This window comes from Indicator indicator, chromosome 9 (genome assembly GCF_027791375.1).
Source record: "Indicator indicator isolate 239-I01 chromosome 9, UM_Iind_1.1, whole genome shotgun sequence".
In the NCBI taxonomy this organism is placed as follows: Eukaryota; Metazoa; Chordata; class Aves; order Piciformes; family Indicatoridae; genus Indicator; species Indicator indicator.
This window is the reverse complement of record NC_072018.1, coordinates 4,763,127-5,916,559: the sequence shown is the minus strand read 5'-3', so window position 1 is coordinate 5,916,559 and position 1,153,433 is coordinate 4,763,127. Positions and strand designations below refer to the sequence as shown.

The window sequence follows — 1,153,433 nt, the reverse complement described above, 5'->3', positions numbered from 1 at the left end:
TTTTGTTAAGTTTGTGTGAGAAGTATAAATAGCTGGACTGGTATTAAATGAGCTTTTCAATTTTTATTTTTTTTTTTCCAAAATATCAAAATGGTCCCAGCTCTTCATGGAACAGACACACACTATATTCTTGTGCCTAAACTTTCATTGCTAATTACAGAAAGCACCATGTAACTGAAAAACAATGTTCAAGAGCCAGACGTGAAAAATATAACTTTCCTATATGAGGTCATTTTTCAGAGAGCTGTCTGGAGCAGGGCATCTAGTTCACCATGTAATTTACATGTGTGCATACATGATTATTTGCCTTACAGAAGAGTAATTAGTTTCTGCTCACACCATTTAAGGACATGAGAAGCCCGCTGTGATAGAATCATGGAATAGTAGGGGTTGGAAGGGATCTCTGGAGATCATCTGGGTTGCACAGTATTGCAGCCAGGCAGAGTGTGAGTATCTTCAGAGAAGGAGAATCTATGGCCACTCTGGGCAGCCTGTTTCACTGCTCCATTACAATCAAAGTAAAGAAGATGTTGGCAGAAATACTCCTGGGGCTGGAGAGAAAATTCTTCATCGAGAATGAGTAAATTGCTCTAGGTCGTTATTCATCCCAAACTCAAACACAACCACATACTAATCACCAGAACAAGCTGAAGGCCAAGTGGCACTTGTATTTCACAGAATCACAGAATCAATAAAGTTGGAAAAGACCTCAAGGATCATCAAAGTCCAACCTGTCACCCAAGACCTCATGACTACTAAACCATGGCACCAAGTGCCATGTCCAATCCCCTCTTGAACACCTCCAGGGATGGTGACTCCACCACCTCCCTCGGCAGCACATTCCAACGTCTAACAACTCTCTCCATGAAGAACTTTCTCCTCACCTCAAGCCTAAACCTCCCCTGGCACAGCTTGAGACTGTGTCTTCTTGTTCTGGTGCTGGTTGCCTGGGAGAAGAGATCAACCCCCTCCTGGCTACAACCTCCCTTCAGGTAGTTGTAGACAGCAATGAGGTCACCCCTGAGCCTCCTCTTCTCCAGGCTAAACAGTCCCAGCTCCCTCAGCCTCTCCTCGTAGGGTTTGTGTTTGAGGCCTCTCAGCAGCCTCGTTGCCTTTCTCTGGACACGTTCAAATATCTCAATGTCCTTCTTAAACTGAGGGGCCCAGAACTGGACACAGTACTCCAGGTGCAGCCTAACCAGTGCTGAGTACAGTGCTGAGTACATTTGTTCTTCAATAAATCTGTGTGCATAAACGTGAGAGCACAGCAGGATCTTCAACAGCTGAATCCCAGCTAGAGAAGTCCCAGACATGGCCAGGACCTGACACTGCTTCTTTATCAGCACCAATAGCAATGTCTACCTAGTTTAACCAATTCATACCTGAATGAGTCGAACTACCCAACAGTGATGCTACACTAAATGATTATCTTAGATAAACTACAGAGAGGAGTTCAAACACTCGGTTGGGTTAGCATTGCAAAGGACTTCCAGCTTCAGAAAACACCTTATTCCCTTTGCAAGTCAATGTTTACTTCCATTAAAAAAAAAACCAAAAACAACCTCACCAAATATTCCCAGGTATTTCAGAAGTGTTACAATACCACCATGCCAATAGAGCAGACACCAACTGAAAATATGAGAGTATGATTAATCCTCCTGCATCTTGCAGGTCCACAGCAAATGCATACTGTTTACTGACAGGAGAGTTAAAGGGAGTGGCTCACAAAACCTTCTGTTAAAACCAAAGAGCTTTTTCTTCTGACAGGACATAGCAAAAGTCCACTACAAACGTCTATCACTCAGTGTGTCACACAGGACCCCTCCATCTACTCAGCAGTCAGAGGAAGTCTTACCAGCACAAATGCCTCTGAAGCTTAGAAGTTGGAACAGTGTTAGGTCAAATGTTATCAATTAACAGCTGACGTTCAAAAATCAGACAGAGCCATTTTCATAGAATCATAGAATGGTTTGGGTTGGAAGGGACCTTAAAGATCATTTAGTTCCAATCCCCCTGCCATGGGCAGGGACATCTTCCACTAGACCAGGTTGCTCAAGTCCTCATCCTGCCTGGCCTTGAACACCTTCAGGGAAGGGGCATCCACAACCTCCCTGGCAACCCATTCCTGTGTCTCACCACCCTCACTGTAAAGAATTTCTTCCTAATATCTAGTCTAAGACTACCATCTTCCAGCTTCAGTCAGTAATTCTATCCTCTAATCTCTCCTGGTTTTGTTGATAGCCAGAACCTGAGCAGTAGATGCATGTGCATTGCAGTACATCTTTATAAATATCTTATTTACCAGTCTTCTGGTTATTTCCCCTTGCACCAAGGCAGGGAAATATATTGACCTCATGTAGCTGATGGAACAGAATAAGTATTGCTTTTACAAACCACATCAAAATGTTCATAATTTTAGCTCTTGACACCACTCTATGGGACTTGAGGAGCATTTCAGGAAGTGCTGGACCAGTAATAACTATCCTACAGTGGTGTGGCCAAGCTTAATTGACAGGCTTCTGTTCATCTTATAATCAGTGGTTCTTGACCTCATTTTCAGTTCACATTTTTGGCTGTGAGAAGTTGTTTGTTTTTTAGCCAGTGTGATAACCCCCAGAAAACATAGAAAGAGCTGAGTTAGACTTACTCAGCTTGGTACCCATTTTCTGCAAAAACAGCTCCCAAAACAGAGGTGTGGGACAAAGCCACCAGGCTGTGAATTAGAGAAGAGCCATTCCCTGCAGTCACTTACTGCTGCTCCTCATTTGGAAAAAGGTATATTTTTTAACACCATAGAATTAGTACAGGGGAATGAGCCTTAAGCTGTCATTAGAGGCTGCCAAATAAGCCACTGTCCTGTGCGTCAGTAAGTAAACAGGGGTGTATGAGTGCTGAACAAACAAACAAATAGAGGGGATTGGGCTGCAGTGTTGGTCAGTGGAGACCTAGCCTAAAGAAACCCTGTGCTGTTTTCTCTCTGCTTTTGCAGCGGACATTGGTCTGGGTGCCTTGAGTCCCTGTCTGGACTAGTGAGATCAGTTCAGTTACCTGTTCCATTATGGCTAAACCAATGGAAGATCATCCCACTGTTAGATGAGACCCTTGCAGTAGTATCATGCAAGCACAATGTGAAGGAAGTTCAGTCTCTGGATTAATTACTCTGGACAGTGAGATTCATCTACAATGCAAGCTGATGCTGGCACACCCAGAGCTGCAAAATGTACAAGCAGAGTTGCTTATACAACCTGCTTTTAATAGGCTTTGCTCACTTGGAGTCACATCATAATAGGAGCTGGACCTGCGAGCCCTCTTGTCCAGCCATGGGTGAGGGAAGAGACCCAGAGCTGCAAAGTCACTTAGTGGAGGGACCAGAGTGACAGGCATGCACAAGCAGGTTCAGTGTGGTGTGGAGGAAGAGGTGTGGTTAGAAAAAATGGATGAATTGTACTAGTGTGCAGTATACAAGTCACATACAGACAAAGTTGTATGACTGGTAGGAGCTCTGTGCCTGCCCGTGCATGGTGAATTCAAATATTCTCAATAAAGCTCTGGGAAGTTAAATGCAAACCAAGCTTGTGACACCTGTCTGATGGTGGCCTTGCCAGCTCAGTGCAGACAAACTTCCCCACACTTGTTTGTAGAAACAAAAATATCATCATCCTTCATCTCCCCTCCTGCAAACTGCCCATGAAAGTCTACTAGAATTTCTTCTAAAATTAACATCTTACTCACAGTTACAGGAGAAAAACAAAAACAAAACCAAAATGAAACAAGAAGCAAACAAACTAACAAAAAAACCCCAAACAAACCAGAGACTGGGGAAAATACACAACGATGTACATAGACTTGGCAAACAGCAGTCTTGGTTTCTGTGTGGACCATAGGACAGCCCAGGGTAAGTTCCTTGTTGGTCTCTGGGCCCTCTTACAGCTATATCTATAGTAGTTGTGATTCTGATGAAGACTTCATTTCCTCATTCAGAATCTTCCCTGCCTCCTTACTCCATTTTCTACCCAAAATACAAAACTATGCATTTAGTTTGAAGGCAGATCACAAGCCCTACTTCCTCTCCTTGCTTTAGATAGTTCTGATAAAAAATGAGTAAAATCTTAAATCTGCTTTGACTTTGTTTCCATGCTTACTATGAACTGCAGAGATAACATTAAAGCTTTCTTCTATTTTTTTTTTAAAGTGCGACAGCACTATTGCATTAAACATATCCATCAAAAGACATACTTCTTCCATTTGCATATTGTTACCATTTAATGTCTCTATGTGACCTACAGAACTGCTCACTGTGATTCTCACACAGGCAGCAAGGACAGAGAATATGCAACACACAGGAAGTGTTTTTTTAAGTCATGACTTAAAGGTATGAATAAAGAGTTACCAGTTCTCTGCTGGCATGCCCACTGCTGTGTATTTTGCTAAGGAGTTACTGCCTCTCCACACAGACCACTCCGAGGTTTTTCTCCCCCACCTTCTTATTGCAAAATAAATAAGTGAAAGCAGTCCATAGCCTACTTCCAGCACAAAGTAGATCCTCAGTCAAGAAATGGATGTGGGACTTGTGTTCCCTTGTGTTTGCAGTGGCTGTTGCATTTCAGAGGCGAGATGTTTCTTCTCCAAGGAGAGGGAGTTTTCCCCGGCATCCCTCTGGCCACACAGCCATGCACTCATGGGCTGCCAGCACACCTGCACCTCTAACTGTTGTACATTATGCATAACCCAAGGAGGATTCAGAGGTTTTGCCTGGAGCAGCTCTGGAGAAGTACATTGTGAAGCTCTGCTGACTCTCCCAGATGGGTGTGAGATCCCAGGTGGGTGTGAGCTCTATTAGGCAGTTTTGAAGAAGCTTCCCTGCATAACTCAGAGGAACCACCCAGCCAAAGCTAAGGGCTTGCCACCTTTATCTTCCTGAAAACTGTTCTTGCTTCTGCACCAGCAACAGGCTTTCATTTAGGCTACTTAGTTTAGCATCTTGTCAAAAAGCTGCCAAAGGTCAGCAGAAGACAGAGGTGTTATAAAAACACAGGACCTGCACGATCAGGTAAGGGATGGTCATGACCCCCCTGGGACACCTGATGGACCCTCACATTTCCTGAACTTTCCTCTGTCCCATGGGGCCACATGGCTCCAAACTCCAAAACGTTCACAACTTAGTGATATTTCTATAGGAGAACATTAGGCAGCCGTGATTTAGCTGGTGAAGAAGCAGGTCATTAAATATGTCCCCCTCACTGCAAACCCCATGCTGAGCAAGATATTTTCTTGTAAATGATTTACCAGCAAGCTTTCCATACTTCTGCCTAGTAGCTTTTCCGTAACCAAAATCAGACTCACTCATGTTTCCCAAGCCTTGTAACAGTTTTTCTTCAAACTGAAGACATTTCAAGTCTGCTGCAAACTGATTAGGGTACCTCAGCAAGAAGGAAGAATTTGGGGCAGTTTTGAACACCTAGCTGCTTTCTCTGATCCGAACTTCACTTGTTTTTGGAAATACAACCCCAAAGCTTCTGAAGTGAAAGAAAGTAGCTCAGTTTTAGTTTTCGTGGTTTTATCTCATCTACAAGGTGCTCCACCAACTCCACTCCTTGTTCTTCTCAAGCTCTCAACACAACGTCATCCAAGCACCTTCCAGAAGCACAACTGGCATTTGCCTCTCCATAACCTAGTTTTCAGGAAGAATTAATCCTGAAACACGTCACCACAGCCATCTCAAGCAGCAGAAATGTAGAGCAACAGCAGAAGGCTGAAAATTACATGGCAACATCAGGCTGCTGTGAAATCACCCAGCAAAGCTACTGCAGTCTAAACTCATCAGAGCAGCCTGCCTCCCAGAACAGAGCAGCTTTCTTATTCCTTTCTTCTGCTTAAGTTTCCGGAAAGAAAAGCTGCTTCCATATCAGGGAGACCAAACTGTTGTGCATAACGCTGACAAGCTGCTGGCTTGTAGTGTCAGACCCAAGATTGTCCTGTGATGCAACGAGGGATATAAGAGAAAGAAGGTTGCTCTTGGGTCATCCAGCTAACTTCTGTTTAATTTTCTCTGTCTTACTTTGCTAAGCAAACAGAATCTCTGCCTCCCATCTGTCAAAGAGGGAACACTGCTCTTCCCCAAACTCCTAACTACAAGATTAATGCGTTGCTGAGGCTGCAGGCTGGGTCTTGCCTGTGCATGAGCATCCAATGTCCACAGCAGTCCTGCATCTATTAAACTCCCATGCAGTGCTGGGAGGATTTCTGCTGAGAGCTGACTCTCCTCCCAGGAGAGTCATCACTGCAACCAAGTCAAGGTAATGCAAACCATGCCAGACAGCAGTAAACTAAGTACCCATAGGTGTTCTCCTTTTTGGGTAAACTTCAAATTCTGCTTGCCCATCCTCCTACTGGAGTGGTCATCTTCAGCATGAATCTGCAGATAAATCTTTCAAGGAAGAGAAACCTGGGACTCTGGAGCAGTGACTGCAATATTCATATCCCACTTCTTCCATCATGAATAAGTTATACCCATGTCCTTCTGCGAGACATTTATAGTTTTGCAACATCACATAGCCCAATCCAAACCCCCACTGAAGTCCACGGAAGCCATCTGTCTTGTGTTATGTCACCTCTGGGCCAGGCTTCAGTCTCCAAAGTACAATCACAACCAAAGATAAGCAAACAAGCTACACAGTTTTGTTTGGTTTTGCCTTTTAAGTATAATTTTTCATCTGTGTAATTAGAACTGTTCCTTCACAAATGAGGCTGGATCATATTGCATGCTGCATTTGATATTACGAGAAACAAAATTACATTGATTTAGCTAGCAAATCGCTTTTGCCTTTTATGAAAACAAAACAAAAAGCCTCTGCCAAAAAAAAAATCATAAAGAACAGTACTTTTTGATATTCTGAACATCTGATATCCCTTAAAGAAGAAGATACTCTTCAAAAAACCCCAAACAAATAATAAGCACGTGCAACGAATAAAGGCTTACTCCTACTGTAAGATCAGGTCACATTTAAAATGTGAATATATACTGAAATAAATACTGAAAGTATCCAATATTTGATGTCAAGCATGGGATGCTCTGTAAGCCTATTCATATCTACACCACAAGAAGCTGGAAGAAGACAACCTGTTCAAGAAGGAAAAGAATACTTTCTTTGAGACAGAAACTCATATAGACCATACAAGGCAAAATTATTTGCTTGTGAGCACGTTTGAAGGCTTCATTTTTTAAAAATGTCTCCAGCTTTGGACAGTTACAGGCAACTGGAGCTGCCCTCGTTGATGCCAGCCTTATTCATGCCAAGTGCAAGTGATGCAGCTGCTCAAACACAGCCACAGAGTCGAGCCCAGCATGTTCAGAGCCACCAGGGAGATGACTGAATTTACTGGCACTCAGCATTGGGCTCTAGGTCCTTAAAAACAGAGAGAAGCTTGTGTTGAATTCCAGCCTTCCCAGGCAGCACAGTTTTTGCAAAGACCGCTTTACTTCCAGCATTTGATGAAGCAGCCTTGCTCTCCACACCTGGTGTGCCAGGCAATCACACCGCAGTCTCAGCTATTTGCTAACATCTCCAGAACACGAAGGCTTAACGCTGAAGGTGCACTCCCAAGAGCTCAGGGGAGAAAAAAAACCACTGAGGACGTATACAGGGACACACAGGGTGCTGATGCTGTGCCCCGGTGGGACAGGAGCGCTGTGCACACCACCGCTCTCACGCACACTTGCCACGGAGGGGCCCGAGGGGCCGTGGAGAGCAAGCGTGACATTACCCGGCGTTGGTTCCACTGCCGCAGCCGTGTCCCCGTCTGTGGTACCCCCGTGTGGCCAGGTCTGACATAGCATGCTCCAAGTCACCTGCGCCACCTCTTGCCGTGCCGTGCACTTGTCATTCACACCGGCCACCGTGCCAGCCGCCCTGCTTTTGCACCCCCGTCACCTCCATGCCCCCACAGCCCTCCTTCACCCCCAGCTATTCCCGCGCCGCCCCGCTTTCTGTGCACAGCTCTAGGTGAGCACAGAGCTCTCTTGGCCAAACCTGCCCCAGCACAGGGCACTGCAGCTCCTGCTTCTGCTGCTCACTGGAGACTGCCCAGAGGATTGGAGCTGCCCTTTCCATAGCTCCCATTTGGGCAGCTCTGTAGGGATGGCTTCTGCCTCTTTCCACATCTCATAGTCCGGCGTTCCTGCAGCTCCCTTCCACCTGTCTGTGTGCAGTGAGCAGGACCCACGAATCCCCTACGGCCACCCCGCATCTGCAGCCACCTCCACTTCCTCTGTTTCTTGCAAGCACAGCCCCTGCCAGCCCTTGGCTGGCTGCTGCTGGCTGCACCCAGTACAGCAAGTCTGGCCTGGGGAACAAAAGGAGATGGTGTGAGGACACAAGGTGCAGAGGGTTTTCCTCCTCATCTCTGCGCAGACCTGCAGCATGCTCAGCAGAGACACAGCACTCCTAATTTGGGAAGATGATGGAGATGCAGGGGAGTCCAGAGATGCAGTAATTTTGCCCAAGAGGATTTGGAGACAGGCAGCTGGTACACCTGGCCTCATGGCCATCAATTCCCTTCACCGTCCAAGTGAAGAGGCAATTCTTGTTGCTGCTGAGGTTTGGGGGTGGAGGGGGTTTTCAGCCTTTTTTTTTTTTTTTTTTTTTTTTTTTTTTTTTGGTCAGTGGGATGCCAACAGACAGAGCTGTTCAGAGCAGAGGCTGCTCACCTTGGCAGAGCAGCAAGGAGTAAGCAGGGCACTCAGCATAAAATTCTAATTATTAAACATAATGAGAAATTAATCATCTCCAGGCAGGAGACAAACTCTATTTATTATGCTAAAGAGAAAAATAAGTCTGTCAACAAAGCTACGGCCCAGACCGGGCAAATCCCAGGATTTCTCCATCTGGAGATGTTCGAGAGGAGACTGGATGACGCACTTAGTGCCATGGTCTAGTTGATTGCTTGGGCTGGGTGATGGGTTGGACTGGATCATCTTAGAGGTCTCTTCCAACCTGGTTGATTCTATGATTCTATTCTATGATTCTATCTCTGCATGTGAGGATGTTCTGTTCCAGGACAGAGGAAGGGCTCATCACATCCCTTCAGCAGAGGGTTGGAGGCTCACAGTTCTGTCTTGGACTTGCATCATCACTCATCAGAGCTTCAAATCACAAGGATACATCATGCAGGATTTCTTCCTCCCTACAGCTTAATCTCAGACTTCAAAGCCAGGATACATCAGCATGTCACAGAGCTTCCCCCCATGATCTCCTTGGAGTCAGACCAGAGTCCTCAACCCCCTTCTCTGAACTGAGGCCACAAGCACAGCATAAAGTCTCTACAGCTCATCAGCAACCAGGGATGCGTCACGGGCAGACAGAAAAGAGGAAAAAGCAAACAACAGGTGCCCCTTCTTGGACTTGTGCGTGTGCATGCATGGACAGTGAACGTGAGAGATGCATTGTTTCACTGAGGAGCAAACTGGGAGTGGGAAGTGTTACCACACTTTTTTTTCAGGCAAGACAGACGAGAGCAAAATATATTTGGTATCCTTCTTGGCACATGTCTTACAAAAAAGCAAGGTCTTGCAGCCTGCCTACCAGTGACATAAAAATAATTAGAAAATTTAAGATGAGAACAAGACATCAGCTTTCATTTGACAGAGTTTTGCTTTTTTGTTATTTTTTGATAAGTAGAATTGGTAAGTTACTAGGCACAAGGAAAGTGTTTGTATCTTCTTTCCAGCCACATGAAAGGTGCCAGGAAAGAAGAAACAAACGCTTATGAGGTTTGTCTGTGTAAGCCCTGTTCCAAAAAGCCACTGTATCTACTTTTATAAAATGGATATAGGATTATAATGGCAAAATTACCTGAGCATTGCTTTGTTCTTCACAAAAGGACATCCTTGATGGTGAAATTGCAGGGCAGGAAAAACAAACAGCATCAGTACAGAAAGCAGATAAGGGATCCTGTGTCATCTTCATCAGCTCCACTGTTGCCAGCAGGGATGCACTGGTTTCTTCAGCTGATATTCAGCATAAGCCTGGCGCTGCATTATTGTACAGGTGAGTTTGACCCGTTGTGTAAATTCTGAGGAATAAAAAAGGCAAAAAATGGTGAACATCAGGAAAACAAAACAAAACAAAAAACAACCCCAAAAACACTTCCGCACCAACTTATAAGGTTCTTAATTATGAATCAAGCTGTTTTGTAATCACTGGAACAAATGCGCCTGGCATCTTCCAAACTTGTGCCAAATTAAGCTCACACCCACCTACATTTTAGCACAAGCTGGGGAAAGAAATGGTTTTCTCTTTCATGGATCCTCAAAGGATTCATCAGTTTCCTTTCAGTTCAGGAATGTACTGTAGTTCTTTATTTTTTCAAGCCACACACATTAATTTAACTGGGGAAATGTAATTGTTTATCCTCTACTAATGGTATTGAACTGAGACAAGTGACACTGTTGAGGGAAGGGAGAAGAAAAAGGAACAGAGAAGACTGAAGACATAAAGATGAACATACACAAAGACGGCACATACACACATAAACCTTATTGACATGAACACAGTATCTTGAAAAAGCCACACCTAGGATTTCCAGATGAATAGGTAATCACACTTCTTAGTCAGCCTCCAAAAAAAACTAAGAGATAGTTTATGGAGAACGCTCTCTGACTTATTTAAAATTGAGGTTTCAAAGGTTTTCTCGGGCACCAAGTTATTCTTTTGACCCTTGATAGTAATTCACTGCTAGAAGAGACAGCAAGCATCAGACTGGAGGAAAAAGGTTTTAGTACTCTTAGTACCATGACTACACATCATCATGCTGCAGCATTCAGAAAGCATCCTGAAGAATAGTCTTGGGGAAGGGTTCAGGCAAGGTGAGTGGTACAGTTCAGTTTGAGGGGAAAAAAAATTCAGCAGGACTTGCTTTCTTCATTATCTCTCCAGGGGGATAAAAGGAAGCCTTTTACCTCTGCATGTTATTTACGAGAGACCGAACATGTTTGTGGTTCATTCTGTTGTAGTTAAAGAGACAAAGCACTAGAATTCAAACTCTGTTGAAGACAAAGAACTGGAGATTATTGAAAACCTACCCCGATTCTTCAGAGACCTGAAGAATTGATGGGTCAGTTCTCTGCAGAGTTAGTCTCTATCAACTACCTTATCTGGGCTTGCCATCTCCACAAAAGTAAAAGCATCTTTTTTTTTAAATGAGTTTATGTGACTTTAGAGATACCTAAAGTGAAAATATTTTTACTTTAGCAAGGCATTAAAAAAATAAAGGTATTTTAGTTTCAAAATTGAAAACAAATAAAATAGAAAAGTACCGAAGGAAGAAAACAGCCTAAACTCATACCTGAATCTAAAACTCCAAGTCATATTTTATACAACAAAATTAATAAATCATAGAATCGTTAAGGTTGGAAAAGATCTTGAGATGGTTGAGTCTAACCATAACCCAGCTACCATGACCACTAAATCATATCCTGAAGCACCACATCTGCACACTTCTCAAACACTTTCAGTTGCTTTCTGTACTTCAATATTGTTTTTAACAACAAACTTTATCCTGGGTTTCTGTAAATCACTTATAATTGAGAGTTTCCTTATTTTTGAGTTCTTCTTGAATTTAGGTACCTCCCTTATGCTGGTCAAGATTCTTGAAACTTACCTGGGAGGAAATATCTTTTTGATGTGTAAAGAAGACAGTCGGAATGATGCTTTTTCTATCCATTCATCCTTTTCCCTGAGGAATGAACTGGATTGCAGTTTTTAGACTGTAATATTTTGTAAATGAGGTATCATAAAGCCTTTTCACCTGCCACCTTTACAACATTCAAGTGTGGTACACAAGATTTAGCAGTGACCTTGGTTTCTATAGGAGCAAGTACAAGCAAGAGCCTTTCTGCAAACCATTCCTGGGCAGTAACTATGAAACATCAACTTTTACTGTTTCTAGAAGACTCTCTCTGCAAATACAGTTTACTTCAGCAAGGGCAGTCACTTTGGAAAGAATTGGCTGAAAAATCACAGAAAGTTCTGTTCTAGCTCAAACCAGAAAACACAGCAAAATTAAATCAATGCTCCCATGTGTGCTGTGATGGTGTGTAGTCTATACCACTCAAACACATGCACCAGAAGCGAAACAAGGGCTATAGAAACAATCACCTTTAGGAAAACCGTTTAAATTAGAAAATTATGCTGAAAGCTCTTGGCTACTGAAGAGCTCTTTTTCAAGCAGTCATTGCCTGGCCACATCAGGAGTCTGCAGCTTGGTTCTTCCACGTGGCTTTTGGAGCTCTACACACCCACCAGATACTTCCAGATAATCCAAAAAACCCAAGCATGAGTCATCCTACACCACCTCATTTCTGAAGGCTCCAGGGTTAACATTAAGGAACTCACAACGTTGGAGTATATTTTCCCTCTAGGATAATTACACTATGAGCAAACTGGAGCCTGCCAGCTTTGTCACCTTTACACTCCACTATCACCCTTGAGGGACTGGTGAACATAGGTCTCCATGTCTCTCAGATGCTGTTTAAGACACAAGAAAAAGCAGCTGCTTCATACTTTCATAGCCTGGACCCTAAGGAAACTGTGCTTGCATATTCACACTGTTCTTCTGTACAATTTCAGCAGTTCTTGTGTCAATTTCTACACACCTGAAAAGGACTGCTGGTCTGACAGATGCTCAGAGCCTATGGGAGGCACACAGAGTGTGGACTGGGGGCTACAGGGAACTCCTGAGAACAGCAGACAAGGTAGGAGCCACATATTATCATCTTCCAGGTATACTGTCTCTTGTGTAACAGACCTGTTTGGATGCCAGAGACCTGAGGGTTGGCTAAAAGTCTTACAGTAGGTGGAGACAGAGGAGCCAGGGTAGCTGACCCTTCTGGACTGGGATAGGGAACATGGGGAGAAGAACAGGATACTACTTTGAAAGGAACTGTGAACTCACAACTATTTCCTCTTTTCTCTTTCCTTAAAAGTATTTTCCCCCCTCTACCTGCTTTACATTGATTCCTGTTCACCCATTAAAGAAATCTCTTAGCATACTCTGCTTTCTAGCAAGAGCCTTTATTTCCTCACCTAGCCACATCATAAACTCTCCCTTCAACTGTCCAGTTCTCTTCCAAGCCGCCTTCTGCCAATCAAGCCAATCTGAAAACCAGATTCTTTCCTAAGTTGTATTTTAATCTGACAGGATGGGACTGCAGTCACCTAGAATCGCATAGGTTCAAATACTGTTAGAGTTGAACGCTTTTAGAGAGACAGGAGATGCTTTTGAAACAGGGCTGCACACAGACTGCAGATGGTGACGAGTTATTTGCAAACCTAACACTGTAAAAACTTTCCATGCAATTCAATGTCTTTGAACGAGTGAATCCTGCTACCACTGAATGACCAGAACTCCTAGGATATCTTGTTGACTTAGAATCATAGAACCAAATAGGTTGGAAGAGACCTCCAAGATCATCCAGTCCAACCTAAAGTTGAAGTAAATGACTCACCTGGAGTACTGTGTCCAGTTCTGGGCACCCCAGCTCAAGGACAAGGAAATACTGGAGAGAGTCCAGTGCAGGGAACTGGCACATCTGTCCCTTTCTCTCTCTCTTTATAAATGGGAAGCAAGGCCAACTGGGTCTCTTTTTTTCTCCCTCCTTCCGGCTCTTATCTGGTAACAATGAGGGAGCAGGGCCTGTTTGCAGCCTTCAGAGGCCTGACGAATCTTCCACGAGCAATCTTGGCCTGCTTAAGCCCAATGGAAGGGAGGCAACAGGGTTTGGGGGTGGGGGAGGGGGGGGAAACAAGCACTGCAGTTTGTGGTTTAGTCTGGTTGGGGAAAGGTTGGGGGGGGTGTGGGGGGGGAGGGGGAGCTCCTGTATCCTGTATTAGGTGTTAAGGATTCATGTATTCTGTATTTTCCTGTATATTTTGGAATATAATTCTGTATTTCTCTCCAATCCAACAAGAGCATCTTTAATTTACTTCTTTGGGGAGTAAAATCGTATCTGTCTGCTCTTTAAGACAAATGTGAAGATCTATACCCTAGAACTCCCCCACCTAAATCTGCATCATTTTGCTCAAAACTGAGCCACCAAAGCTGTCCAGCTGCACCATTACCACATGCCACTGTGCAACGTTGCACCTATTTTACCTGTAATGCCATAATACCGATGAGTTTTTGCTTCTTTTTCTAGAGTCTGCAATTAATTTGCATTTTAAGCAATGATAGCTTTCCACAGTCTTGCTAACACTCCTGTATTTATTACCAGATTTGCCTCCTCTCAGGCTTCCTTCTCCTTTCACAGCATCTTCCTCACTGCCCTTAACAGGTGAGTGGCTGCAGGTTCCCTAGATCAGGCCCTCTCTTCCTCCTCAGTCAAATCCCCTATTTCACAGCACTTCCAGGGGTTAATTCACAAGCAGAGAGGCATTAGCTTCATACCTAAGCACACAAAATGGATCTCAGATCACCTCTAAACTTTTTAGTGCAACAGGCCCCTCCTCTGTGACTTGCTCAGCTGCAGCCCTCTGAAGTCACTCATTGCAGGCCCACACTACTAAAGTGCAGAAGCAAAGGAAGACAATAAATGGGCTGTATATTCAGTTTAGTTTAAACCATTGCAAGCTTTTAGCAGTGAAATTTCTCCTGGCAGAAGACTGACTACTCTGGCACCAACCTGTCTGCTACAAAATACTTCAGGACACATACTTGTGTTGAAGTACAAAGTCAACAGTATTCAAATTATTTGTATTTATACACACTGCATCTGGCTGCCCTTTATAATTCCAGCCAGCTCTTGCTGTCAGCTGTGTAATTTCCTCTTGGACTGCATCTGCTTATGTCACTGGCAATGGTTACTCATCACATACAAGAGTTTACAGACAACATCATTGCAAAGTGTGTCTGTCCATACCATTTGTATTTCATAAGACCCTTTTCAGTACAAAATAGAGCTAGTAGCAGAAGCAGACTCATTATTAAAGCACTGTAAGATCTTTCATGAGCTTAAGTGGGAGTTAGATGATAGAAAGTTCTTTTCCTACCAGTTTTCACTATTACTGATACAGAAACTCCTATATGCTAACATAGTAGTTTTGTTTTTTTCCTCAGAAGTATCTTAAGTAGAAAGTCAGGTGTATACCTAGTTTCACAGAATCATAGAATTGTTTTGGTTGCAAAAGACCTCTAAGATCATCAACTTAAGACCACTATGACCATTAAACCATGTCCCAAAGCAATGTTAAACCATGTCCCACATTTTTCTGGAACATCTTCAGGACCACCTCCTGAGCAGCCTGTTCCAATGCCTGACCACACTTCCAGTAAAAAAAATTTTCCTAACATTCAATCTAAACTTCTCCTGGCACAATTTCAGGCCATTTCCTCTTGTTCTATCACCTGATACTAGGGAGAAGAGACCAATCCCCACCTCCCTTCAAACTCCTTTCAGGCAGCTGTAGAGAGCAATGAGCTCTTCTCAGCTTCCTCTTCTCCAGATTAAACCACCAGTTTCCTCAGCCTCTCCTCATAGGACCCATTGTCCAGACTCTTCACCAGCTTCTTTGCCCTTCTCTGAACACAATCCAGTGCCTCAGTGACGTTCTTGTTGTGAGGGGCCCAAAACTGAACCCACCATTTGAGGTGCAGTCTCGCCAGTGATGAATACAGGGGCACGATCACTTTCCCTACTCCTTGCTGCCTCACTATTCCTAATACAAGCCAGGATGCTGTTGGCCTTCTTGGCCACTTGGGCACACTGCTGGCTCACATTCAGCTGGCTGTCATCCAGTACCCCTAGATCCTTTCCTACTGGACAGCTTTCCAGTCACTCTACCCCAAGCCTATAGCGCTGCCTGGATTTCTTGCAACTGAAGTGTGGGACCCAACACTTGTCCTCATTGAACCTAGAATGCTAGAATCCAAATCTCTGTGAAAAAGAAAGATATTAAGCAAGTACAAGAAGGAACAATTTACAGATCTACATTTTCCAAACCATTCTGCTACACTTATTCCATGACTGAGTAAATTTTGCCACAGTTTTAATGAAGTCAACAGTGAACAGCACTTTTAGAATGAAAGCTGGCTAACACTTAACTTCAGCTTTTTCAAAACCAGCACCATTTTCAAACATGGGTATGTACAAATCCATATGCACATCTTCAATTTTTCTTCCTCTCTACAGAGGGAAGTGTTCACACAATCACTTAATGCTGCATGTTAGAACAATTTTACTGGTTGCAACAACAGTGTCTTTGCTGCAGCAAGTCAGAAGCATTGTAGTATAGTTCATTTCATGAGACCATTCAAGTTATACTGCCTGGTATCTCAGCGCAAATTGTTTCAAGACAGATCACAGAATGGTTTGGGTTGGAAGTGACCCTAAAAATCATTTATTTCCACCCACACTGTGCCATGGGCAGGGACACCTTCCAGAGAACAGGTTGCTGAAGGCCTCATCCAACCTGGCCTTGAAGACCTCCATGGAGGGGCCATCCACAACCTCCCTGGGGAACCTGTTCCAGTGTCTCACCATCCTCACCATAAAGAATTTCTTCCTAATATCCATCTTAAATCTGCCCTCCTCAAGCTTCAATCCATTCCCCCACCCCCTTTTTTTTTAATGCATTCCACATTTTTGTTTCTGCAAGCTGGAAATCCCCTGTTTCGTGTTATTCATTAACTGGATAGAAGCATCTTCAACAACAGGACTAGACTGATGTCACAAAAAGAACCCAACACATAAAGATGATCATATCACAGTGTACACCCCAACAGAGCAGTTAAAATTAACTCAGGCTATTGAAAAAAATTTATTAAGATTTTTTTCGCTGTGAAAGATTGGTACTACAATCAATATAACCATTTAATCAGTCAAGTATGTCTGTTATAGGCAGGCACAACGTTACAAAACAGGCAAGTACAATGCCCGATTAAGCAAATACAGTCTGAATATCTATTTGTCCACTAGTTCTGAAAACAGAATTATCAAATATCCACCAGGGAAAAAGATGAACTATTTTAGTTTCTCTTTGGCATACTTATCAGGACAATGGATTAATTACAAAAGTCTTCTATTGCTGCCAATGCTGTGAAGGAATAAAAAAACCCTACCAAATCAAACCAAACCAAAAAAAACCCAAACTGAATGGAAGATTGTGTGTCAGAACTCACTTTTAGGACTTGGGTGATCTGGCTAACATATTGGAAGAGGTGATAAATGGCAGTTCAGCTGCCAGTGCTTCACAAGGCAGACAAGGATTACATTGTTTTAAAATGCAGTTTTGTTGAAGGTATAAAAAGGATTACAGTAAATTTATGCACAGTACATACATATTACACACAGTTATATAAATACCCATGCTGTGGCTGGACTTTAGGAAGTTGCTTTATCAATAAGAAAGCTAGTATCAGACCTCCCAGCGTCCATTTAATACACATTGCACTTCGCATCCAGTAATATGTTCATTTCTGTACCTCTCTTAAAAATAGATTTAAAACAGAAGTGAAGAATAATAGTGAATCTTTCCATAAACTTTGTCTTCTTATTTACACTGTAATATTCCATTATACATAAAGACTGTGTTACGATACATCATCTTCATATAGCTTTTTGTAATACATACAGCTTGAAGCTATTAACATCTTAGTCTGGGAACAGAGAAATGACCTATAAGACTATTTTAAAAACAGATCTAGCCTTAATTTTGCTCTAGTTTGTTTCACTGAAACCATTCTTTGCCGAAGAAAAATAATAAAATCCTCCTTATTGGGGAGGAAAAATGACAACCCATGTTTAAACCACCTCTGGATTCCCTTAAATCAATGAGGAACTTAGAAACCATGATCATTTTTGCGTAATTATATAGCCACTTCAAAGACTTGTTACTTTTAAATTTAGAGCATGAATGACAATTGTGACCATTATCTTTAAATTTACACTTCAACTTTCAGTTATTTTTCAAACATAAAACAATGAAAATGAGATCATTAATCACACATCATCTTCACACAACTGGGAAGAGTTCCTATTTCATTATTAGGGGGGAAAATGAACATGCACACACCCCCAATCATAGAGTGACAACATAAACTACAGCAGCACTTGTCTCAAGTTATGGTGCACATGGTTGCAATACAGGGTATAAAACAAGAATAGAATTTCCAACATCTGTTAAAACACAAAAAACTTATTGTACAAAAAGTAATTCACATTCTTTGCAATGAAGTGAGGAATCAGCCATTCAGCTTTCTGGACTCTCCAGCCGGCAAACTCCTCCTTCTATGGCCACAGATTGTCCTGCCACAGCTCCAGGGGGAAGCCTTGAAATGTGAGTCTGGAAAAGTCAAGAGAGTATTAAATGAGAAGAAAGGTAAAATCATGCAGGACACAAAGCAAGCTTTTATGTGTTGAACAATTAAGCTGTTCTATCACTGAAGTCTGAGGGCAAGCTACAAAGCAACTTGAAAAGCTGCAAAGACATGGAATGATTCCTCTTTTTTGTTTGTTTGTATTAATGTTTAACACATGAAGACAAGGACCATGACATGTGTAGAAAAGGTAAACTGGATGACTCAGTGCACTGGAAGTAGAAGAAAAGACTAGCCATTGGGAAGGCAAAAAAGAAAAGCAACTGTGGCATTTCATCATTTATAAGTCTATTTTTTAGGGAGATTCAAAAAAGTTTAGTAGTGCATACAGAAACATATCTTAGAGAAGTTTTAGACACACTACTTGACAGAGATAAACTAACACTTCAGAGCACAAGGCAACTGTGATGATGAGGATGCAATGCAATTTCTCTGCAAAAAATACTTGTTTACCTAAAACCCCCAGTGACTCCCCCCCTAAAACATTTATTGCCAAGTGTCAAACAAACAGGCCCAAAGAGCAATTGTTTCTGTCAACAGGCATCTTTTCCATGGAGAGGTTTTAAAAACAGCCCTTTGAGATAGCTCTGTAGTGTTTCAGCCAGAAAGTGGCTGTGTGTGTGTATGTATACAAAACTTCAGCTTTTAACTCTACTGTACTCAGTGACACTACAAACCTGTTAAAGATCCTTAATATTCTTGAGGTGCATTTTATTAATGATGAGCAAAAGCTCTTTTCTGATATGTTAGTTTCCCTCTAAAATGTAACTGCCTGTTTTTGGATGTATTATTTCACAAGCTTAAATAAAAAAAATAAAGAGAAGGAAAAACGAGGACAAACAAGTGAAGGAGAATTTTTTTTTTTGAGTGACAGACCCAAGACATTTTTCCAGGTCTTTGAAAAAAAAAAAATCTCTAAATTAAAAGCAACAGACAGCCACAGTAGCAAATTTCTTCAGTAGAAGAATGCAGTATCTCACTAAAAAGTGACACAATCAAAGCAAACCAGTGGTCCACTCTAAGGCAGGCATCATTTATATGTGAGGGTGCTCACACAGGGATCAGTTAGAATTATTAGCAGATCATTGTAGCAATACAGTAAAAAAGCACAGAAGCCCAAGAATGCTGCCAAGAACCGTTGGAGAAGCCTATTACCAAAATAGAAGCAATAGAACCATCATGATTATCACAAATTTGGTAGTCATATTTTTTCATTACAACTACAACAGACTCCATTTATGTGAATTAGTTTTCTGAGTCAATACAGGAATTAACATTTTGCATAGGGTTCACTCACCCCAGAACCCAAAGTTAAATGCCTAATAGACTGCTATGTAATTGCAGGAGTAAAATGTGAGGCTTCATTGAATCCACATGAAATTTACAGATCCTGTTACTTTTAAAAAATTTAGTTAAGCATATCCGAATAAGTATTTGAGCAAGGATAAGCAGAGAGTCAATGTCTATCAATACATGATCAAGTAGCTAGGCTTACATTGCTGTTCAAAACACATTTCCTACACAAAACCTCATCTCCTATAAATGGAAAAACACATTTAAAATACCAAAGACCACAAACCACTATATACCAGCATCTGTACACATCCATTTACGGAAACACCCAAGCCTAATATAACAAAACCTTTCTTAAAGTCTCTGCTCACATCCTGTTTATTTGAATACCTTTTATGATGGAGTAAATAGAGCTGCTGTTTTCCACTGGCTACTACTTATGACCATCACCAATGGCTGCCTTATATAGAACAAAAATGAGACAAACCTAAAATGATAACTGTTTAAATGTTTAAACATTTAAATGCTTATATGTTTAAAATGTTACCTAACAAGTAATGTGAAAGAATAACATTGCCTTGTCAAGACAACTTCATATGAACCCCCAAGTGAATACTTATAATTTTATTTCCCTTGTTTGTAGCAACAAGAACAATCTCTAGTAAATAAAAAGATCAAAGGACATTTAATATTTTTAAATGCAACCACAGAACTTATTTGTAGAGCTTGTTACATTTTTAGATCCCAACATCATATTTTACATTAAGTCCAGATTGTAGGTTTAGATTTTTAAAACAGAAAAATAAAAAGCAAACAAAAAAGAACAACACTGGAAAGCTTTTAATTGAATTCGATTAGTCTGTCAACTTTACAAGTTGAATGAACCCACATCTGGGGGAAATTGTGCCTGGAAGAACAAAAACAGGAAAGGAACAAGTTTTACTGAATTAATTCTCTACTCAGCTTCTTGGAATCCTCTGTTTGAGGAAACCATATGCCAAGGAAAGGTAGATAAAGAATGACAAGGCAATCCACATCTTCAACTCCATAAAGAGTGATTTTACTGTCCTTAGAATAATCTGATTTGCTTACCAAGAGAAAAACGAAAGGTTGCTGAGAGCCCAGTAAGAGCAGAGGTCCTGACAGCTAGACCAGTTACTTACCACAGATCTTTATTTGCAGCTTAAAGGAGGAACCTCTTGTCCACAGATCAAGAGGAAAAAACATAAGCAGTATATGAACTACTTAACTTTGCTTCCCATCCTTCCAAAAAGCACAATCAATCTAACCACCTTCAGACACTGATTCCTGCTCCATGTACTTGCTTCTTTTCTTCCTAACCAAGCCAAAACCACAGAGCAACCAGCTCCAGTGCTGTAGATACATAGCACGTTACTATCTCCCCAATCTTTTTGATGCACAGTAGAAAGTTGGCCATGACCCTTCAAGTCCTAAACTAATAGGTCTTTATGCCCTACAAAAAGTGTTAACTGCTACAGGGACAATATATAATTCCATCATTTTTGTCAAGAACATTTGATCTGCTTTTCAAGTTAGACATTTTTCATACACCTTTTTAAAAAAAAAAAACAAACAAGTTGTGCCAAGACTGACTTTATTTCATGTCTCCGGGACAAAGATTCTGAAACAACCCTGAGACCAAGTAATCTAAAAAGATTTTTTTCCTTTTCAGTCTTTAAGGAGCTACTCTCCTCCCTTTATTTGCATAAAAGTATTATTTGCATAAAAGTTTGTCACAACATCTTCACTTTTTTTTATTAAAAGCATATATACAATGTAAAATGAACTAAGTTGAAGCTGAAACACAGACAATGCTGCATAAGAAAACAGAAATTAATCAAAAGCTGCCAAGAGGACAGAGTACAACTACCAGATGGCAGCACACTCAGTTCTTAAGCAAATCTAGGGAGTACTTCATGTGTTTAGCTTTCTTATTACACACTCAGGATGTACTTTGGACTAAATAATCTATAAAACAAACTTTTTCCATTCATTACCCTATTGAGATGAAATATAATGAAAGACCAAGGCCATCACACAATGAAATTGCTTTCTACTGCCTTACTCACAAAAAAAAGTACCAAAGCCATTTATTCTTCAGAAATTCAGAATCACTCAGAGGTCTACAAGCTTTCCAGCTGGGTACATGCTGCCATCAGGAGAACAGTCTGGCCCCCTATTCTCCATTTATATTTCCTAGGCAGGAATAGCCCATTCTGGCAACAATAGCCAACCTCTACTGCTCTGCCTCCTGGGAAGACCTTCTCCAACATGGTTTGAATGTACACCTGACATATGACAGCAAAAGCTGCCCTGCAAAATAGTGGCAACTGCTGCTATCAAAATATCCCATGAGCAACCTGTTTGGTGAAATTTTAAGAAAGAAAGAAAAATTATTGTCCTTGTGGGCAAAAGGCAGAAAGAGAGACATACTGATGGTGTACTCCTGGCTCTCAGGCACCAAAGAATACATGCAGCTTGCTTAGGAAGCCAATGGTTTTCCAAATTCACTTTCTGTAGGTTAAGTATATTACCATACACTATTTATGTATCTAAAAATATTAACGTATGAGGGAAAGAAAACACCAAATTTTAAGGAAGTGTAAAACTAGAGCATTATAATCTCTCTACATATGTGTTTAGACAGTCTAAGATCATTTGTATTTGCATACCTGCATATACAATTCCTTGCTCCATTCTAAAATGTCAGCCAAATATGAGGAAAGTTCCAGAACTACTGGCTTTAGCAAGAACTCAACCCAAAACCCTAAACTTATCACCCCATCTCAGAGCCCGTAATTTCCATGAATGTCTACAAGCCAAATATTTTAATTGGCATCGTAGCACTAAAGGTGCAAAATTATTTTTATCAGAGAACTAGGAGAGGTTAGATGGGTTTTGTTGTTTGGGGGGGCTTTGTGGTTTTGTTGTTGTTGCTGCTGGCATTTTTTGTTTTGTTTTTAAGTGAGCTGTTTTCAAGTGAAAATTTCTGATCCCTCAGACTCTAGACAACAGTGTAGATTTAAAAAAAAAAAAGTGTAACAGTGACATATACTTTTCCTGTCTCATGAAGTTAAAAGACTGTCTCTGTAGTCTGAAATGAATGACTGAATTATTTGACTTAGTATTTCTCTTAACTAAAACAGGCTTAGTAAACTTTTTCCACTAATTTTCGAATTAGAATTAGAGTTCTTCCAAGATGTGTATCTTCACCCAGTGAGCTCTGCATAACTGTCCCTCCCCTGACAAAGGGCTTTCACAGACCTGTTAATCACAAAGTAAAATGAGAAGCCCATCATCAGAAGACCATCAACAACGAGTACAGTCATAGGCAGTCTGTCATATGTATTGTTTGTCATGTACATCACTTCAAACACAGAGGGAAGTAATCTTGCTACATTTTAGTGTTAGTAAAGGTGAATAAATCTGATTATGACACCTAACATCTCAGCAAGAAAAGTCAACTGGAAACGATCTCCCTGCCCAGAATGTTGTTCATACTGAAAAAATGAAACGGGCTGTCAGATACGGTTTGTTTGCATATTGCAGCCACAACATTTGCTGTTGACAGCAGTTGCTGCTGATGGATGTTTTCAAACGCAGCAATATGCAACACCCTCCACTACTGTTTACCTCATATCTTGCAAAGGAATTTGAGGAAATAGAAGAAATGGCATATATAGCTTTGCAATAACCTGCCATATCATAAAGCTTAGTAATTCACATTATAAAACCGAAATCTTTCTTTGGCAGACAAAGTGGCAACTGAATTGGATTACACTAAATAAAACAACTAGATTTTTAGAAATTTGTCTTCTGGGTCATCTAGCTGTTACAAAAGCTACAGCTTATGAAGCTGAACTACAAAGATACATCAAAAGTATTGCAGTGTTTACAATAACTGCAACAGTTAACAATATTCATACACACCTTATATAGCAAATATATGCATATGAAGAACCACAGTGAGCTGACAGATTATTTCAAATGCCTACATATAACACAGGACAAAAACTACACATTGTTAGTATTAAGATCTCATTGGAAAGAAAGCACTCTGACTTCAATCACTTACTGAAAACACAGTGAAGTATCACTCTTCAAGCAAAAACACACTCTCCCCCAGCCCCTCACTACTCTCAGTCACTAAGACAATAAGAAAATTGGGATATCCAGGAAAAAAAATTACTGTGGCATATCTGCCCATTATACTTTCTGCAGAGAACCATTGGCTGTGTGTGAAGAAACACTATACCAACGCCAAAATAAAAGGGCTCCTGATTCATTATGCACAGATACACAATACTGAATCAAAGAAAGGCTGCCTACCAGAACCTTCAAGTGATGCAGCTGGTATGTGAATTCATGCTGCAGACATACACTACACTGTCTTTTCACAGAATCATAGAATTGTTTTGGTTGGAAAACACCTTTAAGATGATCAAGTCCAAACATCATCTAACTACCAAGTCTGGTCCCTTAACACCACATCTCTGCATCATTTCAAGGGCACCCTCAGTCAGTTTGCAGATGACACCAAGCTGTGAGAGAGTTGATTGCTTGAGGGTAGGGAATCTCTGTAGGGAGACCTGGACAGGCTGGATTCACAGGGTAAGGCAAATGGGATGAGATTCAACAAGGCCAAGTGCCAGGTCCTGCACTTGGATTACAACACCACCATGAACAATCCAGGCTTGGGGGCAGAGTGGCTGGAAACTGCTCAACGGAAAAGGACCTGAGGGTGTGGTTCAACAGGTACCTGAAGATGAGTCGGTATGTGTTCAGATGGCCAAAAAAGGTCAACAACATCCTGGCCTGAATCAGCAGTAGTGTGTCCAGCAGGACCTGGGAAGGGATTTTGTCCCCCTGTACTGGTTACAGATGAAGCCACACCCCAAACACTGGGCTCAGTCCTAGGCCCCCGACCGCAAGGAGGACACCAAGGTGCTGGAGCAGGTCCAGAGAAGGGCAACAAAGCCAGTAAAGGGTCTAGAGCACAAGTCCCATGAGGAATGCCTGAGGGAACAGGGGCTGCCCAGCTCAGAGAAAATGAGACCGAGGGGAGAATTTCTGCCTCTCTACAAGTCCCTTAAAGGAGGTTGGAACATAACAAGAGCCTTAAAAAGCAGTCCCTTGAGGTCTACAGTAAGAAGCTTTTTGTTTGCTTTGGTGTTTCAGGATACACAATTCCAAAGTTAGAGTATAATGAGCCCTGAGATAACCAGTGATCTTGCTTCAGCTGTACCTGGAAAGTCTCCTTTCTTGGACTTGACTTTGGCTCACAACTGGCACTAGTGACCCTCACAGTGCTTCAGGAAGAAATTGAAAAGCTGCTTTTCCTTTGCAGTGGTCTCCATTGGGCAAGTGGACAAGAAACACGAAGATATGAAGACTATGTAACTAAGGGGAGTCAATTCACTTGTAATCTACACACCAATCTTCTTCCCATTCTACATTTACATATAAAATGACATTATGGGTGAATTCAAGGAGTTATTTCTGTCTCCTAAATTACATGGCAGAAGGTCTCAAAGGCCTCCATGTAAACTGGCACTTAAATGGCTTTATCAGATGCTACTCCAACCATTAAGACTCCAAATATTGCACATCTCCTGCAATAGTACACACGGAACGCCAGAATATGGCTGTCTTCCCAACAGTGAAAACACAACTGCTCAAGCTCTTGCAATGTAACCTAAGCAGTTCAGGAACATTGAAAGCTGACAGATAATCTTTAAAGAGGTCACAGCTCCAGTAACACAATGCCATTCTTAGCTGATGCTATGATCAGCTGTTGGATCTATCACAGATGTATTAGAAGACTGGAAATTTCTTCTGAAGACTAGTGTCTCTGAAAGGAAAGTAAGTCTGAGCAGAAATCTAAAAGAAACAACAGCTTATCAAAGATCCTGAATTCATATCAAGTAATCAATGAATCAACATCACAAGAATGAAAAGGAATAAACATACCTCCTCAGATTACAAGGATATTTCATCTCCTAGTCCTTCAATCTAGAAGTCTTTACCTTTGCTGATGCAGCAGTTACTGATACAAAGGGAGCTGGTTAAGTGCCAAGGAACTTCAGAGAGTGTTTACCATCCTAGTACAGATAGTATTTTCTAGCTATTCTCATGGTCATGGACAGAAGCTTTCACAGCAGCCTAGAATATTCTAAGAGGCTCACTTACAACTAGACATAGTTGAGTATCAGCTCATTCTACCATCATACAGGTAGCAATGCAGGAACTTTCTTCAGGGTATCTTGGAAGGTCCATTCTTCTTCTCAAAGAACAGGCCTAATGTTGAAACAATCCGTTATGGTGTTGCTTCAGGAAGGAAGTTTGAGACTGGCAACTGTATCTGTCCCTTAAGCTCACCATAGCTGAGGCTCCCAGGAACAAGCCTGGGTAAGCTGCAGCAATAGGTGGTCTAGATTAGTTTCAGATGAAAAGTTTTTTTCCTTCCACAACAAATTTGTGACAAACACTGGCACCAAGTGGTTATGGAACTGCTCATGTCATGAGGAATGACAAGAGAGTACAGTTGAATCAGTTGCTTGTAGAAGTGATTTAAAGGTTCAGGAACACAAGAACCAGAGGGAAGCCAGTAAGATATCATAGAATCACAGAATGGTTTGGGCTGGAAGGGCCATAGAGAGCATTTAGCTCTAACCCTCCTGCTGTGGGGTCCACTAGACCAGGTTGCTCAAAGCCTCATCCAACCTGGCTTTGGAACACCTCCAGGGAGGTGGCATCTACAATCTCCCTGGGCAACCTGTTCCAGTGTCTCACCATCCTCACTTTCTAATATCCAGTCTAGCAACCATGCAGTTAGTGAAGATGATAATGCCAGTGCTAGCAGTGGTGGAGGAGCTGAAACACTTCCAGCACTGGGAGAGCTAAAGGCAAGTAATAGGACATGCAACCAGAGATGACTGTGTCAGCAAAAAGGTGTGAACTTAGTTCACCTGGCAAGCCTCCACAATATTTCTGAAGTTCAAACAAACATTGTAAACCAACATTCAACAGGAAACAGTGACTTTTCCAGGCAACTGGTTTTCCAAAAACAGACTGGACACCTTTCCAGAAAGTATGCTTTAAATCAAACAGTTATTAGTCACAGAGCAAAATTGTTCCACAGCTCTTGCAGGCTCAGCCATTTCATACTGGTGAGTTAGCATTCAGGCATTTTAGTTTGGAGGCAAGTGGCCGGCTGCAGACCTCAGTCTTTTCTAAATTGGGAGGGAATAACCCCCTGTTGTAAGGCTATTTCCAAAACAGTATTTGGAAAGCTCATGATGCTAACAGTCAGAAGCATCGTCAGATCATGATGTACAAACTGCTTCAACCCTCCAATCCCACTTTCCTGTCCCACTGTTGTTTTAAGGAGTTCCTGATAGCTACTTAGTTGAATATGCTTCCACCTCTCAAGCATACCACTGTGTGCAGGTGAGCTTGAATCTAGCTTGTGAATGTTGAAGTGCCTTGTAAGAAAAAGGCCTCCTTACCTCCACAACCTTTGTGAGGGGTTTAGGATCACCATTTACTAGGTCCTGTTATAAAATGCATTAACCTTCAATGCATGAAGAATCATACTAAAACTAGACAGCAGGATCCTTTTTCTCTTTAGCATGTAGTCCTTTAGGTAATTGTGATTCTAATATTAGTCCACTTCATACCAGTATACACTTAAAAACCTTCTCACCTTCTAAATGTCTTGCTATAAAAACACGTTGTCATGTCCATTAAGTTGAAGCAGCCCAAGATCAGCCACTGTAACAACACCCTGGTTTAAGAATAAAACTCAAGTCCTGGACTGATGAAAGAAATAAAAACTGAAGGTCTTTACAACCCTAGAACAAGAAAGAAAGATGATTCCCTACAAGCTGCTGCCTGATCATTTTCCTGTGGTACTCATAAACAAGTGATATTTTATGCTTTCATGAATTCATATAACATTATTTATTTTTATGGCAAGCACTCTAGATTAATTGTACCAAAACAGTTATTAAAGGATGATTTTGTTTTTCACTTGCAATACATTGTGTTCTATTTCAAGCCCAGTTTTCCATCTATAACTTACCCCTCACTGTAGCAGAATAAAATTCCAGCTTTTATGACAGAAGGCTTTTTTTTTGATCAATAGAAGTCAGCAGCAAAAGCATTTGCGGTTTTTCTCTGGAAAGCATTTGTGGCCACAGACTCAAAGGAGGAAGAAAGGGAGGGGGATTAACTCTTCAATAAAGGTCAAAAACATAATTTAAAAGTGAACCAAGAAGAGCAGCTGTGTCTGTCAGCACAATCAAGATTACCAGCTGGAGAATTTACCAGCAGTATGAAAACAATGCACACCAGATGTCAAATGTTGCAACTGTGAGTAGGAAAACATCTCTGGGCATGGCACTGTCATGTTAGTACTCATTACCAGACAGATTTCATATTTAGCATTTATTTATTAATTAGACACTACCAGGAAAAAGCAGTAATATGTCCTTAGAAACAGCTTTTGAATTTGTAGCATAAGCCAAAGGCAGGTGCGCACACTGATAATTTAACTCTGCACATTCTAATAATCTTTATTTCACTGTGAACACAGTATCATGACTTCTAAAGTAACTAGCAAATATTGGAACATCTGCAGCTGGGCTTGCTCTAGCTTCACTCACTTCAGTCTGAACTTTTAGCTTGATTTTGGATTCTTCTCTTACAAATCTAAAATAAACATTAAGAAATCAAGTAAAACCACACCCTATTCCACAGATAATCAGTTGAAAAGAACTCTACATAGACCATGAAAATGAGTACTTCAGTAACAGCTCTACCAGCACTTCCTTCACCAGTTGCTTTTTATCTTCCTCCTGCTTCTGGGGCATTCTTGTCTTTTTTTCTATACATTTTACTCCTTGAAGATGATGGTTCCCAATGCTTCAGCAATGATTCTTGCTGATTAAAATATCTGATGTCAATTTCCTTGTGTTATTATCTCACTCACATCCTCCTTTGTATTTTTCTCTTTCAAATTAAATGCAGGGGGAAATAAAGAAAGATTAAGAGGAAAGGGGAAAAAAAGAGAAAGATTTGGAGTTTGTACTTCCCTTTCATTGTTGATGACTAAAACTTTCTTCCTCAGCCAATCCACAGTCATTTCTGCAGAAAGCCAACAAACGCAGGCCTTCAAATTCTTCCTTCTCTAGGCTTGAAAATTAATCCTTCTTTAAATTCTACTGTCAAAATGTTGGAAGTCTTTCTTGCTATTATCTGCTGATGCAAACTTCCTGTCTCCCTCAAGCCTTTGTATTGTGGCTCTTTCCCCAAGAATGTCACTTTAACCAGTTCTGACTTTTCACTTTGATAGCTGTACATTTATAAAAGTCTACAGAAATTATGACTTTCTCTCTGCTTTCAGCTTCACCCATTTCATTCTCATTATCCACACACTCCCCCAAAATGCTCTAGGTTTTTACATTACAAAACCTGCCTTTTCCTCCATCCAATGCTATATTCCTAAGAGTACATGGCTCTCATCCCTGATATTTCATGGTAAGCACTTTTCCATTGCTGAACTCAGTTTTAACATATTCTCTCATTACAGAAAAAAACAAAATAATTAGACCTCAAGAAACTAAAAGAATCATGGGTGTTGTCACCCAAATTGTTTACCAGGGAGGCTATTCTAGAAACTACCCTTGAAGTGTTAGAATCGCTCCCTTCTTCCTTAGTGGAAATGCTTTACATGAAGGAAGATATGCCCACAGGAAAATATCACACTACCCAAAATAGACAGTATAACTGAATCAAGCAATATATTAATACAATAATACACAGCAGAGGAAATAGAAATGTTTTTTGTGGCACCTTATCCTGACATAATAAATATGTTAGCATGGATTTGCTAACTGCTGCAGTTGAAGAATTAGAAATGCCCATCAATAGATACGTTTCACTGCTTATGCATTTGTTACTTCTTCCATCTTCTTAAAGACAGAATTTTAAAATATATTTCATTATTATCATATAACATTCTGCTTAGCTTCTGCACTGTATTACAACCTATTCTTCACAGCTTACCTTAGCTTTGCCATCCTGTGCAGACATATATCCTACACACATGCTTTCTGTTGTATGGCTCCACAGAAATTCCACTACAAAGGAAAATGCAAGAAGTCACAAAAAGCGCTCTGGTTTAAAATATAAAATGTAATTTAACAAGACTGGAATCTTAAGAAAAAAATATACCTTAAAATACAGTTTGGGAGAGCACAAAAAAACCCCAAACTTAAAACTAAAACCTGCTTACCAGAACAACTGAATCCCTAAAGAAACAGCTATCAAACACAAAAGATTTCCCAGCGCTATTTGCACATAAGCACTGCACACCCAGAATGAGAATGTTACTTCAATGATGTGGAACCTCCAAGATGAGAAACACGCCAACAGTAACTACAGTTAAAAGATAGGACCAGCTTTTAAAGCAGAGGCCTGTTCTACCCATAAAGCAGAAACAAATATAATTTGCATTTCTTTGCCTTCAACTCAGACATAAGCACACAAGCAGCACATAAACCTAGACAGCATCCAAGGATTCCGTAGAATTCTACTTCTGCATGTTTTCCTGTATCCTACTTGTGCAATCAAATAACAAATTTTCATTTACCTATTGTTAGTCACATACGTATGTATTTATCTCAGTTCTGTGAAAAAATGCTTGTTACTGGCTATTCTGTTCATAGTGTTAGAAAAGTCTGCAAGACGAGACCTGAAAAAATAGAGCAGGCAGGAAGAACACCTGGTGAAAACAAAATAATCCTGTAGAAAAAGCAGGAGAGATGTTCGATGGAAGCAGAATAAGCATCTGGCAAAATTAGAGCAAGACCTGGTCCCAAAACCAAGCTGAATTGTATCAAGAGCATACACACGCACCTCTTTGGAAAGAACGTAAAAAGCACCAAAGGCAAAAGTCAAAAAAGGAAGATGGAGAAGGAATGAGCCCATTTTGATTTCACCTTTCCTGTCAAAGCACTCTCAACTTGACCCTGATCAACTCAACATCTAGCACTAGCTATACAGTATCAGCTCTCTGGTTACTCTGTACTCACAGCTAATTTAGGATATAAATGTTAAAGACCAGCTGTTGTCTTTGTAGTGATAACAAATAAGAAAATTAATCACTGCTAACATGTACTGTTACTGTATGTTATGCACTAAACTGGTTGTTGTCAAGTTTTAAAGTGGCCCAATTTATCAATTGTTTCAACAGTGATCTTTAATTCCCCAGTACATACACAGATATTTTTATATATATTCAGACACACACTCCTACTCAGATGCAACACAAAATTCAGATGAACAGGACATTATTTGTATGTTTAGCTCCTATTCAGTAGAGCCGTATGAATTTCCTCACTGTATTCTTGCTGCTCTACGTGACAGCCATTTTGCTTTCTGTTCATTAAGCATATAATTTCGAAGGAGGAAAAACAGTAGCTGAAAAAATTTCATAGAACACTCTAAAAGACTTAAAAATTGCACCTTCGTATAAATTTGTCTTTTGGATTACAGAATTCTTACAGGAATTACATAAGATGCCACAAAAAGCTCTTTCCAGGTATTTCTTCAGAAAGATACTTCTAAATACTGCAAAAAGCATCATCAGATGGTTTTAAAACTCTTATTCATTCCTATTCCTGACATTCTTCTAATATGCTTGATAAAGGTCACGGCATGCTGAATATGCTTATCCTTTTAACCATTTATCTTTACATAGCAATTAACCAAGAGAAGAAGATCACACTTTAGAAAAAAAACAAACAAGACTTGAAGAAGATTCTGACAAATACGTAGATAGCATCATAAAAGAAAAATGAACTTCATTTAGATACGGGCTTTGCTCCCCCATAATAGATTCACAACTGATATTGCCAATGGTTACTCAAAAGCTTTCAGACAGTGAAACATACTCAGTAGGACATAACTGTGCTCAATAAGGCCAACCTCTGCTTAGCACCCTAAAGGTTCAACTGTCAGTCAAAGCATTTTTTTTTTAGACAAGTTTAACCTTATCTTTTGGTGTGGAGAAATTGGGCAACAGTTCAGGCCAAACACCCTCAAAATATTACTTCTTTGCCTTCCATAACTAGGTATATTCTTTCAAGTTTTAAACAGTTTTTCCCTTCTACATTGTCCACCAAGGGTAACATGTACTAGCATGAAACACAGTTACTATAAGCAGTGGAACTACAATTAAAATCACAATTAAATTAAATACTTATCTAAAGACATTTCACATATTTCCAACCATTTAATACATAAGTTTCTTGCAACTTGTTTCAGTAGTTAAAAAAGTATATAGAAAAAAAAATCCCTGTAACAAACATGAGATTTCATTACTCTATACATTGACCTCTCTGGTATTACATAACATATTTTCAGTTCAAACAACGAAAATGCAAAGAATGTTTAATTATATGTATTTAAATCAACATACACTACTAGGTGGGTGACACAATGTTAGGATTTAGCAGCACAAAAGCAGTAATGAATTAAAACAAAGTTGAAGTGTCATTCTAAACAACAGCCTATAGATTAAAATAAAATTGTGAACTCAAGATTTACCAGGTGAGATGCTACAACTTGTTTTAGTTTACAAAGTTAAAATTAGGTGATCAGGTTTGTCATGTCAGATCTTAAAAGACACAAATGCTGCTTCAAATCTGTAATGCTGCTGACAGCAACTTATGAAATGCTCAGGGAAACAATAATAAAGTGGAGGATTATACAAAGGAAAAATTTTAATTCTTGTAGCATAACAAATACATAGGACCCAATACATAGGCACATAGCACAACCAGACATATGCCCACATCTGAGAAGCACCACAGGAAAGGAGATGGTACCAGTTTCATGCTGAAATAACTCATAAGCCCCCAGTCTAAAATCTTTGCTTCAAAGAGGTACATGGGCTTTACTGTCTCTGGGCTTTATTTCCACCCACCTCTACAGTGCTCGGTTTCCTAATTGTTTCTCTACAACAAACTGCATGATAGTAGCAGCAAGACAGATGAGGATCTTCTTTCTAGGACATAAATAGGGACAAAATGTTGTAAAGCTCAGAACCTTCTGAACCAGTCAGCTACTGATGGAGACTAAGCACAGAGTTCTGCTGATCTCAGTGTAACAGCAAGTACTTCTATTGTCTGCATACACAAGTAGTAACTCATCCAAAAAGATCTTGCTTGGGCATAACAAAAAATTTCTAACAGTAAAGAAACTTCCCTTTCAAATTGTAAAGTTAGACTCCAAACATTCACATTTTCAGCTGCAAAAAGAAGGATCAAATGGGAACAGATAGAATTTTTAAGTGTATAAACCACTGACAAACAGTAAGTAGTCATATGCATTATCCTTTGCTAAAAATGCCATTCTTTGTATGCAGAGCATATGCTGCCTCACCACAAGCAACCATTATTTCTATGCCATGGTTTTAGAAGGATTCCACACACCCTCTGAGTCACAGTTCTGCTCAGAAATAGCCAGTCTGAAAGAATGCTCTTTTCCGCAGTTTTAGAGAACAAAGCTGACACTACTATTTCACTTCCTAGAGTTTTACCATATCAAACAATTTCAATTCCTTTTTGTTTCATCTGCGGCCTTTGAACAATGGTAACCATGCACAGACACCTTTTATTTAATCTTTCACTTGGAGTTAGCACCCAGCTCAAGTGAAAATGAGGAAGAATTTCTTACCTAATAAAGTTGACTTCTCCTGTGATGACTCAGGCTCTGCTGAACACCTGCAAGACCGAAGAACTATCACACCTCCGAGAACACCATCTTCATTGGCCAGAAAAGGTGACCCTGAGTAAAATCATTGGGGAGAATTACTTGCAGCAGGAATAAGTATTTTTTTTTTTTGCGATTTGGTATTTTTTTTTCCGTTTTACTTTCTTGTCTCGGATTTTTAACATTGTCAGAAAGGGTTGAAAAGACTGCCAGATCTACCAGTACTTCTACAAAACCAGCAGTTTTATTTTTTTTTCTAGTGCTTTTAAGGAGTAACTTCCTAAATAGTGACCTACCAGTAATCCAAAAAGGAAAAAGATCTACATGGAATAAAAAGCATATTGGAAATTACATTTGCGAGTGCAAAACAATTTGCTCATGGATCAAGGGAGATATAATGATGAAAACTGGTGCATCAAGCTGAAAGAAACTGTCTCAATATTTATTTTTTTTCCGTAGTATAACTCATATAAAGATGGTCATACACACACACAAATTATTCAAGCCAACTTGGATCACTTTCACAGTTCATTCATTTTTCCCCAGCTTAAAGCACTTTGTACAGAGACATCAAACTGCTATACACTGTCTTTCTTGCTGGTTTATGAATGTTAGCAGAAAAGCCAAAACACATCCTACTTTTTACAATTTAGCACATATGTTATAAAAATGTCTTCTGTCAGAAGCTGGAAAAGTTTTAATGTTAGCTGAATCAAGTCTAAGTATTCTTATTCTGGTTTGTAATTTGAAAGGAGATTTCTATAGCTTTAAATGTGGAAACAATGGTATGATTGATGTATGGTTTAAAATGCCTTAAGCCACAAGATTAACCAAGTTCTTCCACTAAAGCCCCAAAACACACTAACCATACATTTGCAATACAGTGTGATTTAAAGAGAACACAAAATAGCAACAGGCATTTCATGTTTCTTCTCAATTATTTTCTTCTCAATAAATTAATATACTATGTCTAGCCTACAGACATTGTAAAAGGACTTGCTGGCCACAAGAACTTCAGAGCAGTTCAACCCATCAGCCTCCTTCCGTTTGCTCACAGCTATTCATATGATTAAAATTACTCCTTTAATGCAAATAACAACAAATAACACACACAAAAGAAAAAAAAAAAAAAACCAAAAACTCCACCCACAACCCCAAACAAGAACCAACTTCAAGCTCTACTGTAAGAAAAACTAAAAGCTTTATCATGTTCTCGCTCAGCACAAGAGCAACCATGTTCAAAAGAGATACAAGACTGTCAAACATAAGGTGGATGTTCTTTATGATGAGAGTGGTAAAATGCTGGAACAGGTTGCCCAGCAATGGGGTTATGGCCCCATCCCTGGAGACATTGAAGATCAGTGTGGCCCTGGGCCATAGCTGGACGTAGCCCAGCTCACTGAAGGGGGGTTGGACAAGATGACCTTTGAGGGTCCCTTCAAACCCAATTCAGTCTATGAACCTGTATGCTTAAACAAACAGCACTACCTTATTTGATGTAATACAAACAGATATTACCTGTGAAGTGCCACTTGCTTTGCAGAAGAACTATTACTAAGTGGGTACCAATTACACCTACTGTATTACTCATTGATTGTGACCTAATCCCTATGAATCAAAACCCCAACCAATCCTGACATAATAGATAACAAGACAGGAAAGTACATTTGGTTAAAATAGAAATGCAAGACTTGGCAAGTTGTAAACAGTTTTATCACCTAAATCAAAATCTTTTACCCCATCCCTTCCAAGATGCTGAGAGTATCTCTTGTGCTCTCACTGCATTAACCAGGTGCTGGTGAAGTATGTGGCACTTCTGAAAGCAAGTGAACAAAACCAGTGAGTGGTTTTCTTCACAGGGGGCATGCCTCCTTTAATCTTTACTTCAGAAACTAAGGTACTGCAAAGACAACTTGAACTGAGTCTGCTGACCAAATCTTACACTCAATTGCATAGATAATCCAGGCTAGAAGCTAGGCTCTGGTGAAAAGTCATTGCAAACAGAAAATATTTTGGTTTTGTTTTTAATAAGCAGCGTGACTTTTGAAAAAAAAAAAATTCACAACTTGGGCTTTGAGCATGTAAGAAAAACTCTCAAGCTTATAATTTCATCCAAAGAAACACTCTACCTATGCACAACCAACTGTTCTCACGAGAACCCCAGTTCTGCCAGCACAAATATCATTTATTTATTTATTGACTTGAAACATGATGCCTATTGTATTGCCTAAATTGTTTTCTGAAGTAAGTTACTTTCTTCAGTGATTATGCACCGTAGAAACTTTATTACCAATCCATAAAATTCAAATGTTTTGAAGGCCATGCTTAACACTCCAAAGCTGGAAAACACTGTGAATTAAAAAGTTAGGAACATAGTTCATTAATTTGGTTCTAAAGATCACTTTGTTACAGCTCAGCCACTGAGAAAAAGAAATACTGCTGTTTTTGGCACTATTATAGGTAATGGCATTTCTTTCATATTCATTGTATTTAATTAGTATTTAAACAGAAAGAGAAAGGGTGCAACTGAAATACTGCCACTATATTGAAGTCATAATGGTTTCACATTAGAGAAGAATTAAGAATTAAAAAAAAAAAAAGGTTCCCACAAACCCACACCAGTTTTAATTGCTTCTCTTAAGAATATACATTATTAATCTGCATTAATGGTCTGTCAAAACAAAAAAAGAAAAGGCAGCAAATAGGTACTCGTAGTAATTCTACATCAAGATCTTTGAGAGTAGCCATAACTGAACATCAAGACCCAAGTTTAGCCTGAGATTGGAGACAGAGTATTTAGATTTCACAGGTGTGAGGGAAGTACAGGCCTCAACATTCAGCCTTGCTCTGAAGAACTACAGCTATAAAAGTGAAGATCATTTTAACTTTTATGTCTCCTGTAAATGAAACTGCTCCCATGCTGAAGAAAGCTTTCTACAGACCATGCCATCAGGATGAGCTGTTAAATTCTGATCATTTCTGTTCTTTTCCAGTACCTGAAAGAGGCCTACAAGAATCCTGGAAAGGGACTTCGTAGAAGGGCTTGTTGTGATGAGACAAGAGTGAATGTATTTAAGCTTGAGAAGGGTAGATGTAGAGAAGATATTAGAAAGAAATTCTTTATAGTGAGGGTGGTGAGACATTGGAACAGATTGCCCAGGGAGGTTGTGGAGGCCTGGAGGTGTTCAAGGCCAGGCTGGATGAGACCTTGAGCAACCTTGCCTAGTGGAAGGTGTCCTTGCCCATGGCAGGAGACGTTTGGAACTAGATCTTTAAAGGTCCCTTCCAATGCAAACCATTCAACCAGTCTGTGATCCTGTGCTTGCTTTCCCATTTGTAGCTATCAGACAGATCCATTCTATCACAGATTTGATACTAAACTGTAAAAGAAGTGTTTTATTTACACTCTACCCAGCTGAAGGACTAACCAGATGTTTTAGATGCATACATAGCAGAGAAAACATTATCAGCTTAATTGTTTACATTAGCTTTAAAAGCCTTCAGAACTTTGGTCTAAATGCTGACTGGGGTGTGGTGTAACCAATAAAGTGCTTCAGCATCCCCCAGCTTTAACCAAGTGCAGCTAAACAGTTCTAAACCTTCTTGAGCTACAATGTGAGTCAAATTCAGACTTTCAGGTCAGTATCTATGGATCACCTATGCCACTGCACTTGGACAGCTTGTATACAGGAATGTGTTTAAAGTGAAATTGTTCGCCACTCCTGCTTCTGCTATGTATCTCACTACACTTCAAGGTAAGAATTTCAATAAACATTAGAGGGATATACAAGCACTAAATGAAGCCTGATTTTAATTTCATGCACTTTAATATTTGTTAAATATTAGGGTTAACATTTGTTAAATATTTGGTAATATTTGTTAATATTTCACAGTATCACAGTATATCAGAGGTTAGGAGATCATCAGGTCCAACTCCCCTGCCAGAGCAGGAGCACTTAGGGTAGTCCGCACAGGAATGCATCCAGGTGGGTTTTGAAAGTCTCTAGAGAAGGAGACTCCACAACCCTCCCCCCACTCCCCCCAGTGCTCCATCACCCTCACTGTCAAGAAGTTTCTCCTCATGTTGAGTTGAAATCTTCTATGTTCAAATTTGAACCCACTGTTCCTTGTCTTATCACTGTAAACCACCAAAAAGAGCCTGGCCCCCTCCACTTGACACCCACCCCTCAGATATTTATAGACATTGATCAGATCCCCTCTCAGTCTTCTCAAGACTAAATAGCCCCAGGGATCTCAGTCTCTCTTCATTAGGGGACTTGAGCACCTCCCCTATCATCCTCATGGCTCTCTGTTGGATTCTCTCCAGCAGGTCTCTGTCTCTCTTGAACTGGGAAGCCCAAAACTTGACATAATATTCCAGGTCTCACCTGCTGGACACACCCTTCTTGATCCATCCCAGGATCCCATTGGCTCTCTTGGCCACAAGAGCACATTGTTGTTCCATGGAGAACTTGCTGTCCACCAGCACTTCAAGGTCTTTCTCTGTGGAGCTGCTTTCCAGCAGGGCAGCCCCTAACCTGTCCTGGTGCCTGTTGTTATTCCTCCCCAGATGCAGGACCTTGCACTTGTCCTTATTAAACTTCATGAGGTTTGCCTGCACCCAGTTCTCCATCCTGTCCAGGTCACGTTGGATGGCTGCAAAGCCTGACAGGTGTCAGCCACCCCCCAGTTTTGTATCATCAGTGAACTTGCTGAGGGTACTCTCAATCCCCTCATCCGGGTTGTTGATAAAGATATTGATAAAACTGGACCCAGTACCGATCCCTGGGGGACACCACTTGCCACAGGCCTTCAAGTTGACTCTGTGCCACCGATGACGACCCCCTGAACTGGGTTGTGGAACCAGTTTGCAATCCACCTCACTGACCAACCATCTATGCCACATGTCCTGAGCTTTTCTATGAGGATGTTATGGGAGACAGCATCAAAAGCTTTACTGAAGTCAAGATATATGACATCCACTGCTCTGCCCTCATCTACCCACTTGGTCATTACTTCATAGAAGGCAATCAGATTAGTCAGACATGATCTCCCCTTGGTAAATCCATGTTGGCTGCTCCTGATAACCACCCTGTTTTCCATGTGATTAGAGATGACCTGCTCCATCACCTTTCCAGGGATGGAGGTGAGGCTGACTGGTCTATAGTTGCCTGGGTCCTCACTCTTGCCTTTTTTGAAGACTGGAGTGACATTTGTTTTCTTCCAGTCCCCAGGCACCTCTCCTGTTCTCCATGACTTTTCAGTGATGATGGAGAGAGGTTCAGCAACAGTATCAGCCAGCTCTCTCAGCACTTGTGTATGCACCCCATCAGGGCCCATGGATTTGTGTGTCTTCAGATGGTATAAGAGATCTCTAACCCTGTCCTGACTGACCAGCGGAATGTCCACATGTCTCCAGTTCTGCTCCCTTGCTTCTAGAGACTGAGGTTCCTGAGGGCTGGTCTTAGGAGTGGAGACTCAGGCAAAGAAGGCATTCAGCAGCTCTGACGTATCTGCTTCATCAGTTACTGTATCTCCCCTCTCATTCAGCAGTGGGCTCACCTTTTGCCTGATATATTTGAAAAAACTCTTCTTGTTCTCTCTGGCAAGATTCAGTTCCAGGAGGACCTTGGCTTTCCTTGTTGCATCTCTACATTCTCTGGCTATATCTCTATAATCCTCCCAATTGACCAATCCTTTTTCCACATATTGTAAATCTCCTTTTTGTTTTTTGAGTTCTACTAAGAGTCCCTTGCTTATCCATGCAGGTCTTCTGCTTGCCTTGATTTTTTTTTTTCCAAGGGAATTTCTTGAGCTTGGAGGAGGGAATGTTTGAATATCAACCAGCTCTCTTGGGCCCCCCTTTCTTCCAGAGCCCCAATCCACTGGATATTTCCAAGTAGAGTCTTGAAGAGGGGAAAGTTGGCCCTTTTAAAGTCCAGGGTTGAAATTTTACTTATCACCCTGCTTCTTTGTCTATTGATACTAAACTCTAACATGTTGTGGTCACTACAACCAAGATTATCCCAACCTTGACATCTACAACCAGTCCTTCTTTGTTTGTTAGTATCAGGTCCAGATTGCACTTCTTATTGGTTCTTCAACTACCTGCAGGAGAAAGTTGTCATCAGTGCACTGCAGGAACCTTTTGGACTGTTTGTGCTTGGCTGTGTGATCTTTCCAACTAATATCCGAGTGGTTGAAGTCACCCACAAGCACCAGGACACTTGATCTTGAGGGTACTTCCAGCTGCTTGTAGAAGGCCTCATCAGTAGCTTCTTCCTGGTTTGGTGGTCTGTAGTAAACCCCCACAACCGTATCGTCCATGTTTGTAGGTCCCTTCACTCTTACCCATAAGCTTTCAATGCTTTTACCATCTCCTCCTGGGTTGAGCTCAACACATTCCAGTTGCTTATTCACATAGAGAACAACTCTACCACCTCACCTTGTCAGCCTGTCCTTCCTGAAAAGAACATAGTCATCCATAACCACATTCCAGTCATGGGAGCTGTCCCACCACGTCTCTGTAATTGCAACATGATCATAACCCTGCAACTGCACCCAGATTGCCAGTTCATCCTGCTTATTCCCCGTGCTTCTTGTGTCGGTATACAGACACTTCAGAGACTTAGCAGAGGAGTATCTGTTACCATTGTGGATGTTGCATAATCCACTATCCACTACAGCCCCTGGGATAGCAGTGGAGCTGGTACCCTGCCTCACAATTGTCCCAGGAATGTCCTCAGTGGGGCTCATTTCTCCCTCTTCCCCTTTCAAAATTAGTTTAAAGTCCTATCAATCAGCCCTGCCAGTTCTTGTCCCAGGATTCTTTTTCCTCTCAGAGAGAAGCAGTTTTTTTCTATAGTCAGCAGGCCTGGAGTCTTGCAGAGTAGCTTATGATCAAAGAACCCGAAAACCTGCCACTGACACCACTCCTGCAGCCAGGCATTAATCTGCTGGATTTTCATGTTTAGTCCATCATTAGGCATAGCTAGTGGGGGAACAGAAGCAAATACTACTTGTGCTCCTGACCCCTTAACCGTTCATCCCAGGGCTCTGAAGACCTTCTTCATCGATGTCAAACTTCTTTTAAAATTTCATCACTGCCTACTTGGAAAACCAACAATGGGTAGTAGTCAGTTGGGCAGATCAGGGTAGGAAGTTTTCTTACTACATCCTTGACCCTGGCCCCAGGTAGGCAACAGACTTCCCTAAAGAGTGGATCAAGTCTGCATATAGGACTCTCAACACTCTTCAGAAGCGAGTCCCCGATGACAAGCACCCATTGTTTCTTCTTGACTGCAGATGTTTTGACAGTAGGTTTGCTCGCCCCTAGCCTCTCTGAACAATGTAAACCAGACAAGCTTTCATAGCTGCTACTAGATGGTTTCACTTGCTGAACACTGGTTTTGGTGGAAACAGGTTCACTAAGAACAGCATATCTATTATACAGGGGCGCACCTGAGGGGGTTCAGTGGCTTGTGGGGTGCCATGCCTGACGCGCTTGGGAGGAATTTGTCTCCATTGCTCTCCAGCTTCTGAGTCATGCTGTTTGGAAAGCTGGTAGGAGACTAGGGAGCGTTTAGTTTTGTTAAACATTAAAGTGCAATCTGCCTGAAACCATGTATTTAAGTTAAAGCAACTGTGAAGATTTTTATAAAGAGGCTGCAATGAAAACCACCCGTAATTTCAAAGTTTGCAGGTAAGACTTTAAGAAATTAAATAACTGAGGATACTGCTAACCAGTAAAATCCCAGTCTTTTTGAAAAAGAGACACACAGGCAGGACCTAGAGAAACCCTTCTGTAACATCGCCACATTGTGTCAGTTTTCAGCTGGTTTTATTGTACAGATAACAAAGAGCCCTATTCAGTTCTATGCCATACACGACTGTGAAATCGTAAACATGTAGTGGATAAAACAGGTTATATGGAACTTCAAGATCACTTCATTCTCTTCTCAAATCTTTTCCTCTGCGTTTTCATAACATGTTTCCTCCATTCCAAACCCACAAAGAATACTGCAAAGCTTAGAGTGACACAGCACCAAAATATAACAATAACACTATGCAATGACAGTCATCGGCAGCTGTTTAATTGTTTAGGTTGAAGCTTCCCCCTCCCTCCCCACCAAGCATTGACTGATAACCAGGAAATTCATATTCTCTGATTCCTAACTGTCCAAACTCCAGCTTCCAAGAGAGGTATTTGACATAAAACTTCTGAAAGAGAAAAAAAGTGTCAGTGTTATCTCTCTGCATCAGTGTTATCTGTCTTATTAGCTTTCTGCAGACATGCATCACCTGTGAACTGAAGCACAACTGAAAAAAACAAAAAAAACATGGATCAGACAAATATATTTCTACCAAAGAAACAAAAATTACCAGATTCCAGCTATGTCTTTCAGCTCATTTTCTAATCCTTTATAAGAAGCTCTGAAGTACAGCTTGTAACACTGCCATTGCTAAAAGCCCAGAATTCCTGCCAGTGAGATGACACAAACATTTACTCTTAAGTCTGCATGCCACAGGCTTGGCCCCATTTGAAAGGAATGATGAGTAACAAAACACTCTCCTCTTCTGTTTAGAAGGTATTTGTGTTTACAGAACACCATTCTTCGATCATGTGTGAAGCCTTTCGTGCTTTTCAACTAAAGATATCAAGCCTAATCAATTTACATTTAAAAAAATGAAAGTATGTCAATTTAATTTCTCTCACCTCAAATTCAACCATCAACTGTACATTCTCCATAGTAAACTGGTTCTGAGAAAGGATGAGAGAAGCACATTTGCCATTAGTTTGCTCATCACCTGCTGTTTAAACAGTGCTCACTCTTTATGCCAGGCATTCCCTAGCTGGAAGGCCTCCCAGGGTTCTGTAAACAGGAAGCATCAATCTGATAGCAACTGTTCACCCCTCCCACACAAGTAACTCAGACTACGTCTTTCGATAGAACATTTTCTTGGTTGGTTGGTTTTTGTTTTGTTTGTTTTGGGGGAGTTGTTTTGTTTGTTTGTTTTTCGCTATTATAATTCTAGTGAAAGTTTGAGAAGACCACAAAATAGGGCTGGAAGAAAAGGCTAACAAATAAAGAATCTACATCATTGTCAGGTAGGCTATTTCATCTTATTGTTTCCTGCATCAGACCATATCTTGTGAGATATCAATGAGCACATCATCTATAAAAATTCACAGGAAAAAAAACATGTCACTGTAGTATAACCTATTGTTGCAAGTGTAATGTGTGTTTTCAACTACTGCACTATAAATCACAAGAACTTTGCATTCCGTCTTCAGAATTATCAAGATCCTCTAAAATTCACTACTGACTATGAGCTTAGTACCTGTATCACATGCAAATAGCAAGATGTATCTTGATATTGAGGTCTTAATTAATCAGTCTTCATTCACAGGACAGCTGAGGGCAAACTATATTATATGCTTTCTAATCAAAACACAAAATCCAAGCACTTCACCTATACAACAAAAAGGTGGCTGTATCTTGCTTTTCCCCCCACATCAGCACTGCCCCAAAACATGACTGAATAGATAACACACAAACATAATGTCAGACAACTTGCTGTGCTAAGTTTCTCAAAATACAAGAAAAACCTACCCCTAATTAGAACATGAAAATTTAAAAGGAATCATAAACCACATTTTTTATCTTTCCAATTTTCCTATCAAGGAAATCATTCACTCCATACTGCCTCTAATTCTTGTCACTTTCCCCTGTTTTGTGGGATTTAGTCTGTTTTCCCAAGGCAATATGACATCATACTGTTAGCCTCGCATCTGTCGCTCCATTTTTTTTCTGCAATTGATAGTTTCAGGGATAATAAAAACTGTAACAACGTTCAGTATGTTCTTAAGTTCAATACAAACATTTTCAGTAATGAACACATACATATCACATACTAGCCACTTAACACTCAAAATAAAAACAGCTGATGGCAAAACACATTTGGACTGAGCAGCAAGAGAATTGCATTTTTGTTAATAGTTATCAAAAGGAAACCTCAGAAAACTCAACTTAAAGGAGGTACCTGAACTAAAAAGTTCCTGCATTTTTTGAACTTTCATCAGCCACTTTCAATGAATGACTTTGTTGTAGCTTTCTGTGCTCTGTGTGTGCATGCATCAATGTGAAATTGCATAATGACAAGCAAAACTTAGACTTGCTTTCAGTATTCCTATCACAAACTAGCAAAATAAATTTTAAGAGTATGCACTGAAGACCTGACTTTCCTGAAGTTGGGCCACTTTCATATAACACCTTCAACCATTACAAATAACAAAGCTATCACAAGCATTCTTCCTAAAGACTCCCTTTAGATAAATAAAGAACTAATTTTGTGCCACTATGCACTGGACTAAGTGGTTCAATACAAAAAGTTATGTTTCTGCTGCTTGGATTACAACCTCTTTGGTGAACATAGGATTATTTTGTCCTGCATTCTTCTAACACCTAGAAATATTGTAGTAGATTATCAAGTGCAGCCTTTCAATGCAAAAGTGACTTCCCCTCAAATAGGTGAATGTAACAGTGTCAGAAGCAGAGTTTAAGTTGGATTCAATATTATAAATGGAAATACATTGCAAATCATTGCTTGCCAGGACCAAGGGCAATGGTTCCTGCATGCCCAAAAGGTATACATAGTTCCTCTTTCACTTCTAATTAAAGTGCCCTAAAACACAAAGTTCAGCAACACAGTGTATAATAAATATTATGTTGCTCACAAGAAATTTAGAAGGTCTGTGGATTCTAAAGCTTCAAAAAAATTAAGGACTATGAAGACAATGCAAATCAATATATATGCCATAAGCCTCATCGGAATCTATCTTCAAAAGGTCAAGCTTATATAGAGGTTTTAATATTCCACATTCACATTCTAGTTATGATTTGAAGAAGGAAAACAAGATCCACAAGAGTAATCATGTACAAGTAGTCACGTATAATCCTTTCAAATCAAGGAAAAAACCTGATTTTACTTAACAGTGGTCCTGAGTGAAGTCTGCTTCACATTTTTAAGAAATTAATTTCATCATGTAAATAGCAAATCTGAATCTGCCTGTCCAAAGCACTTAATTAGAACATGCAGTGGTTTTGAGGCCTATTATAAAAGGGTTAAGATGATGAATAATTTTTTAATAACACTGCTAAACCATCAATTCTAAAATATGCAATTGTACACCACAGGCCAGTGATTCAGGCAGGAAATTATTTCTTCAAAACTCTTTATGACTCACATAATAATTAAGATGTTCCAAGAGTTTTCCTTTAGACTTGCTAAACTGTTCTTCTATCACACAGAATCACAGAACGTTAGGGGTTGGAAGGGACCTCAAAAGATCATCTAGTCCAACCCCGCTGCCAGAGCAGGATCACCTAGAGTAGGGTCATGCAGGAATGTGTCCAGGCAGGTTTTGAATGTCTCCAGAGAAAGAGTTTAATATTTTTGAGATATAACACAATGCTAAATTTGAAGCCAACTGTAACATAAGGCTTCAACAGAAATCACAAAAATAAGTATCCTCTGTCATGCAGTGTTTAGGCAATTAGCACCATGCACTTACCAATAAACTTGTTTTGCATAGTCTCTAGGAGAGCTTGGTGGGCATCTTCTGTTTGCAAAGCACATGAACATTCTCTGGCCAGTATGGTTCGGACAAGGTGCTCTCCACAACCTAGACAAATATTAAGATTATTGGAAACGGTCAAAATGGAGATATCTCTGTGAAGAAACTCTGTCATGATTTTGCATCATTTAAAAAACAAAAAGAAACAAACAAAAGCAAAGTAAGCACCACCACCAAAAAAGATGCATGTGAGAGGTTTTAGTTCCTCAAAGAGAGTGACATTAGGTCACATGAAAATTCAGCGATGCCAACAGTTTGTCAGACTCTGTGAAATTTCTACTGCACAGAAACATAAACTTTAAAAAGTTAAGTATAGAAAGAAGAAACAGAAACAGTAAGAAAAAAACAGTGAGACTATTTCTGACTTGTCATCTTTATCCAGAACCTACAGTTCTCTCTCCAAGAGTTCACTTGCTAATCATTTTTACAGGACTGATGAACTTCCTTCAAACCACAAACATCTTCAGTGAATGCCACAGAAACTCCTTTGCACAACATAACCTTCTGTTTTAGCTTTTTGTCAGCAATGGAATACAGTCAATTTACCTATACTTCTCTGACATGGTGCCTGCTCATTGGACTCCTAACAAAAATTCCTGTAATTTTAAGTTTTATCTTTAAGAAACTAAAGAACTCCAGTAAACCACCAGTTACTGCCTCAGTGCTCTCTGTAACTATTCCCTGAAACCTGTTGATGACAACCAGGTTGTGAGTGCTACTCAATCTGCTGTTTTTCTGCCATGTTTTAGTCCATTCCTATACTGTGCTTTGGGACATAGAGCTGTAGTCAAATGATAAAAGTGTATGTTCACTGGATCTACATTTGCCTGTGCAGGAAAGACACTGGTGATACCTTCTGCATGTATACAGAAGCTATTCTTCTAGTACACCTCCCTTGTGGTTACTTTTTTCCTCAATGACAAGGAAGCACATGGAAGCATCTAGAAGAGGTCTAACCAAGAAACAGTTGAGCTGAAATGTGTCATCCAGTTAGAAAAAAGGAAAAATACAACTAATTTACAGCTGCAATATGACAATTATTTCAAATAATCTAAATTTATGTGATTACAGTTTGATTAGGCTTGTAACTTCAGAGTATATCAGGACATAAAACTACATTAGACAAAGGAATATATATTGAGAAGTGAAATATAGTTAGGCCCCAATTATCTATATATATTTTCTAGTGAATTTCTCATTAACCACGACAAGATCCAAGTACTGTGTTGGCTGCGTAGGGAAAAAATAAACTGCTACAATCCAGTTGGACTTTTTAGCTCAGGTGCAGAACTACATGAATATACCTACACACATTACAGATACAAATTATGGCTGGAAATAATCTAGCTGCTTTTACGTGGCAGAGGGTTGGAACTAGCAAGACATGAGTCCTAAACTGGCTTCAGACAAAGGCAGCTCAGTCTCCTTGGATAATACGCACTTCACTGAAAGCACTAATAAACCCAGAACAGAGAAAACTGAGCAATTCTGGCTGAAGCCAGCCTAGATCTGGCACAAAGAAAGAACTAATAAACAACCTCAACTCAAACTGGCTACAGTGCAGCCTGCTGAGAGCCTCTTCCCTATGCTTCCCAATACGCTGAGCTGGGAGCACTGACCCAAACTGACTGGTTTGGGTACAACATTGAACACACATCAGCAGGTCCAGTGCTGCGTCTTGGAGCTACTCACAGACTTGCTTCTTGTTCTTGCCATTACTTTGAAGCCTCAATTTACATGTCAGCTTACTCCAAGAATCTTTCTCCTTACTTGTCACACAATTATATCCTTCCCCTTAAAGGCAAAGTTTAAAAACTTCAGACTGCTAACACAGCCCATACACACACAAAAAAAGATCCCTCACCCTTCATTTCCAAGATTAAAAAAACCACCAAAAAACCCACTATGGAACATGATATATCTTACTCTCAGAGAATAAGATCAGGGATCAGACTGCAGAAAAATCATATACAGAAATCCTAAAACATTGGTCTCTTCAGTCTTCAAAATTGCACCTTAGTGTTCAGTTATGCACCCATTGTAAGCAGCTCGTGATTAACACAACTGGGTTAAACTGAAATGTTTGAAGTGGGTACTTTGGCACTGAACCTATATATAATCAGCACAACAGAAAGACAAGAAATTCTTTGTATACTATATTGTATATAAAAAAAAACCCAAAAATTTAGAGGACAATGAAAGAGCTCAAATACTACAACAGTAGCACAACAGAATGAGGCAGTTCTTGAGAGCACAAGAATAAAAGTGTTTTCCTTGAAACTGCTAAGCTCTTCAGTTATTGGGAAAAGTGAAGATGGATCTTAACCAGGTCAAGAGGCTCACACAATAGCATTCTCAACAGCTGATTACAAGCAGATCTGTCCATTCACTGCCTCATTTCCAGGCTTAAAAGCTTGTGTCCAGACTACAATAACCTAATACTTGCTCATATATAGATAATATATAAAGGATATGTGAAAACTGCAAGACAGATCACAACATGGCTATCACTTCTTTTTTTATACTAAGAAAATTTAGTCATCATTAAGTTTGCTGTAACAAATGAAACTAAACAAGCATATGCTCCAGCAAAAAAAAAAAAAAAAAAAAAAATAGCAAACTGATTTTTTTTCTTGGAAAGAACCTTTAAATACATATCATACATTTATATCCTATGTGAGGTAAGAAGCATGGGATTTTGCATGGGAATCAAGCAAATGGGACAAAAATCAGAGCGAGTGAGCTTATGCATCTCCTGTGCATCTGGTAATAAAACCAGATGTTACTACTTCACAATTTCTAATTCCTAAATTGGCATCAAAAGACAATAGCCATTTTTTAGCATGATGTATAAAGTTATTTTTCCCCTAAGAGAATTATGTTATTGAAGAGTTCCCATAACTTCAAGTCTGGTACAAAGAAAAAAAATTAAGAGAGAGAAAACTTAATATGGGTTAAGAACAGCTGCAGCTCACTGATGTGATCCAGGATCAACCACAAGGAAAGCTGCCTTATAATTGTACTAACACATCACACATCTCTACATCCCCACAGACAAAGTAATTTCTTTTTGTCACATTTATGTCAACCTATAAGGCAGCAAACTTACAGACTGCTGCTGGCAATCTAAGTAAAAATCTTTCAACACATCACATGCCAGCAATCCATAGGGAGAGAGAACTACGGGAAATAATCCCCTCAATTTTGAAAAGAGAAATTTGTTACTCCAGTTTTTGATGTAGGAACATCTATTTTTGAACAAGAAAAACAACTAAACAGCATTTCTCATATTTTGACCAGACAAAGGCTGAATAAAAGAATTACCCTAACTATTCCAATAGAATTGCCCTTATTATCCCAAGTCAGAACCAAACATTGCAATGTGAACTGTCCTGCAGGTTTAACAGTCATATACGTCTACAGTTTCAAACTGGGAAAACACTGTAGAAATACTGGGGCTAGACACAAACCAAATGCACACAGAACTGCAGAAATCAAAACCTAATCTATAACTTACAATATAAAAGTTGTGGCTTCAAATTTATAGTTCCATTCACTTGTAATCTAATCACCAGCATCAGCCAACTTCCAAAAACGTTTTATTATCATGACTTAAGACAGCAACTCAGTCAAAGCTACTTTAATTAATTTCAAATCATATACAAGCTGATGAAAATGTAAATCTGGTCCATTCATTTAACTATCTCACATTATGCAACATTTAACTGCATGTGTTATTAGATTGTGCAGCATCTCACTGAACAATACTGAAACTAAACCAACAGGGACTCCTCATAAGAATTTTTCATTTCTACATGAAAATCTCCAAGGCAGTTGTTTTAGTAACTTCCCTGTAAACAGAGTTGAAATAATTTGATTATCTTCTCCCAGTTAAGATGATGACTTCTGGGATAATCTGAAGCTCATCATCTCAGAGACAAACACTTTGGACTGACTAACCAGAGCTTCTATAAGCCTTCATACAAGAGTGACTCAAATGAAGATCACTATCTAGAAAAACATCCTGGTTAGGTTAGTGCTTCTCACTAAAATAACTGTTTCATGCAATAACAAAATTCTTTTCTTAACAGTAACACTGTAAGCACTACATTGCCTACTCTTGACTTCTCTACTGACAAAACCACTGCTGTCCATGTTTGCAGAAGTAAGTACAGGAAGTTACCCTTCTCTAGGGCCACCACTGGCTGAAGTGAGCAACATCTCTACAGAAAATGTATAGTCTATTTTGATAGATAAATGCACAGAAACATGCAAAGGCAGATCTTTTCATACAATTTGCTAGCATTCTAGGTTATGGAGAAAGAAGTTTAAAAACAGATTCCTAAAGGCTCCAGAGGTATATGGCAGCAACAGGCTCCCATGAAAAGGGCAGCAAAGGAGGATAAGGCTCAGCAGATGTCACAGTATCACAGTGTATCAGAGATTGGAAGGGACCTCAAGAGATCATCAGGTCCAACCCCCCTGCCAGAGCAGGATCACTTAGGATAGTCCACACAGGAATGCATCCAGGTGGGTTTTGAAAGTCTCCAGAGAAGGAGACTCTATAATCTCCCTGGGGAGCCTGTTCCAGTGCTCCATCACCCCCACTGTAAAGAAGTTTCTCCTCATGTTGAGCTGAAATCTTCTATGTTCTAGTTTGAATCTGTTGTTCCTTGTCTTATCATTGTGAAACACCAGAAAGAGCCTGGTCCCCTCCACTTGACACCCACCCCTCAGATATTTATAGACATTGATCAGATCCCCCCTCAGTCTTCTCAAGACTAAATAGCCCCAGGGATCTCAGTCTCTTTTCATAGGGGAGATCTCAAGTCCCCTAATCATCCTCATGGCTCTAACACAAGACATGACACATTTGCTTTGTGCTCATGACTCTTGAAATCTGAATCTCAAAAAAAGCCCCACAATCAAACAACAAAAAACAAACCCTAACAAAACGCCCACCCAGAAAACCTGTCTTAAATCAGAAGTTTCTAACCCTGCCTGAAAAAAGCTTGGAGATCATACAGAAAAGCCCTGATGATATTTTCATGAGAGCTGATTTTCAGAGAGACCTATCTTTATTTGGGTCATACCACAGTACGGTTTTTAATGCAGTGTTTCTTTCAAAGTGCAAAACTGACTAACACGGAAATATGACTTCCCTCTTCCGTGGATACCTGAATGTGTGCTTTTGGCAAGTAATACCACTCTGCCTGTTCAGGCACTCCTCATTTGTGGGGATCTTGTATGAGTCAATCTGGGAATCTCTAACGTCTTTATTTCCCATAGTCTCTTTCCTTCTGTTACCCTACTATAACTTATCAGAGTACTCCTTCTGCCAAAAATCGTGCAGAAAAGCACAAAGCTCCCAACAGGTATTTGTTTTGAGCACAGAAGATGGGTCATTTCTGCATTCAATGCTCCATGCATCAAACACTGCTGGGAAGTAAATCAGACCAGGTAAACCAGAAGTACCAGTTATGCTGCACAGTGCTGGACACAAATAAGATACTTGCCTTTTTGCAGAGGAATGAGACAGGAATCAGTTGTGGAAACCTGTCACTATGCTAACAATTTTTGCCCTGCCTGTAATTTCAGTAGTGGGCAGGTAAAGTGCACAGAAAGAAACTCTTTGGTACCTGAATGTCAGTATGTGCACAAGACAAGAAATGTATCTGAAATTAGAGAAAAGCAGCCCAGTAAGTTATATGAGTACACACCTTGCTTCACACTTCTAGCGTCTCCTGCATATATCTGCTCAGATCAATAAGGAACAAAACTCAAAGACAAGTTTTCTGAGCATACAAACCACCACCCATTATTCTGAAGAGCCAGGCCCAGTCTTTGCATCTCAGGTACTTTGTAGCTGTATGCAAATAATGGGTTTTAATCTCCAAGTATTTAAAGTTTTGTTCTGTTTAACTTGTCAGTAAACAAAATGCACATAAATTCAACAGCATACCACTAGATAGGCACATACTGCAGGGCCACAGCTATGGAGACAATCTCAATGCAGTTTGTGAAAGCATCAGCTGCTCAACTGAGAAAACAGACAAGCCCCTAACATTTATGACTGAGCTTATAACTTTCTATTTTTCCTTGCTAAGTGATCTTTAATAGTGAATAGCTCTATCCTGTAGTAATTTGCTAGTTTGCCTTTGCACAAATTTTACAACAATCAAGTTACCAGGAGTTTCTCATGGCTTTAGTTTTGGCTTTGGTTTTGGTGGGGGTTTTTTTGGTTGGTTGGGTTTTTTTGTGTTGTTAAGATTGGTCACGTCTTTATTTTTACAGAATTACAGAACAGTTTTGGTTGGAAGAAACCTTTAAAATCATCAAGTCTAACTGCTACCCCAGCACTGCCAGGTCACCACTGAGCCATGTCTCTCAGCAACACAACTACACCTCATTTAAATACCGCTGGAGATGGTGATTCCACCAGTTTCCTGGGCAGCCTGTTCTAAGACTTGACAACCCTTTCTGTAAAGAAATTTTTTCCTAATATCCAACCTGCCCTGCCTGGCACAACTTGAAGCAGTTTCCTCTTGTCCTATAAACATCCTATATAAAATTTTACACTTTTTGATGAAAAGGTAAGAAATCTGAGTTATAATATTTTAACTTTAACTTTCTGTACCGAACAGTAACTAATTACATAATTCATAAGTTACACAATCTTCAACTTGTTCTAAACTTTGGTCCTTTGTGCTTCATTGAAGAAACTAAGGATTAAATTACTGGTTTTTCCTCATCAGAGTGACTTCTCAAGTAGATTTCTAATGCTTGAAATAACCACAACAAGAGGGGAAGGAACCCAGCACAATGTAAGCCCAACATCCCATACAATGCATGCTCTGCATCTTATAATGTTCTACCAATGGAACCAAGATGGCAAACGAAAGGAAGGCCTTCTGCAAAGCAAGGGCCTCCAAGCAGCATGTCAGAAAGAAATTGTTTTTCTGCTTCTTTTGATGGGAGATGCTTTCAAGTCAGGAAATTAGAAACAGGTGTGCCAGAGGGGGCACACACATCCATGCACCACACTGAACAACATATGTTTTCAATTTTCATACATGAAAGAGACTCCTGTTGAATGGAAGTAGAAATGAAAATCTAACTTGCTTTCTGCAAGCCATAAGTAGAGCTTATGGAGCTCTGACAAGCTGCTGGAGCCTGTCTAGCTATTGACCATATAGTACCTCGACACAGAGTGTTGGAATTTGTTTTGAAGGAGTACAAAATGGAAACTTGCATTACAGACATTCATTTGAGAATGGAAAAATTAATCTAGTTTACTCCACTGCCAAAGTATGATTTTTCTCTTTTCAGAAGCCAAAGATAGAAGCTACAGGTTATCTGCACTTTGTCTATTCCACAAAGCAGCATCTGAACCTAGTTCTGATAAATTTTTCAGCTTTGATTTTGTTACTTTAAGTTAAATAGTAGTGCCTAGAAGTGTCAGTTAGCAAATTAAAACTACTGGTTTTGCTTAATTTCCTGAATTGCAGTTGATGAAAAACTAAACACAAGCTGTCAATGTGTGCTTGCAGCCCACAGGCTAACTGTGTCCTGGGCTGCATCAAAATAAGTGTGACCAGCAGGATGAGAGAGCTGATTCTCCCTCTCTATTCTCATCAGACCCCACCTGCAGTACTGCCTCCAGTTATGGTGTCCACAGCATGAGGGACATTGAACTGGTGGAATGGGTCCAGAGAAGGGCCACAAAAACGATCAGAGGCTTGAAGCACCTCCCCTAAGGGGACAGGCTGCAAGAGAGGGCACCAGGTAGATCTTATAATGGCCTTCCAGTACCTGAAGGGGGCTTACGAGAAAGCTAGCAAGAGACGTTTTTTGCAAGGGCTTTGTAGTGATAGGATGAGGGGGAATGGACCAAAACTGTAAAGATGGTAGACTCAGACTAGGTATTAAGAAGAAATTCTTGATATCAAGTGTGATGAGATACTGGAACAGGTTGCCGAGGGAGGCTGTGAATACCCTCTCCCTGAAGGTGTTCAAGGCCAGGCTGCATGAGGCCTTGTGCATTTTGGTCTAGTGGAAGGTGTCTCTGTCCATGGCAGGGGCTTGGAACTAGATGATCTTTAAGGTCCCTTCCAACCTAAACCATTCTATGAATAATTTCTAGTTATGTCTAACAGAAACACAGTGAAACCTGCATTTTAGTAAGCTCTGGTTGGCATTATCAGGATCTCTAGAAAATGCTAACTAAAACTTACTTTAGAAAAATAAAACAAAAAAGCCCAAGCACCAGTACAATGAAAATATTTGGCTGGTGAGATACTGATACAATTATTTACATATTAAGATAAAAATTTCAAGTCTAAGCCTGAAAAGACATAAAATGCAGTGTAGCATAATGCACTAGAGCACTAAATTAAAGTAGCATAACTTTTAGCTTTCTGTACTCCTGCTGCATCTTGCCCTTGTACTAGCAGGGGACATTTTTAGCTTCCTGACCTGCTGCCACAAAGAACACCTGCAAAGTCCTGTCTAGTTCCTAAAGCAGTGATACTGGTGGGATCAATGAAGTACATTCTTGCTGAAGACAGAAAATTCTTAAATGATTTAACTTCTGAACTACAGAACACCTAATAGGAATATGTAAATGGAAACTTTCCAGAAGGCTGCAACTTCAGTACATTTGGGTAGGTTTCAAAGATAACAGAAGACAAATCCAACATCCAGACAAACCAAGTCTAAAGCACTTTCTCCAAGGAAAAGCGAGAAAATACTTTCAACATCTCTGCATTTTCAATATGGGCAAAATAAGCTAAAATCACTCTAAAGAACAACTTATCCATTGTTTCAACAATTATACAGATAAGAAAAAGGCTAAAGAGTTAAAATATACGAATATATGAACCCTTCTAACTATTGAAAAAATGTACGTTTCATTATCACAAACAAAATCTCAGATATACCTCAAGAGATATTAAAGAAAAAAATATATAGTTCCATTCGACAGGATGTGTGTTCTGTATCCTTTATATTAAATGTATTTTGAAAGATTAATTTCAGTCAAAGTGCAAAGGAAAAAAGGAAACTCTTTTTTGCCTAGGCCTACATCCGAAGCTTTGTTGCTATCAATCTAGAATGTAGATTGTATCACATCTATCAATGTAGAAATACTACACCTTTCCAAATTAGGTCACGTTTGTCATATGAACTTACATCAAAAGAAATAAGATGGTAGCTTACGTGTTACCTACCTAAATTTTTCTAATCATGTTAAAATGCTTAAGGCATAAAAAGTGAGTTCAGCCTGCTGCTGTTTCCATTTCATTTTGTATCCTTGCACCTATTTCTAGCCATTTGGGCAAGTCACAGCAAACAGGAACAGTATTAACAGCACTCAGTGGAGATGGTGCTGCACAGCTGGCTGCTGTTCCACCTTATGAACACACTGCTCTGTGAGCAGTAGGCCTCCTTCAGGAGACTACCGCTTCTAAGAAGTCCGTGAAGCTTCATGCTTACAATATATTAGTACATTAAGTCTAATTAAAATTTCAAGAGGCAATAAGCACTCTTTGATTGTTGCATCCATCCAGTTCCGCTTCAAAAAACTTTCTGAAGGTAATACAACCAACCACTCTGATTATTTTGTGGACAAATGCCTTGGCTTTGAACGCTGTGGTACTGCTCTTAATTGACTGCTTGTTAATGCTACCATTCCCACAAACCACCTCTGCTTGCTGCTTCCTCCCTCTTCACACAGCCTTGTGGTGGGAGTGAGTTACTTCAGACACCACATGCTACAGCACTGAAGCCGCCAAACAGCATCTGGACACAGAGCCTGAACTCTTGAAGGAAACAATCATTTCCGAGGTAAATACTGATCTGTCTGGAGATAGACCTTTCTTCTGCTACCTTCTGGTTCACTGCAACAATGACATAACTCTTTACCACATGCAGCTGCTTCATCTGTGATGCATTAAATGACCTATTTTTTTTCTCCAAATCTTACAGGACTAGACTGATTTTGAGAGATAATTAATATTTCTACAAAAATAGTCACTGTATCATACGATCTATTTGTCTATACAGAATACAAGATTCGCATGTGAAATTCCTCTGGAAGTTTGGAGCACGGATTCAAAAGGATGCAGGCCAGACAGACAAGTGGCACTTGACCATGTACCAGCAGTCACTGGATCCCAGGACAGCTACAACTGCCCTCTGCACATGGGGGTCACAAAGCCAAATCCCTAAATAACAAGTCAGTTTATCATCAAATATATTTTTTAAAAGAAGCTTTTAACTCCACAGATTCGCATATCACTGCAATTCCTGTGGAAAACTAGTTTTAAAATAAGAATCTACAGGCTTCTGTAAGGAGAGACTGAAATGCTGGCTCAGGGCACAGCTCAACAATCAGTCCAACAAACACAAGACATCTCTTCATAAGTGTCATTTCTTATCCCACATTACCCATTCCATTTTACCAGCAGAACTATCCATGAGACACACAACAGACTGGAAAGAACAACAGATACAAACAAAAAAGTGAAAGTTTCAGTAGAGGAAAAAAAGAGGGAACACACTTCATTCTTTATTGATAAGGACTCCAAAAACAGGCACACACAGCTTAACGCACAGAACACAAAGTCTGTGTATGCATTCCAAAAATACTGCTGTTATCTGCATCCAATTTTCATTTGGACAGGAGCAGTCTGTGGGCAGGGAAGAAGAGCAAGACATCATCCAAAGACTTCCCAGGACTCAACCTTCAACTACAGCTCAGTTTTGGTCCATAAATCTGATACCCCTGCTACTTTCTCAACGAAGCACATAATAGGGCTTCAGGAATGAGTCCAAATTATTTTTTAACATGCTCAATATATTCAAAGATTCCACTCCTTTTCCTTTAGGATTATAAACCATAGTTAGTTCCCATTTATATACTCCCTAGGACATGACATCACTAATTTCCTTGTATCAAATGTTCTCTTCAAATGAATTACAGGAAAAGCTGGAGAATTTGAAGCTTTGTGTTAGAGTTTCTGCATTTTGTAAATAATGCAAAACCTTCTGCCTGCCTTCAGAAATGCAATACAAAAAGGCTTGCTGGCTTTAGTGGCTGATATTCATAGACAAAGCACACCACCCAGGCATGAAGAATGGGTAAGATACTGTTGGAAATCTGTAAAAAAAGAATGCAGCATGTTATTCTCAGACTTCACATTTCCACTCAGAATTTCCATTTGTAGTCACATTTTCAAAGGCTCCTGCATTAGCTGTTACTTTAAATTTTATATCTTTACATTTTATATTTAAGGTCCTACCTATCCAAGGGGAATTAATACTCTTCAACTCCCAGGAAAAAAAACCCACAGCCTGCCTTTTACCCCAGTAGTATTACTTTTAGCACAGTTAGTAAACAGAATATTCACAATCATCATGGATATTCCAGCTAGAGAGGAGATTCAATGCCATATTTGATATTATTTTGTATGAGAAGACTATACAAAGTATTTGATTCCTATTACATTCAGGAAAAAATAGGAAATGTTTTCTTAAAGTACAGCCAAGAAACAGACTATTGTTCCTCCTGTGGTTTGGTTTTGTTCACAAATGTTTTCCCTCTAAATAATACCCATCTTCCTGTGTTTATACTAATATACCAACAAAAGCCATTCACTAAAGAGTCTGATTTTTTGGCTTCTTCTTTTTGGGAGGTGGTAGGGGTGCTTAAAGAGGAGGATGGATTGTTTTTGTGTCTGTGTGTGACTGGGCAAATGTGTGCAGAAGCGCATGCACAAGATTTTTTAAGAATAAAGATTTGGCTCCTATTATGCTGATCCAGTTTAGCTGTTACTTACATTTATACCAAATGAAGACCACTGATCATCTCATTTAACAAGCTTTCACTCAGTCTCTACCACCATTCTTGCATGAATAACACTTGCAGAAACTGTTTTATGTCACAGTTAAGGTTGCCCAGGCTTCTTAGATATGCCTGCAACATGCTCTGAATTTCTTGAATTTTAATATTGGTTTTGAGATACTTACAGAATTTCTGTAATGTTTATCCTTCAGATGCCAATAAAGTCCCACAATTGTTTTCATTTGGGGGGCTGGGCTTGGTTGGTTGTTTCGTTTTTTTTTTTTTGGTAAGTTTTTGGTGTGTTTTAATTAAAGAAAAAATAGTAATTTTAAACTTAATCCATTGAAATGTCTCCAAAAATTAATACAAAAAGGATCAGAATGGTTTTGTTTACACAGAAACAGATTTTTAGAGTTTCAAAATAAACCTTGAATCTAAGGCCCTTGATATTCAGTCATTCCTAAGTTCAACCATCTCCGCATCCTCTTTCAAACATTCTTCATCTTTCGATTTCATTTGTTCCAGCCCCTGTTAAACTACAGCCATAAAATATGAGTTTTACAATATCCTGTGTTTTATAAACCATGAAGTAACTTTTGAAAAGCCAAAAAAAATAAAACCAAAAGACACTGTGGCTAAACAACAAAGCCAAGAGACTGTTAGAGGTAAGAATATACTGTTTAAAATGTTGAAGTCATGCCCAAACAAGTTCAGAACCACCACCTTTGGCACATTCAACACAAAATCATGACAAAAATGGCCAAAACTATTTGGGAAACAATTTGCTGAAGGCATAAGGACTAATACCAAATCCTGCCTGAACACAGAAGCAGGAAGCCTGCCAGCATTCAGAGGGCCAACAGAAGATCAAGATGTAAAAACAGGTCTTCAAATAATACTTGACCACTGGAAGAAAGCTACATAAATTTGGAAGTACTTTCAGGGTGATGGCTTTCCTTCCCTGATTATTTTGTAAGAGAAACGTATTGAAAGATGTGTCTGAAACTGAAGTTTCAGTAGAAGAATTTTTAGAACAAAGTTAACAAAAAAAAAAAAAAATTCAAGAATAAAACCCTACTGTGTTACTGTCTCATTTGAACTAACACTTTCCTCTTTTCCAAGAAAGCTTCTACAAAGTTAATCTGTCACAGTACTAGAAAAACATTCCCAGCAAAATTTAAACAACCAGTCTTCTAAGCAAAAAAACGAAATAAGAACTCTTGAGAAAGTCGTCCTACCTATTAAAAACAAGGATATCTCCAGTTTACAAAACCCTAATCTCACAATTTGCTACAAGTTTGGATAACACATTGGAGGTGCTTTTCCCAATCCTGTACTTTTCATTTGAGGCCTGCAAACATAATCTATCTGTCTGGACCTCTGGTTTGACCCAATATGCTCATTCATATGATCCTGCCAATACCACATGGATTACAATTTCCAAGCGTTTATATTCTGTATAATTTGAACTAATATTCCAGACTCTCTTTTCCCCACACTAGGGCTTTTTCTCAACCTGTTCACTCTCTTACTGATCACAGCCTCCACAATCCAAAGACCAGCAATTTCATAAGTATGGAATTAAGATAGCTTGCAATACAACTTACAATAGTTTATAATCTGTCCCTCAAAAATTGATTGTAGAAATCAATGGCAAAGAACATCCATTTTCAAAACTGAATACAGAGCCTGATAAAGGAAACTCTCATGGCTTAAGAGTGAAAAACCACAAAAATACAACCTGATTGTAATTTTGGGTAATTTTATGCACATATTTTTAACTACTTTCACATACAAATGCATAAGTCTGTACGTAAAATGAACCAGGAATTGTGCAGACACACACAGTTTTTATTTATACAAACATGCAATTTTCATTTGTTGATGGCTTTTTATATATATGCCCACACAAAATCAAATTAGAAACCTGTAAGATGGGGATGTCATCAGTATTACAAATCCAATCCCGTCTGATTTTAAGTACACCAAGTGGCAACAATTACTTTCTTTTAGGAAAATGAGCTTTCTAAATTAAGGCATCTTCTAGAGAGAGTTTAGACAGCACCCTTATTTTCTAAAAAATTCATGCAGGAACTATGTATGTTAACATTATTTTCTTGCATAGCTTTGACAATCTCACCTTTTGAATATTTGCAGATGTTTATGACCACAGATGTTTATGATCCTATTGTGATCCAGCCAAGTTGTAAGTTTGATTCTTTCAACCTTTCCTATAATTTAATTTTTCTGTCCCTCTACCCCTTCATTAATTTCATGGTTCACACTGCTGGATGCTCCTACTTTAACCAAGAGTCAGGCATTAATATATTTTAAAACTACACTAAACATAAGTTACATGATAAAATAAAACACTATGATCTTCTGAAAATGGAAAAAAGAATGGCATTGATTACAGAAGAGTTCTCACTTCCTGTAAACATTTCTATCTCCCTCTCTCACATAAATATGGACTCTAAAGGAAAACCAGAAACAAGAATTTAATTAAACACCACTAGTCTGAATTTCAAATCACTGAATAAACAGATGGCCATGCTTCACAAGACTGCCAGCAGTCCATTTCAATTAGCTGGGATTCACATTAATGTAATGGCATGGAAGCTAGAAGATTTGAACCAAAGAAGCATTTATTCATATATGTGTGTGTGTGTGTGCAATAGCTATAAATAGCATAACATTAAAGTATTTACCACTATATAAAATTAGTACCAGCAAAAAAATAGGAGGCTTCTATTTAAGGCCATCATTAAACCCAGATGTCTCCTTAAAGTATATTATGATGCTTTCTGGTACGTGCACAGACTTCAAACCCAAATTAAAGGTGTTCTCCTTAGCTTTCTGACAAGCAGCTTCTAATATTGGACTGACACTTGCTAAAGATTATGGCACAAACACTGCTAACATTTAAATATTTAAATTAAATATTTAAATACAAAATGAAATCATCCCAAAAGATCTTTGACACTTCTGCATTCAGTACAACTTTGTTTTCATAAGCAGTAAAAGGGAGACTTGCTATTTCTAACATTGAACTACACAAATTTTCAACAGTGCAAGATAGACCTGAAGGGAAATCAGAAAGGTGGTGTGACTTCAAGAGCAACACAGGATATTTCTGATGCAAATGACTGACAATTAAGTAGTAGCCTGCATCCTGACATAAGCATTTATGAGAAGTGTTACAGGTAGTTTTTCTGTTTGAGACTCTTCATACAACTAAGGAGAAAAAACAAACAAATAAAAAAGTCATCAACAAAAAAAAAAAAAAAAAAGAAATGCAGTCCTTTCAACTGCTTTTATGTGAGAGTTGCCAAAAAAAAAAAAAAATGAAAAGGGAACTCCTGCGTAACTTCTCCTTAAGGCCTTAGTGTTCTACAATATTCACCCAGTATTGTGCAAGAATACAGTTATCTTTTCAAGGCCTGTTCCAAACAAGATGAAAACATCTTGGCTTACATCCTCAAATCTTACACTGCACTGTGAGATATCCTCCTATTTTCATCTTCTGCTGCTTTTTTGTTTGTTTTTTGTTTGGTTGGTTTTGGTGGTGGTGGTGGTTTGGGGTTTTTTTGTTGTTGTGGGTTTTGTTGTCATTGGTTGGTTGGTCTGGGGTGTTCTGTTCTGTTGTGGTTTTGGCTTTTCCCCCCCCTCTAATTTTTACTATTTCATTCCTCTTACATTTACTCCATCTGTTGACAAACTTGTTTTCACAACTGATATCTCCAGTGCTCAGGACACCAACTGACCAAACAGCTCTATGTGATAGCCAGCTGATAAGCATCGAATGAACAAAATACTTCAGTGCAACCAGAGCCCCTGAGATTTCCCAAGAAGAAAGCCACCCTAATTCTTACATTACTTTAATGATTTCTGAAGGAATGTTTTCCAAGATACTACTTCCAATAATTTGGTTTTGCCTATTCCTCTTTGTTTTGAAAGAAACAAAGAGTAAAGAAAAAACTGAATAAAAAATTAAGTATTCACTTAAAATAGTAACTAAATATTTTGGGGGGAAAAATACTGCTTGCAGCAGAAATGTTTGCAGCATTTTTGTATCTGAGGGAACCTCTTTGGTTAAAGGACCCTCTAATCATCTTTATTCTTTAGAGAAGACTTCCAGTCCCTGAGGCATTCTGTGTTTAACAGACTGTTAGGCTTACAGCATCACTTCTTTCCAGGAGGACAGGTCCCTTAACACATAAATAAATACAGTATATGCTTTCAGTGCAATACAAGAGCTTTTAAACAGGATAAAAATCCTGTTTGTTTTTAATGGTTGTTAAGTAAAAAAGATGAATATAAGCAACCAGAGATTAATTTATGGATTTAAAGACAGTACTGACATATACATATAAAAATAAATGGTAAATATGTAGAATGCTGGAAATAATATTTTAATTCACCATTCACAGAATTCCCTTATTTGGAATTTGTCAGCTAATTACAGAGAATGATAGCAACTTTTTGAAATATTTATAAAAGTAGTAAATACCTGAAGTACTCACAGCAGTGGAATAAGGGGTACGAGCTCCTGTATTTTCAGCCCAGCAGCCACAACCATAAAGAGCTGCCTAAGGAAAAAAGTGCATCTTTCATAAGTTTAACTATACAAGGGGTTTGGGTTGGTTCCCTTCTCTTAAAATAGACAATCAACACAACACTCAAAAAAACACCCTCTAAACCAACAAAAAGAAGAAACCCAAGATAAATAAGAAAATCCTAACAGTCAAAATTGCAATTCCAATCCATTTTGCTCCTTTACTATTCTACAGAACTAAGTGATTATCATTAACGCATCATATTCTAACCTATCTCGACATCAAAAATGAAAGCACAGATATCAAAATGCAAAAATAGTTCTAGCTGTTTCTTATTGATATGAAGTCCCTTCCACTCTGCTGTTGTAAAAAAAAAAAAAATAAATTTTAAACATTTCAAAAGAGAGCTTTTAAGGCAGTGGCAAAAATCAACCAGAAGTCCAGCTGTTTAGCAATGGAGTATGACGCTTCTGACGCATCTCAGTATTCCCTCACCTCATAACAATAAGGAGCATATATCTGATATCCTCTTTTAAAATCTTTGCCACTTCTCCCAACTCACAAGATCATTAAAAAAAAAAAAAGTTTGTTAGAACAACTTCCCTATATATTGATGAAAATCATATTTTGAAACACTCTAAGCATTTAACAGATTTTTGGTGGTATTAAGGAGGTATTTAAGCCCAGAAAATTAGCTTATCAATAGTTATGGTGAAGGATAGCTAACAGAACTTCTTACCTATCAGTGTTTTCTAACACTGATGTAGGACACCAAAACTTGCATTCCAATGCAATGATAACACCTTCAGAGTTTAATGGGAAGGGAGAACATACTTTTGCTATCACAGCCCTTGCTTCATGTCATGTCTGGTGAACTATCATTACCAAGGAAAAAGGTATAATCACCTGACCAACTCTTCCAGGATGCTTCAGTGCTAAACCTCCGCTGGAGACAGCAGCAGCAACATTTCCTTCTTGGTCAACAACAACTGCACCAACTGTATCCAATGTTCCCGAGTCATTCTCCTGTAGGAGACACAAACAGAAACAACTACTGAAACCAGCTATCTGAAGTTAAATTACACTTCTTAGCAGTGTGCAAACTAATGTGCACAAAACCAAGTGACAGGCTGATCAATAAAACAGATTGGCTATTCATGCATATGATACCAGTTGTGCTGCCAGAGAAATGATTCAGCAACTCATTCCAAAGATGCCATAGCAAAAAGCTTTCCCCAGAAGCTTCAAAACAGCAGTTTCAGAAACTCTGATCTTTAAAGATATATATAATTTGAAAAATAACCCCAAAAACTTTGATATCCTGTGTTAGACAATAAACAGAAGCCTAGAGAAGAAATCTTCCCAAAGACATTTTTTCTGCCAGACTTATCCTTGAGTTCAGCAATGTTTAGTGCCTTCCTGGTTGAAGAAAACCACCCTTTGCCCCCTCTGGGTCACTAGAAAAGCATTCTCACATTCATTGCTTATGCTCCCCTCAGAGGTCTTTCAGAATCCATTCCTGATGGAATCTCTCTGCCTGCTGTCTCACCTTGGATTTTTCTACCCTTCTCCCACTTCCTTAATACATCACATTCAGTCACTCGAGAAAGACCAGCTTTCCTTTCTCTGCCTAGGCTTGCCATAGATGCTCTTCTCTGCAAGCCCCAGGCCAAGGCACTCTCACTTCATGCCCAGTCATACACTTCTGATGAGAGACAGCATGCAGTGTACATAAAATAAAATGCATAAACAAAACTTGATACATCATCCATCACATACTCCAAAGATGAATGCTGCCCTCAAGCCTTTAGCTGATCAGTCTTTACTGTATAAAAACTTAGCTGCATAAAAAGAATGCTACCTAAACTTTGCCAAGCAAACAATATCAAAAGATAATAACCTATTGATATAAATGTGTATTTTCTGGACTAAGATTCAGAAGAAGAAAGAAATAAACCCCAGCAAACTGACACCTAATTCTTCAACCTCAAATTAATCAAGTTTTCATCATCTATTAAAATTTCCTAGGGCATATGACATGACTTGTCAAGCAGAAATCTTAGGAGTTGCTTTCCAGGTTGTAAAGTTAAAAGAAAATTAGGGAACTCTTCCTTAACATCTCCCGGGACTGCCAGCCAGAACCTAATTCAGTTGTAATTAATCCAGGTAGAACAATACTGTTCAGTAGATTGAAAAGATCTTAAGAGGCAGAGCAGAGTTCACTGGAGATGCAGACTCCCATCCATAGAGTTTTGCAAAATCAGATTGGATAAAGCTCTTCCCAAAATGAGTTTTCCTTCTCAAATCAACTATAATGTATTTTAGAAATATCATTCTTCCCTTCTGCACACAACAAACCCCTATAAATAGTCACAAGCCCCTAAGGAAGGAATTTACAATTTAGAAGACCTCTATCCAGTACTTGCTGGAAGATATCTACTCACAGGATCTCTTCCCCCCTCAACTTGAGAGTGTTCTGAAATTCCATGGAAAGTAATTACCACTAAATTTCAGTGGTGAGCATCACCACTGACAAAACACAAAATTAATCAAGATTGAAGCAATTAACATCTACAAGCTATTTATCCAACTGTGCATACAAACAGGATTTTGCATCCGACAAGTGAATTCCTCTGAAAAGAACATGACAACACATGAATCTTCTAGCACATCCCATGTTGGCCCTTTATGGAATAAGTGGAAACAGAGGAGCACAGTCATGGATTGTGCTATTTGGAAAATAATATATCAACAATTCATGTTTCGTTTTTTTTTTTTAAAGCTCAGATTTAAGGCTCTTGATGGAGCCCTTCTGTTGATTACAGCAGTATTTAACAAGATGAGAGGCAATCTTTCAAGCATCATTTTATTTATTAAACATTTTAAAACGATACTCATGAATTCATCTAAGTCAAGGGAAAATGCCACTATCCTGAAAGCACTGGGACAAATTCATACAGAGCAATTTCAAGAAATGTTTTCCTTTAGGGCAACTGACAGCACAGCATGACATACTCTACTCTCACATCGTTCTAATCTTGATGGAGTATGCACGACTGTGCCAACATTCACATCGGAAAAGGAGCGGTTACAGTCTAGTCACACAAAGCTCCATGCCTTTGTATGTCTAGTCATACAAAGCTCCATTTCCAGTTTAATGGTTGGTATGTAAAAAAGGAACAGGCTTGCAGTTCCAAAGACTATTTATCAATTAAAGCTTAACTTTGATGAGAGCATTAACGTTTAATTCCTCCAGTATGTATATGGCTTTCAAATAATTATTTTTACAACTTTTATGAGAGCTCATCTTTGACAGTATGAGTTTCGGGATGACAGATGATGTGCTTCATCCTTGGCAAATGTCTCTTTTTCTAATAGCTTGGAGATAATTGTTCTGCTCGTCTTTCATTTTGAAAAACTAAACTTCCTGTAAGGCTGCAATTATCTTAGATTCTGTGGATAACACAAGCAGTCCACATTGTTAACTTGGTTTGGTTTTCATCCACCCTTCACAGGACAGGATGTGCCCAAAACGATGACAAAACTGGAGTGTTATGTTACTGGATTACTTACCAGCAAGTAGAGCTCTATTTGATCACCTCCTTTACCTACCATCACTGGCCTTTGGGGTCTCCCACAAGTGCTGCACATGACTCTGGAGCCCTTGAAATTTCAAATTGCAGGTTGGTAAGCTCATGCATTGGCCTACGTTTCAAGCATTGACTTGCCCCTTATTACATGAACATCAGTACTATGCAGAGAACCCTCCTCCCTCAGTTATATTTTAACACCCCTAGTTTCACAAGGAAGTACTTGAAGTTCTGAAAGCAGAAAAAGTTCCAAAACTGATAAGTAACTTCTTCCCCCTCTATTCTTACTTTGTCGCATGACTTCTCCTTGAAAATAGAAGAATTTCCCTGGTAGGGAAGACTTATTATCCAAGAACACCAAAGAAAATATCTACTTAATCACTGGCTTGCATTTGCACAGACTACAGAGAAAAAAAAAAAAAAAAATTTTTTTTGCCAATTTTCTGCAACTGATACACTATTTATATCAAAATATGGAACTACATAAAGCAGCGTTCAGTCATCTTACCAAAGCAAAGAGAAATGGTCAATCCAAAAGCCCACAGGCCCCAAATAAAGCACAGACATCTGATTTAATGAGCTATACGTCGATACTCAACAGTAAACAAACAAAAAAATCCCTGTAATGGGTCATAATAGCTCTAGATCCAAACTAAGAGTTAGTGGAACAGAGGGAATTCTAATAATTTTGTAGTACAAGTAATACGGGCCAGGTCAATGCCAGATGCATGCACAAATGCACGTTTACCTACCTGACATTTCAAATTTCACCAATTCCAGCTCCACAATGCAGTGTGCTCAGGAAACATTAAAAAGTGGGAAACAGTGACAGAGATCTCAAGCTAAAGAAAACATTTCAAGTAAATAATTATCTCTGTGCTTACACATGGCATATTGCCAGTTCAAAATGACCAAACTATTTTTCACAGCACAAACAAGATAAAAAAGTGACAGTCTGCTTTCCAAATAGCAAGACAGAAAGCTTTAATTGCACTAACATTAAGATGCTCAAGGAGAAGTGATTTCTGACACTACATTAGTCTCATCATATATGACATGAATTACGAGCAACCAGCTGTAAGGTTAGGATGACAACAAAATTCTAGAACAGGAACTAACCTTTTCATGTGATTGTCGTCTTTTCTTTAGTTGAATGAGATCTGTTTCCACCTTTTCAGCCAGCTCCAGCTTCCTTTTGTTCCTCTTAAAAGCTGCTAAACTAAACCCTATAAAAATAGTTCAAAGGCATTTAACTAAGTATAATTTACTTTATTTAAACAAATATTGGTAAGTTGACATTTTGGCATTCTCATCCATCCCATTTTTACTGATGCTAAAAGCATCGATTAAAAAAAAAAAAAAAAAGCTAAAAACTAAGTCTGTGTTTCAGTACAAGATTTTTACATCTTTCCCCAAGTGAAGAAGTTTTACTATTTTTTCAGTGTTGGGTGATGGGCAAAATACCTAGTAGAAAGAAGTTGCTGAACACATGGCAGCTACATTGGACTAAATATCTTTCTGCTTGGCTAAGAAGCAGCACTGCACAGAAGAGAACAGACTAAATAGCTTGTGTTAAAATTACTGGGTTTGCCTGCTGACAAGTAGATACCATGTGAGCTGCTTCTGATATCGGTAAAATTGGACTACTATTTTACTACCTTAACTGCATGACTGTATGTTTACCCATATATATATATATGACCCATCTATTTAAAGCCATAGAATAACCTAAAAATATTTTTATGGTCTATAATGCAACACAATCCAAAAGACCATCTAGGTCCTGAGAAGACAAACACGTATTTTCCACATCTGAAATTCCACATTCAGTAAGGAAGTGTTCTCTGAAGTGGAGTAAAAAATAATAATCTGTTATGCCTAAGAGACCAAAATGACATCTTCCCATTTTAGAAGTTTCAAGGGGAAAAAGAAAAAAAAGGAAAAAAAAAAAAGGGCAGATATTGACATATTTATATTACTTTAGGCTTAATATTACCCACAGATGGTTTTAACATTCTCTTCAGCACGTAGAGGAAAGAAGAGGGGGAAAAAAAGTTTTTGTCACTTGTTAATCATGCAAAATGAAGCTATTAGGACAGCAGAGGTATACACAAGTTAATTCACAAATTCAGTGGAAGTAAAAAAGCACAGGTTTCATTTCTAATCTATAAGCCTTAAAAAAGGACACTGTAAACGACATTCTGAATATAGCTACAGGACTATTATTCAGAATACTGGAACACATGAATAAAGTCAATATTGCAGAGCCAACAGAACACAAAGCTTTCATTTACAGTTCCCACAAAGAACACAGACAGCGAGCATTTTACTTCTTTAAAACTTCCCCACGCAGGTGCCAAAAATCACCTAGTGAACTCTCCTTCAAACCTGTTTTCAAGCACATAAAATTGGACCTTCAACTACCACAGTTATTCAAGTATATAAGCTAAAAGTAATGAGAAAGCTGGCATTTCTCTCCAAAAGCATAATGAATACCAGTTTCTTAAAACTGTAAACACACATTAATCTGCCATCACCAAGAAAGGAACAGAAATGAGGTCCAAGATGTAAAAAACACTTTACCAGGGGGATCAAGCAAAGAATCATTTCAGTCTAGTACTAATTTCAGTCTAGTACTAATTAGGAAGGGGGAGGAACAAACAGAAAAACCTCAGATGGATAAAGACTTTGTTAAATATGACTGCCCCAAAATGAAAAAAGTCAGCACATTGTTTTTAATAGAATTTTAAAGCAAGAGAAATTTTAAGTAGACATAGCTACAATAAATACAGCACATACCCAGGGACAGAGCCACAATATGGGTGGATGAGTAAGAATGGTGGCTGGCCTTGGTACTCAGGAAGAGTAAGTATTACATGGGGATAAACATGCCTAAGTCTAAACTTGCTATTGTCTCCTGCCAATTCAGATAAAAGCTCTGTACCTAGAGAGGGAAGACAAATATGAGGGTGCAGGAGCTCATACATGAAAACCAGAACACAAGTTTTCCTTGTACTCAGGAATCTAATGCTAGTGGTGCCCTGAAACCTTCTGCAATATTTGTATGTTCAGCAGTTCAAATATATGCACAAAGATCACATCAAAACTATAGGGCACGTGGGCTAGCCCCAACCTGTGCCAGTTACACAGACTGCTGCTATATGGCTTCTCAGCAGCAATCCAACTCCAACTATACCTGGGTTCCTACTTATCTTGCCATTTTTTCCACAACACATGAAATGGACTAAGTTTAAGAGAGATGTTTCATTCGCTGAAGGCCTCGGTTTCTAGCTAAGCCATCCAATAATTTTCACGTTTTACTTTGTGCTTGAAGTTTCAGTTTGTCTTTCCAAAACAAGAAAAACACTGAAGATTTGCTTTGAGGGATCTAACTGCACAGAGTAACTTATCTGCGTTGTTAATTCAACGTAGTATTAGTAAGCTAGGAAATACAGGACAGAAAAGTCGTTACTGACACAGTAGTATACATTTTACTAGGTAGAAAGAAAGACTGAATTAGGCTAGCAGCATACTATCATGTCCACATTTATAGAATGGATAACTCTACCCTCCAATAGCAGTAATTTTGGCTAACAAAAATCTATGCTTAGTCCCCAGGCGTCACAAATATTTCCAGCTGCTGCGTGCCTCACCTGACTTTCCACTGTATGCTGGGGTAAAGGCTTGCAATGCACTCTCTCTCTATTGCTTTTCTTGCTTTGCTAGTATTGTATGTGGGACAAGTGGTACAGTGCATCAAGGACTTCTTTATCAGATGATCAGTTATCCAGAGATGCTGTAGCATGCATTTTTAAACATCTCAAACAGACAGATGAAGAAAGTTTACTAGTAATGTGGAATGATGTAGGTTGGAAGGGTTCTGAGGGGTTGTGTAGTCCAATCTCCCAGAAAAACCAAGTCAAATTTATAAGGGCTGCATAGGTACCTGTCAAGTTTGGGATACCTTTGAGGATGGAGATTTCACAACACTCCTTTAGGCCCCTATTCCAATACCTGACCAACTTCATTAAAAAAAAAAAATTAAAAATTAGTTAAAATCTTGCATGGTCCAATTTACGTTAGTGAGTTCTCTCAACCTATCCCCATGCATCAGACATGACCCTACCCAAGTAGTTCAACACTTAAATGTACAAACAGAACAGTCTAGGTTAAGGAAGCTATCATGTTTCTCTATTAAAATAGACAAACTTCTCCAGCTTCCTCCATCCTAGTATCCACAAAACTTAATCATCAGCTCCTATCGTAACAGATATGTTTTTCACATTGGAAACGTCATACTGTTACACTACAAAGGTATTAGTGCCACTCATGGCTCTGTACTTCCAGGGGACTAGAGCATCTCTCTTATAAGGAAAGACTGAGAGACCTGGGGCTGTTTAGTGTGGAGAAGAGAAGCCTGAGAGGGCACCTTACCAATGTCTACAAATATCTGAAGGGTGGCTGACAGGACAATGGAGCCAGTCTCTTTTCAATGATATCCAGTGACAGGAGGAATGTAACAGACATAAATGCAGTCACAGGAAATTCCATTTCAATGTGATAAAACCTTCCTTACTGAGGGTAACTGAGCACTGAAACAGACTGCCCAGAGAGGTTGTGGAGTTGCCTGCTCTAGAGATCTTTGAAACCCACCTGGACACATTGTTGTGATACCTGCCCTAAGTGGTCCTGCTCTGCAGGGGGTTTGGACTCAATGTCTCAAAGTCCCTACCAATCCCTACCGTTCTATGATTCTATCAGAAAGACCTGAGTCATTTGTGAGGGGTGGGAAGAGGCTTATTCTGGTGAAATACTTTTTTCAGGGGTAATTTTTCAGTATCATGCATCCCATCACAAAGTTAATTATACAACAAAACCCTGTACCAATTCAGTCATCTTTCCATACTGTGAGCAAAAGAGTCTATTCATACTTCCCCTAGAGTGGACATTCTTGCACTCAGGCTACATTAAACTTCAGAAAAATTATTAGTATTAACTTTCATCTGAAAGCTGAGAATTTTATTTTAGCAAGGCCTGATGAATAATTGCCTTTATTTATGTAAGATAATAATTATTAGTGCTCCCCTTAGCAAGATAAAAGTGACCAAAGAACGCCAGCTTGTAAAATATAACTTATCAATTTATCTTTTTACCTCTGACATGGATTTAATCAATCATCTGAAAAACATGTCTTAAATCTGACCAGTTTTCCCCAAAGTAAGGGAATACAGACTAATAGCAAGTGAAAAGCTGCCTGCCCTCAGTTTATTCCTGCCTTTGCTATGTTCTGTCTACACAAAACAACTATAATGCCATTAAACTGGCTAGTACTCTGGTTGCTTTGTCTTGCTCTGCTAGTGACAATGAAACTAGAAAACACAAGTGTGCTTCAGACTGGGAAAATGAAGGGCAAAATTAAGGCTTTCTGAAAACATCCAGTAAATCTGGTCCTTGACAAATAATATATTATGGGGTTTAACTTCAATAAAACATTTCATGAACTAAAAAAAAACCAAAATTAATCCAGGATTCAAATGTACTTTGTTAATGATGCATAAACAACATAGAAAAAGAACCCACTGAAAAATTATTTTGAAAGTAAGTGCTATAAACAGCAGGAAACCCCTACAGATGAAGTTCATAACTCACATTAAATCTAAAACAAAAACTCAACTTTGTGATGTAAGGATGCTAAGAAATTTCATTTGTCCTAAATTACAGTACAAAAAACACTCTCACCTTCTCCAACAAGACAGCTTATTCCAAGGTTGAGAAGAAGAAAAGGACACAGTGTTGAAGACAGGCATGACTTCCTACAACAAATGCAATATATAGCTACATCAGCCTGATGTGCCTAGGCCAAGAAGAAATGGAAGCAAGAGACGTAGATCTTATTGGCTGGGGAGGGGAAGAAACTAAAAAAAAAAAAAAAAAAAAAAAAAAAAAAAAGGGCAGTAAAGGAGTAAATGACATCTTAGTTTGAAAAATTTTTGTATCACAGCCACAGAGGTATTACTGTTGGAATCTATGGAAAGGTATTTAGTACATCATCCTTGGATTTTGCTCAAGAATGTAAAAGTTTACATTAAAATCAAACATGTGCTTTCAGATAAAAGTCCCTGACAATTACTACCCTACAAAGTAAACAGCACATATGCTCAAACTAACTTGTAAAGGAATTGAGTCTCAGGACTCACAGAGGACAACCAGCATATACATGCTTTACTGTTCATGTATATACTGTTGTAATTAAAACTACTTCAGAGATTCTAGGAAAGGTGGGAAAGGAAGGGGAAAAAAAAGAAAGAAAAGAGCAAGAAAACCCCCACAGCTTTACAAAACGTTTGTCTGTTGGTATTTCTATGCCATGCTCAGGCCTCATCCAGATTAAAGACATGGAGCAACTGATAACAGCAACATATCAGAACTAGAATATTATTAAAGGCTTAGGACTCCTGTCTCACATTCACAATAGTCTCACATTTGCTCACACATCCCTGCAATGATGCATGGGCATGGGCTGTCACCTTAAGAACAAATAACCCCCAAGAACTCAAAGACTTGTCCTCCACATTCTCCCTTCAACCCTGCAAGGTACCAAGAGGACCTACCCACACATGCTCTGTAATTAAATGCACTGCATTTGGAGTCTGACTGTGCTAGACAGCAGAAGCACTAGGTGGAATACACGCTGTGGTGACAGCAGAGTTGTTGAAGTCAAGACAAGTGCATGGGTTTACTGTGGAGAAGGCACACTGGCTGAGAAAAGAGCAGGTGGAAGTAGCTCCTACTCAACCCCACTTGCCTGCTTGAGAGGTTGGGATTAGTGGATGTGGTGTCAGAACGCATGCTTCATAACATGATCTTTTTATAAGTGCAGAACAAAACTCTCACAGACATATCTTGCTCAAAGTTAAGACTGTTACAGATATTCCAATTTTCAAAAGGTACCAGTGTTACTGGGACCCCAATGAGAAATGTAATAAAGGTCTTGTGGTCCTAACGCATTAGCACAAGACTCATCTCCTGTATTATCATGGCTAGACAATAAATGCATCTTTTACAGCCTTTTTACATCACTGTCACAACAAAGAGATGAGAAAATTGTCAGCAAGCAGGTCAGTAGAAGAAAAAGAAAGATCACTGGTCTCTGAGTCTGTTTCAAAAATGTCATCTGTGTGCCACTTGTTTGTCATAAAACGTCCACATCGTTGTCTCTTGTACTAATCTTGTTGGCACTCCAGCAGTCTGATCATTCCCTTTTACCATTATAATATGTACACGTAAAAATTCAAACAAAAAGCTTGATGGTTTTATTATATAATGATAAGGTGACTAAGGAAATGAAAGACAGCTGTATTCCACATTCTACATGGCTCTTCAGAAATTTTTCCTGGTTGGCTTTTACAATCTCTTAAAAGCTCTTGAAACTACTAAATTGTACATACAGAACAAAATGCAAGAATGTGTCAGTTTTACTATTACTATATCTACTTGTTAATTCCCATACTGTGTACTTTAAATAGGCCTGGAGCTGACAGGTTGTTTGTTACAGCAGACTTCACATTTCTTGCCCAAAGCTAATGCAAAATGCTTGTAGGAAAAAGCCCATGTTTCCTTACAATTCCCAACCTTTTTTAAGCCACATCTATTCCCCTACATATTTTCAGAATGAGTTGAAATTTCAGAAAACAAATACAAATTTCTGCCACCACTAAATTACAAATGAAGTTCAAGACAATACTCAAACCTTACAATTTACACTGGTGGAACAGCAAGCTGGAAGCACGAAGTCAAATGTTTCTACCAGATACATAAGAAATTATTATGCAACAAAACATTATGCAATTTATTTAATTTTCAGCCATTGTTATTTAAAAGCAAACTCTAAAGTTTAAGAAAAGTCTAAGAATACTTCAAAATCTTTGAAGTACAGACTAAGCTCTGACTCCTCACATAGCACCCCCTGGCAGACATTTCTTATAATGAACTGAAAAAAACCAGAAAGGATAAGTTTCTGCATTTTATCTTTCTATTCTGTATTAAAAGAGAATGCAACTGTTGGAGAGAAGCAAATTAAAAAGGAATATACTAACAAATTAGTTAACCCACAGGAATTAAAATGATCCAGTGAAGAATTCTGTTGAGCTGTTACTAAAATAAATGGCACAAATGATAAATAGGCAGACAAAAATAAATTTCATTTTAACAAAGCTATTTTAAACGACAAATTAACACCACTTATGCTTGTGCTGGGCCCAAACACTACCAGAGCTACTTCCCATGTTGCTGTACTTGAACAGAGACAGCAACATGAATGGGGGGGGGGGGAACCCCTGCACTTTGCATCAAAAGCATATTACAAAAATAACTTCTCTTTCCCAGAGTGCTACTGTAGAGATCAGACCATCGTAAGAAGAATTCAGGGTAAACTGTTGCTGCACATAGCATTTCTTACTACTTTCTAGAAAGAAAGGGGGAAAAAAATTCTCTTTATTCCAACAAGCAGCCTTTCCTGCTCCCTGGAAGATTTTAATTCAAAAGTATCTTCTAGGTACTTCAGCCTGGCTTTTTTTCCTGGCTAACTTACAGCCGCTCTGTTGGCTGCACGTAGCTGCTCAGATTTTAGCACTTCAAGTGAACCTACGATACTGTGTTCAGTTCCTGGAAGAATTTAAATCATGTTTACCATTTTATTTTTATTATTATTACTTTAATAACCAGTGAAACATATGCACTTACCAGAACTCATTTACTTTGTGTATTATGGAACAGAAGCACCAATTTTTATTGTTAGAAGACAAGCATCTTCTATCTGAGAGAAATCTTAGTTTCCTAAAATCAGATATGCCTTCCCCCAAACCCTTGAGTTTCTCTTCTGATCTCTTTCTCACTCTAAAAACAAAGAAACAAAACAATGGTCTAAGCCACTACCCTGAGTCACTGACTGAACCTCACAATTCCACAGTTCCAGCAATATAGTAAATGTTTTCCTTAATGCAGTAACAGTGAAGTGGAGGAGAGAACTTGGGAGCAGGATGAGGTTTAGAGGTTTGGAGGAGAAGTAGACTAGGTAGGTAATACTGGTGGGCAGGGAGACATGTAGTGAAAAAGAACATGGTGGGCAGGGAGACATGTAAAAGAAACAGAGTCTGTATGACACTTCTGAAGAAAAGGCTCCCTCTCATTAAATCAGCCATAAGGTAGAAGGGAATATCCTTCAACAGACAAAATTGGTTAAAAACTAGAAACCACAGGAGTAAATAAATATCTTGCTAGAAGTGAAATGCCAAATCAGCTTATAGTAGTACCTACTCTGTTCAACATGATGGAGTTTCACTGTTGACACTAAGTTATTCACAACAGTAAACAGAACTTGACTGAAGAATTCTGAGTAGTGACTGACATAAACAGCAGATGATATTCAGCAACCTCAAAATAATGAAAATGTAGTTTTTCATACATTCTATAATTAAGTGCTATATTTTTTTGTAAATGCTACAAATTAGTATGGCCTCAACACAAAACAACAATCTCAAGGCAGAAAATGGCACTGATTACCTTCTTGTATGCAGGAACCAGTCATGACTTGGGAATGTAGCAAATAGGGTAGGGAAAGGGAAATATATATTTGCTCTGTTCTTATATTCTTCCTTAAGCATCATTTGTGGCTGCTCTTGTATTCCACTTATCAAGCTATTTGAATCCAGTGCAGCTGCTTTTGTTCTTATGTAGTGAAGTACTTATGTTCACTTCCACATTGTTACAGTCACATGCTTGCTTCCTTCTCTTTGTGTTGAAGACAACATTGGAAGCAACTACAAGATGCTTACACCATGTTATCTTTGTGAAATCAATTATTTTGTGTCTACGATAGGTTGAGCAGAAAATTTCAGACATATAATGAATACATACACAGAAAAATTCAGATATATAATGAATATACACACTTCTAACATTTATCAGAGGTTGCATGATATGGTAAATTAGCATTTCTAAACTATCATTTCATGCAACACTGACGACTTTCAAAGCAGTGTCTCTAGGACAGGGTAACAAAGCTCTATCAGAAGCTAGTATGAGCAGGAATCAAACTCTAGTATGGGCAGGAATTAATAAATTCAACTGTAGGCAATGCAGGCAGATCACATTTCATTAAAAAAAAATCCACCCACTCACTACACTGGAAAGTCACCGCACTTCTATGAATCCCATTTCCTTGCACACTTGGCAAACTGAAGAAGACAAAGCAGGTGAGCCTTGACATAACCTTGATGTAGTTTTAATAAGCAACATGGCTTAAAACATCATTTAATTTTGGTGCTCAGATACCTCAATAGTTCTGAGAGAATTATGGAGTGTGACCACAAAGCTGATCATGCAGCTTTCTTTGTAACTGAACAGAGAACTTGTGTCCATGCAAAACCAGCCCCACAGCCTTAGAGCATGTTTAACATGACTCTTGCCATCTCAAAAAAACAAGACAGCATAATGTGACTTCAAGAATGTGTTTTCCACATGCAGTACAGAGAAGCCAGAACATATGCAACCTAGTTCTCCCTGCTAATACTTTCTGCAAGTACCTGTCCAGTGTTTGGGTCAGGCAGTTTTATGGGGTTGGGTTTGGGTTTTGTAATTGAATTACTAAAGATTTTCCTGATGTTTAGCAATTACTACATTGTACAGAGCTATTTAACAGGCCTGTAATTTCAAGTAAATGTACCTCCCATTCTCTATGCAAGCTCTATCATAGCAATTGGAGCAAGCACAGCAAAAAATCTCCAGCTTTTTGAAGCTTGTTACACTATTCAGTACAGCACCTCATTTCAGACAAGATCCTCTGTGGTTGCCTGGAAATAACATTTCTCTTTAACTGTAATTTCTGAAGACTAACTATCTCCCCTAGTAATTCTAGAAAACACAGTTTTGGCTTTCTTGTATGTTAACTGCAGGACAGTTCACAATTTCTTTCCAGCTATAACAATCCTATGTTGTCACACATGGTATAAATGGTTATCTTCCAGCCTTACTGACCAGAAGTCTATGCATTAAAAGATTAGCTTTGCTAAGGACTGGTATGAAATCAAAAGTATATCATTTTCTATAATTGATTTTTCAGGTTTTTGTTTATTCTTTACTGTTGTTGTGGGTTTATTTTAAAGAAAAGAAGAATAAAACCAGATATACTAACATTAAGAATTATTTCTTCAGCATGAATTCGTAGTCTGGGTTAGGTAAATCAAACAAGCAGTAGTCATCCTTACTCTAAAGCCCTAACATGTAGATTTGCTCTGACCAAGATACATTTTATCTAGTAAGGTATCATCTGGCAATTGATGTTACAACCTAATCATCTCTGTCACATCAGAAACACTGGTACTAGAAACAACGGAAACTTTTGTGCATGCAAGCAGCATTAGTCAAGAAACTTTCTTTCTGAAGTATCTCCTACACTGAAGTAACAACTTAAAAATAATGGTTTCACACTGTCTTGTCACAGAAATAAAAGTGTTTTGCTTAAAGTAGCCCAAAATTTGTTCTGCAAATGCTGTTCTGGACAGCAGGTTGAGAGGACAAAAGCTTCAGTCATTTTGAAACTTCCTGTTCAAAATGAAATATATCATGAGCATGTATGAAAATTGGCATGATCAAGTAAAGTGTGGCCACTGTTTCCGGGGTTACATTTAAACACTGAGTATTACCAACTTCAAACGGCAATTTTTGGATGTTTATCTACATTTAGAACTAGACTGAATAAAAGCCTTCATGGGAGCCCTGGGTTTCAGTCTTTGGCTTAGGGACTTCTCATATTTTATGCAGTAATACCGTTTACTGTAAAACAAAAACGTTCTGTAATATTCCCTGTTCTCCTTTTTCTTTGGGTAATGTTCTCCGATTTCTTTCCTACCAAACTTCAACAGGAAGTCAAGGGCATGTTCTCACCCACAGCAAACTACAAACTGGCACTAACAGCACTTTCCAAAAGGGAAGAAGAGAAGGCAAGGGAACCACATCCTCCTTTCCATGGAAATTTTTTGCCTCGTTTACAGACAGTGTATCAATAGGATATAATCACTTCTTGTATTTTTAGAAAAACTGTTTTTAAGAGACCTGACTACTGCTAGTATACAGTATAATCTAAGTCCAATTCCACTATATTAGAAGATGCAATGCCTACCCAAGTTAAAAAAAAAGAAGGCAAATTAATTTAACAGTCTGTTTAGACCAGATCAGTTCTGGACCAATCAATCAGAGATGGGTTTAACCGTAGAATCTGAGAGTTAAACTACTGAATTTAGATACATTGCTAGCTGGTGCAATTCTGAGATGAACCACAACTGGAGATTTGCAGGACTGAGGTGTTAAAGAGCCTGCAATTTAGTAAAAAAAAAGTCTTTCATTATATTTAATCCTAGAATTACAAATTCATTTTATTTTGCTAAAGTGCACCTGAAGTAACGGTTTACAATTTTTTCTAGTTAGATATTAAATAGAAAATTAGTAAACTTAAACCATCCTTATATACCATAAAACCATAAGCTAGTTGAAGGTTAAGAACAGTGAAGTGATGCATGCCTCAGAATATGAGGCACCATTTAAAATGACTCTGTCCTGTTCTTCCTACTGACACCACCAGTTTACTCACTTGTAGCCATGATACCTGGAGGACATGCTGGTATCCCGTGATCAACTGCCCATCTGTAAGCTCCTTCACCAACTAAAAAGCTAGGAGACACAGAAGAGGGAGTTTAAGTAAAGCCATATAACAAATCCCCCTTTTCTTGCAATTATTTTTTTTCTATTTGGTTTGGTCATTTTAAACTTGTAAGCTGTCTACATTGCACAGCGATGTCAGCTAGAATTACATCTGGCAATCTGCGTAGTTTCACTAAAAGACTAGACAGCTCTGACGTTTAGTAATGGATAAAAACAAGTGCTATTAGATTTGAAATTAATTACCAAATAGCACCAGCTTTTAATTGCAGCTAAAACAGGACAAAATTGTCTAGACTCTTGCTCTCTGTAACAACTCAGCAAGATGCTGAAGACCGACAACATGGGATGAAATGAGGTGGGAATGGTAAGGAATTCCCAGCATAGTCAGGCAATGCTACAGGAATATCAAGAAGTATTTTGAGAGGTACGACACAAGCTAAAAATAAGCCTTACTGAGAAGGATGAAGATCTACCTCACGAGTTTTATCAAGCATTTGCAAAGAAGACAAGTCTACTGAATTTTTAACAACCTTGGGAAAAAAAAGAAAAAACACTCAGCAAGCTGTGAAGTTGTTTACTAGTCAGTACTGAACACTTTACAATACTGAGACAGTACACACTGCTGTGACAATGAATGATACCAAAAACGAACAAACAAAAAGTACATAGACATGGAACTTTTAAGGAGAGGAAAAACAAAAACATGCCTCAAAACGTAAGTAATGTGATTTTCACTTTGTTCATACTTGTGTCCTGAACTCCTAGATTCCTCTCCCTCCTGTATAAGGTAGGCAAAAAATGTATTTTCCAGTTCTGGTCCCACAGAATAATTGGATTAATTGAAACAGGCATCTAATTGATGTCTCAGAACACCACTGAGATCTTTTAAATTTTACCATTTGGATATCTTGAAAGGACAGAACAATCATAGAAAAAATAAAACTAACAACTGACCAAAAACCCCAAAACAAACCAACCAACCAACAAACCCCAAAACCCAGGATCTCAGTGCTTTGTTGTCTGTACTGCCTATACTGCATCTCCTACAAACTGATACAGAATTAGTTGGCAAGAGACTCCTACAGGACAGAGCATGAACTCAGTCCTGCCAGTAGTCAAATACCTGTCATCTAAACAAGTTCAAACACACTTCACGCCATCTCTTGGACTGTCCTGTGTTCCTCTTCAGCACACAGCACCACACACCACTGTATCAGCCACAGATGACAGGTTGGCAAGAGAGCAGGAAACAGCAGACAAGCACTAGGCAGCTACTTTAGTTACCATGAATGAGAATCATCCATGTATCCATGTAGAAAGGATGCAGCAGGCAACAACGAACAGGGCAATACTTCAAGCTGACAAACTCAAAATTACCTCTAAATAGCTACCACCAAGCTTGATTTATTGGGGGAGAGGGAAATTGGGGAATAAAGCCAGTGGGCTACAGAAAATAGTCAAAACTCCACCAAGTCTCAAAAGCCTTTATGGTAATTCAAAATACAAATTTCCAAAGGGAAGGGGGGGAACAACAAAACAAAAGATGAATGAGTTCCTGCTCTGCTACTCTGAAAATTGGTTCTGCACAAACAAGATAAAAAGATCTTTTTTGCAAATACATCAAACAGAGTACTCTGTAGTTGCTACAGGCTCAGAACACACAGAAGATGAAAACATTGCCCCAGCAAGGAGCCAATGCTTGGATGCACTCTTCAGTTCCAGCCAAACTGGACCATATTAAGGGGAAAACCCAAGTAAAAGCCTATAAAAAAGAGGGGGCTTAGGCAATTTTCTCTAAAAACATAGTTATTCTGGTGCTATCTGCTCCAAACAGGACCACTTCATTTGGGCTGTAGGGAGACAAGGCCACACCAAGCTAAACAGAAGTGCCAGAAGAAGATTACATTCATTAAAGATGGTCAAGGTGATCTCCAAGGGACAAATGCAATTTGCAATATTTATTATAAAATACAGCAATCACCCTGAGACTCTTACAAAGAAGAAATTGTTCTGAAGAAATACAGGAGACAGAAAGTGGTGCAGGTCTTCTCTCTAGACACTTTCTTGACTATGTACACAATGTCCTACCTGCAGTACTGCAAAATACTGAAACAATTACAAATCCCTGCAAACCCAAGTGGGGAGGAAAAAAACCCTAAGGGTTACTGCGAAAAGGATACAGATATAAACTTAGATAACAGTTCTTTGGAGTTCTAAGAAAGCAGACATTTAAGGTAAGAATTGCACTATCTAATAAAGAGATGTAAAGAAGCCTTTTGCCTCAAGAAGATCAAGGTTTCCGCGTAAGAAATAGGAAAATCTTCAAACTTATTATTCCAAAACATCTAATCCATTATGCTGTGACCAAATACCACTTCCAAAGATCCAGCCAGTACATCGCTGTGCTTTCATTTGGTAAATCTATACAACAAACAGGAATAACTTACATAATAATATGCAACATTTCCAAGTTCGGTTATTTTCTGTTCCTTGTATACACAGGCAGAAAAAAAATCCTGATAATATTTTGCTGAATAAAGCAAGACAGAAAGATTGAAGGACTTTAGAAGTTGCAACAGATGCACTCATGCATTCAGGGATTCCCTATTTTAAACTTTTTAAATTCAATTTGGAGAGTAGCATTCTGCACTCAACACCACAAAGTATTGGCCCAGAATGACACACTCTGCAGAGCACTCTACAGTGAAGGAGATACATCCATTAAGACACTGATCACTCCATCCAAATAAGCTTACCATCTCAGAATAAATTAACTCATAATCATTACCATTTCTGCTACTAAAAATTAGAAACATACCACTTGGAAGTGATTTTGAACTGTCACCATAACACTGGTTGCTTAAGAGGGGTAAACAGGCCAAACTAGTTGCCTCTATCTCATCTTTGATAGACAAGAATCTTCATAATGCCACTTTTACTAAACTCCCAGTTCCTGAATTTTTCTTGTGTGGTCAAATGTTCTGGCCAGAAAAACACAAAGCTAGCTTTGATCATTCTACAGAAATAGTCTCTACCACTAGGTTTCATTAATGAGACAGGTTGTTAGGCTAAGCATTATCTGGAAGATGCCCTGATATGCTATTTGTCCATGAGAATCAAGATGAAACTTGCATACCATTACAAATAAACATCAGGTACTAAAATCCTGACATTTGGTAGGAATGCCCAAATCTACAGCTCTTTTGTTATTTGATTATATATATTCCCAGCTTGTGCAAGGATGCATTTCAATCCCCAAACAACATCATGCTAAAACCTGCCAGAAAAGCAAGGCATGAAATTATCATCTCCTACAATGAACAGGAGCTCTCTCATTTTGAACTTGGGATATCCCATATGAACAGGAACATCTACCAAGACAAGTCTAGAGCACAACCCATCACAACCCACTAGTACAGATTGTTCCCAGGGTAACTAATTTGCTCTAAAAGAAATGTGTGTTCAAAATCCAGAATGGAGAAAAGGAAATGAAAATACATATTAAGTACTTCAGGGCCACAACACTTGCACAATAAACTGTATGTGTTGGCTCCAAAGACAGTTCACCTCTTGCCTTGAAATTTTTAGCTCCTTGTCTTTAAAAAGATCTGTTAGCCAGGACCTTGCACAGGCTTTGAAAGATTCAGTCTTGTCCTTCAAGGGCAAGAGGATATACTTTCTTTTCCATTCAGTTATTTTTTCAAATAAAAGCAGAATCAACCAAGGCATGAAGTTACTGCAAATGTGCTAAAATGCCCAAATGCTCTTTCTTGCAAGAATTTGAGAAAAGGCTATGACAATACATACAAAATAAATCACAAGTGCTTGCTCCTGTAGTTGACTTCAGTACTAGAGATCTGGAACACCAAAAAACCCTACCTCTCTTTAACATAACTCTCTTCAATGTAACTCAGCTAAACCCCACTTTCTCCTGACATTGGAAGAAATGAGCTACTAAAAGCAACTGAAATTCAAGTTCCTATTCTTTAGTAAACTCCCATTAAAAAAAGAGGCTCTGTCATTCATTACAGTTACTCCTTTCTCCATTAAAAAAGAGTTTTAAATATAAAATCTTCTTGCTGATAGTTTGGTTTCAGAGTAGCTTTTTTTGATCTTTGAACTTCCTTTGCTGCACAACAGAAGACTGGAAGACTGCTTTTCCTCACTGTTTAAACTGGAATACTACACAATCCAGCTACTGCCTAGTTGGCTAATTTTACAAAAGAAGAATAAGATACTAAGGAGAGTAAAATTTAATAACCTAAATATATGTATTTTGAACTACACAAATGCTGGTTTTAATACATCTACAAATATTGTGGTCCATTAGTCAGGAAGTGGTAGCAAAATTCTGTGGTAGGTATGGTAACTGATAATAGCAGTCAAATAATATCAATGAATCATTCAAGCTCTCTCTTCTTGACAATTTAAGCTGCTAATGAGGATAAGATGCTTTTACAAGTAACCAATTCTGACACATTTCTTGGATTCTTCCCAATACGATCCAGTAATATTTCCATTTGTTACACATTTAGTAGTTACCTTTTCCATTTAGGTTACTATACCCACCTCAGTAAAGCAGCACATTATTGTAAATACCATTAAAACTATCTTTAAAATAACATCCCTGGCTAAAACAAGAGGAAGTTACTAAACATTTTCACAGCTGCAAAATAAAGCCACAAATACAGGCAAGAAACTAGGATTCTTTTGTCTACTTGTTAAAAACTATGTTGCTTTTTTTAAAGGTAGATGAGGCAAAGGCAGTAAAATTTCATTTTAATCTTGGTTTATTTAGGGCATCTGTCAAAACATTAGAGTAAGAAATATAAGAATTCAGTATGAAGTAGCTGGAAACAAACATGCAGACAGAAATTATCACAAAATGGTGTTGCCACTTACACTTCATTCTACTCTCATCTTCATCAAGTACACAAGAAGTTTCAAGATCAGAGAACAAAGTTGATCTTTGTTCCCTTTTTTTTCAAATGCACCCTATCACTGATATTTAAAACAGCAGCAGCCTTCTCAGGATAAGATACAACCTTCAGATAGTTCATACAGTAAAGACAAAAGACCCAAGTAAAAATCAAGCATAACAAAGCAATTACCAGGGTGGAATTCTGCCAGCAGAGAGTTTTCCCTTCTGTCCTTCACACAACAATCTATTTGCAACTGAAACTGGATTCTTGATTCCTGAAAATAAATATTAGCAACAAATGGGAACAAAACATTAACAAAAAGTTCTTTCCACATAGGATTGTAGTGTTCACTTTGGCAACAGAAGTGAGCTTCCTCCTTTAATTTCCAAGGCTTTGCAAAGCCATTGAGACACCTTACTCAATTTATTAACAGCTTCATCAGTTTTTCCTTTGCATGTTCTACCAGTAGTGACAAGACCACCTAATAAACACACTCCTCTCCTTTTGTTTCTTTTGAAAAGAAAAGTTCATATTGAAATATTCAGAGTGATCTACCACAGAAATCTCAAACTATATCTATGGCATTCTACAGGCCAAAGATATTGTCTGAGCATTAATTTTTTCAAGATGGAAAGAGCTTTATTTGGATCTATCTGGACAGAACAGGGATTATAGCATGCAGGCTTAGCTTTCTGTCACTCCCTCATTTCCTCCTTCCCCATGGTTGGAAGAATACATTTTGTACCAAACAAGTCTTGAAACATAAATCTAAAAAAAATAGTGAAACTAAGTATCTACACAAGGAAGTTATGACAATGGATAAGAAGCATTTTAGGACAAAGAAATGTTGTCAGAGCTAGTCAAAAGTAACAGTCAAGGTTGTTCAATGCACTCATAACAAAACCTGAACAATCCCTATTTGGGACTGTATACCTGTATGTGTTTGGTACTGAAAGCTAAAACAAGACAGAAAAAGGAGAAGCAAATTAGTTTTCAGATTAAGTAAATCCCATATACAAATGTATCTAACTTTATAACTGTAACACACAAAAGAGTAAATATAACTGAGCATGTAAGCGAAATTATAATGAAAAAAAACTTAAATTCTGCTGTACAGAAAACTTTATGTCCCAATCAAACTGCTGAACAGATGAGCAGCTCTGCCCACTCTCAAGAAAAGCATGACAGGCTTCAGTTTGGAGGTTAGAACCCTGCATAGCCTTCTGACACTACAGAGGAAAAATCAGAACCCTGGAATCCTAACTTAAGCAATTTAACTAAGAGACAATAATACCAATTGACCTTATGACTGAATTATATAATAATTTCTTTGACGAAATAAAGAACAAAAAGAAATATAGAAGCATAATTTAAATGTTTGTCACCTTTTAATTATTGCACTTTATTATATAACTTATATTCTACAAATGAATGTGAGCAAATTCACTCCCAACATGAGTTTTCTGTCATACAATTGTTCTGAAAAGGATTAACAGTGAACTAATACGTCACAGCAAGTAAATTAATACAGAACACTATTTAAGGGAGCAGGAATGTCTCCTCCTTTTTTAAACGGGGCATTATTTACAAGCTGTGTGTGTCCTTCCAAAAAGAAAAAAAAAAATGTAATTGATCCTTGCACTTAAATCACTAGTTAGCTTAACAACATGTAGTTAACATACCACTCAGTGCTCCAACTGCTCCAAAATTTAATGACTTTCCATCCATTATACTGGCATCGCATTCTATCTCACCCAGAAGGTTTAGGTTAGACCCCAATCCTGCATTTGTAAAAGGAGAATCCTAAAAATAAGAATGAAACATCATAAGGCCACATTCATCACATACTAGATCAATGCTTTTGTATAACTTATCTGATGACACTACTCTTGGTATGGTGCACTTAATTCTAGTAGTTTCTTCTGCCCCAGCAAAATCAGCAATTCGAGCAAGGCATCGCAATTAATTTGTAATGAGTACAAAAGGAAGAGAGACCACAGAAAAAGTCCTTTACTTTTCTTAACTTTGAAATTAGCAAGTAGTAAGTTCAAAGCCTGTTTTGCAACATGTTGATCGTAGAGAGATATTTCAAGTGTTGTTAGTGTTTGAGTCAATAAAACACCCTCTTCCTGAGGAATCATGATTAATACATAATAATGGAACAGACTGTTGATTTTATGCTACTCATCTTTATTTTCTGCCTTTTCCTCTGCATACAAGCAGCAACACAAGATTTTACCCCATACCACAACAGATCTTCAAATTCACTGTGTGTATTTCATTGTGTTGTCATCATGTTCATTTTGACAGCTGTATCTCACAGCAAATAAGCAAATTCGAAAATATCTTAGGGTAATGAAACGCTTACAATTTAGTTCACAGGGAATAAGTTTCCTTACAGAGGTGGGAGAAGTACGATTTTTAAAAGGTTACCAAGATAATGGCCTTGGAAAGGTGGAAGACTGCAAAACAACCACTGGCTTAACTGACTTTGTTGCTCTACAGGTATGAAAGGGAATCAGGTCAGTGGAGTTTAGAACAAAAGGAGCAGAAAAGCAATGGAAGGAATCTGAAGGCAAACAGTGAATTCACTGAAGAAATAACAGGAATGCATTGAGTAATGTTTACTCTCAGTGCTGTCCAAGTTCCCTGTCCATGGGTAATCAGAGTGCATAGACCTGCACTTCTGAAGTTCTGTTCCCAAAAATATTTGCTCACTGCATTATACTCAAAAGCATTAGCAAAGACGAAGAATTTTGTGCTTTACAGATTTGTCACTACCACAAAGCAAAGACAGCCCTTATATTAAAAGCAGATCATAGCCAAATAAAGGAAGTAAGAAGTCCTAGTAATGTTGTCTAGAACCCCTCTGTAGCCAAGTCACAAAGCTCTCTATCATCTGATAAATGTAATCAAATCAGGGTAGCAAAAAAAAAAAAAAAAAAAAAAATGGCACTAGTTAACTAACTTTCTGAATTCTAGATGTGCCTGATGCTTTGACACAGCATCCTTCCTTGGCACAGCATCAAGGATAGACCAAGAGAGAACTTACTCAGAGGATTTCAAGACATTCCTTACAGAATACTACAGAACACTGGATAACTAAGAACTCTAAACCAACAAAACTGTAGATGCCTCTTCGGTTGCGTAACTTTTTTCATTTTAGGACTCAGAAAGAATCTTACCAGTACAATCAATCACAACACAAGTAACTCCTCCAGTGAAAAATTAAGATGGAATTCCAAGCACCCATTCAAAACTTCTGTGGAGTTTTACAATCAAACTGCACTCAATTAAGAAGATGGTCTCAGAATTGCCAAGAGGAAGATGGTCTACTCTAACAGATCTGAAAGGTGATATGCTAACACCTTCAGACCATGCAAGAACTGGGTGTGAACACACGGAATTTTTGATACCTAACTGAGTGTCTTGGAGATAAGATGAGATATAAAGTCTTTGAAATAAGGCAGGAAAAAACCCTTTGTTAAAGGTATTAACAGAAATTCAGACCTACTTCTGAGTAGGCAGGGACTTAAAATACACCATACAAATACACTGCTTTTTGAAAACATCAATCTCTGCAAAGTCTGATCAAAAGATTAAGATCATTATACAAATGGAGAAATATGAGAAAATTAAGGTGTATTTTGAAAGGAAAACTCTAACCTTCAAAGAATGCAGGAACATTATTACAACAAAAATGTGCATGCTTTCAAAAAGGGAAATAAATGAACTGATCTAACCAAACCAGTCTCTTCATACCCTTGGACTGAAAAACGCAGTACTGTGAAAACCGTATGACTACCATAGCATGGGGAAGAACCCAAACAAAGCATGTATCCACAAAGAGGGAGGAAAGGAAAGGAGCATAAGGTTTACAATACAGAAGGTATCTTCAGCAATATACTTCAAAAAAAAAAAAAAAACCAAACAAACCAACCCCACCCCACACACATAAATCCACCAAGAACACCCCATCGGCTGAAATCGGCCTTTGTATTTCTAAGAAAACTGAAAGCAAACCAAGCATGACCTTTACACGTTGAAAGTCCTACTACCATAGAAAAGTTGAAAAAAAAAAAAATACAAACGGCTAATCAAAGCATTTTAACAAAACACAAGCTTTCAATTATGGGAAAAATACTAAACTACCCTGGCAGTTATCCCTAACTTAATAACGTAAACTTGTAGCAAAGGAGATAATACAAAGCTTTAGGATGTGAAGCAAGAGTTTCGTTTTCCCAAGGTACCCATCTTGTAAAAGCTCTCAGTTTTTTCTTTTAGAATCCTTCGGACTTCCAGATGTATTTAAAAAGTGTCCTAGCAGCAAGCACAGGTATGCTGAAGTTTCTAACTGCAGTCAAAATTTGGAATGCTTGAAGAAGTCACTCAACACTATAACATTAATAGCCCTTAATTACATCTAAGCATATAGTCACAACGCTCTATTTTCATCATGCATCAAAGAATACTTCATTCATTTTCGATATGCTTTTGACCATGGTTCATTTGTAACTTTTGAAAAAACTCTACAGGCATTTCTTTTCACATGCTAAATTAAAACTCATCTTTCTGTGGGCAGATAGTGACAAGAAGTAATAGTCTACAGGGATGAGTCATGCTCCTCTCAGTTAAACCAGCTCAAATGTTCCCAAAACAACCACTTTTGTCACAGATTACTGTTGGCCACACTGCTGCAAAATATCACAGGATTGTTTTTAATGACCACTAACAACTTACAGTTCATTACCCATTAAAAGTTCATCTACGGTGACTGCTTTAATACAAGGCCACTACCATTGTGCTTTCATCTTTAAACAGAAGTGCCTGGGACTAAAAATGTATATTCAAACCCCTTAATTACTATAAACATAACCAATAAATGAAACCAAAGAAAAAACACTTCAACAAAAAACAAAGTTTCACTGCAATATTTTGCTGACAGCAATGCAAATGCACTGCTTGACCATGCCAACAAATTTCAAATATCCTTTGAATTGATTCACAGCAACAAAATGCTATGTAAACTGAGCAACAGCATCGAAACTCAAACTGACATCAATCATATTAATTTCCAATTTAAATGATACTCTGGAATAAGACTCTCCTGGAGTTAAGGAAACTAGTGATCTGCATACAGCATTACTAAACTTCACGTTTGAAATCTTACTTTACTACAAGCTTATGTTCCTGACCCAGTACCCAGGACAAGTGCAGGGTCCTGCATCTGGGGAGGAAAAACAACAGGCACCAGTACAGGTTAGGGGCTGCACTGCTTGAAAGCAGCTCCATGGAAAAAGACCTTGGAGTCCTAGTGGACAGCAAGTTCTGCCTGGGACAACAATGTGTCCTTGTGGCCAAGAGAGCCAATGGGATCCTGGGGTGCATCAAGAAAAGCGTGTCTAGCAGGTCTAGGGAGATTCTTCTCCCCCTCTACTCTGCCCTGATGAGACCACACCTGGATACTGTGTCCGGTTCTGGGCTCCCCAGTTCAAGAGAGGCAGGGACCTGCTGGAGAGAATCCAATGGAGAGCCATGAGAATGATCACACAACTTGAGCACCTCCCCTAGGAAGAGAGACTGAGAGACTGTTTATTCTTGAGAAGACAGAGGGGATCTCAATGTGTATAAATATTTGAGGGGTAGGTGTCAAGTGCAGTGGGCCAATCATTTTTTGGTGGTGTGCAGTAATAAGACAAGGAACAACAGGTACAAGCTTGTGGAGTTTCCTTCTCTGGATACATTCAAAATCTGTCTGGATGCATTCCTGTGTGGACTACCCTAGGCAATCCTGCTTTGGCAGTGAGATAGGACCTAGTGATCGCTGAAGGTTCCTTCCAACCTCTAATGTACTGTGATACCTGCACAGAAGACTTTCTGAAGTGCTCTACAGTCAAAAAGTCTGAAATTGCACACTATTCTCACAGCCAGCCATAAATGCAATCAGCATGTGGTTTTGTTGAAAACTGCAAGTTTTAACAGGTATATGTGGAGGGGCGGATCCTCAGCCCCCCCAAAAAGCTGACCAAGTGCCTTTATGTTTCAGGAGAAACTCAGCCTTCATATGGTGGCCAATAGCAAGAGTCTAAAAAAGAACTGGTAATGCAATAATGCTTTTGTAGAAGAACACAGTGAAGTTTATGAAGCACCTTGTCAAGATCCATTTTATTACCGAAATCTGAAAGTTATAACATGTTCATTTTACTCCCTGCAATGACAGAGTTCACAAACTGGAAAATAACTGCATTTAATTAACTTATCAAATACAGATCATGCTTATGAAGACCAGCACAGTTATTTTAAACATATTCTCAATCAGCTGTGAGATTGTTTGCAAGAAAAATCTACCTTTTCTCTAGTTAACTATTAGCATTACCATCTTAATCACACAATTTCACTTAAGATTCACATTGTCCATCAAAGGAAGGCTGTTCTTTCTCCATCTAGAGCCTGCAAAAATAAAACAAAGACAGCATACCACAAGCAAACTGTCAGCTTGCTCATAAAAGATCAAGAGCAAGTCTCACGCCTCAGCAAGTCTTTGAAGTGATGCCTCTTGGATTAGCTGAAACTCTGTGTAATAGGAGTTGGGTAATTGAGCATCACTGAGGAAAAAAAAAATAGAATCCCCTTCTGTGAAATTTCCACAAAAATATATTTGTGCCTTGCAAAGATACAGATTTTTGGGATAGAGCATTAAAAGACCTAAAGAGCTGTAGAAGTGATTAAATATTTCGGATAAACTCACAGCAATGTGTTCTACAGCAATCCAAATACCAAGAAGGTACGAAGAGTACTCCACCACAGAATCTGTTATCACATGTTATACAGACTTCTGCACTCTTTTGTACTACAGTGACACATGTAAACAAACATTGCTTTCACACACATTTTCATTATGTACTTGCCAACTTAAAATGCTGAAGCCATTTATGAAAAGTGACTATTTTTTCCTGCATAAGCAAAAGAGCAGTGACGGCTCAAAAGACAGTCAACAAGAAAACCTACACTTATAACATTTTTTGATTGATGAGAAAAGCCATTCTGTTGGCTTTGTGGATTTGCCACATGCAATTTCTGTTTTGCATAGAGCAATAGGAAAAACATGAAAATTAAATGAGAAGATGAAGCTCCAGAAATGACAGAGATGAGATATGAGCAGATACATGCCTTTCAACATTTTGAAAGCTGACAGTCAACACTTTGGAATTTATCATACCAGATCCAAAAAAGCTGCCACTGCAAACCACACCATTTTCTTTTGGGTATACCTTTGACTTTTTCCCCCAATGTAACTGCATAGCTACTTAATTGAATTTAAAAGCAGCCCACATCCCCATCCCAATATTCTTCATCCCAGAAACAGAAAGAACAAACCACAATTTAGAGATTAGATAAATAATCTAATCAATAAATGAAAACAATAACTAATGACAGCAATAAAACCTGAACAAAAAACAGAAAAAAGGAAAAAGTCTTGTGCAACAGTATACATACAAGTACTATCTAAAGCGATTATAAAACCAGGAACTGGAAATGATGGCAGGCATCACCACAATACAAACAAGACACAGGAGAAGAAAAATATTGCTGATTAGAATAATTTCATAAAAAGGTTTTGATTTCATCTTTAAAGCCATAAGTTCTCACACACACATCACTTCAGAGTACTTAAATCTACTAAAAAGAGAAAAGTCTCTGTGTGATAAAAGAAATAGATAAAATATATACCCCAGGCACAGCTGCAATGAGATCTGTAACTATTAAGCTTCTTAAACTATATTTTCTTCTCTGTGGGTCAGGAACATAAAAATCACAGCACAGAGCAGATTTTTTTTTCTTTTTCCACTGAAGAAGGAACTAACACAAAATCTTGGAGTAACACCCTCATTTTATGAAAGTGCATAATTCCAGTAGAAAGACAGCTTTTGTTAGAAAGGTATTAAAAAAGACATCTTTTGTTTTCACCTAGCTAGGTTCTAATGTATAAGATAACACATAAAAGCATAGTTGAAGAGTTTAGTAGAGACCAAAAGTACTGTTTATTGGCAAGAAGCTTGCCAAGTTAAAAGCATGACTGAAGTCTTGGCTCCTGGCCAGCACATCTAACACACACTGAAGCATGTACTGCCTGCTTTATACTAACTCTATCAAGTAAGTTAACAAATACTTTCCCAACATACATGCAAGGAAATCCACTGCTAATCCTCTCAGAATCCTGCCACAAACTCCAAACCCAGGAAATTATTTTTACAGCACAACACTTAACTTGCTTTCCTTCTTTGGAAGTAAAGTTGGAGAGGAACAAGCTATTATTACTTATGGGATACCTCTTTCAATCATTAGGTACTAGTTGACCTGGGACAATAATCAATCTGCTTCATTTCTGTTCCATGAATTCTTTTAGCTTCACTCTCTTCACTAAAGTCAGAAGCTATAAAAATCTAACCACTCCAAAAAGACACTTTCCCAAAAACCTCACAAACAGCTGCTCATCTCTATGACAATCAAAACTTTCTATCTTAATTAACAAGTGCCATTTATGAAATCGAAGTATTACTTGTCCTACATGTATTTTGTCATAAACATCAGAGAAGAAAAAAGACATTATCTTATACTGAAGTCACACTTCTCTGCATCTTGCTTGTAATCTCTTATCAGAGATCATAGAGACAGTAAAAACTGTACAACAAAGTCTTTGAGACTGCATTAATTTAAGTGCATGGCAAAAACATGTTGTGGGACAAATGAGAACTTAGAACTGCCACTTCATTTTCACACAATGCTTTAGGTGGATGGAGACACAAGCAGCATTAAAATGTTATGCAATTGCTTTTGTAGAATTATCCCAAATAACTGGAAAACGCATGAATAACATAACCCAAGAAAGCATACTCAGACTCAACAGAATTACTCCATGAGAGTTTTAATAGTACTAACTAAAGACAAACTACATCTAATTTCTTTGGATCCTAATTTCAAGAAGTAAAACAAGTCAGTGTGAAATAATAAAGCAGACAAAAGAAACGAGGGCTTATCCTAGAATTTTTAGTTAATATCATGCTACTGGTCACATGTTGTTTTGCCCAGCTAAGAAGCAGATCCAGAAAAAACAGAAATCTTAGTAGATTTCCCATTTGAATTAATACCCTCCTACAGAAAAGTCTGGCAATATACCCAAGAGACATTATCTACTGTTAGTCAGAAATTCATACCTCTAATTCTATAAGTGCTGCAGTCACTGCATCTGTTGCAAGAGCACCAGCCTGTAGCTTTTCGATTGCCTGTAAAACAGAAGTTTTAGTTGATGATTAGGAAATTCTAATATTCTGTAACCAAGCCCTACATTTTGCTCATCCTGTACAAAACAAAACCTTCAAACCTTCACCAAACTGAAGTGCAAAGACCCAAGAGGCCCTGGAAACAGTCACTATGCAGGGGCACATATGACAGCATGATTTTACTACTTCCAACCCAGTGATACTGCATTTCATAGAAGATTCCTGCACTGTGAAATTTATAGCAAAAAAAATTCTTAATACCTCATGTCCTGAAATACTTAATGTTTCAGTCAAAAAGTTTGTCATTTTCCTTCCAAGATTCAACAAAAATTCCTAGTAACATGCCTGGCAACTGTCATAAAATTGAACAGACTCTACAAGTAAGCTTATCTGAAAGCAAACACAAGTAAACAAACCAAGTAAGACAATGTTATCAAAAATGAACTTCTAGAGTCCAATATTATTTCTTAGATCTATACTGGACAAGACCTTACAGTCAAGTTTTCTCAGGGAACCCAAGAAAACAACTGCGGGTGCATCTTCTGATGTAAGGTAAGTTGGCAACTGTTTGATCCTCATACAAGTTATTTATGTTGGCTACCCAGTTTAAGCAACCAAACAGAATCTGAATTTAAGATTTAAAGTTGACAGTAAACAACCTTTTCAAACACATAATTAGCTGTAAATTAATATCATCAGGGCTACTGCACAACTTTAATGAAGCTAGTGTTAAGTCTGGATGATATTTTGAGGCTTCTCACTACAAAGACAAATTAGTATTAGGATTGAGCAACAGAACTGTAAAACGAAGTGAAAATTATCAGGCCAACTCTGAGACTCTTCTAAAAAGCCTGCCAAGCTCCCCAGCTCCTTCTCCTGGGAGAAAGCACAAGGCATTAGAAACTTTGAAGACAGATCTTCAGGCTTCTCATTCAACACTTATTAGATAGGATTTGTCAGTTCCAAAGCTAAATTCTTGGAGGAGATAAAAACAATTAAATTTCAACTATAATTAAAGTCTTGCTGTTTCTCCCTTTCCAGCTTCAGGAAGAGATTTTTCATTTTGTTTTTCCTGTTTTTATCTCCGCTCTTATTAGGAGGTTAAGAGCTATCAAGAAGAAAAGAATTCTAGAAATGCCCACATGCATGAAGCAATCCAGATACTAGAGTTGGACAGACTACACTCTGTCCAAACAGAGTGGACATTGACTGAAAAAAAATCCAAACACTGTTTTTAGCTCCAGAAACCCCAGAGGGCAAGCGCAGGAAGCGGTAGCAACATTCTGTGTAGGTACCACTGTGAACCTTCCCCTATTTCCTTGATGTTCATTTGGTGTCTGCTGTTTGCCACCACTGATAAAACCATAGCTGCTCTTCATGGCCATGCACTTGGTTGACTCTGCATCATGTTAACTATTACTGCCCTATTTTTCCCCTAGAAATGCACACAGCCTGAGTAGCTAAACTCAGATACACCCAATCATACTGAAGGGACAGTGTTACCACACGTATTTCTTCCACATCCACTACAAGACAGTGGAGCTGGTGAAACATACCTTCTGACAGGCTCTTTTGCACACATGCTTGTATTCTTTAGCTTTGGATTCAGAATGATAACCTGCACCTACAATAAAGACAGAAGGAAAAAAGATGATTGTCCCTGTGAAACTACAGCCCACAGTTCACATAAACAATTCATGTACAGACAGATAAACTCCTCCATAGTCTAGATTGCATTGGCCTTCTCTCTTTGTACCACCAATCGACAGCCTTGTGCATTCCAACATTAATGCAACTACTCTCAATAAAATACAGGATACAGAGCAGAAGTATACATATCATCAAATCATAAAATTGTCAGGGTTGGAAGGGACCTCGGATCACCTAGTTCAAACCCACCTGCCATAGGCAGGGACACCCTCCACCAGATCAGGTTGCTCAGAGCCCCATCCAGCCTGGCCTTAAAAACTTCCAGGGATGAGGCTTCCACCACCTCCCTGGGCAACCTGTTCCAGTGTCTCATCACCCTCATGGTGAAGAATTTCTTCCTAACATCCAATCTGAATCTATCCACTTCTAGTTTTACTCCATTCCCCCTAGTCCTATCACTACCTGACATGCTAAAACCTCCTTCACCAGTTTTCTTGCAGACACCCTTAAGACACAGTAAGGCCACAGTAAGGTCTCCTCAGAGCCTTCTCCTCTCCAGACTGAATAGCCCCAACTCTCTCAGTCTGTCTCCATAGGAGAGGTGCTCCAGATATAAAATTTCAATGTCATCCAAGCTGTTCCTCTAAACATTCTCCAAGAGATTCTGGTTTTGCTCATTCTTGGAGGATTTCCAGCAGAGCCTTTTTATTAATTGTCTATCATTGGGCAAAAGCCTTGGTTTTAAGTCAAATGCCAATTTTCCTTCCAAGTTTGCAATTATCATTCAGTTCATCATCTCATATTTATGTGACATTTTTAGAGTTCACTAATTCTGCTTTAGAACCAGGAGAGTTCCTGGAAATAAAGATCATACAGGGCTGGGTTTTTTTCCACTTTTTTCTCCTTTTCAGTCTTTATGTCTATCCTGCTGCATCTAAGTATTTTGCCCTGTTTTGTAGCCACTGCCCCCTACTTCCATACCTGAAAAATGAGTCAGGGCCAACTATTCAACTAAGTACATCAGAAAAATAACAGACAAGATCAGCACAGTATTTCAGTTTCATCTTCTTCCACTTTTTTTCATTTTTAAACTTGGAAATAAACACAAGCATATTTTTCCTTTCCTCAGAAACATTAGCTTTGAGAAATTCTAAATAGTTAGTAGTTTTAACACTACTAACGAAAGAAAGAATTTTAAACAAAGTAACCCAGTAAAGGACAATATATTGAACAATTCTATTTTCTCTTAAATAGAACACTGGGGTCATCAAATATCAACCAAGAATAAGTTTCTCAAATATTTTGGGGGGGGGGAGAAGGAGGGGTGTTTGGTTGTGTTTGCCCTTGGGGTTTTGCTCATTTGTTTGGGTTTTTTACCTTAAAGATTTTATTAACTAAGCAGCATGTTGATTTTTCAAATATTTTAGCTATCACCAGACTGCTTTGCTCAACTCCAACTCATGCTACAATGTATATGCTAAACAAATATACAGCCAGATACAAGCATCACTAGTATTTGCAAGATTAACAATATTTAAGAGCATACTTGGAAATAAATTATGAATAATACACACAAGACACATCACTGTATCACTTCTGAGTAAATGACCTTTTCATTACATGTGGAAAAAATTAATAGTAAGTCAGTGAAATGCAAACAAATCAGTATTTTTTTAAAAACAGCATTGGTGGAAAGTTTTCTGAAACAGTGAAAAAAAAATTAAGTTCTGCAACAAACAGCCCAGGAGGTTTAAAAAACTCTTAACTACACTGTTCTTAGGGACAAGCTAGATAAGAAACTGCCAGGAATGAAGCAGCTATGCGATGTTTCTGTCAGGTAAGGAAATAGACTGTAAGATCTCTCACGTTTTGTTTATTTCCCAAGTTTAGCAGATGATTGCAGAATTAGATATTTTATAACTATTTAATTCAGACATTTTGTTTGAGGTTTTCTTTGTTGAGGGAAGAAAACACCAACAAAACAAACAAAACCAAACACAAACAACATTCAGAACACCCAACCCCTGTGCTATTTTGTTAATGATTTCCAAGATCTTCCAGCCAATGCAACTCCCAGACAAAACCTCCACTCCCAGATTAACACTCAAACTTAACATCACTTCATCAACATCGTAACAGTCCAAAGCAAATATAAAATTTTACTTGATATTTAGTTTGCATGTGCACTATTTCCATTCTGGCTGTGATGCTTCTGCATCTTACCTGCATGGACAAGCACAAATCCCACTTGTTTCCCTCTTTGGGTTTGCTTTGTTTCGGGCTCTTGGACCACCACTTTTACAGCTGTAACCTGAGATGATTTGGAAGGTAATACTTCTACTGAACTTAACGCCTTCTCCATGATCATACATTAGGATCACCATTTTCTACTGGAAAAGAGCATCCTTCCATTCGAAAATAAACTCTGGAGATGAATCATCCTAAAAGCAAATTACATGCATACATTAGATACTGATTTCAAAAGACTGATTTCAAGGTTCTGCACCTGGGAAGGAGCACTCCTTGGTATCAATACAGGGTGGGGAATGAAGGGATAGAAAGCACCCCCTGGAGAAGGATTTGAGGGTACTGGTGGATGAAAAGCTGGATGTGAGCTGGCAATGTGCACTCACAACCCAGAAGCCAACCATAACCTGGTTGGATAAAAAGAAGTGCTGGCCAGCAGCTCAAGGGAGATGATTCTGTTGCTCTGCTCCAGTGAGACGTCACCTGACTACTGTGTCCAGCTCTGGAGCTCTCAATACAAGAACGACCTGTTACAGTGAATCCAGAGGAAACCACAGAAAAGATCAGAGGGCTCAAGTATCTCTCCTATGAAGAATGGCTCAGAGTTGCAGTAGTTCAGCCTGGAGAAGACTCCAGGGAGACCTTATTGCAGCCTTCCAGTACTTAAAGAATGCCTCAGGGCCTGCTGTGACAGGACAAGGGGTGATGGCTTTAAACTGAAAAAAGGGGAGATTCAGACTAGAAATAAAGACGACTATTTTTACATTGAGAGAGAAGTGAAACACTGGCACAGGTTGCCCAGAGAGGTAGTAGAAGCTCCAAGCTCCATCCCTGGAAACATTCGAGGTCAAGTTGGATGGGGGCTCTGAACAACCTTATCTAGTTGAGGATGTCCCTGCTCATTGCACAGGGGATTGGACTAGATGATCTTTTGAGATCCCTTCCAACACAATGTATTCCATGGGTTTCATAAAACTAACTTCAGAAAGAACTTTGGGAAGTGACGTTTGAAACAAAGAGAATATGCCTCTTGAAAGAAGGGCTTCTAAGTTTTGCCTCTTCCCTAGCTAACAGCATTAATGAGACTTAAAATAATCAAAGTCCATGCTCCAAGTTGAAAGCAGACTTTTTGTTACAATTTAATTTGAATCTAATAATCTTTCCAGCCACTGCGGGGAACTGTTGATAAAAAAAGGCTTGCCCATGCCTGAGAGAAACAGACTTTCCGTGGTCTCTCTGATTCAACAGTAAAACCTACTTCTCCAGTCATTGTGCCTTAAGTTTTTAATGTGATGATGCTCCATAGTCATAATCTTGACTCCTTAAACGTGTCATTCTTGTGTAGAAAGTCCTAGCATTACCGCAGCAACACTGGCCAAACTGACAGACAGTAGGTATGACTGCTGTACGGCAGAATCTCCTATCGTCAGATCTCACATTGGCATCTGCCCGAGTGGCAGCTTTAAGCAGCAGATGTAGAATCTCTGCATTCACACGCATTCAGTAATTGTACAAGAAGTTACTAATAAGCGTTCCAGAGAATAGTAGCATAGGAGTAACACTTTAAAATATCATACTTTTTCCTTTCTTTTGCAGGAAACAGCTGTTCAAGTTCCTGCAAGAAACTCTACTCTTTAACACGTCTTCACCCATCTTGCCCTTAGTGTTCTCCACTAATTTGGGAAGAAAAATTAACTGTTTTTTTAATGACAAAAATATTTCTAATAAAGTGCCAAATAAACTTAAAACTGAAAGAAATTTCATCTAGGACAGCATAAGGATACTTACCATCATTATTGGTGAACCACAGCATGCTTAAGTTCATCTCACATAATTTAGTACAACTATTTGGTTTTGATCTTAACCCTCAAGACATTTATAGAATGCTAATGGAGGAATTGTCAGTAGTTTCTAGTATACAAAACAAAAAAGCTCTCCAGTTAAAGTACCTAACAATGTATCTTTCAGGAATCTGAAAATAAACTTCACTGTTCCCCTTATCCACAATTCATCCTGATGCAAACCACCTCCACTAGTTCAGCAGGTAAAATTAAAAGCAGAGACATTCTACATGCTGAATTAACTCAAGGACTGAAAAAACACAGAACATTAATGGAGAAACCCTCTATAATACATTCCAATATGATGTCTATCACTCTTACCACCTTTACAAGAATTAAATGTAACCTGTGAATACTGAAAATGAAGTGGGGGGAAGGGAGAGAGGTTGAATACCTAGTATTTAAACCACAGATTTTGCAAATGTTATACGGCTTACTGCAGTAATTAAATAACACTCCATTTAAACAACATAAATTAGTGCAAATTATGTTTAGCAAGATTCAGCACCAGCACAGAACAGAAAAACATGCTGCTTTACCACAACTATCTCTAATTTTCATTATTGAAGGACAGCTTTCTAGGAAGGTACGCATTACTACTTGTTTTTTCTTACATGCTAAGCATATATATTTACATCCTTGTATTTATAAATTTAGAACATAAAATTAAATATGTACCTATAGTCACATTTATATAAAAATCATCACATACGCTCTACAGAGGGAGTTAAAAAAAGGGCATTTTATGGACTTCACCCAATTGTAATGGTCTCCTGGATAAACTTCAGAGATTAAACTCCTACTCACTGCATTCACCTCCTTTTCACTACTAATAACAAAGAAAGCTCCAGCAACCATTGGTAGAGGCAGCAAGATGAAATATAATCTTGTTTCCTAAAAACTCTTTGATGCATCTCACTACACCAAACAATGTTATGACAGCAACATGGGCATGGCAAATGCTTCAGGAGGAGCAAGTAAGCAACCTATACTCTTGCAGAAATGGAAGAAATAGTGCGGTCATAGGGAAGGTAACAACAAAGACAGTGGTCAAATTGGGTTTAAAAATTAAGTGACAGACACTACTTGAGGACTAACCAATAACACAGCTCTAGACTGAAAACCTTAACTAGGCCTTCACACACACCAGGATCTAAGGACAAGTTTATTTTTACCAGACAATACATAGTCAACATACCTCGGTAATATTTTTCAGTTCATGACATTTCCTCCACATTAAGCGAATTTTGTCAAACCCCTTCTGTCTCAAATCATTCTTCAAGTCCTTTCAATTTTCATTCACAAGCCTGCTTCCACTTCGTAAGCTCTTGCTGAACCCAGCCTTTACCTTTAAAGCTTTTTCTAGGGTCCATCTGCTCTCCTTCATAGCTGTCAAACACTCATTACTACTGATCTCATCCCTCCTTGCTACACAGTTCAGGTGTTCTACATCTGTACAGCTACAGAAATGGTAGGGGATAACACTCCAGTTTGAGAAATTAGGAACATGGACCAATGTTTGTAACAAAGCAGCCCAGAGCACCTATTGCAGTGAAAAAGTAGCACACAGGAAAAAAAATGTAAATTAATTCACTGTAACACTCAGTGCAGAAAGAGTGGCACAGTCTTCCTGCATCTTTGCCATAGACGCGATGACTATTCCATCAATCAAGAGGTGACCCTCACCACTCTCCCCAAGATTCAAATCTCTACCTAATCCTCGCAGAATCACAGAAAACACCTGGTTGGAAGAGACCTCAAAAATCAGCCAGTCCAACCCCTCAACCCAGCACTGAAGGGTCAACACTAAACCACGTCTGTAAATGCCAGGTCCACATGCCACTTAAACACCTCCAGGAACTGTGACTCCTCCACTGCCCTGGGCAGACCATTCCAGTATTTGATAACTCTCTCTGTGAAAAAGTATATCCTAATATCCATCCTACACCTCCCCTAGCACGGTTTGAAACCATTTCCTCTAGTCCTGTCGCTTGCCACCAAGGAGAACAGGCTGACCCCCTCCTTGCTCCACCTCCTTTCAGGTAGTTGTAGAGAGCGATGAGGTCTCCCCTCAGCCTCCTCTTCCCCAGACTGAACAACCCCAGCACTCTCAGACACTCCTCGTAGGCCATGTGCTCCAGGCCCTCCATCAGCCTCATTGCCCTTCTCTGAACACGCTCCAGCACCTCAATGTCCCTCTTGCAGTGAGGGGCCCAGCCCTAAACACATTACTGGATATACAGCCTCACCAGTGCCGAATACACGGCGATTATCACCTCCATGTTCCTGCTGTCCACCGCGTTCCTAACACAAGCCAGGATGCCATTGCTTTCTTGGCCACCTGGACACACTACCGACTCGTATTTAGTCGACTGTCAACCAATACCCTCAGGTCCCTCTCCAGGCTGCAGCGAGACAGGAAACACCCTTGTAAGAAAACGCTCACACACGTGGCCGAGAAAAAAGGGAAGCACACGCCGATGCCTGCGTCTCAACAGTGGCAATGCGGAAAAATTTAATAGCCTTTGAGGTTTACATGCCTGATGGGGAGCGAAGACGAAGGGCACTAGGGCGAGAAGAAAGCACTTGACCCCTCAAGCGAGCAGCTGAGCCCCCAAAATGAACGCTTCCACAACGGGCAGGCAACAGCAGCAACCGAGAAGCTAACGAGTAAATGAGTAACCATCGGCAACAAAACAAGTGAAAAGAAACTTTTAATCGGAGAAAAGACCCTCAGCGAGACCGGCCGCAACTTCAGCACGTGGGGGAAAACGTGCAAGCCCGCCACAGCGGCCGCACGGCGGGAGGGAAGTACAGCCCGGTACGCTCCCAGCTCCGGCACCCCCTCAGAGAGACCACGGCCACGGTCGCTACCCAGAAGGCCACCCCCGGGCCCCGGCATAGCTCCGAAAGCGCGCGGAAGCAACACCTCCCTCCCTCGCGGGAAAAGGCGCCGCAGCGGCGGGGGTGACGTCACCCAGGGGAGCCCCCCACGGCGGTGCGCAGACCGCCGGAGTCCGCGCGGTCGCCTTACGGCGCGACCGCTACACTCCACAGTAACCCATAGAGCCCCAGTGGGGAAATTAAGCGAGCGCGGGGACGTGAGAGAGGACGGGCCGGGGAGAGGCGGGGATCGGACAGCTAAGGCGGGGCAGGGCGGAACCAGGCACGAAACACTCACCCTCCACCGCCGTCAGCGTCGCGCACACCCGGAACCACCAGACCGACGGTTGCCTCGGTGAAGATGAGGCGTCCCGCCCAAAGCCTCCCTTCGATTGGGGGAAGCCGGCCAGATGACCGGAAATTGCGTTGCGCCAGTTGGCGGTTCGGAAGATGAATGTCACGCCATCTGGCGTGGGAAGACCAATCGCGGCTGTCAGGGCATGCTCAGACCAAGCGAGAGCTTTGTAGCTGGAGAGCAGGGTGCCGCGCATTCGTGCTGAGGCTGGGACGGCCTTATCACGGGGATGCTGCCGGTCGACGTGGCTCAAGGGGGTGCTTGCACGATAACAGCTAGCAGCTTCCCCGCAGGGTCGGGAAATCGGCGGCCGCGGCTTTTGCAAAGGGAAGGCGGCGCTGAAGGCTCTGCGCGCGCTGGGCGACCCAAGGCCGTGGCTGTGGGGATCGGGGATGCGAACTGGGTCCTGCGCACCTACCTGTCTGTGAAGCAGCTGGCGTCCGTCGGCGCCTTCCCGGGCTCGCCTTAATTTCTCTCCTTTTCGATAATTTTCTCACAAACGACAGTTTTCACCGAGTAAAATCCTAATAAAAAACGCGTGCAGCCTCTGACATGCGTTTTGTGTGAGGGTTTGCGTAATGGCTTCTGTGTTACCTTGCTTCTGACAGAAAAATGACTTGTGCTAAGTGCTCAGAACCAAACCAAATTTACCCATTACAAATATTTTTTGATAGTAGTGTTGTCAGGAGCTATTTTACATCTTGCTGCTTCGATGGGTGTTGAAGTCCTATGTATTGTTAGAGAAATACTAAGCTCCTATTAATTTCTGCCTGGTTGCTGTTAAGACAATGTCATTTTTTAACCTTCCCAAAAAAAGTGCACCCATATCTAAATCCCATTCCCTTGATACCTGCTCAAATGATTATAACTATCAGTTTGGGAGCTCTGTACCAGTTCCATTCTCTGGGTCTGCCTTTACAGTTCCTAAAGTGTTCACACTTGCAGCCCCTGTGCCTCTGCTTTGTAAGATTCTGAAAAGAGACCAGATGTTATTACGTACTTCCCTATATTGTGGAGTACATTTATCTTAGGTTATGCCTCAAATTTTCATTTGCAAAGCTCAGCGTTTTCAAGTCTAAACTAAATTTTTTACAAGATCAAGAGCGTTGTTCTTTTTGCAGAATTCACTTGAGCTATCCCTGATCCCATGCTCAGTCTCCAGCATGAAAAGTGTTAACGATGTATTTTATGTAAAAGATATTCTTGACCCCTCAAGAGTCTCTTCCCCATTTTGCTTTTCCTAAAAGTGAGTATATCTTGTACCTGATAAGGTTGTTCCTGTCCACAGTGGGCAGTATCATTCGTTCTCTGCAGACCAGCTGTCAGGAAATCACCTGCTTCAGCCAAACTATAAAGGGAATTTTTACAAATCAAGTCTCTACAGTACTTTCCTCTGATGCTGATTTGATTCACCAGTCAAAATACATTTCAAAACAAGTAACTAGTAATAGATTATTTACACTGATTACCATCATTACCATGCAAGACAAATGTAATTTAGTCTCACTTGCATTTGTAGTGAATAAATTGTAGCCTGTGGGTACTGTGTTACATGTTAAACGTACAGAAACTTGAGCACTGAACTGTCAGGAATCAAAAAATCTGCAGACTAATCTTTTTACCTCCAGACTTTATTCAATCTCCATTGTATACTAATCTTCCTACATAGGATCTTCCCCAGGCATTCAAGAGGTTCCTTCCTGGCCAGCCTTACAATCACAGAAATCCCTTTTTATGGCTTCTATTTTTTCCCCCAGTAAATAAAAATGTTTCTATTAAATTTCACATCGCCAACTTTTCTTTCAAAGACCAGCCTTAAATTTTTTTAATGATGCAAAAAAAGTCAAGAACAAAATGCAAATCTGCTTGTTTCAACACACATTTTTGGCATTCAGTTTTTGTCTTCCATATTTCCAGGTGCTTCCTCTTCTGTTGGATAAAACTACAAGGAAATAATGTGAAGTCCACAAACCCTTAGAAAATTTTTGGCTTCCTTTCACAGATATTAATGTGAGGTCCAAACCTCGGCTGCAAGTTGCTCTGTTGCCATTTTTTTTTTTTTTTAGGTCCTCGTTACTCTTGACAATGATGCTGAAGTGAATCAAGGAGATTCCACAAAGTACTTTTTTTTTTTTTTCCATTTTGGATGGCAATAGTTACATTTGAGCTAGGAAATTTTGATTTTTGGGGAAAGGGAGGGTGTTGTGTTGAAGTGTTGCAACACACTTGACTTCTGGCTACAGCCTTTCTTTGATACACCATGTTGACCACTAGCACAGCAGCTTTGATTTGACTTTGTGCATTCATCTCTCTACTCTACAAGGTCTCATACACTTTCTGCACACACATCCCCAGCCCCATTTTCCCATTTTCTGCCCACCTCTCGTGTCTGTTGGCTAAATAAGAGGCAGCACAACATGTGGCTGACCCTGGGGTACACATATTTTGACTTGACCCTTCTGTCAAACCTCCTTGAAGTTGGCCAGCAGGTTCAAATTATGGAGGCAGGCTGTCAGACTGATGGATGGACAGTGATCACAGAGCCCTGCTTTCTTTAGCAGGGGAGGATAAAAACATTGTCAATGTTTGGCCCTACACTGTTCTCCAGGAGAACTAGATTTGAAATCCAAATGTCTGTTTTCACTTGATTTTTTGATGCTTTTACTTGTCACTTGCTGCTAGTGACTGTTTCCAAACTTGCCAAATATTTCTTGGGTTTTCCTGTTTTCTGGTCCTTGCTCATCTGTACATATGTGGTGCTACTCCAATAAAAAGAGGTGATCTCATTCTGTAAATCATTCCTCAAAATACAGGTTTGAAGCAGAGGGCTTCCTTTATTTCTTCTACAAAGTTTCCAGATGGGTTGTGATGCCTAGTTTGGGGTTTGCTCTGTTTTTTGTTGATTATCATAGATTTCTTCTTGCACTTTGTTTTGAAAGCAGACTCTACTGATTTTACTTACTGATTTGATAAAGAGCTTATCTGCTGCTTTAACTTTTTTGTTGAATAAAAGCAGCTCTTCAAGCCCCGAGGCTTCAAGTGAGGCTTCATCTCATTTGCTGTACTACAATGAAACCATTAATATCAGAGGTAAGATTGCAGACAGTTGTGCCACTACTTAATTACTTCTTGGAACTTGAAGTTTTGTTTTAATTCTGAGACTCCAAATTTCCTGAAAGAAAAGCTCAGAGAATGGATGCTTTGGGTATTTTGTGACCAAACTGTGTGTGGCATCATCCCTGGGCTCAGTAAGTCCATTTTCAGCCAAGCAGATGCACACACATTCACACAAGAACACATCCCTATAAGAAGCACTTTAACACAACACAGCTGGAAACTTCTCCTTGACCAGTATTTTGTGAAGTGTTCTGCTCCAGGAGTGTGACCACTGCTCACTTAGGAGTTATGTGCAAGGGATGTGCTGTTGCTGTTGAACTCAGTGAGTTGCTTAACACCAAGCAAAACCATTGCCTCAGCTCAGGAAAACAAGAGTCCTACCTCTCTCTGCTGCCTCACAACTCCTGTTTCAGGCTCATTAGTATAAACCCTTGTCAAACATGGTTATTGTGGTTGCTCTGTACATGTCCTATAGTTTCTCCACGGAGGAAATTCCTTGCAGAGATAAATTTTGGAGCATCTTTGAGTAAGTCTGGGCACCACAGTATGCATCTGTTGAGTTTCTGTCAAATCAGGCCCACGTATTTGACAACATACATTCAGGTATCATACTGTTTTGTTAAAATGATGTGGACAAAGTACAAATAAAACAGAGAAACCATTTGATACTGCTGCTCATTACAGCCCTCCAGGACTGCTGATTTATTAGGTTTTTACAGGTTTCTTCAAATTACAGCAAAGTAATTCAGCTTCTTTACTACAAGGCAGGTTAGAATTTGGAGTTGCAGAGGTTAAGCTGTAGCCTTCAGGTATAGTGAAAGAGAATGTTTAATAATAGTTGATGAGAACAGCAGGCTTTTCATCATAGTTTTTGTGTCCTTTCTATTAATTCCTTAGCTTTTTGTGAGGCTACAGTAAAGCTCCTTGGAGTAAAGAGATCCTGACGTTACACAGCCACTTTATCCTGCTTTACAAAGGAAGGAATTTGAGGCAACAAACAGCTGAACCTGTGTGTTGGGAGGTTTCAGTGCTTTTGGACACCTGTCAAAGGACAGAGATGCTGAGTAGAAGAGGAGAATATTCACTTCCTGCTCTTATCCCTTTTCACAGAATCACACAGAATGGTAGGGATTAGAAGAGACCTTTGGAAATCATCTAGTCCAAAACCCCTGCTAAAGCAAATACACCTACAGGAGGTTGCACAGGAACACATCCAGGCCTATTTTGAATATCTGCAGGGAAGGAGACTCAGCAGACTCTCTGTGCAGCCTGTTCCAGTGCTCTCACCCTCAAAATAAAGATGTTTTTCCTTATGTTTAGGTAAAAGTTCCTGTTTGGGCCCACTGCCCCTTGTCTTGTCACTGGGCACCACTGAAAAGAGACTGGCCCCATCCTCTTGACACCCACACTTTAGATATTGATAAGTAGTGATAAGATTCTCTTTCAGTCTTCTCCAGGCTCAATAGCCCCAGGTCTCTCTCAGCATCTTCATAACCCTCTGCTGGACTTTCCAGTATTTTTGACCCACAATCAACCCCAGAAAACTAACAGTTTGACAAATAATTGGTCTGGGAAGTGGCCATATGTAAACAAAAACAAACAAACAAAACCACCCAGGCAAGCACATAAAAATACAGCACTTTATCAACCATTCCTGATTAGTTAGGAATTTTGCAGCTCAGTTCTATAGACAAAAGAAAAAGAAGGTGAATGCACCAACAAATATGAACTGTTATCTGAGCAATTGCAACACAAAAGGAGAACAGCATCTGAAGGCTGTTTGTGAAGGCTGCAATCAATCCACTCAGATACCACATTATTAATCTCCCTGAAAGACTAACTGATCATTGCAGGTAGCATAAATAAGTCTGCAGTCTTCTTTAGCATGCTTGTTTCCTCTGCATATGAAGAGGCCCCTTTTTTGACTACCAGCCAGTAAAATAATGTGTTTTCCAGATAGTGAGCCACTTTACATGAGGAAAATACTCCAGCATCCTGGACCTGTCTAAATAGCATTCCATGTACTCCCGGCTGCTCAACACCCACACACGATTATTTCCAACACTTGTTCCATTGCATCTCAAAAAACTCTAACTCAGTGTGATTGCAAACTTCTCTCAGCCAGCTTTCACAGTTGTAACCAGATGGGGGCCAAATCATAAGACACAGGACTTTTGAGAAATGGAACTTCAAATGTGCATTCATCAGCTATTTCCAAAATAACCACTAGTACCTGTGAGGTTTTGTCTTTATTCCTTGTGGTGAGTTTTATGCCTACCTCGTATATACTGGCCATTTCAGCAGGATAGTCGTCTTGCCATCAACCACTGGGGGAAATCAGGAAGCCAGGACTCACAGAAGAGTGGCTTTTGGAGTCAGAGATCATTTCTCTTCACACCCACTCAAAGCATGGCGCAGATTTAAATATAACAATTAAAAGTACGTATTTCGGTAAAAGAGGCCAAGCTGATGACTAAATAAACCCTGGACTAAGTTTTCTCCACAAGTTTTATCATCTCATTACTTTTATGGGTTTTTGACCTGCATGGTTGCTTTTTGCAGCTCTCTGTGGGTAATCGTTTAGTCCAAACCCAGGCTGGTTTATTACACTGAAGGTGTGATATGATTTCAGTAGGGCAGTCTTCACAACGTCCTCCTCTTCAAATTCTGTGATATCAATCCAGTTTCAATATAAAGAGAGCAGGGTAACCAATTTCACTATGAAGCTTTAAGAACAATTACCAGAATCATTCCGTTATTGGGGAAGTTCCGATCTTCAGGATGTAAAACGAGAAGAAAATCCGGTCTCATCCCTCAGACTAGCTCATGATCTGTATCAGTACATTCACGTTTTAGAAAGGTTGAGATTGGTACAGAAGAGAATGCAGGTTTATTTTAGGACAGAAATTGCATTTTTAAACTACATCTCTTTTAATACATGAATTTAGGTTCGTTATTGTTACCCTTCTCTGTATATTGTATCTTTTGCCTTCCTGAAAATTTGACGTACAGCAAAATAGGGCAGCCATTTTTCTGAGCAAGGCAACTTGCTTTGCTCTCAAACATATATTTTGGGCCTCTTAAGAAACCTAGTTAGCTTTAGTGATAGATTGATATTCCTTTTAAGCATCATTGGTCTGCTACACCTGTTTCTATGTTAATACAAGTGTGCTGTAAGTAGTTCTGTAGCCATCACCTCATGTGGCATCCCTTTGACTTGGTAAACTCCAGAGGCGGCCATATGTAGCACACAGACACTCATTGCTTGGTCAGTACTTTTGCAGAACTTTTTAAAGAAAAGTATCAACAGCTCAGGTTGCCTTGCCCTGTTCCAAAATCCTCTGAAGACACAAGGTATGTGGAGCAGCTCAGGTACCCACTCCCTCTTTGAGTTCCTGGGCATTAACCTAAGGAGGTTAGAGAACAAGGGAGGGAAGCAGATTATGCTAGGGGTTTTTATGCTCCACAGAAATACATTTTTATGCTCCACAGAAATTTTAACTATTAAGCACCTGTAGGAGTCACAGCCATCCTAAGACAGTCACTTTGTTATTTTTACTCCTTTTGGCAACCACTTCTGTTCAGACTTACATTTTCCATGGACAAACTGCCAACCCATGCAAGCGCTCAGAGGTTCAGCCACACACGTTGCTAACTGCAACAGGCAGCTTTTCTGTTCGGACTTACAACGTCCATCTTTGACTCATGCTGTCAGAAGTCAATACAAACCCTACCTGCCTCAATTCCTACCCTTCCTTCCTTCCTTGCCCCACAGATATAAAAGAAGGTCTAAGGGCATTAGGCAGGATTTTGGCACAAGTCCAAGGGATTTGGGCAGTGCCAAGAAGGGCATGGGACACAGTCCAAGAGCATTTGCCCATGAAAATGTGGCAACCTGCCTATGGATCAGGTGTTCCTGAAAATGGGGCAGGAGCAGGGTTTGCCAGGGAGCTCACTAAAGGTTTGAAGCAATGTTGTTTCAAACTTGCATAGTCTTGTATGGCTGAAATACAGAGCTGGAACAAGACTTAGCAGGGATTACTCATATGCTACTGATGAGGAGGATATAAAGTAATAATGACCTTAAGTGACATTAATCTAGAGTGGAGCCAGAACCCCAACAAAAATACTCCCATTTGTAACATCACGTATCAAGCACAGAATAAAACTAGACTAGACATTTCTGCCACCTTGTCTGCTGTTTACAGGAGTACAGTAACACAGCCCTGTGCATAAAAATGCACCTTTTTACATTTGGAAGGTTGTGGGTTTGTAGAATATTCTATGAAACCACAAAAATGAATGTGACATCAGAACTAACTTCTGTTGTTCTTATCATAGCTACGAAACTGAGATTGAGGTATTTAACTCATTTAAGACAAGTGCAAAACAGCCTAATGACTCCAGCTTTTATTATATATAGAAGTTTCTAAGACTTTTTTTGTTTGTTTTTAATAGTATTTGGGTTGGTTTTGTTTGCTAAGAAAGTGGCAGCACGACTTACTGTTATTTTTGGACACTGCTGAAAAATGAAAAGAACAAAAAGCCAACTTGTTATTAATTGGAAATAAGACATTTAGTTTTCAGAAGGAAGGAGTAATAGAAAACATGCACGGCTCTTCATCTCTGTCTCATCTTTCTCGATTTTTAAATAAATCAAACCCTCTTGTGATTTCCACATGTAATATTAGATCTTTAAATGTCTGGCTTACACTCTAGCATGAGCTCTGACAGCTGCCAACTTGGAGACAGTCTGTTTTATACCAGACCTCTGTAAGTTGCTAGAAAAATTAGTTTTGTCTCACTTTTTATAGACCTAGTTTTCAATGTATTATTTCCTACAATTGCCATCACTTTTGCTGGTTACCTGACATTTAGTGAAAGGGAAAAACAAAATCACATTTTGAAGTTCAGATGTTAGAGCTTCTAGATCCTATTTTCATGTCTAAAAGGATGATGGGATCAAAAGGTCCTTTTTGTTTACACCAAATGCAATGAATTGCAAGGAATGCTAGTTTAGACAAGACCACTTCTTCTCAGACTTCCAAAATATGCTTCTGCTGGAAACAGAGAAAGAAATCACTTCATATTTTGTTAGCATTGTTCTGAAATTATGGAGATTAGATGATGGGCTTTGAGCCATTAGCAATTAGTAGTTAATAACCTCATCTTTTAAAAAGGAAGGAAAAGGGAAAAAAAGAAAGAAAGAAAAAAAAAAAGAGTATTTAGATCTGATCATTTTATAAACAGACCAAAAACTTCCTGTCTCAGATGCATGCTGGGACAGATCCTAGTTTTTCCCAATCAAAATTTCCCCTCAGGACTCAGCAACTCGAGAACAAATCATCAACAACATCAAAAAGAACATTTGATTAGATACAATTACAATGCATTAAGCATTTACATGATACCAAATACACATTACCACAAAGCAAATAATCTTTTCAGCCAAGAGTTAAAAGCCCTGTCAAAGTCTGCCTTCCTATTTTTCTGTGTTTTGTCTTGCCGTAACTTCCAAGCACAAGTTCTTGTTCTCTGTCACAGTTGATCAGTTCAAACTACAGAACACTGGTTTTCTTGGGCCATGCTATATTGCTTGAAAGGCTAAGAAGCCACAGAAAGTAGATCAGTTGTGTACTAAAGACTGTAGTATCTCAACTTTTTCTGTAAGCTACTTCAAAATTAATCTGATGTTCAAATGTTTAAGAAGAGCAATTACATTTGAAATGTTCCAAGTCTTTGAGTATTCCTCAAACATATCATTGCAAAGAGGTCTTGTAAAACCCAAGTCCACCTGCTATATTGTGGCCCTTAATGACTTTGTACACTTTGGCCATTAGGTAAACAGCCTCTCATGCTAACTCTGTCTCAGTATCTCCTTTACATATTGAGATATAGATACTTCACAACACTAGTTTTGATTATCTGTAGTTTCTAACTCCTATTTTCTTAGAAGTCTTTGCTTAAATTAGCAGAATATCACAGAAATTAATACTTCTTTAAAACGGCAATTTACCTTTAAGCTCCATTTCTAAAGTCTTCATTCTATTTTTTTTTTCTTACAACCTTGTATTTCCATAAGAGCTGACAGAGCGAACACTGGGCTGGATAGGGCTGGGTCTGGGCAGGAGGTAGCATTGGAACTGGGCAACAGCTGGGGTGGGCAGTGTTTTGGGTTGGGTCTGGAACAAGCTCTAGGCTTGGGACAAGGCTGGAAGTGGGACTGGGGTCCCAACCCAAAACTTAAAAGACAAATCAGTCCTCACACTCTAGAGAAGAAAGCTTTTCTACTGACTGTATTTTCCTTGCACCATTATCACTGACACTAATGCCAATTGCATCTTCTAGATCTGCCTTTGACTTTTTTCTTTCTGTATTTTTTTTTTAATTTTACCACTTGCCCTGCTGTAAGACATTGTATATCTATGTTGATGGGAATGTAGGATTAATATCAAAAACTTTAATTTTGACATAATTTCATTTAGGCACAGAATTAAGAAAACAGCTCAGTGCCCCAACTCCTTTTAGGCAAATTGAAGCCATTTATTTCCAATATATATTAATGAAACACTTCTAAATGGCAGTATTTCCATTAATTAGCTCTACTGTTTAAAGAAGAAATTTATGAAACGTAGGCAATCTTTTAAAAATATACAAAACCATGTATCTAAAACTTTGTTCCATTTTTAGCTGTATTACTATCTTCTTTATTAACAGAGATGATTTTCTGTGGAATTAAAAACATTAAAACCACTCGTAGTCCCAGCAATAAACCTCTGCAGAAGTGTTTCTCTTATTTATAAATACAACCATAATTATGACTACTTTTTGTAGCCATCTTTAGCACTTGTGCAATCTTTGAGAGATGGCATGATACAAAACAGAATGTCCCCAAAACCATCAGTTCCTTACTTACATATTTTGAAGGTGTAGATTTTCAATAATAGTACAAACCAGTATTTGTTGTAGCAGAAGAAATGGGTGATTATTACCGCAGCTACTCCAAAAACTCACCACCATAATTAAGAGATTTTTTGGATCATTTTGGATAGGAACCAAAGCTAGCTCTAATACTTCAATAAATGTCACCAATTGAAAGAATTGACATTGAGTAATGTCTGAGTAAAAACAAAGTTCAGTTATTTGAATTTCTGCTTTTTCCTTGCCTGAAATTCTTCAGTTTTATTTTTGACAGATTTTATTAGCATTGATAAAGCAGGATCTATGGCCTTCTTGGCAACCTCTCCTTTCTTTGCCACCTTGTTCTCTTGATCCTTGCTTGCCTTCTTAACATCTTGTTCCTTTTCTTCTCTTCGTCGAGCTTTTTCTTCCAAGATCTTTTCTACTGCTTTTGTTTTCTTGAAATTTGGGTCTGAAGGATCCAAATTAAACAGGGGAGAAGTGAACATGGCTTGGAATCTTGTATCACTGACATTTATCTGAAGGCAGAAAAGGAACATTTATTTTAGGTAACCTTTACCCACAACAGGAAAGCTTTTTAGCACAGTAAAAAATGAGCTGCTCATGAGATTGTTCACTGTTCCTGGAACTGTTCCAGCTACAAAATCCTGATGAGCATGCAGTAGAGAGCCAAAAGATACACTATTAGTAAAACAGACAAGTGAATGCTTGTACAAATTCTGTATATGCCTCTGTCAGCAGAGCAAGGTAAGGTTCGTTGTTGAGAATGACCAGGATGAAATCAGCTGTGGATAAAAATCAAACACACCAATATGTGTTTTAGACAGTAAGTTGTAAAAGGCCTTACAAGTACCTTGTTATCTTACACAGAGTTTGAGTCTGTTCCCTTCAACATTGTATCAAAATATTTCTTGGTTTTTGAACACAGCCTCTAGCTCATTGAAATGGTCAATCTTTGAAGGCTACAAAGATGTTGAGGGGATTGGAGCACCTTTCTTATGCAGGAAGGCTGAGAGACTGGGGCTGTTTAGCCTGGAGAAGATCTTATCAACACTTATCAATATCTGAAGGTACAGAGGGGACAGATTCTTTTCAGTGATACCCATTGATAGGACTAGAGGCAAAAGCCACAATCTAAAACATGGGAAGCTGCATCTAAACATAAGGAAAAACTTCTTTGAGGACGATGAAGCACTGGAACAGGCTGCCCAGACAGGTTGTGAAGTCTCTTTGAGACTTTCAAAACTTGCTGGAAGTGTTTCTGTGCAGCCTGATCTAGATGAACCTGCTTTAGTAGGGGGGTTGGACTAGATGATCCCTAGAGGTCTCTTACAACACCTACTATTTTGGGATTCTGTGAACTAGTTCTTCTAGTTCAGATGGACTAAAGGAGAAGAAGGATAGGAAACCATTGAATCTGACCTGAAAAATAATTGTTATTAATAAAGGTTCTATCAAAGCCCAAAATCAGGAGTACACCATTACCTGGAAATCATCTTCTAGTAATTCATTCTTTTTCATTAGAAGTTTCTTTTTCTTCTTGCTCAAATTCTGTTGTTCTACAATCTTTTTATAATTGAAATGTTTTCTTGCATCATCCTCATCATCCATCATAAGTAGGGCCATTTCAGCCTGTTACAAAATAAGGAAGTCCGTGTATAAAAGAAAATTAAGATTTTATGAAAAGTATTGCATCTTATTGATAAAATCTGCATTAAGTCTACATACATCTGAGTTGAAATAGGGTTGTTGAGATAGCGTTGTCAGGGTAGTATTTCATCCATAACAACATTCTTTAATATATTGAGATGTAACAGGAAATACAATAGGTGATTTCCTTTTTATTAGATATAAATTAAACACAAATGCCCACATCCAACTTTCAAACAGGCTGATAATCTAATATGAACATTGTACACCGTAACTTGGAAATCAAGAATTGACACAATTTTATATTGATATTTACAGAGAGGAAAAAAATCCCACATGTATTAATGTAGTACATTGAGGTAACTTGCTATGAGAAACAATGAAAAGCAAACATGCAAGAGCAAACAATTCAGTCTTCAGAGTTAAAAGTCTATAGGACAAGGCTTGAACACATGGATGTTTTATACAATGCTGATGATCATGGTATATGTTCATCACTGCCCAACACACAAACATGCCAGGATAGCTTTAAACTAGAGGGACTACCAGCTCAACCAGCATGGCTTCCATGCCCTCACATTTCCGTGTTACTTAACGCTGTTGAGCTGTGTTCAACTATAATGATATTCTGGCATAATCTTGAAATACTTGTGATAGTCTCACACTGTTACAATACTAAGACATGGACCATCTTCCATTCTTCTCTGGTAATTTTTGCTCCAAAGTTCTTAAACCGATACGTTTTTATTTGACTGTCATCCTATGGAATTCAGTAGTTCCACTCACAAACACCTAAAAAATGTTGCATTGCCTGAATTCTACAGTTTTCAGTCATTCTTAACATTTTAAACCACTTTACCTTCTGTTTTTCAACTTCACCTTCATCTTCTGAGGTACTTTGAACTGAATCTGGCTTTTTCTTTAAACCTAAGTGCAAATATAGGACATGTACATGTTTATTCAAGCTTATGCATGAGATCATAATTTAACTATGAATGCAATCTCTTAAGTGCATCTCATTTTCTTGTAATCAAGTTATGAAAATCCAAGTACACATAAAGCAAAAAAAAAAAAAAAAAAAAAAAAGAGGAGAGTATTTCTTCCATTTAAGGACGCAGCAATGTTCAAGTAGCGTAAGCAACCCATCAAAAAAAGAACAGAAAAAATGTGTTGGGTTTTTTTTTTTTGTAGAGCAACAGAGATATCACAACAGTGCAGTCAACACATGACATTCCTCCATTCTCAGGGTGTTTTAAAGATGAATTAGTTTATATCCTCAGGAATGCAACTGAAGTGTCCTGCAGTTCTCAAACTGTTCATTCTTTCTGCTGGAGTGGACAATATATTAAATGCTTTAGAATAAATAGCCAATGTGCACCTCTTCTCTGTGTCCAGATTACAAGTCTGCCCCCTGAATAAGAGTTCATCAGTAAAAAAAGAACTGTGCTAGCACTAAAATCCCTGGAAAAAAAAAAAAAAAAACAAAACCTGAAGAGAATCACAAGAATGAAAATATGACTGATTCTGTTCTGGCTGAACATTCTTCTGATTAAACTCTCTTACTCTCTTAGAATTTACTTTGGATAAATAGGCCTGATTAGAGAGACATAATGAATAGCAACAGCATAAGATATTAGTTGAATGTAACTTTTAATGACAACAGACTAATTTATAAATTGTACAAAACACACATTATTCTCTCTGGAATGCCTGTAGATCAAGAAGGAGCAGGAAAAACAGAAGGTTCCTGACTTGAACCACATACTCTGACCTTTGAGCTTGGAATTACATTTACGGGCAATTTACTACAGTCCACTGGGAGTACTCTTAAGGAAGATGCTTGGCTCCATTTTGTTAAGCCTGATTTTTAGTCAAACTAGAAATACAAATATGCCAGAAAAATGTCAGGTAGTATCACTAAGTACACTCTGGAACACGACACGTGTCCTGAAGAACATTTTTTTTTGTCTCCCTTGACTATTATCTTGACTATTTCTAAATGGATTCAAAGCCAGCAATGGATTTCTAGAAGAAACAAACCACCACCACCACCACCAAATAAACTATCCAGACACACAATGTCATCAGCTCAAGAACTGAACTGTTGATTTAGAAGTTCCAGAAAACGTATAGGAAAATCAGATGCAGATATGATACTGTTACCTGTTACACAATTTATGTTAGTGTGCAGAGGGAAGAAATAAATGTCTTCTGTAAGACTTCAAGAACTATGAAATATTTTCTATATTCCCAGAACTGACTGAACTACAGAAAAGGAAACCAGGGTACAGAGTTAGACAAGTATTCTAAAAATCGTATCAGTAAACCTCTTAGCCTTCCACCTATCCCCCAAAGAAATACTCCTCGAGTGATCTTCCCTCCTCTTTCACTGCATGTACAATCACAGAACTGAAGGTAGCTTATCTTTAGACCTTCAAAGATTTCTGTGGCTGCAGATGGGAGTGAACCTGAAGCTACTATCAAACTAAGCTCTCTTCCATGAAAATAGATAGGTAAACCAAACAAACTTTATGTCTTTACTATGCAGCTAATAAAACCAGATTGGGACCTAAATCACTTTTAGCACTAGAAATGTTGCATCATACTAAAAGCTGCTTGGTTTCAGAATTCACAAATGCATCATTTTCTGTCTTTCTAACATACTCCTGACACTGTCCCTCTTTCCACATACATTCTGGAAGCCTCCTCCCCCTGATTTTTTACATTAATGAGTGTAAATGGTTTCAGTCTTTCATAAACTGATTACAAAACCTTAGATTTTTCCTAGCACCTAATCCCCACAGCCATCTTTTAATCAGGTTTGTTTCACCCTACAGCAGCAGATACTTGTCTTCAAATGCTATGCAGAACTGATACCTGCCGCCAGCCAGTGAGAAAAGCTTCTACCCTCTGCTGCAATTCCCCTCTGAGGTGCCATTCAGCTTTTTTGTTGTTTTTTTTTTTTTTTTTTAACGCTTAAGAACTTGCAACATTCATTTTGCACGTCAATTGAGACACTGAGACTTCAATTACAGAGACTGACCCTACACCAAAATCTCCTCTCACAAGTCCTCTTATCTATCTTACTCAGAAGCTTGAAAGTCAGGCTCAAAAGCCTGGCAAAGACACAGTACATGAAACAGTAATACAGTTAAAACCTTTATCTTCCAAGTACAGGTTCTACAACTATACTACTCAGATTTTGCTGTTAACCTTTTATGTCCCTGCTACCTCCCTGAATTAAAAAAGCTATCAATTCCATATATCACAAATTAGATCATAAGAAGGCATCAACTGGTTTGGAACAAATAGGAGTTGTAATAATGTGTAAAGCAATGTAGCTCTTCTCTTCAAAGGAGGATCAATTGAAATTATGTTTAATAGTCTAAAGTGTTTAGAAACTATTCAGGGATCTCAAAAAGCAGGATGTTGCTCTCAGGTTAATAACCAATTACACTATTCAGTTACTTATCTTGCAGCAGATTAAGCTACACAATTAATTCTGGTTTATGTGAACATTTTCAGAAACCCCACAGGAAAGATGCATAAATACTGAAACCGGCCAAGCCAAATCCAAATTGTACACCACTTCTTTAAACAATATGTACACCAAAGCAAAACAAAAGTCACCAATGTTTTCTTCTTTCTTGACTAGAATCAAGCTTCTGAAAAGTGACAAGACGACTCACGCATATGCAGCATTTGACATTTTAGTTCATGGTAGTATTGAAAAGCCCCGTTAGGGATTGTGCACATAGTAAAACTTTGGGCAAAGCAAGCATTGTCATGTATTTCAGGAATGCCAATTTGCAAGCACCTGCATCCTGCACCTTCTTTGGGCATAGCAGGCACAAAGAATTTGCTTTACCTTGGCCTCTCCCAAGATGTTGTAACTGCAGTGCAAGAATCACTACCTGCTTTACAGTCAGTTTTCAGGAACAAAGACAAGCCTGATGAGCATACTCAAGCATAATTCCTGTAATTTCCCATTTTCCTTTCACAGCACTCAAATTTGCTAGGCCTTTTGTCTAACAGCTCCTTACAGTCTTGCTTCCTCTTCAATTGCCTCACCTTGTCAAAAACTAACTTACACAAGACCCACACACATTGGAGTCAACAAGTGAATCCAGCATGGGAGCAAATACATCACTACAAGCCCCCAACATCCTCACAATTCCTGCACCAGTCCACCTGAGCCTGGAAACATATCCTGTCATATGCTTTTTCAGCATAATCCAAGATCATCTGACAGTCAATTTAAGGAGAAATTTCACTCTTTCAGGGGAATTGTACAAGGCTTATGAAAAATTCAAGTTAGTGCTGCCTGTACCCGAAATTGAAAACGGCAGAGGTACCGTCTGCCATTGTAACCCATTTTCTCCAACTATATAAGCTAGCTGTGCTTAAATGAACCCCAGCTATGGGACAGAGGCTGTTCTGGGCAAACTAGCTGAAAGCCAGATGAAGCTGTGCCCTGCAATCATCATTAAAATGTCAGCTGGCTTTCAGCCAGCCACTGCACTCTCCCTTTAAAACTTGTCCAGGGCTAACCACACTTTTGTTTTCTTCCTTAGTATTTTACCAGTAATCTTGCAGACAAAACTTTTACTTTCCTATGTCCTTTATGTCTATTTAACTATCCCCAATGACTCCATGAACACTAAAAGCTTATCCTCTATATTATGGACAAGAACATGTAAAGATCTGCAGATAAAATTGCTCTCTGCTGAAATGCTCAATAACACAGATTTTCTTACATAACACAGGAGAAAACATTTTTTCAGACATTCACAGAACATTAGTATGAAAGTATCTATATCACATTCCTAGTTAAAAACACACAAAAAAAAAACAAGACAAGAAGTGGAAGAAGGAATTGTATCTTTACAATGAGTATAACCCATACACAACTCCCTGGGAAAGCACTGGAGAAAACAGCATTGCATACCACCGTCAGGTGTGGTTATTTTCTGGAACACATAGATAGGACTCACCCTGCTGTTCTGTACTTCAGACTATCAAGGCATACACATAAGCACATTAAGACACACAAGTCCAAACAATCAGGACAGAAGCCTGTGCTGACTGGTATAAAATTAATTTTTTTAAATGGACCTGAGATCTCCACTCCTACCTTCAAAAACACCCGCAAACAAAGCAAGAGTCAAGATGTTTGTAAATCTGTTACTGTCTTCTTTTTGTTTATATTCTTTCTTTGTACCAGCCCCATTCCCAAACTCTGGCTGGATAACAGTTACCGATGAAATCCAAGAGAACAACATTCCCCCTACCATTCCACATATTGCAAATATATATCATTTTACGAGAAGAGCATCTGCAATTTTAGGCAAATAACACACACTTTACTTAATTCTGAACGTTGTATCTCTGCATTTAGTCCAGCCCAACTTGGTTTCTACAGCCCATTATTTAAAGAAAGAGCAGATTTATTCCAAAAGTCACCTGTCTTGACCCACCTGTTTTCTCAAGTTCTTCAGCAAAATATGGGTCATTGAGATCGACATCAGATGGAAGTTCATCTTCACTCTGTTCTCTCTCAGCAGTAGCCTGTAACAAAGCACAAACAGTTCAATCCACATATAAACTACTAAAGTTTCACTGGAATGATATGGTCCTTCTTTTAGTAACTATGAAGATAAAAAAATGAAATATTGTTTGGTGAACATCATAAAACCACAATACACTAGAAATAGCTAGTAAAGACAAATCAACAATTTAAAACCTGCTTTACAGATGGAGAACTTTGTGTCAGCCCGAAGAAATGCTATTTATACATTCCAAGGATCATTATTAGATGCACCCACACACTGTGATGCATTAGCTAACCATACCAACAAATTACAGGATCGCAGCATTGTTAAGTTCTTACATTGTGTTCCACAAAAACTCAGGGGAAAAACTTGAGCAAACAACTTTGGTTTGTGCTTTGAATTTCCAAAGGAGTGAGTTTGGATTTAAAAGAGCAGATTTTATTACTGGAGGTATCATGTCATACACTGACTTTTCAGACTGAACAAGAATATTATGCTAGCGAAAGTTGAGCTCTACTACCTACCAATGCTACCTGCTCTATTCATAGCACCTTTTTCTGTAATGTTTAACAAGGTAATCATCAAATGCCAATTAAAACCACCTCGGGTTGTAGAGATTACTCTTAAAAACGTTATTCTGCAACATGAATTATATTCAGAGTAATTCAAGAATTTAGGGAAGCTGGATTCTGGATGTCACATGCCTTTTTTCCTAGCATATGCACAAACATTTCAATTCCCTGCCCGTTTCTGCACACTACTGCAGGGGTCAATTACTTCACAATCACTTTCTGCACGTGGAAAGATAAAGCAACAGCAACTTTCACACTACTGGAGCAATTTTCATACACGGAACTATTTACCAAATTTGCTCTTGCCATTTGAAATCTGAATAGTTCTTTGTGGCTATTAATTCTTTGCAGTAACAGCTTTAGAAAAAAAAGCCAGTATTATTTTAGGCCAAATATTTCCAAAACTACAATTATCATAACAACTTTGAACTGAGATGCATAAAGTAGCAAACAGACCCTTCCCAATGCAAACAAAAAGGTAAATTAAACCCCAACTCTCATATAACTCATTTATCTTTAAAGCAACACAAGTAGAAAAGCAAACTTTTCCGTAAGCATATGTATGATCAGTAGCATCCTGAATGGCCTTTTGCCCTGCAAGTTTGACAACGGACTCTCAGTCTTTCCATGTGAGTAACCACTGCATATTATACCCTTAAAATATATTGGAAGCTGTACAATTTATTTAGTTGGTTCAAAACAAACAACAACAGTGACTTAAAAGAACAAACAAACAACAAATCTGCCCAAAGTGGATGATGCAAACCTTTCTCTTTTTCTTAAGCATTCTTTTTTCCTTCTTCTTCTCTAGATACTTTTGCCATGGAGTTAGGTTATCCTTTCCTTCCAACTTGTTTTTAACCATTTCTTCAGCAGTTTCCTTGAGGCCTAGAATAAAAAAATACCAAGTTAAAGGAATGGGATGAATCTGAATGTTTTTTTAAATCAGCTGCTCTCTCCTTTGTAAAAGAATAATCTAGTTTTTCTTCAGCACGTCCATGAAAACAACATAAATATTGCTTAAAACACCATCTTTATAAATAAGATCATTTTTCTGGATATGTTTTTCCAAATAAACTGTTTCTTCACTATTAAACTGAACACGAGTCAGAAGAAGCAGCTTGCTGATTTGATATCCCATTCCTCACACTCTTGCTATTCCACATACAGGTCTCCAGACCTTTATGTAGACTGTGCAGATCTAGAGATGCCACTCTTTTGAGGATGAGAATAACACAATAAAAACGACAAAAGACATATAAAGAGCCCTTTTATTTAATGTACCTTACTATAGTTAGCTAAGATTCACAAAACCACACTGAATGCAGTCCAATCATTCAAATCGTTTGTGTTTGGCAAAACAAAGTACAAAAACTGAAGTGACTAAGGGTCACGGGGCACTGGAACAGGCTCTCCAGAGAGGTTGTGGAGTCTCCTTTTCTGGAAACTTTCAAGACCCATCTGGATGCATTCCTGTGTGACCTGTGCTAGATTCTATGGTGCTGCTCTGGCAGGGGGGTTAGACTCGAAGATCTCTGGAGGTCCCTTCCAACCCCTCATGTCCTGTGATCCTGTGACTTGACAGAAGTTCTGAAATGTTAAATGACTATCAGAATACAGGCTCATCTCTAGAGCTGCTGCTCTCCATTTCACACAGAGATCATATCTGGCTACAGGCATGCACCTTGCTCACATGATGAAGTTGCTATATACAGCATCTCCACTGCTGAAACTTTGCCTCTGTGATAACACTATGACAATTCTGCAGCATCTCTGATGACCAATGTATTTTTCATTCATCATTGTACAAGAGGACAATTGTGTTATTTGAAAAAAAGTTAAAATAAAAATAAATCTGCAGCTAGAAAAGCACAGAAATAATAATTTCATGCATTAGGTACTAATGTCATAACATGACACACATTAAGTTAAACAAGTTATTTTCATGTCATCTAGCCTTTTCCAGCTACTTAGTACCAGCCTGCTTTAACAACAGAAAACTATCTAAAATTTAACAGCAGCACACTCCAGGTATGACAATAAAATTAGATTTAGAATCAGTGCTTGAAGTTAATAGCTTGGATTTGGAGTTTGTTTGTTGTCCTTAGTTTGTTTTTAATTAAGTATTTGTTATCAAGGAACATAGATTAAAGGGCATAAACTGCTTGAAACATATCAGCCTCTCAAAGGAAAAACAAAACCTCTGAAAGAATGTTTTCTATTATCACTGATGAGCAGTTCAAGTTGCAATAACTCAAGATTAAAAGAAAAAAAAAGGCAGCAAAAGAAATAAACCATTCTCTTCTTTGGTTAGCACCGAAGTTAACAGAAGTCATTTTTGTGCTTAACAGATATGTGAACTGAAAGACTGAAAAAGAAGAGCACGCTTCTCTCACCAGATTCTGTGAGGAACTGTAGCTATCAGACCACTAACTCAGATCTGCACCTCACCATTATCTTTTTGTTATGGATATGGTGTAAGAAAAGCCCCCAGTTTGTTTCCTGACCTGTCAACAGCTGGCTATATACTTTGCTGATGGAAGTTTCCTCTTCAATTTCAGAGCATGACAGTCTTCCTAGGGTCCTAGAAAATCAAGCCCCATAGGAAAACACTAATAATTCTGAACAATTCTCACATTAGAGGATCAGACTGTTAAGTCTGGATGTGTTAATTAGGTTTACACTAAATGCATATAGTTGTGCAGAGACTGCCACTCTTTCAATGTCTAGCACTCGAAGCTCCATGCACAAGTACATTCTGACCTTTAATTTAGCATTTTTGCAACTATGCATTCTGCTCGTTTCTCATCACGTGATCACATTTTACCTTTTCCAGTGGATCTTAACTGCTTGATCTATAGATCATGCAGATGTAACTACTCTTTTTGTCACTCTTCAACTTACAGCTAAGTTACTGAACATAATAATGTACAGCAAAATGACCACGCATAACTGAACCCTGTTCTAGTAAGTTTTCTATCATACATATCATTACATTATTCAGTGATTCAATACCACCTTAAAGTAGAATTCATTAAATAACTGGAGCATCCCCATTTGACTTTTAAGAATATTTAAATACAGGAAAAAAAGCCCTTCAATTAAAAGCAGGCTTCATTTTTTGGTGAAAACTTCCATATGCTTCAGGAATGCCTTTCCAAAAGTCTTTACATCACACATCACTTGCATGTTGGGAGGACAGACACTGATTTCAGACGCAGCTTATGTACTTCCAAACCGTTCTTCACAAGATGGGAACTTGCAAAAAAATATATTTCATGATATAAAGAAATTAACCAACTTGCTTTGCAAGATACTGGAGCAGAACTGAGTGTCAAAAAGACAGAATCCACTTCCCACTGGAAGTAACAGCCTGAGCAATGAAGTGTTTTTCTCCTACCTGCAATTTCTTGTTTCATTCACAGAATGGTGGAGACTGGAAAGGACCTCTAGAGACCACCCAGTTTAACCACCTTGCTAAAGCAAGTTCACCTAGAGCAGGTTGCACAGAATCACATCCAGACAGGCTTTGAACATCTCCAGAGGAGACATTACACACTTTTTAAAAGTTCTGTAACAAATGAGTCAGATATTCTAAATATCTTCTTTTACAATATGACTGGTACATCTTGGGAGCTTTTTGCTTCCCTCTCCAAGTCTGATATTTGCTATCTATTCCCTAATTCTATTTCTTCTAATTTTCTTACATCAGCATCCCTTCTTGGCATTGCAATCCAGCCCTCACCTAACCAAATCCTACTCTCCTGCCCCTCATACCAGTTTTATAGCACGGAAATCGTACTCAGACCTCTCCAGATGCCTTCCTCCCAACTCCCAGGTTTCTTCCTCATCATCATTTCTTACAGCTCCCTCAGTAACAAGGAACTGAAAATAGAGTTCATAATGGAAAAAATGGGCAGCTTTCATGGACAGGTCTACCTGTCCTCAGAAAAGGAGGCAGAATATTTTTTCTCAAAAACTGCAAGCACCAATTCCTGTTCTTGCAATTGCCAACACTCCAAAAATAATTCAAAGGCTGGAGAGTCGGTTACAGCACATCTGAAACATAAAGTGTGGACAAGATCTAAAACCATGCCTTATAGAAAGAAAAGTGCGGAGCAAAAAAGATGATAAAGCGTCCTTTGGGTATCTAGAATTAACACTACGTGGCAAACCAGCCACAAAAATTGGGTACTAAACCAGCAAACAAATGCAGAGCCACGATAAAGAAAGGCTCTTTTATAGATTCACTAAAAATGTGCCACTAAGAAACCCTCTCTAATTTCTAACTATACACCTCTTAATCTCCAAAAATCAATGAAAGCAGTCACCAGCATACCAGAAATTGAACTAGTACTACTACTTTGGATACCGTTTTGCAGCACTTTTGTGGAAAAAAAAACAACAAAGGAATCACTGCTCAGGTAGCAACCCTGCATATTCTTTCTGAAGAGTAAATACTTGATTGGGGGGGAAAAAAAAAAAAGTCGCTTCTCCAGAGAGACCTAAAATCTCAAAGGAGGTTACAAGATTTCTGATTTATTTGCGTGGAAAATGGAATCATTTGATCCATCTGGCATAGAAGGACTTGGAGGAAAATATAGCCCTTTCTTGTGGTATTTGGCAGTCTCATGAAAGGCATTAGAGTTTCTCCACAGATTAGAATGGCTTAGAAACTACTGTCCAGACCACTTCCCGAGAATAAGAGTGTATTTAAGTGGTCAAAGGCTTTTGATTGCAGAAGGGGAGAGGAATTGTCTACTTTAAGTGGAATTATTAACTGGCCATAGAAAAGTCAAATTTATACTCTTACCAATAACGATTTTTTTCAGAATACTAGTTATATTTAAGGGCCAAGAAAAGAGGGGGGGAAGGTCATCTGTACTAGCATACAACTAAATCATATCTGAGCTAAAAGGATTAAAAACGTGATATATGCTACAACAAATCTAAATACAGTAGGAGAGAGAGGGCAGCCACAATTTTTTCTTCTCTAAACATTTAGCTTTGGTAATTTTTGAAAGTTTAACAACATGCAATTGACACAGAATCACGGAATGACAGAATGTTAGAAGCTGGAAGGGACCTCCAGAGATCATTGAGTCCAACCCCCTTGCCAAAAGCGGGATCACCTAGGGTAGTCTGCACAGGAATACATCCAGGCAGGTTTTGAAAATCTCCAGGCACAATTATTGGAAGCTAAGAAGATACTTCTCTATTCTCAGGAAACCTAAATAAGCAAGTTCATCTTGTACATAATGTCTTGCCAGAAAAAAACAAACAAACAACAACAAAACAAACAAACAAACCCCCAACCCATATCAAAACAAACAAAAAACCAAAACCAAACCCCCCAAAAGAGCATACCTTGTTGCAGGTAGCTAAAAGGAATAGCAGACAAAAATACTCTGATAACATTAGATTTTGTCACCCCTGAAGATAACACATCTCAAATCAAGGCAGGTTTCCTACCATGTAACTGCCTGTACAAAAGACCCACTGCACTTGGCAGCTAAGATGCCAAATGTGAAGAACTGCAGTGCTGAGCCCAGCAGTGTCAGAGGACACACTAAGCCCTCATATAGCCTGAGATATATATTCCATATGGGCATTTTTGTGCTCCATGTAGTCTGTAACAACAGAGAATTGGGGTTTACTATGTACTTTACAGAGACATGATTAGCTGCTCTTCTACTTCTGATGAAAACACAAGTTAAAATTTCCTTTTAAGCCTAGCTGAATATTTACATCTCACTGTTACCAAAGGAATCTTTTTTAAGCCAAATTAAAACAGAAACCAAACCAAACCAACCAACCAAAAAATCCAAACCAAAACACAAAAGATCTACACAAAAAGCTGGCTAAGTATCTCCCTCTGCCTCTAAAGGGAGCTTTGGGAGCTGGATATGGATGCATAGTCATCATTGCTCAAATCAGATATGATTAAGAAAACAGATGGATGCTTAAATATATTTAATACTGATTTTGTGCCTAAAAGAAACAGACCAAAGAGAGCTGGAGCTACATCTAATTTATTTTTGCTGGCACTGTAGTTTATTTAAAACTATTATGATTCAAGAATAACTGAATCATTCACAAAGTATGCTTTCTATAACCATGTGTAAATATTTGTGCCAAAACTCAAATTTTCAAATTAACTCAAAACTCTGCCTTTCAATTGAAAAGCTTCCTAGATTTAACTGTTCTAACTCCCTGGATATGAAACACTTGGGCAGGAAAAAGATTTTGAAGTAAGTCAAGTAGATTAAGGCAGAGCTTGATTAAAAAAAAAAATTAGACATAAACTAGTTCTGAAAAAAATAAAGAGTCTTAAGAGATTATAACAAAAACTATTTTTGAATTCTCAGAATGTTCCAACTGAACACAATTAAATTGTTTTGGAATTTAAGTAAGCATTATTTGTTCACAAAAACCAGTAACACTATACAGTAACTAACATATTTCTGCCCTGTAAGAAAGCACTGCCTCAACTGCATATATGTTGCCAGAGCTATAAATACTGGTCAGCATGTGCTGACTAGGATCCACCATAAAAATAAATCCATCTCCCTTGCAGGTGAGCAGGACCTGCTCTCCAAATCAGTAACAGCTAAAGTGTTCCTACATGTTAAGACTTAAAAGCAAAGTTAACCTCAGAATGTTAAGGGTTGGAAGGGACCTCTCGAGAATATCAAGTCCAAAGCAGGATCACCTAGGGCAGGCCACACAGGAACACATCCAGGTGGGTTTTGAAAGTCTCCAGAGAAGATTCCACAACCTCTCTAGGCAGACTGGTCCAGTGTTCCATCACCCTCATCATAAAGAAGTTTCTCCTCATGTTGAGGTGGAACTTCCTGTGTTCCAGCTTATACCAGTTGTTCATTGTCCTATCATTGGGCACCACAAACTATGACCTCCATCTTGACACCCATCCCTCAGATATTTATAGACATTAATAAGATCTCCTTTTAGTCTTCTCTTCTCAAGACTAAACAGTTGCAGTTCTCTCAGTCTTTCTTCATAGAAGAGATGTTCAAGTCTCCCAGTCATCCTTGTAGCTCTCTGTTGGACTCTCTCCAGCAGATCCCTGTCTCTCTTGAATTGGGGTGCCCAAAATTGGATACAGTATTCCAGGCATGGTCTAACCAGGGCCGAGTAGAGGTGGAGGAGAACCTCCCTAGACTTGCTGGACACACTTTTCTTGATGCACCCCAATATACCATTGGACACCCATCTTCACTTTTAGAACTTGTGTTTTGGACAAAACCATATTCAAGGTGCCAACATCTGGTAGTGGCATTGAGTGACCTCATGGAAATGAGTGGATTTTTTTCCATCTCACCCTCAAAGAAGATGAGGGTATAGCAAAAGTCCAAGGAACACCACAATATGCTGCAGTAAGGAAAGGTTGGGCTAGGTGTAATATGTAGCAAACCCAATTTTGTGTAGCATCAAAGAAACAGGAGCCCATGTATTAGGAAACTGGCTTCCATCTCTATTACAGTTCCTAAATGTCAATATAATTATTTGTATGTGTACTACTTTTTTTACTTGTAACATGCAAGGCACAGTTTTAAGAGGCAGAATCTTTCAGAGAACCCCTTGCTCCCCTGTGCAAGCAACTGAAGAGAGTTCTCTTTAGTCTCTCTTAAAAGCAATTTTCCATTTCCTCCAGTGAACAGTTTGCCCCAGAATCCTAACTACATCACCACGTTACATTGTTTAAGACTTTTTAATTTACAGAACTTCCATAAAATTAGCAAGGTTCTTTGGAAGACAGACTGTCTAACAAAGAAAAAACCTTAAACGTTTTCCAAACCAACACAAAAAAGGCTGCTTATCTAACTGTTTAAACAAAGCTTGGCCTGTATAAATACACAAAATTCCTTGCAGCAACTGATTCAGCTGTGGTTTCCACCTTCAGTCTGAACAGTGGCAGCAACAAATATTTACAAAAATCATATAATAGTTGCCTATGTATGAAAAATCATTTGCTCAGTGACACGATGAATTAAAGCTATTGAGCTACATCAAGAATGCAAATACTGACACTCTGTGGGCAGCCAAAGTAAGACATGATGATACAGCTGCATCAAACACCTCTCTTATCATGCATGATACAGCCTTTCTCTAAAAAGTTTAGGGATTCTAGTATGTCTCTGGTCTCCATACTTACAGTAAGAGTCATGCTGTGTCCTTACATAGCCTGCAGTCCTATACCTACTGAGCCAATACAGCACCTTTTTGCCACTGAAAATGAAATGTCACACTTCCCTCGTCTCTGGAATGGATAATTTAGCCCTCTGAGCATTCACCAAATGCTCTCATTTGTCTGACTCACTTACTGAGATTTTTAATTCTTTTCCAGAGTAGTTCTGTCATATCAGTGAATAAAATTAAGCTTGCAAAGATATCTAACAAGTGACTGGGCTGGTGCAAACCATTAGAGTGATCTCTGGGCCAGGATCAAGGAGGAGAGGCCACAGTGAAAACCTTTCCCTTTGTGGATGAAGCAAGTTCTAAACTGGCTCATTACATCCACAAAAGGAAATCACAAACCCATAAACAAAATATAAAAATTAATCCAAATGTCTTCTTATGATAAAGGGGAAAAAAAACCCCTAAACATGGATTTTCATATCTCAGGATGAGGTCTGCTGGGATGCTATATGGTGAAATTACTTTTTTTTTTCTTTTTTAAGTTTTATTTTTAAATTTCCAGATAAATATCTAGATGTCACTATCCCCCAGCTTTTCTTCCTGGTAGTTTTTTTCCCCACAGAGCAGCCTCACTGGAAGGTCAGACCTCTTCCTTCTCTGTTCGCCCAAATCTTCAGCATTCTGCACCCAAGATTTCCCAACCATCCTCCTCTAATTTTATGCTGTGTATCCAAATCATACTGTTTTTCATTTTTAGAAGTGTAGGTATGTTTCTTGAATAGAATCATATGAGTCATAAAAATCTATAAAGTAACATATGAAAAAGTAAGCACAACCCACGCACACACAAAAAATAGTCAACAACAAAAATTTATAAAGAGAAGCTTATGGCTGAGGAGCTGAGTTCAGTTATATTATTGTAATTGTATTGTAATCCATCCTCATTGTAATCCATCTTCATTTCAACTTACAGAAAAAAGGTCAGTTTCTACTACCATAAACCCAACTCCTTACACTATATCCCTGTTAGCAAACGAATACTGCATATCCTCCAAGTTAGAAAAAGAAAAAAAATAAAGCTTACCTGGAACCCATTTGACCTCCATTCCTATGTCCTTTTCTTCCTGTTTTTTTTCTTTTTCTTGGATACTTTGCAGAAGTTCTCTGTACTTGGCAATTTGTTCTTCATCATCTTTTTGGCTTTTCCTGGGTTTGTCATCTTCCATTTTATGAGTTACATTGCCATCTGGCAAAAGAAAAGTAAAGCTATCACAGACAGCCTCAAGAGAGCCTCAACTCAAGTCAGTGTTTAGGAAACACACCTAAGGCACATATACATTGTTGCTAAAAACCAATCTAAAATATTTTCACCTATTCTCCTCCCAGAGAACAACCAGTTTTACAATTCTCCTACTTGGATTACAGAAAAACAGGACCTGAAAAGACAGAAGAAAATTTGTCCACCAAAGGCAATAGCTGATTGACACATCATCCTTCACAGCATTCTAAAATTATTAGCTTCAAAGAATCTCACAGCGCAGTAGAACCTAAATCGCAAGAAGTAATTGTGCAAAGCATCTTGAAAACCGAGTGCCACGCTTCAATATATAAACATTGCAAGATTCTCTAATTATTCAGTGTCTTAATCTTCAGTGACTTCATAAATTAACAAATGAAGCAAGGTCAAAAGAAGGGTTTTTTGGTTCCTTTTTGTTGTTTTTGTTTGCTTGTTTTGTTGGGTTGGTTTTGTGGGCATTTTTGTTTTTTTTTTTTCTTTAATATCATTGCATTGTGACTAAAATAAGAAACAAATCTTGCAGAGAGAACAAGGTTTTAGGGCTTTAAAGGTGTTGCAGCCTCTTTGAACTCTAGAAAAGTAGGTTTGGGGCAGGCTTCCTCTTTTCTGTTTCTCTGCAGTAAAACTGTGCTTCCCACAGTACCAAGTTGTGTGGACAGTGCAAGTAGTGCCTAGAAAGACTGTCGGTCATTGCAAGTTAACACAGCACGACCTCCAGTCTTTGGTGTGACACTTCTCTTTTCTACATCCCAACACTAGCAAGAAGCTGCTTGTTGGTCGAGAACAGAATTCTTCACCATTCAAAGAATTAAAAAATCGTTTTGGTTGAAAAAGATTTTTAAGATCAAGTCCAACCGTTAAATCAGCACTGCCAAGTCCTCCACTAGACCATGTCACTGAGGGCCACATCTACACTACACATCTTGCAAAAACCTCCAGGGATGGCGATTCCACTACGTCCCTGAGCAGCCTGTTCCAGTACTTGACAACCCCTTTGGGTAAAGAATGTTTTCCTGATGTCCAACCTAAACCTCCTCTGGTGCTACTTGAGGCTGTTTCCTCTTCTCTTGTTACTTGTGAAAAGAGACCAACACTCACCTCACTATAACCTCTTTTCAGGGAGATGTGAAGACCAATATGGTCTCCCCTTGAGCCGCCTTTTGTCCAGAATAAACAACCTGTTTCCTCAGTCACTTCTTATAGCACTTGTTCTCTTGATCCTTCACCAGCTTTGTTGCCCTTCTCTGGACACACTCCAGTGCCTTTTATGGAGTGAGGTGCCCCAACCTCAACCCAGTACTGGTGGCTTCACCAGTGCCAAGTACAGGGGATAAACACTTCTCTAGTTCTGCTGACGCTGTTTCTGATGCAGGCCAGGATGCTGTTGGCCACCTTGGCCATTTGAACACACTGCTGGTTCATTTTAAGACAGCTGTCAATCAACATCCCCAGGTCTTTCTCTGACAAGTAGCTTTCCAGCCACTGTCTCCCAAGCCTGGGGTTGCTGTGACCCAAGTGCAAGACCTTATCCCATAGGCTTCACCATTGGATCCAGCCTGTCCAGGTCCCTATATAGAGCCTCCCCATCTTCAAGCAGATCAGCACTCCTACCTTAACTTAGTATCATCTGCAAATTTACATCAGGTGCACTCAATCCCCTCATCCAGCTTATTGCTAAAGATATTAAAGAGAACTGGCCCCCATACTGAGTCCTGATCAACATCACTGGTGACCAGATTTAACTCCATTCACCACCAATCTTTGGCCCTTGCCATCCAGTCAGTTTTTTACCCAATGAAAAACTGCCCATCTAAGCCATGAAGAGCCAGTTTCTCCAGGAGAATGCTGTGGGAAATGGTGTCAAAGGCTTTACTAAAGTCTAGGTAGACAAGATCCACAGCTTTCCCCTTATCCACTAAGCATGTCACCTTGTCATAAAAGATCAGTTTCATGAAGCAGGACCTGCCCCTTCTAAACCCATGATGACTGAGCCTGATCACCTTGTCTGTAACTGGCTGCATGATGGCAGTCAGGGTGGTCTAATCCATAACCTTATCCAGCAATGAGGTCAGACTGACAGGCCTGTAGTTTGCCAGATCCTCCTTCCAGTCCTTCCTGTAGACTGAACTTTGGTTTTTCCAATTTTCTCCCTGCTTAACCTCATAAGATCCTTGTAGTATCCTTGTAGTCCTCCTGAGTTGCATGCCTCTTCTTCCTAAGGTCACAAATTCCCTTTTTTTTTTTCCCTAAGTTCCAGCCAAAGCTCTCTGTTCAGCAGGCTGGTCTTCTTCACAACCAGTTCATCTTTCAGCACATGGGGACGGTTAACTGCAGCTGCTTTTCCACTTTCCTCATCAGAAGCTGATGAGAAGCTGAGAGCTAAAAGGAAAGCATTTGCTCACACAAAAAGCAAAAGGCATTGCGTTTTGAAGATCAAGAAGAAAAATAAACCATTTTGTTTATTCTCATTTCACATGGCACCAAGAAGAACTAAAGCTATATTGGATGGGAACTGAAGAAATCCTTAAGCTAAAATAGGCTCCCTGGAATAAGGAAGGGGTTACCAGCTTGTATTTATGACTGGGTTTGCTAGTTTTGATAGAAGAAATTTAAGTGCCTTACTCTCTCATTTAGACAAAACATGCATCTCTTTTGTCAAAATTAATGGTTTGAAAACAATTGTTCAGCACTGCCTTCAAAAAAAAACCTTGAACCTTTTCATTCTGTATGCAGATAAAGAACACTTCCCAATAGCTGCAAGAAAGAAAAGTGAGCTGAGCATGTTCTCAAAGTTTGTTCAGAGTTCAAATAACCTTGTCACCAGCCTTCAAGTATCACGCTGTATTGCACAATGTGAGGAACCACTTTGTGATGGATATTAAGGCCGAATGCTTTCTGCCAAGACCTTGTTCAAAGACTTTTTGAAGAAAACAGAAACAAACCCAAAAGTTCTGGTGCATTAACAGCTGCACTGCAAGAGAAATATAATTAACCTGTGAAGGAAATAAAAGCAAAAGCAGATGAAATTTAAAGTATAACATACAAGTATATTCTTATTGTTTTCAAGGGAAAGCACTAACAGAAGTGTTAGAAGAATTAAAAAAGGAAGTCAAAATCCTGAGGCAGGTCAGAAACTCTCTAATACAATAGTTGGTAGAGGATTTTGTTTGTTTTTAAAAGCTTTAATTAACCAAAAACATTTCTAGTATATTTCTAAGACATTTCTAACACAGGCATCCTGGCTTGTATTAGAAATGCTGTGTCCAGCAGGAGCAGGGAGGTGATTGTCCCCTCATACTCAGCACTGATGAGGCTGTGTTCAGTTTTGGGCACCTCAATACAAGAGAGATGTTGAGGTGCTGGAGCCAGTGCAGAGGAGGGCAACAAAGCTGGTTGCCCAGGGATGTGGTTAAGGCCCCGTTCTGGAGAAATTCAAGATCAAACTCAATGTGGCCCTGGGCAACCTGATCTAGTTGGAGGTGTCCCTGCTCACTGCAGGGGAGCTGAACAAGGATAATCTTTGAGGGTCCCTTCCAACCCAAGTAATCTGTGAATCTGTAATCAAAACAAGTTTATGTGAAGCATATCAAAGGAGACATCTTTTTGTAAGCTATTTTCCAGGGAGAAGACAAATACTGGAAGAAAATGGCACGAACAGACAGATAACAGTAAATGGTCAGGCACTGTAAGAGGCTGCCCAGTGAGGTGGTGGAGTCACCATCCCTTTGTGTGTTTAAGAAACATCTGGACATGGCACTTTGGGACATGGTTTAACGGCCATGGTGGTCTTAGGTTAACAGTTGGATTCAATGATCTTAGGGGTCACCAGGAAGAGCTAATAAGAAATGCAGTAATGGAAGTATTTTGTCACATGTTCTAGTCAGGTATTTTGTGCAGCTGTGCAAAGCAGAACAGCAGAAAAGCTGCTGCTCTTACAAAGATTAAAACAAAAGAAAACAAGGACAATGGATGCTTACTTTTTCAGAAGTCTGAAGTCTTGCTCACTTATAGATCATAAATTGTTTGGACTGGAAGAGACCTTAAAGACCACCATGGGCAGGGTCACCTTCCACTACATCAGATTGCTCAAGGCCCCATCCAACCTGGCCTTGAACACCCTCAGGGAGGGGACATTCATGACCTTCCTGGGCAATCTGTTCCAGTGTCTCACCCCCCTGACTGTAAAGACTTCCTTCCAAATATCGAGTCTAAATATACCCTCTAACAGCTTGAAACCATTCCCCCTTGTCCTATCACTACAAGAAGATGCTCTTTTCTGCACCTACTGCTCCCACTTAGAGATACTCTACTAAGCATTACTGGAGAAACCAAAGCTCAGAGGAGCAGTTAAGAAGTTTGTTTCTGTGCAGGATGGGAAACAAATGGACATTAGCCCTGCCAAGATATTGCCAAGCTGAGTTCACTGCCAGATTTCCCAACTCCGTAACCAGAAAAATCTGTAACATTTTTTTTGCACACTCCAAACTCATCTCTGATCGCAACAACCTGCAGTATAAATCAATTTTAACATCTGTTTCAAAGACTCCATTAAGGTTTAATGAAATTTTCTTTGCCTTGTAATTTAGGCTACATGTGTTATTAACAGCAGATGGACTCTTAGAGTGAAAACAAGCAAGGTAATTCAGGAATTTACATGTTGCTGCACCACACACAAGTTTACCTATGTTATGAAGTTAGATGACATTCTTTTTATATTCTTAGGTACACAACCCAAAAGGCATTTGAATGATGTTACTACTACAGTCTAAAGACTCCTTAAATATGTTCTGCTGCTTACCTTTTTCCTCACTGTGTAATACCTATAGCTAAGGATTATCAGAGGGCTCACAGCATAGCTTCTCTCCACCAAAACATGTTCCCCTGGTTGCCCAAGAAGAGTTACTACTGGAGTGAAGAAGTTCTGTACAACCTACATCTCCATCAAGACCTTTTAAGGTCTGGAGTGCATTCAACACCCCAAGCCATCCCATCAAGCACATTTTTAAGGCATGTGCTTCAGTATCTCCTTGTCTTGAAGAGACTTTAGTAGAAGTATAGAGGGCCACGAAAAGGACAAAACACTCTATTAACATACATCTAATTCATTTAGTCATTAAACACTTCACATTTCAAACTTTCCTCTGAAAAGGAAGCACCCCAGTTCTGTTGAAAATAATTTTATCTCGGAAATTAAGAGATTAAAGTAGGTATTTTCAGACTTGACAAAGAAATGTTAAGGTGCTGTGAAAAGAAGAACGTAGGAAATTTAAAAGATGTGCAAGCTCCTATCCAGAAAGCAGATATTCAGGAGTTCAGTCATTAGGATAACTCCTGATCACCTACAATTTAATAATTTACCAGTGCTACTCATGACTTCACAGAAGGCAGCACATCTTCATTCAGCACTGAACGAATCATAGAATTGTCAAGGTTGGAAGGGACCTCAAGAATCATCTGGTTCCAACCTCCCTGCCATGGGCAGGGACACCTCACACTAGATCAGGTTGCTCAGAGCCACATCCAGCCTGGCCTTAAAAATTTCCAGGGATGGGGCTTCTACCACCTTCCTGGGCAACTTCTTCAAGTCTCTCACCACCCTCCTGGTGAAGAACTTCTTCCTAACATCCTACCTGGTTTTGCTCCATTCCCCCTAGCCCTATCACTACCCGACATCCTAAAAAGTCCCTCCCCAGCTTTCTTGTAGGCCCCATTAAGATACTGAAAGGCCTCCTCAGAGCCTTCTCGTCTCCAGATTGAACAACCCCAATTGTCTCAGTCTGTCTCCATAGGAGAGGTGCTCTAGCCCTATGACCATCCTTGTGGCCCTTCTTTGGACATCCATATCTTTCCCGTAACAGGGGCTCCAGAACTGGATGCAGTACTCCAGGTGGGGTCTCACCAGAGTGGAGAAGATGGGGAGAACCACCTCCCTCGACCTGCTGGACATGCTTCTCTTGATGCAGCCCAAGATGTGATTGGCTTTCTGGGCTGCAAGTGCACACTGATGGCTCATATTGAGCTTCTCATCCCCCAGTACCCCCAAGTCCTCTTCTTTTGAATGAACAGAAAAGCTACCACATTCTCTAGATAAATCATTCAAATGTATGATGAAAAGCAATTTTCGTGAGCAGATTTATCACATCAGCAATAAATAAAATGCCATGACTTAAATCAACTGTGATCTCGCTACTTGAAGGCACTGAAATTATAACCATTATACTTGGCTTTATCAAACACACCAGATAAAAAGACTTTGCAACACAGAAATGAAAACCAAAAAACTGATTTCAAGCTAGGGTGATGACACTTCAGTCAAATTCTCACTAAGGAATCTTCTAAGTCAGCTGTAACTCCAAATTCAGCTAACACACTCTGCCTTCAAAAAGAATGTAGTAATTTGGGGACCATACTAGTCATACGATTTATTTAGGGAATCAGAATCAGGCTTGCATAATGATTCTCAATTGTATTTAAAAATTTGTACATGATTTCTTATCATGTATAAAGAAACTCCTACAGCTTCCGTGTTAAATGCCTAACTTATGAATCTTTAAAAGTGTTAGCTTCTCTTAATTTGTCACTATTCCGTCATGAATCTATTTATTTCCTAACTGAAAAGAGCAAACAAAAAATATCCATGTGCTCACCACCAATTTCCCTCCACCTTTAGGTCATGGACAAAAATCTAGTATATGCCACTTTTGGAGATGTTTAGCTCTGGAGGAAAAGTAGGTTACTTTCATAGCAGAACCTGAGCACAGTTTCTACAAGGAGCATGATGTTTTCCCTGAAAACAACATTGAAAGCACTTTTGAAAGATACAAAATTTACATATTTAAACAGCCTGTGTTAAAACCATTGCAGCTAATGACTTTATGGACAACATTTACTAATGTAAATACCTTGCTCCTGTTCTTCCTCTTCTTCACTAGATGAAGCCAAATAAGCTTGAAAATCCATGTCAAGAAGTTCCTCTTTGTTAAAAGTTCTGTTAAGTGATGTTACTCGTTCATGATCTGTCTCATCCCATGTGATATCTACCTTAAAAATAAGAATGCCATTTGTTGAAGCTGAAACACAAAATTGCACATTCTAAGTCTGTCTTTTTAGAGAAAATTATTTGATACTTGCATTTAAGTAGCAATGTAAACCTGTTATTAAAGTTCTCTACAACAACTGGCTATGATAACCATTTACTAAAATTAATTTAATGGCAATGTTCTACAGGGGGTTTCAAGGACTTTTAACTACACAAAAGAAAGAAGTCTCCTCGTCCACTGAAGGGTTCCATCAACAGCAGAATGAACAAACACGAAACCTCTGTAAGCCAAATTTCCCTTGTGGCAGCAGATGCTGGTGTGGAAGCTGCCACCAACTCCACTCCTCCTCTCTTCCAGCAGCAATTCCTTCCTGGAGTCACACATGCATGGATTGTGCAACTGCACCCTCAACTGGAAGGTGAAAGAGATCTGACTGATAAATGATCCAGCAGAAATTACTTATTCCTCAACTAAGCACTTCTCCAGTCTGGTTCACTTCATGGCTAGATGGAAGTTTTGGCTGTGACATCAGACAAAGAGGAAAGCAACTTTTAAGCCTAGCACTGCTACCAAAAAGACTCTCGTTGAGCTACACAAAGAATACCAATTTTAGGCAAGAAGATTTAACTATGAATAACAAAGTAATTCCATGTGCAGCTTGTAATAGAGGTATAGTGAGGTTAAGATGTATTATTTAATTCAAGACAACAAGCCAAATCTCTTAAAATCCAAAACTCAAGCTTATTTATAGAGCTGCAGCTTGTAGCTCCATCAACATGCTAACGTCTTTCAATATGTTTGATGTCTTTATTTTGAAACGGTGAAGATACTCCGAAATCTTTTCCCCACTACTTAGACAATTTATAATCTGACAATAAAACAAATTAGAAAAGCACTTCAAAAACACTGTAAAGATACCTTTGATGTTCCCATAGCAGCAGATGTGAAGTACTTTGGCTTATATGCAGCTATGTTCACTTCTGACGCTTCGTCTTTTGGCTTATCATCAAATGTAACATTATCCGGAATAAATCTTCAAGGCAAATACAACATGTTATTGTTCAAACGCACTGGAAAATGTCATAGTATAAACAATCTGAGCTTTTCATGAATATGGTACATCAGCACAAAAGAATTTCCTAAAATAAAAAGTTGGTAAGCCTGAAAAGGAAACAGAAGAAATGGACAAGTACTCAACACATGTAAGATTAACTGTCTGACTTCTGCAGAGCTGTTCCACAGGTTTTCAATGCGTAACATCATTGTGTTGGGGAAGTAAACTCAACTTTCAGTGTACTGTTAGCAGGGTCAGAAGATTTCTTGGGTGTTTTTTTCAGGGGGGGGGGGTGGGGGTTGGGTTTGGTTGTGGGTTTTTTTTTTTATTTGTTTGTTGGGGATTTTCTAATTTGTTTGTTTTGTTGGCTTTGGGGTTTTTGGTTTTGTTTAAAAATCACGTTTTCCAAAAGCTTAATACTAAAAATGCAGAAGAAAAAAAAAAGTCAGTAAAACAGAATTTGGAAACCAGTAAAAAAAAAAATCCCAAACCATTCAGAACATCCTGATATGTCTTTAACATTACAAGTCAAAAGAAAAAAAAAAAAAGAGGTTATAAAGATTGAAGTCATGTGTAACAATGCAATTTAGATAAAAACTCAACCCTTTGTACAATACAGGAAAAATCAGTTGGGCTTCTTCTTTTTAAATCATTGCAAATGTAATCTGATGATGATATTCAACATCAATATTTAACAAAATATAAGATTAGGAAAAACATTGGAGAATTTTAAGCAGCTGTCTGTTGTAAAACATTACCTTCCTATGTTTAAAAGCATGAAAAGTTACAAGTTCATAGGGGAGAGATTATCTTCTCCAAAATGGTTCAAAGTAAATAAATGAAGTTTCTCTAGACAATGATTCAAAGAAAAAAAAATTATCTTATGCTGACTTCTAAGAGTGCCTGCAACACAGGCCCCAGCAGACAAAGCCAGCCTCTATCAAAACTTATTATGATTTAATAATTTATCTTCTGCTCAGTATAGGGGGCTTTTTTGTAACAAAAGGAAATAATAACAATAAAGCATAATTATAATTCAAAATTCTTTCTTTCCCAAATGTGACTTTTGAAATATTAGAGGTTCCAGCTCATTCATAAGTGCTGGCATAGTAATCTATTGCAGCTTCATGACAACAGAACAATATTCTTGCCCTGCAGTAAGGAATCCTTGAAAGAACCATTCTGGACCCTTGGGGAAAGAAAATAAAAAGAACCCACAACCCAAGATGAAACTAAAAAGCAGCAGTATGTGGTTTTGTTTCCTAAATCCTACCAATTTACTTAATTGTGCCAAAAGTTTGAAGATGTAACTAGAACAATTCACCCAATTTCACTGAGAATAATCTCTCTATGCAGAGACCCTCTCAAGCTTTCTATATTACAGTAAAAATGCTCAATAAAAAAGAATCAAACAGAAAGCTAGCAACTCACTGGATGCCTACTATTATTTACATGTCTCATTTTGGTTCAAGAATAAAGACAATACACTTTACTCTAGTTTATTTTAAATTGCCTTTACTTCTCCCTCCCTAACCCAACACATCAAAACATCACTACCACCGGAGTTACCTTAGGTCAATAAAAGAACAGCTACTTTCAAATTCCAGTCCATCACATTCCTCATAAATTTTATTGGCTGTTTCAGGAGAATCACATTCCACAACCGCATAGTAGTATTTCAGTCGCTTAAATTGATACTCCCGCAGTTTTTCCCTATAAAGCCTGCAAAAGTGAAAACATCACCATCAAGTGAGCTGGCTCTAACAACTTTGCTAAATACTTCAGCTCATTAAAAATCAGCACCATTTAAACACCCTCCTGATTTTCTAATAAGATTAGATGCTAAACATTATCTATTCAGTTTTACCCAGGTAAAAAGTTCTTAATTCACACAGTTTTACTAGGTGTAGACTTTCTGTATCTAATGTGCTTTCCACAGGCATTGTAAGGTTAAGAGTGTCTGTATAGGGCATAGAGTACTATCTCCCTATGCCTCTCTGTAGGCCATAGAAAGCAGCACTTAGTAGTTCCTATCAAGGTCTTAACAAATATCCTGGTTTAACAAGATTGCTGAAAAGGATGTTCATATGTAAGTAAGGACACATGTTGAAAACATATGAGAGACCAGGAGACTATACAGACAGGATTGCAGATGTTCACACCAGAAAGAGGCAGTGTAGCAGCGATAAGTAAGCAAGTGGTGAGGAAAGAATCAGGATACCAACTCGAGTACCACAGGAAGTGGTGGTGTCATATACAGAGACAGCAGAGGAAATATAAAAGCAGAAAACAGATTGAGAAGTGGATACGTTGGTGGAAGGACTCAGGAGAGACATTGCAAGGCTGAGGTCCTGTCCTTTGACTGTGAAGGGTACATGCACAGGTATCTCCGAGGTATCTCTGGGATGTCTGAATTTCTAGATTTGTATTCCAGATGCTCTGGAGAGCACTAAGCACTAAATCTAATGCTACAGGATGCACCCTGATGCACAGAGTGAAGCTCACTTCAGAATGCACTCTAAGTTCATCATACACTTCTCTGATGCACTAGAGACTTTCTTCAAAGGGATCTGCACTTTTAGAAGCATCCAGATTTTCCAAATACAGGGCAGTCCAGCAGGATGTATTATATAAAAGTAGCCCCAGCCAGGCTGCCAAACATCTGGAAATTCTGGAAAAATATAAAAGCAAAACCTCTCAAGCTCCATACAGACAAGACTTTCAAGCAGAACAAAGGGAACGAAAATAAAAAGGACATGTCTCAAGAAGGCTGGACAGTGGTAGGCCTGATGAGCTCAGTCTAGTAAGCCAGAGCTGCTGGTGGCATTCAGATCTCAATCTGGGAATTGTTGGCCTAAGTAAAGGCCCCTGTTGATTATGCAGGTAAAATTTGGTCAGTAAGCAACAAAGGAAGTCTACTGCACAAATGGCATTTCATAGATGAGAAATGCAATGTTAAGCTCTTCACAGATTTGTTCCGTTTGTTATTCCAATGAGGTACATAACAAAATTTTGAACTCAACTATTGACAAGCAAATTTTCTCAAGTTCTATTCTAATGCATTTATTCAACGCATTGACAACAAACCAGGGCCAGCTGTGAAATATCCCACAGGACAAATCAACATATGAAACAGAAGCTGATGGGGATTTTCACTGAGAAAGAGATATTTTATGTCTCTCATTTGAAGATAAAGCTAATACCCGTCATTCTCTGTGGTATTCTCGGGAATATCAAATAGTTCCACAGGTCCTTTTTGTTCTTCTTCTTTCAGTCTCTCTTTTCCAAACTCCGAAGGATAAATCTACAAATACAACAATACAAAAGTAAATCTTTAATTGTAGTGTACACTGGCTTCGTTCATTTCACCGTGGCCCTTTTCAGAAAGGGGTATTTGACCAATGCTTCTCAGAAACCTGGAGGCAGACACTAAAAATAGAAAAATATAATTGATCAGAGCTCAACCAATTTATTATTATTAACTCAAACATGGTGAAATAGAAGTGTTGTGCCATGGTAAAAGGGGTTGAACAGCATCAGAAAATGCCAGATTTAAGATTGGGTTATCTATCACAGAGATCAATAAAAATTAAACTAGCCAAGAAAATGTAGTCTCCTTCTACTAGACTTAGAGAATTTAACTATTAATCTTAGAAAAACAGCACTTAGAGATGGAGTCATAAATAGCAAAGGTTAACAGCTTTGGGCTCTAACTCTATCAAAACAATGCTCACCACTGAAAAGCAGCAAGTTTGTTTGTAACACAGCAGGCGAAATTGCAACAACTTTCTCAGTTACCATGTCAATATCTCTTTCAGTTCTACACAGAACTGTCTTAGTTCTTACTGGGAGAGGCAGAGTTGTTTGAGTTTTTTTACAGTAAAAGCCAGTATTCCTTTTAGAAGTCAGGTCTTACCTTCACAGAAAATACCGTTCCTCCTTTGGGTGTGAAAGAACTAAACAGAGCCAGCAAATCCTTAGCCTTCAGCCTATCCCAATCCATATTACAAACTGCCAATCTACTTGTAACCTAAACAGAGAGGGAAAAAAAAAAAAAAAGACATAAAGTTCATAGGTTTAATTCCTGATTTCTAGGGGGAAGACCAAGCTCTCCTTGGTAAAAATGGAAGTCTGCAAAAAAGTCTGCTGAAAAAAATAAAAGCAGCATTTCCCTCAAGAGTTTGCATCATGCAAGCAAGCACAGGTCAGAAACATCAATCACTAGAGCAGATAAAAAGGACATGAATAGTGCAGCACCACAAAATGGACTGCACCAATCACAGATTTAGAACTGTAGTGACTATATCAGCACTTAGGATTTTGTTATTGTCCTATCACTGGTAACAATAGCAACTAGTACCAGTACTGTAACATGAGAACACTGATTTCTTATACACTACTTGTGCTCAGTTGTAAAGTCTTACCTCATTTTCGTATTTTCTTAAAGGACAAGAATTAAATTTAAAATGTTAAAAAAACCCCAAAACTATGAAAAAAGCCCCCAAAACATCAGTGAACAAAACCACTACTACTTCAGTTCTGGAATTTCTGAAAAGCCCAATACTGTCTGCTCTTTCACTTCCAGGTATCTTATCTACCTATAGGTGAGCCTCTGCTTGGAGGCAAGGTAAGACACCAGTAGGAATTCCAAGCCCCTGATTCTCAGTCAGTTTCATTGTCACTTGCTTCCTGTAACTAAAAGGCTGAAAAATCTTTATGAAAAATACTTCGTTTCATTGATGAATGTCTATAATGAACTCTTAACAGTGTACATGTCTGAATTTCTCATGTAGAAACTTTTACATGCAAAGTGTTGTTACCTCATCTCCATGAGGGGCATCTTTATCTAGCTCACGCCATGAGTGCTCTATCTCTGGTTCCTTTGGAAACAGGTCATTCAAATCTTCATCATCATCTGAGCTTGTTTCAATGTTCCCTATGCCTCTAGCTAAATCAAGCTCATGGTCACTTTCCTCGTCATCTTCTGAATCACTACCTTCTTCTTTGTCTGTTTCTCCATCATCTTCTGACTCCTCTTCCTCACCAGTTTCCCCATCGTCTTCTGGCTCCTCTTCTTCAGATTCTGCATATTCAGAAGCATCACTTGCAGAAATGTCTTCCTCAGATTGGCTTTTACTAATGTCACTTTGATCACATGTGTCTGTGCATACTGAAAGATAAACATTAAGTATTTATTTTTATGTTGTAATTATGATTGATTTTTTACAAAGAGGAAAAAAAAAATCATTTTTTCCTCATATGGAAACAGAACCCCAGAGATGTATAACAACGTGGAAACAAGTTTCATCATGGAAGTGCAAACAATATAAATCGTGAGTATTGCCTTTTCAGATTGACTAACCGACTTGAATCACTCTTCAGGTCCACAATTCCATTATCAAACTCTAGTAAGATATTATTCTGGTTTTCTATTTCTATGCCTAGAATGAAAAGGCAGAAATTAGGTTACAATAATGGAGGCTGTATCGTGAACAAGCACTATAAAGAAAGATTTTTCTTCAAGTTGACTGCTCTCTTTAATGCCCTTTAACATTAATGGCTTGATGCTGTCATCCTTACACTTTCAGTCAAGCACTGATATGCTGAAGTCTTCATGGTATCAGACCTTGTATTTGCTATTCAGTTTGATTACTACAATAGTGTACATGCTACCCTACATTTTGCTTTTCTAACTAACCATCAATTTCCACTCAAACAATTAAAAGGATATAGATGTTCAGAATCACACTGAAGAATCAGCACTGCTTCTATCAAGAGCTGACCAACTCCAGTTCTTCAGTAACACTGAATCTGAGTCAGTCCATGATTTTATGACTGATCTTGTGAAAGACATTCTCTGGATAAAACAAAAGCAAAAACATGCAATTAAGTATAGCCAAAATCTGCTTGTTAGTTGAACTAACCTGATTCGTTTATGCTTCCTCCTAGGAACCGGTCCTTCCTGAGAACTTTAACTGATTTCCTACCACTTGTTTGTGAAGACTTTTGCTTGTTTTGCATTGAAATTGATTTTCCTCCTGATGCATCTCCTTCCTTGTTTTCCCTCTTGTGTAACCCCCCTTTATTTCTCTGAGAACCATCAATTTCTGTTGCAATTTTCTCAGAGTCCTCTTTCAAGTTGAACTGAGATTTAATTTTTCGTCCTTTAAGATCACCTAATTCTGTAACCACTTCACATGTTTGGTCCACCCCTTGTTTCTTTATTTTTCTCTTCTCCTTAGAGAGACCATCAGCACATATTTTTGCAGAATCAGCTTCTCCTTTAGGTTTAGCTTTTTTATTCTTTCTTTTCTTTTCAGTATGTTCTTTACTGTCATATTCTGAAAGATCAGAGTCAGATTCTGACAGGGCATAGAATTTCCTGAGGTTTTCTGTAGTAGTATAGTTAACAGGGCGACCTCTTTTGTCCACTGTGTATTTCATCTTGAACTTCTTGTCATGAAACATAGCTCGGAATCGTTTGTCAATTTTGACTTTGCGTTCTTTCTCGGGCATCTCCCAAAACATGGGATCCCTAGCAATGCGGCTAAACCGCCCGTCGCTCAGAATCTCCTGTTGAGATGACATCCTGTCGAGGTGTTGAGATGCTGCTGAAGACTTGGACATCTGCAACATGGGAAAAAACCCCAAACATTTCTGATTAAAAATCATAGAATCATAGAATCAACCAGGTTGGAAGAGGTCTCCAAGATCATCCAGTCCAACCTATCACCCAGCCCTATCCAATCAATTAGACCATGGCACTAAGTGCCTCATCCAGTCTTCTCTTGAACATCTCCAGAGATGGCGACTCCACCACCTCTATGGGCAGCCCACTCCAATGGCCAGTCACTCCCTCTGTGAAGAAATTCCTCTTAATATCCAGCGTATACCTCCCCTGGCACAACTCAAGACTGTGTCCCCTCATTCTGCTGCTGGTTGCCTGGGAGAAGAGACCAACCCCTACCTGGCTACAACCTCCTTCAGGTATTGTAGACAGCAATGAGGTCACCCCTGAGCCTCCTCTTCTTCAGGCTAAACAACCCCAGTCTCTCTCATAGGGTTTGTGTTCCAGGCCCCTCACTAGCTTCGTCGCCCTTCTCTGGACACATTCCAGCACCTCAACATCTCTCTTGAATTGAAGGGCCCAGAACTGGACACAGTACTCAAGGTGCGAAAAAACCTGATTAACACAGATTTAGATAAGTAAAACACCACTTCTGATTAATAAAGCAAATTAACATAGATTTAGATAGGTAAGTGTAGAAAAAAAGTAATGAATTAAGCAAGAGTAGATTTCTAATCTATACCTAAAACCTCTTTCCACAGGCACAAACAGCAATTTAAATGAGTTACAAATAATCCCACAACTTGGCCACAAATCTCAGGTTCCTCAGATAATGGATATGCAACTAAAAAGATCCTACCAACTGCAAATACAGCCTCAAGTGATTCCCTACCAAACCCAAACAGGCTCTCAAGCAGCTTCAATGTAAGATAGACCTCAGCCTTCTACTTCCCATAGAATTAGAGTATTTAGTCTTTTAAAGCGCCAGTTTGGAACAACAAAGACAGTACAAGATAAACACTGGGATGCCAAAGTGGGTCCAGAGAACGGCAACAAAGATGGGGAAGGTCTGGTGAACAACGCTTACAAGAAGCAGCTGAGGGACCTGGAGTTATTTAGTTTGGAGAAGGCCAAGGGAAAACATTATCGATCTCTACAACTTTCTGAAAAGAGACTGTAGTGAGGTGGGTGCTTGTCTCTTCTCCCAGGTAACTAGCAACATGGTGAGAGGAAATCTCACCACGGGATATTAAGATTAGATATCAGGGAAATTTTCTTTACTGAACAGGTGCTCAGGCATTGGAACAGCCGGCCCAGGGAAGTGGTAAAGTCACTATCCCTGGAGATGTTTGAAAAACGTGGATATGGCACTTCGGAATAAAGTTTAGTGAGTCATGGTGTTGGGTTGACAGTTGGCCTTCATGCTCTTAAAAGATCTTTTCCAAGCTTAATGGTTCTGTGATTCTAAGTCAGCAAGAGCGCGAGAACTGTGGCGAGCTCCGGACAGGGCCACCAGCAGCTTCGGCACAGGAAGAAGCTCAGCGCAGCCTGGCAACGCCAAAGCCTCCGCAGACGCTCCAGCCACAGCTTCCCGTTTCTTCGCCAAGGCCAGCACCGGACGAGGCCCTACAGAATCCCCCCCCCAACCAGAAGTCCCGCTCGCACTGCCCGGCTGTCCCAGGCTCACTCACCGTTAAGAGTCACCGCTGATTCCTCACCTCCCACCGCAATCCTTCACGCTGAGGCCCAAAGCTACAAGCCACCACGCGCCGAAGCAACCACTTCCGCCGGCACTACGGTAGCCGCGGCAGGACAAGCCGCTCGCAACCAATTACACGGCACAGCCGGCGGAAGGATGGCCAAGTGGTGCTGTGACGCTCTGCTATTGGCTTTTCTCGCACATGCGCCGTATGTGTGCCTAAGGCCATGGCCACTGCGGCGGTTGGCGGTGTTGCGGCCGTGGTGACGGTGCGAGCTATGAGAGGGCTCTGCCGCCCGGTCCTGCGGGCTGGATGGGGCGGCGGCTGGCGGCGGTTCCGGGCTTTGTCAGGGGGATCGGCGGCCGCTGCCGCTTCTCCTCCCGCCGGCGCGTCGTCGGGCTCGGGTGCGCTGAGCCCCTTCGACCGTCGGCTGAAGCGGAAGCAGAAGAACTGGGCGGCGCTGCAGGCGGAGCCCGCCAAATGCGACTACCTGCGTGAGGAGGTGCGAACGGCGGCGGCCGGCGGCTCAGCGCGGCCCCCTCGGCAAGGTGGGGGAGGCGTCAGTGAAGCGCGGAGTCGGGAGGGGGAAAGGGGCGATGTCCCGCGGCGCTGACCGGCTGGCTTTCCCTTCAGGTCGGCGGCAGGATAGCGGACAGGGTGTTTGACATCACCAGGTAAGCTTCGCGACACCGCTTCGTGTCCCACACACTGCCCTGCGTTGCAGAGCCACGGTCAGAGGATGTGGCCCTCGAGGAGAAACGCTAGCTTATCAATCACAGATTCATAGAATTATTTCGGTTGGAAAAGCCCATAAACATTATCGAGTAAAACTGTTATCTAATTACTAAGTCTGCCGTTAAACCGTGTCCCTCAGCACCACATCGTTGCATCTTTTAAACATCTCTAGGGATTTGGATTCAGCCACCTCCCTGGGGAGCTTGTTCCAGAGTTTGAAAACCCTTTCAGTAAAGAAGCTTCTAATGTCAAATTTAAACCTCCCCTAGCACAATTTGAGGCTATTTTCTCTCCTCCTATTGCTAGTTACTAGGGAGAAGAGACCATCTCCCACGTCATTACAGCCTCCTTTCAGGTAGTTGTAGAAAGCAATGTCTACCCTCAGCCTCCTCTTTTCCAGACTAAACACTCAAGGTCCCTCAGCTGCTCCTCACAAGACTTGTTCTGTAGACCCTTTACCAGCTTCCTTGCACTTCTCCAGACACACTCCAGCACCTCAGTGTTCTGAACCCAGTACTCAAGGAGTGGCCTCGCCAGTGCTTGAGTATAGAGGAACAATCACTGCCCTGGTACTGCTGGTCACACTATTCCTGATAGAGGCCACGATGCTGTTGGCCAGCTGGGCACACTACTGGCTCATATTCAGCCAACTGTTGATCCACAGCCGAAGGTCTTTCTCTGATGGGCAGCTTTCCAGACACTCTTCCCCAAGTGTTTCCCAGCACTTCCTCATAGGTGTAACCACAGAAGGATGCCTAGTGGCTTTAGTTCAAAAAGACATACAGAAGTTGTCAGATAAAACTTAAAACTGTTTTAAGTTTTAGACCATATTCAATCTTGATTATGTTCTGTGTTGTTAAATTTGTCCCTTAGAACATTTCCTCTTGCTTTGGATGTTGGCTCTGGAAGAGGTTACATAGCTCGGCATTTAACCAAGGTACTGGCTTTTCATACTTGAAGTGTTCAAAATAAGTATGTATTTATCCCTCTGTTGTCAAGTAGGGCTGTATTGTAACTTAAAACAGTCAACTGAATCTTTGAGGTAACTCTTTTTTTCCCCTCTCACATCTGGATGTATATTCCTAAGGTGTATGTTGTGCAGGCTGTTACTGTATGTTTTTCATGGGACAGATAGTTGTGCAAGGGAGACTCTTTGTTGTGTGACAGTTGACTCTTAGTATTGAGTGGGGAGATGTGTGTTTTTGATCAATCTGTTGGCCACATGTAATTGTTAAACAGATGTATCATTTTGGAGACTTTCTTAGCTGTAAAGAGTTTACCCTTCATGAACTGCACCATAAGTAAAGATACTTCATTGGCTCTTGATCCATAGTTTATATTTGACTGAACTTATACCCAAAAATGCAGAACATGTTTTCTGTCACTAATTTTACCTCATCTGTTCTTCCTGGGAGCAATTTCTAAGTTCTCTGTTAAGAGGGGAAAATGCTTTCTGCTTCGAATGTTGTTTGTTTGTTCAAGTGTTAAATTGATTCTTTCCTTCTTGATATAAGCATGATTAATTGTTCCAAGAAATAACTAATGTCAATGTTTAAAATAACTTACATAGTTGATTGCTTTCTAAAATTTTATTTCAGGAAACAGTTGAAAAACTTATTCAAGTTGATCTTTCTGAAAATGCTTTAGTAAGTAGCTTTCTGAATGCTAATGTGCTCCAATTCCATACTACAGAAAAGCAAAAGAGCTGAGTTTCTGATGTTATTTTTCTTCTAACCCAACAATAGAAAAATGCCATAGAATCTGAAATCCCTACAATCAATGTTGTAGCTGATGAAGAATTCCTTCCTTTCAAAGAAGATACATTTGACCTTGTTGTTAGCAGCTTAAGGTATGCATTAATAGTATATTTACATTTTAGTTTTTGATGAAACATGCTAAATAATGTTCTTCTCAGAACAACTTTAGGGAAAAAAATACAAATGTTATTTGTCTATTAAACAGCAATAAGCAACGTACTTGCATAGTTATATATATGTGCATTAAGAAAAAATGCTCTCCTGATGGTTCTTACTGTTTTGTTTTCCTTCAAAATGTGTAGCTTCTCTCTTTTCTACATTCTGACAAACTAGTCTCAGCTTAAAAAAAAAAAAACACTGTTTGTATGAACTTCTGGTTTATCAGTATTGCTTTTAGGGATGCATTGTAGGACTTTTGCAGCTTGAGAAACTAGATTTTTGCTTTGGTTTCTGTAACCTACTTTAATAGCATAGAAGTTATTTGCATTCCCTAAACTTTATTTAATATGCAGTTGTGAAATGTATGCTTCTGTTATTTCAGTTTACATTGGGTGAATGACCTTCCTAAAGCTTTTAGAGAGGTAAGAAACTTTCTTAATACTAAAAGTCAGCACTTCCAGGTTTTCCTCAAATAAGAGGAACAAAAGTATTTTTGGCAGTTTGAGGAGCATCAGTTGATATTTCTACTATGTTACTGTCTCAGATCGGTTTGGAATAAATAACTGTGAAACACCACCTTTGCGTAATGTTACAGTCCCAACTTTAAACACTGTAACCATCGAATCATAGAATCAGTCAGGGTTGGAAGGGACCACAAGGATCATCTAATGCCAACCCCCCTGCCATGGGCAGGGACACTTCACACTAGATCAGGCTGGCCAGAGCCTCATCCAGCCTGGCCTTAAACATCTCCAGGGTTGGGGCCTCAACCACCTCCCTGGACAACCCATTCCAGGCTCTCACCACCCTCATGGGGAAGAGCTTCTTCCTCACGTCCAGTCTGAATCTCCCCACTTCCAGCTTTATTCCATTCCCCCCAGTCCTATCGCTACCTGAGGCAATGCTATTGATACATGTTAGCTCTTACTCCTCCTGGTAGTGCAAGACTTCTCTAAATCTAACTTCTTCAGACTTGGTTTATGGAACTTGTGTAATCTTTGTCTCAGCTGTTCAATTTCAAATATGACTTTAATCGGTTAATCCCTTTTTGACTTTCAAATTAGTCAATCACTTGTTGTGGACAGAACACTGAGACTGTTACTGAAAAAAGTCAAAAATCAGTTTCTTTTTTTTTTTCTCCCCATCTCTTTCCTACTGGTGAAGACTTTTCAAATCAGCTAACTTTGAAGCAAGAGCAAGGACTATTTTAACAAATTTACTCTTTTTTTTCCATTTATTTCAAATTGCTCAGTCATTACACTGCTACTCTATCGTCTGTTGATATGAACAGGACTACTTTACTGTTGTAGAAATACTAAAAACAGAAATTTGAATGCTTTCAGTACCTGAAAACAAACAAGTAAAATATTGGGGGAAAAATACATTATTTTCTTTGGAATTAAAGTGTTCTGTGGAGTCTTAAATATTTTTATCCCCCTAGTAAAAATAATTGACATGTCACACAGAGGGGAGGGCACTGGGGTGCTTGCCAACTTTTATTTTGAGTGCTCAATTCCTACTTTGAGAACACTGGTTTTAGCTAATGGAAACTGCCTTCAACCACTTAAATTTCAATTAAAGGTTTCTTTACTAGCATAAAAAAGGTAGCTTGATTAATACTTCAAAAGATCTTTTAAAAGACTTGTTTCAAATCAGTAAGGTAAAATGTTTGAAGCTTTTGCTGTCTTGTTAGCCTGAGTATGTAATAGAGCTCTTCTGGATACCTAAGCCAGGGATCATTACCAATTCTTTAGGAAGATGGCAAGCATGAATTAATTTGCCTTCTCAGTAGGAAGGGTGCTCTGCCTTACCAAGAAAGCAGCTTGTCAGCCTTGATGTTTTAGTCATGTTATTGCTGTTCTGGCTAATTAAAAATAAGTAGGGCTAGACATAATAATTGCATTACTCCGTGAGTTCAGAAACACAAAAGATCACTATTGGAAACTAAGATCACCGTTTCTCTTAAATCAAGCCATTAAAAGAGGTTTTTGCTGCCCTCTTCTGAGAAAGTATATCTGAACAGAAGCTATCTTAATCTACCTTATTTTCAGAAGTAAATTAATTGAGGATATTGTTTTAGGAATATCCCACTGGAAATAGTTTTACCCTAGATTCGCACAATGCATTTTGTGTTTCCTGACTGTAAGTGTAATTTCTGGGGATTCACTCTTAGGAACAAATAATTTCTTTTCAGACAGGTTGTTTATCTTGCAGTGTTAGCAACAACTTTGGCACAGCTTGCCTTGGGGCATACGCAGTCAATATTAAAAATCTGTTACAACTATTATAATGATTGCTTTAAGTTCATTAAAAAAACATCATTCTCAAAAACTTCGTAGTTGCATAAGCTTAATAACAGAAGTCATTAATTTTTTTCCCCTGTGTTATAGATTCACCAAGTTCTTAAGCCAGATGGAGTATTCATTGGTGCAATGTTTGGGGGAGACACTCTGTATGAGCTTCGCTGCTCTTTACAGCTAGCAGAGCTGGAGAGAGAAGGGGGATTTTCTCCTCACGTATCACCCTTCACTGCTGTCTCTGATTTGGGACATCTACTGTCAAGAGCTGGCTTTAACACCCTGACTGTGGTAATTATAAATAACAGAGCTATCAGAGCAGTCCAGAAAATCAGAGCTATTGGTATATTAAAAAATATTGTTTACTAAGGTATTAGTGATGTACTGCTTCCTTCTGCATGCCATGCACCTTACTGGATAAATTTCTGAAGAGCCTGGACTGCCTCTGTTCTCAGCTTCATGGTGATTCATGAAAGCAACTGAAGTGTATCTTTGGCTGCTGGCCTAGGAGGGTTTGGATGGTCTTGGAGAAATGTCAGCAAACATTAGACCTGCTTGACAAAACTTTATACATTCTTGCTGCTGCTTCTAAAACCAAGAATAACATGTATTTCAATTAAAACTTCATTACATTTGGGCTACTAAACAAAACTTTATAGAAATGTTAAGACAGTATGTTCTGAGAAATACACAGCTTGAACAGAAGTGGCTGATGAATAGTCTGGTAACACTGAAGGCTGGTGGAATGCTACTGTTTTAGCTTGCTATGTTCTTAAACTAAGCTTCTCCATTATTTCAGGATACTGATGAAATTCAGGTCAACTACCCAGGGTTGTTTCAGGTTATGGAAGACTTGCAAGGCAAGTATATACTTTGTGGAAAGATAAATGTTTTCTCTGTCAGTGGTGCAGATAAGAGGTTCGCTGTGTGAAATCATAGAATGATTTGGGTTGGGAGGAACCTTTGAAGGTCATCCAGTCCAACCCCCCAGCACTGAGCAGGGACATCTTCAACTAGGTCAGTTTTCTTAGAGCCCTGTAGAGCTTGACTTTGTATATTTCCAGAGATGGGGTATCTACCACATCTCTTGGCAGTCTGTGCCAGTGGTTCACCACCCTTATTGTTAAAAAAAAAAAAAAAGTCTTCGTTAAATTAAATAATAAATAAAGCTTAATGTAACAGTGGAAGCATTGCTTTTTTTTCCTGATCTCTGGTGATTCAGGATAATATACATGTCAGCAGTTTTGTATTGGGAAGTAGAAATCAAAGATGGGTGTGCTATGAATTTTCTCTTTCCCTTGTACTGCTGTTCTTTGTCATCCTGTTCAGTGTAAGCTGCTGAAGAGCCCTGAAAGGCAGACAGAAGCATATATGCCACATACTGACTTCTCCTGTGAGCCTCCCTAATTATCAGAACATTCAGGAAACTGCTCTGGAATGAAAATAGATTGTTCCTCAAATTGTAGTCTGCTGAGGAACACCAAAAAAAAAAAAAAAAAAAACAAACAACAAAAAAACCCCACAATTGAGATGCTTCACAATTGAGTTAGTTTTCTTTGTCCTGGATTGTAAAGTGCTCATTCATGAATTTGTGGTCATGTGTTGCTTACAGTAAGAATTCAGGGCATTTTCTTACTCTGGATCACTTGCTATTGCTTAGGTAATGCCTTAGTGAAAATAAAACTTCCGTTCCCTGTAGAAACATGCAGATGTAGTAAGTGATTAAAGAGATTAGAATTGTATTTCTTACTAAAAATCTTTTGATGCTTATCTGCTTAAAAAAGTGGTGTGTCTGCAGTAGCACTTGTGCTTAAACTAAATGATACTAGAAAACCTAAATGGATGAAGGCTCAGACTGAAGAATTAATAATTTGAAATCATTGCTAGCAATACAAAGTGTAAGTCACAAGGCACTGGCATTAACAGGCTTTGCATTCTTATAGGCAAGAAACTTACCAAATTATTTGAGGTAAGTTGTTCTCTGACAGTGGATTTGGAAGACTCTATGCTTTATTCTGGCTTAGTGAAAATCTGTTATTAGTGCATGACACTGAACTCATGGCATATGCTGTATCTTCTTTTTCTTAAAGCTAAAACATATTTTTAGGTATGGGGGAGAGTAATTGCTCTTGGAATAGAAAACCTCTGCTACACCGGGAGACAATGTTGGCAGCTGCTGCAATATACCAAGGTAAGTGTTTGAGAAATAATGAGTTAATCTGAAATGACATTGGAATACAATAAAACACTGTTATTGTACAGATATTTTTAACCTTAATTATAATGATGGGATTTGAACTATGTTGATACACCAGTCTGTCCCAAATCTTTCACCGAGAGTATGAATATATCATACTTCTCTTTTCTTACAACTCATTTTCTGTGTACCTTTTTTCTTTTTCCACTTCTATTCCTGTCCTAACAGAAATGTATGGAAATAGTGATGGCTCAGTACCTGCCACGTTTCAGATCTACTACATGATTGGCTGGAAATTCCATGAATCACAGGTAACATGAAGCCAAACTACTTTCTGTTTGAAAGTACTTCTGTAAAAATCTTTTGAAGCATCAATAACTTAAAAATATTTAAATGTTAAATTAGTCCTTTTCTTTTTTTCCTTCTCTTATTGTTCTTAGGCAAGACCAGCCCAGAGAGGTTCTGCAACAGTTTCATTTGGAGATCTGGCAAAAATAGATGGAATCCTTTCCAGAGGAAAAAAATAATTCTTCATCAGAAATAATAGCTGTCTTGAAACTTATATAAAACTTCTCGGTGAAGATGGTCTTCACTCATGCTTATTTTTGATGGCATTTTGAAATGATGATCATCTGTGCAAACCAGGGTGGTTTTTTGCTTTTTACTACCTAGGCTACATCATCAGCTGTGTAAAATGGCATTAGTTTTTTGTTTCTATAGAAATATTTGAGCAGTATTCCAAGTCAATACAACTTTTGATTAAATCACTATTTTCAAGTGTAATGTCTCTTGCAGAATTTTAGTGTCACACACTGCTCTGGGTATGATTTGCAGGTCTTGAGTGTATATGACCCTGCTGCTTTTTTTTTGTTATTCCTAAAGGATGCTAGATCATAATAAAGAAATAGTACTTGGTGGACAGTGTATTTTAAGACATCCTATAAGATACAATATCTGCAAATACACAGATGATGGGTTTTGTGGACTTTTTCAATCCACAAATTGAGAAGTATGTATGAAAAGTTACTCTCAGTTATTGTGTGAAATTTGAATGTTTGTGTATAAGGAAGAGGTTGAGGTCTTTGTTACGGAAATACCTCAGCTTACTGCCCTTCACTTAGTCCTCAAATTCAGTTTGTTTTCCTTCCACCCCCAAAGCCAGAAATGTTTCTGAACAGGACTAGCAGAGCTGAGCCATAAGCCAGGTTGGATGCATCATTGTAGCTTTAGCAGAATGCAGGTATTTCACTTATGATCAGAGAATCAGTAAGATTGAAAAGACCTCTAAGATTATTGGCTCCAACCATCTTGATTTACTGAAAGGAGCAGCAAACAGAAGAGTCACCTAGCAGCACTTAGATGGTCATACAGGTTTCAAATTAACTAATTAGAACTGGTATTTGTTGGAATTGGCATTGCTTTGGAATTCTATGGCTTCCTCTTTAACCTATCTCGTAGCACTTGAAATATTGAAGGTGGTCCTTTAACTATTAGTTAAAAATTACATTTACACTTCATTTGCTGTTTCTACTATCAAAAGCTGAAAAGAATGAAGCATACTTTTTTGCTTCCTTAGCTGTGATACTGAGCAATGACTGCCTATAAAACTGCCTTACCAGAAGCCCTTTAACCTGGGGAGTGTGGGGAAAAAACAACAACCACCAGAAAAAAAACAAAACGAAAAAACCTCTACCCAGAGATATCATTGGATTGTAGTAGTGATACAGAATTTTGGAAAGGAAAAGCATTAAGAAGTTATGGTCAGATACCCTTTCAATCAGTTTTGTTGTATCACTACAGGTGAAACGAAAGCTTCTGTAGGCTTATTTTAAGATTATCCAGCAGGTGGAGTTCGACTGAATGATGTGACAGACCAAATAGTCAAGGTAGGGAGAAGCCTTTGTACTGTGTTAGGTATTGAATTATGATTTTAATACAGATACTAAAGTTATTTCCTACTGCTTAACCAGTCCTCCAGTACTCAATTTTCAAAATAACAGAAGTGCTGTTTAAAGGCAAACTCTTCATGCAGTGTTCACCTTCTAGAAGGGCCTAAGGTAGAGGTTTGTTTTATCTCTGAGGCTCTACATTTAAGAGAAGGCATGAAATAGCCTGATAAGGATGGAATCTTCTCTCCTGCATTTTCTTAAGAGCCTAATCTGTAATTATTCAAAGGGACAAGATAGTTTTTCATTTTCCCTAGAAAAGAAGAGTAAGCCTCTTAGAAAAGGAGGAGAGGCTGTAAGTGGTCTGATAACCTTTATAAGCCTGTAATGTTAAAACTAAATTTAAAAGAAGAGCTTGTGTTTCTGAAAGCTTTGATTTTTGTCAGTGTATCAATGGACTTAGTATAAGACACTGCATCTCTACAGGTCCTCTCTGCCTTTAATAAAATTCACTTATTTCAAGGGGGAAGGTACTTCAATGAAGTTATGTGTCAAATGACTGCATAACTTTACACATTTTTGCTTTAGTAAGTTAATTTGCAGTCTCTTTAGCTGTTGGCTGTGACTCATCTGTTAAGGGAATGAGGAGGTGGAATGTGCTGGGTAAATGTTAATTGGAGGAGGGCTCCTACTGTGCTTGTTTCAAGCACTCATTTCTAAGCTGCAAAGAAAAGGATTTCCAGTTCTTTGATGCCATATTACACAGGTGGAATATATAAACACTAAAGTAGGTAAGACTTGGATTCTTAATGGGAGGAAGATACCTTCTGGACAGGGAGAAATACAAGAATAGTTTTCTTCCTACTGCTTCAAAGAAAAAATAATAGAGATCAGTTAACTTGGAAAAGAGCTGAGGAGAAATATGGCACTGACAGGTAAGGTGGTTGTTTCCCTGGCTGACCACATAACTGCCTCTTACGTGTGGTTTTAGCTGCTTGTTTTTTCTTTTCCTGTTGTATTTCTTCCTGAAATTCTAGGTTATTCTAATTTCCACTAGCCACTTTCTTTGTATGGCACTTGCATAAACAGCTTTGAAAACAGTTTACTATGAACAGATGTTTTTCTCACATAGGGCTCCTGTTGTATTTTGATTCTTTGTCAGATTTAAGTCTTTATGGCTTTCCGAAATTATAATGTAGAGGAATGTGATTGCCAGTTGCTAGTCTAGAAATTATTTACAACTCTTTAAGTGCATCTTAAAAATTGGCTTTTGCAGAGTACTTGTAAAAAGTAGTTGCTGAGGTGACATAATGTCTCTTATAAGCTTAGTTACTTTTTAAAATCCTGTTGCATAATACAGAATGCTTTAATCTTGATTACAGAAGAAAGGAAAAAAAGAGTTCTAGGAGGGATTTATTTTGACTAGTCAAAAGTTAGGAGCCCATAAATAACAAACACAGATTTTAGGAGAAGCACATTTAGACTTAATTAACACTGGTGTTTTTTGAGCTTCTAAAAGGTTCTGAGGATCTAGTGTATGTCTACTATGTACTAACTACAAATTGTTGTTGGTACTGGAATTGCTGTATTCTGTTTTCTCCCTGAATGGAGCCACTGATGGAAGTATGCAATGCCCCTTTTTTAGCTCCTCTCACGTCCACAAAATTTGTAGTGCTTTAGCTTCCAAGTGGCAGGTGCATCCATTCTTACCAACTGCTAATTTAAGTAAGTAGTCTTCCACTTCTTCTAAGTATTCTATTTTTTTGTGAAGATCTGTTTGTTTATTCAGTTCTAGAATTATTGACTGATGCAGAATGTACTGATACCTGATACAGAACTGATGACATTTCTAAATATCAGATTTGGTTTAACTTTTTAAATTAAACATGTAATTCCCACAAAGAGCCACTTTATATTTGATGAAAATATTCCCAGTCAGTATCTTCTTTCCTGATTCAACAGAATGGCCAGCCTGACAGGAGTACTATTGCTGTTCTATGGCAACATCTGTAGCAAGATACAGTTGGTGAACTAATGTTGAACTTCATAGGTAATCAGATTCAAAACATAAAGATAAGTCATAGGTTAGTATCCACATAACACACATTTGCTTAACATCCCATCCAGGCCTAATTTTTGGTCTCTGTGTTTCTTTACTGGAGTTCCAAAAGAGAGCAGAGATACAGCTACTATCAAGAGGTTTGTTAGTTACATATTAAAGCGATCCTTGGATTATTTTGCTTCCAGAAGTCATCTTAGAAGGCATTCTCAGGAGAAGCCGTGTTGCTGTCACAGCACTGTTCAGTCAACAGACTTGCAGCACTTGTTTGATGCATGGGTGACTGATCTTCCATTAGTACCTTTTGCAAAACAAACTAGAACATCTGTTTTATGTAGACATGAGTTTTCCAAATAGTAGCTTACAGACTGGGGGTTGATTGGGGATTTCTGTTGTTCTTGTCCTGGCTTGGTGAACGTTTATTTTGTGGAAAAAGGAATTTTGAAGAGTGACCGGGTGATTGCAGCTATATTTGGGAGATTTTGTTGCATGATGGCTGGTACTTTTTGGTAGCTGAGAGTTAATTATCCCTTCTTCAGAAGACAATTTAATTTATAGCTTCTAAAACTCTGTGGTTAGCAATCTCAAAGATCTGGAATTAAAAGGAGGTGGTGGTGGTACATTATGATTGGCCTCTGGGATATGTTTGGAACAGACTTAGTTGTGATTCAGGTTTAGGAATGCAAAGTCTTTGTAAGTGCAGGAAAGTGTGTTTCCCTGCAGGTAGTTTCTATATCTTCATAAATTTAAAATTACTCTGTCCCAGAACTCCATGCTGGTATTTTGTTACACTAGTTTTTGTAGATCTTTGAACATTCACAGAGAGACTGTGCATAATTTTGGAAGTCTTGAGCATGAAAGTCAGAGTAAAAGGTTCTAAGAGTTAGCTGTTACAGTACTGAGTATTGCAGCATAGCAATGCTTCTGTATGCTTTTCAGATTCTGCTTTTGGGTATTGCTGAATAACTCCATTTAATTGTACAGTAAATATTTGTTTTCTAGCAGTTAACTATCTTAAAAACACTTCAAAATGACTTAATAAATACAGCACTTGAGATAAATTTATAAATGAATTTTGTTGTAAGAGACATGCATTTTAACACTGGGGTTTGTATGCCCACTTCCTGCATGCTTATTTCAACCTTAGCTGCTTTGTATTGTGTACAGAAATGGTCTGTTGAATGCAGTGGGAGGTCGAGGTGAAGCAAGCATTTGTTAATGGATGCTTGGAACAGGCACAGTCAGACATGTAAAATTATTCTAACGAAGCAGTGATTCTAATTTATTTCTAAAGATAGAAGTATAACAACCCAATTACCTAGTTTCCTCACACTGTAATGAGTACAGTTAAGCATAGAATTGGTCTATAAATTTAATGGGCAATTTCTTGTTGTGTGGACACTGAAAACAGTAGCAAAAATATGGTAAGCTCTGTTAGAGTCTGTAGAGTAACTTGCTCCATTGGATGCTTCCTTGACAAAATGCTTACTGGAAAATATCAATCTAATCTGTTCAGTGCAAGGACATTTTGAGGTATTGGCCCAAACAGGGATGGCAGTAGAGTTGAGTAGAGTGGCAGAAGAGTTCATTCAAGAAAAAAAGATATCTGGATTAGCACTGGATTTTTGGGGGGTTGGGTTGTTTGTTTGTTTGTTTTTTTTTTTTTTTCCTTTTTAACATGACATCGTGACTATGTATTCAAACTTCTAATATATGTCAGAATGAGTCTCGTGTAAGGTCAGTTCTGCATGTACAGCCTCATGTGAACAGATGAATCAGTACTTATAAAAAAAAAACAAACTGTCAATACTCTACTGAAAAGGGAAGGGAGTGCTGGAGTCTCACAGTTGATACAGAGATTCTCAACCCAGGATTCAGGCATCTCCTGCTGCACACAGGTTGTGTGGTTCATTGGACCTAACCAGGTGTGGGGCATTTCAGAGTTTATAGATTATAGAATCCAAAGGACACTTTTCCTTCCCCTCTAGTTTATGATCAGAAATTCTCTTTACTTACAAAATCATGGTCACAGAGAAAACTGAGAAAGATGTAGATAAGTTGTAGTGACTTGCCAAGACTGAAGTGGTGATAATTACAGGCCATGAGAAGACATACTTCGTATAACATAGTTTCTTCTCCTTTGCCTGTTCCCTGGAAAGTGAATTAACAAACAAAAAACCCTGAGGCTTGAAGAATAGAACCAAAATGTTCAAAGTATGTTTTCAAGATGGAATTTGGATTTCACCTCTCCCATGCAAGCAGGCAGTACTGGAAAAGAGAATGCATGTAAGAGACCTTCCTCTATTGAGGACCTCTTGATCATAAAAATGCTTTAATTGCTTCAAGAGTGCATCCATTTTAAAAGTACTTCTATTGCATCATTCTGCTAACCTCAAAATATGCAGTGTGCAACGTGCTTGTTTGTAGGTCCATTAAAAGATGTATCTTTACATTTCTAGGATTTAACTCAAGGCATTGTAAGATACAGAAAGAAATGTGATCTTTCAGTTTCTGAAGTATGTAATACTGGATATTCATATTGGGTTTGGATTTACAGTTGCCTTCCATGATAGACCCAAAGGGTTTTAATGCTGTGGGACTTCTAACTTCAGTTTATTAAAGAAATGTAATTTAAAAGCAGGTATTACAGAAAATGTTTGTGGGCTTTTTTAATTCCTGAACTCAGTGTGATCCTGTCAGCAAGGGGAGAAAAAGCATGGAACACTCACTCAGTTGCTGACCTCCATCAAACTGAGCTCTGTACTCTTCTAAAATAGAAATTCTTATACAGGAAAAGTCTACTCAGGCCTTTCATTGAGAGAGGGTCACTGAAAAGGTAGGTCAAAGTTTTAAATAAATCTCTTTAGAATGTGTGTTAGTACCTTTTCTAGTAAACTGGTGCGTCTGTCTTCACTACCAGCCAAAGAGTAAAGATCTTAATAAACAGGAAGCTAAAATGTGTAAAATGCCTTGGGACCAACAAAATAACAGTAGATGTAAGCACAAAGCAAAGCCCCTTTTCTCAAAAAGTTTCAGATATTAAAAATAGAGACATGAGTAAGTTTGGAAGCTGGTTGGCCAAGTAAGTAAAACAAAGTGATTGCTAGACTTTTTGAGAGACTTTGGGGGTGGTGGTGGGGGAGTTTAGCACAGGTTTTCACCATCTATTTGAAGTAGAAAATTTGTTCTCTGTATTAAATGATGAAATAGATGTCATAGGTCTGTGCTGTTTCAGTAGTGCCTTCTATTACATAACAGAGAAATTACACAGAATCACAGAATATATCTGGTTGGAAAAGACCCCAAAGACCGTCCAGTTCTAACCCTTGACCTGGAAAACTGAAGGGGGGGGAAGTTACTAAATCCTATACACAACTTTAACTCTTAAGTGAAAATTAAATACTAGTTGATGCAACACTGAGGTGTCTTTCCAAGCAGTAGTGTTGAGAACAGTAAAACAGTCTTTGTTCATATAACCTTCTTAGGTCAGAGTGTTTTCTGCAGCCTGTTACAGGGCTTGACAGCCCTTTTGGTGAAAAAGTTATTTCTAATATCCAATGTAAGAAGAGAAAAAGTAAAAAGTGAAGATGTGTGGTTGCAAAACTGGAATGTGGTTAGACATGAAAATAAGCTTTGTAGCTGGCTTAAGCTCAGGTGTTTTTTGTTACTTGTGCAGAAATCAGTTGCATATATAATCTAAGAGTAGGTCGCATATGAGCCTGCCTTGAGCTTTGACCTTCAGATTACTGAATTATTGCAATCTGTATTTTTCTTTGCTGCATGGATCCGTTACTGTTTTTTTAAAGCTGGTGTACAGCTACAAGCAGTGAATCTGGCATTTTTGACCAGTATATAAATCGTGGTTGTTCTAAGCAGTCCTAGGTTGAGGGCTGGAAGTTCTGGTTTAAGGCAGCAGGCTCTGATCAGTGTGCCTTTCTGAAAGAAGAGCAGGAGGCATAAAGAACTGAACAACGAATCCTGTAGTTTCTGAATGCTCCTTGTTGCTCAGGCCTTGAAGTGCAAAGTGGCTTGAAAGCTCCTGCTGTTTTCATTTCTTTTTCTTCCTATTCTTTTCCCAAATGGAATGAAAGCTGTCCAGAGCAGTACATCTTTTGCCTAGCACAAGCAATGCTAGGTTAAGAGTTAGACTCAATTATCTTAAAGGTCTTTTCCAACCCTAAATGGCTCTGTGATTCTGCAGATGTCACAGTTGTGCCTTCAATTTGAAAGTAGAGTGACTTCTGATGGCAGAGCCTTTGTTTTGGGATGTGACTCAAGATAGCATTTTTGCTTCCTCTTCTTGTTACCCAAAATAAGAAGTCTTAGTACACGAGTAATGTTTGCAGCTATGCCAGGGAAGCTGTATTGCTTTAAAGGGATTGCATGTATGTAACTACTTGAAACTTGGGGTGGGGAGAAAAACTAGAAGTGGATGGAATGCAACTCCATATTTTAACTCCACAAGGGAATCAGAAAGTTCCCTTTCACACTGAATGGTAGGTAGAGACAGAATACTACAAGTGTATCCAAAGCACAGCTCTGAATTCAGATTTCTGGGTTTATAGTTCTGTATTAAAGTGACTTCCCTGCCTTTGCAAATAAGTTATGGAAGTGGACTAATGTAATAGCTACAGGGGGCAGATGGCTGAAACATACTGGAGATATGTCCATTTTCCTTGCATTCCCACAGGAAGGCGACTGTGCAAGGTGCTGCTTGAGTTACCATCTAATCCTCTTTTGGCTCAATTTATTTAATATGATTCCACAACACACACCTCATGTCTGAGGGAAATGCCAAGTGAGAATTGTTAAAGGGAGAGGATAGCCCATGAAGCATCAGAATCAAAGCCAAAAGACACTGACACAGTTGACTTTCCTGATGCGTGTATTTCGCTATCTACCTGTTTGTTGTAGCTACTTCATCCTCCCTTTTTAATGTTCTCTTGTATTGGAGATTGTGCCTCACCAAGCCTCTTAAATCATAGTAGTAAGTCAGCTGTAAAAAAATTCAAATTGTCAGTTACTGCTTTTTACCTTGTTGATTTTATGTATGTTCAGCTTCACCATGGTCCGATGTTACTCATGGAAGGACCTAAACCGTTTTCATTATACACACCAAACCAAATGTGGATTGAGTGCTGCTGTGACTATCTATAATATAATGTGTTCTGAAAATGTGGGAGTGATAATTGCTGATTTCAAATCTAGAAAGTATTTAGGAGAAAAAAAAAGAACTTATCAAAGTTTTCTCTCATCTGGTGTTAAAATGAAGATACACAAAGAATTACACTTCATGTATATGCTAAGATGATAAGAATTCTATGATTTATAATCAACAGGAGAGAGATGAAGAAATAATGAAGTCTTTACCTAAAATATGTAGAGATTATTCCAGACAGAAGAGTATTATTGGATAAAGATATCAAAGTACTGACAGAGAACACAATGAAAAGGACTCCAAAACAGGGCATTCAGGGTGGAGAACTCAGATGGCACCACAGGCTAAACTGAAGCATGAGATGTCGGTTTAGGTAAGAGTTAGAGTTCTGAAGTTGAAAATAAAAAGCTGAATGTGATGTGAAAGATAAAGGAATGACAAAAACTAGGTGCCAAGGTGGGTGGAGTGGATAGCAGCTGTATTCCCAATAAATCAAGGAGCACAGGATGACAAGCAGGAAAAGGGGTAATGTCAAAAGTATCTACTTGTGGTTTCAGGATCAGAGAGGAAAACAGATTTAGAGAACAATGTGAAAGCAAAGCAGACAGGATTTATCAATAGCTAGGAGAAAAAAGTTTGAGCGTTCCTATGATGGAAGAGAAGAAGTTGGACAGAAGGGAAAGAGATTTTACAAACTTGAAACGTTGTTGTTGTTAGCTGGAGGTGACAAGGCACACCTTCGATTCTGTTGCTAAAAACAGGAGCTGGGAGTACAGCCAGCAGAGATTTAGATTACTCAAAGGCATAAGTGCCTTTTGGGAATACTGAGAATAGGTGATGTCACTTAGGTGAAAAAAACATGGTGCATCAAAAAGAACTCTCCTTCAGGCTGCAGGAAAAGGAAACTTACCAGCTTATTCAATGAGATTAAGTTGGAGGAGGAGGAGTTACTACTTTTCCTTTCCTCTTAGACATCAAATAGATTGATAGGTGCAATCATCAAAATATTATGAAGATAAGGTTTGGGCTTTGTCTGTCTTCCTGGGCACTTGGATAAGACAAATTTCTGTGAAGGAAAGGGAAAATTATACATGCTGTAGATTCAGAAGATTTAGAAGTAGCACAGCAATGGGAATTGCTTCTCTAATACAAAACACTAAAAAAGTTATGGAAAGAAGTATGTTGGAACAGTTTCAGTAGTGAAGATGAGAGACTGAAAATGAGAGAAGAGTCAGTGTGGCAAGTGGTGTACGCTGTATGTGAAATTCAGAGCTCACTATTTCACAGTACTGTGAATAAGGTTGGCTTTTAATGCACAAGAGGTGGAAGGAAAATAAATTTCCTCTTCTAAAGAGGATGAAGAGTGACTCCTGTGGCTGCTTTACTTGCCTGAGAGAAAGTCTGCAGCTATTTTAGACAAGAAGTCTAAAATACCATGGCAACTGTGAGGAGAACTGGTAAAGCTACCTCTTCTTGCCTTCCTTTATTATGCTTTTTTCTATCCCGTTGATCTGAAAGGTTATTTTCTTTTCTCTCCTCACAAACTGTTTGCTTTGCTAATATGTGAATGAATAAAAATGGCTCAAGATGCCATACAAATTGTTAGACAAAGGTAAGGGCACATACAGAGATTAAATTGCTTGAGAAGGTATCAACAGCAAAACTGACTGGTTTTAACAGGCAGATGAGAAGGTGTGTTTCTGTTTTTCAAATGAATATTTTACTGTCTTGAAGGAAAAGTTAAGTCCAGCAGTAGGAGTAATTATTTATGGGATTAATTTAAGGAAACAAGTGAGGAAGTCCTTAAGGATATGTTTGGTTCAGGTTGGCAGCTTTATACAATACAGTCCATTAGTTCTTGAAAGCTCCAGGAGAGTCCTATTTGCTTGAAAATATCTTTTGAGTTTATCATGTTGGTTGGTAAAGGTTTTTGTGCCTGAGGTCTTGACTACTTCAGGGGCTTGATACATGTCTTTGTGCCACTGCATTCAGGCATCATTCATAATACTGAAGAAGCTTGAATGAATTCAATAAAGCACTCAAATGGCATTAGATCCTGATCTGAGAGCTTGGATGCCAGAGGACCTACTATGGACCTAATTTACAATGGTGGTTTTCAATTTTTGAAAAGGGGAACCTTACCTTCAGCTTTGAAGCTTCCAGCTGTTGAATGGATTATGGATTGCTATATAAGACTGTAGCCCTTCAGAGTCAAAGCTTACTCAAGAGTGGATGATCACATCATGTTTTAACATACTTGGATGAAAATTCAAATAAATGTTTCTAGAACTACTTATTCTTGAAATAATATTTAATTGAACTAGGTTCTCTCTATATAACAGTGAACGTCTTTACCTACTTCCCTCAATTTTTATGCTTAATTTCCTTCAGTATTTTGAGGAAAAAATATGATTTCCGCCCCCCCCCGAACATACATATTTAGCTAGATATATTTGTGGTTTTTTTTGTTTTGATTTGTTTTGTGTTGTTTTTTTTTTTTTTAGTTTTACTACTTGTAGATATACAGATTGTACATGGTAGATAATTTGTGATTCAAAGAATATTCATATATGATGATTATGTAAATGAGTAGCATGGTTGTACAACCTAAACATATGAAAACCTGCTACCTGTGCATCATTTTTCATATGCTTAAGGCTTTATAGTACATCTTGTTTTGTGAACTGATACAAGAATAAATCCTTTGATAACAGAATAACTGCAGTTCACAGTACTGAAACAAGTCTAAATGGATTTCACCAATTTGGGAAAGAAAATATGCATTAGAGAATTTCTTAGAGCAGTTTTCCAGTTCAAAAGCACTTTGGTAAAGCTGGACAGAAAACTAGCAGTAAAACTAAGTGAAATTTTACACTTCTACAGCACATCTTAGCAATCAGCCAGACCTTACTGGTTTAATATGCATAATATATTCTGTGGTTTAATGAGACCTTGAGCTATTGGCTCTGAAGCTTGTTAGTACCCTGGCAAATAACCCTTCAGACTTTAGGCATACAATGAGAATTTGCTTGCTCTTTCAGTTCTTCAGTTTCTTGGATAGAGTATATTATTTCCCTAAATGTAAGCAGCTGCCAAAATTCATTATAGAGTACACTACCCCTTTTTGCTGTATTTACCTTTGTCTCATTAAGTGGATTACATGGTTGCCTCTCATAATTAAGTGCAGCCCTAATATTATATTGCAGTATTATATCAAAAACATTAGAAATAACATCTTTTCAACTGCCATTCTGAAATTTGTGAAGACAGAAGAGCTACTCTTGATGCTGCTGTTTTTTTCCAGAAACGTCTGGCCAATACAAAAACTCTATCTTGTGATAGTAAAGTCAACTACCACTGTATGTGAGAGTGAAGTCAGAGGCATCACATTTGAAATGTGCTCTGCTCTTTCCCACTTGAACCCATTTAATGAGAATTCTTTCTTTGCCTAATTTCTAATTTCCTTCAATCTCTAGGTAATACTGGCTTCCTTCAAAGATTTCTGTTGATTATGGGTTATCTGGACACTAGAAAACTTAACTATTAGTACAGCTTAGGGAACAGAGGAGAAAAAAAACCTGTACATTTAGTAGAGACTTGTGTATTAATTTGGTAAATATTTGTTTTATTTGATAACAAATTAGAATTTCTATTTCCACTAGTTGCTTAGGGACAAATTAATCTTTGAGAATTACATAGTAAAATTCTCCTGCAGGTTTTAAAGTTTCATCATGACAAGCATTGTGGACCCAAAACATTTCTTTGTATGGATTTGTGGAATGCCAAATCTAAATTCAAACCATTCAACATCAATCACATAACTAAGGTTCTTCTGTTAAGACTTTCTATAGGAATGAGAGAGAAGTTGTATTAGAGATTTGATTCCCATCTAAAACTTGCATGAGCCTTAGAAGCACTTCTGTCCCTCAGCTGACCAGAAGGCAGTGCAAGGCAGCCACAATCCCAGCACTGGTGCTCCTGTTAATGCCTAAAGTTGGAGGATATCATCTCAGTGGTCTCCAGTGAGCTCCATGTAACCAAAATGCTTGGTTGTGTTGCTTGGTTCTGTGTCTTTGGAGTTGTGCAGTAGGCAAACTTACAGCATTTCTCCAAGTTTGGTTCAGACATGATTTAAGTATAAACAAAGTACTTGTTATTAGTTATCTCAATCTGTCTCCTAAAGAGATTTATTTGGACAGTATTGTCACTAATTCTATTTCATCTTGTTTCAAACAAAGTCACTAATTACATGATTTGCAAGAGCTACATTCTGTTTTTCAGCTCTAAGGGTAAGCAGGGGTGAGAGGAAGCTGCCATAGTAGTAAACTACTGCATTTACAAGAAAACAACATGTGTTATGGGTATGTGCTGGCTCTGTGCTCTCAACTCTGCCTTTTACTGTTTTGTACCTTTGTCTGTTCTGCATGGTTGTGGTGTAGTGGCAATCAGCTCCATCTGTCACCAGCATTTTCTTGAGAAGAAAATAGAGAGAGAATCACACTATTCTTCTTTACCTGAGCAGCTGCATTAGGCCTAGCCATTGTGAACTCCTTAATTATGGCAATTTATCAAATCAGTCTTAAAATATATACCTTTTCCCAAATGTCATATCATTAGTATGCCCTATTTTGGCTGTCTCTATGAAACAGTAGAAAGCTTTCTTTTAAATAAGAATCTTTCCACCTGTTCCCAAAAGCTGATAATATTAATCATAGAATCAGAGAATGTTAGGGATTGGAAGGGACCAATCCCTTTGCCAAAGCAGGAGCACCCAGGGCAGGCCTCACAGAAATGTAGCCAGGTGGGTTTTGATAGTCTCTAGAGAAGGAGACTCCACAACCTCTCTGGGTGGCCTGGTCCAGTGCTCTGTCACCCTCACCATAAAGAAGTATCTCCTGATGTTGTGTTCCAGGTTGTCCTTACTGTTCCTTGTCCTATCACACAACACCATTGTACATTTGTACAGTGTACGTATTGTGCATATTTGTGCATATTGTACACTTTCACTTTGTTTTATATAGATTGAAAAGTAGTAAAATGCACCAAAACGGCAAGTAACATTCTTCATCTCCAAAGATTATCCTTGCGTGTCCAGTCCCACTCAAGAGCTTCATGATAACAAAATATCCATAGTTTAGTGTGGGAGGTGGAAAGTGGCTGAATTTGAGGTCTGTCATTTCAGCTGAAAAGATTTCTTTCTAAAGAACAAGGTCAGTTTAACTCCACTAGGAGCATACAAACCAGGAATCTGAAATGCTTGTGGTGGTGAATTGGTATTATATGGAAGATGCATTGCTTTATGAGAACATGCATTAGTGTTCTTAAGTTTATCACAGAGTGCACACTCCTTGTTCTGCCCAGCTGATGATAGTATCTCTGAAAGTGTGATCTATCTATCTATCTATCTATATATATGTATATATTTTTTTTTGGTATGGTTTATATTTGTCTTTTTGAGAAAGCAAGCCTTAGGCATAAGAAAGTGCTTGCATCTTTGTTATTTTGCAAAACCTGGCTGACTATGCTGACCCAGTAAGTCAGAAGTTGTTCCATCTTCTCATCTGACAGTAGGAATGGAAAGAGAAGAGACTCACCTGATTTAGTACTGAAGCAGGAGAGATCTTACTCCTAGTTTAATTCTGCTTAGCAGCCTCAGTCCACTTTTAGTTAGAGACCTAGAACTACTTTGATTCCAGATTTGCAGCTTATTCTCCTCCTGTCATATATCTAGGTTTTATAATTATTGCAATATTAAAAATTATGGAGGCTCCAATCTACATCATATTATTCTGGGCACAGTGAAAATAAATACAGGACCTAGCTTCTACCCCAAGAAGTGTTAAAATACAATCTGTTCCATTGTTAGCTTTTCAGTTCTATAGGCTGTGTCTGTGTCAGCAAACAGTTTAGAGTAGTGGATGTGGATTTGCAGAAAGAACCATGGTGTTGTAGGCTCAGTGTACTCACTGTGAGTTTTGGAGTGTTGAGGTTTACATCAGACTCATTCTGTGAACTAAATGCTTGTTAAGGGTTATGTCCACTTCCAATTTAGTTTCATCTAGACTAAACACTACTGATTATTATGAGATTAGAAGAATAAAAATCTACAGCAGCTTCTGCAGATATTACAGCAGAGCTCCTTCCACCCCCCCAAGGAAACAGACGTGTACCATGTGTATAATATTATGAGTTAAATTGCTTTGGTTTTGTTTTGGTTTAACTGATTTTCATTTTATGTGCATAGTGTTTTGTTTGGGTTTTTTTTCGTTTGTTTTTGTTTTTAATGAAGAAACAGTTCTTCTTCACCTTTCAAATGGCTGAAGGGAAAAGATGAGTGCACAATTCATGTACTATCCTGCACAAGAAGAAAGGTTCAAAGGTAAAAAAACCAAACCAAACCAAAACAAACACCTACAGTTGAAAAGAAGGTGCTGGGATGTTAAATAAGGAAGAATTAGAACTTGTCTTACACAGTCTGAACTCTAAAATGTTAGTAAAGTAAAAAGGAGAAAAAAACAAACATGCTGAAACACTTGAGAGACTTCTGACCAAGGCAGTGGAAGCTTCATAGTTAAGAGTGACAGTATCTAAATACGACTGCAACACGGCATGCTGTTCTTGCAAAGCTATAACAAACTGCTATCCCATTTTCTATTCTACAATCACAGCTTGAATTTGAACTGCTTGTTGGTCATGGCATTTTGTTTCCTTTTAATCTTGTCTACTGTAAAACTACAGGAAATTTCACAAAGGAATTACAGGAGAAGAAAAGTATTTTTCAGGTTCTCTGCAGGAGGCTGGAGCAGGCTGCCAAGCAGAAGTTTCATCAGAAGCCTTGCTGTATGAGATGCTGTGGGAGTAGCTGAGGAACAGGGAATTACCTTTATACAAGCCTAATTCCTGTCTGAACAAGACCATTTTCTTACAGAGACTAAAGTTACAAGCTATGCAAATCCCTAATGTACGTGACAAAGAAATATCACAGAGAGTGGGAAAAGGCACCCAGTTTTGGAGCTCCGGCAGGATTCACCCAAAAGGTGCAGCTACCCCAGGTATCTCTTTGTGGGGTGCACCAAATGAAATGTAGGTTGAGTGAAATCGTTTTACTGAAAAGGAGAAAAAAATTTAAAAAGCAAAGAAATAAGAAGTAGCAGCAAGTAGGCAGAATGAGCAAATGTGAATTGTAGGGAGAAGAAAAGGAGGTGGATGCTGCTGGGCCTACTCGTGGCTTTTCTTCTTTCCACTTGTTGTCATCCAAGGCAGTTTGCATCAACCTCTCTGCAGTGGGATGTAGTCACACAAAGCTCTGACAGGCTTTGAAATGCAAACTCCATGGGGCATAGTGAACAGACGTCCTGCCAGGGTACCTGGTGTATTCAGTTCAGCCTTGAATACTTGTTTCTTCCATCTTGAGAAGGAAGAAAAATACAGGCAAAATGAGCAGAGATAGACCCCTCGCTTTGGCAATGAAATTCTACTCTGTCCAGGATTGGCAAAGTTGATACAAATCTTGGCTTGATTAGCAGGTCATTTATAGTAATTTACCTGCTTTTTCCTTAGTGCTTTTGTCCCATATTTGCTATTTCTGTCTGTAAAAGTGAGGCAGTGATCAGCTGCTTTTCTGTTATCCACTGAAGGAAGATTTCTGCAGGTGCTGAGTTGCACTCAGAGTGGTGCAAGAATGATCGCCAAGATTTATAAGGAGGTTTCAGGTCAATACCCTGCTGAGGAAGAGCAGGAGCAGGTTCTGATCAGATAACTGCTTCTGCTTGAAAGTTAAAGAGGTGCTCTTGAGGTGTGACCACACAGGGATCCCAGGTTCAATCAGCTCCAGAGAAGTGGTAATCACTAGATGAGTCATTTACCTAAGTAGTCTAGAGACAGCAGCAAGTATTTATTACTGCAAAGCTATCAAGGTGATGGTTCTCTTTCTTCCTCCTTTTCATGGTCTTCCTTCCCATTTCTGAATATAGAAAGCAAAACAAGAAAACCATTACATTAAATAGCTCTTAAATAAGGTGGAACAATGAGCTTGGTTATAAATAGTGTTCAAAAATGCTACTGAAGAAGGAAAAAAAATCCACAGAGGACAGGCTACAGCTATTAACACAGATGATTTCCACCCATGGGTTTGCTAAGTTCTTAATCCAAATTAACCTAAATTCCTATATTTGAATGAGTATTGTCAGGAGATTGATTGATAATCTTTCCTCTTGATCACCGGAGTAAAAGAAGGAGAAAGATAGATATTCAAATTAGTGTCATCCAGTGAAAGGTAGATTGATGACAAATAAATCTGAAAGTTCAAACTGCCTGAGGCATGGCCTGGCACAATAGTCAAAACAAGTTATGCAAAGTTGCATGGTTAAAGAGGAAAGGTTATAGAGGCCAGACAGTTGATACCCATTGAAGAGAGAGCTGTTTCTGTGTGGATAAATCTAATTGGTTCACTGAGCCTGGGATGCAGAAGACTTGCGTTCAGTTTTCGGTTCTACAAAGACAGCCTTTGGACAGTTAGTTATGAGAAACTGCTGTAATAGTTCTCTTGGTCATGGTCATGTGCTGTTCACCAACAGAAAAGATCACTGCCAAGATGTTCTAACTCCATGCTCCATTCACTAGAAGGTGGCTCATAGGAAGAAGAATAGACGTTTTCTTTCTGAAAGCTTTGCTTATGAAATATATTCTCACTGAAACACATTAATCAAAACACAGTTTGATGCACGGTTGTTGGGTTGATCTAGTATTTACTGAAGGCAGCAAAAATCTTTCACTGGATATTTAATGTCTACCCTTTCTGTCTTGCTGTGATGCTTTATGGACGGTGAACCACCTGAGGAAAAATGCTCTAGCCCTTGGGATAATTACTGAAACAACAAGGATCCAGAGAAAGATAATCTTAAGGGTTACACACTTCATAGGTTAGAAGTAGTTGTAGTCCTACAGTGTCAGTGTAAGTAACGTTGCAGCCATGGTGGGTCAAAGGTGTAAGGTAAATAAGGTTGTAAAACTGAAGTTCTAAATCAACTTTAAATGCATTTTTCGTGCTTCTATTACACTTACCCCAATAAACTTAACTGCAGAATAAAGTTTCCAAGAAGCAGAATATTGACCCACTAAATCTTCATATTTCATCAAGAAAAGCAGTTGAATTTTGAAGTTCTATGTGCCATTGTTTGGACATCTGAAATTTTTGCTTAAGACATAATCTTCATTAGATAATGCTGTCTTGAATTTGCCTTATTTTCCCCTCAAAGCCACAGCCCAGCAAGCTCCACTCCAGGACAAGTAATGCTTGTCTTAGCAGCTTGCTAATTGTGAAAAGTTTAGTACCACATCATCAGATTCAGGCTCTGGTGACACCCGTGTCAGCTTTATACAAACTTGATGTGCAAGGATGCAGGCACTACTGGAGGAAGCCAGGGAGGTAGTTCCTGAAATTGCAGGATTTTGGTTTGATGGGAATGAGGATGGTTTCAGTTTTTGCCTCTCCTGGGTTAAAAAAAGAAGAAGTTGGTGTAATCTTTCTCTCCCACTCCTGTTCTGTGATTCAGATATCCCCACTTATTATAAATAAAACCTGCATGATGAACATCTCTAGTCATCATTTTGGTGTGTTCAGCCTCTTTTCCACATCAAGTGCTTATTTAGTAACTACTTGGAACACAATCTGTAATTACCAGGACAAAATCAATATACCCACAGAGTGTTTTAAGGGGATTTATTATGATCTACTTGTTTTATCTTTCTGCTAATATTTTCCAGAGTGATTTCTTTTTTTTATGCCTTGAGGACAAATTAACTGATGAACCTGGAATGAGAAGTAGAATTTAGGCATAAAACCCAAAATTCCTAAAAGGTCTTTCAATTCTACAGCTACAGGATTTTTATGAATGAAGTAAACAGCAACACACAAAACATCTTCAGGTAAGACACTTTCCATAGCATGCCTACTAAGTGAAAATATGTCTTGAAAATTCAACCCTTACTTGATACTTATTTTAATTTCCATTATGCATTGTCTTTTAGACTATTTTCTGTACTGTATTATTGCACAGTGATGAAAGGTTCAACAGAATTAAAAATTAATAGAATGAAAAATGGCAATGAGGTTACGTACTTTTACAACTACTTGTCTGGTTTGTATAGATAAGGGAGTATATGAAATACGATGTTTTCAGTTCAATCTATGTTACTTTGGACATTACCATACTTACAGTTCATTAGCAGCAAGGTTTTTGCTGTGTAGGTTTTATACCAGCTAAGTTGCTTAGCAACCTTAACTCCAAGATAATGATGTCTTGCTGCCTGTGATTAAATGATGTGGGTTTTTTTTCCTGTTTATGATATACCTAGCTTACCTATTTTCTTGTTTGCAAACCCTGTTCTTCATTTTTGATTCCCAATATAGCAAGGTATAGACACATTCCTTGAATAATTTCCTATTTAAAATTCACCGCAATCACCTACTCAAGTGAATGCAAATAGCATAGTAGTATGAAAAAACCCACACTGTACAGTAAAGCAAAGAACATAAAATGGAAAAGCAGTCTATAGAACTACTGGGTACTGCTGAATAGATCCTTAAAATCTTTTCAGCAGAAGTGCATTGCTAATAACCGTGGATAATGCTCTAGTTCTAAGATTTAATTCTCCTCTTGTATAAATAAATAGAAAGCTATGGGACTTGCCCATATGTGATGTTATGCTTTGGAACTCATCCAGGAAAGTGAAATACTACACTTTAAGTGGTATTAAATGTCTCTTGATGCTCTAGATGGATCAATTACTTTAATGGTATTTATGGAAGTCCACTGGACCTTGACACTAACAGTGTTCTGTGCTAATATCTCAGAACACATTAAAATGGATATTGGGTGACTTTACCTATTTAATATATTTTAAATGATTCTGTTAATTCCTGCAGAGCTTATCACCATGGTTACCATGACAGGAAATTAAACAAACAGGAAATATGTTAAATCAGTCCATCCTCAATACAATCCCAATGGAATCTAGAGTCACATTTAAGCATTGGGAGCTACACTGAAAAGTAACCCCTCTTCAGCTGATAGTATAACCCATGTCTGCTGGAAGGAGGACTTCTGTCATGGAATTTGGTGTCTGTTTTATAAAATACTTTTTAGACTGCAGGAAGCAGTAATTGTGGAATGGAGGCCTGGACAGGAGCTACTGATGTGAATTGCCTGCTCCCAATAGACTGGAATTAAATCAGTGATACTTTATGGTGTACAGATTTGTAACTGAAGTACTAATATTGGTATGGATGGAATGTATGTGACAGCACCAGAAATTATGGCAAAGTAAGCCTTACAGAACTCTGTAACCAGTAGTAATATTAAGGAATATGCTGTTTAAATCTCTTATAAGAGCACAAGGATACGCTAGAGAGAGGCCAATGGAGGGCTGTGACGATGATTAAGGAACTGGAACATCTGTCTCATGAGAAAAGACTGAGAGACCTGGGGCGGTTCAGTCTGGAAAAGAGAAAACTGAGAGGAGATGTTATTAATGTTTATAAATATCTGATGGGTGGGTGTCAAGAAGGTGACAGTCTGTTTTCAATGGTGTCCTGTGATAGGACAAGGGGCAGTGGATCCAAAGTGCAACACAGGAAGTTCCACCTCAACATGAGGAAAAGCTTCTTTACTGTAATGGTGATAGAGCACTGGACCAGAGTTCCCAGGGAGATTGTGGAGTTTTCTTCTCCAGAGTCTTTCAAGACCTGTCTGAATGTGTTCCTGTGTGACCTGCCCCAGGTGATCTTGCTTGATAGGGCAGTTGGACTCGATCTCCAGAGGTCCCTTCCAACCCCTACCACTCTGATTCTGTGATTCCTCAGTGCAAGACTCTCCACCCTAAACCCAGGAAGATGGCAGTAAGTTGCAGCATATCTCATATGCCAATCCTTTTCTTTTTCTCCGAAGGAAAACACTCTCAAGCTTAAAGTGGTTCCCTCTCATCACTACAAGCTCTTGTAAAAAGTCTCTTCTTGGCCTTCTTGTAGGCTTTCTTCATGTACTGGAAATCTTTTATAAGGTCTACCCAGAGCTTTCTTTTCTTCACACTGAACAGCCCCCAAATATTCTGTATCTTAGACTAAGTGAGCGTGCTTATGCAAGTAAATCTTTGACATTTGGAGATCTCCCTTTACTTGAAATCAGACATCAATTAAAACATTTAGCTTATGCTGGACTAAATATTAGTCTGTATAAAACAATACAATGAGGAATCTCCAGGAAGCGATTAACACACATACGAGGCTGAGGTTCTCATCCACTGATAATTATGAATGAAATTAGTAGGATCTGGAGCACCTGATTTCTTCTTTTAATGAGATCCCTAGTGGGGATTTCACAGGGGTAATGCTGGCTGGACTTGAAGTACATGAAATGATAGCGAGTTGTAAGGAGAAGTGAATCTTGTACCAGTCACCAGAAAACAGCAACTGGGAATAATGCTGCATTTTTAAGGGAATCCTCTGTAGTTAGTGCAATTGTAATCACAAAAGAGTTTTCACTCAGCCCCAAATTCATCTAAATGATACCTGGTATTTAAGAAACTTGAGCAAATCAGAGAGACTGCATTCATTATAGCTAATGTTTTTCCACAGGAAAGCATTTTGAGCTTGGTAGCATTTAAAGACAAACCTGTAACTTCAAGGCTTAAATACAGTTTTCAGTAGTAGTCTAAGAACATCTGAAGTAAAAGAGTCAAAATATCTTTCGCATTATACACTCTCAAAATCCAGGTTTAAAACCATCACGGAGAATCATATTTAGTTAAGCATTGCCAATTATCTTTGGAACCATAGGCTAAAACAGAACTCTAGTACTTGTCACAAAAAGTGGCATGGAACAGCCTATTCCAATATGACATAAGTAATCCTTTTGAAGAATAAAAAGGAAGTACATTAAAGGTTTAGTGGCTCTCATTAAAATCAGTTATTCCCAACACTGATCAGGAAACATGATCCTCTTAAAGCAATCTCAAAGAGGGTACTGTCATTTTTATAATTACATGTGACCCCAATTTATGCTAAGTTATATGAAAAAGTAAACTACATCTTACTGCTGTTCAAATGTTTATAAGCTTTCCAGCTAATTAAAGCTTTATACATTTAAAGAACATTTAAAATAGGACTTTTTGCGTGTCTCTTTTGAAATCCCTTTTTTTTAACCCCCACCCAGATGTCACATAGCAACACAGCTGCAGTAGCATTATGTGCAGAAGGCCACCATAACTGAAGAGTAAATCCATTGCATTCAAATTTTTCCATGACTCGTTTTGTTGGCATTGGTAGAGTTTAATTCAGGATTTTGGGCTCAAATTTAAGCATTTAATTTCAATGTTTTCCACAGTCTTTGAGACTTCTTATAGAGTGTAGAGCACTGGTCTACACAACAGTAGCTGCTGTTCCTCTGTCTGCAAGATAACTACAATTCACTTTTTTTTTTTTTTTTTGGCAGCAGGGATCTTCCAAGTTCTGTTTCTCCTCCCACACAGAGCAGTAGTTTCAATTTACTGTGACTGTTACTTGGTAACATTAATATTAACATCAGGTTAGGGTTAGTGATACTAAAGGCATATGAAAAATGAACTGGAAGCTATCTTTTAGAGATAAAATGTCTTATATAAAGCCTCTGGTGAGGGGAAAGGGCTCCTCAAGCCCTTTGCATTTATTAAAGCCAGAGCTGAATTTACACTAAAAGCTGCAGAAATTTAGAAGTCCCCAGAACAATAACTAATAACATACTGTCAGGTTAACCTTACAGTATTTTAACCCTGATCAGTTCACCCAGATCATCCCTTGCCAGGGCCCAGGAGGGTGGCACAGGGTAAGAACAAGAGACCAAAGCACAGATGATTCTTTTGGCACCAGTGCACTGCCAAGTTCACCTTTACATGGAACTGTGAGATAATCACCTTTGGTGTAAAGGAAATTCTGCTTGGGAATTAAGCAGAACAGAAAAAATATTTTCTCTGTTCTACCCAAGGTGACCTCAAGGAATTTCTCTGGTTAGAAATCCCATTACTCTGAAGCCTGATTTCTGGGTAGGAAGTATGTTGGTTTTGAGACCTGGTTTTTACTGGCCTTGCAGAGTTTTCCTTTGAGGAGAAAAAAGAGGGACAGACTGTGTGTACCTGTGTGCATGTGCGTCCACGTATGTGCTACACAATTGCTTTGCACCTCACTCATCAGTTGGGTTGTTCTGTGGGAATAAATAAGGAAATAGTTCCTTAAAAAAGAAAAAAAAACACAAACATGTCCTGCATCTGGTGGTTTCTAATGTTTGTCATTAGTTAAAATAAAATTGGTCAGTGTTGATATTACTTCATTAAGGTAACATTAGGCAACAGTACTGCAAAAGTTTAAGTGAAGGAGTATTCGTCCTCTTGAGGGATGCTACAAACACAAGTGCCCTCTCTGTAGAGTGCTGTGCATTAGACAGGATAGCTTTATAGGAAGGTGCCTGAAGTATTCCAACCTTTCAGTGTATCTATCTTACTTTCTTATGGAGTCTGCTGGACGCTTATTTTTCCATAAGGGAGAAGAGTAAGTGTATGGCACCACAAGTCACTTCTTGAATTGTTTAGTTGACATTTGTGCTGCGAGTGGCTTTGTATTGAAGTACAAATTGCTCCTTATGAAGAGCACATTTCTTTCTGAATCTACCTTCCTTGTCTTCAAGATATAAATGAGACTTTCAGTTATTTTTGCACTTGTCTTTAAGGATTAAAAGTTAACATTTTATTACATGTATCTTTCCTTGGTTTTGTTATCTTAAAACCTACAATTACTTTAAGGAGCTGCTTATATCAAAGACTGGCACTTATAAGACATATGAAAGCTAAATGTAGTATTTAATTCTGGTGTTGTGGTGCTTGTTGGTAGCTAAGCTGCATTCTAGTTGTATGTCACTGGTTTTTAAAAACTTTGTTCTGATACATAACAGCTTTGTCTTGAATAATATTTTTATAGAGCTTTTTAAGTTGTAATAATAATGCATTGCTGTAATACAAATTAATAGCATTATTTATAATTTGGGCAATCACGTGGATATAACTGCATAAAGTAACATCTTACTGTAATAATGGAAAATGATACAGATCATTATCACATTTATTGTGCAGTTTATACTGTATTTGACATTTGACAATGGTCATATAGTTCAGACCACAGATCACTACTCAGCAGCTCAAGTATATTTGAAGAGAGAAGTGAGTTCTACCAAGGGTGGTCTAGATGTCTTCCAGTTCCCATTATTTTTCCTTACTTTTTGATCTTCTCCTACACCTTTTCTGGTTTTTTTTTTGTTTGTTTGTTTGTTTGTTTGTTTTTTAATTATTTGTTTCTTCCTGCGTTGCCTCGGGAGAATACTTCAGCCTTGGAAATAGCCTTCTACTTGTCCTTAAGAGGAAACTCAAAGGAACAGTGAACAAATGAGAGTGTTTCTGAAGGGTTAAAAATGAGGAAAATACATAGGATATTTTCTAGCCTACATCTGCTGAGTAGCTCAGAGACTTGACCTAGACCATACCTCTTGACCTCAGTAGTTTTATTTTCTATGAAGTTGTCTCTGATGCTCCTGTAAGGTTTTAGCACTCACCATACTTTTTTGGCAACTAGTTCCTTAAATCTGCTCTTTGTTACATGAAGAGAACTCTTTCATTTGTTTCCTGATATCTCCTTATAGCTTAAATTGATCCCCTACAGTTTTGTTTTGTAAGAGGCAACTTAGCCTCTATCCAACCTCTCTGTTCCACTCATGATTTTTCAGATCTTTGTCATATTTTGTTTTAGTCATCATTTCTTCACACTTAAGAAAAACATGTGTTTGACAAGTTTTTAGTATGAAAAATATATAAAAGCTTATATGATAATTTTTTTAAAAGAAAACAAAATATATGAAAGCTTATAAAAATTATTTTAAGACTTTGGGAAAACACTACTGCTTATAAAAGATACCATCCATTCTGTAGAATTACGGGCAGTATTCTGCTTTGCTCCATGGTTAATAGATGGTTGACCTACCTGCTTTTTTTCTTTGTATGTCTTTATCCTCCTCAGCAGTGGACTGTCACTTTACTTGCACAGTAATAATCTTTAGCATAAAGAGGTTTGCTGTGGTCTGCCAGGCTGTTCTGCAAGAAAACAGAATCACCCAAATAAATTATAGCACCAATAATGGGTAGACACATTTTCTTCTCCCTAACTAATATCTTACTGAAACAGCTTTAGTAATAGTTAACAGAAACAGGCTTTTCAGTGTATTTTAAAAGCACTGTCAATCACAGTGCAAGTATCTGTTATCTGTAGTTACCATTCAGAAAATGGTGTGTTCATGGAATCTTCCTATACGCACAAAATAGGAGTCCTTGCCAAATGTGGAAAGAATCTGCAATCTCAGCACATAACACCAAAGTACAAACAAACAAATAGACAACATCAACTTGATATAATGAGACGAATTGCAGTGGGAACAATCCTCATTATCAGTACAGGCTGGGGGATGAGGTGATAGAAAGCAGCCCTGTGGAAAAGGATAGAAAAGCCCTGTGGATAAGGATAGAAAAGCCCTGTGGATGAATGAGAAGCTGGACATGAGCTGCTGGCAGCCCCGAAGGCAAATCACCTCATGGGCCACATCAAGAGAAGTGGGGCCAGCAGATCAAGAGAGATGATTCTGCCACTTTGCTCTGGTGAGCCCTCAACACAAGAAGGACATGGACCTGATGCAGCGGGTCCAGAGGAAGGCTGCGAAAATGATCAGGGGCCTGGATCATCTCTCCTACAAGGACAGGCTGAGGGAGCTGGGATTGTTCAGCCTGGAGAAGAGAAGACTCCAGGGAGACCTAATAGCAGCCTTCCAGTACCTGAAGGGGGCCTATAAGAATGCTGGGAAGGGACTGTTTACAAAGGCCTGTAGTGATAGGATGCCCTAGGGGCAATGGTTTTAAATTAAAGAATGGATTTAGGTTGGACGTTAGGAGGAAGCTCTTTAACATGAGGGTAGTGGAACACCGTAACAGGTTGCCCAGAGAGGTTAGCTGAGGCCCCATCCTTGGAGATATTCAAGGTCAGGCTTGATGGGGCTCTAGGCAACCTATCTAACAGAGGATGTCCCTGCTCACTGCAGGGGGTTTGGACTAGATGACTTTTGGAGGTCCCTTCCAACCTACACTATTCTATGATTCCATGCTTCTACTTGGAAAAAAGCCAACAGTTGATTGAAATAAGAGATAATTTATTCTTTTGGGGTATTTCAGTATAAATTAGATTACAGTAAGAGAAAAATTCTGTAATTCTGGCTTTCTTTGTTTAATTTTGTCATAGAATCACACAAAGAATAAGGCTGGGTAGGATACCTGGAGGTCACCTAGTCCAGTGCCCCTTTTCAGGCACAGTCACTCAGAGAAGGTTGCCCAGGGACCCCATCCCATCCAGTTTTGAATGCTTCCAAGTACAGAGCCTCCATAACCTCTCTGGGTAACCTGTCTTAGCATTTGAACAACTTCACATAAATAAGTGTTTTTCTATATACAACTAGAGTTTCCTATATTTTATTATTAAAATATAAATATTTTATATTTTATTTTTATTGTCCCATCTAGATAACAGAGTGTGAGTTTTCTTTACTGAAGGCCAGTTGTAACAGAAAAGACTGCAGTGAAGAAGGCACTGAGTACCTTTGTTATCAGGTTCTCTGTCCCTTTCTGCAGTAGGCTCACATTTTCCCTAGATAACTTTTTGCTGCTGATGCACTTGTGGAAGCCTGTCTTCTTGCACTTCACATCCTTCAACAGATTCAGCTCCAGATGGGCCTCACTTTAAATGTAAGAAATGATTTTTAGATAGATTTAGCTCATTCCAAAGCCTCTTTCAACCACTCGCAGAGGTTTTAACACTGATTTTTACAGATGATTCTTGTTACTTGAAGAACTGAGTTGAAGAAAAGTCAAAATAAATTCTCACAACTGTTGCTTTGGGCTTTATTCCTGAAATGTGGTTTTACTACTTGTATTGGGTTTGGCCAAGCTGGAGTTAATTCTCCAGTGCTGTGTTTTGCAGCAGCAGTTGATAACATAGCAATGTTTTGGCTACTGTTGAATAAGTACCCAGGCTATGTCTTTTCAATGTTTCCCTGCCCCAAGAGTACATTGAGGGATGGGCAGGATCTTGGGAGGGGACATGGCTGAGCTGGCATACCTGGACTGGCCAAAGAAGTATTCCATGCCATATGACGTCAGCTCAGATATAAGAATGAAGTAAAAGAAGGAAGTGGGGGGGATTGGTCCATGGCGTCTATCCTCCCAAGCAACTACCAAGCTTAGAGAGCCCTACTTCCCGAGACCGACCATCGTCCTGCTGATGGGAAGCAGAGACTAACATCTCTCTCTTGCTTCCGCGCGGTCTGTTGCTTTTGACTATTATTGTTATTAAATTCGCTTCTATCTTATTATTAGCTTTGGTCAATTTTTTTTTTTCTTCCTCCCCTCTCCCCTTGTCCATTTAAGAGGGGGAGTGATAGAGTGGCTTTGGTGGGCATCTGGCCTCCAGGCCAGGGCCAAACCACCACAGTCTATTTTGGTGCCGAAACCCGGGAAGAAGAAAAAGAAAATACATGTATATATAATATAGCTGTAAACTCTGCAGTTTTTCTATAAGCCTGCTGAAGATACAAGCTTCTGTGCTGGTCACGTGGCTTCTTGATAATATTTGCTTTGTTTTGGAAACATTTCGGTTGTTTGGGAACATGCCGAGGCAGATAATGGCTATGTGTTTGTTTCTCCTACTGTTCTGTGGGAGCTATGCTGGAGAGGTTATCATTTCTTTCTCCCCGCCTGAAATGAATATAGAGAATTTTATTATGCAGGCCCCCAAGATTTTGATCCATCCTTACGCGAGCTCTCTAGTACTGCTAATCAACGTCACTGGCATGTTACAGGTTTTGTGGAGTTTGGTTCCATCATGGTATGACAGGAAACAGCCCTTGGGTGGGGATATATTGAAACGTGCCCTGAGGTGGTCGGTCCCTGGGTGGCAGGGAGTGTGGAAGGATTTGGGCAGATTCCTAGGACAGTTATCACCTCCCATAGCCTGGGACTTTACCCCAGAATAGCTGAGCAATCCCACTAAGCTGACTCGCCATCTGATACAAGGGTGCCTTGCCTATCCCAATGAGAACCAACAACTTCTTGCACTCTACTGGGGCCCGGCCTATGCTTACCGAGCCACAGTTCAGTGCTCTAAGAAAACTGTGGCTGAGGCAGGTACTCAAACATTACCTGAGGATATCATGGTTGAGATGGGGATCCAAATGACAGCCAAAGAGGTTGCCCCAGTAGCGAAAAAGAAACAGTGGACAAGGAGGTCAACAGGTCCCTCTCATCGATTGATAAGGGATGAGGAAGATTATGATCAAGAGGCTGGTCCATCAACTGGGAGATCAGAGGCAGTGAGCGAGATCAAACAAGAAGCAGAAACTACTTGGTCCTTAACCTCGGCAGAGCTGAGAGACTTGCGCAAGGATTACAGCCGCCAGCCAGGAGAGCGGATTGCTGCTTGGCTGCTCCGGTGCTGGGACAATGGGGCTGATAGTCAACTGCTAGAAGGGAAAGAGGCCCAACAACTGGGTCCCATTGCCAGAAACAGAGGTATTGAAAAAGGAATTGCAAAGGAGACAGGCATATGTAGCCTCTGGAGATGACTCTTGTTAAGTGTGAGGGCAAGGTACCCATGCAAGGAGGACCTTATGAGCTCTCCAGGGAAATGGAACACTGCAGATGAAGGCATCCAGTACCTAAGAGAATTAGCGGTGCTGGAAGTTATCTATGGTGACTTAGATGATCAAAGTGTCTCCACAGACCCAGAGGATGTCCCATGCACGCGGGCCATGTGGAGGAAAGTGATCCAAGGTGCTCCAGCATTGTACTCAAGCAGCCTAGCGTTGATGTACTATCTAGATGAGGACACACGGCCTGTGGAGGTAGTGTCAGTCTGGCTCCAGAATTTTGAAGATAACCTCTGCACCAACTCATTCCCACGAACCAGTGCCTCACCTATTAGGTGTACCCCAAGAAACCAGTCCCCTTCTGCCCCAGTTGGAGGGAAGGGGAGACCCAGGCGCACGCCACGTGGAGTACTCTGGTTCTTCCTGCGTGACCAGGGAGAGGACATGAGGAAGTGGGATGGTGAACCCACTTATAAACTGGAAACTCGTGTTCGTGAACTAAGAGGGAAGACGGCGGTTAAAAAGGGATCATCTAAGAAGGCAGCAAAGGTATCTGCTGTAGAAAGCCAGGAGAGCAATCAAACGATCTTCCAGGAGGAAAAGAACTGAGGTTACACCCCTTGATCCTGATGAGGGGACCTCTGGCCACGTACCACCTGGATCAGACATTGAATATTCTGATGAAGACCAAGAGTAGAGGGTCCCTGCCTTTGGCCAGGAGAAGGAAAGGGATGACAGAGTATATTGGACTGTGTGGATTCGATGGCCTGGCACATCAAAGCCACAGAAATATAAGGCATTGGTAGACACGGGGGCACAATGCACGCTGATGCCATCTAGGCACAAAGGTGCTGAATCCATTTGGATTTCTGGAGTGACGGGAGGCTGCCAGGAGCTGTCTGTATTAGAAGCTGATGTGAGTCTAACAGGGAGCAAGTGGGAGAAACATCCCATTGTGACTGGCCCAGAGGCCCCTTGCATTCTTGGTATAGATTACCTCAAGAGGGGGTACTTCAAGGACCCAAAGGGTTATCGATGGGCTTTTGGTGTGGCCACAGTGAACACAGAGAAAATCAGACAGCTCTCTACCCTGCCTGGCCTTTCAGAGAAATCTTTTGGTTTTGGGATTGCTTCGGATTGAAGAACAACAGGTGCCAATTGCTACCAGAACAGTGCACCGGAGGCAGTATCGCACAAACCGAGATTCCCTGGCTCCCATTCATGAACTGATCCACCAGCTGGAGATCCAGGGAGTGATCAGTAAAACACATTCACCTTTCAACAGTCCCATTTGGCCAGTGCGGAAGTCTGATGGAGGGTGGAGATTAACGGTTGACTATCGTGGCCTGAATGAAGTGACGCCACCACTGAGTGCTGCTGTACCAGATATGCTAGAGCTCCAGTATGAGCTGGAGTCGAAGGCAGCCAAATGGTACGCTACCATCGATATCGCCAATGCCTTCTTCTCAATTCCATTGGCAGCAGAGTGCAGGCCCCAATTTGCCTTCACCTGGAGGGGTGTACAATACACCTGGAATCGATTGCCCCAGGGGTGGAAACATAGCTCCACCATTTGTCATGGACTGATCCACAGTGAACTGGAAAAAGGTGATGCCCCTGAACATCTACAATATATTGATGACATCATTGTATGGGGTGACGAGGCAAAAGAAGTGTTTGAAAAGGGAGAAAAAATTATTCAGATACTTCTGAAGGCTGGATTTGCTATAAAGAAGAGCAAGGTCAAAGGACCTGCACAAGAAATTCAGTTCCTGGGAATAAAATGGCAGGATGGACGCCGTCATGTACCTATGGACGTGGTCAACAAGATAGCAACCATGTCTCCACCATCCAACAAGAAAGAGACACAGTCTTTCCTAGGCCTTGTGGGGTTCTGGAAAATGCATGTCCCAGGATATAGTCAGCTTGTGAGCCCTCTCTATCGAGTAACTCGGAAGAAAAATCAATTTGAATGGGGCAGTGAGCAACAACAAGCCTTTGAACAGATCAAGCAAGAGATAGCTCGTGCAGTGGCACTTGGGCCCATCCGCACAGGACCATCGGTGCAAAATATCCTTTACACCGCGGCCGGGGAACATGGTCTTACTTGGAGCCTCTGGCAGAAGACAGCAGGTGAAACCCGAGGTCGGCCATTGGGATTTTGGAGTAGAGGATATCGAGGATCAGAAGCCCACTATACACCAACTGAGAAGGAGATTCTAGCAGCCTATGAAGGAGTTCGAGCTGCTTCAGAAGTAGTGGGTACAGAAGCACCTCTCCTCTTAGCACCCAGGTTACCTGTGCTGCACTGGATGTTCAGAGGGAACGTCCCTTCTACGCATCATGCGACTAGTGCTACATGGAGTAAGTGGGTAGCACTGATTACGCAGCGAGCTCGACTAGGGAAACCCAACCACCCAGGAATTCTGGAAGAGATTATGGACTGGCCAGAAGGCAGAGACTTCGGAGCATCACCTGAGGAGGTGGCTCGTGCCCAGGAGGCACCACCATACAACGAGTTACCCGAAGATGAAAGGCCTTACGCTCTGTTTACTGATGGATCCTGTCGTGTGGTAGGAAACCATCGAAAGTGGAAGGCTGCTGTATGGAGTCCTACACGACAAGTTGTTGAAGCTGCTGAAGGAGAAGGTGAATCGAGTCAGTATGCAGAAGTGAAAGCCATCCAACTGGCTCTAGAGATTGCCGAGAGAGAGAAATGGCCAATACTTTATCTTTACACAGATTCTTGGATGGTGGCTAATGCCTTGTGGGGATGGTTACAACAGTGGAAGAAGACCAACTGGCAACGCAGGGGCAAGCCTATTTGGGCTGCTCCATTGTGGCAGGATATTGCCACTCGAATAGAGAACATGACTCTGAAGGTACGCCATGTTGATGCTCATGTACCTAGGAGCCGTGCTAATGAAGAACATCAAAACAATGAGCATGTAGACAAGGCTGCCAGAATCGATGTAGCCCAAGTGGATCTGGACTGGGAACGTAAAGGTGAACTGTTTGTAGCTCGATGGGCCCATGAAACATCGGGACATCTAGGAAGAGATGCTACGTACAGATGGGCTCGAGACCGAGGGGTGGACTTGACCATGGAAGCCATCACGCAGGTCACACATGACTGTGAAACCTGTGCTGCCATCAAGAGAGCCACCAGAGCTAAGTCTCCCTGGAACAGAGGGCAGTGGCTGGGCTTTCGCTACGGTGAGGCCTGGCAGATTGACTATATCGGACCACTGCCACGAACACGCCAGGGCAAGCGCTACATCCTCACCATGGTAGAAGCAACTACAGGCTGGCTGGAAACATATCCTGTAAACCATGCCACTGCCCGGAACACCATCTTAGGCCTTGAAAGGCAAATCCTGTGGCGACATGGTACACCTGAGCGAATCGAATCTGACAATGGGACTCATTTCAGGAACAATGCCATCAGTTCCTGGGCCAAAAAACATGGCATTGAATGGGTGTATCACATTCCCTACCACCCACAAGCCTCTGGGAAGATTGAAAGATATAACGGACTGTTAAAGACTATGTTGAAGGCATTGGGTAATGGGGCATGGAGGCACTGGGAGGCAAATTTAGCAGAAGCTACTTGGCTGGTTAATTCCCGAGGATCTGTTAACCGTCCTGGCTCTGCCCAAACAGAACCCTTGCACACTGTGGGGGGAGATAAAGTCCCTGTAGTGCACATGGGAAAGTGGCTGGGAACGGCAGTGTGGGTTGCTCCTCCTATGGGGAAAGGCAAACCCATTCGTGGGATTGTCTTTGCTCAGGGGCCTGGATGTACTTGGTGGGTAATGAGAAAGGATGGGGAAACCCAGTGTGTGCCTCAAGGAGATATGACATTGGGGGAAAGGTAATTTGGGATATGAGTAATGTGAGTTGTATGTTGCAGAAAGTCAGAAAGTGAGAAGGATTCAAACTGATGAAGGCCTGCAAAGAACAAGAGCGACCCAATGGCTGAGACCAAGCTGGTGTTGGTGTCCAAGAGTGGAATATCCTGCTTCTCCTATCCTGAACACTCCTAAGTAACATCTGGAGGAGCAGAAGAACTTTTTTTTTATATTTTTATATGGGTCTCTTTGTGTGAAATATTGAGATGGTTTAAGTATGTAGATTGAATCACGAGTACGAGTAAGAAAGGATTTAAGCATGAGAATCAAATGAGATGATGAAAGGTACTGAATTGTGTAGAACCTGAGCGTGACGCAAATGGTATGGAATAAGGGGTGGAGATTGTATTGGGTTTGGCCAAGCTGGAGTTAATTCTCCAGTGCTGTGTTTTGCAGCAGCAGTTGATAACATAGCAATGTTTTGGCTACTGTTGAATAAGTACCCAGGCTATGTCTTTTCAATGTTTCCCTGCCCCAAGAGTACATTGAGGGATGGGCAGGATCTTGGGAGGGGACATGGCTGAGCTGGCATACCTGGACTGGCCAAAGAAGTATTCCATGCCATATGACGTCAGCTCAGATATAAGAATGAAGTAAAAGAAGGAAGTGGGGGGATTGGTCCATGGCGTCTATCCTCCCAAGCAACTATCAAGCTTAGAGAGCCCTGCTTCCCGAGACCGACCATCGTCCTGCTGATGGGAAGTAGAGACTAACATCTCTCTCTTGCTTCCGCGCCGTCTATTGCTTTTGACTATTATTGTTATTAAATTCGCTTCTATCTTATTATTAGCTTTGGTCAAATTTTTTTTTTTTCTCCCTCCCCTCTCCCCCTGTCCATTTAAGAGGGGGAGTGATAGAGCGGCTTTGGTGGGCATCTGGCCTCCAGGCCAGTGCCAAACCACCACACTACTACATCCCTGAAATGTAATAAATTTGTTTATTTTCAAATTAATTTTTGCCAACAAAGCAAATCAAGCTCTTCTGGACCTGGCATAGCTGAAACGGAATATTCCATAGGCAAACTGAAGTAACTTGTTATATTCTTCAAACCGTCCACCTCTGCTTTTTTTTTGCTTCCTCTGCATTTTTGCGCCTAAAAGAATGTATGATGCTCCCTGAGAAGACAAAATGTCATTGTCATTCAACGTAGCTGGAGCTTACATGAAGCAAGTAGTTTACTAGAATTAGCCTGTAATTAATATAAACCTGCTGACTATAAATATTCAATTGATTTCTGAGTAGGTTCTAAAAAAATATTTGGTATAGATGGCTTGGTGTACTAAAACTACTAGGTCAGAAAATTCCTTTGCCTCACAAATCCCACTGACACATACTATAGCACTGAAAATCAGTATTGACCACAATATAGACCTAAAATCTGTGCCTGTCACCTATAAAATATTGTAGAACACTTAAGAGCTTAAGAACTCTTCAAATTTTTCCTCTAACCATATTTCTACACTTCAGTGTGCTGACTGCACATTTTCCCCCACTGAGTCACTTATGTCATGAAACAATCTATGCTCTTATGTTTTTTTTAAACCTTTTTGTAAAATACATAATCTACTCGCAAATGCAAATTAAATAAACAGTGATGAATTGGGCTCACTTTCAAAAAACCCCACTCAATTAGAAGTGTAAGCAAATGCTCAAACATTTTACCATATGGAAGTACCTTTCAGCATGAATTCATAATTAACCCTGTGTGGGATTTACATGCTGATGTGGGAAAGCAGGTCATGTTTGTAAGCACCCAGAAGTCAAGTGTAACACTTCTATTTACTGACTTAATTCTTTGTCCTCTTTTGCAGTGATAGTAAGGAAGATGAGGTTGGGGAATGCAGTCTGCAGGCAAAGAGGTATTCCCATCTACACCTATGATTTACTTGTAACTTGTAGTTTTTTGGTGCATGCATGCAAACATTTTCATACCTTATGTGTAAAATGAGATGCAGAAATGACCTCTTACTATTATTTCCATGGTGATGATCCTCATCTTGATGCCATTAAATTGTTCATTAATATTGAATTATCTACAAGGAGTAGATGTGGATCTGGAGTAGATGTAATATAACAAGCAAAAGAGGAAAGTGAAACTTAAAGATTATGTTCTAAATTTTTTAGAGACATCTGTTTCAGGAGAGCTTTGCACTTCCATCGTCTTACACTGTCAGCATGCTTTACACAAGGCAAACAGAATGTGGAGAGAACAAGTACTCACAGCCATGGATGTTAACTTGCAGAGAGGTTATGTCTTACATTCTTAATCTTTGAATTCCATTCAGTGTGTCCTGGGTATGGGAAGAAAATAAATTTTGCACCATTTACTTCAAAACCATTTTTGCTTTTGAGGTATACATGCATTTATGTATATTTCTACATATATCATTCACCTAGCAATAACTGAAATAAAATCACACAATTCTCTACTTTCTTTCTTAATATAGAGAGTATAAATTAAGCAGTCCTGTTATGTTGCTGTGCAAGCTACTCAACTGTATTTGCAACATTTGCTAAGATCAAAATCCCATAAATAAAACACCTAAGAATTCAGTTTCTCTGCTTTTAAGATGGCACAAATGCATTCACATATTGTATGAGCTGAAGGAATCTGGGCTTCTTAGGTTAAAGAGAAATAGGTTATAATCAGTAGCAGCAAATGCTGTGATCATCAAGAAAATATATACTGTATGCATTGACTTTTAATAAACAGGAGTAGTGGCCCATTCTTTGTTTAGCAGAAGACACTTCAATAAACATTTAAATATTCTCCTTTATTAGCACTAGGAATTTACTACTAACATGTATGAAAACTCCAGTGTTATCAATGAAATATCATATTTAACATGTTAGATTGCAACGAATTCAAAAAACAAAAGAAGAAACAGCTGTGTAGTAAACATTTACATCTTCCATTTGTTACTATTAGTAATTTTGCACCTGTGTTGCCTTCCCCCCCCCCCCCCCCCCCCCCCCACCTTGGATTGTTCTCATTCTAAAAGCCCACTCTTTCCCAGACTAATTACATGTAAACACCACAATTATTTTACCCAGGTCAACATTTTTCTATCATTTGCATACCTGGAACCAAAGCATGTCTTAATAAGTTAATAAATCTGATAGACTCTTTCCAAGTAAAATATCTGCCAATGTAAAGCAAATACAATTGTTTTGGGGAGCTTTCTCTAAGGATGTGGGTTGGTCATTGTTTATTATGCAGTAATGCATTAAGAATTGTTCCCATCTCTCTATCTAAATTCTAAGCCCTAGGTGAAGCTGTTCCACATCTCCTTTAGCTGGGTTACTGTGGAGGTTGACACAGAATCACAGCATGATAGGGGTTGGAAGGGACCTCTGGAGATGATCTAGTCCAACCCCTCTACCAGAACAGGCTGCACAGGATGGCACTGAGGTAGGTTTTGAATGACTCCAGAGATGGAGACTCCACCACCTCTCTGGGCAGCCTGATCTATTGCTCCACTTCCCTCAAAGGAGAGAAAATCGTCCTGATGTTTAGATGGAACTTCTTATGTTGAAGTTTGTGCCCATTACATAGCCCTGGTCACTTGCAGCAAACCTGGCTTCTAGGCCAGGCACTTGTGATTAGCGTTGGCAGATCCAGAGGACTTTGCTGTTGACTGTTCATCCAAAGGTCTGACATGAAAGGCACCGATCTTGGAGCTAGAGTTTGTTTTGGAGTGGTGTCCAGGATTTCTTTGGCAGTTATTAATTTAGCTGAAGACATTATCAAAAAAAATGTGTTTAAAAGTGAAGATCACTTTTGTATGAGCTGTTTTCTTCTACTTCAATCCACTGTCTATCTTCTTTCCAGTACTGTCAAGAGTCTCAGACTTAAAGCTGGAGAGATCTTACTGTGACTCACCATAGGCCTGTGAATTAAAATTCCTTAGCTAGGCAATTTTTTAAAGAGGGAATAACTGCGTTCTAGTCTATTGCTGTTGACTTATATCAGTCCTTACAAGCATGACAGACATGGTGTGAAATCTGTTTTTTCTTAGGGATGATTGATGTATCTCGTGCTAATATTGCCCACATTTGGTGACGTCCTTCATTAGATATTTTGAAGAGTCTTGCATTCCTGATTAAAGCATATACAAATCCACTGAAATTCTCTGACACTATTGTTTCACTTAACGTAAGTGCCATGGACGTCATAATCACTTACAAAGGTTTTCTAAATGCTTACCTCACTGAATTTCACATTAGCCTGGCCTGAATTGCCCACATCTGAAAGGTTGTGTCAGGTTTCATTCACTGCAAGTCCACATAGCCTGTGCTGGCTGCCTTGGGGGAATATGCAGATCTAACAAAAGTAGCTATATGCCTTGCTTTATTATTGCTGGAGTCTGACCTATAAGAAACCTTCAGTTTTTATCCTGCAGAAGCTGTTTCCTAAGCTAAGGAATCCAAATTCTGTTTTTCTCTATTTTCTTTCCCATATTTAAGAACTGACTAGTGAAACATTTCAGTGGTTTCTGATAAGTATTCTGTTGTTTCCTTCTCTAAAACCAAGGTACACCCAATTTTCCACCTCTTGAATACTCTCTGTGACTACTGATATAAATCTTGTTTATGCCCCACATTGTTACTTTGTGTTTAGAGCTATCTGTGTTCCACTTTTTCTTCCAGCAGGAACAAGAGAGATGCTCCAAAAGAGAATCTTGTAATTCTTTGAAGAGATAAAATTTCAGCATCCTCATTAAAATTTCATCACTATTTGTAGTGCAAGTTCTTGTGTTCAGGCAATTCCTGATCCCATTTTGGTTTTTCCTTTTCCAACTTTTTCAGTTGGAACTTGACTTTTGAAATGGCCTTTATGACCAGGAACAGTATTCAACCATTATTAAAGGCAGAAGGCACTTTCGTCTGCAGCAGCAGCCACCCTTTGGGACTCAAAACCTGTTCAGGTTTCTCTCTAATCCTGCTTGGATACACCATGACAATGTGACGAGACTCTAATATCAGACCACTTTGCACAGTTTTATACAGTTTACTTACATTAGGCTATCACACAAAAAACAAAACAAAAAAAAAATCAGGCTAATGCAAACATTATAAACCTGTAGATATCACTGCTGAATCACTGCAGTATTTCATTTGAACAGCAAAATGCGAAACTGCATAGAGAGGGTGATGGCCAATTAAACACAGAAAGCGAGGTAGAGACATCCTGTGTGAAGGTGGGTAACATACAAAAAAAAGTCTGCTGGCAGAGTTATATCAGTAAATGAACGTTTTGGCAAGAATTGATGTTACTGGCTCATCAATCAAAGTCAGTTGTGCTATGAAAAGCGCTTTCATATCAGTCGTATTGTGTCTATATTGGAAGGACAGTGGAGAATTAATTAAAAAAATAAAATTCACTAGTATTTCTAAGTTGGAGCTTCTTTTAAGTGGGTTCAAATTGATTTTTCACTAAATAAGTACTGCTATGACTTCTATTTTTTGGGCTTTCATCCTCCTATTCATGATTTGCATTCTACTGACCTCCTTAATTTAGCCTTTAAATCATTTCAATCAGGCTAAGATCAAACTATCTCATCTTAGTATTCTAATATTAATATGCTTTGTTGTTTTCAGCTTGGCAGTCTTGTTTGAGAATGTGCATCATTTATATGCAGGTAAGAATTTATTTGCATGAAGAAGTTCAAATGTAGCAGCTTTTCTGTTTTCCTCAGAATGCTTTTTTACATTTTAAACATGTAACCATTCTAGATCACCTTTTCCATAGCTTGTGTAAGTCTACTAAAATTGTGTTTGCTCTAGGCAATAAACCAGCCTAAAACTGAAATCCTGAGTGTGACCCTTTGAAAAGTTGTAAAGAATTTATCAGAAGAAGTGTTGTGCCCCTTTGGCAATGTCACAATTAGTTATCCTTGTGACACTGTGTATCTAGCACTTACATTGCCATCAACTGGCCAGGGTGAACTAAAATGCATTCTGCTATTCTATATTTCATAGACAAACTATTTTCAAGTTAAACAGAGATTGTTATCAGAGAAAAGGGGAAGTTGTGAATACCTATTGCAAAACTTTGCCAAGGCAGATGTAGTCATAAATTTCTAAGTCCACTGTGAATCTAGCATTTTAACTTCTTGCAAATGTTACAGTGCGTAACTTTTTATCTTACCTGGAGCTGTGTGTTTAACCAGAAAAACAGAAGTAGAAAACATAATTTACCTACAGATAAATTATAGCTGATCTCGTGATTGTCTGAGGTGAATTTTACCTGCTGCATCTAGATATATGGCTTAGTGTTAGGGGACTGTTCTGTCAGCTCTACTTGAACTAACCTCATTACTCTTGGCTTCCTCCCTGAGGCTATTTCTACCCCATTTTGTACAACTAGAGCAACATGAAGAGACTTAAGTTTTGCAGAGACTTGAGCCTATGACATGAACTGCTAATTTATATCTCTCTCTCTCTCTTTTTTTTTTTTTCCCTAAGTAGCTGGCTTTTCTTGTACAAGAAGCTCACTAAGGTGTCCAATTAGATTGTCAGAAGGAACTTTTTATTATTAAGGTCTGAGAAGGCATATTCAAGATGTTTCTTTTGTGTTTTAAATATTTTTTTTTTGTAATATTTCACATTATTTAATTTTAGGATGAAGTTAAATATGGGAAATGATCAGCATATGAAGTGACTGTAAAGACCAGAAATCATTATGAAGACTCTTTAGGAAGGCAGTCCATAGTGATAACACATTTAAACACTAGCATACGTATTTCATGCACAGAAAGCTGTTACTGTTTCACAAACTACAGAAGTCTTTCATGATGAGCATAGTATTTTTCTTTCTGTTTACCATACTATTAACCTATCCAGGGAAATTGACATTGTTTTCAAATGCAACTGAAACAATGTCCAAACAACTATTTAGTAAATGAACACTGGTTTCAGGTGGACTGGATATTGATAAGCTTGTTTATTACTCCACACACAAAGCACCAGCAAAAAAAAGGTTCAGTGTAAAAGGTTCAGTCTCCAGCAGAAAAAGATTAGCTTATGGAGAGCAGCCTATGCTAATACTGTTCACAGATAAGGACCTTCTTTGATACAGCTTCTTATTTCAAATAAAAACATTGAAATGCAACTGGATTTAGGCATAAAATGAGATAACATTTCAAAAACTCACTGCTGAAATAATTATATGTGGAAGCAAATATTTGATAAGCACATCTTGCATACATAACAGCTGTAGCTTAACACTTGAAATTGAACTCACTTTATAAGTGGCATCTTCCCAAATCACATCTAAGGGATATTGATTTGGAATCTAAAAATGAGCAGATGCAAAAATAATGGCCACTTTGCAAATGTAGTTGTACTGAAATACTGTGGAGCAACCCTAGCTGAACTTAGTGAATTTCCATTTCCACTTGATTGCTAGTTTAAAAAATGGATTGATTTATCAGGTTTGGAAATACTTTTCAGTTTCTTGCCCTATCAGCAGCAAGATACAGGACATTATATGCTGATAGAGGATCATAGAATGGTTTGGGTTGCAAGTGAACTTAAAGATCATCTACTTCCAACTACTCCTTCCACTAGGTCAGGCTGCTCAAGACCTCATCCAACCTGGCCTTATGGCTATTTAGTTTTGCCACAATAATGATATTAAATCATAATTACAAGAAATTTATTGAAAATTGCAATATTCAGCCATTGCATGAGAGAATGCTTACTGTAAGAAACAGACTTAAAAAAATTACCTCTCATTTGTTCTACTCATTTCAGATGCTCACTGCTCAAATGTATTTCACTGACTACTTATGTAGTAGCCACCAGCTACCAGAAAGATGGACAGGAGATGAGGTTTGTGGCCCAGAAAGTTACTAATAAGTCCATCTGCAGAAAGATGTGTGGTTGTGGAATGAAGCCTCATTTCTGTCAAGTAGTGGCTATTTACCAGGTTCATTGCTGGGGTCCTGGGGACAAATGGTAGGTGGTCCTGCTCCTCTCTGAGCACATGACACATTGGCTGAACTTGCTGCTGTGAAGTGCAGACCTAGCACCTCTTGCTACTTCTGGCAACAAGTCATTGGGGACCACAAGGCCTATGGTGTCTGTGGTGGCCAGGGCTGAACAGCCAAACTGTGAATGCAGGTAGCTGCACTCCTAAGTGCATAAGCTTATTTCTTTAGCACCTTCTGTACGTGTAAGCATCTCTCTGGAAGCTGCCCTCCAGAGACTTGTTTCAATTCCCTCCCACTACTCTGGTCATTTCTAACAGCTATGGGTGTCTCTGAGGCTATCAACTCATCTCTTGTTCCTGTCTGCAATTTCCCCAAGTATTATCTCTGTGACCAGATGGAATTGTAACTCTCTAAGTCAGGGCTCAACAAGAAATATGCATTCCTACAAGTGCCCCAGGAGAGAAGCCAGAATTATGTCATTGTTTTGTAATCTTCCAGCTGTGGCAGGCCCTGCAAGTCATTCACACAATCAAGTGTCAACCATGCTCTGTGCTGAAGGATGCCCAAGCCCAGGAAACTTGGGATGCCTGCAGTAACTGACTCTCGCTTCCAGCTATTGCTTAGTTACATGAATGTGAATGTGTATGCTTCTTTCTGCCAAGCTTGGCCAACTTTATTATCATGGCACTTACGGGACAATTAAACCAGGTTGTTAGCTCCTGCTGGCCTCCACAGCATTGCTTTGGGTCATGCTGGATATCACCACAGTCTGCCTTGAACCTCCTGAAAACTGCTTCTAAGGTAGGCAATGCCCAGCTCCAAAGGCTTCTTTCACATGGAATGCATGAGACTACTATCTATCCATGCCAACTTTAAATAACTGGGTGGATGCAGTCTGGGGTGCTAGTAAAAACCCCAGACAATTTTTCAAATTTATTGAGAGATAATGTCCCCATTTATAATAACTACGCAACACAGTTTGTGACTGTGTTGGAGAGACTCAACCTTCATCCTGATAAATTATCCTTTGAGATGTATTTACTTGTTTTGAAACACTATTTTTGAAAACCACAGAGAAATGTTTTCTGTTTCTGAAAATAAGTTATCAGTAAGAGGGTACATTTTGTTATAAAAATGTTTTGTTTCTATTCAAGCAGGATGTATCTTGGAGACATTTTCTTAATTTGCTAACTAATAACGTCATTCTTTTTCTTTAGAGATAATTCTAACACCTTAATAACCCTGTAGGTTATTATATTAAAATGTAAGAGATTAAATTCTAATGAGCACACTACAGGCCTCTTATTGAAAAGGCTTCCAGGAAAGCATCATTATAAGAAAAAAAAAGATTAAATTCATTTATCCAACCTGTAACAAAAGGCAGAATGTGGTACCTAGCTCTAACCACTGATGTGAACAACCATAAATTACACAGTGTTTCCCAGGTTAGCCAGCTGTTTATCTCCTAGGCTGATATGCCTGAGCAGGCAGAAATTCTTCATTTTTCCCAGAATGGAGACTTTGGTATATATCAGCCTTAACTGTACTTCCTGATGTATACAAGCACTGATGGCTTTACAATAAAAAGAGTAGCAGGGTCTGTGTCAAACTTAGAGATAACCCATAGACGAGGATGCACAATGCAAACACCTTCTGCTTTACTGTACAGCCAGAAAATGCCCTGGTGGGAAGATGACAGCATTGTAGAGCTATGGTGATGATGCAACCAGATCATGGAGAACCTCAGAGGAGAATGGGCTGTGACGATCATTATACTCAGTTCATAGCAGCAGTGACATGTTTTATACTCTCTGCTTTCTCCAATACTGTTAGCACCTATGCTTTAATTCACTGTAGTAAATGCAATTCTCTACACCTGGTAAATAATTAAAAAATGAATTCAAAATGAAAAGAGGTTTTCCTGGTAAATTCAGTATGAGCAGAATAGAGTTCACAGATTTACAGAATGATAGGGGTTGGAAGGGACCTCTGAAGATCATCGAGACCACCCTCCTGTCAGAGCAGGTTGCACAGAATGGCAACCAGATGGGCTTTGAATGTCTCCACAGATTCCACCACCTCTCTGGGTAACCTGTTCGAGTGCTCTACCACACTTAAAGTTCATTATACAGTTCTTGACCAACTTGAGCAGGGCAGGGAATAAAAACAAAGCTGTTTCCTACAGATCAGGAAATACTTCTGGATTACGGTTTACTACTCAAAGGATTAGCACCGATTTGGGCACATTAGGAAAAGCCATTAATTACTGGCATAAAAAAATATTGTAATGGGGTAAAACATATATTAAAGCAAAAGGTGATGAGTAGTATAAAAACCCAAAAGTTAGAACTAAGCCATGTGTGATGCAAATAATCCTACTTTCCTAGTATATCATGTGAGATAATGTCAGTGGTACAGTAACATGCTATTTAGTAACACAAAGCAGTAAAATCCAATTGATGGAGAGGATGTTTTAATTACCAGCATTCAGGCTGAGTATTATTGTCCATCTCCTCTAAAACCTGTGCTACCAAATTATGAACTAACTTTTGCCAAGTGATAGAATTAAACTAAAAGCAGTACACACAAACTGTTATGGTATCCGGGTGATCAAAGGTAATTATTTACGTTACTGTTCTCCCCTCACACCAATTATCTGGGACAATTTCGTTGAGAAGAAGTTATTGAAATGTGTATGGGGTATACTGCATTAAGATGAAACTGAAATATAAGTAAGATGTAGATACGTTTTTGCAGTGCTGGAAGCATTCTGAGACAAGGAGCAAGAGTATGAGTTCTATTTACAGGGGATAAAAATAGAGTGTACTACAAATAGGAAGGTGAGCAATAAACAACATGAAAGGTTAGGTGAAGCAAACAAAATGAAAGAGTAAAGTAAAATAGAAAAATAACCTGGAAAATAACTGGACATTCCCCACACCACCCTTTTTTCTCATGCTGGACTCCATACAAGTGACAAGAGACAGCTCTTCGCCTAAAAGCCATGCAATGCAACGTGAAGTCCGAGACAACAGAATGGTACAGAGTAACAGAGATACACTCATAGAGCTTGATGTATTGTGGTACATCAGTTTATTGAAGTGAAATTCTTGAAACTGTTTCTTTAAATCTTGTGTCTAGATGAAAATGCAAGAAAAGATGGTGATAAACTCCAGTAAATCCAGGAGGGATTGGCACAGGTTGCCCAGAGAGGCTTCAGATCTGCCATCTCTGGAGGTTTTCAGCACCCAGCCTGCAAAAACCATGAGCCACCCTGATGCCACCTTACTTTAGGGAAAACCTTGGACTAGAGACCTCCTGTGGGCCCTCCAAGCCAAAGTGAGTTTGTGATTCCTTTGTTTTGTACAGGCTGTGATTCTGTATGCATCACAAGCACTATCTCTCTGATGTTAATTAGCAGATGTACTTTTGTAACTGGAATGTGCTTTGAGAAGAGAATGTGCCTCTGATCTATAAAAGGTGCACAGAAATGGATTAAATGGAATAATGGATAAATAGAATTAAATGGGTTGATGAATAAACAGAATCAATTAGAAATGGTGAAAATAGATAGCCATGAATAGATGGCATCTTTTGGAGGGCAAAAAAATCCAAAACAAAGTAAGCAAACAAAAGAGGAAGATGGAAAAGCAGAGCTGGAAAACTAATTCAGTTATTTTTTTGTTATGTATGAACAAAGCATATTTATAGTGGTACAGTTCCACTGATTTTGATGATGCATGATATCTGTTAAAATAAAAATAGTAAGATGTATAACATTTTCATTCAAGATAGCCAAGCTTTCCATCAATAACTAGCTTTGCACTATATATAATTTTAAAATTTAGGCTTGTTTTTCCAACTCTTAAATCTTTTATCTACTCTCTGTACTCATTCTTTCAACTTTCAACCATAGCTCTTTTTCTCTCTCTTTTTTTTTTCTGTCTGGCTACAAAGTTGTTGTGAAGGAAAGACAAAACACAGATAAAATAGCAGTATAATGAAAGTGGATGTCCCCTCTGGTGAGATCTAGATTTGCTCAGCAGAGAATCTATGACCTTCTTTCATTTTTGACACTTGAAAGCTTTCTTTAATAATGTCATTTCAGCCCATTTTATACAGTCAGCATGTTAGATTTCTTTTAGAAGTACTCCCATCTTTTATTGTTTTTAGCAACCAATTAGTTCCCAAGCCCAACCAGTGCAAGTTGCTCAGCTGTATGCAGGAGATTTGGCAAGCATGGCATGTTGGAATAAATCACTGGCCTTCTGCCCCTTGAAGTCTTAAAATACAAATCAAAGCAGAGGTGTAGATGTGTGCAGTGACAGTGGAAGAACCACAACAACAAAATACATCTGTTTACCTTTTCTTATAGTTACCCCATGTAAACCTTTCTAATGCCAGGTTGTTGTTTTTCTGAAAGAAAAAAAGCAATCGTTTAAGGAATTTTATAATTAGGCAATATTTCTGGTAGTACTGCAAATAAATACTGTGCTTTCCTCTGCTAGATCTGATCACATTTAATTATCTTCTGTCCTTGCAAAGCCACTTGATGAAGTGAATGTCATGATTATATGAAGGTTGTACTTAGCCAGCAGAGGTCAAGTTCCCAGCAGTCACATAGTACGTCAGCAGTGCTGGTTGAAGTCAGTAGAATTACTTCTATGAACTTTCAAGTTTGAGCACATGGTTAAGCCCTCTTTTTTTCCTTTTTCTTTGTTCTTGGATATTGAGGTCGCTTTGACTGTTTCTTTCTATTTGTGCTTTCAGTCTCCATTTTTCACTGAGGACATGGTAGGATGAGCAGAAATTCCACATTTTCAAGTGGCATACTGGAAATTGAGTTCCTGCTTATAAGTTTTCCTCTTTAGTAAATGCTTTCTGGAATGTCTCTTAGTTTGTTCTGATAGCGAATGAGTAAAAAAAAGCACTTCTGTTTCCAGAGGCTTGATAAGGCTTGTGCAAGCACTGCCATCACAACTAGAATCATCTGAACTGTGGCAAGCTCCCTGGTAGCTGGGACCAGGGTGCCAGTGTGACATTGCATTCCCATTCCATTGAGTCAGCTCCAAGGTGGGATGCTTCTCTTGTCTTCCTTTTTTTTTTTTTTTTTTTCCTCTCTGAACCAGGAATAATTCCAGGAGCAAAAGACAATTTCAGTCTAGATCTGCTGCTGGGTTTTTTTAATTTATGTTTTTATCTCTTCCATATGATGGTGATCCCAGAGAGGAACCCAAGTTGAACATTCCTGTCTTTTTTTTTCTGGATCTTTTGCTGCACATAAAACATCAGGTCTGTGTGATTTTTTTTTTTTTTTTTGATACTCTGATAAGCCCCTTCTCTTTTGCCTTTGCAGATGTGGATTTCAATCACAGGATATGGCTGATGTGAACAGTAACATTCACCATACCACAGAATTCAGGTGCAATGGGGTAGCCACACAATAATTAAAGCATGCATCAACCTCAGATGGTATACATAATCACACTTGATACTTCTGAGCTGTAATGAAGTTTTGGGACTTCTGCAGAGTTTGGGAACATGCTCCACTCTTTTATGTTGTAAGATCAAACTGTGTTAGGATACTACTGTGTTGGAACAAAGTTTTAGAAAATAGTTGACTTAAAATAGCTTTGACTTTAAATGAACTCTAACAAATTCTATAAGTCTATTTCAAATACTAGAAAATAGGAGTCCCTTAAGAATGTGTCCATATTAGATTATTTGAACAATTATCTCAAATAAGTTGAAGTGTTTAATGTTTAATTTCTTTACTACCACAAATGACCACCCTACAAGTGGTCATAAGGTTATACTACACAAGTATAACCTTTGTGTCGGACTACTTATAAAATAATACCCACAGTAAATCATACAAACAGATCAAAATTACAGGAACATTTTCTCTTTGAGTAGCTTGGTTATCCTATTGTTTGATGGACCAAAATGTATTTGCCTGACAAAATGGATTAAAATCATAAAGTCATAAAAAGCACACAAGTATATTACCTTTCATCTTTCTCTCCAATCACCCAGCAGGATGAATGGGGCTTCTAGTTATTTGCTCCTCTTTAGCTCATTTGCCCAAGGCAACAAACCAGAGATATTACAGGTAACAGTTTATCAAATGCTTGTAGTCAGTTAACTCCCTCTCTACCTGTCACTAGGCATCATTTTACCAACAGAACCTTGGCCAAGGTGTGCTAGTAGCTTGCAAGCTCAGAAGGTAGGATGTAACTGTTAAACAAAAGATGGCTGATGTGCATTTTGTGTTTTAAATGCACAAGAGTGTATTTGAGAGTGAACTCACTAATAGAAGGTGACACTTTATCAGCAGTGTTGTGGAAGTCTTGTGAAAAGAACTCTGAGCATTTTTACCATGTAATATGAATGGACAGGAGGAAAGACTTCATGGCTAATGTACAAGGGCTGTAAGTTTGCATTTGAATTTCCGGTGGTGGAAGTGTGCATTGGCACAGGATTGAAACAAAATCAACCAGACCGTGCATGACATACGGTTTGCTACACAAACAAATTTTGATACATGGGAATGATGATGGTGGAAATATATTTTTAGTAAATATAAACAATTTATCAGCCTATTTTACTTTTTTATATTGCTCTTTTATTGGTATAATAAATAAATTTGTTTAATGCTTCTGAAATGATGCAGTTAAAAATGTACCTTCATGTACATAAGGAAAGACCTTCCTCTTGATATGTGAAACTCTCCATAGTGCTCTGTTGATTTTTTTTTTTTGTGAAGTGAGGCAGAAATCTCAATTTAAATGTCAATGTAAATATTTTTGTCAATTAATTAACATAACAGTAATATTTTGAAATGTCAAGCAAACCTAAGATTTATAAAGACATTTTAATTTAATCTTTACTTTTTTTAATGTATTCAATGAAAGGTTTAATAAACAGCATAAATACTAATGAAGTAAAGGACTGGTTACTCTTATTTACATATCCCTGATTTTATTTATTTTGATTCATGCCATAGCATTTAACTTGTAGAAGTACAAGAAGCTCTTGAATGAGCTTAACCAAGACAGCTTCTAGTTAAAAAAAAATAGAGTGAGTGGAAAAACTCAAAATATTTTGGTGAGATATAAAAATAGTTTATCTGAATTTTGTTTGCATTTTGTGTACTATCTTGTTGGTTTAGAGTTTTATAAAATATTAAAAACTATAAAAACAAAACCTCTGAAAAATGACCATACAATAATTTCCACATACTATTAAAACCCAACCAACCAAGATCCAACATTAACCAAAGAAACAAACATATTTTTTCTTTTTTTAAAATAGCATTTACTGAAAATAGAAGAATTTTAAGGCATACTAAAAACTAAGAAATTATTCCATGTTACATGACCTTTGAAATTAACATAACTACAGGCTATGTGTAGTTCACAGACATCTTTTTAGCTGCTTTATGGGGCAACACCTTCTGACAGTTGCTGTTCTTGTTAAACATTGAAGCTTTTCTCACAAAACTGCTCAACAACTGCTCAGTTTTGCTGCCCTCACTTTCATGTCCACAAGGGCAGGTGCTGGCCTGCATTGTGTTGTCTTCATGAAGGTCACATCAGTTTGCCATACCTACATGCCCTTCTCTCTTTTGCGTAGAATTTTAAAGTTTTTAAGACTGTCAGGAACAGCTGAATTCCATTTCCATCCTCTCCATTTCTCTAGCAATAGAAATTTTTACCCTTTCTTTAAGATCTTTGTCTCAGACCAAACCTAGCCTTCCTTTCTTCTGATGTGCCACATAGCCCACATCACAATTGACACCCATGGAACCACCACTCCTCCAGTGGCCACCTGCCTCCTTCAGAGACCTAAATCTGCTTCAGAGACCTAAATTTACTCTGCTGTAGGCTCAGCATGGCATCTACCATGACATGGCCCTTATTTTGGTTAAGACAGTCAAAGGCAATCAAAATACTGGATGTAGGCACCTTAATGCTAGTTCAGGTGGATGATCCAGCAGTTTTGAAGTGAAGCTCTAGCTCTCTTTTGGTTCTCTTATGCACAGACAGTGCAGTATTCACTCTTGCATTCATTTAAGTTTCCTGTTGTATCTCTAAAGGGAACTCTCTAACCAGTGGTTATCCACATATTAAATGCTCATTTTACAGCTATTAGTAGAAATTTCTGTTCTGCCCAGGCTACATATCTCTCAAATGCAATTTCTGGACATTTTCTGTTTTTCTTACCTTCTGCTGTAGAATACCACTAGACCTTGGATGGACTAAATACAGCGACATCACTAGATAAACACAAATTTCCTATCAGTCTCATTTTCTTGTTCCTTTTTCCCACAGAACGTTTTAAGGCCTTTTAAGCACTACTTTAGCCTACCATGTACATGCCTCACCAGCAAGTGAGGAAAAAAGTTAAAATACAGTAACAATTTTCTTACTGGAACTGGAATATTTGAAAATTTCTATTTCTAAGAGGATGGAAGTCTCATTCACTCTTCCATTTTGGTGCTGGATCCTATTTTTTCCCCCTATTATGCTTGTACATACTTTCTTTAGATATTTTCCATAATTATGCTACTGTATGAAAATGAAGAATGTGTGCAGATGCCCTTTGTGGGAAAAGACTTTCCTCTGTCTCCCCTTCTGGAATGTGGAACACATCCCACAGGACACTGGAATATTCAGTAGCTTGGTAAATATGCTGTGATCTAGGATATGGTTTCAAATATATGCTCTGACACCATGCCAGTAAGAGTGATTTCAACTAATATCTCTTTAATGCCAGTTTCCCTGTTGGTTACTTACTTGTTTTGTTCTCAAATGATAAAACTATACTTGGGTTACCAAAGCCCATTGTCCTGGGCAAAGTGAAGAAATTGAGTGAAGACGAAAAATGGTAACACACCATTAGGAGGTGGTCTAGTACCAATGTTTAAACATGTTTTGTAAAAAGGAACCTTAAATTGTTTTTTAACTGGTTAAAAGGTAGAAAGTGCTCCCTCATGTCGGTTGGTGTGGATTTCGCTGTAAGGAATGGTACTGTGATCTAAGATTAATGGTAAAAGTAGAGGCTTTTAAAATAGGCAGAGATGTGCTGAGCTCCAGACTTCGTAGATTTAGACAGTTGTTGGACTCAATCTTAAAGGGCTCTTCCAACTGAAACGATTCTAAGATTCTGTGATCAATTCACCTGCTCCGGGAACGACCTTTATCCCCACATGGATAGGAGTGAAGAGGATCCCTAGAGCATCAAGGAAGTTTATTTAGTGAGTTAGTTTACGACAGTCCGTGTATTTAGACAAGGCAAAACTTGACTATTCTCAGTACCGCAAACGGCGGACATTGCCCTCGCTCGAGGCGCAGTTCTGCAGCGGTGCGAGGGGCTCAAGGCGCGTTCGGACGAGCAGAGCGCCCCCACTGCCAGTAGCATCTCTGCCTGCACCGGTCGTGGTGCCTGTTTTCCCTCGTCCCGAGGCGTCAGGACGGCTGCGCTTCCCGTCTCGCTGCGGGACCGGAGAACCGCAGGAGACGCCGACGGATGGGAGCGCTCGGCTCGGCCGTCCGGAGCGGACTGTTTCGTCTCGCGGGCCTCGCCGCACCCTGCCTTGGGGCCGCAGGCCGCAGTTCCGCCGGGGCCCCCGACGCCGTCGCTTAGCAACGGTTCGTGCCCTCCCGGCCAATCGGTGGCGCGCTCGGTAGTGGTCGGCAACCCGGAAGCAGAGCGCGCTCTGCACCACCCCTTTCGAAGGAGGCGGTGCGAGGGGCGGAGGCGGCACGAAGGGCGGTAGCGGCGGGCGGGACGGGGCGGAGGTGGCGGGGTCTGCCCGCCCGCTCCCGCCCCGCGGGAGTCCCGAGCGCGGCGTTGCTGCCGCCACCGCCGCCGAGGAGGAGTACTGTTGCACCCAAGCGCCCACCACACCTGCTCGCTCCAGCGGCCCCATTTTGCCTTCAATCCCCGGCCCCCCAACACACAAGTCAATATCGCTGTCCGTCCCGCCGCCGTCGTGTTCAGGCCTCTCCCGGCCGGTGCGTTCGCCGGGCCCGGTCCGGCGGTAGCGACGGGCGGCAGCGGCGGCGGGCGGAGGAGGGGGCTGCTGAGCGGCGTGTGTCGGAGCCAACGGGCGGCGGGGAGGGGGGCGGGCGCTGCGGGGGTGTCGGGTTAGAGCGAGGCGTGACCCAGCTGACGGGCGCTGTGCGGAGCCGGGCGGCGGGCGCGGAGCTGACAGCGAGCAGCACCAAACAGCGGCAGCAAACAGCGGCGCACGGCGTCGGTAAAGGTCGGCTCTGGCGCGGCGTCTCATCCACCCCCTCGTGAGCCTGGGGAACCTGCAGCTCAAAGCCGCCGCGAGCCACAGCACCATGTACCCCGGCAACAAGCGGAAAAAGCTCTGGCGGGAGGAGAAAGGTATTGCCGCCCTTCCCACCGCCCGGTACCGGGCCCGGGCCCGCTTCTCCCGCCTTTGCCACACATTGATCTAAGAGGGAGGTGCGGGGTGGGGGGGTCCCGTCCCCCTTAGAGCCGCGCTGCCTCTCTGTGGGGTGCTCAGCGGCGCTGTGTGGTGACCGGGGCGGAGCGGATGGGGCGGGAGGGTGCTCCGTGCTCTGCCCTTGTGTCTGCGGTCACCCACCTGAAGCACCCCCAGTCCTGCACACCTGGGACCTACCCCTCCCGAGTGCCGCGAGGCAGGGGGGGGGGGTCGTGGCTGGTCAGGATTTTGGGGTGGTCCCCATCTCAGAAACAGCCCCTCTTCAGAGGGCTTCCCGCCCCTAAGTCACCTTGTGGAAGTATTTCAGGCCGAAAAGTTAGGCACATGCCGCGGAAACGTGCCTCCTTGGTTTAATGCCTCTGTTTTCCAGGGAAAATACTGCTTGTTGGTATCACTGGTGTAATGCACTGGAGTTTAGCTGATAGTATCGATCAGTTGGGGTACGGGGCCTCTCAAAGCTCTCCTCCCCAATACAATTTTTTTTTTTTTTTAAGGACCGCCTTCCCCCTCCTCCCCCCCCCCCCCCCCCCCCCCCGCTCGGTGTAATCTCAGTTTCTCAAACCCCAGTGTCAGATTCCAGAGGGCGAAGCCGTGGCATGAGTGTTTTATGCGGACCTTGCTGTTTTGAGATTTGATATTGATCACATGGAGAACGATTAGGAGACGTTCAAGCAGTGGAAGTGTTATATTTACATCAGCTGGGAGGAAAGGCTTAGTGCCGGCTGTGTTTACAAATAATCTTGAAAAGAGGAGGGGAAGAAAAACAAAACAACTCCAGAGGGTCACGTTTTAAGTTTTGTTTCTTTTTCTCCCTCATCTCTATGGCTGTATGCTGCAAGCCAAGAAGTCAGAAGACCAGTGTGAAATGACAGGCTTCACCCTTCTTGCCTGTGGCAGGAATCAAGTGCATGTTTCTAAGGAAAAATTGTTGAAATGCAACTTAAATGATCTTTCTGTATGTTAGCTGCTCTTGTCAGATTCTTTTCAAACTAAGTGAGTTTTGTTGCATTCATTTCTTCTTTCAAAACTGTCTTACAAAGCATGTTTCTGTAGTTAAGGTGAGGCAACAAATTTCTGCCAGATGTTTCAAGCTTCTTTTTTCGACAGAGAAGGTACAGTTAATTTTTTTCCAGCGCTGCTTATGTGTGATCAACAACTGCCTTTCCTTGTGTAAATCCCTAAATGCTGTATGTCATTACCTTCAGAAAATGCAGTGTTTTGCTTAAAGCCAGTGGGGAAGGGTTTCTGGTAGGCTCTGGTGAGTGTTTCTATTTCCTCCTGCTTGTCTCCCAGCTCTGCTGCTATCTGTGCAAATTTGTAGTCTGGCATATGAACTTGAATCCTCAGTGAGGAGGGTAGAGTGGAGGGGATGTAGGATAATCTGGAAACCTGAGCTGCAGGCATGCTTTTGTTGTCATAGTCAGCTGTGAGGATGGTGCTCTCCATCAGTACTTTGATGTTGCTGAATGCAAACCAGAGGTCTTGACTGCTTGTGAAATTTTTCTATCCAGGGAAGCATGTTTGTGAGTGCTAGCTGGCCAGAGCTCGATGTCTTTGCCCAGTGAGAATGAACAGCATTTGCCAGTCTTCTGCTCCAGTAACTGCTTTCTGGCACCATGTTAATGATGCCTGGCCCTGGATGTTTTGAGTGAGGAGGGGAGAGAAATCGTCCACATTCATTGCTGTCACTGCTTCTCACCTTGTAGCCCTGGATGGGTGTTCTTGCCAAGTGCCTCCTTTACTAGAGAGGAAAATTATACAAGCCCGACTGCTTTTCTTCCTACCCAGATGGTACTTTTGAAACCACATCTTTTGTGAGGTCTGCTTTTGCCTTTCCCAAGTACCCCTGTAAAGCTGGCAGTTCTGTCCAGCTGCTGCTCTTCCCATGAAGCTCTGAGTGCAAATATTCTCTACTTTTTATGTTCCGAAGAGCTTTTTTCAAAGCCCTGATTGCTAAATATTGAGTTCAAACCCACTGACAATACACTTGCTTTTCTTAATTACTTTCTTGATAATTAAGGGTTGATCTATGCTCTCTCAGGGTGGGTGTTGCTTGAGGATGTCTAAAGCAGAGTAGGAGCAGCACTGGAGTTTTCAGTTTCTTAGACACAGGACTGCTCTGCCTGCAGACTTTAAAAAGTGCTTCATGAAGCTACAGGCAGAAAACTGTATTTGCAGCTGAAGCTGTGGGGAGCATCTTCCGGGAGGTTTGTGTATAATTAAGACTCAATTTAAGTTCTTGCTGCTAACTTGTGAGAGCAAAGTTTTACAAAACCTTCCTATAGAGAGGAACTTGTGTTTTGAAGGCATGAAACTGGCTGTCAGACCCCTTCAGCAAAAGGAACTCAAATTTCTTTTGTTTGTCAGTCCCTCAAATCTGACACACAGACATGCGCTCTCAGGTTTGCTTTTCTGTAGTACTTCTAATGTGTGTGATGAATACTTTGTGTTCTTGATGGTCAAGTAATGGAGTTAGGTGCATATCTGTTGTGCATAATGGCAGTCCTGATCATGTAAGTTTTACTTTCCCTTGTAAGTATCCAGTTAAGATACCGAGCCTGTATAAGGGGAAAAACTTTTTTGTCAACTGAAGAAACTGGTAATACTGTCAAAAATATCATAGGTTTATTTGGGTGAGTCAATGCTCAAAACCAGCTTTTGGTTCTTAGGCTGATCTGATTGCAGCCTGAATAATTGCAAAACTTTATTTTGCTAACCCCCCCCACCCCAGTGAAAGTTACTTTACTTTCTTCTTTTTTTGAGGGTTTGATCTTAGAGGCAATTTCCATGTTCAACTTGCTCACTGCTGCTTCAGCTTGAGATGAAAATACTCTTTTGTATCTGTGTATACCTTTATACCATAGGCAAATAACAAGCGTCTAGTGTTCCCCTGTGCTCCTAACATCTCATGAACTGTCAAAGAACATTTATTACTGATTAATATGTCAATAAAGTCTATTAATGTAAGAATAGTAGTACAGTGCCACTGGTGAAATCAGACCTAGGAACTTAATTAACCTGTGGGCATTGTGGTGTGCTCTAAAGGCTTACACACACCCTCCTTCCTTTTGGAAGGGGAAGAGCTCTGCATCTAGTGCTGAGCTAATACTAAGCATTGATGAGGTGGGGAGGAAGAAGAGCTGCAAACATCAGCTACCAGGATCTTGCTGAAACAATGGGGTGGTTTGCAAGTGTTGGGTCACTGGGATTTTCTTTTTTTTATCTTAGAATTTAGTCCATTTACAGTAAGGTCTGAAGAGGAATGAAGTTGGCAATAGCTGTCATAATTGTACAATTTTATAAAGCTTTACTTTTCACTAGATGTCTGAAAAAAGATGAGTTCAATTTCTCAGGAGGAAACAGCCATCCATATGTCTTTTAGTGTGGTAGCCAAGTGTGTCATATTAGTGCTCAAATAAAAATCTCTAAAGCTTAACCCATGCCATTCACTTTAAACCAAATTTCTCTTTTGCATCACTTGAAATCCAAGAGATGCAGTTCATGCTGGTCTTTGCCTGCCTTTTAGAAACATGTTTAGATGGTGGATGGAATCATGGAATGGTCTGGGTTGGGAGGGACCTCTGAAGGTCATCTAGTCCAACCCTTCTGCAGTTAAGCAGGGGCATCCTCAATTAGATCAGACTGCCCAGAGCCCTGTCCAGCCTCACTTTGAGTATCTCCAGGAATGGTGCCCCAACCACCTCTCTGGGCAACCTGCTCCAGTGTTCCACCACCCTCATAGTAAAGAATGTGTTCCTGACATCCAGTCTAAATCTATTCTTTTCTAGGTTGAAGCCACTGCCCCTTGTCCTATCACCACAGGCCTTTGTAAACTGTCTCGCTCCAGCCTTCTTGTAGCCCCCTTCAGGTACTGGCAGGCTGCTATCAGGTCTCCCTGGAGCCTCCTCTTTTCCAGGCTGAACAACCCCAGCTCCCTCAGCCTGTCCTTGTAGCAGAGGTGCTCTAACCCCCTGATCATTTTTGTCACCCTTCTCTGGACCCTCTCTGACAGGTCCATGTCCTTCCTATATTGAGGGCTCTAGACCTGGATGCAGTACTCCAGCTGAGGTCTTAGAAAAGCAGGGTAAAGTGGCAGAATCACCTCTCTGGATCTGCTGGCAATGCATCTTCTGATGCAGCCCAGGATGCCACTGGCCTTCTTGGCTGCAAGGGCTTGTGTCCAGCTTCTTGTCCATCATCACCCCCATAGGTGTGGGCTTTCCTAGCACTTGGGATTATATTCAGCCAAAGTTTGTCAAATTTACAGGCTTATATTACTTACTCTTTGATGTCTGACAGGCAGTCTAGTATCTTTACAGCTACTGATTTTTGGCCCAAAATGGGATTCAGTGCCACTGGGTGTGTTTAAAGCAAGTGACAGTGGTATTCTCATACTGAAAATTACATTGTTGGTAGAACAAAAAAGCCCAATCAAACAAAAACGCCTTTCTTATTACACTAGCCATCTAGGAAGTGATACCACATTTGCTTTAGCTTTAACTTTTTTGTAATGTTCTAGCACTTGGTTAATTTTGTACCATATTCTTTGCCTCACTGGTATTAGTAACCTCATTTCAGTAAAAATGGCTCTTCCTAATGACTTCTTTTATTCCTTTGAAGTTCTGGTTTACAAATGCAGAACCTGAAGAGCAAACATCAGTACCTGAAAGCTATAAAACAACAGTTCTTTACTCAATAAATTTGCTGTTTGGTCCTTGAATTAAACTGGCACAGTAGTACTGCAGGGAGGAAGTCTGGACAGCTGAAAGGGTGGTGCTTGTTTTGGTTTTTTTGTCTGTGTGTGGTTTTTGTTTGTTTGTCTTGGGTTTTTTGTTTGGGTTGCTTTTCGTGTTTTGTTGTTTTGTTACTGTTTCTGAGCTGGGATGTTTATAAACAGGCACATACAGTTGTTTATATGCACCCTGTTTAGCTCATGTTACTTGTAACTCCTTGAATTGCTTGTGTTTTTTTTTCTCTCAAATGGCAGGAAACTGATTTGGTTATTACTTGGATAATGTGCAAGACTGTATGAAAGCTTGCAAAACTTATGTTTCTTTTTTTCCCCTCTAAACAGAGCGTTTGCTGAAGATGACCTTGGAAGAAAGACGCAAAGAGTACTCAAGGGAATATGTTGCATTGAAAAATATTCCAACATGGATGGAGGACTTAAAAAGCAAGAGTGAAAGTGATGGTAAGTAAAAGAAAGATAACTTTTAAAATATAGACCATTCTATTTTCTCAATCCAAAGTTACTTTAAGGAGGGCCAAGACTTAGAACTTGTGTCGTTACTAATGGTGGTAGCCTAATGTGGGCACAAGCACTTTTGGGACAGAGGGGAGAAATCCCAACACAATTTCTTAAAGCTTCCTTGTTGTCTGCTAATTCTGTAAGTATCCCCACAGTCATAATATTGCTGATACCTCAAAGTGTGTAAAATAGATATTCTGTGCATAAGCTGTAATTTTCAGGCAGTCAGCAGTTGGCCTTGGCTAATGAACTTTGTCTTTGAAACTCAGAGAGCATAATAATATGGGCAATCTGAGCAAAATAGTGTTGATCTTGTAGGTAGCTGAAAAGGAGAGGGGAAATGTTCAAGTTGTGTGGATTTCTGAAAATCCAGAAATAGGAGAAGAGTGGATTTGAAGCCTCTCTTGTGCTGCCTGCGTTCTTTGGCTGAGGACATCAGCCTGGCTTGCGAGAACTCTTACCCTTGGCCTGCGCAGGATTGTCATGGTAATGATCACCAGCAGAGTTGTCTAAATGCTTGCAGTGAGGCTGACCAAAAGTGAGTATCTGATTCACTTAGAAAATTCTCTGTTCTGTACTATATTATATAAGTGTCTCAATCTTCATCTAGTTCTTTCATCCATACAAGAGTGTAGAAGAAGAGGGAAGATTTGTGAGATGGTTTCCTCCTCCTTTTTTATTATTAGGTCTTGTTTTCTTACCTGGCTGAAGCTTGGGATGCTTGTAAGGAGGATCTAACTATAAGACCTGAAGTGTTTCTTGATACTGCAGGTATAGGCCTAGTTTTCTCACCCTTTTGTTGTTAAGGGCAAACATTGGCCTGTGTGAGCAGGTGTGTGGAGTAATCTGCTGCAGGTGAACGTGGTCTTCATAACACTTGAGGTTAAATACAGGCCTGGAGCAAATCAATTGGTTTTAATAAAATAAGTGCTAGGCATTTCCCATTTTAGCACAATCTGGAGGAGCTGACAGATTTGCAGATGCCATTGTCATAAACAAATGATGTTATCATCTACTCCTAAAAATGTCTTAAATAACTACTGAAGATGTCAGAGGTTGCTGAACTCATCAATACTGGTGAGTAGTTGTACTACAACAGTAGCCACAGACCTCTTTTCACCCATTAGAGTAAGTCTTTTATATCTTAGATCAAGAAGCTTGTCCATTTAGGAAGCAAAGGCTGCATAAAATCTAAAAGGATTACCTGACTGCTCAGCTCAGAGGCCTGTGGTACATGGGGAATGCACAGTATATTGTGTGTTTTAACTGGGAGGCTCTTTATCCATTCTAGCCTACATTCTGTTTTTATTCTAACTACTCTGATTCTGTGTAAGGTGCTGAAATTCACAGATCTTGTATTACTTGGGCTGCTGAAGGTGACAAGGTGTGGATTTACGTTGTGATTGCTGTTACACTTCACATAAGTAAAATGTCAGAGTCTAATATGTGGGTATTGAATCACAGCAGTAGTGAATTTATTTTCTTCTAGCTGCTCTTGCATTCTTTCTGCTGGTACCTAGTACACTACAAAAAATGCTGGAGGGCAAAAGTGCTGAAACACTTCTCTGCTACTTGAAGCTTTTGTACATTCAGGAGAAAATATCTGTAGTCACTTGTTTCCTTTGATGTGTTTGTTGTAAATAAGCCATGTGGAATAGAGAACTCCTAGAAGGCTGGACTGCTGAAACGCTTCCATGTTTCAGCTGATCAGTACAATTAAAGGAAATGTGTTATTAATGTGACTGCTACTGTCATCTCTTTCAAACTTTATTTCCCTTATATGTTGACCCCACTTAGGAAGTACCAGGAGTGTGTGAGAACAGTTCTTTGAGCAAAGTTAGTGAAAAATCAGAATCTAAGTTGTCATACTGATGAGCACTTCTGTTCTCTATACTGGGACATACAGAGGGAAACTGATACAATCTAAATGAGACTCTGGAGAGAGCAAGTGAAGCCTCAGGTGTGGTGAAATCATTGACTTGACAATGGCATGCCCAAGATCAGATACTTTCTTTGAGTGAAAGGCTGCTTCCTTCTGTGACAAGAGGTCTAAAAGAGCAGGTGGGGATGCTAAATCCTCTGTATGCTTGACATGACAAACCAGCAGCTCATGGGTGATGTGGAAAAAGTTCTTTACCATTTACTTCCAACACTGTATACAGCAGAAAAAAATGACAGGTTGATTAGTAAAGTGTGGAGTGGCTGTTCAGGAAGAGTGATGAGGAGAAATCAAGAAAGGAACCAAGAACAAATAAAGTGAAGCAGGTGCAATCAATCAGCCACTGGAGTAAGAAGCTGTAGTAGAAGGGGAGAGCATCTGGACTGGCAATAGTCCCTGTAGGTAATCAGCTGGAGATAAGGGGTTTTCGTACTGCACAAATTTTTTTACTGACTATTAGAAGAAATTGTGTGAACAACAGAAACTCTTGTTAGCTTCACTGGAGGGTGTTGGGAGGCTCCAGTTAAGCACATGTTTTTGTTACACGAAAGTTTAACAGAGGACTATTAAAAAGTCTGTGTGTGAGCTTATGGAACTGAAATGATGTAAAAGGTTCATATTGGGAAGAAACCAACCTGACTGTCATGATACCTCTGCATGCTTTTTATTGGTGAATTTGGAGAACATACCTTAGTTTATGAAGTGTTTCGTCCTCACATTTGGTATAAAGGTGTGTTCAGAACTATATTCTGAAGAAAACAAGTGAAGATTGGAATAAGTTGATAGGAAGGTAAATTTTGTCAAGACTGTAAGTCTTTATAACAACAGGATATGTAATAACAAAGGTTTTTGAGGATTTAAGTTGAGGTATTCTGAACAGCAGCTGAGAAGGGCTTTGACTTTTATAGCAGTAAAGGTGTTTAAAACATTTGGAATTTGAAAGCAGCTGTAGAGTGTTTGTGTTTTGCTCTTCTGTGACTAAAACTGGTGACTAGCCATAAAAAAAATAAGTTCTAATTAAATTTGGCATGGGGTTTGACCAGTATTTCTGATTTATTTTGGTGTTGAGTTGGGGGAGGAGAGAGGGACAGTGGTGCAATGTCAAATACAGGGGCTAAGCCTGGGGGTCTACTGCTGTGAACCGAGGGAAGCAAGCTGCCTCGTGTACATGAATTTCCAGAAGGGCTAAGTTGTCAGCACCCCTGGGTCCAACTTGCTAGGCTGCACAAGTGGACCTCAGAGATCAAGTATTGTAATGCTGTCCATTTTTCTTCTGTTACTGAGAAGTGGTCCTCTTTAATGTCAGAGGAGATGGTAGGAAGAGAAAAAAATTCTCATTCCGGAAGTACTGTAAACATAATCTTTCTTTCTTTTAACTGCGTTTATTAAGGAAACGAGGACTTGTCCACTTTGGAAACAAAGAACGTGCCTGCCCTACAGAGATAGGTAGGATGTACATGCTGTCATCACTCATTCCTCCTACTTCTTAGTCTTCACATACAATTAATGTGGACATATCTCATCTGTTCTGTGCTCTACTTGGAAAAGCAGAGTTCCTTCCTGATGACATGCGAGTAATGGACTTGTTTTCTGAAGCTCTGGAGTTAGTATACCTTTATTTCAATGCTGTTTATTATATACCACTTTATGCTGGGCATGCATCCTGTACAGCACCAGCAGGTAGATTTTTTTTTTTTTGGTACTTGGCGAATAAAGAGCCGCCACATGAGGCAAATAGCTTTTTCTTGGGTACACAGTTATTCCTCAAGATGTCTTTACTCTCAAGCGGGGAACATAAGAGATGACTTTAGAACACTTTCCAGAAAGCTTTTTGAGAAATGAGGGTCTCAGGGACTTTGTTGTCACTGGTAGAAAAAGGTTTTGTTATGTTAATGTGGTAATTCAGAATACGAAACAAGCTTAAGATCTTTGCTAATGGTAAGAGCTGCCTTTTGACTGGATGAACTTAAGAAGGAAGGACATGTAAATTGTTTGGTTTTTTTTTTTTTATTTTTAAGATTAAATGACATAAAATGTCTGCGATCCTTTTGTTTTAAGAGTTTAAGTATGTTTAGATGTTTTGGCATCCTCTGGATTTTCTTAATCTGCTATATTTTTAGAAAAATGATATGATTTAAACTGTATTCAAATTAATCTGCTTCAACACTGAGGATTTTCTATATAATGGTAAGATTTGGATTTAATAAAAGCATCTTTGTTCTATGAATCTCTAGCTTTCTATATATTCACAGTGAGCTGACACAAGATTATGGAGACAAAGCATCTAGATGAGCCACTGAATGCTTCATGCTGAAAATAGAAAAACAATTCTGGTAGTAGTGAGCTCTGTGGAGCAGCATTTCCTGAGATGGTTAGCTAGCCACAAATAATGCTGGACTCTTCAGAGCATCTGTGGCCCTGTTTGGTGTGAAGGGACCAGGAATCGAGGTGATGTTCATCACATAGCCTTTGGAAAGTAATGCCATTACTAAGATGCAGTGAAATGCTCTAGAAGTGAAAAATAACATCTCTCTAAACCACATCTTATTTTCCATCAGTTACAAAGACAAAGAAATTGTGCTTTACTAGAGTATCGTCGAAAGTTTCCCGACAATCAATGAGTTTTGTCTGTAATATCTACATGAAAACAGTACTCTTCAAGACCATACTCCCACTAAAAAAAGAGACCATCAGCTTGCCTGTTTTTTTTTTTTTCTTATAGTGACTTTAACAACTGTCTTTAGAACAGATTTCTAGCTGAGTGACAAGGATGGAAGTAAATTGAGACATTTTAGCTCAGTGTGACGCTTACTATCTGTCAGACAAAGAAAATGGTGCTTTTGCTACTGAAACTGTTAAGTTCACAGTACAGCAGTTTTTCTGCTGAGTTCACATTGAAAAGGGCAATAAATTGGATGCCACAGTTCAGGACCCCCTGCAGTTGGCTGTAGCTCTCAGTGTGAGTTGGAGCTTCACTTGAACTCGCCTGTATTTGGTTTTGTCTTTTTCACATGTTGGCATGCTTCTCCAGTAGTCATGCTAAATATTGTATCACAAGCTCTCTTGGACTTGCATGTTTTAGGTTAGAAAGCTGTGTCATTTAGATGCATGTGGAGATCACTGTTTATTAATCGCTACGTGTACTAGCTGGAGGAGCTCTGCTAAAAGATTTAACATTGCTTCTATGAATGGTGTGAAGATCATGGTAATGAAGTATTTTGAATACTTGGGAAGTGATCTGCTTTTTGTGGAAGTGGTGGCTGTAAATCTGTTCACTGACTTGTGTTGTCTGACCATGCTATGCATATATTAAGAAAGCAACAAGGGAATTGGAATGCTAACAATAGCAAACCAGGTTTGCAACTTACCGGTTTGTGCTGAAGCTGTCCAGGCTTCATGGCTGCATGCCCATGGCAGCTGTGGAGTGACTTTAAGGCTGGTGGTGGTTTATGTTTGGCTGGAACAGGTATCAATTGCTGCCAGAGAAATGGAGAGTAACCTGAGCCCTGTGTGCGCTCTGCTTCTTTCAGAATCTTGGCTGCCCTTTGGTGATCTGTCCCAAACAGATGCAAAGCTGCGGAATGGTACAGATCTGAGCGTGTGATCTACTTACCCCACACACCTTTCTGTCTTCCTAAACATATACCTCAGCTATTCTTCTCCACAGATGGCCTTACACAGCACAGACACAGAACAAACTCCTCAGTTGCAAGCTGACTCATGTAAACTGAGAAATAACCTTGGGGGTTGAGGGTTGGTTTGTTTTTTAAAAGCAAGTGTTCCTGTCTAGTTAGTGCTATCTCTGCTTATAAGTGGGTAGCATAGTGTGTTTAGTATGAGGGGGAGAAAAACTGTATTAAAAAAAAAAAAGAAGAATGACTTTGTGTTCAACTGACCTTATAATTCCCTGGTGAGCTGCATATGTATAACCTTTATAGGGTAGATTAGTTGTCAGTGATGGTTGTGTTACACTTCAAAGTGTTTTGGGGACAACCAACCTTGCTTTCAGCAAGTGAGAAGGATACTTCTTAAAAAGCAAAAAAAACCCCAAACTGTTTATATAGATGAAGAGCACATAATCCAGTGTGGCTAATCCTCCCTCTAAGAAAGTAAATAATTTCTTTGATGTAATTAAGATGATGACTTCCTTTTAAGCTGCTGTTCCACATTTGTGGTTTTTTTTTTTTTATTTTTTAAATAAAGTAACTTCCACACAGGACTAAGCTTGTAAGAGTTCTTAACAGAGTTATCATTTTGTGGCCCTTTTGCATGCAGCTAAGAGAGCTCTCTTATCTCCAGGGGCAGCCAGTTCCTCAAGGGGCAAGAGTTAACCATACAAAAGGATGCTGCTCTCAACAACAAATTAATGTCCCTACTGAAGCTCTGCAGTCTCTGTGTGTTTTAGAGATTAATAGCAGGTGGAGGTGCAAAGGGAAGTTAGGCATGCCTTTGCCAGAAAGGATATTTGTAATGTATAAGTGCTGGTGACATGAGTCTTGACTGTTGGATTAATGGCTTCCAAGCTGCTGCCCCATGCAATGTGAAAAACAGTCTGTCTTTTTGGTTTCTTTTCAGCTTCTGAGCATTACTGTGTGTTGTAGTTTTGTGTAGAGGTCCCTGAGATGGTACAAACCTGAGTTATAAAGGCCAGATGATGCAGTGTGTTGTCAGCTGCTGGGCTTGTTCAGAGTGTGAGGAATTACAGCTTTAGTAGCAGTCAAGTTGTAAGTCAGAATGTGCTGTTCCTCAGAAACTGCTGAGCAAGTCTGGGGTTTCTCAAACTCCAGCCTGGAGTTTTTCGCTGTCTGACTTGTCTTATATTCAAGACTACTAAAGGAAAGAAGAATAACTTTTTGAATAAGATAGTTTAATATACTTGGGTAAAAAGTAATAGGCTATAAAATCTTTGTTTCCAATAGTTGTGCTTATGTATCTGCCTATACTTTCTCCTTTGTTTTCTCCCTTCCCTTTTTTGTGTGTATGAAGGATCAGCTCCTTTTGAGCACAGGGGATTCAAAGATCAAAACCCCAGATTCATTTATTGTTTTATAAAGGCTGTTTCTAAGTCATCTAGTTTTGCTGAGCCTGGTAGCTTGGCTAAAGCCCTCATCTGCAATTTATGATGGATTGTGGCGTATGTCCTCACAGTCTTTTGCAGACCGATGTCAGCCCATGTGCCAGACTTGCTAAAAACCATGTGTCTTTGATTAGGTTGAGGCCAAGATCTAGCTGCTAAAATCTACCCTTGTCATGGCTTACTAGTATAGACATGATACTCTGTCAACTGGCTGTGTGATTTTTGGGTATCTGCAAGTATGGGTGGAAAAAAGCTGATGTCTTTGTGCAGAAGACTGGGAGCCTCTTTTGGTAAGATAGTAAGAGATGGGTATGAGTTGTCTTAATTCATTGTAGCTTAGCAGTGTCAGACATTTATGAAGGTACTGAACTATTGCTTCAACTAGTGTTTGCTGCCTGGGGCTAATAATTATCACACAAACTAGGCCTGTCAGCTGCTGTTCTCTGGATGTGGGAAGCTTGCATCAAGTCAGAAAGTTGGTGACTGTCAGGATACTGGTTTGGTTTCCTTGGAAAGGTGGTAGGGAGATCACTGATGCAGTCTGAGCTCACTGAGCTCTCTCTGGATCATATTAACCAACTTTCATGCATAGCTCCATTTGTTTCATGCACCACTGAACACTTGATTATACAGGTGTTTAAAAAAAACCGATCATCTGAAACTGGCTAAGCTTGATCTCTGTTTTTTGGCTCATTAGAGGCGAACTGCTCACCAGACAGAAATGTCTCTAACAAACCAACTAATGTTCAAATAAGAGATCTGTGTTGCTCTCTGACTGGGCTTCCAGCTGATGTGTTGTTAGAAAAGCAGTTGACATGCAATTCCTCAGCTTTGTAGGAAGTGCAGTGTGTTTGTAATTATGTACAGAAAATGCTCTTCTGTGTTGGAGAGAAGTCCTAACAATAGAGTTAAAATATCAACTTCTATTTTGCACAGCTTGGAAAAAAAAAAAATGACAGTTTTATTTATGGTTGCATTTCACGAGGAAATATCTCTTGCTTAAATGAGGAGCAGCACAGTGTTTGTGTACAGGAAAGGTACTAAGACTGTTACATGTTGGCTTTGCATGTTTGCAGAAGTGGATGTCAAAAGGGCCTTTACCAAAACTGCTGACAGGATGCTCTAGAATACACATTTTGCAGAATTAAACCTCTTGTGGTGGTATAACCAATACATTTATTTCTGAAACTGGAAGTAGTTCTCCCAATGCACCTTTACACTAGTAGCATCTCTAGGAGTTCATGATCAAATACTGAGTTAAAAAAAGACTGCTCTGTTTCCCAGGAGGATCTTGCCCTAGAGACTCAGTCTATCTGTAATGCAGATATGAACAAAGCATAGAAGACATTTTTATGTCTGTCATGCTTTAAAGCATTTACCTGCCTTATTTTGCTTTTTTGTGGATGCTTGTTTATGCAAATATGGGCCTTTTTGACTTGCCTCTGGTACTAATGGTTAGTCTGTAAAGGCATTGTAAGTTGCTACTCATTTGCTGCACAAATATGACTTGAAGTTCACATGCATTTGCTTTATCCCTCTATGCTTAGTGTCCTCTTTTCTGTACTACTAATAAGGCACTCTAAAAAAAACAGACACTGCTCTCATACAAAACTTCTGTGTTGCAGTGATGTCTTTTGGTGGGAATACTCAATGAATCTACATCAACAAAGCAAACCCCAGACTTGATGTAATTGTCACTTTAGGAGTTGACCTGCTGGGAAGCAGACCCATGGAGAAGGACCTTGGAGTCCTGGTGGATGGGAGGGAAGGTTTAGGCTGGATGTTAGGAAGAAATTCCTCACAGAAAGAGTGATTGGCTGCCCAGGGGGGTGGTGGAGTCACTGTCCTTGGGAGTGTTAAAAACAAGACTGGATGAGGCACTTAGTGCCGTGGTTTAGTCGATTAGATGGTGTTGGGTGATAGGTTGGACTTGATGATCTCAAAGGTCTTTTCCAACCTGGATAATTCTGTGACAGTAAGTTATTCATGGGATAGCAATGTGCTCTTGTGGCCAAGAAGGCCAATGGCATCCTGGGGTGTAATAAGAAGAGTGGCCAGCAGGTCAAGGGAGGTTCTTCTCCCTTCTACTCTGCCTTGGTGAAACCACATCTGGAGTACTGTGTCCAGTTCTGGGCTCCTCAGTTCAAGAGGCACAGGGATATACTGGGGACTGTTCAAAGGAGGGCTACAAGGATGATGAGGAAAGGCTGAGAGACCTGGGGCTGGAAAGAGAGTAGACTGAGAATATCTTAGTAATGTTTATGAACAATTGGTGGCAGGGTGTGGAGAAGGGGCCAGTCTTTTTTCAGTGATGTCCTGTGTCAGGACAAGGGGCAATGCATCTGAACTGGAACACAGGAAGTTCCACCTCAACATGAGAGAAGCTTCTTTACAGCAAGGGTGATGGAGCACTGGAACAGGCTGTCCAGAGAGCTTGTGGAGACTCCTTTCCTGCAGACTTTCAAGACCTGCCTGGACTTGTTCCTGTGTGAGCTGCCCTAGGTAATCCTGCATTGGCAGGGGAGTTTCATTCAATGATGTCTGACGGACCCTTCTAACTCTTACCATTCTATGAATCTGTGAGGGTATGGACCAGTTATACTCAAAGAAAAAGCAGGGTTCCATTGTTTCTCTTTTCCTCTTTCTGCATTGCTACCAGACTTGTTACAAGAGAAAGTCTGTAAGTGTGTCACAAATAACCAAGTCCAGTCAGAACAGGCAGTGCACATCAACGTGTGCTTATGTTGACTTTGAGGTTTTATGTCTCTATTTCCCAGGTAGACATGCAGAAGATAGAGCTAAAGACTTCTAATGAGTTTGTAACTGCTTGTAAGTTGTTATTGCTTCCTATTTTTCAAGTCCTTAAATTAAGCAAGTATGATATACAACACAAATAGCACTTGGTAGAGTCCTTTTCAAATATTGGGTTTTTTCTTCTGTGCTTTGCTGTTTGCAGTGAAGCCCTGTTGTTTCTCAGGGCAGCAAATTATATGTGATGTATTGAGGAGAAGGGAAGGGGAAATGCTGTAAGGTGAATGCTGCCCACCAAGCCTAATACCTTCATATGGAAAATATTATCTTTTGTACTTGCATAAAAGCCTATGTGTCTGTCCCCTGGTACTAGGAAACCCAATTGCCTGCTCCCATCTAGTAAGCAGTTGTCACTGTGTCTCCTGCAGAGAGATTGAATAACAATGCCAAGAAATATTTGCTGATAGTTCTGCAGAAGTTTCATAGTTTGCCACTAGTAGCTTTTTTTTTTAGTTTATTTCCAAGCTTCACAGTTAGTTGTACAAAAGGCTGTAACATTCAGCTAGAGAAGCTGTTGCTTAGCAATGGTGTGTAGGGTATTAAGAAAAGCAGTGTGTGTAGAGTAGAAACTGACTGCTTAGTAAGCTAATGAATGAACACTAAGGAGTTTGTGGTTTCCCACTATAAACTTATTTTAATTCTACTTGATGCTGGATATGCTAGTCACACTTACTGAAAAGGAGCTTTCACTATTTGTAAATAAAATAGATGCTGCTGAAGACCAAACAACAACCTGGTTGCTTGTGAAAAGGCTTATTTGTTTATTTTCCTCTCTCCAGGTGGTTGCTAAAGCTGAATTGTACTGCTGGTAATGTAAGTTTTGGATGAAGACTCATAGTTATCCCAGGAGGGTACTGAATTGATTTGAACATATTAGGAGAGTTATATGAATGCTATGATATTACTGAAACACAACTCTTGCAGCGAAGGTTATCTGCTTTGAAGCAGTCCAGTGAAGTCTTATTTGTAGTCTTCTAGCTTTTTGTAGAGAACTATCAATGTATTTCTGTGAGGCAGCAAACAGTGGTCAAAATGTGTGTAATATGTTTTTTCTCTCAATATTTGAACTTCTGTTGTTAATTGCAATCTCTCTGTAATAGAGGGGATAGTCAAGTAGGAGTTGAGATGGAAATGAGGCATTGTAGTTCTTGTATCCATGTGGCCTTGGCTGACTGTTTAATGTACTTCAGAACTACTCAATACTGTCGTTCTACGAGAAAAAAATCTGTGTATTGAACTTCTTGAGGTACTAATAATCAGGCTTGGGCAAGAACTTGCTAAATATGCTGTCGAGCAGAGCTTCTATTCTATTAAATTGTTAAGAAATCTTGAAGCCTTCTGAAGACTCACCTTTTAAAAATTCAGATAACCAAGCTAACAAGACAGGGATTGAATGCATTTCTTCAAGTACACAAAGCACAGCTCCTTTTGAGCCACAGCTAAAGCAGCAGCCCTTCCTATGGACCCTAAATCATGAAATCTCAAAGCCAGGAGCAGCAAGCACAGCAACCATAGCAGCTGGATGCCAACACTCCAGGCAAGCACAAATACCCTTGGGCTTCAGCCTACTTATGTTGTGTCTTTGCTGTTGTTGTACATGCCACTGAAGTGAGAAATCTTTGATTTATGAATTAACATTAGTGTGTCCCTGCAAACCAGGTTATATGACAAATAGAGTCAAGAATGCATTCCTTTACTTGTTCTCCTTGCCTGTTGTTACTGCTTTCTAAAACTTTGCTTTCTAAAACTTTTGCACTCTAAACCAACTCTTCCCTTGTTTTATAAAACTTCAGAAAAGGGGTAAGCTTTTCCATTCTTTCTCTTTCCTCTTCTTGCAGACTTACAAGTTTTTTGTCTCATTTTTTTTTTTTGGGTGGCTATACAGAGTTTTGTGGCATAGACTTGAGGAAGAGGCTGGACTATGAGACCTTTGTCACAGCTGAATAATCGTTTTGTGAGTGTTGTGTGGGTTGTTAGGACTGATGGACTGTTCTTTGTCAATTCCTGTACTATACCATTTTATAGTGAGGCTGAAGAGGAGGGCTCGTATTTACAAGCCTGCTTGCGGGCTACTCGTAGCCATATCACTACATTTAAGTTGGACCAAATGAGTTAGTTCTGGGTTTTTTGTAGTAGCTTTAATATAGTCATAGCACTGCTGAACTCAAATACGGTGTTGTTCAATGAATGAATGTTCCTCAGTTGACTGGTGGTCATCAAATGATGCTTGTTTCCTCACATGGAGATTTCATAACTCTGGAAAAATCCTTGAATGGATGATACCATGACCTCCTGTCCTAGAAGATGGAGCAGAGGGCAGGCTCAGTGAATACATCAGTGGTATAAAAGCAGAACATGTTGTTGATAGACAGATGAGCCACAAAGCAGATTAAAGGATGGGAGCATCTCTTCTGCAAGGAGAGGCTGAGAAAGTTGGGATTTAGCTTGAAGGAAAGGCACCTCAGATGACATCTGATAAATGTTTATAAACACGTGATGGGAGGGTGTAAAGGAGATGGCTCTAGACTCTTCTCAATACTACAGAGTGACAAGAGGCAACAGGAACAAGATGAAAGAGGAAATTCTTTCTGAGCATAAGAAAATAAAGCCACACACTTATTGTGAGGGTGGCTGAGCACTAGAACATATTTTTTGGAGATTGTGGTGTCTTCTCCTTTGTAGATAGTTTCCCAGGACCCTGTCCCAGTTTGACTTTCTCTGTGTGACTGTGTGTGGAGTTGGGAGGTTGGACTTGATGATCTCTAGAGGTCCCACCCAAGCTCATCCATTCTGTCATACATAATGTCTGTAGGCCTCATAAACTCTGTACTTGGCTATAGTCCTTAGCTAGTCCAATTATGCCACTGTAATTAGCTGAAACAGCATATTGGCAGAGTGTCCAGCCAGGAGGGAGAAGGTGTTGGTGTTCATCATCAAGTGCCTTTGACTTGAATGTTGTGCTGCATTCTTGGCCAGGTAGAAAGTCATTTGTCTGCAACAGATGTTTCTTCCTTGTGCTCAGGTTCTGATCTTGTTTAAGTCCAAGAACTGATAGAGCAAATCTGTACTACAAATCTGAAGTACTAGAGTGCATCTGTGAATGCTTTCCCCCTGGTGATGGAACATATGGAAATAATGCTTATCTTGATTTAGATAAGCAATTGCCTTTCCTGTACAATCATCCTTAGTTAGTAGGAGTGGAAGCAGGCACGAAGTGTAATTCATCTTACAATCTGTCTTTTTTAACACTCTGTAAGCCTATGCAGAAACAAATGGCACAGAAAGCTGTGTTGTATGTGAGGTTAGTAATTGCTAATAGTTTGTCATTTTTAATCTGTATGAGGCGCTTGTAGAAACAAAGCTTCGAGGGAAAAGAAAAAAGCACTGAATGAAAGAGTGCACAGAATATGTAGCAGAATGTTGCTGCCCATTTCCCTGTGGTCAGATGCACCCTTAAGCTTATTTGGCTCCTTTTTGTTAGTATATTTTAGCAGCTTAAGAGAACTGGAGTAGTGTCCTGGTCCAGCCATTGCTAAGGATTCTCCATAGGAGTGGACGGGCTGGCTCCTGCTTGGGGTTTATGTTGGGACCCTTGTCTCTTGCTCAGGTTCTTTTCCCAGCGCTGTTTCCTCCTCATGCTATAGACGGGTGTTGGAGAAGCCTTCCTTGTGGGGATACATGTTTCTACTAGTACCTGTTGTGGCAGGGATTAGATAGCAGCTAGACTTGTTATTTCTTTTTAACTTGGAATTAATTTACTTCCTTCAGCTGTGAATTTTAAAGCTGACTATAAATGATGAAGCTCCCTTTTTCAGCTTTTGTTCTTGCAATTCAGTCTGTTACTCTTGTTTTTACAAACAGGAGGGGGAAAAATTAAATCATCTCATTTGTTTAACAAAATTCCATTGTAACAGTGCAAGAGCCTGTGAGCCTAGCTGCTGTAAATCCTTTTTGCTTCTTTCTTTGATTTTTTCTCTTACCTGTTTTTGCTCATGGAGTGCCAAAAGCCTTTTCCTTTGCCATAGGTATTGCTTTATATTATGTGGCTTTAACTGTTTTTACTGCTTTGTGTGTGCTCTATTCTTTCATTATCAAATAATTCTAAATGAAAATGTGTGGGTTTTTTTTTTTTTTTGTTTTTTTTTTTTTTACAGAAGTTCTTCCAGCTGTAAGTTTTCCTTCTCTCTTCAGTTGCAAGTTCTTTGGTATTGCTGAAGGGGTTTTCATAATTGGATGTGTAATACCTGTTTGACAAGTAAAGATACTTCACAGTGTAGTGGATTTAAAATTCTGGATGTCTTAGCAGTCTCTGAGTTTCAGAGTTTATTCTACAATGATGTTAGGTTTGTGCCATCCTCTTTTCCATTGCACCAGCCGAGCTTGTTCATGCCCTTTATGTGGGCTCCCTCTAGTGAGCTGCTCTGAAAGTCCTTTTTCCTCTTCTGAAGTTTCACGTGCTTTCTTTCAAAGGCAAAGTTTTTGTTCACTAAATCTAATGTGTTTTTCTGCACCCCTGTGAACTGCAAAGGTCTTTTTTCTTTGGTGCAAGTTGGAAGAAGTTGTAAGTGACGCTGAGGGATAGGGCTGCCTATTTGCTGTTTTTTGTGTTAAGACCTCAGCTGTTGAGAGCATGGTTCAAGGACCAAAGGGTGTCACCTAGGAGGAAAAGCTAAAGGCAGTTATGTTGTACATATGGAGGTGATGGGGTGCATCTGAAGGGAAAAACTGGTTTGGGGACATATATTTTCAACTGTTTATAGTGAAGATATTCAACTCCATATATTGCTGAGGCTTGAGCTGGGATGGGAAGTGGAGGACCTAGAGTTCATGCTCTCCCCACTGTTGCATGTCTTTAAGGCCAGCCTAAACAAAACGGAATTCAGGAAGGATGTAACAGGGTCAGCTCTATCCTTGGTGGTAAAAAGATGATTTAATGACCATTGACTGCATGTTATAAGAGGAGTTGCTATAGCAATACTAAAGCTTAAAAAAAGAGCTTTCCCCCCCCCCCCCCCTTATTTCTATGTTATATATTATTCAGTATATTGCTACAATTCCCTAGCAGATGTTATTTATTGATTATTTTCCTTATTTTTTTTTTTCCTGATCATGTCAGAATCACCCCAGAGAAGCTATAAAAAGACCTGAATTAGGATTGGGTAAGCAGAGGAGAAAAGATTGAGTGTTATTTAGGATGAAGAAGTAGTAGGAAGGTTAAGTAAGCATATGGAAAAAATTGAAAACTTAAGTCTTACAAATGGCTTTTATGTTGGATGTTTCTTTCAGAGTTCTGTTAGGTCCTTGCATCTGAAAAGTCAGATTTTTGGCATGCATGTGCGGTTCTTGCACACTTCAGTGCCTCACTTTGCAAATTTCCTTTAATTTCTTTTGGAGAAATAGACTTGAACTGACTGTGTTTATGTCAGCAGTCACTTTAGGGTAGAGCTTCTGTTGTGCTGTGAGTGGAATTTAGAAAGACATTTCAAAAGCTTATGAATATTCCATATATCCCCCCCCTTTTTTTTTTTTTTTTGCAACGTGCCAATGAATTTTTTGTATTAATCGGAACTGGCAAACTCTAAATGGTTGTGATATGTACCTGTATGGGAGGTCATGGCTTCACTGTTGCTTTTAGCTTGTGGCCTTGAATTAAGTAGAGTCCATAATTCAATATACAGGGCTGTTGTTAACTGGTCCTGGGAAATTCTCAGGGATGAAGACTGTGGGATTGCACTGTCTCAAAAGTCAGATACCCAGGCTTTGCATGAACGTGCCTTGTAAAATTCATATTTAACAAAACCAGGCTTTATTTGCTTTTGACATGCAGACATAATTGTAATGAAGTAGGGGAAATGTTAATGTGCTTAAACTGCAGTTTGAGTCCATTCATAATCCTCCTGTTGACACACTGCATATAACTGTTTGCACAATATTGAGATTAAGGAAGGAAAATGAATAATAGAAATTGCTGTGTGAGAGTTGGGAGGGAATCAAAATGGCCAAATTCATGCTGATTATCACTGCTTTGAGAGCACACCATAGGCTGCCTTTTTTTCTTTTCGTTGTTGGAAGCATCTCCCAGTAAAAGTCTTTAGTTCCACTTTTTCAATGGAGGTGGACATAAGGTTAAAAAATGAGGGCAGAGTCTTACTCTGGAGGGAAGGAAAGCCCCAGAAACAATCTTCTCAGGGGTGCATGAGGGTAGAACTCCAGGTAAAGCAGAAGCTGTTGCTCATGCTCAGTACTGCCACAATCCTATTTCAACTACTATTTTAGCATTTTAATAACCATGGCTTGATTAATTCTGGTGATCCGAAGGCATCCAAGCTTCTTGTGCAGGTGTTTGCTATGTGTTTGCTTTTGTTTGTGAGCCAGGGGAGCTCTGGTGGTGGAGATGGGAATAGTTTTCCAGGAGGGAAGGAGCTTTCCTTCCTAGTCATCACTGCCTGTTTGATTTTAAACATCTTCTAGTGCTTCTTAAATTTCACTGTAGCTGTGCTGAGATTCCTGTGCAGATACTTCAGAAAATTTATTTTCTCTTACTGTGATTGCTTCTTTGTCTTAAACTTCTCATTCACAGCCCCTGACCAAACAAAACATTACCTTGTCTTGGAGTCTGTCATGCCTCCATGGCACAGAGATGGACTTTGTCAGAACCTTGGTGTAGTGTGGGTTTAGTTGATGGGTTTTATTTTTAGGAATGGAAATACACTGAATTTTCCTGGCTTTGCATCTGTTCTGTCTTCTAAGGTGGACAACCAATATGAAGATAGACTGAAAAGTTTGATTTGCTTGGCAAGGAGGATTTATTATTTCTAAAAATACAGCATTTTGAGTTTAGGGACTCAACTCCTTTTTTTTCTATTTTGTATTGAAGACTAGGTTACATAGCAACCACTTCAGAGGATTTATTTCTTGAGCATGTTTGTAAAGCTGCTGTTTCATTAATGAGAGTAAGAAATATTCTCATTAGACTTCAAATACAAGGCAAATCTGTCCCTGCTAGTATTTTTATTGAAGTGCTAGTATGTGCACATGGTTTGTGTCCTCTCTGCAATATACAATGCCCTGGAACTCCCAGTTTGTCCGTGCAGAGCTATGGTACTATGAATTACAGGATAATACAGCACTCAAGTTTCTTGAGCATATTTGAAGACTTGCTACAGTTATTCACTCATCTGAGATTTATTGTTTATGTGGGAAGAGACTTTGAAGTAAATGAGTACAGGTTTTCTTTAATCTGGGAAGCAGACAAAATATGTGTGGTGAAGGGAAAAGACGAGATACAAAGGTGGGAAGTGAGTTATTTGTAATGGCCAGGAAGGACTTCAGTGTCACAGAATCACAGAAAGATAGGGATTGGAAGGGACATCTGGTGATCATCCAGTTCAAACCTCCTGCAAAGGCAGATTCATCCAGGGCACAATATTGCACAGGGCAGCATTGAGGTGGGTTTTGAGTGACTCTAGAGATGGAGAATCTACCATCTCTCTGAGCAGCCTGTTCTAGTGTTCTGGCACCCTCAAATTAAAGCAATTCCTCCTCAGGTTTAGATGGAACTTCCTATGTTCAAGTTTGTGTCCATTACCCCTTGTCCTGTCACCAGGCACCACTGAAAAAAGACTGGCCCCATCCTTCTGACATCCACACTTTAAGTACTTACAAGCATTGATGAGATTTCCTGCTCTCTCCAGTCTTCTCCAAGCCCTGAGTCTCTTGCCCTGTAACAGCCTAATGTATGGTAAATGGGTTAACCTGCCTGTCTCCCCACCCAACACAGAAGTGAGAGACAAGTAATACCCAAAACCTGCAACCCAAAAGCACCACCCAGAACAGGAAACCTCTCTTGTTCCAATTTGAACTTCAAGCCCCATAATACTTTGCTCCAGCCAGCACTTTCATTTTAAAGCTGGCATGAGAGCAGCATTGGTGTCAATAACAGCAGCAAATAGTTGACTTAGCCTGTGACAGAGCCTTTCCTCATAAGAGAGATGTCCTAGTCCCCCAAACATCTTTGTAGCTCTTTGTTGTACCCTCTCAAGCAGTTTCCTGGCTTTCTTGAACTGGGAAGCCTGGAACTGGACACATGACTCCAGATGAAGTCTCAGTGGGGCAGAGTAGAGGGGCAGGAGAACCTCCCTTGACCTGCTTGCCACACTCTTCTTGGTGCATGCCAGGATGCCATTGGCCTCCTTGGCCACAAGGGAGCATTGCTGGCTCATGGTCATCCTGTTGTCCACCAGAACTCCCAGGTTTTTTTCCACAGAGCTGCTCTTCAGCAGGTCAGCCCCCAGCTTGTACTGATACATATTTTTTTTTTTTGTCCCTAGGTGTAGTACCCTACACGTTAGTCAAGATGACTAAATTGGTTACAAGAGAAGAAAATTTCCCAGATCTGTTACCAGTTTTGACTTGGTCAGGAATTGTTGTCTGCCAGTTCCACAGATCTAACAGATGGCACAAGAAAAACAGTTGTATCTCCTACAACTACTTGGATGATGGTGGGATTACTTTTGTAATCAGCAGTATATTAGTAGAATTGTTGAGTCCTTGTGAACAAGACTTGGCTGCCCATGTCTTCCATCATTGTGGAGCATCTTTCCGTAACAACGAACATGAAATCAAGTACTGCAAGCTCCCATCTTCTGTTAAATCAGACTTTTATTGGAATAAATGAGGGTAATTCATCAAAGATATCCAAGACAGCCTGTGATTCTACTGCTGAGCTAACTGTATGAAACACAAGGGAACATCAGGGCTCTTCCAAGAACTGTGGGGCAGGTAAGGGACTTGCTGGATCATAGAATCAGAGTCATAGAGTGTTAGGGATTGGAAGGGACCTCCAGAGATCATTGGGTCCAACCCCTTGCAAAAGCAGGATCACCTAGGGAAGGCCATACATGAACGTGTCAGGTTGGTTTTGAAATCCTCCAGAGAAGGAGACTCCACAACCTTTCTGGGCAGCCTGCTCCAGGGCTCCAGCACCCTCACAGGAAAGAAGTTCCTCCTCATGTTGAGGTAGAACTTCCTGTGTTTTAGCTTATATCTGTTATTCCTTGTCCTATTACCAGCTGCCACTGAAAGGAGCCTGTCCCTTTCCTCTTGACACCCACTCCTCAGATATTTATAGACATTAATAAGATCCTCTCTCAGCCTTGACTTCTCCAGAATAAACAGTCCCAGGAGAGATGTTCAAGTCCATTACTGCAGAAGATGTCATAGGTCATATAGATGTGATTGTAAGTTTTGTTTGTTTGGTGTGGGTTTCGGTGTGGTGGTGGTGTTGGTTTTTTTGTGGTTGTTGTGTGGTGTTGTATTTTTGTCGTTGTTGCTTTGGTTTGGTTTTGTTTTGTGCTCTTTTGTTGGTTTGCTTTTTCCTCCTCACCAGGCAGTGAATTTTTAATGCTGTTCTGTGGGGAAGGAGCATCAGGAGAACCATACTCAAGTATGTTCAGTATTTGCAGAGTGAGAACTAGAGGCAAAGTTGTGAACCCCGTGGAGAACAGAAAACTGGGAGGCAGTGCCGGTGTGCACAATGTTGCACCCAAGAGAAAGAGTTAGAAGACCTTGCTGGTGAATTGACTGAAGGACACCTCCACTTTCCCTCTGATGCAGAAATTAGTGATAATGAGAATGACTTCTTTTTTTTTTTCCCCTAATATCTGTTGTCATCATGGCTCTTAATGGTGTGGGGTTTTTAAATTTGTTTTTTATATCATAGGTGCAAACACTGTAGTATCCAAACTATACTTTCTATATAATTTCAATGGTTTTAGTTTGAAAATTTCCATGTGTTTTGATTTGATGTTAACTAGTGTTGCAGTAACTTGGGCAGAAGGTGGAGAGGGAGGGTGGTGGTGTGTGTTTCGAACTTGGCAGAGCCCCAGCTCACTGTGGAGGGATGGGGAAAACAACTGTCCTACTTGTTGGCAGCCTGCAGTTAATGTGGAAGCAGATAATAAATCAGACTCTGTAAACTGGTCACAGAGGCTGATTTTTGTTTTAGTACTACTCAATGTCTAACTGCAGTGGTTGTCTTCTGTGGAAAAATGGATGAGTGATATAATCTTGAGGTTAGAGTGATACAAGGTTCTTAGGATTTATAATAAAAACTTGATAACTATCTGCAAAAATGCTCTTTGCATGAGTTAAGACTTGTTGTAGGTTGAGGGAAATCAAGAGTTAATTGGTATAACCACAAAGAGAAGTCCTCCAGAGGCTGGAGAGACAGGGGGGGCAGGCAGTTTGTCCCAGGATATTGTAGTCTGTTACTCTGTTCTGTTTTCATGTATTTTTCTGTTTAAGGGACTGTACGGCCAAATCTCTCTTCTCTCTGTCTTGAGACCCATGTGCCTTATCTTTATGGTAGGGGAGAGGCTTTCTCCTGGCCTTGGCTGGCAGGGAATTTCTAGCTACGCCACTGAGCCTGTCGAAGCCTAGGTCTGGGTAGGTCTGGGTTTAGTGGGGGGCAGTTTGGCCACCTCCTGGCCCTGCTCAGGCTGAGTGGGGTGGACGTTTTTCTGGAAGGCTCTGGAAGGTTTTGGTCTGGTAGCCCCAGGTGTGTCCCTTTTACCTGAATGCCTTTTGTATATATTTGTAAATAGAATTTCCATTTAAACATCCAGTCCAGTGTGGAACATTATTTTTTTAAAAATTTACTCCTTGGGAAGGGGTAAAATATCTTTTCTGTTCTTTCGCCCCAGGCAGCTCATGGCTCAAAACTAGGACAAGGCTCTGAGGGTGATCTGGTGGCAATGGAATAGTCTCTTTAGGAGCCAAACACAGAAATAAAGATCCTGAATACACACAAATACAAGATTACTTTTATTCTTATGTGTGCATAGTGGAAACGTATCTTTTCTCAAAAATGGCATGGGTTCTGCTTTGAGCACGTTGAGGGCTGATGTACAGCAGAACTGAGTTATAGCTGAGTTACTTTGGAGTGGTTGAAATAATGATTTCTTATACTAGTCATTTGTGCTGAAGATAGAAAAGCAAGATCTAAAATAAATACACTTATTTCTGCTTATGGTTGCTTATAATGCTGACAAATTTGAGCTACTATACTTGAATTGGTGGCAGATTACTAGAATTAAGGCTGCTGTAAAAACCGAAGTGCCCACTTTGTTTGGACTGCTCCTACCTTCTCACTAAATCTTCCTTTGTTTTTTTTTGTTTTTTTTTTTTTTTTTAAACTTTCTCCAAGGATTGAGAACTGTTTCTCACTTCACCAATTCAGTTCTATATTAGGCCAATATATCAACTCAAGCCTCTGGCTTGTGTCAGAGAGAATTAGTTTGATGTAAAAACAAACAAACAAAAAATCAGTTAAGCAATCCTTCTTTCTTCTCCTTAAGTCATTGCTAATGATGTGGATGTCTAACAATGAAAGAACAGGTTAAGCTTTTGGCCAAGCTGTGCTTGTAGAAATGTTTGAGGTAACTGAACAGTTCTGTGGAGTGTGTATGGTGCAAATGAAGTGAAATGGTGATGCAAGAATCAAGAGGTCACCAGAGTAAGGAACCTATTATAACATTGTTTAGTAAAAAATCTTTTGAAAGTTTATGTATTTTGTGTTCACCTCCTCCTCTTCTAATTGAGCAATTTAAGGTGCTAAAGCTTGAAGTTTTAAATTTTCTGATGTTTTGGAGATATTTTTTTTTTTTTTAAATCATTATCTGCTACCAGGGCTAGTTTTGAATTTTGAGGCTGTTGGCAACTGTTGTGCTCTTGTGTTCTTGTACATATTTGAAATAATTCTGGATTGGATAAGTTATTGCTTCAACAGGAGGATTATTTTAACTAATTCTTCATTTTTGTAATTTGTACCCTTGTGCTTACCAAAGGAGATTATCTGATGGATCTAACTCCAGAAGACATATATACAGATTTACTTATTTATTTTTTAAATCAAATGATACGTGGTCAAGGATTCAGTGCTTTATAGTAGCTTTTATTTGAACCAACTATAAACAAGTGCTGTGATTTTAGGGAGCTGCTGTTATCTCTGTGAGTTACTGGTGCCCTCTTGAGGTGAAACTGAAAGATGCTGCAGTAATGTAACTGGAACTGCTGATACCTGCTCTGGACTTGTAAATTAGTCATCACACCTTTGTAATCGTGTGTTCCTGCTTTCTTGGGCTGTAGGTGAAAATGCTAAAGAAGATCTGCAAGGGAAGAAGAGTCTGAGTGACAAAGTTTCTCTCTACAGAGGCGACATTACTCTGCTTGAGGTTGATGCCATCGTTAATGCTGGTAGGTGGTTACATGTTTTACATTGTCGTATCTTGAAAATCTTTCATAGTGCTGCCTGGCAAGTTTGAACTTTGAAAATTCGTATAAAATCGGTATGTCTGCTGGAAATCTGTCCTAAACTATGTTTTTTTTTTTCCTAATTTCTCTACGTTGCATCTATTCATCTGGTATGCCTTTACTGTGGCAAGGATTACTGTGAAAGATAGCATAGTCACCAAGAAGAAAACAGTGATCTTACATCCATCCTTTGACTTAATATGAGTAGCTGAGACTAAACATTTGATATTGTAGGAGGTAGAATTTTGATACTAAACTACTGCAGTAAATTCCAGGCTGTATCAACTAAGCCATTTGTGGGATAGGTCAGGTTGAAAACCTTAACAATAAGAGGATAGAAAAACTTAATTTCTATTTCATGTAGTTGGAATATGTTATGATTTTTTTTTCCTTTTTTTTTTTTTTCGGGGGGGAGATTGTATTTTTAAAATTTTTAGTCATGACCTGGAGAGTTCTCATCTAGCACCTGAGTGTCTGTATATGCAACTGAAGTGAAGAACTGCATGTTCTTCAACAGCTAGGGGAAATGCCTATGCAATGAATTTTGTTGTGCTTTAATCTACAATGAATGAATTTGGCTGCTTGGAAAAAAACTGTGGAAAGGTACTCCCCTACATGCGTGCTCCAGACAAATCTTGCTTGTTGTTCCACCTCTCCCCCTCCTCAAAAAATATAGTTCATGTCCTGAGGCTGGAGATTTTCACCTTAGTATTTGGCTGGTGTTGGCCTTAGGTTTTTAGGAGTATTGATTCATTTTCAAGAACTAGTTTTTGCCAATGCTCTTTTACTGGAAGGAAAAGTACTGCAGTATCTTCTTTGTGATAGAATAAAGGTTGCATTAGTCAAAATTGATTTGTTTGATGACACTGAGTGGCTGTGTGGAGATACTGCCTTGTTTCTGTAGATAGTACAGAGATGTTTGCTCATGCAGTGTAGAAGTTAGTAAAGAGACTATTGATTTGATGTTGCTTTCTGCATGACTCTCTGCTTGACAGTGGAGATTGTGGGTTTTGTAAAGTATGTGTAGAACCTTTAGTCATCTCAAAATGCGTTTTTGCACTCTCAAGTAATGAGGATGGTATTTCCATGCAAAAGCTTATTAATGTTCTAGTTTGGCATACAAGATTTATAGGCAGGGATTCTGTGGTATTGTTTGTAGCATGATCCTCTCTGCACTGTGCTGAGCAGGTCTCTGAAGCTTTACTCTTTCAGTTTTTTTTAACTCTTCATTCATTCAAAATTATGTTTCCAGTAGTATTCTTACTGACTACTTACTTTACTCTAGAGTAAGTCAATATTAGCATACTTCTCTTGATTTATATTTAGATTCTTCTTGTTCATAGGCCTCCCTGGAATTACAGGCTGGAACTAGTTGTGGATTAGCTTTGGAATGTGAGTACTTCTGATTTTCAAGGGGTTTTGTCCCTTTCTTTTGAGATGTCCCAATTCCACACTACACAGATGATGCTATCTGCCTGTAAACTTGCCTGCCATTATCTGAGTAAAAACAAGAAGTAGAACCAATTAAAATCAACACACACTAATATGTAATTATAAGGAAGGGATTAAAGACCACTCAGAACAGGATAAAACTGAAGTTGAGAGACACAAGACTCTTTAAGTACGTAGAAGGCTTTTATTAGAAAGAAAGAAGTCATTTTACTGAAGTCTTCTGTAAGTTGAAAAGGAGTTGATTTGGAGCTTTGAGAGACTCAGTTTAGTTGTTGACTTACTGGAAGGGACAGAGATATCTTGCTGTGTCAGGACATTGGTACTGGCAGATTTCTGAGGTTCTTCTAGCCTTACTCTGTAGTCTTTTATATCTTAAATGCATAATGTATTCATTATTATGAGTTGTTAATATGCTTAAACTACTAACTTATAGTTACCTTGAAAAATCAAACATTCTCTCTCTATATATCACAGCTGTAATTAAAATTTAAGTGTAAGTCTGTGATTTGCTCATGGCTTCAGTGTTAACTTTTTTCTCCTTTGAAGTTAAAGTTTTTTAACTAACTGTGGAGAATAATTGGGAAGCTAAATAAGGAGGAGGATGTTTTGGTTGAAAAATTTGTATTATACGAAAAAAACAGTTGCTGCACAGATTTTTTGCAACAGCTCTTGGATGGAATCTAAAAACATGTTTCTGCACTCAGTGGAGTTCTTTGTGAAAGCATCATAGATTTTTTTTTTTTTCTTCCTTCTGTAAGAAGCATTTAGAGTACCAGCTTCTGTGTGTAAATTGAAGAACATGCAACCTGTCAAACATAGACTTTATAGAGATCAATCTGTGCACGTTCTTTTTATACTTAAAGCTTTTTGGCTACCTTGAATGTTAACGATTGACGCTCCCTTACCCACGGCTTGCAACTTGCAGAAGGAAGAGAGGGAAGAAAGAGACGTGAGATTTTTTTCTTCTCTCTGGATTTAGGAAGTTCATTAACTATCTCGTATAGTAAATAGTTAAACATACAGCAAGTCAGATCCAAAATAGAGCTGCAGGAAGGTACAGTTTATATGCTTTCATTTACTTTGACTTTTGCAAACAGCAAAGTAGACCTTAAGGGAGCAGTATGGCAAATTCTGGGGTTGTGGGAAGGGTTCCATGTGCTTCAGATTGTCTCCAGATTTGGGTACAGACATATTGGAAAAAAACCAAATTATTTAATACCTGCCTCCCAGGGATAGGTGAGACACATTGATTTATTTGATAAAATAGAGATGTGAGACTGTGTGAACCTGTCTGTAGCACTGACTTTTTACTGTAGTGGCCTCCTTTTGGGCATCCACGTAACAGCATTCATTCTGCAGACTATTTCTGAACTATACTATGAACGCTTCTGTTAAATCCGGTAACTTGCTCCTGCTCTGAATTTTGTTTCCTCTTTGAATTTGTGTTCTAGTTTACAGTGAGGGAGATTGCTCTATTGCTTCAAAAGGGGCAAAAGAATAATGCTCACACAAACGGATTGGATAGTAATGGAAAGTTTAAATGGAAAAGCAATTCATGTACTGCAAAACTGCAAAGTGTAGTGGTGAGCATAGCAAAGCATATATAGTTCAAAGAAATCCCCAGTCTAATTTTAACACACGAGTTTCTTTACACCAGATGAAAAACCCAACACTCCCCTTCTCCCCACCTAGGGTTCACCAAAAAAACCCAGGGCTCGCTCTTCCCCCTGCATTGCTAGGCTGGTTTCAAGCTGGCCAGGCTTTAACTGCCCCCCTCTTTTTACCCTGGCATTAGCCCTAAACAGGCCAAGATTGCACAGGAAAAAAAAAATTACTCAAGCTGAAGAGGCCTGTGATACTTCCCTACTGTTACCAGGTAAGAGAGTGTCTCTCTCCCGCAGGAGCAGAGAGGGAAGAAAGACAGTAACTTTGCAGCCAAATTTATAAGGGTGCAGGATTTGTGGGTAGAAATACACCATTTCCTGTGTCCATTCACTGGGCTGGACATTCTAGACATGGGAGGTTTCAACTCTGTGGCTTCTTTTTTGGAGGCACCCAGCCTAAACAGCCACAATTTGTCATTTGTATATGAGATGGACTGATAACTGAGTTCTGTTAGGCTAGCAAAGGTGTTAATGATGATCTTAGCTAAATATCAAGATATCACTACTGCTACAAAAGGATCTCCTTTTTACATAGATTTTTAGGAAATTGAATACTTTCCACATATGTTTTGTAGATATTGTATGCTCAAAGAGGACCAGTATGGAAATGGTGGAAGTTGAAGTTCCTTTGCTTATTGTCAGAACGACTATGTCAAAACAGCCACTTTGAAATAATTCATGATCTGAGTTTTGGCTTCTGAAGAGGTTCCCTGAGATGCCCTGTGATAGATGAGGGAGCTGATGTGTCATTTTGCTAAAACTGATGTCAATTGCATACACCTGTAAAAGTGTTATCCTTCCAGAATATCGTTCCAGTTCCCTAAACTTCCTTGCTGCTGGCTGTGTTGCAGATATTTAACTTGATGTTTTGCTTAAAGGATTGTGTTATCTTAATTTCCTTCCCCTTTATTTTTTTTTTAAAGGATTCAAGTATAATAGGTATAAAAATCTTGGTTTTACTTCTATATCCTTTTTACTTCCTGAGTATTACACTCTGAGAATATGAACATGCTCTCCTTGAGGTGTGTACTTACTGCATAATCCATAACTGGCCTTTTTAACAAATTAAATATTCTTGGATGTCCCTCCATATTGAAAAAGTGCTTCAAGCACCTGAAAGCCAGATAACCACAATTAGCTGACTTCCAAATAACTCATGGGAATTCAGCTTGGGGTTGGGGTGTGTGTGTGTGTTTAGAGTAGGGAGAGGGGGGTAAATTGGTCCCTCTGCAGCTCTTTTTAACGCAAGTTTTATTCATACTGCAGGCATTTCCTGATAGGGAGCGTTTCTGTGGACTAAATAGGCTATGTAAGAAAAACCATTTCAGTTAAGGTTTAAATACTGAAACCACCAAAGTGTGTAATACCACCCTGCTGCCCCTCCAGCTCCCTCTACCTTAATGTTTTTGAGCTTCTTTCTCTAAGATAAAATATGAATTTAGGGAGCAAGTCTTTTTGCTGGCAGGTCATGTAGCAGAACTCTAAAATAAACGGTGTATGTTCTGAGTTGTGACTTTAGAAAACTGTTTTTGTGAGTCTGCTGGCGTGCTGCCTCTACTGATTTAAAGTCTGGATGGTATGACTTCTTACGAGGGCTTGGAGTGACAGGATGAGAGGGAATGGATTGAAGCTTGAGGAGGGTAGATTTAGACTGGGTATTAGGAAGAAGCTCTTTGCAGTGAGGGTGGGGAGACACCGGAACAGGTTGCACAGGGAGGTTGTGGATGCCCCTCCCTGGAGGTGTTCAAGGCCAGATTAGATGGGGCCTTGAGCAACCTGGTCTGGTGGAATGTGTCTCTGCCCATGGCAGGGGAGTTGGAACTAGATGATCTTTGGGGTGGCTTCCAACCCAAACCATTCTGTGATTCTGTGACATGATGGTCTTATGGCTGAGGAGTGTCTGATACAGTAACACTAGTCCTGACTGAATTTTTCAGGACTTACTGGAAGAAAAAAAAGGATTAGTCCACCAGTCATGGAACTTCTGCTCACTTTTAGACTTCAGGTATGTTGTTTTTATAGACTAGCCAATCCCAAATGCAGAAATAAGCATTGAAAGCCTCAGTAAGGTTTGAAAAATAAATTCTGTGATGCTTATAATATCAACTAAGCAGTAAATAAATTTCCTTTGTGTTTTTACTAAATGCAGAAGAAAAATCTGCTCATATTTATGTCATAGGCAGTAACTTTTAAATCTGAAGCAGATAAAGGTCTTGTGGTTTTGGATTGTGTGTGGTATGCATGTCTATGTACATGACAGAGCTTAAGTAGCAGTTTACCACTACTGACCTCAGGGTATTTGTTTACTTCATATCTGTTAATAAACCTTAATGGCTGTGTTCTAAGATAAGAAGGTGTCTACCAACGTGCTCGTGAGTGGGTTTTTACTAGCAGCAAGATCAAGGGGAAATTGTTTATCGGGGAAGAAAGGACTACTCTTATTTTTATTTGGGGGAAATAGGATGACTTGCAGAACACTAGATGTTATTTTGTACCTTTGACAAATCCTTGGACACTTGTGTGGAAGTATGATCCTGAAAACAGAAACCTTTAATCTACAGGAGAAGGAAAGTGATCAGTTGTACTAAAGTAGGTGTTTCTGGTAGTAAATCCAGTAGTGCTGCTTCTAAATTAGCAATTTGCCAGTTGCTGCAGTTGTAGTGACTAGGTGGTTCCCTTTAAACTGTGCTTGAGTGCTGGAATCTTCTCTGAACTTCTTGAATTTGGGGATGCTATTGCATTTTAAAGGGAAGATTTTTTGTTTTTCCTTATGAGAAAACAAATGGGCAGTAAAATCTTAACTTGGATAAATAGTGAAAATACTTAGTGAAGGAAATAAGTAAGGAATTCTTTAATTTTTCTTTTTAAAAAATGCTTTCGGATGCTAGACTTGCATTACTGAACTTCATACCATTCAAGAAGGCATTTCCTCTACAGGAAACCATCTTCATAGCTGCAGTGAGTCACTTGATCTGGGGATGCTGGTCTGACAGATGTATGCTGCCCAGGTTTCTTAGCTTCCTTAGCACGTTGTGCAGGGCCTGCCAAGTGAGGGTATGCAGAGGGGAGGACCTCTCAATAGCTTTAAGAGGAAAGAGTCTTCTCAGGGAGTGAATTATACCTGCTGTACCTCCCTGTCCTGGTACTAGAAGCATGTAGAATTGGAAAAAGTTCAGTTTTGAATATGTAGGACTTGACTTAAAGGGTGAAATAGCTGGTTTTGTATTATATGATATTTTTAACATTATTTTGTATTTTCTTAATGAAATATACCATTCCTCCCTCAAGCTTCTGACTTCAGAACTATTTTTAAGCATGTTAGTGTAGCAGCAGTATCTTTCTCCAATTTTCTTAACTGGAGGTAGCATCAGATTTTCTTCTGGTCCCTTCTTTTCCTGACTTTGACCTTGAAGTGTAATCTATTTAATTTTATGAGGCATCCCATTTTTCTCAAGTCCAGAATTACACTTCAAGGTAGAAGTACTATGTGTTGAAACTGGGAACTGAATATATTATCGGTGAATTATGCTTAAATGAGTGTGTAAGTATAGATAGTGGCTGAACTCTGCCTTTCCACATAAACAGCTTGTTAATGTGCAATCAGTTGCTGCAGTTGCCTTGAACTTGGTGCTTAATGAACAGGTGGGGGAAAAAGGATGGATTCTAATCTGGAACAGATCTGACATAAGGCAATTTCACTGATTGCTAATCCATTTCATTTGGCAACTTAATTTATCACACAAAATTTTCATCTTGTAGCTTCTGAAGTAGAAAGTACTTCAGAAGTGACCTGAATATTAGGAGAGTATTTTAGGCAGTTGCTGGGCCTGAAATAGTGTTGAGAATATAGTTACTCTGCCCTTTATTTCACAGTGACCATTAGTTCTTACTCTGGAGCTTATTTAAAGCTTATTTAATTTTTTTTTTTCCTCAGATCTACATTCATTATAAAAATAATTCCCTTAACTTAAATGTTCTTTCTATTGAAAGTGGAATCAACAAAACAAAATCTGCCCCTAAGGTGCTTATAGGATTTTTAAAAATTATTTTCTATTTTACTTTTTTGTCATGGAATGTTTGTATTTATTAATGTTTTCTTTTATGGGGTTTCTGGTTTGTTGTTTTTTTGCAGCTGAGCTGAACACAAGTGGCTGTTACTTGCACAGGGAGCTTCTTACTGAGTTTGTCTACTAGCATGTTTTATAAGTGTGTTTTAAATGTTTTATCTGCAGTGTACAGATAGGGGAAACGGAAAACTTGCATTGAAATCTCTTGCATGAAGTCATCTAGCATCTATGTAACTTAGGCTGTTAATTTCCTCTAGGAATAAACCAAATAATGCTAACAAATTGTTAATTTGATTTTCATCTTCAGTGTGAGCAGACTGTGGTGTTAATCATAGAATCATAGAATCAAGAAGGTTGGAAGAGACCTCAAAGATCATCAAGTCCAACCTGTTACCCTAAACCTCATGACTATCTAAACCATGGCACCAAGTGCCAAGAGTTGAACACCTCCAGGGATGGTGACTCCACCACCTCCCTGGGCAGCACATTCCAATGGCCAACCACTCTCTCTGTGAAGAACTTTCTCCTCACCTCCAGCCTAAACCTCCCCTGGCACAGCTTGAGACTGTGTCCTCTTGTTCTGGTCCTGGTTGCCTGGGAGAAGAGACCAAACCCCTCCTGGCTACAACCTCCCTTCAGGTAGTTGTAGACAGCAATGAGGTCACCCCTAAGCCTCCTCTTCTCCAGGCTCAACAGTCCCAGCTCCCTCAGCCTCTCCTCATAGGGCTTGTGCTCAAGGCCTCTCCCCAGCCTCGTTGCCCTTCTCTGGCCATGCTCCAGCAATTCAACATCTTTCCTAAACTGAGGGGCCCAGAACTGGACACAGTACTCAAGGTGTGGCCTAACCAGTGCTGTGTACAGGGGTACAATGACCTCCCTGCTCCTGCTGGCCACACTATGCCTGATGCAGGCCAGGATGCCATTGGCTCTCTTGGTCACTTGGGCACACTGCTGGCTCATGTTCGGGCGCCTGTCAACCAGTACCCCCAGGTCCCTTTCCACCTGGCTGCTCTCCAGCAGCCAAAGGTTTCTGAAGTTAACTTACAGTTGGTGCAGTTAAACTGGTGTGCAAATCCCCATACTACTTTATATATAGTCCCCATTTATTCATCAGCGTTAATAGTGGAGGGAATGGGTCATTCGCAGTCATGATGTCTGTGAGTGAGTTTATTACTGCTTTCTGTGGAAAATACTAAGTGCAGCTGGTGAGCAGGAGACATGGCTAAAATTGCCCTCTGCTTCAGGTCTAAATCTTATTTAGTCGAGTTCTTCCATTTAGTGTTATAGTCATTTGGATGAAAGCTAAAAATCTCTCAAGTGACAGGGATCAAGAGAATGAAACCAATGAGAAGTACACCTAGAGGTGCAGTTTAATTTAAGTGGATTACTTTGGCTGCTGTCTCAGTCAAACAACATTTGCTCTAAGGATGTGGCAAAAGCTGAAGATTGTGGAGACAAACTCAGAATTGTACTGCAGCAAGGATGGTTGCAATGTACTTCGAAAAGATCCCAGCTTTAATTAATACTACTCCAAACTGCAGAAGATAGGCTTGGCAGTGCTTCAGACACATGGCAAGAATGAACTTTCTTTCCTTGCTATGTGGTGCTTTGGGAAGGGGAAATTAATTGTGGTGAAATGTTTTCAGTGTGCTAGTATACTCTACAAGTGTACTTGCAGTTACGTTGCTTACCTAGCAGAGACAGTTTCTGGCTGGGTTGGTGCCTCAGATGTGGGCCTGGGCATTATCCTGCCAAATCGGGTGTTCCTGGGAGCTCAGTCTCAGGTGATGGAACAAAGACCTAAACCTTGCATGCTTATGAAGCCCAGGAAGGAGGTGGAGTCACCATCCCTGGAGGTGTTGAAAAAGCATGTGGATAAGGCCCTGTGGCACATGGTCACTGTCCGTTTCATGTGGACCAGTATGTTTTCTTTATTTGTGCATCCATTCTTGAACCCATTTATTGTCTTTGATTACTTCTGTGTTCTCTGGGGCAATAGTTATCTCTATAAACCATGTCTTACTGATATTTTTGTCCATAAGAAATCCAAATATAAGCTTGTTAGGAACTTAATGAAAACACAACATTTCAATTAACTTTGACACTTTGTGGAGAAAGAATGGGTGGGAGTACAGGACATGTATCATTTGTGACTTGTCATGTTTTAGAAGTAACTCGTGTTGTGCCGTTTGTGTTTTCATTTGATCTCTTGGCCTCTCAGTTTGTGCTTTGCCACTCCAACTAACGCATTTTACCGTCCCTAAAAGGAGGGACTGTGTGTGTTGCAAGCAGGGCAGTCAGAGCTTTGTGGGCTCTGCTGGAGATCCAGGTTTCTAGCAGTGTTTTGTAATTAAGAGGAGTCGTAACAGGCTGTGAAATGTCAGGCCTTTCACTGTATCATCTTCTCTTTTAGTTTTTCTGTTCCCTGACACTGCTCGATTTTTATCCTTCCCAGCTTGAGGGGATGGTAACTTTAAGTCTTTGCTCCTCTTAGTAGAACTTCATTTTTCCAGGACTGTAGCATGGACATAACTAACTATCAGATCAGTGTGATCCTTCATGTCGTGGTTATCCTGGATGTTTTTTTGGTGTGCCCTTCCTAGGGAAAACCATCAACATACAGGCAAAACACCTGAAAAGTTGGAGTTTCTGTAAGGTTGTAGCTTTCTGCAGTTTTGCAGTGAGGTTATTGAGCTGCAATTAATATTTTCTGACAGCAGGTGGCAGTAGGGCCCCTGTTATTGGAAAAGCGTTCTTTACCTCCACACCTTCATTTTCCTGGACTTAAAATCAGTAATGAGTTAAGCAGAGGAAACAAAAGGCATGTATTCCAGGGCTACCTGTTGAATAGGCTGTCAATATGGCTCATGCTTATTAATGTCTACTCTATTTCATTACATGTGCGCAGTGTGTGTGTTTGAAATAGGAGAGAGACCTGCATTGGAAGAACTGTAAGCATCTTCTTACTTCATAGAAGACAAAAGTTAGGAAGAACCTTGCTATTGGCTTGTCTTATCCTACATTTGACAGTGCAGCCGTCATCTGGAAGGCAGTGATGGAGCAGTGTAGTGTAAGAAACTACTGAAGGTCGTCTTGAACAATTATGCTTCGTTTCATAATATTAAATCCACTTTTAATCAGGACTTGTGGGGGATTATCCGAAGGATTGTGGGTTTTAAAAAACAGTACTTGCAGCAGTGTGTTCTCAGTCAACAGAGATGCAACGTGCTGCTTTTTTGAAGCTTTTGCATTTAAAAAAACCCAAGCTCCCAAGTCAAGCTCCTAGTGATTGCAGAAAGAGACAGGACTTCAAAAGTCGTCTTCTCTCTGCAGTACCGACAAAATCTTGGCAGTGGGTCTTCAGCTGAGATTATTTGAGTAGTGGTGCTATTGCCCCCTCATACTTCTGCCTGGATGTTTTTGCGCTTTCCTACCCTCATGTTGTAATTCTAAAGACTCTGAGATGGACTGGGTTGTTCTGGGTTTGTACAGATGCTAGGTCAATATGAGCTCAGTCAGTAGGGTTAGCATGGCAATTAGTATTTCTGTGTGTAACATAATCCCTTTAAGATATGCAATTAAGTATTGAATAGGGGAAGATCTACTTTTGATTGGAGCAAGTAAGCTTTAGGCTGATCTCATCTAATTTACAAGATGCAGAAAAAGGGATACTTGCTCACCAAAATGGTAATGAGAGTTTGTGTTCAAAAATGTTGTTTTGTAGCAGTCTGGCCAACCCCTTCATCTTTTCTTCTTTATCCTTTGACAGGAGGCATTCCACCCTTTGTTACGAGTTCAGATTCGCTTTGCGGTTTCCCATTTGTTGCAGATTTTGGGGAAGCTTTTCAGAAACGTTAGTCACTTGAAATACAGTTTCAATTACTTGTTACATAAATAATTATGGACTGTGAAATGCAATTTGGTTTTGTTTTGACCTCTGGCTGTTAGAAGAGGACTTTCTGACAAAAGGAAAACATTTCTCTTGCAAAACCAGGAGTTGCTTTCTTTGGAATTCAGAATGTCTCATACTAAGGAATTAGTGTTAAGGGTACAGCTTGGTTTTAAAAACCTGGGCTCCAAACAGCTTTGTGTGACCTGCTGTCACAGTCATAAAAATTAGCCATGGCAGCTAAATATACATCAAAGCACAGTGGATGCTTGAGAAAGCAGTGTTTGCTTGTTAATCCAAGCACAATGGCAAGTGTTGTTTGCATCATGTGCAAGTAATAGACACTTATATGTTTATATGCCACTGTTCAGAGTTGTTTCTGAAACATGCTGTGTTTGGAGGTATGTGGGAATTGTTTTAATTACATCAATGAGGATGCTGCAGAGCCCTGTCCTTTCTTCACAACAGTGGGGTGATGGGTTACTGCTGCTATCCTGCATCTCTGATTTCCCTCAGAGGTGTCAAGAATGTTCAAGGTTCATCTTAAAGTACTGTTCTTTGCACCATGTGCTCGAATAGCCAAGGCATGGATGGTACTGTTCCTTCCCTTTTGGGGTACTCCATTCTGAATTCTGGCCCCCTGGCTACAGAGGAGCTATTCAGAGCTTTGTAAGTTCTCTCCCAAGCTGTGCTGGAGGGCAGGCAGTCTCATAAAGAAGAGATTACTTGGTTCTTGGAGGAGCTGTGTTGTAATGGCCCTTGTTCTCAGATGGTTTCAGCAGTGGTGCCTTGAAGCCTGGGGCTTTTATTGCCTATTGTATTTGAGTAGTTGAAATTTGTGGAAAACACTGATTCAGGAAGCTTTTTAAGATTGTTGCTCCTTCTCTCTTTTGTGGTGTGCATATCTATGCTGCAGTAGCTTTTATCTGCTATACATGAATCACTTAAGCAAGCCTCTGTAGCACCTTCGTTTTATGCTTTCAAGTTGGTTCCTGTAGAGTGATAAATAGAAATAGTTAATATCTGGTATGTCTAGTTGTAGGCTGCCTCAAAAAAAATGGTTCTGTCAGCTATGTTTGATTTGTATTTAGAACATTTTGCATTGCAAATCCACATTAGAAATGCTTTTAAATTTGAAGTGTGAACCATATTGCTTTTTCAAGAGAACTGTACTGCGTGTCATGTGAAATAACTTTTTATTGAAGAAAGAGATGATATTGCTCTCAACTCTAGCAAACCAAGTTATAGAGGAATGTAAGCCTTCACAGTGACTTAGTATGCTAGGTAATCTTAACTGGCAATCCCTTTCCTTTGCATTTCTAAGAATTTGTGGTGTATAGAATATTTCAGAGAAACTCTGGGTTTTTTCATCCTGATGGTTTCAGTGTACTTGGAAGCAATCCCTCTGAGCAGCACGGTCCAGGTCACTTCTTGTCTATTGAATTTCTGCAAATCAGAGGCCTGATATTACGGCTTCTGAAATTAAAATCAGATATAATAATGACTTCCAGAATAGTCACTCGGTGAAAAATGGTAGATTTTACCTGCTGAGTTCACTAAACTGTATCAGGGCCAAGTAATAGAAATCTAGAATTTATGCACAACTTTTCTGAGGTTCTGCAATAATTTTCATTTTAGATGGCAATTAAATTAAAACAACTGAATCTACCCTGGGGGAAGGGTGGACTAGGACAAATACAGCAGTTTCTAGTTTTTCTTTGATTCCTTGGATGAAGGCATTTCCAAATGCTGGAGGCCAGATGATTTTTATGCCTTGTGTAATAGCAGAGCTTTGCCTACCAGCAGTTCTAACCTTGGCCATGACCCAGCTAATTATAGTTTCTTTTTTTTTCCACTACTAGATGACAAACCCCAGCATTTCAGAGAGCTGAGTAATCAACATTAGGGCTGTCATGCCATGGAGAGTGACTTCTCTACCCTGCACCTCCTTTCTGGCAAAAATGAACCTGCTTAGGAGGCCCAAAGAGCTTGGTAGAGCTTGGAGCCCAAAGTCTCTTCATATCGCTTCATAGTTTCAGAGGCTGCAGTAGTATTTCAGAGTCATCCCCAATGCCAGTATTTGAATTAAAAGAAACTGATTTTAATCTAAGTGAATCCCCTGACAGACAGGAGAAGGGCTGTTTTGAAGTGGAGTTTTTCTCTATTAAAACACAGCATAAGGTTTTGGTTCCATACTTCTTTCATGGTGCCCATATCCCAGGGACTGTTACATACGGTATCTGCTCTTCCTTCATGCTGGCATCATCAAACTCAAATCAGGATTTGAGTTAGGAAGTATAGCTTAGCAATATCTCTGCTGCCTTCCTCTTCTCTCGCATCCTGTAGCACTGGCACCCAGTAGAGCATCTTGTGTTGATTGCAGCCTCACTTTCTACCCTTTACACTCCTATACTTCCTGGACAGAAAGATGTGAGAGGGGAAGCCTTTTCTCCTTAAAAGGGCCCCTCTGTTATCAGATGTGGCCTCAAATTGGTGTCTCAAATCATTACCTTCAACCTTGGATTGCAGCAGCCATGGGCATTAGTAGTCAGGGAGGCTGTGCTGATATATTTAAACCCACTTTTGCTTGTTTTGCTCAGTGATAATCATTCAGGAAAGCTGAGTTTTGTTCTTCTTTCTTGTCAGCCCTTTTTAGAGATTCAAGGCTGCTCTGCTTTGCTTGGGGTGAGAGTGAGATGGATGGCTCCTTGGTGTCTTTACTATAGACACCATGCCTCAGGAGTTTCCCCCGAGCACTGCTGGAGTCACTTCATATTTCATAATCCTCTGCTGACAATTAAGTCAATTTGCTGGTGCAGGCATGATGGAGCTAAGCTAGGACATGTTCGTTTTAGTCTGGATATGGAGTGAAAAGCTCACTCTTTTGTGTTGATGAAATGGAAAACTGAAGCATATCCATACCTTTCCCTGGCTTGGAATGTGGATCAGTTTTATCAGTGGCATTGCCAGCTTTGCTGGACTGCTTACTCGTTAATTGATTTTCTTTTTTTGGTTTTAAGGGGAGGAGAAATCAAGGCAATCTGTGTGGAGTTTGGTGCAGAAGATGCTGAAGCATCACTCCTCAGCAAGAAGGGATCCAGCTGTGAGCTGGATGGCCTGGAGCTCTAGTTAAGGACCTGCTTGTGGGTGTGAGGGAAGGACATGGTTTCAAGATCCAGGGCTTTAAGAAAAGAGGACAGGCACTTCAGATCTGTGCAGACTAAGTAGCCTTTCTCTTGCCCTGTGTGGTTTCTCACTTGTTCAAAAGTCTTTAGACAAATGTGACATTTTTTCTGCTACAAAAACACCTTTTTTTGGGGTGGGGTTTTTTCCTTTTTTTTTTGGGGGGTGGGGGAGGTGGTGGTGGTTTTGAGTGTTAAACATCATCTTACATACTCATGCTAAATAAGTAACATGGTTAATATTTTCCTTGTTCTACCTTGGGACTAATCTTTCTTCAATCCTGACATGAATACAATACTGCAAATTTGGAGATTTGCAAATTTGGAAGATGCTTGAATGTTAAGAAGTGGAAATTTGGCTGCTTTCTGGTTGTGGTGAAACCAGTTTGTGAATTGGCTTACTTTTTTTGCTTGGGGTTGTAATGTTTTCTTAGACATAGCATCCTTTTAGCTGATACTGATTCACTTTGAGCATAATATTTCTCAATGCCTGTATTGTAGCTTGTGTCTACATATTTGCACTCTGTGTATTTAATTTTGATTTTTTTTTTAATAGTAGCTACTGTTTGAAGTGGTTTTTTCTAGACTATGTGAATAGTCTGTACCCTCAGCATTGCAGAAATACGGAAGATAAAGCCTGTATAATTCATGATACCAAAATGTTTTAGCCTATGATCCTGCAGTATGCCTCTTATGAGTGCCTATAGTGAATCTGTGTAGTAGGTAAGAAAGATAATGTGCATATAAACTGGAAATAAAATCAGATGCTGTACAGCCCTAGGCCTTTAATTCAACTTGTGTGCGAACTAGTTCAGGTATCCCACAGCGGACTAATTCCTAGCAAGACTGAGGTAAATACATGAATGCAACTTCAGTGGTGCACACATGAAAGTCATGTTTATATTATACAGAAGTTTCTTTCAGTTGTGTCATCTGCTTTTTTTTCTTTTTCTGTGGAGTATCATAACTGAACTGCCTGCCATGTAACATGCATGCATGTGTGAAGATTTCTGATGGGAGAAGGGAATGGAAAGAAAGATTTTTGTTTGCAAATATCGTTTTATTATTTTTTTATTTTTGTACTGATGCAACTCATGGCTCACTCCTTTGGCTCTGGAAACATTGCTGGCAGAAGCTGCTGTGTTCATAGGTGTAGGATCTTCAGTCTCAAGTTAGGTGTGAACTATTTCAGCTCAAGAACTGAAAACCTGAGTCTTGTACTTCTAAAGCCACTTGCTTCTACTTTGTCCAAAATGTTTATTTTTGAGATGAGTCTTTTTGGTACTAACACATTATTCTTCTGAAGCTTATTACCATCATATATAATAGCTGGCAAGTTTTATGGAAATGTTGATGTTGAATAAGGCAGTTGTTTCACTGGATAGAAAAACTAGAAAAAGCTGCACAAGTTCGCAAATTTTAGTGCAGACAGTCACGTTGACTTTGGAAGGATTGTTCAGACATAATTTAATGATATATACAAGTCTTGAAAAATTACGGTGTTAAAGGGCTATTTCTCATTGAAGTGTTTTTCCCAGTATTTAATAAAAAGGCAGTAATTTTTGTTCTCTTTAAAAGCTGCTCTCTAATCACTGTAGTTCATTATTTCAGCTTCAAAGTGTAGTCTGCACGGAGAGGCAATGAGGTGTATCCACATCTAGAAATTAAGCAATAATCATGTAGTTTGGTGTTTCAACAGGCTTTGTTCATTAGTAAGTACAATGATCCATTGTAAGTACTTTGCTGTAGTCATGATGTTCTTAACAGTCTGAAACTTAAACTTCTTTTTTTTTTTGGAGTCCAGAGTTGTTGGGGTTTTTTCTTTTTTTTTCCTTGACATTTTAAATTCTGACTGAAGCAGTACTACCAAGTGTACCAAATGCAGTTCCACATGTCTTGGTGTAATGGTAGTTGTTCTGCAGACTCATTCTGGAAAAAGTATCAGAAATTGCTTGTGTGATGTGTGCATACACGTGCATGTGTGTTTAGACTGATCAATAATTCATGCTTTCACTAAAAGGAACATCTGTAGACACGGCAGAATGATTGAGGAGAAGTTCCTTAAATAAAGTAACTTGAAAAAATTGAAACGAGGAGAAAGGAACATAGAGACAACACCGAGGAAAACGGGGAAGAGAGGAAAAAATAAACCTGAAGTGCTGCAAATTCATGGTAGAAGGAAATTAGCACTCAAATACAGATGGGTGCCTGCAGAATAAATTTAGTGGTTTGATGGGCTTGAATTTTGCAACTCCATGGATCCAATTCTTAATGATTAAGACAATGCCTACAGATTGTGAAGTTTGATCTACACTTCCCCCACTCTTATTGAAATGGATCCTTTGAACTGATGACAAGACAAAGGAATGTTTTTAGATGTACTGAAGATGTGAGTGGGAGGGAGTGGGGAGTGGGTCACTTGACCAGGGTGTTGTGGGTTGAGGTTGTAACTTCACAGAAATTTGGAAGCTTCTCAACAATAAAAAATATTAACACTACTCTGAATAACTGGTCTGTGTGCTTGAAGTCTTCCCCTGGAAACTGCCAACTCAAGACTGTCCCTGGGCAAGTGCATGAAAATATGGATGGTGAAATGTCTTTCATCTCTCCAACCTCAGTAAAGCCATTTACCTTATGACTCTATATAAATAGATTTTGTTACTAGTGTGTGCAAGGTAATTGTAAAATGCTTATACGGGGTAGAAGTGAGAGAAACAGCCAAGTGCTTGTGGCTGCTCTTGGTGTTGCAAACTGTTTGTTACAGCAACTCGTCTCCATTTTTGAAGCTCAACCACCTGTAAAACTGCTGACTTTCAGTTACATTTTTCAGTACAGACTGTGCTTGCAACATAGAAACTGTGCAAGAAGGTGCCATGAGGTGCAAAGATGTCTTGAATCTGGAGGGGGTATCATGGTGTAGTCCTGCCACAGCTGTCTGCTGCACATTGTTTTTTCAGCCAGTAAGACAAAGTGCAAAGCCATAGCTCGTGAATGATAAACTATGGATGCTTAAAACTGATCCAAAGCCATGCCCAGCTGTATAATGACCACAGTTACCTTCACATTATGCTAAGAGCAAAGGGTCAGTGATCCCAGGCCAACGATGGTCTATCCTGTCTCCTAACATGCATCAAATGTTTTATGAATAGAGTTCAAATCACTGCGCTTTAGTTTTGTGGCTGTGGGGTTTTTTTTGTTTTGTTTTGTTTTTTTAAGGTGAGCCTAGCCCTGAATTTATTTAGCTTTTCTTGAGGAGACTTCAGGTCGCTAGAGTGTGCTGCAAGCCCAGCCCTGTGTGTGGCCTGAGCTGGCTGGGAGCTCACCCCAGTGTTTTCACTGCCGCCGGGCAGCCGGGAATTTTTCATCATGTTGCTTTGCTGTCGCCTGGGCAACTTGAGCGAATTCCCCTGCTATTCTTTTTGTGTTACACCCTGCTTCCTTGCCAATGAATGACCTGGTGGCTTGTTAGCCTGGTACCTGGGTGCCCCAGGAGAGCATGGTGTCGTTAAGCATTACAACGTCCCTACAGCTGCCTTTCTTTTGCCGAACGCAGAGCCTGTGTAAGATTGCCACGCTGATGGCTTATAAAGAGTTGATATCAACAGCATTAATTAAAGCCTTTACAAGCACTCTGTAGTAATGTTTATGGAGTTGGGCTTTTGAGCTTTGTGGTGGTGAGTGTGGGGAAATAAATACAGACCTGCTGCCATAGGGCTGTATATGGAAGAAAGTATGCTGTGTATAGAGTGCTTGGAAATATACTCACTTCCTTTATCAAAGTCTTAGTTCTGCCTTCTTAGAATAAATGTGGTCTATTTTCCATGTTCCTGCAAGTTAGTTTTTGATAGAGATGCACCAATTCAAAGTAGTATTTTTTAAAAATATTCAGTGCTTTTCTGCTTGGTCAGGAAAACTTTGTATGGCTGAATTCTTTTCATATTTTTGGTGAAGGCTGAAGCAGTCTGGATGTCTAGCTTGAGGACAAATCCCAAAACTGGAGAAATGTAATTAAAAGATTTTTTTTTTTATTACTTCTGCTGTCCTGTCTTATTTTAATTAAGTTTATCCTCTGATGAAAATTGCACTCTGAAATATAGTGGGGAATCCATAATGTCTTCTCTTTCTTGGATGAAGATCGTGGTTGACAATTCTCCTCTGAGGGCATACTGTGAGTTTCTGCCATGAGAGTAAATGCTCAGCTGTGGAGGAAGCAGTTTTTATAGGGACAGGACTGAAGTTGTAAGGATTCTTACAGAAATTAAGGACAGTTGCCTTCCATCTGAAGTGTGAGATATACCTGTTTTCCATGTAAGTAAATGTGTATTTTTGAAGTCCTCACTTTCTGAAACCAGAAAGTTTCTTCTGCTAAGAAAAAGCTCCCATGTGTATACATTTCTTTGTCTATAACTTCTGCAAAGAATGAAACAACGATAAACTTGTTTGTTGCTTAATGTTCTACTGGAAGGCAAAGTAATATAAGGGCAAAGTCTATCTGAACACCCCTATATACACAGTAGAATTACATGCAGCTGCAAGGGCTGTGGCATGCTCCAGTATTAATCTTATAACTCAATCTGTGAAGGCAGACAGTCCATCTTGTGCAATTTAACAGAAAACTGTGGGAAGTGGGAGCGTCGATTAGGACAGCTGGGAAAGAATATTCTGCTGAAGGGTCACCCTTCCTGCCCTCTCTGGTCATTTTGACTTTATGCTAAAACAGGTTCTCCAGCTATTTTCTGTCTCCATTGAGCATGCGGATGAAGTGTCCAAATCAAACTGGCAGGATCTTTAAGTGGGGTTAGTGTTTTATGGCAATGTGATAACATTGTTTAATCTGGAAGTAGTTACAGTGGCTAATATGTCTGGAATTTGTGCCAGATGGTCATTTTCTTGTCTAGAATGATACAAGCTAAACCTGAAATAAAAAAAACAACCCAACCCTACAAACAGGTCTAGCAGCTTCACTGCTCATACAATGCATGGAGCTACTTTGTCCACTGTCTTTAGCTGAACCTAATAAACACGTGCTTGGCACATGAACTTTCAAAAAGGAAAAAACCCTGTTTTCAGGACAGTGAGGGATTTGCTTCATTAATGTGAGAAGTAACTTTTTTTTTTAATTATTATTATTTTTCTGCTATATGTTAAGGCTGTAAATTTTCTTGGAAAGCTAGCAAGTGGAACATGCCTATGAAGAGATTAAAGTAATTATACTGCAATGCTCCACTAGCAACAGAGAGCAGTCTGGGATAAAATTATTTGGAGAGATGCCAAAGCTAAGTTTGGTTCCATTTAAGCTAAAACTAATTAAAGTTGTCAGGTCTTACAGTGGTCAAAGGTTGCTTAGCTGCTACTTGAAAGAAACGAATCCTTTTTCTCAATCAGTAATGCTAACAGCTATATGTTTGCAGCTGTCTTCATAATAAAAAGAGCTTCAAGTACCTTCCAGATCACCTATGTGTATGTCTGTTTCAGCATGTCAAGTCATATATTCTGACTATAATATGATCTTACCTGTCTCGACAGCTCTTATAGTCTTTGGCTATACCTGCCATCTTCTTTGTGACATTATTTCTTTTGGGGAGGGGGGGTTCTCATGAAGAAACTTCATCAGGAGCTTTGTGTTTCAGAAAAGCTGCCTTGGGTCTTCTGTGTATTTAAAACAGCTGCACAAGGTTCAGAAGAACAAGAATGGATTCCTAGAGTGTGAAGTTTGATGGAATATTAAATTCTTCTAATATATCTTTTTTTTTTTAAATTTTTTTTCAAAAGTCTTATACTGAACATGAATTTGGCAATTCATTGAATGAGTTGTGAGCTTGGCAGTTTTAAGTGGCATAAGCATCCTGAAAATCTGGGTACTGTTTTGTATCATGTTAAATGTATCCCTCCCTGATGAAATACTGATGTGTAATCATTCAGAAAATGCTTATGGCACTCTCAAGAACTGGCAGCCTATCCCTGATGTCAGTGGTAGGTTTTTCTGAGGGTTGCTCTAGGGGATAATGCTGTATATAATAAGGATATGTTAGCCATAAGTTCCTTAAAATATGAAATGGTTAAAAAGAATGAGGTTGGGATTATTTGGTGTTTTGCTGTCAGATTGACACTATTGTGAAGGTAGGAAGACCTAATCACAGCCCTCCAGTAACTGAAGGGGACTTAGAAGAAGGAGAGAGAGAGACTGTTCAAAAAGGCCTGAAGTGTTAGAATGAGAGAAGAATAGGTTTAGGTTGGGTGTTAGGAACAGGTTCTTTATGATGAGGGTAGTGGAACACTGGAACAGGTTGCCCAGGGAGGTGGTTGAGGCCCCATCCCTGGAGTTCTTCAAGGTGAGGCTTGACAGGGATCTGGGCAGCCTGATCTAGTTGAAGATGCCTCTGCTTACTGCAGAGGATGTTGGACTAGATGACCTTTGGAGGTCTCTTCCAACCCAGACTATTCTGTGCTTTTTATATATTCAAGATTTGATCTCAGCATATTGAAACTCATTTTACAGTCGTGCCTTTTGTAGTTTGGAGGTGGCAGCTTGCTGCATTGGTATCCTCTGTTCTGACCTTCTGTGATGATACAGCACCAAAACGTTGGAAGCTTCTTCCCTTAGATGTGTGTGCACACTTGTGTTGAAAGAACATAGCCAAGCAGGTCTTTCTTTCATACTTCCCTTATGGATGAGGTGTAAAATTTAGTCATGGTCTTGTGAGACAGCAGTGCTCAGGAACGATATCCTGGGCAAATACCTGTGTAAATTTCATGGGTTTGCCTCAAGACATACCTAGAAATTTGTCTGCATTGCGTATTAGTTCAACAGTTGTCCCACCAAAAAAGGAAGACAATCACATTGGTAGTTTTAAACTCATTACTAAGTTTAGTAAAGGTACATGGAGAGGAAAAAGATCTGAGAAGGTGTGGAGTAAAAAGGCTGATACCAGCCAGAGCTGCTTGCTGAAACATTGGATGTATTTCACATTTACTTACCAATTCTAGTAAATACACTTCTGCATCTGAAGGTTCACCTAGCTGTCTTGTAGACTTACCGTGAAATTTAGGTGTCAGACTTGTCTGCTAAATTCCAACTGCGATAATTAATAATTTTCCCTTAAAATCATTAGGGCTTTTTTATTTCTCCCCCACAATGGTCAGAGCACCTTTGAAATGGTACTCCTACATGTAATCTACGTGTGTGTGTTTTACTATGTGATATCCATTGTGAATGAGTGTAATGAGGAGGTAAGTTTGAAAGGATGAATTTGGGTTGGATGTCAGCTGACTTTCAGTGTTTTTGTGGATGTCTCAGCCCTAATTTCTGGAAGGGAAGGGGGTTAAAATGACTCTAAGTTCTACTCTTTGAAAGTGAGAAAAGCTTAGTGGATATTGCAGGCTGTGAAGAGGTGCTTTTATGGCTATTTACTATGTTGCCAAGATATTTTTTTTCATACAGGAAAATAGTTTTGTATGAGATCAAACAGGTTGCTTTGACCTTTTATAGCACCAATGTATGATTTTAGTAATAATATTGAAGCACAATTATGAAATACTACTGTTTTCTGTTATTTTTTTGTTGTTGCAGAGCTTACTTTTGTAGCGAGCTGATGTATCTGTATGTGTTCACAACAAGCCTTCAACACCAGCTACCTGGGAGACTTACTTAACCAATTGGAATGGCAATCTAAAGCAACACTAATGAACCCCATGGGATTGGGATAGCTCTTAGTTATAGCAGGTGCTCACTCAGGTGGTGTTTAGTTTGTTGTTTCAGACTGTGAGGAAGGCAGCCCATCTGACCAGAATGTCAGTTTATGAAACTTCCATGAAGATGGCTCTGAAGTGGTCGATCTGTAACATTTAAAACAAAACAAAAAAAAATACCCCAAACTTTTGCGCGCATTGAGAAAAAGCGAGGAAATGCAATTGCTCTGCTTCATTTTCAGTAAAAGAATCTTAGATGCATTTACTAACAAGAAAAAAAGTTGTTACAGGCATAATAGACTCAGTTACCCTGTTGAGGGAGTTAGCTACTGCTTTGCCATGGCAGTTCTTCAGTGCTCCCCATGCCTTTGCAGGGGGAAGAAACCACGTGGCCACAGTGTTCTAACCTGTGTTATGAATGTGGGGAACTTGTGGTCTGTCATCATGCAGCAGCTTCTAAATGCCAACTTGCTTAGTGCAAAATTTATTTTTTAATTGTCGACTGCTGTTGCTGTAAAATTCCTGGACCACCTTTTTAGTAAACTCCTGAGTTTTGGCCATCTCACTTTTCTGTGGGAGGGCTGGCAGCCCACAGCCTCTCACAAGAACAGAGGTAGATTCGTTGTTAAACTTCTCAGCCTGTAAATCTTCTTACTGTAGAAGTGATTAGACAGATTGATAGTCAAGGGGTCATAAATGGATAGTAAAAGGCAGAAATGTACACTCTAACATCTTTAACAGAGCAGTTTTGGATGCAGGGCAAATGCAAGGGGAAGGGACTGCAGGCAGTTACTAGGCTGACATGTGCTCCCTGAACATTGTCCCCTGTTGCTCCCAGACAAGAGAAGTTCTCTGGGCCAGGCAGACCTTTTGTCTTACCTGGTAAGGCATTTCTTCATTTTAAGAGTATTAGAGAATCATAGAATGGCTTGATGTGGAAGAGATCTTTAAAATCATCTAGTTCCAACCCCCCTGCTGTGGGCAGGGACACCTCTCCCACTAGACCGGGTTGCTCAAGGCCTCATTATGGAGTAGGTATCTATTGCTCTTAAAAAAGTAAAGTATTTGGGCTTCTCAGGTTGAACTAATTTTCTCTCATGGCCTCTGTTACAGGAATAAATTTAAATTTTCATAAAATAGGGAGGAGTCACAGAATGTTAGGGTTTGGAAGGGACCTCCAGAGATTGAGTCCAACCCCCCTGCCACAACAAGATCACTTAGGATAGTCCGCACAGGAATGCATCCAGGTAGGTTTTGAAAGTCTCCAGAGGAGACTCACAACCTCTCTGGGCAGCCTGTTCCAGTGCTCTGTCACCCCCACTGTAAAGAAGCATCTCCTTGTGTTGAGGTGGAACCTCCTGTGTTCTAGCTTTTACCTGCTTTTCCTTGTTCACTGGGCACCAGCAAAAAGACACTGTCACTTTTATTTTGACACTCTCCCCTCAGATATTTGTTGATGTTGATAAGCCTTCTGTTTTCAAGACTAAAGAGCCCCAGTTCTTTCAGTTTTTGTTCATAGCAGGAGATGTTCCAGTCCCTTAATCATCCTTGTAGCTCTCCATTGGACTCTCTCCAGCAGATCCCTGTCTCTCTTGAACCGGTGAGCCCAAAACTGGACACGATATTCCAGGTGTGGTCTCACCAGGGCAGGAAGTGCTTCTGCATTTGTTTGCAATAGCAGCGACTTCTGAGGCCTTCTCTTGTACTAATAAATGTCATAAGCTAAGTCCACCTTTTGTAAATAAGTTTTTCCTTTTACGATCAGCAGTTGCTTTGTATTGACTGACAATTTGATTATTTCAACAACATGTAGCTATCTTGGATGTCGTGGAGTGGTATGTATGTTTAGATTTATGCACTCTTGTAGATAAAGCCAACCAAGGCAGGGACACAAAGCAGTCTGCTGTATTCCTAGAAAGAGGGATAGCCAAGTGACTGTAATTGATGTGGTATTGGTTGGGGTTTTGCTGTTTGGGTCCATTAATAAGCAATAACCATTAAAATAGAGATGTGCATATACATACACACATGCTTTTTTTTACCACAGCATTTTCATCAAATACAGAATGTGTAGAAGGAAGTACTGTATTGTTTCTGTGGGCATAGTCCATTTAAGATGATTCCTTGTGAAGTTCACAATGGAATGCCAGGGTTTTTTCACATGGACTTTCAAAACTACACCATGACAAACTGTACTTGCCAACCTGGGCTGCTAATGATATCTGGGAAACTTCTGTTAATCACTAAAACCCACAAGCCCTTCAACAAGCCAACAAATCCAAGAAGTCATGGATTAGCTTGTTATGTTATCCTAGATGACTTGTTTTTCAGTATGCTTCTGGGGATTGGTTTCTGCTGCCCATCAGCTATTTAATCTTGGAAATTTCTACCATGGAAATTTAGCAGAAAAAGCTTCCAAATCAGTTTTTCTGAAACAGAAGGGTCTTTATTTAATTGTTCCATGATTAACAATAAAATGAATGTGAATGTCTGTTTATGACAGCACTAAAGCTTGTAACAGCTCTCTTGTTTGCCTGAGATTTAGGGGTTTTGAAGGTTACTGATGCTAGGTAGGAAATAAAATGCATTTGAAGCAGAAACTCCATGCTGGAATAGGAAATAAGACTTGAAGCAGAAACTCTGTGCTGGAGCTGTGTTTACTTTGGTTTACATTGGAATTTTAGGATTAAGTCATGATTGTAGTGGGGACAGGTCAAATTAGGACTATAAAGGAGGTAGGTCTTCAAATGGTGCCAAAATAGTAACTGTGGTGTTTCAACTGCATGTCTTGTTTCTTCTGTAAGATTCAGCTTCCAGTACTTCTACATCCAAAGATCATGTAAGGATTGAGTACCTCACACAGAAAAGTAAAGCAGAGGGTTTTGTGTACTGCTGGTAAACAACAAATATGCTCTTCATGTTTCATACCAGCACTTGAACAAATAAGTATCTAATACTTTACATTGAAAAAAAAAAACCTCAGAGCTTCCAGGTTGCAGGTGGTGAGAGGTCATGTTTGTAGCTGAGAACAGGTTGATCTCAGCTGAGGCTCTGCTAGAATTGGTTATTACTTATTGGCTGTGCAAATAGAAGAACCCCAGGCTGAGGGAGAAGTGAAGCTCACACTTTTCCTGGTCAGCCTTAACTGAAATGGCTGCTGCCTCTCAAGCAGAAACACTTTTCCTTTCATCTGTGGAAGCACAAAAGGGGGGACTTTCGAAAGCCATAATGAGAATCAGGAGCTGAAATCCCATTGACAAAATTTTAAGAAGGTTTAGGGGCAGGCTCTTTCGTTGTGCATCAGAAACTCCCTCCCCCCCTTCTCAATTGTCCAACTTGCTGATGGTGGCTGAGATGTGCCTGTGCTACCTTCTGGCTCCTGTAGGAAAAAAAGTTGTATGAGTTTTGTTTATTCCCTTGCCTGAGTTGAAACACATATCCCCTTGTTTCCATGAAGAGTGGTCTGTAGTCACACACCTCTGTCCTCTTCCTTTACAGACTGCAGAGCCGTGGCTCTTAGTAGTAAAGACACGTGAAAGGAAAAAGCATGGATAACTTACTACATGGTTACTATGTGCTGGAGCACTGGGTGCCATGAGCAGATGAGTCAAGATTTTTCTGAAGATAATCTTGTTATGTTGTATGAGAGAAACTTTATCTGCTGCCCTTTAAAAGGTAATGCAAATGTCTTTTTCAAGCAGTGTTGGGCCACATATGGCTGTGCTTACAGGAAAGGTGGTTTAATAAGTTTAAAACACTACTTCATTTGTCACCTCCTATTTGATAGTGTGTGAAGATACTGACATAGTTTATACATTTTATAATATTGGCAGTTATGACCTCGTACAAAGTTACAATTTTACATTTGAAAATATTTGCATCTTCCTCTCCAGGTATACTTTTCCCATGCTGACTGGAAGCTGCTCCCATGACCATGGCTGGTTAGAGCACACACTTGCATTATTCATCGCAAAGTGCTCAGGCAGCTTTCTGACTATCTCTCTGGTACTCAGAGTGTAGGGTCATAGCCTTCCCTCTGAACAGGTGAGGAGGGAGGAGTATTGTTGTTTTGGGGAATATATAGGGTAAGCAGAGACTAATTGCTTTGAAACTTTAAGTATTTATGGGTACAGCATAGAATTAAATCTAGTTTTAAATTTTATTTTCTCCTAATAGTCAGCTGTTTTTTCTCTCTCTCTGCCTCTCTGAATTGGGTGTGCTGTATGCTACAATCAGTCAGAATTTAGGACTTTAACCACTTTGTAGTTATTTTTGAGAAATTGTTGCCGCCAGCTTTTAAGTTTGAAGATCTTTGTGTTTTGTGTGGCTGTTATAAAGTCCTTTTGTTTTTAAAACGTGAAACTAATTTAACTATAGGGGGACTGTGGCAAGTACCTCCATCTTCTGTGTTATTTTAGGAGTTCAGAAAAAAATGCATCTGTATCACTTCTTCTGAAAAAGGTCCTTGGATGCATTATGAATGAAGCTAGAGACAAAGTGCTTTTAAAAAAGTTTATCCTGCATACTCACGCTATATACAAATGTAGAATCTATACCCCTTATAATGATTAGATTGTTGTCCACCTTTTTGCTTGTGGCTTTCTTCCACAATTCAATAATCATCTTTATTATGCATATATGAAATGATGAATGATTGCTTTATAGAACTCTGCTAATACAGCTTTGGAAAGTATTGGGAGCAATGTGGACTCACCATTTGTCTTGAGTTTCACGAATACCTGTGTCTTGCCTGAAGTGACGTTTGCTGAAGCTGCTCTTCCACGGGAGCTATCTATAGAAAAATGTTGTTCTTGCCAATGCAGCTGTATATATTCTTTTACCTTACCCTTCCTTATCAGAAAACTCAATATGGCAAGAAACAAACATACTTTCTGTAATTTTATGAAGTAATCTACATTGGTGGTTGTTCTTCCAAAAGGTTAAAATGTATTTTTATAACCTGAACAGTTACTACAGGGGAAACTAAGCTGAGGTTTATGAGTTTTGGCTATTAATAGTTGTTCTGTCTGCATCTCTTAGTTACATAACTTTATTTTTGGTTTAATCTTTTTGTTACATAAACTTTTGTCATTTTAAAGAACAGATTATGAAAGCACAAGTCACAAAAAACTAGTCCTGGGTGCTTCTAGAAGAAAAGTGAACGGAAGAGTAGGAATATGATAACATCTTTATCACTGACTTGTAAAAAGATTGGGAGGGAGGAGACAACAAATGGTTTCAGCCACCTGATCAATGTTTTCTTGGCTGTGACCAGTAGTGTTTTTATGCTGAACGTGGATGGTCACCTTGTGCATTATCTTCATTCCCTGTGTCTTATGTAATGTTTGCCCAAAACCTAAGCTGTTTTCTGAGTGATTTGATAACTGAGAATGTGACAGAAGGTTATTAAAAAGTAGAGATCTTTAAAGTCTCCAGAATAATTAAAATGCATAAACCACAAGTAAGTAGCAGATGGCAAGCAAGTGGTTGAATTAAACCAATAACTCTTTAAATATATAACTTCAACAGCTAATGTATTGACATGGCAGGCTGTACTACAGTTCCTACCAGCATTGTGTTAGTGATGACATGAGCTAGAAGGTGGTTTAGACACTATATTAAATACTATATTAAAACAACAACAAACCAAAACCAAACAAAAACCCTCTCTAAATTACACAAACCCAACCCTCTCCCCCAAACCAAACAAAAAAGAACAACAACAAAAAACCCCCAAAACATACATAGAAATGATTATTTTAGTGGGTTTTAGGTTTGATCTCATCCTCCCTCCTGCCAGTCATGCATTTTATTCTTCAAATTGCTGTTCTGTGAACTGTTACTGAGGCTGAAGAATGGCAAGGAGTCAGCTCCTCTTGTTGGTATTTAAAAAAGTAAAACAGAAGCAGGTTTGCCACATGGAATTCAGTAACTATGGTCAAGACTCCAATCATGTTTAGAATTATAGAATTGTTTTGTTTGAAAAAGCCTTTTAAGATCATAGAGTTCAACCACTGTCTAACTCTACCAAGTCTGGTTCTAAACCATGTCTCTCAGCACTACATCCCTGCATCTTTTAAACACCTCCAGGGATGGGCCTTCAACCACCTTCCTGAGGAGCCTGTTCCAGTCATTGAGAACCCTTTCAGGGAAGTTTTATGTAATATCCAATCTTGAGGCCGTTTCCAAGAGACCAACACCCACTTCCCAACAACCTCTTTTGTTGGAGGGAAAAAGTGTCTTTTTGGAGGCTTTGAGGTAAGCATAGCTGCAAAAGTCGTTCTCACTTGCTTTGTCATGTAGGCTTTAACATCATGCCTGACTCCATCCTCTTGGTGCTCATCCTTTACACAGTTATAAACATTAATGAGGTCACCTCCCAGTCTCCTCCTCTCCAAGCTGAAGTGACCCATCTCCCTCAGTCTCTCCTTGTAAGGAAGATGTTCCAGTCCCTTAATCATTTTTGTGACTCTGCACTGGACTCTTTCAGGCAGTTCCCTGAAGCCCTTCTTGAACTGTTGGGCCCAGAACTGGACACAATACTCCACATGTTGCCTCACCAAGGCAGAGTAGAGGGAGAAGAGAACCTCTCTTGACCTACTAACCACACCTGTTCTAATACACCCCAGAATGGCATTGGCCTTCTGGGCCATAAGAACACTAGACTTCAGCTAGGCCTTCGACACTGTCCCCCATAGTAAATTCCTGGCAAAGCTGGCCTGGACGTGTGCACTCTGTGCTAGGTTAAGAACTGGCTGGAGGGCTGGGCCCAGAGAGTGGTGGTGAATGGTGCCATTTCCAGTTGGCAGCCTGTCACTAGTGGTGTCCCCCAGGGATCAGTGCTGGGCCCCATCCTGTTCAGTATCTTTACTGATGATCTGGATGAGGGGATTGAGTCAATCATCAGTAAATTTGCAGATGACACCAAGCTGGGAGCAGGTGTTGATCTGTTAGAAGGTAGAAGGGCTCTGCAGAGGGACCTTGACAGGCTGGACAGATGGGTGGTGTCTAGCGGCATGAGACTGAACACGTTGAAGTGCTGGGTTCTACCCATTCACCATGCCCACCCCATGCAGCACTACAGGCTGTGGGCAGAGTGGCTGGAGAGCAGCCAGGTGGAAAGGGACATGGGGGTAGTGGCTGACAGTAGGCTGAACATGAGCCAGCAGTGTGCCCAGGTGGCCAAGAGAGCCAATGGCATCCTGGCCTGTATCAGGAGTAGTGTGACCAGCAGGATCAGGGAAGTCATTGTGCCCCTGTACTCAGCACTGGTTAGGCCACACCTTGAGTACTGTGTCCGGGTCTGGGCCCCTCAATTCAAGAAAGATGTTGAGTTGCTCGAATGTGTCCAGCAAAAGGCAACGAAGCTGGTGAGATGTCTGGAGTATAAGCCCTATGAGGAGCAGCTGAAGGAGCTGGGGCTGTTTAGCCTGGAGAAGAGGAGGCTCAGGGGAGACCTTATGGCTGTCTACAACTACCTTGAAGGGAGGTTGTAGCCAGGTGGGGATTGGTCTCTTCTCCCAGGAAACCAGCAACAGAACAAGAGGACACAGTCTCAAGCTCTGTGAGGGGAAGTTTAGGCTTGATCTTAGAAGGTCTTCACAGAGAGAGTGATTTGCCATTGAAATGGGCTGCCCAAGGAGGTGGTGGAGTTGCTGTCCCTGGAGATGTTTAAGAAAAGACTGGATGAGGCAATTAGTGCCATGGTCTAATTGATTAGTTAGGGTTGGGTGATAGGTTGGACCTAATGATCTTGGAGGTCTCCTCCAGCCTGGTTGGTTCTGTGATTCTGTCATACATTGCTGGCTTATCCACTAAGCAAGCTCCCCTTTGCTGCTCTCCAGCAGGTCAGTCTCCAACCTATACTGATACATGGGGTTCTTTCCCAGGTGTAAGACTCTGCACTTGCCCTATTGACTTTCATTCCATTTCTCCCTGCCCAACTCTCCAGCCTGCCTAAGTCTTCCTGAATGGCAGCACAACCCTCTGGTGTGTCAGCCACTCTGCTCAGTTTTGTGTCATCAGCAAACTTGCTGACTGTGTACTCTGTGCCCTCATCCAGGCTGTTGATGAATATATTGAATAGTACTGAATAACTGATAGTGTTTTGCTATTTTAGGGTTTGTTTTGGTCTTTGCACAATAGCATTGCCAGCTTGAAGATGTTCCTTATATTTCTGTTCTTTGAGACTCCAGAAACAGAGGACCTGCTTCTGCAGCAGTATCTGGTGGATCAATGGATTGTTATGACAGGGTGTATGACAGAATAACTGTTCCCTGCCTTCCTGGCCATGAAGATGCAAACACAACTGTGCTGTATGTGCATGTGTGCGGAGGAGAAAGCTTGTTGTTAATTTTTCAGTTTAAACTACAGAATAAGCACTTGAATGGTATTAGAGCCATTCACAGTCTAAGTGTATTGTCATGGTAACAAGGACACCTGAGATAATGCAAGTCTAATCTGATTTTTAAGAAAAATAGTTTAATGGAGTATTACCTGCATCCTGCTACCTCCATAGCTCGTTTACTTACTGTATGAGAAAACACATTTGTTCAGCTCAATCCCCATCGCCCCAAGTCCCCTTTCTTTCCAACCTTGCAGGCTGCTTTGGGTATTCATGTCAGGCTGTCTTGTGATTTTGGTCAGTCCAGGACGGATGGTGCACTCATGTATATAACTCACAGCATGGGAGGAAAGAAGGGAAGGATTAAAGAAAAGACTTGTACGTGGACATGAGTGAATTAATGTGTTTGCATGTAAGCATTGAAATACTCACTTGTCTGTCTGCTTTTCAATCACTTTATGTAAAACAGAAAAGAAAAAAAGAAAAAAAACCCACAAAACCAAAAACAACAACAAAACAAACAAAAGTCCCCCCTCTCTCCCCCCCCCAGAAAAAAGATTTCTTGAAGTAGTACATCAGGTTTTCCTGAAGCCCTTTACCAGTTTTTTCTGGTGGTGATGGCAGCAACTTTAGCTCAACAGAGTGCCTTTGAATCTTTCTTTGATGTTGTTGATGGGATTGCTCTGGAAGTGAGACAGGTAGCCAGGGCTTGGGAGGCAGACATCCTTTGTAGGGGAGAAGTTAATGAGACGGAGACAAGAGATGTAGCAGTGGAAGCATCTGTTGTGGTTCTTTGCAGTTGTCTTTGTGCTAGAGCTCCTCTCTGCTTCCTTTTCAGTGCTGACTGCTGCACTAAAACAAAGAAAAGGGTGGTTTAAACCTCAGCTCCCTTCCTGTTTCTGTCTCCTGTTAGAGAAAGTGAGGAGCTAGCTCTGGTCATTTGTTCTGGAGAGGGACTGCCAAAATTTTTCTGTCTGACCAATGCAGTTTTTCAAAACAGAGATATTTCTGTAGAATGATAATTTTGAAGATATTTTCTCTTAGTTTCATATGACTTTATAAGGAATTTAATACGTTCAAAGGCTTTGTGAATGCACATGCTAGGGCTTCTGTTAGTCATAGCTTACCCTTTCAAATTCAGAGTTCTGGGTGCTTTTGCAAGAAACCAACAACAGAAATGTCTGAACAATTGAAAAGCATCTTTGAAGCAATATGTGTTATGACAATTTCCTTTTCAGATTTTCTGTAGCAAGGCATGATCACTCTCTTTGAACTGTGATGCAAAAGTTCTACAGGGTATCAAGATGCTGCCTAAACTGTACATTAGCAGAGTGTTTTTGTTATGACACTATTAAAAGTTGCATAAGTATTTCCTGTTCTCTCTAATGGAAACTTTTTTTCTCCTTTCCTCACAATAGTAAGTCTCAACTAGTCATTAGAATATCATTGCCAGATATTTTGAATAAATTATTTTCCTCAAGAAGGAAAAATTTATCAACAAATTCAAGAGTGTATTCAATTATGCCAGATGTACGAGTAAGAAGTTTGAATATGCATAAATAATTTCCCTTGGATTGCTAATGAAGTTGACAAGCAAGAAAACAAATGACATGCATTTTTATTCATCAAGCTCATTATTTAATTGAAGAGTTATTTAAAACTTACTTCTGACACAATGACTACTTCTCGAACCTCATCTTTGTATCAGGCTGCTCTTAATTGTTTTTAATTCTCTGTAATTCTTTTTTTTTCCCCTGAGCTTTTAAGTCTTGTACATGATCTGAATGCAGATATGTGGGATCAGAGTTACATTGAATCTGTTCTGTTCTCTCTGCTTTTGACCATATGGGCATCTTGTTTGTTGTTTATTTTTTTGTTTTGCAGTGAGGTTTTTTGGAGTCTGCTGTAAAGCCTTATAGCTTACAGTTTACAAGAACATTTATCTTTTCCTTTGTGTATTTGTTTTCTCTACCAATACTGAAGTTCAGGCAAAGGGAGGAGAAAAAAAGTGGTTCCTATGAAGTAGGTTGGGATAAGGTTACATTCCATTGAAAGGCCAGGAGTCCTAGGTGCTTGTCTTGGGCAACCCTGAAGATTTGTCCCTTGGAGTTAGTAAAACACTTCAGTAGTTGATTTTTATGTTAATGTGCTAAGGAAAGTATCTGTTGGCATTTCAAACATAAACACCTTGATAAATCAGCTTGTTTGGTAACTCTGTACTGTCTGGACTTTTTTTTTTTTCCTTCTTCTTTCATAGATCTAGAATTTTCTTCTTGGTCTCTTTCCTTTAGCACAGAACTGATGTGATGCATTTATGCATGGCCAACATTGCATTGGAATGTAAATATGAAGGCAGTAATTCCTTTAAGACTGAGGATAGGTTTGAGACTGCAGTATAGTGAGGAGGGATGAAAAAAGTGGTGTAAATTGGTCTTTTTAAATTGCATTCATTTTTTTTCTTGTAGTTAAAATATTTTAGCTTGATTAGAAGGAAGGCAAAGGCACTCCTTGATTGTCCATGAATTCTCCTACTGGGACTGTGGAAAGCTTTTGGCAACGTACATTTGTTTGGCTGATAACAGCAAAACTGCAGCGTTCAGGTGTGTGTTAACAGGCTGTGAGCTGGGATTTGGTGCTTGGTGATGTGCAGCATTAGGAAGCCTCAGGGTGAACTTCCCTGCTGTTGCTCTGACAGATTTTACTCGTTTCTTTGTGTCTTACTTTATACGTGTAACCAAAATTTCACAGAAATACCTGTGTTTCGAATTCCAAGTGTTTAGAAATCACTGTGGTAGTTTCATTCCTGAAATATGCAGTTGTCTAGGTGACAATCTGGAGATGCATCCTCTGGATGAGAGGAGGATGGTGGAGGTGTGGTGCACATCCTCTTGTTTCTGAGGAGTGTGCTTGCAAGAAGTTATGGTTTGGAAATTGGAATAAATTTGAGAGCACAAAAATGTCAGCTGGGTCATAGGGGAAGGCTTTAGAGCTTTTTCCTGAGCAAAATAGTCATAGCAACTGAGCTCAGTAATGTGAAAGTAAATGCAACACGCTGCCCGCACCAGCTCTGAGCTGAGACATGGCCCAACCTCATACAGCTTCTGCCTTTAAAGCAGCCAGAAAGGGTGAGAGCATTTGCATTTTCTGCCTTGAATAGCAAGTTACTCAACACAGACACTTACAATTTTGGAATCAAAACTACTGCATGTATGAGATTTGCCCCTAAGTACTGCTGTTCTAAGGAAGGAAATTCAAATGCGAAACTTCATTCATTAATTAACCTGTAAGTGCTGAGCTCGTTTGATTTTACAGATGAGGTGTTCCACTAGCCGGGTTTTCACACAGCATAACAGCCAGTGAAGATTTCTGTATTGTAAGGAAGAGGAGCCTCCTTTCCAGAGAACTTGACAGATTTTTTGGGAGTTGCCAGGTTCTTAAATGAGTCTAGAAACAGGGCAGCGCTGAAGGAATTTATAGGATGGGTTTATAATCAACTGATAACTTAATGTAGCCTCTTAACTACTTGTCTCTAATTTGATTCTTTCCAGATGTTTAGTTTTAATGGAAGTCTCTTCAGAAACTTATGGAAAAGGTAACACCTGGAGAGCATGTTTAGGGAAAGCTTGTATGGAATTTACTGACATGCAACACTCCCTTAGTCATTGCCTTCCATGTCAACACAAGCAAGCCTGAGATTTATGGAAGTTACATGTGTTTTTACGTACATGTGTGTATGTGTATATTAAACCCCCAACTCTAAGTAGTGTATAGATTTTTAAAACAAAACAACTCTCATCCAGTTGTCACCAGGCAAGGGCCAATTGCGGTTCACACTGGCAGCGTTTTTGTGGACTGGGACAAAAGCATAGTGTTATTACAAGTGTCATACAAAGAGGTCAACTTCCAAATCTGTCAGCTTGGCCTATGTGCAACTAAGCTTGCTCTGGGGTTACAGTAAAACTTAGGCTGTAAAGCAGCAAAGCTCATCTGAAAAGCTGCAGGTAGGAGACAAACCAAAACAAGAGCTGTTGAGCTTTCTTTTGCTGAGAACTTTTTATTTTGAGGTTCCTGTGTTAGAGACATGTGAGGCTGCTCATTTAGTAGCCTGGATGAGAGCAGAGAGCAGCCAGAGCAGCTGATGTGATTATCAGATGCCTGGCCTGCATCTTTAGCAGTCACTTAGGAGAATCTTTCATTCATTGTGTTGACACTGTTCGAATGAAAGATTGAAAAGCAGAGCCTTTGTGTGAATAACCCAGAAAGCTTTCGCTTTTATAGTACACTGTAGAGTTATGGGACAAATTCTCTGCATTTTCTACCCCCTTATGCAAATACTAAAAATAAAAATCCCTTTCAACATTGATTATTAGTCATGGATTATTTAGGTGCTCTTTCTTTAGTTTGTGACTGATTTTATTTGTATGTTTCATGTTCTATGAGAGCAGGTAGTATGACTCGAAAATAATAGTACTCAAAGCCAGAAAGTAGTAGGAAATGCTTTCCTGTGGCCCTCTTGAATGGGACAAGCAAAGCACTTTGAAAAAATATATTTAACAGGTTAATGAACACTCCCTCCTCCCCCAATTTTTAAGAAAGTTTTATGTTAAAAAGCATATTTGTCCATATGTTTTAGATAGGCTATCTGTATTTTTGCAGAAAACTGATATTAAATGGAAATTTAAGCTTTGGCAGCTTTCTTAACAAAAGACACTTGTGGTCCAGAGCTCTGAGGTCCCAGGACGGTTCCATTACTGTAATTCCACAGCGTGAGTTTTAAATGTATCTGGAGATTTTAATGGATCGCATGGGAGGTAAATCTCTTTGTACCTGCCTTAAGCCATATGTTACTGATACAAGGCATTGAGCTGCCTATCTCTTTCACTTGGACGCAGCTGTGCACTTCCATAAGGGTTGCCTTTTTTGAACTGTAAAGGGAAGTTTCAGGTTCCAGTCTTTTCCCCCTTTATAAAGCAATCTCATGCTTTGTAATTTCAGTTGTGTAGTTCTATAGATTTTTCCAGAAGAGGTAATTTTTTATATATTTCTAAATCTAATGATGCTTTAAGAAATGCTTTATGACTTCTAATGTAGTCACTTCATTTTTTTTTCTGTATGCCTTTCCTGTTGTTGATAAAGTTTCTTTGTTCATACTATTGAAATGGCGTGCACAAAACCTGTTTGTTCCCAACTGATATTGCCAAATACTGAAGCACAGCGAAATTAAACGTTAGGTTTAAATAATGGACTTGTTTTTCATACTCCTTGTTTTATTGTTTTCTAATATAATTGTAATCAGTGAATATTGTAAACAATTAATATAACTGTGAGACAAATAAAACAGGATTGAAATTTTATGCATGACAAGACACACAGACTGTTAATGTCGAAGAAGCAATTTATTCTTAATAAACTAACAATTCCCATTTGCAACTCTAACCACTCTTCTGAACGCTGCTTGTGTTTTACTTCTTTTTCAGAAGTTATACTAGTTATTTCCCAGTTTTCAGGCATCTTAAGTCACTGGTTCAACTCCCCACCCTGGAAACCTAAGGCTTATATTCTCCTTCAAAAAGCAGGACCTTCTTTGCTGCAATTCCTGGAAATTATATTTATGGCCAGTAATTAATCTTCAGTAGTGAGGGAAGTTGTATTACATCCAGAGTATCTCGGTAGTAGTTATAAACCCAGTCTTCCTTTATTGCATTAAGTGGCATGGGAATTAAGGCAGTTACTTACCAGTCTCTTTTATGTTTTTGTTTTGTTCAGTTGTTGTTTTGTTGTGGTTTTTTTTTCCCCCAGCTGTCAGAGGAAGAGCTTATATAAAAAAAGAAAAATGGGGATGGGAAAGAGGTACTGGTGGAAGTGCTTAGAGATAGCACTCCACACAGAGCTGCAGGTAGCAGTCAGCAGCTTTCTCAACAACCTGGTCTGAACAGCAAAGAAAGGCAGCCTTTATAGAGAAATTTTGAATCAGAGGGAGAATAGTGTGATGGCAGCAGAGAGTAATTTTTTTACTATTTTTTCCCTTGGTTAGGAGAAGATGGTATTGCTGAGAAGATATAAGTGAACAGGAAAAAAAAAACCCACAGCAATGAAGAGTGGTGGGGTGGTGGTGGTTATGGCTAATGGGGAAAGTAGTAGAACTAAAGGGGGCAGATAAAGGGTGAATGTTGGTATGCAGGTTTAGAGAAGAGGTTGATGAAGTTTTCCTGATTCTTCAGGATGGGGTTACTTCAGAAAATGATGTAAAAGCCTGGGTTTGGTGTGACTTCTTTCAGTGAATAATGACTGGAAGCTTTCCTTTCTGCAGAAGTCTTCATTTCTTTTAGCACTAAGCAATATGAAGCTTATCCTTTTCAAAAAAGAAAATTTATGCAATCCTTACTCCTTTCAGCAAAATGCAAATTATATGCAATATTGCCAATATTGTTTATAAAAGATGCTCTGTACTCATTGTTTTAGCTTTAATGAGCTGGGTTAATTATACCATGCCATAACTAACCAAGTAAAAACAAAATTGATTTTTTTATTTTCTTTCTTCTTCTTCTACAAGATGCTTTGGGCTTGTGGGTCTCAGATTTAATATACTCATGTAATTACACAATGTTGTAGTTCAGCTTGTCATTGGAGAGTATTTAGACTGTAAGTAGTGTTGTGAGAGTGTGCAACTACTCATCCACTTTGTCCACATTTACAAGTCTGAACTTTGTGTTTAAGTCAACAAGGTTTTTCCTCAGAAGTCAGAGTTGCTGAAAGTCAATTTTCTGCATATGGGGAAGAAATATTTCTCAATTTCACATTTTCATTTCCTCCTCTATTTAAATGAGCCAAAGGCATGATGCTTCTGTAATAATGTATTTCTTCTGTAGGCAAAATATGATGGATGGAGCTTGCCTTGATTTCTACTGTGCAAGCTGGCCATCTGCTTCTTCTATAGGCAGTGGAGGAAGAGTACATCTCCAGCCAGTCCAACCTTTTGTAAAACTTACAGCTGAGGTGGATTCTCCTTTGGAGTTGCTGACGTCTCTCCATTCCCTATAGACAGAGATAGAAAGTGTTTAACTAAAGAAATACCTAGTTTAGACCTTTGTCTTACTTAAAATAGATTAAATGTAACATCTTTCACTTCTTCATCACCTTGAATGGAAATTTGCAACAACAGTCTGTTTTGGACTGTTGTTTTCATTTAGATGAACTGGGCTTCAGTGGATGTGACTACTTGCTGACATTGTGTGGCAGTTTAGGCTGGGTGCCCCCTGCCACTGCTGCATGAGATACACCTCTGGTGTCCTGGGTGCCCACCCACAGGGGTGGACACAGGAAACGACGTATTTCTACCCATAAATCCTGCACCCTATAAGGCCATCTGCAAAGTCATTCTCTTCCTCTTTCTTCCCTCTCTGCTCCCACGGGAGATGTCCTCTCTTATCGGGTAATGCCGGGGGAGTATCCTCAAGGCCTCTTAGGCCTGTCTAGGCCTAATGCCAGGAGGCGAATGGCGGGGGGGGCAGTCTCAGACCTGGCCAGCCTGAGACTTGCCTAGCAGTGGGAGGGGGAAGAAAGAGCCCTGGGGGGTTTGGGTTTACCCTCAGGTGGGAAGAAGGGAAGGATTGGGAAGCTTTGGGATTGGTCCATGGCGTCTATCCTCCCAAGCAACTATCAAGCTTAGAGAGCCCTACTTCCCGAGACCGACCATCATCCTGCTGATGGGAAGTAGAGACTAACATCTCTCTCTTGCTTCCGTGCGGTCTATTGCTTTTGCCTATTATTGTTATTAAATTCGCTTCTATCTTATTATTAGCTTTGGTCAATTTTTTTTTTTTTCTTCCTCCCCTCTCCCCCTGTCCATTTAAGAGGGGGAGTGATAGAGCGGCTTTGGTGGGCATCTGGCCTCCAGGCCAGGGCCAAACCACCACACATTGAGATAAGTGGCTTCTTGTTCAGGAACACAGGCAGCCTTTGAATTGGGACTCCTTAAGGAGGTGCTTCCTGGCACAGCCTCTGAGTATCCAGAAGGTAACAGTGGCATCCCCAGATAAGTCAGGTAGATTTGGCTGAGCAGATGTGGAAGGATCACAGAGGGGCTCAACTAAAGATGTGGCTGGTGTTAACAAGGATTATGGACATCCTGAGTCCATGTGGTCTGGAGGCTCATGATTTGTTTTTTGTTTTGTTTTTAATCTGGAAATCTTTGTTAGTTGATGAGCCTTACGCTGCCACATTTGAGACAAATGGCTTAGTCCTGATAATGTGCTATTGCTGGATAGTTTTGCTGTCAGCTCTGTGAGTCAGCTTAGCTGCTGTGTTGCCAACATACAAGTTTTCTGTAGCTTAGATTAAGCTTAATGATTTTGTCATGTTTTCTGTTAAATTCCTTTAGGCAGAAAGTCAAAATAATCCAAATGCCCTGTAAAATAACATCTTTATTTCATTTTAAATAAAAGAGTTCATGGAGCAGCCAAGGCTATTTAAAATATATCACAAAATACATCATGCAGAGGAAGAAAAGCCACAAAATAAATGGATTTAGAATGGTTTGACCAGCAGTGGTTTCATTTTGAATGCTGACCAATTAATATCAGCTTGAAGTCTAAAACAAGGCAAAAATTCCTTCCTTTTTCATATTTTGTATGAAGTCCTCCTAGGCTTACATTTTTGAAACCACTATATTCCTTCTTGAATATGAAGCTGTTAAGCTTGAAGGGCAAGTTGACCATTATACTTGTCTGTTCAATCAGCTGAAGAAGGCTTCATTTCACCAGCAGTGTAAGTTGTTAGGGGTTTGTAATTTTTTTTCGGTTTCTGTTGTTTTGATTTGGTGTTTTTTTTTTCCTTCTTAAAGAGTGGGTGGAATATAAATGACAGATATTCTGCAAATAGGTACCTGTGTTTCTCATCATTAGAATGAATGCTGCTGTTGCCATAACATTACAAAAATGCCTTCCATGTTTTCCTGAGTCTGAATTCCAAATGTTAATTTACAGTCTGCCATTTGCTTTGGTTTGGTGGTTTTGTCAAGTTGCAGGTCAAAATTGCAACTTGTTTGCTGTCAAGAGAATGCCAGCATTTGCAACACTCATATCTTATGCTTAATTCTTGTCTGTAATTGCAGTTGGACTTGCTTTTTGCCCTGACTTGCTAGACAATATGCATACATAGCATGAATCTGCTGTAATTGTATGTGGCCCTTCTTGTGTGTGTACACTCTTTGGTTTCTGGTGTGCAAGACTTCCAGGCTCTGCAGCTCTGAATTTTACTCTTTCTGAGCTTGTGGAGTAAGGTAATGCTGGGAAACAGATGATGACCTTCTCATCTTGACAAAGTGTTGAAACTCCTCCTTGAGATGCAGCAATCAAAAGACTATGACTGTAGCAAATTCTATGACTGTAGTAAATGTTGGGTTTATTGCTAAGGGAAAACATTTTTAGCTTTTAACTGTGGAATTGTAAACTACACCTCCACAACAGCAAAAATAAATGTCAGTCTCTCACTTTGAAACATGGCTGAATGATGTGTGCTAACAAATATGCTAGTGAGACCTTTTTTTTTTTTTTTTCTAAAAACCTGACTTTGAGTTGTTGTGAAATTAGTGACATGCAGCTTTTTACCTAGAAAGCCATTACAGTTCCAATCATTATTATTTCAAAAGAGAAGTACACTTAATCTCTTCTGACCTGTGTTGATAGTTAATGATTTTTTTGCCTCTGAGAATTTGCCTGTGATTTTTTCTTCTCATGATCAGGTGATAAAGTAGCGAAGAAAGGGAATGTTTGGAGATCCAGATTCTATGCTGTTGTTTTTGCTTCAAAGACACTGTAGGAGTTTGTGCTGTTCCAAAAGGGAAAATTTTTGAGGTCAGGTACAGCAGACGTGCACACATGAACAAAGCAGTGAATATGTGCAACTAATGGGTGTAGTAACAACTCCTTAATTTAGCTTATAGGCAAGTCTTCACTGTAATTTATCATACTTGCATTGGAAAAATTCCTGTTGTTGGAGTTCTTTAAAGCTGCAGAGCAGCAGCTGAGGATGCACGGTGCTCACAGGCAGTGCCTGTGTCATCTGCTGTGTTTTTTCATGTGGTGATGAGGATTATGCTGTACACTTAAGAAATCAACGATTTCCCTTTTGCAAGATTTATGCTTCAATGAATTTTATTTCTGTAATGTAATGCCATAGTAACAAATACACTGCATTTTAAAAATACTGGGTTGTAAACACTACAGATAGTTAAAAATAAGTTAGTTCTTCATTTAGTTCCCAGTAACTTGACTTTGTGATATGTCTCCTTTCAGGCATATTCCTTTCTTCCTGGCCAGAAAAATATTCTGATTTTTTTTGACTTGGTTTCCCTTCTTAATGGAGAGTTATTTGAGCAACTCTTCTGAAATGTAGTGTCACTTTGAAACCCTTAACAGTAGTTAATGCTGGTGGGTGATTTTAAGAAAACTTTGGGTCACTGAGTTAATTTAATTCATAAAAATTACTGCTGTGAATGGTTGTGTAAAAAGTTTATCCCTTCCACTAAGTTTCTTCATGTGTAGTGTTACCATGAAAATGAAATGATGTGAGAGACAACTTTTTCCCTGTAATGTTTTTCATTTGAAAGGGGGAAAAGAGTAGAGCAGTAATGTCTTCAATATAGCAGAGAATAGAAAGAGTGGGTTGCAATGACTTCTGAAAAAGCAACATTGGGACTTTTATAGCCCAAATCTGTGCAATTGTTCAGAATAGGAAAGCACTTACATGATTGTAATTAATGTTAACCTTTTGCTATACAAGGAACATTATGTCCATACTTTATTAGGGAACTTGTTAAAGTCTTCCCTTAAATGTTGGGCTTCCTCAGCAGCTCACAATCAAAACTCAGAGCAGTCTGGCCGGCAGCCTTGTTGGATCTGCCTCCAAGTTTGCTGCTGGTGTTTGTCAGGGATGCCACTTGCTGCTTCTTGCCAGGCAGCTGTGACACCACACTCCAGGTCTGTTTCCCTTGACTGGGTAGGACCCCAGCTCTGTGCTCAGTGCAGGCTTAGGCAGCGCTTCTGGTTTTTCATGCTGCTTGCTTTTGCTGTGCATGCCATGCGTAACCTGGATCATCTTAGTTTTCCTCCATTGAACCTGTAATGTTTGCTGTCAGCTTTGCTCTGTTGCACCTTCCTGCAGTGGCATCCTGTTAAAAATGCCTGTGGGCAACTGATGGTTTCGTGTTAGAAGCCCTGCTATGAGGCAGAGCAGTTTTGACCCGCCATGGCTTCTCATGTCCTGTGAAGCAGGTTAGAAAACAAATGCATTTTCAGGATGATTTGAAATGTATCTTTGTATAAAACTGTGCTCGTAAACAGATACTGGCACCAAATTCAGTTCTCTTGCTGTGCATATAGTTGTTTATCCAGATGTATATATGTTGGTAATTGGCAACCCTAACTTAATTGCTATTTCCACTCCTTGAAGAGCTAAAATCCACCTACAATTTGCTGATAAAGTAGTTAGGGTTAAATTTGGGCTGCCTGCCACTCATCAGGTAGGGGAAAAAAAAATCTGCAAGTATTTTGGTTACCTCTGTTTAAAAAAAATAAAGCACTTGCAAACTCAATTAAGGTGAATAAATTCTCCACATAACTTACACTTTCTTGCAGTGCTGCAGAAAAGCATGAAGCTTCTGGTGTGGTTTTTACTATTTTGTCTTACCATGCACACTGTGAATTACACTGTGTAAGCAACTCTTGTTTTAAAGAACTGGAAACCCCCCCCCCAAACGCTAGAACTGGAAATGATTATCCAAAGAAACATGAAGCTTGTTGCAGGGAGTACATTTCTACCTGCCAGTTTAGCTTTTCCTGGAATATAACTATTTAGTGCTGGATGGCGGTGCTCTTTCATTTGTTCAGCATTTCATGGTGGGGATGGTGGTGTTGAGAAATCCATGATGATGGAGAAACTGGACAGGCTTCTCTCTCTCTTCTTCCCCTCAATCCAGTTGTTTTCCCCTGGATCCCAGTGGTCTTAGCCTTCTTGGTTTCTTCTAGCGGGTTTATGTGCATTTGCAGGCCTGATATTTTTAACCTTTTTCTTGCCTTGTCATGGCCAAGGTTTTGGTCGTGTAGTAAAATCTGATAAAGCTTATACAGGCTTTAAATAAATTCATATACAAGTAGGTGTTTGTTGCAAGTATTAAAAAAAAATGGAATATTTCCATCCTTCCTTGCTCCTCCTCCATGAGTCATTCTTGCTTGTTTTCAAGAGCTACCAAACACTGTGTTAACTTGGAGGACAGCAGGAATTGGGGCCCTAGGATTACTGTGGAAGCACATTTTCATATCTTTATGCTTACCACTAATTTATATGGGATTTGGAACTGGATATGAGTGAAGTATGAATTTGTTAGATTCTTCTTTTGTATTTTGATGGGTTTAGTGGTATTTTGCTTGCTAATTTTCCCAGGTTGAATTAAGTTTACTTAGGTATTTTGTGTCCTAAAGCTGTAATGAAACCAAGTTCTCTTCTTACTTATGTTGCCAAGGAAGTATAAAAGTTACTCAACAATTTTTGAAGCAGACAGCTTTTTATCTTGGTGAGCACGAGCAGAAACTGTCATCAGGAGCTGCTAGAGCTTTCCAGTGGTGATTGTGGCGCTTACAACTTCAAAGTACTTTATGTTTTTTGGCAAAAAAAAATGCTTTTCTGAGAACTCTTACTGATGTTCCTAGCAGTGCTGCTAGCAGCCATGGGTCCTGGTAATAATCCTCTTTGCTGAGCCTTCTTCAGCTAGAATTGACATGAGAAAATCCTGTTTTGCTGGTTCTAGTGCATCATAGTCTGATAATTTGTAGGAATTGGATAAATGGTCCTGTCTGTGTTTGAGCACAGAGGAAGGAAGAGGAAGGTCTCTGATATCTAACGTTTAAACTTTGAAAGAACATTGGTGTGTGTTTCTTTAAAGAGATAGCAAGGGGGATTAAAGAAATATAATGTATTGGTGACTACATCATGTTTGTTATGTAAATGTTTGGTTTGTATATTAATAGAAATGTGAAAGTAGTTATTGTTTTTGCAGAAAAGCGGCTGATACTGCTTCATGCCAGAGCTTAGTGCCAATGAGAAGTTCAAGCAAATCCTGTTGAACAAAGCCGGTAGGGGAAAGAAAGGCTGATTCATAGCAATGAAGAAGTGAAAATAGTAATAAAAAGGAAAGGCAATGCTCCCAAACCTGGGTGAGGACGTTTTCAGGCAGGGATGTTCTGCATGATGTGGTGATGCTGATCCCTGTGAAATACCTCAGCTTTTGTTGGGAACCCACAGGAAATCCATTTAATGAACCTGTGTAGGTGGATGCAGTATTTGTCTTTGAAGGGCGTAAGACTATGTAGCATTAAAAATTCCTTGGGCAAACTGAGCTTTCAGGGACAGAGTTTACACGTGGTGATGCCAAATACAGTAGTATTACAGGTGGGCCTGACTTACTGATGTTTGTTAAGAAACACAGATCTTTAACTCAGTTTCTTGCAGTTTTTATGGGAAGGTAGAAGAAAGGTTGAAGGTAGTGGGTGTCTTTACAGAGGTGGATGGGAGGGTACTAAAGCTGGAATTGAATTTTATCAATATGCCTGAAGACTTAGTGAGGTATTCATAGTTTGAGAGAATAATCCCATATACAGTAGGTGCTAGCAAATCCCTGAAGTGCCACATCTCAGGAATGTGATAAAACATGTCAGGGTTCTAATGATCTATAAAAATAGAGCCTAAGAGGCAATGTGTGCTGGTGGCTGGGCCAGTGAATTTCTCCTCCCTTAATAACAGTGCCCTGAAGGCACCATTCAGCTTGGTTTCAAAATGGTTGTGATCATTAAAAGCAACAAGCTGCTTCAAAAGTATATTGAAATTTAGGATGCACCATTTCCAAACAGGGAAATAAATTACAGGGCTGGAGCAAACAATCCAGGATGTGCAGTATCAGGCTGTAATGCTTCTTCCTTACAAAACAGTCCTTGATGCAGCTTTTCGAGTGCAGCCTAACAGCACACAATTTCATATTAAGCATCAGTCAATAAAGAATGCTTCGATGATAATGAAATGATTACCTTACTAGAATAGAAAAATGCAAGAGGGGGAAAGAGTTTCTGAAAGGAACAGATTCAGAAAAAAATAATTTGATGTGTTGTGCAATAGTGATTAAAATAGCAAGCTTGCAGATAATGGCTTATACCATGTCAGTATTCATGTCTAAGTACTGTAAATCTGTAATTACTGTTTTCTTGTTAAGCTCAATTACTACAAGGGTTTGCACCATTTCAAGGGCAGCAGCCCTTCCTACCACATGTAACTTGGGCTACAGATGTAATTAACGATAACAGTAGTGAGTATCAGCGTTTTTTTTGACTGTGTTGGTGTCCTTTTGAAAAAAAATGCAAATGTCTTCTAATACCAATGGTAAAAAATTTCTTAGACTGCATAATAAATTACAGACAGTGCAAGTTTTTTTAGAGCTTATTAATTGGATAAATACTGACTAGTTGACTAGTCGGAGCTGCTGCCTGTTCTCTCTGTTGGGTACCAAACCTGCCAGCAGCCCATTGCAGCATTTCCCTTCTGTGGGAGTGCATGCCAGCAATCTCAGTGTAGCAAGGCCTTTTGATAACACTCATTTTTACTTATTTTTACTGTGGTGTTTGTTACTGTTCAAAATTAGTAAGTTCTCTGAACTAAGCTTCCTACTTGCAAGTGATGCACAGTGGTCTCATGTGGCACTGCTGCTGTGGCACCATTTTTGCATCTTTACACAGGGAATACTAAGGGATTGCTGAGGTTGAAAAGAAATCAGTTGTCTTCTAAAGGTAGTGTTTAAACTGATACACAGGATTCTGGAAACTTGTAACTTTCTCAGAAAGTTTATTAGAATCCCTGTTTTATCTGTCTTAGTGTCCTAGGTAGCAGCATATAGAGATTATGCACATTTAGTGCATTCTGGACTCTTAAACAGGTCAGAGATGTTGGTTGTGTGCATGCTTTTAGTTTTCAAATGTTTTGGAGTCTAAAGTCATCTTGAAACATTTAAACTTCGTCAGTCAACATCTTGCAGTTTGTAAAAGTGTGGTAAAATCAAGGTGTACTGTGTAATATAAAATGCTTCTTTTTTCAGAGAAAGAAAAAATAGGGAAAGATTGATTGGGGTTTTTTCCTCTTGCTTCTGTAATCACTAAGATTGGATTGAGTTTAAGGTAGCCTGATTTGAAATGGATTACTTTTTGTGGTGCTCTGTCTGAAAACTTAGTCAAAACTTTGTAAAGTCTTGAACACTGACTGGAGGAAAAAAAAATCAATAATGATCTTGGTTAAATTGTTTGAACATGTTTAAAGCTTCTGTTTTACTGTTCACTTGAAGGAAAAAGTCCAAGCATGGAGAGCAATGTTTGGTCTTGTGTGGGTTGGTGTTTTGTTTTGTTTTCCTGGTTTGTGTCACCAAACCAGAAGAAATCTCTGTATTTTGTGCTTTACACAGGTCAAGATGGTCACAAGATTTTTAGTTATTTATTTATTTTTTACTGACTGCTTTTCATCCCCTTCGATGGACACCGATCAAGAGGAATAAATCTAACATCAGTCATTAAAGAACTCAGTAAATTTGGTCTCAGCCTGACAAATTTCGTCTGTGCGTTGCTGGAAGAGAGAACAGTTTCATGATTCCTAATGGTCTCAGGAATTTCTCTCAGAAGCATCCATGTAGGTTAATTTGTTTGTGGCATTGTTTTTTGTTATTTTTTTTCCTGTTGTTGTTTGTGTATGATTTTTGGTTGTTGTTTTTTTTTGTCTTGTTTAGTACTTTGGTGGCTGTCAGGACAAGAGGTCACTGTGCCCTGTCTGATGCTGATGCATGTCTGCTGCTTTGTAAAACTGGCAAGGTGTTAGCCTAGGTCTCTGTAATCCACACTGACTCACTGATTTGTTGCCAAATGCATAGCTAAACACCTTTAATCGGTGAGTCTCTGAAGTTGCTTAACAAACTTGAAAGCCAGTACAGTGAGGAATGATCACAAAAGACCCTTTCCTTAGGAAAAAAGATTACACTGCCAACACTTTTGCCTGTTCTAATACTTTTCTATCAATCAGAAGTGTAACCATGTGCTATTCTTTTATAAAGTATTACAGCTCACTTGGGCACAGATGTTATTTACTACCATGATTTTAGTTCCATGGATCACTGTGCTATTCAAATACTTTCTGCTCTTTTTGATGCTTCTGAATGTGAAGTCTTGTTTCAGTTTGGACTAATATTAATTGCTGCTGGTTCTCATGTGGTGTATTTGTTTCCAAACTGAGTAAAATGAAGAAGGTGGTTTTTTTTTTTTTTTTTTTTAGGTCTGGCTTATCTTGATACAACCATTTTTGAGACCATGATGAAAACCAGCTGTTCTTAGCTCCTGAGCTGCCTTGGCCCATGTCTTGCTCTTCTTACCCTGGAGTAATGAAAATGCCCAGTAGTCAGTTGTAGAAAATGCAAATACAATATGGACTTCATACTCGAGTTCAAAAAAAGCAAAATAAGGTCATCACTAATAGTTGTTAGTTCTGCATTTGAGAACATGATTGCACAAATGATTTCTGGAGGAAAAAGTCATTACAATTGAAAATGTGTGACAAAACATGTATTATTGAAAATTTACTAAATACTTGATTGTGTGTGTGTGTTTTGCAGGAAGATGAGATTTTAAAAAGCCTAATGCCAGAAAGTTTTTGATCTGTCTTCCTGGTTTCTAAGTGTTTTCACTCGTACATTTTATCAGTCATCAGAATTTCTCATTTCTCTCTAATGTTCAGTAATTCCTAAAGGAATAGGGGATATGGCACTTGCTGTGGCCCTGGGTGTCATTCCTGTTCATGCATAAAAATTTCCATTTCCTTTTCTGAGGACGAAGTGTATCAGATGTTTTCTGTACTCATTTAGGAAAATCTCTGATACTTAGTACACCAGATTGTTTTCTCTGATATCATAACATGTCATGGAATCTTCTCTCCTCAGACATTCCAGAAGAGAATCTCTAGGGCTTTCTCAATAGCTGTATCAATTTGTCTGTCTCAAGACCTTGTATCCCTCAAGCTTGCTTGGTTCTCAAAGTCATGCCATCTTATTTCTCAATGTAGTGAAGGAATGATTTTTTTTTTTGTTGTTGTGGTTATTTTCTGTGTGTTTTGTTTTGTTTGTTTGTTTTTGACTTGAAAATTACTTTTATTCCTCTCAGGGGAAAAGTGGAAGAAACAAAGCTAAGGGGGATACATAATATTACATAAAACCTGAATATAAGCCATCTGCAGTATGCTCATGTGTTAGGGGAACTCTTTGCTTTATGAATCCACTTCTTTACCCCTAACTAGTGAAGCTGATTTATTACCTATGAGAAGTACTGACTGAGACTTTGAAAAATCTGAGGTCTTGTATCTGTAATGTTGTAAAATATGTGGTTATGAAGAAGCTTATGAAATTACTTCGCCCCCCCCCCCCCCCTGTTCCCCTTGGGACATTCAAAGATAACAGTATGTCTAATTTCTTTGGGTAGCTTTGTCTGTTACATAACTTCGGGATTGAAATGCTTAACTTGTTGGCTGTATAATGTATGTAGAATCTAGCTTGTAGAAATGGGCTTGTCAGTTTAGCAGAAATGAATCCAAGATCATCAATTTTATTCCCTCCCATCTGTTATCCTGGCTTACTTGTTTACTGTGCTACACCTAGGTGATAGAAATCTAAGAAGCCAGAAAACTGGTAGAAATGTTAGTCTGAATCAAGTCAAAGTAACCTAATTCTATTGCTGCAAAGGAAATTAAAGCTTAAATCCCCATATTTCTAACTGCTGGGTGATGGAAATACATTTATCCAGGAGCTTCTACTGTAGCAGCCGTAGCTTGTAGCGAAGATGGGTCAATTCCTCTCTCAAGTCAGTGTTTCTTTGGACATATGGTGGGACATACGGCTCTCACAGGACTCCGTGCCTGGCTGTTAGCTAGAGACAGGTGACGAGCTCTGGATGTGCAACAGGGAGGTGCAAACCTCCCTCTGATGGCTTTTTCTTTCCTCACACCATCAAAGGGAAGTTTTTAACTTGAATTCTTTGGTTGCTCTTTTTCGGCAAGATGAGAGAAGACTGCACAGAGGTAGCTGAGACTATGCCCAAGCTGACTATCTCTACTGTCCTCATGGCAGCAAGCCTGGGGAGGCTCTCTGCCTGGTGGATGAGAAACTATTTCACTCATTTTAAATGATCCCTTCCCTCCCCCCCCCCCGCGCCCCCCTCCCCCCCCGGGTTTTAAATACTTTCAGTTTTGTGTTGTGTTTTCAGCCTCTCTACAACCAGTGCTGCTTTGTAAACTTGGATTGTCTCACCTCTGCCTTTTCCAGAGTACCAGCCTCTCCAATCTCTCCTCCTAATGCAGCTGCGTGAGTGGATGTTTACAGCAGTGTAGTTTTTAAACTGGAGCTTGCTATCTAATATAGAGGACTACAGCAACATATTTACAGTCAGCATTTGCTGGGAGATAAGCAGTATTCACACTAAACCTTTTTACCAAAGAGAATAAATGTCTTTGTAGAATTATACTTTAGAGATTTTTGAAGAATTAAAAAATGCTTTTAATGAAAATTCTCAAGAGGTTTCAGATCATGAAAATGTAGTGCAAGAAAAGTGAGCCAAAGCCACTGTTTGTGTGTGCTGCTTGAATTAAAAAATCTTCTGTGGTGTTAAGGTTCTTGAAAAAACCCAGACCACCAACCCTCAAATTCATGGAAGTGGTTAGGTTTGACATCAAACCATCTGGCGTATCTATCATTTACCCTGCCCCAGCTTTACCACACAAACATTACATCCCTCAGATACCAGACATTGCGTTGTTATACGGACAGGAAAAGCTAGGAAGCTTTTACAGCCCCTTTCCCACAGTCTGCTGAAGACAGACGACCTGTGCAAGTGTGTCTGATTCACAGTCAGTTGCACAGCTGGGATTTAAATAATGACTTTTGTTTCAGTCTAGAGTATACCTGCCTTGAGGGCAGTTTTACATCAGATCTTACAACTAGCTTTTTTTTTTTTCTTGAGAATTGTGTCTTATTTTCTCACATGTGTTTTGTTAGATTTCTCTCTCACATATCCTAATAACCAGGTGGCTGATGACTGTAACTGAGTAGGCTGTATGGAGAGAGTTAACAGGTCACTGTGACAGGGTTTTGGGGGAGGCTTGTGTGTCATCCAAGTCAGCGTCTTCTCAACTTTAGCAGACTTCTGAGGCTGTGATTCTGGTCTTAGGGGTTACCGCTGTAATGCAATAATGTTTGATCTGAGTTGCTTAACAAGTGCATTTTAACTTTGTATCCACACCTTGTGCTTTGTACTCTCTTACCTTAAATTGTCTTCCATTTGTCTCTCTTCTACTTGTCTCTTGCTGTGTACTTATTGCCCTTCCAAGGTCTTTTCTATTTTACTGCCTTCCAAGTTACTGTTATCAAACTTTCCATTCTCTACTTCTTTATAATTTGGCAGTTCATACTTCACATATTCTAACCCTTTCCCAAAATATGTTTGCTAAACTTTTACTGTTGCCTGTGCCTCTTTCACTGTTCATCAGGCTTGAACACACTTACACCTTCTCATGTATATCAATAGTGCTTCTGATTTTCCAGCTCCGAATATTTTATTTCGCTCTAGTTCCCTGCTGCTCTGCTCCGCTTCTCTCAATCTTATGGGGGAGCAATGTTACATTGGCTTTACAAGCTCCTTCCTTTGATTTTCTTTCCAAGAGAACTGGGAAAGTACAGAAATGGAGTCTAGCCTTTCCAGGAACCTCAGCAACTGTGGAAAGCCAGTTCAGTTTCAAGATTTACAAAGGTGTTGCTCACGCCCCAAATGCAGAGCCTTGCCCTGTATGTCACTCATCTGTCAGGTGAAGCTTTTTCCAAATGTGGTTGACATAGCATCAAAATGTGAAACCCTTTTTCATGAAGACTTGTTTTTCATAATAGGATGTGAAGTTAGGCTCTAGGTGATTTGCATACAAGTGAAAACAACCAACCAGACAAACACATACCAACAACTTGAGAAGCAGATGTCTGCTAGCTTTTATCATCCCTTGCTTTAAGATAGGATAGAAATTACAGATGAACAGATTTTATGTATTCATGGTTAAATAATCAAGTTTTAAAGTTGTTTCTCTCCTTTACTCTCTCATTTTCCTTGTGATGTTCCATCATAAACTGTCATTTATGAAAGTCAGCCCTTCAGAATCTTGGAGACAGGCTAAGTTGAGCTTGGCAGATTGCATAGCTAATGTTAATTTTCTTATTCTAGAAAATCTATTAAAGGGAAATTGCGATGTGTTTAAAACTTGCCCTTAATCTTTGATTTTTATTGTTGTTTTTCTTTTGTTGTTTGTGAAGAGGGTTATTTTTGGTTTGGTTTGTTGTTTGTTTTTTTTTTTTTTTTCCCCTGCACTAAGGAAGCTGTGGGCTTGTTGGTTTTAGAAGTAGGTTTTAGGGTCCTGCTGCTGGGCAAAGCTTTGAGAGGTGGGTCTTCACAGAATCTGATGAACATTGGAAGACATTAAAACACGGGGAAAAGGCGCAGGTTTTACTACAATATAAACTAGATTAACTGACTTTTCAGATGGAAGTCAAATGGTATGGGAAGGTTTGAAATAAGAGGTTCTCAAATCTTTCTTTGACTCTTGTCAATAGATTAATTCTTGTAGCCTTTATTTCAGATGCTTGTTGACTTTGTGGTGGCAAGACCTTACCTTGAGATGGGATGTTCGCTTGTTTTAGTCTCCCAGCTTCTAGTAAGGATGTGAGAAGGGTTACACTGGTCTATGATTGATTTGCAGTGGGATGCTGAGCAGTGAACATGCAGTAAAACATTGTCCTAGAGTGTTCTTTCAGCCTTCTGATGATAGCTCAGACTGCTTGAATATGACTGCTTGAATATAGGTGGTCTCTCTGTTTCTAGTGTTTATTATTTTTCTGTGAATTGCAGAATCACAAAATTAACCTGGTTGGAAGAGACCTTCAAGATCATCAAGTCCAACCTACCACCCAACACCATCTAAACTGTGGCACTAAGTGCCTCATCCAGTCTTATTTTAAGCACTTCCCAGGGACGATGACTCCACCACCTGGGAGCCCACTCCAATGGCCAATCACTCTTTCTGTGAAGAATTTCTTCCTAACGTCCAGCCTAAACCTCCCCTGGCGCAGCTTGAGACTGTATCCTCTTGTTCTGTCACTGGTTGAGCCTGCTCAAGCTGTACTATAGCCTAACTATGTACCCAGTGGTCTCTTTTGAACTTGTTTGTTACTGGTTTCATTGCATCTTGCCTATTTGTTGCATTGGAAAAGGTGGAGAAAAGAAGCCTCTAGCGGTCTCCTCTGCGCTGTTTGCAGGAGCCTGACTCCTTCCTGCTAAAAGGATTTAATGTATCGAACCTTGTGTGGTGATAATTGTAACCTGGAGTGTGTGCTGAGAAATACCTGCCTGAAAAGGGGAAGTGTGGAATGAAGCAAAGACCCTGCTACCCCCTAGCCTGAGGCAATGCCTGCTCTTTAAGGAAGTTAACAATGGGAAGAGATAAGTTCTGTGTCTTCCTCATTTCTTCAGTATGTGACCATGGCTACTCCACCCATATTGCAAGTTTATAGAAGGGATAATAGTGTATTGATCAGTGTGCGTTCGCCACGGAAGACCTCGCTGGATCTGCACCAGCTGCCAAAGAACTACCGCAAGATTTGTACTGCTCCTGTGAGGCATCGCTTGGAACATCACTCTCTCTCTTTTCTCTCTTTTCCCTCTCCTTTCTTCAAACTACTTCATCCTTAAGGCACAAGAGACCAAAACTTTCATATAATGCTCCTTGATTCATTGGGTGTTGATTCACCTTAATTTACTCCAAGGGAATTTCTGAATCTAGCATGACCCCCTGTGCTGCCCAGGGCAGCTCAGCAGTTGGGGCGTGACACCGATCTCACTTGTAAGATCTTAGTCTTTGTAAGTGGACGATTTTTAGTGCTGTATACTGAGAACAATCTGAACACCATGTTCCTGTTGACCTCCTCCCCAGGTCCCTTGTGAATGGTGAAGAATACAGGCCACACCTCTCCTGACAGTGTGGTTTCAGTTATGATGCTTCTGTGGTCTTGAGGACTGACCCCATGCTCTGTACTTCTGTCTGCAGTCTATCTTTTTTAACTGCCTTGATGTACATGTGAAGACCTTCTATATCCCACAGCCACCTCTTTGACTTCAGTTAATAAAACAAGATGTGGTATTCAGAAACAAAATTCTTGCTTTATACCAATTTTTACTGATCAGCTGAGAAAGGAGTAAATATTAGTAAACATCTTTATTCCTTTTGGGGCTTCAATTTGTTCTGATAGATCTTTCTTGGCTTAGCATTTAGGCTTTTGAGAGGTAGTTTATTTCCAATGAGTATGTAATGTGGTTTGATCACAAAACAGACATTTTAAAGGGACTGGATATTGAGAAAACGTAATATAATATTGAGACAGAAAGGAAGGAGAATTGAAATCTTTGTTCTCCTCCATTCCTCAGCTTTCTACTCCAGCAGTAAATTGCAATAACAATGTAAAAGTAGAGCAGCAACCCTAGAAAGCAGGAAAGATAGTTGGTGAAAATTGAGAATTATTTTTGTAAATAACTATGTCAAAGTACAGTTCTGAATGGGGAAGGCATCTGGTGTCACAGTGGCGATGCAAATGGCACAAATCTACCAGGAAATTACGAGACTTCTCTTGGAGCCTTCTCTGTCGAATGCAGACTGCTGTATGTATTTGCACTGAAGTGTTTTATTCTTGTTGAAATAATTGTGTGTTTGGGAAATTCCTTGGTGAAACGGCAGCCTTACAGGCAGCTTCACAACTGCAGATCAACAGTGTCCGTATTCAGACAGAATATCTATTGTGGCTCCAGTAAATGAAGCAAAATACTGTAATGTATCTTTTTGTCCCAAGCGGTTTGAGAAGTGCTTAATCGTGTAATTGGTGTATTCTAGGGATAACTGTAGTGCTGACTAAAGAATTTATTAAATTAACACCATTTTAAGCTCTATTAATAGGGTTTTAGTGTAAGTTTGAATCTTCAAATGCTAGAGGAAAAAAGCAAGTCTTTCATTAAATTTCTATTTTTGTCTTAAATTTTGGAGGAAGTAACTCCTTGTTTGCTTACAGGGCAATTACATTGTGTTTTTTGTAAATAGAAATACAGCTTTTCCTAGTCTAAATTTGACTCACTGACTAGGACGCTTTAAACACATGATTTGTATCTTCTGTACACCTAGAGAGAAACATTTGTATCCTGAAGTGAAATTTACATTTTGCAAGATAGAGATATTCTGGAATAGAGTTTTTTAAAAGACCTTCTCCTTTAAAAGAAATAACAACAATAACCTCCTCAATCTGTAGGCATTTTTGCTTCTCTCTGATTTGTATTTGGGAAAGGGGAGAAAAAGCACACTGATCTCTTCCATATATCAGTGTATCTAATTGCATAATACCAGATATATTGAAGCAGAATAAGAGGTCATCTGTGTTTCTAGCTAGTTTTTGTCACTCTTCTCTCAATGAAATATCTTAACATGAAAAAAAGGTTTCCTGACATTGACACATGCTTTAAAAATCTTCATCTGAAGGCCTGTTCTTATGTCATTGATTTTTCCCTTAAGTAGTGATGCCTAATTGTGAGTTGCAACGAAGCTTATATAAAAGAGGCAAAGTCTGATGCTGATAATATCAATTTTTCTTTTCAATTTATAGACTTTCTGGGGGCTACTTTTGAACTTAGAATTAATGGCAATCCAAAAAATTTCTCTAACTTCATGGGTCTTTTCTGACCACAGGAGCTGGACAAATTGCAGTTGAAAGGACTTCTCCAATTAACATGTTATCTTCTGCCCATGTGTTGAACGGTATATGGAATACTGATTGATTAGTTGTTTCAACTTGTGTAGTCTTCAGTCAGTTAATAGCACCTCATGCTTCTTGGTAGTTTTTTCTCTTTTAATAGCCTAATGAGAAAATAAGTACTCCATTGAGGGTGGGGTAAGTTAGAAAGATGGCCTGGGTCTAAATATCAGGCTTGCAGTATTGGGCAAAACCAGGTCCGTTGCATATGGGAGAGTATTTGCCATATGGTGACTTCTTTGCCATGACCTTATATCTCTTCTGGACAAAGGTTTGAACAGCAAGGGAATTAGGATAGGTGAGAATCTGCATATTAAAGTGACTTTCAGAAAACACTGCAAAGGGTAATTTCTCATTATTTCTCTTCTTGAAAACTTTATCTTCTTGGACCTTTTTTAAAAAATAACTTTTGTGTGAAAGAGTTGCTGAAGAGATATAGCTGTCCTGCCTTGCCTATCTGCAACCTCAAAAGTAGCTGAAGCTTGATAACATTGTTTACAGATTTAGAGAAGAATCCTAGTATCTTCTTGAGGTATGTGGTTTACCATCAGCCAGCTCAGACTGGCTTTGTAGGTGTGATTTAAAAGAATGTGAATCAATGTGGTAAGTAAGCATTCTGAACATTCAAAAAGCTTTCTTACACCTTACTGGCATTCTTTCAGCGACTGTAGCCCTCTCAAATCGTTTGGGAGCCCAAAATAAAGATAAATAATCTCTACGTATTTATTGTGTGCCCTACCTCATCCAAATCTCTGTCTCAGGAGACATGTTTGACTTTTTTTTTTATTTCTTGCGGTATGGTTGTTTGCAAGGCCAGCAATTCACTTTGCTGGATGCTGACTGTAGTTTTCACTTGGCCTATAAAGTCTGTTTTGTACCCACAGAGATGAAATCTGTGCACCTTCTGCACCTAGGCACCATTTCCAGCTTTCAGCAGTGACGATAGAGGTTTAAAGAAGTTCAGCCATGAAAGAGGATTTCTGCTCTAACTGCAGTGCATAATATTCTTCTGTACCCTTCAAACTTTGAGGAAAGTCTCCAGTCGGTGCCAGATGGCTGATTAGGCAGTAAATGTGTGCATGAGCCATATTAATAGAAATGTTTGTGGCTGAGCCACGTTAGTACTAACCTTGCGTGTTGTGATTCTGGGAAAGGTTGATAATGCTTGTTGTGAAATGCTGAAGTGACAAATGAACCATTAGGATTTTGTAGCTGACATTCTTATTAAATGCCTGTTACAGGGCCTTTTGGCCTCAGAAACCAGTGTGCTAAAAAAGGATGTAATGTTTCTACTGTCTTTGGACATCTGAAAGTGTTATTCCCGGTGAGGGGGGTGGAAATGAGGAAATCAGTGATCTTCTACTTAAATACATCTTAAAAGTGATGCTTAGGATATCAATATATACTGCCAGTTTTGCCCAGTTTTAGGAAGGGTTACAGCCTGTGCCCTGAAGAAGTGGCTGCGTTTGTTCAGGAGACAGGTGAGGAACTCTTACCTTTCCCTGTAAGATGAAGATAAAGGACTGTTAGGACATTGGATGAGAATGTTGAGCACTGTTTCTGAGGTTGAAACAAAACAAGAAGTGTCAGAGCTGCTTTTCTCCTCTGTTTTGTCTCATGGGCTGGGCACCACTGAAAGGAAAACTTTGGGGATATTTAAAGCTGCTGTGCTCAATAGCAGTCACAAACATGTAGTTTCCAACATGGTGGTGCAGATCTAGTGGTAATTTTGGAACTGTTTTTAGTTCCTTTCTCTTACTTCTGCTGGGTTAATGGTTGGACATGATGATCTTAAACATCTTTTTCCAGCCAAAATGATTTTGTTATTTTTTTTAGACTGTGAGGATCTGGTCAACTGATGTTTGTGGATACTGGAAAAAACTTGAGGTTCTCAGGTACTAAATAACATCTCTTCTTTTCTCCCTGTAATGGAAAGGTGGGGTAAAGGGCTCAGGAGTGATTCTGGATCCGTAAAATTGGATTGGAACAAATGAAGTACCTCTCCAGTGCAAAATAAATAGGTATCTGTTGACATCATTAAACTAATAAAATATGTGTGCTGCTCAAAACCCATTTCATTTTCTTATAGCTGCACCTCCTAAATAGGTCTGGCTTCAATTTATTTTGTTGACTTAAAAAAAAAAATTGTTTATTTGTACATGAAAAATTGAATTGTCAATTCCATTATCCTTTGTGTGCACTTCAATTTCAGGCTTATCTGCGTCGACAAAGAAGCGTTCCAGGAAATTCTTTTTTTAATTGAAAAAGATCTGTTATTACTTGCAAAATCTATGTAGAAAGTTGCACAGTTGATAATCATCTGGGATTTCCCCAGTGTGTATTTTTTGCTTGCTTAGAGTATTTGCAATTATAAGTCTCCATCTCGATGGGATAATTAAAAAATAATTTACCACTTGGAAGGAATAGGTCTCTTTGGGCATTCTGTACTGCTATTGGTTAATTATTACTAATTTTTGGTTATCTGATATCGTTCTTCCTGACCTGACATCTGCATAATGTAGAAGGTAATGACAACAGAAATTAAGCCTGATTGCTGTCATGTCCGCCATTCGATTGGAGAGAGCAAGGTGGAGATTAAAAGGAAAATTGCCCAAGTGGGACTTCTGCATTGCTGGAAACTTTATATTAAATAGCACAACATCTTCCTATAGATGGATATATATGTAGGGAAAGAGAAAAACACACATGTGATTTAGCAACCCTTCTGTTGTTTTTTGTCACACTAGCTGAAATACTGTCAGAAAATCTGAATATTACAGTGTAATCTGCACAAGCTTTGGTACCTAGTTGCTGTGAGACTTGCTGTAAAATCAATTTGTCTCTTTCCTTTGCAATAAATATTTCTGTTGCACAATATGCAATGATTTATTTTTTATGTTGTTCACTTTTTGGACTCCCCAATTCAGGAGAGACAGGTATCTGCTGGAGGGAGTCCAACGGAGAGCTACCAGGATGATTGGGGGATTGAACATCTCTCCTATGATGGAAGACTGAGAGAACAGGAGATGTTTAGTTTTGTGATGAGAAGGCTGAGAGGGGTTCTTACTAATGTCTATAAATATCTGAAGGGTGGGTGTCAAGATGAAGGTGATGGTCTCTTTTTGGTGATGCCCAGTAAAATAGGACAAGGAACAATGGGTACAAGCTGGAACACAGGAACTTCTATCTGAACAGTGCTCCATCACCCTCACTGTAAAGAAGTTTCTCCTCATGTTAAGGTGAAATCTTCTATGTTCAAGTTTGTATCCATTGTTCCTTGTCTTGCGCACCACTGAAAACAGATTGGTGCCATCCACTTGACACCCACCCATCATATATTTATAGATATTGACCAGATCTCCTCTCAGTGTTCTCAAGACTAAACAGCACCAGGTTTCTTAGTCTCTTTTCATGGGGGAGATGCTCAAGTCCCCTAATCATTCCCCTGGCTTTCTGTTGGACTCTCTTCAGCAGATCCTTGTCCCTCCTGAACTGGGGAGCCCAAAATTGGACACAGTAGTCCAGGTGTGGTCTCACTAGGGCAGATGGATACAATGTTTCTTTTGTATTCATCTTAGCAAACTCATGTCTGGGTGCCATGTCATCATGAGGTATTGGGGAGAGAAATCAATTTTGTAGGGTAGGGGAAGAAGGAGAATTTGGGCCCCCCAAAAAACTGTGATGAGGTGCAGTTCTGGTAGCCGTAATGGTGCATCTTCCCAAGTGTGAAAGCACTTACAAATGGTACAGTGGTGCTTTGTTGAGGGAGCCCAGCCTGCAGGATTGCCATGGCTTGATAGGTGGGTGCCAGGGGAAGAAAGAGGTTTGCAGAGGCAGCATTGTTATGCTTTCTCTCAAATGATCTGTTCTGCTTTGAAATTGATAGCAAATTTCTTTCTGGTATTTAATTTACCTTTATTTTTAATTTAATTTTGTGTATTAATAGGAGTCTCCCATGGCTTACGGGCACATGGAGGTGTGTCACAGAACTGTAGTGCACATGCAAAATAAACTGTGTGTGATTGTTTTAAAGGAAATAAAGATGAGGTACATGACACGGTCATTATTTGCAATACTAATTTGATGTTCAGCTTGGGTCTTGCAGCTCTTATACAGTGGTAAAAGGTTGTTTTATTTGCCTAAAACCAGGCTATTCCAATTAGCTGTGAACATGGACAGGTTTATTCAGAGATGAAAGACCACCTCGCACATTCCCAAGCTATTTTACATGTGTAGCTGTGACCTTTACTGATCCAGAGGCATTATTCCGTGTTTAAAAAATGCTCCATTTTGCTTTTGTTGACTGCAGAGCAATAAAATCGTGTTACACTTTGAATTTTTCTTAATGAGAAAATAGCTGTATCCCAGTTGAGAGGATTATTATGATAAATGGGCAAAATCTGCTCCCATCTCAAACAAATCTTTTTTTTTTTTTTCTTCTATTCAGCAGCCACACAGCTTCACAAAATACGATGACAGATGCAAACAAGCAAGTTAAAAAGCCCATACAATAAGATGGCAGCAGAACTTTAAAAAGAAAAAATAAAAAAGAGTGGAGAGAGTGCGGCATATGAAACGAAGCCATCTGTCTCTGCCTTACAAAGCCTTCATTCCCTTGGAGAGCATAATTATGGGTCTGGCTTTTCTGTTGCTGGATTTTTATATAAAATTGTCCCTAAGAAAAATGGAATTGATTCAGAATATTGTAAAATAACTTACTTGTGGTACTGTAGATTCCCTGGAGTATGGCCACAGAGTTACAACTTCCACTGCTTTTCTTGATCTCTCCAATAGTATTGCAGATAGAGTTATCTGTGGTAGCATTTTGCAAACCTGGTGCTGTGTCATTAATAAAGAGCTTTATCAATCAAGCTTCATCAGTTAATGAATTTGGGATAATTCTTCCTGGAATGAAAGGTTAATTCACAGTTGTGATGTTTTAAGTGATAATTTTCTTTTGGGATTGCCATATATTAATTATAACTTTTAAGTAAAATGGAAAGAGCAACTGAATTGTATCTTAAAAGGTGGAAATTGAGCAAATTTTAATATTTAGTGTAGAATTCTCGAATACAGTTTTAAACCGATTTTTAGATAAAGTCTTCCTACTTTAAATAATACCCGCAAGTGCATGTGAATTATTCAAATTAGCAGACTCTTGCTATGCACTTTGTCATAAATGACTGTCCTGGTTTGAGCCACGAGCTGCCCAGGGCAAAAGGACAGAAAGTATTTTACCGCAAAGGAGTAAAGAAAAACACTCTCTCAGCCTCAGTAGGCCCCTGAATAGGGCAAATTGTGCCCCCCCCAGCAGGTCTACCAGGCTTCAATGTGCCCCCACTAGGCTTCCTCCTTAGTGCCCTCCTCCCACTAGTTAAGTCCACTAGGCCCAGTGGCATACCAAGAAATTAGCTTGCCATGAAGGCTGTAAAAAGGCTGCGCTCCCCCACAAACCAAAGAGGTAACAGGAGCCGCGTGCTGGGAGGAGCAGAGAGGAGGGAGAAAGAGAGAGAACTGGCTGTGAACTCTCTTTATCTAGGGAGATGCAGGATTATGGGAAGGAATAACACAGTTTCCTGTGTCCACCCTCTAGGGACTGTCTGCCCCTTGGGATTCTTTGGTAGTCTAGATGAATTTCTCTCTATGGTAGTACACTTAGTCCTCAACCTATAATGACTTACGAGAAAAAAAAAAATTTAAAACTTGATGTTATAGTAGAACTGAATCAGGTCATCTTTATTTGGGCCATGGCTGAATTTTAGTGCTCTCCTGAAGATAGGAAAGGTGCTGTTCAAGATTTTAGTGCTGCTCCCTGCAAATTATTTTGTTTATGTAGTTTAGCTTATTTTAAATAAATACAGGGTCAAACAGAATCTTCTTGTGTGGAAATAATATTGCTTTTAGCTTTTTATATTGGCTCTCGGCTTTAAACTTCTTGATGGAGGTGGTGTCAGGTATAGAAGCAGTATTAGGATGTGTCTTGGCACAAAAAGTAATAATGCAGTTAAGGGAAGCATTAGGAAGAATGAAATATGATGATCTCAAAATGCTTTTTACTCGGAGAACTTGGGAGCATTCAGCATGTTATTAAAAATTAAACAAGTTGGTTTATATTTTCTATGTACCTGTTTCCCCTGACTAATGCTGTCATTGATGCTACAGACATACATCACTCTCTGCTCTGTTCATGCTGCACCCTGTTGTGGTTTTCTGTCTCTAAAGGTTAATGGGGTATCCATGAGAATCCTGCTTCTTTATCATCTTAAATTCCTGTCAAGTGGTTCAGCAGTGCCTGATCTTCTGTCAGCTAGCTTAGCAGCTTTTTATCGGCTTATGGTCATACACCCACTGCCCATGTATTTGCTGCTTTTGCTACTGGGCTAGAGGCACAGTAAACCCAAGGAGACTATGGAGGATGGAAGACGCAGAATGAGAGGCTTCTAAAGTATTGATTAGTTTTCTTCTGTTTCCAGCATCTTGTATCAGCTGCTGCCTGCCTTCAGGTAGCCAAACATCTTTTGGTTGATAGTAAGAAGAAAGATCTCTCTTCTGCTCCACATATACTCAGAATCTGTTGGCTGCTGTGAAACTGAGAGTCGTCTTCAATCTCTGTTTGAACTACTTGCTCTGAAACAGTTTCCAAGCTTTTTTTTCTTTCCAGTAACTTGTAAAAGGTCTTTTCTTTGGTCTTGCTCTAATGAGGTTTAGTTTTAACATCCTTGTTACCTTATGGTGGATGAAGAGATGCTGATGACCTGCAGCCTTCCTCTTCCTGAACTACCATATTGCTTTGGGTAGCATCCAAGTTTGTATTCTCTTCTAGTCTTTCAGTAGCAGATGATTATTTTAAAAATAAATATTAATGCATTAGTATGCAATGCTTAGAGCAACAATTTGAGAACACAGTTAATGTAATTTTCCTGTTCTGTTTGTAACACTTGTTTTCCTTGTATGCAAACTCTGGTGGAGCAACTGTGACAGTCTTTGCGGTCGAAGTCTGAATATTAATTTTGTGTCAGCTATAGGAGCTGGTACCAACTTTAATGAGGCTGGTGCTCAAAAGCGTTGGTGCGTAACTGGCACTGTCTTGAGAAAAGATGAAAACCCTCTTGTGTCACCAAGGGGCAGCTAAGTCAAGAAGCAGCTTGCCAGCCTTTATTCTCTCTTTGACAGTCTCTTCCAGTTGGTTTTGTTTGGCTCAGTCAGTCGTCTTCAGGAACACACAGGGTTTCTTGCTTTTCAAGATTTTCTTACTGATTTAGCAGCTTGCCTTTCTTTAAGAGGCAAAACCCAGCCACCCTTTGTGAATCTAGTGGTAAGCAGTCCTGTGACATATCAGAATTTGGATAATGTAGGTAATACAGGGAACAGAGGATAATTGTTAAGTAGCTTTCACCTGCTGATGGAAAACAAATCTTCTATATAGACATTTGAGTAAGGATGTTGGGACACTCGACTCTGTCCCTTGCAGGGAAGGGACTTGTTTGAGATGGTAGCTGATGTGGTTTTGTACTGCTAATCTCAGTACATCAGTTTTGTGTTGTAAAGCTCGTGCTTCAGTTAACTTAGCAGATAAGATAAATTGATGCTTAACATGAAGTTACATTAATTATCAGTAAGTTTGGCCTTTGATATGAACTTTCACTAACTTTTTTTTTTTCTTTTTTGTTTTGAAGGTATACAGCTATTCACAATGATTCTTAAAAATGAACACTCCACCCCTAGGAGAAAATGGCCTCCCTGCAGTGACCATAAGTAAATGGCAAAAAACAGTCCCCAGTGCTGTTCTTGGTCACTTTTGCAGCCTTTGGCTGTGAAGTCTTCAGTGCTGTGTGCAACAGAGCTGTATTTCTAGTGCATTAGTAGGCTTTTTTTTTTTTTTTTTTAATGAAGAGGCTTAATTGGATAGATTTTCCATCTAGTCAGTTAAGGAAACTGAAGCAAGTTCTGCTTGCTCTCTACCCTCAGTAATTCCTTGCTGTGACTGGAGCTGCTTATCTGGAGAAATGTGCAAGCAGCATTTGGTCTGTTACAGATAGCTGCTAGAGTCTACAGAACTAAAATGTATGTGCTCTGTGGACAAGTGAAAAGTGTTTGGTGCAGGTTTGGTTGGGAAAGGGATGGTGGATGGTATTTGCATCGTATTGTCAACATGTTTCCTACTAGGCGTTTGAGTTGAGCTGATTCTTTTTCTGCTGATGTTTTAGCAATGCTCTAGTTGGTTACAGCAATGCTTGGGTGGAAACTGAAGACTTGACTTCTTAAGAAATCTCTGACAGGGTTCTCAATTTGAGTTGAGTGTAGTCAGGCCAAAGGATTTTCTGCATCCTTCGCAGCATGTATTGATTTCCTGCTCCTCATCTGAAATATGAAATCTACAGTTACCGCTTAGTTACAAGGAGCATAGGACTGAATTCAGGGGAGGATGGATGACTGACAGTGGAGCAGAGCTAGTCAGTATTGTAACACATGGCTTGTTCTGTACAAAACTGGGCAGGTATGTGATCCAGTAGAGTAAGTTATGAGGAGTCAAGGGACTTGGATTCCCACCAGCAACTCTGTTTCTGACTTGTGCCTCTTGGGGCAAGTCACTTCAACTTGGAGCAAAATACTGTTTTCATTAAATCAAATGTGAACTTCTCTGGGTTTTGGTGAAATGTGGCTTCATCCTCTGCACATCCTTGTGTGTTTTTCAGATGTGATACACAAGTGCAAAAGTGACGTTATGTTGAACGTCATCAAAGTTGTTATAATGCTACCCACAGAGAAACAAGCAAATTAAACCTATTGTGGCTGCATCCATTAAAGCCTTCCTTACGTTGATGCTTTCCTTGGTTACTGAATAATTTTGCATTTTCTCATTTCTGTTTCTTAAAATCTGTTGTTTTAATGACATTTTATTCACTCTTTTGTATTTTACAGCATTTGCTTTCTGACAGATTTGCCTGTGGTATTTGCACATGCAATATCATTGTACTTGTGTAATGCTATCTTCTGCTCACTAAAGAACCCCCAAAAAAATCTCCAAAACAACAAAACCACTGAAACGTTTTTTGGGGAATGCGAGCGGCAAATTACTTAATGTTGTAAAGACAAAATTAGTCTTGCCCAAGTATAAGAAAAAAAAAAAATCTACTTCAATACATTCTAATCTTTGTACAAGTATTTTCCAAACATGACGTGATAAAAAATAGACTTGGGTTCCCCAAATTAAGGCACATCCACTAAATGGCTATTGAAGATGATTTAAAAATTGCTGCTGGTGAAGGGTGGAGCTTTGCTTTAGGTTAGTCTTACAGTATCTTATATGAACTTAAAAATAATTCCTATCTTTTCTTTCCCTGCTCTTCTCCCAGCCTGTACTGCAGTCTATGCAAGTCTGACTGGTCTTTCTTCTGCTGCTACATGTCTTGTTTTTAGGCTCTAGCTAAATCCTACGTTATGCAAAAAGTACTTCTTATTTCTCATGGAGCTGGAAGGGCAGGCAGAGAGGAGCATTTTGCAGGTGCCAGTCTCCCCAAGTTTTTAGAGTGCAAAGAAAGATGTTTTAATTGTTATCAAGGAATGAAACCTTCATCGAATTTCTCATAGTATGATAACTTTAAATTACTGCTAACTATGCCCCGATTTGAACACACCACATAAAAGTGAGCAATTATTTATAGAATTATTCAGTAGATGCAAAGTACCCATTGTCATATTCGGAATTAAGTAGCCACATCATTGCTAGCATTCCAGAGAAGAATGCCAGCAGTTTGTATTTCAGCATGATAACACATTTGGAACTGGTCTGCTGCTGATGAAAGAAGCAGGCGGAGTTCGAGGTTTTTTTTAAAAGGTTGCTTTGGCAACCATTTGTTGATTTTTAAACTTTGAAGAAAAGTTGCTTTGCTAGGAATATTTGTTTGAACCGACTCCGTCTTTAACATCATAAAGTTAAAATCAACACTGCCAACACTTCTAGCAAAAAGGTAGAATGTAGTGTAGTTCTATATTTCATTAAAAGTACCTTGAAGAAGGGAAACGTGTCTTTACTTCAGAGACTTGAGGCTGTGACAAGGAGGAATAATAGTGGCAGAGAGACTTAGCAGGCAGAAGGTCTTATACTCAGCCTTTTTCAGTACACTTTATATGGTTCATTAAGGCAGCTGCTTTCTTCTAATCATGGCTGTGTAGAAAAAAAGCAGCAGCATCTTTTCTGGGCAAAAGCAAAGCTGTGAAGTTTGTAGATTATTGACACCCACAGCTAGAAACTGCTTTGAAACTGCAATTTCCTCACTGTCCTTTAGTGATTTTGTTGGTTGTCGATGCTTGAGCAAAGAAGGCATTTTATATGTTCTTTTGTATGAATCTGTGATTGTTATGTATGTGACTTACATCATGTGCTCTCTGTAGGGAGCTTACTGGGACTGACTGGTGCAAAGATAGCTTTACTATAGGTGGCATAACTGGCATCTGGATTGGTTAGGTTTCTGTAGAGAAGTTTTAGGCAAACAAATATTTCCTTTCTAAGTGCCTCTTGGGATTAGTGTCTCCCAAAGAGGACTGTGCTGAAAACTGTCAGCATGGTGGCTGTAACTCTTGCTTTGGGAAAAGGGTTTAATGGCTTTCCCTGTCCTTAGATGCCTTTGAACAGTTTTGCCTTTACTACATCAACTGGATATAAAATATGTATGAATGTCTTACTATGCTTTATGACAAATTGAAGGTATAAAAGTAAATCTTACTCAGATAAGAGTTTTGCTGTATCTTAGTTGTGGGGAAATTAAAAGAAAGTCAATGAATTAATTTAGTGGGTTTTTTTGTTTGTTTATAACTTAAAGGCTAATCCCTTTCAATTGTCAACTTGCTACCTCACTGAGAAGAGCTTAGTCTTTTTGAATCCAAGTCCTGAGTGTTGAAGATGTGTTTTCTAAAACTATTTTTCTATTTAAACTGTGACTGGAAGATTGTAATATGCTGCCTAAAAAACAATACTGGTGAAAATACTGGGTTTTTTTGGTAAATATACCTGTCAATGTGGATATATATATTGGACTTTGTATACAGCAATACTGTGCAACTTTGGAGTTCTTTGATGTACAGCCTTTAAGGATGGGAGATTAACTTATTGCCCTGGCAGTCGGAGAGTTCCTTCTGCTCATCTTTTTATGAGTCCATATCCAAAAGTCATCAAAGTTTAGGGAAGCCACCCTATTTACTTCAGTGGGAAATGAATGACCAATACAATATCTGTGGCCCAGTGTTTAAAAAAAAAAAAAAAAAAAAAAAGACAGAAACTTTGCAGTAAAGTCATAATTGCATCCAGATGAGTTTCTCTAAGTGGTTGTGAGGCAGCTGGTGGAAATGCCTTGATATGACCAAATTCAGCATGCCACTTGTTTCTCTGTGTGGGAAAATCTGACACAATCTGGAAATAATTAGCCTGGAACCAACAGCCCCTCTGCAGCCAGCAGCCCTTTTAATATAAAGGGCAAACATAAAAGGCTAAAGAGTCCTTAATAAAAGGTGCATCATACATTGTGGAAGGTAGTTTTATCAGAAGCTTAGCTTCTGGGTTGTTTTATTTTTTAGTGTGCATCAAGCTGTATGTGTAACACACTGTACAATGATGTCTGTCTTTGTCTTGTTCTGATATTTATTCTGCATGCAGTGTATGTTACACAGTCTTCTGGGCCAAAACCTTTTTACATTATTGTCTGAGACACCAGACCTGAATTTCTAAGCAAGATTCTAGTTTGATGATCTGGTTAAGGGAGCCTCATCACTGATGAGGAACTAACCAATAGGAATGAAATACTCATGAATAAAACAAGGAGATAACCCTGTTAAATGGTGAAACAGAAATAAATGTGTAGGTAATATTCAAAGGAAATTTATTCCTGGTGGTGCTTCTCTCTGATGAGACACATGGCCATTCATTCCCAGGCACAGCGGTCTTGGGGCAGAGCATCATCCTGCCTCTGACAGTATTCAGTATCGGCTGTTTAAGGTATACTGTAAAAATAGACAAAAAGCTAGTAATAGCTCACCAGAATTTTGTTCCCATCTTCAAAAATGGGTCATAAATGCATCTCACCAGTTCAAGTGGAATTTTTTGGTGATGTTTCAAGTAGGTGAAAATGTGAAGGCAGTGGCCCTATATCTTTTTTCTTCCATGAAGTCAGTGCTGAACTGCTAAGCTTATTACTGCTTGACCAGAGACCCTGAAAACACAGGTTGGGGCAAAAGAGGGAAAAAGCTAAAAAGCTTAAAATGTATGATTTTTTTTTTTTTTTGAGAGGCTCAAGAATGGAAGCACTGTTTGGTATAGATTTAAAAAGTAGCAATAGAATACTGATAGTACATAGGACACATTTCTTTTAGTGTAAAATCATGGGGGGGAACAAAAGAGGAATTTGAGAAAGATGCACTGATGGAAAAACAGCAAGACATAATATACTTAGAAGCTGATGAAATAGAGAAGCAAAATTAACTTTTTTAATTCTGTTGTGACTAGCTGAGCTATAATGTAATATAGTAAATCTTTCAGTATTATGTAATAAACTTAGTCAAAAGATGACAAAAGCATAAGCAATTCACTAATGAAAAAGCCTTGCAGGACTCATTTAAATTGGATTGTGCCTCTTTGATTTATGCTGGTGAGTGAGTATGCTCAGCTCATGTGGTTGTGGAAGTGTGGACAGTATCCTCTCTCTTTTGTGTTTGCTCTTTTTTTGTTCCATATTTTTTTAAGGTTTGAAATTACATTGCTAAATATTGTAACACCACTGTCAATTACAAAGCACTGGGAATAGGTAAGTTTGTTGTGTAGTCTGGGAATATAATTAGGAACAAGCAAAAAACCAGATTTTACAGTAACACACTAAATGGTGGAGCTACTAGACTGTGTTGAGTTCACTTGGTTGGCTCAGCCTAGATGCACAAAAACCCCATCAGAAGAAAACTTTTCACTTGAGTACAATCAATGCTTTTTAAGAAGAAGCATTCCCCTGGTGTCACTTAGATTGAAGGCCAGAGCTCTGCATATGTTGATATTTCAGCAACCAAAATACATGCAAATATCTTTTTTTTTTTTTTTTTTTTTTTTTCCCAGCATCATTTCTGGTGGTACTTCAGTCAAGTCTCTGTGGTTCTAATGACAGTGGTGACTGCTTTGTTCATGCATAGCGTGCATAAGCTTGCAAACTGTACAAACGCTGTTAGCTGCTTTTAAAGCAAACCCCAAATCCAGTTATACAGATGAATATCTAATTTGTGGCTGTGAAAAATGAGAGGAAACAGAAGTGGCTTATCAAGTTCCTTAATGCTTGCATGCAAGCCTTTTATTTCTGCTCTCCTGCCTTCTGATCTTGCTTGATGCTTCACTAGTGTATTGTTTTTAACCTGCAGTGTGCAAATACTGTTAGTGTTTTAATATCCCAGGATACTAGAGCTTTTCCTTTCCCTATTTTGATTTGAAGTGATGAGCATGTCCTGAACTGAAACACATAAAAAAGTAGCCAAACAAGGTGGGAACAATAAAGAACAAATGTATTTAAATGGAGTGCTTCTTTGTTCAATGGAATCGATTTAAATGAGGGGGGAAAAGAGGACTGAATATAAGTGAACATAATACTAACTGTTCTGGGATAAAGTAGGATGCACTAGGGGTTCAGATTAATACATTCATACAATGGTCTGGGTTGAAAAGGACCTTAAAGATCATCAAGTTCCAACACCCCCTCACCCCCACACTATGTGCAGGGACACCTTTCACTAGACCAGGTTGCTCAGTGCCTCATCCACCCTGGCCTTGAATATCTCCAGGGAGGGGGCATCCACAACCTTCCAGAGCAACCTGTTTCAGTGTCTCACCACTCTCACTGTAAAGAATTTCTTTCTAATACCCATTTTAAATCTGCCCTCCTCAAACTCCATTCCCTCTTGTGCTGTCACAACAAGCCCTTGTAAAATGTCCCTCTCCAGTATCTTGTAGGCCCCCTTCAGTTACTGGAAAGCCACTATAGGGTCTCCCTGGAGCCTTCTTTTCTCCAGGCTGAACAGCCCCAACTGTTTTAGCCTGTCCTGTCAAAGCAGGTGCTCCAACCTTCTGATCATCTTTGTGGCCTCCTCTGGACTTGCTCCAGCAGTTCAACGTCCTTCTTCTGCTGGGGGCACAAGAACTGGAGGCAGTACTCCAGGTGAGAGCAGAGTAGAGGGGGAGAATCACGTCTCTTGTCTACTGGTAACACTTCTTTTGATGCAACCCAGAACATGGTTGGCCTTCTGGGCTGCAAAAGTTGATGTGTTCTTGTTTTCAGAATCCTGTTTGTTTCCACAACTTTTCTTGGGTTTGTTTATGCCTGACTCTCCAGACAGCCCGGGAGACTCGGTGCAGTAGCAGCAGAGTGCTGAGTACTGCTCCCTTGTCCCTTGTGAGGTGGTGATCCTGTTGTCTATTGCAGAATGTGTATCTGTATTGTCTTTTTAGTGGTGCATCTGAAGCAGAGCAAGTGTCAGACTGGCCATTAGTCTCTCTGTGCTGGGCGGGAGGTGGGGATCTCGTGCCTCACTCAGCATGCTGGATGGTGTGGTGCACTGGTCGACATGCCCTGACACAGCCTGTTCCCACATCGCCTGCCGTCTGCAAGGGAGTGGGTGGGAGGCAACGTCTATCTGAAGACATCTTCTTGAGCAGTGCAGGGTTGAGGTAACTTTGTAAGGTTTAATAATGGCATCCATGTGACCTGAGTTGCTGATACCAGTACAGTGGTTTATGTGCTGATGTGTATGACAAGCACTCAACCTGCTTTGAACTCTTTTCCCTGGCCTGTGTTACAGAGGTGCAATGAGGTAATGCTCATGTGTTCGTGGTCTCAGTTCACCCACATGAACCATATGCATAATTTTTCCATAAAGGATGTTTGTCAGGATGTATATGATCTGAATTGAAGACAGTTGTACATACTCTTATTTTTCACATACAGCTGTCTGGCTGTAAAAATCTGGTGAAAAATCTACCCAAAGCAAATCTACCCAAAGCAAACACCCAAACAAAGCTATTTGTTGTACCTTGCATCTTATTTTTCTTTTATTGCTGAATTTCATGGGATAAGTTGTTTATTAATAAATATTCACTTAAGAGCATTTATGTTAAGTATGGTGATATTGTTTGCATACCAAGTTGCAGAAAAATGGTTTAGTTTCAGAAATGCTCTTTGTTAGGTGAGTCTCATCTCATTTAAGTCAGTGGTAAATCCTTCATTAGTGTCAAAACTAGCACAGTTAAGGCAACACACAAGCACTTTCGAAAATCATGCAGTAAGAAGATGTCTGACTGCTTGTGGGACTGACAGGATAACAAGTTCACTGCTTCTGTTACAATGCTAGACTTTGGCTATTTGCATAATACAGAGCAGTAACGCTTCCACGAATAAGCTTTTCAGACAGAGGTTTCAGCCACGACTGAAATTTGTGAATGCTTCTCAAGTAAAATGTGCTCAAAGTCAGTAATATATTATTTATTGGGGAGCTGAATTGATACTCAGGTGCCCAGGCCCGAAAACAGAATGTAATTTGGCATTTGTGCATAGATGCTTCCTGAGCAAGGATGGAGGGGAAGTACTGAAATGATTCTGTATTCAGTTGTTCATGAAATAGGTCAACTCAGTGATTCTGTGCTTGCATTGTAAACTTAGCAATTTTGTTACATGGGATTTTTTTGTTTTAACACAATTTAAGAGTGGTGCTAGTACTCAAGAAGCCGTGCTTGGTGTAGGGCTGTAAGAAACTGGTAGGTTTAAAAAGGACTCCTGTGCATACCCTATATGAAACTAAAAATACTGCTGGAGCTTTTCCTGTGGTTGCTGTGCTAGTCCTATGGTTTGCAAGTAAGATAAAGCACGAGGTGGGGCTTGGGAAGCATATGGTGATGGTGTTCATGGACTGCATGAACCTGTCTCCCCACAAGCAGGATCATGGTGTTCCCCAGTGCCAGGAAAGTTGTGTGAAGATGAATGTAGGAGTAGTGGCAGATGTGCTGACTGAAGAGCTCCATCAGGAGATGAAGAGCTGAAATATAGATAGAAGGTAGTGTCATGTATGATGTCTGTGATAAAGATCGTAAAAACTTGCTGAGGAGCAGCTTGGATTACAAAGAACTTTTTGCCTCTTTCATGTCTCGCAATAATTAGACGGTCCATTTTTATTCACCCACTTTCAAATGGGGTTCTAATTAAGCAATACGTAATGAAATATGAGATTAAGCATCAGCAAATCACTGAGATGTGCCTAGGGCAAAGTCCAAAACAGTTCTGAAAAACTAATGTTTGAAACAAAGCAAAATTAGCTATTATGGAAACAGGAGACACAATCTCTGAGTGTAAATGCAAAGTGAATTAATTTTCTTATTGTTATACCGAACTGAAAAAAAAAATTAAATTAAATTTGTATCCCCTTTCATGTGGTTTGCTATGCCATCACTTCAAATTTCCAAAAAATGCATCTGTAACCAGATAAGAAGATGCTATCAGGCACTTTTAATTTTAATTAAGTTTTAGCCTATTGGAGGAATATATATTTAAAGGATTAATTAAAATGCTGTTTGCTGCATAAGAGATTTCAGTGTAGGAAATGAATTAATTGCAGTATCATAGGGGATCTGTGCTTTGCAAGATGTTTTGTGATGCTAAAAAAGTGTTTTCATGTGGATGATAAGGACCTCTCTGGAGAACCAGAAGATGATGATGGGCCTTCTTTTGGATTTAGTTTGAATAAAAGTAGTCGCTGAGTCTTGCTACATCTGTTTGTGTCAAACAGTCTTACTTCAGCTTCTGATTTTTCCAGGGTGGGTGGCTGGCACAAATGCTCGAAATACTTGAGATAAGGAGACATAATTTGATTACATCATGGTAATCTTGTATCCTACAAGAAAGGTTTTTAAGGTGGTTAAAGTACCTTTAAAAAGAGAAGCCTTTCAACACTCTCATTCCTGTTAACCTTGTATTGCTGTGAGTTTATTTTTTTCATTCTGCTGAACATACGAAGTTACTGCTGGAGTTCCTCAAGGATCAAATCATGCCTTATTTAATATTTTCATTAGCAGCCTTTACAGAAGAATTAGAAGAATGCTAAATAAATCTGCCGACTCCAAAGCTGGGAGTCGTTTGCAAGGTGGGGGAGGACTGGATTATTATGTGAGAGGAACCACTTTCCTCTGCTGTTAATTGGTTTCAGCAGAACATCGTCTGCTTAAAGACAGATGATATTAATTTCTTCTATAAGCTCAGCCTCATCATTTGGGACCAGCAAGGAATGAAGGTGCCTTACTTGTATTTGGGAAGATGAATTTAAATTTCCACAGGTCAAGGAAGGGTAATTAAGATGGTGAAAGCGTTGGCTGGCGTTTTCACGAATAGCCTGGAAAAACAAAATCTGAGAGGAGATAGGATTGCCTTCCACACATGTATGCAGAGTTATTTAAGTGCAGAGTTATTTAAGCTATAGGATAGTTTTAGGAGGAGGCATCAAGTATGGAATCCACTTAGGGTGACAGGCAGGTTGTTTCCCACCCCTTTTTGGTGCTTCCCCAGGGGGGACACCACTTTGAGCATTAAATATTGCTCAAACTCCAAGGTCAACTGTTGGAAGTATCAGAACATGTTGATTTGGGACCTTGTTTTAAATGACTTCTTTGAAAAGAACAAAGCTTCAAGACGAGAAGTATTTAAAAAGCCAATGTGGTGCATAGGCAGCCCTGTCTTCCTTAAGGATTTTCTGCTACTTTTGGTGGTTGTGTGGACGTGCTAGACTTTCTCCAACACCTTCAAGTAGGTGCCAGTCTGTCAGATTATCTCAACTAAAGTATCTCCCACTTTCTGTCTGTTACTGGCCATTGGAGAGAGAATTGCCTTTTAACACGTACAGGGATGTTCGCTGGGCTTTTATTTGGTGGTTTAAAACTATTTTTTTAAATGAGCAGAGAGGAGGTCAGAAATGTTGGCCACTTTTAATGCTGTCGTTTAATGATTTTCCCTTCTGAGCCGGTGTTTGTGGAGAGATGGCTTGAGTCCTCTGCTTTTCCTTGCCTGTTTTCCACAAGTGTCTCCTATTGTGTTAAGCCAATAACCCTTTTTATATAGGTCAGTGTATAGTATTAATGAGCTTTTATACCATGGTTATAAATGTCACACATGTTTCTTAGAGTAGGAGTGGGGAATAGAAAATACAGCCTGCATTTGTTCTTTTCTTTCCAGCAGTGGATTTGTGAAACAGTTGATCTTCTGATAGGGGAAAAAAAACACCACCACCTTTAATTGGAGCCTTTTAGCTTCTGTCATTTGAAATGCAATCCAAAGACCAAACATTGTGGTCCTTGCCTTCAAAAGCACCTACTGTAGGAAAATGTGGAAAAAATGAAGTTGCCGTGAGATGGGTGTACCCATAATGAGAGAACTTTAGACAACCTGCACATGAAAGTTGAGAGCTTTTATATGTCTTGTGAACCTGTAGCATGTTCAAAAGTGCTTGGCTCTGATGAACCTCTGCTTGCAGCAGAGCAACGTGAGTTTTATCGCTTTCTCAAAAGGCAGCAGAGTTAGTACTGATCAAGGTCTAAATGTGTCACGTTTGGCTAATACCAAGAGTGGTCAGTATGACTGACTCAGTGTAACGTGTCCATCTCCATATAGATGACAAGTGTAGCAAAATATACTGCATAGCCCAGAAAACCAAGTAGTGCAAAGGGTACGAAAGTGGTTCATAGAAAGGAGGTGGTAGGTGCTCTCCAAAGCTCTCACTTCCTGAGTGTCTGGATTGCAAAGCACTTCAGTAATGTCATCCTTCAAAGTTTCTATTATTTAATTTCCTCCAGCAGCAACTGCTGCTGCACAGCATTAGTCCTGGTAAGATGAGGTAGCACTGGTGCTGTCATTTCTACAGTTATCTGAGTAAACAGAGGGTTGAACATTTGCAATTTTGATTTATCAAGTGGTCCTATAATACTGCAAAGAAAGAAGAGGGGAAGCTGAACTCGTTTGAAAGTAGCTTAAAAAATTAGTATTGTAATTTGCTCAGTCTTTACTTTAGGATTTTGGCTACTTAGCAAAAATTGCATAAAAGAGCTATTAATTTTACCATAAGAATGATGATACTGTATACAGCAAAACATCTGACTGTATGTTAGTATCTTTATTGTAAAGGACAATGACTGCTGAAATTCAATTTAATAGGAAAATAAATTACTATTGTTGTTATTATTATTCTCCATTATACTTTTGAAGAAAATGGATAATAGATGGCTTTAGAGCCCTAATTTTCTTATTTCCACTATGTCTGCGTGTAACACGTTTGAGAGTTCAGGGTAAGTGTCATCTGAAAGAGTATTCTTGAATGGAAAAGTAAATATCACAGATTTTGCAGTGTTAAGCAGATCATCTGACATGTACTTGCGTGGATTTCAGTATTTCATATCTGGTTAGTATGTTTTACATTCCTCTTGCATCTTGTGCTCATTCCTTTTGTTGTTGCTATGGCTGAGCTAAGAATTACTGTCAAGTTGTAAGGTGTCTTTTAAGCTGATCACAAGAACTTTCACAAATCATTAGTGAAGAAAGAATTTTTTTTTTATAGCCTTATAAAGCATATTTTCAATAAAAATTTTTCTGGACAGAGATTATTTCCATATTTTTTTTAAATCTTGGAACATGGAAGGTGGTCACTACAGTGGGCAGGAGTGATTTTATTATTCTTTTTACACTTAATTTCCTACAACTTTTATTCTAGTATGAAACACTTAAATTGTCACTATTGCTTTTCACCATATAGGGCATGTTTTTGTTTTCTAGGCAGGTACAATGATTACTCCTGCAAAACTGTCAATTTAACAAGCCCCCACAGCAGTTCACAGTGTTCAAGGAACCTGCATCATCAGCATATAATCGTGTATCACAGGTATTAATTAGCAAGCAGTTCTTCTACCATTAAAGAAATAGTCAAATCTAGGTTAGCACCCAGGAGATTAGGAGTTTAAAGGTCTTGGAGAACTTCCTAGTGCCCACATGTCAATTGGCCACCTCCCTATTGTGCTCCAGCAATTTTGGGAATTGCTAGCAGGTTTTCAGGTGCTCTCTTGAGTTCTGTGCTGAGGTCACTCATCTGCAGGTTCACAATCCTGCTGTCCTCTTTCAAAAGAGAGAGGTGTTTCAGGTTTGTGTGCAGTGTTTTGGGACTGATGATGGGGCTTCTCTTTGCTGTCCCATACCTGAACGGATGAGTCACCATTAATTTATACCATTTACTTGTATTAGGTCCTTGGGATGCAAAATGCCTTAAAATTACCTTGGTGCTCCTCTTACTTTTTCTGTTGACAGACCCAAAAGGGGAAAAAAAAAAAACCTGTAGGAATGGAGTTTTCTATCTTCGTACTGTCTGAAAATCATTGGAGGAGTTTAAGACTACTGTTTGCCTTCTTGTTCCCTCAGCCACGGTGGCTATGGTCCTTTTAATACAGCACTAGCCTGCTCAGCCAAATGGTAAAAATGACATGGAGACAAATGTTTGTTTGGCTTTTTTTGTGTGTGAGGTGAGTCAGACTTCAATAATCCCTCATCTAATCATGGAGAGTAAATCTAATGTTGCTTTCGGGCATACATACTCCATATCCTCTTTCTTACTTGTTTTCAGGACATAAGTGACACTAATTTGCACTTGTACAGTTCTTCTATCTTGATGACTGAGCAGGCTGGATGATGTGAAGATTAGCAATGACATTTTGAAAGACCAGATGCTTGCCAGTGTCTTCAAAAGTTTCTTTTTCTTCCTTGTCTGATTAAGCCCCAGGGTGAGACAGCAGAGGCAGCATTCTGCAGATGCAGAAGCAGTAGAAAACATGATCCCTGGATTGTGTGTCAGGTGGAAGTTCATCCTCTTTTCTCTTGTTTGCAAAGCAAGCAGTAGGTGTGGCTGTCTGTTGACCAGACCTAGAACAGGTAACAGCAGCTGCTGGAGCTTCTTCTAAATGGGGATAAACCTTTTCCCTCTCCATACCATCACTTCAGCAGGTTGTAAAAAATGTCAACAAAAGCTTTGGCAGTTGTCCAATGCCCATTGATGCCTGGCTTAGTTATTTCCCTATCTTCAGGCATACTGCTTCGTTCCAGGGAAGGCTCAAGCACATCCTAGATAGTCGCATCAGTTCATGGTGATGGACCCAGCTGTACCAAGATGTTGCTTCTGTTTTAAGGCATTTTCGTATTTATTGTCTTTAAGCACCATTTTATGGCAGCACTGTAGAGATGTCTGTGAATGACTCTTGGGAGACACATTTTGTTCACAAATTTGCTTGCCAACCTTAGAAAAGAGGTCACTGATGTGGGGATTTGACCTAGTATCTTGCTAGAACGAGTGAGCAAAACAAAATAAGAAATACTTTTAAGAGCTAGATCTGTTTTGCTTCTTTCTAAAGTATTTTGGCACTGCAATCTTTGCATCAGCCACTTGGTGCAGAAGTTTTGCATAATCCAAAGCAGGCTTTTGTTAAAACTTCACTAGCATCCTTTCAAGCCACTGAATATGTTTTAATTGATTTGTAGGGATTATACCGAAAGATAAAGTTAGTCTTTATTAGTAGGAAGAGAACACTAGGTGATTTTTAATGTTGTTTTTACTTTTTAAGGAGAACAGCAGTGTTTAGTGTGGCAGGGAGTGCTTTCAGTAGTGGTAGGTATTCTGTGCAGGAAAAATAAACAACCTGTCAAAAATGTGCTGATTAGGGCATCTTGCCCTAGAGCTAAAGTCACTGTAGTGAAACCTCCCCAACCAGAACAGGGGGCCCTTCACACTATTTGCTTCTTGAGTTGTTTTTGTAGTGTGTAAACCCAAACCCAACAGCTGTCAGGTTGCAAACATCTGAAGAGCTGCGTGGTGAGGCACTGCTGAGCTGCAGGGCTCCTGTCCTTTGGAGGTGGTGTCAACTGGGCCCTGGCAATGGTGGTTCAGCCTGGAGGGGCTGAAAGCGTGGGATTAGAAGAGTTTACATCCTCTGTCTTTGTACCGGATCACTGGATTGAAATGACTTTGATAGGTGCTTTTTGAGGATTTTGCAGGGTGGTTTGTTTTTTGATTTGTTTGGGGTGTTTTTTGAAGTCTCTGGAACTATCCACTGAGTTGCGTGCCCTCTAGTTTTGCATCAAGTTTAAAGCGGACGTTAAGACAATCAAGCTTATACTTAGTGCATCAGCAGGGTGCTCCTGTGGGATGCAGACTATCACCTTCAAATCAATATCAAAGAAAGAGACTCCCTTTCTTCTCCCTTTCTTCTCCCTTTCTTCTCCCTCTCTTCTCCCTCTCTTCTCCCTCTCTTCTCCCTCTCTTCTCCCTCTCTTCTCCCTCTCTTCTCCCTCTCTTCTCCCTCTCTTCTCCCTCTCTTCTCCCTCTCTTCTCCCTCTCTTCTCCCTCTCTTCTCCCTCTCTTCTCCCTCTCTTCTCCCTCTCTTCTCCCTCTCTTCTCCCTCTCTTCTCCCTCTCTTCTCCCTCTCTTCTCCCTCTCTTCTCCCTCTCTTCTCCCTCTCTTCTCCCTCTCTTCTCCCTCTCTTCTCCCTCTCTTCTCCCTCTCTTCTCCCTCTCTTCTCCCTCTCTTCTCCCTCTCTTCTCCCTCTCTTCTCCCTCTCTTCTCCCTTCCTAATGTGATATAGTTGCTTTGGGAACCAGATATATTTCTTGCATGAGCAGTTCCATAGGTCCTTTTGCCAGTGTAGCTGGATTAATGAAAGTTTGAGTTGTTTGGGGTTTTGTTGCCTATCAGTAAAACAAGGAATCTACCTGCAGCATATTGTAGCACACTTTTTCCCTAATTAGCATCCTAATGTCTTTCCTTCTTTTCCTTCTCTCAGCTCTAATACCCTAAAAACTAAAGTGACAAGCCACTATTTGTACTTTTAATATTTAGTTACTAAAATGATACCGATGTTAACAAAATCAGTTGATAACGCAGGTTGAACAAAGCTGCACAAAATTCCATGTACTTCTGTGCAGAATATGTATTGAAAAATGTCAGGGGTGGCTTCTTTGAATTCATACATGATGCTAGCAACCATGAGCAGGCTTCAAACAGATAAACCTTTACAATTTGGGACAGAGTTTTGGTTTTTTTTTGGTTTTTTTTTTTTTTTTTACCAGTCTGCATTACTTTTGGGCACATTTGGCTTCTCTTAATGCCTCTGTCAGCACCCAAGGAACATACTCAGTAGTGCAGTTGCATCATTCATCAGGTCCCCAGGCCCAAAAGGTAATGAGAAAGGCTTGAACACTTAGTGACACAAACTATGATAAATCAAATAGGTATTCTTATTTTCAGTATAATTCAATTTTCAGTCATAAAAATGTTATTTTGTGGTTTTTTGTTTCTCCCTCAAAGTTCTTTTTAATTGACCTTGTTTATTTGGACTTCCTAAGCTCAGATTTGAGCCAGAGGAAAGTAGCTGGGTTGAGAGTAGCTTCTTAGTTATATGTGACTTTTCTTCCACCCACAACATCATGTAAGGTTAGGTCATAGTGGATATTTCCAAGGTAAATATTTTTACAACGAATCTACCTTGGATTTAATTGCAAACTCTTCGTCAGGAGGGTCTAGAAACTGTTTCACTGAAGGGGTTCTCAAAGAATGGAACAGGCTCTGCAGAGAGAAGAGATGTGGTACTGAGGGACATGTTTAGCACCAGCCTTGGTAAACTTAGAGTGATCTGACTCAATGATCTTACAGTGCCTTTCCAGCTGAAATGATTCTATGAATCTGTTCTACTGTGTATCAACAAGTATAATTAGCAGTGGTGAGGTTTTTTACATGAAAGTCAATCATGTTTACTGAACAAAGTCTCTCACTGAGCTTTCTTTAAAAAGAAAAGATAAAAAAATTGTAAGAGCTTAGAAGTAGTAATGACGCTGCGAGTGCTCACCTTTCTTGACCCTTCAAGGTATTAACAGCAATTTTCCTGTAGTCAAAAGCAGCACGATACGTGACTTAGATGTCCTGCCTACAAGTCCACTGCTGCCATCAGTGCCTTTTCTCCTTTATCTAAGGAAATTGCATGAGGTCAGCAATTCAGTTCCCCTGGCACTGTTCTCCTGTACCCTGACTTTTCATTTCATTTGGCTGCTAAGTGCCAAGTTTCAGTGACTGAAACAGCTGCCAAGATCTATGAATTCTGTAATTGTTGTTTTGATGTGCTGTGTGTCATTTCTGTATTGGGGAGAATGAAAAGGTTTTTAGTGGATGAAGTAGGTAACATGTCATTAAGGAGTCCTTAAGAGTAAAATAATTGCTTTAAAGACATTAGGCACAGAGGAGGTTCTGCATTATCAGCTAATGCCCTAAAATGATGCTTACTGGCTGGGTTAGCACTTTCCCTGTGTATGGTTTTCTGCCTGTTAATGAGCTTATGTTCCTTATGGGCAGTAAAGTGTTCTGTCAGGCTTCAAAAACAAATGTCTTCAACATTTCTTGTGAAGGTTATTGAAAGCAGGTAAACAAACAAACAGGCTTCTGTTCTTGTCTGCATTCTTGTATTGTTGTTCAAGCTGTGTAGAAAATGAGAATAGACTTTCTAGTTTATTTCCTGTTAGAGGAGTGTAATGCAAACAACTTTTGTTTGCGATTAATGTAGTTTAAATAGGGGATGAGCATACAATATATGCAATCAGAAAGTGCATAGGGTTTAGACAGGCTCAGGTGTTGCATGCACTTCCAGAATAAGAGTTGGAACATGACTTCTTAAACCTTCTGCTTTGTCAGAACATCAGCATTCCTGGCTAGAAGGGTTTACCTTTATTAAAAAGTATGTTTAATTACTTTACTATTGAATCTGTGGGAAAAAAAAAACAACCACTTATGTTTAAGCCAAATTAACTCCACTTCAACCATACAGCGCAGTAGCCTAATATGATGTGTAAGGTGAGGATGCTTTCTCTTATTCTGTTTGAGCTGCTCATACTCATTGTAGTAATTTAGGAAGTGACATTAATATAGCAGGCTCAGGGCTTGACTAAGACTTAGATTTGAGATGGCCTGCTGTGTATTACCCAGCCTGAAAGATTTCTGCTTCTAATTCATAGTATGCCCATACAGCTGCTTGTGTGCACCTCAAAAGTAAGAAGTCCCAGATTTTGAAGAGGGTCTAAGAGTGGTGAAAACCAATGTCATTACCTGGGGTCAGTTCTTGAAATAAAAGCAAGACTTCAAGTTAAGATCCTGTAAGCTGCTCTTGTGAGGAGAGATGTGAAAGGAAAGTTCATGGGGAGCTCTTACATCACCAGCACCTGCCATAAATATATGTTGATGTGGGATAGACACTAACTTAAAATCATCAACTAATTCACTTTGGTATGCAATGTAAACTGAAAGATTCACAGTGAAATAATGTATACCTCCTAATTAAAAAAAACAAAACCCCCAAACTCTCCAAACCACCCCTGTCTAAAACACTCCAAGCTAAACAAATCACCACACCTCCAGAAGAATATCTTTTTATGCAGAAATCCAGTTAGTTGCCTAGTAGGCATTTATCAGGGACTAAGACCACTGGAGGAAATCAGTATTACATAACTCAGATGTGTATTTCTGATATAAATCATGTTCAAAATATTTTGCATAAATAAGTTAAATTATGCATAATACTTGCATAATTCCATCCTTTTGTAAATGATGTTCCTGGAGTTAATTGAAGAGCATCGCACAGTGCCTTCATTTTAACCAGTGAAGCCTTCCAGGGCTGCATCTCTAGGTATCCCTTAACCTCAGCAAGGGGACAGGAGTGTGCTGGCACTTGGCTGTGGCTGCTCCCTTTTTGTGATTGCTTAAGAGGGCTGTTCAGGACAGAGTATCAGCCTGTATGAATACTATCAACCAGCTTAAGTCTGATTATTTAATTAGTTATATTAAGACAACTTGCTAAGCTTAGCAGGTCCAGATCCAGATCTAGCTTGTGTAGTTGTGTTAGTAGTTTCGAGGCGGGTTGTACCATGACTCCACAACATTCGCATCCTAAAAAACCACAAAGGGGCTTTGGAAAGCAGTTGGAGTTGGGCAATACAATTGTGCAACCCTGGCCTGCACATTTCAGGTGTAGGACATGTATGATGTCCATGGATAATGGATATTTGCCCAGTTTCCAAAATGCACATTGTGAAGCTTTGCCTTAGACCACCAATAATCCAGAGGATGGTTGTTTCTTCTAACAACCATTTTGGTGAAGTGTTTTGATTTCCCCCTAGGGCAGTGATGTTCCCCAGCCATCCTTTAAAGACTACCATAAAATGCTTGATGTCCAGTGCTGGTAAGACACAGGTGATGCTTGTCTTCAGCCAGATGCTCTGTCACTGTTTTAGTGAGATCCACCCACTCTGTGTGGTTCTTATCTAGATTTTTTTAAGAAGAGCAGGAAATTATTTGATGACTTAGCTATTTAAATCAATGCATGCTTACCAAAAAAACCCCCACACCCTTAAAGCAGCTGTGTCCAGCATCTGAGAGCTGTGTCATGGTTGTACCTTCAGAGCGTTTGAAAAGGCTCTAATTTCATCACAAGGGAGTCCTACTCTGCCACACCCAGAATTAAATTTGCAAAGAAAAAGAAGTGTAAAATGTTCATATCTGAATTCAGCTAGTGGGCTTTTCATTTCTGGCTAAACCGCTCTGAGCTAATTTCAAAGAAACTCTTGAGTTATGGAGTAACTTTATGCTCTGCAAAAAAAACTGTACTGGTGGGAAGTGTTGGCTTATGGCTTGAAGATTTTGTTGTTCTGGCATCAGTGAAAAAAAATTAATTAAACAAAGATCAATAATGTCTAGGTGATGCTGAAAAAAATGTATGAATTTGGAAGCAAGGTGAGTATTTTGAATGCAGAGGGTATCTGTGCAAATTATGGTTCCATCCAAAACTATCCCAAGCAAATGTGGTTTGGATAAATCCAGGCAGATGGGGCATCTGCCAACGTGTATTTGAAGATGTTATCCAGCCTTAGGTATATGTGAATATGCAAAATTGCATCCTTTTACTTAGAAGTCTACATACGTGCTTTAGTGCATTATGTCCTCAGTGAAGTATTTTAATAGCAAATAAGGCTTTATTTCTTTTGCTCTTGCTTTATTGCATTTGCTGCTCTACATTCAATCTGTACAGCATTGGCACAATGTAACTTGCATGCTAAGCTAGTGCATTAGCAGAAGAAATGGTAACTGTGTTCCAAGACCATAAAACTTTGAATTTGGTAGTTAAAGCCAGGATGAAAACAAAATAAAACAACAAACTAACAGTTTTTGCATTTCACACTGTTGTACAAAGCTAGAAAATAATAGCTTGTAAATGAAGCAAATTGAGTTCTGGAAGGTACTGAGATGAGGCAAAATTAATATGGTTCCCAAAATACCAGGGTTATTTTTTTTTTCCTTTGAGTTATCTTTCAGGTGAAAACAGAACTGTGAACAATTCAGAATAGCAATCTAAATAATAACGAAAAAAACCCGGATGATAATAAAGAATATGAAAGATACTTGGCACAATGTTTTAATATGGAGGATGTTGGCTGAATTAACTCTGCACATAGGTCTACATGGTGCTGAAAAAAATTCCACTCCTTGGCTCCACAATTAAATTTTGAACAGTACACTGAAGTAACATGGAATTAGAAAATGATTTGAGATAAATTTAATGTGGATTAATGTTGTTTTGACAAATGTGTTGAGTAAATTGCTCAATGGAGTAATCCGATTTGCCTATGTATGTAACTGTCTAATAGAAGGGATTTATGTGTGGTGCTAGAGAGCATTGGATGCTTTAACTGCAGTGCTATGGGAAGTAGAAGAGTGTTGAAGAGACGGGTGTGACATGGAGAGGAATAGGAATCTGTGTAAAGAGCCAAAAGAAAAAAACAGAATTGTTGAAATCAATCTTTCACTTGCCAAATTAACCTTAATATTATGCATGTTGCATAAAAGTTACTGCAGAACCTAAGGAAGAGCTTGCACGAATGGATGTGTCATTTTTTTTTCCATTGAGATCAAGTGCAGTAGGAAGACACCAGCTCAGCCTGTAAACTTGGCCTGTTTCTCCACAGAGGACAGGATTACTTGCCCAGGTTTTCATTCTCTCTGGTGGAAGTAAACCAGGAACAACTGGGCCAACCTGCTGAAATTGCTTTGGATTTGCATAATATTGCCTCACAGTGCATAAACTTCATATGAAAAGTCCTTGTATTTTCACATGGAAATGGTAACTTTTTTATAGCCCATATGACATTTGACTGGCATCACTTGGGATGCACAGTAGGCAGTTGAGGTGCCTCAGAAGAGGCCTGGGAGACTGCTCATTGAGTGTTACTTTGCCCTTTCCACATCATGAATTTGGAGTCAGCTAGAGGCTTTTAAATAAACAGCTTGAAAATCCAGCAAAACCTCTTGAATTTTGTTGTCAAAGAGCTGATGGCAAAGAAATAGTAATCTACTGCCAGTGACCAGCCATTAAATGTATCTCCAAGATAAGGGGTCCCTATATGCTAGTTTTGATGAAAATCAAGTCCATCTTCTCCATATGTGCTGGTTTTTCTCTCCTGCTTGCTGCTTGAGAAAGCTTTTGCACAAAACCATAACGAGGCTCTGTGTGCTTACTCTTGGCTTTCTCACCCTTTCCTAGATTTGTACCTGATGGGCAAATAGAGCAAAATAGTCTTGTTTTAGTGCATTACACTGAGCTGAGCATGTAGTTACTTAGCATTAACATGGCCCTTTCTATTACTTTTGGCATCATGCATCCAATCAATGCTCCATGTGAAGAAGACATTATTTGTTTAAGGTTGGTAGGGAAGCACAGTGCTGCTTCTCCATCTGGGACTCCATCACTCCTCAGGAACTGTAGGAGGAGGCATTTCTGAAGAAACAGTACCGTGGTAGAGGGGGGTTGGGGAGGAACTTCCCTGGGCACACCTGGAATATGAGGATGAAGAGCTGCATGTTGTTGGAAGTTTTCAGTTTGTGCAGTTAAGATGGATCCCTGGCAGGTGAATTGTTTGGAAGCTGACTGCTGAAATTATCAGTCTCGGTGTTTGCCACTGTTTTTTCTTGTCATCTTCCATCCTTTACAACCCTGAGGCCAAGCACTGCTGCAGTTCTCTTAAAATGGAATTGCATTTGGTATACATTCCTACTTGTCTAAGATATTGGCCCAAATGGTATTTTTCTTTTTATCTGCAGGTTTCTATTGAAAAAATTTTATTTCAGAGGATTTTAACTGCATGCCTTCTCTCCCTTTCATTGTTCACACACTTTGAACTTGTGAAAATGTGTTTTCCAAGTGATTAATAATAAAGAAACCCTGCAAGTGTAATAGTGTCAAACTGAACACAGAAAAAGGTGAAGCTCATGACCTACAAGGAGCAGCTTCTGAGTGGGTTTCCTATCAGCGCACTACAGAGGTGCAGCATTATTATTTTTTACTAATATATTTCAACTTTAGTCATCAATAAGACCAATATTTTTCATAGTTATGTATGAAAAAAGTGGGTATTTTATTTTAGCCCACCCACCCCCCTTTTTAATTTTTTTAAAAGCTCGATACACGTAGCATTGGATCAAGGCACACACAAGACTGGCCAAAGGGTGTATAAAGCACTTTGGTTTTAAGTTGAAGAAACAAATGATTAGGGCAACAAGTTGTGGCTTGGTGTTTAGACATGAAATCGTTCACAGTCCAGTAGGAAGGCAGAAAGAAACATGTTACCTTACAGATTTATTAGGGAATTTCTGGAAACTGTGACAGTAGTGGGCAGTATTCCTGACTGTAATGCCTGTATAGTGAGTATACCCTTTGAAATCGCTGTCTTCCCCAATTGTCTGCTTCCCTTAAAGTTTTTGAGACCTTGCTTGTATTACCCTTTCATACTTTCTCCATCTTTCTAGTTTTTCCTATGAAACTGCACTTTCAGCCCCTTTACAGTTCAAAGTAATTTCCACGTTGTTGTCTCTGTCCTTTCTGCCCTTGCCTCCTGAATGCCTGTGCCCATCCATCTCTGTTTTCTCTGTTAATAAGCAGACCACTGGCTTTAATAACCAGAAATCTCTCCCTAATCCCTATCTAGCCCCTCGTCTTGTAGAGCCTAGCACATCTTTTTAAATTTCTTGTTAGGAATTTCATTATGCTTTCTTCCAGGGATCAGGCTTTTTTTTTTTCCCTACACACGTCAAAAGCTTCAGTCTCATGCATGGCATTGATTTGATTGTTTTCTTTTAAATTGGATTTCACCATTGTTGAATGGACATATCCAGACAGCTGATATTGCCCATTACTACACGAATTTTTGTTTATTGAATATTGTTGTGGTTTACAGATTTAATAGACCCAACATTGGAAGTTCTGTCAGTTTTTGCAACCACTTCTTGATCTTCCTGATTTGCCAGGTTCAACATTGTTTTATTGATACCAAAGTGAAAAATGGCCTGTGCTTACACTTAAAAGGATCTCAGATGAATGTTCTGACTGCTCAACACGGCAAGAAAATTCACTTTCACAGTCAACAAGTCATCTTACTCAGTAGAACACAAAAGTTAAATGGTCTGTAACTTCAATATTAGCAAGGAAAATACAGTACAAATTACTAAAAAATACTAAAATATAGAATTGTGGTCAGGTATCCCCACTACATTAATCGCAGCAGTAGCCTGAAATTTGAAACTTTTAATAAAAAGTTCTTAAATATAAATTATATGGCAAATGTACAGTACATTGCTTTGTCAGTCTTTTAATCCAGTGTTTTGCAGTAGAACAGCAACTGTGAAGTCAGTCTTTTCTCATTTTCTTTAAAAAACAAAACAAAACCAAAAAAACCCAACAAAACCCAAACCAGTCTTTCATGTCCTTCAGTATCATGAATGTGAATGATCTGAATCTGGAATACCACTGTCTCTGTAGCTCCTGTTACTACTGCTTTCACTGTGGCTGTTCTTGTACAGGTTCATGCCGTTAGGTGGGAAAATGGTGTGTATTACAAATTCCTCCTTGGACACTTGATCGTTGGTAATTGGTATCATCTGGAACGACGTCTCCCTGATTTCTAGGATGGAGTTATCCTTCTTGGTTCCCGCTTCGGCATAGTCGTCTTTTCTCCGGCGTCCTTTGCTGTAGGCGCAGTTCCGGGAGAACAGGGACCCATTTCTGTGGACATACCAGCAGACCAGGGCCAGCAGCGCTATGGCCACCAGTGCCACCGCACCGCCGATGATAGCGGCCAAGGGCAAGCTGGAATTTTTGTAAGGTTCTTTCTCCTGCTCCCGATTGAGGGTGGTGGTAGGGTTGTACATCTTAAGAGGTGCTGTCTCAGTCTCGATGCACTCGGGTGTTTCATCGGAGAGATAGATGTTGCTGGTTTCCATGGGAACCATGCATACACGGTACGGCGATTCAGGTTCGAGAGCTGTGAGCAAATAGTCATTTCTGTCACCTGTAACTATTGTTTCAGTTATAGATCCAAAGGCAGGGCTGTGACCCATCTTGAGCCAGCTCAGTCTTAAAGCAGTCATTGGTAGTGCAACTTTCCAGGAGATGTGAATAGTCTCCGTGCTTACGGATTTCACGAATATTGTAATGATTTTGCGTACCGGGCTTGCTGTGGTTCTGTAGTTTTTATTTAGGTTAGGAGTCTTGATGTCTGGTTGTTTGGTTACAGAAACCGGCCAGTGTCCCTGGGCTGGGTATAATGTGTTTGGTACCGCAGTAGTGATCTGTATGGTGCTTATCATGCCATCGTCCTTACAATCAAATAGTTCTGCATTGAGGTCTTTGATAGCCATTCCACGTACTTTTTCTGGTGCCTGACACATCAGTCCACGTACGTTAACTTTTAAAGGCAATGACTGTAACCAGTCGCGTACCCATTTCATTTTGCACCCACAGTGCCAAGGGTTGTTGCGAAGAAAAAGTTGAGTTATGTTGTCCAGATCATCAAAGACACCCTGAGGTAAATTGCTAATGTTGTTATTGGACATATCTAGTCGATACAACTGCCTTAAGTAAGAGAAAGCATTGGGTGGCACACGGTTGATGTGGTTTTCTTGAAGATAGAGCTTTCTTAGGTTTGTTCCTGGCAAGTTTACTGGTGCTGCTGTGAGCGAATTGCGGACCAATGACAGTTCTGTAAGATTGACGAGATTCGTGAAGACTTTGTCTCCTAATCCATGATTATTTAGAAGATTTCCATCTAAAACAAGGCGTTTTAGATTTGTAAGGTCTTGAAGGGACAGCTCTGAAATCGTGGAAATACGATTATCATCCAAGCGTAGCTCTTCTATCGTTTTAGGCAAACCCCAGGGAATGGTGCTAAGGTGATTTCGAGAGAGAAAAAGAAGTCTGAGATAGATGTTGTCCCGGAAAGCTCCATCCTCAATGCTAACAGCGGAAACAGAATTATCATCCAAATGCAGTTCTTCCAGATAAGGAATTTGTGAAAGTGAATCATAAGTAATGGTCCTTATATTATTCTCCTGCAAATGCAGTTCCTTAACATACTTAGGGAGGTTAGTGGGGAATTCATCTAGGCTGTTGTGGTATAAATATATTCTTTCCACCCTAAGCAAGTTCTTCAGTTCTGAAGGAATCCCAGCATTATTTATTTGATTGTTCTGAAGGAAGAGGGTAGTAGCATCCTCTGGGATTCCTGTAGGAATAGACGTCAAATCGCGATCATTACAGTATATGAAACCCACATCACAGCGACAAACTGAAGGGCATGGTTTGGCACTAACAGAAAAAGGTGCCATGTCAAGTAACAGCCCTATTTTAGTCCAAACTAGGAAGATGCTCCAGGTTACACTAATCATGGTCAGGAATGATGAGATTTGTATCTGATCTTCAACAATCTAAAAAAACCAAACAAACAAAATTATCCAGATCATCAGTGAAGAAACTACAATGAAAATTCAACTTCAACAGTACAGAAAACATCTGAAACATACATACTAAACTAACATTCAAGATCATCAACACATTTCACTTTCTCTTACATCAATAATTGTACTACTTCTTGTACTAAATCAATTAAGTTAATAGGTTATCAAGTATGCCTGATCCGTGAATTGTTTTGCCTAAGAAAAGTTTTTCTAAGGATTTTTTCACGTTTCATGTGTAGAGACAATCTGTGTTCACAGATACCAGATTGAGGACAGAGCTGAAGCCACACAAGAGTTCAAGTAAATCATTCTATATCTGCAACATAAGAAGTAATTCCTAAGCCAGCTAACTACCCCAGAAGCCCTTAAGTGAACTGTAAACCCCTTAACAAACCTACAAGTTTAGCAGTAGCTATTTTGGAGGTTCAAAACAGTACTAACAGCAAGGCATAAAATACAGATAAAAGAGCAAGGACCAACCAAACTACTTTTTTTTCCCCCCAAGGTTTTCAGGGTTCTCAACATCACATTGTGTATGATACAAATATTGCAGGCTACTTCTCTTGGGTTTTGTGCTGAGATGTTTACAAAGGTGACTGTTAAAACTGGTAGTTAAGTAACAACCTGACGTAGCTGGTAGAGCCACAGCTTTCTAGTTGACTGGATAAAATGTTTCATTACATGCTTAATTTCATGTTCAAATATTTGTCATTCTCAAAAGTCATCTTTCTAAGCAGTACACTAATAAGAGACCATTGGGCAGGTTTAACCACATTTCCCATCTTACTAGTTCAAACTGTGCAAGGTAGGATTAATATAAATTAACTCTTAAGACTGAAATTGTACTTTGCATTGGTAGTGTGTTTGTACACTAAGCTCAGGTAATTAGCATTTTTATAGCTTTTAAGACAACATAATTCAATTACCATTGTAATTAGGGTTGTGAGAACTTCTGCAAGATGACCTATGCATTAAGCAGTGTCATGACCTTTTTGTCTTGTGGGTTCATATATTAATTGAACTTTATACTCTGAGGCATGGAAAGGAAAATAAATTAATATTGATCCTACCGTATTCAAAGGTACAAGTAAATTTTGTGCTTGAGGATATCCAGCAAAGGAATGTCTTTCCTGCGAGGCACTCTTATGGTTTACTCCATGGAGCTGTTTTTTTCTCGACTGTGTTTACTCAGATGGTCCTTCTCAGTGCTGTGTGTTTCCTGTCTCCTGGCACGATACTCAATGAGCATTCCAACCAAGATTTATCATGGTATATAAGCACACCAGGCCAGGCCACAAAAAAACTTCAGCTTCCCTCTTATTTTTGTCCTCATGTAAAGTCTGTGAATGAAGAGCTTCTTTTGTTTGGTTTAATGCCTTTAGCAGGAATTACTTTCTTTGTAACTCTTACAAGCTGTTCTGTGCAGCGTAGTAGTCAGAGGTGGTAACTTCAGCGCCGCATGATGGAAACCATTCATTATGCTGAGACCTGAAGGATGGTAGCCTCTTCAGGAGGTCAGGAACGGGGCTGCTTTTTCCTGTCCAGAATTATCCAAGTATAAACGTTGTACAGTAGCTACATCCTGATACATCCATGCCTCTCTGAGAGAGCCATTTCCCAACTCTCACTTTTTAACACTCCTTCCAAATTTGTAATGCAGGAAAGAATTCCTCCTGCGCTGCAAGAACAGAACTTACTCTAGCGTAGAAAAGTTAGGCAAGTCAGATGGTTTTCTTCATTAAAAAAGCCACAAAATTGTAATTGCCTTCCCCGAAAACTCCCCTTTTAAAGCTGTCCTTGAACTCTTAATTTCCTGCAAAAGTAAAAACAAGCAAAAAAATTGGAGTTAATAACAGCTGGTGGACACTGGTATTCAGAGCTGTGTTGCTATGCATCGTGTTGCATCAATCACACTGTTTATTGTGTACATAACCCGCACACCTTGTTTTCCCAAAGTATTGGTATTTCAGCAAAATACAGAGCTCTTTAAGAAAATGTTTTGCTGTTTAGTCTTATGTTGCTGAAGTTTTGTTGCAGCTGTATTTTCCTTTCTTTCAGTAGAAAACTAAGTCATCCTGAATTGACAGACAACAACAAAGTATTTGTAACTGATGTTTCCCACCTGAGGACAAATGCTGTTCCTGCCTCCTTGGAGGAGGCCAAAATGGGTGCTTATTTTGTGGTGTTGCTGAACTGAGGTAGATTCTGATCCTCAGATTGGTTTTAAATGTAAAAGGTGATTATTACCCTTCAGAAATTACTGGATAAAAGGGGAAACAGCATTGCTAAAATATTGCATTAATATATTGTATTTGCAACATACTGATTCTGAGTTGGGGACTAGCTAGGCACCTTTGTCAGCTCTTTCACAACAGGTACATATGTGGGGTTTGTTCATGTAGTCTTAACTTTTAAGTTGTTGTATTTGTCACTTTGTGCAGTAGAATTGGTGCTTAGGTTAACGTTTCATCTCATTTTTTTGCAATTAAAAAAAATAATTCAGTCTTAGCTGACATTTCTTGAGGAATTCAAATTATTTGGTTATTTTTGAATGGTATTTTAACTCGGGCTACTTCGTATCACTGCTGCAGGAAATATTTGGTGAGATGCTGAAGTTTATGCTTCCTTCCTCCCCTCTTTTAATAGTAATCTGTTAAATCTGAAATTTAAAAAATCCTGAATGTTTACTTGCTTTTCCTTTTTTTTGTGACTGCATGTTATCCAAAGAACTGAGCCTACTCCTCCGAACTGAAACGCCAGCAAGGAACAGCATGCTGAGTAATGCTTGCTTAGCTGCCTTCCAATCAGTTTAACTTCTGGTCCTTCATACAGTATTAGACCTAGAACAGTCTCTCTTTTAAAACTCCATCTTCTGCAATTTGAAGCAGGCTCATCTTGAAGCAGATCAGTAAATTTTGACTGCAACAGGAAATTTGCACGGATAGAAAATTACTGACATAAATACAAATTATGCTGCTCTTTTTCACAGAAAGGGATTGATAATTAAAAATAAGTAAATTTAAAAAGCTCCTACTCCTTTAGAGATGGTGTGACTGCCTAGTAAGGGAATGGTAAAGACTCTTCTCTCCTGATGCTGCTTTCATGCTCATCTGAGCATTGGTTTTGCAGTTGTGTAATGAAAATAGTAACTTAAAATGAGAGACCCCCACTGTGACAAAAGTAAGTGTTTTAACCTACACTTTAGCTATGGCAAAACCCCCTCACTCTATGTGGCTGGTTTGAGACTATAAACGAATGCATACTTGTTGGTAATTTACATAACTGGGTAAATTATGCCATCATTACCAAATGGAACAAAAAGGTTCCATACTCTTGCATTTTTCTTTGTCTTTCTTACTGAAGTGTTTGGGGAAAGAAGTCCAGGCTTTCCTGAAACTTCTCAAGAAACAAATTGCTTCACAGCTGTAGAAAAAAAAAAGGTATCTCTTAGGAATTAATGTGTAATTGTGATATAGGGTATTTTCTGGAAGTATGTTGTGAAGTAATAATAGAAATTCCTTAAATAGGCCTTTGAAGGCTACAGTAACGTGGAAGTACTTAAAAAACAACCCCATATATTTTCTTCAGAACTTTTAGAGCTGTGAAAAACATTAAGAAAGACAAAGATTATGGTATGCATACATTACATATGAGAAAGTCCATTTGTTAGTTCTACCTTTCTAGCATATAAACTATTTCCTCTTTGCTCCATTTGATAGTCATCCCTTCATTGATTGCCTCTGTTACAATGGCAGTGTAGGATTAAAATGAAAGCACTAAAGCTCATTAAGTTCTTGGAATTTTTTTTCATCCCTCCTCTCAAAATTACATGAAAACAAGAGAAAGAAAAATAAAAGCAGGTTTCTTCGGAGAAGATGACAGTGTTTCAAAAATGTGGATTAAGACTATACCCCCCACTCCCTTTTCTAAACTTAGAATAGTCTTCCTCAGGTTTTGATTGTTTGATATCTCACACTTCCCTTTTTTATCTCAGGACATAGCTGAAAACAATGTTTTTGCATATCAAAGGCTCCAGTGATCTGTCTACAGAGAAGAAGGGAATCCTGCTGCCATGCTCCAACTTTCCCCTTCTTGAGCTGTCTCTAAATATTCCCCGACATCAAGTCATTATAGCTGATCTGGCAGGATGAAAAGAAAAGTGACCCCCACTGGTACAGACACTGTGTCCAGGTTTCTGCAACACCACATTGGGAGGCTTCATGGACACATGGTTTTGAAAGAAGCCATTACTTTTGAACAGAGCAGATTTCAGAAAGTGTGTGCTGAAATTCATGCTTTAAAAATGCAAAAATTATTTTTTTTTTTTGGTAACAAAAGTAGCAGAGCAACTGAACAGCAGCTTTTTTGCTTATCTGTGTGCCAAGTTGAATGTTTTCATGAACTTTGCTGAACTGCATGCTTAAATTACTTTTCCTGGGACATTGTGTAAGCAAGTGTATTACTACAGATAGTGGTAATGCGTGAGCCTCACGTGTGCACTTATCGCTGTGGTACAGCTAAGCAAGGGGATATTTAATTTTAAAAAGTTCAAAGCAATTTGCACTATACAAGAAAAATGTACTGAAGAAGAACATTGTATTTACTACAAGGAATAGAGTCCAGCTGCACTCCTTGGCCTATAGGCAGGCAACAGCAAAAAAACCCCAAACAAATAAACAACCCAACAATCCCGCCCCCCCCTCCTCCCCTCCAAAACATAGCTTTGTTATATTTGAAAAGCTGGGAGTTGTTACAGAAAACAGTGCCTAAGAGATTTTTTTATTTTTCTTCCAAGCTCTGATAAAACATGAATAAAATCAAGACCTGCCTCACTTGAGGTCACACAAGGCTTATTTAAATTTCTAATCTATCTCTGTGTTCTCCGGCAGGAACTCGGGTACTTCAGTAGCTTCTTTCTAACCATCAAAGTAACAGGGGGAAGGGAAACAGCCTGGTATTTTTAGCTTATAAATGATAAGAGTATAATTTAAAGTTAACATTAGAATATACATGTTTGATAACCCTAACAATTCTGCTTTATCAGTGTGCTTACATTCCAGAATTACCTCCACATTTGCTTATAATCTGGAATGTATCAGGAACAACAAAAAAAGTGCTTATCATCATTGAAAATACTCATGAAGTCTATCTAGTGCCTGTAGTGACAGTTTACAGAGGTCATGCTGCTTCTTAAATAGCTTCACCGACTTTGCTTTTTCAAAAGAAAACGTTCCCCAGTGTTAATCTACACTTAAAACAATGGCCAATACTTTGTTGTCTTCAAGTGTATTGCTGGGGGTTTAGTTGATAGTGACAACAAAATGCTTTCTAAGCACCCTGTCTAGGAGCTTTGCAATTTCCACGATCATCATATTTCAGGAAGGTGCCCCAGTCTTTTGTTTGGTGCTAGGCAAGCAGAAGGTCCTCTAGCTGTCTTTCCAAGGGGTAAGGAATGCAAAGAGGTTTAAGTGAGAGTGAGCCCTTTAGCCAAACTGTGTCTCTGGGTCTTGGTAAAATTTGTTTTCTTTTTTTCTTCTGTTGGATAATGTTTTATTTACTTGTAGAAAACTTGGTTCCCCTCCTCTTATGTAGTAGTTGAATACAGTATCACTTTTGTCTTCCTAGTTCTAACTCAAACGTCTTTTTAAAAAAAATGCAAATTTTGATGTGATCTTCCCTCAAGTGCAAGTGAATCTGAGTTAGAAATGGATTCTGATTAAAAGCTTCACTCCGTGCTTAAGATGGGCCAAACCAGTATTGGCTGTAGAGGATGGAAATGAACTAAGAGTTGTTCTCTTCTGAAGTTTACTTTTTAAACATTTCCTGGTTTTGAAGCTGGGAGCTTGAAAATATTCAGACTATTATGCTATTCCTACTCACTCTCTTGTTTTGACTACTTTGCTTCTGTAAAGGTTGTGTGTTAAAAAAGCACTTTGAGGGGGAGTGTTTTGCAATGGGCTTTTTGTTTGGTGTTTCAGTGCTCTTTGAGTTTAGCCAGTTTTGAGAGCTGCTGCTGAGGGTAACTTGCCCCGTGCTTAAAAGAATAGAGAACAAATGCTGCCATTGTTTCAAGGTAAAGATCTATTTTTTTTTATCTCCTCTTGACAAGTTTAGGAGGAGTTATACCTGATGAGGGTTTCTGGCACAAAACACTAAGCATGTAAAAATATTACTGAAACACTGGATAAAGTTTCAGTAGTTTTGTTTCTTTCCCTTTGAAAACAGTTGCTCGCTCATCTTCCAGTTACTAAATTTGCTTCACAAAGAATAAGACTTTGGCCCAAATGAAACCAAACTGTTAAGATTGCTTGAGTTCTTACAGCCCCTGAAGGAAAAAAAAAGGGGAAACAATATCTCTACTCAGCGCTTTTTGAGACGCCTGCTCTGAGTGATATTTAGTCACTTATTAAAAATAAATGTAAGCAATCACATATTAATTCTTCCCTGCATTCCAGTGCTTTGAAGTGATTAAGGAAAAAAACTTGAGCAGTAACTAGCCATTAGCATCCATGATTTCTGCTAGAAGGAGACAAAGATGGCCATCTACCAACAGAAGCCACTTCAAATAATTGCCATGCAAAGTTTGCAAACTCCAGCAATTGCTTTGATTAGTCACCATTGCCTTACGTAGCATCTCTCAACTTCTAGCTATTGGTTGCAAAGAAAAAAGGGTAAAAAAGGAAGAAAAAAAACCCGAAACCATAACCAACCCAGAAACCATCTTTATTTTGGTCTTGCTGTAAAATGTACAAGACGCTTTGTTTCTGGAGATTAAAGCTTGCTGTGTGTTTACTACAGAGTTTTTTTGCCCACTGGGGGGTGGTACACGCTACAAAAACTCTACTTTTAAGAGCCACAAGTCAGATGGTTTTTGCTGCTGTCCAGTTTTCTCTGCTTTAATTACAACAAAGTCTCCTGTTGAGAAAAACAGGCAGCCTCTAAAGGAGGGAATAAAAAAAAGAAATAAGTGGTAATAGCAAAAAAACATACAAATCACTCTTTCAGAGAATCTTATTTCCTGTGCTGATTGTATGAACTGCACCATTTATCTGGTGGTTCTTCAGTTAAAATCAAATGGTATTGATGTCCAAAAAAACCCAACCAAAACCCCAAACCAACAAACAAACAAAAAACCCCAAACAAACAAAAAAGGAGACTTAGCATTTTAAATACAGGGCAAGGATTGTCATTGTTTCTGGTACACAGGAAAAGCATAGAAGGCAGAAAAAAATTACATCTTTTAGAAGTGATTAAATGTGGATTGAAAACTAGCAAAGCCCGACAGCAGCATGAATAAAAGGATTAGAGTAACCTCAGTATATTTTAAGATAATTGGCATGCTATAAACCCAGGTATACCTTTTGTTTATGAAATATTTGAAAACCCATCTTAAACTGGGCTGTATTGTATGAAATTGGGATAAATTAAAGGAAACTTGAGGGTGAGTGGGTTCTGAGGGAGGGAGGGAAGGGAAGGGCACAGAAGCCCCTCATGTATGACCTAATGTGTGGCATATAATTGACAAGGAAAACATACAGATCTTCATGCTTTATAGCAAATCATTCTTTTCTTGGTACACTTGAATTGACAAATGCATTTTTCACTCTAATTCAAAGAAATGTTCATTAAGACGCCATATCCCCAGGCAGTAGATGGTGAGCATAATTGCTGCTTCTATCTTTTTGGGCAGCATATTTTAGGCAAGGAAATTGGGGTCAGGAAAATGAATTGATTTTTTTTTTTTTCAAGTTCGAACATTTCCAGCCTTTTCTTTCTATACTTTTTCTCTGCATTGAGGATTTAGATGCAAATACAAAATGTGAGTCTAAGTGGTAAGGAGAAAATGCATTCAGCTGATATACTCTTTTGCGGAAATACTATTTAATTCTGAAGTAGCTCTACATTTTGGTGTGAATCCGGTGCACAAAATACTCTGCTGCACTCTGTTAAGTGACCAGAATTGATCCCTTGAAGAAGGGAACCGACTTGCCTTCAGTCCAAATAAATATCCCATGGCTAACAGCACTCCACGAATTAGATAATTATATGCACTCGTCGTCGCGTTTGCGTCCTCACTCCTCCCAACTTTGACTGGATGCACCACGGTTGTGCTCAAACCCCTTTGCGGGCAGGGAGATGCACATTTAGGCTACCTCAAAGAGAAGGAGTGAGCCAGAAGGGCAACCGGCTGTGCAAGAGCAGGGCTTTGATTTGCCAAAAGGGCGATCCTGAAAACTAAAGAGAAACCAAAACAACCAGCCCCCAAAAATCAGAAGGCTGAGGCTAGCTGCTGCCAGCTCTGGCAGATGCTGAGAAGCAGCAGGGCTGCTGCGTGGAGCGGTGGTGCGCTGGGAAATGCAGCGATGGAGACCTGGCTTTGCCGTATCGACCAAAGTTGCTGCTCCTAATTGTGTTCGAGGAAATAGGGTAAAGCAGCAGGAACTGGCACATCTAGCAGAAGGGGAAACGGTGTTTGGGGTGAGAATGGCATAAAGAGGAGATGTGCATAGGATTAAATGGGTGAAGTATTTATTTGCAAGCCATTTGCTGTGCTTGGACGAAGGCAAACAATCGGTTAATAGACCGAAAACAGCACAAAAGTTGATGAAAACTAGGCAGGGAGCTATCGGAGGGCGCGGGGATTATCCGCCAGCACTTCTTCCCCAAGAAAGTGGGGCATTTTAGAGGAAATCTGGGCCTGTTGCATTCTTTCTTAACATAGGTGCAACCATTTTGTTGCCCATCTCCTCGCCCGCAGATTTGGTGCGTGAGGAGCGGCAGCACGGGGAGGGGGCACGACGGCTCCCGCTGTCTTTCTATCGAATACGGACACCAGGGAAGGGGAGCTCTCGGACCCGGCCAGAAATGCGGAGCACGGGCAGGAACATTTCCCGTCCCGTCCCGTCCCGTTCAAACGACGGGCTGGACTCCTAGCAGCCGCGGGACACGGGGAGCTGGCCCGGCGGCGTTACTCTGCGGGTCCCCCATGGGCTTCCCTCCGCTTCCGCGGAAGGGGGTTTTGCGCTTTCTCCTGGGGCCGGTGCAAAGCTGCCACACCACCGTCAGTTTCCGAAGCAGCCAGCTTTGCACCCCAACTACGTGGCCGGTGGGTGGGCGAAGGCCGTCTTCAGCCGCCGCTATGCCCGCGGGGATGATCGCTGCGCGCCCTGCCGCGCAGCCAGCGGAGAGCTCCTCGCCGCAGCGCTGTGCCTGCAGCCCAGGGCTGGGGTGTCTGTATGGAGGCGCCCAAACTTCCCGCCGCATTCTCCTTCTCCTTCTCTAGCTCCGCAAACCCTCGTGCCCCGATCCGCGCAAGTCCCGCGGACAAAAAAATCGCTTCTCTCTCACTTACCTGCGGACTGCGAAAAAGAACGATTCCGGCTCCAGCGCGGTCGCCGCGGTAATTCCACTCCTGGCTGAGGCCGGAGGCCAGGTCGGATCACGGGTCCGTGCAGAGCGATGCACCGGGCGCTGCGCTGGCGCGGGGCAGCCGCGGAGCTCGGCGCGCGCCCTCAAGTCGCGGTGGCAGCGGCGAGCCACGGGGGCGGGGCTGGACGTCACCGGGGGCGGGATCGGCGACGGGGCGGGGCGCACGGCGCTGCCGCTAGGGGGAGCAGCAGGCGGTGCCATGGTCGCACGGGGGTGGGGCGGCGATGCTGCCTGTGCCGCGGGGAGAGCGGGGCGGGGGTCCCGCGTCTCGGCCCCGGGGAGAGCGGTGGCTGGTGTCGCGCCTCAGCCCTAGGGGAGAATCGGGGAAGGGGATCCCCCGCCTCAGCCCCGGGGAGGGCGGCCCCGCGGCAGGACTGGCGTTTCTTGGGTTGTAATTTGCTCCGCTTTTTTATTTCGCAGCACAGCGGTGGTGCAGCTGCTGGCTTTGCTGGGAGGGAGCTGTCGCCCCCCGTCCCTCCAAGCGCTGCGAGTTAAACCCCGGATTTTCGATTTGCTGGTGTTGGTTGGGCTCCGACGGGGAGGGCGACAAGTTCACCCCGGCCGCTGGCATCCGCATGGTTTTGGCCCAAAGATCAGGGGTGGCTGCGAGTTGCATTTAAAAGAAAAGTATTCATAATTGGCTGTCGCTCACCTCAGCCTCTCTAAACAAATAACCGTGAGTGTTCTTGCTCCCATGGCGTTGTCCTCCCAAAGCAAGGGCTAAGCCGTAGCACTTCACTCGAAATGTTGTGGGTGATTGTGGCATCTTCAGGAGGTTTAAGGGTTTTCTCGAGCTGTTTAGTGCTTAGTGCTGTTTAAAATCAGTGAGTGGTGAAAGATTGCCCAGGTTTTGTGCTCCACCCAAGACGGCGCTTGCTTGGAGATACCTTATCATGCTTGGCGAGACTGAGATTGAGGACAAGTGAGGCCCGGCTGATCCCCAGTCTTCAGGGATTTTCTCTTGGAAAACAAATTCTCTGCTGTTCTAACAAGCCCCCAGATTTTCAGTAGTCACAAGCTAGAAAATACATTCCCCCAGATGTTTTTCCTAAAACCAGATTTCCTTTTATTTGTAGCTTACTAGCTCACGCAAGCAGTATTGGATTTGGAAGATGCAGTTGATATTTCCTACTGTTGCTTTAGAAAAAAATAATTCAAATGAAATGAGTTGCTCTCAAGGCTGACAGCTGCTGTTTTCATGAGTATCCTATTGTCTCTGTGAGTGCTGCATAGGAGATCTTGGCCATCTCCTGCTCCATTTTGACCATGTGCATTGACCAACACAAGGAGCTGATGTTAAGGGGAAGACTGGCTCCAGAAAACTGCCTCTGCTGACCCCAGTTGCACTTTTTGCTGGCATCAGAAGTTGGACAAGGCTGAGCTCCACAAACCTTAAATAGAGCTTGATTTCCTTAAGGATTATGGAACCTATCAGATAGTTGCACTTTCTGTATAAAGTTTGAATCCTTAAATTCCCTTTGTTTGCCATTTGGTGCAAGACAAATATGGAAAAACTAGGAAGTGTCGAACCTCATCTTTTTTTTGGAGAAGAATTATAATAGATTTTTGAACGTAGCTTGATTTATTTGGTATTTAGATGTTCATAGAATCATAGAATAAGTCAGGGTTGGAAGGGACCACAAGGATCATCCAGTTCCAACCCCCCTGCCATGGACAGGGCCACCTCATACTAGATCAGGCTGGCCAGAGCCCCATCCAGCCTGGCCTTAAACACCTCCAGGGATGGGGCCTCAACCACCTCCCTGGGCAACCCATTCCAGGCTCTCACCACTCTCATGGTGAAGAACTTCTTCCTTACGTCCTGTCTGAATCTCCCCATTTCCAGCTTTATTCCATTCCCCCTAGTCGTATCACTACCCGATAGCCTAAAAAGTCCCTCCCCAGCTTTCTTGTAGGCCCCCTTCAGATACTGGAATGCCACAATAAGGTCACCTTGGAGCCTTCTCTTCTCCAGACTGAAGAGCCCCAACTCTTTCAGTCTGTCCTCACAGGAGAGGTATTCCAGTCCTCTGATCATCCTGATGGCCCTTCTCTGGACACTTTCCAGCATGTCCATATCCCTCTTGTAATAGGGGCTCCAGAACTGGACGCAGTACTCCAGGTGGGGTCTCCCCAGAGCAAAGTAGAGGGGGAGAATCACCTCCCTCGACCTGCTGGCTACACTTCTTCAGATACAGCCCCGGATCTGGTTGGCTTTCTGGGCTGCAAGGGCACATCGACAGCTCATGTTGAGCTTCTCATCTACCACCGTCCAAAATGTTACATATGTATTGTATTTATTCAGCTAATTTAGCAAAACTTTCCAGATTGCTTTTCCTTGACAATGAGGGAACAGTTTATTTTTTTCTCTCTTACCACTTCAATTCTACTCTCTTCCCGAGGAGAATAAAAACTACTAATAAATTGACTTCAAGGTAAGGTACAGCTATCTGTATTGAAAGTCCTGGCAGTGTGAACTGTGCATAATCAGCTCAGTATATGCAACAATACTGGATATGCACCTTAATGTATATGTACCATGTTCTGTGCATGTCTATATGTGTCCTATACAAACGTATATAACTGGCATTGTAGCATGTCTTCGTCTCATCATGTGGGTCAGAACTGTGCCCAGTGGTAATGCAGGAGGCATTTTTAGATGCTGTGAGTAGCCTGGAGATTTCTTTTAGACTGAGGTTCTGCGAAGATTACAGTAGCATTTTTCAAAATGGTATTTCTCGTGCCTGAGCTGGTTGTTTTAGTTAACATATTCCAGCCGTACGTTGCTGTGCCAGGTTCCTAAGCTTTAATCTACATCTGTGGGACATTTGTAAAAGATGTATATGATATGCATTCAGTTATCTTTCAGTTTTATTCCAACGCTGGCCCACTGCTTGTGGCACCAGTTCGAAATTACAGTAAATATTCCTGGAGAATTCCAAAGGGCATGTGAGAAATAATTGGATTTTAGCAGGTCACAGCTGCTCTAGAGTACTGAAAGGTCTTTAATGTGCTGTTGCAAGCAGATTTTTGACTGCATTCTTTCATGTAAAATCCGTAAATACGCTTCGTAAGAACATGGGTAGCCTTGAAAATACTCTCCACAAAAAAACTGTTGTACCTGGCTAGCTTGACCACTTCCTTCATCTTTTTTTCATAAAATGTGGAAATTCAAGGCCTCTTGAATTCCAGGAGAACTGAAGAACTCTGTTAATATCAGTGGAGTTGCTCCTGTGTGGGGAATAAAAATATGAATATGTAACACAGATGTATCAAACCTAGGACTATAATGAGATATTTTAATTGAATTTCTAAGTTAAAATAGTTCTTTACCTGTATTTTGTTTATAAAATTAATTAATGCTGGTGACATGGAGATTAAAGTTCTTGTCAGACCTATAGGGAAATTACCTTTCAAAGACATGGCAATCTTGTTAATATTTAATGGGCTGAGAAACTTTAAAAGGTGGTAGATGGGAAATTGAGAGTACTTATACTACATAATGTGTTTCAGATAGTTCTAATGCAAGTTTATAACACTCATAAGGTGCTATTAGGTCAACATGATAATAATGATGCCTTTTTTTTTTTTTTTTCTGAGCACCCTGATGATATGATAAGAATTGAAGTTCTGAGAAGTCACTCAGCCAAAGGCTGACCTGAATGACTCTCACTATGACTTGACAGGCATTTTGGATTTACTTTGTCCTGCTATAAATCAGGTTCCAGTCATAAACATTTCTGAAACCAAACACATTGACCGGGAAGTGAAATTGAATCTGAGATCACTCATCCTCAGTGCGGAGGAGAGAGAGCTGTCTTCAAGCATCGAAGCTGAAGCGTTGCTTCTTTGAGCTTCCAAGGATAGATTCCTTTTAGATAAATCTGAGAGTAATAGTTTGATATTCAGTGAAATACCCTGGAATGAATGTTCGTGGTCTTTATCTTTAGGCTTTTATCAGGTTATATTGATTTTTCAAAGCAGGCTGTCCCAAATCCAAGCTAGGCAATGGTTGATTTGTAGAGTCCTCTAAGAAAAGAAAATGCTCTAATATATAAACTTTTCTATGATGCATGTCCTACAAATGTTGTTTGATACTGGTTAAGTGCAGTTTCTCAGCATATTGCAGTTTGCATTAGAGTTTAATCTTTAAATGATCTAAACCATTTCAAAATTAGAATCCAATTTTGGATGCATTCCTTCAAAAATAAATGCCAGTCAAATTGTGTATGTGCATAGAGTACCTTGTCAAAGTTGGTGGAACAGCTCTGTATCAAATGCCAATGAAAATGAGAATGTAATCACACAAGACGGTCCACAGTAGTGCTAAAATGGTATGCAGAGTCTAAAACTAAATACTTGTATAGAATTAGGTAGGCTCAAGAGTGCTCTTTTTTTTCCTGACAGAGGAATGTTTGAGAGGTAATAGTTGTAATTGTGATTATTCTTTTGTCTGTAAAGGCCAGGAGATTAGACCACTGCACCTGTGTTTTCTGCTGTTCTTCTCCCTTCCCTTGATGCTCTCTCCCTGTTCTATCCAACTCTTCTAAACAGCCTCAAGGAAAAGCCCAGTCAACTCAGATAAACCCCTGATATAACCTACTCTCTATTTTTCCTGAGGAAAATAAACAGTTTTACTTCTGAGATCATGTGCTATTGAGAGCAAAATTAAGCAACTTAATGGGGTACTTGAAATTGCAAAGCCCATGAATAAGGTATTTGTTTATTTTTATTTATACATCATTCAGGCACAGATAAAGAACTCCGACTGGGTGAACTCCATACCAACAAAGTTTGCTGCTAGTGTTTAAAACCTATTGCTTTTTGTATTTAGAAGGCAATTTTCTCTATTTGTAGGATGCCAAACCATGACAAGAATTTTTTTAGGAGAAACAGAGCTAACTTCTTCACAGCTCTGAAGAATATGGAGTATTTACTTGCAAATTTGTCAAAGTACCTGATGCTGTCAGAATGCAATAGACACTTGTATGCTTGATGTGGCTTTGAAGGTGCCTTAAAGGAAGGGAAAGTAGTGTTTCCCCAAATTTTTAACTGAAATTGTTAGTAGTATATAGATGTACAAGGAAGAATCCTGTAGAGGACAAAACTGCGCTTCTTCCCTGAGGGTATGTCTTACATTTGCAAATTCAGGGTTTTATGGATGCAGCCTATACTGAGCCAAAAAAAGTGGCAAATGCTTTTTTATGCCTGCCTCAATGTAAAGGGTCCAAGTAGTAGAGAAATACTTAAAAAAAACAAATTCTGAAATGTCAGGAAAAAGTCCCTATGGTGCAGTTTTAGTGTTGGACTTTTGTCTTGGAGCTTTAATTGCTGTTTACGTGGCAGCTGCTCAAAGCTGGCCTTCAAGAAGAGAGAGACATGCAAGGCAGTGATGATTTGTGGCTTGCTAAGAAGGGGCTTGGGATGGGTGACTCCTGTCTGTGTTCCTGTTTTGCCTGTTGGTCTTTGAACTCTTTGCTGTTCCTGTTCCTGACTGTTCCTGTACTAAGCAGACATCTGTTTAGTGAAAATTCATGTTTCTTGTTAAATTTTCATACGCAGTTCACAAAAATCTTAGTTCTTCATAGGTATGTACTGAAAGCTTGAAAGCCATGTTCTTTCTGGCAAGTGTGTTTTCAGGCAACAAAAATGATTCTTCTTCTCATCCTTTCTCTTTGTTTTGTTTTGCTTCCTGATAGCCCCAAGAGTTTTTTCTGCAACTCCCTCCTCACCCTTGTCAGCCTCTCTCAGCCAGGCTTTCTGCACATACCTTACCTCTTACCCAGCTCTTCTCCTCCTCTTGCAATGCCCAATAGCTGATCCTCTCCACCTCAAACACACGCAGAAGTATTTACTTTCTAATTCTCTGTGTATTGCTCTGCCACAAGAAGCTGTTTCTGCTGAATGCTCTTCCCTCCCTCATTGTCCTTTTCATTTGGCCCCATTCTACATGTTAAAAGAGTTTCCCATTTTCTTTCCTTACATTCCTTCCAGATTGGATGAGCAGTTTGACAAAGGTGATCTTGTAAAATTACAGTGGCTGAGTTCTGTGCACATCTGTAAGGTGTAATATTTAGCATTCTTTGTAAACTTTAAGCAGTTGCATGGATCTAGTGCTGCTCAAGGCTTCAGGTTGTGATCTGTTATCTCTAAAAAAATGTGTACCACCTGCTTTGCCTCGAAATCAAATCAAAGCCAGAACGTGCTGTTTGGGCCAAACCCACCACCTTAGTTGTTTGCGTTATTTGTGTCTAGTCTGTGTTAACATCTAGCAATAAGCTGGAGCCTGGGCCTTTGCTGATTTGCTTGTGTAATACCTGGATTTGTAGTTACGAAGGGCTACATGCCAATGTGGAACATATGAATAAGTCAAAAGTGTTTATTCTCAGGAAGGACTAAGTTTACATTGTCTGAACAGATTTGTTTAGTCCTAAGTAGGGGTGATTATTCTGTCTTTTTCTATTCAGCAGGAGAGGGCGTTTCAGAAATGGCTTTGCGCAACAGCAGTTAATGCCGTTGGCAAAACGTTACCCGTTGATATGGTAGTTAAAAATGAGTTAACAGGAATTTTGAAATTTCCCTGGCCATGAGGAGTGTGGTTACATTCAATGAGAGTCTAACTTAGACAGAGGATATATATGCAGAAACTTTATCTCAGTTGAGAAGACAAGCTGGTCTTATGTGAGAATCAACCCCAGCAGCACCATCTGCATGAGCCTGTGTGGAAGCTGACTTTGTCTTCAGCATCTGCTGGCTGAATGTACTCCTAGAATCTCCTTGAAGCTAAACAGAAAAAAGAGAAAAGTAGTTGCATGCCGCATGTGTATTTGTTCAGATCTGTATTTTCCTAGTTATACGTTCCTAATGCTGATCTCACTGTTTACCAGTGAAATTTTGTCTAGAATTTACTTCGAACATAAAGAAGATCTTATTTCTAAATCATTGGTGTGTTCAGCAGAGAGAGAGAGAGGTTGTTTCTTTCAAGTCTCAGAAGCACCTTGAGGTTGGAGGGTTTCCCAGGTGTTCATTCCTATATCCATTTCTCTTCAGTTTTCACCTGTGTCCCGGTTCCAACACCTGGAGAAAGTAACTAGGAACACAGATGGAGAGAAGTTCCCCTGCCCCAGAGTTTGCTGGTGGTGAGGGAAGTGAGGAGAAGGCCTGAAGCCTGGGAATTGCTTTCAGTGGGTGATGGGCATGCATTATTTAGTTGGTAAGCTTTGCTGCTGCAGAGGGTGAAGCTCCTTGAAGTGGTAAGAGACTGAAGTTCCATGAGAAATAGGATCTGAAAGTCACTTCAAGCTTAGTATCTGGGGCAGCGTTTTACATTTTCTTTACTTCCTTAATCCATCTTTAATCTCATCCCTCAAAGTTTTTGTTCTTTGGCGTTTTGTGAACACGCGCTAATTGCTGCTGCGAGTCCCAAAGCTTTGAGGGAAACCTTGTGAATCCTAAAGAGAAGCAACCTGTAGAAACCCTGAGACCTTCAGCTCTGTGACTCAGGGAAAAGAAGACATTTTGGCTGAGGTCGTGATGGATGTAGCGCTGCATGTAAGACAGGCATCTTGCCTGAGAAGGTTACAACAGTGGATTTGGTACTGAAGAACCAAGTCTTTATGTTTCTGGATGGTTCAGACAAGTAGAAGATTGCAGAAGGCAGAATGGAAATTTTGAGGTATTACAGATGTGCATTAAATCAGCATTTGATCAAGGTCTTTTATTTTATTTGAGTTCCTTGTTTTCCCCCTCACCTTAAAAGTAAGAAAACCAAACTTCTACCTTTCACATATGTAGCTGAGCATGTTTTGGTCTCCCCTAAGAGTGGTCTGTGCTGTAGTAGCTTTGTATCAAATCTATTGATGGCTAAAAAGATTTTCAGAGCTTCTTACAATGCTACACTGAAGGCTTGTGACATCAGTGCCAGAGGCTTCATCTTTGTTTCCTTTGGAGAAGAGTTAGAGAGAAGGTCAAAGGCAGGCCTAGGTCTGCCAAACCAGCAGGTTAAGCCAAAGTCCTTTACTGCACTCATTGCAGTATCAGTGATGCCATGGAATAGAGTGATCAGTGATATACACTCTTAAGTGCTCTGGTTTTTCATTTCCTTGCTTGGTAGTCTAGGTGGGTTATAAAACCACTGTATAAATAAAATTCACATTTTCAGGGATTATGACAGAACTTGTAGGTGCAAAACTCCTTTTTCTGCGCTGCTTTGAAAGCAAAAGCTACTTGTTGGTGTGACAGGGCTAGCTGGAGGTACAATCTGAGTCAAATATGGCATGTCTGTGGGCCCAATTAAAGCATTATTTTATCTGTTTCCAGATAAACAGACCTTCAGATACAGTAATGTGCCTATGAGAAATATTTATTTTCTATTTATTGACCAAAAAAATGAAGTCTTTATTTGAATGAGGGAAACAGACCAAGTCCTCTAATTAAAACTGGAGTAGCTCTTGACCTTAGCACTGGTCTTTAAAGTCATGCGTTGGTAAAACCACCAGCGGTGCCTGAACTAGCATGTTATTTATAGTTGTTGTTCACCTGATGCATATCTCAGTATGCCTTTTGATAGAATAAAACCCACACAAGATGCTTGTTAGAATAGTAGTGTAGTTTCTATACATAACACTTCAAACCTTTCACAAATAAAATCACTGTAGTATCCCCTGAGATTCAAAGTGTGATGTTTGGAAGTAATGCTTGAAACATTTGTTTGTGTAGGTTTAAAGCACTAAAAACAGAAGTTTGCCTTGCAAATACCAACAGATGCAGCACCCAAACTCCAGGAGAAGCTCGGGAAGAGCTGTTAACAGCTGTACTGGGAAATTACCTTCACATTTAAATATGAACACATCTAAAAATAGCCCCAGTGAGAAATGAAAACTCTTATTTGTTGTTAGCTTGCCTAGCATTTCTTTTTATTTCTATTTTATGTCATTTTACATTGCTGTTCATGGATATAACAAAGCCTATTTAATTTCTTCTTGATCATTTTTCCCAGTGGATACAGAGGGGCTCTGATTGCAATTGTAAATTCTTTAGTGAACAAGTCACGATTGCTATGGATTGTTCAACCACAGCCATTCCAGGCCTGTGCTTGGGTCAGCTCTGTACTCTGTGAACACAGTGAAGCCTAAAAGCATATAACAGAAGGGGTTCAGGTTATTGAGATTAGTTCCCTGATACTCCAGCCAAGAGCATCTAAAAATGAGTTTTAACAATACAGCTGGGCTGTTGGAGTGTCTGGCTGCTTCTGCACAGGGCAGCCCCGACTCCGCTCTTGCATCAATGCTTGTGTTTGGCCAAGCCTTTCATTAGCTCAACTGCCAGAAAATCAGACTTCCTCCCAAAATAAAATCTGTTCTGCCAGTGCTGCTATTTCCATCCAACTCATGATGGAGCCAGACAAGTGCTGGTGTCCCTGCCGTTGCAAAAAAGGGAGCAGAACTGTCCTTTCACTGCAGTTTGGTGGGTAGGATGGATGTGCTGTGCTGTGGAGATAAAGTTGGCTTTTGTGGCTGGCTTTAACAGGACTGCAGGTATGCTTTTCAGAAAGATGAAAAGTCAAGTTTTAAGCCTTGTTAGTGGCTCTATTTAGTATCAACAGATTTAGTATAAGTTCTCTGTGTATGTGTGCATGGAATGGTTTCAAGTAGAACACATCAGCTGGAAGAGCAGATGATCCAGCTTGGAATGACAGCCAGTGACAGTGCACGTCACAAATTGCTGCTGGCTCAGTTTCACTTATTTGTTTATTTACTTCACTGTTCTTTGCTGCCTGCAAAACAACTGCAAAGCCCTGCTGCCTAATAGTTAGCTGTGGTCCTGCACTCACCATCACTGTTCAAAACCGACTTCAGCATGGCATCTGTAAACTTCTGCCTTAGAGCTCTCCAATAAACTCAGTAAACATGTGAGTTTGGCATATGCAGCTATCAACTTCCTTCTGGTTTATGTTGCCTGTCATATTACTACAAAAACAGTTTCTTCTTTGCTTTTTAATTTTGAAACAAACAAAAACATCACTTCTTTCTGTAACCTGTAATACTACATCTGCTGAATATTTAAAAGTGATAGATACTATAACATGCTGGGGTTGTTGCTGTGGAATTACTTGGTTGTTTTCCTGATGGTCTTAAGGATTTTAATATGTTGGCAAAATGCCTGATAGAAGGGATTGTGGTATTAGTATGGAAACTGGCACTTCTGTCAAATGGTGTGGCAGCTGTTCGTTTTGTCATGATTAGCAACCCTTTGCTCTCCTGCAATGTGGTGCTTATGTTATTTAAGATTTCCAGTAGAAACAGTCTCACGTAAGTATTGATGAAATGTTCAGCATTTATTCTGGTATTATTCTGAGGTTGCTGCTTGGTAGCTATCAAAGACCGTACAGTCTGTTAATCATATGTAGCCAACTATGAAATCCACTTGCCTTCTCAGCCAAGGGTGATTTAAGTTCCTTTCTCTCATACACAAAGTTTTGAACATTGGCTATTAGTTGCTTTTGGAGTGACTGCTGGATACACATCAATGGAACTATGTAAAGGTGGGAATACTATGGAGAAATGCAAGGAAGTGGCAGTTCGTCCTTCCCTATGAGATCCTGATCTGTAGAAGACTGGGCACCAGAGAAGCATATTCCTATGTGCTGAACCAGAGAGACAGGAGGATATGTGATGGTTTTGCTTCCTTGCTTCCGCTCACAAACGTGTTGCTGTGTTGTGTTTGTGGCACAAAGCAGAAGCGGAGGAGAAAGAAGGCAGCTGTGGCAGCCAAACCAGAAGTAATTTACAAGGGTAATGACGAGGCATGGCAGTAACAAGCACTGGCCTGTTGCTTGCCTGCGAAGGGTTGTACCTTTGCTCTTTGAAGCTACACAAGTTTAACAGTTTTTACCTGAAAACTTCCTAATTCTGTTGGGTGTCCTTGCAGTACTGTAGACAGATTTACATATATATTTTATTTCATCTTATGGCAGGAATGTGTTGCCTGGATTATCGGCATCCTTTTGAAATCACAAATTAAAGTTGCTTTAAAGTTTGTGGATTTGCAGATCGAGCTGAGTCTTTTTGGGATTGCTTCAAAATGGGGTGTTGTAAATTTTGCAGGGATTAGTGTGTTGTTTAGAAAGTAGATGCTATTTGATATCTTCGAATCATCTGACCTTTTCTGGGTTAGAAGGGAAAACACTGCAGACAAAGAGGACTTTTGCAGCTCACGCTGCTGATTTGTGCTTCCTGTTGCCTGCCAGCTCCTTCACCTCTTTCTGGATGGCTTAGTTGTCCACACAGTTAATGATCTGTTTAATGTGCAGGTACTTGGGACCGATGTTTTGGGTCTATTGTTTGAAATGGAGTTAATAGAATATGCCGTTTAAAATTTTAGAGCAGTTACTTTGTAATAGCATATTGCAGTGGTCTGCAGTGCAGAAAACAAATTGCTTAGGAGCACAAGGCTAAATCATCCGCCAAACCCACCAAACACATTTAGAAAAATAAAGGAAATATTTTATGAGTTCTAGGACTTTTTTTATAATTGAGTGTGACTACTTTTCTCTCTGTCTGTGCTCTGCACACACATGCACATACATATTTTCCATACATTCCAAATGTTTCTGATCAGAGCAGCTAGTTGCAGGCAGGAATGTTGTTAGAAAAATATCAACCCTGGAAACAGCAACTATTGAAAGATTAGAAGTGACTGAAAACAAAATCTTATAAAAGAATTTTTAATGTAATTGTAATGTAATTTGTTGCTGCTCTTGCTCTGCTGTGGCATGATTAAGTACCAAATTTGAATCAGCTTTTAGAAGAAAATGCTTAGGTTCATTCCACAGCACAATTGGCAACTAAATACAAGTTCAGTCTGGATTTTTTCTTCCTTTTTTTTTTTCCCTTTTTTTCTTTTCCAACCCTCTTTTCATGGAGAAAGAAAAATGTACATAGAGTCTTTTGTATTTTGCAGAGAGGAAGTGTAGCACAATAGACCGTTGGAGAAAAGCAATTCCGATAATCAGTTTTCTGTACTACTTATTTCAACTGGTCAGGACTGGGTTTTAATTAAATTTTAGGGATATAGGACAATAGCATGTGCTAAGGATGGCGAGTCAGCTTAAACTTAGAATTTCCTGGCTTTTATCCATTTCTGTGCCAACTCGGTAGTGCTTGAATGCATGCCTTCAGCTGGGATTCACTTGTACATAAAGTAATAACTGTTGGGGTTTTAGGAGTTTTTCAAAGAGTATCTTTTGACTTCTAAAGTCAGTGTTTGTTCATGGCTGGGTCACAGAAGTGTGTCACCTGGTAATGCCCCCATTCTGTGCCAAGCTTCAGCACCATGTGGCTGCACAGTAAGTTGACAAGTTTGTTAGTTTGTGGTTATTTTTAGAATAAACTGAAAATATAGCTATTTCCAAAAGGCAGCTTATTAAGACCCAATGCTTTTTGACTCTTAAATGTTTTGTGTCGGGTTCAGAGAGGATGAAAGCAGGCTGGTGTGCCATTATGACATTTAGCATGACCTTCTGCATAATGGAGCCCAAATAAACTCTCACCATTACTTTTTGCTGTCAGAGCTGTCACAAGCATAACTTCAATAAGCATCTGATCTTCCAAGGTGAAACGAAGAACGTGTATCTTAAATATTGCCTATTGCATGATTGCCTTCCGAACTGCCCTCGCTATTAAAATCTGTGCTCTCTGCTCTGTGATTTGCCTGGCTTCAGTGGCTTTGGACAATCTCTGCAAGATGAGTAATCTTACTTGATAAGAGTTCTCACGCGTTCTGGACTTTATTGGCTGCAGGTAAATCACTCTTAACTTGGCAGCTGGATACATATATTGACTACATTCTTCTGCTTGCCCACACTGAAGCAAATTTTCCAGGGTTTTTTATTCCTTCCTGTAGAGATTTTCTAGTGCACTTCTAGAGCCATTAACATTTTTCCCCAGGGTGGATACAGCTGCAGCAGTAATAGCTTCAGATAGCACTTTACCAACAGACCATTTAAGTTCTTTACTGATAGCATTCCCACTTTTGCATAATTTTTGCCATACTTTCTTGTCAGGCTGGCAGTTTAGAGACCTTTTTAAACCAATGTTGTAGAATTCTGTTTCCCAGACACAGCTAGAGTATTAAACAGTGAAAAGCAGAAGTGGCTGTCATACAGGCAGCATAGAATTTTGGTTCTGTGTTCCTTAATAATAGCAAAAATATCTTAGAGTCTGGTATTCCTGCATGTTTATTAATGAACGGGCACCACTGTTTCGGCTTCTACTTCATGGGGTGTGATATTTATTCGATATTAGAATAAAGTATTCTAATTTTGGAGAACTTGAAAAAACCTTGTATTGATATGTATTTAATTTACTTGCTGTGAAAGAGGATACTGCTTCACAAACTTTCCCTTTATACTTTTGTGGGTAACATGCTCAGCTAGACTGGCATCTTATGTTCATGCTATGCTGTATATGTACATTGCAGTCTTTTTTCAACAATGATGTGAAAAATTGAAACAAACCCGTACTTGATAAGTAAACACCCCACCTAGATCTTTTATGTCTGCTTTTTAGCCGATATTTTTATCTTTTTATCTGCTTTTTAGCTGATGTTGTTGGTTACATTCACAGTCCTACACAGTATGGATCGGGACACCTAAAATTTGAAAAGCTTTTAGGCTTAAAAATTACGATTGTAAGTTGCCTAATTTTGATCTGGGATTTTCTTGACTGAATTATAAAACACTTGAAAATGGAGGTACTTATGAATTTTGCTGACACGTCCTTCAAGTGAACATTTCTAGCTTCACAGTGCAAAATTGTATAAACAATGTTAATAAGCCTAATTATTAAGACTGTAAATATTTGGATTGGTATTTATCACAGCATTTTGTTAGGGCGAGTTCCTACACTGGTATTTATTCTATGTCTAAGGCATATGCTACTTCTACACAGATGTTCAAAATCAGTGCGTTCAAGCTGCTTATTCCCACTTATTTTCATGAATCATTTGAAAAGTGAGGATGCAAAACACTGGCAAGTTTATCAAATGCGATCCAAGAACACATTAATGAATACTTCACACACGCCCCCAAAAGCTTGAATTAACAATAAACCTGATATAAGAATATGAAATTGATACCTGCTATGCATTTTTTTCCCTGTGTTTGTGCTGTAAATGGTACTGGGAAGGCTATTGAGTAATTTTGCTCAATGATGGGTTATATATTGCTTTTACAGAGACAAATTTTCTGCTTTAGACAACAAAAGCTCTGGTATTTATTTATTTTTTTTTAATTCTAATAGTTGAAAAATTATTCCAGCTAGTCTTGCTTATCATATAACAATAAAGCTTTAGGGCAATTGACCTGCTGACCTTAATTCCCAGGAAACTGTCACATTTCTTCTTTATTCCTTTGTTCATCTTAACAATGCAACCCAAAATACTATCAAGCTTTAAAGTTTCTCAGCATTGTAAGGTCAAGCTTTGGTCACCATAGTTACAGTTCAGCTCCGTGGGTCAGAGGGCAAATAGATTAATGATGTCAGACACATCTTTAAATGGTTCTTACACCGCTTTGCCATGCGGTAAGCAGCTGAGCATATTTGATATGACAAAGGCCTTCTTAAGTCTTGCTAATAGGAGGATCTTTGGAGACATCTGATAGAAAGGTCCTTTCCGCTGTGCACTGGTGGTCAATATCTAGTGGAGGTGGGCACTGGCAGTGGGCTGCTTTGGTTCACACTGTCAGAAGAATATTGCAAGGAGTGGATAAATAGCCACTGCTTCTCTGTGCCTTTCTTACTGGGCATCCGATTCCTTTGTCCAGGATTCAGTCCAGTGGTTAAAAGCCTCAGAGAGGATGTAAAATTGTGAGCTGGACAAATGTATTAGCATTCTTGATGAAAGATGTGCTCTCTCCTTGACAGCAGTGAGGTGAGGTGCAAGCCAAGAGTAATGTGGTTTATGTGCCTGCTTTCTGTTAGCTATTAATAAAAGCCTTTCTTCATACATGTCATAGTCACACATATATTAAAAACACATCTAGGTTCTTCCCCTAGATAATGAGATTTCTTAAATTAAAAAAAGGAGATATGGCCTGCCTGATGAATTACATGGGTTCCTCCTGGAATAGGCCTTGGTGGTTTGGACTAATGTAGCACATTTGTATCTGAATTCAGCAAGACTAAGCAGCTGTGTGATCATTTTCATTTACAAGCAAAGAGCTTTTTCCCTTATAAGATCTTATTACTTGCACACTTGCACTTTTTTCAGAGAACGATACATACTGCGCAAAATTGAGAAGCTGTGGATGACCTTACGTCATCGCTATGTTCGCTTTAAAACAAACCACCAACCAAAAGAACCCCCCAAACCAAGCAAAACACTTGCATGTGCACTGTGCCTGAGTATCTTCAGCAAACCTCTGATTTTGCAACACCATCTGTGTAAACCATGAATTAATCCTTGACACGGAAATCCAAGTAGTGACATGTGTAAATCACTGAAACGAAGGAAAGGAATGAAAAACTTCATCGTGAAGTTTGTAAGCAAAATCAGTATTTTTTCATTGCATACATATTCTGCCCTTCATCAAAAATGAATTATCAATTAATCATTGGGATAGTTGACAGCAGGAAAGTAGAAGCTGTTGATATAAAACTAATTTAGTTGAAGAGTGGGGTCAGAGCCCTCTTCAGATAAGTGTGCTGATGGTGGTGGATCGAGGAGGAGCGTAAGTCCTGAGAGGGCCTTGGTTACCTGGGGCTGTCTCACAGCCTTTTCTTGTAGTAAGCAGAACAGTGTAATATTTCCTTTTCAAGCCATTGGAATTAATGTAGTGGAAGAATTTGGAAACCTAATGATCCAAATAAATGCTGGCCTATCAGAGCACGTTTTATTGTGCCGTATTAGGGGAACAACAAATATTTATGTTATTTAAAGTAAGAGTCATTAGTACATTACTTCTGCCACTGAATGGTGTGTTGCTAGCTTTTTTGGCTAGTTTTCCTAAACATTTTTTATCTTAATATCTGATATTTAACAGATTTAGTTCAGTTCCATGAACACGAAGCTCTTTTCATCTTTAAATACTTTTTTTCTGTTGCTGTAAGGGGAAATAGGGGGCTTCTTATTTTCTGGTGTTACCTTTCCAGCCCAGCAGGATATATTGCAGCCTCTTTTTTATAGTGGTCTCATTGACTTGGCCCAGTGCAGTTTCCTTTTCTTCCACAGAACGCTAGTGTAGTCCTTGAGTTGTGTACTGTCCCATTTCTTGTGTTCACAGTGCCCTGCTTCCCCAGCCCAAATTGGTTCACTTGCATCCTTCCCAAGTAAAGACATTCTGGCTTAGGTGGGGTTTTTTTGGTGTTTTTTTTTTTTGTTTGTTTGTTTTTTAGTTTGAAGTAAGTTTTGAATCATTCAGTTCTTCAGTTGTGTAAACTCTTGCAGTCTTATTGGTTAATCTTTGGGAGACTTTCATGTGTTAACTGAATTTAAGAAGCTAGCTGAAGAAGTTTATTTTTTAAAGAGCGTTTATCTTCAAGAGTGGTTTAGTTTGTCTCGGCCTTGGAAAAACTGACGAGTTTCATCTGTGTGTCATACCTGGATGTATTAAATATTGTGACTTAGCCCATGGCATGCAGCCAAAATAGGAGAGGATATCAAAGTGCAGCAGACCAGGAGCAGCACCGCCAACACAGAAAAAACAATACATTGTTGGTAGAGCACTATGTACTAAATGAGCAAGGCAGGGCTGGTGCCATCATGGGACAGGAAGAATTGTTTTTAGTGCTGGCCTCTTAATGCAAAGATACTCTCTTGAAAGATTAAGAAAAAGCAGCTACTGCAAATTCTTCCATTTACTTCCTTACAGCCCTGTGCAATTTTCAAGGCTTTATCTACAGGAGAGCTCAGCTAAAGTATTTCTTAATGTGGCAAGTGCAGAGCTCATGGTGCTTCTGTCCTCTGGGAGTTGTCAAATACTGCTGCTGGAGTTTGATTTGGCTGTGATCATTTGGTAATCAGTAGCGACACTATTCTTTGTGGTCATTATTTTGAATCAATTTTATGTGATTGACAGAATCACATAATTAAGAAAGACAAAAAAAAAATTCAAACTTTAAGCATTAACCAGCTACTGTAATGTGCTTGTGATGTGGGAAAATGTGTGTGTTACCTCCTGTTGCATTTGGATTGATTTAGAGGTTAAAAATGTAACCCAAGATCCTTGGATTTGTAGAGCCAAGTTGCTATATGTGCCTTACTAGACAGCCTATTACTATTGTTAGGAAGTATGTCTAAAATTGTATTATTACTATTCCAGAAAGGTGGAAAAGGAGAAAAGGTAAGACCTAGTTTCCATGTCTCAATGATGAAGTATATTACAGGGATTTGCATCTATTTAATTGATGAAGAGTGAGTCTCTACTGGAGGCAGACTGCTGGGATTTAATAAAATAACTGTAAACCCGGTAGAACTGTGTGAGGAAAAAACACAGTACAGTAATCTCCAGCTACAAGTCTGTGTGCCATATTCTTCCAAGAGGACCGCTAAATCCAAGCAAATTTGCTAACTTAGCAATGAGCTTGTTTGCTAGATTTTAAGTCACATATTCTGACACATGGTTTATTGTATCCACATACTCTGATGGATTTCTTACCTTTGTTGAGCACCTGTATCCATCCCTGGCTTTAGTGCAGCAACTGCGTGGAAAATGGCAGCAAGCATCTTTGCAAAATCTCCACGTGGAGGGAGATTCACGTGCACTGCCTATGAGATCCCTATGCACTGCTTATGAGATCCCTTGAACTGACAGCAGAGTGCAAGGGCCTCTGCTTTCTCTCATCTGATCTCTCCTGCTATGAACAGTATCATTGCCTTTTGTTTTGCAACTGTTTTATGATAGCTCCATAAAACCTCTGTGTGCTCTCTAATGTTGCCGCATCCACAGTCCCTGTGTCTGAGCTTTCATTTACAGTAAAACTCAATGCACTGTTTCTGGCCCATGTCTTCCCCTATCTGAGAATAATTCTTCTTCCTTATGGTTTCCAAGACAGCCCGTGCTAGTCACCTCAAAGATCTGGTTTCTATCAGGGAAGTGGTTCATGGAGATGGAAATTTCCAGAATCCTTTCCCCGTGCTAATAGAGCAGCACTGATTTATGTGACATACAATTCTTCCAGTTTTAAGTTCTACAGTTGGTGAAGTCGCCTGTGTGCAGGGTATTATTAGATTAGGTATCCATTTTCTTAATAAAAACCTTGAATAAGAGGCTCAACACAAAGATTTAGAAAGGAAATGGTTCAAAAAATACTGAACATTGTAATTATTTTTCTGAAAATTTGGTTTTATACTAATCTCACTGTGCAAAATGAAATTGCTCAAGCACAACTTTCAGTGAATTTTAGTCTCCTTCTGAAGAACAAATTTAATGTGTTGTAATTAAGTAACTTCTGATATCTCCATGTTATCAAGTACTGTGATATTTTCTTTTTTGGCCACAGTGAAGCCAATTATCCCTGTTTCTTATCTAACAAACGAATTCTATCCTCTTCACTGCATAAAAATAAACCCGTTGAACTAAAGTTTTCACAGCTCAAAAAATTTACTTGGAAAGCTTGAAAGGAAGACTTTTCACTGTGAAGCATGTTGTAACTTCCCTGACTTTGAAAGTAGCACAAAAGTAGGTGTTTCCCAGCGAGGTCCAAAAAAGTGAGTCTTGTGCCATTGCACATGAGGTGTTACATGAGGCCAGTTACTTTTAAGCTAATGTAAGACAAATGCGAATTAAATGACGGGAGAAGTTTGTATCCAAATACACTAACATGCTGCCTTTTGAATGTAATAATTAAAATACCCCTCGAATGTCATGTCTGATCTGATTGTCTGCCATTATAAATGTCTGGCAGAGTGGATGTAATTTGTGTACACAAATGAAACGAGTGCTTAAGGGTAGAAAGTACTGCAGCTTTTAAAATATAAACAGAGGCATAATGCAGGCTGCTTGTGGAGGCCTATCTCATTTTTCTATTAAATCTCATAATTTTTTGTGCGCCACTACTTAGTTAATGTTTCATTTTAATCCATTCATAGTGAACATCTTAATTTTTGTAAAGCATCTGTGATTTCTTTTTGGTCAAGAACTCTTTTGAAGTGTCTGGGAGTACTACTTGCAGCTGCATAAATGATTTGACACTGCAGTTATGATCTTAGTTCTCAAAGGTATAAAAGGGCAGAAACAAAAAGGGGCTTCCCTTAATCCTGAGTACATGCAAGAATGGCAGATACAAATCAGAGACTATAAAAATAATAGTAGCAGGTTTAGATAAAGTCAGGAGTTGGCAAGGAGTTGTGGTAGGCATGTTTCTTTGCAGATGTTTAGAGTCGAAACTAAATAGTGTGACGTACCTAATATTAAACTCCCCAGTATTTAAAAAGTTGATTTAGAAGCAGAGTGAGAAAGAGGGAGGCATGTTTCTCTTGATAGAACTGGAGATAGGGTAATCATCTTGGAGAAGGCTTGAAAATCAAAATGCGTAAACAAAGTTCAATTTAGCTGTACATGTGTATCCTTTCAGCTGGTAGTAGAAATTATTCTGATTGTTCCTCATCAGATTTTAGTCCTTCTGCTCTGTGCTGTTTATGTTAACTTCCATTAACCTACATGTTTTGAGTGAAAGTTTAAAATGGCCTATGAAAATTGCTTTCATCACTTCTCAATTTTAAAATAAGCATCAACACAGCATTACTCTGTTCCTGTTGTAGATTAGTTATAATCCACAATAACACAAGCCAGGATGACTGCATGCTTTTAAATGGAGGTTTAAAAGTTTAATTTTTATTTCAGGCAGTGATTTTAATAGATTTGCAGCACACTAAGTTGTGTGTATTGAATGCGAAAAATTAGATCTTTAGGGGATTTTTCTTTGGCAGTTGAGAGATCTCGTTGCTTTTTTACTGTAATGCACCTACAATAGCAAATCCATAAACTGAATAGCTTGAACTTGCTACATCTATGTACAGGCTAGCTTGAGTTGGAGTGCATTTTCCCTTCTTTTCAAATCATCAGTGATGAATATAGTCTTAAGGATCCAAGGGTATATATATGCATGTATTTTAAGCATTGTTGTTTGCTGAATAATTCATGTGAAAGCTGCTCATAAAGCTTGGCTAGTAATGTACCTTTGCAAGGTATTACCATCAGTATCTGACATGACTTTGATTCCCACTAATGATATGTAACCAGGAAGACTGCTTCATCTGTCACTGTGCATAAATCACTGTATTTGGGTGGTCAAGGAGACCACTGTATTTGGTAGGTTGGGGATGTAAATCCCTAATCCATCAATGTTGAGCTGGATTTCTAAGTGCTGCTTTCTATGTTCTGTTTTAGGTCTTTGTTTATAACATATTTGATGGGTTTGGAGCTAGCGAGAGGTGAAACTGAGCAGAAAAACATTTATTTAATGCTAAAATCCCAGCACGGAATGCTCATTTGAATAAGGAGAACTAAAATGTGGAGCAGCAAAAGGTGAATAAACTATAAATGCGCTATGAACTGCTAACCAGCTGTTACATTCCATTTTAGAAGCAAAACAAATTCATGCAAAGGAAAAGAAACCCAAGGAGAGCTGAAAAGGATTTTTGAAGCAAAACACAAATAGCCCAGTTGTGCCAAGAATGAAGCAGGCGGCCAGCTCAGCCACAATCGTGGGCAAGGCTGCAGTTGTTAATTGCTTCGGAATGGTTCGTCCTTCCGCAGCCTGCGTGCGCACACAGACATGGGCCATGCCTACATGCCATCTTCTATCCTTGTCCCCCAGCTGAAGAAGCAAAGATGCTTTACCCAGTGCTATGGAAAGACCCAGTGTAGAGGCAAGATTAGAATTTAATTTGATTACCTTTTAGCGAGGAAGAAGCATAGGCAATTAGAAAGTGATGAAGAGCCTGTCGATACATCTATAGAAGGCTTTGTTGTCTGGAAAAATTATTCTGTGTAATAAGTGACACGTTTGGGTGACAAAATATCGCCAACTTTACAGTTCGTTGCTTGCAGTTACGGCGGTTCCCTTCGCAACCACATCCTAGGCTGATCCTGTTGAAGGAAAGCAAAGGAAATGAAGGGGATTAGGATTTCAAGTTTTATGAGCAGTGAAGAGAATAGTCTCAATGTTTTTATCTAGGAAAAAACTGCTTTTGATTTCCAACTAAATATAACAGCTTTTGGGAAAGAAAAATGAAGAAGCCAGAGGATAATGGAGCTCTGAGCAGTAACTGGGATGAGCTTGAAATAATGAAGCATTGGTGGGCAGAAAAGGTTTTTGAGATCATTACAGAAATTAGGCCAAAAGGCATAGGATAGTATAAATTAATCCAAGCCTTTGGTATGTGTCACACAAAATAAGCATCCTGAAAAAGAAATTTTTGTTAACTACTGTGTGGCGTTCTGCAATGTATTGAAAAGTGGTTACAGAACCACGAGCAGACTTGTTCAAAGCAGTGCAGTCAGCCAATGAATCAGTTGGCCATTTCCATTTTGTGGAGATTATCAGTTTCATTGTGTCAGACTGGAATGATAGATGGTCAGTAAACTTTTTTACTTCGAAGATAATACATAGTTAAAAGAGTTCAAAAAAAGCCACTGTGTGAAATGAAGTTAAGGAAAGAAAAAGGAAATTATTTTCCTTTGTGGAAAGTGTTTACTGCATCTAGGGGGGGAAAACGACCAGTAAGTAGAAAAAAATCCCCAAACAACTAAATAGGATAGCAAGAAGTTATGGTGAAAACGGACTTAGTAAATAGTAAAAATTACGGGAGTAACTTCACAACTTGATTGTTCTATGAAGAGTTAAAGGTTGTGGGTTTTTTTTCCCCTGGTGCCAAAGAAAGTCAGATACTCCTTATACAAACCTAGCAGTCACTTGCCATGCTGAGTGGGCTATAGAAATGCACAGATGAGTTGGCTTTCCTAACCAGTCAAAACCTCTGTAGCATCTCATCTCTGACTCAAAACACCAGGAAACTCAGCCACAACCCCAACATCTGCTGTACCATCTTGTCTCTTCCCCCATCTCTCTGCAGAGACAGTATACAAATGGAAAATTGCTAACAGAAGCTCTCTTGGAAAAATAGCTTCAGGTCTTGACTTGTTAGGTCAAGCTGAAAATGGAAGTTCTTGTGTCAGGAACTAGAAGTAAGCCGGTAAGATTTTTTCCTTAGAAGCAAGAGAGTGAATAATGTTAGACATAGATAAGGTGTTGAACAGAACTTGAAAGGCAAACCAAAAATGCAGGATCTTAATTGGGTCCAATAAAAACATTTACGATGGTAGGCTAGTTATCCATTTATCAGTGTTTTGTAGTTTCTAAGCCATTATAGAGAAATCATTTAATTTCTGTGAACTAATGCATAGAGCTAGGCTTTCTGCTTTAGGACTTGCATTATTGCTTCACTGTGTTCAAATCTTCTCTAAGTTCTTCAGCCAGCACAGATCTGTTGATACGTGAAATCTTAAGAATCAGTTCTTTTGAGTAAAGGACAGATCTCCTCCCCCTGCCCAATGCAAAAGTAGAATTTGATTAAGTAGGTTGCATGGCAATAGAAAAGCTAAAGTGAAAAAACGTTTCTGATTTTTGGATTCTCTCCTTTTGGTGCGCAAGGATGTTTCGTAGTGTTTGGGACTGGAGATTATGAGGCTGTCTATGTGGAAGCAAAACCTGAGGAGTTACTTGATTCTCACACCTTTCTGATTTGAAGTGAGGTTATTTGCATTTCCCGATGAAACGAAAATTAATAGGCTAGGTTTCCTTGGTTTTCATAAGACTGAACTGATTTTTTAATTCACTGATCTATGCACATCTCCTATTACAGTCTTAATAAAGTTAATGCTGCTTTTAAGAAGCTTTTAAAAATGGAATATTTTTTCCCTCCCTTCTAAAGCTGTTCAACCCTGGTCTTTCTATCCTGAGCTCACACACTGCTCCCATTTTCAGCTTCATCTTTGTAATGTGAACTTGTAACAGAGCTGAGGAGGCAATTTCACACAGACGTTTGGCTGACTTTTCCCCCCTGTTTAAACAGAAACAAATATTCCTTCTGATTTTGATGACAAGGTGCTGTGTATATCATTTAAGTCCTAGTTCACAACAGTAATTGCTACTGCATGACAGTTTGTGAAATGAAGCCATAATTTGCCTGTTTTTCATGGATTTTCAAATTACACTGGATCACCAGCCACTGCTGATTATTGCTTTGCAGTGCAGAATTTTAAGGAGAAACAATGCAGAGATAGGGTTTCTTGTAACAGCAAGATCTGAGCTGCATTAGGTCATATTCGAGGGAGGCTGATGAAGTGTTCAGGAGGAGTTGATTTCTGTCCATGATGAACTGCTTAGTTGATTGAATAGTTGACTTGATTCTTGACAGCTGTCAATCTCAAAGTTTGCTTCTGAACCTGTGTTTTGGCTCAGTGATCTTAATCTCTGATTTTCTTTCCAAGTTTTTTTTTTTCTCTTCCCCTCCTGTGCTAGTTTTTGTCTTTGCGTTGCCTCTTCCTTTTTGAGAGAGACACCTTTCATCATTTTCCTGGAGTCCCCTCCACCTGCAAAGATTTAAGTAGGCTGTTGGTTTTAAATTCTGCTTTTTAATAAAGTCCAGACTCTGCAGGAAAGATAATATATATTTTAAAATCTGAAAAAGCAGTCTAAAGATAAATAATGAAGTTCCTTTTGTCCACAATGACTAATATAAGGTAGACAGAGATATGTCTGAAAGATACCTCACCTGGGAAATGGCTGGCTGAAAATCAAAATGAAATTGTTAGAGTGAATATGTATGTATCTGTCAGGACAATTCTTTTTTAATGCACTTCGACCAGCAGATAAACTGAATTTTGCTGATTTTTTTTTTTTCTGGAGTAGAAAAAGAAAAGGCAGGAGAAGGGTGTCTTTGAAAGTTTCTCGGAGATGTAGCCTGCATTACATTTTTTTGTGCACACAAACCAGAGAACCTGCTTTGTGGCTTATAAATAAAGTATTGTTTTTGTTGAATCCAGTTGTGAATTATGAATAGGAATGCCTAAAAAGTGAAAAGCTCCAATAGTTTCCAGACTATTGACAGAAATTAGAGATGTTTAATAGTTTATTTCTTTTAGACTGACTCTCAAAGTACTGTAGTAGGTGAATCTTGCAGTTTTAAAAAAGAACTAAAATGACATACATCATGCCATTTATTGAACTGAATGTCACATGCATTGTTTGTATAGACAACACTACTGAAATATTAAATACCTTTGAAAACAGAAATAAATTTACTGTAGTGGTAGAACACTGAAGCCAGGAGGCCTTGAATCTATCCCCAGATGGGCTTTAATTTTGTGACCTCTTGTGTGCAGTCTGTTAATGTTTATTTCCCTGGCTCAGCAACATGTTAGTAGGAAAGAACTTCAGGTGCCTAACTGAGAAATGAGCAGCATGCTAGTAATTATGTCTGCATATAATAATGGTTGTTTTTCTGATAGTCCTTCACTCACTATCCCAGATGAAACTTGAATGTTACCAAGAGGGAAGCTGGGCTGAAAGTCTCAAAGTCTGTCCATGTATTTGTAATAATTTAAAGAGAAATGTCTGCCCTTTTCTATTGCTGTGCACAACAGATCAGGCAAAGCATAGTCACCCTGCATTTAATTTTAAACTTCTGCAATATTTTTCAGTGTGACTGAGCTACCTGTCCTGCTTCTGTTCTATGGAAGATAAATTATCAGCCACACAAAAAAACCCCACCCTGTATTTATTCATAATTTGAGGTTGCAGTTGAAAAGTAATGTATGTATTCTGATGTGTGACACTATTTCAAAATTAATGGAAAACTCTTTTCTGTGCCATTTTTGAAATGGGAAAGAAGATTTTATCTCTCCTCCTGTTCTGATGTTTATGCACTCCTCTGTGTCAGCTTTGCAAATGTGTTGGATCTGGTACTGTGTGTTGCTAGGTGGCACAGATGACAAAAGATGAATTTTCAGTGTTCTTCTAAATGATTTTGTTTGTGGTTGATCTTGTGTATTGGTGACTTTTTTTTTTCCCCCTGGAGGTGGTGTGATGATGTGGAGGAGGAAAGGTGCTAAAATCAGGTTTATAAAGTAAATAATAAAAGATGTTCACACCTTCAAAAATATAATCAAAATGATAGTTTGGCAAAAAGTGTAGTCATTTTGCAAATTTTTCTTGCATGTTTATTTGCGAGCGAAGTGTTTTTTCTCTCTGAGTGGAAGTTGTCAAAGACAGGATGACGCATGGCTGCGATTGCTTTCTTGTACATGACTACAGATGACAATTTTACAGTATGTGGTACTCTTTGTGAAGGGACAGGTACAGAGTACACATGGTAAAAAGGGGCTTTGGAGTGTTCCAGTCTTGCCTCATGTTCAAAGCAGGTCCGGTTAGACCAGGTTGCTTACAGGATCACAGGATATTGGGTGTTGGAAGAGACCTCTGGAGATCTTTGAGTCCAACTCCCTGCCAGAGCAGGACCATAGAATCTAGCACAGGTTGCACAGGAACACATCTAGATGAGTCTTGAAAGTCTCCAAAGAAAGAGACTCCACAACCTCTCTGGGGAGCTTGTTCCAGTGCTCTGTGACCCTTACAGTAAAGAAATTCTTCCTCATACTGGGGTGGATTTTTCTGTTCTGTAGTTCACATCCATTGCCCCTTGCCCTGTCACAGGGTGGAAGTGAGCAGAGCCTGTCCCCTCCTTTCTGACACCCAGCCCTCATATATTTATATACATTTATTAGATCCCCTCTCAGTGTTCTCCTCTCCAGATTAAAAAGGCCCAGGTTTCTGAGCCTTTCTTTATAAGGCATGTGCTCCAGTCCCTTAATCATCCTTGTAGTCCTCTGTGTCCAGCCCAGCTTCCAATGTCTCTAAGGATGGAGCTTTTACAACCTTTCTGGACAACCTTTAATATTTAACTGCTCAGATGGTGAAACGTTTTCCCTTATGTCTCATTGGACTTTCCAGTTATTGGAAATACAAGGTGGCAAGTGGCAAAGTGCCAGGATGTTGTGCATAAGATGGATAAATGCACAGTGGGATGTTTCCTACTGGTCCATTTATATTCTGTGCAGAGTGTGAGGTTTCTTTTCTGAGTGATGAGGTAAACAGTTTTACACTCCCTGTTCAGCATCTGCTTTTTTGGCTTCTTTGTCATGGAGAGAAGACTGGTTGGAGTCCAGTTAAGTTCACCAGAAACATAATGTCCTTTTTATTCCTGAAGGCATGACTATCAGGACTTGTGACTCTTGCATCTGATCCTTGACACATGCCTGTAAAAATTCTGAGATTGGTGTGGTAGGATCATCAGTTCAAGTGATTTTGCTGCCTGTGCTATGACAGTCATGAGTTGCCAGACCAGATCATGTACCTGCTGTAGATGCTACTTCTCTGCATTTTTTCATATTTAAACCCAAATAATCTGTGCATTTATAGCAAGATCTTAGTTCTCTCCTAGCAATATGCCCTGTGCATTTTCATGGTAGTACATTTCCGTGGTTCTTGAATAGCTTGAGTCTGCTCTGGAGGATATTTCTAATCTCACATTTCGGCTTTTGGATGAAACATTTTAGTTCAAGGTACGATCCATCTTACCTCCACTTACGCATCTAACCTTTAAACACCTAAATGTGAGCTACACATCTCAGAGCTTTTTGTTACAATCAATGGAGAGAAATAAATCACAGAAAGTGGTTCAGCTTGATCAAATTAGGAACTGAAGATAAGTTAGAGTAATTGCTGCCTTAAGCCATTTATTCCTTTCCATTGTCTATAGGCAACTTTGACAGTTAAATGGGAGATAGTTACCTTAACTCCTGGAAACCTCATCTTAGGTGACTGAAGTCCCACCTTTCTTTAATTGTACTGCACTTCATATATTCTGCTTGCTTAATTATGGATGCTGCTTTTAGCAGACAGCAGTTCTGTCTGTTTTGTGTCACAAGCTCTGTGACAGATATGATTTGGAAAGTGATTTTGGGGTGAGCGATGTGTTACAACTTAAATGATTGAATGTATTTCAATGTGGCTGTTAACGTTGTCTAACTAGAAGTCAGGATTTTCTGAGTTCTGAGGAAAAATATTCTGAGGAAGGACAAATGATAGCAATGCACAAAGTTAGCTGGCAGCCTGTGCACGGTAGTCTGAAATTTTCAGACACAAAGACTATGCAAATGTTGACAAGACATAAAAATAAGTACTTGTGAAATACTATGCTAGGTCTGGGCAGTAATATGACCAGTTTTAGCTAAGCTATTTCTGCTTGAGGCCGGCACTCGAATGTCTGGGAAGACACTGGGTGACCTGCAGAGAGATGTGTGGTTTGTTGGTTTTTTTTTGCTTGTTTGGTGGTTTTTGCTTTTTTTGTTTTAGGCGGCTAACCTTCTGAACTGCTGGCACTAGCTGTCAAAAAAAATACTTGTTTGAAACGTGGAGACTGGCCAGTGTTTTTGAGTTAGGAGGAAAGGCAGAAATAAAACTTACTGTGGAAGCTTTGATTGTATTACAAGTTGGTTGGGGTGGGGCTTTTTTTCATAATATTGCCAGCTTTGTGGATTGATGGCATGAAAACTGTTTTGTCTGAAGAGTAAAAAAAGATGACTGGTTGTTCCTCAGAGGTAGAAAGAAGATGCACCTGACACTGAAAATTTATGAGGTAATTCCCCTCAAACTTTAGTCTCAAAACGAATACTTGCACTTAGAGACCACGGTGAAGTTGTGGCTATGCTCAGTTGTTCATGAGGAAAGAAATTCAGACTTGTGGTTGGGATTTGATGTTTATTTTAGAGCTTTTCAAGAGCATGATAGTGTTTGGAAGATACTTTAATAGCGAGTGAGTCTGTCACATATACATGATAAAATGCATTTTATTGTATGCTTTTGCAATTCACCAAATGGATAACCCTACATTAAATGTAGAATTTATTGATAGAAAAGCATTGCAAGAATATAGCTCAATATTCAGAAGTATACCATCTATAAGAGGCAATGAAAACATGTCTCAGTGCTCAGAATTGCATTCATTCATAGTTCATCACCAGCAATTGTGAAAGTAACTCTTCCTAAAATACTCTTGATTTTTTTTTTCCGTATTAGAAAGTGAAGCCTCTTAAAGTTTTTTGGTGTTGGGGTTTTTTGACGTTTTGGGTTTTTTTTTTTTTGAGTTTTCCATTCTGTCCTCATAACTTACAAGGAGGTTTTTTTTTTACTGTTTTTTCTCTCTGAGGGAAGTGTTGTGCTTTCAAAATGTTCACCTTTCCAACATCCCTGTGTGATACTTATGCATGAATATTGTCTCAGTCTACAGGGATGTTATCCCCCTGAAGCTACGGGGGATTCTACTGTAAGAATTTGGACTAAAGCTCTTGAGTTCCTTGTTGTAAAGCTCAGGGAGGTAGATGGTACTTTTCTCTGCAGTGGCAGGCTTTTCTGGGTGAGCCAAGAAGTGCTGTTCGCGTGTGAAGTGTTTTGACTAGAAACAACTGCAATCAAACAAATCTCTGAGGATATAACTGTTGTGTTTCTGAGCAAAGAATGATTGAATAAAAGACAGTGAGGTCTTCATTCAGACCGTGACAAAACATCCTCTGACTTCACTGAGGTCAGATTACATTGCAGATATTGAAAAAATTCCTATATTTTTATACATGCTAAAAAGTATATTGTTAATAATAAATGCATTTCTATCACCACATCAACAGAAGTTAGAGATTAAAAAGATGAAGAGCTTTTCCTGTTGTATGTTAATATTTGACTGCTTCCACAGATCTTTGTATATATAATAAATGAAAGGTGTTGTCTGAAGGATTCAGATCGGGATCTTCGTAGTTTACTCCTTGTAAATTTGCAATATTTAATATTGGAAGAAGAGTCCTAAAATAACTTTAAGTAGCATCAGAATTTTGCAATGCCCTTTAAACATTTGCAGGGATGTAAGAGAGTGACCTTTCACTGCTTTAAAAAAAAAAAAAAAAAAAAAAAAAAGGGAGAAAACAGTGCCTACCACAGGAGAGCCACCTACTCTATTTAGACATAAGTGTTAAAGAAGTTGTGGAGGTAGAACAGCTTTCTTTCTCCTCTTGATCTGCAAAAATAAATACAGGCCAAACCTTCCAACAGTAAACTCTCTGAGTCAGGATAGCAGCTGGTTAGACATTCTCAAATCCAAAGATGCTGAAGTGTATTATCTTGTGGTTATTCCTTCCTGACCTTGAATGATGGAAGGAAATATTTTTATTAAAAATGGAAGCGCTGCTTGTGTTATTTAGTTTCTTTATTGGAGTTTGTCTTGTAAACTTACAGCCGGTGGCAAGGCCTTAAAGATGCTTTTGATTTACTCATTAATGAAATCTGAGCTCCTCCTGACCACACAGTTCCAGATTGATCTGCACTTTATTGGGCTGATTTATTTGAGGGAAATGTATTGTGTAAAAGATTGTTTTTTGATGTAATGGTTGTGCAAAAGGAGAGCATGTACGCTGTGGTATATTAACTCAGGTTTGTGAACAGTTCTGGGTGATGAAGTAGTGGTATAAGAGTACTCCATGATTCATCTTGGGGAAAAATGATGAGTTTGGGATCTCCTAAATTACCTTTTCTCCTCTATACAGTTGTTAGTATTGTTTGGCTATTTTTTGGGTAGTGTTTGTCTGTTTTCTGGAATTGTTGATTGTTTGTTTTAGTTGGTAGCAACGGAAGCTTTCCCCTTCTGTTGGTAAAAGGAAAATGTTTACTTTTTACAGTGGTTCTCTTTATCTCTTCAGCTCTTGCCTGGAGGGGTGTGTATGTATATCTTCTTTTGCAGATATGAATTATATTTTCTGTCTGGAGATCATAAGTTTTTTTGAAAGCGAAACAAAATGATTAAACTGAAGTCAACTACATTATTTGAAGCTGCTGTATGTGTTTATCCTCATAGTGCTTAATCCTTGACTTTGCCTCGGGCTACTAACCCTGGCTGGTTATTAATTCCTTAAAAATGCCCTGAGCCAGTGTTGCTGCTGTTATAACTTGTCTGGGACTGAAATGAAGCTGACGTTTTTCTTAGCTGCAGCATCTTCTTGCTGTAATGTCACAGGATCAATTGGTTACAGCAGTGCTGCTATTTCACCCTGTGCCTTGAAAAATTTATTTCTCCTACAGCATCTGTTTAGACTTCTCAAGTTATCGTTTAGTCTACCAGGGACATAACCTATTTTAATAAATGAATTTCAGATCTTTTGGAAATAATTCTCAGTGTATGGATCCTAAGTGGCCTATTATGGAGAAATGTGTTTGTACTACACAAAACAGAAAGAAACCCATCTGCAGGATCGGAAATTTAGGTCATTACACCGTCAGAAGAGGAAAACTGTGAAACTGGGGTGAAATACAATACCATTTGAAATGTTAGAAATTACTTTCTGTATAGATTTTGGGGCTGATTTCATAAACTACTTTAAAATGCTCCCAAGGAAAAATTGGCCCAGGGTGTTTGAGTCTGAGATTTTCCTCTCCAGAATGAACTTCTTCCAGGCTGGATTTTGGAGTTTTCTGTTTTAATAGAAGCCTTCCTCTAAAAATCAAATAACATGCTGTAAAATTACAGATTAGCTTCAGGAGCAGCAAACCAACTTGGTGAATTATCTCCTACTGCTAAAGCCATTCCCATTCTCATCAGCTGGCACGAGCTGTGTGGTAGCTGGTGCAGCGCAGACAATTTGTGCTGCCGGACACCCAGCTTGACTCTGACTGACTCAGCAGTGATGGAGGGGATGTGTCAGAAGGAGGATGAGTCTGGAGGATGTGATGGTATGTGGAACCTCTGCTCTTCTGTGCCTGGCAAGCAGCTGAGCTGACATCCTGGGAAATTCCTGTTGCCGTAGGAAGCCTGTGGCCAGTGTGAGGCTCTGTGAAAGCCGTGTGAGGGAGGAGGAGCAGAGTGTTTCTGCCACAATGCCACCATCTCTTTGCTATGCTTTTAGAATAGTACTTTTTTTTCCCCCGAAGTGTTAAACATCTGTTTCCATGGGTTCTTTGAAACAGGCTCTTGTTTTTCAGGATGAAGTAAAACAACTTTAAAGGTAGGAGGATCACTTAACTTCAAAACCCAAAACATACTCCCCTTTCCTACACTCAGAGGTTTTCATTAAAAAAAGAAGATTTAGTTCCAGATTCTGCTTTGAAAATTAATGGCTTAAAAGCCCACTGCAGAAATAAAATCCCAAACCTCTTCTGCTGCCTTCCAGGAAACCATGCCCAGCAGACATCTTGGAAGAAAAATCACTGGATTGAAAAACAGCAACAGAAGGAGGCTATCCATTATCATCAGCAGTGATACTTAGCACTCTACTCCTCCCTGAGTCACCAAACTCCAGAACAGAGAATACTTTTATGTGTCTTGGTGTGTCCAGCTTCCAGAGCTCCTGTCACAGGCTGGGAACATAACTTGGTTTCTAATCCTCTTGAGAGGCAATACAGAACTTTATTTTGATTTATCTCTGTATCAATCTATAAAGAAGACTTAGTTTATTTGACTAATATAATGAAAGCTTTTCATTACATTTATTATATTTTGTTGGCCTATTTGCATCTTGTTCTGTTTGTATCACACCATTGTAAACTTTCTCTGTTCTCACAGTGCCAGAAATGTTTCAAATTGCTATTTAAATGGTACAGTTAATCATTACAGATGATTAAAGCAAAGTCTGTGTGAAGAATGCTGAAATTCGGTGAATATTAAGCCAAAAATTATTTTATGCAATATTACTGTAATGGACATAATACAAAATAATTTCATTCATGCTCAATAACTTTATTAACTATAATCCATAGCTGATATCTCACCATTTTCCCAGTGGTGAGAGACAAAGCTAACAAGACTGTCAGCTGTCTATAACTAAGCGGGGTCAGGGGAGTAATTGTCCCTCTGCACTGGTGAGGACATGCCTTGAGTACTGCATTCACTTTTGGGGCCTTCATTACAAGAAAGACACTGAGATGCTGGAGTGTGTGCAGAGAAGGGCAAGGAAGCTGGTGAGGGGTCTGGAGAGGTGCAGCTGAGGGGAGACCTTCTCAGTCTTCACAACTGCCTGAAAGGAACTTGTACCAAGGTGGGGGTAAGTCTCTTCTCCCTAGTAATAATTGATAGGATGAGAGGAAATGGCTTCAAATTTCCCCAGGGGAGGTTTAGTTTGGATATTAGTATAAATTTCTTCAATGAAAGGGTTCCCAAAGACTGGAACAGGATCCTCAGGAAGGTGGTTGAAGCCCCATCCCTGGAGGTGCTTAAAAGATACAGAGGTGTGGTGCTGAGGGATATGGTTTAGCACCAGACTTGGTAGAGTTAGATAATGGTTGTGTGTGATGATCTTAAAGGGCTTTTCCAACCAAAATGATTCTATGGTTCTAAGAGACAAGGGGCCTCGTGGCTTGGGACTTCCCAAGCACTATTTTTGAGTTGATTTATGTAGTTTTCCTTCTAAATTTATTTTCAACATGTTATTTATAATTTTTTCAGTGGTGGTGTAATAGCTTTCTGAAGTGGAAATGTGAGATACCTAATACCAGTGGTATGTACAACCCTTCAGAAATTAAATGGAGATATCCACCTGCCTTTTCTCTAGGGGAAAGGAGAAGACTGTCTGTTTTTGCAGCTGAGCATGTGCTTACATTTCACAGGAGGAGAAGGGTCTGGGCTTACATTTCACAGGAGGAGAAGGGTCTGTGCTGGACCTGTAATGCCTCCTGAAACTCTTTTTGCCCAGGACAGTAATGGAGCTGCTTCTGTCACCACTGTCCTCCAGCAAGCTTTCTCTTTTGTATGGTGGTGATCCTGAAGCAAATTATATTGGGGAAGCCTGGCTCAACGTGATATGGTCTGTTAAAGCAAGGGAGAAGCTAATTCAGATCATTGTTATTTCTTATGCATTAAAAGCCATGAATTAAATGCTGGAAATGAAAGATCTTAAGCTTGAGAAAGCAGAACAGATTTAGTTTCGGTGTTGAACTTGGTTCTCCTGGCTGCACAGAGAAATCTGTGAAGATTTGGAACATTTAGCAGAATTGGGCTTGGCATCAAGAGATTCTGGAGTTTGAATTGAGCTGTGCTGGTCTTGTTTCAGAAAAGTTCCCCGCCACAAATTTGAGTTTCAGCTCCCTGGAACATGCAGCGCAGCCTGTGATTTGGGAGGGAATTAGCAAAGGGTTAAGAACCAGGAGTGGACGATCAAAATAGCCAAAGTTTTCATAGCACTTGTGTTTTTGGAGCCACGTTTACAGCACTTGTGCTGGTGTGGGAGAAGGCAGGGAGCTCCTGGCAGGGAAACAGCAAGACACAGCTATTCACTCAGTGACCAAACTCCTCACAGTGGTGGGGGAGAGGGGAATGACAGACCCTATGCTGCTTTAAAGATCTGCTAGTCAGGGAAAAAAAGTGAGTCGTTTTAGTCTCCTCCATCCCTTAATCTTGCACAGCTACTCTCTGCTCCCTTGCTTCAATCACAACCCAGAGGCATAATCTAGTTGTTTCAAGAGGAGTTCTGCTCTGGAAAACATCTCCTTTCTTACTGGACTGCACTGCCAAAGTTTACTGAAAGGCCTATATCTGCTGACTCCAGTGACAATTTCTGTCAAGCTTTCCACCACCAATTTCTATGGTGATATATGAGCAAAAAAGAACATAGCTTGACTTTCAGCTCCAGAGCTATTTTTATGTGTCTGGCTGTTAAAGACAAACAAAAGAAAACATTTTCTTTCTAAACTGAGCATATTTGACATTGAAGGCCAATGAGAGATGATCCAACCAGCACTCTGATGTTTATACATACAGTTGCTTATGGGGCAGATGAAATGATTTAATGACCTGATGACTTCCTCTTCTGTCTTCCCTAAATGAAATTCAACCCTCTTCACCCTGTTGTGTGCCTCTCTGCCTGTCCCTTCACCCAAAAACCTGTAAAGGATTTTTCTGTGAAATCCGCACCTTCCATTACCCTTTCCAGGTGCAGCAACTGGAATTCCTGAAATGAGATTTAAGGGTGTTGTGTGACTACTGCTGCCATTATGCAGATAATTAATATCAAACAATTAAGGGAAAGATTAAAAGGCACCATGTGCCTAAAAGCATTTCCCCTCCCCCTCCCCTTATATGCTCTGAAAGAGAAAAATAATCCTGGAAACCAGTTGGTCAGGGCAATGCAGAAGGTTGGTATCTATTGATGCTCAGAGCCCAGAGTGAAGCTAGCCCTCTTCCCAGGAGAGGGAGGGAGGGAGGGGAAAAGGGAGGTGTGAATGTTTTTCTCACGGTGCCCAAGATAAAGGGACTGACATTCTTGCCACCCTTTAATGGGGGTGGAAGAGTAACTGGATCCTGAATTAGGTGGTTCACTAATGTGCCTATTTTTTCCAGTCCAAGTAGTTCTGCTTAGTGCCTCAGGCTTCTGGAACGGTGTTTTTATGCCACTTAAGGTCTCAGATTTGTAATTTTCAACCCCAAAAATGTACAAGTTTTGTAATTGATTCATCCTTGCCCTATTTTTTTTTTTTTAAATACTATGCTCAGTCCAAGTGATGGTTTTGATTTTGGAGTGGTGGTGGTTTTCTTCTCTTTTTTTGGAATCAGCTCAATTATGATATGATGTGGTTAATTTTATTTGGATGGAAATAATTTACTGCAGCACATAGTGTATTGAGATTCTGATTTTTTTGTCGAGTTTACAGTCTTTTTTCCAGTGTGGGCTGTGGTTTCATTACAGTAAGTTCCTGCTTTGGATGCAGAGACTTACGTCAGATTCACCAGCTGCTGCTCTCTCTAAATAGGCAGCCTGCCAGTACCAAGGATTAGCTGGGTTACTGTTTGTCCCACCAGTTGTTTTAAAAATCTTTAACTGCAGAAGCATCCTTGTGTGTCGTCCTTGCAACTCAGTGCCTCAGTGTCCTCTATTCCTACCTTCCTTTTCTTTGTTTTGTTTTGTTTTGTTTTGTTTTGTTTTTTTGTTCCCCAGGTGATCTGTTTTGCTTGCTTGCACTTCTAGTATTCAATTAACTTGTTTTGGAAAATGCTTTTGTAAATATATTTGTGTTTTATTATAAGCTAGCAACCTTCCAATACAAATATTTTTCATCCTAGGTGATTATTTTGGAGAATGGGTTTGTTTCACCTGTCACAATGGTTGCAGCATTCAGATACTGTCATTAAAATGCATAGCATAGAATCATGAAGGTTGGAAAAGATCTCTGAGATCATGTAGTCCAACCACTTCTGATCATCCAGGAGGAGAAGACAGGAGCAGTAAGCAATGCTTACCTGAAGCACAGTTTACTTGGCTGGTGGAACCATTTTGTTAATAAAATTACCTCCATCCTGCTATGGCCATGGCTTGGAGACTGTGGATTTGTGCAAGTCCTTCTCGGTCCATCAACTTCACTAATAAAGGTGGACTGAAATCCTAAACTGGCTCCTAATTTAAGCTAAAGAGCCCTGTTGGTGCTGCTGTCTTGGTGCTGCTGTCTCGCAGCTGAGGGAGGCAGGGCTTTGCCTGCTGAGGGCTGCCAGAAGCACCAGGCACGGGTGTATTTCCCCCGAGGAGCTGGGGCTGGAGGCAGAGGAACCCGGGGCTGGGAGCAGAGCTACATCCCTGTTCTGTTTGTGCGCTGTTCCTGTGCTTCTGTGAGAGCATCTTGGGACATGGCTCGTGCTTCTTTCTGCTGAAATGTTCTGCAGGCTTCAACTCTCCCCAAGTTAATCATGACAGTTTTGGAGCAGGCATGTCCTTTAGGGCAAATAGCGGGAAAGTTATTGGAAGACCATGAACACTTTGATGCATTTGCTGCTTGGATCCTTGCAAAGCTGACAGGTTTTAGCCCCAGTTTAAGAGAGAAATCTGAACTGTAAGTGCAGCCCAAGCCAGAGGCAGCCAGCTTGGACTGACTGACTTGTACCAAAGGTGATGGTGCACAAATATATGTAGGAGCTGAGGTGAGTGAGGAGAGACTGCAGTGCTGGTCCTCTGCTACGGCAGCTGTTTCCTTCCAGACTATGGGCTTTAACCATGCCAGGTCAATTGGAGTGTGCGTTTTAAGATCCACAGATGATTTATCCTCAAAAGGAGGAAAAACATTTTGAGACCTTTAAAATACATGCTGTGAGCATAACGAAGAGAGGTGTCTGGCAGGAACAGCAAAGTAGCTTGGCTGAGGAAGAAAATGTGGCAGGTTTAAGATTATGGTTTCTCTCTTCCCCTCTAAATACTCTTTGGACAGAAGGATATGGGTCTTCAACTCTCAAACCATGTTGTTTTTCCCCAGCACTTGATTTTTGCCATGTGGCTACACTTACGATGAGAGGTGTGTGAAGAGCTGCATCGTCTTGAGTTGCAATCTGTCAACAGCCGTACGTGTTAGTAGGAGATGTGTGTATTTAGGCTATCAGTGTGTGTCCTGAGTGAATGAATAGGGAAGAGCTTTTGTTCAGAATGCCTTTGGATGCTACAGTTATCGTCATCTCTTCAGAGCTGCAGATCGGAGTGCCCTGGCAGCTGTAGTATGTCCACAGCTATGCAGGTCTGTGCACTGTAAGCATTTCTCCTAGAGTTCTTGCTGCTGCTCACTGTGATGAGCTCTGCTGCTCCATCAGCTGCTGCTACTGCACTGCCAATCTGCCCAAGCCATGCTCTTTCTCCTCAAAAAGTGTCAAGCCTTCCTTCCTTACACTCATGTCTTGTGATTTTCCAGTGAAGAGCTCAAAGACATCATCAGATGATATTTTTTGGACAAGCACACTTCTTTGGCGTTTGTGCATTGGTTATCTATAGGATGTGTCCTACCCAGAAGACTGTGCACCAGTGTGCCATGAGTGGCCCCTCAATTCTTAAACATTCTTCTACCACTGGATTTAAAATCATCTGAGGAAGCCAAAGTGATAATAAGAGGATGAGAAAAAAACCACACCCTAGTTCTACTTTAATAAAGACTGGACTTTTATACAGTTTTAAAAATGTAGATAAATATTGGAACGTTCTAAAATGCATAGTTTTAGAAAGCTTTACTTAACCATTTGAAACCTGGTAGTCCCCAAGCTATTGATGATTACTTCATTGGGGAATTCAGTGGAAGGGTATGTCCGATTTGAATTTTTTGTTAATATATTGTATTAACATTAGTTTCACAAGTAAGGTAATTAACATTCTCATGCTCCCCTTATTGGACTCTTGGGGAGTGCACAAGCCAAAAGATTTCCAGTGTTGGGGTTTTTCTTTCAATTTCAGTGGTGTCTCTCTCAGTAGGCTAATATATAAGTCATCAGTGCTCTGGATGACAGGAGGGAAAGGTGATTGTCTTTGATGCTTTGAGAGCTAGAACTTACTTAGGCAATATTCTTTGCTTTATCAAGTGCCATGTTTCATTTTGTAAATGACATAAAACTACGATGGCCCATATCTCATTGGCTTTCCCTTGAGGTAGGAAATACAAACTTGTATAATTTTCTGGAAGCATTTCGTTGTCCCACACCTTGCTACAAAAGAGTGTATAAATGATGCCTGTTTAATTGTTGGAGAACTGACATTGTGATGCCACTGAAGGACGTTCTCTGTCAATGAGAGAAGAATATGCTTTCTGTCCATAATGATTTACTGGTTTACTTTAAAAATCAGCTTAATTTAAGGAAATTTTGAGGTCATAAAAGCTCTGCAGCCAAAGGCATGAAATTAAAGTTCAGTGGTAGCCTGAACTGTGGTAGCTGCTGGTTCATGTTAATTTATGTTTAGGTGCCAGTTAACAGTGTGATCTCAATAAAATGGTCTTATTGTTCCCCAAATCCTGTTTTTATATAACTGTTTTCTGTGGTTGGTAAGCCACATTTTGATGATTCAGTGAACTGTCATAATGGTCTGTCTTGTCTCTGTTTCTGTATCTTTTCTTCTTGTTTTCTCATGTCGTCTTTTAAGGCCATGCCAACACACAGATGATCAGCAACAGATTAAGTTAGAGCTGCTTGTGGGTAGCCAGCTATGGACTAGGACTTGATCCAGCAAACCATTAAGCGTGGACCTAATTTCATTGACGTCAGTCATGACTATATGTGTTCTTAAAGGTGAACATATGCTTTGGTGTTTTAGTGAATCAGTCTGCAAGGATATTTGTAAGGACTGTCATGAAGAGGAAAAAAGTTGCTTTTCCCTAGCAGTGCTTCTTTGGTGGTGTCCAGCAGAGCTTTTTGGAGACACTGGAAATTATTTGGGGCTTTATAACAACAGGGAAATCCAACATATTTTTCTGCAAATAAGGTTCATAAGTCCAGAGGTGCCTGTATCTGGCTTGGACAAATGTCAAAAATTTAGAGCCCAGTGAGTTTCATGCTGTTTGTGTTAGGACTGTTGCTTCTTCTGTAAAGATAAGTAAGACTCTTCAAAATGCGTAGCTAGTTGTCCTCTCAAAGAAATATTCCTCATGTTACCAAATGTTATTTTATGTCCTTATAACACAAAATGTGTCCTGTTTGCTCATGGCATGTTTGTAACAATGAATCATTCTTCTGTTTAAAGGGGCGTGTTGCTGGACTTGTTGCTGCACTAAGTGCCTGAGGAAGGCCACCTAGCTCTTCTACTGTAATAACATGCATTTTAGGTTTCAGAAAATTGGGGGAAAAGAATTCCCTGTTCACGTTGTATTTCTTGCTGCTCTCTGAATGTGTTAGAGTTTGACTGGTGTCTTAACTATAGCAAGATTTTTGAAATAAAGTACACAGATTCATTAAACATCAGAGAAAGTAAAATGATGCTTCTTGTATTCATATAATTTCAGTCTTTATTGTAGATATGAAGTTAAAACTCTACTTTAGAAGAGTGTTCTAAAACACTCAGCTGAAACCCAGGCAGTAAGTTAAATTATTTAATGTAATTTTCTTTTATAAATGTCACAGATATTTCATTAGTATTGCCCAAGTTCTTTGATTTTGCTTTATACTGGGAATAAAGAAAGTTGTATGTGTGAATTGATGTAGAAAGGATTATTCAAAGAATAAGGATTAAAAATAAATTCCTTCTCAAATGTTTGTTAGAACCCAGACCATACATATTTTACACAATACTGACTAATATACCCTCTTTTGTGAGAGAGTTTTTAAGTAAATCAAGATCAGCCTGATTTCCTTGGTTAAAAAAATATTAACACAACTGTGTAGCATTTTAAATATAGAAAATTCAAATATTTGAAATCAAGATAGGTGTAGTGTTGCCACAATTTACACGTTAGTACAGAATGCATCAAAACAAGAGCATTACACTTGTAAACTGAAATTTATTCTTTTGAATATTATTTGAAGGTAGTTCAGAAATGGAATAGGGAGTGACCTACTGTGTGGTAGGCTGTAGTGGTTGCAGTCTTCGTTATCACTTCAGCACTGGGAAACTGCCGAGTCCTAGAAAGTTATGGGTGTAGGAAAGACAGTGTTTGTCTCGCTTTAATCTCACGTGTGAAATGGTTATGCTGATGACTTAACCACTTTGAGAATTCACCAGTTCTTTCCTCAAGACTAATAATACCCTTAAAGACCAGATTTCAGGAAGAGGTGCATCTGCTTACATGAGGGTGCCTTTAGAACTACTAAGAATGAAAATTCAAGTCAGTAATCTTTTTTTCAGTAACCTGAAAGGGAAGTATAAAATGGTGTGAAGAGAGTGTTTCATACATAAGAAACAATCTTGGTACTAGCCTTGTATGCTGTGTATAAACCCCACAGCTTCCGAGGCTACTGCTTTTGTGCTTTGATAAAGCAGTGTTACTACAATGAGTTAATCTTACAAAGTGGACCTTTTGAAACAGCACTTGATAAAAGCCCTCTAAAGAGAATCCAGGTGAAGATGCTGAGTAAAATTCTGTTTTCCTTTTTGCCATCCAAGTTGAAAATGGCAATTAATGCAGTCTTCTTGATCTTCTTGCATTTAGTCATTCAGCATAAAGCATGAAGCTCTTTATTGGAGTCTCCATATAGCCAGTGATTGCTTCCTACCATGCTGAGTAGGGCTGCTTCTGAGCTGCGACTGTATCTAATCAGCAGAGAGTGGGCTGACTTCACACCAGTTATTGAAAACACATTTTCATAGGGCTTCTTTGCTGATAAATATCCAACCAGAATTCTCTTACATGTTGTAGTATGCATTGCTACTGAAAAATGTTTAGAAATGCATGTACAGTATTGACCGTACAAATATGGGTTTGTAATACTTCTGAGCATATTCATTATGAATTCTTGAGGTGTTAAGTTATCTCTGTTCCACAGTATATCTGTGCTGAGCAAACCATGGCTGGGGGCCAAATCCATTTTACAGCTATCCAAAACAGTCTTGTGACCAATCAATCAAGTTTACACTTACAAGATGCCCATAGCATAAGCACCTAAGGCACTGTGCATAATCCATACTAAAATAAATACTATATACTGTCTCTGACTAGTGAAACCAGGTGAAATTAGACATGTGCCTCTGAGGTTGTAGTAGATAAAGGAATCAGGTTCTGGAGGAGGAGATGATTAACACGTGGTACAAATGCACACAATTCGTAAGGCAGTCGCACTTGGGAGATGTGAATGGAAAATTGATTGAATGTCTGAAGGGAATGAAAGGATAGTGAATAAGAAGGGTTTATAAATGCGAAACAATCAGGTCGCTGAAACTTCTGCAAATTAATGTTTAGCTCCATGGAGAAGTCTACCCTCTCTTCTATCACAATCACAACTCCATGAGCTTCAATTACTTCTAAATTTACCTGCTGTTTTGTGAGGGGTATTGACTGTAAGCGTGGACAGCCCTCAGGCTTATCAGATTTTGCAGTAAGAGCACTGTGTATTGGTGAAGTGTGCAGCTTGGCAGCCTCCCTTTTTTTTTTTAAAGGAAATGAACTGCATGTCATGAATGAGAATCATTAAAGAAAAAAAAAGGGGGAAAACCTACAGCCTGTAGTGGTCTGGATACTGCAGTTTATTTAAAAAAACAACTAAGGGAGGGGCATTACCCTGTCTGATGATCTTGCCACTCCCATTGCACCCTCCTAGCATCACCTTCTCTGGGTCTCTTCTTCTTTTCCCACATGGGACTGAAAATCAGCTTGATTCATGCTGTGCTGATTCTTGCAGCTACCTGTCTTGGGTATCACTGGTCCTAGGTGGCCCTCAATATTTGCCAAGGTCCTTGGGTGGTCACCAATATTTGCCTCTTTGTATGAGCCTGAGCTCTAGCTGTTTTCCATCAAGCATCTTCATCTCCTTCTAGCTCCCCAAGCCTCTCATTTTCCCAATCTAACCATTCCACATGCAGAAGTGCAGTGCGCTATCCACCTCCTAGTCTGTTGTTCTGTCTCCTGTCTGTACCAGCTGCCAGTGAAAGGAGCAGGCTTGTGTTTGAGCAGCCCAAACTTCAATTTTGCTCCCCCCCAGATTACCTACCACTCATGAATTTTCACTATGTAAATTACTTGATTTTGCTAGTGACACCCCAGGCTTTCAGCTCTTGGCTGACCGTGTGTGCAGGCTCTGAGTTTCTAGCTGCTCCGCGAGTATGGAGCAATGATCGAAAGCAAGCGGTGTGTGTCTTAAGGGATGAAATGGTTTAGACAGTGCAGAATTTATTCTAATACGTGAATCTATTTCATGTGCAGGTAGAAAAAAAATACATCCTGTTTTGCTAATCCTTGGCTGGATGATTGACAGCCTTCTGGAACTTTTTTCCTAGCCTTTTCAGCTTTCCTTGATAAAGATGCAAAAAAAGACAGACATGTACAAAAGGACTGTATGTAGCGTATAATTCATTTTGTAGAGCTAGAACATCGAGCTGAATGTGCCATTGATTTACCCTGGCATTAATTCCTGGTGAGCAGCTCATTTTCAAAGTAGCTACCAGTTGGCATATTTGCAGGAGCATTGAATTCTGGCACGCAGTCACTGTTGTGTTAAAAACATGATGTGCAGCGAGTCTGGAGAGCCTTTGAAAGTGAGATATCAATAGAAGCCGTGAGTTGCATTGTTATTCTGAGTATGTACAGCGTAAAAAACCCACACGGAGTCAGCTGTGCATGTTACCAATAGTGTGCAGTTTGCTGCATGGATTTTTCTTGCAAAACCGTGATAGTGATGTTGTGTTTATTAAAGAATTGCACTCGAAGCCACTTTCAAGTCCATATGATATCTGGTATGATTGCCTTAATAACAATAGTGTAATTATGGGTATTCTGTCTTTACAGGATTGAACATGCAACAAACATTGCTTGTGAGCAGCAAGTTTTCATGAGAGATGACAGCTGTTTTAGAACCCAAATTATAGCTTCTTTAGTGTGTGTATACATTTGAGCTGGGTGAAAAATAGCAAAAGAATGAAACTATTTCTTGCTGTTATTTTGCAATTAAAAAAAAAAAGTTGTATAGTAATGACCAATAAGAATGAGTTGGTTGGAAGTAACATATTTCTATGAAAGAAGATGTTTCAAATGCAGTTAGATGTTCCTCCAACTGCAAAATGTACTGAGCATCAAGGCTTTTCCCCTTCTCTTGGAGGGAGAAAAGGAAGATGAAAAATGGGGGAGCTCCTTCAGAATTTGAACTTTGTTCAGTAGTGGAAAGCTGTAGTGAAAAATGTTGAACTAAAAGAGATGGCTAACCATCACCTCAGCAAAGCAAGGAGATGAAAGGAGCTGCTGAATGTTCACCATATTTTGTATGGATCTTGTAATGGAAAGTCTATGCCCTGGGATCTGGCAGGGACAGTGCCCTTGTATGATTAACCCAAACATTAGGTATGAGAGTGAGTTGAGTGGAAGGGCCTGCTTGCGAGGAGGTTAACTCCAGACTAGGGTTCTCTTTTCCCTCCTTTTCTGTGGTTTTTCTAAATCTCTACCTGTCTGAGGGAGTGGTAAGTACCACTTAAAAGATTCAAATCCTTCCAGCCTTTTACATACTGTAATATTGATGTTGGAAATCATGGCCAAGTATTTTAGGCTAAGTTGCAAACAGAAGTATTGTAAGAAGGAGTGTGTTAATCGAAAGTTAGTTTTATACTGGTATTTACTTGGCTGAGAAATCTGTGTTGCTTAGAGGTTTTAGGAAGTTGTTGAAGGTCACAGAAAATCCAAAGCTTCCACATTGTTATTGCAGAGACTGGCACCCTCTCACAGGATTGAAGAAATGTGGGGTGGAAACTTGTAAAGCTGTATTAAGGAGGTGTAGGGGGAGAGGAATTCAGATGCTTCATTGCTGCAGATGAGCTAATGTGCTTTCCAAGAATCTGGGGGGAAAAGTACATGCATTACAGATGAACAGACATTTCATAGCAGGGCTTATAAAGCATTAAAATGCAGGCAGAACTGCTGTACAAACACAAACCTGGGCTGTTGCATATGGAGAGGAACTTTCCTTCTGTGTGAAGGATCTCGGCACAAAGGGACTTTTCAAAATATTAGAAGGTTGTTGAAAACTGGTTCCCTGGCATAAATTAATGTAAAATTTCTGGTGTGTGCTGTGAGTAAGTGTCCCATTGGTTGCATCACACTGAGATCTTAAACAGGGAGTAAGAGTGACAGCTCAGATTTACCCTGCGGTGATACTCTGACAACACTATTGGACAAATTCCCTGCAAGAGAGGAGAAAGGTTGATCAGAGATAAACTAGGCTGCAAAAAGCAACTTCAGCAATTAAAAAAATCCTGAACACTGTGAAGGAAAAGTGGCTGTGAACAGAAATTTTGATTAACCCCTGTTTAGGTTTTGTGTTGCATTGCAGCAGGTAGTGTCTCTGTGGGCAAACTGCATGGAAGGCCATTGCCTTGAAGGCTGCTGGGTTGTATATGATAGAGAAAAGCAGGGAGAAGTGATGGCGAAAAGGAGAATTCAGGGAGCAGGAAGGTTTTGAGTTTCTTGAAGGCAGCATTGCTGACATGGGCTCAGGGGTTTTATTTAGATTTAAATTTTCAAATTCTCTTAATGCCTCATCGTTATTTTCTTTATTTGTGTGCAGTTGAGTACAATGAGGGTCTTGGGTTTGAGTTTTCTGAAGGCTGCAGTCATGTAAAGTGAAGATGAAAGCCTGTAGAAGGCTGTTACTCAAGCTGCTCACTCCTATGGCTCTGCTGCTGCTTGGCACCCGCTGGGTTCCCTCAGGATCACACACAGAGCCAACAAATCCTCAGGAGTCTCTGGCTGCACGCTGCTGGTGCCTTCTGGTCATGAAAACAAGTGTCTGCTTGGAAATCCAGCAGCAGAGAGTTTATGTGCTCTGACAATTGACATGGACAGCAGAGAGAACTCTCTTCTCTGTGGAGATTTTTCCAGGATGGGAGTTTCCATAACAGTTGTGGGCAGAAGTATCATATGATGGGTTGCTTTGAAAATACTTTGGAAACTCACTATCTCTTCCCAGCTCTGTGAAGAAAAAAAAGTCACCCAACAAAAAAGTTTTAGATTTTTTGTGGTTGGCTCTTTTTTTTTTTTTTGAATGGCAAATACTGGAAGATTGTATCATAGCTCTTTTGTGATAGAAATGATTGCCAAACATGTGAAACTATGATGTTAACTATTTATGCAGGGATAGTTGTGCTTAAGTATCTTTAAATTGTGTGGATCTTGTTAATCTCTCTGAAAAAAAAACCCAACAAAAAACAACCCATGCCATTATAAAATGCTGTGGAGTATAATGGTCTTGGGTTTTATTCTCTGGATGCACAATTTTTGATTGCTCTTTTATTTTTACTGAAGCTATGAAATGGTTGTTGGCCCTGGTAATTTGATGGAAACACTTTAAAAATAATAGCCATGTTACTCATTTTTGTCTGTAGCCTTGGATGTGATTTAGAGCAAAGCTTAAAAAAATACATTTTGCAAATAGCCAGAGCTCCTTACCTAATTCACTGAATTATGGATGGAAAGAAATGCTGTAGTGGGTTAATATGAGTATAATGGCTGATCCTATTGGGATCATCTTTAAAATGTGTGCGTCCGAAGTATCATCTAAGGTGCAATTTTGAGGCTGTATCCGTTCCAATGATGGCATTTGTGTGGAAATTACTGAATTCTGGAGTGCTTTGCCTAGAAATCCAACAAATAAGGTTACATTCAACAGGAAAATGGATTCTTTTTTTTTCTTCGGCAGTATCATCAACAGATTTTTTCCACTGGCATGGAAGCCTGTTTGTAATTTAAAAGACTAAAGGACTGCTTTTCCTTTAGGAAAAGGATGTGTGATCAAAAACTTGAACTTATAATGGAAAAAAACTGCTGGAGCTGATGGGGAACTTTTGCTTCTAGGGGGAAAAAATAAAATATCTTTTATAGCACGAAATATTTGGACCAGAAACAGCTTCCTCGTTCTGATTTTTGCTATCATAAGCTTGTATACATATATATGTATATCTAGAACAAAATGTTACACTGAAACTAAAAAAGTAAAAGTTCTTTTCTTTTTCCAGAAATGAGTTGCAGAAACTTGTGACTGTCTTTTGGCTTTTTTCCACTTCAGAATATGAAGGGGTTTAGATGTGGAATATTTGGCATAACAGAAAATAGAATTCCATCTGAAATCTAGTATTTGCAAATCAGTCAGGTAAATTATTGTAATTTTTTTTTTTTTTGTTATGCTACACTTTGCAAGAAGGATCTGCTGGTTGGGTGTTATAATTAGGAATTGAGGCAATAAATTGTATTACTTAAAGAAGTCTTGGTTTCTAAGCAAAATAATGTATTTCTAAGATGCTATGACAGGTTTGCCAAGACTGGTTTGTCTGTCCTCATTTCCCAACTTAGGAGTTACTCCAAGATGTTATAACTACTGCTACTGCACTCCTCCTGTTTGTCTTTGGTTTGCATGAAGCTGGTTTTGGCAGGTGAAGGAATCATCTATTGTGATTAATCTTTTGAGGAATTAATTTAGGAAGCAGTCTTTCAGGGTTATTTTTAGTGACAGAACTGACTCAAAGAGGAAACAAAAATCCTTGCTGATTACATCTGTCCAAATTTTATAGGTGTGTAATGTTACATTGGGCTGATACAGGTCTTGCTAGAGTTTCCACTTCATCTGTAAGACTTCCTTTCACTTAACTGGACGTTAAATCTACTACACGTAAAACCTCGACAGGTCTGTAATTAAATGACTGCGACTCTGAACTCTCTCGTGTCTTCTTGGCATAGTCATCTGCATCTGAGACTCATCTGCAGACTTGGTGGTGGTGAGAATGGGCTGAAATGTGCAGTGTGACCCAACAGCTCTTTATGCCAACAGGAAAGGACGTGCAATACGATCAGACCAGACTCTACTGAAAAGAACAGTATTTCGTCTGTAGGAGGAGACACACAGAACTAGGATAATTTCCAAAGTGATCCATTGATTTTCCTTATTAAGTTCCAAACATTACAGAGGAAGTTTATGTTACATAAATTGCACTTCTTATCAGAAATCAGTTTTTGAGTGAGTATTCTGGTGCCAAAGCCTATTTGCTCTTAAATTTGGGAGTGTGTCATCAAGAGTTTTGGTAGAACATGAAGAATGATATTGCTGTGGTATAATACACACACCAGATGGAATTTGCACTGAAATGCTGGTAACCACAAAAAGTAGAGAATTTTCCCCTGCCAATTTGCATTCTTAGAGATGTTCCAGCATGGGTTTCAAGGAGAAGCGCCTGTTTGATACAATATAAGCTGAATTTTGCTTTTTGCCTTGGTGGCTTGAGATCAGTCAACACCTCTCCTCTCCTCAGGAAGTAGATATTGCAAAAAATCCCCCCTGACAAGTGCAGTATAAAATGATCTGGTTTTGCTGTGTTTACTTTCAGGAGAATGCCAAAAGTAAAATTTTAAATGGTTGATCATTTAATGATCTGAATAATCGATTCACTTGAAATAGCATGCTGGTTTAAGGCCTGTTTTTAAATGTAACCTATTTAGGCTAGAAAGGAACTTGAAAATAAAACATCATAATCTTAATGTATTTGCAGAGAAACACCTGCATATTCCCTCTGAGTAATTCAGCTACTTAAATATTCTTTGCTCTTCTGGTTCTGTATCTGCCTGTGATCTTTGGGATGATTCCTTGGAGATCAAGGACTCAAGCCAACCAACACAAATATAAAAGTGTTGACAGCAGAGGAGAAATCTGCTTCTTTGCAATCTTAATCTTGTGTTTGTCTGGGTTTCATCATTGCACAAACAACTGAAGGGCTGGGGGTACAACCACTGGATTTCTTTCTTTCTGAATGTAACACTGACGTGAAAATAGAAAGCTGTTATCTTAAATTAGCAAAACCCTTTGTAATTCTTCTTTACTTCTTTCTGGCTGATTAGGTTGTGTGTATTAGTTTGACTCAGTACTAATTTTAATAATTAACTTTTTTTTTTCTGTTTCTTATTCATCCCATCAGTGTATGGAATATTTTTGGTTTGAGAAAGAATGTAGACACTGTCAACAGAAATGGATTTTTAAATTGTGTTTGTCACCTTGACTTTGCCAGAGAGGTTGATAGCCCTTAAACATTGGGGAAAGAGAAATCACCATGATCTTTTTTCAAAAGATAGAGCAAAGAATGTTGTCTCCTTACAGCTGAAGATACAGAATATTTAATATAATTAAATAAATTGCGTATTGAGAGCAGCAGCAATACATGAGGAAGATGAGTTGTACAGATTAAAATATATTTATAAAAAGTAATATTTTCTAAAGAAAGGTAATTATCTTTGTATGCTATTCTGCAAGTCTCATGCTTAAAATTGGGCATGAATATTCCAGGAAGGTTCTTTAATATGTGAAAATTACATGGATATGAAAGTCTTGCCTCATATTTGTCAGTTTAAATTTGTTTCCTGCAATAGGAAAATAGAAAGAGTTTTCTTAATCAAGTAATGTTTTGTTTGGAATACATTTGTATTCAAATTCATTTGTTTTCGTTCTGTCATCAGTTAGAGAAGAACTTGTAGAGACGAGTTGAATGCCCATATGCCAAGATGATCAGGTCAAATTTCTGTGACTTGTAAAGTCTTTTTATTATAAATATATTACAGACAATTCCATCTCATCAGAATCAAATTACAGCAAATACTTGCTTTATCCGAGATCCTCTGTTCCCCAGGAGCCCTTCAGCATTAGTTCTAACACTACCTAAAAATCCTAATGAATTTTAAAATGCCAAAAGCAGAATTTTAGCTTACTGTATTTAGTGCCTCCTTCCCCCCCTAGCCCTGCTGTATGTGATTAAGGCTCACTTGTCTTTCTTTAAGTTGAGCATTTCTGGAGGCTTTTCTGTTTACACACTTTTCACATGATGCCTTCCAGGATAAGGCCCATGCCACTGAAGGTTTGTCAGGTTACTAAAGAAATGCAAACTGTTGTGTCAAAGCTGAAGCTGGAAAGGACATAAAGGCATCTGTATTCTGTTTGCTATAAATAAGGCATATAGCAAAAGTGTCTTATTTCAGAAAGTCAGTGATTAGCTCATTCCTGTGTCATTTGGGTGGGAATATTCAAGCTGCTGTGAGTGCTCCCTACTGAGTTTCAACTTTCTGTTGCCTTTGTGAATTAGAACATATTGTAAAAATCCCTATTTACAGTACCCTTCAAATCTTTTGAAGAGGTCTAAAAGTGACTGCATAAAACCAGTGTTTAGGTAGAGAACCATGGACAAAAATAAGTGAGTTGATTATTCAGTTGTGAATTACTTAAATAATTCTCTTGGGGGTTGAGACATTAAATAAAACTATACACAGTACAAAACTTTTTCACTCCACTTAGCAAAACAAAAAGAGTCGAGGGTCAGAGGAGATTATTCTATTCTTTTGAAACAACTTGACTTTTCTTTTTCGTGCTCCTGAGAAAAATCCATTTGCTTCTAACTATCATAGATGATAACCCAAGGTTTAGCAAAATTGCTTTGCCTGGACTAGAGGCAACAGCTACTGTCTCATGTGGTTATCGATTGAAGCAACGTGCAGCCCAGGAAAGGGGAAAACAGAAAATGTGGAAGCCCCACTGGGGAAAATAAGCAACTTCTTAGCCTTAAAGTACCCCACTGTATTTATTTATGTGTGCTCACAGTCCAGGCAGTCAGCCGTGTCCTGGCCTGCATCAAAAGATGCCTCAACAGCGGGTCAAGTGAGGTTATTCTCCCCCTCTTCTCCACTCTGGTGAAGCCTCACTTGAAGTTCTTTGTGCAGCTCTGGAGTCCTCAGCACAGGAAAGACATGGACCTCTTGGAGTGGGTCCAGAGGAGGCCACAAAAGTAATTGGGATCTGGAACACTTATCCTATCATAAAAGACTGAGAGAGTTGGGGTTGTTCATCCTGGAGGGGAGAAGGCTTCAAGGAGACTTTATTGCAGCCTTTCAATACTTAAAAGGGGGCCTATAAGAAAGATCTGGACAGTTTTTTCAGCAGGGTCTGTTGTGAAAGAACAAGGAGTAATGGCTTTAAGCTAAAAGATAGGAGATTTAGACGAGATGTAAGGAAGAAGTGTTTTTACAATGAGGGGGGTGAAACACTGCCACAAGTTGCTCAGTGAGATGGTGGAAGCCTCATCTCAGGAAACATCCAAAATCAGGTTGGAAGGGGCTCTGAGTGACTTGATCTAGTTGGGGATGTCCCTGCTTACTGCAGGGCGTTTGAACTAGCTGACCTTTATAAGGTCCCTTTCAACCCAAAACATTCTGTGACTTGATGATTCTTCATGTCTCTGGAAGGAATGTCTACAGATGTGCTACAGGAAACTTTCTTGTTGGAGACATAGAGGCTGTGTCTGAAGATAAAACAAATAAGAAAGGTTATGAGGCAGACGGACAAAACCAGCAGTAACATGTTTCCAAGATGATGTGATGTTTCTCAAACATTGTGAAGATGCTCGAGAGTGAAAGAGGTGAATTACTGATGGTGTAAACAGTTGGCTAAAGTGGGCTGGTGTGTAAGGTGGCAGATGTAATGTCATGCTCTTGAATGCTACGTTGGGAAAGCTGACGACTGTAAGCTTCCTATGTTCTCAGCAAGTTATTAAAAAGTGTAATAAAAACTGAAACTTTTAACACCTGCATAAATAGAGTTAGTGCCAGGTTTGGAGCAAGCAAAAGCCAGTCTTTTTATGCAATAGGAACTACGCTTGTGAAACTTGTTGCCAAAGGGTATTGCAGATACTTATGGTTTAAAGAGAGGCTGGATAAGTTCATGGGCAAAAAAACCCTTTGAGGATTATTTAAAAACTACAGACAACTCGAGAGGAATTCCCTAAGCTGAAAGCATCTGTAGTTTTAGGAAGAATGGCCGTATTTGGGAATACTGTGCTTGATTACCCTCTTTTTCTTGCTCATCTTTTCATGACATCTGTTGGAAGCTAGGTGGATCTTTGCTTTGAAATGGTACTGCAGTTCTCATAGTCTTTTCTTCCAGAATACCATCTGCCACATATGAAAGGCTAGTTACAAAAATAAACCAGCAAATGGCAGAAAACACAGTCTATTAGAAAAATCCTGTGGCAGAACGTGGGAAGAGGTCAGCAGACCAGTCACATCTCCAACATGTTGTCTTGACGTACTCTTTCTTTCTGCAGAACAATGCTGAGTTGTTAAGAAGAGGGCAAAGAAACACTGAAGAATGTTTAGGGTAGGGCCTCTGAGTTTGTGCTCATCTGGAGCCTTGAAAGGAATTGCACAGTTTGTAGCTTATCCCATGCTTTGGCTTAGGGTACAAAAGGTGTGGGTGGGAATGTCTAGAGGGGAGTGAGAGGTCAGATAATGGTATTTGGTTTCATTTGGTGCTTTGCATTCCTTGCTCCTGATTACCTATCATTAGCCCTGAGCTTGTGCCTTGCTGCTCTGTGAGCTACGTTAGCTCTTCCTTTGGGGTTGGGGTTAGTCTCTACTCTGTTCCCAGGCTGGTGTATGGAAAAGGGAGGAAGAGGTGCTTCTCCCAGGGGCAGGACCTTTCAGATCTGGTTTTGCTGCTTGCGTATGAAGTGGCAGGCTGTCTTTTGCTGATATTAGTGGGCATGAGCTTGTCAGCAGAAGCACTCATTTCCTGGAAGCAGGATGTGGAAAAAGCAATTGCAAGGGGCAGGATAAAACATGATCCAGTGAGAAGTTGAGTATGAGAAGCAAAGTGGACTTTAAACTCTCTCTGAGCCTCCATATTGCTGCAAAAGAAGCCATACTGAAAAGAACCAAGCTTGCTTACTGAGATCATCCTTTTGAGAATAAATGGCACATGCAGCCTCAGTTTTACTTCAGTTAGTTGCCTTGTGATATTGGTCTCTGTCTGAGGGCCTGAGTTTCTAGAACCAGGCTATGTGTTGATTTCCTTTACTGTCATTTTGCAAGAAGAGACTGTATTATTTTGGATCTTTTCCTTTTTCAGTTCCTGAGGCTATAAATCAGAGAAGTGCTGTATGGAACTTGAAGTGCCGAGGTCCGTGTCTCCCTCCATTGGAGTAGTGAAATAGTACAATTAGGAAAATTCTATTAAATTTTCCACATTAACTGGTTGCATTTATATGACTTGCAAATCTTTGGGTTGTATTAGATTAGAATTTCTACGGAACCCCTATGGAAATTGATACTTCACTCTACAGAATGGTGTGAATCTTACCATACATCAGCGAAATGCACATTTATCTGAGCAGGATAGTGGAGAGGGTGGGGAGTAAACTGGATTGTATGGGGGGTCTTCACCATATTGATTACGTGAACAAGGTAACAGCCTTCTGTTCAGGGCTGCTGTAGCATGGAAGCATCATACAGTGGTTTGATGGCACTGTCCATGAATGGCAATGTTGTCTGCTTTGTCAGTAAATGCTGTCACAGGGTTCTCTCTTCTTGGTGGAAGAGTCAGCAATATGGCCACCTTTAGAAGGCTGTGATTCTTTTAATTGTAGACACTGATTCTGCATGGGGTTTATCCCACATCAGTTTTTGTCCATCTGTAGGACCACATTAAGGTGTTTAGACCTCTAGGTAGTGACAGAGAAAGCAGTGGTGTTCAGTCTGACACAGGCAATGAAGTATTTTATTTTCAGGATTGGAAGGGCAGGGTTACCTCAGAAGGAAAAATCAGAGAACAGTGAATCTGAGATAATACTTATAATACCTAAGATAGATACCCTTGGACAATGATGTGTGCTGCAATGATTTATCAAAGGGTGGGCTGGATGACCTTTGAGGTCTCTTCCAACCAGATGTTTTCTGTGATTATTTGTAGAGTTAGGTTATAAATGGGGTGATAATACTTCATGTTTTGAATTACAAGTGATAATGCTGAAGCCAACAGCAAAAAAATAGTGTGATGGAAAAATAAGTAATTAGGCTCTTAAAACGAAAAATCAAACCCAACCCTCTCTAGAGGCAATATTATTAACAAATTTTCTGTTGTTACAGAGGTTGGATTCAGTTTTCAGTCTGTAAAAAAAGATGCTGAAAAAGGCTTCCTAGAATTGTGTCTGTGAATAATCATCCTCAGTGCATGTGGAAGTATGGAGGAATATCTGTTTGTAAAAACTGCTCATTCTCTGGCAATCAGTATTTGCTCGTTTTAATTAGAGACATTTTAAGATTGACTGGCATCTTTTCCATATCATATGTTGAAGTTCAGAAAAAATCTTAACTCTTTATGGGCATAAGTAGGACTTCCTAATTTCTGAGCTTTGCTTCTGGTAATGTTGAGATTTCCTCAACAAAGCTTCCACTGAGTGAGAAAGGACTTAGTTCATAACTCATTTAGTGATTTCTGAATATTGAGTGACTTGAAGTTAATTGATTACCTGCAGGCACCTGAGTTGAAATTCACTGTCTAGTTTTATGGGTGGGATATTGTGTCATTAAGAACAGAATACTTCTTAATAATAACATTGTAAATACCTTTAAATAGCTTTTTATCAGTGTTATGAGCAGAACCTCTGGAATATATCCTTCACTGCATTCAGGATCACAGGTGTGGAGGAAGATTGGAGCAGGAAATTGCATCTCTTCATGACAAAGCACAAATAAAAGACACAAATTTTAAAAAAGCACAAACAAACCCCAAACCCAACAAATAACACCATCCCCTCACATCCCCCCCCAACCCCAAACCACATATGCAACAGGCTGTGGCTGCTGAGGTAAAGATGCCTGCCAATTCTTAAGAATTCTATTTGCTTTTGAGTTTCTTGGTTTGTCCTAAGATCCTTGTTTGGTTAAGCTACCCAGAGAAACTGGAACAAAAGACCTTCACTACATCTCTCTTCCAAATTAAAATGTTATGTGATTTTGGCCCAAGGGTTATATTTTTTTGTTGTTATTTATTTATTTAGGAAAGGACTTTGCAAAATGAGTCTGACTAGTTTTGCACCTGAGTATCTCTGCTCAGCCTGATGTAATCACTATAGCAGGTTTCTATCAACAGTAAGAATGAGGCAGCCTGATAGTCTTAAGAGCAATGCTTCTTAACCTTCTAATCCTTTCAGAGCCAGTGGTTTTGCAATTCATAGCCTTTATAGTCACGCTTTTTGAGAGTCAAGATATCATCCAGGAATTAATCAAGCTAATGCTTTGTGTTGTTTATGATTTTACTTGGGAAGTACTGTGTTTGGTTAGTGCTTTGCTTTTGCTTCCCATTTGCTGAACCTTTGGTTTAAACCATGGGGTTGTTTCATTGCTGTTGCTAAATTAAAAAGGCATCTTGTCGTGTTTGTTAAATGGGCAATGATGAAGTGCCTTCAGTGCTCCAAAGGTTTCCCCTTTTAATTATTTAAAAAAATAACAAAAAATAGCTACAGCTGAATTTTGAAAGTGTTTTTTTTGTTTTTTTTTTTTTTTGTCCTAGCAGTTTTGGCACTCAGGTGAAAATAGTTGAAGCTTGTTCAGTGTTCTGTACTTGTGACAAAATGTTGTGCTTTTGGGTGCAGAAGAAGGATCTGAAGACTTGACATTTTGCTTACGTTTTTCTTCATCGTTTATTCCTCATTGTGAATCTTAATAGCTCTGAACATGTTGGTGTTTCAGTGGCAAAGGTGCTTGAGATTTCCAAGTTTTGCTGTGTAAAGTTAACAAAGTCTAGGAAACAACAAGATGAAGAATTGAGTTTGCCAGTAATTTGTCTTCTAAATTTTGAGATGCTTTGATCACCTTTTCCATTATAGGCTAGTGCTGAGGGAGGACTAAACTCTGGTAACTGCTGGGGACTGCAGAATCCTGCCAGGAGCAGATGTGCCAAACACCACACCAACATAATTTCTGTATTCTCCATCATGTGGTGGTTAATTGTTGAGCTCTGATAGGGCAATGGAAAGGAGGAATTGACACATGCTATATGGTGACTGCTGGTGACTTGAGAGCCGTGAGGACAAATGTGGAGCATACCATGAAATGCTGAGATCTTCCCTCTTGGTCTAAGCAATTTCCATTTTGTCTAATTTTTTCTCACAAATGGCATTTTGGAAGCATCACGATTTAAGAGTATCTGACCAATTTTATTTCCAAATGATTTAAGGGAAAAATCTCTCTATTCTACCTGTTGTAGAAAAAATAGCTGATATACGTCCCCCCACTCAAAATAAAACTGCATTGGTAGATTAGAACTGGGTCTCCTGAGGACTTTCCTTCCAAGGTAGACTGCTTCTCTCATAATCTCGATCCACAAGCTCCTCTTAATAAAAGCTGCATGTGATTTCCATCAGAAGAGCTTCTGAGATCCTGAGTACCCAAGCTCTTCTGACATCCACAAACCAGATCTGCTGTGGTGTTTGGAGGTGGATTAGAGAGGCTGAGACACCATATTCCTACCTGGAGCTAAACTATGCATGCCATTTTCTGCAGTTTGCTCTGTGCTATTAAGTGCTCAATATTTTCTATGCCTTCATATTTAAGTGCTGCTGGACAGAGTTGTTTCTCAAATATGATTTCTCAGTCTCTCTTTTCCAGGTGACATACGATGGTATTAAATTTCTGGTTTAAACATTGTTTATAATCTTAACCGCACACAGTTCCAGAGCCCTGCTTCCCCCCTGAGGAGTTCCTGTAGAGCAGGTGGCAGGATGCTGGCAGATTAATTTATGTCGTAAAGCCTCCAATTCAGTCCTTAATTCAGATTTCCACTGTCTGCTTCTGTGGCTAGAAATCCGATGTTGCTATCGGTATTTCCTTCATGGAAATACAGGATAAAAATCAGACAAATGATCACAAGTAAAAATACTTGGGATGTTAATCTAAATGTTAGTTTTCAGTTAGAGGCGGAAGAGTAGCTTGACCTACTACAGTTGAAATGCAATTGCTATGTAGGATTTGCTTGTTAATCACATAAGCAAGTGGAAGAATGGATGGGGAGAATAAAGTTAATTTGAGAAGAGATAACTCTTCAGAGACAAATCTTAAATCTTGCTGAACCAGGGAGGTTAAAGTAGTACTCCTGAGCACTAAATTTCACCTTTTCAGTATTTATTTCCTGAAGGCTGATTAAATTGTCTAGTCTCAAGGGAGCAAGTTTTTTTTTCCCCACATTGTGATAATGATTGGTATTCAATATCCAATTTAGGGTGTTTGTTTAATAAGTCAGTATTTGTGATGCATCTTGGTGAGTGAAACTCTTTTGCATGTGCTTCTGACTTGTAGTTGAAAAATAGTATAATATCTAATCTTAATAATGCATGCAGGCATTTCTCTTACATCTGTTTTCCAATAAATATTACGATTTCACAACATGTATTTGCAGCTTTGTAATTACATTGCCAACTTTTAGGGGACACCGAGGGGCAAACTTAAAATGATCTATATGGTGTTCAGTAAAATGTTCTGAAGGGCTTTGTTTTTTGAAAGAAATTATCATAATGCATACAGAAAGATAATGGCTATTCTTCAATCAAGATACTTCCCAGTCTCATGTGACCTTTTAACTCCCAAACTATCAGATAAGGTTTTTTAGTTAGCAGCTACATTCCCTCTCAAGCGAAAGCTTTGATAAATTCATTTAAATCTGAAATTTTCTTGACTACCCAGGGGTGTGTTGTAGGTGTCTTTCATGAAGGATGACTTTGAAAATTGGATGGTTGGGCTCAGTGATCTTAGAGGTCTTTTCCAACTGAAATGATTCTATGATTCTAAAGGAGTTGGGAAGTAGCAGGCAGTATTTACGGAGGCAATGGAAACAGCATTATTTTCTCAAATGTGAAGCCTGCTTTAGGCATAGCTAATAGCTGCTTGTTTACATATTTGCCTTCTTTCTACCTTAAGCCACTTTAATCCGGTTACTGGAAACTGTATGTGCTGAAAATGAAAGGCAAAAGGTTGTCCTGCAGTGGAAAGCTGGATAGCAAATGGTAAGAGGGCAGCTTGATAGAGAAGCAGGTAGGAAGGCAAACTGGTTCAGCAGCCTAGACCTGTGAGGGGAATAAAGCAGCTGGGAGAGGAACTGGAGAAGGAAGGAGTACTTGGTAGAGGTTGTGGTTGTGAATGAAAATGTCATGTGTAGAGCCTTGGTAAGAAAAGACAGACAGGGATTAGGTCAAAGAGAAGAAAGCATGGGTGGGACTTGAGAGGCATGAGTGCTGAAGTGGGATGGCTTTCCCCTGAAATAAAGTCTTGGGAGACAGATGATGCTTGTTGGCTCAGATAACACCATCTGAATCGGGCTCAAGATTATTTCTGTGCTCAGCAGTAGCAGTTCCTAAAGAGTTGCTTTCAGTTAGGTACTACCAAGTGTGGTAGGTGTTTGGGGTGCAGTTGTCTTTATTTAAATGTATGTGCAGTCATGGAAGGATGAAATGGTCATAGAAGACAATCCCTTGCGGGAGTATCAGGCCAGATAGTATAGTGAAAGTACAGCTGTTACCTTTAAGTTCATACAAGCTGACTTAAACTTATGTTGGCGGATGAAAACCTGGTCTGGATCAGTCTCTGATGCATTTTGATTCACCTGTGACAGTATCTCCCGGGTGCTGCAGTTCTCTCTGTACCTGCTGTGCGTTTCCAAGGGCTCACTTAATTTTGAACTGTGGATTTCTGCTAAAGAGGATTACTGTGGGTGAAAACCTGGACTTTTCCAGGGTGTTTGGTTGCATTGCACCAAAAGGAAAATGCTGACATTGCTCCCAAGCTGCAGTAACCTCTTACTCCTCAAGAATTTGAAAACTGATGTCAGCTGTCCCTTATCCTACTCCAGAGTGCGGATTGCCAGCTCTGCATATGTGTGAGGTAAATGCTGGAAAGCTTATAGGTTAAATGCTGTTTCTGAACCTAAAGGAGGATTTTCACAAAAGCTAACTAGATCCATTGTGCCGTTGGTGGAATGAAGGAGGTTGCTTCACAAGATGGGAAAGTCTCATGGCTACATCCACTGTGCGTTCCAACTTGCTTTCTAGAAGGACTGATGACTACCCAGGGAACCAAGGAGAGCACTACATTATGCTAAAATGATTATTTGTGAATGCCCTTTGAAATCTAATAGCCCAAACACTGTCATTTACAAATTCCCAATTTGCTTTCCACTCATGTGGCTTCAGCACCATTAGTTAAAGTTGGCTGGTTTCAGCAAACATTTTTTGTCATTATGTATATTTGCTATTGCATTCTTCAAGTGTAAATCATGGAAAAGTCAAAGCATTAAGTGGTTGAGAAGTAATAAAAATATCTCAACCTGATATTCTAGAGATGATATATACCCAGCCATTTGCAAAAAGAGAATAAAATGGGAGAAAGAAGAAAGGAGTATCAGCTGGGAGAAATCTTATGTGTTCCTGGCAGTTTTGGAAGCTGCTATAAGTTTTAGTGGTTTGCTTTTCCAGCAAGAGAAAGTAATAATTTTTTCAGTGTAATGAATTTCATAAATAAGTGCTATTACACAGAATTTTTAGTTACAGCTTATTTTAACTGCAGCTGAGGAAAAAAAACCAACAAACCAAACCCCAAGTAGTTCATGTTTAACACAATAAAAGCTGTTAATTTAGCTTTAAAAATAGCCCTTTGGGATGCAGCAAGTTTTCTTTAACTTTCAAGGCATTTAAAAAGATGTCCCTTGAATAAACAATATTTTGCATCTTTTCTCATGGATTTTGTTCCTTTTGGTGAGCTTTTAAAATGCTGTGTTAAAGTGGAATGTGTAATTCTTTTTCACTGAATTTTTTTAAGTAAAAGCTTTTACATGTGAGTACAATATGAGTCATAAATGGTCACTGTCCATTACTAAATAGATGATAGTCATAGAGGATTCTTAATTAATATTGCTATAACCTGGTTTACACCTTGGGAAATCATGCAGGATTCCATTCCAGCTTGTTGGCTCATTATCAACCCTGCTAAAAGCTACTGGCCATCCGGGTCTTATGCCTCTTTCATGTCTGTATGTGTGGTTTACCTGCTGAATATGATTTTGATGACAAATTGAAAGAAAATTCATACATGGAACAACACTTTTACACCGTGGCAACAGTATCAAAATATTACTGCTCTTCCTGCATGCATTTTCTTTTACTGGGGACTCTGAGGGACTTGTGAAAGTAGAGAACTGGGTTTTGTTGGAGTTTTGTTGTGTTTTTTGTTTTTTTTCTTGACTTGATCTACAGGCTCAGTGTGGCTCAAACGTCCTAAGACAAAAAGTATGCACATATAAAACTAACTAGAACTGCCCCTAAAATAAATATGCAAAACCTGCAAATAAACCAACTTTGATGGAAACATGTGAAGAACAAAATCTTCTCAATAGCAGCAGGATAAATTGAGCCCACTGGGGTCAATGGGACATTTTTTCCCTGTAAAGGTTGTAAAAACACCACTTTCCTCTAGACAGACACCATTTCTAAAAGCATAAACCCTCTCATGTTGTGAAGCCAAAAGCATAACTGAAAGCCTGGCTTCTGAAAGCTCAGTTGAGGGCAAACCTGTGTTTGCAGGGTCCCACACTAGGCTCTCACAACAGATCTTTGCCAGCACCACTCGTCCTGGGCTGCTGGGACAGAGACCCATGGAAGTTAGCTGACAGTATGAATAACTGCCTGAAAGGGGAAGGTCAAAGTATCTGATAACTCAGGCTTCTAGTACTTTCCAACAGTAACTGAAAGAGGTATTAATTTTGTCTGTCAAAACAGACTAAAGCAGTACTTAGGAGCTGGAGATTATTCATTTAAATTATGAAAGGGCTAAAGTTACAGTGATGGATGCCTTGGAGGATGCAAGAGGGGACTAAAGTTATATTTAAATGTGAATCCACTGTGAAGCTGTCATAACATCCCTTAGAGTGAAAAGTGAAATTGCTGAGCTGTAAGATTTGTTTTCTGAAACTATACATAGGATATATCCAGTTTTCTGCTTCTGTGCTGTTTCTCAGATCAGGGAATTTAATCATTTTAAGCCTGGCTGTTTAGTCAGTACTGACCCTCACGGTGGTTGTGGCATGAGAGCCTTCCACGAAGCTCTTAAGTTTTAGCTGGGTGTTAAAAGAGATAGTTTGTGTGAAAGGGGCTTGAACCTCCAAATGGACATCCTCTGGAATTACTGATTTTGAAGAACAGGAAATACAGGTTAAGCACAATTATCCTTCTCCAGAGTCCTTTGGGGCCAGCAATGGTAGAATTATCTTTCTGAAACGATGTTTTGTGCACCAAACTTAATGCAATTAAAATCTTTTCTTCAATCAGATGGCAGTGATAGAGTATATATTAATATCCTTCTGTTATAAACCTAACACAGACTGTTTAATTTCTAGTTCATCTCCCCCCCCTTCATTTTAAAGAACTATCTTAGGTTCCTCAAACAAATACAGTTTTGTTCTTTTACAGATTAAATTGGAATTTATAGTGGTGGAACATATAATCTGATTGCATTAATAACAATTGACTTCATCCTGCTACATCTCAGTGGATCTTTCGTGGATCTCAGTGGATGTTTTCTTCAGTTTGTTACAAGAAGGTTGCCCATGATGATGGTGATATTGGTATCAGCCAATCAAAACAATCTCCCACTGACACTTACAACTATTCTGTTGTTTCTTGTAGGACCTATTGCGACTTTTATAACCACCGTACTTTAAGAAGTGTCTCATAGATGCAGTTCTTAAAATTTGGGATGTGAACTGAAAATATAGATACATTGATGTAATTTCTCGCTGGGCAAAAAATAAATAGGCTTTTTGCTAGATAATCTTTTGTCACAATCTTGCCTTTATTTCTTGTTTGTTTGTTGGGTTTCTTTGTCTTTTATGTTTTTGTTTTTCTCTGGTCCTCTCATCTTCTGTTTTCTAATTGTTGATCTTGCAAAGGGAAAACAAATTTTATCATGACAGGATCAGGCAAAAAAGGCATCAATTAGTAAGGAGTTACTGCTAGTAGATGCATGCTTCTGGAATATTTAAATTCTTTCCCCATTTTATTCAGGATAGGCTTTATTAGAGCTTCAAAAGTGAGAATTTTCCGGATTTGCAAGGTACTTCTCTGTAGCTTCCACCATCTTCTAAGAAAGTTTAGGAAAGACTTGGGAGAGGGTTGGATAAAGTATCCTTTTAACTGGTTAAAGCAATTGGGAGTAGGTAAGGATACGTGAGGACATCTTACCTGAGTCTAGAACTTTTAAAAGCTTTGCTTGGTGTTTATTGTCCTATTAGATACACTTGATCCCACTAACACTACAGCCTTTTAAATGTTCAAAGCCCAGTATTTTTGAACAAAGGTTGTGAATAAGTAACTTGCATTTGCATAACTATGAGGATTCTCCACCATGGGAGGTTGCATCTTTATATCCTTGATTAGATAGTCCCTTCAGGAGAACTCTGATGACTCAGATACAGGCTCGGTGTGTTTGCTCATCAAGATACTACTGCTTTCTGCAGTTCTTTACAAGCTAGGGTAATTTCAAAAGACTTCATGGCTACAGACATCTTGGCACAGAAGCAGACCTTGTGTGTTGTCTTGCAACAAAGTAATCTTTTTTAAAAGCTGTTTTTGTCTAAGAATATGCAGAGTTTGCCATTTGGTAAAGTTTCTGTAGTTCACCTTTTCTGTGTTTCTGTACAGATTCCAGGATGCTAAGCGTCGCTATGGTATTCTCTCCACAACCCCCAGATTCTACCATTAAAAGACTGGTAAATACAAGCTAAAAACTTGTCTTGGATTTCAGAAACTTCCTTTTTGAAGAAGGATTACAATTTTTGTTTGTGGCAAGCCAGAATTCCTCTTTTCTGTAGTGCACAAAACAAAATACAAAGCTGGCTGATTGGTAAATTCAGCAAAAATTTTGATCTTTTTAGACTTTTAAGTGCCAGCATTTCTCTTAACACCATTGATCCTTGCTTTATGACAGTTGCTTTCTGCTTCCTGTGGTGATCAAAGTGTCTTCCAGTAAGTTACCAGTGTACTCCTACTCCTTTCTTGTACAGGTCAGATGGCTGTGCAGCATTAGTAGAATGTAAACTACCAGTTTAAATGAGATTACTGGGATAAGTCATCTGGGTGGAGAAGCTTTAAAGTAGCCTTCACTGAGGTCCTTAGAATTCTGAAGCAGACAGTAAGGCCACTATGGCCAAAGGAGAAAAATTATTGAAAGACATTAAGATGCAAGAAAGGAATGGATTTGTTTTATGGTTTATGTATTTTGAATGAAATGATGACATGATACTACCTCGTATTTTTCTGATCAACATGGAAGTTTACATGTGGCAAGAGATAAGAGAAATACACCATGAAAGAAAAAAGGGAGTTTCATGACACTAAGAAAGACTTTTGCTGTGGAAATGGAGGAAGACTCCATGCATACTCCCTCTATGCATATGTCTATATAACTCTGAGTGTGTCTAGCAGACTTGTTTAAGAGACCTTTCATCTCAGAATTTTTGTATCCTATTAAAACAGAGCATTTCAGTTAGCAGCTTACACTTCTTTCCCTCCTTTTCTGTTACAGGGATTCTTTCCTTTGTGTCTGAATCCTGGACTTCTTAGAATCCATTTTCTTTCTAGAGTTACTCTTCATCTTGGTTTCTGCCAGGGTGGTTTTTGTACACTTGAGACACTTACCTCAAAGTTTTGCCTTGGTTTCTCTTTTCTTGGTGTGGACTATTAGAATAATTTTGTTTCAGAGACATAGCAAAAAAAGAGTGTGAATCCTAGCCCATTTTTTTTTCCATGTACATAAACAGCTTTCCTATGCATAAATTTTTAGCTTCTTTCCCTTGGAAGGAAAGAGAGGACTCGGCCACCCCAGGGAGCACGTTTGGCTTTTCCATTGCTCTGTGCAGCAAGCATTTCACTAAAAACTGAGTAGGAACTCCAGCGTAAAACACGGCGGAGCTACACAGGTTCCATGTAATCACAGCTTTGCAATACTGAAGAAATAAACTCTTCCCCTGATTTCACACCTTGGAAGTAGTCTGTGCTGAGTTTTATTCTTGCCCTGTGGCTTGCCATTTCCACCTCCTCAGTCTGATAGCTGTTGTCTAAGGAATATTAGAATTTATCTTTATTTTTGGTCATTTCCTCTCCCTCGTGCAGTATCAAATTGTGGCCACCCATTATTCTCTCTCTGTCACATGTAGCTTTTCTCCTTTGTTCTGATGTAAGAAGTGTAAAGGTTTGTTTTTTGGTTTTTTTTTCTCCTTTTTTTTTTCCTGGTTGTAATTTTCAGTAATTAAACTGATTAGAATTAAACTGGTGGGGAAACTGCATTTGATTACACAGGCAATACAGGGGAGGTAAAACTCATCTAACTAGGTTCCTTTCCAGCCTTTAGGCTTTTAATAGCTAAGTTAATTTCCTAGAGGAATATGGGCTGATTGAAGGAAAACCTATAATCATTAATCGTGGTAGATTTAATTCACTCGAAGTATAAAGAAAAGGCTGCCTGAGACTTTGGGGGAAGAAAAGAACCATGCTCCTGCACAGTTGCTTTTAGCCAGAGCAGTGTGAGGTTTTTTGCCCACAAGGAATTCTGGTAAAATTTTGGGGCTGTTTGTGGATTTTACACATATAATTAGGAGTTCTGTTCTTAGATCACAGCATTATTAGAGATAAATTAACAGGACGTCTTTTCCTGCAAACCACAACTATAAACTTATACTTTGTATTTAGTAGTGCATTGTAATCTATCTACCTGATGCTTCAGGGACGTAAGATCTTCCCTAGCTAGCCACTGAACTGTTTCTGTGCTGATGTTGTTACAGAATATGAAATTGCTGCAGTTACTTTCCAAGAGAAAACAGAATTTTCCATATTCAGTACAAGAGTGGTTTTTTAAAATTGCCATTTAATTTCTTTTTTCCCTGATGATTGGAGCATGTGACTGGTGTTTTGGGCCTCTCTCTATTAATTGCCACTAGAAAAGTAATTTTATAGAAAGCTTTAAAAGATGATTCATATTTTTCTTTCCTGAGCAGCTATAAAAACATACCTTACCTACCTTATAGATGTACTTCTCTAGCATAAGATGTCTGTAATATCCTTTGATGTTACTAGTCTCTGCATAAGCTGCATTTGTACTTTGCCTAATTCTGTCTTTTTTTCCTCAACAATTTTTTTCGGAATTACTCAGCAGACTCATAAATCCTGCTAGTAGTGTTCAAATAATGAACTGTTTGCTGTGAAGAGATTATAGTATCCTTGTTTGTGTTTCCTAGGTGTGGAACACATCACATACTAATCCTGGATGCAGAAGGTCTCTGTAAAAACTTGCGGCAGCTTCAGCTTTTGAATTTTCCTGATGTCTTTTGTAGAAGAAATAGTAACTCATTCAACTGAAAACATGTTTTCTAGATGGGCTCTATAGATTGCAGCATGTTGGAAAAAAATGTCTAACCTTGGACTGCCCACATTCATCTGAATGTGGGTTATGTGCTCCCTTTTTGCCTTGAAGAAAGATCAGTAAATCCAAAAGCATGGAAGTGCATATTTAATCCACACTTGACAATACTCTCTAATGGGGGGGCAGGGGTGGAGGGAGAGAAAGAAGGAGAAAAAAGGAGCAGTCCATTTTGAAGTGATTAATCAGCTTTCCAAAATTTATCTTCAGTCTAATTATCTGTAGAAATTGTTCATAGAGTTACATTGTTGACTTTTTCCCTGTGTCTTAAGCTCTGATTAGTGAGGCACAGACCTTTATTTTTGAAAATTTCAGTGAGAATACCTCCAACTGTAGTACAGAAAAAGCTTGTGATTGAGTTGTGGTCTCATCAAAGGGTCAAACTTGTTTGCTCGTTTGTTTTACGTGGTGGTACTTGTCTTAAGTCGATGGGCAAACTGTTACTAGAAGCAGTGAAAGAAAATGTTAGCAAAAACAGCAAGTACAAGCAGTTCTTGTGGTTTTGGGTAGTGGTTATAGCTGCAAGAATTTGTGGTGGAAGTGCTTGTGGTGATGATGGTAAATTAACCACAAGCATCTTTGCCACCAGAGGGTAAATTCACATCATATGTCTTGTGTTCACAAAACACAGATGTCCCACGTTGCCATCTGCCACTGCCTACCTGTCATCATTGGCCATTTAGGGAAATCAATCTTCTACATGTGGTCCTCTGATCGGCATCCAGAAGTCATGTCTGCTCCAGACAGCTGAAATATATTGTCTAACTGGGAATAACCCTACATAACAACATAGCACAAGTCCTGCTTGATACAGGCAATGTTTCCATACCTGAATTTGACCACTGCAGGAAGTGAGGTTGGGAAATTTTAAGGATGACACTCTGGTACATGTATGATGAAGATACTGATCAGGTGCGGCAGCTTGATGGTTTCTCTTCCTACATGGTGTTGCTGGTGTGCAACAGTGCCACCAGCCCACCCTGCTGTTGTGCTTCAGAAAACAATGAAAGATTCTTGTCCAGCATAACCTCAGTAAATTTTTCATCAAAGCCCTAATAATGCTTCTGCCAGCATTATCTGCTCGAGTGCAGAGTCTTATGACAACAGTGCTTGCTTTTTGGGGGTATAACAGCTTTAATCTCCTTCATTATTAACAAGTACCTGTAATCTTGGTGTTAAAGAGCTATCTTGGGAGTGTAATGAAACTGACTCCTTGCTTTATTTCTCACGTAGACATGGGGTACCCAGGGAGCAGGTATGCAGCTGATACACTGCTGATACACTATAGGCAAATAAGGCACTACTTGGTAAGCAAGTAACTGAGTTGAGATAAATCATGATTCATGAGCGTCTGCAGCTAGGAAAGATTAGAACCCCCCCAACAACCCAACAGGAACAAAGAACTATCCCACACAATCTGAAATCCTGTCACTATCAGGGATTTCATCGAGGCTCTTGGCTGTCACACCTTTGAAAATATCTATAAGTCTTCACTAATCATTTTGATTAGTTGTGGTTTCCCTTTTCTTTAAAGTTCCTGGATGGAGTTTTTTATATTTTTATGGCATGTCAAAATGGCCAGCTAACAGTAAAAATACTTATTTTTCTGTATTTTTTTCAAAATTTAAATTATGTTTCTCCATTTTAAGACTTCGTGGATTGTATGTTCTGGGAACAATAAAACAGAAAAGAGAATTGAATTATCTCTAACTAAGCTTACTTAATTTTATCAGAAAATGGGCAATTTCTGATTTCTCTGGTAAAGTAAGTTGATGACTATACTTTATTCTTCATAACATTTATGATCTCAAGATTTCAGTTTTGTTTTTTTTTATCTAATAGATGGTAACTTTTGGGGTCGTTTTAACAATTGGTTAAGATAAAGTATGGATGGTATATTTGACATCAGTACATGGAAAGCTTTGGGACAATATTCTTAGGGGTGGTGTAAGATATCCAGTCTGTGTTTAACTGTAATGTGTTATTCCTGGTTTGACTGAAATACCGAGGTTATTAAATTCCCTTATAAAGAAATATATAACTGTTGTTATACAAATATTTAGCCCTATAGCAAGAGTTTGAGCCAATGTTTGAAAACAAAAAATGCACAGTAAAATGCATAACACAGATTTTCTGTTTCTTCTGTAATGTGGCTCACACTGACCACAGTGGGAACTGCTTCTAATTTCAGGCTATATAAAGAAAGGATAATTAGAGAGGTGACACAACATGTTCATACGCAGAGCATGTTACATCCACCCAGTTGGATACATTTTAAAGCAGTCCTTACTTCAGTGCCTTACTTGCTGGCTCTTCAAACCGTACATGTCTGTGCTAGTTGCTTGCAGGAGCTTGTAATTCACTCTCAAAATATTCCTTCCAGGCTGCTCTTGCACAAACAGTGCAACAACACCTTGCCTTCCTCTAAGTTTGTGGCAAAATTTGCAAGTGAAGTCTTGTCTGCACAGCTGGAAAAAAATGTAAGGGGTGTTTTGGAAGTGTGCAAACTCTGCCTTTTTCTTTCCTTTGTTTTTCCTTCTTCTTTTAAAAAACTGAATATAGTTCACAAGTGTTCATACCCTAACAAAATACATGGTGTAGACGCTTACTACTTTTACTCCAAAATACACCCACTGAGGTCAGCCCTGCAGCTGTAGCTGGGCTTGACCTTGCTTAGACTGCCTCTGAGTAAATCAGAAGCACCATGGGGTGTGCCTGCACTACGGGGTACTCCTTCCACCACAGGGTATCTCTTACCTCTGGCTACCCAATGGAAAAATGCACTGTGCTGCTTCAGGGCAAGGCCCCAGGAAGCTTCTTTCAGCAGTGGCTTTTGATTTCGTAACAAGTTAGTGGGGGTTGATCGTTTTGAAGCCTGAATGTTGAATATCAATGTTTCAAGACTGAAATATGTTGGCTTTTATCAACCTTTGATTTCTTTTTGATTTTCAGAGCATAATTGTTGCTTCATTGTTGCTTCAACTTTTTGCGAACATTTTCCTTCTTGAAATCAAATATTAGGCAATTGTTTCCTAGTGAAGAAAATTGAAATGAAATCAAGTACCATGCCTTTGTTTTGTAAACAAAAAAGAAAAACTTCACAAGGTAGTCTTCTTGAGTACAGGTGGACTTTGGGAGATTCAGAGCTGGTTGTAATTTCAAAAAGACCAAAGCAAAGAAAACATGAAGAACTTCACTCTAGATTTTTTTCTGTTTTCCAGATAACATATAGAGGTGCTTTGGGGATTTTTTGAAAAATGGATGAATTATCTGAACTTCACTAATTATTTTGAAATACTAAATACCAAATACCAAAACTACTTTTCTAACTGTACAGGTAGAACCTAAGACTACCTCTTATTCTGTTTTGTGTAGGCTTTTAAATATTGATGATGAGTCGACTTAAATGGATTAATTATATACTGCGGCACTTTCCCTTTAATGTTACATGTACAAGCCACACAAGTGGCCCAAATTATGAGATGAAGAATTTGCTGTAGCAGACCTGACTTTTTTCCTCATTATTCTGTCCTGAAATAAGTTCCTTTTGCTTTACATTTCAGCTCAGCTATATTCTAAAGTACCTTGATGATCTAGAAGGCAACTTTAAGTGTTCAAGCAAACCGCAAATTGACACACAAAATGGATGAAATTGTAATTCATAGCTTCTGGTAGTGTGTGTGACCATCTATCAACATGTGTTTTAAAATGGAAGTATTCCTTACCAATATTTGCTGGGAGAGGAGGGGGGGGGGGGAAGAAAAAAAGAGGACCATGAAAAATGTGAGTGCCTTTTGCCAAGAGGTTCACACAAAATGTGATCGTGGACATTTCTGTGCTTACTGTCCAGTTTTAGCCTGTTGTAGCTCCTTTCCTTTCAATGTGCAGCTTCTGATTCAACAAGTCTGTCATCTTCTCCTTCCTAAGGACGAGATCAGCTTCATCAAGCAGGTTATTCTAACTGTCTTTCACAAGCCATGGACAGGAAACTTCTTCCTATATCAGAACTTTCTTTCCTTTGATTTGGAATAGATGTTGCTGTCTAGCTGGAAATTACAGCAGGGTGTGATGGGTATGAATTTCAATGGTATAAATGTGTGGACTGCTGTTTTTGTGGGATTTCACCTGGAAATGTTCTGCAACATTGTGTTTGGGACTGAAGATGTCCCGATGAATACCATTCTTAAAAACAAGTTATTCTGGTTTTTTTGATATTAAGTTACCATTTTTTGCTGTGGTTGACTGACTTTCCTACCAAGAAGCAATTGTAGTGATTTGGAGTTCTCGGACTACTGTAAAGTTTAGGCTTCTTTTAAAGCTGGAACCTAATCTTCAGTCCACATGGAAATTTACACAGCAGCATTTAAGAAGTATTCTAGGCCAAATGCCTTCTCTCACATGTTTTTTCTCAGTCTATGTTAGTCAGCTTCAATTTCTGTTAATTTTCTCTTGGCATTAATGCAATTAGCTTATTTCACTGTAAGGTAAAAAACCTGTCATTTTGCTCCTTTTGCTTTGAAGGGATGCCCCTGATTTTAAGTCATTGAACCATAGAATGCTTTGGGTTGGAATTCATCCATTCCGTCCCCCCCTGCAGAGTGAGCAGGGACATCTTCAACCAGATCAGGTTGCTCAGAGCCCCATCCAGCCTGACCTGGAATGTTTCCAGGGATGAGGCATCTACCACTTCTCTGAGCAACCTGTGCCAGTGTTTCACTACCCTCATTGTAAAACATGTCTTCCTTATCATTAGTCTGAATCTCTCCTCTTAGTTTAAAACCATCACCCCTTGTCCTGTAGCAACAGGCCCTGCTAAAAAGACTATATCCATCTTTCTTTTAAGCCCCTTTTAAGTACTGGAAGGCTGCAATCTTCTCTTCTCCAGGCAGAACAGCCCCAACTCTCTCACCTTTTCTTCAGGAGAAGAGTTCCAGCACTCTGGTAATTTTTTTGTGACCTTGTGGACCCACTGCAACAGGTCCATGTCTTTCTTGTAGTAAGGACTTCAGAGCACTGCAGATGAGGTCTTACCAGAGTGGAGTAGAGAGGCAGAATCACCTCCCTTGACCTGCTGGTCATGCATCTTTTGATGTAGCCCAGGAGATGGTTGGCCTTCAGGGCTGCAAGGGCACATTGATGGTTCATGTCTAACTTTTCATCTACTAGCACCTCCAAGTCCTTTTTTGCAGGGCTGCTCTCTATCCCTTCATCCTCAATCTGGCTACAGGACCGACCTTACACTTGGCCTTCTTGAACCTCATGAGGTTCACAGTTCTCAAGCTGCCCCACTTCTCAAGGCTTGTGCAGGTTTCAGACTGATAGCTGGTGCTGCTGCAGACTGCTGCCTTGCCTGCATTGTTTTTTGTGGGTTTTGTAGGTTTTGTTTGGGTTTTTTTTCCCCACTCTTCATAGCAGATTTCAGAGATGATTTGCATATGACTTATTAAGCTTAATGAGTGTATATAACTTTAAAAAATAACTTCCTGCATATAAATGTGCATTATATATTGAGTTGGTAATGTGTTAGAAGAAGAAACATAACAGGAAAGTTACTAAATTATTGTTTCCTTATTGAATTCAGAATGTTGTGAAGGCAATTTCCTTGACAGCATCAACTCCAGAGCACTTAATAGTATGTTGATTTTCTTTTTTTCCCTTAATCTACTGAGGAAATACCCTTTCCAAGCTTGAAACCAGAGATAATGACCACTTTATTTGCAAAGATGGCCAAACTTAGTAGTAATGATTAGTTCTCTACACAGAATTTTTGGGGGGGGAGGGAGGAACAGAGTAACAGGTTGTATGATGAGTAAACCACAAAGCCATTATATTAGTTGCACATAAAAAAGCTGTACTTCTAATTGCATAATGCCTTCTGTTAGATTTTATTTGTCTTTAAAGCAGGTGTGGCGTACACATTCGGTAACAGCAAAAAAGTTAAGGCATGGAAATCTTAGTCCCTTTCTTCTGTCTCCCACATAATTTGTTTTGCTAACACAGATGGAAACTTCATAAGGTGAATTATTTGGACTCTTTAGGTTGTGTTTCTGGACTTCTTAGGTTTTCAGAAAGAGAGCTGGAAGTTTTAACTTTTTACAAGCATTAAAATAATACTAAGGAGATATCCAGTTTATTTACAGAGAGGTTTTGTGGACAGGAGAGGAGATTTCCCTAATACATGGAAGCTCAGGCCTTTGAGTGTGTACCAGGAATATGATGTGCTCTCAATCACCCATTAAAAGTAAGCAAAGCCCCAAACTGTTGAGCTATACTCCTAAGTGTCTTAGGTATCCTCAGGAGCAGAGTGTGTTAGTCTTCGGCCAGTGTTGAGGTTTGGCCAAGGAGCTGTAGCACAAAAGCTGGGGTGGGCAGACCAACCTGTCCTCTGCAGGAACTGGCCCACTGCCCTTGCACTCAGGATGTAGCTATTTATGCAAGTCTCCAACTTGTGTGTGAGCCGAAGGATTCAATCCTAGTTCACCCCTATGCTTGTAGTTCAGAGGGGCAAAAGTCATACACAGGTATAGAGAGAAGCAACTTGTTTGTAGAAATCTTCTGAACTGCAGAAAACAGTTAAGTTGCTGCTACCCATATTATGGAGGTGTTCCTGGTGTGCAGTTGCATGCTAGTCATGGTCACACCCTCCATACTGAGTAAACATCTGAAGGCTGTGTTTACAGAAGGTGTATTGGTGTCTGAAGATGCTAATAGTGGTACTCACTGCTGTGTCTAAACATTTTAGGTTGATCTTATTTTGTAGGCTGGATGGTATTCAATTTTCCAGTAGTCTCTGCTTTGCATCATTAGGCACTAACATAACTTCCTGAATCTGGCCCAGTCTGTTATTATAATGTTATTTTACCTCTCCTGATTGCCATGGCGTTGTGTGCAAGAAAGTGTTTTCAGTGAAGTTGATTATAGTGGTGACTGTGCTGTAATGTGTATGGCTGTTTTTATTTACTAGATATGCTTTGAAATTACTTCCCTATCTTTAAGCCTAAAGCTTTTTACTTTAAAGCACCAAAAACACATTTATGTGTTAAAATAGTTGAATGTACAAGGCGCAGTTGTTAGCTTGCTCTTCTTTGTTCTGCTTTCTTGAGAAAAGATCAAACAAAATGCACTGACAGGTAAGGATGTCTCACAAAATATGTAGAAGAAATGTGTCTTCCTGTTCCATAAATTACTGCTACTCTGCTCACCAGCTGCCTGTTACGATGTTTTATTGATGAATAAAAATGGTGTCTGAAGCAATAGAATGTCTCACGTCTTACAGCACTGCCAGTTATAAAGATGTCTTCTTGAATAAATTTCACAATTAGAAAGTATTGACAAAAATATTTAATCTTTTTTACATCAAAATAAGCTTAAACATCTGCTGCCAAAGTCAGACAGTATCAAGTAATCTTCTAAAAGTATATTTTTATTATACTGACAGATGCATGGCTGCATGACATAGATGTCAATTTAAGTTACTAGTGCCATTAATACTTGACAAAGACATGCTCCCAGGAGAATTTACGTTTTAAAAATGTTGTCAGATGAGTATGTGCCAACAAAAAGTAACCAGAGTTATTCAACTTGGTTATAAACAAAGCTAAAAGCATATTATCTCTAGAGACAGCATAAAAATTGGTATTCGCATCTTTTCTATTTTCTAAATTCCACAGAAGTTGACAGCCGAGAAATAGCGTGTCTGCAAATGTCTGTTTAAGCAACCTGTACTTACATCCTTTTTCACTTTTTATACCTTTTTGGCTTACAGCACAGAAATATTTTCAGATTCATTGGAAGTGATCTTCAGCGTTCATTGTTGTTCCCACAAAGTTTCAAAGAACTCAGCTCCTTGGCATGGATATATCTATAAAGAGAACATCGAGGAAAACGTTAAGACCTGTGCCAGAGTCTCAGGTCTTCCTGTTCAGTCAAAAAACTTTTGGAAAGCTATATGACTTAACCCATTAAGAAGCCTGAGAGTTAAAACATTCATATCCAGTTTGTATTTGTCAGATAAGCTGGTGTGTTCATTATTCAAATTTGTACATTTTAGTAACATTAGATTTCATTGTAGGTATTCCATGACGAGTAGCTAAACGTATTTTAAATTCGTTCATTCTGGGTCTTTTATTTTTCCTTTCTTCTTTTCCTCTCTCCCCACAGGAGTGTTTTGAAACACATTTTTTTTATTTTCTGGGTAGACCAGACCAGCATTCATTGAGTTTGTTTAGCAGCACTGCTGTTTCTCTCTGTTAAAAAGCATCAAAGTCTATTCCATTGAGGTGCCAAGTCATTTGAAATACTGAATTTCTGGCTGAATCTGGGGTCATAAACATCTCATTAAGGACTAAATTATTATACTCAGTGATTAAAGAATGTTTCTTTCTTTTAAGTGGATTTTTTTGGAGTGGATTTTTTCTTAGAGATGAACCTGAACGTCATAGAAATGCCTTTTACTGCTAGCTCTTCTAATATATCTAATAAAAAGAAATCTAGAACCAAAGCGCTGAAAGCCACTTCTAGATATGTTTTGATTCTCAGTACTGAGGCAGACTGTGAGGGTGAGATCTGTCTCTCAACATACGGAGTTCAAGACTTCTTTTAAAGTAGGGGTGATGCTCTACATCTCCTGTGCTGTGGTTTGTCTCATCCTGAAGCTGCTATTTAACATACACCAGAGGAAATGGTTCCCACATATGCCATTATTATTATTGTTATTATTAATTATAATAATAGAAGCCTATGTGCTGCTTCTTGCAGTCCATCACCAAGTAAGATATTTGGATGGGGCTTTATCAATGTGTGTTATATTTCAGTTTTACAAGGAAGTGCGTGGTCTGCTGGCTACCTGACCACTCTGTCTTATCGTTCCTTTTAGTATAAATGAGTACATATTAAAATAATATTTCAAAGTTTGTACTGTGAACAGATTTTCAGAATTAATGCTCAGGAATCTATTGTAGCACGTAGTTTGGAAGGAAGCAGGTTTAGAAGGGTTGTGCAGGTCAACTTGAAAGGGATACACAGGGAATGAAATGAGGTGCAAGAAGTTTTTACCTCATATTTCTCTGAAGCCCCTCTTGTGCTTGTTTTCTTTTACTGTTCTTTGCCTTGGTAACTTGGTAACAATTGAGTCTGTCCTCTTTCATCCCACGCCAAGTCTCCTATGACTTGAGTTTCTTGGTCAGCTCTGGAAAAGAGAAATAAGGGCAAGAGGTTAGTCAAGATGGATTTACTGCTTGTCTACGAATGCTGTAAGCTGCACTACCCACAACTAGGCACAGCCTGAGTTAGGTGGGAAAGTTGTGCATGCGCACAGTGTAGTGGTGCAGCCTTGGGGTTAATATGGACTGCATCTAGTTTGGAGGTTGAAAGCTCCCAGTGGTTGCTCATACTACCCATAGCTGGACCTCTACAGCAGGAGCCCCTTTCAAATTGCTTTGCAAGACTTGATCATTTGGGAGCACTAATGGACAAAACGCAGCTGTAGGTTAACACAGAGAGACTGAGAAGAGAGGCTGTGCTTGCTCCAACGTAACATGATGTGATTACAGCCATGGGGCTGTGCTGACCTCCTCTCTGAATCCAGCTGAAAATCCTCAGCTCTGACTGGGGAAAAGTATTTGTTAAGTGCTAAGTGACAAGTTAGTTCTTTAATGGTAAGAGTTTCCCAAAGATGGAAGGAGAAGATATATTTTATTGAACCTTTCAGGTGCAGTCTGAAAAATCGGAAAGTAAAGGTTCTTTCTTTCTGAGAGACACATTATCTTGCTGGAAAGGACACTGTGAATATAATTCATGTTCTTTCCTGGCATCATAGGAAAATTGTTTGATTTGTCTTCTAGTATGCAAGCATAATTTTTTTTTAAGTGCCTATGAATTATTGCTGCAGTTTCGATAGCTGTAGTAGATGCATTGCAGCCAAAAATCTATTTGAACTGTTTTTGCTGTTTCTATAGAGAAGTGTGTGATGCTGACTTATAGTATGTGTTATTAACAAGTTTTAGAAAGTATTGGAAAGATGAACATTGTCAGGAAAACTATATGAGATAAGCATAATTCTCTGAGAAGCCACTGAATGAGAGTTTGCAGTGGGGATGTTGGCTGGGTATCAAAAGAAACTTTTTCTAGCAGAGGAAACTTTGGATACAGTGATGTATAACAGGTCTTAGCTGTGTCTCTCAAGTCTCTCAAACATAAATCCCAGAACTTGTCTCATTTAAGAACTAGAATGGAAATTGTAGGTGCTAAAAAGAATAAGCTTGAATAGCAGACTCATGGCAGTAGATGACACTTTATTCTTTTTATTTTCTTCTGATATGAAGTATGCTGATTTTTATCTCAGGTAAACTAATTTTACTGCAGTGATGTTAACTGTTACAGGAGGCCTTTGGAAGCTCTTGTGAAAATAGTGGGGCTGGTTTTAGTTGGTGTCATAAGTGAATTTCAGTGAGGGCAAGAGCAGGTAAACATAGAAAGACTGAAGTTCATTGGCACTCTGCAATATATCTGAACACACATTGTATCTTTATCAAAGGCAATTTATGTGTGGCAATATTTGTATCCTGCTAGAACTTTATAGGGGATAGCCAAGAGTCTAAAGCAGTCTTGTTACGCTATGTAAAAGCAAAGTAACTGTGTCAGTGATGTCCTAGCAATGCAGTTGATTCATGGGATACATGGAAGCTAAGAATCTTGAGTATTAATATAACAGTATGTGACAACAAAAAAGGAGGATTTGCCCTGTCCTCTCCAGATTATTGTGCCCCATCTTCTCTTTCCTAGCCACACCATTCTACTTGTGTCTCTCTTCATGAGCTAGTTTACCTCAATGATGTCTCACAGATCTGAAACAAAAGGAATAGTGGTAGTTTTCAGCTGATTTACCAAGCTGCATTTGAAGGAAGAATCTAGATAAGCACTTCTTTTAAATGGCTACAAACAGATTTTAGAAAAAAAAAAAAATATGTACCCCATTTTCCTCCATCTAATCTTGCAGATCAGAAAGGTCTTAGTCTCAACAATTCCTTCACCTAATTAGTGTAGAGGCAACTAGTCTTAGGATGGATGATTGTCCCTGTAGTTTGCAGTTTATTTCAATTTGATTTTGTCAGCTCTGCTGATGTCCTGGTTTTGCTGAAACAGAATCCCAGGCCAGCCATGGGCTGCAGGCCATTAGCAGTTCTAAGTCAGACAGCACAGCTGACTGGAGTTGGCTCACGGGTGTATCCTATCCCATACCATGAGCATCAGACTCAGTATAAATGAGGAAGTTTGCTGAGGAGAAGGGAGTCTCCTCTAGACAAATAATAACACAGAACTGTAGAAGAATTGGATTCTGGAAAATACCCAATTTATTCTGTGTGTCTTGCCACCTACCCTTGTCCTGGAGCAGGAAAGAGGTTGATCTCTTGCTTCTCCTCTACTCATCTGCAACTGATTAGTAATACCTATATCCATCTTTTATATTCTTGCTTTTATACTGTGGTTTATCTGTATTATGGTACAACAGGAATTTGCTTCTCCCATATCTAAATGGTGACTATTTTACTCAAGGCAGGCTTAGAAGCCTAGGCTTTCCTTCTGTTTCTACCTGTGATGTGAAGATGTGAAAGGAAAATGTTTAGCATTGCTCCAGTTGTGCTGACTTAATTTGAAGGACCATCTTGTTATCACCATGCACCAATCACAAGTGATTTACCCATTTCTAGCATGGGTAGTGGGATGTTTGCAGTACAGAGGCAGTTAAGCATACTGAGTGAAATCCCAACTTTATTGCATGCAGTGGTAAAACACCCTTTTGTTATCAATAGGGCCAAGGTTTCTCATGGTCATCCTCAAAGGTTTGGCGTCACAGGAATCAAGGAAAGACAATCCTTGATGCAAACAAAAAGTTGCATCAAAGTCTGTTCAGGTTTCTCTCAAATGAAAGACTTTTACTTAATTTGGTAATCTAAAAGGAATGTGGTTTATAGAATTATAAATTAAAGATTCTAACTACGTAAGATACTCAATGTGTTAGCTTTAATAATTGTTATTACTGTTTTGTTTTTAAGCCTATGCAGTCAAAAATACTACAAAATAGTGCAAAGATAAGACTATGACTACAATTTATATAAATGATCATTTTTAACAACAAATTTTTATGGATAAGTGGAGAGTAGCAAAGGTACTGAAACAATGGGAAACGTCTTGCGAAGCATCTGTTTTGTTTCAGTCTACGTTTAGGAAACTCAATGCTAATAATTCTCCTTTTGTTTTTCTTGTAGCTAATTCCAGCCTTCTTGGAGGTGGAGGAGGTGAGTCTTTGCATAATGCTGTATTTATTCATAAATAAGTAAGTGTGAAATACATACTGAACAGGTTGTAAGCTAATAGGTGATAAGTTCAAAAGATAGAATAGTAAAATCATTAGATAAGAACTCACTGAAGTTGATAATTCATATCAAGAGGTAGGGTTTGTGACTGCTGCTGAATCTGGTTTCCCCTCTGGTTTCAACTGTATATGAAGATGACTGAAACACAAAGGAACTGAACTGCCTTATATTATATTGTGTGTAAATATTTAGCATTTTTAATTTACTTGAAGGGAACCTATAATGCGTATTAAATACATAGCATACATACATTAAATACATAATTATAATTAATCAGAGTAAAATAATTTAAGTAAATTAATAAGTCTTTTCTTTTGGTTGGTTGTCTTGTCGTTGGGGTGGGTTGTTTTGTTTTTGTTTTTTTAAACCCTAGTGCTTACCACATTGTTCACCACAATACTCAAGTAGATTTCAATACAAATCTTTGGTGCGTGTAAGAGATGCTACCAGCATGGCTACCAGTAATAAAAGTGCTCAAGTGCATATAATATGTATTGTTTACAAATGGATGCTGCTTTGTGTTGATAGATCGATGCTATTTTGCTTTTTGTAAAACTCTAGTGCTGTGGCATTAAAGCCTTACATGAGTGTAACAATTCAGGAAAAAAATTCTGCAAAGAGCTTGATCTCTTTTCTGTGACTTCCCCTGCCTCCCAGAAGGAAGTAAAAGAGCTCTGTTCTGTAAATTTCATAACACAGGAGTGGTATAGGCAGGCAATAATCTTTCTTCCTGGGCAGAGTTAAAAGGACTTGATGATCAGAGCTTACATATGCAAGGACAAAGGAAAGGGCTCTGCAAAAAGGCAGAAGATTGTTGTTGCTTGTGAGGCCTGAGGATAAGTTGTCAAATCTTTTGTTTTAGCAGCCTTAGATGAACAGGCAGAGCCTTTATTTGTGGACCTTGAAAAGGTGCTTGACAATAGCACCCAGTTATCTAAATAAAACTGTTCATGTTTCTCAGCTGTGTGTCTGGACATTAAAGTACTTGGAAGCCTTACCTGGTTGATAATCCTGTTGGATTAATCTGTTTCTTTTGATTCAAGGTGGTTGTTTGCAGTATACCAAATTTTTCTTTGTTTTAAAGATAATCCTGTAGAAGGTAATCCTTTGCTAACTGTTCGTGTATGGAGCACTTTGCATACCTCTTCTCCAGTATTTGCTTGCAGCTAGTAATGTCAAAAAACCCCCACAACCATAAATCAATGCAAATGTTCAAATTCCAGTCAGATTCCCAGAGCACTGATGCTGCTGAAGGGATTTTTTTTTTCCCCCAAATTGACTTTCCATAGTATTTATTCAGCTGGACCACACTTTGAGTTGATGTACTTTCAGTTCTAGATAACAGCAGATGGGATGATTCTGCAGTATGGGTCAAGTTGGTATTTTTCCTATATTATGTGTTAAAAGTGGGGGAGTTTCAGTCAAGTTTACTGTATTGGCAATTAAAAACATTTCTGTCCCCGCTTCCTGCCCTCTTGGGGCAGGCTGAGGTGATGGCCACACACAAGGCAGCATGCTGCTGCACCTTCTCTTCTGCCTCTCCCCCTCCCCTCCCTCCTGCTGCTCTGCTGTCCCATTGGGTTGTTCCCACCATTTCTTCAACAAGCTTCCTCACTGGCATTGGGAGCTCCTGTGGCAGGCTGAGTTTTGGCGCACAGTGGCATTGGGAGCTCCTGTGGCAGGTTCAGTTTTGTGTCACAGTGGCATTGGGAGCTCCTGTGGCAGGTTCAGTTTTGTGTCACAGTGGCATTGGGAGCTCCTGTGGCAGGCTGAGTTTTGGCACACAGTGGCATTGGGAGCTCCTGTGGCAGGTTCAGTTTTGTGTCACAGTGGCATTGGGAGCTCCTGTGGCAGGTTCAGTTTTGTGTCACAGTGGCATTGGGAGCTCCTGTGGCAGGCTGAGTTTTGGCGCACAGTGGCATTGGGAGCTCCTGTGGCAGGTTCAGTTTTGTGTCACAGTGGCATTGGGAGCTCCTGTGGCAGGCTGAGTTTTGGCACACAGTGGCATTGGGAGCTCCTGTGGCAGGCTGAGTTTTGGCGCACAGTGGCATTGGGAGCTCCTGTGGGAGGCTGAGTTTTGTCTCACAATCGGTCCGTTGTGGAACCGGCTGCAACTGGCTGTGGGCAGCAGCAGGCAGCCCTGACGGCATCCTGTGGAGGAGATGTCCCTGCAGGCTCCGTGGCCAAAACCCTGCAAAACACAGTCCCACATGCTTTTATCTCTTGTCAAAGGAGAACAGCATAGCCCTTTGCTTGTGATGCAAAATATGCTAAAATGTGATTATTTTATGGCATAAAGTTTGACTGCTGGTGGTCAAGGGCCTGCCTTTGGCGCTCTGGAGGTGTCACTATCAGGTAGGGTGGTGGATGTGTCTTTTGAGGGAAAATCTTGAGAATTTAATTCCCAAAGTAGTCCCAAGTTTGAGTAGTCACTGTGGGGTGTCTGGGGCTCTGTTCTTGGGACATTCATTGGCCATGCCTTTTGGAGAAGGGAAGGTCACAGGACTGAACTCCAAATTGCAAATCCAGGAGGGCACAGGATGAAGACATCCCTGTGTGACCTACCCGCCTGCCACACGCAGAAGCCCGAAGTTCCTTCCTCTTGGAAAAAGGACTTCTTGCTGACTATCTTTGCGGAACCCTTTCCAGTTGAATGGGTTTGGATTTTAAATTCTGGATATAGTTTTCCTTTTTCCAGAAGGAATGGCAGCAGCACTCTGCAAGAAATACTGGTAGTGAATTATTGAAACAATTGTATATGTAAACACCAAAGCTGCCTTTTGTTTGCAGAAGCTGAATATTTATGATAAGGCATAATACCAGCGTAGTTTCTCCAATAATGACATCTGCATCTCTTCAGTAAGGCTCGTTAATTTAATCTCTCTGTCACTGCTGGGGGTATCAATATGTATCTTACTATTATAGAAAACGGAAACCAGAAATTTCAACTTGACCAAGTTTGTGCAGCAGGTTTTGTGATTTTTGAGCTGTTCTGTGTTTGAAATCTTTCCAGAATTGAAGGCATTAGATGGAAATAATTATTTCAACAATGTAACATTAGTGAATTACTTAATATGCATGTTAAAACTATCCTCTGGAGAACTGTTGAGAAACCCAACAGGGTGACATTGTGGGTAAACATAGCACACTTGGTTGTAAGTTTAGATGCTGGTGGTTTTGGGCAGCTGCTTATCACGCCTGTGTCGCTTCAGAGGCACATCAGAACATTTATGTACTTCAATTTCCAGAGACAGAGTAATGATTTTTTTTTTCCCTTGCATTCTCCATTTAAATACTGTCTATTCATTTTCATGGCCATTTGGAATGAAAAGATAAAAGCACAGAAGATACCAGAAACAATTTTTCATAGAACTGTTTAATCGTAAAATCAAGAAACCCACGATAGAGTCATAGAAGAATCTTTAGTTAAATATAGATGTAGAGGTTTCTTTCTACTTTTCAAATAACTCTGAAGCCTTCAGGATTTCATCATGAGTTTGGTGAGTCTTTTTTTTTTCATTCTTTACTGTTTTTAATAATTGATTTTTAATTAGGAGGCATATTTCACTTTCAGGTCTAGGTTTATCACACATTCAGCATCTTGCCACTCCTATTAACTTGCACAGAGTGTTATGACTTATTTGTGCGTCATGTATTTGTTCCATGATGCTCCACAGTGCAAAGGTGAAAATTGTTATCTGCATTTGGAGAAAGGGAGAAAAAACATTTGATATTTTTAGAAAAACTGACCCCTTCTAAAAAATATAACAGGAAGTTTTGGCTGTTGAGAACTCAAGACACCTTCTCTTGCATGGCAGTTTTTTTCCTGACATTCTTTTAAAGTTTTGTCAAGGAGTGTAAGTATGTGATCTCATGCTTGTTAAAGCCAAGCAATCAAAAACTGAGATTTTTCCTCCCAACCCCCTTACAGTTTGTGATAGTCTGAGTTTTTTTTTTTTTTTTAGTTTTGTGCCCCACAATCTCCATCCTGTTTTCAGTTATTTTCCTTGGGATTAATTTTTCCTTCACTTCATTTGCTGACTGTAACCAAGTTCGTGTTGCATGCTAATTGGTTTACTTTCTTTGACCTTGACTTAAGGGTATATTTAAAATAGCAAGATAGGGATATATTTTTACCCCTAAGATATTGTTACCTATAGCAGAAGTGGGAAAGTAAAGGTTTAGTGTGTACTGTTGTAAACATAATTTTTATCATCTCTGTACTTCAAAGTGGTATTTTTTTCTTCAAAAACTAAAGGGACGACAGGTTATATGCATAGTCCTTTGGAATTGTTTGTTACTCAGAAGAATCTGTCTGCTTATATGTTTCCATCTCTCTCATTCAATTTTGGCTTTTCTAGGACTTTTGCTGGCATGGAGAAATCTAATTCTTATATAGCCATAAGTATGTTAGGATATTATAAATGTAAACCAGACCTACTCCTCCAGTCTGCCAAGATATGGTCTGTAGGCATGACGTTCTAAGCAGCTGTTGTGGCGTGGAGAACTTGTGTTCATGTGAACACAGTAAGGAACTGGGCTTCTCTCTACGTTATTGGGTAGACTTCATTTTGAAAGGAGGATTTGCTTGCTGCCTTTGTTTGCTTTTACATCTGTGTTAGATTAAAATTGTGGCAAAAAATGCGTTTTCTCTTGCTAGAAAGAAATTACCACAGACTGACTTCTATCCTGGAATACAGCTTTAGCAGGAGGGAAGTGAGCTGTTCAATGACTCAAGTCTTTGGCTGAGCCTGAGCACAAAAGCACACGATGGAGGACATAGACTTTGTGCAAGGACCAGTATGCCACTTAAAAATGCAAGCAGCTATGCTCACCTATGAGCAAGCATCTAGTGCTACATCAGCCCAATGGGCTCTCAAAAATACAGACGTGGGTCTGGATGGTCACTTTCATAGAATGGTTTGTGTTGGACCTTGTCAGGGACGTCTTCCATTAGACCAGGCTGCTCAAAGCCCCATCCAACCTGGCCTTTGGCAACCTGTTCCAATGGTTCATCACTCTTGCAATGAAGAACTTATTATCAGATCTGTATTTACCCTCTTTCAATTTTAAGCTATTATCCCCTGTCCTATCAGTACATGCCCTTGTCCCTCTCCAGCTTTCTTGTCTTTAGGTCCTGGAAGACTGCAAGAGGGTTTGTACAGGTCCTTCTCTTCAGGTTGCACAACTCCAATTCTCTTAACCTTTTTTCACAGAAATGTGTTAGGGGCAACTGAAATATCACTAGATAGTAGTGCTTGAGCTTCTGCATTGTGCCACTTGTGTCCAAATGGATTGTGGATCTGTTTGTCTTCAGACATTTCTGTAGCAGCTGTGTAGCACAAACATCATGTCTGCTGCCAATGCTATAGCAATAGAGGATATCTGCTGGTAGGATACTGCTGCAAAGTCACTGGTGTTTGCCAGCCACCATGACTATTTGACAATTAATTGCAGGCTAATGAGTTATTAGTGATTAGCCAGTCAGCAGTGGCAGGAAGGGATAGCTGATAAAAGTATCTTTTCTTCACAGGATATTAGGTGTTGGAAAGGACTCCCAGAGATCATCGAATTCAACCCCTCCTGCCAGACCAGGACCATAGAATCTGGCACAGGTCTCACAGGGATGCATCCAGATGGGTCTTGAAAGTCTCCAGAGAAGGAGACTCCACAACCTCTCTGGGGAGCCTGTTCCAGTGCTCTGTGACCCTCCTAGTGAAGAAGTTCCTCCTCCTGTTGAGGTAGAACCTCCTGTGCTGTAGTTTATATCCATTGCCCCTTGTCTTATCACAGGGTGCAATTGAGCAGAGCCTGTCCCCTCCCTCTTGACACCCAACCCTCAGATATTTATAAATCTTTGTTAAATTACCTCTCAGTCTTCTTTTCTCCAGACTAAAAAGCCCCAGGTCTGTCAGTGTCTCCTCACAGGGCATGTGCTCCAGTCCCTTAATCATCCTGGTAGCTCTCTGTTGGACTCTGTCCAGCAGATCCCTGTTCCTCTTGAACTGGGGAGCCCACAACTGGATGCAGTATTCCAGGTGAGGTTGCCTCCTGACCTGTACTGGTGCAGTTTGTTATTCCTTCCCAGATGCAGGACTCTGCAGTTATCTTTGTTGAACCTCATTAGGTTCCTCTCTGCCAGCTCTCAGTCTGTCCAAGTCTCGCTGAATGGTTGCACAGCCTTCAGCTGTATCAGCCAAGCCTCCCAGATTGGTACTGTCAGCAAACTTGCTGAGCAGACTCTGTCTGTCTGTCCTCTCATCAATGTCATTGATGATGATGTTGAACAGGACCGGACCCAGCACTGATCCCTGGGGAGCTCCACTAGTTACAGCTCTCCAGCTGGACTTGGCACCATTGACCACCACTCTTTGATCTCTATTTCCTAACCAGTTCCTAATCCATCTCAGTGTCTGTTCTTTTATCCCACACTTCCTGAGCTTGCTTACAAGGATGTTATGGGAGACAGTGTCAAAAACCTTACTAAGGTCAAGGTAGACTACATCCACTGGTCTCCCTGCATCTACCCTTTCAGTTACATCATCACAGAAAGCTATCAAATTAGTCAAGCGTGATTTCCCTTTGGTAAATCCATTCTGATTACTTCTAATCATCATCTTCTCTTCCAAGTGCCTAGAGATGACCTCCAGAATGAGCTGCTCCATCATTTTTCCAAGGATGGAGGTGAGGCTTACTGGTCGGTAGTTACCTGGAACCTCTTTCTTGCCCTTTTTGAAGACTGGAGTGACACTGGCTTTCCTCCAGTCCTCAGGCACCTCTCCTGTCTGCCATGATTTTGCAAACAGGATAGAGAGTGGTAGGGCGACAACATCAGCCAGTTCTCTCAGTATTCTTGGTTGCATCTCATCAGGGTCCATGGACTTGTATATATTCATTTTATTCTTGACATCCTTCCTCTTGGCCAGGAATGCGGCTGTGACTTAGGTACACTGCTAACCATATCCAGCCATCTTGCAATAGTTAAATCTCTACCGAAAAAGGAGATTTTGCACTGAGTAGTAACTTGACATGAACTTGCACTTGAAATGAATATTCATGACACTTACAAGTGAAAGTTGTACAAGAGAAAATAGGAGGCAGGAATGAGACAACTTGCAAAGCACTCCACAGCCATATAAAAAGAGAATACTTTAAATGTTAGACTGGCCCTCTGCTAAGCCAGTCAGGATATGTAACAGGAAGAAGACAAGCCTGTTTTATCCCAAAAGAGAATGAGATGCTCTCTGTTTGGGATTTCACAGGGCTTGGGCTTGATATTTACATAATTTAAATGCAAGTGAAGCAAGGGTTTAAATTCAAAGTTCAAATTTGTGCATGACGTGCACATAACATGAATGCATCCCTTGAGAGGAGAAGAAAGAGTTTGGGAAAGGAGCACTGACAGGATTCTTTCATCAAGAAAACAAGCATTATTATTTTGTATTTTTTTCATGTCAGTCTGTCGGCATGTTCTTCTATCATGTCAAATGCATTTGTCAGATTGGGGTGTGCTTGCAACAAATGGCTTCATGGAATAAATGTGCTTCATCTGGGATTTCAGCTAGCTTCAAAAGCTTTCAGTTGCTTTGTACCCTGCGTCATCATATCTTAGGTATTTAGATAATAGCTATGAAGGGGCAAAGATTTTCCTAGTGAATAATGATCATGTAGATGAACAGATAATTTAAAGGCAAATGGCCGTTTGCCTTTGTAGCTAATTAATCCCTTTCTGCAGGAAGATTGTTATGGCAATTCTATAGGGTTGTTAAAGTGTTTTATCTCTTTTTTTGCTTATTTGCATGCTGTTCTTTTTCATCTCTGTAAATAGAGTGGGTTTGAGAGGGCTGTAGCCACCACTTCCCTCACTGTGACAGTACATCAGCCAATTAAAAATTTAATATTTATGTATTTCTTTTTTGTCCTACTGTAATACTAGTTCCATTGGTAGCCCTGTAGCTCATGGTAGACTGTAACCCTTTTTCAAGGTGTTTGATTCAGCCCAAAATCTTGTTAGTATTTATGAGCTTTTTGTTGGCTGGGATCAAAGCAAAGAGATTTCTCTGTAATTTAATTGCTTTTATAGAATTTTTTTTCAAACTTCCTCTGTAAGCAAAGTCTTTTTTTACAGGTCAGTTATTCTTGAAATGTTCTCTCATTCTCCAGCCTGTGTGTGTTTGCTTTTTGCTTTCTGTTACTGCAATGGCTATTTCCATGTAAGTTTTAGTTCACCTTTAATTAAAGTTAGTGGGCTTTCTCATTTTCCAGTGCATCTAGAGATACAGTTATAGGAGCTCTGTAAATAAGTAAGCATAGTTTGATTCAAATGACCCCATAAACTGCTGTGATCATATTTAAAACATGTTCTCTATTCTAGGTTCTTTTTCATTGTTGTTTTTGCTTAAATATGATCTAAATTTTGAGGGGTGGGGGTTCTTGTTGTTGTGTGATTTTTTTTTTTTCTTTCTCCAGTCTTTTTATACATTCTTATAAGTAGTAATCATAAACAGGAAATCTCTGGATTGATTTTAAGTATTTCTTAGTTGTTGCCTAATTGTATCCTGTTAATTACATTTTCCCTGCAGTTACTTTAAAAAAACATAATTTATGTTTTGCTATTTACAGGAACTGATACAGGCACGTGATCAGGTGTTATGTTTCAAATGTGCACATGTAGTTGTTGATGCAGATAAATGGCTTTCCCTGACAAAGACTCCTTGAAAGTCTGTGTTCAGCCTGTGGTTCTTTAAAGTCGTGCTTCTATTCCAGCCATGTATAGAAGCATAACTGTATGTTTTGTTCATGAAAATAATCTAAATTTAGTGTCTGGGCATATTTACTCACTGCTGTCCTCAGCCTTTTCATTTAGCTGATGTGTTGACTTAATTAGGCATTAGAAGGTGATGTTTTATTTTTCAATCATAAGTTCCTGGGTGCTGAGTCCACAGTACTCTGAGCTCCCACTTAATTGTGAGGCCTTTTTCATTCTCAGACTGTCACACTGACTCTCCTTGTGTTACTCGGTTTTGTTATGAGGCAATTAGTGTTGTGTACCCACAATTAGAAAGATGAACATACACAGTTTCTGCCTTGTATATGACTTTCATATAGACATTTGTGTGTATGTGTATATATATATGCATGTCATATATTTGTGTCTGAATCTTGCAGGTTTTTCAGAAAATCAGACTTTGTGTGTGTGTGTACATATAGAAAAATATGGCATTAATTTTGTTAGGCTGGGAAAGACCTTTAGTTCATCATTATTGAAACTTTAGTTCATCATTATTGAACTGAAAGTTCGTCAAATATGAAACTTGATAAAAATCCAAGCCTAAAAGGCAACCAGTTGTGAAAGGAATGTGTTTCCACCATGCTTTTTGCACCATGTTGTGGGACAGAGCTGCAAATCAGAATGAGATCACAAGCCTTCCCTAATCCACAGATAACACATGATGTATAAGGGAATTCATGGTGTTTGTTATGTGAATTGGACATACGGTCTGAAATGTTGAACGCTTTTTCCACATACAGACAAACGTGTGTATGTCCTATATGCAGAAAATACAACTATTTTTTCATTTACCAAGGTGCTGTTCTGGTGTCTTAGGATAATTCTGTTGAGACTCTCCCACTGTAGTTGAAGGTGAAGAGCAGATCTCCCAGGGTGAAAATAGAATCTGTGAGTGCAGGAGGTGACGTGTGGCTGTGTGCTAGAATTATAGTAAGTCAGACATTTGAGTGTATGTATGTGCAAGTCTACAGAAGTCAGCTTCTAAAGTTAAGCACTTGGTTGGTTTCCATAAAGGAAAAATCTGTACATTGGGATACCTGTCAAAGGTGTTCAGTTTCTCACCTAACAATTGCAACAGCATCCCTTTTGCTGAGGTAAGAATGGAGCAAGTGCTAAAGTAAAGGCATGTTTTAGGTTGCAACAGGGCTGGTGGTGGTTTGAAATCTGTTTTCCAGATATAGGGTCTAGAGCAGTTCTCCTGGTTCTGTAACAGAAGTGCTGAATATTCAGTAGGAGGAAAATGTGAAATGCAATTCATATCATTTAAAAAAACCCCACTAATTTGTTTTTATGTCTGATAATAAAAGAAATGGGACAAATGAAGTAACAGAGTGATGAAGGTACTTGACTTGTAGACACAGAATCACTTTTGAATACCAGCCCACTTACTGAAGCTTTCATGCTGGTACGTGCAAGTACAACATGAAGACCTTAATCAGTAGCATTCCTTAAATGTATCTCTTAAGCACCAAGCTCATTACTTTCTACATCAAATACCTATACAAGGCATTGAAAAATGTCACAAAAAAATGGCAACAACTATTTGCCAATCCATGTTGGTTATTCTTTTTGCAATGTGTGTGTGTCCAATAAAATGAAGGTCCAGACACTGCTTAACAATGGCACCTCCCCGGAAGGAGGGAGAAGACAGCTGAAACTGTCTGCTAATGTGCTGGGCCATGAAAACTTGAATTCCCCAAAGGTCAGAGGTTGGAAGTTGTCATCATCTTTAATGCCCCACCCCCGCAATGGAAAGAATTCACAATAGTTTTTTATTTTTGTTTCTGATGAAAGCAGTTACTTCTTAGTCACTGTATTTTCAATGAGGCTCTTGAATAAAACCCAGGATTAAACTTGCAAGGCAAGCACAAACCAAGAATTGAAGTTACTAAGATTATACAGAAAGCTTACAACTCTCCTTGCTGCATAGAATGAATGATTATGAAATCAGATCTGCATTTACCTTTTGCTGTCTATTTCAGATTTTCTGCTTTTTCCACAGAGCTTCACTACTCATTTGGGGTGCTCTTTGCTGAGCATATTTTCCCAAAGTTCCTTTGTTCTGTGCAAAATGCTTACAGATTATAACATGCAGCTTTTCAAAAGCCAAGAAAATCTCCAGCAGAGTAACTGGCAAGATGGTTGAGTCTTGGAAAGATCTGTCCTTTCTTTTTTTTTGTTATTGTTTTCTATGTGCCTATCTTCTTTCCAGTTTGGAGAACTGTCAGAGACAATATAAAGTGGGGTGATTTTTTTGGCATAATAAAAAATGAAATGTGATGATTGTTAACAAAGGATTAAATCTCTCATATAGGTGGAACTGATTTTTGAGACATTAGGGGAAAACTTGTACGTACGTGTCTGGCTCTGCATTTGCTCATCTTTTCTAACTGTTAATATAGGATGATAATGCAGCTTTCAGTTGCTGTGTTTTCTTCTAAATGCCGTACTGCAAGCTACTAAGTAGATGACTCCTATGATTAAAGAAACAAATAAAAAAGGTCCCCTTTCCAGGGCTTCAAGTTAAGCCTGAATGACTTTGTACATTGAATTGAGACTATTTTAAAAATCAGTTGTAGTGGGGGAAGCGTAAACTGCAGTGTGAAGCAACCGGGAACAAGAACGGCTGAAGATGTCTTTGATATAAAAGAAAACACATGATGAGTCTCATCCATATGAACATTGTTATCACAGAACCTTAATGTTCCACAGACCTTTGGTGCATTTATCCTAATTGCTCTGTAAACACAGAAGTTATGTTTTCTCTGTTTTACAGTTGGGAAAATGAGACAAGGAAACCGTATGTTTTGCAAAAGATTCAAACAGAAATGAACAAAAATCATCTCTCTGAGGGCAGAGCTTAGCTCACTGGGGTTTCATAATGCCTACATCAGTTTTGAAAATAGGAATTTTGATTCCTACTTGGAAGGAAGAAGAATTTTAATTATAGTACCAGTTTCATGGGTAAAAACAGGATGATGTTTGGAAAAAGAAAATGTACTCTACCGAGAGCAACTTTCTGACAATTAGACCTTAATTGGTTGTACAGCAAATTCTCTAAAGGAATGGTAGAAAAGGGCCACCAACTAGAAATAAGGTACTGCTAGATATCTGCTTTTACACTAATGGAGATAAAAATCTGAATATAGGAAAAGTACAATGTTTTTGAGGCTACCACCATTAGTCATTTTAAATATACAGCAATGTTCTTATTTTTACTGTTTGCCTTTAATTATGAGGTAATGACAGTGTAAATTTTCAGTGTTTACTTTCAATTTCAATTTGTATTGCATTAATAAAACATTTAAAATCTTTGAAAACAAAAGGAGTGCTGAAGTATCTAATTCTAGTATTGACCAAATCAACCCTCTTCTAACAGGAGTGCCAAGGATTTTCCCATTTAAAAAGTGCTACCTTATAGTTACGTGTAGAGTAGTTGTTTGTGTTTTGTTTTTTTCTTTGCAAAGTCACCTTATTTACATCTTTTGTTTTCCCTTGTTCTTATGTAAATGCCTTGCAATATGTAGGGCTTACTGCTCGAGTTTCCTTTAAAGCTAATTTATCTTTTTAAAATTAAAAATCCTATTTTTGCCATTTGGAATGACAGATCTATAATGTTGTGGTTTTGGCTACATACACAGTAGCAAAGAACAAAATATTTTTTGTCACACTTCTCTTGTTACAGTTCAGTCTGTTCCTTTTACATTATCAGCTTGTTTCTCTGGGCTTCACAAGCATCTCATTTGATTTTTACTGGGCAGGGCTGCAACTCAGAAAACTCATGTAAACTTCACAAATCATTCACAAATGTGGATGAGTAAATGCATTATGTCTTGGGTGAGTGATCTACGAGTGTATTATGCGCACACAATGTTAAAAGAATGTTATTAAGCTGCAAAACCAAGTACTTAAAGTTAGGAAGTGCCAAAATTAGTTGCCTGCAGGCTCAGTCTCTATGCATACACACATTATGATATTGCCTCTAACTGTGAAATTGCACTGTTTTTCCAGCTGAAACCTCATCTCGGTCATCTTCTTTGTTCAAAGCAAACTGATGTTTTCTTTTTTCTGTATTTCAACTCTGGCCAAACCAGTATTTATTAAGGTACTTACCAGTTTAGTATATGATGTCATCATGAAATTAAAGATTTCGCAGATAGTTTACTTGTCTTCCCCAAAACAATGGTCTTATCTTTACCAGAAGAAAATCAAAGAAGGGGGGGAAAAAAAGCAGGGATTAAGGTCAGAATTCTAGTTTTAAGGCCTAAGCAACAAGGGACTAATTTGTGTGAAGACATGGAAGTCCTTACACTTCAAAAAGTCGATCAGGTACATTCCAAGTGATTCTGCAAAGTGGAATTTGTACATCAATTCAGGGTATAAGGTAACATTATAGACAGACTGAAATTCACTTTGAGATTCCCACATTCTGTTTCCCAATCCCACTACCTGTGTTTTACAATTTACTGTTCCCTTAATCACATCCATTCAAATGTCTGCTGGCCAAAACTTATGTATTGAAGAGGGATCGGGTTCAGGGAGGGTTTTTACTTGGACGTTTTCAGACTGGTGTTAAAAAGGTTTGCTTTGATGTGATTAAAGAGCAGAATGGTGTTTGAGAGAGGAGTGATGGGTGTGGAAAGGAGTGTGAAGGGGAAGAGATGAGTAATCACTTCCTCTGCTGCTGGGCTGAGTGTAATGTGAGACCTTGTTCTCCAACATTTGGGGTGCTGGGGATGACCCTCTTACCTCAATGTTCACTTCTAAAAATTGGTCTTCACATCTAACCAGCCATGGCTCACTGTCTGATTTCTTTACTGGGAAATGTCTTAGTTTTAGTCCCAGGCCAATTTCCCAGATACCCTGTCTTGGAATTTACATACATGTGCCCTTTCATTGCTAGCTTCACTATTACTCCATTTCCTAATCACAGCTTTAGTCACCAGTCCCTCTCATTTTGAATCATGTCATCTGCCCCTAAATGCAGGTAGCACCCTGTCTCCTTCCTTTCACCAGTTTGTACTGGGATGAAGGGAAAAGTGTTCTGAATGAGGAATAATTTATTGAGCCAAATTAATTCCTTACTCAAGGAGATGAAAATGAAATGCCCATTCTAGAGTTGATGTAAGTGAAGAAAAAGTTTATGAAAGCCTACAGTTCCGGTTGTCATCTTTGGTTATCTTTTAATCACAAGTCTGATTTTAAAATGGTTAGCCCAATGTAGCTGTACCACGGTGGTCACCCCATCTGCTGTTCTCTTGCTCTTAGGAATGAAGACAGCGTTATCAAGTGTAAAGGGATAAAACCCCTGGTGTTACTACTTTCTTTGTATTTCTTCACCCTTGATGATGGGGCAATAATTTCTCCATAGGGATTATTTGTTCAAGGGTGGTGCCTCTGTTCAATCCAGATATAACCCAGCAGTGGAATTTTGCCTCTTCTCTGGGCTTACAACCAATTAGTGCTTCAGCCAGGACTGTCTGCCCTCCCAGGGAACAAAAGATTCAGCAGAAAACTTTTCGCTTGAAATGACAGCTAGACAAAGAATCGTCAGACAATTATTTAAAGTCACTTTTTTACAGAAAAGTAGCATGATTTCACCATGGACCTCTTATATGTATGAGTTTATCTGTAGATAACTGGTGGTGGAATGAGTGTCAGAAAAATGAATATTCTTAATAACATCAGGTAGAGATAACAGTCATGTGAGTTTGGAAGGAAATTTGCTTTGATGACAGGTCAGTTTTTCATCAGGAGGTGGAAAATTGTGAACATATGATTATTCAAATAAGATGATATCCACAAATAGGATATACTAAGCAAATACTGAAAAGTTCACATGCAGTATCATCTTCCTGTCCCTTGAGAGTCAATTTAGCAGGAGCAGTTGAATTTTTTGAAGAATGTGGATGTTTAAGAGGAAATTGTGTCTTTGTAAAAGGAAAAAAAATACCAATGCACATCAAATATTAAATAGGATTCTCTGTTTCAAAATTAATTCCCAGATTTGATGCTATAAAAGTTTAACAGTTGTGGGAGAGCTCCCAGAAGACCCTTCATTATGTCTCATTATTACAGCATATGTGAGGCCATAGTACCCTTGGTTGCCATAGTTCCTGATTTAATCAAGAAAAACGCTTCATTGCTGCACAGCTGGGTAACCTTATGTAACCAAAATTTTCTCAAGAAACATTCATATCTATGTCCAATATTATCTTTTATGTGAATTTTGCTTCAAAAAATTAATAATTTTTTTTTTCTCTCTTGACTGCATGGTAAAATTTAAGTTCAGACCACAGCTTTGCCTGGTGTTTCTCTGGGTTTCCCTAATAAAGGGAAGTTTTGGTGGTTTGTTTCTTCCCTTTTGGAAAGCACAATGTGATTGTAGGTTTTTAGTATTGCAGCATGAACAAGGCAGAGAGCCCATGCTGGTGGGTGTAACAGGTTTGCCATCAAGCATATGTTTATGTGTTTTTCAAAACCAGTCTGAATTCTTAATTACGTGTTTTTCTTTCATTTATGTTATTTCAAACCTGGTTCTGCTTACTGAACAAGTTGTATCAGGTTTCTTTTGGAACTGCTATCAAATAGTTTAAATATTATCAGGCTTACAGTGGTAGCTTTAGTTAAATATCTGCTCTTCCAGAGGAGACCCTGTCAGGAAGACTTGTTTAGCTTGACAATTTGAGTGGCAATATTTCAATAACTGTGCAGGCATGAACTACCCAGGAAGCCTTTAAGTCTCTAGGAACTTCTTAGAGTGAATTAATGCCCTAATACTCAGGGAATATTTACAGTTTAATAATTGAGGAAAGTTGATTAAATATACAAAGCATTTAAATACCTACTTTAAGTTCACATTAATTCCTGACAAAGTGTCTTGGCATTTAGAGAATTGCAAACTTCTAGCAATAAGTTTGGGCCTTGCAACAGTGTGAAACAGAACATTTGGGTTCCATTTAGTCATACCAAGTCTGAGCTATCATAGTTGTGGAGTTTGAAGATTTGGGAGTACCCCTCACTAAGGTGGCAGAACACAACTAGAAGAGTTCTCATTTTATTATAACTGTGGGGATATTTCTTTCACTCATGAGTCTGCACACAGACATCACAGCTGCTGACCTTCAGTGGGGCTGGGTAGAAGCATTCCAACTATTTTAAAAGATTCTATATATAATTAGAGGAAAGCAAGGCTGGATTGGACAGTACCACTTCTGCTTAGGTCGCTCTTCGTGGATACTGTCAAACTCCTCTGCAAATTTTGTGGGCAGTCTTTCCCAGTCCATAACTGTCTATACCATTATGCCATTGAAATATTTTCACCTGGAATCCTAGTTTTTTTTGTTGTTGTTGTTACAGCTTTAAACCTGAAATTAAAAATTCCTGTTGCTTTGGTGGGGTGGCTGGGGGAGAAGTTGCCATCTCTTTCACGGTGTCTTATCTATAAGAAAAGAAGGTGGCTGTGAGGCAAGGCTCATGATGAAGGATCAGGACACGTAAGAGATTTGTAGACTTCTTGGTTTGTTCCAGGCTGCCCAACATGGTTTTGCTTTTGTAGCACAAAATGTCTGTAAACCAAAATACAAGACCAGAATTTCTGGAGAGTGAGAGAAAAGATGACAGCAGCGCTCACTCCTTGCCTGCTCCTTTATGAGTAAATCTCCTCTGGATGCAGCTGCCCTGAAATTACAAAAGGGTGCAAATGTCTGTCTCCTCCTGATCTGTGGGAATAAATGAGACATGAGAGTTGTAGTCTTGGCACTTAAGCATTTCCATTTGTAGAACACTGACATACTAATGATGGTAATTTTGCATTTGTTACTACATGCCTAGTCTAATTAAGTTTTTCTTAGGGTACAATTGTTGTTTTCTGTATTTAATTATGTAAGCACCAGGTGCAAATGTTAACAGTAGCTGAATTCAGAAGGAAAACTTACATCTTTGTTTTATGCAAGACCTCTTTCTGTATTGTCAAATTTGCAGTTTAAAAAAGGCGTGCGGTATTTGTCAGTTCCAAGGAATTGTTATTAACATTTCTGATTGATATATGTAGGAAATGCTAATGAGGACTAAAAGTTTGTATTACTCTTAGTTTAAATGTGTTCAGAACTAGTTATGAGCTCTTGTGTTTTTGGTTTTAGGTGTTGCTGTAGTTCAGACTCCTTTTCCCAGCTATACTGCAGATTTTGAGGGTTGGCAGACTTCCCACACTCCATGACAGATCTGCCCCTGTCTATTTGAAAGGTCTGAACTGTGCAGGGGTCTGTTGTCTGAATTTGAATTTTGCAGAGCGCTGCTAAAACAGCCTCTGTGAGTGCCAGCCTGACTATAGACTTTTTGCCACTATTTCATCAATGGTTGTTCAAACATTGAAAGAGTTTCCAGTAGAATTCTTTGCCTGGAGTAATAAAGTCAAGTATTATTTTTAAAGCTCAAGGACTTCAGCTTTGAAATGATGTAAAAGACTGCTCAGAGGCAAGTGACTCTCAAAAGGTTTTGAAATTAAAATGGTAATTTTTAAATGAAGTGAACAGGAATTGCAGTAAACATTTGCACCAGTAGATAGGTAATTGTTTTCATCTGTTAAGTAAAAATAAGTAAAGCTTGTCTTTTCTACTTTTCTACATTGGTAATCTCTATTTATGTACACTTGGCATTAAGAATAACAGGAAAACTTAGATAAATGATTGCTGCGTGTTTGTTCTAAAGCATAATGTGCCCATAAAACATTCTTATTACTAATGAATTAAAATTGTCTACAGAAGTATTTTCCATCCTTTTCTAAGTTATGAATGACTCTACATCTTATAGTAGAAGTATGGTGTGTATGTACTGTGAGTTTAGGCCAGCTGCCACAGTCACCTTCAGTTAGTCACCTTTCCCGGATTCCTTCCAACTAGGTTTTTAAGCTCTCCATGGACCAGAAGTCAGCAGTAGTGACCTGAAATACACTGCCTTTCATTTAAGGATCCCGTGTGATCACTTTGCATTGGGCTGTGGCATATGGTTTTGTGTCTGACTGGGAAACCACTTTCAGTATAGAAACAAAGGTTCACATTTACACTGGTGAAAGATTGACAGCATCCATTGCTTTATTCTAGAGCCAGGCAAAAAAAGAAGCTGTGTCTGATAGTTGTTCTGAATTAAGCTTTCCAATGTTGTTAATGGTAGAGATTTGCCCCATCCGTGCCATGCTTCTTATAGGCTTCAATTGTTTCAAGTTTGGTTGGTTACTTATCCTTCAGGCTTTTAATTCAAACTCCACTCCTTTGATGGTTTATCACAAAATTTGTTCAGAGGCTTCCATTTTCTAAGGAAGACTTTACCTACTACTGATTATGCATCGCATCAAAGAAAAGTGGTTGAAAACTTTAAAACCACAAATAAAATATACATCAATGGGTTACAGTAATGAATGCTAACATTCTGTTTCTTCAGAAAGAGCCCTTTAAGGACAGAAGACCATATTTCAGGTGATGTGAAAAATAGTAAGCTTGGTTTCTGAGAACAGTTTGCTGGAGTTAGTGGTCAAGCTTTTTACTAAAAATGAATTTTAAAAAGATTAAAAGTAGTATGTTTAGTATTAGTTCATAGAAGTCTTCAAATTAATGTAAAGATTAATTCTTTCTAGCAAGGAGGCCTGCACACCGATAGGAATAAGAATTTGTCATTAGTTTCTGTAACTTTTTTGCTTTTAGATTAATTTTTCCATTATTCCTATTCCAAGTGTTGGAGTATTTTTCCCCCTGAAGTACAATGATTTATTTGGATGATAATACACAGGCTGGAGTATTTCAGAAGTTGATACCTGCTTCCTTTTAGGGATGCTTGGAAAAAAAAAACAACCCAAAACCAAACAAAATTAGACTATCTTGCAAAAAAAATGTGCTGGCCTTATTAAGAGCAAAAGTGTCTCAAATGGCCTTTAAGCAACACTCTGCCTTCTCCAGCTTCTCAGCACGAACACACATTAAGTTATATGATTTCAGGACAGTGAATAGTTTGCTTCAGATCCAACAACTGTGTTTGTTCTTTGGTTTTGGTTTGTCTTCTAAATGAAGAATGTCACTCTGCATTGTTTACATTTACATTTCGAAACAATTAAGCTAAAACAGCTTCATAAGATTTGGAGCTGGCTTTCTCTCAGGGAAGGCTTTACAGTTAGTTTCCAGAGTCATGCAGTAAATAGACTTATTTTTGTTTCTTTCAAGCTGGCGTGATTGCGTATGTGCTCATCTTTGTGAAGAGGTTTGAATGCTGTTGCTTTCAAATTGTGCACCTTGGCTGGAAAACGTACCCATAATTTCTGTGTAGTGCTTTAACAATCTTTATGAGAAGATCAACTAACTGATTTGTTGGATCTTTGGGTTTGTGGTGGTTTTGGGGGGGTATTTTGGATTTTTTTGTTGTTGTTGTTTTGGTTTGGTTTGGGGTTTTTTTGGTCATTTTGAGTTTGTGGGGTTTTGTTTGGTTGGTTGGTTTGGTTTTGTTTTGTTTTTTTTTTTAATATATCTTCAGATATGTCACAGAAATGCCTTTTTTTATAAAGGAACATAAACCAGTAAAATCTTGCTTGGCTTTGATTACAGGATCAGGTACAAACAAAATTCAGAGACTTTCCTCCTGTTTTTCTGTGTCTTTGTAAAATACCCATCTATGAAGTATATGAAAAAAACTCTTCTAGTCTGAACTGAACTTGATTTATAACATAATTTTATTGTTTTGGTGCTTAGTCACAGAAATATTGCAATATGTAGGGAACTACTGCATATTCCATATTTAGGGAATGGACCTAGCGTTGTTAGGGACCCGTCCTGCTCTCTAACATTCTTTCCCTGTTTCCAGGTTTCATCATCCTGCTCTTACGCGGTCATGATTCATCTTGCCAGTGAGTTTCATGGCTCCCTGTTACAAGAACTGGCATCTCTTTCTTAATAGATGAAGCTTTAGAAGTAATTTTCCCTTGCAGCAAGCCACTGGGCTGAAAATTTAGCAAAGGCTGTAAAGCTTGAGACCTTCTCAACTTTCCCATTCCTGGATCCTGACTCTGTTTTCTCCCTGTGGGGTGAAAGGCGACGGCTGAGCTGACTGTACAAATAAGCTGCTTTCTGCACACGGTTGCTTCATCCTGGCATCCCTTTGCAAGGGCAGAGCCTTTTTTCAGACAAGAACATGAAGTGGTTTGTGCTAGATGTGTGATATGGGTGGTGAGCACATGGGACTGAACAGATCAGAACTGTTACTTAGCTTCCTATATGGCTGGCTGCTGTAATGACCTGTGTGTGTTTTTTCCTTGTACTTAATTGCCTGGGTTCTTTGAGCCTGTCTCTGTCCCTTGTCTTCTGCCCTGTCCAGGTTCTCTGTGAGAAGTCCCAGAGCTTCATATTCCTCCCACTAGCCTGGGAACAGAACAGATGTGAAGCAGGGTAAAGCTCTGGGACAGCCTTCTTCCTGCAGTTGGTAAATGGTGAGCAGAGACAGGCATCAGGCACTGAGAAAGCACTGGCCCTGGGTATGGGGAGCCCCTATCACCTCTGACGTTCCCTGTGCCCCAGCTTGCTTTCCTGAGGAGCAACGGGTGAGATCAGCCTCACTCCTCCACCTGCTTGCAAGCACTACTACCACAGTTGCAGAGTCTGCTGTCAGCAGAGGCTGCGAGTGCAGCAGGCAGGATTTAGTCACTGTTGCATATACAGTTCATGATCATTTTCTGCTTCTTTGATAGTTTTTGATGTGTTTTATTTCTTTCCAGTCTAATCAAGTTAAATGTTGTAGCACATTGTCTTTCTTTACTTTTTACAGAAGGCAAGTTTAATCTCCCTCAAAAAGAAAGAGGAAAAAAAAATTCCCCTTTCATCTTTCCAGGGAGATCACTTCATTCATGTGTAGTGACCTGGCTCAACATTTGGTAACTAGTGTGTCACTGCAAGTCCCTCATTATGGTGCCAGCTTGCAGACCACCTGGTGTGCTTCATTATTAATGTGAACTTCAGGTTAAATTTTTAGATCTGTGCAGGTGCGTTTGCACTATTCATTGCAGGCTAGTGACACATCTAGTGAAGGGACAAGAGTGTGTGAGGCTGAATGTGTACATATGGAGCACTTAATGTTTTGACACCAGCCATATGAGGAGTGTAAGGACTGAGGCTCAAGCTCAAGTGTTGATTATAGTCTAACTTTTGCTTTCCTTGGCAATCACTCTTTGATATATACGCACTTAATCTCAGTGCCTGGAGAAAAGAGGTAGAGAAATCAGAGAGGGGAGGATAAAGGGAAAGCCACACTGGTTAAAGCCAGTAACATGGGAAAAGCTTAGTTCTTATTCCAGTCATGAACGTAACTTCGGATGTAGATGATAGTTACATGGCAACCAGGCACTGCAGAGCCCTCCAGATTGCTACTGGTTGTAGTGCAAGATGTAAATAATCCTGTTGATGCAGCTAGGATGCTGTTGAGACAAGTTTAGGAAGAATCTTGTATCTCCTTGATGAAGCTTAATTTTGACTGTTTTTTTGCAGTAGTTGCTTAAACCACCTAAACTCCACAGTCATCTTTGCTTCCTAAAATCAAATAAGAGACCTACTGAACTAAATTTCTGATCTTTATGCATTTGGTTTGTAGTCTAAATAAATGAAAAGCAAAGGAGAAGAGTTTAATACAGAACATCAGAGCTCTCTACAGTTGCAGGGTTTTTCATCGTTTTCCCCAAGCTTTTGTTTGTGAACTATTTTTCCTTTTTGTCTTCTTTCTCTCCCCCTTGGTCTGTTGTTTTTGTAGAAATAGCAGAAGTGGGAGGAGAGGTGGATTCATAGGAGCAATGGAGCTGGAAGGACAAAGGGAGATGGGCTGAAAAGAAAAGGGAAAAGAATGGTTATAAGGCTGTGAAAGGGAACAAGAATAACAGGATGCCTGACTGTGGGATTGAGAGCACTGGCAAATGTGGGCAGGAATAAATTTGATGGGGGAAGAAGCTCCTGAAAGGTGGTGGTGTTTTCTTGAAAGATGCTAGCCTTATTACAGTAATATATCATCACTGGGGACAATATCTTGATGTTATTTGCTTAAAACAAGTAATAAAGGTACTTCCTCAATAGTTTAATATTTTCAGCATCCCTCTGGAATGCTGCAGGAATAAAGGTCTTAAAATCATACACAATTGTATGTAGTAGGTGTAGTTGAAATCTTCCTAGTAATTTTATTCTTATTTAAACTGAATATATGCTGATGTTTTTTTTTTTCTTTGCACATGCAGAGAGCAGTGTCCTGGTTTTCTAAAAGGTTATTGCAGCACCTACTTGAGTTGAAAATAGCATATGGTCTGAAAATGGGAATGTGAATTGCCTCAGGAGTAGTGAAATTTGGTTTCAGTGACTAAGGTGGTCATGACTCTGCTTTGAATTGAAGAGTTGATACAAAATCAACAAATCTGATGACACTGTAACCACCACAGACTAGAACTTTGCAGACATAATAATTTTTGAAAATTACACTTTTATTCAGAAATCTAATCCATTCAGTAGCTCTGTCCAGTTATATCTGAATGCATCAAAGTTGACAAATTAAAGGGTGCTTTAGAGTAATAATTCTGTTTCTGTTCAGTAGCATTAGAAGAAAAATTATTGATATAATGCAGCTTCAGAGAGAAGGAAAAAAATTCAGTAAATTAGATCTCTAGGCATAGATTTTCTAAATTTGCTGTTAATTCAGTGATTTTTGCCTGCTGGAGTTGTTCACAAATATTTGAATATACCTATCTTGCAGCGTTTTAAAGTGCTAAATGACCATTTAAAAGATGAAAGAAGTCTGGAAATTTATTGAGTAGTTTAAAATGAATTAAATATACCAATTGAAGTTATTTAATATCTATTATAGTTTTTTCATCTACACCTCAAATATTTATGTGAAAACATCCAAGGATTTGTATGGTTTATTCAAAATTTGTCTAGTGAATGTCCCACGTGGAATAAATTATTTTTATTGCATTTTAGAAAAGTACATATTTAATAGTGAAATGCCTTTGCTTATGTACTTCTATAACTCCAGTGTGTAATATGGGTCCAGAGGTCTTTAATTTATAATAAAGACAGGACTTTAATGACAAAATAATGGCTCTGATGTATGTGTAGCTCTGGGATTAGATATTAGAAAGGTATCATATCTTTCAACTCTTCCTTATGTGATGTGACATTGCTGCCCCAGACATTTTTCACTGCATGAGCAATCAACATAAATGAAAACTCGAAAGCATTCATGTTAAGACAAGAAGCAATGCTACTTTCAATAAGGTGACTTCAGAAACTGTCACACAGATATTTCACGGGAGACATTCTGGTTTGACCTCTACCTCACCATTCCTTCTCTCTCTTTTTTTTTTTTCCCTTTTTTTTTTTTTTTTTCCCCATGATTAAACAGAGGAGCAGAGGTTTGTAAAAGCCCTCAAGAAAACTAACGGTTCCTTGTAGAATATCTCTTTCTGATTACCATATATTTTCCTGCAGGAGAATGGCTCTCTAAGAGCACATTAGCCTTCAACCTTGGCAAGTGTAGAAGTAAATCTGCAGTATTATGATTGAAGTGTTATACCTGCTTATTCTCAAACTGACATGATAGGTGACAAATGACAGAGGCATTACTAGGTCAGGTGAAGTCTTTGTCATAATCCCTTTTCCCTAAACTTTTAGCTGGTGCAGCAAAGAGAATCCTGTTTGAAGGATTATTAGCACCACCTGCTACAAAATTCCTTTGGGAAGGACCATAATGCTTTGGACTCAAACAGTAACTTGGAAATGTGCAGAAAGATGGCACAGTCTCTGCAGATACTGTAGTGACTGCTTTGGTTTTGTTAGAACCAGTCTTTCCACTGTGAAAATGCATTGTTAAGGATATAAATGCTGTTTCTCCCACTGCAACATGAAAAATGAGTTTTAAATTGATTCCTCAAATACTTGTGCTTCACAGAATTTAGACATGCAATGTGCTGCAAAGTTTCACTGATCTCTAAGTTGAGGTCTTGCCCCTTAGTTTTGGGTAGCACAAATAGAAAGCTCCATCTCAATCAGACAGGACTTTTTTTCTTCCTCGTTCTTCTCCAGCACTGCTTCATATTTTTGTAAGTTTTACCTTCTGTCTGGTTCATTCTAAGGTAGATCCTTCCCTCAAGACTGCCTGTGGAAAAAATTATTTCTCCCTTTGGTAGATTGCTTCTGTCCTACTTTGCTTCTGATATTCCTACACATTAGCTCAGAAGGGACACACTGTCTCCCTGGCTGCCTATAGGCTATGTGGTTCCTCTGCTGCAAGGGTGGTGTTCTGGAGAACCCAGAGGACAGGTGCCTGAGCACCAAGTTTGGCCACAGTTCATCTCCCTTTCCCATGTCGGCCTTTGAACTTTTTCAAAAGCCAAATGTGGGAAAGGTGTGACTCCTTTTAATTGGCAAGCAGTATTGATACGGTGGTCTGTTTCCTGCTACAACTGCCTGAAGCAAAACAGGCAGAGCAGAGAAAAAGGAGAAGCCCTGGGCTCTTTTTGTCTGGGTCTCTGATTGCAGATCCCTCTGGAACCAGGAGGTGAATCTGTCCCTTTGTATTTTTGAGTGAAGTGAGTGCTGATTGATTTGTCAAGTGATTACATGCTCAGATGAGATACTGGAATGTAGAAGTCTGATTCATATTCAGTCCCACAGCAGAGTGTAGGAGTAGCTTCATATAGTACAATGAAAATTGTAGTCATTGTAGGAGAATGTGTACATAGAAATCACCTTCCTGAGTGTCTTTTAGAACCTTACTCAGCATCACATCTTTCAGTTTGTTTTCTTTTGGAGACTTTTCTGACTTTGCACTAGCAAAAGTGGAATGCTGCAGTTTAAAATGCTGGCCAGAAGGGCCTGTTTCTAAATAGTACCAAAGGGCACTGAAGCTAGTTGCCTTTGGAGGTTATACTTGTCCTTTCTAAACTCAGGTGCTATACTATGTAGCTAAGGCATAAAGAGGTTTCCACTATCAAGAAGAGCTTGAAACAAAATACTTTGGTTGGTTGGAACATTTGTACTATGGAAGAAGGTCTTCTTTCTCCATAAATGCTAACTCTCCATAAATGCACCACTTCACTCATCATGATGTATTTACAGTCAAGCTTCCACTGATGAGGAATCTGTAAGCTCCCTTAAGATGAGGCTGATTTCCACAATTTTAAGCTTTGAAACCTAAAAGGAAGATGGCAGTTTGCACAGGTTTTAGGCAATACTTATGTGCTATTTACAAATGTTACCGATCCCTAATGCACGTGTGTTTCCTGAAATGTAGTTTTCAATATTTGAAGCAATATCGAAATTTTTCCCTTTTTTTGAATTCAGAATAGTATTTTTGTAGAAGCAGTTGTGTGATATGTAGTGAATATATTAAGCTGTGCTAATCTTGGAGTCTTGTTTAGAATTTAAGAAGTTCAGGCTATTTAAACCATTTCTTGTGTAGCAGTTGCATTTACTAAGCAGTTGTTCTTTGCTTTAGTGAAAGCAGTAAGTGGGAAAGGGTTTTTTTGTATTGCACATTAATCACATGTTCAGAAGTGACTGATTAGGACACTGCTTTTCCAGAACCAAAATAATTGTTTTGCAAGTTTTATTGCCATCAAGCCACTAATAAAACCAAGTTATTTTAGGAATACTAGAACTAATAAAACCTTGAGTTCCTTTGAAGGTTGTGGCTTTGAGTTGATTGTGAGTTCAACCAAAACTTTCTCTTGCAGTTTGGGTACCTGAAACCTGAGAAATAATTACTAGTAATTATTTAACAGAGACCTGATTGAAACTTTTGGCTTTCTAAATGGAGCAAAGAATACATGTCTTAAGCTGAGAAAGGTGCATGTGAAGAAACCAAAGGCAGCCCAAATATTGAATATGAAATTGAGTTTGTTCCCTGTATTCATAGAAACATCATAGAAACATCAGTGAAGAGAAAAGGTGAACGGGTTTAAATCAGAGCACGACTGCTAAGATGTAGTGTTGTCTGCAAACCACTTGGTGGTAGTGGCCTGAGGCTTAGGAAGCCCCTTGATGCTGGCTTTGTTCCTGTGTGTGTATCTGTCTATCTAAAGGTGTTTGCATATGTGTGCATGAAATACAGATGTGAAGATATGACTTTAACCAATTTCAGTTTGGTTTTCATGCTCTCATTTTTTTGCAACTGTATTAGTTGCAAGGGATGTCGCTGTATTTACAGTCATAGCAGCACAGAATGTACTTGTTGGAAGGGACCTTTAGCGGTCATCTAGTCCAACCCCCTGCAGTAAGCGGGGACATCTCCAACTAGATCAGGCTGCTCAGAGACCCATCAAGCCTGACCATAGGAATAAAACTGCTCCAGATGCCCACCTCAGCCACAACCAGCATGTTGTGGCTCTGTAGCTGCTGTGGCCTGGCCAAGTTCCTAGCAGTGAACTCCCATCCTTGAACTGTGTGGCCGTAAGAATATACCTTACTTTTCCTGGCTGCCTTTCCACTTGATAAACCATCCTGTGTGAAAGATAGGTTACCACAAACATGATACGTGTCAGATAAAAATGTTTGAATATTGCTGGTTAACAGTATCAAAAATTACATTCTAGGACCTGCAAGAAGTGAGAAACACAATTCAACAAAAAACTTGAGGAGTGTTTCGAAGTGATGGATAGCAATTAAAATGATTGACAACCCACTCAGCACAGACCTGGTCTTTTGAAGTCACAGAATGGTATAGCTTTTGGGATGGGACCTTTTTTGTTTGTTTATTCCATCTCTAGAAGTCAAGTTCTGGCTTTCTCTGAGAGGTGAAATGACCACTTTAAACTGTCAAGCCAATATTATATAGATCCTCAGTGGGTCATCTTTTCAGTTCTATTCTGCTATATGTCCTGTTCTGTTCTCCTTATGTTTTGTAACAGTCTCTCAGTACCTCTTGAAATATCAATGGTTATATAAAACACTGAGATCCTTTCCAGCTGGATATGATGGTGTCCGTATGTCTACATACATTATTTAGGAAGCAGGGATAATGAATAGATGAATACCAGAAAAATGATAAAAGGTATATTGATCTGATTTCCCTAAGACTGAGCAAAGAAGCATAGCTTGTCTTCCCTTTCCTGCTCCATGAATAGAGTAGGGGAAGGGGAGATGTTTGCATGGTTTGAGAGGAAATGGGATTCTTATTTGAAGACAGGCATAAATAAGATGAATGGGTGTATATGTGGGACTTGCCGTGTTATCCGGGTTGCTGCTGGATTCTGGAGTGAAGGAGAGGCCTTTTGGGAGGAAGCTGCAAGACAATATAGCCTTTCTGGACACAAGCTCATCATCTTGTATCTGGAATGATCTCTGGAAATACATTTTAGGATTTTTAAATTACATGTTGAAGCAATCAATGGTTTGATTTCATTTTGTTGACAAACTGTTTGCTTATGAGCATCTTTTCAGCGTGAAGGCAAGCCAATGATGCAAACTGGAAAGTGTCTGAGGTGTGGTAAATTTTGAGAAGTCTATAGGCCTCTAATGACATTCACAAACAATAGCAGGAGTGATTGTCAGCAAACCAAAACTAGCCTCTGAAGGTCAGTTCCCTTGCCTGTGTAATTTCTCTTTGCATTTTCTGTGGCCTAAGCGGGTAACTTCCTTTTGTATAGAATAGTAAATGTCTTGTAACAAATACAGTGTGTTAAGAGGACAGCAAAGGTTTTCATTGCTGGCCTGGGATGTGCAGTTTTTAAAATGGAAAGAAGAATCTTTTCACTTGAAAAAATTAAAATACCCTTTGAAATGTAGATGGGGAATATTTTTTCCTTTATGCTATACAGATTCTCTGGTGATTAAATCAGATGCAGAATTCCTGTGTGTTTTGTTTTTCATTAGAGTTGTGGGTCTATTACCCACATATATAATGTTTCATGATACATGTGATAATCTGTGCTGGAGTAATTTATTTTAAAGTCTTAAAAGGTAAAGAGAGGGTTGAGGCTCACCCAAGTTTCTTTGGCACATGCATGCATCTCTTCCATAAGTGCTGTAAATAACAAAGAACAAATCATCCTTCATTTTGTTAACGTACCTCAGCTTTGTTATTTGAAGTTCTTGTCTCATAAATGTAATAAGTGAAAAGGAAATGAGAGCTTGGAGTAAATGTTGTAAACACACACTATTTCTGTGGTTTAACTGAAATGAAACAAACACTGTTTTGTAAAATCATAATTATTGCTATACCTTCCCTATATTCAGACAGTAGCTCTGGCCTGGACAAGCTTGTAGTGCTTCCTTCATTTTAATTAATGTTTAATTCATTGCTGACCTTTGCTCATTGCAAAAAAGGAAGAAATGTTTTTCACCTTGGTGTCTTGATGTTTGTAAACTTGGAGATAGGGACAATTTAATTGGTGGTAGTTCAGATTTCTTTGTGAAGGTGTGTTGTCATTACACATGCTGCATATAGGTCACATAAACTGAGAATTTGGAGTAAAGTAAATTAAATATAACACACAAATTTGCAAATCAGTGCATGGGCCTCCCCAGCTGTAACCTTGTCTCTAATTCTTAGTTCATTTGTTCCAGATGATTTTCCCATCCTTCCACCTAGGAATTCACAGTATCACAGTATATTAGAAGTTGAAAGGGATCTTGAGAGATCATCGGTTCCAACTGCCCTGCCAAAGCAGATCACTAAGGGTAGTCCGCACAGGAATGCATCCAGGTGGGTTTTGAAAGTCTCCAGAGAAGGAGACTCCACAACCTCTCTGCGCAGCCTGTTCCAATGTTCCATTATCCTCACTGTAAAGAAGTTTCTCCTCATGTTAAGGTGAAATCTTCTATGTTCAAGTTTGAACCTGTTGTTCTTTGTCTTATTACTGTGCACTGCTGAAAAGAGCCTGGCCCCCTCCACTTGACACCCACCCCTCAGATATTTATAGACATGGGTCAGATCCCTTCTCAGTCTTCTCTTCTCAAGACTAAATAGCCCTAGGGCTATTTAGTTCTACCAAGTTCTTGATTCTGTGTAGTTTCCTTCCCCTGTCCCCAAGGTGTTGCTATTCAGTCCTTAGATAAAATAGTCCAGATACGTTCTTGAAAGTGTTGCATTTTCTTGACTGAAACTTTTTATTTAACTCTAAAGTGAAGTTATGAGCTAGTCTCAGGACCTTGGAACAGATTTAAAATCTTTTTTCTTTATATTGGTGGAATTCATTCTTCTTTTTATCACAAGTTCCAGAACTGAGAAGAGTTCTCTGTTTTGGATAACCTTTATTTAAGTGCTTTTGTTACTGTCAGTTTTGACTTGCTGTTTATTGAACAAAACTCTGATTCCATAATGTTAATGATTTCACATTTTTATCCCTCTTCCTGTTGGCAGTTCTGTAGGTTGGGTATTGATAACTAAATGGAATATTCACTCAACCAAATGCCTATCAGCCTCACTCCTGTTTCAAGTTCTTGCACAAGAAAGACATGGAATTGTTAGAGCAGGTATGGAAGAGGCCAGGAAGGCATCAGAAGGCTCCTGTGAAGACAGTCTGAGAGAGTTGGGGTTATCCAGCCTAGAGAAGAGAAGGCTCTGATGAAACCTTACAGCAGCCTTCAAGTATTTGAGGGAGCCTATAGGAGAGCTAGAGAGGGACTTTGTAAAAAGTCACGTAGTGACAGGCTGTGGGGTTATGGCTTCAAACTGGAAGAAGCTCAATTTAGATTAGACATTAGAAAGAAATTCTTCCTCATGAGGGTGTTGAGACACTGGAACAGGTTGCCCAGGGAGGTCATGGATGTTTCCTCCCTGGAGGTGTTCCAGGCCAAGTTGGATGAGGTCTTGAGCAACCTGGTTTAGTAGAGGGTGTCCCTGCCCATGGCAGGGAGATTGGAATTAGACGATCTTTAAGGTCCCTTCCGACTCAAACCATTCTATGCTTTTATTCTAAAAAATAGAAGAAATACTCTCTTTGGTTTCAAATTTAATAAAATTGACTAAAAGTAATCAAGAAGCAGAATATTTAGATTAGCTTCATAATACTAACAGAAGGAAGCATTTGTAGTGTGTTTTGTATATGTCATTTTAAAATGGAGACCACTTTCCTGGAATTGCCTTTGCTCTCTTTGTGGCAGTTAAGCTTTATGCACGAGATCCAAATGTATTAAGTAAATTAAGTAAAACACTGATTATTTTAGAAATTTCACCTGTGTTGCTAGTATTTCACATAGGATTTTTGGATATGGAATTAGTTCTCTGCTATCTAGTTCATGTCTGAGGAATGGTAAATTATATATGTAGATCTTGAGTGCTATGTCTGATTCTGGGCTCCCTAGTACAAGGGAGATATGAAGCTTAATTAGCTTCTGAAGGTTTTCCTCTAGTCTGGAATATCTAAAAACCTCCACACATCTCGCAGCTACAAAGGATTTTGTGCAGATGGGCCCTGGGTTTTGAAGAGGGGTCTGAGAGATGATAATGAAATAGTCATGCTGGAAGAGGGTTCAAGATGCCTTTTTAGCACCACATATTTCTCAGTTTACTTCTCATGCACAACAGCCAGATTTAGAGAAGAGAGTCCAGGGGAATGTGTCAAAGTCAAACATATTTAAAACCTGGTCTCTAAGGAAAAATTGACAGACTGATTTTTACTTGGAACAGAAGAATGATCAGTTGTTTTCTGTGTCTAGTGGCTTCATTAGAATAAATAACAGCTTTAGGTTGTAGCAAGGGGTTTTCAATTAGAGGAAATCTCAGCTACATAGCAGTTCAGCACTGAATAGGCAGAAAGGCTTAAACTCTGGATAGATAAAGATTAGGCAGGGATTCCACAGATATTTAAGTAGCATCAGAGAGCAGAAGATGATGGACTGTGTGGATTCTTCCAGGTGTGTTCTTTATTTCTGTAAATTCTGTCTCCTTATTTACATCAGCATATCAAGAGTGACTTTTTTGGTAGAAAACCCAAAGTTTCTGAGGACTCCTTCACTTATTTCAATTTCTCTAATTGGGCATCCATGCATAGGAAGTATCAGATTATATAATTGAGCTTTATTGCTGGCGGATAAGGAGAGAAATTAAGAGATTGCCAGAACTGCATTAACTACTTAAAGTGCAGCCTTCTCAGAATGCTTTGTCTGGAATACCCCTAGAGCCCCTCACATCTCCAGCATTCTTTTCCAGAAAAATAGAATGAAATACCCGAAGGCTGACCAAATCTGTCTTCATTGAATGCAGGCACATAACCTGCAGTATCTTCAGCAGTATCTAGGAACAGAAACACTTCAAGCAGGACTATTCCACTACATATAATGGAAGTGGCTGATGCGTCATTCATCATTCTAAAGGATGCATATCAAGGGAGGTTCTCCTTCCCCTCTACTCTCCCCTGGTGAAACCATATCTGTTGTATTGTGTCCAGTTCTGGCCTCCCCATTTCAAGAGGGCCAGCAATATACCAGCAAGTGTCCAATGGAGCCTGTGAGGGTGATTTCAGGGACTGGAGCATCTGTCTTAAGAGCAAAGGCTGAGAGCCCTGGGGCTGTTTAGTCTGGATAAGAGAAGACTGAGAGGAAATCTTATTAATGTTTATAAATATCTGAAGGGTGGGTGTATAAAGAAAGTACCAGTCTCTTTTCAGTGTTGTCTTATGATACAGCAAGGGACAATGGATCCAAACTGGAACACTGGCAGTTCCACCTCAACATGAAGAAAAGCTTTTTTACTGAGAGCACTGGAATGGGCTGCCCAGAGAAATTGTGGAGTCACCTTCTCTAGAGACTTTGAAGACCTGTCCTGAAGTGTTCCTGTGTGACCGGCTCTAGGTGATCCTGCTTTGACAGGGTGGTTGGACAGGAAGGGAGGTCCCTTCCAACCCCTACCATTCTATGGTCCTATAATTCTATATAATTGCAGCTTTGGTTCCTAGCTAAGTACATATCCATTCTCCTTGGAATTAAAATGGTTTTGTTTCACTGAGTATTAGAAACATTTTGCATAGCCCTTTGGTAAGTATGAAGTGCTAATACATGCATAATAATGAAAGGCCTTCTGATAATAGACTATAACTTTGCTAATAACTTTACTGTCAAGTTAAAAGATAATCACTTGTATGCAGAATCCTTCTGGGAGGTGCGCTAATGTAAACAGTTGCCTTTTAAATAGGGGAGAAATTACTGTTGCTAGCCATAATACAGTGCTGGCTTTGTTACTATAACAATTTTCAATTTGCATGCCAAATGTAGGCTCTCATTATGGATGGAATAGCATAAGTCAAGCCCATTTAAACACTGCCCTGAAAACCCTTTTGGTGAGTTGTATCAACAACAGGCCAATATGTTCCAAGGCTGATTAACTAGTAACAGATTTAAGTGCTACAGAAATACTTTTCTTATGTATGGAAATTGATATGCCAAAGATATGTCAAGAAGCCAAAGGCATGAAAATGTCTGGCTTGCGTTGTGTCTGCCATAATGTTCTTTCCCTCTTACTTTTGCACTTTGGTGCTTTCTTTAAAATTGTTAGGATTCAATTTAAGTAAGTGCAAGCATTGTATTTACTGGAAGTTTCAAGTATCTGTTGTGAAATTTCTCAGCCTTTAAATCAAGGAGTAAGGGGTCATTAACAGCTGAGCAGTGTCTTACGGCTTTCATCAAATATTTGAATTAAAAGAGATCTGGCCACAAAACACTACTAAGTAGTGTTTTAAACAATCTCAATGAATGTTGTTTCTCTCAGAATCCAATTTAACTCCTCTGTTATCTGGAATGTTACTTTACCATTTTTCTATGCTCTTATCTCTGAATAGAAAAAAAAATGAGTTTTCTAATTAAAAAAGGGAAAGCATAGTGTATCTAGAGGACTTCAGTGTTCTGTGTCTATCACAACAATCTGCACGCTGCAAAGAAATATAGATATATTTTTTTCCCCTCTGGGAGTATCCCTTTAAAGGTGACTAATGTCTAGGATGGCCCATCTAAAGGAAAGAAAAATTATGCAGTTTGTAAATATTGATTCTTTGTGTACAAACAAGTGTGCTTTTTTCTACTATATTGTCAGGAAGACTTGAATGATTACATGTAATATTAGATCATTGTGTACTGAGAAGAGACATTACCTTCTTAGTCATCAGGAATTACATAAATTCAGTCTGTTTTCTTGGAGTGGAGTGTATCCCACATGGAAATTCAGTTGGTCTATTCTCTTTGGCTCTGCTGTGCTGCTTCCTAAATTGTTGGGTTTGTTGGTTTTGTTTGTTTGATTTGGTTTTTCTGTTTGTTTTTTTGTTTGTTTGCTTGTTTTGTTTTCTTTTTTTATTGTTATAAGGCTATTCTCTCTAATAGTGTTTTTACTTGCTTTACATAAATTGAACATGCTTCCACCAGCAAAACAGCTCCATAAAATGGTGTTAGCAACTTTGCTGCTAACTTAGAAGTATGTTTTTTGAAGTATGAAAGTATTTCAAAAGTCCATGAGCTTTTGTTCCTATTAATAAGTGATTCATCCCTTTCAAAGCTAGACTGAGACAACTAGTTTGTTTCAACCTCTGTAAGGTGCTTAAGCCTTTCAAATATTTGGGACTCAATGAGGTAGAAGATTCAGTGTTTCTTTACTTAAATCCTGAGCCGTGTGGATTGCCCCCTTGTTTTTCAGGTCTGAAAGTTTTATGCCAGAGGCACACAGAAAAAGTAACTGTGGCAGACTAGAGAATTTTAATTTCAAATAAAATAGTTTGATAGTTTTTGCTGTTGTTCACTGACAGTGTCAAATGTCATTAATCTTTATGTCAGTTTTAGAGGTTTGCGAAAAGCTGAGCACCCAATTACAAGGTACTTACAAGGTACTTAATGCAGCTGTTTAAGGAAGGGTTATGGTGAGTGAGTAAAGGGGGTGCTTGTGCAGTTCTTTTCACTACTGATAAATTATATGCAAGAACAAAATACTAAAACAGGTGATAATTCTTTTGCGATTTCAATCTCAGTGCATAAAAATATTCATATCTAGAGAGGTAAAAGAATGCCAAATTACACATTCATTTCATGACTGAATATTCTATGTCTATTGTATCATATAGGCCCTTTTATTAAAGTTGATCTGTAAAGTGCAAAACACCTTATGCTTCCCTGAAATGGAAGAAACGCAGAGATGCAAAATACGTTGGGACAGGATTAGAGATTGATGAACTCAATATCTGAGGAAAGTACTCAAACACTGTCATGAGATCAAAATGAAAGGGCAAATAAAAAGAGCTTAGGTCAGCTTTTAAAATGTAATATTCTTTGGCTGAGATCCCACTCCTTCATGCTTCGATTTAATCTGTCAGGGCAAAAGGGCAAAGGTTCACATGATTGCTGGGGAGGGTACAAGATGCATGACAGAGCAATTTGCTGAGTTTCTCTGGATGAGTGTAGACAAAGCTTGCATGTCTTTGCTCTTTGTCTCTCTGACAGTAGGCTTTAACATAGTCCTTATTGTTCACTTTTTGGGTCACTGAAAGGCATTTGTCAGGTATTTGTGATGTAGAAAGCACATGAAACTGTTTTCTAATTTGTCTTAATTGCTTGTCTCACTAAATGGTTAATTGGCATTTGTATGTGCTCAGCAGTTCAGAAAAAAGGTGTTTGTTCATGTATAAAATCTCTGCAATTGCCAAAAGTCATTAGAGGTGTTGGTGGATGATCAGCATTAGACTACCTAAACCCCTTTATTTCCTTTCCTCTTTACTTTCAAAAGTGCTAGATGATTATTTTATGAGTTGTAGCAGTTTTCTGAAGTTGTACTTGGTTCTTTCTCTCCTTGGGGAAATATTTGGTCATTCGAGATTGTATTTCTTGGTTTTCCTTTGGGGATATCATGTGTGTTAGCCCTTCATCATGCAGTTAAAATCCTGTGCACTCAAATTTGCCTTCAAGTAACCAAACGTGTGTCTCACTTCAAGTCAATCAATTTGGCAGTAAATACAAGAGCGTATGTGAACATAGATGCATGTCTAAAATTTGTTCTTATTTTGTCAGAACACAGATATTTTTAAGTTGGGAGAGCTCCAAAGACAGTTGGTTTTTATTGTCCTGTGCAAGGAAAAAATTAAAAAGACAGTTTCAAACCATCACACCACTGATACACATAACTTCTGAAAAAAAATGGAAAACTTTTCAGGTTTATAGGTTGAGGCGTTGTTCCTACAACTGAATATTCCCAAACAGAAGAACTTTCCAACCAGATGCAGTGGTCTGTTTCCGAAGTTTGTCATATGTTTGGAATCTATACAAGGTATCTGTGCAAAGTACCTTCTTGGTTTAAAGAGTTCAATGCCTTTATACGGTTTACAGAAATAGGTTAAAGGCTTCATGTCTTTTGCTCTGTTTAATTCAACTTTATTCAGTTACTACAGAAATAGAAAATGTCTTGTGAGTGTAAGCTTACCATTAGCAGAACCAATGCAGTGTTTCATACACATCCTGCATGTGATAGTAGCATTTGGTAAGCCAGTTGTAGTAGCTCCAAATCAAGATTAATTTTGCTAAAGAATGGCAGAAATGCTGGTAGCCTCTGCTAGCAGAGAGGAAAAGACTTTACAGTGTCTTTGGGCAGTTACCTAAGAGCAGTCTGCTTTGGTCGATGTGCAGATTCATTCTTATTGCATCTGTGAACAAAAGAGGAACATGACTAATGAGACTACAGTAGGTCATTTTATGGTCCAGATTTGCGTCATCATATCAAATTATGAGTGTTAAGTATTTAAAGGAAATTATTCAATATATCACAACATTTTGGATCTGATTAGTGATTACTGGCACCTAATGCAGTCATGTACACAGGACATCAGTTTGTCAATACTTGACTTTGGGGAAAAAGCGTAATTTGTTGGTCATACTTCATAATAATCTTAGTCATCCTTTTCCTCCCTCCCCCTTCTCTTTTAATAATTACCTATTAGTGTTTCAATCGCTTTGTTTGAAGATAAAATACATTACACAGCCCATAGTGCTTTGGATTATTGATCTGTGTCTGGGGTGATGTCCAGACACAGAAGATGATTTTAGCCAAGGGTAGGCAGCACCCAAGTAATGCAAACTACACACTTAGTGAGTGGACCCAGGTCTGGGGCTTAAGCTAAGAATTGTGGCATAGATGTTTGCAGGTACCAACTAGAGGCTTGAACAACCTGAGCTGAGTAACGCTCCCCTTATCAGTTACCTAATTTTGACTTGTATTTTACCCCTTTGCCAAACATAGTGGTATTTTCATAGCTCTGACCATTTAAGACAAGTAACAATTACTAAAGAATGTGAACTTGGTGGCTTTGAAAGTGGCACTTAGTAGCCACAATTTTGGTGATCATGCCATCTGAATTCAGCCCTCTGTTACATATGTGCCTTTCCCTGCAGCAGCATCCAACTACTTTGTGTCTATACAAACACCCCTGTGTTGATGTACCGGAAGAGGTGGGCATGAAGAGTCTTACCTGTTGTATCATTTCTCAGTTTTATGCTGACTGAAGATACTTGTTTTCAGAAATGTCCCAGCTTAGCACAGATAGCTCATTAAAAGAAATGCAAAAAACTTATATCCAAGTAATTTGTAGAAACCACAGGGACAGTCTTTATGTTTAGATCCTTTAAATAAACAGAAACTGAGTAGACTTTTGGTTTTGTCTTCTAGTATTTGAGCTGCATCTTAAGATAAATCAGTATCCAAGATTTTTAACTAGCTTTATTTTTAGATATTTACTATTTTTCTATTATTTTGCGCATGCCTTCCTCTGCTTATGTTGACATTTATTCTGATTAGTTCAAATGAAGGTCTTAACCCTGGCTCTATCCTTTCAGATGGCATTGCTTATGAAAGAGTGGAAATGGCAATTGGATCCAACTAGGCAATGCTTTTAGGTAGTTTGTATTTAATGTCTGTAAAAGTCTATTTCATTTCTGAGGGAAATGAGCCATGTACGTTCTGTGAGAAATCCATGTTCCTACAGTCAGTTGCTCGATGAAAATATCTCTCTTTAGGCAGCCCTTGTGCTGTACTGAGTGCAAAACTTTAAACTCCTTGCGTGTTCCAACATTATACAGGGGCTAGGAAGACTATTCTGTTGCTTCTTCTTGTAGGTATCCAATGATAAGATTTCAGGATGGTAGGTGCTTTTGCTTTTAATGAATTGTAAGTTCTACTGAGAACTGTTTCTTTCTGGGTCCAGTTTAGTAAATTACTGGATTCTCGTGACTGTTACTAATATGTCATAAGGTGGGGGCATTCAACAAAATCACAGAATGCATCAGGTTGGGAGGGATCCTCAAAGGTCCTCTTGTCCAAACCCCACTGCAGTGGGGAGGGACACCTCCAACTAGAGCAAGCTGATCAGGGCCACGTCAAGTTTGATCTTGAGTATCTCCAAGGATGGCGTCCTCAACCACACCTCTGGACAACCTGTTCCTGTATTTCACCACTCTTATTGTAAAGAATTTCCTCTTTATGCCCAGCCTAACTCTGTCCTGCTCCCATTTAAAACCTTTGTCTCTCATCCCATCACTCTGTCTTTCTAAACCATCCTTACCCAACCTTCTTGCTGGTCCACTTCAGATATTGAAATGTAACTATAAGTTCTCTCCAGAGCCTCCTCAAGACTGAACAGCCCCAGTTCTTTCCGTCTGTCTTTGTAGAAGAGGTGTTTCAGCCTTATGATCATCTTTGTGACCCTCCTCTATGGCCTTCTTGTGTTGGGGACTCCAGAGAGTTCCTTCTAGATCTTGTTCCTTTGCTATTGTCTATGTCCATTATCATCCCGTGCTGCTGCTGGGTTAAACAGTGGATTGTCTTTTGAACACTGTGCTTCTACCTGAGATGTGTCTTACATGGGAGGCCAGGGTAATAGGTTTGGTTTTTGAGAATATGCTTTCTCCCTATACCTTGCTGCTCTTAATGTTAGAGAAACTGGCATGTTTGTGTTTGACAAAATTACAGTATGTGGCTTTCTTCTAGCTTTAAAAATGTCTTTTAGCAATGTTTTCATGTGTGATTAGATGCAAAGTATTATGGTAAATGATGATCTGCTTTAAAATTAATAGATGTAGCATCAAATGGTGACATGAAAATCTCATCTTTCATTTGAAAAGGTACTGCTTCGCATGCTAGAGAGAATGGTTTTCTGTAAGTGGGCTGTAACAGGGAAATTCATCCTACCACTGGGTAAGACTATGACATCAATAGCATGGTTCCTGTCTGTGTGGGCCTTACCAATTTCCAGTAAATACTGAAAATATGAACCCTGAATAGGTAATATATAAACACTTTTTTAACTTTTTCAAACACCAAAATACGAAACCTAGTTCAAAACCCCCCGAATAAAGGTATCTAAATAATAACTGTATAAATGAATCTAAATATGTACTGTAAATGCTGGGAGTTCCAAGTCCTCTTCAGAACTGGCTGCTTTGATTTTGGATGCTGTGTTCCAATTCAGAGAAAATAAGAGAGGCTGTGCAGAGATTTTTGTGTCAGATGACTCCTACTTGAATGGGAATCTTCTTCAAGGTCAGTGACTGATCAGCTTTCCTTGAGTACCACACTTGAACCTCTTCCTGCTTGATGCCATTCCTGATTTTAAATCCTTCTGTCTTTCTCTCATTTATGGCTACATATTGGAAAGCTCCCACTTGCAAAGCTTGTAGTTCAACTTGCTTATAAATGCTTTCAGTTGAATGTAACTTCTCTCTTCACAATTGTCATTGAAGAGAAATACTTAATCTGAGACAGTAGTTTCCTTTCAGTGTTTTTGTGACAGATGCTTCAGGAAAACGTTTTTGTTTCTACACACCCTGTTTCGTTGACCAGGGTTACACTCTGCTTTTGGAATAAACTAGAAATTCAATATAAACGTGAATTTTTTTAGGTGCTTGATGATTAGGAAATGTGTTGATTGAAAGAAAAGTTTGAGAAGAATGATAAAGCCCAAGTTGGTTTGCGTTTTCTGAGTGAAAACATTCATTTTGATTAAAGCAGATCCTTCATATACTTAGCTACATAATTGATCTATAAACAATCTGTCTTAAATCAGGAAAAGACAAAGATAATTTCTGCAGTTGTACGTATCTGAAAGAGTTGGCATTTGGTTACCTAGGCAAGTCTGTCAGCATTTCTGTGGGGGTAAAACCTGACATTGCAACGTCTCCAAATTAAATGTAAACGTAGCTAATCTAAGGAAGCCTCTGGTTTTTGTTGGGTTTTTGTTGTTGTTTTTCAATATATGGTCCAGTTTATGTGCTTAACACTGTTTTCTGACTTGTGTTGGAGTTTTTTTTTTTCAGTGAAGTTAAAAATAGAATTGGTTTGAATAGTTGTTGCTATCAGACTTTATTTTGTGGACAGAGTGAGAAGAAAGAAGAATAGGGAGGCTGGTGGAGAAGTTATATTCTTGGGAGTAATACATGATAACTCCTTAATCTTTTTGGCTATATCACTTCATCTGCAACTGTAGGTTTTGACAGTCTAGTATTGGCTTATTTTCTGGTTATGAGCTGAACAGAAGCGTCTGTACTGTAAATAAATCTGAGAGTTCCTAAAGAAAAGAAAAATCTGTGTTCCAAAAACTCATAACAATTTAACTTTAGACAGTGAAGGATACCTGTCTATAGTAAAATACTTGCTGTTGTCTGTTTTGGTTTAGTTAGTCATTGATTTGCCACACAAAAAAAATGGCAAGTGACATAAACAAATCTGAAATCTCAAACTTTTTGTGTTTAGTATTTCCTTCGTGACTTACAGCCGATTCCGCTGCATCATTTTAAATTTTTATAGCAATAATTGAGCTTGATAAGTAATTAGGAATCTGCTAGTAGTATGATTTAGGTTATCTAATAATTCAGGCTTCTCTCTGACAGTAGAGAAATGGCATAGCTTGTTTCAGGTGACTAAAGACAATCTCTCATTAAGGTTTGAATTGAGTGTTGTGCTGTTTGAGTGGTGTACACTCAGAATATTTCTTCAAAAAGTGGAAAAAGTGAATGTTATTAAAGTAAAATAATAAAGGACACTCTTGTAATTACTGTTCCCAAGGAAGGAAAGCAGAGCTATGTAAGGTAATTAATTTGTCTTGTGATAGCCACAGCTTTCAAACTATGAGGTTATACGTGCACCATTTTGATTTCTTGTGATGGCTGTTTTCTGTGAATCTCATTTGAGAGATGTAACTGAGTCCCAGGAGCTTATCAGGCTCAAACAAGTCATGTTGCAGAACAGAAAATAATGCAGGGAGAAGAGAGTAGGACAGAAAAATACATCTGGAAAGGTCACAGATATTCTCACAAGTACCAGTGTCCAGTTTTCTACTGATTTGTGTATTTTCCATTTTAAGAGTGTTTGATTTATTGTGTTGTGGAACTAATCCTGATTTTATAATAACCTATCCTAGAGTTCAATTATTAAAGCCCATTATGAAGGGTAATATATTCTTAACCTTATCTTCAATTTACGAAGGTCATAAATATAGCTGAACAAGGGTAAGACCACTACCTAGAAAGCAAACGTGAGAGCCAAGAGCTCTGAATCTCTTCCAAGTGGTTATTCTGGGCTGTGGACCAGCTCTACATCTAATAGTAAGAAGTGGTTTTCTGGGATCCGTTCAGAGTAGAGTGGCCACTGGATCCAGAGTGACAGAGAGGAGCTTCCCTAGCCTACTGTGGGTGAGCTACAAGTCTCACAGCCCTTGCTCTAACCCAGAATATTTGCTTTTCTTGTTCAGATCTGTGCACAAATGGCCCCAGTTTTAAGATTTATTTATTTCTGCCACCATCATCTGTGAAATATGCTGTACCCAAATGGTGTTTAAAAAACTCGTGTGACAAAACCTGGTGTCTGTCATTTTCAGCAAATGTTTTGAACAGTGCTAAAGCAATTTTGAAAAACCTTTTAGCATATAAATTAATTTGCAACGTTAATATTTTTCTCATATGTGAAACAAAGGCTTTGTTTGACAGAATAGAAGATTTTTATCTCCAGATAGCCAACATTTCTCTATAGCAGAAATTGTAGTCATTGATACAAGGTACAAGGAAGTCGCTACAATGTTTCACAGATGTGAGCTGGAATGAAAAAAAAACATTTTAATCTGTTCTTTTTATTTTAACTTGTTTCCTATCTAGAAGTTTGTTCTTGCACTTCTAAACCATTTCCTTCCTGTTATCAGTAGATGCTCCCTAATTAAAAGCTTCCCAAATGTAACATAAATTACGTATAGAGGAAGGAGGCAAAAGTAAATAAATGTTTATAACTAGCTTGCTATCAGTCTGGAATGTAGCTGGTTTGAATGGATGGGTGAATAAAGCTTCACAAACAACCAGGCTGTAGAAGCTGAGAAAAAGTGTAGACAAAGCTGGAATAGTACCTGAGACAAAAAGCCTTCTATGATTCAGGAATTGGAAGTATGAGCTGGATCATTGTTGATGTAATACCTTTGTTTCTTAAGGATATTAGGATGACTGAATCTAGAGAAATCAACGTGTTCTGTGATTCCCTCCCCCTCCCCCCCATTATTTAGCTGGTATAAGGAGGCAGCCTTCTGACTGAAAATGGTAACTAGCCTTTTAAAATTTATTTTGTTATCAAGATGAAGACTTGACTGTGTAGTGAGTTATTGCTTCCAACCTAGTTGCTCTTCTGCTCTATAGCACTGAAAGTATGCTGAAGGGAGGAGTGAAACATAAAGGTGATCTCAGCGACAGTAATTCTGAAGCCATTGACACAAATTATTGCTGTTGTAGATAGTTTTGTGGCAGGCTGGAATTGCATTTGGGTGCCTTTTAAGTTTCTCCTCTTCCCTCTGCAATTGGGCAGAACGTCAGCTCAAGACCCCAGGGGCCATGTTAATTATGGCATCACTTTGCAAATTTATTTTCACTTTTTTGGGGGGGTAGTATTAATGTCAGAAATGCATTTTAATTTCACTTCAGATAGTGGTGATTCTGCCAAAAGTAGTTACAATTGGAATTTCTCGTTGTCAGCTACATGATGATTTTGTATATTTTTGCTGATTTTTCTTCTTAACAAATATATTAAATGGTTTAGCTAGTGGTCCTTGGGGAGTAAATCTGTCGTGTTGGACAGTGGAAAATACAAACTCCTTCTCACTTTCCAATGTATGTGCCAAGGAGTATAACCAGTAATGAGAGAAGTACCTGGCAAGATTGCAAAAAAAGTGCTAATTACTTTTGATGGGAAAAATAGATTTTAATTTATTTAATGTCTTCATCTGATATATTCGAGACATTTACTACTAGTAATGATAGGGAAAAGCAAGAGTAGCTGCATATTGTGAGAAACCATCTAATGGAAACTGAGCTGAGAATCCTAGTATTTAGCTCTCCACATTACTTGAATGAGCAACATCAGCATTTCTCTCTATTTCCAGGGCTTTTATCATTCCTGTTTTTCAAAAGTTTGAGTGGAATGGGAAGTTGACAAATGCTTATAACCATTTATTAAATAATACCTTTACTGTCAACCATACTGTGACATTAATGGTACTAATGCTTAGTACATAGAGTAGAGAGAGTACTTATAGTTTTCATCATTGCACCTTAAAGGTCTGTGCCCAGATTGGAAATGTTAATTGCAGTGTACATATGAGAAAAAACTAAGCAAAATAATTTTGGTATGTTTTTAATGGTGAAGTGTTTGGAGGAGCTGCTCTTGGTTTCATCAGTTCTCTTATTTCCCATCTGTTCTTCTAGCAGCTGCACATACAGGGATTTTGCGGTTACCCCCAGTGTGGTAAGAGAACAGTGATTGATGAGTGGGGAAAAAATGGAGCACTCCAGCACAGGTATTTGCTAATACCAGAATAGACTTTTGGGTGTGGATAGGTAGTTGGCAGGAAGCTGCATGGGACCAGTTACAGCAGAGATAGCATGAGAGGAGAAGAGGGAGCAGGATGCTTTGCATGCTGCTTTACTCTTTGTGATGTGGGTTTGGGAAAGTAGGACATCACTGAGATGAAACAGGCTCAGAAGAGAGATTGAGTTGGCAGGAGCCTGTAAAACCAGTTGCATGTGAAGCTCTCAGATGCTGGATATGTTCCTGGTCCCTCCATTCCCATAATTTTCTATTCTAGCCTATCTGATTCAAAGCTGCATGTACAACATACTCCATTTCGTCCATCCTCTCTCAGGCACTTTTTTTAGTCTATTATGAATTTTATTGCTATTTCCCTTTGGTTTGTTTTTGCTGGAGTTTGTTTGTTTGTTTGTTTTCCTGTGTTTGTTTTTTACTTATTTTCTTTTAATTCAGTTTGGCCTGATGTTATTCCCTTTCTTAGGTCATCTTCTTTTGTTTGCTTTCCTAATAATTTCCTAGCAAAGCCTCTTCCAGTTGCAGGGAAGGAACACTTGTAGCTCGCTCAGTATTTACTGGCCATTATATTCCCTCTGCTTGTATGTTGTATTAGCAAATACTTCTCTGTTTTGTCAGCTCCCAGGAGGTGTATATCAGACATTTTGTAAAGGGAGCCATCATTTCAAGAAAGGTTTTATCCATCCCTATATATTCGTGTTTTCATAATTCTCTATCTCAGAAGTACTTGAAAATTCCTAGCTGTGCTATGCCAAGCCCTTCCTCCCAAAGGCTCCAAGCTCTGTCAGCTCTCCCTGACTTGAGGGCAGGCAGCAGGTTAGGCTTGCCCACATGAGATCACCGTGACAATTTATTTCAATACGTTTAAAGTCAAATCAGTATAGGATGCTTGAAAAATCTCAACCATAAAGTTTTAAATATATTGTTTAGTAGCTCAGATTAACAGATTGCATCAAGTTGGAAGGGACCTTCAAATGTCCACTTGTCCAACCCCCTGCAGTGAGCAAGGGCACCTCCAACTAGAGCAGGCTGCCTGGGACTACATCAAGTCTGATCTTGAATGTCTCCAGGAATGGTGCCCCAACTGCATCCCTGGGCAACCTATTCCTGTATTTTAATGCTTTGACTGTGAAGAACTTCCTCCTTATGTCCAATGTAAATCTACCCTGCTCCAGTTTAAAACCATTGCCCCTCATCCTACCACTGCATACCCTTCTAAACAGTCTGAACATGCAGCCACCTTGTAGGTCCCCTTCAAATATTGAAGTGTAGTTATGAGGTCTCCCCAGAGCCTTCTCGAGGATGAACAGCTCCAGTTCATTCAGTCTGTTTTTGTAGGAGAGGTACTCTAGCCCTCAGGTTCCCAAAGATGATTTTAGCATGTCTGAGCACTGAGTCTTTAAGAATGTCAGTGACTCTGTGGGTTTACCTATAGGTAGTCCTGACTTGAACTTCTGTCCATTGCATAAGCAAAATATATGTTTCTTAGATACTTCTAGGGCATTCTAAGATATTTGAAGAATGATCAATAGAAAAATATTCTAAATATAGTATTTTATAAAGCATATAGTACCTTTAAACTGATTTCAGCATGTAATTTGATATCAATACAATGTTAATATAGGCTGTAAGTAAATAACTTAAGGGCAGAGTTGCTTGACCTTGATTTTTTAACTGTATCACTTGCATGAACACATTATTCATTTGCTATGGTCAGAATGAGAAAATAATCTGGAATTGTTTTCATAGCCAAAGGAAAATATGTGAGCAGTAATAAGAAGACTGGTCATGTCAAAATTCTTCTTCGAATTTGCTTTGAAAATTAAGCTTTTTAACACCAAGCAACTGGCTCTCTCACGTATCTTGTTTCAATGAAAATACAGCAAGCAATAAATTGCAGTATTAAATGGCCACTGTAACTAAATCTTGTTCTTCCTTCAGTGGCCTCCGGACAATTGGTCTAAAGTCTCCTTTAAAGAAAAAAAGCTGTAATTACTGCGCAATTGTTTGCTTTGCCTCAGATGTAGAAAACGTGTTGCCTCCTCTGTTGTCCTTTTAATGGCTATTTTACCATTAGATTCTCTGTGAGATTTAAGGACTTCAAGTGGCTAAAATGTAAACTGGGAGGTTTTTTTGATAAATTGCCCAACATCAAAACGTTTGCACTATAAAGTACAAATTGTATGTTTTACTCTCAGTTGAAATTTGTACCTGACAAGTGATCTGCTGATTATACTTTTAACAATATTAAAAAGCACACAGTAATTAAAAATACTACAAGTTCTGAAAAATTTGGGTTGATTGAAAATTAGTATTCAACGCTTTGGAAGACTGAGGGTCTTGGCAGATCTCAGCAAAGCTGTTTCTGCACAGTTGCTGATATTCATAATCCACAATACAGAGGAGAGTTTTATGAATGTTGAGAAAAGATCAACGCTAACACCTAACAGATGGGTTGTATCAGGAGAACATTTGCTAACAATACTTGATCCTAAAGACCTGCTGATACTGTGTGGAAAAGATTTGAAAACCAGTTCAGAATAGATTAAAGAGAAAGGCTTCTAATGACAGAGATTTCACAACTGTATACGTTGTTTTAATGAACTAATTGAACAGATTAGTTCATTAAATTAGTTGTTCCACATGTCAGTTTATTTGCATGTGAGCTCTTCTATGGGAATGTGGATTTTGACTTCAGTATTATGATCTTAGACTTCTACCATATGTTGGATTTTCTTAAAAAGCATATTCAGAAACTTTTCAGACAAATCACTAGATGTACATATTTAATTAAGTGAGTTTGAGCAGGAAACATACTGTGAAAATATCACTTAATTTGAGCTGAAACTTTCTGGCATTTCAGGATAATGTAGCTCTGTAAGAGAAGAAACCAGGCTTAAACAGTTTGGAACTGGAGAGGAAAAGGAATTCAAAGGCAGAGAGGTGGAAGTTCATTGTTTATAAAATATTTATTTTGTTACAGTGCATGAAAGTAATGGATTGGGGGGGGCATTAAATTATTAATATTCTCTTTAAAGGAAAAACTTCTTGCTGTAATGTGAATTATTTTAAAAATACATTCGAAATTTACTGTTAGCACAGGGAATCTCAAACTGTTTTGGGTACTCCTGTGAGTCCAATCCCAGACAAATGGAGGCATGTTAGTGCCTTGGGGGTATTAATGTCTTTTGCACCAGGAACTGAAGGTGAAGGTCAAGGCCATTGATGGTCTAAGATGAGGGGACATAAACTTGATAAACTCATTAAATAATGGTCTTCCTTACTTATGCTGTGCCAAAGGGAAAATGTTTAAAATGTTTGTGGTGGTGTTTAATTTTATAAGTAAAGCTAGATACTTTTAGGATGGCTTTATCCTTTGCATGCATCCTTCTTGCAGCTTGTAAATTTACCCACTTATTTGTTCAAAATGAAATATTCATCACTGGATGTTTGCCAATCTTATTAATTTTTCATATTTTTCAGGTAAAATGGCTTTCCAGTTCCCTAGAACAAGACTAGAATTGTTCTTTTCCTTAAGTAGGTCTAGTACTCCTGAGGTTTAGAGTAAAAATTTGGTATTTGGCTACAGGATGATTATTTGCCAGCCTTCTGATAGTATATTATTACTCGGACAGGTTTTAAACAATAGTTGAATTTTCAGACTTTTAACATTTTAACAAATATATTCAATACTGTATCCATGTGGTATACTATCTGCTTTGCAGATGAAAGCAATTTTTTTGGCAACTGTGTTTCCAAGCAGTTCACAAATGCAAATGATAGTGCTATTTCATTAGTATGAAAATAAGCTGAGGAATGTTATTAAGCACACAGATAATTCCTTGTCAAATGTCATGACTTCTACCCAGATACTTTTATAAATTGGTTTTCATGGCTGGTCTTAAGAAGCATCTGAGCAGAAAGCAAACTGAAAAGTAAGCATGAAGTGGCCTCATGCTGAACAGCAAGAATCAATGTTTTGAGTAGTCAGCACATCATCCATTCTTTGTACTGAGGCAGCCACATATGTAGTATAACAAAATGGACCAAATTAAGACTATACTCATAAAATTATAACTGGCATTTTCTAAAACTCAGTTGGTTCTCCATACAATAATTTGATGTGAAAGAAACATTTTCTATGTAGCTAGTGATATCTCTCAAACTGTGTGCTGAGGAGACCAGTATCATAAAGCATGTGGAATATTTGCTGTTATTACATATCTTCACCTGCTTTTCCCCTGTGCGTAAGCTCAATACTTTTTTTCATGCTTACATTCTATATGTAAATGCAAACACTTACATAAAGAATTTTTATGAACCTCTTGTTACATTCCAAATGGTTCAGGTCAAGGGGCTTGTGAATGTTCTTGTAGTATGGACCACGTTTTGTCTGTGCTTTAGGTTGTGGATGCTTTGCATTCCAGTTCTGACTTTATATAGAACCTTTCCTATTTTATCAATACTTCAGCAGTTACTCAGTAGTATTTTGTGCCTCTTAATGAAGTTCAGTAGTTGAAGAGGACACATTGGTATTAGATAACAGCAAGCTTATCTAGAATCTTCTTGGTAAGCACTGGTGATGCATAGATGACATGATGACAGTCTGTGCCACAACTGCTATTTTTCCCACAGATACTGTAAATTTCAGTAATGAACAAAGAGTGAGCTTCCTAACTTGTCTAAATTAGTTATATGCATCAATGCTTAGCAGGAACCTTTTCATCAACACAAAAATCTGGCTTTGGGAAAGAAATGTACTCTTCATTCCCGAAGGTAAGCTGCTGTTTGAATGGCAGACTTAGAGCCAAATGTTGCCTCATTGTTGAAAAAGCTTTGTTAAATCGAGCTTGAATGCTGCCTCTTGTGTAAGCCTGAAAAAATTAAAATATTGTTGACTTTGTATTCAGTAAATCAGAACTTCTGATAACAGAGCCCAAAGCAGCACAAAAATGTCCTTGGCTTTTGTAAGAGAAACTCTTAACCAGAACGTTCTCTTACAGCCCCACTTCAGGGTATAGATAATAGGCTGGAATGGAGAAAAAAAAATCCCTTCCAGGCAAATGACAATTATGTTTTGGAAACACCTGAGGAAGAAGAGAAATATGATCAGACTTATTCCTGGCACTTGTTTAACTAGCTCAGTTCTAAACCTTCATCTGCTCACAAACTACCACCATATGCTGTATTGCTTAGGCTTTATTTAGTTTTCAACTTTTGATGTTTAAAATGTGAAATGTGTTAATATTACTGTTTCTTACCCATTCATGACTGTCAAGAATGGCATTTTATCTTGATACTGTACCTTTCCTTGGAGGTCCCACTGATGTCATGTTGCCATTAGAAATAAGCATTAAAGTTAATTTGAGATAAGGCTCCCTTCAGCTGAGGTTTGGAAAAGGGAAGGGTTACTGAGTTATGTGAACAGAAACCTCCTCTAGAGTGTCTTGAGTGTCTTTTTTTTTTTGTTGTTCCCCCTGGGTGTTCTCCACTGTGGACAGAAGCAGGGGACTGTGCATTTTTTCTCCTCAGCTGGGAGTCTCTCTGGGAGAAGGAGCAAGTTGTCATGTCCCACAGTCTCTGTCAGCTGTGCTGTCTCTCCTGTTGCGATCAGGAAGGTTAAGGTGAAGAAACCATAATTTCCTGATAAGGCGGTTCATCACCTTTTTGGAGTCAGCTACTACCAAGCTTCTCCTGTTAGACTTTTCCTCCTGCAAGCAAGCAATTTTTGAACAGTAAATGTTAATTTTTTTTTTTTTTTTTTAAATCCCTTGAGTTTCTCACTTTGAAGATGAAACTTGTTAGGGCATCTCTTCCATCTCTTGGCACATTCAGCGTTGTCCCACAAAAGCAATGATGCTTTTTGTCCAATTAATGCTCCACTTTCCCCTGGAGACTAGACTTCAGATCATAGTCTAATGCATCTCAGTGGCAGCTACTTTTTGAGACGTGCCATAAAAATGCCTGGATTTTTTAATGCATTGTGTCATCTTATGATTCATATTTAAAATAAAAAAATATTACTTTACCTGTATGAGTAATAACAATTTAAAAAGTGAGGAAAAAAAAAAAAAACAACCCAGCAGCAACAAAAACAAGCTATTGTTGTGTCTTGTTAGAACACATTCCAGGGCAGGAACAGATTAATGGAGTCAGAGCTGGTTTTGTTCAGTTTCCCTTAAAAGATGTTGCCACATTGGTACTGCACAATTTGTTTGCAAAGCTTTTGAGGTTTGTGGCTCTCTAATTCAAATAAGAAAAAAAAAAATCTAGCAGTCACATGTTTGTAAAAATTCCCCCTTAACCTTCCCTTTTTCACTTGGTAGCTAATTTTTTTGGTTTTTAAGGTCAAAACAGCTTTTCTATTAGAAAGTTTCAAATGAAAATTTACCAAAAGTATCTGTTTTCTATGCTCCTAAGTAATTTAGAGCATCCTCAGGCAGGAGCTGTTTCAGCTGGTTAATTATGTGTTAATTATGAGCCTTATTTCTGTCTGAACTTTTCTGGACTCGAATTTTAACCGCTGAACCTTTGCTTTGTTTAAATACCAAAGAGCCTTTTAATGTCAGATATCTCTGCATGTGTTGTAGGGACTGTTGAGAAGAGAGCATGTCCTCCATTTTTTTAAATCATTTTTGTGCCTACTGGGGGAAAAATATTTACAGATTGTTGCCCATTTCTCCTCTTGGCTTCAGATGTGATGGTTTCCAGACAGGGGTTTCTTGGTTGACTCAAGCATAGGTTTATGGATCCTCTGTATTGTGTGGGGCCAGGAAGCCATGCTTCAAGGTCTTGGTTTGTTGCATCCCAAGTTGTAACAACTGGCCATCTGAGCCTATCTTGAAGTCATTAGCCTCAGCTGCTGTTTTGATTGGTTTTCATCAGGCATATGTTCTTGTTTTAATTATTTTATTTGAAAAAGTACTTGAAAACTACCTAGTATCTATGTGAATATTTACCTAAATTATGACTGGGAGAGAGAGAAGGGGTGATGAGGATCCTAGATATATGTTCATAGCACTTAATTTGACATTTTAATCAGCATGTTGTGATCCAACCCCTAAGGAATTAGTAAATGACAGTGATTTCAGAGTTAAGTGGTGTTTGGGTAACTCTTGGCACATGATTATCACACAGTACTATGCCCTGGGCACCTTCTAGATACAGACCTCCAGCAAATCACAGCTTATGAGCTCATCAAAGATTTATAAACTCATGGGAGGGTACAATGCCAAGTGATAAAAATGGACAAAGGGATGCCAGAGAAACCTGAGGAATAGACTAGAAGCTCCTGACACCTTAAGTTGTAAGGGACAGGAAAAAGGAGACAAAAAACACTTTTACCAGCCTCTTGACGAAGGGAAGAACGACAGTTCATGCTGGTTTTGTCAGATAACCCTTAGTAGAGATGAATTAGAACCTAACTAAACCATCACCCCTGCTGCTACTTCTGTGTCCAAGATGAAAGATTGTTGTTACGGAAGGAAAAAGTAGTCTTAGGGTATGACTTAATTTTTAATTTTTCCTAAGAGTATAAAGGAGTACAGCTGTGAACTGATCTGATGTCAGCATCTGCTGATACAAATACATTTTATGTGTGTATTTAACCTCAGCCTTTAATTTCTTGGCATTATAATAGCATTTATTTTATATGGCTGCAGTATTTCTCTAAAGACTCTCACCTTTACAGTATCCATTGTGGTTTCAAAAAAGGATGCTCAGCTTCATTGCAGACCATTTTAGATTTGGAAAAATCTGTGATTAGTTAGAATTTTCTGTCCTAATGAATCTGCCAATAGCTGTCAGAAATAATCTCATTCCTATGCTACTGATTTCCTTTAATTTGAGTTGTTGGACCTTTTTTCCTGTAAAATTATTCTAGATATTAGGGACTTATTAGTTGAACATGATCTCTAAAGACAAAATCTTAATAGTAACTTTGAAGTCAAATCACATTTCCCCAACCAACTTAAAAAGAATAATCCAACAAATACAGTTTTTATAATCAAAATGCTGCATAAATAAATTCATGGCTGCATAAATACTCCTGTTAAGACATACCCTGAAAGTATAGCAGTACCTCTTTGTAATTTTAGATGCAGTTACATAAATTTGTTCTGTTTGTGTCATGTAACAAACTCAAGAAGTGCTGCAGGCAGTTAATGAGGTTAGCTCCAACTTATAATATTTTCAGAATTCTAGGCGTATGTTATGACATTTAAATATTGCTATGCTGTACTGCTACTGACATTGTTACTCTTGACAATAAAATCAAAATGGGTGGTGATTGCTATTTATTTGAAGTGAGCGTTACATAAATTTTTGTAGAGATTAATGTTTTTTTTTTTTCAGTGTCTCTCTTCAACCTAAAAAAATGTGCTTGCTTATTAAAGTCTTTACTTTGAAAAACAGAAAATATATTCCCTTTTACCAGACTACTGATCTACTCCCAGTCCATTGTCAGTCTTAGCTGGTTGGGGTTTTTTTGTTTGGTTGGTTGGTTTGTTCGTTTCAGGTGCAGGATGTCAAGGGGATTTGTAATGTCTACTGTTGTGGTCCTTCTCCCAGGTCTCTCTTTTTCCTTTCCCCTCATACTGTGAGGCTTTTTTTCCTTTCCAGTTTCCAGGGAGCGACATTTCCTTGGACACAAACTATACGTGCAAAGTTTGTTTGGGTCAGAAAGATGCTTTGTTCCTGGCAGCTTTCCACTTTCCTGTTAGCCAGTAGTCTCATCTACTGGCCAGCCCTGAGTGTGAAGTTGCCCTTCACATTACAAACAGCCCACGTCCGGTACCTTCGATGAATTTCCAGACTGATGGCAAATGGTGTGTTCTTGCTCTCCTGTTTTGTCCAGTAGTGCCTTAGAAAGACACTGGCTTGCAAGAAGTATGTATGTTCTGGAACAGAAGAAAAGCTTACACAAAGAGAAGTGCTTTTAGGGGTGGTAAGATACCCTAACTAATACTATGATCGTGTAAATTGGGTTACACTGGAGGAGGGAAGAAGCAAAGTTGTTACAAGACCTTGAACTGACCAGAGTCAGGAAAAGGGCATGCCAAGCTGCAGAGTCTTTAAACTCAAAAAGGCACATTGTGTTTGGATGCAAACTACAATATCTCACATCTTAAACAGAGAAAACCCGAAGTGATTAGGCAAGACAGAAAGGGGTTTACAGACAATCTACCCCTTTGTCTTGGCAGGCAGCTTCCTGCTTTCAAGCTCTGTTTCAATCACCTCTATGCCCTTGGATAGCAGCAGGGTGATGGGAAGAAGTTTTTGGAAAGCAGGCTGCTGGCCCCATCCCTCTTTAGGGCTTGGGGGCTCCCCACATGTCTCTGGGGGTCCCCCCTTTCCTGTCTGCTGCAACTGGCCAGGACAGCCTTCTGCCTCAGGAAAGGGTCTCCCCTCTCCCCGTGTCTCTTTGTAGCCTTTTAAAGCAGCACACCATAACTGTGAACTGAGAAGCAAACCAGAATAAAATATTGCCTCTCTAAGGAGATTCCTTTCAAATCAAAGAAAAGATTGGGAAAATACCACTTTTTGGTATAAAACTGGTGTAAAATTGTAATGGTTTCTCAGAAATGTTCCACATTAGGACTGCTTTTTTAAGGTTGGGATTAGATAACTAAAATTTCTGGCAAAATCAGATCATAACATGGCTTTGGTTTCCCTTTTATTCTGCATTAATCTGCTGTTCTTGCACGCTTCTGAGGATGCAGGTGGCTGATGGTTGCTGGAGATCTTGTCTGGACATTAGCAATACCCAAGAGCTGCTGGAGCCTGGAGTCCAGCGTATCCTGCAAGATGCACTGTAAGAATAAACACTGTACTGCTTAACACACGCCTAGCTCAGGGCTGCCAGATTTTAGGACTAGCACTGCAGCATAGGTAGAACAGCATGAGTTGGCTACTAAATGAAGTCCAAATCTCTGTGTTACTTGGTTGTTTCAGAGGACAAGCAGCCTTGACTGTACCACATAGCCATTTGCAGCTCCCTTTCATCGCAAATGCCCTCCTGCAGGAGCTTTCTGCAAACCCAGCAGAGCTTCACTGCCTGTCTGCCCCACATTTAGTTGTTTCAGCCTACATGATTTTCAGTGAATTCAGTGTTGTGAAATCTAATTTTCATATGTAGTGTCTGTTTTTCATGTACTTGTGATGTGCCAAGCAAATGTGTGTGATTTCAATACTTTCTTGGCTGTGTCTCTGGCTTATGTGTTGTGGGGGAGGCAGACATTTCTCCCAAAGTATCTCAAATAGTTGGTTTCCTTTGGTTGTTTTACTGGTTTTGTTATATGCTATACAGGGCTAATCCTTACCAAAACACATTTTTACTTTACTGGAGGGATGGAAATTCATTACTTCGCTGTTAATTTCTGTGTCTGGCTGTTTTGTTACATCTGCAGTCAGTAGGAGTTTTGCCCCAGAGCCTATAATGGGCATTTATCTTCTGCTACCCCATATGAATGACATCCAGAATAAACTTCTAGCACTGGGCCTTGTTGAGGACTGAGGATTATAAGAAAGCGTTGCTGTACAGATATATTCCACAGATGCAACTGTCTCAAAGCACTATTGATGTGACTGAAGGATTTCTGCATGTGAGCCAAAGGTGGAAGGGCTGTAAAAGGGAGAGAAGTTTTGACATTTCTGCTCATTGTAAATAGAGAATGTGACTATTGTTGTGTGCCAGCCTTTTCTTGATCTCACAGATCTTTTCTCTCCTAATACATTGTAGGATGGTGCTATAAAGCTTCTCATAATATACCCAGCACTGATCCCAAAGTTTATGATTCTTTATACACCATATGTTTTGACTACTTAGAATTTTCGTTATTCCTAAATTGCCTGCATTTTAAAATGAGGTGTGGGGTTGTGAGATAGAATATTTAGGCACTTATCTAGACTTTGAATCATAAAGTAGATCAATGATTTTTTTTTTTTTTTGAGAAAGCAGAAAAGAGAACATTATCTACAGCAAGAATTGCATTTGTGGGCTCCTGGCAGCAGCATGTGGATCTCTTGCTTTTATAACTATGAAAATAATTTATATTTATATATATATATATATTAGGTTTGTTCAGTATTTCACTTTGTTAATGGAGTTTTTTGCTGAAAGTTATCTGCCCAGCTGCCTGATCATCAAGAGGCAGCCAGTTTAAGCACAAATTAACACAGAGCTCAGTTATTAAGTACTTAACTCCCACTGGTAGGCCATTAAGAACAAGTTTGGTTTCTCTGTACAATGTAGTTAGGTATTAATTAAATAGAGGGTTAACTTACATAGTGAAATACAAAAAGTTGGTAAGTCATAGCAAGGAAAAACAGTAAGGAAGAAATAGAAATTATATCAGGTAATTTTAATTGTTTGACGTTCAATGTGGCTCTTCTGGTTTTGCTGGTGGAGGCATTACTAGGTCTGTCTCCAGTCAGTTTACAAAATTGCCTGTGCCCCCTTGGTGTTGTGATAAAAGCTGAAGCATGCAGCCTGGGCTCTGAAAGCCCTGGACACTGATGAGAGTTAGTTCAGAGAGATGTTTTAAAGTTGTTTAGAACAGGGCCTGTGTTTGTATCATATTCCCAACTTCTGTGCAACATCACATGCAAGAGAAAAGAGCCTTGCAAATCAGTAACAAATTGGAAGTGTGACTAAACCCCAACCAGTTGACTTGAACACCATTTGTTTATGTCAGCTCCTTCATACTGTGTTGGAAGCTTGCTGTTTTCAATAGTCATAGTACATGCAACAATGTGTCTGTGGGGCATACATGCTCTTTCTGTGTTTTTATTGTGAGGCCAGGCAGCGGATTCATGCTGATAGGGTGCATGCCGCTCCATCGTCCCTGAATCATCAAGGTCCCATGACTCACTAGATCTTTATGGCGTTTAGTATGAGGTTTAGTTAGTGACATTGTTCCCTGGTGGCAGGAGCAGAGTGAGACAGATGGCAAAAGCCATTCTTTTGTCAGAAATGCTGAGGTGGAGACAGCAAAATGGAAGGAGAAAGTGTCAATATAGATGTATACCAACTTTGGAAACCAGGAAGGATAGAAAATTATGTTTTACAAGGCTTAAGCTGAAAAAGTCAGTGTCCTTTTTCTTGGTTAATGTACCCCATGGATTCCAGAAGATTGCCATTTTAAATACATTTTCTTTGCTTTTTTGTTTATTTTTTTTCCCTGAAGGCAGGTGATGTAGCAGCAATATTCTCACCATCTGTATTTCTAGCCTTGAAGGCTAAAATTTCTTGTATGTAAAGATACTGTGCTCTTGTGCATGAAGGTTGCTCCAGCATCAGCTTTTAGTTTTCTAGGGAATCTGGAGCATTTTCCTCAGAAATGAGAAAAGCAGTCAAAATGCACATTAATAAATGAGATGCAGTCAGTATATGTGGCTATCACATTTGATTCACTTTTTCCTAAAATGATCCAAGAACAGAGAAGTTATGTACACATATATATGAGGAAGAATCCTCTGTGATTCCCTAATATCTGCATGACAAAACTCATCACAGCCTTTTCAATTAGCTTGTGTGTGAGTAATTTTCATCAGTGCCATGGAAATACTGAGATGGGGTTCGGTATGTTTTGACAGTCGACTGCAAAGCTGTATTGCATTGTCTTTTCCTGGATACACTTTTTTCTATTAAGAAAAAATTGGTATTTTTGTTTTCCTCCAACTCCTTCCCCACCATCCAGGACATACCTGAACAGGTTGGCAGAATGGTGTATAAATTTAGAAGTTTGAGAGGAAGGAGCCAGCAATTTACAGTGTAAAAATTACACATTTTTTTACTTCTGTATGGATGCAGTTTAGCGAGTTGGTCCAAATATTTTTTTAAAATATCCTCTTTTCTTGAGTCAGGAAAACAAAACATAAGAGAAGTACACAAACGTCTGGAAACAGTGCTCTGCGCTGTTGGGCTATGTCTGTTTTTCTACAGTGTCCATATACATGATCAGAAAATTACTCCAGTCTTACAAAGTCTAATTTTATTAGGTCTGATAGGCCTTGCTGAACCTTTTTGCTTCTGCCTTGATTTCCTGAAATCTGGATTTTTGTGTAAGTTATCTCTGTCCTGTTCTTCTACTCTGCCCTTTAACTGACTGCTTTAAAATATGTCAAACTTTTCTTGCACATCTGGCTTTCTGCAGCTCAGCTACACTCCCTGAAATAGTGATTGCTTTACCAGATCAGCTTTCTTGGAAAGACTTCCAATCAGTGATCTAATAAATTTGATATGTTAAAATACTTAAGCATTCAACAAGTGTTTGGCGAGACAGAGGGATGTTCTTGGAGTTAAGATCCAAAGAATATAGAACACGTAGTGTCTTAGTATGCTCACAGTGCTGTAACTCATTTTATAGTTTGCTGCCTGTAGAGGTTTGGGTTTTTCCAGTCTTGTTTTTTTTCCCTCAGTCTGCAATCTTAATTCCTGAGGAGCAAGTATGTACATTGGGCAGGTCAACATTCAGAAGTGGCTTTCTCCAGCTGTGTGCTCTCTGTGCTTGCTTGACCACTGTGAATTTGTACTAATACATTTACTTTAATTGAATGCTTAGCTGATTGACTCTGTCAGCACCTGATAGCTTTCTGCAGGCCTGGGGGATTTGGGGAGGCCAGTCGGAAGGTGGTATGTCCCGTTCAGCACTTAGTTTTTTCCTCCTCCTTCCCTGAAACAAACCTGGTTGTTTTCAAGATGATTAACAGAAAGAAAAGAGGTAAAAATCTTAATGACACATTTTAAGTACTTTCATTGGAAGGGCTAAGGAAGACATAGGATCTTGGGAAGGACTGCCTTTATGTCTTTGTCTTCCTCGATTTTGTGTGTGTCTGTACATATACATTTCTTATCATAGAACCATTGAATTGTTTTGATTGGAAAAGACCTCCAAGATCATGGAGTCCTATTGTTGACCCAACACCAGCACGACCACTACATCCCAAAGTGCCATGTCTGCATGTTTCTCGAATGCATCTCAGGTGGTGACTCCACCACCTCCCTGGGGAACCTATTCCAATTCCTGATGACTCTTTCAGTATTTTTTTCCCCTAGTACCCAATCTAAACCTCCATTGATGCAATTTGAGGCCGTTTCCTCCTGTTCTATCACTTGATACTAGGGAGAAGACAGACCCCTCACCTGAGTACAATCTTCTTTCAGGTTGTTATAGAGAGCAACTGAAGTGTCCACCCATCCAAGTCCCTACTATACTGACTGAGGAGATGGCCCATTGCCTTAGCTCCAAATTTTCCTGTCTTTGTCCAGATCTTCTCGTTTTAGTTCCATTAAAAAGCGTTTTTGCTATAGTAGCACTTATGCCCAGTTTGTAGAAGTGAGGGTCAGCAATGGTAAACCGGATGAGCAGGGGATGCAGCTGTCTCTTTTGCAGGATTGCTTGTACCTATTGCTTTGTTCTGTCAAGGGTCCTTGATTTGTTGCGAAGTCCTTGTATCCTGCTGCTCTACTGCCTCTGTCTGATAAGGATTAAAATTTCTTTTAAAATTTGTTTTAGCTCCAGGTAGCTCTAATAAGTGACTACTGCTACTCTCTTGATGGCAATGTGGAACAAGGCAGGATCATCCCTGCCCTGAAGTGTTCACTGTTTAAGGGGAGGACAAGAGAATAAGCAGGTGTTGCAAGCAGGCCCTGTTAAACCCAGCACATTGAAGAGGTGATCATGAAATCTAAGTATAGCAGCTACCAAGGAATTCTTCATGCCAGCAGCTGGAAGCAGCTAGCTTGTTGGAGCAGGATACTGTAGGTCTTCATTTGTATGTACTCTATATCCAGGGAAAGAGGCAGGATCAAACATCTCATATCAATAGTAGTAAGCCCACGTGAATCTCGTATATTGCAGTTACTAGTGTGAGAAAGGAGGGCAAAATGTTTTCTCTGGGTCTGTCAAGCCCAGAAGAGGAGAGGGGACTTGTGTGAGGGGCATTGTGCCATATAAGAGCAGGGAACGGCAATAGCAACCTGTGCCGTGCTGTCTTGGGTTTGCCTGGAATGCAGTTAATTTTCTTCCTGATAGCTGGTTCAGTGCTGTGTTTTTTAGGATTTAGGGTGGGAATAGTGTAGACAAGGCTGATGTTTTAGTTGTTGCTAAGCAGTGTTTACAGTAAGCCAAGGACTTCTCAGCTGCTCATACTGTCCTGCCAGCAGAGGCTGGGAGGAGACACATAGCCAGGACAGCTGACCCAAATGAGCCAAAGGGCTGTTGCATACCTACATGATGTCATGTCCAGTACATAAACTGGGAGGAATTTGCTGTAGGGCACCATGGCCTGGGGATTGTGCTGGGTATCAGTCAGTGGATAATGAGCAATTGTTTTGTGCATCACTTGTTTTGTATATGTTATTTTTGTTGCTATTATTATTATTATTATTATTTTCTTTTTCCCTCCTATTAAACTGTCTTTATCTTAACCCACAAATTTTACCTTTTTGCCCCCCAATTTCCACCACCCCTGCCCCCTTGCCTCCACTGGGAATGAGAAGCATAGTGAGAGCAATTGTGTGGTGGTTAATTGCTGGCTGGGGTTAAGCCATGATGCATGGTGCAGGGGAGTTGTCTGTACTTAGTGTGGGCTTCACTTACATGTTGTATATCACATCCACTCCTTTTTAAGCTCATCACAGGAACTGCATAAATCAGTACAGGCATTGTACTGTAAGCAGATTTTGGAAGCAGGGTGAAAAAAATTGCAGTCTAATAAAATATTTGATGACTTGAATTTCTTTAATATTTCAATATGGACCTTAATTTTGTAAGGACCAAAAATAATTCTTCATAGTTTTAGCTGGCACACAATGTCCACTTCAAAGATGTTTGATTTAATCTCCAATCTATGACCCTTTTCCCCAGTGTCTTCTGGAATTTATGTAGTATATTCAATTATCAGAAAAAGACTTTTTTTTTTTTTAGGATATGAGACTGCACTATCTGCTTTTCTCCTTCCTTGGTGTCCAAAAGTTTTGCAGTTTGAAAACACAGTTGATTTAGATGGCTTAAAGATGTCACTTTCTATTCTTCAGTGTTAACGTTCTGCTCGTGCAATACATATCCAATTTAAAACTTCATAGCAAGATGAAGTGGGTGATAGAGCTGCCTCACCTTTTTTCCAGAAAAATATACAAGATGATGAAATAGAAGTCCACACAAAGAATTAATTACTGGCTTTAAAAATTGCAAGGAAGAGACAGGCTATATAAAAATAATGAAGTCCTGCCTTCAGAGTATACTGTATATCCACACATAAAAGTATAGTGACCTGTGTGTCTTGTGAAGACAATGGCAATTAATGTCTTTCCACAAAGTTTTAGGTGTAAGTGTTACAAAACACAAAACCAAAGTAGATTTCAACTAGCAATAAGTTGTCATGATCGATTAGCACTTCCTGTAATAAGTGAAGATTAAAAAAAAAATATTTCCCTTCTCACCCTACGGTTCTGGAGAAATTAAATAACATTGACAATTCAGACACTTGGTGGAGAAAACAACCTGGATGATTAATCTGTTTAGTTCTCTGACTGACATTTAAAAAGCTAATTGTGTAACGATGATGCTTCTTTAATAGATGTGAATATTAACGGAAGATTCAGTTAAAGTTGAAACTTGTTTGTTTAGGTATATCACTGGAGAAATAAGAATGGTTCATCAACTTCAGATTTTGCTCACAGGTTTTATGACATATCATGGAATTTAAGTGCTTTTATGACTTGTAAAAAATTGCTTCAATATTTGACATTCTGTGCTTCAAGGAATCCTGATTGGCAGTTGATTAGCCTTTTGCTCAAGTCATTATCTTCTTTAGTGAAATTAGTTAGCTAGAAAATTGCATTGTAATTCATCATGAGAAAAAGTAACGTTTCAAAAGCTCTTGAGAGTATGATACTTTTTATTTAGTATACAATAAAAATTATTTTCCTATCATGCTCTCCTTAAGTATACTATTCATCATATTATAGCAGTTTGTATTAAATGATTGTATTTGTTTTCGTTGAAACTATGTAATACCTGCATTTAAATTAGCTCATGAGTAATATTGAAAGATACGTCTACAAGAAAGGTTGGCCTTGAATCAGAAAAGCAACGAAACACGCATTTAATATCTTACCCAAATGTGTGGAAAACTCCTCTCTTGTTATATTTAACGTAATCTTAGTAGTCAGATATTTCCCATTTGAAAGGAAAGCTTTCTGCAAAAATCATGTTAATAAATAATTCACAGATGTTATGGTAAGGTGAGGAAAATACATTAGCAGAAAGAGGATCAGGCTTACAAAGTCTGTAATGTACAGGGAAAAAAATAAGACGCTAGTTTTGATAGATGTTCCTCATTACCTTAGTGGAAAGTGTGGTGCCTGAATCACATTGCTAATTAGGTGTGGATGGGGGGAACATGGTGGAGGTCATTTGCCAGAAGCAGTGTGTAAGATTTTCCCTGCCTGGGCTTCAGGGACTGTACTTGTCTCCTCCTAGATGCTTTTCTGCTCTCCCAGGTGGCTGCAAGAGCTCCCTGTGCAGAATCCTTTGACATGAAATAAGACACAGAAACAGCAAGGAGAGAATGGGAACACCCTTCTGAAGCAAGGGATTTCTAACCAGTTCCCTTTCAGACACTTCAAGTGTCATATTGTTAGATTGACCAGGCCTGGTGTCTGGACATTGTCCTGCTCTGGGTTGAATGACTGGACTTCAGAGTTTTCTTCTGACCAGTCATTCTTACTGCTGTGTAGCATATTTCAGTTTTTCTTCCCTTCTTGTTCTTGGTCTGTGGAGTAAAACCAATTTTAATGCAGTGTTGTGGCAAGTGGAGGAGATAATTCTCTTCTATTTTTCTTCTAGTTATTCTTGAATCTCTAACCATGTCTTCAGGTCATGTTAGGCACAGAGAGATGCTTTCTGACACACTGAGTGTCACCAACTTAATTGACTCCAGTTTATGAAGTAATTAACAAGCTGCTTTTTTGGTGGTGTTTTCCTGCTTTTACAGTGTGCATGTTTTTAGCTTTTTTAAAGCAGCATCTTGATATTAGAATTTCTGGATGAATTAAATTGGAGTATAATCACAAGGTGTGTGTATATACATATACACATCATAAAAAATTAGCTACTGTACAGTCATAATCTAGTGGAAGTTAATTCCTAGCTTGCTGGTAATCTTTTCCTACACAGAAAGAAAACATTTTTTCATTGCATTTCGTGTTCCTTCTGTGAGCTGAATGTCTGGAAGAAAACACACGTCAGATGAAATAAGAGCATTCTTTATACATGATTTAATAACAGTTAACTCACTGGATATCCTGTAAGACCTTTATTAAAATGATGTTTTTGCATGTAGTATTGACAGATGTGTCTGCCCAAGATCATTTAATAGATCGCCTCACCCTTGAGAGTAATGGCAATCTCTCATAACTTAAATGTCTCCTAACTTCTGTGTGTTTCTTCTCTGTACTAGAATAGACTTATTCTTACTTCATGCCTTCCCAGCTTCCTTGCACCTTTATCTGTTGGTAGCTGAGAGGTGAGTAGCATAAATCATTAGCATAAATCATTTGGGCAGAAACAAATCATTGTGAAGGGCAATGAAGCTGATGAAGGGCCTGGAGAACAAGCCTTATTAGGAATGGCTGAGAGAACTGAGATTGTTTAGTCTGGAGGAGGATGCGGGGAGACCTCATTGCTCTCTATAACTCCCTGAAAGGATCACAGGATGTTAGGGGTTGGAAGGGACCCGAGGAGATCATCGAGTTCAACCCTGGAGGAGGCTGGAGTGAGGTGGAGGTCGATCTCTTCTCCCTATTATCAAGTGATAGAATGAGAGGAAAGGGCCTCAAGTTGTGCCAGAAAAGGTTTTGAGTGTATTATGAAAAATTTCTTTACAGAAAGAGTGGTCAGGCATTGGAACAGGCTGCCCAGGGAGGTGGCGAAGTCACCTAGAGATGTCCCTAGAGATGTTCCAGAAATGTGTGGACATGGCACTTGGGGACATGATTTAATGGCCATGGTGTTGTCAGGTTGGTGGTTGGACTCGATATCTTTTCCAACCGAAACAAGTCAATGATTCTAAGTCAATCTAAATTGTATTTACTGTAAGTGGCCTGAACAACGAGTTTCACGAAGTAACCTCTCTAGTGTTTAAGTTGGATTTTTATGCATTTTATGATGCTTGTTTTGTGTCTTTCCTACTTTAGTTATTGCTGTTACAAAATGGAGGGGTTTTTTCCCTAATGTAAAATACTTAAATTTCTGGATCGTTAATAAAACATACCTGCATTACACTCTGTGCAAAATATTTGTTAGAAGGAGTAATTAAAATTAATTAATGCTCCTGGTAAAGCAGTAATTGTCCCTTGAAGGTATGGAGCACTGGACTGGAAGACATTTTTTAAAAACTTCCAACAAAGTAAACAAACCCAATTTCTTTAGAAGAAAAGCTGCTTTGAAATTTGACCTGTATTATTGCAGCTTACCTCTTGGAGCTTATTGATCGCTCATTGTCCTAACAAAAAGAACTCCGCAGCCTCTCCAGGAAACATTACCAGCAACAAGCTATTTCTCAGCTCTGACCACACGATGAAGTATCACTCCTCATGCATAAAATATAGGACAGAGGAATTGGTCATGTCTGTTCCACCCACCCCACAGATGTTATATGACAATATGCTTACCACAAGTAATGGCACAGCCTTTAATTATTTACAGAAGTCATAGTAGCAGCCAGTGTAATGATGATGATGCTTCACGTATCTAGAGTTCTTCTATCTGAGGAATGTAAAGTACAAACATCAATTAAGCAAGTGTTATCTTTCCATCACTACTATGAAGTTGCCCTACTGGAATAATCAGGCTACTATTAACTGAGGTTTCTCTCCTCTCCATTCATATTTAGCATGCTAAAATCATCGATGTATTTGCTGTGTGATCTTATTTCCCTTTCCCCCCCTGTTCCTTATATTTTGTGTCTTACTCCTTTAGGGCTACTTTTGGAGGAGGGAACTTAGTTTTAAAATAATGTTTATTTTCTAAATCTGAAACTGAAAAAGTAAAACAACCAACCAACCAACCCCCTCCTCCCCTCCAACAAACAAACAAAACCCCCAAACCAAACAACAAACATAGGAGGGTTGTTTTATAAATAGTTTGAGACTCTGGTCTCCCAGGTGAAGCTTTCTAAAGCGCTGTCTCCATGTGTGTTGCAGAGAGGCTGCAGAGTATGGTGCTTTCTTGAGTGTTTTGTTGCCAGAGCACCTTTTAGATAGAGGGGAAAATACAGTGTACAAAAACTCTTTGGCAATAACGATAGGCCAGTGTGTATGGTTCTTAAGCTTCTCAACAATATTGTGTATCTCCTCTGTCTAGGAAAAATATGAAAGTTTCAGACAGCTTTTATCTAACCTGACAGGGTGCAGTAAAATATGGTGCTCACAGCTCAGGAGGTGCTATCTTTCCAAATGCTGCCAAAATATGTTGGGATGCCGCAATACAGCACTGCTTTATTAAACTCTCTAAACGAGAAAGTGGGATGGGATTTACACATTTCCTGACTCATTATTTAGAAGTACCTCTGTCCCCTTTCTTTGGGGAAGAAATGTATTCTAGACTCACTTTTGGGATATTCACTTTATGATCTGAGACCTCAGATCACTCATTTGCATCAAAGGTGTGGAAGAGCAAAACCAACAGGGAAAGGTTTTTTCTTTGGCTTTGCTGATTTTTGTCTATGGGCATTTTGTAAACTTTGGTGTTGATAGGTCAAGAAGTCATCCAGAGGACAAGGGATATCTTGCAGCTGTGAAGAGATAACACTTTTCTTCAGGCAGAAAACCAGCGCTGGTACTTTCCCAGCATATTTCTAATTTATTTCCCTGAAAAACATGAGAGTAAAGCCGTATTACCATGTCTGAAAAAGCAGAAGAAGGCAGGACGTCTTCTGGAAGAATTATAAAATCTATCCCTCTAGTTTCTTCAGTGTTTCTGAATCTTCTGAGTAGAAGTCAGGGTATTAGAAAAGATATATCTTTCTGTGAAATTCCCATTCCTAAACATGGTCTGTGCACTTGATAAAAGTTACTTACTTTATTCTGTAGCTAAAAGTTGTACAAGGAAATGTTTATGTATAAAATTTGTGGTATTTCTCCAGGTTGGTAAAATCATCTAGAAGCATAACAGAAGCTCTGAGGCATAAGGAAAAGAAATCAAAGTTCATGTTTTCTAATCTTACACGCGTTAAATTCCTCTTACGATGTTTTTTAAGCTGTACTGTGTTAGATCAGCAGTGTTCCTTGCCTCTTCTGGGGAATCTCTGCCTATGTTCCTGAGTGTAATAACATCTACACTTTTTTTTTCTTTTTTTTTTTTTTTAAAGCTTTCCTTTTCAGTATTATAAAAGAATTACATTTATGCTCTTGGGAACTCTTAATGGTTTTGATTCACTAAAGCACTCATTCTATGAACAGATAACATTTATCATTTGCTTAATAACTGTCAATTTATCTGCTAATGTTGAATAATCGAAAGTAAGATAGAGAAAACACATTTGGTTATTTAACAATGCTGTTTGACTGTAGTCTTTTAAGAAAGATTATAGAAGTATGCATGAAAGCAAGACATTGGCAGCACAGGTATTTAGGAAGAATTTTTGCTGGAAAAAGGGATCTGTTTGACAAAAGATTAATTGTTGTTTTCCCATCCCTGTGCCAGGGAAAAGTACATTCTGCAGTTAGCATGGTGCTTTTGTGTATTCACCCAGGTGTCTCAGCATTCAGGAGAGAATGCTGGCAAAATCATGATTTTTGAAGAGACCTTTCAGATATCCACAATTACCCTCTGCAGTGTACCATATGGTATTGCAGCCGATTTTGGGACTTTTGAAAAATTATGTCTTGTTTTGTGGGTTGTAAACCTGTTTCTGCTTTGCTTTGGAATGGACTATGTTTTGATGTATAACGAAGTGGTGTCTAGACCAGTGTTAACTAAATGGAGCACAAGAACTGGGGAAAACTGTTAAGTGCAACAATCACACCTTCTGCAGCAGAAATGGGAGCAGATCCATGGACACCTAATTGAATGTAGTGATGATGGTCCTGTACAGACATTAATTTTGAGTGTGTTCTGTCAGTGCTTCAATTTTAAGTCTTTCACAAAGCTCAAGAGCAGAGTATGTTTAGAAAGTTCCATTAAAGAGTGTGCTAGACTGATGACAGCATGGGAGAAGTTTTCATCTGAGTCAAGGAGTGTTGCATATTGCAAGAAATTGTTCTCCTTATTGTCTGTTGTGTCATGGGAACAGCTGATTTTGTCCATGGGACTGATTCAGGAATGCATTGATGGAAATGAGAACAGTGACACTAATGGTTCTTCTGGCTTGTCCTAGCCTTTGTGCACTACAAAAAAGCTTTACATGCAGATCTCTACACTTATTCCTTCCCCCTGATGCAGTCCCTCTGGCTTATTTTTCTGCTTCATTGTTGGTTTTGAAGGTATCAATCCCTAGATATTACATTTTTACTATTGAAGTACTTCTACATTGGTTTAAGTTCAAACATATTTTGAGGCCAGTGAGTAGAAAGCAGTTTTTAGAGGAAGGGAGGAAGGCAGGAAGGGAGGGAGGAAGGAAGGGAGGAAGAAAGGGAAGGAAGGAAAGAGATATTCTGCAATGATTTTTAATTCCTCACAGAATTCTGGAGGCATCTGTGGCCAAGGTGACTATCAGGAGTCCTGTAGACAAGGAGGCTGGTTGGACTTCTGAATCACGAAGGCCTAATTATGATGTACAGATGGTGCCAAATGTCAGACATTGTGAAATGACAGAGGAGGGTTGTCTTTGTGGAATGTTGTCTTCTTGGGAAATGCTGCTAAAATGTGTCTCTGTGTTTGTGGGGAAGAAATATGCTGCCTGATCTGTTGGAATTAAAACTTAATTAGGCCAGGTTTCTCTGAGAACCCCTAATAATTGCCTTCTCCTTTAAAACCTGTAGGTTTATGAATAATAGAAGGGAAAGATTGAACATGGCTATATAAAGATTTTTCTTTTCCCTTTTTATGCTGTGCTTTCCTGCGGTATCTGTTTGAAATATCAAGTGAGCACTATTAGTTTCACCATGACTAACTCTGTGGTGTCTATAAAAAGTGCAAATGCTGTCTCGTGGAGCTATTTTGTTGCTTTCAAGTAGTTAGACTTGCAACACTAACTCATCTCATATTTGATAGGGAATCTGCTGAACATGAGAAAATTTTCAGACTGGATGACTTCTCGGTCAATATTCCACTAATAAATACCGGAGGTGGAAGTTCAAACTCTGATATTTACTGAGTCATCTTGTCAGTCACAGCCGTGATCTTCGCTGTAGTTCATAAATGTTGTGACCACAGGTGTGCACGCTTTGTTTACTCATTCACAGATGGGCAGATTATTGTAGTGAAACCTGGGGCTCCTTGTAGCCCAAGACAATTGCGTCAGGGATTTCTTGTCAAACTGGAAAGGAAATATGTGATAGTATTCTTTTGGGCTTTGTTTATGCCACATCCTATACGATTAGTCTGTAGATTTAGAAACACCCTCATTCTGGTTTCCTGGTGCCATCTGTTGCCTACTATTAATTTCCTATTTAATGTAATGGTCATCTGCAGATGCGTTTTACAGAGGGTTTCAAGTTTCAAAACAAGTAGGTTTCTGAACATTTCTGGAAACTTATGTCCTGATTGAAGCTGAAGCCTCTCCTAAGGTGGAGAAATAAAGGCAGATGCAAACATTATACATTCATGTGTCTGGCCAGTATTTCCTATTCTGTATGGCACATGTCATTTACCTTACCAGCAAACCAAAAAGGTTTAGGCTGGAGGTGTGGAAGAACTGACTCATCTTACACACATTGAATTCCTTTTACAATGATTTTTTAAGCTGTACTGTGTTAGATCAGTAGTGTTCCTTGCCTCTTTTGGGGAATCTCTGCATATATTCCTGAGTGTAATAACATCTACACTTTTTTTTTCTCTTTTTTTTTTTTTGTTTTAAAGCTTTCCTTTTCAGTATTATAAAATATTTTTTTTTGAGTAAGTGAAGGAAGACTTGAGATGTTGGGCTTTCTTAAGATGTAGGGAGGGTTTGGAAGGTATGGAAAATACCATGCATCATTTTTTTCCTGTGTTTTCTTACTTGGAGGCTCTACTTTGTGAGTGAAATACATGCATTCCTCAAGTGAAAAAAAAAAACCAAACCTGTGTAAAGCCTTGAGGAGCTGTTTTGCTATGATGAAAACTCTTGCTTTCACATTGTGCCTGGTCTGTATACCATTGCTCAGTGAAATTTCTATTCAAAACAGGTATTTGTGTAATATCTGTGTCTGTGCTGACATGCACATAAGGCATTAATGGAGAAGGAACAATATAATGGTACTTGACCCAAAAAAAAAAAAATCTCATTAATTTTAAACAAAAAGATCAAGTAGGAAGCATTGTTCAATTGAGAAAACTGCCTTTCAGAAGGTCATGAATGTCACCCTCATTCTTTTACAACAGTCAAGCCAGTAATCAACTATATCTCATCAGATTTTGTACAACAGCGTTTTAACAAACGCTTTTACTGGGTTGTTTATGTAAATGTTTTCAGTGGGTAAAAATATTTTTTTCAGGCAAAACAATACTTAGGTTTCAGGCATTCCAAGCCAGTGTGAGCTAATTAAAGTCATGTTGTGCAGTAGGTCAATAGATCAGGAAGCTGGCCTTCTAATTAGAAGAGGCAGGTAGAAAAAAAACCTTGTTCTTGTTGAAAAGGAAAACCAAAAAGAAGTAGTCTAGATGTGAGGAGATCAGAACCCTAGTCCTCTGCTGAAAGCTGTTTAAAAGTCTGCCCTTTCTTCTTTGAATCCCACCATGTTACGTATGGAGAGATTTGAGGCTTTAGATTGTCCTTCATCAAGGATCTTTGTGCTCGGCTCTCTGCTCAAATACCTCAGTCCTCAGTAACAAATAGTAGTCTGGCCTTCACAAATGGAGGTCTGATGGTAGTATTCAGACCATCTCTCAGCTGAGACCTTTTATCCTCCTTAATACTTTTAGCCTTACCTATTTTGTGTGGTTTGTACTATCACCACAAATAGGTGCCTGGCCAAACTGAATAGGTGTCGTGTTGGGACTGTTTTCGAGTAAGCCTTTTGTGCCAATTATTGTTTAGCTTTCATTCTTCCATCTTAATAATTGAAAAACGTTTACTTTCAATAACATGTAGGTGTTGGGTGTTGTTTTACCCTGGAGCATAAACATAATTAGGAAAAATAATAACAACTAAAAGATTTTAGATGGTAGAACAGCTTCTCAACTTCTGTGTATTTTCATCACATCAGAAGAGTGGAAGGCAGATCTATTTCAACCATGCTTTTGTTTTGTAGAAGTCGAGCAGGGAGTGGGACTGCATAACATCCAGGGTTAAATTCAGACTACATCCTTCTCTCATTCTGTGAAACGTTATATGTTGAAAATAAAATATCTTAATACTATTAAAGCTAGTAAATATAAGATGGTAATTTATTGGAGCGAAAGACATCATCTTTCTATAGGACCATGATGAGCTTGTCTTTACTGTGTGATGCTGGTAATACTGAAATGTGAAATATTTATGGTGTGGGATTGTAAGTTAACCATAGGTGTTCTGGAGACCATCTGTCTTACAGAATGTTTCATCATCATATTCACATGTTTTGCTTATCCAGTTTGAACTGAGAAGTGTATTTCCCAAGTACTTAATTGTGTAAAATTTTACCCATGATATTGTGAAGGTGGGGGTTATTTCTCTTGGTCATCTTCCCATCAGTAGAGCCATGGCATTAGTTTATTTAAGTCACCTCGGTGCTCTGAAAGAGGTTCTTCATCATTCCCTCGGTTTTGTCGCTTCCCAGTGCTTCATCCTGAACATCATCCACTGCAAGCAGAACATATTAGTCATTCTAAGACAAGGCTTGTTTATGCTTGTACCCTAGGGTGACTGCTTAATATTACTCTTCTGACATTGCTCAGTTGTTTATTAGTGCCTGTTTATAGCTAGAACCTTAAGGAATGAATATCCTATCGTGCTGACTTCTGTGTGGTTGATGCAAAGTTCCAGTTTGAGGTGAATTGTTACTTTGATCTTTTGAACTTTGATTCATGCATGTTGTTAAGGCTTGGTAACAAAGCTGTCGCCCTCCTACAACGAAAGAAATTGTTTTACTTGGTTGTGAGAATGGGGTCTTTCCCCCTTTATTTGCAGGTACACTCAGTTGAGTATTGCTAAAAACCCTGAAAGATCCAAATACATTGAAATTAACCCAAATACTTCAAGAGGACATGTATCTTGTTGTTTTCATCTGGGGCCTAGAATGTACTTTTAAAGGAAATCCCCTGCCTCTCCTCACTTCTTTGATATTTAGCATAATCAAGTATCTTGGAATACATGAGATAGGTTTGGTTTTGGTAAAAATAAACTGGAGGACCTATCCCCAATTCATCACACAGGAAAACTGGCATTAGATCTAGGATCAAATAGCTCAATATAAAAATAAGTACAAACAAACAAACCCCTCCCTACAACGAAACCCTATCTGAAATATGTCTAGTATTTATACAACAGGTTCTCAACACCAGCTGTTTTATTCCACAGATGTGCTCTTACTGGGCCTCTCTATTTGCTAATGAAGATGTGCCCAAGGTGCTAAATTTTAATGGAAAATGTGGATGGGCTTTAATATACCTTTTGTATAGGTGGCAGTTCACAATCCCTGCTCAAGCTTCTTTCCCAAATTCACTGTAGTCTCTTTTCCTAATCCTGTGTGTGTTTTTTTTATTGGCAAGCCTCTGACTGCTATGAAAGTAAGAAAGCAAAAATATTTTTTAAAAGTAGACTTTCTGACAGTAAGTTGAGTAATGTTAAGAATTATGTTGAAATTTATCCTGCTTTTGACACCATTGGCATAAGATATGAAGATCTAGTTTTAAAAAATTGTATGGGTAAAGATTCTGTTTCCAGAAAGGAGGGTGATCTGGAAGTGGATTTTATGCCCAGGGTCCATCACTGGTACAGTCTTTGTATCTTCAGTATCTTCAAACAGCATTACATATCCTCTCACTTCAGTCTTTGTCATATTAGAATAACTATTTCTTTATAATGTATCAGGCTGCATTTTAGATATGAGCCACATGTGGTTAAAAGATCAGTAAATTTAATGAGCCTGGCTTAAAGGTTCTGATGTAAGTTTTTGGAAACAAATTAATTCTTTGCTATTTTTATTGCTCTGCAAGCCTTTTGCGGTGGAACTTTCCATCTTTCTTGTACTGTGCTAGAAATATGCCTTACCCCATACCCCTGTCAATGAAAGCTGTAAAGGAAGTCTTGGAGGCTCAAGTATGAGAGCAAATATCACAGGATATATATTGTTTAGTCTTTCTACTTGTTGTATTTGTTTTCTTAAAAAAAAAAATCTATTTTTATGTATTGGACATACACACATTTGAATATGTTTACTACAACATCTCTGGGCTAATGTTGAGCTGCTTTTTCCCTGTGAAGTCATTTCTCAGTGCTCTTTGATATTATTTTGTCAGTATTGCTCAGACTGTGGAGATGCTTTGGGTAAATTGTTGTTCAGAATTATCTCTGAAAAAATGAGTTAATACATTTTGTATCTGTGGAACATTGCTATGGAATTGATGATGTTTACTCGTTAATTACTGTAGACTGCAGCTCAGTGTTGGCACTGTGGCTTGTTTGTTACATGTGATGATCACTTTATAAATGTCAATAAAATCAAGACAAAAACCTCTAGTACAACTGGAAGTAACAACTCAGTATTTTCCTCATTAGTTTTGGCAGCACAGAAGTCTTACAAAGCAGTATGCACTAAAATACCAGCCAACTGAGTCCCACACTGTGGCTATAATTACATATTTTTGCTTGCTAATCAGTAGAATTTTTCTGTGTACACTATTATATTTTAATGGTTCTGTTGCAACACCAAATTTACTACAATGTTCTCTTGAAGAAAATGGCACATAATGATTTAGTATTTACTACAAGAAGATATTAAACTAAATAATACATAATGATGCTGCACAGATTAACCAGCTCTTTAGTTCTTTTGTTCCTTATCTCTCTTTTAATAGTGTTTTAGAACAAACATAAAGTTGCTTGGGAGGGAATTACCAGAATTACCAAACTGGTAAATATAGCCATTTGAGTGGGATGTTTTGTTTCTTATTCAAAAACTCTTAGATTGTAATGTTAAGCTATGCTTAGGACATCAGTATCCCTGCCCCCAACTCATGGAGCATAAGGAGGAGTGTGGCCACTCCAGATAAGTAATAAGTTCATTAATTATAGGTTTACTTTTGTCATAGGTTAAAAGAGCCTGTGTGGGTCTTGATTGAACAAGCTGTTGGAGTACAGCATTGTGAAGGTCTGGGTAGGGAACAGCTCAGAGAAGTTCCATGTGCAATTTTTAGATTCAGAGCCTTCCATTAACTCCAAAGGTCACTAGCTATTATCAGGCTTTGTGTCCTTCTCGTTTTTAAAATGACTTTTGTCCAAGGTGATTATGCTGCAAACCACCCCCACCCAGTACAGTGGGTAATGTGGAAGGCAATTTGGTATCCAGTGTGCTTTCCGTTATCTTGCGTGCCTTTCCGATGTTAAAATAAATAAATGTTCTAAAGTATTTATTATTTTTTTTTTAATTCATGGTTATGCAGTCATTCATTTTTCACTTGATCATTATGAATATATCTGACAATATTAGGTTAGTATAATGCTTTTCCATTTACCTTGGAATCAGAGCTTTAGTGTCAGAGATGATCTATCCAAGAGTGGAAATAGAAGGTAAGGTCTGATGATGGCACCTCACCCCCTGTACTCCATAGACAACAGTTAATTATGTGTGAAGGTTGTGCTGATGCATCTAATATTTTTACAGATTTGTCAGATTCTGCAATGCCATCTGACATATTGGTGAGAGTAAATAGTTTTTCTTCTGCATTTGATTTCTGGTACGAGTCTGTGTCAGTGTGTGATCCTGTTTTTATAGAGGAAATTGTACTTAGTGTACGTGATACTTTTATATGTTGATGGAAAACATTTGATATTTCAGCATTACTGAATGTTGATTGTGTCCTAGATCTGTCCTATTTTTTTCTGCCAAGATGTTTTTAGTTGCCTTTCTCTCAGATGTATTGTACGTACAATTTGTTATAGCTTTCTTAACAAAAGGAAAAAAAACATTTGAGACTTTTTATGGGTAAATAGTTGTCAGGTTTGTGTTGTTAAAATTCTGTCTGAAAAAAACCCAATAACTATTCATACATAATTTTTCAGTTAATCTAGTGTTTATCTTTTTCTTGCTCTGTATTTATTCCATTTATTACATTTATTGTAATGTGTTCAATTGGATTTACCTATTGCAAGGCAAATTTTGCATAATCAATACTGTTAATTAATCTAGTTTGAAACAGCACTCCAAATTGAGAAGATATTTCTGTTGTTTCAGACTGAGGAGTATCTCAACCAAGTTTTCTTCCTCCAGTGGTTCATGATAAAAGTAAATTAGCACAAGTGAAAAGGGCTCAGGAAATAGGAAAACCAGCTGCTATTCAGTAAAGTGGACATTGTTTTCCTATAGCCTGTTAAGCCTTACTGCAAGCCTGAGAGTCTCTCCTTATTGATACTTAGCCTTACTCCTTCATACATTCTGGCTGCTGCCCTAATTCAGGGTTCCTACAGTCCCTGAGGTTTTTAAAATTCTGTTGAAGTATGCCCGGAACTAGGTGTACTTTGCTTCTGTAACTAACTTTTCCTTTGTTACTTTCTTAATCTCTCTGTTACAGATAATGCATCACTTAAACCTGCATGAAGATTCCATGCTGTCATAGTCAAGCTGAACCTGTATGGGTTAGAGGGGCAGAAAAGAGATGACTCATGAAAGCAAACAAATTGCTCATTAAAAGTGTTTAGAACATAATTTTTGAAATAATAAGTGGCAAAACCTTTTCCTTGGCAGATGTGCCCACTTTTTTTTTTTTTTTTTTGCAAGATTTTTAAAGGAAATGAAGCTATTCATCTTGGATCACATATCTCTTGCATCTGGCTCAGGCATAGTGTCTTCTCCCAGGTTTTCTCAAAAGCTTTAATGTATTCTTTTTTTGTTTCCAGCCGTGATATATCATGTTCTGGTGCTTGGTGCACCCTATAGCTAAAGAGGAACATCGCTTTCTCCTGTGTCTGATTTAATTATATTTAGCTAGAATTTGTATTTCACGAGAGAAGCCTTTCAGGATTCAAATCTGCAAAGACCTGGGAGAGAATGCCTTTGCTGCCATGTTCTCTGTGAAGAGAAGGTCTTAGATCCCATCCCTTTGCTTTTCAGTGGAGAAATAGTGGTTTACTTTCAGCATCGAAAAAAAAAATCAGTATACCTTAAAAATTTTGAGAAATGACATGCTGACAGGCTGTTGGGCTGTGAGGATGCACCATGTTTCTAAGGCTTTTCTTTTACACAGTCATTTTACAATTACTACTTGGTAGCCTGTTCTTTCCAAATCCTTGACCTGCACCTGACAACTGCTGGCTGATCATAGTGAATAAATTTGTATAATCATTGTGTGATGACTGCTTAATAGCTGTACTCCAAATATGCAAATGCCTTTTCTGGCTTAATACATGTCATCTGCCATGACTGGACTATACATTTAGTATTTTTGAAACATTTGCAAGTATTGGAGCACATCCTTGCAGTCTTGTGTCTTCTCATGCAGAGCCCTAAAATGCTGAAACCTACAAAGAAGGAAAAGATATATGAGGAAAAAAGCCCCAACCAACCAAACAAAGTAGAACCAAACAAAACACAGAAAAAAAAAACCAAAAAACAAAGAGAAATAGTTACTGTATTTGCTTGTGTGTGTTGTGCAGAAAACTAAACAAAAAACTTCCTTAAAGGTTTTGTAGTAGTTTTTCTATTTTCATTCTTTTTATCTAGATTAGCAGCATGCTTTTACTCAGAGTAATCCACGGTATTTATTTCTTTTCTAATGGTGCTTTCAACATTGCACAGAGAACTTACATAAAATGGAAGATTCAAATCCAAATTCTTGTATCAGTCTGAAATGCTTGCAAAATGCTCACCAAAAAAATGCAAACAACACAACAAACAAACAAAACTCCAAAAACCCCAACAATATAAAGGGCTGTCTGGAGTGGTGCATAAAGACAATTTGCTCAGATTTGTGAGTTGGCAGTGCTGAAGAGTTGGAAGATTGTTCTGTAGAAACACTGGTAATTTCTTTCTCTGATCTTGCTCTCTTCTTTTAAGCATTTCCTGTGGCCATAATGGTGAGTTGCTGAGACAGATGGACAGTGAGACTTAATATTTTGTCTCTTTCTGTGTTATTTCACAGAATCACAGAACAGTAAGTGTTGGAAGGCCCCTCTGGGGATCATCTAGTCCAACCCCCACACTAAAGCACATTCACCTAAATCAGGATGCACAGCCACACATCTAGGTGGGTTTTAAAATTCTCCAGAGGATACTCTACAACCTCTCTGGGCAGCCTGATACAGCCTAAATACAGAGAAGTTCTACCTTATGTTTAAATGGATCTTGTATTCTAGTTTATGCCCCTTGCCCTTTCACTGGGCACTGCTTTGTATATTAATATGTATTCATGAGATCCCCTCTCAGTCTTGTCCAGACTAAACAGCCTTAAGATTTTCAGACTAATCATAAGAGAGATACTCCAGTCTCATCATCATTTGTGTAGCCCTCTATTGGATTGTCTTCAGTAATTACCTGTCTCTCTTGAACTGGGGAGTCCAGAACTGGACACAATATTCCAGATGTAGCCTCACTAGGGCAGAGGCGGAGAACTTCAGTGCAGCAGCATCAGAGCATTAGTGAATATTATTATTTTTTTTTTTAACAAAATCTGAGTTTCACTGCCCTTCCAGGCATGTTTTTTTTATCTTTTTAGGTATTTGTTTCTTTATTGTTTCTTGGAATTTAATATGTTTCCAAACATCAGGGGAAGAAAAATAAGCTCAGTAGTTCTATGTGCTAGACAGAGACTGATAAGATAGTAGTAGCCTAATGTCATCAATAGCTTAATAGACATTGTGACAAAAAAGAGCTTTAGTGAGATTTAAGAAGCCATAACTTGGCTATTTACTGTGAGTTTTGTTTGTGCTTGAGAAAGTAAGCACAAAACCCCAACCAACCAAAAAACAAACAAAAACTTGTTTTGTTTTTTTGAAAAAAAGCAGGGTGAGGGGCTTCGTCTAGGTGAAGGTGGAATTCTCTGTGTGGAATTATAACTAAGTGTTAAGCTCAGCTGGATTTGCAAGAGCTGTGAATGTGGAGGGGGAAAGAAAAAGGTTCTGATGTCATCTCCCTGAACATTGTATCATTTCATTTCAAGAAGGTGCAAACCCCTAAATGGTAGTTTAAATCTTAACTGAAAGAATTTTATTTGTGTCCCTCAACTGGATAGTGCAAAGAGTGTGACTAACTCTCCCAATTTCCTGCCTTTTCAAAGGGACACAGCTATAAATCTTTTCACATGATCTTATTCTTCATCTTTTCCACACACTTTTTATTATTTTAGTGGGTATAAGAAGAGGCTATGATGCATGAAGTTGGCCTTCAGAGTTTTTCTTGATGAAGAATAAGAGTCCTGTAATAACAGCATGCTAACATGAATGGAAATCCAGTGGGCATCCTAGCAATAAAATGTAGCTAAGCCTTTTTGTCCTTCCAATCTGTGTGGCATCCAGCTGGAAGTGAAGTTCTGTGACAGTGCATGAGGCTGCGGAAAGGACTATGGTGCCACCAAACCCATGTTGGTACCACGTTAAAAAAAAAAGCAGCTTCCTAATAGTAGCTTGGGAAGCTGGGGGAGCAAGTTGAGATGAACATGATCTGAGTTTGGTCTAATAGCATTGAATAATCTGGGATTTAACCAGGCTTCAGCTTCTCAATAAACAACAACATGCAGCTTTTCTGCTTGGTGCAGTGAGGTATGGAAAGCTGTTCTGCGTCATTTCCATCTGTAGGGGGATGTGGTATGTCAGGTGTCTCAACACTAACAATTAAAAGGAAGTGAAAGGTTCCTTTGCACATGCCTTAATGTCAGCATTTTGGACTGGGAAAAACTGGGAAAACACTACTGGAGCCTTTCCTAGTTCTGTTTTTTTCCTGCCAAAAGTGTGACATTTAGACAGGTTGATCAGACCCATGTTTCTCTGAGCCCTTATGCTGCTTGAGTGGGCTGACAGAAACGTGAATCCTATTGACATTATAACTGTCTACAGAATTGGAGTGGAGCACTTGGAGACTAGGAAAGATGACGTCCTAAGTGTGAGATAAAATGGATGCTTTCTTTATTGCCCAAGTTGCTTATGGAAGGAATTTATCAATCATCATTGCTAACGTGACAGAACAACATTTACTTGGCTTTTCATATATTTTTAATAGGAGTTTCTCATATCCCAAGGTATTTGACTAAAATAAAAAATCGGCCAGCGTTCGTGAGTTTACTGTTGGTTTGTGTGTTTGTCAAAGAAAGAATGATTGGGTTGCATGCAATAAATGTAGAACATGTAAAATTTAACAAGTCCGTGGGTAAGTAAGCTTTATTTTGAATAACTGTTGTCTTCTTTATTCACGTATGTCTTTTTGCCAGTTTATAGCACAGACACTGATTATGTTGGCTCTTTCAGCTGCTTTTGTTACTGTTGAATGCAAACTGCATCCATATTAAGGACAGCCTTCTCTTAAAACAGCCAGTAGATTAAAAAAATTGATTCCAAGCACTTTTCACTATAGCAAGCAATAACTGGTGGGTTTCAATGCTAAATTTGGAGAATTTCAGCTAAGGAGTAGTCTTAAAATACAACTTTCCCATGTATGACCTTGCAATAAGGCCATAATATTGTGTTAGAGGTAGTTTTGTTCCTTGCAGTTTATGCTGGAATAATAGTTTTATTGCATCTTATTATTACTTTTCATTAAACTCACTCTGCAGTGTGCATTAATGCCTTGATTTAATTCAGATGTAGGAAATAAGAGTTTCTGAAAATAAAAATATTTAAGGGAACTGTAAGTTTAGAACATCTGTGATGAAACATGAACCTAATTCAGAGAAGTAGCCATCTCAAAATAAATGGTTCATCTATACTTTTTGTTTTTAAAATGGAGAATTTAAGGCTAAAGCAGATCATGCTTCTAAACTCCCTGAGATCTTGGCCAGAAAGTACTGTATAAATGCTAAGTATTTAAAATTAATTATGTTGGAGGCCTATAAACCAGTGCATTGATTAAAAATCTTCAGTTCATTAAACTTCTCAATGACAGAGGCCATCTCTGTAATATAAACTGCTGCTGCTTCTAGCAGCAGCGGCTGACTGGCATCTGTGTTGTAATCTTTTTAAAGATCCCCACCTTTGCTCATTAGACCAGCAGCTGTTGTCTCTTGCTGGGCAGAATTTATTTCCCCTTGACACAGGTCTCAGAGGTGCAGTTGCAACTTTGGCAGCACTTGTTTGCAATGAACTTTGTAGAGGTACTTAACTAGTTTTTTTAAGATGAGGTTTGCTTTTTGGTTGTGAGCTGGGGTTTTTTGGTTGTGTTTTAGGGTTTTAGTGAGGTTTGGTTTGGGATTTGTTGTGTGGCTTTTTTTGTTGTAGTCCTTTTTTCCTTTTTCCTTTTTTCCTTTTTCCTTTTTTCCTTTTTTCCTTTTTCCTTTTTTCCTTTTTCCTTTTTTCCTTTTTCCTTTTTTCCTTTTTCCTTTTTTCTTTTTTCCTTTTTCCTTTTTTCCTTTTTCCTTTTTTCCTTTTTCCTTTTTTCCTTTTTCCTTTCTATTTTCCACACATATCTTTCCAATAGCCATTTTTGGAACATCCACAAGGACTGAGGAGGTGTATTCCAGAAGTGTGCTACAATCTGGACAGAACATCTTCCTCTCGTGTGTCCTTAGCAATATATCTGATATAATGACATTTTTCTGGTGTTATTCACTCCTGGCATTTGGAAGAACAGTACCACTTCACAGACAAATCGTGCACACTTTACTTCTTCAAATAAGTAAATCTAAATTTCCTAGTGAAAGTCTGAAAAAACACCAGAGAACAAGACTTACTATGGAAGAAAGCCTACATAGATTATTGAAATATGACATGATGAATCTGCATATATTGTTTACATTGTAACTTCAGTTTATCCAGACTTGCACACAAGGTCACAAAAGAAGTTTAGGCCTTATTATTCCTGGGGGAATTTGTATTTTTTTTTTTGCTGTGCTGTTTGATTACCTTTCTCTTTTTTTATTACCATCTGCACTGCAAGGCTGGTTTTGCTGAGGTTATTTTTTTTTTAAGCAGCATCCCATGATACCCTTAATTCTGAGTTTCCTGCACGTTTGCTTCATTTGCAATTTGAAGAGATTTTTCTATAAGAAATACTTTTATTCCATATTGTACATCAGTAGATTAGCTATTTTTTTCCTATATAACCTTAACCATTTGATTCTGCAGAGCAAATACAGTTGCTTTAAAATAAGAAAGAATTTAACCTTTTAGCATCCTTTAGTCTGCAGTGAGAAATATGACAAAGATTTCAGTGTTTTCATTTAACACATTGGTTTTAGTCCACTGTCTTTCTGCCTAAAAACTTTATTTTGATACTTGACTTTCTCCATCTATTTTAAGAAGTTATTTTCAGGTGACTTCTCTGTGCAACCAATAGCATTGACTTCAGTAGCTTTGAATAGACTTTTTCTTCTGTAATGGCTTCTGCTGACTTGCTGGGAGAACAAAATGCTGTCCCTAGTGGCTCCTAAAACTTACGAAAGCATGCATTGAGATTGTGGATATTGTTTTTAATGAAAATATCTTGGAGTAGTATTTTTCATAGCTTTACACAGAGCTAAATCTCAAGCTCCTTGAGCTTGAGTCTTCAAAATGCCATTCATCTGCAACTGAGAAAAGCCCTTGCACATGCTCATCCAGCCAAGTCATGGTGAAACAGTAAATACAGAAACCTCATTTGTATGTGATGTTCTTCACATATGACAATGCAGTGAATAATGGGGGTGTGTTTCAAAAGACAAATTCAGCTTTTTAAGTCTTTGCAGTCATCTGAATGCAGAAGTGTTATATGTTTTTTCCACAGCATTTACTTTACCTTAAAGTAGATTATGGTGAGCCTTAGGCAGCCTGGCAGCCTACTTGCTGGGAGGCCAACGCAGAATAGAAGAGGGACCACCCTGTGGATATTTGCCACCTCACTGGTGGTCCTGGGCAGGACTATTTTAGTATTAATGCTTTCAAAAATCCTTAGAAATAGCTGAGTTTATAAGCGTGAAACTCATATCAAGAAGCACAATATCAGTAAGGATGCTTAGCAGCCCTCTCTTTAGCATCTTTAAGTGTTTCTTGTCCCTAGAAAGGCCAGTTAATCACCAAGCAGACCAGGGAGTTTCTTGTCAGTTGTGATTTACAGTCTTGTCTGTGGGGTTTTTACACCTCTTTTCCATAGCTGTGAGGTGGCAAGTTTGTGTATAGAAACGACCCAAAATATCTGTGAGATTTCCATACACCTGGGTGGGAAGGGCAGCCTGTAGAAAAAGGCATACTGTGAAGCAGAGTGGTAGCTTTGAATTAAAATGACATTTTTCATTGGTTACTGAAATAGCGCCCAATTCCTTATCACTGTCACGTGACACGAGTCAGATTTACTCATAAATGCCTGTGTTTTTCAGCCAGGTGCACAAAGGCATTCCAAGACAGGAACAGTGGGTTATGGTTTAACATTCTCTAAATCTGCTGTGAAAAATGCAGATGAGCATCTAGCATCTATACATCAAACTGATGATATGGATGAAGTGAGCAGAACCAATGTATCAAATATTCTTCACTTTCCTATAAAAGTAATTTGGCAGTGTGCCCTTATTATAGTGTAAATATCTTCCTCCTTACTACACAATAACAATAGATTTTGGGCCATCATTTTTGCCTCCTGAGGTTGTTGCAGTTACCTGTAATGTCCATAGAGTTTCCTTGTTAACAATGCTCTCACGTTACTAGTCAGTGAGTGCTTCCAGAAAACAAAATACCTCACGTATGTTCTGCGCATGCCTTTCCATGGTTTCCTTTAATTAATACAGGTAAGACATGTTTTAGCAAAAGCTGAAATACCACAATGAGATTTGCTCATATACTCTACCTTTGCCAGCTTTTTTCTTTATGTTATGCAGAGTGCACATATGTGGCAAGATACTTTGCTGCTTGGGTTTTTGCTTTAAGAATTATCAAACTTGTGTTACAGATTGTATATATTATTTGAGACATAGAATGTTTCTAGCATTAATCATTTATTCGTGGTTTATTGAGTTATATTAAATGGAAAATGTGTACAAAGATCAGTGGTCATCTCTGCTCAAGCATCTAATAAAGCAGAATCATAGAATCATAGAATTGTTTTGTCTGGAAAAGACCTTTGGGATCATCAAGTCCAACTGTCAACCTTACACCATCATGGCCATTAAACCATGTCCCAAAGTGCCATGTCCACATCTTTCTTGAACACCTCCAGGGACAGTGACTCCACCACCTCCCTGGGCAACCTGTTCCAATTCCTGACCACTCTTTCAGTAAAGAAATCTTTCCTAACATCCAATCTAAACCTCCCCTGGCATAGTTTTAGGCCCTTTCCTCTAATACTAGGAGAAGTAGCAAACTCTGACCTCACTGCAGCTTTCTTCCAGGGAACTGTAGAGAGCAGTGATGTCTCCCCCTCAGCCTCCTCTTCTCCAGACTAAACAATCCCAGTTCCCTCAGCCACTCCTCCTATGGCAGAAAAAAACAGGTTATTCAGAAAATTGTGAGTCGTTTGATGTTTGATTTTTTTTTGTTTGTTTTTATTTATTATTTTATTGATAGTTGTCTCTTCTTCATTCTTCCATGTCATCAGTCATGAAGTACATCGAATGCTAATATCCACATTTCCATCTACGCCTGTCTGGAGTATTCAATCATTTTCTATTATGCCATCTTTATAAGGGAAATATGCATGTCTACTTGTTTGGGTTTGGCAGATGTCTTCCATTTTCCTTGTCACATGTCAAAGTTGGTTATGATAGAATTGATTTTCCTCCATTAAGAATTTAACTTTTTTTTCAATTATATTTTAATCTTTCTAGAGGTTACTTATGATTATGAAGACTGGACATGAACCTTTGTGGAGCAGCTTCAGGAAACTAGAGATAGACCATCTGTATTGTAGCTGTAGGTGCCTTAAGAGCATGCTGCTGTGGTTTATTTCTGGGGAGCTGGGACTGCCTATGTATTGGCCATCACAGCTGCTCTGGCATGTGGTATGTTAGCATATTGGGTCTGTTAACACATCACAGTGACAAATTTGTGCTTGCAATTCCCTGCCAGAGGCAGTGGTTTCTTTTTGCAGGTTCTGTTGTCTGGCTGTGCTCCAAGCTGAACTTTGGTTAAAATGAATGGAATATGAAGGGAAAGAGAGGTTGATTTATCCAGATGAGTTGGTTGAGAGGGCAGCTGAACAAATCATAGTACAGACACTGCTCAAAGGACGGTGCCTACTTGTTAGAGACAAGGAGCTTGGGGGGTAGAAATGATTAATCTACTGCCAAGGGAGCAATTGCATGGACTTGAGCCCTTGTCCAGTACTCCTGAGGTGAAAAAATTCGTCCTTTGTGAAGAATTGTGCAGAAAGTGGTAGTTTTAATCATCAGTGCTGTTTTTATGTTAAAGTCTGAGGAAATATTGGTTGGTAAAGATTGTGGCGATGGTGCTTATAAAAATATACTTGAGGTTTCAGTGCATGCTGGTTTACTTATCCTGCTTGGTTTGGAAAAGCATTTAGTAATTAAGTTAAAATAATTAAATTGGGTATTATAAGTACAGGATAGATTTCAAGCATTCTTTTTTTTCTCCTTGAGGTTACAAAATATTATCCTTGCATTAGCGTCTTAGAGTCTGTTGAGCAGAGATTTTGGGTAAGTTAAAAACAAAAGTTCAGCTAAGGTGGAGTAAGAAGACTGGTGTCTTGGCACAGAGTATACAATGTGTAAGGCTGGTGGCTTGGCATCTGCATTCTTTCCAATGAGAATTTTGAAAATTTGATTGGAAGTGCAACACCACCACATGATTCTGTACTTACCTTTCAGTCTAGTATAAAGCTTTACTTAAAAATAATATTCAGACTAAATTTCAAAATATGCTTTGAAAGTCATCAGCACCATGTCCAGGATGAATATTGAGTGTTATAAGGAACAGCTTATCCGATTTTGCTGTCATCTGAATTTTAACTCTGGCATAGAACACCTCAGAAAAGGCAATCTTGCTTCTAACACTTAGCTGAAGGCAGTTTCATTGAGGTAAAGGTGTTCCCTGCCCCTCTGCCTGGGGATTTATGGCTTCATAGAAACATTTAACATGTTGTGAACCCAGATAGGCCCTTCATGCTGAAAGGCCAGTCATCGTTTCCATTCCAGCTTCCAAAAACATCTCAGGATGAGGGAGTTACTTGGTCTCCCTCCATCCTGGTTGGCAGTGAATGGTTGGTAGGTATGCTGGGTGCCCACACCCTATACTGCCCAAACCTTGCTTTGCTAGCCTGTGGAAAATACACAGTTCATGCTATGAACATATGATGTGCATCTCTTGGAAACCCATCTGCACTTGGCTTTTCAGACCTTTCTGGATTTCATTGCTTCAGATATGCTGTTGGGTGCTGCTGTTACTTTGAACTCGTTAAATCTGAAGTAAAATCTAAAATAAACATTGAACAAGAAGTGTACAGAATCTTCCACTCTTGTCTCCATAAGTATTTGTTTAACTATTATATTTGAGTTTACTTTACCTTATTTGAATTGATACTGTAGTTTGTATGATGACAATTTCTTGAGGTTGAACTTCCTCGTTGCTGACTTAAGGCCTTATGTACTTAATATGTTCACATACTTGCCTTTTTTGTTTTGTTTCCTTTTCCTTAAACTTTTTGCTGTAATTACAGTAGATAATTTCTTTGATTTCATGTTGAGAGGGCAGAAGTACTGTGCCAGCAGCCTTTTTTGATTCTTTGCTGCTGCTACTATTCTTTTGCTGGCTCCTGGGGGTAATGGTTCTGTTCACTCTACTTCTTTTCCTGCATACTTAGCTGCAGTTGTAACTGTTAGTGGTTGTTATTTAATTAACTCCAAAGTATTGCATGAATAATGCAAAAATAAAAAAATGTAAAAGAGAAAAAAGGTCAAAACAAGGGAGTTTTTTATATTTCAAATCCATATGCATTATATTTTGCAATTTTTGCATAAGGCATTATTAGGACAGTGACATCAAGCAGTCTGCATAACTGCAGAAATATCAGAGGTATGTAGTAAAAGAGAGATTGGCAATTAGCTGGGGATCAACTTTGTTTTCATAAATTGTAGTGAGAATTTCTTAGTACCTTGAATAGACCCTTCTCTAATACTGAAATTACAAGCCTGCTTTACCTTTTCTGGGTGTTTTCAACTAGCAGAAGTTGACTAATTTTTTTTTTTTTTTAATAAACACGTTGATTAATTCTGGCAGAAAAAAATAATGTTTGTATCTATTTGCATATCCACATATCGATCAGTAGGTCTGTGCTGTTAATGTATCAATGAGCAGTAGATATTCGTGACCATTTCTTTGTGTGAAGGCAGCATAAAGAGTGGCTTTTATTAACTAAAACTTTCTGGATTTGCTTTTGTAGTGGATGGCTGCATCCACAGAGCTGCCGGGCCCTGCTTAGTTGCTGAATGTCGCAACCTGAGTGGCTGTGAGACTGGGCAAGCGAAAATTACCTGTGGATACGAGCTACCTGCAAAATGTAAGTCAGCCCTTTCTCACGTTTTCTTTTTGTTCTAGGCACGTGGAGCTGGTGTGCGTGCTTTATTTCCCTGTAGTCTAATTCAACAAGGTATTCATTTTACAAAATTAGCAGTGGGACTTAATTAAGCATGTTTGGTAATAATGTCTTCCCCTCAAAGCAATTCAGGCTTCTCTAAATGATTATTTCACCTGTGTTTTCCAATGCAAATCTACATGTCTCTAAAATATAAAGCATCTTTCATGTTTATTTTTGCAAGCTAAAACATATCCTTTCATATGCATAATAAAAGATTGGAAATGCTTTATGAAGTATTAACATAATATACATTATCATATTTAAGTTCCACAGAGACAGGTTTTGGATGCGTTGCGTATTTCATATGCTTCACGCAGATTCCTTGATTTTGAATACTTTGGGAGCCGAGGAGATCAAAGTGATGTATTGTGTTTCCAGCTGCTCCACAGGGTCTGATTGGCAATTACTCTGAAGGAATCTGTCACACTTTAGCTTTCGACAGGGTGCGGCTCAATGCTGGAATGGTTTTGCACTTTGAAAGTGGAATTGTCAACATTCCCGCCCTTTTAAAATAGGAAGTCAGCTATTTGACCTTGTTGCATAGATGTTGAGCTTGTCTCGGAAAAAAAGTAAAAGGTTGACGGCAGGTTGGTCAGCCAGTCTATTATGTAAGAATAAAAAGTAGGAAATCTCTGTGAGGTAGGATCTTACAGAATGGCATATTAAGATATGATCCTACCAATACCAAGAAAGCATTTCAAACAGCATATAACTAGAACTCAAGCTCTCTTCTTTATATGCACTGGGAACATTCAGAAATGTTTAGATCCATTCTTTTAACTTATTCTACACTTTTTTTTTCCATGTAAAATCAAATGTTTACTGCAGTCTCAGCTCTCTTTTTAGGTCCGTATGGCCTTGAATACTTAGGTAAAGAAGAAAATTATGTTCTCATTCATTTGTTGGCACCTTCTGTGATGATGAAGATGAGAGCTAAAGATTATTTCCTTGACAGTGATAATTGCTATATGTGGGCAAACTTTACTGGGTCTTGCTTAAGTTAGGTTTGTAAAATGGGATCTGGTTTGAAGACTATAGGAAAAATGTTTGGTTTGTTCTTTATGTAGAAATAATAAACAAAACTACAGTGAAACTCACTATCACTTGCAGTTGGAGATAAAACCTGTAAGCAGACACAGAGAAAAGACAATATTCTGGTTAATCAGTATTCTTAGAAATTGAAATATCATCAAAGGCATGTCTATTCAGTGACAAACAGGAATAGGGAGGGAAATGTACAGTTTGCATGCAGAAGCTGAGAATGAGATAGCCCTTTTTTTGTGACTTTTTTCCTTAAATGTATTTGTTTCACCAGCTGTTGTTTTCTTTTACTTTTCCCTTTAGAAGCTTTTGGGTTTAGGCTTGTTTAATTACTGTACCTTTTAGACCATTCACCCAACAGTGATCAAACACCCAGGACTGTTTTCATTTGTCGAAGAGCTATGGAGCCGCTAGATATCTTTTGTCACTCAGTGTCACTTTGTTGTAATAGTAAGACAGTCTAACTGTGGAAACTATACATTTGATAGTTGTGATGAGAGCAGCAACATGATGGGAGGTCCAGGCTTCCTCATCCAGATGTGCTGTGATGCAGCTTTATATGTCAGCAGTTTGCTGAATGTTAGAGGTGAACGGATAACCTCCAGCATTCATAATGAGATTGCTTTTCACTTACCTGTTTGTGTGTGGGAGACCGACTACAGTAATCCATTAGCAGTCTGAGTAGTGCAATCATTGTTTTGTTGTCTCTGATTTTCTCGTCTTTGTGGCTGGATGAATAATGACAGTAAATGTGAAATGTATTTCCTAGAATGATGAATTGTTATATTTTTGTTATTTAACAGGATTATAAAATAGCACAATTATATTTCCTGCCCCTCTGGGATTTTCTTCTCTAGTTCTTGTTCCTGAAATTCTTTGCTTTGGAAGTAGTTTGCAGAAATCAGCAAAGTTGCTCTGGGACGGAGCAGCCTTCACGTGTGCTGTATGATGCAAGATTTGGGCTTAAGCTGAGGAATCCATGTTAGAGAAAATTTAGTATTCATGCAGCATATTGCTTTGTGTTATAGACAACTTGAAGAAAGTTGGAATTAAATTAGGCATTTGAAGGGAAAGTATGCTTTGTTCGGAAGCTGGTAGTTGGTAAATAAAAATCACTTGTGCAATCTTCTTTATGATCTGTTGTATTTTTATTGAGTGTTTTGCTGTATTTGCTTAGGTTGAATAAGAACAGATCTGATAAATAATTTCTTTACAAAGGAAAAAATGAAAAATACTGTCTGACTGAAAAATACAAAGATGTAGGGCATAGGCTGGCTTTCTGTATTTTGTTCTTCTTGCATCCGAGTAACAGGAAACATTCAGGGAGAGAATAAATAAAATAATTCATTTCTGTTCCTCATCTTTTTATCCTAATAGTGTGAACAGACTAAGATTAAGACATCTGTACCCTTAGAGATGTTTCTTTATGAGCTTTTCAAGGTACATATTTTTGAAGGCCAAAAAAACACAACTGTGTGAAAATAAAAGTAAAATCAAATTGACTTTTCCAATTACTGGTTAATGTAACATTCAGTACAGTTTTAGAGAAGTCAGTGTAATCACCATCTGCCTTGTGCTGCGAAAGCCTACACAAAGCCCTCCCCAAATGCCAACTGAGTTATTTGCTGAATACATAATTCAATTGATGTCAGCTATTGTTGTTTTTCAGCAAACACCTATGCAAGCACCCAAGTTTTCATAGGGCTTTGGAGGGCTGAAAAAGGCAATGCCTATTGCTTTGAGGTCTTTTCCTTTAATGCTCTCCCAGGCCAACAATCAATTATGCAACTTCTGTGCTTCGTATTATTGTTCCTTTTAAGGAAAAGTTCACTCTAAATATTGTACAACAGGTCTTGAAACATTGAGCAGTACTCTGATACCGTCATGCTTTAAATAACAGATGAACACTATCTGTTTAAAGCTCTACAAATGCTTGTTTTCTTTCTCAGTTGATTAATAGTCTCAGTTGGCTCTGCTGGCAGAAAATGGTCTGAATGTAAATTGTGTTTATGGTTGGAACCAGGGGTCCATGACAATCTCGTGCCTTGTTATCTGCTTGCAGAGGATAACTATTAAAAAAAGACCCTGTCAGAACACATTAGAAAATACAGTCCTGTGCTGCAAGGTATTTAACAGGCTTAAAACCAGTGGAAGGTGTGGTGCCAACTTACACCACAGGTAATTGTTGTTAATCTACCTAGTAATAATGTCTTTCTTTTTCTGAAAAAATGTTTGATAATAAAGCCTCTAGAAAAGAAAATCTTACAAACCTAATACGGGATAGAGCCAACCATTGGTATATTAAATCAGAAAGGGGGACTTTCAGTGGAGATACCTTGCTGGAAATGCTAGATGGTTTCTAATACATTATTTTATGTTGCTAGCAAAGCTCTAATAGTTAGAATAAATTTTTCTGTTTGCTTGCTATTTTTAGTACTTTTAAGAAGTACCCTTCAGGAAATAGCATATATAGCGTAGTCTTCTGGTCCAAAGTCACAGTGTAGATCAATCTGGAGTAATAATGTGAATATACTCCCAAAGACAGTTCCTGCTGTGAAATAAGTAGTTAGGAGGAGTGCTAGTATTAAACACAGTAGGAGGAATCAGCCTTTAAATTTGTTTAATCAGATTAAAAAATGGAGATTAAAAAGTAGGGATTAAAAAGTGTGCTTCTAGTATATATAGACACAACTTTTGATATTTAAAAGATGATTTTTTGGAGAGTATTATTTGAAAGTGAAGGTAGTAATTTTTAATCTCTCCGTATTTTCTTGGGGATTGCTTACAAAGCTGTAATTAAAAGGTTGATTATAAAGAAATGTAACTCTAAAGCTCCTATCCATTACTCCAAAACTGATAGTTGGAAAAGTGTTAATATATAATATTCAAGCAAACAAAGAATTTTGTTTACTTATTTTAAAACTCCTGTTTAATATATTACACAAATTTTCTTTCAATCAATTCTAAATTTTGGATATGTAAGTTTTCCTGTACGTCTCTTATGTGCAAACGCTATCTTTGCATGATTGTTAGGTTGCTACCTTACTGTTTGCTCTGGGAAGAAGTATCTCTGGGAATTGGAAAGTGAGCAACCTGTGAACAAGAGAAGATTGCTTAGCGAAGACTGACTTGGCTGCTAACTCCCTCTTGGCCAAGGCCCTTGATCGTCTTCCCACATTTGCTTTTAAATATTTCAATGAAAACAAGCATACCACCAGATGCATAACTAGACTGAAGTTTGATGACATTTCGGTTGAGAAAGGCTGCTGATAAGCACAGGATGTCACAATCATTAATATAATGAAACTTCATAAATGTGATAATAGTTTCCCAGGAAGGAAACTTCGATCCTTTGCCTTAGCTTAGCAGCATCCCATTATGGTCAGCATTGCTCCCAAGCTGCTGAGACCTACTAGAAAAAAAAGATACAGCTTGAAAAAAGCTGAGACAGGTATTTTCTGAAAGAGAGCTAAGCTGCAGCAGCTGCTTGCTGTCCCTATTCCTTAAATCTTTATAATTGCTTAAATCTTTAATTTTACAATGAAACAAAGCAAATTAATAGTCATCATAGGTCCAAGCCCCCTTGTTCTTGAGGGATATTTTTGTTTAGATTTCTTTGGAAAAGGATCTTTTTATGGTTAACAAAACCAATTACTGTGTATTTGTGTGTTTTCTTCTGACCTGTGTTTAGGTTTCAACGGTTATTTTTATAAGCTTAATTTATGTATTTTATGACCATTCTGAAAGTAAGTGTAGTAATGTCTTTATTGTCTTTTAATTTGGTCAAATTTGATCCATCTTAATGACCTCCTGTGTTCACCACTAACAATAGTATACATTCCATATGCTGTAAATGTGTTGGAAGGCAAATATTAATGATTACTTCTTTGGTCCTGTAAGTGCTGAGATTTTAATGAGGGTTTTATGGTATATTGTAAAGCTTTATGGCCTGTCTTTCCCTTATGTACCCCCTCCACACACATATATACACACAAAGGGAGAATTTAAGGCTCATGGGGAATGATGAGAAACGTATTTATCAACTTCAGTTAAACAAATTCAAACATCTCCTTTTCTAAGCCTGCTCTGGGTCTGTCATCAGCTTGGGTAGAAAAAGGACAAGTCCTGTAGCTATCAGTTGAAATGAGTGGTTATGAATCAACATGGATCTTCCATCACAAGACTATATGATCTTTGTCCTTGGATTGAAGCCTAGCTCATGTACATTTTTTAATGGATAGATTCTTTAAAGTTTAATCTGTGAATGGCCTGGAGCACACATTTGTCAGTGTTCTGTGTAGTGTTAAGCTGTGGTTAACTTAAAGCCTGTAGTGCTGGAAACCCCTGGTTTGCATCACATCGTTCAGTTAACAAATGTCTGTGTTGGGGCTAAAGGAAATGTTTTGTTGCTAGATCTGAACCTCTTCTTGCAATCTGCTCATTCCAATCTGCTCACTGAACACAACTCCAGGACAGAAGTGAGCACAATCAAAACGTAAGAGGAGGACTGAACCATTTGCTCAGTAAATAGTTGAAGCTCTAGCTTACAATGTGTTAATACAGTTTAATGGCAGCTGGTGGAAACTTGATGCCATGATTTTCCCTCTCTGGCCTTCTTTCTGTAATTATAGGCATCTGCAACTTCCAGGAAGGTCTAATTCTCACTGTTCCTGAAAGCAGTTACAGATCTGAGTTTGCAGTGTAGTGTGGTAGTGACAGGGATCACAGCGTTTGGTATCGCAGTTCCCTGGCATCAGCATCCGACAGGCTGGGGTTCATAGAATCATAGATCCTTTCAAGGTCATCTAGGCCAACCTCCCTGCAGTGAGCAGGGACATCTCCAAGTAGACCAGACAACTCAGAGCCCTGCCCAACATGGCCTTGAATATCTATATCTGTTATCTATAACTATATCATCTGTCTATAACATCTATATCTATATAGGCATATACCACCTTTCTGAGCAACCTGTGCCACTGTTCCACCATCCTCATAGTAAAAATTACCTTCCTTGTATCTGATCTAAATCTGTTCATTCTCTGGATACCCTCTTGATGAAAGAAAGAGTAAGTTACAAGGTGTAAACAGTTTCCTACTGCGTAGTAAACATTAGGTGTAAGCTGCTATTTAAAACGTCTTCTAAACTGGTGAAAAATAATTTGCTCTATAATATGCCTTTCTACACTGGTGGTATGTAGTCATTCCTCAGGTATGTTGGCACTGGAGCAGGGCGTTGTGCCCCTTAGGGCTAATATATTTTATTTCCTCTATGCTTGGATATAGTTGGTAATAATAATAATAATAATAATAATAATAATAATAATAATAATAATAAATCTAATGCATAGCAGAAAAATAAATGATTGCTGCAGTCAGCTGACAAGGAGAAGGGGTTGTAATGGAGATGTTTATATTCCTTTTACTACAGCAGTTGCTGCTGTTTCTTCTCTAATATGTTCCCTCAGTAGCCAAAATCTACACTCAGTACTTGAAAAATTAATCCTTGATGCATGAGATTTTGTCTGCCTGAATTTTGCCTGTCTCATTTTAAATGGTGATAGAAATTGCTTACTATAGTAAAACACAACATTAACCTCATAGTGTCTTGGCACTTTGTGATTTATGGTGGTTTAGTCTCTGAAAAATAATACGCAGCCTGTCTCCCAAACCTGGATTTAGCTTATAAAATATGTTGGCACTGGCTTGGGGCTTGAATTGGAACACTAACTGCTTATCCTCCTTCTCCCTAGGGTAGGAAAAAGGTTTAAAATTGTAGCCTCTCAGAGGTCATTAACTTCATATCATTTATTCAGATTAATAATAATTATGTTATTGTAGCTGGAATGTTTTAAAAACACTACAGCCTAATTTTCTCTCTTGCAAGCAAGTATAGGATTCCTTTTGTGCTGAATCTGCATACTCCTCAGGCCAAAGTATGACAAATTATTTGCAAATGGAAATAATCAGATCACAGGTAATGAATAAGGACATAGCTATTTCCATTTTCCTATTTTAAAATAGAGCAAGAGAAATAATGTGGATTTGAACAGAACTGTGATTTTTTTTTTTTAGTTATATTTCACTTGCCTACAAACTTTGCTGTTTATTGGAGTTTTAAAGCTGCTAATTTCATTTTTACTTTCTGAATATATTTTGAAAGTCTTACAGATGAAAAGTGTAGCTGTTTCAAGAGGAGTTCTTTACATATAGTACAATTCCTTTAGACAGTCTAAAATATATTGAGTGGGAATGTTACCTAAAATGGTTTTGAAACAATCCTTGTTTCACCAAGCAGAGGAATCTTGAGGTCATTTCACATAAACTAAGCATACACACCAAAACATTTTTTTTTTTGTGTGGATTTTGTTGTTGTTGCCCGTTTGGTGTGTTGTTGGGTTATTTGTTTGCTTGTTTGGTTTTTGTGGAAAATCGAGGTCAAAGATGTCTCTTCAGGAAGAAGACATCAAGTGTGGACTGCAGGGCGTAAATAATGTTTTAATTGCTGTAGAAAAAAATCTAAATATTGATTCATCAGAGAGTAAAAATGATAAATTTAAAAAAAAAGTATTATTTTACATGCTGAAGATGCAGTTTCAGTGCTTGTGAAAAGATACCAACGTCCACGATGTTTTGCCTTTGAGTATGGTGTTCAAAATCATGTGGATTTTTGTTGTTGTTGTGCAGCACTAGTAATAAGTTCCCTGCTTTTTTTTTTTTTTTTTAATTTCTGATAGCATCCCCCTATTCTTTACATTCTCTTCACACTCAGATTGTTACTTTTTTAATTTTGTTTGCAATATTTTGTACAAGTTGAAGGGGATACCGTGGGTTTCATTTTTTCATATTACCATGTATCTGTAGCTATACATCTATTTATATGTGTGTTTAGATTTTCTTTGGGCATACTTTACACTTTACACTTGTAAATTCTTTACACTTGCAAAAGTTGTAGTATGAATTCTTTTCTGGATAGGTAACAGAATCTTTTAGATTAATTAGTCGATAAAAAGAAAAAATAGAGGGTTCTGGAAATTACTGATTGTTGCCTATTTTCAGAATACTCAGTTTTAGTGGTTGCAGCATGGGACTCTTAAATCTTACTGGACTAGGACTGAAGTTTCACTGTTGGGCGTGCAGGGGAATTTTAAAATGAATCATCTACAGGGTACAGCAGTCACTCTGCTCTGGGCTTTACACCTTTCTGGCTGTCTTTGCTTGTTAACAAAACCCAAAAGGTATCAAAAAAGACCTAGCAGCACTCCCAGTGACTGGATAGTTCTACGAGCAGGGTTCTAGGAAGAAAGTGTACTCATGCAAGATACAGTATATTCAGCGTCAACTTTTTTATAGCTGTTTCTGCCCGCATGCTGGTTTGTGGGTGAGTATAATTTGCATAATACAATTTATTCGGTATGAAGCCAGAAGAAAGTACTAATTAAACAACTGTCACCAACTTTGAATTACATCTTCATACATACTTTTTCTTAGCTATTTGTTGTGCTACAAATCTGTCTTCTGGCTCCTCAGGAAAGTGAGTTATACTGAATTCCCTTTAAGTCCAGACACAGTGGTCTGAATTCTTGTACTTTCTAGTGATGTATCGGAGAGGGACAGAGAGATGTCTGACCATTTAAATGTTTCAATGTGGCAAAAACAATGTGTTTAATAAATCACTGCACACTTCTGAGGATGCTTCCTATTTAGTTTGCAATAAAAATAGTTGGTAGCTGTCCAAGGCTTTTCCAGGATTATAAATAAATACATAAATGAGAAATGCCTTGCAACACTAAAAATAACCCTTTTGATATCTAAATATATGTATGTCTGTCTGGATCACATTTATTTCTTTGCAACTCACTATGTTTTCAGTATAATTTTACAGAGTTTGTATTAGAATTAAAACGTGTGAGTTGGTTTTGAGAAAGGAAGAACACAGTAAGAATGTTGTTTAATATCTCATAGCCTGCATGGGCTATAAACAGCAGGTCATCAAGGCTGTAAACTGTTTAAAGTACCCATGAACACAAAGGAGGAAACAATTTCTTGTTGAAGCTTTTTGTTTTAACAGCCACATTATTCATTTTTAGTGCTCCAGTAGAACAGGGGAAACTCTGCACATGTTTTATGTGAAGCAGAGGGCAGCGGGGGAGACCTTGAGACTTTGAGAGGTGTCATGGGTAGCAAAGTAATATCATATAATACACTCTGAAAGCCCACAGTTTTGAAAATCACAGTTCATTCAAGTTAGAGATTGCATTTGTGTCAGGTATAATCCTGTCAGAAGTATAATCTTGTTTAATGCAATTTCTTTTTCTCAAAATGCAGCAGAAATGTTTCCAGGAAAGGCTGTTCATTTAAAATTAATTTATTACAATACAGCCCTATTCATGAAGAGCTGAAAGTGAAGTTAACACAAAATTGATTGGGGATCTATGAATATCCTTCGATTTCTTTCAGTTGAACATGAGCAAAGATGCAAAACAAGTAATTTTAGTTCAGAATCTTACACTTGGCAATTAAAGGCAACTTCAGAAAATAGGTTTGGGCTTTGAACAATTGGCTACAACTTAAGAATAAAACTGCCTCCCCAACACTGCCAGTATCCCCCCCTTATTGCATGGATTTTGAAGGACATAAAAACTCCCCTCTTGTTGTGATTTATTGTTGAAGAATATTTATTACCTGTCCTGCTTTTAGGGACTGTATAAAGGAAAACTGCATTTGATATGAAAATTAGTTGTATCCAAGACTGGTATTTCCCTCCAGGTTACAAAAGATAAACATAACATGACACCCAAAAATTTGGAAAAAAAAGACCAATGCCCTCAAACAACAGCGAGAACAAGAAGTCTGGTTTGGGTTAACATTTTTACAATGGTTACAGCTAAAATGCTTCTACTATTGTCCTTGCCTTCCATCATTAACTCATGTTCCTGAGTTCAACTAGCTTTTGTATGGCACAGCCACCACTTTGGCCTGTCTAGAACTTGCTGTGTTTGGCAAGGGAAGCCACTTGCCCGACTCCCCAGACTGGGTTGTGAAAGTAAATCTAAATTTTATTTGATCAACTGGAATGCCACTGTGTTAGCCCAGGAGTAATTAGGGCAGAAGGGGGGACAAAAAAAAAAGGTACACAGGTTTTCCCCCATGGAGAATTCAAAAGTGTCAGGGAAGAGGCAGAGAAGGTCTGTGTCAGAGGTCTGTGAATCCTTCAGATACTTGCATATCCTACCGCAGCTACAGATCCATGAGTCTTATTTCTTTAAAGAGCTTCTTTAGTTATGCAGTTGAGGTATCTGAGTTCTTTTCCTTAAAAAAAAAGGGGGGAGGGGGAGGGGGGAGGGACGTCTGAGTTTCTCAGGAATGTGATTTGTAACACTTCAAGATTTTTAAACAAAACAAGATAAGTTTTTATCTTATTTTTTACCCTTTTTGTTGTTGATTTTAGACATTGCTTTATTTAGCTTTTTCTACCAGATGGTTTTATCAAAAAGAGCAGTTAGTTCATGGGTCAGAGAATCTCTTGTGAGCATACACAGAGTGCGAGGCTGAAAGTGAGAGAGGACTTTTTTGTTCTTTTTTTTTTTTTTTTTTAGTAACAGTATTTTAGAGACTATGAATGAGAAATCCAGGCAGCACAAATGAGTAACTCCCCTGTGTGTCAGACATGGCATGTTCTGGAAAGAAGCCCTCTAAGATGGGATAGTCCTCACCTCACATAGCAAAGAACTTGGGGGACTTTGGCCTTTTTCACACATTGTGATGGTTTTAGGTCTGTTGTGTGCTCCTGTTGCTTATGAAGAAATTGTAGCTGCAGAGCTCCTTTCACTGGTCTTGATCTTCTTCCAGAGCTGTGTTCATGTCTGCAGGGGTGCAGGCTTTAAGTACCTGTTTAAAAATAAAAAATAACCCCTCACCCCAACCCTATATGTGTACCACACATTAGACAGGTGTGTTAGGATGATGGCAATGGGAAAGAGAGAGATTCCAGATCTGCCTGTCTTGTAATAGGAGAGAAGCATATATTTCTCATTTTTTGCAATATTTTGTGCTTAAAAGATCTGTGAATTAGTTTCACCTGTGGATGAGATTTTTTTCATTGGAGTAACTTACCCACCAAGAACAAACTGAGGGGATCAGTGCATTTCAAGTAATGCACTGAACTGGCATCACTTGGCAATAGCTTTGTGTCACTGCTCTTTAGTGCTGGATTTGAAGCAGGGGTGTATAAGCTAATGGCTCTGTAATCCATTATCTAATCTGCTCCTCATAAGAATCCCATTTTATTAAATAAATGGCAATTCATATTAGAGGCAGGTGTCTAAGTCCTTGTCTTGTGCTCTTCCAGCAGCCTGCCACTGTCAGCAGTTGGAGATTTCAGTGTATTGCTGTAAAGTGAATGAATTGTTTCCTATCTGCCCAGTCTTTTAGGAGGAGAATTGAGTGGCTTCCAACTGAGAAAGCTTTGGGCAGGGCCAGCACCGAGCCATTCACTGAAACAATGGTCTCCAAGGTATCCTCTTGGTGGTGTCGTTTTTGCCCACATGTGCAGTACACATCTTTCTTCTCCTCCCACACTTTTACATTTTATCCAACCAGCCAAATATATCTTTCAGCCTAGGGCAGAGGAATTCCATACATTTCTTTGATACTGGGCCTTGCATTTAACTATTAGCTCCAGGCTATCCTTAATACAAACCAGTGTTAATGCTCATTTGTATTACTGTGCATTTTATTGGTGAAACTGTAATGAGGATGTGCTGTTGCTGTTTGGAAAACAATGTATTTACCTACCAGTGTTTTAATGAATAAAAGCACCCCTGTTGGCTTTCAGTTCAACAGCAGGAGCTGTGATTTGGCTCCAAGCCCAGTATCCATTATATCTTGCACCTTTAGCCTCCAAATTGGTAAAATGGCAGGCATACAATTAACAGATTTAACTACAGTGTCTCTCATATAAATGCTGTGCCTGGCAAGTATATTATCCCTCCCCTAACCCTGTATTTATCTGCCTCTTTAAGCTTTACCTCTTTTTTTCACCACTTTCTTAGGCAGTCGCTTTTAGTAGGTATTTCACCATGTTGTTACTGTGTCTTTTCATAGACTGGTAGAGGATTCTTGATCAGCTACATGTTCTCCCAACCATCTTTCACCCTTTCTCAGGTGTCTTTTCTTCTTCATTCATTGTCTAGCTTGCTTCCATTTGATGTGAACTTGTAATTTTTAAAATTTTTTGTTTAGTTTTGGTTTAGTGTTTACCTCCATTTTTTCCTTACACCTAATAAAAGGAACAGTTCCTCTTAGTACAAAGTTGTGTGTAAATCTTGGGTTTTATTGAAGTCAGACTAGCTTGAATTAAGGTGTAAGGTTCATTCCAACTAAATGTAATAGAAGCACCTGAGTTTGCACTTCAGGGAGATAAGATGCTGTCATCTCAGAAGCAAACCAGTCCTCTTTCATCAGGTATGTGTGTAGTTTGGCCTCAGACATGTCCAGTTGATCTGGGAATACTGTTTTCTCATCTAAACCAATATGTTAATTTAGGCTGTAGTTAATTCACAATATAAGTTCGATAACTAAGTATATTTTATTGTCCATCATTGCTCCTTGTTTTAATATATGCATTAAAAGCAGAGCTGGCATTTCTTTTTATTGCACGAAGTGGGATATGTGAAATATTCTCTTCTATACATGCAGGGAATAATCCTTCATTTATAACAATTACAACTGTTGAAACATTGCTTGTATATCGTTGATCAAACCATACACATTTTAAAATGCATTCATTCTGCATCCCTCCTATCAGATGTTGAGAAATGTTTGACTGCAATTTCTCAAAGTTGCAATAACTAGTTGAAGCTTGCCTTCTGATCAAATGAAGCCTTAAGACATAATGCTTTATAACAGGCCAGACTCCATGATTAAACACATGGAGTTTTGACTTGTGAATACTTGACCAAATAAATGCCACAATCAACAGGAATAGATGGCATGTGATGATTTACTGGATGTGAAAATCCTTCTTTATTAAGGGACTTGTTCCTTTGATGACATAAGTTTCATCTGACCTCAGTGTCATAATATGCATAGTATCTGTAAAATTATCAGGGTTTTGTTTGGTTGTTATTTTTTGTTATGTTTTGTTTAGGTTTTGTTTTTTAACTTTTGACTTTTCAGATGGCTGTGTTTTGGGCCTTCATGGAGAATTAAGCATTTAACTGCTGGGCTGAACAAATATTTATTTATTTTGCCTACTGTAACCACTGATGACTAGTTAACCTATTACAAGTGTCTTGAGACTTCAGTAAAAATTATGCTTTGCCTTCTTTTGAAGTGTTCATTGCTTTTGAAAGCTGGAGAGATGTCTTTGTTTCTTAGTATTTAGTCTGAAGCAGCATGTGTTTCTTCAGTCCTTAAAAATGTGAGGGTTCTGTGTGACCAAGGACTGTGAGTTCCTTTCTTTTGTACATTTATGTTTGAAGGTATTCTTTTGAGATTAATTCCAAGTAAAAGGAAAGTCTCTTGTGGCACAGTGTATGTTTGCAGGTGTTCTAATCTCCTGCTATATCACTGTCTAGGAGATTTCACCTTCACGTTTAGGGAGTTCATTCGGGCTAATCAGGATTGGCAACTCTGTACAAATGAGATTGTAAATGAAGCTTGAAAGTGGAATTTATTTTAAGGAAAATATTTGGATTGAAGAGACTGTGATATATTTATTCTGTTTTCCTCTTCCAGCTGAACACCCTTAACATTTCCATATTTTGTTAAATATGTTACAAAAAATAAATTTAAAAAAAAATTGAGATTAATCGTTAATGCGCCCTGCTGATTTTTTTCCCTGAATATCAGTCATACCTAATGTGTTCAGGACATAATTGTAACGTATGGAGACTTCAATCTTACCTAACAAGCTGAGAAAGAGAAGAATAAATCGGTTTTCCTTCTTATTTTGAAGTGTTTTCTCAAGAAGAAGTTTCTGAAGGGAAGAAAGTTAAATTATGGGTCCCATTTAGGTAGCTCTGTTTTTAAGAGCAGCAAGAGATGTTAGTAAATGTTGTTTCCCCTGAAGTCCTTGCTAAACTAGGTGAAGCTGGCTTGATAACTGGCGGCGCTTTGCCCTTCATGACTAGCTAGCTTATCTTTATGTTTCTGAAGACTTGTGGAATTTACTAAATCCTTTAAGGAATAAATGGGATATACTTTATATGTACAGATTTTTATCTGTTTCCTCTTGCTGACGTTACATCAGCATGCAAGGTCAGTGAAATAGACATGGGCTTTCTCAGTCACTGCACCATGCTGGCAGTGCTGTTCTGTTCTCACAAGCACTCCCAGTTCTCTTTCTTCAAGTTTCTACTTGACTAATGAAACATTTGTATTGCTCTTTTGCCTAGTCCCTGAGGAGCTGTTTTCACTTTCTGTAGAGCATTTACATTTTATCTTTTTAAGAGAGGAGTTTTGGCATTTATTCTTTTTTCTGCCCTAATAGGATTGATTTTGTAACCTACACAACCATTCCTACGTTCCTGTATAAGTATAAACTTTCAAAATACATAGAACAATGACTTTTACATATCAGAAGATTAACTAAAGTGGAGCACAATAAAACTTAGTGAAGCAGGAATCTTCGAATGATGTGGAATGAGTTTTTGAAGCTTATATCAGTTTTGTTAGAGCTTTAATTTTCCATTCCTACACTCAGATTACTTGACAATAGTTATCAAATAGTAGGGTGTACTTTTTCTACTTAGAGAAAGGAATGGAGCAGTTGAAAAAAAAAAAAAAACAAACAAAAAACATCTTGAGAGGAATGGATCTTGTCGTTTGAGAGTTCCAAGACCACAAAATTTCGGTTTGCCCTCTGTTAAAGATGTCATTTCAGCAACCTGAACAAAGTGGTGGTGGAAAATCATATTGCATGGACAGCCTTTTTGTGAGCTTAATGTAGTTTGTAGGTTTTCCTGTGACATTTAAAAGCAATTGGTTAGGTTGTGGCAGTGACACAATCCTTAGTTATGCAAGCAGAAATTGATTTCTTTATGTGGCTTGTGCCCTTCATGTTGAGATGGTTACTGTGGAGTTAAATATGCTGCCTGCATAAATCTATTTCCATATTGTGGACAGCACTATGATTCTGTATGTTCATATAGCATATGGTTATGCTCTTCAAATAAGGGAAACTTTTAGAGAAGGAATTTTTCAAGCATGTAAGTGAGCACAGATACTTCTGGAGAATAGCAATTTGTGCCATTTAAATAATTTTCCTAATTGCTTTTTCCCCTCATTTTCTCTGGTCTTACCAGACATAGTTGATGTGTGTAATTCCCAAGTAATGGAAAGAATAACATTCTGGAATTAAATGCCCTACTTTAGGACAAAACAAACACAAATCTGGAATGCTGGAATTAAGGCTGGAATAGCTGGGAAGAAAGACTGCTTGTTAAGAGCTGTATAATTTTGAAGGTATTAATTCTTTAGAGCTTGAGCTGTCATGTTTAAGACTGCTCCCTACAGTAGAGTATCGGAAGTTACCAATTCAGCTTGTCAACACAGAGTAAACAGTCAAAATAAATTGAAATTGCCCTATGTGAATCATTGTCCTGAGGAATTTGAAAGAAAGTAGTGTTATTGAGCTATGTTATTTTCTCAGCAGGGAAAACAAACTTGCTTTCCCATGACTTATCTGTCATTTCCTAAATACTTTATTCAAAATCATGCATTTATTTTCATTTATTTGTGAGGCATACAAGTGGGAAGTCTCCATTCATCCCTACTGCTCTCAACACAATATCTAACAAGGTTGACAGGTCATGTAATTTGTTTGCTGCTTCTATTCTTTCTTTTCTTTTTCTTCAATTCACAAAAGGGCTGTATTCCAACTCCTGTCACTTCTTGTGATTAAATTCTCTTCAAGTGAACCTACATTTAAATCTTCTGCTTTGAATTAGAAGGTGGCTGCGCTTACATGAATAGATTGTAAGGATGGAAATAATAAGCTTTAGTAGCTTAAATATTTATTGCCTAAATCTGTTACTCCATACTAATTCTAAGCACTGCAGTGCTGATTTAAGATCTTTCTAGACACTTTTCTAGAAAGATTGCAGAAAGAGCTTGGGGGTCTGTGAGGATTGAAGAAGACCACAATATGCCACAGGGGTACGAGGCACTTGGGAAAATCTGGGCACTAAATATTTTAATTTAAAAAAGAAAAACAAAACAAAAAAGTCACCACAGAGCCTGAAAGATCTTGATTAAAGTTGTCTGGTGTTGAAAATTTGGTCCAGCAATCCATGATTGCTACAAGTATCCAAATACCTTAAAAAAAGCTTGCAGCAATTTAATACAGTACATTACTTGATGCTTCAAAGATACTGTTGTCAAAACCCCCAAGTATAGATTTTTTTCCTTGCCTGGGAGTGTCACCATAGCCATATGAACTTTAATGAAGGGCCTAAAGCATTATGTTGGACGGGAAAGGGGTTGCAGAGGAGGAATTGAGAATTTTGACCAAATAATAGAATTTAGGCTAAAAAGCTGTCTCTTAATTCCATGCCATTTTCAGTGTTAACATTCCGTGAGATGTAAAAGGAAGAGGAATAATTGGATCATGAGTTGGTGCATGAAGATTTCTAGGAGGAATTCCTGCTTTGTGACTCTGTGTCAGGAGTTTTCTTGCTAAGTGATTGTTCCATAAAATGAGTGAAAATGTGGGTATATTGATGCTTACTACGGTAAACTATTAGTAAATGATCAAGATCATTAGCCCTGTGTAATACTTCTCTGCCTGTGGTGGTTTTCTGAACACCAAATCCTGTGAGGCTCTGGGCACCCCTAGAGTGTGCTAAAAATCTCAACTTGCTTTACAGGTTCCTGGCAGCTTTCAGTAGTGGATGGAAGAAGAATGCACTCAACTTGTTGGAACAGAATGGGCTATGAATGCATGGAAAAAAACTCTTCCACCCATACCATAACTGCAGATAGGGTGTGTCCCATGAAGTTGGGGATGGGAAAGATTGTTTCCCGGAGGCAATCATTGTCCTCCTGCTGCTGCCTCTCCCCAGAGTGAGCTCAGAGACGTGCGTAGGAGGAGAACCATTCATTTTGCCCTGGGTCTGTTGTCAGAACCCATGATAGGGTTCTGCCATGGAGTCGTGCTCTTTTCATGTGTTCACTGTGCCACGTCGTATGTACCCGTGCACTTGACATTATGGTGTGCTGCTTGGCCTTTCAAGGAGAGGAGTGAGGTAGTCTTTTGGTCTTTGTTGTGCCCGTTGCAGTGGGAATAGTGAAATAATCCAGTATTTTAAATAATGGAAATGATTTAGGTCCATTTGTGCATTCATTTTGGATTTCCTTATTTGTGATTCTTCAAGGTGCAAGGTTAAACAGAAATAAATTGGAAGGTACATATTTCCTCAGCAGGCCATTAGTAATGAAACAGCCAACTTTATCTTTTAATTTATATTATCAGTAGATCAGACTTACAGACATTTGTCTTAATGCTTGTTTCCATGTTTAATAGCTGAGCTAAAGGTTAAAAAACAATGGGCTGCTTCATCATTCTTTCAGCATTTGGGGAATGTTAGCCCAGCTTTAGTGTCTCTGTACCAACGTGCTCCAAGTGCATGATTGACTTCTAACGGAGGACTTTGTGAAGCATGGAGGCTCATGGATTATTGCAGATAATGTTTTGGCATACCACATTGCAGCACTTATCTTTTTTTATTTTTTTTTAATGCTTTCACGGAGCAGAGGATATTTTCCCCCTAGTGTTTTTTTGAGGGAATCAGTGATTAACTTCAGAAAATAAAATTATTTTCTTAAAAAACCTAAGTGCTTAAACCTAATACTGAAACAGCAGGTGAAAAATAAAAGTGAAGCTGGTTTTAGTGGGGGAAGTGGAGAATGTGTAATTGAAACAGTATGATGATGAAAAGGCATTATGTGAAGCTGTCAGAAGTCATTATAATACACTAATTAGCACACTTTGCACTCTTAACTTATGCTGTTGTGTGCTAATATTTCTTCGTCTCTTACCTTTTGTATTCTTTAACTTTTTCTGCAGGTATTTGAAGGCAAGCAATGGTATTTCCCTGTATTTTGCTATTTTAAATGCTTTTTTTGGAGGAAGCTGTCACCTGCATAATAGATTTTCCTATTGACAGCACTTTAGCGTGTATGCTTGGGCTTTGGTTTTGTTTTTCTAATGTTCAGAAGAAAGCACAGATTACATTTCAACCCAGGTAGATACTGTCAGATTGCAAAGGGAGAACTTTATTCTGTGTATGTGCCTGATACCTTCCTTTGCTTGTGACTTATCTGCCTTCTGTTACGAGTCTTTCTGGAGACAGCTTTCTTTTGAACAAAACAAATATAAACAACCCAGTAGATCTTCATACATCACAGGACTTGTACAAATGGTTGAGTGTGAGATCACCCTGCCTAAAATGCCATCATAGGGTTTATACACTACCTGAGGAAGTAACAGCTTACATGATACATAGGGTAGGAATTGGTATGTGTTTCATCCATCACACTGAATTCAGCTAATAATGCTTTAGACTGTTTGCCTTGATCTTTACATACTTGAGATTGAGTTTTGCCAGTGTCACTCTTCTTTCCCCCTCACGTACCGTGCAGTTTAAGACCCACTGCAGCTTTTCAGTAACTTTCCAAGCTACAGAGGTTTAGAGGTTGGACTAAATGATCCTTGGGGTCCCTTCCAACCTGGCATTCTGTGAAAATACAAGTGCTGTCCAGCCTTCCCTAACAGGCCCACACTTTGCCATGATCAGTTGTTGCTCCATCTCTAGAAGTCCAAACTGATTTAAAGCACAGACAAAGCTTCCTTCTGCTCAGCTTTAGCCATCCATCTGAGTAAACCTTGCCTCAGTTAATATTTGCTGAAAGGAAGGACTGAAAATTAAAGATGAAAATGGAGAAAGTACCATGTGTTGAAATAAATCGTGGAGGAGAACAAACACAGTGAAATCAGACTGCTATTTCTCTGCCTGGTGATGGATTTGAGATGGGAGTTCTTTCATTCCCAAAGTATTTAGAGCAATTCTTTTTTTTTTTCTGAAGCCAAATATGGAAAGCTTTAGTACAACAGGGGAAAAGCTTTCAACAGAAGATTCTGTTTATGGAAACCATTGTGCAATCCATGACTGCCATGGCTCTTCATACTCCAGTGCACATGCACACATATACATCTCTGCTGAAAATACCATTCAATTAATGCCTTAGGCACATCTCCAGTACAGAGAACAGGTAGAATTTCTAATGTAATATTACGTGGTAACTGTTGGCAAACTATTTGCTCTGTGATGGAAGTCGACTGAGATTAATTACTTTTTTTGATGTTAGGAAATGGCAGCTCTGGGAGGCACAAACTGTCCCATGTGCTTCAGAGGCATGTTACCATCACGTTCAGGCCAGTTTGTCCTGTAACCTGTTGGAACAAGGTCTGGGCTGTGAAAGGGTCAACAGGGAGGTGGATCACTTCTACTTAGGGGTGCTGATGTTTTTCCACATGTTGTGCTTGCTGTAATCTGTTCCTCAACTTTGATGCCAATTGTGAAATTGTATTTCCTCCTCCTTAAGTTTTTGCATAATCATGTGAGAAATTGCTAGATAACCATCAGTCCTGGTGCTCCTTCAGGACTTAATAATTTCCCAAGGTCTTGGGGATGAGGTGAGACCTTCTTGATGAGACCTAGTTCTTCACTGACTTGAACAAAATATGTTTTAGATAGGTGAAATTTTGCAAAAGCAAGTGTTGGCTGTTTGTGAACAACCATTCCAAAGCCCAGGCCTTTTGCTCTAGGGAAGAAACATACAAAGAACATTTTCAGAAGAGTGTTTTGGTTTTGATATTTAAGGTTGTGTCTTCACTATACCTTTTACCTAGATTTGCTCTCTGTGTTTACAGAATTATTTGAGTTATAAGAAAAGTACCAGAAGATAGTTAGATATTTATCTCCTTTTTAAATTATGACCAGAACAATTTATGCATGGAGATATTCCTGCAATTTGGAAGCTCCTTGGTTCTCAGAATAACACATATATCTGGATCATACCTGTAAATTATAATTCTGCTGGAATGTTTATTCATTTGATTTGCTCAAGTTTCTTTTTAATACAAGGTTGATTTCTGTGTATGTCATTTTAGAGAGATTGATTTGCTTTTCTCTTGTCAGGTTTTGCTGCTCAGATATTATTGGCAGCTCCGGAACACTTTAATATTGGCTCAGATGAACATTCATCAAAGGTCGTTTTCCATAGCAGCTGATACAGTGCATATCAGTTATTTCTTATTTTAATGAATATTTGAGTCTGAAAATAATGGGACTTACCTGGGCAATTGTTTTTTTTTTCCTGGTCAGATCCTGCTCTCCAGGTCCAGTTGGGCCTTGTTACTTCCTTTTTTTTTTTCTTTCCTCATAGATAGGAAACTACTTAACAGTAACACTAGAGGAAGATTTTGCAGTTATATAACAAATCTATTAGGCGGTCCAAAAGAGCTTTCTAAATCATAATCTTTATTACTTTCACTAGCACTGTCAGATATTTATAGTAAAAGCAATTATGTTTGGTGGGGGTGGTGGTGATGGGGACAGACAGGATGGAAAGTGCGTATAAAATGCCATTTCTCACAAATGGGAGATGTCAAACAAAATGTAAAATCTAAAGGTGCCATGTAAGCTCTGTTCTCTGAACCTTTGTTTGGAAGACATGAGTTTTACTGACAGCATATGACAGGAAGCTTACATTTTTCAGAGTGGGCTGAAATGTGTCTGAATCCGATGGCAGTCAATCTCAGCCATTCATGTCTCTGGTTTTCACTATTTGATGCTGCTAGAATGAAATGAAAGAAGCTCTAAGGAAGCACAAATGAAGTAATTAGAACATAATCATGCTTAATTATTAGTCATGTGTTTAATTTTAGGCATATAAATAGGCCTTCTGAAGGAAAAAGGACATATTCTTTTCATTGCTTAATGTGAGTTTAGAAGTGTGTGGTCTTCAAGCAGTGGATGTTTCTGGTATTTCTGCAGAAGCAGCCTTACAGTCACATAGTTACACAGGATTTTTTTTGCTAAATGGGCTTTAACTTTTGGTTATGTTTCCCTGAAAATAAAGCACCTGACAATAACATTAGGATCACTGAGAATGTAGTTGCATTTCATGGCCTTATCTAAGGTTTACATCCAGGTATACAGCCCCTTGCACTCCCATTTTCATTTACATATACACTTGCAGTCTGCTGTCTTTTGTTTCTGCCTTTCAGAGTCATCTTGTATTCATTAAATAACAATGGTTAAAATATCATCAGTCATAATGTATCCTCCACATTTATCTCCTAAAACTTTCTAAGGATTATATTTTCCTGTTTGTTTTTTTCTTTCTCTTTAAATTCTTGCTAAGGAAAAGTTCTGTGCCTGGGGATGAATGACCCTGATCTTGCAAAGGTGCCTGTAGAAAGACAGTAGCAATGATTATTGCTGGTGCTGTCAACTACTTGAAGTAAAAACAGCATTAAAAATGAAGCACACACAGGTTCCAGAGTCAGAGTTGCCAATGGATGGTCACCTTCATCAACTCCTACTTCTTAAGAATAAAAATAATGTTTTAGTTTTAGTTTCTGCTGAATTGGCTTTGCCAACTCATCTAGCCCTTCACTTGCATGGGAGGCCAGTGAAGAGCAGCCCACAGAGGGAAGAGGGTTTCACAGATGTATGACTGCCCTTTCAGCTGGCACACTCTGGTTTGAACCAGACAGTTCAAAGAGCTAATGCCCTGAGTTCCTGAAGTTTAAGCTCAGCAACCAAAATCCTCATGACAGCATCTGTAATGGTATCTCTTCTGCATGGCTTACATATATTCATCCATCATAGCACAGGAATGACCCTCTGTGCCTCTGGAGGTACTGAGAATGTTCAAGATACTGATAACATCATTACAGTTTATTACTTTTACCTGCCATCTCTAGAAGAAGTTTTTCCTAATCTGCTCTTCATTACTGTCTAGTTAGTATTTTGGATAGTACATTGAGCGCTCTGCACACTTGAAGTGGTGGAGTTTTAATTGTTTAAACAAACATATTGGACCATGTTACTGTCTGAAAACACTGTCCATTGTGTTTGGCCATATTCTGGGTTTAGATCTTTAAAAACAGAATGCTGACTTTTGCGTGCTCTGTGCATTGGTCCACTCATGATTGCTGCATGAGGGACATGGCACTAATCTGTGCAGAGGGATCCCTCGCTGACATCCAACTCAGCCACACCTCTCTGTGGTTTTGCTTTATTGATTTATCTGAATGATACCAGTGGCATGGGAGATAATTTGTTTCTGCATTTCCTGCATTTGTCTCTTCCATGCCTTTTTGCCCACCACCACTGCAAAAGGGAGCATATGTTCCTCAGTGTTTGCATTAATGAGTCTTTAATGCCATTGCTACATGTAGCAGGTGGGGGCAACTAATCCTTGATTTCTGCTGATGATTACACACAGTATTATTCATTTCTCATTTAAGGAGGGCTTATCTATTTTTCCTTCAGATGGGATGCTCAGTTTTGTCCAAGCACAATCTCTTTTGAGACACTAGATATTTGAAGCAGATAGAGAAGGTTTTGTTTCTGTGTCATATACTGGCACAGGGAGAACTTTTACATGAATGCAGCTTTCTGCTTAGAGTGTCCACATCAGAGTTAGATCACACGATTACATTGGTAAAAAAAATATGAGCTTTCAAATTGTTAGATGAAAAAATATTTTGCCAGTGTAGAACTATATTTTTAATCATAAAAAGTTAGGGTTTTTTTCTGTGTGTCTGACACTAACAGGATGGTGTTTTACATGGGTGCTTTCTCTTTGCAGAACATGTTACTGGAGCAGAAGTGTGCTGCATTTGAGTTTATACTTATGTCTACTTTTTACTTCTAGAAATGCGTAGCATAAGTTTTCACTTCCGAAAGTTCATCTGTGCTGACATTTTCATTTTTAACTCATTAGAAGCCCCTAAAGCACAGAGGCTGAGGTATGCTTTGTGGTCCTGGATTTATGTATGACTAGGGAACAGTAGAGCCTTGAAAGCTCCAGAGGACTGAGTTTCAAAGAACATGGCAAGCCAAAAGGTTGCCTGACATCATGTGTTCCTGCACCTAACCCCATCACCTCAGTTATTTTCAATTGTTCATAGTCATATGCTTTTCAATTTTGTTCAATAACAGGTTTGTAGACCTTTGACATCTCTATTTAAAAACAGCTTTCCAACAACTGCTGGAGAAGGGCACTTCTAGCTGTTCCTTATGAAGTAGACTTTAAAAAGGCACATGGTCTCATATTTCATTGTTTGCCTCCAAGTTCAAACTCATACTTACTGAATTTTTTGTTTCACTTGACATTGATTTAGCTTGTATATAAAATGTGCTTTTTCCTCTGCTAAACATTTCCTTACGTGGGAAGTGTGAAACCAACAGTCTTGGCGTGCTGTTTTGGTGCTATGAGTAAATTTTAGAATTTAGAATTAGTGATGTTAATTTCCTTAGATGCTGGTGGGTTTTTTATTTTTTTTTCTAAACAACTCAAAAAAGATGGTGCAGTCGATTGCGATTGAATTTTTTTTTTTTTTTGCAATTTAAGCATAACAAATTGAAATATTTCTTGGGACACTGAAAGACTCTAGCAGCTATCAGTAATCTTTCTCTATGAACTTCTTTATAAATAGGTCAATTTCTTATTAATATTCCTGGTTAATCTTAACAACTGAGTGTAGAGGGAAAGTCAGGGTTTTTCTGGAGTCAGCTGGAAAAAGTTGTACAGTTTTATACAAGGAAATAATTTCATAATGTAAAGCTCATCCACATGCTTACAAATCCCTAAATGCAAATTTTAAAGCTGATTTCCATCTCAGTATTCAAGTATTTCCCTAGATTGATGGCTGGCATTTTCTGGATAGTTTGAAGTACAAGGCTGTGTGTCTAAGAAAATTCTGAAGGCTTAAATCTTCAGTGATGACAGTAACCATCTTCTAAGAAAAAAAGATTCATTTGACTGCTGTGATCTTCAACCACGGCTATCATACTATTGAAAACTCCCCAAATATGTCAATTTGCTTTCAGACTTTGATCCCTGACTCTTCTCTTGAGTTCCCTCAGGGCAACATTCCACTTCCCTGACCATCTTGTATGTAAATTGTTTTCAAATGAGTGAATTCATCAACACTGCAGAACCTTAATTGAAAATACAACTGATGATGCATGTCAGTTCATTCAAGTTAGAAATATATTGTAATTTTCATGTTCTCCAGAGAAATTAGCATCTTACTTTAAATTTTTGACCCTTCAAAATTTGAAACATTTTGACATGAAAAATACCAAAATTACCGTTATCAAGTAGCAACGTTTAACTTTTCTTCTGTTAAACCCCCTAAAAAAACATCTAAGAGATATTCATCAAAACATTTCAAAGAAGCTCCTACCAGAACATAAAATGACTAATTTTGGTTTAATCTGTGACCTGATAAATTGAACTTTAAAACTCCAATTTAGACATATTCCCCAAAGAGCTTTCAGGTGTTGCAGAGAATCATTTCTGCAGTGATACTTTTGGGAAACTAATTGTGGCAAAAATCGGAAGTCATGAAAATAGACCATACGTTTCCAGCAGAGGAAAACTTGATCTCTAAAATAAGTGTTCAATGGACGCTGACCTCTGCTTTTGTGTGTAGCACCATTTGTCCCTGTGTGTCGTACGCACCCTCTGCCTGGGTGAATGCAGGTGACAGAGTTAATAAGTCTTTAACCCCTTTCCTTTTAAGAGTAAAATAAGTCACCTGTGTCAACGTGAATCAATCTCTATCCCTATGAAATGAACTCTTGTTTCTGTGCTCAGAATTTGAGCCTTTGCATTATGCTCACAACAGTTTTGTTTACTGTTTGTTGTGTGTGACGTACATACGCATTGCTCGTTGACCAGACTCCTATGGTAGCTGTTGTGCTGTCCCCACTTTTTTTCCAACAAGATCTCTCGATGAAAATAAGTATCTAGGTGATAGCCATCCAAAGGGACAGGTTGGTGATTGTCACAGACAAATATCTTGGGTCGAGTATTTCACTCCTTTTTTTTTCCTATGCGGTTGTATGTGTAGGTTTTGCTATTACAATTCTTACTGTTGGCTTCAAGCAACTCCTTCCCCCACCTCCATATCTTAAATTAATAAAGTGCTTCATGTGACTCAAACATCTGTACTATGAAGGTTGGTTGTTGGGGATTTTTTTTAAACTATTCTTATTTTAAATTGAAGAGCTTATTAAAAAGAAGTACTTCAGTAAGTTAAATTACTTAATGCTGTGCATCCTTGGAACCCTAATCACTTCCAGATGGAGCAATTCATACTTTTAAGAGAGTACTAATTTTAAAGTGAATCGGGTTTTCGGGTATGCGCATCTTAGAGCACCCTTGTTCATTGCAGAGCCAAAGCCCTTAAAAATCAAGTAATCTAGTTTTGAAAATAAGTACTTTATTTTTAAACTTTATTTAAGTAGCTCCCATTAAAAACAGATTTTATTTCCTGCTGCTGTTCTTGTGGCACTCATACACATTACTGTGAAACTGCAGTAAACACAGAGGCAGGAGACTAGGAAATGTAATGTGGTGAAATACCTTAAACTTACCTCTGGAAAGGTAACCTCTGTGTAGATGACAATGAAATATCTTTACAGTACCATTTGAGGTGTTCTATAGTATTTGATATCTTTGCTAAAAAATTTACTTTTCTCCTTGAGCATTTTGTTATTAAATTCTGTTTTCAGATTATCTTTTTGCAGTTAATTACTTTAATTAACCGATTTCTGTTTTGTCTTGTGGTCTTGAGGGTATGAATGTATCACCTTTGCAGTATTCAGCTATCCTCTCTGTGAAAGCAGTGCAAAATTGCAGTGTCTTGGCTTGCTCCCTGGCCTCTTGGGACACTTGCTTACAACAGCAACAATTTATTAGCATTCTAAACACAATGCAGCTGCATCCTTTCCTGTAACAGTATTCACTGACACAAGAGTGAAGTACGTAGTGGTGTTTTATCCTGAAGTGTGTATTACACAAACTTCTTGCTCAGAGCCTCAGCTGCCACTTAAAGAGAGGGACAAGAGACTCTCTGAAACTAGGAAGAAATTTGAAGCAAATACAACTTGGACAGTCAATTCTGTTTGAAATTTTAGATACTTCTGAGAATACCATATTTATTTCAGTGAGCATGATTTCAAAAGGTAGGTGCTATCATGGTTACTCCGCTGCTCATCATTTCGTTGCTTAACAGAGGAAGTAAAAGAACAGTGTAACTTGCCTAACACAAATCTAGCAAATTTGAGCAACCTGATTTGGTGGAAGGTCTCCCTGCTTGTAGCAGGGGTGGCTGGGTCTAGATGATCTTTAAGGTACCTTCCAAACCAAAGCATTCTGTGGTTCTCTGAAATGCTGAATCACATGTTCTGTACAGATATATTAAAAGTCTTAATGTGGAATTCTACGTGATCCTCTTGATGGCATTTTACATTGGGGTCAGCAAAGGGTAGGCTGGGAAACATGGGAAATCATGGGAAATGATAGGCACTGTTTTTCAGTTTGTGCTCAGATAAGGGGAAAGCAGCAAGGTATCTTGAGTTGTACTAGGTCCTTGGTTGTAAGGACCAAGTGAATCATTATGTATTCCTGGTTTGAGCTAGAACAGAACTAATTCTCTTCAGTGACTTTACTTTTCAGCCAAGTGTCTTCTAAGTGACTGCACTTGCTGAAGTTAATGGCTTGCTCTTGCAGACAGTGTCTGCAAGTGACCCTGCTTGGTGTTTATAGTTACTGCCAAGGATTAGTGTGCAGACCAAGGTCACTGCTAAAATCCTGTGTGCAGTGTTGTGTGTGCCAACAGTAAAAGGCCACACCTGTAGGGAGGTGTGAACAGGACAGGTGAGTCTAGCCTGACCAACAAGGGGTTCCATTCAATATATGTTGTATTCAATGCAAAGCTGAGGGATCACAACGGTTAAGCTTTCTTCTTCAGTGGCTGGTGTCTGAGGAGAACTGTCCATTCCGCTTACAATCCTGATTTGTGTGTTCCTGAATCTAGCTCCAGAATCCAGCTCCTGAATCTGATCCCCATTTGCCAGCGAGTCCAGTGTGGGGCTTCCCTAGTGCCTGCTCACAGCATTTGGTGGTGATGGTGACTAACTGCCATTACGGCAGTTGAGTTAAATATTAGTTTTGTATACGTTTGTATATATTTAATTTTAGTATTATCATTATGTTCACTAAAGGTTGTTGTTCCAAACCATAAGTCTCTCCCTTATTCTCTTTCTTTTCCCCTTTGGGAAGGGAGAGGGGTTAATAAAGAGCATTTGTCACTTGTTGAGTGGCTGGCCCAGTCCTTACTCTTGGCAATGTTGTTATGGAGATAACAGCAAATATATTTTGGCTTTTCTTGTGACATTTTTTATTTGTGTGGTGATCTCTTGGACAGCTAAAGCCAGGTTCCAAACATTGATCCAGTCTTAAATCAGCCCATTTTCCCTACAGATGATGCAACATTTGGCACTAAAACCTGCCCTGGACATCAGCTTTGTGTTTTGAGTAACTATGTCATTTCTTCTAATAGCAGAGGAGAGAAGCTGCAGCACTGTTTGGGGCTTTCAGCCCAAGTGCGGAGTTTTCCAGTGCTTTTTTTCAACAGCAGTATGGTTTCTTTCCACTAGAAAGAGTAGTTTTGTTTAGTAATGAGTCCTGTTCAGAAGAGAAAAAAGGTGCATTTTATCACATTTTGTGCTTGTCAGAGGTATTTTTATTTTCTTTGAAGTCACTGGCTTGAATCCTGAAACAAGCCTGGGTTGTATCTGTGTTGTTCCTACCCACAACTTCAGTGTTTATGTGAAGATTTCTTTGTTGAAAATTGAGAGATTTTAATGATCTGTAAATTTTACATTTTCCTCTCACAAATTGTCATATAAAAATTAATTGCACATGTGAGCAGGTCAATATATAGTGTTTCTGTTTCCCAATGATTTTTTTTTTCTGTGACTGTAGGCAAAGAATGTTTCCTACTACAGCAACCATTTTCGAAGTTGTAGATATGACATATTTTAATGACAATAGTAAATAATTTCTGAAAGCTACTGTTTCTGTTATTGCTGTCTATCTATAACAAATTCCTAGTAATGGTACATACACATGGAGCTTTTTTCTCACTTTGAATTTGTTAAATGTAACTGAAGCAAAGCAGGAAAGATTTATGGTAATTCTCTCTCTACAATAATTGGGTGGTAATAACTTCAATATTGTGAAGAGTAAAGATAAAGAGCAATGTAACAAAATATTGCCATTAAACAAATAACAAACACACCATGAAAGCAAGTAAACCCATGGTGTTAATGTTTGACAATCTCCTGTTGTTGGAAGTATCCCTTATTTTTGGGTTGTTGTTGCAAGCTGTTTTCTTTCAGAGGTTTATAGCAAAACAGAAGTATGTGCCTTGAGATGTATCGACCAAATGTTTATAATAGCTGACACTGTAAAATGATCTAATGTGAACCCCTCCCTGCCTCCTTTTTTTTTTTTCCTTTTTTTCTGGAACAGGTCATACTCTTGGGACACAAGATTTTATAGCTGAGTGTGTTGGTTCAGCATAGCATTTACAGACTTCAAAATTTGCTACTGCTCATTTTTTGAAAGCTAGATTACAAATGAAAGTCTATGTATTTGTGTGATATGCAAAGTCTAGGCCTGCATTGCCAACTGGTCAGCTGCCAGTTATAAATTAGGCTGTAGGTATTTTCATGTAGAATATGGATAACATACTGCAATTTCTGTGTTTAATTTATTAAAGTACAGTGCAAAGCAATATATAGTCAGCATTGCGTACTTTAACTGCACAGTAGGCATATGCTTTTGTTCTAAATGTAATCAAAATTATGGTATCTCGGATACCACTTAGTGAAATCTGTTGGCAAAGGCTACAGTTTTGATTGTGATGACTATATTTTTACATGTCTTAAAAGTAAATGGCATTGCTTTAGCTGCTGATTTTGGAGGCAGCGTTCTTTTTCTTGCCATGCTGCTTTGTGAAGCAGATAACGTGCTATGGATGACAGTACTCCCACCTTTCAAGTCCACACTAATAACATAGGGAAAGAAGGCAGAATCTTTGCTTTGCTGTTCTCCTGTGTATTTCTAGCACCTCCTGCAGTGGTGGCCATGGACAAGTTCACAAGCAGTCCCATGACTCAGATTAAAATGCCTTAATGTATATTGGCAGCAGTTTTCTTGTGTTGAGAGGAACATCCCCCAGGCATGTACTGTCTTGGAAGTTCATTATAGCATAGGATATGAAGTTTAGTATAGCTTTAAAAAAAAAATCACATGCAAATCTTCAACTTGGATTCAGTACAGGTAAGAGGGAGTAGAAGATTATTGCATGATGCCAGCCCTCATTCCTTCATAAATTAGCTTAAAAGTTGATGCAGATTTATCTTTGAAGATTCCAATGCCAATTAAAGCAATAGTAACATAACCAGTCATTACAGCATACTGTATTTTAATGACCTGAAGAGTTTAAATCATCTTTTTAATCTTTGACCACACCTCCACATATTTTATTTCTGTCTGAGATGTCAGACATTCAAATGGTTTTCAAAAGTTGGCTGTCTATTCTTGAGGGCCAGGATAATTTCTTTAGCTGTTTGAGTTTTAGGAGAAATATTTGTCCTAAATATTTATTTATAGTAATATTTATTGGTAGCTGTCTGTGGTTGTTCTCAACTACCTATAATGAAGTGCTTGTTTCACTTTTCACCTTCCTCTAAAACTTGGTTAATATCATTAGAGAGGATACAAACCCTGTCCAGAGAAGAAATTTTACCGTGTAGTCCTGACAGACAATTAAAAAAAATATTTATATTTTTCAGTCAGGGCAAATTTTGGGTTCTGAGCCAAAATCTGTGGGCTTCTCTGAACTCTGTATAGTGAATTAAAACCTCAAATGTTTTCATAGGTATAACCTTGAGCAGTTGTTTTGTGATAGATACCAATAAATATAATGGGTCCACTGGGAAGAGACAGAGCATTTTCAGATTTATGAAGGGGAAAAAATCAATAGTCTCCCTGAGGCTATATAAGTCATGAGTAGTACCAGTAGTTTTATGCAAAGTTGACAGTATCATAAAATATAAACCCTTAGTTTGGAATTTTACCAGAAATTAAAGTGGCATTAAAAAGTAAAGTAAATGTTTTGGCATATGTATTAAGAAGGTAGTTTGTATTTCTTATCATTTTGCACTGCAAATTCCTTTCAACTGAGCAGTAAATGACAATTCAGAAAAGATTTAGGAAGAGTTTGGTTCTCAACCCACATGTCTCCTCTGACTTACGGCTTCCCCGCCCCCAATAAAATGTGTCTGTCTCTGAGGAACAATCATTTTGTAAATGACAGTTCACTTAGACTGTTGTTTTTTTGTTTTTTTTTTTTTAGCAAACTGGATGTAATGAAATTAGGACTAGATGCTGGTTTTGAAAAGGTTATATATGCATTAATTTAAAGTAACATTTAATTGCAAATATTGACGTCTAAACACACTGCAGTTTTGTGACGTCATCTAGTTGCTTCTAAGTCTCCCTGGCTGAATGTCCTCTGCACTTCCTGGTTTGTTTTTCACCTTGTTGGAGTTTTTTATCTCAACAAATAGAAAATAAAAAGAAACTGCACCTTTTGGGTTTTTTTTTTTTTTTTTGAGGGGAGGAATAAGTTGTTATTGAAGCAAAAGGAAAAGCAGTTCTTTACGTAAACCAGATGAACTAAAAGAAGTTCAGCATATGAGTAGCATGAATGGCACTGTAGAATAGTATGTCCTGGAAATTGTTATTCTGTCTTTAAAGTATTACCTTCAGAAGGCTGACCTGTATTTGAGAATGAAACAAAGGGAAAATAATTCCATAGTGGAAACATTCTTAATTAGTACTGTCCTTATAAGTGCAAGTCCACTGGCAAAATACCTTGTCCTGATACTGTCTCATCACTATTTTTAGAATGATAATGTTTTCTTTTCCCATATGCTTCCTAACATGTCCAAAGAGCAGCATTGTCCATCAATGTTTCCTTACTAGCCACCTTTATCAGGAAGTTGGAAAGGAATTTGGGATGACTCCCTGATGTACTTGGTCACTTTGTGAACGTGGCGTTGTTTGAAGACCATGCAGATTGCATTGTGGAAGTTCTGTATGTATTCTCCCTCAGTATACTAAAAATTCAGATACCACAGTGAAGATCACAGAAGAAAACTGTAGGGGGTGTTAAAATTGAGAAGTACTGGTGTTATATTTCTGCTGCCCCTAAAATAAGGAAAACTGTTTTAGCTACTGGAAAATTGAGAGGCTTAAGAGCATTGTTGGTTGTTTTTTGGTTTTGTTTTTGTTTTTTTCACTCATTATCTACAGTGAAAACTCCTGAAGGAGATACTTGTTTTACATATGGGCTGGAAGACAGTCCTGCTTACTCCTTGTTAGTTATGCTAATAGAGATATAAATTAGGAGACCGATGTAATCTGTATTGGCATCTGTGCAACAGCTTTCTGGTTGATGCTTTAGGCTGGGTTGCCTAACCAGCAGGCAGCTGGCTCTGCCTGCACAGGTTGATTCATGTGGCCAGCTTCCTCCTGGTGCCTCCTTCCTGCAGCAGCCTTTGAGGTGGGCAAAGATGGCTTGATACTAGTTGTTGGCCTCTGTGGTCTCAGACAGCTGTGTTGTGCATGGAGGCTCACTGTGTCTCTTCCCTTGTGAACAGTGTGCTAAAAGAAAAGTGTGCTCTGGATGCAGTCCTCTTCTTGGCCAGCTTGGCTTTGCAGCACTGGTTAATTCACCGTGAGCAGTGAAGCTCACCTGTCCTTAGCTTTAGAGAGGGAAGGGGACAGGAGTTTTGTGCTGTGCATCTCAGGGTTTGGCTGTGTCTATGGTCTGGAAGATTGAATTGTACCAGTCACTGTTTTAAATATTTAGTACCTGCAAGTAATTAAAAAAAAAGAGAGAGAGAGAGAGAAAGTTTCAGCTGTTTGGGAGGTGCACAGGGTTTGGATATGCACAAGTGGAAATAAATTTAAACATGCAGCCCCAAAGTAAACAGATATGACTGCGAATATACACAGGGAACAGATCAGTTGAGCTTTACATAGTCATTTTTCAAGTTAAACGTGCTTTAATGTAAGCTATAAATTTCATCATATGAATATTTTTATGAGCTGCATTTCATCTATTTATTACTCTGGAGTTCCAGATAATGACAGTGGGTAAATACAGTGCCAGTTTGCCTGCCTGTTGAGTCACCAGGAACCTTCTCTCTCCTACACATTGTTTAAATAAGGGTAACAAATTACTGGTATCATTTCAGAGATATTTCAGTGAGCTTTTTATTTGACAGTGCAGCTGCCAAGGATTCTTGCGTAGGTCCAGGCTGTAAATTTTTTCAGGTTCAAGGTAGAAGGAGGTTCTAGTTTCGAGGGCTCAAATGTGATAGTAATGACAGCTTCTTCACAGGTGCAGGACAGATTTAACTGTCACTCAGGATCTTGACTCCCAGTTTGTAAATTAAAATAACAGGTCCTAAATGTGTAAGACTGTGATGCTCATGAACCAATGAAGTACACTAGAAGTTATATACATTAAAATAATTTGCAGTAGATTTTAGACAGAATATTGTCCATGTGCCATATTATATGCATTTGTGCTATTAAGAAAAATAATTCTGATTGACTAAGGTCCCAGTGAGAAACAGGATTGCAAAAGGTAGCTCCGCCATAGTCTGCCTCTGGCAAAAATATCTCAATATCCCAAAAAATATTCAGGTGAGGACATGGAGTCTACTGAGGAGACTGTGGCCTGGTAAGTCCCAGATTCTTTGCTTATCTGGGGAATCTGAGTTCAGGTATCTGCAGCTGTGAATGAAGGAGATACCCTCCCTTCCTTCCCTCCTAGCCTCCCCACCTCCTAAAGAGGGATGGCTAAGTTTAGGTAGTTTTGGCACATTCATTAAGTGTCTGATGGGATAAATACCACCCATAAACAGGGGCAAAGGACAATATGTTATTGGTAAGGTCTTTTTAGGGGATGGCAGTACCTGTTGGACTTAACCATGTCTGTTTTGTGTAATCAATAACATAGAATAAAAGATAATTTTGTTCTGGTACTGAATCCACCTTGGAAAGATGTCTTATGTGCACCAAAGCATGAATCAAGTGGAAAAAGCTAATTCACAAGTAACTTACTATACACTATATTGATGCTTTGTACTTAGAGTTAAACATACTGTATATTTAGAAGATACTTTAGTATTTTTCTTATCTATATTTGAAAAGTAACAATCTCTTTTGAATTTTTTACTGCAGAGAAGTACATCATGACACAGTCCAAGAGCCAATGTGGCTGCCTAAATTTGTTTTTCCTATTTCAGTTCTATTAGTATTTCCATCACTAACTTAAAACTAATCAAGGAAGACAGGTCATTGCAGCCATGAAATAAAATGCTGGAAGCAGTCATTGCCTTTGTGAGTGCTGTACCATAGCAACCCTATCTGTGGCATGTATCACTGCAGTTTGAATTTTGGTAGAGGAAGGAGCTAGCTATATTATTAGCATACTGTAATCTGCAGATGGAATAGAGCTTTGAATGTGGAGTGACCTTGTTTGCTAGGCATAGCACCCTGCCTGATAAGCTGGAGCTGTGTAGTAGCTTTCTAATTATTTTATTTTCCAGGAGTAATGGCATCTCTCACCCGTGTATTGATGACAAAATTGCCATGTTTCTAGAGAAGGGGTTGTACAGTATCATGCAATCTTTTTCTCAGTCTTCACTCAGAGATTACATTTGCTTTAAAACATCATGGCAACAAGAAACTGATGCTGTAAATTTTAAAAAACACTCTTCCTCTGCCACAATTATCCTTTTTTGATTGTTACTCCTTTATGCAGGGAAATCCACTGTTGCCTTTGCACATTTGCAGCTTCTTATATCTTCTACTAGTGCCACACTTAAAGATTTTGTCATACCAATTCAAATAAAAATTATATGCTGAATTGGAAATGCTTTATGGCCATTACAGTGGATAAAATATGTTAATTTGTGTAAATGCTCTTCTGATTGCAGATGCTTGCACTGAAAACATGCTTATCTTAAAAGCTGCATGTCTTTCATTCTGGCCTTCTTTTATATGCAGTTTATATTTTTAATATGTCTGTTCATATTTGAGAAGAGTTTTTAAAGGAGACATTTGAAGCTAAGTGGAAAAAAAACCCAACCTTCCTAGCTTTTTAACAAATATTCATCGTTTCATAGAATATCTTGTAACTGAATTGCTATTTTCTTCAGAGGTTTTGTGTTTTCTTCCCTATTTCCCACTTTTTTCTCTTTATGCTTCATTTCATTGCTATAGATTAACAAATTAAGAATGCTAGGTTGGCTATGCTATTATATGCTTGGCATCAAGTCTGGTATGTGAAGTGTTAGTCTGCTCACTTTTACTACAGAAGGTTTATGTATCTTAATAACACACAAACTGAATTAAGCAGAATTAATACGACAGACTTTGTCCTTTCAAGGTTTAGAGTATAATTTAAACATTTATGAAGTACTTATTTTATTCGTGTGTCAGTTATTTAGCTTATAAGTAGAAAGAGATGCAAGCTACTTGTGAGGGCGACAACCACAATATCGTGTTTCATGCTAAATATGTTATGAAGGAAAATTCAGTGAGAGAGTTTGGTTTAGTGGCAATATTTCTGTTTGAATATTTCTCGTTGAAAAGGTTTTACATCAGAATCAGTGATTATTTAATTTAAGTTAGATGACATCTTGGTTCCCAGGCACATATATGAAAATAGACTAGTTCTGATGCAGGGGATGTTGCTTTTGTTTAATCAGATTCAATAATTGTGCTCATTGAAGAGATGTCATCTTGCTCTTCCTACTTTTAGTAGAACCTTCTTTAAAAGAAAGGATTTGGTAGAATTATGCCAGGTAAAGCAGAAATAAATGTTTGCTGCCAACAGCTGGACAATACCATTGCAAATACTGACCTATTAGAAAAACATAATGGAATATGTGCAGCAAAATACAGTGATGCATTTTTCTTACAACAAAATATATGCTTATATAAAGTTATAATCATTAAATATTCATATTCTAGGTTTTCACGGTAGATCGGTACACTACATAGTACATAAAAGGTGGACTGTGTAGTGTGATAAGAGTAATGAATTTCATGTTTCCTGCTATGAAACCCACAGAGCCTGGTACCAGCTGATCATAAATAAGTGCCCAGTCAACAGCAATGTCAGTCCCTGAAAGGAGAACATTGGGGTAAATAAATCAAACATTCCTTAGGACATTTTTCTCAGTAGGAAAGAAATGCACAAGTGCTTTCCGGATGTTATTCACTGCTGATTATTCACTGCACACTGTTATTCCATCTCATTCACTGAATTTCAATGTGGCAGGCATTTAAAATTCAGTCAAATGCTGGCGAGAGAGGGTGAAAATGGCAAAGGACTAGGATATTCAAATCTCATGGGAGAAGTGAGCGTATAAAGCTGAAATCTGGTAGAATGCTATCAATGCAAAGACCTGTAGTCCTTTTTCCCTGGTCAATAGCTTAGCCAAAAAGACAGCTTTGCATATGTGACAAAGATATCTTTTAATACTGTTTCCCTTTTAGAGATTTACCCTTCTTCCCCTGTATTTTTTAGTGGTTTTCACTGTCCGCAGTTTGCATTCATGCACATATTGCTGTCTGAGCAACATCCATACATACATACTGTCATTTGTACAACTTAGTCTAGTCCACAGCTAAGGCTTTTAAGGTCCCAAACTCACCTGTTACCGAATGCACTGTATTGGGAAAATATGCAGAAAGCTGTGCTTTTTTTGTTTGTTTTCTGTACGTTGCGTATCTAGCACCTTTTATAGGAAAGCTAACGATAGCAGGAATAGAGGTTTCAAATTCAGATAGGTTCTTGTCCTTCCAGTTCATTATTTGAGCATGGCCTTGGTAATAGAAAATCCAGTTATTTGTCCCTGATCACATCCAGGACTGCAGTGGAATGGGAGGTCTTCAAGAACTGAGTGTAGGGAAAAGTAGTTATATAACCCCCCCATCCCCAGCCTGGTCTAGTTGGGGATGTCCCTGCTGACTGTGGGGAGATCAGACTAGCTGACCTTTGGGGGTCCTTTCTGGCCTGCATCATTCTATGATTCTATGAAGCTGAGTCTAGGGACAAGTGAATATACAAATTTAGTGTCTAGTGAAAAAAGTGTTTGTATGTTATATATGCAGACCTGAAATAAGAAGTGGTACAAGTCATCTCTGGAAGCAATTTTTTTTTTTTTAAATTATTAAGCACAAGCTTTATATCCTCAGATCTTGTGCAGTCTATATCCCAGTGGCATAACATTTAATGAAGAAATCAGGAATGAATCTGAGATCCAGCTTTTTTCCCTCTGTTAGGGATGAACCACAGTAGAGTACTCTTAGCACAAATATTGCAAGGGCTGTTGTGGTGAATGCCTAAGTTTGTGAATATTTGAAAATATTTGTGTGTATTTTCTTAGTGTTTCTGTGCATTTGGATTCTTATTTAGTGCCCAGAGTTTTAAGATTTCTTCTGCCCATTCCTTTTTTTTTTTTTTTGTTAGCATGTTTGAAGCTAGCAGGGAGCCAAGGAGATGAAGAGTTTGCAAGATGAATTACGTACTTAAAAGTCACACCAATGATGGGCATGTCATCAGCAGCTTCTCTCAACAAACAGACCAAATTACATAATCAATGTACATAGAGAAATTGGCTTCGTCTTCTTTCAAGTGTTTTTGAGTAGAAGTCCACCAACCTTTATGTGAAACACTTAGAATTGCTCTGGCTGTTTCACCCTGCTGCAATGCTACCAAAAGAGATGCTGTTGAAGTAGCTTTGGTAATCGTACAGATTGTTCTCCTGGCTATTTAAATGGTAGTTTATGACTCGCTGAAATGCCTGGCTATGCCACAGCAGAGTGCAGGCTCCTCTTTCTTCTTATTTTGGATGTGTACTGTATGCAGCCTGTTAAAGCCAAATCTACAACCTTTTATAATGTTGAAAACTGCAAGCCTCTGGAAGCTACTACTGTAATTATAACATGAACTTAACCTCCATCCTCTGTTTGTCTGGATTCCCGATTTTCATTTTGTTGGAAGCATACGTTACATTACCTTTACTCGAATTTAGAGCAGGAAAGAAGCATTTCCCCAAAGTCAGCAGATCTTTGCCATGGAGTAGATGTAGGCTATGACCTCTGTACCCTGTTCTAATCACTACATATGCTGCTGCTCTAGCACAATGTTTGCTGGGTGCCAGAGCAAAATAATAATAGTAGTAATAATATCAGCTCCCAGTACAAGGCTTGAATGGTGCGTGATGCTTAGGTTGATGAACACACTTAATCTCTCTCAACTCTAGTGATGGTATGGGTTAATGTAATGTTAGATAGATGAGTAAACTGATTAGTTGTGCTTTTCTTAAATAAAAGGTAATAGTCAAATGTGAACAAAGATCAGCTGGATGCAGCCAAAGTGACAGGAAAGGTGAAATGACTTGTGTTGCAATATTCAGGATGTGTATGAAAGCAATTGTAGAAGATACGTAGCAGCTCAAGAATAGGAAGATTCTTTCATCTTAATAAAAGTACTTAGGACCTGAATGGGAAACTTAGCGGGGGTGAAGAGAGAGCTATTACCAGTTCTGCAGCAAGTAATTAAAGAAATAACTGTTGACGAGGCTGTTGGGAAGGAAAAAAGTACTGAAAATCAAGAAAGGATGAAGCAGTGGCAATCTAGTTGGAACTAGAAGGGATTCAACAAGAAGGAGGAACAACTGAGCTTTCTCCTGCTTGTGTATTTGAGATGCTGGTCATCTATCCAGGGTGTGATTATTGGAAATATTTAAAGTGGAAAGGAGATGAAAAGGAAATGGATAAAAAATAGTATGAAAAAGAAATTAGTTCTAGATTATTCTCCTTTAGTACTGTGTGTGTAGAATTAATAAACAAAAATGAAATAATGATGTAAAATGAAAGAGCAAGGCAGACATAGCACATTTAAAGGAACTGATCCAGTTGGTTTAGTGTGTTTAAGAGCCTAGTGTGTATTCTGTTGCATCTCAGATGAAACACTCATTGATGTGTGCTAAAAGAAAATAGATGAAAGACACTCAAATTTTCAAGGCAGGTATTATTTTTTAGCTGTGAAATCCAACTGCCAGTGCATAAAGATTTCTTGTTAAGTGAGAATGACAAGGGAAAATGGGGATAGAATCTCTTCCAACAAACTCTGTTGTATCAAAGCGCACAAGGGAAGGCTTCCTCTTGTACTTGTTTACTGAATGTTAGTCTTTGACTCTTAGATGAGACCTGGGTGCACAAAGTGTTGTTACCCTTTATTTTGTGCCAGCACTATACTGTAGTTTTCAGGAGAGAAGTGGAGAGGAAGTAAGAGTGTCTGTACAAGTGCTGTAGCCAGCTACAGAATGAAACACAGGAATGTTACACTTCAGCAGTAAACTACCAAGGCTTCCAAGAGCTTTGATACCTCCCCAAAATCCTGACATATGACTGTCACACCCTTTAAACCCTCTATGCCATGACTCATGGCTTTGTACCATAGGATACGCAGACAATGGTGCAGCTGTTATTTGCTGACTCTCTGCTACCCATCTTTGAATGGGAAATGTAACTCTAAACAATGACAGGCTGAGGTGTGCTGTTTGGAGGAAACCATTCTGACTTCTACACCTGGTTTATTAACATTAGCTTGATTTCTGTATTTAATGATATGGTGCTGCATACATGTCTGCTTTAAACACCTTAGGCTACTGAAAATCACTCTTGATTTTAGGTGATAAAGTATGGTAAATTTTTTATTGACAGAAAACAGATTGCCATTAGTGTGGAAATACCTGGGTATATTACATGCACAGTTTTGTTTTTAATGTTGTGAAAAGAGGAGGAATCAGATTATTTACTTAAAATGTATCTTAAGTCACTGAGCTGCAGATTTTTTTTTTTTTTTGAGTCAGTAGCAGCTTTTTTACCCAGCATCCCCACCCAGACAGTCTCAGGATCTAGGTTAGATATGAGGTGACACAACAGAGAATCAGAAAACATTAGGCCTGGGAAAGGGAGAGAACATTTACATAAAATAAATGAGGCTCTTTGATTGCACTTGGTTACACAAGATAATGGGGTAGTGTGGTCATTTCTTTGGGGAAGGATTTTATTTTTTGTTTATGAATAGATTTAAAAAAGCAGGACTTCATGCTATGGCTCAAACTGAAAGGGAGGATTTGGCCTAATACAGTTTGATAAAAGCATCTACTAAAATGATCCAAAAGGCTTTTTCTGAATTCCTTTGATCATATAGGTTTCAAAACATAATCAACCTGCTCTTTGGTTCTAAAGTAGGGCATTATCAAAGAACATGTGCTGCATAACATCTTGCTTCCCTGTAGTCAACCAATTGCATCACTTATTCTTCGCTTGGAAAGACGTGATGTGAGCTGGTGTGGTTTGTCTCAGCTTTTCTCCCTTGTGTTTTACACCCTTAATGTGTTGCATTAATAGAAAAAGAGGCACCCACACACACTTGGGGGACTGTCATACCACTGCCTCTGGGGATGACATTCCAGTACTAAGAGAAATACAGTGCCACCTGCATGGAAAAGTAATGTTTGTGTTTTCAGTATGCCAAGATCTGAGATTTAGCTGCCTTTTGCATATTGTTGTGTTTCCTTGTATTTCCAACTCTTATTTCCACAGAGGCTTTCTTTTTCTATATGTTTCTGCACAGCCTAACATTCTGTAAACCTAAGTGTGTCTTTGTAGCACAGCTTGCTTTCCCTTGCTGTCCCCTGGGTTGCTTCCATCCTCTTGAGAAAAGAAGTGTTTATGCTCCTTGTTCACAGAGAGCAGTGAACTTTTACTTCCATAGCTAGGCTGACTGCTGCTTGTATGCTGTGCCACTGGAAATCACAGCCGTCTGCAGTAAAGACTTCTGTGTCTTGGGTGTTTAATTCATGCATTACATAGAAAGCTTTCCTGTGCTTGCCTCAGTTTTGTGATCTTAACCACATGAAAGGGATTCTTTGCACTCATGAGATCCTGTGGGCATTGATCCATAGTCTTTATCTGTGGACATAGTTGCTCTAAGAGAATACAAAAGCTGGAAAGCTTGTCCTTTAGTACAATCCGGACTAACAGGTATGTTTGTGTTCTTGGATGATGTGTTTGTCTGATTGCCTGGATGACATAGTAGGTTTGTAGATAAAGTCTGCATGCAGCATTCAAGTATGTTTGCCAGAGGTAGTCAGCTGATCCTGCCTGAATTGCTTTTCATTTCTTTTCAGCAACAAGGAATTTGGGATTTCTGAAATGGTACATTGGGCTCAACTCTGGAAATAATCCAGTACAAGTGTTGTAATTTGTTAGGGCTAGTTTGCGAATGGGTGGTACAGATACAGGTGATTTAGAAAGCATAGCAGCTATTTTGATTAGGAAATTGAGGACCATTGTGATGGGAGTATTTTGGCAAATTTCAGGAACCACAAAGTAGCATTTATTTACCCTAAACTATTATGTTATTTATCACTTAACAACTAGAAATCAAGCACTAATCAAATGTATTAGTCAAGGCTTGGAGTCCAGAAGGTTGTTGCCTTCTGAATGCTGATGCATTCTGGTGTCTTCAGATGTGTGGTACCTAATTTTCAGACTTCATAGTCATCACATTTCTACAGGGTGTTGCAAGACCATGTGTGACTTCTGACTGGATATGATTATCTTAGTCTTAACTACTATTTCTTTCAAGTCTGCCAAGCAGAGAGACTAGAAATTATTTCAGTTCCTACCCTGTGACATGCCCTCCTGTGGTATTTTTGATGTAGAGGGCACATGAGGTGTGTTCCACAAATAGGCCTTATGCTGCAGTTGAGTGGGGATGACCCTGAAATTACATGCACCTCATGTCACCTACATCAGATAGCATTACAGAGGAATTTAGCTGCAACGTCAGATCCTTTATAATTGAATGGATATCACCTGGGACTCTCTTCCTTGAAGACTACCCACACATTTTCTTTGAGATCCAGTCATGAGATCCTTCACTGAGGAGACACCCATTGACTAGCTCAGCTGTAATCTCTTAGGCTGTCTGAAGTCATCAAAGGTGTGAATTTATATCAAAAAAGAGTTTTGTCTGTGTTAATTTTATAATTGCATGCCTTCGGAGATTTAAACATAGCAAAGAGTCTTCCGTATGGTCAAGACAACAAAACCATGCCAACCTCAAGATATTGGCTGAGCATTTTCTGCAAAAGGTCTGGAGTGAATGATTTTTGAATACAATATATGAATAAGGGATGATTTTTGCAACATGTGCATCTGTGCTTACCCAAGAGAATTTCCAATAAAAATGATTTTAGGAAGACTCTCTGATGGCTGATACCTTGACATAACTGGGTGGATGAGAAACCCCTCTCTTTTGCTGTTTCCAAAGACTTCTGTGCAAGCTACAGCATGTTGGACTTCTCTCTGAAAATGGCTTGCAGGCAAGGAATGAAGCTCAGGAGGGTCCCACTTGAGTCTCGGAAAGGGAGGGAAACTGTGGACCACCAGTCTTTGACTCGAGAAAATACAACTGAAGTTTTATCTAATCTGTCAGGAAAGCCTATCATTTCAGCCTTCTTGCTTCAATGAAAATGGGCCAAAAAAAAATCTTTGTAAAAGCAATTTTCTATCATATTTGGCAGATGTGGCCAAGTTGTGCCATAATGGGGACTAAATTTTCAAAATGTAGTTTATGTAAGCACATGGTGCAACTCCTTTAAAGAGATAGATGTGCCAACATCACAGTTTGTGTGTGTTATAGTTAATGAGGTCTTCCCTTGCATGGAATTCTTCCCTCTCTGGGGCTGTAGCATGAGTAGCAGTCTAGAGCACAAGTATCAAAATTTGGAATACATTATTACAGTCTTACTTTTAAGCACAGAAAGTTTTCTTCATTTCTCCCTGTTAGGATAAAATACAAAGGTATTTTTTGAGCCATAGAATCATGAAAAAGCATGCCCAATTATGGTGTCATGGCTTGTTAGTCACTAATTCTTATGAAATGTTGCATGACTTTAGAAAAGATTTCCTATCATCTTCTGCTTAAAGAACTCCCTTTATTAAAACATCAAGCTTATTTGTTGCTATTAAATGATTCAAAGTGGAATGATCAAGCAAAGTAGAAATTGCCATTCTCCCAACAGGTTCCTTGGAGAATTTAAAAAAAAAAAAAAAGTATCTTCTATGAATTGGATGCACTGACATAAAGTTGCTTGTTGACTAACCAGCTATCTGTATGGACATAAATGCCATAAAAGTTACACTCTATAATGGTTTTCCACAGGATCATTGCTTTACAGGAGCTGTGATACCCTAAGACCTGAAGGCAGTATGTATTACAGAGTAAATATTTCCTTTGCTTTGTAAAGAAATCTAACCCACTCAGTGTTTGCATTACCCTGCTCACAGCTGTTTATGAGCGGTGGGAACAGCTGTCTCAGCTCTGGGAACAAACAGGTTTGGGCATGCATGTGAGTGATGTGCTTCACTCCTGTCTGTTTTGCAAGCCAGAATTGTGGAAGTATCCTGTTCTTGGCTTGGTTATTCTCTGCAGCAGGTCTTACTTTCCCAGACAGATTGCTGAAACGTACTAATGAACCTCCAAAGAATATGTCCTCCCCTGGTTGCATATCTTCTAGTTCAAAAGCTACTTCTCGTGGCAGACCCAGGTATAACATCCTGAAGCAATTTGAGATCGTTTGTTATTCTGTTTGCATGCCCACACCCAGAATGCACATCTAGTTTGCTGTTGTCTAGTAATATTAGTGTTGGCTGAGGCCTGGATATTAAAACAAAGATTTGTACTGATCCACTTCTTTGATATACAGTGCTAACAGCATCTTCCAAAGGAGAACATAATAAACTAGAAAGGAGATGTATTTAGGTAGCATATTGCTCAGTAACAATCTTGTTTTCAGAATGAGGTAGCTTTACTTTACAAAGTCAATCTAAGCCATAGCAAATGCAGTTAGGACCCTATATGATATATATATACATTAATTCAGTTTTGCTCTGTATCAGCTTCCTTGCATAGAGTGAGTTCCCTGAGACAGTGGTCTTTGGAAGCTCACAGAGATCCTCTATCATTTTTGGTTTGGGCAAAAAAGAAATTTTCCTCAGATCCAGTTTTTTTTTCCCCCCATACACAGACATTATCTGCAGCATAATTGGACCCCTGCCAAATTGTCTGTTATCCTTATGATCAGAGCAGCCTCTGTCTCCTAACTTTCTACCTCAGTAACACATGTGGCTTGCCTGATTGCATATCAGCTGGCTTGCTGTCACAGCTTCTTGCCTTTTCTGGGTCTCTGCTACCTGGGGGAATAGGAAGAAGGGGAGAAGGTGTGGCTGTTTCCACCACGATGCCTTGAGTCATATTGAGCCCCAGGTGGATAATCTAAGGTATGCAAATAACATCTTGCAAGTTACTTTTTTTTTTTTTTCTCTTTTTTTCCCCCTCCGTATTTCTACAATCCTAACTTAATCACAAAGTAAGTTCTGTACGTGCATTCCACTAGGACACCTTGACTGCACACAGCCAAATACATATTGCATATTCTTGGCTTTGTAAAGCTGGGGGCTTTGAGACATTTTGCCAAACTCTTCAATGGAAAATAGACAAGTGATTTTAATGACAATATCTTGTGTCAGCTGAGATTAATTCTTTGGAATTAGAACTCCATTTGTTAAAGGAAAAAATCCAATGGGAAATTTCTGGATTTTTGATCATGATATTTTCCAGAAATGCTTTGCCCAGCTCAGCTCAAAATCCAACTGTTCAATAACATTGAAGACACAGTGGGTGTTTGTACTTCTGTGGTTTCACAGGAAAACTCAATGACTTCACTTGTGTTGTTTTTGTAGATCTACAGTGTTTTATTTTTACAATGTACCCGTGATTTAGGGCCCTTTCTCTGCTGTGGCAGAAAACAAAATTCACAACTTCAGTAAATTGGCAATGTGGTTCTTTTTTGTCACCTATTTGAAAGTGTGAAATCATTTTTGGCAGGGAAAAGTAACGCTTAAATGTTTCTTACAAAGAAGCATTAAACTTCATGTATGAAGTGTTTGGCATTAACCAGGTAAGTACCACGAGCTGCTGCACTGTGGTCTCTTAAAAACAAGGTGTGCTATTTTTTTTCACTGAACAAAATGAACTTACCTACATTTTAGTGAACTACTTGCTGGCTTGGAATGTTGTACAAATTGTCACTTATTAATGTTGCTTATATAACCCTCTCCTTAAATGGGTAGAAAGGAGCAAGGCCAGGACACTTGTGTTTGTCCCCAAAGAGTCTGTCCACATAAATCTAGTTCACTGGAGAATCCCTATACAATGACTTGGACAGGACTCAAGAGGTGTCAACTTCAGTAGTTACTATCAGGAGTTTTGTCTTAATCTTTCCATTTCTTAATGTCTCTTCTCCTCATAATTCTCACACCTTGGCTGCTTTTTATGGTATTGATTGAGCTGAGTTAGCCTAAAAAGAGGTAGGATCACAACCTCATGTGAATCACATTTGCTCCTTGAAATTAGAGAGCTGGACTTACCTGTTTACCATCTGCTTCTTCATGTGTTGCACACGGAGGACCTAGACAGGCTGGAGAAGTGGGCGCTAGTGAACCTCATGAAGTTCAATAAGGTGAAGTGCCAAGTCCTGCATCTGGAACGGGGGCAGTTCTCAATGCTTATACAGGCTGGAGGATGATGAGACCAGGAGCAACCCTGCAGACAAGGGCTTGGGGGTACTGATGAACGAGAATCTGGACATGAGCCCACAATGTGCACTTGCAGCCCAGAAGGCCAACGGCATCCTGGGCTTCAGCAAAAGAAGTGTTGCTAGCAGGTCAAGAGAGGTGATTCTGCCACTCTGCTCCAATTAGACCTCGCCTGGAGTAGTGTGTGTGACTTCGGAGTCCTCAACGCAGGAAGGACACGGACCTGATGAAGTGGGTCCAAAGAGGGCCACAAAGATGGTCAGAGGGCTGAGAGAGTTGCAGCTGTTCAGTCTGGAGAAGAGAAGGCACTCGGGAGACCTTGTAAATGCATTTCAGAAGAGGACCTACAGGAAAGCTGGGGAAGGATGGTTCAGAAGGGCCTGTAGCTATACAATGAGGAGCAATAGCTTTAAACCGGAGCAGTGTAGATTCAGGTTGGACATTAGAAGGAAGTTCTTTACAATGAGGATAGTGAAATACTGGAATAGTTGGCCAAGAGAGGTGGTGGAGGCCCCGTTCCTAGAGGCATACAAGGTAAATGGATCCCTGAGCTGACTGATCTAGTTAAGGATGTTCCTGCTCACAACAGGGTGGTTGGACAAGATGGTCTCTACCAACCCAATCCATTCTACAATTCCAGGATTTTATAATTCTACTTCTGCTAAACACATTCAGTAGGGTTGGTTGGTTGATTTTTTTTTTTTTTGAGTCCCTGAGATATCATTAAATATTGATCTAAAAAAATTCTTAAACAACGAAGGAAAGTTATTTCATTTTAAACATGACATAAAACATGCTATTTGCTCTGTCAACAGTTTTAAGTGAATAGGAATGTTTTGGGGCCAGGGAGAGTCTAACTTTACCTCTCCAAGTGTTCTTCAGAAATTAAGAGAAAGAAGTTTCCTTGCAGGAGTCAAGTGCTGTCTGTAGTATAAATCTGATGTATCTTATGAATAAAACAAGGTAGGTGTTTAATGAAAAATCCACTCTACCCAGGGAGGAATGTACCACATGTTTCAGTTAAGAGTGTGAACAACTCTAATTCTATTAGAGGTCCAGTGTGATCACTGTATACATGGCAGAGTGCAGTGCATCAGAAATACATAAATGAAAGTAGAATTCTTTTCAGAGGTGACTATCTTTCTGCATTTCAGATAATTAGCGTTTTATTAATATGACATGTACACTTAAGCACATCTTCCAGCTATCTGTAACTTTCAGAGCTCTTAGTTCATAATGATTTTGTCTCTCTATGCGATGGCTTTGTAAAATGTCTCTTCAGCACTTCTAGCATTAGAGTATGTGTAGCCTACAGCCAATGTGCAGTAGCTTGAAAAAGAAGTGTGATGTTTATTAGGTCTAATTGTGCATAATTTTAAAAGCTGTTTGACATCTAAGAAGAGATAAATGTTTTCACACATTTTATGTTCAAACATGGCACACTGTTTTCACACCAATTATGCTGCTATATCCCATGATATGGCCTTGTCTTTAGCTTCTAGGCTTCTCCTTTTTATTAATTTCCATCTTAGAAATTAAGTAGATACCCTGATTAAAGATTTTGTAAAACATGGAATTTTTCTGCATTTATCCTATTTTACTATGTGTTACGTAAGGTACAGGTAGTGTTTTTGGAATTAACGTACCTTAACATCCTCCTTGAATCTAAAAATCAAACTGTATACACATCTCTACAGAGTAATACTTGTGAATAAAATGTTCAAATTTCAAAGCATGTACACAGCTGAGGTTCACTTATTATTCATTGTGAAACTTACACTTTTGTGCTGGACCATTAGGTGCTGGGTTTTTTTTGTTGAAGAAATGCTTGGAATTTCCTTCTGTATTATAAGGAACCAGCATTTATTTTCATTCTTGTGCAAGTAGGATCTCTCTTTATCAAATTTGCAATATCTGACCGAATTATTTTTATTTTAATTTCTACATAATAATCTTGCTCTTTAGATTTGTATCAATTCTAAACAGAATAAAGAATGAGGAGGAGCTTGCAGCATGTTTTACATATGCCATGAATGCTTTTAGGAAATAAGAAGGGATGACAGTTAACAATAAATAAAGAATTGATAATGCAAAACTTTGTAGTTAAGTTTAGGTGACATTTTAAGTTGTTGAATCTAGGTATTAAGCCCCTGAGGTTTGCTTGTCTTAGTGCTTCAAATAAATATTTCAATTCTCACTCATAGCTGTTGGCTTTTAAGAACTACTCCTGCCTTCTCAGATTTTGGCTTAACAAACTCCACTGGTTGTTTGAGAAAAATGATTGTTTTCTCAATGGTGGTTTCTCTGTTGTGTTTTTCACCAATTTGCTCTGTTTTGAATGGGCAGGTAGAATGGGAACTAAGGAATCAGAATTGACCCATTACTCTTGGTGCCTTTGGTTGCAGTGGGAGGGATTTTTTAGGAAACAGATAGCTGGCTGACAGCAATGGGAAAAAAGCCATTCATCTGAGGGCATGAAGAACACCTCCCAGCTTGGACTGCAGGTGAGTGGAAGTGAAAAGCAGAGTGCTCCTGTGCAATGGGTTGGCAGAAGTCAAACAGTCAGTGAGGAAGAAGCAGAAATTCAGAAAAAATGAGTGTTGGTGGAGAAACCCAGATGAAGTTCTTGGTTTGTGTACATATCAGTAGAAGAAGACAATCTGAAGAAAAGAAGGGGAAAGACCAACAAACAAATGCAAGAATGAAGTGGTATTGATATTATACACTTAATTAAAAACTCAGCTTCAGTGGTAGAGTTCATTGGGAAACCTAGGGAAGCAATGGAGGAAAGGAGACATTAAGGACACACCTCTTATGTTGTCCACTGAAGCATTTGATGAAAAGGCAAAGCACTGGTTAGAAATGTTGTATTTTCAGAGAAGAAAAGGAAGAGGAAATCGTTTAAAAGAAAAGATACAGCAATGGATGCAGAAATACCAAAAGGAAAGACATGGCTATAGTACTAACATCGATTATAATGGCAGGTTAGGTAGTGGAGCCTATCGAGAATATGGAAAGTTCTGGTAATTAACAGGAAAAGTGTTGGGTGTTTGGGGTTTGGTTTTTTGTTTTGTTTGTTTTTTCTTTCAATGAGCCCGATAATTTTGTTTATAATCCTCTTAAGAACTGAAAACAATGAAAAGTTGTGAAGGTTACAGCACATTCGGAAAGCATCAGAAAACAGTTAATGTCAAAGCATAGTGAGAGAAAATAGTGCAATTGTTTTGGGTATGTTGTGGTATAATTAGTGGCTGAGAGGAATCAGTTAAGGTCAGAGGGTGGGAAAAGGATGAGATGGAAGGGACCAAAGGGAGAAGGAAGAAAGCAAGACTTTTTTCATGAAGAATATCTCCATTTCATAGGGTTACCTGCAGTCTTAGATTTGTCAGTCATGACACTGAGTGTCTTCCACAAACACTAGGTGGAAGCCTTAACTGTTTTTGAAGGATAAAATTATAGAAGCATGAGTCTGTCAAATTGTAGCATCTGATAAACTAGAATAAATATCAAATTCCCATAGAGGCTAAAGAAACAATTAGTGAGATACAGCACCTCTAAACAAAGATCCAGATACAGTAAATGAGTGCAGTGGTCAACATAACTTACACACCCAAACATGTGATATCAGAAATACAAGTTAAAAATGGCATAGTTATGAAATGAAGAAAAACTTAAAATCCTCCATCTCCAGTGTGAAGATCTAACACAAGAAGGATCTTCTTTTTTTCTTTCCAGAATAGAAATACTTTGTCTCTGACAACAGAAATGTCAGCTTTGTAGCAATAAGCCCCTAACAAACAATTGATACTTGCCATAGATTCCAGGACACTATAAAAATATTGCCTTTGTAGTCATTTGCTGAAGCACACATTAAGCGATAGATTTCTACTGCTGATTTCCAGGTGATGTTTTAATGTGAGCCTGACAGCTGCCTACTTTAAAATAAAATAAAAAATAATGAAAGCAGCCTTAGTAACAAATGCAGAAATGTTGAAGTGACTTATTAGACCTCACAAGTATGACAAACATTTTGTTTAATGGGAACACTAAATAGAGTGGCACCAGTAGGAATTTAGAAAATAGAAGGGTGCACTTGTTGGGTAGCTTGTGGTCTAAAACACCGTATTTAATAAGGCCTCTTCCAAACATAAAAACTTAATGAGAAAAACCTGTATGAAATTCCAGAAGAGGTTGTTTTAGGAACATGTGTTTTCACACCAAATTCTTTTGTTAGATGGATGGTTTTGAGTTCTTTGCGTATCACAGAAATGCTGTATCAGAGGTAGGTATCAAATATTTTCCTGTTATAGAAGTCTAGTTGCTAAGAGGAATCTACAAAAAGAAAGGGGAAGACCCTAAGTAACTTTTTGATATTCATTTATGCAGTGCTAAAAAGCCATATAGAAAGTCTAGGAAGAAATTATTTAGAGATCCATAAAAATAAGTAAGATTTGTTATTACCAAAAAATTGTTCTTAGATAATACTCATTCCACACTCCATTTCATACAGTTACAGTGCTGTTCTATCTTAGTTTTGTTACTTCATGGTTAAGAGGGTTCTCAAGCTCTCAACCCATAAAAGTTGGGTGTGTCTGTACTTTTCTGCAGGATCAGTAGACTTGAACTTAAAAAATTCTCAGACATCATAAAAATGGATTGTTATTTTTTTTTTTCTTTTCTACTCCCCCCTGCCCCCGCCTCTCCTCAGTCTCTAGTGGTTAGAGAAGCATCTAATGTCACAGAATCAGATAGTGTTGCTTTAGTAGATAGTCTGTTTTATGTAGCCAACCAGTTTCTGGCCTGGAACAAGGAAGAATAAAGGCCAGGTGTTTTGTTGGTTGGTTGGTTGGGTTTTTTGTGGTTTGTTGTTTGTTTGGTGTTTTTTTTTTAATTTAAAGATTTTTAACTTCATGCACTGTCTTTAACTACATGGCTACAGCCTGTCAGTGGGACAGAGCCAGTTCCCATCTCTGAACAATTCACAGTTTCACAGCAGTGAGTAGCAGTAGAATACAGTTGCCATCATCATACAGTGAATTTTTGCCATCCTTCTGAAGGCCATCAAGGTTTGTTCAAGAGTAAAGGGTGTGGAGCAGGGTGGCTGCAGCAGAAACCCCTGGTTTAGGGGAAAAAGGATGTAGCTTTTGTGGTTGACCCGGCTGGGAAGGATTTAGGGATAAGCAGACTGAAACTGAAGTCAGCCCTGAGTCCTCTCTTTTGTTGCTCAGCTTTAGAGTTTGGGAGTGGGTTGATTGGTTGGTTGATATGGGCTGGGGAGGGGTAGCTATAACAGACAGTTTACCAATTTCTTAGTCAATTCATATTATCCTTTCTCTGGCCTTTGTTGAAGTGTGTTCAAACACATGGCATTTTTTTCCCTCTGATGGTCTCTGTTATCTCTCTATCCATTTTCTGAAGATGATTTAGATTCTCAGCTTTTTAGATTCATTTGTCTTTAATGTTCTATACATTAGGAGTTTTTACTTTCTTCTGGGAACTAATCTCAAACATTCAAACCAATAGATACTTTTATTTCCCAGTGGTATAGCAGGAGAGATTAAAAAGAAAAAAACCTGTAGGATGCTGAGGGACCAGGGCTCTCTTGCCTAACTAATCAGTGTTCAACCATTAATTCTGTTAATTTTCAGCAAACAAAATCTCTGTCTTCAAGGTTGCAGTTAAAAGGTATTCATATATCCAGATGGCTTATGTGCATTATCATGACATATGAATTGAATTAATATTTGCATGGAGTTCCATTTTTCTTGTTTTCTGGTTTGTATTTGCAGAAGTTGTGGGTAGGGTGCACCGACCATGTGTTTCGCTGGAAGCCCTCCTTCTTTGTTGTGTGGCATAGCAGCGACCAACAGCACAATAGGTCGGAGTCTGCTGGGTGATCACTGTGTTGTGTATTATGTGAGCTTTTGCTCCAAAATCAGGTTTTCATCATCACTACTGGGCATTGCTGATAGCTTGTCACTGGGAAAAAAAAGAGTTCAACATGGACATGATAAAAGAGCTTGAAGGTGTGTAATGTTGACGTAGAAGGTTTAGAAGCAGCATTGCCTGGGCAGATTATACTGTGGGTACCAGCATTTTACATATTATAGTAATAAATGCAGATGCTTCTTCTTTATCTCTACTACACACACTGACATCTGCCATAAGTATTACATTTGCTTGCTGAAAAAGAGCTTTTTCCAGCACCTTTAATGGTGCACGGCTATGTTCTGAGATGAGTCTTTCCGTATTAGCCACATTTATTATTGACTCCAGCAGAACTTTTTTCATGTCTACCAATTCAGAAATTTAACATGTTCATCCGCAGCATCTTGTAATTCAGATCACTGCAGGAAAATTGAAGCTCAGCTTTTGCATTTCATGGAATGTGATGGATGTGGATATAGATTCTCTGTACACTGAATGGGTTGCAGGTAAAAGCAAGTATTCTGTCTTGCAGTGAGCATGATGGATGTGAGACTTGAATGCCTCTAGATTGAGAACCCACATTGCTTTGAGTGGACAGGCATGACATATCCACACTTCTAATCTCTGCTGCATACCTATGCACAGTAGTCATTTGGTGCCTGCTGTGTGCCAGATTGCAAGTCTGGTAGAGGGGGAATTTGGTGTGAATCTAAACCCAGGATTTCTGTGCCACTAATTGCGACAACATAGGAAATATCAAATAGCATCTGTTAACTCACGTAATGCTCACGTATTTTAAAACAAATTAACCAAACAAAAAACAAGCAGGCAAAATTTCATTCTGTCATTGGTTTATTAGCTTTTGGTGTTAAGAAATAAATACAGGCTGTTGCTAGTGTACAAAGATCATTTTCTTAAAGGGAGTCATTGTTGGCAGCTGCCTCACAGTGACGCAAAATGCCTGATCTGCTTTTCCCGCTTCCCTGCTGGCCACGGCAAAGGTGAAAGGACCATTATTGATTGGTCATGGTTCAGGAGCTGCTTCAAGTTTCTTACAACTTGACAGTCTGGAACTGAGCAATTTTCCTTGGGAAACACCAGTATAATCTCTCTTGCAGTGAGAGGAGAGTTGATAACATGAAGCTGTGTGGTCTGGTGGACTGAACAAAGGACTACTTCTGTTTCTGACATGGGCTTCTGTTTGTAGCATTTTTTAGAGTTGCACAAGCCCGGCTTTTCATGCTGTACAGCCAGAGTCTGGAGAAATTGGGCACATGCAATTTCCACTGGAAACAATGAAAGCATAGCAACTCTGAGGAAAGCATGCTGCTTTTAATTTAGGGAAGTAAACAGAGATTATAGGGCTTTGGGGGGAATAGAAGACTGATCCAGAATCAACATCAGTAGCCTTTGAGAAGGGGCTTTAATTACTGTTAAAATCCAAGATGGAACACAAAAACTATATATAAGCAAGGAATGGCAGGTTTCAAAAAGCTATTCAATTCATCAGGAATTCTTATATCTGTTCTTCTCTCCAGCCATCCTGAGGGCTTTCACATTATCCCTTTGCATGCTCTTGCCAATCATGTGTCGTTACCCTTTAAAGGTAAACATGGCCCAAACAGAAGACTAGCGCTCATGTGGAGTTGGAAGAAGGAAAAAGTAAAAGATATTTGATTCAGTAGAGAAAAGAGAGTTGCAGAACCTTAGCTGGTCCAAACCAGAATCTCAATTTTATTAGATTTGCAATTCTCAGTGACACACCTCTGCTGCCTTGCTGGGTTGAATTTCTGCAGGAATTTCTGATAAAATACAAAAAACTATAGGGGGTGGTGAAGGGCTAGTGGGATTTGCAGTGTTGATTAATAGAGTATGAACTGTTAAATCATAAATGCACGTCTCTAGAAAGACCAGAAAGATCCCTCTGACACCGAGTGTGAATGCACATGAGTTGCTTGACATGTTTATGACAACTCTAATGGTCTAAGGCTTAGTGCAGCCTGCACTGTAGTCCTGTATTTTAATGGGACAGCATCTTCAAGTTTTCCTTGACAAGAACATAGGATGATGCATCCCCGCCACATCTAGGCCTGAGCAAATCTGGTTCATAACACATCAGTTGTCTGATCAAGCCTGCTACCTTGTAATTCTTTCTTCTGCCATTAAAGCAAAGGCCTGGTATGTGTGTCTTTATTGGTGTCTTACCACTTTGCATACCACTTTTAGAAAGAACTGTTTGTGTTTTCACAGTGTCCCTGGTTTTAATGAACACAATGTGCTTTCTGAATAGCACAGTTGTGAAGTGTATGCCCCAGTGAAATGGGTTGGAAACATCAGCAGGTATTTTGCAGCAGAACAGCAAAAGACTAAGTAGGGACTGTGCCAGGCAATTGCACAGGGATAAGAAGAGCCAAGAAATACTTTTCTGTACTCTTCAAAATAATGTAAGCTGGTGTTAGTAGTCTGATTTGTGCTATATGTGTGCAAAAAGAAATTTCTACTGACTCTTCCTTAATTATTTCTCCCCTAATTTTTCAGTGAACAGTGAGGTAACAGAGTGGTTTTCTGTTGATTGCTAATGGTCTGATGGTGTGGTAAGTATCATACTTGTGTCATTCAATGTAAGCCTCAGAGCTGCAGATTTAACAGGTATTCCTAAACTGAAAAGAGATTGGGGCCTGAAATGACTGAAGACTAAATATACATCCCTTTCCTGGGGCCGAAACAGGTATGTGGGTATGTTTGACTTAACATAAACATCAGAACTAACCTAAATGTCTATAGCTCTTAAAAAATAAACTAGCCCCTCACCAGCTTTCCTCCCACCATCAGCTTTCTCTAGTGCAGAGCAGACAAACATAATCAGGAAAGAGAAATATAACATGGATTCTTGCCATGAGAAATGAAAGGGGTTGGGTTTTCTTATACAAACGAAATTAATATAATATATTATTATACATACAAAATTAATATAAACATGGGAGTATTTTTACTTTTCAAAACCAATCAATAAAAATTGATTCTGCGTCCAGTGTGCGTTTGTTTTAATGGCTTAGTCTGTGTGCATAGTGAGCACATGCTATGGGTAATAAATATGAAGCAGAAAGAGATCTGGGAAAGTTCATGTGGTAAAAGTACTCCAATAGAACTGTTTAAAGATTATACGATTAAGTTTTGGTTAAGTCTCACTGTTTTTTCTGTAGGTACTTTACGTTTCCAGTGTAAAAGAGACATTGGAATGATACGTTTTTCATTGTGTTGGCCTGCTGCCCCGTAGAAAGAAGTTTGCTTAAGACTGCACAGAGCAAAGCAAAAAACAGGAATAGTCCCTGTTGTCAGTAAGAATTGCTGCTTTGTTTATAGAGATTTGGGGCTAGTAAATGGCTGCCATTATTCAGAAATCTGCAACCTGTTGGGCTTTGCTTTTCTTGATAACATTTGAAGTTGAGTTCAGTGTGTGAGATGTGGTGTGGATTTTCAACCAGAATGCTCTAGGAGGATGGACTGCAGGAGGTGTTGTTTGTAAAGCAGTGTTAGCACTTTTACCTGTTTTTATAGATTGCACTTTTGAAGCAAAATAAGTAGGCATCTAAATACATTGGAAAACACAATCTTATCTTAAATGTAACATTACTAACCTTAAACACGTTCTGTGTTTTTAGTAACATAAAGTATGGGGGGGGGCTAAATCAAAATACTTTTGGAACTATGTAAAATACATTTCAAATGTATCTTATTCAGACCAAAAAAAAAAAAAAAAAAAAAAAAAAAGGAAGGAACTAAGAATAATCCCCAAACTGAAAATATTTTACTTTTTGACAGGCTTACAGAACAGAAAAGAGAGAGGTAGAATCTTTTAAAATTTCCAGTAATGCTTGAGCCATCACAGCTAAATACTGTCCGCTTTCTCTTTGGTTCTGAAATTTTCAAGCTGTTTTATGACAGCCATCATGGTCTGGGCTTTGTGCACATGTACAGTTTGATAAAAGGGAAAATTACCAAACTGGAGAAGATGAATTTTGCCTTGATTGACCTTGGTCTTTTAATTGCTGATTTGCGAAGAAACCCTCCTTTGAAGTGCAAAAGCAGTCACTGCTTTTAAAGACTTGGACTGCACAAGTGGGAAAACAATCTCTTGGATATTTTTCATAGAAAAATTTGATCTGTAAATGATAATCAAAGGGCAAGCTATTCAAGAGTTTCTTCCCCTCTTGTTCTTTTAAATACTTTCTATTCTAATTCTGCATTCCTTATGCTGTGTTTTGGCATTTGGAGATGAATGCCATCTCATATGGTGACAATAAGGCCAATTCAGTGCCCTTCTGTAGGGCATTAAACTATATGTCCTGGTACACGTAAGGGATTAATTAAATGGCTGTGAATAGCACATTTGAAACTGAAAGGTCACTGTCAGCATTTTGTGTGCTTATGTTAACCAATTATGTTAGGAGAATAAAACAATGCATTAAGCATAATTAAACGTGAATTTGAGATGTTTTGCAGTGGCACCAGTTACTGTCATTTAACTGACTTGGTGGGGTTTTGTGTAAATGGTTCACTTCAGACTGTGGTATTGACAGGGTATTGCCATGTTTTTCACAAGGTATTTATTTTCTTAGCATTCTGATTAAGAGTCTTCTTGGCAGGTGACCATCCTTTGGTTGAATACTTGTATTTATGTTTGCATTATACCTGTTTATGTTATCAACCCATATGCATTCTAAAATAGAAAATATGTATTTGGAAAAACATCACATCTCAAATTCCTTTATCTCAGTTGCTATTATGCTTTAATATAAAGATGAACATAAGGCAGAGGCAAAGAGAGGAGGGAGTTGGGTAAAAACTACTATTCCTGTGTGCTGTGAGGAAGTCAGCCCCTCCATATGTCTCTGTGTCTTGGCCATATTGATCACTCTTCCTTCTTTATTGTCTTGAACAGCGCTGAGGGAAAGGGGAGCAGAGGTGAGGCACAGGCAACCCTGGTATGATTTGTTTCCCTGCCTTAGTGTGACTTCACTGCACATGCCAGTCAATCTCCCTCCTGCCTGCTCTGGCCTGCTGCTGTGACCTCTTCTGGGGCATGTTACCTGCTTACTAGGTCTAGGTCAAGAGGTTATGTAGCAGAGGGAACTCCACCAGGAAAGGAAAGATCGTTTTCTTCATGCCCTCATGTGCACCAGGCCTCTTCTCTATGGGCCCCATGATGCCTTCATGAAGCTGCAATTACCAGCACAGGTTCTTCTGTGCCTCTTTACTGGCAGATGGGCTGCAAATTGCAATCCCTTTGGACATCAGCCCTGTGTTACAAACTAGATGCTTTCTTCTTGATTATTATGGATATAAAATGAATACCACTACTCTGGGTGCTGTAAGAACAGATAATAAATGGCAGTCTTTGTCGGAAAGAGTTACCAGTGCAGATTGTTTTGTGGCTAAGTGATGAGGCAATAGACTGCTAATGCTCAAATTGTTCAGGCACATGGGAAATATTTAAGTACTGCTGTCATGATGTTTTTTGTGCTCAATTTACTGGTATTATTATGTCATACTGGTGAGTGCATCACCAGCCCCTCTCTTCTCTTTCTCCTTATTTGTAACAACTGATACAATTTAGTTTGTGTTTTTTCTTTGAAATGATTTCATGTTTATGGTGTATTCCTTTAGTTTTGCTTTTCTAAAAAAAAACAAAATAATAATGAAGAGATCAGGAATCCTGACCATAGTTTGGGAAGGTTGTTTGCCTCAAATTTTAATATGTGCAGATGAAGATATTTATTATGTGTCTACAGCTGGCCTTTTCTCACAACAAGAGGTTATCACTTCAGTGCTGTAGGGTAGGACTTTAATTGCATTCATTATATTTGGCAGAGGATTGGTTAGGATAGCCTCTAAGGATTAAAACTGTTTATCTGGGTATGAAAGAATCATTTGGTAATGTGCCAGAGCACTCTTGTAAGGGGAGGTTTTCCTGTCAAACTGAAGAACCACTCAGATAAACAGCCTTTCTGTGCAGCTATCTTTGGTACATGAAGTCATTAGCTGAGGACACCTGTATCTCAAAACACTTGGGTTACCTGGTCTGCATCAGATACCTCTGCTGACGTAGTAAACATTTGTATTTCAGTCCTTGAGGTCATGTTAGCATTCTTTCTTATCATACTACAAATACATCATCCTCAGAGGTTATTTTGGACTTTCTTCTCAAGCTTTTCGTCTTCAGTTGATAAATGAGTCTCTGGACAAGAACAGCTCATTCAGTGCATAGTAACTGGTTGATCTTGTTGGCTGTAAAACAGGAGCCATATACATAGAGCTGTTCTTCATCTTCTGGAACTGAACTTCAAAGGCTACCCAAAAGTATAATTTCAATCAAAATAAATCCACAATGTATGCATAAAGTGCCACAGAAGATGCAGACTTTTTTTTTTCCAGGGGAAAACAAGATTTAAAAATAATCTACTGAAGCAAGGGGGAAAATAAATAAACAAGTAGCTTGTGTGTATAATTAAATAATACCTAATTAAGACAATGGCTATTATTTAATAGTTCATCTTGGTTTTGCATCTGTTTTGTTCCCAGTACAAGAGAATGCTCTATTCTCATGCAATGGGAGATAATTTTGATAGTTTTAAAACTTTAAATGCCTTTTTAGCATTGGAAGACAGCATTCAATATTAAACAGTGATGGGCTTCATTTAATAAATCCAAGCCAGTTTTATTGAATGCTGCTGATAGACAAGCAAGTTAAACCTTTTTTATATAGGAAAGTTCTGGAGCGATGCAGTCAGGCTCTTGCATTGCTATCAGAAGGCTTATTGGAAAAATATTATTTCATGTGTGAGTTTATGCTACGTCTTTGGTGCACCATGTAAAATTAACTTTTATCTCTATACAAGATCTCAAACGTTTCTAACAGTTCACTTAAAAGGGTGGGGAAAAAGAAGAGTGTGTTAACTAAGAAGATGACATATGGCCTGAGGCAATCTGCTTTTCTCTTGGCTGTAGGAGAAATTTGCTGTCTCCTAAACGTCTGATTCTTTTTAAGTGGTTTGTTGGATAGTTTTTAAATAATTGTAGCTGTAGTCTTCTCAGATACTTTATGAGTATCAGTTGCCAAAACAAAACAAGACTAAAAATAACCCATATTTATGAATAAGGCAAATCATCTGCTAGCCTGCCTCATCTTCACTTGAAGTGCAGTGTTTGATCTGTGTCGTTCTGGGGAGCATTCTGATCCTGAAACAACTGGAATCCATATGAGAAAATTGATCTGGTTTTAAGACACAGGAGGTGATGTGTTTCACAAGTGCTTTTCATTGAGAAAATGACAATTGAATAAAGTTTCAGTAGCACTTAAGAGGCTATGCTATCATGTGTCCAACAGAGAAAGAATCCTACCAGCTGTCTGCCCCAAACAAAGGGGTCCTTCTCACAGTTTGCTTAGAGCCACGCTCTACCACAGTTCTCAGCTTCACAAGTGTATTTCTGGATGATGAGATGTAGTCTCCTTCATGACCTTGTAAGAATAGAGAATGGCAAAAAATTCCTAATCTGTTTGCAAAGGTGTTTTTCCATTGAAAAAAATGAACAGGTTTTGAGTACAGCGTGACTCCACATGCAGTGCGTCTCTATTTAAAAGGCAGCTTGAAGGACTTCAGTTTCAGAGTGCACAGCTAATCAGAACCCTGATGCTGTTTGGAAAATCACCATGAGAATGTCTACAAATAATAACCGTTTCTGTGCAAATTAAAATATATATGAAGTTGTACATAAACACAGACATCCTCTTTAATGTTGAAAATGCTACTGAGCTTTAATGTGTTTTTCTGTCTACATAGTTATTCTGCCCTGAATTGTTCTCAGACATAATACTGGGCCTCAGCATCTGATTTGTCCTTATGAAGAAACTGATCTAAAGTCCACAGAAGTCCACAAAAGAGTTGTGAAATTTGGATCTGATATCTGTCTTATTTTAAATGATAACTGTTTGGGATGGAATTCAGTCTCTTGCATGCCACAGAAAAACATTTCAGTTAGGAATTCTTTGTTGTTTTTCTCAGCTTTGTCTCCCTGGCACTTTCCAATTCCCATGAGGTGAGCCTAAAGTGAGTGTGGAAATCGGTCCATGTGCCACATCATGATGCCTCTGGAAGTTATGTAGGTGGGATAGATGTATGAGGCAGACCAGCAAAGATGGGCATATCTATGATCACAAATTCTGTGCATCACTCGTGTATGGAGAAAATGAAATCATCTAGTGATGATGTTATTAGAGCTGGAAAACAGTAGGAAGACAGGAATATAAAAGGGAAAATGGAATCAGAATAGGAGAGGAATACCTGTACTTGGTCTTCCCTGTGCTTCTGTAACCCTTAAATATGACACTTGAAAGGTCTCTTTCCTTTTTCAGGTAGTGAAATGAGCCACCTCTACATCTCTGCTACATCTTTCTATGTACAGCCTGCTCTAGCTGCTTTGGCCCTCCTGTGGCTCTAGGTTTGTCTAATGGATTTGTTTTAAAATAGAGCATTATTATTTTAGTAATTCTTACAAAAATGTTACAGACTTCCACAGATTTCCTTAAAATCTGGAATAGATTTTTTTGGCTTGTTTGTTGGGTTTTCATGCCAAATCATGGAACTGTCAGCGTCTGGGGATTATGAAATCCCAAGTGCACCCAGCGCTTCAGAATTCCAGTTCAAAATATGCAAAATTAGATTTCCAGCCAAGTCCTTGTATTCAGTTGCAATCTTAGTGTCCTGAGTTAGGTTTTAGGGAAAGTGGTAGCGGAATACTTTAACTCAGCATTCAGCAGCAAATGTTGAGAAATGTTACTGGCCTTGGGAAATGCCTTCCTCTTCCAGCAATGCTGTTCATCATGGTTAAACATATTCTCACTGTGAAAGGCTTCTCATTCAGTCCATTACAAAACAGTAATAAGAAAGAATTAAATCAGTGCAAATAATTGCTTCTATTACCTCATTAAGATTTTGTATTAATTTGACCAGCCATAAGTGCTTGTATATTGCAAGGACATTGTTTTTATCTTTGAAACAAGCTCTGCAGTTTTAAAACCATGCATTCTTTTTGAGTAAAGAGGCACTACCACTGTTTTTTAAGCAGTGTTTTGAAGGAGATATTTTTCATGGAAGGTTCTGTTGACATGAATGTTTGTGCCTTGTAACATACAAAAGTAAAATGTTTTCATACATGCCTTTTTTTTTTAGGAATGATCTGTTGCATGAGATGATTATAAACCAACAGGCTAAATTGTGAACCTCTGACTTGGCAGTTAAGAGTGGTCTGTGTTCAGCATAGATTTCCAGGCCTAGGACATTTTTCATGTAACAATGGAGCACTCACTTGCTTAGGTTACCTGTACCTTAGGATCTCAGAGGGAGCTCTGTTTGTTGTGTCCCTATGAACAAAAAGACCATTAACTAGAAGGGTCAAGGGGTTAATGGAAGGAATAGTTTCTGCTTGCCATTATCTTGCAACGTTCTGCAGGAACTGGGGAAAGATAACACTTGCCCCCCTGTTCCTGTAGGTGGTTTCTAAAAATGTGACCTCACTGTTGGGTGACTAAATAAAAGATTAAATGCAAATGCAGAGGCCAACAGAAATGAACTTGCTCAAACTGCTAGTAGAGAGCCACACTCCATTAAATGACCACTTCGGCAGCATCAGGTCACATTCTTCTTAGATGAGCAAAAGTCATAGAGATTGTATTGCTTAATTGCCTAAACTTTCTCTTTGTGCACGCTGTTGTTATCCTTTCATGTACTCCAGAAGAGCACTTACTTTCTCTGGGGCTGGAGTGTATGGAAGATAGAACATGGAGACAGATAAAAGGGAAACTTCAGCTTACTGTCACATCAGTGATATACTGACCAACTAAATAATTTCCCCAAGTGTTTAAAAATGCTTGGAAAATGCTTGAAAGTGTTGAATCCAAGATGTGTAGCTTTCTCCAAGATACACGTTTCTTTAAATAGCCAGGAATATCTTGCCTCTATGATTTTCTGTTCAGAAATCTCGTCAAGCTGTTTTACGTGTTATAAATTCTCATATTAATTATTAATGCTTCTTTTAACCTCAGTTTTTATGTTTGGTTAGTCTTCTGGAAAAATAGAAACAAATACAAATCATAAAGGTAGTCCATGATACATTGTATGAAAAGGTCACTCAGTGGTAGAGCATAACATAACTAAGAAAGGTGACGTCTCAGATAATAGGAGAAGATGCCGTGCAAGAAAGATTAGATTCACTTTGTGATATCCTCATTGAATTTGGTATCAGTTCTAGATATCCACACAGTATTTGTGAGAGACAGTGACAGAAGTGTCAAAAGCCACAGGGAGTAAGGAGACCGAAGCTTTAAAAAGATGATTTTTTTTTTTTCTTCTTTAGTTTTAGGCTTGTAGGTCACATTGAGTTTATGAAAGCTGATGTGAACTGGGTTATTAGCCATATGAGATTGACTCTCATTAATTGAGAGGGCTACAAAGATGATTAGGGGACTAGAACATCTCTCTTATGAAGAAGGGCTGAGGAACTTGGTAGATTGTTGGGGTATTTTTTTAGCCTAAAGAAGAGAAGACTGAGGGGGGTATCTTATCAGTGCTTATAAATACTGAAAGGGTGCATATCAGGAGGATGGGGCCAGTCTTTTTGCAGTGGTGCCTGGTGACAGGACAAGAGGTAATGGGCACAAACTCATACATAGGAAGTTCCACCTAAACATGAGGGGCAACTTCTTTACATTGAAGGTGATAGAGCACTGGACTGGGCTGCCCAGAGAGGTGGTGGACTCTCCATCTCTGGAATCATTGAAAGTCTGCCTGGATGCTGCCCTGTGTGACCTGCTGTCGATGAACCTGATCTGAACAGGGGTGGGTTTGGAGTAGCTGATCTTCAGAGGTCCCTTCCAACCCATATCATTAAGTGATTCAGTAGGGATTGAGAAAGTTGAATTGATGTATGAGGTTTAAGTTTCTTGGTGCAAAGGAGCACTTTTTAATGGAATTATTGATGCTGTGTTAAACATAAAAATAGTCTTGATAGTCTCAGTTCAGCTTCTGAACTGCATTTTCTTATTTGTCTTTGTTCTTGTTTAAAGCTTAGAACTGAATTTGGAGTAAATTAAGTGATTGTGATTTCAGATTGGAATGCATATGGAAGAGTGGATGATAATGCATTGATTAAAACTACATAGATGCACATATGTGTATGCAAATAGAATTTAAACAGTATTATCAAGAGGAGTCTAGAAGAAGAGTGTGTTTTTTGGGTTGTTTTGAGCCTAAACCAAGTCAGAGTCATCACTGAAGTTGTTGTTCACAAAGCTGAATTCTAAGCTGACTGAGGTACAAGTATCCTTTTGATACTTCTGGCTAAAAATACCTCTTGTGCATCAGTATGTAAAGGGTCATGGGGCATCAGGAGGCTGCTGGATAGGTGTCAAACCAAAGAGCAGTGTTACGCCCAGGGCATTACGTATTCTGGCCGACTCTGCAGCAGTCTTGTTCATCCCCAGACTATGTGGTTTTGAAGTTACTTTGAGGTTGTTGACAGCATCAGTTACTGCTGTCACTTCATTTCACTAATTCTGACAGGAGAAGCATGGTTACGTGAAACAAAGGGAAGAAAAATTTATTGTCTTTAGTGTTATCCCGGATGAATCTATCTTTTCCCCCTTTGGCTTCAGTTACTTTTGGTCATACAATAATGCAGTTTTCCATTTCTTTGTTTTATCTCTATTACATAAGATGCATTAATGATCAGGACCACCCTCTTCTTTGTAAAAGCCCCTCTGTGGAAACATTTGGTAAAAGACTGGGTTTGTCTTTATAACCTGTCAGCTTTTCGTTCAGTTTCTTTTTCAGTTGCACTATTTCTTTTCCAGGGCTTCACTTTCCATATATTAAACAATCCTGTTCTTAAAATTGCAAGAGCCTTGACTATTTTATTCCTGCACAATGAATATGGTGATTAAAGGGACATGCCATACATGCTAAACTTATGCTAAACACAAAATGCACTTTAGAGAAAAGTATTAGGCTATTCCCAATTGCAAATGAGAGAAGGCTGAATTTGTAAAATTTGAACAGTTGTTGAAAACTCTGCCTTTGATTTGACCCTCATCATATGGTATCTTACTTCATTGCACTGAACCAAAATTTGTGATGAACCCTGTTAGATTTTGCATTTTTTGTATATTGCTGCAAAGGTCTAAAACAGCTTTCCTTTTTGTTTGCTGGTGTTGTTGCTTTGTTGGCTTATTTTTAACTGAATGCTAGCCATTTTTTTCAGTGTTTAGATTCATAATGATTCTTTTGAAAGGAAGCTTGTGAATAAAAACATGTAACTTCTAATAACTCTTTACCTTACTTGTAGAAAGGAAAACAGCCTTGAGGTTTTTCTGTCTTATTCATATCCATGAGTTACTTCTTGCTAACAATTAATAAACAATTAACTCACTGCTGTTCATTACAATGGGAAAAAATAATTTTATATCGCTACATTGGTATATTCATAAATAAAATTGATGCCAAGTCATTCTTGACTCTAAAAGGTTTTAAGCATTTCCTTCGTTCCCCTGTAAAAGATTCTTTCTCACTTATTTTGGCCTCTGTGATCTTAAGCCAGCAGACTTTGTCTTTTTTTAAGGTTGGAGGTTAATTGAACAAAATACTTCTTCATTCACATTTCAAAGTCTTCTGATTAATCATTTTGCAGAAGGTCTTTGAATTTCAGTTGGAATGTCAGATTTATAAAAAGACATCATTCAGGGAACCAAATTTTTATTTGCCCTGCTTCTGGGGTTGTGGAAATAAATGATTTTTTTTTTAAGCTCATCTCTGAAAACTTCACATCTAATTCTACTTACTTCAGTTGCAATGGCCATGGGTCTCAAACAATTCACCTTCCTGTTTAATGGGAGCAGGGTGGCCTTTTTTGACTGATGCATAAATGAAGGAGCAACATACCAGTCTGTTAAAAGTATTTGTGTGTGTCCACCAAAGAGGATATTTCTTGGGCAAATGTAAGAGACAACTGTGGACTGTAAGAGCCAGCACTTAGGTGACTGCTGAGAATTTCTGTCAGTGAGGTCGATCAGAGTGTTGTACTTTTGTGGCCCCATAAAGACTTACTGGGGTAGTAGTGGCTTCTGGAGGATTAGTTGTAGCCTACAGCATGTACTTGAATGTTGATACATGTCAGCAGCCTTGGGAGAGGGGAAAAGATGCAGCAGAGCACCCAGTTAGCTTTTTGTGGCAGGAAGTGGGAGAACAGAATATCCCTTAAAATGCAGTTGAGTGGATTGCAAGATTAGGCAGGGGTGTACTAGATTATTACTTTTTTTTTTTTTTTTTTTTTTTTTTTTTTTTTTTTTTTTACAAATGCACTAAGTTTTAAGTGCTGAAATGGAATTTTTAAGACCTCAGGAAATTTAGAATTAATCTTTATTACATTGTGCATTTTTAGAAGTCTCTCATGAATAAACCCTTTCAGACAAGGTTGTTAGTTGTTCTTGTAGGAAAATCATGTGTTTTGGAAATATTTTTTTTGTTACCCATACGATTTTCATTCTCTGTTGCAGGCTAAATCACAAATATTTTGTAGATGCTGTATTTTGTAGTTGTGAAAGCATCGGACAGGCTAACTACTAATACTGATGCAGTTCTCTAATCTGTGTTTTCTGACATGGATCTTTTATCTAGTCTCTGAAATAGATTTTTTTTTTTCTTACTTTCTGGTATGCTTTTTTGCTCTACATCTTTGGCACCCAATAACCCATGGAGAATTATAGTTTAAGACAAAAGAGTGAGTCCAGCAGAAAATAAGTGGAGCTTTCTCCTGTGTAAGTTGTAATTGAGGTTATGGCACAGAATATTGCCTTTGGCAGGGTTCTATTACTGAGAAACTAAAACCATGATTTTGAGGCCGCTGCAGTGTAAGCAAAATGAATTAATTATTAGAGACATAGGAAGAATTAGAGGAAAAGAGAATGGCTTCTTGAGTGAAATACGATGTATTGACTTTCTGAAAAGAGACAAGCAGAGCAAACAACTTAGTAATGAATAATCCACTTTCATGTAACTAATGAGTTCTCTGCAGATCTGCAGGAGTTTTTCTGCTGGTTGGGCTCACTCTCTAAAGTCTATTAAATGTTTCTTAGAAATTTTGTTATGTAACTCTCTATTTAAGTTTCATTTGGACTGTCTGATGAGGGGCTTGTCAGATCTATCAACAAACTTCTGGCCTGTATCAAAAATAGTGTGTCCAGCAGGAGTAGGGAAGTGATTGAACCCCTGTACTTACCCCAAGTGAGGCCACAGCTTGAGTAACATGTTCAGTTATGGGTGCCACAGTATGAGAAAGACACTGAGGTCCTGGAAGGTGTCCAGAGAAGAGCAATGAGGCTGGTGAGGGGTTTGGAGGACATGTTGTAAGAGGAGCAGCTGAGGAAGCTGGAGTTGTTTAGTGTGGAGAAGAGACCACATTGCTCTCTTACAGCTCCCTAAAAGGAGGTTGTAGTGAGGCTGGTGTTTGTCTGTTCTCCCTAGCATCAGGTGATAAGATGAGAGGAAATGGGCTTAAGTTGTGCCAGGGGAAATTTAGATTGGATATTAAGAAAGAATTCTTTACTGAAAGAGTAGTCAGGCATTGGAACAGGCTGCCCAGGGAGGTGGTAGAGTCACCATCCCTGGAGGTGTTCAAGAAGTCTGTAAATGTGGTGCTTCAGAATATAGTTTAGTGGTCATGGTATTTGGGTTATGGTTGGACTTGATGATCTTAAAAGTGTTTTCCCACCTTAATGATTCTATTATTCTATTTCAAGCCTCAGTGAAAGAAAAGAAGTGGAAAAGAAGCAAACTTGGTGGTTTGTGGTTTGTTTTTTTGTGGGTTTTGGGTGTTGGGGTTTTTTTTGTTTGGTTTTTTGTTTGTTTGTTTGTTTTGATAGAGGAAAATATTGCCCAGATTAGGAAAACATTCTAAGTTTATTATAGAAAGGGCATGAAATATGAAGTAAATCTTTGCAGGTATGTTCCTCTTAATCATTTGCTGAATCAAATCTCTTTCAGAGAGGCATACAGTACTTTATTTTTTTTTATTTTTCCTTCTCATCTGCTTTGAAAGGATGGTTGTTGACAATTTTGAATGGTCTCTGCAAGAGTTTAGTTCGGTATAAAAAATTGCCAGTTTGTGTTTGGATTTTCCTGCATCTGCTGAAGTAGTCTTACACCCTTTGAGCTGTCTTCTAGAGATAGCAAAGAGAAGGGTGGGTAACAGGGACACCTTCACATGTCACATGTGTAGCAAACCTGACCTTTTCTCACTTTTGCCTGTCTTGCACTTTATTGCTTTGCTGTTTATCTTTGCTCTGTTTCTGCAGTTCTACAGTTTTATTTTTACAGTTTCTCACTGAGCTCAGTTATTTAGATCAGACATCAGTGAACCTATTATTTGTATTTTTCTGAGGGTCAAGGAATGCTTCAAGTCTCCCTACACTGGCTAAAAGCAATTTATGTCCAGAGTATCCTCCCATCTCATCCATCTCATGGCTCCAAAATGTTCAGCTTTGATAGTAGGCAGATGCTCTGTATCAAAGGTGGATATGATCATTCTCTCTTTACCCTGCTAAAGGAGGGAGAGTGTGCTATCAGACAATGTTACTCTTCAGCAGACCACAGTAATTGGTCCTTATAGCTAAGCCCCTTGCCTCTGCACTTAGTGCTTTTACAGTGTGGGAAAGATTTTGCAAGTAAACAATCAAGTGACAGATTTGCATGGTGCTGTTAAGAGTTTGCAGTAGCACCCTTATCTTCTTAGTTTGCTTGTTAAAGTAACTTTTAAATAAAGATGTATCTAGAACCCTCATTTATATACAGCTATAGTTTTCACCTTGTAAGAAAATCTGTTTGTCAGAAAATAAGAAAGGGCAAATGTTATCTTTTAGAATTTTTGATATATCAAATAAAACTCTGGTGATATGAAATCTAAGAAATGGTAAAGTAGTTAAGATCCACGCTAGAGCAGCTAAGAGAAGAGGAAAACTTTTTACAACTCTTGTCTTGAAATCAAGGCTTTAAAAAACTCCAATGAGGTGAGAATACAAATTTAGTTGAAAGTCAGTTGAATTTGAGATGTTTTAAATGTGCGTATTAATATGTTTATGTTCAGATTGAAATTGTTAGAATGATTGAGGAAGTAGAAGAATAACGGTCTCTCAAGTGTTCCACCAATTTTGTTTTTTATATGCTTGATATTTTTATAACAGAACTTTACCTTTGTTTGTTTGGTTTTGTTTGTTGGGGTGTTTTGGTTTTGGTTTTGTTGTTTTGGGTTTTTTGTGGGTTTTTTTTTTGTGGTCCTAACACCCAGAATTGAAGATGAAGGCATAGCTCAAGGATGAGATTTTTTTTTTTCATTACTGACTGTTCCCAAGCAAAATGGCATGATGGAGGTAAGTTACATTATATGGGGTGCTGGCCTTATAATGACCTTTCTCTGTGCCTTCTGATAACAATTTAAAGAAAAAGTTAAAAAAAAGTACATTTGAGTTGTGAAAAATGATAAAACGAATGCATAATTGCAGTCTGTAAACAAGAAAAAAGAAAGTGCACTTCGACTGATAAAATAAATACAAGAGAAAATCCACAAAGTAGGCTTTTACTTTAAGATATTTGATAAAAGACATCCAGTCTACTGGAAGGCTACCAAAAGAAACCAAATTTTAACTTTGAAGGAGCCTGAAAAAATGACACCAAGAAGCTAACAGCTCAGCAGAAGTTTGTAGTCTTTTGTATCAAATGCCCGTGGCTCGGTTGTGTAAGCAGAGTTTAAAGGCTGAATTTCCCACAACTGTCTACAAATTTTACCACTTCTGAAAAAAACGAAATGATGCTGGCTGTACTGGATCAGACTGCAGATGTGCTTAGCCCAGTGTCACGTCAGGGGCAATGTTCCCAAATTTCCAAATATTCTTCCATCTCCCAGGTATTTGTAACAGAGATTTCCTCAGCCAACAGTAGTATTTGAGTTTTTTAAAGAACTATTACAAGACTTTAGTTTCCTGAATGTCTCTTCTTGCTTTTGAGCCTGCATAATGCTTCATGTTTGCAGCACTCTGTCACATTCTTTCACTGTTTTATTGCTTGTATGATGAAGAACTATGTCTCTTTATATTCATTCTTTTCAGGTTCTTTTTCAACCTCCCTGCTGCCTGTTACATTTGATTCTGGTTCCTGCATGTGAAGATGTGGTTAATGACACTTTTTCATCACTTTCTCTAGGCCACTCAAATTACTCTGATCCTTCCTCAGAGTTTTTGAGAGTAGTAGTTTCTATAGTTGGTATTGTGAAATGTTTTATGTTCACTAATGAAAGATAATGTTTTGGGGGTTTTGTATACTTACTGGTTTCTGTGTATTAGTTAGGGCTATGTGCTGAGTTCCTGGAGCCTTTAGTGGGGTTTGAAGGCAAACCTACTGCAGTTCTCTGTTTTGAGAAGAGGGTGGTGTCCATGTGCTCATATAAACATGAGTTTTGATCATTAGATTGCCAAAGGGGTGTGTAGAACTGCTTTTTCTTTGTTTTGCTTTGTCTTTGTTTACAACTCCAAGGTAGTACCTTTGAATTGCTCTTAGGGTTTAAGTTGCTCCCAGGAAGCATCCAGTATGGTGTTCTCCAGCATGAGCTTTACCTGCATAGCTCTTGGGAGAGACACCTGTCATCTAAATAGCATGCAACCTTTTTTATTAATGCAGTGCTGCATATGGTCAGATAACTTATTTTTCAAAGGGCAGCACATGATAGTTTATTTACATCTCTTTTACATCATGCATGTGTTGCTTTACATCTACCTCAATGTAATTTGCTTTACCTTTGCCTTAATATGCAGGCTGTAAGAGAGGAGAGTTTCCTTCTTAATGCAGTTAGGGCATATCTCCTGGCATAATAAACCCAAGAAGGCCAACAACATCCTGGCCTGTATCAGGAGTAGTGTGGCTAGCAGGACCAGTGCAGTGATTGCCCCCCATGTGCTCAGCACTGGTGAGGTCATACTTTAAATACTGTGTTCAGTTTTGGGCCCCTCACTGCAAGAAGGCCATTGAGGTGCTGGCACACATGCAAAGACAAAAAGCTGGTCAGGAGTCTAGAGCACAAGTCTTATGAGGAGCAACCGAGGGAACTGGGATTGTTTAGCCTGGAGAAAAAGAAGCTCAAGGGACCTTGCTCTCTACAACTATCTGAAAGGAGATTGTAGGATGTGGTGCTTGATGTCCTCCCTAGTAACAAGTGAATAGGACAAAAGGAAATGGCCTCAAATTGTTGCAGGGGAAGTTTAGATTGGATATTAGGAAGCATTTCTTCACTGAAAAGTTTGTCAAACACTGGAACAGGCTGCCCAGGGAAGCACTGAATCACCGTCTCTGGAGGGATTTAAAAGATGTGTAGATGTGGCGCTAAGGGACATGGTTTAGTGGCGACCTGGTAGTGCTGGGTGAAGAGTTCGACTTTATGATCTTAAAGGTCTCTTCCAACCAAAATAATTCTACAATTCTCTTCTGATAGTTACAGTTACATGCTCTGTGGGATGAGGTATTTCTCAGGAGTAGTAGAAACATACTGAAGCCTTCATTACTGGATAATCTGTCCTTTCTAACCAGCATTGAATAACTTTCTAACCAGCATTGAATAACGAAAACCTGTCTTAATAAATTACATGCTAGTTAGTAGTCATAGCAGAGAGGTCAGTGCCACATGTGTGTCTCTTTCTGACCCGTGTGCTTCATCCATGTCCTGCCTTGGCATATTTAGATGGTGCTGATACAAACTTCACAACCTTTTCAGAATCCCTCTCACCTGTAGGGTTTGTGAAAAAAGAGAAACAGGCAACAAGACAGGATCAACCAGTGGCTTTCATAAAATCTCCATAATGGATAATGGCAGATTATGGGACGCTGGCAGGTACAACAAGAAAGGGGAAAAAGCTCTGGGAAAAGCAATGCTAGCTTATGGTTCATGAAACAGATCTCAGAAGTTCTCACGGTTGTCTTCCTCATCCTGTGATACTTTTGTTTTGATGATAGATTGCCCCTGACAAGGACGTGGTGTATGTTTTAATAGAGAAACTTTTCCTTTCAAAATTTCCAGCAAATATTTTAAAGATTTTTTTTTCAAATGTGAATATGATTGATAAGGCAACCCGACCCCAGTTCACCAAAGCACTTAAGCATGGGCCGAAGAGCTCTGGTAAACAAATGGCTCAAAGTTCTCTAGTGGTTGGATTTAAAAATCAATTTTCTTTTCTGTTGGTGTCTCATTTTTCTGCAAATTGCCATCTTTCCTTTGCCTTCAATATAACCAGTGCAAGAATCAGTTTTTGGGCTGGCTTTGCAGGGTACAATTTGGAAGGATTTAGTGCCACTAAGCTGCAGCACTCTGCCCTTTCCTTCTCAATTTGCTTGTGTTTAGCACTTTGAAAATTGGTTATTGGGCCCTGAGGATATATATATTTAGTCAGTTAATTTTGGGACACCCATGTTGTTAGAGCACAGCTGATCTGTGCCACCTAGGTAGAACATTCTGTATTCAACAAGGCGTTTGAGTTTGAGCTCTCTCTTACTTGGATTTTAGGATGTCATGCCTTGGTGACCAAAATGAGAGGATCTTCATTTGCCTTTCACAGTGAATTTATGGCCCTCAGCCAAATTAAGTTCACATACTCTCTTGATGCAATATGTGCATGGGTGTGGAAGCACAGATAGAACTTCTGGCTTTCCTGTAATGGGGGGAATAGTAAGTCTATAGGGAATGGGACAATAATTTCACCGTTATGAATGGGCCTAGGAAATGAGTTTTCAGTTCCACTAATATAAATCTTCTCTATGCCCACTCAATTTACTATCCACTATGCCTCTGGGCCTGCACAAAGAAGTGCTTCTGCACTTGTCTGGAGTGATTAAGATTTGTATAAATAGATGCCCTCTATATGAAATGTATTTTGGCACTGTATTGACGTTGGAATATATTACTCTCTTAGCCTTTAACAGTTGAACAAATTTAAATAAAATGATGGTTCCTTTTTACAAGGTGATAAAATGAACATAATTGGGTTAATACCTTAATCTGGCAGCCTGGAATTAGATTACACATACCTGTATGCACAAAATTTGATTAGAGAAAATCAGATTTTCCATTCTGCTCACTCCTTTTGTGACCTTTGGATATTCCATCTCATTGCCTAGAAGGAACCAGTTCAGACCAGCCAGTCCAGATCTGATGGTGTCAGTCATTCATCCCCTCAATTGCTTTTAGTCTGTACTGTTTTTGCACTGTGGAAGAACATTTGTTTTTCCTTAATATTCCTGAATAAATTTCCTGTAGAAATGGCAATAATGTGAGGAGGGTTTTTGTACTACTTTGGCAGGTGGTTCTCTACTATTTCCTGGCAGAAAAAAAACAAAATTGAGATGACTGAGTGGTCAGTTTGTGGACTTCCTTTCTTACCAATCTTGGTGGCTTTTTTTTTTTTTTTTGGGGGGGTGGGTGTGTGTGTTTGTGTTTTGTTTATTTTTTAAAATTTATTTTAATTTATTCTTTATTATTTATTTTGGGGTGTTTGTTTTAGTTTGTGGTTTTTCTGTGTTTTGGTTTTGTTTTGTGGTTTTGTTATTGTTGTTTGTTTTTTGTGTTAGTTTGTTTTTCTACTAAAACATCAGTTTTCTGTTGCAAGTAATACCCTAGTGGGGCTGGTAGCAAAAGCTTGTCCAGTCACTGAGAGCAGCAGCTTCTGTCACCACTGCTTCACAAACAGAACAAAACCTGCCAGAACCTACTCCTGGACATAGTAAAATTACTTGCACTGCTTTCTTGCCTGACAGCAAGTTGCAGTAACATCACTCTCTGCTTTATATGAGTCCAGTGACAGAAAATAACAATTAAGATGACAAAGCACAGCTTGTTGAGTTTGTGCATGGACTTGTAAGCAATGGTCATTGTTTAAATAGTATCACTAATCATTGCTGATGTGCATGTGCCTAGTTTTTCAGTCTGGGGTGGGTTATGATTTAGAGGTGATTCTCTTGTTCTGAGTGTCCAGGTTCCAGAATAAATACTAGATAGTTGGTTGATTAGGAAAAAAAAGTAAGTAACCTGGCTTGCTGTGTTGTATCAGAGCCTCTTCCCTGCTCTGTTGAAACTTTCACTGAAGTTTCACCTTGGGACAGGTCCAAAAGCTAATGTTTCAGTGCATCCTTTGAGCTCTGCTGCTGTTAGATAGAACCACAGGATTGTTTTAGTTGGAGAAGACCTCTAAGATCATCGAGGCCAACAATCAACCTTAGATCACCATGGTCTTTGAACCATGTCCCAAATTGCCTTGTCCACACATTTCTTGAACACCTTCAGGGATGGTGACTCCACCACCTCCTTTGGCAGCCTGCTCCAATGCCCAAACACTTTTTCATTAAAGAATTCTTTCCTAATACCCAGTATAAACCTCCTCTGGCATATTTTCAGACCATTTCCTCTCATTCCCTCACCTGATACTAGGGAGGAGAGACTGACCCCCACCTCACTACAACCTCCTTTCAGGTGTTTGCAGAGATCAATCATAGAATCATAGAATGGTCTTGGTTGTGAGGGACCTCCAAAGGTCATCTAGTCCAGCCCCCTCTACAGTAAGCAGTGTGTCTTCAACTAGATCAGGTTGCCCAGCCTCACCTTGAATACCTCCAGGGTTGGGGCCCCAACCACCTCCCCAGGCAACCTCTTCCAGTGTTCTGCTACCCTCATGGTAAAGAACTTGTTCCTAACATCCAGTCTAAATCTGCTCTGCTCTAGTTTTAAGACACTGCCCCTCATCCTATCGCTGCAGACCTTTGTAAACAGTCTCTCTCCATCCTTCTTGCAGGCTCCCTTCAGGTACTGGAAGACCAGTATTCAGTCTCCCTGGAGCCTCCTCTTTTCCAGGCTGGACAACCCCAGCTCCCTCAGCCTGTCTTCATAGCAGATCATTTTTGTGGTCCTTCTCTGGACCCACTCCATCTGGTCAATGTCCTTCCTGTGTTGAGGGCTCCAGAGCTGGACGGATTGTTGTAAAGGGAATTATTAAGTAATTGCCCTTACAAGAATAAACGATATGGCAAACGGGTATTAATAAAAATATTAGTAACCCTTTATTAGTGAAAATTGCCAAAACTCATTAAATAGGATTGTTGTAGGGTTGGAATATATATTTACAATGGGAATATACAGTTTTAGGGCAAAATACAGACGATTATATGCAAATTAGGAGGCAATAACTCATAAAGAGATGGTCTCTGAGAGCAGATAGCGCTCGATTACAGTGGGGGGAGACACAGTAAGGACCTTTACACCAAAAGGGCAATGAATTAATTAGTCACAACTGGTTTTACCCACGTGGGGGATGCTGTGGCAGCTGTGTAGCAATGAAGTTTTGGGGCGCTCTCATACACCACTGGCACGGCAGATTGCTGGCAAGGAGGGTTGGCTGCGTGGTCCCAGGCTGATCTGGTTTCAGCGGATGGCAGGCGATTGACGACGCTTCTCGTGACGGGCGCTTGCTTGGTCTCTGGGTAAACTGAGGCACGGCACGATTCTAGTAGCAAGGAGAAGCAGACTAGGCAGATCCGGCTTCTAGGCTTGTGACTTCGGCTTGCTGTATATGGGCTCGTAGCTTCATCCCAGGCTCTGGACCAGGCACTCAAGGCAGGGCAGGGCAACTCGAGGCAGCTTCTACAAGACAGGTCCAAGTAGGTTCAAGAGCAAAGCTTAAAGCAAGGTTTGAGCAAAGCAAAGGCAACTACCAAGTCAACCTATATATGTATACCTGGCCAGTGATCAGTTGATCCAATGGGGCACTGAAGCTAACGTGTAGCTGCCCAATGGAAAGGCATTCTGCCGGGCTACAACCATAAAAAGCAGAAACAAAGGCCTTGTTTCTGGGGGAGCAGTGGTCAGCGTATGTGCTTGGTACATCTTGTTTACCAGACAGGCAGGAGTCCTGTCCCCTTTGTTCTTTTTCCCGCGTTGACCTGTCTTTCTGCAGGAAGGAGGGGAGAGAAAGGGACCTTGTCTAAACATCTTAAGGCCTGTCTGGGTTTGTACTGGGCCATGTCATGGCCCTACCATGACACATTGCGCTCAGGTGAGGTCTCACCAGAACAAAGCAGAGGGGCAGAATCAACTCTCTCAAACTGCTGGTGACACATCTGTTGACGCAGCCCAGGATGCCATTGGCCTTCTAGGCTGCAGGTGCACACTGTCTGCTCATGTCTAGCTTCTTCTCCATCAGCACTCCCAAGTCCTTTTCCGCAGGGCTGGTTTCTATCACCTCATGCCCTAGCCTGTATTGTTAGTGAGGATTATTCCAGTGTGCCCTCAACCTCTTTTTTTCCATAATAAACAACCCAGTTCCTTCAGCTGCTCCTCATAAGACTTGTGCTCTAGACCCTTCACCAGCTTTGTTTCCCTTCTCTGGATGCGCTCCAGGACCTCAATATCTTTCTTGTAGCAAGGGGCCCAAAACTGAATGCACTATTCAAGATGTGGCCTCACCAGTGCTGAGGACAGGGGCATAGTAACTTCCCATGAAATTGTGAGCAGCAGTGAGTGACAACCTGAGAACAGCAGTTTTGTCCACACTAAGATGGGTTCTCATCTGCTCTTTCAGAAAAGATGAAGTCAGACCACTCTAATAAGACATATTTGAGTTACATTTCCATCTGAGGGGAGCAATTATTTTCCTGTAGCTTCATCAGAGTGAATTTGAGTCATACACAATCCGATAGAGAAGTGAGATATCTGCTTTCAAAAGAATAAAATCTTATAAACATAAAGAGGCATTGTAGGAGACTTCCAGAACACCTCCACAAAAATGCAAGAGTCAGGTTCTTCCCAGGGGAAAGAACTTTGCTCCATCAATTATATTTTGGGTTTTGCAGAGCACTGGCTATACTGCGCCCACCTAAACTTTGTCTCTCACACTCTCTTCCGCTTCACTCTTATTCTAATAGTTTATTCTGGTTTTGACAGATGAGGAGTCTTTGTTCAGTTGTGTAGCATTATGTTGATGTGCCTCCACCTCATGCTGCTTTGTAGCTGCTCCTTGTCTCTCTTAAAATATTAAAACATTGCCCTGGGACCGCCAGGTTACATTTGTGACATGTGCTCATGATAAGGCATATTAAATTAATCCTAATTAATTTATTGCCCCTTCAGGTTGAAACACTTAGATACAACTAATTTAAATGTTGACAGCAGTTTAAAAGCTTAAATACCAATTGCTGTTCTAGGAAAAAAGTTGTATTAAATTAATCACTTAAAATTCAAATTGGATGTAGTCAAGTTTAGCAATTCAGTAGACTGTTTAAATAGAGCATCAATTTAATAGATTGGGAAGCCTCTAATGTTCAAACGAACAAATTAAGGCGTAAATGCTCATTATTTAGGCTTTAAAGGATAAAATAATGTTAAAGATGAATGTTGGCAAAAGTTATTTTTTCTAGGATGTGATCTTCAGCCCTTTCTTTTAAGGTGAGAAGGTGCAGTAGCCCTTCCCCTACATGATGACTTATGCTGTATTTTCAGTGATGTGTGCTTGGATGTTTCACCGTGGCAAGTGTCATTCAGGTGCTACATGAAGCTGACTCCTGCACCCTGGCATGTGCACAGGGAAGTTTACATGAAAAGTTCAGCCTGTGTTGTCGTTTGGGTGAACTATTTCTTCCTCTTCCAGTTCTGTTTCTTCCTGTAGGTCAGTTAGCAGAAAATTTATTCAGTAAAGTAAAATGCTCTGGCATTGCTCACTTCTGGGTTTATTTTTTAAATTGCTTTTTCTTACTGTCTGTTGCTGTGCAAACTTTGTACCTGCATATCCTCTGTCATAAACCAGATCTGAAATAATTATTTCAACCTTGAAAGTTTAGTCCAATTTTGAGTAAATAATTTTGTTGTGCTTGTTAACAGATAGCATATATTAGTGTTGCATTACAGCATTACATGGTGATCTGGTTGGGGATGTCCCTGCTTACTGCATGGGGGCTGGTCTAGATGACCCTTAAAAGTACTTCCAACCGAGTGCACTCCATGATTCTATATGTCTGCCGCTGTAGCACCTGCAAGGGAACATAGATCTCAGAATTTCAGACCTCTTTAGATTTCTTCTCCTGTAGAGGTTTGTATTGCTAATATAGTGCGTTTCTATGTAAACATATGTTGACTCCCAGATGCTCCCTTTTAAAAATTGCTCCTTATCATGGACTGTTGACCAATGAATGATTGCAGTGAAAAAACACGAACCGAATGTTAACTTGAATGAAGCACGGGCTGCAAGTGTGTGCAGAAGATACTGTAATGATAATTAATTGCCTGCTTGCACTTTAGATGCTTCTAGATGTATTTTCTCAGAGAAAATTGTCACAGAAACATAAATGATCCACATTTAGGAAAGGGAAATAATTGAGGGACACAAAGAATATTTTATACAGAAAGCCTGAAAAGAGATTGTTTTCCTTGTAGAGGAAGGTGTAGAAAACATTGAATAGTTGTTATATACAACAGCATGGAGGTGAGAACTTGGTTTGTGGTGCACGAGGAAAAAGGTGGGAGAAGTTTAATAAAACTGAGCAAGCTACAGAAGGAAATGGGTGATACTAAAAAAAAAATTCTTTATGTTTGATTAGTTACAGCTCTAAAGCACTAGACCAAGGCTTTAAAAGAAGTAAAAGCAAAACAAACAAACAAAAACTCCACAAAAACGAGGTGAGGTGCTGGGACCTTTGTAGGGTCAATGGTTACACGTGGAGGGAAAAGCTTCTCAAGTTACTTGGTATATTAATGACACCAGGTTTCCTCTGGGTATGTGTCCTTTGTCACCTGAGTATCCCTGATGAATTAACAGCAGCTCCATTCTTTCTCCTCCCCCGGACTGCGCAGGAGACCCTTGCCTCTGATGGGTCAAAAGGCTTTAAGGCTTTGGCTTGGGTTAGACTATGATTTGCTTGATCAGCCTGTAAGTGTGACATGATTGATTGGCTGAGTGCTGCCAAAGGGAATGTCTGGCTGCAGGTTACAGCTTGTTATTCCTTCAGCAGATGCATGAATTTAGGTGTTTCTGTATGTGTGGCAACTGACTTTCATGATTCTCTGGGAATATAACGATCTTTAAACTTTTGTGCCTTTTCATTTTAGTTTTGATGAAGTTTATTAAAAGGTTCAAAAGATGCATATTGGTGGTGGAAGAAGAAAAACTGTCATGGCCCAAGCGGTCACATTAGGCCTTCTTGCTTTGTGAAGCAAGACGTAAATGAGAAAACCTGGGGTTTGGAAGTAATTTAAATGACTCTGCTTCAGTGGTTACGTTCACAATGTGAAGAAAAAGTTTATCTTTAAGCATACTGTTATCCCATAACTGTGTCTCTTCCTGGGAAAGAACTGATACTGGCCACAGTTGATGAAATGACACCAAAGACGCTGAATTGCTGAGGTGATCTCGTCTGGCAGTTCCTAGACTGCGAAGTCATTCATCTAGCCCTTTGCCCTAGTTATCCTGATTAATACAGCTTACAAATTTTCCTCTTATTTTCCTAAGTAATTTTGTTTTCTGTTGACAATTTGTTTTCTTTGTGTTCAAGACATTTTTATTCCTTCCACAGAATGCTAACAAAGCAAATTTTAGATCAAAACACTCTGCATCTGGGAGCAGGAATGCCTTGTGTTGGGATGAGAAAGTGCTACCTTGCTACTTTCTTTCTTAAACATGCCTGAAGAGCAAATTGGACCAGCAGCCACTGCAGTCTGAATGTAACATATGTTCGGTGTTGATCCAGCTCTCTACCCTTATAAAAAAAAAAGGGGGGGGTCCACACGACAGGCCAGCGTAGTTTTGTGGTATGTGATATGTGCCAAATTTATAGTGATCCAACAAAGCCCATCTGCTTGCACATTTATCAAAGGTCAGTACTTATGAATTCTAGCAGCACAGCTGAATTGATTCACTGACATGAAGGTAATTATGAGCTTGGGTCAGAGTCAGGATGAAGGTATAGCAGCAAAAAATTCTATATTTTGATGTCAATCTTAATACCATCTAAACCATATTAAACTGAACTGCTGTTAAATCCTATATTTTTTTCAGGGTATATGGTGTCCACAAAACCACCAAACTTCTAAGGGAAAATCATTGACTTCTGAGGAACATCTACTATATAATATTTTTAAACAAAATTCCTAGGAATTATACTAAAAAGCAGAAAAACTGGAAACACTGTTTTGAAAAGGGAAAGACCTGGTAGATGTCTTTCTGACACAAAACCCAATAAAGCAGCTTTGGATTTGGTTCTTAATTTTACTACTTCCAAGCGTTAAGAATTTCCAAAATTATGCATTCCATATAAATTGTATAACTACAATTTTCTGTTAAAAATCATTGATACAATTAAGTTTTATGAAACTATTTTTTTCAGTTTAATTTTTATTAGCTCCTCATAAAAAAGCAGCAGAATCACAGTATCACAGTACAGTATCATAGTACATTAGACGTTGGAAGGGACCTCCAGAGATCATCAGGTCCAACCAATCAGGTTTTGCTCTTCTGGTTTGCACATTTGTCTCTATTTAGTCTAGAATTTGAAGCACTAGACTCTTGCCATACACATTTTAAAATGCAAGGTTATGTGGTTTAGAAGCATCACAGCCACATGACAACCTTTTCTTATAAACAGAGCCATTCTGCCTTCAGAATGAAACGTGTTAAGACTGAGGGCATGTACTAAATATTCAGATACCATCTACTGAGAGGCTAAACCTAGAGGATCAGAAGTTCCTTGATATTATTATATTATCGTTCCCTGATATTATTCCATGATATAACTTGATAGTAACAGATCAAGAATATTTTTCATTGCATTTCGTACCAGCACAACAGATTGAAACCAAGACCATCTGAACTTGGCCTCTGGGCATTTACCAGTTGTGACATGAAGTAATATCATGGAATTCCCATCTTACAGATCACAGAATCTATCTGGTTGGAAGAAACCTCAAAGATCATCCAGTCCAACTCTTGACCCAGCACTGAAGGGTCATCACTAAATCACGTGCTTAAGCCCCAGGTCCACATGGCATGTGAACACCATCATGGATGGAAACTCCACCACTGCCCTGGGCAGACCATTCCAATGTTTGAGAACCCTTTCAGTGAAGAAATATTTCCTAGTATCCAGCCTAAATCTCCCCTGGTGGAGCTTATAACCATTTCCTCTAGTCCTGTTGCTTGCCACCAAGGAGAAGAGGCTGTCCCCTGCTATTTCCCTTCAGGAAGCAAGTTTGACCTACTGGACATAATGTAAAGATGAAAGGCAGCATAACTATATTACTTTCTTGTATTCTTTACTCGGAGAATCTCCTGTATCAGTTTGCCCATGAAACCTCAGTTAAGTGCTTTGTAGCAGTTGCTTTCCCTTTAATGCAGTGTTTTTCTAGGTGTCTTCAAGGAGTGAGGCCCAAAATCCATTAATTTGCTCTTGAGCTTGAGTTACTATGACATGTCCTACTTCTTCTTCAGGAGTAAGGAAGGGATAGATTTGCTGATTTACTAATCTTTACTGTAATTCTTAAAGCCAGAAAGGAAAGATTTTTTTTCTTTATATTGCCCTTCATCATTATCCTTTGAAGTGAAAGCTTATATCGTCTTGAAATTCATGAAGGGCTATTCCTGCGTCCCAACTTGAACTCTCTGAAGGAGAACAGCCTTTGTGAAATCAACGACATCCAGTTTCCTCCCTTTCTACAAGAAAAGATTGAGGTGTTGTTTACTTCTATTTATTTCTTTTTCTTCTGATTTACTCTTAAAAAGTTAAATCTGTTGCTAAGTTTCTTGTTTCCTTAGCAGATTCATATGTTTACTATGGAACCACATCTCCTTTTGCAACTGAGTTAAACCCAGGAATATTTTGAAAGACAAACACTTTTCAGATCACCCATTTTTGTCCTTTGCATTATGAAAGAGCACCCATCTCTCTGATCAAAGTTTTCTTTTTGGCACAGAATTTGCGAGCTGAGAAAGCTCATATGGCATACTTTAATTACCCTTTACAGTTTGGAAGACATGTCTGTGTAAAACTCCATCGGTCAGAACTGAGTGGAGGTTTTGCTGTTGACTTCAGCGAGATCAGGATTGCATCCGTTATTTTTTAACACTGTTAAGTGGAAAAACAGAAACTCTTCCTCTTACTAACCATTAGTTGTGGAAGTGCACTGGAAGTATTTCTATAATTTTAATGGCCAAATAAATCAAAATGGTTCAGCTTGTGAGGTCAGCCAGAGATACCGCCATAGCGTCTGACAAATTGGGGTATCACCAATTCCTTTCACTGGTTTTCAGCACTTGTTTCTTCCCTCCATATAGCTTTTTGGGGGAAGAGAGATGGACGTAAAGGAGGAAGAAGCAAACCTAAACCTGCACTGCAGAGTTAAAACCCAGTCGTGATCAGTTTTTGCAGATTTAGAGGGTAACCATTAAGCCATGGTTGAAAACATCACTGTAAAATACAGCTATTGAGTGGTTTTGCTTCTTAGCTTTTCCCTTTCCTCCATAAAATTTCTGCTTGATTGGACAGGATTCAGTGAAACCTCTCATTAGGGCACCATGGTTCATTAGAGCTTAAAGAGGCATCACTGAAAATTGAATTGACTGTGGTTGTGATTTTCTAGCTGCTGTGATTAGTGATCGTCTGATATTATGACATGTCCTTTGCATGCCCTAAGTCTTTCTGAACTCCGTACGATTTGTTAAAGAGTTAATTTGTTTAATAGTTAAACGCTGAATTGCAGAATTGGCAGGTAAATTCTTTGTACAATGGCAAAAAAAATATAATCAATGTCCTTTCATTTTGGCATATTTTTCAGAAATTACTTTGATATCCATGCAAAACACTAGTTTTCACACTTCATTTTTTTTTTTTTTTATTTGACAGATGAGATTCTGGCAATTCCGTAGACTCGCTACTGCTGGTAGCCTGACTGGTAGTCAAAGAGGAAAAAATGCCATCACAAAAAATCAGTCTTGAATTTTTTTCTCCCCATTCTCCAATACGTGGAACAAGAAAGCCTGTTATTAAAATCAGAATTAGAGTCACATTTGCTGGGGCACCAAGTGTGATTCTGTATGTGTAATAAATTGACAGTAAAGTAAGCCTGTCCTGATTTGAATGGTGAAGTAAAAATACCTAGAAAGGCATGGGATGTAATGTAAGGAACTAATGGCTGAATTGGTGAAAACAGCAGCAACAGAAATATTTTGGCATGTGCAGACACTGAGAATCCTATCTGCCTCCCTAAGAGGACAATTATACCTATAAACATGGGTTGCTGGTGAAACAGTGAAGGGAGACCATGACATGTGAAATGATGGTGCAGATAATAATTGACCTTTGCTCTGGAGTGATGATGATGTGACTCTATTTGACCTAGGAATTGGTTCCTTTTTGCCCTCCAGCCAAAAATCTGACATTTTAGAAAGTTATTGCTCCTTCTAATGGCAGTGTCAGGTTTTTTTTGATCAGAGAGAAAAATGTTCCTCCAAGGAACAAGGTCTTCTCTTCCTTACGTTGGAGGTGCAGGGGACCTCTGAAGAAGAACAGTGGAAGTGAAATATGGGATGGCTTTTCCTGAAAGAGGGGAGGAATCTCTTTTGTCTTTTCATATGGGATTTAACTGAACGTGCTGGTCTTGGGCTTGACTCAGATGATACCACAGTAAGCATAATGAGGGCAATCATGCCACACAATGTCCAGCCAGGCTAAGGCACCAATATCTCAATATTACATTTTACACTTCTGTATCACTCACTAGACCTTGTCCTGCCCTATCTGTAAACTCTTGGCTGTAATGACATAATGGGCAATGACCAGCTTTCCCCCTTTGGTATTAAAAGTAATATTAATTCATCTATTTTTTGGGTTTGTGCATATAGTATTATGTTAATTGTCAAGAAATTTAAGGGCAACACATAGCTGTAGTTGGGCTGGGGCGTGAAGTTTTGAGTGTGATGAACTGGTTCAGGGAGAGTTTGCCAGCTTCTGTAGTGAATATCAATATTGTTTAAATTTGCTATTATCAAGCTTCAGGAAGAATATTGTACCATTATTGCTGGTATCACATAAACTTGGGTTTATCTCAAATAATAGAGAGCAAGAAGCAATGATAATCTCCATTTTAATCTGTGTACTCTGCGAAATGAAACATGCCAAATTACAGGGTTTTGTCTCTGAGGAGCTAGAGCACACTGATACAATGACATATATTTAATCAGAAGCAATATATCTAATAAGAAGGAATTATGTGACAGAAAAATGGCACTAAATGACGGGACCTGCTTAGAGATATCAAGACACAAAATTTATGCTTTCTATTCCATTTCTATGAAATGAGCATTTAAAGGTCAGGAAGAAAGGCTAGTATTTGCATTTAAATGGAGATATTTTAAGTTGAAATGGTGATTGCAGACCTCTGTCCTGATTCAAGTGGATTTCTGTTTTGTTTTTAGGACTTGGAATGAGGCATTAAAAAAAAAAAAAAAAGTGAAAATACTCTAAATCAGTCAAATGCTAAAGCTAGCTCTCAGGCTCTACTTTATTGCCACCTATTTGGATGTACTTGGTCTTCCAGAAACCATCGTATGCTTTGAGTAGTTTTAAACCGAAGTTTGGCTTCTCAAGCATAGCCACTATAGAGTCTTCCAAAGGTGAATAATTTACAAATTGAAGGAATCTGACTAAGAAAATACTACAGGTAACTGCAAACCCACACATTTAAGATCTCTATTCTCTCAGAGGACACATTTCTTATTATGCACGTGAGACACCAAAGAAGTTTATGCTGTTTGATTGCTTATGGTTCAGCACAGCATTTATCTGGTAAAGTTGTAACGTCTTAGTTGTGTATTGGTCATACACAAGCTGAAGTTCCAACTTTGGAACTACCCAGAAGTGTCTCAAGGATGTAGGTTTGATTGGAAGCATATTTTTCTTTCTGGCAGTGCTGATAGGTGGGATGTTAGTGAACTTCAGTGGTTTACCTACAGACTCAGCTCCTTGTAGAGGAAGCAATGCTTGAATTTCATTGGATTGTTGAGAGCTGAGGCTTGTTTCTCACCTTCATTTGCATTGAGTGGAAATATTAAAAATGCAACAAAGATTGCTTTTCCTGTTCTCCTCTTAATCTATGATGGGTATAGGCTAGATGAAAGATGATGTGACTTCTCTGCTGGTTCCACCTTGGGCCAGACAGTGTTAATATAGAAGTCATAATCCTGGGATTCAGATTTGTTCTCATTACAATGCTGACACCTATTCTGCTGATAGCACTTCAGTTAAGACTTGAAGAAACTTGTCTGTGTGCAAAGTTCTTGAGGGAATTTTTACTTGCTGTCACACTGCCTACAAGTGTATATGGAGAAAAAATCAAACACATTACCTTCTGAGAACTGCCTCTCAGATGTCACCTGCATCATCTTCTGAGCTGTCAAGATTGGCAGCAAAATACTCACTTCTTTGTTAAAGAACTTTCTCACTACAGGGGTCTGCTGCACTGGAAATAGCATACAGTAAATGAGAGATATGTGTATAAAACCCACAACCTGAAAGACAGCTAAACAGGGAGTTGGAGTAGCTTTGGGTATCTCACTGATGACATTTTCCTGAAAATTTCTAGCCTTAGAATTAGATGGTTGTGGCCTGTTTTTATCATTCTGAGATATAAAATACTCATATAAGCCATGAGCTTATAGCCATGAGTTACCTGGCCAAACTAGAACATGAATGTAGTTCAGAAGACTAGGAGAAAAATAAAACACAGCAGGAGTTTTTATTGCCCTTTGGTAATGATAATGTCTTAAGACTTATTGGTAATAAAACGTTCAGCTAGAAATATGAGTTTTTAATTGATCCTGCCCTTCTAATAAATCATTTCCAGTCCCACAGATTCCTGTTCCCACAGACTTCAGCAAGGGTGAAGGGTCAGCTCTCTTTGCAACTGCTCACTTGTCAAAGAGAGAAATCCTTTGCTCAGTCCTCAAGAAGGAGCAAAACAAAATACTGAATTTCTAGTTTTGTCTGTGCTGCCTTGTGAGTGACTTCCAAAGCTGCCAGGGTGACTTGTGTTTTTTCTGAAAACACTGCATTGCGGTACAACTTGGTGTTGTGGTGCTGAGGTGTCAATACATTTGTTCATCCAGAAACACGCTTTATTTTTTGAACATGACTTTTTGAGTTGTGCTGCTCTGGAAGGGAGTGTTTTTCTCCTCTTGTTGTTTCTTATTAGTTTTATTTATTCGTTATGATTAATATTGATCATCTCTTCAGTTTCTGGAGTCAGTTTTGTAACAAGAACCTTATCTCCTCACAATGCACCTTCTCTTTCCTTATTAATGCTGAGAGATGCCAGTGCTCATGGCTGAGCAGCCAAGTAAAGGAAAGTTCACAACTTCCTGCAGTTGTGTTCCCTAGTGACAAAATTCTGCCTAAAGAGATGCTGTCTGAGTGCTGCTGTGTTTTGGTTTTGCTTTTAATGGAATGGTTTAAAAGAAGTCAATTTACTTTGCATACGTGGATCACTGCATCTGTATGACAATAAATAATTTGATTTCAGTTGTAAAGAGAGTCAATCAGCAGAAGAAACTTAGAATATTTTTATAAATGTATTTGAGCTCTTGGCCTTTATTTCATCAAAGATTTGTCATGTATTTTGGCACTTGTTGATGTGGCTTTTGGGATAATATAAAAAAGGTACATGTTTTTGATAGTAAAGAAGTCATTGTCCTAGCAACTGAAGCCAGCATAAGTGTTCTTACATGAACAAGACTGACATCTTCTGAATAGAAATTTAAATTAGTTCCACTTTTCAAGTTTAGAGCATCAAACACCTTGGACTTGGACTTAACCATTATGAGCATTTTTTTCCCCCTGTGTTCTGGACATTATTGTGTTTGCAAGCCAACATCTTTACCTTAAATTTGTGACAGGAAGTTACACCATTCTTACTAAACAAGTGTTCTTGTCTATGTAAAAATCTCTGTCTACTAAAACTATAAGTACATATTTCACTGTCAGGAAGAAACAACACATTCTGTCTCAGCTGGGGAAGATGGATTTATTTAAAACCCAAGATTATTAGTATAGATGCTTCTAAATTCAGGGCTCATTAATCAATTTTACAATCAGAGCAGCAAAAATACGAAGTGTGTCATCTGGAGCTGTGATTATTTCCATCAACAGCAGCAGTTTAAAATGTGATTTGTGTGACTAAGGTAATAAGTAGGAAGTACAAAAAAAAAAAATTCCCTAAAGACCATAACATTTTAAATGGTAGGTTATATAACCAAGCAGGAAGCAGCCAGGAAAACTTACGGTTCGAGCTTTTTGCAGAGTGAAGGGTGAACTTTTGACATGCTGACTTAGATGCTTCATCTGATTTCACCTAGCTTGAGATATGCCAGCATCATATCTTGTGACACTCATCCAGGAGGGACCCAGTTACTTCTTTACAGTGATAGCCAACTTCATGAGCTAGAGGAATCCTTCCCTTTATTTCAGCCAATCCCATTTTTTACAAGCAGCACTGGCATTTTTGCATTTCTGCTGGGGACGTTTGCAAGGAGAAGAAAATAAATGGAGTAATAAAAGGGAGAAGAAAATGAAATGGGAAAAGAGAAAAGGTGACTTAAATAAGAGAAGGGAGAGGCAGCTAGGAATTTCTTATATTTTCTCCAGTCTACTTTTAATAATGTGGAGACCATGTTACTGAAAGGATGAGAAACTCCTGTGTTAACCTCTGAACAGAAGAAATAGTAGAGTACGTGTATGGTGCTGTGAACCTGCTCTGGCTGCTTCATTTTGATTTCCCAGTGCTAATAATGTTGAAAACAGCAATAAGGACGGACTGTCTCCTGTCACATGTTCTTAAATGCTCACTGTTTAAACGTGCATGGAGCAGATCTGATTGAAATGTCTGGGCACTGAGAGGTTCTGTGTCACTATGCATGGGGCAGGTGGCATTTCTGGACCCTGTAACACACCAGAGATTTTAAAAGGCTTTCGAGGAAACAGTAGGAAATTGGCATTTCTGAGAGCCCCTATAGTCCAGAAGGGACCAAGAATCTCATTGTTTTCATGAAAACAACCTAAAAGAAATACAGTACTGTAAGAGATGGGTTGTATTTTCTTGATATCATATAGAAACACCAAGGGAGGGAAGGAGATTCTTGCTTAGTTTTATTGTCAGAAGCAGATTTCTGTCCATCAGCCATAGCTACCTAACAAGCTCCTCAGCCTTCACTTTGAGAGCTGCCCAAGTCCTGAGATTCTGTTTCTGGGAGATCATTCTCCATCATGCACCATACAAAAATGTATTTTTGGATATGGTTTAAGAAGTATTTAAAACAAGTGGTGATTTGTTTCTTTAAGTGGTATTTTGGAAAACAGATGAAGTTCAGATAGTACCGTCAAATTGTGCTACACTGAAGTAGATCTGTGATGACTTCTTTAGTGCCAGTGAAATCACTGACTTTAAATTTTGCATATGTGATCCCGATGTGGGTTTAAGGTTTCTCTAAATGCTTTTTTAAAAAATACTCTAAGTATTTTCCAGAGTTGGGAATATTTAGGTGTAACATTACCTGTGGCAGGCTAAACGCATGTACCTGAGTCAACACCATAAGCACAGCAGTCTGCATGCTTATCTACATAATGATGAGCAATTTCCTAATTTTCTTTTTAGTGATGTTTGAAAACTACAAATACAGCAAAACATAATACATGTCACAGTACATGATAGCGGTAGCCTACTGAGAGGAGGATCATGATACGTTCAGGAGTGTTTGTGCTGCTTTTTGGCCTGTAACTTGAAGAAGGATGCAACGACACTAAATGGATCTCTAGCTACCTGAAGTGTGTATGATGCACCGTCACTTTTGGAACTGCAAATACTGTACAGATCTTACTTACTCAGATCTATGTCTCTTCTTGGTACCATTGTATGGACAGGATTTTCATGGAAGAGTAGTCATGCACCGTCAGAATAAATCGCTGCAAAAGCAAGTCCTCTACTGATCTGAAGAAGCTCTAGCTGAGTATTCATCTTGATCACCTTGTATTTCCAGTTCCTTTTAAGATGCACTTTAAAAAGAAAAGTGAACAAAGCTTAACGATTAAAAAGCAGATGTACAGATGTATACTGGTGGTTTAAGGTGACAATTTCCCACTATATCATGTCTTTGTTGTGTGATGTCAAGACCCATTTGTTAACATTTTCTTACTGTGAATGGATTTAGATCCCGGGAAGTCTCCTTTTCATTCCGTGTTTGGCTTTTAAGAAAATCTACGTGATAGTATGAAGATTCTAACTTGGTTTGTCCTTTTTATGTTCCTATTCTGTCAATGAAAATATTGCTGCATGGAGATTGTCAGTCATCAAATAGCACTAGGATAAGTTTCCTCATGAGTTTTGGCTGTCAGCAGTGTGTATGTAGTATAACACAGACTGGTTTCAAATCCCGTGGTACTCACACATTACTTGGTAGAAGAATGGGTCTTGATCCCTTCTCCCTTATTTTTAAGTAATGTTTTTTTTTTTTCCAGTATGTGCTAGATCTTTGTAGATTTCCTTTTATATTTGCTTTTACAATGCAAGATCCTGATGTGTTCACATGTGCTGAACACTATTTTCCTAAGCATGGCATAAATTGTGATTTAGGAGCAGCTAAGTTGGAATGAAGTTATAAGAATGCAGTGAGCAATTTATGTTTAAATGTCATCAAAATGTTTAATGTCATCGGAAAGTTTCCTATAACCCTTTTTGCATGGATGTGCAAGAAGAATGACACACACTAAAGAGTAGATTTAATTAGATGTCAGCTTTGCTCAGCTAATTTGTTTGGAGATGTATCTGGCAAAATGTTGCATAACACACTGTAGGTTCCCGACGATTTTAGCAGGGCTGCCTTCAGCTGCTCTCTCTTCCTGATCTAACTTCTGTCTGTGGTCAGTCTCATCCCTGTAACAGGCATGAAAGATCAACCAGAGTCTTTAAACTTTGTCATCTTCACCTTTCAACTGATTGCAAGGAGCCAGACTTCCATGGAAAAGATACTTGCCCTGGACATCTGCCACTTGCTAATTGATTTAGTTTAAGCAGCAACATCCTGATCTGCCTGGATAGATACTGAAAGCAGTGGTGATGCTGGTGAGGAAAGGAATTTGATTCCCTATCCTGACAAGCCTATCAAGCGTAATGAAATTATTTCTTGTTGCGAGCCTGTGGCTACAAAAGTAGGTTGCACTTTAAAAAATACACATGTACCATATACCTTGTCAGCTAGGAGAGATGATGCCCTGCCTTACGGAGACCTCTTTCAAAATCAACTAACTTAAAGAAGACCTGAGGACATGAACCATAAACCAGAAAAGGTCTGTGACCTCTTTCATCCTGCCTGACCAGCAAGTGCTGCCCTGTTTTTGAGGCTGGGCTAATTATGCTTTCTCATTTCAGCAATGTATTGTGTTAAATGTTGTTTTAATTAAAAATAAATAGCTGAAATAACTCCTTAGAAGTGTTATCCCAGGAACAGAATACTTCAGGGTATTTTGCTAAAGTTAGACTTGTTTTCATCAGTTTTGCTGGAGAACCTGGAGGATAGTTGTCAATTCTGTGACCTCCACTATATATGTTAAAGCTAAAGGGATAGTTAAAAGGTTATGGCTAAAACTGACCTTAAACTCGTTTGATGTTCAAATCTTTCATGTGTTGACAGGTCTTCTCAAGTGAAGGTCGCTACTTCAGCCTCAGTAGTTTTCCACTTCTGTGCAGCGCTCATCTGCCTCATGAAAATACTATATTCGAAGTGGAAATTTGGCAGCTGTTGACTTTCAGCTTCTGCATAAGTCAAACTGGGTTCCCCTAAATAGTCCATTGATCCATTTCCCTGCAAATACACATTTAAATAGGTGTTTGGACTGTTTATCGAGATAGGATTTTTGTCTATGTTTATTTTTTTTCTCCTCGTTATATGAGGAGTACTTCTGTCCATAGGTGACTTGTTACTTCTTATTAGACTAAATGTTATGGTTCTTCATTCAACTCCATTGCACCAAATCATACATGCTCTCAGATAAACCCACATAATTTATTGTTGCCCTCTCCAGTGATAGCCTTTACAGTGTAAGGGACTGTTGATGGATTAAGTTCACCATGAGCCAGCAATGTGCTCTTGTGGCCAAGAACGCCAGAGGTATCCTGGGGTGCATTAAGAAGAGTGGACCAACAAGTTGAAGGAGATTCTCCTCCCCTTCTGCCCTGCCCTGCCCTGCCCTGCTGAGGCCACATCTAGAGTACTTGTCTAGTTCTGTGCTTACCAGTTCAAGAGACAGGCAGCTACTGCAAAGAGTCCAGTGCAGGGCTACAAAGATGCTGAGGGGACTGGAGCATCTCTCTGACCAGAGAAGGCTGAGAGAACTGATTAGCCTGGAAAGAGAAGACTGATGAATGCTTATCAGTATCTACAGGGTGGTTGTCAAGAGGATGGAGCCAGATTCTTTGCAGTGATGCCCAGTGACAGGACAAGGGGCAATGGGCACAAACTAGAACACAGGAAGTTCCACCTAAATGTAAGGAAAAACTTTCCTGTGAGGGTGCCAGAGAACTGGAATAAGCTGCCCTGAGAGGTTGTGGAATCTCCTTCTCTGGAGACTTTCAAAACTTTCCTGGATGTGATCTTGTGCAACCTGCTCTAGGTGATCCTGATCTAGCAGGGGGGTTGGACTAGATGATCTCTAGAGATCCTTTCCAACTCCTACCTGGGATTCTATATGGAAACAGGGAAGCCCTGTAACTACTTTATCATTCCTTTGCCAAGGAATGGATTGAATTTTTTTCAAGACTTGTTAGATGTGCTATTCCATACAGGTCTTGTGCACCACCAAAATCTGACAGAACAGTGCAGTGTTTCATTAAACACTGATCTGAGTGACTAATTCCTGTCGCTCGTGTTTGTTCCTTTACTCTGTCACGAGTGGGAGAAAAGTGTGCAGACCAGAATTTTATCTTGGCAGTGTACTTTGCTGTTTTTCCTTGGTGTGGGTGAGCCCCTGTGTGTGTAATTAAGTAGTAGATTTGTTGGCCAGCTCTGAGTTTGTCCACTTTATCGCTGAAAACCTGTGCCAACTGCACTGTCATTTTAACTCTCATTTTCTGTCTTAGCCTTACCAGCCTAAAGTCCTGTTTTATTTCTTTTTTTCTTTCTGACCTTCCTGCAGTTTGTCTACATCGTTTGCAGGAGTCAGCATGGTGTAGAGGTTAAGTAATAAATCTGGGTTCCTGGCTCTGGCTCAGACTTCCCCTGTGATCTTGATAAATCATTTACTCTTATTGCCTCAATTACAAAGCAAAAACCAGTAATATTTACCTACCTCAGAGACACTGTAAAGTTAAAATATTTGAAAGCTACTCCACCTATTTCTCTGTCTAGTTATGTATATATATGGGGTTTTTTCCTTCCCTATTGAACTTTGGTGTGTGGGTTTTTTCCTCCCTCTTATCCTTCAGTGGCTACTACTTATTTTCTACCATAGTTATTTGCTCCATAGTGGAGGGCAGTACTCTGTGGCTCATGATCTGTCACTGTGTGGTCATCCTGCAACCTTCTTCCTGGAAAGTCTTCTACAACATTTTGTTACACTGTAATTGTTTTATGGCTTTTTGAAGAAGCCTTGCAAAATGGTACCTTTGTAATGTGTTTGTAGGTATGTTATCACATAAAGGTTCAAAGACACATTGCCCTTTCTTACATTCTACTTGTGCTTTTTTCTTTTGCTTAACCTTTTCATATTGGTGTGGGAAGCATCACTTGGAAACTGTAGTATATTCTCAGTCTGGGAAGGGTAAGTTCTTCAGTAGTAATTACCTTCTTACAAATAGGGCTATATTCTTAAAGGAAGTAAAAGCTCTAAGTTCTGAGGTAGAGCAGAGATGTCCGTGTACCTGAAGCACTTCAAAATGTGCCTGTTTTTGCAGTTGTGTCATCAGTGAACACATATTTTATGTTCCTCTGAGTGCCTGTCACAGGGATTACGTAAAAGACAGATGAAGAAACAACTGTGTGAAAATGAATATGCTTGAAATGTGAGTTTTATTGTTCACTTTATTTGCACATTTATTTTGCATAATAGATTGTTAGAATAACAAAACCATAAGATTTGCAGCTTCTTTTTCCTCAGTTTACTTGGGACATGATCTTTCAAAGGTGTTTTGCTGTAAAACTGGGGCTCTTTTCCCTCAATTTATTTTAGCAATGATAGAACAAACTATTTGTGTTGTACCAAATATTTGCAAGACTTAAGGAGCTTAATCTATGGTGCATTTTCACTGAGGGTTATGCCTATTTAAAATGTAATAATGATACTGAGAGACAGATTAATCAGAATTGCAGGTGGAATCTTCCTTGTTCCCGGTCATTCTGCAATCAGGCAGTTCCTGTGAAACAGGCTGTCTTTTTCAGTTTTATCTCTTCCCATTGCTAGACAACTTCAGACCTCATTTTTTTGGTCTGCATTCCATACTGCCCCAATATGACTTGGAGAAACACTTCAAGTCCAGAGCCTGTTGAAAGTTTCAGACCTAATCAACAGACTCCATGAGAGATTACTAGAAAGTGATTTAAGCTCTTCTCTTAAGCTTTAGATATTTTCTGCAATCCTTCAGCTTCCAGGGCATGCACTGGAGCCTCTTCTTAACCCTTGTTCTCTCCACTCTCTGCTTCACAGGCTTTGGGATTTAGATCGACATACCTTACAATGTCAAAGGGTTTTGAATCTCATGGAACAGGTTTAGACTTACGGAGTACAGAATCTTAGCAGGCGCTTTTATTTTTGGCAACAGGTCCATTCAGAGGTGGTTCATTTAATGATCCTTGTCTCTGGCTGGAGTTCCTGTTCCACTCCAACTCTCCCACAGCGAGGAAGTCAGAGAGTTTAGCACTGGAAGCTAAATCAATAGCTTACATTCATGAGTACAGAGATCTGCAAGCATTAGCGGGAGCAATTCTTGTTCCCATGCCAGTAACTCTTGTGCCTTAAATGCTGAGTGAAAGACACTTGCTTGAACTGAAATGTATGTGGGAGTTCAGTGCTCATAGTTACTCCCTCTTCAGTGGTGCTAACTATAAGGTATCAATTAGAATAATGATTATGCTGTTTAAACAGCACCTGTTTTTTCTATTTTGAATTTGCACTTTAAAAGCCAGTGATCAAGTTGTTGCTTCATTAATGTAGATCTGGTGAATATACTAACTAATGGCTTTGGAATTTGATGTGACGTGAATGTTCTATTAATGCAGAGGAAAAATCAGGCTATCATCCCTGTCAAGCAGGAAACAAAGGAATGATAAATGGGGTGAATAGTTACCCTAGCTTTACGCAGTTTTACGCACGTTTGAGGTACCATCCTGAGATGAAGAGTTATTTTTAGAATGAGAAAAGAATAAGTGAAGCAGCACCTGCCTCATGTAAATCCCCTGAATGACAATATAACTGGACTTTCCTAAGCACACAGAATATGGAAGTCTTGATGTTTCAACTTCAGCATCCATCACTGGTGGTTACTGCAGTGCGGTGTTGTGTATGGAATTTAATGCCACGATTTTCAGTAAACTTGAGCTTTGTCTTAGTTTGTGGTGTTTGTTTGTGTTTGTGATTTAAAAGGCAGTAAAGCCCCTTGCAATGAAATTGGATCTGCCAAGTGATGGAAAGCTGTTCTGTAGCACCTGCAGCATTTATGCTAAGGATTGGTTTAAGGTCTTCTCTCCTTCAGGTATGGTTTAATAGAATGAATACTGCAACCATTTGTTCCAGAGAGATATTCCTCTAAATGATTTCTTTATTGACTTCCACCCCACCCCCCCCCCGTCAGTGTTCTCTTTCTGTAATTTCTGTGGAGTTTAATTATTAGCCCCAGGTATCCTGGCTGAAATGTGGACTATAAGAAATGGAGGTTTAAATTGAGACTTGTCTTTTGAAGTGCTGTAGAAAGGTTTTAATATAGTTGCTATAATGTATGTTGTTCTGTTTACACTGTTGGGTAAATGAGTCAAAAAATGATAGCTGCTGTTTGAATTTTGGTATATGAAGTCAGAGTCCTAGCACAAATGTTTATATGATTAATGTGGTATTGAAGCATTATTAAAGAGCTGTAATTTCAAATAATTTATGTTTTGTTTTGCATATAGTCAATCTTCATTGAAGACTAGTTACCTAATGTATTTCTTGTGCTTGCACTCTACTGAAGTCAAAGAAACTTTTCATTGGTCCATGTTGCCTTCAGATCAAGCCCTTGGTTTAAAGTATTGATTAAAAGTGAAACTCGATATGAATGGGAAGCCAGGAGAATTAATACAGTGAGTGTGGTGAATTAGCAAGAAGGAAAAAATAACAAGCAGTTCCCAAAAGATTGCATCCACAAGTGTAATTTGTTCCTCTGATTTGATGAATCTGGTTCCAGGTGCTTATTTAAAAGCCCTCTAAGTAGTAGCTTTGCCTGTACCTTCCCAAGTGCTTTTTTTCCTTCCTCGTTATTCTTTTTCTAATAACTCTGCTATTTAATAGATTTTGCTTTCCTCCTATGTATTAGATTGCTATGCAGTAAAAAAAATATGACCAGAGGAGGCTTAATTAAGGACTGCTACAGCTGTTGAACCTTAGAAGACAAAATCCTGTAATTGTGAAAGTTGTCAAGCACCACAATAAAAGATGAAGTGCCCAGTAGAAGAAACAGTTTTGTCACTTCCAATATGGTAGTATAAGAGGGAAATTCAGAGTGGTGGAAGATGTCTACTTGATTCCAGTCTTTCCTTTTACAGTCCTCAGTAATAAAAATGCATGTTTTTAAAAGGAAAAAGGAAAATAGAATCGAGTAGCTTCTCAAGCAGCTCCTTAAGGTTTACCATATCTAAATACTGAGAATGGAAATTGATGAACAAAATAAATGCAGTACAAACCATATGCTGATTTACCTGGGTTTTTATATCCTTGGGAGGATTATGTGGCAGATAAAACAATTCAGAAACAATACAAATGCAGAAAATACGTCACACAACTTTGTTGTGAGCACATGCTGTGTTTCATGTCATGCTGATTGGACAGGCCAATGCTTGTGATTTAGAAACCAAATTTCAGTCAAGTAAATACTGTTTTCTATATCCCTTAGGGTCTTTTAACATTTTAACTATCCAGATTAGTGAAATAAAAGCAAATTTGAAGGACAACTAAAATTGTAGTCCAGGTAGGAAGAAGATTAATGAACGTATTCACAGCACTGCTCGCTTGGGGATAGGGTTAGTTTTTTTATCTACAGCCAGAAATACAGAATAAAAGGATGCATTTTAAGGATGTACTCTTGAGCATGGTCAGCACTCCCTCTCTTAACTGAATGTGGACGTTTTCCTTTGGCAAACCTACTGTATCAGGAAAATCTATAACTCTTTTTGACAGAGAAGCAGACTGCTGCTGGATCAATCACTTCATTAGGCTGCAAGTGAGACCCCCTTCCTAACACACTGAGGCCAAACGATCCTTGGCCTGGTCTTCATATAGGGAGAAAACTCTGCAGAATCTCTGTGTGCAGAGAGAGCATCTGTAACAACAGAAGACCATGTTTTTTGACTTTTTATTAGGTCAACCATTCCACTGCTCAAATTAAATGGCAGGGAACTAGGGTTTGGGGACACTAGAGGATACTATTATGTATCCTATAGTCTAGCCATTCCCAAATCACTCTTGATATTTGCAAAATGCATTTTATAGGCTTAAACTTCAGTCCTGCTCATGTGAAGGGCCAGGGTGAGATGCTGTTTTACTAAGTGTCTATGCTTAACAAACTATATCAAACTCATCACCGAAGCATGGGTCCTAATATCATTAGTGGCATGGATCTATAAGCATACTCTCCCAAACAGATGTAATCTAATACAGGTTTATTTTCCTAGTCCTGAGATGAACCTTAATTCCAAAGAAAGAAGTAAAATGGGGGAGTTATTTTCCATTTTCATACCCAACATCTGTTTGCTTCCATTTCAGAGAATACTATTGTCAACCTTTGGTCCTCAAGTTCATGTGTGCATGTACACACACAAAAGATGAATAGGTATTTTTCTGTTCGTAAGTTGAGATGAGCTCACCTTTCCTTCCAAAAGATTTGTGTTTTAAGAGGCAGTTACATGTGTTTGCTAGATTTTAGCTGCTTTGTCACTCTGTCTGACCAATTCATTTTCTGAGTCATAGCCAGAGAACATATATTTTATCGATGATCTCAGGTATCTTTAAAAAATTTTCTTCCAGTTTGGGTTCTACGGCCTCACTGAAAATTGTGAGAATCACATTATATATAGTCTATTTTTTTAGGCAGAGATGGTCGATTATTTTTCCAAGACAAAAGTTATTTCTTTAGAGCTCACCATTTCTTCAAAAGAGAAATGCTTCTAAGAAATATATTTCATATGTAGCTGATGGAGCTAAATATTTAACTGAGATCTACCAATTTGTTGCCTGCTTTTTTTGTAATTTTTTCTTTTTTTTTTACCTGCTGGTAGAGTTGATCAATGAGTCAGATCTGTTTCCCTGAGTCTTTGCAGTTAGCATTTCAATGTTCTGGGAGAGGAGAAGAATGCATATTTGGTAATAAATCGTGGATAAATACTCAGTAGCTAAAGCAACTTAAAAATTGTTTAGTTCTTCGTAATATCAACTTATCAAACAGCAAAGGAAGTATTTTATTCAGGAATGAATGTGGGAAGTTTTGATAAGTGATTAAAAGCATCAACTTCTGATTTTTCTGTGCTAGTATTTTACTTTTACGGAGAATAAAAATGTCCCTCTGCATCCCTCACAATGTTGTTGAATAGAAGACCAATGCGAATATGTCTATTAAATTAAGAAAATAAGTTTCATTCCTGTATTCAAAAGGGAGTTTAATGAGTTTTTCACACAGTAAACAGTAGTGAGTTTATGGAAAGGCCTACCATGCTTGTGGTGAAGACTATGTAAATTACAGTGATGCATATTTATTCATGTACTTCTTGTGGGAATATATTTAGAGACCTATAAGCATATATCAGAATTTGTTACAGGCAAGGAAACTTATGAGGAAGGCTTATTATCCCAAGAGTGGAATTAAGGTGAAATTAACAAGTAATTGAAGTTATCTTTGATCACGATTTTTCATTCCCTTTTTTCCCCTGCTCTAAGGAAGTGAATATTTTTGATGTTCAGTAGAGCAGCACAATGCTGCACAGAAAAACATAATGCCGAATTTTCATAATAATGTTTGTAATGCAAATGAGGGACACTTCAAAACCAGGTTGATTAGCATTTCTTAATAAAATGCCAGTCTCCTCCTTTTTCTTCATTAATTCTATCAGCAGATTACATAGCTAGATTTTAATGTTAGTAAATGTGAAGTGTGCAGTGGCTTCTTGTGATATAATTATTTGGTGGCTCTAAATAGTTTCAGATCGTGCGTTTAAAACAGTTCCTCCAGCACTAAAGCATTATAGTGAATTAATGAGCAGTTTGTCACCTCTGGGACCTTTCCTTTGAAATCCAGTCTGGCTTAGAGTGAACTCCTACCATTTCAGGCCAGCAGCTGGTAAAAGGTTAGAAAATGAATGAGCTCCAGGGACATCAGTGAACTTCCACAGGAGCATATATTTACTTTAGTGCTGTTTTTCAGAGATCAAACTGGAGGAAATATAGAGCTGCTGTGCAGTTCCTCCCACAGGCTGCAGCAGCCAGCCTGAGTATTCCCCCATCTCGTGGCTCTCAGGGAAGTGCTTTGCTCTCATCTCCTTCCCTAGCTTCTGCAAGGGAGGCATGGCAACATAGCAACTTGAGCAAACCAGCTGCCTTCTCTTCCCTGTGTGCCATTTAGACTTGCTCCAAATTATTTTTTGTCATCTCCTACTTAATTGCTAAAGCTTCCTCATGTTCCCTCTTGTCCTTTATTTAATTTTTAAAATACTTTATTCTCTTCCTTGTCTTTCAAATTTTGTTTTCCTGCAGTGTGTGTTTTTTGTTCTCCTTTTTCCCTGTTGTTCCCCAATGGGAGACCCAACAGGCTATCTCACACTCCACACTGGCTGCGTCTTTCCTCCCCTGCTATGCACCTGTGAGGAAATGTCTGTTGTACTTTTTTGTTCCCATTAGAGAGACTTCAGAGAATGAAATGCTTGTTGTGCTGCTTTGAGGAGAAACAGGAGTGACATTGTATGAGGTTTAAGTTCAAAGCATCAGTCAGAGCAGTTGGTGAGCATTAGTCTCTCCAGTTTTGATTCTGTTTGAGCATTGCTTGGCTGGCCAAGTTTATTTTCCTAATTGCATAAGGCAACAACAGGCTGAGTTTTTAGGGACAGTATTTAAATAATGCGTGAAATGTATGGGAGGCATTCAGATTGCACAACTGAACCTGGAAATTTAAAAGCTGTGAAATAATACTCGTAGAATGTTTTGGGTTGGAAGGGACCTGCAATAAGCAGGGACAACGTCAACTAGATCAGGTTGTTCAGAGCCCTGTCCAGCCTGATCTTCTAAGAACTGAAACTCCTTACTGTCCCTGGAGAAGCACTGAATTAGGGATATTTTAATCTGTTCTGATTTTTGTGTCTTAATGCAGTCTTGCTAATGGTTTCCAGCATGGGGGTGGATCGTTGTAATGAGACAGTGAAACTACTTAACTCAACATCTTGTTTCTTGAAAGATTTTATGCAGGATTTTTTTTCCTTTCCAAAATGTGAATGTAGAAATAATGTAAACCACTTCCTCTTATTAAGATGGTCCTGGAGTCTGATCTTTGTTAGTAAATCGTCTTGACAATCTTCTTCCTTTCATGTGTGTTGATTTTGATTAGGTAATTCATCAAAAACCTGTTATTAGCCATTTCTTAGGCTTTCTGTCTCAACCACTTGTCATTTTATCTGGTTGTGTGTTACCGTTCAGCAATCAAGCCAAGGCTTGCTGCATGCCAGGGAGCTCCACCTTCTGATTTCCCTTACAATACTGCAGGGAGTCACATGGAATTCTCCTTCTTCAGTAACAGGGTCGCTTAAATTTGGCATTTGGGACAAGACAGTGATTTGCACTGTTGATAATTGCTTAAGATCTTTGTTGTTGATACTGAGTTGGATCTCAACTCTTAAAAGTAAATCTATCTCCAACAAACCACATAGTTTTATGACCAAGCAGTTCAGTTTAACTTGTGTGTGGCAAGTGACATTGATAACTTTTGCTGTCCTCTTTTTTTAATCTGATGTGAGAGAGAGGGAGTTGTATTATTTAGACAAAACGGTTGCTAAATGAAATGAGTGAAGGAAATTAATTTGTGAAAATAATGTCATTTAAAGAAAAATGTGCATTTCTCCCCCCATTTGTTTCTGGTTTTAAATTAGAACCAGACAGAAGTCCATGTTGGAGGGCTTTCTGGAGATCATCTGATCTGATATTCTGTTGCAGGCCTTATACTTCAGGCCTTGGAATAGGTTATCCAGGATGTGACCAAGCTGGGCCTTGGTTATTTCCAGCAAAAAAATCCCACCACTTCTCCAAGCAATCTATTTCGATGCTTAGTTGCTCTCACAGTGAAGATTTTTTTTTTTCTTACATCCAGCTGACTTTTTCCCTGAAGCAACTTCAGCCTATTACCTCATGTTCTGTCAAAATGCATCCTGTTGAGACGAGTACCTTTGCTTTCTCTTGAACTTCTTTTTTTAGGTATTGGAAGATTATAACCAGATCTTTGGAGCCTTTTCTTCTCAAGCCCAGTTCCCTCAACTTTTCTTCATAGGATTAAGTTCTCCAGTTCTCTCATCATCTTGATGGCCCTTTGCTGCACCCTATCCAATTTTTCAATGTCTCTCTTAAAATATGGGAGGATCAAAACTGGACACAGTATTCCAGGCATGCCTGGAATAGTGCATGTCCAGCAATCACATCCTTTGACCTGCTGCAGTCCAGGACACGGTTTGTCTTCGTTGCCTCAAAGATGCTCTGCTGACTCACATTCATCTTGCTGCCTGCCAGGACCTCCCAGTGCTTTACAGCAGAGCTGTTTTATGGACTTGTATATGTCCAATTTGTATGGCAGGTTCCTAACTCAACTCTCCTCTATGACTACAGGCATATCTGCATTTTTAGTTTGAGTTTTATTAGGTCATGACTATTGCTGTGAGAGGTGGTGGTAGAGAATGACTTCAACTGGAGGAAGGATGACTGTCATCTGGAGGGAGGATAGGATGCCCTTCACCTTGATGCTCTAATACTAATGGAAGGGAACTGGTGTTTTAATTTCTTTAAGCCTGCAGGAGGAATCTGTTTTCTGATCAGGAAGTTACCTTAAGAGCACAGACTGTTTCTGTGTTGTGTAAAAATGCTTCTGTGGCCTCAGACACTCACTATTGGAAGGCTGTTAGCAGAATATTGAACTTGTCAGGCTCTCACCCTGTCTGGCTTTTCTGTCTTGTTTTTCACAAGCGAACCTGCTCACTTTGCCTATTCCCCAAGCCAGGCATCCAGAACCCAGCTCCAAATCCAGAAGTAGGGGGCTGTGATAGCCTCACTTCAGTTCCCTCGGCAGGGTCCAAAGGCCCAACATCAGTGCTGGGGAGGTTTCTAGGCCCACAGGGACTGGAGCATGAAGCAGTTTCCAGTCTGTTGTGAAAGACTTGCCATACTTCTTTCAGAGCCTTGCCTAGCTAGGCAGAACAAGAGGAAGGAGTGAGAAGATGCACTGCACAGCTTCCCTAACCACCCAGTCTTGTGTTTGTTCATTCTCTGCCACTGCCTCCAGCAGCTCCATTATGAAGGTTTTCTTGGGTCATAGGCAGCAGACTCAGCCTTCATGCTGCTCTGTCAACAAGCATGTTGCAGATGAGTACTGTCAAAATTTTGATTGTTTATGGAGTTGACAGTTGAAATGCATTTGCTCAGTGGAGACAGGGCTGTGCAGCCTTCCATGTTAAGGCAAAACAGCTGAAAGAGCTGTGGAAGAATAACCTATCTCAGAGTATGAGATTGGGAATGGAGGACTGCCCAGCCGCAACAGAACCTCACTGGCTGACCAAGAAGGAGCAGTGATGTAGCTTATGTTCTTGCCCATCCTTTTGTTCAAAACCTGGTGGCTGGACGTATCGTCAGGTGTCTGGCCAGGTTTCCACCATGGGGGGAGGGGTGGGGGGAAAGAGAAATAATTGCACTTAATTATTGATTGTGAAGTGCTTTATATCTGAACTACTCTCAGAGTCTGTGGCTCTAGCGATGCCCTGTGTTACTTGACAACAATTGTATAGGACTCTTGATAGATGGATGATAAGAGGCCAAGCTCTGTGTTAAGCCTGTGGGCTCTTTGCATGATTGGATTAGGTCAGTTCCTAATGGGATCTCTTCCTGTATCACAAGCCAGACTCCATACAATGTAATCAGAGAAGAGCAGCTAGAATGCTAGCACAGCGAGTTGTAATAAAGTGAAAAATCAACTTCACTTTTTCTTAGGTTGTTGCAGTAATTTATTTTAACAATTAAAAGTTACATCAGTCAGAAGCCAGCTATGAAGAGATGATAGTGCTGCTGAGAGCCAGAGCCAGGAAGTTTTCTAGCTACCCTTAATGCCAGTGGAGAACCAAGAAATGATCAGCATGAAGTCTGATACATTGAGAGGCACTCCACATTTTCCAAGTCTGAATTTTTATTAGATGTTCAGAAGTTGACTCTGAATGACTTTTTATTTATGTGGAGGAGAGTCAAAAAATGAAAATATGTAAATACAGTGTTTTAATGTAGGCTTGAGAGGACATTATCTTAGCCAGTTTATTAACGTTCACCTTTCAGCAATGGTTAACCAAACTAGGTGCCTTATTTTAAATAAATCTTCGATGAATAAAGAAAAAAGAGACTATTTCTCTGGTAATGAGAAAAGCACGGTGCCCTTCATCTCTTAAAGAGCAGACACAGTTCTTTTTTTTTTGCCATAACTTTCAGTTTCAAATTACTCTTCCTTTTGCCTTCATTTTTAAGTTAAAACACATTAAAAACTGTGCTCACATTGTTCAATAAAGGTGAAATTTTAGAAAGTTAAGTGTTCAGAAACAAGACTAATTTGATTTATGTTAGCTGTCTGCCTGGGAGCATTGCTTTGCTTCCAGGTATAAGGGCTATGGAAAGTCAAACCATTCCCACAGATTCCCAGTGTTATACCCCATGTGTTTGGTGTTGCAGCAGGGGCTGGCCCAAGACTCAAGGGATGGTGTCCTTTTCATGAATTTTAGTCCAACCTATGACTGGTGAGAAGCAGAACACAGATGTCATATTCTGATCATGACACCAAGAAGGATCTGAAATGCCTTATTTATGCTGACCATCCCCTTAACAGAACCAGATCATGATCTGTTAAATGAAGGCAGTAGCTACATCAAAGGGAAAAGCAAGCATGGAAGTATGGTTATGAGTTTGATCCTGCAGTTGCAGAAATGTTGGAATATTCTGAACATGTTGGTGATGAATGGTAAATCCATGCTAGGAATAGATTTTGGGAAGTAAAATAAACCCCCACAATTAGTTTCCTCTGTGATTCATTTAGATTAAATTTTCAATAGGACTTGTATCTGGGCTGATGACAGCACTGAAAGATCAGTTTGCTACTGGTGAGTAGGAAATTGTATCTGGAAGGGCATGGTAGGAAGTGGGATCCATTTTATCAATTTCTTAGGAAATTAAGTTTTCAATTAAAATAAAATGAATTTATCTTCTTAGATATAGGCCTGTGGAGGCTTGCATTTGGGAGATTATCAGGCATCCACAAACAGATGGCTCCCATGTTTCTTTACTTATAACTAAGCCAAGCAGAGCAAAAAAAAAAATCATAACCGAGTACTATTGGAGTCTTGCCTGGGCAGCTGTGTAGAATCATAGAATTTTCTGATTGGAAAAGACCTTACGATTGTTGAGTCCAACCATAACCTAACATCTCCCTGTCCCTGAGCTCCTCATCCAAATGTCTTTTAAATATCTCCAGGGACGGTGACTCCACAACTTCCCTGGGGCACCCTGCCCCAGTGCCAAATGACTCTTTTGGTGAAGAAAATTTTCTTGATATCCAATTTAAACCTCCCCTGGTGTGACTTAAGGCCATTTCCTCTTCTCCTGTAACTTGTTACCTGGGAGAAGAGGCTGGCCCCCACCCTGCTACAACCTCCTTTCAGGTAGTTGCAGAGAGCAATGAGGTCTTCTTTCAGCCTCCTCTTCCTTAACAACCCCAGCTACCTCAGCTGCTCCTCACAGGACTTGTGTTCAGGACCACCCACCAGCCTCACTGCCATTCTCTGGACATGCTCCAGCGTGTTAATGTCCTTCGTATAGTGAGGAGCCTAAAACTGAACACAGTACTCAAGGTACAGTCTCACCAGTGCTGGACGCCGGCCCCAAAGCCGAGCCCTGGTGCTCACCACTGGTGACCGGCTACCAAGTGGATATAATTCCATTTGCCACCGCTCTTTGGCCCAGGCCATCGAACCACCAAAGAGCGTTTCTGTCCAGACTCTGGGCAGCCAGTTTGTTCAAGAGGATGCTGTAGTGAAACATGTTGAAGGCCTCGTTAAAGTCCAGATACACAACATCCACAGCCTTTCTCTCATCCACCATATGGGTCACTTGGTGAAAGAGATCAGGTCTGTCAAGCAGGACCTGCCTTTCATAAATCCATGCTAACTGGGTCTGATCCCCCGATTATCCTGAATGTGCTGAGTGATGGCATTCAAGATGATGTGCTCTATGACCTTCCCCAGCACTAAGGTCAGACTGACAGCTCTGTAGTTTCCCAGATCCTCCCCACAGCCTTTCTTATAAATGGATGTCACCTTCACCAACATCCAGTCAACTCCCTCACTCAGCCAGGACTGCTGATAGATGATGGAAAGGGACTTGGAGATCACCTCCACCAGCTCCCTCAGCAACCTCAGATGGGTCCCATCTAGTCCCGTAGATGTGTGTGTATCTAAGTGGCACAGCATGTCCTTCACCATTCCTCTTGGATCAAGGGTGCTTCATTCTGCTCCCCAACTCTGTCTTCTGACACAGTGGTCTGGTAATCCAGGAAGCAGCTGATGTTACTATTAAAAATTGAGGTAAAGAAGGTATTAACAACGTCAGCCTTATCCTCATCCTTTGTCACTATGGTTCTTCAGTAAAGCCTGGAGGTTCTCCTTGGCCCTCCTTTTGTGGCTTATATACTTATAGAAACATTTTTTATTATCTCTCTCAGACTTGGCTGAATTAAGTTCTAATTAGTCTTTAGCCCTTCTAATTTTCTCCCTGCATGACCTCTTTTTGTTGTTGTAGTCTTTGTGCATTTCCTGCCCCATCTTCTAAAGCCCATAGACTTTCATCATTTTCTTGAGGTCCAACCAACCTTCTATTTTCATCCAGGCCAGTTTTCTTCCCCACCAGCTCATCTTCTGACACATGGGAATGGTCTGTTCTTGTGCCTCCAGGATTTCCTTCTTGAAGATTGTCCAACCTTCCCTGGGCTACTTTGCCCTGCAGAACTGCTTTCCAAGGGACTTTGTCAACCAGCCTTCTAAGCAAGCTGAGGTCTAACATCTGAAAGTCTAGGGTGGCAGTCCTGCTGAACCCCCCTTATTAGTTCTCCAAGAATTGAGACCTTTGTCATTTAGTGATTGCAATGCCCCAGACATCCTCCAACCATCATATTTTTTAGATTTGACAAGAATCAGGGGGATGTTCATGTGTGTGTTCCTGATTTTCACAGCTCTTGAAATTATTCATGAAAAGACCTACAATGGGTGGAAGAAAACAGCTGAAGGTGAAGTGACAAAACCACTCAGCTGAAGTTACCAGCTTTAAGTGGTTTGTTCCAATTACATTTTTTTCACACACACCCCCACCCACCAAAGAAAATATTGTTTTAATTGGAAAAATCTGGGTATTTTCTTTTTTTCTTAAAACAAACAATCTCTGTCCCCAAAAAAACCCCAAACAAACAAACACACCCTCGACTCACCCCTCCAAAAACAATCCCACCAAAAAAACCCCAATGTGTAGAATCAAAGCAATTTCCTGAAACAGTACTACCAATCTTGGATACTTACTTTGACTTGATTTTACCTCTACTGGGGTGAAGGAAGAGAATATTGAGATAGGTAAGTGTAGCCCAGTGTTTAGTATTTCATACTTTAAAAAGTGAATATTCTAGAAGCTATCATTAAAAAAAGCCAAGTGAGTGTTTTTTGAATGTATGTATAAGCGGGATGTGTTGCGGTCTCATTTGGAGGAAATCACTTGATCCCCAGTTGAATTGGAAGCCCCCTGCAGAGCTTGGGAAAAGTGGGAAGTTCTCCACTTCAGGATCACTCTGCTTTTCCCCTAAAATGCTCCCATCACACGTGTTTCCATATCCCTCCTAAAGCATTTGCTAGCATGTGCCACATTTCCAGAATTTCTAGTTCCACTGACAATTTTCCTTTCTAATCCAAGGTTCAGTCTTTTCCCACAGACACAGAGTCTGATTTATGTTTGGGGAGGCAGGGGTTTTAGAACTGAACAGTTTATATTTGCTCTCAGTGCTAGGTAGACATTTGGGAGTGCTCATAACCTCCCCCTCTCTTTACCCCATGCTTTAACTTCCACAAATCCAGAAACACAACAGATATGCAGGACAAATGGATGCTGCATTTTTCAGTGGAAGAGACAAAAAAAAAAAAAAAGAAGCAAAAGTAAGATGAAATAGTATTCAGTACTGCAATTCAGTGTGAACAGCTAGAGGTGTCAGGCAGAAAATTGAAGAATTAAAATAATCCTACATTTGCATTTAACAAAACCATGGAAAGAGAAGTTCTTTTCAAAAATAGCTGATCCTGAGATGTGTGCAACCAGAGTAGAAAATAAAGATTGAAGGCAAGGCAGAGTGGAAGCAAGCACTGTCAATTTGGTTAAAAATCAAAAAGGTGAAGGAAAAATAAGAGAAAAATATAGAAAGGAAATATGTTGAAAGATAAAAGCTGGCACTGGAGGGCAATCTAATGCACTGAAGTATTGATCCAAAACAATGCCCTATAAGCTTTGCAAAGAAAGATGTGATGCTTTGGTTTCCCTGGAGCATACAGGTATGATAATTTTTACACAATTCACATCAATGGGGGGGAAAAAGTGTTTTAAATCTAGTAGAAAGATAAAGCCTCTGTCATTTTCTGAACCCATATTATACATTACACATTTCACCATACCTGAAACACAATCCTAATTTGGGAATCATTGGGATCTAGGACTACAGATCTTGCTTGTTGTGGTCATCTACATTCCGAGAACTGTAAAGCAATGAATTTAGGAAGTGCCTCCAAATTGGCTCATACTGTTTTTTTTATATGAAAATATTGTAGAGAGAAGAACAAACAGAAATATTTATCTATATGGCTGGAAAAGGATGTGGGGGCACTGGTTGACAGCTGTCTGAACCTGAGCCAGCAGTGTGCTCAGGTGGCCAAGAAAGCCAACAGCATCCTGGCTGGGGGTCAGAAATAATGTGGCCAGCAGGAGTAGCAAAGTGATTGTGCCCCTGTACTTGTCACTGGTGAGGCCACATCTCAAATACCGATTTCAGTTTTAGCCCCTCAATACAAGAAGGATATTGAGGTGCTGGAGTGGGTCCGGAGAAGGGAAACAAAGCTGGTGAAGGGTTTGGAGAACAAGTTCTGTGAGGACTGGCTGATGGAAGTGGGATTGTTCAGTCTGGAGAAGAGGAGGCTCAGGGGGGAGACCACATTGCTTTCTAAAACTCCCTGAAAGGAAGTTTTAGTGAGATGGGGGTCGGTCTCTTCTGCGAAGTATCAGGTGATAGAACAGAGAAAATGTCCTGAAACTGTGTCAAGGGAAGTTTAGACTGGATATTAGGAAAGAGCGGTCAGGCACTGGAACAGGCTGCCCAGGGAAATGGTGGAGTCACCATCTCTGGAAATGTTCAAGAACCATGTGGACATGGCATTTTGGGGTATAGTTTAATGGTCATGGTGGTGTTCAGTTGATGGCTGGTTTCAATGGTCTTTGAGGTTTTTTCCAACTGAAACAATTCTATGGTTCTGTGATTCTGTATAAAGAATACAAAAAAATTCTCTGAGTATAATCTCAATCCCAAATAGCTGGTGAGTACTTGATAATTGATTTAAGGAGAGCAGAGTGGAGCTGGTTGCAGTGAATAATGTGTTAAGGAGTTGGAATGTGAAGTTACTAAAATAACAGTAATTATACAGGCTAATGGCAGTGAAATTCCTGGGAAGCCTCTGGAATGTGGTGGTTGGTTTGCTGCAGTATAAATGCTGCTAGTAGGGTGTGGGGTTTTTTTTTCATTGGTCAGTTATTGAGTTTTTGTTATTTGTTTGTTTTTGTTGTTTTTAGTTTTTATTACGCAATGCTCTGAAATTTTAAAGTGTTCTGGTTTGGGTTTTTTTGGGCTTTTTTTTTTTTTTAATTACTTTTACATGAGAATAAGGGAACACCAAGTAAAGCATGTTTTTCACCAATTCTAACATCTCTTCATACCTCATTTAAAAATCACCCACACAGTGCCACATGCAAAACTAGGGATCTGAGTACTATACTGAGATTGCAAATTTCCTTTTTTTTTTTTTTTTCTCTCCAATAAGCCTACACTGTAACATAATGTGATAAAAGGGAAAAATGAGAATGGTTCTTCAGTATCTTCTATCTGGAAGTAATAGCTAACAATATATTTGATGATGTCGTTACACAGATTTGTAGTTTATTATAAAGATTGTATCCATACCGTTCAAATACAGCTAGAAGCCTATTAAAGAAATTTGTGTTCTCAACTACAAAACTAAACTGATTCTGTACCCACTGGCAAAGCCTAAACTTCTGTTGACAAATGTGTGCAGTATGTAGAGACTTGGATTTTGTATTTTTTTCCAGCCAAAATTTATTCTTTAATGTTGTAAAGAATACAATAGAATACTGTCAAAATGCCCTTTTCATAATTTTAATCATGACTCAATGTGTTTTCAAATATTTAATCTATCTTTTCGCCTTTCAGTGTGAATCTGTTATCTGTTATTAATATCTCTTCAGATACACAAATGTTCTTTCTCACACACACATGTGCAATGGAACAGAGTTATTTAGCTATAAAACTCGGAATCCAACCGCAAGCCATAGATGCCAAATCAGAACTAATTTTATTTTTTCCAATTTAAAATAGCTAACTAGCACCATACTTAGATTTTTTTTTCAATTTTAATTATTCACCATTCTTTGTTTTGTTAAACTAGCTAGAAAAAAATAACCCTTGTCCAGATACTGCATGTAGGATGTGTTGTGAGAAACAAGATGGTTTTTATTCAAACAACCTGTTTTGTTTTGTGTATAATTTATAGGGGAAGACATATAAACTAAGCTAACGAAATAACTGGAAATAGCTTGACCTGGCACATAAGGGAGGGCATACAGCTCCCTTCTGAATGACTGTGATGAATGGAAGGGATGGGCAGATGAAGTGGTTGCTTGTGCTCATTATGATCCATCACCTCAAACTTCAGAAATCATCCTCAATCATGACTACTGGAAAAGATAACAGTCCTGTGGATAGCAGGGAAAAAAACCCTGAATTTTCTCAAAATTTCTGTTGTTGGTTCCTGAACCCCTTTGGCATTCTGCATCTGAACAGCTGTCTGGTCTCTGTGTGATCTGCTCAGCAGGGCTAGCAATGGCAGGATCATCTTGCTTTTGTGTGGATGTGGAGTCAGGAACTTTCCCTTTGCCTTTGTGTTGATTTCACAAACTGAAGGGAAATAAAACTGCCTACCATTTTCCATCCCTCTTCCAGGTCTGGTTGCTCTCTACCACTACCTGAAAGGAGGTTGCAGCCAGGTGGGGGTTGGTCTCTTTTCCCAGGCAACCAGCACCGGAACAAGAGGACAAAGTCTCAAGCTGCACCAGGGGCAGTTTAGGTTTGAGGTGAGGAGCAAGTTCTTCACAGAAAGAGTGATCTGCCATTGGAATGTGCTGCCCAGGGAGGTGGTGGAGTCACCGTCCCTGGAGGTGTTCAAAAAAGGATTGGACGTGGCACTTGGTTTAGTTAGTCATGAGGTGCTGGGTGATAGGTTGGACTTGATGATCTCTCAGGTCTTTTCCAACCTTGTTGATTCTATGATGCTGGCTAATGGCTTCCAAATGCATTAGAAGCTAAATTACACAAAAAAGGATGGAAAGACAGGTAGGTGGGAGTAATTGCCTGGGCTTTGTTCATTCTAGGGAGGCAAGAGCAAAGCAAAGCCCGTATATGGATTATAAGAATTAATCTAGGCTTTGGGTCTCATCTAGGGATGGGTCCCTCATAAAGAGTTCCTTCTCTAGCAGTATGAGTTGAAACCTTTGTCTCATGACTCTGCTTTTGGACAAGAGTGGTGTAGGCTCAAGTCTTGCCAGTGTACCAGCATGTCCTGTGTGTGGTAGGAAATTCATTCTGAACTGTTTTGCCTTCTTCTGAGGGTCAGTTACTGAAAATGGGACTTCCAGTGAAGTCATCTTGGGTCAGATGAATAAACTGTTCCGGTTAGAAGGAAGCATTTTGTAATTGGGGAATTGACTTCTGAGTAGTAATAACTGTATAAATTAGCATTAATTAAAAAAAAAAAAAAAGAGCTGTTAGCTGCAGAATTGTTAGCCAATGTTGTATGCAACAAGAATTAAATAGTAGTCTTCAGAAGTTAGGCTGGATGACAAAGTGATAGTAACTGCTACAATACCTGCTACCATCAGCAAAGGAAGCTGTTCCAGTAATTTTTTGAACGTAAAAGGTGTGTGTACGCATAGAAAGGTGAAGATTTTTGTCTATGGGAAAGTTCTTCTCTAATTATTCCTGCAGTAGAGATGATAATTAATCAGTGCATTCAGAAGTTTTGAAACAGAACCAAGGTTAACTCAGCTGATTTGGTTTCAAGCACATCCAACAAGTTGTATATGGCAGAAGCCACCTGAGCAGAACTGTTGCTTTAACAGCAAAGACTAATGACCCCCCCACCCTTAGCTGGTGCTTCAAGGAGTACTCCTCTCCCCCTGCCTGGGACAGCTAACAGGGGCTGCAGCCAGGTGTATGCACTCCACTGGGTTATTTAATTTCTCTTTATTGCCTTTAGAAGCAATGTTTAAAACAAAAATCTGCCATATGTGAAATTCCACATCTTCTTGTGGACTTAGTCTCTTGGTGGCCATTTATATTTTAGGAACTGACATGTTCACTTTTATTAAACTAGTCTGAAAACAGAGAGCAACTGTTTAAGAACAGAGCTGTTGACCTGATATTTCACAAGTAATAAGATTTTATTTACTGTAGTTACTGCAGGCTTACTAAAAACTGTGGATTTTTTCTTGTTGGTAATACACTGCAATTTCTGGTACATACATGTAGACACACACGCTGTTTTTGTACGTTGTTCAAATGAACAAACAACTAATAGTTTTAAGAAATAGGAAAGTAGGCTGAAAACCAATGCAATGCACAAGTGCTGTTTTCAATTCAGGTTGTTGAGTTTTTAAGCAGAAATGTGTCAGTTTCATTCACAGAGTATTTTTTTAATTTTGATTTGACATATGAGTCCTTCAGGATCCAGATGGACTTTTGGCATTGGTATCACCCAGATGCATTTATACAAAGAGTGGTTGGACTCTTTTTCTCCTGTGGTGTCAATTTTCATGTCTATGCCCGTGATTCCTGTCTGTAGTTTTGCAGGACTATGAAGCAGTGTTGCTTTCACTGCATTTTACTTAGAACTTTACTTGAGCTTTAGGAGTCAGTGCTTTTTTCTGTGTTTGATTATCTGAATCCTCCCAAGGGGAAAAATACTGAATCCAACTCCCTTCCTAAGAGGCCCCACAAGATTTTGAAAACTTTGTTAGTATTTTGTACAGGACTGGATTGTCTCTGGAATTTTGTTGGCTTTGTTTTTCCTTTGGAGCTGGCATTATGTTTTTTTTGCCAAAGTTAGCAGGTCTGGGAGATACCGGATTGTGCTTAAAGATGTGAAGCTGATCAGTAAGACCGAGTATTTTAATTTGGTTTTAGTAGAGGCTTTTCGTTACTGGTGTTTTGTGTTTGGGTTTTTCTTTTTGTTTTGTTTTGTTGGTTGGTTGGTTTCATGTGGGGTTTTTGTGGTTGGTATGTTTTGGGTGCCTTTTAAGGAATGACTTTTCTTACCAGGGTGTTCCAGCTGTGGACCCGTACACCAGACTGGAATCTATATATTGTGTAAGGATTTTGGTTATGTCTTACCGGAGGCTGCAAGATACGTGGAATCCACTATTTCACTGTTGCCTCCAACACTTAAATTATCCAGTCACTAGTGGTGTCCCCCGGGGTTCCGTACGGGTACCAGTTCTCTTTAATATCTTTATCAGTGATCTGGATGAGGGAATTGAGTGCACCCTCAGTAAGTTTGCAGGTGACACCAAGTTGGGTGAATGTGTCCCATTCACATGGGTAGGGAAGCTTTAAAATGGGATCTGGACAGGTTAGACTGATGGGCCAAGGCTATTCGTATGAAGTTCAGCAAGGCCAAATGTCAGCTCCTCCACCTGGGTGACAATAACTCCATGGCAACCTACAAACTTGGGAATGTGTGGTTGGAAAGCTGCAAGTTGGAGTGGGACCTGGGGGTATTGGTTGACAGTGTACTGAACATGACTCAGCAGGGTGCCCATGTGGCCAAGAAAGCCAATGGCATCCTGGCTTGTGTTAGAAACACTGTGGCCAGCAGACACAGGGAGGTGATCACCCCCCTGTACTCAGCACTGGTGAGGCCACACTGTGCATATTCTGTTCAGTCCTGAGCCTCTCACTATAGGAAGGACATTGAGGTGCTGGAGCACATCCAGAGAAGGTCAATGAGGCTGGTGAAGGGCCTGGAGCACAAAGCCTACAAGGAACGTCTGAGAGAGCTGGAGTAGTTCAGCTTGGAGAAGAAGAAGCTGAGGGGAAGACCTCACTCTGTACAACTACCTGAAGGGAAGTTGGAGAGAGGAGGGGGTAGCCTCTTCTTGCTGGTGGCAAGCAAAAGGACTAGAGGAAATGGTTACAAGCTTCACCAGGGGAGGTTTAGGCTGGAATTTAGGAAATATTTCTTCACTGAAAGGGTTCTCAAACATTGGAATGGTCTGCCTAGGACAGTGGCGGAGTCGCCATCCGTGACAGTGTTCACACACCATGTGGACCTGGGGCTTAGGGACATGGTTTAATGCTGACCCTTCAGTTCTGGGTTGAGGATTGGCCTGACCTCAACATCCATGGCAAATCAAATCGCTCATGACTGTGGAGGATCAAATAACTCTTGTGGTCACGTGCTGTGATCCTGTCTCAGAGAAGTGAAAAAGCCTCACTGGCAGAAGTGCAGAAAATAATCTGGGTGAGGTAGGCTAAGGCATTAGGTAGAAACAAAGCAACTGGTTCCTTTTCTGTAGCAAAGTATCCTGTATGGGTGTAACAGCAAAGTCATGGAAGAGAGAGAGAAAGAAATATTCCAAGAGTTACAATAAGTAAGAAATGGAAGGAGAAAAAAAAAAAAGAGTTGGTTTAGTAAAAAATTACTTGTTTTCATTGATGAAAACCTACCCCACAGACCAGCTTGTTTTGTGTGTGTGTGTCTTTTATCCTGCCTGTGTACAGAACTGCAAGTTTCAGAGCTGATCATCTGTATATCCTTGTCAAGAGCACATTAACTGAGAACAGAAGAAAGATACAGTTTTGCTTTGATCTTTCCATGACCTGGCTGATACTGGAGATACAAATGTATAATGTGATTCATTTTAGTTTACTTTATTTAATTTTAATTTTAATTTTATTTAATTTTATTTTATTATTTTATTTTACTTTATTTTATTTTTTTTTATTTCCCTTTAAAGAAAGAATGTATGTTCCTGTGGCATGACAGAATTCTGAATTCCTGAAACATACTTGACCACAATTCTCCTTTAAATCAGAAAACTGTTATTCTGTGTATCAAAATGACTAAATTTTTCTCAGGAAGCAAAGGAAATGGACTTAAAGGAGTTCTTTTGTGTGCCCATCCAAAAGCCATTAAGAGAGTGGCTAATTTATACCTCAGTCAAGACACATGCCAATAGTTTGTGTATCTCTCTCTTTTAGAAATGTCAGCCTCACTCTTCAACATGCAAACTGGCAGATAGATTTTAACTCAGCTGTATTCTTTCTAAATGGATTAATACTTACTTGCCAAAACAATACTCAGTTTATGGACTAATACCAGGTTTTCTGATGCACAGGTGTTTAGCAAAGAGGTGGGAGGCAGAGTATTTTTGAAACTCTTAAAAACTTGTGTTCCCTCATTCTCCTCACTGCCAGAGAAGCTGTATGCTCCCTCTCTTGACAGTGCGCTGGAAGTGACACTTTTCAAAATAACTTGACAAAGATACTTCCAAAACTGTCACTTCCTTATGATAATTTAATTATTCCTTATTTCTTCAGAGAAAACTTGTCTATTTGCAGATTCTCACACGCATTTTTTATCTCCTGCTTTTATCTGCCTTTTCTGGTTTTTTTTAGTGTATCGTTAGAGTGTGAGAAAAATCTAGAAGCTGTAGCTTACAAATGTAGCTATCGGTATGACAAGCATGCTGTTTTTTAAATGAAAAAGAAATAGTAAAATCTAACCAAAATGCTGGTTTTTGCACTGAAAATGTCAAATAGTCATTTAACAATATAAATTGCATCTCCGACATAGTAATGAATAGCATGTTCATGAATACTAATAGTAACAGGCTAGATTATCATTTTATGAGTTAATATTGTACTTTATAAAAGTGTGTTCCAAGGAAATAGGTTTCTATTGTAAAATAATTGTTATTGTATGGAAGAAATCACTTCCTCTAGAAGGTGCAGTAGAGAGCATTTTGGACTATTAAGGGAGAGTTTCAGTAAAAATACAGATATGGTTAACAGAGTTTAAGCATTTTCTGTTTAATCAGATTGTTTCTAAGATTTCAGATTAATTATGTGCAACAGAACTCCTCTTGGTAGTAGCAAGCCCTGGATAGCTAGCCATCTTGATGAGGTAGTTCTCTTTAAGGATGCTATTTATTTTAGTACTATTCTCTGCTTCAGTGGCAATATCTCTGTCTAGAAGAATATATATTTTAGAACTTCATCCAACTTCAAGGGCATTATATCAAAGCTTCTCACAGTCTTTGCTACTCCCCCTCTTGCATGACGAGCCAATGGCCTACTTTGGCTTCCAGAATCTGAGCCACCAGCTGTAGGTTCCTCAAGCACCTCCACCATCTGAAGAGTGTTGTGATGTTGGCTTTTTATTCTTTTATAGGTATTTGTAGACTGCGTCACCAGAGAATTATTTGCCAAATGATGTTCTAATTTCTAGGACAGTAGTATTATTTTGGTGACTTTTTAATTGCATGCCTCCATACTTGAGTTCTTTTGTATACACATACACAAAAATACTTGCAAACTGAAATGAAAAAGCAACCATTTCAGAAGACAGTCCTGTCATTGTAGCACAATCTTCACATAGTGTGTAACACTGTATATACTGCATCATAAACATTCCCCTCCAAGAGGAATGGCAGTAAGCACAGGCATTTGCCTAAAACTCTGTGATAGTTAACATCTAGTGTAGCTGAATACTGTTGCAAAGACCTTTTTAAAAATCTCCAATATTGAAGGACTCTGCTGAAAATAGCTGTGTGACATGCCTGAAACAGATTCAGACATCTCTCCAGAGCATAAAGAAAGACCTGAATACCAGGATTACAGATCCTGCAAATCCTCTGCTCAGTTTTACAGGAGGATCAGGCAGTTTATGTATTCAGTTAATCTATTTTCACTTCAGTGTAATGACTTGCAGCTGTAGCCCACTTCATTGGCAGATCAGAAGCCACTCGGTAATATCAGTCTGACCCATACCATTTATCTTGGAAGGCTAATTGTTTAGCTTATAGAATGTTTTATTCTCACAGGCTATACTTAAAAATAAACAGAGCCCAGGCAACCTGGGCCCTGCTCCTCTGTGGGAACTCTGCAATGTCTCTGGCACTGCCTGTCTGCATTGGAACAGCCAGCAAGGGAGCCCAGGTGACACAGATTTACCTCACCAGGTCAGGGTGGTCTGGTAGGTGGGCAGTCAACATATCTATGAAGACTCTTCCACAGATCATTTTTGGATGCTTCCTAAAACTGATGCTCCAAACCTCTTTGGCTTACCTCATCTGGGGGTGCCGCGGTGGCCTTTCCCAGCAGGACAGGCAGGTGAGGCAGACTTTGACTTGTCATTATCCAAAGTTAAGAGGATAAGCAGCCACCAAAACTATGGTGCCTCTTCAGGTCTTCAGTCTTTTGTTTATTTTGAAAACATGCCTCTCAAGCTGTGCTATTTCATTTAGCAAAGAGCAGTTTCCTTTGCTGCCGTCTAGTATTTGGATGCATCAAAGGCCAAGTCTGTCTGGAAGTCTGGCTTTGCATTTCAGGGAAAACAATACCAGAGCTGATGTGCAGCACCTGCAGTAGCTTGAGCCATTGTTTGTGAACCATGTTCTGCAAAGTTTCATATAACTGCAGATGCTGTCATGTTTTGCTGTGCTAAGAGGAAATTTGTTGGGGAGCTCAATGAACTCTCAAGTTTTCAAGTCATCAGATGAGTTGGAAATGAGAAGATTCTTCTTTTCTGAGAGGAAAAATCTTCAAATCTTACGAAGTGACTGGAATTCATAGGTTCTGAGGCCCAGTTAGATTGAAGTGATACATTGGCACCTCTATCAGTCTGGAAGTTGGGATCAAGTAAAGTGAAAACTTAACACTGAAGATTCGGTATGCATACATCATCCTACTAAGCATGAAGAACAGGATGATAAGGCAACAACTCATCTGTTTTCTGCCAGAAGTAAAGGGTTGCCCTTCCAGTGAGCCAGTATGGTAGAGGTTTTCATCTGATCAGTCTTTCAACATTTACTTCTGCAAACAGAAGATCTGACTGGTTACACCTGTGACAGTACATGTGTATGACCTAATGTATGCACTGTATATGCAACCCTGAGATGTGAATTTTATATGGGTTAAAAAAATTACAAGGCAAGTAAACATCAAACCATCATGTTTCCTGCTTTGCTGTGCATATTTTGCACTTCATTAGCTTCCGTCCACAAGTAATTAGATGTGCAGTCAGGAAGCAATAGCACTCTATTTCTTCTCCTATCACTTTGGATTCGGATCAGCTTGCTTGGAGCTTCGCATTTAATGCAAGCATCTGCAATTAAACCCTTCCCCATGGCATTTACCACATGGTGTCATGCTGCAGCACTGTTTACTTAGTCGCCTTACTTTGCTGGATAGCAAGTGTTTCATTAGGAACCAATATGAATTTGTTATAATGCAACACAACCTTGTCTTGGTTTCCAGTCAAGTCTTGTTTCCAGTCAGGACAGGTTTGCTTACTGGTTGATATGATTATGTAGGCAAAGCCTCAGTACAAACTGGATCAGGGACTCTTTTGCACGCATAATTTTGAATCTACCTGTGTTGTCACTAAATTACATGCTTGTAAGACTTGGTAAGATTCGTTTAGTGGCCTAGGTGCAAAATGCTGCAGAAGACTTTTCATTTTAAAAGTTCAGACAATTAATTTGACATGTAAACAGTAACTGTTTGGAGAGAGAGCATGGCTATGTAACATTAGTGTCATCTTAGTTTTCTTGTGGTAAACTTCAATTCAGTATTGTGTTGTAAAGGCAGAAGCATGCTTTTAGTTTGAACTGTAAGTCAGCTGAAACATTCCCTTCCAGGTATTTGAACTGAGTCCTTTGATTTTACCACGAGTCGGTGGTGGGAATTGTTTAAGAGCATGTGATTCAAATTCATTCTTTGGCAAGAACTTTGAATCAGGGTTTAATCTAGAGTTTGGCAGAGATAACGAAAGTAATTATTTACCAAACGGCATTGAAATGGCACCTACGTGAAGCACTAAGAACACGCTGGATTATTTGTGTAGAGATAACCTGTGCTGAGCATTACTCAATAGGAAAATGCTGTGGTTCCCCTATGAGGACCACAGGAATTTTGAACTTCCATTTCCCTATTGAGACTTCATCTCCTTTTCAGGCATAGTGTAAGTCTTTGGGTCAGATTTGCTGTATCTTCACAGGAATGAAATGCAGATTTCTGGGACACTAGGATGCTTGGGAAATGGACTACTCAGTCTTTGGAAATATTATTGCATCTTATTAACTGTATGTCCTTAAGAATTTTACAAATGATTTCTCACGTCTCTCCCTTTTAGTGACTTGTCTCTGTTTTGCCCTTGTTTCCACTGCTGCTTTGTCTAATGAACTGACTTCCTTGGTTGCAGAAATCTCATAATTGTAGAAGATTGAGCAGTGAGTCTCCTTTTCCTCTGTTTTCACCCGATTCTGCAGCTCGCACAGTTACACTCCTGTGTACAACTTCATCTGTTACCAGACCCCAATGTGCAGGCTCTACTCATGAAAAGGCCTTGGGAAGGACATCAACTACCACTTCAGTGTGTTCCTTCAGCAACCCTTTCATGTGTAAAGCTCACACAGCCTACTGCTGTGAGAAACGGACTTGGCAAATCCACTTCTCTCTGCAGCAGACTCAGCATGCAAATTGCTGGCAGGGCTGAGCTATTGAGACTTCCAAGTGTGACATGAAGACCAGAATAGTCATTATGTGGGCCACAGTTTGACACTACCTTATGACCCCTTTTTAAAAAACAAACAAAAAAAACAACAATAACCAAGAAAAAGTGCAGAAATTAACGTTAGTGACAGATGTTTAAGCTTTACCTAAGTGAGGCATTCTTTAGCCAGATGATACAGCTTGTTGTTATGCTGAAGTATTGGTCTAGAATTATGAATTCCTAATCCCTTCCTCAGGCTCCCACTGCTGGATTCCAGATGTGGAGGATAATGTGTTAAAACTGCACTGTCTCTTGCCCTTGAGCTTCATTTCTTTCTCTTTTGTACTTCATCTCATCCTCTGAGATAAAATGTGTCAATTCCTGAACATCATCAGGAGCCCACTGATTTTGCTGATTATATATGCAAAATTAACAATCCTTTAACAATTTGAACTCAAACTTTTTCTCTGCCCCATACATTTCAACTAACAGGTGCCATCACTGCTTGTGTCATAGTACTGCTTTTGAATATTGGTGAAAAAATGCAGTGCAGGCTGATGTAACAAGTATCAGAAGCATTAGAAAAGCAGATATTTTGAAGAGCTTTCCTAGATAAAGGTTCTCCAAAACCTGAGGGCAAGTTATTCATTGTATGCATCTGATCCCAGTTTAGTCTGCAGACTATAAAAAAAATATATTGGTAGTTCTGAATTATTAGGAACACTAATATTTAATAATAAATGTATTAGATTGTGATAAATTAGTATTTATTATCCAGAAGATTTTCCCTAAACCAATTGAAATATATTGCCTGCATAGCATAATTGCAGGCTATGGATTCCTTCTTTGATGCTGTTCCAGGGATAGGTTATTGGGAAATCAGGTACATCTCCACAACAAGGGCACCATTGTGCTCATGTATGTGTATGCACAGAGCTAAAGCAGGATTTGAGAGCTGTTTATATCTGTTTATAGCCTGTTCTGTTGCATGCTGCACAGACTAAGGAGTGCATGATAAAGTTTTTCTAACATACGGATTTATGATGCTAGGTAACTGCCTGTACTTGTTTCCCAGTTCTTCCAGAATAAAAACCTCATCATAACAAAAAGGTGGGAGAAGTACTCATTTGAGTTTTGCATTGTGGTATGGATGGCCTTAAAAGGATTTTATAAATTTATGGCCTCTATCATCTGAAGTTCTGCTCTTTCATAGCATTACAATAGGTTGGCTGCTGAGCTGCTCTACTTGAGATGTTTGGAATATTACTTTGAGAATTGGAAAGGCTCTGGGGTGCTAAAACTGATTATGAGATTTTTCTTTGCTTGACAAGATGAGCTGGGCCACGTGAAGTATAAGGCAGTTATGAGAATTGATAGCAGAGAGTCATGTTGTGTTTTGCTCATCTTTGAGGTGGGATGCCAGCAAAATAGAGTTTCAAGAGGATAATTACTCCCCAATCAAATTCTCAGGTTAAGTTTCATGAATTATTTTATTTAGTTAGTTAGTTATTTATTATTCTTAAAGCAGTTCCTTCTAGTGATTCAGTGTATTCTGAGAGTTCTTCAGAAACCTTGTTTATGGTTTGTCTTCCAGAAAATCAGAGTAAAAGGCAGTAAACTGAGCAAAAATTTTCCAAAAATCTTCATTTAAAAAATTTAACAAGTTGAATAATGTCAAGAATCCCCAGTCCTTACTGGTAACTTTTTCCATCTGTTAGTGAATATTATTCTTCGTCATGCATTTGACAATGGTTTTGTGTGCTGATACCTCTGTCAGGAAGCATGCTCAGGTTGGTTAAGTGATCCTAGCTTGTAATTGCCCACCCCAGAGATAACCTTCTATAGTCAAGTACCTGACCCTCCTTAAAAAAAAATCAGGAATTAATTCTATGAATGGAGACTGGTTTGAGTGGTAAAATAATCCCTTTAGTTAAGCAGGATAAGGCTTGAGACCAGGCAGAGCCCTTTCAGGAAGTTGCAGTTGTACTTTTCCCAATAGTAACACAACATTCACAATTCCCCCAGTATCATTACACAACTTACTGGTCTCTGATGGTAAGGGCTGTGGCTTTTCTTAATCTGCCTTCCTGAGACTGATTTGCTGCAGTCCCTGTTTTTTTTTATTTTGTGTGCTGGAGAGTTTTAAGACATGCCTCTGTTGCTTGAATTGTCCCTCTTGCCCCTCTTGCCAACTGCTTTGCACTTTGAAGTTGACTCAAACTGCTTCACTGTGGATCAGGTTGGGTTCCTGCTGAGCCCCCAAGTCCAGCTCCTTCCACAGCAAGTTCTTTCCCAATCATCTCAGAAGACTTTATGGTGCAATGGGAATATGCCAGTAACACTCAGATAGCCCCCTCTCTAATTGCAAGACTGGCCTCTTCCAGTGAAGTCCCTGGTAGCTGACATCCCACCTCTGCTCTCTGGTGCAGTTGTTTATCCCATCCTGTGCACATGAGTGCAGATTTCAGAAGCAGGGGGTTCAGTGTGAAGGTGCCTCTCACCCCTGCAACTTTACAAACAGTGCTCTAGATTCTGATGCTGGAATACACAGTTCTGTAGTTTAAGACATTCTTACTAATTTTTGTTGTTGTTGTAATCATCCTTTTGTACCATTCTGAGTTTTTCCCACTGTTCCTTCTTCTTTTATTCCTGTTTCTTGAATCATACAGCATCTGAGTTGAAGAAAGCTGAGTTTTAGCCCTGAAATGTAGCTGGTGTGATTCAGCAATCTCCTAGTATATGAATTAATAGATTTACTATGCTGAAGTCCACTTTTGGTTTGGAAACCCACCTCCCAAGGTGCCTTTGAAGACATTCTATTAAATTCCTCAAAAAGTTTTGTTGCTCAGAATGCCATTTATATTCCTTTTACACACACAAAAGCACTGTTCATGTACAGAAGGTGTCATTGAGCTGTCTGAGAACTTGCTACCTAACTTGAGAACAAAGCAAATGGTTTTGAAACCGAATTAGAAGAATTGAGCTGCTATTGCTCAACAATGCTTGACCTGTTTGAGGCTTTCATCTCACTGCAGCTGAAGACAGCTGAAAACAGCTGAAGAGAGAATCATAGAATCGTAGAATGGTCTGGGTTGGAAGGGACCTCCAAAAGTCATCTAGTCCTACCCCCTCTGCAGTAAGCAGGGGCATCCTCAACTAGATCGGGTAACTGTTAGATGTTAGGTAAGTATTAGATTTTCCAGTAACCTGCCCCAAACCAGTGGAATGGGAGCCACCCTGGCATACTGTCTGCAAGAGAGAAACTTTTGGTATCTGCATATGACAACAGGAACAGGAGCATGAGATCAGAGGAAAATAATGTGGCTTTTCACTTTTAAATAATCTGAGATGGTTGACATTAATCCTTTGACAAAATTCAACTGAACTGCACCAGTCAAGATCTCGTTTAAGATATTTTGATGTTTTTCTTCCAAAGTCATTGTTTGGCCCTGTGTAATTCTCTAACACAAAGCAGTTGCTTTCATTTTGAGTATTAGTTACAGCAAAATTTATGATCTATTCATACTTCTCTGCAAATATTCAAGTGCTCTTCTGGAAGAAGGTATGTAATAAATAACGTTCCTTCATACACAGAGTGGACATTAAATCATTTTATAGTATAATAAGAAAGCCTTGAACTAAAATCCTTGTGGACTTTCTGAAGGTATTTTTTATTAGATTTTCCAAATACGATTTTTGATGGAAGACTTTCCCTTCTGCTACTATGCATTCAGTCTTACCTTAAAATTAAAGTATGACAAAATGTGTACTGTAACTGCAAAGCAGAGATATACAGGAGAGATAAAATATAGCAGTATTCCATCATTATGCTATCATCTAAAATATTTACGTGTATTTTATAAATGCTAACAAGTCTGAGTGGCTAACAATGTATAGTGGTGCTAGTGTTAGCTTAAGTTTGCAAATTCCAAATCAAGAAACAGAGGGGTTTTTTTCAGTTTGCAGTGATCACTCTGAATTATTTTCAGTTCCCAGTTTCTCAGAAAATGGGTTGATGGTTTTATTTCTCAGTGCTCCTGTTACATAAAAAACCCTTAATAATACAGTTTTCTGCTTAGGTAGGTTTAAAATACATACGGAAGCTTTAAAGTTTAAACCAAAACAGATACATATTCAGCAAGGACTGAGTACAAGACTGACAGTTCCAAAGCACTGGAGCTGGAGGAGTGACTTCATTAGCTGGTGTCACCAGCAACTTGTTATGATCTTCTTAGGCCTCATCTGACTGAGCCACCATTTCACACACCCAGACTGTGATCCTTGCAGCCCCATTTTAACTTAGTAACAATTCACTGCATCAGAAAGCAGAGTTCTAAGCCTTTTTCTTTCAGGAACATATTCATGATCTGAAAAGTGAATGTTTGGGGTATAATTGTGGATGTGAAGTTTTTGCAGTTCATTTGTCTCAGTGACTCAGATTAAATGTCATGTGCACAAACACAAATACGTGTCTGTAAACTGGCTATTCTTCCAAGAGTTAGTCAGGTTTCATGCTTTCCAGCCAGCCAGCTATCCTCTCCCTGTCTAGCTGCAGACTAGCTGCAGGTGTGTGGAGGAGACTTAAAGGTAGAAGGAACGATCTTTGACTCGTCAACCTTAAGGATAAACGTGCAGATAGGAATTTTGAAAAGCTGAGAATCAAGTCACTGTTTCTGCTTTGACTCAGAGGGAAAAGTCCTCTGTCCATGACAGAGAATCTGACCTCAAAGAGACGTAGATAACAATTTCGACCCTGCTTTCTCATGGTGCAAGGCTAGCATTGGATTCCATCCATGCATCCCTGTATATAAGCACCTTGTCAGAAATTACCAGAATTCGATCAGGTTCTTGGTCTGTAGGGATAAGATATCAGAAGAGGTGAAATCTCCAGTGAAATAACTTGTATACCACGCAGTGAGATATGTCCATGTACGCTCTTGTGTTTAGCATGAACACCCACAGATCTGCTTTTATTGCTGAGATTCTGTGAAATCCCACTCAAAGGGGGGCAGATTTTATGGCTGGATTTTATTTTATTGCTCTTCCTTGTTCATTTGGTCCCTCTATTTTTGACTTCCTGTCTAGATCTGTGTGTGGTGTTAGCAATTTGGCTATACATTTACAACCAGTCTTGAAGAAGCCATTGCAGCATGATGCTTTCCTTCAGGAAGGCTTTTTAGTCATGTGTTTGCTTTTATGAAAGATTTTAGGTTTAGGTTTTTCAAGAACTTGAAATACTTCTAGGATTATGTGGTGGGGGTGAGATTGTGGTGCATGGGTATGAAGGTCGGGGTGGGTGTTATTTACACTGTGTGGGTTTACTGATATGATGCGTCGGATGAATGTATATGGATAGAGGGATTGTATGGAATAATGGTTTATGATTTTGAAGGGGAGGAAGGGGAAGGGGAAGGGGAAGGGGAAGGGGAAGGGGAAGGGGAAGGGGAAGGGGGGAAGGGGAAGGGGAAGGGGGGGACGGGGAAGGGGAAGGGGAAGGGGAAGGGGGGAAGGGGAAGGGGAAGGGGGAAGGGGAAGGGGAAGGGGGGAAAGGGAAAGGGAAAGGGGGAAAGGGGAAAGGGAAAGGGGAAAGGGGAAGGGGAAGGGGGGAAGGGGAAGGGGAGGGAAGGGGGAAGGGGAAGGGGAAGGGGAAGGGGAAGGGGAAGGGGAAGGGGAAGGGACGGGGAAGGCGAAGGAGAAGGAGAAGGGAGAAGGAGAAGGAGAAGGAGAAGGAGAAGGCGAAGGAGAAGGAGAGGAGAGGGGAAGAGAGGGAAACGGAAAAGGGAAGGGGAAAAGGGGAAGGGGAAAAGGGAGGGGAAAGGGAAGGGGAAAGGGAAGGGGAAAGGGGAAGGGGAAGGGGAAGGGGAGAGGGGAAGGGGAAGGGGGGAAGGGGAAGGGAAGGGAAGGGAAGGGAAGGGACGGGAAGGGAAGGGACAGGGAAGGGACGGGGAAGGGCAGGGAGGGAAGGGAAGGGAAGGGAAGGGAAGGGAAGGGAATGGGAAGGGACGGGGGGAAGGGCAGGGCAGGGAAGGGAAGGGCAAGGGAAGGGCCGGGGCAGGGACGGGCCTTAAGGTGACAGGGCTGGCCGGGCCTGTGCAGTGCCGGGACCGGACCGTAAGTGCACTGGACCGTGTCCTTTCCTTTCCTTTCCTTTCCTTCTCCCTCTCCCTCTCCCTCTCCCCTCTCCCTCTCCCTCTCCCTCTCCCTCTCCCTCTCCCTCTCCCTCTCCCTCTCCCTCTCCCTCTCCCTTTCCCTTTTCTTTTTTTTTCTTTTCGTTTCTGTGTCTTTTAGTCCCCTCTTTGTACTGAAAATGTGGAATGTGGTATGTTTCAATTCCTTTGCTCCCTGGAAATGTTAAAGCCATTTGCTGCTCTAACTGATCCCTGCTTGGAGTGTTTCATTACTGACGCAATCTCGAGGTGAGCATTATAAAGTGAAGTATTATTCTTAATCTCCCTGCGAAGCGGCATGGAGTCAAACTGCTGGCAGCCAATGTCAAAATCGCCTTTTCTGAAGGATTTTTTTTTTCTTAGTGTGAGGGTAAAGTGCATTTAAGGCTGTGTTTGCTGATCTTGAAGCTTGGGATGTAGGGAGTGAAATGACAGAAGAGCATGACCTTGCAAAGAACGAGAGGGATAAAATCTACAGGAGCTTTGGGAATAATGGAAATGAGGTACGGTCCAAATGAATGAGACCTTTAAAGGTTGCCTTTCCCTTCAAAAAGGTTTTTGATACAATATGAATCTTCTAACAAACCCTTAAGAAAAGACAATTATGGTACTATCCATAGGGTTCAGAATTCGAGGTGTTCAGACAGGCTGCAGTTTGACAGCCATAGAAACCATTTTCCATTTAATCTATTTAACAAGAATGAAAGAGTGTTTTCTTGCTCTGAGTATGTAGACTATTTAGTCATTAATTTGGTTTTATACTGTTTTCGCTGCTGAGATCTGAGCATATTGTGGAAAATTAATTATCTTAGCGAATACCATACTTATGAAGTATTGATTTGCCTTTTCCAGTTATAGAAAATTGTACCTTTTTTCCCTCTTAAATTGAATTTAGTTCTTCAGAGGAGTTAGACTGGAAAGTGCTGCATAAAAAGGCAGTATTTTGAAACGCAGGGTGTATTGAGTGGATTTTTTGAAACTAATTTGAAGTATTTCAGGCAACCTTCTTTCACAACCTATTCTTCTATCAGGCCACAAAGAAATGATGCAGTGTATGTTCAGCCATTACAGAATGAGTGATTTACGTCCAGATCCAAAAGACACTGATGAAGGCGTGTATTGAGGAAAGGCGATTCAACAGTTTTCCTTTGCTAGCTTAGGCCCTAGGAGAGGATGTCCTTCATGACTAAGCTAGCAACAAGGTTTCTGTTAATAGTTTTGTTGTGCTTAGTTATATTTTCCACTCTGACGGTGCACCTGTCTTTTGCTTTCTGTGCAGTCTTATCCCTGATTTTCACCATGTTCAAAGCTTCTTCCTCTGTCCCTGCTTCATGTACCTGAACTGATTTATTTTTCTTTCATTCTAGAGCTGCTGGTTGGATAAAGGAAAGAGAGATGGGGTAGGAAGCAGGTTGATCAGTTTGGTACGTTGGATGTTTTTTAGTGTGAGGAGGTTTTTATTATTTCTTTCTTTTCTTTTTTTTTTCATAATCCCCATTTTCTTGGAACCAAAGTCTGTGTTTTTTAGGAACTGTGGATGAAGATATCTTTGCTTTAATTTTTCTGTTGCACTCTTGCTTTCTGAGCAAAGTATCTTTAGATACCTCTCATTACTGGCACCAATCATACACTAGTGGTCTTCTTGCATGTCTTTTTGTTGTTACTCTGCTGCTGTGTTTAATGAACCCTCCCTTTCTCCCCATCTCTGTGCGCTGCTTTTCCTTTCTCCTCTTCTACCAGATTTCACTTGTGATTTCTTCAGCTGACAGAATGCTCAGAATTTCAAAACAGCCCAGAGCTGCAATAACCAGACTTTTGTCAAGGTGTGCATGAACCAACCATCCTCCTTACTGCAGTTAAGTCCTTCAGTTGGTCTGCTGACACACCACAAAATTATCCTCCTATCCCAATGAATGAGCAATAGAAGCTCATCTTGGTAATAGATATAAAAAACCCCATTGTGTGAATTCACCTTCCCTCCTCCCAAATGTAGAGTTGTTTTTGTCTTTCATCTTGGTGTTTCTAAAGGCAGTAAAAGCTTTGTCCACCAGCAGTTATAAATATCTGGTGTGCCACACCCCCAGTTCAGTGCTATTATGTGTGGGTTTGTAAGGCTGGAATCCCATGAGGCATTTTCCAAGTATCTTCTCCATACAACTCAAGCAGATCTCATCACTCCAGAAATGTCTTTCTTTAGCTTATAGAATAGAAGAATGAGCTCCCTTCAGAGCTTAATATACCCTTGCTTCTCACAGAAGCAGAAGAGACACAGAGGTAATGTAATGAGAGCACAGGCAATCCGACTTGGAAGTAAAATACATTTTCTCTGTGACGTGCTCTATGTTTTCTGCCCTGGGACTTAAAAACTGAAATCTACTCTTTAATTTAGCGCTCTCCACCTGTACACTGAAATGCCGCTAATGATTTGAGAGTTAAGAAGAGGGTAGCAAAAATTATCTGTCAGGTATGTCTGAAACTATAACAATTGTAGAAAGAAGGCAATTTGACTCATGTCAATGGATTTTGAAAATACAATTTTCTGTCTGCTGGGGCCAGGGAAGAGAATACATTGAGTTCATTTGTTTTGCAATATTGTTCTAAACTTGAAATAAAGGTGTGTTTGAACAACACTTAGTGTGCATTTCTTTGGAATGGCAAAATACAATAATGTTCAAATTACAAAATAATTTAAAAAATCTAGATCACTTTGAAATAGAGACATATTTTGTTGGAGATTAGTGGTATTTTTTTTTCTTTCTGTATTAGCAGGGATCCTGGGGAAAAGGCTGGGATTTGTGATACACAAGCTCAGTTATTCTTGTGAATGTGTCATGTGTCAGCTCTTCCCATTTTTTTTCATTTTATTTTTCTTTTTTGACCATGAGATTTTAGTAGTCAAGCTTGCCGTATATCATGAGTGAAAGGGCATGTGTTCCAAGGAGATTGACATCCATTTCCAGAAACATGGCGATTTCTTATGATTGGTGAGTGATAGAGGTGACTATTCACACCACCTAAAAATGCTGAAAAGGTGTCTGTTGTTTAACCCATCTAAACGTTTTGATGCTGTAAAAAAGTTAATTTCTTTCAATAAGATAGTTGCTTTTCATGACACTTTAATATCTGTTTCTACATGATAGCTTCAGCTCTGTAGTGAAATCTGCTTTGGGGGTGGAAGCTAATGCATGTTAGCAATGGCATAGGATGCAATTTTAATCTGTTCACGTGTATTTAAAATAAGATTGATTTACAGTAGTTTGTTTTCCAGGGAAGTACAACTTAAGCTAATTCATAATGAGCCAAATGCATTTAAAACTGGTTCATAAAATCCTCAAGAACACCAAACTCTGAAATCTTTCAAAGGTAGTTTATTCCAGCAGTAGTGTCACAATGAGGTATAAATGGTATCAAATATCATATTAGATTCTGTTGTCCAGGCAAAGCAAGAAATATATTGGTGCTATCAGATTAACAGCGTAGTAAATTGAATCTGTTCTGTCTAAACAAAATTTGCTTTAGTCCCTAATTTTGAGCATACCTTTATTATTTTTAATGGATTGGAGCTGACAGCAGATTTTTGTAAGAAGATTTTACATAATTCTAATGAGAATCTGAGGCCTTGTCAGCACACTACAAAATCCTAAATCATTCACAAAATTTAAGTTGGTGTTAATGTTATCCAAGATTGTTTACAGAATATCTTTAAATGGCTAAAATGTTCCTTGATAATGTATTGGAGACATTCATGGGCTCAGACATGGCCATGCCAGCTGAGTTTGTGAGTATGCCTAAGCCCAACGGCTTCCACTGATAGAGATGCTCTGAGCATACTGTCACCACAGGGCTAGTCATTCAGGAACAAAGCAAAATGGATTCAGCTTGCTTATAGTTGCTGTCACGAGCAAGAAGCAGCCTTGCTACAGTGATGCAGGGGCCAGGAGGTAGCAGCTCTGCAAGTCCTTGAGACAACACATACTCCTCCTGCCCAGCAGAGAAAGACCTGGGCATGCTGTTTGACAGCTGGCTGAACATGAGCCAGCCACGTGCTCAGGTGGCCAAGAAGGTCAGCAGCTTTCTGGCCTTTATCAGTGTGGCCAGCAGGATCAGGGCAGTGATTGTCCCCCTGTACTCAGCACTAACGTGGTCACACCTTGAGTTCTGGGTTTAGTTTTGGGCCCTTCACGGCAAAAAAGACATTGAGGTGCTGGAGCGGGTCCAGAGAATAGCAACAAGGCTGGTGAAGGGCCTGTAGAACAGGTCTGGTGAGGAGCAGCTAAGGGAACTGGGGTGGTTTAGTCTGGAGAAAAGGAGGCTGAGGGGAAGTCTTCTCACTCTCTACAACCTGAAGGGAGGTTGTAGCAAGGTGGCGGTCATTAGGTATCTTCCCCCTAGCACAAGTGATAGGAGAAGAGGTAATGGCCTCAAGTTGCCCTAGGGGAGGTTTAAGTTGGATGTTAGAAAGAATTTCTTGTCTGAAAGGGTTGTCAAACACCAGAATAGGCTCGCCAGGGAGTTGATTGGATCCCCAGCCCTGGAGATATTTAAAAGGTGAAGAGGTGTGGTGCTGAGGGATATGGTTTAGCACCAGACTTGGTAGAGTTAGATAATGGTTGGACTTGATGATCTTAATGGGCTTGTCCAACCAAAACAATTCTATGGGAAACCAGTGTGGCCAGTCCTGTAATCTGACACAAACTGGGAAGGGCTCTGGTGAGCAAGGAGCTGAGTGTTGTGTGATCTTGTCATGCTGTGCTGAGAAATGGCAGGTGGAGAAATGAAGACAGCCAAGTGAGACCTTTCTATATGCAAAAGGCAAAAGCTGAAGCCCTCCAAGGTCATCTCCACATTGCTGCCTCATGCCTAGCCTCACACTCCTGGTCCCCAGATGTCTCTCTGGGAAGAGTTGTCAAGCTGCCAATGGCAGGTTAACCAACCACTGCAAGTTGAGTCTTTTGCAAAAAAGAGCCTCTTCAGGCATGTCTCTTGATGAAATGCAGCAGCTACGCGTACTTGAGGTGTATGAGCTCATGGCCATTCCTGCAGATATCTGCTCCTCTCCCAGCAGTTACTCACATTAATAACCAGGCCTGGCCTAGCTAACTCCTGCCCTGTAAACTCCTGCAAATGCAAACTTCTGCAAGGGCAAGAAATACTGCATGGGAGTATTTAAACCTCATTACCTGTGCAGCCTGTTTCTGTGTCTTTTGCAAGGCCTTTTCTGTTTCCTTCAAGCAGATGGGTACTGCTGAAATAATATATTAAGAAGAAACCAGAATTTTCTCGCTGTCTCAGTAGTGGGCCTCAATTTCTGGGGTTCGTAGACTTGTATAAAATTTATCTTATCTGTTTCTCATGATGTGGTGACTATTTAGTAATAACGGTCACCCACACAGCGTGCCAGTACACCATGCTGTTTGGTAATGAGAACTCCTGGAGTTCTGTGAAGGCCCCAATTAATCATCATAGTGCCAATTAAAAAGGCCATTAGAAATGCTGTTGGTAGCCATCAATCCTGCATCGGTCTTCGTTCGCAAAGGGTGCATGTGCAACGCACTCAGATTTGCACACATATGCATACTTTTTTCAGGTCGATAGGACCTAGCAGAGTGATTGGGCAAAATGTATTGGCAGAAGCAATGGATTTATATTCTGTCTAACATCATACTGTAGTTAGATCCCAAATTTATTCCAGTCTGTTAAATCTTAAATCAGGTTATGTGTTTGTAAGTGGGACATACTTCTTCATGTGGCACAGTTACACTCCAGCTCTAATTAGAGTTGCATTGCAGTGTTATCAGGGTATGATTTCAAGGCCAATATTCTTTAAATCCTTTCAGGACAGGGACTTTGTTGTCCCACAGTTCCTACTGGGGAGCTGAGCACCAGCTGGGGTCTTCAAGCATTCCAGTAATATAAATAATTGTGGATACAGCAGATAGCATTTTTACTTTGCATTGTTTATGTCTTTTAATTTTTAATTCTTCTTGTCAGCTGCTCATAAGTTTTTTATGTTCCACTTGTTTGAACTGAGACATTTTTATACCCATTGTGTGCCCTGGCATGAGTTGTTTGGGTTTTATTTTTATTTTTTCTCATGAAAAGTCCATTTGAAAACAGTTGAAGTATTTATGGGACCAAGAGTACAGTAAAGTGCTGTTTTATCTATATTAAAATAAAAACAGTTTAAAAAATTGTTTTGTTTTTCAATTAGGAAGCAGAGCTCATGCTTTGAGCAAGGGTTTGAAAATTCTTAAGGGGCAAAGTTTTTGTTTTTTCTTGTAAAACATCTGCTTTGGTTGTTCAAAGTCACAGTAAGGCACTGAAACCCCCTGTTGTCCCATGCTCAGCAGAGGTGTTAATGTTTTAGAGCTGTGTTCTGCAAGAGAAATAGAGCTGGGTGGGACAGATTTGTAATAAGTGCAGCGTCTGTATTGAGAATCTAGAATTGAACTCAGGACTCTGCTGTTAGCAAAGACTTTATGAAACACAGTGGCAGATACGTATGTTATCATCCTGTTATCACAGAAGATAATCTGCTACCTCTGTCTTTTATTTCAATTGCTTAGGTACCAGATTTTTCATAAGTGGATCTTTGGAACTGATGATGTCTGTAAGCATCAGCATATCAATATGCTGTTCTGTAACGGGACACCAGTTTGGCTTTCCATTTTACATTAAAAAAAAAAATCCAAACAAAGCAATTTTTATTTTTTTTCCACATTTCTCCAAATCCCAGAAATGGCATGGAGTAACTGTTTATTAGAAGATGGTCAGTGTTACAATCACTTGTACACATCTGCTTAAGTCTTCTCCTTGGTATGGAGTAAGCCTCATTCAGATTTAACAATATTGTCACAAACCCCTATTCCAGAAGACGATACAGTTCTAGGAATCAGGTTTGCATTGTAAAGGAGCTTCCTGCCTTGGTCTGCTGCTGAAATCAGGAGGTTGGAGTCTTGGAAGGAGAAAAGACAATTAGTTGTCTTGTTGCAAGGCCACCATCATTGTCTCTTTGGAGCTCGGGACATTGCATCCAGCAGGCAGGACCTGCTGATGTGCCCCTTCCTGGACTGAAGAGACAAAGGCCTGAGCAACTACAGTTCTTAGAGCTGCCACTGAAATCAGAACCCCTTAAAATGCTAAAAAGTACTGAGTATTCCTAGCAGGTGGACCTGCCAGCTTTTCACATGGGCATGCAAAGATCTTAGAGTCAACAGACCATGTTCTTGCTGTGCCCCCATCTCCCAGCTTTTATCCAGGAAAGGACAAAATGCCTTTGTCATATGGGAGTGGGAGAATTTGCAAATAGCAGAGAGGCTGCTCAGCATGCTGAGTACCATGAAAGCTAGGATGATATAAAGAATTTTGTATTCAGGGCAAAATCCAGAGGATGTTCTGAGACAGCTAGAAATGACAATAAAACCAGTTATTAACTAGCTGCCTTTCATTCAGTGGGAGCTCATGTTTGTCATTTATATTGGGGTGGAGGGAAGATGCAGCTTGTGAACAAATGTTGGGAGTTTAAAAGGGCAAAATTTTAAATGAGAGTATTTGTAATAATAAGGGAAGGTAGGGCTTGTATCTCTTAAAAGCAAATTTAAAAATGAAGCCTCTTCCTGCCCTTCAACTTAAAATCTTACAATTATCTTAAATCCCAAAATGTGGCTTCATTGTTCATTTCCTTCTTACCAGAATGTAAAATAACAGGAGCTTGAGGTTTTAATGTATTTCTTAAAAGTAATCCTAATCCTTTTTTATTATAACTTCCTGGTAGTGTTTTAATTAAAGGTATTAGGACAACTGTCATGTGTGACACATGTTAAAATTCTTGTACAGTGTGCTACAAATATATGGGAAAGGGATTGTTTACAGAACTCATTCACTGATGGTGTAGGAGACCAGAATTTGTTATTCTTGACTATTTATCACCTGCAACTTGATAATGTGTTTTTATGTGACTAAGAGGAAGAACGGCTTTGTGTGTGCTCTTTGTAGTTCATAGCCTGTTTAACAAATTGAGACCATTTTTAGCAAAGTTCAACATTGTTTCTTTATTCTGAAAGAATCTGCATTAAAGAAAGCTACATAAAAATGTTAACATGCAATTAGAGTAGACCAAGAAAGTTATTTATGTGGTTTAGTGAGTGGCTTTCATTTCTTCCTGGTTTTAGCACACCACTTTTCCCCAACTCACTCACAAGTAAGCTCTCATAGCGTGTTTCAGCCGGTATTTGAGCCACTTTCCATGATGGATTTTGAGGATTCAGTCTGACTGGCCACGCTGTTGTGCCACCAGCACAACAGAGGCATGGGGCTGCTGGAGCGTGTCCAGAAGAGGGCCACGCAGATGATCAGAGGGCTGGAGCACCTCCCCTGTGGGGACAGGTTGAGCATGCAAACCCAATTTATTAGGTGGCTTCTCTGCTTGAACAAGAGAAAGAGTTGTGTGGGTTTGCTACTGGTGTGCCGGTTTTGAACTATCAGTCAATAATGTTGTTGAACTTCTTTTTTTTCTTTGGGTTGTGTAGCAGATAGCTGATTGACCAGCCATTCTGAGTGCAGATGGAAAAATCCATTCAGGTGTCCCCTTTTTGCCTTTTTCTTCATTTTTTTAAGTCCTCAAGATCTCACCTAATTACAAGGTGTGTAGACTGCCTGTGGCATAATTCCTTTTACTCAAAACAAGTAACATCCATTCAGGAATCTGGGTGCTCCTTGCTGTTTTTCCCCAGATGAATGAATCTCAAGTTTAGTTAGCAATAATACAATAAATCTAAATTTGTATTGCTATGACCATATTAAAGGGAGCATAAATAAATTCATACTTCTTCCCATCTGCGCTTGGTACAAGCAGTGATACACTAATGAAAATTAGATACAAGTGTTTCATCAAACCCAAAATTTTGTCATTTCTTATTACACAAAAGCAAAGCATTTATCTTGCATGCATTCAAAGGCTTAGAGAGTCCATGTCAAGAAATTTGTGCCCATTAATGCGCATTGTTAATGAATGCCTCTGCTTCATGTGGGATTTTTGTACGTAAGAAACAATATTAAGAGACTCGTGTGTATGAATTTTTCTAACGTGCCTGCAACAGTATTTGCTGAAGTGTAAATGTCCTTTGGAGGTTTTGCAACACCAGCATTTCAGTAGGAAGCCCAAGGTGAAATTTGATAGAGTATACTTTGGGCGTCTCAACTCATTAGAACATTAAAGAACTATATAGAACATAGTGTAAGAAATATAATATTTTGGAAGTTACTACAGATGAATAATTTTTCTAATTTGTGTTTGCAGTGGTGTTGTAAGATGCTAACAGTGAAAGGATTAAAAATTATTACCTTATGTGAGTGAACACGTGACTGTGCTTAGCTGTGTCGTTATGCCGCACCATCTGACTCACCCGAGAACAGAATATATAAACATCTCCTTTTCAAAGTACACAGACATAGGCATTCTCTTTTTATGAGACAGAAGACAAGGTAAAAATAGAGTACCTGCAAGTTTTGATTACATGGCCATTGTAATCTCAGTTATTAAGAGTTTGGCACTCATCAAAAGCAACTGTTGCAGCACTTTTGGTCACTGCATGAAATGAAACTCTTGGCTTGACAGAAGATTGCAGAAAAGCCCAGAGAGCTCATTGGAATTGATATAAATCCCAGATAAGAGAAAGAAACGACCCCTCTAGGTGTCAAGTGTCACTATAGTGAATTTAGGCTCACTTTCCGTTTCCCAGTCAATGAGATGAAAATGGAGCCATTTCCCTGAGAAAGTGGAAGAAAGCAGCCACCCAATGTAATAGCAACTTGCAAGAGAGCAGGGTGAGGGTGCTGCAGGAATTGGGAAAGTGTGCTGGTGTCTGCCACCTTCCTTCCTGCATGTTAAATGAGGGCTGCTGTGGATAGAGGGGCAGGCAGGTTTTAAAAAGAAACTAATAAGCGGGGAGAGCAAATAGCTCTCACTGAGTTTATTCCCTTTATTCCCTTTATTCCTTCTGCAAAACCAAGGGAAGCCTTTGATACTTCAATCCTGACAAAACCATTTGTCTAGCTTCTACTGCCTCATGTGTTTTCTTTTGAAATGCTGGGCAAAGTGAACACATGCAAAATTGAAGCAGGAACAGAACTGGGTAGGAGAAAAGGAAGGGTAAGTCCTAGAGAGCCAGCTGTACAGTGCTAGCCCTGAAACCTAGTAAAAAAAAAAAACAAAACAAAACAAAAAAACAAACACGAAAACCCCAAAAACATTTAAAATTGCTGAGTGTGTAGCAAACACTGCCTGGGTCAGCTTTCCAGCATGACAGCAATAAACACACCACCAGTAATTCAGCCCGACAGAGAAGGCTTTCAAGAGCACAAATATCAGGGATGTTCTGTTCTGCTCATGTGCTGGCAATGCCATAGGTAAGGCTGGGCTTCCCTGACCATGTGCTGTCTCCTAACCTCTCATTCGATGAGCCTTGGAAACCATGTGCAAGCACAGCCTTTCTGATCCTATTAGAAAGGAGAGGCTCCGTCTCCATGGCCCTTTTTGCAACCTGCACGCTCTTGTGAATCATGCTGTGCAGGGGGATTTGTTAAGAGATGTGTTGGGTCCTAATGTCATAGGCAAGCTTGTTACAGATGAAACCCTGTTGGCAGAAAGGATTAGCTGCCTCCAAGAGATAAAAACAAGAAGCCATATTTTAAAAGGAAGATCGTGGTGCAAAATTCTGATTATTTATTGGGCAAGAAGATAGTCAGGGCTTTGTGTTATTAGTGATTTGTACCCTAGGAAACTGGCAGTGAGTTCAGCCTGGTGCTGCCAAACTGTACTTCAGAATCTGAGGTTTCATATGAAGAAAGGGGAAAAAAGGCAAAACAGACAGAAAACCCTCTATACCCTGCAGCTGCAGAGAAAGTGCTCAGAAACTCACTGTGACTGGAGTTGTGCTCTTCTCTTAAGTCAGCAATCAGCTTGAAGCAATACCTTTGAGAAGAGCAAACTGTGCTGGTCATTTCAGTGCATGTGAGCTATGAAGTCTGACATGTTTACACAGCAGCCAGCTCATTTCTGTGCTGTGCTTTTTTTTTGTTGTTTTCAAAAACCTCAATTTTCAAAAACCTCAATTGGGAACATATTTTCTTGGGACATAAGAAGAGATCCAGAAGGAAGGTTTATTATTTTTCATGTAAATTAGAATTAATGTTAAACTTACTCTCTTCTTTTCCAACTTACCAAATAAATTAAAAAAAAAAAGCCAAAAATCTTTGCAAATTGTGGAGAAACAATGTAACAAGGGATATTTTATTTGTCCACCGGAAAAAGCTGTAGTCATATCCGGAGTCTTGAAAAAAATCAAAACAAAAACCCCTTCTTCCCACTAACTCCTACATTCTCCTTAGTGCCATATGCCCCAGCTTACAATTATCCAGCTTTTAATGCATTCCACTTCTGCTCTGACAGCTATACAATGTACAACAGTTGCACAGTCAGAAGGCAGATCTGTGAAGCACAAAGAATAAAGAAATTGGTGACAGTTTAAAGCAAATGTAGTGAATATGGAAGTAAATAACATAAGTGATGCTGATGGTATTTTATTTATGTCTGTCTCAACCTCATGTCTCAAATTTACCTGCACAGTACTGTGAATTTCCCCTTCGATATCAGCTCCCCTGAATTTATGTTTAGATTACTGCAAAATAGAAGGGATTGTGTACCTAGTGCACCTGATCACTCGGAGGAACCTGTTAATCAGTGTACCAATTGCATGGTTATGTTGCTCGCATCGTGTTTGAGCATTGGAGCTCAACATTAAAAAAACACTGTAATTGCTAATAATTGTCACGGTGTAAGCCTCACAAGATTTGCTCAAGAGTCCCCTCATGTCAGATTCATATCCAAAGTGTATCTGAAGTATCTGAACCATTTAAGGATCTGGGAGGTAATACTTTGTCATTGTGTAACTTGGACGACCTGTGTATGAAAGGGCAAGGGGATTGCAAGATAATTACTGGCTCTGCATTTAATTTGAGTCAATGAAAATGCCAGAATGATTGAAGTGTTTGTGCTGAAGATCAAGGAGTTAGATTGGAATAGGGTAATCAAAACCAGGGACATCTTTCTTATGTTTTTTAATATTTCTTAAGGAAGAGATAATTGAGGACGGGGATAGTACAGGAAGAGGAATGTTGGAAGGAAAATCAGGATCAGAGGTCATACCTGTGTGAAGCGAAGGTTTGAAAATGTCAAGTAAAAATAGAAATATTCTTCCCTTGATGGTGATGAATGAGTTATTTGACCTGAAGAGGAAGCCTAGAGGTGGCTTTTCACTGTGGAGATGGTAATTTGATAGTGGCAGTTACAGGTGAAAAAGTTTGATGTTAAAAATGCAGTGGAAAATATGACTGGTGTTAATTATGTATGGATACTCATGCCTCTGGGCCTCAGTTTTCAGGATAGCTGTGCTTTTGCACAGCCGTGCCTGTGACACTTTGAGTTTGCCACTCTTCCGTACTTTCAACGTGATTCTCCCCCCCCTGTTTTCTCTGTCTGTTCCCAGTATGCCTTTTACTTTGTATTTTGTCTTTGCTTCACTTAAGTTCAGCACTGGAGTATTCTGCCCTGCTCACCTGTCTCTTCCATCCGACACCAGCTGCTCAACTGGCCTCGTAAAGTTGGTAAACTGATGAGCAAGCCTTATAGAGTCAATATTGCTATACAGGAGGTTGTATACATAGCTCCTATGATGTGGGAGGTGGATCAATCATATCTTGCTTGCACATCTCTTGTATTCCAAGGACAGGGAAACATTTGCCAACGGCCTATAACTTTGCCTCTCTGCAAGCAATAAATGCCAAGAGTCTTGTCGGCTTTTTACATACTAAGACCAAAAGCACATCAGGAGCTGCTGGCTGTTTCTGTTCAAACATGAAGGATGGATTTGGGGGTTGGTAGAGGTCTGTTTGCTTAAAAGTGGTTCTGATCGAGATGATTTATGAACATGTCAATAAATACCACATTTTAAAAAGTAATAAACTGACTATTAATGTTGAAAGCTGATCTCCAGGCAAAGATTAGCAGCAGCCTGAATCACTCCTTTTATGTGTCTTTATGTACCTTCTTCCTTCATAGCACTCATCTTGAGGAGCTGGAGCAGCCCTGAACCCCAGAAGGGCATCCTCAAAGGCCCAAATAGTCAAAAGTGCTTCACAATACCATATTAATGGGTATTGTTCTTTCGGGGGGGGGGGGTTCAGTCGACCCTGGCAAGTCCTTTATGCGCATGTGACATCAATCTGTTTATCCACTACCTAGTGCATTGAAGTTTAGTGTGGTGCAATTAATCAGACGTTTGGGCACCACAATGCCAGTTTTTATTTTGTTTCGAAATGCCGTGAACAAAAAATTGGGAGAGAGAAAAAGTGAAATCCCATGATTAGTATAGTTTTCTTCTTCTGCAGTTCTTTGTAAGTATGTACCAAAGATTCCTCCTAAAGAGTTTAAAATAAATAATCTTCCATACATCAGGTCGGGGTTTAATTGCTTGCCCACCCAGTCTCTCTGCTACTTGCCAAGTTCCTATCTGTACCCTGTCAGGCCACCAGTTTAGAGATTATCAGCTCAAATGACCCATCTGGGGAGCCCTGGTATCCATAGGTCTCCCTCTCTTCCCCTTCACTGGACTTGGAAGTCTGATTAGTGTTCAGATGTTGCTTTGAGATAATGGTAATGTGCCTTTTAATTAGCATCAATATTTCTAATCTTTTGGGAAATAATAATGTGATGCTTTTCTACTCCTTGACTGTTGACAGATGGCCACTTATTAAACATCATTAAAATCTGATATCAATCATCTTTTTTCTTTTTAAAATATGCTTGTCATTTACATGGAATGATCTGTATAGGAGGAGGGATGTTCACACCATGGTGTGTAGACTTTGATGCAGCGCTGGAACAGCCTGCCCTGGAGGCCTGGGTTTTTCAAGATGCTCTCACTATCATCTCTGGGGCCTTGCTAACTTGTCAGTTCAGTGTATGTGCAGGTGTTAAAAGGGGCTCTTCCTCAATGCTTTTGAGACAAAGCCACTATTTAAACATTTACAAACTTGAACTTTTGAGAAGATTGTTCTTAAATGCAGAAATATTTCACGCGTTTACTCAAGAATTCTTATTGTCTGTGTTGATGTGAATGCCGTGAACTAAGTGAAGATGAATTCCTGTCTGTTGCTTGCAGCAATGCTTTATTGAACTTGGTACATTCTTGACTAGAACCTCTAATTTGTTATTTGTGAAACTTTGTTTAATGGGTACAGTTACAATCTGTGTTGTGTCCTTGCTCATCTTAATGGCAGTATTAATTTACAGAAAGGGACAAAAATTATCTTGCAGAGTTATCAAGCGGTGTTTAGGCTTTCTGAATGCTAATTAATTCAGAGCTCGAATGCTGTACCTGCTGTTTAAAAGGCTGGCAGCTTGTATTTATCACCTGAGTGACAGCTGTTCCCAGCCCTTTTTTGCTCTTAAAAAGAGTGGGGAAGATTAACTCCTTCCATACTAATGACTGCTGTTTTGAAGTAACGGTTGTTTTATTCAAAAGATGCATCTGCCATATTTTGTCTCCAACCAATGCGGTGATTTTGACTGTGTATTAGAGAAAGGATTGGTGACAGTATATTGTTGAGAGAAATTGCTGAGAATTTTTTCCAATACACTGTTAGTTCTTCTGGGGGAAAAAAGAAAGTATCTCTGACATTTGATCCTCCATATAAGCTAAAGGAGAAAGAATTAAATTATTGCCAAGTCACATTTGAATATTTATAGTTAGTGTGGAATCTGAAGAATTTTTGTCTTGGAGTCAAGTCTATTTTTTTAATATTTACTGTCAAGGAAAATATTTATTAGTTACCATTCAATTAAACGTTCACTTAAGACGTTTAAATGTCACAGCAAATAGTAAAGAACGGTTTAATGTTTTGTATGGGGCTTTGAGTTGTTGTTGGTTAAACTAAACTCCTCAGAACTTGGAAGAAATGGTAGGCTTGGTAGTAAGAAAGGCATGCAGGTAATTTAGTTTAATCTGGGAAAGAGTATCGTCTGGTACAATGCAGGTGTTCATATGCAGGTCTGAGAGGATTACACAGCGTGGCTGAATGACTGAGGAAGTGAGATAGAATATTGGATTACATTACTTCTTCTGCAGAGAAACTGAGAGATAAAATATATATGCTAAGTTCGTCTCTCCATTCCCTGCTGCCCCCAGTCAAAACATTTTAATTAGACTACCTTTTCTTTTCGGAGGAAACATGAGATAAATCAACATGTCTCATGTCAAAGGGTATTGGTGAACTACAGTTAGTATTTTAGATCAAATTCTAGAGGATGTCCATTTTCCTGCCTTAAAGACATATGAAGTCTGGTATGTGTTTGCTAGATAAGTATTTTGGAAATACGGATGTACACCTTTGATTCATCTCACATCAGGGTTTACACATTCTGGTTCAGTAAATCTCATTAAGCACACATTTGATTTCCAGTATTCACTAAAAGTTCTGTTGACTTCAATAGAAAATTAAGCACATGCTTAAGTGTTGTTCAGAGTCTTAGGAAATGGATTAAACCAAAAAACAAAGCTCTGCTATTAAAATATTTTAACTCATTAAAATCCCATAGGTTTGCTGATACCAATTCACTGAGTACTCGGTATTGGGAGTCAAACAATTACCTTATAGCTGGCTGGCTCTCTTGTGCAGCTTGGAACACCAACATGGGTAGATTAGCTGGGTATTTCTGCTGTGACAATACATTTCCCTTTACTTTTGACTTTTGTTCTATTATTATGTATAATTAGTAATTACAATGAGTGATTGAAAATATAATGGGAAAGGGAAAGGTTTCCAAGCTTGTTTACAAAGAGTTCATGAAAACGAAAATAGTTTTTAAGAAATCATTGTCTTGTTCCAAGTTACTTGGACACCTTTTGTTACTGCTCACTAACTCCAAAAGATATTTTTAGTTTTCATATGCAGGGGTGATTTTTTTGCAACTTTAGCAGTACTGTCATGGTGTTCTTTGTGTGTGGACATTTTCTGTATTAATTTGTTGTGGAGTTTGATACAGAATAATTAAAAATCATGCTTTGGCAAGACTGAGATGTAGCCTTTGAATTAGTGTGTAAGATGCTCTAATGAGTCTAGCAAGCATTAGGAAAATGTGCTGCGGTATGTACTTCTGTCCTTAGTGTGTTATTTATCCCTCAACTTCTTACAATGTGTAGGAGAGATGTGTTGATTTCTAACCCATGGGGAGAAGGTTCTAAAATAACTCTGTAGTGATTCAGAAACCAGAAGGCTGCTTAAGTGTTTGGGGCATGGGGGCAGTAGGAGGTTAGAGGGAATGTTGCTGGGTATTTTTTTCTTTTTATTTAGTTCACCACAGAGGAAATAATCAGACCAAGGCTGCAATATTTGGGTAGGCTGGGCATGACTGACATTGTTAACCTTCCCAAGTTCCTGTCCTGGAACAGTTACAGTGTGTAAAAAGGCATGAGTTTATTGAAATCCTGGAGTGAGTTATTTGGGGTCTGTAGTCTGTCTGCAGCTTCCCGAAATAAATCTGAGTGATAAAGCTACATAATTTTTGCTACTGTGGTGTTAAAATTGTACAGTGATTCAGTCTCAGTGTGCTCACTGAGTCAGACCAGGAAACCATTGAGTCTGCTGATTCGCATTTGCTTCTTGACCTTTTGGCAAGGATGAAGTGTAGCATATGTTTTTATCAGTTTAATATCTGTTATGTCCTCAACTTGAGGATTTTATATTAAATGAGTTTGGGGACTGGGAAATGTACTAGGAGCTTACGCCATCCTCTCCATGCATGAGATTGGCTGTTGCTGTGTTGGTAGAAATGTGTGAAAAGGGGAAAAAAAAAAAAGCAACAAGTCCCCTAATGACCAAAAATGAGTGCAAAGGGAAGAACAGGAGCAGAGCAAGCATGGATTATGCTTCTCTAATATTCTCTTAATCTCCACCTATTTTCAGCTCAGAGGATTTCCTGAGCCTTAATAAACCCCCTCTAAATGTAAAATAAAATAGCACTTCTCATTGTATTTTAATGTTGTTTTCACTGTCTTCTCAAACCATATTAATAACCATTTTTTAATGTCCTGTATTGTAAATTCCGGACTGGGCACTTTGTACTTAGAGCCTACACTCAGTCTCATCCTTGTTAAAGAGCAAGTTCCTCCATCACTATTACTGCTGCTGCTGATCATTCTTACAGATGCTGTTTTTCTGAAAAAATAGGTAAAATAACAATCAGAAATAACCACAAAATCCAAAAGAGAGGAAGCATACTATAACGTGGTGAAGTGGTCCATATGAGATTTGATTAAAAGAAACCATAGATGTGATTTATATCTTTGAGGAAACACTGGTGTCACAAGTGTTCACAATACATTCATAAATATGCCAAAAACTATGAAGAGTTGGTGTTCACTTGAACGTTTTTGACTGATTAAATACCAGTTCATGCCGTTTTATAAACTGGAAATCCAGAATTGTTCATACATGATGCAATTCATGGGTGGCTAACAAAATCTGGTTAGTTAGTGCTGAGGTCTTTGTAGTGTAGCAGGTGAGGGCAGGCGTGGTTCGTGACAGCTTTTGAAACAGAATCAAGCCCCTAAAGGCCAAGTGGATGTGACAAGGTGAAATCTGGAAGTTGTGTTAGAAGAAAAATGAATAGAGTTCAGACTGAGAGTGATCAAAATAATTTCTAGATAACATAAGAATTTGACCCTTCAAGGATTTCTTGCTAAGTATATGAGGTAATACAGAAGGGAGGAACCTGTGTCATTGTAAATTAGTGTCCTTGGGTTAAGTCTCATTACCAAGACACCTTCATTTTTTTAATTGTTTGACCTGCCATGGTTAGTAAAAAGAAAGTTAATTTGGTGTGACATATTTGGTGGTAGCTTGGTGCACCACCAATTTAGTTGCAGTAAAATAAAATAATAGTTAAAAAAACCCCAAACTCCAAACTTCCTGTTCCCTTCATTTTGAATCAGTTAATGATTTCTTTGTCATTATGTGTGGCCGAAGTATTTCATGTAGGATATGTTAAATAAAGCTGATGTTTGGGAGGGGCAGGATATTGAATGTTTTTTAATTATAACTATTTAAATATTGCTATTTGATGGAAAACACAATATTTTTGTTATTTTAAATTTCTGTTTAGGACCAAAAAGACAGAAATTAGTTTAGGACTAAAGACAGAAATCCACTGCAGTAAAATACCATCTTATTACTATATGTGCTATGATGCTTACAGGTTATTCTCAATTTAGTGTCTACTGACAAGGAAGCTTTTGTTTGTCATGGGAACAAAATGATTGCTCCTCATTTTTCTCAACTGCCGAGTACTTGAAGCAAAACAAATTTTGATCCTATCCTGGAATAAATATTGATTCTCTCTTTTTTCTCTCTGAGAAAATGAATATACTGTGAGTTTTATTCACTTAGGTGAGGTAAGGGCAGCTCATGACCCCACAGGTTAATTAAACCTGTGACGCAGGCTGACATTCAGGAAGTGCCTTCACTACCTCTAGGTCAGCATGTACATGCTAGTTCTCTGGAAGAGTGTCTCCTGGGGCAGAACAAGGGCCACTTGTCTATAGCAGTAGAACTGCAGGCTTGCTTTTTTCTAGTCCAAAAGTAAAACCTATCTGCCTTCATTCCTGTCCATCTTCCTCTGCTCTGAATGGTTCTGTTCCCTAAAACCAGGTGGTCCAGGTGAAACCAAAAGCACTAGTTCATTTTGCCCTCCAGAGACAGCCTCTGGAGAAACATAAAGATCTGGCATTTTGCTGTGCTTATTTTATTTTTAGCATGCAGGAATCCTTTCCAGAGTACGTTGGGCGAAAAGAACAGAAGCTGGCAGTAGCCAAATCTTTCCTTTCTAAGTAGACTGAAAAGATGAAAGAGAAAATGCGGAGTGTTGAGATGATGCATGGAGATGTGTTTGCAAAACACATTCATTGCTATGGCCACTCTTCAGCAGACAGAGAACGTGCTCATCCGTGGAGCTCAGTGGCATATCGTTGAAACAGAAATTGAAAGGTTAGGCAAAAGCAGTGGAAAGTGTTTGACAGGCTTCTTAAAAAAAAAAATCACACTCTTCCTCTTTCTTATTTTTGCAGCTGTCTTGAGAAAACTTCCATGTGGGAGACGTATGAACTTTTGCAGGTGGCTGGTGGCTGCACGTTCCTGGTGCTTTCATAGCATTTGATATCAGTATGTGTCCATGTGCATCCCTGTCATATCCAAAGCATAAGTCCATGTTACTGTAGAAATCATGTCATGCAAGTGCAAAATGTTCACTGCCCCAACTTCACAAATAATTTCATTAGTCCATTAACAATTAGATCAGATTGCTGGGTGTCCTTTAGTGAGTAATACCTATGGTGTCTTGATTTCACCATTATAAAAGCACCAATTATCATTCCAAGAATTTATTGCGTTGGGATAATCTTTGGTACTTGTAAAGTCTGTGTAAGCATCTGATATGCCAAATCTCTGGATATTATTGGTAAACTGATTCCTCCATGTTTATGCACTATACACTGGTCTTTCTATTCTAGTATTGGACATTTACTGAGTAAAATGTTTTGAAGAGATGAAAAATAATGGTAAAGATTGTCCATCTCAAGCATAATGTTAACTGCACATCTGCAGCATGGTGTTATCATGCTTTTGTCCTGGAGTCAGTACTATTGAATTAAGGTTGAATTCACTTTTCATTTAGTTTTTTATTTTTTAATCCTCATGTTAGTTTTTTTTTTTTTAAATCTCCATCAGAATAAAAAGCAAAAAAAAAAAAAAAAGAGCTAACATATAAATATAACTTGCTGACTTCTTCCACGCCTCAGAACATAATCCTGCCATTGACTTTCTGAAAGCAACTGGGATTGTTTGAGAAGGTTTGAAGCTGAAATGGGGACTTTTGTGTGGCCTGTATTCTCTCTCCTCAAGGGAATGCATGTTGTTATGAGATTCAGTACTAATGTCAAACTTTGTTCCACTGTGTGAAGTAACATAATTAAAACACCCAAACAGTAGAGCACAAGCAGTGGAACGTTGTTGAACTTGTAGATATTTTCACATAGGTCATTTAAAATTTGATGGAACAGTGTTTGAGGCATGTCCATGTGGGATGCAAGAAAAACAAGCCTTAAGCAACTTAGCTATTTCCCTCAGAAGGATTTTATCTGGAGAGGAAGGTGCAATATTTATGTAACAATAGCAGCTTGGTACTTAAAAACTTGTTTTAAATTCCTTTATAGGAAGTCTCTGCATGATTAGAGAATAGATACAAATCATATAATGTATCAGTTTGTCCCATTTGTGTGAAGTGGTCTATTAGGATAAAATTACAATTTATTTCCTTCTAAATGAGGTATTCATTTGGGAGTAAATTAATTAAGGCTGGGCTGATAAGTACCTGCTCTTGTTCTGCAGTCACAACATGGCAAGCCACTAGGCATCTATGAGCAAAATCCACTCATACAATCCCCCCCACCCCACTCCCCCCAAAAAAAATCAAGTGCCAGTGCTTATCGTTTCTAAAGCCATTACATGATGCTTTAAATAAATGACTTAATTCCAGGTTCAAAACACCCAAAGGTATCGTATTTTATTATTGTTGTTATTAACTTAGACTACGTTGGCACAACAGCTCTTTCCTCATTTGAGAGCCTTGTCTGATGAGGCAGGAAGGTGGTCTCTGAGTACTGTGCCCTACCTGGGTTATTACATTATCCATGCTATGACTTGGACAAATAAAGATGAACATAATGTAAATGAAGCGTCCTAAAATGACTCTCAGTTCAGGGTCCTCCTCTGATAGGGAGGACATATTTGGAAGTTTCATCAGTGGGATCATGATATAGATTGCTTAGTTACTTTGTACATTCATGCAGCAGAAATGTTAAGGCTGTCACTGTTTGAAATGGTCAGTTAAGAACACAGAGAACTACACATGAGCTTTCCATTGAGATGTAGATGATTGTTGACTTGACGTCTACATGTGTTTAAACACAATTGCTTTCTGTGCTTATTCCATCCTGTGTCATTTTCCCTTGCATTATTTTTACACCTAAATTTTTACAGCTAATTGCAAAATGGTTTTGTATGCCAATCCTGAATGTGAAGGTGTGCCTTTCTAAATAGCTCTTACGTGAATTCTCTGCCATGCTAGCTCAGTGAGGCAGGTGGAAAATCAAGTGTTGAATGTTTATGAATGCTTGTGAATGCTATCTTCAGGCTTGTATTTTGAGGAATTATTATAGCTGGAGCTTAATCATAAACTTCTCCCTTTCCTGACAGTACTGACATTTACTTGTTTCTAAACAAGTAGATGAATCATGACTAATGAGTTGTTCTGATCATTCATAGTGTTAATGCAAAACCAAGGCTCATCTGTTTTGACCCTGTACTTCTGAATTAACTGTAAAAGACTGAAAGCCTAGAAGCTGACATTTTTGTAAAGACTTAGAAACTACTCTAAAAGTTGCTCCTTTCAGCAGGCTTCATCCTGAGGTATCAAACCACTGCTTAGTCATGGGTGACTGCATGCGGAGGAAGTCTTCAGGGCAATCCATCATCCAGTGGACATTTGCTGGCACGTAGTGCTGGAAGCAGAATATTTAGTAACACTTTTTTTTTTGTCACGTGAAGCTTTACCTATGGCTCTTGCTGTGAGGGAAATTGAGTGGTATCCTGTGATCCCAGATCTGATTCATAGCAGGCTTTTTAGTTAGTAGGCTTCACAGCACTGTGTCTCTACTTATTACTGCCTGCTTGAAAGAGGGAAAGAGGATTGAACAGGAAGATGCTAAATGTAGAAAACAAAGAGAAACCTTGACCAGATTGAAGTCAAGAATACTTACCTGTTCCAGTTTTAGTATCTCTATATTTTTGTATGAAGAGCAATTTAAAGGAGTATGTCATTTCAAAGCACAGTGATTTGTACCTGCAACGTGTTGCTGGATACTGGAACAAGATTTTGGTCCTGAAGTTTGGCTTCCAAGAGTTCGGGGAGCATGTATTTCTCTGGGGGAGCAGTATTAGACTTTGCTTGTAGTTCAGCTAAACTAGTAAATTTAGTCCTTGAGCCTTTATGTTTCTATGATTTTAAAAATATTTTGCTGAATATAGGGCTTTTTTTTTTTTTTTTAAGAAAGGGGATGTCTAACCCAAAGGCCATGTACAGACCTTCAAGTTTAACCTTTTCATTTTACTTGACACTTCAGAAGAAAGTATGGGGAAGAATGCTGTCAGAGAATTTACACAGAGGATGGAGGGTGGTGGTGGTGAAGGGGATAATGACTTCAGCTCTGATTTTCTTCCTCCTGCTGCAACAAGGCATCTGTATTCTCTGCTGGGTGCAACCAGCCTGCAGGAAGCTTTCATTCCTGCAAACCACAAGTAAGTCAGCAGATCATCTGGGAAATTAAAGAGACATCAGAGCTGGGCTTGCGGTGACCTATTTGAAAAAAAAGAACAACAACAAAAAACCCCAAACAACCAAACACTGAAAGTTTAGAGGGATGGTAAAGTGCAATGATGGGATGTATGTGGGGAAGGACTTAGGTACACTTCTGCAGTACTGTAAAGATGATACTGCTATGGTATCAGGTGCCAGGAGCTACCAGACAGACATAGTGACAGATCTTTGTCTTCCATTTCACATACAAAGGAGAGAGCTCAGTCAAAAATCAACTTGAAGCTGGCTGGCACTTCAGGGGGATCACTGACAAGTAGTGAAGGAATAAGACTGAATGTTTCTAGGCTGAGATGAGCTAAGTCTTATCATGTAATGGTTTATTATGTCATAATATTCAGTCAAATGTGTATAGTGTAACTGTGAGTCAATTATTTTGTCTAGTAATCAGACTTCATTTTGTGCTGCAGAAACAAATGCCTTTTTCAACTGCTTTAACATGCTGCATTCTTTAAATTAGATGGTCTATAGGCAGCATATAAACAACACTCTCAATATTATTTCAGAAAATGAATAGCACATGTGATGCCCACACTCATATACAAAAGAAGCTGCAGTGACATGGGTTCTTGTTATTTACTTCCACATGAGCAGCTCTGAGTGAGTGTGTGTTCTCAAAAAAATACACATTTGCTGCATTTCTGACTTGGAGAAGGCTGTGTGTCTGTTTGACATGCTCTCAGTGGAGAATTGCTTATCCATGCCTGATCCTGACTGGTTTCACCTTCCAAAAGAAATTACATAGGTCAAAAGTTGGCAGGATGGATTGAAAAGTGTTTCCAGCTGATGGAAATGCTTTTGGTAACTAAGTGGGGGAATTTGAAAACTAATCTATTCTCAATGGAAAGAAACAGCAAATAGTCCATGTTTCAACACGAGCAAGCCATTCCAGGCTCTAAAGTGCTGACATATGTGAGTTTTTCAAATAGCAGAGATGTGAATCAACTACTTGTGCACGAAAGGTACAAACTATCTTCTTTAATCAGCTGCACTATGCCAACGGAACTGTTTTGCTTACTAGTTCACTGCAGTGATAATGCCCACACTACACCTCTATGTGAATGTTTCCAGACTCCCCTCCCTCCTCCCATTCTTATATTCAGTGATTTTGTCATTCCTGATTTCTAATTTCCTTCCATTTCTAAATTCCTTTCCCAACTGTAGTTGGATGTTTCCCTCCCTTATTTGAATATTCATAATTTCCATTTTTCCTTTTTTTTTCCACATTTGAATTTATTTCTTCCTGGGTTTTTAGTCTGGGTTTTGTTGTTGTTGTTTTGTTGTTTTTTTTATTTCCTCACTCTTGCCTGTTTGCCATGTTTAGGTTCTTCCATTTCTTCAAAGAGTTTCCAACCCTTTGAGGGAAACACCCATTCTAAACTGTTACATGTTCCTCTACATGAAAAAGTGAGCACTGTGAGCTTAGCATGAAAAGCATGTGCCTTGTTAGACAAGGAATATGTTATGCTTCCTTGGTTTTCTTAACTGTTTTCCTTGCCCTCCATTCCTTCTATCTGTCTCTGATTGTAAGCAGAGTGTAAGGCAAAGTAAGGGCCAAGTGTCTGTTAGGTGTCCTGTTGAAATATATTTCTATTCCAATTCTATTCTGTAATATTCCTATAGGGAATAATAACAAGGATATGAGCCAGAGACTGAGTAACACTGGGCACAACAGTATAGAAGTACTTTACATATGTTTCTTTATTATGGTTTTCCTTTTTTTTTATTCCATTGTTTGTCTTTTCTTTTCCCCCTCTTTGTACGTCCTGTAGCTCATGTATACAACTAATTGATGTATTATGAGAGATCTTTGTAATCAAACATGGTTACCTTCTCATTTGCCTGGAACAGAGCGCTCCTTGGGTGTAGGAATTGTACCAGGAGTCCTAAGCTGCCCTTCATGGCTCTGCAGGGCTGATGAAACCTCTTATTATATCCATACTTCCCCCACCCTCCCTGATGTGCCCTTTGCTCATCACAAATTTCTTAGTCTAGTATGTGCAGATTTGCAGTGTAAATTCAGGACTGAACAAGGCAAGGAGCCCTTACAGTTGTTTTGGTAAAATCTTAAAAAACACTTTCAAAATCTAATTTCTCCTGAGAAGGGCAATCAGCAAAGACAGGTTTCTATAGCAGAGAAGCAATCTTGTTTGACTGTCTTGAGCAAATTCTCCCACTGCTGACTGACTACTAAGATGAAGTGGAATTTCTAACAAATCTGGTTACAGTGGGTCAAGCTCTATCTCTCCAGTTGTACTTATTTGTTACAAGCCTGAGGAAAGGTTTATTTTAACTTGGCCATTTTATGGTACTTGGAATCTCTTCATACTCTGTATTGTTACTACTACTGATAATGGATAACCACTTGGTTAATGTTTGACAGCAGTTACAATACACATCTCCCAAAGTTAAGTGTCCTTATGTCTTTGTAGGCAAACTGACCTTCAGGGACAGTAAACATATTGTTTGGCAACAAGTTAATTACAGACTTTATCTTCCAAAAACATTCATGTCAGGGGTGGGATAATTAAGATGTCCTTGCAAGTGAAAAAAGTTCTTGAGTTATAGTGATGTTCCAAAATAGGTGTTGGAAACCGAGGTCACAACAGTATTGCAAGAGCTGTGTGCTCATGTTATTTTGACTAAATAATTCTCCTCTTGGGCTATAAAAATGAAAGATGGACTTAACTCATATGTATGGCAATATATTCTGTAAGTCTGGGAAAAAAAAACAAAGGGGTTTGAGTTGTGGAGGGGTGTGATAGACAAGCAGAACTGATTGCCTTTGATTTACTGGGGGTTGGATTGCTCAGGTTTATTTTGATTTTGTCCTCTTTCCTACTTTTAAGGCCTCTATCTTTTGTTAAATAGCTAGGATCACGTTGGCCCTTTCTGATTTTGTAATGTGAACTTCACGGTGATAAATAGCTAATTATTTGCAATTGAATTAGGCTATGAATTTAAATATGACAGAAACAGATGTACCAGTGGTTACCTTCAATGCATAGCTCAGAAGATCCAAGTTGAACCGTAGTATGAATACCTTCCAGAAATGTTATTTCTGAAATGGAACAATGCAACTCTTGAAGAATATCAGAGAGATGTTAGTGAGTTCTGTGGTACAGGAATATCGTCCAGACAGCTGTATCTCAGGTACAATGTGTTTCATTCTGGTTTTGTTTTTCCTGGAAGAATCTCTGGAGTGAGTAGGGGAGGAGTATCCACTGGTGAGATCTGAAGTTCCACTTCTGGAGCATTGAATCTCTATCTGGATTCCTCTTGGTTGGGTGAAGTTCTGAAGCATGTGTTTCATAATATATGTTCAAAAGAGGACACTGAGCATTTTCCAAAGCCCTTAGAGAGGCACACTGCAGTGCCACTTCAGTGAAGGTCTTAGCTGGCTGAGTAATGACATGATGCAGCAGGTTAAGCACCTCTGCGTGCCTTTGTTTTTAATGTGAAACTAAGAATGAACACACACACAAATGTAAAGAAGTGAATTGTAGTATCTGGAAAAAACATGAATTCTGAAGATAGGCTCTTTCGATAGCTCTACTAATCAGATGATTCTGAGCTAGTGCTTTCAGTTTTTCTAGTTGGAAACTTACATTCCAGCAGAAATAAGAACATTAGAATGACTCTTACTCTCTTCAGCTGAAGTTGTTTAAATTTAACAAAAAATTCTGTATATGTAGCCATGATATGTGGCAGCTCATGGGTCATATGTTGCCAAACTGCAGCAGGAGTATGAATGATTGAAACATATACTTTGAGACCCCTTTCCATGTATCTGTTTGTGATTAGATTGATTATATTTAAGCATTAGAGTATAAAGAAAATGCAGGATGTATGCACAAAGACATGGAATAAATGATGGAATGTCATTTGTGTCTAAGGCAGCATTCTCAACATGCCCATATCCAATGGGTATACTCACACAAAATGGGTCCAGGCTGCAAGGCAATAGAGTAAGATTTTCAAAATGGCTAACTCACTCAGTGTCTGCCTTGAAAAATAAATCCCTCTATCTTTGCACTTATGAAACTCTTTTCCACAGATATTTGGGCATGGTGTGCTCACGGAAAGTCAGATAATCTCTTCCAGATTCCTTCATTATTAAATGGTACTGGAATGTGGTTTTTACTGTGCAAATCAGTTCAGGGGCTCCATATTCCGAAGCTCATCTCCAGCCCTAAACTGAAAGCTGTTTGTTTTACCTTCTGCAGTACATGAGAGCTGAGTAAGTCAGTTGATCCCTCAGTCAGGGTGTGATATATCTTAAAATGGAGTTATCCATGAACATTGCATATGCCATGTAATGTTTTTATTTTCATGTGAGCTAGGTAGTTTTTGGTGAGCAAGCTTTTTGATTTCACATGTTTTAACTTTGAAACTGTGAAAAGAAATTAAAGGCACAGCCTTAAAACCACCACAATAGTACACAATTTCCTCTTTGATTTCTTTTATTTTGGTAACTTCATAACTTATTTTCAAGTTTTCTATGCTGTTAATTAGGTTTATGTGCGTATTCTACTCAGTGTAAAATGGCTTTACTGAATTTCATTTGAGGTGATTTTTTTACTGGATAACAGTGTGCAAATAAGTGTTCTGCTAATCCTCTTCTTTTTAAATCAACCAGTTTAATACTTGCTGTCACTGTTACATGGAAATGAGAGACTTGACCTATTTTTTTTTAAATGAGCTTTTTCAGCTTTGTTAGCTACAAGAACATAGAATTTTAGAATTTTTAGAATTTTTTTTTTTATTAGTTGCCATTAGGATTTGCTGGAGCACACAGGCATGATATTTTCATTTAAATTTTTATCTTTTGCAATGGAACTTAGTGGATTTTTTTTTTCCTTCTTATAACTCCCTGATGCTTTTTAACCTTGTTATACCTCTTCTGCATTTGACATTCACCTGAGCTTTGTGTAGACTTCAGCTTTGTTGCATAAAAATTGCTTGGATACTGCTAGAAAGTATGGGTTATTCTATTTCATGTGCATTCAAGCAACAGACATGAAATTTGATTCATATATGATTACAGTTAGTTCTAATGTGACATTTACCCCAGAACTGTATTAAGTTGTTAGCTCAGGGTGGGGAGGAAGTATTTTCTTAATGCTATTCTCTGTTCAATGGCTTTGATGGTACTTGTTGCAGATGTTTCAGATTACTGTCAAAACTTCATTATCAGTGATAATATACTAATGCAGTAAGTTGACATAGGGGTTGACTGAATGACTATTGCAATATGTAATTAGGTTGGTGTAATGTGATACATTTCCACTGATCCTGCATAGCCTTTAAATGAAATATGTTTGAGACTGAATTCCCTTGCTGCAGTGTTGCCATTCCCAGAGTGACTGATACCATTTTTTTAGGGTTCTCACAGCATGGGGTGTGTGTATGTTAAAGAAATGCCATGTTTCACAGCCACAAATATATATTCTTTCAACTTTTCATCTAAAATTAGTATCACTGGCAATAATAATCCCAGTGTAGAGTTATCAGAACATGTATCTATCTCAGTCTAATACATCAGATCAAAATATGTTGTATCCTATGTAATCCATATACTATGTATTATTAGTATTTACAAGTGTTAAGCCATTTGAGACTTGTGACACTTTCTAACCTGCATAAACAATAAATGGTTTGCAGAGATGTTTGTCTGCAAAGTGAAAAACTGGAATTTTGGTGGAATCCTTCCAATAGCTGTCAGTTTCTTCTTCAGAGTTTGATAGTTGAAAGGTTTGTTATTTTGGGGGGGAAAAGGGAGATGGTTTCAATTATCCAAAGCTAGTGGAATGTTTAACTACCCTTCTGCTATCAGTGGACTTGTTTACATTGGGATTTTGACTAAATTGAGATTGCACATATCCAGATGTTATCTGCCCGGGTGACTTTTTCACTTACTTTGGCAAAGGATTTGATGGTATATTGCTACCATCTCTTTATCAGTTTTCATCTTATACAGTGCTGGCTTCTTTTAGACTTTACTTCTATAAACTTTGTCTGGTAAACTGTTAACCCCTATAGTTTTGCTCTTCTTTTCTAAGGGTGAATTTTACTAAACTAACTTTTGCAGTAGGCTGGTCTGAATCATGATTACCATGGAAAGTTGTATGCTGTAGCCTTTGTATGGCTGTGCACATGACAGAGCAAATGCTACGTTTTGTTTTTCAGTTTTTGTAGTTAATTTCTTTTGGTCTTATACACATCAGGAATGTCATATCTGTAAGTCTAGACTGCAGCCATGTGGAAAGCATGGCTTCATTAGTCTGGCCAAGGGACCGCATGGGAACCATACTGAAAACAAGAGATGCAGATTTTCTCACTGATCAGCATGAAAAAAAAGTCAAAGTCTCAGACAAACTCCTAAAGAATTTTGGTCTTGAATTTCGTCTCTACTTTACTGTGCTAAAGGGCAAAGACGTCTGAAGTACATCCACTCTGCAATGTCCTTCAGTGAGATAGGAAAGGCAAAGCTCTCCACCAAGAGCTGCTTTCTTCCCAGTGCACAGTGACCTATTGTGCCAGTGGCTTGCACAGAGAAACAAAGGCTCCTCGTACAAGCAGCTTACAGCAGGAAAACATTTCACAGAGTATTAGTGGGGAATTGTAGAAAACATTACCCACAACTACTAGAAGAGGAACTATAGTAGTGAAAAATAGGAACAGTTGAACAAGAGTATCACATAATGCATTGCTGTCCTGTCATCTTTCAACACTGATGGGTGTTGGGAGTGCATGGGGAGGAAGAACCATCCTAGGCCAGAAACCTGTTACTTAGGATGTGCTAGGCTGACAAGCAGCTTTAATAAAGAATTCCATTGTTTCTTGTCTTTAGACTGCTAAAGATATAAAGTAGGCAAATGCTGAAGCTCAGCATCGATCGGACAGATCTGCAGCCAATGAAACAGAAGTGTGAAAATGTAGGATCTTAATCTATGTCCTAATAAATCTTTCTGTTGATTTTTTGCCTCTTTCAATCACGTGACTTGCAGGCAGATATATCTCACATTAGATCTGAATGGAGCTCCCCTGATTAATATTTGTATAGAGTGCGTAGATCTAATGCTGTTGGCAGACCTTTAAAATGCCAACTTTTATTTTAAGCCTTTAAGTGTAGTATTTAACCTCAGAAATGCTTGTGAGATTTTTCCTCAATGGTGTTTTAAAAAGTGTGAGGTGTTGAATCAGTAAAAATAATGAAAATGTATACACTCCTTTGCATGTGTCATTTTAGCCAGTCTATGGTGCAGGGATTTCACCATACGTAAAGGGATTTCAATCAAGCGGATTTGATTGTTGCTTATACTGTCTGCTTTGATAATGTCTAAAGACAGCTTCTGAGCAGTTAGCACAGGAAAATACATCAAAACTTCCAAAATTTATGAACCACAGAAATAGCTCTTTTTGGCAGCTTTTGCAGCTGCTTTTATTGGTTGGGGAGTGTCTAGGCTCCTCTCTGAGAATTCTCCCTCTGGCCAAATGATGGAGAGAGATTGTGCATCTGCAGTTAACTGTCTGCTGTTAATAAAATTATTACCAATAATTAGATGTTGTTAGATGTTTGCCTATAATGTGCATGGGGCTGTTCAAGAGGTGAATGCAAAACTATGTCCTCTTGAATGACTTCATAATCTACATGACAGAGAGAGAGAAAACAGTCTGTGTGTTACGGTGGCGGTGGTAGCTCGTACTGTACCTCTTTGTCTTCCTTTTTTTTGGTGTTTTGTAAGAGAGCAGAGGTTTGCTCAATATTGTGAATGAATCATATTTCCAGTAGGGAGATGACTCACTGTATAATGACATGATGTCTCTAAGATTTGTGAGATTTATGAGAATTATTTCTAAAAGGCGTTCTGAAAAACATAGCCTGAAAATAAGTCTTAGGTGTATCTTACAGCATCTGTTGGGTGGGGGACCTAATCTGGGAGTGTTAGCTTTTGGATAAATTTGAAAAATATCACAGGACAGCATAGTATCGTGAATCTCTGAATCAACTATTCTGCTTTTTTCCATTGGCCTCTTAGAGGACCCATTTGTTTTGCATAAACATTTATTGTAATTTGTTTGGTTTTTTTTAAGAATTTCATTTAAAAGTTTGGGATTTTGTTTTTATCAGATTTTTACACAGAGAGAGTAGGCCTGCAACTTGTGGGCAAGTGAACATGGAGATAAGCATTAGAAATCTGTATCCTCCCTCTCCCTTGTGTATTTACAACTGTGCTGATCAGGCACTCAGCATTTAGTTGCATTGGTATGTTGGCAGCCATGGCCTGGCCAGAAAGAAGGGGCTAGGGCAGGGGAAAATTTGCCAGTGCTGCTTTTTGGGGCAGCCAAGCTTCTTTCAGGAGCTCTCAGTACATCATTCTCCTCTTTGCTCCTTGCTTTGTATATAATTAATCTAGGCTGAATGACTGCCTTTTAACTGAGTTCTGTGTTAGGTGCTTATTCAGAGAGCTGGGCCAAGCTGTGAGCCTCTGATCTGTTTACTGTTATCAGATATCTTCTCAACTGCTGCAAATCATTTACTTAGAACAAAAGAAAAGTGGGGACTCTGCTTAAAACCTCAGATTCCTGTGTCCTCTTGCATTGCAGAGCTTAGAGTATTGAGAAGAAGGTGATTTAGACAGAAGAAGAGCAAAGAAACCAGGATTAGTGGTAGAATCAAAATAGTTCAGAATAATTTTGAGAGATGGAGCTTTTTGGCTGAAGGACAGAGGGGACAACGTTACATAGCAGAAAAAACATGTGCCAAAGGCCATTGCAGAGCATTCTGCTGAATTCCAAAAGGCAGTCAGAAGTGAAGAAAATGGCACTTCGGGGTAGAGGGATGTTTAGTTGTTGGTTTTGTTTGTTTGTAGATTCTTTTGGTATATCCAAAGTAGAGATTCACAGGACCTCTTTACAAAGCTGCATGTTACATATGTCATCCATCCGTAGTTGCTGGAGACAAAGGACTTGTAACCCAGGGTGCCCAGAAGAAAGAAGCTTTGATCAGGTGGTTGTTTTTTTTATGTGAGGTGTGAAGAACTAGGGAAGCTGTGGATTATATCTCTCAGTAACACTTGCCAGAAGAAAGGGCTGGTACTAACTTACACCAGAGGAAACTTGAGAGCACCTGGGTGCATACCATGTCTACTTGTAACCTAAGAGCTGCAACTGATGCTAGTTCCCTGACAACTTGACAGGTTGAAATAACAGTGGGAGACTTATGAGAAGAGTGGAAAGAAATACTGTACAAAGAACTGCATGGCTGATTGCATCAGTTCCTTTATGTCAGTAAGTCTTCACCATAAGACATGCATGAAGACTATGGAGCACATACATGCATATGATAGCATATCCATGTCTTGTGAGGCATCATTAGCAATAGCACCTGTTTCTTCAGAAGATTTCTAGGAATTATACTGAGATAAAATGATCAGTATCAATCTCTACCTGAAGCAGTCCAGATTATCAGAGTCTAATATTCAACTCACTATGTTTCATTTCACATTTCGTTCCTGTTAACAGGCAGACAGGATTGGTTGGAAGCAAGAAGACTTGCTGTTTTTATTTGAGGAAAGAAGGTAAATTATACAGCACGAAATGAGCAAAATTCAAAGAGAATTCAAAACTTAGAATCTCAGTTATTAATCATTTTGCCTCTTGAGTCCCTGAATTATAGCTCACAAAAGCAAAATGAAACATGACTCTCTTAAACTTTAATTTATTACTCCAAACAGAATGTGCAGAGATCAAGGAAGTACCAGAAAGACAGCACCCTTCAATCATTGCAGACCAGTGAAATCCAGAGATGCCAACTGTAGTTCACTATGTCCTGCTCCATTGGCCTGACCATTTCCCATTCCTTTTCAAAAATGAGTTCCCTTGTTCCCTTGTCCAAAGGTGGGCATTGGTGTGGGTTTATAGTGCTGTTTGCACAGAGATCTCCAAGCCTTTGACTACGAGATGCTAAAAAGAGTGCTTCCAGATAACTTCCTAGTGTCTCCACTCTCCTCTCTTTAGTTTGGGCTTTTGGTCAAAAAGCTGTTAATCCACTTTCTCTCGACTAGATTCAGTAATTTTCCAGACATTTAGTAATTGCATTTACCTATTATTTCCTGAAGTAAATTTGAACTCTGAACAATGTAGTGCAAATGCAACAAGGACAAAATAATGTGTAAGTGCACTGAAGCCTGACATTTGCCCTTATTTATTAAACAAGGGCATCATTTCTTTACCCTTTAACCCTTCAAAATTCAAGTTTTATGCACAAAATTTTTTGCTTTTGTAGAAACTACAAAATCAGTGTATACATTTTGAATGCTTTAGAACCAGGAGGTGCTCTTAATTTTCTCTTGAGTTCAGATCCTTTTCCACCTCTTCCTAAAAGTGTTTCCTTAGTTCAAATTTGCTATGCTTGTCTCAAGCATGTGAATGTTGCCTTGGATCATTTGCGATGAACAGCTGCAAGGAGATCTCAGAAAGAGAGAATATGCTAAGTAAATTAGTAGTTTTAACTGCACAGCAGTCAGCAGTCTTTCATCTGTGGTATTGTGTGCTTGTCTATGAGTTTAGGAATAAGTTTCCATAGTTCCAGAATGCTCCTGGTTTTGATGTGTGGAATTCCAATGAGCAGGAACTTCTGACAGCAGCTTTTCCCAGTATTTAATCCTCACAATGTCAACGAAGGCAAGCTCAATTTTTTGTTTGTTTTTTTTTACCTCATGTCACGCCTACAATATTTTTTTTTCTGCACAGTTAGTCCTCACTGTTAAAGAGACTCACTGCCTGAAGGTTGGCTTTACTGATCGACTTATGCTCATCCAGAGGGCAGCAGCTGTTACAGAAGCCATCATTTATTCATACAGCTGTTGTCTTGACTAGCACTCATGCTTTAACACTACGCTTTGATGTTGGAGAATTTTGGGGTAAAGTGACAGCCATAAATCTTAATATTGGTAAAATTCCTGAAATGTAGTCATTACATGCACTTTATTATATATTCTGTACCTGGGAGGGAAAGTGGGTGGTTTTGGGTGGATTTTTTATGTTTTGGAAGTTAAAAGATATTTAATACATCAATGTCATTATAATGTATGCCATTATTTCATGGTAATTTATGTAAGGTAGTGAAATATGTTTGTTCCCAACTGCTTCTCCTTTGTGAAGTAGCACAAACTGTTAGGATAGTGATCTAAAACAGGGTTGAAAATAATGACACCATCAAAACCTGAGTTTAAAATGTATAGATAGCACAGGGTATTTAGATTGAATTTTGTGGCAAATTTCATTGTTTCCTCTTTAAAACAATGAGAGCACAGAACTTTTGAATTCATTGGACAGATGTTGAAAAAAGTCTGAATTGAACAAATATTGTCCCACTATCAAATGGGGCAGAGCAAAATGAGTCCTTTATGAATAACATGCTGGCAGTAAAGATTAAATAAGGTGTATTAATTCAGAAACTTTTGAAATAAGCAAAGACTTTGAGACTACATAGAATTTGTCTAGCCACCCTAATGGTAAACACTTGTTTTTTCTGCTGAAAAATCTGACTAAATCTTCTTCTGTAAGTAGATATTGAGCTATAATTCTTTGCACTGAGTTTATTCTGGTGTTTTACATAGGAACAACAACTGGCTTTCCCCAACATTTTATCTGTAACTGTCAAAAAGCAAGCTGTTTTTCATTGTCAAAAGCAGTATTTTCATTGTATTGGTAACTAATAGGTACAATATTTTCAATTGTTATGCCAGAGACATATTATTATAAATATACCGTATACATCTTGAAAAAAATGTTGGTTTTAATAGAGAGGTGTGTTTTGGAAACTTCTCAGAGTAGCGAGTGGAATGGCTCTACATTAGCACTTCGGGGGTTTATGTTGGATTTTGCAGCATAAACTGCAACTACATTAACTACAACTGTTAAAAATTAGGCACACAAGCACCTGCATCTATGGAAGAAGAATTGTCCTGGATCAGGAATAGTTCCAAAATCTGTCAGTTTCCTGCTAGGAACCAGGCTTTGAATGTAGCATTCTAGCTGCTAATGGATGTTCAGGGCCCTTCTGGATGGAGTCGTGATTAGTCGATGACCTTAACAGAAGAGCTGTGTTTTATGGTTAGGGAGGTTAAACAACTCACATTGCCTTTTGGATGGAGAGGAAGTAAGATCATTCAGAAACTTTGCAGGAAGTCACAGGAGGGGAGTGCCACAGTGATTGATGCAGGTGGTCCATTATCAAACACTTTGTGAAAACTTTTATTTCCTCTAAGTAAATCACAAGGCTTGTGCATGGCACAAGCAGAGAATAACTTTTGTTGAGTTTTGCTGGAAATATGTCAAATAGTATTCAAGCCAAAATTTAGGAAGGGAAATGGCATAGTGTATTTAAGTAGTTGATGTTCCCTTTGAATTTAGCAGCTTTTATTGTTAGGTAAATAATGTTTTGTTGTAAATATACTTCTTATGTCAAGATCTTTTAGAGCCATGAGTTAAAAGCTTTTTCTGTGAAGTAAATATATAGACAGGTTGATTATTTTCACCTAACTTACAATATTGTGGTGTTCTTCTATTCTTAACAAAAGAGTATTTAAGTATTATTTTAGGAAATGACATTTTCTCACTTGCTATTAGCATTTGAGGCGATGTGTATCCCCTACGTAAGGAAATCCAAGCTTGGGAAATAATACTTTTGTAATGCCACATATTGCAAAAATATTATTTTGGATAGGAAAGCTGCAAAGCTGTTCATGCTCAAAAAATTAATTTGTTGAATCCTTGTGAACAAGAATGGTACATGCAGCTACCCTGGGCATTACAGACTGCACAGTCCTCAAGGAGCACAGCAGGCTTGCATGTAGAAAAGGGTTTATTATCCCTGATTGATATAGGTAGTGCTCATTCTGCTGAATGGCCCTGGACATTCAGGAGCAAAGTTTTCAGCTTGAATAGATGTGGTTTAGAATCAGCTAGGGAGGACAAGGTGATATCCATGAGGGACTGTGAAACAAATTAATGCTTTATTGTTGTAGAGATACTGATTAATGTTTCTGAGCAGCCACCTTTTGCACACACTTGCACTTTTGTGTATACTTCCAAGTATGCAGGAGAATTAGTATGGTTCATGTCTGAATCACTATCGAGGGCATCCTCTCTGTCAGTAAAAGAGTTTTAACCCATGTGCAGACTGGAGAACAGCTTTCTGATGTCAATTATTTGAGTCAATAATCTAATTAAATTATGATTTGAGCATGCGTCTAAACTTCCCATCACACTGGAAGGAATGATGGGGAAGGTACTAGCTGGAAAGGGAAGACATTTACCAGGAAGTCCTCTAAAAAATACTCACAATGGACGTGTTTAGGTTTATTTTGTGACAGGTGTTCCTTTGTGCAAGAACTGATACTCTTGGCAGTCCCGAATAATCAGGGTTTACACTTCTTCTTTTAGACTCTGGAATATCTTGTAATCTGTGAGATAAAAGAGAGATCATGCCTAGCTCCTTTTATCTGACACTGTTTCTTTGATCTATATGTCGTGGCAGATAGCTTGAATATCCTAATGCAGTTGGCCTCTCTATAAACTGAAGTGTGCTTTTCAACTGAAGTAAGCTGAACGAAACGCGGGTTACGTGGGTGAATTGTATAAGGATCTGAAGTAAATCAGAATACAGGAGTTAAAGTATGCTAGTCAACCAAAAGGTACCACAATTCAGGTAAATACCCAGCACTGCTCCACTGTGTCTCTGTACAAAAGTTCCCTGCATGGCTTCCTGACTCATGCAACACAAATTGTGATGTGCAGTCTGAAGTGTTGTGAAGCTCCTTCACAATTTCAGTCTAAGAAAAATGAACAAAATGGAAGAAACTAAAGTTGAAAGACCACAGAGGATAATACAGACATTTTCCTTGCATATGTAGGTACTTGAAGGTAATCTCAGAATAGGTCACAGTTGTTTACCAAGTAATCTACACAGAAAATCTGTGGTGATTAAAATGTTGAGTGTATCTTATATTTTCCTTTGTAGCAGAGACTGTATTTTCCTTTGTAGGAGAGAGAGGAGGAAGGAAGGCAGGCCATTCTTTCCAGTCCTCAATACAAAGTACTCATTGTTTGATTACTTTTTAAAATATGAACATGTAACATTTTGCTCAAAAATTTTTATGACTACTGAGTTGTTAGCAGCCTATTCACTGACTTGGCTTTTTAATAGCAATGCTTCTGTTTCACAAAAAGATGCATGTAGAAAACCTCAAAATTGGAAGATCTGATTTGCCATTCCTGCTTTTAACTTCAGTTTGGATGTAAGGCCATTTCCTAACCTCAGTTAGATGCAGCAAAAAGTTTCATAGGAGAACTTCTACCCTCATATACATTAGAGAGCATTATTGTGGCTGGAGAATATCACTGCATTCCTGTGTTAACCCACATCTAGATTCAAGGTAGAAATCCCTGGGTTTCTGTCCCCAGGAAGTTCAGCAAAATGGGAGTGCATTTTTGCCTAATGCTGTTGCAACATGGCCTTCTTAGTTGTATTTTTCTCTCCATTATATTTTTTTCCCCAGTTCTCTCATACAATTTCTCCATTTCCTTACGTTTGATTTTTCTTTCCTTAATTTACTCCCCCCTCTCCCTCATGTTTCCTATTGTCCATTGTTACTTCTTTGAAAAGTAACTGCATCTTTCTTGATGCTATTCTTTTGCTTGCCTCTGTTCTCTCTTGCACACTCTGTTGTCTTTTGCTTTTGTCCAAGTGCCTTTGTGGTTTATTTGCTCAGCCTTCTCTAAGGCTTTTGTTCTGCCAGCTTTAAATTACATGGTCAAAATTATTCCTTTTTGAGTAAATCAGTCAGTCTGGTCTCCACATACTCAGCCATGCTCTGTTGTCTTTCGAAGGCCTAGGCCTCTAGCAACACTTATACAACACTACAATGCATTAATTGTTGAAGCACCATTTAAACCACTGTGAGTATTCTTGTTTTCTGGATAGAGAGGCACAGAGACTTCATGATACAGGATTTTTAGATGCATTTTCCCCTCTTAAGATTCCTCCTTGCATCCATGTCCTTTGAAAATTTTGCTTGAAACAGTTTGCCTAGAGCAGGTTGTAAGTAATAAAATGAGAAAACTCCACACAATTGCTCGGTGAGCTGTTCAGGGCTTTCTTGTCATGGATGAGCATCAGTGGTGGTGGTCTCTTCTGGTTGGTTGCTGGGAAAGTTATGAAGATGCAGGACCTTCTCTGATATCAGGTAGGGTACTAATAGCCACAGAATTGCTCTTCCCTTGCTAGAGTTATAGAATCATAGAATTATTTTGGTTGGAAAAGACCTCTAAGATCATTGAGTCCAACCTTCAACCTAAGACCACCATGGCCATTAAACCATGTCCTCAAGTGCCATGTCCACACGTTTCTTGAACACCTCCAGGGACAGTGACTCCACCACCTCCCTGGGCAGCCTGTTCTAATGCCTGACCACTCTTGCAGGAAAGAAATTTTTCCTGATATCCAATCTAAACCTCCCCAGGTGTAATTTCAGGCCATTTCCTCTTTCTGTCACCTGATACTAGAGAGAAGAGACCAACCTCCACCTCACTCCAACCTCCTTTAAAGGAGTTGTAGAGAGCAATGAGTTTTCTCCTCACCCTCCTCTTCTCCTGACTAAAGAATCCCAGTGCCCTCAGCTGCTTCTCGTAAGACTTGTTCTCTAGACTCTTCACCAGCTTTGTTGCCCTTCTCTGGACGTGCTCCAGCACCTCAATGTCTTTCTGGTAGTGGAGGACTCCAAACTGAACCCAGTATTTGAGGTGTGGCCTCATCCATGCTGAGTAGAGGGGCGCAGTCACTTCCCTACTTCTGCTGGTCACACTGTTCCTGATCTAGGCCAGAATGCTGTTGGCCTTCTTGGCTACCTGGGCACACTGCTGTAAAGACCTTTGTAAAATCAAAGTGGCAACAGAGGATTTTCAAGAGACTGGTCTAGGGCTGTGCAGCATAACAAAGTTTTTCACGTGTTACTAACTTGCCTATTTTTAAGGTGCTTCCAATGCTATAAAGGAGAGATGTGAAGAACTGCAGCAGACATTTCAAAATCCAGGTGGTCCATAGGACTCCCCTGTCTCTCCATGCTCACTAGGAGTCCCTACAAGGTTGGCTGTTTGTTTATTTTCCATTTCAAACCCCATGCCCTGCCTGCTTTGCACATGTGCAAATATAATCAGACTATTTCAGGGTCAGCCTTCATGTGTGGTCAAGACATGGAAGAAGGGCATTACAGAGTAGCATTTTTTTCAGTGCAGTCCCTGGTTCCAGTCAGTTCTAGCAGTACAAAGTGCAGTAAATGAATTTAAATGAAGCTTTTGAAGAGGCCTCCGTTACAGGATTATTGTTGAGTCCTCTCTATTGTGTTTGACCCTATTTGACATCTACCATTTATTGGGGCTTTTTAAATTTAAGTGACTTTGGCTTTTTAACTTTCAATACTTTTTTCCCAATTAAGATGGCCAGGACTTGAACTTTAATATCTTCTCTTGGCTTATGCCAGTTGATGGTCCCTTGGCTATCTCTCCTGACTAAAATTTCCACGAAGGCATTTGGAGGAGGGTAAATCAAATTTTTTAAAATTATTTTCTTTAGTTCTTTTAACATGGACTTCCCTGTAGAATCATATTTAATCTAAGGGATGGCACAGCATGAATGCTATGTGGTTTTTTTGCTTGATATAGTGGGATGTCTAATGGGAGTAGGTTTGCCCTGTGGTCGAGACAGGGTGTCCCAGTAACGCAAGGAGCCTGTTGTTGTTACATTACCGTTTTGTATCAGGGCGTTACTAAAGATTCCAACTGGCTCAGGCTGTTAGGGCTGTAAAATCACCTGATAACAGACCAGGGAGGCCTCAGATATGTGATGGAGAATGACAGAAGGTTTTCTATAAATAAATATTCAGGACTGAAGCAGTTTCTTTGAACTCCCCAGCTTTTCTCTCCAAACAGATTCAATCTACAACCCACAGAATCTGCAGAATTACACTGCTCCTCCCCTTTATGACCAGTCTTCATGCTCATATCCAGCCCAATGTCCTCAGGTAGCATAGGGATTTCTTGAACTTCCCCTGTGTTCATATTTCCCACCAATACCTCATTCAAACTTCACTAAAATAGTAATACTCTCTTCTGTCTTCCACAACTTCTTTGCAATTCTTATTATTTCTCTCTGGTAGAAAAGGACACCTCGGAGTGAGGTTGTAAACAGATTTGCTGCAGTGGTCTTCTCATTCTGCTTCCTCATTTCTTCTTTTAAAAAGCCAATTCCAAGTTGAATGATTCTTTGGTAGCGAAATCCGTTTTCTGTTAGATTCAAACTGTGTTCCTCATTCTTCAGATTCTCCATATATAAAGGATTTTGAATGTATTTTGCATCTGTTTTGCTGTACTAAGAAACTTTCGCAAATGGTGATGAAATAATGAAAATTTTTCTCTAGAAAACATCTCAACTAAAATACAGGTTTCTATTAGATACTACCCCTAGCAGTAATTAACTGATTTGTTTCTGGTGTGAGTTTAACTTGATTGTAGAATGACGATCACCTGAAAAAGATCTAGAATGTTAGTGCTTCAAATTGCTACCTGGTGCTATTGCACATTGAATGGGGGTAACTAAATCTTTAGAGGGTTGAAAATAGACTTATGTAGATGACAACTTTGTGAATGACTAAAGATGATCTTGATGTTCATGTGAACCATCATCATCCTGGCTCACGATCTGAATTTTGTTATATTTAGAAATGCAAAAGCTGCAGAGATTTTGTAACTGTTTAGATTTATTTACATGCGACATGTTTGTTTCCTTTGTTTTGACAGTTAGCCCTACACATTTGCTCATAAATAATTTAAAAAATAAGATCCATATGACTTCAGACAACTTCTTTAGAATCTGCTTAATGATAAACATAAGGATGGTTCAGATGGTTCGAATATAAGTTCACTTCTGAATAATCATGTATTTAATTTCTTTGCTAAATTGAGCAATGGCTTCCAGTCAGCAATAGCATGTAAGCGTGTCTCTGCTTAGTTTACAACCAGATTTCATTCTGCTACTTTTGGGCTTATAACCCCCCTTTGCATTATAGTCGCACAGCTGAGCTCCCTTGAAGTTGTGGAAGGTGTGTTCAGGAGTCTGGGAGAGTCATGAGTTTCATGACATGAGTTAAATATTGGGGTGACCTGGCAAGATCTCTTACTAATTTCTGCAGTTGTGTCGATGAGAAGAGGGGGAGTGAATCTTTTGTGGAATGGGGAAACAGTAACTGCTGCTGCCATTTTTGGTGGAGTGGATTGTTTAGAGTAGGGTGGGGTGGAGAATGAGACCAGGTGTGCCAGCTTCACAGGGGATTAGCTGAGGAGAAGGTGGAATAGGCTGCAGTGTCTCAGTGAGCAACAGCAGAGTGCTAGGGAAGGTGAGCTCCTGGAACATCACTTTTGATTTTGATCTTCTGTCTTCAAGAGAGATCTCACAGGCAAATAAAGAGTTGTTGGAGGAGGCCATATTGCTTTTTTGGAGAGCTAGCCCTCAGAAGAAGATGGACATAGATCAGGTGAGAGTTTGGAGGAGAAATGCTGATTGTCCTGTTTGTCTGAACCTTGAAAAAGCCTACAAAATTAGGTTCTGTTGTTGACTTGGTGTGCTGAGGTGGGAGTGAAGAACTTGAAAAGTTTATGAAAGGATTTATGTGATATATTGTCCTCAAGCTAGAATATTTTTAGAGGATACTCTTCTTTGTGTTCCTGTGTGCTAACTGGAAATTAGAGCTTGCTAGTACTACCAGTTATCAGGGGAGAATACTAAAGTACCAATACTAAACACTAAACAAGCAGTGATTTATCTTTTGGTATGGACCATTTCTGTTCTCTGAAAGAATGCAGTTAAGCAGATTCATCTGCTTCTTCATACTGTTCTTGGAGTTCTCAACAAATCATGGAATATAACAAGTGTTGATTTTTAAAAAGTGAAAAAGCAACACACACCTCTCCAGCAGAGCTAAGTGTGTTGCTGTGCCCTTAATTTGGTATTTTTCTTGCAGCATGCAATCATTCCTGTTATTTGGCAATTGTTATGTGGTGTAATGAAAGCGAGCTGAGACACTCTCAACACAGAGTTGTCTTTATAAAGAGATTTTTCAAAAGAAATGGGTTGTGGCAAAGGATTATTATCTGAAATACATCAACATAGACTGAGTATCTTCCATATTTAGTGGTACTACAAAAATATTTGTAATTAAATGTGTGCTGCATGGAGTAATTCTCATGGGAGCTATTTGATATAATTAATTTCCAATAATTGCATTACTCTGGAATATCCTATCACATGGGAAGATAAATACTCTAAATGATAGTTGGAAAATATAAGTGGCTCATTCTTCAGCTCTTTGAAGAGAGTATATCCATATAGAAATAGCTTTTTGCAAGGGAAATAATGCAAATACAGTGTTGCATGCTCTTTGAGGAGGCAGTGCAGGGCTCCTCCCAGCAGACCTTTATTAGGAGTACCAAAGAACTCATGGTTTGGGTCAAAGTATACTTTAATGGTTTTGGAGCTTACTGTGTCCAAGTCATAAAATAACTCATTTTTTTATTATTTTCATCTATTTTTGAAATCACAGTATGTGAGAATTCATTGAATTAAGTTTTCTTATGTAAGCTGCTGAATATAACATTTTTAATTAAAATATAAGTCTTCCAGCTTACGCTATATTCAAGTTCCCTGTAAGCTCTGTAATAGCTAATAAGAGGCCTTGATTAAAAATGTAGAGGGCTTGTCAGATTGTGAGAAGTGATTTGCACAGCTTTCACGCAGCTTTCTGTATGGAAAACCAAGACCTTCCTTTCATGGTGTTTTTTAAATGTTCCATTTTCCCCTACCCACTTTTCCATTATCTTGTATAGTGGTAGTAACAATGAATATACTGTGAATGTCAGTTAAAAGCCAAGTCTCTGTCTATTATAACTGATGAAAATATATTGAATTTAGTATACTTGTTTGGAGATACTAGTTTCTGACAGTAAATGATTGCACACACTAATTATGGTCATTATCATGCAACTGGAGTGCATTCTTTAAGGCTGAGGTATTGCTGGTATTTGAAATTCAAAAGAATGTTTTTTTTTTTAAGTTTTTAAAAAACATGCTGAGCATATTTTGATGGTGCTACTTTGGTGCCCACTTCCAAGAGAATCACAGATCAGTGATGTCAGGGAGGCTCTGATGCATTCAGAATTTCTTGGCTTGTGTGGGAAGACAGGAAAGGTGTCATATTGACTTGATAAGTTTTTTCTTCTTCCAAATGTTTTTCTTTCTACCTCATAATTTCAACCATCTCCATTTCATATGTGTAGGGAGTGTCTTGGGATAAAGGGAGTATCAATGCAAATGATTCAGTCAGATGGGATCACAAAGGTCGTCTTTAGGCATATGGGAAGAGATGAAGGATAAATAGAGGAGAGAGCTAAGAAAATACAGCTTTCATGAGCTGTTAGGATCTAAACCAAAATACTCTTGACTTTTGTTGTTCCTGCAATGGAGAGAGGTGTTCCCATGAAAAGATTGCTGTTTTCTTGTAATAACAGCTGGGAAAATTGAAAGAAAAGGGGGAAATAGTATTTAGTTCCTCTTTTGAAAAGTTCATGCTCCCAAAGATGTTGGATCAGTTCCTTTGTCTGTGGCTTGGCAGATAAGGAGAGCTGTGCCAGTGTCATCCCTGCTTTGTCAGTCACAGCCAATTTGCTCATCTACATCAATTTTCCTGCTGGGAGGCTTTCTCCAGACTTGGTTTCTCAATCCTCCCATGGAGAAGGAAGTGTTTAAAATGCTCCTAGATGGCTTTTGATTTTTCTGTTTGGTTGTGGGTTTGTTTTTTTTTTTTTCATTTGTTTTCTGGTTTGTTTGTGGGTTTTTTTGTGGTGATGGTTTGCTTTTGTTTTGGTTTGGGTTTTGTTGTTTTTTTGTTCAGGGTTTTTTGTTGTTGTTTTTTTTTTTTTTTTTTTGTTTGGCTTGTTTTGTTTTTTAGTGAATGCATACTAAAGTTGGACACTAGGGTTCAGCATGAAGTGAGTGTAGTGACTGTGCCTGGTGGTAGTCATCACCAGTGGCTTTCTGGCGTGTGTGCCTGTCCGCTGCACTACCCAAGCATGTGCTTTCCCACATCATCCAACTGAAGGATGCTATCCATCTGCTACTGTCTAAGGCTATTTCCTACAGTGAAACAAAGGAAAAATATTTATTAAAAATAGACAAGCTTATTTTAAACCCAGGGAAATAAAGCTTTTAAATCAATGGGGGTAGAGGAATCTAGACTGTGTTCTCTCTCCTTCCTTCTACACAGCAGCACAGCTGTCAAAGGCTTATATCTTTAATTACTCCAAATGACTCTAAATAGTGGCTTTCAAGTAGATATGATCAAGTATGTACTTCTCCATCATGCTGTTCATTCAGGAAAGTTTGTCTCTCTCTTAGTAGTGTTATTGCTGTGTGACCACATAATGCCTTAGTAATAGTTTCTTTCCACTGCTACTGTTAAGAAAATTTCTCTGTAAATCTAAATATCTCAATTATTAATTTTGAAGTGTGTATTTTTAGAACACCAGAGGTACTGCCCATAGGATATTGTTGCTGTTTGATGTTCTGCTCCTTACAGTTATTTCACGTGTGGAGTGCTGAAGCTGAATATAGGCTGCTTTTCTATTTAAAAAGCCACTTGGCTTAAAAACAAAAGGGACACAATATTTGGCATCATGTGATCACTCAGTTTCAGGCATCACCAGTCTGATTCCAAGCAGAATTACTGTGTTTGAAAACACCACAGATAAACATTCTGAAGTTCATGGAAAGCGAAGTACTATTTAATCTATAAACAAGGTTTGACTTGCAAATATTCTGTACTAGTGATTCTTTGGCTTGATATGAAGTCTATTGGAAGCTGGTGGTCATTTCTAAGTCTTTCCCACCCCTCCCTGGTTGAATTCACAGGGCTTCGGAACATTCATGTATCACAACTGGGTTATGATAGGAATGCATAGAAACTATTTAATTTGTCAAATCCTGTGGTGTTTTAAAAACTCGAGATATTTGCAAAAACAAGTTTTGGTAGAAACTTAATGTCTGCTCCCTGATAGTTTACTTGTGAGGATGTTGGAAGAAAAAATTAAGTTCTTCAGTCAGAACATTTTCACTTCCTTTTTTGATCCTGAAATTCTATTTCCAGTGTAGTAATAGAAGCAACAGTTCTCTTTGAGTAAATGTAGAAAGCATGTGCTTTTCTTGTGATAGTATGTTTAAGTTTCAGCTTCACATGTGGTCATCTTCCTAAAAATACCAGAATAGAATGAAAAATTTAAAACCATTTAAAGCTTAGACAGTTGTTGGTTTTTTATATCCTAAAATAATGGAAACAGGAAATTGGTATATTGTGAAATACACAAATGTTTCCTACGGAACAGTAGATTAGGAGCACCAGAGCATGGCTTCAGCTTATTACAGTTTTTCATGATTGCTTTTTGTTACCTAAACAGGAGTAATGCTGTCAGCTGGCCTTGCTTCTAACTTCTGGTAAATTTGCAAAAGAAGGATTGGTGAGATTGTGTCTTAAAAAAGTCCTCAGGATGTATCTCACTTACCAAGACCTGTGGCCTCAGTATACTCATAGTTGCTAGAGGCAAATACCTGAATATGAATGTCTGTTTTAACTGAGGCCCTTAGCTAGAATTTTTTTCAGGGTTCTTTTTTCTGTCTTTCTTTTATAATCAGTTTGTGATAACTGTAGTTTACATACAGTAATGTACACCTCATAAACTGTCAGACTAACTACATTTTACATTCTTCTGAAAATATAAAGGGATGGAAATACTTAAGCATAGGGGATACTATCATGCCTTTGTGGAAGCTCACCAATTTGACAAAATCTCTCTCTGTGACTAATGAAATAGATTGCTATTACAATGTGAAACCAGAAATTCTAACTTTCTAGTGTGTTTCACTTATGTATGATAATGAAATGCTGGATTCTGCAGTAAACTGTATTGGATTTAATAGACTTGCTTGAGGAAATCTTTGTCAGGTACATCTCATTGTTCAATGTACTGATAGTTAGTGTACTGGAAGTGGAACCCATTTTGGAAATGAAGGCATATGAATATTTTTCCTTGCCCCTTCTCTGAAGGCCATGGAAGTTCAGAATTTCAGTTCTGAAGTGCAGTGGGTATGTGTGTATGCCTGGGTTAGGCAGATGGATTTTAAATAAATGCAGAATGCAAGATGAGACTGTAGGCCATGCGTTTTTAGGTATGTGTCATTGGCTGTGCTTTTGCAGCTTTATTGCTCTGAAAGAACGGTTGCCTTGATTATATGTATGCCATGAGAACTGAATGATTCTGGCAAGTTAAAAATGTAAAATGTAACAGTTTTCACTGTTAAAAATGCAGGAGTGTAGCCACTGATACATTAAATTAAGCTAATTGCATGTAAATGTCCAGTGTGTATTTACTTAGCATGTTTCCTGGACTACCTATTGGATGACTAATGAGTTTGGTCATATTAGTCAGCAGATACAGATGTGAAAAACAAAAGCCATCTAGAAACAATTAATTTATCTCTTCATCCAGCCTGAGCTGCTCTTAAAACCTCAACAAGGCATAGCTGCCTTTGCAGTTTTCATATTGTGAGTAAAATGTCATATCTATGTTAATTAGTATTTTTGGGAAGAGGCCAAAAGGAGGAATTCATTTGTTTCTTAATAAGAAAGTAATTATTGTGCAATTTCCTTTGACTACATCAGCATTTTGCAGTAGTTTTACCAGTTAATGATAATCTTCTGCAGAAGAATAGTCGTCTTTTTTTTTTTTCTGGTGGAAAATTGTGCTGAGGAGAAAAACAAACCTCCTAGCTGATGTGTTTGTAATGTCTGTAGTACCAAGGGCTGCTCAGAGTGTACATGTTTATGTGTATTTTTGAATGTTTTTTAGGAATTCTGTGTTGCTTATTTACATGAGTATTTAATAGACCAGCTTGCTGATGCTTAATGGAAATGGCCCTTCCTGATGTACTAGAGTGTCATCTGCTAATCAGTAAAGTGCATAATTCTGAGAAATTTAGTACATTTGCTCTATCCTGCTTAAAAGGAGTATAATTTTTCTTTAAAGAAATTAAACTATGCTGTTTTCCAGCTACTGCCCCTCCTTAGAGAATAGAAACCTAGCAGTATGAAGGAAGGTAGGGAGCTTGTAACATCCCACTTTACTTACCTTTATTCCTATAGGTAGTGACAATACTGTTGTCCAAACCTGTTTGATGTTAGATTACAACCCTTTCTCCCCACTACCTACCTTCCCATTACTTGTGAACAAATCATTTATCAAATTAATATCTAAACCCTATGGCTCAAAATAAACTAAGACAAACTGTTAGCCAGGAGACACAATCTAAATGCAGGGGAATTAGGTGTTTGATACTATCAATAATGGTCTGGCCATCACAGGGCTGACATTTCTTAGTTGACAAGAAGATGAAAAGAAAAGCAAGCATTTAGAACATCTGTATGTCTTTAACGTGATTTGGGACCCAAGAAGACATCTGATTTCACTAAAGAAACCAAACATTCCCAAGAAGATAGTGGTAATGTTGGGAGCTCAAACATGATCCTATTTTATTTTTCTCAAGGATAATGGGAAACAGCTCATCCGAGGTAGCTTCTGTTTTCTCTAAGAAGAGACGTAAATTTACTGAAATGGGAATCCTTAACTGCACTGTTTTCTGGGCCTGAAATATTCTAATTTCTTTAAGTGAATTTTCCCTTCTGCTTTTCCCCTACACAGTCATACACTTTGACTTGGAATGGATCCCAGAGAAGTGTTGTTTTTTTTTTTTTTTTTTTGTACGGTTAGCCTTACTGCACCTATGTCATCTTTTCAAATGCATTCTATAAAGTTTTAAATGACAGGTTTTGGAAGAATAACAGAGAAATGGTGCTCTAAATACCCACACTGGGCACAAGCAACTTTTTTTAAGTATCGTTACTAAAACTACCCTCGTGCTTTCTTCAGGTCAGAATGAGCTCAAACATTTAAAGGTCTTTTTCACGCCTTTCCAAAATAACTTTGTGGTTGCCTGATGTCATTATTTTGCACTGATTGCAATGAGACATTTGGACTTTTACTCCAGATTGTAGACAGATGATGGCTTGGTTCAAGAGGTTCACAGTGATTCAAGTTTTGTGAGGAGCAGAATTTGCTTTGCTTTGATTTCTGCTTATGACATGAGTGTAAACAGAAAAGTCTGTGTATTTTTTCCATAGGAGGTCACTTGCAGAATCATGCATTGATCATGCCTCCTAGATCATCTAGATGATCTTATTCTATAAGACTGAAAGCAGCACACAGCAAACAGGAATTACCTTCCTCGTGTTACATTTCTTCATTTCTTTGAGTGCTATGCAGATAGAAGCTACCAGTGGTTCCTCACCACTGCTTAAACAGTCCAGCGTCAAGGACTGAAGTGCCATCTGACTAGAAATTAAAGATATTTTGCTCCTCTGGTTTCGTTTTGGTGTTTTTGATTGATTAAACCAACACTGGGAGATGTTTGCTTCTGGCAGTCCACACATGCAGCCTTTGTAAGCTGAGTAGATATCAGTTCAGAGCTACAGACATATCCAGTTGTTGAAATGAAAAAAATCCTTACCTAGCAGTGCTTGCTGCATCAATTGAGGGCATTTCTGAACTTTGTGTAGGTGGGTAGTAGTTTGCAGCTCATTAACAAATGATCATGTAATTCATTGCTGTTGCCTCTGCTGGTACCTGGAGATGAATGAGGCAAGCACTCTGGAGAGGTCATAGCTCAAAGGCGATAAATGCAAATAACTTTTCCTATTACTCCTAAATTGGTAGCAGCCTCTTTGCATTGAAATGCAAAGAAATAGGTCCAGTTTTGGAAATTCTAGTAGTGTGATGTGGTAAATACAAGTTGGGCATTTGGGGTTTGTTTTTCTAAGACAAATACCTTTTGTCACCAGCAAAGAATCATCGTCTTCAAGTGGATTATGTTTGTCCCTTGGAAAGGAAAAGTAATATTATTTAACTTAATTTTTCTTTGTAAAGGAGTAATGAAAACATTGCATATGGAAAAAAAAATAATTTGAAGTTGTGTAAGGACATACTTTTGATGATGTGGTGTTTTTCTTAAAATACAAAGTGCCTCTTCATAGGATAATTTTGTAGTAGTCAAGTTGAATCTGAAAGTCTCTTTATCAGTGTAGGGTCAGTCATTAAAAATACCCCTTGGGCTGAGTGACATTCTCAAAGACCACAGCCTTTGTGAAAATGATCCTGTTTTAAGATACTGTTCAATTTGATTCACTTTTTAGTTTCTGAAACAACTTTTAAAACAATGGACCAGCTACACTGACACCTTGGAAGGGCTTGCTTCTGTGTGTTGCTGTTTTGTTGTTTTTGGTTTTTTGTTTTTTTTTTTTTTTAATCTTGGTGGGATCTTCCTGTTTCTATTGTGGTTGATGCTTGAAACAGTTTGCCTTATATTTTAAGAAGGTAGGGCAGCCATGACATCTATTTTAAAGCACTGGTAGCTGTGTCCTCATTTTCAAAGGTATAAATGCATCAAGAGGGGAGATTTGAATCTTAGCAAGCTTAATGGTATTGATAGAACTTCTCTAGCCTTAATCAGTCCCTGGAGCAACTTAAATCTATATATAATGAGCATTCTGGAAACATCCACCTCTACTGCTAGAAATCAGAGCTTACTGTTCTTTTGCTTTTGTAATTGGTGTGATGTTCAACTTGAGTAAACTTAATTCACATTAACCTTGAAGTAAGAAGCTTCAAGTTGTTATTTTTTTTCAAGTCTTCAGTGTTTCATTTCTCATTGTGCTTTTTATCATAGGAAAATGAAACAGAGTTAATCTATTTGTAACATCTTTTATGGTTTTGGTTGCATGGAAGACTTTTATTATTGCTTGCATAAAGAAAGAAAATTAAAAATGGGTAATATCAGCTCTATTCCTTCTTTTAAACAGATGCTAACAAGGCTGCTTGGTTTATAAGCTTATCGACAGACAACAAATGAATTTCATCCGTTTTCTTCCCTTCACTGCTTCTTCCTTCTTTTTCCTCTTAGTTGCACTTTTCTGGGCAGGCATAATAGCTGAACTGTGCAGCATGTATTACTGACTTCCAGTGTGTCAATGTTATTTAGTCAGCACATGGCTCTTGACTTCCCTGCATGTGAATTTGAGTCAATTGTCTTACAGCTTCCTTGAGAAAAGAATTGTAAAAGGCAATAATTGAGGAAAGGTAGATTACATTTTTCTGTTTTATAGGATCTTCTTTCAGGACTGTGGAGAGTATCAGGAATGTCGGTTGAGAGTAGAGCTGACTTCACCTGATACCATCTATATTTGTTCTGTAACCTAAGAGAATTATGTTTCCTTCTTCACTGACTTGTTTTCCTCTTTCCCCTCTTCTCAAAATTCATTTTCTCTGTCTTAATATGTTGGTCTTTCCGTTAGAGAATGATCTTGTTTTCTATTTTACATCAAGGCAAGGCACTGTTTTGCATTTCTTCATCCTTTTAGTTTGCTAGTTTGTTGCTTTGCTTTTTTTTTTAAGTATATAGCATCAAGCCAACTGTACTACAAGGAGACATGTGCTATGGAGCATTTTACCTTTCCTGAACAGTGTTTCCTTGAAAGATTCTCAGACGTTCCTGGTCACTTGAGCAGAGACTGATGTAGCATTTTGTGTCTTGCTTATGTTCACTTCACATCTGTCATTGAGCCAGCATTTTTCATCACCACCTTTTTAATTCAAATGGAGGGGGCTCTTGTGTTTGCCCTCTTCCAAAAGACTTGAATGTTAATTACCATGGTCATCTATTGCACAATAGAAATGATTGCATTGGGTTGGCTCATTACCATGTAATCCAGCAAGTTCTGCTTTGGTTTTGATATTTAGTGACAAAAGTATGTGGAAATATCTAAGATATCCAGTATGCATTTCATTTGCAATAGATGCAGAATGTTGGGTTGTTTTTTTCTGGGTTTCTTTAGGTTTTGTCAGTTTCACCAACCAAATCTGTGGTCTTATTCAAAGAAAAGCATTAGTCAGGAGGAATTCTTCATTGTGAATTAAAATATTCAAAATAACATTTCCGTGGAAGAAATTTTTCTGTAACATTTGTGGGTTTTTTTGGTTTTGTTTTTTTTTTTTTTTTTTTGGTACATGAATTTGTGTTGTAAATGAGGAAGTCTTGTAAAATGTACATGTAGTTAATTTTTAATGCTCTATGGTGATATATTAAGAAGTTGCTGTCCTTATCAGGTAAAGTTGAATGCTTTTAATGATGAACGCATTTAATGAAACTTTCAGTTATAGTATCATCTGTGAAGTTTGGATATTAATTTATAAAAAGTACTACAAGAAGCTGCAATTTAATGATGTTTACAGCCATCTGAAAGAATATTTTTTTTATGATACCATACCATAGAGTATTTGTGCATACAATCATGCTATTAACTTACTAAAGCTAGTGTGAAATTTAAGTAAAACAGAGCTGAAATTGTACAGAAATCTGTTTAGTTGTAGAGGTTGGAAAATTACAAATCAGTTCTGCTAAGTAGCTGGATTTTTTTTTTCAGTTTTATATTTAATCACATTTATTCCCTGCTGAGCCACATTCTTTGCTTGTTAAATGCTCAGGAAAATGTTTTTAGTAAGTTATATACATTTTTAGTAGCTTATGCAGGCCTGGATACTGAAGAAAATTAGCCCTGCCAACACAAATACGTTTTAGATCAACCACTAGTAAGAATGTATAGATAAAGAGTTCAAGCAGTTATTTACTGTATACTAAAGAAAGGTCCCCTGTAGCAGATCTGTGAACTGTTTGATTCCCCTGATCCAGTGTGCACTGAACTGGATGAGGGTTTTTCCATCTGCTTTGGATCTGCGTTTGCAAAGACAAGTGTCATTATTTAAAGCATTGAGATTTTTTTTTTTTTTTGCGCAGTTCGTATGATGTACAAAACTTGCTTATGCTTTGTAAAATGGCAGGCTTAGAAAAGAAGCCTCCTTGGTCATCTTGAGGGCATTCCTCCTAATTAACTCTGTAATTATGGAAAATAAGCAGTTGTTTGACCTTCACAAGCAATACCTGTGGGTGTGAGGCTGGTGCCTAACTCTTTAACAGGAGAGGAAGTTTGTCCATTTCTACACTGTGGGCTGCAGCACCATTAAGCAGCTCCCACACAAATTTGCCATGGAAAACAGAAGATAAGTTGGATGACTGTAGCTACAACTCATTATTAAAACAAAAGCACCAAACCGAAACACTAAAATGTTTCCTACAAAAAACCATTCCTTCATCTTGGGACTTGTTGTCCTCTTTTCAGCTCATAGAAAGCCGGGTTTATTGCACTGTAATATTGTCTTTTTTTGTTGTGTGTAAAGAACATCCCAATGACAGTTCTGTGTAGTTGCTCAGTGTTTTTGTAAGCTATCAGTCATCAAGTAGGAACATGGCTGTGTGGGGCTAGAAACTGCATTTGAGGAAGAAAACAGCAAGTTCCCAGGGTATTAAAACCCAATTCTTTACTCTTTCAAACAATGTGTGTTTGAAAATTAGAATTAAATTTAAAAACCTAATTGAAAACCTGATAATTACTCCTTATAAACCACTTTGGAGGTGCAGGGTGCTGCTACCAGCAGTAGTCATTTAATCTGGTGTTTGGGTTTTGTTTTGCTTGGGGTTCTTTCCTGAGTAGAAATACAGGTCTTTATTATTCAGAATAAGCTGTTGCATCCTGAGAGATGTGCTGGGCTGTGTGGTGGCTGAGTGCTGATTAACATACACTTGTGCATGCTGAAGGTGCTCAGCTTCACCTGGGTGCCTCGCAGCCCAACTGGGGAGGTGCATTATCAGCACTACTCTATGCTTAATTATCTTCATGTGCAAGGCCGGAAAGAGAACACAGGAAAGAAAAATGTCTTTGCACAGCAATAATCAATAAGACCAGCAGTATTTTAGGCCTCTGGTGATCGCAATTTAGTTGTTTTGAAAACAATCACAAGAAAGACTAATTATGTAGAACTTGTCATTTGCTGATTGTTCCTGACAACTCTGAAGAAATTGTGTTAGGAATGGGATTAATTAAATAGCCTGTTTATCTAATTGCATTAGGGATGGTTTGAAGTATTAAGTGTAAATTATACTACACAGTTTTAAATCAATGGCTAGCTTCCCCTCCACGTTAAATCTCTTGAAAAGCTTGGTGGCCTCCTCATACCATGTGAGGTCCAGCTCCATTGTAAACTAATGGTTGCCGAAGCAGCTCTGTGGGTTTTAGTTCAGGGATAGTACTGTGGTGTTTAGTTAAAGAGATTAAGGATTTATGTTTGAAAAAACTATTTTTTTATTATAAAAGTGGACAATGCTAGAAGTGCCATTCTATTTATTTTTTGTTTGTTTATACTTCTTATTCTCCTCCAACCTTACACCTATAATTTTCTATTTTATTTCTTGCTAAACAGATTGCTAGATTACTGGAAAATGGTCCAAGTTTTAAGTGGACCAAGTAGTACAATCTCTTTTTGTGGAGTTCAAATTCATATGTGTATCTACTATCGTAACTTTTCTTTGTTGGCTTTCTAAGGTGAGTGAGCCAGATAAGTGATGATGAGTGTTAGTAGTCTGACATGGTAGTGGCAAATTACATGGTTTGGTTTTGGGAATAAAATGTCTAGATTGAAGGAATTGTCTGTTGGTTAGCTTGTATCTTTTCCAGAAAGTAATGTGCTATATTCAGACTGGTTTATGTGAAGAGCTACACTTATTTAAGTTAAAACTTAAAACATCAAAACTACTTCATTTGAGACCCCAAATAATATGTCTGAAGACAGGCTTGGGAGCAGAATGTGATCTCCTTTGGCATTTGTTGCACATACAAAACCAAATTGTATTTGAGAAGTAATTTTGGCTGAACTTCTGAACTGCATAGCACGTGCTGTGAGGGCAAAGGCAACAAGATGTGAAGCTTAGAAACCTTCAGCTGGCTCTCTCAGTTACTATGGCATGAAGTCATCATGACTGCCCATAAGAGAGCTAGCATAGAAAGGCCTCTAAAATGAACAGAATTTTTGGAATTGTGTTTTGCTGACCACCACTTTGTCATCAGCCTGATGAAGATACAAAAAAAGTGCTCAAACGAACATATTAATAGGAATCGTCTGCCTCAGGTTGTGGGTGGCTGAGGATGACACCTGATGCTTCAGTTTCGGTGCTCCTGAGGCTCAGAGCTATGCTGTTTAAAGAAAAAAATGAGCCTGAAGAGGTGTGGAAATCATGACTTAGAACAAATTCCTACCTTTTTTTTTTTTCTTTAAAAAAAAGGCAGCCAAGGGGGATGGGCAGGCCTTTCATTTTAAAAGGTTTTTATTTAAGAACCTAGTAGTCGTTCATTTTCCATGTCTTGTGTGGAAAGATCAAGAAAAAATTGGTTCCATCTGAGGCAAAGATGGTTTTCCTTGGATGTTAAAAAACGTTTTCTAAGTCAGATGCTAAAACGAATTTTTAAATGGAATTTCCTTTATAGAAGAGAATTCATGTGTACTTACCTGTCTATCTAATGCAGCCTTGTAGATATGCAAATGGATTTCCATAGAAGGCTTGGGACCATATAATCTTTTCCAGCTATGTATTTCTTTGATCCTCTGGTGATATTTTTTTTTTTTTTAATTTTTCTTGCTTTGACAAAGTGAATCACTTGCAATGTGCATTTGTAGTTGTTTCCCTTGGTGGGTTCTTGAGAAAATGCACTGAAAAAATGTTTAAAGCTGTGGCTGCTACAATCTGCCATATGTAAGTCAGTTGTCATTTTTACTGTATCCTAATAAAGAAACAGTCAAACAGACTCTTTGAAAGGACCACCTTATAATGAAGCAAACCAATCTTCTTCCAAGAATTTTACTCCTGAATTTCTAGTCTTCAGACTGACTGCAGTTGCCTGCATAAATAATAAAACTGTAACAGTAGTTCTTAATAATAGAGAGACAAATCGACAATGTCCTGGCTCCTGTGTAAGCAAGCATTGTTATAAATGTTTATGATGTGCCTGCACCTTGGCTTCCATGCATTGTTTTCTAATCAAGTGTCCTTTCCCTGGCTATTCTCTGTTTTCTTCTTCTCTGATAAGGTATCATCTTCCAGTTATGTGAGTCTCCTGCCCCTCTGATAAATCTGGGATGGAGACAGAAAGTTAATTCTTACCTTGAAATATTTCTTGATCCTAAAATATTAGGAAGACCCTGATATTTCACTGAGAACCTTGGCAACTGTTATGATGGAAATCTAACATGTTTGGTTGGATCATTCTGGGCTGAGTTGCACTTAGTTATGCTGCACAGATGTTTTCTGCAGATTTTCTGAGTGCTGCTACCAGGAGAGAGTGGTGTGAGGGTCTGTCTTCATGGCCATTTGCAAGCATGCCTCAATGAGCTCTGCCTCTATTCTGAGTTGGCTGGAAGGTCTCTGACAGTGCTAGTTTGCTCCCAAGGTCTGATCTAACATCCTTGTCTTTTTCCTGGGGAAGTCATCTTGACTCTGAGAGCAAGCAAAGAGGGCAATCGTGACTTGACTTGAAGAGTGAGCTCATATGTAAGGGAAAAAATGCTTTACACTAGTTTTGTAGAGCCCTATCTTTTGTTAGCAAAAGGTTTCCCATCTTTCCAGTTGGAAAGAAATAACATTTTTAGAATGTAAATTCTAAAGGCTGCAGGGTTAGGACACTGCTAAACTGGATTTTTAAAATAATTTTTTTAACAGAAGTTCTTACTCATTGACTGAATTGTGAATTGGTTTGGGTTTTTTTTTTTATTATTTTTTTTTTATTCTTAAAGCTTAGTAGGAGGGAAAAAAATTATGTTAGGATTTTTGAGCTGTAAGTTTGGCCTTTTGGAATGTTAAAATTCACATGACCTGGGAATTCTGGGCTGTGTATGGAAATGAAAGCCTTGGGGTACACCTTACTGCTTTCCTTGCCTGGTACTTGTGGTGCTTGTAGTAAGGAGAAGGAAAATGTCTGTTTTTTTAGACTGTTTACTGATTCACTGGCTGGGTTTAGTGATCTAAATGTAACACAGTTGCTACTCATAAGACTTACTTTCTAGCCCCTTTAGCAGCTCTGTTGCTCCTTAGGAGACTTAGCAGTCATTTAACACACTTTATAAATCACACTTTTGAGCTGTTCTCATTCCTCCATTATATAGATTAGAGAGAAACAATAGAAAGGTTTTCTTACTAAAAGGTGTCAATAACCTGAGTGAGCTTTACTCATTACTGAAAGGCTCCATTTCAACACAGTACATGGAGAAAGTCCTGCCTTGGGGCTTTTCTATGTGATTGCATGTGGAATTAAGTGTGGATTTACTGTATGTGGCATGCAGAGAGCTCAGATATGAGAAGTGTGCTCATCTAGGTCAAGAGCTCCGTTCCCTGGAAGTCTCTTAACAAAAATATTTTCCATTTTTCTGTTAACTATCACTGTTCTAGGTATGAGACAGTGTTTCCTTTTACCAGGAATGACTAAGAACATTTTTATTACAGAATGCTTTGAACAAAGAGCAGAGACTGATAATTATTTTTTAATAATCTGTCTTCAATGTTTTGAAATTTATTCAAAGAAAAAGGAAGTTAACTTTTTGAGACAACATAAGCTATTGAACAACACTTTACCACTTTAAATATTCCATTTTTAAAGCTCTCAAAGAGTTGTAAGATTTCTAGAAATTCCCTGCTGCTGTGCTCTAGAACTTCTAACATAGTTTTCTATTTTATTATTAAAGTTTTAAAATACATAAAGTCACTGTCAATTCAGGGAAAATACAAGTGGACCTTGTGGCTTATCCGGACTCTTTGGGACTTTTTGAATTCTAAATGTTTTTAAACTGCCACTCCTGTCTTCTGTTTCTTGACTATGTCTTCAGGAGGAGAAAAATATATATGGGGACAGCATCTCTGTAGTAAGGAGGATAAACACATGGGGGAAAAAAATGGCTTTAACATGGAAGCTATGTGGTAGTTTACAATTACTTCCTATATTTTTCTATATGTGTGGGAGAGGGAGAGTAAAAGTTTTAACTTCCCAAAACAAAAGAAAGATGAAAGGCAGAGATGGAATTTCACTGTTGGAAAACAGTGGGGAAGGGAGCCTGCTGGTCTGGAAAACCAAGGGAGAAAGTCTTCTGAGTGAAAACATTGGGAAGCAATTGAAGCCTTGTACCAGTGTAATGCTGGAGGTCTATGCTTTTGTCTTGGTTTTAATCTCATATGTGGTCTAAGGGTGAGTTCCTAAGGGTGGAATGTTTATCTCACCTCAGTCCACAGACCCCGAGGAACAAAAAAGGTGGCAGTTAGATGTCAAAGAGGTCCTTCCTTGTGTGGGATTTATTCCTGTGGAGTTTGGAAACCAGAGACAGCAGCAGGGCAGCAAACAGGTCCATGATGTGCTCTTTGGTGATTCTTCACTGCTTTGGTGCCTTGGGAGGTAGTTTCTGACGCTCTCTGACATTTAGGAGAACCATCTGCACTGTTTGGAATCTTCTAATTTAACAAGTATTTGTCTCAATATCATTGTAAGCTTTGGGTTAAAGTTTCAGTAAATGTTTTGGTTAGGAATTTTATAGGGCACTTGATGAAACTGCAGATGTTCTGGGTATCACACTTCTGAAAGTTTCAACTTGAATATAGGATGCGTTTTACAAGCAATGTACTGTTGGCTTTGCTTACAAATATTTGCCTTTGCAAATATCTTTAAACTTTAATTATGGGGAATGTATTTTTAAGGATTTACTGTTGTGGTTCAGTTAAGGCCAGCCTGCTACCAATATGGAAAAAAGATACATTTGCATAAGCCTCAAGTGTTTGCCTCTGTGCTTTGACAACCGAAGTGTGTAGTACAATTTATTGAGACAATTAGTTTATATCTTGTTGGTTTGGGAAGGCTCATGATGAATATCAAGGAAATATTTTAGGAAAATTAATTTCAGCTAAAATATTTAATCAGCGTCATCTTACAATGCTCTTTCCTGCTGTTCTGTTTTTCCTGATAAAAGGAAGAAAAAAAACCCCAACAACCCCAAAACAACAAAACCCCCACAACAAACCACTCCCTCTATTTCTGAAAGTTTTCTTGAAGTGTTCTGCTTCTAAACTATTCTTTTCAGAGCATGAAGACAAACAAGGAACTAACTCGTTTGCTGGAAAGTTTACATAGGTTTTAATTTAGCAACGTGACTAAATCAGGTAAATTTCTTCAAGGGATTTATTTGCTTAAAAAAGAAGCTATTGATTCTCAGCATGCGTTTGAAAATCCAGTAATAAAAAAAATAATACAGCTGAGAAATGCACATTGGAATTAGCTTTGACACTCTATTTGCTTTATGTCTAGCTTTATCTTAAGATGCATTATTCACTGGTAATGTACAGACTACTTTATTAAGTCTGAATCAAATGCATTTTATCATAAGTGTCAATTCAGTATTTTGCTATTGTATTTCAGTTTTAAAGTACTGAGCTTTTTGTAGGGAAATGATGAATGTGTAACAGTTTGGTCGGGAAGGGACGATTTCATATTGGCATTTTGTAAAATTATCTATAAACTGTAGTTGTACATTCTGTCCTAAGGTGCCTGTGGATTCAGTCTACCTTATTTGATTATGTGAATTTGCAATATCAAGGAAGCCAAGTGGCTGATATGCCTTTATCACGGTTAGATGTGTTGGAAAGACTGTTTGGAAGTGTATCTGAATGTGAATGGAGCCTTTTTGATCAGCCCAGATTCTGTTTACATTAGGACTAAAATACATTTAGAGCGTCCTGTGCATGAATTGTTTATGCAAAATGGGGGCCAGGTAATGGTGTGTATGCAACAGTAATGCCATAGCTAGAGACATACATGGCTTCCATACATGAGCCTGCTTTTTGGACTTGCTAGATGTTTAGGCTTGCATAGTTTGTGTTAAAAAGATTGTTTTGTCTGCCTTGGGTTGACTGGATAATGTACAGGAACGATTAGTAGCTGTTTTAAATTAGAATCTTGGCACTTTTTTCCTGGTTTCCCAGCAGTGCTCTCAAAACGTAGAGTTGGACAATTAGCCTTTGCAGGGTTCTAAGGAAGCTGTAGTTTTGTGGGCAGGTTAAAATAAACGGTGATCATGTTGAATTTTCAGCATCTTGGCTGAAGGCTTGCAGTGTCTTTCTTATGAAGTACAAATAGCTTAAATGGTTTCTTAACTGTCTCCCATATGGGAAGCAAGAATTAAGTGGTTTCCATGTCACTAATCAATTTTGTTTGTTACTCTCATAAATTTACATTTCTCTGCAGCAACAAAGACTCGTCTAACTACAAAGTATGCTTAAAAGCAACTGCTATTTTTCATTAAGAGGAACCAAACAATAAGGCAACCCTTTTACTTGGGCTAACACAAAACCTTCATCTTTCTCCATAAATTCTGTGTTAAGCTTCGCTAATGCTGATGGCAATTAAGCACATCTATGGTAAAGAACAGACCTCTGAGGCTGCAACAGACTCCTTCACAAACAAAATAGATGGTGCTCACTGCTGATACGTTCCCCCAGGCTGCCTGAACTTGTTTGGTCAGAACATGCATCATGACAAACAAAGCAGCGTTTATAGTGGCGTTAGGAGCTTTATAAGCTCAGAATCAGTGCAGCAGTTGCAGTGTTACAAGTTCTGGCTGTTTTCTTCTGTTTTATGGCCCTGAAGGTGTCGCATCCAGAAAAAAAAAAAAAAAAAAAAAAAAAAAAAAAAAAAAAAAACAAGGTTGGGCAGTGTATAAGTATTATTTCTTATTTCATTTGTTTGTAGTGTTGAAGTTAAGGGTAGGGGATGAGTGACTTGCCTCAGGCGTGATGAAGTTACGCTGCAGAACTGTGAAATGCAATCTCCTATCTGAGTGCTTCTCTTGTGTATCAATCAGGTTGTGCTTAATGACCAAAAATAAAAAGCATGTATAAAAGTAGCTCCATAGCAATCAGATTCAGCCCTGCCATTCTCAAATCCTGAAGCCTGTTTAGATGAAGTGATGCCTGCACACAGAAGTGATTTTAACATGTAATAAAAAGTAGTTTAAATATGTCACATGCTATTTCTTGCGTTAACGCTATGAGATGCTGGTTTTCCATATGTGCTTGAAGGAACACAAGAAACTTGCTTTGAGCTATGAATAGCAGATGGAACGGTATTGGAGTTGACCATACGTGACTTTTTAAGCCTTATAGACAATATTCACTCTTATTTGATCACTTTTATGATGGAAATTGAAGAGGTCTGTAGGGTTGTCAAGACCATACAAGCTGTGAGAAACTTGGATGGCTGTAGCTTGAGAAACAGTTGGAAAACGTTCCTGTGCTGAGGGCATTGAAAAGAAACTGAAGTTCAATTTCAAAGTTCTATGGGGTATTTAAATGGTAGAAATAGTGAATTTTGACTTACCTTGCTTATTTTTTTTTACACACTCCTCCCCCCCCCTTTTTTTTTTCTCATTTAAACACATTAAAATGCATGCCAAAATGCATTCTGATTCAGATTGTAATGGCCCTTTTGGAAAAATGCACCTGTGGTTGAATAGGAGGCTTTCCTAAATTCCTACTTGAGCCGCTTAGATTTAGTAGGTATAAAATTATGCTTCGCTGGCAGGGCTCTGATTTGAGTTGTGTGGAAATTCCATGGACTGTCGTTTGTGAAAGAAAGACAAAATCCCTAAGCCTTGATCCAGCATTGAAGCTGTCAGGTTCCTTGCCCCATGACCAGGGCTAAACTCTGAGGAACTTGGTGTGCCCTTATTGAGCACTGTGGTGCTGACTTTGAATACTGGGATATGTTGGGATTTCCTTAAAAGATTTCATTACTGCACCAAAGCTTCTCAGGCCTTTGTAAAACACATCTCTTGTTCAATACGTTCACAAACCTGCTGGGTTTGGTGAGTGTTGTGTTCATACATGATCCTGCTCTGGAAAGACAAAGTTGTTAAGTGAATGAGGAGAGAGGTGAATATAACTAGCCATAGAATTATATGGTAAAAATTGCTATGGCTTTTTTAGTTACATATATTGTTGTTTTTTTCCTCTGGCAGTTATCAGATCCCTTTGTATTATAAGAAACTTGACAGATGTGATAATGTTTTTCTTGCTTCACCTACTTTGTTTTTATAGCTTCCAAAAACTCACTTTCACTGCTCTTTAAAAGCTGGCACCACAACACAGTGTTTAAAGTCTCTTAATAGAAGAACATATGAAAGCTACCTCATCCTTTTGTCTGTTTGTGCATTCCTACTAACAGCTAATGTACTTTGGCCTTCTCCTGGCTTTTAGTATTTTGCCAGTGGGATTTACAAGGGGTTTTCTGTAGCCTTTCTTCCTTGACTTGTAGAAAAAGATTTTTTTATTTCTAACTATTTTTGGACCTGAAGGTGCCTCAGGCATTGCCAAATGATTTTTTTTTTTCCTATATTGAAGCAAAACTAATATATAGCTAGAGAAGTGATTGACTGAGAATTTGCTAACATGTCAGATTTGTGATTTGGGTTCAGACAGCAGAGATCTTTGCAGCTTGAGTAGAAGAAAATAGTTTCTGGTTGCATATGTGTATATAGATGTTAAGTCTATCGACTTGGTTTCAAAAAGCCCTGACTTTATTTTGTGTTTTTCTAGTCTTCATTTTGAATTTATTTTGAAGAAGTGAGAATACTGGTTGACCTGTCTCACAGAGAAGTTAATGGTTCTCTTTTGAAAAATGCATACAATTCCCATAATATTAAGTGTCAGATCTATGCCACAGTTGCCCTGGAGGGCTGGGAAGACAGAGCAAGCTTATCATAACTGGTTTTTTTGCCTCTGCCACTCTCTCAAGTAGAAGTAATTTCTAGGAATTTTACTCATTATTTCAGTATTTTCTGTACCCTTCCCTTCCTGACCACCTTCTCTTTTCCTGTTTTCCAGTTAGTAACTCTCTAGCAACTGCTTATGCTGCTGCCTATTCAACTGCATGAGTGACATTTGTACAGATGGATGTGCATGTTTCTGAACCCCATATTTCAGGTCCCTTTTAATTATAAACACAAATATAAAATGTTATAAATATCAAGACTATGACATTTAAAACAAAAACCTGTAGAAAATGTGCTTCCTGGGGTGGTAGATGGTCTTACAGAGGAAAGAATCATGGTGTTACCTTCAAGCATGTCCTGGGCTACGAATCTGTTTCAGGTCTTCAAAACATGAGCCCTTATATCCTGGAAACATTTTCTATTCTAAACTATGACAATGCTGCCTTTTAAAAATATGTGTTAAAAGATATGTAAAAGTCCAAACGTACCTTGCAAGCAAAATCCTTTTTCCCTTTGGAATGCCATAATTATTTTGGAGACTTAGTTTTTCACCTATTCCCTGTGGAGTTCTTGAAATATTAGTTCACTTTCTTGAGGTTTCTCTGATGTGCAAGGGCAAAATTGGATATTTGATCCTCTGGCTATCAGTGCTATTGATATGACAAAGAGGTCAATTTGTGTTTCTAATCATGCTGATAACATAATATTCAATTTCTTGATGAGAAACAAACAGGTAGATACATTGGGGAAGAAAATAGATAGTCCCTATAAAAAAAAAAAAAAAAAACCAGGATGTTTATATGAAATTTTCCAGTCATTATACTTTTAAATGTAACATTTATCTTGGCATTCAGTTTCCTTCTGTACTCTAGAAGGCCCCTCTCTCATTTATTACTGTTAGCATACCAGAACAAATGTCTTTCAGATGTGAAAAATCAATCATCTCAAAAACGTCTCCAGTAGTTATTTGGGTGGATTAATGCAAGGTGTTGGGAGAGTAGGGTTGAAATAAAATGTCATAATTGAGCAGCACAAGTCACCAGAGAAATAATAGTCAATTGATCATGATTCCAGCTTGAAAAGCCTTTTAAAACACAAAACAGAAGAAAAGGGGAAAAAAATGAGAGAGGATAAAAGGAAGAAAGAAAAAAAATTAAAGAAGAAACTCAGCTGGTGATATGCAATGTTAGATGCTGGAATGAGCACCCGCTTTCTGAGTTAAGTTCATTGAATACAGCACGCAGTTCTTTTCAGATTTTTGGTTGTTGGCCCTGAATCTGTTTTCAAAGCTATTTCATGGTCCAATGGAAAAAAAGAAAATGTAGACCAGCAGTAGACTTATTCTGTAATCTTTAACGCTTGAGTGTCGCATCCAGAATCTTTCTCATCAAGTCCATGTAGCCTTGTCACCTGCAAGGGAGAAGGTGAATGGTGTCAACTGAGATGTGCAGAGAAATAACAAATTAGTTTTTTACTAAGAGTTTAAATCAGTTGTCTACAAATATTGAGAGTTTTAGCTGATTTGAGGTAAGACAAATCACAGATTTATAGAAGAGTTTGAAGGGATCATCTAGTCCAACACTCCTGTTAAAGCAGGTTCCCCTAGAGCAAGTTGCACAGGAACATGTCCAGTAGCTGGTCCTGTCTGTGTACCTGAGAGGAGGTTGTCCAGACACCAAACAAATGATGACAAATCTCCTTTCCCCTGGAAAATGCCAAAGAACAACTCTTAGAAATAAGAGATCACCCCCCATTTACATTGCCTCTGCATAATCAACTGAAATAACAGAAAACACATTCTTAACTCCTGCCATGTTCTCACTGTTGTCTTCAGTGACCAAAGCTTCCACAAGAAGGAGGGTCATTAATATATTATTAATAGAATAATGTATTATTAATATATCATACTTTGAAACCAGAGGAACATTTTATTGTACAAATATAACCTCTTCTCCCAGTATTCTGATGGTCTCAATTTAGTATGTAGATCTTGTTTCTTTTTTTTTTTTCTCCTCTGCAGCATACAAATAAAATTGGAGAATTGAGAGATGTGTACCCGTTTTAGGGGTGTTTTTGCTAAAAGAACATCTACGTTTTCTAGTATGCATGTATCAAACACTGATTTGGGGAGAAGTAATATTTCTGAAAACTGAATGTGTTAAGTCCTTCCATCACTTGGGAACCTTTAGATTTTAGGGCCAGAAAAAAACGTGATGGTCTTGCAGTATGTAAGTCTCCACTGTAATGTCCTTTGCAGTGAATCTTAGGGACCCATGCAGAGGGTGTCCTGGGTTTTGGTTTGTTGTTTTTAAAAATAATTTATAATAGCCCATGACATGAGTGAGCTTAATTTGCATTGTAATGAGCCATTGCTTTTCCAGAAAGTGTCAGTATGGGTGAAGTGTCTGTATGTAAACTACCCATAGGTCATACTCTCTTCAGTCCCAGAGCTATTGTGGAAATTGGGAAACTAATTATTAAATGCCAGTTGTCACTGCTGCAAACTCCAAGACTGCAAGAGAAACAAGATGCTAATATAAAACACAAAGCAGGACAAGGCAGAGTTAAAAGAGAGTGGAGAAAAAAAGAGGCATTGCTTTGCAATTAAATTAATTCCTGGGGTTGAGTTATGCCCTGTCACTTTTTCTTTTGTAGCACAGATGCAGAAGAGGGTATTGAAAGGAAGAAGTGAGTGAAGCAAGACAGGGGCAAATAGAAATGTTGATTTGGAAGCTCAATATGATGTACTTTTTTCAACATAAGTATCACAGACCTCTAAAGAACCATTCTGGGGATGGATGCTTAGCTAAGAATTTTGCACAGACCAGTAAGACATTGATAAGTGATTGCATTGCTGATATGCTGCTTAAAATATTTGAGATACTAACTTGAATGGGGAAAAACTTTGAAGTTTAACAGTAGTATGCAAGATATTTAAGGTAAATGATGTAAGCCAAACTCTTATCATAGAATAGTTTTGGTTGGGAAAGACCTCTAGGATCATCAAGTCAAATCATCAACCTAAGACTGCCGTGGCCATTAAACCTTGTCCTGAAGTGCAATGACCACATATTTCTTGACCATCTCCAGGGATGGTGACTACACCACCTCTCTGGGCAGCCTGTTCCAATGCCTGACCACTCCTTCAGGAAAGAAATGTTTCCTAATATCCAAACTAAACCTCCCTTGGCACTATTTCATGTCATTTCCTCCCATCCTATGGTTAGTTACTTGGGAAAAGAGACTGACTTCCACCTCACTGCAATTTTCTTTCAGGTATTTGTAGGGAGCAATGAGGTCTTTACATGAGTCTCTAAAGTTCCTGGGCTGCTATTTTTACAACAGAATATTTAGGGAGAAACCTTGGTCCCATTGAGTTAAATAGCAAAATCATTGTCAGGATGGAAGTCAGAATTACATTCTTTTATTTCCTTGTATCCCTCTACAGATGCAGAAAACTGGGCTCTATCTTAAAACCATTACGAAAGATGTTATTGTGCTGGCTTTCCATGATGACAAATTATGAAATTAACTGACAAAGTTCTATAAGTTTGCTAAATGGTTATTTTTCTCCTTCCTTGAAAGTGGACTGGTTGTTTAACTGTTACAGCCCCTCGTCTGACTTAAATATTTGCATTCATTCAGGAGCCTCATGAAGAAGAGAGGGCACCAGGTGATCTGTATTTACATTTTGTGTATTAATTTGGATTCAGCATTATCCTGCCAGCATGCCTAAAAAACAATAGGCCTCTGCAGTCATACATCACACTTGAAAGTGACTCTTACAAGGTGAACTGTAACTTCTGTTTATAAAAAAGCATTTCTAAATTAACAAAGATGAAACAATAAAATTCAAAACCGCTAACAAATTAAATAGTTTTGTTTAGATGGTAAGTAATTCCGCATGGATCATTAAAATTAATTAGAACTCTGTGCTTATTTTGAAGCTGTAAGAATTCAAAGCAGATGGGATTTTGAAGGAAAGGATAATCACTCTTCCCATATCTTTCAAGAGTCTTAAAAATAACTAAGTGACTTCAATAACACTCAGTCCGGTAAGGTTCCTTCAGCTGGTGTGCTAATACTGTAGTGATAGCTTTGCCTTTTCTACAGTATCCTTTTAAGTGCTTCAGTGAGGTTTTGAACTGGCATTTAAAGGACAAAGCTTTTTGAAAATATTAATCTTCTAATCAATAAACATGATATTTTTTGAAGCTTATTAGAAGACCTCAATTAGAGAATGCTCATTGTTATGGAGTAAACCATGGCATGAGAGGTGGAGCAGTGATTTAAGAGGTATAAAGAGAGACCAAAAATATAGGAATATTAAGATGTGTTGTGTTGTGTCTTGGCTGGATTTGCTCTGAACTTGGGCTTGCAGCATGCCATTGCCAAGCCTGCCTCAAGAAGCTTAAGTTGTAAGGTTGGATGCAGGCCAATATGCAGATTGCTCAGGTAACTAGTAAGCAAAGAAGAGTGATAAAGAGCATCCTTTAGAAATATCCGTTTAATTGTGTTCCATTTTAGCATTCATATTGCTCCCACTTCCAAATGTTCATTCTGTAATTTGAAGGTGTTATTTTCTCTTGGTAACTAGTCTTGCAAAAGACACCAAGATTTAGTTCTTGGTATGGTAATGAGGCTTGGTATCTGTTATGACTGTTGGAGGTAGTATGAGCGTCTATGGGAACATAAATGTCTAGAGCAAGACTGTCAGGCAATGACTGTGAAGTAGTGTGGTCATAGTGGAGTGGATGTCTGAGGCAGCCTTTGGTTTGAACCTTGGTCTAATTTGGACGTAGTCTAGCAATTGTTCCTTTTAGTGGTGTTTTAGTTTGCTTGCAGAATATTCTTACAATTCTGTGATTTTTGAGTTTGAAATATTGAGCCAATAGAAATAAACATTCCTGTTGTTTCAGTGTATGCCTCTGTGCAGTACTGTCTCTGCAGTCTCTGGCCTTTCCAAACAGCTTCTGTCCAAGTGGTTTTTAGGCAAGCTGAACTCCTTGCTGTAAACTCAGGTGTTTGAAACTTGCATAGTATGTTCCCTCTTCTGCTTAGTCTTGCCTCAGCGACTGCAAGGGAAGCCTTTGCTGTAGGCTGCTGAAGATGTAAACTGTCACTACATAGGTAACTACTCACTTCCCTGAGAACTGGAGATCATAAACTGGAACTTTAAAGGTAAATCAATGGTTCCTACAACCTATTAATCGATACCATGTAAGTGTAAAGGGTGAATTCAGCAAGTCAGCTAGCCAAATGTTGGTGGACAGCCCTAAAATAAAACACTTTTTGCAAATGAAACTGCAGGCTAGCCCAGACTTTTTTTTTTTTTCAGTCAACCTGGTCTTAACATACTTGCATTGTCTTTCTTGGAAGGTAAGAAAACCAAAAAATCTTGATTATTCTGTTTTGAGTAATGGATGCAGTTAGTACTCCTTTAGTATGTTGGGAAATAAGTCTGTCAAAACAAAGAACAACTTTAATATAGCTTTTTCTAAAAGTAGGATTAAGATAATTTGCTCTAACTGTAGGCTTTTTAGCTTGCAGTACTTAAAATCTCAGCTATCAGTTCACACTGGGGAAGTTTGCAGGAACTTGGCCCTATTTAGGACTGGTATTTACCCATTCACAGAATAGAATCAGAATCAACAAGGTTGAAAAAGACCTCAGAGATCATCAAGTCCAACCTCTCACCCAGCACTTCATGACTAACTAAACCATGGCTTCAAGTGCCATGTCCCATCCTTTTTTGAACACCTCCAGGGACAGTGACTCCACTATCTCCCTGGGCAGCACATTCCAATGGCAGATCACTCTTTCTGTGAAGAACTTGCTCCTCACCTCGAGCCTAAACTTCCCCTGGCGCAGCTTGAGACTCTGTCCTCTTGTTCTGGTGCTACTTGCCTGGGAAAAGAGACCAACCCCCACCTGTCTACAACCTCCTTTCTGGTAGTGGTAGAGAGCAATTAGGTCAAAGAAGTTGTTAAGACTGGGGAGAAGAGATTTGAATTCCATGTGATTTTTTGAGAGCCTATGATTCGTATAGCATCTTTTGGACAGGTGCTGGCCTAAATACCTTATTTCCATTATTGTTTTGTAGGGCTGCATAGCATAAGCATGAAAGGGCATTGGTTAGGGCTCCCCAACTTCTCTTTCTGTGAAAAGTGTTGAAAGACATTAGATTGTGTGAGCTGGTGAGAATCAACAGTTGGGTATAGCTTGTTCCCTACTGATCTTTGATGCATGTGTATCATCGTGTGTAAGCCTGTTTAATATTTCCCTTAATGGCCTGGATGATGCAGTGGAGTATGTGGTTATTACATCTGCAGATGTTTCAGGCTGTATTGTGAGCACACGGAAAAACAGGAGTAGAATTCGAAGTCATCTTAAATCAGAGAAACCCAAAAATTTGGATGTTGTGCAGTGTGAATGGGTGTTGTGCTACCAGCTTCGAATAAAAGAAACCAGCCACTCAAACGGCAATTAGGCAGGAGGGCTACAGGCAGGGATCTTGAAATTGTAGCAGTCTACAAGCTGTTGAAGAGTCAATGAAATCCTGTAGTTACACAAAATGGCACTTGATTTGAAGGAATAAACAGCGTAAGAGCCTGCCAGAGGTACCCAGTAGTTTTCCCAAACTCCATTCAGCTTTGGCAAAGTCTCAGCTGAGCATAATATGACCATTTGGAAAGAGAATAATAACCATTTGAGGAAAACCTGAAGAAGACTGGTGGGAGGTCTAGAAAACGATGATTCTGCTAGGTACAAACAGGAGATGTTTAGCCTGAAGAAAAGAATAGAGGAAATGTAAGAAATTTTTCTTTTTAAAATATGTAGTCTTGCAGTACATGAAAAGGGAATAACCTGATTTGCTTTTCTGAAGATGAGCAGCATCAGGGTAAAAGCTAGAAAGTTATAGCTGAGGAAAAACTGCCTGTTTATAAAAATATCAAACTAGTGAAATAAAGTGGCATGGGAAGATGGTAGAGCTTTCATCATTAGGAATCTTTAGAGACAGTTAGGAAAACATCTTGTTTAGTTAATCTTCTTTTAAATTTGGGGAATAACTTCCCCAAAGCCCAGGCGGCACTGCTTTCAGACTGGGTACTATGTTCTGTCTCCATTTCATGTAAATGGTGTCTGTGCACCAGCCAATTCCTGAGTGTGAGAAAATGATTGGGTTCAGACTTGCAGAGATTTTGTGAGTTAGATACAGAAGTGCAGGTGCTTACCTTTCTTGTAAGTGGTACCAGCTTTTCTCACAACTAAAGGTGATCGTTGTGGCTTCTGCTACATCAATCCTGGTGTCTGTGTGTAGTTGTCCTGAGAAACTGTGAGCTTGACACATGCAAATGCAGATTGTTAAAGAAAATTGACTTTTGAACTATCTTCGTTAGCACTTGGAATAAGCTACAAGACATGTGAAGAAGTGCTGACTGAGAATAAATTTGATAGCCTTGCCCACGCTTGAGCTCCTGATGGGCTCCCCGTAGATATTCTAAAGATAGCTTGAAATGGATGGTATTTTTGTTTCAGTGAAGACTATGAGATGAAGTTCATTACAAATACAGCAAATAAGAAGGTCAGACACCTTGCTGCTTTGCTGAAGAGCCTGATTAATCAGCTGTTGGTCTATAGTGAAAGAAAGAATGTAATTAGAAAAATGGATTAACTGTAAGTAAGCTTAAATCACACAGTTTAAAAAAATTGTATAGAAGGAAATCCTCTCGCAAATCCCATTCAATATAAATTTGGTTCTGTGAGCCAGGGTGCTTTTCCATTAGAGATGTAGTCTTTGTCTACATGATGATAAATAGTGTATCTGTTAGCTAAGTAGGTGTGGTGACAATGTCACCCCCTTTGGACCTCTGCAGTATGGATGTTCCTATACTGGCAGGGTAAGTGCTGGCAGGAAAGGGAGTAAGCTGTGTCAGTGTAATACATCTTTATAGTGAAAACACATCTATTATCCTGGAGAAAAAGACAAAACCGTTTTTGGTGGGGAAAAACTCAAGACCCCCCCCAAACAAAACAAAACCCAAGAAAAAGTCAGCCAACAAACCAACCAACCAACCAAAAAAGAAAAACAAAAAAAACCCAAACCTAACTCCAAACCCCCAAAATATCTTCCAGCCCAAACTCAATAACCAGCAGCAAAGAAGAATGCTGTGCTTCCTCCTATTCAGAATGGTTTCATGTGCTCATAAGTGCACTGCGGAATCTGGGGAACAGCCTTATCTCTGTTCCCTTGGGCCCAGGAAATGTGCAATTTGAGGTTACAGTTTCTGTGTGACTCCAAGTTGCTATAAAAGTAGAAGGGAATGTAATCTGAATATTGTGTCTCTGACTTGTCTCTTCTTACCTCTTCTTCACCTTGCTGTAAGCTATTGGAGCTCCCTCTCCAGCAGAAAAAAAAGAAGTGGCTCTTTACTCTTATTTCTCCTCTTTTCTTTTTTCTTTGCCCTGTTTAGCTTGAAGCTTGCTGGGTTTAGGGAGGCAGATGGGCGTCTCTTACTGAAAGAGAGAAAAGCTTTCATTTATTTGGCTCTTCTGAACAGGAACATGCAGACATCATAAATGCCTTCCTACCTGACTGAGAAACAACATTGTGTTTTCTCTCCTGACCGACTCTGAGGTGATCTGGTGTGTTCTGTGCTGAGCTGTCCCTGATGAAGACTGCCATTATACAGCGAGCAGCCAAGCTGTGGCAAGTTTAAAGAGTCACAGGTGCAGCAGTTAAAGCAACCAGCAGGAACTGAAGCACTAATTTTGCTCGATGAAAGACCTGAAGGAATAGCTTGCAAGCCATTTAAGCTAAGAGCTGTAGGAGGCTTAATTGGCTGTCTCTGTCTCAGGACTTGACTTTGGCAGTGCTCAGTATTTTTGGAAGCTTAACCCAACCTTGTTTCTGTTGTCAGTAAAAGTTTAATTTTATCCATTTTGCATATTTAATATTCATCATCTCTTCTCAAGTCTAACCTACTTATTCAGCCTGTGACAAATGTCCACACCTTTTCATGTGCTGCTTTCTCAGTTACCAGCAAGGAAGTAGGTGTGTACTGCAAAGCCCTTTCTAGTTACTAACGTGTGACTGAGCTCTTTGTGTCTTGCACAACTGTATGGTTTTTGTTGTTTCTGCTCATCATTTGTTCCCAGCTATCTTCCAGCAGGTGCCCTGTTTTATGTGGTGATGGCAGGACATCTTCCTCACATGCTGTTCCTAATATGCTTCACTTACCTCACTACTTTCCCAGACTCTCTTGCCCTTTTCTTTCTTTGTCTTCCAATGGTCTTCCCCCTCTCACCCTTTTCAGTTGTTCCTTTTTCTTTTTTTGGGATTTTTTTCCCAGTTTTGTTGCATCTCCTTTGGCTCTTCCCTACTCCCTAGTGGCTCCATGTGTTTGTGATTTTTTGCCAAGTGCAGGACATCCAGTGGGGCTGGCCAACATGTGTTTTTGCAGCTGCTGTGTGAATCCAGAAGGGACATTTTGGATATAGAAGCTGCTGTTTGCTTGCCACTCTGTATGCATGAGTTACCATCCTGAGCACAGACTCCCTATGAGAGCCAAGGGAGAATGGGAAGGGGATTTTGAAGTGGTCAGCATTTTATCCATGGTTTAGGGATTATGCCCACAGTGGGTGGGTTAGATATACAACTTTCCAGCTCCACACCTTTCTCTCCCCTGTATCTAACTGTACTAAATTCCAGTAGGATTTCAAATAGTAAGCACACTTTAGTACTGAAGTTTAAGTCAGTTATAGTTTAGATTAAGCCACTTACTGTAGGGAGGGAAAGTATGCAAAGATCTCCAAAGGTCACAGAGTGGGAGGTGATCAGAAGAGCAGACAGTGTTTGCAGCTGTGTACAAGCACCAAGGGAAGATAGTTGTATAGGCTGACTCCAGGCAGTGAAGTTTCATGGTTCCAGGTTTTTGTGTCCTTGTAGCTACAGTGGTTGGCAAATCAATGGTGAGAGCTCACAATTTACTTGTTGGGGTGTTTTTCAGCAGTTCACTTCCTTGGCATGTCTAAGCTTTGGGAAGTATTGTGTGTTGTTAAGGTGACTGATGTCTGAGAACTTCTAACATCAGGAGAATCCATTGAATGCAATGGATTCAGTGCGTAAGGTGTGGCTGTGGAGGGGTGAGCGAAACGCAGTTAACAGCTTTGAGACTTGAGTCAACTGGTGCTAAACAAAGCTGATGAGCTGTTGGAAATGATGCAGTTAGAAATCCTCTGATGCAGTAGCCTTGGATTACTCTCAAGTTGGATGGGGTTTTATCATCTGTTCTTCAGCTGAGTTGGCCTTATTTTGCAAGGACTCTGTAGGAAACTTGTGGTTGCTACTTAGGAAGAAGGTCTGGGTAGGGCTGGTGATGTTCAGATTGCCTTTAGTCACCTTCTGCCTGGCCCTACTGTGAATTATTGTCCTATTTCAATTCCAAATTAAGACACTGAATTTTCACATTCATCTACTATCTGGAACACACAAGGTGTAATTTCTCTTACTCAAAGTGTGAACAGCAAGCACAGTGGCTTTTGGTGTGGAGTTTGTTGTTTTTTCCAGCCAGCATAGAAGGTTTCTAAAATATATCAAGAGAGATGCAACAACCTTAAACTTTAACATTTTGGGATGTTTTCTATGATATGACATTTGTTATCTTGCTATTTTCTTTAGCTGCAGAAGTTACTTGAAGTTAAATGTGGCTGTACGTCTCCAGAGCTGCAGATATTTAATTTCTGTTTTCAAGATATCCCAGTAAATCAAAATTCAGTGTGATTTGTGATTGCTTAGCTGTGCAACATGCCTTGTTCAATCATGCTTCCCATCACATTTTTCAGCCAAGAATTCTGCTTATGGTATAATAGGGATAAAGTAATTGTGCATACTAAAGGGCTATACTAGTTTGGAGTTGGTAGCTTCTAGTTCTGGCTTCCTTTTTAATTTTTTCATTTTCTTTTGAATTTTAAAGTTGATAGGCCCAGAACAGCTATGCTGAGTGATCTTTTTTCCTGCATTTTTTTTTATAAATAGGAAAGTTTTCTGTTTCTCATTTTCATTGAAAAAAAAATAAAAAGAAAAAAGTTACATTGTGTAACTGACTCATTCTAGTCTTTAGAGAAGGGCTTTTTTTTGCAGTTTTGGTTAAATAAGTCACTTTGTCTTATACTAACAACTTCAAGGGGAAGCTTAGAATCACATTGTCTTCTGACTGTTTTGTGTTGGTTTTTTTTTTTTTTTGTGGTGGTGTGTTGTTTTGGTTTGTTTTGATTATTATTTTTTTTATGTTACCCTATTCTGTTTCTTGATCATTATTGAAATAGAATTTCAGGGGAAAGCACAGAAATGTCAAGTCTGTGCAGTGTACACCAAAACTGGCATATGTCAAAAAAGGTTTTAAGTTCAGAGATTCTGGTGGGTTAAATTGCTCAACAGATCTGTGCAATTACTGCTGCTGCGTTGAGGGGGAAGAGGGGAATGTTGGGCTGCTGACCTTGTAACTGCAAGGTTAAATCCCCCTCTGTGCTGACTCAGACATGGGTTGGTGGCAGCTGATTAGCCAGTCAAGTGTGCCAGTCCACCTGTAGTGTTACAGCTAGCAAATTAAATCACACTGGGTAGAAATGACAACTGCTTTGTATTGCAGGCCAGCAAACAAAGCTTTGATGGAAACCCACGTGAAAAAAGAAGCCAGGGCTTGCTTTTTTTTTTTTTTTTTTTTTTTTTTTTTGGTGGGGGTGTGTTGTAAAAAAAAAAAAAAAACCTAAATGAAACTTTTAAGCCTATCCCTGTCCAAGGCTAGAATTCAGTCTGGTTTTCCTTTTATGAAAGTGAGAGAAAAAAAAAAAGGAATCAGCAGGTTTTTCTGGGTAAGAGAAGGAATAGTAATTTTGAATACGTAGTGCTGTCTTCAGTGTACTTTTGCTCACATACAAAAGATTGTAAAGGAACAAATCAATGCAAAATGATTCCGGTAACTAAATGGATCCCTAACAGTTTTCAGGCAATTGATTTTTTTTTAGTAGGCATTTGTGTATGTTAGCTACTCTCTTGCTGTGAGTGAAGTGCTATTTCCAATTAGATTTTTAACCGTCAGGGATTTATTAAGCATGTTATGTTATTGATTATGTTACACACACACAAAAATAAATCTGGAGAACAAAAAATTATTTTTCTGGTCCAGAAAGATTGAGCTTTTCTGTTATGCGATTGTTACAGTCGACTTTTCTAATATGGTGATTTCTGCCCAGTGCCATTGCTTTTCACAATTAGGTTTGGGTTTCTGGAGAAGTTTATACTAAATCAGATTGGCTTCATGGAAAATTATGCTGTATCATTTTAGTGAGAAAGCCCATATAGTGCAGAAGAACACTTTCAAATTTTATTGCTTTTCAGGTTGTGTAGTATCAATCCTGAATTAGATTTGGTCAAATAAACTCAAGGCTACTGTGTTGGAGCTCTGATGCATAATGGAATGCATGAGATTAATCCACTTTCTTACTCTAGGGCACAGCTACTAACTCTGCCTCTTTTAAGACTTGTATTTATAATGTATCATTAAAATACATCACTTTGTATTCAGTTCTTACCTAAGTCATTTGAGTTTCACCATATGAAACCAAATTTGTAAGCCAATAAGTTGACTGAAATGACAGTGGCAATAGCAGGGAAATCTTGCATTGCAGTAAACTAAGTCTATTGATCTTGAAATGAAAGTTCAGTGGAAAAGCTGATGGAAAAAGTAACAGAGCACAAAAGGACAAGCTGCACAAGTGATTCAAATGAACTGGCTGGCTGTGAACATTCATGCGCAAGAAAAACTAATGTGAACAATGCCAAAGAAGAAACCATAATGGAAAAAAAATACTGCCAGTGTTGTGATTTCTCAAGTAGATACAAGACTTTTTTTTTTTTTTTTTTAAAAGTAGGTTAGTGAAACTCAAGTGTTTAGTGATGTCTGTGAATGGAATACTTAAGGTTGCTCTGCAAAACCCCCTCTTGAGTGTGTAATGACTGGAAGTCCAAAACTTCCAAAATATTTTTAGGAGAGTAATATTAACTACTTGACCATAATGTGCATTGAAAGGCAAATGCAATCAGAGTCCATTATAGTGTATCCCTGGGTACAGTAAAACAATGGCAACTCCAAAGAATTTGTGAGAATAGCTGAAAGGCAGCTGTAGAGAAGATGCAAATCTCTGATACTCATTACGCACCCGGGAACATGTGGCTTACAGAATGTGAAGAATTCAGTTATGGAAAGAATGCCCTTTAGAAGTATAACTGAGTTTCTTGGAGTGAAATATAGGAAAAACTGACATGACATCTGACAATTTCAGGCAAGTCAGTTATCGATGAGTGAATCACTTATGTTTCCTCAGAGATGTACTTCTGAGTTTATAGTCTTGCTGTATATGCAAAAAGGTGGAGTAACTTTCCTACAAACTTGACTGAACAATCAGAGGATAATTCTGAGAACAGTGGTTGAAGCTGATCAGCAAAGATGTCTATCATGTAAGAGTTGCCACGTGGGACACATTATGTCAGCTTTTCAGAAAAAGGTGGTGAAGTGCAAGCAAAAAATCAGAGGAGAATTTTTATCGACAGCATTTTTATCATCAGTGTAAAAAAAATCAAAACAGGATGTATTTGTTTTCTCTCAAATTGATCATACAACATAGCTGGTCTCACCTAAGACCACTGAGTTTTCTGACTTCAATATTACAGGTAACAAAATACAAAGATAAAGAGATAGGGGAAGATGATACCTGTAGTTATCAACAACAAAAAAATACCTTAACCCCAAATAAAGATACTGATGTGTCTGTACTAAATTGTTAAAAGTCTGATGTCACACAGACTCATGAAGTGCATGAATACACACTGCCTGGAAAAGATGTGATATAAATCAGTTCTCTTATGAACTGTTAAGAGAATCTGAATCTTGCTTTCACATCACATCCAGCCAGTACAGTCAGAGAGACTTGCCCTGTTAGTGATTTGGATTTAGAGCATTGTACAGGTTTGAGGTGGTTTTATGACTGAAGTTTGAATGTTAAAGGAAAAACTTAATTGCAGTTGGGAAGGAAATAATTGTTATGAAGTGATTCAGCTCTCCAGTCTTCTGACCACCACAAAAGGCTTCTGGTGTCCTGGGTTTTTTTCAAGTGCTGATCTGCTTCTGTTTTTCATAAGTGCTTCTTGATCTTGTATGTATATACAATGCACTTCGTTTGCGCTGTTCATAAACTACACAGTCACAGATAGTGGAGAAATGTGTCAGGATTTGTTTTTAAAAATGCTTTTTTGGTTTTTGTATAAACAGCCTGGGTTGATCAAGATGAAAGACAAAGCATAACCCAGATGAAGGGTCAGCATCTGTGTAAACTTGAATGCTATGCACATGTGTGGCTGGATTGTGTCCTCAACGGGAATGTGTAGTTTTACAGCGTTAAAAAAACCAACCACCAAAACAATAAAAAGTCCACCATTAACCCTGAATCTCTCATTTTAAGTGGTATAAATCCATTAGTATAATGAATACTTTGAAGTTGACATCAGATTAAATATGGTCAGAAATCCTGAAAGAGCCATCTACAAATCCAAGACTAAGTTACACTACTAGTTCTTGGTTCAAGACAACCAAATCAAGAGCAATAATGCATCTCTTGTGTTATAACTCTGTAGTGTGTATTTAACCCCTATCACTCTGTAATTTCTCTCTTCTGTAGGAAAGCAACCTGTGTTGGATAATTAACCTGTGCTTCAGCTTCTGTGTTGTTTTTCAATATAATCATAGAGAGAAAATACACAAAACGTGTGAGGGAAACATTTTGACTACATTTTGCTTTAATTGGAGAGGATTGCAGCATAAAAGCATGACAACAGAAAGCTCATTCCTTTAATATCTAAAATTAGCAATTGTTGTAAGTGCTAATTGAGTAGAAATGTGTTTTGAAAAAGCTGCTAGAAAGTGTATATCTGTATGATGGCTCCTCCTCTTAAACAGCTCTGCTTTTATCTTCGAAGGGTATTGCCTGAGCACAGATCAAAGTCATCAGACATATGTTGCTTCACAAATAATATATCTATTTTCTTTTTTTCCTAAAAGATATGCCAAATAAAGAGAGTTATTAAGCTCTTCATGACAATTTGAATAAGATGAAACTTGTTGGTGGTGTTGAGCTGCCAAAAACAAATGATACAATGTCAACATTAGAAGAACAAACTATTCCCCGAGCAGTCTGTTGGGCTGTTATGCCAATCGGACTGCACCGTATTTCATTCTTGAATACTGTGTGCAATTCTGTGTTAACTCCCCTTGATAGTGATAAAAATACTTCAGGTAGATCTCAAGCACTTCAGGAGCTCGGGTTATGGGAGAATAAAGGGTCCGTCTAGCGTCAGTACCGTTCAGCCTCTGCTGTCCGGCTTCTGGGTGAGCCCAGTGGGCTGTTTCTGTAAGTGCTGACGAAGAACAGTGGACTGACATGGCTCAAATAAGGGTCTAACATCCAGGCTCATGAAGTATGAGTGGAAACAGATCATAACAAAGATAAACTCCTGTGGGCTTGCTTTTTTGTCTCTTGCCATATACATACAAGCAGCAGAAAAAAAATCATGAACCGTCATCCTTAGAGAGAGGATTTCTTTCTCCCCTCCCTCCCTTTCCCTTCCTTGCATTGCATTTAGCTGCAAGGTTCAGATGCAGACCAAGTACCCAGATTATGTGTTATTTACATAGAGAGGCATAAGAGAAAGTAAAGTCTTTCCTGCTGCTGCATTTGTGAGACTATGCAGTTGCATTAAGATGTCCTTTCCTGTTTAAAATACAAGACTAGAAGTGAATAGATGAGCTGCTGTCTTGAGCAGAACTGTGGTAAATGTGATGGTTGTCCAGACAAATCTCATTTTAATTCTTTGCAGAGATGGCAAGGAAGCACAAGGAGTTTATAAACTTTGCTGAAGCAATGCAGCTTCAGTTTATGATGGTAAGAATTGGCAGTTGCTGCTGATGAGAAGTATAGCTGGACAGATGAGACGTAAATGGTTAGAGGGATGAAGGAAATGCATGGTAGTATGGCCAAGTGTGTGGTTTTTTACGGAGATACATTGGTTTGGTTTCCCAGCAGCAATCACTTCAGAGAAGCAAAGTATTTCAGTTACTTTGTTACAGATAACATCTGAAACTGTCTTCAAAAATGAGGAAAAAAAAAAACCTGATTGGTTGAAGTCCCTGGAAGTTTAGACATTAAATCTGTCAGTCTGCAACTGTTCCCAACCTCTTTCCTCTGTATGTAGTTTGTTATTGTAGGATCTGTGAAGAGATTTGACTTAGTCACTTGATTGTTTTGCAAAGCAAAAGGCAGTGTGAAAACATTAGCTTTTCAAAAGAATCTCTAAACAAAATCAGATAGGCTTCCAGGGGAAAATGTTAGGCTGTGCTTAATATTGTCCGGCAGAAAGGGACCTGGGGGTTCTAATTGGCTGAATATGAGCAAGCAGTGTGCCCAGGTGGCCAAGAAAGCCAATGGCATCCTGGCTTGTATCAGAAATGCTGTGTCCAGTAGGAGGAGGGAGGTGATTGTCCCCTTGTACTCTGGTGAGGCCACACCTTGCATATTGTGTCCAGTTTTGGGCACCTCAATACAGAAGAGATGTTGAGGTGCTAGAGTGAGTGCAGAAGAGAGCAACGAAGATGGTGAAGGGCCTGGAGAATAAACCTTATGGGGAGCGACTGAGGGAGCTGAGGCTGTTTCGTTTGGAAAAGAGGAGGCTGAGCGGAGACTTCATTGGTCTCTACAACTACCTGAAAGGATGTTGTGGAGATGCTGGTCCTGGTCTCTTCTCACAGGTAATTAGTGATAGAACAAGAGGGAATGGTCTCAAGCTATGACTGGTAGGTTTAGAATGGACATTAAGAAAAAAAAAAATCACAGAAAGAGTGGTCAGGCATTGGAATGGGCTGCCCAGGGAGGTGGTTGTCACCAGCCCTGGATGTGTTTAAACACCGTTTGGCTGTGGTGCTTAGGGATATAGTAGAATAGGGTTATCGGTTGGACTTGGTGGTCCTGAGGGTCTTTTCCAACCTGAATGTTTCTGTGATTCTGTGAATATCCTGAAGGCTGTAATGCTTGTTTGGTGTCTGTTTTTTCAGGATGGAAGGCACTGGGAAATCTGACTTTTGTACTGTAAGGGTAGCCTAGTTCAGCTTCAGGATTACAATTTTTAATGATAATCAGAGTTTCTTGATATCCTAGAATTTGGAGATGTTCCCCAAAAAAATAAACCAAGAAGGGATAACATTTTTAAGCCTGGTTTTCCAATGTGCATGTAGTCCAAAGCACATTCACTGCAGCTCCCCTGCTGTTTTTTGCTGTTTAAGTTTTCAGTCTCTCACTCCAGATAATTAGTTCATATTTTGCAATAATACCAAAAAGCATTGGGTTAATTCTCTATGTTTTAAATTTCCATCTCAGTTCAACAGCCTTATGAAGCATCCCATCCTCAATCGACAGATGAGGGGGATGAAAGATGAATTGAAATGAAATTCTAGATATGTGGCACAATGTTTGTGGCTTTTTTTGTTGTTATTTTGGTTTGGTTTTTTGCAGAAACTGCTGTGCTTAGCTCAGGTTTAGTTACTTCCTGAAGGGTACAACATTTTGCAAACAATAACAGAACTCCTATTTTTGCGTAGTTTGCAGTTTGACACATTTTGGACTCTGATAGCTTCAAAAAGTAAAACAACCCACAAAACCAGTTGAAAGCAATTACTCAGGTTGTAGCTGCAGAGGAATTGGTTGTGCTTATGTGTCATAATGTGAGGGCACATCCTCATTTTCATTCCAGGAAAGTGTGTTTGTGATTGCTTTTATTCATCTTTTGCTGTGGAAATGCTCCCTGGCTCTCTCAGCACGTGTATATGTAATTGTACAACCACAGATACTACAGTAAGGATTGCATTTCTGTGCACAGGGGGATGGAGAAAAAGCTCTTCATTCTTTTTTTTCTTTATCTTCCTTTTCTTTTTTTTTCCTTAATGCCACACAGAGGAGAAAAGGGATCTGCGCTCCTAGTAAGGTAAATAGGCAGTGTGTCCCTGTTCATTGGCACACAACCTTGTTAGCCAAAGAGTAAGGTTCCTGTGATGAGGACCTGAATCTTCTCACATGATTGCATTGTAAAAACAAATGAGTTGTTATGTGGGAAGTTAAAAATAAAGGGAATCGCTCTCCGTGTTCTTTTGCAGGAGTGGATAAGCTAGTTCAAGACAGTCCCTCTATAAAGTGCATTTAGTAGTATGTTTGCTTGTTATGCAAAATTGATGTAAATTTATGTAAATATACATGCAGAATAGCATTGACCCTCAGGCTGTTGGCAGGATGCCAGTGTGGCCCTGGGTACTACGGCACTTTGGAGCTCTATATCCTGGCAATTTCCTGGGATTATATTATCATTTGATTTTTAATGTGACTTTCGGCCACTTAACAGTCTGATCGGTTTCCTTTTTACCACCAGCTTCGCTCGTGCAGAAGTAAACAAACATATTAATCACCCCTGGGATCAGTAAGTGCTAATAAAGTTGCTGTTACTTGCATTTTACGTTTGGTTTCCTGACAGATTCATTGTAGATGGAGTAGTTGTGTGGTACTTGGGCCGCTTCTCAGCAGGAAAGGTAAAGATCTGAGCACAGTAGTGTGGCTGGGGTAAGGGCATCACAATGGCTGGGCTGGCTGAGCCTGCACATGGCCTCTGTCCTGTGGGCTCACTTTGTGAGGGGTTTCTCACTGGCATGGGGAGCTCCTGTAGCTCACAGAAACCAGCCAGCTTGGTGGCACATCATGACATCGCAGAATGGCAGGGATTGAAAGGGTTCTCTGGAGATTATCTTGTCCAACCCCCTTGCTAAAGCATGTTCACCCAGAGCAAGTTGCACAAGAATGCATCCAGATGAGTTTTGAGAGTCTTCCGAGCAGAAGACTCCACAACCTCTCTGGACAGCCTGTTCCAGTGCTTCTGCATCCTCAAAGTAATGAAGTGTTTCCTCAAGTTCAGGTGAAACCTTCTGTGTTCTAGTTTGTACCCATTACTCTTGGCCTTTCACTTGGGCACCCCCACTCTCTTTACCTCCACTCTTTATGTATTGATCAGCATTGATAAGATCCCCTTTCAGTCTTCTCTTTTCCAGACTAAAGAGCCCCAGGAGTTCTTGTAAGAAAGATGCTCCCCTGGCCTCATCATCTTAGTGCCCTTCCAGTAGTTCCCTGTCCTTCTTGAGGTAGGGAGCCCAGAACTGGACAGAGTACTGTGGTGTGGCCTCACCAAGGCAGAGTAGAGGGGGAGGAGAACCTCCCTTGACCTGCTGGTCACACTTTTCTTAGTGCACCCACTTGAAGACTGGTGTTTCAGATGGTCTCATTTAATTTTAGTTCCCCTAACTCTGTGCTTAGAGGTGAGTGGAAATGAGAGTCTGTAACAAACTCCACATTGCAGTGGGGTTTTTGTTTGCTTTTTTAACAAGTTGGCTATGGTGTGACAAAACTGGCTTCATTTTTGGAAAGAATACTGTCTGTCTTGCCACATGTGGAAATCCTGTAATTACATTTCTGAAAACATAGGTGTCTGTCCTAAGAGTGTTCCTTTTAAAAAAAAAAAAAAATACACAATACAGGACACTGTACCATTCATGTTTGAGTTTTTAGGTATTCCAGTTCCTGGTCTCAGCTATACCTTTTAAACTAATTGTTTGCTGTTCCTGGCAGGTATTTCCAGTCAAGGTCCTGTGCTAAAAGTTTTAGGTTTGGGATTTTTGGAGCAATAGTTAACAGATTTAGTTGATTGCTGCAGATTAACAGGGAGTTATTTTTGCAAAAGCAACACTGGCTGCGTGGACCCTGACTGTCTTGTAAGGTGATATGTCTTTTGCAGTACAGATTGTATTAAATCCTAAAAGTAATTTCCACATTAATACTTGATTTATAGAACAAAATGTTACTGTCTAATTTTCACATGGAAACTATTTCAATTACAGGCTCCCACTCATGTAATCAAATATGTAAAACAAATAAAATGAAGACAAATAAAACATTGTTTCTTCTTGCACTCCAGCCAGGAATTTTAATTCCTTTTAAATTAACAAGTCTACTTGTATTCTTTGATTTTTTTTTTTTTTGTTAGTTTCCTTTGACAGTAATGTTAGAGGGCTAACAACACTTTCTGAGCAGTGACTGTTAGTTTTGTGTATCAAATCATTCTTCTTGCATTTATATTTCCCTGTTACTACTAGTGAGCTTGCTGTTCATCAGTTTATTACAGGTCTTGGAAATATGACCAAGCCTGTTCTCCCCTATGGCAGAGTATGTTGTTACAGGGGAACAAAACGCAGGTTGGGTTTGTGAAGCAGAAAGATCATGCTGCTTTCAGACATGCATTGAAGCGATGTTTTTCATCTGAGAATACAGATACCTTCTTTGCATACTGGTCCTTGGCTCCTGACATTCACCTGTGTGCATCATGATGACCCTATCCTCTAGTTGAGCAGCTCTGCTCGAAACCACTTGAAGTGTAAAACGTGAACCTGATGATGATGATGTGGGTGTGTGTCTTCCCAGAGGGCTATCTCAGCTATAGTCCTCTCCATGTACATGAGGGATCTGAAGCAGGAATAATACAGTACAGGATTTTTTAGAATGGTTTGCTGACCTATGGGTTAGCTTCTGTTAAGCCTTGTCATGACTGTGATTGGTATTTACAATACTGAGATGTCCCTTAGAAAAGAAGGTTCTCTCTTGTGCTTGGATTGTGTTGCTTTTGTATGCCTAGGAGCTGCAGGTTTTCTTGTTAACCTTGAAGGTCGCTTTCTAAGTAAGCAGCAGCTTCCTTGTTTACTGAATGGAAAAATTTATTGACAGAAACGTGGTATATAAAATGAGAAATGACTCCAAGAAGGAGTGAAAAGTGTAAAGTAAGTAGCTTTGAGCTAAGGATTTTGAGGTTGTTTGAAAAGGCAAATGACAGGATCTGTTAGATTCTTGAGCTTCCTTTAGGCTCATTATATTTTCCTACATGTTTTCCAAATAATAATCCACAATGAAATTGAAAACAGTGTCTGTCAGGCTTTTAGAGGTCTGATTCTAACAATAACATCATAGTAGCATTACATTTCAGAGACAAACAGTAGACAGAACAAGAAGACTCTTTGCACAAAAAGAGAAACCCACTGTCATTAAAATGGTGTTTTACTGTGCTGGACTTCGCTTGTGGAGTCCTGTGGCATTCTGTGGGCAATAAATCCTCTGTAGTGCTAGGACATCCTTTGTAATGAAGAATTTCAGTGGTGTTTTCAATAAATAAGTTTACTTCTCAGTTTTGCTTTTTAAATATATAAAAAATATTGAATTTTCTTACTGGATTTAGATGTTTAGTTTTGTTACAGGAAAAGGGGGATTATCTTTGTGGGGCTTTTGTTGTTTCCTTGTGTGTGAAAAGGCTTCCAGAGGTAAGTACTCGTTAAGCAAAAGCGCCACGATCATCTGCTAATCTTGGTGTATGATCTGTCTTTGGAGCAATGTTGAGCTGAATGAATGATTGTGATGGAAAAGGGATTATTTAGATTAAAACCAAGATGATTCAGTTGTGCTGCCAATCAAAGTTGTCACTGGCTCACTCAGTTGTAAAACTCCTAAAAAGCTGTTGCACTGATCTTGAACTGTAGTGCACGGTACTGTTCACTTGTCATACTATTTATGTAGCCACTTGGCTCGTGGTTGTTGATGCCAGTGTACCAAAACAACACAAAATCCCTAAAGTCTCAAACTCCTGACAGACGGGGAATTTTTTGCCCTTTCTGTATTGGTTTGTTTCATGGAGGCTTCTGGGCACATGTGACTTCAGTGGTCTTAATGTGTGATCTTGAACCCCGTTTTCCAAAAAGTTGTTTCCACTAAGGATTTCCCCTCCTTCGTCCAGATACTGCTTACTGTGGCTTCTGATCCTAGCAGGACAGCATGTGCAGTGCTTGATTCTGGACTCTATTACAAAGCCACACATAAGTTGGCAGTGTTGTCTCTTTCTTTTTCCTATTGATTTGCTTTCACATCATCTTCTCAGTAACTTGTTTTCTTTTAGGCTTCACATCAGGGGAGTTGCAGAAAAGGAGGAGGGAATGTACTTGTGGTAAAAGCCGTGCTTTGCTCTCATTTGAACATTGTTGGGACCAAAAGTTTGGTGTTTTCTGTGGTTTTGTTTTGTTTGTTTTCAATAGAAGTTTATTTCTTTGCAGTAGTGTTCTTGTGATAATAGTGTTTTTCTGGAGTCCCCAGATTTAAATGACCTCAATCAGAAGATGCATAGAGGGGTCATGCTCTTGCTTGATTCATGATTTTGTTAAAGGCCTGCCTCAGTTGTTAGCTGCAGGGTTTACTTTTTCACCTGTGCAAGAATGATAGTTTTAGCATTTACAGGGATTTCGATTCCTGTTCACCTTTACCATATTGTGGTGTTTGGGCAGGAATGTGACATTTGGTCGTGGAGGACTTTCGACAGGATAGTGCATAACAGACTCTGGTGAGAGGGAAACCTGGGGAGTAAAATGAGATGGTAAAACCTGCATTTTTAAAAAATGGCTGAGTAAGTTACCTTTGAAATTAGGACATTTAGTTTCTGCTGTTCCTTGGGTTTTATGTAGATTTCTTTTACCCCCAAATTAATACAGGATGATCTGTATTATAAAGGAAAACTAGCATTCATTGTAATTCCTTTATTATCCACCAAGGTAGCCACAGTCTGCTTCATTTTATTTAAAAATAAAAATTTTATTTTTATTTTAAAATAAATAAAAGTTGAATATTTTATTTATTTTAAATTTTAAAAATAAATTTAAAAATAAAATGAAGTATTCTTTGTGAACTGCTGGCAAGCTGCTTTTTGTCTTTCAGTTGTACACATCAGACAGCCTTACAAACAGAAAACCTCACTTTCTGCATCTGTTCAGTTGTGGTACAGAAATGGATGTTCTTTAATTGTTCGTTTTGGGATCAGAGAAACACAATCTCATCAATATGCATCCAAAGTTTTAGAGCTCCACGTTGTTACATCTGTGTGATTTAGGAAGTTTAAGATAGGCTTTGCAGATGTTGGGAATAATGGAGTATGTTGTTTACTTATATTCATTTCCATCGTATGTCACACTCTATACAGGAGTAGTCAATCATATTGGAGTATGGCTTCTATGAGGATTTCCTGGGCTTTCAGTCTGTCTTGTTTATAAATATTTAACTTTCAGTTGTTAAATTTGGGTTTAGGCAATATTTCGCAAGTGTCTCTTTTCTAAGTGTTTTATAGGTACCAAATCCTTGAGTTCTTCGTGGTTTTGACGATATGAATGTCTTGCTATAGTACCATAATGCTCCTAAAATAAGGCAGTATTGTTTTGGGGGGTTTTAAAAACATATTGAAACAGCCAGAATAACAAAGATCAGCTGTTGTGACTTGACTTATTTTGCTGTGATTATTTTAATGTTCAACATGCTGCAGTTTACATCTATAATGAAACAACAAAGTAAAAAAATCTTAACTGTAAATTGCTAAGTTGCTGCTTTTTTCTTAAAAAGATTCTTTTAATAGAAGATCCATGTGACATTAATTTTGCTGGGTGGTTATGTCTTTTGTAATGCTTTGAATTTTGCTTCAGCATAGACCCCAGTGTGCAAATTAATTCTTATTCGTTACACAAAGACAAGTTATTGTATATTACTCCTGTTATGTGAGTAGTTGGTGCTGCTTTCATTACTGCCCGAATGTGCTTTTACTGCTACAATAATGCATTCTCCTTTCACCGAGCTCCTACTGCTCTCTCTTACATATGTATATGCTGTACCAAAGAATGGCAGTGAGCTCTAATTCAGGCACAGCCTTGATCTCCAGCTCACAGTCTTCTTGCTCCACTAGTTGTTTTTTCAATAAGAAAATTCTCCATGTCACTGCAGGAAGAAACTGAAAGGAGGCAACTGATGAGTTTCTTGAGCTGATGGGTTTTCAAGATAGTTCCTTGCATTACTTTAGGAAAGAGTAAAATATAAAATTATGTTTTGCTGTATGTTTAACAAACTGTGTTCGTTGTATGTTCCGGGAGGTGGTAGAAGCCCCATCCCTGGAGGTTTTTAAGGCCAGGCTGGATGTGGCTCTGGGCAACCTGATCTAGTGTGAGGTGTCCATGCCCATGGAACTAGATGATCCTTGAGGTCCCTTCCAACCCTAACAATTCTGATTCTATGATTTTCTATACTGATTTTTATACTGCATTTTGGGGCTGAAACATTTTTATATTAGCCAGCTGGTACTGCAGTGGACTGTAACTTAGCATTCATTCTGGATTTTTGGTTTCCATGTGTTCATAACCGCAAATCTTGTTAAATTAGATCCAGCACTTGCATTTATGTGTGCCATGTATCGTCTTTAAAAGATAACCTGTGCTGCATCTACATCTTTTAGTGTACAATCAGAATTTAGGATATGAGTGGTCATTGTCAATTTTACCTACTGGTTGCAGTGTTACAATGTAGAGTGAGTTAAATTTTTTTATTACATATTATAGGTATTCAGTATGCAAAGAAGCAATGTTTGGGTCCAATTTCCCTCCATGTGCAGCACTTTATTCACACATTCTGAAACTAAAATTTAAGGGGTTTTAGATTTATAAGCAATGTGTTGCTAGCACTTAATATTTTAAATAGGCACAGAATGTAAGTAATTGTTTTATTGCCATCAACGTATCCCTCTGTAATCGTTTTGGCTTGTACCATGGGTGAGTTAGGAGGTGGCAACCATGACTTTTAATGTTCTCATCCCTTGTGCCTTTTTTCCTTTTTGTGTGCTTTCTTCTTAGCTGCAAAGAAATTGGAGTTTTAAAAACTTCAGACTAAGCTGTTGTGTCCCTACTGTCTCCCAGTTTTGTTTTTTTTTTTATTGTAATGTGGCCCAGTTTTGTTCTCTGGTGCGGAAAACAGCCCTAGAGAAATTAGTGGATGACTGACAGTCTTTTTCCTTATGAAACCCAAAGGAAAACAGCAATGATATCTCTCTAGTCAGGGACCTAAAAAGTGGGGGATCGTTGTCTTGAAGTTCATACCATAAAGAAATCCTTACTTGAAAGGAACTTCCTTGGGCTTACCAGGAAAGAAATGGTAGTCTGGGTGGTACGGGAAAAGGAGAGAGAGTTGCCAGCACCTTTAGAAATGAGAGATGTTTAGTTATCTTCTGGAGATTGCTCTTAATGGTACTGTCTTACAGTGTTGGATTCTGCCTTTGATAGACTTCGCGGTGAAATTCGATGAGCTGGGTTCAGTCTCTAACAAATAAGTAGTGCTGCAACTTTCTTGTAATCCCTCCCTTTTCCCTCTGAAAATGATTACAGGTGTTACGTTATTCAGCAGAAGCATGTTAGCTGGAGGATGTTTGTGTTTTGGTGATTGGGTTTTCTTCTGAGTGTGCTTTGAGCTGTCAAGACCTTTGGTTTTGGAGCTAGTTCCCTGCGTGGTCTGTCTGGATGTGCTTGGAAAGCTGCCTTTATCTGAGGTTGATAAGAGTTTGCCTGTTAAGATGAGGGTTTTTCGGAGGGCTGTGGGATAAGACCAGGAGAATGTATGTCATCAGGGTGAAGCTAATGGTCAAACCGTGTTCCAGCTGTGCAGTTTCCAATGTGCCTGTAAACTGAAGTGATGAAATATTTGTAATTGAAGCTCATGAAAACTTCTGTAAGAAGTGACGTTACAGGGAAGTCGGGGGAAGAGGGGTAGAAAGCTCTGGGTTGACATTTTTTGTCAAACGGACTTTCAAAGCTTATTTGGCATGGAGCTAATACCTGATGTTTCTGTTACAGGCTAGTACTGCTACTGCAGCAGGGGCTGGCTTACAGTGCCCAGATCTGCTCCAGTAAGCCAGATTGCTCTGGAGGCTGCTGTGGACTTATCCTCTGCCACCGGAGACAGAATGTCACCCTTAATATTTATAATTACAAAGTGCAATAGTGACATCCACAGACAGGAGGCATGACAACAGAAGATTTGTGTGACAACTACCTGGGGGCTCTGCCCCCAGCAATGGAGAGCAACATAACCATACCAAAGACCATCTTCAGCTTCAATTTCTCGTTTTTCAAGAGGGATGACAAAATAAATACATTGGGATGGTGCTAACTTCCTAACTATATATGAAAACTACATAAGTGAGGGTTAGTAATTTCTGCTTTAGTCTGAATCATGCATCTGAAGATCAAATATTTCTAACATGTCTTGAAAAACAAAGTTTATTAGTAGCTGGGGAAACAGTGCAAAAGCTCGACTGTGCATAAAAGATAGTATATGCCACGTTGGTGCTAATCATTTTGTGAGATGTGGCACGGGTCCTTTAATCACCTATGAGAACTTTCAGGAGTTGTTAACATTTTCTTTCATTTGTACAGCAATGTCATTCACTGTTTTTGAAGGAAAGAATAACCCTCTGTTGGCTTATGCAAATAAATCATCTCTCAATGCACTTGAAACAGAACGATTCCCAAAGGAAGATGAGTGGCAAATCAAACTGGCTGCAAATGAAAGTAACCTCTCAGACCAGAGTTACAAATGTTTTATTCAGATGAACAAAGTGTCTTTATTTTACTGCTTTAATCCATTTTCCTTTTGCCTTTTTTTTTTTTTTCTCCAAATAGTACTGTCACCCCCAAATGACAGCAATTGGTCCTTAAATCACTGTTGTGTAATTTGCCTCATCGCTCCTCCTTAGACAGCATTTGATTGAAAGTTCAGGGCTTCTGATAGGTGTTGCTAATACGGAATTTTTAAAGTTCTGCCCAATATGTGGCAATTTTTGACAAAAACACAAACAGTTTGCCTCTTGGATTTAATTAATTAGCTGTGCAAGAGAATCAATTGTGTGATTTCTAATTAGTGAAAGGATTGTATTCTTAGTGCATCCCAACATAATGGATTTTTCCCCTTTTGCCTCTATAGTTGCTTATTTAAGATTCTGAATGTTGCCTTTAACATGGGTACCTTTGGCAGCCGGTGTTTTCCAAGTCAAGGTTTCACTTCTCTATTAGTCTGCCACAAATTATCTAGAGGGCTAACGTTTTGTAAACATTTGTAGAGTATTGTCATATTTTTAATGCTGTAAGAGTGTAATTGTTACAGTTGGGGGGAGGGGAGGGGAGACTGGTTTTTGTGGCAGAAGTTCTCCAGATAAGCCAGCATGTTTTTCTGAAGCTGCCTTACTCCGCCTTGCTCCAGCTGTCACAGGTTATATAAGTGTATTTATACCTGCAGTATTTATGGTGAAAGTTTGCTCAGAGAGGAGGAATGCAGCAGATAAATGTTGTGTTGCTTTGTTAGTTTGCAAAGCTCAGTAAGAGATGATTGGCTGCTTCTGACTGCTCGCAGGAGCTTTTCTGTTTTTTCCTCCTCTGAATCTTGCCTTGCTGAGTGTGTATTGGCTTGCTGTCTCTCTGCCAACATTGCATGCGTCTCCATGTTCAGGAGTATTTTGATGATCCAGCTCTCAGCTGCTAGAAGCGTAGTCAATGAACTGATGCTCCCAAGGTCAGCCGTAATGCGCGTGGGTGTATTTCCCTGCTGTAAACTCTGTTCACAGCCATCCCAGGAAATGGAGCTGGCTTTGATTTTTGGCTTTGGCCAGAGCTTCAGACAAATCTGCCTCTTGGCTTTCAAGCCAGGGAGAGAGAAAGCTGACAAATACAGCGAAGAAAGACATAGAAACAATGCAGTTTATGAGGCCAGAGGCTTTAATTAAAATCCCAGTGCAAAGTTTACCAAATGTACACTGCGGAGTTTATGCTGAAGTTCTGCAGAAGCACGTTCAAGTGCTCGTTTGTTAAACAGTTGTTTTTTTAGGCAAGGGATAGTTGATGCTGGCAATATAAAAGATTCATTTGTTTCTCTATACTGCAGTCAGCAATGCTCATATGCTGTTGGTTTTATTTGCTTTATAATATTTACTTCTCATGCCAAGCAAAGGAAACACTAAATATAATAGGGGATTTTAAAAAGTGTCTGAAAGCAACAGACATTCATGTAAATTAAATTCAGTTCTCTGTAAGGCAGAAGATTACAATCCCCACGTATATAGGTATGTTTGTATATATGTAAATGTAATGTATGTATATTTTTTAGGAGAGGACCTGAATTGTTTTTTTTCAATGAATGCTCATGCAGATGGCCTGTATTTCCTTTTTTATTTTTTTTTTCTTTTAAAAGAGAAGGTAGTTTTGTATTTGGACATATTGAGGGCAAGCTTTGTGCTTAGTTTCACATGAGTGGAAGCAGATACCAAAATCATTGTAGTCATCTGGTCTGACTTTTTGTGTCTGCCCTGGACAACACAGGAAGTGTTTGGGCTGGATTTCCCTGATGTATAAAGTCATGTGGTGGAGGCACCACTGTTGACATTAGCTGCTCCACAAAAGAGAGCATTATATTTGTCTGTATGTTCACAGTGGGTCGCACATAATATACAAGGAACAACCTCATCAGCAGGGCACTCAGACACTGGCAAGTCTCATATATCTCAGTGGTGTTTTGATTACAACCACTTCAACAGTCCAGATAATCTCCAACCTATCATATACTGTCATAGGAACCTTTGTCCATAAAGTAAAAAGTACTGAAAGCCCCCAGTGTGAGTCTATAGTCTGGGGAGATGTAAGCAGACAGCTGTAGGCTGTTTTTATTGATTTCTTTATTCTTTAAATTCAGGCCCTATGACTGTGCTATCACCCAGTCAGCAGCACAGAAGAACCGTGACCTTGTTCTTGCTGAAGTCAATGAGAGTTTTGCTGTTGACTTCAACAGGAGCACAAGTCCAAGGTGAGAGAACTGGCTGCAGATATTTGACAGGAAAAGCCTAACACTTTTTATTTCTTTTAGTAATAATTAACTGTCTAGGTGTCTCTCCCTGACACCTACACAGTTCTTCCCAGTGGGAGTTTATTGCAAAACTAAAGCTGAAGTTGTGTGCTGTTGCACAACATTGCTCAGCTGCTCTAGTAAGGACACTATTGATTGGCATGATCATTTTAGATGTTGTAAGCAAAGGATGCAGAGAAATTGTGAGATCTTCTGCAAGCTGCTTTTCCCAGCAGCACAGTATTAGTTGTGGTTTTAAAGATGCTGAACACTGCTGGTTGCTTACTATTCCTGATGATCAAGTCCACCTCCATGGCAAACAAGTGAAGTAGCCAGATGAAACAGCCATAAGATACTGCTGTGCACTGGAGATATGCATCAAGAACAGAAACTGTTTTCTGAAGAGGCTTTTAAAAGATTAATTTTTTTTCATGATAGGCTTACTCCTGGTGATTTGTCCCTGCAATCCGGTAGAAACTTCTTAACCTTTTAACATGGGAACTCATTTATATGACCCTGCAGGGGCCTGTTTAGCAGTAAGAACCAAGATTATTTTTTTTCCCTGATAAACCACTGGCAGAGATGTGGTCCACTGAGAGAGGAGATGAGGGCTGGCTAGGTGTTTCAGTATTTCTCCAGCTATACTGCCAGTTGTTCATTAAGGGTCTAAATATGCCACCTGAGACTTGATAGAATTGAGAGCAGGATAATTAAATGGAGATCATGATTCATCCTAGGGCCTTATCCTGCTGCTATGGGGCTACATATGACTAATTCATGGACTGAGGTCTCATCTTGCAAATGTTGTTCATATCACAGGATTTATGTTTTTTTCTAATGTGAAATTCTTACTTTTGTATTCTGTCTTTATTTGGCTGTGTACTGACTCCCTTTCTGAGCTTATGGTGATCACAAAAATGATTGGATACACAGTCTTCTCTGTCTTCTTGCTTTGCCTTTGTTTCATTTGGTTACTCGGTACACCCCTTCCACACACGGGAGCTTCGACAGTCTTCAAGGATAATTCTGCGTTCGGAGAAGTCAAAAGTAAGGAAAAACCCACTCTGTTGCTCTGTGCAGCCCATTCCTTGGGTTTGTATTGTGAAGATACTACGTCAGAATGACTAGAACTTGGTTTTGACTGAAAAAGAGAAAGAGGGGAGGTGGGTCACAGGACTGTGCTTATACCTACAAATGTCATGTTATCTTTTCTTATTCAAAGTAGTTTGCTATAATTGTTGTGGCTCAGACGGACTGTAGAAAGCATCATGAAGTGTTGTATCCTATGGATGCTCTGACCTGATCAGTAGGACATGGTGCACTATATTGTGGGTTGTTTTTTTTTTTTCCCCCTCACTCCTGCTGGTATGTTGAAGAAGGTGAATACCATTATAGTGTTCCATTTATTGGAAAAATAAACAGGTGTATGCTAAGCAAGATGCCCAAGTCATGCAACCTCTCTGTTCTGAAGACTAAAACAATGACTGGTTTGTCTTGTATTCTTTATATGCATATATATGTGAAAAGTACTTCCCAAGATGCTTGAAAGGAAATGCAGGGGAGGGGGCTTACAAACTTGTTTATCTGTAATAATCTTTGCCTTTTGAATATTATTTTTTCTAGTTATTAACCTAAGAGAAAAAAATTAAGAGCAACTTTTTAAAAAAAAATTGTTCCTGTGTTTGAAAGAAGTGGAAAGCGTCCTCTGAAAATACTGACTTCAGAAATCCAGTCCCCACAGCTTTCCAGTTTTGCTGTAAGGATCTGAAGTTATTGGCAATCCTACACATCTGTGAAAGGATAAGTAAATGAATTGTTATTAAGGAGTGTTGAAAGAAGTGATTGTTACTGAAGAGCTAGAAAAAATGTTAATGTCAGGATTGACAAGGAGGTAATTATACTTTAGTAGCTTCGTGTTCAATTGACGTTTGGTGGCAAGAAATCTGTAAAGTATTTCACAGGCCTATAGCCTGCATCCTCCTTATTCACATTTTGTATCTCTTCTCTGTCTTCAGGTCTCGTTCATGTCTCTCATGCATGCACACTTGCATGCATATTCTCTTGGAGGGGGTGTTGAAAAAGCTGCAACCCTCTTTCTCCTTTCACTGGATGTAAAAAGATATTTTTCGTTCAGATTAGAACTGAATACAGTTCATGCAAGTCATTATCAATAATGAGAACAGTAGAAGCCCTATGCTGACTTTTGATGTGCTTTCTGTGCCTTTGTTAATCTCTGCTTTAAATGGCAGGGGCAGGAGGAAAGTTCACAGTTCTGAGTATGCAATGTTGGTGTCCTCTCAACTTGTGGGTGTTTATGAAACACTTGTCAGAAAACTGGAAGTGCTGGGCTTGCTTCCCACAAGGCAGGTGAAAATAACAGAGAGGAGAATGACTGGGAAATCAGTGGGATGAGTTTGGGTTTGTTTGTTGATTGAAATTTTCAAGGCCCTGCCCCTGAATTCCCCTGTGTCTGGGAATTCATGCCATGTTGTTCATTAGCAAAGAAGGGCAACTGTATTGTGTGACTGAAAAGATTTTCTTCGGAGGCATCTACTATTTCCTTTTTTTGGAGCTTTTAAGGTCTTAACTGAGATGACCTTGCAGTGGCAAGGTGTGTATGAGCCAGCACCAGCAGCATAGGAACTTCAAGATTTTTTTAATGTATTTGACACCAATATCCATGGCCTCTTTATGGAGAAATTACAACAGTGGAATCTTGCTTGAGCAGAAGATACAGATAATTCACTATTTAGCACACCAAAAATGGTGTACTTGCTGTGCTGTCACCACTGCTTCTGGGAATCTAAGGGGCAATGGGAGTGTCTGTGTGATGAAGGGCTAATTCATGTGAGGGATGCTTGTCTCAACTGCTTTCCAAAGTTCAGCAGGTTGGGTAGAAGAGATCTAAAAGATCTGTAAAGCTTGAAAGCTGGAGAGCAATTTCTGGCAGTGATGCCTTCACTGGACTGCAGCTACAGAGATGTTTCTGGTGAGTAGAAGGAAGAGCCACTGGTATTGCTATCCTTCAGTCAGCCAGTCACTTAAATGGTGCTCCAGTGCTGCACCAGGACTTATATTCCCCCTCAATGCAAGGTCATCTTCAGTTGCCTCCTTCAATAATATGAGATCTTCTCCTTTTCCTCAGGGTGCCAAAAATGGGTAACGGATCTGGTTTGGGTATGTAGTTGGTACCAAGACTGCAAAGCCCATGGAGGTGAAGCTGTCTTTAGGCACTTCACCTGTGTAGCATACATCTCCCATGGCAAAGGGTGGCTCTTGCTATATTAAGTCAGGGCTAGCTAACACAGGAGACTGTGTCCTTGGCCTTCAGGAACTGAGGTATGACAAACAAATGCTGGACCGTGCTGAGCACCTGTAATGTCTGTCGGTGGTGCCAGCGGCTCTCCATAACTGGTTTTACAAAACAATCAGCTAGCAATTTACAGATATAAATAGCTGCAGTACTAATTTTTAAAGGTGCTCAGCACCATCTGCTCTCATAGGACTCACCTTAGTGAAGAGAAGGTTAAGTGGCTATTTAATCATGGTCTGTAAGTACCCACTGAGGGATAAGATGTCTGGAGCAAAGGACTCTCTAAGCTAGCAGGTGAAACCACACAGAGGCTGTGAGTTCCAGTTAGCAGAGATCAAACAGGAAATACAGGGCATATTTTTAAGTGAGGGTAATTAGTCCTTGGAACAACTTGCCAGTGGACGTGCCGAAACCATCCATCACTGCGAGTGTTTAAATCACATCTTACGCTCTGTTGCAATCACGAGTAGTTGGGCTAGACAGGGAGGCTGGGCAGGGAGAAGTGCTGTGACCTGCATCACATGGGAGGTCACACAAGATGGTAATGTCACCCTTTTGGCTGTAAAGCAATACACCTGGGGCCTGGGCTGCTCCACAAAACCCAGCGCCAGAGGAGAATTTCTTACAGCACGTCTCCAACTTTGACATTGGCTTTCATCTTCTGGTGAACTACAGAAGTCTCTTTGTGTGCAAAAGATGTATAAGCCCCACAGATGGGCAGTTACATTACTGATCTGGGAAATAAAAATTCAAGTCCTTCATCTGTGTCAAACATGGAAAGTTTGGGTTTTTTTCATCACAAGCTGCAAAATTAGGCAACATATAGATCTGAGTCCAGTCCTCCTATCTTCTTACCTGTTGACTTAAATACTTAGGTCTACCCTTGAAATCTGCTTTGAAAAAGAAAAGGTATGTCTCTATGAAATATTTTTGGCATTGATGTTTTCTTGAGGACTCAAAAGGAGGAGGCCATTGGGGGCAGCAGTCTTTCAGTTGCTGGGCACACTCTGAATAAAGATGGAGAGGATCACAGGAGAGAACATAGGGGAAGGAGGGAGCATGGGCAAGTCTTGCATGCTGTTGTCCCAGTGTGCTCACTGGCTGGGATTGCTGGACATGGCTTATTGGGCTGCACCACAGATGGGATGAGGGCAGCACATGCAGTGCTTTTTCCCCTGAGGAAACAGAGCCAGGGAATATGAGCAGAAAAAGGCTGAGATTGTACCCTTTCACTCCCAGTACATAGAATGCTTTCCACTAAATCAGTGTATTATAATACATTATTACTGGAGTCCACACGAGCGCTTACACTTGTGTGTGGTGTTCTATAGGGTGTTTGTAGCGGGTGGTTGCCAAGGCTTCGTTTTTGCTTTATTTGATGGGCTTTGAATTGCTTTCTTGATGCTGAGAAAACATTTGCAATCCAAACTTCCTGAACTCCAAGCAGGAAGGATACCTTCTGATTGCAGCATGAATATTTGTTACCTCTGTTTTTGGTGTTGATACAGATAACCCTGCAGACAGACCCTTTTTCTAATGGTGAACCATGTGTTTGTCCCCTGTGTGTGAAATCTTTGTATGCATGGCTGGCACTTCAATCAGATCCAGTCTGTTCATGAATGATCAGAGGACTGGAAACCCTGCTTATGAAGAAAGGCTGAAAGAACTGGGTTTATTCAGCCTTAAGAAGAGAAGGCCTAGGGGAGACCTTATTACCATGTACCAGTACACAAATGGTAGCTACCAGGAAGATGGAGACTTGGTTTTTACAGGGAGTCACATGGAAAAGACAGAGAGCAATGAGTATAAGTTACTGCTAGGGAGATTTCAGTTGGGCTCCAGTGCTAAAAAAAGAAATTCCCATGAGAATAGTTAGACACTGGAATCATCTCCCAAGAGAAATAGTGGATTCCACTACACTGGACAGTTTTAAAATTCAGCTTGATAGGGTGCTGGGCCATCTCATTTCAACTTGACTATTACCTAGAAAGGCTGGAAAGATGATCCTTAGGGTCTCTTCCAACCTGGCATTCTGTGATTTAATCAGTGGATGGGTACTGCCTAGCATCACTCACACAAGACAGTTCCCCTTTTCCACTTACACTTTCCAAGGAGCGATGTGAGGGTGGGGAGAGAAGTTGAAAAGAACAAGAAAAACCTATATTGGGCTCCTCAGTATTTCGAGTCTGTCAGTTATTGCTAATTGCTGCCCATGGAGGGCTTAGTTCCACAGGCAAAGCATTTTCCTTATCAATGTTTCCACAGAGGACAAGGGCTTTCTTTAAAGCTTTAAAGAAAATTGAGGGGGTTTAAAGATGTAAGCTTTTCCTACAATCAGCTGTCATTTGTATGTTGCACTCTTAATACTAATAAGTTAATACTGACTATGCCTGGAAACAAATACTTATTAATCTGAGAAAGTCTGGAGGCTGTTCAATTTGTATGCTTGCTTGATGAAAGTACAATCTATCAGTGGTCAAAAGGATGTTACATGGCAATTTACTTAACACTCGGGGCAAATCAGAGAGCCATTTTAGCTGACATGTGTGGCAAAATGTGCAGCTGCTACAGTATTTTGAGTTTCTTAATTTGTCCCTGAAGTATTACATGGGGTTTGATTTTGCACAGGCAGTTTAGAACTCAAATATTTAGATTTAGTCTTTTGAACCATTTGGTATGTCTGTCTTTTTTTTTTTTCTCTGTGTGTTTTAATCATGTCTGAAACCGTTACAAACTTTAGAAGACAATTTAGAAACTATAGTATAAGGAAAGTCCTGTGAGGAGTGCCTGAGGGAGCTGGAGGTGTTTAGTATGGAGAAGAGGAGGCTGAGGGGGAGACCTCGTTGTTCTCTACAACTACCTGAGAGGAGGCTGTAGCAAGGTGGGGACCAGCCTCTTCTCCCAGGTAACAAGTGATAGCTTGAGACAAAGGGGCCTAAAGTTGTACCAGGGGAGGTTTAGGTTGGATGTTGGAAAAAATTTCTTCACAGAAAAGGTCATCAGGCACTGGGGCAGGCTGTCCAGGGAAGTGGAAGAGTCACCATCCTTGGAGGTGTTTAAAAGACACTTGGATGAGGAGCTCAGGGACATCGTCTAACAGTTGTATAGGCAGATGTTAGGTTATAGGTGGATTCAATGATCTTAAGGCCTTTTCCAGTGATTTTCCATGATTTTACGAAACACATAACCCTCAATAGTGGGAGGATTTTGGACAACAATTTTTGAGACTTGTCCCATGATAGTCACAAAGGAGTTGCAGATATTCACTCACCACAGGAAAGCTCTGTTGCAGTCTTGATGTCCAGTCTAAGCCAGATTTGGTCAGATCTTGTGTTTTTTCAGGAGCAGCCATATTATTTACAGCAGCACACTGCTTTGCCTCTTGGCTGATGTAACAAAATCAGAAGATCAAAAATTATGCCTTCAAAGGTTGCACTGAAATCCTCCAAAGAGATCTGCAGTCTTCTCCTTTCCATCTCCTTTCTAAAAACAAAGGTTAGAATAAATTGTTCAAATAAACTGTTCTCTGGGGAAGGGGACATAGATGGCTTCATGTCAAAGAAGAATAGACACAAACTAACTTGGTTGTGGTCAGGTAACCACAAGTATTTTGGACTAGCATCTGGCATTTTATATGTATGGGCTGCAATTGCAGCTATTATGATCAGGAGACTGGGATGGAGGGGAAGGGAGGGAGAAAGGACTGGGCTTGATTGGCTTCTGTATTTTGGCTAAGAAGATTTAGATTTTGTGGGAGACATCTGCTTTATTTTACAAAAACAAAAAGCAGATGTGGCAGAGGATATAAAGCAGATCACAGTAAGGTGCAAGGTTAACAGGGATAGCTGTGTCTGCTGGTGAGATACCTGTGTGTTTCCTTGAGTGAGATAAGGTACAATTAAAAAAAGATGTAATAAGTTTTGTATTGACTATCAATAATGCAGCTGGAATAGTTCTAATATTGCCTGTGTGCCATGTTTACCAGAGAAGATTTATATTTGCTGACATACATGGCAGGGGGGAAGCTGGATCAGCAGTAATAGGATAAATGGATCTGTTTTGAAATATATGAAAAAATGCTCTAACGCTGACAGTGGCATCAATTCAGTGGGTGTTTCCATTTTAAAGCTGACTGGGTGAGAGTTCCTTTTGCCATCAGATGTTCGAACAGATTTAACCCATTCCCTTGTAAGCCTCAGAGCTGGACTTGCTTTGCTGAAGTACCCTGGACCTGCCACCACCACTGTCAAAACAGTTCTCCTGTGCTGAAGAGCAAATGATACCAGTGAACTTTGGGCGCTTTGTTGATCTTATTTCAGCAAGAATTTTCTCTGGTTTGGGAGAGAGAAAGGAAGGGATTTCTAACCCTTTCTGTATTGCAAGACCGAGCAGGCAGCCATTGAGCTGAATCTTGGACTCCATGAGTTAAAGGAGAAGCAAGCAGCTGGAGTCATGCTGTCAAAATGCCAGGCCACATACAGTATTGGAGTGACTCAAAACAATGAACAGCTAGTGTGGTGATAATTCAAGTTAGGATAATTTGCACATTTGTTTCAGAAGGATCGCTCAAATCTTAGCTGTAAAGCCCTTGCAGCTTTAGACCTAGTTTGAAGGATCTCGGAATATCAGGATTTCAAAAACACTGAAATCACAGAATCGTAGAATGTTTTGGGTTGGAAGTGGACCTTAAAGGTCATCTAGTCTAAGCCCCCTGCTTGTGAGCAGGACTTACTTCAACTAGATCAGGTTGCTCAAGCCAGCCTTGAATGTTTCCAGGGATGGGGCTGCTACCACCTCTCTTGAGCAGCCTGTGCCAGTGTTTCACTATCCTCCTTGTGAAAAATGTTTTCCTTATCTCTAGTCTAAATCTCCCTCTTGTGCACTCTTGCGGCCAAGAAGGCCAATGCCATTCTGGGGTGTATTAGAAGGGATGTGGTTAGTAGGTTAAGAGAGGTTCTCCTTCCCCTCTACTCTGCCCTGGTGAGGCTGCATCTGGAGTATTTGTCCAGTTCTGGACCTCTCAGTTCAAGAAGGACCTCAGGGAACTGCTTGAAAGAGTCCAGCACAGAACCACAAAAATGATGAAGGGAGTGAAGCATCTTCCTTGTGAGGAGAGACTGAAGGAGCTGGGGCTCTTTAGCTTGGAGAAAAGGTGACTAAGGGGTGACCTCATTAATATTTATAAATGTGTAAAGGGTGAGTGCCAAGAGGATGGGGCCAGGCGCTTCTTGGTGATGCCCAATGACAGGACAAGGGGCAATGGGTGGAAGTCAAGGCATAGGAAGTTCCATGGAAACAGGAGGAAACTTTTTTCACTGTGAAGGTGACAGAACACTGGAACAGAGACCGCCCAAGGGGCTTGTGGAGCGTCCCTCTCTGGAGATATTCAAGACCCACCTGGATGTGTTCCTGTGTGATCTGGTATAGGTGATCCTGCTCTGGCAGGGAGGTTGGGCTAGGTGATCTTTCAAAGTCCCTTCCAGCCTTTGTGATTCTGAAAACTGTCACCCCTTGTCTTGTCACAACAGGCCCTGCTAAAAACGGCTGTCCCATTTTTCATTGATTCATAGAATGGTTTGGGTTGGAATGAACCTTAAAGATCCATCTAGTTGCACCCCCCACACACACTGGCAAGGACACCTTCCACTAAACAAGATTGCTTAGGGTCTCATCCAACCTGGCCTTGAACACCTCCAGGGAGGGGGCATCTGTGATCTCCCTAGGCAACCTTTGAAATTGTTAGAAGTCACAAAGGGAAAGCCACAATAAGTCTGTCCAGAGCTTTTTCCAGTCTGAACAACCTGAACTCTCTCAACCTTTTTTCATAGGAGTTCAGCATTCTGATCATTTTTGTGATCATTTCTTGCTGATGTCTGCAGAGCTGGACACAGTATTCCAGGTGAGGTCTCACCAAAATGGAGTAAAGCAGCAGAATCACCTCCCTGTAATCTGCTGCCCACACTGCTTCTGGTGCAGCCTGGGATGCAGTTGGCTTCCGGACTGCAAGTGCAAGTTGCCAGCTTATGTGGAGCTTTTCATCCAGTGAAATAACTGATGTGAAGTAGTTTCTGTAAACAAATACTCTTTTTGCAGGGTAGCTAGGTGTTCCATAAACTTGCATATTTGCCTATGTGTTGTCTGGAGACAGCCCTAGTGTAGCTGTTCTCAGTAACTCAGGATGGCTCCTACAGTTGAGCCCATGACAGAGGTACAAATCCAACATTTCTATACCTTAGTCATCTCCGAAACCCATCCTAGCATCATTTTCAGACTTTGTTCAAAGTCCCATGCAGAGCACAGTAGCTGTATAAGAATGACTGGGAAAGAGGAGAAGAAATATCCTGATGTTTGGGGTTTTTTTTGGATCTAGCTGGATTCTGTGTGGTCCTAGTTAAACTGGTAGCTCCCAGCTGCACAGAGCACTCTCCGTTGCAAAGCCTTTAGGTTATTTATTTCATCAGAACTGCAAAATTATGGCCCCAAGTACAGACTTGCATCAAAGGGAGAACTTAGGTGAGACTCAGTCATCTCCAGTCAGGTGTAACAGTCACCTCCCTACAGAGTCCAGTGCACGCTTTACTTGCAATAGTTAAAGCTTTCCAGTGCCCTGGGCAGCTGAAGTCACTGCTCAGAGATTTTGGCAGCCTGATGTTTTATTACTGCTTTTGCAGAACTTTAATGGGAAACATTTAGTGTGAACTTCTTGCATTATGTTTGCTCAGTCACATGTAACAAGGCTTTTGGGAAGAAAGGCTTTGTCTATCTTCATAATAAATGTGTTTGTGTGTGTGATGAAGAATGAAGGCACACAGAGGCAAGCGCCCAGGCACGTACATATGAATATATAGCTTTTCTTTTGTGTTCTCATATCATCATGATGTATTTTTTGGAGGAGATAGACTTCTGCGGTTCTAGACTGAATGCTTTCTTTTTGTTAACATCCTACACATATTTATTCATGTAGTCACTCAATTATTTTTTTAATATTATATCTATTTATTTCTATGTTTACTCCTTTTTATGCACTGGACCATTTTAATGAGGACTTCCCCCAAATATATGTGCTTGACTATTCCTTTTCAAGAAAAAGGAGGAGTTAAAGAAAATACTTAAATGTTTTGTTTCTAAAAATGTGGTCTGGTGTTTGTTTTGGGTTTTTTTTCCCCCAGTGCTCCCATTGAGTTTAGCAATTTCTAATGAAATGCAATCGTCGCATCCCCGAGTTCATTGTGAGAATTAGATATGAATGACAATAAAAGCATTTAATTCAAGATCAGCTTAAATAGCATCTGTTTTTAACAGAAATTGAATCAGCACATTTGCATTGGCATGCAATGCTTCATTGCTATTTTTTGTAATACATGTGGGTTCTTGATACTTGTAATTTTAAGGTATTATTAAATATATTTACTACTAGCAGTAACCAAAATCTGAACCACTTTGAGAGTAAGCATTTCAGAGCTGTGGGAGGCTTTGGAAAAAGCAACTAAATTTCTTGTTAGGCTTTGTAAATTTCAGAGTGGTTATCTGTGCAGTGTTCTTTGACAGGATACCTAAAGACATTTTTAGTGGTGGGTTCTAATTTCATTTATATTGTAACAGCTAAATTATAAACCTAGGACACAGTTCATATTAATTATGTCTCAGTTCAAACCCCAGCTCAGGTATGAATTGTCAGGATGACAGTAACAAATAGAGAGTATGCTTTCTGCATTTAAATCTTTGTTGTATTCTGGCTGCACAGGGAACCTGGATATTAATTCCTGAATCACACCCTTGTAGTGATAAAAATAGATTTTGTGCGTGTGGCTTTTTTAAACCCAAGAATAAGCTGTTCAATGAAAAGTCAATTCAGATCTTGCAGGTTTGAGGAGAGAGAAGGAGCAAAACGCTGTTGGGAAGTGGCATGTGTGACAAGGGGGGATTTCAGGTTATTATTTTTTTAATGTTCTCTACTTAGTATGTGCAAGCACTATACTACTAGACATGGCAACTCAGAAAATTATTTTCCAGTAGAAAAAAGGGCCGCATTTACTGAATGGGGGTGAAAAGACTGTCATCAAATTAATCTAATTCTGCACAACACAAGAGTTCATTCCCTTTCAGGAGAATTCTGGAAACTGGCTTTATTTCAAGCTATGTTTTAATGCAACTTTTTGGCTGCATGCCTCCTCAGAAAGTCAAGGGTCACTGCTCAATAACTGAGTATAAATACAGTCAGTGCAGCAGGCTTTCGTTTCAGTCATGCAGAACCAATTTTTAGTTTGATGGTATCATCATTGCATATTTTTAATTGAAACCGTTGTGAGAAACACTGACATAAACATTATTATTCTGTTTTTCCTGTAAGCTTATGGTTCTGTCTGACTTTGATATTGCTGTGATCACTGGCACTGATACTCAAACATAGATGTATCCCCAAGTTTGGGAATTGGGATAAGAATTGCTTTTTGATGAGTGAACCCAGAGTACCCGTGTATTCATTAGCCTGTTAATCAAATACTTCTGCTAATGCCAGTTTCTATAAAGATTTAATAGGTTTAACATGGGGCTGTGGCACAACCCTAGCAGCCCTTACTTCTCTTACTGAATCTCTGTATTCATCCTGGCATATAGACCTAATGTTCATTCCCTAGTGATTACTTCCCCCTGCTCCCCAACAAGAAGCAGTGAATCCCTTAAACCAGTAGTTTTAAAACAAGAGCTTTGCTTGAATGTCTGCTTTTGTAACTTGTGAAAATAAACAATTCCTGTTAATAAGTCATCTCTAGGTAAGTGTATCTCTTATGAAGAGTTTTTCCCCTGTAATGAACCTGGAATTTTAGAACTGATGCAAAACTATCAATAGCTGGAATTTATGTTCACCATTTGGGTCTTGTCCCTTTTTAAACTGATGTTAATGCATCTGCTCAGGCAGATCTGGTTATTCCCTTTACACCGTATTACTTATATGGTAGTTAATGTTTTTGTCACCTCCTACTGCTTCTCCTTTACTCTCTAAATATAAGTTAATATACTAAAATCCACCTGTAGCTCTTTGCCACCCTATTCACTTGAAATGGGTGACACTCCCTTGTTGGAAGAATAAATTTCCAGGTTTCTTTGTGTGCTCAGTGTCTTGTTAAATATTTGACTGTTCTCAATATTTAATCACTTAGGTTTTTCAAAAGCACACAAAAAAGCTGACAGTCCTTTTGTTTGTTTGTAAGTAGTAGGCTCAGGTAGGGTGATTATATGTTGTGTCAGTAGCAGCACAAAAGGAATGTTTGGGAAGACTCTGAAATGTAAATTTGGTGAACAGCCTACCAGGAGGGAACAAAGGTGGGGATTATAGGAAAGAATTTGCAAGCAAAGACAGATTAGAGGGACTTTGTTTTTCTCATTAGTTTCTGTTTCTTCAGGAGATCAGCTATGAATCACCCGAAAATCTTAAGAGTCCACTTGCAGGCTCTGTGCACTTGAAACCTTGTTGGGTTTTTTCCCCTCTTACCCTTCTCTCCAATACCAGACTAATTGGAAAGAAGTAGTGTATCTGCTGATGGGTAGTATAGATCTACATGCTTTATGTAACACTAGCTTTTTCGTTGGGTCTTCCAATCTTGAAGTTGTGCCTCTATGGGGAAAATTTGGATCAAACTCTGCTCTGGTCTCCATGAAGTTAGACCCTCTCTGGGGAAGTGTCTTTCTCTGAAATGTTTATAGTAAGTAGCTAAGAAAATATCTACTGATGTGGGTGTAATGGATTGACTTGGTTTCTCAAGCAGGAAAAGGAGTGACTTGCAAAGGTAGGGGTCTTGCTCTCCCTTCTGCTTCTGGGTTCCTGGACACCTAGAGGCTGGGAAGCACATGAACCTTCTGCAGCCTCTGTGGATATAATGTCTTAAATTGGACCAAGCTTTACTTGTGAAATTATCACTTTTTTCCCACTGAAGCCTTCATCAATGATCCCTGACAGTTTGTATGCAATGCTAGGGCTGTTTTCTAGGAAGTGTTGTAAGCAGCTTAGTTAATGGTGCAAGGAACAAATTTTGCTTCTAGCTTCAAAAAGCTGGAGAAATCTTCTCTTTTGGCACAGAAAAACCACCAGGCCAGAAGTCTCCTTTCCAGCTCAGTGTAGTCACCAGGCAAAGCCCTATGTCGATCACTGAGGAGTAGCCAATTACAGCACAAATTCCCTAATTCCGTCAAAAATAATTTATCCAATGGCTTGTCCAGCAGTGTAATTGCAGCTTGAGGTTCACATTAGATAATCTGAGCAGACAGGTAGAACAGATTAAAGAAATAACATGGCGGAGCAGGGTAGGTTGGCAGAGTGCAGTTTGTGTGCCTTCATTTCCCCTCTAACACCAGTCTGAATTTCTCTGCTTTTGTCAGATGCCACTTGGCAAGGAGTTGTTTGGACTCCTCAAAACCTAATCTGTAGGGAGACAGGGGCTTCCAGTTTATTTCATTAGTGAGGGTTTTTTCTGTCACATTATCAGAGAATAGCAGGGCTTGGAAGGGACATCTGGGGATCATCTATTCCAACCCCACTGCTAACACAGATTTGCCTAGAGCAAGTTGCCCAGGCAGATTTTAAAGTCTGCAAAGAGGATGACTCCACAGCCTTTTTGGGCAGCCTGTTCCCATGCTCTGGCACCCTCAAAATAAAGAAGTGTTTCCTTATGTTTATGTGAGACTTGGTCTGTTCCAATTTGTGCCCGTTGCACTAATAACTGAGTCCTCTTGCCTGGCATGTGGCATCCCCCTGCTCTGCCTCTCCGTTTCTGATTCTGCACTGAGATGATAATCCTCCATCAGCAGAGAAATTGCAAATTCCTCGTTATGAGTTAACTGCAGAGTCTGCCAGATAGAGAAGTTCCTTTTAGAAATTATATGTTAATAAATTTCATGTGGATGGTGCAGCAAATCTGTATTCTGATTTTGGGGGGTTTTGCACTGTTACTTTAACACTCAGTGCTGTTTGGGTGGAGGAAGTCTGCCATGCCATGTGATGCATACATGTGCAAAATCTCTTGTGTCTTATTGTACTTGGACACATGCAACATACTCAACTTCTGATCACTTATTTTCTGAGCAAGCTTTGAAATTTGTGAGACATAATTAACTCTTTTTAGTTTCTGTGTTATCAAATTAGTGCAGCTGAATTTACTATAAATGCAAATGAAGTTTCTGTTGTAAGATTTGTGGCAATTAAACTTGGTATTTCAATTCTCTGCTTTGCATTTGGCTGTGTAACATAAGAGAGAATGAATGCATGATAGAATCAGGTGGTTTGGCATATACAGAGGTAATATAAAGACCAGCTGAAGTATTTGTTAGTGGGAAACCAAGTATTTCAATCTTTTCTTGATTGAAGAGCACAGAACAGTCGGATTTTTAATCTTAAAGGACTATAGTTTAGCTTACATTGGTCATAAGATTCTACAACTTAATTTTTTTTTTGGCATGGTGTATTGTCTGTAGAATACCTTTCTACTTTTGCACTAAGCACATGGAGATTTGGTGAATATACGATTCTTCTCAGAGAAACACAGATTAATAAAAAGTAGCCTTTGTAGAAACTGACAGATGAATATTGAAAACAGCTCAACAGTCCAGCATTTATTTCATTTTTTTTCGTAGCTTATGATAGGCAAGATTGGCTTTTTTGGGTCCTTGTGCTTTTGAAATAAAATCTCTTCTTATTCAAAACACATTATGTTGTCTCTCAAAGCAACAACATCAACAAAAAACGCAACGTGGTATGCAGATACTAACTGGTTAGAAAAAAGAAAATAATCATGTCATTAGCTATTCAAGCTATTCAGGTTTGCCTCAAGCATTTGCAATTGTCATTCACATTCTTTTCTGTTGAAATGATTTTATTCATCTATTGTTTTGACTTTACTCCTGCAAATTATACTTTTTGCTGATAACAAACATGAATTCATGAAAGCTGCAAGGAAGAGACATATTTGCAGGCTGCAGTCCCATGCAACACTTCAGTATTCCTTTTAAAAATAAAAGCTAAAAATCAAATAATTGCAGAATACAGTAATGGAGCAGTCTACATTGAGCATTGTCATGGGTTGAAATGAACCTGCTGGTGTTATTCATACCATGCTGCAGTCATGCCAGCTTCAAAAGTTAGAGTGGTAACTGGAGCAAAGTGTTATGGGGCTTAAATACAGATTGCAACATGAGAGGCTTCCTGTTCTGATTGCTGCTTCTGGGTTCCGGTTTCCTGGGTGTTGGCTCTTTTTCTGCAGACATGGTGGTGGAAAGAGCGAGGAGTCAGGTAGCTGCTGGTTTTGCTTTTCTGGTTTGTGCTGGGTTCCCTCCCACACCTCCCCCCGGGATTTCACTGCGCTGCTTCTGCAAATAGGCTAAGTTAAGGTCATCATGTAGTATATTATTTGATTAATTAGATCACTAGTTAAGGTAATTACACATTGTGCTTATGATACCTTGTTACATTAAACTCTTATCTCTTTATCTTAGCCCTGAGTTGTGTGTATTACTCTTCCCCTCACTTTTGTGTTGGGGGAGCAGGCAGTTTAGCCCTTGCGCTAAACTGTTGCATGAATTTTTTTGGACACGTTTTCTTTGACATCTGATTCCTAACTTTGAATCTAGATGGCTCATAACATGGTGTTTACTGGTTGGCATGGAATTTGTAAGAGAAGCCTGGGATTGGGTCAGGACTTAGATGCAGAGCACATAAATACAGCAATGTTATTTGGTTTTTAGTTGTGTTGGCACTCTCCGGAGTTTCTGCACTGCTGCCACAGTGCCACCAGGCACTGAACTTGTAAAGGCGCTGTCTTTTATACATGATGTCTGAATTGGAGTGGATATCTTTGGCATTAGTGACTCTTGACATTTTTTTGTCTATTGTGCATTGTTATGGTTGTATTTGAAAGCTCTTCTTGGGATTTCAGTTTGCTCTGTGCTTCAGGACAGACAGTTCTGGCCAGTTTTTGAACAGAGCTTTTGCCATTTTGAAGTATGGAACAAGCCTGTTCTGTGCTTGTTGGGATCTTTCAGAGTAAACCAGTATTATAATCAAATGCCATGATCATCCCTCTAGCTACAGTAACAGGGTTGGGGGGGATCTTAACATCTGCTGTCTAACTCTTCCCAAAATTCTGTCATTGATGAAGGCTCTGTACTGTGCAGAAGCACAGTGCAAGACCTAATCTGTAATTGTGAGCCATCAAGAAAGCCTTGCATCTAACCCCTGACAGAGGTTTCAGGGACTTTAGTTGTCACTTGTTCTACTTATTCACAAAGTATATTGCTTCAGCTTCAATCCATATACTGGAAATGTCCTCAAAACTTCTTCCAGTGTGGGTGGGACAACAAGCTCTGCATTTGCACCAAGGCAACTGGTCTTCTAAATTTGCCTTTCATAGCAGTTCTTTGAGTTTTGAAATGAAAATAAAAAGTCTGCTCTGACAGCAGGCGAGTGTTATTCTCTGGTAACGGCTTGAAAACTTCTGGAGCCTACAGATGTGGCTGGCTGAGATGTGGGGATGTTTCTAAATGGTTCTACTAAAATCGATGCTACTGGTGCACAGTGCTTCATGTTGACATGATATAAAGCAGTAGCCAATAGCTACCACTCTAAAATCTTGCACTGAAGGACTATCTTATTTGGCTCATGTTTGCAGCAGGAAGTGTTCTTTCTTTTCCCAGAATACCAGTAAGGTCCTTTGAAAGGGAAAGCCAAATTATGGGGAAAATAATGGTATCTCCAAAGACATGATAGCATAGATACCTGCTTCCACTAAAGTCAGCAGATGTGTACCTCTTCCCCAACACCAGATGTTTTTACAAATGCCAGACTGAAGCTGGAGAGGGACAAATCCAACTTGGCTTCTGAATGGCACACATTCACAACATGTGAACTCATGTAGAGAGTGCTCAAAGCCAATGACATTTGGCAAAAAGGCTGCCAGAAAGCTGGGGAGTAATTGGTACAGAATTGAGCTGAGGCTCCTGTGCTTCAAGTGATCCCAGCTGGGACATGGGCATGATAATAAAGCAAAACATTTTCTGTCACTGGTCATTCATTCTGTGACTCAGCAAAACGCCTCAGACCTTTTGCAAGCATTGAGGTCTCTGATCACAAATCTTCCCTAAATATCAGGGAAAGAAACTCTTCTCTTTTGTTTTTAGGTGTATCAACCTTTTATACAATAGCAATTTCAAATGCTGAATATATTTTCTGGCAGCCTTTCATGTGTCACATGGTCAGTCCCTGATGTCTGAACCTATAATTAAGCATCTGTCAACCCTGGAACCATGTCCCCATCTAGGATGGCATTTTTTTCATTTACTCAGTTGTTTTTATCTTTAAATCTAATTCTTCTGACTGTATAGTCCTGCTTCCCCTGATGTATTTGCCATGTGATTATTTATAATAGCTATAAATGTTTTGAAGTAAGCATAAACACATGAGTTTAAAAAAATAGTTTTTATAAATATCCTCAGTATATGTAGTCAAATCAGTCAGATGGTTGACATCAATTTGAGCTCAGTTTGTACAATTAAAATTTGGTGTCTGATTCTTGGTAGGTGATGGGAGGCTGAGAGGAGACTTCAACCTTCTTTCAATTAATTATAGAAACAATGGAGTGATGTGGGGTTGTGTCTCTTCTCTGTAGTATCAGGTGATAGCATGAGAGGAAATGCCCTGAAGTTGTGTCAGGGGAGGTTTAGTTTGGATATTAGGAAAAAATTCTTTACTGAAAGAGTGGTCAGGTATTGGAACAGGCTGCTCAGGGAGGTGGTAGAGTTATTGTTGCTGGAGGTTTCAAGAAATGTGTGAATGTGGCATTTCAGGACATGGTTTTAATGGCCATGATGTTCTTAGGTTGGTGGTTGGACTTGATGATCTTAGATGTCTTTTCTAACTGAAATAATTCTATGCTTCTGTAATACTAGCTAGTGCTTGAGAAGAGGAAAATTATCATTCATCACTGGGTTTAATAATGGTAGTTTGCCTTCTCTTTGTGTGAATGTGTGAATTAACAACACTCCAGTGTTGTTAATCATGTCAAAACTCCTCTGATTTATGTTTAGTGTAATATTTTTTTGATGTTAAGACTTATTACCTATTAAAGTCCCACAATGTTTCACAGGTGGGTATAATTAAGTTCCTAGATGGGTTTGAGTGCTCTTGCTGTTGTTGAACTGCTCAAAATTTGGTACAAAAATGCTTCTCTCCAGAAACTTTAAAAAAAATAATAATTTATTAATACATACCCACAAAGGTGTGGGTTTTTTTTTATTTTTTAAATCATCTGAGACCAATACTTGATATTAAGTTTAAAATCCAGTTCAGTACTGAAGAACATCAGTGACAGACACTTGTACTTGCATTTGATTGACTCTAGTAGAATTTAAATGAAAAGATGTGCTTCTGTGCAGTGTGTGGATGAAATCTGTGGAACTGACTGTTTTCCATGTTGTTCATGAGAGGAAATAATGAAAAAAAAAAAGAAAACAAGTAATTTTTCCTTTTGTTTGTTTCAGTATGTAGATGCTGCTGAAATAATATGATTTTTTTTGAGTTTTGTTTGTGGTGTTTTGTGGTTTTTGTTGCTGTTCTTGTTTGGGTTTTTTTTGCTGGGGTTTGGGGTTTTTTTGTTTGGTTGTTTTGGTTTAGTAGTTTGGGGGTTGTTTTGGTTTTTTGTTTGGTTTGGTTTTTTTTTTTTTAATACTAGGTCTCTACAAAGAAACAATGTTTTTAAATGCATAACCCTACTGGCTTCAAAGAATCAAGGAAAAATGACATCATGCCCAGTTCCTTGGCACACTGCCCTGCTTTTGCCCTAACGTAGTTAGCTTTATTTGCTTTGCAACAGCTTTTTGGGTAAAGAGCTGGTGAAATGCAGCAGAGCATCAGACCCAGATCTGATCATGTGGTAGTGGCTGCTAGAGAGTTGCCTGGGGTCGCTCGTGGCTTGGGCTGTGCCACACAGTGAGGTGGTTTTGCCTTGAAACCCCAGCTTGGGAATTATTCTGTAGAGGTATCAACTCTGTGAACAGAATTTATTTCCTGGTCTTTAGCAGGGATATCAAGTTGCTGGATAATACTGTTGTGTGCTTCCACTAACAAGGAGGTTGATTTAAAGTCTTATCAGTTGATGTTCCCACGTGGACCTATGCCAAGGAGCCTTGGTTGAGAAAACTACCAAGCTAAAATGGAAATAATATGCACGAGGGGGGAATAGCAGCTGTGTAAAAGTATTCATAATGGTTTGTGTTTAAATAACACTGCAGCATCTTCTGACAGGTGCATATTGTGGGTAGTAAAGCAAACCCATTAGGTTAACTGCTATAGATAAAGGTTATATGCCCATGAAGCCAAGCTCTTCTGTCCTTCCTGTGACTTATTACATGGCAATGCCTCACACGTGCAGTCTTGCTGTGTTACTTCATGTGGCACCATTCAGCCCTTGGGAGCAGAGGTTCATCTTAGCAGGTAAAAGAGAAGGAAGAAAGGTGCTGTGCATGTGTAGTCCCTCTCATGGATCACAGGATGGTGGAGTGGTGGTGGTGGAAGCATGATGGTTTGCTGGGCAAGTCCTTCAGAGAAGCTAGCTGGTGCAGCAGCTGCTATCAATGACTTTTCTGTTTGCAACAGTATCTAGTATCTAGAGGACATGGATCTTGGTTTATGTTTGATGCCTTTTGGTTCGTCAAAGGCTACTTTGTTTGCTCAGCTGGTGGTGCTGTGTTACACCACCAGGACCCAGTGGGGCAAACTCCACCTGTGTGTAATTAGCTTTGAAAGGTCTGGGCCCACACATTCAGTATAGCTACAGAAGAGTGAGTTTCTGCTTGGCTCTTACTGTCACTTCTCACTTGCTTGACTAGGTGATGACTATTCTGACGGCTATGCACTTTTTCAGCACGCTACCTAGTTTCTGAATTCTTTGCCTTTAAAGTATGCCAGAGCTTGCTACAAGCCAACAAAAAGTTCAACAAATGTTATTCTGTGTTAATGTTCAGTTTCTGTTTTTCCCCTTGTCCTTAATCTCCACTTCCTCTTGTCTTCGCACTTTCATGTAGCTTTGTTAAAGTTGCATACATTTATAACCATCTAGGTGATAAATGTGACAGGTAGATGTTCTCAGATCTTTTCCTTACACAGTATCTTGTCATTTCCCACTCTTCATTGCCAGGACAGCAAGGATAGAAAGTTGTTGATGGCACTCGGTCATAGAATCACGGAATGGTAGGGGTTGGATGGGACCTCTAAAGATCGTTAAGTCCAACCTCCCTGCCAGAGCAGGATCACCTAAAACAAATCAAACAGGAGGATGTCCATGTGGGCCTTGAAAATCTCCAGAGATGGAGACTCCACCATCTCTCTAGGCATCCTGTTCCAGTGCTCTCACCCTCAGAGAAGTTGCTTTTCATGTTTAGATGGAACTTGCTGCCTCTTGTTCTGTCACTGGGGATGACAGAACCACAAGGGAGGTCCTTTCCCTGGAGATAACTCAAGGTAAGGCTCTGATGCCATGGGCAGCCTTGTCAAGTTAGGGATGTCCCTGCTGACTGTGGGGAGGTCACACTAGATAACCTTTGGAAATCCCTTCTGGCCTGGACCATTCTGTTATTCTATGACTGAGAAGAGTCTGGGCCCATCTTCCTGACACCCACCCCTTAGATATTTGTAAGCACTAATAAGATTCCCCCCACAGTCACCTCCAAGCTAAACAGCCCTAGCTCTCTCTAAGCCTTTCCTCATATGATAGATGTTAGAGTTCCCTTATATCTTGGTGGCCCTGTGCTGGACCTTCTCCAATAGTTCTCTGTCCTCCTTGAGCTGGGGTGCCCAGAACTGGTCACAGTAACTCCAGGTGAAGCCTCACTAGTGCAGAGTAGAGGGGAAGGAGAACCTCCCTTGACTTACTGGCCACACTCATCTTAATGCATCCCGAGATGCCATTAGCCTGTGTGTGTTTGCAGACAGGCATAGGTAGATGTCCAGATTTGTACAGGTATTGTGGCAGTTTAGGCTGGGTGCCTCCTGCCACTGCTGCATGAGATACACCTCTGGTGTCCTGGGTGCCCACCCAGAGGGGTGGATACAGGAAACGACGTATTTCTACCCATAAGTCCTGCACCCTATAAGGCCATCTGCAAAGTCATTCTCTTCCTCTTTCTTCCCTCTCTGCTCCCACGGGAGATGTCCTCTCTTATCGGGTAATGCCGGGGGAGTATCCTCAAGGCCTCTTAGGCCTGTCTAGGCCTAATGCCAGAAGCGAGAGATGGAGAAGGAGAATCCAGTCAATTTGCAGAGGTAAAAGCTGTCCAGCTAGCTCTTAACATAGCTGAACGTGAGAGATGGCCAAAGCTTTATCTCTACACCGACTCATGGATGGTAGCCAATGCCTTGTGGGGTTGGCTGAAAGACTGGAAGAAGAATGGCTGGCAGAGGAAAGGAAAGCCAATCTGGGCTGCAGATCTGTGGCAAGACATTGCTGCTCGCATTGAGAGAATCCCAGTGAAAGTGAGACACATCGATGCTCACATTCCTAAGAGCAAAGCTACTGAGGAACAACAACACAACCATCAGGCAGATCTAGCTGCAAGAGTTTCCCAGGTGGACACAAACTCTGATCCTGATCCTGATCTTGACTGGAAACACCGAGGTGAGCTGTTCTTAGCTCGGTGGGCCCATGACTCGTCAGGACATCAAGGCAGAGATGCAACCTACCGATGGGCTCGTGACAGATCCATTGACATTTCCATGGATGCTATCACACAAGTCATCCATGACTGTGACATTTGTGCTGCTATTAAGCAGGCAAAGCGGATCAAGCCCTTGTGGTACGGTGACCGATGGTCCAAGTACAAGTATGGTGAAGCCTGGCAGATTGACTACATCACTCTACCTCGTTCTCCATCTGGTAAGCAGTATGTGCTGACTATGGTAGAGGCAAGCACTGGATGGCTGGAAACTTATCCAGTTCCTCATGCAACTGCACGTAACACCATTCTTGGTCTGGAGAGACAAATCCTGTGGAGACACGGAACTCCAGAGAGGATTGAGTCGGACAATGGAACTCATTTCAAGAACAATCTTGTAAAAAACTGGGCCAAAGAGCACGGCATCGAGTGGATATTCCACATTCCCTACTATGCACCAGCTGCAGGGAAGATCGAACGCTACAACGGTTTGCTGAAAACCACTCTCAAAGCCATGGGGGGTGGATCTTTGAAAAACTGGGAGAAACATTTAGCACAAGCAACCTGGTTGGTGAATAGTAGAGGTTCAGTGAATCGAGCTGGACCTGCCCAATCAGATTTGTTGCGAAAGGAAGAAGGTGATAGAGTTCCTGTTATCAGAGAAAAGAATCTGTTAGGCAAAACTGTTTGGGTATTTTCTCCTTCAGGAGAGGCCAAACCTGTCCGAGGGGTGGTTTCTGCTGAAGGTCCTGGTCACACCTATTGGGTGATGCAAGAAAATGGTGAAATTCAGTGTATTCCACAAAGAAATCTAACTTTGGCTGAGAGAGGTTAAATTCAGAGTGTTGCGCAGATACAGCATCGCGCCCAAGAGGAGAGTTCATGAGATCTACGGTGCACGAACCCTGAGAGCCCTGAGTCACCTGAGAGTCCCTGTTCCTTTCTTCGCTCCATCTGCGAGGAAACAAGCTGTTTGCTGTTTTTCCTGTGATTTGACTCTTTTGAATCATCTACATCTGAGATAGCCGGAATGGACTATGGTCTTTATTCACCTATTGTTGTAGATATTATTTTAGATTAGATAAATGATAGTAGCAGCCAATGGAATTGTTTAGAAGGGGTGGACTGTGATGGTTTGAAACTGTCTTTTTAATTTTTCCTTGCAAAGTTCAAAACAGAGAAAGTGAAAGAATGTAAATAAGTCACTATTGGGTGTAAGAAAGCAAAATAACGATTGTTCTAAACACTTCCATTGGATAGATAGAAATGTTTAAGAACTATTACCCAAAACAAAGTAGGCATTCTGCACATTCTGCGTTCGGCAGTGGGGGCAGTTGCTGGGCTGTCTGGCTGCTGTTTCTTCTTCTCTTCTGGCTGAAGATAACACGTACTGACCTTGGCAGCTAAGTTAACAACTTTCTGCTCTAACTAAACTCTGCTTCTCTGTCCAGGGGGGTCGGGGGGGGGGAAGCTCCTGGGAGAGGGAGGCCCCCTTTGGGAGGTCCCCTTGGGGGGGAAGCAAAGGGAGCTTGGGTGTGTTTTTCTGTTGATTGTATATATTTGTAAGTGTTGTGAATTTTGTATATTTGTACATATTCATTGCATTTCATCTGCTTGTAAATACAGCCTTCATTTGCTTCCAGACTGGGCTAGCCTGGTTATTGTCGGTGGGGGGGGAATTTCAGCTCACACCGACACAGGTATGCAAACACCAGACAAGCAACTGCTTTAACTGCTCGCTCTCCTTTGCTCATCTGCCTTAAGATACTGATTCAGAATCTCGTTCCTCTGCTAATCTCTTTACACATTCTAGATTGGATTTCATAACCGCTCCATAACTTTTACAAGAACTAACAGATCATCAGACACTTGTAATCAAACTGCTGTTTCTTTCTAGTTGGCTAGACAGTGCAGTCATACAGCATGAGTATCCTAAAGCTTTTAACAGCCTGATGGAAGAGAAAAGGGAGCAGTAAGAAAAGGTGCTGAAAACTCACTGCTTGCAACAGAAGTGCACCTTAGCCCAGTATTGTGAGGGGGGAAAATATTACACCTTACAGCTAATAATCTGAATCCCATTATCACCCTTCTGTAACCTGAATTATTGGTGACATACAGGCTGGATTATTCTATTCACTTTTTGTACAATATATTCAGAAGCTGACACTTAATTATGTTGTCCCACAGTAGATCAAGTTTTACAACAGCAAAAACAGATTAAAACAATTTTGTATTGGGGATGTTCAGGGGATGAAAAGAGTGCTGTGTTATGGGAGGGAATGGCAGTCAGCTGTGTTGCCGTCTGGGAGAGAAGCATTCAAGTGCTATTAATATTTAAGCCTTTTAGATTTTTGTTGTGGTGGTGGTGTTTTGTTTTGTTTGCTTGATTTAGAGCTGTTACCATTCCTAAAATAACTGATTATAACTCAGTAGTAACTTTGGTGTCAAAGGATGCTGCGAATAGTATTACAGCAACAATTAACATGGGCAGACAATAATCTCCTTTGCTTTTAAGGTATCTTCTTCAGACGCCAGTGCAGCAAGAGTAACAGATCAGATTAGGGTGCATGTGTGGCAATAAGTCTACTGTGTTGCATAAACACTCTCCATTTGACACAGAAAGGGACAGTGCAGACTCTCCCTTCTCTATTTCATCAGAGCTTATCCATGTTTATTTCAGCTAATCTTCTGATTCAATGTGGTAATCACTTAAATATCCTAATTGGCTAATTTTATTATTGCATTCATTGCTAATGTGCTAATTGTTTTGTTTCTGGGAATGTTTTAAAAAAGTACTCACTGTGGATGTATTTATCTTCTTCTCCAATTATTTTTATTAAAATATGGGTTGATTTCATTCTGTATTTCAAAAAAAAAGATTCATTATTATACATAGGCACATTAGTGAAGAAGGGTAGGAGCAAAATGAAACCAGGGAGGGGCACCATTATACAGATGAGAGATGAATACAAGGAGAAATTTGGGATTTAAATGAATTTGTTGTGCAGTCAAAATATGTCTGGTTGCATTTCATTCATCTAGTTTCCTCACAATAAAAGCAAAATAAAAGCTAATCAGTGCAAACTCTCCAGGGTTTTACTGTCCTGGTTTCTGGTCAACAAGGCCCAATTGTGTCTTTACTTTCTTGAAAGCATCATCCCTGTGAAAAGGCTCATGTAGCTGTGCCTAATTGCTGAGAGTATCTTTCTGCACAGCCCTGAGCTATGGCAGTGAATTAGCTCCCCAGAGCACTGATGCTTCCCTTTTGGGCAAGCTGGGGAGGAACAGCTTCTCATCAAGATGATACCAGGCGAAGGTACAGAAACTTCGAAGTCCCATCTGGGAACAACTCCTTCTATCACAAGCAGAAAATTCACATAACAACACTTTCATCAGTTTGTTTGCTATCTTTTTGCCACACTAATTACTGTGATGGCTGTCTTAGTTACTCCAGAGGCCAGTACTGGCACTTCAGGGGTCAAGAGCAAGTAAATGCTGGGAATATGCCACAGTTGTATTTTTTGCCTGCTAGCTTGTTCCCAATGAAGTCACAGAAGCACTGCACAGAAATTAAAAGAATGCTTATCTTATACTTAAAATTGAGCCCAGGCTGAATGTAGGTCTGTACCTTTGCCCTGGTTTTTCTGGGACAAAATCCCAGGACACAGTCTGAGGCCGTCTATGGGCTGCAGGCCATTAACATTCTGATTCAGCCAGCACAGCTGACTGGAGTTGGGTACAGGTGTATCCCGGACCATGAGCATCATGCTCAACGTAAAGGAGAAAGTTTGCTGAGGAGAGCCTCCTGCTTGGGCTTCTTCTCACCTTCTTCCACTTCCCTCCCCTGCTCCTGAGGACTGCTTTCCTGTATATTGTGACTGCTGTACCTTTGCTGGGCTGAGTATAACTTTGTAGACTTTGTGTTGACATTGGTATTAATTTGGCTGTTTTCATTTCAGCCTGTGGGTCTTCTCTCCTTTGCCTGATTTCCCTTCTCTGCTGGTGAGAGGTCTGCAGGTGATAGAGGAGCTGCTAGGGTTTATCCCCAGATATGGGCTAAATGTAGACAACCATTTTCCACCTTGGGCATTTACTGTGTCAAAACTTAGAAATATGATGCACGGTTTTGAGTCCTCTTAGTTGTAGCTAACTTTATCCAAAATGTTCAAGTATTTGCAGAAGGTGCTTACAGATATCAGTAGAAAGGCTTCTCTTGGTTTAGAGTTGTTAGTGAATACCAATATGGTTGACAGCTTGTTCTTTCTGATGCAGGGGAGGAACTTACCTTTTAGCCATGGACATAAGGAAGAAAATTGAATTCACTGAAACCACAGAAACTATTAAAGAATCAAAGCATTCAGAAAGGTCAGCTGCATAAACACTAGGCCTAAATATCCAAATAGCACTGAACACTCTAAAACACCCTCTTCTTTAAGAAGTAAACAAAATGACAAAAAAAGCCACCCCTAACACTCCTAAGGCTATCGGATCTTCTCATAAACCTTTCTGTGGCTTTTAGCAAGACTGGAAACCTGTAGAAGGATTTTGTTAGTTCAGAGGCTTCCAGATTAAAGTTGGGTGCTAGGAAGCCTTTCCTGAATTTTACAGAAACTTCGACCTTTTGTGTGTCCATCATCCCCTGTTGTCCCCTTGTCATCCCCGCCCCAATGTTTTATTGCAGTGTAACAAATCTTTGCTTCTATAGGAGCAGATTTATTTCCACTGTGGCTACATACTTTGTGGAATATCTACTCCCAATATGAAGTTTCAACAGTATGCACAGCTTGTATCCACAGTAGTCATCACTTGAAAGAAGGCTTTAATTAACAGAACCCTAATTTTAATGAGGTACTGAGCTGTGATCTTGTAAATTCTGTGGCACAGAGAATTGCTTAGTTCCACTCCCCTTGCAGTAAGCAGGGACACCTTTCACTAGATCAGATTGCCCGGAGCCCAGTCCAACCTGATCTTGAATGTTTCCACCAGCTCTCTGGGAAACCTGTGCCAGTGTTTCACAGCCTCCATTATAAAAAAATGTCTTCCTTCTCTCTAGTCTATATCTCCCCTCTTTTACTTTAAAACCATTAGCCCTTATCCTACCACAAGAGTCCCTGCTAGAAGAGTCCTCTTTGGGTACTGGAAGGCTGCACTAACAGTCCCCTTTTATGGAAGGCTGCAATAAGGTCTCTCTGGAGCTGCCTTCTTACAGCAGATGGATTCCAGCACTCTGATCACTTTGTGGCCTCTTCTGGACCCACTCCAAGAGGTCCATGTCTGTCTTGTGCTGAGAACTCCAGAACTGGACACAGCACTGCAGGTGGGGTCTTGCCAGAGTGGAGAGCCAGAATCTTCTCTTTCCACCTGCTGACAGTTGACCTTCTGGGCTGTAAGCACATGTTGCCAGCTTGTGTCCAGGTTTTCATCCACCAGGTACACCAATTATGCCACTTTCCTCACCTTCTCATCTTGCAGCTGCAGGAATGAGTGCTGGGTAGGAAAAAAGGGAACATTTAATACCCTGGCTGAGATGCTCTGGTTTAAACATTCTGCACTTGATGTAAGACCAGAAGGTGGGAAGTGAGGCAGGGAGGATTTGGTGCCAGTTTTCTGTATCCTCATGTCTGAGCCAGCTGGTCACCAGTCTTCGTCTGATCACAAGCAACAGCAGAATGTTGAGCTGCTTTAACCTGTGATGAGCTCACCCCACTCCCAAAGGAGAGTTCTGACAGTGCTGGAGATGCTGGGGACAGAAAGACACATCCATGAGAGCCCTTTCTGTGAAAATCTGAGTGAAGATGATGTCTCTGCAGCAGCCTATCAATGTTCCTTTGCAGGGGGCAGGGTTGTGACCCTGGAACAGCAGCACCTGCTGCCTTCCCTGTTTGCCAGAGCTCTCACTATACGGAGCAAGTAGGTGAATTTCAGAGTGAACCCCTATGTGACTAATTTTTTTTTCCTTGCTTTTTTTTTTTCCCCTACTTTATTGAAGTATCATCACTTACACGAAAGCCATTCAGGTTGTTGTGAATGTTATTTTAATGGGACTATTAGAAAGACAGGGCTTCCCTTCAGAACCAAGAACGATGAAATAGTTCCCTCACAGTGGAAAAAAAGATCATTGGGATGGATTGGTAGCAATAAACATCCAGTTTCTTATTCATAGCAAAATGACATTTAGAGTGCACAAAGCATGGGGCACACTTTCACATTATAATGACACACTAATCGAGATTGCTTGTTATTTGATTTTGAATAATTCCAGATTACCCCCTATTTACTTTCCTTTAGCTGTTTTGGAGCTCTATTTTTTTTTTCCCAGATGAATACTATATTTTTAATAAATCTTCATGTTATTTAATATGCTGGTTTGCCATTCATTTCCCTGGCCAGATGACATTATATCCATCTTTCTACTGCTAGGATTCACATTTGAATTATGGACTTCTGTTTACATGTATTTAAAAATGCATTTCATAACATTTGAGTTCAGTATAATTCTTTGATTTTTCCCATCAACCTCCTTTGACTTTTACTTCCAGAATTTAGCTGGTGCTATTTGTTCAAATTATTAGTGAATTGTGCTAAAATCAGCAAGCAATGCAAAGTCATTTTGTTTGAAGCAAACCAATGATCCTGTTGAAGGGCTCTTAAAAGAAGAAAACTTAAACCAGCATTCAGACTCACATTATTTTATCTGATGATGCATTTTCATTCTCTTGTTGTCCTATTCCTGTTCTGATGAGAATGTAGAATTAGACTTTCTGCTTTTTGTGGTTCATACCACAAATAAATGTAATTCTACCTGACTTGTTCATCAGCTGAAGCATCACCCATGTTTTACGTGTTAGTCTCAAGCTCCAACAGTGTCATTTGTGTTGAATTTTTTTTAGTGTTATTTAGTATTTTAGTGTTATTCAGTATTTTAGCGTTAGCAGAAGTGAACATGTGCTTCCTTCAGCAATCCCACTTTAAGGGATGTTAGTTGAAACTTCCTTGAGAAAGCATTGGTGTGTTCATCAACCACTGTTGAACACTTGTAACCACTCAACTAGTTTTTACAATCTGTTGTCCTGTAAAGTAATAAATGGCCCAAATTTTCTACACACTAATTAAAATTCCATTTCTCATGAATTCCTTAATCGAGAGCAAGTCATTATGTGCTTTGTTGATTCTTAAGTGCAAAGATAATTGCAATGGGCAGCGTGAAAGTGGTTTGATTATTGCCTGTCAACTCTTGTGAATTCTAATAGGTCTAATTGCATAGCATCAATTCATCATCTCAGCATCACTTCTTTTTATTATTAGCTCTCTGAATTGTAATGTGCTCATAAAGAAGTGCTGCAGTATATCAGGGCTGACATGGTACCTGGCCCATTGTAACTTTCCTTCCTTACCTTATGTTACTGTTGAAATCAGAAGTTTTTTTTATACAAGTCCCCCTTTCCAGAAACTAGATTAAAATTTTGTCACTGTGAAGAAAAGGATCCTGTCTACCTCCAAATTTGCATGTGTAAATGATAGTCAGGTCTATTTTTCACTTTTCCAAATCAGTTCCATAAATCCTGACTGTAATGTGTTGGCTGCAAAACATCTATCAAAAGCTTTATGACGGGGATCTTTGTTATTGCTGAACATGATTTGGAAGATGAGGACGCTGTAATAAAGTGAACTTAACAAAAACTTTATTGGCTGAGATGCAGGAGGAGAGGAGCACTCAGATGTGTTAAAATTTCATTTTGTGGGAAATCAAGAAGGGGGATTGATTGGTTTTGTTGTATGTTTTTTTTCCCCCTTTTCTTCCCCCTTCCTACTGTTTTCTCCCTAAAGCAAGGGTATTAGTTAGGAAAAGTTATTATGAAAGTACCCAAAGATGACTATAGAGGAAACCACAATCTTGTAACTAAAGTATTCAAGGTTCTGGATTAGCAATTTTTAACAGATTTTACTGCAAATGTGAGATAAACCTACCTTTCCAAAAGAAGCAGCTTCTACTAAGCCAAATTATTACAAATGTTGACATTATAAACCATTAACATGGTTGACACTAATGTGGACTAAATTACTGATTTCTGAGAAGTTTCCTCTTGAGTTTTCTTAAAAAATGAAAGATGCCTTTGTGCTTATGTTGAACTTTTGCCTTTTCTAAAACTGTTTGGTGTAGGGAAGTTGTCATCCTAGATTCCTCATCCTTCACCTCTTCTGTCTGCTGCTGCAGCACTGGCAGTATCTACAGACTGCTCAGAGCACTGCTAGCTATAGTTGCAAAGGGATCTTCTGGGCTACACCACAGCACATGCCCAGTTAAGCACTTTGCCATGGAAATGGCACTAGTGAAGCAATTGGATTTAGCTTTATCCAATGCATTGCTTTCAGACATGGGAACTACATAGAAAAAGTTCACATGTATAAGGTCAGGATGCTTAGCCTGAATTATCATCAAGCCTTTGGCTTGCCTTGGAAAATAAAATGCATCAGTTTCACAAAAAAGCACACATCTCTAGGTTTTCTCTAGTGCCTTCTTGCCTAACATGGTTTTACTTGCTGTTGATTGTGCATTGCTCAGTTGGGAAGGTCAACCAAATTGTTTGCTGCTTCACAAGCTCTTTTTCACTGGCTTTTTGTAAACAATAAGCAATTGCTTTGACAATGAACATATCACTATGCCTTTCTGACAGCTGACACATGGGGAGGTAGCACTGTGAAGTACAACTTTGCTCACAGACTTCTGAAAATTCCATCTGATCCTCAGGCTGACGTTAGAGTGGATAATGTAAGTTTGCAGACATTTCCTCTTTTCCTGGAGAAATGATGCATTGAGATTTTGGGCACTATGGGTGGCAAAATAACCATTTTGCTTCAACACCAAGTGCAATAATATTTGCAAGTATTTTTCTCAATGTGATTTCCCAGAAATTGAGCAGCTCCCCTCAGCAAGGCACAGCCTCGCTTTTGGAAACGGACAGTTATTCAGGCACTTGTCACCCTTGCAAGCTTTACTGTTGCCACATGAGGTGTTCTTTTCAAAGGCATTACTGTGTTTACACATTATTGCTGCCATTTCTAGCCCTGCTCTTTCTAGTTCCAAGTTCCTAAACCATGATTGCCTTTCTAAGAGATTTGAGTTTGCAGCTCCCCACTTGTGATCGTTGTGAAGGGTTTGTGATAGGCTTGTGGCACACTATGTTGCTGCTTAGAGCATAGCTTGGCTGTGTTTGTGTCTGTTTCTTTTACAGCAAGGCTAAGCTCAAGAGTGTCCTTCAGCAGCACTTTTAGGTAATTACATGACTTTCCAGAAGGTTGTTCAAGTACGTTTTCTCAGCTGAGCTAAACAAGGTATGACACACCACTGCTTCTCCAATGGCTCTTCCTAGCTGTGATGACATGGAGAACATTAGCGGTGCAGTAACCTCTGCAAGTTGCTAACAGTTTACTTGCAATGTGTTTTTTTTCATTTTGACAAAAAGAAAAATAGTTTCCCTACTTCTTTTTTTTGGTGTGTTTCTTCCTACTGCAAATTCTACTGTTTATCACTTCCACTGATGCAAAACACTCTTGAGATGTTTGTCAAAGCTTGTTTTTCACTTGGATCCCCATGAACATTACGTATTGTACCAAGTATCGCACCACAACTTTGGTTACATGTCCTTGTTGAATGCATTTAATTCCTTAGTTTTTGTACCTGCCAGCACTTCTGAGCACATTTGCTGGAGGCTCTTAGTTCCTCTCCACTTCAGTCGTGCTTGCCTATGTCATTGGTGAGCTATGCTGAGAGGTTGCAGTAAAGTGGGGGTCGGTCTCTTCTCCCTGGTAACAGGTGATAGAATGAGGGGAAATGGCCTGGATTGAATATTGGTAAAAATTTCTTTATGGAAAGAGTCACCAGGCATTGGCATAGGTTGCCCGAGGAGGTGGTGGGGTCACCGTCCCTCAAGGTTTTCAAGGTAGATGTGAACATGGCATTTGGGACATGGTTTAATGGTCATGGTGGTTGTAGGTTTGGACTCAATCTCAGAGGTCTTTTCCAACCAAAAGAATTCTGTGATTCTATAAGCAGGCAGCTTCTGTACTACGGTGAGCCAGCAGCCTGGCTGAGTTGGTCGCAGCCCATGAGAGGGTATACATATCCTTATGTGAAGAACTGCTAGGTTAGGTGTTGTGACACAAAAGCAGCCCAGGCAGTAACTGGAGTAAAGATGGCTTATGTTTTCTTGTCAGCACTTTGTTTATTTTTTGCTGTTCTTCTTGGGTGCACGTATTCCTGCAGACCAGAAGGGAGTAAAATAAGAAGACTGCAATGTGATGTTTCTGTGAAAGCTTAGTTCTGTGAAGGTTTCTAAAAGAAAGCTGATAACAGCAGGGCCAGCATTAAGTGTGCCACATTCAGCAGTGGTATCAGCCACAGCAGCGATTTCTTTTGTCCTTTGCCTGCCTAAATGCGTGTTCTGCAGCTTCATCTGCAGAGTATTGACTGAAGTGCTTGGGCTCAAATTTAACAACTCCCAGGACTGAGCAAGACACAGCTGGAAAAGTCATGAACTGTGTCCCTTTTGCATTGGGCAAAGGCTCCAGCTGGCTGAGTATGTGCAGAGCAGAGTGCTTTTGGGACAACTGCACCTCCTCCCTGCCCTTGCTCCCCTGGGCAAAGCACCTGCTTGCAGGCTCAACACAAGCCTTAGGTTTTCTTAGCTCTGTTAAAATAGTTGCTGCTTTTATTAAGAATATAAATTACCCTGTTTGTTCATTTTAGCTGAAGCATTTGGAGAAGTTATAGTTGTTTATTAATAAAACATACAGATAGCCAGGTTGAGGCATTGAACTTCTTCTCTATGAGTTACTTTTTCCAGGACAGCATAGTCGGTGCAGATGCATGCCTTTCCTTTTGCCCTCTTCCACCTTGAGGTCAGGCTTGCTCATACTCCCATGGCCTGCTGGGTTTGCTTGGAAGATAGGTTGCAGAGCAGTGAATTCCAAGTGCTAATGTTTGTCTTGTTACCTACTGATGAAACTATCTTTCAAAGTTGAGAGTATCTCTGGGGCAGGAACGGTCAAAGGAATTTATCACAGATGCTTGGCATGTACTGCATTCCAACAAGTTAGTATCTGGAGTATGTTGATATCAGGAGGGTGCTTTAGCATGGTTTCAGCCATCTAAAATTAAAATAAAATAGATGATAGAAAGTGAGATTCCTCTTCTAGGCACCAAGTTTCATGTTGCAGTTCAAAGAACTGTCCAGTTATTTCACTTATCACACATGATGTAATTAAAGTGGCACTGCCAACTTGAAATCCAGTCAGCTTCTAAAAATGAGTTGAACTTAGTTTTGGCTACTGCACATGTCCCTGTTTCCACTGAATATATTTGTTGAGTGAATTTTGGAGAGAGATGGCAGTAATAAATTAAATATTTCCTCTTTCTGTTGTTTTGTGATAGACTTGTGAGGATAGCAAGGGGAAATCATCGCTAAAGGAACCAACTGTAGCAAAGGGCTGTGAAATGCAACTTGCTAAGAATACTGAAGAATGCTAAAGGTGAAGTCTCTCTGGACAGACTGTCTGTATTTTTCTTGTTAAAGTAGTGGAAGTGAGACTTTTTCAGTGATGCTCCTTAAAAGATTAAGTGATAAAGGTGCATTCCTTCATCCTGGAGAAGGTGTGCTGTCATTTGCTGTGCTGTTGCTTGGATCCTTGCTATCTTTAAGCAGTGGTCTGACTGATTTCAGTGGGGCTTCTCCCATGCTTTAAAAAAGTTTGCAAGTTCAGGGCTATAAACTTTTTTTTTATTGGTTATGAGGAAAATAACAGTACCTCATGTATAAAATGCAGTCCTGTAGCACAGTTCACTTTTTTCACATCTTTATCTTTTGAAACTGGGAACATGTATTTTCAAAGGTATGTAATGGTTTCAGTCTTGTCGTTTCTAACCTTCTCCTCCCTTTGCATCAGCTCTTCATTGAGAGGCATCATGGGGCTCTCCTGTCTGTATTCCAAGAGCAATATGTCTGTGGCAAAGGAAAAAATAAACTTTCCTAGCATGGTTTCCTAGTGTTCCAGTGTTCAAACTTCAAAGTTAAACAGGTTAGTTTAGCTAATGCTGTTTCATATAGAATCACAGAATGGTTTGGGGTGGAAGGGACCTCAAAGATCATATAGTAACAACGCCCCTGCCGGTGCCCCACACTAGATCAGATTGCTCAAGGTCTTGAACACCTCTAGGGAGGGAGCATCCACAATCTCCCTGAGCAACCTGTTCCAGTGCCTCACTACTCTCATTATAAAGAATTTCTTCCTAATATCCAGTCTAAATCTGCCTTCCTCAAGCTTAAATCTATTGCCCCTTGTCCTATCACTATGAGGCCTTGAAAATGTCTCTCCCCAGGTTTCTTATAGGCCCCTTTCAGGTACTGGAAAGATGCTATAAGGTCTCCCTGAATTCTTTTCTTCAGGATGAATATTACTAACTCCTGAAGCCTGTTCCTATAGGGAAGGTGCTCCTCAGCTGTCTGATTATGGCCCTTTTCTGGACCTGTTCTAACAGTTTGATGGCCTGCATATGCTGGGGGCATCAGAACTGGGCACAGTACTCCAGGTGGGCTCTCATGAGAGCAGAGTGGGAGAATCACCTCCCTAGTCCCACGCATCTTTTGATGCAACCCAAGGCACAGCTGCCTTCTGGGCTGCAAGTGTACACTGTTAGCTTGTGTTGAGTTTTTCATCAGCTAACAGCCCCAAGTCCTCTTCCTCAAAACTTCTCTTGAGCCTGTATTTGTGGCATCCCTCCCCTCCCATCTGTCAAATGGATCACACAGCTTGGTGTTATCTGCAAATCTTTAGGGCACATGTGGAGAACCTGTAATTTGATCACGTGGGTTTTTTTTTTTTGTTTTTTTTTTTTGTTTGTTTTTGTTTGTTTTGTTTTTAATTCAAAGAAGACATGCAAAATTCTTAGCGAAACATGTCTCTTCTGCTTGTGAAGGCTATGTAGGTTAGAGAAGCATCACATGAAAAAGAAGTGCTCCAGTATTTGGAGGAGGAAAGTGTTTGTTTATTCTCAGTAAAATGTGTGGGAAAAGTAAGTGGGGAAAAAAATGAGTGTGGTAACTTTTTGCAGTGTGCTGCCTCTAAGGAATAAATGCACCACAGTGAAGCTATGAATAAATTTTCCTTGGAACTTTAAGTCCTATTTTATTGCATCTTTAAGAAGACCATAAACCTTCCTGTTAAGGAAACAATTCTTTGTCTGATTTTTCAAAATCTTTTTTGCCTGATCTGACTAAAAAAATCTGTATCCCTTCGCTAGGCAGGTCAACCTGGTGCTGGCCATTTCCTCTTGTCTCACCTGAGGTGGTTCTGCTTAAACGGTGTAAGGGTGTTTTAGCTTGGTGTGTCATGGATTGAATTGAACCTGCTGCTGTTATACCACACTGCAGTCATGCCAACTTCAAAAATGAAAATGCTGACTGGAGCAAAGTGTTAACGGGGCTTGAAGCTCAGATTGCAACAGGGGAGGCTTCCTGTCCCGGCTGCTGCCTCTGGGTTCTGGTTTCTTTGGGGGTGGGTCTTTTCTGCTGGGATGGCAGCAGGACAAGGAGGGATGGGGGAGTAGTTTTCTGGCTTGGACTTTTGGCTGGCTTGCTTTGGCTTGCTTCTGCTTTGTACTGTGCTTTTTCTGCAAATAAGCTAAGGTCATTATGCATTTTGTACCATGTTTATCTGATTTTCATCAATAAACTCTATTCTTTTCTCACTTTTTCTTGTCCCAGGTTTTGTGAGCTACTTTTCCCTCGCTTTTGTGTTGGGAAAATAGCCAGGTTAGCCCACTGGTTTGGTTTGACCTGTTTTCTTCTAATTCAAACCATCATACTTGGTCTTCTAAAACTTTTTGCTCTAATCACTGGTCCTTTAAAATGCAGATCAGTGTTTTGTAAACTTTTTTGCTAATATTCTCAAATCCCACGTGGAGGACAAATAAATGTGAGTAATACAGTAGCTTTCACAAAGGAAAAGAAAGCCTTGAAGCATTGGCACAACATCCATGGTTCTGAATCTTGCCCTGCAAACTACCTAGGGACTTGCTTGTATTCAAGACCCAGTTCAAGGTTTCCCGTATCCATGGCAAACTTCATATGCCAAGTTGTGTTGGGATGTTTTCGTTAGTCCTTTTGCTATAGTTCTCTTGGCATGCCTGCCTTTGTTTCAACATCTTTGCAATTATCTCAAATGAATAACAAGAGGTGGTTTAATAAGAAGTGCTAGAGATGCTATCAAAATAGAACCTATGCAGGAAAGATCTGTAAAACAGGAAATAAAGGGCTTTTACTATAGTATGTTGTTGAAATATTAGAGGATTCTGGAGCACTGGTTTGATGCTCAGGAAAGTGAAAGAATTTCAGTTCTAAGTGTTAGTCATTTTTCTGGTTAAAATTAGTGTCTGGTGCTACGCTCTGTTGTTGAGGCTGAGTGTGGGGGTTTGTTTTGGGCTCTTTTTATGGTGATTGCCTTTCCCTTCCCACTCTCTAAATGGCATATTTATGCTTTAACACTGCAATACGCTGGCAGAGGTGACTGAAGCAGCTTTAATAGAGCTGGTTTGGGCACTGGTAACAGCCTGAGCGTAGCAAGGGGGCTGTGCTTTAAGAAACTGAGAGCTCCTTTCTTGTTTCTTTGTCCTACTAATTAATAACAATTACAAAACAGGAACTTAGGTTAACTTAAACCACATTTGCACATTTCTCTGACTTGATTTGTGTTGCACGTTTATTAGGGTAATAGCTGCTCTTGAATCAAGTGTGGTTTAAATACACCTTGAATTTATGCGGCTAGTGTTATATCCTTCACCATGTGTTATTTTGGTTTGAAATGTTTGTGGAATGTCAGATTAAAACTCTTTCTTGTTTTAAAACAATCACTCTCAATTTAAGAGCAAACAAGTGGGGTTTTTTGAGCATTGAACAGCCTTCTGACTGCAGTAATTAAATAAAATCAAGCTTACTCTCTTCCAAACATCTTCTGCTGTTTAATAAGGAGAGAAGTAAAGAGAGAATCTTTGTGGCTCAGGCTTTCCTACATGTAGCAAACATAAACCAAAAGAGAGATTAAGGCATCTTTGTGTATAGCCTTGTCCACTTGCAAAGAATAATAGCCAGAAAGGTGGAGAATGTTACTTGGGGTCAAGGGGGTCACTTGGTATGTGTTTTCCCTAAGCCACTCAATGAGGACTGTTCCTAGCTGTGCTCCTCTGCCACTACAATAAAATGAGGTTTGTTTGTGTGATGAAAACTAAATCTGTTTGGAGCAACATCATTTCATTGTGTTTGCTCTTATTTCCTCTGTTTATTGAAGTCTTTATACACGTAGATGATCTATAGAGGGGAGCAAGAATAACACTTGAGTATCTCTGCTGCAAATTCTTCAAGTCCAATTTGAAAAAGAAAACAGAAATATCTAGTCACAGATGTCATAATTCGTGTTAAGTCATGTCGTGTTCATTTCATGTTCATTTGTATCACATGACATTATGACTACCCCAAATGGAGCCGTTGCCTTTTAGCTTTGCGTGCCTGCAATTATTTCCATGGAAGTTGTGGGGCCGTCTGTCTAGTCGCTGCTTTGACATCTGTCATCGCAGTGCTAAATTGCTTTGTAAAGCCTATTACTTTGGGATGGAGCATAGTGTCTCTTAATTGCACCACTTGCTTCTCCTGCCTGAACAGAGCCTACTTTTGTTTCCAGTGTTAATGGCAAGGCCCTGATGGCAGAACGATGCTCTGAGTTTGTTGATGGGGGGGGAACTGCTCTGGGATTACACAGGCAGACATGGGCCTTGTATTTTATGATGAGCAGGAGTGCCAGGAAGGCTTGGGCTCTGACTCGTGTGACTTGCCTCTCTGGCCGGCTGCTGACGCAGTGGTGTAATCACCACAAACAAGCTCCCTGTGTTTTTGAGCTTCCCACGGATGCCGAGCGATCGCTCTCTGCTAAATGCTGCCTATTGAGCCCTGACTTCTGCGGCTTCCCGAAGGAGCTCTTGGGCTCAGCAAACCCTTCCCCTCTCCCTTTGGGAATATTGTTTTCTGACTGTCTCTGCTGTCTCGTGCTTAAAATATGCACCTAACCCACAAAGAGGGGTGTTGGTTAATCAGTTACAATAAACAAAGTCTTTACTTTTTTCCAGGCAGACAATGCTATTTTGGTGAAAAACAGCTTAAATATTTTACACAAATTATTTCTAGATATAGCTTTTGCAGCTAATAAAACAGGTTTTTGGTTCACCTAAACCAGCTAATTAATCACTGAAGGCAGCTGTAAAAGGTTCAAATTTCAGATTGAGAAGTGCTTATTGCTTCAAGCCTAGAAAACTGCAACTGTCTCTTTAACTGCTGATAAATGCAATATTCAAAGCAAATAAATACTCCAGAACCAAGGAGCTGTACCATATGTAGTCATACATAATGTTGTGTGGTCTATAAAAGATACTGTCTTGCATTTAAAACACTCAGCTCTGCTAACCTAGTTTTGGAGACACATATTAGTAAATAACTTATATTAGGCTGTGGTCCTGGGGGATTAATTTAAGATGAAGTTAAATTAACAGTTGTTTGTTGCACACTAAAAATGCACATTTATGTGCACTGGAAATTGAAAATGAGCCATCTGAGCACATTTGTATACTAAAGCATTAGGCTATAGGCTTTCTTTAAGAGTAGGGATGTTCAGTATATATGAATATGTGGCACTAATTCCATTTCCCGTCAACTGAACCTCAGCTATCCCTTTTCAGCACCAATGTGGTAGGTATTTATTGTATAAATCAACTGATAAGACTTACAAATGCGCTGAGTTTTTGTCAGATTTTTTTTTTTTAATTCAATGGCACACACAGAGCTGTAGCTTCCTTTTTAAAATTCCTGTGATTGGCAGGCTACAGCTTCATTATGCAGTTCACTGGATGGGCTGATTATGGCTGTGAATGAGAAAATGGGGTGAATGAGAGAAACGTGTCATTGATTCTAGCCTTGGTCAGCTGGTTTGTTAATGGGGGTGTGAACACATCACGCTCGCCTCTGCAAGGGAAGAAACGGCACAAACTGACCTCACAGAATCATAGAATGCACTGGCTTGGGAGGGATATCTATTGGTCATCTAGTCCAACTCTCAGGCAGTAAGCAGGATATCCCTACCTAGATCAGCATGATCAGAGCCTGACCCTGGATTTCTCCAGGGATAGGGCTTCCACCATGTCCATGGGCAACCTCTTACAAGGTTCTACCACCCTCATGGTAAAGAACTTCTTCCGTATGTCCAGTCTAAATTTACCCTTCTGCAGTTTAAAACCATTGCCCTTTGTCCTATTGCTACATGCCCTTCTAAACAGCCCCTCACCAGCTTTCTTATAGACCCCTTCAGGTACTGGAAAGCCTAGATTTGTACTTTTTCTTTGGAAAAACTCATTATGCTAAACATTTTGCTGTCTGGTATCACTTCAACAAAGAACAAGGGAAGAGTAAATTTCATCAAAAGTAAATTAATCAATCCCCTAGGTTGGATTTTTGACCACAGTCACTTTACTCCATCCTTTTGCAACTGGAAGTTGTTTTGCCCAGGTTGCTCTGGTGTTTCTCTGCAGCAGTGTAGATAAAACCTTGCTTGACAAACAGCATGTTGAGATGTGTGGACTGACTTCTTCAGAAGCAGAGGGTACTTTCATTTTTGCCTGACCTATATGGCAGTTTAAAAAGAGTCACTGTGATTTTGATTCAAGGATCAAATAATATTTATTTTCACTGATGGCCAAGTAGTGACAAAGATGTTTTTAATGCTCAAACATCTGTTGTACCAGTTTGTGGTTTACACAAAATTCAGTTGTCTGTTTTCAGTACAGTGCTTCAGGGGAAAAGGACTGAAGGAAACCAAGCAGAGATGATGTGCACACACATCAGGATGTGATTGTCCCACCTCTTGTTTTGGCCACCAGTGCTTCTAACCAAATGCTTGAAAGTCAAATGACCCAAAAGAGAACAGTAGATTCCATAAACTCTTCTTGGATCAATGCTGCACTGCAATGCAGATCCTAGAAAAGCCAGTGTAAAACTAAAATGTTTCTTCATCCCTAAAAGAGCTATGAACCACGGTTGTACCACATAGATCTGTGGTGATGCTGTTTTCCAGCTTCCCTTACCATATTTTTGGAAGCATTTCTTTAGGGGGGAAAAAAGTATCTCCCTTTCTTATAAATACTGCTTTAAAACTAAGCAGCTTCGTTAGCATTAAAAGCAGTTGGATCCATCGCTGTGGCCTGAATCCCAGATGAGAACGTACCTTCCTCCAGGGCTCTGCACCTCGGTGGACTATTAAAAATGTAAGCAAACATCTCTGCTCTGTGTACACAGAGAAAGTGATTTACGAACACGTGGATTGCAGCCTCGTTTTTAATGAAGTTTCTTATCATCGTGCTTGGCTGGAAGACTGACCATAGTAAATCAGAAGCTTCAAAGCACTGCTGGCAGCTTCCTTGGGCCTAAAAATTAAAATACTACAAATAGGGAGTGTGGCATTCTCTCAGAGCTGACTATAGAATCATAGAATCATAAAAGGTTGGAAGAGACCTCAAAGATCATCGAGTCCAACCTGTCACCCTAAACCTCATGACTATCTAAACCATGTCACCAAGTGCCACGTCCAATCCCCTCTTGAACACCTCCAGGGATGGTGACTCTACCACCTCCCTGGGCAGCACATTCCAATGGCCAACCACTCTCTCTGTGAAGAACTTTCTCCTCACCTCCAGCCTAAACCTCCCGTGGCGCAGCTTGAGACTGTGTCCTCTTGTTCTGGTGCTGGTTGCCTGGGAGGAGAGACCAAACCCCTCCTGGCTACAACCTCCCTTCAGGTAGTTGTAGACAGCAATGAGGTCTCCCCTGAGCCTCCTCTTCTCCAGGCTAAACAGTCCCAGCTCCCTCAGCCTCTCCTCATAGGGCTTGTGCTCAAGGCCTCTCCCCAGCCTCGTTGCCCTTCTCTGGCCATGCTCCAGCAATTCAACATCTTTCCTAAACTGAGGGGCCCAGAACTGGACACAGTACTCAAGGTGTGGCCTAACCAGTGCTGTGTACAGGGGTACAATGACCTCCCTGCTCCTGCTGGCCACACTATGCCTGATGCAGGCCAGGATGCCATTGGCTCTCTTGGCCACCTGGGCACACTGCTGGCTCATGTTCAGCTGCTGTCAACCAGTACCCCCAGGTCCCTTTCCACCTGGCTGCTCTCCAGCCACTCTGACCCCAGCCTGTAGCTCTGCATGGGGTTGTTGTGGCCGAAGTGCAGCACCTGGCACTTGGACTTGTTGAATGCCATCATGTTGGACTCTGCCCATCTGTCCAGCCTGTCAAGGTCCCTCTGCAGAGCCCTTCTACCTTCTAACAGATCAACACCTGCTCCCAGCTTGGTGTCATCTGCAAATTTACTGATGATGGACTCAATCCCCTCATCCAGTTCATCAATAAAGATATTGAACAGGATGGGGCCCAGCACTGATCCCTGGGATCAATGGGTTTACTCTGTTTACCTGGTTTTGAAGAACAAAAAAAAAAAAAAAACAACCCGATATTCAGGGATGTCTGTATCCCTTGCTCCTGTTTGATCTCATTAAGAGATGTTCGGACAGCAAAGGGCTTCAGGAGCTCCAAGGAGGAACAGGAGCTCTTTGGTAGCAGGGATCAATAACAGGGTTTTCCAGCCAAACTGTATCTTTTTGAAGTGATGGGACAGCTTCTGTTTAATGTTATGGTGCCTCTGCTCACACAGTTTATCTTAAGTCTGTACAATTGGCTCATTCCTGTGGCTGGTGCTCCCATTTGTGTTCCCTCTGCAGCTGGTTTGTGATCTCCTGCAGTGAAACTCAGGATGTCCTGTGCATGTCCTGTGAAGTCTTTTACTATGGTCAAAGTGTAACCTGGAAGTCGTGTTTGCTTCAGAAAGGCAATGAGCATCTGGGGTGGATGCTTATTCTGGCCATGGGTAGACTGGTGAGTAAGGTGATAAACAGGGCTTGCATGTCCATGTTTGTCCCAGCCAGTGGTGCCAGAGGCTTTCATTTGGGGCTGGCTGCTGTAGCAGGTGGCCAGAGCAGCAGAGGAGCAGTCCTGCCCCCTTGTCTTGTAGAAGAATGCCTGTAGACCTCCGTTCTCCAGCTCTGTAGCATGTAAAAGTCTCTGACTCTCTGCAGCTGGGTGAGAAGGGAATGTGCAAGGAAATTCGTTGTGACAGGCAAGCTGGAAGATTGACAAAGTCTCCATAGATTTATTAAAACCAAATGGCTCTGCTTGAGCCTGTGAGGTCTGATCCTCATATATTAACTGCATGGGATGGGCGATGAAGGCAGAGTTCTCTTATTTTCCAGTTTGTTTGCTTTGTGCCTGTATAATCTCAAAGGGTTTTGCCTGCCTGAAAACCTCAATGTATTGTGGAGTAGCTTGAGCAGAATAATGTGTAATTTAGGCAACGTGTGGATACACTGATTGTATTGACAGAGTACAACAGGAAAATTATTACTTTCCTGTTTGTCTGCTGACCATGAAACATTGAGAAGTGATTAATGCAGCTCTGCTAGTAAAATCTTACTCTATCATGTCTCAGAATAATAATGTCTAAGAATTTTTTTTGCCAATGATATGCTGTAAACTATTGCAATAGTTTTGATAGTTTGTAAACCAATTTATAACTATCTTCAGTGTCCTGTCTAAAGAGCCACCACCGATGATGGGCCTGCCAAAATTAAATCAAAACAAATAACTGCATTAAAGGTTGCTTGAAGGTTGTGGTGCAGTGATAGAGGGTTGTGAATAAGGCTCCATGAAAATGCTAAATCAAGAAGTTCTGAAGAAAAGATGGCAAGAGTGAGATTTCCCATTTCCTGTGCTGGAATTCTTAAAATTAGAAAAACTAAAGGAATGGAGTTCAATGTTTAGTGAGTGAAATGCAATGAGAAATTATACTAAGGAGACTTTTATACAGCAAGACTCAAGCAAGGATTTGATACTTTGGCTATTCCCCAGAACTCCTCCTTGTTAATAATTTAAGCCATTGAGCTTCAGTTTTTAAGCAGTAGCACATTGAAATAAAAGTTAACTCATCTTTAGTAGAAAGAGGGAAGTCTTTTATAATTCTTTGGTTTAGTGGTCTTTTATACTTAAAGGTTTTTTTTATAGTCATTCTTTATTTTGCTTGTTGGGTGGTGAGTCTTACAAATTTGAAATACGTGATGGTACCTCTGATCAAAGTGTCTATAAATGCAGAATTACCTTGCTTGAGATCAGATTTGTTGGCATATTTCTTCTCCTTTCCTCATTAATTGCAACTTGCCTCTTTCAAAAAAAACAAAGAGCAAGGGGGGAAAAAGAGTCAAGGAGAAGCTTTTTCGTTCTCTGAAGTTTCCTACAGCCAAATGCCAACACTTCCAAAGCGAAACTTTCCTTGGAAAGTTTGAACCTGAAGGAAACTGCTGTAGTCATAGTCTGAAATGACAGTATTTCCTAATGGAAGTATTAACACAACCTTACCTACAAGCTGTGGCATTTTTTATACTAGTGTTTCTTTTCAGTGTATTTTCTATGTCTTAATTATTCTGACTTCATTATAGTAGCTAATGTTTAAAAAACAAAGAACATCACAACAGAACCCCAGAAAAACAAGCGAAACCCCCCCAAAAAACCCAACCAACCAAAAGAAAAACCCAAACCAGAAAGACAAACACCAAATACTCTACTCGTTTCTGAACTTCCAAGTGAAACCACTCTGCCTTTCTCAATCACCTGCTATCAGCCTGCTCATCAGTGGATAAAGACTCAGCACCTAAGTGATGGTTCAGTTGCTTGAATTGCTGTACAGAGGGTTTGCATGTCTGGCAGCTGTGACATTCAACAGAAATTATCCAATCTGTCCATCTTTTTCCCCAACTGGAGAAAATTACTGTGATCAAAATAGAAAGAAGAGTAGTTAGCCTTTTATTTACTTCACAGTAGGATGGGTTTTTGTGGCAGTTTGGAAGTTTAGCTCTTAAGAGTTTCAGTTTCCCATCACAGCGAATTCATCTGAGTTTCTGGGCACTGGGATTGTCTGACATACTTTTATTTACTGAGTTATCAATGCTTTCTGGTTAATGTAAAGAAGAATTTTGAAAATTATCAGACAATTGTATCTCAGCACATCAGCTACCTTTTAAGCAGTAGAGATGATGACTTGATAGATGGTGTCTGGATAAAAAATTAAGACAGCGTACACTTTAATATTAGTTTGTCCATTTTCCCTTAAGCTTTGGTATAAGTTGGATGGGAATAATCAAATAAAGGTTGGACAAAGACTAATGGTGTGAAATCTGTAGGATTTGTGAGTGTAACAAGAACAGATATTCCTTAGAAACCTATCCCATATGGGAGAGAAGCACGACCTAACCAATGGGACCAGCAGTACTGTGACTGGAAGCACTGGTCTAATCCTTCTTTGTGGCAATGTTGCAGAACATAGTGCAGCTGTTTAGTGCTGCTGCTGCATATTGTATGGGATGATAAGTAAGGAAAAAAAAAGGTACCTGTCACCATAATTCATTCTATTGCATTCACACGTGCCATAGAAGAATGAAGTTTGAAGAGTAAATGTGATTCCTGCTAGTCAAGTGTATGGGGAAAAGTAATTTAAAAAGTACTCATGGCACCTTTTAGTTTGTAGATTTCTTTTGAAGGTTTTCTTTTATTTTACTCCAGGCTTTTTATTTCATTTTTCTTATGGCATTTTAGAGACTGATTGATTGCAGCATCTGATTTTGATGAGTGCAGAGAGATCATATCTAAGATATTCCTTGACTCTATTTTCTATTTTTGGTCATTGTAAGTTTTTTTTAAACAGAATATTTTGTTTTATTGCTTGGTGTCTCCATCTGGTCTGATGTGAGAGGAAAACACGCTCTTTGAGTAACTAACACGTTCATGGGTCACAGCTTTTCTTCTCTTAAAATGCTTGCTGAGAAAATACTTCAATTATTAGCCAGAAAAAAAAAAAAAAAAACAAAACATGACCTGCGTATTTCCATCAGTGTGGTGAGGGCTTGTGTAGTCAACTTTCCCATTGAGTGGACCTTCAAGGGGTGAGAACAACTGTTTCCAAGTTGTACAGCACTAAAGATTCAGGGTATTTATGAAAACCTTTCATCTCCCTCTGGCATGTGGACTGTGGTATGCACATCACAAGCATTTAGTGCATCTTTCTCATTTTTGTTTTAGTCCAAGTACTTCAAAGTTTAGCCTTTAATGTTGTGGGGGTTTTTTGTTGTTGGTGGTGGTTTGTTGTTTTTTTTTGTTTTTTTTACTTTATCACAGATGTATCTTATAATTTCTGGTTTTAAACATTTTCTTACAATATTATTCCTACTTTTGTGTCAAGGTACAATACCGGAATGGATTGACTTGCATTGTAGTAGTTCTGCAGAGTCATGAAATAAGTAAAAAGAAACCCTGCAATGCCAGAACCATAACATCTCTAACGTTTTTAAATCTTATTTATTTCCTGCAGATGTGATCCATACTGTTGGACCGATTGCAAGAGGCCATCTTACTGACACTCATAAAGAAAACTTGGCAAGTTGCTATAAATCCTCTCTGAAACTGGCAAAAGAAAACAACATCAAATCAATTGTAAGTACTGTACGAGAGAACACATTATTCTTTCTAATTTGGATCTTTGTTTCCTTGCTGTAGAATAATTATAATGGTAGGCTTCCAGAAGAATTTCTTGCTGTATGTGATGTGAAAAAGCAAGCAATTAACTATCATTAGGCCAAAACAGTTGCTACAGGAAAGGGACATGCTTATTTTAGGAGTTAGGGAAGACTGGCCTGGTAGTAGGTGTATAAACAACTGTGTCAGGAAGAATGGGAGGAAGCTGTTGCTGTGGTTCATTCCTGCATTGTATAATTTATTTAAAAAGACCTAAGAATCCACTGGTCAGGAGGATAACTGCATGCAATGTTGCCTCCTTAACAGTTGAGAAGTGATTAATTTGTTGCTTATTCTATCCATGAATGTTTCTTCCTAAAAATAAAGGTCATGTCAAGTGGCATTGTTGATAGCACCTCCTCCCAGTGCAGTCACTAAAGATCCTGTTGTATAATATTTCATTGAATTATAAAGGTCTTCTGGTTGCTTGAAATACATGTCACGTTTTTGTACCTCAAAAGCTAGATTTTCAAAGCCTACAGAGGAAATGAGCTGTTCCCTCTCCAGCTCTGGAGTTTTCATTCTGTTGCTTCAGTTGCAGCTGAAGTCTTTTAGATACCTGTAGTTTGGTTCCCTATGTGTGTAACTGAGAAGAAAGTTATCACCTGGGCCCAGCTTCCTACCTTTTGGGTGAATTTGGTTGTGTGATAGCACATTGTCCTAGTTTAGAACAGGACAGATTGCTCTATTGCTCCAAAAGGGGTAAAAGAATAATGCTCACACAAATGGATTGGATAGTAATGGAAAAGCAATTAATACACTACAAAACTACAAAGCATAGTGGTGAGCATAGCAAAGCATATACAGTTCAAAGAAATCCTCAGTCTAAACTTAGCACACAAGTTCCTTTACACCAGACCAAATACCCAACGCTCCCCTTTTCCCCACCTGGGGTTCACCAAAAATCCCAGGGCTCTTTCTTTCCCCCACATTGCTAGGCTGGTTTCAGGCTGGACAGGCTTGAACTGCCCCCCCCCCTTTTTACCCTGGCATTAAGTCTAAACAGGCCAAGATTGCACAAGAAAAACAATTACTGAGGCTAAAGATAAGAGAGGATCTCTCTCCCATAGGAGCAGAGAAGAAAGAACGAGAAAGACAGTAACTTTGTAGCCAGATTTGTAAGGGTGCAACTGCCCAGGAGAAATGGCAGTAGCAGCCCCCAGCAGCCCCACTCACACCACCACGCTGAAGTCTTTTAGAATTTCACTAAAAATAGCTCCCCCTTCCACCACCACCACTCAGTGCCATTGCTGGGGAGTCTCCTGTCCAGGTGCATGCATGGAGAGCTAAGGTTACGTTCCTTGTGTTGGTTCCACATGTGGTAGCTATAGGAAAGAAACTTCTGTGGCTCAAACTATTCTCCCAACAAGACTGAGACTAATGTATGTTTATTTTTCAATCCCTTACAAGATCTTCTCTGTTTCTCAAAATGTTGTTCATTATGCCCTCTCTTTGCCATTATCGAGCCATGAAAGAGAAGTTGTAGCCAAATCAGTTGTTAATTAATTTTATTTTATTTTTAATGCTAGGTACATAAGATAGAATTGAAAGCAGCCTCAGGGTGGGGGGGTTGTGTTTTGAACTCCTCTTTAGGATTGTGTGAACACAGAAGGATGTTTCAGTCCTGCTGTGATTCTCATTGCAGCCGGTAAGACCTCTGTGTTTTTGCTCCTATGTTCATCCTTCTTCCTGTCTTTAGGCTCAGGGCAATTGCATTCTTCTTCTGAGACATTCAGGTTTGTAAGAGTAAAGTTCGTAAAATGGAGAGGAAAAAAGAAAAATGTTTTTAAAAGAAAAAGAAGGAGAAAAAAAAAGTGATGTAAAAAGAATATTGAAATAACAAAGGAAAACCTGCAGGTTGATGCTGGTAATGCTTGCACCTGTAGGGATTTTATAATTTTAGGATATTTGAAATGGTAGTTTGGTATTTCACATGGAATAATAAAAAGTGGTCTTAGTCATGTGTTTTTGTGAAAACTAGCCTGATATTTTAGTAAGAAAAGATGACCACAAGAGAAATCATGCATGGATTATTTCCTTGCTGGTTAAGAGCTGTTGACTGTGCACCTGTTTGAGATAAAAAATACTCAACACCCAGGCTTGCAGAACACAGCTGCACAAGCTGAACAGGAGCCAAGAGGCATTCATTCATACCAGCACTAAGAAGCTTAGCAAGCAATATGGATTTTAAAGTCCACATGACAGATCATGGACTGTTCTGAAAAGCCCTAAGTCCAGTGATTTCAGTGATGCTTTGGGAAGTGAAGGCTGCTTGAGTGTCTACCCTAATGAACAAATCAAGCCTGGAGCCAAGTAAAATGTACAATTCATTCAATTAAGGAGCAGTAGATTACTGTGAGTCTGAGGAATAGAACACAAACTGTGAGTGGGTTTCACAAGATCCAGTTCATACACATAGAGGGAAAGGAATGAATGAATAAAAACTATAATCTATAAACTATAAATATCTATAAACTTCTGTGGTTTGCAGAGACTTGGAAGAGAGAAAAGTAGTACTCAAAATAGACAACAACTGAGTGTGGACTGGATTATGGGAACAGATATATTTGCAACAGGCAGAAGAAGGACAAAAATTGGGGTGGAGGGGGGGGGGAAGGTTACATGTGTAAAGTAAGGAAGGGAAGGCATGTTTTAACTGTTGCTCCAAAAAGAAGATGAAATAAATATCGGCCATAGGAAAATGAGGATTTTTAAAATAGGTACTGAATAAAAGCAGTTTACTTATGACATATAAGTAAGTATTGATGGTAGCAAGTTGTGATACATGGAAAGACTTCACTAAACCAGAAGGTATTGGAGTACTAGCAGTTGTAAGTGAGAAGTATGAAGGCATTGAAGGATTTTAACAATGTGAATGTGTTACTTCAAACAAAGGACAGCAAGTCTAGAACACATGCAAAAAGTGGTGGTGGTAGGAACCTCACAATCCAAATTGTTTTGAACATAGATTGTGTCATAGGAATTTGAATTGCTGGAGGCATTGTGAATGAAGAGTAATGATGAATGGCAGTGTATCGAGTTGGACCGAAGTATGCAGGGTGACTCAGGGTGCACCACTAAATGCAGTTTAATTTAGCATCCTTATTAATGATTTTTGAAGAGTACATAAACAGCTCATTAATTACGTTTACAGATGATACTACATTAGGCACTGTTGCAAACACTAGAAAAGGACAGAGATATATGATGACAATTGATTACAGAGACTGTGAGTATAACCTCATCCAGCATCCACCACAGCACCAGAAGGGAATTTGTGCCTCCACTTCAGTGGAAGGTAGGTCAGAACCAGAGCTGACAGCTACAGTGTAACTCTGCACAGGACAAGATGAAGTAGCATATGGTGAGGAAAAAAAACCCCAGTTTTCAAATAGTCAAAGGGTGAAGCGTGCTGAAAAACCAGCATAATGAGGAAATGGTCTTGAATAATAAGCCTCAAATTAGATATGCTTACAGCAGTCACTTCTTTTCTTTCACTATTATATATTGTTGAGCTGCCTATAGAGAAATGATGGATGCCATAGAGGCTGTAGTTTCTGTTCAGAATGGACTAGGGAGAACAGGAGTAAGATTGGGAGTAGATCAGAACTTGGTTATGTATGTATGTGCATGTAGCTATTTTACATACTGAGGGAGGAAAGCAATTATCTTGAAATGCTTTGTAAATTGTGAAATGCAGCTATTTGGAGGGAGGGAGAGAAGGAGAATGTCATTGTGTGTATGGCAAAATGGCAGTTGAACAGTGTATCTGACACTAAGTTCAGTTGTGTTTGCATCCAAGGTGTCTAGGTATGGATGAGAGCAACTCTGTGCTAACTTTTGGGGGAGCGCTGAAATCTCATCTGAAATTGTTAGAATCTCGGTGTATAAAAAGAATGCGGTGGGCAAACCCAGAAATGAGATAAAGAAATACAATGAAATGCCAGTCAGCATGATTGCCACGGTTCATAACTCACCAGCAGCCCAGCCATGGGCAAGGATTTGCATAGCCATTAAGACTGAGCCTCAGGAACAAATTTGATTGTCTGTAGGACTGTTTACAGAAATCAAATAGCCTCTGACATTTGTCTCTTGTGCCTATTTTCTCAAACTTTTTTATGTTCAGTGTAGAGTTTCATATGCTATATCAGCTGTTTTCATGCAGAAATTTTTCTCTCTCTGGTCATCCACTCCATCTGCCTTTTAAGTTAGCAAAGCAAATTTTATGTTTGTACTTGTTATCTGGCATTCCCAAAAACGTGCATCATTTTTTCCCTTTGCTCTGGTTTATGTAACTGTGCCCCCACTATAGGATGCTTGAGCTGCTCTCAAATGACTATTTGTGTGGTCACTGGTGCAGGGCAAACTTTGTGTTGGATGAGTCTTGCTTATGCAGTCCTTTGTCTGGTGAAGAGTGTACTTGAGATGTTTCTGTTTATCTCCACTTGAGTCAATACAGATGAGTGGGAGAAAACATTTAAGGTGATACAAGGAGTTTAGTTTTTGAGTAAGTAGTTGGCATTTCATCAAATTAAGTTTCTTAAATGTTCAGAATAATTTCCTAATACAAAAAAATAAAACCAAAAAAAGTGATATTTTGATATTGGTGTATTGACTTGGTAACACAGTTGTAGCTATAGGTATCCTGTATCAAATCTGTGGTGCCTGATGCACTGGGAAAACATTATAGGCACCAAATCCTCACAGAAAGAAGAAATGGTGAAACGAGTTCAATAGATGCCTTTTCTCTTTTCTTGTATTGGGTTTCTAAATAAGAGTCTTACAGACCAATTAGTTGTTAGGTTCCGAGGCAGGCTGGGGGGAACTGTAATCACTGTTTTCAGGGATTAAATTAGTCCCCTGTCTATGCAGTGTTTGAAATTATTTACTCTGTGTGCTCTGACTTCATCAAAGGAGCTCCTGTCCTGCTTTGCTTTGCATACACTGCTTTGAAACCATCTGAATCTCTGAAATTTCTGAACTTCCTGCCACATAGTTCATTCATATTTTGCTTGTGGCTAAAAAAAAAAAAAAATCTCAATAAGTTGATGTCATTTAAGGCCAGGATTGCAATTAACCTGACACTTTATGAACTACTCAGAAAGCATGCAAAGGTGCTGTGCATTGTTGTGGGTGGGATCCAAGTCAAAAGGACTGTAGGGCATTTGCAGAGCAGGAAAGTTGATGCTGATCCCTCACCCAGAAGGCAGGCCAGGCTTCTTCTGTGATGGCTGTAGACATGGAGAAGTTTTGGTTGGGACTACAGCTCTGTTGTTGTTCAGAGCTGCTTTCAGCACTGCAGTCTTCAAGATCACCTCATGTTGGTAGGGGGGTGAATTGTGAAGCTTCCACAAGAAGCATTTCTTTAGGCTGTGCTGTCTGACCTCCAGCTCTAGGGATAATTGTGGCTAGTTGAGGTGGGGGGGAGTGGGTGGAGGGAATCCTTAATGAATATGGCTTTGTAAGTTGCAGAATGAAGCCTGCTTATCCCCAACAATATATTAATAGGGTTAAATACAAAACACAAAAGCTTTTCTGCTTGGTCCCTAGAATTGCCATGGAAGAGTTTATGCTTTTCTAGAACCTTACTAGATTAGCTTGCTGTTGTATAAAAAAAGCCCACACCAAAAGCTTCAGTCTGTCTTTCTGTCTGGATGTCTGTGGAATGAATGCAGTAGGTACTTCTGCTCCAGGGAAAACCTTTTAGCTGGAGTTTACTTCTCAGCACAACCACACTGCTCCTTTTGTCTGAAGTATATAAAGGCAAAAGGCTATCCAGAAATATCTCAGAAGTAAGAGGAGTTACTCAATGTCCTAGTCAGCTTCAGGTCAAGTGGAAAAACCATCGCTTGGTGATTGGTTTTGCTAGTGACCTGTGATGATAGCATATTTCTGGGAGAGTAGGTTGTCTCTTTTGGATGCTAGATTAAGTGGGTCCCTTCTATGCACACAGCTGAAGCTGCATTTTGGCTAGGGTTGTTGCAAAAGTAGTCTAAATAAGATCAGGACATGCTCTTCTGAAATCTACACTGTGCCTCCATTTCTGGGATCTTAAATCACTGTACACAATGCATATGCAGTACATTTAAAGTACTAACTGGGGCCACGTTAGATTCTTTTCATAGAAATATTAATCCACAGGGAGTTTTGCCTCATCCTTTTTGTGTGTGCTTTTCATAATCAAGGGTCTTCAATTACATTTGTTTTCTGGGTATTTTCAAAGTTAATGCCAATACCGATGTAACTGGTTTGTACAGAAACACAACCTAACGATTATTCAAAAACACCTCAAAAAAGATACCTGTTACTTACTGTGGATAGTACTGGAGAGACAACCAAACTGTCTTTTTAACTGTCTTAAATATTTGTCCCCATCTGTAGCTGGGGATTTTAAAAACAGACTTGCAGCTATTCACTGATACTCTTGGTATTTGTATGCACCTTTAAAAAGAAGTTGTACTTCTGATAGGCTGCACTGTTTCTTTGAGCTTCTTTTAAGTGGAAACATATTTAGCTCTCTCTAATGCCTGAATCTTCAGTTGCAACACATGGACTGAACATTTTTAAGATCAATTTCAAACCCAGAGTGTTCTCAGCAACTCCTGTTCTAAATTAGAAAAATCATGAAAGAGGAATTTTATTTGAGTGGTAGAAAGGCATTTAGAATGGTGAGCTGCAATGTGTTGGTCTAACAGATTGTTTTACAGTCTTGTCTTTACCTGGCTTGTTCTCTCATGATGCAGAGTTGTGTTTCACAGAAAAGTAAAGCAAAATTTTATTTATTTATTTTTAAGGAAACCTATTGCTTGCTGAAAATGTTGCCATAGCAATGAGTTGTAAGTCTGAAATTCCTAGAGGCTGACTTTATTCTATCATCTGGTTTCTGATACAGATTCGTAGCCATCAGTCAGAAGAGCTGATTTGGAAGGAAATCATAAATCCACTTAAATTGTTTCTTTGAAATACTTGTTTAACTTGTAAGCTATGATATGACTCATCTTACATTTTCAGACTTACTTTTCTTCCCAGTTGTTGTTTTTTTTTTTTTTTGCTTATCAGCTTTCTTCTTCTCTTAGATATTTTCTAGATAACATCTTTAAAAATTAATCTATTGCACTAAGTTATTATGTTTGCTTAATTACCATGTTGGCTTTTTACATCTGCATCAGATGAGGAGGTTGTGATCTTTCCTTTTGATTACAGAAATTGCTATAGCTGGCCATGCTTTTGTTAACCCAAGGTGGACCTGCTGCTTTGTGTTCTGTGTGCTCCCAACCATTTCTTCCAAAATGATCTTGGCAGATTGAACTACAGTCCTGTTTCTCCAATAAGGATTTCATTAAATAAGATGTATTCAGCAAGATCAAGTGTAAGTCACTATACTAAATGGAGACACTCATTCGACTGAGAAAGGTTTAGGCATGATTGCAGCCCTAGCAGAGGTTCCTTGTAGTAGTGTAGCATGCACTGGAAGTGAGTTGACATCCCCCTGTTGTGGGGAAGACCAAGAAAGGAGTAATAATTAAACAGGAAAGATCTGTGAAGTTACCTGTTGTGCTACTTTAGTGGAGCTAACTGGACTACTGTGTCCAGCATGGGGAAATGAAAAAGTGTTTCAGCCTGGGGTGAGTATGGAGTAAGAAACAGCACCAAGAGTAGGGTGAAAGAACTTCTTCAAGTCCAGAATGTAGAAGACTAATGGTGAGGAGAGGAAAATGGGGGGTGGGGGAAAGGGGGAATTTAATACTTTAACAGGCTACTGAAAAGCTATCAATTGTTGTCCGTCTTGTGACAGGACAAGTAACAGTCTGAATTTATAGGAGTGGGGTTTTAGATTAGAGATTTTGAGGAATTTCCTGTTTGGAAGAATGGTAAAGTGTTGAGAAAACTGTTTAGGAAAGTTTTATAGCTCCGCCAGTATGTGTATATGGAACATCACTAGCATGTGGTGAAACCCAAATTTTTAATGCATTCAGTGCTGCCAAAAGCCTGAAGGCTGTGAAAGCCAAATAGTTGAGCTCCAGCAGCGAGGCTGTTGCAGCCCTGGGGAAATGGCAGGTAGCCTGGGCACTGCAGGAGCTGGCTGCATGGTGCAGAGGCAGATTGGTTTATGTGGCAAACAGAATTCCCTTAAAAAAATTGATTTCAGCGCTGTTCTGATTTTTATTGTTTTGCTTTGATCTCACAGTTCCACGTTTTTTAATTTATTTTTTTTGGCTTTTGTTTTTCTCCTTGTTAATTTGGATTTTTTCAGTCTTTGCCAGTGTGCCACTAGGGATGGTTTTCCTGTTGAGATAAATACCTTTTGATTTCTGTTTCTCCTGCTATCTGGCTACCTTCTTTCTCACCAGGGAGGGTTTTGTACAGACACTGGGAAGAAAACTAGCTCAGGGTACACAGAGAACACGTGCAAAAACATTCAGAGACTTGCATAAGCTTCTGTATTTTTTAATAACCCATTTAATTTTTTTCTGCCATTGGACAGTGCTATGTTCAGCATGTATTTCCTAGGAAGAAGCAGATTGCTTTAGTTTTGATGCTTGAGTTATATTACAGTGTGTGTTTTCGTTGGCCAAAAGTGGTAGGAGGGAGCAGTTCAGATGCACAACTTGATCAGTTGTGAATGTCTCATAGCAGTGTGCCACGTAGAAATTATTTAACAGGGATGATGGTGTGACCTGATGGGAGTTTTCCTGTTTAAAAGTATGATATGATGACTCCTGAATAGGGATATACCTTCTTCCACCTTCCATCCTCTCAACTCTCCCCAAGATGTTCAGAAGTGTTTTGAGTAAGGACAGGGACAGGTACAGCTCCAAACTGATCAATTGCTTGGACTTAAACCAACAGGCAGGTGTCAGGATGCTAGGGTTTAGCTACTGCACCAAGTGGCAGAGGACACGAGTCACTCTAGCCCTTCCAGCTGCCTGGTTTATCTTGTGCCTGACCACACAGCATAAAGAAACGGTAGTGGTGCTTTAATAAACAGGTTGTACTACCAGGGAGCCTCAGTTCTTGTTGTTCCATGAAGTTATTGTTGTAGTTGTTCTGCAACCTGATGATTTTCTGATGGGAGGAGGGAGAAAAGTTAGTTGTTGTGTTTAATGAAACTGACTATGCACTTTCTCTGGTGGCATAAAAAAGAAAATCGCTTGTTCAGGAATAAATTCTGCAAGTTTGTGTATGTGATGGGTTTTACATGTGATAATTCACCCATCACCCTGTGGGAATCCTTTGCTAAAAGGATGAAGCTTTCTAGAAACACTGCCTGTTGGCTCCATAATTGGGGAAGTGTCTCATTAGGGAGGGCCAAAGCACAAATCTGTCAGATAGTGGATCATAGCGATCGGAGACAGCTCATAAAAATTAGGGGCTGCTGCAAAGTCTACACTGTCAAGTGCAAGGGAGGAGAATGGTCAGTGTTTCTGTGCAGAGGAAATTGTGCTGAAGAAAACACGCACAGCACTTGGTTTGGTTTAAAAAAAAAAAAAAAAAAGGAAAACATAGACTAGAGGAATTTTATTTGCATACAGATCTTGGCTGTCCAGAGTCAAGTGTGTAGGCTGCTTGTCATTATTTCAATAGCAGGTTTTTGTCATGGAAATTCATAGAAGTCCATGGTAGATACAGATTCCTAACAAAGCCTGTAGAGCTGGTAGACTGCAGCCATCAGCCTCTCTGCAAATTTATCCTTGTCCTTCCACTTCCTTTCACTCACCTATTCTATGTCACTGTTTTGTTTGCCGTTTGTAAGCTCTTCAGGAGGGCTTCTTTGCTCTGGAAGGACAATGAGTGTGTGCTGTGAAGGTGCAATCTCTGAGACTCAGAGGACTCAAGCAATAGCATCAATGGGGAAATAATGCTTGAAACAGGGTCAGTGTTGTTGGTTTGGGATGACTGTGCTGACTCTATCCATCATCACCAGAGAGTCAAATTCTGCTGAATTTGGAAACTGCATATTCACAGATTTTCGTGCTGGAGGTGCCCTCTGTAACACCTAGAAATGTATGAAGGACTGTCTGGCAGATAGCAACTTGTCACTACCATTTTTTTTTCCCTTTGCAATTTAATGGTGAGGAAAAGAACACATGATGCTGCATTTTAGCACTGCATGGTGCTTGCAAGGTCCCTTTCACTTGGGATTTTTCATGTGATAATTTTGAGACACTTCTGTACATCCCATTTGATTTTTTTTTTTTTTTTAAGCATTGCCTTGGTTTAGCTCTGCAGAGAACAAACTAGTATGAAATCTGTATTAGCTTTTTTTTTACTTGAAATCAGGCCATTCGTCAAATAGTAAATGGAAAGCTATTATTTTGAATGTTTTTTTTAGCTTTAGCCAGTATAAAGCAGATGTATCAGGTGGACATCATGATAACTAAGTGGGGGGGAAAAAAAAAAGTATTTCATTACATCATAACTTCTGTTTAGGATCAGAGTAAATATACTGAAAAGTAATTCTGAAAAATAAACAGGAAGGGTCTGCATCCTTGAGCCTTGTTTGCCAGGTTTTTAAGTATGTTTTCCCTGAATTCATAGACTCATAGAATGATTCAGGTTGGAAGGGATCTTAAAGATACCTAGTTCCAACCTCCTTGCCCTGGGCAGGGAAACTTCCTACTAGACCAGGTTGCTCATGGTTACATCCAAACTGGCTTTGAACACTTCCTGGATTGGAGCTTCCACAGCTTCTTTGGGCAGCCTATTCCAATCCCTCACCAACCTCATGGTGAAGAATTTTTTCCTAATGTCTTATCTAAATAGAGCTTCCTCCAGTTTGAAGCCATTAGCCCTGGTCCTGTCACTGCATGCCTTTGTAAAACAAACAAACAAACTCTCCAGTTCTCCTGTAGCCCCCTTCAAATTGTGGAAGGCTGCTATTAGGTCTTCCTAGAGCCTTCTCTTATCTAGGCTGAACAAACCCAACTCTCTTAGCCTGTCTTCATAAGAGAGGTGCTCCAGCCTTCTGATATCTCTGTGGCCTCCCCTGGACCCACTCTTCTAACAGCTCCACATCCTTCTATTGTTGGAGGCTCTTCAAACCTGTTCTCGCCTAATACAGGCTACATGCAGTCCATATTCACGTAAACAGGTCAGCAGATTGTTTTCAAAGATGACTTGCTGGTCAGCTCCTAGTGATGTCTGCCAATTAGGATTTAGAGGTTTTGTTTGTAAAACAGATGAAAAACAATATAACAAGTAGAGTTAGCAGTTTTGGTAAAGAGAATTAGCAAAAAGATGTGTACTGTAGCATGACTTGCCAGGGTTTGTCATAGAAGGACATCTCTGCAAGGGGGGAGAAACTTTTTAAATTAAGATTATTATAAGTAAATTAATTTTTAATTTTTCTCTCATTATGCCTTTCCTAGAAGATGACTACCTAAGTTAAAGCTAGAAGCCAAAAGCACACATTTCTGTAGAATGCAGTTGCTTTGAGCGTTGTGGTCTTTTAAACGAATTATTATTTATTCTGTTCACATTGGAGTGGGGAATGTGTTACACTGCAAATCTTTTCTTTTTCTAAGGAAATAAGTCAGGGTTATTGCAGGGTTTTTCTGAGCTGCAATACCTTTCTGAGCTTTCTCTGAGATACACTAACTGGATGAAATATTTATGAAGTAAATCTCCGCCTGTGTCTATTCCACACAACTGTGCACTTCCAGAAGAGGAGCAGACATGAGACAATGGGTTTATTCATATCAAATGACACCATTTGAACAAAAACCTGATGATGACTTCATTTGAGGAAACCTCATGTTGGGGCAGAATTGTCCATTAACATTTCCTCCTTGACTGATCCTGACTCAGCGCTTCATGAACATGGTACAGCTTTCTCTCCCTGGTTTGTGAAAAAAAAGAGGAAAAATACAAGCATGTCAGAGTCTACAGGAAAAGTTCTTAATGTTTATTACCTGTTGATATTCCTTGTTGTGGAATGCATCCCTCCACGAGTCAGGTGCAGGCAGCCAAGCATTGTGCAGGAAATGTCCCAGTGTCTGTCTGATACAGATGCTTTGTCTCCTGCAGATGGGCAAAGTGTCACCATTTAATGGTTCTGGGTTCCTAATAGTTTTTTTGAAGTGATCTTAAATCTCCATCTCCTATGCAGTTCTCATGTCCTTTCTATGTCCTTCTGTGAGCGTCTTTTCCAACTGGATCATTGCAGATCAGAATTCTCTTTTACAAAGCACAATACACAAAGGTGTAAAGCGTTTTTTCACACATATGTTATGTGCAGGCATTCCTGTTTGACTTTTTCTTGTCTGTTCTTCCACTCTGAAATACTCCAGGACCAGGTTTGGGGACAAGGACAAGCTTAGGACAAATATAAGTCATCGAACTGTCAAGTTGTTGTTGCTTGGTTTGGGTTTTTTCTTTTTTTTTTTTTTTAATGCTTAATTAATGTCTCCCTTGCATTCTAATTCCCCTGTTTATATACTGTGGAGCCATGTGTTCTTCCTTTAGTAGAGAAGCACAGTGTTGCAAACGTTATATTGTTACTTACTGTAATCTTGAGTCATTATGTTTGTAGTTGTCTGTAGCTTTGTTCCTTTTAAGTGTTTATGTACTTCCCTTCTTTGATCCCTCAGAGTGTGTTTCATAATGTTTAAATTCCATAGGACAGAATTTATCAATTTCCCTAATCGTTTGCCATCTCCTTTTTGTTCTGTGTTCTCATGTCTTCGTTTCACCCCTTTTGAATCACCTGCAGAATTACCAAGGGTCTTTGGCTATCAGAGCTGCTGAGTTGCATTATACAGAGGCAAGGTTGTATCCAGACCAAACTAAACCAGCAGATACATAAATATTCTCATGTGATTATCTCACTAACATGTCGTTTCTCTATTGCCCTTGCACAGAAATAGAGTATGGCATATAAGCTGAATTTTTGATGTAGTACTAATATCTGAATGCTTGTGATTCACCAGTTCTGAAAATGCAGCTCCCTCTTTTCTTAGGCAAACAAGCCTAGAGCACCATATCCAGGTATATTTGAAGAAAATACCAAAAAATCAGCTGAAATATGTGAAAAACAATTAAAAATAATTTTATTAGACCACCAACCATTAGGAGGTCCAAGAAACATACTGCTAAAAAACTACAAGGTGGCAAAGCTGTCTGACAGCAGTTTGTTCAAATAAGCTGCCATCTGAGAGGATGTATATCCATCATAATTCATTTCAGGACTTCACCCCCAGAAGCTAATGATGTTAATGACAGCTAATTCTACTTAGGCCTGATGGTGGTAGTGGCTGCAGCTTGTAATCAGGCATTAGATACAACCCACTTGATAAACTCAAGGACACTGAGCCAAATCACCCACTGCACCGTTGACTTTAATTAAAATTGCTGGTGATCGATGTTTCACAAAGCAGGAACTGCTGCTGCTCTTCATCACCATTTATTGTGCATCATTTTGGTGGTACTTCTGTTTCCTTCATTTGTAGTGAGGGTTTGTGATATTTTGCTGTTGTCATCTATTTGGCCTAAGTTGGGTTTATTTCTGTGGAAGGCCTCATCAGTGCCACCAACATCACCTGAAGGATTTCTGCAGGTACTAGAGACAATTGAAGTAACTTACCCTGTTCTGGCTGATAACTCATGAATCTCCACCAAAAAGAGCTCTATCATAGCTGCACCACCTGTAGTCTCTGAACTGGCTGGGTAGCTGGGATGAGTTAGGACAATTTATCATCATACCTTTCCTTTGCAGTGCAGATGTACTTGAACCAAACAAAATGATTTTTCTTTATTATCTCCTTGTTAAGAAAACCAGCCCTTGCATTTTCCCCAAGCACAGGGATTCTATGAATAAATATGCAAAGTACCAGTTCAGAGAATGACATTTTACCAAATCCCTTTGTGCTTAGTCATGCCAGAGGAGGAAGAGCTGGGATGGTTTATAAAACAAATGTGTGCAACCTTGCAAGTCTTTATGAGGTAGTTTGGGGAGAATAATGGAATGCTATGCAAGTGTCAGGGAGATTTTTGTTAAATGGTAGGCTCCAGGAAAAGCTTTAGAGTATAAAATACCAATTTAAATTCTCACTAGTACCTAAATAACAGTCTGGAATTAATAAAAGTGTTTCCAGCTGAATAAAATGTTAGCTAGCTTGGGCTGAATCATGATAGATTTTTGTTAGTTAAAACTAACAATTCCCTTGTAATTCTGACTTGTGAACAGGCTCTGTATGAGCAGTTAAAGCCAGAAGAGAGAATAGCAAAAAGGCTGGAATGCTCAGGCGTGAATGTAACAAAAGTATGGGTCAGGGAGAGCATGAAAAACCTACCTGCAGCAAACCTGCAGGTTGTATGGACACTTGTGGAGAGGGCTAATGAGAAGCAGACACTTTTGTTCTTTGGAGTTACAGTGGGACTGGTGGCAGGCACTGGGAAGGCTGAAGTCAAAGACTTCCTAAAAGCATGCCTATAATACACTGACCATATAACCATTGTTCCACTTGCTATGCATGTACAGGTGATTATGTTGAATTAACCTCTTCCCAGCAAGAGTTACTGGGTGCCTGCTCTTTGTGCCTATGTTTTTAACCTTGGTGTGTGCTGGGAGTGTGCCAGCACCGAGGTCAGCAGTGATGTTTGTTTGTCATATCTTAGCTTATTCTAGGTTGAATTTCACTAGATAATAAAAAGTAAGTAATTAAAAGTAAGTACTCCACCAAAACTTAGCTAGCAATAATGGTACTGTTAATAGTCCCAAAATCTCTCCATCAATAGGAAGAACTGGTTTATATTGACAAAAAAATATTATTATCAATGCATGTCCAGACCTGTGCCTTAAAAAGATCTCTGGAAAACTTCTGTGCCTCTGGACTGGAAGTTGGTTGTTTGTTATTTTATTTTATTACATTTTTTTCTTGTATTTTTCCCCAGGTTTTCTAACATGTTTCCAGTGTGTTTATTAAGCTCTTCCAGAATTCATTTTTCTGATTATATTGAGAAATAAAATTCAAACCCTGTTAATGCAGTGGGCTCTCTTACTGGTAAAGAATAGGCTTACAGCCATGTCCCTATCTTCTCCAGCTCATTATGGAGGTCTTCTGTAAGCACATGGAGGGTAAGAAGATTATCAAGAATAATCAGTGTGGATTCATGGAGGGGAAATCATGCCTGACCAATCTGTGATAGCCTTCTGTGATGGTGTGGCCAGCTGGGTAGATGAGGGGAGAGCAGGAAATGTTGTCTGCTTTGAGTTCAGCAAAACTTTTGACTCTGTCTCCCATAACACCCTCACAGGTAAGCTAGGGACATGTGGATTAGATGAGTGGACAGAAGATTGAAAACTGGCTGAAGGACAGAGTGTTAAGGCTGTGCTGTCATTCAGTGAGACCTGGACAGGTGTAGAGTTGGGCAGAGGTGAAGTTCTTCATGGGGAAGTGTAGGGTTCTTCACTTGGGAAGGAACACCACCATGTAACAGTACAGGTTAGGGGTTGACCTGCTGGAAAGCAGCTCTGAGAAGAAAGACCTGGGAGTGTCAGTGGACAACAAGTTATCCATGGGACAGCAATGTGCCCTTGTGGCCAAAAAGGCCAAGAGTATTCTGGGGTGCATTAAGAAAAATGTGGCCAGCAAGTCAAGGGAGGTTCTTCCTCTATACTCTGCTTTGATGAAGCCACACCTGAAGTACTATGTCCAGTTCTGGGCTTCCCACCTCAAGAAGGAGAGAGAGCTACTAGAGAGAGTCCAATGGAGGGCCACAAAAATGGTTATGGGACTGGAGCATCTCTCAGATGAGGAGAGGCTGAAGGAACTGGGATTGCTTAGTCTGGAAAACAGGAAGCTGAGGGGAGATGTGTAGACATGGCACTTTGGGATGTGGTTTAATGCCCATAGTGGTAGGTCAGTAGCTGGACTCACCAATCTTAGAGGTCTTTTCAGCAGTAACAACTCTATGGTTCTTTGACTTGGGGCTCTTTAGCCTGGCAAATAGAAGATTGAGAGTGCATCTCCTAAATGCATATAAATATCTAAAGGGTGGAGATCATGAGGATGGGGCTGGACTCTTTTCAGTGATGGTCACTGATAGGGCAAGGGGGCAACAAAGAAAAATTAGAACACAGGAGGTTTCACTTGAGCTGAAGGAAAACTTTTAGAGTGCCAGAGCACTGGAACAGGCTGCCTGGACAGATTGTGGAGTCTCCTTCTCTGGAGACTTTGAAAACCCACCTGGATGTACATTCCTGTGGAATCTGCTCTAGGTGTACTTGCTTTAGCAGGGGAGTTAGACTAGATGATGTCTACAGGTCCCTTCCAACCCCTACCATTCTGTAATTATCAGGAGAAATAAAACTTTCCAAGAGCTTTTGAACACAATAGCATTGTATTAGGAAATGTTTAACAAAATAAAAATATGAAGTTGTTGTGACTCTTAATCAGACTGATCATAGGTGTGCTTGTTCCCAATCATGGTGGAGGTTCAGCAGAAGTTCAAGAAGGAGGTTCAAGCTGCCATGTTGTATGTCTGAAGTAAGTCTTGTAAGCTTTAAGCACCCAAAGCTGCTTCAGTTGGGGTAATGACTGCAATACATAAGTCATAATCCAATCTCAGGCTGGAGAAGGGAAGGCTCTGTAAATGTTCTGGTACATTGCCCATGACTGCCTTGATGTCAGAAAACAGCACCAAGGAAAACGATCAAAGTGGGGGAATATTTTGCAGCAGCAGTGTCAAAAATTAAATTTCTGCAAAAAGATTTACATGATTTTCTATAAATTTTCACTTCTAATTTAACATGAAACATTGTGTGCTTGAGGTTTCCCTGGAGAAGCATTCAGCTGTTTCTGTAAGCTGTTTAAATGTGCTTATTGCAGATCACTGGCTTCCAGTCAGTTCCATTTAGCACAAATTATTAAAGGCTTATGGAGAGTAATAATTTAAAGGACAAAATTGGTGGTATATTTTGAAAGCCAATAAGCAACTTTTTCCATAAGGAGTAGTGATAGGCAAAGCCCTGGCAGAGAAAGAGTTAAAAGCAATTGGAGCTGTACTGAGGACTACCCAGGGGAGTTAGCTTGCTTTTACCCACTGTGATGCTCTGTCTGCTAGGAGATGTTTGATGTTGGTTGATCCTGCATTCCTGAACTGTAGCAGGTAATAGTGTGCACAGAGAACCAGCCTGATCTATGTTTGCTTTATTTGCTTGTCTTGATTTTAACCTTTACCCCTAGCAAAGTAACATGAAGTGTGTGTGTTTGGTTGGCAGGCTAGCCTGGTAGACCTTCATGGAGGAAGCTTTGGCACCTGTTTTGATTACCTGAGAGAGGGATAAAAACCTTTGCACACTAGGAACCTGGAAACATTCCTGTAGTAATGTCCAGCATGGAAAAAGGCACACCTAAGGGGGTGTGATATTAAATCTTGAGGGGCTCTGATTATGGGGTCACAGATGGAAAGAGAAAGAGTGAAGAATAATGATTTCTAAAATCATGTCTAGAAAAAGAACAAAACATTATCGGATTAGATAGATAATCTGGTTGCAGAATGTAGTTTGAGTCACAGAATCTTGGAACTGGAAAGAGGGAGAACAAATAGCAAATGTTGGATTATTTTTTAAAAATGAATTCTAGGTTAAGGTAAAACTCAAACTTGCATGTTTTGGGAGAAGCCTCTATGAAAACAGGCAGCATGAGAGGCTAGCCAAGAAAGAGGAACAATGGAGACTCTCTTATGGGAGGAGGGAAAAGACAGTAAGTTTTCACCAAGTAAATATTTTCATGGCACTGCAGGAGGTTTGTTTTTTCCTTGGAGAAGCAGGTAAGTGGACAGAGCAGGCTGAAGGAGAAGCTGGTTTCATGCAAAGCAGTGGTAAGGGGTGTGTTGATGACTCCATAGAGGCCACATACAGAGGTATGTAAATATTTACATGGATAGTGAAGTTTACTCTTCTCTGCATGACGCAGGTATCTCTGAATCCTCATTATTCCTACCTGTTAGCTGGTGCAAGCTGGAGGAATGTGGAAGGGATGCCTGTAAAAATAGCAGGGACTGTCAATGGAAATCGTGAAGTGACTCATTAATGCAGCCTTTGCAGCAGTGGGAAGAAAACCGTAACTTTCCCTGGTACATTCTGAGCCAGTAATTAGCCAGTGACATTGTCAGTGTTGCATTAGTATTTTTATAGTAGCTCTGGATAAGTTGTTCTCAGGTGACTCGTGGTTCCATTGTGGAGTAGAAACTTGCACTTTTGTCTATGTAGAGTTTGGAAGTGAAGCAGATGGAAGAAAATCCTAGACTTTTCTGAAGCAGAGAGGAAAATCCTAATGGGATGGCACATCTTCAGCATCCACTGCTGCACTTGCTGCTGAGCAGAGGGGCTTTTTCTTTGAGTAAGGGTGACTCACCTCTTGGTGCTGCTCATACAAGCCTCAACAGACTATGGTGGTGGTGTGCATCATCACCATCCTGCGTTTGCGGTCTGCAATTGCCAAGGGGCTCTTGTTGTGCAGGCTGGTGCACAAAGTTCATTTCTGAAACTGCTCTCGAGGCTGCTGGAGTGCTGGCTGCAATTACACAAGGGAAGAATGCTTTCTACTTCATTGTTCCCCTGCTCCTTCTTTTCTTAGAGGTGACACAGGAGATTGAAAGAGAAGTGACAAATACTTGAGAAGTGTGTTAATGTACAAACACTATAAAGCATACACGTTTTCCCAACAGATGCAGATTTCCACATTGCTGTCTTTTTTTTATCATTACCTAGACAGTGTTCCAAATAAGGATAGTTTTGAGAAGTCTTTTTTTATGGTATGAGTAGCTTTGCCTGCAGTATTTTTAATTACGGGTGTTTGGGATATTTTTACGCTGTTACCCAGATAAATGGAACAAAAGGAGAAAGGCTAATTGACTTAACGTGCTCAATTTATCTCAACGCTTCTGATAACATTTGACATAATTTTATTAGATGCAGTGGAGAAGGGGGAGTGGTGGAATGTTTTGTTCTTCCTGGTGTGTTATTTTGGTAAGTGTCTAGGGTGCATTTCAGATAAACTACAGTGCTAAGTCTGAGCAAGAAAGCCCTAAATATCCAGTGAATTACTCCTATTTGCATTGAGAAATTAACCGTAATTAGCATTCCACTTTTAATGGTATTGTATTTGTGAAGCTGATAAGGCCTCTGGGAGTGTGATTGCAAGAAACTTCTATTGTTTACTGTATGCAAATCTAACCACTTAGCTTTAATTAGAGGTTGAAACCTGGAGCAATTATCAGCAGTTGCCTTAGTATTAATGAGCTTGACAGAGCTGTCCATCATGGTGTTTTATATGATTGAGAATTAGAATACTGAATCCCAGTTGGTTCATTGTTCAAAGAACTTGCAGCCTTCATCAAGCAAAACCATTCTGTTCAGTATGCCATACGTTTTGTTAGTTCCAGCCACTGGGAAGACTGAAGACCTTATACATTTTTTTTAGGTGCTATTTTCTGCATGATCATTTGAGAATATATGAGAAAAAATGTTAAGGCATACCTTGCTAATACATATTAAAAAAAAAAAAAATGGTTCTAAGAGCAGGTGCGTGGTTGCAATATAAAATTTATTTGCCTGACATCCAAATAACACAGTTTATGATAATGGCGGCTGATGAATATCCTCACAAAATTAGTGGATGGTCTCCTCTCATGTGCTGGTGTTGAATATTTCCTTTCACGTTCCAGTTTATAGTAGAGGAGGACATGAAAGAGATGTAAGAGAAAGAGCAGAAAAGTTTATAATGCCTAGTTCTTTAAATGGTTTTTATTTTACTTTCTGTAGAAGCACTAACCACTAGTGAATTCTGTTGCTGTTTTTTAGTGTCGTTTTATAAATAAAAAAAACACAAAAAACAAGTTTTTGTGTCGAAGCAATAAAAAGTTTCTGCAGAAGATCTATACAAAGGAAAAAGTAATTGGAAAATGTCACTTGAACTTAGTACTTTCAGTAAGCGCTGCTGAAAGTTTTCTATTTTTGGACTACTTTGTTATGAAACAATTCTCCCTTTCACAAGCCTTTAAGCAATTAGAATAGATACTTTATGAAGGTGTGTATAAAAAAATTACATGTAATAGATGCCTTGTATTTTTACATGTTTATCATAGCACAATCTAACTTTCTTGTGCTTTTGTAGATGAAGCTGAAATAAACACACTGAAGGTGTTTTAGCATCTCTTTGTATGTTTTAGGATGTAAAAAGCTATACCATATTGAATGACAATGCAATGCCATCTAAATACTGACCACTGGGGCATGAAATGCTGTGCTAGTTGTACACGCAGGCTGTGGCTTTTTCAACAGAGCTGAGAGAGTGGGAGCTTTTACATGACATGATTTTATTTGGTGCTGTTGAACAGTGCTGAGTTTGGAAGGGCAAGGTGGGGCAAACTCTGGGAATGGCTTAGGGCAGAAAAGGAAAGATCTTTTGGGGGGTCCTGCCCCATAAAGGGGAAAATAGGATTTTGGGGTGGGGCATCAGGACACACATTTGGTTTCTTGGGTAGACAAGAGCTGCCTCTCTCACTGCAGGGTGAGAATTTCCTTCTGCAGTGGGTTTGGGTTGTTTCCTGTCGCCACACTGCTCCAGACCATCTGCCACTTTCAAGACAAAGCCTGGTTACATGCTTAGCCTTGGAAGGACCATAATGAAAAAGAAAGCCTTATTTTTCGGGGAGAAGGACAAAGATAGGAAGTTTTAAAAGGCTAAATAAGAAGGAATGTTCTAGATTAGTATCTTTGACAGCTAAATACTTCAGGGAAGATAACACGCTGAATCTTTGTAGGTAATTCCAAGTAAGCCAGATAGAGCTAAATGGAGCAGAATTATCAATCAGATACTGAGATGCTAATGCCAATTTATTCCTCCAGGAAAATGCAGCTTCTAAGCCATGAGGGTTTTGGTGAAACCACACTTTCTAATTTATTTTCTAGGTGAACAGAGCTGAGGTTAAGGGATTACATGCTACATCAAATAGGCAATCAATTGTTTTTATTATATAGGTTTGTCCTGCAGCCATGTTAGGAAGATAGGAAATATCTTCTATAGTGATATTATTAGCTCTTTCATGTTTGGCAAAAGGCTAGTTAGGCGTCATCAAATAAATTACCTAGCTGGCTGATTAGAAACCATTAATCACTAACTACTCTGAAATCATCACCTTTCCACTGCTGGCCTGTGAGTCACTGCTCAGATTGCCCATAATGGGGCTAGCTTTGGTGGATTTGTGTGTTACAGTAATCTGTAACTCACACAGGGTCTGGTAATTTGATTCAAGCAGCAGACCACAGAGACTACTAAAACAGAAAAGACAGCACAGAAGTCACTTTCCTTAATGAGGCTTCTTTGAGCTGTGCTTTGCCGGTTTATTAGTACACAGTGAAAATGGGATCCATTTTGCCCCTCTACCCTCTGGCATAAGAGGAAGTTCCAAAACTGCTGCATATATAATTTCCCTATTGGTACTTTCCTTCCTGTTAACTCTGTAATAACACCATATGCATTTTTTAGTACCTAAATTACATGCCAGCATTCATTCTTCAAAGGTTTGGTTTTCCCCTGTTTTTCAGCCAGGAAACTATGATTCAGTCCTGTCAGTCTGACTTCATATTACAGTTTGAAGGGGGAACTTTAGCCAAATCCCTGACTGCAAAGACCAAAAGTAAAATAAATTACCATTGGATGCAAAAGGAAAATAATGTTAAGGTCTATATAATTCATTGACTTGCTAATGGGAGATATAGAGTAGTGGCAGAAACAGTTCTCTCTTTTCTTCTTCTGTCACTTCTGCTTGCAACTTTCCTCTGTCTCTTCCGTGGCCTTGTCAGGGGATCTCTGTTTTATCCATTGTGTGAGGTAAGGGGAAGGAGGAAGGGAGTGGGGGAGAGAGTGAACAGGACCCCTGGATTTGTCCAGGGGAGTCTGCGTAGTAGTTTCTGTGTTGTTTATAAATTGTAAATGTATATATAGTACATATATTGTATATTTTGTACATGTTCGTTGCATTCCATATTTCTAGGTCTTAATTTGCTTGTAAAAATATCTCTTGTCCTCTTGTACTCAGCTCTGGTGAGGCCCCAGCTTGAGTATTGTTTCCAGTTTTGGGCACCTCAATACAGGAGAGATGTGGAGGTGATGGAGTGAGTGCAGAGGAGGGCAACAAAGCTGGTGAAGGGCTTGGAGAATAAGTCTTATGAAGAGCAACTGAAGGAGCTGGGGATGGTTAGTTTGGAAAAGAGAAGGCTGAGGGGAGATTTCATCACTTTCTACAACTACCTGAAAGGTTGTTGTGGAGAGGCTGGTGCTGATCTCTTCTTACAGGTAATTAGTGATAGAACAAGAAGGAATAGCCTCAAGCTATGACTAGGTAGGTTTAGACTGGACAGCAGGAAACATTTTTTCAGGGAAAGAGTGGTCAGGGATTGGAATGTGCTGCCCAAGGAGGTGGTTGAGTCACCAACCCTGGATGTATTTAAGGGTCGTTTGGATGTGGTGCCTGGGGATATGGTTTAGGGGTGAACCTTGTAGAGTAGGGTTATTGGTTGGACTTGGTGATCCTGAGGGTCTTTTCCATCCCAAATGTTTCTGTGATTCAGTCTTGCCCTAATTCTCTGAAGGTTTTATGTGGCCACAAGAAAAGCAGAAACTGACTACTTCTTGTTGTTTTTAAATTCTGCTAATCTTTTTAAGTACTTGGGGCGTGTAGACCATTTACCATTATTGCTTTTTTTTTTTTTTTTTCTTTTTGGGTATAGCAGAACTTGCAGTAATGCATCCTTAACATTTGTTATCTTTATGGTTCCTATCAGTTATAAAAGACCCATAGATACCAGGGAATCAAACCCATGTTAAGCTACAGTTACTCATCCAGCCAGGCAATGTTTCTGGTGTTAAGGGACTTCTTGTTGTTCATGTTCTTTTACACTTTATAGGCATTAATCAGCACCAGCTTTCTGAAAACTTTGCAAATAGATGACACATTTAGCATTTCCTGAAGCCTTTCAGCAGCAGTATTTTTTGGTTTTGTTGGTGCCTTTTTTTTTTTTTTTTTCCTCAATTGCCTGTTTCACTCGCTTCTTTGGCACTTTTGAAGTCTTGGTGGCAGGAACCTGGAGGAGGAGATTAAAGTATTTTTATTTATTTTTTTTTAAATTTGAAAACTGCAAGTAGGCTTAACATTAACATTTCACTTAGGAAAGATTATTTGCCTGCTCTCTGAGCAGATGCAAACCATATCAAACATCACTCTGAACATCAGCTTTGGAAGCAGGGCTTGTGTTTGCTAGGATGCATTTTAGAGGAAAATGTGTTGTTTGTTCTAGATATAACCCTTTGGCTTTGCTTACATCAAATCTCTTTTGCACTCACCTAAGTGGTAGCTCTGATAAGTTCCCCAATAAACAACCCAAGGTCATTGCAATTCATTCCCACAAGTCACTTCTTGCTGTGGAGGAATCTCTTCAGGGCACACGTTTGTTGTGGAGCAAAGAGCAACAGAGAGATGGGACTGTGCGGCTGCTTTAGAGCAGCTTTGATCTTCTCTTTTCTAACAACAGTGCACAATGATAATTACAGTTCCTTTTAAAACATATTAGAGAGGTAGGGTAATAAGTGAAAAGGGAATTTTCAGTCACTTTCAGTGCCAATGAATGCGTTATTAACTCCCAGTGATTTGCAGATAGTGTTTCTGCCAGATGAGCCTGAATGAGTGGCACTTGCCAGATCAGCTATTTAAGGAACTCTGTTTTCTGCACTCAGCAAGGGAGGGTTGCAGTCAAGTGGAGTTGTTAGTCCAGATCCGGGAGTCAGGGGGTCTTATTTGGGCTGCTAGAATATTATGTTACCCCAGCTCTCATTCTTCTGTCTAGAGCAAGACCAAAAACCCTACTAGAAAATTTGCTTTTTGATTAATTCAACCTTGACTAATTGGCTTATTTCTGCATCAATTAGGCAATTAGTTTTGCAGGTGGAGCCAGGTGAGGTAGTGAAACTGAAGGAGGCTGCTAAGAGACAGCGTTGTCTGAGATGAAATGGAGCACTCCATGTGGGCCTTGGAGGAAGGAAGTTGCATGGCTTGTCTTTGTGCAACTGACTGGGGTACCTTCTGCTCTCTTCTGTATTGCAGCGTGTAATATGATCAAAGACCTTGCATATGATTCCTTCAATGTTTAAATACACTCATCACTGTGCAACTGGTATGTTGGGTGGGGTTTTTGTGATTTTGTTTTTAAAGGAAAAATTTGGGCTTTTCACTTAAAAAAATGGTGAGTTTTAAAAACTGACTTAACCCGTAGGACTTTTGAGACAAATCCCATGTTCAGTAATGGCCATAATGTAATTTCTGAACTCACAAATAGTAGCAAAGCTAAGTGGTCAGTTTTAATAATCCATAGGCAGTATTGCTTACCAAGAAAATGCATACATTTCCATGGTACTGCAGCAGAAAGTTAATCGAGCATAGTCACACCCTTTGAATGACTAATCTCTGCCTATCAGTTTTGCTTGATTTCTCAGATGCTCTAAGAAATGTAATTTTATACTTTCATTTAAGAACTCTGCTATTGAAGAATGTGAGAGGATTTTTTTTTTTATTTCACTTTTTACCTGGACAATAATGCAGTACTAAACCTGTCTTTCTCTGTTTCATTCAGTCTTGACAGTGGTAGCTCCTAATATGCTTTACTCCTTAATATATCTGTTTGGATGTGGTGAAGGAACCAAATGACTGCCAGTCGAAGCGTTCATGTGATGCTGCAGAGTCTTTATTCTTATTACATTAGAAAGTTGAATCTCAGGTTCATCATCTGAAATCTGTGTGCCATAAAATTGGAAGCAAAAATAGTGTCTTGAGCAAACAAATAACATAAGTGCACCTGTAGCGACACAATTGCAAGCTGTTTCTCATGTTATCTTTAAAATGCTGATTTTTAGAGATCCACAAAACCTCAGTTACTAATTTTCTTTCCTTTTTTTTTTTTTTCTTTTAATCACATCAGTTGTTTATGTGAACATTTCTAAGAGGACTTTCTTGGGTCCTAAGATTTTTTCTTATATTCTGAAATATTTGGGGGATGTGTAAATGTAGGGAAAATTAATGTTACAATTAAGTCAAATAATTGCTCTAATTTTTTTTTTCAAAGTCAGACTAATACTAGAAATCTGCAGTAGATGCTTTCTGAAATGAAAGCTGTTTGATCATATTTCTCTTGTGAAGATAATGATCCTTTTCAGGATTCACTTGTGGAATTATTTTGACTGAAAGATAAGAATGGAAAACATTCTCACAGGGCGTAGAGTTGGACTTCATGTTCTTTTCCTGAGCACTGAGGAGTTTAAATCCATTCTCCTTCATTAAAAAAAAAATATGCTTTCTCTGAATATCTTTTACTTTGCTTTGTTATCTCACTTTGAATGTTAGTATTTTACTTCGTGTTTTGTTTTTTTTTTTCCCCCCCCACTGCTCACTGTATCTGAGGTCTGGAATCCACAGAAGTTTTGCTCTGGGGATAAAATAATACAAAGATTACTCTTACAATAAGAGTATACTTGTATACTCTGCAATAAGAGCTCAGCATATTTGATGTTTTACTAGCTTCTGGTCTGATTTGGAGCAAGAACATTTAAAAGAAAGAATACATGTTCTTGGTGCAGTCTTCTCCTGGTCACTTGGATACCTTTGTGTCAGAATCAAAAGCCGTGAAGGTGGTAGTGAAATACAGTTATTTTATTACTCTTTAGTTTCTTGTCCTGTAGAACAATTTGTGATGTTTGGAATTTTTATATGGGCAGAAGGGGTTACACCTCCCTTTTTTTTTTTTTTTTTCCCCTTTTTTTGTATATGAGTCAGTTTAGCACTAGTATGTTGTGGTGGGCATGGTGTTGATGCTGGAAGACAATGACGTTTTCTAGATCTGGACTTCCAGATGTGCTGTTTTGCAATCCGTACTTGGATCAGGAGACTGGAATATTATGCATTCCTCTGGAGACATTCTTTTGAGGTGGATTGAAGTTTCCTGTTCCCTATATGTCATTACTGCTAACTAAACGTGTCAGCTGGTGTAGAAGCCCATTTTGTTAATGAGATTTCCTGTTGACTTCAGTGGGATTTTATTTCAGTCCACGTTAAGCAAAAAGACCTTTTAAAGACATCTGCAGCTGTCCTCTATCTGTTCCTTATTTTGGTCACAGTTAATAAGCACAGTGTTAGGGTGTTGAGGCACCTTGAAACTTAGCATGCTGTATTTTGCTTCCTTTGCTGTCCAAACCTTTCCAAATTGGTAACAGTTTTTGTTTGGCCATCTGGCTCATCCTGTAAATAAAATATGTAACAATCATTAAAGCATTTATAGCCCATCTAGTGTTGATGGTGTTCAGTTGAAATTCTTGTACATCTAATAATGTTTTAATTCATAGTCTCTTCATCAAACTGCACTGTTCTTTTGTCAGGAGCATCAGAAAGGTGTTCCTGAGTCAGAAAGCACATCTAGCTCTAACTCTCTGTGTCTGCTGTTGAAGAGTGGCCAATTGCAAGTACTCGGAGAAAAGTATGAGCAAAGGAGGAGTGTGCAGTGACAGGAATGTTCTGGTTGTTGTTTGCTTTTCTTAATCTCTGCTAAGCACTGAGCTGATGTTTTTGTAGAATTAGGTATAACTCCAAGCTCTTGTTTCTGAGCTCTAATAGCTAAATTATAGCTTATCATTGTGTAAGCAAATTCAGGAATGTTTTTTCAATGTGCGTTAATTTGCATTTGTCAACAGAGTATTTCATCTGCTGTTTCATCACCTAAGCAGTCAATTATTGTGGCATCTTTCCACAGCTGTTTGCAGTGGGATTTGTTTTTCCAACTGCCTTGACTATCTTCACTCAAGTGCAGAACCTTGCCAAAGGACTGAGCTGTTGGTAGGTGCATAGATGCTTTCTCGGTGGCCTCTGGCAGTCTGTGTTGAGCCTTAGAGGAATAAGTAGAGGACTGAGGTGGTGGTGACTGACCTTATATAGTCATAGAATCATACTATGTTTTGGGTTGGAAGGAACCCTTAAAGGTCATCTAGTCAAACCCTCCTGGAGTAAGCAGGGACGTCTTCAACTAGATCAGGTTGCTCAACCTGAACTTGAATGTAGCAGGGCTGTACCACCTCTCTGGCCAACCTGTGCCAATGTTTCACCACTCCCGTTATATCTCTTCCTTATATCTGGTCTAAACATCCCTCTTTTAATTTGAAACCATCAACCCTTGTTCTGTCACCACAGGCTCTGCTAAAAAAGGTTGTCCCTATCTTTCCTGTAGGCTCTTTAAGTACGGAAAGGCTGCATAAGCCTTCTCTTCTCCAAGCTTGAACACCCCCGAATCTCTCAACCCCTCCTCACAGTAGAGGGATTCCAGCCCTCACATCATTTCTGTGGTCTCCTTTGGACCTGCTCCAACAGGTCTGTGTCCTTTTTGTGCTGAGGGCTCTGAGCAGAGGGAACAGAGTGGCAAAATCCCCTCCCTTGACCTGCTGCCCACCTTGATTTGTATGCAGCCTGGGATGTGGTTGGCATTCTGTGTTGCAAGTGCACGTTGCCAGCTCATGTCAAGCTTTTCATCCACCAGTACCTGCAAGTCCTTCCCCAGGCTAGCTACAACCTCAAGGATTGTAACTCTTGAGACTATTTCAGTAAGAGCTGAATTGTACCTACTGCTGTTAGGAATGCTTCTGAGTTTTGGTCAAGCTTCCTTTCCTTGCTTTCATTTCTTGGCTGAAGTTTGTGAAGTAGTTCATCAGAGCTCTCTTATGGTGTTCGTTGTAGCTCCCTGGCATTTTAAAGTCCTTGTCACTTGACATGCCCATCTGAATTGGCTACTGGCTTTGTCTCATTTCAGTTTTGTAGGAAAGATGTTTAGGATCAGAAACAATATACCTTTGCAGATGTTATGGATGCTTTTTATGGCTTAAGGCTTCTGATAAGAGAGGTTCCTTTTGACAGGTCAAAATGTACCAGATTCTGTAATTTAGCACTTCTGGAAGAAGCTGTACTCCCAATTGCACTGCTACTGGGTCTGAAAGATCAGCATGCTTTTACTGCTCTTGTTAGTGTTTGTGATGTTGTCCATTTTTTTTTTTTCATACATGACCCCTTCTCACTGGATTGGATACCAAGAGTGTTTCTTGACACATCCTTCTTCCATGACACTGCCCAAATATATTTCTGATGGGCTGCTTACAGCAAACAGGCTGTGAATTTTAGTAGTAGAACACTAAACTGACCTGCTGACAGCTTTTTTAGATAGATGCTGCTGAGAACCATTGGGATGCTTGGCTCCCAGCAGGGAGTGTGAGCCAACAAATGAGTGCTGGTGTGAAGATAATAAAGGAGTTTTGATTAACATTTGCTTCTTTGTCTTTCATTAGTGTCTTCAGAACATTGCTGTCAAAAGATTATTTATCTCCTGGGAAGAAATGCCACACATTGGTGGTGGTGGTGGGGAAAAAAAAAGGAACTATATAGAATCATAGAATCAACCAGATTGGAAGAGACCTCCAAGATCATCCAGTCCAACCTATCACCCAGCCCTATCCAATCAACTAGACCATGGCACCAAGTGCCTCACCCAGTCTTCTCTTGAACATCTCCAGGGTCAGCAACTCCACCACTTCCTTGGGCAGCCCATTCCAATGGGCAATCACTCTCTGTGAAGAACTTCCTCCTAATAACCAGCATATACCTCCCCTGGCACAACTTGAGACTGTGTCCCTTCATTCTGCTGCTGGTTGCGTGGTAGAAGAGACTGACCCCCACCTGGCTACACCTCCCTTCAGGTAGTTGTAGACAGCAATGAGGTCACCCCTGAGCCTCCACTTCTTCAGGCTAAACAACCCCAGCTCCCTCAGCCTCTTCTTGTAGGGTTTGTGTTCCAGGCCCCTCACCAGCTTTGTTGCCCTTCTCTGGACACGTTCCAGTACCTCAACATCTCTCTTGAATTGAGGAGCTCAGAACTGGACACGGTAATGTCTTAGGTAGCATGGTTAATCTGAGTTGTTTGTGGGATGGGGGTTTTTTGAGATGGGAAGGAGAGTTGTGTTTGGGTGCTTTTGGGTTTGTTTGTTTGTGGGGTTTTGTTTCTGCTTGTTTCTGAATTTATTTTATATATGCCCTGTTTGTCTAGATGTTTTGTGTAAATGTTCTGCCTAGATATGGCTATGTATAGATCAATGTGTGCCTGGGAGAAGCAGCACTTTTTCACCTCCTTAGAGAAAATTCTTTAAGTCTGATGAAGGTTGTAAGGAATGTTTGATTCTATTATCTGCCTTCCAGATGACCTTTCTCCCAAAAGAATATGGTACAGGGAGGGGGGTCAGGAAGGTTCATGAATTGTGACAAGACATAAAATACAAGCCAGTAAAAAGTATGTGACTGAGACATGAGACGGTGTCTAACTGACAGTGTCTTGCTTCTAAACAACTAACTTTAGATAACAAAGCCCTGTCTTCCCTCTTCTCAGGCTGAATGATGCTTCAAAGCACTTTCAAGATTTCATATGAGATTTTATATGTGCCTAAGTTGCTTAGACAAATACAGAGAGAGGTTTTACAGAGGATTTATTTGGAAGAATAAACTTAATGAGTGCTGTAGTCATTTATGTGACTACCATGGGACAGCTTATTTTCTCAATAATTATCACACTTTTTCTTCTACACAATTTATCTTTTGCCAGAGAACACAATTTAAATGGCAATTTTAAATAATAATTTTAATAATTTTCCTGTTACTGGGAGCTTTTAATAAACATGGTTTTAATCATTAGCAGTTACACTTTGTGATAATTAAATGCAAATTTCATAATCTTATGACTTTTAATTTGTCCTGGAATGATGTGAGAGAATTGGGACGCTGTTGTGCTGCTCATAGTCAAGGACACACTGTTGTTTTAAATCTGTGTGTATCTTAGAAATCTTGCAGAATGGATGATTGGGCAGCTTTCTAAGATGCATATAAATCCTTACTCGCGGTTGGAAAGTGATAGACAGAAGGTTTTGAAGTAGAAACAGGTTGTGACAAAGCAGTTGGCAGGAGTATTGGATTTTGGAAGATTCATTAAAATCTCAGAATCTGATCTCACAGGCAGGGAAAAGCGGTTCTTTATTTCTGAATGATTTTTGAAGGACCACAGAAAGATGCAGCAGTTCAACTGCCTTATCAATCATACTTTACTGCTGCTTTGCCTACTGGAACTAGGAAAGTCAGAGACGTCTTGCCCTCTTTCCATTACAGGCTCACGTTTTGGTGGATTTGAGTGTTAACAGTTAACATTCTGGTCCAGCTGAAAGCTTTGGGAGTTTTAATTGCATTGTGATTCCAGTAATGGATAATTTGTAATTCTGTGTTGAAAGATTTGGGAGAGTTAGCTTCATGGTTTTACTTATTTTTTTAATTGACTATTTTGAGTTCTAATACAGTTATTGGAAGGAAATGGTTGAAAATATCATGCTAGTTCATTGAGGTCTTTTACTGAAAAAATATGGAGAATAAAAGTGGTTGTCAAGCAGAGTAAGAAAGACAATGAAAATGCTACACAGTTCTATTTCATGAATTGGTGTCATAGAAAAAAATAATCTTTCCTAGTAATGAGAGAGCCCACCTGCATGTATTCCTGTCTTGATTGAATGTGGAAGAGAAACAGTCAGCACTCTATCTCATTTCTGTTCAGAAATGTCATATGGTTCCTTGTCATTTTGAGACAAATGTTGCAAATACATCGGAGTTTTCTGATTCTTTAGCCTCCAAAAGCAACTCTGATCTCCTGTTTAAACTTCAAATTCCATGTTGTCTCTTATTTAATATTATGAAAATCCAAGCTTTATTGAAACCCTTAGCAAGAAGGCAATTAAGTCACACCAATTTATTTCCGAACTGTCCTGTGGCAGGGAGTTCCACAGTTACTGGAATCAGTAACTATTATCAGTACTGATTAATCAGTCTCGGGTTATTGATGACTGGCTTTGGAAATTTAAGCAAAATCAAGTTATAGTTAAGGGTTTTTTAATGCATATTAATAACCCTCTCTGTTCTTCAGTCTTCTTCCTGCATTTTCCAACATATGAGTACATAGAGTATTTAAATCCATTTCAAATGAGCCAGCTGGGACACTCAGCAGGACAGCAGTGCTGCTTTGTTGCATGTAACACTGCACGATGTAGATGCAGCCTAAGGTAAATGATTCCAGTGCCTGCTGTCACTTTCCATGAGGACTTTTCCAGGCAATTCAGGGGTCTTTGAGCCTTCTCAAATTCTACAAAATACTTCTGGTGGTACTTGGTGTGCTTGGAACCTCTCAAATCATCCATGCTAACACCTGTCTGCTGCTTGCCTCAGTGTTTTTGGTATTTTAGACTTCCCTTGTGGCAGTGATCCCAGTTAACATTTTTGCAATATCGAAATACATAGGAACTGTTATGAAATATATTATCTTTAACTCTGAGTTAACTTGCTTTTATTAATGTCAGTACACGAACTTTAGTCGAAGGCTTAGTGTGGTCTGATATTCTGAGATAGTTTATGCTGCTAGTTTCTCACCCTCCCTTAAGGCTAAACGTGCTTACTTGCCTATTTTGATGTGTCTGAAGAATTGTTTGGAAAAACTGATACTCTCCTATGCTCTGAGGTCAGTGTGCAGTCACACAACCACAAAAAAACTGCAGGGTAGGACTGCAAACAAGGGCAAGATCTTTATCAAGTCAAGGGGTTTTAAGATGTGGAGAAATTTGAGATACAGAGGAAGCATTTGTCACAATTTGCAGTGTTGGTAGAATGGGATTTTTCCCAATGAGCAGTAGCTGAAGCTATGATTCAAGTGAAGACAGAATTGCCAAAAGAAAAACTCCTTCAGAGATACCATCCCGCTTCATTGATACAGTGGTTGCAAGTATTGTTGCATTCCCTTGCCTGTTAAAATTAATAGCACATGTAAATTTTCTGTTCAGACACGCAGATTTAAATGTAGTAACAGTGTAGTGATCATGTTTTGTATGGGTTGTGGGAGGGTGGGAGGTAGAGAAAGAATCGTAGGAGGGTTTGGGTTGGATGGGACCTTAAAGATAATCTAGTTCTAACCCCAGCCTTGGGCAGGGACACCTTCCACTAGATAGCTAGGCTCAAGCCCTCATCCAACCTGGCCTCAAACACTTCCAGAGAGGGGGCATCCACAACCTTCCTTGGCAACCCGTTCCAGTGTCTCACCACCCTCACCATGAAGAATTTCTTCCTAATCTCCAGTCTAAATCCATCCTTTTCTATCTTAAATCCATTCCCACTCATCCTATCACTACAAGCCCTTATAAATAGCCCTTCCCCAGCTTTCTTGTAGGCCCCCTTCAGATACTGGAAGACTGCTTATAAAGTGTCCCCAGAGCCTTATCTTCTCCAGGCTGAACAGCCCCAACTCTTGCAGCCTTATTCATAGGGGAGGCACTCCTCAGCCCTCTGATCATCTTTGTGGCCATCCTCTGCACCCCCTCCAACAGTTCACTGCCCTTCTAATGCTGGGGGCACCAGAACTGGACAGAGTACTCCAGGTGAGGTTTCACAAGAGCAGAGTAGAGGGGGAGAATCACCTCCTTCGTCCTGCTGGTCACACGACTTTAGATGCAGCCCAGGACACAGTTGCCTTCTAGGCTTCAAGGGCACATTGCTGGCTCATATTGAGCCCCAAGTCCTCCTTCTCAAGACTGCTCTCAAGCCATTCTCCACCCAGCCTAATGTTGTGCTTGGGATTGCCCTATCCCAGGTGCCAGACCTCTCACTTGAACTTGTTGAAATCCATGAGGTTGGTGTGGGCCCACCTCTCAAGTCAGCTTCCTTCTTTTGCACATAAGCATCATAATATATTGACTGTTACTCAGAAAATACCATGCTCTTTTAGAGTTCTGATATGGAGAATACAGAGTTACATATGGAGAATATTCATGTTTCAGTGGTCTAACTTCTTTGGAAGCAAGGGAAATGAAGTTATTTAAAATGTCACAAGGCATAGCCCAGGACCAAACATTTTGTGGATATTTTTCTGTTCAGAACCTTTCAAAAATATAAAAGAACTGTGCACAGTGTTAATAGACAGGTTTGAAGGATTGTTTCTTTGAAGCTGCAGAGTCTTCTGAACAAATAGGTAGCTCGTAAGAATTACACTTCTAATTATGATTTGTGGCCACTTAACAATATGAGAAACATAAGAGTTGCATCAGTATGATATTATTGATGATACAGGTTAGAAGGAATAGATTATTCTCTTCATTAGCTATACCAGCACCACGCAGCTGAAGATCACAGAACAGGACAGAATGACTGGTTGCTGTAACATGGGGGGACTTCCAAAGAAGCTAGTTCATAGGAATTACAGAGGTAGCTCTTTCTGGGAGTGGGCCAAACCACCAAAGTTTCTGTATGTATTATAGATTTTCTCCTTTCTTTTCCCAACATCTTTTAGGCCTCTCTTGTCTCTTCTAAGCGGCCGATGAGTGTTGTAAGATTTACTGTGTGGACTACCTGTCCTGATGCTGGCCAAGAGGAAAACTCTTTGTTATCTCCTAGTTTCATTTTGTTTTTTTACAAAGGCAAATATTCTAGGCTATCTGCAGGAAGGAAACCAGTGAAAGTTGAAAAAAGCTTTCTTTTTAAAGAATGCTTTTGGTTGTGTTGTCTGTTCTGATGTCAGACATAAACAGGGCAAGAAAAGCAGGAACCTGAAGCATGTCTCCTTTTGCACCCAACCCTTGCTCAAAATATTGCTTGAACCAAATTAAGTGCTAAAAGGGTGACAGAGCTTTTTGGAAGTGAACAGTGATTGAGACTGTTGGGGAAGCTCCCTCTAACACTTTGTAGTCATTCATAAATTCTTAAAATTGTAGTGATTTGCTGCAGGCATTATTGGCAACTGTTCCATGGTGACACATTTGGACACGAACAGAATCATGTCGCCTCTGGACACGTAATGGATAAATTCTTGCTGGGCAGCTATGTTTGTTTTTCCTCTGTCTTTTGGATTAAGTGAAGAAGAGAGGAAGCTCCTTCCTTTGTAATGCATTATAAATAGATGTAGAGTAGGGAAAATAAAAGTATTAAAGATGTAAAATTACACATCGTTCACAGCTAAGCTAGAAAACATGAAGGTCTGCACTGTGGTTGTTCCTCCTCTTAAAGCATAAAATACCCCAAACAACTCAAAGCAACATAAAAGAATAAAAAAAAAAGCCCTCAAAGCAAAAGAATAACAAAAAACCTTACCTCCAAACCACGTTCCTGAGTTGACTGGGAAATTTTAAAAAGCATGGATGGGATCAAGGCAAAATTCAGTTAATTTTTTTCCCTCTCTGTGTTTCTGGTGATGTTTTTTCCTGTGCTAAGTTGGGCACTACATGATTTCCATTCAGTGACCTCTTATATGCATATAAAGAATGGAGAAAATGAGGCTGGAAATACAAGGTAACAAAAACTACCTTTGATTACCATCTCATACCTACCAGTGCAATATACTACTCCTGCCTTGAGAAAAATCACTTGATTTAATTTGTCACTTGTTCTTCAGAGCTTTGTATGTCCTTCATGTGAATAGTTTCAGAAAGCTTAGTGAAATCAACATACTGTTCACTCAAGGACTTAGTTACTTATCACTGAAGGGTACTTGCAGGAAAAGTGTCGGTTTTTTTTATCTCCTAGCTGTTTTGGTGCTGAAGAAGTTGAACAAAAGAATTTATTTAAATTATATATTAAAAAAAATGTGTTTTGACTGTTCATGCAAAAATGGTTGAATCAATTTCTTCAAAGTACTGGGGCGGGGGGGGGGGGGTGCATATAGGGGGAGGGAGGAAATCAGCTTAGAGCACAGCCTGGCAGGTAGAAATTTCAGGCCATGTTGAAACTGAAATAATCTTAAATAGAAACTCTGGTTTTCTAGACAATCTTAAAGCTACTGCTCTGCGTGCTTCTCCATCTATTATAAAAAGCCTGAGAGAATTTGCTGTAATATTAATCTGTAAAGATCCATTTAGCAAGAGCGTAGGGATGTGAAGGGATTGTGTTAAGCTAAATAGCTTGCTGAATCAGGGACTCAAACATAAAATAAAATGAACTCTTTTAACTTCAATAAATGTGTGAAAATGAGCAAGGGCAGTAGATGATGTAAGGTAAACTTTTAAACTCATATTTCTAATGCTTTTGCCCTTTTCCTTTTCTGCCAGCTGCAGCCTGCTATGTAACTGCTGGTATCTCTTTGATACAGCAGTCTTGTGAGCCATGCAGATGCTACACGTTCAAATTGTCCACATTTTTACAGCCATTTTAGTAGCTGTTAGTTTCTTTCTGTCACTAATATCATTTATGTATCCTTTAAAGAGTGAGTTAAACACTGTGAAGGGATCCTCCATCTCAGAAGCTGAAATTTCATTGGTGCATGTAGATTTTTATTTTTATTTTTTATTTAATGTCCTGAAACTCCTCTAATCACTAGAAAAACAAAATACTGTCTTTTTCACATCAATCTGAGGAAAGGTTCCTGCTCCAGGGGTGTTTCTGTTTGTCGGTAGGAGCCTGCACCACTTCTCCCCACCTTTAGATAATTGCTCCGATTCTATCCACATGGTTTTAGTGCTGAATCATTACCTGCTGTAGATGTCAGTGTAAAATCCATTTGAGATGAAGAACAACTTGTTTGGTGAGCCTAAATTGTTAATTTATTTGCAGACTTGTGCCAACAAAGGCATGTTCCCAGAGTCTCAACAAAGATACCAATTTTATGAACTGCCAGGATCAAAAATGCATTGCAGCTCTTCAGAACAGCATCATCTTGCTGATACTTCACTAAACCACTTTCAGCATAACTTGCAGATGTCTTGGGGGGTCAATGTTCAAGGCAGTCTTCCAGCCCATTCCATTTAACATATTTTATGTCATATTTTACCACCTTCTTAATTGTTTCTCTTTTCAGCAACCTTCAACACTGTAGCTCCAGAGATTGTCATTATTATTTTGATTGATAAAGTACAATCAAGTTGTTGTGGCTCAGTTTTTGTCCTTCACTCTAGGTTCAGTACTGAGATAGAACTTGCCTTGACTGCCTCAGATTGGAGTCCTTCCATCCCTGATACTAATGCAGGTGTGTCTGGGTGTTTCAGATTGGCAATTCTAATATTGAGCTACTGAAAAGGAGGCAAAAGCCTTTGGTAATGATTTGGGAGGTCAAGTTGAGGATCCTGATGCTTTGTTTTAAGCTTAAACAGAGGAGCAGGGGCATTTTCTTCAAACCTAATGTCATTTAATTCATAGAAACTGGGCAGTTCATCTCTGACAAACTCCTGCTTTACAAATCTATTATCAATTTATCTAAGCCTCTGTGCCAACAATTTCTAGCTTTAAGGCTGAGTTATTACTTTGTTTGCCTCTGATTTTGATTAATTAAAACCCTTGGATGATTAAATGCTCTTAATAATTGATTTGCTTGAAAGACCAGCTTTGCGAAGAATTTCTTGGTCTGTCTGGAGTGACACAAAAATCTTTTTTTTATGACCAAACAAACTTTTTCCCCCAAGCAATTCAAGATGTAGGAATCTGACTTTAGGCTAAGAAAGAACCTCACAGATTGGGTAATCTCCTGAGCTGTGAAAAATGCTTGCTGCCCCAGTGCTGCAGCTTTTCTCTAAACCTCTGGAGGTTTTGTTAGCTTCTTCCCCAGGTTCTCCTGATGTCCCTGTTTTACTTATTACAGGCAATTAAATATTCATTTGGATGAATATTTAATACACACATGGGGAGACTAATGCTAGAGATTAGGGATTTTTTCATTACATGAGATCATCATGTGAGATCACCATTTTTTTGTCATCCAGGTTCCATGTAACAGTCTGTTCAGTCCTCTCTGAGCGAATTAATTTTGAGTTACCTATATAAACTGGAGCAATTTGCATGGGACAAACTGAGTAAGAGACCTCAAGTTCTCAATCTGCCAGGTAGGGCAGTACTCTTGAAATAATGTGGAAAAAGAAGTTGAACTTGACTGCATTCATCACCTTGTGTCATATGTGCTCTTCTGTCATAGTGAAGGAATATTTTCGAAGAGAATATGCAAGAAATAGCTATTGGTTCCCACCAGGCTTTAGAAGACCTTTCCTTCACATTATTTGATTTGTATTTCTAAAGCTTCTAGTCAGTCATAGCAGAAAGCTTCATCTTCTGTGTGACAGAAGAAGAAATAAGTGTGACTTGAGATGTCAAACACACTGTCCCTGAAAGTGGTCCCCTTCAGTAAACCACCTTATTGATCTGCTGTATGATGGCTACATCCATGGCTAGAAAGGCAGGCCTATATTTTTGGCAAAGTTGGATATATGATTGCTTGCCCCATGACAGCTTCTCTTTCTTCAGTCTTTGAGTTCAGTACAGTGCCAATAAAGTATGCAAAATGGTTTTTGTTAGGTGCTAAGTTGGGTTTTAATCTGGTCTTAATAGAAGTCTACTGCATATTAATGGCAATGTTTTCCCCTCTCACTGGAAGTTGCTTTTAAGATGCTAAACTGGATTACTTACTCTCTCTGGTACTTGTTTGGAGCTTTCCTTTGGGGTGAAAAAGCAAGCTTGGCAAGTAGAAACAGTGTGTTTCACATAGTGGATCAAATCAGTCTCTAGGGAATGTTAATGAGTCTAATTACTAAAAATTGTGTGATGCTTGATTGTTTTAATAATTTGGGAGGAGCTGATGTTTTATCTTTACTGCCATAAGTAGTTTTGATGACATTTAAGAAAACCTTTTCTTCAGGGAAAGAACAAATCCAATTCTCATTTATTCTTTTATTTGCTTTTGGTTCTGGGCAAATATTTTCAGATTATTGTCAAACAATTAAGGCAGGATTCTGTTTTGGTTACCACAGAATATTAATTCCCTAAGATATTAGTGTACACAAGTACAGATTAGACAGGTTTGGGTAAAGGGCAGATGTATTAGTGGTGTCTGGCTTTTTTTATGATATACCCTAGAACCTTTGTTCTGATCTTTTCAAATCACATGGAGAAAATATTGAATCTAGGTTAGAGACGGGCAAATAGTTATGACCTTCATTTGAGGCATTAAACCTTTGTTTTGGAACAAAGATTTTGTTAGGCTGAAGTGCTCTAGTTCAAATTTAGAATGATAGTAGCACTGAAGTTGAGAATGAACTAAAGCAAGTACATTAATTCCCTCTACTTTTGACTTAACTCTCATAACAGACACCCAAGATGGTGATTCACAAACTTTTTTGGAGGAAATGGCTACTTTCAAGGTCTCAGAGTTTGAGTAAAAACATCATTGGTCTTCGTTGTCAAATGTTTTAGAGCTGAGGTCTGGCAGGTTTATTGGTTAATGTAATCTGCTGGAGCAGCTGCAAACTACTGGCTGTGCCTCAGTGGCCATCAGCTGGGAACCACTGACTCAGCACATGAGAAACTTTGGGGACAGAAGGAGGTCCTGCGTGGTGTATGTTAAAATAAAATGTGGTTTATCTACTGATATTCCAGGGCTTCTTTCTAGTGATGCCTTTGTCTCTTCATATCTTCAGTTTCACTGGGCTTCTTTGATCCACTTTTTTATTTCTGAAATTATTTACTGTAACTCAGATGGAATTAGTGGATATGTTTTTGTTTAGTTCTCCTTGTATTTTGTGCCCAAAGAAATAATGACTCCAATAGCTAAGCAATGTTTAACAATTGCATGCCTGCAGTTAGCCTTTGACAAATGGTATGCAACTATTATTGCTTCTTACCTGACCATGCTGGGGCTGTTTGTTTCATTTGTCTTATTCTTCTGCTTGCAAAGGCAACTTTGCTGATGTTGCTGCACCTCTTTCTAAGGCCACACATCTTTTTCTTTGTCTTCATTTGCTGTATTGCTTACTTCCAACCTTAACACCATGAATCAGATGCATAACTGTATCTCATTACTTAGATCACCCATCTCTGTTAAATACAGAGGCACTTTTTTGCCATGACAAAACCTTTTATTATTAGCCATTATCTAATAAGACAAATCTTGACCAAATAACCTGAAAAAGTGGTGAGCTAAAATTTGCTGAAGGAGAACCCATAAATAGAGCTACATTAATGCTGCGAGTGGACGGTGATGTTGCTTCACACACAGTGTTGCAGAAGTCAAATTGGTTCAGATCTTTCTTCTCTGCTTTGAATTTCTCTGCCAAGGTTGCTGTAACTCTAACTCCATTCCTTTTCACTTACGAAGCTTAGTGTAAACCCAACACTTGCAGTGTTTCTCTCTTCCTTTAGTCTCCTCAGGCTGAAAAGATATCTATGTATCTGTGCAATATTATGTGTGATACATGAAAGTGAATGTTATATATAACATAAGTGAAGCTGTGCCTGAAAGATTGATCTTGTTTTATTTTTTAGACCAGTGTTTTACTAACATGTCATTCTGACAAGATAGCTACTGAAGTATTAAAACACTATTGCATAAAAAAAGAATATCCTAGTGCTGTGTGACACAATGCCACATAAGGTAGGCAAATGCTTCAGTGCATACTTGGAGCCAGTTTCTTACCTCTCCAAGTGGTTTTTTGAGTTTATTTCTCTCTCTCCATGTTTGAGAAGCTTACCAAGTTTGGTAGACTTGGTTCTGAAGTGCCTCTACACCAATGCACACAGCATGGGCAGCAAACAGGAGGAGCTGGAAGCTACCCTGCTACGGGAAAGCTATGACACAGTGGCAGTTGTGGAAATGTGGTGGGATGAATCCTACAACTGGAGTGTGGCAATTGATGGCTACAAGCTGTTCAGAAGGGATGGGAGAAGAAGAAGGTTGAGGTGTTGCCCTCTATGTAAAGAAGTGGATAGAGTGTAAAGAGTTGTCACTAAAGAATAGCCACAAGCAGGTCAAAAGCTTATGGGTAGGTATTAGGGATCAGGGAGCCTTGTGGTAGGAGTCTGTTACAGGCTGCCCAATCAAGCGGAGCCTATTGGTGTGAAACCTTCTCACTCCAGCTTGAGGAGATATCACAATCATAGGCTCTCATCCTTCTGGGGGATTTTAACCACCCTGACATCTGCTGGCTGTAGGCAATCCAGGAAGCTCCTAGAGCACCTATATGACAACTTTTTAAGACAAGAAATTAACAGCCCTACACGAGGGGATGCGTTATTGGACCTGTTGGTCACAAATGCAATTGAAATCATCAGGGATGATAAAGTCGAAGGCAGCCTAGGCTGCAGTAATCATGTGCTAGTGCAGTGCACTATCTCCTAAGGGGTATGAAGCCTATGAGAGGCATAGTTAGGACTCTAAATTTTAGGACTGCTTTATGAGCAGATTCATTCTATGTGGCCAAAATGTGCAGGTGGTGGCATTATTATAGCATTATAGAATGGTTTGGGTTGGAAGGGATCTCCAAGGGTCTTCTAGTCCAACCCTCTCTGCAGTAAGCAGGGACATACTCAACTAGATCAGGTTGCCCAGAGCCCTGTCAAGCTTCACCTTGAATATCTCCAGGGATGTAGAGAAAGAGCAAAAAAAAAAAACAAAACAACAAAAAAAACCCCACTATTTAGACTCACTTTGGGTGTTTATTCCAAATGGATTTTAAGCTTTTTCATCACTATGTAGGATAGGATAGACTGGGTTTGGATAAAGAAATATCTTTGTGTTTCAAAATGTCTTTGAAAATGGCTGGTAGTGGCACACATATAGTGTTCCTCTGCAGTTGTGGTGGTTCCAGCTGCTCTCTCTCTAATTTTGGAGACAGCTTTCTTAGTAAAGACTTTACTCCAGACTTTCAAACATGTCAAACCCCCAACAACTAATATCTAAGCCATGTCCAAACAGTCCTGTAGGCATGAAATACTTCTCTTTGAGTTTGGCACATGCTGTGCTACTTCTAGTCTAGTACTATTTGTTTGACTGTTTGTGGTGTTGAAAGTAAAAATCCTGATATTTTTATGAACAGTGCCCCTTCCTTTGAAATGGGGTTAGTAGAGGTCTTCTCTGTGCATGAGAAAAGTGTTTATGGCAAATGGAGAAAAAAAAGATGCTGGTGAAATTTCACCTCAGAGATGTTATGGCACTTCATGATTGTTTTCTGTTAAATTAAGCTGTGGCTGTGACAATAAATTGCAGTTGCACTTCATGCCTGGCACATATCCCTCCCCAAAGATTTTAGCAACGTTTGATGCAAGCACAGTTAGTTAAGTCTTGTATAACCTTTTTATCCACTGACTGGGAATCGTCTGATGCAGTTGCCAAACCACTCTTTGTTATGACAGGACAAGGGTAATAGTTTTAAACTAAAAGAAGGGAGATTTAGACTAGACATAAGGAAGGCATTTTTTTATAGTGAGGGTGGTGAAACACTGGCACAGGTTGCCTGGAGAGGTGGTAGAAGCCCCTGGAAAGATTTTAGGTCAGGTTGGATTGGGCTCTGAGCAACCAGATCTATAGTTGTAGATGTCCCTGCTTACTGCAGGGGGGTTGGACTAGATGACCTTTAAAGTTCCTTTCCAAACAAATCATTCAGTGCTTCTATACACTGTAGAATGTACAGAGAGAAAAGCTTAGAAACACAAAAATAATGTACCTAGAATAGCGGAAGAATGTGCATGAACATTATTGTATGTTGCATGTTTTGTTCTACTGTTAGTGGATGTTCATTTATCTGAGATCAGTATTACAAAATAATTGTAGCCAAGGGTCTGGTTGAAGGTTTTTAAGTGTGTTAAATTCATTGAAGTCCATTGCAATCCCACCTTGACTTCATAACTAATGGGTGGAGTGGTGCTCTGTAGGTACTGAAAATCCTTCTCTCACTGTTTTCATGGTCAGTGGGAAATATGTTTGGTTTTTTTTCAGGAATTTCCTCATGGCTGTGCAAGTAGTGCTCCTTTAGCCCTTGTAGTTCTGGACATCCAGTTCTGCAGTGTTTCTTCCAAGGCTGGGTTCTGTAGAATGCTGTGTCTGTCAAGATATAAAGATGTCTGCCCTTTCTTCATCCTAACTTTAGGCCATGGATTAAGTAAAATGGGAAGACAGCAGGGTGCAGAATGGAGATAAATGGATTTACTGAAATCTCAAAATGGATTTCAGCAAATCTGAGTTTTCATCTGTGGGAGCGTGGGAAGGAAATCTATGCTTCGCTTTTTGCCTTCTTTGGTGGTTTGAACTTTTTATTACCTAAGAGGGTGCTAGTTTCTTCCATTCCTGTTGTCAGGCTCACCTACATCTACATGGTGAAGTAAACTGCTCCACAGAGGCACAAGTATGAACGGGCTTGTGTGGTGACCAGTCACAGTGCTATGTGTGTCATTTCTGTCTTAATATATATTACCATGTTAAATGAGCTCGAAGATCACAACTCTGACCTCTGGATAAGCTACCTCAAATACTCATGGGCTTTGGTGTTATTAGAGGCTTATGGCTCTCAGTGTGAGGTGTACCTGCCCATGGCAGGGGGCTTGGAACTAGATGATCCTGGAGGTCCCTTCCAACCCTAACAATTCTGTGATTCTATGAGCCATTACAAAAGTGGAAATATTTCTCCACTTTACAACAGTTTTTCTACAGACCATTATTGAGGTCAGTGGCTTGAGAGTTTGAAAAGGTATCTGCAGTGCTATTTGAACAGTCTCTCCAAGAAGCAATTAAATTAGTTATTTTTAAAACATTTGTGTAACCATCACTAATGAAAATGGAAGATTATAAGAGAGAATTCAGAGAATTCAAACACAAAGTTGGGGAAAATACTGTGTTTATTGTGGAGACAGGCAGAAGAAATAAGCAAGAGTGAGTAAATTACTTGCATTCCCCTTGTTCCCCAGCACATTATAGTCAAAGATTCAGGGTATTATCCAGAAGCAGTTCTGGCACTTGTACTCAAATGTTGACTGTTCTGCTGTCCATTCGTGCACTTGGACATGTCCAAGAGCTGAGTGAGTATTCAGAATAAAACTGTTTTTTTTTTTTGTTCTCCATCAGGCAGGAGAAAATGGAGGTGATTTTTCATATTAACACATTTGTATGCTCCCCTGATAATAATATGAGGGCTGGGGATTGCAAAAGCCCTGATTCCTTAGTGCTGTCTTGTCTTTCTTTTCTCAGATAAGACTCTTTGAGTTTTAATTGTTAGAGTGAGGGGAAAAAAAGTCACCTCAGTAAAGCACAGCAGAACTGTGCTGACCTAGCACGGTAGCGTGGTTCATTAACAGAGGCTCCAAGTGCTCCCTTTTCTGTATCAGTTCACAGTAATATATTGGAATCTGTACAAGCAGGTAGGATTTATTATTTAATAATATGACCTTATCCTTTCTGGTGGCATATGAAAGATGTTTGACAAAGCCTTGTTCAGCGTTGACGACTTTTCTACTTGCATGAAAAGCAAACTGAAGGTTTAACTGCATGAAGTAGCTTCTTGATATAAAGAATTGTTCTGTGGTGTTTCTGTGACCGTTGGGCTTTTCCTTATGAAATCTGCCTACATTTTGAATTGCAGTCTGTTATTAATGAGCCCTGTGCAGACTAAAATTAATATGAGCTGCTGCAGACTACAGTGCAGTGATCTTGCACTTTATAATTCTTGAGTATTTTTCTGAGAATAGCTGAGGTTGGACAGGGCTTCTGGAGATTATTTTGTCCAACCTCCCTACTGAAAGCATGGCCACTTGAAGCAGAGTGCATGGAGCTGTGTCCAGGTAGGGATTGAATATCTTGAAAGATGTAGAGCCCCCACAACCTTGCTGTACTACCTGTTCTGGTGTCTGACAACCCCTCACAGTGTTATTACATCGGGTAACCAGAAAATTCTTATTCAAAGTCTGATTTTTTTTTTTTTTTGAAGTGTTGCTTTTGAGTGAGAAGACAGAATAGACATCGTTTAAAAAAAAAAAAAAAAAAAAAGAAAGGAGCTTCTGAGCAACTCCAGTGTCCCTGGAGGTGTTTAAGAAAAGACTGGATGAGGCACTTAATGCCATGGTCTAGTTGATTAGGGTTGGGTGATCTGTTGGACTTGATCATCTTAGAGGTCTCTTCCAACCTGGTTGATTCTGTGATTCTGACATCTTTGCTGTGGTCATTTACTCTAAGCTACCTCCAGCTGAAATCTGTGCAGAGCCTCTTGTTGACTTAGGTGGGTGCTTAGATGAGATCAGAACATGAGAGAGAACTGAGTCACTGTAGTCTTTTGGGGGCATGAATCAGGATAAGCAGGTCAGCAAGGTGTAATTTAATTTAAAATTATTCTTTTTTCCTCTCCACTCATGAGAGGCTGATTCATTTCATTTGTCAAAACTACAATGAAAGAGGAAATAATCAAAACAGATCTTCCTGATAAACTTTCCTTCCAGATAATCAACCTATGTCTTGCTTTTTAAGTCTGTCAGTGTGTTAGAGATGCTCTCTAGGACAGAACAATCAGCCACAAGTTATTTTGTCACGGAACAAGTTAACTGATTTCTGCTGCCAGGCTTATGAGGACTGCAGACTACCAATAATTATTGCTGTTTATTGGAATGAATTCTTGAGGTCATTCTCAGCATATCAAAGCAAAGATCTTAATTAGAATAAGTTCCAAGTCTTAAAGAAATTGATTGTGATAGCTTAGGAAATTGGAAAAGACATGAAGAGTGTGCTCTTCCTAGCATTGTCAGTGCTGAGATTTTTGATTGAATTAGAAGAACAGTTCCAATAGCCTATTTATGGGTAAAAGAGACAATTTAGTTGTGCATTGGTTAAAGAGTTATATGCTTAATTTTTTTAAAGGCTTGATTTCTTGAAGACAGACAGAAAAGTGCACATTATTAAAAGAACTTCTGCATTGCTCATTTGCATCAGCCCAAGGCTTTCCAGTTACTGTGGAGCTATAAATCTATCCCTACATGGATTTTTAGTGTTTGGTGGTTTGTTGGTTTTTGGTTTTTTTTTTTTGTTTGTTTGTTTGTTTGTGGGTTTTTTTTTTTTTTATGGACAAGTTTGTTTTATATAGACAGAAACCCATTTAATGTAGAATACAGTGAGAGTTGTGCAATATACAGATTTCTGCTTTACATTTAAGTGTAAACGTATAATGATGTTATCAGCTTGCTCTCATTTTATTTAGCCTTATTTTGATCCTCAGAGGGAGAGGATCAAGATACGAGAATGGTAGGCAGTACTGTGAGGTTTTCCAGAAACCTTAGGTTTGTTGTGCTAGTCTTTCACTACAAGAAACTAAATCTTCTTTTGATCAGAAGAGGAAATTAATTCAGCAATGTCACCCTGAGCCCAAGCTGGCATTTGTTGACAGTGCAGAGCCACCACTTAGTTTGACACTTTCTTCCTTGCCTGATTTGAGAGCAATTTAGAACTAAAATAATGGGTGTACTTTTGATCAAGATTTATACATACAGGCAAGGCTCTACAAAGAGTTTGCCCATAGCTGTTGGCACTGTGCCTAGAGCTATGTAGAAACTGCCCTTACAGATCAGAGTGAGAGTCCATCTAACTCATAGTTTGCTGTCTGACAGCTTCTTCAGAAAAGCAGGGGGAAAAAGCTTGTAGCAGGCTTAGAGGTTAGAGGATATCCTGCTTGTTACCTACTGTTCATGTCTTATTAACAGAGGCCAACTTAAACTCTCATGCAAGAAGACATTGCATCTCTTCTGGAATGTTTATGATGCCAGATAACTTGCATTCAAACCTACTATTTGATATGTTTGTATACTGTTTAGCTGTTATTTTCAATTTCATTACCTTGCTGTCCATTTCATACTTAATTCTGTGTTGTATAAAGCCCAAGCAAACAAGCACCGCTTCCTTTTGCATTTTAACTAGTTTTCAATTCACTCACTGCCACTTTTGATCTCTGAGAGGGACTAGACATTCCTAGTACATATTTCTCATGTAATTTATTCTTATATCATCTTGCGGTTTGCGTGCTTCCATCGTTCTCTCTGCCTCCTGTGCTGTCGCAGCATAGCGATCACAGAGGGGTCAGAGCAGACTGAAGCAGTGAAAACCATTCCAGGTCTGGCAGGCAGCTTACGTCATGTGTGCAAGTCAAAAACAGCAGCAGGGAGTCACTGGTGAGCAGGTCTCTCAGGCAAGAAAGTGCTTGGGCTCAATTCAGCTTAGTCAAAATAGACTGTTCTGCCTATTCCTTGCCTGATATTTTGGGCTGCATGCTGGTTTTGAAGTGCAAAACTTAGAAACTCTTCTTGAATAGTCCAGAGGAGGGGCATGAAGATGCTCAGAGGCCTGAAGCACCTTTCTTATGAAGACAGGCTGTGAGAGTTGAGGTTGCTCAGCCTAGAGTATTGTGTCCAGTTTTGGGCACCTCAATACAAAAGAGGTGCTGGAGCAAGTGCAGAGAAGGGCAGCAAAGCTGGAGAAAGGCTTGGAGAATAAGTCTTATGAAGAGTGACTGAAGGAGCTGGGGATGGTTAGTTTGGAAAAGAGGAGGCTGAGGGGAGACCTCATTGCTCTCTACAACTACCTGAAAGGATGTTGTGGAGAGGCTGGTCCTGGTCTCTTCTCACAGGTAATTAGTGATAGAACAAGAAGGAATGGCCTCAAGCTGTGACTGGGTAGGTTTAGACTGGACATTAGGAAAAAACGGTCAGTGACTGGAATGTGCTGCCCAGGAAGGTGGTTGAATGACCAACCCTAGATGTGTTTAAAGGTCATTTAGACGTGGTGCTTGGGGCTCTGGTTTAGGGGTGAGTTTTGTAGAGTAGGGTTCTTGGTTGGACTTGGTGATCCTGAGGTCTTTTCCAACCTGAATGTTTCTGTCATTCTGTGAAGGCTCCAGGGAGACTTTATAGCAGCCTTCCAGTACCTGAAGGGGACCCATAAGAAAGCTGGGGAGGGACTTTTCACAAGGGCTTGTAGTGAAAGGACAACAGGGAATGAATTGAAGCTGGAAGAGGGTAGGTTTACACTGGATATTGGGAAGAAAATCTTTACAGTGAGGGGGATGAGACACCAAAATAGGTTGCCCAGGGAGACTGTGGATACTCCATCCCTGGAAATGTTCAAGGCCAGGTTGGACAAGGCCTTGAGCAAGCTGGTCTAGGGGAAGATGTCCCTGCCCATGTCAGGAGGTTAAAATTAAATGATCTTTAAGGTCCCTTCCATCCCAAAGCATTCTGTGATTCTGTGATAGTACTGCTTCCCAAAAGCAGGCATGGGACATCAGCATCGTGTGGGCATTTTCTATTTGTGGAATACATGTGTGCCTGATATGTGGATTTTACTATTGGGTGATACCTTTCTCATCAGTAGTTTGAGATTATTGCTATTATGAATTACTACTATTGATAAAATCAAGTGGAGGAGTGTGGAGTTTTCTGTTACTGCTATGAAAGTACAGTCAGGCAGCTGCTATGATGATTTTATACAATAAAGCACCTATATTGTCTAACTTCACTGTTATTTTCTTACAGCTCAGTTTGATTTAGAGTGCATATTGAGCCCTGGTGGAATGCTGCTATACATTAGTAGGAACATAAATCCCCACCCCTTTTTTTTTTTTTTTTTTTTTTTTTTTGTAGCTAGAGATTCCCGCTTAACCCCATCTTGCCACTATTCAATTCTGCAATATCCTTTGCATGTATTTTCAAAGGGCCAAGTTTGTGGTGGCCAGCTATGTTCTCATTAAAGGTGTTAAAAAGATGAAAGAGCTCTGCTGCTCTGAGTGCTCTCAGCACATGGTTGCTTAATGCTTCTCTGGCCCTTTCTCCTCCTGTATGAAAGAAAGGAGGGGAAATGATAGTATACTTAATAGTTTGTTGAGGTTTTGGGATTTGACACAACTGTTTGTCCTGCCTGTGCTGCATCTGAGTGACCATGCAGTAAAAGGGTGACCTGGAAAATGTGAAAGCTTTAAAACAGTGAGAGAGGAAAAGCCTTTCACACCTGGAGCCGAAAGAGAAGAACAGACTTAGCAGACATTTCCAGCTTCCTAATCAGCAGTAACAGCATGCTGCTGCTAACCCAGCTCTGCTCTTTATGGTTTACAAGAGATTTCAAAGGGCCTTCATAATAATAGTCCCATTTTGTTTCTGTCTTTTCAGTAACAACTCTTTGTCCAACACTTCATTTTCAAGTTCCAGCGTGTCAGTCGCATGGCACACCAAGAACTGCTGTTAGTTGCTGCTTTATGGTGGAATGCATTGATGCTCAGTCACAAAGTACATTGTGTGTAGATCCTTGGTGATGGTTTTTGTCTCACACATTGTTTTTGAGTACGTTGTCTTTAAGAATAAATGTAGAGTGAGCAAGCCGAATGCAGCATTAGGGAGGATGTGGCAGCTCAGCCAAATCTATCACTGACTTTACTAAGTGACAGAGGCAACACCAAGGCAATCAGTGCAACTGTCTGCTGAGCCTGCCAAGTACCTACGAGTTATACTATCTGCCAAAAATATTTTCCACAGCTTGCCATGTATTTGCTGCAAGGACTTGAGTCAAATGGGGGTGCTGGAAGAAAATATGAAGGAGTAAGAAAATCAGTTTGTTAGTTCAGTGTGAAGTTGCCATTTAAAAGCATCAAATTATATTGATAAACTCTATCATGGGTTTGAACCATAAAAAATATCAAACAGCAGATTACTGTTTTTCTCTCTTGAGCCTTTTCTGCTTCAGTGTCAACTCCAAGCTCTTCTTGTGAGGATCATTTTGAGCTCTTGTTGGCGGTTCCATATAATTTAAAGGAATTTTATTTTTTCCATTCTAATGTTACTTTTCCCCTACTCCTTGCAATTGTCTAAAAATGGTATAAACCATACTCATATGCAATTCTGATGCTTTCCTAATGAAAATGTTTGAGGAAGTTTTTTTTTTGTTGTTGTTGTTTCTTATTTCTTCCCCAAAGATTTATTCAAGCCTAGGTTTAGTTTTTGGCTGTAGGACAGAAACAGGTTCCTTTGGTATTTTATGATGTCCCTCACCTTTCTGGTTATGACAGTCTTATTTCCTCCCCCTTCTACTTACACTTTGAAAATAGGTTCTGTTAACTTTCTACAATATCACTGCCTCAGCAATTTCTGGTAGGTTGGCTTGTTTTCTTCTGTCATGCCATTGCTAGCCAAGAAATCAAAGTGTCTTCCCTTTTGCTAGCCACTATCCTACTTCCTAACTCTTGGCAGGGAAAAACTTTTCCTGAATGTGACTGCTTCTGGACCTATAAACTTCCTCCCCCCAGCTCTTTGACAGACGGTTCCAGCCTGACATCTGTGTGGGGATGCTGCTTGTCAAGCACTTTGTACCAGCAGTCCTCAGCCTAAGCCTGGCACCCAGGCTCTGGAGAGCCATGCAACATATGTGGAGTGGTGGCCACTCCAGGCTCTGCCTGTTGATCCTCAGCAAGAGCAGCAGTGATGGCTCCTCTGGGAGCTGAGGTCTCTCTACCTGTCCCTGCTCTTAGATGTCTTTGTTGACATTGAGGATTTGCAACTTAGGACAAAATGAAATCAATTTGATTACAGTAACAGTTAGATACTTGGTAGGAGAATACAGTTGCAAGACATTAATGTGTCATGCCATTGCTGTCAGCTCAGTAACTGGCCAAGTCCCTTCCAGGCTCTTCAGGGCATCCTGTGGCTTTGCTGGCTGCAAAGCCAGCATCCTGGCATGGGTCTGCTGCCAGACTGTGGGCTGAAGGGCTCACAGAATCACACTGCTTGTGAGGGACCCCCAGCTGTCATTTAATCCAGCTGATAGCTCTGAGCAGTTCTGGGTAAAGCCAAGATCGTAAGTTAAGAAGCAAGAGTTATACAGTGGCTGATTAATATCATGCCCTTGGCACTGCTCAGAGATGAAACACGACAGTTAACTGGAACAAATGATTGAGCTGGGAGAAGGAATTCTGATCTGTGTGACACTCCCTCTACGCTGATCCCTTGTTCCATGGGACATTGTCAGAGAGTGGGTGAGAAACAAGTTGGTAGAAACAAGATGTCGGAAGAGTGTTGGGAGAACTCCCTAAACTGGAAAGTTTAAAGCAAACCCTTGTTTGTGTTACTGTGTGTGAGAGAAATTGAAAGGGTGAATAAGGGACTGGAATGATGAGGAAAGGCTGAGAGACCTGGGGCTGTTTAGTCTGGAGAAGACTGAGAGGAGATCTTATTAATATTTATGAATATCTGAAGGGTGGTTGTCAAGAAGACGATGCCAGTCTCTTTTCAATTGGACAAGGGGCAATGGATACAAACCGGGACATGGGAAGTTCTGCCTCAACATGAGGTGAAACTTCGTTGCTGTAAGGGTAACAGAGCACTGGAGCAGGCTGCCCAGAGAGGTTGTGGATTCACCTTCTCTATAGACTTTCAAGAAGACCTATCTGGAAGTATTTGTGTGACCTGCCCTAGGTGATCCTGCTTTGGCAGAGAGATTGCGCATGATGATCTCTAGAGGTTCCGTCCAACCCCTACCATTCTGTGAATACAATTAAAGACCAAAGCAGTGTCGCATCTAACTGTTGATGTCAGCGGGAGATTGCTTTTTGTGCTTTCAGGATTTACTTACCAGCTTATATTCTGTGTGAATGTTACAGGGTTTCATAAAATTGGAAAAAAAGAATCCTGATTAAGCTCTTGTGTCATCATGTCAGTGGCACATCATAACTGGGGATTGCACTTGCTCCATGGCCAGGCACCTGCAGAATGCATGTGACATGATACCAATGGTTTGGGGGAGAGGGAAGAAGCTTTGTGATTTGAAACCAGCCATACTGCACTATCACAGTACACCTAGGGGAGTAGTGGAAGAAAATTACATTTGAATTCATCGATTCATCATGATGTTATATAGAAGCCATTTGGATTTGAGCTTATTGTTTATTACAGAAATAGGTGGTGTGGAAGTTAGAACTGCTGCAAATTCACTCTAAACACAGGTAAGACCTTGTCAAAACTGCTGAAAGAGAATGACATGATATTTGGAAACGAAAAAGTTCAGCCCATGAAATAACAGCTGTGAAGTTTTTATCTTTAATGTCTCCAGTTGTGTTGCAGTGAAAATGAAATCTCTGAGCAAAGAAACAATTTCAATTAACTGTGCTCGGTGTTCTGCAAGGAGTAACTGATTTGAATGAAATACCTGAAAATTACTAATAATCTCCTTCATATCTCACATAAGGAAAAGAAATACTGCTTCGGGGGGGGGATGAAGCACTGGTAAGTACAAAATAAGTTACTTTCCAGCAGGGCTTGGGATCCCTTTTCCTGCTGAGCTGTGGGCGAGAAAAGCGTTTTAGCAGCCAGTTCCTCCATCTGTACTACAGCAGGTTGGCAGCCAGGGGTAGAGCTTGATCAACAGCCTCAAGTGGATATGGCTTCCCAGCCAATGAGTAATCGCTTTGGACAGTTTGTGTTTCATAGGCTGAGATTTCCCAACCCCCCTTCTTTATTTTTCAAACTCAAAATTGCCAAAGTAGCAGCCCACCTGCCAGCAGTCCAGCCACCGCCAAATAATTCGTGCTGGCATCCGAATTATCTGGAAAGTCCAATTCAGAAAAACAGAGCTGCCTGCAGGAGCATTGAAGACACTTTGTTTCACTGACAGGAAAAGGTTTTATTTTTCCTTTTTCAAAGTAATACAATTCTGTTTGATTCCTGCCTCCTAGACATGCGTAGTAGCTTGCCGCACAGCATATTGCCTGCAGCAGGGGTGCAAAGCAGTGATTTAAGCAATCTGAGCTGAAGGAGGCCTTGATGGAAGTCCTCCAAGGAAAAATCTGTGTACTTGCAGGCACATGGAGAGTGGGCTGGATGGTTGGATAGGCAGCCCTCCTTCCTCTGGAGTCTGTTCCCCAGCCTTATGGGTTCCACAGCATGTCGAGCTTGGATTTACTGAGACTTTGCAGCTTAGAGTTGTATGTTAATTAATGAGGGAGCAGGTTGAGTTCTAGATGAATTGAGCATTTTTGCCAGACATGAGCTAAGAAATTGGGATGAGAACGTGGATGTAGAGAGAAGTAAGAATCGATATGCAGTAAGGCAGCCAACAGAAACAGGATTTTTGTGAAACCCTGGAGATCCCAGGAGGTTAATGACTGGATAGTGCTTTGGCTTCAGTGGTGAAGGGTGTTCAGGCCTTTGCATGTCAGGAATTTTGTTCTGGTGGTGACATGAGTAAAAATTTTTTTTTCTTTTTTTTTGTGTGGGTGTGAGTTGGTTGGTTGTTTTGTTTTGGGTGGGTGGGTTGGTTGGTTTGTTTTTTAATAGAGGATTGTCTTCTAGCAAATCCTAGGCAGTCAGTGTCCCATAGTAACTCTACAAGTGTCTTGTAGTAACTCTACAAGTGTCTTGTAATTTGTTGTTTGTCCCTCTACATCAAAGCACTAGCTCAAGGCACCTTTCCCACCTGTGAGAGTGGAGGAGGCTGGCAACCAGGCAAAATTGTGAATATGAATCAAGGTCTCCTGAACTGAATGGTGGTGTGGCTTTCAGGTGATACAGTTTCCTTGAATAGGTTCCTGTGTCCATGTGCTGTTAGTAGGCTGAAGGCTACTGACTTTGTTTCAAACATCTGCTGTTCCTCTTTACTTTGGACAGAACCAAAGGTCTTTGACAGCTAGCAAGACCTAGTCACAGAAACATAGGATCATTTCACTTGGAAAAGACCTTTAACTCTACCAAGTCTAGTGCTAAACCATGTCCCTCAGCACCACATCTCTGTGTCTTTTAAACATCTCCAGGGATTGGGGATTCAACTATTTCCCTGTGGAGCCTGTTCCAGGGAAGACTTTGGTGTGTAAAGTTTTTGAAATAAATGTCGAAAGCCGATGCAGCAGCAAACCTCCTTTGGGAAATGAACATTTTTATACACCAGCTTGCACTGGCTTGGCAGTATATACAATCTTGTGCAGTCAGGCTTAGCAAAGCATTGGTTTTGGACTCAGCAAAGTATTTAAGTACGTGCTTAACTTCGTTGTGATGTTGCAAATCATGTAAGAACCTTAATGCTTTGTTCAGGTACCAGCCATAGCAGCAGGAATTGAAGGCCCATTTCAGGTACCAGCCATAGCAGCAGGAATTGAAGGTCCGTTTCACAATCAGAGCTTGTGTTGTTTCCTACCAAATGAAAAAAAACACTGACAGAAACTTCTCTAATTCACAGTTATTTAACTGCTACAGTAAATATAGCAATTTCAGAATTTTTATTGCAGAAAGGCTGTAGTTTTTAAAAATGTGGAGAGCAAATAAGGTAATTTCTAAAGGGACATTTACTGCTTCAAGAACAGTGAGTTTTGGGTTGCAGTGATTACTGTGTTCTATTCCTCACTGCATGGCTGGCTAACACAGTTATTTGTTACAGCAAAGGAGAATTTGTCTAAAAGAAGGTGTATTATTGTGTGTTGATTTTTGGCAAACGAAGTTGTTTTTAATGATTCCTTTTGTTGGCATGAATTTATGGAGTGCACTTTACCAACATTTCCAATTGCGCTCTGTAGTGGGTAGTTTTCTTTCAGCACACTTCATTTGCATGCCAGCATTGCTTGCAAATAGTCTCTCTTGTGCCTTACTATTCATTATGGGATTGTTGTTAAGATTTGGCATTTTCATGACGTTTTTGTTGTGTGTGTTGCTTTCTTTTCCATTTGGTGTAATTATGCACTCACGATTATTACCTGCATAAGTCAGCTGAGCATTTCTTTGCTTGAATGTTAATCTTTCTCGATCCTTCACTGGCTAAGTGTGAAGTTAATAGCATTGCCAACTGGTTTCTGTGAGGCTGCATGCTGACAAACATTTCACATTAACAGGGTAATTGAAACTGTAGCTAATGTATTGGTCAGAGTTGGTAAGCTTTCTAAAGGCTTCTTGCAGTGATCTTATACAGAGAGGTCCTGTGGCAATTGAATAGACAATGCATGTAGTGAGCTATTCAGACTGGAAATTCAATGCTTTACATGCCATTTGTGGTACTGATTCCATCACTCTGCCTCTCTTGGGCACTGGAAGGACTATTGGTGAAGTCTTACTCAAACAGAGTAAAGGGCACCCACCATCATTTTGTTTTGTCCTATTATGAATGGTTCCTATGATTCAATGTGTGGGTCACTCATGCATCCTGTAGACTTGCATTATTTTTCTTTTTTCTTTTTTTTTTGTTCCTTCAATTAGAGTATTTATGATTTTTTTTTAGTTTGTTAAATGTGAAAGTTCTCAACTCACCAGATTGCACTGGAAACCCTTACATTCAAACTAATTATTTTCACAAGTCTACTTTCAAATTTAATGGATATGTTTGCTGCTGCATTTCTAAGGGTGAATTTGGCTTTCTGTATGACATTTGTGTTTCCTCTCTTTTAGCTGTCTGCATAAGCCAGTTGTCTGAAATTTTACATGGCTTTGGGTTTTTTCCCTTGGGGAAGCTGTGAAAAATGAGGAAAAAATATAGGTGCAATCTATCCCTCTTAAAGTTAGTGGCAAAACTGTTGTGTTGTAATAGCACAACACCATTCTAATCTCCATGCTGATTCTTTTAGAGCATAGGGAAAATTGATTGCCATAGATTGCATATTGTTTTGGTAGATTTTATAGACTGAGTCCTCATTCATTATACAAGCCTGAGCCACTGGAGGCAGCAGTATGGGAAAAAAGAAAAATTGAACGTTGTCCTCAACTTTAAGATCAAACCTATAAAGCAAGAAAACCTGTGGAATGGAATGGATGCAGGTTCAGCTGTCCTGCTCTAGGCTCTTACACCAGACCTCTGCCACTCAAGTGATTAGGATAACTGGAAGCCACAGGCTGGTCGGCAGGGGGAGGAGTCTGAGAATGAAACGTGGGGAAATGGAGGGAGAAACAGTATAAAATTACTTTGGATGGTTCTCTTACAAAGCTGGCCTTTATTTTGTATTTAAGTTTTGGGTTTCTCTAAGCTCTTGTCCATTGGAGTTTTTAAAGCAAGATGCTGTATGTTCCCAGAAATGTATTCTCTTGAACTACAGTTACTGAATACATAGACAATATTACTCAACAGAGTACCTTGACTGTTGCAGTATGGTGAGAATGCATTATTGCAGTGATGAACTTCCTAAAAGTATTTTGCCTGAGGACACCTGAAAAGGAATACATTCAAATGTGTGGTAACTTTAGCAGCTATGGTTTTCCTCATGAAATTCCTTAGTTTATGCTGTGGAAGCTATATAGTTCAAGGCCCAAACTATCTCAGTACTTCCTTTTGGTATCCCATGTGTGTGCTAGAGCAGGCTCTGGGGAGCTCTGCACAAAGGAGCCTTGAAGATTGCAGAGGTGCCTAGTCCTGGTTTGTCAGGGCAGTGTTGCGGAGTCATTGCAGCAGTCATGGTACTAATCCAGCTTCTCAGCATGGTAGCATGTTTTTTACTTACTTCCATGAGATGAAGACCAATGATAACATCAGGCACATGCAGACATTTTCTCAAAGAACAATATACAAAATCATCTAGCCTCTCAGTGTTGCCAGGAGGAAGGAAAATAAGCGTTATCTGTGCATGGATAGGGGCAAAGAGCCACCTGGTATCAATCAAGGATGTGAAGGCATTCCATTCTCCATTTTCTCTGCAGCTTTTCTCCATAGTCTGAATCAGAAAAAGGAGATAGTAGCAGTAGGAACAGGCATTGGCAAGAATACACGCTCCAGAATACCAGTAAGGCCTAAATGATTTTATCTGACAACTTCTGCCCCATAGAGATCAATATTTTCAATCAACCTACGGTAATGCCAGTAATCCCCTTAAACTTTCTCCTAACCACAGAGAGCTAGCACCAAATGAGGCCAGAGCTCCCATAGTACCTTCAGAAGCGTACTGAACATGACTTTGTTGTGACCATGACAAAGTCAGCCCGAATCCCGTTAACCTTCCCACAGTTTGGATTGATGGTTGGATGACAGGTAGTCACAATCATTAAGCTGACGCTGAAGATTTTGATCAACACTTACATGCATTATAGTAAGAGTAATGAAAGATTTCTTTGTCATCACTGCAGGTCTCAGTTGGACCTCCAAACGCTTTCAGGATTCCCCCTTCCCCTTTCCAAAGATCTGCTTTCAAGAAGTCCCTTTGGAAGAGCACAGAAAACATGAGCAACAAGCAGTTATTAACTGACTTTTCTTGACGGTGAATGCACAGATAGGTTTTGGCACTGCAGACCCTGTATCTTTCCTCTGTCATTCCTACAAAAGAGAAATTTGTCTTTATGTTAGACTTAGCAAAGTTCCTTTGACATGCAATTTCCAAATTGCATTGAGACAACACCTCGCATCTCGGCTCGAGATGGGAAAATGAAGATTTGGAGTTGGTTTTGCAGTTTTGGTGAAATACAGCCTTTCACTTTATCACAGGAGCTTGTCCCATCAAGGTCAAGAAAGCTTACTGCTTCCTGGTTGTTAGCATATCAACTTGCAGCAGAGCTGAAAGGTAATCTTACAGCTCGGTGGGGATTTTACAAGGTATTGACACTATTTTAAAGCAGTTATCAGGAAGAAGTAGATGTTCAACAGCGTTCAGGGACAAAAACTGGAAAAGGCAAAACCCGGAAAAGGCAAAACCCAACTGTGCTTCTTAACTAGATGCTTTTTAATTTTCTTTGACCAGTTTTCTTTATCAAATTCAGTCTGATATTTTTTTTTTTTTTTCCCTAGAGGGGAGCTAGGAGTGCATAGAGATGACACTATTGGTAACGTAACATGAAGTTCAAGACCCCAAAGTTCAGAATTTCCTTTCATTTTTCATGTCATTTTCAGCTTCTTTTGTGTCAACTTTTTCCTCAATCTTATAGGCACCCTTTTGAAGAGCTAATTTTATTCCTAGACATAGCAAAAAAAGCACCTGGGATTGTCTCTGCTGGCAGATCTTGCATTAATAAGGGCATTTTCAGCTGTAGAACATTACTGGTGCAGTCAGGTACCTGAGAAGCTGCAACCAGCCAAGTGTTCCACTGTACACTGGAAACAAGCCCCAACTCTTAGCAGTTATCCAGGAAGAACTTTTCAGGTGGTGTACGAGTTCTTAGTTTCTGCAATTATTAAGTATGCTAATTGAATAACAAATCCTGGATCTGTTGTGGCTATTTATATGCTGTCTCTTTAGATGAATTAGGGTAGTAGTCTAAAAAGATCCCAGCAGAATACCGGGAATTGAAGTCGATACAAAAGAAATGGATCCCTATGGTGTGTACTTTCTGGTCTTTCTCCTGTAAGCTTCCCAGCCTGAGTTAACTGTATATTTTAATTATTTATACTACATTTACCTTATCATTAACTTTTTTGGTTGCATTATGAACCAAAACATTGCTTGTAAAAGAAGCTTCATCGCTAATAGTATCCTTATTTGATGAGATCTTTGTAAAATTATGCATTTTATAGATCTCCAGTGTTGCTGAACATATAAGGTGAAAAATGTGCTGTATTGGAAGCATAGTTTTAAACACACACACATTTATAAATAACAATTATATCTAATTGTTAGTAATAAATCATAGTGAATATACAATTATTGTATATTTTTATTTATATTAGTTCATTAATAATGGACAGTGGTATACTGGTAAAGTAAGTCAGAGCCTACTGGTATACTGGTGAATTAAGTTTTCTTGCTAACATAATGTTTAGCATTTATAAAGTAACATATATTATTAGCAAATATATATAACTGTAATATGAAATACAGTAATACTGTTAACAATTATATAAATTGTTATGTATAGGAGCACTTCAGAAGGACAAACCAGAACTTTTGCAAGATAAAAGCTAGAAAATGCAAATGTTTGAGGTTTGTGCTGAGGTAATTTGAAAGCATCTCATTACAGATGAGGATTTCTGATTGGAAATAATCTCTTGGATTACTTAGTCATCTTGTTGTGGTTGTCATTCTCCATGTAATTTTTTTTGTATGTGTCAAACACACTTCTGATTACTACTAGAAAACTTTTCTAATACTCTTAACTTTAAGTTGATCCTTTCTTTTCTATTCATTCTTCAACTACTTGCTGGAAGAGCATAGAGGATATGGAGGTAGCTTCTCCACTACACACACTGTGTTGTATATTCCCTTTTTAGGGACTTCAACTCACTCCATACAGTACATGACAGTTATGTAGAGACACCTTCCTTCTGCAGAGGATCCACACCTTCCCCCTAGTCCAAAAGTTTGCTGTTTCACTAAGACAAGAGATGGAGTATTGGAAAAGGAACTTGAAAGCCTTAGTCATCATGTCTTAACCATTAGAGGTACAAGAAATTGTTTAATGTGTTTTCAGTAGGCACAGATGGAGAAGGGAAAGGTGGATGTGCTAGAAGATTAGTCAAAACTGCAATACAGAACAAAATAGAGGTTTTATTCCCAGATAAAAATCTCAAACATGATACTTTCAGCAAAGAGAGAGACTACTCTACAGCAATCTGTTACAGCTAAAGACATGTTGGATCTTGACAGCCAGGATGACAATTCCTCAAAATGTTACCCTGATAATTAGAAATTCCTTTCGAAAGATTCCCAGTCTCTCACTGGATCCGTTGGAGCAACAGCATCTCTTTCTTAAGGTTCCCTTTTCAAGCAATTCAGGCAAATCCCAGGCTCTAAACTGCAGTTGTATACGTTTCCAAACCTTTATTTGGCTTCTGTCTGAGTACTTATTTTGGTATCTGTTTAGCTGCCTCTGTTCGATCTTTACAGTTAGCTGTGAGCTGCAGCAAGCAAACCACAACAACAGCTCTCACTTGTTAGTCGTGGCCACCCTGCACCCTTTGCAGACAAAAGGACTATGCACGTCACTTCCCCATTTGGTATAACGAGGTTTTTCTGTCAACATATTCACCACCAGACACCCCTCTGGCTGGTACAGCTGCAATCTGTGCGGGCTGGCACGCAAGGGCTTTGTCATAAAGATCTCTGGTGTGCGGGTCTTGCTTCCAGGAAAATGACGTATAAGGTCTTTTTTTCCTACCCCCTCCTGTAATTAAATCAGCCCATGATGATGATTGCATTATTGGCCTGAATGAACAAAATCCATCTTCAAGCAGATTGGTCAGGTAGCAGGAATGGTTTCTGTTGTCCTAGGTATGAACTAGGATCAAGAACCTTCATGAATTATGGGCAGCAGTTTAGTGGCAAATGAAGTGGGATGCCATCCAGAGGGACCTTGACAGGCTGGAGAGGTGGACACAAGCCAACCTCATGAGGTGCAACAAGACAAAGTGCAAGGTCCTGCATCTGGATCAAGGCAATCCCAAGCACAAATCCAGGCTGGGCAGTGACTGGCTAGAAAGCAGCCCTGAGGAGAGGGACTTGGGGGTGCTGGTGGACGAGAAGCTCAACATGAGCTGTCAGTGTGCGCTTGCAGCCCAGAAGGCCAACCAGATCCTGGGCTGCATCAGGAGAAGTGTGGCCAGCAGGTCAGGGGAGGTGATTCTCCCCCTCTACTCTGCTCTGGTGAGACCCCACCTGGAGTACTGCATCCAGTTCTGGAGCCCCTATTACAAGAGGGATATGGACATGCTGGAACGTGTCCAGAGAAGGGCCACGAGGATGATCAGAGGGCTGGAGCACCTCTCCTGTGAGGAGAGACTGAAAGAGTTGGGGCTGTTCAGTCTGGAGAAGAGAAGGCTCCGAGGTGACCTTCTTGTGGCTTTTCAATATCTGAAGGGGGCCTACAAGAAAGCTGGGGAGGGACTTTTTAGGATATCAGGTAGTGATAGGACTGGGGGGAATGGAATAAAGCTGGAAGTGGCGAGATTCAGGCTGGACATGAAGAAGTTCTTCACCATGAGAGTGGTGAGAGCCTGGAATGGGTTGTCCAGGGAGGTGGTTGGGGCCCCATCCCTGGAGGTGTTTAAGGCCAGGCTGGATGAGGCTCTGGCCAGCCTGATGTAGTGTGAGGTGTCCCTGCCCATGGCAGGGGGGTTGGAACTGGATGATCCTTGTGGTCCCTTCCAACCCTGACTGATTCTATGAAATCAGAGCAAGCTTTGGCATAACCATTTTCTTGCTAACGTCCAAATGGTGATGACGTGGTTGGTAGAAGGAAGGTAACTCATGTAACCATCCATAGTGAAGGGACTTAAACTACCTAAAAATATCTCCAAATCAGTAACCTACAAAAATAGGTTAATTAAATAGTGAATGGGTATTGGGAGAACAGACAGGGACTAGTGTGATCATTGAGTTGACTTTATGCTAAATTTATTCAGTAGCAGAATTCATATATTCCCCCTGCCCCTCAAGGTAAAAAAAATATAATTCTGGGGTGCAGAGAGCTGACATGAATCCTTGTCCTTCTCCACTTCCCAGCATAAAGTCTTTTGGGCTGGTAACTGTGTGTATATATTTTCTTTTAATAATAATGAATTGGATATTTATAACTGTAGGGGTTTCTGATCACTGCCATCATCTTAAAAATGGATATGTCTGTTATTACAGGAAGTTATGTCATGCAATGGTCAGATTACAAAGATGGGTCTGGTGAAACCTGCTGTGTCTGTAACTCAAAAAAATGGGAATGTGTTTTGGGAGGAGTGTCAACATTTTGGAGCTATTCCCATATTACCTTTTTCGTTGTTACTTGATGTGAATAGATGGATCTGAAGCCTGAAAGCTTCTGCTGCTGATTATAAGATTAATGATTTTTATGTCTGTGGTTATATTTGACCCATAAATAGCAGATCAAATGAGGGAAATGCATTACTGTCAAGCCTAGACAGCCCAACTGGCTGAGCTTTAAGGAAGGAGAAGAGCAGAAGATAATCATTTTCTCAGCTGCTTGTTACTGGGACTTTCTGGTTGTTACTGTGGTTCAGTCAGCAGCACACCAGCTTCAGCTTTGTCATATCAACTAGCTGTGGTGCCCCCATCCCACCAGTGAACTGCTTGTCTTGATACAGTTATGTATTGTTCCCGCATCCCAAACTGACAATGCATCTATTTATAAGAAAACTCTTACTGGTCTTGTGCAAGAAGGAGCAGAAGGAGTAAGCTGGGGTTTGGTAACTCTGGGGTACTGATGATAGTGTTGGGGGTACTGATGATAGTGTTGTAGCTCAGGATCTGGCAGAGGATGGGAGAATTGCTTAATGCCTCCCAGGGATAGAAGGGGAAAGCTTTATAGCATGAGGCCCCATAACCAGAGAGGCAAAAGAGATGTTGCAGGTGAGCCTTAGCCTGCAAAGATGATTTCTCCCCAAACCTTGTTTTTCCTTTACTTGATATTGTTAAAAAGGGAGAAACCCTATTTGTAAATGTTCGTGGTGACTACTGGTGGTAGACTTGGACATTTGTGGTGACTTGGACAAGCTGGAGAAAAACTTGTGGGTGTGACCAAAAGTGGAAATAGACAGATGGAACTTTCTGGCCATAGGGTTTACCAGAGTGGCATTAGGGCTTTATGGAGGGCATCTACTGGTCATCTCTCTGGCAGAAGTCATCATACTCTATCACTGCATTGCCTTGTAGTCCTTGGCCTGTGACTCTGGCTGTTTCTTTAGGACAAGAGCCCCTATCTGCTATGGGGTAAGAGCCAATCCCTGGCTTAACCTTCCAACTTTGGCTGAATGAGGGCGTGGGGACTGCCGAGCTGAGAAATGGCTTGTGGCTGTTTGTTTCTGCTTTGTTAGGGAAACAGGATTTTAATGTGTGTAAGCCAACAAGATTATGTTAATGATGTGCCTGATTCATACTGCCTATTACATCATGAAAATGACTGTATGAAGACCCAGCCTTGGGGCTGATCTGGGAGGGCATCTGCTGAGAGCAAGGGCTCTGTGAAAGAGTTGCTTCTCTTCATGCTTCCGAAACATATAAACTCAGAGAACTCTTTCACAGGTAGAGCACATACGACTCTTGCTGCACTCTGTAAAGTTTGATTAGCAGAGTAGAACTAGTGTAGGAAACTTCCAAAAGGTTATTAGAGGTCTTTTCCAGAAAGAAACAAAGAAGAAGAAAATCGACAAGCATTTGTTTGATAAAACATAATCCAGCTGTGGTAATTAGATCCCAGTAGGATGAGTTCTGGGTTTTTTTTGTCTCCAGCCAAAAGCTGATAAACAGTAAGATGTCATCGCTTCGAGGATGCAAATAGAAATGGGATATTTAACAAAGCTCAGGGTAGCAAAACCATGGCAATTTCATTTTGCACTTGAGGGTGTATCAAAATACAAATTAATCCTAAAGTTTCTTGCCTCTGTGCTCTGCTAACAGATGAGTTTGCCTTTTTTTTTTTTTAACAAATAGTTGAGATTGAGTTACACCCTCAGCAGGTTTGCTGATGATACCAAGCTGTATCCTGTGGTTGACATGACTGAGGAATGGGATGCCATCCAGAGGGACCTAAACAGCCTGGAGGGGTGGGCTCAAAAGAACCTCATGAGGTTCACTAAGTCAAAGTGCAAGGTCCTGCATCTGGGTCAGTCCTCACTACCAATAGAGTCTGGGGGATGCTAACATGGAGAGCAGTCCCACAGAAAAGGGCTTGGGGGTGCTGGTGGACAAGAAGATGGACATGAGCCAACAATGTGCACTTGCAGCTCAGAAGGCAAATCACATTCTGGGCTGCATCAAAGGAAGTGTGACCAGCAGATTGAGAGAGGTGATTCTGCTGCTTTGGTGAGACCTCACTTGGAGGAGGGCATGCAGCTTTGGAGTCCTTGACACAGGAAGTACATGGACCTGCTGGAGCAGGCCCAGAGGACAGGACCATGAAGATGATCAGAGGGCTGGAACACCTCTGTTACAAAGGATTGAGTGAGTTGGGGTGGTTCAGCCTAGAGAAGAGAAGGCTCCAGGGAGACCTTACAGCCGCTTTACAGTCCCTAAAGGGGACCTACAAGAAAGCTGGGGAGGACCTGTTTAGAAGGGCTTGTAGTGATAGGACAAGGGGCAATGGTTTTAAACTGGAGCAGGGTAGATAGACGTTTGGCATTAGGAGGAAACTCTTTACCATGAGAGTAGTGAAATACTGGAATAGGTTGCCCAGAGATGTGGTGGAGGCCCCATCCCTGGAGGACATTCAAGGTCAAGCTTGATGGGGCTGGAGATGCCCCTGCTCACTGCAGGAGAGATTGGACAAGATGACCTTTTGAGGGTTGCCTTCCAACCCTTTACATTCTATGAATATATTATTAAGTTTCACTATGGAAGAAACAAGAAAGCTGTAGAGGGTCACAGATGCTATGGAAAATGCATCTGATGAGCTGGATTCCTGGTGGTTGAAATCACCAGAAATACTATTGTTTCTGCCCATGTCATACGAGCTACTGCTTGACAGTCAACAGGAACCGGGCATCTGGCAGTGGGACTCCCCACCAGTAGAGAGGCAAATCCTTAAGGAGGTAAGAAGAGTGAAGCACGTGTGTGTATGGAGCTGAACTTCCTGTTAAATTGCTAAAGGAAAAACTTGTTTTTAAGAAAAGTTGTGCAGTTACTTGTTTCTTGTACTGTTTGTCTCATGAATTCCCTTTTGCTCTGAAATCATATTCTTTGGAGCAAACATGTCAAAATTGCAAAGAAATAGTTTATTTCGACAGCAGAAAATGGGGAAAGTGGCTGTTTTTTGGAGGCAGCTGAATAAAGTGCACACTGAGCAAGCAATGCTTAGAGCCTGGGCGACATTGCTGTTATTTGAAGACTGCCTACAGCTCGAGCATCTCAGACTTGGTGACACAGCCAGGTTTTGTGTGCCAAGTAGTGCTGGGTCAGTGCTCAGACTGCACGTCTGGAGGCAAAACCTGGGGCTCAGTATGAAGTGTGTCTCTTGTATCAGTACACAGGCACAGATTGCATTCCATCACTGCTGGGTGCAGCAGAGCTGGCTGGACCAGTGCTGGAGCAGCACAGTGGGGTCATGGAGCAGCAGAGTGGGGTCATGCGTAAGGTCAGCCAAACTGAGGGACAGGTGTGTGCTCTTTCCAACATTTGTTCTTCTGATCTAGCTCTAAAAACTAGATGTAAGGGGAGCCCATCAGTGATCAAAAGAAAAGCACAGATTTCTCACCAGCTGTAACAAGCTTTAGCAGAAACAGAGAGATGACTCAGGCAGCTACATGTCTCACTGACACGGATTTTTTTTGTTTTTCTTCATTTTTTTTCTCACATACAAGTACCCCACACCAGGAAATTAAGTTGCTCCTATTTCAACTGTGGTTTGATGATGTAGTAAATCTATTTGGGTGCTATTGCTTGTGCCTTCAGGATGCCACAGCCATCCATTGAACAACAGTGTTTTGGTATAAAATCATTACACAGGCTCACAGGATGTTAGGGGTTGGAAAGGACCTCTGGAGATCATCTAGTCCAAGGCCCCTGCCAGAGCAGGACCATAGAATCTAGTGCAGGTCATACAGGAATGCATCCAGATGGGTCTTGAAAGTCTCCAGAGAAAGAGACTCCATAACCTCTCTGGGGAGCCTGTTCCAGTGCTCTGAGACCCTCACAGTGAAGAAGTTCCTCCTTCTGTTGAGGTGGAACCTCCTGTGCTGTAGTTTATATCCATTGCCCCTTGTCCTACCGCAGGGTGCAACTCAGCAGAGTCTGTCCCCTCCCTCTTGACACCCAGCCCTCAGATATTTATAAACATTTGTTAAATCCCCTCTCACTGTTCTCCAGTCTGAAAAGCCCCAGGTCTGTCAGCCTCTCCTCATAGGGCAGTGTTCCAGTCCCTTAATCATCCTCATAGCCCTCCATTGGACTCTCTTGAGTCCCTCTGTTTCTCTGTCCCTCTTGAACTGGGGACCCCAAAACTGGATGCAGTATTCCAGGTGAGGTCTCACTAGGGCAGAGTAGAGGGGGAGGAGAACCTCCCTACATCTGCTGGACACACTCCTCTTAATGCACCCCAGGATACCATTGACTCTCTTGGCCACAAGGGCACATTGGTGTCCTTGGATACCTCCTTATCCCCCTGGACTCCCAGGTCCTTCTCCACAGGGCTGCTCTCTAGCAGATTGACTCCTAACCTGTACTGGTACAGTTTGTTATTCCTTCCCAGATGCAGGACTCTCCACTTACCCTTGTTCAACCTCCTTAAGTTCCTCTTTGTTCTCTTTACCCTGGCTCAGTTTTGCAAACCTTGTCATATTAAGTGTTAATGTTTCTGCACCTCACTAATTAGGTGTTGGATTAGAATGTCTGCTGTGGTACAGCCAGCTCAAAGCCAGCATAACCTTCGTATATGATGTTCTGGATCCTTCACCTGAAATACAGTCACAAGTCTGTCTGAATCCCACTCAGGTTTGTGCTGCTAATGAATCCATACATTCATAAAGACTTCCTAGCAAGTGTGTGCGTGGTTTAGGTTGCTAGGAAGGCCCAAGAAGCTTACAATGACTTAGTTCATACTGATGTCTTGAATTTTGCTTTTATGAACTGAATGAGCTAGAGCTCAGCAGAAAGAAATACACTTACCATTAAATTGTAAAAAGTAAGTCCAAGGGAGAGTAAATGAACAAAAAACTGTATAACAATCCTAATTCCAGAGTTTTATAATACTTGAATGTCTGCGTTGGCAGCCTTAAAAAAAAAAAAAAAACAAAACAAAACAAACAAAACCCCAAAACTTTTTAAACTTATCTTTTAAGTGCAGAGTATTACTACATTAGTTCTTAGTTCCCAGGAACTAAATGGTCTAATTGGTAGCTCTCAGAGCTTGTCTTTCTAAAAATGTACACCAGGTAGAATATACAAATTGTGTTGTGTGCTGAAGGAAAGGCTTTGCAAGTTTCAAACAGATTTGTGTTTGGAAACAGTCTCACCAACACTTGTTTGCCCCTCTATTGTTAATGTCAAGACATGCTGTTAGAGCAAAGACTGTTTATATGAACATAATTCCTTGATGGAGAAATTGGCTTAGTCAAGAATATGCAGCAGCCTTCCTGGGGCTTGCAGGTTTTACAGGGCCCAAAAAATCTCTTCTTACGATATGCTGCAGATAGGTTCATTTGAGTGGCATATTTGTAATATCTAAATCCTTGGAAATGTTGATATTTTTCTGCCCTGCTCCCTTCAATAAGCAACTGCTTGAGGCAGTAGCTCACTGGAAAAATAGCTCCTAGATTGGGGTAGGTTCAGCTATGCCTGTTGCTGCAGTTGTAGTAGCACCCAGAATGTGGTTTTCTTAAGGTATGAAAGATAATGACCTATTCAAGGACTGCATCTTGGGTCAGGTTCTTTTTTTAATGTATCTGGGCTGAAACAAGATAAGCAATGTTTGCACTGCAACACCTCTGCTGGAAGTACTTGAGGTGATGCCTTTCGTGTGCTCTTCTGAGGAGTGTCTAAATGCCCAGCAAGTTTGGTTTGTTTATTATCCCATTGTGTTGCACCAAATGTTAGCTGGCTGTCCTTAAATTATGGTTGAATATAGACTAATGGTTATATGAAGCTGATTTTCATGTGACATTCATAATCCAGTTTAACTTTGTTTCCTCCTCAATTGTTCCCTGTCCTGTGTTAAATATATTGCCAATAGCAAGTCTCTATCACACATGGATCCTTTCCCTTCCTGACTTGTGCAATAAGTTGTGGAGACTTTTTTACTTTGCTTTTTTAAGGCAAAGGGTTGCCTTATTCTAGTTAACTATGACAAAACTTGCTCAGTTTATAGTGTTTTTCATAATAATTTGTAGCTGGGGCTTGGGATTTAGCCCATTATATGTTGATATGGACATAAACAATAGCAGACAGCGTGCACTTGCAGCCCAGAAGGCCCATGGCATCCTGGGCTGCATCAAAAGATGCATGGCCCGCAGATCCACAGAGGTGATTCTGCCACTATGCTCTGGTGAGACCTCACCTAGAGTGCTGTGTCCAGCTCTGGAGCCCTCAATACAGGAAGGAGGTAAATCTGTGGGGAAAAAAATACTCAGTTTTATATGCAAATGTCTACTAAATCTGTACTGCTGGTTGACAGCCGTATGAACATGAGCCAGCAGTGTGCCCAGGTGGCCAAGAAGGCCAACAGCATCTTGGTCTGGATCAGGAACAGTGTGGCCAGCAGTGGTAGGGAAGTGTTCGTGCCCCTGTACTCAGCTCTGGTGAGGCCACACCTCAAATACTGGGCTAAGTTTTGGTCCCTCACTACAAGAAGGACATTGAGATGCTGGAGTGGGTCCAAGCAAGGGCAGCAAAGCTGGTGAAAGGTCTAGAGAACAAGTCTTATGAGAAACAGCTGAGGGAACTGGGATTGTTCAGTCTGGAGGAGAGGAGGCTGAGGGGGCAGACCTCATTGCTCTCTCCAGCTCCCTGGAAGGAGGTTGGAGTGAGGTGGAGGTTGATCTCTTCTCCCTAGTATCAGGTGATAGGATGAGAGGAAATGGCCTGAAACTGTGCCAGGGGAGGTTCAGATTAGATATTAGGAAAAATTTCTTTCCTGAAAGAGAGGTCAGTGATTGAAATAAGTAGCCCAGAGAGGTGGTGGAGTCACTGTCCTTGGAGCTGTTCATGAATGCTATGTGGACATAGCATTTTGGAATATGGTTTATTGGCCAGGGTCATCTTAGGCTGAAGTTTTGGCTCAAGGATCATGAAGGTCTTTTCCAGCTGAAACAATTCTATGGTTCTAATGTTGCATCAGCTGTCTTTTTAGGGCACAGTTATTTCATGACAGAAAGGAAACATAGTAAAACTGTTGGTTTGGGCCATTGCTTCTTGAGTCTAATTCCCTTCTTAAGAATTAACTTTAAATGACAAAGAGAAGCCATTCATGACCTTAGCAAGAGTTTGTGTCATTTTTTCATGGAAACCAGTGGCATAGCAAACTCTCACCTGCCTTTGGAGATGCTTCATAACTGCACAGGACAGTTTGCACACTGAGTAACTTTGACTAGCTGCTATGTTTAAAAGCTTAGCTGCTATGTTTAAAAGCTTAGCTGCTATGTTTAAAAGCTGTGGGGAGTGCTGGGCCAGTCCATGGGCACTGTTGGCCCAAAGACCTCCTCCCATCAACTTCAAGAGAGCAGAGACTACCTTTGCAGATCAATCCAAAAGCATTTAGACACAAAAGGGCTTTGAGGCTCATTCTTTGTATTACCAACGTGGAGAAAAACCAGACCAAACCCTCTAGGAAGTTCAAACTGGTTTGAGATACCCATGATCATGAAGAATTTCAGCTACTTCAGTTGCACAATGCAATAGGTCAGTTGGATTTGTGTGATGGTGAAAACAATGTAGCAAGGTATGGCTGGTGCATATTCCGTGTGATTTGCAAGTTTTAAAAAGTATCTAATACTCCAGATTGCAGAATTTCACAATAATTAAATATATTTTGAGAGTACAAGAGGAAGTACAGGAAATGTAATGTAGCTCATACTGAAGTTTGCACAAGGAAACAGAAGTTGAGGCAAGTAAATTTTTCCATTACATGCTTGTAATTATACTATCTTCTGGGAATTTCTTAAAAAGCTTTGAGGTGCAGGGGATACTTTCTCCCCACCTCCTCCTTTTTCTTATCCACACAGCTACATGTAGTGAGATAAATTATTATGCAAGGAGAGACATGCTAGTATTTTATAAAGTAGGTTCACCACTTGTTTGTTCTTGGAATTTTTTTGGTGAAAATAAAACATGGATAGATTTATGGTTTGTGATGTCTGCAATTGCAGCCAAATGCTCTTTGAATCTCTTTGATATGACAAGTGTTCTTGGAGCAAGACTTGAATCCTTTGGGGCTTTCTCCTCTCCATCATTCCCCCAATTTTCCTTAATTGGGCATAATATTACAATTCCCAACAAGGCTTTTCTGTAAATGGCAACCCATTCCAAGTGTCCTGTAACCAACCCTTCACAGTGGCATAGCCATGTCCTGGAAGCTTTTGGGGCTTAGGACCCATGAAGAACTGTTGCAGCTGCAGGGATGGACACAGGAGAAGGGGCTACGATTTGCCAGATCACGTATGGTATTTTTCTGGGTCACATTATGGACTTGGCTGCTTTCTGTTCCATACTGTAATGCTAGACTTATGGCTCTACTTGTTCTAATACAGTAAAACATATTAGTGTTGATGTTAATTATGGGTGAAGTGGCAGCCAAAATCCTGAATTGTATTAAAGTGTGTTTAGCTTAATCTGTATATTTTAATGTTCTGCTTTTTAGTCCATAAAGACTTTATGGGTTGTCTTTACTGACTCCAGCAGCTGAAGAGACCAAATCAGTCACAGCTGATGCTTTTTTTTATTGCCAGTGTATTTAAAGACTAGCAGCCAGCTGAAGAGGTGCTGTTTGCTGTCATGATCTGAAATAGGCTCAGTAACGCCAAGTTACATTTTGTCAGATTCTTCAGATGCTGAAAACAAAAGGTTTTAAAGAATAATTTGAAGGTGAGAAATGAGAACACATGTACTTTCTTGGTAGTCATCTGAATTACCCCAAATATACTGCCTATACAGCTTGAAACACAGTATTTTGGTAAAGCATTAACCAGTGTACCACTATTTTTCTGAGTGGTGCTTACTGTCATAACCTTTATAAAATCAAATCTTGTCATCTTAAGAAGAAAAGCTGAAGACCTTTACCTGTGCGCTTTGTCTTGTGGCCCCAGGATTGAGCAAGCTGAAGGCAGGCTTACTGTCACAGTGGTCTGGGGGCCAGCAAAGCCAGTGGCTGATGTGCTTTGTGGTGTATGGATTAACAAAGGTCAGGGACCACTGCTCTATAACATGTAGTGTTTGAGATGTTTCTCTCGTTTATTATTAGAACAGGTCAAAACTTGACAGAAATGCTACATCTATTTGGCTTCCACTTTTCTGTTTGCTTCCTCTTGTGCTTAGTTTTGCTATTTTTGCTCAGTTCTGCCTGTCCATCCTGGCAGTATGTGCCCCCCCTTCTCTGAGCTAATAATGGGAGTCTTGACTGGCAGCACCAGAGAGAGTCTCCTGCTTTATTTCAGGCACCAGTTAGACTAGGAAAGGCTTGTGTTGCAGTATCAACCTCTCTTTCATTGCCAGGTATTGCTGAGAGAATAAGCATCATTGCTTATTGACAACAGACCCTAAGAAAATTCGTGTGATGGAGAAGTTGATAGCCTTTGGAAGTTAAAGATTAGAAATCAGTTAGCAGATGAGAAATGAATACAAAGAATAAAAAAGCCATTCTCTTGATGGAAGAGGTTAACAGTAGTACTAGGGGAAGCAGTGTGAAGACCAGATTTATTCCATGTGTTCCAGCATTGCAGTAAAGAGGGCTATAATTTGATGATGACTTAGAGTGACTGACATTATCTAAAGTCTTTGAAGTTTATATATAAAGATTGCAGAATCCACAATGGAATCATGTAAATGACTAAAACCCGGATGGGTTCTTAATTAGTTGTATCTCCTTGGGAAAAAAAAAATCTGAAAGTATTTTTAGATGATTTCTTGAAAACAGTGCTGGCTGGGAAGGCAAATGCAATGCTCAGCTCCTTAAGATGTGTCCAGGGATGTGGTTTGTTGGTTTTGGTGATTTGGGTTTTTTCAGGAGAGTAGATGATGTGAATGGTGATATCAGCTGGGACATTGAGTTAAAAAAAAAAGCAGAAGTAGCAAAGATATATTAAATATTTACAATATCATGACAATGTGTTTAATATGTTCATGAAAGTCAAAAACATGTCTTTTACATATAGGTACTTTGTCATAAAGCAAGAAGACTATAACTACATCAGCCAATGTAATATTTTACTTCCCTGTTTTGGAGAACCGTTCACTGGCAGTGATGGAATCCTTTATAAAGGCTCCCACAACATCATATTGGGAAGAAACCATGAAGGGCAAAGAGACAAAGTCTTCACAGGGGAGTCGAGAAGGCTTTTTTTGTGGCTGGAGACAACTTCAGCAAGAATGTTGGAGGGTCAGCAGTCCTTTTTACAATTCACACTGACTAGTGTGATACATGTTCCTTGCTCTTGCTACAGGGAAGTGAGAGTACATAGCACTGGTACTCCCTTGCCTTCCACCTTCTTTCCAGGTGACATCCATGGCAGAGAATAGGATGAAAGACTTGCTCTCCAAAACCCTGTATCATGGGCAGGGCAGAGGAGGTTGGTGGGCTGCTTTTATATGATGGGGACGTTCCTTTCCCCTGCAAAAAGGTGCTGCAACAATCCCACACCTCTATATCTTTTTTAGGACCTTTTTAGACTGTTTCTGATTCTGACATACGCTGTGAAGCCTTGGTTAAAAGGAGAAGGAGATGTTTGCTGAGTAGTGAGGGTTTCATGTCATTGGGCAGAAGGGTGTGTGGTCAGCACTTGCTGGTGGCCAGCCAACATGTCATTCCCTTTGACCGTTGGTGGCGTGCCAGCAGCAGCAGCATGAGCTCTGTATACCTGAGCTGGCTTTGCTGTTTTCTGCTTTAGTGGCTCTCCTCCTATTTGGCAGTTACTGTTCTGATACAATTTGTTATTTTCACAGACTTTAGCCTAGAAAAATTCCCCTCATCTTGCCACCTGATCTGTAATTGTCTCAGTAGCTATGCAGAAAGCTCGTTGAAGACGCTGCGTGAAGGGCCACACTGGGTCAGACCAAATGTCTGTCACATGTGGTGCCCTGCCTTTTTCATGGCCAAGAACTGATGCTTAGAGAGGAGTGGAATGACAGAGCAAGTGTTTCATGGCAGGTGTCAGAACACTTTCCTAGCCCTGGCTTTTCTTTGCTCAGGGACTTTGATCCATAAATTTTATTCTCATGCTTTATATCCCTCATTGGCTTTTTCTTAAGTGAATTTGTATCACTGATTTTAGGCTTCCATAAACTCTTCTATTTTGTGTGAAAAAGCATTTCCTTTTGCCTGTTTTGAACTTGCAACACACTGGTTTCATTTGATATCCCCTAAATTTTTGTCCATCTGCAAGTTTGATTTGAAGGAACCTCGGTTCTTTATTGTTGTAATGTAATGTACTGTCACTGTGTGCCATGCTATAATTCAGAGTTTTATTGTGTTGGTTATTTCCTTGCAGAGTTTTGCTGATGTGTAAAGGGGACAACACATATGCTTCACCTGAAAGTTTTTTTACTTCAGCTATTTGGGTCTTTTTAATATAAAATTGAACTCTTGATCATCCATTAAGTTTAATGTAGTGTTACTTAGTGCTATCCTGCCAAATGATGTAGCATTTTAATTCAAGTCTACATTGTGAGTATCATCCAAATATATTTCTTCTCTCACAACTGGGTAAATCTTGATTATAATAGTAATTTTGGAATATTGCTTTATTCTTGAGCTGATGGTTAATAATGTCAGCTTTTAGGGGAATAAACACTTTGTGGATGTGTCTCCATCTACTGGAAAAAATACTTAAAAAGACCTACACATTTTACCCATATATAATCTCCTCTTTGCTAGTTGATATGGCAGCAATTTAGAAAACACGGGTGGTAGGTCTGTCAGATGTGGGTGGCAGATGAATGAGGTGGGCACAGTAGGGTTTTAGGGGAGAGGGTACAGAAAGGGACAGAGACACACTCTTTCCAAAGTATGATGTGCAAAAAGGTCAGAGAAAGTGTGTCAATGCCTATACAAGCAACAGTAAAATCTCTTAACTAGTTAAAGGAACATTTAAAGGACTGGCAAAACAGATGGTGCATAAGTTAAAACTGTACAGGAGCAACTTACCTTCTGCAGCAATTTCAGCAAGGCAGTTATTTCCGTGGTTGTTACTCTATCATTCAATCACAACATGCAATTACTATCGCAAACCTTCTGTCATACTGCACACGTTTTCACACTTGTCAGAGGAAAAGTCATAGATTAAACAATATGGTTTAAAGCACTGCTTAGTTATGAATTTCATAACTGCATTTTAATGCAAGACAGAAGTGTGCTGTTGAAGCAGATCTCAGAAGAGCAACAACCAGGGGAATACGCTCAGGAAGCAAAACCAGTAGCGTTGGCCATACACATTCCATTAGCACAAATGGAAATTTTTCTGTGTTAATGCCTTTGCATCAGGCTGAAAACACCAGCAATTAGAGCCCCCTTTTGGAGTCACTGCATGTGCAGAACTCTCACTGAAATCAACGGATGCTTGGAGAAAAGAGAGAAAGAAGAACTGGGGCCTTAATACTGTTTCCCTTTTACTATAGTGTTTACTATAGCACATGATACACAGCCTCTTAGTTCTTTCTGAATTCTTTTCCAAGTATTTGAAAATGAGAAATTGTAAAACCTGTTTCTTAAACCTCTACCATCCACAAATGCAAGCTCTCAATTGAATTCACTTTCCTCATAGCTTTGGAATTGTTTTTTGTGGTGGCTGTTTTGTTGTTGTTGGTTTTCGTTGAGGGTTGTTTTTTTTTTTTTTCCCCCTTCCTGTGTGCTGTATTTGTTCTCCAGAACTGGTAACTCTTTGACATACATAGCTGTTTAGATGTATATATGCTGCTTTTGTCTCTCACACTAAATGGTTTGCATGACTGATAAAGTATTAGTAATGCAAGTGGTTGTTCCTCATAACGTTTCTTGAATAATAATGCATCTCTGGTTTAGACCTTTTCATGTCTGTCTTTCCTTTAAGGGGGAAAAAATTGAAAGCAGCAGCACAAAGATCTCAATATGCCTTTTTTTTTTCAAATGAAAAGTGCATCTGAGGGCAACTCAACCAGAAAAGACAGGGAAATCAAAGCAATAGCTATGTTTTACTGTTCTGTTTTGATTACTCTGTGCAGTTATCTTCATTTGGGAAATAAGTTTGGTTGTTTTTTGTTTTTTGTTTTTTTTTTTTTCAGAAAAGAGAAAAATCTTGATGTCTTTTCTTTAGTGTTGCTGCTTCTACTGTTTTGAAAATGTACCTACCAGTTATTTCCATATAAAATAGGTGAAAACAGGGAGAATTTTACAAGGCAGTAAGTGTTACTTGAGTCCAATGGAAAAAATCTGTCTGGATCATTATGTTAAACAGGAGGACATAGGAAATTGAAGTCACGCTTCCATTAAAAATTATTAACCTTGTATTTTTGCAGGAGAACCTACTGAGAGAAAGAATAAGAGTAAGAATAAATGCCTGTAAGAGAATGAAAGCTGGAAGAACTTAAAGAAACCCCATACATATTCTCAGTTTTTGTTGTGGTTTTGTTTGTTTGGGAGTTTGTTGGTTGGTTGTGTTTTTGGTGGGATTTTTTTGTTGTTGGTGGTTGTTTTTTGGTGTTTGGGGGGGGAGGGGGTTGGGTTTCTTGTTTTTAACTTTTCCAATGTCTGTGATGGCCTTTCTTGCATTGACTGTGTAGTTTCGTTGAAACATATCCTGACACATTTACTGATGCCAAGTGAAGCATTATGCAGATTTGTTCAACTTGATAGAAACACTGATGGGGCTACTCGGAATGAAGAAATATGTCAGAACCTGCAAACCTAGACTGACCTTTCATCAGGACTTCTCATTTTCTGAGTGCCCTGTTGAACATACTGCCACTGACTTTTTTCCCAAACTTTCAGACAGTGTGTTGGTTTCCATGTCCCACTCTACCAGTCCCAGTCTACCAGTAACGAGGCATCCACAGTTACTGACCCATTGTAGGCAATATTGGTGCTGGTGCAGCTTGACTTGTTTATGGGTGTCATTCAACAGCAGTTTGAAAGAGGTAGAGATAATATTTGTGTTGCAGCTGAAACTGAGGATTTCTTGATGCCTACAGTGGCTCTGAGTCAAGCCACAGATGGTGACAAGATTCCTGTAGCTGCAGCTCTCTGTGCATAGGCGCCCCAGCAGTGCTGAAGGCAAGGCAGGGCCGCAAGGCCTTAGGAAAAATCATATCAGCGGATCTGAAAGCAGATGTGGCACAGCTGTAAGTGATAATGGAAGCGGTGAATTCAGAACAGGGTGGATGGCAGCCATCTGTCCTTGTGGGGGATGGAGAGAAGGATGGAAAGGGAGAAGCTAGAGTGGGGTGATAGCAGAGAATAAATAGAGAGGGGGGAAAATACTGCATTGAGGAGACTCACGATAGCAGTAGAAACATCTGTAGAGACACTGCCTGGGGACAGTAGAAAATAAGATAAAAAATACAAATAACTTCCTTGGTCTTTAAAAGAGTCTCAAGTCGTCTTTATTGTGATTTATGTTGCCAGACCTCCTCAACAGAATTACAGTCATGTAATCCATGACTGCTGTTATTTATTCTGGACAAAGAAGGCAATTTTGACTGTGATCTCCCTTGACATTTCCCAAGGTCTACTTCTGTCTCCTACCTTTCATTATCACGTACTTCTTCAAGGCGGTTCTTTTAGCTCTCTCAAAAAGAAACATGCACATCAGTTGCTCACCCTGGACCACAGTGACACAGACATTGCAGGTTAGGGGAGATCAATTGCATAGCCCTGCCCCTCTTCACCTGGGAGGATCTTTGATGTTTTGGCAAGGTTGGAATCCAAATAAGACACTAGATCACTGTATCTCAGTGGCTAAGGTGGCAGGAAGGAAATAAAATAGCATCTTACTCAACAAGGTATCCTTCCTTTTTCATTTTACAGTCTTTGTCAATGGCAGTTGGAACTATTAGACCTGCATTAAAATTACATATCACTTATATAAATGGGACCTATAAATATCACAAACAGTAAAACTAAAATTGCACCAAGGTTCAGGAGACAGCATGTCTAAAACCTACAAAATTAAGGACATTTAGAGGAAAACCTCAACATCCATCTGCCCTTAATTTACATCATCATTCTTGGTTGTCAGAGAGAGATCTCAGTACTATGTTAATGTCATTTAATGGATTTTTCTTGCAAGGTCGGCTCAGATCTGAATCACTAAAGGTGCAGTGGTATTTCCTTGGCTTGTTGGTCTAGAAGCAGCAGGAAGGACATGCTTACCTAGTGTTAAGGCTGAAGCAGCTCTTGCTATGTCACTGAGTAAATACTTTTGTCCCTGAGTATTTCTTTTCAAACATTCTTATGTTTATATAGCCTTGTGTGTTCTTACTCCTTTTTCTTTTCATTCAAAAATACTACTAAGTAAAGCCACCATTGATCTGCAGATGTGGCACAACACTGATTTGGACCTTACACACTAATTTTGAGGTCATTAAGAACATATTAGTAAATGTAATGACCTGTATGCTGGAAACATTAATGCTGCATTAGCTGTGTCCTTTCATACCAGCCTGCGTGGGCTCAAGACAGGCTTGCCATGTCTCTGTGGTCTGAGCACATTTCACCAGTTGTAGCCTTCACAGTGGAAGTCACCCTGGGCTACCAGAAGCCATAGCTGGGGCCAGCAGATCTGATGTGCTTCTGGTAACGAGACCAGTGTACAAGGGTGTTGTGTCGTTCTTAACTAGCCCCGTTTAAGAAACAGAGTGCAGAGTGTATTTGCTGTCCTGGAGGTGCCTGCTCAGTACTGGCCTGTGTGTTTTTCTATGTGAGGCAGGACTGTGCCAGACAGACCTTTTCCTGGACCGTTTCAATCCTCTTCTTTGCCATCACATCTCTGAGTCTAGCTACCCTCCAGGATGATCTCATGATGCTGGACTATCATTTTCCAATAGAAGTCATTTTGTATTGAATCAGTGGAAAGACTATTCCTGTGGTTAGGACTCAAGAGAAAGAGTTCCTGAATGTGCTTTCTGGCAAACATATATGATTTCCTATGCTGAGGGAGAGATTTGTTTCACCTAAATTTAGCTTAGGTATCTGGCTCCACGCTGTAGTTAGCAATTCCCCACGAGAGCCATTCATTTGACCTGAAAGAGCTGAGTTACCTTCTTTATTAACTCTACAGAGAACCTTAGGCCAGAAGTCCAGCCTCAAAATGGCTTAACTGAGAGGAAGCTGGGGAACTTCGCATTCCTCTTAGTGATACACATGTAAGATGAAGTCAGCAGGTCCTGCAGGGTCTTGTGAGTAGGGGTAAAATTCCTAAATACTGCTGTAAAGATGGATTATGTGAGGCTAAAGAACTGGAATCCCGAAATGCAACCAGTTGTTTGGAAGTGAGTGCAATTAAATAGTTAATGCCCTTAATAAGGGCTCTGTTAGTGCTGTTCTTGTGAAGGAAGTTGCACATTCAAGTATTTCACAAAATAATTAGACACTGATAGTTGAGAGAGTCTAGAGGCAAACCTAGCAACTGCTCCATGCTCTGCAGTACGGAGAGGTTGCTGCAGTATGGGGCACGTGGATGAATGTCTGTTCCTCGTTTTGAAAAAGGCAAGGGGATTTTTAATTTCTTGCTCTTTGGCATAGAGGAAACTCATAACTGTTCTCAACTGGGGCTAAAAACATATCACAGATGTGGTTCAAACCCAGTTTGTTGTTCATTTCAAGCCTGTTTTGGCATGGGTTGGTATATAAAAAACCCATAAATCTCTTCTAAGTTCTCATTTGATGTTTTATTCTTTCTTCCTCACCATCTTTGCTTTTGCTGCTTTAATTGGTGTTTCAACTGCAATGGCTCCTGAACATCTGAACAAGATGCTGTCTTATGAACCCAATTATTATGCTTGTTTTGTTTTGTTTTGTTTTTTCTATGTCAGAAGCAAACTGAAAACTGGCTGAGCTGCTGGGATTAAAGGCTTGTGGTCAGTGGCACAAAGTCCGGCTGGAGGCCAGTCACTAGTAGCATACTCCAGGGGCTGGTAGTGGGGCCAGTATCTTCCTTAAGGACTTCAGTGATGGGGCAGAAAGCACCCCAGGGAATATTCAGACAATACAGAGCTGGGAGGAGCAGCTGATGCACCAGATGGTCTTGCTTCTTTCAGAGGTGTCCCTACAGGCAGAAGATTTGAGCAGAGGGGATCTCGTGAACTTCACTTTGCATTTCCCTCCTTCACAAAGGAGTAAGTCCAGTTCCTGGCAGGAAACAGTCCCATGCAGTAGTACATGCTGGGGGGTGGGGGGGTGGGTGACCAGATGGAAAACAGCTCTGCAGAGGCAGCTCTTGGGGATCCTAATAGGCACTAAGCTGACCATGAGCCAGCAACACATCCTTGAGGCAAAGAAAGCCACCAGCATCCTGGGCTGTGTTAGGAAGACTGCTGCCAGCAGGTGAAGGGAGATGATCCTTCCCCTCTACTCAATTTTGGGCTCCCCAGTAGAGGAGAAACATGGACGCAACAGAGCAGCTTCGGTGAAGCTCCACAAAGATGACTAAGGGCTTGGACTGTGTTCCAGAGAAGGGAGGTGCTGAGAGACGTTTCATCCTGGAGAAGGCTCAGTGGCAAGATGGTATCAATGCACATGAATGCCTGATGGATGGGAGTAGTGCTGAGTACTTCTTCTCAGTGGTGCTCATTGAATGCACAAGAGGCTGTGGGTGGAAGCTGAAATACAGAAAATCATTTAAACATGAGAAATCCCATGTTTACTCTGAGCTTAGTCAAGCAGTAGAACAGGTTGCCCATAGAGATGGTGGAGTCTTCATCTTTGGAGATGTTTCAGCCTGACTGGCCATGGTCCTGGGTGACCAGGAGGTGGTCCTGCTTCAAACAGATGGGTTACACTAGGCAAGCTCTAGAGGTGCTTTCCAACCTCAGCTGTTCCTCAGTTGTTCGAAGCATACTGTTTCATTTCTGAGGATTTCTAGATACAGCTTTTCAGTCTAACTGCAAATGTGCAAATAGTTTAGAAAATGAACAGACAGCCCCCACCCCACAACTGAGTTTGTACTTGGGGAAAGTTATTTGACCAACTTTCAGTCCAAATCTTTACCCAGACAGTTAATTGAGCTATCAGTTTTAATTACTGAAAGATCAGAAATTTGAAAATTTTGAAGTAAAAATTTGGTGAAATTTCTCAAGTAATGAATCTTAAGTTAATTCAGCACTCTACAATCTTACTTATCTCACCATAGCAGATGTTCTTCAAAAATCTACTTTAATTTCATATAAAGTTAGGATGCACAGCAGCTAAAAATAATTTGTAAATCTTAGTATTAATTCCTTAGTATTTTTCCCCCCACATTCTTATTGAGTGAGTGTGCTTTGGTTGAAGTTCTCTAATTATTTCAGTAAAAATTGTCACAAATTATGTGAAATGAGACAAAGGAAGATCTCCCCTGTCTGCAGCCCCTTGATCTGTTTAGTTTGGTTAACAGAAAATATTAAAGATCTTCTTTTGGCCCTTTTAACCTCTTTCAGGATCTTCCCTTTTGTATAAATAAACAGACCTGCAGTCTTTGTGGTAAATATTTATCTGGAGCAGTCTTTAGGAGTGACCAAGAGGGGAAATGTACAGACATCCTCTGGGAAATTGACACCCATTTGTTCTGGATTTCTGTGTCTTCTGAGGTATTACGATGTGCTCTATGCACTTGTTGCAAATAATTTTTACTAAAATGGACTCTTTCAGTCAGTTATTGGTAGCTTTGTGACAGGTCCTCTCTCTCAATAATCCCTTGCCACCCAGCTGTCTGATTTTTGTTTTAGTTACTGCTGTTCATCATTTGCTAAAGTTGCTGTCCTTCAACTGTGCAATATAAATTTTGGTAAATGAAGGTGCGTAGAAAGGTCTTGAGCCACAGTACAGAAAGCATCTTTCACATTGGGTCTGAATCTGAACTTCAGCTATAGTTGCTTGATCAGCGTTTTGTCAGCTATCAGCATCCTTTGAGAACCTTCACATAGCTGGCATGTGAACTTTAAGGTGTGTAAAATAGCTGGACACTGATGTTTCTACCAGAAGATTCCCCAGTGCTTCTGACTGTGCTGAACAGCTGCCTGTAATAGCTCAGAAACTTGCCAGCATGTGAATGAGGAAGCTCTTGCAAATGTCTAAAGGTTTGTGTGTGATCTGCCATATTCAAGAGACTAATTTTTTGAGACTTTTGTATTCTTTAAGGACAAATTAATAAACATGCTGATGTGGTCTGTCATGAAAACTGAGTTTAAATATTCTCATATTCAGTTCTTCCATTTAATTGTTCTCCCTTCATTTTCGGGCTAGGGAATTGCATTACAGTTTTCTATTAATGAGTTTTCTTTGAATGATAGTTACTTGCAAAACTGGCTGTTTGTTAAGTTGCAGTTCAGAATGATGATAAATAGAGAATTTATGGCAGGAGAGTGATAGGGAAATAATGTAAGTTTTTGTTTTGCTTCCCGAAGTAGTATAGTAGTATAAGGATTTGTAAAAGGCGGCAGGCCGGTGTTATACTTAGCGATTTACAAAATGGTTTGGTTGATAAGTTTGATCTAATAAAAGTAGTGAAATTTGACTCAATGTTTCATGTTAGTGATATCTCCAATGTGTATGTGAATATCTTGTGCAGCTTAAGAAGCGCATTGGACCCTGAAGTTTGTAGTTTTATTGGGCTTTTTGAAGTTAGATGCATGTAGCTTTGGAAAGCATCTAAGGCACCAAATTTTCTGGAAGCTTTGGCTGATCAACAGAAGTGTCATTGCAGCTGATACTGAAGTTAGTTGATGAACGTTGGAATATAATGCTGCAACTGGGCTCAGACTTTTTAGGCTCACAGAAATTGAGTTAGGGCAAATTAACAGTCACACCAAGGGAAAGGAACGGTAATTTGCTGGGTTTCCTGGAGCTTGCACTGGTTGATGGTAGACTTAGGGATGGTTAGTTACTGCAGTTAGGTCTCTTTCACTGTCCATCAGCTCTACAGATCATCCTTTTGTTGAGCTGGGGGTGTAGATGATACTATTTGTGGTTGCATACCACAAGTCAGTGTCTGCTCAAAAGATGATTTAATCTAAAATGGGTCTGTGAGTCCTGGTGTTAATGCTGTACTGAAATGCTTGTGCAGTGGTACTGTTGTGCATACCTGATGTTATCTTTGTGTACCAGCTGTCCAGCTGGAAGCTGCTGATGTGGGCATGGATGAGCTTGAAGGGTTTCCAATTTTGAATCCTTCTGCTTGTACCTTGAAAATAATGATTACAGTGAGTCTGAGGCATGTGTAACTGATGGTTAAATATAATTTTCTGCCACTAAAAGAACTGAAAGGTTTTCGCTAAGTTCATTCAGGACAATGCCTTCTCTGCAGTTTCATATTCCAGCCTGACAACTGTAATTCATCTCCAAATGTCAGCAATACCTTGGGGTGGTAAGGACTACAAAATGCACATCACTGCCCAAACATAGGAAATGAAAAACACAATGTGGTTGTGTCAAACCACTCTGAGCTCTCTCCCATCTTCCTTGGATGAGGTCCTGTACATTCCCTGCTATTGTAGCACCCCAGCGGCATCCTCTGTTCCACACTACAACTATTCATCCACTAAATTAAAATAATAGAATCTTCTGAAAATAAATGATTCATTATTCAAACCACTGGTATAATTTAAATTGGTTTACTTTGAGGTTCAGCTGATACTTGGCTTTCATAGTGCTATGCCACAGTGTTGATAACAGCACTTCACCATGTCATGATGCACAGGACATGGCTTTTTGGTGTTATATGTTAAAATATATTCATAATGTGCCTTCTAAACATGGTGGTTCTTTTTCTCCTGGAAGAAAGCATAGACTTTAGGCAGTAATTACCTTTCTCGGTTTTTTGTTGGTTGGTTTTTTTTTTTTTAAGGCTGACATGACAATTCATAAATGTAGTAAATTGCTATTAAACTAGATTATTAATCTGTTATGACAAATTTATATCTATTTACAGTGAAGTTCTTGAAAGCACACACAAGAAGTCAAGGTCTGAAAAGTCCTGTGTTGTACTTCATGCAGCAGAGCTCTTTCTGGCATAGGCAGCTTTACCTTGTAACCCTCTGCTTTGCCTCTGCAGAGTCCCCCTGGCATTCACCTTCATGAATCACAGCAGAGCAGCGTTGTCAGGGCTGCTCTTAAACAAGCAATTTTCTCTCCGCCCACTCACCTGCCACTTCAGTTCATGAGGCAATTGCCACCTGTAAGACAAACAATCTGGCAAAGGTGCTCACGGTGCTACTTCTGAGACAGGAATGCCTACTGCACAGAGGAACTCACCTTGCTGGAGTATTTTGATAACGTTGAAGAAAGCTGAAAAATGAAAACTTTACTCCAACTTCAAAAATAATAGGCTGAGGCACTGTAAGGGAGCACAGGTCATGTTCTCCAGGTGGCAGGAGTGGGGCATTCTTCTATTGAAGCAAGGATTCAAGTTTTTCCTTACCTGACATGGAGAGTGTTTTTGCACTTGAGTTTATGGAGCTTCAGGTCTTTCTTTGGGTGTTAGTGCTTCTGCAGTTTCTTAATGATGCCAAGGATGCTGTAAGTGATAGTGTTTTAAAGTGAAGGGCAACTTAGTTGGCTTCAGTCCTTTGAAGAACAGGCAAAGAGAAACAACTGTATGTTCTTTTCTTGGCCGCTATGGAAAAGACAGTTGCACTGGTGCAGTACTTGAAGCCAAGATCTGGGGCAACAGCCCACTTGCTGGCAAATAAGAGGCAGAAGGTCAGAAAGAGAGCCTGTGAACACACAACTAGCAATGTCCAGGGGATAAAGGCAGATAGCTCAGGAGCATGTACGGGTGGGGTACACAGGCTCCAGAGGAAGCTGACAAGGGAAGGGAAGTAGCCCAACTTGAGCTGATGCAGGAGGGCATTTTTTTCCATTGAACAAAGGTTGTCTGGTACTTCAGGTAATGGAAAAGAAGAGGGAGATGGAGAGGCAGCTTCTGGAAAGAAGTAGCTGCTTGTGGAATAAAGTGTTTTCCTATTGTTAGTTATGTTTACCTCCTCTAGTAAAATGCCTCTATCACAGATCCCAGAGTGCTGAAGATACATGGAGCGTGTTTGCTGTGTCGAAGTTCCAATACTGCTCCTCCAAACCAAAATGCTAAGAACAATAGTCCTTTTTAACATACTCAGATGCAAGATTTTCCTCTGTGATGGTGGAAGTGGTGAGAGACCAAGATAAAAGTCAAAGAAAGCATAAAGTACATGGCCTTTTTTTTTTTTTTTTCCTGAGAGGAATGTTTGTTATCTTGAACTTACTGAAGAAGATTGTGTGTTTTGGGTATTTTTTTTTTTGTGGGTTGTTTTGTTTTTTGTTTTTTTTTTTTTTTTTGTGAGTTACACATTTAACTGCCTTCAACCCAGAGATACTAGGATATTTGACTTGTTTGGACAATTAGTTACAAATTGGTTTTACTTGCAATTTTAGTTAACAAACAAACAAAAACTTTTTTAGAAGTTTGTGAGTTCTTTGTAGTTTATGAGCTTCAGTAATGCAGGTTGCATAGGAAGAATGGCTTTCAACTGGGAGTATTACTTAGTCAGCTTCATGAGGTGATGAAAAGAAATTTGTGTTTGATGTTATATTTGTCTGCTGTGTTATGTGCTGGAAGAAAAGTGCTTACCTTGTATGTGGCTTGGTTGTGGCAGAAATGGCACTGGGATGCCAGTGCAGAATGCCGAGCACTTAATTTGAAGCAAGTCCTTGCTCTGTGGAAGCAATTATTAGGACTGCAGTAGGAGGCATCTGGTCATGTAGACACAGCAATTGTATTCATCTGATGTATAACAGTTAATACATTGCAGCTCAGTGTGAACTGGAACCCCTTGTTGTAGATAAGCCCTTAAGTATTTAAATACCCAGGTCCCTCTTATTGAAATGTCTAAGAGTCCAACTTGGCCTCCACATGGTGACTATTGTAAATTTTCCTCATGAAACTGCATTACATTTCATCCTAATTAGCACCGCTGCTGCAGCCTTAGTAAAGAAACATTAGATTAAAAAGTACCAGAGGCTGAGCGCCCACATCCTCTCCTACAAGAATTAAATCAATTCCAGTCTTACAGTATTCACACAGCTGATTAAATTTGGCCTTTTTTTTTTTCTCTAGATGATGGCAGCAATGTAGTAGTAGGAAGCTCTCACCATTACTACTTGTGTACTCCAAAGTTGTATCTGTTTTGATTGCTATCAGGGAGACATTTGTTGTTAGCCCTGAAGTAACACAAACATGAGATTTCAGTAGTGAAGATATTGAGGGTTAGTTAATAAATAGCAGTTACCAGCAATAAATTAAGATGAGAAACATTTTAACATAGAAATAGGAATGAATGTTTCCTACTGTGAAATGGAATTTTTATTGAAATCAAATATATAATTAAGAAATTATTACACACAGAAAAGGTCAGAAACCTTAACCTCTTTTGTCCATAAGCCAAATACTGTAGTATGTTGATATCCATGCTGTGAGATCCCCATTACTGCTCTGTCAGTAATTTCAACCTGGCATCTAGACTAAATTGTCTCCCTAGGAGCCAAGAGAAAACACAGTTGATATGTGATCTTGGGCATGGGTCTTTCTTGAATGAGTAAAAGCACTGTCACATTTTATGAAATTACATCTGCTAGTTATGTGCTGCGATCATCTCTGAATGAGGGAGAGGGCAGAGCTCACGTAGGTTATGGCACAGTCTGGTATTTGGAAGGAGTTTGATGGGATTTTACACACTCCTGTAGCTCCATTCAGATATGTTTCAGCTGCATGACAGAAACTGAAAGCAAGGCAATGATTATGACGTGTCTACACAGTAATTTGAAGTAGGTATTCAGAAACCCGCACAGCACACAAATTGCTAGCTAAAGCTTGCTAAACAGCCTCAGAGCAGTGTATTCTGTGAGTGGAGATGAACAAATGCGACAGGCGCCTGCCATGCAACGCTGAAAATGCAGTTGTCTAATCTTCTCTTTTCTGAGCAAAGCGGGAAAGAAAGCCCAGATCCCTGGAGCCTGCAGGCTTGCCTTCAGGCACCCAGTAAACACAGCTGTGGTGCAAGATCTTGACAGCATGCACTGAGCCCATCCCATAGTTCAGTGGCTGGTTTGTAAATCCCTCAGGATCACCGTCAGGAGATGTCTTGCTTGGACACCCGTGACAGCCAGATACCCTTTGCTTCGTGCGGGTGAGAAATCTGCAGCAATGTTGGGGGAGCTGGTGTATGCTGATCTTTTGCTGCCTGGGGGCTGCAGAGCCACCCCAGCTTGTGGTTCCCCAGCTTGGGTAGCTTTGCCCCATGTGGGGAGCTGAAGTCATGGATGCTGTATCTTGTAGGCACTGGGTATGCTGTTGCCCAAGGAACTGTGGGACCAACAGGATTTCAGAGGTGCTACAGGGCCCTTTCCACTTGCTCAGAATTGTGAGATCACTAAGAGATGGGACCTCAAATTCTTTGTTTCTTGTTCCCAGAGGATCTAAATTATATGCTGTTACTAAAGTTGTGGAAAAGGATGGAAAACAGAATTGCTTGGAGCAATTATCTCTGAACATATGAAACTTCCAACAGTGGTAAATTCTAAGATCTGCTGCTTAACTGGACAAAATAATCCTTTATGCCTCTCTCTTACTACTGGAGCATCTGTTGCCACCTCAGCCTGAGCCTGTAATTGTGTGTGTGTTGGGTGTTTTTCTACTCCATTCCTCATTTCCTTAAAGAGCTGATTCGTTGTGATTTATTGGGTACAAACTACAAAACTAAGTATTTTTCAGGATGTAAGTTGTAGTGCTTATGAGAAGGAATGAGACTGTAATTCTCCCCCACTTAAGTATTTGCAGAGGGGAGGGGAGGATATATTCTTTCCATTAGACCTCTCCTTTCTTAATCACCATTCCCTAATTAATTCCCTGGTTAAATATAAAGCAAGCATTAGCTTTGAATAATGTTTTCCTGTGTGATTAAGTAAAGAAGAATTCCTTTCTTTTGTATGATGACTCATCGCCAGGGGATCTGGAGGGAGCCTGAGGGTGGATATTTGAGACTTTGGTCACAGGTGTGCTTGTACCTTTGAGCTGTGTTTGCTGTCAGTCCAGAGGTGGGAGGAAAAGGTGATATCACATATCAGCTGCACACAAAGAAAATTGTCTCTCTTGTGAAACCACAGCTTTGGTTTCTTGTGGTTGGAAACTGACTCTGGCTCACAGAAATGCAAATATCTAGACATCACGTAGAGCTGGAAGCATAAGTTGTTCTTGTTGGCACAGTGTCTACAACCATCTCTTGTTGCATGATAGGTTTTACTTGGCGTCCAAGCTGACCCAAAAATATACCTTTTTTTTTTTTCTTTTTTTTACCCCAGCACTTTCTAGTTCCTCTCCCTGCATCAGTTTGAAAACCTTTGACTTGCAACAGCACAGCTCTGTTGGGTCACACCATAAAAACCACAGGTTTGAAAGAGCTCAGGTTAAAAATTAAAGGTTCTGAAACAACAACCACTAAAAAGAGGATGTAGTGAACATGGACACATCAAAGAGGCAGGAGAGGGCAGGGTTTAAGCTGGCCAAGTTTATTTTACTACAGAAGAAACATTCTCTAACTCTACCCAGAGAATATGATTTCTTTTATTTTTCTACCACACTATCTTATGACTTTTTTTTTTTTTTAGCTTATTGCATTCATTTTTTAGCTCAAAAGGCAACTTCATAATGATTCTGGGTTCACATCTTGCTCATAGCTCAAGAAGAGAAGAAGAGTGCAGCTCTGTTAACACGGCAGCAAAGAAAATACATGGAATAGGTTTCATATAATGATTTGGAAATACCTATAATAGTGAAGGCTAGAACATGTAATTTCTGGATGTTGAGAAACAGGCGTTTTAAAATACCTCTTGTTTTGGTAACAAGTTCAACAAACCAATTCCCCTGATTTTTTTTCTTTCATTTGTTTTACAGGCATTTCCCTGTATTTCAACAGGAATTTATGGTAAGTAAGACCTTAGATGTCACTTACTGCTTACTCAGTTTTGCCTATTATTGCTGCTTTAAAAAGTGATATTTTGTATCAGATGTCTCATCAATCATTTTGGCTTGTGAATCTATTTATACTGTATTAAATAACAGGGACTCAAAGCCTTTGACTAGGACTGGATAGTGTTGTGCTGATAAGTGAGATGTTGTTGTGCAGCCCTTAGCACAACCCTAGGCTTGGGAGCGGAGGCCCACAACTGTGATTGCAGTTTTGCAGCTATGGTAACTCAAACACATTGCCATGGCTTCTACAGAGAAATATAGGTGGTTGGCAAAATTTTCCATCCAGAAGGGTCAGCAAACAAAATTCCTTAGTGTCCAAGACTGGAGATAATTTTTAATTTATGAATTTGCATGCAAATTAATACTGCCTGAAGAGCTGCTTTGTTGTAATCTAAAGGCAATCCATCACTAATAGTGAACTGCTTTTTGGTTGACATTGTGGAAGAAGTGGGCATGATCTTTGAAGAACGGAAAAGACAAGCTGTTCAATACTTGGAAAAATGTGAGATCATGTGCGAATTATATGGGGACAACAATATATTTTAATTTAAAAATAATACAGGCTGATTTTTCTTCCATGTAGGTTCAGTAAATGCATAAATATGGTAGTAAGTTGGATGACTTGTCCCATTGAAATGTTTTAAAGATACATGCTATGCAGCAATAATAAAAAAGGCAGTCACATGTAGTACCATAGTGTGACATTGCTGCTGTGGGAAAATAGCATACAGTAATTTGGGGATAAAGTAATTTTGACTCATCTGATACTGCAGATGCAGAAGGAAAAAAAATGACAGGCATATTTAGAGGTGTTTCTTCTTTTTCAAGGACCTCTTGTTTAAAATGGGTTGATTGGTGACTGTAAATCTGAATTAGTCTTCATAAGGTGCAATCTAAATTGCCTTGGGTGCTGAATCTTTTTCTACTTGAACTGTGCTTGTATCATTGCAGAAGAACAGGCAGATGCCATTTCCACAGACATGAGAAATCACTGAACATGAATATGGTTTCAGATAAAGCTCCATCTTGGTCCTCAGTTTAGTTTCACCTCTTGAACTTTCAGAAGAGCTCTGCATTTTAGTTCTTGATCTTTAACATAGACGCATTTTTGTTATTATTTTGCAAAACTAGCTGTTGTGTTGAAAATATGGAAATTACAAGTAGGTGGAATGTGCAAACAGTACTGGCCTAGTTAACAGAAAAGTTCTTAGCAGGTGGGCAATGTGGTTTCTTAAACCAGTAAAGAAAGTTAGAAAGGATGCCTGGTAGGAATCTTGTTGTTTTTTGGTTTTTGTTTGTTTGTGTGTTTGTTTTCTTTCCTGATGCAATGGATGCTTTTCTTGACATTAGCATTGTCTTTAACTGCAAAGCAGTGGCATTGCTGAAATAATATATAACATAGCAGGTCCTTTTGTGGAAATTGTTTGATGTTTTCACCTTTGGAAATTAACTAAGACTTATTTCTGATAAAATACTGTTCTTCTGAGGCTGCTTTTCTTTGTTTTGGGAAATCAGTCTCTGTACTGTTTACATTTAATAAATACTTTCTAAATCTTCAATGAAAAAACCACTCAGCTACTTTTGAGACTCTCAGATGTACTGCCTGAAAGTAGTAATTAAACAGGCAACCCTGCATCAGGCTTGGGGTGTCAGTGTGTTCAAGAATGTTTGATAGCAGTTGCAGTACTAATGTTATGCTGTCTGATGTGTTTGAGGTGTAAATTACACCCAAACCCCACAAAGCTCTGCTTTCATCTTTCTGCTTTTGTTGTTGTTTTCCTGTCTATACATGCACATTCCTTTAGATAAAGTCAGCATCTAGATAAGCAAGTGGATCAGCTTCATTCCTGGTGGCCAAGCTGATTAGCGTTGCTTTACGGAATTGTGCAGTTAGCAGTTGACTATCTCAATAAAATATTACTGAAGGAACACACAGCCTTGATTTCTCACCTTGGATCCATATGAACAAACACTGTCCCTTCAGAAATCCTTGGCTGAGAATTGAGTTTCACCTCTGAATGGAAGTGGACAAATTTGCAGCTGAGTTTAAGAATCTGGATTGTGTTCTTGTAGCTGCATAGATGGCTTGCCTTTTCTATTATTATTAGGGGAGAGTAGTCACACTTCTCTGGAGAGCAATCCTTTCCTGTTTGCATCATTGCAGAGCATTCCGTTTCTCCCATAAAAAGGAAATTGAGAAGAAACAAGCAAGCAAGCCTGTTTCTGAGATTTTGGCAAAGGGCAGATTGCTTTTTTCATGAGAAGGGTGTTGAATAGAGGAAAGGTCTGGTTTTTCTCCCCAAACACTTTCCTGATGTTCCATCTCTGCCTAAAGCACCATGGATGTTCCAGCTTGAATAAGTTAAAGCCCCAAGAAGGTAGTTTTCCATTAAGGCACTGTGCCAGGAGTCAAAACTTTGATTTTATTTTTTATGTTATGTTTTTTAACATGCTTCTATTTAAAGAGCTCTGGCAACAGATTTGCTCATGAGGGATCTTTGGTTTAGAGGTCTGATAGCTTCCAGTGAGGGATTAAATCTTTAAAAAATTAAGTAGAAAGCAACCTATGCTGACTGTAAGGAATGCAATACAAGTAGGATCTTGCAGCAGGGGGACTTCATAGCGGCGTTCCAGTCCCTGAAGGGGGCCTACAAGACAACTGGGAAGGGACTTTATACAAGGGCTTGTAGTGATAGGGTGAGAGAATGGATTGAAGCTGAATGGTGCTAGATTTAGACTGGATATTAGAAAATTTTTACAGCGTGGATGGTGAGACACTTGAACAGGTTGCCAAAGGAGGTTATGGATTCTCCCTCCCTGGAGAAGTTCAAGACCAGAATGGATGAGGCCTTGAGCAAGCTGGTCTAGTGGAAGGTGTCCCTGCCGTGGGCCAAGTGGAACTAGATGATCTTTAAGGTCCCTTCTAACCCAAACAGTTCTATGAAATTCTATGAACCTACCCACAAGCACTTTGGGAAAAAGGAAAAAGAAAGAGGTGCTATCTTTTCCTAAGAGATCCCTGTCACCTCTGATGTGCTTATAAACTGAGAATCAGTCTAAGAAAGCAAAGGTATTGAAGACTCATTTCCCCATGGATTCCTGTGTTCCTCTCTTTTGTGGCAATAAATGCTTTCCTTTAAATCAGGAGCATGAAGTTCCATAAACAGAACTGCTACAGGAGGAGCACAGAGGATTTGGATAACTCCTGTGTCATTAAAGAGATAGTGGAGTGTCAAGCGACAGAACCTCAGTAGTTGTTCAATAATGTTCAAACAAGGGAGAGTGCAGCCTTAAAGTTAGAAGAGCTTTTCTGTAGGCCAGCTAGAGTTTTAGAGGTTTTCTTACATTTTGTCTCTTTCCATTTTTTAAAAAGAATTTTACTATCTGTTTTTTTAAAAAGCTATTAAAAAGTGGTAAAAATAAATTTACAGGCAAATCTGTACTTTAGAGGGCTAAAAGTGTACTTTTAGGCTGTAGTGTGTCAGCTTTTCAACTTCTAACACAGTGAATCCCCATTTACACATCTGCTTTTCCCATAATTACCATCCTGTTATGTCTGAGGTACTGCAAGAAGGGGGAGGAAGACAGTGACTTTCTTGAGTAGATTTTTATGGAAGAGCATCTCATTATCACGTGTTTAAGGAGCTACCCACAAATTCTGGTGTGTGCCGCCTGCAAAGCGAACAAGGATGTCTGATACAGCACTACAAACCTTACAAGCTGCAAAATTTAAACAAGGTTCTGCAGATGGATGTGAGAAGACCAAAATACTTCACTGAGAGATAATTACGGAGTGGACTACACATGGAAGGAGTTGAAGATGTTATAGTCCTTACACAGTTATTTGTTACTTTCTTGTTACAAAATGCAGGGTTGACTTCTGTTCCTAGATACTTACAGCAACAAAAGCTTCTCTCTGGCAACATAAGCAATTATTTAAATGTTATTTTAAACTTAAAGGGGGGGGGGAGGGGAAAGAGGGAGGAAAGATAAAACTTTAAGAGAAATTGGTATTTCTTTTTGTCTCTGTATATTTTACCTTACCTTGACTTTCACTAAAATGATACCATCTATCCTTTCTGAAACAGAAGAAGATGACAGCTCTTCGGTTCTGTTATTTGCATTTCTCTTAAAAATAGAACAAGGAAGAAAAAGACCAAAACCCATGAAAGTGCAGACTGTCTGTGGTAATTTAGGCAGTGGAAATACACAAGTTCATTTTAGACACCTTTATTGCATTGGAGTTAAGAGTTGCTTCTTTTAGAATCAACCTACTTACACTTTCTTGTAGCTTTTGGTTTGATCATGGCAAAGCATTGCAGGGTTAAATTTATGATGTGCTGCCAATGGAGAGTCTGAAAAGCAAGCTTAGGAAGCAAAGCAAGAAAAACCCCTAAAATAGTAAAGTATGCAGTGTATATAGGGAATATATAATATGTGCACAAGGCAGGATGTAGGGAGGTATCACAGATCCTCTGCTCAGCTTTGTCTTTATCTGAGAAGAGAGATCCCTTGTCTAGTGCCAGCTCGTGTCACAGCTGTGCTTGACCTCCAGAGCCTCCTCCTCAGTATGCAAAGAACGAATCATTCTGCCACCCCTCAGAGGGCTGGGAGTGTATCCATCAGCTCTTCTCCCTGGGAGGTGATCCAGGATAGATTGTAACAAGGGATTAACTGACAGGTGCACTACTGAGGGATTATAAAAGCCCTCTGAAAATCTGAGTCAGAAGACTAAACCAAATGTTTTCAAAGGCAGAATAAATTCCTGACACAGGGCTAAAGGTTGAGGCAATCTATTTCCATCTTTTCCATCCTTTTCTTCGCATTTTCTGTTGACATTTCATCCCTAACGTAAGTATTTCTTTAACGAACAATTCTAGTAAGGGTTGCACGGCCATCTTTCCAAGGCAGGAGTTAGCAGAAAAATTTCCAGAGCCTTTATGCACAAATGTCTAATAAACGTTTATCTCCAGTCTGGTGCTTTGGGTCCCTGTAACCAACACAATGGGCTGATGCTGTACATGATCGTCAGCCTCTGAATACTGTGACGTCAATTTTGTGGTGACCTAAGATAATCGATATTATTATAAAAATTCTCTGTGATGTGGGGAAAAAAAATCCAGTAGGTCACATAAGGAATGTTCACATTAGTAAGGTTGTCTCTTAACTAGGTCAGTTTTTAAGGGAGGTCCTCAGTTTAGCAGCTCCTCATCCCTCAACTCAGACTGTATCAACTTTTTTGACGCTACTGTGTGGTTTTAGCAGTCATTTTTTGTAATTCACTGGGAAGTTAATTGCATTTTATTTACTCCACAATTTGTGCAATGTGATATTTTAGGGGAAAGGAAGATATATGCTGACTCAATTTTTAATGCTTCTTTTGGGACTGATCACCAGTTAACTGAGATTTTTTTTTTTTAATTAATAATAGTAACAGCTATGAAATTACTATTATTATATTCAAATAATTCTAGAAGTCTAATTACTGTTTGTATGAAAATTTGTTGCATGCATTATTTAACTGTGTTCTTGTCATGGACACTGCACTGTCTGAAATACTAATTGGTCTCTTCCCATAATTTGAATACTAAAAAAATGATTACTGGAAAGTGTAAATCCATGAGCTGTCAACAGTCTAAAATTAACATTCATATGATCTATTTAGCAAGGCAAGGCTCAAACTTGATTCTAGAGAAGAGACTTAATAAACTCCCTTTTTCAGTGGAAATGGGTGTTTTATGGCTATTGTAGTTATACTATCTAGAATTTTATCTATTCTTAAGTTCTTGCTGACTGGTCTAACTGACAGCATTTTCCCTGAATTGCAGACAAATCCTGTCTTCATTAAAATGATATTTAGTGACTGTCCCTAAAAGTTTCATTTCAAAAGCTTAGGATGTTAAACACTGATTACTCAGTTGCCTCGTGGCCTTGCTTTTTGTCTTTTCCCTTTTCTTTTTAGGAAGAGAGAGTTACTTTTTTCTTCTGAAATGGGCAGAACTGTAGGCTTTATAAAGCCTAGTTCCTTTATTAGTCTCACTGCTTCGAGTTTATATTTGTATGTATTGTCTCTTTCAGCCTTACAGCTTCTGACCTCACTGTCTTGGTTCTACTCAGCAAGAACCTACTTTTTTAGTGCTCTCTTGCTCTTATTCATAGTGGCTTACACGTTGAAGCTCCTAGCATGGCTCGTGTCTAGTTGTTTTGTAACGAGCTATCTAGATACCTGCAGACTGTTGAAGAAAAGCTTTGGTGTCTCCAAAGGCATCAAAAGCACATTGCAGTCTGGGAGCTTTCCCCCTTTTTCCTTTCACTTTTTCAAATTTTCTCTCCCCAAGCAAACTATTTTGTAAAGTATAAGCGAGTTGGAAAAGATGTCTGGTATTCAGAAAACATATTGCTGGTCTCACAAATGCCAGTTGGTCAGATAAGATGTTTGGTTTGGTATTTCTGGTTTTCCTTTCAAAGAAGTAAGAATATCTCAATTGCCATGATGAAAGCTGTATTGCTGTATACAAACAGTATCACTTTACTCCCTTTTCTAAATTTTCCTGGCTCATGTCAACAAGATAACCTTGTATGTTGGCTCTATGATTTTACAATCAGGGAAAACTTAAGGTCTTTGAAGCTAGTTTGTTATGAAATGAATTTAAGAAAATAAAGTTATACAAACTTTTGTCTTGGAGACATCAAATTAACATGATATATGAAATGTAAAATACTTCTTGGTTAAAGGCCTAATTGTCACTATTCATTTTTTTCCTTTGGTGTAATCTTGCCTCCCAGAAAAGAGCATGTCTCTAAAACTGAACTTGGAGCCCAATCCATTAGTAAGTTCCACTGCTTACATAGATTTTAATGAATGTAGAACATACCACAGCATCATGGAAGAAACCAGCAGCAGAAACATGTCTAAATTAAAAACTGATTAATTTCACTTTATTTAGCTTTATATGAAGGAATTAACATGTCCAAGATAACTTAAAATGGCTATCTCAAAGAGTTAAGAGTTAAGTCTACTAGCAACCAGTCTAATTTTTTTGGATACCTACTCTATTCAGGTAATCAACTGGTTAGATGTGTATATTGGTATTCATGACTACTTCCTCTACATTTATATTTCATCTTGAGAAGTCAGCATTCAGAAGCAAAGATAAAGATGTGCTCTCTGAGGCCCTGCGTAACCTCATCCGAGTTTGAAATTGTTCCTGCTTTGAGCAGAACATTGGAGCAGGTGATCTCCAGAGGTGCTGTAGCACCACCTTCCAACCTAGGTTTTTCTGGTATTCCCAGTTTCTTGCAGGTTTTCTTCATTAACCAGTGAGATTCCTATCAGGGAATCATGCCATTACCTCATATTCCTTGGTGAGATCTTCAGGTGCAGTAGCAAAGCAAGTTTTCTTTGCAAAACAAGAGCATTGTGTTGTTGGGGGTGTCTCTTAGCTGTATTCATAATTAAATGTAGTGTGACAACTTGGGAATTACAAGAACATCTTTGTCATGCCTTCCCAATTGTACAGAAAATGTTGTATATGAAATATGTTACCTCTGAATTTTAAACACATTGTAAAAAGACAGACAGCTAGTTTAATGGTTTCAGTCAAATTTCATGATCTTCCTTGAAAGGAAGAACTTAATATAAAATTAATCTAGTTAAAGAAGAATAGGTATCATCTTGACAGCTGTAAAACTGCTCCTGGGTTTGAAAACTTGCACTGAAGCTGACAGTCACTGTGGCATAACTAGTCTCGTATGTGATCTTAAGTTATAAAGCATATATTCTTTAACAGCTGGGACAAGATCTAAAAAGGGCTTTGGTCAAGATTTCTAGTCCTAGATCATCACCCACAATAATTTTAATACTGCACAATGGTTTTATCTGAAGTTTACAAATTAAAACTGTTCAGTTGAGATTGAATCCCACTCACAGGTTAGAATTTAATTTATGAGAGAATTGTCATAGTGATTTGTGCTTACATAGCTTTTTTAAGCCCTGAGATGCTCAAGTTGACTAGGAATAATATTTATGATGTGGCATATGTCAGTTAGTTTTACCACAAATGTATTGACTGTATTTTTTGGACTGCTGTGACTGTATTAGATAGTTGTCTTAGAAAAATGCTTCTCTTAATTGTTTTGCATATTTGTGATGTACAGTGATAGGTCTGGCCACAGAATATTGTGGAGCTGCCCTTTTTTTCTTACTTTTTTTTCTTCTCCATAGCAGACATTGTCTCCTACTGTGTATTTATATGACACCAACCATAATGGGCCTAGTTAATGCTGGAGATACTAAATTCTACTCCAGTGTCATAGAATCATAGAATGGTTTGGGTTGGAAGGGACCTTAAAAATCATCTAGTTCCAACCCCCTGCCATGGGCAGGGAACATCTTCAACTAGACCAGATTGCTCAAGGCCCCATCCAACCTGGCCTTGAACACCTCATCCACAACCTCCTTAGGCAACCTGTTTCACCCTCACTGTGAAGAATCTCTTCCTAATATCCAGTCTAAATCTACTCTCTTCCAGCTTAAAGCCATTCTTCCTGTACAAGGCCTTGTAAAAAGTCCCTCCCCAGCTTTCTTTCAGCCCCCCTTTCAGGTACTGGGGTATCTCTAGAGCCTTCTCTTCTCCATGCTGAACAGTCCCAATTTTTGCAGCCTGTCCCCATAGTGGAGGTGCTTCAGCCCTTTGATCATATTTGTGGCTTCCTCTGGACCCGCTCCAACAGTTTGATGTCCTTCTTCTGTTGGTACAGTACAAATGCAAAAAGTCACCTTATACATATATACCTAAATTCACTCTACGTTACAAAGATCATCTCTCATTCATGTGCCTGGTGTCTGAAGGTTGCTTCAAGAAATGTGGAAAGAGGTGTGTGTGAGAGTATTGGGGCTTTTAGGTGCCCTATGAGAGGTAAAACAGAGTTGCTGCTAGGGAAAATACTTTCTTTTGAAATAAAAGATCAACAGAATAGACCTGCTTTTCTGATTCTCATCAAAGTACCTCAAAGACAATTTAGAAGTATCTCTACCTCATCAGTAGACCTCCCTTGCGTTGTCCTTTTTTCTGCTTTTGTTAGGTAGGAATGCTACCATATATCACTGAAAAGGGCAACTGCTGCTGAGGCAGAAGAACAGCAAAGTCAGGTGATTCAGTGTAATGAATGACTAATCCTGTTTCTAAGCCAAGGTCATGTTTGTAAGACGTGTTCTGCAGTTCTGCACGCCGCAGATCTTGGTGGTGGTTGTGTTAATGGATGGCCACCTTGGCCCCGGAGGAGAGTTGTGCCCTTTTTGTCTTCCAAATGCGTTTAAAGCTGTTGTGTCCCACTGACTGACTCTGGAACACATTCACCTTTCTTCTGTCTGAAGATGTGATACCCAAGACAATAGTATAAAACACAGGGTAATTATAACAATGGAAGGAGGCACCTGTTACAGTGGTTTGAATTTTCCTGAACGAAAGGGGATTTTTTTTTTCCTTTATTTAAACTGAATTTCTAAGGTAATAGAAAGTTAGATTTGCACACACATTACTAATTTATGCAGCTCGAGTACTTTCCTGGTGGTTGCATTGGTGCAGTAAACCATGCATTGCCAGGACTGAGGTATTATTTATGCAATTCCATATTAATAATAATTAATTAAATATCAGGTTGCTGTGGAATGTTTCCAATTTCCTATTAGTCTATTATTGTCTGCTTGTTCAATTTAAGCTGGTTGTCTGTATCAGTGAAATATTAAACAGCCTGTGAGAACATGTAAGGTTTACTGCAGAGGAAACACAGCAAGAGCCAAAATTGCCTTTCTGTGAGTGCTCTTCAGGAGAAAGTTTGAATGATTTTAAGAGCTTCTGTACAGAGCAGAATCGTTGCTGGGTTTGTTTGCTTAGCAGTGGTGGTATACATACTAAATTCCCTTTCAGGTTTACTTAGGGTGAGTTGTTCAGAAACAAATGTGCAGAAGAGTTGAGAGTGTTAAGTCAGAAGTTCAGTACGTCTTAACATGGTGACTACAAAAATAAATGTGAATGGCCTTGTGTACCTGCCAGGCAGGCAGAAGTCAACCATTTACTGAAGAGCTCATTGGGGCAGGAGGGAAGTCACCTTCTGCTTTGAAATACACTTTAGGTCAGGCTTCTGCTCAATAGAGCTGAATCTAGTTTATTTCTGAGCTGTCACTACTGCAGAATGGCATCGGTTCAAGGAGTATTCTGTGAGAAGACTAACTGTAATTGGCAATCCATTTTTCCATTTCCATGCTATAGCCAGCCTTGACAAATTAATCACAATCAAACAGGCTGCGGGAAGGGGGCTACCTATGTATCACAGAAGAAAAATGAGGCCTCCTGCCGGCGTGACAGACTTAATCTTTCAATTCACCCAGTTAGATTGAACGAGGGACTTGTTGGTGTGCCTGTCACCAGCACCACCCATAAACAAACTGTTCACTCTCGCTGAGAAGCTTTGGCGGGTGTGATCAAGGTTACTGAGTGCCACCAGGCACCTCGCTGATCGCTGCTGTGCAACAGAGATCACACAGGTTAGTCCTGAAGAGTCACCATGCAGTGCTTACAAGATCCCTGGATGGAGCACAACATAAATTACTTTGTGAGGACTGACTTGGTGACTGATCCCACAGGAACAGAAAATGGCTTCTTGGTTTGGGTGGGCACGTTATGGTTACTGCACAAGAAGCCTGTGACAGCAACAGTTATTGCTAGCAGAAAAGACCTAAGATCTTTTGGTGGATGTTTCAGTTGGCTTTCTTCTTACATGCTTCTTGGAATGGCACAGCACATGTGGCTTCTGGGATTATAGCTGAAATATGAGATTCTCTTTTAACTGATCTACTCATAATAGCGTTTTTCCTATTATCTACTGCAATGATTTTAGATTTTAATCTAGTAACTGAAATGGAAACAGAGCTAAATTCACACTGGTGCAAGTCAATAAACCCTGGTTTCAGAAAATCTGTATTGGTTTGCACTAGTTGTGAAATATTCCTTTGCATTTAGAGGAATACACATAGCTTTTTATAACTGACCCTGTTTACTTTGACTCTACCTTCATTGGTTGCAGCAGAGGAGAAATGTGGCCCACTGTATCGTACCTTTCTTCTAATGCTCATTTTGGGCAGCCAAGGCCTTTGTGATCTTACTTTTTCTTCAAAGAGTATTCAGTCCCTTGGAAAGAACATTACTTTAAAGTCTGATTTGTAAACAGTTTGTGTGTCTCTTTTTATTCCTTTCAATATATTACTTATATGTGAGAGAGAGGAGTGTTTGCTTTTCTGTATGTTACTAGATGATAAACTGTATCTATCATTTTCCAATTTAGTTTTGGACAATGCAGCATATCACTTTTTCTTTTTCCTTGTTCCCTTCTCTCTGTGATGTTTGAAAGAATCCTTTAACAGAAATAATGTCTAATACTATTTATAGGGTAATAATTTGCTGTATGTGATGCTGTGGCAGTGGAAGACTTTCTGTCCCCTTCTGTTTCATTCTTTCTCTGGAATAAGCACATTAAACTTTCACTTTTAAGGAGCTAGAAGTATCCCTTTTTCAAAACATCATCTTTCATCACATGTTGTGACTTGTGTTAAAAAAAAGAAAAGAAAAAGTAATTCTAGTTTGCTTAGTCAAACTGAGTAGCACTTGCAGGTCTCTTGTTGAGGAAGGTACTGTTTGATGTGATTAATGTTATGCTAATTCTTAATGGGAAGGGTCTGAGCTAAATAGGAGTGAGTATAAATGTCAGCACATTGTTACAGTTGGAAGCCAGGCACCAGGTTTTTTGTGTCCATTTTCCCATTTCTCAGTTCTTACGATCCAAAGCTTATTTCAACACTGGATATGATGACAATGTGAATTCTTCAATGTTCTGATGAGATAAATACAGAACAGGAAGACCTAGAACTCAGTCTTAAGAAAGACAATGGCATCCTTAGGATAAGAATAAATCAGCTGTTCTGGTGGTGACCACTGTGGTGTGTAGTTTAAGCTTTATGTACCAGTTCATTATCCAGTGTTGGAACAAATGAGTATCAGTTGTATGCAGAATGCATATCAGCCTAAATTGCCCAGTGTAGGCTGTGAGCTGTAGACAGTGCAATCATAATAGCTTTTCAACTGATGCAGTTTTGTAGCTTCTGAACATTAATCATTTTCTTATGCCTTTAATTACCGTAAGGTAGTTATACTTGTGTGCATAATAGGTGCTAAACATTATGCCACTGATAGGTTTTTAACCATTCTTTCTGTTGTAGCTAGTAAACACAATCTAGCAGGCCATTATGAGTCCAGAACATTTTTATTTAGCCAAGTGCTGTTAGGGACATTGCTGCCGTGAGTCCAGTGACATTTTGAGCTGTATTTGCTAGCTGGTTGCGGTCCTCTAGGATTTTTTTTCTGGCTTTAGGAATGAGAAAAGAATGATCCAGTTGCCAAACAGGCATTGCTTGGTTGAGAGAAGATGGTTTTTGTCTCTTTTGGAAAAATAAAACCTAATTCCCAGTGTGAGACAGAAAGGCAATGTTGCTGCATTTTACACAGTTAAGTATAATATAGGAGAAAGCAGTGCTGCTACTTACATGCAGACCATACTGAGCAGTGCTCTAGGAATCTTCCACTTTGTTGTCAACTTGTTAAGTTCTAATATACTAGCTTTCAGTAAAGCAGTAGTTTAGTAGGCTCTTCACAAAGGTAGATGTGAGATTCAAAGCTGCCTTCTAATCAAAGCTGTCAGCCATGATGCAGGTAATAAGGGTGCATATTGGCAGTGCTTCCTTGTCATTCCTGATGAGGATTTCAGGCTGTGGAACCTTATACCTGTCTTGCTCTTGTGTGGCCTGATTAATGAGTTGTCACCATTTTACTGAACGTAGGTAATCAGAAACAGTGATTGTATTTGCTGTGAGTGGCAATCAAGAAGTAGAGAATGTACAAGAACCTCTACCTGTTTCATTTAGGTGGAGACGCAAGGGTTTATCAACTCCCTATGTGTATTTGCAGTTGCTATTTTCCCAATTTATGCACAAGTGACATATTTAAACTATACTACCATGGAATTTCTTAAATAATGCCAGCATATTCAAAATTGTCTTCCCAAGGCCAGCCAGTGATGTTCTAGTTGTGGAGTTTCATGCATATGATGGTAATGAATTAACTTCCGTATCCTTTCTTAGCTTGTTTCATGTTTTTAAGAGTTCTTTTCCTAGTGCTTGACCCTTCTTCTGAGTTTCCCATGTTGATTACATGTCATTTATGCTGACCTTAAGTAAGCTGAATGCTTTCTGGAAAGGAATAGTTAGAAATGTTTCTCTGTCAGCACTTAAGCCAACAAAATGTAGACTTGTTGTTCGTAAACATATATTCTGTTTAAATTAAATGTGGTTTCAAGAAATTATCTACTTCTAAAAAATTACATTGGGTAATGAATGATGTTTACTTAATAGACCAATTTTCACAAATTATTGAAGTTTCACAGTATTAAAGCTTCTGGCTAGGAGGAGGTCACCTTGGTATTTGCACTGAATATATTTCAGTCTTGGCTCCACATTTTATCACTCTTGGTGTCTTAAGTTTTCTCTTACCTCCACAATTTTTTTAATCTACTTATTTTTATTATTTGCTTTTATGACTCTTACTGTCAACATATTTCACTAGTTTTCTACTTAGTAAACAAAATGGTTCTGCCTCAATTTCATGTGTAGTCTTAATTTTGTAACTTTTAATGTATGATCCCTGCTATTTAGGTTACTCTGTATTTATTGCTTGGTTTTGTCACTGCCTATTAAATACATTAATGTCTGTGGGTCTCTAAATTATAAGACCTCTGTTCCCCTAAAATGTCAGAACTGATGATGGAACTCTTTTCCTTTTCCTCTTCCTTCACAACAAATCTAAGTATCCACTTAGTAAGCACTGGAAGGTAATCGTGTGCTTCAATCTAATCCTGAATTGTCGTGTCTATAATTTCTGAATTACTGTGTCTATAATTCTCAGTGCTTAAGACACTATCATCACTTTGAAATGCATTGGATGCAGTTATTTAAAAGGTACTTTGCTTTATAAAAAAACCCCAAACTAGCAAACCAAAATCACCACCTCCAAAACACCCAGACAATACTACCCAAACACTATTTGGCTACTCATGTTTCCATCTGTTGTGAGGGTGCTCACCTCACAGATTTCCTCAGCTACCCCATGCTAAGAGTCACAGCCTCCCCAGGTCTGCCAGTGTTTGCTGACTTCAATCCCAAGGAGCATGGATTGAAAAAAAAAAAACAAAAACAACCCAAACAACCTAGATTGAAGCCAACCTATCCCTTTCAATTTGGAGGAAAGCAAAGGATGCTCACACAAACATTTCATCTGGCAGGTCTGAGTGTAGAATATCTCCTGGGGGACAGAGATGAGCTGCTTGTGGCAGGAACATCTTCATTTACGCACTCTGAAGTTGTTTTGTTAAAATTAGCATGTGGGCTTTGTTTCATTTGTTTATTGAATTTCCAAAAGCACCTCAATCCCTTTGAATTACCAGTTATCTTCAGTGTGTTCCTGATGGTGTTATTCTACTCTTACATACACAGAACATGACACAGGTATATGTGAAATATGATGGAAAGTGATAGGAAACAAGATCCATATGAAAATTTCAGCACAAGGAGTGTCCCAGTAGCTCACACTTTCATTGTTTCCTCCTTTGGTTTTGCACTTTTATTGAACACTATACCTTTCTTTAAATTGTGTTCTAAGCAGTTTTGAAATTATTTGCAAAAGCTACTCTGAGTGCTATCCTTAGCATGTTTTTTTCCTTCCTTCTTGCACTTGCAATCTGTATAGAGATTTTCCCAAATTGCTCTTGGAGAGGGTGTTTCTTAATTCAAATTAATTTGCCTTCTTTCAGTGTTCCTGTTAACTCAGATACCTTGCAGCAATTAGATTGTTCAAATTCATTTGTGTCTTAGAGGTTTAATTGTATCCTCCTGATTTCTTAGGAATACAAAGTCTCCTCCTTTGGCCCTTCTCAGTTTTGGAGATCCTTCATTTATTTGGATCTCCACACAGACTGGACTACTGGCCATGTGGTGGTTTTAACATGGCATGATTTGTATTTGTTACAGTGTTAGTATAAATTAGTTTTATTTATTCTGAATTATTTTAGATGGTGACTGCACCTTTACTTTTTGAAGTCATTCGAAGTATTAATGTTCAGACTTTCATATAACCTTTCAGTCCATTACTGTTTCTGTCTGATAGTTCTTGTAAAGTCAGTAGCTTTAATTTATATAAGCATCATGCTGCATAAGACTATCTTGCAAAGCTCATGTATAATTCGAGTAAGTATAGGTATTGATCTCATTGGTTTTCACTCAGTCCTATAGCTTTTTTTTTTTTTGTGGAGCTCCTTTCTTTAGGAACTTATTTTAAAACCCAGCATTGTTTCTTGTATAACTTCTGTTACTTTTGTAAGTGTAACTAGAAAAGTCTAACTAAAATTGTTACCCCCAAAACATACCACTTTGATTAATTTTGGACAGTCTCACCAGCATAAGTACTCTTTTTGTTCCCTACCTTTTTAATAGGTCTTGTGCATATTATTGGGACTTTATTTTGCAGGCTCTCAAATTGTGTATTTTGGTGAAAGAAAGGTAGTTAGAATATTTTATGATGGAGAAGTCTGTGATGGTGTGGTGGCTTGACCAAGGTCAGCCCAGCCAGCCAATCTGTTAGTCTTCCTCCTCAGCATGACAGGGAGGGAAAAGAGATGAAAAAGCTTGTTGATTGAGACAAAGACAGGAAGATCACTTGCCAAGTACCATAATGAGCAAAGGAGACTTGACTTGGGGAAAATTAATTTAGTTTATTGCTGGTTAAAATAGGTTTGCATAGTGAGAGACAAATGCATTCCCTGCAAAGCTTTCCCAGGCTCAATACCAACTCCTAACCCCCAAACACACTGCCTCCTCCTTCAAGAGGAGCTCAAGGAGCTGTTTCTTACTTTTTTTTTTTTTTTTTTTTTTTTTTAATTCCTAAGCATGCTTCACTCCCTCTAAAACCAGCTTCCCCCAGTGCACCATGGACATTGTGGAAGTTCTGGGCTGCTGAACCAGCTGGAACTGGCTGCTTCTGGCACAGGACTACTGCCAGCACCCTGACATCTGCACGCAGTACATGTACAAAAACATAGCTAGAGACCAGGAAACATAATGGGATTTTATTTTAATTTAAACACATTCTCTGCTGTCTTGTCCATGATTGCTGCAGTGGGAGATGGAGAGTTTGTGAAATGCCTTTTGTGTTTTTATGTCATAGAGCTGGGAGAAGCTCTTTTCTCCTTCCATATGTAAAACCCTGCAAAGAGAACTGAGGCAAAACCTTTACTAATCTACTTTAATTGCACTGTACAGTTGTCCCATACAGTGATGATTTTTTCTTCTCTATGCAGTTTTGGGATGTTTTTACTGATTTCTGTCTCCAAAGATGTGGGGGAGACTGCTGTGGAAGGTGGAGACAGCATATTGATAATTGACTGAAATAATCCCAGTCCAACTCAATGTTACGGAGATATTTTACACAATCTGGAGACATGCAGCTGTTGTGTTAATGCAAGCTATCTTGAATGTCATTGTAGAGACAGAAGCCCATGATAAAATTGATGGACATCACATTAGCTAAAGCTCAACTCAAACACAGTCTGTTTTGATTTCGGTAACAAACTCTTTTGAACCCACCCATCTTCTTTTTTAAATTTCCTCTAATTAAACATCTTTTATTTTCCTTCATTTGCTTCATTGCTTAACAACCACTGAAGTTTCTCCATCCAGTAAGCTTAAATGCTTTTCTTATGCCTGTCACTAATCTGCCTGGAATGTCATGTTTCCAAGAGGATTAGTTGTGTTTGGCTGCAGCGTGGAAGTTTGCCTCCAAAGTGTCGTTTTTTCCAGGCATAGTGTGAGTCATCTCATGCTGACTGTACATACAAACTGAATTTAATAAAATGCTGAAGTAAGCCACCCCTTTTGCTGCCACATGGCCACATTTGCAAGGAAATTGAGGTCAGAGGTCAGCTTTCTCTTGCAGACTCAGGTTAGAGATGCCTGTTTCTTTTTAAGTGAAGGTCTTTAAATCTCACTTGTCTGACAGGTGCTAAGAAATTTACATTTAAATTGTCGAGATAACTTCTTGTTTGTACTGGGTTGTTGAATAAAAGAAATTTTTTAGTCTTCCATGTCTTCCAGATCCTCCGCTGCTTGATCTAACCAACCATAGCACAGGCTCCTTCTTTTCCAATAGGAGCATTGCTTCTGTCTACAGTAATGGTCATTTACATTGACATTTCTCTTTCTTTTATATGAACTTCAACGTTTTTCAAAATGACATGGAAAACATGATTTGTTTTGTGGTTTTGGCTGGTTGGTTCGGTTTGTTGTGTTGTTTTGGTTTGGTTTGGGTTTTTTTCCTGAAGAACTGCATCTTGCAATCAAGAAAAGTGTGTCCAGCAGATCTAGGAAGGTTCTTCTCCCCCTCTGCTCTGCCCTAGTGAGACCACACCTGAAATACTGTGTCCAGTTTTGGCGTCCCCAGTTCAACAGAGACAGGGATCTGCTGGAGAGAGTCCAACAGAGAGCCACGAGGATGATTAGGGGACTTGAGCATCTCCTCTATGAAGAGAGACTGAGATACCTAGGGCTGTTTAGTCTTCAGAAGACCGAGAAGGGATCTGATCAATGCCTATAAATATCTGAGGGGTGGGTGTCGAGTGGAGGGGGCCAAGCTCTTTTAGGTGATGCACTGTAATAAGACAAGGAACAACAGGTACAAGCTTGAACATAGAAGGGTTTCACCTCAACATGAGGAGAAACTTCTTTACAGTGAAGGGTGACGGAGCCCTGGAACAGGCTGCCCAGGGGGGTTGTGGAGTCTCCTTCTCTGGAGACTTTCAAAACTTTCCTGAATGCGTTCCTGTGCAGACTACCCTAGATGATCCTGCTTTGGTGGGGGATGTTGGACTCAATGATCTCTGGAAGTCTGTTCAAACCTCTAATGTTCTATGATTCTATGAAAATTACATCCATTTAATTGAAAGCCAGATTTACCAGTGTTAGTCTAACCAGAAGTGGTGACAAAATAAAAATCACACTGACAACTTGTCAGAATACATGCTGAAGATGCTCCTTAATATAAGTGCTAATAAAACCTGAAGTTCATATCAAGACTAAATTGGATTTGAATTTGTGGGATTGCAAGTGTCATTAGTTATTTAATTTTCTTTTAGCTTGAAGTATGCAAGGCTCAGTAAATGCACAATTGTGAGTGAAATGAAAACTTGAGGTATTAGCAGAAATCATATTTGAAAAAAATACTTGTTTGACAATGAATGCAGTAATCCTTTGACACATTGAAGAACTTGATGGAATCTGAGATACTTTGTTGTTGGATTTAAAAGGCAACTGATGCTAGGGGCTAATTGTTAGTCAAGTGTTCCAATAAGGAGGTGCTAACGTTGATATATGTAATTAGCAGGTTAGTGAAAGAGTCATTAAAAACAGCAAGAAGGTGGAAGAAGAATCAGGGTTTTCCAAGTGATTATGATTTTTTTTAATTCTACCAATTAATCATTTCTTCTCTATTCTTTAGCATATGAGGACTTAAGTACATTGAAAGTATGGGATGCACAGCTGTCACCAGACAGGTTTGCTGAAATTTAATTGAGGATACCCCTGCTTACTGCAGAGGCAGTTGGACTAGATGACCTTTGGAAGTCTCTTCCAACCCAGACCATTCTATGAAATCAGAGTTTTAAATGTCAGATTTTCTTAATCCTTTTTTAAAAGCAGTTTTCCCATTAATCCAGTCCCTAAAAACTGATTCTTATCGTATTTCTTCTTTTTGAGTATATTGCTGTGATCTTGGGTAACAGAACAAGCAAAAGGTTTTCAGAGCAGCACTGGGAGGAATTTTGAGTAGCTGCTGGGGGCTTCCATGTAGTTTATATTCGCAAAGTTGCTGCAATACAGCCTGAAATGAAGTTAGTTTGGGTAGTTGCTGGTACAGTAGCATAAAATCAGATAAGATGGCACGCTGTTACTCTTGCTTGACGAAAAGAAGAATATGTAATTTCGTATGGAGCTCACCTCTTGCCAGGCAAATGACTTCTACAGAAATGAAGCAGCATCTAAGCAAGGAGGGGAAAATGCTTCCTCTTAAAAAATTAATGAATAAAATGTTGAGATAACACATCATTGCACTAACTCAAACTTCCTGCACAAGCTCTTGTTTTAGTACCATTCACATAGCGGGTGTTGAAGTAGTATGAATTGCCTTACTGTACAGTGAAGAACAGAAGACATTAAGCATCCAATAAAAAATGTATCCTCCCCTCTGTTCCCCAGAAATGCACTTGCATTTTTGAACACTAGATGTTCTGGGAATATTTCAGGTTTGAGCTTTTGTAGATTTTTATGAATACAGTAGCTGTTGGTCTATGCAACAATTTAGTGTGTATGGTTTACCACTGTCAGAGGCAAGAATGTGAGAAAAATCCACTGTGTGAGTAATATACACAAGCCAAAAATCAGTGATGTATTTGTTAAAAAGAGTAGAGCTAAGTAGATTAAATGTGCCTCATACAGTATCTTTCTTTTCACCCAACCTGCCCTATAACTTTTTTCCACATGTATCTTCTAGGGAAAAAGATAAAAGAAATCTTTTATCTGTTTGCTTTGTTGTTGTTTTTATTTGTTTTGGGTTTTTTTTTTGTTCATAAGGAGTAAGTATATGTTGTTTCAGCTGATTTGCTTTATGTGCTTTTAGGAAATCTTTGATTTCCCTCAGAGAGGAGATAAGAACTGTGCTTCTGTAGAAATACTGTCAGGTTGTTTTGTTTGTATTTGTATGCATATGGCCTTCACCAAGCACTCTGCTGAGTTTAGATAATCCAGCTAGGTCTTTGGGTTGCATCTGTCAGAGCAATTGCATGTGGTGGAAGTGATCTAAAGGATAGTGCTGGGCTGGCAACGCTGTCTGTTTTCTTTATGTGAGTTTGTGTTTTTGTGCATTGCCTATGTATGTTTTATTCCTGTGAACTCTCTACACTGTCATATCCCTTCATTTTGCTGTGGTAGCATTTCTTCCCTCATGTCCCTTATATGCACGTGTCTCCCCAAGTCCTGGTGTTTGTAACTTCTGTCACAATGTGCTGCTATTGTAGTCGAATTACCGAGAGCTCCAGCCAAGACGAGCCCTGATATTGTTTTGGCCACATTGAGCCCTCCTCTCTGAGGTCCTGCACCCTCTCTTTGCAGGTCTTTTGCTCCCTCTTTCCTTCTTTCATCCCAACCTGCTGCACTTCAGTGTACTTTCCCAGCTCCCAATGTCTGCACAAAAATCCTGTCAGCGACAATGAGCCTCTGATAGCAATTTCCTCGCCTACCTAGCCTGTAGTGGCAGATGCATTAGTAGACATCAGGGATTCAGCAAGGAGAGGCACATCAAGTATATCTCGAATTCAGGCAAGCCTTCAATTAGAGCCTACAATCAATTGCAAATGCGTTTCCATTGGGAACTGAGCTTTGTCAGATCCAAGATCATTACTTTATTCCTATTGCTGAACAGCAGATCTCTGGATGTTGAGGCTTTTCTTGGTGTTTAGAGGCACTGTGTGTCAATGAGAGCCTGGGATCATGTCAGTAAAGGTTAAACATCATCATATTGGACCACTTTTTTTTTTTTTTAAGAAAAACTCCCTGGTTTTAGTGGAATTTGGAGTATGTGGGTGTTGTGGGTGTGTGTGCGGTTTGCTATTTTTTTTTTTCTCTTGCAGCATTAGCAAGGCACTTCAGTAAAGCAGGACTGATACTCTGGAGGGATTTCAAATACATGTAGATGGGTGCTTAACAACATGGTTTAGTGGTGGACTTGTCATTGCTAAGTTAACAGTTGGACTTGATGATCTTAAAGGTCTTTTCCAACATCAATGGTTCTATGATTCCCTACACATTGCTTCAGCTGAGAACATGGCATTTTTATTTAAATCAATGGGTAGAATAAATGTTTAACCTTGTTGGTATTGTAAATACAATGAAGCCAATATTGCATTGCTGTTCAATTCAGTGTATGATGGGAGATTTCACAGATGACCAGTGCTTTACACTGTGTTTCAAATTATTTTTGCTGTATTATGTTGCCACCCTGAAAAAACCCAACTTGCTTGCTATATATGGATAAATGGAAGATGAAACACTCTGCATTAAGGAGCTCGTGTACACTTGGAAACCTCTTTCAATTAGCATTTCTCTGTACAACACTTGCTTCTGGAATCGCAATTTGGGATATGGTGTAGAGCGGGTCTTAAGAAGAATGATGTGCTTGAGCTGAGGAGCAGCTGCATACATGTGTCTAAATGGATGTGTAATTTATAGAAGCACTGCAAATACACTCTCACAGGTAGGTTTTGTAATTGTGAAACTACCTGTGCAAGTGTATCTTTCACTTGCATTTGCATTGGGTAAGACCGTAGGAGAATGCTAATTGCCAGAGTAGGGAGATCTTTTCCCTTTCAGTGCTGTGGTGGTATCTTGCTGCTGTTTCCACTATTATTTTCAGCTTGAAGCCTTAACATTCCACATGGCCGTTAGAAATACCCTGACAGACAGAAAAGTTCCATCACTTGCACGGTAAACAGCACAGCCATGGAGCAGTTTGCTTCCCAGAGAGTTTCCCAGTATTGTTTGCTATATTTTGTTACAAGACTGTTACAGAACTCATTTATCCATGATGTGGTCCCACAGCAAGCATACTCCCTATAAATGCTGGAAAAGGGCTGAACCCAAAATTTTGATTTCTGACTGCTACAGGAAAGTGAAATTCCTGTAAATATGCAGCTCTCCTGCAGAATGGCAGTACAACACTTCTTGCAGTAAGGTACACATAGGGAAGCTCTAGTCCTCTTCACCAGTCCGAGTGTAAAAGCATTTCCAGTAAAGCTTCTTTTTTATTTTCTCCCAATGCTAGTTCATATCCAACAGCTTGGTAAACTTGAAATCTAGTTTTTCTTCAGTGGACTCCTAAGTGTTGTTAGCACAAGCCTCTGTCTGCTCACGTGACCTCAATAATTACAGTGTGTGTCTATACCGAGCTGACACGTTAAAGACAATTATATGGCACGTACTTTTCCAACAATATCTGCAGAGCAGAATGAGAAGCAAAGCATGATGTGATACCATGTGTTTCAGAGAAACAACAATTGTGTATTTTTTTCTTGCATCTTAGGCACCTTCTTTGCAACTGCAGCCATAAGCTGAGTCCAGCTTTGCAACTTGTACTGAGAAAATGTCTGAGTTGTAGATGATGTAGGTGGGTTGCGATGCTGATGGTCCAAGACACCACCATCAGCACAGCAATGAGCCCACACTGGAGATCTTATCTGATGAGCTGAAGCTGAGCCAGCCCATCTTGGCCTGCAGCTGTTCTTGGTTTCATTGACATGCATGGGGCTTATAATGTGCCCTGGTTGACTTCACCAGGGATCATTGAGCTCCCGATGTACTTCTGTAAGTGAAGAAAAGCACTCTGTCATTTCAATACGCTACCTTGTGTCACTGTATCATAGCAGAAAGATTCTATTTCTTGCATTAGTTTCTAGATGCTTATTAACCATTTCTACCAGCTGCCTCTTTATCATACAGTGGTTAACTGCAACTGGCAATCATTCCTTAGGAATTGGATGAATTTTTTCCTGTTGCTGATTAATTCTTTCACTCAAGGAAAATGAAAAGGCATGTTCCTTGCTTGAGAGGAATTGAGATTTGTATGTTGATTTTCTCAGAAGAATGTCTTGTTTATCCATTTTGAAATTTTCTCTTTTTCTTTTGACATTTAATGTGCATGCTAATTAATTACTTCATAGCACAGTCTATGAAGGATACAGTGAATATGTGCAGCTTTGTTTCTTGGGATAATTGGGGTAACAGAAAGGTTACTGGCTTTTCACAGTATTTAATTTCACTCTGAGAGTTACTTTTTGAGTGGACAGCAAATAAGGTTTTCTCTGGCTGAATGAGTTCAATAAGGCAAGGTAAGTTGTTTAGCAGAAGATTCATGGTTCTTCTGTGCAATCTTCAATGCAGTTGATCCCAAATGAGGGCACTTCCTTTCCAGTTTCAGAGTGTCCACAGAGATGGTCGAGCTAGCTGCTTGTCAGCTTGTTTATTCCACTACACATGACCATGGTTACTAAAAAACCCAAAACATAAAAGGCAAAAAAAGCTCAACGATAGTGAGAACTCAAGTTTGTTGGTAGAATACTGCCGTTTCCACTTCCAAACAGCCCTGATTTGCTGAGGTAATAGGAATCAGCCTAGCATAAGTGAATTCATTTTGACTACAAAAATATATCTTTGACAAGATGATTATATAGGATCAGTTGCAAGATTATACTGCTAGTTTCACAGCTGAAGGACAAGTGAATGTATTGAGTTAACCCTACCTCCGGCATGCTGTGCTATGCATCTCATTTGTTCCCTTTTGTTGTCATAAAGTGATAAGGCTGAAGTGTTAATGATTAGTGTGTTGTCAATAACTAACCTTAACCCACTTGACTGTAATGAAGCACAGTTATTCACGTCTGTTGTGATTCAGAAAGCATTTGTAGCAACAAAAATACTTGGTTTCAGAACATACAAAGAATAATGCTCAGTGACTTTTACCTTCTTTTTCTTTTTCTTTTTTTTTTTTTTTTAAACCTGGGAAACATCTTTATTTTTCGTACCATCTGGTGCTGATGATTCCCACATAGCAAATCCTTGATGCATGTGGAAATACCCTGTCATACTGACTGCAGAGAGGACCTTCGTTACACTTCCACGATTTAAAAATGTGACTGTTGAGCTGCTATTTGAAGAGCATCCTTTATAACATCATTGACAAGTATCTAACAAATGGGAGTTACTACATTTTGACAGTCATGTTGATTAAACAATGGGACTCTGATTTGATTTGAGAACACGGGAACAGTCTGCAAACTGTTGCATCCTGATATATGCACAAACATGCCAGTGTAGATATTTTTCTGAGAAAGTATGAGAAACACATAATGAGTAGTTATGCTGATCTGCATTTGGTTCTTTTCATGATTTGCTGCAGAATCAAACCATTAAAACTGGCAAATAAAAATACTAAGATTGTGGTGAGCCTTTTGGAAGCCATAGAGAAGTAAGCACATTTTAAAAGAATAAAAACCTGTCTAGTACTTAGGCTTTGCCAACCAAAAAATGATGCAGATGCTTTTTGGCTGAGCTGATTCACAGAAAACATCAGGCATCTCAGTTGAACTTGCAAATTGTAACACTTACCCTTGCAGCTACTGAAGTGATTTTTCTGGATTGACATTTGCTTGTTAGTATTGTAACCTAACTGATATGATCTGTTATCATAATCTTCAGCTATATCATATTAAATGTTGATTTTTTTTTTTTTTTAGCACGTATGTTTTGTTAAAGGGCTTATCATAAAAAGGAAGCATTACCTGATTGTAAGTGTAGATATTTTTCATAAAATGTGGCCCTGGATTGAGCACAGTACAAGAGAGAGATGAAGCTACCAGCACCTCTACAGTTTGGGAGTACCTTAAATAGATTTTACTTAATTTTATCTCACAGAATCCATGTTGCACTCTCATTCATTGAAGAAGTGGTATACATTTTTCAGATATTGCTTAGGTAAATTAGGCATAAACAGACACAGCTGTGTGAATGTTTCTCTACTAAATTCCTCAGGCACAAAAGGCTGAGTATTTACGCTAGATTGTCTAACAGCATGGAACCCATCACATATTTTCTGTGTGTTGATGAAACAGGGGACTTATGTTCTTACTAATTGCTTTTCAGGCAATAAATACAGAATGTAAGAGAAACTTGAACATGTATCTCTACAGTTACTGTATTTCTTATTTCTCTGCACTCTCCTCTTCTAAAACACACATTTATTTAATATCAACATTTTCTAAATAACCTACTAGATCTTACCATGTGGAAGATTATGGCCATGATGACTATGAGAAGTTGCTCTGTGTACAGGTCGTTTCTGCAGCCATTTCTGAAGTCAGTGTTACAGTTTCCAGGAAAAAGACGAGAAAGTCCTGGAAAGGGGTGCCAGAGGATCATAAGCTTGAAGGCTTTTTGAAGTTTTCATAGGCTGTCATCTGTACAAGGACATACCAAAAGCAGTAGAGTTCAGATGAGGTACATTTTATGTGATGGTAATAGGATGGGGTGTTTATAGTGGGGAGCGTGAGGGCACAGTCATTCATCTTAGGGAGTTACTGTGGTCGTATACCCATCTCTTAGCAACACACAAAGAGGAGAGAATTTCCAAGTGCAGCTGTGGTTTGGTTGATGCTGGGTACCAAGTGAGCTAGTACCTAGTCAGTACTAAAGCTGGCAGTCACTTTTCTTAAAGGTGTATACAAAGGTGGCTGTCCTGTCTACAGTGGCATTTTAACTGTGAAGCAACTGGGCAAAGACTCAAGAGCTTTTGTAACAATTTCCGAGCGAATGACAAAGCTTTTGGAGTGTTTCTGGAGACATAGCTGTGATACAACCTTGTCCCATATGTCCAGAGGGACAAGCACATGAAGATGGTCAACGCTGACATGTTTTCTAGAGCTGGTAGTATTTAATGAGCAGAGCAAAAAAACTGCACGTGATCTCTTCTTCACCCACCGTGTCTTTCAAATCATGCAGGACTTTCTGTACATCCTTGTTCCTACTGACCTAACAGGTTTGCACCTACTGTGGCATTGGCTATATTAAATAAAACCATGCCTTTTGAAGGAGGATTCCAAAACTGAAATGGGCACAAGGGCTGGTGGCTGCTTGCTTCTAGCATGTGATGTACTTGAGGGGTTGGAAGTAGATTGTGGCGCAATGCAATCAGCAGGCAAAATACAGAGGGCAGCAGAAAACTCCCACTTAATGAAACAGCTATTCAGGAACCAAAGGCAGCACTCTCTGTTTTGATGGTATAAGCAGGACTTGCTGCTAATATACTGGCTTTGCCTCTAGAGGATGTAGGAAGCCCAGTCCAAGTTAGAGGCCTGTGTCTCTGGATAGGAACACCCCTCACCATTCACCTGTCCATGGCATAAAACGTGCCAACCCCCCTGTTTTCTCCAGCCAGATCCAGTGAAGTCATACAGAGGCACCACTTGCCTGTGCCTTTGCCTTTTTGTGCCCTTGTCCTTTTCAGTATTCTGGAGGAGCAGTCGCTGCAGTAACATGGGCCAGTGTCACTCTTATTGCTTTACCTGTTTTATCTTTTGTGAAATTGAGCCTTTAGCCAGAATTGCCTGAGCTGCTGCTCCAGCAGTCGGTTAACTGTGAGGCTCCTTGAGCTCATTTTTCTCAAGTAATTTGATTCTCACGTGCTCACCGAGATTGCTTTTTTGCTGAAAGTGAGGAAGGGGGGATGGGTGTGTGCATAGGAGCAGGCCAGAAATGCTATGGCAAACGAATGTAGCTTAGAGATAAAAACAACACAAAAGCATTTTTAAAAAGATCCCTTCTCACTTTATTTCCCTTTAACCCAGTCCTATAAACCAAAATGTTTTTCTGTTTGAGAATCAGAGACACAGGGTCTTTTGTGCTGGTGCAGGGTATGGAACAGGAGGCTAAATTCCATCCTGCTTCTGTATAAATCCAATAAGTCAATAAGGTAATCCTTTCATGTAAATTACCAGAAATGTGTGTAAAAAGCTAATTAGATGATTTTTTTTTTTTTATTTTATTCTTGGTAACTAGTCATAAAAGGCTTCAATGGATTTCAAGATATTCAAGGTTTTTTATTTTGGTTGCTGTATGGTTTCCTTTACATTGTGGTTACTCAGGGGTAACTGAACACGAGTTTTCTAGATAAGCCTCTGTTAAGATTGTTTTGTATGGCAGCAGCTTTCTAAATAATGTACAATTTATGGAGAGATTCAGTACAGTCGCCAGTGCTTTATGACAGTTTAGGGCACATACTCTGCTGTAAGGAAGTGAAAAACAAGCCTGCAAAGCTAATCTTGCTGGAGGGAGAATTGTTCTGAAAATAAACCATTCAGTGCATAAACAATGGTTTATCAGTTGTCTGAAATACACATTTGTCCCTATATGTGGTGTTCATTGTATGGCTGGTAGATCTCCCACACTCAGGGTACAGAATTTCTGCATTACAAAGTCCCAGTTAGTTAGTTAGGATATTGCTAATTTGAGCAGACAGTCTGCTTGGATGTCTGTGATTTCATAAGATGAAAATGAGGTTGTTGGAAGTGCCAGCTTTGGGTTTCGTTAAGCGTTCATTATTTTGTGTCATAAGAAATATGCATTGATGATATCAGCAGCATTAATAAATGTCAAAAGAATGTATTTTGCCAGCAGCAGTAGAAGTATCCACAGTAACACTTGTAGGATCTTAGTTAATTTACCGTCTTGGACTTGAAAGAAAAGATTTTTAAAAGCCCAAAAATGTGCTTTACTGAGCAATGTGTGCAAAGGAAGCACATTCTAAATGTCAGTGTTATCCAAACAGTGACTGTTTTGCTTGTCGATCTTGCTGGACGGTCGTCAGAGGATCACAGAATCTTTTGGGTTGGAAGGGACCTTCAGAGATGTGGTACTTTGGGGCCTTTAAGAAAAAAAAAACACGAAGTTGAGTCCTCCAGGACCAGAAATGTCCAGGGATGGACTGGAAAATTGTAATTTTGTTATTCAGTCCCATAATCCTGCTACCTCTTTATAAGCTGGCGGCAAGGCCAACCCAGTCTGGTTTTATTTCTCCCACCTTTTGGCTCTCTGAAGGGAGTCCCTTATCTCAGTGGGGGAGTCTGTTTGCAGCCTTCAGAGGCCTGACTAATCTTCCCTGCACAATCTTGGCCTGCTTAGGCCCAGTGGAAGGGAGGCAACAAGGTGGGGGGAGAAAACAAGCACTGCAATTTGTGGTTTAATCTGGTTGGGGAAGAGTTTTGGGGGGTTTTCATGTATCCTTTATATGTATTAGGTGTTAAGGATTCATGTATTTCTATCTGCTCTTTAAGACAGGAGGTTATCTAGTGCATCCCCCAGCAGTGAGCAGAGAAATCTTCCACTAGATCAGGTTGCTCAGAGCCCCGTCCAACCAGACCTTCGATGTTTTCAAGGATGAAACTTCTACTGCCTCGTGTTTCACCAACCTCATTGTAAAAAACGTCTTCCTTATCTCTAGTCTAAATCTCCTCTCTTGTAGCTTAAAACCATCACCCCTTGTCCTGTCACAACAGAGCCTGATAAAAAGACTGTGCCCTCTCTAAGTACCGAAAGGGCATCATAAAGTCTCCCTGGAGCCTTGTCTGCTCCGGGCTGAAGAATCCCAATTCTTTCAGCCTGTCCTTGTAGGAGAGGTGCTCCAGCCTTGGGATCATTTTTGTGGCCCTATCACTTGTTGACCGCATTTTGTGGTCATCTGCTGGGGGACAAAAACTCTGCAGAGTCCAGTTACAGAGAGCAGTGTTTTGGGGATGTGACTCAGGCTAGAGGGATTTCATTCTTTCCCCCCTCCCTAATTTAGCAGTGCACAAGTTCTGAAAAAGGTTTAAAGAAGATAGTAGTTTGGAGGGTAATGTGCCAGGTCAAAGAGCTGGGCACATCTACTAATTTTTTACAATGTCTGCATTTCAGTTTATGGTGCAAAGATGATATGTGATATAAGAAAGGCTACATGTGTGCAGCTGTATGCCAGATTTCATGACTGTTTCAGTCTAGTCCCATTGCCTGCTTGTACACTATGCCTGCAGCTCCACCTCTTCGAAGGCTGTTCTATTAATCTAACCTACTGAGAGCTATTCATACAGCTTATGGGGGTTTATTTTTAAATCTGCACAAGAATGATTTGCTGCCCTCAAGTTAAGAATTTAAAGGAAAATTAAATTAAGGCTGCCTAAGTAATGAAAGCATTTTTAGATTTGATAGATAGAAACCATCAAAGTAAAAAGTCTGTGCCCCTGGAATAATTTCTGATATTGTGTAGTGCTGGGGGGGAGTTACTGTTGCTAGTATATCATGCAACATCAGGCCTTAAGTTCATATGCTTATGCTTCATGAATTCATTAATTTCCAAAGTTGTTCATTGTTTTAGGTCATAAATTAAGAGATTTCTAACTCAAACATTTCTGTCCTTATAAGGCCTACAGCATTGGGGTCATAGTGTTACAGGGCTTTGCTGACAGAAGGATTAAAGAAAGCAAGCTTTAAGAAAGCTCTTATGCCTTAAGAAATGTCTGAATGTCACAAAATGTAAGCCTAGTATTTATTATTGTGATATATGTGTTACATTGTTGCCTGCCTGGTATGACACATACATAGCTCTCTATTGTTTCAAATTCTTCAAAGTGGTAGAGCTTTCCTAACTAGTGCCAAAAAAACCCCAACCAAATGAAACCAAACAAACAAAACCAAACAAAATCCAATATAGCACCTCTGGTTCTATTTTATTTTTTTTTTAACTGGAAAAAAGTAACCTTTATACAAGTAGTCCAAAAAATAGGGTGTTTTTTTTCTCTCCCAGATTGTGGCTTTCTTATATGTATAGAAAAATGTGTGTCTTATTTATCTCTCATTTCTTCTATCTTTAGGTTTTCCAAATGAGCCTGCTGCTGTCATTGCCCTTAACACTATTAAGGAATGGTTAAGCAAGAATCACAATGAGGTATGGAATAAAATATAAATTTCTCAAATTTCTGTCTAGGGTTATGGTCTTTGACTCCAGAACTGTGAGAAGAGTAAATATAAGCTTGAGCTTTGAAGTCTGTTATTTTGTCTTAAGACTAGTGACATCAGGTCAGGACAATATAGCTGGAGGAAGATGGTTATATTTAAAAGCTAGACTGGAGGTGGAGGGAAATACCTTTGTGTGAAACCATACTGTGTGTTTCCTGTGCATTGTTGCCTTTCCTGGCAAACTAAAAGACTGTTCTCTTCCTAAGCTGCCTCTGAGCATCAAGAGTTTTTCATCTAATAATGAGGTGATTCTTGGAAAGGAAATGTATATACCAGTTGTCAGTGGAAACAGCCACCAAAGGTGTTCCAGGGGTCACTTTACAGTAAGGAGCTTTATGGTGGTATTTTCTGTTTGCATTAATTTTTGGTTTGCTTACAGTAAAGTGTGTGTTTTCCCTGGAACATTCACTAAATATGTGATAGAACTGTGAATTTTTAGTAGGGCTGGTCGTCTTCTGGTGACACGATGGTGATTATATTTACAAGATGAAAAAATACTTCCAATAGAATGATCTTCGTATCTCCCCTTCCTTGTTTTTATTCTTTTTCTGCTCTGAATTCTTAGCAGCTGATAGTTCCTGGTGTTGGACTGCAACAAAGAAGGGGCTGAACAAATAAAATAATCTTAAACTGAAGATAGGCCTGTTTCCTTGTGATGACAGCTGGCGGATTTCAGACAGCTGGATTTATTCTGTGTTTTTGCCTGAAAACAGTTAACAAAGCATCCAGTGGAGAGGCACTGGATACAGGGCCATAATTAGTAGTGCTTTTTTTCTAGCAGTGTATTTGGGGAGCCTTTTTCTCATGACAAGCTGGTATGTGAGGGTATGAATTTAGCAGGTTTATGTTATTTTTTACCAACGTTGTCTTGAAAGGAAATGCCATGTTGAGATCTGAAGGGTAAGTTGAGGTTTACAGACCTGAAGGTACGCTAAGGAGCGCAGACATGTTTGGACACTGTTTTGTTGTACCACTGAGCACCTGTCAGTCTCCTATGACTTAGAAATCTGAGCAGTGAAGCAGGAGTTTTGGATGAACAGATTATAGTAATGCTTTACAAGCCTAAAGACGAGCCTATAGGCTTATATTTTCTGGAATCAGGTCTGCTGGTAGGTAATTTTACCCCTTAAGTGTAAAGTTAGAACCTCTATGCTTGCACTGCTTTTCCATCTTATAATATCTTTTAGTCGTGTTTTTACTGCATAATTTTAAAAACAGGCTAAAATCTTTTTTGGCTTCATAAGTAAGTATCTCTTCCTCAGAAGCTGAGTATGTATTGGATACACAGCCCTTCATTACTTTTCTCTTAATGGTATTATGAGAAATCTGACTTCAGTTGCTAGACTGCCTATCAAAAGTGTGGGCATTTTCCCAATGAAAGCTGTTTTCTGAAGCGTTTTGCTCTGTGGTTCAGCTATTGCTTCTCAGCTGTATGACAGCTTTCACTTGCAATACAATCTGAGTCTTCCCTTTTATCTCCTTCTCGCTGCTTCCGGCCTGAGCATCATCTTTCTTTTAGTTAATGTGTTGCATCCATGTTGTTCTGAATCCCTCCACAGACTTGGAGTTCCTCCCCTTGTCTTCATAAAGCTCTAGGTCTGTTTTGGAAGAACACTTGAGGTTCATAGCAGATAGCGCCATATATATTCATGACTCTTACCTGAGTTAGAAGGTATTTTGACTTGTGTTTGCAAAATGCTACTGTTCTTATGTTCCACACAGGTTAGTGTAAACTATGAACACTGGATAGGCACAATTTCTCCTTTCTCTCGCTGTAATAAATTCCCTTCTAATTCTTGGCCTTCTTGGATGCCTATCTGTAAAGCTCCTCTCTCGCTCCCTGTAAACTCCAATTTAATCTGAATTCTTTTTTAAAAAGTAGCTGTAGTTTACAGTATTTAGGCAATGAAAAGAGCCCAGGCTGATCTGACTACAAAACAGTTAAAAATTATCCTACTGAGCTTACATCACAGATGGTTTTTGAATTTGGACTAGTATAGCTGATAGTTCTCATAGTAGATGTTTCCTAACACCCTGAATCCCAAACTCACCAAGCTGAGGTTATGTTTGACACACTTGAAGATGTACTTTTGATGATGCTTTTGAGGCAGTTATTGCATGTCAGTGAATATGAGAAATCAGAGCTAATTTTCAAAGAGGTTTTCTTAATTTTTGAAGGAAGTGGACCACTAGGTTTCAGTCAAGGTACATTTTGAGGGTCCTGTTACCCATAACTTTGTACTTTTTTGTACAAAGCTTTCCTTCCCTGTTGAGTTTTCTACAGTCTACTGGCTTGACTTATAGATTATGGCATACTAGCATGTTTTACTTGTCATAAACAGGTCAGCAGCAAAATAAAAATATGTACTGGTTCTATTGAAGATGGCAGTCAGATATGCAGTGGAAGGGTTCTTTGAGAAGCATACAATTGTGGGGTTGCTATTGTTTAATGTGTGTAGCAAGGTGAGTGTAGTTCATCTGCTTTAAATGAACTGCCACAGCTCTTTGCCAGCTGTCAATCTGATCCATTTTATATTGTGTATTATTACTGGAATAGATTTTGGGCTTCGAGTAGTAATGTTATAAATCACCCCAACTTCTCCCAGAAGTAGCTCATCATACAGCAACAGAAATGAAAGGAACTTTCTGTGTCTCAGCAATTCAGACTCTTCTTACTGCAGATTACCATATGATACAGTCCTTTCTATAAACTCCTGTCATAAAGATAGAGCAAATCTCACTACAATCACTGAATATTTAAATTCTTGTGGTCTTGTCTGGGAGCAAAACCTTGAATGGTTTGCCATGAGGCCAGGTTTTCAGGAGGCTGCCTGTGTTTCACTCCCTTTACTACTAACCAGAACCCCTCCCCTGACTAGCTGCACTGTCAGATTTTGTCAGTGTGTTCTGCTAACGGCTTCTCCTGTGCAAAAGAGGCTTCCTGCACTCTGCTCTGCCAAAGTGAAATGAATCAAAGTCATCTTCTCTTCATCCCTTCTTTCACAATCTGCCTTGCCTTTGAGAAGAAAGATTCTGCTTCTTTAGTCCCAAAGATGTTTGGCAGACAGTTATCCCCTGATGTTCGGTACTGTTTGTCCTAACATCTCAAACTCTTTGAGTCTAGAATTTGAACTGACTGAATTAATCCAAGAAGTTTTAGTTCAAGACAGAGCCCAAAATGATAGCCTGCTCACTAGGAAATTTGCCAACATAACAATACACTTGGCAAAAACCAGATAAGTGGAAAAGTAGAAATGTGACACATCGGCCTTTTGTTGTGCTCTACAGCAGCAGTGTCTTATCTGCCTTCCTGCATCCCAGGAAACTGTGACAAGTTTGTGAAAGATAAGGCAATATTGTTGTTTTCTCCTCTCTACCTTCCTGTAGTACCTCTCTCCTTCGATGCTATCATGAAGATATTATTCACACTGATAGGAATTCAAAATAGAAATAAATCACTGATGATATTCCTTGGTGAACCTGGGGTCCTGAAAATATAACCTAAATGATTCCATTCTTGCAAGCTTTGTTAAGAGTCCTACCAAGTTCTCTGTCATACTATTTACAAGGAAAGTGATTTGCATTTAATAAAAGGTTTTCCTATCCAAGTCCATGGTTGTGCTTGACCCCTCAGGTGTTTGCATAAAAACTTATTAGCATGCTTAACTCCGATGTCACTCAGATGAATGTCTCATTACCATGCAAATGGAGTTAGCTCCTTTCTGAGGTTAATTGTTACAAAGCAACACAGTGAGAGATCTGTTGTAATTTACTGAACTGGGAACACCATCTAGGCAGGGCAGCAGCCACCACAGTTTAGCAGCCTAAAACTTAACTACATAAAGTCCACTAGGGGAAACAACTGGATTTTAAGTAATAGTTTTGACTTAGTTGCATGTAACATGTAACACTCTTCTGGTCTTGAAATGCAGCTCTTAGTCAAACTAATTTCTGGCCATGTTTTACAACCAAGGTCTGCTGACTTGCAGCCAGAGGGCAAATCTAGTTTAGAAGCTTGTAAATGGTGTTACAATGGTGTGAGCAAGCTCACAAGAAGGGCCACAGTCAGCAGCAGTGGTTAATTTACGGCAGACCACCTAGCCTATGTCTTTAGCAAACTGCATTTTCACCTTTCACAAAGTGCTCTAGAGGTTTAATAGAATTCTTCAGAGCACAAAATAGAATTGGCTCCTATCCTTCAATAAAATTATACATTTGGATTCATTTGAAAATGCATATTAAGCTCTTTGAACAGTTCAGAATATTTCTTTCTGGGATAATTTGGCAAGGTTTCCATAATGATATGACAAAATAAAAATATTGTACCTCCCTACATTTTTGGGGGTGGTGGGTGAGGACTATGTTTGGTTGGGATTTTTTTTGTTTGGTTGTTTTGGGGTTGGTTGGTTTGTTTGGGGTTTTTGTGATGGTTATCTTCAAACTTTTAAAATGTTAGAAATTGTCATTTACTTTAACTTCACAGATTCATGGGTTGCATCAGGTTGGAAGGGACCCTCAAAGGTCCTCTTGTCCAACCCCACTGCAGTGAGCAGGGACACCTCCAACTAAATCAGGTTGCCCAGGGCCACATCAAGTCTGATCTTGAATGTCTCCAGGGGTGGGGCCTCAACCACATCCCTGGGCAGCCAGTTCCAGTGTTTCACCACTCTCATGGTAAAGAGCTTCCTCCTTATGTCCAACCTAAACCTACCCTGCTCCAGTTTAGAACTATTGCCCCTTTTCCTGTCAATACATGCCCTTCTAAACAGTCCTTCCTCAGCCTTCCTGTAGGTCCCCTTCAGATACAGTGCTTCAGTACGATGCTATGTTTCTCATGACCTTATGTCACTGCTATGAAAAGCCTCAGGACTTTTTCACTACTCAAGAAAAGTCTTTAATTTAACAGCACACTGAGTTCCAAGTATTGTTCTTTCTCTTGCATAGTGTCTCACAACATTGATCACGCACTCCAGTAGATCAGCAACCAGGAAAATGCTGTTGCAATATATGTTCCATCGAAATAACTGATGCAGATTAAAAACACATAAATGGCAAATAAATCAACACATTCCCGATTCCTTTTTATCAGAATCACTACTGTAGAGAGACTTTTTCTTATTTTGCCTGAAGTACATGAAATTTAGATCCCTGTGTTTCTTCAGCAAGTAATTGTGCATCATCCCACTGTCAAAACCATTTTGTATGTTTCCAGCAAAACAGGATGAGCAAAATCCCAGTGCAGTTGAAATTAGCAGATCTCTGTTTTCAGGGGTAAGATCACACTTGCCCTACTCCTCATGACAAACATTTTTCAGGAGGAAACACCTGGTTTGTTTGGCACACCACACACAACATGCATCTGTGCTTCGTTTTGCACTGTGCTTCATCCAAATTCTGGTGCTATTTCCTACTACTGAGATAGCTAAAGTGCAACTACCTTTTCTGTGCATTGATTCCTGTATCCATCTGTGCCTTGGTGGCACACGAGAGCTGGGCTGGGCTGACCTTGCCTTGCAGCAGCAGGAACTGTGGGTGTATGAGCAGGGAGAGCTGAGGAAATGCACCCAGCAATGAGTATCCTAGATGTGACTGGGGGGACTTTTATCCTGCTGATGGAAGCTGTGTGAGCAATTGAGTTTCTAAGGATGGGAAGAGTATGTAATAATTGAAGAAAAGGAAGGTCTGAGATAAAAAAGCAGAGCTTCAGGGATTTTGCTGTTTAACTTGTCCTTACAAAGCTCATAACCCTGATGCTGTGGTAAGCACATGTCATCTCCTGGTTAGGAAAGGCTAGAGCAGGTGCAGGAGCAGTTTCCTCAAGTGTAAGTTGCAGCAGAGAGGTCTATCAGGACTTAAACCTGCTGCACTGTGTATTGGCCACCCTGGCCTAAGCCTGCTTTTGAGGCATCTTGGCTCAGAGTTATTGTTACTGAAATAAAAAGTTCACTGTTTGTAGGTGTCTGAGGGAGGATAGGAACACTGCATGGGCTGGCAGATATGGCACGGGACCCACAGGAGAGCCACTGGTTTCCAGAGAAGTATCTGTGTACTGGTCAGCATATCCCAAGCACCTGAAATATGGTGCTAGGTACTGGCGTGTAGTGTGGAGAGAGGTAGATGTCCTTTTGGACAGCCACTGTCTGGGAGGTCAGAGCAAAAGGAATTGAACCAGGCAGGGTAGTGCAGCTGTGCCTCCATGAGCATTTAAAAGCACCAGAGCTTTCTAGTGGGGTGAACTGACATGATCATGGCTTTGAGTGACGTGCAGCTCTCTGCAGGTAAGCACTGGCACTCCATGGGTACTCCTTAGGGTACCAGCGTAGCCTGGCAGTGTCTGTGCTGTGCAGTGTTATGTTATGTGGATATATCCCTGGCAGGTAGCATGTACAGCAGGGTGGGAACATTTCTCCTGTTGCTCCCTTCAAAATCGGGTCAGGCAGCTAACAAAAAGGTTGCTTTACCTCTTGTGCCCATGAAAGCACCAGGGCAGCCCTGTTTTACTATTTCTGCAGACTGCTTGCCTGAAAGGTCATTTCCCTATTAATTTATTATGATTTTTTTCAAAATCATCTTTCCCTCTTTCTTTGGTGGTCTCAGTAACCTAATTTGGGCTCTTCATTCTTCAGAGACAATTAAACAAAGTGGCATCTTGAGATGGGATCTTATCTCCGCAGAAGGATGCAGATGGAGACTGTGTGTCTTGGAAAACGTTGTCTGATGCAGTTTCCTTTAATGTAACCTGAGTTGTATTCCCCCAGGCAGAGCAGCAAAGTTTCTATGTTTAATCTGAAAAGGACTGGAGTAGCTGACAATATTTAATTAAGGAAAGAATTTTATATTTTGTTTTTGTTTTTTTTTTTCTTTTTACAATAGCTAATGCGAACAACTTCCCCTAAGGTACTATTACTTTTGGTTGTGCTTGAGTAATTTTCATGCTTACAGTTTTACAATTGTCAACAAAACTCTGCATGATTTTGGAAAAAAAAAAAAAACAAACCCAGCAAAACCCACACATGTATTTACACCTAAGGGTGGTGTCTTTCATGACAAGTTTGGGCCTGCAGTGACACACATTTATTTTAAAGTATATTTATTGCTCAGAAATAAAGGTCTGAAAATGCAAGTTTCAATTGAAGCCCCTGACAGATCCTCAAGGACAGCAAGGGTGAGGATAAAAATTCAGGCGGCTATTTTGGTAGCTCTAATATGCCAGTATCATTTGATTAACATAATCTCCTCCCCTCCCCCAGCACCGTTCTCTTGGGTAGGTTAAAAAATGATCTCCTTTCTATTTCTACATTCTAATTAGGTGGTAATCATATGCCGCTCTGATTGAAATGAAAATCAGCCATCATGCCACTGTCATCTAGCTGAAGTCAAGGCAAAAAAAATGCTTTTCAACTTGTACAAAATGAAAATGATTTACTTGCTCTGCATAGCTGCTCTCTCACTGGGCTCAAAGAAATTCAGTGATGTCCCCAAAGCCCAAACCTAACCATCATCCCAACAGACAAGTCATTTTCTGAAATGATAAGCAAGCTGCCGAGGCATCGATGCTTTCTTACATGTTCTTCAGACTGCCATTTAGGTAGAAGGCTGATAAAGCAGACAAAGCCTGTGTTCATCACACGTGATACTTTATTTATTAAACTTGAAAAGCTTTTGTTATTTTTGATACAGTTATTGAAAGGCAGGAAGTCATCCCTCTTGTAAAGAAATGTTAGAGCTCGTGATTGCTGTGAATGTTCCAAGGGACTGATGTCCCATGTGACTGCTTTCTGCATGACCCAAATAAAAATGGGGATGTGTGTGTTGGAAACATGGCTTCCTGTTACCCCTTCCCCTAAATTTTGTTGAGGATCAAGGAAATCCCTTTCTATGCATGGTGTAGATGTTTTCAAAGAATGCATCTTTGTAAGTTTATATACACTTAGTGTACTGCATAAATAATGACTCCATTACAGTTAATGACTGTCACTAATACAAGACAGGTCTCTGCATGGGCTCTTTTGTGTTTACAGTAGTTAACTATCTAATAATTGAAAATTTTCACAGCATTTGTTCTGTTTATCCTTACAATTTAATGGCAGTTAGGATAACAGGAGCCTGAATAGCTCAAAAATTGTAAAGGCATGTAGCTTAATTAAGAAAAAACTATCACTAGTTCAGGGTTGAGATTTTGGCTTGTTTCTTTGTGCATGTTGTTTTGGTTTTGTTTTGTTTCCCCCTCCCGATTTCTGTAGGTTTGGAGTGGCCTAGGTACTGTAATGAGCTGTGTGAAAAGACCTTGAAAAATAAATAGAAACAATGATGCCTTCCCCCCCACCCCCGCTCTTACTTCTTGCATAACAAAAAGGACAGAAATCCCAATAGTTTCAACTGTGTTGGCAAATCAGCGCAATGCAGGAACTGAGAGTCCAGCCTTTGTTTTGATCAGTTTCAGTTATTTGTTGCTACCCATCTGGAGACCCTTTCTTTAATTTGGCTTGTGCCAAATTACCTACCCCATGGGTATGAAAAACAAAATGAGGAATAGCAATCCATTTATTTCTAGTGAGATACATGGATAAAATACTTCATGACTAACAGAAATTGCTGTTTCAGCCTTTGTTTTGCTTCCGAGTTCTTCACATTAGTAATTCTGCTGTGGTTGATGTTTTGCTATACTCTTATGTCTGACTGAACTGTGTCTGTGGATTACACCTGGATGTTGGCAGGAATTGAACTGAGACAGAATGAGAGGAAGGAGAGGCAGGAGAAGGTTTGTCTTTTGCTCTGTGGAGGTTTGGAAGAAGGCTCCCATTTACAGAGGCATTATTTTGATGGACTCAGAGCGGAAGCTGTCTGCCAAGGATGGGTATAGCCAGGCAGTCACCAGCAGCAGCTGAACCAGGTGGCCAGCTGAAGTCTCCCTTATGCCAGGGCTCAGCAGGGTGCTGGCAGAATCCAGAGAAGGGTCCCTTTGCCTTGGAGTTGGGGCAGGGAGCCCAGCCCCCTGAAGAGGGTGTCTTTGATTTAGAGGTTTCCTTTGGATGCAGGATTCCAGGTTCTCTGGACTGAGTCTCAGGTGGCACGTTCATTGGTCTCTGCAGAACAGAAACATCTGTCCATGTCACCTGGGCCTCTCCGTGTGGCCTGGAGGTGCTTTAGCTGTGCAGCCCAGCACGTGCTGGAAGCATGCATGGCCAGGGCAGCCAGCAGCCAGCTGAGGGCTGGACTGCCTGCCCAGCCACAGAGCAAAGCTGCTCTCCTGGCATGGCCAGCGGCCCTTCTGCACCAGCCAAGAGCACGTGCTTTGTTTAGCTAGCGCTTTCCTGGCACCCTGCAGAGCGTACCACGGCTGCTTTTCAGCATTCTGCTTCAAACAAGCTCATGTAGCGATTCAGCTTCTGGAAAGCTGCAACTTCTGTTCAATTTAGATTCAATTCTGCTGCCTACAATTCTCCCCAAAGCAGAATGTCCAGCATGGTGTGTGAGGGTGAAATAATGCACTAAAATGCATTAGGTGAGTCTCATACTGGAGCAAGCATCAGATCAACCTACAAGAGACCAAACTGGTACAAGCTGGCCAGCTATAAAGGGAATATTTTCGGTTTTATTTTGTCTTTCTATCTGAGATGTTATCTGGCCAACCCCTACCATAATCTCCAAGCATGTTAGCCATCAAGAGTAGGTCACAGTCAAATCTCTACAGAAGGGAACTCATGTGGATTCTTATAGCCAGAGTGCATTCCCTGTGAGGAACAAAATGAGTTTATTGCTGCTAGACTATAGCATCTTGACATATAGTTTGAGATATATGATTCTGACATTTAGTAGGTTAGATGATATTGGCCACATACTTCATAGGTTCTGTATTCCTGGGAAGGTGAAAAATGGGTCTGTCTTTTATATATGAAATGACAGAAGAGATGAGAAGAGCACTGTGAATGTGGGGAGCATTGACAATAAGAACCTGTGGAAACATGGGAATGACAGGCAGGCTTCCAAGATAAAATACTTGATAATTAATACAGAACATCTTGCTTAAATTCAGACATGAGCACAGTTCAAGGCTGTGTATCACCTTCCTACTTACACTTCAGGACAGATTATGGGATTCATTTATATGGGGTTAATGAAAAAATGGGGAATGAATTAGGTGAGCTATGAAGGTCTTTCCTTCAGTAGGAATACAGTGTTTCCTGCAAAGAGTTTTTGAAGAAAGGTTTAAAAAAGACTCTCAGGTTCTCACCTTGCTGTGAACCTGATCTCTCATGAGATAGTAAAGTTTAACTTTTACTAGCAGAGGCGGTTTACAGCAACTAAATCTCAACTGGATTAATTTATTCAAGTTTTCTTTTCCTTTCTTTTTTACATGAAAATACTTTGAGAACAGTAAAACAACTGGAAAACAATCAGTTGTAAAGAAAATAAATACTGTATGAAGGTTAAAGCAGAATTAAGTAGGTTTAAAAGCAGTATAATTTTACAGTTGTAGTGTACCCAGAGCACAACTCTGACTTGCAGTTAGGCCTTGTAAATAATCGTGTTGGAGTTGCCTATGTCTCTCTGCTTTTCTCTCTGTCTTCATCCTGATTCAGGAGCACATTTTAATGTTACCAGTGCTGAATTTGGAATGCTTCTCTGAGCCAGTACATTGGTCTTGTCTGTTCTATTAGACTAAACCCACCACATACTAATACACTGCTCTCTTCTTTAGTGCTGCAGTCTGAAATAGAAACCTAAGAAGCAGTTGCTATATGTTCATCCATGTGATCAGTGCACAATAATTCCAGGGGGGTAGGTGTCTTCCTGATTTCTCTCCCTTGCAAGAAACTGGGGCTTTTCATCAGCTCATATCCACATGTCATTGATCTGATGAGGTGTGAGCAAAGGATTTTTCAGGTTCTGCATTCTTTTCTGGCACCTTCCATCCAACTTTTCTGTGAGGGACTATGTATTTAAGCCTCAATCCAACTACCTGTTCTCAGGTTGGGAGAAAGGGGTTTATATGTGAGTTTTTAGCCTCTTCTGCTGTAAATTTCACCTTTCATTGACAGTCACTTTGGATTTTGTAAGCAAAAGGTTAAAAAGCCTTAGTCTTCTATTTGCATACTCCTCATCTTATCCTTGAGGTATTAATGTATAACTATTCCTTTGTTGATAAATAAAGACTATTGGAATAATTTCATGAATTCTCTTTACTTTCACCTTGTTTTGCAAAAGTACCTGTCAAATATCTTGTGGGAAAAAGCCTTTGAACTTGCACTGCTGCTTACTGTTTTGAAATGAACCTTGCCCTCATATGAAAGAAACTTATCATATAACACTTTGACTCCCCTGAATTCAATCTTGATACCTGCCAGATGATAACCTCTTCCCTGTGGACATTTAAACAAACATCTTCCTTTTGGACTGCATAATAATAATATACAGTCTGTATGATGATAACCTCATGATGGGGGAGTGTTTCAAAAAGCACAATAGAATTTACATGCTTTAGTCCTACTGACTTTCACTGTGACTGTTGTCTCACTGCTCTGTGTACCCTGTTAAAATCTCTCCCCACAGACACCATATTAAGTTCATTAATATTTACAAAGCAAATATATTTCCCTTCAGGCAGTTGAGGCACAGCTGCTCTTGATTTCTGATGGATGGTAGGAACATCAACACAGCTCCATATAGTGGAAGTCCAGTATCTAATTAATATGCATACTTATATTTGTAGAATACCCTAGGCATTTTTTCCAGTGTGATTTTTATGAGGCATATCATATGAGAATAAAAGCTTATTATAACTACAGGTTGCATGTATGCTTTACAGGAGGGGATCTCCATGGGAATTGGGAAAGTTCCGGGCACAATGCTCCTGGTACTGAAGCTCCTATTGGCAAGGTGGAGTTGTGTATATAAGAAACTGCACTACTGCAGGTGATCAAAGATACTTGTAATTTAAAGCTTGTAATTTAAAGTGTAAATCCAGTCTTCAAAGTCTGTCCAGATTTTAGCAGAGAGAGTTTTTTTTTCAGTCAAAGACTTTCTGCATCACAATTACTAACAAGCATTAGTATCTGTAGTGATGGAAGTCTTAGTGTTTCTTACCGGAGGTAGATGAAAAAGCTGAATTAGCTCCTGTATTGAAAGTACAAGTATTTGCAGAAAATATAGCTGTGTATTTACTAGCACTTGTGGTGAGCACAGTGGTTCAGATTCTGCACAGCTCACTTTGAGACAGAGATATATTTGAGGGACAATCCCATTACATGCAATTTATAGCCGTGGTATTACAAAAATAAATCTAGCTTCTATGATGCCTCTAAACAGCAGAAGCAGAGAGGCAAATAAGTAAGTGTAAGATTTTTCAGAGACTGTTAAGAGAATAAAGAATTCTTTTGCAGACAGGTAATAATAATATAAACACTGTATCAATACCAGATTGCTCAGTGAACTGGGATTTCCATGGAAGTGGTCAGTAACCTGTATTTATTGGTAATTTATGGTCACCTTCTATGTATGTGGGGGAAAAAGGATCCTGCTGTGATTTAGTGAGCTAAGGTCTGGTAAAGAAGAGAACAGATTTTGAGCTGTGGGTAGCCATAAAGACTGTGTATGTTTTTCCCTCCGTATGGCCAGGACTGGGAGCAAGCAGGAGCAAGGTAGGCTGCCACTGTCTCTTGCCTAGAGTATTGCGGAGACTTCAAGAGTGAAGTGCTGTAGAAGCTATTTGATCTGGTTTCTTAGTTCCCAGATAGCCTAGTTGAAAAGGAAACTGCAACAGACCTTGACAGTGTATTGTTAGCTACCAGGTTTTCTGAAACTTGCTGGTAGAAACAGTTGATTTTGAATGTCCTACATAGCCAGAGCAGTTGCATAGAGTAAAAATGAACTCCTAATACAGGTTCAGTACGTCTGGCTCTCCCCTCCTTTGTATCTTCTTTCCCTTTGCAATATTGTTTCCTTTCAGTTATCCTTCTGCTACCCCCTGCATGAGTGGTGAACTTGTCTCTTTATGTAGTGCTGGATTGCCTGGGAACTGTATGCTCTGGATGAGGAGAGAAGAAACAAAGATTCTACCTCTGCTCTGGGTCTATTTTGTCTGTTGCAGCTGTTGTTTTTAGGTAGGGATTTCAAGTCCAGCTGCTCCTTATTGACCCTGTGGGAAGTGGCAGGTTGAATCGATTATTTGACATGCACATTCTCTGTTGGCAGGGCGCTCAAGAGCCCTATAATAGCACAGATGATGTTACTTGCTAGTGCTAAAGAAAGTTACAATTGGGTATAGCAATTAATATGTAATTAGGAAGGCATTATATTTTTTTTCCAAGTATTTTTTTTTTTTGCCAGCTATTTTTAGATTTGAATTGACTGGATAGTTGCAGAATTTCTGTTGGAGAGTAGGGAGGAGAGTAGTATTTTTTTCTGCTAGCTTTGATTTTTTTTTTTTTTTTCCTCCTGCAGGGACACCAAGAAGCACAGACAGCTGTTATTTAAAACAAAATTGAACACGAAATGCTATCAAACCATTTGCTGTCTCTGAGCTGTAGCACAGCAGTCCTATGTTTTAATGATGTATTGTTGTTTATTATGCACTGCATTACTGCTCACACTTACGCTTGTTTAGAAAAATAATGAGATTTGAACATAATTAGAGCCTATCCTTAGTAACAGTCTATATGTGCCATCTAAGGTATTCCTGTAATTTAATGGGGTTTACCACCCAGGGTAGTGACACTGCCCAGCAGGATGGAAGGGGGAATGGGTTGAAGGGTGTTGGGCTGTGGATGTGTTGAGATGTCAACATTATCAGAAATGACAACATCTGTGAGCAAAAGAACAGAGCAATCACAAACCCTCTTCAGCCTGTGGCACCACTGCTGAGGCTGCCAACAAGGATGTCAATTTGAGCCAGCTCCTGAAGCACTTTTTGTGCTGAGGACACGTGTCGCTTTGGAACTGGATCAAGACAATTGTTGCATTTCACACAGGCCACCAGGCAGCCCCAGCTGCTGTCCATTTTCAGATATGTGAGACCTGGGCTGTGCTTGACCTAATGGTGTACAAGTGAAAAAGGCTCTAGGTTCTATAATAGTCTTCAGAGCTGTTACATCCCAGTTTTCAACTAGATTAATTAGCACCCATGTGAATAATTCCATACACAGTCATTATGAGCTGTTTCCCTTTTTTCCAGATTCTATTCTTCTGAATGCTCTAGCAAGTGGTTTTGAAGAATTTCAGTGGTTAACGAAAACATCTAAGAATGTAAAACCATAGATGGTGTATAATTTATAAAGCTTTAGCAAATGAAAATATGTGGGAAATACAGGGTGTTTTGCTGGCTGGCCTCTGTGAGCTGTTGCTAAAAGAGGTCAGATTGGATCTGTGAACTTGAAACCACGTCTGTACTAATTAATGTAATAGGAAAATGTTAGGAAATGCAGTGTAATTATTCATTCAACTGCGTCATAATTTCTTTTGCAGTTAGTTTTCAACTGTGTTGCCACACCACAGTGTTTTCCATTAATAATGAAGAGACGTTTTGGAGCAATAGTATTAGCAGGTAGTTGACTGTAGTTAATTGATGTATTATTTTATTCCAGCACATTCTGTCAGGGACTGCTGTGAATGGCTTAAAGGATTCTAGGGAGAAATAAAGCTGAGATAACCAAAGAGAAGTTATTTTAACTTAACAGTTCTCAGACTGTACATCAGAGGCAGTTTCCTAAAATATGCAGAGAATTTTGATTTAGAAAATAATGATGTAATGGGCTTAACAAATTTTGTTTACGGGAATAGCACACAAGCTCCTGAAGGAGTAGGGCAATGCACCGAACCTTCGAAGTGTTTTAAAATCTGAGTGACTAAACAACATAAATCCATTTACTTATGGATTCAATCCAGGCTGCTTTGTCAAAAATTGTAGTAATGAATTGACAAGGAGTTTAAGAAACGAAGCGTCTATGTTACTAAGGCATGCTAATTACTGTCTTCCCCTCCTCCCAAAGTTAGCAGAGCTGAAAATGAATGCATCTTTGTTTTCAGAATGAGAACTGAGGAAGAGAGCCAGAGTGAAGCCGAGGATGTTACTTAACAAGCCATTCACCTCCAGGTCACCAATTCAAATCCAGACCATTTTGTTCGTGTCTGAGAGCTTTTCAGCCTTGGCACTAGTCTGTCCTGTGTGGAATTAAAAAGGAGAACGTGGCTTTGCTCCCTATCACAACTGATGTGACTCCAGTTGCGCTGATGAACATTTTTTATTTAAAGAATCTTATTCTGCAGCCACGGCACCCAGCTGGAGATTTTACTTTTCTCTCCAGAGTAGCTGGGATTAGGCACAAAATAGCAAACGGCAGTTTCTGGTGCTGATAGTTCCAAGTGTTCATGGACATATAAAGGAATTTCTTCTTAGTTGTGCTTATTGAAGGAAATGGAAATTGAGCACTTCAAAGGAACTGAGCTATTTGATCACGGAACATTTTATTGTACAGTTAATTACGTGAAATAGGCTGAACTGAGATAGAGCTCTTAGTGACTTTTTTTGCTGTGTGTATAATTAGATATACAAAGCTGTTTCCTCAGCTAGTGTCACTCTGCTTAGCTCTACTTAAGTCTATGTACATCAGCTGAGAAGCTGGACCCTGGCATTTATGGAACTGTTGACTGTTTATTATACCAGAGTAATACATCCAAGTTTTGTACTCTAAGAAAATTTAGGCCAAGATGTATAAAGTAGAAAAACCTATCCTGTGTTCATTTTTAAAGTAGTAATGAGCTAATCTCAACCTTCATTACTTTTGTGTGAGGGTTGTTAGAATTTACAGCAATTTGATATAGAAGTGAAGAACGACCATGATGTTTTGGGGATGTACTTGCAGTTTGGAAGGAAACTTGTGATGGGGGATTTTGGTCTTTGTAGGCCATGTTCAGAAGGCAAAATATAGTCAGCACTGGAAAGTTTGTCAGGGTAAAAAGAAAAGACTGACCTCTAGAAATACCTTTATCACTGAGCAGCAGAGGAACAAAACAGTAGGTGATAATGAACAAGCAGGATATGATAACAGCATTCTGAATGCTCATGTGCTATGTTCTTTCAGAATTGTTTTAAGTCTGTAAAATACAAAAGCTCCCTGTATGCAAGCTTCCAGATTCTGAATTTAAAAGGTAACACTAAAAATAACAGCTTCTTCAAGCTACTAGAATTCAAGTTTGAGGCCAGTGATTCTCTGATGCTTCCTACAGCTGAAAACTCAGGGCACAGCATAGCAGTCTTCTGTATTAATTAAATTATTTTGAAACAGTTAATCCTTCAAATAGTGCTCAAGCTGTTTATGGATATTTCTAGCACTGTAGGCATTAGAATGCTCATCTTCTTGCACTCTGCTTTTATATTCACCATTGACAGAAACAAGATTGACAAAAGCATTAAAAATATTTTTAAAAATGCCAGTCTCTAAAACATTGGGAGCAAAGTCCTGGGTTCTGCCTTGGTTTGTTTGGGTTTGTGGTTTGATTTGGTTTGTTGGGGTTTTTTGGTTTTTTTTTTTTTTTTGGGTTTGTGGGGTTTTTTGGTTTTTAATTAATTGAAATAAATGTGACTGTCCTGTCTTGGACAGACTTTAATTCAGGACTGAGGAGAATTCCTTCAGTGGAGACACTTGACTTTGTCCTCAGTGTACCTCAGGCAGTGTTTCTGTTGACAATGAACGTGGCTGTTTTCTCAGCACCTTGCACCTGATGAGTGGCTGCTCTTGTGGGCAGGACAAGAACTGCAGACTGTGGTCAGTGCTTGCACCTGGCACTGTGTGATGAGGTGAATACATCCACAAATAATGGCTGCTCTTATGTCATTCCATTCAGAATAAGAAGAAATATAATTCCTTAAGGCATAAATAGTCAATTCTTTTGTTAGTTCTTAAATGCTGATGCTTTTTAATAATGTCAGAATACTCACATAATCGTCAGAGGAATATTCTCATGCACTAGGGAGGAGTGGTTCATACAACTTTTGAAATAATTTGATTTTGCTTTCTTAATGATGTGCAGGAATTCTGTAATACATTTCTTTCTGGTGTCAAATGTCAAAGCAGTTTAGTTTAAAAGTTTTTAATACACCTAGTGATTAATGAAGTTAACAAAGTTACCTCAGAAATAATTCTGCTTTGAAGAGGTGGTCTGCCTCACACTAATTATTTCTGTATTGTCCTTATTTGCATCACAGGCATTTCACTGCTCTTCATCTTAACTTATTAAATCCTTCTTGCTCATGCATGAATCTGGACAGCTGGATGCCACTAATGGGGCAGCTAGTGCTACCCAGTGGTCTATAATCAACATTCTGTTGCCACACATTAGCATCACGCTGCATGCCTAAAAGGACTAGAAATTTGATTTGTGAAGCAACAGCTGATTAGGGATGATTAACAAAAAGACTAGGGGGTGGTGGATATTATGTAACACTGCTTCCATCCCTACTGAATTCAGCGAAGAATTGCAGATCTGATATGTCAGTGTGAACAAAAACAGATGAACCATTATCTATGTGTTTTAGCACTAATCGTTTCTCAAAGGCTGGGGTTTTTTTGTTTGGTGGGTTTGGGGTTTTTTTTAAAGCACATTCATTAACATTTAAATGGAAACAGGTAGAAATCATGATAAAACCATGACCAGGAAGATATATGTGTTATTTTAAATAAAACATAGCAATTTGGGCGGGTTTTTTTTTTTTTTTGTGTGTGTGTTTTGTCAAGGCACTAAAAGATACCATGATAAACATTAAAAAAATATTGTTACTAATTTTACCTTAAATGCATTTCTAATAGAAGAGACTGTATCTCTAAAGAGATACACCAGAAAAACTGAAGTTGCAACAGCAATCTTAAATGACCACTGAAAAGTACATTCAGGGGGTTCATATAATCTGATTATGCCTTCCTAGTAGCTCCATTTCTTCAGTCTGCTCCATATGCACCATCAGTACTGGTATGCAGGACTGTTTCCAGTTTGGTGTTTTGGATGGCAATGTTTTTCTTTGTTAAAAACAAACAAAACTCCAAACAAAATGAAAACACCAAACTCAACAGCAAAACAAACAAAAAGCCTTTTCTTCCTCCTCCTCCAAAAAAAAGCAACCCCTCTCCCAAAATGAAACAAGAAAGCCAACCTCCAAAAGACTCTGTGAATCCAACAGTTCCTCTTTGCATATCTTTCCTCATCTTGGGGATCTCAGTATACTTCTCTGCTATCTTTTGTTCTTTTTGGGCTGCAGATCATCCAAGAGAGGAAACAATTATTTCTACCCTATAGTGTGGAACACTCTGATCATCTTTGCTGCCTGCATTTAGGTGTTATGAGTGCTAGAAAAATCATTCATTTGGGAAATGCCCTATGCTGTGGGATAGCAGGAGCAGAGAAGCCATTCTACTCCTGTACTCAGCACTGGTTAGACCACACCTTGAGTACCGTGTCCAGTTCTGGGCTCCTCAGTTTAAGAAGGATATTGAGTTGCTTGAATGTGTCCAGAAAAGGGCAACAAAGCTGGTGAGGGGTCTGGAGCTTAAGTCCTGTGAGGAGCAGCTGAGGGTGTTTAGCGTGGAGAAGAAGGAGGCTCAGGGGAGGCCTTATTGCTGTCTACAACTACCTGAAGGGAGGTTGTAGCCAGGTGGGGGTTGGTCTCTTCTCCCAGGCAACTGGTGGTATAATAAGAGGACACACTCTAAAGCTGCACCAGTGGAGGTTTAGGCTGGATGTTAGGAAGAAACACTTCACAGAAGGAGTGATTTGCCATTGGGATGGGCTGCCCGGGGAGGTGGTGGAGTCACCATCCCTGGAAGTGTTTAAGAAAAGACTGGATGAGGCACTTAGTGCCATGGTTTAGTTGATTAGAGGTGTTGGGTTATAGGTTGGACTGGATGATCTCAAAGGTCTTTTCCAACCTGGTTAATTCTGTGATTCTGTGATTTTGACAGTGTTCCTCTTATTTCAGATTCTTGACCATCTGGGATAAGATCAGATGTAAGCAGCAGTTCGGAAAGGGGGCAATAAGACATTTCCTTGTTTCAGTAACACCATTAGTCCCGATACAGCCTGTGTTTACCAAAAATCACTTTTGGATTTAGTTTTTTGACAACACAAAAGTGAACGTGATATGGTTGTGCCTAGAAGTTACCCATCTGAGAAGGGTTAAAAAGCAAATAGAGAAAATTATTATGTCATAAATGTCAAAATACTGTACAGAAAATAGTGTGCATTACCCTCTTCCTTCTGTCATACTTCCACTGGAAACTACTAAAGAGGCCAAAATGTTTGCTTTAAAAATTGAGAAGGAAGTGAAATATTAGTGGCTGCACTCTCAGTAATAAACTCTGAAGTGATGTGAGTTACAGAGCTGTTGGTTCACTTCTGAGGTGACTATAGGCAGAGAAACCTAATGCAATCAAAGTGTACATAAATAGCCTACTAATGTACAAGCTGCTTCAGTTCATCACTGTTGTGGATGTTATTAAGATAATTATTTTATCCTTCATGGCTTTCTATTCTATTGTGCTGTTATATAAATCAATCCAATCTAACTAATATCTTTTGAGGGATAATTTTCATCCCTTCTTACAAAAAAGGTTTATTGCAGGAGGCAGTCTTATTACAGACATGTTACTTCAGAGATCTGGTGACAATAAGCACTTGGGTCATTTACTGACAGATCACGTTTCAGTTCAAAACAAAAGCAATGCAGGAAATGGCACGTTAAAAAAAATCCTTCACCTAGCTTGGTGCCTTGGCTGGTTCTATTTCTTGTCATTTTGTTTCAAATGATATCAAGCTGGACTTAATATTTTCAGGATGTTTTGTTCAACCTTCAAAAGTTCATGAAGTGCCACTAGCAAATCTAAAATGCAGCTCAAGGTCCAATTGGAAATTTGTTCTTGACCTAAAACTTTTGTTTTTTTCCACAGCTTATCTTTTTGCTTATCATTTGTTTGATTAATTGAAAATCTGTTTGTAAAATATAAGCTGAGATCATAGCTCTGTGTTTCCACAATAGTATGTTCTTTTTCTGCTCTCTTTCTAGCGTAGCTATGAGGTACTTTTTTTTTGTGTTGAGAGTTGTGGCTTGCCAGCCTGTGGCCTTTTGCTACAGTGAAAGCTACAGTGGTGGACCAAGGCAGGGTTTTCAGTGATGTACAGGAGTGTCTTCTGGGAACCTAGTTCCTTGGTTGGATTTGCTCTGAAAGATAGTAGAGATGAATCTCTGTTCTGATATATTAGAAATGCATCTTTTGTTTTTATCACAGGCAACCTCTCAGCAGCTGATCTTTGACTGTCTAGTATGATATGGTTGTTGATGTTTCACTGCCTTAAATGAGATGTTGCTAGCTGAGAAGGTCTGGGAGAGGAATAGAAAGACTCTCTACATATCACTGAGTGTAAGAAGCTGTGATCCTCCTTTCCCTAGATAAATATTATTTGTATGAGCGTAATACATACGTTGCTCTTTGCTATGTATGTATTATTACTTTTCTCTGACTCTCCCTAGCTTGTCTTCCATGTGCCTATACAATATATATGAAGTTTGGGTGGAGAACCTCTTCTTGTTTCCTGTCCTTTATTTTCACTGTGTATGCTGTATTAAGTAAACATGGTAGAGTTCTTACCACTCTGTAGATGTCTATGTGATTTTTGTGCTTACATGTAAAGAGTGAAGATTTGATGACTCATGAATGTCATCAAATAGGATCCCCTTTTACTCCCAATCAACAATTACAATTTCAACAACCTTAGTAACGTTAACATCTTGCGAAGCATTTGATGTTAACATGTTGTGATGATCCACATTCCCTCTCACTGCTTCTCTAAAGCTGCCTTATGGACGTTTGGGTCTTTTTTTGTCTCTATCCCTAACAGGCTTTTTCTGTCTCACAAGGGTACAGAAAAAGATCTCCTCCTAAAGAAGGAAAAAACCCACATTGTATTATTTATTTGTGGATACTGATAAAGAAATAAATTAGGAAACCTTGAGTTGTGTCAAGAAAACAGAACAATTTACCTAAATGTTTTCTAGGTGACTGGAAACAATCAACCATCTATAACTTCTGTTGCAAGCACATAGTTAAATCTGTTTCACCTTTCTTGTGGACACATTGGCCTTTCAACTATTGACTGAGCTTGTCATGTGGAAAAAGAAATATGAGGTCATGCTCACTTTGGAAGGGAACAAATGTAGTGGATGTCAAACTGGTGAAAATCACGCTGTTGAATGTCTACAGATGATCGTGTGACTGAGGTGGTTTGACTGACTTGCATTCACCAAAGTAAACATTACAGCTCCTCTTGGCTTTAGCAAGACTGAAACAGTTGCCATGTACGTGTTAAATTAGCTTTTCTTTGGTGATTTATGGGTTCACTAAACATAATCTGGTTTACCTGTGTGACTTCAGTAATACCTTTTGGACTAAACTGACTCCGTTCTCTGTAATGATCTGAACTTGCACTCCATCACTGTAGTAGTTCCAGTCATGTGCGAGATTGGTGACTGTAGAATCCTTGCCAATAACTTGTGCAGATTATATTGTTGCTGCAGCAATAAGAATCAACCAAGCAGTGCTAGCTGATTAGTCTGCAAGTACCTGTTCTAGTAGTGTGTTTGAAGGATTAGAGAAATGGCAGTGGCAAACAGAAAAGACTATAAATAATATAATATTAGAAGGTAATTATTTCTCTGGCCTTTTTTTTTTTTTTTTTTCTGGTGAAGTTCCTGATCTGTTTTCTGGGGTCAGTGACATTCAGCTGTTACTTAGAGTACACTAGGTATAGTTTAGTGATGTTGTACTTTTACTTTTGGTGAAAACACATCAATAGAGATGTCACCAACTGGTTCACAGTGGAGCACTGGCAATTACAGTAGGCAAAACCTTTCTAGGAGGGTGTCAGAGGCATACTGTTTTGGGTGGATTTGGATGAACGTGCACAGATATGTAGGGGTTTTTTTGTACTAAGCCTTGAGTGATGGTTTTAAGACATTAGGTCTGATTATTGCCAAAAATACATATAAATGCTGCATCTTAAAAATTAAAAATTACCATTTACTGTGTGCACAATGTAGCAAGAACTTTAATGAGTAAGAGAAGGCAGCCCTAGGAAATTAGATCAAAAGCTATTCTCTGGAACTTAGGATTCAAATAGCAATTTGCATCTTCAGAATGAGAGTGGAAGAACATGAGGTATTGTTTATTATTGCAATTATAAGCACAATAAAAATGACAATAGGCAACAAGCTTAAGGCAAGCCTGCCAAAGTACTCTATGTGACAGCTCCCTATATTTGTCAGCAGTTCTGTTTCTGGAAGCATTTTGCTTTGATGCACAAACTCAGCAAGTGAACACTGATGTATTTGCATATGGCAAAATAGTAGTGACTGGCAGTTGTTGATAAAGATGCATCACCCTCTGGTTTTGTTTTTCCTCATCCACGTGGAGGTGAACTGGGAATGTGTAGGCTTTTCATCTCATCCACAGGGGTTGTCTTTGCAGTACAATGACAACACTGCAAGTCTGGGCACTCGTTTCTTGTTTTGTGAAACGGTGAAAAGAGTCAATTATTTCCAATGCTTCAGAGGCTGGTCTTCTGTAAGAATACTTTAGAAAAGGCTCAATGGCTTTTCTTCATTGTTTTCTCCCTCCTCTCCCGTTTCCCCCTACGTAAGTGAAGATACAAAGCAGCAGCTTTCTGACATTCATCATGAACATTAATTATATTACTATCTTTGGTTTCCAGGACTGGGAGATTATGAGGAATATATTAACCATTTTGGCTTCTCAAAAATGGTTCATTATTAATATGGCTAAGTAAGGAGTACAGGGTCAGAAAGTGAGGGGAAGTACACATCAAGAGTGTTCATTTGATTTTGGAATAAATATTTTATTTCATAAAGCACTCCTTAAGTACTTATGAGTAAATATATCTGGGATGTGTGTAATGCCTAGAGCTTTATCCCTAAACCATGTTTTCTGGTTTAAGCAAGGCAAAATATTTTCAATCCTGAATTTAAAAGTTATTTTGGGGAGCAAACTTTGATTCGTACAATTGAAAGGTATGAATTAGCTTAATGATTCTGTATAATCCTAATTAGTTTTGGAAGTAGGGCAAGATACCTTCAACATTTTGCAGCAGCAACACTTAGAACACTTGCACTATAAAAGCTCTTAACTAAGGGCAAGAATGCTAGTGAGGGGTCTGGAACATAAGCCCTGTGAGGAGCGGCTGAGGGAGCTGGGGTTGTTTAGCCTGGAGAAGAGGAGGCTCAGGGGAAACCTTATTGCCATCTACAGCTACCTGAAGGGTGGTTGAAGCCAGGTGGGGGTTGGTCTCTTCTCCCAGGCAGCCAGAACAAGGGGGCACAGTCTCAAGCTGCACCAGGGAAGGTTTAGACTGGATTTTAGGAAAAAATTCTTCACAGAAAGAGTGATTGGCCATTAGAATGTGCTGCCTAGGGAGGTGGTGGAGTCACCCTTCCTGGAAGTGTTTAAAATAAGACTGGATGAGTGCCATGGTTGAGTTGATTAGATGGTGTTGGGTGATAGGTTGGACTTGATGATCTCAAAGGTCTTTTCCAACCTGGTTAATTCTGTGATTCTTTGTGAATGTATTAGTTTTAAGGTACCTAAGTTTTTCCTTCTGAAGAAATCTTAAATGAAGTCATCCTGTACTGTCATAAGTATGGAAGGATGGTACAACAAACTGATAATTACTGGTCCAGGAAGATTTTTAATTTAGAAGCGTCACAGGAAATATTTCTGACAGGTGCCAATTTAAAATCAAACCTTAGAAACCAAGCCTTACTGTGGAATAAAAAAAAAAATAAAAAATCAAAAGCAACAACCAACGTGATGTTGGATATGCTTTTTTGAGTAACATCAGAGATCTTTAGAAATACATCGACAGGGAAGCTATTTATATCTGGATGAATCTAATCTACTTGTTGTAATAGACAAGTAGGTTTTCCAAACAGTGGAAGACTTTATAGAATAAAATATATGAAAGAATAGTTTTAAAAGATACACGGAGGCAACACAGAAATGAAGGTAGTTTCTCTCCATGGAACATGATTACAGTATCTGTGCTACTTCCCAGCTCCTGCCAGTGAAGCTTGGAAGCTTTATCACACATGAAGACTTGACCCTATGTGTCAAGCCCATACGTACAGCTGGAGGCTCTTACACCCTGTCAGAGTATGGTAGTGTCTACACCTACACCATTGCCCATTGCAGAACTGTATACTACTAAGTTTCATGCAGAAACTAGACCATGTTGGTGTGTTGTTTGGTTCTGTGTTGGAAACTAAATTTCCTTTAAGAAGTGGGTGGGGATTTGCTACTTTTTTTTTTTTCCCCTATCTGTTTTCAGTTTAAGCATCTCAGCTCAGGCATAAATAATTAGGCATTTCAAATCTCAGAGCATACACACCTGTGATGGTTTGAAACTGTCTTTTTAATTTTTCCTTGCAAAGTTCAGAACAGAGAAAGTGAAAGAATGTAAATAAGTCACTATTGGGTGTAAGAAAGCAAAATAACGATTGTTCTAAACACTTCCATTGGATAGATAGAAATGTTTAAGAACTATTACCCAAAACAAAGTAGGCACTCTGCACATTCTGCGTTCGGCAGTGGGGGCAGTTGCTGGGCTGTCTGGCTGCTGTTTCTTCTTCTCTTCTGGCTGAAGATAACACACTGACCTTGGCAGCTAAGTTAACAACTTTCTGCTTAACTAACTCTGCTTCTCTGTCCAGGGGGGTCTGGGGGGAAGCTCCTGGGAGAGAGAGGCCCCTTTGGGAGGGTCCCCTTGGGGGGAAGCAAAGGGAGATCGATTGTGCTTTTTCTGTTGATTGTATATATATTTGAATGTTGTGAATTTTGTATATTTGTACATATTCATTGCATTTCATTGTAGATTTTAGACTCTGCTTGTAAATACAGCTTTTCATTTGCTTCCAGACTGAGCTAGCCTGGTTATTGTTGGTGGGGGGGGGAATTTCAGCTCACACCGACACAACACCTATGTGTATATATGCAGCTAGTTGAATCAACAGTCTTCCTTAATGGGTTTTCCTAATCAAAGAGATCAAGTTCATAGAATCATAGAATGGTTTGGGTCAGAAGGGACCTCCAAAGATATCTAGTCCAACTGCCCTGTAGTGAACAGGTACATCCTCTATTAGATCAGGTTGCCCAGAGCCCTATCGAGCCTCACCTTGAATATCTCCAAGGATGGGGCCACAACTGCATCCCTGGGCAACCTGTTCCAGTGTTCTCATGGTAAAGAACTTCCTCCTAACATGCAACCTAAATTTACTCTTCTCTTAATTTCAAACCATTGCACCTTGCCCTATCACAGGGCCCTTTGTAAACAATCCCTTTCCAGCCTTCTTGTAGGCCCCCTTCAGGTAATGAAAGGCTGCTATTAGGTGTCCTTGGAGTCTTCTCCAGGCTTAACAACCCCAGCTGCTTCAGCCAGTCCTTGTAGGAGAGGTGTTCCAGCCCCCTGATCATCTCTGTGGCCCTCCTCTGAACCTGGTCCAACAGGTCCATGTCCTTCTTGTGCTGAGGATACGAGAACTGGATGCAGTACTCCAGATAAAGTCTCACCAGAACAGAGTGAAATGGCAGAATCACCTCTCTCAATCTGCTGTCCACTCTGTGTGCTTGCAGCCCAGGCTGCATCAAAAGAACTGTTGGCTTGTGTCCAGTTTCTCATCCACTAGAGCTCCCAAGTCCTTTTCCTCAGACCTGCTTTCTGTCACCTCATCCCCCAGCATGGACTGACAATGAAGATTGTTCTGAGCCAGGTGCAGGCCCCTGACCTTGGTCCTGTTGGACCTCATGAGGTTCGCTTGGGCCCACCTCTCCAGCTTGTCCGGGTTCTGGATGACATCCTGTCCCTCTAGTATATTGACAGCACCACCCAGCTTAGTGTCATCTGCAGGCTTGCTGATGGTGCACTCGATCCCACTGTCTATATCATTGATAAAAATATTCATAAGCAACATGCTTATTTTAAGCTAACAAACAGCTGAGTAAATGGAAAAAATTGCAAATTTATACAGCTTAGCACATTTTCTCTCTTTTTTTTTTTTTTTTGGTGATGTCAGTGAACATCCTTTCAGTGTGTGATTTTGAGTGCACCCCTCCTTGAATCTGGACACAACACTGACAAATTTGCCAAATGTGCATGTACTGTTGCTGTTACTGTTGTATTTCAGGAAGTTCTCCATGCTTCCAGGCAAGGTATGCAAGACCTTTTGCATTGCTAAGCTAATGGTAAGGAGGATGTTGTCTGCCAGTATTTTCTTCCTCTTGGTACTTATATCCCTGCAGCGTAAAAAAAAGGTCATAAATGGACAATAGAGTGGAGTCATGAGTGGATTATTCTCTTTAGCTACAAGTATGTCACACTATTTTTATCATTTCCTGAAGGTATATTAAAACATCCCTTGAGACTTAGAGGAAACTGCTGAGGTGCTGAAGTTTTCTGACCCTTTTTTTCTGCGTTGGTTTAGGCAGATAGAGCTTGGAACTCTTATCTGAAAAGTACAGATAAAACTTATAACTGGAATGTATGGGGTGGAGGATGTTGAAAGCCTCTGTATATCTGAGTGTTTACATGTTTGCATAAGTGTGAAAATGGTCTGTTCTTAAAATGTAGTGCATAAGCATGATGCTCCAAAGGTTTTAATTGACTTAGTTTGGTTGAAATCAAAAGCTGTTTCAATGTTAGTTTTTTTTCCCACGATTGCAAAATCTTTCCCAAAACACTCACTCAGTTGGCCACATGCACACACATTTCCCTTTCCTGCAGCTAAAGATAAGTTTTGCACAGGTAGAACAGAAGGGAGGATTGCCCACGTTTGAGAATAAAGTTACAATTGGCGTTTTGTATCAGTTCTCACTTCAAATAACCTGTTGCAGAGGTTCAACTTTCACTTGTCTCTCAGAGCATTCCTTGTTGCTGAAGAGGATTGTACTGACTTGCGCTGCACAGGAGAGAGACTCCCTTTTACCTGAACTGCAAGACTCTGGCCACTGCAGAAGTTTTCCTGAATTGAGCTACATCAGATGGACGTGCAAGCTGTGGGAGGATAATGAAATAAAACTGTTCCTGCAGTGCTTTCTTTCACCTTGTTTGCAAGCAATGTGTTTGTGTTGCTGTGGGATGATTTACTTTAAAATACTCTGTTTTCTTCCCTTTCCAGTTGGGGTTTTTTGTTTGTTTGCTTGTATTTTTTTATTTTTTGTGTTCTTCTTGTTGTTTTGGGTTTTTTGACACTTTATCATCCCCACATCAAGACTAATATGAACTCTAGAAGAATCTCAGTCACAGAGAAGTCTCTTAGGTAGAGATCAAGGTGTAGCATCTAGCATCAACAATAGCTTCAGTGTGTTTAGTAAAATCCCTGCTGGTTTTACTCTATGTTCATTCTCTCATGAGTTTAAGATGCTTTTGTAATACTGTCATCTTCCAGGGTATAAGGAAAAGGGAGTAACATCTATAAAAATGCAGTGATTCAGCAGCTCAGTAAAACTGACTCCAGTTTGGAGTTATTACCAGAGGCATTGAAACTTTGCCATCAGCCCCTAAGTACAGGATGAATGCTGTGCATACAGGTGCATATTTTACATATGCTTACGTTACTCATATTTTTAAGCCTTATGTCAAGCATACTCCTAGGAGCCAAGGTCTCATTGACTTTCAGTGAGAAATCTCAAAAGCTTTCCATGAGAGTGGATGTCCTGAATGACTGAGTAACCTTTAGGAACGTTATCAAAGCTCCTAGGCAGTGAAGTATTTCTGACAATTTTACCTCAGTTGGGCCCAGGTACCTCACATGTAAGTATAAACATTCCTGAACTGCCAAGACTATGCCACAGAGTAATTGTCACCGTATGTCCACTGTCACTTCAAGTCTAAGGCTGCTTCTGCCAATATCATCCTCTGATGGTGCTGCCACATCAGAGGCTGCTTTGTGGGCACTGTGCCTAGGAGAACATCAGCATACCTTAAAGCAAAATGATAGCACTATTTTAGAAGGTCATTGAACATCTTTGACATCTGGCATTTATATGTTTAATGGGGAACCCTTCAAATTGACGTTTCAGGTAATGAAAACTAAACTGATATGAGGCCTGGTATATATACCTGTACAGAGCTGAACCAATGCCAAAGCCTGTTTCCAGTGACATTTAAGGCTTGATATTGTGTAATCATCAGGGTCAGAAATTCCAGACGTCCACTGAAGTTGGAAACCATTATTTTGTGGCATTCTAAAGGCAGATTTCCCCAAATCTCTCAGTTTATGTTTGGATTTGATGAGCGCTTTTCCTTAAAATGAGTGTAACTTGCAGACCAGGTTTTGTGGTGGCAGGTCCTCACTGCCTCATTGGGCCTGTTTGGTGATCACAGTAGCTCATGTCTGCAGTTGGTAACTGTCATGTCTCTGGCATGGGTTATTGCACCATGTTCAGCCTTAACTGCTTCCAGTAGCAGTTAAGGCTGAACTAACAGATGTCACTGGATCATGAATGGTCTTAAAGAAATCTCTGGTGTGAATCTCTTATGTCAACTTTCCAGGTTACCTACAGCCTGTTTCTAGTACTGGGACATCAACATTGTTTATATGAAGCAGCTCATTCAAATATGTTTTATTTTAAAAGTAAAGACCCTTTGAAGTAGCATATTGTATCTTTGGGTGAATAACAATGAAATGCAACTGGAGATTTCACTCAAGTGAAATGAATTGTTTATATGACTTACAGAGCAGGACAGCTTACTGAGCTAATATCTAAAAACCTTCTTAATGTTAAACAGAACCTCTTCTGCAGGATACATGCAAAATATTTGACGGCTGATACGCATTTCAGCCAGCTACACTGTATTGCCATTGCACTCTGCCTCTACTAGTTTTTTTTTTTTTACTTGATTTATGGGTTCCTGAATTGCAGAGGCATCACTCTATGGATGCTCTAATTTTTTATTTTTATTTTTTAAACTAAATCTTACCAAATTGAAGGAAGCTGCATATAGAAGTGGAGATTCCCCCACACATATATTCTCACAGTGAAGCAGTTATTTAATTCATCCTTTGTTTCCAAGCAGGCAGAATTTTAATCAATATATTTATTATTAGGGAGGCTTGAGCTTAAGGAGAAATCCAATCAAAGGATGTTCTCTTCATTGAGAAAGCATTTATCATCTGGCTGTGCAACTCTCCAGGATGCTGGAAAATTATGACTTAAGCACATTGAAAGACGAAAGTATGCCCACAATCCAGTTAATATCTATCTGCCCCAAAATCAGCAGCACAAGGAAAATGTTAAGCTGCAAAGTGGCTACGTGAGACCTCTGTTGATCATCTAATGTAATGCTGATAAAGAACTGTTTAGTTCTTTCTTTCCTAGACTATCATCCAAGACTCTCTTATTCCTGAGATTTAAGAAAGAAAATAATAGGATGTTTTTTTCCCAACTGGGTTGTTCAGGGAGCTGACCCCTCAGGATCACTGGGCACATGCATGACAGCCTGGGGGGGGGAATAAATCTCTTGCCTTTATGAACCTGTGACCATCTCCAGTGTTTTGCTGTTAACAATCTATCAAAGACTCTTCCTTTGCCATTCCAAGGGTTCATACCAAAGCTGTATGTTACTGCTGGATGTAAATACTTGATATAGACTTGCCATTTCTCATTAATTTATTGGTATTCATTGTGTACTCTGTCTTGAAATGTATAATCCAATAACATCCATAGGAATCGCATAAATGATCATCTGTGAAGTATGACTAAATCAATTTTTGCATTAGACTGTACCCTCTAAGTTTCCTTCTCCCTTCCATTTCTGAGTATTGCTTCTTAGAAGGTGTTCTGTTCCATTTTCTTCAGTAAATGACTTTTTGATACTGAATTTACTTTGCGTTAGGATATCTGCATTCCTCTCTTCATCTAAGGTTGGTTCACTCTGTTTTTCTTTTATCTGCATGTTTTCAGAGTACATCTTATGTTTTTAGTGTCAATTTCCTTTTCCTTTTCCACCTCTAAGCCATTACAGATCTTGAAATGAATTTTAGGCATTGCAGTAAAAAACAAACAAACAAAAAACCCCTCACAAAATCCACTGCATTAAATTGGTTTCTAGACTCTTGAACCAATGCTGGATGTGGGTTTTTTACTCCTTTTATCTAAGTGCTGCTTTTAAGGCATGGCACAGAAAGCTCTGACTAGATAATGTTCACTTACTTCCTCCCAGGCAGACTTCCAACCAAATGCTTCTTGCCACCAAGAAGACTCAGCTACATATCGTGTCGCAGAGAAAGAGGAACTACAAATGTTCCTACTTGTGTCTTTTCCCAGACTGCAAAATTAGTCAGATTCTTGGATGGAAGAACCCAGAAATTCTTGGCTTGAGCCATTAAAAAAAACACTTTGAAAATGTCCCCATTCTTGTTTGAATCAATGCATAATGTCTTCCACTAACATTCCAGCCCCAACACTCTGCCAGCCCCATTTCCCTGGAGAATCGACTAGCAGAGCTGCACCACAGGGCAATAGCTCTATGATGCCTTTTCCTGCCCACCCATTGCTGCTGAAGGGAATCAGCAAGCTTGTTATTCTCCCTCCTACCTGAAAATACCATCCTAGCCCCAGAAAGGCAGTAACCAGGTATTTCTGATCAGGAGCCCATTAGGATGTATCTATTTACAGCCAACTCTCTGAGTAATGCAGCGTAACTTCTTTCTGTGTCATGATAACGCGTGAGCTCTCCTCCGTGCCCTTGTGACTGCACCTTCACTGAATCCTAACTGTGGTAACTAACTGCGTTATTTCAGATTCTCTGCAGGTGTGGTCTGGTGACCTACTTGAAGGCACTCTTCATTCCTCAGATGGGCTTTGCCACCACAAGGTGTACTGGTGGGATCTATTGCCATTAGTGGTCCCTGCACCATTGCTTACGGTGCCTTTTTGTTGAATTCTGTATCCTTTTTTTTTCTTTCCCTCTCTTTTCATTTGTCCAAACACCATCCTTTCCTTAATCAATCTTTCTGAAAGTAGAATCAACTTCATGTGTTTGATGTGGAGAAACGCAGCTTACACTCAACTTCTCTTGACATGTTGACCTCTTCTGGTGGATGTCAGTGCAATGAATCCTAGATGATTTGCCAGAAGCAACATCTGGCTCTTTACCACTCTCCTCAGGCACTATATATGCAGCTTTGAACTTGCCTCTGTATACATCACACAGTTAACATGTCACTATCTTCCATTAGCCCTCTCTACTGCTGTGCATTTGGTTGGCAGCTTCCAAAGGCAACCTTTAAGTTTTCAGTATATTGAAGTCTTTGTATTGCAAGTTTTTGGAAGTCTAGCTTTCAGGGGGGTACTCTCTTTTTATCTATCACATTGCACAGCACAGGAGTTCAGGTCTCATGCTCTTGTGCTAAGTAAACAGATCTATTCAGAATCATGGGGATGCTGTCAGAATTTCTGCGTTGCTTTTACATGGTGCTGCTTTCCAATAAAAAGCAGCTCTACTGCTCTAATGCCCTTAATAAACCCTGAAGTGATCTGCTGTTGTGTAATATCTGCAAAGGGTCTTGAATTGCTCTGTTTGCTATCCCTAACTAACCTTAGTGATACACACCTCAGTGTTAGTTGTGGCAGCAGAGGCCTCCTCTTATGAAATGGTTGCTTGGTTTTTATAGGCACATTGATGGGACATCTCTGACTATTTTGCTAAATTCGAATTCTGGATTTATTGTCTTGGCATGTGCTAAGAGGCAGGTATTTCTAAGGAATCACTAGATGAAATGGCTATAGTACAGAGTGTTTTGTTTTCTCTGTATGAGAATGAGTTTGAAAAATCAGTTTCATTTTTTAATGAAATTTTCATATGGCTTATCCTGGAAGAGACTTAATGCCTGGTAGCTGCAGAATAATTTTGTTTATCTAAAATGAATTATGCATGAATTTACACCTAATATAAGAGCAGCACCAGTTGTGATGAGATCAATATCCACTGTGAGTAAAACTGCACTTCATGCTAGTGTCCAGTTGAAGGCCTATGCATCACTTAAGTCCTAATTTAAAGTCTTAAATGAGATTGAAGTGGTTCGCAGGTTTTATGCTGTCCCTCTGCACAGGAATGCATTTAAACCTAGATTGCACACACAGAAGATATATGCCAAATGACCTTGATGCCTCAGGTAAAGTATCTTGTAATTGTTGCTTCTGATAATTTTGCTTTTTGCTAGCATGATTTTGTTAGGAATTTTGCACTACTTGCCAGCCTTTCTGGTGGCTTTCCCTATCCTGGTGGCTATAGAAGAAATTCTGAAGGCACAGTGTAAAAGTCTAACAAACCCAGAGACAGAGAAAAGAAATGCTAGTCGTCTTAAAATGTCACAATGGTCACAATTGCTGGGCTGGGATTGTTTATTCTGGAGATGAGGAGGTTCCAGGGGAGTCCTTATTGCCTAAAGGGAGGCTGTAGCCAGGTGGGGGTTGGTCTCTTCTCCCAGGCAACCAGTGACAGAATGAGAGGACACAGTCTCAAGCTGCACCAGGGGAGGTTTAGGCTGGATGTTAGGAAGAAATTCTTCACAGAAGGAGTGATTGGCCATTGGAATGTCCTGCCCGGGGAGGTGGTGCAGTCACCATCCCTGGAAGTGTTTAAGAAAAGACTGGATGAGGCACTTAGCGTCATGGTTTAGTTGATTAGATGGTGTTGGGTGACAGGTTGGACTGGATGATCTTGAAGGTCTTTTCCAACCTGGTTAATTCTGTGATTCTGCGAATGACTAAACCCAAAAGTTAAACTGGCCCTGTTCCATTTCTCTGAACAACCAGTGCTGAGTGCTTTGAGAAGGAGGAAGGGGAAAGGAGAAAAAAGATGGGAGGGAGGCAATAATAGGCTAAATACAAAGAGTTATCCTCCTCTTCTCTATTATTTTCTGCCAGATTCTAGCAATCATGATTTTCAGTACTTTCTCAGATTTATTTTTGTTGGGCTGGCATCAGAAGATAATTAACTTCTAGGAAAGTACTAGATGTGCCATGTTAGATTTAAGATTGTCCTTGAGTCTTTTGTCATGGCCCAGTCCTGTCTGTAAAAATCAGAGATTGATATGTATCTGGATTGTGTTGCCAGTGTGAAATTTATTTCTTGCTGATCAGTGCCACTAATGAAGCTTCTTTGATGTAAACAGAATATTAAGTATTTATTTGTGTATGTGCCAGAGCAATCACAGAGTTTTGACATAGGCAAGCTAGATGTGAGCTTAGATAAGCACTGGGAAATAAACACTCCACACATTGTGTAACTAACAGTCTCCTGTTATCCCTTACTTTAATTGTAGGGGATTCTACTTCATGAATACTGAGTAGTGGCAAGAGCATTTGACTATGAAAATTTATTTTCATGAGCAGCCTTTCACATTAATAGGTTCTCTAACTTTATCAGCATCTGTATATGAGTTTGTGCCCTTACATGAGTAAATAGAATTTTATTCTGGTTTACTCAATATGTTGTTTGTGTTTTGTTTTAAATTTGTTTAATGTTGTTATGAGACGCTCAAATGCCTCATTGAAGCTCCTCACTTTTTTCTCCTGAAAACTGCAATTTTAGTCCTATATTACCTGATTCAGCATTGAAGGAACAACTTTCTTGAATCCGTGCAAGTTTCATTCCTTAAGGTTGAGGAGCCCTGATGGCAAAAGGAGAGAGAAAGTGCTGATACAATTTAAGTAAAACCCAAATGCCAATCCATCAACCCATCCACCAGGTAGTATGGGGAATGGTGGCCATATCTGGAGTTCTTCTGCTGAGAAGTAGATGCTCTTTCTATAGTTTCCTAATTCCTTAGACGTTGTAAAATCTTCAGATCTTACTCCTCTGACATGCTTTTCTTCGATGTCCCACAGGATTCTAAACCCTCGCTAGCTGTGAAGGCAAAGCGAGATACAGGCACAAAGCTAAACAGAAATCTCTTCCTCTTGTCGGTTGTTGATAATTTTTATTCTTGTGAATGTAGCAAAGTTTGTTGCTCATCTGATAAATAGCAGCGAATACTTCCCCCCCTCGCCCATGCCCTGCCCTGCCCCAGCTAATAAAAGTACCAATTCCTTAAATAAGAAGAGTCTAAAAAAAATCTGTGTTTATTTCTTGATCTTTGGAGTATTTAGGAATGGCTCAGTGGGATTATTTGCCATTCACAATTTCTGGAGCACTAATTAAACTTAAAAGTCGCACGGTGGTGTTGATGTTACAGGGTTGAATGAACAGCCATCTCAGCATGAATCAGAAAGTCGGCACATAAACATACTGCAGATGAATTTTTTCAGAATGTTTTAGTAAGATCAAAATGTGCTCTTGGTGAGTAGCACTGTGAATAAACTCATGTGCCCTGGATTTTGTGGATGAGGACCACAAAACAGATGTTCAGAAATGTATTGTGGAATGAATGTTTGCAGAGAAAATGTTTTCCACCATTGTTTATTTCCTACTTTGGCTGTAAGAATTTGGGCTGGCTCGCCCTTGATTAACATTTTCAACTGTAGAAAGATAAGTGAAATTATATAACACAGATTTATAGGTAGAGTTTTCGTCTTCTGTAGTTTCAGCTATTTGAAATACCAATTCATTGTGTGATCCTATTAACAATTCCATAGTTTATCAATACAATTTAATCTAAAAGTCATTGCAGCGAAGCAGCATATTGGATGGTGGTACGAAGATGGTATCATAATCAGAGAGGTTTGCTCTTAGCTAAAAATAAATTACTGTGAGCAGCGAAAGTTCGGTGAGATACCGATGAGAAATGGTGACATTTCAGGTTTATGGCCTATGCTTATCTTGTTCAATGGGAATTCCTCACCCAGAGCAATTCTGCAAATTAATTTGGGTGTACAAGTGTGATATTTACAGCTCTGTCAAATGTTCAGATGGAGAACAAGTACGTTTCTGACTGGTGGTAGTTTACCTGGGATCCAGTGCCCTGATCTTCATTTCTCAGGGGCGATCAACTCCTCCCTTTTGTCAGTCTTTCAAACCTGCCTCTGACCTATGTTTTGTTCAGCAAAGTGTACTGACTCAGCAGAGGAAAATGAAAAAGGGTCATACACGTCTGTGTTTTCTTTCAGGCATGTCATGGAAACAGCCATTCTGGGAACATCATAAAAGCTTTACCCATCTGTCTGTTTCAGGGTGTTTGGGGAGTCTTTCGGTTCTGGCATCTCAGTGAATAGTGCCATAATGATATGATGCACGCTAACAAGATAAATCTCTTGTGTGCTGGAAATTTGATGCAAGTAGTGGGCTTCTGTCATTTTTTTCATATGGAAACATTCAGATTTATGGTCCTCTAGAGTTAGACTATGAATTTTTGCTTGGTTTTTCTGAAGTCCTTGTTTGTATTGAGGTGATTTACTTACAACAAAAACGAGCTTGTGTGAGTTGTATCAAGTAAATAGCAGGCTTTGATATACTGCCCTCTTATAGTTTCTCTATTAGATATAGTATGTTATTTATGGTTATATGTTTCCTCCTCAGTGATCTTGAGTAGTAAAGTGTGTAGCACAGTGTAATAGCTATTTTTAACTTTTGAAGACCTGGTTTAAAGTTACTGCTTCTTTTTTCTTAATTAAATTAATTTGATACTCAACAGATAGTCAAACGCTTTCATAGTATGTATACAGATATTCAAACACTTTCTAACCATCTGGAATATCTGTTACGCACTCTAGACAGTTGCTTCTGAGGGGTGGAGGGTTTTCCTTCTGTTGTTTGGTTTGGGGAGAGGATGGGCCAGTGTGGGGAGAGCACTTTGCTCCAGTGAGCCCTCATCAAGCGGTGCATGCACTGTTGGAAAGCCAGTGTTTTCAGTCTTTCTTCACAGTGATGTCCCCAACCCAGCTACATATATAACTTCTGATGCATGTCTGGATACGTTGCTAACCCCTCTGTGAACATGTGATGAAGTGCATTGCATAATGTAATTTCAGGCTTGCCATCATTCCTTTAGATGTTGGATGGCGGTAAAAGCTGAAATAAAATGCAGTGGCTTTCTGTGGAGAATCAAAATTCAGCTGCCTGTCCAGTCTTTTATCTTATTTGCTATTCTGGAGTGGCATGAAACACTATTTATTGTTATAAAACATAATATCCATAGGCGTAATATAAATATTTATTCTACAGGACAAGTAGACTATCGAACCAAGGCTGATATCCCTCATCTCTGCTAAGCTGTTTCTCTTGTTGGCAGCAAGGGAGGTTTAAATTTTCCTGTTTCTTGATTTGCTATCACATTACTTTCTGAGCATATTTAGCATACAATTTATTTTTATATATGCTGTTCTCCATGCAGAACATTGTAAACTGCTTTGCAGTCAGAGATAAACCAGAAAAAGAATTCTTTAGTTACGAACAGTGAGTAGCAGGCAGCCAAAGAGAGAAAGAGCAGTGCATTAAGCTGCAGTAAAAAAACGAAGGTTGAAATTTAAAAGTAGTAAAAATTCTAATCAGCATTCTGAAATGATTCATCGTTGCCTCCTTCCAGAGACATGCACTTTAGTATGCTGCTTTCAGTGCTGGTATTTGCAAGTATCAGCATATGCTGTCTTCTGAATGCTGGAGTGTGGACATGAATGGGACAGGAAAAGAAGAGCTTTTCTGGGAAATTGGATTAGATCTAGGGAAAGAAAAAAAGAGAACTGAATGAAAAAATACTGTGCTGTATTTATAATGATCACAAATACCTGTTTGTGTTTAAAATACCTGCAGTTTGTTCCATTGCTGTTTTCAAGTCAGAATTGATAGTTGTGGTGATCCAAAGGCTTTGGCAAACAATTTGTTGGTTTAAAGCATTTTCCCAGGTGTATTAGAAGAAAGATTTTTCCCATGCCCTGACCAAAAAAATGTTTACTCCATATAAATCAATAAAAGCACCACATGCTCAGATTTCTTCCTCAGTCATTGCTTTGCTGAAAGAGACAACGAGGACTGTTATGCTTAGTTTAGCATAGCTGTTATTTACTGTGAAGAGGCATGTGGGCTCTTTTATGTAACATGCAGTGTGCATGATCTACTTTTGCTTGCCAGAATTCCTCCAGATACTGGCTTCCAAACTACTAGATGGTATTGCCTTTTTTTTTGCCTTTTTTTTCCCTTTTCGCTCTTGCAACTGTTAGAGATGTGATTCACATAGGATAAGAGTAGTCTTTAATTCTTAAAATAAAAAGGAACATCAGGGGAACAGAAAAACATACAGTCAGTGCCGCTGTCAGAGTATGTCATTATCCTACATGTCTTGAATTGCTTAATGTCTGGAATCCAGCTGGATCTTAAAGCAGGAGGGACCTGTTCTCTTCACTTCCCAAAGTAGCATAAATTACAGCTTCTGGATGTTTTCTTTGAAGAAGTTTGGAATGTTTGGGTGCTTACATATTGTGTCAGGCAGGATACACTAAACTGTATTCAAACATAAACTTTTCCATATTTCAGCGTATGCTGTTTTTTCAAAAATAAATCTCAGTACACTGGATCGTATTCAGGAAGTTTCCATTTCAGAGTGCTTGGCTGTAAATGACATCATGTTTTAGAACCTCAGCCCCAAGAAGAGTAGAGTGCATACTTGTACTAATCAAGCATTTTTTTCTGAAGATGTCATTTTTAAAACGGAGACTTGGAAAACGCTAGCAGAATTAAAATGCTGACTTTTGAAAATAAACTTCCCACTTGTTGCTTGTCATCAGCTGCATGCCTCTGTAAGTAGAGCAGACTTTTATCATGGTTTGTTAATGTATTCTATATGAAGTTGCATGAAAGTGACATATCTGCCACCAGCAGAGGAAAAGCTAAACGCTGTCATCACCACGATTGCTTTGTTTTCCTAAATCAGCACTTTTTGCACCTCTTTGTCAGTGACAGGGTTTTGCCTTCAACCTTTGGATAAAAATCAAACAAAATCACTCAGCACTGAAATTAAGACGGCGAAGATGCACAGAATGCCCCTGTGGCACCTTCAGATAACTCTTTAGCCTGGTCTTTTGCAATAAATTATTTAGCAGTGGTTATCATTACACTGGCACATACAGTGGCTTTGAGAGGCTTTTTCTGTTGTAACAATTTAAAGGAATGTTGAGGGAATTAGAAGAAATATAATGACAAACCATGGTGCAGTAGGAGATATTGCAGAATCCTGATATCTTTATGTTAAACAAGTACCTGTTTAATGCTCCAAGTGCATATTATTGTGTATTATTTAGATCATTGTGCCATGTAGCTAGATGTCCCCATTCTGAAGAGGTCTAATTTGAAGTGTTATAAATGAAAGGAACAGAAAGGGGGAACAGAGAATAGTACAAAGAAACAGTGCACTGTTACACTGCCTATTTGTTGCATGATTGTTTTCAAAAGGCTTGCTTTTAAAATCAGCTGTCCCCAGCTACTACTAAGCCATAACTGGTTAGCTTTTCTTTTTCTTTTTTTTTTCTTTTTTTTTTTTTTTTCCCCAGCTTCAAAGCAGAGGTGAATCTTGTGGACGGATTTGAAGAGTGAAAGATATAGTGCAGCTTGATTCAGTTCAGAGGCAGTTTTCTGTTCTGGCCAGCAATACTTTGGAAAGATCTGTGCTGGACCATGTATCACTGTTGGCTGCATGCTGGGACACTAGGTTGGAATATAGATGCAGTTATCATTTTGTATGCTTTTAACATAAAACTCTGACAGCAAATTGGGAAAAATACTTTGGATTTTCTACGGTAGGGATGTGATTGTCCCTGGAAGGAGCTACTTATTGACAAAGGGCAGGGTAATAAACCTTCTTCAGGAATTTGTTTCATTTTACTACCCTTGTTCTGTTCTAGATAGGTTTCATCTCACAATGTTGCAGCTAGATATGGTGATATTGCCTTATTTAGTAGGAAGCAACTTCCTGACTTTCTGTCTTTGTTACTTAACTTTTTTTTTTCTTCCTCTCCGTCCTTGCTGCCATTGCCAGGCTTTGCACTCCTACTCCGATAGCAGTAGCCCAAAGCTCTCCTACATCTTAAAAAGCTTTTTATTGCCATAACAGGTTGGTGTTTCCTGTTTCTTATTTCAACCTTCCTTTCCAAGCAATGGCTGATCACACCTTTCAATATAAAAATGGTTTTCATCCTGGCTTATTTCACACATTCAGAAGCTATCTCAAACTGTCAATTTTAGCTGCCCAAGTCGGCAGCTCTTCTCCTGCTATAGATTAGTTTCTCATGCTCAGCTTACTATAGATTAGTTTCATATTTCTGACCCAGCAAGATGCTGCCTGTTCTCAGCTGCTGTCACATTCTCTGTTCTACTCTCTCCTGGGAGAAAAATGGGTGACCAGGAGAGGCAGTGCTGGAGATGCTGATTTTTTTTTTTTTTTTTGCCTGAGCAATGCAGTCTGACAGTTGTCCTGTGCTATTTCCTGTCTGAGAGGTGCAGGCTTTGATTTCGTTAAGTGTGTCTTGTCCTGACCCTTCCTTCAAATAACCTGGCTGAAGGCTCCCCATTTCTGCTTGGAGGTGTGGAAGCAATTACACTTCTGCTTTTTTCCTTCCAGAAACTGCATTTTTTCTCTCCTAGATTAATCCTACAGATTCTCTTCAGCTGGTTTGTTTCTCAGTGCAAGTCTTAAAAGCCTTATGCCATCTCTAGTCATACCAATTTCTCTTCTTTGAGAAGCCCCACAGATTTCAACAGCCCTTTCAAAGTAAGACCTATTCTCAGTGTGCACATGCATAGCATTTCTGCACTCATTAATATTGACTATCCTATGGAAATATGCTTCGCTGAAAAATTAAAGCCACTCAGATATGGTTCAGATAAAGACATTCAGTGAGAAGATAGGGCAGAGACAGGGTGCCTCACAGGAATTAGTGTGTGGAAATTAATATTATCATAATGAAGGTGGAAGCCAGGCTCAGAAGTCCTTCCAGCTGCAGTCATGGGAGCTAACATAATCTCCTTTCCAGAATTCAGAAAGACCTGATAATATTAAAATGGCTTCTTTAATAGCAAGGGTTGTTGGTAAATCTTTCGAATCAGGGATGACCAATCAGTGGAGGAAGACAAAGTGATGTGGCCTGCTACAAAGTTGTTAATCTGTTCTGAACAATACACAGATTTTTTTTTTTTTTTTGAGCAAGGCAGGAAATAAAGAATAACTAAAGGCACAGAAGTTAACAGAGAACTGGGATAAAATGCAACCATGACTTTGCCAAAGATACTGTTTCAGATATTACCTAATACCTTTCTTGGAGAACGGACTTGACTTCTGATTTGAAGGAAAAAATGTTAGATCTTACCTGCATTTTGATAAAGCACATGACACCATATTATGTATGAGATTTTCATTACCTGAACAAGGTAGAGATCTGTAGACTGGACAAGGCTGTTGGGGTGATGAAATGCCTGCAAGTAGTGGGCTAGAGAAGAGTCATGGTTTTGATTTTCTTTGTCGTTTCCACTGCTGTGAGATGCAGATAAAAGCAATGGAATTTGTTGATGAAAACTGTGGGTCTTTTGCTCTCCATAGCAGTAACAGGTAACATTGAAGACTGAGTAACACACTGAGTAATATGATTAAATTTGCAGGGCAGTTATAAGGAAATAGACATTACAGTTAATAAAAATTTCTGCTATATGATGTGGGCTCATCAGCTGGAAATGATGGAGGGAAAAAAGCTCAGGATTATTAAATCAAATGAGTAAGAATAAGCAATGTGATGAAGCCAGGGCCACGGCAAAAGTAGTCTTAGGAGCTACAGTGTGAAATACTCTAGTAAAAACAGGGACCTGCTCATGATGTGAAAGGCACTTGAGTAACTTGTTCTTGAGATCAGGATACCCTTATGATCTTTTTCATTTAAGAAGGACAACACAGATTTTAACTAGAAAACAGGGAAAGCTTACTTATAGAGAGGAGAATAAAAAAATTTGGCTTCTTAAACCTAGCAAAAGTAAGCTGAGAGAGGGGATATCGTTGCTCTCTATAGATACATTAGGCAGGGAAACAGCAAGAGCAGCTGCTAATGCAGGAGGGTTATGTTGCCACAGAAGGAAATGGAGATAAACTGGCCATAAATGAGTTGAAGCTGGCCAGAAGGTGTTTAACTATCAGAACTGCAAGCAACCTGTCCAGCTAGGGACCAAATATCTTCATTAGTTTTAACACAGGCCTTAATCACTTAGTGGAAGGGAGTTTCATGCCTTGATTGCCAGTGACAAAGGAAGATGAATTCAGAAAGGAAGTGTTGCAGAGTCCGAGTTGCTCTTTGTCTAAGTTTTCAAACAGGAGCACATAATACTACAGTGTTAATTCTGTATTTAATCAGATGGACAAAAACAGTCATAAGATTTTTGTTTTTTTCTAGGAAGTACTGACATCTTGGATTTAGTGTGATACCTGTAGAGCTTCGGCTTTTGCATAGTTACCTCAATATTTAAACACATTGAGGAAGATAACACCAAGAAGAGCTGCTGCTGTAGTAAAATATTTACACATCATAAATCTACAGAAGCCAGATGTGAGGTTTTGGGATCTGACCTCGGTGTTTTAACAGAAATAAAAATAGTCTTTGTACTCTGTTGCTTCTTTAATATTTATAAATCAGTGCCTCTTTAGGATCTGTTCAGTTACTAAAACGCATATGTCATATTCCCTATGTTGTTCCTGTCTTTACAGGACACTGGTACAGGGTTGTAATTTTTAGAGGGACTGGTTGCAAGTGTACATTAATATTTCTGAATGGCCATGTTCCACCTTATCAGTATTTGTGTGGTTTTTAGATGTGTGTAATGAGTGAGGCTCACATGCTTTAGAAACATTGATAAATATATTTCTTAGAACCATACAATTGTTTTCATTGGCAAAATTCTCTAAGATCATTGAGTCCAACTGTCAGCCTGAAACCACCATGGTCATTAAACCATGTCCCATGTTTCTTAAACACTGCCAGGGTCAGTAACTCAACCACCTCCCCTGAGCACCTTGTTCCAATGCCTTGACCGCTCTTGCAGGCAAGACATTTTTCCTAATATCCACCTTAAAACTCCTCTGACACAACTTCAGGCCATTTCCTCTTGTTCTATTACCTCATACTAAGGGGAATAGGCTGACCCTGACCTCACTACAACCTGCTTTCAGGGAGTTGTAGAGTGCAATGAGGTCTCCCCTCAGCATCCTCTTCTCCAGACTAAACAGTCCCAGTTCTCTCACCCATTCCTCATAAGACTTATTTCAAGGAGCTTTACAAAACATAACTGTAAAATCTTGACATATTAATTCCCCTTGACAGTAAAACAACGACCAACTGATTAAAAAAAATAAATTATTCATTTTCCCACCCCTTCCAATAAAACCCTCCCAAACACACACTTCCCTCCCCAAACCACCCAATCCCACCAAAAAAACCCCACAAAAACTAACTTGCAGATTTTTTTCTTTTCTTCCCAGAGTGGAAGAAGTAGGGAAGTAATTTTACAGATAAAATATCTCATCATTCTCCAGAGTTTGTTCCAAACTACAATAGAATAGGAATCAACTATTCAGATGGTAGGCATCTAGAAAAAGAGATGCTCTGACATGTATATATCTTCCTGGGCTGAATGTGGCAGGAGCAGAAATTTATGCAGTCTTCTACTCATGTAGTCTGGTTTCAGCATTACTGAAACAAAGGTCAGCATTTTTTCCTCTTTCCTTTTGTTTCATGTTTTTTTTTTTTTTTCCCTTGGTATTAGAAAGGAGATTTGAATAAATTCATTTAAATGCAGGCAAAACCTGTGCTTGGACTAGATCCCCTTAAATTTCCTTATGTGTACATTTATTCCAGAGGGTGTACATGTTCCCAGTTTGGTATCCGTGGTGAGTGCCCACTGAAAGAGTATTTGCTACACCAATTCCTCTGGCAGTTGCTAGCACTTTAAATCATAGCAAGGGAGGTACTCAGTAAGTACATTACAATTCATCCCCAAATCAGTAACAGTTTCAAATAATGCATTAAGAAAGCATTAGCACATTTGAGTTGCTATCCTTCCAGCTTGTTACACACACCACCACTTTGACAGGCATTTTGACAGAAAGTGCCTGCAGGTCATCTTTTGTTACAGGCTGTAGAATATGTAAAAAAAAAAAAAACTGATTAGAAGGATGTATCATGTCCCAGGAGGGAATATAAATGAGCTTGCCTTCTTTTCCTCAGTACAGTTTTGCCATCTGCATGTTGAACTGTGATTTTATTTTAGATTTCCTTCTACTCCTTCATTGACTGCGCACATCATAGAATACTAGAATTGTAGAGGTTTGAAGGGACCTCCAAACATCACAGAGCCCAATTCCCCCGGGATGGCCTGTTCCAGTGCTCTGTCACCCTCACTGTAAAGTTTTCCCTCATGTTGAGGTGGAACTTCCTGTGTTCCAGGAATATTTCCCTGTCCTCCTTGAACTGGACACAATACTCCAGAAACGGTCTTACCAGGACAGAGCAGAGTGAGAGGAGAATCTTTCTTGAGCTGCTGGCCATGCTCTTCTTATTGCACCCCAGGATACCATTGGCCTTCTTCGCCACACGGGCACATTGGTGTCTCGTGGATAATTTCTTCGCCACCAGGACCCCAAGGTGCAATTCTACTTATTGCCCTGCTGCTTCTTCCTATGATGCTAAACTCTACCTTGTCATGATCGCTGCTGCCAAGGCTGTTCCCAACTTTCACGTTGCCAACCAGACCTCCTTTGTTCATTAATACAAGGTCCAACAGCACACCTCTCCTCATTGGTTCTTCAACCACCTGCATTAGGAAGTCACCATCTGAGTATGCCTAGCTGTGTGGCTTTCTAATAAATACCAGGGTGGTTGAAGTCACCCATGAGTACCAGGGGATGTGCTATTGAAGCTACTTCCAGCTGTTTGCAGAAGACCTCATCAGCATCATCTTCCTGGTTTGGTGGCCTGTAGTAGACACCCACAACAGTTTTGCCCTTATTTGTGTGCCCCTTCATTCTTACCCATGGGCTTTCAGCACCTTCTTTCTCCCCACCCTGAGTAGGTCTTGCTCAGTACATTCCAGTTGCTCTTGCACATGAAGAGCACCTCTACCACCTCATGTTGTTCATCCTTCTTTCCTAAAAAGTACATAGCCGTCCATGATGCTGTAGTGTTCCACAGAATAAAGCTCTAAACCACTAAACATCCTTTTGAGGATGCTGAACCATTGAACATAGCTGGTGGAAGGCTGATAGATGGTACTATAATCCTTGGTTAGCAGTGCTACAGGTGACAGGTATAAAGAGTAGATTGCTCTTTAGTCTGTAATAAAATCTTTATTTACACATAGTATTTTTACAGTTCTTGTTAGAAATGATTCAATGTTTTACAATTTTCTCCACTTAACCTGTAACCTGGTTAAGGTTTCTGAGCAGAAGGTTTAACAAATGCAAATTTCCTTTCAGAATTCCCAGGAGAGGTTTCCTATAGGTGAAAACTGAAACAATGATACAAGGTGCTTTTGAGGACAACTGAAAATATCTGTTAAATGCATTGGTAGCTTTATGTGGGATTCTGTAATCAACTCTTTCAGTGGGAACACGGAGATGTTATTATTAAAACACTTCCAATATGTAGGCTAATAGCTTGGGTGGAGTTCTAGAGGGATTTTATTTGCTTGTTTTCTTTCGGTAGAATTGAATACTTTTAACAGAAGACAGTGCTGGAAATGAATCATCTTGTATGATCATGCTGAAAAGGGCTTTCTTGTGAAGCTGAACAGAACTGGTTCGAGTATTTTCAAAATGGTGTTGAGACTTGAATAAAAAATCGCACAGATGGCAAAAGATCAAGGACGTGTACACTTAAGCAGCATTAACGAGGATGAACTTTGCTCATATGCAGGGATTTTTGATAAAGTAAAAATTGGAAAGTTGTTGTGTTTAAGCCATTTTTGTTAAAAATAAAACTGTTGGAAAATCTCTTCACTCTGGTGGTAAAAATACAGTGCTTTCCACCTTCCAGACGTGTGCTCCACTCTGTTCCTTGGTTCTTAGGGACCCATGCCAAATAAAATACTTCCATATAATCAAGAAGACCATAGTTATTAAAAAAATCCTCATGGATCTTACAGTCATTTTCTGGGCTGTGTTCTCACATCTCTCCCTGTTTCACTTTCAGGACTGTTATTGGTGAAATAAGAAAATACTGACAGGTGTGCAGGGGGTCTCAAGGCTGCTCCTTCCCAGACCTTTACTTGCAGCTGAGACAGCAGCACAACCAGTTGTGTTCTTGTGAGCCTCAGGCAGCATCACAGCAAAATGATTAGAGAAATTGGCTTTTTGTGGTACTACGGTTTTTGAAAGAGGGAGAAAAGAGACATAACATTGCTATGTGAAGGTGTCACATCTTGTGTTATTCTCTTTCCCTCTGTGTCATCTGTGACTCTTTTCCTAGAGCTTCCCATGGAGGCTTTTTCTGTAGTGGTCAGAAATCATTATCATTTGACAACTGTTCGCCTCTGCGAAATGAGCTGAATAGTCCAGTGCCAGGTATCCATTTCACAACACAGAAAGCATTATCATTGTTGGCAGTAATTAGTGTGCTTGCCAGCAGCCTTGCAGGAGATGGGAAGGATTGAATGGTCACGAGGGAAACGGTCACTTCTTGTGCTTTCTGTGGAGAGGCATGTTGGCAGAGCGTTAAGCTCCATGTCATAAAAGTGGATGAATGGTATCTCCCTTCCAGGCTTTTGTCATTTATTTTAGCTATTTTGATTTTGTAAATGCATAGAAAATAAAGACCCTGAGATAGTATTAATAAGTGTTAACCAAGGTCCATTTGCATCCTGAAAACCTGTCTCTAACTCTGAGTTTTGGGGAGATTCTTAGCCAGCCTTATTGCAGCTTTTCAGTACTTAAAGGGAGCCTATAAGGAAGGTGGGGACAGTCTTTTTAGCAGGGTCTCTTGTGACAGGACAAGGGGTAATGTTTTTAAACTGAAAGAGTGGAGATTTAGACCACAAATAAGGCAGAATTTTTTCAGTACGAGGGAGGTGAGACACTGGCATAGGTTGCCCAGAGTAGTGATGCATGCCTCATCCCTGGAAACATTCAAGGTCAGGTCGGATGGTGCTCTGAGCGACCTGATCTAGATGAAAATGTCTCTGCTCACTGCAGAGGAGCTGGACTAGGTGAGCTTTAAAGATCCATTCCAACCCAAACTGCTCTATGATCCTATGACAACCATCCAGCAAGATCAGCAAGTAAAATAGTCAATGTTTGGGTAGCACTGGTATCTAGCACATGCTTCCTTTGCATGCACTGCTTTTTTTTTTTTCCTCCCCTGCTCTTTATTCTCAGTGAGTGAAATTGCTTGTGCCTCTGTAGCCATTAGGAAGAAGGGCCAGGTCTTTGATCCGTGGTGAAAATTCTGGGTGTTTGCAGTGTTGGGAAAGGCATAGGAGTTTACTTTTATGCCTCTCCAAATCTCCAGCAGAGGAAAACTGGTAGTGATGGTGAGGGCTTGTCATCTGGATCTGCATTTTAAATTTGTGAGTCACATCAATATGAAACAGAAAATTAACATATAATGTCCTAGTGTGTATAATTTAGGGAGGACTGATTCCAAGATCTGTAGCTGACGTAGCCCGTTATGTCCCATTTTATGACCTGCTTTCCATTGCTTTAAAGTTTGCCAGGCATTCACTAGCTGGTTGGGTTTTTTTTCTCCAGGATGCACAGATGGCATGTGCTTTGGACAAATCGCAGATAAGTAGAAAAAAAGATGCTGTTGTTTCAAGGAGCTTCATAAGGATGTTGTGTCACACCATATGTAGCAGAATCGAGAAGATGGAAAAAAAAATGATGGATGCTTGTAAAAGAGAGAAAGAATCATATGGTGGCCAAGAAAGCTGCCTTGAGAAGTAGAGCCTGTCTGGGCCTGTGAATGAGTCATCCTGCATGACTTTAACAGAACTTCTTCACGTGTCTGAAGAGAAATGTTATGGTCTGGTTTTCAACAGCTAAACTGCTAGAGTCAGCATTAGTGAGAAAGCTAGGTTACCTCAAATAGGATGCTTCGAAATAGCGGATGTTTTAGCTTCTCCTTCTTGTCCTCAGTTCCCTGTCTGTAAATTGTATTGCAGTATTGCTTCTTCACCCTGCTGGCATAAATCCATGAATATCTGTAAATTGCTATCCTTGGATACTAGGGAGAAGTTAACATTGTTTAAGAGTAGTTTTAAAAAACATGCGGTTAACAAGGTGGGGATGTCGAGAAAGAGTAGTCACATCTTTAGTTCCTACTCTGATTCAGAGGTGCAGAATATTAAACCTTTGCTTGTTTTGTGAATGTTGTGTTCTGGGTACTGGTTAAAGAACAAACAAATACAGTATATGGTCATATACCTGTATGATGCAACTCATTTAGGTCTTTCCATTCGAGTGCTTTAGCAGAGTTTGTGTGTATTTAAGGCAGTAAGCAGAGCAAACAGGAAACTTTACCTTTCCTACATAAGGGTATAGGACAGTGTTAAGATCAAGTTACCAAAGGTTTGTGCAGATGCATTCTTGCAAGCAGGGGGTGGATTATCTTTACTGTGTAGTGTGGGCTGCCAAATAAATGTTATGGTCTTAGTGAATGACAGGACATAGACAAGAACCGTGTGGCTGCATTAAAACTTCCAAGCTATCAAAGTGATTTGCTACAAGAATGAGACATTCATTCACTCACCTTGGGGAGAGTCTATGTGACATTTGGGAATTTGTTAACAGCGTGACAAAGCTTGTGCTTACAGGAGGACAATAGAAAGGGATTTGTGCATTTAATACCTATTGTCACTTTTCCTGATCTGAGTTCTGAATGGCTGCTATTATCTTTTGCCTATTCAACTGCAAAAATGTTTTCCTGGGTACTGAATGAGGATTGAGTCCTATTTTTCAGGCTACAGGGAAAAGACCCATCTAATACAAGGGATGTGGAGTGGAACAAGTACCAGGCTGTATGCACCTTACTCCCCATTGCCCAGACAGTTAAACATCCACAATCACCTGGTATTTGCATGGACAATTCTTGTGTTCCGTCATGGAAACACTTGGAGAGGCGTCTGAAAGATGTGATGAATTTGCAGGATGTTTGCTTCTAAAACCTTTGTTGTTTAGAAGGAGCAGGTGACTCCTGAGACAAGCGGGATGTTTCCCTACGGTTCCCAAAATCCAAGAAAGGCAATTTGGGATACAGAGTGAGATGTGGGAGGCCACATTCCTAACCGCATGGGCATGATTCTTAAAATGAGAGTAATGCGGTATTTAAAAAAACAAACCCATGCAAACAAACTGACTACAAGCCCTTTGTGTCCAGAGTCCAATCCTGAGTTACACATGTTTATGTACCTTTTCAGTGCTTATATATAATATAATTCTAGTGATTGATGCAAGAGCGCTGCAGTAAGATGGGGAGGGGAGGTGGGGAGAGGTTTCCTTCCATTGTGAGAGCAAGGAGAGTTGCTCAGTAACCACTCAGTACTGGCATTGTGTCTTACAGAGACATATTTTCATCTTTAAGGGAGGAAAGCAATGATTATTTTATTAGGAAAAAATAGCAAGACCATCTTCTGGATAAGGAGACATTAGAGTGCATTTTGGAATGAAAGATCAGATTTGTCTGGACACCTGGGAAACTTCAAAAGAGGGATTAGCTATAAAAGCCTCCCTGCTCAGGGAAGATGGAGCCACGTGAGGGTGAGCTCTGACAGGTGCTTCCAAGGGTTTTCTTTTATTGGAAGCTCTCCATGGGGAAACTCCCTTACAGGAAAATTTTCTGACAAAACTCAGATGTTGGCGGTGTCTGGCAGATTAAACCTCAGGCATAAACTATGCATAGAGATGATACTGTACAGTGAGCAAAGAGATGTATAAAGGAGACAGTATAATTCAAGAATTGCGTTCCTTTCATTGCTACACCTATGTCTTTAATATAAAGTTGTGTAACTGTGCTGCTTGTTTTGGATATTCCAAATAAAATGCTTTTATTTTTGATTCACCTTAAATTTGCTTTAAGCTGTAGCACCGTTTTAGCTCTGTGAGCCAAATGGGGAAGCATGACAGCATGGGAATCAGGAGAGGAAGGAGTGTTGCACAGTGAGCCTGGTGCCTATTTGTAAAATATCAGGGTGCCTGCCGAAAACCAAAGTCTTCAGGGAGCATGCTGCACACGCTTCTAGTCTGAAGATTCTTTTACTTATTTTTTTTTCCTTGTACTTTAGGAGCACAGTGTGGCCAAACCACTGAGCTGGGGGATATTCTTTGATTTGTCTGGATTTGGTTCCAGCAAGTGTGACTTAAAGATGATTAAATGGACTAAGCTTTTGGACTGGTTCTATTACAGTTTCATTAGAGAAGCCTGAATTGAATGCAGTAAAAGGCAAGCTCTGCTTTTACCTAGGAGCCTTGTTATGTGGAGCGAGCCGTAACCTACAATTCACAGTTTGCTAGGAAGGGGTTGCTAGGACCTTGAAGTGAAAAATATGTGCATGGGTAGAATCCTATCTTGCTGCTTTCTGTTTGAATTCACCCATCCTAGAACGGCTGAGACAAGCTGCTGATTGTTTTCTAGTCTGTCTTGCCAAACCTCGCTTTGCATGCGTGCAATGTCATTCTGTTAAAAGCTTTTAGGATTGCAAACCTTGCTTCCTTTCCTGGATTTGCCAAAAACAGCTGTCCCTTCCTAGTTTTATTACTATTAGCCAGAATTTATGCTTTTGCTGCTTTGATTTGAGCATTAGAAGCTGTAAGAATTAGTATAATAAAGTATGTTTTCTTCTTTACTTAAAGGGCCTTTTTAGTTTTATTGGAAAAGGTGTTTGTGCTAATTGCCTGTCAAACCCTAATATTTCATTTTTAGTTCCTCTGATAACCTCCTAAAAATGCTGCAAGTTTCCTCCCTGAGGCAAACGGTAGTATTATTGAAACCAACATTTAATTTAAAGTAAAATAGCTGATCTATAAAATGATAAATACTGCGTTCCCTGCAGCGTTAGGTGCGGGCTCTGGACTACCCTCACGTATTTGTTGTGGTGCCTGGGACAGTAATGTGCAATATCAAAAAGGGTGAGCAATGTTACTAGGTACCTGTGGATATTTTGCCAGGGGACATTTAGATCGGATATTGGGAAAAATTTTCTTTACTGAAAGAGTGGTCAGGCATTGGAATAGGTTGGCCATGAAGGTGGTGGAGTCACCATCCCTGGAGGTGTTCAGGAAACCTGTGGGCATGGCACTTTGGGATGTGCTTTAAAGGCCATAGTGGTGTTAGGTTGACAGTTGGACTTGATGATCTTGGAGGTGTTTTCCAACTGAAACAAATCTGTAATTCTATGATTCTGTGATACGGTAAACCTGTGATTGGACTTGCAATTATTGAAATTATCTGTTGTCATTGCATCATGCATCCCTAGGTTTGTAACAAAAGTATATGAGATAATATCACATCTCTTCTGCTAAAAGTGTCTTTTATGGCAGTGAACCAGATCGGGATGTGGGCTTCCACCAGGCAGACATTCAGTGTAGTGTCGTTGCAGGAGGAGACAATAGCACTACGTTTTTGTTACAGCAGTATGGTTGCCAAAGCTACTTCTAGAAATCAATCCATGCACAGCTGTAAATTCTAAGCATTTACACCAACTCAGTAGTATTTTGATTAACTATTATTCCTTCTTTTTTTTTTCTGTGCAGCCTAACATTTTAGGGAGGTTCTCATCCCCCTATACTCTGCCCTAGTGAGACCTCATGTGGAATATTGTATCCAGTTTTGGACTCCCATGGTCAGGGATCTGCTTGAGAGAGTCCAACAGAGGCCTGTGGGCATGATTAAGGGACTGGAGCACTGCCTTATGAGGAAAGGCTGAGAGCCCTGAGGCTTTTTAGTCTGGAGAAGAGTGATAGGGGATTTAATAAATGTTTATAAATATCTGAGGGCTGAGTGTCAAGCAGGAGGGGACAGGCTCTGCTCAGTTGCACCCTGTGATGGGACAAGGGGCAGTGGATAGAAACTACGGCAGAGGAGGTTCCACCTCAACATGAGGAAGAACTTCTTTACTCTAAGGGTCCCAGAGCACTGGACCAGGCTCCCCAGAGAGGTTGTGCAGTCTCCATCTCTGGAGACTTTCAAGACCTGTCTGGATGTGTTCCATAGATTCTGTGGTCCTGCTCTGGCAGGGGGTTGGACTAGATGATCTCCAGAGGTCCCTTCCAACCCCTGACATCCTGTGATCCTTTTGCTTTTCTCCATATTTTGTTTTTAAAAAGGATGGTCAGCATTCATTATCACATAGATCCACCTTGCTAGTTGGGAAAGGGAAAATACCTTTCTTTTTTTCCCTGTTTTTATCCTTATTGGAGGATATTGAGGAAGTTTGGAAAGAATATAAAAGGTTTTTCCCAAGGAATGTGATATGATCTGGCAAATTTGCACCTTCATTGTTGCAATGTTACATTAAGGGCAAGCTTATTGGAAGTAAAAAATGATAAAATAAAAGGTGTACGTGTTTGATATGTTCAGAGGAACTCGAAATAATCATCCAGAAGAAGCCAGTTGATAATCACACTCGTACTAAGGCTCCTTACTTAAGCTGCTTACTTAACTGGCCTCAGGCACAACTTACTCATCTTATAAAGGGAAAAGGGGGAAAGTCAGTGTACATTTTCATAAGCCTGAAAGGAGTCAGAAGTTTTTAGGGGTTTCATCCAACCTTAGGGCTGATGCTACTTATTTGCTGCTGTATAATTATAGTTACTCTTCCCCAAAGCAGCAAAGACAAATGGAGTGGAAAGGCTGTGAAGTAGCAAATGCCAAAGTAACCAAAGACCCTGATTTTTCTACTCTTTAAAGGAAATATTAGAAAATGATTTTTACTTGGCCTCATTACACTTCATACAGTTTCTTCTTGCCCACTCGACCAGCCTGTCAAGATCTTCTTGGAGGGTGTCTCTCTTCTGGGGTGTCAACTTTCCCGCTTATTTTTGTGTCATCAGCAAACTTCATCAGGGTGCCCTTAATTCCAATATCTAAATGAATAATGAAGATATTAAACAGTGTCAGGCTCAATATTGATCCCTAGGGGACCCCACTAGCAACAAGTTGCCAGTTTGAGAAAGAGCTATTTATTACTACCCGCTGGGTACAACCTGCCAGCCAGTTCCCCACACACAGCACGGACCTCTTCTCTGTGGTCGTAGCATGTCAGTTTCTCAAGGGGGAGGCTGTGGGAGACCATGTCAAAAGCTTTGGAGAGGTCCAGACAGATAATGTCAACCACTCACCATGCATCAACTGAGCCTGTCACCTTGTCATAGAAGGCAATCAGGTTTGTCAAGCACAACTTACCCCTGGTGAATCCATTTTGGCTTTTCCCTGTCACCTTCTTCAGTTTACTTGTAACAGTCCCCAGAAGGATTTGGTCCATAACTTTCCCAAGGATTGACATTAGCCTAATGGGTCTATAATTACCTTGGAGTCTTTTTTTGTATATAGGGGTGACATTAGCCTTCTTCCAGTCTTCAGGCACATCTCCCAGCCTCCCTGATTTCTCATGGAGAGTGGCCTCACAATGCCATCAGCTGGTTCCTTTAACACCCTCAGGTGGATGGCATCTGGGCCCATCGATTTGTACAGGTCAAGCTCTTGCAATAGTTGACACACAACTCTTCCTCCACTGATGGCAGGTCTATGTCTGTATCAGGCTGGACTTTTGTTCCTGTGACCTGGGGCCTGCCAGTGCTGGTAAAGATGAAGGTGAAGAAGGCGTAGAAGACCTCTGTCTTTTCAGTGTTGTTGGTGACTAGTTCACCTCTCCTGTTTAATTGTGTGCCAATACTCTTCTCTTTCTGCCTGTTTTTAACATAATTGAAAAAAAACTTTCTTGAAGTTTTGGACATCCCTGGCCAATATTAATTCAAATTGAGCTTTTGCTTTTCTAACTGCATCTCTGCACACCGTGGTAATGCCCCTGTAATTTTCAACAGACAATGATCCACTTTCCATATTTTGTACGCTTCCTTTTTCATTCTGAACAGACCCAGAATCTTGCAATTAAGCTCAGAGGGTCTCCTACTTTGCTTAATTCCCTTGCTTTTGGAGGGGATAAACAGGTTTTGTATGTGTTAAGAGAGTGTTCTCGAAGAATTCCCTGCAGTCATTGGCTTCTTTGTTCTCCATGGAAGCTTCCCATGGAGATCCCTTCAAGTTGAGCCCTGAGCAAGCTGAAGCTTGAAGTTTCCACAGGAATGTACCAGCATATGCCTCAAGTCATGGAAAGAGTGAAAGATATGACTTTAAAAATATGATCCTCAAAATGTACAGGAGACATTTTATTTGCATCATTTCTGCTTGGAAGCATCTGAAACTAAACAAGTTGTGAACTACCCTAAGTCTGCAATTTTTTTGCCTTTCTGCATTTTGCCTAATGTTGCATGCATGATGCTGTTAGTAGAATGTAACTTCTTTTGAGGGACAGACCAAGCTCTCCAGGATATCATGCTTAAAATCTGGAATGAGATTATTTTTATTGCATATTTTTATGGCAAATGCTGCTAAAGGGCATGGAAGAATTTAGGTTTTCATGATACAACTGTTAGCCAGCCTTCTAGATTTCCATCTACTCATTGAACCAGGCTTGTTTCAAACCTTCTTCAGCCTAGCATATAATTAAACTCTATGCTTGTAAAATGAAATGTTGGTTGAATCAGAGTTTTGCCTCTATGAGAAGATGCTGTGTTGTTGGGTTTAGGTTTTTGGTTTTTTTTGGTGTTTTTTTTTTTTTTTTTTTGTTGTTGTTCTTGTTTAGTTGTTCCCTCTCCTGCCTCCCACCCTTTTTTTCCCTATTGTTTTTTTCTTCTTTTTTTGCCTTGCCTGTAAATATTTTTCGGATCTGAAATGATGGTAAAATTGCTTGTTGATTTTCTGGACTATGAAATATCTCCTGAAACACAGGAGTTCAGATTTTTTTATCTGTCCCTTCAGGATTTGCAACATTATAATTATCTTTTCTGAGAAAGAACCTGGTGAAGTAATTGCATTGTAATTTGGAAGCTGATTCCTCTTCTTTATAGTCTGCTAATCCAGCTGAGACTCTGTTCACCTTGCACTGAAGGCTTTAGTTTGTATTTCTCTCCAGCTCTTTATTGTTTGTAGCTGCTCTCCATTGATTGCTTTAAATGTTTTTCCTGTCATTAAGATTACATTTTGTTTTCCATGTGTTCTTTTACAGCTTTCTAGTATTCTTTCTCATACTCCTAAGTAATTTTGAGAACCCAAATGCCTTACGCAGCGTGTTGCTGTTTGTGTGAATGCTGCATGCAGGTAAAGGATTTTCTGTGAGGACCATCACATTTCCATTGAGTCCTGTCTGAAAATCTGGTGAAACTACTGGTGGTCCAATCTGACTTCATGCTTTAGTCAGCATTTGCTCATTTAAGGAGATCAAGACTGGTTTTCAGAAGGGTGACTGTGACTCTGTTGTCAGGTTTTATTTCTGGGCTTGAAGGACCAAACACAAGATATACAAGAGTGCACCAGTGGAGTTGTTCTGATTTTATTCCTGTGACTGCAATGAGAATCTCATCTAACTTTTTCTACTCTGCTGTCTTCATCAGCATAGAGAAATGTTGTGTTTGACAGTCGTAGGTTAGAGCTCATCTGTCTACATTCGAAAGGCATTTTTCACTCCGTCAAAAATTTTGCAGGTTTGCAAGCAAGAGTAACTGTTTTTTTGCAGAGAAAGTGTTTTTTCCTTTTTGCAACTGCTGACTTCTCAAGTACTGACCTGTGGCTGAGTGTCTGTTCCTCATCATCTGCTCAGAGTGTACCAAATACTGGGAACAAGATAGCAGCTGAACCAAGAAATGACCTCTGTCAGGAGATTTTTCTTCTGAGAAAGAGAATTGTTGAAGATGCCCCCTCTCCCACATCGATATTCCCTACAAACTTTAGACTTAACACTGTCCTGAGTTTTCATTTCTCTGTGTTTTATTATTAGTAAATGTCTGCTCACGGTTGTGAGATGATTTTCCTTTGTGAGTTCATCAACTTGTATTGTTGCATGGCTGGTTTGATGACTGTTGGAGCTAGCGTTTCAGGCCCAGGAGGATGTGAACCAGTGAGTAATCCCAGCTCGCTGTTTGAATTATGTATATAGCTATTGGCTGCCATCTCCTATTTAACAGTATACTTCCAGATAATCAGCCTTCTGATTATAGGCTCTTTTGATATATAAAAATGTACTTCTCAGAGAAGATCATAATTGAGCCAGGAAGCAAGTGTGTGTAGTTACTTATAGTACTCAGATATGTAATGATTTACTATTTGCACGTGTAAAGTTGTCTAAGGCTTTTGAATGGAGAGATGTTCAAGGACACTGAGTTTATGGCAAGCTGTTAATCTCTTGGCATCCTCTGCACCTCTCAAGAGTGTCATTAATGCCTTCCATTATACTCTTGTCCTGTGGTTGCCTATATCTGTTCTGTCTTCTGCTGAAGTTCAGTTTATTGAGAATGGCTAAGCTAAGTGACTACCCATTACTGGTTAACACAGTTGAACACCAGCTTTATTGAAAGTTCAGCACTTAGTTAGTGGAAGCTGGAGTACGTAAAAGACAAGCAGCTCTATGTCAGCAAGAGATCCTTATTTTCTTTCTACATTACCAAAGAGGTACTTAAGCTTGAAGCTGTCCCTTAGGTATTAAAATTCTTGTCCATCTGTTTGATGAAAGGAGCAGTGAATTCTTGAATGTGGTATCTTTGCCCATTAGAAATGTACTACTAACACAGAAAGGTGAGTCCTGAATTTGGAGTGGAACAGAAGTGGCTGATACTTGAGCAGCTCTGCTTTAGACTCTTCACATACACACGTTGACATGCATGGAATATTGTAATTATGCTATTTAGGTACCAATTAGGTTGATTTTTGTGACAGTGATAACACAGTTATGAAGTTGAAGAGTACCCTTGCTCCCAAGTTCTGTAAATGGGATCTTCAGTTCATCACTTCTGCAGTCTCTGCACCACACATTCTCTGTAAAGAAGGATCATGATCACAATTCTGTCCTGTTAGACCACTGGGAGTGCACATTCCTGAGCCTTAATGTGACAGTGATCATATCAGTACAAATCTTGAGCTGAATTTTTGGTCTGATGACAATAGTTTTCAACATCGAGTTGCAACACTCGGGCCACTTTCCATCTTTTTTGCCTGCAGCTTGCCATCTCCCATCCTGCCTATAAGAATGGAAACACGTTTCTGCTATTCTTCAGCTAAACTTATTTTACCTTTGATCATCATGTAAATTTCTGGCCAATTCAGATAGAGCTTTTCAAACCACAATCCACCGAGCAGAGGTTTTCAGTTGCTCTTCATCACAAAGCCTTGCAATCTATCTCTTTGTTACTGGTGTTCAACTTGCAGGCCACGCTCCCTGTAATAGTTACTTGTTCCCTTGTAATTATTCACAGCCTTGTTTTGGCTCTTTGTGAGGGAATTTGTCCGAGTATACAGTACACCACATCTGTTGCAGATGATGCTGCAGTTGCTATGCCTGCTGCCTCAACAGTTTAAAACTGGTGAAGAACCAAATAAGCACCTTGAAGTGCTTTGTTTTTGACCTTGAGAAGTCATAAGCAACAGTGTGATGTATTGTTGCCAAATCTTGCAAGGTCATTTGGCCATATCTAAGGTTACTCCCTTTGTGTTATTGTCTTTGTGATTTGTGTGGATTAGGTCTGGGAAGTATAAAAGGATTGGGGATTATTTTGCAAGGATTTTAAGCCACACATCAAGGTACACTTTTTCTAATGCTTTCTCAATTTTCATTTCTGAGTGTACTTAGAGAGCAGCTGTGCAGAACAGAGTAAGATTCTGTCTTCAGTCAAGTGCTCAAATGTTAATCTCAGGTGTCATCCTCCTGTGCTCCTTTCAGACTTTTGTTTGTTACTATATCACCTCTTTCCCCCAGAAGAAAGGGAAGCATGGTCAAGACAGACTGTTCCCTGCCTGTTTATGTTGTTTCAGAGGTATAATACCTGGCCTTGCTGTGGTGAGCAGCAATGTGCTGTTAACCTAGTGTTAGTGCCACCTCAACCAAGACTCCAGTGCTCCATGTGGAGTTAGGACTTTTGAGCAAGAGCTCCTCCATTTCAGTGAAAAAAAATGTTTTTTAAACCCAAGTGATCAGCTGGGATAATGCGTTTTGGTTTCTGTTGTGAATTGAAGGAGTTATAATTTGGGCTTTTATTAAAGCCAAGCACTATAGTGACTGCAGTAATAACAAACACTTACTGCACTGGGGCTTAACTGCTACCTGCTAGTATGTTGGTTGAATTTAAAAGAATAAAAATTATAGGGGGTTTTCACTTTGACAGTGTAAGATTGCACAGATGTTGACTGTTGAGTTGCAAACTCATTTATAATACATGGTATTGTAAGTACGTCTCAGAAGATCTTGTTTTATTATTAGCAGGCTTTAGTGCTGCTAATAGATGTCACCCTCTGGTTTCTTAGACACACTAAGTCTCAAACCCCATTTCCCTCTCTGGTCTTTTATTAGTTGTGCCTGTAGAGGAAGTCTTTTAATTTGGTTTTGCAAGTTAAAATATTTCCCTGTGACAATTTGTGTGAAAACTTTTCAGGCTGGTTTTGTTCACACATAGGGCCCACTGAATGGTGTTGCCTCTATATTAAGTCCTGCGTGATGATGCTTGTGATGTATCCTCATCCCACATTGAAGAACTTGCTACACTGTTGTTTTTCAACATAGTGTGTCTTTTGCTACTGTTTATTTTAAAGTGTTGTATAGTTCAGGGCATTTTAGCTGAAGGTCCCTCCTTGTCTCACCTCAGAGCTCTTTTGTGTCTAAGCTCTGGACTTTTGTAAGTCCTTACTCTTGTTTCATTGCTGATTTTTTTCAGCCTCTTAAAGCTTCTTCTTCCCAGAAGTGCACTGAAGATTGATTTCTATTTTGAATTGATTTTTGAATTGACTTTGAATTCCACCCCTATAATCTGGTTGATAATCACTGTTGCAGGAGTGCTATTCCTATAAATGAGCATTTTCAGTAATACTGAGATAAATATTGTGGTTTCTGTCAACTACAAGTTAACACAGCTAATGTTTTTCCTATGCTTCATCAATACTAGGGTGGTTTGATTTTGTGTAATTGTGTACATAAATCCCAGTAAATGAGGGTGGAAGTATGGGGTTCCCAACAAATATTCCAGTACCCAAAGGGGGTCTACAAGAAAGCAGGAACAGACTATTTACAAAGGCTCATAGCAATAGGACAAAGGTGCAATGGCTTTAAACTAGAGAAGGGTAGATTTAGATTGGACATTAGGAAGAAGCTTTTACTATGAGGGTGGTGAAACACTGGAACAGGTTGCCCAAAGGAGGCAGTGGAGGCCTCATCCCTGGATATGTTCAAGTTCAGGTTTGACAGGGCTCAGAGCAACCTGATCTAGTTGGGGGTGTTCCTGCTTACTGCAAGGAGGTTGGACTAGATAACCTTTAAAGATTCTTTCCAACCTAGACCATCCTATGATTCTGCAATAGACTACATTGTCACTTTCAAAATATCTTAAGCGTGGAATAATTTTGTTCCATATTAAGTTTTGGCTGAGTTAGTTTACCTTCCAAACCATTTTCGTGTCTCTACCTTCTCAGTGGTTCAATAAAATAATTCAGCTACTTCTGTAGTGAGACAAACAGCTGCTTATTACTTTCCAAAATGGGGATAATACAAGCAATCATCAGACAATTTGGGAAAAAAATAATGGAATTGCTTTTGGCCAAGGCTTTGAGGCACATGTAAAACTTGTGTGCTTAGAGAACTAAATGTGTATTACATGGGTTGAGCATCTGACATTTTCATTTTGTATATGTTAGTGTCTTTGAAACCTCCCAAGGTAACTTCTAAGGTGTGCATGAAAGCTCTATTGAATGTAAGCTCTGAATTTCTCTGCTCCGCATCACTGGACTTCTCTCCCATCCTCAAGTGAAGGGAGTACATGTTTCTCTTAGTTTGCAAATCGATGTAGAAAACTTATCTTTTTGATTTAGACTTCAGTAGATGTTGAATTTTATGTCAGTGTTATAAGCTGCAGTGGTGTTTTATCTGCTGATTAGTCTTATAATGTAAAGTGCCTGGTGATGCATTGCGTAGAAGCTGCTATAAAAATAGTTTATGGTGTGATAGCAAGGAGAAATGTGGGGAGCGCAGATTCGCTTTATTAGATGAGCAGGAGTCCCCAAGCAGTCGTTTGTCAACAGTAGTTAAAGATTAGTTTATCTTTGATCGTTGAACCTTTAATAAATATGGGGGTTTAGCTGAAGTAAAATGGTTACATTGAAAATAAAGTAAAGGGTATTTATATGTTTTTGTCAGTTTTATCTATTGAGAGAAAAAAAATTTGAATGTGTATCTAATTTTCACACTAAATATCTTTTCCAATAACAATGTTGAGGAAAATAGAAACCCAGCCTTTCTCAATGTTGGATGAACAAAGTCCTTTCCTGTGACAAAAGCAGCTGATTCATTCTCTCTGTCCATGTGTATTATATTTAACAGTAATTAAGCACAGTCATTCTGCATAGAGAGATTCTGTTAACTGCAAACCTAATTGCTTCTTGAAGCTGTTTTTCAAGTGCAGTCTATTGTACTGTGGCCTATCTGGCAGCGGTCAGTTTGCTGCAAGCCTTATTCGACAGTGGCCTTGGACAGTAAGAGTCTTGACAAAGTCAGCATCAAAGAGCAATTATTTAGCCACTTGGCTCTTCCTAAATATTAGCCCCCCAAAAAATCTGACAGCCCTGGTAGGTAACATTGATATTATTGTCTTAGTTTTAAAAATGGGGAACATAAGACTTTGGTTAAAGCTATCTGAGCATCTGAACTCACATGTTCTTGGGGTTTTTTTGCTTTGAGGTGGAGTTTTTGCCAGATTTCAACAGTATTACCAGAATTCCTGAATCTTGGGATAAAGTTGGCTCTAAAACCTTTTAAATAGTAGCAGTAATTTCACAAATGACTGTGTGACCATGCCACAACAGTTTGGGTCGAGGCTAAATCTGTGTGCAGGACAGACACATTTTTCATGCATGGGCTAGCTCCTGCTGACCATAATTGATGTTAACTTCAGTGTGGGGTTTGTGTGAATGATTTTTTTCAGAGAACATTAATGGCACATAATTGTTAGCTGGAGATACAAGGACTGTCTTGGGATGGATTTGTCTGCTTTTGTTTTATGGACAGTTTTGCTTATCTGCTGTTGCTGAAGTCAGTGAAATTAGAGGCAATTGGCTTTCAGCAAGGCAAATGTGTGCATTAACTGTATTTTTCAAAATACAGAGAGATTGTGCTCTGTGTGTAATTAGATAACCAGCACTTGTGGCTGTGACATCTGATCTTTATATCAAGCATGTAATACAAGATTGCAAAATAATTAGTATTTTGATAGTAAAGATTAACGTGGAGAAAGCATCCTCCTGTCTTTTTTTTTTTTTTTTTAATGCATATTGAACTCTGAATATAACTGTGGAGATGTAGTTGTGACAAGCTATAGAGTATTCTGATATTATAGACAAGCCTCAAAATTCATCTGTGAATCCTATCTTGGTATTGATTTCAGTAAAACAGTTCCCAGAGCCCAGATGTTTCAGGTGATGCACGTGCCAAGGTTGCACTCTTTGAACAGTGAAATGCAAAGTGGTGCACAGGCTGTCAGGTCATCTGCAGAGACAGGAGGGTCTCACCAGTGCTTAAAGTGAGATGCTAAGGGCACCTTCCTCCACAGGGAACAAAGCACCAAGCAGTTGTTGATTCTGGTGGACATTACACATGAACATTGTCTGAAACCCTCTTACCGATGCTCACTTACATACTTCCAGAAGTAAATGTGTACATTTTTTCCTACTCAGTTGCCATGCCTCCAACTGACAAGTGGTTTTCCATCACCTGAGAAACAAGATTTCTTTCATTGGGTCCATTGTTGTAGTTGCTATTATCAATTTACCTTCAGAAGCAGTTCTGCTGCTAAATAGCTTAATGGAAAGGCATTAACCCAGTATTTTTTCCTGTGCAATTTTCAATATCTAAAGAGAGTGGCAGGTGGAGTGGGGGGAAACAATGCTGCATCACTTTTACACAAGAGCCTTGTCAAGATAACTTCTGCTGATGGCTTGTAATGGCATGGCAAGTAGGACCTATTTATATTGTGGATGTCTACTTAATGAACACTAAAAATGTGCCTTAATAATTAAAAGGAGAAGACTTGCTGCAAGCTACCAAAGTCTGCAGGAGAATAGTTGATAAATGCTGAAATTTTTGAGGCGAAAGGTAATAGGAGAAAAATAAGAACAATCTGAAAAAAGCCACTGTCTCATGTGCGTAGGTGAGGTTAAAGACAGAAAGAAAAACATTAGTCCTCTCACTGTATATTTTCCTTCATGTAAATATACAGAAATTGTATGTGTCATGTAAAAATATGTAATTTTCAAATTTTCCTTTTAAATGACTTAGCTTTCAATTCTAAGAATTTTGGTGCAATATAAACCCTTTCTTCCTGTTTCCAAATGAACAATGAGTAATTTATGTCATTAATGCAACTGCAAAACAGTTTCGTGAGTGTTCACATGGATCAGTTATCATTTTCTTAAAATAACAATCTCTAGCAAAAATTCAGTGCAAGTCCTCCTGAGTGGCTTTGTTATAATAATTGAATATCAGAGTTAATGAAATATTCAAAAGGCTCCCTTCCTCGTTTTCTCTCATGCCCGTCTGTTACTGAGATCTGCAGTTAATGAATCTTGAGGTAGCACAATTGTTCTGTTACTCTCTCTATATATATATATGGACTTCCAGTAGAAAGGAAAATTTTAAACCTACAATTTAATGTCTTTTCATTGTCTAAGAGCTGTTTCTTGCTAAAAAATATTATTTCTAGGTATTAAAAGGCTTAGAAATGAAATATGCTAATAAAAGAATATCTGATTCGGTATCCAGAGAGTAATTTAATGTGGAAGGGATTAGAAAATGTACGATTCATATTGAAGCATAGTTTTCAGTTCAATCTGTGACAAATGTTTCTGTTCTATTTTGGTGGTAAAAAGTAGATTGTTGCTACTATTAAATGAGTGCTTGCAAGCCATAAGAGGAAGAAGGGTTTTAAGAGACTTGGATCCTCAGGGGTTTCTATAGGATTTCTAAGGGTACATTCATGTAGCTGCGTATTATTCAGTTTGCATTTGTACCTTCATTCCTTAACAAAAGCACTGCATACACACCTTTTATAGTATAAATCCTGTCCTGGAGGTCTTAGACTCGAAAAGGGAACAGAATAGGATGAGGAAAGAGTGTTGGTTTTGTTTTTTTTTTTTTATTGTTCTGTCATACCTGTGAAAGTTTGGCAGCTCTGGTGAGCTCATGGAGGGATTTGGGAGCTGGACTGGTGTTTCCTGACTCCCCGTGCTAGGGCATGTGGGTCAATCTCTTTCCTGTAGGGCAGGATACAAGGGCAGTGCAAAGTAACTTGAGTTCCTCATGGGATTAGTCTGGTGTTCCTCATCGCCCTATCTATAAGGCAAGGGAAAGTCATTGGGCTTTTTTTTTTTTTCTTTAATATTGATGTCCAGGTTGTCTTTGCATGTTATCATCATCTCATCCAGAGAGACTGCACCACCTAATTCTTTCACTTTGAGTCTCTCTAGGCAGATTGATAACACCAGCTTGTTTTAGTCTTCACTGTGTTAAAAAGAGATTTTTTTTTTATATTTACAGCTGTTGTTAAATACATGCCCTGATGAGACTTTGTCCTGTCACTCACAAGATTGATTTGTGCCCTGATTACTGTGGCAGCAGGATTCCTGAAGCTACTTCAAAGAAGCTAAGCTGCACTAGTTGTGTCATCATCTTTTTCTTCAGGAGGTGTTTGCTGTTTCTCCTTTATTGTTAGAAAGTACTTCTCACGTGCTGTTCCTCTCATAACACTTTCTCGTGGATGTCATGAGTCAAGTGGAAGGACAAAAGTGCAAGCTGCTTTCAGTGAAGCAGAGAAGAGAACCTTTCCCCTTTCCTTCAGTCAGGTTCACTGAAATAGTTGTGCCCCTTCAAGCTGTTTGTTACTGCCTTGATGCAGTTTGTAGTACAGTTGTCTGCTGTTGAGGACCATGAGTCTACAGTGAGCACTGCCCACTGCTACCAGCCCAGGAAGGCAGCACAGGGAACCCATTGTCAGACCTTGCTGAAGGTCAGAGGATTACATTTATGGCCAAGAAATCCAGAGGATGGGCTGACCCTCAGGCACTGAAGTCTTACTGCACCTACGCAAGCTTCCTTAAATCAACTGCATCACCGTGGAAGATCAAGTGACTTAAAGCTATGCTTGGGTGACAGGTGTAGCACAGAAATATGTGCATGTCTGTGGGATCACAGAGCTAACGTAGCACTACAAGAATTTTAGGCATGGCAGGGAAATTTTGATTTTAAAATCTCCTTGTAATCATGTTGTTTGCCATAAGAGCTTGTATGAGGCTGCTAATCTGGTTCAATGGAGATGCGTGACAACGTTTAAAAATCTTTGTGTGAATTTAAAATAGTTCAATTTTTTAGAGAATACATAACATGCTAATAGAAGATTTATGAGAAGCACTTTGCCTCACTTTCTCTGGGGAAGAGATTATGGATGTTTTTTGACGCAGGTGTCTGAAGTTGGACACCTATAGGAGCAACCTGGTTTTTAGAGGTGCTAAGCACCTCCATTTCCCTCAGAATGTTAAAGGACTATCAAAAGTCCCAGTGAGAGGCACTAAGATTTTTAAGAAGCTCTTGGTAAAATGTTTGTGAGACAGTTAGTACAGCTCTTGTGTTAGGAGTGGCTCCATCTCTAGGGTGAGCAGCTGGACTCACATTTCTCAATTCAGTGACTACATAAGGATCCAGCAGTGCCTTGGGGTATATACAGTTCTCAGACCTGTGTAAATTCCATCAGTTTTTAAGCACTACACATGCAAAATGGATCTTAGGATTCATGAAATGGTGAATGCCCCTCGTTACTGTAAGCTTGTTTTTAATGATTCTGTTTTATCTATGTATTTTCAGTATGTCTGTGTGTTTGCAGTAAAAGGATCTGAATTTCCAGTTAGCAGCAAGAAACCTGAAATTGTTATGGTACACAGGAACTTAATTTTAAGCAACAAGCACTTGATATACACTAATGTTTAAGGTACAGTAAAAGAATGTGTGCAAGAAACCCCGAGGAAAATAAGTGTTTTGATACAGCTCTCTAATCCAGTTGTATGAAAAAATAATATATCTTCCACTTGGCAGAGCTGGCAATTGAAAAACATATTTGAGGATGGAGATTTATAGCAAGATGACAATTTTTTTTATGGTTTCAGGATGTTTTCTTCTATCCCTGATTATTATCAGAAGCATTATAGTAAACAGAAATTGTTTGCCTAGTAATTGCTAACATGCATTTTATAAACTTCTTCAAAAACTTTTTCACTTTTAAATGCAGCATTATTTGACACCAAACTTCTAAATCTTAAACTGTCAGGACAGGTTGTTTCTCACAGCTAGTACAAAAATGAGCAATGCAAGTGGGTGGACATTCTTCAAGTGACACATTCAGTTGGACAACTGAAATGCATAGTGCTGCTCAGAAATAAGTTAAACTAGTGGATAGAAATGAAAGATTTCATACAACAGTAATTTGTAGAGGCAGGCTTTTAATGCAGTCATTGTAATTTCAGGGTCTCTTATATATTTGATAAGGTTTTGAGAAAGAAAAGGTCAGGCAAAAAATATTGGTCATATTCTTTACAAGACTCTTGCCACTTTGTCATGATCCAGGTCTTCAAGTACTGCTGTGTGTAGATGTCTGGATGAATGGCCCAAGCAAAAAAAAAAAAAAAAAACAGTGACTTTGTCAAGCTGCCAAAAAGTTTGAGACATCATCCTATTGACTGTAGCAGTTTTCTACCACTTTCCTTGTGTGTGATCAATAACTCTTAGCGTAGCATTTGTTAAATGCCAGTGACTCCATCATTTGAATGAATGAGCTTTGCTCTTGCTTGGGTGGATGTGACAGCATAAGCCAGACCCCAGATAGGTGTTACAAGACCATTAGTCTGGGTGCTTGAGTAAAGACCTGTGCAAGTATCTTACATGGGATTAAATGTCAGGCTGGACTGTGTATTAAACGTCCATAACTTGACATAAGCTTTAGTCACTGCAGGCATTGGAAGAGCTTAGAGCATGCTCCATTACAGAGAAACCAAATTCCTTTAGGAGCCTTGAGAAAATAAGGCAATCCTTCAGATGGATTGGTAGATCTGAGATGAGTCCCTGACATAAATCTATTAACAGTTGTGTTCATCTCAATCTGGCAGTTCCAGGTTTGGGACTACTTCTTTTGAAGTCTCATCAATTGCAACATTTAAATTCATAGTAAAAAACAGAAGGACAATAAAAAAAGACACAGTTATTTTTAAAGTTCCCAGCAATAGTGCAGAGTGAAGTTAATGATGATTTGATCAAAAGCCAAACTTAGAAGTGAATGCACATCAGAGCCAGTTAAAATTGAGGACAGTTCTCATGTTTATCCTAAATAGCTGCAGCAATTACTGTGGTGCCTTTAATACTTGCAAAAAAGGCCTGTGGCACTTTTAGCTCAATAAAAGAAACCCCAACAATGGGTAACTACTGATGCAGTGAACTCATGGAAAAATTACATTTTGAAAGATATAACAACAGCTTTATAGATTAGAGGTTTTATGTAATAGTAAAAGTTATTGCATATTCTTTAGGAAGTCCCTTCCAAGTAACATACAGTGTTTTCAGCCTATGACTTTGAAAGGCACACTGAGTGTCAGTTTTAAACCCACCTGACTAAAAATTACCTTAAATACCTGTTTCTTGCACATTTTTATGTGCATTTAGTTCAGTGACCCTCAGCCTGAGAGCTTAGAACAGGAATTTTAAGTGGACCTGTCCCTCCGTATCAAAGGATTACGTGACACTGAATCTGTCTGAGACTTGACTATGTGGCCACTTGCATTGAATGAGTATCTCCTGGAGTTCAGAATCATTACTGGTGTTGTGGATAGGAATTATCAATGAGTTTCTGAAGAAATAAGGAGAAGACAAGATGAGCTGCTCTCTGAGTAAATAACAGTTGGAAGTAGAAGCTTAGACCACAATCTTATGCCTATAATTATGAGACATGTGCATTACTGCATGAAATAGAAATACAGATCTTATGTGATCTGGTGCAGATGTATGATAAAATTATCCGAAGCACATGGTATGGAACGTAGTGCATTAGGAATGAGGGTGAAAACACAGATTATTCCTAATATGATTCAGTGCTTTCTGTGGGACTGTTAATCCATCAAACCAATTTTTGGTTACTATGATCTTGTAGAGTAAATTAATTGCAGTCAATCTTTGCATCATAGAATTGGAGATTTTCTTAACTTAGTGATGGATATTCAAAAGTGGGATTTTCTCTGTTATTTATCCCATAGCTGTCAGGGATCTGTCCACCCAAACTCATTGTCAGGTGGGCTCTGTTGCAAGGCTGTCTATCTTGGGATAAGGACTATAAATCGTATTTAGTTGAAAGTGACCTCCCCTCTACGTATTTGGTAGAATTCTCATATGACTGAAAATCATTAAAAGAAGCAAACTATGGGCTTCTAAGGCTGTAGTAAGGGAAGTACAAGAATTCTAGGTTTGTGGAGTGGGAAAAGGCTTAGACAAACAACTGTGTAGCATTACTACTGTAAAGAGCATTTGTTGGAATGATAAAATTGTCCGTTTCTGCTGCCTGCACTGAGGAAAAGCTGCTGCAAATTCAAAGCCAAAGAAATAGCACTGATTTTATTGTTTCATTGTTTGGTTGTTTTGGGGGTTTGTTTGATTTTGGTTTTGGCTTTTTGGTGGTCGGTTTGTTTATTGACATATCTTGAGGTCTTTCTGCTTTATCAATATTTATTTGGGTTCACCAACTCACTTCCCCCTACAGCACTCACCCCACCCCCCCACTCCTTTTTTTTTTTTTTCTGTATATTTCAGAATGGCTAAGAGAAAACATAAATTTAGTTCAATTTTTCATCTCTCATTACTGGCATTATTTTGGTTTGTGTCCTAAGATCTGAATCAGACGATCCCAGTTCAGTGCTGACATTTGGTCACAAGTAGAAGTGCTTTAAGATTAGTTTTACAAGCTAATGTGAGTAATCTGCAGGTTTGTAAGCACTCTGTTGATGTCCACAGCTTAGGCAAAGGAATCTTTATAACTTCTGAGATACGGAATTAGCTGCTAGGTTGCAGGAAACAGCCATAAAATATGTTGCCCTTGTTAATGTTTTTGTTAAATTTCCTTGGCTTTTTGTCTATCTCTTCTTACGCTTCAGTAAATTGAGTTTCCAGTGCTGTAGTCATAGTTGAATACCCTTTCTCTAATGCATACATTTAATGCTCAGATTTTGCTTCTTGTGGAGCTGTATGTCATGTTCAGTCGTCGCTGTGTGACAGCGTTACAGTAACATGAATATTTATTGCCTTGATAGAAAATATATTGGAAATTGGCATCATTATATTAATTAACTTAAAAAAGACTAATCAGTACTTAGTCTCATGCTAATTTTATGTGAAGTCAAATTCTTGTATCTATTAAAATGCTCTCCTAAATGTAGTCGTGCTTGTTGAAACTGTCCATTTTTCAGCATCATGCTTCTGCCAAGGAACCTTCCAAGGGTCCTACAAGCCAATGTGCAATGATTCTTTTGCATTACTAATAATGTACAAACTTTGTTTCAGTTTTCCTTGGCTAGTATCACACCATTAGTACTGATGCATATGTATATACCTCATTGTATCCAGCTTGATGCATGCAGATGTAAACAATCAGACCGAGCGGTTTAAGATGCCCACTTAGATATGTCAAAGGAGAGGCTGATCCTTGGCAGTGTGAGTCCCAACACCCAGGACACCCATTTCTTCTATCCTTCTGGGTCAGGAGTTCACATGAAGGGCTGGTGATGGGAGGGCAAAACCCACTTGGATTATACAGATTTCCTCAGAATCTCATTTGACATCAGCTCTTTTTCTTACAAAAACTTCAAACAAAGCCTAAATAATTGGGGGCAGGGAGGGCATTGTACGTCAAGGGCACGTGTATTTCAAATGTATCTCTAATCTCTAAGTTCACATTAAGAATTGCTGATTCCAGCTAAATGTAAGAGTACAAAACACAAATACACAAATAATCAGAATGCAACTGCAGGCACAGTGTGTTGCAGAGCCTGCAGCAAACATTTGCTGACGTGACTTAGTTGTCCAGGATGGCATGTGTTGAGTAGGACGGAGAAAAGCTGTTCGTTACTCAAAATAGACCTACCTGGGTTTTATTTTCTGTTCTTGTTTTGTTTTCTTTCTTTTTCTTTTCTTTTTTTTTTTTTTTTTCCCAGAGAGGAGCATGGTTCTGTTGTGAACAAGGCACAAGCCATTTTATTCTTTATCCAGTAGGTGTTCTGTGTATTTTCCATGATTAATGCCAACCTGCTGTCTTTCTGCGCTGCGTGCGACAGCATCACCTTTGGACCTCGATCTCTGCTGAATGCTTGACTTCTTGCTTTCTAATAAGTGGGAAAGAAAAGACTGTTTTGAAAACAGCCCAGGCATCTTTCACAGTATGGAAATAATTGGAAGTGGCTAATCTGATTTGCAATCCAGTATTTGCGGCTAAAATGCAAAAAACAAAGTAAGAATCAGAGTAAGGCATGCAGCTTAGTCCTTATCTTAGAATGGATGTTGGTTTAGGGGTTTATTTGGAATGGAGCTTGTGTGTTTGTTTAAGAGAGAGTTTCATATTGCTGTGTGAGGCAGTAAAGCAGGTTTCCATTAGGCTGTGCTGTTTATACTCAGGACCTCACAAAACTTTTCATGGCCTTTAACCTAGATGACAGTGCTGGGGATTCATTACATGGCTGCCTAAGCACTTTCTTTTTATATCAAAATGATTTATATGTTCTGTACTTTTCCCATTTCCCCTTTGGAGAATGCCAGAAAGGAAGACCAGTGCAACAGTCGTTGTGATTGATACTGTGCTTTTGAAGACAGATGGGAATTATTTAATGCTAGGGGACTTTCCAATTAGCTCTCTATCCTACCCATGTTTAGAATTATCAGTTAATTTTGTGTGCTGAGTTAGCTCAGCAGCTCCTTGTCACAGGCACACTCTGCAGTATCAAGAACTGAGAAGCAAATATCAAATACTTTTCATCTGATTACCGTATCACCTAAGCTGGAATAGTTTTCAGGTTATTAAGGAGAGACCCTCACTCTTTAAGATGTTTGCCGTCAGTATAGAGCCACTGCCCTTGAGGAAATGTCTCCTAAGTCAAGCACTTAGTATCTACCTCTTTTGAGTAGCAGATTTTCCATTACTGATGAAAGGAAGCAGCACTAAATGTGATTGATGTTATATCTCCATTGTTCTACCCCAAAACTTTGCAAATACAAATGAAACACAGAACTGAAGGTCTTAGTAAGTCGTCAGAAACTTTCTAGTCACGGGGCTTCTGAAATGCATCACTCCAACACTTGAAGAACAGAGTATGGAAAACCCCAAGATATTTCAAGCAGTTGTACTCTTTGGTGTTATCCCTGGAAAGAGCAGCTCCTGAAATCACCATTTTAACAATTGTGTTAGGTGATGAGTCTGATGCTGGAACACAATTGGCCTGCTTCTTAAGAAGAGCAGTAAAAATAAGTGAATGCTGGAAACCTGTAATAATTTTTAAGCCAAACAGAAGCCTGCACAGACAATAATGAATATTGCTTCCCTGCAAACACAACACGCGAAATGTTCTTTCTAATGGTAACCCAGTAGTGTGCACAGTTTCCTTCTCTCCAGCTCTGCCTGATAGTAACATTGTCAGACAAGACATTGTCCAGAACATGTGATTTTAAGAAGCCCACATGTTGTAGCCGTGGAAACGTGTAGGGCTTTGACAGAATCCAAGTGCTGGAGTGACGGTGTGGCTTTATGGGGAGATAGTGTGCTCCTATGCTGGTTTTGTAGCATTCCTCTTCCTTACCCTAATCAATATCATCTCGCATTCAGGTTTACAGTGGCAGAGATGATAGTTTAAGTAAAACATTTTTGGAGACATACCCTTTCCTGGAGAGGCAAATTCAGCAACCATGTTTTTGTTCCATGTAACATACATCTCTGTAAACACCCAGAAGAATGTGACACAGTCCTGTGCTTAGTCAAGGAACGAAACTACTATTCATTAAGAACAAGATAATACCACATATTTTGGTATTTGTGTTAAATAATAGTAATTACTTTGTTTCCCTGTTGTGCAGCCATTCTAAAAGAGGCAATTGCCTTTTGCATGAACAGAAAATATGAACACCACTGATAAATTATCTCTTTATTTGCCCTAGGCAATAAGTCATTAATCTGTAGGTGCAGATTGAGAATTAATTACATCTTACTTTCCACTAATCAGAGTAAAAAGGCTGACAGGTAATGTGCAAAGAAATATATCAGTCTTATTTTCCACATTAGATTCACTGCTATCCTTCACTTCATTAAAGTGGTCTCAAGCAAACAAAAGGTCTATAGGGCCAGGGTGCTGAAGCTGCTGGTAGGAGTGATCTCCAAACCCCTTTCCAGCAATCCTGGCTGACTGGGGAAGTTCCATTTGGCTGGAGGTCGGTGAATGTGACTCCCGTTTATAAGAAAGGCCATAGGGATGATCCAGAAAACTACAGAACTGTCAGTCTGACCTTGGTGCCAGGGAAGGTCATGGAGCGGATCATTGTGAGGGCCACCACACAGTACATCTAGGACAACCAGGGGATCAGGCCCACTCAGCATGGGTTTATGAAAGGCAGGTCCTACTTGACAAACCTGGTTTCTTTCTATGACCAGGTGACCCACATGATATACGTGGGAAAGGCCATGGATTTTGTGTACCTGGAATTTAATAAGGCCTTCAGCACAGTTCCCCACAGCATCCTCTAGGACAAACTATCTGCCCATGGTCTGGACAGGCACAATCTTTGCTGGGTCAAAACAGGCTGGGTGGCCGGGCCCAAAATGTTGTGGTGAATGAAGTTAAATCTACTTGGCAGGCTGTCACTAGTAGCATTCCCCAAAGCTTGGTTTTGAGGCCAGTTCTATTTAACATCTTTACTGATGACCTTGATGAGTGCAGCCACAGTAAATTTGCAGACAACACCAAGCTGGGCAGGAGTGTTGATCTGCTGGAGGCAAGCAAGGCTTTGCAGAGGGACCTGGACAGGCTGGATCAATGGGCTGAGGCCAACTGTATGACTTTCAACAAGGACAAGTGCTGGGTCCTGTACTTTGGTCACAGTAAAGCCCCATGCAATGCTACAGGCTTGGGAAAGAGTGGATGGAAAGTTGCTTAGCATAAAAGGACCTGGGAGTGCTGGTCAACAGCCAACTGCATATGAGCCAGCAGTGTGCCCAGATGGCCAAGACCACCAATAGCATCCTGTCCTGGATCAAGAAAAGGGAGGCCAGCAGCAGTAGGAAAGTGATTGTGCCCCTGTGCACTTCGAGTACTGTGTTTAGTTTTGGACCACTCACTATGAGAAGGACACTGAGGTGCTGGAGTGGGTCCAGTAAAGGGCAGCAAGACTGGTGAGGGGTCCTAGTGAGGAGCAGCTGAGGGAGCTGGGGTTGTTGAGCCTGGAGGAGGCTGAGAGGAAACTTTATTACTCTCTACAACTCCCTTGAAGGATGTAGCAAGTTGGGATCCAGCCTCTTCTCCCAGGTAACAAGTAAAAGAATGAGAGGAAATGAACTTAAGTTGCACCAGGGGAGGTTTAGACTGGATCTTAGGAAAAAATTTCTTCACCAAAAGGGTCATCAGGCACTGGAACAGGTTGCCCAGAGATGTGTCATCTCTTTAAGTGACATTTGGACGAGGAGCTCAGGGAAATGGTCTAACAATTGTGTACAGGGAGATGCTAGATTATGGTTGGACTCAATGATCTTAAGGTCGTTTCCAATTAGACAATTCTATGATTCTATGAAAGAATATTATATCATTAAATACTCCTTAGTGAGCAGGTTGTTGTGAAACATCTCACACTTCTTTAGGGAAAAAGGAGAGAAACAGGTATGTGAGTCTAGAAATCCCAGTGAAATGAACTCCATACAAAAGAATGCTTCTGCAGGTCTAATGAATGAGCTTATCGAGTGTCAACTACACTTGCATAGGTATTCAAGATTAATTATTTTCTACCCAATCTCTCTCTTTTTTTTTTTGCAAATATTCCTTTTTCTTTTGTTCAGCTAATCAGTTAACAAGTGCCTGCCCATTGTTATCTCCATGTTAACTTGAGTGTCACACTGTAATTGAACTCCTTCTTTAACCTTATCACATGAAGAACTTAAGTGAATTGAAAATCTCTTATATCTTCATAATCCGTTACTTACCTTTCATTGCTTAGGAGGCAAAACACACCCATTGAACTCAACTCACCTAGAAGCTCTATGCAATACTAGTACTCTGAAAATTGCTACTTTAATCTGTTTAGATTCCTACTTATTATGTAGACATAGTCATTCTACATTCAACTCATCCTACTGTCCAACTGTTTTTATGCTGCTCCATCTACGCTCTTTCAAGGAATCTAACTCACAGGATTTTTGCAGCAGGGATTGTTGGCCAATTCCAGCTCTGGCAAATTCAACATGAATTGTGTCATTGGCTCCTAAAGGTCAGGATTCACTTCACAACCTCTTCTATTTTTGTTGTCTTGACAAATAGAATCCTGTGTTGTAGAACCCCTGAACTACCAGTGTAGTCTTAATAACACCATACCAGAAATGTGCACACGTCTGGTGTTGTGTAAGGTCGTAAGATACATCTGCTGTGCTCGTATGAGGACACCTGTGGTCAGGCACTGGAACAGGCTGCCCAGGGACGTGGTGGAGTTACCATCTCTGGAGGTGTTCAAGAAACACATGGAATTTTGGGACATGGTTTAAGGGCCATGATGGTCTTAGGTTGACAGTTGATCTTAGAGGTCTTTACCAAGTAAAGTAATTCTATGATAGTAAAGGCGGTCTCTGGTTTGTGTATTGGGGGGTGTCAGCAATTGCTGTAATGCTCTTTTCTTGCATTACTTATCATAAACAGATTTAGTGTGTTGAGGGTTCCTGACATTTGTCCTGTGTTCAGTGCATCTTGTACCTGGATCTTATTTGCACACAGTTGGAGATAGCTTACCTTTACAATACTTTTTTTAAAAATCACCAAGGAGAAGGCGTTTCTTCTGCTTTCATTTAAAAGAAGTTTTCTTTCTTCTGCTGTGTTGTGACTGAGATGGGATATGAGATCCTGTTTAGGTAGCTACTTAATAGTTATCCTTAAAAACTACAGCTATTGCTATCATTTTTTTCAGACCACCTGTTTGTCTTCTACAGCACTGCAGTGTATTTACTCCTGCAAATCACTCCCATTTCTTTAGCTCCCAGTGCCCAAGACCAGTGCCTAGTAAAGCAGTCTGAGCACTCTGCAAAATAAGAGGTTTTAAATCCATGCAGCTAGATTGTTTTCCTCTCAGATTTATTTTATTTATCAGAACTCTCCACATCCTGCTTTTGGAGAAAGTCAAGCAGTAATGTTGGGGCAGATTTTTTATTATTTTATTTATATCTGTCTTATCTCCAACCACTTAGTTAGGATCTGGCTGCAGAATTGTCTTCTAGAGCTTTAGCCTGATAACACAGGTTTACAGAGAGCCATGCCTTTGTAAGAGTGCATGGACAGCTACAGGTATAATGCCAGGTATCAGATTCTGACTTAAAGAGAATCAGTGAATTGATTTTAGTAGCTGAAGGTTTCTGCCAGCATCTTAAGATGTTTAATAGAGCATGGTAGGTAAGCTGTTAGGGTTGGAATGTTGAAGGCTATTACATTCTGGCTATTTAAATGGTTTATATGTGTCTTGGGCTTTGAACACACCAAACAGCTATGGCACATTTGAATTGCTTTCCTGGGGTGGGGTCTTGCTTGCAGGGTGATGTCTCACTGTTTTTGTTTTTAATCCAAAAGAAGTGTGTGTTTCAGTGTTGGAAACGCAGTCCCCCTCCTCATCTATTTTAACAAATCCTTTTCCTGCTATGCCTTTTTATTACAAGAATCAAGCATTAGAAAGCTGTTCCCATCTGATCATGTTGCGCTTCTCGCTGTTTGCGCTGTCTCTTCTATTTGCCAGCTAGCACTTGCCTTTGCCTCATGTCACTTGCAATTGCAAGCAGGCTCATGCGGCCTCAGCACTCAAACACCTCCCCAATCCACATGTTCACGGTGATACTTCTCTCTGGAATGGTTGTGACTGGATGCCAGGATGTATCCTAGGAGATGATCTTGGCCTCCCAAAGCCTTGCAGTTTACATTATTAATGGCTGGGTTGTGGTTTGGGAGGATCATACCAACAGAGATCATGCAGGTCTCAATTATTTTTGCACTTGGCTCACCAATTCCCATTTACCACTATAAGTCAGATATTTTCTAAAGAGAAACAAAAAGCATAGGAGCGATCTGTTCCTCCACAGATACTTGAAAGGAGAAAAGATTTAACAAAGCTTTATATTGGCAAGCACTAAATGGAAATCAATTCATTAGAGCCATTGGTTTAGAAAGGGCTATTTTGAGTGCATCATCACCTCCCAGGCAGCTTGTGATTTTGAACTGCAAGCTGAAATCATACTGTCCTACATTTTGTTTGGACCTGACTTTATATAAATGAAATGTTGTCAGATTGAAGGCAGATGATTTCTTTTTTACCCCTTTTCTTTCCTTTCTCTTCCTTCTCCCTCCACCTCCTGTGTTTTCAGGGAATGGATGGTGTCACTTGTTTTCTTAAAGGTTTGTTTCTTTCAGTGAGTCTGCCTGCTGCTGCCTTTGTTTTGTGTATTATGACATCCTGCAGGAAATGTATAATTGATGGTTAAAATAGCAGCGGACAAGAAATTGTTCAGTTTATTCACACTGAAGGATTTTTTTGTGTCTACCCCTTGTTTCACAGGATCACCTCTTTGCTTTATTCTGACTGTTCATTATGCCAGACAAATGCTTGTGTGCTGAAAAGAGGTAATTAAAGATCAGGTCTTTCATGCCATGGCCATATTTTTTTATATTCACAGAAAGCACTTGTACTTGCTCTGTGAAAACACTGCTTCTGCTCTAAAGCTGCTCAAACTGCTTCATGGTTTTGTATCATCTGCAAGTGTCCCTTTGACTGCTCCAAACCATGGAAATTGAAATAAGTACTTCTGTTAATGTGACAAGATGTGATTATACAAGATGAATGTGCCTTGCCTTATGCTGTCCACCACAGCTTCTGTATCTCCCTGTAAAAATACCCACTTCTTTATAGTCAGGCATTTATAACTATCAGGTTATAGCAAATTCATTTGTTTGCTGATTTATATATTTGGACTGGTAAGGAAACACCATCCAACAATTTAAGTTGTAACATGAGACAAACGGGGACTTACTCTCTCGTTCAAAGTGCCTGGATATCTGGGGTTTTAATGCGGATCACTTTCTCTGTGCTGTTGGCCATTGTGTAAAAATGATGGATATGGATGCATTCAAATATATCTCCCTTCAGCCTGGCTTGGATGGATGGAGTGGGTCATCACCACGTCAATGCTTGTGCTGGGAGAGAAGGGAGAGCATGGCTGTTGGCAGTGTGGAGGGTGCAGCTGATTCCAGCTTGGCTCCAGAATTTGGGAGCAAAGAGATGTGCCCAAACTCAGCAGAAGCCCTCTTCTTAAAGGCCAAATACTGCTTCTGGGCAGGACAGAGGTTCGTGCCTCTGTTTTGGCTGCTATCACGGCTCAGCAGGTTCCTGTGGTGCTGCTCGTTAGTGTGGGAAACCCTTCTCGTTCACATCAGTGTGTGCCAGTTAGAACAAAATCAGAGGGGATTGTAAGATGGCAGTGCTGCATGCAAGCACATCTCTAGCACTGTCTTCACTAGAGACATGCTCTGTGGATGAAAGTGGCTTCGCACAGGCCTTCTTAAAAAAAAAAAGAAAAAAGAAAAAAAAGGTCTCAAGATCTGACTTATCCGTGGCTCAGTGTTACAGAACGTTTTAGCATCTCTTGTGAATTGCTGGCTGCTCTCAATTCTCACTCACTTTAATGGACATTCAAGGCACTTAGCACCTTGCAGGGGGCATTCAGCATTGTTTAGCATTGGTCCCTTCCTAGGTCTTCACTTATGAAATAACTGGCTCTGCAAAGCAGAATAAGTTTATTTTGACAACCCACTGTGATGTATGGGTCCAATTACTGAAGTCTGCAGACTCGTGTTGGTTCTGGAGATTTTGTTTTGGATAGTAGAAGCATAATCTAAAGCAAGGAATTCTCCTTTATGTTACATTCCCTCTAGGCAAAAAAGTAAATATAGGAAGGAAAGGAATTAATGGAGACTATAACTCGTACTGGTTTTATTTGTTCATATACATTGTTACCACACTCACTCACTTTTTCTCATCATTCTTTCCCCACTCCCAACTCTAACTTCTCTTATCATACTTTTTCATCAGCATAAGTTTTTGGATTTCATAGGATCCACTCCTAATTTAATCTAATGCAAACAACACAGACGTTGGAGATGTAATTTACACCATCACACTGAACTGGGGCCAGGCACTTCTCTAAGTGCTGCACCTGCTTTCTCTGGGCTGTATTTAGTGGAATTTTTCCTTTCATGTTTAATTCATATTCCTTCTGGGAAAATATTTAGCAAACTAACAATTGAAGTTAGGGATAGAACTTAGTACAGCTTGAAGTTCTGTAATGCAGATAAAACTTTTTCCAGTTTTGATATGCGTTTTGAATTATGTGAATTTCTCCCTCTGCTCTTTCTCATTATTAAATTCATGTTTCATTTCATTTCCATTAAAAGCATTAATTTTTTTGCCCTAAGGGGGGAACAAAAAAAACCCAAGCAAACCAAACCACCAAAAAGTGCACCAAGAAGACCCCCACAAAGAAGTGAGCCTTATAACTTGTCCTTCTGTTCTGGATCAATGCTCAGTTACTGGCCCTTTTCTCTTACAGGAGAAAAAGAAAATAACTCTTGTCTTGTGAAGTAATCTGCCACTTACAACATACAGCATAAACCTGCTTAATTCTCTGCTTCAAGATATATCAAGGAATATATAGAGTTAAAGAGCATTATTTACGGCTTTGAGGATTGCCCGATGAGCACATGTTCTTATCTCAAGCTTTAATGTCATTTAGTCAAGAAAACTCTTTTTTATCTGAGGTTTTGCATTAAAAACCAGCTCGTGTTTATTGTCAGCAATACTGGAGCAGCAAAATTGGAGCAGCTTCCTCCCTGTTTTTGTCACAGATCACTAAAAACAGTTAGATGTCCAAAGGTACATGGGATTAGGAACAAGCCATCTATACTTAGAAATGTTGTTTGTTCTCATGCTACCTAGTTTTTCATCCTCTCATTTTTCAAGATCAGTTAATCCCTGGCAACGTCAATATAATTTTTATGGGGCATGAAACAAGATTCTGTGACTGTGTATTAAGAGCTTAGTCCTGAGAGAGAGCAAATGATATCAGAAGAAGTTTCATGGCCAGCACGGGGGGCAGTGGCTCCAGCAGGCTGAACTCCTTTCTGTCTCTCTCCCAGATTTGTTAGGGTATCTAAATCACAGCTTCATTGTCATCTGTAAAATGGGGAAATAGTACAGACTTACACAGACCAAAGGTGGTCAAAACTCTTCTATCTCTCATCAACATTGTGTCAGTTTGCTGTTGGACAACTGGGATCCATCAAGTTTCAGGATTTTTTTTCTGGAAGCCTCTGAGACAGCCCCTTTTTGTCTCTTTTATGGAAATAAACAGGAAGTTCTTTGCATCACTTGTCATGCAACGCATCAGTGACTTGGCCTGATACAGCAGAGCAAACCTTGTTGATCCCTTAGCAATACCGAAAAGCTTTTAGACTTCTCTTGGTAGATCTAAGAAAATATGTGAGCTAAACATACTTGTCACTGGATTGCATGAAGATGCCTGGTACAAGAACTTAAAACTCCTTAAATGTCTGGCATCTAAAACAGAGGGAAAAACCTGTTTAGAAATTCACCTTACAATTTATTATCAGATAAGTCCTATATGGCTGTAACTTTTGCAAGGTCTTGTGTCAAAAGTGATAAATGCTCAAATTGCTGGTAGCAATCTATGTCTGCTATTGTATTTCTGCTCAGCTAAACATCCACTTAGAGCCTATACTTCTTGGTGGGAAGCAGGAGTTCAAATGGTGAACTTAAAATTTGAGGACTTTTTTTTTTGTTCTCTGATGTAGAGGGAAACAGCTTGTGGTACCTTTAAAGATCTCATTGCAGTAAAGCCAAGGGAAAAAAAAACAAAAACAAAAACAAAACAAACCCACAACAAAACAAAGCAAAACCCCAGGAACAGATTGCTCAGCCTGTGGCTGGACTGGTACAAGCAATCTGTGCAAGATTTCTCCAGAGGAAATGTCTTGAGACTTATGTTGCTGAGAAACACAGTATAGAGAGGTGAATGAAAATTGTTGGAGAAGCAGAACCTATACTGGCCTTAAGACAAGGACAGGTCCCAGAGAGTTCTGCTGTGCCTGCAATTCTTCTGTTCAAACCGCATCCCTCTCTGCAGTGTTTTTCGGTTAGAAATGAATATTCTGCTGGGCTAGAAGTGTAGTCTGTGAAACTGGGGGCAACATGGTCATTTTTTTTAACTTCTAGTCTACCATAGCTTAGTTAGCTGCGTGGATTTTCAATTATCCACATATCTCATTTTCTCAATATTTAAGTTGCAAAATAATGGCTTAGGTATTAAAAGCCTGTGTCAGAGGTTGTATCTTGAGTCCCAACCATAGAGGGAGCAGCAGCCTTGTGGCTTTACTCAAGATCACTGGTTTGAATCCCTTGGTCCAGTGCACAGTTGAGTTCAGATGAAAATGTGATGAAAAATCACTAATATGATGCCCTTCTGTTTTCATGCATTAATGTTTACTTCCATGACTGTGTCAGCAGCTCTTTGTTTGCTTGATGCCTTGCTCAGAAATGAGATATTTTCTCTCCTAGAAGAGGTACACAGCTGGAAAAAAAAACTTGTATAAATTGTCTCTACTTGATATATTTTTGATTGCCTCAAATTTGTTACAAAAAAGAGAAAAGTGGCAGCTAATGATAAAGGGCTAATGCCTCAGTTTGGCAAAGCAGTACCCTCTCTGCTTCTGCTTGGGCTGGCAATGGCCAGGTGCTGTCAAAGCTGTGAGTTGTTGGGAGAATCCACCTAAGATAATCAGCTCTGGGCTCTCCAGGGGTGTTGGCATGATGGAGTAGCCTGGGTAAAGCAAAATCTGGATAAACATGTACATTGAACACAGTCAGTACATCCCCCTTTAAAATACTGGCAGCTGATTTCTGCAGGCATGAGGGCTGACTGAGCAGAAAGGCAGGACGATGGCTGAATCCCAAGGCATGTGCTCTGTGTTGTGAACACCACAGTGGTGAACCGTGGCTACCAGTGTGGGAGAAGATGGGGTCTTGTTTCATCCTCAGCCTAGAAAACCCACTTGCTGATTACCAAGCACGGTAGGTTAGAAATTTTCAATGTTGGTTGTATCCTTATCTCCTGGTAGATGTTTTTCTAAAGCTGATTTTTCAGAGCTCTTCCAAAGGGTGGTAGAAGAAGTGTTCTCCCAGAATTACTGGTAGGGTCATCTCTTTTTAAGCACCACATGGGTAAAGCTTGTTTCTGTTCAATAATATGCCATAGCATATTCCAGACAGGATTTTATGTTTTAAACACATCCTGGAGTAGGAGGTTTTTCCTTATTTTTCTTTTCCTGTGTGTTTTTGGGTTTTGTTCATTTGTTTGTTTTCTCTCTCCTACCTCCAGTCTTGTCCAACCCTTTGGAGAATGAATCAAACTTAACATCCATTCCTCATGTGATTGGAAACATATCCCTGTGTGGTGGGTTTGCACCACACAGAATTTGGAATTTACCCCAAATAAGAGTAAATAACCACACTTACTCAGAATTTGGAAGTTAAATGAAAATAGTATTTACAAAAGTAGACTAAATACAAAAGTAAACTAAATATAAAAGGTAATAAATATATACATATACATACACATAAGCCAACAATAGCCCAGACCCCACTGGACAAAGCCCAGAAGGCTGTTGCCAGCCAAGAAATATTCTCTCTCCCCTGTCCCTGCCACTCTTCTTATCATAACCCAAACAGAGCGAGGAGAAAGTAAGCAAGGCCAGAAGGAGAGAAAGTGGGAAAAGAAGAGAAAGAACAAACTGTACTTCAGAGCATGTAGAAATTTGCAGACCAGTGGAATAGGATAAAAATAATCTCACAGATGTCCTGTTCAACCTCCTTGCTGATGTCCACCCCCCTGGATTCTTTTGAATTGTCTTGAAAACTTTTACTTACAATAATACATTAATTCTAAACCCGTAACACTCTGATGTTGCCATTCAGTCTTCCGAAATGCTAAGCATGGCTTCTGAGTGTGCACAAGAGAGGTATCACTTGTTGAAAGCCTCATTCTCAAGCCTTCTCTAAGACTTGTCTGGATCTTTACTGTGCACCCTATTCTCAGACTGTTTGAAAAAAATAACGCCTTTAGGCCTGATTAAAATGCCTGCAGTTTAAATAGGGTAAGCTTTTAAATGACTTCCATAGGGATCTGTGTCATTTGCAGCAGATATTCTCAAAGGAAGTCAATGAGCAATGACAGCTATGTCATCTTGCATCTGAAATGCATCACTTTCCTCTCTCTTTCTTGGTGCATCTTTATGCATTAAAGGGGTTTCTTTCTCATATTGTTATTTCTCATAACAATAAAGTACTACAGATCTAGATAGTTAGAAAACTGCACCAGTGCTGTCACCCCAATTTTATTTTTGTTTAGGAGACAATGGTTTTAAACTGTTGGGTTTGGGGAGGGTTGTCTCTGTTGTTCTGAAACCTGTTCAAAGTACATACATAGGCGAGGGTGAGCTCTCTCTTACCCAAGCATGAGATTTGCTGTTCTTCAATCCCTGCCTCAGTTGCTAAACAGTCACATTTCCCAAAATAATTTTCTCTACCTCCTTCACTGGCCACTGCAATCTGAATTGCTGCCCATTGTCCTGTAATGAGGGGCCACTGCTACTTCTCATTCAGGCCTCGCATCCATTCTCAGTCTAAGGCTGGAAGGTTTTTAATATAAACTTTTTAAAGCTAGCCACAGAACTGAAACTGTGGTCCAAATATTGTCTCACATTTTGTTTCCACCTGTGCTTGGTTGTTTTTTGTTTTTGGGTTTTTTTTTTTTTTTCCCTCTGGCTGTCCCAAATTCAATTGTGGCCTCTTCTTATCTGTTTGGGTTACTGCTGTAAAGGTCATATCCTTATCTCTTGCCTTGGCCATCTCACTCCTTTTTTTGCACTGCCTTTTTCTAGCACAACAGATGGATATGCTCAATTCTGTGGCCTTTTTTTCTTTATGATTCCACACTGAGAAGTCAGCTCCTCAGCTGGACCAGCCTTTCTGTTATATTCTGAGAAAACACCTTTTATGCCTCTGCAAATTATTCCCCTTGTTCTCCCTGAAAACATTTGTTAAAATTTGTTAAACCCTTGAAGGCCTTCCTTAAAATATACTTTGGCATAATAGTCACAAAATAGTTGACATCTCTCTGCATCCATCTGTTGTCTCTTACCATATAATGAGGCTGTAAAATTAAGGGCTACTTTTTTTTCATGTTCACACAATATTTCGTAAGTGAGCCTTGCCCATACCAGTGACCTCTGAAGTACTGCAGCAGCTATTGTTGTCAGGGCCAGACAGGCTGTTGATAACTGGAGGGGTTTCTGCCTGTGCATCATTATCACAGTCTTGGCCATTAGCATCCCCTTTGTATAACCTATTTTTAAATGACACTAGGGGGATGTTCCCAGATGGTGAAGAGACTATATTTCTTTATGCTTTGCTGAAGGATACTATACATAACATCCCTGGCAATCTAGAAAATTCACCTCATAGACAACCAGCTGTTCTTCATTCTAGGAACAACAGGCTGAGATTTGCTTCTGGAGGCATAAAATCCCATCATTGTCTGTATAAGGCACAATCAGGTCTAGTTTTCGAAGATCAGTTTAAGTGTTCCTTAGAAGGAAGAGAAAGAAGAAATGTGTTCTTGGTGGATATTCATCATTGAGTAAACAAATTTATGATTAGTTAGCAGCTATTGTGCCCTTTTTAAAATAAGCAGGCATTTGTCAGTTGCAGATGACACCAAAATCAAGGTGTTTGCAGAGTGGTGATAGTTCTCTCAGATTCAGAAAACCATATGGCATGAAAACTGCTGATCTCTTTCTCTGAAATGTAAGTGACAGCAGTGCCATCCATTTATACGGTGTGATCAAAGGCCTTTTCCTTTTACTGGCAAGAGTCACATCTGGATCTTTTCATTAATTCCCAACACGCATTCAAGGGAGTTTTGCATGAGCAGTACAGTTCCTTTGAAGCATCCTGAGAACGTCAGATTTACTCAGTAAGTGCAGGACAACCAGGCTGTGCATGCACTGGTTGTCCAATGCTTGTCCCTCAGTAGCACACAGGTGATGGCCCTGTTCTGCTGCAAAGAAACAACCATGAATCGTTTGTTAAGAGCTACTGCATCCAGTTCTGTTGTAGAATCATAAAATGGTCTTGGTTGGAAGGGACCTTGAAGGATCATCTACTTCCAGCTTCCCTGCCATGGGCAGGGACACCTTCTACTAAACCAGGTTGTTCAAGGCCGTGTGCAACCTGGCCTTGAATACCTGCAGGTGGAGGTCATACACAACCTCCCTGGGCAACCTGTTCCAGTGTCTCATCACCCTCACTTATAAAGAATTTCTTTCTACTGTCTAGTTTAAACCTGTCCTCTTCCAGCTTAAAGCCATTGCCCCTCATCCTGTCACAACGAGCCCTTGTAAAAAGTCCTTCCTGGCTTTCTGGTAGGCTCCCTTCAGGTGCTGCAGGGATGCTATAAAGTCTCCTCAGAGGCTTTTCTTCTCCAGGCTGAACAGCCCCATAGAAGAAAAGGCTCTGGGGAGATCTTATCATGGTCTTCCAGTAGTTACTACAATAATAGTTATTCCTTGTTCTTCCTTTACCTTGTAGTTCTTTCAAGAAAAGAAATCAAGTCTTAAACTGGAGTCTGAAATAAATGAGATGTGGTTGCATCATTCATGGTGTTTATGTTTTATTATTCCCTGGTGGTGTTTACCAGAGGCCATGGTTCAGTGCCCATAGTCTGCACAGAGTAAAGCATTCCTAATTCTCTCTCTTCTAGTCATAGATCCTATGTGTTTGGCTGAAATTTTCTATCTCCCTCCTCCTGTTTTTGTTTCTCCTCAATCGTCTTTCACAGTAGAGTGCAGCTGATTGGTAAAGGGCTGGAAAACTCTTGAGGAGTTTTCCTGGATTTCTAGTCTCAGGGAGCCTACCACCTTCAGTAATGACCTATCCCATTCAGGCAGGGAGTGTCTTACTAGCTGGGAAACTGACATGTGTATTATCAGGATCAAAATAAGAGCCTGTCTTCTCTTGCCTAAACATAAAAAGTTAGGCTGGACTCTGAGTCCTTTGAAAGCAAGGCATCTTTATCCACTGATTTTAGCAGCCTTCATGAAATTGGCAGGGTAGCTGCAGCTCTAGTTACCTTTCTGCTCTGCTCTTTCTCATTATTATTAGATCTACATAGCTGTTGGGTGTGTATTATTTTCTAAGACTGAGCAGACTAATATCATCAACCATAATTCTGTGGGTTTCTCCTGAAGCCATTACCATAATTAAGATAATGATATTTAAAGTGAATGTTTATTTCGTACTACTTTGTATGGCAAAATATAATTAGATGTTTGGCTGCATTATGTATATGGTTGAAAAGGATTCAGTATTTTGAAAGAGGCTGTAAGCCTGAATTAAGCAGCAGTTTAACTGTTAGAGTGACTCTGAAACTTCAAGCGTGCTATGCTCACACCATGAAATCTGCTAATAGAGCAAATTTGCTTCTACTCAAGGAATTCATTGTCCAGAGTGACAACAATAACTTTAAGTTTACGAAATTTCCAGAAGTCTTGTGTTAACCATGCTGAGCTCATCTTGTAAATATTTATCTGCCTTACATTTGAAGCTAAATAAAGAACATTTTCTAATTGCACTCTGCAGTGCCATGTAGGTGTTTCCCTGTAGGAGCTTGTTTATGTCACCCACATAGACTCTTCAAGCCTGAGATGCTGAGCATGGAAGCAGGTTGCAAGTGAATGAATTCAGCTGTCGATCTTGGGGCTCTAATCCCTCCTTTTCTATTTGAAATTGCAAGCTTTGGAAGTATTGGTATCTCATGGTCAAAGTTCTGCGAAAAATAAGCCACCCTCATGTTTCATGCTGACATTTTAGGCTTCTCTTGATGCCATTTGCTTTTTTCTTTTAGACAGGACTTTGGTTTTTGAATGTTAGCAAGGATAAGGCACACCTTTTCTGTATCTCGTTTGGCATGTTAAAAAGATAGAGAGTGGAGAAGAAAAGGACGACCTATCTACCAGCACAAGAAGAGAAAAAATTAGGCTTAAGTATGTCAACTATTTACTAAACCAATTGAATGGAGATATAATTATTTGCTGTACATAGTAGTAATTATTTGAGTTCAATATTAGGTAAAATATTTAAACCTATTATATCTTGGAGGAAACCATTTCTGTGTCTTCATACTCCAAGGAATTCTATATTCTACTGCATGCTTGCTTAGCCAAGTCCTGAAGAAGGCCTCACTTTTTCTACCATTTTAGCATACACTGCATCTCTCATCCATTTCATTTTTTCCAGATACCTCCCTTCTGAATATTTCTATCAGCATGAAAAATTATTTCTTAATTTTCTATCAGTCATCCCTGTGAATATTTATTCTTCCTTTTAGCACACTGTGGACCACATCCATTTTTTGTGAAATGACTCAGAAAGTAAATTTTTGCATCAACATTACTGTTTTTCAGAGTTTCTAGTTAAAATCTCCATCACTCATATTAGCTACATCATTCATCTGTCTCTTTGGAACTTTCTTTTCACCTCCTAGTGTAGTTTATCTAGGCTTTACTGTCAATTTTACCTAGACTTTGCCATCTAGTTTACCTAGGTGAGACACTTATTTTTCTATTACAAATCCCACCATAACGTTTCAACTTTAACTCATTGGCCTGAATTTTTTTGAGAGAAATTACTGTTATTTTAGGGTATCTTTTTGTTCAGTATTGAGTAATTTGCAGTGCATACCATGTGGGCTGGTTTCTAAAGATGCTGTTCTCCTCCATTTCTCTTATTATTTGGTTTACAGCTGTCCTGGTTTCACTGGAGTAGAGTTCCAGGCCAGACATGGGCTGCAGGCAATTAGCAGTTTTGATTCAGCCAGTACAGCTGACCTGAATTGGTATAGGTGTATCCCATACCATAAATCCCATGTTCGTTATAAAAGGGAAAGTCTGCTGAGAGCGGTGACTCTTGCTCTTCTTCCTGCCTCTCCTCCCCCTCTCAAGGTTTGCCATCCCTGGATAGGAGCCCACTCATCATTCTGCTCCCAAGGACTGCTTTCTTATTTATTGAGACTGCTGTACATTCAGTGGGCTGAGTATAACTTGGTATACTTCATAGTGCAATGTTAGTTTTGCTGTTTCATTAAATCTGTTTTCACTTCAACCCATGGGTCTGCTCAGCTTTTCCCAATCCTGCCTGGCTGGGGAAGGGCCATCAGGTGATAGAACAACTTCTGTAGTTTATCCCCTATCGAGGAGTCTTCTCACTGGCAACATGTGAGCATATTGGCTGTGTGATGCCTGCTCTTTGTCCTGCCTGTTTGGGAGGGATGTGAAGCAGTCGTGTACCAATCCAACACCAGGATGAAGCTGTCAAAAAACCAAGTCACATCCCATACCTGTCCATCAGTTCAAACATGCTGTGGACTTGGCTCATTCTCCAGTTCAGTCAGTGTGAATCACTGAAATTTTGATCACCTTTGGTACAAATCATCAGCCTCTCTGGTGGGCCTTAGCTATGTTCTACCCAGAGCCTGCTGAAGCCCCAGACAGGAGTTTGAATGGATGTCTCTGAACATAGTAGGGATTTGGGCAAGGTTGTGATGTACCTTTTTTATGTGCTTAAAGTCCCTTGTAAGGCTCAATGACATACAGGTTTCTTTGACAGAGCTGTCGGTAGGAAAGTGTGAGAGCTTATCTGTGTGTTTCGTGGGTGTCACAGGGTGAAGCTGATAGTTTTTCCTTCCTCAGGATTTTAGTCTTTTAATGACCACTAGCCCTTACTGATGGGGCTAGTAAGATAATAAAGCCCTATGTTCTACCACAAGCCAAAGCTGTAAACCAAGATATTTACTGCTTGGGATGGGGGTAACAGGGATTTTTCTTATGGTCTAACTACAGAAATGGTAATTCCTGTATGTGAAAAACAACTTAAAATATTATCCTGAGGGGAAAAAAGAGCAAATGGTGTAAGTCAGTTGTGTATTTTACTTTCTTCAAGTGCAAATGTTTTAAAACTTGTCTTCTTGTGGAAAGACCCTTCAGAAGCAAAGAGAAGGATCGATCATTTGCCAGAGGGCTCGTGGCCAATACATTGTCATGGTTTGAGGCTGGTGCCTTTAAAAAAACCCATACAGCTGAGTCCTCCAAGAGGACCAGAAAGGTCCAGGGATGGACCGGGAAAGTGCAAATTGTTTATTCTATCCCATAATTCTGGTATCTCTTTATAAGCAGGCTGTATGATTTGTTCTCTCTCTTTTCTCCCTCCTCTCTGCTCTCTGGAGGGAGTCCTTGTCGGTAACATGGCAGGAGGTATTTTTTTTGCATATTTTTGAATATCATTCATTATTTCTCTCCAATTCAATGAGAGCATCTTTATTTTACTTCCTTTGGGAGTAGAATTATTTCTGTCTGCTCTTTAAATGAAGATATATGTGCAAGCAGCTTGGAGAGGAACCTGTATTTCTGACACTTGCTTCACTGAGGTTAGTTGTTTCAGTGAGTTAGAGTCTCATAGATTACAATCTCAGTTCAGATTGAAATGGATTCTGTGACCACATCTCCATCGATGCATTAAATTTTAACAAGGAGAAAATCAGCACAAATGTTTAATAATTGTACATCCTGAGACCCAGTGGTTTTATCATTACCTACTGTTTAGATTCCGAGATGGTAGATCATATAGATCATCTCTATTTGAGCACCTTAGTAGTTAATTTGGGAAAGTCTGCAATCATTAAGAGCCTGGTAAGGAATATGTCAGGTCTGAGCTCCCCAGTAACCACCTCTTGTGAAATGATCTTGTTTCCAACTGGGAAAGAATGATTGTTTGCCTGTGTATGCACACAGCATAGAGGTGCAGGAGCCAGCGGTGAGGTCTGTCAAAGACTGCTGCTATGTTTTCAAAGCAGCTTGGTCATATTAGGGTTATTCTGCTCTCAGCTTGGTTTAGTCTTAAATCTCTCTGTGGTTTTAATTGTTTCTGAGTTCAAGGCCTGCCCTGAAATTGAAATCTTATTCCCACTGAATTTTATAACAAATTCTTTGGTTTCAGTGGAACTGTGGTTTTACTTCCTGTGTTTAGCTGTACTTCAAAGCAGTTTGACAGATTTGGGAAAATACAGGGAAATGAAAAATAAAGGCATACTAGGCCATCTGTATGATTTATCTAGATAATGGATAGATGTGCCTCCCACCTGAAGACAGTTAAATAATTCATAAAAATGACTGGTTAATTTGTGCTAATAAAAAGTGCAACTAAGATTTTTTTTTTTTTAATTAACCCTATGAAAATACTTATCTTAAAAAAAAAAAAAAATCCAGCCTTGCATTTTCCTGTATTTGAGGTTTTTCTTCAACTGAAGTTGGAGTTCTGTTCAAAACCTGGGGAGAGGTATGAAAAAAGACTGTACTGCTTTATGGCAGGGAGAGGCAGGTCGAATGTTGATCTTTTACAGATGGTTCTCCAGCGGCCAAGCAAAAAGGGAATGGAACAACTGTCCTTAGCTATGATGGAAGAACACTTGTTTTAGAGGTAAAGTGTCCACTTCCAGTGTCTTCATTAGTGAGTCCATTTGCGTATGAGCTTTAACTTGGTTACATATTTGTTAAAAATAAACCTAACCAGAGGGAGAGAAGAAACACTGCAATCACAATTTCTTGCACTGCAAATAGCAGGAAGGCTAGAAGCTTATATTTAAAAAATTAAATCAAAAGTGTTCTAAGATTACAAAACACCTTTGTTAAATTAAGTGTTTTAACAGTCTGTTGTTCAATACTTAAAATCATAAAGCATCAGAAATTGTGTCCATTTGTCAAGCTCTTTGTCTTCAAAGTGACTGAAGTCTGACGTTAATTTTTACTGACGCCTTCGCATCTGCTGCGGAGTGTATTTAAGCTTTATCTATAAAATATATTGTCTTTGTAGAGTTAAAGACAGTTTCAGCTGTCTTATGTTGCTTGATTTTATATATATATCTATATGCAGATATGCCCAAGGACATATGTTTACTGTGAGATTTCTCTGAGAATAGTTTTTGACTGTGGTAATGGGCACGTTTTAGAGAAAATATTACCTTGAAGTATAAGGCATGTTTAAGATTGAAATGGATTCTTTTGTGGAAAGAGCTCTCTAGGAATTTCAGTGCTAGTATGTAGTAATCAGTAGACCTTAATAGCAGCAAATTATTTTTCAGTATGCATCTTTTAGACTTCTGTTACTCTCATTCTCCTGCACTTTCCTCCTTTGATTTACAGGCTTTGTGTGTGAGATTTCAGTACTTTTGGGCAGATGCAAGCAGCTGGAAGTAATAGAGTTAGAGCACTCTGAAAGACTGAATTTTCACAAGTGGTTTGGGGGTTAGATGCTGGGAGTCATTATCTGGTGCTTCAGAATAACATTTAGAGAACTTGCTCTCATGGCAGAGATTTGAAAGAGGTTATTCATGGGTTGTGTTTCACTTTTGAAAAGTTGAATAAAATTACATTGCATTATATTTTTAAATGAAGAAATCTGATTGAGCCATGCAGACACATTTTGGAATAATATATATTTTCTAATGGCACAAATCGCTGCTTTTATTCCATGCATTCAGAAAAAACATATGCTCCCAGAAGCTTTGGAGAGAACCTTTTTTCTTGCCAACTATATATAGTACAGTGAGTGTTTCCTTTAAACTCAAGCCAACATCCCATGTAAACATGATAAAGTTAGCTATGTCAGTTTTATAGGGGAGCAAGAATTTGTGGTTTTATATTGTGCATTTTGGGGCTTTTTTTGTTGCTGGATTTCTTTCATGACTATCCTTTCTGTCTCTGGAGGTAGGTTTCATTACTTGTCATACAATCAGTTTTCCCTCATTTTCTCCACGTCTCTCTGTGATTCCATGTCCTCCACTTATTTTCTGTTTGCTTTCAGTAGGGTTTTTCAATACTGACCATCTTGAGAGGCACCTATTTGTAAGGCACACAATGCATTATACCCTCATATTGTGTCCTCCTTTATGACAGGTCAGATGGAGTACTTTGTTCCTTACTAACAATGTAGGGAACAAAGCCACCATAAAGCAGAATAACAGGCCCAGATTGTTGCAGTGGTGTGTGTTTGTTGTAATTGCCATTCCAGCCTCAGTGCACCAGTTCTCACAGCAAATGGCTCTGTAGATATGGGCAATGCATAGTACCTCTGGTGTTATCCTTTCTGTAGCTGTTTTGCTCTTCTGGAGTGAACTCCTGGGTAACTTCTCCCACATCTCTGCTCGTAAGGCAGGTTGTAGGAGAGTGGGGAGTACCATAGCAGTTGTACTTGCTTTTTGGATACTGTTCGTATACTGTCACTTTCAAACAGAAAAATAAACATGTGTAGGCTAAAAAAGTATTTGAGCATGTCCTGCATCCCTGCCTTCTGCAAAGCTGAGGTTGCACATTACTGATACCTTCATCCACCATGGTTTTGTCTCTTTACATCTTTAAAGCTAATACTAAATTATTTTAATTACACTTTCGAGTAGGACACCATTGAAACAATTCCAGCCCCTCCTCTCTCTGAATGAAACAGAAATGACAGATTTGTCCTCCTTTAAAATAGGCACATCTCAGTATAAATGAGTATCAGCATTTTAAGGACATGATCATCCAAAGTAAAGACTTCAGGGAGCTGGAAGCTAACAGGTCTTCGGTGCTGGATTTACAGAACAAATAACAAAATACCACAGTGGACAAAAATCTGAGAAGACTCTGGGATAAGGCTGTAAGGGATATGGTGAAGTCTGGAATCCTTCAAAAGAAAAGGTGAAATATCAGAAGCTATATTTACTCCTAGTAAAAATATGTTTGGTTTTAGAGGTGCTATAGCTGTGGAGGAGTTTATATCTGTAATTGTAGTGGAAGTGTGTGTTCAGGATCAATTTTTTTCTCTCTTGCTAAAAAGATAAGATATACAGGCAGGCTTTATTGTCTAGCTCTGCTGAAATCCGTTTTGAACTGATTTTTTTCTTGGTTTTTTTTTTTTGTTTTGTTTTGTTTTTTGTTTGTTTGTTTGGGTTTTTTTAATACACCAGGCTTTGAGTGAGTCTGAAAAGATGATTTTAGAAAGATTATAAACTCCATGTTGCTTGTGTTTAAAGAGAAAACATAGTTACTCTCACTCTGGTATTTGAATATCTACTGCACAGATGTGATTTAAACCCCACCTTTTACAGAAGTTGCATTTTAAAGATATCACTTCCATGTGGTTTCAAAATGGTATCAAGATAAATCTTGTACTTTATATAGACCAAGTACTCTCTGGGGTAGTTTCTAGCAAAATTTGGTGATGATTTCTATAGTTGATATATTCTCCCTAGGGAAATAAAAAATGTGAAGTAAAAGTTGGAATCGGCAGCTGAAATGGTCTCATTTCCTGCCAGACAATTTGCCTTTGGTTTATTTTGAAGTTGATGTCACCCTAGAAAAAAAACAATGCTCTGGTTTTATATTGCAGTTCTTTAAAAATAATTACCCTTATCTTATAGTCTATTCAAATGTACTACTCCCATTTTAGAAGACACTGAGGTCAAAAGCCCTATAAATAACCATCTGGTCAGTAACAATACAGAATAATGATAGTATTGGTATTTCCTGCAAAATTTCAGGTGCCAGCTGTCACTTGATGTTTGCCTACACTACTTACACAAACAAATTTATCAGGAGTGTTTTGATTTTTATGTTTGCATTTAGAGTATGAAAGGAGAAAGGTATTCTGCTTCTTAAAGTCAAAAAAACAAAATATGTGTATCTCTGTTAATGTGTTTTCCACTCAACACTTTTGCTCCATGAACTATTTATTAGTTTTGTTTTCTGCATCCCCAGTTTGAGTGCGTTTACAAGTCACAAAAGGTCTAACTGGCAGTGAAATACTCTATGCCAGATGTCATTTCTCTTTGGCTCTTCATATTACCGTGTTGAAAGAAAAATAAAGCCCAAGTTGCTCAAGTAACAGATGCTTCTACCCATACCCATGGTCCACTTACCAGTGTTACAGTAGACATTTTTCTCTTACAGGGACCAGTCAATCTGAATTTTCCATGATTCCAAATTCCTAGCATCAGAAAGCAAATGTTCATACCAAACAGAGCTTTTTACTTACAGACTGTGAAGTTCTTTCCTGAAAGAATGAATGACTCATTTCACTGTTCAGCTTACAGCATTATTTGGACCAGTGCAATGCTGCCCAGCAGATTGCAAAACCTTTCCCACAGATGGGCAAGAAGTTCATTTTGGGTCCTGGAGAGGCAGTGAAATGTAATTTAGTGGAAAGACTTGAGTGCAGATTGCGGCATGCAGCATATCCTAGAAAGAAGCTGTCAAGTTTTAGTGGCCTCAAGATGTGATTACAGATAAAAAATATTTCTGTGTGTGAGCCACCACTCTGACTGTCAGCACATTCAGCTGTTGCTGCCAAGTCACCTTGAGGTCTCAGTGTTGAATTGGCCTTTGGAAATTCTTTCTCCCTGATAATGAAATGACATTAAGGGGAGGTACCACTACCAGCTCATCCTCTCTTATGTGAGCATCCATGACTGGCTGGGGATAAAGGCAGTTAACTGGATCTCAGGTAGACCTTTGTCTTGCTCCAGTGTAACTGCTCTTATGTTGGAGTGGATTGTGGGTCTTATTTAGAAAGACTTCAGTGCAGGGTTATGCCAACATGAATCAAGACAAAATTCTGGTTTTATCAGTCTTATTTTCATGTATAGAAAAGATCATATATAAATATATAATTATATATTAAGAAGCTTTTTTTACATTAAAAAGGTCCTATCAGAGGGCACTCAGAGAAAGCAGTTGTCAATTTGTGCTGAAGGCTGACCCTATTCTGAGCTAGGTATTGATGGTCAGTACAAGTTAAGAGGCCAAAGCTGCCACAAAGGATAGCAATTGCCTTATGCACTGCAGTGCCACTGGGTACAGAAGCTATGTCTGTACAAGTCTAGCTCTAGGCCAGGCTAGACTGTAGGCTATGGAAATAGAAAACAGAAAATCTGCTGCTTTCTGTTGCAGAAAAGATGAGACAGATCATGCACAAGGACAGATAAACAATTTGTAACAACAAGTGATTCTTGAGAAGGTCATTAGCATATTTTACAAATATAATTGTGAAGTGCTACCACATGGCTATCTGATTTTGTGTGCACTTAAATCACAATTCAGAACTGCTGAAATAAAACATTTCTCAAATTGTGGTTCATGACCAAATAGCTTGTAGGCAAACTGACATGATGTTTCTAACTTGGAGGCTATCTTAAACCTCTGGGGGTGTGTGCTGGTTTGGGGCCAGACAGATCGTCTCTTGCCCCGAAAGGGACAAAAGAATGAGACTCACACAAATGGATTGGAGAGTGATGGAAAGTTTAAATGGAAAAGCAATTGGTGAAGCTACAGAGAACTACAAACTACAAAGCATAGTGACAAAGAGTATCCCAAAGCGTACAGAACCCCTCACAGAATTCCCAAAGGCTTCCCAGTCCTTCCCTTCTTCCCACCTGAGGGTAAACCCAAACCCCCCAGGGCTCTTTCTTCCCCCTCCTCCCACTGCTAGGCAAGTCTCAGGCTGGCCAGGTCTGAGACTGCCCCCCCCCCCTCCATTCTCCTCCTGGCATTAGGCCTAGACAGGCCTAAGAGGCCTTGAGGATACCCCCCCGGCATTACCCGATAAGAGAGGACATCTCCCAGGGGAGCAGAGAGGGAAGAAAGAGGAAGAGAATGACTCTGCAGATGGACTTATAGGGTGCAGGATTTATGGGTAGAAATACGTCGTTTCCTGTGTCCACCCCTGTGGGTGGGCACCCAGGACACCAGAGGTGTATCTCATGCGGCAGTGGCAGGGGGCACAGGCCACCCAAACTCCAAGTGCTATTAGCTCCTTTAATCAATCCAAGAAGACATTTACATGTACAATTGGGTTGGCTCATTAGAAGTTAAGCTCAGCTGCTGCTGCTGAAGATGTGTTCATTTGCATAGGCAACTTAATTGTGTAGCATCGTTAGAGACTGCAGTACGGTGCCGTCTGGGGAAGAAACAAGAAAACCTGACTGCATTGTCAGAGGGATTTAGCTAAAGTCAAAGTGTCTTTGGCGTATGTCACTGGCAATACATTAAAAATGGTTGCAACTTCTTCATATCCTATTTTTACTGCATTTATCTTTGAGGCAAGATGGAATTTTTTGCTGAGAATTGGATACTTAGGAAGATTTCAATCTTCTGAACTACTAGGGGGAATGTGTTTGAGATGTCAGGAAATCAAACTTTTATGAGCATTGCTTACCAAGAGAACAGTGCAGCATGCAATGCTCCAGAAATATGCATCAGCTTTTTATCAAGTTTTTCCAAGTTACCTAAATCTCTAAATCCTGTGGCTCTGAAAATAACTAATGATATTGCTTGTAAGGCTGAGAGACAGAAAAATGTCTCAATTTCAAGAAAAAAAATTATTTCTGCAATGAGCATCAGCATATTCCCTTTCTTTAAGGACACAGGCACATTAGCCATTAGAAGACAATAGGTTGCTCAGCAATAGTGACAGGCAGCAAATCACCATGGTGCCATCCCACTTCATTACCTGAGCACAAAGCTACAGGAGAAAACTCTGTGGTGTTTCTTTGCAGCTATCAGGTTTGGGGTTTTTTTTTATCTGTTTCTTGCTTTTTTTGAGTGGAAGTATGCCACTTATAAGCTACAGAATGTAGGACCACATATCAAGATAAAATGTTAGGAGTCTGTGGGAAGTTTGGATGTGATTGCAAGTTTAGTATTGCCTGCTCTGGTTTCCCAACACTGGATTTCCTCTATCTGTTTGTTTAATCGAACATGAAATTACAAGTCTCCAAATTGGGGTTTTTCTTGTTGTTTAGTTCTGTTCCATTTCTGCTCCTTCTAAAATACCTGCGTTCCTCAGGACAGCATTCAGGTGGAAGCAATGTGCTGTTTCTGTGTCACAGGACACCTCAGGCTGCTGAGAACACTGTCAGGAGCTAAGCAGAATTGTTTTGTTTCTGGAGAGCTTTAGTTATATAAAGAACTGGACATGTAATGTTATATGAGAATAATCTTAACAGGACTGAAAACTTCATTTGAGATTGTTACACTTACTGTGTCAGATTGTCCAGGAGACCTTTTTTATGTTTTATTAATCACAGAAAAAGATTAACTTTGGCTTTGAATACAAACATTTTGTTTTATATGGGAAGTTTAGTCTTAGGCTTGCAAGGGAAATACTAAAAGTTTAGAGGCTTTAGACTCAACCACTTTAACTTGAGTGCAGGCAAGTAATTAGAGAAAATCGTGGTATTGTTGAAACTGGCAATTTTATGAAGTGAACACTGTTGGAGAGCAGGCACATGCCTTTTTTTCTGCTCCTCTGTGTTTCCCTTCTGCACAGGTTTGACACAGGTCAGTGGTGAAATGGGTAGAAAATCTGCTAAACCTCTTTTCTCTGAAGTGTAGAGGCATTGGCAGAAGCTTGGGCAGAGGAGTTCAGGATCTGGAGCCATTAATTTGGCTTCTCTGAGTGGTGACATTTTGAAACTATTTAGGAAAAGGACAACAAAAAGCAAGGCTAAGAGAACTAGAGGAGTTTGCTTTAGTTGTGCTGAATTTGTCATCAGTTAAGCAAAGGCATTACTCTAAAAGGAGCTTTTTGAGGGGTATACAGTTTTTAGTCACTGAACAGTTATATAAAACTTCTTTTGGGGCATTGTTTTTTTTTTGCTCACTTTGCATCATGAACTCAGCCTGACTACATGAGTATTTATGGACTCTGAAAACATCAGATCACTGGGTTACCATGAGGCTCTGGCCAAGTAAAAACATGGTACCGGTGTTTATTCCAAATGTTAGCCAGAATGATAACGTCCTACTTTCACCATTATGAGCCATTGGTTTTAAAATAATACTTAAAAAGAGGGAAAAAAAAAGGCTCCATTAAAATAAAATATGGATTCCACATCTCCTTGTGAATTGTCAAAACTCATGTCAAAATAAACGGTTAGAATATATGTTGGAGCCAGGAAGTTGGGTTTTCTTTCTAGAGGCCAAAATGTACTTGATGTAAGGGAGAAATTAGGAGGAAGCCCAGGTCACTGTTTGGTAAGTCTTTGGTGCCTGCAGTATCAGCAGAAACTGAATTTCCCCAGGAATGTTCTCAGTTCCCATGGGTGCTCCCTGATCTTGTGGCTGACTGAAGGAACTAAAAGAAACTGACTCTCCCAGGAGCAGGGCTTGGGAGCATGTTTTTCTGTGGCAGTGGCCTCTATTTGCTGTACCATGCAATGCTGAAAGTCCATTCCACATACAGCAGCTCTGTGGCCACAGGTGAGAGTAACCTGCTGTGCCAGACCTTTTTTCCTGGTGTATGGCAATAACAGGTGTAAAAATGCTTCATGCATGAAGTATTGAGGTATGTCTTTAAGGAAAAGGGACAAGTACTGATTTGAGAACTAAGTGCACAAAAAGACTTTGGAGAGAATTAAAATGTTGTTTGAAACACCACCAAGCTGTTTGTCCTTCTGTGAACGATATAGGAGGCTTTGCTACTTGCATAAAAGCAGGCAGGGAGCACCTCTCTCAAAAGGAAATGTCTAGTGTGGTACCAAGGAGTTTAGAGGCTGGATCCTCTGGAGCATGAATTCAGGGAAATGACCTTTGCTGCTGTATTAAAATCTTCATTAACAGTGCCTCACGCATGGCAGGGAGTGGCTAACTGGGGACTGTCATTATAGAGTTGGGAAAAAGTCTTGGCTTGTGCAGAAGAATATGCCCTGCAGCCACCAACACATCTGCAGCCTTCACCATCCTGACCCTGGCTAGGCTGCCCACAAGAGTCTTGTGTTGCTCTCATTTCCCAAGATAAAATTCTCCCTGCTTGGAATCTGATCCCTTGAAGGGTAAACCTTCATTAAATTTATTGATATGTATTTTTTCAGTTAATGATTATCATTATTATTTTCAATTCTATCTGGAAATCAACTGTGGTATGCCATGCTTAACTATGTGTGGCCAGAGTTTTCCTGTTAAATCACAGATTGTTTTCCTCAAGGTCTTTTTCTGTTTATTTTATTTTAAGATTGAAGACGTTCACTCTTAGTTAGCAATTTGAAAATATGTTATTGGTTTCTATATTCCTAGTTAATTGCTTACAGTTATTCAAACAAACAAACAAAAACAACCACAATGAAACAAGCTCACATGTGCAACTGCATATGGATATCAAACATACTAACTTTTAAGAAGAATAGTATGAGCAGAGAAGAACTTGAATTAAAAGAAACAGTGTTTCCAGGCAATTAAATACTAACTTCAGACTTGGTAGCTCCAAAACCCGTTAATGAGTGTACTGTGTACAAGCCAGCATTGTAAATGTTAGCCTTAATAAGGTACAAGGCAGTAGCAGCTCAGCTACTGTAATATTTAAAAGGGAACAAGTTCTGAGCACATAATAATTTAAAAAATTGTCCTTCTGTTTCCTGGGATATAGATCAGTGTCACTTCAGTGACAGCTAAAGGGCAGGGTAACAAAGCAAAAAAATGACAGCTTGGTGCTCAAAGTGAAAAAGCATTTGGCCTGTGTGGCTGAGAAACAATGTGATGGGACATGGTGAAAGCCTGACCTCAGCAAACTGAATGGCAGAACTGGCACTGACTTTACCAGAGTACCAGGATGTCTTTTGTGAGCCACTGTTGTTTTGATTCTTTTATTTCTGAAGTAAAATGGGTTGAACTGCTGCTCTTGTTTCATGTCTGCTGCCTTCTCACATGGCTCCATACATGCTGCCTTCTACAGCATATGAATCAAATCTGGGCAGCTCTGAAGGATGAAGTGTCACCATTTTTGTTGTCCTAAACTCGTTGAGGTGGTGGACAATACGCTTGTTTTTTATCTAGTGTATGAATCTTCATTATCAAGTAACTGTACTACTTTTTGCATTTTTACCTGGTTTATCATATATGAGAGAGGGAGAGAGCTTTCTTTCTTCCCTTTCCCAAAGGGTGGTCCAGTCTTTTAAGAAGGGTCTGGGATCAACAGTGAACATGAGGCCATCTGTAACACTTGGGGCTGCTTTTAGTTGCTAAAGCTGCGCACTGGTCAGCTATATCTAAATGTTTTCCATCTTTGGGAAAATGGTTTTGCACTCTTTACAGCAGTTATCAGTTACATCAGTTCAGATGTTTTGCTCTGCTAGGTATAAAATATGACCTGAAATGCTGCTCTTTCCCAGTTCACTGTAAACAGTGTATTTTAGAGCTGTCGAGTCCATGTATTTATGCTCCCATCCGTGCTCTTTTATTTATCTTTATGACAAACCTTTGAAGTTCTAGCTAATAAATCAGGAATGCAGCAACTAGTTTTGAAAAGTACAAATCTTGGCAATTTTATTGGTTCCATAATTTACCCAATCTTTTAGTTAATGCCAACAAAACTGCCTAACTCTGGATGGTTTTTAAGTCAGCCGATGCATCCCAAATATAAATTTTCTTACAACGATCCAATGTAAAATACCTTACACACCAAAGCTCCATTCAGTATTTGTATACATCAACTATTAATTTGTCCCAAGCTTTTAGAGCAATCAAAGTGAAAAGCACAGTATCAGCACCATCCCCAAAAGCTTGGCGTTAACTGAGTTTTGCATATATATGTTTAAAACATTAGAGCCCTCACAAATCATTTAAACTAAGTTGGGAGATGTGAGTGCTGAACAGGTGCTTTAATAGCTCACTGTAAATCAAGTCCTTTAAAATATGCCTTCCCTTATCTGCTCTGTTGACCTTCGGGGGGCCCATTGCAAAGGCTTGTTTCTTTTCTGGGCCACTGCTGGTAAGTAGGATGTATCTGCTGACTGTAAGAGGGGGATGTGAGTCTTTTATCTGTACCTGTACGTGGTGCTTTCTCACAAACACTTCAGCACAGTTTAGCTTTATGCATGCATTAGTCACAGAGCCTCGATTTCAGCATCTTCCCTAATGCTTCTTGAATTGTTGTTGCAGCTGATCTGCCTGCTTTTTCATGGTTATGATGCGTACACATAAGTGCTGGAATAAAATCAATTAGAGAGGTAAACTTTCATTTCCTGACGCATTTCTTGGTGGTAAACTGGAGGAAAACCTATCCTTTTCCTAGGGCTTTAAAGCTGTGAAAGAAAGGGCAGCCAGCAGGTAACTGTGAAGACAGAAATGCTCTGTAAAATACAGGCTGTCTTTGTTTTTTAAGCGACATGAAGAAACCATAGTAGTTAGGTCAATTCATGCTTTATGGTGGCAATATTTTCAGTGATTGAGCTATTATGTCTCATTCAGAATGTGCCATCCATAGCAATACACAAATCTGTTGTACTTTAATGAAAATTAACCCAGGGCTTAATCTTCTGTTCGTCTTCGATTGTGTATGATTTGGAAAGAATCCAATGTGTCCGTTGTATCTGTGAGTGGCAAATCAGTTTCTGGTGGTCTTGATCAAGTGGACACAGGATCACCTGGAGATATCAAACCCTAGAGTGTGTAACATGTGTCAGTGAAGATCAGAGACAGCCAAGGCTGTATGTTTGTGACTATAACCATTGAAAGCCAGAGTAATGGCAAGGAAATGACTCAAAGAGCCACCACGGGGTTTTTTTCTTATTTTTTTCATATATTTTATTTTAATATGGCTTCCATAGTGGAGACAATTCCTGCTCTCAGTGCTTTTGCCTGTTGCACTTTTGTGCAGAAACTGATGTGTTTTCAGCCCTGGAAGGGAATAGCAAACTGGTTAGGTAGCTTGGAGCTTTTAGAGCAAAGTACAGTAAGATGCTGAAGTATTCTCTGAAGTACAGGACTAGAGATACAAACAGATGTGTGTCTGAAATGTTATTACGTGGGCTGCTTAATACCATAGCAGTTTCCTTAGGTGAGGTGGTAAAGGAGTTGCCCAAGCTTCATATCCCTTAGGGCCAAAGTATCTGAAAATCTGAGCTCCTCTAGTGGTCTCAAGTTCTGCCAACCTGTACATGCACCTGGGCATGGAAAAAGTGGTGAAAGACAACTAACACTGACAAGTTTTGTATCATTAACCACCCAAGATAGTGGGAGGAGAGCTGAAGTTAAGATAATTGCCAGATGCCCTTGGGAACTGAAATCTCACTTGAAAGACTTATGCTGATTTATTACTTACTAATTTCGCAGCTTTTTCCTGATGTTTCTTTCTTTCCCACCTACCAGCAGAATTCTCTGTTTGAAACCCTGCAATTCAGTAAAGCAGTGTTACCTATTGCTCAAGGGAAGTTACCAACTTTTCCCACATTTCTGGGTGGGACCCTGGGTCTTGGTATTTAACTTCTAAGGAGAAATCCCTGGATAATTGAAAATGGCTGGTTTTGCTACTGACTGCACCTGGAACAAGCAGAGATAATGGTAATTGATGGTTGCTGTACACCTGTGTACAATAAATCACTATTAAACCATGCTTTTAACCTGCATTTTATTAATGCCCCCCACCCCCAACTCACTATTTATTTTCAGTGGAGTTCTGAAAACCATAGGGACAGAGAATGCCATGTAGATCAAACTAGCATTCCAGCTTTACTCACCTTCATCCCTGACAGCTACAGAACTTGAAACTAAAAATTGTTTCTCTTTTTAAGCATGAGGCCATCAATGCAATCTAATCAGCCCATCCCTAATTCTGGCTAATGCTCAGTGTTTCTGCAGTGGTGTGGCCAGGGCCAGGCTTTACCTCACTGGCAATGACAAGATCTTTGTATGTTGTTCCAGTGTAGCATCAACAATTTATACTAACAACCTCCTAGGGGAAGGCTGAAGACTCCTGTGAATTTTTGTTACAATGAAATAAAAAAATAGATGGTTAGAGAGCTGCAACTAATATTACTCAGGCACCAATTTCTTCTTGAGAAATCATTGCAGATCTTTCTGCCCTTGCATTTTACCACTGCAACAAGAGTTTTGTTTTTAAGTACAAAGGCCTTGGAGCACTTTGGAGGCCACGTACACACTGCCTTTCTGTGTTGCAGCTTTTGGCAACAATTGCTTTTGGGCATTTTTTCAGGGCTAGAATGTTAATTCATACTGCTGCAATTGAGTCAAATACATTCTTTTGGCATGCAGGCAAGATGGATTTCAGAATCAGGGACACTAGTGACTTGGGAGTGTTTAAGTATCAGTGTTTTAATGGATTTTCTTCATTTTACAGATTTAATCACCACGTAGTAGACATGTCATTGATTTTTAAGCATATTTCTTTATTGACTCCAATTGGGAGTTCATTTTAAAAATCAATGGTGTGATATGGCCATGTGTCTTTCTGCTGTTTTCTGCAGCTTGTGCAGGGCTGTGGATTGGTCATTACATTCTGCTAACTCCATTAAGTGGTCACGGATACAGTTTATATGCAAAACACTCTGCTGCCGAAAGCTGGTTACTAATTTTTGCATATCTGAAAGAGACAAAAGAGATGTAACTGGAGGTGAACTTACTCAAGAGCTTGTTGATGGATACGGCAGACTGAAAGAAATGGAGTGTCTTTACCACTGCTGCCATTTAGCTGACAGGAGGGCATTAGTGAAATGGTGGAAGAGTTCAGCCTTCACCCTCAGCCATCCATTGTTAACTTCATCGCACGAAAGGTCAGTGGGACCTTAGTGCTATTGTAGGACCTCAGCGAAGCCCTTTTGATCTCATTTTGCCATCACTTATCATTCTCTCTAGAACTGCTGCTCTCTTTGTATTTTTCCCTGATTTCCCCGTATGTGGGTGTCTGTCACCATTTCTGACACCAGTAGAGATTTTAGAGAGGGAGGAAAAAACCCGCATCCCAAACCAGTGAGTTTACTTATTTCAAAGTTATGTTTTCCAGTATGAGGAGTAAACTGAGAGAACAAAGCAGAATTTCATTTTTGTGTGTCCATAGCTTTACTTGACCCTATGAAATAGAGAGAGAGAAATAGAGACTGATGTCAATGAAGTGTTAAGTAAGAGAGAAATTTTTGATAAAATCATGTTGGGTAAGGGACCGTTTGGTACAAAATAGCCAAGCAAAGGAGTTTGATGATGGATGATTGGAAGTAGATTGAGAAATTTATCCTTAGGGCAAGAAGAGGGAATATATGGATGTAGGAAATAGTGTGGAGGATTAACTGCAGTTGGAAGAAAGGGAGTAGAGATAAAATAAATGACAATGGTATGCAGTGATGATTTGTATCATGAAAATACTATTTCCAACTAATGTTTCCCACCCTGCAGTCTTCAGGGTGTGCTGACTGGAAATGACACCTTTACTTTGTTTTAAATAAAAATGAGCGGATAGAGAAAAGTACAAAATAATCCAAAAATTGTCTGGAATTGATATAAATGATGACTTTTTGTAGGCATGTAAATGTGTTAGTTTTGTGGGAAGGAAGGTTAGATATAGGAAAAGTTCATAAAGTCCCATTCTGTATGATTTGTGCAGAACGATTAGATCAATGACAGAAGGAAATGTCTGCTTTGAGGTTTTGACATTTTAGCAGCAAAAAATTATGTTATTTTTATCACCTTGGCACTCCAAAGAGTTGCTACAGTCTCTCATAGCCTGGTTTAGGGAGCGACATAAGGTTTAGCTGTATCATATACAGCATAACACTTTCAAATTCATAAAAATTTATTGACTAAATCTTCTGTATTCATATGGGACAAAATTCAAGAACACATATCTATATCTATATAGTGTTGCTAGTAGCAACAGAGTGAAAAAGAGTTGTCTAAACTCCACCACCTGTCCATAAAATGCCTGCTTTACCTGTAACAAATTTGTAAGAAACTGCCAAATGCCTCTCTGACATTTACTGTTTGCAATCCAAGGGCTGACTCCTCATTATTTCCTCCTGGGACTTCACTGTCCATGATAGTTTTGAGTTACTGTAAACAGTGTGCTGAAAAATTTGCTTGTCATGTTTTTTGCTGTCAGAAACCTTTCTTCTGTAGCCTTTCCAGTTTGTGTTACAGCAATGTGTAGTGGAGGACTCCCTGGCACTTGAAGTTAGCTAAGTTTTCAGAAGAGATCATTATTTTATAATAAGCACATGTAAAATGAAAGGTATTAAATTTTGCAAACTGTCATTGCCAGCTCTGCTAAATCCTGGTACTAATTCACGTTATTAATCTTATTTAAAGCCATAAGTCAGAGCTGCTTGTCATCATCTTGATGTCCTATTACTTACTGCATCTTTCTTTCTAAAAGTAACCTGTGAAGGCAACAATTAGTGAGTCTGGGGGTGTAATAATAAAATTCATCATTAATGCACATTTTATTCCCAAGTTGTATAATACTTGGAGTTCACTGGCTTTGCTTGCCTTGAAAACTAGTACTGAATTTATTTGAACACCATGGATAAATACTAGTTCCAAGAACTAATACAAATAATATAAGCACTATAAAGAAGAAATAATAGTGCCAAAAATAAATGAACAGTTTTCTCCGTGATATTCCAGGCAAGAGTGATGCTGAAGCACAGATATTTAATCTCCTTTTAGCATTTATCATAAAGTGCAGAGCTTCTTGGGAGAGTAATTTTGTATTGTAATTGTTGACAATAGACTTAAGTTCTTTTAGTGCTTGCATAACTTGGGAATGAATTGTTCAAATGGTTTGGGGGAGTATGCTTCTCAGGATTACAGGAATAATGAAATCTGGCATCCCTGTTTCACAATTTTTGTTGCAAGACAAATATTTTGGGTGGCTTTAGACAGAGTATACGCAGCGTAGACAAGATGGCATGAAATAACTGAGACATCAGTCACTGGGAAAGTTCTTTATATGAATAGTCCTGCTGTGATGGACTTTTTCTTTGCCTGAAAAGCTGTTTGATTCTAATGGACTTTTCTGCTCGGGGGTGTAAAGAGGGGTAGGGTTGGGAACGTGAATTCCTAGGTTGCTAGCAGCTATCTGCTGCCTCATGGTGTGGACTTCCTTGCCTGGGTGCTTTTTTTGTTGTTTGGGGTATTTTTTGTTAGCAGTTAGGGAGGCTTTTGTAGAATCATAAATTGTTACAGCTGGAAAAGACCTATAAGATCATCTATTATCTAACTTTATCAAGGTGGTTGCTAAACCATATCCCTTTACACCACATCTAAGAACCTCCCACGGATGGGAATTCAACTGCCTTTCTGGGGAGCCTGTTCCAGTTTTTAATAACCCTTTCAAGGAAGAAGTTTCTTCTAATATCCAATCTAAACCTCCCCTGGTGCAGCATGAGGCTATTTCCTTTTGTTCTGTCACTTGATACCTGGGAGAAGAGGCTAACACCCACCAAGCTCCAACCTTTCAGGTAGTTGCAGGGACCGAGGAGGTCTCCTCTCAGCTTCCTTTTCTGCAGACTAAACTCCAGTTCCCTCAGCTGCTCTTTTTGTGGTGATCAGAAGCAAGGACCTGCCCTAAGCTCTCCAGTGGATGTGTTCTTTGCAAAGGAGTATCCCATCTGGCTGCAGGTTGCTGAAAGAGTCTTCAGGTGCCTAAAATCAGCTACTGTGAATGCACATCTCCTGAGATGCTATTACCTGTGTAGATTTGGGTACTTCCAGTGCTTGGCCTGTTCTCAAACACATTAAGCTACACCTGTGAAGGATCCTTGTGAGGAGACAAAAAATAACCATCCTGAGATTGGTGTGAATTAGCATGTTGTAAACTAAGGTACTACCTCATTTTCTGCTGGCATTCCTGTAGAGAGCAGGCTTTATTTAAAACCTGACAATGCCATACTCTACTTACTGCTGCAATGTCACTATGCATCAGTTGTACTGATAATTTTTAAAATAATTTTGTAAATCATGATTTTAAGCAGGTAGGTGTGCTCGTGTTGTCAGGTTTACCACTTGGCTAGCGTAGCACAGCCTGATGAAAAACCCTTTCTCAGGTGCAGCAATGTTGGAAAGAAACTTGCCAAAAGGTACATCCAACGAACTAGCATGTTTCCTAGTGGAAAAAGAGAAATGTATATATACTTGGTAATTCAGGTGGCTCTCTGGAAGCATTCTCTCGGCTGGTTACCCAGGCTTTTAGTTTTGAACACAGGCCAGGGTGTGTAATTAGCTGAAATTAATGTGCAAGTCATGTTAGAAAGCAGCTGAAGAGAGAGCAGAAAGGGAGGATGCCTTTCCTCAGCAGAAGCAATGAGGTTTGGGTACAGTGTTAGGCACGTGCATCTCTGCAGGCTAGGAAATGCAGAGCAATCACTTGTGTATATACAGCAGGTCTTCTGTCTTCTGCTCACATAACCTCTTCAGGGCTTTCTGGCTCAGAAGGGACCATCGCACCTCACCTAAATGCCAGCACCACAATTGTGTCTGAACTTTCTTTGGGACTGAAGTCTTCTCTTTTCAAATCTGCTACAATTTGGTCTTACTTTAGCCTACTCTGTTTTCCACATGGATTACATATGGGGAACACATGGGATGTGTTCTCTATAAACCAGCCCTTTCCCCTTAGATTTTCAGCTTCTGCCCTTCATGCATGACGTTTCCTTCATTGCTTGCTTTCTGCAGACCTGATACTCATTTTGGATAGTCCTCTCCCTGATGTCTGTAAAACCACAAAGTAACTTTTCACTTTAATTTGTTTATAGACACGTATCTAAAATGCTGAAGTGGATTTGTGGCCCTTTTTGTGTAAAGCAATCTGTAGAATGACATGATTTTGAAAAACTCTGTCATCTCCGTGGGCATCAGTAATACAAACCCCACATTTAATAAGTTTTTCAGAAGCTGCTTTATTACCTTATCATTGTTCCTGGTGGTAGCTTGCTGTAATGGACTGAGCATATAAAACACCCCCAGGAAATCTAGTGATTAAATTGAATTTCTGATAATGATTTGCGCTGTGAACTTAAGAGAATCATTTTAAACCCACCTGTGAACCTTTGCTTCCATATTGGTGCAGAGATTTCACAGAATTAGTACTGAAACAATGCAGTGAGTCTACTTAAGTGCTTGCAGCCTGGACCTTGATCTGTCTCTGCTTGCTTCTGTAACAAAAGATAAAAAAAAAACAACAAAGAAAGGAATCCTTACCTGTCTCACAAATTGTTGTGAGAATCATCTGTTTCATTTTAAGATCTGCTAAAATGCAGTTTTTCATGGAGGAAAAACAAGGGAAAAGGCTAATTACAATTGCTTTTCCTTTTGGAAGATAAAATAAGCATGCATCTTTTCTGTCATTTCTGGGGTTTGTGGCTTGTTTTTTAGTTTTTCATTTAGCATTTTATTCTACAGCAAATTTATCTATGGCAGTGTTTATTTAGAATTAAGCATGCATAGTTTCAGATTGGTCTCGAGTTGTGCCAAGGGAAGTTTACATTAGGTATTAGGAAGAATTCCTTTATCAAAAGGGTTATCTGGCATTAGAACAGCTTGCCCAGGGAAGTGGTGGAGTCCCCGTTCCTGGAGGTATTTGAATCATGTAGACGTGTGCTTAGAGATGTGGTCAAGGACTAATGATTGGGCTTAATGAACTTAAAGGTCTTTTCCAGTCTAGGCATGATTCTGTGAAATTCACCAGCCAAATATAGGAAAAAATAAAAAAAGGCCAAGGCTGAAACATACATTTTTGTGTTTCCCTGGCCTGATGCCCTGCTAATTGTGAGAAGTAGAGAATGACACAGTGAAGCAGGTCACTGTGTGATGTGAAATCTGCTTTGTGCCTGGAAGGGACAGATGCATGCAGTGAAGTCTGCTTTGCACTCTATTTTTTTTTTCCCCTAGCATAACTTATGAATCCAATATTGAAACACTGATCCAGAACATTTTACAAACAAACCCTAGAGCCTGCATGTGTGGTAAACCAGAATTTTATATTTTGCAGAAGATTGGTATGATATAAATTACTGACTGAGAGATGCTATTTCTGTTTTTGCTTTAGACACGTGCTCATTTTAACTTCCTATTTCTGGCATTTTAAAAAGTAAACCGAAAGAGAAGCAGCCTTAGAAAGTTTTGAGCAGAAATAACCAATGCTTTATGTTACTACTTTTTGCCCAAGTAGGCTCAGTGAACAGCTCTCACCCTTAGAACACAAACCAAGATCTGCACGCAGATTTTGCTGGCTGAACTTGTGACGCAAGCTGGAAGAATTTAAGCATCTGGTAGTTACTGAAGGTGCCAGAGGTTCACATTGACAGCACCACATCTTTTTTTCAGACTTCTGCTTTTTATCAGCCTTGTTGGTGTTGAGCTCTTGCCAGGTGTGTTTTGTGATTAATGTGTTTGTCCTATCGAAGCAGGGAATAAATTCAAATGTCCCAGCCACTGCATCCATAACAGGACTTCAAGCAGAAAACAAAGGATTAGCGAGTCCTAGCTCATCATCAGAAATGGCACTTAATCGTGAGATTCAGATTTGAGTTTCCCTACTGTAGTCTGAAGGGACAAGAAAAAGGGCAGTTGTGGGATTTGTTCTACCAGGCGGGAGTGAGCTGCTCGAAAGCAGCCCTGTTAAGGCATTCATCTTCATGTGCTGTATGGTTGTACTTCGTTGTAGTCCAGACAGAGGAAATGATAGGTGAGTGTGCAAGCACTTTTACACAGGAATTGAAGGCTTATATATGCCACAGTGCAATAAAGTTCAGCTGAGAAAAAGTGAAGAACTGGGATTCTTGGTGATTCAACTGTTGTTAAGCTAGATTCAAGGTCATCTTTTGTAGGCTGAATGGGCACGCAGATGGCACACATGCTCACTTCTCTAAGTCTTTCTAAAAGTACATTTCTAAGCCTTTGCTCTGACTCCTTCTCTGGGCTGTCACCAGTTTCCCTGGTGTTACCTTTTTGTACTGCACCTAAGAACTTATTGCTGTTGGAATAATTCAGCAAGATCTGTTTTTTGACTTTATCCTTGAAAGTAACTGCCCTTCCTCTGTTTTTCCACCATCCAGTTTTATATGTGCATTCATTCCATCATTAATGGTATCAATAGTCAGGTGTCAGAGCCCAGAACAGAGACACTGATGCCTGTGGTGATATGTTTACTATGTTCCCACACCAGTTCTGTTGTGACTTCATGTTAACCTACATTTCTAAGGTTTGCTTAGGAGCATGTCATGTGGAATATGTCAAGAGCATGACTGAAGTCAAGGTACATCCTGGCCAATGCTTTCTCTTTAATCCACTGTAAACCACTGCAGGAAATTAGGTTAGTGTGACAGGATTTGTTTTCAGCAGATCCTTGCTGACTATCCTTAGACATTTTGTTATCCTTTTGGTGTTTTCATAGAGATGGCTAAATGTTTATACTTAGATTAGAACCTTCTTTATTTTATTGTTCTGTAATTTCCTAAATCCTCATTGTCTTGATTTCCCAATCTTTGTTTCCTGCCTTTCCTTTTGGGATTTCTCTCATCATCCATAAGTTCTTCAGGAGAATTGTCAGTATTACCTTGGACTCCCTGGAGTAACTTCGTTAGGCTCCACTGGCAATTATTTTGCCAAAGTATGTTCACATGTATTCTTCTCTGCTTTTTAACACACACACACACCCCATTTTTTGAAAATTAATTATTGAATGTTTGATCACAAAACAATGGTTTTGTGAAGAATGAAGCAAGAAGGCTTTAAATTCAGCAGTCATATTCTTTTGTCGATAGTATTTATAAGTACAGAACCTTTCCTTCATTTTTATATCTCCTGATATATTTACAAACTCTTTTCTTACCATGTCTTTTCTTGCAGCATTTTATATCCTCACACCAGAATGTTGTAGAATCACTGTCAGGCTAATAACCCCTTGGTTCAGTAGCTGTAACCAAACAGTGACTGTTGTTTATTCTGCGTGGTAGTCAGGAAAATCTGAAATAGATACATAGAAGATGCTCTCTACCTCTGTTATTTGTTAGCTTGGTATTTTTTTCCTGGCCTGCAAGTATGCTAGAAAACAAGTGCAAAACAAATGCACAAAAAAAGGAAGGAAAATATGTTTCTAGGCTTGCAGTTTTGGCAGTGTTACTCTGTGGAAAACTCCTCTCGTATCAAGCTCTGTGTGTTTTGAGGCTGGTCATCGACTGCACTCATACATATTCCCATGAGGACCTGGAGCATAATGGGATGTGTTTTTTTACTCTGTGACATTTCAGATGTTTACACCTTTGGGCCACCATTTCCACACTTGCTTTGGGTTCATCACCTCTTCAGTTTGCAAATTTGCTTCTTGTTACAGAGAGATCATCTCCATTTTATTTAGAAGGGGGATTGTGTCTTTGTTTTTCTCTGATCCATGGAGAAAAACAAAGAGAAGAGGAGGGAACATTTGGCTTCTTGTCAGAAAGTGACATTAAAAAAGTCCTTAAAAAGAAAGTGGAAAGAGAAGTGCATATGGCAAAAACTATATATATTGTGGACATTACAGAATGTCTGCACTGTTAAAATCAAAACTGTCAGGCTGTGTGGGTGGTCAGACATGAAAGGATGATCCAATAGCAGAGAAAGTATAACAGATAAGTGTAAATGACAGCTGAGTCTTTAACTATATTTAAAGTGGAAACCGTGTGTTCCTAAGTGTTGAGTGTGGGAGAAGCCATACCCAAACAGGGGTGAACTGGTGAAGCTGCAGCAGCTTTTGTGGCCCTCTGCTACAAAAATCTGGCAGTGACGTGGAGTTCCATACATTAAATCCATTGAGCTGCACTTCGATTATTGGGTGGAAAGAAAACCAAACACCACAACAGAATCTTACCATAGAACTGTCTTGGTCACAGTAACTAACTTACACACTGGACAAAAATCAGTGATATAAAAATGCAGTCTGTATATGAATAAAAGGATGTCATTATGTTATATAAAGCTGTTAAGTAATGTTGGTGTCAGTTCTGCTCTCAATTTGAAAAGAGAAGCAGCACTCTGACTGTGTAATTAACTTCAAATTGCCTGTGAAGCTATGACCAATCATAATTAATTTTATTTTGAAAATTGCATCCATGGACTTTAGTGCATTGAATAACATAATAGATGTTGCACAAGGAAAAATAACATTTTCAAAATACTGTTTTCAATGGAGAAGGTTAGAAAAGTACTCCTGAAAATTTTTAATTTGGGGTGTATGTAAACAGGCAATGTTTTACTCCCTGTGTGTTTTGCAGGTTTTAGTTCTAGTGATTTTTTCTTTTTTAATAAAAAGTTTCTGAGTTTCCTTTAGCTCCAGCAGATGTGTACATCAGATGCTTATAGGGAAAAATATTTTCACCCAAAAACGAGCTCTTGTGAAGTAGCAGGACTTTTTATTATGTCTCTTTATGCACAAAGCATTTGTTTTCGAAACACTCTGGGCATATAAACGTTAAAGAAGTAATGCTGTATATTCACAACATGATGTGTCTGTCACTTCTCTTTGTCAGAATTTCTCCCCAAGTGGTACTTGCTGTTGTAGACTTCCTAATAGTTTACCCAGCTTTATACTTCTGATGGCATCCTGGAGCAGTGATTTAATGTTCTGCTGGGACTACTTTCAATGTTTGGATTCTCAAATGCTCGAACATTACTCTTGGTTTATTTGTTCTGCATTTGTTTCACCTTCCCTTATTATTTCTTCCTTCCATCACAGGGATAATAGAGTATAACTCACCTAAGAATTAGAATAGGGAAAAAACAATCTTGTTTTCTTGTTCAGAGATGCTACAGCTCAAGAAGAGGATTGTGAAAAACAATCTTGATTTCTTGTTCAGAGATTGTTAATGCTCAAGAAGAGGATTGTGATGAATTCATAGGCCTTCTGGAAGAGACAAGATATGGAAGTACTTGACTTTGGTGTCTGATCTTAATTCTGAACTGAAATAAACCTTAGAAAATCCTTCACTGTTTGGTAAGGTCATTAAAGTTCTGCTTACATTGCTGTTAACTTTTGCACCTTGCCTCTAGCCTGAATTTAGTTAACTTCTTTTTTACCCCTTTTCTTTAATCTGCAAGGTGTTGTATTAGGAGCTCATACTTGGTTGATTATAGACTCAGAATCAAGGAGCAAGTCAATTGGAAAGGAGCTCTGGAGACATGCTGTCCCTGCTCAAAGCTTTACTCTGAGTTGTCTCCAGTTCTTCAAGGATCTCCAGATCTTCAAGGATCAAATTTCTACATTATAGACTATTTATCCAAACCACATCACAAGAATTTGGCTACAGGATCCCACAGTGAGTGACAGCAATGAAAGCTTTGCTGAAACGAAGATTAGCAACATCAGCTCCTTCTCCTTTGTCCTCTGAGTTAGAGAAAGCAGTGAGCTCTGTCAGGCAAGATTTTGCCTGTGGTGCATCCCTGTTGATTTCTCCAATCATCTTCTTGTCCTTCATGTGCTCAGAGATAGCTTTGGAAGGATTTTCTCTGTGATTTCCCTGGGAACCAAGGTGAGGCTGACTGCCCTGTAGTTTCCCATATCTTCCTCCTCCTCTCCTGCCTTGGACATGGGCACAGTTGTCATAAGTTTTTGAAGATGATGTAGCAGTAGCATCAGGTGGCTGCCCAGTACCCTTAGTCATCATGACCAGCACAATTTTTTTGACTTGCTGCTTCCTAGGATAAACTTACTTGTTAAGCATGGCCTTTATTCTTTTGTTCTGGATTTATGTCAGTAGCAGTAGGGTAGAGGTTTAGTCCTTTTTGGCATTTGCTTGGAAAGCATCCAAATCAATTTTAAAACCTGTCAGTTAGCTTATGTTCCATATATTTAATGTATTAAATTTGTAGTGTTCATATTTCTTAAAATACTACACAATGCTGAATTGCATGCTTCGGGGAAATTAATCATATCAGCACCTTTAACTTTCTTAAGCCTTTAGTGTGTCATGTCATCAGCACATAGCTTGAGTTAGACTGGCAAGACCATAAACACTTTTGATTGATATAGTCCTTCTTTAATAACTTACTTTAAAAAGCTCATTCCATAATTTTGCCCAGGATTCATTTTGGGTGTCAGGTCTCTACCAACTTAAGCCACTAAGTACTATTTTTGCTATATTGACATGTTTACTTTCTTCCAAGCCTCTTAAATGTCATTAGTGTTTGAAGGGTTAACACTGAAAACACAGTTTTTAAAAGAAACAAGCACTTTTATTACTCACAATAATTGCCAATTTCTTCTGTCTCCTCTTATTTTGCCTTTCATGCCTAGTTGCAGTGCATCATCTCCTCTGCCAAGTGCCTTACTTATATATCATGTAACAAAAGCAGTAGGATTTATTTAAATGCATAGCTCCACACATGGTTACATTGCAGGTTGATGCAGGGCCTGTATATATCCACAGACTGATGGTTTTTTTTTCCCTTGGTGGTTTTAATTGCCACCCCATTTTTCCCTGTTCAAGCATTCCGAGTGTGTGCATCTGTTTATTCATGGAGGGCTGTTTTCTCTCTTCCTTGTGCCAGTTTGTTTTCTGTGTAGAGACAACCTTCTTTTTTGATTGTGAGTTATGAGGCAGTTGATATGTATTTAAACAGTTGTTGATTATCTGACACATTTCATACTCAGACTCATTTTTGTTTCTTGGTACCTAAACATTTTTGGGTTTAGTGAAATCACGTTCCTTAAAAAGCTATGAATTATTGCAGATTATTTTCTTTCTACAATAAAAATAATCACATCTTGATTGTTTCCATGAAGGCACTCATGACTTTTAAATGTGGTCAGTCTATTTTTCTTTTTCAGGATTATGTCTAAGGCTGAATTTATCTTTGTTGTGGACTTGCAGAATTTTCACTTGCAGGTTTTGGAAATTCTGAGCAAATTGTCCTTACAATTTATGAATGTATTGAATAAAGAAGACACAAATTGACTGTGTATTATTAGCTGCCAAATTCATCCAGTCTTCACCATTATGCATTCTTTGATTGCCTGAGCAGGGCTTGTGTGTTTCCTCAGCCAAGGTAGCCCATAAATATTTTCAAGGGAAGCAAGAAATTTGAAAGACGGATAGAATTCTTTTTCTTTTTTTTTCCTTTGTACTTTAAATCAAAAGGTATAGAAACACATGCTTTTGATTAGCTAATAAGCAAAAAACACCCAGCTCCAGGCTTCATCTTCTGATATGCTAATTCTTGAAATAAAAAAGAGCAATGAACCACTCTGTAAATGGAAAGCGCTGAGTGTCTGACAACAATATACTTGCCAGAGTGCTGAGAACCATTTCTTATCTCAGCAAATCCTTCCAGCCTTGACTGTCATATTAGCCAGTTTTATTCTTCATTACTTGTCTTTGATCATCTGCTGCATATTCCCAAGAGAGAAAGTTATGCCCATTTGCCTGTGAGCTACTTGCAATGTTTAATGAGTATCTGCACATTCTATCAAGGTTTTAAAACCGCTTCTGCTCGGATAAATTGAGCAATCCTTTCATTAGCTTTACATATGCAGACTTTCTGTTCCACTCACAGACAATAAGTCATTAGAGTATTTATTTTGTAGGTGGACTTGCACATTGCTATTTTTCTAAAGGATGTTGTTGTGAATGTTTTCATTTCAGCTGGATCTGAAGACCTTGTTTATACCAGTTTCTGCATTCCAGCATAATGCTATCTCTGCTGAGTCTTTTCCAAAGAGATAGCCAAAGATTACATTAGTAAACATTGGTGTGGAACATGGTAAAGTAAAAGATATTTTGCTGATTGTGACATCTGACGGGTTGTGTATCAAACATTTCCCAAAAGGGACTGATACTATTTTTTTTGGCACTGTCTTGAAATGGTGTATTTTTTTGATTAATCCTTAACAAGCAAGTGCTTAGAAATTGCTATTTTAATGCAAGTTGTACAGTGTTTGGGGATTTTCAGCCCATATTAATTGTCCTCTTTATTATCTTGCCTAGTTATCAGTGTTGATGGTGTGAATAATATATGGGTGCAAAACTGACCTAAAGAACTCCAATGTAGGCATGTATTGATTAATTTTGCATGGAATATTAATTTGCTTTCATTTCTGTCCTTATTTTCAGATGTTCTGCATTTGATTTTAAGTTTCTCAGTACCTGTAAATTGCTCCAAATGCAATTAAAGCTGTCAGTTTGGAACAGCATTATGGATTCCTCAACAACTGTTTAGTTACCATGCAGGTTATAACTTTAAGGAGGAAGAGTACCCAGCAGCAAGTGGATCCTTAATATTAGAAGGACCCTGGCTTGATGCTGGTATCTTCATGATAATTAGGAATAAAATAGAAAATCCTGGCCACTGCTATCTGGGGAAAAATGTTTCCCAAGGTTGTAAAACCACTACAGGCCCTGCTCTCTGGGTGGTTCCAGGGCAGACCAAGAGTGCTTTTTGTGCCCAAATTCAGATATTGAAATGCATTTGGGTTGCAAGCACCATTTAGAAATCAGGTCAGCTAGAAATGGTAGTGTGGTATTAGAAGATGAATTAGTTCTTTTCCCTTCTTTTGTCAGGGAAATTTAATTGTGTGTGTAGATTGAAATTACTTTTTGTTTTATTAAAGAATGACATGAAAACAAATAATCTTTAAAAGGTACATTTTGGTCTTTAGGAGACTTTTGGAAAGAAAATGTGGAACATTTAAAGCTTTTATTTAAAATTAAAACATAGAAGGGTCTTTGCAGTGTTGTCATGCTGATGGGAGCAGAGGTTCCCCCTTTGCTCTGCCAGCCTTGAGTGCCATGGAACCTCATTTCTGTGTCAGCTCTGTGGGCAGAATGCAAAGAGCTTCTGTTTAAAAGAATAGGCTGATACCTGTAGAGAGGAATAAAGGGTAAAAGTGCTGCTCTCAGGTAAGATGCAGCTAGAATTTCCCTTCTGTGCATATTGCAGCCTGTGAACCAACAAATGACACCATTTCTTTCTTAGTAATTGTGGAAGGCAAATGCTAGCTGTACAGCGACTTTAGTTGCTAAAGGACATCAGCCAAAATTTGCTCAAGATCTTTTTCATTGTTCTAGTGGATTTGGCAGCTTGTCTTACCTATCTGCCAGAGAAGGATGTTTTCTAGACATGGCAGATGACATCCTGGGGTTTCATAACTTACCTTGCGCCCGATTAACTGAGCAGAGCTCCAGAAACCAAAAATGCATGTGGCGAATGATTTCCCAGCCTGTGGTGACTGACAGCCTGCCCCCACTCTTCTGATCTCTCTTCAAACTGAAGTGCTCTTACTGAAGTAAGCAAGGGGAGGAGAAAATAAACTCCTGGGAAATCAGTGACTTAGGATTTTTGGATCCTAAAGTTTGAAGGATATAACATGGGGTTCGGTACAGACCCTGCTAGCTTGAGAGAAAAGAACAACATTGCTGTCTCCCAGCTGCTGCTGACAGCTAAAAAGAAATTATTTAACTCGGGTAATAGATACCTTAATTTTGAAGATATTTTTCCTCTGAGACTTTGAGTTGTAAGTGAGCTCTCCTAGTTTTACATGAGTTATCTGTGAAAGGGAGGGGAAATTTGGATGGCAACACTAGAGCAAGGGGTAGGACTGAGACTGGCAGATGTGTATGACTGCACAGGTGTGAGAGACTGAATGGTGAGAACAAAGGAACATTAGGAATTTCTGAATGTGCAGAAAAGCAGGGATTTGATGGGAGAAAGGAACTGTGAAAAGAAAGAATATGGCAAATCAAGAGGAGGGGTCTCTAGAAAGAAGGAAAAAGTGGTCAATGATGGAATAATTTCACATGGAATAGAGATAAAGAATGGGAGAAAATACAGAGTAATTACTTTTATTAATATTATGACAGAGTCTTTAGTGACAAAATGATGCATTATTTTCTTCATATAGGCAAAGTATCAGAAAAAAAAACCCCTGCTTCTTCATAGTAGGTGGACGTGTTCCATCACATGCACAAAACTGAAAATCAAGAAGCAGAAATCATAGAATCATAGAATCAAGAAAGTTGGAAGAGACCTCAAGGATCATCGAGTCCAACCTGTCACCCTAAACCTCATGCCTATCTAAACCATGGCACCAAGTGCCACGTCCAATCCCCTCTTGAACACCTCCAGGGATGGTGACTCCACCACCTCTCTGGGCAGCACATTCCAATGGCCAACCACTCTCTCTGTGAAGAACTTTCTCCTCACCTCCAGCCTAAACCTCCCCTGGCGCAGCTTGAGACCGTGTCCTCTTGTTCTGGTGCTGGTTGCCTGGGAGAAGAGACCAAACCCCTCCTGGCTACAACCTCCCTTCAGGTAGTTGTAGACAGCAATGAGGTCTCCCCTGAGCCTTCTCTTCTCCAGGCTAAACAGTCCCAGCTCCCTCAGCCTCTCCTCATAGGGCTTGTGCTCAAGGCCTCTCCCCAGCCTCGTTGCCCTTCTCTGGCCATGCTCCAGCAATTCAACATCTTTCCTAAACTGAGGGGCCCAGAACTGGACACAGTACTCAAGGTGTGGCCTAACCAGTGCTGTGTACAGGGGTACAATGACCTCCCTGCTTCTGCTGGTCACACTATGCCTGATGCAGGCCAGGATGCCATTGGCTCTCTTGGCCACCTGGGCACACTGCTGGCTCATGTTCAGGTACCTGTCAACCAGTACCCCCAAGTCCCTTTCCACCTGGCTGCTCTCCAGCCACTCTGACCCCAGCCTGTAGCTCTGCATGGGGTTGCTGTGGCCAAAGTGCAGCACCAGGCACTTGGATTTGTTGAATGCCATCCTGTTGGACTCTGCCCATCTGTCCAGCCTGTCAAGGTCCCTCTGCAGAGCCCTTCTACCTTCTAACAGATCAAGACCTGCTCCCAGCTTGGTGTCATCTGCAAATTTACTGATGATGGACTCAATCCCCTCATCCAGATCATCAGTAAAGATATTGAACAGGATGGGGCCCAGCACTGACAGAGGCAAATGAAATACTATGTATTAGGACTCTTGAAGCAGGTAATACCACACAGGATGGAAAAGGAAAGTGGGTTGAAAAATCCTCTTAATAGGTTTATAGGTGTAGTCTTCTTCCTGAAGAGTACACAGGTTAATATTCCTCATCCTTTGAGGACAAGCTCAAATGCATCTGTTCCCTAATATCAGGTCAGGGTGTTGAAACACTTTTCAATAAGCTCTACTTTCAAGTCTTGGAAATTGAGCAGAAGGCAGCTGTCCAGCCTGCTAGTTCCAAGTAAGCCATAAGCCTACGTGACCAGCAGTATGTAGTTCCAAACTATTTGGGAGGAAATAATATGCTATTGTTGTCCAGGAGGATAAAGCTTGAGGTAAGAGTCTTTGTTGCAGAGGTTGCATTCCTCAAGATTAAGAAAATTAAGTGGACCCAGCTTTTCTGGTTATGTATGTCTCATCTGGGCATTCTGGTAGAAAGCATGTGACAGTTTATTTACAGTTTTTCATTGCAGTGTGGGTTTTTCTGTATCCTAAAATACAGAACAGAGAAAGCTACCAGGTCTAGTAGATAACAATGTCCTTAAGAGATTGTGGAATGTCAGAAATGCTAATTATTTGTAAATTAACCATGAACAGCAGATGCAATGATGTCCTACTGTAAGACAGGCTTACCAGGTAGGTCACCCCTCTTTCTCACCTAGCACATAGCTGTAAGACCCCGTTGTTTCCACAGCAAAGCACTCACTTACAGTAGCTGCTTTAGCCCGTGACAGCACGTTGCCAAAAATTCCACATCATCCTGGTGACTGGTTACTACTCCTATCTTACATGACAGGACTAGCTTCTTATACTCCAGTGTCATTGCATGGTTTTCCAACTCAGCTTCAGATTGTAAATCTGCCTGGCAGGAGAAGGAGAGCATGTGCACAGACTAATGCATAGTCAAAATTCATTGATACTCTGTCAAAGACTGCAGTGTTTCACCACATGGAAGTTTGACAGCCAGAACTTCACTGGGCTGTGATTCAAGGGAACTCCAGTGCTCTGAGTCCACAGATGTACTTCTGCATCATGCAATTCGTTTCAGTGCTGGACCCCTTGTTGTTCTGTCAGCTCTTATTAACTGGTGTAGGTTTGCAAGTTTACCATCATCTAAGCCAGTTGCTTCTTGGAACTTGCCCAAAACATACTGAGTATAGGTGGTATTGGCAACTGAAAAATTAATTGAACAAAACTCTTCCACTCAAACCCAAAGCTTTATTACTGTTTGTGATACAGAAAGGAAAAGGAGCTAGTTCAGTAATTGGAGGGCAGAGCTCATAATTCTTAAAATCCAGCTGTCAAATCCTCAATAATGAATTGTAAATCCTAGTTTTAGTGTATAGTCATTGGCTGTCCTTCAGTTCTGTGACACAGCTTAGTCCCCTTTCTCATGAAAAAGATAATTTACTAAATGCAATCTGAGTTATATGGAAACTGTTCTGTGTTACAGCTGGAACTGCTTTTCCCTTCAAACCATTCAGTTACTGTATGTGACAGCTCCTCCAGTTTTATACCGCAGCAGATCAGATGCACCAAATCACTTCCAAGATAAAAGTAGTTCAAATGTGTTCATGATCTTCCAGATGCTTGTTAACTCCTTGACTACCTCCAAAAGAATGATCTAAATATTGATGTAGCACAGCACTTTTTAAATGAAATAGCAGTGGTCTTCAGTTGTAGGCATAGCAAAGGTTAACAAAATCTGTTTTTTTTTTTTTTTCCACATGTGCTCTAAGTTCTATCTATTGACTTGGCAGAACTTAAGCTTTATAAAATAATGTCAACATGTTGTTCAACAAGCTTTATTTATAACTGTCTTACCCTAATACTGCTCTTTAGTTGTAATTAGTAAGAATAGAAAATGATGTACTGCTTGTCACTTTCAAGTTGATTTAAAGAAAGATAAATATGTTTCAAAAATCTATAAACAGATCTTCTAATAAGACACCCGTAGCATAGGCTTTTACTGATGACATTTCTGGCTGCTGCCTCAACAGTTCTCCAATTAATTATTTTTAAAAATGCTCTTTGATTTTTAAGTAAATGCAGTGGCATAAATAAAATCTGAAGTTAGTGGGTGTAGGTATAAAAATGTCCTGCCTTGATTCCCTCTCTGCTAAAGATGAGTGTCACGTTCAGATCCCAGATCCCCTCTAACAGAGAATAATGGTTGATTTCAGTTGCCCTTACAGACTCACAGAACGCTAGGGGTTGAAAGGGACTTCTGGAGATCATCTGGTTCACTCCCCAACTACCAGAGCAGGTTCACCTAGAGCAGGTTGCACAGGATGCTGTCCAGGCACGTTTTAAATGACTCCAGAGATGGTGACTATACCACCTTTCTGGGCACCCTGTTCCAGTGCTCCACCACACTCAATGTAAAGTTGCTTCTCATGTTTGGATGGAACTTCCTGTGCTCTAGTTTGTGCCCATTACCTCTTGTCCTGAATGACCTCTTGTCCATAATCAGGTTTGCCTCCATGAGATGGTTGTTTGCGGTAATTCAAGGTGGGATTTAACAGAATGTTGGCTACTCTGCTTTAACGCTTGTGTGAACGCTTTTGGTACACCCTAAGAGTGCATCAGAGCAATGTGGCCTGCTGGATTTCTTTTAGGTTAACATGAGAGACTTCAGTTTGGTTTCATTAGCCTGATGAGGCAGAGCAGTTCTGTTCTCAGAGAAGTTTGTCTGCTGACTGTTGGGCTGCTGCAGAAACGCAGGATTACCAATTAGCTGTGCTGTATTAACAAAACGAAACCATCCTGAGCAAACACTGTAACAACTTCATAGTGTATAGCTAGCTAATGAAGAAATCTTTATAGAGTGAGCAACATTAAACTGAAGAGAGGACATAGAAGTCCACAGACCAGCATTTAGCTACTCATTATCCATTCATGGCAGCCTACTGTCCCCACCATCAGCTTTCTATCATACCTTGGCAGGTGAACCGTGTACTAGTATTGTTAATGTCAGTATAGCCAATATATAGTACCTTGATGCTTTTTTTTTTTGTTTTTAACAGTTGCCTCATCACCATAGAACTACTGAGAGAATCCTTGGTAGTGGTTTTGAGGATCTAAGACAAAAGTCCCACTATTAAGGAAATAGTCCAAGTCCTTACCTCATTGCTGGAATGACTTTTCTAACAGCTAATAACACCAGTCGTAACTTCTTCCTCATGGAAGCCTGTCTTGATTTCTTTCTTTTGCTTCTAAATGATAAAATAAGCTGAGAACAGCAAAATATTTAATTGAGTCACTAATTAAATGTCAGGCATGGGCTGCATGTTAAAATTGAAGGGTAACTGGCATAAGAGCAATTGCGACAGAGGGCATCTGATATCTAGAGATACACAAAATAAGAAGATCGATTTTTATGGAATATGTTGCACTTGTAGACATGCAATTGTAGACCTCTTGCCACGACTTTTCAGTTCATGGTGTTGCCAGACATAGGAGGTTGCATAGTTTCTTTCTCAGTAAGTGTGCCTTTTAAAATAAGCTCGTTAAAAGATTCAGTAATTACTGTGCTGAGGTTGCAGCTATCTCAGGAGATTATTTTTGTTCACATTCTGCAGAAGAAATAGGTTTTGTTGTTTAAAAAGAGATGTTAAAATATAATACTGAATTAAAGCCTAAACCATTTTGTGTTGGAATCTGAAGTGAGCTTATTTGTGCAGTGGTAGTTAGGAATTTGTGGTTCATGTGATTGAAGAACCTGACACTCTTTAATATATTACAGAGATCCTTTTTGGCATTGACTAATATCCCCTTTTTATAGATGGGGAATAGAGTACAAAGAGATCAAGGTATGTTGACACTCCCAGTGGGAGTTCAGTGTAGATAAAAGCTTTAGGGGAGCTATTTAGCCCTGGAAGTGTATGGAGGCTCTGCTTAGGTTCCCTTACCCTGGTTTTCGTCAAGGTAAATGAACCTTGATGCCGATGTTGCTAGGGCTGCTGGCTCATACACATCTCTGAAAGAAACATGGAAATCTCACCTTCTCCCAGACAGAAGAAATAGGATTTTTTTTTTTTTCACGATAATTGAACCTGTTCAGAATATTTAACTTGTGATAGTGCTGATAGAAATAGTGGGAATCAAAACCCATGCTTTTGCATATATCTATATATATATATCTTTATCGCTTTATGAATTCTGGTGTGTGCGTGCATCTAAGACTGAATTTCCTTAAACAGACAAGACATTGAGAATGAATGGCAGCTGAATTTTAAAGGTTTGTTTGGTTTGGTTTTTTAATAACAGTTTTCAGAAGCTTTGAGCCACAGGATGCTGGAAAAGAGTTTATAAACCTCCACGCAATGAAAGTGTATTGTGGCATAATATTGGAATTTTACTTCTCCAAATATATTTTTTTAAAACACAACAAAACCACCTGGTGACTCTTACCTTGTGCTGAATGTTTTATTAGCACCATGATGGTGGGTAACAAATCCTTGAAGTCCTTGTATTAGCTTGGTAGTGTATTAGTATTAATTGGGTGAGGCAGATCAAGTAATGCCAGAAAACATTCAAAGATGACATTCTTGTAGCCTCAAGGTAACTTTATTGTAGGCTGAAAGCTTTTTGCCTTTATTATGTCAGACTTGTGGCTGGTTTGTCAGCTCATCTATTGTTGATATAAAATGGAGATCAGACGGTCTGTTTTGCAAAGGCGGGTGACCTGCTTTGATCAGGATCCCCAGAGTTTACAGTCAAGCCTGTGTTTCCACTTAAACAAAAAAGTCAGCTGTCCTGAGGAGTTTCCCATTTCTTTATCACGCAGATAGCTTTTGGGGCTGCTAGCTTACCCTTTCCCTCTCCTGTCAAAAACTCAAGTTGGAGATTGAGAATAAAGCTTTAATGGTTTGCATCAAACCAAATTCTTCTAGTTTTTCCACTTCTTTTGAAAACTTTTGAGCAGCAAAAGGGAAACTTGTGTTTCCATTTGCGAAGTTGACAGTTGTCTTCTTCAGTTAAGAGGCAAAGTTGTTTACTTCTGAGCTGTAAAAACTGCAAAGGGGAAAAACTCCCCAAACCCTGAATCATAAAGGCGCTTTCTCTGTCTTTGTATGCTCATAAATAGATGGGGTTTAGTACTAAAGTGTTAGCTCACTGAAAATGAATTACCAGAATTACTACTGTAAAGTAAAGAATACATTTAAGTGCTTTCCTGGGTCAGGGACTACTCCTTCATCATGTTCAAGTTGAATCTCAAAACTCGTTGAGACTGCCAAGAATTTGTTTCAGCGTGTGCTCCAAATGTGCTAGGTTCTCAAAGTCTTTCACTGCAAAAGCAGAGAGTAAGGAAGGAAGGCCCTTTATATGGGAAAATTAGTTGTGGCATGTGTGTTAAATGTACAGTCACTGCATTGTACTGGCTAAAATCAACTGCCTCTGCACCAAAATTGTTTACTTGCAAGTGTTCTTCAAGAGCAGTTAATTGTACGGTACTTTTCTGTCTTTGTCCAAGAAAGAATGGGAAATGGTGCAAGCATTAACTGGAGTGACATTTTCTCAGAAGGTCAGTTCTGATTTTAATGTTCTCCAAAAGAAATACAAAGGCTTCTGCACTTTGGATAGATAGAAGTAGTAATCCTGCTTGAGTTTCCCATCCCATCCGAGAGGGATGGGAAAAGAAAAAGAACTGCACAACAACATTTAACTAGCCAGTACAGATGGTAGTATCAAATTAAGTTTGCTCTAGGGCTCTAAGGCCATATTAATCTCTCTGTAGCTCTGATTAATAAAGTAATTTAGGCTGAAGATTTAGTAAAACCCCACAAAGTCTGACAGTTTTTACATTACGGATCACTCAGTGTCAGAGCTTTATTCCTGCTGTGTGGTGCTCTACTTCACGAGCAGTTGTTCAGAAATCTACCTGAGATTTACTAAATCTATCTGAGGTCCTATTAAAGTATGAAAGGTGCATCTTAAAATTTAACATTTTTTGAAACTGGTATTTTTATGTTGAAGTCTGGCTTATTTCAGCCTTCAGATTTTCTCTGTAGGTAAATCTCTCTCAAAGTTCGTCCTGAAGCTGAACAAAGGTGTTGTGAATAACAGCTCTTGCTAAGAGAGTTATGATGTTTCACTCGCAGCTTGACCGAGAGCAGGTCAGCGTATTTGGGAAGACTCCTTATGCCATCCATGTGGCCAGTCTTTTCCATCTTTGTTGTGGTGCTCATAGAAATGCAGAATGAGGTTCCTGCTGAAATGTCAGAGGTGGAGTGGTTTGTTTTAGTGGTAGTAGTGGTTTTCAGCCTGTAGCACTATGGTGCACAGCGACACCGAATGATAGACCTTCTGTAAAGGAGTTTTTGAGGCTGGTGGCTTGTGGGAAGAATCTTTTGGAGTTTTAGTCATGAATCTTAAGCAAGCCACATGTAAAAGCAATTGCTTTATAGTAGAATTAGAAGTCATTTGATTAAGATTTTGCTTAAACCCTGGTGCAAGGGATATCTGCATTACATAGGAATAAAAGCTTTTTTTCTTCAAGTTGAAAACAAGAAGGTTTTTTATATGCCCTTTCTCTTCACAATAACAGCTCTTTCAAAAACTAGTTAAATCCTCATCCTTTTAAAATTTCCTCCTATTGAATCGATTTGCTACAGAATTATGTTGAACAACTTCAAAATTGTATGCCCCCCCCCCCCAAAAAAAAAGTTTCCAAAATTTTAATAAAAGCCTTATTAATTGGTGATGAAGTGGCTGGCATGAGAAAGGTTTAGATTAATTTTCAGTCCATTCAGGACCGGATGGCTCCTAAATATTAAGCAGTTTTTGGGGTTTTGCATGATTAAAAGGAGGTTATGGTCAGGGATATGTAGCAGGGGTTTCAATCTTTCGTCTGTATACAAAAGATGCAAAGCTCAGGGTTCAGTATTGTTGAATAATAATAAAGAAGTTGTCTGGAGCATGATCTCTGTTTGGAATACAAAAGACAAAGTATTAAATTTATAATGCACACATCATTGAATTGGTTAGTGAGGCAAAGTTTGCACTCTAAATCCTTTAAATCCATGTTACCAATTCTATTTGAAAACTGTGAAAAAGCCCTGTATGACATGTAGGTGAATACAGGTATTCTTCCAACATATTAACAACAGGTTTTTAACTGTGTCAGGACAGTTTATTTAAATTACTCTTTTGTGATGTCACTTATATAGTAAATGGCTTAATTAGAGTTTGTTCATTTAGCACCTGTGAATTTAAATGTTTAGCAGGTCAGTGCTCTTTAGATGATAAAGAAATCAGGTGATGAAGAGGAGAGGAATTTGTCATCTCTTCATTAAGAGAAACATTAGAGGTCTGAGTACAGAAGGGAATGTAAAGTAAACTTCCTGATTAGTGAAGTCCAGCTGTTGTGACTTGACAGCCAGTGGGGACAGATACTATAAGGGGTAAATATTAGAATTTGGAAAGGAGCTTCCTGCCTGCAGGAAAGCATAACAAATGAGAATTACAACATACCGCATATTTAATTGCATTTACCATGACATCTAACAGATGCTGGAGAAAATGGGATCAATAGTTTTGTGTCCCCAGGGAAGGTCAGTTCACACCAGATGTACCAATTTTCTTCTCCTTTTTTATATCACAAAAAAATGTGGTGTGAATTGATTTAAATTTTACTTGACTCTCCCTAGAGAAGTATGTATGTAATAGTATTTCAGCTTTACTGACAATATAGGTACCATTCATTTACCCAAACCCATTCCACAATGCTAATGAGGTAATCTTATTCTGAAAGAAAAAGCCATTAGGCGTAAAGTTTGTATACAGAAGCATAACAGTTCTTAATGGGCTATGCCTGCCTTTTGCTAGTAATCACTGGAGTTTAAAATAGGAAACAATGCATTTTTACTAATTGTGCAGCTTTTGTGCTGTTTGCTTTGTCAAAAATGCAAAGCTGCAGTTGAGCTTGGATGCAGGCTTGGGAGCAAGAATGAAGGTAGCCTTTATAGGAGAGTAGGAAGTATTAGCATGGCGTGTTGTGCAAAATGTCATTACTGTAGCAGTAGAAAGAAAAATGTAAACTTTAGGAAGAGACTCAAGGCTGATGGATGGTGTGTTATCAAAGATGAATTTTGACACTTGCCTATCTTTTGATCTCAAATAAAGCATCTACTCAGTTCAGAGTTAGTTTAATCCTTACTTTATAGGCATATTCCCCACCAGACAGCTGAAGCTCTATCTTAAAAATGGCAATGCTTTAAGAAAAGAGATAATTAATCAGTGTGTTCACCTTCAAATTTCAGCCCTGTTGAAAACAGGGCAAGTCACTATATCTCTGCTTAGATGAAAGTTAAATCTTCTGGATGCTGTCAAACATTTAATTTGATGAAAGAATGACTTTACAGATGGGTCCATCATTTTTGGATACCACCTGGGAATTAAGTGTTATGTAAAGGTCAGCTGTATTTGTAGAAATCTCTAGTCTCTTGGTGCTCAAAAAGAGATTTCCTGGAGAAACTGTTTATTAACTCTGTGGTGTGGTATGCAGCCTCATACTTTTGATCACACAGAACAAGTGGCTATCAAAGAGAGGGCATTGCAAGGTCATTAAATTCCCTTTCATGCTGGGTAATCATACCCTCTGTGGATAACCAGTTGTCCTATACTCCCTGTCTCTCAGCAGGGTAAATTACAGAATCCCTACAGGCACACTTACTGATTTTTAGTGTGGCGCATCTGCAGGTCAATTATTCACTTAAGCAAATACAGAGTGTGTAGCTAGTTATTATTGGCTGCATATCCCCTCCAAATCACCAAAATGTTAAGAAGATTCTCATTTTGTTTCCCTTCTGAAAAAGTGGCTGTATCTCAAGCATTTGGTGCTGTTTTGATTTATGTCAATTAACAATATAAATGCTGGTGGAACATTTGGTTCAGAAGTGGCTGTCCTTTCATTGACCTTAGACAAGTTTTGATTACTTACTATTTGATTTACCTGATCTATGAAGATTATAAGAATTAAGTACAATTGCTGGAAAAGTAGGGAATAATGTTCCCTGAGACTTCTGATGGTGTGACCAAATAGAATTAATCATTGAAAGAGTCATGCTGAGAGGTGGCGATACTGAGTATCATCTGTAATCCAATGGATTTTACTTTAGATGTGAATAGAAAAATTGATGACCATAATGGATATTTCTAGTTTAATTACTCTTCTAAATCTGAGCCTGAATAATGTTCACAGCAATAATGGGAATCTGATATTTTCTTGTGAGTTTTCAATGTCTTTCCGTTCCCTTGCAGACTAAGTACTCAGAGCCTTTATGCAGAGTGAATAGAATTCTCCTATCGTTCTTGCAAGGAAAAAAGTTGAAGACAATTCTCTAAAACACCCACTTTTGGGCTTCTACAGCCCTAACAAGAGAGAAATCAGCTGCAAAAAGGGCAAAAGAAAGCTGAGAGGAAGTTGGAAATCACAGGTGAAAGGCAGCAAGCTCATGCTGCTGTCCACATTCAGTGAATAAGCAGTATCCAGCTCTGTGTTGTCTTGCCCTTGGAAGATGTGGCCTAAATCATATATCATTTATGTCTTCTATTCACTTTTGTTGTGGGAATTGAAGCCATAACATAAGATGGTAACAAAAAAGGCAATCTTCGCAAAGTGAGTATTAGTGTTTCGCAAATCCAGTTCTGAGTTTTGAGCCTACAGCAGAAATTTTATTGAGTGAATTGCAGGTGCTCAACACCTCTGACAGGCAGGGCCTTTCCCCATGAGAAATGAGGAAACCATCTGAGAAGAATACATCATTGAGGGCTTTCTAGAGGGGTATACTTGCATGATTTTCAGACTCTTCCTAATGGCTTTGTTGTTGCTCTTTTCGGCAGATCTGGGGAGCAAGTTGTAAATATGTTCACTTGATGTAATGAATAGTCATTAGCTGATGTTGTCATGAACACATCAGAAGGCATTCCTTGAATTAATGCTTCATACTGCAAAACCCCACCAGAACTCCTTCCTCCTCAATTTAGAGTACAGAATGTGCGGGGAAGGAAAATTAGTTCAAATAATCTACTTATCCAGCCAGGAAAAAAATGTATAGCCTCAAAGCACTCTGAAAATGTTTTCTGTTATAAACAAATGTTTTCCAAATATTTTTAGGAAGATTTTTTTTGTTTGGGGTTTTGGGGGGGCTTTTTTTTTTTTTTTTTGGCTGGGGTTTTTTGGTTGGTTGTTTTATTGTTCTTTTGTTATTTTTGTTTTTTGTTGATTTGGTTTGGTTTGATTTTTTTTTTCTCCCCCCCCGGGAAGGTAGATATGTGAAACATTTTAAATTACATTTTATGAGATATATTTATTTCTTACTGCAACAAATATTTAGTGAGTTTTATTATTTGCAAGTGATTTCATTGGTTGAATGACACATTTTAACTGTGCAGGACCAGGACCTTTCAGTGTAATGGGTTTTTCTGAGAAAAGAATGAAGTACTAATCTGACCTGACTGCTTGGAGTTCCTGGATTAGACTCATAATCTGACACAAACCAATTAATCTGGTTTTACTCTGGGTTCATAAAATATGAAATATGCTCAAGTATGTTGAATAATTGAATAATAGATGTGACTTCTAGCATCATGAAATCCAGGCAAATTATTTCTGGGGTGGGGTGGGGAAAGAAGCCTCAAAGCTGCAGGCAGCATTTTGCTGTCCTGCCTGGGTTTTGGTTCACTAACGGTACAAACATTGATTAATGAGCTCAGTAAAGATGTGACAAAGCTGCCACTGCTGCTGCCTCATGTTTGTTTTCCCTTTTCATGACACATTGAGCAAGATACCGAATCTTGTCCAGAAGATTGTAAGTGATAAAACATTGCAGTCATGAGAGAAATGTACTGCAAATGGCATCTCTAAGTTGTGATTTCTGCCTTCCGTCAGCAAGAAATGATTGAATCTACTAAATGAGAGGAGGCTGCTGAGCCAGTTGGGGCATTATTGAAATGGATTTTGACATAGACTGCTGCCTAAACAATCAGCAGGGATGGAGCACAGTGTATATAGCCTGTCTATATAGCTTTTCAAGCACCTTGAGGTTGTTTTTTTTTCCCCTGTGGCTCCTGACTGTGTTTTTCTCTGTGTTTGTAGTAGCTGGAGTCAGTTCCTTTCCTGAGGGGGGGAAAAAAACCCCACAAACAAAAATGTGGGACACCTTGAAATACTAGATTAAGAACAGTAGTTAGTCTTGTAGACAAGTTAAGCTTTGTGCAAACAAATAATATGAAAGGGTATGAGTGAGAAAATAGAGGGACCAGTAGGAATGGAGCCATTGAGAGGAAAAGTATCTCATGCTCTAGTTAGAACAGCCGTAGTACTGTGTATTTGAAAAGGGACTGCTAACTGCTGATTATGGACAAAGCACTGCAATTCTTCAATCACAATTATCTATCTCACTTTATGTGTGGTCTCCTTGCTGGTAGCAGGGCTACTCATGCAGTAGGGCATTATTTATTTTGAGTAGCTGCTTCAAATCACAGCCTTAAAAAGGAATGGTGAGTCTTGAAGGTTTTATACGCAGAGGAATCCCTGAGAGTGTTCTTGAAAAATCCCAAAGGGCAGAAATAAAGTCAGGTCTGCTGAGTGCCACCTAGGTTATGCAGATGATGTTAGCATTTCTCTCCTGAATTCAGACTGGCTGTACAAGATTTAAACGGGTTCATGACAAATCTCATCTTGCTACAGTTGCCTCTGCTGAGATCACTGAGCTAAACTTAATCTTACAGCAAGGTTCATTGTCTGTCTCATGTCTTCTCCTGCCCCTGTCTCTGTTCATGTTTCAACCGCTGTTGCCATTTCCAGTGTGTAACTCTAGGAGTGAGCTGAATCAATCAGTTGAAGCAATCTCATACCACTGCAAGGAGTGGCCCAGTGGAGATGTCAACTGGTGTGGATACACACCAAAGAGCACTGCCGTCTGCATTTTATGCTGATGCTCTCAACTTGTGGGCTGATCTGGAAAGCTGTTGTAGCTTCTTTCAGGCAAAGTGAATTAGGAGTGCTTTAAAATGCTTTCAATGTTTTTAGTTCTTTGTGTGTTTGGTACCATAAAAAAAGGTAAATGGCAGATTTGTTTTACATTTCTGTAAGCAGTACTAGCATTTCAAAAAGGATGCAACTGGAAACGGTACTTGGCAAAATCCTGGCACAAAAAAAGATAACTTGTGTCAGATGGATCCATGTAGCGATCTCTTAATTGCTATCAAATGATATATAAAGTCTCAAAAGCATCTGGAAATGTGGAGACTTTATAAACAGGAAAAGGCTTAAAAATAACGTATAAAATAAATATAGCTTTTTATTCATCTCCGGTGATTTTTCTGGGAGGATTAAGATCTCCCTTACATCACCAAGTGAGCAGCTCCTGAGGTGTATTGTTAGAGAGTTATTGATTCCACAGGAGTTTTGGGGCAAATCTGGCTTTATCATGATCTCTGTCTAATCATAGTCTGCTGATTGGTGGTTCATGCAGAGAAGGTTTCTTCTTTATTACCTTGGTGTCAGCTCTATCCTCTTTTAGCAGCCCAAGAATGAAAATTCCCTATTCCCTCTGGTGAGCTCTGGTTTCTCTTTCTTCTGGCTTTGCTCACAGCAGGTGGTTGTTGGAGTGGCATTGCTGGGTTGGACTATGTGTCTGTAAAACGAGAAATGAGCACTTTGAAGGATTTTGGGTAGGTCTGTGGTCTGAATAAGACTTATACATGAAAGATTTCCTGGAGAAGTTTCTTTGTGGACCAGCAGAAATGTAAAAATAGATTCATTTTCGTGGAACTCCTCTTCCAAGATCCCTAAGCAAAGAGAATGCTGAAGCTGCAGAACTGGCAAGTTCTTGCCCAGTTCTTAAAATCTCTCCATTGCTCAAATTGGAGCCGAAGCATAGCTGGCAGTGTTCAGGAGAAGGCCACAACTTAGAAATGTCTCTAACCGGTGCCCCAGTCCTGCCAGGGACAGTCCAGTTTCTCTTGTGAGCTCCTGCCAGGGAAAGCAAGAGGTGAATACACATCAGCACCTCCCTCCAGGCTCTTACTGATCCATCCATCATTTATATCCTGTGAAAAATAGCAATAGGTTCTTCCCAGGCCACTCTGAGATGATTTTGTGTTTTGTCAATGCAGGACCCGACAGCATGTGTTACAATCTGCAATTGCCTTTTTTATAATAATTAGCTATCTAATTGCATGTCCAAGCCTAGCTGATGCATTTGCATTTGTAAGTAATTAGGATTTATTTAAAAGCATGCTGGTTTAATGTTTTGTCTCCGCTTTCTACAAATGGAATTACAGATAGATTTAATTTGAATTAACGAAGTAAAAACCAAAACAAACACAAAACCCGATCAAAACCGAACCAAAACAACATAGCGGCACCAGACGTGTTGATCAACCCCAGCTCGGGCAGCACTGGCTTCTGTGACCTTTCATCATGGGAGAGTTTGCCTTCAGTTCTGTGGAATTTGCCAGAGTAAGATTTCCTCTCTCAGGTAATAGCTGGAAGCACATTGTGGACCCATTACAAACGCAACCCTGTTTGTAATAAACTTGCAGAACTAAGTACCAGTTACAAGTATGTACCTGCATAACAATTTGTTATACCCAATTTACATCCCACAGTATCTGCCTTTTTGTCTAAATGCCAACAATCTCATTTCTCTTTCTTCTAGCCTGTATGCTCAACAAAGATTAGACAGAATAACAAATGATATCATTATCCTTCTAAATGAATATAAGGGAGAGAAAATAAAATTAAGAGTGAGGCAGGAAATTGTTAATATGTTTATAGAATTATTGTTATTGCATTAGTGAAAATAGGCTTTCATCTAGTTCTGGCTTTGCTTTTGATTGCAACAGTCATTTCAGTAAGGCATGATCAAGATACTGCTGTTTTTTAAAGTGGCTTCTATGCAGTTGCAGGCAGGTAGATCACAGAATTGTCAGGGTTGGCAGGGACCTCAAGGATCATCTAGTTCCAACCACCCTGCCATGGGCAGAGACACCCTTCACTAGATCAGGTTGCCCAGAGCCACATCCAGCCTGGCCTTAAAAAGCTCCAGGGATGAGGCTTCCACCACCTCCCTGGGCAATCTGTTCCAGTGTCTCACTACCCTCATGGTGAAGAACTTCTTCCTGACGTCTAATCTGGATCTCCCCTCCTCTAGCTTGGATCCATTTCCCCTAGTCCTATCACTGCCTGGCACCCTAAGAAGTTCCTCACCAGGGTTCTTGTAGGCTATAGGTACTATGTTTGTGAGCAGGACAGTGAAACTAGGTATAATAACATAAAGGAAGAATATGTTCAAAGTTCAGTTGTGCTTTACCATTTCAGATGGTCTGGCGAAAGATCCATCTGTAGAAGTTACTAAGAAAATACATATTTTTTGGGTTTGTTTCTGCTCTTTTTTTGTTCTTTTTCTCTTGGGGAAAAAGGCAACGTCTCAGGGGGAAAAGGCTTGTGTCAGAATAGTCTTCGTAAAAAAGTTTCCTTTGGATGCTTCTTGACAGCACAGTGATTTTCGTAGTGTTGTAGGAAAAAAAGGGAATGCTCTGAAGTGCCAAGCATGCTGTAGTCTGGTTTGTGAGACTAGAGCATGACAAATGAGAACAGCTTCTTTCCTAAGGCTCTGGAGTGGTGGAGGCTCAATAGCTGGTTTGTGTTGATGGTTTCCACTCTCAGGAGTCTTTTTTGAAAAAAGCGAAGCATATCTTGGCAGATAACTGCTTCATATTCAAGAATGAGTCCAGTCTGAAATATAAATACTTCCCAACTACATTCGTGATCAGAAGGTCAAAGCTTCTGAGGTGGCCATAGACGATCTCACTTGGTTAAATTACAATTTCTGTGTACATGTGCCTGTTTACAGCTGCATCACCTGTGCAGTATTCTTGCCATGAGTCTGAAAAAACCCTCTGCATCTCTAGCAAGACACCAAAACTGTTCTGCCACTGTTTCTCCTCTGTTTCCACCAGCTATGTAATTTCTATCACAGAAACATTCCCATTTGTTTTTGTGACTCTGGACATGTGGTTAGACCTTATGGGTGCTTAAAATGTATGTTTTGTAAAGACTCCTTTTGGCTTTGTGGCTTTTCTTTTCTTTTCTATTTTTTTAACCTGTGGGCAACATCAGCCTGGCAGTAGACTGTTTATGAAATAACATTGCCCACTGGCGGTGAAGGAAGAGGCAGATAGAGTGTTTTATGTCATTGTGACAGCTTTCAAAGCTGGTAATTCCAACAGTTTTGTCCAGGAGGAAAAAGCATTAGTGTGTGCCTGAAGGAATTTCATGCTACAAAACCTACATGTAAGTTCATATTAGAAAAGATTACATACATAGACATAAAGGCTGAAGATCTCAAGGGGCTTCACTTTCAATACCCAGCCTCAGAGAGGAGGTGTGATGAATGCAGTGTTGCCCAGGCCACACTAATTTTGGCATTCAGAAGCCGCCTATTAAAGAAGGTAAAAGCGACACTAAATGTTTTAAAGCAGCAAGTTTCATTATGCCAACATTAAGAGCATTTCTGCAGTATGAATGCAGCTGCCTTGTGTTGCTCATATTCTGGGTTGCCTCAACATCTGCATATGGAGAAGGGAACTGAAGAAAGGTTATATGGACCATTTATTTCATGTATTTCTTAACTTTTTAGTGATGACAGCCTTTCTGGTGTTCTTTTGTGTAGGTCTTTAAATGCAGCTGCCTACAGTTTTAAAAGAAGAAACTGTGATGAGGCATCCACTTGATGCTTTTTGTTACTTATCAGGACCCTCTGTGCTTTGCTAAGAGAGGAGCTGGTGACAGCAGTGATTAGCCTTGATGTGGCACAGCACTAGGGAGGTACCAGAGAACCTCTCACAGATATCTGCTGGTTGGCAATCATTATGAGATGCTATCACGATTTCTTCTTGCACCCTACAGGAGAAACTTCCTGGTCTCCTAATGTGGACTTTTTTGATGTCCCCTAATTATACCTGCCCCATTTGTTTTTCTGCTACCTACTCTAGCTAAGTCTTTGCTTCTGAGGCTCCCAACTCTCTTCATGGTTGTTGTACCTAGACTCAGTCCTAGTCTTGCTCTCCAGCCTCATATTTGTAGCTGCCTTATTCACTTGTTTTTAATATAACAGTCCATCCTGCCTGTTTTCCTCCTCTCCCAGTATATGCTTCAGATGGAGAGTTTACCCCTTTACATGGAGCAAGATCAACCCCCTACTCGAATCTACTGTCCTAACAAATCTGCCTCCCCATCCTCTTTCAGAGGCTCATTTTCCACGTGCTGTTCTAGCTTCTCACCAGCATTTCTTTTAACACTGTTTAAAATGAGAAGCAAGTTGTTATTCTAGAATGACTTATGTGCTGGTGACTCTGGCACTGGGTAAACTTTCTTCAGTAATCGACATTTAGAAGCAACATTCTTGGCAGAGATTTGATAAAACCACCCAGCAAAGGAGAAGTGAGAGGCCCAGTGGTGTTTTGCTGGTTCAGTGGATTCCCACTGCAGTTCATCCTGTTTGATCTGGATTTATAAATATCAGAGCAGTTAATGCTACCGAGGCAGTTACTGGCTATGGCCAAATGTAAAGCTGTAGAGTAAATATGAATGGGGATATAATGTGTGATGTGAACAATTTGCTCAGAGCTAAGTGATCATTCTGCTGTGTGTGTTAGATTAATTGGCAACATCTTGCTGTATCCAAACTTGGATTTCAACAAACAGAGAGAAATGAAAGAAAAAAAAAGTGATTTTAAAAAAGAAAAGAGTACTTTATGCATTTATAGTTGCATCTGGTCTGTGATTGCTGAGGTTAACAGCTGCTCCTTTTATTTTTGCTGATATTTCAATCATAAAATAATGCCCGGTTCCAAGCAGGAGATTTCAGGAAAGTACTGGAACAGATTGAACAATATTAACAAGTTGCTAACTAAATATAATAGCAGAGGTATGCATTGCGATGCATTCAATTTTTGTGGGATTATGGAGTTGGCATAGCATTAAAATAGGTCCTTGTTATTAAGCTATCAGCTACAGGAAATGATTATAGGTAATATTATCGTTTATTTGATTTCTAATTTGGCTTCAGACAAACTCTATTACCCAAACATTCATCTAACTATAAAAATTACAGTCAGTATAAGCCAGCTGCTCACTGGGACTGAATGAATCCTAGGTGTTCATTGGCAATGTAAAAGGTATGCATAGTTTGCAGTCAGCAAGTAGCCAGAAAGAACAAGGGATTCTCTTTAGGAACCCTGACATTTTCAAGTTCCTTTAAGCAATATGCATAGGATAATAATGACATTTTAATTAAAAAAAAAATTATACCTCCATCCCACTGCTCAAAGGGACCACTTAATAATGTAAAAGGAAGACTGTATTTTCTGTAATCATTACTTTTAGGATCTGTCTTGAACAAAGAATTTCTTTCACTGGTCTTTATAGCTCTACATTGTGGCTTGGGAGGCTATCACCCCACAGATACCCTTTACTGGGAGCTTGCCATAACCACCAACTAAAAGCAAAGCCTTTGACACTGTCCCACATGATATCCTCCAGCAGGTCAAGAGAGGTGATTCTCCCCCTCTACACTGCTCTTGTGAGACCCCACCTGGAATATTGTGTCCAGTTCTGGAGCCCCTATTACAGGAAGGATCTGGACGTGCTGGAATGTGTCCAGAGAAGGGCCGCAAGGATGATCAGAGGGCTGCAGCAGCTCTCCTATGAGGACAGGCTGAGAGGCTTGAGGTTGTTCGGTCTGGAGAAGAGAAAGCTCTGAGGAGACCTTATTGTGGCCTTCCAATATCTGAAGGGGGCCTACAAGAAAGCTGGTGAAGGAGTTTTTAGGGTGTCAGGTAGTGGTAGAACTGTGGGGAATGCATCCAAGCTAGAGGAGGGGAGATTCAGAATAGATATTAGAGAGTTCTTCACTATGAGGGTGGTGAGACACTGGAACAGCTTGCCCAGGGAGATGGTGGAAGCTCCATCCGTGGAGGTTTTTAAGGCCAGGCTGGATGCAACCTGATCTAGTGGAGGGTGTCCCTGCCCATGGCAGGGGGGTTGGAACCAGATGATCCTTGAGGTCCCTTCCAACCCTGACAATTCCGTGATTCTGTGAAAATGTATCGATTCGGTGTGCTTTTCTCAGAACGCATTGTTCTTTTCTGCTTTTGCATCTGCAGTAAATGACATGGTGTAATTAAATGTACATATTCTTCACTGATACAGAGACTGAGAGCATGCCATATCAGATATTTGTTATGTCTTGCAGGACCATCACAAGGTTTGATTCTGATTTGTATTTGGTATTTGTAGTGATACTTTCAAAATCCGTACCCTAGCTAAATGCACAGCAAATTTGCAAAAGTTATTTGTTCCTGTTTTATTGTTTGGTAAGAAATCTAACATTCACTAATATGCTCCATACTTCCAGGCATATTCATTTTTGGTGTAACTTTCATAAGTCTTTTTTTAAAGTGTTAGAAAATTTTCTTTTCAGCCAAAGCTACACTCAGTGGTGGTGGTTGATATTTGAGTACCGAGCTGGAAAATGGGCTGCCAGAACCAACCCACATCCTACCTGCAGATGCCAGAACAAGGCTCTGCTCAGGAGATCCTTAGCTTAGGTAGCAGTCTGATGATGCCAAATTGTGGGGAAGGCTGAGCCAGGTTCCTGCTGCTTTCTTTGATGCCATGCTCAAGCCCATTGAGCTTCACCCAAGGCCAGGGGCCTGTTGGCCACATGTCAGGAGGGCTCCTGGGACAGTGATGCAGGACTTGGATTTGTGAACTGGCTCAGTTCAATTGCCAGGGGATTTCTGTTCAGTGCTTTGGGTTTGCACTGCTCGTTTGAGGAGCAATAACATATGGTTATTCCCAGCTCTGGAATAAACATTAGCTAAAGAGCTAATGAGATGCAATTGTTGTCTTTGTCTATTACTGCCATAAATATTAAATAGTTCTTCTGTGACTGAGTAAGCTGTTCTCAAGTTGGCTAAGTAATGATTCCAAGCATCTGAATAATCCTGCAAGGGAAGCAAACCTCTTGATTCTGTCCTGTACATCCATATGTATGGCAGTCTTTACTGTCGCCTCTTCGCTAGCCTAGATGCTCGTCCATGACTACATCTGTTATTTTGGCTAGAACATCATACAACAAGATGCTTTCACCCTTCCAATGTAATGACCAGTCTGTTACAAGTGTGTGTGTGTGTGTGCAGAGAGGGCTGCTTTATCTGGAGAGGGCAGAGGAGATTGCAGTCTGGGGAGAGCAGGGCCCAGAATGACAGCTTACAAGCAGCATGATGTGACACAAACACTAGACATCCAGAAAGTACATTTGTGTTTTGAAAATCTTGCAACGGGTAGCAGTTTGCACTCCTCGTTCTCTGCTTTGGATGACTATGATAATGATACATTTCAGTTATCTGTTGGTAATTTAGTATCCATGGATAATTCATAACTTACACATCTCACACACTATTTATATTTTCCGAAGGCTGATACAATCCCATTTCCCAGTTGTAATACAATCAGGGCACCGGTTCAGAAGCTGCTGCCATATCCTCTTAATTAATGTACAATTTAAAATCTGGGTGAGAATAATGGATTAGATGAACACAGATGCAGTCAAGGGAGATGTCAAACATCTATCTAGCAAAATGAAACTCAAAAGGCAGAAAGAATTCAACTTCACCTTCAAGTGTTTTCCTGGGTATTTTAATTTCTATCTCATGAAGCAGTGTGTGGGAAAAAAAGGTGACAACATTTGCCAGAGCAGCAGTAGTTGTACCCTTAGCACACAGCAAAGTCTGCATTATTTCATAGCTTTTTCAAGGGAAAGCGTTTTATTTTATTTTATTTTAATGTGCTGCCTCAGCATGATAGCAGTGCTTTCCATGTAGGTCAAGAGACCATGATTTTGTTGCTCCCTTTACCCTAACATCAAAAGTAAATAAGTGTTAGCTTATTTCAGTCCCAGTGGGGCTTGCTTTCTGACTTTTTATTTTTATTATTTGGGTGCAGAGAGGGTGAATGAAAGATCTTGTTAAATATAAATTGGAGAGAAGAAGATATGAGTAGTGCTCTGTATGGTAGCTATGTTAAGTATCAGTAGACAACATAGCACTTTTTACAGTAGGTATTGCTGATCTTTTTGCTTCTCTCCCCTTTCTCCCTGTGATGACACTTTACTGCCTTGTTGGTCTCTTCCACACCTCTTAGCCTTTCCTGACCCGTGTGATATTGAAAGCAACACTTAGCATCTGAAACACCCTCTTCTTAAGGATCAGTCACCCCAATGCAGAGAACTTTCTTCAGGTTCAATGATAGCACAGCTGACTCCCAGTCTTTTTTAGAGAATTGCTTCCCTGCTGCCAAAATAGATCTTGTAAAGCTGGAGCAGTGATCCTGTGTGGAATGAAACCAGAAATATCCAGGATAGCAAGGTGGTAGAGACAATCACAGAATGCCAGGTTGGAAAGGACCCCAAGGATCCAACCTTTCTAGGTAATAGTGTAGTTTAAATGAGATGGCCTAACACTCTATCAGGCTGAGTCTTGAAACTGACCAGTTCAGGGAAATCTACTACTTCCCCTTGGAGATGATTCCAATGTCTGGCTGTTCTCATGGTGAAAAATTTTCTTCTGATGTCCAGTTGGAATCTCCCCAGTCAAGATTATCCACACTCCTTCTGTCCCACTCGATCTTACCTAAAGATTTTTGTATGTCAGTGTTTAAAATAATCTTGTATATGCTTGCCTGAGTCAGTGATCTTGAAATTTATTCAGTCATTGTTGGTGAAGGTTCAACCAGTAAGATTAGACGGAATTGTGGTTGGCTTCCCAAGGGGTGCATGGGTTGAAGGCTTTGGTCTTTAGGCAGCACCGGTCTAGTACATCCATTTCCTCCACCTATGGCTTGAACAAGGCTTTTTTCATAAGGAAGGACACTGTGATATTTTATGAAATGTCAAGTGATTATTTTGTAAACTTCTCAGCAAAAAAATGAGTATCAGTGGCTTAGCTGAACTAAAAAAAATGAGAGAATCTAATATTCCTCATAAATGAGAGAAAAGCCTAAATAACTTTTTGGATGCAGATTTCCAGTTCATTTCAGAAGCACATCACAGCACTTCCCTGGGAGCAGCACTGCACTGAACAGAGAGCTTGGAGTCACCCTACATCCATCTGTGCTCCCTGCTTCAACCTGGGTAATGATGTCCAATAAATGAAAACATTTCAGATATATAATAATAGTAAAATCAACATAATGTTAATACGTACTGCAGTGCAACTGGGAAATGTGGGTTTGCTGGTTGACTCCTTGTGTGGGGCACAAATACCTATTACAATCTATGAAGGAGTGATAGTTAAAATGAGGGCAGGTCTGGATACAGTATGTCAGTTGTTTTTTTTTTTTTAATTAAGGCAATTGCAGAATTCTTACCTATGCTATGACTTCAGCTGGGGCTTCAGATCATTTACTTTTTTTTTTTTTCCTTGTAGAAAAAAAGAGGGTTTTTTCCCCTGAGGTAGGAAAAGCCAAAATATTGGTTATTTTAAAATGAGAATCTGAAAATGTTCATATCTCAGCAGATTTGAATAAGCCATTAAATTACTGCTTGAATAGAGCATTTGGCCTAAAGGAAAACACAATGTCTGTGGCTGGTCCTTCAGCAGGACTCCACAAACCCCAGCTTTTGGACCACTAACTCATAATTTCTGTCTCTGCAAAGCAGCAGTTCAACAATTCTGGCTCTTGCCCACCCTTCTCCTCGCTCCAGCCCCAGGGAAAGGGAGAATGGCAGTGCTGGAGATTAAAATTAGCCTTTCAAATCCCAAATCAATTTTACTGTGAGGCTGAGCCAGGGCCAAAGTGACTCAGGAGTACAAAAGCAGTAGGGTGGGCAGGAGGGCACAGGCTTCCTTGTTTTAGATGTGCAACTCTGTTATGGCTTCCGTCCATGGTCCCCTGGTATTAAAGATTTGCCATCAGTCTCCCCTATAGGCTGGGATTAAAAATGCTACTGGAATTTAAAAGTTTAGCCTAATCCAGGATGAACATGCCTACATGTCCACAGCTACACTTGGTTGAACAGATTGGTTTTCTTCACTTAGAATATGCCAAAACATTAATTCTCAGATAAATAATGAAATAAGCAGTGTTCAGTTCATATAAAAAAAAAAGTCTCCTGAATTAAGAGAAGCTTTTTCTCTTACACAGCTGAGTATGCATGTTATTAAAGCAGGGTATGTACGCTTATGAATAAATATATGGTAGTGTATAATTTGTATGTGTATGTTAAAAATTGTATTTGTGTTACATATGTCTCCATGTAGACATTTACTGTAAATGCTGGATCAGATGCAGGGAGGTCAACTACACTGAAATAATTTGCAACTGATTTCATAGGGCAGGATCACCTATACCAGATCACTCAGGAACACATCCAGATGGGTCTTGAATAGCTCCACAGAGGGAGACTCCACAACCCCCCTGGGCAGCCTGTTCCAGTGTTGTCATCCTCACAGTGAGAAAATATTTCCTCATAGAATCAACCAGGTTGGAAAAGACCTCCAAGATCATCCAGTCCAACTGATCCCCCAGCCCTAAGCAATCAACTAGACCATGGCACTAAGTGCCTCATCCAGTCTCCTCTTGAACGTCTCCAGTGATGGCGACTCCACCACCTCCCTGGGCAGCCCATTCCAATGGGCAATCACCCTCTCTGTGAAGAACTTCCTCCTAATATTTAGTCTATACCTCCCCTGGCACAACTTGAGACTGTGTCCTCTTGTTCTGCTGCTGGCTGCATGTCTGCATGGAACTTCCTATTCCTCAACTTCCACCCATTGCCCCTTGTCCTGTCATTGGTCATCATCAAGAGCCTGACTCCATCCTCTTGGCACTCATGTTTTGCATATTTGTAAACATTAATGAGGTCACCTCGCAGTCTCCTGTTCTCCAAGCTAAAGAGCCCCACCTCCCTCAGTCTCTTCTCATAAGGAAGATGTTCCGCTCCCTTTTTTTGTGGCTCTGCACTGGACTCTTTCAAGCAGTTCCCTGAGGTCCTTCTTGAACTGAGGGGCCCAGAACTGGACACAATGTTCCAGATGCAGCCTCAGCAGAGCAAAGTAGAGGGGGAGGAGAACCTCTCTTGACCTACTAACCACAGCCCTTCTAATACACCTCAGAATGGCATTTGCCTTCTTGGCCACAAGAGCCCATGTTTCTTGAATGCCTTCAGGGACAGTGCCTCCATCACCTCCCTGAGCAACCTATTCCTGTGCCTGACCATACTTTGAGTAAAGAAGTTATTCCTAATATCAAAATGAACCCTCCCCTGGCACAATTTCAGGCCATTTCCATTTGCTTGTGCACTGCTTTCTCCCTGCTGCTGCCACTCGCCATGTTTTTGTATCGACTTGCCTCTCATGCCTTGAAACACACCAGCAATAAAGACAAATGAGCAAATAAAACACTCCCTAAAATGTTCTGCAGGAGACTTGTCGCTCAGTGTAATGACTTTCTGACCAGTGCAGACATCTACGAGGGCTAGCGTTTGACATGCCCAGCTTTGTCTGTTAGTTTAAATTTTTATTCAGTGAATTTAATTTGTATTGTTAAGTGGCAAGAATGTGTGTTATTGGAGTAATTACTGTAAAGCTATTTAATTATTGATTTTCCCAACATAGTGGGCTCAACATTTTACCAGATATAATGAAAGAAAAGATGCACATTAGCAGGATGAATATGGAGCAAACAAGCATTTTCAATAGAGATTTAATTCATGTTAATAGATATACAGTAATTACCTAGGAAGTAAGACTGTTCTTTTTGTCGTGACATTAATGATTCAGATGAAGTGACAGAGGGGCAATATATAGGTATATTATTGCTGTGTTTAAACACTAGGGTTGGCTTATGAGAGGCTGGATGACACCAGCATTGGTTTTTAAAGATTCATAAATCCTTCAGATTTGCTCATCTTTTTTCTTTACCACTAACCAGAGTTTGGTAATAACACGTATTTACTTGCTTTCATCTCTTAATGATTTCTCCATCTTCATTTGAATTTCCCAAGGAGCAAAGGAATCAACTTTGCTCCTAGTTGGAGAGCACAGTGCCAGGGGGATGCAGTTGATCAGGGATGGCTCTGTCCAAAGTGTCTGGAAGCACCCTGCCTTTGTCCTTGCTTTCACCTCTGGGAGCAACAGCCCATGCCCTAAAACATACCCTCTGCAAATTGCCTTTGCTTAGAAAGCTGAAGGCTTGAAGGCAGCTCTGCTGGGGTTTGAATGTGTGTTTTCTGCAATCCTCAGCCATTCTAAACACGCTTTGTGGGTGGTGAGCTGTCTCTTTTCACATGGGCACCTCTATTGTAGCTCAGTGATTCAGCCACAGCTTTCCTGGATGAGATAAAAAATAACTGCCCTTTCTCTTGGGAGAACAGCAGTGCATCAAACCCAGAAGCAAATGCAGAATGAAAGCTCTCCTGTGCCAGAGAGTCCTGTGTTTCTTTTATGTGAATATCCTGGGACTGTTAACCGAGGCCACCATTGAAGAGAACTTGAATTGCCTCAGATGTTGCTTTTCCCCCTATTTTTTTACTATGCTTTTGTGTACTTTCCATGTCTTTACTTACACCAGAGCTGATTTCCCTAGTGCAGGCCCAGACCATAGGACCCATGGAGCCCATAGCACAGCTCAGGGTCAGGTAAAGTCTCTGGTGCAGGGAAGCAGCTGAGCTGCCACAGCCCTGCATGCTTCTCAGCAGATCTCCACACCCAGGCATGCAGCCTCAATCACACAGGCTCCAACATGGTCCCAAATTCACATCCTCCACTTTTGGAAGCAGCAGGACTGTGGTGTTATGGAGGAGTGCTGAATTTGCTTTGAAGCTGTTTTTATTACATGATAAGTCATAGATAAGAGCACAGAAGGATGCTCCCAAGGGCTAAGGATTATCTAGGATTGGAGAAATTTTAACTTTTAGGATTTGTTCATGTCCAGGGTGAGTAAGGATATCTGTAACTACTCTGACTTCCTCTATAACTGATGGTGTGACATAAAAAGCAAACACAGGTGCCTGCATAAAAAAACACAAAACCCACCACAAAAAACCCAAGAGCAATAGCGAGGAGACTTCACTCTGATAACTCTTGATTATTCCCTGGTTCTAAAAGACAAGCTCCTCCAAGCTCCTGGGGCTTTGGGGCTTTTCTCTGCCTGAACAATGCCTACATCATGTGCATTTTATCATAGCAATACTAGGCTTTGAAAGAGTTTGGATTTTGTGTCAGGAAGCTGTGGTTAGTTGGTGACGTTTACTCAAAGCAGGTTAGCTCTAGGAGCTGAAGGAACATGACTGAATTGTGGCCAACAGCATCATGGCTTGTGTCAGTTAGTAGTGTGGCCAGCAGGTGAGGGCTGGCCTCTTCTCCCAGGAAATGGACCTAAGTTCAGCCAGGAGAGGTTTAGATTGGATATTAGAAAACATTTCTTCAGTGGTCACTGGGCACTGGAACAGGGAATTGGTGTGGAGTCACCATCCCTGGAGGTGTTTAAAAGATGCCTGTATGAGGTGCTTAGGGACATGGTCCAACAGTTGTGTACAGGGAGATGCTAGGTTATGGTTGGACTCGATGATCTTAAGGTCTATAATTCTATGAATTACTATCACAGTAAATAAGCCTTTAAATGCTTTGTTTGACCAACACACCTGAAGCTTCACCAAATCTGCCTCTTGCTTGGATTTTACAGCTGTGAAAACAAGCTGCCCGGAGGCAAAGGAGAGAAATAAGACAATTAGTGTTTAGGTAGCAACCCACTGCATTCTGTGTGTCATGTTGGTATCTGAGTGTGCAGCTCCTCATGGGAACAGGCCATGCTATCTGCAGCCAAATGGTGACCTGGCAGTGGGTTGCCAGCTCCTTTCAAATACACAGGTACAATTTCTGCTGGTGTTCGAAACAATGAAGCTTAACATTAGGAAAGGTATAACAAGCTACAGAAGGACTTCTGGCTTCTACAGTTCATGTGGAAGTGAAATGGAAGGTTTGCTGACACCTGCAAAGATTTAAGCCCTGATTGAGGAAGGCTGGTAGTGAAAACTATTTATTGTATGGTGCATGGTATAAAGAAATAAAAGGCCAGATTGTACCTAGGCAAGTTTTTCTTATTCTTTCAAAGCCAGCAACCCAGATTGTATGTACTATCAAGGGAAGGAGCAGGCTGTGTGCAGCTGCCGTGCCGTTTGCAGCTGGGTTTGTGGCCAGCACTCTGTGGGAATACTCTGCAGAAGATCTCTGCTTTGGATGAGGAGCTCACCTTTCAGACCAAAGGGAAAACCTGCTTGGCCAGCATAGCCTCTCACGACAGCTGCTTTGCATGCCTGGCAGCTAAGCAAGTATAGCTTTTCCCCTGTGCCTGCCATGTGCTGGATCAGTTCCCTGATGCCATCCGCTGTGCTCTGTGTCTGGGCTGACTGCAGAGGGTGGTGCCAGGCAGGATGGGAAGAGGACGGTGGGAGCCTTGAGAAACACTGCCACCAAACGTGAAAAATGGCCTTTCAACAGGGCTAGAATTTGGAAGCAAGCTCACATGTGTCCTTGAGAGCTTTAGGTGCTGTGGGCAGGCAGGCTCAGGGCTGCAGCTCTCCCAGTAGCCTGCCTCAGGCTGAGTTGCAGTTGGCATGCAGCCACACAGTGTGGGGAGCAGCATGGTGACTGAGAGGGAGAAATCATGAAAAATGGGGTCCTGTTACTACCACCCTTGGCATTCCTTAGAGATGTTCAGGCTCTTGATCCATTTTTGTTTCCCAGACTAGTGGAAAATGTCATTAAATCTCCTTGTTTTCCTCGAGAAAACTCCTTGAGGGAAAGAAAGTTTTGTCTCATTTGAGTGCCAGAGAACCTACTGGAGAGAGTCCAACAGAATGCCACAAAAATTATTAGGGGATAGGAGTATCCCTCTTATGTGGAGAGATTGAGAGACCTGGGGCTCTTTAGCCTGAACAGCAGACTAAGGGGGGATCTTATCAATATCTAAAGAGTGGAGGTCATGAGGATGGTGCTGGTATCTCTTCAGTTGTGGTCAGCGATAGGGCAAGGGGCAATGGGTACAAACTAGAGCACAGGAAGTTTCGTTTAAACTGAAGGAGAAACTTCTTTACTTTGAGGGTGCTGAAAGTAACAGGCTGTGCAGATAGGTTGCAGAGTCTCCTTCTCTGGAGACTTTCCAAAGCCACTTGGGCATGTTCCTGTACAACCTGATCTAGGTGAACCTACTTTAGCAGGCAGGGGGGTTGGACTAAATGATTTGCAGAGGCGACTTCCAACCCCTGCCATTCCATGATTTTACTGTATTTTGTGTTAGACTTGCCTTGCCTGGTCAAAGTGCGACAATCATCTAGTGTGAGTATACAAAACTGTCTGTGCAGGCTAGTCCCCTAGGCTGCACACCCAAGTGTTTCACTTAAGTTCAGAACATGACCAAAACAATGAATATCTCAGTAATAACTCCCCAAGTCAAATTATCAGTGGCCTCCTGAAAAACTGATGTTAATGGCATGGCTGCCTTGTGGATAATGAAGGTTAGAAACAAGTTGGACAGGGACTTAGCACCGTTACGTGTATGCTGCAAGGTGGGGGCCTGTGGTGTTGGTATCCTGGATTGCCAACAGCAAACTGGTAAACAGTAATGCCCTGGATACTACCTGCCCACAGAGAAGTCTTATTCATGTCCCTTTCTTTCCAGTCATGAATATTTAAAAACAATTACATTGGATATTTCATATTGTACTTCTGCTAATAATGTGAGATGATATCACTCTGGGTGCAGTAGTGACACTAGATTTCTGTCTGTAAATTTAATCAGGTGATGATTTGTTTTCCAGCCTATAAATGATGTTAGTATAAACAGAAGAAACTTAATGTAAGTATTTGTAGACAATAAATTTTTAGCTGCTACTAAGCAACCTAAAGCTGAATGCACACAGGCCTGCTGAGAGTAAGGTCTAAATAAGATAATATAGTCCACCTGATTCATGCTCAGCATGCAACTGTTGGTCAATTTATGGGACTACAGATACTGCTTATAAAATTTCTTCTAATTTTCATTCAACATAAGTTTAAAAACTGTGTAATTACAAAAATTAAAAATGTATATTCATGAAGAGCATAAATGTTTTGGATAAACATCACTGGCATAATATTAGTTTTTAAGCTCATAGAATAGAATTGTAGGGTTATTAAGATCAGAAAATACCCAACAACATGATTTCCACTAACCATGTCCCAACATTGCTATGTCTACATGTTTTTTCAGCATCTCCAGGGATGGTGACCCTACCACCTCCCTGGGCAGCCTGTTCAGTAAGAAACTTTTCCTAGTATCTAGTGTAAACCTTCCCTTGTGCAACTTGAGGTAATTTTCTCTTGTCCTGTTGCTTGTTACTGGGGAGAAGAGACCAACCCCCACCTCATTAAAACTTCCTTTCAGATAGTTGTAGGGAGAGGTATGTTTTACTAGTAGTGGAAATGGTATGTTTGATCATTGCAAAGAACTTGACAAGTAGTGTAATAATATTGCCACCTGTTTTGTACATAGATGGGAAATATTAGGAAAAGCCAAATGTCTTACTGTTTGTAAATCTAGTCTGTATTACTCAAAATAATTGAAAAGCTAGGAATCTAGAAGGAAATCTCTTATTTCTTGCCATCTCTGTGAATGCCATTTTTTGAAAAATTGTAACCTTTACTTGACTAGGAAAGTTATCTCAGCACCACAGCTGAATTTCACAGTAGTACTTGTGTGGAAAAGTAATTCCGCAGTTTTAGGATGAAGATGTAAACAGATTGCAAAAGTGTCTTCCATTTTGAGAATTTCTAGTAATTTGAGAGGTAATCTTTGTATACAAGAAGAGAGACCCTTGCTGGATTGATTAATGTTTCCTAGAATGGCAGCAGATTTTGTAGTGCTGAATGCTTGCACACTGAACTCCAGCTAGAGTTCCTGTAAATTATTAACAAGAAATCCAAGGCAGAAAATGTATGGAAACCACCTTCTGTAAATTAGTGTCCTCAGATTGTTTTCAGTTGTTCCTTACCTTTTCCCTGACCTGTCTTGTTGCCCAGTGATTTAACAGACGTGAAAGACCAGATTTTCACAGTTTGGTTTCCATGGTTAAAGACTACCTTTTTTTTTTCTTTTTTTTTTAAAGGATTCCTATTTAGGCAAACTACAGAAGATAAAAATTTGATTTGGGGGTTGAAGGGTATGTGTTGTATTACTGCCACGATTTCTACAGGCAAGCTTGTTGATTATTTTTAATTAGAATTGAGGCTATCTTCTTGCAGGTGAATGCATTTATAGCAGAATGGACAAGTATGAAAGAGAAGGGGAAGATGTGCATACATAGTCTGTAAAGAGTACAGATTTCTGTTCCTGTGTTTTGCTGTTGGGTACTAGGTTTTTGGCCTCTGATGCACATAAATTGTCAACAGGAAATATTTGAGCTTTGAAGGTTGAGGCTGTAAAGGCTGTAAAGTCTATTCTCATAACAAAATTTCATCCACTTGCTCAGTCTTAAAGATCCCAGACTCCTTCCTTCCTTCCTTCCTCAGCAAGCAAGGAAATGTGTTTGAAATGATAAACAGTATTCTTTGAGGAGATTTTCCTCAAATGAGACTTGTAATGTTCTTTAAGCCCTACAATTTTCAAATTGCTGCTGCAATTTATTCATTAGAAGCCCTGCTTGTATTTTTGAACTTTTGGTCACCAGAATGAACCAGTTTTATGTTAAATAATTTAAATGTTATTTAGACAGAAAACAGAGACAGTTGAATGGTTTGGATAGAAAGTCTTGCAAAGAGGCAGTGTAATGCACTTAAGAAACTATAACAATAATCACTTTAATGAGCAATCAAATATGCGTTCTTAAAGTCTCTTGCCATTAAAAATAGCTGCCATTTCAAGGATGTCATACCTCCTTTCTGTTTTGACATTTGTCTGCATTAGTGTACACTTGTTAAACTTGTGTGTCTAAATCCCACTTGTCAGATATTCTGGAATCTACTTACACTTTCACCCAGGGCTCAAGTTGCACCACTCTTAAACCACTTAACACATTTCAAGTGCCTAATTGCTAACAAAGTCTTCTCTCCATCACAGAAAGTGCTGCTGTTATAGTTCCCCAAAAGTACTTTTAGGCATGGAATGGGCAATTAATAAACTGAAATGCTAATAATAATGAAATAATGCTGCTAAAAGCAAGGTGGGGCTGAAAAGGGGTCTTTCATGAGAATTCTCTTAAAATATTTACAATCCACTTCTGCTCACAGAAGTCACTCCAGACAAACTACCCTGGCCACAAAGGATAATGTTTTCAAGCCTACTTTACAATCTTAAACCTTTTTAAGTTTTTTTTTATTTCTATTTTTTTCTTTTATCCTTATGTAGGTTTACCCTGGAGGTTGTGTTTATCTTCATGGGATAAAAGGGAATGTACCACCTTTCCAAGTGATGATTATTTTTTTAAGGAAAGGAGATCAGCTGAACATGAGCCAGCAATGTGCTCAGGTGGCCAAGAAAGACAAGAGCATCCTGGCCTGGATCAAGAATAGTGTGGCCAGCAGGAGTAGGGAAGTGATTGTGCCCCTGTACTTGGCTCTGGTGAGGCCACACCTCAAATACTGGATTCAGTTTTGAGCCCCTCTCTACAAGGACATTAAGGTGCTGGAGTGTGTCCAGAGAAGGGCAAGAAAGCTGGTGAAGGGTATGGAGAATAAGACTTATGAGGAGAAGCTGAGGGAACTGGGATTGTTTAGTCTGGAAAAGGCTGGGAGGAGACCTCATTGCTCTGTAAAATCCCTGAAAGGAGGTTGGAGTGAGGTGGTCTCTTCTCTCTACTACCAGGTGAGAGGATGAGAGGAAATGACCTGAAATTATGCCAGGGGAGGTTTAGGTTGGATATTAGGAAAAAATTCTTCATTGAAAGAGAAATCAGGCATTGGAATAGGTTGCCCAAGGAGGTGGTAGAGTCACTGTCCCTGGAGGTGTTCAGGAAACATGCTGCTTTTGGAGATGTTTTAATGACCATGGTGGTGTTAGGACTATGGTTGAACTCAATGATCTTAGAGGTCTTTTCCAACCAAAGCAATTCTATGATTCTTTGAATCTATGATCTTCAGCCTTAGCACAGCTTTGCTTCTCTTCCCTAGTGCCAGAAACATGGTTTCTAGCTTACACAGGTGCCCTCAAACTGTTCAGTCACTTCGACACAGAGCATGAACAGCTCTCACTATAATGAAAGCTGAGTGTTTATCTACTGCAAGATCAAGCTGTTTGGACTGAATTCTGAGAACAGTTAATTCTGTAATTAAGCATTTGCTCGTGGTCCAGTGGCTTTAAAGACCCTCATTGCTTAGTTCAGGAGTATGCTAAAGTGCTCTCCTGAACTGGAGCCAGAATTTATACCCACACCACCTTGTTTCTTTTGCCCCTAGGTCATATACAGAAATGTTCTCTGACAGCATTTAGCTAATTTAATTGTATTGCTGAGCATGCTGGTTAAACAGGCATAGTGGTCAAAAGGTTGCAGACACCTGAAAGATGCCATCTTCTTTCCTCCCAGAAAAATAGTGCTGTCTTTGAAATGTACAGTAACCTGATACTGATTTGAGTGAGTAGTGTTTCACAATACTTTTCATAATCATGGGCAGATTAGTTAACCTTTGAAGGAGCTTGCCAGTGGCAGTGATGGGAGGGATATGTGTAACAAGGTAATGAAAGGTTGTTTAAAATGTTTACTTAACATCTGAATTTGGAGACCTTAAATGTGATTAGCACAGAATCACAGAATGGTAGGGGTTGGAAGGGACCTCTGGAGACCATCAAGTCCAAACCCTTTGCCAAAACAGTTTCACTTAAAGAGGGTCACACAGGAACACATCCTCGTAGGTTTTAAATGTCCCCAGAGATGGAGATTTCACCATCTCTCTGAGCAGCCTGCTCCAGTGCTCCATCATCCTTAAGTTAAAGAAATTCCTCCTCATGTTTAAATGGAACTTGCTGTGTTCAAGTTTGTGCCCATTACTCCTTGTCTTGTCACTGGGCACCACTGAAAAGCAACTGACCCCATCCTCTTGACACCCACCCTTGTAAATTTTCATCATTTATGAGATCCCCCTCTCAATCTTCTCTTTTGCAGCCTAATTCTCTCAGTCTTTCCTCATAAGAGGAAAGTTCAGTTCCCCTAATCATCTTTCTGACCCTAGGAAGGATTATCTTTCCTTACAATTTGTGCTTCTGGATGGAGGTTTATTACGTGCTTGCTTTTGCATTTGGGATGTATCTTATTTATACTACAGCTAGAATCCCTGTCAGCAAAAATGCGGACGCAGTATGAAGGGGCAAGATATACAATCCTTGCCGTTATTCATAAATGCAGCATATACAGGGGAGCTAAACAGACACTCCACTTAAAAAATAAGAAATTTATATGGATGACCTGATTCATTAATCGTGCAGAACGTCTGAACCCAGAGGGGCTAGCACAAGATTTAATGTTTTGTCTTATTTCATGTCGTTATGTTTATTATGTGTTGTGCATCTCCTCTGGTACATAAATTGCTGTCAGGAAATTAATAACTCGCATCGAGACACTCCAGTGCATGAATCCAGTCTTTCACCAGTTCAGCCAGATTATTTTCACTGATGTTAAAAACTGATATGAAACAGAAACGAAGGTGTGGTAGATCTGATTAAGAATTCCTTTATGGAACTGTGTGCTTATGCTGATAAAACTCCCATAGGTCTGTAAAAATTGTCGTAAAACCAGCTTGGAAAATCTTTTTGTAAGGACTGCTTGTGTATTTAATTTCAAACACCTCTGTTTCTCATATTTATTAATTCTTCCATTTTTTTCCTTAATTTTAACTGCCATATAAGCAGCATATTGTTCACTGCATATATTCTTAAGGTCTTATTCCAAACTACAGTTAGTAGGGAAATTCTGAATTTAAGTTAATTCTCATGCTTAGCTTAAGGATTCCCTTTTATTTCCATTAGGTAGTCACAAAGATATTTTAGGTACTCATCACACTAAATGAAAGCTGGTGGTGCTTTTAGCCTCTCTTTTCAAGTAAACCCACTTCCAGAGCCATTACTCAGTCTTAGTGGTTTTGGCCCAGGTATAAGATCATTGAGTATATTTTTTAAAAGTTAGTTAGTTCAACTTTATCGACTTTCTAGTGTCTTTTGGAAGAGTGAAGTGCTGCTCAGCAAAAATATCAGAATGGTGTACATAATAATGACTTGCTAGCTCCCTCCTAAAGGTTTAATTTCAACTCCCTTCCGGTGATGGAATTTTTTTTCAAGTTATTTACCTGATTGATAGTGAGACGTCCTGTGCATATGAACTGCAGCGGTTGCTTTTGATTACAGTGAGAGGTTGGCATCATCAGTTAGCCTCTTTGATAGAAATATGTTTGGAAACTCTGGGTTGGGAAAAAAATGTAGTTGATGTAGCATAATCTTTTATCCTTCAGAGAAGCAATTCAGCTGTTCTCATAAGGCAGTTACTGTATTTCTGAGCTATATTTTCGTGCAGCGGTTGCACCAGTGGTAGATCTAGAGGTTGCTAAAAGTGGTCTGAGAAGAATGTGCATTGATTCTTTGGGTCCTTCTCCTCAGAGGGAAGGCAGAAGCTTCAGCCTGATCTTGACTCAACTTTTATTCAATTCAGTTCAGCCTCACATCCAAGAGGCTGAATTTGGAGTTGAGTTTGGTGCTCCCCTTTGAACAAAGAACACCAAGAAGATGAGGGGCGATGGTTTTAAACTGGAGTAGGGTGGATTTAGGTCGGACATCAGGAGGAAGTTCTTCAGAGTGAGGGTAGTGAAATATTGGAACCAGTCACCAGGGAAGTGGTGAAGGGTCCATTCCTGGAGATATTCAGTGTCAAACTTGATGGGGTCCTGAGCAAGCTGTGGGGGAGATTGGACAAGATTAGCTTTGAGAGTCTCTTCCAGCCTGATGCATTTTATGTTTGTGTGATTCTGTTTACTCTTTTAAAAATACAGTTAGCTCCATTGCTCTTCAGTGCAGTGACCCAGTGGTAGATGGGACTGTTGTTTAAAGGTTAAGTGGCAGCCTTGACTGTTGTCTGTTGTTCATACAGATTTTGTACAGAAAGAAAGCTGCTGTGAGCAAGTTGAACAAATGCTCATGAATTTAATTCATTCTGAAAAGCTTACATAGTAAAACACATTTGTTTACTTCATGCTGTGGAATGGGGCCTTTAAGTCTGTTTCTAATTTATTCCAAGTTAGAAATATGAGGTAAATGCAGAAATCATGCATTAATAAAATCTCTTTATGTTCCCAGCTGGCATGAGAAATAACAGTTGTGGTTCACTGAAAATGACTTTGGGCCAACACTTCTGATGTGATTTTAGGTTTTATTTTCAGCCATGCAAGAACTCTCCTGCGATGCTTTCTTTTTAGTGTTTTATGAGCAGTTAGTGTTTTTGTGTGCAACTAAAGAATGAGTAAAGAAAGAAAACCCAAATGTGCTTTTTCTATTTTATTATTTTATTTTAATTTTTTTTGTCAGGAAAAAAAAAAAGGGGGGTTTAGAAAAGTCAGGTCTGTCCAATGTTTAGCACTAGTGGAAGAGGTGGTAAAAAGAAACACAGTGAAAGCCCACATTTTCAAGGAGCTATTTATGGAGACAATGACAGTGTATTATTTGGTTCTAACAGCAAAATTTAGCCAGCAAAATATAGCTTTTATTTCTGAGATTCCTTACTTCTGTGCTGAACATCAGCCTTGTTCCTGTTACCTTTTTCCATTCATTTGCCACTCTTTCATCTCTGTTAGAGCGCTCATCCTTTCACTTTGTTTCTCCATCCTTTTACCTTTCTGCCATTTTCTGCTTTCTGATGTTGCCTAGCATCTTTATTTCTCCATCTTGTAAATTTTTCCTCTTCTGAGACATGTCTGTTTCCAGCAGTTCCACATCTACCCTATTTGCAAATTAACACTGCCAAAATGAAAGATCTGCTTTAAGCTGTAGTTCCACAGTGTTTTGTATATTTGTATTTTTAACAGAAACTATTATGCCTTGTCAATTTGTACCACGTTTTGCAAATGATCTTGTTTGTAACCGTGGAATACAGAAGAGAAGAGGTGCATGATTAGTATGCAAACTGACCACTGAAATACAAAAATGTACAAGACCAGAGTCTCATTTTCAGTAAATTGTCAGATTTCATCTGGAAACACAGAGTATTAGCTAGGAAAAAAGACAGTTCTGTACTAAAGAGAATACTATCTAGTAATTAAAATGTTCAAGTGACTTACTTCAACCTGAGTTTTCATATACAATAGAGCAAGTTATTTGTTACAAAGCCTGTTTTGCTTAATGTTACTGCTCCTGAAATAAATGATATTATCATTTTCTTCTGGATTATTAGAACATTGACATAGGTAGGTGGTACATCCCCCACCAAAAGCTTTTTAAAGACACCAGATGAATTCCACTGACTTAAACCAGGTGTGACTTATTTTTTTCCCTTGTGAAGGAGAAAGCTTTCCTGAATCAGCATCTCTATTGCCATTCTTATAACCACTGAGATGATGTGGCAAATGATAGGTTAGTCCTTCCAAAAGTAATTCTCAAACTTTAATACTCATCTCTAAAGTCAGAGCCTTTCTAGAGTCAAAGGTTGTTTGGTCCCCAAGCATTTCTTTCTGCTGCCATAGCCATTAATGCCACAGATAGATAGTTATTTGTCTTGCTGACTGTCAAGTTAACCATTGTTATTTGAAAATAATTGTCTGGATCGAGCTGTGCGATCTCTACTATCTTCTTAAATATTTGTCTACAATCCTTTTGCACTATTTAACTGGAAAATGCAATCTGTGTATCAAAATTTGATCTCTTATGAGGCGATCAGTGAATTGAGCTTTTGTTGTTATTCAGCATGTCATGACAGAGGGCAGGATTTCAAAAATAGCTCAGGACTGCTCTGCCTTTGCTGTCAGAGATGTTGGTGATGAAACACCCCCTTTATTTTTTTTCCAAGCACTTCCAGAAATGCCACACATCTGAGCCAATACTGATAATGAATGCTAGCAAGTTCCACCCAGAATAGTTATTCCTTGTGCTTTTTTATTACTGGATGCACTAAGCAAGACGTTTTTCCCCAGCAAAGGAAATTCCATTGCATGTAAGTTGAAGTCTTTAGGGAAAATGATTTGCTAGAAGAAAAAAAAAAGTTCTCAGATTCAATATAAATATGCAGTGCATTTATTTCTCATTTAACAAAATAACGTTTGTGGGTTTTTTTTCTTTCTTACTTACTCTTATATTGAATGACACGTTTTAAAAATGTGACTTGAATTTTGCAAACATTTCTCACTCTTCACCAAGGCTGGAACTTCTCTTATGTATTGACTGCAGTTCTCTCTACTTTACTGCAGACTTCTCACACCGCCTTGGCAAGTGGCTTTACCTCTCTGCCTCATGAAGTGAAGCGTAATTCTTACCCCACAGGGATTCTCATGGCTTAGCTCATTAGTATGTGTAGAGTACTCAACAGAAAAAGGCACTACAGAAGTTTAGAGCATCAGTATTTGTACAGCTAGGAGTCTACAGGCATTTGGTCATTGAAGAGCAGAGGATGGTAGGATTCACATCAAAGCCACAGTGCAAATTTGTATCAATGCAATTTACATCTGGAGTGAGAGCCAAATCATGTGTCACATTCCCTAAAGAAATATTTACTCAGCTGTGGAAGATGTATTGTTTTAGTGAACATCAAAAATGATGGGACTTTAAGACACTCTACTGGCAGTAACCTAATTAACTCACTCTTGATCAAATATTCAAATGTCTAAATCAAAATAATTACATCTGCAGTCACAGCCGAAGAGAATAAGCTGGGTCAGGTTTTGGACAAGTGTTAAATAGCATAGATTTGTTGATTTTAGTGGAGCTGTGCTGATTAACTGCAGATGAGGGTCTGGCCTGCACTGTTTCAGCTGGAAGCTAAAGGAGAGTTGGGCTTTTAAGAAACAATGGTATTGTATAGTTGAGCTAACCCTTTAAAGTCAGGTTATACTTTTCACTGACACTGACTTTTGCAGAACACGCTGACCTGGAGGAGAAATTCTGACTGTGAAGTGCTGGTGAAGTGCTATATCTGTCACTTCCCCCAGCTCCATTAGACTTGGAATATATCTAGCAGAGTATGTTGTTAATTACTCTATTCATCTTCAACATATGTTATGGGGCTTAATGCTTTAGTTTCTCCCTTTTCTTTTAAGAAGTTTAGCATAATGTGATATCAATTATTGAGTGCATTACGTTTATCTTGCAAGATGCACTTAATCTAATGCTAAACTGTGCCAGAAGCTGTTTTGACTGGGAGGGAAAATCTGCAAAATCTAGCCAGGGCATCTCAGTCTCTGATGGGGATTTCTGATGTCTCAGGCTCCTTGACAGTGAACTTGATGAAACAAAGCTGAAAGAGGACAAAATCCTGGATATAGGTCAAGAATTTCTAACACTTTGATGCTTTTAAAAAATTGCTTCAAATTACAATTTATTTTTTTTTAAATAGCACTTGTCCAAAATGTTGGTTAGGGAACAATCACCATGGATGATTTAGGAAGTAGCTTTGAGAGCGCTCAACATAGATGAAATTTTCCGTTATTGTAACAGCCGAGTCATGGCTTCATAACTTATTTCTTTGCTTAGCATTCAGTGTGAAAGCCTCAAATGTCTACTCCAAACTTTTAGACCTTCTGGACCTTTGTTTGTCAGAAAGTAAGAGCTTCAGAAATATCAATAGCACTTTTTCATTGTTTCAATGTGTTGGACTGCCATCTCTCATCTCCTTGATTCGGTCTTTGGCTGTCCTCCTTTATTCAGGTTATTGATTTGTTTGTGCAACCGTAATACTTTATAGTATTACTTCACACCATTAAAAGATTGTATATCTCTTGAATATTAAGTGATTTATCCTACACTCAATCGAATTGTTGTTACATGAGTTTGCAGATAGAAGATGGAAACTTAAGGACTGATTCCCCCAAGAATTATTTAGCAGCAGAATCCAGGACTCTCCTGGCTGTGGGCTCTGAAGCGAACACATGCTTCACTGCCTCTCATCATTTCAAATGCTCCCCATTCAGCATTTTTGTTTTGTTTCGTTTGGTTTGGGTGTTTTGTTTTGTTTTTCCACTTGCGTTTCATTATGCATTGCTCACTAGAAGGGGTGCTGAGAAAACACCTCAGCACTTTCTGTTTTCTCTTTTTTTATGATGTTATTATATTTGTCACACCTCTTCCAGTGGCAGTCTCTTCAGGTGACACCTTCTTATTACTCTTGCTTTTTAAGGAAGAAAGAACTAAGGACTTTCTAACAGCTACAGAAGTGTCCCTTAGACAAAGGTGTTAATAGTGCTTTTCATTCCTTTTTTTCTCTCGTAAAGTGTACTCAGGAATGTGGACTGGGTAGTAAAATAAACAACCCCTGTGTACTTCACCTTAGGATGTGATAACATCAAAGGGTAATTTATGGTTCTGTTTGCCAGGTGTCAGTTTGTTCACAGGGCTAATTGAAGTTGTATGGGAATATGTATTGGTGCAACAGTGGAAGGATCAATGAATTGATTTATTGTAAATTGCTGTCAACAATTTAGCCTTCTGCTGCACTTAGCAGACAGAGTTTGTTTGTAGTGGTGCACTGGAGATTCGCAGGGGCCGGTTATGCTCCCAGTTCTTTCAGCATTTTAAAACATTCTGCTTTTGGTGGGATCTTTTAATTTTTTCTTGACTATCAGGATTCAGATACATCACAGAAACTGGTAAAACGAGGGATTTGGTGGCTTATGCTGTCATGGTACCATTCTTATTGGCCCCACAGGTCCAGAGAGGAGACACTGCATGCAAAAAAACCGTGGCAAATGACCAAAAGGTCATTTGGAGTGCCTCAGTTTTTAGTTTAGTTGTAGCAGTAGACATGGGAATGGGCAAATAAAGAGATTTGCTTGGGTTGAAGTCTTCCATTTTCCTGCAGCCGCAGTGCTGTTCAGGACTGGTTCAAAGAGCAGGGCAACATAGGTACCCTTATACTTCTGTACGTGGTGGATGCACAGAGGGTTGTAGCAGGGGATTGCTGCCTCATCTACCTCTGCTCAGTTCTGCAGTGTAGGAAACTGCAGGATTGTGTACAGTGCTTCAGTGAGAAGGACAAGGAACTGAACTCTTTGCCTTCACCACAGACTACAGTAATGCAGCATCTCGGAAAAGGTGATGGGAAGATAGAGTTTCACCACTACTACCATTCACAGCAATGGCCACGCCATGGCACTGGCTACATCATCCCAAAACTTGGCTCCTCACAGCTGAGTCTTCCTGTGCTGAGCTTGCTCTAGTGCTTCAGTTGATCATAGAATCACAGAACTGCTTCAGTTGGAAAAGACCTCCAAGATCATCAAATCCAGCTGTCAGCCTAGTATCACCATGGCCATTAAACCATGTCCCAAAGTGCCATGTATACATGTTTCTTGAAGGCCTCCTGGAATGGTGACTCTGCCACCTCCCTGGGCAACCTATTCCGGATGCCTGACCACTCTTTCAGGAGACAAATTTTTCACAACATCCTATCTAAAAAGGCACAACTTCAAGCCATTCCCTCTCATTCCGTCACCTGATACTAGGGAGTAGAGACTGAGCCCTGCCTCACTACAACCTCCTTTCACATAATTGTAGAGAGCAATGAGGTCTTCCCTCAGCCTCCTCTTCTCCAGACTGAACAACCCCAGTTCCCTTAGCCACTCTTCATAAGATTTGTTCTCCAGACCCTTCACCAACTTTGTTGCCCTGATGTTTTAACATGTCTACATACACAGGCTTGCTATATGTGTGTGTAAACGTGACAGGCTTCCCCCTGTTTTAAAGATACTTATATGCTCATTAATTATGTATTTCTTTAAACAATGCATCACTTAATACATCTTCTCAATATTTACTGTGCATTAATCTGTTGTTTAATGCATTAGTATCTTCTGCTGTTGGTCTCTGGTGGCTACTCTGTGCATACACAATTATCACATTTCCTGGAATGAAATAATTATTGAAATATATTTCTCTTAATGCCTGCCTTTCCCTTCAGCTCTTTTTTTTTTTCTTTTTGCCCCCTCAGCTGCAGCATCAGTAGGACTTGTTATTAGACCCAAACATATTGACCTTCCTGTCATTGCATTTTCACATCTCCCTTCTTGATTACACCTAAGTACTACAGCTGGATATCCATATTCATGTTGTTCTACCACAGAAAAAACAGTCCATCTGCATAGACTTAGCAGTACATTCCCACCTCCAAAAGAGAGCTTTACCCTATCCATCAAACTGGGAGCATGCTTTCCAAACCAGGGGGTACCTCGGTGACGTGCAATGCAGCGGTGTTCTGCATATGCCATTCTAACGTCCTGGCATGAATGCAGCGTAAAGAGAAAACTCAGAGAACAGGATCTGGGAGAGTTAGAGAAAACAAACAGATTGTCCTTCCAAGGAAATGAAGATTCAACGAGAATGAGGTGTAATATATGGCCACACGATGAGCAGAAGGAGGGATTACAGATGTTACATTATGCCCACAGAATTTAATTATGAGTACAAGGAAGGGATCATCCTGATAAGATGTTCAGAGTGCAAAATAAATAATGAAGTGCCCATAATTAAAAGTAGTGTTCAGAATTAACTGGCCTGCATTTCTGATGCATTTCTTACCCTTTCACTAAGCATGAAATATTCTTCTACTTTGCAATGTGCCTGTTAAGAGCTTTTCATACCAGGAGAACAGGCAGAAAAAAAAAAGCCAGGGGGGCCCCAAGGAAAGTTCCCACTAACTCTGGGGAAGTGGGATCATGTTTTCTCTCTTCTGGAGTTGGCCAGATGAGCACAAACTGGGGACTTGGAAGTCTGCTCGAGAAAAAAACTGACATTTCACACGTCTATCCTGATTTAGTGAAGCCATGAAAATGTGATGACTGGTGCTCTGCTGACTGTAAAGTATGGGTGCAGACCAGGGATGGAAAGAAAAGCCAGTTCAGCTCCCTCAAAATAGCCCTGTGGAGCTCACAGTGCAAACTCTGGCTGCTTCTGTTTATGTCTAGAGCTTTGAGTGTATCAGCAAAGTTTTCAGATATCCCTGGGTGATTTAGTGGATAAAGCCCACTGCAAGTGAGCAGAGCTGAAGGGCTAAGGTCACTTGGGCACTTCTGAAAATGTTATCCTGTAACATTATCCTCAAAGATCAAAGCACCAAATTGGATACACTAGCTTAAATGAAATTACCACTGCGTGCCAATCTTTTATCAGTTGTTTTGCTCCAGGGCATCATCTGTTGTGGTCAGAAGAAATCTTTCTCATTTTCCCATGCTATAAATTGTACAGTAAGGGTCAAAATTTGGTCTGGAGCTCAGCACTATCTTCATTTCAGCCAAGTTGATTAGTATGTGAATTAATCTTGCTAGCAGCAAAGTTTAATCTAACTGTTTCTGAAGCATCTGGCACTGAGAAGGATACTGGACATTAGGTCTGTTCTAACATAGCAGTTCCTGGGCTTCTGATCTGGAGTGAAGTTAACATACCTTGGATGCAGTCAGTGGACATCTGTTTAGCAAGATTGCCCCTACACACAAAAATGCTTTAGTTCAAAAATTGCTCTGAGCTAAAATCAGGGAACTGAAGAATTCAGAGTTTGGGGTTTCAGTGCCCTTTCCTTGTACAAAGCCACATTTAGGTGTCGTGGGAGATTTCCCTCTGCACAAAGCTCTGCAAATGTGACCTGAAGCAAGCAAAAAGGTTTAGTTTGAAATTTATTTGCTTAGGACACCTCACTTTTCATCTTGCATTTAGCAACATTGCCCTTTGTCTTCCATCTCTACTCCAAACCTGAAGGCTGTAAAAGACAGTTCTTGCCCCTTTTCCTCAGTGGTCTGTTAGAGTGGAAAAGGTGGCAGTGAAAAGCCCTGTGGCTGCTTGGCCAGATCAGAAAATGCAGTGAGAAGGCCCTCAAATTCCCTTGTGTTTGGAGTAGAGGCATCCTAATCCACAATGGCTTTCTCTACTCACTATTAAAAATGGTTTTAGCATACGTACTAAGTAATATTTCTCCTTGCTGACTTAGTGGTTCCTTTTTCTTCCTTCAACAGCTGTATTTTCTTTTTCATCTCTCTTTTGATCTATGCTTTTTTTTTTTTTTTTCATTTGGCTATCTCATTCCTCTGAAATGGGTAACAAGCATTCATTTTGATGTGTCCTTGTCTCTGTCTTCCTGTGTCTGCTACTTTTGAAGAAGGGAAACAGAAGGGAAGAAAATCCTTTCAGGATATCCTTCCTTAGAAAGCAGAGGCCAGATGGGAACTGCACTCTGTCCCCAGCCCCTAGAACTGTAGATTAGATACTATACATCTCTCTTCTCCAACCAAAGTTGCTGCTGCAGAATATCTGTGGTGTGGAGGAGCACAAAATACATTGAGTTGCTGGAAAGTGTCCAGAGAAGAGCAACAAAACTGATGAAGGGTCTAAAGAACAAGTCTTATGAGGAGCAGCTGAGATAAATGGAGAAGTGGAGGCTGAGGGGAGACCTCATTGCTCTCTACAACTACATGAAGGGAGGTTGTAATGAGGTGGGGATCAGTCTCTTCTCTCTAGTATCAAGTGATAGAATGAGCGGAAACAGCCTGAATTTGTGCCAGGGGAGGTTTAGATTGGATATTAGAAAAAATTTCTTTCCTGAAAGAGTGGTCAGGCATTGGAACAGGCTGCCCAGGGAGGTGGTGGAGTCACCATTCCAAGAGGCACTTTGGGACATGATTTAATGGCCACGGTGGTCTTGGGTTGACAGTTGGACTCGATGAGCTTGGAGGTCTTTTCCAACCAAAACAATTGTAAGATTCTATGAAGAGCTGGCTTTGCAATGCTGACAGGTGACCCTTATTAGTAATTACACTTGTTCTGCAAAGAGTTTCCTTTTCCCTTGCATTGACTAGTATTGTTGAGCAGCTCTCTGTCAGCTATGGATGTGTGCTTTAAGCATATTAATGTGTTTGCACCTAAGTTAATTAAGCGTGACTTCCCTTAGTATTTCCAGAGGAAATGAACAAATCGGATTTTCTCCCTTTTTTTGCATGAATTTTACACCTGAAAGGGAAGTGCTGAATCAGAATCTACTGCAGTGAGAATAGTTTATAGTAGCAAGGCAGAAATGTTTTGTATAAATATAGTTAACAGCTGCCTCATATATCTGTAGAACTTTAGCAGGGTTCAGCTGATGTTTTATTTAGTAATGACCTGATGAAAAAGCTTATCAAATATTATTAATGCTGAGGACTTGGACCCTGTAAAATGTCTCAGGCTACTTGTCTTACGAAATGGACTTTTAAAACCTATTTTGGAGAACAAATTCCTTTTGCAATGAAGTTAAAGGGAATATTCCAGATCAGAACAGCAGAATGCAGTGTGCCTGTGGTTGCACACACTGATCTCACCTGCATGTGGTGCTGAGGTCAGTGGTGCTATATGCATGTGTGTGTGGAAGTGGGTGGCCGTGCAGGGACCTTTGTCATCCCTCATCATTACTCCATAGCAAGCAAAGAAGTGTGCTGGCTCATGCTCCACACCTGACCCACGGTGCCTACACCTTTGCCCTTGCCTACGTGTGAGATCACCTCCAGAATAAGCTGCACAGCCCTTCCACAGGGTTTTATTTGGTATGTTATAGAGCAGTTAAATGCTGCCTGTCATAAATATGCATTAGATGTATCTCTGTTTTCTAATTTGTTGTTAGGCAGGGAATATCAGTTCTGCATTTGAAAGCAGCTATCCCTTTTTCTGAATGCATGTCTCTATATCCTCAAACAGAAAAAAAACAAAATAATGGATTAAGCACCTTGTTTCCTGCATGGGGGTATGTTTTAGTGTCATTGTTTGGTATTTAATAAAAAAAACATAGAGAGAAGAGATTCTGCCTAAGGAAAGTAGCTGACCAATTGAGGCTTCTCTACATTAATTCAGAGCATTAAAGCATTAATGCTTTTTATAAAACTGTCTTTTTTGACCTGCACAGGTTCAGGTAAAATTAGAAGCTACTGTCAATGGATGTAATTTGTCCATGTAGAAAGAAATGTGAGTGTTTCTGTAATGTTCCATTGTAAATGGCTTATGATGCTGCTTAAAAAGTGTGCTTGAATTAAAGTTATGGGGTTAAAGTTCTGTGCTGCAAGTTGAAGTGTTTCACTTACAAATGGCTACTGCTGGGAGTGATAGGTTACTGTGCTTGGGTGAGAAGCTGTAAATTGTTAACTTGCATTAACTCCATCACCTTCCTTTGATTCTAACCTGAGTTTTCAAATGTGAAATCCCAGCCTTGGCAAAAAAGCAAAAAGTGTTTTACGACTGAAAGGAACTTGGTAGTAAATAATCTCTTTCTTGTCATTCTCCTCTTGTCTGCAGAGGATGCTTTCAGCAAGATAGAGCAATGCTCTCTGAGGTTCCCAAATTGTCAGATGACACCTCTCTGCTTTGCTTCAGCCCTTTGCCAGCTTCTTGCATGCTGGCTGTGAACACTGAGCTACCCTCTACTCCTTCTAACCAAGGGGAGAGGGCACTTGATGCTCTTTAGGGCTGACATTTGAAATTCCACTCTTAGCTCTCCCTTCTGACCTTGGCAGGATTCACAATGCAAAGAGCTCTAGCCTGCATGGACATCTAAAAGAGTCTTTATCCAGTCTTTATTTTAACAGTCTCTCAGCTGTAGGGTATAAACAACAATTTTCCCTGATTCGTTTAGGGTAGGATTGTTGTTGCACTGTGGCTTTAAGAATTTCCATTTGTTTTCACTCTCCTGATTTTAAATACCTGTTTTATTTTCTTCTGGACTACTGCATACACATTGAAGTCTTTTTTATGTACTCAAGATTTCCCCAAATGTGAAAAGTGTTTCCCTTATGAAAAATTACTGTAGAATTTAAGAGGTAATGATAATACCTCTGCAGAGGGTTTCTTTTAAAAATGAGCACAAAGTGTTATGCCCATGGGATAGAAATTGTAAGATGGTTCAAAACATATAAAAAAGCTTGTCATTCTCTGATAAATTCTTCAGCTTTTCAGACTATTTTCCTGTTCAACTCAATTGTTTCAGCTAAAGGCATCTAGAGGCATTTTCCTTATAGGAATTGATGAGACTATTTATCCAGTAATGCCTATTATTATGTTGTAATTATACATAATGATTAATTTTCATGCAGAAGGCTTAACTGTTTTTCCTAAAATGCATCTGATCATTTTTATCATAATACAACACTTCTGGAAAAGCCCAATAGATGTGAGGAATCATGAAATACATGGTTTCTGTGGAGATTTACTAGTTGCTCTCCTGAAAAAAAAAAAACAAAACAAAACCCAAACCAAAATAGATTTTGTGGTGAATATGGCACTTTCTGAAGCATGCTTCTTATAAGAGGATACTGCATTTCATAGTATAGGTTGGTCAGACTCTTCTTACTCTTGGTACATCAGTGCTCTTCATCAATGCAGTGTCTGAGAATCATCCTGCTGGGATTTGAATGTGTTTCTACTCTTAAAAGTTAAGAAAATATAATAATAACTTTTTTTTTCCTGTTTTTCTTCTTCTCAGTAGGAGCTGGGAAACAGTGATTCCTGCTTTCTTTTAGCTCACAAGTAATGATCAACAAATACAGATGCTGCTGGGGTTTTGTTTCAGTCTTCTGAGTTATCCTATTTACAGTAATCACAATCCTTCTGGAAATTTTAGATGGCTTCTGTCTTTTGTTTTGTATTTAAAGAAACTGATGATAAATGACCTATAGATCCTTTGGCACTAATGTATTCCAGTTCTAATGAGCTGTTAAAAGAATAATAAGTGCAGTAAACTGTGTTAGTCACCACTAACGAGGATAGAGAGGGATGACTTTTGAGAGAAGTTGAACTAATTGACTTAAAAATAGTAGAACAGTCTCTGTAGGTGGCAGGCCTACAGGCAATCTTTTTTTTCTTACTTAAATCAGAACTTCTAATATGTTTGTACTACTGCATGTGCATAATCTGCCCTTTGCATTAATTATTGGTTCTGTAGCAGCTTTAGAAGAGGGTGCTGAAAGCAATGGCAGTCTTCCAGTTAGCGCCTTTGAGATGTTGCTTGATGCTAAGATTAAAGAACCTCCATGCCAGTGGAATTTCTAATAACTGTGAGCCTATCCAAACATTGTCTGCTGAAACTGAATGGATGTCAACCTTGGTCCCTATGACTTTAAAGGAGTGGTGCCAGTTTAGATCAATCTAAGACCTGTTGCATCCTTCTAGTTTTGCTTTGTTCTTTTTGCCTTGTGGAAGCAATATTAATTTACATCATTTATGCTCTACTAAGTTGAAATGCCATACATGTTCTCATGCTCCTCTGCTTGTAGCAGAGGACAAAAAGGCAGGGAATTGGATTTTTAATCTTACCTGCTTGCCTGCTTGAATTTCCATGGCTCAGTTACCCTGGGCGTGCATTTGTTTGTATATAACTAAGATACGTGCCTCTTCAGGCTGATGTGATGACTGAAAATGCACTCTGACGTTTTAGATACTGAAGTTCTGAATTCACAGGCCCCTGAGTGTCACAAACTCCCCAGAAACCCCTGGGTTGCAGTTAGTAGCTCATGGCCAGTACTGGTTGCTGATCTCTTATGGCAAAACTCAGATGCAGATTGCCCACAGTGGTGTAGACACCAAAGCAAGGTTAAGAGGAGAGAAGATGCTGGCTGTGCATAGCTTTCAGGATTTTCATCTGGAATTATCCTGAATCACAAATGTCAGACAGTCATTTTATTGGTAGGTTGGTTTTACTGTTAACCCAGCAAACAATATAAAATTTAGAGAGGCTCTTTTGCCTGTGTGGGTGGAAGTGTAAAATCATAATACTGATTTCTGAAGCCAGGCATATGAAGTTTCTTAAAACTCTGAATTTGACCTGCACAGTTCCAATCAGAGCAGGTCTAGCAGTTCCCTTTCCTTTGCCTTGTGTCAGTCCAGGATGATGTGGGATAAGTTTTAGAGGCACTATGCAAAGGAACATATATAAGGCTGCTTGTCTGTTAACCAAATTTAAGGGTATACCTCCCAAGTACCTCTTTGAAATATTACTCTCAATTTAGCTCTTTGCTGCAGGTGTCAAGCAACAAATTTCAGATCCCGCTTGTGCTGACATTTGCTCTTGGGGAGAAGGAAATTAGATTTCTACTAGTCTGAAACCAGAAACAAATGTTAGAACTGAGAGCAGTTTGTTTGAGCTGTAAGTTATAAAACTGCAAAAATAATGAAGTTGGTAGCTGAAGCTGCTTTTTGCCCTTCTATGCAGGAAAGCTGAAATGATTCCTTCTTTATTCTTGAGGTTTTTTTGTTGTGGTTTTTTTTTTCCTTTCTTCTCCCATATTTAAGAGACAAGGAGGGACAATTCTAATTCCTCACTTCAGTAACCACCTGGTCTTCTCACATTCGCTTCCAGCTGACACTGTAACAGATTCTCCTCCTTTTGTATGCAGCTTGGCACAGAGACTGAGGCAAAGCTTTTTCATAGTTTGCATGGCAAAAGTGCTCTACAGGTTGGGGCCATTTTGGTGCCTGAAAGAGAAGCAAGTAAATCATGGTTATGCAGAGAAGTTACTGCATGAAGTGGGGAAATAGGGGCAACATGGGTCACATCAGTGAGTTCCTGGTCTCTGGGACAAGGTGCTGTCAGGGAACCATGCACAAGCTGGTCCCTCATGGACACATCCCTGTGCAGAAAGAGGGGAGTTCAAAGCACCCCAGGACTCCCACTCTCATAACAGTTTTCTCCTCTCCTGCCCTGGGAACAGCTTAGCTATCACAGGTTCACAGATTGCATTGGGTTGGAAAGGTGCCTCAAAGGTCATCTCGTCCAGCTCCCCTGAAGTTAGGGGAGATCAGGCTGCCCAGGGCCACATCAAGTCTGATCTTGAATGTCTCCAGGGACAGGGTCTCAACCACATCCCTGGGCAACCTGTCCCAGTATTTCACCACTCTCATTGTGAAGAACTTCCTCTTTATGTCCAGCCTAAATCTACCCTGCTCCAGTTTAAAACCATTGCCCCTCATCCTATCACTCCAAAGCCTTATAAACAATCCTTCCCCAGCCTTCCTGTAGGTCCCCTTCAGATACTGAAACGTAGTTATAAGGTCTCTGATCTCCATGGAGCCTTCTCTTCTCGAGGCTGAACAGCCCAAATTTTTTCAGCCTGTCTTCATAGGAGACAGTGAAGGAAGCTATGAGCGAGCCAAGCTGCTCGCTGGGTCAAGCAAGAGCATCTCAATGGTATCCTTTGCATATGCCACAGTTGCACTGTGTATGTTAGCAAGGAATGGGACCATACTTTCCACTTTAAAGAACAGCTCTTTGCTGTATTTATTGATGTTCCTAGTTTATTTATCAAGCCATCTGCCAGGTATGGCATAAAGATTTTGACGACAATATGTTATGAATTACAAGTTCTCCTCCTTCGATCATGTCCAAAACAAAGCCGTAGCTGTCTAAAAACCAAGAAGGGCGGAGGAATAAGTCCTGCTCTTATACAAATAATAGGAATGGGAAAAAAATTAAATTAGAGAAAGTGTTAGACACTCCTGTCTCATCTGCACATGGGTTTTTTAAAGCAGTGTTAAATTTCATAATTACTGTTTGTTCTCTGAGAATAATTGTCCCGTCCAGCTTGTACTTGTCAGGCTGAAATTAGTCTACAATTCATTGAATGTTAGAGCAAGTTTTGTCCTAAGGGTGCTCTGTTATTTGACCTGCAGAGGTACATATGTCAGAAATCTTGTTAGCATATAGGTAACAAGACTTGCTTCTCAGCACCCTCATCCTAGGGGCCAATTTTCATAAGCACACGTTTCTGCCAGGAGATGTAAGTATCCCGTTTTTCTTTTCCCACTGAAATTCATTATGGTGTATTTTCAGTAAAATACACAGCATAATATGTGTTTTGGGTTTTTTTCAGTAGTTACTGTAATTAGTCCCCAGCTACAGTCTCAAAGCAGATGACTAGAAGAGAGCATAAGTAACAAATCTGTACATATTCTTTAACTGTTGGGCCAAAGTTTTTCTTTGTTTTCCAACAGACATTTCTGTGGTACCAAATGATGACAGAATTTGCTGGACTTAATCGGTGAAGAAATCTGACATGTCTCTTCAGAAGCACTGCCCAGGGTATTGGATCTGCTGTTTCTGTTTGCAAATCCTGCAGCAGTATCATTTTTTGAGACTGTCAAGCCTCCACGCTTTGACTCTTGAACTGAAGTATATTTTTACAAATAATTAATCTGTGCTAGAGCTTTCCTTTTATTCTGGTTTGGGTTTGTTTTGGGGTTTTTTGATCAATAAAAGCCAAAACTTAAAAAAAAAAAAAAAACCACACACAAAAAAACCCCAAACAACAAAACAACACAAACCCAAAAACAAACCAAACCAACAACCAACCAACCAAAACCCAGACAAAAAAACCCAACAACCACAAATTCCACCAGCATCCTTTAACCAGTTTTGATCCAGTATTACGACTCCTTAACAACATTGGAGGCTGATGTCTACATCCTTGCACAACGCCTGGTTTAGCCCTTATGATCCATATGATGACCAGGATTTCCTGGAATATATAGGACAATGCAGTACCAACAAGTAGAGAGAATATTTCTCTGCCTCATTGGTTTTTATGAACTAAAAGTTGTTGTGGAGTTCGGTTCATGACTACCATCAAAATCTCCACAGGCTGAGGAAAAATAATCAAAAGCATCAAAGGAAGTAGCTTGTTAGTACCAGTGCTTCTGAAAGCACATCAGACAGGTGCTTCAAAATAATTCAGACTCTTCTGAATATCTCAGATTGATGCAGGTAACATTACAAGATCAGGTAACATTACAAGAATCCTCAGAGATGATGCAGTAGGAGGGGACAGCAGAATTGCTGCAGTGCTCTTTGAAAACCTCCCCAACTTCCCATAGGCCCCGAAGGTGCTGCTTACTCCTGCATCCAGACCCACAGCTCAGAAATGTCACTGCTGCTTTTGGGCCCCCTCACTCCTACCATGTGCTTTTGGGGCTGGGGCATTTTCATATCCCCTCCATGAAGCACAGCTTATGAGCCTTTTTAACATATCTGACCCTCCTGCTGTGCTCCAGAGAGACCTCAGGCCGGACTGCGTGCTTAGACACGTGCATTTCAATGGGACAGTTACCTCTGCAGTGGAATTGTCCTTTCTGGCATCAAGACTTTTTCCCTTGTTACCGTCTAGAAGGGCAATGCATAAAATATTTTTTCCTTCTTCCTCTGGCCTCATGGTGACTTTTATGAGACTATAATCCATAAGTAAGGATTTTGTCTTAATTTAATACCTAACCTTCAGAAGGGAAGTTTTCCAGCCTCTTGCAAATGGATATTAAAATATTTTTTGCAATAGTGCATGCATATTGTTGTCACCGCAGAGTGTGTTATTTGGAATGTATTTTCAATACCTTATAATTATAGATGACTTCATGTCAACTGTCACAGACTTGTTTATAAGCAAACTATTTTGAGCAGTCTAAGAAACTTCAGAAGTGTGATGTAGGATGCTTTTTAAGAGAGATGGTAATGTGACTACTGAAGGAGATGATAAGCCCAATAGTGCTATGAGCCAATATCATGGTGGATGAGGTGCACATGAATTGAGGGAGGTATATACATCATCCATAGCTTCTACAGCAGACTGATCTGTAGGCTGAGCAGCCACTGGCATTGAAATAACCCCTCAAGTTACTTCACAGCCCTAGTACTACTGTAAAGAGCATAGTGGTCTCCTACTGAGGTTTACTCGTTCTCTGTGAGCTTTCTCTGCATTCCCACACACTAGTTTTTTCTTGTCCCTTTTTCTTCTACTTCTTTTTTCTTTTTCCCCAACATCCTCTGTGGGACATCACCACTTGGCTTTTCTGATACCAACATGGAGCCACATCTGCCCATGGCTGACCATGCCAGGCACTAATGAAGCTTAGCAAGCAGGACATCCAACCCACAGCATTAAGGTCATCTTAAAACTCTCCCACTGTGCCTCCCTCAGAAGAAGAGTGGCAGGTAATGTTGTTAAGGCACCTTTCTGGTGCAGGGAACAAAAGTACTTAAAAGGCTTCTGACCAGCTTCAGGAGATTAACGAGTCCTCGGTGGAGAACTTGGATATAAATCCATGTATAGGGTAAGTGAGGCATAACTAGCCAGCCACATGCAGAAACAGCTGTTGCAGAGGCACAGAAATACCCTATTTGTAGGAAAAGCACACCATCTCTTTGGTAAATCAAGATATTAGCAGTACTTCAGATGATAAAACTGGTCAACACTGCAACCTGAGGCTTCAAAAAGCAAGGGAACCACAAGGCTGTGGTGGAATCACAGCTTGGGCAAGTGGGGGGTTAGCAAAACTTCAGTGGAGATGTGCTGTGAACAGCTTCATAGTGAGGCAGAGAGAACGGAACTTAGTAAATACTTAAAGTATTTAGGAGCACTGTTTCTTCTTTCAAGGAGACTTGGGGGGCTAAAAATAGTAAGGAATAGGTAAGAGGTAAAGTTTGAATGAGGAAGAAATTGTGCACTGGCCAGCTCATTATACGATGTGCTGGAAGCACCACATGGCATTTGTTTAGGGGACACACCAAGACAAGGAAGTTGTTCCTCTAGACATATGTGGGTTGTAAGGACCGTGCATAGCAAAGAGCTGAACAGTGCTTCTCATAATTAGTGCTACTTAATATGCAAATTTATTCACCGAGACAAAAATATTGCGAATGTATTTTAAGTAGATAGTTTAAAAGTAGGCTGAATCAAGTGAGGAAAAGGTAATGCCAACATACCTGTCTATGCTTGCTACATAGAAACCTGTATTTTCATACAGCATCTGTCAAAAGCTAAGGGACAACGCAGTACCTCAAACAGAGGCACATGCCTTCAGCGTGGGGTTTCATCCATGGTTTTGCCTCTTTCCCCTCAGCTACTTAAAGCCCATTAAAAATCATACTCATTAGAGTGTCACTTGACAGCACATCAAATAGTTGGCTTCTAACAGTGGTGGTTTAGTGAAAGCTGAAGTGTATATATTTAATTTCAATGAACGCTGTGAAGTTGTTAAGATTATTTTATGAATGCTTCAATATGACACAGTTGAGAGGAGGAAATCTAACACAGAAGTGTTAGTGTCTGCAAATCATACAGAATTACTTAGCCCATTAGCTTGTTAACCAGGTGCTCCTTGCACTTAGCCTTATTTTCTAAACTCAGGCCATGCCTAATATTTATTTGCAGGTAATGAGGTAATGTTGTTAGATATAGAGGACACCTAATTCTTTCTTGGACTCCTTTCATTTTCAGGCTTTGGCAGTCTAACAGCTTGTCAGAGAGAGACATCTGGAATGTGATTGTTATTGGAGATGGCTGCAAATGTCTGTTACAGCATTTTTAATGCAAAATATAGGGGGATTTGTCTCATTTAAGATTTGTGGAAGATATCTTATTTTCTTGGCTAAAAGCAAAAGTCTTTGGAAAATGCAGCCTCCCTTCCCTCCATCACTTTTATGCCCCTGGTTTGGGGCCAGAGACTGTTTTTTGGGCTCTAGAATTTTTTAGCTTGGGATTTATAGGGAAAAATATAAACCTTCCTAGAAAGAGAAGACACCGTACAACAAGGAATCCGTTAAAATGCCTGGCTGCCCTCATGTGCATTTTCCTTCCTTATGATATCATAGCATCTGGGAAAGTTTTCTGTTTCTCAGTATTTTTAATCTGGCCTGAAATCATTTCACTGTGTTTCATCGTTTGTAAAATACAACTTGTTCTTCTTTTCCAATCCCTAATTGTGCTTTTTTTTCAGTCATGGCTGAAAGCAATCTGAGCACAGCATCATAGCTGTCCTTTCATCAGTCCAGCCATTCTTCTGGTACACTATGCTGTCTTTCCAAAAATACAGCTCCGTTCTGCTCCCCTTATGTGCATCGAAGAGGACTTGCCTTTGTAGGCAGCCTGAGCCTTGTAAACATGGGCACTGCAGGGGTTCCTTTAATAAATTAGCTGTTAGAACATTCAAAACTTTTAAACGATAGGGTGTTTTGCTGCATTGAGGGAGGAATTTTCATCAGATCAGAAGCTGTTCCCATCACGCTGTGAGTTAGAGCTGGGGAAGCTGCCACCAGTGTTATTAGCGGCAGCTCAGTAGCATGCCAAGGGAACTCGAGATCGATGTTTAACCCTCACACTGCCCTTGTTTTCCTAACTGGTCAGTAAAATGAGGGCAAGAGAAATCTATACATAGGCACTGTGGAGAGAATCAAATTATTCTCTTCATTAATAGAGGTCTCAATCCTAGAAATGCATGTCATCAAAAGGATTATTTTTAGTGCAAACAGCCTTGGTACTAAGAGTCAGAGCCAGAGGTAGGAGGTCATCTTTGGATACCCCATATCTGGTTTTATTTGCTTCCCAGTATTGTAGGCTTTGCAAGGCAGCTGTAAACGATGTACCTGTTGCATTCGATGAGCTGTAGTTGTTGGAAATAGATTCCTGCAGGATTAGAGGTGCAATCACAGTGCTTGACTCCTGAGACACTTCTGAATAACAAGTCCTCTTATTGATTTCCCTTTATGGTGAGAAGTGAGGCGATCAGGGGAGATGGATGTAGATAAGCACGTTTCTGCTTAGACAAGAACTGGTCTGGGTCTGCTGAAAATCCCATTGCTATGGAATAGAAAATCCCTTGTTGCTTTCCAAGCTATTAATCTGTTTGTGATTATTAAAAATTCCTCTGCCGTTCTCGTAAGACTGTCATTTATAGGGTTAACCACACAATTATCTCCTAGCATTTGCTGGCTATTTTTATTCCCTCTTATTTATTTAAACAATTTGCCATCAAAGACTAAGTGATGCATTTAGATAATGGCCACAGGTAATTGCTTTACCAAGAGAGTCACCAGTGAAATTGCCATTTTAATACCAGCCTTCGATGACCATTCCCTGTTAGCCTGTAAGAAAAGCAGTGTCACATTGTGGTAAACCTCACCAGTTTCCGAGGAAATCATGTGAATTCCAAGCAGACAGGAGTTTAGCAGCAAAAGCCGGACAGAACCCACAAGTATTTCTTTGTAGAAGCTCCAGCTGTGTATTAAGTATAATATGCCTAGGAGTGGTCTCTGTAAATGGAAAACAGAAGGGGAAAATGCTGTGTGCCTGCCTAAACCTCTACTCAGGCTAATGAGAAAATGCTTGGCCCACATTCAGACGGTGTTGGTGTTTTTCTTGGAAAGAGTGTTGGCCGTCTTGCATGGTATATAATGCACAATGTCTGCCCAAATGTGGTTTATGAAGTGTTCTGTATGTATCTGTTCTTGAAGATTTGGTGGTGTCTGTTAGGCTTCTCTCCTATGTGACTTTCAGAACAGGCTCCCCCAAAAAATCCTTGCCAGAAAGCAGAGATCCAAACAGCCTCCCAACACATAAGCATTTGTAACTCAATACCACCACACCATTCCTTTACTGTTTAATAGACAAAAGATGTAGAAAGGACCCCACAGCTTGAAAGCTGGTGCTATTTTGGTCTTTAACAAAAGTCTTTGCTTTGGAAAAGAAAAGGTATTTGTGGAACTACTTAAGGAGTTAATTTTCAGGCACCAAAGGCAGAGTTGACATTAAAAAATGGGAAAGAAAATAAATAAAAAAACCACGTTAAAACATGTGTAGCAAGACATTTTCATTCTGTCAGGAAATTAAAACAATAATTTGTGGATGCTGGTGCAGATTCAGTGCTAATGAAGAACGTGGCCCAAGGGGCAAATCCTCCACTCTGCAAATCAGGGATGAACTTCCAATTTAATGTGAGGTTCTGCCCTTTCTTGTTTATGGGCTTATGTGGAGAGAATCTGGGGTTTCTGCTATCTTTTATTATTGATTTCCCAAAATTAGAAGTCTTTTTCTAATAGAGAGGAAGCTTAAAAGCAATCAATAGTGTTTATCTTAGGAGACAGTAGTTCAAACTGCAATGGAAAGCAGTGTAATTCACCCTTTCCTGTGTTACTGATTGTCTTATTTAGTGTGGTACTGCACAACAGCTCCAGGTTTTAATGTTGTAAATCCCTTAATTATGCACTCACCCAATGTGTTAAAAATAATATGAAAGTGTGAGCTGGGCATTTCTGACTATATCTCCCTCCTCCTGAACTCATATTCTGCTTGCAAATCACTACAACTTAACTATGTGATTTGTATTGGAAAGACTGGGGTTTTGGTTCATTTCACTTTATTATCTTTCAGCAGAGCTGTGACATCCACTTAGATATCTTTACTGCAATTGTTTCTTGATGAGATCAGATTGCCCACTGCAGCTATATCACAATAACAGTAGGATAAAATTCAGGCTGCCTTGCTTCCTTTTGATGAGCTGCTGAAGTCTGGCTTCAAAGGAGGAAAAAGGAGGAAAAAAGAAAAAAGGAAAGAAAAAGAATAGCACATAAAAGACTGGTACAAAACCCCCAAAAAAATCACAATCAGAAGTGCTCAGACTTAAGTCAGATTGAACCTTTTAAATAAACACAATATGAATAAAAAGGAAGTAGATGGTTCTGAATGTTATGACAGAGTGAAAAAAAAGCAAAACAACATTACCCAGAGATTTGTATACTTGTCTCATTTCAACAGAGAACATGTTTCAGTCTGTCTAATTGAAAATATTTTTAATGTCTGCTTTCTGTTGCTAGAACGTGTTTACTAGCAGGCTGTAAAACCTGTTCATGGCTATATTGCCAGCATTTTCTTTTCAAGTTGTGCAGATACTGACTGATGAAATCCTGTCTGCAGCACTTCTCCACTCACCGGCTCAAGCCATAGACTCTCTCATCAAGCAGCACAGGAGTTTGCATCAGGCAACATTATTGAAGTTAATAACTTTCCTTGTGAACTTGAAAGGTCAGGTAGAAACCTCATACCAAAAGTCCCACGGCAGTCTTCCAAGGCCAAAGGACATTATCCTGTCAGGATTATTTTGAAGTTTTCTTTTCACTCTCTTCTTAGTGAAGTTAGAATAGTAGTAGCTTTTTGAGTGTTAGCTTGCAGCTGACTGCTGCTACGTTGCTCACTCGGTGCTTGGCAGCATTGCTGCAGTGGGTCCCCTCCATGTCATTGGTGTTATTCCTTAGTGCTGTTCTACAGGCTCCAGTGCAAGAGCTCTGCAGGGAAATGAAGCCTAGAAACACATATTTGGGTGGCAGTACATCCTGGGACATATGGTAAGGAAAAGTCCAGCAGGAAAAAAGCTTATTCCCAGAGATGTTTTATTCTGCTGCTGCTTCAAATCCTCAGAGCCTTTTTTTAGATGTTAGATGGGAAAATGACCCACTTTACAGAAAAAAAAAATGCTGCCTCCCTTTTCAGCACAGTGAAGAGAAAATATGCATGCAGGGATACTTACATCCAGGTAATGGCAGGTGGGATGCTACCCATTGTTCTCCTGTGTGGAGGTAGAAGCGTGCAAGAGCCTTCACAGAAAGCCTGACCTGAGGCTTCTCGTAATCAAAGGAGCTCTACAGAGTTCAGAATGAGTAGGTCGGAGCCAGAGCAACCCTGCAAATTGTATCAGGGAGTTTCAGCTAGGTCATGTGCCTCCGATTCTGTGGTTTTGTGGTGTTCCTCTACTTCTGAAGAATGGATAGCACAGTCTACGTTCTTGCTCACTCCTGTAATATTTGATGTTTTTCTCAAAGCTTTAAAGGCAAACAAGTCACAGATTTTTTTTTTAATGTTTTTTAAGCTATTACATGTATGTGCTTTTAATATGTTTTAGTCTTTGTAGTTGAAAAGCGCAAGGGAAAACATCACCTGAGTTCCTAAAAACTCAGTCATTACAAAGCAGAAGAGATGCCCACAATTAGTAGTGTGTGAAATTATGTGGGTTTTAAGCCATTGTCATGATTTGGGGTGGTTAAGGATGTAAATATGGCATGTACAGCAAGAGTATATTTTTAGCTGTGCAGACAGAATGAGGCACATACTAAAAAAACTGCATTAGTCCCACAGAAGCTCTGTCATCTACCACTCCAATGGGATCTCTTATTAGTAGGCAGAGTTGCCTTCTAAGGAAGAAGATGTCATCTTCATTCTGTACAATAATTGGAAAGTAATGAAAGTCTTCCTCTCCTAAGAAAGCATCATCTTTCCATGGATCAAGAGGCAGTTCAAAACCCATCATATGACATCCCTTGAAAACTGACATTTGTAGGAATGTCACATTTGAAATGTTATACTTATAGGACTTCCATTATATGTATTACAAATCCACATTTTAGAGGGCTGTATTTTAACTGTATACAGTCATTCTGCTTTGAAACCTGGCGTAAAAATCACAGCCCCGGAGCAGATATTTTATAAAAGAAAAATATGTGACAAAATTGATTTGGCTTTGCAGACATTTAGCCGTGTTCGAATTGGCATCCAGCACAGGAGACTTACAGAAGCAAAATTTGCTGGTGAGCTACCGCATGTAGGAGCGTGGAGCTTTGGGTGGCTGTTATGTGATCTGCTCTTGTGAGACTCCATCTGGACTACTGTGTTCAGTTCTAGTGCCCCCAGCATAAGAAGGACATCGAACTGCTGGAGCGGGTCCAGAGGAGGGCCATGAAGATGATCAGAGGGCTGGAGCACCTCCTCTATGGGGACAGGCTGCAAGAGCTGAGGCAGTTCAGCCTGGAGAATGCTCTAGGGAGACCTTATAGTGGCCTTCCAGTACATTAAAGGGGTCTACGAGAAAGCTGGGGAGAAACTTTTTACAAGAACTTGTAGTGATAAGATGAGAGGGAATGGATTGAAGCTTGAGGAGGATAGATTTACTACTAGGAAGTTCTTTACAGTGAGCATGGTGAGACATTGGAGCAGATGGTCTAGGGAGGTTGTGGATGCCTTCTCCCTGGAGGTGTTCAAGGCCATGTTGCATGTGGCCTTGAGTAATCAGGTCTAGGGAAGGCTGTCCCTGCCCTTGGCAGAGGAGTTTGAACTAGATGATCTTTGAGGTCCCTTCCAACCCAAACCATTCTATGAATCTATAAATAATTTAGTTTTGATAAGTCTGAAAAATGTGAGTACAGGGACAGGCCATGTGGATTTTAACATGGAACTGCTGAACATTAATCAGAAGCTAAATCAGATGGAGTTGTCTCTGAGATCAGCTCCACAGATACTCCATGAGTAGGTACAGGTGAAGTCAGAAGTAACACATCTGAATAGAGCCGCTTGTCTCTGTATGCATTGCAATCAGAACCTGGCTCTGTGGGGAGAAAAAGTGCCACAGATGACTCCATGAGATGAAGGACATCTGATCTCTTGGTGTTTGAGAGAGCTGATAATCAGTAGGAGCTGTTGAAAAGAGGTACTTGGTTGACTGGTGTCTGTTACAGGCATTGGTTGTTTAAGTTGAAATGGTTTATGTACAACATGAGATGTACTTTTATTCTTTCTTTTCTTCCCCCTCCACCTACAGTAGATTAAGCAGCAATAGAGAGTTAATATAAGGCTGTAGCTTCTTCTTATTATTGAATAATGTATATATCTGGAATCCTGACTGTATGTACAGATTTTGAACACCAAGAATTAATTCAACCTGGAAAGCAACTGTGTGAAAGTGAGGTGCCAGACAAGAGACTTTGCTGCCATAAATTGCTGTAGCTCTCCAGTAGCTTCACTAACTTTCACTGAGGCCAGCCTGTTCTGTTCACAGCAGCCAACTCTCCTCTGCCCTCCCTGTCCTTTCCCCTTTTCTGTCTAGCTAAAATGAGATAAAGATGTTGCTGTGAAAGAGTGAGAGCTTACCATGGGACCGGGCAGAATAAGAGCAGGTGCTGAGCAACATTTCCAGCAGTTCAGCTCCCTCTCAACAAGCTGGGTGCACCTCTTGCTTCTGAGCGTGGGGCCCCTCCAGAGCTTGGCTTGGCAGCTATGCCAGATTGAATGCAAGTCCAGCATGGCATGGCCCCTCAGTGCTGTGGGCCAGTATATGAGCTTGCTCATATATTTAGGAGAAAATAGATTCAAGATTTATAGATCAATGGCAACCACATCAGATATATTCCCACTATTGTTTCTCTTTTGTCATTAGTTCAATAAAAAAAAATGCTGAATAAATGTATTTATCAGCTATCAAGGGTATAGAGGGGTGGCTGGCAATAGGAGGTGGGTGTGGTGTATCACAGACAAGGTTCTTGAAAACTTTGTAAATCTGAATATCCGGACAGATTTGTCAAAGAGAAATTCTTAGCTGGGTTAATCCCTCACAGACTAATTTATATTATGGATAGACATATGTTTAAACAAATACAAGGCATGCATAAAATATCTCCTGATTTGAGAGCTGTAACAACGATGGAGTGAGCATATCACCACTAGGTCAGCCAAGAAGTCAGATCCTCTGGAAACATGAGCCTGACCTTGACTGCAGGTGGTACTCAGGCCAGCTGTAATTTATCACCATTCCTGTTAACTAATCAGAACAGGAGAATGGTGATGTTTTTTGGTTTCTGATTATTTTAGACTTGGATTTCTCCCATGAACATGATCGTGGAGAAACAATTTTGTGCAAAGATGGTGTAGCCAAGCATATTTATTTCAAGGCTGGTGTAACAGATGTACTTGTAGGTATAAAATGTGACCTTGTGAAAGCTCTCTGTGCTCTCACTTGGGAAAGAAAATTAAAGCCACAGCTTCTCTTCAGTCACAACTGGTAAGGGGTGGAGGGAAGTAGAGTGGGGGTGGAGAATGATGGTACTGTCTAGTTCTTACATAGTGCTTTTCAGCAGGAGATCACAAAATAGTTTGAGAGTTACAGCTCTCACAAAGGTGAAAGAGAATTCCAGTCCTGTGTTATATCCATTAAGGCTGTTGCGTCTTGTACAGATCAAAGAGAGAGTTAAGTCACAGCTAACACTGGTGAGCTTGAAAGTTTTGGGCAAATCAGAATACAATAAAATGTTTGCTGTCTCGCTGTACAACATTAATTACAAAGCTGTGAAGGCTCCTTATACCTGATATATATTGCAAAGAGCTCAGTAAAGAAGGTGTTGCAAAAGGTTTCCAGTTGAAACGCAAACAGGACCATTTACAGATGCTTTGCTGAACAGAAGTGCCAAATCTTAGGCTAGGTTTTGGCCACAGACCAAAAATACTTTCCACAAGAGGTGATTATTATGTATGATTCATACAGTGAGTCCACATGAGTAAAAATAATACTGCTTAGCTCTCAGTGTTCAAAGTGCTTTTGCATTTTCAAAGTGCTGTGCAAACATTAGTTAATTAATGACATAAAGTAAGTTGCATTTTTGTGCATTTAGCATTGACATTTTGACAATAAATGGTTCGGGAGACTTTATATGCATCAGTGCGTTTGAGCAGCTCACGTCAATTGTGCTAATGTTCTCAATTGTGTTTGAGCAACATCTTAGCAATTTAGATGCTATTTATCTTACGATGAGCAGATAGATTGAGTGAAGGTTATCTCAGATAGCAATGTACCATAAATAAGGTATCGTCTTGTCCTTTCTAATAAAACCTAAGTCTGCGCTTACTCGTATCTGTGGCTTGTGTGCCGTGATCTGCCGCAGAAAGAAGAACCACTGGTAGGAGTCACAAATCACTAAGAGCCATCATTAGGATTCCAGATGCGGAAACAGAGCTCCATCCAGAAGATGGATTTTGTGAAATGGGTGTACCCAAGGTTAGATATTGAGATTTGGTAAAGCACTGAAACATCTGCTGGCTATTTCAGAGAACTGTCAGCCTGTTACCATCTATTAAAATTAATTTAGAAGTGATCCCTTGGAGTTGAATCTCTTTTTTCCCCTTCCCAATTCTTGTGAAAAATGTTGGCATGCACTTGACGTTTATATCTATCCCAGTGGATTTCTTTTTTTCCCCTAAACAACCTGTATTAAAGTTGCAGTGTCCTCCGTGGAAGACATTCATCAATTGTATCGGGATGGCTTAATGACCTTTCACATGAGGACATTTTGGCTGAATCGCAGACCAAGCTCACATGCCAAAACTGTAATCACATCTGCTCTCAAGCACAGATCTTCCTGACTAATCCCAGACTCTCACAGGTGCAAATATCCCAAAAGCAGGCTCTGAAGTGCAGCCGTTCCCTGAGCTGACCCAGGCGCCGGCTCAAGTTCTTGAGTTCTCTGGGAGTAAGTATTTTACATCAAATTTTCTTGTCTCGCTGCTCGTTGTTCCTCCTGATCTCCCTTCTGAATAGCAATAAACGCTGCAGAGGTTGCATTTAGGTCATACAGACGCCTGGCTTGGTTTCTTTCAGGATGCTGGGAACCAACCATTGCAAAATCTTGTGAAAATAACTCATCACTCTGCAGTCATTCTTATTTAACAAAACCACACATTATTTTGTCGTGCCCACCTCAGGGTCTCAGGCATGAATAGGGTGTAATTGTGACTGTAAGTGACTTTCTGCAAAAAGAAGAAAGGACTTTTGTGTAGGAAGGAGATATATAGACTGGGTTTTTTACATAGTTTCCCTGGCATCTATCTGACATTCACTAAGCAAATGATCCTGAGCTGATCTCCTTTTTTGAAAGGGACAGTGGAGTGAGCATCCTGGGAATGGAAGTGTTTCTTTCTAGCAGTACTGGAAATTTAATAGCTTCCTCTTCTGCCTCGTTCTGTTTTTTTCTGATGGCAAAAAAGATTAGCATTAGAATGAAAGGCATACAGTATATAAGCCTTTGTCCTTTAAAAATGGTCTTTGATAGCTTTCATTAATGAGTTTAATTTGATCTGTAAATGACAGATAACTAATCATAAACCATTTTCTTCAAGGAGAGAGATAAGGTATTATTTATATAAATGAGATTCAGTCCAGGTTTTAGTACGAGGAATGGTTTCAGAGCTGTTTCAAGTTCTGCAATGTGGCCTTTATTCTTGAGAAAGCATTTTTTTTTTTTTGTTAATTTGGAAGGGCTCTTTTTTATCTACAGCAAACTTTTTGAATTAAGAGTTTTGCAAACTCAGTGTCTATATTGTTGCTTTATAACTGGGTAGCAGAGTCACAGAATCAGAGAAACATTCAGGCTGGAAAAGACCCTCAGGATCACCAAGTCCAACCCGGAATCCTACTCTACAAAGTTCACCCGTAAACCATATCCCCAGGTACCACATCCAAATCCCCTTTAAACAGATTCAGGGCTGGTGACTCAACCACCTCCCTGGACAGCACATTCCAATGCCTGACCCACTCGCAGCTTGAGGCCGCTCCCTCTTGTTCTATCACTACCTGCAAGAGACCAGCACCAGCCTCTCCACAATGTCCTTTCAGGTAGTTGTACAGAACCATGAGGTCTCCCCTCAGCCTCCTCTTTTCCAAACTAAACAGCCCCAGCTCAGTTCAATTGCTTCCAGCCCCTTCACCAGGAGTTTTAGTCCCCTCAAAGGGGAGCAATTAATTATCTGTCCACACCAATGTTACCTGTACCTATGTTTTACCTCAGATAAAGAATAGAGAATATAGGGAGGTGCTGGGGAGGAGAACATGCAATGCATTGCAGTGGTAGTGCTGCTAACACAGATTAAATGGACACTCTTTAGCCCTAGGAGTGCAAATTTTATGACACTTGGTGAGTTTTTGGAAGTGTAGCTGTAGTCAGACAAATTTGGCATCCAAAGCACTTCTGTTGTCCTCCCACAGGGTGGGAAATGCTTAACTGCACTGATCCAAAACCCCTCTGGAGTCATCAGCTTTTGGATAAAGAGTAGCTAACATGAATGTTAATGTAGGATGAAGGTGAAAATAGTTAAGGAAAATGCAATGGCAAGAAAGGGAAATACCCAGTGAGAGCTTTCTTCAATTATATTAGGTTTTCAGAGACTTCTACATCAAATCATGTATTTTGCAAAGCTTTTTAAGGTGAAACCTTCCAGGTTCTAGGCTATAGCCTCCAAACCTAAATTACTTGTACCTGCCTGAAGGATAGGTTGTGCCATCACATGGTCTCTCTGTGACTTTAAAACCTGGGACTGTTTTATATTCAGAATCTTACAGCAGCCACAAAGATGTTGGCAAGCAGGAGATTATGTTTCTGTTTTTAAGCACATTCTTTTTTCCTGCACAAGTAGTGCTGATTCTTCTGTGGGCCCTGGGAAGGAGAGGGAATTGTATTGGTAGAGATTACATGGCACTACAAGAAAACTGGTAGAAATGTCAAGAAAAGAAGAATTCTCCAAAGTGACACCTCAGCCTCAGGAGATCCAGCAAAGAGCTTTTGGTATTAGTGGAACTTCACATCTTCTGGGGATTAAGGTACTACAGATTGGATGCCCAAACATCCAGGCTTAGGATGGTCATAATTACTGGGGTCTTTGGGGGCATTTAAGTCAAAACTGTCCTAAAATAATACTGAAAAAATGTGTGTTGCAAGGTAAAATGTGGTGCAGAAAGTTGGCCTTTGGGATTACAATGCCCTGCTTGATTGTGTGCCACAATATCATCTTATTCAGCGGAGATCCACAATGAGGATGTAATGATAACTTTAAGTAAGCCGATGATTTATCTCCTCCAAAACGCAGAGTTGTGGTAAAACTGCCTATCAGATATTCCTTCACAAGCCCTTATTTAAGGCGGTTATATTTGTATGCATACCCTCTCTGCACATTTGCCATTTGTCACTGAGATAGCAAATTACATTCATCAGGATCCATTCATTCCCCCGGTTTCGCTGAATACAGGATTATCTTGGCTGTGTCAGCTGCCCTATGACTGGGAACTGTGAAAAATGGAGGTCGCCTTCAGATATTCCAAACATGTATCTTCAAAGGACAGTAGGTATTAAGCTGGAAAAGATGAATGGGCTTTATGTCATTGTGTTTGTGTGGCATAAAAGTGAATTGTGCAGATTGATGGATATCTTGGTAGAAACAAATGCGTTTTTAAACTACTCTCTTGCCCCTTTCCTGACGAGTTGTAGTGACCATCAAAAGAAATATACTGAGATGTTGCCTTAAATCCTAGGCTGGTTTTACAGGGTTTTTTCACCTTTAAGGACCCTGAAAAATTTTCATTTGTTGGGAAAAAAAAAAACCCACATGTAGACTATTAATTACTCGTTATTTTATGGGTGCAAGCTGGAGGATAGAAGGTTCCATGTGAACATAAGGAAAAACTTTTTCACTGTGAGGGATACAAAACACTGGGATGGGCTGCCCACAGAGAGGTTGTAGAGTCTCCTTCTCTGGGGACATTCAAAACCCACCTGGATGCATTCCTGTGTGACCTCCTCTAGGTGATCCTGCCCTGACAGGTGGGTTGGACTGGATGATCTTTTGAGGTCCCTTCCAACCCTTAATGTTCTGTGAGTTTGTGATTCTGTGATCTGTGTTTGTGTTAGCACAGAGAAGGATAATGAAGTTGGTGAAGAGTCTGGGGAACAGGCATTGTGAGGAGCAGCTGATAGCACTGGGGTTGTTTAATCTTGGTGAAGAGGAGGCTGAGAGGAGACCTCATTGCTCTCTACAACTCCCTTAAAGGAGGTTGCAGTATGGTGGGGATTGCTCTTTTCTCCCTAGTAATAAAGTGATAGGATGAGAGAAAAGGCCTCAAGTTGCACCAGGGGATATTTAGATTGGATATTGAAAGATACTTCTTGACTGAAAAAATGGTTCTGGAAGTAGTGGAATCACTGCCCCTTGCCGTGTTCAAAAAAGATGTAGTGCTTAGGCACATGGTTCAGTGGTGGACTTGATCTTAAAGGTGTTTTTCAGTCTTTGTGATTCTATGCTTCTATGTAGTCATGTAATATATGAGCAACTGGGACATGACACAATTTTGTTGCTGACCATTTGTAAGTTCTTATGAAGATCTTGTCATGATTTCCTGTGTTAGATCCAGCTGCTTTTTTTTAGACCAGACACTCTGCTTGTCTGGCAGGTACTTTGTTCGCACACGCAAAAAGCTACAGCTTGGCACAAAGAGTCACTAGGTCCAAAAGGGAAAGCTCCACCTGATTTACTCTGTATTCAATAAAAAGTTATTGAAAGCACAGAGTGGATTTTCTCAAGGAGAATAAGTAAAGCTTTAGAAACATCCAGTGTATCACAGAAAAAGAATTACTGTTCTGATTCTCACAATACATGGGTGTAGTGAAGGGATGTGCCAGAGGAAATCAGGTGGTGTGCAGTGAAGCTTGTGAACTTTGCTTGTGACCGGTGATAGAACTTTTTTTTTTTTCCTTTTTTTTCCTTTTTTCTATATCATCTTCGCTTGAGAGAGAAGAGGAGAAAAAAATCCCAGGGTCCTGGTCTAGTTCCCTTACTTTTCTTCTCTGTGACTTTGAAGACAGCAAATCTCTGCTTGGAGGTGGAACTATCAGAACTATTTACTGGAACTATCACAAAACTATAATGTTTCCTTGTGTGTGAGTTCTCAGGGTAAAAGTGCTTCTTTGCTATAAAGTATCATGGTGTTTCAGTAATATGCAGATAGGCATGTGCCCTACTGGTACTGGTAAGTGTGATTTTGTAGGTGTGTCTGGAACCCATGTGATGCAGGGAGTAATTTGTCCTCATCTGCTGAGTATGAGCAGAGCTGTAGGAACAGGCATGATAGCTAGGGAGAGACATTCTGACTGTGCTTTAAATTTATCCCCTGCCTTTTGTTTTAGAGGCAGGGATTGCTGCAAAGCCTTGTGTAGTGTTCCTATGGAGTGTTTTTTGTTAGGGTTTTGTTTGGTTTTGAGTTTCCTTTGGACTTTGGATTATCTTTCACTCCAAGCATGGTATGATTTTTTTCATGAAATAGGATATTAAAGTGCTAATAATAACTTTCTGGTTTTGAACTTCAGTCAGACCACTGTAGAAAATATTCTACTCTGTGATAAGCATAAATAATTTTATAATTAATGTGTTTTATGTTATTTTTTTTTCAATGACCACTGAAGCAATGTGATGGCTTAAGTAAGAGTTGCTACTTCACAGCTGGTCCTCAACAGGTATTTCTCTTGATGTGATATCATAATGCTCCATTACTTGCAAGAGGTTTACAGGAAAGTGGATTTTTATTTAGGAATATACTTTGGTTTCAAAGAATCTCAAAACTCAAACCAATGAAAATCAAAGAGCTTTGTCCTTTCTCTCTCCACCAGCAGGACTGAAAGGTGATCTAGGGATTGCCTGTTTGCCTGAAGCTGGGCTCATTTGGGTAGCTGCAAGTTCAAGTAAACAGGGACATGTTTTGGCTGCAGTGGATTTGAAGCTGGGCCAGCTGTAAAGATCTTAAAGCTGGGTGAATTGCTTTGTGAACATCATCACACAGTTCGTTGCTTGTCAAATTCACCACATCACCATTTTGACACCTCTGCCTCGCTTAAATCTTGTTAGGAGGATGGAAGTGGCGCTGAAGATTTGTATTTGTCATAAATACTTGACTGAAGTTCTTTGTGAGAGTAATTCTGCAATTATAGACCATGATGTCATGCCAAAAAGAGCAGACAGTCAGTTAGGCTCTGTACTTTAATAGTTTCTGTGAAATTAGTAATAATGCCAGGAGGCTGAACGTTAATTTATGGTGCTGTGAAATGAGCAGGTTTTGTAGGGCCTGAAGCATTCACCTTTGGAAGGATCATGTGAAAACTTCTGGCGTCAACCACAGCTCATTTCCAAGTGGGATACAGTCCTCTCTACTCTTTTGTTTTGGTCAGGCAGGCTGCTATCTGGACAGCTGGCCAGATGTGCATGGTGCTTAGGAAAGGCAGCGCCTCTGGCAAAGTGGATAGACTCACAGCTGCTGTAAGGGATATGACAGATGCCTGTGTTATTTTACAAAGCTGGTATTTCCATCTGTTAGTTGGTTGCAATAGGATTACCAGAGGATCAGATTGGGCAGAGGGTAGGCTGAAGGGGAGACTATCAGCATCAAGAGCATCATTTACCAGTACTTTAAGGGGGCAGAAACAGATGTTGGTCTCTTTGAAGTGTACCTCTGGATGTAGTCAATTCAATGTGTCCGCTTGTTAACTGTCAGAAAACCAGAAAGGAAAGTTATGGGAAGTGGAGTCCCTGACAGTAAGAGATGTAGATTTGAGGAGCAGCAAACTCAGATATTGCCACAGAAGTAGAAGAAATTTTACACAGTATGTGGCGACCAGCTAGGACACTTACAGCCTTATCCTTTGGTGTGTTAAAATTCTCTTCCTCCTTATTCTTTGCTTCCCACAACTAGGATTTTGATTCTACAAGAGTGCACTTTGGAAACCTGACTTAGGTGGCCTTGCTCTCACTGGTCTCTACAAGTGAAATCCTGTCAGGCAGTGAAGGTCGATGGGGCTGCCTGAGCAGCTGCAGTCTGAACAGAGGGAAAATGTGGGATTGCAGCACAGCTGAAGTTCAAGGCTTCTTCCTTACAGGCACTGTAGTCATGGAGTCTTAATGGGTGTAAGCAGCTTTGAACTGCGACTGTTACAGATGTTTGAGAAAGCATCTGAAGATTTCAGGTAATTAAATTTGAGCATAATAAGAACTTTAATTCTTTTTGAGGCAAGTGCTGTTTCCAGTGTTACGGAGTATAGGTGCAGATCCACGCACACTGAAGTCAATAAAAAGCCTTTGTTTGGCTTCATTGAGTTTTGAATTAAGTCTACAGAATGTTTGATGAACTAAAATTGTTACAGAAAGCTTCTGGTTTTCACTATCACCTTACAACAATAGGTCCTGGTGAGATCAGGTAAGGGCATTATGTAAAATGGATTCACTACACATAGAGCAGAGAGCTGCTTCGTTCTCTTTGTTACTATTAGTTTGGTTTGGGATTGGGGAACATTTTTTACAGATGAGCACTGTTTTTCTATTGTGTATTTTCCTGTAAGATTTAAATTATGATGAAACTGGTCACATAATAAAAAGCAGTCACTGCTTGCTGGATAAATGTATTGATACCGGGGGATATGCATAAAGTGCTTGGGAGGGCTGAAATGCAGTTGGGTTTATTTTGGTTTTGAGCTGTTACTTTGTTGGGACACAAGGTGGCAATGGCATGGAAACACTTGTTAGAGAAAATAGTCTAGAATGTCTTTTGATCAGTTTTCTACTTCAGATCTTCAAGTATGTATGTATGTATGTATGTATATATACAGCTTGGCACTTGGGTGTGCTTGCAGGAACACGTGTCAACATTTGGCATGTCCTGTGGATTGTGCTTGGCAATACCTCTTTCTAGCCCTCTAAACAGATAGGGAAATTAAGTCACAGGAAATGCACAACCTCTCAGAGGCCACAGCAAAAGAACTGAGACAACACTGGGAGACTTGGGGCTGTTCAGACTAGAGAAGGGAAGGCTCTGAGGAGACCTTTTAGTGGCCTTCCATTACCTGAAGGGGGCCTGCGAGAAATTTGGGGAGGGACTTTTTACAAGGCCTTGTAGTGATAGGACAAGAGGGAATGGCTTTAAGCTGGTGGAGGGGATATTTAGACTGGGTATTAGAAAGAAATTCTTTACAGTGAGGGTGGTGAGACACTGGAACAGATTGCCCAGGGAGGTTGTGGATGGCCCCTCCCTGGAAGCATTCAAGGCTGAGTTGGGCAGTCTTTTGAGCAACCTGTTCTAGTGGAGGGTGTCCCTGCCATGGGTCGGAACTAGATGATCTTTAACATCCCTTCCAACCCAAACCATTCTATGATTCTATGAAACAAAATCAGAAGACCTAGGAAGGTCTGTTGGTTTCAGATCCTAAAACATATCTAGGTGCAGCTGTAGTGTTCTCCTCTATTGGTGACTACGCACAGATGAGCACACATGCACGCAGTGCCCCCCCATGCTGCAGCAGAGGGAGTGGTCCTTTAAGAACTTGGTGTGTGCTGTTAGTTTGTTGGGAAGGCAGGGATTTTTTTTCTCTTCTAAAAGCAGACGTGAAAAGAGAGTGTGCAAAGTATCCAGAAAGCATAAGCAGACTTGTTTTATCATGGCTTTGGACATGGCAAAGCTCATGATTGTTCCATCAAGTGGTACATGTCCATCTTGCTCAGCCTGCCTTCTGTGGGCAGAGCTGTCTCCTGGCGGGTGGTGTCTGTGTTAGTGGGGCTCAGCTACTGCAGGAGGCTGAGCTTCCAGCTCTGCCATATAGTTTATGGAACCCTCGGCAGCTTTTCATTGTTCCCACACTGTGATGATGGTGCAGTATCTGAGTGCTCACCTGCCCCAGCCTCCCATGGAGCTTTTCTAGACCATTAGTGGCCCAGAGATGGGCCATAGAAATTGTCAGAGGGCTGAAACGCCTCTCCTGTGAAGAAAAACTGGAGTTGGGGTTGTTCAACCTGAAGAAGTCAGAAGACTCCAGGGAGACATTATTGTGGCCTTTCAATACTTTATGGGAGACTATAAGATGGAGACAAGTTTTTTATTAGGGCCTGTTGCAACAGGACAAGAGGCAATGGTTTCAAACTGAAAGAGGGGAGATTTAGACTAGAGAAGGTGGTGAAGATGGTTGCCCAGAGAGTTGGTGGATGCCCCATCCCTGGAAACATTCAAGGTCAGTTTGGATCAGGCTCTGAGCAACCTGATCTAGTTGATGTCCCTGCCAACTGCAGGGGGCTTGGACTAGATGACCTTTAAAGGTCCCTTCCAACACAAACCATTCTATGATTCTGTGACTGAACTAACCAAAAGTGCATTAACACAACAAGAAACTTAAAAGTGCTCCCAAATTCACTGGGGGAAAAGCCAAGCAAACAAAACCTCACCAAACAAAAAACCCAGAGAAAATACTTTTGCTAGCTTCTTTCTGCTGCTGCTATTAAGACCAACAGTGCTTTTACACCCAGTGGAGGGGTTTTTAGTTCATGAAATTTGGCTGTACACTTGTAAAATCCTGACATTATTGACTGACTCTGGGTCCATTCCACTGCAAACCAGCCTGAGCCCTGTGAGCTGCACAGAGCCCCAAAAGATAACTGATCCTTGTCAGGTGCAGCTAACAAAGCCCCTGGGAAGGTAACCCCCTCAAAATTAGATGGGGCCTGGCAAGGAGAGCAAGGCCCAAGAAAAAAAAAATCAAATGTACTCACAGCCTTGAGCTGTGCAGCTGCCTATTGAAGTGAACAGCTCATGCAATTTAACTCCCTTCTTCCTGAGTTGCAGCACTCTTAATTTTGGGGTTCTTTGATCCACCTATTCATAGCTGTGAAGCGAGCAGAATTTAATCAGGCTTTGACAAGGGATGGTTGATTTTAATACTGGCCTCCAAAAAAGAGCTGTCAATCAAGGATGAGCTTTAATACCTTCAACTTGCAGCTCCTTTAAAGTTCTGCTGCAGTTGAGTGGTGCTTGGTCAGCTGTAGAGGAGCTGGGCACCTACAAAAGGTGCTCAGGGCCCCCTGGGCATGCTTGGGGGAGTCCCTGGGGGGGCTACTCCCTGCCCTCTGCAAAGAGGCAGCATGAAACATCTAATCAAGTTGGTATTTCCTAACCACATAAGAAGAGAGATTTCCTCTTTGAATAAGGAGCAGCTTTCATAAGTGTGCATCCCAAAAGGCCTGCTGAGCTTTTGTGAGGCAGCAGGCAAGGCACGTTTGGAGTCATTTGGATTAAACCTTTCCTTATTGTAGCTGGAACAGGAACAGTGAGGACAAGGATTACTCTCCATACCTAATTTCGAGTTATTTTAACTGGGGATGTTAGATAAAATAGTCAATGACTGGCAGCATGATAGAATATGGTTTAATTTCAGATTTCCTATCTGCCAACACATGCCATTCAATCAGATAAACACAGGATTTCAGCTGTCATCACAATATCTTATGCATACTTAAAAATAGAGCACTTTTTCTCACACCAAGAAGGAATTGAACAGGTTTATACATAGGATGTATTCAGCCAGGAGGCCAGAAATTTTGAAATAGTCTGCTGTTTCTAGAGAGGTTCCTTATCTTTAAATTAAGGAATTATATTAGAAGTAGTAGAAATTCTCAGGATTGCAGAATTTTTATCATTGTCAACTGCACAGAATAAATAAAAGTAAAGGGAACACCTTGAAAAGTTGAACTATGTAAAATGCAGGAAATATCTGTAGTATTTAGAGCAGAGCACACAAGACCCTATAGAGAGGAAGATGACTAAGAACTTTAACGTGTGGGAATCTCATTCCTCCCCTGGTTTCAGAGTTTCCATCCTTGCTCTTTTGGCTGTCCTGTTGCATGTATTTGGCCTATGTGTGTAATGCTTGAATATCTGCTCTGCTTGGGTAGTGCAGAGAGAAGATGGCAATCCAGTGTCATGCCAGCACTGTCCTAAACCAGTTTTCACAATAAATGTAATGTAAGCATTCCCTGTCTAAAGCTTTCATCACAAAACCACACAACTTTACTGAGGTGGAAACTTTCACACAGGTAAAATGTGGCACCTCTTTCCACTGCTGCTTTACACTATGCATTTGTGAGTATAGATGAGTATGGCTTTTTGTTGTGAGCACTTAGCCAGAATTTGGGTCCTTTATGATATCTCACATAAAGAGCAGCTGATGATACAGTCCAGCACATTTTTATGCCTGTCCTGGTTTGTTTACAAGTGGTGCACAGAACAGCTTGCTTCTGTGAATTATCATACGAGCAGACAGCAATAGGCAGTTTTCTTTAAGAGAGATGATTCTGGCACTCTGCTCTGCTCACATCGACCTCACCTGGAGAACTGTGTCCAGCTCTGGGGCCCACAGCACAGGAGGGACATGGACCTGCTGGAGCAGGTCCAGAGGAGGTCCACAAAGCTGATCAGAGGGCTGGAGCACCTCTCCTGTGAGGACAGACTGAGAGAGTTGAGGCTGTTAAGCCTGAAGAAAAGAAGGCTCCAGGGCAAACTTTTAGCAGCTTTTCAGTATCTTAAGGGGACCTACAGGAAGGCTGGGGAGGGACTCTTTAGAAGGGCTTGTAGTGATAGGATGAGGGACAATGGTTTTAAACTGGAATGGGGTTAAGTTGGACATAAGGAGAAAATTCTTTCCAAGAGTAGTGAAACACTGGAACAGGTTGCCCAGAGATGAGGTTGAGGCACCATCCCTGGAGACATTCGAGATCAGACTTGATGTGGCCCTGGGAAGCCTGATCTCCCTTAACTGCAGGGGAACTGGACAAGAGAACCTTCGAGGGTCCCTTCCAACCCAGTGGATTCTGTGATTCTTGCTCACAAATCCGCCAAAGCACTATCCCAGCAAGCTGCGTCCACCTAAGCTCTGCCCTGCTGCTTTCTCTCTGGCTCACAAGCCTCTCTCTTCCTTAACGCCCACATAACCTGTACCTTCAGCCTTGTATTTCCTACCTTGTTTCCTCTTTCAGGTTTGGTAGTCAGCTTTGATTCAGAGATGGCCTTGTTATAGCTGCTAGCATTTTCCAGCACAAATTATTATTGCCTGCTCTTATTCCCTTCTGTATTCTACCAGACTGCTCCAAAATGAGCTCTAAAATGACATCTTGAGATGCTCAGCATAATGGTAGCTTGGACTTGTATTTTGCTTTGAAGAGCAGCTCTAGCAAAAGGACAGCATTTTCTACTGAAGATAAGGGATAGAAAGCAATTTTTTGAGAGCACTGCTCCCACCAGTTTCCCTGAAGGGGGGAGGCTGGTGCTGTTTCTAGCATGAGCAAAGGCACTCTTGAGGAGCTCTGCTACAGCAGATCGGCTTATTACCCATGGAGACACGAGGACAGCATAATGCCAGCCAAGATGCTGAATTTCCTGTTGCTTGGGCTTCATCCCTTTCAGGTTAAGCTCTCATGCACTTCAGAGAAAAACTTGATTACTGGTTGTGGGTCCCTCAGCTCAGCCGTGGGAGGATCTTTTTTGACTTCCACAGCTCCCTCCTGGAGCTGAGTGTTGGCTGTAGAGGCAATTTGGGCTGGGCTGTGCAAACAGATAAAACAAAGAAATAGCAGGGCTAGAGTGAAGTCCAGCATTAAAGGCTTTGAAATTCTGTTTGTTTGTTGTTATGGTTTGGTTTTTTTCCTCTTTTTTTGTTATTATTATTTTGTTTGGCTTCTTTTCCATCTCTTTTAGAAAATCCTTTCACATGCAGTGATCTTCCAAACAATTTATTTGAAATCGTTGGTGGGTGGCGCATACATTATGGGCTGTGGTTTCATTGATATGCTTAGCCTTGCTAAGTAAATGGCATATTAAATGTTTTATTTACCCCATGTGCTACCTGTCATCTAATCAGCTTTGGGTTTTGCTGCCTTCTGCTTGTGTTACAGCAAGAGTAAGTGGTTTCATGTAAATTAAAACCGCATGAAACCTTTTAAAGCCATTTAAAAATCCTAAATGGTTTTGCAAATAGTTTGTCGGACAAGGGTTGGAAAAAGAGCTCTTTGCTTACCCATTTACTCTTTTGTATGCTTATTAGAAGCTCCCCATGTGACTCTTTCATCAAACATTGCATCCCAGTACTCATCTAGAATGCCAAAAGTCATTTATACTGTGCTCAAGAGTGGTTTGCATAAACAGGAGGCAGTTAACAAAGAATACAGTTGTGAGCTGCGACTGCAAATGTTATTTCATAAATTACAACACAGATGCACAATAAAGTCAAAACACGCATCCCTGTGATGTTTTCTTGCTTGCCCCAGGCGTAAAAGCTCGTTGGCTCAAAAGTTCTTTGCTTTTATTAACTACCATTACCAATGTTTATGATTGCAGTCCTTTCACTGTGAATAATTTTTGTTTCCTGCAGGTGGATCGTATCATCTTCTGTGTCTTTTTGGAGGTTGACTACAAAATTTTCAAGAAGAAAATGGGCGAGTTTTTCCCCTTAGGTAGGTATAGTAATCGAGTGCCATCTGACTTGAAAAAATGATGCAGCAGAAAGACAACAGTTGGCATCCTTTCTTCTTTCCCTGCCTCAGCCAAATATTAAAATGTGAACTTTCTTTAAGCATCGGCTGCACATAGAGGCTGTGATCCCAGACAACTGCAGACATTCAGAATTTGTGAAGCGGTAAAACTACTTGTGATACTGCTTCTGCAAAATCAAGGCCTGCTTTTGTATGCTCAGCACAGCTAGCTGCTTCATTCCCTGCTGTACCCCTATCTCCTCCTGAAACCTGGAGCGTGGCGCTGCCTCTCTTGACTCCAAGAAGGAAATGATTTGCACTAATGTGTATAGCTCCTAGTGTATATTGCTTTTCCATGCACTTTGTATGTGCTCTGCTCTTTCATTAACAATGCTGGTAGGGTTTCTCTGGGCCCAAAAAGATACCACAGGGGTTAGAGCCCAACTGTGTCTGAATGAGAACTTTAAACTTGAGCTGTCCCTGTGCAAGAATGAATGGGAGAAAGATGGCTCTCACCGGAGCACTTGGGAAATGTTAGCCATTTATCTTATGTTTCACACAGGAGGTTACCTTCTAGAATTTAAGAAAACCTGGTGGACAGTAAATTTGTTAATCCTCCTTTCCCACACAGCTGTGATTTATTTTTACCATATATCATTAGCAGTCTGTGTTCAGGTTTTTTATCAAGCCTAACCTTCTGCCATTTTCTTTTGTTTTCTATGACATCAGTCCTGCTATATGTGACAATATCCAGCTTTTAGTATTTTGTTTTATTGCCCATTTCAGAAGTGGCAGTCACTTAAATACTCCCCACGCTTGCTGTCTGTCTGTCTGTTGGAAAGGGTCTTTGAGTAATAGGAAGCAGAGCTTTGGTCTGTTGTGAGTCTCCATTAATTCTGCAGGACTATACTGTCACAGCAGCCACAGTAGGTTTTAACTTTTGCTTCGGCTGGTGGCGTGGAAATTGTGATGTTTCTGTCTCACCTCCTAGAACAAAGCTTTTTGTAGACAACTTTGTAATTTCCAGTTTGCAATGATCGGCAGCTGAAACTTAAAGACCTGTTGAATTATTCAGGCAGTGTAAAATGGTGCCTAATTGCTTAATAATATTTTTGTCTGGGGCACATTGAACACGCATTTCAAAGGCTGCATTCATGTCTAATCCATTCATTGTGTGATTTTATGTTTTTGGCAGTGTACCCCAACACATAGGACAAAGCAGCAGTGCCCTGCCTGCTGTGACTGGCTGTGTCCCTCCCCTTCAGATCAAGCAAGAGTAAACTACAGTGTCAATTTGTCAACACATTAAAGTATTAATACTCGCCTTCACCATTAACGTCTTTGAAGTACTGGATTAAAGCCTAGTGTTGTTGTTATTAATGTAAAATCCACTTGGGGTTGAAGGCCTGAGAGACATGAAGATGCTTCAGAGCTGAAGCATGGCAAGCCCAGAGGGGAAAAGAGAGGACAACGAGAGGTTTATTTCTTTTGGGGGGGTTTCAAAAGCTGACATTGCTGAACTGCTGTTTACAGAGTACCTGTGTGGTTGGGTGTCATGCTATATAAAGACTTAACAATTGCATTACACTACATTATCTAAATGATCAGTTCTACCATAGTTTTAAAACTAGATTGATTTTCATGCATGGCAATGTTTTACTTGTTTTTTTGGTTTTTTTTATGCTTCAACTAAAACAGGGAATTTGGTATGTGACAGTAGAGAAGTGGTCATGGTGGGGACATTTAAGTGCAGCAAATCCGGTGGATTGCAGATATTTGACTATGCAAAAGATTTGATCCAGTGTTTATACAAACAGCTGTCCAGAAAAAGATGGTTTGGTTCTCAGCAGCCACAGTTTGGTGTAGATTGTTCAAAAAAGCATAAGACCTATTCTCACAAGCTTCCTACTAAGTTTCTCATAACTAATGGTTTTCAATACCAGTTTTAATATGCCTTAATGATGCCAGTTCCCAGAAGGACCTGAGTACCTCTTGGCTGGTGAGCTGGAATGAGTTAAGCATCTGAAACTATCCCTGACTTAGTGAAGGATTTTCTGAGCTTAGGTCAGTAGTCAGCAATTCAGGAGATCTGATTTTCATGTCCTGTATCACCACAGACACTTGGTATGCCTTTATAGCAATCACTTAGATCTTCAACTTTTGAGGGCAGAGGGAGAGGCATGAAGGATGCATGCAAGCCCAGGTGATTATCCATTAGCATCCCTGGAAAAATAAGCAGTATCTAGGTCCCTTTTCTGAAGGACCTAATGAAAGCCTTGCAATCAGACTTTCTTTGCTGTCTTGAATTGACAGCTTTTCTGTAAGGTACCGTCACTTCCACAGCTGTCAGCAGAAGTCAGCCCCATCCTCAGCCTACTGGTAGGACGTTCTGGATGACCATTGTGCCTGCTGTCTTTCCTGGTCTCCTGTGAATTGTCATTTGCATTTAACATACTAGACTTTGATAAGTTATCAGCAGCCCCTCCTATTATTGGGACATTCCATCTCTCTGCAGGACTGGTTTCTTGCACAGAGGACTTAGTCATCATGGCTCTGTGTCAAGGAGTTAACTTTCTCTACCTTTGGTAGTAAATTCCTGATATTTAGACTGTGGAAGGAATTGCCAAAAATGGAATTTTTGGGGTTGTTTTTGTAAGTGAATCTATTAATGCAGTGAAATTAAAGTCTTTAAGGATAGACTTGCCCTAAATTTAAATTGATAGGACACTAACAGGAGATAGTAACACTACGATACACTGCTTTAAGCTTAGAGGAAAAACATCAAGACATGTTTAAAAGTGCCTCACATTCAGAAACATTATTAAATATATCTGCTTTAATAGATGTGGACAAAAATGCTTAGAAAGAAGAATGTATTCATGGAGTTATATACATAAATAGTTATTACTTTAAAGCCGGTACATTAATAAATCCAAAAAGACATCCAAGTGCTTGAGCTAGTCAAGTGATAATGAAATGAAGCTGGAGTTACACCTCAGTGCATTAGAGTAAGTGGAATATAGATATAGGGAAATTGTTCCATTAGTCGAAGATATCATTAGACCTATTTTGCAGGTGGGATGCCAAAGAAATTAGTTGAGTAATAGTCTTGATATTAGGACAACTGCCAAGAGCCTTGTCATGTACAAACTTTAAATATATAGGGTGAAGAGGCAGATTTCTAAGTAATTTCGTATCTTTGGAGCATAGCAAAGCTGTTCAGTAACAGCCCAGTTGTCACAGCCTCAGCATTTCTGATTTAATCTCAGTAATCAGAAGCCTGTACAGAACCTGTGCCAGAGCCAGTGTGCTCCAAGGGGGGAGTGCCACTTAGTCTTTAACTCAGACTCTGCATCTCATCCTAGTGGTTGTGCAGAAAGAGCACTGTTTTTATAGAAAGTAAAGGGTGCTGTTCCATGCAGAATTTCCTGTTGAATCTCCAGGGCTTTGCTGGGAAGTTTTTGTGTGCCCTGTAGAAGGGTGAGGACGGAAGACTGTTTCAGTGGAATGAGCAACCTTGTATTCCTAAGGTGGATCAATGATTAACATAATAGGTGCAACAAACATTGAAGTGTTTTTTCATTTTACCAGTTGAATCCTGTCTCCCAATGGGATGGGATAGTCTAGCCATTCTCCCTTCAGCTGTGTTGGGAAATTCTCCCTACTTAAACTGAAAGAATGTCTTGCTACATGTCTTTCAGGCAAATACAATATCCTTGCCTGCAGTTCTGGCACAGCTGCCTAGGTCTTACCTTGCTGGATTCATTGCTACTAGCATTATGAGTGAGCTTACCGGGAAAGGAGCTGATGCTCATACCATTTTTTCTCTTGGAATTCATTCTTTCTTCTAACAGGATTCTACATTATCCTAGATGCTAGGAATTACTTCTGTCACTAAATACATCTATTAATTACACTGCCCAGGAAATGCCAGGAAAAGTCCCCCTTGAAAAGCTAGAGTTACCTTATGGTGGTGCATACTTCTAGAATGCTATTCATAGCAATAAAATCAAGAGCATTGGTAAGCAGTTTCCACCTGGAGGCAGAGACACCTTCTGATTTTCTTTTCTTTCCCTCTTCTATACTGTGCCTACCTAGCTACTTCATATGTCAGATATATAATCTTATAAGGACCTTCAGCAAATGCTTATTTTCCATGGTGGCTGGTGTGTATTGTGAAAGATTTATCTTAAATTGTAATGTTTAAAGTGTTTCTAAATCTACCACCTGTTATCAGGGGATTGGAGACGGGAATATTTTTTTTCAGAAATTGTTCTTTAGACAAAAATAATGTTATAAAGGGTACGTACTGTGAAGCTGCAGCATTCAAGGTTATATTGCATTCTTACTACTTTAAACAGAGTAACAAAATTACATCACGAAAGCATTGCTAAAATTGTTAGAGAGAGAGGACAGGTTTGCACTTTTATTAGACCAGTTGATAGATGGAAGATGCAAGCTTTTAGGCTCTGTGTCCTTTCAGAGCTAATGAAAGGATGCTGAGCCCAAGAGTTTATTCTGTTTTTTTCTTCCCCCCCCCCCCTCCCTCCCCCCCCCCCCAAATCATATCAGTTGATGTTAGGAAAAAGAGAATGCAATTGCTTCATCCTGAAAAAAAAAAATCTCCCCTCTATTCCAGGTTATGCCATTTAGTGCATTTTCTGCTTTTACCCTGGTTTGTGAAAACTCTGTGTGTCCCCACTACCCAAAGCACAGAGAGTTAAGACCTCCTGTCTTATATTAATCCTTCTGTTACTTTCTTGCTGTGCATAAATGTGCAAATATATTACAATTGCAGAGGAAATTCATTGTTAAGAGATCTTCCAGGCTTGGAATCAAATTGGAAACTGTCTAAATGGCTGAATGAAGGGCTTTGTATTAAAAAGGCAGATCCCTGCAAGAATACGTGAGCAAACTCTTAAACAGAGGTTGTAATTTCTGTACTGGTATTGAGAAGCATTGCCCTCTCCACTTAGTATGGCAGACTTCACTGGGGCTGAAGCCATCTTCAGCATGAGCAAAGGAATCATAACTTAGCCCTTAGTAGGTAATCCTGTATCAAACGGATAATTTGTTTGGTAAATTTAGCCTCTCTATTTGCATTTGCAGTGTTCATGAGATGATTCGTTTCCTTAATTCACCACCAAAATGTATTCCACAAAATATTTTTCATGAGGTTTATTTTACTGTATGGATAAGTGCCAAGCAGTTTACTGGAAGTATCTGATATCCTTTATCTGAGATTTCACCTGGATAGCAATTTGCTTCGTAAGTCATGAGGCTCTGTTTTTTCTGACTGGTCCAGGCAGGCATGCAATGGCTACCAGGGCTTGGAGCCACCAGAAATGTGCATTAGGATGTATGATCTTGGGGATCAAGGATTTTGAAATCCTTTTATCCTTTTCCTCCTGATCAGTGAGGACCATCCTGAAGTTTTGGTTGCAGCAACTTTACCCATCCTCACGTAGATTTTTCAGGTTGTCATGTTCACAGCTGATAACTGTCTGATTTTTCAACGGTTAAACTAGAGGCACTCAGATCTCCCTTTCTTCCCTGCTTTACTTCACAAAGCTTTCAAGTAACTGTGGAGGGACTGTGTCCTTGCTGATGATGTGAAGCCTAAATTTGTGTCCAGACACTTCCTCTAGGTGCATGAACACACCTGGGGCTGGGACAGAACCAAAGCGATCAACCACAGCAGCAGCAGAGACAAGGTGTCACAGTCTTTGGCCTGTGCTCTGCTTTTGGGCAGGATCACCTGTAGCTCAGGCCTGTTTGCTAGAAGGAGTAAAATGAGTCTCACGTGGCTGACCCTGCAGTTCTGATGGAGCTGCCATCCTGGCTATTGTATTGGGATGCTCAGGGCACTCTCAGTTTCTCTAGCTTTGGAAACTTTTTGGCTTGTCACTTGGAGATCGTGCTTGGCTTTTCAAATGGTGAATGTGCAATTAGATGGTGCATGACCATGCATCCCTTTCCAGGTCTATGTATCAAGCCATTGAGAGCGTACCAGGGTGCCACTCAGTGTTTATGCATTCACAGCCATCTGGCCTGCTCAGGACTCCATGCCAGCATTCAGCATTCCCCTAAGATTTCCAGTCTGAGGGGGGACTCTTGCATTCAGGCAGAGAGGAAGGAGGATTTTTTTGGTGAGTGGAAGACAACAGTGCTTTTTGGAGAAGCTTGTGGCACACTGGCAATTTCACATGGATGGGAAATGCTTCTCACACCCCTTTGATCTGTCATCATATTAGAGGATGTGATCCTCAGATGGCTTCTACAAGGCTCCTTGCTGAAGGACTTAATTCAAAACAGCTGGGGAGAAGCACAGCCCCACTGTTTCCCATGATGTTTCCTTGTCCATCAGTAGCAGAAGCTTCGAAGGAAGCACCACATGGGGGAGGTGGAGCAGCCTGTGCATCAGAATAAGATGCTGTCTTTGCTCTAGTTCTGTCCCTCACAGCACCTACGGACCCTGATAAAGTACACTCCAGTGTAAATAGGGTGCTGTAAAAATTGCTCTCAATCCCAAAGTTTAGTATAGCCATAATGCTCAAAATATCTGGTCCATTTCCAAATGTGTCTGAAACAACTTACCTCATAAAACCTCAAGCTGAAGGTGTTCATAAAACCGTGAAACAAAATTGTTCTGTGGCTTTTTGTCTTCATTCACCAAGGCAATGACTGTGCCACTCCTACCAGTCATTGTCTTAGCCCTTTTTGAAAGTGTCTCAGTGTGGTGCGGGAGGATGAACAAAATGCAGCTCAGGAGTGGTGCTTGGGAGGCATAGTGTGTAATTGATGGCTCAGATACTATTTTCAACATCTTGAGAGATATGCAGAACAAGAAGGCATTCCTAGCACTTTCTAACATGGCAGTGGGTTTCCAGGACCTAATAAAACTGAATGGGCAGTTTCCTGCTTCAGTAGGAGTCAAAATAAAACTTCCTGGTACGATCCCTTCAGAGTTGTTCCCTGGCTGACTGCTGACAGGGCCTTGCTTTAGACTTTCTCTGTGTGTTGCAAGTGTGGGTCACCTCAGAATCTGGACTTAAATCCTCTGCTTGTATGAAGGCAGAAGCTCGTGGTATTGTGTGCTATATGGTCTGGAAAATTGTTTACCTTCTTCTTGATAGCAGCAGTGGCACTGCTTGGAGCATGGTATGGACAGACAATAGGACTGTAACCCATTAACGTGGTGGTGTTAAAAGTTTTTTCTTTCCTGAGTGGAGCCTCCTCTTCTTTTGTCCATGAGCATCTTTTGTGAGAGTAAGAGTGAAGCCTGCTGTCAATCCAGAAGTCAGAGGAAATGTCTGTTTCTGTGCATTTGTCTACTCCAAATTTCTGAGCTTTCCAGCTCCTGGGAGGCATCTAGATGAGGACCTTGTTGAAACAGCAAAGTGGCAGGCAGTGAGGATGCCCTTGAAGGCACAGGCATCATGCAGATGCAGATCAAACTGCTGCATGTGTTAACACTGTAGGAGAGCACAGGGAAGATGAAGAGTGCAATAATTGGAAAGGTGAATATGGAGGAAGTATTTACCATGTCTTGTAACACAAGGAGTATAAGGTGTCCCAGGAAGTGGTGAATTGGGATGAAAACAAGCAAAAGGAAGCAGGTTTTCACCCAACACATAATAAAGGTATAAGAATGCTTGCTTTGAGGTGCTGCAGAACCTGTAGGTCTTAAACATAGTTAAAAAGAGGATTAGCTCAACCAACAAAGGACTGGCCCAACAGTGGCTATTAATCACCATGATCTATATGTAACCTCAGGCTCAGGGAGAGATTGGTAAAGGGAGGCAAATGTGTTCTGCACTTGGTTCTTCACACATAGATGCCTGGCACCACAAGGTGAGCAAGCAGAAGTTTTCTTTCTGTATAATACCTTATGTGAATATACCTTTGATCAGATATCTTTTCTTCCTGCTGTATTGCATATTGTGACATCCCATGTGAAGCATTCCAAACGCACTTTGTCACTCTCAAAAATATCCTGTGTCCTCTCTGCTCACTGACACCGAGTCACTTCATGTGCTCGAGTGCTTCTAATTGCAATGGGTGCAGTTAAATTTGTGTTTGTCTCATTTGATTGCCTCTGCCTTAGGTTACCGATGAGATGTTGTTAGAAATGTGTATTTAGAACTGTGTCATGGCATGCAAAACGTACCATTTTGTGTGGGACTGCTACATTAGCATGCGTGTGGGTGAGAAATCCACTTCAGCACTTGAGTAAACAAAACTCCGTTGTTTTCAGTATTTTAGGGCAGGGAGGAAATAAGGAAGTTTTGCGATAGCTTCTTTTTAAAAACCCACTGTATAATTTTCCCAAGCAGTCCCTCATTCCTTTTGTGGAAGGTAGAAGCATCTGGTAAATAGAAATGCTGGATGTGAGCACCACTTCCTGCGCTGGAACAATGTTGTCCAGTTCACTCACAGCAGGAACATGAGCTCCCGCATAGCATTTCTCTGCAGCTCAGGCTGGTAGGGGTATGTGTATTTTACAGCAGATCAAGTGATACAGTACATAAAAGAAGCCATCTATGTGGTGACAAAACCCCACAGTTCCTAACTTCTTAGGAGGTTGGTACCGAGGATTTCTATTTGATATGGCTTCAAAAGCTACAAACACATTTTACATTCAGTGAGACTCCGATGTTGTGGGACTGGTGTAACTAAGCAACACACGGGAAGGAAAGCTGCACCGGTGCTGCAGTGAGGCCAAGATGTACAGGGAGTATCAGAAAACATTCCTTTTTTTTATGTGCTATTGGTCAGTCCTTGTTTTCTCCCAGTGGAGAGCTGAGGTGTAGGGATCAAAACAACCAAAAAGAGCTTGTGAGCTGCTAAGCTACTACAAGCCTCATCAGACCCTAGGGTGTTCTCATATGGTTTGCTATGCTACAAAAACATCAACTCTTTCAGGTTGAGGTGGACATAGAGCCTGTACGCTCTTATGAAGCTCCTCTAGAGTAGCAACAGTAGTTTTAAGCAATAAAAATAAGTGATCTCTAAGGATATTAAGATGATCATCTAGAGAGGTGAGTAAAGCATTGGGACAAAGGTGTGGAAAGGTAAGTGTTTTCAGCTGCTGAAAACCTAATGTTAGCAATAGTTTAGACAGTTTGCATCAGGCGGGCACCATACTGCTGCCAACTCCAAGACCAAATGCAAAAAAAGTTTTTGTTTGAGCAAGTAGGAACTGCCCCAAAATGGGATCTGTTTTCCTCAGTGTTGTGAGACTGTTATGCCACGCATCCTCTGTTATTCCAGTGGCAACTGCACAGGCAGATTGTGGGCAAATGCTTGACAGCAGGAACTTTGCCAGCTGGACCCCTATTTCTGTACAGCAAATAAGCTCATTGGGATGGCTGCAGCTGTCAGTGGCTGGAAAGTTTTATAATTTTTATGGGGGTTTTTGTGCTTTTTTGAAGAATCAACAATATGATCACCAAGTTGTCACTGCAAGCTCCTGTACAGCTGTACCAATGTCATTGCTGTTTCCCAGCCCAGAGGCTGCAAAAGGGACTTGGGTCTTGACCCCCAGTGCCCTCCCAGCCCCACCCCTAATTATAATTGCTACAAGGAGCTGCGCTTGCTAGGAGGAGCAGACTGAGGCACATGGGTTGGAGAGGAATAAGGAAACATCTGGAAATCAGCAAACAGCAGAAAGTGCTGAGGAAAGGAACAAATCCTGAAGGATGAGGCAAGGCAGCTGAGGAGAAGTGAAAGGAAGCAGGGAGGAGCTGGCAGCATGCATGGGGAGCTTGCACAGCCCTTTATGCAGGCCCTGAATGCAGATGAAGCAGCAGCCTCCTGCGACATGGAGCTGGCTCTCCTGCGAGAACACTTCAGTGCATGTGCAGTTAAAAATAAAAGGTGTTTGTACAGAGCTGACTCTCTGCCTGCTAACATGAAGAATGCAAATAGAAGTGTGAGCAACAAGGAAGAGGTGGTTTAATGGCTTTGGGGATTAGCAGCGGTATTTAGAGCCTTTCACCTTTCTGTTCCCTACATAAATCTTACCCCAGATTGATGGTTCTAGCCATCTGGCTTCTGTTTGCTTGTGTGCAACAACTAGTGAGACAGAGAAAGAACCTGATCAGCAAGGCAAAGAAAAAAGGTATATGACAGGCAAAGGCATCCTCTTCTGCAGTGTCAGTAAGAACAGGTATGGTGCAATTACTCTGTTTCATAAAGCTTGGCAGGTAACAAGGGGAAGGGGAATGAAAGAGTACAAGGCATCACTTGGTTCGTGACTCAGTCAGGGAGCCTGTGACTTACACAAACGTGTATGCTCCGAGCAGCTTGCTCCCAAACGCAAGCTCTGTATTCTTTAGAGATGTAGTTACCCCAGATAGCATGAGGGTTAGCAGGTGAATTTCAGTCACAGGTTAACTTTCAACTGTTAATTATTTTATGCTCGACTGGAAACTGTTGTCTCATACATCACCAATCTGATACCTTAATTTGTCAGCTCCCAGATTTTGGACTTTCAGCCATATGAAACATTTTGGATTAGATGGCTCCTGTTTCTCCTAAGCCTTCTAAATACTGACATGAGTTTTCTTGTGGGAGGGCTGATCCTTGCAGTGAGTCACTGTCAGTTTTCCTCTTCAGGCTGCAAGGTTTGCCATTCCAGCAAGGTCATCTTGGCAGAGCTTCCCAAAATCCAGGGCTTTAATGGGGAAGCCATTCTCCACTCAGAAGAATAACCAAGAGTAGATACATACACACAGAAATTACAGTGTGTTTTCATAGTCAATTATTTTGCAATAGCTCTTGAATAATGGTAAGAGTTACAGAGGACCTCACCTCTGGTCTTTCAAATGGGGGAGTTTGGGCAAGAAATATTGGGAAATGTTTACTGACATCAAAGATTCACTCTTGGGTTCTTCTGTGGTTTTATTCAATTTTGCTTTGAGATTACCATCTGTGGTAAATACTTCAAAACAAAGCAAACCTCTAGAAGACTTCCTCTAGATGAAGTAAAAATAATGTAAAAGGAACATAAAAGCAAAACCAAGAAGAACCAAACCCAAACAAAACCAAACCCCAGATATTACAAATCTAATATACAGCACTCCTGATACTGATTTTCCTGTATGTTAGCCATGTTGAGCTTCAGTAAAAAATACAAAACTGCCTGTAATATAATTATTATTTTGATGTTATTGTTGAAAATGAATGAATTTGGGATATAGATTACTAAAACACTGCTTCTTATCTCAAATAATCTGTCAGCTAAATGTGGTGTTTGTTGCTTCAGCCAGCCACACCAAGGTCAGTGAAAGAGACCATGTTGTATTTGACAGGAAAGCACTTCCACCAGATGCATTAGTAGTGTGCAAGTAAGAATTATAGCCACATGAAGTGAGTGGGGAATGCTGCATACCAAGGTGAAACCCGGATTCGGATCAAGATTGAGACAGAATTTTCAAAGGCACCACAATGACCTAGAGATTGTGTCAGCAAGTGACTGGGAGCCCAAATCCCATTTTCAGAAGGACTTCACTGCCTTTCAGTGAGACCTAGGTTCTTTTTCCCAGGGAAAAACACAGCCTTTAATTCACAATCAGTTCACAAAAGCCTCTTCATAATTGCAAAATGACCTCACTACCTTTTAATAACATCTGATGTCTTGTCTGTGTCCATTATCACCAGCTTAGAAGCTATTCTGTTGCTTTGGGAATTTCATGTTCCAAGTCACTTTCAGAATAATAATTAAGAACTTCCATAGAAGCCTAGGTGATATATGTGTGCTAAGATATTATATTCTGCTGATTTAGTGTCAAGCCTTAGATTAATTTGAAATTTTACCATGCTGCTTTCATTATAAACACTTCCATGAAAAGAATATGTTATTGGAAACTGAATAATTGTTAATCTCTGAATTAGCCAACTGTTTTCTGAGTGCTTTGTTGAAAAATAGCAGGACTCCAGTTGAAAATTCTGGCTCTGCTGAAGTCAGTGGAGGAATTCCTTTTGGCCTCAAAGAGATTTTTTCATTTTCCTGACTGAAAAATTACTTGTCAAAGCTCCTTAAAGTTTCTGTACATGTATCTATATTCGTACCATAGGGGCCCATGTACTTTTTTGATCTCCAAAATAACTGCAGAATAAGGAGAAAGGAAGTAAAATGTGCAGTGTCAGTCCCAATCCTTTATGCTGGTCTAAAGCCCAAGAGAAGAGAAATGTAACCTGCTGTCTTTTACTGGCTTCAGAAATTCCTGCCCTCTGGATCGTGTCTGAATGAGAAGGAGGGGGATGAAGGATGGATACAGATCCATCTACTGGAGATTCACAAGCATCCATGAAAATTCTCACGCTCAGTATCTTAATACTTAGAGCAAACAGAATTCTCCGTGGGTGACTCTGTTATTAACCAATGTTTCTGTTCTCCTGCTACTTAAATAATGTTCCAGGCCCCAAATCTTCATGAAAGCAAAGCTTAATCCAGATAGCATGTGTGACAGCATTTGGATCTCTGTGGATTTTGCAGTGTAAAGATCTGAGCCTGTGACTTAGGATCTAAATGCTGCTGTTACTTTCCATTACCACTGATCACAATATCACAAAACTCCTTTGGGTTCAAATGTTGGTCATAATATGCATATACACAAGTTTCGAAGATGTTAAGCCTCAGACTTGTGGGCTTGTAACAGAATTTGCACATGCTCAGATACATGCAAATGGGCATAAATGTAGTCTATGAGTTAGGAACTAGGTCGACATAAACTTCTGGGGTCAGTGAGCTTTCCATTGGATGATTTAGGCTCTGAAACACTGAATTACCTGAATGTTAACTGGGGCTAATAATTTTTATTCCTCTCCCCCCATCCAAACAGCTTGTAGTAAGAAATTCCTTTGTTACTGAAATGCACCTTCTGTATAAAGGAATCTTCTTTCTTCATATATCATCTTAAAAATTACAAGTGACCTATGTTTGCCTTGCCCAAGTTTGTTGTTAAACCAAAGTTCTATTTGGCAGAATCAGTTGGACTCCATGATATTAGAGGACTTTTCCAACCCAAACAGTTCTATGTTCTATGAAATTTATCATGACTTCTTTATGTGGTATGATTTTTGGATAACTAGTTATCCCCTTAACGTAGACAGCTGTTCCAAGGGAAACAAGGCAAACTGAAACTTGACAAGTAACCCAAAAACTCTGCTAGAAAATAGAATGCAATTTCAGTTTATATGAGTCATAATTTACTGAATTCTGTAAATTCTACAAATTTGTATTCCTTTCATTTCCTGTATGTATTAATATCAGCCTAATATCAAAACATTTCTTTCTCATCCACCTTCATATATCACTGCAAAATGTTAAGCAAACTAAAGTATGAGCCATTTTAAACACAGAATAATTAATGTTCAATGTTCCCTGGCATTTTTATTAATTGTCTTTTTTTTTTTTTTTGATAGATTATGATAGTGAAGGAGGGACTGAGCTGGTTGAAGAGACAGGTGAGTAAACACTATTTTATGCTAAAATATGTCACTTCTTGAAAGCACCAACCAAACTGAAAGAATTCTTGAAACTAATTATCTTGCTTGTGATAAGCAGTGCAAATCATTTATTGCCAATGCTATGACAGCCATTGCTGGGTTTTAGCATAACACAGACAAACCTTTCCATGATAATAGATAGTACACAGTAAGAATGGCTGAGACTACATTTTCTAATGTCATCATCTTTTATGATCCTGTGAGTGATACTCAATTGTGTTTTATTGTGTTTTAACTAGTTCAAACATGAATGGGAAATAACAAAAATTCTATACTCCCTTGTCTATAAAAAGGTGTGAATGCAGCAATTCTCCAGTCATTTACAGTTCTGATTAGTGGTTTGATTGCAATGTTTGTACCCATTGCTCCTTGTCCTGTCACAGGTCACTACTGAGAAGAGCCCAGCCCCATCTTAGATCTTGTAACATCCCCTCTCAGACTTCTCCAGGTTAAAGAGCCCTAGGTCTTTCAGCCTCTTCTCTTAAGAGAGCTGCTCCAGTCCCCTGATCATCTTCATGGCCTTCCCTTGGACTCTCTTCAGTAGTCCCTTGTTTCTCTAGTTCTGGGGAGTCCAGAACTGGACACAATACTCCAGGTGCAACCTCACCAGGACAGAGGAGGAGAACCTCCCTTGATCTGGCCACACTCTTCATAGTGCATGGCAGAATACCATTGGCCTTCTTGGCCATGAAGGCACATTGCTGGCTCATGGGCAACTTGCTGTCTACCAGTAGTTCCAGGTCCTTCTCTGCAGACCTGCTTTCCAGCTGACCTTCATTGAGAGGTACTCAGTGGATATTTCCTGCTCCAAAAGAGACTTCTGTGCAGTGAAGGACCTTCTTTCATATGCAGTGTATCTCCCCCTACTCTTCTTCTCTGCCTCTCCTTCCTAACCAGCTAGTACCCATCCATGATGGTGCACCAGGCCTGTGCACTGTCCCCCAGGTCTCTGTGACTCTGATCCCATCTTATCCCAATGACCATGCAGGAACTTTCAGTTCCTTTCATGAAAAGATACAGGGTCAGAAAGGAGAGCCACACAGCAATAGGCAGAGATATGCCAGCCAGAAAATGGAGGTAAAAGGTTTGGAAGCAGTGTGTTAACTGCTTAAATTGTCAAGATTGTCCTAAAGACAAATGGATTATGATGATTTATGCAACCAGTTGTGTAGGCATAGATGTGAAAACATGGATCTGCACAGATAGATATGTGTTAGACTGATGGATTAGCATGTTCTTTTATAGCTGTTCTGGCCTGTTGACTTTATTATATACAATTATAATTACTTTCTGGTGTCAAGATTACTGGATAGGAACTTTTAGAAATTTTAATACAATTAGTGTGATTGATACAGTTGTGCGTGCACACATAAAAGCAGAAAAATAAACCCCATCATTATGCAACAAACATTTGCCAAATATTATCCTACAGCTGAATTTGTGGTATTCATCTCACATGTCCAATTTAATTTTTTACAGTTAGCATAGCATGTATAATTTTATAAGCCCAATTATTTTGCATTTTTCATCTTATTGCTTTTATGGAGATTATGCAAATTACTTTGAAATTTTTTTTTAAGATTTTGACTTAGAATGAAAAGGAGGTACATTTTCACTTAATAGCTGGTCTCTTCTTTCTTGCCTTGTATCCTTCACAGCTTCATTAATTTAGGTGAAGCTACATAGCTGCTCTGGGAAATTATCACTGAATTAAGTCATATGAGGAAGATGTTTCCCTACGTGTCTGTCTCTGTGCATATGAGAGAGCTGAGATCATAGCTTCCCTTGCAGGTTTGCCTGTAGGATGCTGCGAGCTTCAGCAGCATGTACTTGGAGATATTTTTGGGAATCAGTGCTTTGAGTGTCAGCAGTCAATATCTACACGGCTAAAGAGAAGTATCTTCAGCATATCTGCTTCAGTAGTGGGGCAAATACAGAGATGTTATGCCATTTTGACTTATTTGTGTATGGCCTGTTTAAAGATTGTAGAGTGTGTCTGCAGGAACTGTAAATCTATGCATAAATCCTGTTGTGGTGGGTTGAAATTACCCCCCAGAATAAAATTGCCAGACCAGCTCAGTTGGAAAGCAAATGAAGCTGTATTTGCAAAGCACACTAAAATCCAGAAATATGACATGCAATGAATATGTACAAAAGATACAGTATTTACATCTATTTACAATTTATAAACAACAAAGAACACAAAACCAGGGGGCTACCAGTAGCTTCCCCCTCTCTGCTCCCTTCTCCCCGCCTTGTACAAGGGAAAAAGGAGAGAGAAGAGCAGAGAGTAGCTTGTTAGTACTTAGCCCCAACAAAGAAACGCAGCCAAGGTCAGCAAGCCAGCAGAAGCAACCAGCTAGTGTCTGCTAGAGCAAAGCAGCCAAAAAGACAGAGTTTATGCAACTAACTTTATGTTAGTTATCAGACCAGTGGGATTATTCAGACCTTATCATTATTTTCCCTTTACATCCAATGGTAATTTATGTACATTCTACCACTTCCTACTCAATCTGTGGAAAATTTTCTAGGCATCAGCCTGAAACTGCCACACCTGTATTTAAGGGAGTTTTCGTTTTTCTGCTCGGATTTTTATCAGTGTGAAGGGTATCTGCTTTTTACTGTTCTAAGGGGAAAATAGAGTAGCAACTTCTAGTCACTGCTTCAAGCTATTAATTGAATAATCATTCTTCATTCCACTTGACTTCATGGGTCATGACTCCAGCAGATGGAGTCAGCAGTTGGCACCAATATTGATGACCTTGGTTTTTTGAGCTGTCTGTCTTCAATCTGCTTTGGTGTTTCTTCTCCAAGTCTTGTGCTTAAGGAAGTAAAAAAAAAAAAAAATGGAGAAAAGAAATGTTGGATGCCTGGAGAGCACATGTTGCAAACTACTCAGTTGTAGGACCTTTGGCAGAGATTCAAATATTCTAATTTTCACCAACTTCCTATTGCCTAGGTGTTTCTAAAGGCTAATATTGAACCAAGGGAAAACATGAGAAGTACAGGGACACGAATGAGATGTAGACCCATCGTATCTGTAACAATTTCCCTTTGAAAAGAATGTAGTGGGATGAGGCAGAGGTTACAGAATTGGTCCTCATTTAAACCTAGTGGCAAGAATTAGAGGAAAAAAACCTGATCCTGGTCTGGTGTCAGCTGAAGTCAGTGGAAATATGTCCACTGACTTCAGCACACGCAAGATTAGGCCTTGGGAACAGCTAGGGAATTAGCCAGGCATAAGGAGTAACAGATGACCAAATGTGTGTTTTATTGAGTGATGGACACATTATGAAAGTAATCTGTCATGTGTTTCTGCCACCCTGAAGTGATTTATCTTCAAAATAAACAAGGAACTATCTTAATTGCATCTTCCAGATAGCTTCCATGAATATCTACATTAAAAAACAAGCATGAATGATCATTTGAGCTAGTTACTCACATAACATCACTGCATATATTGGAATCAGAAAAACATTTAAAACCAAAAATATCCTGATCTTATTAAATATACACACTCAAGATTACTCTTCTAATGTCATTTGATCCACGAGATTTCAACTTATCAGTTTGTTATTGTGGAAGTTCTACTCTTCTAGCAACTGATGACTTCATGGCACCACTTAATTCAAAGCACATTCATGTCATCAGATGTCATCCAGTTGCAGTTAGAATGGTTTGAGTCAAAAGTGCAGAAACAGTACTAGTGGGCACGGAGCCCTGCACTCCCACATCTCACCTTTCCTTTATGAATTAATTCCTCCACAGGCAAAGAGAAGGACCAGATAACCTAATAGTTTTCTCTGCCTTTAACTTCAGTGATACAACAGTGCACAGTCCTGATGCTTAATGTTTTCAGCTTCATTAAGGGAAGATTATTCTAAACTTTAACATCTGAAGGGCTTTGTTTTATACCCACACATTCACATATCCATGCAGAGAAGCGTGCAAAATAAGCTCTAATACTGCCATAATTGTATGTGCAGTTGCAGTGATTGCATATGGAAATTATAGAAGCAAGTGCTTTCATGAGAAGCGCCGTCCAGCTTTCTGTACAATAGTGTCACATTATTATGCACTGACATCAGGTAATGTCTTACCATTAAGAAAAGGAGGGGGGAAGGAGAGAGAAAGAGAAACACAGACCAGAGTTTCAAGTTCTGAATCTATATTGTCCCCCAACCTGCTCAGCTTCACTCTCTACCAGGTGCCTAAATCTTTTGACCTCACCTGGGTGAATGTTGCCACACTACTGTTTCTCATTTCCTATCTCAGAGTTGTTCATAATAAACACCCTGCTGATTATCCTGTTTCTATCCTGAGCCTCCTAATTAACCATCTATTCATTAGTACAGAAGTCACAGCCAGCTAGAATGTCAGGACATTCACATGAACAAGGGAAACCCTACTACAATCAGTGCTGCAGAAAATACAGTATTTCTTTGTATGTTCTACTGTGTACAGTCTTGGATACTTTTATTTGGAGGAAGACCTACTCTTTCCTTTCTTTTTTCTTTCCTGGTTTTTGGTGTGGGTTTTTTTTTTTTTTTTTTTTTTTTTTCCCCTGAGATGAAAATAGCAGTCGCTTGTAACCAGGGAGATTTGGGAGTTGTGAGGGATTTGGGGAACAGCTTACTTGGAGACAGACTGTGAGAGTTAAGTGGCTTGTTGACCCCTAGAATTAGCTTATAAAGAAGAATCATTTCCCCCAGTGTTAGAGCTCATAAACCTTTTTGCACAAATGATCGTGATTAGAAAATCTTTTAATATGAATGGTTTGGACACTGGTCTACTATTTATAAACAGACATTTCCAGGGAAATTTTCTATAATATTTAGCTAACTCTTCTGAAAGACATACAACCTGTTGGAGAACAGAAAGGGTTAAGAGTTCTATTTTGACCATAATAAAAAGACGTTATTTTGAAGCCTGCACAGTTCCTTTTCTGTCTCTGGAATGAGAGAAATCTGCTAAAAAGCAGCAAAATTGTGATTGAAATCTTGTTCTCCTGGGATAGTGCCTCTACATCCTTTTGTGAGCATTTTAAGGTTCTTTATAGAGTGCAAAAAGATCATTTCTTTTGAGATAGTAACAGCTCTGACTTCTCTGAATATAAACCTCCTCCCTCTCTCTCTTTGTGCTGTCAATTAAGATGTTGAACGTATTATCTAATGTATTCAACTACTCCTGAAAGACCTGGCTGGACATTTGCACTTAAACTTGATTGACATTTGACTGGAGGAAGCCTCACAGATTGGTTAGATGATAAAATTCATCACTAAAGGGGTGAATGTTGATTGAAACACTCCTATTGATTTGGTCTCCTGATGTGAATTGTTGTCAGCCAAAAAAGGGACCGTAGCAGGTAGTTCAGAGTGGCATTAGAACCAAAGAAGTCATAAGTCAATAATCAAGTTATTTTTTTCAAGAATAGGAGAGTGTTGGCAGGAATCAATCTTTAAAAGCCTGGTTATTTTCAGGACCTCTCTTTTGTATTGAACTTCTTGTTGAGCTCTATCACCATTGCTCCTGAGTAACCCCTTTAAAGGGTTGACGAACTCATCTTTTTATTTGGCAGCTTTTTGGTCTACCTTCTGATCCCAAGCCAAACCTGAAAACATGTTCTGCTTTGCAGTAACTAACTTAATTTACTAATTGCTAAGGGCCCTTCATGCTCTGAACTATATGGAATTCTATGAAGAATCAAAAATTGTGTTCTAGAAGAGCAATTCCATTTGACTTTTTTGGATAATTCTTGTGATGGTTTGAAACTGTCTCTTTAATTTTTCTTCTCAAAGTTCAAGCAGAGAAAGTGAAGGAGTGTAAATAAGTCACTATTGGGTGTAAGAAAGCAAAATACTGATTGTTCTAAACACTTCCATTGGATAGATAGAAATGTTTAAGAACTACTACTCAAAACAAAGTGGGGCAGTCTGCAGTTGGGGCAGCTTGCTGGGGTGTCTGGCTGCTGCTGCTGCTTCTCTTCTGGCTGAAGATAACACACTGACCTTGGTGAGCTAAGTTAACAGCCTCTTTGCTTCTACCTAACTAACTGCTTTCTGCTAGGGGGGTCTGGGGGGAGGCCACCCCTGGGAGAAAGGCCCCTTGGGAAAGATCCCCTTTGGGGGGAAGCAAAGGGAGCTTGGTTGTGCTTTTCTGTTGATTGTATTTATTGTAGATGTTGTGAATTTTGTATATTTGTACATATTCATTGCATTTCATCATAGATTGTAGATCTGCTTGTAAATACAGCTTTCATTTGCTTCCAGACTGAGCTGGCCTGGTTATTGTTGGTGTGGGGGGAATTTCAGCTCACACCGACACAATTCTCATTCCTTAAAGTTCAGCAAGTGAGATGGAATTCAATTTCTCACAGATATCCATTTTGGATTTTTTTTTGAGGTTTTGAGCTGTTGCTTCATGTAAATTCCTGCCAAATTCCCTATCTATGGCTCTTCCAGGTTATTTTTTTTTAACATAAGAAACACTCCTATTTCCAGCTTGGCCTCCCTTTTGTACTGACAGGTTTTTATGCTGCCAGTTTCTGCCTTGAGGTCTATTAAAGCGAGCACATTGTAATTTAATCCCTTCTGTGAAGATGACAGGATATTTTGAAAATGGTGTAGAAAAAGTTCATAATTTGTAAAGTTTGACCAACTGATATTAAACACGTGAATGTCAGTGGTATCTCAAACTTTTTAATGTATAGAGCCATAGAATAAAATCATAGGATCAGTCAGGGTTGGAAGGGACCACAAGGATCATCCAGTTCCAAACCCCCTGCCATGGGCAGGGACACCTCACACTACATCAGGCTGGCCAGAGCCTCATCCAGCCTGGCCTTAAACACCTCCAGGGATGGGGCCTCAACCACCTCCCTGGACAACCCATTCCAGGCTCTCACCACTCTCGTGGGGAAGAACTTCTTCCTTACGTCCAGTCTGAATCTCCCCACTTCCAGCTTTATTCCATTCCCCCTAGTCCTGTCACTACCTGAGATCCTAAAAAGTCCCTCCCCAGCTTTCTTGTAGGCCCCCTTCAGATATTGAAAAGCCACAAGAAGGTCACCTCGGAGCCTTCTCTTCTCCAGACTGAACAGCCCCAACGCTTTCAGTGGGGTCTCACCAGAGTGGAGTAGAATTAATTGCCCTCAAGTACTGTTTTCACTCAGCAGGTTTTCTTTTTACTCCAGCTTGCTTTTGCTTTCTGGCTAAAAGGTTGGAGTGGATTTTTTTCAACCAGAACATTTTTATCTCATAAAGCTTTCATTTCCTTAACTTCACTTCTCTATCAAACTTGCTTCCCTACTTCTCATTTCATTATTCATTTCAGTCAATGTTCATGAGAAGGAAAAATCATTTCATTCAAAGTATTTCTCCGTAATGCAGTCTAATATATAATGTTAAAACCACAAATTAAAGCATTATTAAATTTTTTACTTCTGAAGAGATTAAGAGCTGGTGAAGAAGTACATTATTTAAGTATGAGCTTTCGTCACTGCTGTCATGTGAAAGTTAGGAGAAGTCCAGTCCAAGCTGAAAGATTCCTATTATGACTTTTATAACAGATGATGCAGTAATTAATTTTAATAATGGAAAGATAGGTATCTGGTCCTGGAGTGCTGAGATAAAATGTACTCCCAGTTGTGGTCATAATTGATGCTCTAAAATAAAATCAAAATAATGTATGTCATTTTAAATATTGAATGTTTCTTTTATGTTTAAAGAAGGGTTGGAACCGAAACAGCAGCCTCCATCTCCCACAAAGAGCAAAGCAGAGCAGCCCGAGGATCTGCAAGATGATGCTGAAGGTAGGTTGTCTGACAGCTTTTCAGAGCTATTAATCAGTTTTGGAGTTTTGGGGGAAAGTTTTACTCTGAATTCTTGGGAAAGCACTGGAAAACTTTGATTTACGAGTGTCATTTGCACACGTTTGGAAAATTCCTTTTGGCCTGGACCATGAGATTGTAATTTGTCTGAACTGTATTTCATCTCAAGGTAGGTCCAGAATTACAGATGCAGTTCTTACGTGAAGGTCTACTGATTACTGCTGTTATATAATGAGAAACTTTTGTTGTTTTCTGTCTAAACCATTTGGACTTTATGTAATCAATAACACAAAATACAGTGTGTATGGTGCAGGGCTGGTTAAGTTGGTCAGGTAAATAGGCTGTCTGCTTCAAAACATGGAGCAATAAAATTCTTACTTTCCTTTTCTCCAAGAAATTTTAGCTGTATCCATTTCTGCCCCAGTGATGGTGTCTATGCTGTATTACAGACATACTCTGTATGTCAGAAGTGGCAAGTTCTTACAAGAATGCCTATAGTGTTGTTCCTGTGGACTTGGGTCTTTGTAGGGCAGCTTGTCTAAGTGTATGGAAGCAAATGTGGTCTATGTTGTTCTAAAATTGTATCAGAGTATCTGTTCTTAATCTGTAAGTCATCAGAAGAGTTGCTAAAACATACTGACATCAAGGACTTAATTTCAGAGTGCAGTTTCATGTGGTTCTCTTGTATGTGAAAGGGCAAAATGCCCCAATGCTGGAGAATTCCTCTTACATGAAGCAGTTAAAAGGATGAACCTCAATCTTTAAGCCATGACAGTTCCTTGTTGTGGAACCTAATGTTCCTCAAATGGCACATCTCGTTCTGTGCCTCAACCAGTGGCTCTCTGATCTTCATCATTTTGACCTAGTGCTGTGCATTCGGCTCCTAAAATGTTTGGACTGGGGTATAGTGTGAGTCATAAAGAGCAGAAAAATGTTAACATCTATCACTTTAAGTAACTGCTAGTAATGTCCTGTCACTAACATTTTGACTGGTTGTTAATGGCAAGTACTTAAAGCAATAGCTGTCATCGCCTGGAAGGTGTCGGGGAACCCAAGAAATCTCATCCCGACCGGTCGTCCTTTCTTTCATGCTGCACTAAACCCAGATGAAATTAAAATACCAATTTTATGTTTGGATTAGAGAATTCAGTGATGACAAACCACATGCCAGTTTGTATGCAGGCTAAACAGCACGTGGGATCATGGTGTCATTATCCATATTCCTAAATTGGCAACATAATAATAGGTTTTGTGGTGTACTTTTATGTGGAGTGTAAGTAAAAGCTTTCATTGTATCAATGTCTTTAAAATAAAAAAACATTTTAAAAAGGAGGGGAAGTGTTGCAAAACTGTAAGGTTTCCTTCCATTGGAAAAAATAATTGATGTTCCACTACCTATTTCCGTGGCTTGGTAAATACAGTTTCCTAGTTTACTGTGCCTCTCAGTGTGTCCTGGTGACCTACAGTTCACTTTGTGGAGCACAAATGCATTAGAAGGCTGAAGTAAATAGCCTGGTAATACATTGCCTCGAGCTGTAAAATTCCTTGGATTTGGTGCCATACAGTAGATTTTGCTGATGCAGAATTGAGGTAACACATAATCACTGCTGCAGAATTTAGTCTAGCCAGTGACAGAGCCTGCATCTCCCCAGGCAGGAATCAGGCATGTAAAGTTTAGGACTGAAAGTCTAAATTTAGATGTGAGAGTTGTTGTTGTGATGGGGGGGGAGAGGGGTAATTAAAGTGTTTGCTTGAGGGGGGCTGGGGAAGAAACCTGGCACTGATTTCTGTGGCATTACCTGAGCCTCTGTTCTGAGGAGGAGGAATCAAGCAGTTAGGCTCCAGACACTGAATTCCTCTAAAGCTGCTGAGTGGCTGGAATCTAATGCAACACACCTGCAAGCCACTACCATTTGAGAAAATGGGATTTGCACACATATGTCTGAGAATGGGATTTAGTTTCTACTGTTTTGATTATTAGCTGTTGGTTTTGACTAATTAAACTAACCTTTCATGTGGAACCTTGAAGATTATGATAAAGCTGTGAATATGTGACATGAACCAGAACTACATGTCTGAGTGATTTTATTTAGGTAGAAGTTTGTCTCCACTTCCTAAAAGCTGCCCTTTTCTTTTTAAAAGAACTTCTGAGTAGCTAATGCGTGTCAACAGTATCAAATAAAACACAGTAAAGCCAAACCCTGCCTGAGGTCAGATCTGTTGAATTTCCCTCATGATAAAATTGAAGTGCCTTGTATTCAGTATGTTTTAGCTTTGGGATACCTAAAACATGTGAACTATCCCCAGTTTAGAAACCAGCAAACAAACAAAACCAACCACAAAAAGCAACAAAACAAAACAAAACCACAAAAACCCACAAAACCCCCCAGCAAACAAAGAAAAAACCCAACCCATACCTTTAGCGATAAAAGGAAGTCAAAAGATGCTTACATTTAACATTAGAAATTCTTTTCCCCTTGGCAACATGACCAGATATAAACTATTTATCAACTATACGCTGAGGTACAGGAAGAACCAAATACTTTCTAATCTACTTAGCTAGCTGTCAGTGTTCTTTTAGACTGAAGACGGGAGTACAACTTGCTAGTTTAAGAGCCTCATGCATGCTCTTGTGCCAGTCTGTAAAAACTATTCCTCTGAGTTCAGTAATATTTCTGCTGCCACACTTTTCTCCAGCACACCAAGCAGATTCATTGGGTAGAGCTAATGGAGCAATATCTTTTCAGTGCATGTAGAAACCTCCACAGAAGATCAGGGAAAGTAGGCTCCTTCATTATTACCCTCTCTGCAATCAAGGAAAGTCAAGTGAGTGTCTGTATGCAAGGCGCTTGTTTTGCAGTAAGCTAAAATAAACACTTGACATGCTAATGAAAGCAATTTTATACCAAACCTCTGAAGTATTAACGGTGTCTGTTATTATGCTATTAGATATATTGTTCTCTGCCTCCAGACCATTGATAGAGGAAAGCAAGTGTGAACTGCATAGCAGATTTCCCTGTCAACAGTTATATTCAGTAGTTCTTCATTGTAGCACAGGTTATTGTCTGGGGAAATGGATAGACTGGATACATGGAGAAATATTCCTTAGTCCCAGGTTCCTTGCAGTATTTCAGGTTTGACATGTGTAAACATGCAGTGCAATTTTCTTCTTCTTTTTTTTTTTTTTCCCCCTCCTTGTCTAGAGCTTGGGAGAGTAAAATCTGACAGTAATAATTTTGCCTTTCCCCTCAGTCAGGTGCACTCAGTGACTGATCGTAAAGTCTCAGGTGAGACAAATATGTTTGGCACTAAAGAAAACTTCAGTAGTTTGGTAACACATCCTAAAGCAATTACATAAACAAAATGGTGGTACTTGTCACAGCATAGCAGCCACCAGTCAGCACAAATGCCACAGCTCACCTGTTCTCATCCTACAGGTTGCCACCGAGCAAAAGCAAACAGTTTTTTACAAGTCTTAACAATACAAAAATCTAAAATGTTCCTTAGTTCCCTTAGCTACCATCTCTAGTGTCCCCCTGTATTTACTGAACAGCAAGGGGTGTGTGCAATAGATTTTTTTGATACTAGGAGAAGCAAAACTGGTTGCCCTTTCCTTCCTTATAGGATTTCTCAGCCTGCCCAAAAGCTGCCCCACTCGTTCCTTCCGTGGTCTGCAGGTGATCAATATTGTATGAAAGGCAACTAATACATCTAATAACAGCAGCACAAATGCCTGATCTTTTCCCTTCTCTATGAGAAGGATAATCAATCCATGCAGCAAAAGCCACTTCTGTGCCTCCCGAGGTCAAGGTCCTCGTTTCCCTTCATAGAGGGATGAGAGGGCAGAACGGGGAGTTGTCTTGCTCCAGCTTTTCTCATAAGCTTCTTCCAGAATGAATGAACAGGTTCTTCCTGAGAGATTAACAGGTTGTTGGTCTCACACAGTCACCTTAGCTGAGACTCGGTGTGTGTGTGAGGAGCTGGTCTGTTGGAATTGCTCATCTGGGATGACCTTTTTCTGTTCCCTTGGTGGGAAGGAGAGCAGTTTGATGGATAAGCCTAGCCAGGAGGATCAAAATGAACACAAATCACCTTTAAGATAGTTGGTAGAGTTGGTTCCATTGGCTGATGAGGTCATCACATCATCAACCCCTTGGCTTTCAGGGTCAACATCAAATGTCTGCAATGTTGCTCAGCAGTGTCAGGAGTCTGATGCTCAGCAGCAGGTTCCTGCCCTGCGCTGTCCATGAGAGATGTCAGTCTAGTGACAGGCACCCACAGTAAAAATGAGGTGAAATGAGTTGCATTTTATCTTGACAACTCATTGGTTCAGCAGGTCACAGCGATTCGGTAGGATGCTCACCGAGAGGGAGACACTTCTCCCATAAAAGCTTTTGTCCAATGACAAGTGCACAATCTTAGGATCAGAAAATAAAACTCATTTTACAGCTTAGTCCCTTAAATGTGAGAGCTGTATTGGGCTTCCCGTTCCTGAATCTCCTTTATATATACACTATGAATTTTGCAGCTTTGCTGCTCACTTTCTAGAGAGGGATGTGGTGTATGCACCCACAAAGGTCAGCAGTGCTTGGTACTTGTCCTGCTTTCCCCCAAGTTAGGCTTAATCTGCCCTGGGGCTGGGGCCACATGTACAGCCACAGCTGTGTGTTACCATTACACAGTGATGTCTTTCCTCAGGGCCTTCTGATACTATGCAGGTCTGATTGTCCCTCTCGTTAAAGTATGTATTAATATTAACTACATTCAACTTCTGATTAATTTTAAAATGTTCTTCAGTTTCTAGCAAGCAATCCTGTTATCATTTGAAAAATTGTAGCTGCATTTCTTCTTTGCATCCCACAGGGCAGTAATAGACTTCAGTAAATTTCTGCTCCTCTCATAATCTACTAAAAATGAACATCTAGACATATAATTATACTTCAAAAACACACATTCTCTTATTCAGCCTCAAAAGTGCTACTTCTTATTAAGATACCTTAGAAGTTGCTGTATTCTTTTTGCCACCAAATCAAGTCCTTAAGTAAAATTTTAACTGAAGATAAAGTACTACAGAGGAAATTCACTGGGAAGCAAGTGTACCAAACATGTCTGTGAAATGTTTCACCTTAATGTGGATTGGTTATATTTAAAGTGATTGCAAAATCACTTTGGTTGATAGCTTCTTTTTTTTTCCACTTCTGTTTTGAAGTCCACCATCTGTCTTGACTGATTACAGCTCTCTGAATATCAGGGGATCACCTTCCACTTAGCCAGAGGAAAAACAGGATATCTCAGTTTTCATTTGTATTTGCTGTCTGACCAAACCCTCCTTAGAAGATTCTTTTCATTGCTGAGGTGGCTTCTACTGTTTCATTAAATTGCTATGCAGTGGTACACAAAACAACATTTTAAACACAGCTCATTTGGGACTCCACAGGTGATGTGCAGTCCTGTGGTGTTGACCATTTGGGTTTCTTTTAGCAGCTGAATGTATGTTTGTAAACCAGACCAGACAAACAGTTAGAAATTCCTGTTTTCACACTAGGTGCTTCAGATTAGATTTTCATTCTGAGATGAGCTAAGGTACAAAATACTGAGTTACTAAAGTGACTAATACAATGATGTCAGTGGAGAATTATACACAGTGACAAACCAGTGTGCCTGAAGGGGACTCATCTGTCAAGGAATTAATTTCTCGTTTCTAACCATGATGGGAATAACCATAAGCCATCATGAGTGTTCAGGTCCAGTTCAGAAGATAGGGCTAGTCCCTTAATGATGCAATACTGATGCGAAATAGTGCACCACTTGGTCCATGTTTTATGCTGTTCTTAACAAGCGTGATCGCCTGTGTGGCCTCTTGTCCATCTCTTCCCTTTGTCACAAGGCCACACCATGTGATTTTGTGACCTGTATGCAAAACAATTTCAATTGGGCTCATGTTTTACTATGCAGCTTGGAAAAGAAGCTGTGCCACAATCCTTAATGATATGCAGTTGCCTAGGCTCTTAGCCACACCAGGGAAGTATTAACAAATAATAAATGGACATAATAACATTGATAAAATTTGTAACCATGTTGTGCTCTGTCATGTATGGGGTCCCTTTCTTTCTGTCTCTTAGATGGGGCTGTCCGTAGAGCTAGGAGTCAGGGAGCCTCCATTCTGCTCTTTAGAGGCCCCTTCCAAACCAAACCAAACCATTCTATGATTCTAAACCCATGCTGGACCTGATCACCTGTGGTCTTGTTATGTGAGGTGTGATGGCAGTCAGGATGCCATGCTCCATAACCTTTCCTGGCACCAAGGTCAGGCTGACAGGCCATGTATCAACTGGCATGATTTCTGTCCATTTCTGTGTGTTGTGATAAGGGTGATAATGCTTGTGCACCATGTCTACTTTCTGCAGTCAAATGCCAGTGGTATCTTTGTCCTCTGTACAGACTGTGTATGATGTGTAGTGTATGATGCCCATATTGTGGTCATGGTGGACAACTCAAGCTTCCAGGAGATGCCTGCTTTCATTTATTTTGATTGGTCACAGATACAGATTTTCAGAAATAGCAATGATCAGTGTCTTTGGCAATGAAATTTTAGATGTCTCACCTGAATTACAAAATCTGAGTCATGCTATACATGAGACAGAAGAATTACACTTACCGAAAAACCAACACAACGTTCCCAGCAATGTTATGTATGAAGTGGACTGGGACAAATCTGAGTGCTCATGTCTTCCAAGCACCTAATTTGATGCTGTATCTGTTGTCCTCTGGTTCTACCCCAGCCAGGAAAGATAAAATAAAGCCAAGTTACTTGCCTTGTGGTCCACAGAGGAGTGAGGCGAAGAGAACACACCTAGTGACTTCAGTGAGCTTTAGATTAGGCTCCTATATTCCTCAGGACTTTAAATAGGTGAAATACAATAGTGTTATTTTAAACCTCTGAGACAATCCTCAAGAGCTAGTTTTCTCATTCTTTTCCCACACTCCTTGACAATTCCTGACAAAATGCTGGCTGCAAATGAAAATCTGTTATTTATTCGGCTGATAACTTGGCCAGGCTGGGTGCAGTGACAGCAGCGTTCAGGCCAGTGTCTGCAGTGAGGGAAATGGTTGAAGCAGCAGAGAGGGAAGTCTCATAACTCCATTAAACAATTACTTCAGATGTCTCTCTAGCAACCCTTCTCCAAATTTACCCCAAAGGGGTTATATACGAGTAGTGATTAAAAATGACCTAAATCATAATTTAATTAAAAGAAATTAAAATGCAAACTGAAAATGTTCTGTAACCTCAGGCTACCACCCCTAATGATTCATTTTAATATGTTTATAGTTCTGCAGTAATGGCCTTTGTGTGTATGTGCTTCTTGGTTTATGTCTGATATAATTTTGCCATGGGAATACTCTGAAAATGGTTGCAGGCTGTATGATCTTGAAGTGTATGTATGGATATATGTGTGCTTTCTTCTTGTATTGTAGGAGTTTCGCTGAAGCCAGCAAATCAGCTCATGTGCAGAATGTAACAGCTGTAAGATCAATGTCTGTATTTTTAATTTTCTCATTAATTAGTTTCCCTGTTCTCCTTGAAGGGCCTTCATATCATTAGTATGATTACGGTGGCAATATTTTCATGCTGTAAAAAAGATAATTCAAAACTGGCATCCTTTGTTTGCCAGATCTTGGGAGTTTTATTTGCCTTTTGCCATAGAAGTGTGGCCCAGCTTGAGGAGAGATTGGCAGCCCAAACCACAGGAGAGCTCCATGGGCACTGGCCACATGGAGAACCAGAGGATGCACCCAGACGTGCATGGCGAGGGCTGTACGGGGACGTAACAGAGTCAAACATGGTGCTCAAGGATGTGGTGTGGTCGTAGATATGTGAGAGTGGCAAAAAGGCTGTAAGCCTGGATATTAGCCCTCTATCTCTTTTTTTTTCAGCTCTAGGAAGGAGGAGGTCATTTGGAAGACCCTTACTCTGACTGTTGACACATTGTGGATGACATAAATGATATAAGTACAACTTTCTCTGTAGTGAAAATATTTTTATTAGTAGTAACATCTGTATTGGAGAGGTAAAGTAGACTAGTCTGTGCTGGTTTTGCAGAATGTCTTCCTTTAAAAATACATTGTCTGCAATTCTGTTTTGTTCTGGAAAATGGTTTTTTTTGAAGCAGTTTTTGAGACGTTGACTTTATTCTCAGTTCTAAGTAAGTCGCTGACTGCTTGTGAAGAAAGGTGTTGCTGAAGAGTAGGCCTGTGAGCAAAATTCTATGGCACTCATTCAGCTCTGAAATGGGAAGAGCCGAAAGGCCAGCAGGCTATTAATATTTTTGACTTGCCATGTTTGTTGCAAGAGCAGTTGAAGATGTGAAAAGCCAGGTGCCTTCGGGTTCTCACAAAGAAAATGGGGAGAATAATAAAAACCTCACTACTGCCACTGCTGAGAGTTTGTCCTCTGGACTTTCATAGGGATCTTGTCCCAGCCCTATGCCATCTGACTGCTGGCATGTTGTTTATCATATCATCTGCTTTGGTTTGGGGCTGCTACTGAAGCTGGCATATCACTGTGAATGCTGAATATGTGTGCGACTTTTGTTGCTGATCTCAAAGGAAAAGGTAAGAGGAGAGAGCAAGTGGCTATTAGTAAGTAGTCAGCTTGGCAAGGAAAAGCAAAATATATGGTCAGAAGTAAGCATTTTAGAGTCTGATGTGCTTATTTTTTCTGTGCAGTGCCACCGTAATTCTCAAATTCCTGTTTTCTTAGCTGACTGCCATTCCAAGGAAAAGAAACAGATGTTCCCATTTGTCATTTGATGTGGCTTAAAATCATTTACGTTTGCTAGCCTAAAATGATGTGATGTGTCATTGGCCACTTTTTCTGTCTCCTTTCGAGTGACTGAGGGATTCCTGTCCAATTACTGGAATAATAGAAAAGCAGATATTGTGAGGACAGCTTTCTCCTAAAGGAAATGCAATTGCCAGTTGCTGCAGTAGCAGAAAGAGAAGGATGGCAGACACTGTAGAGGCCATCCAGTGGAAAAGACATTTTTATTGTTAATAATGTCATGGGGAGGACTCAAGGGAAGTGCACTAGGTCTGGCTTTTCTGCCTGGAAAAAAAGGAGAGCCAGGGTGAATAGAAATATGGTGAAAAATCGGCTCGCTACTCTTGTGAAATATATCTCTGGCTCTTTGCCTTGAGCATGTGCTGCTTAAAGCCTTTCTGTTTGCTCTGTATGCAGCTCCAATGGAGAGTAATAATTGCAAAAAGATTCTTCATCAGTAGAAGACACTCAGAGAGAGCCTCATTAGAAGGATTTTTAAGAGCGGAAAAAAACTGTTTGTCAGACACTTTGGGAGTAGTCCCTTCTCCACCCTGTAGTTTGCTTTCTTGTTGACGTATTCATACTCTGCTTCCTCCTTTTCTCCTGAAGTGAAGAGATTCTCTGGGCCAAGCAGAACTTAACCCTTCCTTCTTCAAGTCATTTACTTGAGGATCACTTGTCTGCTCCTGATTTTTCAGCATTTCCTTTCCTCTAATTCTGTCAAAGTCACTTGGCAGGCACAACACGTACCTTCAATATGCTGATCGAGATTAATTTTCATGTCACGAGCCAGTCAGTCTGTTGGTCTGGGTCAGAGTACAAGAGGTGAAGTTTCTGCTTCAAGTCTTTTACATTTTCTTTCTAAAGAAACAAAATGAAGTGTTAGGATGGAAAACATGTTGAGAATCTAATATATAGTGGTGTAATTATTGTTCTGTTGTACCAATTACGAACACTGAATATCCAGTGAAATAATAGACTTAGGGTTGACAAAACTTACTGATGAATATGTGCTTTATCTGATAATCTGGTGAACCTGATGACCATTTAAACTTTCTTTTGTAGTTGAAGTTTGCCCTGTGTAAGTGCTTTTAACAAGAGATGTATTCCCTTGGCAATAAACATGAATGAATCCTTGAAATACCTGGGTTTAGCCAAATAACTCATGGTTATAGTCACACTCATTATAATGGATGTCGAAATGAGTATCGTCCGGAAATGCAGTTAAATGTTGTGAATGCAGTGAGGTAATTGCTGAAATGGTTTTCAGTGATATATCAGTAGTTACTGATTATGCCTGACCTGCTTTTTCTGAATGGGAAGTCCTTCTATACAAAGCCAGACATGTTGCACTTGGCTATAATGAAATCCTTTGTGCTCTGGCACTGCAGTGGTGCAGTATTCTCTTTGGATCTGGTCTAATGGTAAAGATTTTTGAAGTGTGGTGTTACAGGGTTGTTTTGAATGTCCTGTTCCTTTCCACAGCTTCTGAACCAGATGAATTTCCTTTTGAAACACATCCTGGTGATGCAAAGAATATTTTTTCCATGTTTATTAATTGCATGCTGCAAGTCCTAAATCCATATTTTTAAAACAAAAAGGGGAGGGAGAGAGGAAAGTTTATCCTCTAGTACAGCTAGCTTCCCATTTTCCATGCAATTCTCCTACAGAGCATGGAGAGACAGAAGAGTGATTTTGAAACAAGCACTGTTTAATTTCAGGTTGAGGAGGGATAAAAACCCAGCTGGTTTTATCATGCAATTTTGGTCACCCATGTAATGCGATTTTTTACAGGTTAGAGCTCACTAATGTGAGATGCTAAGAAGTCACTATAGCTAGTCATCCATTAAGAGTGCTTACAAAATTGTTACCAGGGAGACAAGAGGCCTGTGTCCCTGGTGGTGGCCATCAGACTCTCCCTTGCTACCTCTTGGCTCTCGGGTGGAGTGTCAAACTCTGCTCCATATCCTTTTTTCCTGAGAGCAGCTCTCTGCAGGGTCAGCTGGAAATACTTCTCCACTAGTCCCATCTGCTGGATGCCAGGACGTATTGCCTGCTGGAAAAGGAGAGTGCCATTCCTCAGCCCTTAAACACTAGCAGAATGCAGTGTGCCACCAGAGGTACACATGCTTCTGAAAAACACACACCTTCTCTGCTTTTCTTCCATCCACCTGATTGCATTTGGGCTACTGCTGTTCTCTTCAACAGGCTCCACGTGTTATGTGAAAGCAAGGAGCTGGCGTGAGGAACTTTTAACCATGTTGCTTCAGAGAAGCTGCAATCAGAAAAACCCAGGAGCCAGAAAAGATCACAGGGAGGGGAAAAAAATAATGTGTGTCATTATCAAGCCGTTTACTGGCCTAGGAATAACTTCCTTTCTCCCAGTGTATATGTTCAGCACTCAGGTTTTCAAATGCCTCATTAAGGCTGGTACTCAGCTGTTCTCACTGTCTATCTCACCATGCTGGAAAAAAAAATGGAGTGTAGCCATCACATCTGATCCAGCATGCTGCACTGCAGCCTCTAATATTATTATGAAACTAAAAGAAATCGTTGAAAATACAGACTTCCTGATACCTTTCCAATCAGGCTGAGCACAGGTTAAGAGAGCATGATCTCATGTCCACAGACCTTCCCCAGGGTATTACTTTTCTCAGTGGTAATTTGCTGTTTGGTACCTGCCTTCTGAAGAGAGCTGGAGGGGAAAAAAGAGGGTAATGAATGTGAAAACAAAGTAGTGGAGAAAATTGGGAATGAATGTGAATGTAAAGGGGGGGGGGAATTAATTCAATCCTACCAATTTTACTTTGTTTTGTTTTGCTCTCTTCATTGTGGTCATTTGGGATGCATTTTTATATTTTATAGAAAGTGGCATTGTGCCTTTTGCTTTAAAATAAAACCAAAGCAATTTTCCTCCTCCTGTTCTTATCTTCCATGGGTTCTGCAAGTCAGAAACTCAGCCACTTCAAAGATCTCACAGAAATGTTATTGGAGGAAAATGATCCTAGTAAAAAAAAAATCTGGATAAAATACATAGGCTAAGATCAAGAAACACTTTAACCTATTGCAGACAGCGTTTAAGGAAACATGCCTTTATTTGTACACAGATATTTCCAGCATGCCTATTGAGATAAAACCTTTAATCTAATCCCCCTTCCTCAGCTGGAGATGTGATGATATGAGTGGTTTAAGCATTACTGGTTATGTTTGCAGGTTTTTGCAGTTCATATCTCTCCCCTTCTATCACAGCACCTTGCTGTAAATTAGCACTTTGTGCTGAGTTGGTTACACTTAATATTGCTGATGCTGTTACCAATAAAAAGATATAAATAATTTTTGTATGTTTTCCTCAACAGGCGGTAATGACACAGAAGAGAAGCAAAACACTGAAGAGCCCGAGGCCCAGAGCCAAGAATCAGGTTTGTTCCAAGCTCCATAAAGGACTTTCTTAAGTGAACAATGCTATTGACAGGAGTGTTTGTAGGTTTTCACCAGATGAGCTCAGGTCTTGAGCAATTCTCCCATTAGAGACCGAGCTCCATTCATTATGAATGAATGTATTGCAGAGCAGGAATTCAGACTTCCCTTTCTATCTCACCAGCACTACATTCTCCTTTTAAGGTGAACTACCTCTAGCTAACTCCCTCCATCTAAATAGAACAGAAGTGGGGGAAGATGAAATTTGGAGAAGGAGGAGGCAGGCTTCCTTTGATGAAAATGGTACTTCTGAAGATTTTAAAGGGTGTTTTCGAGTTTTAATAAATTGTCTACACAAGTCTCAGGGGTTATGAGGATTTAAATCCACATGGAAAGAGACTGCATATACTGTGAATGAATGTCAGAGTTCACAAGCAGTGGGTTTTGCAGATGGCAAAGATACAGTGAGTGCAGTATTTTAAAATACAATGTCAGCCTGTGTTCACAGTAGATTTTTCTATTATTTTTTTTCCTGTTTACAGTTGTGTTTTTCATCCTACCCAACTCTGTTCAATGCAAGAGACAGCTAGAATTAATCAGTTAGTAATGGAGTTGAAGTGACAATCAAAATCCCCTTTTTTCTCAAGGATTCCTTTTAGTGAAGTATTACATGTAACACACTGCTTTTCTTGTTTGTTGGTTGCTTGGGGTTTTTTTCTCATTGTAGTGCAGGATGATGCCTACACATAATTCAGAGAGCATGAAGCACTTTTCTTCTGAACTTTTTTTTTTCCCATGAACTTTTTTTTTTTTTTAATGTTCCACATTCAATATGTGGAAGATTGAGATGAAAAGGGCAAGCCACTAAATATAACAAAACCAATTTAGAAGGCCTAGATTTTTTACTTACCTGGTTTGTTTACTGTATTGTGGCTCTTGCCAGATGAGGAATTAATTTAATGAGGGTCCTTTTTCTTCTTTTATGCACTGAGCACTGTGTATGTGGAAGTGCAGCAGTTCTTCCTGCTCTCCACAGGTCAGTATTCTGAAAGTGGGTGTTAAAAGCTCATGCTGTCCACAAGCTCTTGAAGCCCTTCTACGTTTCATGTCCTCTTTATCACCTCTTCTTTATGTCCTCATGCAGGGCAAGCAGTAGGAGGTGAAGCCACAGGCACATAGTATTGCAGGATAAGAAATGATTCCTATGAACCTCAGCAAACTTTGCACCTTAATCCTCCCCAAGATAAACATGCAGTGGCATTGTGTGAGTGCTGGAGCACAACCACCTGTCTTTTCCTGGGTTTTTCATTTCCTGGGTTGTATTTTTAACAGGTGAAGGGGACCAGGGGGTAGGGAGGAATGAGTTACTCTATCTGAATCTGGACTCTGTTTTGAATCTCTGACTAGGCAAGGGCATAGCTTTGCCCAGACGGTATTGAGCTTTTGACTGTACCAAGTACTGTGTGGCTGCTAGCTTGCCTAAGTGCTCCTAGCTCCAACTACAGAATCACAGAATGTTAGGGCTTGGAAGGGACTGCAAAAGATCATCCAGTCCAAACCCCTGCCAGAGCAGGATCACCTAGAGTAGATGACACAGGAACGCATCCAGGTGGGTCTTGAATATCTCCAGAGGAGACTCCACAACCCCCCTGGGCAGCCTGTTCCAGTGTTTTCCACTTACACCCAGTTTTTGTCTACCAATGCCATGTAAGCTCTTGCCAGCTGTATTCACTCTGAAGGGGGTGTGTATTTCCCTCGTATTCTGATTTCTAAACTAGTTTGAATGAGATACATTCCACTTTTCCCAAGACGGTTAAGGACTATGTACCTCTCTAAATGATTACTTTGCTACTGGAGGTGTCTTAAATGCACTGTGGTTTTCCCCAAGCCATCATTATGACTTGTTATGTTACGAGCTGTCAGAGCTGGTTTATCAGAGCCACAATGTACATTCTTTTGCTATCTCTATTGGTAGTCATGTTTTGTTACTCTCATGAAGAGTGTCAGAGAAAAGATCCAGACATTTTAGGTCCCAATGTCATACTTTAGGAACGCGTTTTAAGTATGTGCCTAAAGATAGGGTTGTGCCTACACAGAGTCCATGAATCACCTCCCTGGCCACAGGCACACAGTGTTACTGGAAAAAAATTATTTGGCTTAGCATTTATCGCTACTGGTTCAAATAGTGACAGAAACAGAGAGGTGTACAATTACCTTGAGTTAGTTACATTCAGCTAATGAGCGGCTGCTGCTTTCGGCTCTATTCACTGTGGAGACAAAACACGATCAGGAACTTTCACATTGCTGCTTCTGTGCCATTCCTTGGCAGGAGGAAATTACCTGATTTTTCTAAGATAAGCAATTGTATAGCTAAAATGCTTCTAATCACAGTGAATGATCACTGTAAGGAGCAATCTCATCAAATATTACATTACTTATTTGTGTTTCCTAAGCCAAAAGGCTTAACCTTCATCTAAATGTGGCAGATCACAAGTTGCATGCTTCAATATTGTGAAAGAAAATGTAGGAGAAAAAATAGACACTGTATTCTTACTGAGTCTGTTACATAAAGATCTACATATTCTCATTATACAGCAGGGGAAAAGCCAGCTATGGTGTACAAAGACCAGCCTGAAATTTCTCAGCTATTACTGTGTAGTTTTTTCTAAAGTCTGGCCTCCAGTCTATCATCAGTGAACTTCACAGTTAACATGTGGAGGAAAAAAAAAAAAAAAAAAAATGGCAGGTGGCTCAGAGCTCCTGTTTCAAGCTAGTTAAAAATACTCAATGACTATGTTAAGAAAAAAATTGTCAAAATCATCAGAGGCAAGTCTTTTAAAAGAAATGAAAGGCTAGAAATTAAAAAATAAAAAATGCTTATAAAGGTTTTAGAACTATAGAATTTGCCAAAAAAAAAGCAACAGTGAAAGTTAAATGAAATTATTACATTCAGGTACTAGTTTTATCTAGTAACTACAGTAGTTTTACCCCCATGCTTTACTATTAAAAACCTGCAAGCTTCAGATTTTCAGGGGCTTGCTAAATTTCAGGCCTGATTCATGAAAGCTTCTATTTTCAGGAAAGCATCTGCATGTAATCATTCTGATTCCAATGGGATTCATGGACATGATTAAAGTTAAGAATGGCTTAATTGTTTTTTCTCAAAATAGATGGATTAAATGAAAAAAGAAATCTCAAAGCAAATTGCAACACCAGCCTCCCCATGAAACTGATAACTGCTCCTCTCTCTGTGTTAGGAGAAATTGAAATACAGACTTGATCTGGCAGTATTGTAATGTAAGTTTACCCCTGGCTTAGGGAAGACAATCAGATTGGTAATAGCCAGTGAATGCATTGTGAACGGATGGGAGCCCAGTAAATCAAATTCAGGTCTAGTATCTTCCCTCAGTAAGGCCTAACACTCTTTTGCAGTAAAGCAGTTCATCAGTTTGCTATTTAATGAATGACTTCTTTTTCATTTCCTTGGCTCTTACAGAGGAGACGAAACCTTCTGCTGTAGCCAGGCGATCATCATCAGAAGAAACAGAGCTGAGCGAGGGTAAAGGTACAGATTGTAAATTGTGTTTTAAATTACCTAGCCCTAAGAGGGCATTTCATAAAGCCTTATTTTCCCTGTCTGGAAATTGCCAAAGTCACAGTTAAACAACACAGAAATAGGTAAATGCTTGGGCTTTCATTTGCTAAAGGCTTTGTAATGAAGTACTTGGCACCAACTGTTTTGCTGGTGGGAGAGATGCTGTGTCTTCCTAAGTCCCCTTCTTATAGAGATAATGATAAAATACTGTACATGATATAACAGGAATAAGCCCAAAGCTTGGGCTCACTGGGGTGACTTACAGGCATAAAGTTAAGTGTGCACATCTGTCTTGACGATATTGGCTCCCTATTCGGTGCTCTCCTGATGGGGTAAAAGAAAAACACAATAGCTATAAACACATCAAGGGGAGACAGGAGGAGATGAAGTCATAATTGAGAGGGAGAAAGTAATGTTTATCTTGTGCAGACTGTGCTGGGCACTCAGATCATTTAGTTTGTGATAAATATTTAAAAGTGTCAGTGGGCCAAATGACGGGGAGTTTAGGAAACAAGGAAGAGAGATGATCTAATTTAAATGTTTCAAGCTGAGATTTTTCCTGTGGAATTGTTGGTTTACAGATAGGAACCAGTGCACAGACACACTGTTTTTGATACTCTCATGATATAATGCTATTAATTGCTTGTAGTGGTCTATGGGTTTGGGCATTCTTGTGGGGACACGTCAGGAAAAAGCCTGGGTGATTTATAAAATGTTCGCTACTGGTAATTCAAAACAGGAGTTAATATTATCTATAATAAATACACTCCCATCAGTGCAGCCTTCAAGAAAGACTAATAGAAAATTTTAATGCATTTTCCTGAGATAACATAATTATTAACATCCATTAACTTATTTACTTTAAAAGATACACTGTTTAATTCAGCATTGCAGTTTGACTCTTCTCATTTTTCTAGATAAGTGTGATGGGTGTGAGATCTTGCCCTTTTGTTCCACAGGCACATGCTGGAGGGCCCACATACTTACCTGATTATGAGTTCAAAGCCTTGTGCAGGTTGATTTAAGAGCTTTCTTAACTGATTGATTGATCCTGCAGGGAAACAAACCACAAACCCTTGCTGGAGCACTGGCTTTTGCTTTTGATATCTTCGCAGATACCTTTAGTGGAAGGCAGAAATAGTGATAGATTCGGCCCCAGCGTTGTTGGTGATTGCCTGTTATTCATTTCTCTTTTTTGCTGACATTTGGCCTCTTTATGTATCCCATATCCATAAGATCCCCATCAGATGTGATTTTTATCTTTGTAATGTAAGAGTCCCCGTCAGCCTTTGGATTATGTTGTTGTTGTTGTTGTCTGCTGTCTCACTGAAGATCTCAGTGTTTTGGTATTGCTTTGATTACTTGTTCTTAACCATGAAGCCAGCTTCTTCTAAGAGGCTTTTCAGTGACCATCTCAATGTGTAACCACTCAGGGATTTTGACCCATTGTACGAGTTGTCTCTTCTCAGGAAAGCAGCCATCTTGGTGCTATAGGTCTCCCTCTTCCTGCAATATAGTATAGTGTCTTCCCTTCTTCTCTTGAGAGGTTGACAAAAGAGATAGTGCCCTGAGAAATCCAAAGGGCAGTTTCTCTTTGATGTCCTACCTCTCCTCAAAAGTAAGACAGAAAGCATCTGGTAGGGAAAAAGAAGAGAGACAGACTTGCCTCCATATATTTTATTTGCAAAGCTGCACAAGTAGAAAAGAAGATATAGTGAGGGGAAAAAATATTTGGGGATTTGCTTGATGGTTGCTTTTTTTTTTATGTAATTTTAACTGATGAGACCACTGCATCTAGCAGGCCACAATTTTAATCCTTATTTCTGTTAGCAGGTTGTCAACTTTTCACATTTTAGATTTTGAGGTCTTTTAAAATGAGTACTGGTGTTAGAAAAAAACTTGCTTTTACAAAATCCTGTCATTTCTGAAAACACCTGCTGCTCCAAAAACAAATTTCAGCCTTAAAATTGTTTGCCCACTGAGTTAACACAGCTAAAACCTGCCGGATTCTGGAACGTACTAATTTCTGTAGTTTATATTCAGCTAAATGAACTGGATGTAAAGCACTTAAAGAAATTATGTTTTCCCCATCCTTCTGCCTAATTACTGTCAAAGGAGATTTGTAGCATGTAAGTCTAGGCTACATGCTCCCAAAATACACGGTTTAAACCACTTGGAATAGGAAGTTTCCAAGCCTACTATAGAACTTCTTTCAAATGTCAGTTCTGGTGAGTGCAGCCGAATATGCATTTTGAGTCCAATTTGAGTTCACTAGTAGTTTTTCTGCTTGTTTTTTTCCCCTCATGCTTCTGAGATTAGAAGGTAGTAAACACAATGAAATTGTTATTTATTGTCTTAAAATGTGGTGCTGTTCAAAACAGAGCATGTGCATCTCTGCTATCATGAACATCTATTCTTTTTGTCTTACCTGAGGGTTTTTTTTAAAGGAAAAGGGGAAGAATGGGAACATAGAATCATAGAATTATCAGGATTGGAAAGGATCTGAAGGATCATCCAGTTCCAACCCCCTGCCATGGGCAGGGACACCTCACACCAGATCAGGTTGCTCACAGTCACATCCAGCCTGGCCTTAAAAACCTCCAGGGATGAGGCTTCAGTAAGGTTTCCTCAGAGCCTTCTCTTCTCCAGACTGAATAGCTCCAACTCTCTCAGTCTGTCCCCATCACAGAGGTGCTCCAGCCCTCATGGCACTTCTCTGGACACGTTCCAGCATGTCCAGATCCTTCTTGTAATAGGGACTCCAGACTTGGATGCAGTACTCCAGGTGGGGTCTCACCAGAGTGGAGTGGAGCGTGGAGCTGTGCAGGAATCATGTTTTGACAGGTTCTGATTAAAATGAAAACCTGCTGTGAGATTACAAATCTCGTATTAATGTGGAAGTCTATCTCTTCTGTTATTCACAGAAGAGACACTGTCCAGGAAAAGAGTCCACATGGGCCCACTTTGCATGTGTCCTTTGAGCAGATTGAATTTTTGAGTGCTCTGTCTGTCCTCAAGGGTAAAAAAAAAAAAAAAAAAAAAAAAAAGAAGACGGAAAAAAAAGGCACAACAGTAGAACAGTCCTATTCCAAGAATATCAAGATATTTGATGTTATGCTCTGAAGGTATCCTCTTATACCAGTCTGTGCCAAGTTTCTATTTCCACTGCCTGGAAATACCACAAAGAAATGTTGCGATTTTACCCTTGAAAACTTGCATGCATAACCATTAGTTCTGGGGGAGAAGAGAGCTGACATCTCTAGGCAGCAACTTTGTAGCGCTTCATTACTGTGCATATGGAAGTAGCTCCTTTATACACAGCGTTATTTCAAGTTAGAGATGCTTCACTTTATGAAGTATAAGGGCAGAACAAAGTGATTAAAGTCATTAACGTTTATGCAGCAGATAAAGCACATATCCAACAGGCTGCATTCACTGTAGTATGCCTGAGCATACAAGATGGTGCTGCATCTACAAACTCATTTCGAGTGGTCCATCCTGTACAGAACCGTGGATTGGTTTGAACCTGTGGTTATTTTTCTTTCTTTTTTTACGAGTATGTGTGAGTGTGCATGTGTGAAAGCAGGAGTGTTCTGCATATTCATCTCAATTACCAGTCCTACCAATTACTGTTTAACATGATTTAAAGATAGGGCTTTCTTGCAGAAAGATGAGAAAAGGAATTGGATTTAGTACAGGCGAAGAATGAACTCCCCATTATGCAATCATGGCAAAGTTCCGGTGCACAATACGCTGATTTTAGTTCATTAGCACTTAATAAGAACTGAGTTTTCATTTGAAGGTCAACTAAATTAAATCATATGCTAATTAATTTTTAAAATAAAGTAGCAATTAATTATTTCCAGGTGTTCACAAAAGTCTGTGCTCCTGTGGGAGTGCCATTTAAAGCAAGTCACTATTTTTCTTCCTTCTGTGAAATGGAGTCGGATTCAGTCAGCTGGAGGGCTTATCTTGTCAGAAACAGAATTAGGTGTATACCCTGGCTAGGGCTCAGCCCTCAAAACTCACTTTGTGCAACCCAGAAGCCCATAAGTATCCTGCCTGTAAAACCATAATGGATATAAAATTCCAGTTTGCCCAGCTGTGGTTCTCACCATGGAAATATCTTGATGTCCTAAAGACACAAATGATCAAGAAGGGATAAACTGAGCGTTTCAAATGCAGGGGAGTTATGCAAATCAACATAAATTAGGCCTTGATAGGTGGGTGCAAAAAAATTGACTGAAAGGCCAATATGTTAAAAAAGAGGTGTTTAAAATCAGCTCTTAAGTATATATTAAGACATCTAAATGAATGACCTGATTTTCAGAAGTGCTGAGTGCTCAGCAGCTACCAGTGAAATGTTTTTTACTTCACCCTTGGGCTATGATTAGACCTGGAAAGTTTCAGCCTGAAAAATTTCAATTATAGGTAACTGAAAAAGAACCTTTTTAATGGAAGAATTTTAACACTGCCAACCATAGCTCTGGGTCTGCACATCAGCTACAGTGATAACATTTTTCTCTCACTTGGTTGGAAGGATCGTGTGGTTTGTTGGTTTTTGTTTGATTGTTTGTTTGTTTTTAAATCAGCTACATAAACCATCACCAGCCAGCCAAGCTCCTGACACCCTCCATAATGGTCACTTGGAGCTCTATATAATGCAGGTTATTTACTTTTCCTTTTAATCCAACCTATCTGTAGCATTGCACATCCAGATGAGGTCCAGCCCATAAACTACTCAGGTGTTTCTGCTCTACCCTTCCCCAGCACAGACAGCTGCAACAGCTAACACTAATCTGCTTAGCTGGTTCCTGCTTATTTTTAAATATTAGCTGACCTGGAGCCATCCAGCTGCGCTTCCTGTCAGTCTGATGCAAACCTCTACTCCTTCCATCACCCTTCAGCCCTTACCTTCCTTACCTTCAGATACACAGCATCCTCTCCTGGGAAGGGTCTAACTGTGGCATCCAAGTTCTTCTCAGTTTTTTCCTTTCTCAGAGCCATGCACAATAGACCCTGCCTATTACGGCAGTAGGATGCCCCTGGTTATCATACCAGCTGCACCTGAAATTTCTCTTATGGAGAGAAGATGAGGTTAGAGGAGATGCCCTTTTGTCATCTTGAAGCAGGAGCGGGTGGGAGCACTGCCTGGTGAACCCCACCTGCAGAGATGAGCTGCCTTGGTCTATTACCCAAACACTTGCAAAAATGTTTCTACAGGTTGTTGCACCTCAAAAAGTCTGTTTTAGCAAGCCACATAAACTTGGGCTTCAATAAATCTAATCTGTCGTAAAGATAGATTAAAATGAAATCTTGGGGGATATAAAAATAACAGTTTAAAGTCAAAGCTCAAGAATATCTCCCTAACTTCTCATAAATCACCATTTTATGGTACTTCATTTTAACACATTTTCCTGGGTTTATGAGGCAAAAGAATACCCTAATCATGTGGCAGCCTCCGTGCACACCATTACCTGTAATTTTAGACGCCTGCTTGATTTCTTTCACTCTGGAAATATTCCAGCCATTTTTCACAGGATCATGCTTTAAAAAATAAAATGCGCTGAACCTGTTTCTTTCATAAGGACCAACGTTTTCTCTTTTTCATCTTCTTACCGCTCCCTAAACACGGTGATTTATCTGTGCTGCATGCGGGACCCAGGTGTGTTGCACATTAAAAACGACTCAGTAAATAAGCCATGCAGACAGTAGCTGGGGAAGTGAATTTTAAAAGATCATTACAACCACTTAACATGCAGATCTTAGCGTTTCCCCCTCTTCCTTAGCATTTGCAATATTTTGTTTGAGCGGCGTTGCTTTACACAGTTCAAGGAAAAAAAAAATAAAAGAAAAAGAATGGCATGGAAAAGCGTGGAGCATTTAGACAAAATAGTGCCTGATTATTAACAGGAAGGGCAGGATTGCTGGTTTGTTGCAAACTACATGATCTTCTCAGAGTTCAGTTCGATGTGCAGTTGGTATATTGGAGCAGCAGAAGACATGGGGAGTATTCTGATCGGTTTACTTAAAGTCCACATGTTTTCTTAGAATCATAGATTGCATCAGGTTGGAAGTGACCCTCAAAGGTCATCCAGTCCAACTCCCCTTTGGTAAGCAGGGACGTCCTCAACTGGATGAGGTTGCTCAGACCCCCATCAAGCCTTACCTTGAATGTCTCCAGGGGTAGGGCGTCTGCCAGCTCCCTGGGCAACCTGTTTTGGTGTTCCACCACCCTCACGGTAAAGAACTTCTTCCTAACTTCCAATCTCAATCTATCTTGATCCATTTTAAAACCACTGGCCCTTGTCTTATGCCTTTGCAAACACTCCCTCCCCAGCTTTCTTGTAGGCCCCCTTCAGGGACAGGAAGGCTGCTGTAAAGTCTCTCAGTCCATCTTTGTAGGAGAGGTGTTCCAGCCCTCTGATCATTTTTGTGGTCCTCCTGTGGATCAGCTCCATTAGGTCCATACCATTCTTGTGTTGAGACACAGAGCTGAACACAGTACTCCTGGTGAGGTCTCACCAGAGCAGAGTAGAGGGTTATTAAAATTTGGAGCTAATTCCCAGGTGCATTCAGCCTTGCAGCCCTGTGTGATGCTTGTTTCAATACAAAAGAGGGGTGCAGAGCCAAGCACTCCTGACCTGCATGCTCTACCTTCAACCACCAACTAAAAGCAGTTTTGAAGGAACTAAGGGATGCTCAGACTTCAGTGAGCACTTCAGTGCTTGATGTGCAGGAGATAAAAGTGGTCTATCTTAGGTTCATTTCTGTAATTAAATGTCATGTTTGGTTCATTCGTGTATTAGCAATGATGACATTATAGGAACTGTGCTCCAGTGTAGTATCAGAAACACTGGCAATTTGCAGTCTTGCCTGGAGGAATATTAACCCATACAGTTCCAAAATATGGATGCTCAAGGTAAATAGTGCCCAGTGTATGCTACTAAAAAACTAAGCCTATGCTGCCTTGGATTCTCTGGTACAGCTTAACAGATAAGTAGATGTGTTAGGAGAAGGCTAACACTGCCTTACAGTTAGTACCCCAGACAGCTAGAGATGAATGAAGGCTCTAGGGATGGCCAGAGCTTTTGCAGACCTGGAATCATTGTAGGACTGTGATACTGGCTTATGAGCAGTTGAATAAGGCTTTAAAGGGCTAAGTGAGCACAGGGGACCAGCTGAGTCTGAGAAGTAGCACTGCTCTTCTGGAAACTTGCACGCAGAAAGTAGTATATCATCAGCATTTGTGGGACTCCCACTGCTGCTTGCCAGCTGAAATGGAGGTGGCACTCTTGCATCGTATCCAATTTGGGAACAGTTTTTATTGACTTATACATTTGGTCTTACACTTTTACTCTTGGTTGGATCAGATTTTCTTCATAAATCTCAGTTTATTCCTGTGCTTTATTCTTGTTAATCCTAAAAGTAAATCTGTCAAGCCTTTTGGCTTGATATTTGCCTTTGAAAAGAAAAAAAAATTTGACGTGGTCTTGACTTTAAAGATTTTTCATCAGTATGCAGATTCTGAATATCAAAGACTGATTTCTACTGCTGAAGTAAGAGCAGGGGACTGTGCAGAGGCATCTGTGGAAACGTGTGAGGAAGTGCCAAACAGCATAGGTGGTCTCCAGCTGTGGTGCCTAACACTGATGTTTAGCACAACTGTGGGGTCAGCCAGCTGTGCTGAAGGGTGGGAGCAGCAGCAGCTCCTCAGCCTCTGTGATAACTGTAATTTGCCATAAGCTTTGCCATGCTGCATGACAAACAGCAGCCTTGTAGGGCACATACATCAGCCAACCACCTGGATCCTTAAACTCCATTTGTTTTTATTGACCAAAGGCCACAATTGTTCCTCTGATGCTGGGGATTGATTTTTATGTGAAATTGGAGTCATTCCTCATTCTGGGAGAAAAGGTGACACCTGTGAACTGAGATTAAAGGCACAGGTCTGGGAGTATGAAGTACTATGCAATAGGTGTGGGATAAGATGGCTTCAAGGGTCAGATGGGACAGAGCTGTGCACATTTCTTCTGCCTGCAGCAGGTGATACCACACTTTATCATCACTTCTGGCTGTCTGAAGGGCTGTCTTCAGGCCCTGGCTGCATGGTACTTAAGGCAAAGGGCTTTTGATTCCAGCTTTGCAGTACACAAACACGCAGCTAAATCATACAAATGATTGTTATATTGATTTAGGATATGAGGCTGCAAGTGATACAAATCTTGGCTTGTTTGATAAACTGAAAGCTTTGTCAAAAACTTAAGCAATGCCAGAATTTCACTCAGTGGGATTAAAGCTTGCTTGAAAAATTCCCTACAGATTTCTTAGTGCCATTCCCATTGATACCAAGATGTCCTTTGCCTCACTTTTGTGATTAAACTTGAAATTTTATGAAAGTCTAATTCATTTTTACCCCGACTCAGGGTGAAATGGTAGGATAATCCCTTGTAACTCTTAGCACAACGTGGCATCCTAGTATGAAAGGCCAGCACAGTGGTCTGGCTTATAGCAGTGAGCAGTATTTTAAGTCCACAGTGGGGTGAAAAAAGATGCAGCAAGGGCAAATTTTAGCAAATTGCACATCAGTGCTATACTCTGCTTTCAAACTTGAATTTATAAACTTATTGTCATGCCACAGAAGAAGTAAGAAGCTGTGCAGGTAATTAAATATTTGCCTTGGGGGATTATTTGCAGTTAATTAAAGCCACACACTTTCAGTGCATACCTTTCCTACAGATTATTAAATTTGGATCAGATGTTAACAACCCAGCTTTCTCACTTATCCATCAGAGATTATTCTTGGCAAGTTTCAGAAACAGAGTTTCACAGGGGCATCTTTTGGAATACTGTAAGATTTGCTCTGCTGTACTATGGAAGGGAACCTTCCAGAAGCAAAGCTGTAACCAGGCTGTCACAGCCTAATTTATTATCATGCATCACAGATCTCTTGGCACTGCTGCTTGAGTTTTCCATCTAGCAGCATTTTAGAAAATGTTTCACTCTGGAACACAAATAGAGATTATCTGTTAGCATTGTTATGACCTCCTGTAGTTTGCAGAAATGTCCAATTAGATCAGCAGTGGCTTTTAATGAGGCTCTAAGAGCGCTCTTGATCCAGTGAAAGCGGTGTGCTAGGCAGATGAGCAGAGACTGAAACAAGTGGCTGTGTTGCTGTGATTCCCTGACCATGGTGGAACGATTTCTTCATCCCCACACAAAAACCAAGGAGGGGCTGTTGTCAGAAAATATTGTTTCCACAACAAAATAATGCCATATGTGTATGAAAACTGCAGCTAGCATAGCCATTGGACTTACAGCATCAGTTTAAGCCACTGGTTCGGGGGACAGCTTTGGGCAGTTCATTTTGCTGGTCTCCCCCAGAAGGAAAAGCAGCCTTGGCCATGCTAATGACCTTGGGAGTTCTGTCACCAAGTGACATGAGGCTAGGATTTGCACTGGGATTTAAGAGGACTTATTGTTTGTCAAGCTTGTGGAAGTTCAGCTGTGAAAAGTGCTGGCATTGTTCTAAATAAATAAGAAGTCACTTTGTTTATCAAATAGGTGGCTTATGATGTTTTCCATAGCTTTGTGCCACTCTGTTCTCAGTAACACTGCTGCTGATTATTCTTATGCATCTTTTCTTGCCAGTTCCTTGTTTTAAGGTTTGTACTGCAGGCAAAAAACTGCTCAGTAACTGTACAGGTTTTGAAATCAATTTGAATAATTGAAACCCACGAGTACAGCTTTGCAGTATGTAAGTCTGTAGATAAACAGATAGAAAATCTGTCAGCGCTATCAGATGCAAAGCTGGCACCTAAGAGCCGCCTCTGTCTGAAGTAACTACCAGACTCTCCAGCATGAAAACTGCTGCAGGATTTGTTCCTTTGTTTGCTTTTCCCTCAGACTCCCTGAAACACTCCAAGAGTGCGCAGGAGAGTGGCCCGGTGCCTCCTGTGGGATGTGAACAAGAGCAAGCCAAAGGTAAAGTTTTGCATCAAAATTCTTTTAAGTCAGAGATAATGAACCAGCTGGGAGCCTCACTTTTTCCAGTTTCAGCATCCAGTGGTTTTCAGCCTGACCTCTGCTGCCTTAAGAAAATGCTGTCAGCTAGTGGAGGTTGTGTGGCAACTGGTTGCGGGGCAGTCATCTCTCGTGTTGCTAGCAAATATATGAGGCTCCAAATATCTAGGTTTAACTATACTGATCTCGAGTGCATAGCATTGTTATTATTGTCCTTTTGTTGTTGTTGTTATTGTCCTAAAAGCCTGTGGGGTGATTCTGTTCTTTTTGCTAAGCTGGCTGTCAAGTGCAAGTGCCTTGCAACAGCTCCTATGAGAAGAATCAGTGTGTCGAGGCTGAGCTAGAGAAAGAAGAAAAGCAAAGCTGATTCAGGGTCAGTTAACATACTTAGTGCTCAGGGTTTAAGTGATATTTTCATATATAAAATATGTCCAACATTGTTTAACAGAAGAAAAGGGACACCTGGCTGAAAAGGACCGTGTTATATGTTAGGTTCATGTCCTGCTTTGATGAACTTGTCATTGCCTCCACGTGCAGCCATTGTGCTGATGTGGTTTTTGATTTGTCATGTTAACAGGACAGCAGGATGTTTCTGCAGAGGAGGAGATGAAAACTGGGGCAGATTTTCAAAGCTCCTGCATGGAAAGAGAAGGTACTTGCACATGCCTTCAAAACAAAGAGTGAGATTAACAGGCAAAACCACTACTTATTGCTTCAATGTTATTCGTGATGTTTAAATTTCCTGTCTTTCTCCATACCTACTAAGCTAAAACTGTGGAGCCAGGTCATATTGTAAACTCTAAATTCAGCCCTGATCAGGGGAGTATCTATGGATTCTTGGTGACAAAAACTGATTTCTTAGTGGCTGTTAGAGAAAGAAGTGAAGAATGCATTTCTTACTGTGGGTGACAAGTACTTGAGCTTTGTACATCCAGATCACTGAATGCTCTGTCCTCAGTCCAGCAAAACACTTGAGTATGTCTGTCACCAGTCCTGGTGAAGGCCCATGCTTGGAGCTAGGCATGTGAGGATTTTGTGCTAAATACCAGAAAGTTCAGCATCTTGGAGGATCAAGGCCTTGCTCTCAACTACAGCCCCTTGGATTTCCCTGAGACAGCTTTTGTACCTGTGCTTTTGGGGATCCTTTTCCTCTGCCTGTGTTTTTTAACATCAGTCCCTCCAGTGCTTGTTAATCCTTTCATGTCCGTTCCAAAAAGCCATACTGTTCTTCATCTTTTTTATCACGTTTATTCAGAGCCATTGCTGAAACAAGAAGACACAACAGAAGTTGAAATACCTTTGATTCATGGTGCAGAGGAAAAAGAAGATGATGAAGGAAAAAAAGGAGGAGGAGGAGGAGGTAAGGCTACTTATAAAATAGATTGTGGCAGAGGATGTTGCTGGGCTCATGTTCTCCTTTTCTGGTGTTAGGAAACATGGAAAGAACACACAAAAGCAGTGGGGGTTTTCCCTAAGAAAAATCTTTTTTTTTTTCTGATTATCCTTGAATGTTGTTTCTGTATATTGGACTTAGATTTACATAGGAAAATAAATGCAAAAGGTTGTAGGCTCAGGTCCTAAATTGACTTTAAAATAAATAATCTTCTTATTGTTGGTTTTCTGCATTAAAGTGCGTAAGGTTGATTAAACAACCACTATATGCCTATTTAAGTAGCATCTTGATCTAGATGCAGTGTGAGAATATTTCCAATAAACAGGTATGAAAATTATTTCTGAGGTCATTAATAGAGATTTAATTAGAAATTAACTAAAACTAGTCATTCTAATAAAGATACCAGTATGAGTCTTGCTGAAGCAGTAATTTTTTCTGGACTACTTAAATTCTTAGGTATATTTTTGTAAGCATTGAAGTTTAATTTTAAGTGTTGGACACTTCTGAGAACTCTGCATTCAGCATGTGCCATTTGTAACAGGCACATGGTTGTATAAAAACCTAACATACTATGTAAATAATACTTTAATTGTAAACTAACTGCAAGATAATAATTGCATGGTCATTCGTAGAGCACAGGGATGAAAATTAAAACGCAGGCATGATTTTTATTGAAAATTCAGGTCAATACTAAATGTGTTGTTCTAATTATGAACTCCTTTTCCTAGCCACATTGACACCAGCTTAATTGCAAAACTGTATTAGCAATATTGACACTTTTCTTCACTGCAAACCCAATTTAATGGAACCTCTCTGTTCATATACAGTGACACAACATTTCCTTCTCTTTTATTTTTCTTTTTAATTTATTGCCTATCCAAGTTGAGGCTCATCACATCTTTTCATTATCAGTCATGTCAACTATCAATTTTGTGCTTTATTAATGGTGGAAACAGAATTGTTATAATCCTTACTTCAAATACAGGTAAATGGTATTGTGCTGCCTCAGTTGCAAATCCAGGTTATACAACACAAGCTCACTCTGATTGCAAATACTAAAGTCGTTATGCTAATTTCCTCCTAATAGAAATTATTTACATTTTATTTTATGCCTCATCAAAAGCAAGTTGGACAAAATGTAATGTCATTATTTGTACATTTTCTTCTCTTTAATACTTTAGTGTCCCCTACAGCTAGTCACTGTCATTTAGTTCTCAGTGGAGAGATTATATTTCACCATCTGTTCTACCTACTATTAAAATATGCAACGTTAAGGAATCTAAGGTAATGTCGGAAAAGGGTTGTTCTTGGCACTTTTCCTTTTCCTGCCCCTGATTTAAAAGGTTCAAGTACTAAGTAAAAGGTTCTTTCCAAACATTTTGGAACATGTTCCTACCTGGGGGCTCAGGTATTGCTCCTGTACAAGATTTTGTCTAATCTAAAGCTCATTGAAGTTCATAGAAGGACTCTCACTGATCTCAGTGAGCTTTCAGTCTGTTCCATGATAAGAAATAATGTTCCATGATGAGTCTACCTGCAGGGTAATAGCACTTAGGTAGCTGCATAGATATGTTTAGCTTCTTCCAAACATAATGTCTTTGGCTCATGGAAAATAAATGGGTCCTTTTTCAGTGTTTTGAGAAGTCAAGGAAATTAAGGCTTTCTTTTTGCTTTGTTTCAGTCTTACTGGTATAAGAACACATAGGGCACACCTTGGTGCCGTCTCAAGGCATAGCAAGGATACAAAGATCATTAGGAGCAGTCAGCCTGGTTTTACCAAGGGGAAGTCCTGTTTGGCCAACCTGACAGCCTTTTATGAGGACATAACCAGGTGGATAGGTGATGGTAGAGCAGTAGATGTGCTTTATCTTGATTTCAATAAAGCATTTGGTACCGTCGCCAAGAGCATCCTTGCAGCTAAATTGGATGATTGGGGAGTGAGGTGGATTTGAACTGGTTGAAGGAAAGAAGTCAGAGAGTTGTGGTCAATAGGATAGAGTCTAGTTGGAGGTCTGTATCCAGTGGAGTCCCTCAGGGGTCAGTGCTGGGACCAGTACTATTCAATGTATTCATCGACGACCTGGATGAGGGCACAGAGGGCACTGTCAGCAAGTTTGTTGGTGACACAAAACTGGGAGGAGTGGCTGACACACACCTGGAGGCTGTGCTGCCATTCAGCCAGACCTGGACAAGCTGGAGAGTTGGGTGGGGGGAAATTGAATGAAATACAACAAGGGCAAGTGTAGAGTCCTGCATCTGGGAAAGAACAACCCCATGGAGTGGTATAGGTTGGGGACTGACCTGCTGGAGAGCAGTGCAGAGGAGAGGGAGCTGGGGGTCCTGATGGACAGAAGGATGACAATGAGCCAGAAATGTGCCTTTGTGGCCAAGAAGCCAATGGCATCTTGGGGTGTATTAGAAATGGAGTGGTTAGTGGGTCAAGAGAGGTTCTCCTTCCCCTCTACTCTGCCCTGGTGAGGCTACATGTGGAATATTGTGTCCAGCCTGAATGATTAAGGGAGTGGAACGTCTCCCTTATGAGGAAATGCTGAGGGAGCTGGGGCTCTTTAGCATGGAGGAGACTGAGAGGTGACCTCATTAATGTTTATAAATGTGTGAAGGGTGAGTGTCAGGAGGACAGAGCCAGGCTCTTCTCAGTGGTGTTCAATGCTACAACAAGGGGCAGTGGGTGCAAGCCTGAGCATAGGAGGTTCCATGACCATGAGAAAAGACTTTTTCACTGTGAGGGTGACAAAACACTGGAGCAGGCTACCCAGAGACGTTATGGAATCTCCTCTGGAGACATTAAAAACCTGCCTGAACACATTCCTCTGTGACCTACTCTAGGTGATCCTGCTCTGGCAGGGGGGTTGGACTAGATAATATTTTGAGGTCCCTTCCAAATCCTTATGTTCTGTGGTTCTGTGATTTGTGTTACTAGATGCTTCCAGTTCTGTTGGGCACATATTCTGCCATGTGAGCTTTGAAAGGATAAAGGGAAGTAAAAAAGGTAAAGTAGCTGAAGTTCAGGCTGATAAAATAAGATATATTCCCCAAAGAGAGACTCTTCTTAATGGAAAGATATTACCTGGCATAAACCAGAGATTTAATATGTAACATTATTTCACGTAACCCAGATAATACCTCATAAACTATTTCAGATAAACAATTTTCCAGCAGCATCCACAGTACATATGACATTCAGTGAAATGCCATATTTTTTGTCTAAGAACACCAAAAAATGTTAACCTGGGATTGCTAGTGCTGTTAAATAAAAATACACAACTCTTCAGTGGTTTGGACCTGTGCTAGATGCACAGCCAAAGGTAGACCCTACTATACTGCAGACTACCTCATCTTTTTGTTCTATACCTGATACATTTTTTTGTGTTACCAAGCACAACCTGGAGCAAAGTTGTCTCTCCCTTCTCTCACTGGGAGCCATTAGCTCAATGGGAGTCATCTGTGACCTGTGCTGTCCCCAGCACCGGAGCTGTAGAAGCTGCTAAATTACCAACAAAGATGAAAGTTCCTTTTCCAACCCAGAGCTAGATTTCTGCTTAGATGTTGATTGTGACTTTGATGTGTGCCTGGAATTTTTTCAGTGATCTGCTTTTGGGTGGGAAAATGGCAAATCTTCTGGTCTAATTGTTCAAGTTTTACTACCAGGTCATCTCTTTGTTTCAGGGGATTTTAGAGCTTGCATGTGCACAGATCATTTGGCTTCACAGCTCCAGGCTCATACTGTAATGTGTATTACTAAGAAGTTCAAGGAGGATCCCAGCACTTTTGAGGTTCTGGGGCACTGGGAGCCCTAAGGAGGGAAGATTCAAAATCTTGGCAACCTCACTGTTGTTTCCAATTGCCGGCAGTAAGAAACCACTCAGATTACCCTGCAGAATTTAACAATATAAGGCCCTGTGTGAGTTCCATAAGCCCCTGGTGTTGCTTTTTCCAAAATCAGTAACAAAGTATAGCACATGTCAACTTAGTCCTTTTTTTTTTTTCCTACTGTATCTTCAAGTCCTATATTACTAGGGAGCAACCAAATTGAAAAGACAATCTAAGATGCCTTTTACATTTTTTCTTCCAGCTACTATAATGCATTCATTCTGCTTCACAAAAGAATAATGAAAATCTCTGTTTCTTACAAGATTAGGGAATATTCTCAAATCCCTTTATTAAAAAGCAGAGTAAGTGGTGAGCACTGACTAGGTAACTGCGCAGGCTTTTAATAGACCATCCATACTCCATTTAACAGACCACTCATATGTACACTTAGAAATAGTCCTTCCATGTTGTAATGACAGCATTTAGTTGTGCTTTTAATCAGCACAGTTTTTCCACAACACAAATTGCAGCACACTGAAATAAAACTCATGTTTACTTGTGTGAATATGTAGCCCTTTCCTCCTCTAAGCCTGCTCTCCCCTCGTTCTTATTTCCCACCTCAATCTCCCTTCATAAAGACATTAGATATGATGATTTCCCTCACTCATCATCTCTCCAAGTTGCTCAGCTCTTTGGAGGATGGGATTTCTGTTGGAGCACTGTACTGTGAACAGAAGTAGCTGTTATTTCTCTGCTTGTATTTGGGCTAAAATTGTTTGCTTTTGTGCAGTTTGGACATGGTTCAAGCTTGACCTGAGAGATTTCTCCACCTAAGAAATAAATTTAGAACAGGTGGGTGGCATCCTTGCTGGGCAAAGGATAGGGACACATGATTAGGGGACTAGAACATCTTTCTTATAAGGAAAGACAGAGAATTGGATCTTTTTAGTCTGGGAAAGAGAAGACTGAGGTGGATCTCATAAATGCTTATAAATGCTTACAGGGTAGGTGTCAAGAGGATGGGACCAGGCTTTCTTCAGTGACGCCCAGCTACAGGACAAGGGATAACGGACATGAATTTGAACAAAGGAAGTTCCATCTAAACATTAGAAGGAACTAATTTAATTTAAGGCTGTCAAAGCCCTGGACCAGGCTGCCTGGAGAGGAGGTGGAGTCTTCATCTCTGGAGACATTCAAAACTCACCTGGACATGATCCTGTGTGACTTTCTTTAGATGAACCTGCCTTGGCAAGTGGGGTTGGTCTCAATGATTTTCAGAGGTCCCTTCCAATCCCTACCATTCTGTGGTTCTGTGATTTATTCTCCACTGAACAAGTCAGAAATGGAGAAGATGATGCTGAAGCACAATCAGGGACCAAAATGCCATTAATTAATGCCTGTAAGAAAGATATTCAAGTGTCCAGGGATTTAGCTTAAGACCAGGATACAGCCCTTATAATTAGTATTTCTGTGCAGCTGCATCTTAGATTGTTTGAATGTCATGTTGAGGGAACTGCATTAACCATCTCTATGAGCCACGCAAAATTAAGGCAGGCTTGAGAATGGTCTGGGGGAGGTTTCACAGGTTTAAATCACTTGCAATAGATGAGATTTCCTTTGCTGGTCTTCTGGTCAGTGTCTCTTCACTGTAAGTTTGAATTCTGTCAAATTTCTGTTCTAGCTAAGCCCAGTTTGTAGATGTAGCCATCATTTTGTCCACTCAAACAGCTGGGTTTTCAAGTCATTTGCAGATTTGTATTTCAGCAAGAAAGATAATTTTATGGCATAATCTTGGAGAGAATTAAATATTCCAAAACCTGGAAGAAAAGACCTCTATGTTTTTTTATAGTTGTAGTCTGAGGTATTTGTAGGATTTTACAAGCATTGGTACAGTCATAAATAGTGTCGAATTAATGACTGACTTTGATGTGATGGTTGTAGAGAAATGACATACTACTTTTGGAGAAAGAGCTCTTTGGACAAACCTGAGATCTTTATTCTTGAGTCATGGCAGTTGTAACTACCTTTTATTTTTTAGACAAACTTATTTGCAGCTGACCAGAGGGCTGGAGCACCTTCTCTATGGGGACAGGCTGAGAGAGTTGGGGGCTGTTGTGCCTGGAGAAAAGAAGGCTCTGGGGAGACCCAGTTGCAGCTTTCCGGTACCTGGAGGGGTCCTACGAGAAAGCTGGGGAGGGACTTTTTACAAGATCTTGTAGTGATAGAGAGAGGGGGAATGGATTGAAGCTGAAAGAAAGCAGGTTTAGAGTGGATATTAGGAAGAAATTCTTTACAGTGAGAATGGTGAGACACTGGAATAGGCTGCCCAGGGATGTTGCAGCTTGCAGAAGGGTGGCTTTTCAATCCCAGTGTCTGTGGTTATGTTTGTGGTGTCTTTGTCAGTTCTGAACTACGTCTCCAGGCTCTTATATCAGCATACGGTGCTGGCTATCAGCAATTGCTTCACTGGTGGTGAAGAATCAGCAAGATTATTTAGGAAGGAGCATCACTTCAGTGGTCCAGCTTTGCTGATCCATGTCCCCTTGTGGGCTTTCATGACCAGTGCTATGCACCAGAAAGACCACACAGGTAATGGAGTTAATTCATTCGCTAAGCATGGGACGGTGCAGAAGTCAGACCGTACCAGGCTGCACATGCTGCCCAAAATGGTGTTCCTCCCCACCTCCAAGAGAGGCAGAAAATGGGATGCGGACACCCCGCAGGCCTTCCCTAAGAGTGCTGCCTGGGCCGTGCTGTGCAGCACTCTGCATTGGCAAGACGGGGTGACTGTTATACTGTCAGGAGTCTGCTCCAGATATTGATTTTGATCTCCTGGGGGGAAAAAGTCTTATTCTTTTCCTGCCACAGAAGGAATCTGTTTCTTTTCATTACTCTCCCTATATCAGATTCTAGCCCAAATTTATGTAAAGAATATCTGGTACAAGATCAATTTTTAGAGTTAATTATTTTTCATCTCTTTCAATAGCAAACAATATATTTTTTTTCTGTGGGCTTTTCATATAAAAAAGTAGAGAAAGTAAGAAATGTTTCAGCTTAAACATTTTGCCTGCTGCCACAGTCACTTTACATTATCAGGCTTGATGGTAGGGTACAAAACAAAAAGCCGAACGGAGAGAAAAGAGAAATAAGAAAAGGGAATACTTCAGCAATGATAGTGTTTAAGGTTTATTATGTGTATTTGATTGCTTTCTTCATTTCATTTAGAGTAAGCAGAATAGAAATACTATTATGAATTGGCAAGTTTTATTTCATTTTAAAAATGTCATCTCCTTGTTCATGCTGAAAGCGTTGACAATGCGGCCTTTGTTTCGTTTAATTAACTCATGCTACAGCACTGAATGGAAACGCACGCAGCGCTACATCGAGTAAAATAGCTTTTTAGAACTCTTTCCCAGATCCAGAAAAATAAAAAGAAATTGCAAAATGAAATCCTCTGAGATGCTAGAGGAGAAACTGGATATTTTTAATGGAATATTTTGAAATGCCATTTTCATTTGTATTTTCCCTGGTCGGAATGCCAAAAAACATAAAGTCATGAAATCCCACTGAAAAGCAGACACTATGAAGTCGTTCTAAGTCCTCGTCTGTTTAGAATAGTATTACATGGTGTTACATGTTTTGTACTTGTGAGCTACAAGGCTTAAAGAGCTGTAAGATACAGCTAATTCCCCTTTTACCATATGGAAACTGGGAAGATAATGGAATCCATATTTCCTGTGGTGGTGTCCAAGTCTACTAAGCTTTGGTTTTAGCTGAGCTCTCTAGAGAGGCAGCGGTGCCTTATGCAAACGAAACACGTATCTCTTTCAAATAACCTCAACCCAAGGAACAAGTGAAAGGAACATGGGAGAGCTGCTGACATCTTAGAAACTTTTTCCTGTAACATACTGAAAAAGTAGGACTCACTGGGCAAGGACTGCACAGATGGCATCATAGTTAACAGTGTATCTGGAAATTAGCTTTAGCACCTTCCAAAAAGTGGCACCATTTTCAAATATACTCTATGGCTGCAAAGGCATCTGTTTAAACAGTAGGCTTAGCTCCCCTTTACAACAGTAAGAACTTCACTCTTAAATGAGAATGGAGTGCAGGGAGCTACATAAGGAGAGAATTCAGTCCCTCGTGGACAAATTTTATGTCCTTGTGCCCTGTCTGCTACAAAAGGAGGCTTCCTTTTCTTATGTACTGATTAATTCTGGAAACTTACCTCCTTTAATAAAGTTATTCTGGAAACTTACCTCCTTTAATAAAGTTCATTTGCGACGGCACATGCACAGATCCAGCTGAGCTGGCTCAGGGAACTGGAAATTCTGTGCTCGCCCTTGCTTGCATTAGGTATGAATGCACCGTGCTGCCCAGACTGTTGCACTGTTTTAGAGCTATTTCGTAAATGCAAAAGGCCACACACTTAGAGAAGCAGAGAAGGAAACTGCACCTAGCCAGTGATTTCCATGAAACAGGGTGAGTGGAGTGCAATCAGAACTAAGTATGGGGAAAAAAACACAAACAGTGAGAGTGGGGAGAGGATGATTTGGGAGAACTGCCTTTTATTTCAAGTACAGAATAGAAGTGAATTCAAATAAAGAAGCATGTGAACAGGAGAACATTATCACTTCACTGTCAGTAGCGTTGTTACTTGTAGCTGTGCCCAGTGGTGGGGGTGAGGGTGGAATTTACTCTTTGTACTTACTGTCAGCATACTATCAGCACAGTTTTGATTTGCTCTGTTCTGTTTTCTGTGCATCCCCACATGTTGACTTTGCCAGGGAGGTACACCATGGCTTCATAGGTGTCCATGCTCCTGCGTGCTTGGAGAAGGCAGCCAGTGATGTGCAGTGGCAGTTACGTAGTGAGGGGGAAGATGTGTCCACAACTTGTAAAGCGTGGATGTCCCTGGTCTTAAACCAGGATGGTTGACTTGGTAGGGCATACTACCACCTGAGATTAAATCTTCTCTGTACTGCAGACCCAAAGCAGGAAATATCCTGCCCAATCTCATTCAAATCTTTGAAGCATTACACTTTTTTTCATACCTCTGGATTTTATCTATACATGATTTTTTATCAGCAGGCTTTCTGTCCCCTCACTTTGCCCTAATGCAGTTGACAGGTGTTCTGTCAAGCAGATACTGCCATCTGGAACAGCTTTCCTCTGCTTGGTTGGCTTTCATCACATTTTGCCTCCAGATGAGTGTGCGAGATCACCACTGGTACACCTGGCCTGTAGTGTTAGCCCAACAGCCCAAACTGACCCTGTCTCTAGTCACCGTGAATGATCTGCCAGTGAGGAAGCTAGCATTTAATCTTGCTTCCTATGTCTTTGTGACTGCTCCTGCACCTTAGTCGTGCAGTAGTGGTATCTCAAGATATTGGTACAGGAATGCAGCTCTTTGGAACTTCTGTTATTTTATATTATATTATATATATTATTCAGCATCTCCATTTTGAGGTATTGCATGAGCTCTGGAGAGCCTTCCCTGGATCACTCCTGCGAGTGTGTTTGTAGCTGCAATTAAACGAGTCCAGCAAAGCAGCTTCTCTGAACAATGCTCTTTGGGTTGCAGTTAAAAACAGTCTTAAAAACCAGAAACATTTGGTTTTGTTTGAGAGATCCAAGAGAAATACGAAGAGCACAGAACGGCATTGTCTTTTAATTACCTCTGTGCATACTGGGATGCTCGTAGTGTTCCATGCCTGATTAATACTGTTCTTCGCTCAAAAAATTGTTTAGGATTTTTCTCCCAGGTTCAGAATTTACTTCTGACTTCCATCTCAAGTTTTAAAATCCATAGCTTTTCAGCAGCTGGCAAATTTCAACCACAAAACCCCCTTTGTTATTTTCACTGGTCCAGTGTCTACTCTGAAACGCTGGGAGACGTAAGCCTTTTGTCTCATTACTTCCCTTTGCAGATGTGCAGCCTGTTTGTTTGTTTGCTCCCCAGTCACTAGTGTGAAGGGCATACTTCAGAGACCACAACTGCCTTTATTCCATTTACAGCATCCTGGTAAAAAACACTCAATACCTGCATTACTTGACAGCTCTTGAAGGACAGCATGTTTACATGTTTCCTCCTCTGTGGAGGAAATAAGCAGTCATTTACAAGCTATCCCAATCTTACCTGGATAGAAAATCAGTTAAACTGTGTTCTGGATTCTGAGAAGACAAAGTCAATAATCTTTTCTCTGTTGCCCCCTGATTACAGCTAACAATGGCATAAAGTTAGGGGGTCAGAGTGGTAAAGTCACTGTCTCAGCACCTGGAAAAACTGGAGATTCCCAATTTGTGACAAATGCTCTCCTGGTTACAAGGTGTTTCATCAGTTAAAACACACTCCATGGATGTGTTTGTATGATCTGTCAGCCTGAAATGTGGCATGAAAGTGTCAAGTGAACCCAAATAGAAATAGCTCAGGTGCTTCAAAATAAGATGTTACTGTGCTGAAGAAACAGTACCTAACTCTAGCAGCTTGATCCAGGGAAATTAAATTGGCTGATTCTTCCAGCTGCCTTGGCAGCAGGGAAGAGTAGCAGCAAAGCTCTCAGACTGAACAGGGAAGTAGTCAGCAGGGCTGTGTCTTAGCATCTCCTGCTCTCTGAGGTGTTGGTATCTGAGTGTGAAGCTTCCATCAACCCAGGACCCAGCTGCTCCAGAGAAGACAGCAAACTGAGCAGGACTTGCTTATTTTGCATGTGCAGCACCTATGCTGCCTTCTTTCTTGCTCTTCTGGGTGCTGAAAGGGCTCTCCAGGTCACTCATTTCTATCAGTGGTGTCCCAATATGCATGGAAGGAATGGAAGGGACTTTCCCTCATGGCTGCCTTGCAGGGATTTCTAGATCATGAAGGTTGGGGGTTGACCCCTTCCAGCACAGAGTGGGACTTGAATTTGCATTTATTTCCCACATGTTCTGATCAGCAGGCTATGAAGCCAGTGGTAAGCACTGGCACATTCCCTCTCCCTCACACGGGTTTGGATGCTCATGGCTCCAAGTTGTGCATGGTTGCTGTGATCACATCTCGGTTCAGTCCTGGCCCTGCCTCTTGGCATCTCACCTCGTGTTCCCAGCATTTTGGTGTAGGTACCTACCAGCACACTTAGTCTTTCCTTTGGATATCAGGAGCTGCTCTCTGATGGTCATGTTGGTCTACAAAGTTTAATCTCCAAGAGATCAGAGTTGTGCTCTCAGTTTCTGAGTCATCCTTCTTAGGACAGATATTTTACAGTTACTCTTACACTGAGCGTAGCTAACAACTCCCACACAGTGGCCCTGGAGTGGTAAAACTGACATTCCCTGTGGTTTTGTTTGTTTTATCTCTCTGCCTTCCAAAGTAGTGGTGGTCCAGTATGTAGTAAGTACAAATACTGTTGTCACTTGAGACAATTGGTTTGGTTGTTTGTTTGTTTGTTTGTTTTAATGCCTGTCTCATCATAAATCTGCTTGCAAGTATCAACCTGACTCAGTAACCACATGTCAAGGGCCAACTGGAACACAGCTGCTCTTCAAGTTAAGTGTCTAAAAGTTTGGGCACATTGGTTTTGAATCTCCCAGCCCTGCAACATGAGCAACTTTGCTTAAACAAGAAACGAAGGAAAAGAGGAAAAGTCCTTTAAAAATATTTCTAGTATTGCCTGCTTCCAGCATTTATGTAGGGCATGGAGGGAAATAGATTTTCTGGCTTCACTTCTGCTTGCAGATCCAGCTGGCTCTTGAAGTATGCGAGCATGAAAAGCAGATGATAAGAAATGCATACATATCCAGTACCTAGCTAAAGGAATTCAAGATATCTTAGAAACTGATATATACACAGATCACAGAAGCTGCTTGTGAAACTGTTCCCTCTGGCATTAAATGCAGCCAATGTTTAACACTAGCAAATTACAAATGTGATAGTTTAAGACATGGGAAATCTTTCCAAATGAACCTTCAAGGGGAGCCTAGTGGAGAGACATTCATATCAAGATTTGGCCAAAAATAGTGTTAATGCCATTTTTTTTTATCAAAACTGCTACAGGATATTTAACTACCATAGGTAGTCAAGGCCTGGGGTTTATACCTGGTCCTGGAGATAGCAGCATGCTGCAATGTGTTCAATTGCCAACACAGCCTCCTTCAAAATGAGGTCTCTCATGCAAGGGTGGATGTAACTTACTCTTGTGCAGCTTGTGAATCTGACTGGATCACAGCACACAGCCAAAATAATTGGAGAAGAATCTGCGTGTGGGAGGGAAGGAAATCAGCTGCACGTATTCACACCCCAAAGTCAGAGTTAGTGTAGCACTGCTTTTTGGCAGGGGTTTGGTCACAGCTTCTGGTGTCAAAACCAGCTTGCTCTTTGCTAGCTTGCACCTGTAGTCAGCTGTAGCTCCTATCCAGCTCATAGGAGAGAAAGCACAAGAGAGGGCTCTTAATTTGGATCACACCGCTGTGTTCTCAGCTCATTGCTGAGAAATCCATTTAGAGCAAAGATAGCTCAGATTTTGCTCTGGTGTGCAAAGTTTGCTCCCTGAATGCTGTGTGATTTTTCTCTAGCTGGTCTTAGAGAGAGAGAGGAAAACACAGATGAGCCGTGAGCAGGTCTGAAGAGGCTGGAGCACATCAGCTGCTTGCCATATTGATGAAACACCTGGGGCATTCATTTTGAAACCTAAATGCAGGCTGTTCACCTGAATTGCCAAGTACAACACAAGCTTCCTTCTGGCTGGCAGGGTGGTATTAATTTAAAGAGAACACTATCTGCAAGGCCTTGGAGAACAAAAACTGGAGGAGACAAGTAGAGAGGTCACCAGAAAATAACTTGTTCTGATCCGGGGCCTCACCGCCCCCATCTATTACCTGTCATTTCCAATTAGTGGATGTATCAAGGGGAAAGCTGCTCTGATTCACTTTCTGCAGATGCTTTTCTTGCTAAGAGCTGTTGTTTTTACTGAGCATCCTAAGCTTGTTTTGTGGGCTTTCACAAGCTGTAATGGTCTCAGTGACCTGGTAATTACTGGAGTCCTGTACCTCCTCTCTGCAGAGAGCTGCCCATTTGTCCTTCCTCTTTCTTCTTCTGGCAACACCACTAACAGATGGTCAGAGATTTTTCACCCTTTCAAAAGGTTCATGTTTTTCCCATCTCATCAAGCATGTCTCAGCTTTTCAGCCCCCTTCCCTGGCCTTCAATTTTCCTTCCAGGAGATCAGTTAAGGACCTGAACAATTTCAATAAATAGCTTGGAAATGCATTGCTGCAAATGCATTGCTGCAGGAGGATGGTACTGCTCCTTTTAGTGTTGGAGACCAGTCACATGTTCTTTCTTCTTTCCCTTCCTTCTTTCTGTCCATCCTCACATATATCCTTCTGGCCACCTTTCACATTCTTACCTCTCAGAATATTCAGGGGTGCCCTTGGTTCTTGGCAGTGTTCAGCAGTGTCTAATGGCTGGTGGTACTCAGAGGAGGGCTGTCGCCCTTAGGGGCCAGCACCTGGGTACAGTGTTTTAAACCTGTTTAAATATTTAGGTCCCCCTGAATGAAAAATGACAAATATAATTAGCTAACTAGTGCTAGGAGACTGTTGGGTTGAGTTATTTTGGTTTAGGGGTGGGGTTTTTTTTTTATTTTGCTTAATTCCCAGATTTGTTCAAAACTGGGAGCTTTATTTTCAGATCAGAGCAACCGAGATGAAAGTTTAGTTAATTAACAGGAAAAGACATTTGCATCTTGCTTTGTATTTGACGTTGAACAGCATTTGTTTCTGTGTGCCACAAACACATTTTTACTATTAAACTCCAAGCTTTAGCTCTGCAACTGCAAATGAGATTTTTCTTTAAAAAACCCAACAAACTAACACTTTTTTCTTCTTCCCTCCCTCCTTATAAAACATGAGATAGAGCTATTTAAGCAATGTGAAGCACAGATTTTCTGTGGGATGTTGGATACCTTCAAGGTACCTGTGGACATTTGTCACGTAATTGAATTTCACTGGCTTCTGTTTGGCACTTGCAGGCAAATGAAAGCACCAGGCCATCAGGTGTTTGCATCACTGGAATTAAATGCCTACTAATTTACCCACTCAGGAGATAAATATTTAGATACAATTAAAATGGCTAGCTGTAAACACATGAAAGTGTCTGTGGATGATGGGAAGATGGGAGTTTCTTTGCAAACATGAAGGACATGACCTGAGTTATTGCAGATTTCTCCCTTCATGGTGTCTATAAAAAATAGATGTTGTGGCACACAGGCTGCCGGGAGGAGAGCAGTGTTTTTTGTAAGGCTAGATTGGAATGCTGTTCTTATGCTCTTCCAATTCTTGGTTTGTTTTGGTTTTTTTAAGCCATCTAGGGAGATAAAATGCAAAGAGTGTGACTAAATGAATGCACAAGGTAGTCTGGTGTCACAGGGAAGGTCTGTAACATTGCTACCTCAATCTGACTAACTCAGGCTATCGTTCAAGGAAGGAGGAGTGCAGCTCCCCGGTGTATTGACATTGCTATTTGCACACCATGTGGTAATGTTTGAAATGCTAACTGGCTTTTTTTTTCCCCTTTTAAGAGAGATGCTGCACTTTCCTATTTGTTTTCCACAAAAAGGAATGTTAGTATTTTTATGATGGCTGGTGCTTAGTGGAGCTCCTCTGTGTAAAGATAACAAATGAGTTATGCGACCTGACATTCTCCCTGGGAATGTGCTGGGAACAAAGCAAGCCAGTGGCATTTCAAAGTCTGCTTTTAAAGGACCTAGTTGCATACTTTGTTTATCAGGATTGCTAGGAAATGCCATTTCCTTGCTATTTTGCACCTTCTCTTAAATGACTGGGAGGTGGCAGAGTCTTTGGGCAAAGACCTCAGGACCCAAAAGACATGCAGAATGAAAGCACACACCACTCAAAGCTGCTCCATGCTTTACTGTATCCCTCTCCTCTTTCATAGCCTGAATTGGTCAGGTCTGCTGCAGGCTTTGGAAATGGAGAGAGCTCCAAACCTTTGAGAACCGCTGCAGCAGGTACAAATTGCTGGGCACATTTCACAATTGCCATCTGATTTGTCCTCTTGCTGCGATTCTGATGGGAGTTGCTGAGGAGGAGTTGCCTGGAACAGCAGGGGCTCTCTGGTCACTCACTGAACAGCCTTGCTCCTGGTGATGTGTGTTCAGAGTAGGGAAGCAATCATGCCCCTGGACTCAGCACTGGTGAGGCCACACCTCAAATACTGGGCTCAGTTTTGAGGCCCTCACTATAAGCAGGACATTGAAGTGCCGGAGCATATCCAGAGGACAGCAAAGCTGGTGAAGGTTCTGGAGAGCAGGTCTGGTGAGGAACAGCTGAGGGAACTGAGATCGTTTAGTCTGAAGAAGAGGAGGCTGAGGGGAGACCTCATTGCTCTGCACAACTCCCTGAAAAGAGGTTGGAGTGGGGGGGGGGGGGGGGAGAGGAACAGTCTCTTCTCTGTAGTATCAGGTGATAGAATGAGAGGAAATGGCCTGAAATTGTGCCAGGGGAGGTTTAGGTTGGATTAGGAAAAAATTCTTTATTGAAAGAGTGGTGAGGCATTGGAATAGGTTGCACAGGGAGGTGGTAGAGAGACTTCCCTGAAGGTGTTTAGGAAAAATGCAGACATGGCACTTTGGGACATGGTTTAATGGCCATGGTAGTGTTACTCCATGGTTGGACTTGATGATCTTAGAGGTCTTTTCCAACCAAAACAATTCTACAATTCTATGACGTGTCCACAGACAAGCTGAAGGAAGGGATAGGAGGCTAGTCCAGCCTTGGCTGTGCTCAGCCAGGGTGGTCAAGGGCACCAGAGAGGCCCAAAATCTTCATGACGAGATTTGTGCAAGTTCTGTGTTTCTTCAAAATGCTTTGTCTTTGATCCAACACTATATATCACCAGGAATTTACTTTTGTCAAGAAGGCAGCTCTCTTTCCTCCTTCCACCAGTTTCTAGTTTTTGGAGACTTGACTACTTCAGCCTTCCACTTTTGTTCCTATAAACCACCGCGTGCTCAAACTGATTGGCCCACTAGCAGCTCTTGAAAGACTGCTTGAAATAGAACCAGCTAAGGAGAGCAAGCCACCTTTCCCGAGGCTCGATATTCAAATCACTGCTGCGCTGCCCTCCAGAGGAATGACCTTTCATTATAAGCTCCGCTCTGTCGGCAGAGAGCTGGCTGCACACGACCAAAATGGCAGCACTCCAAGGACTGAACTTTAATGATGAATGTCACAAAACGCTGCTACATGGGCTCACTCTGGGGAAAGTAATTCTGTGTACAGTACATGATCTATGTCACCTGCACTCCTTATCGTTTCTTTCAGTTATTTGCAGAGTTCCTCTGTGTTTGGGCTGTAGAAGGAGCCCTGCATTAATTCAGAGGTAGTAAACCTGAGGACAGGCAGAAATAAAATGGATCTGAACTTTTAAGCTTGCTGTTGCAAATGTGCCATCAGAGCAAAGAGCTGGTAAACTGAACTGGGTGAGCTTTCATTTTTTGGGTCTTTTTTCATTATACTTTCTGTTGTACGTGTGTGGTACACTAGTAAGTCATCTTTTAGATTATGAATTACTCCTATATTTAAGGAAATGAAACTTAAGTGCTCTGCTCAGCAATGATGAGGTGAGATCTTCTGTGCTTCCCTTAAATACTGTGTGGAGTTTTGGGCCCCTCACTCCAAGAAGGACAATAAGGTGCTGGAGCAGATCCAGATAAGGGCAACAAAGGTGCTGAAGGGTCTAAAGCACAAATTTTCTGAGGAGCAGCTGAGGGAACTGGGGTTGTTTAGCCTGGAGGAAAGGAGGCTGAGGGGAGACCTTCTGGATCTCTACAACTTCCTGAAAGGAGATTTGAGCCAGGTGGGGTTTATTTCCTTGGATCTCAAAGTAAGTAATGAATGGCAGGACAAGAGGAAATGGCCTCAAGTTGCACCAAGGAAAGTTTAGGTTGGATATTAGAAGAAACTTCTTCACTTAAAGGGTTGTCAAACACTGGAACAACCACAGGGAGGTGGTTGGATCCCCATCCCTGGAAATGTTTCAAAGAGGCAGAGATGTGGTGTTAAGGGACATGGTTTAGCATTAAACTTAGTAGAGTTAGAGAATGGTTGGACTTGATGATCTTAAACGTCTTCTCCAACCAAAATATTTCTATGAGTCTATGACTTTTGCTGGCAGGGAAGATGCAGAAGGATAAGCAGGATCATTTGAACCATTGTGTTGTTGCTATCATCATTAATTGTTACTGCCATGTAGCCATGCCACACGGTTCCCAAATTTGAACTGGTAATGCCATGCAAGGTACTATACCTGGTTGTCTATACCCAAAGGGTGCAAAGCCAACATTTCAAGACTTTGCAGGCTTATCCAGCCTACTTGGAGCATCCATTGAATGGATTTCCAACACAGTTGGCCTGCTGTCTTATACATGTATCATCTGTGACCAGCAGGCTTCCTCCTGCTCTTGCTGGTCAAAGGATAGTGCATTTAGCTCTGCCAGAAATACTTGTTGCATGAATGATCAATATACACACTCATAGGAGTATCCTGATAGCTAGGCAGGAGTGCTTCCCTCTTCTTCCTCCCTCCATGATATTTTTTTTTTTTTTACTAAATTAAAATACTAATTTCCTTATAAATTTGGGAGAGTTTTACTTTTTAAAACGTCTTTTTTAACAGAAATCTGATAGCTTCAGTTCAGGGTTTTGGCAAGAGCCAGCAACCTTTGTCTGGAAATGCTGAGCTTCTGAGGCTGCATTTGTATGACTCCCTGAAAACATGACATTTCCCATAACACTATCTCTTCTTTTAAAAGGAAAAAAAAAGTAATTTGACTCAGGAAAAGGTTTTGTTAGAAATATTTTGATCGACTCCACATGTGCTTTTTCCAGTTGGTTCCCTGTGTGGCAGGACCACCCACTGCCTGCAGGATGCAGTAGCTGTGGTGGCTTTGGTGCAGCACTGGGGCTGCTACCGAATGCCCAGCTGGTCTCCAGCCAGAGCCAGGCGCTTTAGTGGCAGGAGGTAAAGCAGCCAAAACTTCTGCAAGGTGCCACATGATGGGGCATGACACAGAAGCTTACCCTTTCCTCCTACTTCCCTCTGTTTGAGGTACACTTGTGGCTTAAGTGAAGTTTTGGTTTACTCAGCTGTTGTACTTTTGCAAGTCCATATTCCTTGAGCAAACCTAAAACGTGTGGCTGTCCTCTGTTAATGGAGGTTAGCCTCTGCTGTGCAAATTCCTCACCAACCTGTTGTGCACAGTAATAAGCTGAAGTTAGTTTTGCACAGTCCTCCCAAAATACAGTGGGTTTCACTAGACTCTGTGCTTAGGACCCTTGTAAGATTTTCAGTCAGTGCTCAGCATTGTCACAGATATCCAATGTGAACTCAAACAAGGCACAAGACTTATTGCTCCCCCTACCACCCAAAATAATCTCTTGTCCTGATAACTGAAAGGCTACAGACTTTTAACTTAGAGCATGTATCATGTAGGGACCTGTTTCAGGTGCTTCCATCAGAATAAGAGGGTAGCCAGGTAGGCAAGGCATTTGTTGAGATTTGCTGTGAACTATAAGCGCTTTTGGTAAAGACCACCTATTTCCTATGTAACAGGCCCTCCCCTTTTAGGCTCTAGCATTTAAAAGAGATTCTATGTGAAAAGAACCATGGAAGGTGTTATTTTATTTCCTGGCTTTCCTTATGTACTTAAGAAACATCCTGTGTACAGTTGTGAAGAAAAGTTGGTTGAGTCTCTTCAGGCTGTCAGATCGATTGTCTTTAGTGCACTGAAGAGTAGTGAAAAATGGGAACTATAAACCAATATTGATATATATACATATATTTAAGAAACTCAACAAATCTTGGGTTTAAGGTTATGAAATTTACAATTGACAGGGCTGAACAGAAAGATGGTTCAAGGCCTGTGACTTAATTCTAGGTGACACCACTCTTAATCCTTTATGGCTGGATCCTTTGGTTTTTATCTGTGACTCTGGGAAAACGTCTGTCAAGGCTGAAGTCAGTGACACCAGCGGATTAGCACTCTTTGCATTATTTGGAAAGCTTCAGTAGTTCTGATGAATGTAACAGATGCTGAGGCATTTGTGGAGGCTGTAGGTAGTGGCAGTCCTTGCAGCACTGTACAAATTCTTGCAGACCTGGACGGGGAGGAGGACTGCGCATCGGTAGCCTCTAATTTTGACCCTCATGCTATGTGCTATGGCAAAAGCACTGTGTTGTCCTCCAGCTGTGGGTATTCTAGGGAGAAAAATAGAGGAGATGGAGTTGGGTTGACCCAAGGATGGAATGACTCTATAAATTTCTTTTTCCTTTTTTTATTTCTTTTTTTTTTTTTTTTTAATCCAGAATACTTGAAAACTGTATAATGAAAAGGCTTTGGGCATCTGCAAGTTCATGAGCTAAGAAGCTCTTCATTATGAATAAATCATAAAACGTGATCCAAATCCAGCAGTCTGAAGGAGTTTAGCTTCAGGGAATGCTTTTAATGCGTGCATGTCATCCTCCTTTAGCAGGACAAAAGTCTACTGCTATCAACTGCTAATACATTTTTTCTCTACTGGCTTAATTGGTCAAGGTCTTGACTTTGGTGCTAAGATCTCAAGTATTAGCCTTAAGTTTTCTGGCACCCCATAGCAGGGGAATGGAATTACAGGAAGGGCTAAGTACCACAGCATGCCAAACTGGGTTTCTTTTATATGTACTTTTACATGGCATATGGCATTTCTGAGTATCCCACAGCGCTGGCTACTGTATTCTGGCTGACCTTCAGGACACCTCGTTGTAAGGAATTCATATTAGCCTTTTTGAGTATCCCACAGCACTGGCTACTGTATTCATAGAATCATAGAATCAGTCAGGGTTGGAAGGGACCACAAGGATCATCCAGTTCCAACCCCCCTGCCATGGGCAGGGACACCTCACACTACATCAGGCTGCTCAGAGCCTCATCCAGCCTGGCCTTAAACACCTCCAGGGATGGGGCCTCAACCACCTCCCTGGACAACCCATTCCAGGCTCTCACCACTCTCATGGGGAAGAACTTCTTCATGTCCAGCCTGAATCTCCCCACTTCCAGCTTTATTCCATTCCCCCTAGTCCTGTCACTACCTGAGATCCTAAAAAGTCCCTCCCCAGCTTTCTTGTAGCCCCCTTCAGATATTGAAAAGCCACAAGAAGGTCACCTTGGAGCCTTCTTTTCTGCAGACTGAACAGCCCCAACTCTTTCAGTCTCTCCTCACAGGAGAGGTGCTCCAGCCCTCTGATCATCCTGGTGGCCCTTCTCTGGACACTTTCCAGCATGTCCACATCCCTCTTGTAATAGGGGCTCCAGAACTGGACACAGTACTCCAGGTGGGGTCTCACCAGAGCTGAGTAGAGAGGGAGAATCACTTCCCTTGACCTGCTGGCCACACTTCTCTTGCTGCAGCCCAGGATCTGGTTGGCTTTCTGGGCTGCAAGTGCACACTGACAGCTCATGTTGAGCTTCTCGTCCACCAGCACCTCCAAGTCCCTCATTCTGGATGACCTTCAGGACACCTCGTTGTAAGGAACTCCTATTAGCCTTTCTGAGTATCCCACAGCACTGGCTACTGTATTCTGGCTGACCATCTGAACACCTCATTGTAAGGAACTCATGTTAGCCACCAGGTAAGGGGATTTTGGGAGATGTTGCAGACTTACTCAATAGCTTCAAGGAAAATTGTAGTTATCCTCTTAGGTTTGAGAGCTTGCCAGTTTTTGTGATAGAGAATGATTTTTTTTAGCAGTTCTGTAAATTCTGTTGTGGGAAAAAGAAATCAAAAGCCATATTGTTAGTTATAATGTCACTGAGCTTTCTAAGCATGTGTGTCATCCTTAGTGAGAGAGAACTGGCATTCAATTTTTAAGTCCATGTTTAGGATTCCAAATAGGTGGCCTTATTTTTAAAAATGCTGAGCACATCCCAGACACCTCAGGAAATGAGACTATTTGAAGCGCTAGGTACTTGGAGCTTTTGAAAATCAGGATCTGAACTCCATTTTAAAGAGCTCCTAATGTTAGTCACCTGCTTTTTTAAAATACTGATCTCTGTCTGCTGGCATCTAGAACAGCCTGTGTGTTAAAAGACTGTTTGATGGTGAGAGGGGATACAATCTCCAGTGCTGCAGGGAAAAATCTTGGTCTTTTTGAAAGTATGTTCTCTGATAAGAAACATATTGAGGCAGAACTGAAAATTACCTCCCCCTCCTCTTCTTTATTTCTTAAAGACTTTTGTTCAGACTCTCTTATGTGGTTTGTATTTTTGGCCTCTAGTTTCTGTTTGGTGCCTCAAGAGATAACATTACTTTGAAGAATCTTCAACAATTTGAAGTGAAGGCAAAATGGTCGAGAAAAAAAAATGTACCTAAGCTTTGCAAATTAATTGCTCCAAGTTTTACCAAGTTTTACCCAATGGTTTAGTCATAATCCTCCCATGGTCTAACCTGGGTTTTAACATTGGTACCTGTCAGAGTTGATGAACCTGACTGAGGAATTCACTAGAGCAATTTACTGTGGCTGTAATGCATATTGCTGGGTTTTTGTTTGGCTATGACTAGAGGCCCCTTGAGTGGAGTCCTGAATAAAAAAAAAAAAAACTAAACCTGTCTCTCTTAAGTGTTCCACAGTCTGTGGGTGTCTATTATCTATTTTCTTTGTATCTTGCAAGAAAGAAAGTGGCCTTTCTCTTGTAGTCATCACCTGCCCTCACTGTGCTCAGTGTCTTTTTCTGTTTGTTTGTTTGTATGTTTGTTTGTTTGTTTTTTCCCCAGACTACAAGCTGGAGCCATTTCCATAGCTAGAGACTAAGTCAGGGACAGCACAGGGAGTGAGACTGAGTAATATCAAGGGAAATAAAAATTATAGAGGATGGCCAGGGTTAGAGGAAATGAGGAATCAACTGGGAAAAAAAAAACAAACAGACAGACAACAACAACAACAGCAAAAAAAAACAGCCCACAACACAAAACCCAAACAAACTAAATGAACAAACAAAAACCCAAAACAAAACAAAAAACCAAAACAAACCCCTGGGGAAAAAAAAAACCACAAACCAAAACAAACCCCACAAACAAACAAAAAAAACCCCAAACCAACAAACAACAAATGTTAGGTTACTGGAAAAAGAAAAAGAAATTTTCGTCTTAAAGCAAGTAAGCTATATGCCTGTTTTACAAAGCTGAGGTCACTTGGGAAGTACTCTGGGAGCTCTTTGGAGGGGCAGGATTATGGTTATTAGTAGTCTTTCCATTATGTTACCTAAATGTAAATTCCTGTCTCAGCTGTAACATCCTAGTTAGACCCTAGAATTTATGAACCAAAGGATGAAATGTGAAAAAGTTGAGAAGAAAAATCTGCAGTTCTTTGTGTAGTTCTTACTGAGAGCCAATACAAATGGAAGACAAATCAAAGGCAGCAACAGCACCACACATTTTATCTCACACCCTGTGATGCATATTAGTGTTGTTTCCCATTGTGAGCCAGAAGGAACATTTATAATTTCAGACAACATTGCATAATGGCTCTCCATGAGAAAGAGAGGCAAATGTATGACTGCCAGTACTGACACTTGCTTTTGTCCTGGCCTGCAAAATTGCTTTTTTGGAAGCTTTGTTGTGGGAAAAAAAAATTTCTAGCCTGCACTATGAGTTTTTAGTTTGGTCTTAAAATTTTCTCTTAAGAAATAGAGCAAATAAACCTTACTGATTTGGTAATCTAAATCCATCCTTGCCAGCAAATACCAGCCCAGCTAATCATTGTGTGGTGATAGGCTCCTACAGCGCACATGATAACACCCAGGCTGGTGAATTGCTTCTTTCTGAAAGCAGCCCACAGGAGACATGTTTGCATTGTGCTTTTCAGCATGTTGGAAGTTCTCTTGGCTTTGTGGGAGGAGGTGAGTGTCAGGGGGACAGGTGGGTGTTTGAGCTGTTAAACACCAGCTATGCTATTGCTGTCAGGCTCTGCACTTCACTCATTCCCCAAAATGTCAGTGGTGAAAGTTGATTTGAAGGCGTGCTGCTGAAACGGGTAGAAGAGCATGACTGCCACCAAAGAAATGGAAATGCCCATAGTAGTAACTAGGCTGTTCTTTTAGGCTTGGCTTGGTTTGGGAGTTGGTGGCATGTGTTTCCCTCTGCCTATGCAATCATTTGGAGATTGTGGTACTTTCTTAGATAATTTCTACAAACAGTGTTCAGAGGATGTAGTTATTGCCTGCTGACGCAGGGCAGCCAGAGGTTAGACCAGCCTTTGCTCTGATATAGTTCTGTTATTTCCTCTGGAAACATCTTGCTCCACGTCATCACTGTAAAATTTTGCTCCTATCCTCATACAGTTATCAAAAGAAATTAGGAAGCAATGTAACACTTGCAATATGTTTGCTTTCCCTCACATGCCTTTGAGGCTGGCTGTTGTTGGCTGGCTCACTGCTGTAGAGGTGGATGCCAGGCTTCCACCGGAGCAATGGAGGCAGCAGTCAGCATTAATGACATCCTCTGACAGAGAAAGCCACACAAGTCTCCAAAAGCCACATTTCAGTGATGGCTTCTCTCTACAGGGAGCAAGGCACTTCCCGAGCAGAATGGGAAGGATTGCCTAGGGTAATGCATCCAGCACCACCATCTATCACTCAGCTATTCCCTTCTTTACAGAGGGAAAACAACCCTCAGTCATTTATTTATGAAGTTTACTGCCCTTGAATGTAAATATAGACACATGCATACACGTGTGCCTCTGTGTGTTTTATTTAAACATCTGCTCTGTTTTGATGAGTCACCATCCAGGCCTGAAAGAAGAGCCCAGAGAAGTGGAACAGGTGAGGAGCTTGTTGTCAAAGTCCTTTAGAGGAGATTTGTGTTTATCACAACATAGTTAAAGCTGACTGTAAAATTTTGTCTTTGAAAGAGTCAAAGCAGAGCTCAGTTTGAGGAGGAAAAAAAAAAAAGAAAGAAAGAAAGTACAGTTCTTTAATTGTTTTTGGAAAATTATTGTTGAACATGTGTCTCAGTAGGGGAAAAAGATATGATAAGTATCACCTGTAAAGTCTTTGTTATTGAGTGCTGCCAATTACCATTTCTTTTCAAGCAAATGAGTTTCATGTTATGTTCAGGTTTAGGAATCTAGCAGGTTTCTAAGAATTAAAATAGAATTGCACAGTCAGGATGTGATGAGCCTTTAGAAATGCAAATACTCTTTCCAAAGAGCAAGGCATTTCAACTGGGTGCGTTGTGTATTTACCAAGTTTCTCTTGAGGTCTGGGTTATTTTTTTTTTATTTGGGGGTTTTAAATTGATTTTTATTTTTCATAGTGGCTTTCTATACATACCTTTATTTCACAAAATGTTTGAATTCTACCTGTAAAGCTCCATCTGTTAGCAGAACTTTGCTGAACTTCATACTCCTCTTCTTGCTGTGAATATTCAGTTTCTCTTTAAGCTGCAAAATTTAGGTCGAGGTCTCTGGATGATTAACAGGGAAGAGTCTTTCTCCTGAGCTGCATATTGTTCCTGCCTTTCAGGTAGATTCATGCACCCTCCTTATTTACCCTTTTGCTGCTCTTCCCTGGTACTTTGATGCTCATTCTTCAAATAGAATTGTTTTGATTGGTAAATACCTCTAAGATCATCGAGTCCAACTGTCGTGATAGTCTCTTCTTGGCAATAGTTTCCACAAAGAGGAATTGAACAGAGTATTTTCCAGGGCTCCTGTTTGACTCAGTAACCTTTTTCAGAACTAGTGACCCCAGAAATAAATGGTTGTAGCCACAGGGGTGAGCAGCTCTGCATGTATGCTACCAGAAACTCAGGCAAAGTCTGAGTTCATCCTCTGTGGATGGCACACTTCTTCTTCACCCCGTGCTGTGTGGATGGCACATTTCTTTACCCCATAGTCCTATCCTCTGTAGCTGGGAAGTGGGGACTTAGTCAAAAATGAGGGTGCTTGTCTGAAAGGGACTCTTCTAACTTCCAGTTCTGGGGCAGTTTGCTATTTGTGTGATCACAGGTTCTTAATCTCTGCCTCCTCACCCTTTCTTTATAATTTCTTTTAAAAATATTGTTTCTGTTCACACACAGCACCCACCTAGTTGTCATGCAGCTGCTCAGGAATGAGGACTGGCATGGTCTCTTCTGTTTGGTGTGGCTCCTTCAGAGGGAAATGGAAACTTTCTTCCCGTTTTCTGAAATAAATGGAAGGGCATTCTGACAGATCTGGACTGCTCAGGAGAGTCAGGACCTCTTTGCTTTCACAGTTTATTGGTTTGCTGCAGTTGTCTCGAGATCGTTTGAAATGCTCAGAAAATAGGATGGATGCAAGATTGAAATGGAGAAGGGGCACAGTATGTGCTGATGGAAAATCCAGCAGCAGCACAAGCTATTAAGTTATTCATGTTGGAGGGGAAGGCAAGGCTTATTAAAGCTGTTGGGCTCCTAGAGCAGTTCTTCAAAATTACGGACTGACTCCTCACCCCAGATTGGTGGTTACAAAAGGAATTAAACTTGCCATACAAGGACAGCTGGGGGCAGACTAGGTACCATGGTAATGAGCACTGTGAGACTGCAGAGAAAATCCTGTTGTGATGGGAGTGGAGGTGCAGGTATTATTCTGGCAGACAGTGGTTGCTCAACAAACTTGCTCCTGTGGCCACAATGCAATTCCTCACACCTACATGGCTTTTTAGAATCAGAAAGCAGGAACTGAATGAGTTCACTTACAAGCTTCATAAATGGTTGATGATGGCAGGGAAAATGATGGAATAGGAAAGAAAAGTGAATAAACATGCGGTTTTCGTAGCACTGCTGAGCACGCTGTCTGCTTTATTTATAGGCAGGGAAATGGAGCACCAGAGCTTTGGAAGCTGTTTGGGACAGGTGATCTGCTAGTTTGAATACAACCAGGCAATGTTTTAGCTAACAGCCAGTGATTGAAGAAGGTGCTGAAAGCTTCTTGGGTGCTCCATTTCAGATATTCTGTGCTGCAGGCTTCTCATCTGATGAGAGGTTTCACAGAAAGAGCTTCTGAAAAACAGGAACTTGGCTTCTTACATAGCTAAAGATTTTTTCAGAGGAAAAAAGAGAGATTCAAAAGGTCTTTCCTTAAAACCATACACCCTTGTGTTCAACGATATGCCTGCTGTGCAGGTTTATCCTGTTGTTACCAAGAGACAAAGGAGACAAAGAGCTCCTGATGGGCATTAGCGATTTTAGAGATGCCAAATTTGTATGGGCTTTATGGACCAGATTGCTTAGAGACAATCCTCACTACCCTGCCATTCCCACCTTTAGGGAAAAGGAGGCATAATGAGATTTACTAACAGTATGTTTAATAAAGGGCTGGAAGGGGATAGGGATAAGCGGATCTTAGACACTTCTAAATCTCGTTTAAAAAAATTGCGGTTCAGCTTGAGCTGGAAATAACAGTGGCTGGAAGCAGGCGATGCCTTTAGGTACAGTTGCGTGCACAAACACAGAGAGCTGAGATGCTCACGCTACACTGGAGGGACCGGGAGCTTCATTGCGCTGGGTTACTCTGGGAGACAAAGCCAACATGCCAAAAGGGAGGGTAACAGCCCATTTAACAATGTAGGGGCTGCAACATCAATCCCCACAGCCCACGTGTGGCATTAAGAAGTGATGCTCGGTGCCTTCAAAGGCCTGGCAAAGCTAGCGGCCCAGCCAGCACACCCTCCTTGCTTGGGAACCTGCATGCTTGAGTTTGCTTTTCATCCTAATTGCCAGGGTGGTTTGGGTTTGATTTTTGTTTTGTTTTGGGGGTGGGGGGGTTGATCAAGGTAGAATATTCCTGATTTAACAGATGGAAAGGTTTGTTGCTAGCAAAGCAAAGCCACGCTGAATTGTGAGAGGCACCTCTGTGGTGGTTCCATTCTTTCAGACTCCGCTCTGTTGTGCTCGACCTGTGCCTTGCAGTAGGGCTGTGAGGGGGAAAGCTGCCTGCTGACTTGAACATAACAAAGTGCAGACAGGCTGCTATTGCTGTGTTTGTTTTAGAGCTTGGAAAGCTGCAGGTAGGGTGGTTTTACATGTAGAGCCATACAAAAAGACAGCATAAATCTTTTATGTGGTAGAATTTTATGTGGTTAAAAGGGTCAGTCATCCCGGATGGAGGTATCAAGCAGGAGTCAAACTGAGCCCCTTGTATCACGGACAGCTTCAGTTTCTAAGTGAAGCAGCAGTTATAATGCTGCTAAAAAACAGCAGTAAACAAAGTACATGAAGGCTTGACAGTCACATTAGCAAAGAGCTACAGTGAAATGAAGGGAAGAAGGAAAAATCATCTCTGGCTATTTGCAGAGCAAGAAAAATGGAACAAGTTTTGACAGATAAGACAATGCAGCTGTGGGTCAGAAGAGCTTTGTCTTTTTTTGTTGCTGCAGATGAAAAACGGTGCCTTCACATTTTAACCAGGGAAATTTGGATTTTAACGAGCCTCCATCTCTCAGAGTCTCCCAATTATGGGAAGTGTATTTACAGCTAAACCCAAAACAATAGATTTTATTCAGTGGGTATGAATCAGGGAAGTCAGAGTTGTTCAGAATAGCTGCAGTGTGGTTTTTCATAGTGCATAATGACAGAGGTGATTTTTTTCAAAGTGATAACATGAGTAAAAGCAACTGCTCTGCAAATAATTGACAACTAATTAACTTCTTCCCCTGGTTGCAGATTGTCCAGGGGCCCAATAGTATTTTACTGGGATTTCTGTGACAACACCCAAAATTGCTGGGCAGGCATGTTATGGGAATAATGACCTTGCCATTTTGCCTGTAAAAATAGATGTAGCTGTCTGGATTGTTGTATTAGTGATCACTTTTTTCTTCCTCAAATACTCAGAATTATCTTAGGGCCAGGATTTCCCACTGGGTTGCAAGACTTCTAAAATTGGGGAATATTTAAGTTATCTTAATGTCACCTTGTTGCGCTGACAGAACTCCTGTAAGCATGAAATGTGGTTTTCTGTTTGCCTTAAAGCTGCTCTACAACCTTATAACAAGCTGGTAACTAATAGAAGAAATCCTGATTCCTGATTCAGAGCCCACTTGATAATCCCTTACCCACACCTGGTATGAGGACTCTACCAAGGCCGGGCTCGAAGGCTGAGCACTGCCGAGAGAGCGATCTCCCAGTCAGCAAAGAGAAATAAACTCCCTTAAAGTGGGCAGCTCAGAGCAGAAACCCAATTCAGGTGCCTTCCAGGAGTGATTCATTGATTCTGAAGAGACTGTGTTGGGATTTTGCTTTGAATTACCTGGGAGAAGAGCCTGCCTGCCTCTCCTGGTTATGAAGGCGCTCCACAGTACATAGCGAAGCCTTGCTGCTGATGAGGTAGAAATGAGTTTTATGGATTGCTCTGTGTTAACAGCTTCTAAGCCTGTGTCGTTGGCCTGTTTTATCACTTGAAATAGGTGTAGAACCTTGTGCAAAGAGAGGAGGAGGAGAGTTAGACTTTTTACTTGTTAGGGTTTATCAGGGTTGTGGAGAAAAGATATCTGACCTTTGGATTTGAGCACTTTTAAAATGGATGCTAATGTATTAACCACCACCACATCTTCTTGTTAATCTTCTGAATCTGGAACCATGTGTCTCTAGAGAGTGAAGAGTGCATTAGCTGTAACCACGTGGTACTATTGACAGGTTGTGACTATAAAGGAGGCAAAAAAGATGAAACAGCAGTACAGAGATTTCTGTCTTCCCAGTATGTGCTTATTTGGTGCATTTCAAAAAGCTGGGAGCCATTCTTGCCTGCACCAGAAGCCTGTTGTCATTTAGTGCTAGGCTGGTTATGCAACCCTGCAAAGGGTTCAGGTAATGAGCTCTGTCAGGAGTGCAATTGGAAATGGTAATTGAAATTGAAACTGGTATCTCCAAGACTCCCTCCCCTTTGGTAACTCTTAGCTCCTGCTTGGAGACCTGAAATACCTCACTTATTTGTGCTCTAACCCGAAGCAATCAAAACAAGCAGGTGAGGGGAGGCCTCTAGGATAAATTGGTTGTCAAGGCGGTTCTGGTATTGATCGAGTTCTGCTGTTCATGTGGAAGGGGCTTCTTTATGTGTGGCACTCGGGTTTGCTGCAGAGCGGGGAAGAAGCTTTTGGGATAATACCCTTTCCACATGCATGGCAGTACAGTGAATGTGCCTACCCCCCCACCCACAATAATAGCAAGGGAACAAATGAAGATTTAGATTAAGTGAGGTTGAAAGTCTTCCCAAGAACTGAGCAATATGATGTGCAAGCCTCCTTCCAAGGTTTGTGATGGTGCTTGGCTTTGTTAAGGTTTAAAATATCTTCTGACTTCTTTGTCCCTGAACATTGTTTCCTGCTATCTTTTTCTTGATGACAACATCCAGCAATCAATACATGCTTATAAACCCCCCTGATACAAATATGCTCCCCTCCTACAAAAAGTGGGGAATCAGCTATTCAGACTTGGAAAGAAGGTTAAAAAGCAAAACACGCACTAGTGCTCTTCTGACAATGTTTATGGCTCTAAGCCTCTCAGAAAGTCATTTTGCAAATTTGCTGCTGCTGTCACTCTATACAGTACCCCTCTAGGGCTGCCCACCCCAAGAGGTGAACCAGTAGCTTTTGGCATTGTGTGCCCTCCACAACTTCTGCCTTTGTCCCTGCAACAGCAGCCCTAATTAGTTCATATACATGTGTGTGCACACATACACATGCATGCACAAAATGCCTTCTCTTTAATTAGGCTCTGTCTTCACCCAGCACAATGCCAATAATCCTTTGTGCCTGTCATCTGCATGAGAGATTGCTGAAATGGAAAGTGAGAAACCTTTCAGCAGTGTGGTGAAGCCAGTCTTGCCAGCTAGTTAGTGGGAGATTTTAGGACGAGCCCTGGGAGCTTTAGTTGTCTTTAGGAGCCGACAACAGGAGACTGACTAGGTATCTTAGCTGTTAGGGAAATGGGAGCCAAGATGTAACCTGTCATATCATATCTGCTTTCTTTGCTTAATAGTCAGTACTTTAGAGGAGGCAAAGTCAGATTCAGAGGCATCAGCTGACAGTCAAAGTGTGTTGGTATTTAGCATCACACATCCGAGTGTCATGGTGGGAAGGTCTGTATCTGCTGCAGGCTGCACTCATGGCAGGACTGTTGATTTTCCAAAATTTTGCTTTTCATAGAGCTGTTTCTCACAGATCATCAAAATCTAGCACAACCTGAATTTTGGTGCTATCTTCCTTGATTTCATAGTCACCCAAATTTTATATTGATTTTGCTAGGAGAAGTCAGACAGGGATTTTGAACAGAACTTCTCAGCCTTGTACTTGACAAGTTCCTGCCACCTGCACATGATTCTGTGATGGGGTGGGGTGATGTGGGTTTATGTTTTGCATGAGCCAAAAAGAGCTGTGGGTGAGTGCTGGGAAAACTTAGGCCTGTTGGTGCCAAAGAAACCTCAGGAGAAAATCACACTGACATTCCTGAATTCCCTGGGGAAGCATCAAGGATTTGACATGCCTGCAAAGCAGCCATCTCAAGCATGCACTGACATGAGGGGTTCACAGTCACAGATGTTTACAGACATTTTGTTTTCATGGAGAGATGATTCTAAACTGGTGAGGAAGAGGTGGGGCTGGTGATACAACAATCCACTGAAGGATTTCTGTAGTAGATATAAGATCTATTAAAGTGATGGGTGACAGTTCCATCACTGTAGAGTCATCCATTGCACTTTCGCCCACGCTCCCCGAGATGGCTAACTGAGCATTCTGGTGGCTATTTTTGTTTGGTTTCTGTATGTGCTGGGTCCTCGATGCTTGGCAGGACCATAAGTAGCACACTGGGAGTTGCCTATGAGAACAGCATTGCTAGCATAGTGAGCCCAGAGGAGGCTGAAGTCTCCATGACAAAAATTGGCTCGCAAATACGATTAGAAGGAAAACTGGCTGAAAACCTCAGTGGTAGACACACACTTATGGCCAAAGTAACTGTAGGGTACTGAAAGGCATTTAAAAAACCCCACCCATTCTACATTTCCACAGAAGGAGGACTAAGGTGTTTTATGGGACTGTGAGCATTTAGTCTCTGTTGTTAAAGAGGCAAATGATTTCCTCCTAAGAGTAAACTGGCTTTTAGATGTCTTGGTCCTTGCTACGCTTTGCTGCCTCATAATAACTACCCAAACGTCTGGATTGCTTAGCAACCAAGAGCTTGACATCCTGTGGTTCAACCATAGGATAGGTGCAAAAGGCTTTACAGTGGCCACAAAAAGGAGTGATGGAAATTAACTAAAAATTGGCTTCTCGGCACTCTAAATGGCAGGATGTTAGAAGAGCTGTGTATGAAACAGCAAAACCACTTTATTTTTTTTCTCATTTCAAATATTGTTAGGAGATTGAATCTAAACTTCTAGAGAAGCCTGAGGCAGAAGAGATAAAAATGTTGAGTTACAGCAATAAAATGTGTTTTCCTAAATTCAAATTCTAGTTTCTGACTATCCAGTGCATTTGAACTGTAACTGGTTTTACTCTGCTAGCTAGAGAAACTTTTGTAAGTGTGATGAGGTCTCATCACATGTTGCATTTTGTAAGCAGAAGTGATTCTTCAAAAACGAGGAGGGAGGAATGGCAGGGAGGCAGAAGCACACACCATGATGTGGTGTTAACAATCCCAGTTAGAAAAGAGTGCAGGTCACTACAAATACTCAAGCAATTCTTTTCAAACCATGATCATCCCCCCACTCCTTGTATCCTCTGTGCTTTTCTCTAATGGCAGCCACCATACAGCAGCAGAATCTGTAAGGGTAGGAGCATGCTAGAAGATGACGGAAAAAACAGAGTCTGAGAATTACACATTAGTTCAGTGCTGATTTTTCTCCTTCTTTGGCTTGCCTTACAGGGATGCAAGGGAAAGAGGACACTTCTGCAGATCCTATGGAAGTTGACCTTGCATGTGAAGCAGCAGATGTTTCAAATAAGGATGGTATGTCATTAGAATATTTTAATTGTCCTGAAGTGGTATGCCTTTTGGGGGTTTGTTTTATACACTTCCCCTCAAAAAAGTTCTCTCATCAACCAAGAGTCTTCCTGAGAGTTTACAGTATCTCTACCATCTTGGAAGTCTGGTGGAAGTACTCTTTGATGCCACAGATCTGCTTTTCTGGTTGACTGGGTTTATATGTTCGATTGGTATGTTCGATCTGCATGCCTTTTAACCAAACAATATTTGAAGCCCACTGTAATTTTGTTCTGGATATCAGACTGGCCAGAGTTCAATGTGTGATCAAAATGTGTGACTGAAAATCTGTGTACTAGTGCCCAACACTGTCATGGGCCGAGCACTGGATGTATAACCACTCAACTTGTATGTTGATCTCCTTCTATCTTGGAGCTCCTTTCCCTTCCTCCTTCTGAGTCCATGTGTAGCTCAGTGTAGTAGCTGTATTGGAAGTTCTCTCCCTGGAGCATTTATTGATAAAACTGTCACAATTTGGTGACCCAACAGCAGTTCCAGTCAGGATTGTGGATGTTACCAACCCTAGTGTCCTGACTTGGAAATGAAATTTCTTTGACATTGACCTCAGTGAGCAGGTAACCCTGCAGAGTCCTGGCAGGGGGCTCAGTACCAGAACCCTGCTCAAGTTCTGCAATGCATAATGTATTTGTAAACCCAAAAAATTCACCTTCTAGGCTCTTCAGGTATGCAAAGAAATAATGGATCTTGGTGCTTAGTTTTGGTGAGACAGATCTCTTATCATTCCTCTGGATGAGCTCTAATAGCTCAACAGAGATACACAAGGGGCTTTCATGATTTTTACACAAACTATCCTCTCTACTGCTCCAAACAGCAGAGGTTTTGGCATTGGGATTCCAGTCCTCCTTTTATTATTGTGGACTATTCTCAGTAGCAAATGCTGATTTTTAACTCCTCCTTTAAACCTCTTCAGCACTGACATAATAGAAATTCCAGGCATACTTTTATACATCTCGAAGATGAAACAATTACATTCTCTCTTCATGGTAGTTACACAAAGAATCTAATGCTGATTTCCTTTCTCTAATGCCAGATTGTGGTGCAGCATTTGAAGCAGTGGCTGATTTGGGTGCTGGCCTATAGGGAAGTTCTTGTAGGCACAGGAAAGGAAGGCATGCATAATGAATTTTTTGTTTCTTAAAAATACTAGAGATTATGCTATTACTGGTAAGTGTGCAGAATAAAGCCAAGCCTTATCCTCTGAGCAAGCAAACCAAAAAGTCATAGGCATATTAAAATATGGGAATTCCAAATCCCTGGGATGGCCTGGGCTACTTAGTGAGAACAAATCCAAATTTACTAAAAGAATATCTTAAGGGATTTCCTGCTGGAAAGAAAAAAGATCATATAGTTCTTCTAACACATGCCCATAGCCAAGACAGCTGGATCAGCTGACAGCTTCTGAAATGATGGTCTCAATAGGTTTCTTTGTTTAAAAATCTTACTTATCTCATGAGGTCTTCTACATATAACTCAGATGGTAACTCCCTTCTCTGGGAACTTTCTAAGTTGTATGAAAGGACAGGAAAAGGGTGTTTGCTAAGTCCACAGAAAAATGCTTTGCTGTTCAGGGAAGATTTCCTTTCTCTACAGTTTAAGTTGGTATTAGGATAATGTTACAGGGTGTTTTTTTCTTGTGGACATATATATATATACACACACATATAGATATATATATATATAATGTGTATATATACATATACATTATATATATTTTATCTATATATACACATATATCATATGGGATAGATAGGTAGGTAGGTAGATAGATAGATAGATAGATAGAATGTATTTTTTGAAAATCAGAGCAGAGGAAAGATCAAACTGGTCATGCTCTGTTTTACCTGAAGAGTTAAGTTTGCTGAAAAAAAAATCCCTGAAGAATTTGTGTGCTGGGTACTAGTTGAGATTAAAAAAAAAAAAAACAAAACAAAACCGACCAAATCAACCAAACAACAGCAAAGAGAAAAGATTCCTTTTGACAGTCATTTTCATGTAAATGGCCTATTTTTCTCTGATCCTTTTCCTTCCACCCCAGGAGACCTCATCACTTCACAGCTGAAAGCAGAAGCATATATCACCAGGTACCCCTTGGCAACCTGGCCCTTGTGTTTTAATTTCATGTGCCATGTCACAGCAAAATGCAGAGTTTAGACACCTTAGGTGGATCTCGATATTGGTTCATCTAGTGGGCAGGGCTGTAACAGTGATATATTTCAGCCCTGATTGTAATTTGAAAGCTGGCCTGATTCTCCATCAGGAAAGCTGTCAGACAGTGCACACATCAACCTGAATGGGGACTGTTATACAGACATACAGCCAGAGCATAGACCCCTGAATATTAAGTTTTCTGTACCCAGGACAGATTTGCTGATTAGTATTTTTCAATAATGACAGGCTCCACCTTTGGTGTTCATTTCCTCAGTGGTGGTTCCTTGCCAACAGACTTTTTCAATATTCTTTGTATTCTTTGTTTTCCTTCTTCTTCTTTTCTTTCACCACCAAAGCTTTGAAGATTACTAAGGTAGATGCTGTTTTACAGCTGGTATTAGGCTAATCAAACTCTTCACTCCTTTCACAATGGAGTTACTTGATCACTTTTTTATTTCAAGCCTTTGGAAAGCTGCATCTTTACTTGCTGACACAGTAGGAGGAAAGAAAAAGAGGAAGGTGGTGTCAAACCTGGAATTTCCTTTTTTTTTTGTTTTTGTTTTTAGAGCTCATTCAGTGCCATCAGCAGCCTGAATTTCACGTGATTCACCAAAGCAATCTAAAAAGCAAACAGCTAATACCCTCATGCTTTTTATGGTGTTGATGTAATATCCAAGAAACAAGTAACTTCCAAGTAAGCAGGTGTATGTGTTTCATCACTGCACAGCAGGCTGAATTCAAAATAGCTGGTGTCCTTTCTAGGCACTCTGGAGTTCGAGCTGATTGTGCTGTAGCCAGGTCATGTAGATGCAACAGGGAAACGTTGTTTAGGAAGTGGCTGAAGAAGTAGGTTATATTTGCATAGTAAGAGTCCGACCGAGCTCCTCTGTAAATCAAGGCAATAATATTTTGGTGTCCTCTGCCATCCAGGTTCCACAGCATGATATCCTGGGGTGGGGAAATGTGTTCACTGCCTTGCAGATGATTCTAAAATTGGTTTTCCAGACTCTTGCTTGCCTGTCTTCTTCACTTAGCTGCTGTACTGTGACTCCTGGCTAGCTGACCTTTAAGCATGCAGGGGGCAGGATGTCTTGCTGCCGGTGTACATCCACCAGCTTGGCAGCAACACAGTTCTTTGATAGATGTGAACTATTTGCTGGGTTATTTCTTCTCATCTTGCTTGTTTTTTGGGGGGAAAATCTTTCCCTGGTTGTAATTTGAGAGCTGCTAGGCAGCTCACAGGTTGTGAGAAAAGGTGTAGATGAGTCCTCCTCTATGGGACGAAATTTAAGGGAAAACAGGCAGGGAAAGTGCAGAGGAATGTCCATTTCCATTGTGCAGAACTGCCCATTTCTGGCATGAAAATCTTTGCATGAGGCTGCAGAAGGGGAACAGGTAGAAGTGAGTTTAGGAGATATGCAGCCTCCTTGAACTTCAGATGCTTCACTGAGCTGCTGGCTGTTGTGTGTTACAGTAGGTACAAAAAGACTGCTAACATAAGTTAGCAGGTTAACACCTCTGAAGACATAGTTTAATGGGGAGAAGGCCAGCTTTGGTTTGTGATGTGATTGGATGTAGCATGCCCAAGGCTAACAACATTGTTCTGATACTAACTCATGCTGGGAGGAAATGAGGGCTGTGAGTCACATTCCTCCTGTACCCGGTGGCAGCTCTTCCATCTGCTCTTGCAGTCGGTGCTTCGCTGCTGTGTTATTTTCCATCTAAATATAGAGGATTGTGTAGGTGGCCTCATGGTGACATCTGTTGTTGGGGTTCACCCAGTGGTCTGCTGTAGCTTTTCCCTCAGTTAGATCTTCCTGTCCCTACCAGCATTAATGCAAAGAGCTGAGCTTAGTCACAAACAAGTCAGAAAAAGCCAACAGTGAAACCTGTCGATGCCTTAGCTCTCACCAACCACCTCCCCACTGTGGCTTATGTGTTGGATGCTTTTAGCTATGGTGATGCAGGATGCCTGGCTGCCATTAGCCCTGCAAAAGTGGAACTTGGTGATGACTTTTGCTTTCCTGCTGGTGGGGGCTCCAGGTCCCATGCCTGTGCTGAGGCTCTCTTTTGTTTTTGTGCTGCCCTTGAAGCACTCCCAGACAGTTTGAAATCTGAGCCCCTCTATTTGACATTCTATCAGCATGACAGATTACAGCATCATAGAATGATAGGAGTTGGAAGTGACCTCTGGAGATCACCTAGTCCAAACTCCCCCTGCCAGAGCAGGGGTTCAGGCAGGCTTTGAATGACTCCAGAGACAGGGACTCTACCACAGCTCTGGGCAGCCTGGTCTGTTGCTCCACCGCCTTCAGTGTAAAGAATTTCCTCTTTATGTTTAGATGGAACTACCTATGTTCAAGTTGGTGCCCATTACCTCTTATCCTGTTGCTGACACCCACCCTTTAAGTACTTATAGGCACTGATAAGATCCCCCTTGCTCTCAGTCTTCACTTCTCCAGGCTAAAAAGCTCAAAGTCCCTCAACCTTTCTTCACAAGAGAGATGTTCTAGTCTCCTAATCATATTTGTAGCCCTTTGTTGTATCCTCTCAAGCACTTCTCTGTTGTTTCTGAACTGTGGATGGGTTTCAACTGCTTCTAGCCATAAAAAAATAGAAAGGGAAGGAGGCCTACTCATCTGAGGTGCTGATGGAGCCTAACCTTAGGTTTCAAATCAAGACTGAGTTTTACAGGAGATCTCTGTAAAATCCAGGTGAAGCCTTACGGTATTTTCAGAAAACCCAGCCAGTGCAACAGGCCAGCCATAATGAGGCTGAGAAAGCCTGCTGTCATCAGTGCACAGCAGCCTTCCCTTAAGGATTTTTTATTAAGCATCCAGTCTTCGCTATGCAAATGCCTGTAAAGAAGGCAACATCACTAAATGTGATGTGCACCAGAGCCCTGTAATCATTGAATGTATCCAGGAAGCTGTTACAGTATCCATTCTGCCTATGGATGATGAATCATTTACAAATAATTCATCTAATCCCTACCAGGTGTGTTGACATGACACTGACTCAGGAAGACAGCACCATGCCTGGCTGGAGGTAGCACAGCTGTTGAACTGGGGCACTGTTTTTCCCCTCCCCCTTCCTATGTTCCCTTAGTTTGCAACTCTCCCATTCAGGCTGGAGGTTTATCCCAATAACCCCATGTCAAATGACTGCTATTCTGCTGGTGATACCATGACATAAAGCAAGGTTAAAAAAGGGGGGAAAGTGTTGATATGAATGGCTCCATTGAAATTCATTGCAGAACAGATTATGAATATTGATGTTAAAAATGCAAGTGCTGAAGTAACCCTGCTCTATTTAGCCTAGATAGGACCAATTGCACCTGCCATAGTTGAGGTGATATTTTTGACAAAGGTCAAAATGACTTTAAGCTTTGTTTTTAAATTATTCCTTATTTTCTAGTAATTTGAAAAGAAGATAGATTGGTTTTGTAAAGGGATATAATACACAAGTGAAGTAGTAGCTGTAGGAGTATGATGCAGATAACACCAAATTGGCTGAGAGTGTTGATCTGCTCAGAGTTAGGAAGGCTCTGCAGGGGGACCTGGCAGGCTGGATCAAGAGGCCAAGGCCATTTGTATAAGGTTTAACAAGGCAAGGCTCTGGGTCCTGCACTTGGGTCACACCAACCCCATGCAACACTACAGACTTGGGGCAGAGTGGCTGGAAAGCTGTCCAACAACGACAGTCTTGGGAGGGTGCTGGTTGACAGCTATCTGAACATGAGGCAGTGGTGTGCTGAAGTGGTGAGAAGGTCAAGAGCATTCTGGTCTGGATCAGGAACAGTGTCACCAGCAGGATCAGGGAAGTGATTGTGCCCCTGTACTCAGCACTAATGAGGCTGCACCTTGAATATTTTGTTCCATTTTGGGCCCCTCAGCACAAGAAGGATGTGGAGGTGCTGGAGTGGGTCCAAAGAAGAGCAACAAAGCTGGTGAAGGGTCTAGAGTACAAGTTGTGTGAGGAGCAGCTGAAGGAGCCTGGATTGTTTAGTGTGGAGAAAAGGAGGCTAAGGGGAGACCTTCTTGCTCGCTACAACTCCCTTAGAGGAAGTTGTAGTGAGGTGGGGGTTGGTCTCTTCTCCCAGTCAATAGGACAAGAGGAAATGGCCTCCAGGTGCATCAGGGGAGGTTTACATTGAATATGAGGGAAAATTTCTTTACTGAAAGAGTGGTGGGGCATTGGAACAGGCTCCCCAGTGAGGTGGTGGTGTCACCATTCCTGGAGGAGTTCAAGAAACATGTAGACATGGTACTTTGGGACATGGTTTAGTGGGCATGATAGTGCTGGGTTGATGGTTGGACTTGATCTTAGAGGTATTTTCCAACCGAAACGATTCTGTGAACTAATGTGTGTAAAAGCATAGTGATGTTGCCCCTGATTCCTCTCCTAGGCTCCAGCAATTTGTAATTCAAGGACACCCAGAGACAGTGGCAGCATCTCTGTAACTGGAGATGGATCTGCATGCAGGTGACAGCTCAGCCCCAGGTCTTGCCAGGGTCTTTGTCAGAAGCCTGCAAGTGTTGAAATCAGAGGGTGGAGACCACTTAGCCCAGCGAAACTCTGAATCAGCCTTTGGAGCTACCTGTATCTCTCTGCCTGTAGTGTACAGACAAAGGAAGGTGCTTGAGCTCTGGAGCTGAGCATCTCTGATGGGGTGCCAAAGTCAAACCAGATGGATGCAGACCAAAGGGAAAATCTAGCTTAAAGGCTTGCATTTCTAAGGATGCTGAAGTCTGCACTGTGGCAGGACTGCTGGTCGGGGTTTCTGTGGGATCACAGGTTAGGATGGTTCACCTGAGAGACTTTTTCATGGGTTTAAGGTGTAGAATTGATTCATGCAATAAATTTCCTCTTTGGGTTAGAAGCAGTTGTTACTCAATGCAATAAACTTAACAAGCATCATAAATAGAATTTGATGACTGTCTTGTTTTGTTTCCAGCTGAAATGAATAGTCAAGTTGAAAGTATAACTGATCCTAAGGACACAGAGCGGGAAGCTTAAGTAGCAGGTAAGGCCTTGATATCTATTTTTTTCTCCCTTATTTTCCGTTTTCTGTTTGAAAATTTGCCTTAAAAATTACCTTAGTTAAAAGTAGAATTAAAGAAATAATAATAAAAAAGGAGGGGGAAAAAAAAGAGAAGACAATACAGAGAGAATACAGAGGAAGAGGGTTGTCTAATATGGCCTGTATTGTACCCAAAAAAAAGGAAAATATCCAGCAGACTTGATTTGTCAAGTAAATATTATAGTAGCAGTCTGCAGCCGTAATGGATTTAGACAGTCTTAGATCATCAGAAAGCAAGACAGCAGCTGAGATAAGGAACTGAAGAGTAACTGAGTGAACAATTTTTGGCATTGCTTAGGAAAATGACAGGCAATTTATAGTGGTTGGAAGCGAGCTGGGCTCGGTACGATCTGTATTCTGGGAACAACAGGTTCACGTCACCGGGGCTTTAGTGCCCTTGGCGCTCCCATGCCTGCCGTCACTTCAGCAACGCCACTGCAAAACAAGGCAAAGGCAGCCAGCTGCCTCCCGGAGCTCTGCTGCCTGGTGGAACTCTGTATGGCTTTACAACGCTCCTCGACAGTGCTGTGGCAGGAGCGTGTCGTTGTTGTTGCTGCAGCAGAGTTTGTTGTAGGCATAACCAGCCTCACCCCTGGATGAAAATGAACGCATTTAGGAAGGCTGAGGCTCAGCCGGGGTTACAAGAAGCAGTTACCATTTCTCCCTCAAAAGCACACCACTTGCTTTGGTGTAGGGTTCATAGATTGGTAGAACGGTTTGTGTTGGAAGGGACTTTGAGGATCATCTAGTTCCAACACCCCTGGCATTGCCAGGTGTGGCATATTAAGGACACCCCTCACCGCCCCCCGCCCCAACTAGTCCAGGTTGCTCAAGGCCTCATCCAATCCTGCCTCAAACATCTCCAGGGAGGGGACATCCACAATCTCCCTGAGTGACCTGTTCCAGTGTCCCACCACCCTCACTGCAAAGAATTTCTTCCTAATATCCAGTCTAAATCTACCCTCCTCAATCTTAAATCCATCTTAAATCCTCTCATCCTATCACTACAATCCTTTGTAAAAAGTCCCTTCCTGGCTTTTTTTTAGACCCCCTTCAGGTACTGGAAGGCTGCTAGAAGCCCAGAGCCTTTTTTTCTGCAGGCTGAACAGCCCCAGCTCTCGCAACCTGTCCCCATAGAGGAGGTGCTTCAGCCTCTGATCATCCTCATGGCCCTCCTCCAACACTTAGATGTGCTTCTTATGCTGGGGGCACCAGCTTATCACGAGATGCCAATGCCACACGCAGCAAGATGCATTATGATATGCCTGTAACGGCATTTCATGTAGCTCAAGACCAAATATAGCAGCTTCACAATAGCAGCAGCTGTATCACAGAGATTTAAAATACAAGGTCTTATTACTGAGCATAGCTCTCTGTCCTTGTCGATATGCTGTACTGCTGAAGTGAGAAATAGGCCTGATGGGGTCTTGGGGAAAAAGTACTGAAGCAAAGCTAGAAGACAACGTTGTCGTTAAATTACAGCTTCCCACGATGCTTCTTTCTCACTCTCCTTGCTCCTGGTTTAATCAAAAAAAGGAAGAGGAACTAATGAAATCCTCACTGTTAAAAATCTATGGAAAGCTCATACCCTTCCTCAGGTTAAAAACAGTGTACCCGATGGTTATTACTGCTTTCATGCAGCCTGTAGGAAATCTGTGCTTCATGCTGCATTTTGGAAATGGAAATTAATACCTGTGACTGATTTGGGCTGGAATTGTTTTTGCTTGATGAAGGCAGAGTTCACAGGAGTCATACCGCAATTAGCAATCAATTAATAAATCTCTTCCATTTCACTACAAGAGCTGGCTCTGCTGGCACCTTTCTGAAGCAAAGGAGCCTGAGCTGGGCTGCACCATGCCTTATGCAGCATTTTAACAGCATGAGCAGGATTGGAACCAGGCATCAGGTCCTTTGCAGCTCTCTGTTGAAGTCCTCCTGGCCCTGTTGCTGCTGTTTTAATTGCAAGGTCCCTGGGGAGTATTGATCAGCCTGTTATGCTTCAAAGGGTCTCACTTGGGTCTTCCAGAGCCAAGGAGATCTATTTGCTTGCTATGTTTAGTATTTTAATGTGTTGGCTTTAACGTGTTCTGTGGTCTAGCACAGAAGCACAGACCCTCCAGAGCTGGGGGTCTCTGCTCTCAAGCTAGGTGGCACACTGCTACAGAAAACCAAGGGACTCCAATGAGCACAGATAGTTTGCTGGGGAGATAATAATGGCTGTTATTTATACACTGTGTGACACACACACATGTGCTGCTCATGCAATAGAAAATGTAAGCATCTCTCCTAGAAACATGAAACTTGGGTTCTGTGCAAACATTTGAAATTGTGCCTTTTTTCCCCCCTTTCTTTTCTCTCCCTGGCTGCAGCAAAGGAAGGATGCAGGAGAGGAAAGACCCCAGGACCTGATGAACAGGCACTGACATCCTACAACATCATTCTTGGCAGAAAAGAGCACACAGATATGCTCCATGGGTTGGGAGGGAGGGAGCTTTGGGGAAATGACTCTTTGCTTTAATTTCTTTGTTCTTCATTGCATTTTGTTCTGTAAGCCTGTTGGAAAGAAACATAACTTCCCAGTTCTAACAATGTTTTGCAATTATTCCTGCAATTACAACAGTTTCTTCTGAACTGTGAGTCCCTGTCTTATATTGGGTCTCTTTTCCTTCTGCATCTTATCATCAGTGGCCTGTTTCCAGGCCTTCCCCCCCCCTCCCCCCCCCCCCTTTTTCTAGCATCTTTATCTTCTTTCCTAGTTATGGTACTGCCCGCAGGCAACCTGTGGGAGACAGTTTATTCTCCTCCCAACCAGTTCCTCCTCCTTTTTTTAAAACAGTTCCCTAAGATGATATAAATGGAGAGTTTCTTCAGGAACATGAACTGCCACAAAGGATGATAATCCACACAGACTGATAACCAGCCACCCTCCTTGTGCCAGGGATTTGAAAGACTAGATGCTCCACAATCTCAGAACATTGATAGGGACAAACCCACGTGTTGTCCACCTTCAGGCATGTTGATCAGCAGCTCCTGCCAGCACCCACCAGCAGGCTGCCATGTCCAAACCCTGGCTGCTAGAAGAGGTGGTGTCTGGATTTCCTCGTGTCCATGCTGGAAGTAGAGCTTGCACGTTAACTCTATCATCACAAAGCTTTGGTGGCTCTCCCTTTCGTGTTTCTCTCTGGCATGGCAAATCACAGAAGGTTAAGAGCTGCAAGGGACCTTGAAAGATCATCCGGTTCAACCCCTCTGCCAGGGCAGAATCACCTAGAGTAGGTCACTCAGGAACTTGTCCAGGTGGGTTTTGAACGTCTTCAGAGAAGGAGACTCCACAACCTCTCTGGGCAATCTGTTCCAATGTTTTGTCACTCTCAACAGTGAAAAAGTTTTTCCTTATGTTCGTTTGGAACCTCCTATGCTCCAGCTTGCAACCGTTGCCCTTTGCCCTGTCATTGGATATCACTGAGCAGAGCCTGGCTCCAGCCTCCTGACACTTGCCCTTCACATCTTTATAAAGGTTAATGAGGTCACCTCTCAGTCTTCTCTTCTACTCCAAGCTAAAGAGACTCATCTCCTGTGGCCATCCCACTGTGTGCCATGTCACTCTCTGGGTCCTACACATAAAGGATATATGTGACCTCAAACAGTCAGCACCCCAAGTCAGTCTTGCTCTTTCCTCCTTAGCTCCATGCACCACAAAATCAGTGCTGTAAGTATGGGCTTTGGCTGCAGGTAGGCAACAGTTACCTCCTCAAGCCTGTGAGTGACAATGGGTAGCAGGCACTCAGCATTCAAGGCATCTTTAAGTACAGCTCCTGGCTTTAACAACTTCACACTGTATCTCGTGTGAGCCCTCGTTATATTTTCCATTGCATATGCATGATCTCTCTCTTTTTTTTTTTTTTTTTTAATTAAAAAAAAGGCAATTAACAGTTATTTGGGAAAGACTGTCTCACCATATGTCAATTGTTCTGCCAGCAAATGCTCTGCTGAAATTCTTAGGAAAGGAACAAAAGGGTTTTACATACATTTCCCAACCGTGCTGTAACCAAAACCGATAGACAATACACTTGATGGATGAGCACACAACCCAGGTCCAGGGTGGGATGTGCCACAAACTGTATTTTTAAATGCTGCTGGTAATAAGTGGATCATTTCAAGTGAATTAATTGTTTTTTGTTTTTTTTTTAATTAATTTCAAATGTGCATCAATCCCAAAATAGTTATTTACTAGCTGGCAAAAAAAAAAAAAAAAACAACAAATGAGCAACCAAAACCACCAGATCCTGTGATCTGGTTTTGTCCCTGGTAGGGTAGGTTTGGCAATAAAGCATCTGCCTGTGCAGCAGTGATTCAGCTGTGGCCCTAACATGTCTATCACTGCCTGTGGCAATTGGTGGCTGCCATCAGCTGCAGGTCAGTTTGAAAGGGTGTTGGGACAAACAACAGGTAGAAAAATGTGAAAAGCCCCAGGTTTTGCTCAGAGATTTTGAACCCTAGAAAGACAGGTCCCTATTTCCCTATGAGTGACTCCAGTATGTTTGCTTGTGCTGGGATCAGAAGAGTGTTTCCATGTGCTGACTCCTAACTCATTAACCCAGGTGGCACTAGCACTAGAGAAGATCTTTGAGTTTCTTTGTCACCCGTTTGTGCCAGAGAGAGGTGGATGTGTAACCGAACTGGACCGACCGCAGGAGGAGTGACCAGGCTGACGTAAGTCCATGAATTTGATGTAGAGTAGTGCTAGAGAGCATTCCTTGTTCTCTGAGCACCCTTGCATCATAGGTTCATGGAATGGTTTGAGCTGGAAGGGACCTTAAAGCTCATATAGATCAAACCCCACTGCCACGGGCAGGGACACCTTCCATCAGCCCAGGTTGCTCAAGGCCTTGTCCATCCTGGCATTGAACACCTCCTCCACAACCCCCCTTGGCATCCTGTTCCAGTGTCTCCCAACCCTCACTGTCAAGGATCTCTTCCTAATATCCAGTCTAAATCTACCCTCTTCCATCTTCCGTTCCCCCTCATCCTATCACAAGAACCACTTGTAAAAAAGTGGCCTTCTTTTAGGCTCCCTTTAGGTATTGGAAGGCTGCTAGAAGGTCTCCCCAGAGCCTTCTTTTCTCCAGGCTGAACAGCCCTAACTCTTTATGCTGAGGGGCTCCAGAACTGGACCCTTGGTGGGGTCTGATGAGAGCAGAGTGGGAGAATTACCCTTGTCCTGCTGCTCACACTTCCTTTGATGCAGCCTAGCACACAGTTGCCTTCTGGGCTGCAAGTGCTCATTGCCAGCTCATGTTGAGTTTTTCATCAACAGACACTCCCAAGTCCTTCTCCTTGAGACTGCTCTCAAGGCACTCCTTGTCCAACATTTGTGCTTGGGATTGCCCCAATGGGGCTCCTTGTTTCATTTGAGACATCTCTGGTGCTTTTCTTTCCCATCCCTGGGGTCATGTTTGGCAGAACATGTCATTTGAGACATGGAATTTTTTTGTCCTGCTGTTCCTTCACCTTGGTTCTAGCTGATTGCAGTTTTACAGTGGGAGGCCTTGCAGGTACATGGTGTGCATCCTGTATACTGTATGTTTTACTGTACCAAATATGATTTTGATTGAAGCAGCCTGTCCTAATAGGTGAGGCAGCAATTGACAAATACCTTGGAAGGAAGGAGAATAATAATCACATTGGGTGTCTCCTCTGTCAGTTCCTCTTTTTGTGATCCTGTGAAAAGACCAGGAGTGAAGGGCTCCCTCTACCTAGATAAGTGAGTCCCTGTAGGGCTGAAAACAAGCTCAGTGAGCTTAACTTTAAGCTGTGCAAAATGTTGAGGAGATCCAAGGAGGGCAGATCCTCATCTGGGATGAACTGAGCTCTACAGAGCTGTGATAACTTTGGTCAGCAGAATATCCAGTCCCCTGAACTGTAGGCTGCCATTCCCTGTGAATCAGGTGTCCTTCTTGCCATTGCCAGCCGCAGTCTTAGTGAGGGAGGCAAAGGGAAAGCCTCACAAGAGGTTGGCTGCCAAAGTGATTTGGCAAGGAGCCAGACACCTTAAACTCCTTGTGAAGGCTGGCTGATCCTTAAAAAAAAAAAAAATAAAAATGTGTCAGACATTTTCCAACTCCTGACAATAATTTCATTTCACTTTTCATTTAACCTTGGTCCTTGACCAGCAGTGAGTCTTTGAAACCATGAACTGTTTGCGTGAGGATACAGTGCAGAAGGGCAGCAGAAGCATGAAGCCCAGGTAGGAGGCATAAAGCAAGGAAATGTAGGAGCTGAGTAAGTCCTTCCAGGACAATTTGCAGCCCCATCTGTATCTGTCTTCAGGTGGGTTTTGGTTTAAGTTGTTGGAGATTTTCACTAAAGTGAATATAGTTTGACAGTGTGAGTTCTTGAGCTGAGTCAGTAGTCCAGGCTGGCCCCATGACCCTCGATGCAGTCTTCACTGCTCCTGCAGGAACTGCAGACATGCAGGGAGCTGGTTTGGTAGAAGAGTAGCCATCAGACTGAGCATCACCCCACTGGGTTGTACATCAAGGATTTTAGTTTAAACCCAGCATGTGGTGGGTGGCATAAAGGGAATAGCAGCCCTTTGGTGCTGATGTTTCACACAGTCTAACAGTATATCAGAGGTTGATAGGAACCTCAAGAGATCATCAGGTCCAACCCCCCCCTGCCAGAGCAGGATCACTTAGGGTAGTCCACACAGGAATGCATGCAGGTGGGTTTGGAAAGTCTCCAGAGGAGACTCCACAACCCCCCTGGGGAGCCTATATCAGTGCTCTGTCACCCTCACTGTAAAGAAGTTTCTCCTCATGTTGAAGTGAAATCTTCTCTGTTCTAGTTTGAACCCGTTGTTCTTTGTCTTATCACTGTGAACCACCGAAAAAAGCCTGGCTCCCTCCACTTGACACCCACCCTTCAGATATTGATAGACATTGATCAGATCCCCTCTGTCTTCTCTTCTCCAGACTAAACAGCCCCAGGGCTCTCAGTCTCTCTTCACAGGGGAGATGCTCAACTCCCGTAATCATCCTCATGGCTCTCCGTTAGACTCTCTCCAGCAGGTTTCTGTTTCTCTTGAACCGGGGAGCCCCAAACTGGACACAATATTCCAGGTGTTGTCTCACCAAGACAGAATAGAGAGGTAGAAGAACTTCTCTAGGCCTGCTGGACACACCCTTCTTGATGCACCCCAGGATCCCATTGGCTCTCTTGGCCACAAGAGCACATTGTTGTTCCATGGAGAACTTGCTGTCCACCAGCACTTCAAGGTCTTTCTCTGTGGAGCTGCTTTCCAGCAGGGCAGCTCCTAACCTGTCCTGGTGCCTGTTGTTATTTCTCCCCAGATGTAGGACCTTGCACTTGTCCTTATTAAACTTCATAAGGTTTGCCTGCACCCAGCTCTCCAGCCTGCCCAGGTCACGTTTGCACCCAAAGTATCAGGATCTGCTTGATTGTTGCTTTTCCTGTGTCTGAAGGCACAGGCACAGTACTCCTCAGGATGGGTTTCCTTCCATACAGACATCCAAAGGAGATGTTTGAGACAGTCTGTAATAGTGGCTCACACATTCACTGCAGCTGAAGCACCAAGAAAGCCTTGCCATGAATTAGCACTGTTCTGCTTTAGGCACTTGAATAGAAACATAAAATTAAAAGAAAAAAAAAAAAAAAGAAAGAAAAAAACCCCAAACCCAACAAACATATTTATCTATACCCACTGCATGCTGGCTTTGCTTTTAAGGACAAACTTAACAGAGTATGTGGATCTATTTTCTTGGGAAATAGGGGGTTTATCATATGATTCACCCAGGATTTGCCTTACCCTGACATTTGTGATATAAAGGAAAGCTTGAAAAAAATAACATAAAAAAAATTAAAAGGTAATTTTCTCAATCCTGAATCACATTTTTACTTCAATACAAAGAAATGTAGACTTGTTGCTTGTAAAACGTCTTCTAATTGATGGTCTAGCACCCATATGGGTTAAAACATGCCTCTTCTGTTGCTCTGTCATTTACCTCCAAGTTATTTTTCCTTTTGTCTGTGCCACACGTTGGAAAACTTAAAAAACCAATACCTTCATATTCCCATGTTTGTTAAAATGAAATGTTAATAAAGCTTGTCCTGAAGACAAGGCGATGCTGCCCTTGTGTTTATTCCCTCTTACTGGTGCTGGCAGTGCAGTGATCATTTCAGCTGACAGTGTTTCAGTCTGGACAAGACATCACCAGAGCAGGCAGCCAGATCCTCATTTAAATTTATTGTTCACTTGATGGTAGGGTCTTGTGAGAAACAGACACCTCACTGCGATTCTTGGACTACATCATCAAACAGATCAGAGGGGAAAAGGTCACTTGGTTGGACTCATTGTGCTCCACCAGAGATCTTAAAGAACCCATACTGGTGGCTGTACCAGTACTAAATACCCAGCATCTATCAGCTGTCAAAGAACACTCTCACATAGAAGCAATCCACAGGTGTAAGGGAGAACACCTGGTGTATGCTAGGTTCTACCTGCTCTTTCTGCTCTCATTTCAAGACTGGAAGGGTAGAAGATATTGCAAGGCTCAGGAAGGTGGCTTTTTTCTTCCCGTGGCAGCAGTGTAGATAAAAACAGAGTATCTTTGTTTGGAAAAGACTTTCAAGATTGTCTAGTCTGATATTCACAGGCTCACAGGATGTCAGGGGTTGGAAGGGACCTCCAGAGATCACTGAGTCCAACCCCCGTGCCAGAGCAGGACCATAGAATCCAGCGCAGGTCTCACAGGGATGCAGCCAGATGGGTCTGGAAAGTCTCCAGGTAAGGAGACTCCACAACCTCTCTGGGGAGCCTGTTCCAGTGCTCTGTGACCCTCCTAGTGAAGAAGTTCCTCCTCATGTTGAGGTGGAACCTCCTATGCTGGAGTTTCTATCCATTGCCCCTTGTCCTATCCCAGGGTGCAAGTGAGCAGAGCCTGTCTCCTCCCTCTTGACATCTAGCCCTCAGATATTTATAAACATTTATTAAATCCCCTCTCAGTCTTCTCTTCTCCAGACTAAAAAGCCCCAGGGCTCTCAGTCTCTCCTCATAAGGCAGTGCTCCAGTCTCTTAATCATCCTGGTAGCTCTCTGTTGGACTCTCTCAAGTAGATCCCTGTCCCTCTTGAACGGGGGACCCCACGACTGGATGAAATATTCTGAGGTGAGGTCTCACTGGGGCAGAGTAGAGGGGGAGGAGAACCTCTCTTGATGTGCTGGACACACTCCTCTTAATGCACCACAGGATACCATTGGCCCTCTTGGCCACAAAGACACAGTGCTGACCCATGGAGACTTGTTACCCACCAGCACTCCCAGGTCCTTCTCCACAGGGCTGCTCTCTAGCAGATGACTTCCTAACCTGTACTGGTGCAGTTTGTTATTCCTTCCCAGATGCAGGACTCTGCACTTATCTTTGTTGAACCTCATTAGGTTCCTCTCTGCCAGCTCTCAGTCTGTCCAAGTCTCGCTGAATGGTTGCACAGCCTTCAGCTGTATCAGCCAAGCCTCCCAGATTGGTACTGTCAGCAAACTTGCTGAGCAGACTCTGTCTGTCTGTCCCCTCATCAATGTCATTGATGATGATGTTGAACAGGACCGGACCCAGCACTGATCCCTGGGGAGCTCCACTAGTTACAGCTCTCCAGCTGGACTTGGCACCATTGACCACCACTCTTTGATCTCTATTTCCTAACCAGTTCCTAATCCATCTCAGTGTCTATTCTTCTATCCCACACTTCCTGAGCTTGCTCACAAGGATGTTATGGGAGACAGTGTCAAAAGCCTTACTAAGGTTAAGGTAGACTACATCCACTGGTCTCCCTTCAACCCAGCACTGCAATGTCAGCTCTAAACCATGTCCCTAAGCACCAGGTCCACCCGCCATTTAAATACCTCCAGGAGTGGTGACTGCACCACTGGCCTAAGCAGACTGTTCCAATGTTTTATAACCCTTTTAGTGAATATCCATCCTAAACCATTCATACCAACCCTTCTTATTAAGGGAAAAGTATTTAATCATTAATAACTGAATTAGGGAGCTGACTGGTGTTCAAAGCTGAGGGATGTTTGCATCCAAAGTGTCATCCACAGCTCTCTGAAATTTGACCTTTCCCTGCCTGTTCCTACCCTTTGACTGCTGAACAGAAGAGGACAAAGCACAGGGGATGTGGCTGTAGGGAGTGCTGACCTTTTGGCTGGATGCAGGACCCAACTGCCATGTACAGCCTCAGCAGCAGTGAGCCAACTGGAAAAAGAAATACCAGCAAGAGCTGCAACACGGTGACCTCGCTGATGTCAGTTTGTCACTACCTCTGTTTTCACTGCATCTCAAGAACTGGACAGCCTAAAAGGAGGCTCCCACTTTCCCCATGCTACAGCCTGTTTCTGCTTCAAGGGACCATTTCTGTCTGCTGCTGTTGAAAAGGAGAAAAATTAAATCATCTGTCATCTAGGAGCAAGTCCTCTCTGTGCCACCCTTTTTAAATAGCACATGGCTTTGGAGGCTGAAGAAGGACACAAGTTTGAGTCTGCTCAGACCCTCACAGGGATGGGTGCTTGTCCAAGGTGGTATGAATTAGACAAAGAGCAGGTGAGTCTGATATGGTGGGATGGGTTGTAAACTATGCTTAATGATACTCCTGCTGTTGCTAGCCTTGACAGATTGACACTTCACCTTCCAGATCATGTCTGGAAAAGTGGTAGATTTGTGCCTAGGTAAGTCTTTTGCTGAGCTGCCATCATCAAAGGTCATAGAATCACAGAATTGTTTTGGTTGGAAAAGATCTCCAAGGCCATCAAGTCCAACCATCAAGCTAAGCCACCACAGCCAGAAAAGAATGTCCCAGCAGTGACTTTAAGTCTGCAGAAATGGAGGCCTCATTACCACTTTTCCTGCTCAGTCTTCTCAGAGAGGTCCTCCCAGAGGGACTGGGTTGTCTTTCAGGGTTTCCATTCAAACCTGCCCCTCCTCAGAGGGCTTGGGGGGGTGTTTAAATTGGCTTTGATTCAACACACACACACACACCCCCCTCCTCTTGCACAGAAGCTTCCAACGGGATCTTTATGACCTTGATGTATCTCATAAGGTGAAAACTCTGCTTTGGGATTTTAATTAGTCTTGGGCTTTCTTTTTTTCTTTTTTTTTTCCTTTTTTTTTTTTTTTCCCTGAAATAAAAGTGTCATGAGACATTTAAATATCCTAATTTCTCGTTCCATTAGGATTATCGGCAACCCCTTAAAGTGAGTGGCAAATCACTGTTAATTCCTTCAGAATTCACTGATAAAACATTTATCGTAATGAATTCCTGCAGAATAAAGAAGGGGGGGGGGGGGGGGAGAGTCGTGATGGCAATGCAGCCGCTGGAGGCGGTACTCGGGAAGGCTGCTCCACCTGGTGGCGGCCCGGGGTCGGTGGCTGCAGCGTCACTCCTTACTGCATGACTCAGAGAAGGTTTCCCTCTGGTTTATGGGGCATCATCCCTCTCTCCTCTGCAGAAGAGCACAGGCAGGTGCGCTGGATTGGTGTTGGAAAGCGGGGGTTAGCGTTTCCTGCTGAGCATTTTCACTGCTCCCGATGCAAAGAAAGCTGAAAGCTAACTCTGAATCCAGTTTGTCTAGTGCACAGGAAATCCACACCCCTGGCAGTTGTGTTCATACTCTGAGCTGAAAATAAGCCTCCTCAAAGAATCCTTAAGGTTGGAAAAGACCTCTGAGATCAAGTCCATCCATCCGTCAACCCAGCACCACCATGTCCTACATATTTTTTTTATCACCTCCAGGGATGGTGACTCTACCACCTCCCTGGGCAGCCTGTGCCCATGCCGGGATATCATTTCCTAATATCCAACCTAAACCTCCCCTGGCACAATTTCAGGCCATTTCCTCTCTTTCTATTGCTAATAACTTGGGAGAAGTGACCAAACCTCGTTGTCTCAGCAATTTAATCAAGCTTCTGAAGACAGCAGTGGTAGAGGAGCTTTGCAGGACTGTCATGATGCTGGGTAAGTGTACCTGAGGATCTCAAGTATGTTGTGAGTAAGATTTCAGGGTAAACAGCACCCAGTCCATGTAAATGCTCTTATGGTATAGGTTGCATTGTCCATCACATTGTATCTGGGCACATCTCATCTAGAAACAATGCTACCTAGAATACAAGGCTGCAGTCAGGTTTGGTACACCACAAGTAAGTGACATTCAGCACAGAAGCAGCCTCAATGTCCCTTAGATGTGGTGCTTAGTGTCAGTGCTCATGGAAAATGGCCAAGGAAGCCAAGCCCAGCAAGAGCAACCTTGCTGTAGTGCAATGCAGGCAAGAACAGAGCAAGCAGTCACTATTACAAGCAGTGCCACCACTGCTGCTGGCTTTTGTACAGTCCAGGGAGGTGGTTAGTTCTGGCCCCTGTGCTTCCAACTCCTACTTGTTTCACAGCAGCTTCTGAGCTTGCTTCTAGCATCCTTCTGGATAGAGAATGTAAGCCCAGACTTGAATTTACTGATTTTTCTTTTCTTTCTTTTCTTTTCTTTTCTTTTCTTTTCTTTTCTTTTCTTTTCTTTTCTTTTCTTTTCTTTTCTTTTCTTTTCTTTTCTTTTCTTTCCTTTTCTTTCTTTCCTTTTCTTTTCCTTTCTCTTTCCTTTTCTTTCTCTTTCTCTTTTCTTTTCTTTCTCTTTTCCTTTCTTTTCTCTTTCCTTTTCCTTTCTTTTCTTTTCCTTTCCTTTTCTTTCTTTTCTTTTCTTTCTCCTTTTCCTTTCCTTTTCTTTTCCTTTCTCTTTCTTTTCCTTTTCCTTTTCTTTCTCTTTTCTTTTCTCTTTTCTTTTCCTTTCCTTTCTTTTCTTTTCTTTTCCTTTTCTTTCTTTCTTTTCTTTCCTTTCTTTTCCTTTTCTTTTCCTTTCTTTTCTTTTCTTTTCTTTTCTTTCTTTTCCTTTCTTTTCCTTTTCTTTTCCTTTCCTTTCCTTTTCTCTTTCTCTTTTCTTTTCTTTCTCTTTCTCTTTTCCTTTCTTTCTTTTCTTTTCTCTTTCCTTTCCTCTTTCCTTTCCTCTTTCCTTTTCTCTCCTTTCTCTCTTCTCTTTCTTCCTCTCCTCTTCTCTTCTTCCTTTCTCTTCTTCTCTCTTTTCTCCTCTTCCTCTCTTCTCTTCTCTTCTCTTCTCTCTTTTCTT

The 1,153,433-nt window shown here is 39.7% G+C and overlaps 5 protein-coding genes and 1 non-coding gene across 7 annotated transcripts; 3 read left to right on the top strand and 3 right to left on the bottom strand.

Moving 5' to 3' along the window:
• Nucleotides 1-18,242: 18,242 nt before the first annotated feature.
• Nucleotides 18,243-96,026, bottom strand: TASP1 (taspase 1). 2 transcript variants are annotated; one of them, XM_054383656.1, is made up of 13 exons: nucleotides 95,882-96,026; nucleotides 93,565-93,632; nucleotides 91,943-92,011; nucleotides 84,410-84,530; nucleotides 82,917-83,001; nucleotides 77,735-77,814; nucleotides 66,208-66,314; nucleotides 62,405-62,524; nucleotides 61,453-61,531; nucleotides 45,038-45,148; nucleotides 33,427-33,537; nucleotides 29,752-29,825; nucleotides 18,243-18,335 (listed from the first exon to the last, which is right to left on the bottom strand). In XM_054383656.1, exons 1-13 carry the CDS (start codon nucleotides 96,024-96,026, stop codon nucleotides 18,243-18,245), a joined length of 1,263 nt encoding a protein of 420 aa, XP_054239631.1. The 2 variants fall into 2 exon arrangements, with proteins under 2 accessions (XP_054239631.1, XP_054239632.1); XM_054383657.1 differs by lacking the exons at nucleotides 66,208-66,314; nucleotides 77,735-77,814; nucleotides 82,917-83,001; nucleotides 84,410-84,530.
• Nucleotides 96,027-110,714: 14,688 nt separating this feature from the next.
• On the bottom strand, nucleotides 110,715-142,974 carry ESF1 (ESF1 nucleolar pre-rRNA processing protein homolog). The gene is made up of 13 exons (XM_054383532.1): nucleotides 142,272-142,974; nucleotides 141,168-141,517; nucleotides 140,264-140,377; nucleotides 139,551-139,651; nucleotides 137,917-138,069; nucleotides 136,212-136,326; nucleotides 135,156-135,294; nucleotides 128,041-128,202; nucleotides 119,563-119,684; nucleotides 118,150-118,240; nucleotides 113,532-113,599; nucleotides 112,508-112,654; nucleotides 110,715-111,540 (listed from the first exon to the last, which is right to left on the bottom strand). Exons 1-13 carry the CDS (start codon nucleotides 142,972-142,974, stop codon nucleotides 111,241-111,243), a joined length of 2,565 nt encoding a protein of 854 aa, XP_054239507.1. The 3' UTR covers nucleotides 110,715-111,240.
• Nucleotides 142,975-144,841: 1,867 nt separating this feature from the next.
• Nucleotides 144,842-152,364, top strand: NDUFAF5 (NADH:ubiquinone oxidoreductase complex assembly factor 5). Its single transcript, XM_054383746.1, has 11 exons — nucleotides 144,842-145,117; nucleotides 145,249-145,289; nucleotides 146,224-146,287; nucleotides 146,949-146,996; nucleotides 147,096-147,199; nucleotides 147,649-147,688; nucleotides 149,657-149,854; nucleotides 150,363-150,423; nucleotides 151,671-151,754; nucleotides 151,989-152,071; nucleotides 152,201-152,364. The coding sequence occupies exons 1-11, from the start codon at nucleotides 144,842-144,844 to the stop codon at nucleotides 152,285-152,287; spliced, it is 1,086 nt and encodes a 361-aa protein (XP_054239721.1). The 3' UTR covers nucleotides 152,288-152,364.
• A 50,456-nt stretch (nucleotides 152,365-202,820) lies between these two features.
• MACROD2 (mono-ADP ribosylhydrolase 2) lies at nucleotides 202,821-1,142,657 on the top strand. Its single transcript, XM_054383563.1, has 19 exons — nucleotides 202,821-202,866; nucleotides 208,023-208,139; nucleotides 230,171-230,278; nucleotides 402,945-402,974; nucleotides 486,449-486,565; nucleotides 745,507-745,628; nucleotides 832,174-832,204; nucleotides 861,907-861,980; nucleotides 1,052,454-1,052,535; nucleotides 1,065,985-1,066,026; nucleotides 1,073,798-1,073,878; nucleotides 1,086,074-1,086,136; nucleotides 1,089,631-1,089,699; nucleotides 1,099,636-1,099,713; nucleotides 1,100,330-1,100,404; nucleotides 1,101,008-1,101,112; nucleotides 1,132,886-1,132,969; nucleotides 1,140,129-1,140,197; nucleotides 1,142,624-1,142,657. Exons 1-18 carry the CDS (start codon nucleotides 202,821-202,823, stop codon nucleotides 1,140,188-1,140,190), a joined length of 1,386 nt encoding a protein of 461 aa, XP_054239538.1. The 3' UTR covers nucleotides 1,140,191-1,140,197; nucleotides 1,142,624-1,142,657.
• FLRT3 (fibronectin leucine rich transmembrane protein 3) lies at nucleotides 315,458-317,407 on the bottom strand. The gene has a single exon (XM_054383562.1). It carries the CDS (start codon nucleotides 317,405-317,407, stop codon nucleotides 315,458-315,460), a length of 1,950 nt encoding a protein of 649 aa, XP_054239537.1.
• On the top strand, nucleotides 626,229-626,419 carry LOC128969186 (U2 spliceosomal RNA). The gene has a single exon (XR_008489152.1). It is a non-coding gene; the product is annotated as a U2 spliceosomal RNA (small nuclear RNA).
• Nucleotides 1,142,658-1,153,433: the final 10,776 nt, after the last annotated feature.

What these genes read in the sequence shown, in the direction of transcription:
- TASP1 (XM_054383656.1), bottom strand. Translation starts at nt 96,026, where the DNA reads ATGATCATGGAGAAGGCGTTAAGTTCAGTAGAAGTATTACCTTCCAAA. An exon ending in GCTGGCAGAATTCCACCCTG is followed by an intron (nt 77,815 to 82,916) that starts GTAATTGCTTTG and finishes TGTGTCTCCTAG; the next exon opens with CTTTTTAGTTGGTGAAGGAG. An exon ending in ATCCTGGAAGAGTTGGTCAG is followed by an intron (nt 61,532 to 62,404) that starts GTGATTATACCT and finishes TTTTTTCCTTAG; the next exon opens with GCAGCTCTTTATGGTTGTGG.
- ESF1 (XM_054383532.1), bottom strand. Translation starts at nt 142,974, where the DNA reads ATGTCCAAGTCTTCAGCAGCATCTCAACACCTCGACAGGATGTCATCT. An exon ending in AGGAAGCATAAACGAATCAG is followed by an intron (nt 141,518 to 142,271) that starts GTTAGTTCAACT and finishes TTTATCTTTCAG; the next exon opens with TATGCACAGACACATGTGAT. An exon ending in GAACGGTATTTTCTGTGAAG is followed by an intron (nt 139,652 to 140,263) that starts GTAAGACCTGAC and finishes TTGTATTTGTAG; the next exon opens with ATTTATCCTTCGGAGTTTGG.
- NDUFAF5 (XM_054383746.1), top strand. Translation starts at nt 144,842, where the DNA reads ATGGCCACTGCGGCGGTTGGCGGTGTTGCGGCCGTGGTGACGGTGCGA. An exon ending in GCGACTACCTGCGTGAGGAG is followed by an intron (nt 145,118 to 145,248) that starts GTGCGAACGGCG and finishes CTTTCCCTTCAG; the next exon opens with GTCGGCGGCAGGATAGCGGA. An exon ending in GGTTATGGAAGACTTGCAAG is followed by an intron (nt 150,424 to 151,670) that starts GCAAGTATATAC and finishes ACATATTTTTAG; the next exon opens with GTATGGGGGAGAGTAATTGC.
- MACROD2 (XM_054383563.1), top strand. Translation starts at nt 202,821, where the DNA reads ATGTACCCCGGCAACAAGCGGAAAAAGCTCTGGCGGGAGGAGAAAG. An exon ending in TGAGCTGGTTGAAGAGACAG is followed by an intron (nt 1,066,027 to 1,073,797) that starts GTGAGTAAACAC and finishes TGTTTAAAGAAG; the next exon opens with GGTTGGAACCGAAACAGCAG. An exon ending in CTCCTGCATGGAAAGAGAAG is followed by an intron (nt 1,100,405 to 1,101,007) that starts GTACTTGCACAT and finishes ACGTTTATTCAG; the next exon opens with AGCCATTGCTGAAACAAGAA.
- FLRT3 (XM_054383562.1), bottom strand. Translation starts at nt 317,407, where the DNA reads ATGATTAGTGTAACCTGGAGCATCTTCCTAGTTTGGACTAAAATAGGG.